At 41.4% G+C, this 1,151,139-nt stretch overlaps 12 protein-coding genes, 4 long non-coding RNA genes and 2 other non-coding genes across 63 annotated transcripts; 10 read left to right on the top strand and 8 right to left on the bottom strand.

The window, feature by feature from the left end:
• Window positions 1-1,884: 1,884 nt before the first annotated feature.
• LOC144984155 (uncharacterized) lies at window positions 1,885-10,579 on the bottom strand. Its single transcript, XR_013647829.1, has 3 exons — window positions 9,825-10,579; window positions 2,749-2,995; window positions 1,885-2,668 (listed from the first exon to the last, which is right to left on the bottom strand). It is a non-coding gene; the product is annotated as an uncharacterized LOC144984155 (long non-coding RNA).
• Window positions 10,580-15,404: 4,825 nt separating this feature from the next.
• On the top strand, window positions 15,405-94,131 carry LOC101173532 (FUN14 domain-containing protein 1). 9 transcript variants are annotated; one of them, XM_020708964.3, is made up of 7 exons: window positions 15,405-15,559; window positions 51,217-51,386; window positions 65,210-65,281; window positions 89,806-89,971; window positions 91,495-91,570; window positions 93,094-93,228; window positions 93,430-94,131. In XM_020708964.3, the coding sequence occupies exons 3-7, from the start codon at window positions 65,251-65,253 to the stop codon at window positions 93,505-93,507; spliced, it is 486 nt and encodes a 161-aa protein (XP_020564623.1). In that variant the 5' UTR covers window positions 15,405-15,559; window positions 51,217-51,386; window positions 65,210-65,250; the 3' UTR covers window positions 93,508-94,131. The 9 variants fall into 9 exon arrangements, with proteins under 9 accessions (XP_020564623.1, XP_078788076.1, XP_078788054.1 ...); XM_078931950.1 differs by having other exon boundaries at window positions 15,406-15,559; window positions 93,094-93,222; XM_078931928.1 differs by lacking the exon at window positions 15,405-15,559 and adding an exon at window positions 45,905-46,056.
• On the top strand, window positions 52,801-52,906 carry mir222 (microRNA mir-222). Its single transcript, NR_107080.1, has one exon. It is a non-coding gene; the product is annotated as a microRNA mir-222 (primary transcript).
• On the top strand, window positions 52,943-53,045 carry mir221 (microRNA mir-221). The gene has a single exon (NR_107079.1). It is a non-coding gene; the product is annotated as a microRNA mir-221 (primary transcript).
• LOC101161131 (lysine-specific demethylase 6A) lies at window positions 53,079-88,746 on the bottom strand. Of its 2 annotated transcripts, XM_023965773.2 has the most exons (29): window positions 88,568-88,746; window positions 88,358-88,421; window positions 74,963-75,071; window positions 74,832-74,881; window positions 74,509-74,567; window positions 73,007-73,127; window positions 72,853-72,907; window positions 72,316-72,350; window positions 71,769-71,862; window positions 71,563-71,689; window positions 71,387-71,485; window positions 68,425-68,644; window positions 65,739-65,876; window positions 62,546-62,677; window positions 62,399-62,470; window positions 62,226-62,321; window positions 60,772-61,140; window positions 59,854-60,689; window positions 59,347-59,476; window positions 58,496-58,601; window positions 58,208-58,413; window positions 58,074-58,135; window positions 57,917-57,991; window positions 57,578-57,841; window positions 57,312-57,499; window positions 57,103-57,244; window positions 56,905-57,031; window positions 56,545-56,715; window positions 53,079-54,236 (listed from the first exon to the last, which is right to left on the bottom strand). In XM_023965773.2, exons 1-29 carry the CDS (start codon window positions 88,744-88,746, stop codon window positions 54,207-54,209), a joined length of 4,356 nt encoding a protein of 1,451 aa, XP_023821541.1. In that variant the 3' UTR covers window positions 53,079-54,206. The 2 variants fall into 2 exon arrangements, with proteins under 2 accessions (XP_023821541.1, XP_023821543.1); XM_023965775.2 differs by lacking the exon at window positions 65,739-65,876.
• A 765-nt stretch (window positions 94,132-94,896) lies between the features above and the next one.
• On the bottom strand, window positions 94,897-98,085 carry cenpl (centromere protein L). Of its 2 annotated transcripts, none has more exons than XM_078931901.1 (5): window positions 97,944-98,085; window positions 96,277-96,451; window positions 95,949-96,203; window positions 95,306-95,872; window positions 94,897-95,233 (listed from the first exon to the last, which is right to left on the bottom strand). In XM_078931901.1, the coding sequence occupies exons 2-5, from the start codon at window positions 96,445-96,447 to the stop codon at window positions 95,159-95,161; spliced, it is 1,068 nt and encodes a 355-aa protein (XP_078788027.1). In that variant the 5' UTR covers window positions 96,448-96,451; window positions 97,944-98,085; the 3' UTR covers window positions 94,897-95,158. The 2 variants fall into 2 exon arrangements, with proteins under 2 accessions (XP_078788027.1, XP_004066642.1); XM_004066594.5 differs by lacking the exon at window positions 97,944-98,085 and adding an exon at window positions 97,183-97,341.
• Window positions 98,086-98,230: 145 nt separating this feature from the next.
• LOC101172563 (peripheral plasma membrane protein CASK) lies at window positions 98,231-140,590 on the top strand. 11 transcript variants are annotated; one of them, XM_011484998.4, is made up of 28 exons: window positions 98,231-100,117; window positions 111,237-111,349; window positions 112,326-112,431; window positions 112,505-112,582; window positions 112,672-112,744; window positions 115,164-115,266; window positions 116,805-116,980; window positions 117,058-117,180; window positions 118,230-118,313; window positions 119,253-119,352; window positions 119,780-119,797; window positions 121,624-121,748; window positions 121,834-121,911; window positions 122,021-122,101; window positions 123,262-123,450; window positions 124,622-124,700; window positions 124,793-124,878; window positions 124,956-125,024; window positions 125,117-125,185; window positions 125,271-125,306; window positions 125,475-125,513; window positions 125,648-125,844; window positions 136,375-136,490; window positions 136,879-136,959; window positions 137,146-137,226; window positions 137,324-137,526; window positions 139,080-139,163; window positions 139,453-140,590. In XM_011484998.4, exons 1-28 carry the CDS (start codon window positions 100,053-100,055, stop codon window positions 139,627-139,629), a joined length of 2,829 nt encoding a protein of 942 aa, XP_011483300.1. In that variant the 5' UTR covers window positions 98,231-100,052; the 3' UTR covers window positions 139,630-140,590. The 11 variants fall into 11 exon arrangements, with proteins under 11 accessions (XP_011483300.1, XP_020564586.1, XP_011483307.1 ...); XM_020708927.3 differs by having other exon boundaries at window positions 136,894-136,959; XM_011485005.4 differs by having other exon boundaries at window positions 121,627-121,748.
• LOC105355883 (putative G-protein coupled receptor 34) lies at window positions 113,023-114,958 on the bottom strand. The gene is made up of 2 exons (XM_011484978.4): window positions 114,477-114,958; window positions 113,023-114,397 (listed from the first exon to the last, which is right to left on the bottom strand). Exon 2 carries the CDS (start codon window positions 114,381-114,383, stop codon window positions 113,169-113,171), a length of 1,215 nt encoding a protein of 404 aa, XP_011483280.1. The 5' UTR covers window positions 114,384-114,397; window positions 114,477-114,958; the 3' UTR covers window positions 113,023-113,168.
• A 24,888-nt stretch (window positions 140,591-165,478) lies between the features above and the next one.
• Window positions 165,479-631,493, bottom strand: LOC101172314 (interleukin-1 receptor accessory protein-like 1). 8 transcript variants are annotated; one of them, XM_078931991.1, is made up of 14 exons: window positions 631,245-631,356; window positions 544,543-544,688; window positions 497,442-497,643; window positions 497,256-497,356; window positions 389,650-389,929; window positions 349,431-349,617; window positions 345,295-345,448; window positions 298,485-298,559; window positions 205,252-205,384; window positions 194,636-194,781; window positions 185,778-185,924; window positions 176,885-177,055; window positions 172,230-172,274; window positions 165,479-168,964 (listed from the first exon to the last, which is right to left on the bottom strand). In XM_078931991.1, exons 4-14 carry the CDS (start codon window positions 497,335-497,337, stop codon window positions 168,237-168,239), a joined length of 2,148 nt encoding a protein of 715 aa, XP_078788117.1. In that variant the 5' UTR covers window positions 497,338-497,356; window positions 497,442-497,643; window positions 544,543-544,688; window positions 631,245-631,356; the 3' UTR covers window positions 165,479-168,236. The 8 variants fall into 8 exon arrangements, with proteins under 8 accessions (XP_078788117.1, XP_078788116.1, XP_078788111.1 ...); XM_078931990.1 differs by lacking the exons at window positions 497,442-497,643; window positions 631,245-631,356 and adding an exon at window positions 631,376-631,493 and having other exon boundaries at window positions 544,543-544,684; XM_078931985.1 differs by lacking the exon at window positions 497,442-497,643 and having other exon boundaries at window positions 631,245-631,462.
• Window positions 207,364-239,258, top strand: LOC144984161 (uncharacterized). Its single transcript, XR_013647837.1, has 2 exons — window positions 207,364-208,355; window positions 208,524-239,258. It is a non-coding gene; the product is annotated as an uncharacterized LOC144984161 (long non-coding RNA).
• LOC144984158 (uncharacterized) lies at window positions 383,324-385,656 on the top strand. Its single transcript, XM_078932002.1, has 2 exons — window positions 383,324-384,595; window positions 385,343-385,656. Exons 1-2 carry the CDS (start codon window positions 383,981-383,983, stop codon window positions 385,358-385,360), a joined length of 633 nt encoding a protein of 210 aa, XP_078788128.1. The 5' UTR covers window positions 383,324-383,980; the 3' UTR covers window positions 385,361-385,656.
• On the top strand, window positions 391,174-395,238 carry LOC111949207 (uncharacterized). 2 transcript variants are annotated; one of them, XR_013647836.1, is made up of 7 exons: window positions 391,174-391,951; window positions 392,688-392,916; window positions 393,045-393,204; window positions 393,291-393,501; window positions 393,599-393,757; window positions 393,862-393,927; window positions 394,769-395,238. It is a non-coding gene; the product is annotated as an uncharacterized LOC111949207 (long non-coding RNA). The 2 variants fall into 2 exon arrangements; XR_002875219.2 differs by lacking the exon at window positions 393,862-393,927 and having other exon boundaries at window positions 391,178-391,951.
• Window positions 631,494-633,385: 1,892 nt separating the features above from the next.
• LOC101172060 (uncharacterized) lies at window positions 633,386-638,001 on the bottom strand. 3 transcript variants are annotated; one of them, XR_002291681.3, is made up of 7 exons: window positions 637,702-638,001; window positions 637,449-637,541; window positions 635,599-635,672; window positions 635,363-635,524; window positions 635,032-635,258; window positions 634,301-634,405; window positions 633,386-633,774 (listed from the first exon to the last, which is right to left on the bottom strand). XR_002291681.3 is itself a non-coding variant. In XM_078932107.1 (7 exons), exons 1-6 carry the CDS (start codon window positions 637,766-637,768, stop codon window positions 634,372-634,374), a joined length of 657 nt encoding a protein of 218 aa, XP_078788233.1. In that variant the 5' UTR covers window positions 637,769-638,001; the 3' UTR covers window positions 633,568-633,774; window positions 634,354-634,371. The 3 variants fall into 3 exon arrangements, 2 of the variants coding, with proteins under 2 accessions (XP_004066636.1, XP_078788233.1); XM_078932107.1 differs by having other exon boundaries at window positions 633,568-633,774; window positions 634,354-634,405; XM_004066588.5 differs by lacking the exon at window positions 634,301-634,405.
• A 2,044-nt stretch (window positions 638,002-640,045) lies between these two features.
• On the bottom strand, window positions 640,046-722,052 carry LOC101160883 (FERM and PDZ domain-containing protein 4). 6 transcript variants are annotated; one of them, XM_078932025.1, is made up of 16 exons: window positions 721,947-722,052; window positions 674,571-674,690; window positions 664,918-665,069; window positions 662,426-662,528; window positions 660,770-660,815; window positions 657,957-658,061; window positions 657,774-657,881; window positions 655,240-655,371; window positions 651,435-651,554; window positions 651,145-651,281; window positions 650,860-650,986; window positions 649,690-649,779; window positions 649,422-649,604; window positions 649,201-649,336; window positions 647,378-648,367; window positions 640,046-644,547 (listed from the first exon to the last, which is right to left on the bottom strand). In XM_078932025.1, exons 2-16 carry the CDS (start codon window positions 674,606-674,608, stop codon window positions 641,252-641,254), a joined length of 5,763 nt encoding a protein of 1,920 aa, XP_078788151.1. In that variant the 5' UTR covers window positions 674,609-674,690; window positions 721,947-722,052; the 3' UTR covers window positions 640,046-641,251. The 6 variants fall into 6 exon arrangements, with proteins under 6 accessions (XP_078788151.1, XP_078788156.1, XP_078788141.1 ...); XM_078932030.1 differs by having other exon boundaries at window positions 721,836-721,972; XM_078932015.1 differs by lacking the exon at window positions 721,947-722,052 and adding an exon at window positions 719,522-720,006.
• A 612-nt stretch (window positions 722,053-722,664) lies between these two features.
• LOC101160633 (MSL complex subunit 3) lies at window positions 722,665-928,435 on the bottom strand. Of its 8 annotated transcripts, none has more exons than XM_023965759.2 (15): window positions 928,374-928,435; window positions 927,221-927,311; window positions 730,985-731,067; window positions 730,394-730,489; window positions 730,197-730,294; window positions 728,141-728,241; window positions 727,938-728,066; window positions 727,711-727,868; window positions 726,023-726,181; window positions 725,688-725,929; window positions 725,516-725,605; window positions 725,209-725,318; window positions 725,012-725,111; window positions 724,850-724,934; window positions 722,665-723,319 (listed from the first exon to the last, which is right to left on the bottom strand). In XM_023965759.2, coding segments are annotated over exons 4-15 (1,374 nt in total). In that variant the 5' UTR covers window positions 730,396-730,489; window positions 730,985-731,067; window positions 927,221-927,311; window positions 928,374-928,435; the 3' UTR covers window positions 722,665-723,219. The 8 variants fall into 8 exon arrangements, with proteins under 8 accessions (XP_023821527.1, XP_078788217.1, XP_078788209.1 ...); XM_078932091.1 differs by lacking the exon at window positions 928,374-928,435 and adding an exon at window positions 928,262-928,349; XM_078932083.1 differs by lacking the exons at window positions 927,221-927,311; window positions 928,374-928,435 and adding an exon at window positions 775,419-775,443.
• LOC101160392 (rho GTPase-activating protein 6) lies at window positions 735,349-834,242 on the top strand. Of its 3 annotated transcripts, none has more exons than XM_023965744.2 (14): window positions 735,349-737,500; window positions 816,272-816,431; window positions 819,393-819,464; window positions 823,035-823,183; window positions 823,265-823,390; window positions 823,489-823,684; window positions 823,769-823,824; window positions 824,961-825,111; window positions 825,188-825,336; window positions 828,428-828,607; window positions 829,227-829,318; window positions 829,401-829,627; window positions 829,732-829,803; window positions 830,865-834,242. In XM_023965744.2, the coding sequence occupies exons 1-14, from the start codon at window positions 737,051-737,053 to the stop codon at window positions 831,410-831,412; spliced, it is 2,628 nt and encodes an 875-aa protein (XP_023821512.1). In that variant the 5' UTR covers window positions 735,349-737,050; the 3' UTR covers window positions 831,413-834,242. The 3 variants fall into 3 exon arrangements, with proteins under 3 accessions (XP_023821512.1, XP_023821513.1, XP_023821516.1); XM_023965748.2 differs by lacking the exon at window positions 735,349-737,500 and adding an exon at window positions 784,726-785,014; XM_023965745.2 differs by lacking the exon at window positions 829,732-829,803.
• LOC101171810 (E3 ubiquitin-protein ligase Midline-1) lies at window positions 868,928-943,093 on the top strand. Of its 2 annotated transcripts, none has more exons than XM_011484944.3 (10): window positions 868,928-869,281; window positions 914,210-914,997; window positions 924,658-924,753; window positions 931,344-931,451; window positions 932,713-932,861; window positions 935,204-935,331; window positions 937,159-937,302; window positions 940,807-940,968; window positions 941,060-941,267; window positions 941,334-943,093. In XM_011484944.3, exons 2-10 carry the CDS (start codon window positions 914,278-914,280, stop codon window positions 941,680-941,682), a joined length of 2,064 nt encoding a protein of 687 aa, XP_011483246.1. In that variant the 5' UTR covers window positions 868,928-869,281; window positions 914,210-914,277; the 3' UTR covers window positions 941,683-943,093. The 2 variants fall into 2 exon arrangements, with proteins under 2 accessions (XP_011483246.1, XP_004066635.1); XM_004066587.5 differs by lacking the exon at window positions 868,928-869,281 and adding an exon at window positions 897,552-897,840.
• A 41,822-nt stretch (window positions 943,094-984,915) lies between these two features.
• LOC144984169 (uncharacterized) lies at window positions 984,916-999,629 on the top strand. The gene is made up of 3 exons (XR_013647860.1): window positions 984,916-985,040; window positions 988,315-988,366; window positions 999,616-999,629. It is a non-coding gene; the product is annotated as an uncharacterized LOC144984169 (long non-coding RNA).
• The last annotated feature ends 151,510 nt before the right edge of the window (window positions 999,630-1,151,139 follow it).

Below are 1,151,139 nucleotides of genomic sequence, written 5' to 3' on the forward strand. Positions count from 1 at the left end.
TACTGTTATCACACGATGAAACCTATTGATTGGCGGAAGGTCGATACAACAAGAGAAAGGCGCCAAACTAGCCAGGACATTCGGCGCCCACAATCTGACTTGCTTATACGACGTACCTAAAGCCAAAAATTAGCTGCTGGATGATCTCCGTTGTTGTTGTTGTCAGCTTTGCTTTTGCTTTAGTCGCCTTATCATGACGCAAATCTATCCAATCAGTTTACCCCCAGAATATGCTTTGGCGGACAAAGTTTGAGTGGTAAAACTCTCGCCTGGATTGCCTGGACCATTCTAAACTGGACCGGACTGCTCAGTGGAAACAAGGCTTTAGGCTCAACACTGGCCAAAAAGGAAACAAACTACAACCTGAGGCTGTAGTTACTTTGATACTCTAGAGTTTGCGTTATCAAAGGCTATAGAGTTTAGACAACCATGCCAAGTGTGATGAAATAATAGACCTAAGAAGGGGAGAGAGAAGGGGGAGGGGGCACATTGATGCTAATTAAACGGCTGAAGCTGCTCTTACATTTTACGGCGAGACTGTGTCTCTTTCCACATCCAGATATTTTCCCCCCCAAGAGGTGAAGAAAGTGAGCAGAACACGCTGGTCTGACCCACTCCGCCGTCGAAGAGAACAGAACATCCCAATCCGACCGTTTCACACCTCAAAGCAAACATTTGCTGGTTCTTCTCCTCCCTAAAAAACAAAAACCCCTCAGCAAAGTAGTAAATGATCCCCATCTTTGTTTCCATCTGCTCACAAAACAGATGGCGGCAGAGAACACGTGAGAGAAGAAAACTGACTGAACTTGCATCCTTCCTTGTCATTATCCAAACACAAAAACAAACCTTCAATTTGAAGGTTATCTCCAGCCTGAGTGTGGAACCGTTCCGAGCACCGATTCAAAACAAATGCTGAGTGAGTTTGTGTGAACATTAGAAACTGTACTCCAGCAATTAGCCTCAGCCAAAATGCCCAAAAAGTGGTCTTACTAATGTGTTGCCATTGGAACAGTGGCAGCTTCTGCTTTTATAGCAGCTCAGCCAAGTTTACGAGATTCTTCTGACCCTTTGCATCCTTCATTCACCACTGCACCTCTGCTAATGATTTGTTCTTGCTAACAACCCACAGCTGTTGGAGATCTGACCGTCACACTGGGATCTGGCTACTGCGTCCAGAAGTGAATAAACGTAGATTTACCGATTGACGCTTCATTTATAATCCTTGCAAAAGGATTTATCAATAAATTGAAGGCAGAGTCACACAGCCACTATTGTGCATTTTTCACGTATGAAACTTTGTTCTTTCGTGATACATGCGTGGTATACGTATAGGTGTTTCTTGCGTTCGTCATTCGTCAATGTCCGTCGAGGCTTTCTACCGATATGACTTCGGTTTGTGGCTGTTCCAACTTTTTGGTTAGTTGAGAATGACGCAGTTTATGGGTACTTTACGTAGTTAAGACTTAATTAGGACGTAAATCTTGCACAATCGTGCATGATTTTTGCAAGGTGCATACAAAACTTTGTGGCTTTCCACGACCGTTCCACGTATGTATAATGGACTTTTCATGCATGTACCACCGATGTATAACTTTTATATCATGAGTACGGTGCACATTTCACGTTAAAATGACGTAATTGACGCACAAATTACTATAAATTGCATATAAAAAGCGCAATAATCACGTGCGGTTCATGTTATACGTTGATATACGTGTTCTTTGGTGGTTTATTCGTACTTCTTCCGTGGTTTCAACGCTGTTCCTCCGTGATGCTTCTGTAAAAATTTGACGTAAAGACTACGACTTTTCTCAATTTTTTCACGTGTATTCACATATGACCAGTTTTCATCCGTGCAATACGCACAAAATGTATGTAGTGGCTGTGTGACACAGCATTTACCATTTGTTTGTGAATTGTAAATAAAGGTTGAAATTTATGGAGCACAGAAAAACTACAACAAACCTAAAGAGGTCTCTCTTTATTTGTTTGGGATTGTTTTTAATCCCTAATCCAGTCTACGTACTTTGACAAAGAACTAAAACTTTCTTTCAGTAATCTGACGTTTTGTAACCAAGTTTTTAGTTTTCTTGACATTAAATGGTTTTAATGGTTAGTTTACTTTTTACTTTAATAGTGGCAACATGTCTCCTCTTGTCACTGATGAGGTTCTAAATTGTAAGTCCAATTAAAACGAAAGACAACCATTTTTTCATAAAAAAAAAAAAGCAGAATATTTGGAACCGAGGTCTTCTGATTTAAAAATAATGTTTTGTTTTTGATGTTTAATGATTCACTACTGTGGTTTTGCACAGTTTTGAGGCCAATGGGCCCGCAGGTCTCGCTCCAGCTGGATGTTTCTGCGGTTGACTTTTATAGGGGGCTGATGGAATTGTTCTAACTGCCCACAATGTCATGATCTCACGAACTTGGCAGATCAAAATGCTGGAACCCGGAAGAAAACTCAGAGATGCGTCAGGTAAGTAGAAATGTTTTAATTCACTCAGTCAGTGATTATGATGTCCGATGCGAAGCTGGAATCTGAGGCGAGGCAGGCTGGAGGGTTCGGCGACAGTAACCAGATGATTTGGTTTGAAGAGGATACGAGGATTGGACGAGGAGCATGGACAGATGACAGCGAACAGAGGAGCACCCGTGGTGATCTTTCCTGTAGGTGAGTGAAAGGATAAGATTTAGCGATTGGTAACCAGGCATGAAACAAAAACATGCGTCGACCAGACTATGCACCGTAGAGGAACAACGACGAACTGGCGTTGAATGCTGGCCCTGGATCTCTGGATCTCCTTATCTCCTGGATCTCCTGCAGGCTGATGAGGTGAGTGGAACCAGCTGATCGTGTCCAGAGCACAGAGGGCTGACAGAGGCACCATGACACACAAGCTGATACCACCGCCGAGCTGCGTTCCCTTTCTCTGCCGGGTGCCATGAAATTCTCTGTTGTTGTACTTCAATCGGCAGCAGGGTGGGGTTTGTGCTATTGGGAGAGTTGTTGTTAATGAAGGTGTGCATAGTTTTCTGAGTCTATCATAAATCTGCAGTAAATGCTATGTTGACATTCAGGGCACCACCAGAAAACACAGACGGGATATCAAAGGATCTCATGTGTGATTAGGCAAAAAACACCCAGGCATTGCAAATAATATTATGTCTTTAAAAAATAATATCAATATTTCTTTCTCGTAAACCTTTTAATAACAATTTAATATTATTTTTACTCTATGGTTACATTTTGAGTGTTTTCTGTGAACATTTACCATTCTCTATAAACACCTTTTATCTCAGACCTTCTGAAGAAACTAAAAACCAAACATTTAAACTGTCTTGACAAAACATTTATACTAAAATTCCTTTTAACAATCTCCTTCTGAAAAACGAAATAGAAGAGCAGACATTTGTAGCATCAAGTTATGGCTTTTTTTCTGCAGTTCCTCTAACGACCACTGGAGTCTGGTTTCAAGAAAAATGTCATTTATCTGGGGAAAAAAGCCTTCTTGGTCCAATAAATTTTATCTTATATTCATAAGAACTCTAAAAATATCTTATTTTAATTCATTTAAAAAAAGGGGAATGGCTTTTTAGTGAAAGCTTCTAACCAGCATGTAGCATTTACACAACAGCATGCTAGCATAAGAGCTCTTGAGCTCTGCTTTCAGAGTCAACTGAGCAAAATAATGGCTATCTATTTTACCAGGTTCCATTATAGCCCTTAATATAATGCAGGAAGCCACGAAAGCCGCAAAGCAGGGGTCCCCAACCCCCGGGCCGTGGACCAGTACCGGTTTGTGGGCCACTTGGCCGCAGACAAAAAAAAAACATGCACACACTGGCTGTGTCCAAATTCCCACACTAACTCCTAACTACTAAAAAACTATACAGTGTGGGACTGTCTAGTGCCCTGAATTTTAAAAGCATTTCGGACACCATGCTCACTACTTGTGGTCTATATTTATCAACCAAGTGAGCCTCGATGCACACTGGTCTTTTCGCAGAGACTTCTAGGATATTTCTAGGGCACTGGATTCTGGAATTGTAGAGTCTGACAGCTCTACAAAATGGCGAACGCGCTGTGTAGTGAGCCCCCTATAAAAGTCAACCACAGAAACATCGAGCTAGAGCAAGACCGTCAGGCCTCAAAACTGTGCAACCTCACAGTCGTGAATCATTAAACATAAAAGTAGTGAGCATGGCTTTTAAAATCCAGGGCACTAGAAAGTGCCACACTCTATAGTTTTTTTTTAGTAGAGTAGGGTGGGAATTTGGAAATAGCCTGAGAGTCAGGTGTGCAGCATCCAGGACGTGTAAGCTGGGGTTGCTGGGATATGAAGTGGATTCAGTTCCCTGGAGACGCCTCCCGTCTGTGACCAGAGGGGGAGACAGAGATCAGACTTCTGAAAGCCACAAAAAATTCCCCCTGGAGCCCATTCAGCCAAACTTTTGAAGGTCACTAGTCATTGTAAAAACGACAGGGAAATATGTTTTAGTCAAAGAAGCATTGTCCCAAAAGAAGACGTGGCAAAAAGGAGTTGTAGAATAGAGAAAACTCTTTATTTTGGTCTTTTGGAGGAGGACTTTCTTCAAACCTCATAGAAGTTCAGTAAATAGAGTGTCTCATCGCTGCTCCATCCAAGTCTTCATGAACAAAGTTTCCTGCTCTGCAGATGTGCTTGAAAATACAAACAAACGCCATTGAGTTCATGAAATGAGCTAGAGATGGACCTGGTGTCAGTAAAATCCCTCCTCCGTCTGCCCCAAAGTACCTGCGATAAACATACCAAGCCTAAATGACCACTAAATGACCATCTTTCCATCCATGAAGTCCAAAACTGAATGTCAGTGGAATAAAGTGTGCTGTACCCAGACCAGACCAGGATTACGGGAGTCAGCTGAGCTCCCACTGATACAACTAGATGAGGACTTCCTCCACTCCTGATAATTATCGCTCATAAAATACCCGCCTGACATCTGAGAAAGGCAGTTCAAGGGGAGAGTAGGAACTGAACATCCCGGTGCCATCAGCCTCTATTAACATCTCAGCAACGAAGCTGGTCCAAATCCCCCAGACTCTGGGCTCCGTTGGCCTGGTGGAAATTAAAGCAACAAATCGTACTGCCAGCACCAAATTAAAACAGACAGTCACCGTTTGAAAAAAAAAGTGGGTAAAAGCTCTTCATGTGTACTGTGATGTCAGCTAAACACTGAGTTCTACAGCAGAGGGGACAGAGTCAAACTGTCACCGCTGGCTCGATTTGGAGAAGAGGTTTAGTTTTAGGACCTATCATGACTGTATCAGAAGAGCAGAGGCTGAGAGGAAGAAGGACGTCTTCATGAAAACAATGTGATGGGCAGAATCAAGGGCTGAGAAGACATACAATGCCCCCTAGTGGACATGAACCGTAGTACAGGAGGCAAAGTTACTTGGTACAGAAATCAATTTAACTCCAGAGATTACAACAGTTTTCTTCTGGGCTTTTAAAGTTGATTTGACTGAAATTACAGTTGAGTATGAGTAAAAAAGAAACTCAATATTTAATGAGAATAAAGTTATGTTATGAACTGTTCTTTGTCTGCCCTCTCTGGCTGGGTGAAGTGCTCCTGCCCCAGGTGGAGCAGTTTAACTATCTTGGGGTCTTGTTCACGAGTAAGGGAAGACCGGAGCGGCGCCCGCCGTTATGCTGTCGCTGTACTGGTCCGTTGTGGTGAAGAGAGAGCTGAGCCAAAAAGCAAAGCTCTCAATTCACCGGTCGATCTTCGTCTGCTCTGGGTCGTGACCCAAACAACGAGGTCCTGAGTACAAGCGGCTGATATCAGCTTCCTCCGTAGGGTGGCTGGGCGCTCCCTTGGAGATAGGGGGAAGAGCTCAGTCACCTGGAGAGAGCTCAGAGTAGGACGGCTGCTTCTCCACATCGAGAGGAACCAGTTGATGTGCCTCAGGCATCCTGGACGCCTAGCTGAGGAGGTGTTCTGGGCATGTCCCACTGGGAGGAGGCACAGGGGGAAGACTCAGGACACACTGGAGAGACTACGTCTCCATGCCTGGGAATGCCTCGTGGTCCCTTAGATCAGCGGTCCCCAGCCTGTATTGCGCCACGGACCGGTTTGATGTCTAGCAAAATTCTCACGGACCGACCGGTCTGTTATATGTGGGGGACACACGCTGCAGCAACGCTGCAATAAAGTCAGAGACACGTGATAAGACGTACTCTGCACTTTTATTTTGACACGCTAAACATCGTACATCGCACAGGTGTCATCATCCTCTCCCCTTCCCACACTCATGGTGCTAAAAAGAAGTAAACACAACAGGAAGAAATAACTAAGGGTGAAACAACATAACTGCCAGATGAAAGGACCCGTAGGCAAAAAGAAACACCTGTGCTCAACCCTATTTTGACCCAAGCAGGCAAAGGGGATTGATTCCCATAATTCTCTGTTCTGCCAGCTCCAACAGTAACCCCTGCAGCCTTCGGAACTCCAACAGCAGACCAAACGTGCACGTGACCGACTCTACAGTACAACAAAATAATATGGCTTGCATGAAAACTGTGATATTTTCTAAACATAACAATAAACACCAATTATGACATGAGCAACGTCCTCTCTGTGGTCGCTATTATTAAAACATTTAAACAAGCCTTCAAAATAAGTCCATGGAAAATCCAACTCACCACAATGCTGAATGGTTCAAGGGAATCTCTCGTTAGGATAAATCCGTATTTTAGGTGGGACACCTGATACTGTCTATTAAATGTAGCTTTATTTTTTTGGGAAGTGGAAGGCTCCTCTTCTGTCTCCTGGATGGGCCTTTTCCCCTTCACAAAGAAACTTTCCAAAGGCGTTTGTTTTTTATTCATTTTGCTAGCTCCTGGGTTTTATTTAGCGGTATCCTATCACGTGACCGAGACGAGCGAATTGGCTTGCGTCAAGAGTGACATATGACGGAGAATCAGGCAATTTTTCAAAATAAAACATCTTTCAGATTTCGAAATAAATAAAAAAGAAGTCATGTAAGTTGTTTTATTTTTTCTGTGCGGCCCGGTACCAAATGACACATGGACCGGTACCGGTTGCCTTAGACTGCTGCCCCCGCGACCCGGAACTGGATGAGCAAAAAAAGATGGATGGATGTTGAGAATTTACAAGATAAAAGTCATGAATTAATGAGGCAAAAATCTGTTTACACAATCAATCAATCTATTACTTTTACAGTACTTTTAAAAGCAGTGGCAACCAAAGTACTGAACATAAAATCACTAAACAAGAAAAATATACAACAACAACAAAACAGTATGAGATGTAAAGTGCTTTATAAGCACTTGCTTCAGCTTTGGTTTAACCAATAAAGAAATACTACGTCTTTTAGTGAGTTAACATTGGTGTTTTATAAGTATTAGGAGATTAAAATAATTTACTGATTAAAACAATGGACTCTTAAAACTAAACCTGAAGGAAAAACTTCCAAAGCCTTCCGAAGACAATTGATCAAACTCTGGCTCTAAACTGGTTTTGACTGCTCTTTTTGTTCTTTTCTACAGTCAAAGGTTTCCACTTCATGCCACCTTGGCTGCAAAAGAGAGCCTCGCTCTTAAATACCGTAACACGTTCTTCTCAACCAGACCCTTTGGAAGAAGGTTGGAGAGAGGCGGAGTCGGTCTGATCCTTCATTGGCTCGTTTCTTTCAGGATTTACATCCAATTTCAGACTCTGTAACACGCTGAGTCTTTTCACAAAGCTGCAGGGATCTGATGGTTGAGCTGCATCAGAGACAGCGATGCGAGTCGTCGATCCGTGGAGTTGCTGGAGCCTATCCGAGCCACGGTTCTGTTGGGCCTATTCACCACAGGGCAACATGCAGGGTGAAGCTATCAACAACAACAATGGAGGTCATCCAGCAGCTCTATGGACCGACAACCAACGAGGGCCCAAAAACGGCACGTTTTGGTCCATTTTCTAACTGAAACGCTTTAAATACAGGGCTGCTCTGTGGAAACGAGGTTTAAACATTTTCACGGTCTTTCATTTCTTATTTGGCGGAATTTCTTTCACGTCATGAGTTTCTCAAAGCAAGAAAAACTGACGTCATTCCAGGACTGAAGGAACAACCTCTGAGGACTTCCTGCACTGTGGGGATTGTTACACTTTATTCATTGCTTTATCCTTTTAACCTTTTTGATTTTGTATAGTTGGGTTTAAAAAAAAAACTATTTATTATTATTTATTATTACTTTTGGTTGCTGCTAAGTTTGCTTTTGTGAGGGAATTTTTGGGGTTTTGATCATTTATCAACTATTTACAAGTATTATTCTAATTAAACCTTTTTAATGGCAGTTATATTTAATGTGAGTTTATATACTTATCTACGTTTACTTCTTCCTTTCTTTTCTTCTTTCTGATGATTACTTTACTATTTTTGAATTGTATTTTGAATTTTTAGATGTCAAAAACTTAGAGATGCAACATAGTGAAGGAAATGGCTCTTTAAATAAAGTAAAATATCAGAAGATTTGTAATAGTTCCATGCTTTGTTTGAACATTAGAGGGAGCCAGACTCTGTGATTGAAGATGATGATAGTTTCTACTGTTTCATGTTCATCAACCTCACGGCCTTCAGACCCTCTTTTCAAGCTGCTAGCAGTCATTTAGATGGACATTTGTTGCAGGGATTCCTGAAATAAACCGCTGAGTTCTTATACAATTTAAATGTTGCCTTAAGATGAAGAGTTTGTGTTCATCTTCTTCTTTTGCTCCAGGTGGTTCCCATGAGCAGAGTCAAAGCAAACACTTGTAATTGTCTGTGTTTGCTTTCCATCTGAGCGCGAAGCTCCGCTCTGTAAACTGCTCGGCAACAACCTTGGCAGAAGACGCTGACGCAGTTACAAATCCTCACCACTAGGGGGGAGAAGAAACCTGCAAGAAGGCCCAAGTCTCGGCAGACTAATGGGAGCGTAACATGGTAACTTTTCTGCAAACATTTCTAAGCTCCAAACCGCATTATCATAGTACAGAAAACAGCAGACTGAGCAGCAGATGCAGAAGTCACACTGTTTTCAGATGAATGTCCTTGGCGGTGGCGGCGACGCGGCGTGGATGCTGCCTCCTGAATTTGTCGTGGCAAACACACAGATGTTGAGCGTGGGCTTCCTCACAGTCGCATCACCACATGCAGCGTGTGGCACAAATGAATGAGTCTGTAAACAAGTCACTTTGTCCTCTAAGTACATTCAAGAACGAGGAGAGCTGCTCAGCTGATGGTTCAGATCCCAGCAGCCCTTGGTTCTGACTGAGTCAGGTAAGTATCAGTGCGCAGGACAGAGTGACCGGGCCACACCTTCTGCTGTATTAGTGAAGTGGGATTTACTGAAATAAAAAGCCATTCCAAGCAAAAACATCCTAACAGGTCCAGTTTTGACCCCTTATTTTGCAGCAGCTTCACGACTCCTGCATCCACTGAAGTTGGGAGTTTTTGGAGTTTCCTGTTCTTTGCAGGATGTCAGAGCTGCTGTACGGCCCCCACCCTCAGAGATAATTTGCTTCAGGATGCTCCAAAAGTTCTCATAAGGGTTGAGGTCAGGGGAGGAATCCGTTTATCTACACTGTAAGGCCATAGCTTACAACTAGATGGTGCACATTATGCATGAAGATGAGTTACGGAAAGCACGGTTCTTGTTGTTGTTGTTGTACTACAGAAGAAAGTGGTCAGTCGGAAAATCCTCCTACTTTTCAGGGGTCATTTTCACACCTTCAGGGACCCTAAAGGGGCCGACCAGCTCTCTCTCTCCCTCCCCATGATTGTACCACCTCCTTACCTTGTTTGGACATGGTGGCTGTCTACCAACCACCCTATGCTCCATCCATCTGGACCGTCCAGGCTGGCACGGCATTCGTCAAAATGAGTCTTCGTGTCTGTCTGGGCCCATTGTTGACGTTTCTGCCTGTGAGCGTCGTCTAGGTTACGTAGAAGGGCAAACCTCTGGACGGTCCTACACCTTCATGTTTGCGGGACTCCAGAGACTTCTGGAGAGCTTCAAACATGTGCTTGCTGCTTTGTACTGGTGTTTTGGCAGCGGTTCTCTTAATCTAAAGCATTTGTCTTCCTCATTCTGCCTTCATCGGCTCGGAATCAGCCTCTCAATGATGTGGAACGTCCTTCTTCAGTACTTTTTCCTTTAATGGAACCCACCTGGCTAAGTAATCACCACAGGTGTCAGAGACTGATGTCGGTGTTCCAAAGAGCACCGAGACACAACATCTTAGGGGCGGCCGTGGTGCAGCGGTAGGGCGGTCGGCCCATGATCATAAGATTGCAGGTTCAATTCCCGCCTTGCACGCCCATGAGTCGAAGTGTCCCTGGGCAAGACACTGAACCCCACCTTGCCTCTGGTGGTAGGCAGGCGCCTGTGTTTGGCAGTGGAGCCGCCATCAGTGTGTGAATGTGTGTGTGACTGGGTGAATGGGTCTGTGACTGTAAAGCACTTTGTCCTTGTAGGAAGAAAGGCGCTATACAAGTATACACCATTTACCATTTACCATTCATCCATGAGTTTCACTGGAAAACAAAGAATTCTATCTTTTTGACACTTAAATGTGATTTGCCTAATAATTATGAACGCACTGTGCTTTGCTTTACTGACTTGACTAACTTTACATTTGCTAACTTTCTTACTAACTTTACGTGAGTAAAATCTCGCTCTGTGCAAAGCCGGTTTTCTCCGCATCAGTTACATTAGAAAAACCTTTTTTATTATTTTGGTTTTATTTATTTTTTAATCGATACAGCAACATTAATAACCATTCCTGCCAATGTGCCAGAGTTAGCCAAAGGGCTATTTTTTCATCTACATGTAGACATTAATGCAGATTGACTCTGCTATTTAACCCTTGTGCTATCCTAGGCACTTTAACAATGGGAGTTGGGTCATCTAGACCCACTAGACAGTGCTCTGAACCTTTTATCTTCAGTGATTTGTGATCTTCACTGGTGTCCATGGATTACATGAAATCTTTCCACCTTTATCCACCTTTGTCATGGTAGGGAGAACACGTCAATGTAAGGGTGGGGTCATCTAAGATAGCACAAGGGTTAAGTGTGTCTTTAATTAATTAATTATAGCTTTTTGTATTTCTAACAGTTATGGCAGTGAAGTTCTACTCAGTAGAAGAAGCAGTCTGACCAAAACACTTCTTCTAAAGGGGATGATACAGTCTCCTCTGTAGAGTTTAAAGACTTACTGTGAAAAGTCACTGGTGGCCAGTTTGGCATTAAAGGGTTAAAGGTAAGAAGTTGCTAATTGATGCTCACATTAGCTTATCCCATTGTTGTTGTTGTTTGCACCTAAAATAGAAACTTTATTTGTGCCTTTTTTCTTTTTAACACAGAAATTATGATAGTTCCAACTCTTTTTTTCAGGAAGTATCACCTTGTTAAATAGAGCTACTGCATTGTCTGATATTATAAAATTCAACAGCCAGTTTGTCAGTAACCACACATTTCAAGTGTGACTAACTATGCAGATGAGTCCTCCTCTTCTGACGGCTTGTGGGCAGTACAATAGCCTCTGATTGCATCTGCGCGATCGCCCGCGGCTACAGTGTTTTGAACACTTTAAGTTAGTCATGTACTTTTTTACGCCTCCATTTGCTTTTTCATTACAGTGTCCTGTTTATGTAGCTGGGAAATGGTGTTATTATAGCCTTGCTTGAAATAATGGGATCACTCAAGGCACCAGAGGAAAAACCTCTGAGAGCACGGAGCAGCCGGGTAGCATTCACCTGCAGGGCAAGAAAAATCAATAACTAAAGAGATTTCTTTTTTTTTTTTTAGGTTTATTATGTGCTGCAGATGTATGGCAGAGATCTCCAGGTACAAGCTGGAAAATAAAACCTTTTTACTTTGATGTCATCTGCAGGAAAATGGAGGAAAAGATCTTTTTTTGTTTCCTCCACAGACGGCTTCATGCATGAGTCGGCTGAACAGAACAGAAGCTTCTGGAGGTTTTTTTTTAATTGTATTTATCAAAGTACCAACAAGATGGTCAGCGGATAGAATCCCGCCTGACATGTCAGCTCCAGCTTAATGGAATAAAAAAATAAAGAAAACAGCCAGCAATGCAAGTCCACCTGATGGGCTAAAATGATAGACCCATTGCCTTATGAATGAATATAACAGTCTGTCCATATCTTAACCCTTGTGTTATCCTAGGCACTTTACCGTTGGGAGTTGGGTCCTCTAGACCCACTAGACAGTGCTCTGAACCTTTTTTCTTCAATGATTTGTGATCCTCACTGGTGTCCATGGATGACATGAAATCTTTCCACCTTTATCCACCTTTGTCATGGTAGGGATGACACGTCAATGTGAGGATGGGGTCATTTTGACCCCACAGGATAGCACAAGGGTTAAGTGGTCTTAGGTTCTGGATCGGAGTCTGTAAAAAACAAACAGTCAAGAAGTTCAGTGTATCACTTGTTCCATCAAGATTGCATTTTATTTTACTTTTCTAATGTGTGGGAATCTTTTCGATCCAGGCTGTGCAGCAGTGGATGCCTCACTGGTCCTGTAACCAGCAATTCTGTTCAAGACCCGGTTCAGTCCCAGAGGAGCTGAGAGGAAAAAACTCTGAAGAATGTAACGTAGTGAACTGAATAACATAGTTGTTTGTTGCATTTTTGCAGTTATTTTTAATTGATCTGCATAGTGAGAGGATGCTAGATTAGAACATGGGGCTCTGCTCTTCTCTTTACCTCTACATTTAGCCCTCCAATAGTCACCGGTCAATGTTAGGGCGGAGCTGCTAGCGCTCGGAAATACATAAAAACTTCGGTTTCATAACTTCAAAAAAAACTATTTCGGACAACCCTACCCCTCCGAATGCCCCTACAATTGGAGGGGTAAAGGAAGAATTCGGATTCGGCCTAAATGAAGATGATGACTTTTGCCAATATTTCCACAGATTCGTTATGGTAACACAACAATGAAAAAAAAAGTAAGTACTTCATAAATTTGATAGGTTGCGCAACAATTTTTCGTGAAACGGACAACGTCCCAGACTTTGACTTAAAGGATGACAGAGGCCGGTAGACGTGGGGGTGTTATGGCTCCCAAACTTAACTCTCTACCACTTTTTGTGGGCACTGCACCCCCCTGAAAGAGCTTTGGTATAATCCAGGGAGTCCGCCGTGCAATCCACCTCCTCCACGACTCCTTACCAAGGTCTCATTGTCTTTTTTTCACAGTTTGTTTGGAAAAGAACTGCTACCATACCAAGCTTTCATTCCCCGCTTAATACAATGGCCTCACTTTGGCGTAACCCAAGTCTGCGCATCGACAAATCCCCTTTTTGTTGTTTTGTTGCTGGGAGTTGTGTAAGAAGAGGGAACTCCTACATTTTTCAATGACCTCGTTATCCAATACCGAATACCTGGGAATCAATTTTGGAGATATTTACAGGTCCGACATCTGTTGTCTCGTTCTCTGGGCTCACCGACCTCCCCTCCTGAGGTTATAGACTGGTCCTCAGCAAAAGCTATAGGGCTTCAACTTATTATTCACTATTTCTCAGAGGATGTGATGAGCGGCCCTCATACCTCTAGTCGGCAGAAGATCTTAATGTACATTTTACCGATTCAGAATAGGCCAGAATTGGACAGCTTATAAATCACGCAGTTTGAAACGTACTCCATCCACCGCCCATTGGAGTTGTGGGAGGGATCCATATGATTTATAATAAAGCTGCTCAATTGCCCTGGCCCTGTTGTCCTGCTACAACAAAGAGGATCTTCCTGCTGACGGTCCGTTCGCAGCCGTCTCGCTGCATGTCTGCATTTAAAGCACGAAGAGATCATTTCTAATTAAAATGCAGAAAAAAAACTAAGTTTTTCTTTAGAAATGCATTTTTAGTTCACTCTCTGTGTTAATATAAAATGATTGAGAGACTGTTGCTGCCACATTTGAATCTTTATCAGAAGAGTTATTGAAGCAGGAAGTCCGAATCTGTGAAGACCTTTCTAACTGTACCAAGTTCTCTGAATCCTGCACTCTGATTGGTTGACTCCGCCTCCTCTTACCCTCCCTCCCCCCTATCGGACACAGATCAGTTTTGACACAAGTTTCTCGCAAGGAATGTGTCAGAATTCAGAGCGCAGTTGTAGCGCACTTGTGATTTGCACCAGCAGATTCGAGCACACGCAGAAGCACATTTGAGCAGTTGTAATCACAGATTAGATGTTGTAACTCTAAATGAACACATGCAAATGGAAATTTGTCAGTTCACAGCAGAAGAGTTTTACACACAGATGCAGATTTTTGATGCACAAGTATTCACATTCTATATTACAAGATCTCAAATCAAATCTACAAGTGCGTTCTTTTTGACACATTTTTACCTTCATAGATGAGGGCACGCTAACCCACACGCAATGGACCTGACCCAACGTTCCGAGCTTCTGGATGGGATTCCATCGATCAGCACAACTGCTTTTATTTTGGGTGACCCGTCACCTCTTGATAGCCTTCCCTTGAATTATACTGAATGGTTTCAGCCAGCCATAATGTTGTTTTGGTTTTTTTTGTGCGTGCTTTGGTGTCTGTGGGGGGGTTAGACTGTATGTCAATTTTCTTGTAAAACTCTTAATGCTCTCGCTGGGTAACTTGTTTTTTTTAATTATTTATATTTTTATTTCATTTTGTGCTCTGTGTATGTTTATTTTTAAATCTTTCTTCTGTTGATGTTTTTTCTGTAGATATATAATTTACTGGTATTTATTTTATGCTTAATCAACACAGCTGTATTGATTCAAAACTCAATAAAATAAAAGAATAAAAGGAACTACTGTTATGAAAAATGTGTTATTTTGAAAACAGTAGATGGCCAAACTAAAGGTTAAGCATTTAGCCAATAGATGTGTATTTTTTTTTTTTTGTAAAATAAATTTAAAAAGTTGAATATATCCCCTTTTATCAGTGCTATTTTTAAAGAGTTGTAGAGAGGTAAATAACTTGTTGAACGGAGCTTTATATTGATTTTATCTTGTGTCTGTAAAAAAAAAAAAAGACCATATTTATTTATTTTCTTTCTTAAATCTGTAGTACGGACTAACAAAACAGCGAAAAGTTACTGAAAAAAACTATGATAGTGAAAAACAGAAAAGTTCTGGGTTACACGAGGTCAATGTGAAGACTGTTCCATTCTGTAGGGGTGCCAACTCTGGTTTAGTTTAGTCCAAATATGGATGCAAATATAACTTTAAGCTTAGAGCTAAAATGTTGTGTCACCTTATTTATATTGTTGTGATCTATTATCAAAAGTAAGACGTTTACATTTTCCACTCAAATTAAAGTAAAGGAATCCCCATTTTGCTGCGTTTTTGTTGGCCTTCATTTTTGCGCGGGTTGTGACGTCAGCCAACAGGTGCGACGGACAGCCGTTGGTTAGCATCGCTCAGTGATGAGCTAACGGGCCCCACGGCATGGAGGAGAAAGGACCCCAAAGGGGCAACAGGCGGGAACGCGGGTGGAGAAAAATTCATTGAAAAAAAGATGAAGGTAAGACTTTAGTTTGATGTGCTCATGTGCTGGATGGGCGGAGTTACGCGGAGTGTTTATAAAGTTCTTTTTTTAAATGTGCTAGCTCGTTTAAGCTAGCCTCGAATTCCTTAAAACAGGATGCATGATGTAGTTTTTGCATAATTTTTGTGTTTTACTTGAAATTGGAATAAAATAAAGTTTTGGTTAGTGATTGAAACTATATTTTAAATTAAAAATGACCTTTTAGACTTATATTTCACTATTTATTACCATTTAGCCACATTGCTATTTATTTTTTAACATTGGTTTATTGCTGATGTATAACATTTCCACATATAAAGTGTTTATTATGGTTATTCCTGTATGGTTTTATTCCCTCATGTAAGCACAATATTAAACATTTAAATTAAGTAGAATCTTGACTCTACTGTACATAAATTTAGGTTTTGTCAGAAGGAAATCTAGACAAAGAAAAGTCAATGTGTGATATAAAGTTGCTCCTTTTTATTACAATTTTGTCTCTGGTTAAGATGTCAAATTGACCAAACATAGTTTCTACTGCCTCAAATATTTAGTGTTAATATTATTTTTAATATTTGCAAGTTTAAGGTTTTTTATTGTTGTATATACATATTTGTTAAGCATTAGATTTATCTAATGTGTCAAAATAAGTCCTGCGGAGGTTTTTTAGGCAAATGTTGTTGTTTTTTCCCCAAATGTTTAATTTAGTGAATAATTGTTGGTTTTGCTTGTTTGAGATTGGTGGTGCTGAAGATGTGTGATTTCAGGTTAAAGAGTTTTCAAAGATCTGAACTACTTTGCTCGTAGAGTTTAATAAATGAAGGTGTATTTGTGGACCATGAGGAGAATTGGAAATCTCTCCATTCTAGTCATTTGGTGAAGCTGTTTGCAGTAGACGATTTTTCAGCTTAAAGAACTGCCATGTTCAGTGCTTTCAATAGTGTTATATTAACATGTTTTGGGGGTTTGATCTTCCAAAATCATCTTGTGTCAATGTTGTTGTTCCTTTTCAAAAAGGATATTTGAAAAGAAAAGTTAGCCATGTGAAAACAAACTTCTACTTCCTGAATTGAATTTTATAGATTCATTTTAAATTGAAGTAATTATTTTTGTTTGATTTTGAGCTTAAATCCAGAAGCTACATAGTTTCTTCTTGCTTTGACATCGTATCAAGTCCTCCACAAAGATCTCAGTGACCCAGAATCTTGGAGTTCACGTGAGGCCGTATGCCAGACTGCAGAAACTTGGTCCAGACTGGATTTTGCAACAATGATCCACAGGACTGATTTGGTCCAGAACGGATGCAGACGAACAAATGCTGATATTCAGTAGGCGTGCAACGGATCACAAAACTCATGGTTTTAGAGCCACAGATTGGATCTTTTTGGATCAGTAAAATGGAAAAAAAACAACATAAAAAAGTCTACAATTATTATCTTTTTTTAAACTTCGAAACATGGATTGATAGAAGTACTTTAAAGCAAATACAAGCAGACACAAATGTATTATAACATCAAATATTTGCTGATTGAGGCCTGTTTTCTAAAAACAAAACATTCAGATCTTTGATCTCAACCTTTATACAAAAAATGCTCATATAAACAATCGTGCTTTCAGACATGGCCTCTTTAAAAAAAAAAGAAAAAAAGTAAGAGAATCAGGGGATGTTAGACTTTACTCTTTTTTATTCTTTCACTGTGTCTCCTGCTGCTATAAGCCCCTCCCATTGGTTCCAGACGGAGCAGCGCGATGGCTGCTGGTCCTCACTGGGAGAGTCTGACCGATTTCTCAAGGATTTCATAGAGACGTGCAGCCCCGCCTTTTACAGTTCTTTAAAAGAAGTAAACATGATGAGGTCGAGAAAAGCTTTTGACGAAAGCTCCTCCCACACGTGGAGGGGAGCTGCTGGTTAACACACTTCTGGACAAACATCACGTAGCAACTTTGATGCATATTAAAACAAAATTGCTGTACGCAAATTTGACGCATGAATTGCATTCGTCGTGGACGGGCAGTTCGTTTCAATAATCACGGATCATTCGTGTTCTGTTGCCCCCCTTATGTTCAGAGAAAAAGTCTTGATTTCAACGGAACAAGCTGGTTGGGGCCCCCACATCAGTTGAGTTTCCACAGTCTCCCAGCTCTCTAGGAGAAGAATGGGGCTCCTGCTGAGTTTTATTGGGTTTTGTCCTTTGCAGGGTCACAGCTATAACTAATTGAATTAGGGCCTGTTTTTGTCCTCCAAAAGGGGGTTTTAAGTTAGACTTTGGGTTCATTTTGGATAAGATTTCTGAACCAGTGTTGAGACATTTTTGAACCAGGTACTTTATTGGGGAAGTCTGCAGTTCACTGGTCATAGTTGCTTAACTGTCAACGTCCAAACCGCCAGAGTCTATCTGGTCCCAAAGGACGTGTCTAGTTAGCTCTGATCGCTCTGGTGTCATCCCAAAACATCTTGCATAGGTGTTCCACTGCACCGACCCCTGGACTCAGGAATGAGATGGTGCTGCTGTGAGCGCTTGTTGGGACATGTCTAGCGGCCAATAGGAGTGCTGCATCGACGAAGCTGCGCTCGGGGACTAACTTACAAAGGAGTGGAAAATAGGGATGGTGAGCAATCAGCCCCCTGCGGCGCTGTCAGCATGGGCCAAATGTGTGCTGTGAGTGGGCCCTTAGAGGGAACCGAACCAAGCCCTGCATGGTACTGCAGTTATCTTGTGATAAGCCTCGATGCAAGCGGTGTGTTTCCTCTCCACAGCCTGGGTGGAGATGGAAGAGGGGGGCCGATAAACCCCTCTCTATTTGCTCGCCCCTCAAAGGGACTATGTGAGGAATGCCGGGAATTTAACTGATCCTAAAGTGTCCCGGTAGAGCTCCCAGAGCTCACGTTCTGGGAACCGCCGAGCTACCTGAAACTGGACACTGGCTGACCGGACCACCGTGGGAAAGCAGTCAGAGGGAAAAAATGTGGTTAAGAAAATGTCTTAAACAGATATTCCAGCCTTACCAGCAGAATTCTGAAAATCCCAACAACCAACCAGGAGCATATCAACCGGATCATCCTGGAATTCCCTCGACTGACATTATTGAAAAGAGAATAACGTGGTATTTATTTTCTGGCCTCCTCATGTTCTTCAACTTGATGTACCGCCTGTGGCAGAGCGCTTCCTATAGAAAAAAGGGAAAGCAATCATGTCAAGTAAAAGCATAAGCTAGATTACTTTGGGGAAAGCAGACATCCACCTATTATTGTATGAATCAGAATGAAAAAAAAAAGATGGAGACAAAGACAGATGTTACAGTTGGGCGCCATTCTGCTCCTGCAGTGTTGTTTGGTAAACAGAATAGCAGTGAGGCTGCACACTGGTTAGAGGCTAAAGGTTTCCCATCATTTGTCTTTCAGATGACTTAAGAAATCTGTAATGAAACTTGGCGATTGCATTTTTACAGAAAAGACTCATTCTCAAATCCTTCTCGTTAATATATTGATTTACATCGGATTGAATACATTAGTACATGGATTTATACCTTTATATAGTCATCATACTTTTGTTTACTCCTCTTGTGCTAAATGTTCCTTAAAGAAGTAAGTGTGGAGACGAATCTCCAAATGGGGTAGATTTGTTAGATATTTTTATTTTTTGTCTTTATTGCTTTTTTTAGTATTCATAAAAACCCCTAATTTTTAAAGCAGCTCTTGTGATTTTAATGAAATCAAAATGGTACTTTTTGAGGGTGTCTTTGATAGACGAAAGGGGTTACCCTATAGGTGAACCCAACAGAGCTTCAAACGCTCCTTCACTTCCATCCATCTATTTTTCCTCTACTCATCCGGTACCGGGTCATGGGGGGGCAACAGAGTTCGGCCACTTCCTCCAGCTCCTCTAGGGGGGACCCAAAGGCATTTCTAGGCTATCCAGTGTGTCCTGGGTCTTCCCTGGGGTCTCCACCCATGGGGACATGCCTGGAACACCTCCCCAAGGTGGCATCCACCCATTGCCCATTTTAAGAATGTTTTTCAAGAGGACGGTGTAAACATCAGTTAATGTGGCCGTTCCAGCTGACATAACCGGATGCTGGGGTGTTGGATGGTTGGATGCCAAGAATTTCTGCCACAATCTTTAGGTTTTTAATGAGAAACCAGCTTTTGCGGGACCATCTTGCAAGTTTGTCTTATCTTTGTTTTTCTTGGGAGTAAATGAACCGACCTGCGTCCACCAACAAATAATATTTACTGATAGGAACAGAAACACTGTTTATTCAGGATGTTTAATTAGTAGAAAGTTCTTGGCCCACTTTTAAACGATGCTTAAGAACCCCAGGTTCCTGTTTGTCAGCATTAAAGTGTTGTTGGAGCTCAAACCCCACTAGCTTACAGCCCCTCACACACCTAACCTATCAATAGTAGTATCAACAAAAACAATGAGCAATATCGGAGCTATCCAGCTGTCCAGTTTGGATCCAGATTCCAGCTCAGATGAGGAAAACAAAGACGTACATGGGTTTCTATGTCTATAGGTCTATGAATCAGAATGGAGCGGAGCAGGAAGCTTGTGGCCCGCCGCCCGCCTAGGGTATTTTCTATGTCACAAATACGATCATCTTTCCAACGGCATTTTATCATCTTTTCCTAATTCAAGAATTTTAACAAAGAAATGCAATTTAAAGATTTATTTCCTTTATATACATTTACTCCATTGTCAACGACACAAGGACATGTTAAAAACACATTTCATTAGAGTGGGTCTTCAATAAATAATATTAATAGACAGAAAAATGCATGGAGAGGAGCACTGGTTAAGTCATGTAGCCTGTTTAGCAAAGCAGTTTGAAGCTTTCAAAGCTAAGCGAGTGTGTTTGTGATGTTCTCTTTGTGTCGTGCTCTTCCGTTCGTTTCCTCAGAAGTCTCAGATTATCTGTGATTTCTGCTTTCTCTCCGGGAGAGAGCAGCTAAGACTTCTCAGGTGAATGACCCAGAGAAGTCTGTTTCTTTAGGTCTTGCTTTTTTTCATGTTCGATTTTTGACGTGCCCAGATTGAGCACGGTCAACGCTCTTCCTCACAGCCCATGCGCGATGCTTTCTGTTTCTGTGATCTCCAAGCACGTCCGCCCCCCTCCGTGACCTCGTCACCCAAAAAAAAAACCTTCATTGGGTCACACTCAAAAAAAAAAAAGAGAAGAAAAAGGAGAAGTTGTGATGGGTGCCGTTGAGGTGTGATAAAGGCACCTGCAGCAAAGCACTGTGGGAAACTGCGCAGAGGCCAATGAAAGCCCTCTAGACCGAACGCTGCTGGGCATCACCGCCTACCCATGATTGCTCTTCATCCGTTACCGTGGCAACAGCAGCGCTTGATGAGAGCAGATCCAGATTTCATATAAAAGAAGTGAATGTTGCAAGCTGCTCACAGTTGGCCTTGAGATGCAACAAAAAGGAAAGAAGCACAGACCATAACCTCCAAGTCATGTAAAGACGAGAAACCGAAAACCTTCATAGATTTTATTTTCTCCTCCGGTTTTTTTAGCCTTGGGTTGAAATGAAAAACTGAAATAGTGGGCTTTTTAGAAACTGTGTTGTTGGAAAAGTGAGTATATGCTTGAATCTTTGACATTTGATTAAAAAAAAGATTGGTTGTTTTTACCTGCAACAGAAATGCCCCTGATATGTTTATATGTATTTAAAAAAGGCAAAGAGGGGTGTTTGGCGTGGGTTGAGTGGTTCATGTTTATTCATAGCACCGCTGATCTCTTCACAGGTTTGGCTTCCATTCTTTCTTTCCTCTCATCCTTCCATTTTTGCCAGTTTCTCCTTCTGGTATTCTTTAAACCCTTTTATTATTCTCATTTCGACAAAGCAACAGTCCTGATTTGCGTGTCGCTCAATGGTAGGAGCATTTACTGAGCTTTTACTCATGACAACTTAACTTCACGTCCTGATCACGGTGGAATGGATCTGAATGATTCTGTGACGCCAACTGGAACTAATGAAAAAGCAGGAAAAAAATGCGAATGCAGTGATTTGGATCGCATAAGTGGGGCAGATGAACACAGATGGCGGGCTCCTGCCGCCTTCATTAACACCAAATGTGTATTATTTGGTGGCAGTTGAGGGTCTCAAAATGGATTGTGGGAAATGTAGTTACTGGGCTACTCGGAGGCCAATTTTTAATCTCTCCCTTTTGGCTGGTTTGAAACCAGACGGGATGCTAATGCTCTTCTGGGTACCACTCCTCAAAAATACTCTATTGTGCGCTTTGGCTGCAGCCCTTTTTACTACTGTGGGTAAAAATACTATTGGTATTTTTAATTTTTACTTCTTGGCTTTGTCATTAACCATGACATTTCTCTCAATGAGAGATTTAGACTTGGTCCAAATTCCCTCACTACTTAGGGCACTTTATAGGCCCTTCACCATTTTCACCATTATATATAGTTCCCTGGATTTTAAAAGCAATAGCCTACGTGCACGATAGAACTTCCGGTTAACTTCCGTGTTTCGAGTGTAAGGCCGACAACTTCCTGTTGGTCGTGTTATTGTTGTGGGGAGTTTTGTTGAGTTGCTAGTTTTGAGTAAATAGAAGCGGATTTCGGGTAAAAGACAGGCGTTTGGTATTTCAATGCGTGACAAAGACATCACAACATTGTTGTGTACTCTTGTGTGCGAATTTGTCAAAGTACAACAGTACTATAAGCTTTCATAGCTTTCCAGTATATGTGTCAGTGAGAGCCGAATGGATGGTGAACACGGCGGGAGGACTTCACCCCAAGCAAGACGAGTCGTGTTTCGTATTTGCAGCAATCGGAAAGAAAATGCGTCATGTAAACACACCGTTCGGAATACTTTGCCCCGGTCAGACTCGTTCGGATCAAAATTTCTTTCCGATCGAGATAGCTGGGTTATACCGATCGTTGTTCATGTAAACGGTCATTCCGATCGTGTGTCACTACTGCTCTGGTTTACGTCATGCAAAGATGGTGTTTCGCTGAGAGAAAGCTTTGGAGCTCATACGGGACCGACCAGCTGCTCTGCGGACGCCCCGCGTAAAGCGCCGCTCCGCTCTCGCCCCGCTGGTTCTGGACCCAGCATCCGAGCTCTGCGTTCGGACTCCGGTGCCAGTGGACCGAGTGAACCTCTCTGAGCAGAGCAGCTGGATTTATTAATGTGTTTGATGGGAGGGTGCTTTGTTACGTGTGCGTTTTGTTATGTGTGAGAATTCGGACTGCGAGCCGAACCGCCGCTCTGGTTTAGCGGCTGCAGGACTCGCGAGGACAGAGTAGAGCACACAGTGTGTGTGAGCTTTTCAGAGCAGAAATGCCGCTCAGTCCTTAGAAACTGTTCAAAAAATCACATGGAATTGTGTGTCTAGTTGTGCCCCGACAAAATAAAGGCTGATGTTATTCCCAGAGATTTACGTGCAGCCAGGATGCAGATTGCAGCGTTTCCCACATGGTTCGTCCTGGATTTTGTGTCCATCAAAAGGCTAATGTTGTTAGCCAGTGTTGTTAGCCTAACACTGGGTTCTTCTTCCAGCTACGTACTTCTTCCACAAAAAAAGCACTGACCACTAGGATTAAATATAAAATGATGAGCGAACAGGCACTTCATAATATTCATAACATTAATAAAAGCACGTTTGGAAGATCGCCTCGTATATTACCGAGCTGCTGCATAAATATATGTGGCAGCAAAGGTATGTTTACAACGGGACACATTTCCTTTCCGGTATTTTCGACACTATATTTGGCCCATGTAACCACGCACTGGTCGACAATCCTGTAGATGTCGTTCACGTCGATTTTCGGGAGACCTTTTGGACAACGGGTGAAATATGCCATCTTTCGCAATCAAAATCTGCCGTGTCGCTGCTATAGAAGTCGCAAGCCTGAAATGGTCGGCCTCACACTCAAGGCGGCGGAAGTAGAACTCCTTAGTTACGTGCACGGAGCCTATTCGGACACAATGCTCACTACTTTTTTTTTTGTTAAAGGCAAATATGACAATTTTACATAGTGAAAATGTAATTGATATGAGCCTTTTAGGACGACTATTCATGAATCCACTGTGTTCTGATGATGAAAACGTTCATGGTTTTTAAAAAAAAGAAATTCAAAAACATTGGTGGAACACAATGCATTGAGGAACCATAGAGCGTCGATGCACACTTTTTTTTTTTTACAGAGACTTCTGGGAAATTTCTAGGGCACTTGAATTTGGAACTGTGGGTCCAGACAGCTCTACAAAATGATTAACCCACTATATAGTCCACAATGTAAAGAGTAGTGAAGGAATTCAGACACTGCCCAAATCTACAATTCTGAAATCCAGTGCCCTAGAAATTCCTCAGAAGTCTCTGCAAAGACTGGCTGATGTAGACCACATTCCGTTTGAACCATTTGCCATTCGGCAAAATATGTTTACATTTATTTCGTATAAATCACACACGTTTTAATCATCCTTCAATTTGTTTTCAAATCAATTTTATTTGCATAGCCCAAGTTCACAACAACAGTCGTCTCGATGGGCTTCATATCGGTAATTGAAAAAGTTAAACATAAAATCAAAAGGATCATGAATACATAGAATTCAATAGGAAAATACTAAATTGAACTAACAAACTGACTAAGCCAAACTGGACATCCCTGCCCTTAGACCCCCCTTCGCGGTAAGGAACAACTCCTAAAAAAAACGGATTCCAGAAAAAAACAAAGAAACCCCAGGGATATCCACGTGAAGGAGGGATCCTCCCCCAGGACGGACAGGCGATTACCAGTCTTACCACTCTTAGAGAAGAACTAACTTATCTAACTCTACAAGTACATATTTAAAGTCCAGCAGATGAGCTTCATCCAGACGGAGTTGGGGGGACAGTCGGGGGCGCGAGTTGAGCCTGAGACAGGATCCACAGCCAGGTGTAGGAGCACGGATTAGCCAACTGGAATCTGGAAGCACTCCCACAAAGGGGAGAGGGAAAAGAGGCACAGTGCATGAATCGCACTGCACAAAACAGAGGGAACTAAATGATGAATAATGATCAAGAATAGAGAAGGAAGGGTAGAAGTAGATGAGAAAAGAGGACAGAACCCCAGTGCACCATAGTTACCCCAGCTTCAACTTCTACCAGCCTACTAACAACTAATAGTTATTGTTATTACGTTTAATTTAAACAAATTAACATTAAGTTAAATAATCTCTGAATACTAACTAGTCTGACAATAAGCCTGTCCAAGGAGGAATGTTTTCAGTCTAGCTTTGAATGTAGAAACTGAGTCGGCCTCTCTTATATGAGCTGGGAGTTTATTCCATAAGACAGGGGCTTGGTGGCTAAACGCTCTACCTCCAACCGTACTTTTACTAATTCTAGGAACCACAAGCAGTCCTGCATTTTGCGAGCGAAGTGTCCTGTTTGGGTGGTAAGGGACTATGAGGTCCTTAATATAGGACGGGGCCAGTCCATTTAAGGCCTTATAGGTTAACAGGAGGATTTTGAACTTGATTCTGGAATCAACTGGGATCCAGTGAAGTGAAACTAACACAGGAGTGATGTGATTTCTTCTGCTAGTTCCTGCTAACAATCTAGCTGCTGCGTTCTGAACAAGCTGGAGACTTCTTAAGGAACTCTTAGGAGACGCTGCTAACAAGGAGTTACAGTAATCCAGCCTCGACGTAACAAATGCATGGATGAGTTTTTCAGCATCACTCTTAGAGAGTATATTTCTGATCTTAGCAATATTCCGCAGGTGAAAAAAGGCAGTTCTGCACGCCTGAGATATAATCAGTGGATTCAGAAATATTCACCTTGAGAGTAGCACCATTTTCTAAAGGATTAACAATACAGCTCATACCAGAGGTCTAAGGTTTTAATTAAATGAAGAAACCCTGTCTTCTCCACTGTATATATGGGCACCATGTCTTTGGCTATATGCAAAGCAATCACTTCGGTGATTGTTCTCCACGGTGCCCCTTTCCTAGGGATGGGTACCGAGCCCCGGTATTGAACGAGCAACGGGGCAACATTCTTCAAGACCGCAGTATCGTTAAGATCTGACCTCAATGGTTCTGCTATCGGTACTGGAGAAGTCGCTTTTTTTTGTGTGTCCCACAAGGTATAAACTAGAGCTGTGACGGTGTGATATTTGTGATCACCGCGGTGATGGAGCAGCAAGAGTTGTGGTGTCGGGACCCCCCTCCCCCCCAGCTTGTAATGGAAATGATTAGAAATAAATAATTAGAACGCAGTATATTTCATAACAAACACACAAATAACAGTAACAAAAACTAACTAACATTAACAACCTTTTTTGACATGCAAAATAGAATGTAGAATAGTATTCATGTTGTGTGACAGGAACATCAACATGTTATCCGTGTCAGGTGTCAGCGAGGATCTTAACAGGGTGACGATGTTTCCAGCCACACTGAGTACTTGATCCGATGGAGTGCTCGTAGCGCATACAGACAAATATTTTCCCCCCAGAAGTCCTCAAAGTTTGAACGTAGGACTCGCGGAAAAAGTTTATTATAGTTCAAATCACACACCATATGCAGTCCCGTAACTTTAACAAAAAAAACGTGCGGTCATCGTCACACCCCCATGTGAGAAATCCGTCCATGCCGCGGTCATTTCACCTGTGTGTAGTGTTCAGTTTAAGCTAATAAAACAGCGGAACGTGCGGCGATTTCTAACAGTATCCAGTCAGAACTGGAGGATAAAGCTGCTTCACTCAAAGCAACAACAGATAAATGAATAAAAAGTGTTGATGTGGAGACAGCGCTGTTGTTAGACACTAATGCTAATGATGCTATGCTAACGAGCTGTTCCGTCTGTTGGCTAAATGTAAACACGGACAGGTTTATTCATGTTTTCTTTTAAAACTTGAAATCTTTCGCTTTAATTGTGTTCCTCCGGTGCATCTGCTATGTTTAAAGTATGATGGGAAATAAAATATTTAAATCTAAACGACCTGCTGAACGACACATTTGTCTTATCAGCAGAGTTTCCAAATTTGACAAAAATAGTTATCGTGACTATAGATCATTATTGCCTGACATGAAAAAGCTATACTGTGATATAGAAAACGATGTATTGCCCAGCTGTAATCAAACCTATTTTTAAATTCTGAAAAACACTTTGTGTCCTCATACAACTCATTCTATCTTTGTATGATCACCCACAGGATCCACAAGTGGTTTAGTCTGTATAGTTTAAACTGTAATCATTATCTGTACTAAGGTCAACTTTCATCCTGTAAAATAACGTGGAGGCCTCATGCACAGATTGACAGGTATCCTGTAATTTTATGATCTCATCATTTGAAGTGTGCAGACCAGAAAGCGCAGCACTCTGAGTGTTTGGAGCAGAAATAGAAATATCAAGGTTTCAAATATGGATCTGTTGAAAAGCCAAGTTTGTCTTTCACACAACACAAGTGTTCAGTAATGCACACAACTAATCCAATTTAACTCAGAGAGCAGCCCGGAAACCTTGTTCATTTCTTCTGCTACTGCACACCCCGACTGTTGAGCAAAACCTGAAGGATGGTGGCCGGTAACACCTAATACATTACTGCTAAATTGAAACCCTAAAGCGGGAAAGTAATGTCTTTGGAAAGTTTTTTTTTGCACTGAGCAGGAATTATAAGACTTCAAAGTAAAACTAAACCAAGAGTAACACTTAAAGTATGGATTAATTGCAACAGGCTTTTCCCCACTGGATGGATGGATGGATAGATGGATGGATAGATAGATGGATAGAATTTATTCTGGACTTGTAGTCCAATCAATCTGAATCATTCATGAAAAGTATTTGTCTGCCACACCTTAAAGACCAGTCTATGAAAATATTAAAGTGATTTGTTGGGGACTTCCTCTGCTTTACAGGAACATTATTGAAGCATGAAAAGTCCCAGAAAGACTGACTGGATCTTTTGGAGCTTGTCGTCTCAAAAAGTAGCTTGCATGCCAGAAAAGTTGAGCTCCACTGCTATAGATCACTTGACTTGTACAGATGATCTTTGGACTACAAAAGCATGAACTTATAAACTGATAAGTATTAGTATTAGTATTTCACAAGATTTCAAGCTTTGAAAATTCAAATTTTTGAGTTTTCTTAAAATAAAATCTTTATACTTGATGAAGCCTTATAGAGACATTGGTTGACTTTTTGTCGTACAGCTAGGTATGAATTGTGGGCAGATGTCACAATAAAACCTACTAGGTAAAAATGTTAAGTTTCCAACTACATCGTCCTCTAGACTCTCCAGTCGTTACTTGACATTAACTCAAATTTTAGACCTTTGCCAACTTTGAGACATATTTATCATTTACATAACAAAGTGAGGCTTTCAAAAGTGCCCTGATTGTTAGCTAATGCTCCTCAGACTCGACGCCCCAGCATCCCCCTGATGTGGAAGCTGCCTTTTCCTCCTTACCTGCTTTTTCTCTCCTCTTTACCACTTCCACCCACGCTAAGCTTTTGTAGACTCTTGTCCTAAGTGAGTGTGTATTTGAACGTGCATTTCTGTCCTTTCTGACAAATACATTTGCGCCCCCCTCTCTTTTTTTTTTCCTACAGGCTTTTGACATGTTTTCTTCTATGTTCACAGTTCTGGGGGGAAAACATGCTTCTTGCACTCACATTGAGGGAGACTCGCTGCCATCACGTTTTGTTTTGACATTTTTTCCATGTTGTGATTAAAAAAGGGAAAAATCTCCGCCATTGCGAAAACTCCAGCTCAGAATTTTTTACACTGTAAGTCTATTAAAGCTTCAGTGAGGTCAGTTTGGGTTTCTGCAAAAAACAACATTTTTATAGCTGATTTAAGTTTTCTCCAACTTTGTGCACGCCAACAATAAACCACTTTTTTATTGCAATGTAATTTCTGTATCTACATCGGCGTGACAGCTTTTCGAATTGTTGCAGGCTCCATTTAGGAATTAACCGACCAATTTCTGTACGGCACAAACGCTCTCCTCTCATCAGCAGGATTCACACTTGACTGTTGCCATGGCTCTGAAAAGTCTGTCGATGTCTATCCGTCAAGGCCAGAGTGTTTGACAATGATATTGTCTGGAGCGATGATTCATTTCACACTCAAAAGCCAGGAAATGTGTGAGGGAACGTGTGCCACAATGAAGACACTTTGAATCTGTGTTTGTCCACTTCGTCCAGGGAACCGCCAGTATGAAAGCTCAATTCCATGTCTTGCTCGACAAACATGAACCTCAATAAAAGAGTATTGGCAGAGGATTTCACCTGCGGGTCAAGGTGTATCGCGCAAAAGCCATAAAATGACAAAGTACTGTAAAATAACAGACTTCATTCTCTTCTCCGTTTTTTTTTTTTTTTTTTACTATCTTTTTAAAAATTAGTGGTGAGAATCTCAACTGGCAGACAGAAAATGTTGGATTTCTTGCTTTTGTTGTAAAGGAGGGAAAATGGCAGCTCTTTGCCAGAAGACGCCCACCCGGCCCATGTGTTCATCTTTTACTCCTCTTGTACACAAGCGGCGCTTGTGGCTTCGGTTGCATGAATCGTTCTGCACAGTGGGAGGTATTAATAAAGAAGCACACTTTATGTAAATTAGACTGAACCACTCATATGAAATATAAAGTGGAGTAAAAATTGTTATTTTATTTTGTGTTTTTGTGGATTAAAAAAAGGTTTGAAGTTTTGTGCACATGCAAGCTGAAGGGGTTAAAGGCCAAGTTGTCTTATAGTCATTGAGATATGCCGGCTAAAAATGAGGTTTAAGAAAAACAAAGTATATCAGCGTGAAATTGACAGGCAGATTGGAGCGTCGTTCACTGTTATGTGGTTGTGCCAGGAGCTGAATCAAAAAGCAAAGCCCTCTATGTACTAGTGGATCTTTGTTCCAAAACACACCTATGGCGTTGAGGTCAGGGTCATAACTGAAAGGAAGAGATACTAAATACAAGTGGACAAAATGAGCTTCCTCTTCAGGGCAGCTTGCCTCTCCCTTAGAGACAGAATAAAAAGCTCAACAGAGCTTGAAGTAGCTCCTTCACTTCCAGAGAAGCCAGTTGAGTTGGCTCGGGCCTCTGGTCTGTACGCCTCCCTGAGGAGGAGTTTCAAACCGGGGGGTGACCGTGGAGAAGGTCCAGGACACTGGAGAGATTATGTCCCTAGACTGATTTTAGAACACATCAGGATCCCCCCAGAGGAGCTGGAAGATGTGGCCGGGTTGAGGAAAGTCTGTGCATCTTTAGACTTTGTTACTGCTGGGGTTTTGTGTTGCCTGGGCCCATGATGGGTCATGGAGAGGAGCACCTGGTTCTTGAGGGAAGTGCAGGTGTAGCTTGAGGTGGCTCATACGATCACCTCACGGGATGCTATTGAAAATGCAACATATGATTACTGTGCGTGTGGTAAGTGTATCATGAAGTGTCTGTAAGGCTATTGAAAGTTGCACGAACTTGTGGCATAAATATGGTGCATTTTCTCAATTCTAACAGTAAGGCTGCGCCTACGGAGCGCTCACTGTTCACTTGAACTGAACTAATGGGTTTGCGCAGTCTGGAGGCTTTGGGGGGTTAAAAAAGATAAATCCATTCAACTTGCTTGCGTCTCACATACCCTTGAGTGTTGTATAAGTGTTCACTACAACCTGTGGCTCACATAGAAAGTACTGAATGAACATTTTCACTCAAAGAGTAGTCTACGACCTTTATATTTTGTGTAGGCCACCTGTGTGCCCCGTACATTTTTGACCATTTTTGCCTACAGACAGTCCATATCCACCAGTAAGGACAGGTGTGAATAAGGCTTTAGAAGTTATAACATTACAAAAACAAACCCATAGCTTTTAATTTCACCATTAAAACACCATTCTAGATTATTACAAGTGCTTGACCTACTTGAGCTAACAAGGATAATATAGACAAAGCATGTGTGGTGACATCACATCTTTGTGGTTGTTTACATCTCAGATGGTCAGTGAAAGAACCCTTTTCAAAATTGGGCAAATAGCTGGGACAAACAAACCGGATAATTGTGGTTTAACCCTTTAACACTGGGGTTGTCGTCGGTGACAGCAAAGCTACTCTTTGTACTGCCGTAACTCTGATCGTTCGTGCAAATAAAGTATCTCCAGCAGATTCTGACACAGAGAAAAACGACTTTGCGCTGATATGCTATACTTTTTGTTGGTAAAGCCACTTTTCTCCGCGACCAAAAGTTTGGCTGTTGTTTGTTTCCGTGGGCGAAACGCAGACGCGCTGCAGTGACAGACTACGTTGACGTTATGAAATGGGCGACACCCACAAGGAGCAAAAGGCGGAGCCCCAGAGATAGAGTCGTCTTACTTCTGGGTAGGAAAATAAGCTGCAAAAATAGCTAATAATTCATTTAAAAAATCGTTCTCTAGTGTGCCAAAGCTAAAATATTATCATACATATGGATATAGTTTACTCTGAAAGGCATAAGAAAAGCATAATATTGGCCCTTTAAAGGGTTGAAGCTGTTCCAGAGTTCCGACGTGTCAAAGCCAAAGCTCTTTAGTCAATTATCCAAAACCTCACTAGCTACCACTAGTTGACTGGTGATAACGTTTACATGAGCAAGTCCTTCTTTCTTTTAATTGGAGGATGCCAAACTGAACATAAAGGTTTACACGTTGCCCCCTCTATGATATCTACCCCCAGGGCTGGATCATCAAGTGCCCACCATGAAACCAAACCTTTTCTTCCACAAATCGCACGTAGATTCATGTTTTTTTTCTTCTGAACCATGCAACCCTGCTGTGCTGGTTTTACAGTACATAGGCATGTCCTCTTTAGAGATCCTTTATGTCCATTTGGGACACGTGTTGTTCTAAAAAACACATTTAGCTTTCTTCACTCGCTCTGCATCAACACAGGTTTTCATGAGTAATCAGTGGTGTTGGATGTGGAGTGTTTTCTGAACAGAGCGGCCTGCTGACTGAGTGCTTCTGTCCTCACAGGCTATCGCCACTGCGTATCCAAATTGTTATGCGCTTTTCAATTAACTGACATTTATGCTCTTCAACACGTTTTCCATTGTGGATACTTAAATCCAATTAAAAGCTGAATTTTCTACCCCATATCAGGACACACATGTGTATTCACTAAAGCTTATTTGCCCCCGGCTATTGCAAATTTCAGTCCAAATATTGTTAACAACAAACTGTCTACACGGGTTCTTCGATTCTCAGTGTTTTAACCTCTATGGTTTTCCTTTAAAAGTATGGAATTTATTACTGTTATTGAGTCACAGCAACAAACTGGTTCAGTCTTCATCGCAGCTGCTAGACATTGTTATACCAGTAAAAAGCCTTCTATCCATCTGTAGTCTGTTCTAGTCTCGTCTGTCCATATTTCTGCCCGCAGGACTGAGGGGCATCAACAAGCCTTCACTGATCTAAGTCCTAAATGTTTGAAAAACTGCTTATAACACCAGATGCTGATGCATTTGTGGGCTGAGCAGCAGAACCTATAGGCAAAAAATCCATTCCTGCTGTTATTGCTGCTACTAACGACTGATGTACCCGATAAGATTGGGCCCTGCTATGGGGGTAAGAAGGTAACTCAGCACAACCAATCTTCCCAAAGAGCTGCCATTCAGGTCTGTGTGGGTTTGTGTCAGCCATATGTGCAAAGAAACTCTTAAGTTAGGTTCACGCTGAACATGATTTGGCACCAGGGGTGTCCAGTTTCAATGCTAAGTCAATGTACAGACACAGTGAGAGGTCCTGAGGCGTGTTCAGCGCTTCAGGCGCTGCATGATCCTCTATTGTTTTTACGTTTTGGGCAAATAAATTGCAACACATTCTCACCCCAACTCGTCATATGCATCCGAATGGGTAAAGACCCCCCTCCAGGTCTCATATCCACGCTTTGGGTGAGAACCCAAGTTGATATTTTTTGACATGCTAAAAATAAGAGATCCTGAAACGTTAGTGACTGATTTATGTTTTTAACCATAAAAATAATTTTACTTTAAATTCTATTTTATATAAGGTAAACCCTCGTTTTTCGCCGGGGTTACGTTCCAAAAAGAATCCGTGATAGGCAAAATCCGTGAAGTACAAACCTTTATTTTTTTAAAACTATTATTATACAACTATGTTTCACAAATCAAAGTACTTTAGAAACTTTTTTTTAACAAATAACTTCTGTACTGTACTGTCAAATAATAATTTGAATCATCAATGTGAACAGAAGGCTTCAAATTGCGGAGATTAGCTCCGCCCACCGCGACCCAAGTCATTGGATTAAACGGGAGAAAAATTTAAAATGATTATGAAAAAAATACAAAGTACAGTGGGACAAATAGTGACTCAGGTGTATTTCACTACTCTTCAGACTGAGCCGCTGCATCCTGACTCCGCTCTGCAGTGTTTTCTTCTTTTGAAGCCCGCGGTGCAGCTGTGTTTGTTCGGGAGAAGAATGTAGTGATTGGCAGTTGTTGTCGCTCTTTTTTCTATGGGTTTTAGAGAAACTCGAAATTGCAAGAGAATTTGCACGTACGTAATGTAAATTCTGCAAGCTGTTTTACGTACGTGTACATATTAAACTGCAACGTTATTGACGCACAGGTAGAGAAGAAGCGGAGTGACTTTTTGGCCAATCAGAATGCAGAACACGATGCACGATGCAAATCCGTGAAGTAGTGAAACCGTGAAAAGTAAACCGCGTTACAGCAAGGGATCACTGTACCAACAAAAATAAAAACTGTCTGATCGTTGCCTTTTGTTCTCCTCCCAAAATTTCTGTTGTTGTTCCTATTTGCATGGTTGGAAACAATATGAATCAGTTCCTTTAATTCTATTGTTTCCCCTCATGAAAGCAAGTCATCAAACTGGCTCACAGAGACATGGAAGTACCGCTGAAAGCGCCGTCATTCAGACGCAGCTCCTGGAGTCGATGGTGAACCTCACCGTACTGAGAGAGTCTGAATGATGCCATGAACTATTTAGCTCTTCAAAACCCAACATCATCTGTGTCTTTCAAAATGGAGGGATGAGGCGTTCCTAGTGGTCCTTTGATAAAGATTATGCAGTTTTATAGGCAAAATAGATTTTAAAAAACTGTGTTTTCTAGGACATAGTTCTTCAAAGCAACAGGAGTTCATTAGAAATTCACCTCTGAGTTGTGGGTGGGACTGATGGCACGGAGTAAATCTGCCCTCAATTCCCATTATCCCATGTTTACACTCTCTTCCATTCACACCCCCAACCTAACAAATGGGGAGCAACATTGCAGCTATCCAGCTGTACGGTTTTGAATCAGATGCCAGAAAACAAAGATGGACTAAGTGGAGGCATCAGAATGGAGCAGAGCAGGGAACCAGTGGCCAACCTATTGTAGATTTTACAACAACTGCAAGCTTTTTCTAATGGTGCGTTCATTTGCTCCTCATTCACTATTATTTAGAAATACTCAGAAATGCCATTTTAATTTTTTTCATGAGAAGAGAAAAAATGATGATTTTCATTCATTCATAAAATCAGTATCTCATTTTTTTAAAAAGGAAAACATTTTTTTTCACTAAAAATTTGTTTATAACTAATATAAATGGTTTTAAAGTAGAAATGTAACTAATTGCTAAATAATCAAGTTGTGTTGAATCAAAATCAAATTCAGCAGTTTGGAATGCTCTCAATGCGAATGACCTTCCTAATAAGAATAAGACATTGATTTTTAACCTCGTTTGCTAATGTTTACCACTATGCTGATTTGCTTGATAAACGCTAACAGTTTAATTTGTCACAAGTCTTTAAATCTTTAGTACATCATAAAATATATATACAGCATTTGCTAGTATCAATTTAAAACATTGGCTCCTGATGTTTTGTGCCAGTGTTACCTCGCTACAGCACATTATAAGCTCAGTTGATTAAGCACAGGCCCGGCACATGGCTTCAATTCCCAGGGGGCTCGGTGAGCTTCATCCAGAGTTTGTCACTGGGCAAGACCCTTCGTGCTATTGTGTAACTATGTAACCACAAGAGGACCCGAGTCTGTGTCCCCCTCTACCGGTCCCCAGCCCAGATCAAATGCAGGGTTATGTCAGGAAGGGCATCTGGCATTAAAATCTCTGCCAGACCACCTCTGTATTCACACAGTGAAAGCTGTGGTCCCCTGAAGGGATATGCTAAAAGGTGAACAGTGTTCCCTCGCAGTTCACCTTTTGCAAATTACTTCCATCGCAACTTTGCAAGCTTTTTTGTAATGGCACATTGTGTTCTACGTTCTGATTGGCTGTTGTTCTTAGCAATTAATCTCCTCTGTGCCATGTCTTCTGTACATAGACGCTGCATGTGCTGCGTGACAGAGTTAAGTCTTTAATTCCAATCAGATCTTTGTTTTCATTCTCTAAAACTGGACTTGTTTGTTCTATGAAGGTTTGAACTTTTAAGAGTTTAAGAGTTTAAACAAGAGAGAAAATTGTTTGTCTAGTAACCATGCATAAAGTGTGTAATAAGGAGTTTTCTGCCTTTAAACATCTGTAATTCTACTATGTGGATCTTAACTATCGCAGGAATGTATCCCCCGTGATAAATGAAGGAACACTTTTACCAAAAATGTACATTTTGCTCTAAGCTACGCTTTATTTTACAGTAACTAACAGATGTCTTATTTTGTAAAACACGTCGTGGCAACTCCTCGGGTTTCTTTTTCCGTAAATAAAACGACTGTTGGATTCCAGTCACACTGGCAACGTTGAGTTCTGACATGCAAGAAAGGACACAAAGGACATCAAATGTATTTCCAGAATATTGTAGCAATAAAACGACCTTGGTCCAAACATTAGAGAGTGATGGAGATAAATGGATGTAATCTGAATACACTAATGGCCCTATTTTAGTAGACAGGGACATCGGGATAGTCAGTGCTACTAATTACAGACCTCCCTGTTACCATTGATGGTTTAGGTAACCGACGGCAACTGATGAAATGCATGGATTACAGCTTAAAAGGTGTTGCATTGTATTGTTTACATAGACAGTCCCGGGTATGATACCATTAGCCTGCACCCTTTCATGGATCATGTTGATTTGCATTTGCATCCCTCTTTTTTTGTGTACGACACAATTTTCTACATGACAGCGTCTCTCTATCCGTCCATGTGAGCTATAGGGAAAGTATTTCCTGCACTAAAGGTGTTTTATGCAACATTTGTGGTGTCTAGCTGCTGCGATGCTCATCAGATCTATGTGACCTCTTTTGAGTTTGTTATTAAGCTGAGATGCATCAGAACGATGGACGTTTCATTTCACAGATCAGACATGTGGTTCAGCTCTAGTTTTTGGGGCGTTCCCCTTCCTGACCCAACATTTTTGCATTTACTCAGACTTGGTACAGGCATAGGAAGCGTCTTGAATCAACCTACCTGTGTTAGCATGAGATGTTGCAAAGTTGAAGTTGCTGTAAGTTGTGGTTTTGGATGGTCTTTTATCCAAGAATGAAAAGGACCTAAATCTACTTTGCTTCTGAGATCAGGCGAGATTGGACAGCAGGGCTGTAACAATTGTGGTATTTAGGTGGTGATCTGATTTTTTTTCTACTATTGTGTTTGAATGGTTTCTACGAGTATGTCTATTTTTCCTAAATTTATGATTTATACCTTTTATTTAGAGCAGGTCATCAGAATCAACATAACAGATAAAAACACAAAGCTTTAGAAAGAAAGAAATGGGATTCATCACTTTAAACAATGTCACACCCAAAAGTTTTTTTTCTTTGCTACCTTCAGCAGTAAACAAAAAATAAACATCACATGTTTTTCATCATTAAACAACAAATCCTAAAAATGTTCTCCACAGTTTTTCCATCCTCAAATTTTAGCTGACTACAACTCCAGTGGATGGATGACAAGAAGGTCGTCAAAGAAGACACAGCAACACCTCAAGAAAAATACAACAACTAGAAAACACTCCAAGTCCTTTCATCTAATCTGACAACAGTGTAAAACAGACAAGTTTTGCTAACTGGTTTTGTCATTTTAAGTGAGAACATCAAAAAACTTTAAATTAACATTTTACAAACAAAACAGCTTTTTTCCCATGCTAGCAGAAAGTAACATGACGGCGCATTATTGATCGCAAGATCTCCGTTATATTTCATTTTCATTCATATTCATATTTATTCATTTGTTTATTCTAATTGTCAACCATATGTAAGACTAGGGGTGAGATATCATCTCACCACCGCACGTTCCTCTTATTTTTTTGTTGTTGAAAGTTCTGCATTTGGTGCGTGATTTGAACTATAGTAAACACATTCATCTTTGCTAATAATTTACTTCTTCTGCGAGTCCCGTGTTCAAACTTCAAGGGCTTCTGGGGGAATTTCCATTGTATTCATTTCCATTACAAACTGCATGCGTTCTTGAGTGCGCGACGCGGCCGCCCGCCATCACAGCTCTACTCCAGAGCGGGTTGATAAAGAATCAATCACCGTTCTTCTGGGGGAAACCATGTATTACTGTTCTACTGCACTCTGTAACAAACATACATGAACGCACGCGCACCCACAACACACTTGTGCGCGCTGTCACTCACTGTCGCGCGGCACGCGCTCCTTCCTCTTAAACATGCAGCGCGCTGACACACACCCATACACATTCTACAACACCTATATAGTTAGTTCATTAGTTAGATAGTTAGTTGTTACTGTTATTTGTTAATAAAGAATACTACGTTGTAATTATGAATTGTATTCATTTTCGACGCGGCCACCGGGGGATTTTATGTCCGGCTGCGGCATCGGGGGGGTGCAGTTAACCACGAATCTGCGACTCCTGATGCTTCATCACCGCGGTGATCAAAAATCCCACACCGCTACAGCTCTATGTAAGACATAATTGGTTTTCTGAATTATTTTAGTAAAATGAGCACAGTCTTATTTTTGTAACCACAAAAACTTGATTGGTTCATTTTACAAATGAGATTTCTTTACTGTTGGTGACATTAGCGCATTTGGTTTGTTTAGTTTACATAAACTCCAACATTTACTGCAATTTTAGAGCAATAATGACATTTTCTGAAGTTTAATTCTACACTCTACTACGCTTATACAAATGTCATGAATAATCATACTCAATTTGTTGTGGGGATTAGAATGTGAGTATTCTGATACTCGTTAAACACCTTCTGTCCCCTTAATGTTAGAACACTTTAGGATAAATTTCTCATCAAATTCATAATTTCCAAAATTCCAAATTTTAAAATATACCATCCATCCATTTTTTAAACCAGTTTCCTTTCTTTTGGAGTCGCAGGAGCCCATTCCACTTTGGTGAAGGTGGGGTCCACCCTGGTTGGTTGTCCAGTCCATTACAGGGACACACAAACACACATTTACACCTAAGGGGCCATTTAGTGTCACTAATTGGGGGAGGAAGCCAAAAAACAACAGGCCATGCACGGGGAGAACATGCAAACGCCACACAAAAAGGTAGCAGCTGGGATTTGAACCAGGGCCTTCTCACTGTGAGGCCATTACACTACCGAGAGCACACCTAGTGATGTCCGGTCGGAAATGCTGCAATGTGTACGCTTAAATGCAATTATGACTTTGTCCCAGGTGAATTCTGGGAAAATTTGTCTGACCTTGGCTCAGCTTAAAAGATAACACAAGCAAGAGATGAGGTCCATCTGTAAACACAGGTGACGATGAAACGCTGCAAGATTTCACAGCTTTAAGGCATAATTAAAGGTACATTTCAGAGGTGAGAACACAAAAAGTTTATTTATCTGAACGCTTGTTTAAAGCCACTTCCTTTAAGGGCAGCCATCATTTATTCTGCCTGATTCATTTGCCTAAAGCACAAATTTCCTGAAAAGAAGCAACTCCTGCTAATACAAATGCTGCTGCTCCTGCACCCCCACAATCCAGCTTGCCCACACCAGGCGTTGCTTACATGTGTGAGCGCATACACTTGCTGTTCGTGCACGCTCCCACACCTACAAAAACACACACGTTTGCAGAGCCCGCGTGGAAGCAAAGCTGTTCATAGATGTCTCGTAGAGTTCAGCAATGTGGAGAGGATCTTTGATCTCAGCCAGGCAGCCTACTAGCTTCTCCGCTATTTGCATTCAGTCTCCTGGGTCTGCTGCCTCCTTGGCCCCCCCCACCAGCTTCAGATGCAGGTTACAGAGGTAGTAGCCAGAGGGGAGATTCCCACACATTCCTGTTTGGAAGAGTGTGATTTTTGTGCATGCACCAGCCTGTGTTGCTCTAGGAATACGGCGATGCGCACGAAGGAGGACAGGCGAGTCAGAGTATACCTGCACCACATCAAAGTACAGCAGGCTGACAGAGCCAAAGAGCCAGTGAGGAATGGAGAAAAGGAGCGCTGAATAGAGGAGGGAGAGAATCGGGAGCGAGGCCTCTCTGAGAGGTCACAGGGTTTCTGGATCTTCTTTTGTCCCTCACCACATTCCATAGCAACGGTTTGACCAGGCAGCTAGGGAGTTGCAAAAATGAAAAACTCAAAATATCTCAAACTCAACTTTTCAATTATAAAATAAACCAGATTTTATTCATCTCCTAAAGCAGAGAAATTCCTGTTCAATGCTGTTCAAACATTGGGGATTTTGTGTTTTTGTTCACTGTTGGTAGAGACGTTTACAGGTTGATTCAGCTGTGATGACAAATTTTTTAGGCGTATGAAGCCAAACTCCCAGCTGAATATACTTCATTTGATTTCATCTTTACAGGATCCGCTGTTTCTTAACCCTTTAAAGATCTATTCCACTTAAAATTGTATTTTTGGCGTTTTTCTCGTGATGGACATGTTTAAATGACTTTCATTTCATTTTCATTTTATTTATTTATTTGTTCCTTTCATGAAAATTATTTATGCCCAAATGTTTACATGTTTGTTTTACACATTAAGATTTAAGATTAAAGCTGCTTTCCTCAGCATTCCTTTATTCAAAATCGTGAGCAGGAAAAGACGAAAACCTGTGCTAAAAACTGGAGAATCGTAATTAAAAGACCACTTGGAGCGATTTTACAGTAGAAAAAAGTATGTGACTGATTGAATGTGACTTTAACATGGCAGTCATTTTTTGAACTACTGTAATTCTTCCACCATTGACACAATGTTATTCCAACAGATTCTGAAGCTGAGTGCATTGCGTGGATACGCAACCCTTGAGATTTGTGATGTGCTTACGCAATCAATGTAAATCATCTGCATAGAAAAGGGGCTTTGCGCTTATATTCAAAGCTGTTGGAATTACGTTTATCACCTAAACAATCGAAGGATTGCGGTAGTTCATAGAACGCTTTAGTTAGGTGTAGATGGGTTAAAGGGTTAACAATGCCAGTTTAAAGTGAGAGTCCAGTGAGAGACATAATTACATGTAGGGTTACAGCACCTGGCTATCCGTATTCTACCTGATAACCTCTGTGTGTAGACACCTAACCAGAAGAAACAGGCTGGTATTTTTTTTGGAGGGGTTGGATTAAGCCACACAATGTGAAGGTGTTCCCTGATCACTGTTAAGCCTTTAATACCGGAGCTTCTTCAAACTACTGTTGCTCGCATGTATTCACACACAAGCACTTTAGGGCAGGGGCCTCAAACTCAAATGACCTGGGGGCCACAGGAGGCAGGGTCTAGCTGAGGGAGGGCCGCAACTTCAACGCACACACACAACTTGTGAGTGTCTGCGAGCCAATACATTTGTATGGAACATGTACTATACTATTAACTATACTCTATTATTAACAGTTTTCTGTACAAAATTTACTAATAAAACTCTCATTCAAAGAAAATAAAATACCCAAATAAAAAAATTAATAAGTAAATAAATCAGGAATACATTTCTGTTTATTCAGTCTTCTATCCACTGTTTTCTAATTTAAACATCCTTATTAACACAGTTCAGTTAACACTGTTGAATTATAACTATTAAACACACTATTCTACAGTTCTGTAACCTCCATCAATGGTTCTTCTGAACACGGCTTCTCTTGTCTTCTTCTTACTGATGGACACTTGGCAGCACTTCCTCCCAAATAGCTGAGACCCTCAGTGTGGATGAAGATGATTGTCTGTAAATCTGGACTGGACTTGGACTTTGCACACAAAAAAGTAAATGCGAATAAATACGTTCTAAAAAGTAAAGTAAGCAATTCCTTAATGTGGTCCATTGAGAGGACCAATTGTCTCCATACAAATAAGGAAAATATCATAATCATCATCAACACGTCGCACGCCAAAGCTAAGTTGTAGATTGGTTGATGAAACGCAAATTCTTCCCCAAAAGTTGCAAAAATGTCTGGTTTTAAAGAAATGTGGAAATTGACGCCCAAACAACCGAGTTAAGGATTAAAAAGGCTCTTCAGAAACGAAGGCATTGAGAAGAAGTGTGTGATTAGTAGTGTTGTGATTTTGTGGCATGATTATTGTTGGAATCCCTTTGTGATGCGCTTGCATCACCAGGGTCTTTAGTTATAATAAACAAACCGGCTCCTTGAAGATTTCTATGGCTTCATTATTGATGTTTTTCAAACGGGAAATGTCTGAGAAATCCACGGTTAAGAACAGAGAAGGATGGTTGACGGTGAGTTTGCTGCAGCCTTGGACAAGAACTCTTTGACCTGATGTGTTCAGATGCATTGAAACTGTAATCACATACAAGAGCTTTATGTATTTTAATGTAGAATTTTAGTATTTTTTCCATTTCTTATTTGGCAATAGCTCCTTCTTGAAGTTGTTGTTGTCCCGCTTCCTTCTAGAGGACCTCAAAATGTAATGTTATCTGTAAGTCAACCCATGAAGAACAACTATGTGTAATAAAGAATAAGTTGCAAACATGCGTTGAAGTAGCTCTTTACACTGTTGTCGTTTATGCAAATGTCTAAACTTCAGAATCCTCTAGAAGTGACCTATTACTCACTGATTTTAGCTCTTTTAACGCATTTCTCTGAGCTTCCTGAAGCCGTAGAGTTCGTTCTTGTTCCCTTTGGTAATTTGAAATGTAATTACCCATCATTTCAGAGCGTGTCGGGAGCCTGACACCCAGATTTTTTTTTGTATCTGTCTCTCTCCTCTTGGCTGGTTTTGTATGGTGGTGAAGGATTGTACATTTTTTTTCCACCCCCGCACATTTTTGAGCACTTCCCCTACCATTACCTATGTAAATGACTGGCAGCTCAGACAAGGCAGCTCGCACAACCAACTCCCCAACACTGTGACTAAATGAGCACATTTACACGGCGTGCGACACCAGATCATAGAAGAAAGTCAGCTTATGCAGCTATACGTCTGAATATTGGTGTGAACGCACAGACAGGAGAAGTGTGTTGCAGTGTTTCTGGACGGTTCCGATCAATCGAGCGGGAAAAAGTTTGCAGGTCAGTGTTGATCTAAAGGTGTACAAAACAGGCAAGACAGACATTTTACCAACAAGATGTACACAAAAAAAGCACAAACGGGTAGAAACTGTTCTAAAGAAGTAAAAATAATCAATAAAAGAAAGAATAAAAGCAAAAGGGAAGTTGACATGTTTATCCTCTTTATTTAAGCTTCATAGAATTGGCATTATGTTGTTGTTTCAATGTATAAACTTTGTAGTATATTAAAAGCTACAGTTTAAATGCAGACTTTTCCTCAGCAGCGTAAATATAGTTTAAGACTGGACAGTTAACAGACATCGATATTAAACGAAGCGCAACAACGGTTATTTAAATTAGTCTGCAGACCCTTAAACGTTTTGAAAATAAATGTGCATTCCTAATAATTTAGACTTTAAATCTTGAGTCATATTTTAATTAATAAACCATTTCTGTAGTTGAAAAATGGTCAAACCTGTACGGGCGACACAGGTGGACCACGCTAAATATCAAAGTCATAGATCGCTCGGTGAACCCTTTAAGGGAAAATGTTGTTTTATACCAGCATGCTGCAGGCGACAGCGAACACTTACTGTATGTATTAGTATGGGTGAAGTAGGTGACACACAGCTGTATCCTATGAATTTTTCAACCCGCACAAACTCTACTCACCACACAAGGAGCCCCTTACTGCTGTTTAAGAGATAAGGGGCGCGCTCCCTGCATGCTGCCTGGACGTTACAAATGAGGAAATTAGACAATCAGAGAGTAGTTTGTGAGGACATCCTACGGGAATCCTGTGAGCCCTTACGCATCACGTGCACACCCCTTGCCCGGGTCAGTAAGGAGCCAGTACTCACACTTTACTAACGACTAGAGTGGGGCATAAGGGCACCACACGACACCTGTACACCATCAGTGTGTGCATCTTCCATTAGACAAATACTTCACAATAAGCTTACCGCACATACAACAATGATCCATTTTCATGACGTTCCTTGAGACTCAAGAGAGTTGAAAGACATACCTGTGCTCCCTTTAAGATGCCGTTTAAGCATAACTAGAGATTTCAATTTGATAAAGGTGCAGTTTGCATTGAAATAGTTGACGATTCAATAAAGAATGAACAGAAAAGGACATTTCTGACTCAAAAGTACAAGAAATACATTGAAGGAATCTATCGAACGACCATTGATTTGTACAAATATGCATTTTTTAAATCCAGTTTAAGAAACCAAGATAGTTAATAAATATGTTTACTTACATTTTTTCCATTTGGAGATGGGCTTTGTTTGGAGCGGCTTCAGTAAAAAAACATGATCTCCATGTTTTCTGATCAAGAAAAAAACAAGCCAAAGAAAAGTTAAACCGGCTCCGTTCCAAAAATGCGTGATCTGACTTTTGGGCAGTCTAGACTGAAACAGAGGATCGTCCTGAGAGTGCAATAAAGTGGTTCTCCAGTAGGGGTGCTCTCGCAGCTCTTGGACAACTTGCTTTTACATTTTCTTTGATCTGTTAAACACAGTTTGACCTGACAGTCCTGAATCTTAGGACCTTAAGTCTCATCAACCCCTTAAAGTTTCTTCTCCTACAGAAAACATCTACTTTGGCTGTGTGGATCGAGCATTTCTTCTCACAGGCTCAGTGAAAACCAGATAGTGGAGGCTTTATTTTAATGTGAGATTTACCGATGAAGTGGCTCTGTGTGACGGTCAGATCATCCCCAAGTGTAGACGATCTCCCAGCATCCCTCTGGAAACGTGGCTCAAATTGGAATTCAGACAATTGTGCAATCTCTGTCTACTTAGAGAAATCAGAGGCTCATTTTATCACTTTTTCTAAAACTCACCTCAAAAGAAGATCATGAACCATCAGGAGCTTCTTGTTCAGCTTAGCGTTTTGCTTTACGCCTTTTTTACTTTCCTTGAAAATCTGATTGTTTGAAATTGTTGCTCTTTCGTGGTTTTCTCAGACCTCAGAGGATCTTCAGGAAATGCGTTAAACTCACTTCTGCTGTGAGTAAATCCAGTGAGTTCTGTTCAAATGACTCGGAAATAAACTTTGGTCCATTTGTACGGTGGCCCCGAAGTGCCAAATCACTTGACACAAAACCATTATAAGACACGGGAAACATTATAAGATCACGACAACAATTAAAAAAAGAAAACAAGGATGAGAAAAATCAGCATTACATTTTAGAAACAAAATACATTTCCAGAAAAACAAAATGAAATGTTTGAAGAAACAAAACACATTCAGAAGCTTTCTTGTTCGGTTTCATTTTTAAACATTTCTATTTTATTCTGGAACTTTATTTTGTTTTCCAATTTATTTTTGTTTTCAACATTTTCATTTTGTTTTCTGAAACGTTTTTTTTTTTTATTTGGTTCCTGAAATATTTTCTAAAATGTAACGCTGTTTTTTTTTCATATTTGTTTTGCTTTTTAAATTGTCCTTGTGATTTTTAAAATGTTTTTGCCCTTCAGGGCCACCGTACCTTTGCATTTGCGTCTGCTTTGGTGTAAAAACGTTCTCCGACTGTGATGAGGAACCTCACCACTGTGTTTCCTGATTTAGTTTAGATCAGACATTCTTAACGGGGGGAAAAGTGTGTCGCAGGTTTTTGCTGTGTCATTCTTTTGCATTTAAAGCAATTAAGAACGTAACCTCAGTTTTTCTTCATTTTATCAAAGGTTTTCCACCAAATCTAATGGTCTTCCTGTTATAAACATCCTCACCCTTGTGCTATCCTAGGGTCATCTAGACCCACTAGACAGTGCTCTGAACCTTTTTTCTTCAATGATTTGTGATCTTCACTGGTGTCCATGGATTACATGAAATCTTTCCGCCTTTATCCACCTTTATCATGGTAGGGAGAACACGTCAATGGAAGGGTGGGGTCATCTAAGATAGCACAAGGGTTAACTGGCGGTAGCTTTTTGATCAGATGATGAAGATGGTTTGAGGTTTATTCCACATGGGCTTCTCTGTTTTCTCTGAGCGTTAAGGCGGGATGCTCGGGTGATGAGGATGATCAAAAACATCAAAGGCTATTCTGACCAATAGTATGACTGAGTCTCTATAGAAGTCTTTTTTTTTTTGTTTACTTCCTGTTTGGAACGCCAGCAGGGCGGGGTCACTGTCCAGTTCTCATATGGTTTTATGGTGTATGGTTGGTGTGATCTCTTCTAGAAACCTCCCTCTAAAACGGTTCAGGACTGGTTTTGGGCCGTTTAGAACCTGATCTGATGGGTGGGGGTCAGACTTCTGGGTTCTCTGTGACGGCCCAGCATCCCCTCTGATGACGCTCGATTCCAGGGAAAATACTGGATCTGTCAAAGCAAACACATACAAATAGAATTCCAGCCAAACACGCTACGTTTAGGGACCGTTGTCTGAAAGCCCTGATGCTTATTTGGCAAAATAAAAACCAAACTGTCTTTCTTTTTTTAGTGTATTGAGAATTGGGAAATAACTGTTTTTGGTTTTTATTGTTAACTTCCTCTTGAGCCTCCAGACAGTCATTTCGTCGCCGTTATTAGATTAAAGCGCGCGTGATGCCGCCGCTGAATGCCTGACATTTTTTGTCATTTGACGCTTCCTCCGCCTCGGAGCCGCTGGCACATGCTGGCAGGGTTTTGGACCTCTGGAAACTTTATTTTTTTGGCCCCTGGGTTCCATGTTGGACAGGTGGTGAGTCACAGGTGTTCTTGTTGGGGGGGTGTTTGGATGTTCCTAAGACCACCACGACCACCCTTCCAGCGGAAAAATCAATTTCAGGTGACACAGAAATGTTCACTTTGTTTCAAATGGTGCTCGTGTGTGTGCGTGCACACAATTGGTGCGTGGGGGTGTGTGGAGTGGTCAACTGATGAGGCAGTGTGGAGGCTGAGAGCTCTGGAGAGTGCTGTGTGGGCTGGAAGCCTCCTCTCCTCGCCGTGGAGCGCACACACACACTCACACACACACGCGGCGCTGGGGGAGGTGGAGGCAGCGGAGCTCGCCGCGCCGGCTGTCCATTGATCAGCGGAGAGGTTGGTAGACTTAAAAGATCAGTGTGGAAAACGCCGGCGAGCAGAGCGGGGACGGAGGGGGAAGCACCGGGGGGGAGGATGTGAAGATGCTCTCAGAGTGAGGACACGGTCAAAGCGGCGGCGGCTGGAAGGTGAGCTCTTGTTGGGGTTTTATGTGTGTGTATGTTTTCACACGTGTTCAGCCTGGAAGCGCGTTCACATGCTTCAGCGGGCAGCCACTGCAGAGGAACAGGGGATGCCAGGCGTTGGTGCGAGCGCCGCATCCATCCAGCCTCTCCTTCCACTGCAGGCAAATCCATCCGGCGCCGCCGCTCAATTAAAGACCGGGAGGGAGCGGACTGCTGCAGAATCATTCACCAGAAAACGGCTGTGGGGGGTGGGGGGGTACAATTCCACAGATCTCACTGGGATGCAGGTGACACAAGGAGGGGGGGGGTCTGTGGTGTTCCTGTCCGGACAGACTGAGGTGTTGAACCCTTTTCTGTTAATCGGTTCCCCGCTGCTTCTCTCTGATTGGTTGAGCGGGAGCAGCGAGGAGGAACTTGATGAGGCGTTTAAAAACACAGATTGTAGTTTATTGAGTCTCAGGGCTTTTAGTTTTATTTCAGGGGCATTTATTTATTAGGGGGCAATTCTTTTTCCAATCACCTCCTCTTTCGTTTGGATGAATCTGAGCCGCAGATTTAAACAAAGAAAATACTTTTTTTCTGCCCTTTTATTTTGGGGGGGGGGGGGCGCTCTCCCGGTGGTCCCACAGTTTTAGACCCCCCCCCCCCCCGATCTAGAGGCAACACGCGTTGACGTGTCGCGCGCAGCGCTTCCGATCGCGTTTACGCACGCGCGCGCGCGGCGCTCTGGGGACATGCGGCCAGCGGACGCAGACACGGTAAGTGGAGCCGCTTTCACGCGGAGCTTTTTATTTTTTTTTATGTTTTCCTCCGGGGGAGGCTGAGACAGCTGTCCCGCAGAAAATCCGCTCTGGTCGTTTTGGATAGAAAAAGAAAACAGGAAGTTTTATTTTGTCCGCTCCAAGTCCACGCGCGGATTGCGCAACGCGGCGCGTGATTTCACCGAAAAGCGTGAGAAAGTTTGGGGATTTTTTGTTGTTGCTTGTAAACGGACGCGAAAGACCCCCCCCCCCCCCCCCCCCATATCACCTCGGACGGTCTTTGGCCACGCGGCGCTGCTCCTTGGCGCACGAGGGCTTTCCGCGCTTTAGTGCGTCCGAATGTTTTTCTGTTTTTACACAAACTTGACTTTTCTCTACTTTAACTGTGTGTTTGGAGGGGGGGGGGGGGGGGGGGTGAGCAAAGTGTGTGGTCTGTGAGCTCTCCACCCCCGCAGAGACGCGAGCTCTGTGCGCGCGCGCACACAACTCCAGCCTTCCTCGGTCGGGCACGGGTTTCTCAGGAATGCGTCCGGCGTTTTTCAGCGCATTTGCCTCATCGGGAGCAGTTTGGGAATCGCTCTCTGAAAAGCCTCTTAGAAGAGCCGCCGCGCGCCAAGCTCGTTGAGGTAACGACGGTAACATCCGGTTGGGGGTTTTCAAAGTTAAAGCCAAATCCACTCAATTCTGGGGGGAAAAAAAGTTTTGTGAATGAATTTCTTGGGTGTCAAAGCCCATTTACGCGTGGGAATTTAGCTCTTTACATTTGACCCGCCCTATGGGGGGAGCGGTTAGCCGCACTCAGGAACCTTTTGGTGGTTTAAACCCCCCAATCTACCCCCTGAACGCTGATTGACACATCAGGTAGTTTTTGGATAATCCTGCTATTCCCCATTACCCTAAAATTAACCAGTGCTGGACTTGAACCAGCAACCCTCTAGTTTGGAGGTTTTTGTCGCTGCTGGGTTAAAGTCTTTAATAATGGTTTGAAATGTATGTCAAGAGGATAAACACAAATGATTTAATTCTTAAAATAAATAGACATGTTATTGCTGCTGCGTCGTCAAATTTTCCCTAAAATTAGCAGTAAATCCATGTATATATATATATATATATATATGTATATATATATATATATATATATATATATATATATATATATATATATATATATATATATATATATATATATATATATATATATATATATATATATATATATATGTATGTATATATATATATATATATATGTATATAAATATATATATATATTACAGATTATCACGTGATGTCCACACATTTTAACTCCATAAACTCTTCTGTATTTGTATTGTTTGACAGTTTTTGAACAGCAGTGGATTGTGGGATGCCTTTATTCTGGTTCCTTGTCGTCTCTGTAAACGGCTGGCTTTACTGTGCGTCGGGGAAGAGGAGGAGGGGGCTGCCCGGAGAGGAGAGGGGGGGGAAATTCTTGTGTTTTTGGTATGCGATTCCCCAGCGGAGAACCCATGACTGAAGAAGAGGAGGAGGAGGAGGAGGAGGAGGAGGAGTTGAGCTTAGCCTCCAGAGTTGCCCTTCTCTTTGAGGTGACCACATTTTTCGGAACCGCTAATGTTCCGCCTCCTCACATGACCCCCCCCCCCCGAAATGCTGCTTTTCCGCGCGTCTGAGAGCGACGGCGGCGGTCAGATGACCTCGCCTCTGATGATGATGATGCACAGATAGCACGGTGCCCCCCCGCCCTTTATGCTGCAGAATTCTGACAATTATCCTAAAAAGAGTGGTGAAGCGTCTGCTGCTGCAGATTGACAATCGATTCCCGCTGCAGACCCCTCTGGTGGCCTCACACACTCCCTGACCCTCAAACACCACATAGGATGTTCAGCAGCGCTTACATAAACCCGCTCCGCCCGTCGTCCCCCCCCCCCCCCCCCTCATAATCGCCCACTCGCTAACGACAATTACTATAATGGACTGATTGTTGGATTATAGCGGCAAAGTGGTTTTAGCGCACATCTGCATAATTGTTCTTTTGCGTCGAAGCGCTCGTGGGCTCCCGGCTGCCGTCGCAGGAAAAAAAAAGTGATTGAGGAGACAGCTGACTCCTCAAGAAAGGGGGGGGGGCAAATTATGCTTTAATATGGGGGCGTTGAGAGGGAGAGTGGGTGGAAAAGCCATTGTCTTCTAAAATTTGGACTGGATTTGAGTGACGGAGCAGCTTGAATTTGGAGGGGGGGGGGGGGGGGGGGGGCAGAGACCTGTCAAATTAAAAGCCTCATGAAGCCAAAACGTTTTCTATTTTCAATAGTAGTCAGAGTTTGGACCGCGGAGACGTCACATGACCGACAGATGGACGCTCACATCCGCCCGACGTGGGGGACTGGAGCGTTCTGATCCAGATCAACAGCTGAACCCAGCTCTCCCCTCGCAGACTCTGTAAACATGCAGTGAGGAAGAAGGGAGGGGGGGCGGCGCTGGCTGAGCAGAGCAAGCAGCGAGGAAATCTGTCAACCCCCCCTCCTCTCTCTCCTGCAGGAAGAGGTGCCAGTTTCTTCATCAAACATGAAAGATGGGGCGCTGCGGCGGCGTGCAGCGACACCTCAGACCTGTGCTGTTAATGCGTCCGCCGCCGCTCATCCTCTGAAAGCGGGCCAGCATCCCACTCGCGTGAAAAAAAAAAAAAAAAACCACTCCGCTCCCACTTCCCTTGTGCTAATTTCTCGCTGTTACCATGGTAACGGGTAGCACCTCTCAATTCTTTTTTTTGTTTTTTGGGAGCTTTAACGAAATCTTGTGCAGCCTTGACGGACGGGGACATTTCTTTATTAAAGGGGCGGTCCAACTTTTGTTGGCCTCTTCAGAAAGTTTTTGTTTGATTCCTGGACTCTTCAAGTACACAAGGATTTGGAAAATGCTTCGTCTTTCTCCGGTTACCAAGATCAGAGTTTGTTCTGCGATTAAAAAGCGAATTCAGGACGTCAATCGGAGCCAATTTAGGCACGACTCCGCTGTAGCGTCTAATAAACGAGTGTTTTGAAGAGGTCTCACTCCTATTTTAGACTCTTAAATCGTTACTTCCCACGTTTAAAGAAGTAGGAAAGGGGGGCGGGGTTACTCCACACCAACTCAGAGGGGAATTTCTAATGAACTCCTGCTGCTCTGCAGAAACTATGTCCTAGTAAAGGACAGATTTTTGGATTTTGTCTAAAACTGCGGGAGGGGGGGCGGCGCTGGCTGAAAATAGATCAAAAGTTGATCGGAGTCGGACTTTAAATAATTACTTACCGGGTTTTGATGAACCTTTGTGAAAAACATTTCTGTTTTTTAGTCTTTGTTGCACAGAATTAACCGATTTAAACGTCTTTTTACGCATTGATTGTAGATATTAGTTGTAAATAGGTAAAATCAAAGAGACGGATGTGCGATTCATTACTCATTAAACCGACAGGAATGCCGGGAAGCAGAGTTCCGCCCGGATCCATTAAGACGTAAGAACGACCCGTTCACCCCCCCTTTGACCCCCCCCCTATATTCTACTCTTCAGCGACCTGGGGTTTTATGAATGGGCAAAATGGAGATCTGCAATTGGCCGAGACAGGCAGCCTATCCGGGAGCAGCAGAGGTGGGACGGGACGAATGGACAAATGAGACGAGCCGAGGTCAGGCCTGGGTTGGAGGTGTGTGTGCGAGCCGCTGACCCACTTGGTCGCCGGTCTATACATAGCTGTGGGAAACGCATGCAGACAATCAGCCCGGTTAAAATTAGCAGTCAGGGCCACCTGTCTGCTTCTCACAAAGACGGAAACATCAGAGGAGCGGCGGAGGGAAAAGGGGGTTGGGACGGGGGGCATTGATCACTCTGCCGCTTTAGCCCCCCACCCCCACCCCCCGGACTGGGACACAGGGAGATATTGTTAGGTGGCACAGCCTTGAGGATGGCAGTTGGGGGGGTTGGTTGGTCCGATCCAGGCGGAGGTCACATACCACTGTTGGAGCGCTGCCAGACTTCCCAGAGGTGGAACTGCAGACGGTCGGCCGCTCCAGCGTTTGAGCCCCATTAAACACACTGCGTGTGTGGTTAAGTAGCAATGCAGAGGGAGGGGGGGAGGAGGAGGAAATGATGAATGAAAGCAGAACAATTGCACATCCATTCTGCCATTCGTTCCCGTCTTCCTCTCAGAAGTAGCACGCCGCCGCGCTGCGACTTCGGCTTCCTGCCTTTGTTGTCAGAGCAGGAAGCTCTCGTCTTTTTAATTGGCGCAGGCGCTAAAACGACCTGCCGGTTTCCTGGAGTTTGGAGTGAAAGTGTTGGTTCGGATCCGATCCACCCAAAGACTTGAGCTGCTTTGAAACGTTCAGAAGCTCCCAGCTCTAAGCGTTTACGTTCCTCTGTCTGTGCTTTCAGGTCGACCTGTTGAGAGGCAGCCATGGAAAAGTCCTCGAGCGCCGGCAGAATCGGACGCCGGCCTCGGCTGGACGCCTTTGTCTGCAGCACAGCGCTGAAGAGACGGCGAAAGGCTCCAGAGGAGGAATTCATCTTGTTTTTGCAGCAGCATGTAACTTGGTTTTTGTCAGGTCAGGAATCTAAACAGCTCTAAAGCATAAACCCCAACAAGACACCTTTATCTGCGCCACTGTGTCCTCCAGCTCCAAAGCTCCACGTAACGTCTGGATAATGTGTTTCCCAACAAATAAAACCAACAGGAAGGCGGCACGACAGAAAGAAACGGAGATTTAGCAAATGTGTCACCTGTTTTGGTCGATTTGTAGCAGAAATGTTTTTTTTTTTTCCTTTGATCAAAGCTGAAAATGTCTGAAAAATAACAATTTCTGTGACGCAGCCCTTCAGAAACCCCACGGAAAAAGCAGCTAACCGATCCTATAGGCAAATATTTCCATACCATGATACTTCTGCCACCGAGCTCCATTATGAAAAGTTTTACAACTAGAAAAAAAACCTGCGTCCCCAAGCCTATAAAATTTACCAATTATTTCGCTTTCACACATAAACTATATTAAATCAAACTCTGCAAAACTCATATGCAGTGTCTCAGCTGCCCACTTGAGGGCGTTGTTGCCCCAAATTCCCATCCTTTCTGCTGTTCAGGGGAAAATCCTTCTGCAGCTCTGCTCATGAGGCCCCACACATGACGTGTTCGGGGGGCTGCCGGACTTCAGCTGGTCTGAACCAGTTCAAACAAAAGCCTCCGTTTTTAAACTGATTTCAAAAAGGTTCAGCAAAAAAAAAAGTCTTGCTAAAAGATAATCATTGGTTTAATTCTGATTCATTTTCATAAATCCAGATATAAATGATTCCAAATTGTTGACCCCCACCTGTTAGCTAATTGAATTAAAATTGTGCGATTACATTTGCATGGTCTACCATTTTGTTAATTTAAAACAAAATTCCTCTGATATTTGAATCTAAACAAGTTTTAGAAGCAGTGCATTATGGGGGAAAATGCCCCTCAAATCGGCCTAAACTGCGAAATTTCCTGTTTGATGAATCGATTTCCCGTCTTAACACGATGTCACCTTGGTAACCCCTCTGAAATTAGTACGTGATCTGAAACGGTGTTTTCATGTGACCCCCACAATTTGAAAAGCTTCACCTTTAAAAAGACGCTTTGATAAACAGTTTTTTATTTGGACAGTCTTAAACTTTGGGGATTCGACAGTTTCATCGTCCAGTTTTGGGATTTTTCTTTGCAAAGTTTTTCCAAAGGGGAGGGCGTCGCACAGTGATCCATGCGGGGGGTGTGGGGGGCGGCTGTGTCCCTCTGCTTCCACCGAGCGTCTACATCCTCACCCGGGATGAGTGTGAAAGTGGCTCCATGAACCCTGCAGAGAACTTCTTCACACTCGCCGCCACAAAGGAAATTGGCAGCTTGTTTTCCTCTTTAGTGCTTCCGGACCGAACGGTGGTTTGATTGTCAGGAAACTTGATTTCTTTTCTGTTTGGTGTGTCAGATTGATGATGCTTCAGGCGGGGCCCCTGGGCGCCCGGCGCTTGCTCAGTAGTCAGTGTAGATCCTGTGGGGCTGACAGCAGCTACATCTGGCTACTGGGTCTCCGCCGACGGCCCGCACGAGTCCGCTCCACCGCTCCACGGCCCGGCAGGTGGCGTTCCTCCGTCCATGAGGAGTTCTGGACCTGGCATACAGTGTAGTATTCTGTGTGCGTCCGTCTACAGCTACATTGTCTGCTGGGTTTCAGGCCTCCACTCAAGTCTCGGCCGCGTTACCGGAAAAGGAAAAACGTCTGGAATCGTTTGACAACTTTGTGTTTATTGACTCATAAAACATTCTTCAAACAATAAAACGATTTTAAATGTTCGTTTCTGTACAATGCTTGCTAAGCAATTTTATTTATATATAGAAAATGTAAGAGGAGTCGTTTTAAAATGACAGAACTCCTTCAAATTTAATGGCAGGTACTCTGGAAAAAAATAACAGCATTCCATCGACAAATATTTTCAAGCAATAAATATGCGTTTTATAAATAGTGTAAATTTACATCAAGATTAGAAACAACGAAACAAAACAAAAAATCACAAACTTAATTCCATAAGTCTATGTGCAACCCATTTTCTTTGTGACTTGGCTAGTAATATTTTTTTTTAAGTTTTTATTTATTCTAACAAAAACACCATAGCTTTGAAAAAAACAAAAAAAAAGCTATTAAAAAGGAACAAAAGAGGGAAGAAAAAAAAAATCACACAAAATCTTCACATTACACTTTTTGGGGGAGGTTTAGCTCCTAAGATTACCATCTATTATAGTGAAAACCAAAGCAGGCTAGTGCTCTGTAGGGAAAAATAGAAGATTTCTGGGGAGGCGAAGAAATAAAAGTCCTGTTACCAGAATAGAAAAGGACAAACGGGGAGGGGGGGGGCGTCAAGTCAGTAGTCTGTTCGGGGGTGCTGTTGCCAGTTGTGACAGTTAACAATTATCTACAAAACATTTTCATCACACTTTAAAGAACCCATCTCCCCGATCCCCCCCTGTCCCAAACACATTTGATTAAGTCCTCCGTGAAAACGGGGCCGAACCATTGTCTATGGGGGGGGGGCGGCAGGAGAGGAGGGGGGGGGAGTTCTGTTATCGGGCCGGGTGGCACCTCCTTCTGGACGGCCACGGCGCTTCAAACAGGTTGCATAGACAGACGCGCTCGGCCGCCTCGGCCTCCAGCCGTCGCTATGGAGACCAGCCATAAGGGACGAGGGGTGGCAGCGAGGGGGGCGGGCGGGCGGGCAGGGGAGACGGCGGCGGCTTTCCTGAATATCAGAAATGGTCCGTTCGTGGGGGATGTTCAGGTAAAATCTTAGTACAAGTTCATGTGGGTGGATGGGCGTCATGGCTCCAGAGCAGAAGGCGATGGAAGAGCCGCCTAATGTCAAGACGACGCCGAGTGAAGAGGAGGAGCCTGGGGGAGAGAAGATGACAGGCAGGCGTCAGTCAGGACTTACAGAGGATCCAACCGCGAGGTGACCAAACAGAGAACCGCCTCGCTGATGCATAAAAAAACCCAAAAGACGTCTACAGCGTTCTACCCGTGACAGCATTTTTACTAAAGGAAAGGTTTGACGCTGCACCACAGCAACCGGATGGCGATGCACTTTTTATTAGGAACTGGCGGCCTAGGTTGCCGCACAGCGTGCGCCACCAGAGGTCCCACAGCGTCACACAGATCATCAAAAATGGTTGGATCTACAGCTCCTCTGTGAAATCACCAACCAGCATTTCCCAAAATGCCTTCATCCGTAGCCCCTCCCACCTGTGAGGAGCTCGCCGCTCCACGGCCTGAAGAAGACGCCGACGGTGATGAGCGCAGAAATGTAAATGTATCTGCTGTCAATCAAAGTGTTGTTCACATCCGTGTTTTTGCGCAAGTTGGTTTGTGTTTATTCGCAATATTATTGTTTATTCAACATTTCTGGAATTTTGATGACGTTTTCCGTATCCGTGTGATGGAAACGCAGCTACTAACACGGTTATTGTTACAATAAGAGAAAATGAGAACATCAAAGAGAAAGGAACACCGTTGCACAAATTAAAGTATATCTGTCGTATGAACATCAAAGAGTAAGAATAATTCCCCGCACCTGTATTCTCATTCAAACATATATATATAGAAAGTTCTTCCAAAATACACTGTAAATAGGAAAAATCGCAGACTGATTGTAGAATGAGAATCTTTGAATCGAGTCAAATTTGGCTTCACAAAATGAAATGTTGACCCTTGAACAAGAATCAGTCTGGAACAAATCTCTGTCCTCTCCTGGTATGATGTCACACCGTAACCGTCCTCACTGCTTCATCTCAGACAGAAAACTGCAAACGTTTAAGACGTTTGTCAGGTGAAACAAGCCGTTAAAATGGCTGAAAAATGGGGGCTGGTCTGGATGTGCGCGCATAACGACATTTTTTCTCACCACATGGAAATCTAGCAATCTGAATGTCGGGAAACTGAACAAGGCGAGCCACGTCTTCTGACGATTTGTACTTTTAATGTCCACAATACCTCAGCTTCCATTGTTGTAGATGCATCCAAGTTAGCCTGCCTTGCCGTTGAAACTGCAGCTGTCCTATCAATGTCTGTTTGTGCCTGTTTTTCAGAAAAACTGCTGCTTAGGACAAATTCTGAATTTGTTTCGCTTCTGGTCAGGGTCTTTCAGCAGCCGTGGCTGATGCTTCTGGAAAAGCCACTCGTCGTTACAGCTATATTTTCCCCACATTTGGTTGTATTTTCATGGGCCGTGTTAGAGGGCCAAACACAGAACCGATGAAAACTCAGCAACGACTGCTCCCCATCACCAATAGCGTGACGTTGCAATTCTGCCACAATTTAAATTTCAATGTCACGATAGACTCGTATACTTTTTCATGTTTTTCGCATCCAAAATATTATATAAAAAAAATTTCAATGACTTTTCCCGACAATACAAACCCTGTTTAACGCACTTTTAGCATACGGTCTGCATACTGTCGCTACCCGATATTAGCGCATGTACATATTTAGTGTGTCAAAGCTGAACAAATCAGGTGAATCTCGCTTTTCTCTTTCTAACCTCTACCCCAATACATGACGGACTTGGTGTCACAGACTTCCAGCCGGGCACAAACAGCAATTATTCATTTCTCTTTCATGATTCATTTTTAAAGTAAAATGGACGCCACCCATACATCACTACCAAATCCAAGTCCCTGATTGGTCAAAGTTTAACCTGGTTTAACTTGCAACGCGCGTTCAATTGTTTTGTACGTAGAGCCCAAAAACTGCGAGTGCAAGTTTTGAACGCAAAAAGCCCAAAAGCGCATATATGGGCGTTTACATTGACTTTTCATTGGCTTGAAAGCATCTTAGCGGGGTCCGTGTGAACCTAGCATGAGACCACAACTTCCCCTTTAGCCTACAAACAGGCGATTGACGGAGTGTAATACTTAGAGGTCATTCCAACCCAATACAACCAAACATAAAGAACAAACACACGGCGTCTGACCAAACTAAGAGTCCTCAGTACGAGACACAGTGGCCACAATTTGTCAAAACGAAGTCGCACGCCTTCGCAAAGCAGTATGGTACAGCCCCAGGATCTGGACTCCCAGTAGCTGCCGAGCTACCAAGCTCTCCACTGGACACCAGGGTCGTGCAGAACCGGTCAACTGCTACAAGAACACAGACTGTAGGGAGAAAAGCGGCTTGGTCTTTCATGGCAGATCTGAGGACTTACTAATGTGAACTGGTCGTAGACCTGCATGAGGTCCTCCATCCTGTACTGCTCCAGCACCACGAAGTCGTCCAGCGTGGCGCTTCCTTTCCTGGCGCAGTCCTGGCAGTGGACCACGTACGGCTTCTTGGTCAGGAGCTCGCGGCGCACAAACAGCAGGTTGAAGACTTCCACCTGCAGAAAACGAAGTCAAAAACCAAAACAAAACCTCCGGTGAGAAGCATGGAGACGCTTTACAGGTACTGCTATCATTTCATCTGGATTCTGACTAAAATCAAAGGTGGTAGGATGACCAACTTTATGGTTGCTTCCTGAAAAACATGAAGAAGAACTGATGGAAAGCTCCTAGATCTATCTACTGACCTCACAGATGGTGCAATAGTGGGCCGGCTCGTCCCTCGTCCTCGTCCTCAAGACGGTTTCCTTGCCGGCAGTGGCCAAGGCCTCCTTCACCCACTGGCACTGTTTCAGGGTCCGCAGCAAGCAGTACCTGCCGGAGAGAAACCTTCAGTCAGCGCCTGCTCCAACCCTCAGCAGAGACCTGCGCACCCCGTCACTCACTTGATCATCTCGAACAGCTTATGGTCAGACACTTTAATGTTGCGGGCCATGTTCCAGGAAAGGTGCACCATGGGAACCATTGACTTGACGCTCTGGAGTTTGTTCCACTCATAGCGCTCCACTGCGAGCTTGTACTGGTGGGCTGCAACAAGGTAGAAGATCATGAAGAAGAACTTTTTTTTTAAGACGACCAACAATCCAAGCCGTACCAATGAGAGGGCCGACGTTCCAAGCGATGTTGTTGCACCAGCCGATGGCCTGCACCCAGTGGATGGTGCCTGTGTTGAGCCACACCAAGTCACCGGGTCGCTGGATGAAGCGGTAAACCGGCACGTCTGCTTCATACAGGTCTTCCAGGTTGGGCCACCAGGAACCCATCAAGAAGTTGATGTTATTCCTGTTGAGGACAAAGAAACGGCAATGAAGACGCAGAGGAAGATGACCGTAGACGACAACAAACGCACAACTATCCTACTTTTCGCAGAAGTTGCTCATCACTCCCCAGTACGGCTCCGGCACCGCAAACCACTCGCAGTCGCCGGGCCCGATGTTGATGTTGACAGCACAGAAGTTGTTGTGCTCCTGGTGGCCGGGGATCCTGCTGCCGGGAACCTTCATGTAGAGCTGGACCGTGTTCATCCCCAGGATGGTGTGGCCCACGTGGCTGAGCAGGTTCCCGGCGGACACGACCCGAGCAAAGGCCGGCAGCTTACTGAGCTCCTGCAGCTGCTGCTTCCACCTGGCAGAGAGAACATCGTCACTCCTCTGTCTGAACGAGGATGGTAAATCAGCTTCGCTTTGGTGAGAAACTCACTTCCGTTCATCTGATACATCAATGTTGGTGCCAAACTTGATGTATTTTAGGGGCCCTCTTCTTTTTCGTGCAGCACTTCAAGACAAAAGAAGGCTTCTGTTAGACCCTTCTACCATCATAATTCTAGAAAAAAAAACCTGAATTAGTTCTGAAGTACCTCTCCGCCGATGCTGGCTCGGTGTCTGAAGGTTCCTTTAGTGCTTTCTTCTCGTTCTCCTCCTACAAACACAATAACCAGTGAACATGACTTCTGGAGCTGAAGCTGTCTGAACGCCTGAAGCCCCGACTCACCCTCAGGGACTCCTGAAAGGATGTGGCCTGGTACTGAGCATATTTGGCGATGGTGGTGTGGGAGCGGGCACTCTCGCAGCGCCACATTTTCTTCGTGCCCGTTGGGTCCCAGTTCTCGTCGGCGGGCTGTGATAGCTGAGTCCAGACCTCCACCAGGTGCTCCGGATTGGCCTCTACCAATGTCTTGGTGGAAAACAGACCCAGATCTGCCCAGGATGGGTTACAAAATTAGCTTGAGACAAGGATTTTTGCTAGCATCTGCAAGACAAAATCAAACAAAGCCTCTACCCAGCTTGAGAGCTCCAGCAAGGCCTCTGATGACAGTGACGGGGTTGGAGGGGTTTGTGCAGAACTGATGGAGCGGGGGGAAGAAAGCGTCCCTCTTGTTCTCCAGCTGTCACAGAGAGCACAGTTAGCAGAGGATACAGATGGGTACCAAAATACTGAAGCATACGATACTACCAGTTCCTACATATACAGTACTACCAGTTCAGACGTATACGGTACTACTGGTTCCAACATATATGATACTACTGGTACAGACCTGTTTAGTAATGGCAGTTCCTACCCATACAGCACCACTGGTACTGACGTATACGGTACTAACAGTTCCGGCATTACCGAGGTAGCATACAAACGCGATTTCATTGCCGTGATTTGGATAAGTCAAACACTTCTATTAAGTTTTGATTAACAATTCTAGCCAATCATGCGACCTTCCCAGTGATTGTGGGTGGACTCATATTAAATGGGCGTGGTCATAGGGGTGGGTGGAGCTACAGGTGAAACAAGTGAAAGTTTGTCTGTACTGGAGCGACCTCATAGAAAAGGGTGATGTGAACAATGCTCCAAAGAGACCGTCGTCATGGCGATGAACTACATGTCAACTTCAGCGTGTGTGAAAACTGAGATACAGCGCTGCGGTGCTTGCCATGACCTTGTGATGCTGCTTCATTATTCATCATCTTTTTGGCAATTATGTCTGTGTTTTTTCATTTTTGAAACATTGGATCAGAGGACCGTTTAGGCGCTCAAACTGTTTCAAAAGTACTGGTTTAGCACTAAATAAGATCCAAACGGTTCCCATCCCTAGCAGACATCAGAGGACAACCATGAGCCGGATCTTCATCTGTACTCACATAGATACTGGGGGTTGGAGGGTTGAGCTTGTCTTTAGGCAGGGCCGGCGAGGGTGGGGGCGGCAGCCTGGGTGGAGGGCACTTATCCAGAAGGATGCTGCTGTTTGAGAGCCCGTTCTTCCCCAGGTTTCTGCACAAACACCAGAAACCCACACGGCGTTGAAAATGGAGCGAAATTTAAGCGCGTTCAATCGTTTAAAATCTGTTCAGAACCACCAAATCTGCACGGCAACAAGGGGGCCCAGTGGCCTTCAGTGTTGTTGACTGTTACATAATCACTTCATTGTTTTGCACTGGTGCTGCAATTCCACTGGGGGGAGACATTCCCCCAGAAAACACACTTCCTCAAAGAATTGTACCTGTAAAAAGTACACTCTGACATCAGTGAAAACTCCTCTTGATGCTTAATTCTGATTTTTGCTAAACCTACAGCCCCCTGGTACCTCAGAAACTGCTGCAGTGAATTGTGGGATTTTCTCTGGACCAAAAGGAGCAGCAGAGTCTCACCTGCAGGCCTTCAGCACGTCTGTGGAGCTGGGATAGATGGAGATGGAGGACGACGCCGACGAGGAGCCGTGTATGTGTGGAGGTGTCGCTTTGAAGCAGGTGGAGGCGGGTGGATCTGCCTTCAGTGGGCTTTGGGAGTCCTCTGAGATGCCCCCCTTGCCGTTGACGGCAGGCGCGGTGGGCGTGGCGGTGGACGGACTGTGCCCGCCAGTCTGGTTGTGCTCTGAGGATTTGGGCGATGGCGTGGCCGTGGACATGGCAGAGATGGGTGAGGAGGCGGCCGAGCTGCCCTGTGCGTGGGGGGTGGAGGGCAGGACGGCTGGGTGGATGTTGTTGACTTTCCTGTGGGGCTCAACCGGCGTGGACGCGGCTCCTTCCGACAGCCCCTCCTTCTCTTCGGGGCCCTTCCCCCCCGCCAGCAGGGCAGAGAGCCTGGGATTGTCTGCGCTAAGGCTGGGCTTGTCACCGCCTTCTGCCGCCTTGTCGGCGTCCCCCGAGAGGATGTGATTGGCTACACTGTCCGCCGGCGCCCCAGCGCCTTCAGCAGGCGGCACCAGCGGTTTGCTCTCGGAGCTTCCGTTACCGAGGGGCGGGGCCGCGGTGACGAGAGTGGCTGTGGTGTTGTCATCTTTGGTAGCACCAGGTCCTGCACCGCTTGAGGTAGAGGAGTGGGGGATGGAGGGCGGGGAGGGGAGGTGGTTGTGAGGCGGCTGCCGCGGCGAGGGGGCATTGGTCGAATGCCCAACCTGATTGTTGGGGTTAACAGAGGTGGAGGAGTTGGGGTTCTGGAGGTGGGTCTCCTCGCTGGCCGGTGGGACACACCCTTTCTGAAGCCCCTGCAGGAAAAAAAAAGCGTCTGTGAGCACAAAGACACGGCGCCGCTTTTATCGCAGTCGGCTAAACAATGAGGCTTCTCACCTGAGAGGAGTTTAGGTGCAGGGCCGGGCGCGGCGCGGTGTCCTGTGTTTGCGTGCTTGTGCAGGTGTGAGGTAGCGGGGCTGCGCTGCTGCCGGCATCGGCAGCTTGCAGGTAAGGCACGTCTCCGTTGGGTCCTGCGGCCGCGGGCCCCAGCTGATTATTACTCCCACCCTCGCCCACGGAGTCCGAGTGCGTCCCGGAGCCCACCGGCCCGTTCGACAGCGGCTGGGGTGGGCAGGGGGCCCGGTGGGGCGTCAAGTGGAACCGCGTGGGGTGGAGGCTGGGGTTGGGGGAGGGGAGCGAGTTGATGATGGGGCCGTTGGGAAGGGAGGGGCGCAACTGTCCTCCTCCGGAGGCATTTTGTCTCAGCTGAAGAACAAAAAAATAGCGGGAAAAAAAAGTGGTTTTGGCGTTCATAAGGACAGAAAAAAAACATTGCGTAAAGGATTTATCCCTTTAACCCCAAGGCTGTCACCGGCGACGTGGAATAACAAACGGTATTCAAAGTACCCTAACTCTTCAATGCAATTCTGAGAGAAGGGAGGGCTTCGTTCCAATATGCAACGTAAAGTAAAGCTGCTTCGTGTGTGTTAGATATCGGCACAAAGCAACACATAAAACAAGAAAAGTAAAGGTGCTTTGCACAGAAACGCAACACTTTACTTATGTTAAGTTATGTTAAATAAAATACTAATGTGAAATGAATAAAGTGTTGAATATCAGCACAAAGCTGCTTTTCTCCGGATCCGAATTTAATTGCGTAAACTGGGATTGACGAGTAATTCAGGGAACGTCAACAGAGGAGCTTTAGCTAAAGCTCCTGTGTTACAGGGTTCAAGCATTTTCCTGCTCAGGAATTGTTTCTTCTGTAACTACGAATAATGTTTTATTTTGCTCAAATCTGATTGGCCGATCATTTTTAACCACTATAATGAGTTTCTATGATTTTATGTATCTTAAATTAAAGACGGAACATCAAACTTGTCGTCGCTCATAGCTAATTTACAGACTTAAAGCAATATTTAAGCCCTTCCTCACAATAAACCACTGCAAACATCGTAGCCGTTGGTCCTAAAACGCCTCCAAACTGCAGTTTGTTAGCTGAAAACTTAAAAACTCTCAATGAGGTCTGGGCTCCCAAACAGGTAAAGGAGCAGATCCAAAATAGACGATGTTAACAATGAGATTGTGATTTTTGTTCTTGCTCTTTGGTGCGCCGCCATCTGATCAAAGAACCAAATGAAGGAGCCACATGTTGAATGACGGCTGGAAGGCGCCGCAGTCTATAGACTAAAGACTAGAAGCTGCAGAAAACAGTCCAAACTGTTTGTGTATTGCACATCAGAGGAACCGAGGGTCAGCTCGGGTTCACCTCAGTCCTCTCACTGTTTCCTATTGTTGAACAGATATTCCTGCTGGTGGAGGTGTTTTATGGTTAGCCGTTCAGGTTTTACCTGCTGCATCATGGCGAGCTGAGCCTCCAGCTGCTCCAGCATCTGCAGCTGTGGGGGTTTCAGGTTGGCCTTGTTGGCCCTCAGCTGTTCCAGCATCTGCAGGCCGACAGCACAAATACCAACTCTGTGTTTGCTGAGACGACACGCTGCAGCGCTGAGGGACAAAAACTGACCTGTAGCTTCTGCGGGGAGAGGTTCCAGTTGGGTGCTGGCTGCTGTGCTGGGTTACCCCCCCAGGAGTCGCTCTGAGGGGAGGACCACACCGTTTCAGGAAATAATCCACGGCGGGAGCAGAAGTGACTTCCACCACCAGGGCTTACCTTGCTGGAGCCAGAAGCTCTTCTCCTCTTAGCTGGACAGGACTGGTCCTCTGTTTGGCCCAGAGAGCTCACGTGGGGGGGCAGAGACTGACCCGAGGCCCCGCCCTCTGCACTGTGATTAGGCTTACAAGCCTGGAAGGGGGGGGGGGGGGTGGTATGTGGAAAGATTGCAGGCATAAAAGAAGCAAAAGGAATAACAAGAAATGAAAGGATGGAGAGGGAAAGGCAATGCAGGAAAGAAAAGGGATCGAAAAGAGGAATGAAAGTCAAAGAACAGAGAATGAAAGGAAGAAAACGATCATTTTGTGAAGAAAAGAACAGCGATGGAGGTAGAAAATGGAAGAGAGAGAGGGGGAAGAAAGGAGAGCAACGCTGTGATTCTGTGTTTTGTTAACACAGCCAAGGCCGTCTGTGCAGAAAGAAACGTCACCACAGCTGCAGCGCCGCTGCAGCGACTCCTATCAGACGGTACAACAACAAACTGCGGCGATTCAACCTTTAAAGCTACAGTTCTCCAGAGTCCTGTGAGCTGGATGCGACCGCTGACACAAACCAACCGGATTCTGGCTGCCAGCTTTACCCAAGCAGCATTTCTTTAGGTCAAAGTCACATCTGGCCCACAGACAAATCTGCACGGACATTTGGTAACGGCTGCAACGCTACGACAACACAGAGAGCAGATCTACTGCGTGATGGGCGTGACTAGATGTAGACGATGGAGGCTGCTGGGGGGGGGGGGGGTCTGTGAGCGGCTGCGAGGACTCTAGGGTCAGCTACTGAAGTGGGAGGAGGACGGACGAAGGAAAGGGGGAGGGGCTTCACAGCGGCACGGCCTTACCGACCACACAGGCCAACAAGTTTGACACGCAGCCACTTCAGAGACGTTTAAGCCTCTGAAGGACAGGAATGAGACGTGGGGTTGACGCCTTAAAGAGCAGCTCTCGTCATGGTTTTCAGCTGAAGCCATGAGTTCATCTCCGTTGATGGAAAAGCTGTTTATTTCTACATTTGTAGCGTACAAAGATGACACTTTCTTTATCATTCAGATTAGATGCTAAGTAACTTGCAAGTCTTTTACATTGGGGGGCAATTTGGGGTTCGGTTTCCCTCAATCCACTGAGCTACAGCCACGCCCACATCACTGTTTCCTTCCTCATTTGTCCAAATGTGTCAAAGAGTTTGGGAGTTTTTGGTTCACACTGAACGTTTGAGGGTGGATTACACTGACCAATGAGAAGCTGGGAAACAAACATACAACATTTAATTGTCATTTTTAGAGTTTAAGTTTTTTTTTGTTTGTGCGTCGTTTGGCGGGGGGTGCCAAACAATAATGTATTGTTATCTATTCCGTTTTTGTCATCTGCCATTCAAGATGAAATGGCCGTTCTCTGTCTTGCGTTTTGTTTAATACATTTCTCCCAAAAGTGTGACTTATATAATTTTTTTGTTTTTCATTATGCATTTTTTTTGCGACCTAGTCCGGCATGACTTGCAGTCCGAAAAAAACACGGTACCACTGACTGTATGCACATAGCTAATGTTGAAGTTGGATGGTGTGTTTGAGCCGCTGACTGGACCGAGTGAGCATGACGCCACCAATAGACACTGGCTACTTCTGGCTTCAACAATGGAGGTCAATTCAGTCACCTTTATTATTTTTGTGACGCCACCATTGATCAGTTATTGGTCTGAGTCATCGTTTCTATGCCAAGCCCCTCACCAATCATGAGTGAGCTTGTCGGAAGGCCACACCCCTACCACTGGAACATTAAAATCAAAGGCTATGTCCCAATTCCCACAGAAATCCCTAACTACTAAAGAATCTATAGTGCGGGAATATCTAGAGCAATTGGGACCCCGTGCTCACTACTTTTTTTTTAAACGGCAAATATGGCATCATTAATATCACTGTTTTGCGACAATCATTTATAAATCTACTGTGTTCTGAAGATGAAAACGTGGATGGTTTATTTAAAAAAAAACACTTAAATAAAAAAAAAATTCGCAAAATTCGCAAAAAATCTAACGCCATGCATTGTGGTCTATACTTGTCAATTTAGTGAGCATCAATACACACTGGTTTTCCGCAGAGACTTCTGGGAATTTTTTAGGGCATTAGGGATTTAGGAATTGTAGATTCAGACAGCCCTACAAAATGGCGAGCGCACTATATAGTTCACTATGTAGCGCACTATATAGTGCACTATGTAGTGAGTAGTGAAGGAATTCGGACACGGCCTTATACTTTTTGAACGTCAGACGTGGAGGCCAGCAGGCTCCACCTACTTGTATTCAGGCTTCTGTTTGGTCAGTTTATAACTTGACTAACTTAAAATACTGGAATAAAGTGAAAACAAATGAGGATGATAAAAAACAGGTAACAGATCAAGAATGGTTACTCTGATCATTAGAATGGCTGAATAATAGCTGTTTATTTCACAATAAAAGTCTATGGGATTTTAGCTTCTTGGAGCCAGCAGGTACTTCCTGTTTGGAACACCAAGTCACTCAGTCCAGTACTCAAATACAGTCAATTCCTATTACTAACTATATTTAACCATGACTGTTCATCCATGGTACTTACTTAATGTCCTCTCTTTGGTTTCTTTCATAATCCATCAGTTTTATTTTTACCGCAGACTAACTCAGACTTTCATTTTTTAGGGGGACCAGATTTTGTTTGTTGAGATCCTCTTCTAAACCGGATGAAGCAGACAATCCAGGTGAAACATTCAGGTAAGAAAGCATCCAGAAAACCTGAGAGTTGCTCTTTAAGCGACCAAGAGGGGGGGCGTAGCCCGGTTAGGTGTGAGCTTAAGGCGGGCTGCGGTTTGATCGGCTTGAGCTGAGTGTGGCGGGTGAAGCCGGGTGGTTGCTATGGAGGAAAGGTGGGGGGAGTGCAGGGTGCTGGGTAACACCTGGCCGAATCCTTCCTCATTTCAACTGATGCCATAAATGCGACCTGGCATAGCAGCTGCATTGATAAAGCCCAATAAACGGCTCAGGTTCCTCTGGATCAGGAACCCCGGAGTGAAATGACCCAAAGAGGAGGGTGGGAACGAGCTCAAGTGTTACCCGTGGGGGTGGGAAGCAGTGTGCGTGTTGACAGGTTGTGCTCGGACAACAGGAAAGCAGGGTGGGGAGGAGGGTGGGGTTGGGTGGGGGGTGTGAGTTGCTCTATCTGGTGTCTCACCTGCTGTGGTGCACTGCTCAGGCCTCCCTGCCTGGAGGTTAGCTCAGCTGGGATTGGTAGACTCCATGCCTCCTCAATAAGAGGGAGCATTTTACTTTTACCCTGTAGGCTACTGAGCTGGGGGTTACTCAACTGAGCCTAGGGGAATGGAAAACGATGTGGGGGGGGGGAAAAACAACAAAAAATAAATAAAATAAAAGGCAAGGCTGTTTGAAAGAAAATACTGATGACCTCAAAAAACAAGGAAATGATCAGCAATGGTAAATATAGGTAAGAGGTTATCAAACACAAGAGAAGCTCTGCTGAGAGTGGCTGCAGGCTCCACAGAACAACCCTGCATCATGTATGAAGCACACAAGGAGGCACTCGAATGACATTTAGCAAGGGTGACCCCAACACAGTACGAGATCCATTAAAACAAGCAGCTGGGCTTGTCTTAATGCCATGAGTTTATGCCAATGTAGGGTGGAAGGTGACGGTCCTTCATGCACATGGAAAAATCATTTAGATGGGCAACAGAACCAAGGATTTCAGAGGAGAGGGGGGTTGTTAAAACCCCAGCTGTAACATCGGCGGAAGCTAAAGGGCAAATTTGTTCAGATTTTATTGCTTCTGTATGTTGTAGCTCATTTCCTCTTCGGAGATACCATATTTCCTCAAATAGGACGTGTGTTTAGGAACACACTACTAGAGCAGTCAGTATACGATGTTCACACTGGACAAGCAGGGAGGGGCTTCTTTTTCGTTTTTTTATCCTGCTGACTTGGGCACGACTGCCATCTACAGTTGGAAGAGAATCCGAATTCTTCCCCTACCCCTCCAGTTGTTGGGGCATTTGAAGCAGTGGTGGTGTCCGAAATGCTTTTTTATGGAGGAGTGGATCCAGTAAGGGCATCCACGTCACACATGTGGGAGGAGGAGAAATGATTTCTTTACTTGTGCGACAACTTCAGTTTTCTATAACTGTTTGGATGGCTAAACATAGGGGTAGGGAGAAGCCGTGGGGGTAGGGGAAGAGTCCGGATTCAGCCACGAATCCTGATTTTTCTTTCAAAGCTCTTTTCCGATACAGAGGCTGAAAAACGGTCATAGAAACGAGTTTTCAACCCAGAAGCTCAAATTCACATTTACAAACAATGACATTTTTTATTGGAAGTGGTCGCTTGAACGTCTGTTGCTGAGGGCGGTGTGAACCAAGTAGCTTTGGGAAGAAGCTACGACCTCAAAGGTTTTACGGCCTTTTCTGAAGTTCCACAGCTGCTGTTCTAAACCGACTATCGCAAGATAAAGTCAAGCTTTATAAAATGAAAATCTCAGTCAAAGATTGGTGTAAATGTGGCAAACTTAACGCACTCTGTACAGGAGACGGCGCAGATTGATTAACAAAGTCAACAGCCAATCAGGACGTAGAACACAATGTGCTATAAAACAAATAAACCAATCAAAAAAACGTGCAAATTTGCACATAAAAACCCCAAAACAGCGAGACCATGAACGGTTAATGCCGACATTGTGAAGGAACAATGTAGAACAAGAGTCTGATCCAACAAAAAACACACAACCACTTTAGCTCCAGCAGCAGACGCATAAATGCTCAACCAAACAAACTGTCTGCGTTTTAACCACACTTCTGCTTCAAGCGCCAGCCATCTCAACCATGGAGCCAGGCCCAGATTCAGTCTACAGACCACGCGGAGAGGCGGGAAAAATGGTTTGGTTTGACCAGAATCTGGAGGCAACCACAGGGAAATCCCAGAACATTTTTCTGTCCAGTTGCCGTGACTCAACCTCAAGACAACATCACCTGCATGAAGAGGAGGCTTCACCAACACCGGCTTTCTCGATCTGCAGCTACGGTTGATTTCAAATCAGCAGAACATTAAGCTGTCAGACCGTTAGTTTACAGCCAAAACTCTTGGTGTTGTATAAATGATGGGTTCAAAACCCTCACTCTGAGAACTTTCTGAATGCTAGACTTCAACATAAGAACGCCGCCTTAATTGAACGTCAAACAAACAAAAGAATGAGGGTCCTACACACGTGTTTCTACATCAACCTTTGGGAAACTCCACCTCTGAGTGGACCTTCACCTCCTGCAGATGCCACCATAGTTTAAAAAAGAGCCCACAGAGCAACGGTTCAAAGACTTGAGGAGGCTCGTCTGACACCAACAACCACGGGTTCTGATTAAAAAAAAAAAGCTGCTCCTTCACTGAAACAGTTTGTATTTGAGGAAGTATGGTAGCAACATAGAGCAGGACCTTGTGTGCCACGTCTGACGAGGACTGATCCTAATCCAGGTCCTCCACTGTGGAACTGTCAGACACAAAAACCCTGTGGATCTCTCTGAGGACTTAGTGGGATTGGGGGTTGTTAAGGAACAGGGGGAACATGTTACACTTGAGAAGACACCTCAGGAAAGTTTCAACTTTGACAGCTTGGAAGAGGAAAAGAAGTTCAGGTTTGGGAGGAATTCAGAAAGGGAAGAAGCTGCTGATGCTGAGGGAGCCCATCATTTGCCTCCTCTTGGACTGTAAGAATTTGTTGGCTGATTGAACAGATCTTTCAGGAATTTGCGTCAACATAAAGCCCGGGAATGTCTTAATTTGATTCGTGGTTTAAATTTACTCAGGATGCCATCCCTCTGAAGCAGTATCCATCTCCTTAAATTCCTCTCTCCACCCACCTGGAGACATTTGATGCGGTGGGTGAGCGCAGCGATGTTGGTGCAGCCCTTGCTGCGGGTGGCGTTGATGTAGCACTTGATGGCGTCGTGCGGCTGGTTGCAGGACTCGTATAGCGTGCCCAGATCCATCCAGGCGGCGGCGTGGCTGTGGTCCAGTTGCACAGCGCAGATGTAGGCTTGCAGAGCGTCCATGGGCTGGTTCTGCTGCTGGTACAAAACTCTGAGGAGGAAGAGGAGACACATGAGGACAAACGGAACAGGAGTCGGAATCAGGACGACTACCCAACCGTGGTTCTGAAACCCACCACCCTCTTTGTTTTCTAAGATTCCTGTCTTACTCACTACTGGCGATTCAAGGCTCAGACTGACTGAAGACACCCGATTGGGGCACCAAGGGTCCCCAAAGCCGCAGGAGCAACTGGTCCAAGTGTCCAAGTTGTGTCATTTACTATCTGATTTAGAAAATATTTTTATTTATAAAACTACCGGTTTCTATTCTCAACGGCACATGTCCATATTCTCGTCTCAGTCTCAGTCTCAGTCATACGTCTTAAATTCATCTGCTGCCATCTTAAAGCAGCTCCTACAACCACTGAACTAAAACTCTACGGCAAGCAAAGTAAAGGCCCGTTCACACCGGGACGAATTTCGCCGGCGATTTTCGCCGACGTTTAACGCCGCGTGACTAAACAAAGGGCACCAATGTGAGTGTGCACACCGACCCAAAAAAACGCCACGTGTCAAAGCGTCAAAAAAAAAAAACGCCTCGGGCTCGTTTTTTTTTCCCGAAATCTATTCGACCAATGAGAATGGCGCTTTTGCACACGTGTCTGGAGCTTCTGAAGTTACAGTAAAACACAACTTGGGGGCGCTCAAACACAAAACTGCCTTGCTGAGCACACATACCAGCGAAGAAGATAGACGCCAAGTAGCGTCTACACTGCCGCGAAGAAATAATGACGGACATTCTAAAATATCCCCGAACCAAGCACCAGTTGGAGATACTGGTGCTTGAAATATTCATGTTTTCTTTGTATGATTCTGACAAGCGCGTAAATACTTGCTCTCTTTTTCTGAGTAAAAAGCGACTTTAAGAAGCGTAAAGTTGCGCAGCGCCACCTTGTGTACAGGAGTATTTCTGTTTACATTAAGCGCCATCTAATGTCAGGGAAGGAAATTGCATGTTCGCTCGGCTCATCGTCAGCGAAAATCGCCTGGGTGTGAACACAAAAAACGTGGCGAAAAACGCTGGCGAATAACGCCTGGCAAATATTCGTCCCGGTGTGTACGGGCCTTTAACCAAAAAGCAAAACCGAAAAGAGTCCGTGAAGAAACATCTAACGGATAAAACCTGGAGTTCTACTCAACATATGGCTGCTAATATAGTTTCAAGCGCGGTAGATTCCCATTTAGTATTACATTTAGGGAAAAAAAACAGTAGTTAAGATGATCGTTTAATTCTGTTGTGCTCGTGTTCAAAACCTTAAAAGTAGAGTAAAGCTGAAATTAGCTTGTGGTTTTTCTCGCTCCCAGTTTGACAGTTAAGGGTATAAATTAAGGAGAAATCAATCATTGATTAAATACATGAACTATAGTCCATAAAGAATTTCAAACTGGCTGCAGATGTTCTACAGAAGATGAAGATTAACATTTCCCTTAAAGGAAACCACAAGCAAAAACGAAAAGAGTCAGAAATATTGTCTGTCATTAAACTGGTCCATGGCCTGAAAAAGGTCGGAGACAACTGGTCCAGACCTGTCATTATATAGGAAGCTCATTTGTTGTTTACTTTACAATTATTGGGGAAACTGTAGGAATCTGCAGAGACCTTGTCATTCACAACAGACTCTCCAGTCCGACAAAAACACGAACAGTTGAAAATGGTTCACCATCAACAGATTCTCTATTGACTGGACTGGGATCCTTCCGGGTGTCCATCACGAACAAATGACCTTATAAAGTATCAATACTGAGGAATTAACTACAACGGCAGAGCTCCACAATGTGAGGACAATGTGCGATATCAATATTCCTATGATGGTGATAACTTGCAATACAAGAACAAAAAGCAAAATAACAAATACATCCTTTCCATATCACTGTTACACATAAGTCAACAAAACCTCTAGTGCAGGTTATCTCAGTAGGAGACGAGTAAGAACTTGTATATCAGGGAAACGCACCAGAGAACAAGTATCTACCTTTCTAGTAGCACTGGCCAAGACTAATATGGACAACAATGAAGAAGAATTAAGTAGTTGAAGAATTTTACTATGAACTTGCCTCGGCAGACAAACAAGGAGGAAACCAACAACAGGCACATTTCCGACCAGAATCCTTTCAAACAATATTGAGGCAAACTGAGGACCTCGTGGCTAAAAAATGTGGCGGCTTCTGTTGTACGAATGTGATTAGGACAGAGGAAGAGTAAAGGAAGCAGACAAGAGTTTTTTCTGGTAAAGTGTGAAGGTTCCCAGAGACCACTGACACAGATGAGGGTTTTCTTCAACACATCTGTTGACCAGTTCAAACATGGAGGAATACTTCTACGCAACAGACTTACAGCTTTTCAAACAGCATTTTCCCGTCTGCTTTCATTCAACGATTTCAACAGAGAAATCCTCAGAAATGCAATTTTGAGCTTAATTTTTTTTAAATATATGTCCTCCACCATCAGAAAAATGCCACAAGAACTTTAACTTCTCACCTGTGCAAGAACCACAGCTAAGAATCAATGAGCAGAAAAGTATTAAAGTAAACTGATAAATTATTAAAGAAAATGGGCAAAAACAGAGACAGACTCTTGTGTCCTTGCAGAATCAGCCTGTGATCCTCCAGAGCCAGACATGAGCTCAGAACAATCAGAGAGATGGTTAACACCCTAATCACACTCCACTGATACATTTAAGTGATTGACTTTACTGTAGGATATGAAATACCACTAAGAACACGAGAATCTTACCCTATAGAGCACCAAGTGTCCGCACTGGCCTCTGATTTGTCTATGGATTGCCGATAGGAAATGAAGGCATCCTGGACCTTCCCAATACTCGAGTAGCACCTGCAGAAGAACACAACCCTGTTGGAGAGAAGCACAGAACTCCCCCCGAAAAACAGAAGGATTCGTATCCAACGCACCTGCCAAGGAAGTACCAGGACTGTCCCGAGTTTGGATCAGCTTCCAGAGATTTCTGCAGACACTGGATGGCATAGCTGTCCCTGCTGGCTTTGTCCCCGAGCTGTTCCACCGTGTGATGCATCCAGCCTGGGACAGTGAGACCCGTCAGCACAGCGTCTTATTCTTTAAAGAACCCAAACTTCTCGGGTTTCAGCAGTGAACTCACCTAGCTGTTGCAGGGTAGCGGCTTTCACCTGTGGAGGAAGATCCTCTGTCTGCAGAAGGCTCTCATAAGCCTCCTTGGAAGCGCGGTATCTCTTCTGGAATCAGTTTGGAAGAACAACAAAGAAAGAGAAGAGGTTCTGAACTCAGAGGAGGAGCTTGGAGCGCTGGTGGAGGAGTCGGGCGGCTGCCGAGAACAACCGCCACCTCTCCAGTGAGAGCCACAGAGATAGAGAGAGAGAGAGAGAGAGACCACCAGCATACAAAGCAGGGGAAGTCAGACTTTGCTGTTTCCGTGGCAACCCCCGTCGATCGGCTAATCTCACGCCCCCTCCCGCGCGGCGCCCACTCCAGCGCTCTGATCCCACCTCGCATCAGCACCTTATTAAAAAACAGGGCTATCCCCGGCATGCTCATGCTCTCCTGCCCCCCCCCTTTTTTTTAACCCCTGGAGCTCGCAGGTTTCAGTGAATCCCAACGGAGACTCCCGCCTTTTTACCCTTGAAAACAAACCCAACAAGGTAGAACCAGAGAAACGGAGAATCACTCACCTGAATCTCATACAAATGAGCGATGTGGAATTGAACTGTGAAGGAGAAGAATAAAACAGATGACGGTTATTCAAGACATCGGAGAGGACGGCGCCCTATCTGTGAGTCCTCCCTCCTCCCGGGGATCTGGTCAAGGTCGTCTGTCTGTGAGGAGGAGCATGGGAGCAGATAGGTGGATGTGCTCCTGGAGGCACCTTCCTTTGTCTGAAGCTCTGCAGTGTCTGATCTCAGCTGCCTGAGTGACTCTCAGCAGATGGAGAGAGAGGGAGGGAGGGAGGAATGGAGGGGGGGGTGTGCCCTTGATATCTATGGCTGTGTGAGTGAGAGCAGGAATGAGGGGGGGGGGGCAAACAGCAACAGAGAAAACGCTGGGCAAAAGTGGATTTATCTCTGTCGCCAAGAAAACAGGTACTGAGGCGGAGGGGGGGGGGGACACAACAGCTTTTGAAGTGATTCCTACAGAGGCTTCCCATGGGGGGGGGGGGTTTAAGGCTGTGTGCAGTGAGGAGATGAGAGAATAGGACAAACTGCACTCACTTTCAGCTTTGGACAAAGTGCAGGGGTTGGAGTCAATCAAAGCCAGCTGAAAATGCTGAGAGAGCAAAACAGAGGTGAGTGAAGAAAACAAATAAAAACACCAAACTGGACGTTACTTCACGTCTACAACCACCGAAGCTGCGCTGAAACCTGCCTTTAGGCTTGACTCGTAGTCTGTGTTGACTTTGAACATGAGACCCAGGCGCAGGTGGATCTCCTTAGCCCGGGAGAACCCCGGGTCAATGTACAGCACCTCCTGGAATGCTTTAATCGCCCTGTGCGGGGAAATGAGGACAAAGCGTTTTATCTGACGGTCGGACGCCGCTCCGTATTGAACTGAATGCTAAGGTCCAGCAGAGGAGGAGATGTTTCGGCATCAGTTAGAAATCAGCCTACCATGGTTAATTTTAGAACCTGAAAAACCCACTCCGATCATCTTTTGATGCCAGAGGTCTTATAATTATGCTGATTTTAGTAAAAAAGTGTCTTTTTCTAGGACATAGTTTCTGCAGAGCAGCAGGAGTTCATCAGAAATTCACCTCTGAGTTGTAGGCATAGCAGCCCCGTCCCTCTTCCCCTTTCTGTTGCTGAGAGCTCTCTGTTTACACTCTCTCCCACTAGCTTACAGACCCACACACCCCCAACCTAACATTACTGGTGCAACAAAAACGGTGATAAATATCGGAGCTAGATCCAGATTCCAGTTCAGACGAGGAAAACTGACAGTGGATGCATCAGAATGGAGCAGAGCAGGAAGCTGGCTCAGCGCGTGTTCTACGTCACAAATACATTTTTCCTCTGCTCCTGATTCACAACAGTTTAAATAGAGAAATAGCCAGAAATGCAATTTTGAGCAGATTTTTCTTTATATTTGTCCTTCATCATGAGGAAAAATGCTGCAAAAAGAGGTTGGAAACACCATTTTCATTGGAGTGGGTCTTTAAGGAAACCAGTTTCTGCATCTAGATGAACAAAAGTTGGTTAAAAAACTAATTTTCCATTCAAACCGATCTTTATTGACAAGATAAAATAATTATAATGTCATAAAAGAATGTCATTGTTGTGACGCTCCTGTAGGAAACCGCTTTTGTTTTGGTAATTTGGTTCACATGAATCTTTCTTATAACCCTGTTTTCACCATTTATATTCAGATTTTTTTCATTTGTCTTTAAAATAAAGCATTTAAAACGCTTTAATCTTGAAGGACAACATGGTTAACTAATACAGATACAGGTAATTTAACATCTGTAAAGACATGCAAACTCGCCAATTCATCTGTTGTCTACGATTGTGGTGTTGCTATGGAAACAGCAGGAGCGCTAAGTAATACAAACCCACAGGAAGTGAAGCGAATAGTCCCGTTGATCACTCCTGTAGTGAATTCAAGTAAAAACACCTGCAGAGTCCGTCTAAGTTTTTTTTTATCCCGATAGGATTCATCAGCGGAGATTTTTTCCGTCGGCTCAGAGACTCTTACAGCTACAGCAACATAAATGTGTTTGTTTTGGACAAATGGAACATCCGTGTTGGTTCATGAGACGCTGGGCAGAAGCCCCTCTTATCTTCAGAAGGAGCCGAGCCGGCTCCACAAGGACGAGAAAAAAAACGTCATGTTTATGCTTAAGGCAGCGAGGCTCACAGTACGTTAAGACTCACCACTGAAAGGCATTATAGTGGAAGTAGACCATTCCAAGGCCATACAGAAAGGCAGCATTCTGAAAGACAAAGTAAAATCATCAAAAGGTGCGTTTGAAAGTATGGAGCATCCAGGTTTCAGGTGTCAAACTACACCTAAATACACACAAAGCTCCTGAAGCAACAAGAAAAAGCAGAACCTAGTGCTCTAACCACTAAGGTGCTCCAGATGAGTCTGACACGAAACCTGAAACCTCTCCGTACACCAACATCTAACCCAACTGAGACCATCGAGACTTCCTGTCTGTTCTTGAGGGTTGACAGTTCAACCGAGTGTGTCTTACCTTCCAGTAGTCCGACTGTAAACTGTAGTACCTCTGGTATGCTGATAATGCTGCAAATCAAATGTTGGAGCATCAGAACGTGCTTTTGAACATTTCATCTCAAGCGTTTCAGTCAAAAAAAACCAACGCACCTTTAGAATAATCCTCCAGGAGGAGGTTGAAGTGGCCGAGCTGGCAGAAGAGTTCTGGTTCCACTTTGCCCTCGGCTTTAAGGATGAGCGAATCGTAGCAGCGAACGGCCTGCAGAGACCACAGCCGCAACAAATCGCTTTGGTTAGAGAACAACAACCACACTAACAGAATATGTCACCTCTCAAGTTTGGGCCAAATTCTTCAGAAGGGAAAACCTCAGGCCTGGATTTGTGTGGGATTGTGAATGTGCCTCCATCTCCCACACGTTTGTCGTGTTGTTTATTATTTACAAAAATCAGGTAAAACAAATAGGCCTGCAGAATATATCGCACATTTATCGTTATCGCGATATCAAGCTGTGCAATATGCATATCGCAAAAGATGACGAAAATTGCAATAAATGGATTACTTAAATATGCTAAAAAATCTTATGGTAGCTTGAAGTATTTAACGAATCTAATAAATCCCTTTAAACATTTGACCAATTGGGTGGACGCCCTCGTTTGAAAGTCGTATAGCCAGGTCAACGAATGTTGTGAAAACGGAACGTACCATTTAGGACGATATGGGGAAACCAGCAATGTGTGGTATTAATGATCAATAATATATCATCATTTCTATGTCACTACAACAGTTTTGTTCAAATAAAAGTGGACATAACTTCCATTATACTCCGAATGACCTGGTGGGGGCATCGAACCCCAAAGGTCTCCATCTGATTGGTCAATGTATGAAGGGCCCTATGTGATTCGTTAAATACTTCAAGCTGCCATGAGATTGTTTTAGCATGGGTGTAGGGCTGCACGATATGAGGAAAACTCGCAATATTGGTGATTAATACTGCAATAACGATATAATTTGTGGTGTGCAAACAAAGAGCAAAACAACCATAAACATCATTCCCATTTCATTGCAACAGTTTAAAAATTATACTCCAAATTAGGGCTGGGAATCACTGGGTACCTCATGACACGATACGATACACGATACATTGCTCGCGATAACGATACTATCACAATATGGAGATAATGTGATAATCGATATATATCGTCTCTAACAACTCACAATATATCAAACTAAGAAAGAAAAACTTGAAAAACTGCTTCTGGAAAATATTTCTCCATTTATTTTTTAGTTTTTAAACAATGATAATAAACAACTTGTGTCCTATTTGGTGTAATGAATAAGAGACTCTTTTGTAAAATTGTTGAAATCAGTAATACTCTGTCTTTGACAAACAACGACAATTTTCATTTGGAAATATCTGTAAAATTCGGTTTAGACAATAGTAAACATGAACAGCAGTGCCTTTTATTTAGTAAAAAAATGGTTGTAAACAGGATAAAAAATGAATAAGTCAAGTAGCTGAAAGGCACATTGGTAATAACTTTTGAAAAAACAAAGCCATAGCTTTGCATTATTTAAAAAAATAGCTGTAAATCGGATATTAATTCTGTGAATAGATTACAGTGTCTTTATTCAAAATAAATGACACCTTTTAGTGCAAATGTGGTGTAAACAAAAGTAAAATTCTCCCAGAAAAAAAATTAAGTAGCAGGGATCTTTACTTTAAGTTATTTAAGACATTAACTGCTTTCAAAATAAATGACCAGGGATAAAATCCATGAACTTAAAGTGCATCTAAAAGTAAACGTCTTTGTGAACAAAATGTTTGGGGAAAAGCTGCATGTGATGTTTATTTGTTCATGTTTTTCTTGACAACCACAAGCTTTTTAGCGTCAAGACGCCGCTCGTCTACCGCTGCTTTGAGGAAAAGGGGGGTCTAAGGACAGGGATGCCACTTTCTGTTGTTCCATCTCAACCATAGCTCTGGTCTGGGCGTACAGTGCAGGGATCATTTCTTCAGTATTTCAGAGAGGGATTGTCAAAGCGTGGCTCTACTGCATTCATTAAAAACCGAAATCCCTCCTTCTCCCGCTTGTTGTTGCCTCTGCTCTCTCAAAAGACGGTGGTGGAAAGGAAAAAGGTATCCACACCAGGCTGTGTCGGCTTCAGGCCAGCAACAGCCACGGTTTTCTCACACAACTCCGGGTGATGCAGCTTCGATGCTGCCGGCGCGTCTTTTCCCTTGCTGCTCTCTGTATTTTTCCCCTCCGCCATCTTTGTTTGAATGTGTATTCTTCTTCGTCCGCCTGCGACAGCCAATCTTGCAACGAGCGCCCCCTATCTACCCTCTGGAGAATCGTCTTACCAAAGGATGATTAATATAACGTTTTACAGGGTCTCCAAATGTAAATAAAAGGTCGATACTTGATGAAGACGCATCGAGAATCAATCATGGGACTAAATATCGCGATATATCACCATATCGATATTTTGACACACCCCTACTCCAAATGACCCCTTGTTGACATAGGAGGCGAACATCTGATTGGTCAACAATGTGAAGGGGTCCATCCGATTGGTCAAATGCATAAATGGATTTATTTGATTTCTTTAAATGCTTCAAGTTGCCATAAGATTGTTGAAGCACATTTAGGGTAACCATTTATTGCAATTTTCGCTGTCTTTTGCGATATGCATATTGCACGGCTTGATATTGCGATTACAATACATTTGCGGTATATTGTGCAGGCCTACATGTGTGCAAACATCTAGAGTGTCCTACGGGCACTCATGTATCACATGCACACCCCTGTGCGTGTTGCATTTGCACACGGTCAGTGAGGAGGACAGTACACACACCATAACAACGACTGGAGTGCTGCGTAAAGAGCACCGTACATGTAAGTACGTGTAACTTCCATTATCCTGATGCTACATTCACACCAGTGCATGTGTTGTGTATTCAAGAACATGCTATACACGGTTTCCTGAACGAGCTTTTGGCATACGGCAGGGGTGTCAAACTCATTTTCACCGAGGGCCACATCAGCATAGTGGCTGTCCTGAAAGGGCCAGATATAACTTATAAATGTAACTAAATGTAATAGAAAATAAATGTAACTACTCCTTGATGTTAAAAAAACCATTATTAATTTATTATAACTTTTTAAAGTGACAGTTGCATAGAAAACACGTTTGCTTGTTACTTTAGCATAAATCCTTTTAAATTTGAGTCTGTCAGGTTAGGTTATATGGACAGTGTTTAAGTCCCAATGTATTGTAGTCCAATCCTATATTTCAAGTCCGATTACCCCTAGATATGAATAAATACACACCAATTTTTTATTTTATTTTAAGAAAGTAAAAAATTGTATGCTCTCGCGGGCCACATTTGACCCCCGAGCCTTGAGTTTGACACATGTGGCGTACGGTGTTCACACCAAACAAGCAGTGAGCAGCAGGGAGGGGCTTCTTCTGTTTTTCTACTGGTTACTAGCACATGACCACCACCCACAGTTGGAAGAGGACTCGTGTTAAATGTCAAAGTGATGTCAATTTTGGTGAATCTAGCTCCAGGCTTTTTCTTTCACTGCTCTTTTACCATATATGAAAAACCTGGTGACATATAAATCCAGCTGGGGTGGAAAAAAAAACATATTTATGAATTTCTCCTTCATTATCATGTCTGTGATGGTTCCACATCCATGTTTAAAGGAGGCTAATCATATCTCACTACCAAATCTTGGATTGGTCAAAAGTTCTGCTGTTTGCCATTCAAGCAGTCAAAGGTTGAACTTTGATCGTGCATTTAGTGAACATCTGGTTTGTACGTAGAGCCCGAAGACGGACTTAGAATTCTGCGTAGTGACGCATGAATGCAAGACTCTTAATGACTAAAATGCACATTTGTGGCCGCTTACATTGACTTTTAATTAGAAGTGGTTGCTTGAACGCAAGTTGCCGTGGCCTGTGAGAATGTAGATTTAAATATTTAGGACTTTAAATATTTCACGATACACTTACCACACGCACAACAAAGGTAAATTCCATTTTCATGGCCTAGTTTATGGCAGCCACACAAGCCTCAAGGGCGGGGGTCCTCAACCCCCGGACTGCAGACCGATACCGGTTCGTGGGTCATTTGGCACCGGGCCGCATAGAAAGAATAAATAACTTACATTAAGTCCGTTTTTTTTTTTTTATTTCGGATTCAGAAAGATTGTTTATTTTGAAAAATTGCCTGATTCTCTGTTACGTCTGTCTATGTCACTCAGGCGCGATTGGTCACCGCTAAAATAAAACCCAGGAGCAAGCAAAATGAATAAAAAAACAAACGTCTTTGGAAAGTTTCTTTGTCAAGGGGAAAATGCCCAGCCAGGAGACAGAAGAGGAGCCTTCCACTCCCAAAAAAAAAAGCTACATTTAATAGACAATACTTTTCCACCATGAGTGTGGGAAGGGGAGAGGATGATGACACCTGTGCAATGGACAATGCGTGTCAAAATAAAAGCTCAGAATTTGTCTCGTCACTTCTCTGTTCCTCCTTCATCGTAGCGTTGATACAATAATTGTCCCCTACATCTTAAAGACCGGCCCATGAAAACTTTGTCGGACGTCATACCGGGGGTCCGTGGCTTCAAAAAGGTTGAGCTTTAGTGAACGAAAAGACATACTCATATCTATGATCGTCCACGGCCCGGACAACCCAATGACGCTGTATGGGTCATGTGACTATAATTGATCTAGCAACATTTTCTTCTTTCATTTTTCTACAGATGTGTTTAAAGTTAGTATCAACACTTTTCTATAAAATAATGTGATTCTTTTAATTGAAACAACCCTACCTGCATTTGTGGAAATTTACTATGGGTTTCATTTGACATCTGCTACAGACAAATGATCGAGGAGGTTCCCTTTTCTTTTTTGCTAAACTTGCAGACTTGTGCTCATATTTAACTGTTAGAGGCTCTTTAGCTTTAGTTGTCCACAGTTGCTTTTCTGCAGTCAGCCTACATCCTTTGAAAGCAGTGATCATTCCACGTACATGAGATACAGACTATCTGCTGAGACCATGTCAATATTCTAAATGTACCGTGCGCTCTGTTGATCTGGTTACTGATAATGGTCACTGCAGGTCAAATATTTCAATGTGAATTCCTTTTCAGGAAAAACAGAATCAGTGTGTCAGTGAGGTAGAAGGAAACGGCACATTTCTGAAACGACAATCTCAGCTGAACTCTGTGAAAACAACAGGAAAGTTAGACATCAGAGACCCGGAGTACAGTAATTATTCCAGGACGCTCGGCGTGTGAATAAAAAGGCGACATGCAAACTAGATGAGACGCATGCAGAGCCGGAGTGTTGGAGCGTCAGCGCTTAGACAGCAGCAAAGCAACCAGGGCAGGAAGCCCCGACAGGTTTCAACTATAAACGTCGGGAACGTTCATGTCAAAGAGAGTTCACGATCAAAACTGTCTTCGCTTTTTCATTCTGACACCACAAGGTGAAAAGGGCGGCTTTAGCATAGGAAGTGGCTTTAAAAAAAAAGCCACTTAAGCTAAATAAAGCTACAATGTATGTTAGAGACTGATGGCCCCTCACTATATTGCAGTTTATTTTTCACAACTTTGTGGTTTTGCTGAATTTTTTTCATGCATTTATGTATGTCTTTTTTTAACAGTGCATTACATCTGCTTCCTGATTGGCTGTCAATCAGTTTCCTCCATGCTGTGTGTCCTGAATGCGTTCAGTTTGACAAAAACATACGATTTTTTGTTTCATTCGATAATACCGAATTAATTTTTCTAAGATTTGGAACTCTGAATGTTTAACCCATGACTATCACCAGTGACACAATAAAACACTTTGAACTGCCGCAACTCTTTGTCCGTTTCACGCGAATCAGCTGATTCTGACGTGGAGAATAGCAGCTTTGTACTGATGTACAACACATTTCTGACATGAAGTGGTGTGTAACGGCGCAAAGCCCCTGTTCCTCTGCAACAGAATCCGCTGGATTTACATTAATAAACTGTTCGGGAGTTACGATAGTCGACAGAATGTGAAGACCGGGACTAAAGCTCCGGTGATAAAGGGTTAACACTGAAGCTGTCGCAGGTGACGGCAAAATAACACACGCTCTTTGATCGACTCGCTTACCTAATAAGCATAATTCTGAACCTGTTTTACAGAAGTAAAGTGTTGCATGTCAGCACAAAGCAGCATTGATAAGAATTCCGTTAAACGCAGGAGTCATGGTTGATAAAAACAAGAATGTCAACACTTTAACTAGAGCTCCAATGTCAGAGTTTAACAAAACAGAAAAGTGTAGAAAGTGTGTAGTGATGATTTTACAGCATTAAAACAGCTGTAATTACTACTTCCTAGATTTCACCTATTAGGTTATTTTTTACTCCCCCGATTGACGAGGGACCAAACATTGACCATTTATTTATACAGACTTGAGTCTCAGTGATAAAAACAACACAAAGTCACTGAGATACAGAAATGGAGTCAATGATGATACATTTAACATTTCAATAAAGGAAAAAAATTACAATTAAAATAAATTCCTAGTTTTAATCATTTTTTCCCCTCTAATTTTTTACAAATAGTGGGCGTGAAACAAATAATCGATTAATCGATGTTTTATCCAGCCAGCTGTTGATCGAATCCAATCGACCTGTACCATTAAAAAAATCATTTCAAAATAAAATAAATCAATAAAAGATCTTGGAAAATACCATTTAGATTAAATCACGTTATGTGTTTTCTACTGTAACGTAAAAACGACCATCACAGCACCCAATGCACATGTGATGTCAGCAAAAAGTGATCAGTCCATCATTCCAGTCCAATGTGTGGAAACACTTTGAATTTAACAAAGACGTGACCATATGGAATGTTCTAAGAATGTTCCCTTTGTATTAATTGGATATGTGGACAAACAGTGGACTGAACTACAGGTAAACTGTGAATTGTTTTGACATTCACTCTTGTTTACTTGTTTGTACACAAACTTAATTTACACTTGATTATCTTGTAATAAATTCGAGGAATCTGGAAAAGAAAAGTTCACCTGCATGGTTCAGTACCAGCTATTTCCCTCCGAGTCACAATGGTTGAAGTTCCATCTTAGGTCAGTGAATCGGATCATTCAAAATGAACCAACGATGAATCGGATCAAAGAACACAAAATCTGATATGAATCATCAAATGAATTGTTACACGCCTATTTAATAGGATAAATCTTAAAACTTCAAATGGAATTAGTCAAACACTTTTGACTGTTAAGGCTCATCAAAAAAAATTAAAGCAAGCTCAGAGCTGGAAGATTTCACCAACAGATGACATGACGACAACATCAACCACTGAGAATGAGAGAATTAATTCATTCAAGAAATAACAGAGTAAACAAAATGTAAGCCGAGACCTTTGAAAGCCAAGATCTATATGCATAAGAATTATGATGGAAAAGCCCACAAAAGAAGCTGCTTTGTCTGGAAAACACTGATGAGTTCCGTAACCCCTTTGCTAAGCCAGCCTGTGTCCGCTGTGGCTCACAGAGCGCGACACGTCAGTCACCATCAGTTCAAAACCCAGGGACACATTATCTGTCCAGTGTGTAGACGTTGTTGGAATGGATGGACTTTGCAATGCAACCTAAATTATGACACCAAAATAATGTTATGGAGGCGAGAAATAAGAATTGGTGTATTACATTCTATTTTTTGGACCATAAAGAGCTTTTTAAAAATTTAGCTCAAACACAGCAGTCTGTCTTGAATTGAATGAACTCTGGTTGCATTTACTGACCTGGAACTGATTTTCCGTGGTACATGGCGTTCTAAAGTCTGTTTAAATGTGTCAGTGGGAAAACTACGAAGCTGCACCACCTGATAGATTGTTGGTGCAGCGATTATGGTGCAGCGGTAGTGCGGTCGACCTGTGATTGGAATATTGAAGGTTCGATTCCCACCTTGCCTGGCCATATGTTAAGTGTCCAGTGTGTGAATAGGTTTGTGACTGTGAAGTGCTTTGGGCCTTCAAGGAAGGTAGAAAAGCGCTATATAAGCATACGCCACTTACCATTTTATGTGTTGCAACTAAACAATGTTGAGTTATTTTCAGTGAAGTTTGACTGATCTAATCTGTTGTGTTGTTCACTCTGCAAAAGCTGATTATTGCAGATTAAAGACATAAAGAACGACAGAGTTCACGAGAAAAACTTCCCATCAACCTCTCAGACCAATCCTCTACCTCTGGGCCCCTCTATGGATTCTAGGTATTGTAGTCATTTCATGTTTTCTGATTCATTTTCTGCACTTCATGGTTCAAAAAACATGTAACAGTATCCCTCCATTACTGTTATAAAAATAACCCGCGGTAGGTGAATCCGTGAAGTAGGATTACAGATGTTTTAAAGCTATAAAACCGCTTAAGACACACTTTCTACACTTATCTCAGACAGACATGACAAGTTTTTCACTTTTCTCTCTTGTTTAGACTCTCAAAGTTCAGACCTTCATGAAAAAATGTCTAGCTTTACTAAAACAAAGATCTGCTCTCACTTGAAGACTGACATAGATTTGTCAAACTGAACACATTCTGTTCAGAAGACGCGTAGAAACATTCATTGACATTAGTCTACAATCAACCTGGACACAGAACCCAGTACATAAAAAAAAACCTTATATGATGCAACAGATTAAAAGCTATACTTACGATGCTTTTTTAAAATTGATACCTAAATTGGTCTCATTAACGACACGTTGTATGTATAAAATTTGGTGTATCTATCGAAAAATGTTTTCTGAATTGTCAAAATGTTTTTTACATAAAAAACAGAAATAGAAAATGAGTTGATTCAATTTGAAAAAAAGGAGAAAAAAAGTCATTAAAATATTTTGAACAAAGACAAATATCAAACAAAATATCTACTCAGGTTTTAATTAAACCTGTAAAGGTCAATTGTGGTTTATTTACTTTAAAAGTTAACTTTTAAACAAATAGCTTTTTCAAATAATGATTATGAATGCAAATATGTAACTATGGTGCTTAATGGGTGGTAAACCAACTCATCTTTAACCTTAAAAATCAGTGAAAAATGCCTCCAAAAGCATGTCTATATTTTTTATGACAGACAACAGACCAGCGGGCTTCCAGCAACATTTAAACACAAAGCCTTTGGTGGGAAGCATCCAAAAAAAAAAAAAGTTATGCATGCAATTTAATTTCTTTCAGGCTTTAAAACATCTAAAAGAGCAAAGTGGTCAAAGTAAAAATGAACAGAGAAAAGAAAAGAGGAGCAAAGTCCGGATGGACAAACCGCAATGAAGAATCCATCAAGGAGAGAAGAGATGAAAAAGGACAAAAAAACATCTTTTCTTCCCACTCGGAAGCTAAAACATTTGCAGTTTCATTTCAAACTAGAAGAATCAGCAGCTCCTGAACTGATCAGCTGGAAACAGGGTTACCTAAAACACAAGGACTTCACAAAACGTACCTATAACACCAAACATTGATTTGAAGTTTTAGAAAGTTCTGAGAGAGAGTTCAGATTTATTTCAAGAAGTTGAGACAGTTTGATCCCAGCACAGCTTCCGCACAGGCTGATAAAAAGCCAAAACCCCAGTAAGTGTTCTCCAAAGCAATTCTCTGATAAAACTGTACATATGTTTCTGCACCTACCACAAGCCAATCCACGCTTCATATCATGGTGACATGGTGAGTTTTTTTTTCCTATCTAAAGATGTTATGCTTTCAATAACTGATCTGCAAAGATCCTGCAGAGAAATGTTCAAGTTACCAAATTCATGCATTTGTCAGTCCAGTTAATGCAAAAAGTCATTTCTATACTATTCAGTTTAATTGGGAGGAAAAAGCCGTTTTACCCCTCAAAGGGAACGTGGCCCAAACTGATGAACTCACGTTCTTCTACCCAAGCGAAGTTAAAGCGATGTGCATCTGACTCTGGGCCTTCCTCCGTCTACGTCACTATTGGTGATACAGTGACCTAGTTCTGTCCACCAAACTAAATCCGCTCTTATCTGTCAATGGACGGAGCAAAAGTGCAAAGACACAATCAGAGTAAAGTGCCAGACACGATTATCACAAACTAATAAGCTGAAAGTGGAAATGGCGACGTAAAAGCAGACAGATGTTGGAATGGAAACGAGGCGAAACTGCAGGTTTAGACGAACCAAACGACGCCTCCCTGACTAATGAACGGAGACGACTTGGTTCTGCATCAATAGACAAATCCACAGCATTATTGACAATAAGGAAAAACAGGTTATTGTTTTCCCTTTATAGGTTTGAAAAATACAAATTGGACTCAGAGGTTTATGACTTTATAACCCATCTAGTGAGTAAAACTGTCCACAGCGACCAAATTTAGCTTTGCCTGTTTCCAGATCATTTTCTGAAATACCAACCAAAAAAGTCTAAGCATTACAAATGGATGTGTACAAACACAGCACATGGAAAGACCGTTTGGACTGTTATGTTCATGTCGGTTAGTTTTAGTTCTGTTCACATTAGAATCAGAAACGCGTCAAAACAGCTGAACCCATTTGGGTTCACGACAGTAGGTCACAATTCTATTCCGTTTATATTTCAACGCCATTCAAATTGACTCACTTGTCAAAATGTAATTAAAGTCCAGTTGAAAGTGGTTATAATTTAACGTTTTACATCAATGGTGCTTTAAAGTGATAAACAACAACAAACAACACAGTGGTGTAGAGGTCGACACTGGATCAGACCCCAGCTGGGTTATCACAGGTCAATGAACTCACTGATGTCCCTACATTGTCTCTATTTGTGTTTCTGATGGACTATTCAGGGTGTGTCCCACCTTCAGCCCAAGAGCAGAGGGGATGGACTCCATGACCCCAGAAGGAATAGATGAATGTGTGTTCAAATCCCTAAATGGGCCTCTGTTGTAAGAAGCATCACTTTAGATATGGATGCATGTAAAGAGGAGCCATGGCTGCAGAAGCAGGAGCAGTTTTTTGATTTAGGATTCAGTTATTTATTTATCTGTTTAGCTCATTTGTTTCCTAATAAATATTTGTGCATTAAGGTTGGAGGTTGCTTCCTCCACCCCTGGTATTTGGTGGAATAGGGTTGTCCAAAATAGTTTTTTTAAGGGGTCACGCTGTGCCATGGAGGAGAACCGCATTTCTGCATGTGTACATCAAAGCGTAAGTAATGATTTCTTGTTGTAGCATGACATTTTATTTAAAGTTATTAAACCGATGTTGGTGTGTATTTTCCTACCGCTAGCAGCTCCGTGCCCTCGTAGCTAACCCCCGACTATTGATGATGTCATCGAGTGGGAGTAACATCCAAATTCAAAGACACTATGTCTTTTCCATGGGGAGGAATTTAGATTTAGCTAAACACCTGTTTGACACTATAACATCTGAATGGTTACGTGAAATGTTTACACGCATGCTAAAACAACCTAATGACTGCTTTTATATTTACGTTAGAAGCCTGCGTCCTGTGTAGACGAGGGTCCTTTAATGGTAAATCTAAGGCATGTTGACTGTTATTTAAATCAAGTCATTACAGTGAAATGAAAATGATGCAAACTTTGTTTTGCATTTTGTATCACAAGTATCCTGATCACAATATTGATGCAGTCTTAATCTGAATGCAGTAGGGATGCAATGGTTTACTTTCCCCATGTAAAATTTGGTTATAGGAATTACTGGATTGAAATGTAATTGACTGATCTAATCTGAAGTCCCACTCCAATCGTCTTTTGTTTTGTGTGTTCAAAGTGTTCCCAGTGATTGTTTTAATCAATATTAAGCTTTTGTAGGCAAAATCCAAAAAGCTGTGGTGTTTTCTAGGACATAAGTTGTGCAGAGAGGCAGGACTTCATTAGAAATGTGCCTCCGAGTCCATCTGTTAACACTCTCTCCCTCTAGCTTACAGCCCCTCACAACCCCCAACCCAACATTAACCATGCAACAAAAATGGCGAACAATTTTTGGAGCCAGATTCCAGCTCAGAAGAGGAAAACAAAGACGTGCATGGATCTTATTTTTCTACAAGTGGATGAATTGGGAATCAGGGAGTTTGTGGCTTGCTGTAGTAACTTGTGTGTCACAAATACAAGTTTTTTTTTTCAAACAACGTGAACACGTGCAATGCAACTTTGTTGAGAAAAATGCCACAAGAATATTTTTTTCCACAAATTGTACAAAACATAAAATTAGTTATAAAATACTGATAAAGACTATATAAGAACACATTTTGGTAGAAGCAACATTAGCAGGTGATTAAAAAATATCAAATGAGCATTTGGCTTCATTAGTTTAGAATTAGGTTGGGTCAATCAATGAACAGAGTGTAAAATGTTACTCAAGCGTTGATTTCATGCGTTAGTAACAAAGGTTTGGAGCAAGAATTTAAAGACGATCACGGTTCTGTTTTTATCGCGAGATTTGACTCCCTGGCATAACCCCCCCTGAGCCTCCTGCTGCTCCTGAGCAGTTAATGGCACTTCCTCGTAGGCATCCCACACCACCTAGCGAGCACGTTAAACTAAAGCCTCCCTTCCCTGCACGACAAGAGTTGACAGCAGCTTCACCTTTCTCCACATTTCCCCCCAAAAACACGCGGACGCGCGAGCCCCCTTTTCCTTTGTTAGCCTGTAACCCGTCCGAGCAGATTTCATCGACGGCCAGGACCGAGACCACGCAGAACCACCATTGTAAACAAAGGACCGTGACACCACCCGCGAGGGGAGCCGGCCGCGCGCTTACGCAACGAATTCGGAGAAACACTCAATAAAAAGAGCGATACAAAAGCTCTCGGTGTCATTCCGCCATGTCCCGCCATCTTGAACAGGCAGCCAGCCATTAACGTTTGTCAGCTGGTTCCCACGGACTCCCGACGAATAAAACGCACGAACCCGCCCTGGAACGCTTTAAATGACAATGCAATGTCACCAAAGTTAGCCCGAGTCTAAAACAGCTGCTGCGGACCGACCCAACAGCGCCGAAGCTGCAGACAGCCACGGCACGGCGGCCGCCCCCAAAAACATGTCCACATATTATCTAATCTATTACACTTATATAGATGAATATATATGTAACAGATATTCCTCCTCAGATGTGCAATTTTCATGGCCGCACGTCAACTTCCTTGGTTGAGGCTGTGGAGGGACGAAAAAACAAACAAAACAAACGACGTTGTGGGGAAAAAGTGCAGCTCGTGCGCTGCGTGCACGCGAGCACGGGCAGGGAGGCGGAAAGCGAGCGCGTCGGGGCGGCTGCACAGGCCGGAGGGACGGCGGAGGAGCGGCTAGCCGCAGGTGCAGAGTCGCTGGATGAGACTAGCGGCTAGCCGGCTAAGAAGAGGGGGCTGCGACTAGCTGGCCTCGGTCACCGAAATGAGTGGGCCACTCGGTAGGGGGGGGGGGCTGCGAATACACAAAGCTGGATGTAATTAATGTGTAATATAGTGTGGTGTTTGTGTATTTAAAACAATAATTTAATTAAAAAAACGCCCTCAGTTGGATGAAGTACCTTCATCAACAGGCCCTTCGTTCTGGCGCCATCTTCATGAAGATTCTGAAATCCAAACAGTGAGCTGCAAGCAAGAACATAGGCGGTTCAGTATCACTTGCAGAGAGGGGGGTGGGGGGGTGTTAAGGGACAATCTGATCGAGCAATGAAAGAAAACGTAAAATTTTCGAACTGAACGTTCGCGTGAGCGATCGAGGGAACCGTCCAGACCTGTCGATCCCGGCCAAACTGTCCTTCTCCTGGGCTGTCAGTGTCGGAAAGTCCTCCTCTGTTTCACTCGCTTTTCCCGCCGCCATTTTCTTTTCCTCATCACCACCAGAAGAAGCCGAGCCGAGACTCCGGGCAGCAGCGCAGGCAGCAGCGGCGACAGACACACCGCACGATTGCATGGAAAACCGCGACGCCGGGACGGTCCGTTTGACTCGCAGAATCAGAGGGGGGGAAGGCTGGAGATCCGCCGAAAACTTTTTATCCCAGGATGATGAGATGCGATTCGGCAGAAGAAAATCCTCTCGGTCGGGGACGGACGCGCTCTCCGGGTAGCTCCACAAACGTCACATTTTTCATCGCAAAGTGACGCCGCGCGGCGGACCGAACGCACGAATCCACTCCAAGATGTCGCTATTTGACCATAAAATACGTTTCCCCAACGAAGATAAAGTTGTTATAATTGTAAAACCCAAGCGAACCCACGCGCCGTGTTAGCCACGCCCTCTCCTCCCCTCTCAACCAATCGCCGTGCCCGTTCCCGACCATATGACTTCCCTGCCATATCGTTTTATTATCTTGAATATTCACATTATTCATGCACGCTAAGTATTCCAAAGCAGCCTATATCAACATGGGAAACATTTCTGTCTAAAAAATACCAAACTATTTATTTGTCCGTTTATTACACGGTCAGTTCAGCGTCATTCACTGCTGTGCATCACTAATTTCCCGCCTTTTTTTAACACTTGTGTTGAATTTAATACACCGTGTCAATAAATAGCAACACGTTTTCATTTTTTAAAGCAAAACTAAAGAGTTTTCAAACACAAGTAAAGCGAAAAGAGAGTATTTTTAACTGACGTGGCAGGGCATCACGGGGTGGGCGTGGCCTAGCATTGTCAACATCCTGGTGACATAACTGCCAGCTCCAAAATGGCGACGGCTAACCACAGAGAAGGTTATTGACTTTGTTGTTTCTCCGATACTTTAGTCACTGACTTTGCAGCTAAATATCTTGTCATTTTAAATGAACCTGCCGGGGGAATAAAGCTCATTTAGCCGCTCTGCAGACGCGCGTGCTGTGCTTGGAAGTGCGGCTGCGCGGAACTGAGCTGCCATTTGACGCTGTGGAGCTAATATTAGCTTGTGTGGAATTATGGGGGAGCTTTGTTGTTTGTGTGGTGGATTTGAACCCCCAAACACAGTCTGAGGCGCGTCTCCCGCCGTTCCGTATCCAGGTCAGGACGAGCCGGAGAGCGAGGACGAGGTCTACGAGGTGGTGGACCTGACCGAGTACGCCCGGAGGCACCAGTGGTGGAGCCGGGTGTTCGGGAGCAGCTCCGGCCCCATAGCGGAGAAGTACTCCGTGGCGACGCAGCTGATGATGGGAGGGGTGACCGGATGGTGAGAACCGGGGGCTTGTTGGGGTGCAAACTACTGTCATTGCAGTCAATTTATGCATTAATAGACAGAAATCTGCAAACGTACCTTACTTTTTCAGTGGATACATCGCATTTTCTGCATAATTTCTTACACATAATTGCAGAAAAACATACATATTTGGATCAGCCAGAACAAAAAAAACATGTTCTGATAAGTGTTGTCAATAAAGTTCAATTTAAAGACCCACTTTGATGAAAAGAAGATAGTTTTAACACGGTCTTGTGTTGTTTTTCTCATGATATAAGTCATATAAAAATAAAAAAATACAAAATTCAGAGCATTTCTTAATTTAAAATACCATTTAAAGAAGCCTGGATCGACAGGCCACAAACTTTGACTTTGGTATAAGACACAAAACCGGTGAATATCAACTGTTGTGGTCCTTGCACATCAGTGATAAACTTTTGCTTCATTCTGATGCATCCACTAGATCCATGCATGTCTTGGTATTCCTCGTCTGATCAGAACTGCACGGCTCTTTAGACCAACGCTGATCGCCATTTTCGTCGCACCAGGTTGGGGTTATGAGGGGCTGTAAGCTAGCAGGAGGGTGCATAAACCGATAGATGATGGGAAGTGGGGAAGGGGCCTACTCCACGCCAACAATCCCGTCCGCAACTCAGAAGTGAATGTCTCATGAGCTCCTGCTGCTCTGCAGAAACTATGTCCTAGAAAAAGACACAAGTTTTTAAATTAATGGCAAAAATGAAAAACCGTCAACATATCTGACATCATCTAATATCTATCGGACAACAGTGTTTGTTTTGCTTGTAAAGCGACAATTTAATTGACAAAAATGCGGTTTTTATTTAGACGAAAAACAGGAAATACATCATTCTGTATCAAAATGGTTTAAAATCAGCGAATGTGTTCAACAAAAATCCTAAATTCTGCAGTCATTTCACACATCGGTGAAAACCTCTTGGCTCCAAAAACATGGTAGATTCTAGGGGTGCAGGGAAAAGTCAAGTCGGCGATATGTCACTGTCTTCCGTTTGGAGATATTTGAATCGCTTTTAAAGAGGATATTTATTGAAATATTTAGCGTCTAACTCTTGTTTTTCACTTAAACCCTTATTGTAGTGGCATCGGATGCTTCACTCCTGACACTTGAGATGTTTCGCAATACATATCGTATCGTGGGACACGTATGCCAACACAAACTCCCTCAGTAAATACCGTACAGAGAATTGACACAATTTTAGTTTTTGTTGGCAATTAATCCTTATGTTTTAGACAATTAATGTTCTGTGAAGTAATTACCCTCTTTTTCTTCTCCTTAACTACTTGTATTTTGAAGTAAGAGTACTCTTAAGTACTATGTACCCGTTTTTGGTTGTTAAGTTGTTATATTACTTTTCCTTCAATAATTAATCGTATTTGTCATTAGTTTTCTATAAAACAAGAAGAAATAACATGATTTTGTAGAATTCCACTATAGTTACAGGATATAAAGTTGGTTTAAAAGCTGCATTTCTTTGCAGGTGTGCTGGTTATGTTTTCCAGAGAGTGGGGAAGATCGCCGCCACGGCCATCGGTGGAGGCTTCCTCCTTTTGCAGGTTGGAAAACCTCCATCTTAAAAGTCCGATCGTGAGTTTTCAAACCGCACAGACGAGGGAAGACGACAGCACGCCGCTCAGCTGCTCCCTTTCTGTGGCGGCGGAAAGACGTGGCATTGTGTGAAATCTGGCGTGGAGCGAGCGCGCACAAGCCATCTGGATACTTGAGGGTCGGTTCGATGTCTTTGAAGCGCTCTGGTGTTTGTTCAGCAGGCGGGTAAACGGAACAGGAACGTTCCCATCGTGTTCCTCCAACGGCTGCTTTCCTCAACGGGCCTTCTTCTGTTTGACGGACTTTCTGAGCACAGAAAGGGTTAAATGTGTCATTTTCTAGGTCAAAACCTTCGGTCAGAGCTTTATCTCCATAGCAACCATGCTTTGTTTTGGTTTCCCGGGCGCGAGGAACACGTTTATAACATTTTTGGAAGAATCGTCAAAAGTAAAAAAAAAATATATTTTCCTCGACAACTTAGGTTTTTTTTTGGTAACCACGCCCACATTTCTTATATTTTCATATCAAGTGTTAAATTGTTATTTTAGCTTGAGCCAATCAATCATGTAATACATTTTCACAATAATCTGGTAAAAAGAAAAAAAAACAACCAAACGTGCGAGCAACAGGAAAACGCCACTTTTGCAGGCTCGCCACGCGAACGCCGTTGAAAATCTACAACTTCAAAACCCAACATTTGTCCCCAAGAAGCTTCTCAATGATGCTCGAGGAGGCGGTAGACTAAAGGTGTAGTAATAAACCCTAAAGCCTCTCCCGAGGTCAAAGGTCAACTAATCTTCGTGGTTGTAGACATAGGTTGTGTCAGATTTCCTTCCTTTCTCACTCCATAGCGCGTTCGCCATCTTGTAGTGCTGTCCCCATCTACAATTCTAAAATCCAGTGGCCTAGGAATTTCCCAGAAGTCTCTGCGAAAAACCAATGTGCATCGGTGCTCACTATATTGGCAAATATAGACCACAATGCATTGCGTCGGAACAGTTTTTACCCAAAAAGATGTATTTATATGAATTTTTTAATAAACCATCAAAGTTTTTATCTTCAGAAGACAGTGGACTCATAAATAATCGTTGCAAAACGCCCATAATAATTAGATTTTAACTTTGTGAAATCGATGACGTCATATCTGCCGAATTGCTTTTAAAATCCAGGGCACCACATAGTAGCACTGTATAGTTTCATAGTAGGTAGGGAGTTCGGACGACCGCTCTCAAGAGGTCAATCCGGTCACATGCGGGAAATTTCTACAAAGATCGCTCAAAAACAGCTTTTTTTGTCCGTAAATTGTGCAAAATACAAATAAAAAAATTGCCAAATTTCCACCAAGCTCTGACCATCCCATAATAAAACTACCTTTGTACCTGCAGGTGAGTCTTTTAAGTGTGGTGGGGGTCAGAATTTCATTCAAGCTGCAGGTAGAGAGAAGAATCGTCAAAACGGTTTTAGTCCAGGACTGCTGCAGGAAATAACGATGGGCCTTCCAAAATAAAAGCTTCCTCAATTGTTCCTGCAGATGGCCAATCACAGTGGCTACGTCCAGGTGGACTGGAAGAAGGTGGAGAAGGATGTGAACAAAGCAAAAAAGCACCTTAAGAAGAAGGCAAACAAAGCCGCCCCTGAAATCAACACATTCATAGAGGAGGTAAAGGTATCTGTGACGACGCTTTGCTCTTTTCTTTTCTTTCCTTTAACTCGACCGCCTCAGTGGTTCTTACATCTCGGTTTGTGTCCTAAAAAAGGCCTCCCTGCATGTGGTTTCTTTGTCCGTGACTCACCGGCGCCCTCTAGTGCTGCAAACGCGAACTGGCCTTAGGTGTTGAGGTTCTGAATCCGGCTTTTGTCCCGGCAGGCCACAGATTTCATAAAGAGGAACATCATCGTGTCCAGCGGGTTTGTCGGTGGTTTCTTCCTGGGTCTGGCCTCCTAAAGCGTCTGCGAACCTCATCCATCAACTGCCGCCCCCGCATCTCTTTGATCCATCCCTCCGCGAGGGGAACGCTGGACAGTAAGCCCCGCCCCCCCCCGCTTCAGGCCGGAGCCGTTTGCAGGCGGGCGGGAACCTCAGTGCGTCGTCGCTGCTGTAAGTGTTACGCTGGAACCGAACCGGATTCCCTTTTCAGTCACTTTTGATCAAAGATGTGAATAAGTAAATGAAGGCGGAGCTTCTTCTTCTTCTGATGGTCACACAGGCGTGTTTTCCTTTTAGCCTTTAGGGGCTAAACGTTAAAAGAGATGTGAGAAAACCTCCCAAACCGCTGCACACCCATTATGCTTTTAAACACTACTGGTTGTGACTTATCGGTCGTTGTGCGTTTTGTCGTCTTTGTGAGGAACAACAAAACAAGTCATGACTTTAATTATCCAGACAAGACTGTTCTGGCTTTTTTTCTTCCTTCATGGTGCAATAGTCTGATGGATTTCTATTTTATTTCAACATTTATGATGTTTCCGTTTTCTATTTCTTGCGTTTCTATTTATATTATTTTGATAACCTGTATTTGTTTGCTTTTTTGTAAATAAAGTTGCTGGAGTTCACGACAAACTAACAAAAGTTTTGATTTTCTGAAGGATTTTCTGATGAAAACAGGAGCTGGACTGAAGCGGTTTGTTGTTTAAATCAAACATAAAAACACAAACAAGTTTGTTACAAATGTTTATGAATGTCATGTATTAATTGTATTACATTTTTATTTTAACAAACATGAGCACTTTCTTTTAAAACTGTTTTCTTTTATTTTTAAAAGTTTTTCCCATCTGCAGTTAATCGTATCAATTTTAATTCCTTTTAGTTACTCATTTTTTATTATGTTTTGGTTAATTGTAGAATTTAAGTTGTAATATTTGTTGCGTGATTTCAGCTTTAAAACATTTGAAGAGTAAAAATTGACATAAACCTTGAGAGTGTTAACACAACATAATTAATTATAATGATTCTTAGTTATTCTTGTGCAGCCCTTACATTTGGTGTACCACAGGGTTTAGTTCTAGATACCCTTTAATTTTCATATATTTTTAATAAGGGGGGGGTAAATTTTTAATGTTTTTCTCAACACAGAAACTGAAGAATAATGATTTCACCCTGAATATACGTCCACTTGATCTTTTTTTTTTTTTTTTATTTGATGTTTTAAATGATCACTACTGTTTAATGTCTGGCTCCCAATTTTAGAGGATAAATGGACATAAATGTCCTTGTTAAAGTTTCTCATAGCTACTAACATTTAATAATAGTTCTGTCTAAAGTTGGTCCTTTAAAACATTCATTCATAAAAGTGGGATTTTAATCTGAAAACCCTTAAATCTGCAGGTGCCTGAATTAAAATACCACCGTTTTCTGCCTTTATTGATAACTTTAAAAGAAGGTACACACAGATAGTACATAGTGAAAACGTTTAACTGAAATCCGACCTGATGACCTGTTTACTGGATAAACTAGACACACGTGTTTATGTTGCCATTTCTGCTAAAGTGGATTTTAAAATAAAAGCAGTTAAAACAGTTTGCTTTAAAGCAACGACATATTTTAAAAATGACAGAAAGAAAATCTTGATTTCTGCTGGTTTGGTGTCGACAAACCCTCAGATGGGCATTTTGAGGAGGGCGCACTCCGTCAGCAGAGTCAGGGTGGCGATCACGTGTCGACTGTTGGACATCTGCGGCAGAAACAGACGTATGTTAGCGTTGGCGGGACGGTGCGCGACCGTGGGCGGCGATACAAGCGGTACCTTGATCCTGCCGGAGCTCTTGGCCGAGCCCACAGCCGTGGAGACCTGCTGGAGGGTCCCGGCCGACAGGTCCAGCCGGAAGTGGCGGTAAAAGTGGCTCTTCAGCGCCTGCAGGAACCCGGTCACCTCCTCCAGGTCGATGGAAGCCGCATCCTCCGCTACCGCAGCCGTAGGCCCCTTCCTCACGCTGTTCCACAGGTCCCACGCGTCCTGATGGTCCACCGTGTACGTTATCTGCAGCGGCGGCGCCGCGGGAATCGTCCACAGCATCCTGAGGTGCTGGATGTGGGACTGGGAGTGGCAGTCGGTCCATAACGCCGCGAACCACTGCAAGCTGGTGTGGTTGATCTCTAGAGAGCCGAAGCAGCAGTCAAAGGTCTTTTGGAACCAGGATTTGACCACACGGGACAGATATTCAGGCCCCCTGCTGCCAAAAAGAGGCAGACAGGTGAAGTCTTTGGGAAGGGAGCGCAGGTACTCTGGGCTGCCGTGGACGCAGGTGAGCCAGCCGCTCCACACGGACCTCTGAGGCTCATCCTGCCGTGCAAACATCGGCTTGGAGTGGATCTGATTTGGGAAAAGGATGGAGATTTAGCCTTTAAACGGGGGGGGGATCCACCCGGATGCTGTAAAACATAGATACCTGTATGAGGACCGTTTCAGCGTCATCCTCTGACTCTGTTAACCCCTGAACCACAGACAAGGAGACCCTGTAGCTGTTGTGCAGTTCGCTGACCTCCACCGCCAAACCCTGCTGCTTCTCCGCCACAATAAAAGCCGCCAGCTGCCTGGAGTAGCTCCTCAGCTGCGTGTGTCTGAACTGGTAGAGGGGAGTAACGTACGACAGCTGCCACTCCGCCTTCACCAACAAGGCCAGATGCTCCGGGTTCACTTTGTCCTTCCACAGAAAAGGTGAGAGTTACCTCAGAAAAACCAAAGTCAGAGTCTGCCCATCACCTGCTGAAACTCACGGCGACATTCTGCGGCTTTGCAGCTCGCCTGCTGGCGTTGAGCCTGCGCGCCGTCAGCGCCGGCGTGAGGCCGAGCCTGGAGGCGGTGCCAAGGCAGCTGCGGTACGACTGTCTGTAGCTCCGCGTTTTGCTCCTCCGCTGGACCACAGCGCCGTTGTGAGGCGTCCTCATCCCACTGAGAAGCAAGCGGAAAGGTGGTCTCCAATTAACACAAAGGTCAGTGAACGCACCGGCTGTAAAGATAAATGCTGGATCTGCTGCGTCAAAAGGTAAATATGATCAAAATAAGAGGAGCTGCACTTCGAATTAAAAGCCTTTTCTTCACGTGATTCTGTAATCTGTAATTCTGTAATCACCTGTTTATTAAAAATAAATGAATACAGGACTTTTTATTGTAAGCTCAGCTCAAAATGTATAGAAATTAGATTATGTTTTGGGCTAGGAGGAAAAGAACATTCAGTTAATAAAGTGCTAAACTGAATGAACATGTTTTATACAATAAAATGGATTGTTTTATTTATTTTTTACAAAAAAAGTAAAGTAAATGTAGGTTAGAGAGTCTGACTGATGTCAGATGATTTTTATACATTTTTTTGCAGCTTTTAAGTTTGCTAATTTTCAAATATTTCTAATATAAAGCGCACGATTTAAACTAAAGCCATTTAGGCTTTTACTATATTTTTAATGGAAACTAGCTTAATGTAATGAAAGAAACGTTTAAGACAAACACACACACAGGGGGTTTTTGAGCACAAACGTAATAAATTGACAGTTATTTAGTCTGTGACTCCACCGAAGCACGAGGATCAAGAAACTCGATCCAATGTTTTTTTTTCGGTCCCGTTTCGCCAAAAACGCTGTTTAAATCTGGCACTTCTGCTGCAAAACGTGTGTTTATAATCTTACCTTTCGCTCAAAGGATCCATTCCAGGCGACCAGAGAGTTTAAATATCAAAGAAAAAACAAAAACAAAAAAGCACAGACACAAAGCGGAAGTGGATTTGAACATCGCGCTCACCAGTGAGTCTGCGCGCTCAGACGCAGCCAATCACGTCCGCCCAAAACAGGAAGCGGTCTGCCCAAAACAGGAAGCGATGCTTATTTTCAAAATAAAACCGACAACTTCGCGTCTAAGAAATTTACAAATTTCTATTTTCTTGTATTATCTGGATTTTTATTTAAATCAGTATTTTAACTGAAAGTACACGTGCTATGAGATGATTTGAATACATCTGGCATGTTAGTTTTTTCTTCTTGTTTTAGAGAAACAAAGTGTGGATTTTTTGTATTGTTATAATACTCGCTTCATTTGTTTGTTTACTTTTTGTTCTCCGGTGATTGTGCTCTACTGTATTACTTATTAATTTTAACATCATTTACGTTATTAAAATATATATAAATTCAATATATAATTTTTTAAATAAAAACTAAACGGATTTTTTTCTATAAAGACAATTATAAAAATATAAAAAGGATAGACAAGAGTAAGAGTATTTTGCAGCCACTAAATTCAGGTACATATTGTTTTTATCTTTTTAAATCTCAGTTGGTTCTTCAAACCACCTTAATTTGTCAAATAAATTTCTGTCTTATTTTGAAAAGTAATTATGAAGGTGATGCACATATTGAGTACATATACGAAAATCATATGTGTTTGAATACTATACCTGTGTTAAATGATGGGATGGCGTGTTAAAGATTGCTTGATAAAATTAAACCATCCTCTGTAAATAAATGTTATAGAAGAATCAGTCTTTACAATCTGTCAATGAAATAGCTTGAGTGCTCCTCTCTACGTTACCATGGAAACAGTGTTCTCTCTCTGTAAACCTTCATATAGCCATCTTAACCATGCTTATGACTTCCTTTGTTAACATGATCATGTCTTTTGCTCAAAATGATCATCTATTATCTTTATGTCTGAGCATATGTTAGTTCACCATCACATCTTTTTTTTTTTTTTTTTTTTTTGCAAAGAGGAGAAATATTTAATGCACATAGGGGATGGGGGGGCTCAATGTATGGGAGTGTGATGACCACATCAACAGCCAATGAGATGATCAGAAAGAGTCAGGGAGCTTCAACCAATAGAAGAAACCTGGAAATGTAGAGAAAAAAGAGGGGGATGCAGCACCATGGAAACTGCAGAGGCTCCCATCCTTTCTGAGAACAGCGCCCTCTGGTGGCCAGAAATGTCCTTTCGTCAAACGTTTAAAGTAAATATATATTTAGGTCATTCAGTGTCTTCAAATGCCTTTAAACTTGTTTATTCGCAAAAATGTCGTAATATGAATTAAGACTATGATCTTGAATAAATAAAAAGATTAATACTAAGATTACTGATTATTTTTCTAATCAAACATTAACAAGGCATCAACCCCTGCTGTCGCCTCTAGGGGGCATCACTGGCCCATCTCCTTATCCTACCACACCTCAGGTGTAGTCACCTGCATCCCTGCACCTGCAGAAAAACTCTCACGAGCTGCGTTTCAATCCCAACATAAGAAATAAATCATAGAAATACATATTTTTTAAAATTCCATATGGGGGCGAATTCATTCATTGATTAGTGTAACCCCCCCCCCAACGAAGAATTCCTCATGGTGCTGAGGGATGTGCACCCCCCCCCCCGGTGATATTTTTTTTTGGGGGGGGGGGGGGGGGATCTCAGAAGAACCACCATAAATGTCTCCTTTTCCATTTTTCTTGGATCCACAGCTCCATCAGTCCGCGCGGCAGCTCGCGCGTGAGCACAGATCCATCACTGCAGAAAGATGTCACCGGCAGAGGAATAGAATGACATTTCAGAGCGATGGAGGGGGCAGAAGAAGGGGGGGGGGGGGGGCTGACGTAAGGTGATGAGGTTCGGGCTGCTCCACGCCTGCGCGGCACTGACTGGACTCAGCCGTTTGGGGAGATTAGTGGGAACCTACGCCTGGAGCGAACCCCCCTCCGAACGCCATCTTGGCTCGAGACGCTGCTAGCAGAGGAGCCAGGGTCCACTCTCCTCCGGCCATTTCAGCTCCACCGACCAGCTGCCCGGAGCGCAGATAGAGGGAGGAGCCTGGCGTTTCTGGAAGTCGGGGAGGCAGCCAGTCCAAACCAGCCCCGCGTCCGAACCCGAACTGGAGCGACGGGTGCAGAATTTTCTGTACTGTAAACCCGACGGGAATTTTTTTTTTTAAATCGGGAAATGAACGAGTCCCGGTTGGGAAGCTAAATCATTCCGCATCCCGGATACCCCCCCATGTTTTTGTTTTAATCTCTCCCCTCCTGGCTCGGCTGTCGGTGGGGATAAGCCCTCCGTGATCCGCTCGGTGTGCGGATCCGGTTTTTCCGTTGCTAGCTAGCCGTTTTCCAGTCCCGTTAGTTAGCTTGCGGTGAAGGGAGCATCTCCGTCGGGGCGGGAAGCGTCCGTGGATGCTGCCGAGGGACTCCGGCGCCGGCCCACGTCCAGCAGCGAGTCCCAAAACCCGGGGCATGCGAGGAGGAGCGTGGGAAACTCCACGCCCCGGGGTCTGCTCTGGGGCCGCCGTGTAGTTTAGTTAGCTAGCTGGCTAGCCAGCCGACCGGGAGAGAGTCTCGGGAGAAGGTGGGGCAGCGGCTGCCAGCTAACGTGGCTAGCCGACTAGTCGAGCCCGCTTGGTTTTTCCCCATCTGACATTTGAATTTCTCGTGGCGTGGCGCTTTGGTGACCACATTTTCCCCGCCGAACGGGCTGTCGGTGATCGCGTGGGTGGGATTTCTGCTGGAGAGCATCCTCCTCGCCCACCTGGATGACCATGGCGGACGACGACGTGCTGTTCGAGGATGTGTACGAGCTGTGCGAGGTGATTGGCAAGTAAGTACCCCGGGAGGGGGGAGGAGGAGGGGGGATGCAGCAGATGGGGCAACACCTGAGTGATTCCAGGTGGGGCAAACAGGTCACCCCCACCCCCGTAAATACACAGACAGAGAAGCCGCTTTGGCCTCATTGCTGCTGCAGCTTCATCATCATCCACCTTCCCGCAGAGCTTTTTTATACTGCCATGTCTTAAGAAAGTTAAAGCTCCTGCTGAACATAAACTGTTTTCCTACAGAAAGAAGGAACTATTACAAATTCTGCAGCCTGAATGAGATAAGATCAGAGAATCTCTGGTGGGACTTTGTGGTTTGGGAGATTTGTTGATGCGACTCTGGAGGATGTTGATCCGCATTTCTGTTCTGGTCTCTGGATCCCTCTCTTTTTTATTTTTTTAGAACATTAGAAGTTAATGCAGCATCCTGAAGTTCTCTTTCCATGAAAGATAAGTCAAAGCGGAGTGTCTTACAGGTGACATCATGTGTAATTTACTGTTGCATGTATTTATAACTAAAAAAATGCAAGTTTGCATTTTTTTTTTTTTTACAAACAAACCTAATCTCTTTGCCCATCTTCATTGTTTTGGAGCTTTTTTGGGGGGTTTTGTTTAGCAGCTTTAGGAATGTCTACACACTTAAGTGGTGCAGGATTCAAATATGTTTTTGTTTTGGTGTTTTTCACGTTTTGGTGTATGATGGAGGACATTTGGAGGAAGCTTAACATTGCATTTCTGAGTATTTCTGTTTACTGTGAATCAGGAGCAGATGAAAAAAAGCTAGCGGAAGAGCATGTCAACAGATAAATGATGGGAAATGGGAAAGACTTTACTTAAACTACAAGTCAGAAGTGAATTTCTAATGAATTTCTGCAGCTCTGCAGAAACTAAGTCCTAGATAAAGACACAGATTTCGATTAAAACATCATAATCATAATTTAAAGACCACTGGGAACACTTTGAAAATAGACCAAATGATGATGGGATTATTTGGGACTTTAAAAGAACAAAAGCCTGACTTTTGATTTATTTTTCAAATGAGGATATTTTGGAAGAATAAACAAGACTATACAGCAGTTTTATGTGAGGCTGACCCAACCCCTTTCAATAGAGAGGTGAGCAGGTTGGTGTAGTTCTGTTACCTGGATCAGGTGTTTCTGCCAATTGGAACCAGTTTATCAGCAGCTGATGTGGCAGATCCAGAGGTCCTGGGTCGGACGGACCTGGCTCGTTTGGGTCAGATAACTAAACGTCGGGAAGTTGGACGAGCCGGCCTGGGGACGTTGGACAAGCCGGCGTGGGGACGTTGGACGAGCCGGCCTGGGGATGTTGAGCGAGCCGGCCTGGGGACGTTGGACAAGCCGGCGTGGGGACGTTGGACAAGCCGGCGTGGGGACGTTGGACAAGCCAGCGTGGGGACGTTTGAAGAGCCGGCCTAGGGATGTTGAGCAAGCCGGCCTGGGGACGTTGGACAAGCCAGCGTGGGGACGTTGGACGAGCCGGCCTGGGGACGTTGGACGAGCCGGCGTGGGAACGTTAGACGAGCCGGCGTGGGGACGTTGGGCGAGCCGGCCTGGGGACGTTGGACGAGCCGGCGTGGGAACGTTAGACGAGCCGGCGTGGGGACGTTGGACAAGCCAGCGTGGGGACGTTTGAAGAGCCGGCCTAGGGATGTTGAGCAAGCCGGCCTGGGGACGTTGGACAAGCCAGCGTGGGGACGTTGGACGAGCCGGCCTGGGGACGTTGGACGAGCCGGCGTGGGAACGTTAGACGAGCCGGCGTGGGGACGTTGGGCGAGCCGGCCTGGGGACGTTGGACGAGCCGGCGTGGGGACGTTGGGCAAGCCGGCGTGGGGACGTTGGACGAGCCGGCGTGGGGACGTTGGACGAGCCGGCCTGTGGACGTCGGACGAGCCGGCCTGGGGACGTTGGACGAGCCGGCCTGGGGACGTCGGACGAGCCGGCGTGGGAACGTCGGACGAGCCGGCCTGGGGACGTCGGACGAGCCGGCGTGGGGACGTTGGACGAGCCGGCCTAGGGACGTTGGACGAGCCGGCGTGGGAACGTTAGACGAGCCGGCGTGGGGACGTTGGACAAGCCAGCGTGGGGACGTTGGACGAGCCGGCCTGGGGACGTTGGACGAGCCGGCGTGGGAACGTTAGACGAGCCGGCGTGGGGACGTTGGACAAGCCAGCGTGGGGACGTTTGAAGAGCCGGCCTAGGGATGTTGAGCAAGCCGGCCTGGGGACGTTGGACAAGCCAGCGTGGGGACGTTGGAAGAGCCGGCCTGGGGACGTTGGACGAGCCGGCCTGGGGACGTTGGACGTGCTGGCCTGGGGACCTTGGACGAGCCAGCGTGGGGACGTTTGAAGAGCCGGCCTAGGGATGTTGAGCAAGCCGGCGTGGGGACGTTGGACGGGCCGGCCTGGGGACGTTGGACGAGCCGGCCTGGGGACGTTGGACGAGCCGGCCTGGGGACGTTGGACGAGCCGGCGTGGGGACGTTGGACGAGCCGGCGTGGGGACGTTGGACGAGCCGACCTGGGGATGTTGTGCGAGCCGACGTGGGGACCTTAGACGAGCCGGCCTGGGGACCTTGGAGGAGCCGGCGTGGGGACCTTGGACGGGCCTGCGTGGGGACCTTGGACGAGCCGGGACGTGGCACTCCAGGGATCCATAGACGTCTCGTATTTGTTTCATCAGCAGAAAGGCTCGGAGGACGCTGGCTTCGTCCTTCCAGAGCTGCACATGTTTTGTTCATCAAGCTCCATTTGGAACAGTCGGATCAGGACGGTTTGTTGTGTATGTTTTTTGTGTTTTTGTGGGTTGTGGTCGCTGCTCTTTTCTCCGGCCCGCAGTGCTCATTATTTCTCCTGGATGTTCAGCTCCGTCTGGACTCCAGTGATGTGTCCTCTGGCGCTTCCTGATCAACGACATTTCCATCCGCATGTTTTCATGTTTACTTTGGAGCGACTCTTCTCCCGGCCTGTAAAAGCTGAAGGTCTATCAGTTATCAATAAATCTTTTACGATGTTCTGTTTTTTCTAAATAAATGTCACATCCTGATGTTGTTACATCATCTCTGTTGGATTTTCAGCTTCTTACCTGGAAATAAACTTGATTTTTTTGCGCTGCTGTTCATCGGGTTCTCATGGCGGCTTTGCTGCTACTTTCAAAAGAAGTTGTGTTTGGTAACCCGATGAGACACTGAAGTATTTGTGGTCAATTCTTTCTGAACAATTCTTCAACCACATTTTCCTAGGTTTTCACACCACGGTTCTTTGAAACGACAGCCTTTGTGTGGCTGCTTTGTGACTCATAGCAAATCTCTTGAAATCATTCTGACGTATGTGGGAGCCGTGTGACATTTTGCACCAAGAAATCCCCCAACATGCTCTGGGAGATCCGTGCCGCACGTCGACGCACGTCTGCTCTGACAGCAGAACCTGATGTTTAGCGGGTTCTGCTGGTAACAATGCTGCATCTTTTTATTTAAAGTAAAGAAAGGATCCATTCCTGGAGCATCACAAGCCAGACACTGATAATAATAATAATAATAATAATTAAAGGTAATTTAAAAAAATGTGAGAAAAATCTTTTTAAATGAATGTAAAGGGACTTTATTTTGAAAAACATTTAAAAGCACTTCCCCTTTGACCCTTTTTAATCCACAAAAAGGTTATTCTTCTTGGTCTTTAATGCTCTTTTTCAAAGAAACTTTGTATCGGCAGCTCGACCGCCAACAAACTGAGAACAGAAATCTATGAATCTGTAATCCAAACACCTCCGTCTGTTGGAAACCCGCTTCCCTTGAGCCTGGCTGGCTCCAGCTTTGAACCTCCCGGTGCAGCGTAAATGCTGCTTTCAGCTTCCAGAACCCAGCGGATCAATACTTGTGAATGGACAGAGTGATGACGCAGCACTTTCTCCTCACTCGGAGCCCAGACTCTTCTGGGAGGCTTAAATAATACCGGATCAGCCTCTGGCCTCCGGAGAGGATCTGTTATCCTAAGAACCGTCTGCAGCCCCAATGCAAAGTGTTTCGTTAATATTTCACCAGGTTTTCCTCTGATTTCACAGAGAAACATATTCTTTGATAGAGATGAGATGAAGACGGCGTCCAGTCGTTTTTGACGTTAAGCCACTGTCCTTTATTCTTGTTATCTTTGTTATTTGTTTTCTGCCTTTTTTGCCCAAAAATCTGACTTACAGAAACGGATTCACAGCTGAAGATCCGTGTTAGCTTCAGGTTTAAAGACCACAATGGTGTTTTGGTTGTTTTTAACATGTCATTGGAGACATAAATAAAGAAATTTGTTGAGTTCTTCACTCAAAATGTCGTGAATCAGGACATTTTTCGCCATTTTTGTCACACCTGTAATGTTCAGTTGGGAGAGCCTGATGACAGGTAGACGATGAGAAGGGGGCAGGGTTGGTCCGTGCCAATAGTCCCGCCCACAACTCGGAGGTGAATTTCTAATGAACCCCTGCCGCTCTGCAGAAACTATGTCCTAGAAAACGACAGACATTTACAACAGACCCAAAGAGGATCAGAGTGGGACTTTAGGTTTTCTAAACGGTATTTCTTCACATTTCATTTCGGAAAATAAAACTGTTGAATCATTCATGTTGGTGGTTCTAACTGATGGTTCTGTGAAGCCACATTCCTAATAGCTGTAAAGTTTCACACGTTTGTTTTGTCACTCCGGAGTTTCTGCTGTTTCAGCAACTAGTAACTAAACTGGTATTCGACTCCAGCGTTGGTTTCTTCTGAGCGTCTCCTGCATTTTGAACTCTGCTTTACTTTGAAAACAAAAGCGCTGCAGCGCGGTTCACTGCCGTGTGAATGCGGTCGCACTAAAGGAGGTCATAGTAATCCCCACACTCCTTCCTAACCTGAAGACTATATAGTGTGGGGCTGTCCTGGGCCTCGGATTGTAACATGATTCGGACTAACTACTTGTGTTTTTTTAACGCTGTATATGACGTCACCCATTGGCTGAAGTGAAAACCAAATAAACACAAACAATCTACACGATTACTTTTGAATCCTTTGTGTTCTGATGATGAAAACTTGGATGATGTCGAAAAATTAAATTTAGATTTATTGGTCTACATCTATGGAGCATCGATGTATACTGATTTTGATGAGACTTCTGGGAAATTTCCAGGGCAGTAGATTTGGGAATTGTAGATCCGGACACCCCGACTAAATGGTGAACGGACTGTTTAGAACTCTAAATAGTGAATAGTGAAGGAATTTGGACCCAGCCATATAATTAGGCAGACAGCGCAGGATTGTTAGGACCAGCCCATTCTTTTTTTTCCAATACTGCTGTAACTGCTGGGCATTTCCAGGAGGTTTGATCCCTCCCGTCCATTGACTGTATGTGAGAACTGGAGTGAGTGAGTGTGATGTCACCCATAGAAAATGCCTGACATCTGGCTCCAACCAAACAATGTCTATTCAGTCACCATTTGTTTTGCGATACTACAACCTCCATGTTGGAGCCCGACATCATCGGTAAGCAGCAATTGGTCCGAGTCTGCCTGAGTTAACGTTTCTATGGTAACCACATTCACCAATCAGAAGAGAGCTTGCTGGACTAAAGAATCTGTCAGATGTTTTGAACGTTGGATGTGGGGGCCAGCAGGCTCCTTTAATCAGCTCTCTAATCGATTGATTCGGCTTAATGAGAAAAGCTGGGATTCATTAAAAACAGCAGCTTCAGGCCGCGCTCTGGAATCGACTCTCCATGAATCTTCATTCAGCTGGCAGCCGAGAAAACTGATGAGTTTGCTGCACGAAATGTGGCAGCTTCATTCAAGCTAACCTCATTTCTTAACGGCCCTAATGATTTACCAACACGGGGAGCCGGTGCCAGACAGTTAGGGCCCCCCCCCGCAGTTCCCTGTTTAACCGCAAACACAGCTGCTGTACTCATGAAGGCCACAGGGCAAAGGTCGCATCAGGTCACCAACAGGGTTCCTGTAGACCCGTGACGGCGGGACGCTCACGCTGCTGCTGTTTGTTTGAGTTTGATGATGGTGGAAGCAGATGTGAGGAGTCTCCATCATTCCAGGAATGCTTCAGTTCAAGAAAAGACGTTTTACCAACGGCCTTCTCCGTTTCTGCTGACTCATGATATTTAAAATAACACAGTGATGTTCAGAAGATGCTTCGTTCTTTTGGTTCTTGCAGCACCGGTCCAAAGTCAGCATGCTTTTATTTTAGACTTGGTTTTCTAAACATTTCTGTCTTTCACTCATTTTTTGGAACTTTATCACTTAGCACAGTGGAGAACTCAATGTAGGTACATTTATTTGCATTTTATTGAGGGAAACAAGTATTTGAACCCTCTCGCTGGAAAGACCCGGTACTGTTTGACAAAACTCATACTGGCAGCACAGAGGTTTCTTTTAGTTGAACAGGTTTCTGTACATATCAGGAAGAATTTAGGTCCAAATGACCTCTAAATCGATACGATTTGGTGTTTGTCGCTTGGTAGTTCTGAACTTCAGCTCTCTCAATCGGTTTTCTATAAGATGGAGGTCCCAGAGACGGACTGGACCGCTCCATGACCTTGATCTGCTTCCTCAGTCATTCCTTGGTCGCCCTGGCTGTATAATTTGGGTCACTATCCTGTTGGAAGACCCACCCACCATTGACGGTACATGGCTCCGCCCATCCTCCCATCCACACGGTGAAGTAGCCGTGTGCACATACACCCCACACCATAATGCTTCCACCTCCATGCTTGACAGTGGGGATCGGCAGCATTTCTTTTCCTCCAAACGCCACGGGTTGAGTTGATCCCGAAGAGCTCCATGTTGGCCTCATCTGACCACAGCACCTTCTCCCAGTCCCTCTCTGAGTCATGATGGTGTTCGTTGGCAGATCTGGTTTGGAACCTCAGACCTAAAGGTGGATTGATGGCCACCAACAGTTGTCATGGTAACCCCCAGCTTCTTGCTGATGGTTTTTTAGCCCATCCCGGTCTCGTGCAGGTCTACAATCTTCTTCCTTACATCCACGGAAAGCTTTTCAGTCTTTCCCACGTTGGAGAGTTTGGAATCTGACTGATTCTGTGGACAGGTGTCTTTTCTACAGGTCGTTTGTTCAAACAGGTGTGTCTTTGATTCAGGTGACACGTTGATTAGGCCTATAAAGTGGTCGGTGTGAACCAGAACTCTTAGTGGCTAATAGGGGATCAAATACTTGTTTTCTTCCCTGTAAATTGTTGTGCATGAGAGGTTTGAAAGGTTTTGTTGAGCTGTGGAAGTCAATAACCCGCATGTGATCCAGAAAGTTCTACCCAGCCTTTAAACTGAAACAGGCATCAATGTGTTGATGCCTGTTTCCCTGCTGAATGTGTTTGTCAGCGGCAGATGTGTCTCTGTGAAACCAGCCTGGAAACCCAACGTTTCCTTTGCATCTCTGTTGTGTTCTGCAGGAAGACGCAGTATCGGATCGCAGAGACCAAACTCTGTCATCTGTTAACAACAGAACATTTGAAAAATGTTCCGATAAAGCTTTATTAAACGTTTACTACCTTCACACGGCCCTCAGCACGTCTACGTAAACACACGTTTTGGACTTCCGTGGTCAAAACCCGACGTACAAAACGATCGGCCATTGAGCACGCATTGAAAGTTGAACCAAGTTGAACTTTCAGAGACTCCGACTCCATAGTGACGTTTGGCTGATGCCCCTTTTTAATTCACAGAGGTACCAACTGTTTGGAGGAGAAAGGAATAATTGCTGCTCGTGTCCGACTGGAATTCTAGGACACCAAGTCTTTAGTGTATCGGAATAGAGCTGTGAAAGAAAAAGCCTGGAGCAAGATTCCCCAGATTTACACAGCCATGACTTTTCACACCCAGGCTCTTCCAACTGTAGGTGGCGGACACGCGCTAGTAAACAGTAGAAAGAGAGAACAAGCCCCTCCCTGCTTGTCCAGTGTGAACAACGTGGACTATCCTATAAATGCCCGTCAAATACGGCGTGATGGTGGCTTCAGAGTTTATCAGAGAAGATGTAACGGGTAACGTGTTTCCTCTGTAGCTTCCTTCTTCTTCTTCTTCTTCTTAAATTAATCAGCAGTTTTGTGAAGATGTTCCAGTTTGCTTCATCTGGTGTGAAAGTCGTGAATCATCCTTTTTTCCTGTTATGAATAATTTCATTATTACCAGAAAGCCGTGTACTTCGGAATGCCACTGCATTTACCAAAACGATGAGAAGCACCTTCTGTGGGCAGAAGTGATGCTTCTGAGAGCGTGAAGCGCTAAACCACGGGTGGCGAACAAGTTTGACACCAAGAGCCAGATTATTTCACTGTGAGAGTCAAAGAGCCACACCACGCACTGACCTGCCAAGACGCACACACACAAACACGCAATTAAAGTCGTATTATTTCCCATAACACACTCCTTTCCCTACAATACAACAGCAAGTATTACACTTGTGTTTATTTCAAGGAAAGTGTCCACCCTCAATACACACATCAAATGCAGCTCAGCCAGAGTTAACACAGCGAGTACCCTAGAGGTCAGATACCCCCTACACACACACACACACACACACACTCTCTATCTCAGTGTTTTTCAACCAGTGTGCCGCGGCACACTAGTGTGCCGTGGGAGATGGTCAAGTGTGCCGTGGGAAATTGCCCTCATTTTCCATCTCCAGGATTTCAGTTCTTTGTTCATCCCTACAGGCTGTGATAAAACACTAAGAAATTGGGAATATGAAAGATCGTAAAATACTTTTTTCTTTGTGTTATTTGATTCTATTAAAGATATTTTGATAAGGATGACGGTACCGCGATTTAGCCGCAGATTCAGCTGTGTTAGGAAAAGTTCCGCCCCTTTAACTGTCTCCACCAATCATTCTTGGGATCTTAATCAAATGTCATCAGTCTGACCAATCAGAAGTGGTTAAAGTTTTCACTTCCTTGTTCTGAATTCTGCTGATAAAGTCTCTCAGTTCCAACAAAAATACCAGCTAAAGCTCGTCTTTAGCTGTGTAGCTTTCCACAGAATCCGGTGTCGGACCGTGGAACAAGTGAACAAAACAATGAAGCTCAGAGACGCTAGTCTCTCTGCGTTCGGCGGATTATTAAACTACATCTCCCATGATGCATTTGATTAAAGTGACAGTGCGAGCGTCTGGGCGCAAGACTATCTCCTCTTAAGGTCGTGAAACCACAACGATCACAAATCAAACAGTTCTTAAATTTTTTAACTTAACTTTTATTACATCTTAAAAAAACAGCTGCAGCTACCAGCTTTATCTGCCACAATTATCACAAAAATGCATGTGAGATTGTAGAGGGACTGTAGAATCAATACAGACCGAGTTTCTCCTTTTTCTTTTTTTTTTTTTTTTTGAATGCCGGTGTGCCGCGGGATTTTTGTCAAGGTTGAAGTGTGCCGTGGCTCAAAAAGGTTGAAAAACACTGCTCTATCTCACTCTTTTCTCTGCCTCTCTCTCTGACACACACAACTACTCAGTGACGTGTGTTGAGGTTGATGGCTGGTTGAAGTCAGATTTACGATGATAAAAACTGAACATTTCACTATTCAACCAACAGTATTTAACTGGTCATTCTTTGTATCTCAACATTCCTCTTTCAATGACACTTACACCAACAAATACACAAACATCTGGACAGAGCATCCTTCTTGTGTGTGAATAATTCATATTCACAATAAACACATTAAATACATTACATTTTGACCTTCAGTAAAAATGTTTTACTTTTCTAACTTTTCTTTTTTGTTTAAAAATCTATTGATTGACTTTTGCATGAAAAACTGATAATTGATTAAATATTCACACCAGCATTCTCAGTCAGGTGTGTTTTCCAAGCTACTCTCATATTTTCTTACCTTGTTGCAGTGATGGATGATGATCTCAGTGGGATTTCTCTTGTTTCTAGTAATCCTCTGCAGGTCAGGTTTATTTTCAGTCGTAGCCTCTCTGATCGGTTCCTTTACGTGGGTGTCGGTCAGAACGGACCGATGTCTTGATTTCACGTGTTTCAAGGTAATAAACATGGACTGGCAGACATATATAGAGGAGAACGTCAGCAGCTCTTTGACACACTGGGATTTCTCTGTTCTCCAAAACGTAACAGGGCCTTCTTTCAGAAAGATTTCAGCTCCATCATCTCCGGTTCTCCCGCTGCCTCATCAGCGGGACGAGCGGGGATCTCAGGCAGTCAGTCTCTGAGAAAAGTGATCTGCGGTCGTTTCTGCTGCAGGTCCTCAAACCGCAAAGTAAAGTTTCTGTCCAGCAGCAGCGTCACGTTCTGCTCTGTATTCATTTTGATTGCAGCTTTCTGCTGTGAGCTCCACAAAGAAGGAAACAGGATCGCTGTTTTGAATGTGCACTTTGAAAAGCTTCAACTTGTTCATAAAGGAGACAATTTGTGTCAGATGATCAGGAAGTGTCTAGAATTTTCCCCGGGATACGTTTTGTTCTTTTCTGACATGAACTATTTTGCTGCTTCCAAAAGCTCATAATAATAAACATTGTGACGCCATTCTGTTCAGTAAAAAAGGAGGAATCTTCCCGTTTTTCCAGAAACGTCCTGTGTTTATCTTTATACTCTGAATTTCGTCATTTTGACCATGAGGGTAATGGTCAATACTGAGTTATATCGCGATATAAGTCATTGGTAACGGTCTGCACACACATCAAATGTTTTGTTATGTTTTCCGGCATTGGGATGTAAATCGCGCAAATGATTGGCGCTCACGTATGTGTCGGGAGCAGCATCAAACACACACACTGCCAAATTACTTTTATTATTATTTATTTTTAATACCCTCTGATGGTTTGAGTGTGGTTTAAGAGGGAAAAAACCATGAAATGAGGCCCAGTATATAGAAAATATGATGAGACGCAAAAAGCCGCATGCCTATTGGCCGAGAGCCACGTGTTCGCCACCCCTGAGCTAGACCTTCTGGTTTTTTTCTGTTTCTGCAGAAAATCTGAAAGCACGCATTTTCATCCGTGCAGGTGCTCCGTAGCCGGGACTCGGAGGCCGCACGCCGCCTTAACCCCAGCCTTTTCCCCGTCAGCCTCCCGCTCACACATGTTCTCCTCTTCTGCCTTGCAGGGGGCCCTTCAGCGTGGTGAGACGCTGCATCAACAGGGACACCGGCCAGCAGTTTGCGGTGAAGATCGTGGACGTGGCCAGCTTCACCTCCAGCCCCGGCCTCAGCACAGAAGGTGAGGAGCCGCCTCATCCATCGCATCTTTAAAGGAGGAGAGAAGGCGTTCTGTGCGCCAGGGTGTGGTCCTCGCAGGCTTTTGGTGTGCTCACACAGCAAGGCGTGTGTGTGTCTGTGGAGGTGTGTGTTTTGGAGACGGCGTTGGCATTCGCCCGCTGCCATCTGCGATGCTCCGCTCGGATTTGTCCGGCTGCCAAAGGCGAGGGAGTAATCGACGGGAAGTGAAACGGAAAAAATGAGTTTTTAGAAAAGACAAAGCGTGAGGTCAGGGTTTTGTGTAACCCGTGAACTGACGACATGAGCGGATCTTTCTGCAAGAAACCGACCTTTTCATCATTTCTAGTAAATCGTTCAGTTTGCTCTGAATCTTTCTGAAGCAAAGTCTCCGGTTGGACACTTTCATGAATTATCGTCGCCACACACTCAGATGATTCCAGATGTTACAGGAGAGCCGAAGCTTCGTGAAGTTTTTCCTGCAGTTTTCATCTTAAATGCTGTTCAGTTTAGTGCAAATCAAAGCAGAAATGGATCCACTGTTAAAGTTGGATCCAGTCCGTCTCTGCGGACACTGAGAGGCTTTGTTGCGTCCGGAGAAACGGCGACGGCGGACAAACGGGGCAAAAAGGGGGCTCTGTGGCGTTGCATAACGACGCCGCCCTGTCAGGACACACAGATCCCTGCAGACGAGCTTTTATGGTCCGAGGAACTCCGCCAGAGGACAAAGAGCTCCACGCCGCTTTGATCTGCTCTCCGTGGTTCTTTAGCGGCGTTGTGTTCAGTTTTGAAGCCTCAGTTCGAGCAGAAACACAGACTTTGACTCATAAACATCTTTCTGGATGACGATTTATGATAATTCAGTGACAGGAAGTGACCTCGCTGATCCTCCATCTGATGAAGGCTCCTCTGTTCTCTGCTCCCAAACATGGAAAGTGAGAGGCACTGACGAGTTTCCTTTTTTCTGCGCTTTGACCCAGATCTGAAGCGGGAGGCCAGCATCTGCCACATGCTGAAACACCCCCACATCGTGGAGCTGCTGGAGACCTACAGCTCTGACGGCATGCTCTACATGGTCTTCGAGTTGTAAGCCTCACAGAGGAAGTGCAGCCGCGCCCAGGTTAGGCCGCTCTGTAACCTCTGACCTCTGTCTCCTCAGCATGGACGGCGCAGACCTGTGCTTTGAGATCGTGAAGCGAGCCGACGCCGGGTTCGTCTACAGCGAAGCCGTGGCCAGGTAGGTCACACTCAGCGGTGGAACGCCAAAGCTTTGCGGCGTGGGCGCCACAGACGCCAACTCCCCACCTCTGCTTTGTCTCTGTGCAGTCACTACATGCGGCAGATTCTGGAGGCGCTCAGGTATTGCCATGACAACAACGTGATTCATCGCGATGTAAAGGTGAGGGCTTTCCTCTCTGTCACACCGAGACGTTTCTGTGACTAAACCTGTCACCTCCCAAACATCAGCGCGCGTGCAAAACGGCGTTCCACCAGCTCGCGTCAGGACTCCTCAGGGTCATGATTAATGACCCCCCCCCCCTTGAACCCGCATCAGATCCGTTTCAGTCTGCAGCAGCTGTTCGTTCTGTTAAAGCGACGGAGGCGGAGCTTGTGGTCTGGAGAAGACGCCGTGGAAGCGTTTAAATTTGATTCAGACAAAAACCAAAGCCTTCCAAATCCTTCAGAAAACATTTAATGACACTTTCCTGCGAGTTCAAACACTTCCTATCAAAGATTTTATTTTTAGTCAAATTAATCCTTGTAAAGGTTCAGCAAAGGTCCGTAGTTGTACAGAACCGCCGCAGGAGTCCGTCCAGTGACCGTCAGCGTCCCGCAGGCGGCAACATCATCACCCCCGCGTGGCGGAGGGTGGCGTTCATTGCACAGATGCTGGTTCTGGGCGTGGCACATGGCGTGTTGGGGGCGGTGGCCTGCAGAGATACCGCCACCGAGGGCCGCCTGAACTCCATGGTGGAGCTGTGGTCCAGCTTGGCTCCGGCGTCGCAGCAGAGCCAGCCGCAGAGGCGGGGCCCGAGCGCCCGGACCGCCGTCTTACGCACCGAGCCCGACAACAGGAAGTACATGACGGGGTCCAGACAGCTGTTGAAGGCGGACAGCAGCAGCATCAGCTCGTTGGTGCGGTCCATCAGCTTCTGGTAGTCGCAGGGCAGAGGGTCCCCGCTGAGCTGGGAGTGGATGTAGACGGGGCGGAAGGCGTGGTACGGCCCGAAGCAGACGGTGAACAGGAAGAGGACAAAAAAGGACTTTTTGGCCGTCCGTGCGTACTTATGAGCGTTCGGGAGGTCCGGCCTGTCCCGCGAAACCTGCAGCAACCGCCCAGAGATCTTGCTGTAGGAGATGATGAGCATGGCGAACACGACCCAGAACAGGAAGACCGCCGCGGCGTTGATGCAGATGATGCCTTTAGGGTTTCTTCTGTAGTGGAAGCATTTGTCCACATCCTTGTTCTCCGCTGTGGCGACCATGACGATGAAAAGGAGGAAAGAGATGCCCCACAGAGAGCCGCACACCCCCCAGCTCCACATCTGGGTGCCCCCGCACAGCGTCCCGCCACAGCCCCGCCTCGCTCTGCGTTTCCCCCGCAGCCTCAGGAAGCGGTCCAGGCTTATGAAGCCCAGCAGCAGGATGCTGATGTACATGTTGACGTAGAAGGCATTCCCCACCAGCTTGCAGGCCAGAGAGCCCAGGACCCATTTGTCTCCTCGGGCGTGGTAGGACACCCTGAAGGGGAGGCACGCCAGCAGCACCAGGTCGGCCACGGCGCAGTTGATGAGGAAGACTCGCACGGAGTTCCGCTTGGAGTCCACGAAGAGGAAGACCCACAGAGCGAACAGGTTACACACCAGGCCGAACACGAAGCACAAGGAGTAGACGACCGCCAGCAGCTGGCGGAGGGAGGCGATCTCCATCTGACACGGCGGCGCGGTAGGAGAGGCGGAGGAGTTGAAAGACGGGGAGGAGACGGAGGAGAACGGCGGCGTGGAGGAGTAAGGAGATGGAAAGTTTGTAGCCCCCATCGTCTCCCTGAGCTCTGCAGAAGATCCACAGAAAGACGCACTGAGAAGCAGTTTTCTCCACTGCCGCAGATGTCTGCAGGAATCCTCACTCACCGCCAACGGAGACGCCGCTAAAGCGCCGCCGACACGAGAAGTGGGTTCAGACGCTCGTCCTCCGACCACATCTTTGCTCCTTCAGTCCGCTCTGAACAGGAACGCCGCTTCTGCGCGTTTTGCTGACTGCTCGTCTTCTGCTTCTAGTTCTTCTGCCCCCCCCCCCCTTGCCTCGCCCCCTTTCACAACAAAAGACAGGAAGTGGGGCGGCAGCAGATATGAACTCTGATCGCAGAGTTGTGATCTGCAGCCGAGCGTCCCGCTCCGTGACGTTACCGCGTCTGCACGAGGAGAAGGCTCCAGCGGGACGAAACGCTGGCGATCCGTTTTCCAGCTGGCCTCATCAGTTTTTGGTTCTTTGACGCTCTGCACCTGACCTACATTTGAGCCTCGGCAGCAAAGGCGTTCGCGTCACACAAGCCGCTGACTCAATTCTGTATTCACAGCCACAGGGTTATTTAACGCTGAGGTTAAGCGTGCCTGTCACCGTAAAGCTGCAGTTTCACTAATCACCCAAATGTCAGAGCGTGCAGCTTTTGCAGAGAAAAGTGGAAACCACACAGCAGGGTTTCAGTGTTTTTCAACTTTAGGTTTTTATGCTCCACATCCTGACAGGGAAGGATTGTCTGTTCCAGCAGGTAGATCTGAGAAAGACCCCCTTTGACCTCCCTCTGCTCTCCTCTGCAGCCTCACTGTGTGCTGTTGGCCTCCAAGGAGAACTCCGCCCCCGTCAAGCTGGGAGGATTCGGCGTGGCCATCCAGCTGGGGGAGTCGGGTCTGGTGGCCGGAGGTAAAACGAGCCCGACCGGGATCACGTCGTCGGATTTATGTCCACTTCTAGCTTTTGATTTAGACGGGAAGTGAGGAAAACCTTCTACACTCCTCATTCCTCATTCCACTTCATTCTGCCTGCAGCGCAGACCGAGTCGTAGAACGGGTCAGAAAGAGCGTTTCAGATCAGACAGTGAGGCTTTTTCTTCATAGATTGTGTTTCATCACCTTTTCATAGATTGTCAAAATGTTCTCAGTGGTCTTTTAAAGGGCCTATGTCATTCAAAATCAGCTTTTCTGAGCTTGTAAGTGTATAAAGATGCTCATTCCTCACTATAAACCACCCTAAAGCGCTATTTTGATTCTTACATTGTGATGTCACAAAGTGACACAAAGAGTCTGCGCTGCCAGCTCCGCCCCAGGGAGCTTTCCTTTCATACGCACAATGTGTGCGTCCGTCTTTGCTAAAGTTTGGATGTTGTTTGTTTTCGTGGTGAAACGCAGACACACCGCCAAGGGCAACTCTAGGATGATGTCATGAAATGGGCGGGACCCAGTTGTCTTACTTCAGGGTTGGAAAATGAGTTATATTTCACTAAAAAATGTTTTTTTTATTGTGTCAAAGGGCATGTATTGGCCCTCTATTTCTGATATTTCTAGCTAAAATCAAGCAAACTGTGTCTTTTTCTTGGACATGTCTGCAGAGTGGCAACATTTCATTCAAATTTTGTCTCTGAATTGTGGGCGGAGCAACCCTGCCCCCGCTTACCCTCCTCGTTCCTGAGAGCTCTCTGTTTACATGCTCTCCTGCTAGCTTACAAACATTAAAACAAACCTAACAAAAATGGCGAGCATCATTGGAACCGTCCAGTGGTACAGCGTCGACCCGAAGATCATTTTTCTGCAGGTGGATGCATCCGAATGGAACTGAGTAAAGAGCTTGTGGCCCCGCCCACAGATTTTGTACGTTAAAAAAATACGATCTTTTTCAGACTGCATTTTTTTTCGTCTGACTCACAACGATTAGAATAAAGAAGTAGTCAGAAATGTCATTTTGAGCTGAATTTTCTTTATGTCTTCCGTCATTGGAAAAATGACCACAAGAACAAAAAACGCCCCCAAAAAAACCCATTTTGATAATTTCATAAAGAAGACAAGTTTAGGAGAAACGTCTCTGGAACAGCCGGTCCTGCAGCATGTCCTAAGTTTGGCTTCTTCCACATCTCATTGTTAACATTCTGGAAACAGCAGCACCATTTCATGATATCAGACCTAAACGGAGTCAAACTGAAGACGTTCCGTGTTTTAACACACAGCATCCTATTTTAGTTCTGTGATTTTATGCTGTTGTTCTTAATTAGCTCACATGTAAAATTTTTAAAAAGTGTCTTTTTATTGTAAAGCACCTTTATAGATAAAGTTCAAGGTTGTTTGTTAAGCAAACAGCGGTTAGAAACTATTTCTGTCTTCTGCATTTTCACACCTTTCTTGTTTTCTTCCTGTGTGTTTGAATGTGTGTGTGTGCACACGTGCATTCACGTGCGTGCGTCTGGTCAGGTCGGGTCGGCACTCCTCACTTCATGGCCCCAGAGGTGGTGAAGAGGGAACCGTACGGCAAGCCGGTGGACGTGTGGGGCTGCGGCGTCATCCTCTTCATCCTCCTCTCTGGCTGCCTGCCGTTCTACGGCACCAAGGAGCGTCTGTTTGAGGCCATCATCAAGGGCAAATACAAGGTAAGGGGGTCCGCCGGAGACCTGTAAGCGGACCGGCGGGTTCCCGACCGTTTCTGAAGAACGTCTCTGTGGCGCAGATGAACCCGCGTCAGTGGGCGCACATCTCTGAGAGCGCCAAGGACCTGGTGAGACGCATGCTGATGCTGGATCCCGCAGAGAGGATCACCGTCTACGAGGCCCTGAACCACCCCTGGCTGAAGGCAAGACCACCGGAACGGGATGGAGGAACTGTTCTAGTTTAGACCGTTTGATGAGGATGCACACGTTTAAAATAGTTACACCACGGCCCGGGCGAACACAGGATTCTGATTGGCTGCTGGGTGTGCAATAAAAAGTGATAATGCACGCCTGAAAAAGAAAGTTCCGGTCGCACAGCTTAAATGTTCTGTATCACTGCTCCGCTTCTTTAAAACAAACTTTAGCTTCATCATCTGGACAAAAACTGAAGATGTGAACTTTCTTTAACCCGTCGTGACCATCAGCATATATGTCGCTTTCCTTCGCCGCTGCAGTCGAGGTCCGTCCCCGCTCCGCCGCACCCGGAACAAATAGTCCGCTATTTGTGACAAAAAGGATCTAAACCAGAAAATGACATAATGAAGTACTAACACTTATGGATTTCTTTTGTGACCATGGTATAAGCGGGTAATGGCTGACGAAACGCACGTTTTTTCCTGATAACGCGAGTTTTGTCGGCCATTAACCCGTACTTAATCTTTGATATTTTAGGAGGAAAGCTGTCCTGAGGGATTTTTTAAGAGACAAAATAAATACAATGAAGAAAGTTACTGAGATAGTAAAAATCCCAATCTTAACCTGATTAAAATTTCAATATCAGACAAAAATGTGGTTAGAGAGATGATTTTATTAGGAATATTCTAGTATAAAAACAGATTTGTGATGGATTCATGAATGTCTGTACTTTTAAACTGTGATCCACACTTTTCTGACAGATCTGGACATGAAGATTACAACTATCACCGTATAGAATCAAAGAAAAATTGAATAGTTAGTTAAATTTCAGAATTTAATGTTATTGAATTGGTTAGAAAAACATAAATTTCTGTTTAATTCAGTGGAGTTTGTATGGAGGTTGCGTTTCAGTCCAGATGAATCTGTTATCTATGTACATCAAATGATCAAAGCCTAAAGCCGAAGTAAAAAGAAGTATTTTCTGACAACAGTTTCTATTGTTTCCTCTTTCTGTCGTCCATTCTTCCTCTGTGTGTCACCGTGGTGACGGCCGCAGGAGCGGGACAGGTACGCCTACAAGATCCACCTGCCCGAAACGGTGGAGCAGCTGAGAAAGTTCAACGCCAGGAGGAAGCTGAAGGTCAGTGTTGCTCGCCGTGGTCTGCCGGGGGCAGGAAGCCACGCCTCCCTGCAGCTCAGCGCTGTGCCGGTCGGAGCTGTTGGAAGCCCAGCTGGGGCTTTTCTGTGGGCAGTTTTCATGCTCTCCACCTGCAGACGGGGCTTTTTTCTCTGAGCAACCCCTCTCAAAGGCCAGAAACATGCTTCATAGGTGAATTGATGACTCTAAATCGTCCCTAAAGAGCCACTCTGATCATGTTTGGAGCTGCTGTCAAAGCGTTCCCAGTGGTCTTTGAGTTATTGTGCTGCTTGCAGCCAGAAGGGGAAAAGGCTGTGTCGTTTCTGCAGAGCAGCAGCAGTGTGTCAGAAGTTCACCTCGGAGTTGTGGGCGCGTATTAGTGAAATTTGAGACTGACTGAACATTTAACATTTAACTGGAGCTGGTTCTCGCGAGATCTTGTCGTATCGGTGCAGTGTACAGCTGCTCAAAGAGGCTCAGTGGGCGGGGCTTCTGGCGTTGAACTGGAAAATCAGAGTAAGATGCTGAAAGACGCTCTGAAATAATGTAACATTCCCTTTACAGAGTTTTAAATCGATTCAAGTATTGCCTAATAGAAATTGCAATCTATCACTGAATGGATTTTCCCGTACAGTCCTATTTGACACAGAGCGACCCCGCCCCCGTTCCCCTCCCTATGACTGAGAGCCCTCTGTTTACAAGCTAGCTTACAGCCTCACGGACCCTCGGCCCCACGGTATACTGAGATTGTCTTTATACGCACGTGTCCTCCACCATCAGAAAAAACTACAATAGAAGGTCAAAACCACAATTTTCATCAAAGTGGGACTCTAAGCGTGTGACCCCGGTCCCGGGTGGCGGTCCTGACCTCTTTGGGGTCGGCTCCAGCATCCTGTGACCCTGCACAGGATTTAGCAGGTTCTGTTCTGCCGTTTCTCCCAGGGTGCAGTGCTGGCGGCGGTTTCCAGCCACAAGTTCAACTCCTACTACGGCGACCCCCCCGAGGAGCTCCACGACTTCTCAGACGACCCGACCTCCTCAGGTAAGGCGCGTTCTCAGCTGCTGTAGACAGCCGTTGCTCAACAGCCCCACTTCCTCGTCTCGGCGTGGCTTTCGTTTCCTACTGGAAGAAGCGGCGGCTGCCGACATCTGTCAGCTGGAAGCATCCTGGGCAGCAGGTTTCAGTGCTGCGTCTGCTGCAGGCAGAGGAAGCACACATTTGTGGCACACCGGGATCTGCTGAGGCCAGCGTTGTTGGCAGTCACACTTCCTGGTCTATTTCTGTCCTGGCGGCTCCAGGCGCCGGCCGTGGACCCCCCCCCCCCTGCAGCACCTTGTCCTCCGCTTCTGCTGTTTCCTCCTGGCCTCCGTCCTTCTTCTCCCTTTCTCTCTGATGGATTTAAATGTCATCTCTGCTCCTCTAATCCTGATCTTCTGTGGTGTTTTTTCTTCTGCTACGCCGCCTGTAGGATTGTTAGCTGCAGAAAGTACGTATCCCCCTCCACACGTGTGTCTCAAATCACCATGACAACCTCACCTCTGAGCCAAAGTGACAAAAACAAAGGGAACTGCATGTAAAACGGACTAAAAGGAAGTGAAAATGGATTGAAGAACGTAAATTGTTTTTTGAGGAAACTGTTTTTCATTTCAGGAAACAGGAGGAATGTTTTCATCATCTACAGTAGAATTTATTGAATTTTATTATGGGATGGGGATGGGCCCGCCCTACGCATTCCTCAGAAGCTCTTCCCTCGTTAGACCAATCCTGAGTGGATCTGAGCTAGATTAGCTGTCCGCCGCGCGGCGCCGCCAGGTGCTTTTACTGGCTACTTCTCTGACTCTCCACCACAGACCGGACTATTTCTTTGGTTATCACTCCACCCACTGTGGCCGTTCGTAATGGTAGATGGCGCTTTAATACCTTCTTAGAGCGCCCAAACAAGGCCTAAAGGTTGGCGCCGACTTATAACCAACCAATGTGTTGCCTGAGTGCAAAGCGGCTCTGAAAAACGCTTTTCTCTGCGTCAGAAACAACCGATTCACGCCGAACGGTCAAAGAGTCACGTTACTTCAAAGACATTTCCGACGGTAAAAGATGGAAGAAATGCTGATGGTGAGTGGCGCTCAACCAATCAGGATTGACCTAATGAGAGACAGGCTTCCGAGGAAACGCAGGGGGCGTGTCCCAGAGTGAGACGTGACCGGCTGGTAGCCTCGAACGGACTCCCAGTTCTGGTCCTTCATCCACACAGAATGATGTGAATGGAGGCTTGTTGTAGGAACGGAGCATCTTCCGATCCTTCAGGAGATGTTTACAAAACTGTCATCTCCTAAGTTGGGGCTCTGGCCCCATTGCTATTTAATAGTATTTTTTTCTGAATCTCCAATACGTCAGCTCTCTAAACATCTTTCTGTCCGATGTGCTTCCTGAAATGAGAAATGGTTTAGCCTGACGGAAGGATCAAACTTTGCAGTTTCTGCTGCTCTCATGCAGGTTTTGTGGCTGAAATCATGCGTATGATCTCAGTGATGTCACTTATGAACTAACACCCCCACCCCCCAGCTAACCTGTAACCTGAATTTGGTTTTCTGCTGACACTCATCTTCTGTCCAAACAAAGATTCTTCTTCATGCTGATAAATTTGTAATGAAAGGAGACAAACAGCTTGTGGTGTTGAACTGAAGGTGAGAGTCAGCAGCCGTTTGGAAATGTCTCCTCTGCTTAACCAGCATGACTTCCTCCCCACCTCGCTCCCTTTCTGACACGGTGAAGAGTTTTTACGTTCCTGCAGTTCTGAGAGGATCCGGTTGCTTTTGGTCAGCTGAGAAGTAAAAGAAGAGTGAAGAGAAGTTGATTCACGATGAGTTTGTTGGTGTTTGTGAGGCAGGAAATGAACTCTGACCGCACTCTTTCACTTGTGGCTGCGCTCTTATCTCCTGCAGATGTTACCCAGACCTCCAACTCATGTGAAATGTTTGCTGATCTGTGCGATTTGTCATCTCGATTTCCCATAATTCATCACAGAAACACATATTTTTTTACTGAAGTGACTTTGCTCTGATGTTTCTCTGGTTTTGCTGCATGTACTGTGTGGGCGGTGCAGCAGGTACTTTGGGGTCAAATCGTTTTGTGTGGTTGTTGTCGTCGTGTTTTTGTGCATCTTTTTTCCGTGTCGTGTCGTATGTGATTAGTCCTATCTGTGTGTTTTGCCCGTGTTGGACGTGTTTGCGTGAAGGTGTGGAATGCTTGGTGGTGTTGTTGTTGTTGGCGTTGCGGGTCCCCATCCTGGTGTAAAACGCACATGTGTGTGTGCAGGGGCAGTTTCTCAGGTTCTGGACAGTCTGGAGGAGATCCACGCGCTGACGGACTGCAGCGAGAAGGACATGGACTTCCTGCACAGCGTCTTCCAAGACCAGCATCTCCACACTCTGTTGGATGTGAGTGTGCCCCCCCCCCCCCCTACGTGTAATACCAAACGGGTCCACTAGGTGTCAGAGTTGACCTGCTGATGTGTGGTTTCAGCTCTATGATAAAATCAACACCAAGTCCTCTCAGCAAATCAGAAATCCTCCCAGTGACGGAGTCCAGAGAGCCAAAGAGGTGAGAAGATGCTCTCCGTGTTTTCCTCCTGGTCCTGTCTAGTCTGGATTTATGTGACATTTCCTGCTGTAGCTCCACGTTTCCTCAGCGTTTGTTTTGCACCGATCAGGTCCTGGAAACCATTGCTTGTTACCCGGAGAACTTGGAGGCCAAGGAGCTGCGGCGGATCCTCACGCAGCCTCACTTCATGGTGAGGCGTCCCAGAAACACCACAACGTAGGGAGTCAAACCTGCCGTCTGCGCCGCCACCCTACGCGTCGGAATCAGCACCACAAAGCAGATTAGGGGCTGAGACGGCTGAGACCCCGCAAGGCGGGCAGGGGGGGTTTCGGAGCAGCAGAGGCCGAAGGCGCAGCGTCTTCTCTAAGGCGTCCCCGCAGGGAGCGGCCGCTCTGATCCTGAGGTGCAGGGCGAAGCTTGACGCAAACCCTAGTCTCCTCAGCAGATGTCGCTCCCCGAGTTCGCTTCAATCCTCTTATCCTGGTGTGACCCAAAGCTGACCGCCGGCGCCGTTAAAGCTCCTGGATGTTTTTGACAGAGACGCAGCGGCGAGGAATCTCCTCCAAACACTAACGTGACGTTTCTGTAGCCGTGGTGAGGGGAGGAGCCTGTGCAGTTTGACCTGCTGGTGTGACCTCAGTGTGTTTGTGGAGGTCTGCAGGACCAAAAGACTCCGACCCTCAGGACAACTGAAGAAACGGCCTCACAAGTTTGTCGTTGTGGTTCTGAAAGTAGCAGGACGTTTTAGGCAGTTTTCTAGTGGATGTTTCAAATCCAGTCTTGTTGTTGCGTCCTAAAGGCTGTAGTTTGGAATGAATGCTGTTCCGGTGTTGATGTTCCTGCTGCAAAATTCCAAAGTGAAAGTTTAATTAGCTTGCAGATTTAGAGATCATCATTTTATGACTAAATGTGTTCTTTTATAGACGTTTAACCAGCAAAAACTTAAAAAAGTGGGAGACAAAGCCGATGTAGATCCAAAAAGGTAACAACAGATCTTTGTCCTCTGAAAGGATTTGTTGTCTTAAGGTTTTTTTAATAAAAGAATTGATGGAAATAGCTCAAAGCAGTTTTGTTCACAGGAACTGAAATAGAGTCCACTTTTGGTCGGAGGCTCTGACTTGAATGGTCGTGCGGTTAAAAGTGGCACCTTTTCAGGGTGTGTTTCATCCACATCAAAGAAAAACTGCAGCTTGAGTTTGTTCGCTATGAGACGTTTGTCTGTGGAGAATGGAGGGGTCAGCAGCTGGCGGCTGTGATCATACCAGAGTGCATTGTGGGTAGTATAGCTTCCACACGACAACAGAAAGGTGTTGTCCGTGTTATTCGAAACTGTTGTGTTTGTGTCTCCAGGCTCTCCTTCAGACTCACGATGTGGTCGCCCACGAGGTGTACAGTGACGAGGCGTTGAGGGTGACGCCCCCTCCTTCCTCGCCGTACCTGAACGGAGACTCCCCCGACAGCGCCAACGGGGAGATGGACCTGGAGAACGTGACCCGGGTCCGTCTGGTCCAGTTCCAGAAGAACACGGACGAGCCGATGGTGAGTGGACGAAAGGGGAAAGTCTGAAGATGAAATTCAGTTAAATGTCCCAGAATGTAACGTTTGTGTGTTTGTTGTTCTGAGCAAACAAACAAAAAAAAACCCACATGTTTTCTTTTGATAACAGGGTTTGCTTTTTAGTGGTTTTGGCCCATTTTAGATCAAAACGTTGAATCAAATGTAGTGCCAGAAAAGCAGAAGTTCCAAAAAATATTTGTTACTTGGTTCATTCATTTCGTAGAGTTTTTGTTGTGTCACAAGAACAGGTTGGATCCAAGTGCAGCAGGTTTATTAGCTCAGCTACAAGTCCACAAAGCTAAATCAGGATCAGTCAGGCAGGCAGCGGTCCATAACAGGAGAGGAGAGACGGGGGAGTCAGGATCCAGGCGAGGGTCGGGGCAGGTCAAACTGAGTCAGGGTCAGGCGACAGAAGATCAGGTCCAGATATAACACGCAGTGATGAAGACAGAGTGGCACAAACAATACTTCACACTGAGTGAGACTCGGTGCAGTGTTTAAGTATGCTGTGGTTAATGGAGGGGATGAGCGTCAGGTGTGCAGCACCCAGGAAGTGTGGTTAGAACTCTAGAGACGGTTACCGCTGGTGACCAGAGGGGGAGACAGAGTTCTGACACGAATCAACATTCATGTTTAACCCAGAAGAATTAAGAACGATGTACTTCTGGGCTGTTCTAGTTCATAAATAGCAGAGATGAAATGATGTAAAATAACAAAACCATATTGTAGTGTTTATAAATATATAAATGGCCCAAAAATCAGAGTAAAATGAGAAAACAAATGTAGGAAATGGGCTAAATTACACACTGTTGTTTCTCTGAGGTTAAAAGCAAAATTCCGATCTTTTATTCCATGCAATTGTAAAACGGGGATAAATGTAAAACAGGATTTTTTATTTTCAATTCTCAAAGTTTTAAATGTAACTTGACCTCCCGCCTGTGTCTTAGAATGAACATCCGTAGTGTGTTTCCATGAGGACAAAAGCGTTTGGTCAAAGTGGATTTATCTTCACTGTGTTCAGATGCTGTGAGTTTAGAAGACTAAAATAAACCGGAATGTAATCGAGTAAAAGAACTCGGTGGATCATCGCTCTGCTGCTTCAAAGAAATCCTCACGCTGACTGAATGTCTTCTGGACTCTGTCTCCTCCGCAGGGCATCACTCTGAAGATGAACGACCTCAACCACTGCATCGTGGCCCGCATCATGCACGGCGGGATGATTCACCGACAAGGTGGGAACCTCCTTTCATACGGGCAGAGCACAGTCCTCCCGGGGGGGGGGCTGGATTTGTATCTGAACTTGTTGGCGGTCGCTTCCCGTCAGGGACTCTGCACGTGGGAGACGAGATCAGAGAGATCAACAGCATCAGCGTGGCCAACCAGACTGTGGAGCAGCTGCAGAAGATGCTGGTGGGTGTCTCGGTCCTGGGACGGCGCGACGGCAGGCGGGATCGTGTTGTGACGCGTTTGTTACTGTGACTCAACAGAGGGAGATGAGGGGCAGCATCACGTTCAAGATCGTCCCCAGTTACCGGTCCCAGTCCATGTCCTGCGAGGTGGAGTAGAACCCACACCCCTTTGCGGTTTTTCTCCTCACGATCAATGAAGCTAACGCACCGGACCCTTTTATTTTGTGTTTTCGGTGCAGAAAGAGTCTCCGGATTTGTCCCGGCAGTCGCCCGCCAACGGCCACGCCAGCGTGACCAGCTCCATTCTGGTGAGTGTGCCGCCCGGTGGACTCTGATCGTTTAGGATCCGAGTTGTTAGAAGTCCGCTGACGTGAGTCTGGGACGTGTCTGCAGGACCTGCCGTCAACGATCCAGCCCAAAGGCCGCGTGGTGAGATGACAATTAGCGGAACGTTGGTTCTGACAGAAAGAGGCTCGATGTTTGTCCTTCATCCACCACTTTGGTTCTCGATCACATCTTTGTGGATTTGCTGTAACCTTTTCTTTGCATGAACTCTATATGTGTGTGTGTGTGTGTGTGTGTGTGTGTTCCTTAAAGGTCTCCAGACCTGCCATCAAGGATAAATTGTCCATTAAGGTGAGCTGTGTGTCAGTGGCTCCACCCTCCATCTGTGTTCTGACTCTATGTTGCTTTGAAAGCACGTCGCGGTTCTGAAGGAGCAGGCGAAGCTTCCGGTCGTCCTCCCTGACGCATGTGGCTCCTGTGCGCAGATCTACGTGCGCGCGCAGTTTGAGTACGACCCGGCCAAAGACGACCTCATCCCCTGCAAAGAGGCGGGCATTCGCTTCCGGGTGGGCGACATCATCCAGATCATCTCCAAGGACGACCACAACTGGTGGCAGGGAAAGCTGGAGAACACCAAGAACGGCACGGCGGGCCTGATCCCGTCGCCGGAGCTGCAGGAGTGGTGAGTCCACACGTTTGAAACGCCGGCCGCTGAATCCACAGGGGAGTTCAAATCAGACAGTAAATATGGTGTAAAGACGGAAACATTCAGGACACACGGGCTTCACGTTCTAGTAGGCAAGCTGACCGTGTTGTTGCTCGTCTTTCTGCTTCTTGTTCATCTAGTGTCAACCTAATTTTTACAAAATGTCCCGTTGTTGTCAGTGGCTCCTCCCACAAGGCAGTCGTTCAAAAGCGGCTTTGGGGTGTTAAAACAGTAACAAAATGAAAGTCTTTTGGGTGGGATGGATTGTGCGGAGGAGTTCAGTGTGGTGTGTTGATGTAAACCCCCCCCCCTCCCCCCAAAACTGACTATCACAAACCACGTTGAATAGCGTTGTGATAGCGTGTGTGGTCAGACGTACATAAAAGTAAGCGTTCCCTGATGTGGGGGCAGTTTGGTGGGGCAGATGTTTAGCTTCTATCTCTTTGTGGTGGTCCAGCAGTGATGTCTGACGGGTGTGAGAACGTGTTGATATTTGGGTGAGTGCGTGTTGGTTTCTGTATGTGTGGTGTGGTTGGAAGTTGTGTGTCTCTGAGGGGAAAGCGGGTGGTGCTTGACAAAGTTGTGCCGCTTTAAACATATGAGCACTATATTGTCAGGTGTGTGCTGAATGGTTAGAGGTTTGATGATCAAAGACAGCGTCATCAGCAAACCAAAAGTCGAAAACCAATGGACACTGTAGCCTGTGACAATGGTGTAGCGGACTGTCCAGGATGCGTTTGGCATTATGTTTGTAGTATGAGTGGCTGTTTGTAAGGAGACTTGAAGTAACGGTTCATATCGAGGCTTTAGGGGCAATTAGCAGTTGTTGATTCTTCCAGTTTATGAGAAGGCCATGTTACGCAACGTCGCAATTATCTAAATGAAAATCATAGTCCTAGTCTGATCTGGACATGGAGTAATGGAGTAAATATGAGGGCTGGATATGAACAATAGCGTCCACAAAAGATTCTATGTGATTCAACAGAGCTTGGAAGGATTGGATTCACGATCCACTGGATTTGATGTGATTTAGGATTTAGACGGTTTACACGTTTAGATATACTTGAGTAGAAATACATCAACGATCTATGGATAGTAAGAAGGTGTATGCGATACAGTTCACAGAAGCAGAAGCACCAACATTAATGAGCAGATAATGAACATAGTAAAGGCTCATATGACATAAATCCATGTTCCGCCTGTCCTGGAGGGCGTTTCCCTTTGGTCGGTAGGTGGAGGTCGTGCTGTAGTGTTACACGTTACTCCAGAAGATTAGATGAAAAAAGCGATACGGTAGACTACAAAAGGTTAGTGGGGAAAGAAATTGTTTAGCATGAGCAGGGGTTGACATAGCCCAGAAATTTGCACTGGCCCACAGGGCCAGTAGTTTTTGAAAGTTACTGGCCCGACACCGCGCACAGCGAGACCCGCCGCTCCGCAGGTGCTTGCAACTTTAGGGGGGTCCGGGGGCATGCCCCCCCGGAAAATTTTAATATGGTGCAATTTGGTGCATTCTGGTGACATCTAGCACTTATTTATACACTTTTCAATGACTAAAAATAGAGCATATCAAACTTAAATCTGCTCTAGTCTGTTTCAGATGTTTTGGAGAGAGCGCTGCAGTGTAGTAGGAAACACTAGTTCAGAAGTTTTCATGCTGCTTCTAATCACTGCTATTTCACATTTGTTCCTAATCAATAGTTAAGAAGTTTTATTGACTTTTTTGCCCTGACTGCCTTAAGGTTCTGCTTTTTGTTACTGTGGCAAAGTTACATTTACTTTTTAGTTACTTTAGTTACCTAATTAAATTAAATAATTGAAAAATTAAATACAATTAAATTGCTGAGATCATTCAGCTAACTAGAAATACTTACTGCTTACAGTGTTGTAAAGAAAAACAAAATTAATTAGTTTGACCTTATACTCCATTTGAGTCTGAGATTCAGGTATTTTGAGTTGCCTTTGATTCTTTGACATTCAGCTTAAAGCTTAGTGCATACAGTTTCATCTTCAATGCATTCATTAAATATCTTGCTGTCCATAGCACTAATTCCACCCGTCACTCCATCTAACATATTCCTATCTATTCCTGCCATGTCTTCCACATCTCTGACATGCTTCAGTCTCTCTTCAGTGACGGTGTTGGATTTATGATCATTGCGGTGAAAAACCACCAGGGCGCGCGCTGATATGTGTGTCAGTTTAAATATATCTGCCTAAAATGTAATAATAACCCACTGGCTTGTTCCTTCGTTGTTGCTGTTTAACATTGTTTAGTATTGAATTGTTACATTCAATAAAGTTTGGAAAAAAAATTGAGTGAGCGCGTGCCGCGTGGTGCTCGGCAGTGACAGCCGCGCGCGCAGGCGGGAGAGAAGGAGAAGTGATCAAAGGTTTCCCATAGAAACCCTTGAAGTCTGAACACAGGACTAGCAGAAAAAGTGAATTATAAAGACGAGGTAAATCTACACGTTTTCGCAAAATATACTTTATTGTAAAAGGTGAAAATTGTATTAATTGTTAGATATTTTAGTGGCCCGAGCGGACAAGTGAAAAGTAAAGTCTTGTGGTCCGCACTGCTCAAAAAACAGGACCGGGCCAGCGGACAAATGGCTATGTCGAGCCCTGATGAGGTTAAGGTAAGATGAAAGGCAGTAAAGATGGATCTGTAGTTTGGTGGATGAATGACAGATCTGTGGTGCTAGGATTGATTCCGATCGAATAATGGATTTGTAATGTAGACATGTGTGAAGGCAGCTCAGAGAAGGAAGCCTGTGATAAAGGTGTGTCTTGTCTTAAACGCTACTGGAAGAGTGAAGGGGAGTGACAGGTGGATGTGAGTTCAGCCTAGCAAACATGTTGAAAATGTTTGATGGTGCACTTGTGTTGCATATAATATGGTAGCGTTCAGGGAAAGAGATAACAGATATAGGTAAATGGCTGCAATGTGATCATGTTAGGATGGCATATGTAGATGGTGATTAGTAGGACTGGTCCTGGTGTTTGGGTACTTGGATATAATGAAAATCTATTTGAATGTTTTATTTTGTTGTTAAAACTTTAGTGTGTGTTACATGTAAACACAAACCAAAATCAAAACAGATGTCAATTCTAGATACTTTGTGGGTCTATATATGTTGTAAAGTGTCAATGTTTCCCACTTTTGGTGTAATTGCAGTTTCAGTCTGTATGTTATTGTTATCTGTTGAATAGATGTGGTTAATTGTTGATGTCCATTGCTCCATTGTTGGGATGGACGTAGTGCACCAGGTCTTGGTTAATGTTTTTTGTAGCTGCTAGTGACGTAACTTGAAAAAAGTATTAGTCATTTTGGTGAATTGAGTTTCCTGAGAACATGTACAAATAAAACAGTTCTGGTTCCAAAGGAGTTGTATATCCCAGCACTTGGCATGTTGTTTCACCCATCTTCCAAAACCCTGTCACATTCGGACATTTCCAGACTACACGAGAACGCTCCACATCCACGCCAACGGCTCTGATTAACGGTTTGTTCTTTGGTTTACGTGTTGTGAAAAACCTTAAAAGGTTCTTCCAGACGAACTCTCTCCATGTTTGGGATCCAGTAGTGGTCTGGTGCGGTCTCCACATGTCTACTCAATCCTGCTCAGTTATTTTTGTTTAATACTTTTTCCCAGTTACCGATTACTGTTAAAGTTGCATTTTTGTCAGACTCTGTTAATGATTGATTTAGTGTGCTAATCAGTTTAGTATAGCTGTCTTTGTATCCCTTTATTATTGTTTGAACGATCGCTCCCTCATCCCCAGAAGAGCCACTCTGTCTCGCTGTCTTATAGGGCTGCACCATAAGAGGAAAACTTGCGATATGCGATATTAGTGATCAATATTGCGATGACGATATGACTTGCGATAAATGAACAAACAGCAGAAACATTACCATGTCACGGCAAAAGTTTAATTGAAATAAGAGTCAAAATACCTTAAATTATTCCCCAAATAACCCTCGTCTAACCCTATGGGATCCAGATGACCCGACCCTTACGTTGGCGTGTTATCCCTACCATGACAAAGATGGATAAAGGTGGAGTAGATTTCTGTCTGTCCTTCTTTTCTTTCAAGCACCATGTGGTTATATTCCTTTTGGAGTCCAATACTTATAAGTTGGATCATATTCTGCTGGTTTAAATAGCCTCTCAAATGCTACCCATTTTAATTTTGTAGCAGTATTTGAGATTGTGTGTTTTTTCCCTATTCCCTTCTCTGCTTCTGTGCCGGTCCCAAGCCAGGATAAATTGAGAGGGTTGCGTCAGGTAGGGCATCGGGCGTAAAACATTGCCAAGTTAACCATGCGACTCATCCTCCAAAGAGAGGTTGTTTTGCCTCGGCGACCCCTGATGGGAAAAGCTGAAAGAGAAATAAGAAGATTTGAGATTGTGTGTTTTTGCAGTAATTTGAACCATATAGTTATTTTATTTGTTATGGGATCTAGAGGAATTTTCTTTGTTTCATATAACTCTTTATCTCCAAGAATGTTTTAAATGGGTTCTTGTAAAGTTTCTCATTCTCTATTTTTCCATTTTCCAGTGTAATGGGGATTACAGTAACGGCATAAGTATTGTAGTTGTGCAGTTCCAGCTTTGGCAGTGCCATACCTCCTTTATTCTTTGAAAGCTCGAGGGTGCCGAATTGTATTCTGGATGTTTTATCATCCCATATGAATCTGGTCATTGTCTTGTCCCACATTGTGAATTGCGTGTTAGAGGCCTGTGTTGGTAGAGCTAGAAATGGAAATACAAACCAGGGCAAAATGTTCTTTTTACAATTTCAATTGTAGAGCTGAAGTCTAGTGGCAGTGTTGACCATTTCTCAATGTCTTTTTGCTTCTTTTCTTGTACTACTGAATAATTGTTAATGTCGAAATTTTGAAAGTCTAATGTTATTTCCACACTTGGGTATTTCAAACTTGTCATATTCCAGCTGAATTTAAAGTTGGACATAGTTGAAATTAAAAACTAGAGTTTTGAGAGATTTTTTGTCCAGATAAATGTTGAAATGTGTCTCATATTTCTGGTTGTTCAAGGTACACTATTAAGTCATTGGCAAACAATCCTATTTTATGTTCAATGCCATTCACCAAGGCTCTTTTAATTTCAGGTATTTCAGTAATCGCCTGTGCCAGAGGCTCAATGAGAAGAGCAAACAGAGTTGGGTAAAGTCTGCAGTCTTTACCAATTTAAATGTTCTAGTTAAATTTCCATTTCTTTGAATTCTAGTATTCGTTTGCGAACATATAGTTTTTATGACTTCTACTGATTTGCTATTAAATTTACTTTTTTGCAGGACTAAGCATACAAAATTCTAATTGACGCAGTCAAAAGCTTTTTCTGCATCTATACTTGAGGGAACTGTACTTCTATGTTCTCTTTGGGCTCTTTCAGTTTGTTTCTCTTAATGTTGTCGTGTGTGAGGTACATTTTGAGAAATCCTGTCTGGTCTTTATCAAAAAGGTCAGGAAGAAATGTGTTTATTGTATGACAAATTATAAATGTATACATGTAGTAATCTATATGTAGTACTGATATAGGTCTGTCATTAGAACACGACTGTTTTCTCCTGGTTGTAAAAAAACACGGATATAATAGTTCTGACCATAAAATAGACATTTTATGGTCAATTCATTTTGAAACATTTTCTACCATTTAGCTGGGAAGCTGTCACTGCCTGGTGATTAATAGGTTTTCAGAGTTTTGATGGTTTTTAATATTTCCTTTTTTGTTATTTCAGGTGTAAGAAGGTTATTTTGATTCAATCCAATAAACGGGAGATACAAATTTGTCAAAAAGTTTGTTTTATTTTGATCACAAGCCGAAAGAGGTTGGGAATAAAGTCTTTTATAGTAGTTAGTGATTATTCTTTCGACTGCCTCTCGGGTATTTGTTACTTAATCTCGGGATCAATGATTCGATAGATGGAATGGAGCGCTTGTTGGTTTTTAATCATTTTTGCAAGTAATTTTGTTGATTTAGGCCCTCCTTCCTGATAACTTTGTTTAAAAGGAATCATCTTTGTTTTCTATTTCTTCTTCTAACATGTAGTAGATTTGTTTTTGAGTGTTTTGTTGTTATCTTTGTGTTGTATTTGTTTTTATGAACCCTTGTTCAAGTTCTTTTAATGTCAGAATATTTTTCACACTATTTTTCCTTAACCATGTAGTTTTTGCTATGACTTTCCCCCTCATTACTGCTTTAAGAGTATCCCACAACACTGTCTAGTCTCTGTTATTATTGTCCTCCAAAGATTGTTTGAGATCAGTTTATTTCTTTACTAATAGCTTCATTATTCAAAATTCCGACATTCAATCTCCATGTTGTTAGTTTTTTACCTGTGTGGAATATTATGGTAACACACAAGTTCACACTCAATGTTACATTGTTCAACTCTATGAATGTGGGATTTTGAAATAAGAAAATTGTCTATTCCTGAATGGACTGTGTGACTTGTGGAGTAATGTGTAGAATCTTTCTTATGGGGATTTAAAGTCCTCCACACATCAATCCTAAATCTTCTATGGGTAATTTGACAAATGTGGTGATATTCCTTTATGTTTGTAGTTGTCTGTACTTTAAAGTGTAACATTGAAATCTCCTCTCTGCAAATTAGAATCTCCTCAGCTTCCACAGCATTTACATGAAACAGGGATTAAGAAAATTGTCGATCACTGTCGATTGGGGCCTATACATTGACTATAGTTAAAACTGCACTTTACTATAAAACTTTACTATAGTGTTCAGCCCATCCTTCCCCTTTATCACGGTGTCAATCTCAAATGGAGTTTTGTTTGATATCAAAATAGAAACTCCTTTTTTGCGACGTTGTTTGTTTGAATTGTTATCAGTATTTCAGAATCCTAGTTTTTTCGGTTTCTCATGTTCTTGATCATTTAAATGGGTCTCATGCAATAGAGCTAATGGTATATTTTCTGTTCTTCATTTTTGCAGAATTATCCCCCTCTTTGTTGGTGTGGTTAGCCCACTCACATTCAGTGAGGCAATACTTATAGTACACATTTCAGTCTAACAATCATATTTATACACCCAGACAATGACTAGCTCCAAAACAAGTGTAAACCGTACAGCCTGAACTATAATGTGAACTGGGAAAGGTTCTGTCTCTCCTCTGTTATCTCTGTTGGTGGGTGGACAGAGTGTCCTCATTCCAGATGGGGGTCTGCCCCTAGACACAAATCTAGCATTGTCCATCATTCCTTAATCTTCAGTGTCTGAGCTCTGCCTGGGAGTTATTGTTGAAATTGGCTGTATTTGCAGATTCCGTGTGATTATTTTCTTTGGTATTCTTGCAGCCTCTTCTTATTGCTGAGGCGCTGCCATCCCTGTGTCACTTGGGTCTGGCCTGGTCCCCTGGTGCTTTTGGTGCATGTTGTATTAACATCAATGTCTCTTTTCTTTATCCTGCGCCACTGCTTCCATTGTGCTTTTGTAAGTTTGGACGCTGTCTTTCCAATTGGAAATGGATCCTCCGCTCCTTAAAAGCGTTTCAAACGTGGAATATGAACACCTTATTTGTACAATTTTTTCTGTGTAATGATGGTCAAACTGGATCAGCGGGTTGTCCACTTGGATGTTCTTTAGTCTTCAGGATCATGTCTTTGTTTTCCAAACTCTGAAAATAGATCACTATATGCCTGGCGAGCCCACCTGCTTTGGGTTTCTTTGGGGGGGTTGGTGTTGATGTTGTATCTGGAGATCAAAGTCTGCGGATATGCAAAGTTATTTTCTAAACAACCGAACCCCCTTCAAAGTCTTCTGGTAACCTGAAGATTTGGAAGTCGTTTTTCTGAGCCATTGTTTCCAAATCTATGATTCTGTGTTATGTTGGGTCACATTAGCCTCCGTGTTGTGATGCGTGACTGGGCCTCTGCTAGGTGCGCTTCATGATTTTCCAGTGTATTGTGATGTGCTTTGAATAGTGGGTCGATGTCTTGTCTCTGGGATGATATTTTTTGTTTGAATGTGTCCTTGACTCCTGGCAGTTGTGTATCTGAATGGTAATTTGTGCTATCCTGTCTAGCATTAGCACTGTGTAGGTGTGGCAGTGCTGGTTTGTGTCATTCATGCTAGCTTTGTGAGCTTTGTTCACTGCTTCCTCCATGTCCTGATTGCTGTTTTCTGGTGTGGTTAGTTTGTAAATGTCTTTTTTGTAGCCCTTTGGCTTTTTGGCAGTGTGTTTCCTCCACTCATATCCCCTGTTGTATGTGTTTCTTTTTCACGGAATTATGTTAGTGGAATAATTGTTTGTAAAACGAGTGTACGCGTCTGCTGTACGCCATGTTTGCGGAAGTCCGATATATAGAAATCTTAGTAGAGGTTTGAAATGTTTATCTTACTGTTGGCATTCAGAAGGGTGTTTCTTTTTGGAACAGAGCTGGATTGTGTCTGGACCTGTGTGCAGGACTTTGTTTAGATGCATATCAACTTGTCTAAATGTGCGGTGTACCTGGTGGAGGGGACAGCATTAACTGACAAAGTGGATAGAATAGACAGTGTTAGGGAAGTTAGTGTGAAGAAGCCAGTGAGGAAGCTGAACACGAGTCTTTGTATTCATAGAGAAGGATATGACGGAAATGGAGACAGAAAGCAGGAGTGTTGATCACAATATTGATGTTAAGGACTGGTTGTAGTGTCTGTGTCGATGTGTGACAACAGACTTTGATGTGAAACCTCTGCAGATTGACATGGAGCCTCATTGTGGTGTAAATAGAGTGTTTTGGTTTGGTCCTTTACTCAGATGTAAAAAAAAAAAGGCTGTGGGTGAAAAGCTGTGTACAGCTTTAGAAAAGGAAGATGTAAGAGCATCCATGCAGTATTTGGTCTAAGTTGTTGGCAGACTTGAGAGAATCGCGGAAGATCAAAAAAGGAGTGGTGGAGATGGGACAGTAAAGGATGTGGTCTGGAGATGTAGGATGTCCATAATGACTAGTGATATCCTGGTTCAAATGGGTGGACATGGAAACGGGGTCAAGCAAACAAACTTGGGTGAATGACTTTTGTACAAGGGATGTACGTGTGACAAAGAAGCTGCTGCTGGTAGTTAGTCAGAAAGGATTGTGACTGTAGTGGTGTAAGGCTAATGTGGATGTGGTCATGTAAGTCCTCCAGGTGAGACTTGAGTGTTGAACTGCTGTCAGGGGAGGGCATTTGATGGACTTTAGAGGAATTCCCAAATAAAGGTAAATAGTAACTGTGTGTGCTTCTGATGACTTAAGGTGTAGGCAGTTCAGATGTATAAGTGATGTCCTGACAGCAGAGTGTATGATGCATTGGATGAGAATTTATTTGCAAGACCCCCCCATCTTGCTGCATTGAATATAAATAAGATCATTATCTCTAACAATTGTGTAAGTATACCTAAAAAATTAGATATTAACATTGCCAAAGAAAAAAGCTATTTGAATTCACTGTCAACAAATCTGTACTTTATTATGCCACACAGAAACCCAGTTATGGTTTAAAACGGAAAAGAAGCTTGAAGTGCCTGAAATAAAGGAAAATCTGCCAGTCCTCATTTAGAAACATTTTGACCAAGTGAATCATTTGATGGAGAGAAAAATAATTAAATCAATAAATAAAAAGTAAATGTAAATAGAGCAGAAACATTAACTCATCAGCAGCAATATATGTAACGTTTTTAGTCTTTAGCGTGACGAAACAGGAAAAAAACATTGTGCTGATGTCGTTTCTAAATGATTGAATGTCTATTGATGATGTCAAATAGTGGTTTACTGCATAACCTGCTGTCTTTATGTCAAAAACTGACACCAACTAAACAACAGGTAGACACCGAGAATACGTTTCTATTGCAAATGAAGACACGTCATCAAAATGTCTACAATAGTAAATAAGTAATGATGTTATTAGCATGAGCTGAGTCATGTAAAGGCATGCGATGATCCAGTTGCTGGGCAATGTAGGCTGTGTTCTGTGTGTTGTTCCACCTCGCAGCCTGATTCCCCCCCCCCTTCTCACTCATGTGTGAGAAGGAAACAGGAGGGTGCAGCTCCAGGGACTGCAGTTGACAGGTTTAGGGCTGGTTCAAACACAGTGACATCTGACGTATAATAGTGAATGAATAGTGGTGTTGATTTTCATCCAAGCACAGAGTCGCTGGTGCCACTGTTCCCCTCCCTATCCCCCTTCCCCCCTTAAATGGGTGTGCCCCCCTATTACCTGTGCCTAAAAGTCCTACTACTGTGTGCCCCCCCCTGGCATTGCATTGTTCCCCCACTGGGCAGCTTGCTCCACTAACTGAGAAGCATGGGGGTAGATGAATGTGATTGTAGTCCATGTGAAGTGAAATGATGTAAGCAGACACCTGTAGTGACTGTTGATGTGTAGTGTGTAATGGTGAGTGTGTGCTGGGTGGAGTGGTTTGGGCAGAATGGAGGCTGGACCGAATGTATTGCTGCAGCTTCCTGATGGGTTCTCAGATGTGGCGCGATGTGTCTTTCAGGCGTGTAGCGTGCATAGCAATGGAGAAGACCAAGCAGGAGCAGCAGGCCAGCTGTACGTGGTTTGGGAAGAAGAAAAAGCAGTACAAGGACAAGTACCTGGCCAAGCACAATGCAGGTTTGTGAGGCGGCACGAAGAGCGTGATGTTTGGGGAATGGTTGTTGCATGCAGACCTGTTCCCTCAGACTATTTAGCGTGTCTGCTGAAGTGGGAGTCTATGTACTAATGGTGTATCTGATTAATGGCCCCTCCCCTCTTGCCCCTCTGTCCATCTTTCATGCTGTCTCTTACCCTATGGCTGCCTGTAAGTAACAACTGAAGCTTCATGTCTGCAATCATGGCTTCCTGTAGTTGGTAGAATTGTGTCAAATGTCTGTGTTAGATTGTAACAGCCTCCATGTGCTCGATAGAGCTCGGAGTCATCCAAGTTTAGTAGTCATTTAGTACCATGATGTTGTTCAGAGTGTCAAACGATGTGAATGACTGCGGCTCCTGTGTGTTTCAGTATTTGATCAACTAGATCTGGTGACGTACGAAGAGGTGGTGAAAGTGCCGTTTTTCAAGAGAAAAACTCTGGTTCTTCTGGGTGAGTGTGAGACCAAACAGCATAGCCAATGTTAGAGATCAAGTAAGTATGTTCCACAGAATGAAGGGCACAGTAGTGGGATTGAGTTTGTGTCATTGGTTTTTAACATGTGATGTAAAGTGTGTGTAGATGTGTGTTTAGAAAACAGTGGCGTCACCTGATGCTATATGTGTTGGTGTCGTTCAGGTGCTCATGGAGTAGGCAGGAGACACATCAAGAACACACTCATAGCCAAACACCCGGACCGCTTTGCCTATCCGATTCCTCGTGAGTATATGGGTTTTGTGGTGTGATAGGCGTATGGAAAGGTTTTGATCAAGATTAGATGTAATGATGATTGTGTGGACTTGGGTTTATTTGGCAGACACGACTCGTGTTCCCAAGAAGGACGAGAAGAACGGGACCAACTACTACTTTGTGTCCCACGACCAGATGATGCAGGACATCAGCAACAATGACTACCTGGAATACGGCAGCCATGAGGATGCCATGTATGGCACCAGACTGGAGACCATCAGGCAGATTCATGCTCAGGGCATGATGGCCATCCTGGATGTGGAGCCACAGGTGAGGGTTGTAGGGTTTGTTCTGTGTTGGTTTCCAGATTGGTTGTTATTGTAAACAAAAAGAGAATTGTTACGTACATGAAATACAGAGAAACAAAGATATAGTTTAATGTTTGTAATTGTCCAATATAAGAAAAGCATGTGATCAACTTGATGGCCAAATAGATTAGTCAAGTGGTAACATACAATAATAGTAACATTTATAGCTGATGTGATAATCATATGTAAAGAAAAGTCAAATAATAATATTTTTACTAACAATCCTAATAATAATTAAGAATAGTTGAAATATTTGAAACTAAACTACTGAGATGTGATGGTAAAATGTGAGGAGGTCTCCGGTAGGAATCTGAGTTTGCCAAAGTGATCTAAAACTGGACCCCAGACTGAGAAATATTTGTCCCTCAATCCCCTAACTGAATAATTGTTTTTTGAAGTTGTAATAGTTGCATGAGATCCGTCAACCACTGGGACACCCTTGGTGGGTCCTTAGATTTCCAGTGCAATGATATACGGTGCCTTGCTATTAGAGTAGCAAATGCAAGAATGTCATTGTGTATTTGTCTCAATGTGTGTGGGTTTTGGTGTGAAACACCAACTATGGTTTCCTCTACACTAGGCTGGAGAGTGATGTGGAGTGCATCTGATCATGTTTTAAAGATTGTAGCCCAATAATTCACCAGAGCAGAGCATGCTCAGAATATGTCGTTTCAATTGGCTGGACAATTTAGACATCTGTTTGGACTTGCACTCAAGTCCTGAAAACTTTCTGTCTGTGGACATCTGAAACAGCAAGGCAGTGTCTTGTAATACAAGGGCCAAGTTGTTGGGAGGACAGTGCTGACTTTTGCTGGAGTTTAACTTATATCCAGATATAGCCTGGAACTTCTGTAGGACATCAGTGATGTGGGGAACAGTTGGGACGGGGTCAGAAATATACACTACAAGGTTATCTGTGTATGACGACACTCTTAGCTCTTCCCCTCCCCTGTGGATGCCTTTCATGGACGTTGATGATTGAAGGATGATGGTTCTATAGCTGAAGCAAATTAGGAGAGAGGACTAATTGGATGGCCTTGTTGTGTGGCTCTGCCTAATTTGTGATGATGGAGGCTACAGGAGGAATATGCATGAGCTGGCTTTGGGAGTTGTAATTTGGCCCATGTCCGACTGTTCATAGTAATTTAAATGGATATTCCCGTTCTGTCCTGTTGATGGCTTTCACTGCGTCTGATGGGACTGTTGTTGGGGTTTGACGAGTTGATGTGGGCCACCTGGACTGGAGGCATGCCATTGGTGGGAGGGTGTGTTTGGGCGGGGCAGGCGTCGGCTGATAGGCGGCCGCAGGTGGTGGAGCGTCGGCGGAAGCGTCGGCCGGTGTGCGAAGATGGTCGGGGGCAAAGATGGGGCGCCGCAAGTCTACCTGGGATGGTCGGGGGCAAAGATGGGGCGCCGCAAGTCTACCTGGGATGGTCGGGGGCAAAGATGGGGCGCCGCAAGTCTACCTGGGCAAGTCCACCCACAAGGACACCCCTGTCCCATTCCACTCTGCAGGCACTCAAGATCCTGAGGACAGCAGAGTTCGCACCATACGTCGTCTACATCGCAGCACCTACCCTAACCCCAGGCCTGACGGAGGTAAGCCGCACTCTACAGGTGTCACACATCACCAATCCATCATCTAGAATACACGTCCGTCCTCCCATCCATTGCCCTGCATGCAACTGCTGCCCACATGTCATTCAAGCATGTCTGTATTCCCTCTGCCATGCACATGTGCACCACAGATGCCTAAATGGTGCAGGAAGCTTGCTGTGAGTACAAACCCATGACCTGTTGTAGCCGTACAACATCCGCAGTCTGCACAGATCCCAGCCACTTTGAATCTATTCTATGATACACATCAGCCTGTGTGCCCTTGTTCCAGGACGACTCTCTGCAACGGCTCCAACTAGAGTCCGAAACGCTACAGCGGACCTACGCCCACTACTTCGACCAGACCGTCATCAACAACGAAATCGACGACACCATCCGCCTGCTGGAAGAGGCCGTAGACCTGGTCTCCACGGCCCCCCAGTGGGTCCCCGTCTCCTGGGTTTACTGACAGGAATAGGAGTGCCCCATCGTGCATCTGTACAGGAAAAAGAAACTTGACCTCATCTCCTTCTGTTTCTTTGTACATATATACATAAACATCTGTACATACTGACTATCAATCATCCAGTTGTGTCCTGTTGAAAGAAAAATGAACAACTACTAATCATGCTCCATACACTCAATCTGACGGGACACATAAGAAAAAAGGCAATAGCTGCTGTCCCCTCCGCAGACTGAACATTCAAGCACATGAGAAACTGCTACAGTGGCTACACGTTCAAAGTCTGAGCTCCTCAAGCACAGTAGACTGGGCAGTTTCTGAACACCATATACCCCACTACCCTGAAAGGTCTGTTTACATCAAAGTTTGCACAAACCTGAACAGAGACGTGTGGTCTTTTGCCCTCGTCTCCTCCTCTCCGACTTTGGAAGACGAGCATTGAAAGCACAGACAGACTCAAACACTGCCTTATGAGAGCCCAGAGGGGGAAGTCCTCAACACCTATGCACACCCCCATATCACGGACCGCCCACGCTTCGGCGTCCAGCCGGTCTTCGTGGAGGCAGACACGTGCGACCCATCTGAACCGTCAACCCTCGTTCCTCCCATTCTACAGAGTGTTTGTTCGGGAGACCGCGACTCACCGTTAAGTGTGTGTGTGTGTGTGTGTAAATGTTCTATGGTGCGTACCTACATCACCAGTGAACCAATAAAGAGCCAGTGTGTGTATATTAACCCTCTAAAAGAAGCTCCTACGTCACATCACCTACTCATTCTTTACCCTCCTGTGGACCAACGGTTCTCTTAGCCCCACAAACCCACGGGGATCAAACTGTGACGCAGTCTGTCAGACCGCCTCCAGAGTCCATTGTATTTTCTTCGTGTCCTGTGTAAATGACCTCTGCCGTATGAAATGTTTGCTTTTTGTTATTTCATTTTTAAAGAAATATATTTCATTTGACATGAATCTGTGCTTTCCTGCGACTCCTTGCCAAGTAACATTTCTCTAAAAACTACTAGCAGGAAAACACCCACCTGCTGCTGAACATTTCTACAACACGTAAACGCCACACTTGGACACCATTCTGTAGACCAGGGGTCAGGAACCTATGGCTCGCCATATATAGCTCTTTTGACGGTCACATGTGACTCGCAGACAAATCTTTAACCCTTGTGCTATCTTAGATGACCCACCCCTTCCATTGACGTGTTCTCCCTACCATGACAAAGGTGGATAAAGGTGGAAAGATTTCATGTAATCCATGGACACCAGTGAAGATCACAAATCATTGAAGAAATGAATGATGTCTAGTGGGTCTAGATGACCCAACTCCCAACGTTAAAGTGCCTAGGATAGCACAAGGGTTAAAGATACCTTTTTGTTTTATTAGGCCAGTCCTTCCCAGCTGTGATGCAATGCCAGGGTGTGCGCACAGCAGTAGCAGTGCTTGGAGAAAATAAATCTGCACCACCATCAATTTACTATTATCTATTATTTCACAGAGTTTATAACAGCCTGAAACCTGCAAACCGCCATCCCGTCTCTGACAAAGAGCACGCAGTTCCAGGGCTCCAGATTAACTTTTTTCACTAGGAGCACTGTGGCCCCTAAATGAAATTTTTAGGGGCACAACCAGAAAATTTAGCGGCGCATACCGTAAATCAACATGCTAACCAAATCTACTAATTTCCACTGTATTACTAATAATACAGTGATGCAACAAGGTAAACTGACAGCACCATCACTGTCATGACAGTACAAATAGTAAAAAAAATACCATACATTCAGAATGAAAAAAAAAGTGCTTAGTAAGAGAAAAGCTCCAAAACTTATTGAAATTTATGTTGGCGACACCAAATAAGTGCAGCCAAGATGCACAATAAGCGTGTTTGAGCCCCCAAGAGTCATTTACCCCACTGTGATTGGTGCTTTGTCAGCTCCGTGCACGACAATGAAAACGTGTAAACTAGCCGCAGGTCGGAAGAACGAATCAATAGTTCTCTTGCTCATAGCTCAGACGCACGCACATATCAGGTTGTGATGATATTCCCACAGATGTTTACGCGTGCTCGATTATCTCTAGGCCCCTCCCCCGAGTGTGTGCTTGCGTCTCATGAGTATCTGTGCGAGTGTGTGTGTGTTTGCGTGCGTGTGCGCTCACGTCTCATTGATCATTTCGTTGATGTTCCCCTTCCACGTTTAATGTATAAAAAATACGGAGGGGGGGGGGGGGGGGAGGCAAATTTACTGGTAGCACATGTGCAACTGGATGTAAAATTCAGTCGCACACTCTCAAATTTTGGTCGCAAAATGCGACCACTTGGTCGCAGTCTGGAGCCCTGAGTTCAGTTGCGGGGACGGGATGTGTGAGGAAGAAAGGGGGGGTGGGGGATTGTGGGCACAGGCAGCAAGGTGAATCGCGCAGGGATTGTCAAGACTTTATACACGCTGCCCGTCACTCACTGCAGCGTGAGTATGTGTTTGGCTCCGCATCTGCATGTGAGCCTCTTTCTCACATCTACAGAACATTCAGACCAACCTACGTTCACGTTTAAAGTCTCAACACCTGCATGAAGCAGAAACTCACCATGTGTCAACCAGACTAGACCAATAGCAAAACCACCCCGCAGCACCAGAAGTCGTAATGATGGTAAGAAATACTCATCATTTATTAGCAACGGCATAGCAATGTTATTAAAAAAGAAGCCACAGACTTATTGTCCTTTAAAAGTGTTGAAATTACATAAAATGCACACATTCACTTGTATATTTAGTGTTAAACATTATTGCAGACTGAGTGGCTGTTATTGGGTCACGTCCTAAATTCTGGAGTTCATTGAACGCATCATGCAGAGATCTGATTGGCTCTCAGTTCTGTCACTTAGCCTGTCATTGGGGAGTTTGGACCAATGGGGTTCAGCTATGGGCCGAATAAGGGCCTGCAGTGACCAGAATAAAGAACCTTAAAAGAGGTGACGTCTCTGTGCCTCAGTGTGGGAAAGGAACACTTCTATATTATTTGGCTCTTTCAAATTACATTTCTAATATGTATATATATTGGCTCTCTTGGCCAAAAAGGTTCCCGACCCCTGCTCTAGACAAACTCTACTGTGATGCTACCTCATGCAAACATTTTAGACACACAATTCCTATTACATGTTCTGTTGTTCACTTGCAGTATGACCACTCTGCCAATTTCTTTTATTTCACACATTCATATCAACATTTCTAACGCTAAAAAAATAACACTGCCAATCTGTAATTCACTTCCACAGACTCGGCTAGGAGCACATCATTGGACCCACGCTAACTGACACCTACATCACATACCCAATACTTCCCAACAAAACATTTAACAGGCTTCCAACACACAACTTCCACTACTTGTCATGGAGCACATCCATTCACTCTGATCACCCATCTTTTACCCCACACTTGCATACATACTCACTCATTCTAACTAAGACATACTCATTTAGAACCCACTTTCCTTTTCTACATAATCAAACTGTCTTTCATCTGTCCATCTCCCTCCCTCCCAGTCACACAAACATTATTGCAGTTCTTTTACACATATTACTTAGATTATGAAATTGGCTAAACATTTCTTCTTCTTCTATGTAACACATATAAACACTGACACAAAACCAGATTCATACACACCTGCAACGTGTACCATCTCACAATCGTGACATAGCTCTTACGTACTGCATAACAACAACAACATCCCCTGCCATCTTACTCAATTCATTACATACACAACTACTTTCCATCTTTACTCACTCCGTACATCAACAACTGGCTTTCTCCTATTTGCATGTGAATACAAAAATCTTGATTTATCTCCTAAAGCCCTTGGCGTTACCCTCAAGAAATTCTTATTATTGGCATGCCCCTCACTGTTAAGCCCCAGCTTCAGCTTTGCTCCATTCTATGACTACTTTTTCTAAGATGGATTTATCGACCACCGGCCGCACTCTAATGCAACGTTATTCGTCCACCCCTGTTCTAAAGCCTTACGTGACATGCATGTGACAAATCCACTTCTTTCACTGTCTTTGGGAGTACACATAAACCCACTGGGAAGCATGGGGTGAAAACATCACCATTTCCACCAAGTCTTCTGCTAAGCAGACTATAGGATAACTGATACGCCATATACTCAAGATTTGAAGGTGAGGCCACGTATGCTCACATTTTGGTTACACTACACCACAGGTTCCATCTGTGACAGCTTTTATCATTTCACCTGGTTGGACACAGTTTGGATTTGTACCGCACCGTGACAGCAGCGCTGGTAGTTCAACAACTGAGGGACCTTCCCCAAGAAAACCATGTCCTTCATCCAAACATCACCCACACGTGTCCATGGTGGGCACAAACACAGTACAGGACTCAGGAGTTGGAGGACAACGTGACACACTTCATACAGTAACCACAACTCGTGGATTTCTAGAGCCCCGCCAGGAATGCTAATGTCCGCATCTGCAGTAAGTCTGTGCGGCAGCTACAGTGTCACGGGCCACAGCTGGCTCGAGATGAACGGCACTTGGGAATCAAACGGGCCTATCGCTCAGGTCCACCGCCAACACATTCTGCTACCCCTCGTACTGTAATTGTGACATTCCGCCAATTTACAAACTACTTTGGCCGACAGAGCTTTTCACGGCCGACGACAACCTTTTGGAACGCCGCTGTCCCCCTACAAACAAACACCCTGCGAAGAGAGCCGCAACACTTTCAATGACCCGCCCGTCCCATTAAGCAACCCTGAAGGTCAAATGCAACTATCCCTGCACAATTTAGTACGCATCTGTGGAAGCGCCAGCCCGTATGGTTGAGGTTTCAGTGAAGATTGTTACATCGCCCGAAATGGCGTCAAACCTTTTTAAGCATCTTAGCTGGACAGGATTCAGCAGAGGGTCAGGTAGTTGCACAGCAAACAAAAGGCAAGACTCCACCTACAAACACAATCTCTGAGCCTTTAAGAGGCCCTGACCTACATCACCTGCACATTCAGCTTCACCTTCTGACGTTTTATAACCCGATTAGCGTTCATTAGTGTGTAAGAAGCAAACTGAGTATGTTTTTGGACAATGTTCTTCTCAGCGGGCCTTCTCCACATCCAACAAACAAGTTGCCTTTTGGGTTGAACTGCAAACCAGTCCAGGGACCCCTGCCTGACCTGTCCTACCACACACCTGTCTCACAGCAAACATGTAACACATTTCACTGACTTGCTGTCCTACGTGTGTGTGTTTCATCTTCCCACACTTCATGAGGATGTACACGTGTGGCAATCTTGCTCCGTGTGCATCAGAGTAATGAACTTATTTCAACCTTATTTCAACATCACACATAGATAACTTGAACTCCACAGAAAACATTCACAAACCTAGACTATGAGGCCAGAGGGGACCGATCCCTCTCGCTTCTTTCTCATTAGCCCCACATGCTACTCCTACCATAACACAACCCTTTCCATCTTTTCTACCGCACTTAGTCCGTGACCCAAATATCAACGCCTTCCTGCCTCCATTCCAGCTGACGACTGTGACAGAGGAGCTTTGTTCAAACTTCATACAACAAGTAAACAAATTCTTCCTACAATTCATCTATTATCCACAGCTAAGATGCTATTGGTCCACAGGGATCTCCTAATACCTACATTACACAAACATTTCAATTTGGGTGACAGAGAACAACACTGAACTCCCCTGTTGGAGACGAGCTGAAATTTCTATGATCTCTAGAGAAACAAAGGACAGATTGCACTCTCACAACTACCGCCCAAAAACTGCTCTCAGTGTAACCCTTGTGCCATCCTAGGCACTTTAACATTGGGAGTTGGGTCATCTAGACCCACTAAACCAGGGGTCGGGGACCTTTTTGGCCGAGAGAGCCATAAACGCCACATATTTTTAAATGTAATTTCGAAAGAGACATACAATAATGTGGTGTCCCTTTCCCACACTGAGGCACGGAGACTTAACCTCATTTAAGGTTCTTTGTTCTTATTTTATTATCGTTATTGCAGACCGCAACAAACGCCGTACAATTAATTCAGCAACTCCTGAATCTCTCCCGCTGAGACGAGAGCGCTTCTCCCGACTTCATATTCCCCTGCTCCCGCTCCAGCCCATTTCCCTTATTCGGCCCATAGCTGAACCCCATTGGTCCAAATTACCTAACAACAGGCTGAGCGACAGAACTGAGGGCCAATCAGATCTCTGCTTGATGCGTTTAATGAAATCCAGAACTTTTAACGCGACCCAACAGCCACCCAGTCCAAGTCAGTCCGCAACTATTTGTTTAAAACTAAATATACATATAAATGAATGTGTGCATTTGATGTAATTTCAACATTTTTAAAGTAAGATAAGTCTGTGGATGTGTAATGCTGTTGCTAATAAATGAGTATTTATCGTAGTAGTTTTGCTGATTGTCTAGTCTGGTTGATACGAGGAGTTTCTGCTTCATGCAGGCGTTGAGACTTTAAACGTGATCTTAGGTTGGTCTGAATGTTCTGTAGTTGTGACAGACTGATCACATGCAGACCTGGAGCCAAACACACACTCACACGCTGCAGTGAGTGACGGGCAGCGGGTTTTACGTTTTTACAATCCCTGCGCGATTCACCTTGTTGCCTGTCCCCAAAAACCCCCCACCCCCATCCCCCATCCTCTGCTTTCTTCCTCACACCTCCCGTCTCCGCAACTGCGCGCTCTTTCTCAAAGAAGGCACGGCAATTCACAGGTTTCCGGCTGGTACAAACTCTGTGAAATAATAGATAATAGTAAACTGACATCTGGCATGGCATCGCGCCCGAGAAGGACTGGTCTAATGAAAAAAAAAAAGTATAATTAAAGATTTGTCTGCGAGCCACATGTGACCATCAAAAGAGCCATATATGGCTCGCGAGCCATAGGTTCCCGACCCCTGCACTAGACAGTGCGTTACAACTTTTTTTCTTCAATGATTTGTGATCTTCACTGGTGTCCATGGATGACATGAAATCTTTCCACCTTTATCCACCTTTGTCATGGTAGGGAGAACACGTCAATGGAAGGGTGGGGTCATCTAAGATTAGGGTTACATAATAAGGTATCTTCACAGCTTCAAAACGCCATTTCTACACTCACCAGTTAGGAGCATTCAATCACTCCCCTTTGTCGAGCGTAACTTTGACGACAAGTCCTCACGTGGCAAGTAAATGTCTGCAGACGACTTCCCAAGATGGCCGCAAACTAGAGAGACGTGCGCGAGCCTGCTCCGATATTTTTTTTGCCAAAATCCTGTTCTAATTAACCAATTTGGGGAAAGTGTGCACGGGAAACTCATTTTAATTGAATGAAAATGCCAACTCGTGCCAAGACGGCCAAAGAAAAGGGGAAAACAGCTACACAGTCAAAGTTGTCTGACTTCGGAAGATCTCCAGAGCCAAAAACCAGCAAAGAAACAGCTGGTCCGGTGGATTCCTCCAATGCTAATGCTAAAGAAGCTAGCTCTGTGCCCCGTACTCCGGCCGTAGCGGCCAGTGAACTTAAACTTGTTAAGGAGGAAATCCTGAAGGCGGTGGGGGACCTAAAGAATGAGTTTAAGGACAAGCTGAACGATATTCTGAAAGCGGCGGAAGAAACAACAAAGCAGCTAGCTGACTGCGCCAGCAGGATCGGAGAAGCTGAGGAGCGCGTCTCCGCGGTGGAGGATGAGTGCTGTGTGCTCAAAGGCAAAGTTGAGGAGTTAGAAAAAAGAAACAAAGCCTTGGAGGATAAATTGGTTGATATGGAAACCAGATCGCGCCCAAACAATGTTCGGGTGGTGGGACTGCCGGAGGGAGCGGAGGGTCCCGACCCGTGTTCATTTCTGGAGAGCTGGCTAGCAGACGCACTGGACATGGGACCTCTGCGCTCGCCTCTGGTGCTGGAGAGAGCGCACCGTCTCGGACCCAGAAGCGCTACAGGAGATCCACCAAGACCTCTGATTATGAGGTTTCTGAACTACACCAGAAAGTCGCTGTAATGAATGCTGCAAGAAAGAAGGGGGACATCCGATACATAAATATCAACGTTCGACTTTACAACGATCTGGCAACTGAGGTGCACATACAGAAGAAGCAGGACGACGCACATTTGATAATGTATCACAAGTGCAGGAGTTCATAAGTAGCATTGAAAGAGAAAAATTTAGCTAGTTTGGTTAGACTGCATAGTAAAAATACAGCCTTTTTTAAGCCCATGTATGCCACCTATACTGGGCTCTGTTAAATGCTTTTATTTATTTTTTTGGATTTTCATATTAGTGAATAATAAGAGGAACCTAATCAGCTAGGTTAGGCCCACTAGACCCCTGGTCTAGTGGGTCTAGATGACCCAACTCCCAATGGTAAAGTGTCAAAGGTAATTGAAGACAAATTAGGAAGATTCTCCAAGGCTCACCACTTGAAACCAGATTGAATCAAGTGAATCTATATGGGCCGAATGTCGATGACGATAATTTCTTTGTCAATTTATTTCTTATTCTTTCCACCCTCCCAGGTCTCTATGCAGGAGACTGGAATTGTACATTAGACTCAACTAAGGACCGATCTACTGGATGTGACAATACCCATAATAAAAGCAGGACAACGATCAAACATTTTATGAGTGAATTAAATTTAATAGACATCTGGAGACATTTAAAACCCAATGACATTACCTACTCATGCTATTCAGGAACACACCGAACCTTCTCTCACATTGATTCTTTTTTAAAATCTGCCTTATTAATATCCAAAATTGAGGATTGCTTCTATGATAGTATACTGCTGTCAGATCATGGACCGTGTGGCATCATTTACACAGAGGATGCCCTTGTCAGAGATCCACCCAAATGGAGTCTAAATCAAAAATGGCTGTTGGACAATAATTTTCTTAAATACATTGGAAAGGTAATAGATGACTACTTCAAGGTTAATACAAATGAAACAACTGCAGCAATAAAATGGGAGGCGTTTAAGGCTGTAGTGAGAGGATATATAATTAGTTACACCTCATCCAAAACTAGAGATTATCATAAAGAGAGATTATTACTCGAGACTAAAATAAAAACCCTTCAGTACCAGGTGATCAAAAATAATACTGCTAATGCTGAAAAAGAATGGTTGACACTTAAAGCAGAATATGACATAATGTCAGCAGATAGAGCAATTTCTGACATTATCAGGCTTAATCAGAACTTCTATGAACAAGGAGAGAGAGTGGGGTCTTTATTGGCATGGCAAATTAAACAATTAGAAACTAAAAAAGCAATAACTTCAATCATAAATGGCGAGGGTATTACAATAAGCAATCCTGTAGAAATCAACAAAAAATTCAGAGAATATTATGGGAAATTATACAACTCAGGGGAAAACTGTGATAGTCAAAATATATTTTTAGATTCTGTAGAAATTCCTCAAATTCCAGACAAATTTACAGAAAGACTTGAAGCTAGTTTGGAGGAAAAAGATATCAGTAAGGCTATTGATGATATGAAGGTAGGTAAAACACCTGGCCCTGATGGACTTCCAATCGACTTTTACAAAAAATTCAAATCTAAACTATTTAAGCCTCTTTTGGATATGTTTTTAGAAGCATTTCAATGTGGAAGTTTACCAAAATCACTGACAGCAGCCACTATAACACTACTACCCAAACCTGGCCGCCCAAACAACTGTTGCCAAAACATGAGACCAATAAGCCTTTTGAATGCTGATTTAAAAATTCTTTGTGAAATTTTGGCCAAACGGTTACAAGAAACTTTACTCTATGTAATCCATAGGGATCAAAACGGCTTCATTTTAGGGCGGCAGGGGTTTCATAACGTTAGGAGGGTTCTTAATCTTATTCATGGTTTAGATAACACCACAGATAAAGCCTTCTTATCTTTGGATCCCGAAAACGCGTTTGACAAGGTTGTCTGGCCTTATCTTTTTAACGTTTTACATCGATTTGGGTATGGCAAAAAACTTCCTAAAATAGGTGCGCTTGCTATACTTAAATGCTACTGCTGAGGTGGTGACAAACAAAAACGTCTCGCAGCCGATTACGATAAAGAGAGGATGTAGACAAGGTTGCCCTTTGTCGCCCCTCCTTTTTACATTGTCAATAGAACCTTTTGCAATTGCCATAAGGAAAAATAAGGCTATAGCAGGAATAACAATCGGGCACGAAGAACACAAAATTGCATTGTATGCAGATGATGTTATCCTATTCATCTCAAAGATGAGTAAAACAATTCCAATTATCTTAAAATTAATAGAAAACTTTGGCAAGATCTCTGGTTATACAGTCAATAATACAAAATCAACCATTCTAGTACTTGATGAAAAACAAGCTAGCAATCCTAACTCGCGGGCTTTATCATTTAAACTCGTGGATCATTTTACATATTTAGGTATAGAAATCAGACGTAAACTAAACGACGTTGTTAGGGTTAACTATGAATCTTTGATAAATGAAACTACAGTGTCTGTTGATAGGTGGATGTCCTTACCTCTGTCCTTGATGGGAAGAATTAATGTTATAAAAATGAATATTCTCCCCAAAATGTTGTACGTGTTTCAGAATTTGCCATTGCCCCCACCTGATGATTTCTTTTCAAAAATATAAAAAAAATATTTCTTGCATTTATTTGGAAAAATGATAAAGCACGAATTCGGTCATCCATAATGCAACTGCCATATAACCAGGGCGGAAATTCAAATTAGTTGATGCATAAAAAGTGCATAAAAATTAAATCAATATTTGATAAAATATCATAAAATATAAGAGTAAAAATTCCAGATCCCACATAGGATATCTAATTAAAAAGATGCGTCTTTAATTTCCTTTTAAAAACCTGGACAGTGAGAAAAAATGTGCCATGTCAGGACTGCCTCAGTCAATGTTCACAATAAACTCTGGACACCATTTCTAAATCGCTTTCAGAAAGTTAAAATTATTTAGCTCTGTATGACACTGCATTTTTCTTTCTTCTCTTTATGTCCTATTTGGACGGCCTGTAAATAAATATTGACAACTTATTTACTTGTATTTTTTCATTCTGTTATGTAATGGTCTAAAGAGCACCTGAACTGTTTGTTTTGCTTGCCTGTGATTTGGTCTATTTGAAAACAAAAATAAAATATTGAAATAAATAAAAAACCTGGACAGTGGACAACGACCTCACGTCCTCAGGCAGGCTGTTCCACAGACGAGGCCCATAGTTTCTAAATGAGACCTTGCCGTGGTTTTTTGTCCTGACCCTAAGGACCTTCAGCAGGCCCGCACCTGAGGATCTAAGGGCTCTCAGAAACTAAAAGCAAATCTGATACCAAAAAAGGACCAAGACCATAAACACTCTTGTAGACTATTAAAAGAATCTTAAAATCAACCCTGAAGCTGACAGGGAGCCAGTGCAGAGATTTTAAGATCGGTGTAATGCGCTCCCTCTTCCTGGTTCTTGTTAAAAGCTTTTATCCCACAGCATTCCTGTTTCTGGGCTAGCTGCACACAATTCAGAGTGTTACACACACTGTTATGCACTGCCAGTTATCAGATACCCTGCAGGAATAAGAAGAAGGCAAAAAGGAAGAGTTACAGACCACGGATGGTAAGACATGAAACCTCCTCACCGTACATGGAGGGTTCCATCTCAAAGCTGAGACTGTATGCTAGCAGCAAGGAAGGAGGCCGAGGACTAGTGAGCGTAGAAGCCACTATTCAGGATGAAACATCCAAGATGCATGAGTACATCAAGCTCAAGGCCCCAACTGACAGTGTGCTCAGTGAATGCAGAGGATACAGTGCTGGAGGACAGATCCTCATGGGAGGACAAACCCCTGCATGGGATGTACCACCGGACCATAACTGAAGTGGCTGATATCAAGAAGTCCTACCAATGGTTAGAAAGGGTTGGCCTACAGGACAGCACTGAAGCACTCATCCTGGCAGCCCAGGAACAAGCCCTGAGCACCAGAGCGATAGAGGCTCAGATCTACCACACCAGACAAGACCCAAGGTGTAGATCTACCACACCAGACAAGACCCAAGGTGTAGATCTACCACACCAGACAAGACCCAAGGTGTAGGCTGTGCAAAGAGGTGCCTGAAACAATCCAGCACATAACTGCAGGGTGTAAGATGCTGGCAGGGAAAGCATACATGGAGCGCCACAATCAAGTGGCTGGAATAATATACAGGAACATGTGAGCAGAATATGAACTGGAAACCCCACGGTCAAAATGGAAAACACCTCCGAAGGTGGTAGAGAATGAGAGGGCAAAGATCCTGTGGGACTTCCAGATCCAGACTGATACGATGAGAATGGCGAACCAACCAGACATTGTAGTGGTGGATAAAGAACAGAGGAAAGCCGTTGTGGTGGATGTGGCAGTGCCAAGCGAAGAAGGAACATGAGAAACTGGAGAAATACCAGGGACTAAGAGAAGAACTGGAGAAAGCATGGAAAGTGAAGGTGACAGTGGTGCCTGTGGTAATTGGAGCACTCGGGGCAGTAACCCCCAAGCTGGAGGAGTGGCTACAACAGATACCTGGAAAGACCTCAGACCTCTCAGTCCAGAAAAGCGCAGTGTTAGGAACAGCTAAGATACTGCGCAGGACCCTAGAGCTTCCAGGCCTCTATGGACACGTGTCCCTTATAGTTGTGAAAACGTCTTTTTCTTTTTTTTTTCATTTAGGACTTAGAGAAGCAACACAATAACCTGTTGTTGGTTTATTGCTCTGGTAAAAAAACATAAAAACTCATAATTAACCTACAAAGACTGAGCAGAGATCTGCAAAACAAGACCTGCTGCAGAATTTATGCAAATCAAACCGGTTCTCACATCAAGGTCCCGTGTCACTGGTGTCCATGGATTACATGAAATATTTCCACCTTTGTCCACCTTTGTCATGGTAGGAAGAACACAGTGGAAGGGTGGGGTCATCTAAGACAGCACAAGGGTTAAGGGTCACTTGTCTGAAAAACACAAAGACAGTTTGACCCATTTATTTACATCATATTTCAAGCCAAGATCCATACATCCAGTTGCAAGAACAACTATGTGAATCCTCTGTGATGACTTAGATTTCTACATGAATTTGTCTTTAAATATGTTCTGATATTTCTCTTTATCACATCACCTGATAAACAGTGTCTGCTGGAACTAAAATAACACAAACGTGTGTCCACGGTAAAACAGACCGTCTACAGACAGCCAGAGTTCAGCGCTGTGGCTTCGCGTCCTAGACGGGGTCGTCCTGTAAAGGTGACTGCGAGAGTGTAGAATCCTCAATGAGGAGAAGAATGATGAGCTAAAGACTTGCAGAAATCTCTGGCTCAGTGTATCTCTGGCTCGATCCTGCCTCTGGCTCATCTCTGGCTCGTCTCTGCTCTGTACCTGACCGAGTACCTCGTCTCTTCTCCTGCTCCTACACCTGGCTGTGGTTCCTGTCTCCGGCTCGACTCGCGCCTTTGACTGTCCCCACAACCACGGCTGGATGAAGCTCGTCTGCTGGACTTTTATATATGTAGTTGTAGGGTTAGATAAGTTAATTCTTCTCTAAGAGTTCTGGTAAATCGCCTGTCCGTCCTGGGGGAGGATCCCTCCTTCATGTGGGCACCCCTGAGGTTTCTTCGTTTTTTCCGGAATCCGGTTTTTTTGGGAGTTTTTCCTTACCGCGAAGGGGGGTCTAAGGGCAGGGATGCCAGTATAGCTTAGTCAGTTTGTTAGTTCATTTTAGTATTTTTCTATTGAACTCTTTGTATTCGTGATCCTTTTGAGTTCATGTTTTACTTCGAAGCCCATCGAGACGACTGTTGTTGTGATTTTGGGCTATACAAATAAAATTGAATTGAATTGTTCAGAGGAAAGTGCAGTGCAGGCTGGCCATGGGTGGTTACGGTCTGCCTCCGGGGGTGGGGCTCAGGACTCCGGGCGGTGGCGTATCTCTCGTCTAGGTGCCGGCGTGGGTCTCGAGCAGTCGGGGCATTGGGTCTTGGACTGGAGCGCCTTGGGGTAGGACGGGTCCCTGCCCTGGCGGGGACTCCGGCTCTACGCCCTCTGTTCCTCCTACTCCTTGGTTGGTGGGGGTCGGGTGCGCGTGAGGGTGGTTGCAACTAGGTTTTTGTCTTGACGGTGGGGCTCTTGGATGCCTTGACTGCTGTCTACCGCTGGCTCTGGATTGTGGGGTGCCGGCCCTCCGGCCTTTGCTGGAGCGTTCAATGTGATTGAGTGTATAAACTCTTTGTCTGAAGATCCATGAAGCCCTGTTGTAACAATAAACCATGTCCAACAGAAGAGGCCTTCAGCTCTGATCTGCTGGCTCAGGACAAGTTAGTGGGGAAAGAAAGGAAATGTTTGGTTCAAGTCATTGCTGCCACAGGAGGGTCATTCAAGGGGTCACTTATTTCTTCCACCCTGCACTTTAAATGTCTACACATTTTTTTGAACAAAAACACAAAAACGTCAGATTTATGGTCTTTTATTAGTGTAAGCAGACTGTGTTTGTGACTTTGATGAAGACCAAAACATATTTTATGACAAATTCATGCAGAAATCATAAACTGAATGTTCCAAGACTGAACGTTGTTTCTCTAAACCTCATGATCTATTGGTCCAAACAAAAAAAAAACATTTAAACACACAAGAAAACAAGTGGCCAAAAGGTTATTTTTAGTATCAGACGAAAAATCTTATACATTTTATAAAGTCTGACTTTATTAAACACTAAACATTCATGTTTCATTTGAACATTTCACTATTTTATCCACTAAAAAAAGATATAAACTGGAATAATATCTACAACAGACTTGTGATCATTAGTTTTGGCACTTTTTATTTTTAGAACTACTTTTGTTCTCTGTTGAGCTAATCTTTGTGCTTTTACTCTGAAAACACAGCCGGATGTCGCTTTTCCGTGGATTTTTTTTGTTCGGTCCTCCTGGAGTCAAAACGTGCGTATTGAAACAAGGGCGCGTGGGTTCGGGCCGCGTGCTGTCAACAGGTATATTATTAGTTTCTAGCAGCTGCAGAAACGCCGCCGCGCTCTTGTCACGCGCCAACATTGCTCTCCAGCCTCCTCTGCGTATCCGTGTGCGCACGCGCGGAGCCTACTTCGGAAGAGTCACATTGAGCCACACCTCCACGCAGGTTCTGTTCTGAAACAGCCAGGTGCCTCCTCAAAAAGTCTTCCTTGTTTCCAGAGTCTTATGGTGGGATTTCAGCTGCGGCTCGTGCGTGGCAGCTGGCAGCCGCTGCTGGTTCTGGGTTTGGCGCAAGAGCGCGTGGATCTGGGCGCGCGGGAAGCCAGTTTGCTGCTGCAGACTTGAACTCACTGGTCACAGCGGGGGACCTGAGAGCGCAGGCGCCTGACCTGAAGATGCTCGTGAAATCTAGCCAAGCGCTGACGAGCACGTGCTGCTACAGCTGCTGAGATATTTACGTCATCAACACCTTCACTTGTGGGCGTGGCTTTCACCAGACGCACTTCCACGCAGAACAGTGACATTTAAATGTCCACTTCTTCCACACTTGTGTCCCGCAGGCTTTATTCTTTCTTCATCTCACTGTGAACTGATTCCATCCGCAACAAACAGTCGGATATTAGCCGCGCGCGGAGGAACGCAAAAGGGAAACAAACGTCACTTCTGCGTGAAAATAAGAGATTCTCCATTTGCCTAAAGAGCAAAGTTTCTATAAATTAAATACCCATTACTGGAGCTGTTTTTCCTAAGTATGACAAGAATCTATGACTATATGTCACATTTACCTGAAAAAAATAAGACTAATTCTGTTCTGTAGGTTAAAGACGATTTTCTGTAACAGAAACTTTTCTTTTTATCCTTAAAAGTTTGTTTATTTTAAGAGTGCTGTCAAAACGTTTTTTCTATGAACAAAAATTATGTTTATGGATTCTAACAAGATAAACTGGAAACAGCCAAAAATGAGATAAAATATGAATGTACTAAAGACACAACTGGGTGTTCCAGGTCTGCAGACAATGATTTTTTTCTATGATTGTTCGTTATTCTTGTAACGCAACAATAATAATCTGCAGCTTCAACTGTTCGAATCCAAACAATACAGTGAACAAAAACGAGCTTTAAGCTTCAGAGAAAGGAGCGGAACTCACCGTGTTCACCGTCCAAACGCGCGTGAGCGGCGACACACCGGAACTCAATCGTTTTGATTAAACGATGCAGGTTCTTTTACATTTTGTGCCTATATTTGATTTCCTTGTCACCTTTTTTCCCTCATACTCTATCTATACAAAATCAAATAAAATGTACACACGTTTAAAGATTTCTTTAAAATATTTTTATTTCCTTAGATTCTTCCTCTAAAATATAAACATAATTGACGTGTTCTCATTACAAAGACATTCATATATCACATATAAATTTGGCAACTAAGACATGTTATTTGTAATATTTATAAAAAATACAAAGAACCTAATATCTGTTTACCCACAATTCCTTGCAAAACTGTTTAAGATGTCTTTTTTTCCAACCTAAAATCTTAGGATCCCTGAAATATTTTTGTTAAATTGTCTCATTTCTGAGTTTCTATTTATAAACTTTCATACCCATCTTTAGGTGATCTATAAGAATCATAAAATATACAAAAACAATCTGATTTTGGAGACAAAAAGAAACAGTAACAAGAACAAAACCTTTGTGATTTACATAACAAAACCGTCTATTTTCATTGTTGTCCCCTTTTGGACAGCTACAACGTTTATTCACCTCCCAGCATGCTTTGCGTAGGACTCAATCCACAACTGCAACACCGAGTTCATCCACCAGATGGCAGCATTTCACTTAGAATAGGAATGAAAGACTGATTTCTCAGGAGGCTTAAACTGGAGAATCTAAGCGGCAACATTTTTATTCTACCGCACACACACATAAATATATCTTTAAATAAAGTTTTACTTGAATCCAGATGTGTACAGATGTGTGGCCCAATGAATCCAAAGAGGGCAAACGCTGGAGGTCGTGTTGCTCGAAAGGCTTTGCTGGTGATCCATGAGTTGTGCTTTTTTTTTTTTGGCGCGCACGCTCACATGAAGCCAATTATGGCGTGCTGAATCACGGTGACTTCTGGATTATTCCAAAACTGGGTTAACAGCTGCTGGCATCCGTTCTCCAAATGCTTTCAGCTCAGTCTCCTTCACACATACACACACACACTACAAAACACACACACACAGACAATTGGCCTGATTCTTGGAGTGGAAGACGTGTCACACCGGCCACAGAGCACAGCACCGCTCATAACAAGGACCCGTGGGACATGGAAGAGGGGATCGGTATACCTGCCAGACTGACTAATACTCGTCCCCGGTACGTGTGCATAGATGCGCCTGCAGAGTGATCTGCTCCCTCTGCAGCAAAAGTCCCCCAACCCTTCCCGCCACACCACCGCCGCCACACTCTCTGGCTCATGGATCTTATTATGCTGTGACACTGTAATGAAGTGAAAATGATTTCATTTGTGAGGGGAAAACTGCAGGAGCTCCGGAGATTCCTCCTTTTTACACCTTCCAGCGGCAGATGGCAACACGTCAGCCGGGATGACAACATCTGGCGGCTGTCTGAGGCCGCGCGTGATTAGCCGGATGTCATCGGAGATGATTGGAGGAGTCAAAAAAAAATGAAAAAGGCGGCTGTGGGGGAAAAAAGGGCATTAACCCTTGTGCTATCTTAGATGAACCCCACCCTAACATTGACGTGTTCTCCCTACCAAGATAAAGGTAGATAAAGGTGGAAAGATTTCATGTAATCCATGGACACCAGTGAGGTTCAGAAATCATTGAAGAAAAAAGGTTCAGCGCACTGTCTAGTGGGTCTAGATGACCCTACTCCCAATGGTAAAGGGCCTAGGATAGCACAAGGGTTAAGAACAAAGTCCAGCTGCGGAAAATCCAACTACACATTTCAGATCATCCGTCAAGAGATTACCAAAAACAACAACCAATAAAATGACCGTTTTGTTGAACAAATGAGTTTCTAGCTAAACTTGAGCTTCAACCATCCAGGTAGGAATTATTTCTGAATAGCGTGCGGCGTCCTCTCTAATTAAAATCGATTCGGGGATAATTAGCACATGCAGGCGGTTTACATCATGTAGAACACGACAGCCGTGTTCATGTCTATACACGGGACCCGCGGCGTGGGTGTACTAAAAACTCAGGTGTCGGTGAAACGATCCAAACCGATGTGTTAAAAAAAAATAAAATAAAAAAAAAGCGGCGTTTGCTGGTTTCACCGTAAATGTGAAAGACGCTTTTCCACACTGTACAGACTGAGGTTAACTGACGATGAGCTTTTTTGAAGAATCGTGGACAAATAACAGCAACAAAGGCTCATTTATAATTATCTGGGACTGGATGTTCTCATGTTATACAATTATGTGTTGAAATTGGGATTCCTACAAGGTCAGAACTACTCATTAAGAGGCTTAAAGGCATAAAAAAGCCCCCCCCCCCATATTTAAATGATGTACATCGCCTTCATTATCAGTTAATTTAACCAAACGTTAAAGTTTTGTCCTGATTAGAATTTGTGAACATAAATAGTTTTATCTCTGACACTAGAAGAACAATGGAACGGACTGATAAGACAGTCATAACCTGGACACGCCCTTTTTGGGGCTAAACCCAAAAAGCTAGCTACTTTGCTCAGTCAAACTAGCTAAACAACAGGTTTCAACTAAAACCAAGGCTTTGTCCAAATTCCCACCCTAACCCCTAAAAATCTATGTAGTGCAGCACTATGTAGTGCCCTGAATTTTTTAAAGCAAATCAGACTCCATGCTCACAAATTTTTTATTTTTTTATAATTGGCCAATTTGACGTCATGGATTTCACAAAGTTAAAATCTAATTGATATGTTTTGTGACAATCATTTATGTCTTCTGAAGATAAAAGTGTTGATGGTTTATCAACAAACTACCTTTTTTTTGGCCAAAAAAACCCAGTAGATTCAGACAGCACTACAAGATGGCGAACGCGCTATGAAGTGAGTAGGGAAGGAATTCGGACACAACCCAAGACGACCTGTGGCTGCAGACAAGAAGATGGCGCCTAGGCGTCATTAGCTTCTAGTTAATGGAAGCTCCTGTTTCGGAACAATTTCACACCCAATCCCTCCCCATTTCGGTAGAATAATACCCTTTGACTTCCGGTTATGGCGACCACCTGAGCAGACGCAATAGTCACTGCTCTGCTATCCCGACACTTAAATCCTGCGAAAATACTCCAATCTCCCCCAAAACTTAGGTAAAGGGGTTTGAGAACATAAAAGGAATGCCGAGGGGCAACAAACAAAGGCCGGATACCAACAACCAGCCAAAGCTGACGGACTTTCAAACTCGGAGCAGTTCCCAAAGAACTGAGGCTGGCAACATGGCCGAAGGTAAAGGAGAACGGAACCCGGAGTTGGAGAGATCCAAAGCTGATGAGATCTTGGCTGCCATTGGAGCTATGAGGGATGAGTTCACAACTCGTTTTGATGGAATCGGGACCGCAATCGGAGATATAAAAAAAGAAATGAGTGAGTTCACGGAACGAATCTCGCAAGTGGAGATGCGCACATCACGTGCAGAAGAGGATGTCGCCAGCCTACAGGCCAAAGTGAGCGCGCTGGAGTCCAAACAAAGAGGGATGGAAGACAAACTCCTGGACTTGGAAACCAGATCCAGACAAAATAATCTGAGGCTGGTCGGGCTGCCGGAGGGGGCCGAAGGAGAAGACCCGTACACATTCCTGGAGAAGTGGATCCCGGAGGCATTAAATATGCAGGCGCGAGGAGCGACGGTGAAGATCGAGCGAGCACACCGGGTCGGAGCAGCGAGGGAACCTGGAGCGCCACCGAGAACATTAATAATGAAGTTCGCCGATTACAGGGAGAAGCAAGCGGTTGCAGTGGCAGCAAAAAACAGCAAAGACATAAAATATAAAGGAAAACTGGTTCGATTTTTCCCGGATTTAGCCACAAGATTAAAACGCTTCAGGAAAAGGTCAACAAAGAAAATAATTTGCAACTGATAAACGAGTTAGCAACTTTAAGAGCAGAATATAATAAACAATCAGCTGGTCGAGCAGCAGCAAGTCTCTTAAGGCTGAAACAACCCTTCTATGATCAAGGTGACAAGGCAGGCAAACTGCTGGCTTGGCAGATAAAACAATTGGAGTTTAAAACACCAATAACATCTATTATATCAAATGACACAACTCTTGTAAATCCCACTGAAATTAATGAAGCATTTAGAGAATACTATAGTGAGTTATACAATGCAGAAGAGAAAACAAATACTGAAAACATAAACAATTTCTTAGATCAGTTAACCATTCCACCTATATCTGATGACAAAAGAGAGGCTTTAAATCTGGAAATCAGCAAAGAGGAGATTGGACATGCTATTGATAGTCTCAAATCAGGAAAAAAAAACAGGTCCAGATGGTCTCCCAGTTGATTTGTATAAAGAATTTAAAAATAAACTAATAACACCCATATTTGAAATGCTCCAAGAAGCATTTAGAAATAACAATCTCCCCCCATCAATGAACAGTGTGTTGATAATTCTATTACCTAAACCAGGAAAACCCTCAAATAAATGTGAAAATTTTAGACCAATAAGTTTGTTAAACGCTGACCTTAAAATAATCTGTAAACTCTTGGCAACACAACTACAGAATGTGTTGCCAAGCATTATTGATAGAGACCAAAATGGCTTTATATCTGGAAGGCAAGGATTTCACAACGTGAGAAGGGTTTTAAATATTATTCATTATAACACAAATAAAGCAGAAACAGGTTTATTGGCACTAGATGCTGAAAAGGCCTTTGATAAGGTCCATTGGCCTTTTCTTTTTAAGGTTATGGACAAATTTGGATGTGGAACCAACTTTAAAATGTGGGTCCAGATCATATATAAAAACCCCAAGGCAAAAATCTTGACTAACAGGAACACTTCACAGTCAATAAACATAACAAAAGGCTGCAGGCAGGGGTGTCCATTGTCACCTTTGCTATTCACAATGGAAATCGAACCACTAGCAGTAGCAATACGATCCCACACTGGGCTACATGGAATCACGGTGGGTTCAGTTGAACACAAAATAGCTTTATATGCAGATGATGTGATTGTGTTTCTCTCTCAATTAAGAAAATCAATACCTTCTTTAATGGAAATAATCAGAAAATATGGTGATGTCTCTGGATACAGGGTGAACCAAACAAAATCCTCTATTTTATTACTTAATGAAGAAGAAAGAAAAAATCCAACTTCTGAAATTATCCAATTTAATGTAGTTGACAATTTCGAATATCTGGGAATTAACATCAGACCAAGACTAGAACAGGCAGTAGAATACATTTGTGATCCTTTAATGGAAAAGATAAACAGCTCCATAGAGAAATGGATGACACTACCAAATTCAATAATGGGAAGAATAAATATATTAAAGATGAGTGTACTCCCAAAACTGATTTATCTTTTTCAAAACATACCCCTGCCACCACCTCTAGACTTATTTTCAAAACTAAAGAAACTTTTCGCCAGGTTTATATGGAACAACAAAAAAGCGAGACTCCGTCTGACGTTACTATATCTTCCCTTTGACAGAGGAGGACTAAAAAGTCCAAACATTGAATGGTACCACTGGGCTGCACAGATTAGATCTATAATGTTTCATTTTACAGTCAAAAATACACCTCATTGGGTTGAAATGGAATCCCATGATCTAAAGCTGCCCCTCCCATTATTTCTTAACTCAAACACCTCAAAAAAGCTGCGCAAAGAGACAAAGAACCCAATTCTTAAACACATGATACACATATGGTTCAGAGTCTTAAATTACATGAACCAAACTCAACCATTATCACAATACAGCCCAATTTGGGGGAACAAATTCTTCACCCCAGGTAGAGCGGATGCCACCTTTAAAATATGGGCAGCAAAGGGTCTTTCCGCCATCCGGGACTTATATTCTCCAGATTCTGATATCATGATGTCATTTGAAGAATTAAAAAATAAATATGAGTTAAGCAAAAAACATTTTTATAAATTTCTCCAGGTCAGAAACTTTGTTAGGAAAACACAGAAGACCCTCAATAAACCACCAAGCTCAATTTTAGAAAAGTTCATGGTGAGAGATAGTTCCAAAAAAGGTGCCATTTCTGAATTTTATAATCTGTTTTTGTCAAATTCAAATGAAAGTTCACAATACAAAGTAAATGCTTGGAAAGAAGATCTCCAAAAACAAATTACAAATGAGGAATGGGAGGCTGCTTGTGCTGCAGCTCAAAAGGTGTCAATTAACTCGAGACTAAAATTAACACAATACAAATGGTTGATGCGTACATATGTAACACCAGCGGATTTAAATATATATAACAGAAATATACCAGATGTTTGCTCCAAATGTATGGAAATGAAAGGAACATTCTTCCACTGTACTTGGGAATGCAAATGTATACAAACTTTTTGGGAAGAGGTGAAAGTCACAATAGAGAAAATTACTTTAAAACAGATCCCACTGGAGCCAAAGCTTTTCTTATTAGGTATATTTCCTAAAATACATCACTACAACAAAGGTGAGAGGGCATTTATAAATCTCAGCTTGATTCATGCTAAAATGTGTATTGCTAAACGCTGGAAAAACACTCACAGTCCAAGCATAAACCAATGGTTCCAACAAATGCTGTCAGGGGTCCCTTTAGAAAGAATTACATATATTTTGAAAGACAAAGTAGAAGAATTTGAAAATATATGCCAACCTTTCATACACTTTGTAAAGAATATGGATCCTCTGGAATAGAATGTTGATTGTTAATTTTGGATGGTACACAGACCTCTGTTTTTTAATTTTTATTTATTATTTTTTCTTCTCTTAATTTTAAGTGTGTTAAGGTTATATTCTTCATTTTGTCAATATCCAAGGAGAGGCACTCTTGTTCTTGGGGTGGGGAGGCGGGGGGGGGGGGGGGGGGGGGGGGGGGGTTAAAAAGACTGTGAATAAGAGAAAGCATTACCTAAAAACTGTTGATAAAGTTGCAATTTTTGTAATGGCTGACTCAAGTGAAATTTATAATTGTAAATTGTGTTTCTGTATTTTTATGACTTTGAAAATTCAATAAAAAGAATGTGGCAAAAAAAGAATAATACCCTTTTTTTGTTCTGTTTTGCTAACATAAAGACTATTTTAACTGACGACCCCAACAGTGGTGTTTGTTTTTTCCGTCTTTAAACCTCTAAGACCTCTGATGTCTCAGTCCAAACCTGCTGCGCTCTTTGACTTACCTACCGGAACTCCTTACGCCATCAACGAGAATCAGCTGAAGTGGCTTTGCTTGAAACACATTACAAGTGTTGCATCCCGGTGCAAAGCCGGTTTTCTCTGCGACAGAATAACCACCTTGATCGTGTTAAGGCTTGAAAAATACTACGATATTCTAAGGAGTGTAAATGCTGGAGCTATAGCTCTTGTGTATCTAAACACTGATATACTTTTTGAAAGGAATAAAACGATGATTGTTTTTGCCTCATTTTAAGCTCGTGTTGCACACTAAACCGTTAATTCACGTTAAAAATTTTTGATCAAAGGTGCTACAGTTCTCAAACATTGTGGATTTTTTTGATTTGTCTGGGCGACATCTTGTCTGCAGCCAGGTCCCTACCATGAAACCCTTTTTGTGAGGGAATTGTGTGTGTGTGTTTTGTGTGTTTGCGCCGAATCTTGACCACACCACGTAACAAATAGTCCGCTTTTGTGAAAAAAAACAATCCAAACCAGAAAAATAACAAGATTAAAGGATTAAAAACGGGTTAATATTTATTTCTTTTGTAAGTGACCATGGTTAGATTAGATTAGATTAGATTAGATTAGATTAGATTAGATTAGATTAGATTAGATTAGATAGGATTAGATAGACTTTATTAATCCCACGATGGGAAAATTCTTTTTGTCTGCGGCAGCAAATAAAAGATATCCAAAACAGCAAAAGTGACATTCGAGCAAAAGTAAAGTGACCAGTAAAGTAAAGTACCTACTAAAGTAAAGTGACAAGAGTTTTTCAGTATGTATGTATGTCTGATAATGCACACTTCGTTGGCCATTAACCAACTTAATTACTTGTCACTTAATCATACGTCTACAACTCTTTTAGTGCTGAGCTAATAAGCAGCTAACTAACCATCGGATGCTAGCTAGCTAGCTACTTAAGGTTGACAAAACAAGATATTTTACTTTTCTCAAAGAATTTCCATTTCAGAAAAAACGTTTCTGGTCTTTAGCAACAAGTATTACACTTAAAGTCTCTATTTTTAAGTATACCTGAACATAAGTACAAGTATAGCAAATATACTATAGAGTACTACATAGATAATTTATGTGTAGTGTAGGAAATATACTAGCTGAATACTTCTTCAGACTGGAACATCTTAAGTTTAAAATGTAGTGTATAAAAGTTAACTTCTAGTATTCTGTCTCACTTCTAGCATAGACTCAATTTGTATTGGATTTCTTGACGTTCGGGTCCAAGACAGTAGAAAACTAAATATGCAAAGTGACTATTTCAACATCATTTTTAAAAAATATGCGCTGCCTACATAAATAGTTTGCGTGAATGAATGAAATATTTCACACTAGTTAGTTTGAATGTATAGGTATGCGTGTGTGAATATTATTTGTATTGTGTACATGTTGACATGTGAACATTTTTTGAGCCAACAGGTGTGTTTATAACATTTGAGTGTGTGGACAGGCCCCGCCCTTTGAGATTTGTATTACATCTGAACCTCACTGTAATCAGTATAACCACCCAAAAACTTGTTGCTTTACGCTGCTTCATGGTTTTACCCCCCCCCCCCCCCCCCCCCCATAATCACCCTCCTATCCCCCACTCTCTAATATCCCTCTCTCTTCTTCCCCCCTTTCATTTTCCGTCCGGTCCAACACAAAAGTTTTTCAAATCTGATTAAAATGAATAAAGTTTGGCCTTGATTACTAAAGGGGTTTATTCAGACATACCTCTGGTTTGTCAGAAAATTCACAGCCCCTGTTGTTAATGTAAAATATGTCCAACACAAGAGGCCTTCAGCCTCGCGCGGCCAGCTCTAAACTTTTTTCCTTAGCCCACACAGATCCAGAGGAAGGCTAGGGTTAGGTTAATACGTGCGACCAGCCTTGGATGGGCCTAAAATACGTGCACGCAATGCAGCACTTCACATCTTGGACACACATGGCCAAAATGTTATAATCAAAAAATGAAGCTAGCATTGCTACAGTTAGCATAGCCAGTTGCTACAGATAAGTTAGCAAACACAAGTGCAGTAGTGTAATTATATTTATTAGTGAATTACTTAAGAAATAATTAAAATGTTCTTTTTAGAAATATGTTTGAACTTTTTTTTTCCCCAGTGCTTGTATTTTGCTGACAGCTTGAGCTAAATGTCTTGAGGAAAACTGATTTTGCCAAACGAAGGTGAATGAAGTCCTCTTAAAGGTTGTCAGGGCTGGTTGAGGTCTAATCTGATACACTTTCTGCTGCAGGACTTGCGGGCGCGTGCTGAGGTCAAACGACAGTCGGGACGCATCGGTTCCGGAAGCGTCTCCCGATGCGTCGACTCCCCTGATTTAGAGTTACTTTAACATGAGCCCGGTCCGAATAAGGAGAATTATTGATTGTTGTTTCAAGGTTTTACTGGAGACGGGAGAGTTTTGGAGGGTGGGGGGAGGGGGGTTTCCGTCGCCTTCCCGCCAAGAAGAAAGAACCGGGCATCGTCAGCAATCTGTGCAAAACAAACAAAGGCAGAGCTCTCCCCACACACCACAAAGACATAACTTTACCATAAATGTGGTTTTATTAATAATAACAGTATCTCTTTTAATGAACATTGCAGATACACAATAGAAAATAAATCCGAAAACGGGAGAGACTTTGAGAGTCGTGAAAGTGCCTGGAATAATTCTGTGCTATATATTGTCAAATATTCATCTTCACTTTTCGAATCTTCGCCTGATCGCCAAAAATATTCAATGAACCATGACAGAAAAGAGTGATATACTCTCCTGCTTCTCAGAGTCCAAAACCTCACTCATCCTTGCAGGTTGACCTCCAGTTGGTTCAATTTTTCTGCTCTGAGGAATCGTTAAGAAAAATAACCATCATCACCGCCTCTGGATTGTCTTCATCTCAATCGTATTGTTTTGAATTTATTTACACAATGCCACAGCCGAGAGCACAGCTGCCCCTTCTGTTCAAGAGATCGTGCTCTTAAAAGTGATCGAAAGTCGACTTTTCCGAGGAGGGGAAGGTGCGACAAAGGGAAGTAAAAAACATTCAAACGCAGGTCTAAAGGCGACGTCACACAGCCACTACAGTTTTTTGCGCATTTTCCACCTATGAAATTCCGGTATTTCGTGGTACTTGCAAAGTATGTGTTTCTTGCGTTGGTCATTCGTCGATGTTCGCAGACGTCCATCAAAGGCTTCGGCTGACGGGTCTTTACGTGAATCCAATTTTGAGCTGTCGGTTGTGAATTACCGCGATTGCGCCTATTTTAGGTAGTTTAAAGGCAATTATTTAAATCTTAGGCAAACGTGCGTACTTTTTGCGGGATTTGTGGCTCTCCACAACCGTTCCACGTACGTCTAATGGACTTTTCAGGCATGTACCACCGATGAAAAACTTTTATATGACGTATACGGCGCACACATCACATTCAAACGGCGTCATTGACGCACAAACTACTAATAAATTGCATATAAACAGCGCAATAATCAGGTTCATGTTCTACGTTGATTTGCGTGTTCTTTGCGTGGTTTATTCATACTTCCTCCGTGGTTTTAACGCGGTTCATTCGTGATACTTCTGTAAACATTTCACATAAAGACCACGACTTTTAAATTATTTTTCATACTCACGTATGACCAGCTTTCATCCGTGCAATACGCAGAAAATGTACGTAGGGGCTGCGTGACACGGCCTTAATGGACAAAATTGCAAATGTTTTGACACCAGACAGGCGTGTTTCAAAGAAAAAACATCAAAAATGGGTCATGATTAAAAAAACACAACAGTTATGTTGCATCTTTTATGGCACTAAATGAAACATTTGAGATGCTTCTGGGTATTTTAGCCTGTTGGCTTTTCAGAATAAAATATGGCACCGCTGCAGGAATACCTCTCTGTGAAATCAACCGTAAATTTCAAAAACAAAAGTGTTCACTTTAGCTTCCTTTGGTCTAAATTTGTATTACTACCGTCGTTACACATTAGTTGGCGTACTCAAATACATTCTCGTCATTCTTGACTAATAACATATTAAAGTTGGATGACTCAAACGGTTACCGTCATCTACTTTGCCGTTAACATTTCAACAACTTTACCATGAAAAAAGTAGTGAAACTTAAGTCCGAGTACATGGAATACCGGGTTAATGGTTTAGCCCTGGACAGCCTCGTTTAGCCTCACAGATGAAACCGGGTGGGCGGGTCAGGTGACGATGGCTTTCTCCTCCAATTGCGCTGACATCATCGATAGCTTCATCCCTGTTGAGCGGCGGCGAGGCGCCGCCGTGACGAAAAAGAAGCCGGAGACGTTACGACTCTGGCTTTCGTCGCGAAGACTGACGTTTTTTTTTCTTCTCCTCAGTTTGAAGAACTTTGAGTGACGTTTCTGTGAGCGATGCAGTTCCACACAACAAAACATGGTTTTTCACCCCCCCCCCCCCGTTTCTTCACTCAGAAACTTCATAGGTATAACTTCTCTATGCAAATATTCCTCAATTACAAAAATAGACTTTTGTTTTTTCATAAAATAATACACATAATTACTTTTTCAGTGATATAATTATCTGTTAAGGTAAATAGCAAGGCTGCTCTTTAAAAGTTGTGAAGCCTAGCACCGACATTTCCCCCGCATCTCTGCCGTTTTGGGGAAAAAACCCACCATTTCACCTGCTGTCCAGACTCAGAGTTTTGCATATGTTGAGCCCAGACTGTCAAATCCAACCCCTCCCCCGCCCCGCCCGAAAAGAACCACCAAAAACGTTATAAACGACACCGGCCAACGAATCAGGATAAAGGTAACAACCGACACGTCTCACAGGCCATCGCTTCACTTTTGTACAAACCAAAAGAAATGAGAACCGAACCGAGTCTGAACCAAAGATAAAACAAAGAAGTCCCAAACACTGTTGCTACAAAGAATTAGAAAAACATATGTACAGGACCCTGTATTCCTCCGCTCTCGGGGTAAATGGTCGTAGGTGTTGGCTTGTGTTACGTTAGTGTTTGTACAGGCATATAAATGTGTTCTGTTGTCTCCTTTGCTGTTCAGTTTTAATAAAAGCTTTTATTAGACCAAAACAACAGAAAAGGTTGTGTTTTTTTTGCCTCTTTAGGCTCCAGTTTGTCTAGTGTGTCTGACGCCCCTCCCCCGATCCCCTGTTGTTTCCTGGTGCAAAATCAACTGCGGCTAGTAGTTAAGTGCCACTCGGGTCCGCCCGGCTCCGGTGCCTTCGGGGTCCCGGTGTGAGCCCTCCCTGCTGACGGATGTCGCGTAGATCCAGAGTCTACCCGGCTCGGCGCCGCCCCCGTCACCAGATCACGCTGGATATACTGGTCTCTCTGGGAAGCAGCGGCAGCATGGCGTTGTTCCCGTGACCTTCCTCCATGCTCTGCTGGCGCGGAGACTTGGACTGCGGCCGCTGTCCGTTGATGAGGGTCATGGGGATGTTGCAGTAGGTGTGCTGGTTGCCTAGCGAGGAGAGTGGTGGAAGCGTGCCGCTGGGTGGCAGGTCGTAGTCGTAGCTACGGTAATAGTGTTTCTGCCTCATCTGGGTGTGGCAAGAGTTGTGAAAGGTGGAACGCAAGTCTGGGTGTGCCGTCGCCATGGCGGTGGAGGTGGCGGCCGCCATGGAGATGGCGGAGACGGTCTGGAGCTCACCAAAGGGGCCCTGCTCGCTGACGTCCAGCACCTGCTCGTGGGATATGCTTAGGGGCTCCATGCGCTTAAACGGCATCTCGTAGAGCAGCTGCTTCCAGAATTTAGAGTTGAGCTTGTTGCTGGACGGCCCGCGCCACTTGATGACCGTCAGCATCTTGATGGTGTGTTTCAGGGCCTCCACCTCCTGGTAGTTCATGATGCCGCGCAGCTCGGCGCACTCGATAAGGATGACCTTGATCTCGCCGGTGACCAGCATGTTGCGCAGGCGCGTCTCCAGCTCAAAGATGCTCCACCCCCTCCGCACCACATAGCTGGGTGTCATGACGATGATGAGACGCTTGCTCTGGTCCACACAGCGCGCCACGTCCTCGATGTAGGCTGCATTCACAGAGATTGGGAGAGACGCAGAACCTTGGTGAAACATTGATTGCCTTCAGACAACTTTTACTGAAACTGAACAAAGGGATAATGAGAGATGAAAATGTCACACATTCTACAAAAACTCTCTTGGCCTCATAAAAACCTTAATACCCATTTTTCCAACTCATTAATTTGTTAAAAAACATGGTCGTAGTAGACAATGATACCTTTCATAAAGTTTGGTTGTGACAGTCTGGTTTTAATAACCTGATCTATTCCGTATTCTTGGTCTAACTGACACTACCGTGGATGGTCTGTGGCCGACATGGTTTCGGTGAACTCTGGTACGCGTTTGCTGCGATCGCTAACATGCTTGGTTAGAAGGTCGGATAGTCCAGTGTACACTGGACTAATAGTGTACAATATTACGCATAACATACGTTATGTTGTAATAGTGTACATAAGTTATTACTTACTTTTTTACTTTTTCTATTTTTGCACATTTTGAACACCCCTCATGCTTTTGCACATTGCTGTCATTCTTCTCCGCTTTTTGAACTGCTGTAACAATTGAATTTCCCCAATGTGAGATCAATAAAGAATAAAGAATATCTCTATCTAAAGACATCCTTGTTATTCATCGGAGGCATTTCAATGACTCCATGACTTGGTCAAATGTTCAAAAGCTAGCAGTGAAAGAAAGTAGGAAACTTTAGCCATTCAGCACCGGATCTTTCGCTTCAGTGCTGACGTTCTTTGTATTACCGTAACTCTTCGTCCGTTTAGCGTATTCCAATGGATTCTGACAAAATGTTGGTTTGCGTGTAAACACTTCACTACTCTAAAGTATCCGTTGGAATTACATTAATTGCACTAACGGTTGAAGAGTTACTGCAGCTAAAGCTCAGATAAAGGGTTAAAGCCAATGCCCTGGTCATGGAATCTTTTTACAGACCGTTGGCTGTAGACTAACTGGTTTCTAGGTGTGAGCGACAACGTCTTTTAAATATTAAACGGCGGTAAACTAAAACCATTTGTACTGCCGCCTACTGTGTAGGTGAGTGTAAAACACTCATACTTGGTTTTTGTCAGAAACTCATGAAATGAAGGTGATGTCTGCCTTATGTAGGAGGACTGGCACAGGTACGGTACCGTGCATTGACGGGTGCCTCGGGTTAGACCCTATTCAAAGCACGAAACATTTTACCGATTTATGCACTTTCATCACTTGCGCTCTCTGGTTAACATTTTGTTTGGTTAGTCTCATTAGAGATGAGCTGCGTGGTCCGAGTCCAACGGCGGTAAAATGGTTGGATCATCAAAACAGATTATTCCACTGCAGATAAACACCTGCAGCCCCCCACGCTCTTAGATGAACTCTTACACCAGCGTGTTCACTAATGACTGTGCTGATAATGATCATGTTCAGCCCGGCCTGCGCGTCAGGAGAGGTAGCGCGTGCTGCTAATGCCTGCTTTTAGCCGTCCTTTGTTACGACAAAAAGACAGTCGCCGGCAGGTAGATGGGATTAACGGAGCTTTAGCTCACAGCCGCAGCTTGTGAACCTCCTGCGCGCCGCCAGAGCGAATGCGAGTCTGTGACTAAAATAATAACTGGCTGGTCTTTAAGAAGACGAACACCGCCCCCCCCCTCCCCCGGTCCTGCCCTGCTCATTCAGAGAGGAAGTGCTGCTTTCCCACCACGGTCTGCCCCAGGCTTCACAACAACAGCCACCCGATTAGAGGAAAGACGGATTCGGAGTCGACCTTCACTTCAACGCGACAAAGCTGGCCTTTTAGCCGTTTCATAATTGCCCATTGTGGTGTAATTCACTGCGACCCACCCTGAGGCCAAAATTTCCCCTGAAGGTTTGCGCCTGTCCTGTTGTTTTTTCTTTCTTTTAATCACTGAGAATAAAACAACCCAGAGAGGATCATGGGTAGTTTATAACTAGCTGAGTAATGCTTTTATTTTGTGTTTTAGATTGGCTCTACTGACTGTAAATGTGATGGATGGCAACACTTTGGGCTTTATTAATTAAACTTCTCCTTCACAACCTCCTTAATAAAATCCTGTTCAAGAGACGGAATATTTGTTTTCACTCAACAATTTAGAGGATTTACTTCATTTTTATAGCTTATCTTACAAATTTTAAACTCTTTGATCCCAAATACCTTTTCCATATTTAGTTTGACTGTTTTTGGACGTTTGTTTCTTGCCTGAAACTCATCTGTACCTCAGATTATTGTGATCTGCTTCTCAGTTTTACATCCGACAGCTCATTGGCATCACAAAGAATAAAAACTGGTTTTGTAGGCTGCTTACATGCAGATTCAGTGGGTGACATTGTTCCCAAAGCGGGAGAAAGTATCATGATATGGGATTATTTTCCAGCTGTGAAATCATATTGGATGTGTGGATGTCTTTTGTTTGGAAGAAGTGGTTTCTTCTGGGGATAAAGGCATCGTCCAACCATTTTTTAAAAGTTGAAAATCGTCTTCCAGATGTGAGTGAAATACGTACTATTTTGCTTCAATGATAAATTTTGCAACAGTTCTGGTGTTAGCAGAGCTAATGCTACGACCATGTTTAGCAGAAACCGACGTGAGCGAAGAGTGAAAGTCACTTCTTTAGGTACATTGCATAATTGACTCCCAACACGGACCACACTTGTTTCTTGGATAGTCAGTTTATCCTGGAGGTTATGTTCTAAAAAGACACGCGACAGGTGAAACCCACAAAGTGGAGTTACAGATGTGTTACAGCTGTAAAACTCATCACTACACACTTCAGACGGTTTCCTCTCTTGTCTAAACTCTCAAAGTTCAAGTCATTTATTCAAGAATGAAATCTTGTCCAGGGGAGATTGATTGACAAGGTCAGCAGCCAATCGGGGTGCAGAACACAATAAAACTCCCATAAAGAGTGCAAGGTAACGCTGAACGAAAATCCACAAACTTAGACAGCAAAAGGTGTACGGTGATTACAAATTGGATAACTGATTCTGGCGCCGTGAAAAGCGGCTATTTGGCTTAGCACCAATACACAACACATTACTAAGGTAAAGTGTTGCATAAGGACGCCTCAGAAGCCACTGGAATTACATTAATCACGTCAACGTTTGAAGAAACTCAATTTTCAGTAATATGTTCAGTGTTTTCAAGGAATTTCCTTAACATGTGCCAATGAATGGAAGCGAAATGCATCTATGCTGTCGTCACACCTGCATGGGAGGGGGGTTCGGGTTTAAACACAGCAAGACAAAAATCTGGGGAAGAGGTACCTCTAAGTAGTCTGGTGTCATCCTGGAAATGATCATTGGTGAAACCTAAACATAGATATTTACATTCAAAGTGGGGTCAAAAGATTGGCAGAACATTGAGTTGGTGTTAAAACAGTTTTTTCGGGGACGTTCTCTGGCATAAACTGTGTTTGTCCACTCATGGTCTTACTGGCGACTGCGGGATGATAACCGTGCTGACCAGTTTATTCCAGTTTAATATGGGAGATGAAGCATAAAAACGCAACAGGAAAGACTTTCAAAGAAGGGTTTCAGCAGAAACTGAGGGCTGCATACGGAGTTAGATAGCTGTCAAAATGAAACCCAAACGAAAACATCAATTGGTTTCACGTTTGATATGTTTGGTTTGAATTCGACATTTCATCCTAATAACCTGAAAAATAAAAACGATTAACCGTTTTTCTTTGTTTTAAGATTTGAGCTTTCACTGTTTTCAGATACAAATCTACTTTATCTTTTAGATACAAATTTTCTACTTTTTAGACGTGACTTTTGTTTTTTTCTTTGCCACTTTTTTTGTTTTTAAGTACAACTTTTCTTTTAAATACAATTTTACTTGAATATGACGCTTCTCTGTCTTCAATACAATAATTTCCGTGCTTGTTTTTATATTATTTATTTTGTTTTGTTTTAATGTAAAGCATTTTGTGTTATGTTTTTATATAAATAGTGCTATATAAATCAATTTTGTCTTTTGTATTAAGTCTTAGAACATTGTTTAAACAAAGTGCGAATACATAGTAGGGAACAGTTAGGCACTGATGAACAGTTTACATGTTTTATCATAAACTATAGCATTTTTTTTCTTTTTTATCATTACTCTATTAATGTTTTGTCAATGTAGAGAATTGCTTACAACTAATCGACACTAACCTTGTTGCAGCCATAACTTCATGAACAAGAGACAGTGTGTGTTTTTTTTAAATACAATTACACCACATTTAGGGCTGTGTAGATAAAGCTAAAACAAAACAAGAAACTTAAGGAAAAGTTGGGTATTTTAATTATTGTGGCCTTTTTTTTAAATCTTTTTTTATTTTATTTGGCACCAGTTACTTTGGCTTCCTCTTTTTTCTTTCATTATTCTCTTATCAACCTTGATTTAGACGGACATTGACTTTTTTTCTTTTACACCTAATAAATGTAGCGGCATGTCTGTTAGCCTATTTGGACTATTTTTCACCACTGAAATGATCTGCAAGTGCAATGTTTACACACACGATGAAGCCAGAGAAGCCACGGAAAATCGCAATTATCTGATTATTTGTTTGGTTTTTTCCAACTGAGTCATGGTACAAAGTGAATTTCTCCATTGTAGGATTAATAAAGTTCTAGTCTGTTCTATTTTAGTTTAATAGTTAGCTATATGCGTAGGCATTTTGCCACATTGATGTTTCGTGACTCGAATGAATGCCTGTGATCCTGTGACATATTTGATGATATTTTACACGGGAAATTTTGTAGTCAAAACACAGACTAATGGTCTGCACAACAGACATGTTAAACTAAATGTTGTATTCATATTTTGTTTCTATGTCTATCTATGTCCAGATGCTTTTATTTTGACAGCTTTCTTACCCCGTAGGTGACACGTTTCCCAGCAGAAGGAGGACTGTTCAGGTTGTGCCGAAAACCCCCGAAAGGGCAAATTCGGTTCATCTTTAGCTCAGGATTATGCCCGAAATCAACTGTTGAGATGCAAATTCATTTTCCACACAGCGCAATAAGCTGGAGATGTGGTAGAATCGCTTTCGATTCCTCCCCATCCTTTGCATTTTTATGCCCCGTCTTCCCATATTACAACGGTCCCCCTGTATGGAGCACAAAACCACAGCGAGGGGTTCAGTTCGTCACCTCGGCGTCACGCCGCTGAGCGCGAGCAGAATTAGTGATGGGGGGGGGCAGAGGCAGGCAGATGCGGGAACTCACATGGAGGCTAATAGCGTAATGATATCATCCAACTCATCTGCCTGATGAGTTAATCAAAGATGAGCACGGGGCATGGCGAGAGGCCCCATTAGGGATCGACTGCAGTTAGACATGCGCTAACATCCATGCACACAGAGACGCCATCACGAAGCGGCATGCAGGCTCGGTTTGCGTGCAGCTGGATCAGGTTATGCGGCAGACGCGACACACGTTCTTATGCCTCCCACACTTTCAGAGACGCTCAAAAGCTGTTTGCTCAATCAACGGCAAGAGACAAAGGGGAGTAAAGTGGATAAGCAAAGGATAAATGAGTCTTTATGTACCTACAAGAACCAGGAAGATTCTTTTTGCTGAAAACAACAATTATGCTGATTTAATGTTTTCATTTTATTCTGTCAACATAAACAGGAAAATGGGATGTTTTATATTTTAGTTGGTAGATTTTTCACTTTTAGCAATAAAAAAAATAAAAACCTTTATATGACAGACATGGACTTTACCTTTTTTTTTATATATAAATGGTTACATAACAATAAAAGCAGCATTTTGGATTGGTTTTCTTGATTGATTACTAAATAAATTTATCAAACGTCGATTGTTCAGATCTCCTCTACGCAAAGCATGACTTGGATTTGAAGCCTTCTTACAGTTCGGATAGAAAACCAAATGATTCATTTTTGTTATTCTTTCGCTTTCTCCTTTATATGCACAATGAATAGAAAGCTGAAAACCTTTCCAGCGTTCTGACGTTTCCCCTCCAAACTACCAAAACATAACAAACCTTTGAATATGAATAAGATTAATAAAACTGTGGCGCCTCGTGAGCCCGCAGGCCAAAGGAGCACCGACGGAAAAACAATGTTTAGAACAAATACGCCTGATTTTATGCATGACGCCTGAAAAGTGGTGAAAAAAACACCACCAGTGTGGGAAGAAGTCAACATTTAAGAAGAGCCCACTGATGGTTTTTGCCGGGCGGCTGCTCTGAGGGAATAAATTAACTAGAATTCTGCATCTCGAGTTCCTACTACAGCAGAAAACCTACGTTGTTCCAGTTACTGAACGTTCTGGAACTTATGCTTTATTTTTATTTATTTTTTGGTTGCCCTGCTTGTCGAGACATTTAGTGGGCCAACTGCAGAAAAAGACTTTTAGGCGGTTTGCAGAAAACAATTCCTTATTCCAAGAAGTACACGGTAAACATCGGCCCTAGATTTGTTATGTAACAGTAGAAAATGAAGCATGTTTGTTTACAGCTCCTCTTGACATTTTTGTTTAAATATTTTAGTCTGGACTTTTTTTAATTAAGAATTTTAAAGGTTTTTGTCATTCACACCATAAATATAGTTGTTTTTGAAGAGATTAAACATGATTTCCGTGTTTTTCTAAACATTATTCCATATGGGTCCATATTTAACAAGAATTAATCTATAAAACTTTAATAAAACAACACCTAAATGTAGGAATCTCAGGTTTTTATCATCGAAATATGAAATAGTCAACTGTAATTGTGAAAAGTTGGACTCTTTCTAACCGCAAAAACACAAGTTCGGTTTTTATATAATTAATTTATAGTTATATGAGATTAAAAGTTAAATACAAGAAAATTCTGTCAATTTACAAAAACTTTTTTGGCCAAATAAAGTTAAACCATGGATTTAGCTAAAATGTCAAAGTCGTTTCGTAGAAATGTTTTGCCTCATGAAAGATTGTTATGAGCTAAGTAAAAACTGGTTTAGTATGTTAAGTAAATTCCTTATTGCTATAAATAGACAAATAAATATATTCCCAGAAACAGTTTTGTATCAAAAAGGTCTTTATTGTCTATTTTAAGGATTTTTTTAATATTCCGACGGAGAATTTATGCTACCAAAAATGTACTACAAAATAGAATTACAAGAATTAAGTTTATGAGAAAAAAAGCTTTAATTTTAAGAGAATATTATAAACAAAAAAGGTCCAAATTGATCAAAATAAAAGAACAAGTCGTAATTTTACGAGAAAAAAGTCGTAATGAGAAAAAAAGTCTACGTTTGTAAATGAGTTACTAAGAAAACAATAAGAAGAGAATTTATTAGATTAAAGTCTTAAATTTCTGAGGCAAACGTTGGTTTACTAAGTATAAACAAAAAAAGAAATGAATAAGAAAAACAACAAATATTGTGTCTTAGTTTGCTTTTTTAGCTTAAAAAATTCGTTTTAGACGTACAGAGGTAACTTAAGCTTTGGTCTCACCGATAAGGAAATATTACGTCTTTTAGTGAGATAACATTGATTTTAAATATAGAGACATTGAAAACATTTTGCAGGACACTGGGTCTCCTCAGAGACGCTCCACAAGGATGGAAATGTTTCTTATTTCATAAAATCAAAGGGCTGCTTCTTCCCTCTAAACGTTTGCGATAAAAGCTTCAGTTCCTGAATGTAGATATAAAATATTGTAATAATCAAACTGCTGTTTCCCGCTTTTGAAACCCTTCAAATGGCTCCGGTTCAGCTCAGCTGGAGGTTAGAACAAGCTCATCCCGGGATGACCGAATGACAACGCGGATGTTCTAAAGGGGGAGGGGGCGGGGGGTCTGTGGGGATGCCACAACACAAATGCTGAAAACAAGTCAACAAACAAGGCGGCACCACAACACGAGCCACAACACCAAGCCACAACACATTCGACACAACCGGACATGGCCGTGAGAGAGAGAGCTTACTTCCTGTGGGGATCAAGTCCCTGTCTGGAATGAAGAGTTTATACCCATAATGCTTCTCCAGCACGTCGGGGAGGATTTCCAGGGCAAAGCGCTCCTCCTCTCTGGTCTCCTGGCTCCACTGGTCTGGGTCCACTTTAGTGTAGGACAGATAGGCATCGTAGTCCTTGTTGTCTGTAGACGCAAGTAAAAAAAAAAGGATTTTTGAGTTTGGATGACTTCAAAAAGAAAAAGCAACATTGAAAAAGGCATGTCCAAAGTGTGGCTGGAAAGCCACATATAGCCACATTTGATGGTAAATGAGAAGTGGACGGAGTGACTCCTCCCCCCTTGAGTTCCAAACAGGAAGTGCCACAATCCCATAGACTTGTATAGAGAAATAAACACATTTTTTCTGTAGTGGAAGTTATTCAAGCTATAAAACGACCAATCACATGGCTTTATTCAAAGTAGGCGGTGCCTCCAGGACCCTACATCCAACGTTCAAAACATTTAACTGACACATTTTCTGTAGACCACTCTAAAGGGTGTGGCATATTTTTACATTTTAGCATAGTTAAAAACATTTCAGGATCAGATAAATTTGGATTTGGGGACCTCTGCTCTATGCGCTCCCGTCCTCATGGCCCTCCTACTTTCACAAATTGATGTAACACAAAAAGAACACTTTTTCAAAAAGGCGACTTTTCTGTTGGTTCTATCTCCATAGCAACCATTTTAGGTTTTGGTCGCCTGGGGATGCCGAGCAGATTGATATCAGTTGTGGAAAAATCGGCAGAAGTAAACTTCTGGATTTCCTTAGCAACAGAGGTTATTTGCTAACCACGGCCACACACCTAATATGTTCAAATGCTGTATTATATTATTTTGTTTAGCTTTAGCCAGGGATCCATGCGTTACATTTTCACAATTTTCTGTTAAAGATGAGCTAGTAACAGAAGAACGCCACTTTTGTGAGCTCGCCACGAGCACGCTGTTCAAAATCTACAATCCCTGATGAAGAAACCCCCCCCCCCCCCCCCAATTTGGTTTCCAATGTTGCCTGAGGAAGTTAGACGATGAGTTTTAATTTGTAGCGAATAACAAAGGGGCTCTAGTTTTTTCAAGATGGTAGCCTCTTCCGAGGTCAAAGGTCAGCGAAACTTCTGTGGTGGTTATAGACTCGAGCTGGCGTCGTGAAGATCTCTTGAAGAAAAGTGTCCTTTTCACATGTTGAGAAAAAAATGTGAAAAATCTGCAAATCTCAAACTTTGCCACAAAAATGGTCACCATAGGTCCTGTGGCCATCCCATAATAATTTAAAAAACGTCCTTTGGGTTTCCCCGGCACGCGAGCTTTGTTTGCATAGGAGACTTTTGATAACTTTTTTTTCAGCCCCATAAGCGATTTTCTTCCCATTCCTTTTTTTTTTACTACAGTTCTGCTCGCTATGATGTCATCGTCTGGGGGGGGTCATTCCCTGAGCCCAAAATTCATTTTTGTGGGAACTAGGTGTGTGCAGATTTTGACGAGTTTTCGGGGATGTGTTGTCAAGTGTGTGGGCAAGGTTTGGTCCGGCTCGGCCCGAAACGCTCGGCATGTTTTTCTACCTCTGCAGAAAATGGCGTTCTTTCTCCGGAGACTTTGCGGAGACAGGACGCCTCCGTCACGCCGACCTCAGGGCACCTCCGCCCATCTGAGCGCTGTTCATTACAGCCCCATCTCTGAAAAATGATGTTGCCTTGATAGCCGCTTTGCTCACTGCCGGCAAAAACAAATGACACTTCAGTCTGAACTAAACGGCCAGCGCTGGCTGAACGGGCCGGCGCCGCTCCATCACCCACACGGGAACAAAGACGGATCTGAAACGACCGAGCTCAAAGACCACATGTGAGGAGTCTAGAGAGATGTCGGGGTTTCTCTTTTGAGATAAGCTGAAGAGCTCCGGGTCGGTTCTTTATGATCATTAATGCTTCCAGTGAAATGGGCGCTTTGTCAAAATGCAGCTGCAGCAAAAACAACTCGAATGAAAAAGTGGACTTATTTATCCACTTACCCTCAGCATATGTGCAGAAAAGAGTCTGACTGCCAGGTAATTAATTACCTGGTATGTTAGCCAGTAAATTCACATAAAACCAGTTTTACCGGAAGACATAATATAGAGTCCAACTGGCTCAAAGACCCAAATTCATCAACCATTATCTATCTATCTATCTATCTATCTATCTATCTATCTATCTATCTATCTATCTATCTATCTATCTATCTATCTATCTATCTATCTATCTATCTATCTATCTATCTATCTATCTATCTATCTATCTATCTATCTATCTATCTAACACTTTGACTTCCTGTTTGAAGCTCATTAAAAATTCAAATCAGAACACCAATTAACCACCAATGTTTGATTACACAAAAATGTAAACAACAATGCAAAAAATATAGATAAAAAAATCTCATGAACCCGTCACTTCCTGTTTGGAACGTTGATATACAGTCAATGCTTGCAACCAAGTTCCCTAAATTCATTAGAACGCGGTTCCTTATTTGATCACTGGAGTCTAAAGGTGTAGAATTTTCTATTTACTCTACAATGGATTAGCGTGATTGTGTTTTTTTTTTTTTTTATGTTAGACAAGATTTTATATTTTGTGCCTAATTAAAGTTGTGTTTCTTGGATTGGCAGGTGGATAAACACAGACTTTGCCCCGTCCAATCGCCCTTTTTTGGAACATTGCTTATGTGGGTGGAGTCAACTGTGGTCAATATGGCCGACTCACTTCAGGCTTCATTTTGACCTTTCATAATCCAGTGGGATTATGGCTCAGAGATTATCCGTTTGTAGTATGGTTCATTCATCACATACACTAGCATCAGTATATTGCTTTTATTTTTGATTTAGCTTTCGAACTGTAACTTTTGAAATGTACTAATTTTAAGGACAACAATGTCTGTGAGGTGATTAAAGCTTCAGAAGTTTAAATAATTCATAAATTAATTGTGACTTTTGCCAAATAAGACTTTTTAAAAATCCCCAAAAACAAACACTAATATGTACATCAGGTACAGTTTTTGTCTGGATAGATTAATAAATAAGTTAACTTTTAGCAGTTATTAGCACTTTCTTTCTAGAAGCAGATGCTTTTCATACCTAAGTAGGTTTGTACATTTGTTATACCATCTTGGACCATTTTCTAGCACCTTCTGACTAAATCTCTGCAGTAAAATATGTAAAGTTATGTCCAGTTTAAAGGGAAATTTCTGCTCCATGGACGGTGATCCACCAGGGAATGGGAATCTTCGGGGCACCGGTTCAAGTTCTGGATATTTCTGCTCCTGTGATCAAACTTGACAAGCAGCAGGAAGCCTGATTTAAAGCGGCGACAGAAGACGAGACTGAAAGACTTTCCTCTGAGTCCGGCGTGTGAGGAATCTTAAAAACAATGGAAAACTGTTGAAATAAAAAACCTAATTTTAGTCAAACCCATTGATTTGGACTGAAATGCTTCAAATCTCAACACCAAGACGCGCTTCGTAACTCGGCTGGAGTGGCAGTGAAACAGATCTGATGCTTTCCCTGCGGCTTTATGAGAGCCGCAGGGAGGGACGCTCCCAGCCGGAGTCTGAACGCCGCCTTTGAGGCCCTGAAGTGCAAATCACACCAAAAAAAAAAAAAAAAAAAATCACTCAACGCCAAAAAGGTCAGAACCACAAAAAGTAAACAACAAAACATAAAATTGTGGAAAACAAAGAAAATTCTAGAAACCAAAATGAAACCAAATACATGTATTTTTCAAATACATATTCGATGTCCACATACTGATTTTATGATTAGTATAATGCATTTCCAGTTTCACTTATTATACCATGGAGCAGGCGAATACTCGATTCTGATTGGACAAAAAGAAGTTCCAGTCACATAGCCCAAATGTTCTATATCACTGCGCTGGCCCCTTGGTGCTCCGTTTATTAACATTTTTTTTAAATAAAAAAACAAACAAACATATTATATTCCACAGTTTATCACAAGACAGTAGAAAAGCAAAGAATTGTATAGTTTCCATTTTGAAGACTGGGATGCAGCAGAACAGAAAGAGAGAATCTTTGTTTCTTTAAAACAAAGTTTGGCTTAATCATCTGGACAAAAACAAGCTGTGAGAATAGAACTTGACTGAACTTGTCACTACCACCGGCACATCGCTCGCCTTTGCTGCTGCAGTCCAGAGGGTTACCATGACAACCCGCAGAACCACCCTACCACATAGTCAAAATTGATTTAAACCTAAAAACGTAACAAGTACTAAACCTGGATCGAATTCAATTTTCTTTAGTAAGTGACCCTGGTGTAAGCGGGCCGATGGCCTTCCAAGTGTCGATTATCCCAAATCATACCATGGTCCGGGTGAATACTCGATTCTGATTGGCCGCTGGGTGTGCGTTAAGTAAGGGTTAATGGCCGACGAAGTGTGCGGTTACTACTTTTTAACGCACGCCGTGGAAGCCTGAACCGTCCGACGCAAAGCGGAGGACGGTTGCTTCCGCGACGATGCGCCGCATCACGTAACATATAGTACATATATATAACATATAGTCCGCGTTGCGCAGCACCACCGCTGCAGTCAAGATTCGGCGATATATTTATGCTGATCGTCCCGATGGGTTGAATAAAGCATCAATTCAGAGGGAAAGTTAATCGCTTACCGCTTGTTTTTGCCCAGATGATGAAGCAAAAGGTTGTTTTACAGAAGCCGGCGCAGTGATACAAATCATTTAAGCTAGCTGACCGGAACTTCTTTTTTCACCGTGCGGTTATCAGGTTTTAACGCATACCCAGCAGCCAATCAGAATCGAGTATTCACCCGGACCATGGTATAAAACCTGATAACCGCACGATGCTTTATTCAACCCATCAGATAGATCAGCATATTTATACCGCGGAATCTTGACTGCAGCAGTGATGCGGGACACCCCGTCGGGCATTATCTCTTACATAAATTTCGGTTGCAATGATGGACAAACGTCATCAGCCAGTCAGTAATGTTCCAGAATACCTACCAGTTTGTTTTTATAAATATTTCCTATTTGATCTCATTTCATTTTTTGCTTCGGTTTCTGCACATTTATTTTGAAAAATCTAATGTCGCTGTTTTACTAGATGTTTAGTTTTTTAAATTGTCGTTGTGACCTTTTATGTAGTTTGAGTGATTTTTTGGTGCCATTTGCACTTCAGGGCCACCGTAGTTTTCAGAGGAACAGAGGATGACGCCGAGTTCCCGTCTTCGCTTCGGCGTGCAGGAACCACACGCTTTGATATGTTAGGTCGGTCGTGAAAATGGAAGGGAAGGGAACAGACGTTCTGATTAGAAGGAGGTCGCTGCAGGAAGTAAGGCCCTCTTGAAGTTTTTCAGCTCTGCCGGGGCTAAATTTGGATATTTAGGGAGGGGGCCACCTCTCATGTCAGGATATTTCGAAATTCCCTTTAAACTATCAGCAATGTGTGAAAATAATTGAAATGTAACCTCACTTAGTTGCGAGGCTTGAATCCTGCTCGGCTGCGGCGTAAATCTGCCTCTCCGGTTTTTCTCTGCTGGCTCTTAAATGAGCGCCGTGTGGGCAGATCAAGGCTTATTTTAGTGGAGATGATTCACTGTAGTGTGAGGGAGAGGAGGGAAAAGGAGACGCAGGGTGAAGCGCGAAGGCGGAGTGACCCTCCTCCCCGCTTGTCCAGGAGGAGATGAAATCTCCATCTCGCTCCGTCGTCCCACACAGTAAACACCGCGGCTTCCCTGACTCCTGCACGGGGATGTCAAGTGTGCACACGTGCACGGAGGGAGTCTGCAGTGAGATGCTGAACTCCTGAACTCAGCCGGAGGCGTAATCTCGGGGCTTGGTAACATTTTTGCGGACAGCACAACGGAAACGCACCACGGTTTGCAGACGCAGGGAAGCTCGGCTCTAGCGCCACATTTTCATTTCAGTCATTGGGCTTCGCGTAGAACCGCAAAATAGCTGAGAGAAAAAAACAAGAATTTAATTTAAAAATAAAAAGGTAAATTAGTGTTTGATGGTTTGCTTGTGTTCAGTTTCATTTAATTTATCCGTCATATTTAGGTACTTTAAAGACCCACACCAATGAAAATGGGCTTTTTTGGTGTTTTTAATATGTTCTTGTGGTATTTTTCTGATGATGCAGGACACGCATTAAGAAAATCAAACTTAAAATAGCATTTAATTTATTTAGATCATAGTCAATGTTGACCTTCATCATTTCAGTGACAACATGTTTTAAATGAAGAAACACAACTTGGAGACATATTGTTAGGAAACAGCTGCATAGATAAATAAATGCAGGAAACGTGGAAGACTGCTTCTGTTCACAGAGATTCATGACTCGCTTCTGCGCCGACAACGCTGACATTGGCATTTATGGCGGTGTGTTGACGAGTTCCCGCCTCTTTGTCAAAGCGCGATCGCTGTGTCATCGTCACGTAGCCTGTTATTGATTCCAGTGGCACCCACACAATGTGACGAGTGAGCGGTCTTTAACGAAACGGCGCCGCTGACAAATAGCCGCCCCATTGTTGCGTTTCGGCTTTCGGTTTTTACATCTGGCGGGGGGGTCAATTAGCGCCGGGAGCGGACTGACGGTGCAGCAACAATAACACACAAACAGAAAGATTTACGAACAAAAACCCAGAGTTTGAGACTCGACGCAGCAAACTTCTCTGTGTCCGTGTGGAAAAAGAAAAACACTTCCTGGAGGGGGTCTGCAGGTATGTGACGGAGGGGGCAAAAGGCTCTCGTGATGTAATGGAGAGCGGCGTGCGGCCTTCTGGGAGCTCCACAGCCAGCATGCGGCGTCCTCTTGGACCTGATCCCTTGTCCGGGGGACAAATTGCAAATCTGTTTTCCTCACAGACATTTCTTTCTGCTGTTTGGGGTTCAGACTTTTCCATGCAGAACTGTTTCTGGGTCCTTCCTGGGCGTTCGTGCCGCCTGATGGAGCAGCCGCGGCGGTTCAGGCGGAGCTGCCAGCGTCAGGCTTTTTAACAAACACGCCTCTCGATCTGCCTCCTCTTTCCACTTTGCTCAGCCCCTCTGCGACTTAATCTCACCCCCCCTCCCCCCCCCCCCCCCCAATTCATGGCAGCGCTGCTACTTGAGAGACTCATTACAGGGGAATCAAATTAAAACTAGCTTCTAGTCTCAGTTTGATGCATTTGCGAGCGAGGCCTCATCCGCCAGGCTCAATCAAGGGGATTTCTACTTTTACTGCTCCTGATGAGGCCTGAGAGGTAATGTTTGGTCTGGCACAGGGGCTGCCTTTTTGATTCGCTTTATAGAGAGCACTCAGCAGAATATACAAGCCCTCCAGTGCTGCTCCTCTAGCTGACACGAGGAAGAACAACCACCTGAGTCTTCATCGGCTGCAGTCACGTCACCTTCTGACCAAAACGAGGAGGAAACAAAGAGCCATTCGGGTCGATTTCTCACCCGTAGGATCAGAAAAAGAAAAACAATGATTTGTTTTATGCTGTTGTTACTATTAGGATAAAAATAAAGCAAAATCAGAGCATAAACAGGAAGGAAATCAGCCTTTTTTTCCCCAACATATAAAATGGTTTCAAACAGGGATGGGCAACCCAAAGCCTTGAGGGCCTCAGTGTCTGCATGATATTTGCATGACGTCTCTCAAAGCCTGGAGTTTCTTATCTCTGGTTTGGAACTTTTGACAGTGGTTCACGTGAGTTCCTTTCAAAATAAAAGACACTCTGTGCCACATAGCATCATCTCCCTCCAGCAAATGCGGTACAATGTCAGCAGTGATTAAAAAAAAATATATATATATATTTTTACCGTTTGTGGTGCATCTCAGCCAGAAATTCATAAATCTAACAAATAGAAATCAAACTTTATTTAGTCAATGGTTCATACCAAACGTCAAACGTGGACATTGGATCCAAACATCCAATGCAAAGATTTGATTTACTTTGGCTTTAAAATTAGAAAAATTTTGCAGAAATGGTTTTGTTTTCATAAAGGTTTGGTCGTCTTTTTTTTCTTTTTCTTTTTTTTACTTTTGATTAGCTAGAGATCGCCCCCTTATGTTTCTACTTCTGGTTTGATACCAAAACCCAAAAACTAAAATATTAATAATAAATAACGAAAACTGGAATGAAACCAATGAAATACAAACATTTACAGCAAACGCACAACACACACACAATGACATGTGGATATTTGGCTATTTGTCAAACAAACAATGCTTTCACACAAATAGATTTAAATAGGAATCGTCTAGAAAATAAATGTAGTAGGGATAAAAATAACTAAACATTTCAGTCAAACTCTCAATTTAAACATAGAATCTTTAGAATTCTAGAAAAAGCCCTTTCATCTGTTTAAATTTGAGCTAACATCTCAGCTTATTAGGCTCACTCCACACTTTCTATTTAATAAAATAGTTACATTTGAAGTAAAAGAATATAAAAATAAACACATTTAAGAGTTTTTAATGTCTTCCCACTCTAAAAAATTTGGCTTCAACCCACATAAATCAGATTAAATCCAAATTTTATTTTATTTTACAACCTGGTTATTTAAAGCTGATGTTTTCAAATCATAAATGTGTGTATTAAAGGGCTTCTTTAAAACACAAGTTGTTTTTTCCAGCATGAACTCCTTCAAATGTGTAAATAATAAACGTCTTATTATGCTTAAAAATCTGTCTGCAATTGGAAATACAAAATAACTGTGGGCTGATTCTTGTCCCTTCAGCAAAATAAACATCTCTTAAACCTGAACAGAGTCTTTGTGTCCCTCTCTGAGTCAGCAGAAAACCTGAAAGTTAGTTAAAAAAAACAAAAAAAGAAAGCTGCCAGCTTCAGGAAATGAAATCCAGAGAAAGCCTCACCTCCGTCCACGTCCTCGCTGCCGAAGTGGTTCCTGTAGAAGAGCATCAGCTCGATCCTGTAGCACTTGTAGAGCGTCACCAGGCAGATGAGCAGCAGCAGGATGGCTCCCAGACCTCCGGCCAGCTCCACCGTGTACATGAGCTCTGCTGGAGATCCAGAGCAGACACAGAAGAAGAGTTTCAGCTGCAGACAGACGGCGAGGAGCAGCGGCGGCCTCTTACCAGCTTTGGTGATTCTGGTTAGCAATAAAAGCAGATTATAATTTCAACGCCAAAATGACTTGAAAGCAACCTTTTGAAAGTGAAGGAGGTGAATCTTCAAGCCATTCATTCTGTTTATGCAGCTTTTCAGAAGTCTGCCTAATTGCAGCAGGTCTGAATGGAATACTAATGCAGCGTTTGATGCGATTCCTAACTAACAAAAAGTTGGAGATATTGTGAAAAACTGTGTTTGTTTTACTCATTTAGTGTTTTCCAGATAAAAACCTCACTCTGTTTGGCATGTCTAACCATCAGTTAAAGCAGTTTTTGTGGTTTTCTGTGGTAGAGAAAGCAGCCGGACATTCCAGGTTCATCATTCAAACAGCCATGAACCCACCCCGTACCGGGGTTGACCTGTGGGGGCTGCAGGCTTTGGGGTTGTCCGGGCTCGTGGAGGGTCGTACAGAGGAGCAGCTGCATCGTAAGGGGGTACTCACCCCACTTATGGGACGCCATGAAAATGGAGTGTTTGATTCTCCTGCTTGTGGTAAGACCGGTGAGATGCTGTCGATCGAGTCATCAGTGAGGTGAGAGCACCGGCTCCTTAAGACCCAATCCAACCAAAAAGCTGGTTTTTAACACCTTCTTGCAGCAGTTTTCTGATGATGGACATGTATAAGAGAATTGAGGATTGAAATTACATTTCTGAGTATTTCTTTCGAGAAGAATCAGGAACAGGTTTTAAAAAAAAGCTCAGGTAGTGACAGCAGCGGAAATGGGCGGGCCAAAGTCTTCCTGCTCTGCTCCATTCCGATGCATTCACCTGCAGACAAAGAGATCCACGAACGTCTTTGTTTTCCTCGTCTGAACTGGAATCTGGATCTAAATTGTTCAGTTCGATAGCTTTGATTTTGGTGGACATTTTTGTTTCCACACTAATGTTAGATTTGGGTTCTACGGGGCTGCAAGCTAGCAGGAGAAAGTGTAAACAAAGGGATGATGGGAAATCAGCAGAGGCTTACTAACCCACCAGCAGTGGGTGAATTTCTGATGAACCCCTGCCGATATGCAGAAACAATGTACTAGAAAACAACACAGTTGTTTTTATTATTGACAAAAATAGGCATAATCCTAAATAAAAGACCACTGGGATGATTGGAAAGTAGATCAAAAGATGATCGGAGTGGGACTTTCCTGAATGAGCCCAAACGCTTCACACAAAGGGTGTGCAGGTGTTACGCAGGTGCCTGCGGGATGCCCACACAGAAACTACACTCTGGTATTCCAATTTTCTTATTTTTAATGGTCGGGCTGCTCACATGGAGCGCTTTTTGGGGGTCGAAGAAAAGTAAATTCCCTCTCACCTAATTCACCATTCTCACTTCTACCTGTCACCCACAGGATGCACGCAGACAAAAGCATAGATGACCATTCTGACTTTACGGTCTTACTGTTTCCTCTGGTTGGTAGTAGGCAGTGAGATGTTGCAGGTGAACTTGCCGAGTCTCAAAGGGCCATCAGCAGACTTGCATCACGACACAGAACTACTGCCAGAGTTTGTGACAGACCACAACCATGGGGTCAACATGGTCCAGAAACCGTCTGGGCAGGCATTACCAGTCAGAGCAAAACCGATGTAGTATTATAGATGGGACATCATGGAACCCATCATCATCCCCCAATTCCATCAGCACACACCACCACATTGACCTGAACCCCATAGAGTGCGACTGGTTCCAGCTGACGCAGAGACTGGATGATCGGACCCCTAAGGGGTTTGAACTGCATGCAGGCCTTGCCTCAGATCAACAACCAGAGGCGAGTGAGGAGTAGGAAACGTAGCTGTCAAGCAGTCATTGCAGCAAACATCACCCGTTCTACTATGAAGAACCAAAACAGGTGTTTAGAAATAGTACCTGTGGCAACACAGTGTTGCGGTACCCATCCCAGATGAAAACTAGGCGGTACACGACACAGTGAGCTCTCTAAGGACAAAAACTGTGCGGCTAATGAGTCTAACACAAAATGGTTCTTGTGAAATCTTGTTGTTGTTTTGGTGTCGAGCTGCTCCAAGGGTGGCAGTTTAGCTCAGGGGGTAGAGCAGGTCGTCCAACAACTGAAGGGTTGGCGGATTGACCCAGCCAGGTGTCGGCCCCCCTAGTGCGGCTAGTCTGCAACTCACAGCTCCACCCAGGGGATGGGTCAAATGCGGAGAAAGAATTTCCCCATTGTGGGATAAATAAAGTAAAAAAAATAAATAAAAAAAAAAATATATACATATATATATATATGTATATATAGGTGTCTATTTTTGTCATTTGGAGTTATCTTTGCTATTGTCCTAATTTTTGGAGTAACAAATATCAAAATAATAAAAATTGTAAAGTGTTCTCCACATTTGACCGATCCCCTGGGGGTAGCGGTGAGCTGCAGACACAGCCGCGCTCTGGAACCATTTGGTGGTTTGAACCCCTCAATGCTGAGTGTCAAGCACGAAGGCACTAAGTCCCATTTTTTGAGTGTTTGGATTTGAACTCACGACCTTCCAGTCACAGGGTGGACACTGTCCCACAAGGCCACTGAGCTGCTGATTGCCAATAATATCAAAGGAAAGTTTTACTCACGTTAACAAGAATATATGTAACTTACTGTGAGTTGAAGAAACTCAGACACAAAGTGTCTCCGTAGATGTGCGGCACCTTAGTTTTCCTTTAAAAAGTTCAGCAGCAAAGCTTTTGTTTGGCTCCTGACTATGATGGATCATTGTTTTTATTTTTCACATTAAGAGTCTTTTTTTTTGGGGGGGGGGGGGGGGGGGGGGGTCTAACCTCACATTTTCATACACAAACATTTATTCTCCTTTGAGATACTGCACTTTCACATTCCAGTAATTTCCTCAAACACAGTTTTCTCTCTGCACAAAGACAGGTCTGCATCCCGCAGCATTCGATCAATCAAGACGGGAGGGGGCGGGGGCTACATGATGCCCCTATGACAGATGGAGGAGGGAGGAGGACTCGGCCACGCTGTCACATTTGATTTTAAAAGGATTTTATGCATCTCTGTATTCATTCCGTTTCCCTCCTCTTCCTCACTTTTCCTCGTCATCCTCCTCTCGTTGCTCATTCCGGCTCGATTGGATCCGGATGACGCATGACTGCAAACAGAACGGAGGGCAAAAAAAAAAAAAAAAATGACGTTTCCATACCTGTCATTTAATGCCTCCTGGCTTGACTGGAGTAATAAAATAAATAAAAAAAACTTGCATTGAAGCAACCGGTGTGACAACAGCATGTGACAGATCACGCCGCCGCACTTATGAAGACGGGTTACGCGTGTGCAGCTGGAGAGCCGGGAGCTCGCCCTGCATCCGTCATGAGCTGACAGCAGCTCACGGAAAAATAGGGATGGATCGGGGGGGGCTCCGGTTTAAGGATTCCACTGCTGATGATTTGGTTTGAAATCAGTTCCAACTACAAGGTTTGTTCATTTCTTTTACGGATCAACACGGCCTCTTCAAAGATTCATTCTGAAAAAAAAGCTCTTTTGAACTTGTTCTTCAGGACAGTTTGAAAGAAAATAATAAGAACACACATTGTCCCATTACTTCAATTATACTCAAAACTGCATTTCTGAATATTTTTTATTACAAATCGTTATCAATTAGGAGGAGATGATAAAACGACTTAAAAAAAAAAGATCTTATTTGTTGTTACGTAACAAAATACGCTAGGTGGGCCATGAGCTCCCTGCTCTGGCTGATCCATGTACGTCTTTGTTTTCCTCGTTTAAGCTCCAAACTCCACAGCTGGATAGCTCTGATATTGGTTGCCATTTCTGTTGCACCGGTAATGTTAGCTTGTGTGTAGAAGTGTGAGGGGCTGTAAGCTAGTGGGAGTGTAAACAGAGAGCTCTCAATTATGGGTGACGGGAAGTGGGGGTGGGCTTACTCCACACCATTAGAAATTCAGCCACACCTCAGAATGGGAATTTCTAAAAAATACTGCTTCTCTTAAAATGTCAGCCTGGTTTTTGTTTTACAAGTTGCAAACAAAGTATACGTCATTGCAAATAGGCTAACGTGGCTAATGTGGCTAAGGTGGAGCGGTGTTGGATGCTTTTTTACGTGTTACTAACAAGGTGAAGAGTTAGGGGAGTCACAATAATATTTCTTTTGGCAGTATCGTTCTGTTTTTTTACGTGCTGCAAACAAGGTGGGATGTTATTGTAAATAGGCTAACACTGCTAACGTGGCTAACGTGGAGCAGTGTTGGACATTTTTTTACGTGTTACTAACAAGGTAAAGAGTTAACGTAGTGGCTAACGTGTAGCGTGTCACAAATAAGTTCCACGTTTACCATGGACCCAGTTAATAAAGTCTGACTGATTAATTTATTTTTGCTAATGTGCTTTAAGCTAGGTTCACATTGCCCTCTGCAACATATGTTCAAGCGATCACTTCCAGTGAAAAGTCAGTGTAAATGAGCGTCTCGGGCTTCCGCGTTCCAAACATGGGGTTTCTTCAAGTGTGGGTCCTTGGGCAAGACATACTTATGCTGCTGTTTAACTATGTAGCCAATAGAGGGGACCCAAGTCTCCCTGTGCCGGTCCCCAGCCTGGTTAAAATACAGGGTCCACTCAGGAAGGGTGGCGTGAAAATCGAACCACCTGTGTGAGTCAGTGAAAGCTGATTCGCTGTGGTGAAAAGATGTACCGAAAGGGGAACAAGGGCTTCTGCATTCAAAGCTCTCGTGTTCACGGGTCACTATCCAAGTTCCTATGACCACGTACAAAACGTGCGGCCGCCGAACGCGTGTCAAAAGGTGACAAAGCCGGGTCAATCAGGATTTGCCGGTGGCGTCCCTCTTAATTCACGGAAGTGCTAAAAATTTCACACCAATTTCACATCAGGCCTCTTCCAACTGTAGGGGGTGAACGCTAGTAACGGGTAGCGACAGTCCAGCTTGAACGCCGCGGGGTAAACGTTGTTCCAAGAATGCGTGTTTAGCGGGTTTTTGAACATGCGTCACATGCCCGGTGTGAACCAGCTTCAAGGTTCTGTGCGCCTTTTATATAACATTAGTTCAAATTGACCATTTATTGGCGGTGCCTTTATAATGTGGTGTGCCGTATAATGCGTTATGTCTTCCAAAATGACACAAAAGTTGTGATTTTGGTTAAAAACGGCAATATTAAAAGACCAGTGGGAACGCTTGAAAGTAGAACAAAAGATGATCGGTGTGGGACTTTTGACCACGACGATCCACGGTTAAGTGCTTCTTCATGTTCCAGTCTCTTTTTCAAGGCCTCTGAGTTTTTCCGTGGGATGCCGCTCAATCTTTTCCCGACATTTCCTCCTGGAGTCCGGGTGGTCAGCCTTCACCAGATGACTAATCGGTGGCGGTAAAAGCCCGGGCTAACTGCTGCATAAACGAGGATCGGCGTGCTTCGCCATCCATCACGGCGCCGCGGTTAACCTCTTCGGAGAGTGGCGGGCTGACAGCTCCCATGATGAAGGATGGTGCTTGGCGGGGGCTAACGAGTGCGGCCCGGCTTGCTTCGTCACATCTGTCCGAAAGCGACCTTCCCCCAGACGTGGCAGAGAGGGCCGCCAAGCAGGAGAGCCCCGCCTCCTCCGCCCGCACGCTGAGATATCTGGACGTACGAGGAGGCAGATGCTCCTCAAACAGCACGGATTACAGAGGAGGTGGGCTCCTCTCTGCAGCCATATTGTAGCGGCGCAGCAGAGGGACAGATTAAGACAAATTAGCTTCTGATGACTAAGAGGCTGGATTTGATGGAGGCGCGCGGCATTAGGCGATTCATCACCTCCTCCTTTTTTCTGTGTCTGGAGAAGGATGGAAAACAATCCCCAGTAGAGGATGAGTGATAAAATAAAAGGCGAAGAGCGCAATGAAGCCGCTGCCGTGAGGGGAAAAATTAGTAGCAAGGATGCCACAATTCTCGGTTTCTAACCGAATCCTATGTTACACCATTGAACTGAATCGAGGGGAAAAGGGAGTTGTTGCATCACAACTGCACACGGGTTTGCTTACGTAGAAAGTGTCAATTATGGGTGACAGGAAGTGAGGGTGGGCTTGCACCCGCCACATACTCAGAAACGCACCAACACACCTATTTGCCAATGAAAATGAATTTTGGGTAGTAAACAATCCCATTCAAAAAATGATGACATCACAGTGGGCAAAAAAAAAACAAAAAAAAACAAAGAAGAATGGGGCCAAAACCTCCCATGGAGCTAAAAAAATGGTTAAAATTAAAGTAATGAATTAATATTTATTAATATGTGTAATTATCCTAAGTTTGATAGGTCATTGTATGAATGTATAAACGATGATTGTATTGTTTTTGTGTATTATTCCTATTTGATTGCTTGAAATAAAACATTTCAAATCAAAATCAAAAAGTCACAAAACATGTGTTGGGGATATCCAAAAAAAGGAGTGAAATTATTATGGGATGGCCACAGGACCTATGATTTAGCGGTCATTTTATGTGAGCAAAACACGGGGAAAAACATTTTTTTCTTCGAGTCATCGTCACGAAGTTTCCCACAAACGCTGCCAGGCTAGGCCTACGACCACAACCCAAGTTACGCTGACCTTATATGTACAAAAGGTATTAATATTTAGAAGCACCTGTTTCATGATTGCAATTTGGTTCAAATTTTCTGGAATGATTTATATAAAATCAATAAAAAACTAAATCCTTATATTTTCATACTTTAACATTCAACGTGGGTGTATCAAACAAAGAAAAATCTATTCAGCTGTTTTCTATCAATCGTGTTATTTTTGGTGAATCTTTTATTCATAAATTACGTTTTATTTCAAAAACGATCTCCTGCTTTTTCATAAATCCCTTTTGAAAAATACATACTAAGAAAACTCTTGAAATGTTTATCGGTTTATCTGTATTAATGCCTTTGTTTCTTGTTTGCTTTATTTGCTTTAGTTTGGTTTTATATGTCTATGTTTTATTTAGTTTTATTACTTATTATTCTAATTTATGTTATTATTTATATTTTTTTCATCTGCTGTTTAGACTTTGCTCTAGTTTTCTATTTTTTTAACGTTCCAAATGGAAAAAATGCTGTGTAATTTAGATTTTGGCTATGAAAGAAAAAAACAACAACCCAGAAACAAAACAAATAAAATCTACGCTGACCTTTGACCTCTGGAAGATCTAAAAAAAAATTCCCAACAGCGTCACCCGTAAGCCCAGCTACAAATTCAAACTCCTTGTAGGGATTTCCATCTATTGCCTCCTGGAGCTTCATTGCAAAGCTGCTTGGAGGAAAATGTTGGAACGACACGCCGTTAGCGTGGATGTTCCCCCGCTGCTCACGTACATTTTTCCAGAATATTGCAAAGAACCGTCTTACGGAAATTCCCGTCTCAGGCTAAACAAAATGATATGACATTGGATATTTAGAATGTGGGCGTGGCTAGAAAATCTTGGTTGCTAAGGAAATCCAAAAATTTACTTTTTCTTCGAGATAAAAATTCATAGGCTTGCTCGTCACCCCCCCCGGCGACCAAAACATAAAATGGTTGCTATGGAGAAAAAAAAACAACAGACAAGCCGCCTTTTAGAAGAAAATTGTCGCCTACAACTCAGTGTGGCAGGAGGGGGAGAGTGAGGGGCGTGTAGCGGCTGTTCAGCCAATGAGAATGGGTCATGCTGAGGGTGGGGGGCGGGTACATGCAGCTGTATGTGTGTGGATGAAAAAACGAACCCCGCTGGTGGATGAGTGGTAAAATAAAAGGCGGGGAGCGCCATGACGCTGCTTTGAAGGGAAAAAAACGGAAACAAACTTTGGGAAAAATGCTCACATTTGGAGAAAAAGAGGAAATGAGGACAAATCTGCAGGTCTTTCACGGATTTAAAAAGCACAGAGTCTCCTGATAACGATGCCAAAAGCATGAGATAGAAATAAATAAGTATAAAAAGCAAAAACAGCTGACTGCTTTCTCTACTAGATGTGCGGCTGAAACAGCCCCCCCAGAACACACAGCCCGCTCCGTGTAAGTTTTGCATTCTTGCAAGGACCGGGCTAATCTTCTGCAGCTTACTCTGAGATTCAACAGCGCGGCGTAAACCTCTTTAATGCAGCAAATGGAGGGGAACTGGGCCGCCATCAAAGCCCAATCCAAAGCTTCCAGCTTAAAAGAGAGGCAAGATATCTATGGAAATGTGTTCCACACCCCCAACCCACATTTGGAAAATGTGTCTCAGACATTCAAACTAGAGACGTCAGTCTGTCGTCAAATGTGCTTGGTCAGAACAACAACAAAGTGTTTCTCTTTCGGCACAGAGCAGAGCTTCCTCCAGCCGGGGTGGATGGATGGGCGTTTCGCACCATCCACCACTCTGTCCCATTATCTTGTCCCTGAGGCCGCGAACAAGCGTTCAATTCCCACAATCCCCGTGGTAGTTCTTCCTGCTCTCCGGAAACCGCTGCAGGACGTTCGCTCCGTTGTCACGGCGAAGGCCTGAGGTACATAATCGTGTGTTTCACCTCCAACGCCGTAACACGCCATTATTAAAAATCAAGGCCGGTCCATCCGTCTGGTGGATTTATGGCGGACGGCGTGTTTTAGAGGACGCGCAGAGCGAGCGAGCGCTCGCCTCACCTTTCTTCACCAGCTGGATGTTGGCCTGCCGCCGCCCGTGGCTGTTCTCCACGTAGCACGAGTAGTTGCCCAGGTCGCTCTCCTCCAGGAAGTCGATGGTGAGAGAAATGGAGACTTCCTGTTCCCCGAGGTGTTCCCGGACGGTCCTGCAGGGGCAGCAGAGGCTGTTATTCAGAGGGCAAAAGAACTGCCACAAACTCCATTTATACGCTATAAAAGCATAAAAAAACAATTAAAAAAGAGACTCATTTCATGTTTTTTGTTTGTGTCCCACAGTATTCCTGGACGTCAAGAACATGATTGTTTTTGCAATTCAAAGACAAAACAAAAACAATGACTTCACTTCTGGAGAAACTGTAAAAAATAAATGGATGGAGCCAAAATGTTTAGTGTGGATAAAAAATATAATCAAAATCAACCAACGACACCAAAACACACATGTAGTAGTTCGCCAAAGGAATGTTTGAATCTATTATGGGATGGCCACAGGATCTATGGCTTAGCAGCCATAATGTGGCAGATTGTAAAATTTGGCTGTTTTCATATTTTAGCACAATATGGAAAAGGAAAACTTACAATAAAGTTACATTTACAACCACAGCCAAAGTTTTGTTGACCTTTGACCTCGGGAAGAGGCCGCCATCTGAATTAAAAAAAACATCACAGTGTGGGTTTTTTTTTTTTATCGGGTAGCTGTCAGGATTTTTTTTACTGCGTTGAATTTTTTTTTATATGTTATATGGGCAAAATATCTTGATCGGATCAATGGTTGGGTTAAGATTCAACCGTGTACATGGGATCAGAAAACCTTTTTTCCGATTAGAACAAACGTTCACATGGCCACACTTTCGGTCGGAATAAATCATTGGGGCATGCGCAGTAGTGTTGAAAATCCAGAAAGAGGAAATGAGTCCCACAGTAAACAAACCTAGCTGTCATGTACATTTATGCAGCAGCTCTGTAATATACAAGCCGATCTTCCAAACGTGCTTTTAATAATGTTATGAATACTATGAAGCGCCTGGTCGCTCATCATTTTATTTTTAATCCAAGTGGTTAGTGCTTTTTTTGTGGAATAAGAACGGATCTCCCAGGAGAGGCTAACACGCGCTAACAACATTAGCCTTGATGAACATAAACTCATGCGGGAAATTCTGCAATCTGCATCTTGGCTGCACGTAAATATGTGGGAATAACATCAGCCTTTATTTTGTCTGGACACGACTGGAAACACAAATCCACGTGATTGTTTGAACAGTTTCTAAGGACTGAGCGACATTTCTGCTTTGAAGAATTTGCACACCGCCCCAAAGCCGCTGTGTCAGCTGGAAGTCCGAGCTGTGGTTGGACACGCGGTTCTCCTGCGTCCGGCAGCCGCTAACCCAGAGCGGCGGGACGGATCACAGTCTGAAGTCTCCCGCACATAACAAAACAACAAAACGCACACGTAACAAAGCATCCTCCCTCCCCTCAAACACAAAGTTATTAATCCGGCTGCTCTGCTCAGAGACACAGTTCGCCCGGTCCACCGGCACCCGAGCCAGGACCGCACAGGGTCCAGACGTCACAGGGCACGAAGCCCCCCCCCCCCTCATGAGAGGTGCAAGAGGGGGGAGAGGCAAAGAGCAGGCGGGGCGAGGGGGGAGCGGCGTTTCTCACCGGTCCTGTTTGAGCTCCAAAGCTTTTTCTGGAGAAACACCGTCTATGCGTGACGTTAAACCAGAGCAGTAGTGACACACGATCGGAATGAACCGTTTACATGAACAACGATCGGATAAACACTCGGCATAACCCACCTATCTCGATCTGAAAGAAATTTTGATCCGAACGAGTCTGATTGGGGCAGAGTATTCCGAACGGCGTGTTTACATGACGCATTTGCCTTCTGATCAGGCATTCTTTCTGATTACTTTTGCCCATGTAAACGCAGCTGCTTTTGAGAACACTTAAAAAAACAGGTTTGCTGGGGAACTAAATCTATCGTGGTTAATTTAGTATAAGAAACTTTATTTAGGTTTCACCCAAAAAAGTTAGCTAAGCTGTTGTGCCAAACTTGTCTCAAACCGAAGCTTCATAATCTAAAATACGATGTCAGCAAAGAGAAAACTTCACCTAATGTGAAATTGAAACCCTCAGTGAAGGGGAGAGAGGGAAATCACTTTTGTTTTGCCGTTTCACTTCAGGACTCCAAAGCAAAAAAAACTACTGAATGGAACGAAGCAACAGAAGCAATCAGCTCTCTGCATTCAGAAACCCTGCAGAGGCTCAAAAAACTCAGCGGTGGAGGAAGATATGGAGGCTAAACGATGCATCGTCTTCCTCCAGGGCAGCAACGACGGCTGCCTTCCTTGCCCAGAGGAGACAGTTTGGTCTTTTAAGATTATTGCTAGCTGCACCTATTTGCAGCAATTTGCTGAAACAACAACAGGTTGGATGTAAATACCGATCTCCTTCATTTGCCCTGCGGGTACTTGTGTGGCAGACAGCAGATCTGAGTCTCTTGATGGCTCTAGTTGTCTTAATGGTGCGCAGCAACGTCTAAATATCACCTCCTCGTTTTATTTTGGAGCTCGAACATAAAAACAGTTTGAAAAAATGTGTCTTTTTCTGGTGTTTTGTCGTATAAAAAAGAAAAACAAATAATGAAGCTTGTAAAGCAACAGGAAGTGAAAGAAAATAGATTTTGGGAGTAATATATCCTGTCTGAGATATGTTGGATTTATTTACCTCTAAGAATTGCTTTCTACTTGCATAAAAAGTGAACCCTTTTAATGGCAAACTACAAACCAGTCCTCACCAATAAAGTGAAATGAAAACATTCGTCACAAACTGAGGAAAAGAAAAAACAGGGGGCAAAAACAGCAAATTTTTGCCTTCTGGGATACACAAACATGGAGTTTATAGGAGCACAGAGCAAAAATTACAGCTATTTCAAGCCTCTGTTTAATGATGCATGGACCTAATGGTGCGAAAAGGTGTAAGTGCCACTTGGGCTTTCATTCGCTGCTTGCTGCAGGGCTTTTGAATATGAAAACTCATCTAATTCTTGTTGATCAATGAGCCAGCTAAACAAAGCAGAAGTGTCGGGGATATAAAGAAAGGCTAAAATGCAATCCCCGCTGCCATGGCGATATCTTACATTAGCTCTACAAACTGGTAACACAGAAAAATCACTGGTGTTAGTGAGCACCCACAAACTAAAGCTATTACAAGGGATTACTTGGCAGGATTTGCTGGTTCATAAAAACCAATAATGAAGTACTTTTTGTTTTTCTTGGGATTTCTCGGCACATCCCAGGATTTGGGTTATGTACATGTGAGGGGGGAAACTAATTTAGTCCTTTCTCCTGATTCCTCGCTGTTCATCGCTCTCCATTGTGTGGCCACTCAGGCAGAGACGTGGGGCTTCACAAGGTTGAGATATAGATCCACGCTGATGGCTTTTTAAAGAGTCTGCCACCCATGTGGGACTCAGTGCACCTCAAACAAAGCACGAGCTGGCGTGGAAGAAAAAAAAAAGATAAAGAAAAGCAGACTCGCATCTATCATACTTGTTAGGGATAGACTTTATGTGAGGAGAGAAGTAGCGAGGAAAACTATTTTGACAGTGAATCCGAACGGAGGGGAAAGAGTCTGAAGCTGTGGCGTTCAGGAACGCACTAAACGTGGGTCTTTTAGCCCACGGTGTTCACACTGTAGAAGAAGGAAGGGGCTTCTTCTTCTTTTTATACTGTTTTACTAAAGCACCACCTACAGTTGGAAGAGCCTTGCTGTCAAAACACACAGCGGCGCAAATGTCGTAAATCTCGCTCCTAGCTTTTTCTTTTTCTTTCCGATATTTGAAAGACTTGTCATAGAATTCCAGACATAAACACTTATTAATTTCCTCTCCATGATTCATTTTCAAACAGTTGGTACTATCCTGAGTTAAAAAAGGAGGCCATCTATACACTACTATCAAATCCAAGTACCTGATTGGTCAAAGGTCGACCTGGTTTAACTTTCAACATGTGTTCAATAGCCACACGTTTTGTATGTAGAGCCCAAAAATGGTCGTAGGAACCTGTGTACCTCTGGATGAACGTAGGCTTTTTCATAGGTATTTTTGTCTTTCTAATTTTGTCAAGTGTTTCAACTACAGTTTACCTGAAAGTGTAGGTACATTGGGCAGGGAACCCTAAAGATGTTTATGTCTTTATTTGATTGGTTTTTTCAATGGAGCTGTGTGCAGATGAAATGCAGTTCCAACAGCTGCTAATTTGAGGGCAGTATTGTCTGAAATGATCTTCAACCCGGACTTAAATGGACAAGTAAACTGGAATTGAATTTCTCAAGGTTCTTTAGATGGATATTTAACCTCAGAGTGGATCAACTATGGTGGGAAAATGTACATGTCAGTAAATGTCAACTAGACCATTGCAGTCGGAACACCTCCAACATCTATAATATCTAATTTCACCCTTTACATCATGGTGACATCATATTGACTGGAGTTTAGTGCGTCCAACGCCAGAAATTCATAAAAAAAGGATCAAGTCCCCACGTTTCTGAGTGCAAAACCAAAATGGAGGTACCCATTACAGCCGTCTGGACTCCACCCATTGGTCCAGTCACCTACCAATCAAAGGAAAAATCACACCCCTTAAAAAAGGGGCTCTATTAACATCATTCAACCAAAAACTGCATCTAAATTGTTATAAATAGAAAAAAATATACCCCCCCATATAAATAAATAAATCCAGATGGTACGTTGATTTATTTTTTAACAAAGTTGGATTGTTTAACAAGGGAGTCGATGAAAATTCACTTCCTTTTGAAACCAGCCTCCAGTGTTCATTTGAGGAACTGCAACATTTAAGCAATTTCTTGCCAAGGACAAGAAAGTATACCCATCCACCCACCCACCCAGCCAGCCAGCCAGCCAGCCAGCCAGCCAGCCAGCCAGCCATCCATCCATCCATCCATCCACCCACCCTACACCCACCCAGCCAGCCAGCCAGCCAGCCAGCCATCCATCCACCCACCCACCCACCCACCCAGCCATCCATCCACCCACCCAGCCAGCCAGCCACCCACCCAGCCAGCCAGCCATCCATCCACCCACCCACCCACCCACCCTACACCCAGCCAGCCAGCCAGCCAGCCAGCCAGCCAGCCAGCCATCCACCCACCCACCCACCCACCCACCCAGCCATCCATCCACCCACCCACCCAGCCAGCCAGCCATCCATCCATCCATCCATCCACCCACCCACCCACCCACCCACCCAGCCAGCCAGCCAGCCAGCCAGCCAGCCAGCCATCCATCCATCCATCCATCCATCCATCCATCCATCCATCCATCCATCCATCCATCCAGCATTTCAAACTGAACAACACAGAATGGATGGCTTTAATAAGACCAATGATCCAGACCAAATACAAATCTACAATTCTAATCCATAAAATAGACTGTTGTCCGTGATGTGGTTTAAGCCATCAGACCCTGTGAGAGTTCTTTTTTAGAGCTCTGAAATTGGTGCAATGGTTCCGACAGACGTAGCTTGTGATCTGAAAGGCTCTTTGTGGCTGTACCAGACTCCTGCTGAAAACCCTGAAAGCTTGCTGGCCCCAAAACCCATAAAAACAGTGAATTAAGAAGCATTTTCAGGCTGCTGTTCTCACCCTGCTGCTTAGTGACCACCATCTGTAGCATAACGGAAAAATGAATGAAAACAAAATCCTCACGTTTGTCAAGGTAAAGGTCAGACAGAATGTTCTAGAATGCAGGCAGACTATATTTAGATGATTACTGTCATGTACACATGTACTGGCTTTAGCAGGGGGACACGTCTGGCACTGCAGAAGTTGAGTATGTTGTGTTACTGATGGCAGCCTTTGTTACTTTGGTCCAGGCTTTCTTCAGGTCATTCACTAGGTCCCCCATGGGGTTCTAGGGTTTCTGCTCACCATTCTTGTGATCATTTTGACCCCATGGTGTGAGATATGGCGGGGAGCCCCAGATGGAGGGAGATAATCAGTGGTATTGTATGTCTTCCATTTCCTAACAATTGCTCCTACAGTTCTCTTCACAGGAAGATGCGTCTCTATTGCAGGTTCAGTCTCCCAGCCTGGTGGAGGTCAACATTTTGGTTTCTGGTGTCCTCAGACAGCTCTTTGGTCTTGGTCAAAGTGGGGATTGGAGTTGTGGACAGGTGTCTTTTCTATAGAAAACCAGTTTAAACAGGAGCCATTAATACAGGTAACAAGTGGAGGACAGAGGATCCTCTGACAGAAGAAGTTACAGATCTGTGGGAGCCAGGAATCTTTCTTGTTTGTTGCTGAACAAAAACTTATTTTTACCATAATTTACGAAAAATTCATTAAAATCAGACAATGGGATTTTCTGGATTACGTTGATGCAAACTACAGGCCTCTCTCATCTTTTTAAGTGGAAAAACTTGCACAGTTGATAGCTGACTAAATACTTCTTTGCCCCGCTGTATCAGACCTTTGGAAGAAAAAAGCCCGGTGGAAGATTCACCAGCTTTGCACCGCTTTGACATTTCGCCTCTTCCACCCGTGAGTCCATGCACTAGTATCTGGAAGCGTCAGTCCAGAGTGAACACTGTATGCTAACAGCTTGATCAAGAACGTTCTTGACCGTGCCCTACAGTGTGTACGCAGCTTTAGAGATCAATCTATCAGAGTAATACTTGAAGTCAAAAAACTTTAAACATTTAAAGGACACTAAATGCCCAAATCGCAGGGAGACAAACTGTCTCCATTCAGAGCTACAGCTGCACGGCCTTCATGTCAGCCATGGGGTGGCGTGCCCTCACCTCAGAGACGGCAGGGGAAAAAAAAAAAAAAGTCTTGTTCTGCAGCCACAAAAATTTGTATCAACGCAGTAACTCAGTGGTGAAACATTGTGCCAAAAGCTCCATTTCATGTATTACAGGCAGCCCCTCGGGGGAATGCTCCCGTGTGATTAATTTCCATTTCAAAGCCGAGAGCTCATGGAATGATATCAGGGAGAGGATTTGAAGTGGTGCACATTCAAATGTGAGCACAAAAATAAAATAAAAAATGAGGCTCAGAGGGAGACGGTCTCCGGCAGTGCAACAAAACAAAAAAATACACTAGAATGTGGGTTTTTACTGTAAGCTGGGTCGCTTCTGAGCAGAAAAAAAAACCCTTTCAGAGTAACTCAGGGTCACTGATTTGATTTCTTCTTGTTACCTCATTTGACTATCGCACCAAAGCAGGTGTCTAACCGCATGTGGTGAGCCAGTCAGTTTTTTCTTCCTTCTCATCCTTATTACACCACCTACCCAATTCTGCCACCTCCGCTGCCCCCCTCCAGTCCTGCAGGCTCTAATTGGCCCGGTGTCCTTCACGACAGATAGCGGCGCTAAGAGCTGGACGGAGCAGGCGAGCGGGCTAATAGAGACATCTTGAAATGCCAGGTCACTGACGGGGCCGCTAACTCGCCTCCCAGCCTTGTCATGCTGCTTACAGTTAACCTTTTCATTAGACGGCGTTTGTCTGCGACAGGGATTTTCTAGTCACAGGTGTAGGCTGTCAGACGGGCGCGGTGGGGCAGGACATGAAAGGGTGTGAAATGGATCTATTTCTGTGAATCTAGTAGGAAAAGTAAAAAATAAAAGTTCTATTGACTACTAAGCTGTCCTGGGTTGGACCGCCATGTTCCCGGACGAGAACGGGGAATTTCCAGTTTCTACGTCTTGATCAAAAACGCTGCCACTTCAGGATAGGAACGTTGGAAGTTTATTAAATTTAAGCTTGACAAAAATTTGTAGAATCTAGTCAAAAATCAAGGTTGGGTTAAAGAGTTGGAAAAACGCTCATTCTTCCTGACACTTTACGGTTCAAAGACAGTACAACTTTCATGTCTGACTTCTAATTGAAGTAGTAACTGCACAGAAACTCTCTGTTCTTGGTCATAACAAGGAAATGCAGCAGACTAATACTATTTTCTTGCCCTTTGTAGGTTTATGTGCCGTTAGCTAAAGTATTCTCTCATTCGCTTTCCATACCGTTAGCATCTTATTATTTTTTTGTTTAAAGAGTTTGAAAATCCAGATTGTTTGTAGGCACTTTAACATTGGGAGTTGGGTCATCTGGACCCACTAAACAGTGCTCTGAACCTTTTTTCTTCAATGATTTGTGATCTTCATTGGGGGCCATGGATTACATGAAATCCTCTCCACCTTTATCCACCTTTGTCATGGTAGGGAGAACACGTCAATGTAAGGATCGGGTCATCTGGACCCCAAGGGTTAAATGAGTTGCAACCAGAAGATAAAACTTTTCATCCAAAGAAATTTTCTACCACTTTTCTTTTTACCTTTTCAAGTAAAAGGCCGCAATTTAATACGTGGAAATTGCACAAAATGTACAGCTGTGTGTGATGCAGCCTCATCAAGTAGCACTAGAAAGCAATGCTTCAGTCTGGGAAAAATAAACTGCATCCACTGCTGCCTTGGAATAAATATCCTTTTGGAACCACATCTATGGTTCTTTATAGCAAAAACAAAAACAGCTTTAGCATCCTGATGAAGCCAAGAAGTTGTGATGTCGATCCCACACAACAAATAAAGACGTTTCATTGAAAACCAACCCTGCTGAGTACCGCCCCCTGGTGGCCTTTTTATGTGCATCACAAAAACTTTCAAAACGTAAGAGTTTGGTTTGATAAGGCAAGTGATTAAAAGGAACAGATGCAAATATCTAAGTAATACACAACACATTAAATTTCCTTTAAACAGGAACCCTAAAACAGTCTGTAAACATCCCTTGATTTTAACTCCTCATATCTTAACAAAACCTTTCAGTCAGTTATAATTGTTAAAAGAGAATTTAAAAAAAAGAAAAAAAGAAAATCAACGAAGGAAAAAAAATTCTGAGTATTGGCAAATAAATCTGTTACTTTTAAATTGCCAATTGTCTTAAACAATCAGCCAACAATCTACTTCTTCCTCTTAACAAAATAAGAGGGATTAGTTCTTGTGCAAATCTCTGTAGATCAAACAGGAAATTCTTTTTTTAGGATAAACTCTTCTGGCTTTAAGCACAAACTGGCTCATTAGTGAAAATTATTAAAATGAACATACTGCTCTACTGACTTCAGAGGGCATTATATATTTGGGCTGTATTAAGTGCCTGTCACATATGAGACCACTAAAAAGTAAAAGCACAAAGTGACGCGATCACTTTTCCCTTTAGCTGCTGCTGTGTGATCCTCTCCAAACGTCCTTGAATGACTCAGACTTTTCCTGACACACGCTGTGAGGGAAATCAAAGAACCACCAACAATCATGAAAGAAATTATGCTAATTTCTGATGAAATGGAGCAAAATCAAACAAAGACAATGGAGTCTGGGCCCAGCTGGATGCTGGAGCAGCTTCAGTGAAGCAAACAGACCTCCAGTGGTCTTCCACATGCAGAGAACGTGGTGCTGTGCAGCTGCAGATGCACATGCAGCATTATGCACGCATGCATAAAGCATCCATGAAACTCTGCTAGGACTTCATTGTTTGGAGTGCTGATGTGAGATCCTGCAGATGTTTAAACAGATATTGAGCAGCAGCTCAGTTTGGTTTCCTGCTTTGATCACAGAAGTCCTAATGTGGGATTTCTTTAAAAGTATTTCTGCCCTGCAGCCGTCTCTGGACTACAAGGACCAGGTTTCTTCTTTCTTACTTTACCTTTCGGCAAAAACAAACTATGGGCATGTGAATGACACCCCCCCCCCCCCCCCTAAATAAAATGATGACATCACAGCAGGAAAAATGGATGGGCCTCAATTCTCTTTTTGGACTAAAAAAAAGTTAAAGATCCACAAACAAAACCAAAACACACATCAGGGACATCCATAGGTAGCTTTGAAATTGTTATGGTATGGATATTTTGCGGCAAAATGTGAAGTTTTAGTATTTTTTTTACATACCTGCCCAATGAGGCACAGGCTGCTAACTGAAGTCTACAGCGTTGACCTTTGACCTCAGGTAAAACCCACCATTTTGAATTTTCAAAATAAGACACCTTTAGTACCAGCTACAAAATTAAAACGACTCCTCTGAATTTCGAAGTATCCTTGGGATGCTACTTGGCTACTTACGTTTGTAGATTCAAACGGCGTCGGCGTGGCAAGTTCTATAGTGAAGATGTAATATTTGAATCCTTGGCTCAAGCTCAACGAAATGATATAACACACATTGTTAATATCTTAAAAATGTGGTCGTGGCTAACGAAAATCCTCAGTTGCTATGGAAATCTAAGAATTTACTTTTACCGATTCGTATAAAAATTACATCGATCCGTTTGTCACCCCTAGGAGAGCAAAACATAAAATGGTTGCTATGGAGATTAAACCTACAGACAAGACGCCATTTTGAAAAAAACGTATGTGCAGCTCTGACCAAGCTGACAGAGGCCAAAGGAGGGGGCAGTGAAGGGCCCGAATCAGCCGCTCAGAACGAGAGCGGCGAGGGTGGGTAACGCCTCCAAACTATGCACCCCTGCTAGCAGCTTTTATTTGACGTTTTCTGTTCTTTGTTTTTTTTTTTGAAGAGCATGTCTTTAATGTCCCCAGAGGTCTTGAAGATCTTACTTGATTTCGCTTTCGTGAATGCGTTCCTCGTCCAGATCTTCTATGAATTTATCCCCCTTCATCCAGTAGATGAGCGGACTGGCGTCTCCGCTGTAACCGAAGTACGCCCTGCACGTCAGGTTGATGGGACTTCCTGCGGGAGACCAGACAAACACACAAAGAAGGACATGAATTCATGCCCGATAACAAGATCTGAGGCTTCTTGAGAGCGGGCCGAGAGAAAAGTCGTTGTAATTGCTTTTTGTGTAGCATAATCCTCTCAAAAAAGTACAGAGTAAACAAACATAAATCAAGCAAATCTGTGGGTTTCTCAGATGGAACAAACATAATCTCCGTGACCTTTTTGACCTGCAGTTGAACAAAAAGGCTTAAAAAACTGCAGATTGTGTTTCGTGATGACTCCATCTTCATCCTGACTCACTTTCACCTCCACCTCCTCAAAAGTTGTACTTATTTATTCTGACTTAGAACCTGTAAGATGTTAGAATCCAACTTTCTGCACCGTCCATGAAAGCCATGAAATGCAGGTCTGATACGTTGGAATGAAGGGGCTTCAGTGAAAAAGCACAGCTTTCATAGACAACGCTGTCGGAAATATTTACTTGGTTCCTCAGGTGCAGCTGAAGGCCTCAGATGATGTTTAGCATTATTGAACTGGAGTGGTAATTAAAGGAGCTTTCTTTCAACTTTTGATGTGGCCCAGAGAAGAAAATTTATTAATCATCATCAGCAGCAGCAGCAGCAGCAATCAATGCTGCAGCGTGCTGACTTGAGTGCACCTCAATTTGACTGCAACAAGCATTTTCATGGGAGGAAAATACTCAATATGGCAGAATGATGGCATTTAGGAACCACCGAGGGAATGTGAGTGAGGCGGAGCTAAGAAAAAAAAAGATTAATAGGAAAATAAGGGATAAAATCAGAATGGATGGGATGAGTAAAAGAAAAACTATTAAACAGATAAGAACTTCTCTGGTTCTAGATATAACCTTTAAAAAAAACTTTTTTGGATCCAGTAAAATCATTTTCCCTTCAATTTCTAGTTCTTAAACTGTTCAAAGCTAAAATCAGCCGCATTCACACTTCAAAACGTTCCATGCAGTTCCAACAGCTGCCGTTAGAGGGCAGTATCACCGGAAAGAGATATGTTCTACTCCAGAGGTGACAATGTCTCAAAGATCTACCGCTATATATATATATATATATATATATATATATATATATATATATATATATAGTATTATGAGCAACTTTTATTTATTTTAGATCAACCTAAAAAGGAAAACAACACATTTCCACTAGAGAAAAACTAACCATAAGTGAGTTTGTGGGGATATAAATTGGATTAAAAAAAATTAAGGTGACCTTTGACAAACGTGGACAGAGTTAAAATCATTGTCAGTTTGTAACAATAAATGCACAAAACTTTGACTAAAACTGCATATTTATGCCGCTTTTATTTCTTTTAGTCACTGAAATTGTTTAAATGATGAAAAAAAACCGACATAATAGATTTCTGCCAACTTCTATCGAAGAGTTTTCCTTACAAATTTACTTATATTGATTTCTGACATCAAAAATCAACATTTTGCACCAAAAAGAGTCATCATTTCACAGATTTTATGATGATTTTTATAATAAAAACCTATTAGAATGAAAGTGAAAAAAGAGAAAAACTATGGATTGAAAGCTGTGGGATAATTCAGATCTACAGTCACCACCTGAGAAAAAGGAGGAAACAGAATCTAAGGGACAGAGAGACGTTTTTGGATGTGAAAAATCTAGAAAGTACTCGTCACTTTGGAGACGGGAACTCCAACTCGTTTCCACACATTCGGTGAAACAATGAGCGCAGGGATGGAAATGAGGCCGGCTCTGGGACAAAAGCAGGGACGATCCACATCATCAAAGCTCCAAAGTGCAGATGATCAAGGAGGCTCCACCAGCTGTGCGTCCAGAAAGGCGAAAAGGTGATTCGGCATCGCTTCATTAGCACGGCTTTCACGTTGGCCCCGTGGCGTCGACTCACAAGTCTGCGAGATGGGAGATAACCGCGGCACATAATTGGGTTCCTGCGCCTGTAGTTCAAAGATAATAGGGATTTTATTTTACCAAGGCCTGCTCTAATTTTGCCCTCTGGTACAGTCGAGCACTTTCAGATGATAGCTGCAGTGCTAACAGAGAAGATCTGGTTTGGAGGAGACTTTATGCGTTTGGTGTCATGGCTCAGCGGAAATACTGTCTTCAGCCGAGAGATAAGGGCTGGTGTTTGGGGAGGGAAACCCTGCCTCTCAGGTCCAGCAGGTGTCTCTGTGGTGCTGCAGAGCGCCACATAGCAGGAGAGGCTCTGAAAACAACAACAACAACAACAAAGCGGGAAAAGTAGCCGGAGTGTTTTGACAGCTGCAGACGGCGGTGAAGGAAAACACGGAGGCTTTAGTGCAACACCTTCGATGTCAGAAGTATTCTCCCGTGGATCCCGACAGCATGTGTTGTTTGCGGCGGTGACAAATCCGCTGTGGCGCCGGCACCAGCTGCACCCTCCAGGACGAGAGGAGACTCCTCTTGACTCCAAGTTCCTCCCCTGGCGGGTTATTCTGCGGCGGCTCAGCTGCAGAGGTGACGTGCTCGGTGTGGGAAATGCACAGGGATTAAACCAGGCATTTAAAACCCCAACCCCTGGTCTTGGTCAAAGTGAGTTTTAATGCGATTGTCTCTTCCACGGCATCTCCCCCCCCTGCCCCCGTGGAGCGTCCCCCCTCAGCCACTTTGGCTGCAGGACAGAGACGTCAGCAAAGATTCCCTCGGCTAAGCAGACGCTCAGGAAATTAGGAAGCCATAAACCATTTCATTTTTTTGTGCACGTGACGCGGGGGGGGGCACTTTGGTGTCGATGGATGAGAGGAAGAGATTGACGCGGGAACGGCGCGCACGGGAGGGAACAAACCGCTCTCTGCGCCAAAATGACAGCGTTCCAGCTCCGACTGAAGGCGCCGTGGTTGTTGCCCTTGTGCGCTGCAGACGACACAGATTATAGATCATCCACCGGCGTTTCCTTGATCTGATCACTTCTCATCTGTGACGTTTTAAATACATTTTTCTTGGTGAGACGGGAGGCTTTTCTGGAGTTAAATACAAGTCTCTCAGCATTTGATTCATTGTCACTTGGAAGAAAAAAAAAAACGCAAAAATCTGACATTTTCAGAAAAAAAAAATCACGAAGGCCTCAAAGTTTGCTTAATGTCAGTTGGAATTTTTTTTATTTTTTTCAGATCACACGGCTGCAAAGTTCTTAAAATACTTGAGGAAGGAAGGGGATATTTCCATGGCAACTGGGTATGACAGCTTCATCTCCTTACATGGATCCTGGGAAATTATGGGAAGCAGAATAACAGATTCTTTTTGAACAGCCAAGACATAACCCTTTAACTTGTGTTTTTTTTTGAAGTTTCATAAATTATACATGGTTTTTAGGTTTCAAACACACACACACACACACACACACACACACACACACACACACACACACACACACACACACAAAAGCCCAAGAGATATGACCGACTGCAGAAAGAAGGCTGTTTATGACACTTAAAAAAAGCATAAGTATAAATAATCCAGAACTTTGATTTATATTAGCCTTTGAACTTGAGTTACTCAGTTCTGGTCATTGCTGTATATTTTCTATCTTCACAAATGTAGGTAGGAGCATCAACATGGTACATTTGTTGTTTAAATTTACTTATATTACTTCAAAAATAAGCTTCATGTGGGTGAAATAGCATGTAAGGCAGAGGAAATGCATTGTGGGGAAAAAAGAAGAAGTGCAAACAAGTGATTGGCACAGTCCAAACAATTCTTCTGTCTTTTGCGATCTTCCCGTGTGCGTTTTCAGTTGCACCGTCTCGTATCGCACCGATCCTGCGCGAGTGGGTCTCTGACTGGGCTCAAACAGCGCAGAACATCTGCTCTGACGGCAGCTGGGATGTCCTGCTGCGTGAAGACGAGCTCCTTTCTAATCCTGAGCATCGCTGCTGTGCGTGCGCTTCGGCGTGCGCCTCGGCGTCCGTTTCACTCGTGTGAGAGAAAGAGGAGTTGCCTTAATGGAGATTTTACAAAAGGTTGTTTGGGGATTGATCATGTGAACAAATTTAGCCGTTGAAATAGATTAAATTGCACGACTCTAATGTACAGAAAACCGATTAACCTGCTTTGAAAAAAGAACTCATCGACCTGCGGCTCATGGCTACGGGTAAAACTTTACGCTACGCTCACATCGCCTTCGGCGCAGCACGTTCAAGCGCCCACTCTTAATGAAAAGTCTTTGTACACGCGTGTAGACGAGTGTTTTGGGCTTCCGCGTTCCAAACTCTCGCGTTCACATGTAGCTACTCAAGTTTCTATGAACGTTTTCGAGCTCAACGCACAAAATGTACGGCAGTAGAACGCGAGTTGAAAGTTAGACCAGTTGAACTTTGACCTGTCAGAAATTCAGATTGGGTAGCGACCTATGGATGACTTCCCCTTTAATTCACAGAAGGGCCAACCGTCTGTAAATTGATCATGGGGTATAAATTCAAGAACCCACGTTTACCACATTCCTGTACGCGCGTCACATGCCTGGTGCGTCTGTAGCGTCACATGTTGTATTAGTGTTCGTTACGATCACTAGGGATCAACTGAGTGATTTAGGACTTGTGCAGGCCTTCTTTGTGAGCCGTACAGCAGCCCAAACCCACCCGTGAGGGCAGCTGTGACGAAGGCGTCAAGCATGTGTTGCAGATCCAAGAACACGCCATGTTTTTTTACTGAATACTAGCCCATGTTCGCCACCTACAGTTGGAAGAGGCTTGGTGTGAAATGTCAAAGAAGTGTAAATCTGATTGCTTTTTCTTTTATAGCTCTATTCCAATAAATCAAGAGACTTAATGTGATGGAATTCTGGATGGACACAAATCCCAATTATTAATTTATCCTTTGTGATAATGTCTACAATCCGAGTCCCCGATTGGTCAAAGTTCAGCTGTTTGATGTTCAAAGAGTTGAAAGTTCAACTGGTTGAACTTGAACACCCGGTTTGTATGTAGAGCCCAAAAACAAACTTAAAAAGCTGTGTAGTGATGTGTGAACACGGGTGATTTTAACGTAGAAACGCGGGTTAGCGCGTGCTAACATGGACTTTTCATTGGAAGTGACCCGTTTGAACTGTAGTTTCCATAGTTGGTGTGAACGTAGCTGCAGGGCGCTTGAGGCCATTTAAATTCATTCCCTTCTTTACAATCTGAAGATGCTCCGATGCATCCGTCAATCTCAACTCCTGAACACCAAAATACCCAAAGCCTTCACTTGTTGGGGAGACTTAGAGCTCACCTGGAAAATGCAGCTAAGTGAATCCAGAGCAGAAACATTTTAGAGTCAAAAATCTGGATTGTTCCTTTTGAAGTGTCTGTCCTAAAAGTGAACATGTTCTGGGACAAAGCTCCAAAGGCAGCTCTTCAAGTGCTTTAAAAAACAACCCTTTAAGACACGAAGACTGCTCCACTCCACTCGCTCCTACAAGCGGCTCGTGATCAGCAGGATAGTGGGAGACTTATCTGGACTCAGAAAAAAGCCCCCAAATCAAATCAGCAGATAATTGATTAAGCACAGGAGGTGGATTCCCAGATTCAGCAGGCCGTACCAGCAGCATGAATTGATTCCTCAGAATATCTAAAAGGATCTGACTCGGAGTCAGCTTCAATGTTATCACGGGCCGCAGCGGTGGAGGGTTAGGGCCCTAAATGTCCGTCTGTTCTGCATCCGTTTTCCTTTTGCTTATTACAGGCTTTCCGGTCAAACCAACGTCCTCGCTGTTCCTGTCATTCGCACATGAAGCTGCGGCTCGTTATCACCCAGCGGACAAACGGCCACCTTAATGAATGCTGACATTAAAGGACACTTTATGGAAAAGCTGTTTTCCTAATTTCACGAGCGTGTTGGACTCTCACAGCAACAGTTGTTGTATAATAGGTTGTGAAATTACAACGTTGCTGCTTTTGTTGCTTTTGGCGGCAACAAGCCGTGTCGAAAAAAAAGAAAGAAATAATCCTGTTGGATGTTACAGAAAACAAACGAGCTGGAGGGGAGGAGGAGGAGGAGGAGGGAGGGGGGTTATACGAGTCCAATTGGAGGCTTGTTGAACAGAGTGTGACATTTGCAAAGATCAACACCCACACTGCTTTGATGCTCCCATAATGCAACGCTCTCCAGCACAAAAGCATCACCTGTTGTTGATGCTGGAGCTCGTGCGCGATGGAGTTGCGGGAGAGAAAATCAGCCGACGAGTGGCTCATCCGGCAACGGCTGACGGGTTCATTACCAAATGTACGGATGAATGGAGGAAAAGGAGGTTGAGCCACAATCAGACGAGCGTCAGATGATGCCTGCGGTTGCCATGCCAACTTTGAAGCACATGTTGCTAATGGTAACAACGTGAGGTACTGTGAAGTATTTTTGTCTTGCACGTTTGGAGCAGCACTCATTAGTTCTGTTTGCAATGAGATCTAATTCTGAGAGGAAAGCTCGACTATCGATGGTTGGGGGGTGGGGGGGGGGGGGTGTTGCCATGTTTAATGGTTGAGCTGGGAGAATAAACTTTGTTGGAAACCCTCTTTCCCGGTCTTTGTCTGCAGCTGCTGACGCAGCAGCCTGCACAGAATAAAACAAAAGCTTTGCTGACAGCGAAGAGCGGAGCGCCTTTAATGTAGACGAGGGACTCCTGTCGGGCCTTCCGCGGGAACAAACACAGAATTTCTAAGTGGCGCCATGGAGTGCAGCGACTGAAGGAGGTCCACAAAGCAGCGGGAAATGAGAAATATGGTGAGCAGAGGAGTAAAAGTAATAGACAACCAACGATTACAAGTAATAGTGAGGCCCTCCAGGTCTTGGGCCAAATCTGAAGCATGGCCAAACCCCCAACCGTCCTACTTCCTGGTCGGAGTGTCCTGTCATCAAGCACTCAGCTTGAATCCACTTTTCCCTAACGTTTTGTATTTTCTCCAATATTCATCTGAAATGTTCTCTACCATCCAGACTTCCTGTTCCGTGTACTATGGACTGAATGGGCCGCTTTCAGCCCAAAATGACTCCATCCGGCCTCATGGATACACGGTCCAGACTGCTTGTTAGGCCTTCAGCACTGGAGCCGCCGACGAGATGAAATAATACACAGTCTTTTTGATTGACATGATATCAATGGAGCTTTGGGCAATCTCCGCTGATTTATCACTGTGTGAACCATTCACTACCGTAAAGTGTTGCATTTAAGAGCAGAGCTGCTTTTCTCCGCATCAGAATCTGTTGGTTTACGTAGATCCGTTGACTTATTCTGATTGCGTTAACACGTCAGTACTGTGTAAAGTGTTGCATATTGGAGGAAAGCTGCTTTACTTTGCATAAGAATGTGTTGAAATGATGTTCTTTGCACATTTTCAACTGCAGAATGAATCAATGTTGGCGCATAGCAGCTTTTCTCCACGTTGGAATCCATTGGTTTATGATTGCGTGAACCATTCACTACCATGAATGGTTGCATTTTGATGTAAACCTGCTTTTTTTCTGTCAAAATCAACTAAATTAAGTTGATTGAGTAAACACGATGCTACTGTGAAGTGATGCCTATTTTCTCAGCATCAGAACCAATAGGAATTTGGCTAATAAGTGAATAGATGTAGATTTACTTCAATTCAAAGAACGTAAACACTCGAGCTAAAGCCTCGGTGTTAATGTGATACAGAGGTAATGCTACGATCCATGACAGTTGGCGACTTTTGCCACCGAGCACTATGTTTGTGGAATCCTTCCCGACAAACAGCACGCGTCTTAGCATGGTGTTGTTGGCAAACGCGTTTCAGTAATGAACAACAAAGCCTGCAGGACAAGGACGAACGTCGGCGTTTGTGGTAATGGAAGCTTGGAGGAACATGGCGCTCTGTGGAAGGGACGCTGACGGAAAGATTAAGGCACCAACATCCTGCTGCCTCCTGCCTGTCCATCACGCCGAAACACACCGAGACCTCCGCCTTTGCGTCTGGAAAACTGCTTTCATCGTTCACAAGGGACAAGGGGAGAGATTAAAGGGTCTAGTCTGTCTAATTAGCACCGACATACGGAAGGTAAATAAGAAAAGGCATATTGGAATTTCCGACATTTCTGTCCAAGAAGTTGCAAGCAGGCAAACGTATTATAAAATGCCCCAGTGGATCCGTCTGGGTTCATTTCCATAAGATTGACACAAGCATCAGGGGACGAGGAAATGTCAGCGCCACAGAAAATATCTGGTCCATAAATAGGGGGAGGAACTCCCCTCGGGGGCGTTGACATGTTCGGTGGAACGGTGCTTTTGCAAATAAAGGATTCTCATGTATTAAGGTCAGAAGGGTCGTCTGGCAATGATGAATGTGCCATGAATAGACATCAAATACCTTTTGCAACACACTCTCCAATGACCTGGTAAATAGGGAATCTCTTTTAATGCTGGTTACATACAGAGCAAAGCCCCCAAAGTCCAAAGTGGTGATTATTCAGACCCAGATATAAGCTTTCTCTGCAGATAATCACCCTGATTTGCCTGCTCCCGTTGCACATTTTGGGTTTGTGCTAAAAGGAGCGGAGGTCGTAAACATGCTATTTTTGCAATTATCGGAACACCAAATGAATTCTTTTTTTTTTGCTGCAATATATTCACTTTGTTTTGGAAAACTGTGTCAGGGGGGTTTCAGGAGTCGGCACCAATGAATTCAGGGTTTCTTCTCCAGGACAGAACCTCTGCAAAAACGCAGCAATCGGACCCTCCAGAACCACAAGCTTTAGGTTTCCACTCGCAGCTGCCCAGATGTTGCTTTATCACCCCCGCTGTCCTCTTCTGAAGGTGACATTTGTCTAGCTGTTCAATCCCTCTAATACAGCGCCGTTTGGGAGCGATCCAGCTTTACAGGCCCGCTTTACTCCGACCGTAGGTGTGCCTGGAATCTAGAATTCACAAGTCCACATCTTTGATGTTCTTGGCACTTAAATCCCCCCGTCATCCATTTAATTAAAAACAATACAATAAATTACAAGCTAGCCATCAAGATGTGCGGCGGAGCGGGAGAGGAGGAAGCAACAGGAAGCGGGTGAATTACAACCCACAGCCAGAAAAGACTTGAAGAGGACGCGTTGAGACGTGTGCATAAATCTGAGCGCGTGTGCACTGATCTGTCAGTCAGCTGCTCCCTGAGTGAAAGAGCAGGGCTGAGTGTCAGTGCAAATTCATATTTTATGGAATACTTTATGCTGCATTATGTAAATATTACAGAAATGGAAAGAAGTTCATATATCTGCGATGGGAAATGAACATCCGACCTGAACCTGCAGAGAAACACAGAAGCCACAGATGAAACACAAAAAAACTAAATCCAACAAGAAGCGGCGACAGACTCAACGTTTAACATCCAAACATATGAACAACCAGAGGCTCCGCATCTGCCTCATGCACAGGTAGCTTTTCTGCAGAACAAACGGTGCTCCCACAATCGGAAGGAATAATCCTGATTTTAAAAGCGTTATGTGTTCCATCAAAACCAGACTATAGCCGGTCAGCTGAGTCTCCACCCGAGGTTAAATGCCACGGACATGGCGTATGGATCTTCAGCTGATGTTTTCAGAATTAAGTAGGGCTCTACCAAGGGGGCAACACTTGGCAAAACTGGTTTTACCCTTTAACACTGCAGCTGTCACCGGCGACAGCAAAGATAGCAAACACACGCTCTACGAACTACCGAAACTCTTCAACAGTTTACACAAGGAATGTAAGTCCAGTGAATTCTGATGCAACATCCAACAAAGTAAGTTGTTGCGTAACGATGCAAATTCCTTTTTCTCTGTGCCAGAATTAGTTGGAATTAGATTAATCGCACAAACGGTCAAAGAACGTCAGCACTTAAGCTCTGGGGTTCAAGGGTCAAAAAGGAAAATAACAGAAACCAGGACAGTTCAAGGAGTGAACACTAGGTGGCTTGTTAGACATCCTAGTCTGTCCCAAATCCCAGTCCAGATTTCTGACTGACACAAAGTTCCTTATTCTGGTTCCAAGGGCGAATCCGAATTGCTTCCCTACCTCAACGGCTCCTCCCTACCCCTCCAACTGTAGGGACACTTGAAGCTGTGGCGGTGTCCAAAAATAGTTTTTTAAGGAGGAGCCATAGCGACTTAGGGCTGGGTATCCCTCTGCCGGTCACAGTGTGGCGTGGAGGAGCACCTATCACGTGACTTTTTGTTTTTCCATGACCTTTTAAAGTTATAAAACAAATGTTATGTACTTTGTATGTATTATGTATTTTCCATGTGCTGTCAGCCACATGATTACTTAAATGACCTGCGGCTATTGATGACATCACTAAGCGGCATTTTTTCAATATTTCTTTACTTGGAGTGATGGATGTAGGGGTAGGGAGAAGCCGAAGGGCTAGGAAAGCAATTAGGTTTTGGCCTATAAGTTTAGTAAACGTTTAAAGATTAGATTTATTTTGAATATCTCACACTACCAGGAAGTCTTGAAGGCATTTCCTTTGTTTTTGAAGGTCTAGGACCTTTGTTAGGGACTGCTTGTGCTTCTGTCCCAAGTAACCTTTACCCCTGAATCTGATTTTTTAAGAATCATGCCTGAGATCCAGGAACCGCACCACCCTGGGCTGGGAACCGTAGAAACATTTTGATACAACATATTGTTGATAACCCACAATGCTAATACCACAAGGGGATTTCTTGATGTCTGACAAACATTAATCAATCTATCCAGAATCCACTGAAGCAGCACACATCATCATCTATTGTCTATCCTCCAACTCAATTAACTAAAGGTTACGATTTTTAGGCCGAACCACCCCTAAGCTATTTTCAACAGAGAAATATTGTCAAATATCATTTTAGGTTCAAAATCTCAAATCTATGCACAAACAAACAGTGTTTTTATAAGTAAATATCGCTTTATCAAAATTCTTTTCACCCCTTGGAACAAAGAGGGTCTTTGTATGGAAGTTTTTTTCATTACTTTATCACACATTTGCACTTTTCATCAGGTGGAGATCTCAGTTAAAAGTGAAAATGTGGTTGTGGCTTTTGGAGCGAGAGCATCCTACACACTCTATAGCACCGCCTAGCGTTTAAGCCTTTGACAGCTGAGATGACGCCTTGCTAACACACATGACGTCCAATGCAACTCTTTGACTGTTTTGACGTGAATCAGGTGATTCTGATGCAGAGAAAAGCGGGTTTTCGTGTATCTGTTTACCGTTATGTAACACGTTATGTCAGTAAAGTGCAAAAAAGCTTTTCTTCATTCCAGAATCCACTGGAATTACATCAATTTGTGTAAATGGTTGAATAAATGTCAACACTGGAACTAGAGCTCTGGAGTTAAAGGCTTAAATGATTAGAAGTCACCTGTCTTTGTCACCTAAAGTATGTTGTAATAAAGGTTTGTCCAATGAACTGAACACCCATTAAGAGGGCCTATATCATGCAAAATTGTTATTCTAATTTTAATTATTCAGAGAAACCCACCCCAAAGTGGTATTTTGATCCATTCATGCATTTCTGAGTATTCCTCTGGAAGCCCTCCCAACCCATGAAAATTATCACATGATGTCACAAAGTGGGGAACCGCCCCTTCCAGGAAGAGTCTGCGCTGCCAGCACCGCCCCTTTGCTAACACACACGCCCACTTTCTCCATTCGGCTAGCAGCGATCGGCTAAACGCTTTCCTTTTCTATCCACAATTTGCACATCCATCTTTGCAAAAGTTGCTGCAGAGACCAAACGTTGTGAAATGGGCGGCACCCACAAAAAGTGAAAAGCGTCTTACTTCTGGGTAGGAAAATGAACTGGGAAACATAAAAAAATGTTAGTTTTTGTGCCAAAGGTTATATATTATCATACACATTGATATTGTTTACTCTGTAAAGCTTAAGCATGATATAGACTCTTTAAGCTGAAGACGTGAGCTGGGAGAGTAGAAGGTGTTGATGTGGGTCGAGAGTTAATGAAGTTGTTTTCTAATAAAAAGTATGACCATAAAACCTATTTTTTTAAGGTTACTTGGGGTGTAACAAGGTCCCTCTTAACTCCACTAAAGCGTACGACTAATTTGTTGTCTTTGGAGCAAGTTCAGTCAATTTAAAGTCCACTGGGCCAAAGCTTTTCTCTGTTAAAATGATGCTTCCGTTTGGAAGATGTGAATCTAGCATCCTGACTGCTTACATACCAATAGCATCACAATAAACAGGTTTGGCTCCACGGATAGATGAACGGAGTCATTATGTTACCCAGTTCTGATAAGAGGTGGGTCCAAAAATGGACTCAAGTAAGAGTAACTATACTCTATGATATCACTCCAGCACAGAGGTTTCAAATAAAAATTTGAGTAAAGGTAAAAGAGTAAAATGGTTAAAAAGAACTCCAGTTAACTACAGAAAAACACTATTTTCTGACGTGGAAATCAAAAATGGAAAGAATTGATTTTTAGTATATTTGGTAACAGAGATGTTTGGTCACAAAGATGTACTCAACCATCAAACTCAAGGCCTCGAGGACCAGTGTCCTTCACTTTTCTAACTAACCTGCCAACGTAGCTTCTCCTAACCAGCAGGACGTTGGCCTTTAAGGCCAGGAGTCCAACACGTCCGTTCAAATACGACATGCTGAGATTTTTGTGTTAGACTACGACAAATAATACATTTCTAATGTTTCCTTTTAGTAAAGATATGGCATTTAGTCTTGTATTTTCGCTAGTTGTGATGAATTTTAATTGATAAACATTACCATGGTTCACGGCTTCATTACCATTGGCTGAAATTCATAACGCTCAGTTACTTTTTCATGCAATTGTCCATTCCAAAATATAAAATAAAAAAATTATTACAACAAATTGTTGCTAAATAAAAGGACAGTTTTTTTCAGCTTCAATCGACTCAGGTAAAAAGTAAGATGATGTACTACAAATTTGACAAAAACGTACTCCAGTAAATGTAATTGAGTAAATGTAACTATCCACTTGTGTTTCTAACTTAAAGGTTTTAACTGTTATTTTTAAGTCTTTGGTTGCCACCGTTTTGACAGGATATGATGTCACCAAAGCTTTTCCCCCCAAAACTTGTAAGGTAAGTAGGACAAAAAAGAAGGACAGTTATTGCCCCAAGAAAACCAACGGTACAGCTACCTGTTGACAACCACACCCTCTTTTCATTTATTCATTTATAGACCATCTTCCACCACCATTCAAGGAGGCCCAAAGTGCTGTACATAAATAAATAATAAAATGAGGCTATACAGTGTGCTCACACTTCTTGGCACCACAGATAAATCTAGCCATAGCGTTCTAAACCAGCTGCAGCCTCGCCACTGAAGCCTTAGACTACCCAGGGTATAAGGAGCTGCCATAATTCAGCCTGGACAAAACAAAAGCATGCGTAACAATTCCAAGGTTTGGCTTTAATAGGGCAGACTTGATCCTAGCCAAAGGTCGCAGCTGAAAAAGCTCGACCTGGTTACGGCGTTTATTTTGGAGGTCCACTTTCAAGGCGGCATCAAGTCTCACTCCAGGATTTGTGACTACTGACTGCCCAAAAGGAGCAACAGAGAGGAGGTGAAGACCACGATCCTTACGACCATCAGGAGAAAACACAATTACCTCAGTTTTGCTTTCATTAAAACCAAGAAAGTAAAAGATAGTGAACATTTGTTTGACATCACTCACTGAGCATCAAGGAGATTCTACTGGTAACACTACCATTGGTCTAAAATCAAACCACAAGCTTCTACAAACAAACACGCCTGGGATGGACCACTTAACATTGATTGTAGATGGGATTTTGAGTAGGTAACCCCCCCCAGCGGGTGCTTAATAAATTGCATTTGATTTTATTTTTGAATGGGCTTCAACCTGGAAGCAAAAGACCAGTCAAAGGTCGTGCTTTAAACCAATTTAATCAACAGAAGGTGCACCGTTATTAGCTGACTGACATATTTACGCCTGTCTACAGGTGGTGAGGTGTGACTAAATGCATAACGTCACAGATAAAAACCAAGAAAATCACTTTAATTCGCAGGACGGCCGGGGTGTGCATTCCTAATCAGTGCTCTCTGCATCTAGAAGAGATCTGGGAACATCTGGGAACATCACCTGGTCACCTTCTTTCTGAGGTTTTACAGGCATGTCCAACCAGGACCCGACCGCTCGACTGGTCCAAATACACCGTCAAAAGAACGTTGGGATGCTCTATAATGATATTGTAAATCTATTTGGTTGAATGAACTGCTGGGACTTTTTTGTACATGAGATGAAAATGAATGATGTTTTTTTGAGGTTAAACCTTCACTCTGTTCAGGACTGAAACTAAAAATAAATAAATAAATAAAACTGCAGCAAATGCTGGAGCACATACCATAATGACCTATTATCTCTGGCAGTTTTATTGAATATTACTGGCTGCCCTTTGACTCGTTAATAACTGCAAATTAGCAAACTGTATCCTCAATACATCAGCAGAATGTGTAACATGAATATGTACTAATGAAACGCCTGTTTGTGCACATCAATACTCGGCTCCGTCGGTTGTAAAGAGTTCGGTTGAAGCACAGAGGCTGAATTAAAGAGATACCAGGAAAGACGGTGGTTTTGCGTTTGATAGTTTTTACATAAAGAGGTGCTGCGCCCCATCTCTGCTCGCCAAGGTCAGCCTAGAAGTCAGCAGGATTATCAGCGGCAGAAAGCTGTTGTAGAATGTCTTCTGTGGGCTCTCTGGATGAGTTTATCAAGCCTGACCAAAACCCCGAAGACGCCACGGTTCTGTAATCGGGGTTATCGCTTGTTGGGTGTAAAAAGCCGCTTGAGGGAAAAAGTTCAGACGTTGAAACGGCATTGATTCTTCAAGGCTGTGGAATACGCCACCATGCATGATGGGAAATGAATATGCTGGTTCTGGCTGCACGTTATAAAACAAAAACAGTATTAGAATGGGGGAAACAATACCCTATTTCTATTGAAGTGTTGGCATTCAATTAAAAAAAAAAACTTTTTTGTCTTTCTAGACAATTTTCTTCTGCGTTTTTCTAGGTACTTTAAAAAAAAAAAAAAACTTTTTCAAGTAATTATTTGAGAGCTTCAACCAAAACACGACTATCCAAACTGATCGGCAATGAGAAATAGACAAAAAGCCAGAACGTGTCAGGACTCCCCAGAAGTGCAGAATATGAGGGATAATGAGTCGGATGGAGAGTTTACATGATTGTAGGTATCTTGGTTTTTGTCTAGACAGGGCTCTATCGTGTTGTGTTTGTGTGTGCGCAGCGGCTGGACGAATCTGCAGCAGAATACCGATGAGCTCCCAGCATGCTCGCATTTAGTAAAAACCCGCTCTCTGTCATCTTTGGTGCTCGTCTTCTGGTCATCTGATGCTCTGCTATTGAAGGAGTCAAGAGGGAGGCAGTGCTTCTTTAACCGGGTTAACGCTGAAGCTCGCTGCTCTGTGGAGAAGAAAATGCAGTCGGGGAGCTCCGGAGGGTTCGCTCTGCAACCTGGGAAATTTCGTTGCACTGAGGCTGGGTGCTGACTGATGAAACTCGGCTCTAAAGGCAGCTCCGGTGACCAGGTCAAGGTCAAAACGCTTGCAGAGGTGAAGCGCGGCGAGGTCAACCGAGCCTGCAGGTCAAGGGACTGGAGGCAGAGATGAGGTGGAGGAAGGACGTAGCAGAACGAGGGAGCTGAGGATTCAAACCATTTCATGTCTGTGAGTCTGAGTTTCTGTGCTGTAAAAATATTAGAGGAAACATCCGCTAGCATCTGCAATGGAAAGGAAAACGCACAAAAATCCCATTTCAATGGGAGTCTAATGACTTAGTGTGTCGCAGAAAGACACAAAGCATTGATTATTGATGGCGGAAGTCCTTTAATTGGTCAAACGACTTCATTAACATGGAAGTGAGAATTGCAAGGTTGGACAATAAATGCAAGAATTTCTGAATTGAAAAAGACAAGAATCCATAGGCTGCAGTGGCGATCTGAAAGCGAGGCTGCCATGGGGGTGGATGGGTAGTTGCTGGGCTCCTGGGACATTTGAAGGGAATCTGCTGGCACTGGTGTCCCCGTCACTTTGATTAGCATGGATGTGAGATTTGTTTGCTGGCTTCTCTCACGTGAACGGCTACTGTACGTCTCACTCCTGCATTAACCCCTGTGCTATCTTATTGGGTCCAGATGACCCCACCCTTACATTGACATGTTATTCCCACCATGACAAAGGAAGATAAAGGTGGAGAAGATTTCATGTAATCCATGGACACCAGTGAAGATCACAAATCATTGAAGAAAAAAGGTTCAGAGCACTGTCTAGTGGGTCTAGATCAGTGTTTTTCAACCTTTTCTGAGCCGCGGCACACTTTAAGCTTAAAAAAAATCCCGCGGCACACCAGCATCCAGAAATGAAAAAAAAAGGAGAAACTCATAGTCTGTATTGATCTACAGCCCCTCCACAATCTCACATGCATTTTTGTGATAATTATTGCAGAAAAAGCTGGAAGTTGCAGCTGTTTTTCTAAAAGATGTAATAAAAGTTAAGTTAGAAGATTTAAAAAAAGTTTGAAGTGTGTTCGTTGTTTTCAAGACGTTTAACAACAGAACTCCTTTTACGCTGTCACTCTCACAACCCAATGCATCATGGGAGATGTAGTGCATAAAAACGGCCGGCGGAAATCGCTTTTCGGAGCTTCATGGTTTTGTTCACTTGTTCCACGGTCTGATACCGGATTCTGTGGAAAGCTACACCGCTAAAGACGAGCTTTAGCTGCTATTTTTGTTAGAACTGAGCGACTTTACGAGCTAAATCGGGACAAGGAAGTGAAGACTTTAACCACTTCTGATTGGTCAGACTGATGACATGTGATTAAGCCTTCAAGAATGATTGCAGGAGACAGGTAAAGGGGCGGGACTTTTCCTAAATACAGCCGGAGCTGCAGCTGAATCGCGCTGCCGTCATTCTTATCAAAATGTCTTTAATAAAATAAAATAAACGCAAAGAAAAAGTATTTTACGATCTTTTATATTCCTAACTCCTCAGTGTTTTATTAGGGCCTGTTTGGATGAACACAGAGCTGAAATCCTGGAGATGGGAAATGTTTTTAGATCAGTTAATGAGGGCAATTTCACACGGCACACTTGACCATCTCCCACGGCACACTAGTGTGCCGCGGCACACTGGTTGAAAAACACTGGTCTAGATGACCCAACTCCCAATGTCAAAGTGCCTCCAATAGCATAGCACAAGCAGAAGGGTTAACCCCACCCCCTTTCACAACATACACACTAGTTTCTGAAGGAATATACTGTATGTCGGCAGTCTGCGAGGTTTCTTTGCCCTCCTTAAGGAAGAGTCAAAAGTCCAACATGGGGTTAAATGTTGGACCAAAGGGGTGAATCCTGGAGCCTGCGCGGTCAGATCTGGACTTGCTGTTTTGTTTCCAAACAAGTTTTTGTTGATTCAGCAACGACTATATCTGTGTGTACCCATGCAACACCCCTACCGTAAAAAAAAATCTCACACAGGATCCCTCAAGTACACATCGTCCATCTTTATTTGACTCTGGCCCGAAGGCTCTGCGCCGTTTGGTATGTAAAGTGCTGAGAGGTGACCAGCACTAAATATCATTAAACAACATCACTGCTGGAGATGCATGGAAAAAGGTTCACGGTCAGAAAAGCTGCAGGTCCATGGAAAGGTGCGGCGTTTTCTAGAGCAAACATAGAGACCTGCTGACTCAAACATGACTTTGTAGGAAAAGACACAGTTGGAGAGGCAGGCTGGACTGTGGCAGATGATTAGACGCAGAAAAGATGAACAGCTATCATTTTAAAAAGTTTCATTGTTTTTTTTCTTCCAATGTTTCTGCTTTTTGTTTCTCTGGAAATCGCGACTGCAGGAACAACAGCAGGTTGGCTAACCTGAACTGCAAGAACAAAGTGCAGAGCTGCGCCAACACACGTGGGAGGGAAGGTAGGAGGTGGAGGAGCTTATAGTGCCTCTGCATTTCAATCTACAGCAGCTCTGGCTTCTGAACCCATCTGTGTGAGTAAGTGAAGACGGAGAAACGCAGATCGATGAAGATGACAGCCGGATGACAGTTTTCAGGACAAACGGACATTTTTGTTTGCCTTTTTTCAGATCAGAGAAAAGAAAATATTCGCTAAGATCGTCACCGTCATCCTGGCCGTGTTCTCAGAGTTCTGCTCTTCAGCTGGACTTTAAAGGCTGATTTGGAAGATGTTTCTCTACTCTAGTCACAGCTGTTGTCTGCACCAAAAAAAAAAAAAAAAGGTCAAAACAGTACGGTGGCCTACAAAATATCAAGATCTGAGCCCGTAGAGACACACTGTTCTTGCACATTTTTTTCTGCGAGCCAACAGGTCGTAGCAACGACTTTGTCAAATAAGGCGGGAGTAGAAAAGACTCAGGCGTGTCCTACGGATTTGACTTTTTTTAACCCCCCAAATCCTGCAGTCGGCGATCAGAATAGTCAGATATTGTCAGGAGGGCTTTGACCTGCACATTCGGGGGAAAAAACGACCCCCACAGGAAAGGATTGAGCAGAAAGATGTCAAAATGGAGAAACCTTCAACAGCAGTGAAGGTTTGAGCTATTCTCTGTCGTGTCTACGATCCTGTTTTGACATCGTATTGACTAGAATCTACTACTAGAATCCACACAGCAACAACAAACCACTGAAGAGTGACCCCAACTCGGAGCCACACCCACTAAATCTCTGTCTTCTGTTGTCATTTTTGACTATTTTCTCTAAATTCTATCATATATTTGAAGCTGAAAACCTATAAATCTGCAAAAAGTTGCAATTACATTAATGGCTGTTATCATTACATAACAGATTGTGTTGTTTTAGTGCGACTAAACTGGATGCATCACCTTTTTATGACACCACTGTGTATTATGTGAAATTTAGCGCACATCAGACAGATATACAGTCTGTTTATCTGTGAAATGGACCCAAAAGGAGAAAAAAAACACACAGTGGAAATGAAATGAGGTAACAGTGTTCGGCTGCCATGTTTTCCCTATGAATGAACCATTTTTGATGGACTTCAGCTAAAGTACTTCAGCCTGGTCAGAGCTGCACCAAACTAGTTCATTAAATCGTTTGTTTAAAAATGGCGGCTTCCCTGTTCGTTTTATCTCCATAGCAACCATTTCATTTTTTGATCGCCTGGGGGTGATGAACACATACATGTAGTTTTTAGAAGAATCGGTAAAAGTACAAATTTTAGATTTACTTGGCTTTTTTCGTTCAGCTTGAGCCAAAGATTCATGTGTTCAATTTTCACAATATCTGAAAGGTCAAAGGTCAACAAAACTTCGGTTGTGGTTGTAGACTTAGACTAGTGGCCATCCCGTAATAACTTCAAAACTTCCTATGGATATCCCCATTGTGTGTTTTAGTTTTGTTATTAGATTTTGAAGTATTTTTTTGTAGCCCCATAAGAGATTCAGTTTTTTGGTTTTCACTCCCCCGTGATGGCGGGTCTATATTTATATTTTTTCATCATGCAGGTGAATCCCAGAGGGATCTGACACCAAAGTACCCGTCTGGCACCCCAAAGTCTTAGAAAGTGTCGTCTCAGAGCAGAGTCACGGAAAGGTGGAACACCTTGAGGGATGGAGCTAATGAAGCAGGTAATGAATGAACCTGCTTCCTGAAAAAAAATCAGCTTTCACAGCTGGATAATAAAGGCCTGCAAACAAAGACGAGTCACTCCTCAGCGGCGCCGCTTCTCGCCCACTGATGTTTTTGGCGTAAATGTCAGATTCTATTAATGCCCAGCTCATTAGAAACACAACTCTTTCAATGGAAACCGCGAAAGAGCAGATGGTCGTTAAAAGGTTTTGCGGAGATTTATCGACTTGGATAGAAAATGAGTCATTTTGGTTTCTAGAAATATTGTTTCCTTTCTTCTTTACCTTGTTGAGGTTCCATTACATTGATAGTTAATAGCAGCTAAATCGTTAAGCTAATTAACAATTTTGGGTATTTGGGCTGGATGCAAACACACAAAAACCTCGTTAAAGAGAAAGAAAAGTGACAAAACGAGGAGTAATTCATTATGAAAGAAAAGGACGGTGCCTCCCTGCAGACCCCGCCCTGTAGTGACTCTCAAACTAACCCCCGCTGTGCCCCGTCAGGGGCGGGGGCAACGGCGCTGGCCTCAAACACCCCTGCGAGAGAAACATGTGTGACGCTTCGGACCTTGAGGACATTTGTGCCTCTATCACCACGGCCCCCGCTGAGGGTGACACCTGCAAATAACAGTTTATTAGCTGAGTAATGTCTCAGACCCGTTCCCCAGCTGTGCCTTGGCAGCCTGGTGGGCCAGGAGGTGATTAAAAAGCCTTTTTGCTCGCTTTAGTGTTCGCGTAAAGCTTGATTGTACATGCACATTTACTTGAGTCCAAATAGGGATTTATGTAGATGCATTTTTATGATGCGAAGGGGAAAAATATGTGTTGGGGGGCCACTATAACTGTAACATGGCTGCATCCAATCTGATAATTTATTTCTCTTCCTTTTTTTTAACCACTCATCTTCTGTTCCCTGCATTACAAAAAAGAAAATCAATTTAATGCTTTTTCCATCTCCTTAGCTGATAAAACCTCCCATGTAGGTGATCCTTTTCTACTCTCTTCTCTCCCATAAATGGATCATTTTGGGCCAAAATTTTCCAATTATTTCCATGTCTCTTCTGAAGTGGCGCTTTTACAGCTATTAAAGAAAACACAGGCGAATAAAAGTGTCACTGCGGACGTACTGCCGATAACCCCGGATGCTCCAACAGCTTTTACGGGTTAGTGATGCTTAAGAAGCTCAGAGGTCAGTCGATTTGCAGTATCCGTCTCTATCCAAACAGCTGGGTGGAGCTGATGGAGGCATCTGTTGCACCATGAAGAAACAATGTACAGTTGTCAACATTAAGGCTAATTATGGAAGTTTATCATAGTTTCCTTGCTGTTGTCTGTTGTCATGTTTAACTGCTGTCCCTCATCAGTCAAGCTCAGTCATTTCACCTGCGACTCCTGCCATTCTGTCTCTCGTTGCCAGTTCGTAGTAGTTTGTTTTCTCATTCCAGCGGTCTTTGAGGTTTTTTCAAGTTTATATCTCTGACCCAGCTACGTCACCGAAACGTCTCTAATTCTGGTTGTGCTTAATAACGATGAAGGGATTTTGAGAGGTACCCAGAGCCCTGTCAAAATGTCAGTTTTTATGCGAGTTGCAAACGCTAACTCTGCCAACGCTTAGATGTGTTGGACTGTGTTCTTAACAAGGTTGATAGTTTATTCACCGTAACAATTGCTTTAGTGGTATCAGTCAGTTTTTTACGTGTTACAAACAAGGTTGGTAGTCACAGTTCATGTGAATACGGTAACGTGGCTAACGTGTAGCGTGTTACAAACAAGTTTTAGAATTACTGTGAACTCAGTTAACAGTCTGACTGACAGACAGACTCAACTCGGACTCTCTTGTTTAGTAACTATCAAAATTCAGGGCACATTATAAAACATACATTGGAAAAGAGAGCATTCATTGAGGGTGTGCCTTATAATCTGGTGTCCCCTGCAGTGCAGGAAATAGTGTACAAGTTATGGGATGTGCGCTGAAGAACATGCTATTGAACGTAAGTTCAGCACATGGTGTTCACACTGGACTATGTTTTTCATGATCATTTTTCAAAACGGTTGGTCCTTCTATGATTTAAAAAGGAATCCAACCATGCGTCACTACCAAGTCCCTGACTGGTCAAAGTTCAACCTGGTTTAACATGCAACGCAGGTTTAGTGGCTGTGTGCTTTGTATGCCAGAATGGTAGGGGTGTGTATTGGCAAGAGTCTGGTGATACGATACGTGTCCCGATATTGTACCGGAACACATTTTCTTTCTTGTTAAAAAGAAATTTGACTTAGAAAAAAAAATCTACCTGACTTTCAATACGTCTTTTATTGAACTAAAATGGTCAAATTAAGTTTATTTAATGATCACAATGTTAAGCACTGAAACTGCATCTCATGTACAAGTTGTTTTAACCCAAACAAATTCATAGTGTTTTTATTTTGGTAACTAAAATTATAGAAAGGAAACAGTCAGCATTGTCTGACTTCCCAAAACAAAATATTTTTCAGTAAAAGAAAAAAATGAAATGAATTTGCCTTAACCAATAAGGTTCTAAGTATGATTGGGGAAATAAAGTGCCTAATGTAGTTTCTCCAGTACTTTTAAAAAGTTCGCGAGCCAGAATGGTGCTTCAAAAATAAAGAGGGGAGAAAACACACTAATACTTTCCAGAAACAATAAAGTGTGATGATGAGGCATCATGAAAGGGTGAAGAAGAGCACTTTATAGTGGCGAAGATGCTTTGTTTACATCACAGTCTGCAGATCACCGCTGCAGCTCCACTGTCTCACGTGGAAGTAAACTAGTAACGGTCATTGCCACAATGTTGGCCTTTTTTCAGAGCGTTGCACACATCAGTCTGATCCATCAGGTCTCTAAACTAGAATCTACTAATCAACTTTGGCCCGCTTTGCCGATAGCATTTTAGCCGATGCTAAATGCATTAGCCGCTGTGCAGTTGCAGTGCTTCACTCGTTCTTATTTGAGCTGCTACAAAGCACCGCAATTTTATATGTTAGAGGCTGCAACATGGCACAGAGTTTCGGTTCGGTTCCCATCCCAAGTAAAAACTATGTTGTTCATGTCTCATAACAACGAAAAAAGCTGCTTCTAGCTGAGATCTTGAAGATGTTTTGTGCAGAGTAAAGCTGCTCAAATAGGCTCTGTGTGCTCTGCTGCCGACTAGTGGTCAGAGGTTGAAGTGGAAAACAAGAGTCATTCGCTGAAGGACGTCCATATATAATAAATTAAATATAAGTCATGACAGCATTTTTAAGAATCCCCAAATGAATTATCACGATACATCGCCGAATCGATTTTTTCCAACACCCCTCCTGAGTAGGGTCGTAAAACCGTCTGTAGCGAAGCGTGAACATGAGTTTTGAACGCAGGGAAACCCAAAATGCACATTTTAACACTTTTATTTTTATTAGATTTTCACATGTCAAAGTAACACAATCACAATTCCCACCCATCAAAAAAATAAATAAAAAAATAAAAAAATAAACCCTCCCAAAAACAAACAAAAATAAAGGGGAAAAATAAAACATCACTGAGTTCTCTGCTAAAATATACTGTCGTCCAAACAAAAATAGTAAGGAGTGCTCATCATAGCTGTAAAATTGCCGTCCTTATTCAGACTTTTTTACATGGTCCAAGAAAGGTTTCCAGGATTTGAAGAAGGTCTGTGCTGAACCCTTTATAGCATATTGAAGGTGTTCCAATTTAAGACAAGAGTTCATGTCCTCCACCCATTGCTTGTGTGAAGGAGGTCTTGAGTTTTTCCAAGATATAAGGATGCGACGTCAGGCCAAAAGCGTAGAAAATGCCAGAGCTGAAGCTTGTATTGCAGTGACGTTGCAGTTTTGAGGAGTGACTGCAAATATTGCTGTAAGTTGGTTTGGGAGGATCTTTATATTCCATGCTCCAAAATGCACATTTCTACCAAATTCCAGACAGAGTCTATTAACGTTTTATGTTTGAGTTATTGACTTGCGTCAAAATCTGAATAAAGAAGTTGCCATCGGCAACAATGTCAATGAAATCCAGAATATAAAACCCTCCTGTGCGTGTTTCACACCTTTAACTGTCAAAATAAGACAGAAATCTTGACGTTTTTGAAGATTTAATGATAATCCAGTCCTGAAGATAAAAACCCCCAAAGTTGGCTTAGTTTAGTCTCAATTGCCGATAGAGATAAAATTGATTTACAGTCCAGGATTTAACGTTTTTTTTAACCAAGTTTAGTTTGAATACTTTGCCTCCAGTGTGTAATTCATCTGAATTATTCACCAAACTCTCCAAAATAAACATCACAATGAGGTGCGTTCAGACCCAGTGTCCTGTAGCTGCTGAGGAATTTGCATTGACTTGGCCATCAGCTCTTTTGTGTCATTCCTGTCCCGCGCGTTGATGGATGACTTTATTCTGGAGGTCCAGCTTTTCCACGACGATCCCCTGATTGAAAATAACCGGTGAAAATTGTTCCCTTCGGCGTTCGTCTGAGCCATCCGTCCGTCTCCGCGCGTCAAAGTGGCGCCTGAACCGGACTGCAGAGGCAGAACCCCGCGTCTCTGTTTCCGGACATGTGCAGCATCCATCAACCCGGTTAATTACCGCTGACAGATGGATGGCAGGGCAACAACAGATGCAGCCACTTGATCTCCGTGTTCTTGTGATGTTAAAGCCTCGGAGGAACCAAATGAAAGTGACAGTGGTGGATAATCTGGGCGAGGAGAAGGCAGAGCAGATAACATTCTGGATGTGCGGACTAATTAGCCGGCAGAAAATGAGTAAACTGAAAGCAAAGATGAGGAATGGAATGGATTTGAAGGCTAATCACAAAATCTTGCTATTTCCAGCAAGTGATAATTACCCTCCTTCATTTTTTCAAGACGCGCGCTTCCTCCAAGCGTCAGGGGGACAAGAAAAGGCAGAAGAGGTCTGTGTGGCTTTCAGGGAGAGGCCCTCGCCTCCTCTCAGGATGGTCACTGAATCACTGCGTCTCTTTTCCTGCCTTCTGCTGAGGTCAGCGACGAGCGGTCCAGACTGAACGAGGGAGGCATCCATCACTTTTTTTTATACGTCCAAAGCTTCTATTGCGATCCGAGGAGAAGCAAAAGACAATCCAATCAGCCAGATCGGAATCTATCCAGCCGCATTCCTGGGATGCTGCTATTTCAACACAAAAGTGCCAAAATGAATGTTAAAGAAATCATGAAAGATCCAATGGCTGCCGTCATCCTGGAATGTCCGGAAACTGGAATGAGATCAATTTGAAATCATTTTGTGGAGCCTGCCTCTCACGTTGGTCTCGGCCGTCCTCTTGGACGTTTGGGTGATTTCAAAGCCCAAGACGACACCTGAAGTGCGGATAAATAAGAATCTCCTGCAAGCGAGGATTGACATTACATCTGGAGATTTTAGGCTGAGCTTGAGCCAAAGACATAAACTTAAATGTTAACTCTTTGGCTGAATTTATCTTAAACTACAGCCATAGTCCCCTGTGTGTTGACCCGTATGGGTGCTGCAGGTTTTAGGGGTTTTTGGGTTGTCTGGGTCCGTGGAGGGTCATAGAGAGGAGCGACAGTATCTTCAGGGGAGTGCAGGCGTACGTTAAAGCATCTACCTCAAGGGACGACATAAAAATGGAAAGTACCACTGTCGGGTATCATACAGCATTTGTAATGACACGATGCTGTCATACGGTACCCTTACTTGCCCTTACGCCACACTCTAATCAGTGAGGCGCGAGAACTAGCCCCTTACTGACTGCCACAAATGCTGTTTTCATGACCACACAAACTACACTCTAATTTCTTCATTTCTAACAAAGGAGCCCTTACTAAGCCTTACATGTTGTTTACCTTTTTGCTACAACCTGTTGCTCACAGCATGGCCTTAGTAAACAAAGATTTTGGCCCTATGTTCTCACCGAGCGGTCTCTGACTTTGATATTTGGTGCGGTCCACCTGTGTGCCCTGTACAGGTTTGCCCATTTTTCACCTGCAGACAGCCATTTCCCGTCCGTAAGGTAAGTTTGGACCATTGACTGTAGATAACGATGTGACGCCACCCATGGAAAATACCTCCGGCTCCAGCGAAATGAAGCCAATTATTCCGAGCGCTGCCATGTTGGAGCCAGACGACAGTGATTGGACCGAGTCAGTCGGAGTCACGTTTCTAGGGAAACTACTGTTGCTTGTTTGACATCCACACCCCTCCACCGAAAGCGGCTCGGGAGAACCTGTTGATCAAACTTTCAAGATGGGGGCCAGCCGGCACCACATGCTTTTACTGAACCATCTGATTGGTCAACTTGTAAATAGATCATTTGCATTAAAGAAAAGATATGAAAAAAAAAGAGGATTGCCAAGAAAATGTTAAACAATTCTGACCAATAGAATGACTGAACAATAGTTGTTTATTTCTCTATAGAAGTCTATAGGATTTGGCTTCTTGGAGCTGGCAGGAAACACAAAAAATGGCATAAAAAGTTAGGAAAAAACAGAAACAAAAATCTTTAAAGTTTTAGTTATCAAACAGAAAATCCCTTTTATTTTATGATAAACTTCTGCACAGACAGAATCATGAGCAGTCTAGTATTAGGACTGCAAATCGCTTCTTACATATTATCCAATAAAGTCCCATTTATTAGTGTAATTTCCTCATACTTGCTGCAAACAAATGCACTGCTCTTCTGTTGAAATCCCATTAAAGTTTAATGTGAGGATTAGCAAGCGAGTGGTTTAAATGAAGCTCCTGGAAGACAAAATATAATTTTATGAAAGCATAAAGCTTCAAACGCAGCTTGACTTAATGCACTTTATCAGGTAAAAGTTATCATTTGGTTGTCGTGTTCTGCTCTGTGGGAGAAACGGCAGCCGGTTTAATGTGAGAAACTGCCGTTAAAGTATGAAATCCTCTCTTTTAGTCAGAAATGATGAACGCAGCTTTTCCTCTGGAGCTCATCATCGGCGACTCTCTTAGAGAAAAGCAGTTAAGGACTCATTTGGAGCGGACTCCAATGCCGCCGAATAAAACAGACTGCAGAAAAACCGCTCGCTGCGGCGCTCTGGCTCATTTTTTAACCTTAATTACAAGTATAAACAGAGAGGAGCCGCCTGCAAAAAACATGTTTGCATTCAGCTGCAAGGACGCGTTAGGATTCAACTCGTGTCTGCCTTCCATCTTGATAAATGGAAAGACTCTGCAAAAACTTCCCTAAATGGCCCTCTGGCATGGCTTGGGAATAAATTGAGCTAATCAAGGGTGGCCTCACAATCACTGCATCCACAAAGTAATCAAAGAGTTGAAAAAAGGAAGCGCCCTGTGCATGCAGATGTGCCCGAGTGTGTGGATGTGTTTCAAATTGGGTTTCAAGATAACTCCTTGTCTGGGCACTAAAAGCCAATTTGGTGTGTTGTGGCCATAATTGTACATGCGCGTCGTCCGTGGGCACGTAAAAGCCCTTCGACCACGACCACACCGAATTGGCGAGCACTCCAGCGTCTACATTAATAACCACCTCATTCAGGTGACAGGCTGCTCGGGGCGACCTCGGAGAAATGTACACTTAATAGGCGCATTCGGACTGAGCAGACTGAAGGGCTCCGCTGACGCAGTAGAGGCTGGGGAGACCCCTAAAAGCCAACAAACTGTACTTTCAAGGTTTTTTATCTTCTTTTTTTTCAGGCGCCGCTAAAGCCCTGCTGAAGGGCGTGATGGCAGGCAGCCGGTGAATGGGGTGCCAGTCAAAGTTGGGTTGTACAGGAGCCATTTCCAGCAAGCACAAAGCTGAATGATAAGATTCTGTGAGCAGTGATGCCGGCCACTTAAAGAGCAGAGCACGCCAAGCTGTGCACAGGTCCCACAATAGATTTGGATGGTCTCCTGTTGAGCTTTGTTGCAGCAAAAAAAGGGTGAGTTTATGGGATTTTATCTGTGAGAACTGTAGTTTTGTTCTCATTTTTCTCCTTACTTGTTCAAGTCTGTCAAGTGTCCATCCGAACGTTGGTTTAAGGTCTGCTGGGAAAATAAAAATGTTTTTTTTTTTAAATCATCTTCAAATGAAAGAGGCCTGAACAACTTCAACTCCATCTGGTAACTTTGCTCCCTTTACTACAACTTTTTGATGGATTCCGTCAAAAGAAACCCTAAAACTAATCAAATGCAAGCTCTCCATTGAGCATTTGATTTTGAAATTTAAGGAATATTTTCTTTTCTATCACTTGGAAGACCTCCTGTCTTTGACTTTTGCAAACTGACCTGTTTTCTTCACCTTTGGCGCCCTGAACTGCTTTATCTGACATGCAACAGTAAACATCTGGAGTCGTTCATGAAGCAGAAGTATCCACTATTGCTGCTGGGATGGACCAATGTGTCCAGGGCTGTAGAATAAAGGAACATAGGACAATTGGATTGGTGGACAATGTTATTCTTTATCGAATAATCCTACAAGTGGTCTTAAATGGGAGACTAGCTGTAGTTTTAGAGGGAAAAACCAACAATGACTGTTATGATGCTAACTGGCTATAATGCTTAGGTTCTGCCTATGCGTTTCCAATGACTGTCTTTTTTCCCGCCAGTGTTTACAGAGATTCTTGGGATGATGGATTCTGGTCATTTTTGTATAAAAAGAATTTCTGGAAACATAATTTCAGTCGACCAACACACAACACTCAACTATTCTTATGGATACTTGTAGCAAAAAAAAAAAGTATCTTCGTGTAATATCCACATGTTCATGTCTGAAATAATAGTATGGCAAAGTTCTAATTTGACGTCTATGACTGCTCCAAAGTGACACCTAAATATCGTCCTATAGTGGCCGGTCTCCGTTGGGTCCAACAGGTGGTCCTTACTTTAGACGCTGGTCTCCTTTAAAAGCCCCCCATCCCCTCATCCCCCCTGCCATGTGTACAGTTGTGCAGCCGCCAGGTGTCTGTGGTATTTCTGTCACAAGAAACACCATTTAGCGTTTATATTTTGTGTGTTGGCGTGCGCCAAAGAACATTCTGGGGAGGAATCTGCACGTTGGGGTGAATCCTAAAGGAATTGGAGAATGATGCAAGCAGATGGGTGATACTGAGAAGACGCTGCCGAAAAAGGAGTAAATCATAACATAATTCTTATCATTTCAAGAAATCCTGAATTGTTCGTGTGGTGTTGTCTCCATTTTGTGACCGGATTTCAGCACAAAATGAACCCATTAGCATCACCATTCTGTCTGTGATGGAATAAACCGCAGTCTCCAACTCTTCAACTGTTTGTGATCAACGTGAATCCGCTGATTCTGACATGGAGAAAAGTGTCTTTTTATATCAGCTTTGTACCGATATGCAACACATTACCACTGTAACGCGTTGCATATCAACACAAGGCTCTTTTCTCCGCTGGAATTAAGTCGACTGCATAAACGGTTGGACAGTTATGGAAGTCAAAATAATGTCAACACCATTGACTTTTTGTCTGTGATTGCTACAAAAAGACTTTTGAGTCTTTTAACAGTTAGTGATTAGGGTTTTTTAAAGGCTCGACCTTCATCTTTCCGACCTTTTCCAGCTTCTCGTTTCCAGGCCTGCTGAGGGATACAATCCCTCCAGACATGGATCATGGACATGGACGGACCCGTAGGACGGCTTTCAAAGGGCATTTTTTTAGGTGTCCAAACCAGTTCATGCGGTTCTACTCTTAGTTTCCCACACATCCATGCACCACATCACAGGAGACCCTGAAAACATCCCATGAGGAGGGGGACATTGGGGGAACACTGAACAGGTTGTGACGCTGACAAGCACAGTTGTCTCAAGCTTCTCCTTTACTATATTCAAAATTCAAGGAGGTCTAATAACACTCACGTCCTCTGGGGATGCTGACTGGAATAAATCCTGGGATTTGGGAGAAACAGAACGCTGGGTTTTCTTACTAATGGACAACCGAGCATCTCTCCAAAGTGCTTCCTGTAACCAATTCAGGGGCTGGTGGGGGTATTCTCTGAGGTGGCAATCATAAGAAACAAACAGTGAGAGTGTGTTACTCTGACCGATTCTACCCTGTGGAGATGAAGCTGAAGCGTGATGGATAGCCACTCAGCCATGCTGCTGCTCTTTTCCAAGAGGCCAGGTCTTTCCCCAAAGGTGAGGCTGCATTTAACTACCCCAGAATGGCAAATTCCATACAAGTCCAACTCAATTGATCTGAAGGTGCTTCAGCTCTGACGGAATATAAAACGATGACTTTGTCAGACTTCATGACAACTTAAAAAACGCCGTCTTTACCTCCTCCAAGTCTCCAAAGAAATCCTCCTGTATTTGACGGCGCAAAGGTGGTCCAACACAACAAATCTGTCATCTTAGATTATGTTGACATCACCAGAAAATGACTGATCATCATGCTGAGGCTAAAATTGGTGCTAGCTGCTGTCAACAAAGCAATTTCGCACGCACGCCACATTTCAGCGCCTTACTTATCATCAATGTTAAGCACCAGCTAAATATGTAAGTCACCTTCTCAACTGTCATCAAAAAACAATCAGTTCCACTAAACCAATAGGCAGTGCTCCGCTGCTGCATAATGACAATGTCACATTGAAGTCCAATATGGGAAAAGTCAGAGGGATCTGTATGAAATCATACAGCGTAAAAGGACGGACGAATGCAAATGTCCAACTAGAAATGAATGCATCGTTTCACCTTCAACCTCATTCGGAGAAATGTAAATGTTTAACAGCTTTTTTAATATATAGTCCATGCTTCGAGCGTCCCTGCAGGGGAGCAGCTGGGTGCGACCACCAGGTCCAGATGGACCGAGTCAACTCTGTGGAACACAAGGACAAGAGGAAGTGCTGTTGTGGCTTTGTCTGGAGCTGCTCGGCGGTCTAAGTGCTCGGTAAGCCTGCTGGAACAGGCGATGGTGAGCAGCGCGATGCTTTAACGGCTCGACGGTGGGAACATTATCGAGGGGACGGAGACAGGCTTTTCCAAAATGCAACAGACCGTAATCCGTCTGTTTGCAACAACAAGAGGGTAAATCAAGACTAAGCAGGACTGGAAAGCATCCATCTCTCCTGCATTAAGAGCTACAGGACTGAATGGGGGAAGATGAAACAAGGATTTTAGCTTCCAGTTGAATACATGTGTGTAAGACCGTGTTCAGCAGGTTTATGTCTGAGTGCAGCATTGATAACAGACACTAGGAAATACCACTTCCATCTCGTTAGCATTGCTCAGGCACAAAATTTGAACCCTTTTTATCGAACCCCTTTTCAGGCCACGGACCACTTTAATGTCAGACAATATGTTCTGGTTGGTGAAGTTGGTGTCCAATTTGTTTTCTTTTATTTTTCAGTTTCTCTTAACTTTTGAGGGTAAAGTCCATCTTCATCCTCTGTCTGCAGCTGCTTTAAATTTCATTTGTATGCTAGATTTCATGTTGGAACCATTAAAACGTGACATAGATTTTCCGACCGTTTTTGGATCCATTTTCAAAGCGATCCCAGTGGTCTTTTAATTATGTTTATGGTGGTTTTCTAGGACATAGTTTCTGCAGAGCAGCAGGAGTTCATCAGAAATTCACCTTTGAGTTGTGGGCGGGACTGTCGACACGGAGTAAGCCTGCCCCACTTCCCATCACTCGTTCCTTTACACACTCCTGCTAGCTTACACCCCCAAACTAACATTACCGCTATAAAAAAATGGCGAGCAAAATTGAAGCTATCCAGCCAAATAGCTGCATCAGAACGGAGCCATTTGTCTGCAAGTGGACGCATCAGCGTGTTTTCTATGTCACAAATATGATCTTTTTCACACTGCATTTTTTGTCTGCTCCTGATTTGCAACGATTTAAATAAAGAAATACTCAGAAAGGCTATTTTTAAGCTTAATTTCCTTTAAATGTGTCCTCCATTATCAGAAAAATGCCACAAGAACAAGTTAAAAGCACCATATTAATCAAAGTGCATCTTTTACCGATTGCTTCGTCTGAATTTTAGTGTGCGACAGATAAACAAAAAAGGAAAACACTAAAACTAAACTAAAAGTGCATCCACTATTTGAATTGCTTTATTAGTTGCTAAATATCTATTGTATTATTATGTCTTATTATTATTAACTGTCTTATTATATCTATATTTGGAAGAATGACTCTTGGATTTTGTCTGTTAAATGCAGCTTTCTTGTATGTAAAAGTTGAAGGCTCTTCTGTTTCCACTCTGGTTCTTTGCTGCTAAAATAAAATAAAATAAAAAATAAAATAAAAAAATGTCTTTTGTTAACCTTGGGGTTTCAATTTAGTGGTCGGAGCAGCAAAGTAGTGGATGTATTTTCAGCCTGTGACCGAGCGCGTCGGAGGTAGTAGGGAGAACCCGGATGTTTTCCAAAAAACAAAATCTTTGTTCAGAATATCATGAATAAAAATGGAAAAAATTTATATTAATTTAATTTTAAATGTTCTTTTTCTCTTTGTGGCCCGGTCCCAACTGTCCCACAGACCGGTACCGACACCAAAGAATAATCGAGTTGTTGATACTCCGGGGAGTACACAAACGTCTAACACCTACGATCGGGCTTGATGGGTTGCGTTCCTGTCTCCTTCGTCTCATCCCTCCTTCACAGACGGGTTCCATCATATCTGGGTCGACCCATGGCTGCCTTCCTCACACACCGCCGCTGCTGCTGTTACGGGGCGGCACCACTGCGAGTGAACAGGGCCTTCCTCTGCAAAGCGCTGATAGAGCCTTAATCTGAAGGCTGATGCTCAAGAAGTGTCCCATTTCAGGGGCCGAAGAGTAAGAGGCTGGGCCTTATCACAGCCAGTGAAAGGATCTCCACTCTCTGGACTAATTGGCCAGGGAGCGAGTGGCCAGCTGCCGGCCAGAGATTGGGTCACCTGATGGTTGTCCTTTCACACTGTCTCCGGGTGTACTTTTATGCTCTTTCCCCTGAGCTCCCCGCTGCCTAATGAACTCAACCCTATGATCTGCCAAGTTCCCTTAAAGCCGTCACACATTGTGCAGGAATCCTGATGCAATTTCTGAAAGCTCTGCTCGAAAAGCGATGGGGTGAGGGGTTGTGCTGAACTGGGGGGAGGCGGTCTCAGAGCTCCAATAGCAGGTAAAAGGATTAATTGAGTTTAACAAAAGGGAATCACTCGCCGGATCTGCGATACGAAGGCCTTGTTTATCCTGGAACATTTCCTGGCGACACCCCCCCTGATATTTGCACAAAATTGCAGAGATAATTTACCCGCCTTCCAAACCTGTAGGCGTCAGTGTGGATTTGGACAAGGACTGGGACAAGAAATTAATTACTTTTTCTCTTTTGGAGTTCTCAAAGCTGAGCTGCAGTCTGCATAATAAAGGCAAGACCTCTACAGAGTAGAGGCAGTTATGGACCCAGGAAATAACTGAGTATTTCCCATCATTTACAATTTCTACATGCAGACTTTTCTATAAATGGATCCAGGTTGTTTTTTTCATTAATGCCCCATAAGAATGTCTATGGAGCCTTGAGTGAAACAAAGATAAAAGCAGTATTTGAGATAATAAGATACAGCTGTCTCTTTGCCTTGTTTTCTCCCCTGTCATGAAGGTACATATTTGTGTGCTAAATCCAGAAGATGATGAAGACGCCAGAGTTTCTCTGACAAAAACCTTCCTAAAAGTGTAGATCCAGAGCGGTGTTTCCAAATGCCATTTCATGCCTTTGCCGTAGCAAGTAAACATAAGAGAAAATTGAATAATATAAAAACAATAATATAAATAAACAAAAATTTAGCACAAACGTAAACAAATAAGGTTGTATAATTTAAAGACTATGTACAAACAGGTAACAATGTGCAGAAATGTGTAAAAGTCATCTGTTCCACTACAATGAAGGGTGAAGTAGGAGAGACGCAGCCATTTTGTCAGATGTTTGTACGGCTGCAGTTTGAGTGGGCTTCCAATGGACCCTTATGTAATCAACCGTATGTCGTGTTTGCACGCGGTAAGTAAGGGGTCAGTGAGCACCTCTTAATAAGGACTACAGTGTGGCATTAGGGCATTGAACACGAATATTACAGTTGGTGTCTTTGTTTTAGGGCTTTTAGATGTGCCTTCTCCTGTAGGCCCCGCCCTCCTGAATTCTCCTGGAGATGGTCACAGCTGCCTGCAATTGTCTCATTTGTACTCATCATCTAAAGTTGTTCTGTGTTCAGTGTCAGGGCGTCTTTTGTGTTTGGTCTGTGTGTTTTGGACTTCTGTCATTAAATCCTTTAAATGTTCTGGTTTTTTTTGACTCTTCCTTCTCCTGTGTTTATCTGTAACAACGACAGCATCACCAGTCTGTCATAAGTGTGTGTAACTTCTATTAGCCGTACAAAACATCATGAGAAACAACGACAATGCTACGCTCCATTTTCATGACGTCCCTATAGGTGGCCACACGAGCCTCAAGGGAACTGCAAGGCACACGAGCGCTCCTTTAAAGATGCAGACGCTCCTTTCTACAATCCTCCATGGGACTGAACAACCCAAAAAACTGCAGAGCCCATACAGGTCAACCCCCCTTGCAGGTTCATGTGACAAAGGCCTACGACTGGGGTCTACAACCCTTCCTGTTTTCCAGCTCTTCCTGCACTTCTTGCTTCACACGACCTGAATCAGGCGTGCTCAGTCAATCAGAACATGGAAACGACTGAATCAGCTGATCAGCACCAGTGGGAAAAGAAAGCACTGGAATACAGGAAGGGTGGTAGATCACCAGGACCAGGATTGAACAGTCCTAGACCAACATTTGCAGGCCAGAAGTACATAAAGACTAGGGTCCTATCTTGATTTGATAATGTTGTTAAACGGGCCTGTATACAATTCCATGGAACAGACATTCCTAGGTTTTTTTTTAATTAGCCAAAATTACTAGAAGAAAATTCAAAACTCTGCTCTACAGGATAAATGGATGTAAATATTTGGCTTAGATGACTTGTTTTCCCGAGAACCCAGCATCGTCTTCTTACCGGCTGGTTCAGTCAATCCACAGACTCTGCACTGTGTGAAGAAATGAATAGAGGGACAGCTGGCGTGTCGCTTAAGCACAGTTAATTCTGCGCAAACACAAGGGTGATGATCATAATTATCTCTCATACGAGCTTCCGATGCAGGCACGCACTAAGAGATAGAAAGTCAAACATGATTTTATAGTTGTTGCAAAATATGTTGCACGCCGACGTCCACAAACAGGTGCCTGTACAGCTGAACCAAATAAGCCAAGTTCTGCCCCAAGCAGTGGTATTTACCGACAAGCACTGACTAAACACTTACTTTCACTTCTGTTGAAATATTGATCAACTTTTTTCCCCCCCATTATTTGCATTAGGGAAACTAACAATAGTTTATTCACCATCAACTTTAGTGGGGGGTTTGGGCTGATTGATAAACTCATATGTGCTCCATCCAAAAAAAAAAAGGAAAAGCTCATAGTCTGTACTGATCTACAGCCCTTCTGCAATCTCACATGCATTTTCGTGATAATTGTGGCAGAAAAAGCTGGAAGTTGCAGCTGTTTTTTCTAAAAGATGTAATAAAAGTTAAGTTAAAAGATTCAAAAACTGTTGTGTGTTCGTTGTGGTTTCAGTTACAAGGAGAGACTCATTGTGCGCTAAGACACTGTCACTCTAACCCAATGCATCTTGGGAGATGTAGTGGAAAAATCCGCCGACCGCAGACAGACATTGTTCATTGTTTTGTTCACTTGTTCCACGGTCTGACACCGGATTCTGTGGAAAGCTACACCGCTAAAGACGAGCTTTAGCTGGTATTTTTGTTAGAACTGAGCAACTTTATGAGCAGAATCAGAACAAGGAAGTGAAGACTTTAACCACTTCTGATTGGTCAGACTGATGACATGTGATTAAGACTCCAAGAATGATTGGTGGAGACAGTTAAACTGTGTACACTGGTTGAAAAACACTGACATAGGACATACATGTAGATTAAAGGAATATTTTTCTATTTGTCCTTGAATAATCTTCAAAAACTGCAAATGTACTGAATGAATGAACCAAACTGATTGATTGGTTGGATCATTTCAAGCATTTTTTGAAAGGGAGAGAGCAAGAAGCAAACGTATCTACCCCAAATTCTTCTAAACTCATTGAAGACCAAAAAATAATCCTCATAGACGATCAATAATTGTATGATCTACTTTGTCCACATCAGCAGGTCCACTCTGCTTTTATTTTTTATTATAGTGATGGGAAAACACAAAGAGCTAATTGTACTGGAGTGCAAAAAATAGATTAAAAAAATGTTTTAAAGGTAATTAGTCCGTGACGATGTTAGCATTTAAGCAGAGCAACTTGAGTTTGAGAGGTTCTCCAGTTTATTGTGAGATAAAAGGGAAAAATCATGTTTGGAAAAAAATCTTATTTAAAAAAAAAGTTGAGTTTTTTTTGTCACCTAAAGCAACTTGACTTTGTTTTTCTGTTATCTATCAACATTTTTAGGGGACGAGTTGAGTTTCGTTACTCTACTTTGTTGCTTTTCTGACAGCTCGTCTATAATTAGGAGGAGCACTTAGGTGTGAGACTAAACAGCTTAAACACAGAATGAAGCACGGAGCGGGATGTTCTACATGCCACCAGTACAAGATGACGGGAGGAGTCCCACTCCTTTGTCACCCCCCCCCCCCCCCCGCCCCTCAAAACTGCTTGCATTAGCATAAAACTAATGTCAGACGGCGAGCAGGATTCAGCAGAAGTGTGACAGGAGGGAGGCGGCGGTTTCACTTTCGGCAAAAAAAAGTGAAAGGGAAGACTGCAAGGTTAGCATTGCATTTAGGAATGTGTGTGTGGAAGGGGGGGGGGACTCAATTTCCCATCACAGTTATGCACCACAAGCAGAACAGATGTGAAGTTTCTTGAACGCGTTAACTTCAAGTCCATTTCAATATTCGCTCCTCAGCAAATCTAAAACCTGTGACATTAAAATAAAGCTGCTTTCACAGGATTTGTGCTTCGGCTTGGCTGATAAGATCAACAGGGCAACACTCCAATACTGACAAAGAAAATTGGCTGCCAATGCGGCTTAGATACACTTGGGAGTGACACCGCGAAGTCCATTCAGAAGACGCAGCTTTGAGCGTAGAACCACCGTCAGCGTTCTGATCGGAGGACGGATAAGTGCCAGTCTATGCAGCAACAGATCAGCACGAACCAGCGATGTGACGCGCATTCAAGAACACGCTAAAAGCCTAATGTGTTCACACTGTACAATCAGGGAAGGGCTGCTTCTTCTTTGCTTTTCCTACTGTTTACTAGCACACGTCTACGACCTACAGTTCAAGAAGGCTTGGTGCAAAATGCCCAAGTAGTGCAAATCTGGCGAATCTTGTTCCAGGCTTTTTTTCTTCACAGCTCTATTCCGATATTTGAAAGACCTGGTGTCACAGAATTCCGGCCGGACTCAATCCACATTTATTAGTTTTTCCTTCATGATCAATTTTCAATTGGTTGGCACTTCCGTATATTGATAAGGACGGTATCTGTTCATCACTGCCAAATCTGAGTCCCTGATTGGTCACAGTTTAATTTTCAATGCACCGACATGAAGTCTTTAAATACTTCCTTTCAATGAAGTTTCTAAAGGCTTCACATACGTGGTAACCCAACCCCTGGGCTGCAGATCAGTCCATGGGACGGTTAGGACCGGGCCACAAAGGATCTGATTCTGATCTGATTCTGAAGGAAGTTTTATTTTGGAGAACTACTGGATTCTCTTCACAACATCAGACTCTATCCTTCTTTAAGTGGCTACACCAACATCTAAATTGAAACCACCAAGCTAACAAAGTCACCAAAAAACAAACATATCTGAAAAGTTTCTTTTTGGAGAAATGAGTCAGTGAGGAATCAGAAGAAAAGCTTTCTAATTCAAATAGCTAATTTACTGTCATGGCGATATCAGCTTGTGCAATACGCGTGATGCTAAAGATAGCAACTGCCATAAATGTTTGCCTAAAATTATCTCATGGCAGCTTATAGTAGTTAACAGATCAAATATAGCCCTCTATGCATCTGACCAATCAAATGGACCCTTTTCATGTTAGACACCTGCCTCTTATGTGGACGTGGATCACGTGGAGTTTGACTTTTATTCCAATAGAATTGTTGCAGTGAAAGGGAAAAGATGTAATAGTTGTTTATGTTTTGCCATGTATGTCAAGTCACATCATCATCGCCATATTGATCACAAATTTGGCCCATTTTATCTTATATCGTTCAGCCCCAATTTACTGCATCAGTTCCCACACACCATAATGATAATGCATAATATTACGCAACTGGCTCACTAATGTTACAAGGATGTTGCTTATAAAGTTCCTCAAACGGTGGATTCATGTTTATTATGTTATTAAGAAAATACCAGCCTCAGCGACTGTTTTTTTCTATTTGTTGCAGCTTTTAAATCCGACGAGAAGGAAATTGGCGTCTGACTTTCTTAGCTTCCACTTTGACAGGTAAAGGTTAAGGGAAGATCCATTTCCCATTTTAACGGTTCCCACGTGAAATCTGGGATAAACCAAAAAAAATTGGACGCCGGCTTCAGCCTCGTACTGTCAAATATTGTCCGACATTGAACCGGTCAAAAGTTACATGATAACTGCAGAGTTTTAGCGCCACCCTGGTAATTGCGATTGGATTTTTCAAGGCGGTGCCCAACATTTCCCAAGTTGCAACATAAAAGTGCACACCAGCAGGAAATCCAAAGAAAGATATCAGAGATAAAGCTGTCTAAATCCTCTGATTTAACAAGCACACCGCTGCATGTTCTCCATCCAGCGACCTGAGCAGGAGCTGCTGAATAGAAATAATGAAAGACACAGGAGGTCCACCGAGGTTTCTGTTTCTGTTTTGTATGCACAAGGATACTTGGCGCCCCCCCCAGGAGCCCCGTCCCACTCCTCCCACCCCACTCGGATGGAGCAGTGTGTTTTTACTCACTCTGCCTGCCTGCAGAATTTTCTTTTATGGCGAGGATAATTGAGTCTATAAAAAGAAATTCTGCACCTGAGAGGAAGCACAGTAATTCATTACACACCACAACATTCCCACGAACACACAGGAATGTTGGGTATTTACTTTGTGGGGCTCATGAATACCAACACATTTGTTTGTGGTTTTCTCTTTTCTACATTTATTGATGGAAATAATGTCATATTATTGGAACCAACTAAAAAATACTGTTGGGAATATGAAAGTAGATTTGTCAAATGAGCTACTTTTGAGTCCTGAAGGTAAGAGTTTTCATTTAAATGTTTTAAATGAACGTGTTGATGTTGTGTTTACCTATTGACATCTCTACTAATTGAGTAAATAAATGGGGTACTATTTGGACACAAAAGTACACTAGAAAAATATCAAGAGCCTTTTTGGTCACAAAGAATCCCAAAGACCTAAAACTTTTCCAGAGGGGTTAAAAAACAAAAACAAACCCAAGACTCATTGGTGGTCTTTGGGCGTTTGGACCATTGACTGTATAAGGCTCTGTTCACACCGCCCTTCAGCAGCACGTGTTCAAGCGGCTACTGCCAATAAAAAGTCTCTGTAAATGGGCGTAAACAATGAAAATTCACTTACTGCATAACCTGAGGCATGCTTCAAAATCAAGTCTAAAATCAAGGTTTTGCAGAGGTGGTATATGGCGTCTGCTTATATAGCAAGAGAGTTACTCAGTTAGCAACCAAAAAAAGACAAATATTGGTTGAATGTGGACAAAGAGTGGGAAAAATTGACACAATTCGCAGTTTCATGACCACCGTTGTGTTCACACCGCACAAGTGGTAGTAGCAGGGAGGGTCTTCTTCTGTTTTTCTACCGTTTACTAGCGCATGTTCGCCGTCTACAGTTGGAAGAGACTTGGTCTGAAATGTTGAAGAGGTGGACCCTCAATTGTTAATTTCTCTTTCTTGATCGATGTTCAAGCAGTTGGCACTTCTGTGATTTGAAGAGGACAGTAACCATACGTCAGTGCCAAGTCCAAGTCCCTGATTGGTCAAAGTTCAACTGGTTTAACTTTCAACGCAGGTTCAATGGTGACGTGTTTGGAAGTAGAGTCCAAAAATGTATTTGAAAACTAAAAAGGACGCAATCCCCCATGTGAATGTGTACAATTATTAATTTATTAAGTCTTCTTACTAAATTCAATATTCATAAATGTAAATGTCATCATGAAAACACTAAACTTAAAAATCAATATCACACCTGACTAACAGACAGACTCTCCAAAAATGATTTGCGAATCTTTGCATGTCTTTATGTAACTAACCCCCCTGGTTGTTTGTTTTTTCCGCTGTATTGCGCAACACAGTGTTGTGGACTTGCACTCCACTAAGTAAAGTTGGGGAAAAAAGTACAACACCCACTCGTCACTACCAAATCCAAATCCCTGATTGGTCAAAGTTAGGCTGTTTAATGTTCAAGCAGGAGAAGTGTCTAATAAACACCCGATTTATACGTACAGCCCAAAAAAAACAGAAAAAAAAAAGCAGAGCTATGTGGAAACGTAAACGTTTTGAGCGTAAAAACCTAAAATACCGGTTTACATAGACTTTTCATTGAAAACGGTTGCTTGAACACCTGTAGCCAAGGTCGATGTGAACGTGGCTTTTGTGAGAACGTATGTGTTCAGACAAAGTATCGTTCATGACACAGACTGAATTAATCTCTAGAAAAAGATACAATTGAAAAAATGTCAACAAAGGCTTCAGATCCTGCAGTGTTACAAACCCAGACAGTTTAGCAGATTAGAATAGCACTTTTTCCAGAGCGAGTCACAAAGTGCTTTACAAAGAGCATAAAATCATATCAAAACACAAAAAAGTAATAAAATACAATAATAATAGGAGTAAAACAAAACACAGTAAAATGTGGTAAAACTAGGACTAAATCAACTAAAAGCTCCCCTAAATAAAAACGTCTTGACCTGAGATTCAAAACACTCAACGGAGTCGATCTGACGCAAAGACAATGGCAGGGAGTTCCAAAGACGAGGAGCAACGGCTTGAAATGACAGATCTCCTCTGGTCTTAAAGCGGGTTTTGGGAGTGCTCAAAAGATTCTGGTTGGAAGACCGCAAGGATCGGGCCGAAGAGTATGGGGTTAAAAGGTCGGATAAGTACGGTGGAGCTTGACCATGCAAGGCTCTAAAAACTGAACAGGAGCTTCTTACAGCCCCTGAAACTGTATAAAGGCTTGTTGTTGTCATTTTGGTGTCGCCCCAAAGCTCCATCATTGCATTAAACAGGCCTCCATGCAAAGAGCTGACCCGGGTCAAATGGATTTCATTTCAAAATAAAGGCGCCAGACTCACAGCATTCATTACAGCAGCAGAGACAACGACAGAGGGAGAAAGAAGAGCGTTAGAGACGCTCTGAATGACTGAAATCATTCAGCCTGAAGCCAGATGCCAGCCATCTTTTTGGTATGCAGCGCGTAAAGCCTGTTCTCCATCGCCGCTGACATCCCAGGCAGAAGAATTATGATGAGCGATGATTGTATCACCACTGTAATTGTAAATGTAAATCCTCAAGCGCGGCCACCCTCTCTTTTTTTTCTGCATAACGATGAGTTGCTCAAACAAAATTTACATTCCACTTCATATTGTGTGGCGAGTACATAACTTTGACAAACAATAACCGCTGACAAATAAATACCATAAAAGGAGATGATTAACTCCAGAAAAGTAATCTGTGCTGATAATTTCCCCGGCGCTGGCGTGCTGCTGCTCTCCCAGGCGGCGTTTGACTCTCCATAATTTTGTGTGCGTATATGATGGTGACGTGGAGGATTAAATGCTGTGCTTGGTGGACACAATGAAAGTGGAGGAGCGTTCACATTCTGGTTCTTCCTTGTGTTTAGTGGGCTTCTTCAGGAAGTGGACGCTTCTACGCTCGCTTTCAGTTATTTTGATGGATTCTGAGATTCGGGAAAGACCGAAAATCCTTGGACAATGTTGCTCTCTTGTCATTTTAAGTCTACACGTTTCAGCAGACAATGGACTCGATCTAAACAAAGTCTTATCCTTTCTATAATCAGGGGTTTGAGATTTGAAAGGATTTCAACCCATTTCTGACTTTGTAATGGGTTACTATACTTAAGAGCTTAGACCTGATGACATCATAGCTGATTTATTGGATTGGAATTATGTATTCTACACGCCAACTGGTTCATTTGTCATGTTTTTAAATAAATATGTGGCATTTAAAGACTCCCCCCCAATCATCGTCATTCCTGGTGGTCTTTTAATTATGATTTTGGCATTTTTAGACAAAATAAAAACATGTGTGTCATTTTCTAGAACATTGTTTCTGCAGAGCGGCAGTCATGGTCGGGACCATCGTCGTGGAACACACCTTACATTCCCTTACATACTCAACCTGACATTAGAAGTGCAACAAAAATGGCGAGCAGTATCTGAGCTATCCAGCCGTAGAGTTTGGAGCCAGATGCCAGTTGGGACGAGAACAACAAGATGTGCATGGATGTATTTGTCTGCATCAAGCAACGTGCACAACGCCCTCGGCAACGCCCGTTACTTCCAATGAATAGTCTGAGTAAACGCACGTAAACACACCTTTTGGGCTTCTCCCACATTCACGTGTTTTTATGACTGTTTTTGGACACTTCGTCCAAAAACACGCCACCATTGAACACACGTTGCAAGTCAAACAAGGTCAAACTTTGACCAATCAGAGACTAGGATTTGGTGACGAGCCTGACAATGTCTGGATTTGTTATTCAATTAAAGACAAAGCAAGGCCGCTCTTCTGACATGATGGTAATCCACATCTATCACTGCAAACGTTCCAGCTCCAGTTCCCAAATTGCGGGATTTGCACCGATTCCACATTTCGCACTGAGCCTCTTCCAACTGTCATTGGCGGACATGAGCTCGATAGAGAAGAAGAAGAAGCCCCTCCCTGCGAGTCCAGTGTGAACACCATGGGCAAATGCCCGGTGTGTGTGTGTGTGTGTAGCATCAAGATAGAGCGGGGAGCCTGTGGCCCGCCCAGCTTTGTCACAAATATGATCTTTTGTTCGTCTGCTCCTGATTCCCAATGATTTGAGAAAATAAAAATACTCAGAAATGCAACTTTAGGCTTCATTTTCTTCATATATGTCCTCCATCATCAGAATAATGATACAAGAACATGTTAAAAAAAGGCAATTTTCATCGCAGCGGGGCTTTTAAATCTTTCCCATCTATTAGACACTGGTTTCTGCAAACACACAAGCCTTCATTTGCTACACGACCTCTGATCCCGTAGCTGCCAGCAATGGCAGCAAGTTGTTGTTTTAACCTTAAGTTTATTTATTCATTTCAGTGATAAATTCATAATTTTTGATCATTTGCTATTAAACAGTCCCTGAATTTATTATAAGAGAGGTAATAACCGATTTATTAATTAATGGAACTTTATGTTGATTTTTTCCCCCGTCAGGACTGTTATTATTGTAACACGCAACATACTGGGTGCGTGTAACACGGAGAGAGTCTGAAGTATTTAACTTTCTTTTACATTTATCAAGACTTGTGTCAGATATAGAGTTGCTGCAGAAAGATCTCTTTAACCCCATTTGCGGTATTGCGGCCAACGAGGAATGACAGTTTGTGTTCATTCGTTTATTTTGTTTATGTTGTGTGTGTGATGTGTATTGAAATAAGTTGTTGTCTGTGAGAATGTTTTCATTCATATTTATTTATATGTTTGTACAGTTCTCACGGCATGTTTGATGGCACCTGTGTGCAATAAACACCTGTTGTAGGTACCGTAACCATTCGGCCTGCAATAACCGTTCGGGGTCTTTTGGACTGAGGACAACATCACACTACGGTGGCCCCACTTGGACAAACTACATATGTCCAAGATCTGCTCGGGCTCTACATATTTTTGGTTCGCGTTTTGCAGCTTAAAGTTCTTTTCCCTCATAAGTTGTGTCTGACATTGTTCTTTGTGATGTTTATAGAGAAATTTTGCCACAACCCACTTTGTAAAAAGATCTGTGGCCGTTAGAATCAACCGGCCGCTCCACACGAGTGAACCGCGTCTCTGAGCAGAGCAGCTGGAGTCTCGTAGCTTCGTGTTTGCAGGCAGGGAAGGTGCTTTGTTATAGTGTGCGGTTCGGAGAAGGGTTCAGACCGCCGTCCATTCGGCTGCAAATGCACTTAATAATAATCATAACAAAAATAAAAGCATGTTTAGAAGATAATCTCGCTCTATGTCGGAGCTCTGCTTATTTACAACAGACTTCATAATATCTTCTTCTACGGTAGTATTGTAATTTTTCCAGACCAATCACTATCAGACACGCCATCGGACCAACAGACAGCCAATCACATAATGTGACGTCAGCAATACTCGAAGGACCCCGAACGGTTGTTGTAAGCCAAACGGTTATGGTACCTACAGCGTCAACACAACAACTTGTGTCCATGATGTATCCGGAGGGGAGTTCCACATGCTAGCATAGCTTTGGCATTAGTTAGCATCATTAAAATGTTGCATCTGTCTGCAACGTCTTTAAACATTTCATCAATCATTAAGTAACCTGACTTCTTCCTTTTGGTCTTCGGTCTCTTCAGTGACCAACTGCAGCAGTCAGCCTTCACACACAATTTAGCAGGAAATGCATTTTTATTTGTTTTTAGCCATTTTCTGCCCAATTAAACCACTAACAATTAAGTTTTAGCCAAACTAAAGAGAGCGTTCGGGGATAAAACAGCTCCAGGTTTCTCTCATTATTCAAAAAAGCAAAGTGACAGCAGTGTAATCACTGGTTTGTGGCGATTACACAGACAGAAAAATAGATATAAGGTTCTTCTTCTTCTGTCTTTCTCTAGAGAGAAACTCAGTGTTGCATTGATAAAAACAAGTGCAATTAGCATATACAAATAGCTGTGTGCTGCTGCTCATTTTTCATCAGCCAAAGAGGTAAATGAGCTAACAAAGTTTGCTCAAATTAGCCTAATTAAAGGAGTTAATTGATGCTTTTCTCTTTATCTTGCTCATTCTGTCAGCAGACGATTGTATGCAGCTCTGCTTAGAGTACCGAGCAGTTATTCTTCCGGGAACACCCATTAAAATTAAAGTTGATGAAATTTCATTAATGCCATTGTGGGAAGGGAAAGGAACATTTCCTGATGAATCTTCACTTTGCTCTCACAGATTTTGTTTTTCTGAAATGTTCTCCAGTCACACAGTTTTCCAATTTCTTCCGTGAGAAGCTGTGCTTAGTTTTTAAATGATAGTCCAATTATTGTAGCTGAGAGAGTTTCTGTTTGTTTGTTTGTTGTCGAGTCACCCAACGCTGACCTGTGAGTCATTCACCGCTAAAATGACACCTTTCAGAGCAGCAGAAAGAAAACACTTTTTGTTTTAAATTAAAAGTTTCAGAGGCGAATTTAGACGCAAGAATCCACAACAGATTCTTTTCAAAAGCTTTTAAATTCAGCTTTTTAGTCATTTGTTTTTGATTTTTTTTAAATGTTTCCTGTATCTTACAAATTCTGTTTTATTTGTTTATTTTCTTGGATTTTGATAGTACATTGTCAAGAACTTTGTAGTTTTATCTGTAAAAAGTGCCACATACATATAAATCATTCTGCTTCCTAAACTAAACGTTTTTTTGTGAACAGCTGCTGACCAAAGCGCCTGGCCCCCTAAAACTGTACTGGAAATACTGATTCAACTGCATCAAAAAAGTTTAAAATTCTTTAAATCAATTCACAGTTTTTTCTTTTAATTGAGTTTTTTCTTGTTGTATTTTTCAGGCAAAAAAAGTTTTTTATTTGACTATTTTGTTTTTCCTTAAACAGAAGTGTTGCTAACGCCTGTATATTTAAACAAATTAATTTGACTGTCAAATTGAACTGAATGATGAAGCTTTCAATCAAACAGAAGCGATCCAAAAATACATCCGGTCTGGGTCCAAAAGGCAGAACTTCTCACTGGGTTTAAAAACCCCGAACAACCAGCTTCGGTTCTGAGGGTTTTCCAGTTATACCTTCCCATCGCATCATTCGACTGTATATGAGAACTGGACTGAGTAAGAATGACATTACCAATGCAAAATTCACTCCCGGCTCCAACCAAATGACGTCAATTCAGACGTCCTTGTTTTGGTGATTCGGATGTTGCCATGTTGAAGCCACATGTTGTCAGTAAACAGGGATTGGTCCGACTCAGTCCGAGTCATTATTTCTATGACAACCACTCTCACCAATCAGGAGTGAGCTTGTTGGAAGGCCACCCCCCTACCACGTGAAAGCAGGCTACATGTAATCTGCCAAACGTTTACAACGTTGGACTTGAGACCAACTACTTCCATTAAGGCATCTGACTGGTCAGTTTATAACTTGAATAACTTCCAATAAAGAAGAAAATTCTTGTTAACAAAGAGGATTATCAAGAAAATGTTAAGAAAAAAAAAATGTTAAAAAAAATCAGAGCAAAAATAGTTCTTCTGACCAATAGAATGACGGCTGTTTATTTCTCTATAGAAGTGGGATTTTGGCTTCTTGGAGCCAGCAGATATTTCCTGTTTCCTGTCACTCATTCCAGCTCTCATGTACAGTCAATGATTTCATCTGATCCAAGTGATCCACAGCAGGGGGTTCTGGGAGCTCCTCTGTGTGGTCAGTGCCAGTTTTCAAAGAAAAAAGACCCAAAAACAACAACCTGGCAAACATGACGTCTCATGATTGGAGATAAAATGCTAGTTTTAACAGAGGGGGGACGGGAAGAGTCCATTTTCACACAACATCAGACTAAAGATAGTTATTTATCCTGAAGTGCATTTCTGCTAAGAGACTTTCATAAACACTTCAGTCTGTAAAGGTTGATGTAAAAGTCATAAATATCCCTGAAAATGGTTTTCAGTTCCAAATAAAAGCAACAACAAAAAAATAAAGGTAAATAAAAGGGGCCAATGGAAAGTGGGCATGCATTTTTTCTTTCTGTCTAAATCCTCTCCAAATGAAGAGATTGGCGACTCTGGTTAACCCGGAGTCCAATTACAAGGAAAGAGGTGTGAAGTATATGAGTCAGATTACGGGCCCATCTTCCCAGAAATAAGGACTCTGTCATCAGGGAGCGGACGGCCTTGCAAAGCCAGCCAAGCCTGGCGCTGAGCAGAGCCTTATTCTCTCTTCTGTCACTTCTGGTTGCTGTGAAGCGGCCACTCCGCATGCGAGCCTGCAGGCAGCGGCGCAGAAAATGCAGACATATTCTGTTATTTACATTCTCTAAGCCCACGAGCACCGAGACGCAAACACAGAGCGACGAGCACAAACGCAAACGTGCGAGCTACCGGCTTTTACCGAGCCGCAACGCAGATTTGGAATGTTCTTGAAGTGGATTTCAGAGGAGCCCCTGCAAACACATAATCAGGTGGCCACTGGCATAAATAATGCAGAGCCAGTCAAACGCTCTGTTGTAGAAAGTGAGGCTCAGAGATCTGCTGCAAGAATGCTAAAATGCTCATCTTAGCTTAAGTCTAGAATGTTTGTTCCGTCAACCCAGTGTTGACGTTCCACCGTAACTCTTTAAATTCCAGTACATTCTGCAGCGGAGAAAAGCAGCTCTGTTCCGTTATGCAACACTTCCCTTTAGTAGATTCCTGTGTTGCAAATTGGTGCAAAGAGGAAAATAAAAGCCACTTTTCTCCATGTTAAACCAGCTGATGTATGTTGATAACATGACAGTAGAAGACTTACGGTAGGTCAAAGAGCGTCTGTGATTTAGGCGACATCTCTGGTGTTATAAGGGCCTATAGCATGCTTTTCTTAAGCCTTTCAGAGTATCCTATATCCATGTATATGATAATATATTACCTTTGGAACACTAAAGAACCATTTGTTTGTGAAATATAAGTTATTTTTGTGGCTCATTTTCTTACCCAAAAGTAATACGACTCGATCTCTGATGCACAGCCTTTCGCTTCTTGTGGGTGCCGCCCATTTCATGATATCGACCTAGAGCCAGCCTCTGCAGCGCGACTGCGTTTCGCCCATGACAAAAATCCAAACTTTAGCAAAGATGGATGCGCTGATTGTTCATATAAAAGGAAGGCCGGTCACCGCTACCCCCATGGGTAAAGTGGGCGTGTGTGGTTTAGCCGGGGGGCGGAGCTGGCAGCACAGACTCCTCCTGGAAGGGGCTGGTCTCACTTTGCGACGTCACAATGTGAGAACCTGCTCGTTTCTGGCAGGTTGGGAGGGGCTGATGTTGAGACAAGGTTTTCAGAAGAATACTCAGAAATGCCTGAATGTTTGTTTTTTTGTGAGAAATTAACATTATAATACACCTACAAGCTCAACAACAGCTAGCAGGAAAATGCTACATGTGGTAACATGAACACCAGCTACATTCATGAAAAGACCCAGTAACTACACCGATGATAATGGTGTTCTTGGTGTTTTTAACATGCTTCTCTTTCAGGAGAAAAAAATGCAGTTGGAAAAAGATCGTATTTGTGGCGGTGAAGCTACTTTGGCAAACCACCAGCTTCCTCCTCAGCTCCATTCTGACAAATAGATCCGTCTTTGTTTTCCTCGTCTGAGCTGGTATCTGGATCAAAACTGTACGGCTGGAAAATACTGCTCGCCATTTTTGTCACACTGATTGTGTTTGGCCGGGGGTGTGAAGGGCTGTAAGCTCGTTGGGAGAGTGTGTAAACAGAGAGCTCTCAGTTAAGGTTGATGGGAAGAGGGGGAGTGGGGTTGCTCCAATGCAAACAGTCCACAGCTGCCACTCTGCAGAAAGTATGTCGCAGAAAACGACAGGCTTTTTGAGTTTGACTAAAAACGTCATGATCGTAAATGAAAGACTACTGGGAACACTTTGTAACAATGGGTCAAAAGATGGTTGAAGTGGGACAAAGAACGACATAAGTTACCCCTTTCCTGACTGTGATACTGGCTGTACAGAGGGGGCAACACTGCATCCTAACTAGCTAAAAACACAGCACTGAAAGCCACAATGGATGACTTGGAAACATTCGTCCAGCACAGATCGAGGCCCCTTCCAGACTCTGACGACCACAGTCTCTACAGACCTCCTCCTTGCCTCACAGCAGATTACCTGAATCAGGTGTCTCCAGCTAATCAGGAGCAGGAAATGTAGGAAAATAGGGGGATTGATGGGCCGCATTCCTGCATGTTTTCCAACAAATTCTCCTTTCACATGTCCAAATTGGCTGGACACACCTGATCCAGGTAATCATTCATGAATAGGGCACAGATATCTGGAAATCATACAGACACACTGGTCCTTGAAGCCTGGAGTAGCCCATGCCTGGTCCAGTTGGTCGAGTCTACCTGACGAACAAAATCCAGACTATTTTGTGTGTTTTGTTGGATAAATGAACACGGATGAGCTCATCATGCTCACTGGCTTGGGAACACACAACAAAACGTCCTCTCCTCTGTACGATCACACGTCAACTTCTCAACAACAGAAGGATCCTTTGTCCCAGAACCAGCGACCAGAGCAGGTCGACTTTCAGGAAGGTCGCATGACGTTCGAGTGGAAGCCTTCCTTAAGTCTGGTCCTCTAAAGCTTAAGCTGCACGGATCAGTGCATGAGCGGGTGTTCATGTGGGATGGGTGAGCTCCGAAAAGGTCAAGAATCGGCCCACATCCACCCTGACAGAGGAAGGGCAGAACAGAGAGAGCTGGGTGCCGCTTGTAGGTGGTTAATTCAGAGTAAAATCATGCTCTTCTATAACATGTTTGCAAAAGTGTTTTCATGTCATCAAATTCAAAGAAATGTAACACCAAAAAGAGATTTTCATCCAGTAAAAGTTTCAGTCTAATAACCTGGAGGTCAGTTTCTGTGCGATGGAGATGCCCTTTGTTTTGTATTCTCCTCTCTGGGTCATGTGACCATGGTCCCACCTTCACACCTGTGCAGCCTGAGGCGGGGACAGCCGCAGCACGGACCCCCGAGGTTCCAAACAGCGGAGGGGGGCCGGTGACAGCAGACACGATGCTGATTAAGTCAGACAGCATGAAAAGGAGCAGCTGAGTTGAAGGTGGGTTGCAAAGCTGCTTGTGGAGGAAGCAGCGAGGGTACGCAGCCTAAAGAAGCTTAAATACTCCACCCTGGATGAGATTTGGAAATTGTAGGTGGATGTCAGCTGAGCGAGCAGCTGATGCATAACCCCGGTGAGATCATCTGCTTTCCGCTGATGCACAGGGATTGATGGCTGAGCCCAGTGAACGAACGCACTTCATATCATTGGAGGCTGAAGGAATTATTGTTTCCACGCACAAAGTAGCGAGTAAGGCTTTGGACGAGGTTAGAGGAGTCACTTCCTGTTCTTTCCCATTAGGAAAAAGCCTGCGGCAGGAGACTGTTAAAACATACGAGTTTACTCATAAAAATATTTGTATTTTAAGATAAAACATCTACGTTTAGCCTGTTTGTGATCAATACTATGGAATAACTGAATTAGGAAATCCTAGCCTACAATGGTAGTCACCTGGGGGGTGACCTTTAAGGGTGGATTTTTGGGTTGTGGTGGGTCACAGGAGTAGCAGCTGCATCTTATGGGTGTGCCTCGCTGTTGCCTTGAGGCTTATGCAGCTACATCAAGGGTGTCCTGAAAATGGACCGTACCACTGTCGTGCGTGTGGTAAGTGTACGTCGCACGGTGCCTTTACGCCGCACTCTAGTCATTAGTAAACAATGACCCCATATTTCTTTATCTTGAAATACCTTTGTAAGTCCCTGTGAGTGTGAAGACAAACCAATAGGGACACTTGCTGTCAGTCTAAAAAATGTGTTATAAGAGTTATTGAGCCTGGAAGTCCGAATCTTGCTAACTCTGCTGTTTTTGCTCAAACTACTGCTGTATTCTGCTGCGGTTTACGGCATGATATGCAGACTTCTAGTAGAGCATTTATCTGTAATAGTAAGCTTGAAATATCCAATACCTGATCAGGATACAAGATCCAAGTGCGTTTGAGCTTGAAACTACGTGATTATTAAAATATTGGAACGTCCCTAGTTGTGATTTAGGCTTAATTGGTGTTTACCTAAAGTAGCATTTTCTTACCCTCCTTTAAGGCCCAAATTGGTCCAATTCACTCATACTCACACATCCACACACCAATCCGTGGATCGACTGCCATACAAGACGGTAACCAATGAGCAAAGGGGGGTTGTGGGTTATGCTTAAGGACACTTTGACACATGGGAGGAGGGCCAGGAATTAAACCTGCGACCTCCAACCCGAGGTCGACAACCCCTACCTCTGCAACACAGCCACCTCTATTACATACCTAACTTTTTAAAGTCCAGTTTTTCTCAAAACCTTCGCTCATCCTTTCCCTGTAGCTATGACGATGCTAATGGATGATGCTAACAGATGTAGCTAATTTGTCTGTAAACTAAGCAACATGTTGCTACTGTCCTCTCAATGTGAAAGCAATTTTTCGCATCTATAGAAGCTGAAATACAAAACTACAAGTTTTAAAAGATAAGTGCGGAAACATGACTGGATATTTTGAGTAGAATAATATGATTGGATTGTCCTGTTTACATGCCGCTAGAATAATCCTATAACTGTATATCACTGGACAGCTTGTTCCCTCCCCCCTCATGTTCCAAACAGGAAGTACCTGCTGGCTTCAAGAAGCCAAAATCTCTTAGACTTCTATAAAGAAATTGCTTTACTCATGATCGGCATCAGTAGTTGCTCTAGAGACTTGACTCAGACCGACTCGGATCAATCACTGTGGTCTGGCTCCAACATGGTGGCGCCCATAATGTGGAAAAATGTTGACTGAATGGACTCAATTTCGCTGGAGCCGGCGGTTAGGCATTTTCTATGGGTGACGTCACACTTGCTTCGTCCATCTTTATTTACAGTCAATGCTTGTGACTCATTAAAAAAAAATCAAATTTTTGATGTGAATGAAAAAGGGGTAATGTTAGCATATTGCATAAATCCACGTCTTTTAATGCAACTTTGTTGCTGTGCAACATTTTCGTCTTAGCAAACCATTTCCTGCTGCTCTGGTAAAATTCCAACCCTCATCACAAGTGTGGCAGACGAAAGAGCCAAACGTTTAAAGGCTTTAGAAGGAAATTGACTTGGCAGCAAGAAAAACAAAAGCCAGAACAGCAAATACTGCATGGATCATTTCAAGTCATCCATTCATCTAATATGCATCATTAAAATCCATGCCGTAATGATCAAAAGCCTCAGCTGCCACCGCCTCACTTCAACCGCCTGCAGCGGCGCTCAGTCTGATTAAACAGTGGACACAAACTCGCCTCCTGCTGTTTACCTGTCCTCTCAATCAGCTTCCATTCATGTGGATTTCTCCAATAATCTCTAATGTTGTTTATCCTTAGCTTTACCCCCCACTTTCCACCCAATAGGGACCAATCAATCAATCCACCGCGGGGTAAACGAAATAAAAACAAACATGAACAGCTTCGCAGAAACTGTTCATTTTTTTGGGAGGGGGTTTAATCTTGAATAAAGATATTTTCCTTCTCAGTCAACACATTTTTCTTTGCTTCACAGCAGAAATCAAAATACTTGCAGTTAAGGTGACGTTGTAACACATCACAGAGCCAAAAGGTGAACAAACTAACAAAAGCAGCTTTTAAATCGTCTCCTGTGTTGCATAGTTGAGGCTGACACAACGGTCCTTTTCCTGAGATGGAACAAGTCCTGTCAGAGCGGTGGCCTGAGGCTGCACACTTCAAAAATGTGACAGAGGAAGTCTGTCTAGCAAGCAAGAAGAAAATCCTTGGCACCGCAAAGCGTCATTAAGTGGGACCTTGATCAGCTCTTTATGCTGTTCAAACACAGTTAGAGTCAGAAGAGAAATGACAGAGCTGGGTTTGCTCCAACAAGCGCAGAATAGGAGAAGTTAGGATACAACTTCTCAACTTTTAGGTGGTTTCCTGCAGCATAACAAGATGGATGTGTGGTATCGTCACGTGACCGGTGCAGAGGGAATGCGGTAGACGGGTCAGGAGGTTGCATGTTTGGTTCCTGCCATGCCTGCCCATGTGTTGAAGTGTCCCTGGGCAAAACACGGGACTCCATATTGTTCCTGCTTGTTACAGAATGGCAAATGTGTGGGTTACAAAAGTATCAGATCAGGACTTGGTATTGGTAGATACTTAAAACCAAATGAATCTGAATTGGATCAGGCCAAAAAAAACTGATCGGGACATCCCTACCTACAACAATGCTATGGTTTGGTCTGGCTTAATGGGTCCATTTCTGTCCAGCTACTTTATATTCCAGGGACACACGATGAAATCAGTGCAATATTGTTATTGGCAGATACTGGCACTGGCATGGAGCAGAGGACCAAACCTGACATTGTTATTGATTGTCAGAAAGACCACAATCCTGTTGGTAAAGTTTGTAAAGCAGCAGCAATTGGAAGTTTTTCTCCAATACAGAGAAACAAAAGCCAGAAAACATTGTACTTCAGTTCTTAGCACACAGGTGTTTCTAGTAAATTAAATGTCGTTAACAAGAGGAAAACCCTTTTATTCTGTTAAGTTGAAATATTATTTCAGCAAATGCAAATAGGTTTGAGACTATAAATCCCAGATATTGAAACTAATATTACTTTTGCCACCAGTTCATTATTCTCTTATAGCTACTTTTAACTTCCACTTGAGTCAGATTTTTAAAGAAACACAAACAAACAAATACATTTAAATTCTACGTATTTAATATTGCCATCTTATGGCGATAAAGACAAGTTACTAAATCCAGCCTTTTCATAAAAACAAGCAAATTTACTAGAAGAACCAGCCTGACAGTCCCTAGAACTTAACCCCCCACCCCCACCCCCACCCCAGCTGAAAGCACATTTGATTTCTACTCTTGGATGAAAAAGAAAAACAAACAAACGAATTAATACACTTATTGGTAATTAAATCCAACTATGGAGGCCGGATCGTTTTAAAAGGTTTTGAAAAGTACAGTTAGTTCAATTAAAGAAAACGTGCTTCAATTTGCCACGCCAGTTACTGAATTGAGTTGGTTTGGTTTTAGTGGCTCACTTTTAAACATCCTTAAAACAGGACGTCCAAGCCAATTCATGTCCAGGGAACCATTGTACAGCTCACATGATCAGCCAAGAACCATTTATGAGCAAATTTAAAACAAAGAACTCAAAAAACTTGAAGCCAAACTATAAGTTTTATTGTAATTATTTCTTTTTAATTTGCCTAATGTAAAGACCTCTAGTGGTTATTTTGCAAACTACACCTAACTTTCTGTTTCCAATAGGATTCAACGTGGAAGTGCTTGAATCCGCCCACCTGACCACTCAATTGTATAACACCCAAACTTAAATAGGCTTGGAGGTTGAACTCCTATGTGATCAATTTGATTTTTTGACCTGAATGAGTTCAACAAAACAAGCAAAGAAGACAAAACCCATTATTTTAACGGTTCAATAGTTCAAGAATGGATCAGTCCAGAAAATACTTTTACATGCCCAAAATTCACAATTCTGCCCACTTTAAAAGAAAAGGGAATATATGAAAGACATCAGCTTGTTATAAGAGTGTTCTAACAGAAATTTGTTTACGCTGCACTCCTCTTCCTTCACAGTACACACCTTTTGCACAATTATTCTTTAAAAGTAGGACACTCACATCTCTACAAAGCTTACGTCTAGTTTCCTAGGAGTGCAGCTTACTCTCAATGTTTAAGTTTGGAGCTGATTTGAGGCCATTTGCAAACCTTCATGGTAATTTTCCAAACAAGCTGCACATTTCGGATGACATTTTCAGACTGTAGAAGGGCCCATTTTCTATTAATTGGAAACAATTTTGTTTGCTCAATATCTCCAAAGACAGTTATTATAGCTGAAGAGAGAAATTATTGGACTGGCCTGTCCCTGCGGACCTTTTGTGCATTCTTATTGTTTGAAGACCCACTGGGTAATCAGCAGCTGTGCAGCTTCATTCATTATCACTGCATCTCTGCTGCGTATGAAGGACTTTGGCCAAATTTCACTGAGCTCCCTGCAGCATTAATGAAAAACAACAACAAACAAAAAAAAGATTTCTGAAGAACTAGGTCACTTTGAAGTTTTGCATTTTTAAACATTGGAACTATGCGGCAACACTTCTCCCTCCAAATTACAGTTAAAGTTTCTCGTTTCGCCTAAAACAAAAGTATATTCAAACCGATACAGGCTTAACTTCCTAAAAGCTTAATAAAAAAAAGGCCATAGAAGAACATGCAAAGATGCTGGGCGTTTAAGTACCAAAAGAAACCAAAACATCTGTCTTCAGACTAATATTTAATTACAGCAACAATAGGAGCCCCGGCAGGAGCCAAGAGCTGTCACGGCCATAATATGATAGATAATAATACTAATGCAAAATTGCTCTTGACATTCTGCAGCGTCGCTTAACCCCTGCAGAAGACCTGCTCTGTAAAAGCAGGTCGTCCAACAGTGAAGTGAATAACAGCTGACAGAAGCTGGCATGAACGATGGCAGACTAACTCATTTGCCAAAACGAGAGCGGAGAGCATTTTGTAAAGATCAGACGGAATGTCTGAGACTTTTCAGGTGAAATGACATCATGTGCCACGATTCTGTTGAAATCATCAAGTGACTTATGGGAACAGTGAACCCATTACTGTCAAATTAGAGGAAATTTTCTTAGCTTAATATCTGCTGCACTGTCATTTCACAATAAGAGTATCGCATGGCTCTTAGTGTTAGACCAACCTGGGGCACTGCTGTGGCCTTGTTATGAATTCAATGACTGTTCCTGTAATGCAGCTGTAAAGTCTGGACCACATTAGATCATTGACTCACCATTCCCCCAAGATAGAAGATTATAATCCTGCTGCCAAAAGCAAAGGATAATCTGAATTTTTTTGCCCTTGGGAGTCCTTCAGATTCCGTCAGTTTGTACCAGTGGCAATAGATAACTCCACAGTTATCACTGCCCTCCGGAAGAGAGTGTTTCCATTTAAAATCCTCTAATTTAGCAGGATTTTCATTTGTTTTTCAGCAGACTGATATGTGTTTAACACACCCTTTGGCTTCCGGATTGAAACCTATTGGACATTGGCGGTGCAGTTCACAAGGTGACCTCCAGAGGTCTGTCACCCAATAAAATCAGTTCCCATGTTACTGCAAAGCAAAATGCACTTAACAACAAAAATAAATCAAATCCCAGGCTGGTTTGCCAGACCTTTCAGTCTAGGTTTTACTATCTAAAGTGGAATGAACTTATTAGGCACATTTTCTTTTTCAACCAACTCAATGGCCTAGTGGTAGAGAGTCTGCCCTGAGACTAGAAGGTTGTTGATTCAAATCCATGATCAAGTCACGGACCCCAGGCAGAAGTGCCTTTACATTTGTAAAGACTAGTGGGGATCCCTAATGAAAAAATAAACAAAATACCAAAGAATCTAAAAATAGAACTCAATGACTTCCAGCTCCACACTCAGCATCAAGGGGTTGGATTGGTGGGTAGAACCATTAAATCCTGAGCTTTCTCTGCAATTGACCACTCCCCCAGCTGATGGGTCAAACGCAGAGAACAGGATCCACGCACCTAGGCGCATGACTTTACCTTTTTTACTTTAAAAATTGCTTTCAGCATTTTGATTGACCAGCTAGCATTACATCCTGGGTGAAGTATTCAGAAAACCGTCAGGATAATTGTCCCTCCAATGGTAACACTATACATTTAGATCAAAAGAGATCGCTGCTCACCAGTAGGTCATGTGACCACATTTAACATCCATCTGCATTGCTAACACGCGTTCTTTTAGTACACGGTGTTTACAATAGACTGTAGCTACCCAATACTAGCGCACGTAATAACGCAGTTGGAAGATGCTTAGTGCGAAATGTGACAAACACTGACAAACCGCAATTCATTTAATACACAATAATTTCTCCTTCATGATCAATTTTTGACTGGTTAGCACTTCAATGTTTTGAAAAGGATGCCACCCATACATCAATCCCTGATTGGTCTAAGTTCAGTTGGTTTAACTTTCAACGCCCGTTCAATGGCCACGATTCTGGCAGTAGATTCCAAAAACGGACTAAAAGACTTGCGTGGCGACACGTGGGCGCAAAAATTTTGAACACGGAAGATGGAAATGTACATAGATTACATAGATTTCATTGGAAGCAGTGTTTCCAAACCTGGAGTGAATGCCGCTTTACAGTAATTGGTGCTAACAGTAGCTGTCTACCTCCATATTTCCATACTCACCGATTCATGACATCACATCCGATAAACCAGAGAGCTTTATTGAAACCATTTGGTCACATCACCATTTCTTAGACATAATTGCATTTCTTAGACATAATTGCAAGAATTCTGATTTCCAGTCTCACTGACATTACATGGTGATACCATTTCATGAAATGGTATCACCATGTACAATGACAATAAAGAATTCTGATTCTGATAAAGAATTCTGATTTCCAGTCAGTGAGCTTTCTGTGTTTATGAAAGGCTGGGTAAACAATGATTTATGGAAATAAAACACTAAGCACTAGATACTAGATACACCATATATAGATATAAAGACTAAAAACTCTTGAAGATATTACTAAACCATCTTACACTGACGAATAACCAGGCTGCATGAGTCTGCTCAGTGTCCATCTAGTTTTTCCAAAAATGGGACGTGTACGACTGGTTTGCTGACCTCAATGCCAAAGGGGGCACTAAATCCGAAATGATGTGCATTAAAGCGGTGATGTATGGAGACCCGGACTGAAAGACGCTGAATATAGAGAAGAGTGACAGAGCAAAGAAAGCTAAAGGATTGAACTGCCTTTGCCTTGGGATCAAAGCATGAAAGCAGACATGAAGAAAGATTTTTCTCCTCCGTATCGTATCGGTTAAAGCTATTTTTCCCGAGAGGCTGGCTGATTTACCCATCAAGCAGCTGTTACTGGGTGACAGCTGAAATGTTGACCTTACAAGGTGAAGCGCGCTGCTTGTACAGTCCGTCTCCGGGGCTTCTGAGAAGTATCAGAGTAACACAGATGACCGGATCAATTTAAATCAATACGCAGAATGAGCCTCCTCAAAGCCATTTCTGGTCTAATCGGTGCCTGTGTTCATCTCACATGTTATTCATCTTATTTTCTGTGCTGACACCTGATTAAAGCTGAACGTCTTCCCCATCACTGTCCAATCAGTAGCTGTTTTTTCCCACCAACCAATACACCTTGAGTCAATGGCGTTGGGTGGGTTTTAAATAAAGCCACAAAGGCCAGAGGGATGTTTAAAAGCCCATTAAGGTGATGGAGAACCTTGATTTAGCTGTTGGTGACACTGGAAAGTCGAGTTGTGAATCTGAGCTCCCAAGGGACTCGGTTCTTGTATTTAAATACATAAACACAGCAGAAGTGGTACATTTTTTAATAACCTGAGAGGAGAACAGATGGTAATTTACTGTCATGTTTAATTGTGGTTCTGTGCCACGCAGAGAAAGGAATCCCGTCCTCTCAAACAAAACACGCTTAGCAGTTCATGAAAGCTCCCCTCTTCCCACAGCTGCTCTGCAACAACTCCTTGCTAAGTTTCTTTTATCTGCGCGCTTTTGTTTCATGACCTCTGTTGTGTAAGAGGCTTGCGCTCCATTGTTTGCCTCCGTGGTGAAATTGATTAACATTGGGCTATAATTGCCGCGAAGACTTGCGGACAAACACTGGGCGCCATTATCTTTCGCAGTGTGTGTCAAAATGGGAGCCATAATTACTACCAACCGCTTTCAGACAACAACTCGTCTAAATCCGGCAGAATTGCTACCCATTAAATTGCGCGTGCATTTACACTTGCATGTGTAATTGATGATTACCCCTTACTGATCAAAAGAGACACAACGTTGCTGCGAATGACAATAATAGAAAAGAAACCAGAGGAGGGGGAACGTAACGGGAGGTTCAGAGCAGAAAAGTCCCTGTGAACATTCATGTTTTTCCGACACACTGTATTGGAGAGGCTGTGAAGAAGAAACCCGTCTCTCGATTGTCGCCACGTAGCTGCAAAAGCACAGCCTTCGTGTACGCAAAATATGACATATGTTTGAGAACCACGAGCAGCGCTCCTTTTAATAAAACCACCTCAATTTAGGTCAAACAGATGCATGCATCCGCACACATGGATGCATTATTATACCAAGCACATGCACAGTTTATGAGATTACAAAACGAGACTCTCAGCTAATCCCACATGACACAAATGCATCTGGCCGACAGGCAGATTTCACAGCTTTCAAAGCCTCTCTGACGGGGAAAACACTACGCACCGAGTGCGCTCGTTACAGAGGTTTACCAGCAAAGAAACACACACAACCCAGTTTTTTCCCAGGCAAGAAAATGTGAAGGTCAAGACTCTGCAATGCATAAAGTAGGCATTACACAACTGGGTTTTAAACTGGGGAGGGGGGGGGGGGGGTAATGAATGGAGAGCTGCTACTGTACTGCACAAGCAAATCTATTAAACAAAGGCAAGATGCTCAGGCGCTTTACTGCACCGCTCTTTGCTTTTATGCAGGCTGACATACTCGCTTCTTTGCTTCAGGGTGTAACTGTATTTCCTAGCTAAAAAGGGTGGGGGGTGGCGGGAGGTACTGCATGGCAACAACTTCTGTAACCTTTACCAACGTGTACCGTGACATCTAACAAACTGGACTGGAAATGGCTGCTGGTGCAAGACCCGGCAGGATCCTGGTGAAGGAAACCTCCTGACCCGCTTGTAAAAGTACAGCGGGAGCCGGAAGTCTTTACTTGAAGGTAAAGCTGACATGGGGTAGTTTTTAATGGGTTACATTGGTGCATTAACCCTTGAAACCCTTTAAAAAGCAGTTTTTGCTTGTTTTACCCAACTTTGAGTAAAAGACAGTGTAGAGGTTTCTGTTGGGAACTGGACTGAGTGACGCCTCGCGTTACCAAACAGGAAGTACCCGCTGGCTCCAAGAACCCAAAACCTAAAAGACTTCTATAGAGAAATAAACAGCTATTACTAGTTAGTGCAAATTATTTAAGTTACAAACTGACCAATCAGAGGCCTCAATAAAAGTAGGTAGAGCACTCTGGCCCCCATGTCCAACAATGAAAACATTTAACAGGTTTTGTGTTGCCCGCTTTCAAATGGTAGGGGTGTGGACGTCCAACTATCTCAGTCCTGATTGGCGAGAGTGGTCGCTATAGCGACGTTGGCCCAGACAGAGTAGGAGCAATCGCTGCTCACTGACGGCGTCTGTATCGTGAAAATATGGTGCCTGGATTGGCTTCATTTGGTTTTATTGACGTCACAGTCATTCTAGTTCTCATTTACACTCAATGGTTGAGTCGCAAGGACAAGAGCTGGCGGGGGTTTGATTCCAGAGCCTTCTGCCATCGTCATTACAGCTGACTGAAAAGGCAATCATTCAAATAATGCAGGAGTGTGCGCTACATGTGTGATCCGTGGTGACTGATCAGTGTAGATCACGGCTCAGCCATGATCTGTTGCACCTCTAGTAGTAAGGTGTGTGCGAATGGACACACACAAGGGGTTATATGTTTAAGTGCCAGTAGGACGACCACACAAACTACGCTCTGCTTGTCTAATTTCGTCATTCCTAACGTATGTGAACAGCACTAACAGGCCCTTCTCTAGTAAAAAAACGATATAAAATCCATACAACACGCCTGTGCCTTACCTTCGTCACCCTTCCGTGTTTTATAAATGTTCACTATGACCTCATGTACGCAGCATGAACATTTTTACTCTATGGGCTCACCTAGCAGTCTACAATGTTGATATTTCCTGCAGGCCACCCACCCGTTCAGGTTAACCCATTTGGCCTGCAGACTATCCAAACATTGGTTTAGCTGTGACTTACCAATTCTGCTTGTAACTCAGATGTTTTTTTAACCCTTGTGCTATTCTAGGCACTTAAACATTGGGAGTGGGGTCATCTAGACCCCACTAGACAGTGCGCTGAACCTTTTTTCTTCAATGATTTGTGATCTTTACTGGTTTCCATAGATTACATGAAATCCCCTCCACCTTTATCCACCTTTGTCAATGAGAACTGGTCAATGGTCACCTTGACCACATAGGATAGCACAAGCGTTACACAGTGTTTTTAAAAAAAGTAAAAAATCATACATCTTTAAAATTTAAGCTCCATTCTACAAGCAAAACCTACTTTCATCCTTTTGAAAAAAAGGTAGATTTTACATTTCTATTCTGAGCTCAACAGATAAGTGTAATAGCAGTGTTTAACCTAAAGGTAATGTCTTGTTGCTACAGTAAAGACCACATCCGCTGACTGCAGATAGTGTGTTTGGGTACAAAAGCTGCCAGAGAGTCCAACATTATCTGGGAGAAAGGGGCCAAAAAGCCTTTTAATGTTGTGATACAATCGCTGGAACGGCAGCAGAGCGAAAAGCGACACGAGGGGGAGCATGGGTAAAATGTAGGGTTGAGTTGATGAGATGAGTGGAGCGAAATATGGCAAAAGATGGAAAAACTGATCGAGAGATGCCGCGAGTGCGAACAGATGGCCGAGAGGAGACTGGGAAAAAGGAAGGGTGGTGGGTGAAGGAGCAGAAAACAGACAGAGCTGGAGAGGAGGGAAGCAAAATCTGGATCAGAATGTAAAGGCCTGCAGTCCACATTAGGGAATACAGTAAGTGGGACAGACAAAACTTAAAAAAAAGAAGACAAAAATAACCCAAATGAGAACAAACCCCACAAGTCTGAGCTGGATGGTCAGTCAAAATAGAGATTTTGCTCTTTGAGTCATAATCTACCTGAGAAACTGCTCTTAAGGAGAAATCCAAATGAATACAGATTCAGACGGGAAGTAAAAAAAAACTTGTAATACTTTGATGCAAATCAAGTTAGCTAAGAGATTCATCCATATGCATCAGAAGATGACACGCCGTTTGTGATGCAGAGAGTTATCAAGGTTCTTGCTGCAACGTGAGAGCTTTTTGTCTGCTAAGTGGACACTTAGACAGAAAAAAGGTAACGCTTTAATTGTTTCTTGCCCGCTAAAGGCTTTAAAGAGAGGATTAAAATTTCAACAAGTTCCTCCACATAAGGGAAATGATGCAAATAATTAAACCGGCTGAACCCATGCCATCATGTGTAATATTAAAATTACCGCTTTGGCTGCTAAAACGTGAGCCTGTGGCAGTCTCTCTCTGCATTTCCATCTTTTTTTTTTTTTTTTTGCTCCGCCTTGTGATCCAAAACCAAAACACCTCTAACGCACAGAAAGCCTGAGTTAGCATGCAGTGGTGCTCGCTGCAGACGTGGGCTGGAAGTCGAGCAGCTGGAAGATTGACAGCAGCTGGATGAGAGCATAGATATGCCGCAATATGCTCCCTGACAAAAATGACATGAAGGTATGAGGGGAGTGATGTGAGCTTCTGTTCTGACTCAATTTCGGCAGGAAAAAGCTCACTCCAGAGGCCAGATCCAGCTGGAATCAGGCTGAGAGACGTGTAGCACTTCATCTGATAATTGTAAACAAGAACGGCCGAAAAACAAACACTTGTCGTTCAATGTCTTCATGTCACAAGAAGAAGAAGAAAAACAAATAATCAAAGGGTAATGGCTCTTTGAAATACATTCTTCTTCCATATTTCGGTTGTTTTTTTAAAAAGCGACGGCAGAATTCTGTTTGCAGCATCTAGTATCTTGCTCTGTTTGTTCACTTTTGCTGCGGCTTTTTTCGGTGTGGGGAAAAAGAAGGAAGACTTTAGAAAAACCAGCCTGAGTTTGATGGCTTCCACGTTTGCAAACGTATCCCGGACAAGCCCCCACTTTTCCTTTACGTTCAGGTGATTCACAAAATCACAAAGCCAGTTTTTGTTGCTCAAACTTTACCAGCAGAGAATAGAAGGATAACGTTGGTCCTGCTGATCTGCATCAGTTCCTCCAGGAACGTGAGAAAATGACGTTGTTAAAATCCTCTAACACGTATAAAGTTGACAGGTTTTAGAACAGGATTCACTCCGTGACTCGGCTGTATCACGGATCTACACAAAGATTCCTGCTGGAGGACGCAGTGAAGGGAAATAAGATCCCGATCGGGGCTTTCCTCTTTCCCTTCTGGATTCTCCTCAGTAGAGGAGTTTACATCGCACCTCAACAAAGGTCAGTAGATCTGTGCGCCATCTATGGCAAGCTGCCAGAATTCCAGGAAATTGATTGATTAAAAGTTTAACAAAATAATTTATTCAAGCTCAGCGTGTCACATTAAAAAAAGCCCTTAGTTTCTCCATTCCTGGGTTTAAGACACTTTTGTCTAATTCGGTTGTATTGGTGGAATTTGAAGGAATTATTTTCATACTTGCTGCCATTTTGATCAGACATAATGACCTTGAATTTTTTTTTTAAAAGGGGGCAAAATAATGTGACCAAAAAGCTTCCTGTTTGTGTCAAATAATAAAAACTATTAAATCCCACTCATGCATTGAGAAAAAAGAGCAACTATAAGTATGGCTTTTATTGTATAATTGTATCAGAAGATCTCATCTCATTAACTTAAACATCAAGTCTGCCCTGCTGTATGGAACTGAAAACTTGGACTATCAAGAGATTACAGAGGTCCATCAGTTCCTGTCTGAGAAGAATCCTCAAGATCCACTGGACGGAAACCCTCAGCAACACAGAGCTCTGGCAAAAAGCACACACCAGGCGTCAGTGGAAGTAGAGATCTGAGGGAGAAGATGGGATTGGATCGGCCACGAATGGAGGAAACCAACATCCAGAATCCCCTGTGCAGTCCTCAGAAAATGAGGAAGACCAAGCAACAAGTGGAGAAGGGGCAAGTAAGTCGACGGCAAGCAGTCCAGTCACACATGGAGGGGGCTAGAGAAGATCGCCAAGGACAGAAGACGATGGCGAGGGGCTGTTGACAAGGACTAACTAACTCAATCAAATCAAAATCATTCAATCCAATCAACTGACCAACCAACTAACCGAGATGAGATTGTTCAAAGCTGTTTTTTTATTGCTGGCAAACTGCATTCAAGTGATTCATGTTTAGCAATGTTTTAAGTCAACAAAGTGATGTCTTTTAACCATATAAACAGTCTCAGGCTGCAATCAGATCACCTACTGATCCCCGGTCTTATCAGAGGAAGCCTGAGCCTGTTGTGCAAATGTTCTTTCCTGTTGACAAATGAAGCAACAGCTAAAAGAATCGAGGGATTTCAGATGGTCGGTAAGCTGCTTACTGAGCGCACACAGTTAGATTATGGCCTGAGCAGCTTTAATTGTTCCCACTGGGTGAAGTCATGATGAAGACAGCCTCACATTAACTCCGGTCTCTTCCACAGAAACACACCTCCTTTTTGTGTTGTGAGGTGTGTTGGTGATAAACGGTAGCTTTTACAAAGCATTACACCACTTCATCTACCAAGGTTAAGATTCAGTAAACTGGGGATTCTTATGCTGGAAACTATTTTTTTTTGTTTTCTTTTGTTTTGGGGAGTAACAGGAGATCTAACTAACTCTCTTTTAATGGTAACTACCCTAAATTTCCCTTGAATCCAGGTTCAGATTCACGAAACAGGCTTGATCCAGGTAATTGGCAGCATCTATCCCTGGTATTGCTGAGAGGCTCTGACTGACGCCACCATTGACTATTGTCTACGTCACATGATCAGGGGGTGAATTTTGATTTAGTGTACCTTTTCACCTACAGGTTGAGTATTTTGCGGTGGTTTGTGAATGGAGAGGGTGGGCAGGTCTTGGTTTATTTTTCTTGACCCCATCATGTAACAGATTCCATTGAATGATTTTAAAAATTTGCCTTTTTTTGTATTATATTTTTAATGCTGAAGAATACATTTTTTATTTTTATTTTGTCAGACAAGGAGTATTTTGTTTACTTTTGCGTGTTACAAGCGTTAAAGTCACTACACTTAAGCCTCGCTTCCACTGAGCGGTAAGATCGGATCCAGTCCGATTTGTCATGGTCGAGGTGAGCATTTCCGCTTAAAGTTGGACCATTGCGGGGCATACAGGGGGAAGTTAACAACAAAAACAATGGAGCTCATCAAGCAGCTCATTTCTTACCACTTGACTTTTGGTACTTTGTAGATACAAGGCATTTAATGTTGTTTGAGAGAAGACTGTAGGCAGGAATACAGCTGCTTTCTTGGTGCTTTCTTTTGTCGTAATGACCTTCAGCCAATCAACAGATTTCAACACTATTTCTGCATTAACTAGTCTGTTCCGTTTTTCTATGAACCTACAGCCACGATTCAGTCTGGCCTCATGGGTCCATTTTATTATGGAAATGCTCAAGATCTCAAAACAGACCGTACCGCTCAGTGGTAATAAAGCCTTCCAGACCAGGGGGCTGGGCAGCCCGGCCTAAAGTCAAACCCTCAAGGTCTGTACGTTGGTTTCCATTCGACATAATGAATCTTCTAAGTATGTTTATCTTTCTGTAGTCTAACAAAGACCACCAGAGAGCAAAAAAATACAACCTAACCTCCTGTAACAGTGACAGTTATGGCCTCAGTCAAACAAAAACCCATTTCTCCTTTAGCCGACCTCCACAACATGTCTGACGCTAAGCTGACATTATTACCCATCTTCAGAAAACGAGCACCAACATTAGCCGCTAAAGGCCGAGTTCAGATGCTAACCGTCATGACAGCCTGAAAGACGAGGAGGGAAAAGAATCAATACAGCAGAAGGAGAAAACCTATTGTCAGATTCTGTCAAACTCTCCAAACGATGGACCCCGTTACTCCTTGTTCGTATGGCTGGCTCTCAGTCAGCTGTCAGCGAAGCTGTCTTCAAGACATCCACAAAAACAACCGAGTGGAGAAAAATCCAGTAGAGTACTGATTAGGACACTGAATTGTGCCAAAAGTGATAATAAAAGTACTGAAAATGTTTGACCATCCAACAAGGAAACACCTGACTTCCTTATATCTAACAGAACTTTCACTACAGTGTTGAAAAATGACAGCTTTGATGAAAAACAAACAAAAAAGACAACGATTTCTGTCAGTACTAGTCGGCATCAACTTGATGCTCTTATTATCCCACTGATGGACACATTGGGGTGGAGCTAATCCCAGCTGTCATCCAGCAGGAGGCAGGCATCGTCCAGGATGGGCCAGCGCTCCCTGACAGCGTAGCATCAGCATAAGAAAGTGCTGGAGGCATAAACATCAGCTGGAAAGTCAACAGGTACCCGGCGACAGCTGCTGCATATCGGCTGAGAAGGCTTTGTAAAGACTACCCAAAAAAAAAAAAAAAAGTGCGCCCGCAAACCTGACAGAACGGCAACAAAGAGCACGCATTCACCCAATAGTGACAGAGGGAATGATGAATGGAGGCTGAATGCATCAGCTGTATCAACTAACTGAAACATCCGCTAAATTATCATCGCGGGAGCTCTCAAGGACGCCAGGAACAGTTCTGACAGCATTAGTGCACCCCCTCCTTGCGCTTCACAATCGCTCTTGCTGCGTTCCTTTTTCCTTTTTCACACATGGAATTGAATATGCACACTAGGATAACAAAAAAAAGTGCTCAGCCTCATGCTCTTTCAGCTGGTGAGTCATACCACTGGGTCTTCTAATCTGGGACAATCCGCACACTTGCAGAGTTTGTACAAAGACAACTTCACATGCGCTCAGGAAAACACACAAACACATGGAGAGGAAGGGGGGAGGCTAGGTTTTGGCAGCACCCATGTTGACAGCCTGGGGGCTCCGAAGCTGCCTGGTGTTGATAGGGTATTACTGCCTTTCTCTTACAAAGCCCAAAAAACCAGAGTTTGCAGAACACTAGTGCCACCTGCTTTCTGCATGAAGTGCACTAATTAAGTTTGGGGAAAATGCTAAACCGGTTTAAAACTGACTCACTTTTTAGGAATTCAATTTAAATAAAAAAAATACATCTCTGTTTTAATAAGAATATCTGTTAATAAGATATGATTGCTTTTTAGAAAACGGACTTGTAGCCAAGCTTTGGCTGCCAAAGGTACTAAACTCAAGATTCATGTTGGTGGGATTAGACGCCAGTTTTTATTCTTGTTGGTCAAAACTGTTATAAGGAGTCTCCAACACTTTCCCAGCTTCAAGTGCTAGCTTAGAAAAATGCTGAATTTCTTGGACTGTGTGGTTTTCATTGCTGTAAACACTGTGATCCCTGGAGGAGGCGAACTCCTGGAACTTTATACGCCTGGAGGTGGGGATGGAAAACAGCGCTGGCAGGATGGGTCATTTATCATCCGTAGCATTCTTTTTGATTAATTCGTGCTTGTGTTTTAGCCCTGATGCAAAATTCTGTTTAAAATGTGTTTTTACCCAAACAAATGATTTAAAGACCTGATCGGGATTTAGATAATACCTAGATATGGCTGAAGTAAAGGAAAATGATTAAAAAGTGGGTTATAACTCAACACTAAGGCTCCGTCTGAATTCCTTCACTGCTCACTACACAGTGACTGTCTAGTGCGTTCGCCATTTTGTAGTGCCGTCCGGATCTACGGCTGTGTCCGAATTCCTGCCCAAAGCCCTACCAAAAAGTGATATAGTGCGGGACTATCTAGTGCCCTGGATTTTAAAAGCAATTCGGACACCATGCTCAATACTTTTTTTTTTGAACGGCGAATATGACGTCATCGAATTCCCAAAGTTAGAATCTGATTGATGTGAGCGTTTTGGACGACCATTTATGACTTCACTGTCTATTAAAGATGAAAATGTTAATATTTGATTAATAAAAAACATTGAAATACTATTTTTTTTGCAAAAACTGTTCTAACGCATTGCATTATGGTCTATACTCACTAATCTAGTGAGCATGGAAGCACACTGGTTTTTTCAGAGACTTCTGGGAAATTTGTAGGGCACTCGATTTGGGAATTGTAGTTTCGGACAGCAGTACAAAACAGCGAACGCACTATATAGTGCTCTATTTAGTGAGTAGAGAAGGAATTCAGACACAACCAGTAATTCCATGTAGACCACAATGCATTGCGTTTGAGCAGTTTTTGCAAAAAAAAAAATCATTTGTCATAAAATGCTTGCATTTGTTAGATCGATGACGTCATTTTCGCTGTTTAAAAAAAAAGAGAAAAGAACACGCGTTTAGCATGTCCTGGATGTATGTTCTTGATGATGTACGCGCCTGGGGCCTCATTTATAAAACTTTGCGTCGGATTTGCGTCAGAAGTGGCGTACGGATGAAACATAGGACGTGCGTACGCACAGAAATATTCGGATTTATAAAACCGTGCGCACGCACATCCTACGCATCTTTCCCTTAATAAATCACAACCAATTCTAAATGCAGCGCAGCTTTTGCGGCTTCATGACACGCCCATAGTTGCCCATAAATAGTCCGTGAAACGCCCACAAATGAATATTCATTGATTGCGAAATCATGGCACACACCGAGAGGAAATGAAAAAAACGGAACTTCACTCAATGTGAAGTAGAAGTTATCGTTGGCGAGGTGGAAAAGAGGAGAAAAGGTTGTTTGGAGGGCACAGTGTGGGCATTACTAATGCCTAAAAGCCACGTGAGTGGCAAACGGCGGCAGACGCCAAATGCTGTAGCCTCCCAACCTCGGACCGTGGTTGAAATAAAAAAGAAATGGTCGGACATCAAAGTCGAGGCGAAAAAACGTCTGGCGCTGCATCGCCAGGGTGTCTCTGCCACGGGTGGGGTGGGTGGGGGTGGGACACCGGAGCTGACCCCTCTTGATAAGAGACTGGCGGCAATAATTGGGGAATCCCTTTTAAGTGGAGTGGTGACTGAGGCGCAGGGGGACACGACGCGCCAGATGCACGGGGTGACACACCCCCAAAAGCTCCAACAGGGCGGCTCGAGGAAGTCTGAACCGGCTCATAAGCCAATCGTCCTCGTTTGCCAGCAAGTCTTCAAGCTGTCTAAAGATGCGTTCACTCCGAATTCTTCCATTTGCCACATCTTCTAAGAGCGCAAGATCAGCCATTGTGCGTCATTACGCATTGTGATGGGGCATTTTATTTCCATCCATTTAATTACATCTGACAAGCTGCAGATGTCGGTAATAATCGATGTGGAAATGGGAAATTGATCAGCAAATGTAATTTCTTGTTGCTTTCTGAATGGTTGAGACATACGCCATACATTGTTTTATCAAAAATAAAACAAACTTAAAGGCATATGCATGAATACCATAATTCTGTAGCTTATGAAGAAATGTTTTACTATGAAAACCACTTTCCCTAGTGGACAGTATATGTGTTCATTTGAATTTCTGTTTTAATTGTCGTTTGATTTTTTTATTTGTTTCACTGCTGATCGATCAAACGTGTTCGTGTTCGTGTAGGCTGTTAATTGTCAGACTTGCTTTGTGAAGTCTTCATGTTATTTCTGAGAGGCAGTATTGTCACTTTCACGTGTTTCTTCCATCTGCCGACGGCGTCGCCGTTTCTCATTTCACCCGTTTTTGTGCGTACGCCTGGGTCAGAGCTTGCGTGAAGGACCGCACATTTTCCCGTCAAGTTTGCTTTTTTTATAAATATCAATTATTGCGTAGAGAGTGGCGTACGCCTTCTTTTGTGCGTACGCAACGTTTATAAATGAGGCCCCTGGTGTGTACAGAGAATACCACTTTACTGAATACCCCTACTTGTTCTGTCTTTGCCAATTTTCAGAAATATTAACAATCACAAACTATAAATATTGGGAGCCGGTTTAGCTCGTGCTGGTTTGCGGCGCCTTCCGTCCGTGAAACCAGGGTTCGACTCCGGGCTGCTCCCTGTTCCCTTCTCTACTTCTGTGCCGGTCCCAAGCCCGGTTGCCTTGAGAGGGTTGCGTCAGGAAGGGCATCTGGCGTAAAACATTGCCAAGTTTATCATGCGACCCCTGATGGGAAAAGCCGAAAGAGAAACAACAACAAACTATAAATATTGGGTTTTAATTTTCCAAAACTGAATCCATGGCTGGTATGACCACAGGGTTTGTCCATCTCAAGTGTGTTTGAGGTCAGACGTTCAAACAGATCTCATCAAACCATAGACTTTTACAAAAACATTCTGACATTCTGCTAAACTTGGTGTTTGTTCATTTCTCCTAACTGTCCCACCATCAGAGAGTTCTGGCAGCCATTGTTTTCCAAGTATCTTCACTGTATCCTCTGTCTGAAAGACTTTAGCTTTACAAACATGAAAGTGACACGTCTTAAGACTCCTCAAGAGATGAAAAATACAAAAGCCTTAATCCAGCCAAGAGGAAAAAAGTCATAAAAGCTAGAAAATCTATTGTTGAAATATTCTCAACTCATTAAGCTACAAGTCGTAGAAGCTAATAACCCATGAATCCAATGATGGGCTCTTTTTGTCTCAGCTATGTTCCTGTCAACATTGAAATCAATATCAATTCTGGAAGGATGCTCAATATGTTGAGTCTTGCCCGTGGTTGGCAGGCAGAGGGAATAGGCTGCTCTGTGTTTGCAGAAGAGACAGGCTCACATGTTTTAGTGTGCCTGAGTATCAGAGATTAAACCTGAGTGCTGCCAAGACAGCTGGCACAGTGGCTGCGGCTTCCTCTCCCCATGAATCAGGAAAAGAAATGAAATCTTTGGACAATGAAGAAAAAAAAAAACAATCTGCACACTGTGGTTTCATTGTTGGAGGCATGTTGGTATCTTCCCATAACAGTGTGTTGAACAGCAAAATGACAGTTTTGTATTTTGTACTGGCAACTGCTTCTCGAGACTCTTGTCCAGACTGCTGTCTGCTCATAATAAGCATTGTCCCAACTGTACACTAATGCTTGAATTGATTCAATTTGTCTGGAAAACAATGACACCCAACAATGGCGGCTTCAGCATTCAGAGCTGCTATGGTCTATATGCTCTGGATTGTGACACTTTCAGATTTCAGGAGACAAACAACAACGCTCTTATGATTTCAACGAAAACTGAAACAATCAGCTGTTTAGATCCGTAGAATCTCCAGATACCGTATTTTCTGTACAATAAAAAGGCTTTAACATTTAAAAAAACAACAACTGTGTGCTTTTGAATCCAGAGCATTTTATATATGGATTAATTAAAGCAATTTGGATAGGCACACGGTGTCAAAATGTTTGGTTGGCTGTTATTGTGAATATGCTAACATTGAAAACATGTTTAAGTTTCACACAATTTTTGTTCATGCATGACTAACAAGGTTAGGAGTTAGCCTAGTTACCGTAACATTTGTTTTAGCGCTATCAGTCTGTTTTTCATGCATTTCAAACAAGGTTGGGAATTACAGGTACTGTTGCTCTGTTACTCTATTTATATCATACAATGCCTGGCTACGGTGGCCTTTTTAGTCCAGTTGTTCCGCTCCGAGCACAGAGCCTATTCAGATTAAGGAAACTCAGCAAACCGGAGCTCAGTCTGATTGGAAACAAACCGAGGCCACCGAGAAGGATCGGTTCCTGGGTCTGCTTGAGTATACTCGAACTGAAATTCTGGTCTGGGTTATTGGGGAAAACATTTGGTGGACCAAATGTGTCCAGTCTGAATACACCCGTTTTTCCATGAGGGACATTCACCCATTGGTGCAATTGGCATTAAAACATGAACAAAAGCCACAGTGTTGAAATGAAACTCCAAAATTTCCTGTTTTAAAATGAATGTATATGAATTTTTAATCAAAAGTAAAGCATGTTTTAGACCAGATTTCATCTTATCTCTTTCTTTTATGAGGTGGATTAGCAAAACACACCACACATCTGCACCTGGTCCGGCTCTTCTCTGACATGTTAAGAATCCTTTTGGGTCCCTGAGTCAAAACGTTTGCACACCCCAGGTTTAGGGTAATGACCTGAAGAAAAAGAACTTCAGAGAACAAGTATTGTGGAACTGGGTTGCTCTGTTGTATGAATTCAGTTCTATTTATTTGTCTCTATTCTGGTCTATGGAGAGGTCAAGGCCTTTCCCCTCCCACTGCAGTAGAAAAACCTACCTGGCATCTAAAAGGAGGTGTTTCCTGACTCAAAGCAGTTATGAGATATATGCTGCACTTCATCCGACAGCCTTATTCCCAGTAGCTGGGCCGCCCACGGACAAAAACAGAGGACCACAGATGTGGATACAATAGACCAATGCAAAATGGCTGAACGGTGTATTCATGCGGCAGCAGACCATTGCTTTAGCACGTTCAAATCCCTGGAGGTGATGGTTTGAGGTGGTAAAAGCTGCATACCAGCTCAGTGAAGGTGAAACCAGGGAGGCTTTTCATCCGCTCGCCTTAAGAATGCGGCATTTTCTCCTGTGCGAGCAGCAGCTGTGTCATGACATCGGCTTTAACGTCCGTGGCCGCGTATGCTCTTGCGTGTCTCCTGCCAAAGTTTGCAGCCACTGTCATCTCCCTCCTGACTGTAATCCTCGCCCTGTAGCTCTCTGGCCACACATCAGAGGACGCTCCCTCTCTCACAGACACAAGAACATAATCAAAGTTGGCCCGAAAGGCCAATGTGAGAGCAAAGACAGTGCAGCGGGAGAGTCCGAGCAAGGTCACGCTCCGGGTGGAGAGGAGACACTGTCATCTCTGTCCAACCTGGATGCACAGCTGCATAAACGCAGCCAGAAGGAAACCAACATGGCCACCTGTTTGGCTGGAAATACAGCGAGGGCAATTAGTTCAACCAGGCAACACACAGGCGCTGCCAGGGGAATAATGATGAGGGAAAAGTTTGCAGGGCTTGCATTTCGGCTGTGTGCTTTGCAGAGGAGCTATAGTTTAGAGGAGAGGCTACTCACATTTTCAGATTAAAAAAAAAATAAAATAAGTGCAAGCTGCTCTGGTTCTTAACTGTCTGAGGGTGGATGGGGGGGGGGGGGGGGACTACTGAATTTATAGATAAAAGTAAAACTCAATGTGCAACACTAGCTTCAGTTGACATGAAAAATTAAACACCAAGGGGGCAAAATGTCTTCATCTACCGACGGCTGGAGCTGTAAAGCTGTAAGAACGGCTGCACTTAGCCTCCACAAGGATAAAAGTGGGTGAAAATTTAACCCAATCAAGGCTCGGATGCTACTTTGTGCTGTTGAATGAGATTCAATGTCCCTTCACATATAAGGTTAGAAGACGTCACATGACGTCCGTGTAAATAACCATTAAAGATCCACTCCGATCATCTTTTCATCTGTTTTAAAAGAATTCCCAGTGGTCTTGAAATTATGCTAATGCCTATTTTAGCCCCCTCATCAAAAACAAACAAACAGACAGACAGACAGACAGACAGACAGACAGACAGACAGACAGACAGACAGACAGACAGACAGACAGACAGACAGACAGACAGACAGACAGACAGACAGACAGACAGACAGACAGACAGACAGACAGACAGACAGACAGACAGACAGACAGACAACCAAAACAGTGGCTTTCTAGGACATAGTTTTTGCAGAGCTGCAGAATTTAATTAGAAAGTTGTCTCTGATTTGTGGGCGGGACCGTTAGCGTGGAGCTGAGAGCTCCCTGTTTACACTCTCTCCCACTGGCTTAGCTAGCCCCTCACACACCCAAGCTAAAGGCTTTATCACACAGTCACTACATACAGTTTGTGCATATTGACGGTAAAAAATTGGTCATAAGTGAATATACTTAAATAGAGTGAGAAAAATTGCGGTCTTTACATGAAATTTTTACAGATGTATCGTGAATGAACCATGTAAAAACCATGGAAAAAGTACGAATAAACCACACAAAGAACATGTAAATCAACGTATAACACCAAGTGTGTGATTATTGCGCTGTTTATATGCAATTCATCCATCAATTACATAATTTTGACGTGATATGTTCGCCGTAGATATAAAAGTTATACATCGGTGATACGTGCAGGAAAAGCCTGTCATACGTGGAACGGTTTTGGAGAGCCATACATTTGTGTATGGATCCCCGAAAAACCAGCACAACTGCGTTTGATTCACGTAACAATCGCACATAAACTATTTAAAATACACATAAACTGCATAATTCTCAACCAAGCAAAGACAACAACTCAAAACCGACTTCACGTTAAGATCCGTTGGTCAAAACCCTCAACGGAGATCTACGCAGATTGACGAATGACGAATGACTTATGAACCATGTATATTTTGCATGTCTCATAAAAAACCAAAAAAACTATTTTAAACAACGGCCCTAACAGTTACCCGTTTTACCTGTTTTAAGCTTTGATAAAAGTTTTTTCCCTTTTCTTTTTTACCATTCTCAACACTTCTGGGTAGGATTAGGGTTAGGGGTAGTTGTATAATTTCCCCTTCCGGTTGACGCTGTCAGGCGCCATGTTGCCTACAGCCAGGACCTTCTTCCTCAGAATGGAGCGGAGCAGGAAGGGGTGGGCAATTATTTTAACTCATGGGCCACATTGGGTTCTAAATTTGGATAGAAGGGCCGAACCACGAGCAGATGCATGGAATGAGAATTGTATAACACGAAATGTAGATGAAAACATTTGGATTGAAAATTATATTCTAAAGCAGAATATTCTAGAGCTTTTAGTTTAAAACCTTTGTCCCCATTTTAGATATTTTTTTTACTGTGAAGCCCTTTGGTACCTTCAAGGAGTTGTAAAGTGCTGTATGAATAAAGTTTCTCATCCAGTAATAATGAAAAAAAAACATTTCTATGTCTTCTGCTGCAGCTACGCATATATCTGCGTTACCTTCTCACCAGTACAGAGTTCCCTCGTTTATTGCAGGAGTTTCATTCTAAAAATAACCGTGATCGGTGAAATCCACAGAGTCTGATTGCTGTCAGACGTTTATGGCAGTAAAACTCCTCACTGCCCACTTCTAGACTTTTCTCCCACAGACATGAACATTTTCACACCTTTTCTCTGGTTTAAATACTCAAACCTTCAGAGAAATTAAGTCCAGGATCTTAGAATGAGAAAGATCTGATCATCGATCAAAGATTTCTGATTTGAAGCTCCGCGTGACGCGTTCCGCTGTACAGGAGACACGGCACGGACTGAGGAGATTGATTGACAGGGTCTCTAGCCAATCAGGACACAGAACAGGGTGCGCTGTTCAAAAAAGGCAGCATGATCGCTCTGAAAGAAAAGGGATAAAATTTCACGTATTGATCGTGTGGCCAGATTAAAACAATAAACATGGGTCTCTGATATTGTTCAGTGGGCCGGACCAAATATGGAGGCGGGCTGGATCCAGCTCACGGGCCGTAGTTTGCCCACCCTTGTTCTACGCCATAAGTACGATCTTTTTCAAACCAAATGTCATTGTCTGGTCCCGATTCACAACAACTTAAATTAAGAAGTACTTAGAAGCTTCTTTATCTTGATATATGTCCTCCATCATCAGAAAAATGCCACAAGAACATGTTAATAACACCAAAAAGCCAATTTTCAATGCAGTTGGTTTTTAAACAGAAGAGGATTCAACTAAGGAACTGTAGCAGAAAGTGTAAAAACATCTGTTCACAGAGCAACAGCTGGATGGAAACTGCACTGACTGCAGTCTGTTGGTAGATTTGCTGCAGGAGCATTGCAGAGGGGAGTCAGAGGAAGGCAGAGTGAGGCAAAATCCAGTGGTAATTAAAAAAAATAAAAAAAACTGTAACTCTGACAAGCCCCAAACCCCAAAAGCAACAAGCACATATCAAATATCTGCTGTACTGGAGAACACCAATGCCAGAGCTGGGAAGGCCGGCATATCTTGACCAAGGGTACTTTTTACCATATTTGGCCCATTTTGAACCCTCTCATTAAACAACAACTGTTTAATTAAGTTCCTCTTTGGCAGTGCAGCATCAATGCAGTGGAAAGACTGAGGGTACTAGAATCTTGAGGGGTTGTGATGCTGCCCCCTTGAGTCATCATTACCATATTACTGGCAGATTTTAGTGCATTTTGACAATCACAAAGTCCTTTTTCAGTACTATTTTTCAGTATTTCATTATATCACAGGGGGAATAGGAAAGAAAAGTCTGGTTGTGTTTACCGATGTCGAAGCGATGTTGAGAGTCACATGGCTCTCTGTTGTAAAGATAGTTTTATTTGTTTTTTTACAAGTTGCAAATGGGTGTTATTTTAAATTAGCTAATGTGGCTAACGTTAGCGGAGCCACAGTATTCCTTGTTTTAATAGTATGTTAGTGGTCTGGTTTTTCTATGTGTGAATACACAAACATGGCTAATGTTTCTAATGTGGCTAACATGTAGCGTGTAGCAAACAAGTTCTAGTGTCACTGTGAACACAGTTAATAAAGTCTGACCAACTTATGAGCTTACCTCTGACTCTTTTGTCTTATAGTTCAGTGCACCTTATATATGACATAAGTTTGGAAATAGATCATTTATTGATGGAATGCATATAGTGAAGAAAATACAGTACTTTCACAAGCCAGAAATAGATCTGTATAAATAAATAAAATGTTCATAAAAATATGATTCCAAAAAAACTGAACAGAGTAGCTTCATCTCAGCAGTAAGTGGGTTGAGGATATAAAACAGCCTTGACCCTAAATGCTTTGAATTATTGGAAGAAAAAGGATATTGGGCCAAACGCCTAATATGGTGCTATGCAGGAGCCGGTTAAGAAAAAAATGTGTGTTTTTTTTTATAAAGAAAACTGTTCGATAGAATTTATGCCAGACTCATGGTCCAATCAGTTAACAAGAACACATCAACAGTTAAAAAGGTACTTCAAGTACAGTGCCAAGAGCTCACAGCATGACTAAAAGAAAATAAAACCCAGATACAATATAGAAAATATACAGAAAAGATTAAAAAAAAAAAATTAATCTAGCCACAGGGGTTGCAAGCCAGTTGCCTCTGTGCCGGTCCCAAGCCCGGATAAATAGAGAGGGTTGCGTCAGGAAGGGCATCCGGCGTAAAAATTGCCAAAATAACCATGCGAATCATCCACAACACTTTAGACATACCGGATCGGTCGAGGCCCGGGTTAACAACGACCGCCACCGATGCTGTTAACCTACAGGGTGTCGTTGGAAATTTGACTACTGTTGGTGGAAGAAAGAGGGGAGGCAGAAGGGTCCGTGGCCAGAGAGAGAAGGGAAAAGGCAGGAACATAGGTTTGAGAATAGGGACTCTTAACGTTGGCACAATGACAGGGAAAGGCAGAGAGCTGGCAGACATGATGGAGAGAAGGAAGGTAGATGTACTGTGTGTGCAGGAGACAAGGTGGAAGGGCAGCAAGGCACGTAGTATTGGAGGAGGATACAAACTGTTCTATCATGGTGTTGATAGGAAGAGAAACGGGGTAGGAGTGATTCTGAAGGGGGAGTTTGTAAACAGTGTTCTAGAGGTGAAAAGAGTCTCAGACAGGATGATGAGCCTAAAGTTAGAAATTGAAGGGGTGATGGTGAATGTAGTCAGTGGGTATGCGCCACAGGTTGGCTGTGAGTTAGAAGTGAAGGAGAGATTCTGGAGTGAGTTGGATGAGGTCATAGAGAGTTTCCCCAGAGGAGAGAGAGTTGTTATTGGAGCAGACTTTAATGGGCATGTTGGTGAGGGCAACAGAGGTGATGAGGAGGTGATGGGCAGGTTTGGTGTGAAGGAAAGGAATCTGGAGGGACAGATGGTGGTGGACTTTGCGAAGAGGATGGAAATGGCTGTAGTCAACACTTACTTCCAGAAGAGAGAGGAACATAGAGTGACATACAGAAGTGGAGGTAGGAGTACCCAGGTGGACTACATCCTATGTAGACGAGGTCATTTGAGAGAGGTTAATGACTGCAAAGTGGTGGTAGGAGAGAGTGTAGCCAGACAGCACCGCATGGTGGTGTGTAAGATGACTCTGGAGGTCAGGAAGAAGAAGAGAGGGAAAACAGAAAAGAAGACCAAGTGGTGGAAGCTACAGAATGAAGAAACTTGTGAGGAATTTAGGCAGAAGTTGAGACAGGTCCTGGGTGGTCAGGATGAGCTTCCAGATGACTGGGAAACTACAGCGGGTGTTATCAGGGAAACAGGTAGGAAGGTGCTAGGTGTGTCATCTGGAAAGAGGAAAGACGGTAAAGACACTTGGTGGTGGAATGAGGAAGTACAGGAATGCGTCCAGAGGAAGAGGTTGGCTAAAAGGAAGTGGGATGTAGAAAGGACTGAGGAAGGTAGACAGGAGTACAAGGAAGCGCAGCGTAGAGTGAAGAGAGAGGTGGCAAAGGCCAAACAGAAGGCTTACGATGAGCTATATGACAGGTTAGACACAAAGGAAGGAGAGAAGGACTTGTACAGGCTAGCCAGACAGAGAGACAGAGATGGGAAGGACGTGCAACAGATAAGGGTGATTAAGGACAGAGATGGAAAGGTGCTAACAACCCAGGAGAGTGTACAGAAAAGATGGAAGGGGTATTTTGAGGAGCTGATGAACGTGGAAAATGACAGGGAAAGAAGGGAGGAAGATGTGGTTGTTGTGGAGCAGGAAGTAGCAGAGATTGGAAAGGATGAGGTTAGGAAGGCTCTGAAAAGGATGAAGAGCGGAAAGGCCGTTGGTCCTGATGACGTACCTGTGGAGGTATGGAAGTGCCTAGGAGAGACAGCAGTGGAATTTCTAACAAGGTTGTTCAATAGGATTTTAGAGAGTGAGAAGATGCCTGAGGAATGGAGGAGAAGCGTTCTGGTTCCGATCTTTAAGAACAAGGGTGACACGCAGAACTGCAGCAACTATAGAGGAATAAAGTTGATGAGCCACACAATGAAGCTGTGGGAAAGAGTAGTGGAAGCCAGGCTTAGGAAGAAGGTGGAGATCTGTGAGCAGCAGTATGGTTTCATGCCCCGTAAGAGCACCACTGATGCCATTTTTGCTTTGAGAATGTTGATGGAAAAGTACAGAGAAGGTCAGAAGGAGCTGCATTGTGTGTTCGTAGATTTAGAGAAGGCATATGACAGGGTGCCGAGGGAGGAGCTGTGGTACTGTATGAGGTCGTCTGGAGTGGCAGAGAAGTATGTCAGAGTAGTTCAGGACATGTATGAGAGAAGTATGACGGTGGTGAGATGTGCTGTAGGTCAGACAGAGGAGTTCAAGGTGGAGGTGGGACTACACCAAGGATCAGCTTTGAGTCCTTTTTTGTTTGCTATGCTGATGGACAGGCTGACAGACGAGGTAAGACAGGAATCTCCCTGGACAATGATGTTTGCGGATGACATTGTAATTTGCAGTGAGAGTAGAGAGCAGGTGGAGGAACAGCTAGAGAGGTGGAGGTTTGCTCTGGAAAGAAGAGGCATGAAGGTCAGTCGTAGTAAGACAGAATACATGTGTCTGAACGAGAGGGATCAAGGTAGAAGCGTTAGGTTACAGGGGGCTGAGGTGAAGAAGGTGCAGGAGTTTAAGTACTTGGGGTCAACAGTTCAGTGTGATGGGGATTGTGGAAAAGAGGTGAAGAGGCGAGTGCAGGCAGGTTGGAGCGGGTGGAGGAAAGTGTCAGGAGTGTTGTGTGACAGAAGAGTGTCAGCAAGACTCAAAGGAAAGGTGTACAAGACAGTGGTGAGACCAGCTCTGCTCTATGGGTTAGAGACGGTAGCAGTGAGACAGAGACAAGAGGCTGAGATGGAGGTAGCAGAGATGAAGATGTTGAGGTTCTCCTTAGGAGTGACCAGGTTAGACAGGATAAGGAACGAGTACATCAGAGGGACGGCTCATGTTGCCTGTGTTAGCGACAAAGTCAGAGAAGCCAGACTGAGATGGTATGGACATGTTCAGAGGAGGGATAGTGGATATATTGGTAGAAGGATGTTGGAGATGGAGCTGCCTGGCAGGAGGGCAAGAGGACGGCCAAAGAGGAGATACATGGATGTCTTAACAGAGGACATGAAGTTGGCTAACGTTAGGGTAGAAGATGTTCATGATAGAGTGAGGTGGAAAAGGATGATTCGCTGTGGCGACCCCTGATGGGAAAAGCCGAAAGAGAAAGAAAGAAGACAGAAAAGATTAAAATTGTTAAAAATACATCACTCAAAAAGCACAACATAAATTGATTAAAGACAGAGGATAAGAAGGGAGCTCGTCCTGTGTTTCTATGTTTCAGATTTAAAGCAAATGGCAGTACTTTGTTATTTTCATCTAGCATTAATTAGAGACTAATATATAAATTTAAGGTGGAAGGACTAGGTTTTATTTACCCTGACCTCCTAAGGACTGTTGAATCCAAACATATTAAACCACCTCAAAATGCTCTTCAAAACACTCGTATCTTCATTTTACTTCAACGTCTTACTTCAAAAATCTTTTTCAATGACTATTTCCAATGGTAATGAATCCTTTAAGTGCACATATTTGTTGCCTCAGCTTCTAGGTGGAGGTAGAACAGGAACTGTAAGCACCCACTTCAAAGGAGCTCAGCTATCCACATAAACATCTTCAAGGAGGCATGTTCTTTTCATCTCTGTAATACTACTCAAGTTGACTAAGACTAAATATGGATATTTACTCCCTGAAGCCATAGGAAAAGAGATGGACATTGACAGCAACCGGTTCAAAACTGGTCCATTCAGCTTTTATTACATCTGAATTCAAACCAGTATCCGTGTATGTGTTTGTACCAGCAAATTAAATCACAAATCAGAGGTAGGATCGTCAAGTTTTAATTGTAGATCTGAGTTATTTGGTCATCACATTTAAAAATTTCTACTGACGAAAAGGTTCCAAGAGCTGACAGAAAAAAAGGACCAGAACCCCAGAGGTTCCTTCATGTCGTTTTCTGCTCCATCTTCATTTCTTCTGTCATAAAGTAGAGCAGAGGGCGGACAATGTCAGAAGATGGTTCAACGTTTAAGGTCAGCCATAACCTGAAACGTGGACACAGTATCAGCCATGTGGTCTCTCTCTACTGGATTTGCTCGACCACTGAGTAAAATTAGCCCGATCGGTCCAGTGGGTCGATGCGCTCCCGTGGCGGTCCCTCATTACATTACGGGTGTAGAACACTAATGGGAGCGTCTTTTTGCCAACAGTAACTTCCATTCACCACCAGAAAGGCCCCCGCCCCCCTCTCCTCTGATGTGACGGGCACGATTTATACTTCTTTGCTGCAGGACATATTAACCATTTGGGACAGTGTGCCATCTTGTAACCACTTTCATCTGTAATAACCCAAGGAAAGACACCGTCATATTTCATCTTCTCTGTGAATCTTAAATGAATTTGCTGACTTTTTTTTCCCTTCCTTTCAGTCTTTACCCAAACTCTGCCAAGCCTCAGTTTTTCTCTCATTCGCCCCCCGCATCTCTATTCATCTTTATCCCACTGTTTTCCTCTCCCTGCAGGGCTTCAGCTTATCTGGAGATTTGGCAGGGATGCAGATAGGATCACTCACAGATGTACAATAAACTTGAGGGGAATAAATATGCTCTAATTGAGAGAAATGATGTAATATTGATCTCTGGGCCTCTGAACCTTTGGCATCAATGGAGCACTTTGCCGAGGCTGTGACATTTAGAAAGAAGACTGGTGTGTGACTGCTGCTGTTCCTGATATTAGGAATGTTATACTGAAGCTCAGCTGTTCCAAAACAAAATACTTTTTTGGTCTAAAGATGGACATTCTTTCATCTCTCCACAGTGAGTATGACATAAAGTACATTCAGGGCTTCTGTGAACACAAATGAAAACAATTAAAATATAGTTGCCATTTAAACAAACACACTCTTCCAAAATGGACAATTCCTTCAACGTTGAGTCACTGAGCCACATAGTCCCACCATTTCCCCCCCCCCCTTCTGCAGGCTTTGCCTCTATTGAGTCTGAATTTACAACTCCAATTATGTGTATACAAGCTCAGCAATCTACTCTGAGGAGCAGCTAAAGTGCAGCACTGAGGGACACTGTTCTTTGAACGCATATAAATGTTATTGATCAATATTTGGCTGACAGGCAACATTTCTAATATTTAGGACAGACTGGTAGCAAACCATGTCGTAGATTAAAACGTTCATGTTCAAACAGATAATTGAAAAAGTCAAAAGCAGTTATTCATCCATGTACCACGGTCTGGGTGAATACTGGATTCTCATTGGATTAAAAAGTGATAATGAACAGTGATAAAATACACATCAAAAAAGAAGTTCCGGTCACATAGCTTAAATGTTCTATATCACTACGCTGGCTTCTTGAAACTAACTTTTTACAATTCTTTCTCTCACATTCGATCTGAAAAAACTTTAACAAATACATTTATACACTGAAAAGGTTAGTAAAGGTATAGATCACGATCGTTGAAAAGTACATTCCTTTGCTTAACTGCTGGATAGGACAAAAAAAACAAAAACATTTATAGTGACAAATGTCACACAGACCAGATTAGATTAGATTGGCAGTTTTAAATGTATCAGGTACAATTTTGTAACAAATTCCCTACTGTTTACGTGGTAAAGTGCGTTGGTGCCACTTTAGGTTCCAAACCAGTTTCAGTAAAGTATTGTCTCTTGGTTTCCTTATTGAAACAATAATTTGTACTTTTTATTTTAAAGTTTACTTAGTAGGCGATCAAGAAACATTTTCATGACTTTATGAATAAAACCTATAATTTTGTGTATAAACAGCAAACTCTTGAGCCAGATCCACCTTAAATATTCTTCTGAAAGAAACTACTTTTTTTTTTAAACTCTCCTACAACCATGAGAACATGAAATTACACTGCAGCCATTATTGTAAAATGCATTCGTTTTGTCCTTTTAACCAATTGAGGCAGATGCCCAGGTCCTGTCAAGTGCTTTACATCGCTCTCTGAGGATCAAACCACCAACAAGCACTCAACCTCCAGAGACACAAGCACTCTACAGACTGCAAAACACATGAAAACCAACCATTTTACCAGGAAGACCAAAATTGGACTCAAAAATGGTTGTAGATCTATCAGTTTTTATACCAACTACTGCTAGTATTTTCAGCTTTAACAGGATGTTGCTCTTTCAATGATTAAATGAAAAAAATGCCATACCTAATACAATCAAAAAGCCAGGTCTTTACCAAAACAAGAGGACAAATGTTCTAGCAATCAAGAATTAATTAAGGTAGACACAAGCTCTGCTTTTGATTTTCCCAGTGTGGGGAAAAGTCCCCCCCCTTCCCAAAGAAAAGAAAAACAAGATAATATTAAGCTATTGTTTCTAATGCTATGTTCACACATGGCTTAGAAACACACGTTCAAGTGACCACTTAAAAAAAATAAGTCAATGTAACCCCGTCTCTATTTGCGTTTTGGGCTTCCATGTTCCAAACTCTTGTGTTCACGTGTCACAGTGCAAGACTTTAAGTCTGTTTTCAGGCTTTATTTACAAAAGCCGCATCTATTGAACCCGCGTTAAAGTGAAACCAGTTGAGTTTTGACCAATCATGGACTCGAATTTGGTGGTGATGCATGGGTAGTGTCCTTTTCATAACACAGGAGTACCAACCATTCAAAAATTGATCATGAAGTATGGATCATGACGTATGGATGGCATCCATTTTCCTTCACAGAAGTGCCAACCGTCTGAAAATTAATCATGGAGGAGAAATAAATAATTGGGGTTTGTGTCCGGCCGGAATGATAAGACACAGAATCTTTCAGATATAGGAATAGAGCTGGAGCGAGATTCAGCAGGTTTGTACCGCTACAATCGGGTATAAACAGTCCAGTGTGAATGCCATATGCTAAAAGTCATTGATAATAAATAAATAAACTGATAATAAAGTGAATGGTACCAGAGGAAGAGTAGAACCATCTAAGCTTGAGACGTTTTACTTTGATGTAGCTACATTTTTTTCACATGGCGATGGTATATTCAGAATGAAGTATACTCAGTTCATATCATCAGACAAAGCAACTGCTTTAAACAAGCGTCTGAACACAGGCTTTCAACATAGATTGCTATTGTGCACTGACCAAACGAATGAGGGAGTCTAACCTTTAGAAGCTGTGCAGACTGATAGAGGGAGGCTGGGCAGAACAAAAGCATTTTCACATGGCATTCAGAGATTATTCTAATTAACAGAAGGCCTTCTCGTGTCACTGTGTAACAGGAAAAAAAAGAGTGTACAAAATCTAAAGACTGCACGTAGATTTATAAATAAAATGAACCTAAAATCTCAAATAAAATAGCTACAAGATAAGAGACAACACTATTAATGCTGGAAACCAACCAGATGCAGAAGTTTAGCTTTCATAGTTTTCCTTTATCAGGAACAGAAATGTTTTGTAAAGTTAAACAGTGATGAGTTTGGGGTTAAAAAAAATCATGAATGGTGGTTGCTACAGCCTCCGCCTTATCTTCATCCATCTATGTTGCTTCACTGTTGATGTGTTGAAGGTCCAGGTCCGATGTGGTAGACTCGGCCGGCCCTTCAGAGAGTTTTCAACACGGCTGTCCATCCCTAGTTCTCAAGATCTGCTATCTACCCAACTTTCGACTAATTATTGGGATTACATATGCACGGTTATGTATGAAATCACCCCATTAGTGCTGTTTAGCACAGAAATGGTGGGAAAACAAGCAGGGTGGTCACTTTGAAGGTCCACAGTTAGGCGCTTCTGTCCTGCACACACGGTTGGGAGATGCCAACTAATCCTTTATTTCCTTCTGCCTGAAATATGGAGTTCCCACAACCGCTATGACCACTGTTTGCCAACTTTTGTCCGATTAGTCAAAAATAAAGGACAAGATAGAGTGCAGGCGCATAACAAATGAACGGTGTGATCCATAAGGAAGGTCCCTCAAAGAACACAATCGGATATAAGAAACGTGACATTGTCTAATTAGCGCCTCTCTTGAACCAAGATGCTGTAGTGTACCACCTTCTTTCCTTCATCTCCTCACACAGAACAATGTTAAACTTTCATGCTCTTTTAGTTTTTCTTACTGTCCTTCTTGATTTACTCAAAAACGGTCAACGTTTGGCGTTCTCACTGCTACTGCTTTGTTGTATTGTGGCACGATTGTTGTCAGCTTGTAGTGGATGGCCAAAGACACTGCAGGTCTTCTTGTTGTGGTTGAGTGGAGGACATCTCCTGCAGAGCATGAACCAGCCTTTAAGCTGGACTGGGACAAACAATTTGTTTTGGAATAGGTCATTTTCAAAAGTTCTCTCTCGTTAAAGAACACCCAACAGTCAACGTTCCTGTTCATTTACAACCTTTAAAACAGATATCATACCTGTATCATACAGTTCCTTTAATAAACATTATTTCAACAACATTATTGGGCATTTTTCACATATGAAATGTCTTTCTTTCGTGATACACGTGTAATGTGTGTTATTCATAAGTGTTTCTTGCGTTTGGCATTCATTGATGTGCGCAGGTGTCCGTCGAGACTTAATATTTCGCAGTCTTCATATAAATTTCGTTTTGAACAATTCAAAATTTTTGTTCAGCTGAGAATAACGCAGTTTATGTAGTTTATATGCAATTATTACTTAAGTCTTACGAGATTGTGCAGGATTTTTGCGAGATGCAAACGCAGATTTGTGTTCTTCTACGATCGTTCCACATTTGTCTAATGGACTTTCCCTGCATGTACCACAGTTGTATGACTTTATAGCGTATGCGGCGCACACGTGCATCAAATATGCAATTTGATGCACGTGTGCATCAAATTGCACACGTGCATTAAAAATAGCGCAATAATCACACAAGGTACATGTTTAACATTGATTTACGTGTTCTTAGCGTGGTTTATGCGGTCTTCTTCAGTGGTTTTAATGTGGTTAATTCGTGATACATCTGTGCAAAATTTTACGTAAAGAACCACAACTTTTCTCACTTTTTCCTCATAAATATTCCTCGTATACTCACGTATGACTATCTGTGCAGTATGCGCAAAATGTACCTAGTGGCTGCGTGACACGGGCTTAAGGCTTTTGACACGCAACTCCAGACCCAGTTAAGGATGCTCCATGTTAAATAGTTAAGCCTTTTATTTCTTACTGATCATCCTGCTTTGATTAGAATAGCAGGAAGATGAACCAAATGTGCACACAGAGAGACAAACAGACCAGTTTAACCTTGTATGCTCTACCAACTGTCAAACGGAAATGTTCTGCAGGTGCCGCTGGGACGCATCCTTGACCTTCACATCTTCACGATATATTTTAACGTTGCCTCTTGTTGACCAAAAACTCTTAATTTGCTTTCAACTCCCGATGGCTCCCCCCAAATCCAATTTTGGTAGGTAAAAAATGAATCAATTTGAGGTAAAAGTTGGACAAACTGGGAGAAAATAAACACGCTTTTAAAATCTATTTAATTACTTACAGACAAACAGCCCAGGAGATGCCAGAAAATGAAAGGTTAATGATGCAAAGCAGCTTTCAAAAGGGAGGCTGCTTCTTGAAATGCAGCATCCATTTAAGAACATGAATTTGGGCAGAGCACAAACAGAGGCCTCGGCCTCTGTCACCTTGTTCTGTCTCCTCCGGTGTTCGGAGAAGCAGCTGCTGAGTCAAGCGTCAGGGGACGAAGAGCAAAGCGGCTGCAAGGGATGAAGGTTTTACCACCCAATCAAGATCACAGGGGAATGGTTTCAACACCCTAAAGTACCACAGTGGCTGTAAATCTAAAAAGAAAACGGAAAATGTCATGGGGTGCAGGTGAGCTCCGGCGGGTTGACATGTTTGCTGTGCATGTAAAAAACTTGACGACAAATAAAACTTGTCAGAAGATCAAGCAAAACAAACGCTAAAGAGACGGGGGAGGGGGATTAATATTCAAAAGCAGTTCAATAGAAATATACCAATCTTTAAGAATTAGGAAAAATATAATAGACGTGAAAGGATGTCTGATTCCCAGTTATTTTTTAAAGAAAACTTTATGGGGGAAAAAAATAATTATTTCATTTTTGTTAGTGGCGTGTATTTGTAAATGTGTAACAAAAAAAGTGCATCATCTTGTAATTTAAGTTTTTTCTCTTTTTACCGTAAATTTTCAGGTAGCCAAAGTCATATTTATATATAAATATCAAAGTTATATTGTCAAGTTGAAGATGGTACAGTCCAAAAAAAGAAATAAAATAGAGCAAAAGCAAGTTGTGAACTGCCAAAGAGTTAAAAAAAAAAACTAAGATGACCTTAAACTGAAAGACTGTTTGCATTTGAGAAGAAGACACAGACAATTTTAAAGAAAATATTTACACAATTTTTGCGCTATTGAGGTTGATCAAACCCATTGAGATGGAGGAAACCATCAGCATCCTTTCTGAAACTTTTCTCCTGCAATAAAGCGTAAGGCTCTGTGCTTCCATCCCCTCATGGGATTTTGGTGGAACCGCATTGTTCAGTTGGAAGTAGCAGGAAAATGGGAATAAGAAAGCAGCTAACAATGGATGAGACACAGACCACCATAACACTGAAAAATGTAGGTCTTTCCTACAGAGAAGCTGCAAAGAGAATCAAGCTGTCAGCGAGAATCTCTTTCCGCATCAAAAGGAGCTCAGAAACCGGAGGAAACTCTGACAGGAAGAGTTCTGGCAGACCCAAAGTCACAACAGAACCAGAGGAAAAGTTTCCGAGAGTTAACATCCTCACGGGACCACCGCTTCCAGAACAACTTCATTCTGGTCTTTGTGAGGGGGTCTCGTATTTAAGCTGCAGCAAGAAGGTCGTTTCCATGACGTCAGAATGTGACAAAGAGGCGTGTTTGGGTCCAAACCCCCACCGGACTGCAGAAACCTGGACGAAGCGGTTACGGAGGGATTAAACATTTGTTGCATCACTCAAGAACCTTGTAAGCTCTCAAAAATTGGGACAAAAAAATCGGGGGAGGAAGTGTGATGGTATGGGGCTGCTGTTGGATCCAAGTGATTGGTACAGATAGGCACTCTGAACAGACATGGTGTCCATAGCAGCAATCATTTCTCTCTAGAATGAGCAGAGATGAACAGTTTATCTTACACCATGAAAATGAGCTTAAACTTGAATCCAGGCTCTGCCAGAGCTGCCAGAGCTAAATGAGGAACAATAAGGTGAACGTGGAAGCAGAAACTAAATCCCTCTGAGGCGGTTTCCTGAGAGGAATGTAACTTCAACATGACGAAAAATAACAGGAACCTTTGCAGGAGATTTGGACATTTCTATTGTAAGTTTACAAACGTGTTTGCAGAAGGCGGCTACTTTCAATAAAGACAAACCATTTCAGGTTTTCTGTTTATACCTTCAGCTGCTTATCTGTACACTTTTTTTTCCATTTCAGAGTGAAACAAGAGATTGAATGGAATACTTTTCAATAAAAATGGAAAATATTGAAGAGTCGGGAAGCTTTGGACTGGTTGTGTGTAGAGGTAGCTTGAAGGATTAAAAGATATTTACAAGATAGGGAAAACTTTTGTGTATATTAGCTGTTATTTTTTTGAGTTCATAACTATTTCATATATTGGATTTTCTTTTTTTTACATTTGCAGATACTGTTTAAAAAACCAAGATTGAGTTTGTATTTCATGTTTATTGTTTTTTTTTAAGCATACAAAGAAACTCCTGAAGCAATGTAAAGTTATTTTTTTCCCCCTCATAATTTTATGGGTTAATTCTCGTAAAAGCTGAACTTTTTTGTAATAATTTTATCAGTTTATTCTCGTACAATCATGAATTTTTTTCTTTTCATTTTAGAATTTTATTCTTGAAAAAAATTACGATTTTCTCTCTCTCATAAGTTTACGTCTGTATTCATATAAAGTTAGGATTTGTTTTTCTCATGAATCACATAGTTTATTGTAAAACTTTTTTCTCATTAATTCATAACTTTATTCCTGTAAAATTACGACTTTTTTGGCATAAATTTACAATTTAACTTTTGTAAAATTACAATTTTACGACTTTATTCTTATAAAATTACCACATTTTCCCTCATAATTATATGCCATATATGTATATATATGTTTGTGTGTGTGGGTATAAAATTGTATTTATTTTATTTTGATAGTGGCCTTGCTATTCCGCTGTAGGGATGTTTGCTTTTCATTTCTATTAGGTGTTAAAGTTTCCGTCGTTGGATTTCCGTGAGAGCCCTAAAAGCTAAACCCGTTGGTTTATCCTGTTTTCAGGACTAAAGCCAAGCAGAGTCTAATGACGAGTCCGACTGAAAGTGTCTCCAATCAGTCTCACTGAGGAGGAAGTGCAAAGATCAGCCACCGGGGACGGAGAAGAACATTTACACAACGTGTTTTAATCATGCATTTTAAATTTCATCAATTAGAAGTGAGGAACCACATCCATTAGGAGGCGGAATGAGATGGGTCCAGGGCTGAGGACTGTGCGCTGATTAATTGCCCTCCCCGCCACCCCAGATCCACGTTTTTCCCTGGAGTTCCGCTGGAAGAGCCAAAAAATGTCAGTCCACATTTATCTTACTCCTTCTGTTGATTCCTCACTTTCACCTGCCTAATTAACTGTCAGCTGAGGCCGTTTGGGGCTTTATGTTTTACGGGGAAATTAATATTTAGACGTCGCCAAAATTGCCACAGTTACGGAACAATCCAGTGCGTGGGAACGTCTTGGGGGTGACTGGGAAGTGATGGGAGCCATATGGGCAGATAAACAGATGAGGTGAATTTCCTCATAAAAATAGCCGTAAATACAACTAAATGTACAGTCAGAAGCAGAGGACTTGCATATATTGTGTCTTATTGCCTGTTCTTACAGTGATCAGGTAATGGAGTTTGAAAATCCCCCCCCCCCCCCCCCCCCCCATCTAGGCTAAACACTCAGTCAGATGAAAACAGGCAGCCCAGCTTTCATCCACTACCATGATTTGCACCTCTTTTCTGATTGCCACCTTTTTACCTCGTTGTGTTCATTGCCCGCCACAAATTCCCTTCAAAGAGAGCCGCCATTGTGACCCATTTTCCCCTCCCACCCCCAGCTGAGCTTTTGTCCAGAAAGACACCGAGCTGGAGGTTTTCCCCCCCGAGCCTCTAGAGCCGAGGAGGCAAGGCAATCGCCTAAAATACACCCGAAATCGTTCATTTAGGGATTATGTGGGCAGATTGTGAGTCAGCATCCAGCGTGAAGTTTGCCATGTTTTGGTTTTTCACATCATGTTTCTACGAGTTTAAGGCCTTTGACAACAAAATGTATGGAGTTATAAACCTCTAGTACTTTGTATGACACAATCCTCTTAAAAAATACCCAAAGTACTTAGCTAGTAGTCAATTTTTCTGACGTTTAATGAAAACTCAACCTTTTTGTTTCTGGTATTTAGCCAATACAGTCTGTTAGATTTGTAAAAAACTAAAAAAAAGACAGATTCTCTATAAAAAAAGAAAATATCTTAATATCTTAATTTGATATATTTCTCCACTGCTTTTATTCTTTTATTCTGATATTCTTTTAGAATACAAAAAAACATTTTATTTTAGAATTTGACATTTTAAACATCAACATTAAAGTTTTAATACTTCTGACGTACAGATAAAACTTAAAGGGTAACAACGGGACAGTTGGAGGCTGACTCCAGATTTGAAAAAATGCACACAAAAAAGGGGGTGGGGCTAAGGGAGGCGGGCAGAGCGAGGGAGGCCTTGATCAGTGAGGTTAGGTTAAATTATTGTTTCGATGAAAATAAGAAAAAAAAAGGCTGCCTTCATTGGCCGCTCAAAGTGTCGCGGGGTAAGCTCCGCCTCTCTCGGCGACTGGGGGCGAGCCCCTCTAGTGTGTTTAAAGTGGGCGGGGCTTTTATACTACAGCGTCAGAGCAGGATGATGTGAAACTTCTAAAATGAGGTGGGACTTCCACCAGTTGACCAATCACGAAACTCAACCGCTGGAGAGCAGCCCATCGCTGGTTTTACTCTATAACTTCATGTTTTATCTTAAATTGTCAAAAATGTAACAAGGACCAACAGTCAGCACTTTTCTTACAGGTAATCAGCCCAAAAAGTTGATTGACTGTTCAGTTATCCTTTCATAAATAACAGGAGGATGGGATTTTGATGGGTTTTAGGCTTTAAAAGGTTTTAGATCAACAACAAAATTGCCCAAAATGCATAAGTATTTTATTCTGGTGCCCTAAACTCCAATGTCTTTTAGTTTCACTTTGAGACAAACTGCTGACTGAAAGCCTGGAGCTCAGCAAAATACCCCAATACTTCTCACTGTTGTCTGCTTTTGATGTTGTTTTTATTTAATAATATGAGACTTTTTGGTGGAAACTGTAAGAAATCAGCTTAAGATAGTATTTAAAATGAATTTGACTAAAGTATTCAATTAAAAAAGAAGAACTTTTTAGGTTATATAAGTGTCATATTTAGTCTACAGTGTATCTATCGGGTAAATAAGAGTACGAAAGACAATTGTATAAAAAAGCAAAGACTGGAAACGTCCATTTTTAAAAGACAACCAAGACCTTTCAAAATAAATCATCGCCAGATTCTAAAATAGGTCTACAAAGACGTGTTGAGGGCATAAAGGAATAAATATATGGAACAGCAAAAACAGCAGCAGGTCAGGATATTTACTTATCTTAACCTCATTTTTATGATTTGTTCAGTCAAACTTCCTCCAGGAAGATTTCAAGCAGACTGACTCCGTTTACCGACACATATCACAGTTTTGGATGCAGCTGCTCTAATTAGTACGATCACAAAGACAGCAGCCTTGTGATGAACATCTGCTGTAGGGAATCCACTCTAGAACAAAGATGGTCTATTTGTAGAAGAGTGCTCACTCTGTGAAGATTGTAGACCATAAGAGAAATCTGCTGCGTTAAAAGACGTAACTGTAACGAAGTAAAGGTTAGCAACCCTAACCTAACCGCTGTTCAGTCATGGCTTTGTGCTGTTCCCACATCACCTCACCTGAGCCTGTTATCTCACCCGCAAACATTTCAAAACACAGGGCTATTATTACGGTTTCGTGTCGGTGCGCACTAATTTAAATCCCCCGTCTAGGAAGGCTGACCTGAAAAACTTATCAACCCAAAGGGGGGAAAAAGCTCATAGTGAGGAGAGATTGTCACTCAAACTTTTTTTTTTCAAATAAAAAAAATAGACAAACATGACAGATCAAGTGCTTATTGTTGTCACACCCCCTCGCGCACTAGGTTGCCGACCCCTGCTTTAAAGTATTTATAGATTCGTTAATTTAAGATTTATAAAAGAAATGTCAAACCCTAAGGGAAACTGGTCTCATGCATGTGATGAGTGTAATATATATCCAATAGAGCTATAAAGTTTGGCCTCAAAATAAGCAACACACCATTTAGCTTTAATGCGTTACCATAGTGATGCTTTAGCACGTCTGGAAAGTGTTTTTATGTTGCTATAAGTGGTATAAAAGCAAAAGGAAGGACACAATTTAAAGATTCTAAAAGTTGTGTTTAAATATAAAAGTTCTATACTTAATGGAGAGAAAAGGTCGAAATAGGATTACAGAGCTTCACCACATTTTCTAGCAGGTTTTGAACTTAGTGGTATTATATGACAGAAAAATCAAAATAGGATCAAATTGGAAGAAAAAAAAACTTCATTGATTTAGTAGTTTTAGTTAAAAAAAACGGGTTTTATAAGGTCTCTGAGTTTAAAACTAAATAGAAAATGAATTTCATGTGAGGCCAAAATGTGCAAAGTGAAGCTTCAAGGATTAGATCCGGAATACTTTATAATGTGAAATGACAGACTCTGCACACGAAAAAAGTTCACTTCGCTTTAAAATCAAGGGCAGAGTAATGAGAAAAAGGACCAAAATCAACCTTAACAGAAATACCATGTAAAGGCAATATGCAGTCCTTTACAACTCAGATTTACCGTTGTCTGAGCGTGTCATGACAGCTAAATGTTTTCGGATTACACCCCTTTAAGAAAAAAAACTACAGATTGCCAGTTCTTCATAAAAGTGCAGAAATGTAGCAGAATATGTTTCTTTAGGTAATGATTTCAAGTGTTGGATTATAAAAAGCTTTCAGCGGGAGGCAGTGTAGAAAAGTATATAGCTGTATCATCAGCAAAGAAACAAACATTAGGATTTGAGTAAATGTTAAACTTTTCCTTTAAAAAGAAAAGTTTTCCCACTCATAATATTTCTAAAGAAAAGTCTGAGACAAGGAATAAATATCCTTTTAAAAGTAAAAGTGCAATCGGGTTAGACTTAGTTGAGATGAGCCAACGACAAAAAAAACAATAAGTGATGCAGAGTAAATAGGGGCATGTGCACTCAACAGGAAAACAAAGATTCAAAAATATTTGAAGCCTTCTGCACTATTTTAACACCACGAATAGAAATAGGAAATACTAGCAGGTTTACACAAAGAAACTAGGAAATTAATAAAAAATATACCCTATGTATACGTTTAGAAGTATATAAAACCCAGAAAAAAGACCAAAATATACAAGTAAAGCAGCAATTCATAACTGAAAATGCCATAAAAACCTGAGCAAAAATCCAAACTTTTTTTCAAGGAACTGGCTTCAGTTGACCAAACCAATAAAACACAGCATGTACCATCCGTAAAAAAAGAAATGCAACAACTGGAAAGATTAAAATGAGATTCCTTACCTAAAGCCATTTCGATGAAGCTCAACTGGCCCTCCGAGGGGAAAAGGATTTTTGGCGGCTTGTCCGTCACAGGAGCTGTGAGAAAGGCAAGCAGGAAGAGGGAACATTAAATTCTCATCGTTCTCCCCTACGGACAGCTGAAGTATGATTTATTCATCAAAGAACACATTGAAAACTGCACTAAAATGGGAACAAATATCGTGAAATGCAATATTTAAAGAGCAGAAGGGATAAATTACTGAGAGCCTGAATGACTCATTCAAAGCTTGAAACATCAATGCACAGTCTGAGGCAGCATCTCTGCTTTAATAAAACCTGCTTCTTATGCAAGTGACGATAATGTGGCTTTGACGTGGAACACAGCTGAAACTGAGAAGCATTCTACAGTTTTTTTTTTAAATGCATTCTTTATACAGAAGCCACAGTTAAGTTCTGAACATTTAAAAGTGAATCTCAACACAACTCCATTTGAAATCCACCACCTCCAATTAGACGGCTGCTGGGGAACAAAGCCGTCCTTTTAGAGGCCGCTCATTAGAAAGAGTCTCTAATTGGTTTTAGGCTTCAAAGTGACAGAGAGGTTTTTCTATCCGTGCATGCCGGGAAATACTCAAAGGAACGGAGCTCATTTCTGAACAAATGAGTTTTGGTATGACTTGAGCAAGGATCGCGGAGCTGAACCGGAAGTTTCCTCTGTCCTGGTTCCTGCTTCCTACACTGTAGGCTTTTAGTTGTGAAGCAACGATTTCTGTTTGACTTCATATCCATCTATGTGCAAAGAGATTTAACAGCTTTGTGAATTGAAATGTCCTATTTAGATAAGAGAACTTAAAGCACATTGAGCAACGTCAATAAACGTTTACATCTCTTTATATTTATATTTATATAGTTCCATTACATAATGGCGGTATGACTAGATACTGTTCTTGTGATGCCACTTGACCAAACAACGTTGGTGCAAGTGCACCACTGAAGACGAATGGACTGCTCTTGAAAATGAACTGTTCTCCAGTGACGCCACTCCGGCAAAAGTTCACCAAGGTGATTTCCCCGAACTTCGGGTTCCATTTTAAAGGAATGGGTATGTTGGACCATGACATAACTAAGACTTATTGGACGACAGGGTGGTAACTTCTTTTTAAAACACACATAATGCCTCACCATAGTTTAGATGTGAAAAAAATGTTAGGTATACATAAGAAAAGCGACTCTAAATGCATGTATTCAACAGATTTAATGATAATTCTTCCCAAATTGTGCCAGATGTAGGATGCTAACACATTTTTTGCGTGTACTAACCTTTGACTATTTTGGAGAACTAGACCGAGTGAGTGTGACATCATCTATTGGAAATGGCTTACTGCCGGCTCCAACCAAATGAAGTCAATTCAGTCCCCATTTTTTTGCGATATTGAGGCATCAATGTTGGTGCCAGATGACATCAGTAAGCAGTAATTGATCTGAGTAGGTCTGAGTCAATATTTTTATAGCAACCACTCAAGCCAATCAGAAGTGAGCTTGTTGGAAGGCCACACCCCTACCACTTAAAAGAAGGCTACATGAAATTTGTCAATCCAATGTTGGGAATGTTGGACGTGGGGACAAGCAGGCATCTGATTGGCCAGTTTATAACTTAAATGACTTTCACTCCAGAAAAAATATGAAAAAAAAAAACAAAACCTGAGACTATCAAAAACATAGAAAGATTTCACAGCAAGAATGGTAAAAGTCTATGGGATTTTGGCTTGTTGGAGCCAGCGGGTACTTCCTGTTTGGAATGCCTCGGGGGAGGGGTCACTCAGTCAATGGTACAAACAATCTAAAACACTGTTGCCGTTTTGTTTTTTCACTGGGAGACCTCATAAATAGTCTTTTTTTTTTAAATAAACTTTGGTTGGGCAGGCGGGTTATTATGATAATTAGGAAAGATTTATTCCTGAGAAATTGTTTTCCTCTCCACTGTTGCCCAATTGGCTGCTCTATTGGGAGATTCTAATAAAACTCTAGTATGATTAAGAGAAATGACCCAACTGGAATTATTTGGAAGGAATTGGATTATATAAAGTGGACGCCTTACCACAACCTTGATGTTGAACCAATTCTCATTTAACAAAAAAACAGAAAATAATTTATCAAACAGCATAGAACGTTCGAAGATCAATAAGGTGAATTTTGCAGCATTTTCATTAAAATCTACTGTCCTTATTTGTTGCAACATAATGGAACACATTTCCTTTTCCTTTTTAATAAGTTCATTAATTCTGACATTTCTGTGTCTAATGTCAATAATAACTCCAAACTGGAAAATCAAGTTTCTAATATACATTTTTAACACCAGGGGAAAAAACTAAACAACCGACCATAATTCAATCCTCCAAACGTGTATCTACTGTATATAAATCCTCATTTTCATAAGTACAGTGATGATGCCAACTTAAATGGTTTAAAATTGAAATCAGTTTGTGCTTGAATCTGTACCACTGAAACCAAGCTCTTCCACAGAAAAGTCGAATTTAAAGACTTGTTCTACTCAACTGGAAACACAGTATGGCCCAAGTGTTGCATTATAGAAAAGCACTTGATGAAACTGCCTCCAGTCTCACCTGGAGGTAGGAAAGGGAGACCAGCTATACGAGCGGCTGGTGGGGTGTGAAAACGGGGAAAGGAAAGGTCCGACAGTTAGAAGACACCCAACACCGCAGCGTTTCATGAACACAACCGCACACAGAACATGTCTGCACAAGCATGTTCATTTGAGAAACATTTCTTTTGGTTTAATATAGATTTCCCGGATTACAAAAAATCTGTGTTTATTTTATTTGACTACTAATCTGCTTCAACTACAGCTGGATCCTTTAAAACTGACTTTGAACACGGCAGACGTTTTTTTGTGATGGGTTTCGTGTTTTTCAAGCTTTTCAAGGCTTTCTGAACTTTCTGACGTCAACACAAGATCAAAACATACTTTGACAACATTTGGTTTATGACACATGTGTCATACTCAAGGTCTGCTGACCAAATGCTGGCCAAATGCGAAACCCACGTCATTTTGTGTGGCATAAAAGTTTTTCATTTCTTCAAATCGGTGTGTATTTATTCATATCTAGGGGGAATTGGACTTGAATTATGGGATTGGGCAACTATACATTAGGACTTAAACACTGTCCATATAACCTAACCTGACAGAATCAAATTTAAAAGGATTTATGCTAGAGTAACAAGCAAACATGTGTTTTCTATGCAACTGTAATTGTCACTTTAAAAAGTTATAATACATAAATGGGTTATGTAATATTAAGGAGTAGTTACATTTATTTTTCATTACATTTAGTTACATGTATAAGTTATATTTGGCCCTTTGAGGACAGTCACTATGCTGATGTAGCCCTCGCTGAAAAGGGGTTCGACACCCCTGGTTTATGGTATGACCTAGAGTAGAGATTAACAGACACCGTAAAAACGGTTTAAAAAAGTGGCTCACATTCAGCTACGTTTACAGCTGCCATGTGACATGACCAATTTTCAAACGGTTGGCACTTCTGTGAATCAAAAGGGAGGCTATCCATACGCCACTACCAAACCCGAGTCCCTGATTGGTCCAAGTTTGACCTGGTTTAACTTGCAACGCGCATTCAATGGCTGTGCATTTTGTACGCAGAGTCCGAAAACAGTCATAGAAACTTGCGTAGCTAAGAGTGAATGCGAGAGTTTTGAACGTGGAAGCCCGAACACACATTTACTGTACTGTATGTGTGTTTACATTGACCAAGGGGTGTTAACTGTTGCCAAGGGCGGTGTTACCGTAGCCTTTGTATCCGGTTGTAGCAGGTGTGATTTTTTTCCTAAAGAATATGCTAAACCGGAAGTGTAGCTTTATGTTTCACAGACACACTGCGGCATCACAGAAAGATAAGTCTATAAAATGCTGCCAAACCAGTTGGATTGGAATAGAATGGAGAATGAAGGGACAAGCCGGTCACCTTCTGCTTGATTTTTGTGTTGGCTTTATTTAAGGTCATGATTTCAATAGTCCTGCTTACAGAAAAATGACATCATTTGGAGCCGTTGTGCCTCTGAAACATGTCTGCACCTTTTGAGTTATTCATGTGCGTACGTCTGTGATATTAACCAAATGGCTCCATATTTGCAGATTTTAAACAATAACTTTCATCTTTTACTTATTTTGTAATTAATCCTGATTTATTCGTAGATTTGCTTTCATGTTATCCCTGGGAAGTGTGTTATGAAAAAGCATCAGGAAGTCATCCAGCATGATGGAACAATGTGATCCTCTTCTTAATTATTTGAGATTTTGTGACATATGTTACATAGCAGGGGGTGCGCGGTGGTGGGCTGGTGATTTGTTTCAGTCTTATTTGGTGATGAGAACTGTCTCCGAGTCAGCACACACGAGCAGAAAAGTGCTGCGATGGAAAACGTGGAGCCATACGAAGCTGTGGGGCAGATGGTGACCATGTCCAACAGAGTCCAGTTCTAAAGTCATGAATGCAGCTTTCATGGTTTTCAAGTTCAAGTTTTAAACCTTTAGTTTGGAGAGATTTTTCTGATCATGAAAACTGGTTTCAACAGAACCTGGAGATGTTTTTGGAGGAAAAGACTCAAGCAGAACGTCCCACACATGAACACACTAGATGGAGGATCTCTGACATCCCTTACCAGATCCAGAAAAGAGAACAGAGCCTGAAGTAGATGACGGCAGATGAATGGAAGTTTACTCTTTAAACCAAGAATGTGAAGAAACCAAAAAAGGAAACTGGGTCTATACATGGGTCCACACCTGCCAATCAAAAATATCTTTTCTATAACAATGAACGGGCTGAATTTCAAAAAAAAAAAAGGAAGTTTTGGCTTGGGGCGTCTGATTCAGATGCCTCCGGAAAGCCTCCCTGAGGAGGGGTCTTGGGCATGTCCCAAAGACCCAGAACATGCTAGAGAGACTACGTCTCCCAGCAGGCCTCGGAACGCCTCGGGGTCCCCCACAGAGGACTGGAGGAAGTGGCTGGGAAGAGGGAAGTCTGGGCATCTTTGCTTAGATTTCTGCCCCCGCGACCCGGTCCAGGTTGAGCGGAAGAAGACGAATGGATTGAATAGTTTTGAACATAAAAAAAAGTCTGCTAATTTAAGAAAGAATGACTTAATTTAAATGCAGTACTGTAGGTATTTGATCTAAAAGCTATATTAAAAGCTTTTTGTGTCTGGAAATGAAATGTCTTATTTCTGCTGCCCTAAAACAGTATTTCTCTTTAAGTAACAAAGCTTTAAAACAGAAAAAACTATTTAGATTTTATTTTGTGTCATTGTTTTGAGATTGTAAGAGGCTGACCAAATAATTAAGGTTTCATTTGAACAGTGAAAATTGGCTGTTTCTTGAAAAATAAAAAAATTTGTCTGGTTACATTATTTTCTACTCAAACCAAGTCAGATTGTTGTATTCCAGAAGTCTTACCGTATTTTCAGACTATAAATTGCAGTTAAAATCCTTTAATTTCCTTAAAATTGACCGACTTCTAGTTTTGTTTATTGATCCCGAACTAATTTTTCAGAACACAGCGCTAAAAAACGTTTGAAATGTTTTAGGGTGAAAGATAAAGCTTGAGGAATTTTTGAAGCATTATGGGTAATTTAGTTATGATACATACTTTTCTTGAACATTTTGAAGTGCGAAAGTGAAAGGATTTATTTTGTATTTTATATTTTACTGTTGAAAAAAGTTGACAGTTATTGTCAGTAAAGTTTTATCCGTCTGTAAAAAGGTTCTTCATTGCAGATCAAACAGGAATCACAATTCACCAGAAAAACTTCCAATCAAAGCCTATGACCAATCAACCTGCCTCTTGGTACCTCTCTAGGCATTCTGGGTAGTGTAGTCATATGACAGTACAATTGTTTTATTTACTGCATTGCACCTTTTGGTCCAAAAAATTACAAAAAACTAAAACTGAAAAGAGAAAGTTTGGAATTCTAAACTCCAATCACAAAGGCACAAATGCATCATGAAGCCTCTCCTCATTTCAAATGTCGGTAATTTGGACTTCCCGACTGCTCTGACTGAGTGGAAATCCCAGCCATGAAAGGTAATCAAGGCTGACAGAGATCCAGTTTAAATTTAGTCAAAAACGTATTACTTTGAAACTTTGGGTAAAGCAGAAGAACTCAGAGAAAAAAAACAAAAACATGCCTTTCTCCTGCTCCTCTGTGGGATCCAGCGGAGTGAAAGGCACGCGAGCACGCAGACACACACATTTAGGATGCATTAGTGAGGCTGGCTGCTCTTCAACAACAAAACCATAATTCTACGGTGGTTTTATTATGAGTGGGAGTGGGCAGGCTGCTCGCCGGGGGGAGCAGGAAGCACTTCCAGCCTGACCTGCTTCCCTGCACACAAACATGCATTTAAAGCACGTTACACTCAATCACGCGCACAATCGCCAAAAAAGCCGGCCGACGCTCGCCACCCGGGAGAAAATCTTTAGAGTGTCCCCTCGCAGGCCTTGTGATCCGCGCTCGCTGTGATCACATGATGATGGATGGAGAGACGCTGTAATGAAAAAGAAAAAAGCTGGTTCTCTCCGATTAACTCGCCCATCACCTCCTCTGCCTCCGCCCGTCGGCGTCCTCTCCGTCCGTCTGCCGCGCCCCTCTCAGGGCTGAGATGGAGGGAAGATGAAATAGGTTGGAGGGAGGGAGGGAGGTGGCCGTGGTCCTCCGTTCACACCTCATTAAAGAGCACTTCAGCAGTCGTAGATTAGGAGCGCGCCCGTGTGTGCGTGCGTGCACGAGCCGGAGATCATTAAAGAAAAGATGCAGTGTACTTGCCGAGCATCTTGCCACTGCGGCAAATAAATGAAAGCAGCTTTCAGGCAACTTGAGAGGCAAACCTTGTTAGTCATACATGTGTGGAGGAGAAATCGTGTAAATTTTACTCGTCAGATTTTCTTTTGATCCCACGCTGCAGCTGGACGGAAAAAAAATCTGCTTGAAGATCCTGATGATTACTTGTACTGATGGGGTCAATAATCATCAGCCACTTGAAAAGATGGCAGATGAATACAATGCTAATAGGGAATCTATAAAGACATTTTTATTGGGAATCATCAGGAAGAAAGGCTTCGGCAAACTGGTGGAATCTTGTATTTGGAAGTGGCGTCAAGTTCAATGCATTCTTGCTCGCCTGTTTGTTTTTTTATGGCTAAATAAACGGGGCAACAGTTTGGAAAATGCCTCTATAAATGCTTAATGCGACCCCGACCCGGCTGAAATGACTTTCACTGCCATACATAAAACCAGAGGTCTTCTTCAGCACAACAATGGCACAAACACACATCAAATACACGCATGTTTGTGTACATGGGTTTGGGCCGAGACGGAGAAAAGACACAACCAAATATTTGAGCCTAAAATATGTTAACCTCCTCCTTTTGGGCACTCAAATACTATTTTTGTGCAATTTTCTAATTGAAAAAACTTTGATCAAAATTATGATAATATAGGCCTTTCCTGTGATTACGTTTAAAACAAGATCTGCGATTTCATGAGAACATAATGCAAATGAATGAATTGTACTTTTAAAGAGGGTAACAAGTGACTTGGTGTCAATCAAAGCAGATCTCCACATAACCGCTGATCTGGAATAGATGGGGGAGAAAACCTTCAATTATGTCCACTTTCTACTCTTGGAGGGGCAGTTTCCAAATCCTAACCAGACAAAATAAAATATATTCTAAAAACCTAAACATCAACAAACTCCCCAATCAAAACCTCACAGAAGTTTCCAACCAAACTTGTATGCAAATAAAAGCCCATAAGTGAAACATTTACAATTAGAAGTCTGGTGATGTAGAACTATTCAGATTTTAGGGTCATTTACGGTTTGTTTTACAAAAATAAATAAATGATGGACCATTTCACGCAAAAAAAGCCAAATAGATTTTCAAAGATGCATCTTAGCAAACCAACAGGATCTTTACAAAAATGTCCCTTTGCATAGACAAGCGCTACATGGACGATGCCAACTTTGAAGGCACAGTGGCAGAAGTGTGATGGTTGGGGGCTCCAATTGACGCCATTTTTTCTAGAGCTGAAACCTGCAATTTATGTACCAAAAAATCCAATAATCTAAAACTGGGTTATTACGTTTTTATTATTATTTTTTTCTTCCAGGAACCAAACTTTAATAAGAATTAAATCAACAAACATGTTTACATGTTGAGTAATGATGGTGTTTTTTAAACTTGTAGTTTTTGTTGCAATTGAAACTATATTTTAGCCTAACAGTAAGACTAAGAATACATTTTATAAGCTCAACTGAGTCCTTGGGTAAGACCCCTCTGTGCTACTGCCTAGCTATGTGGACACAAGGGGGCCAAAGTCTGGGTCCCCCTGTGCCGGGCCCCAGTCCGGATCAGGAAGGGCATCCGGAGTAAAAATCTGTCAAACCACTTGTGTGAATTAGTAAAAGCCAATTGGCTGTGGTGACCCTTATGGGATCTGCTCAAAGGTGAACAACAAACATTTTAGAAGTTTAGCTCTTTAAGGCCGAAGCTGTTGCCGATGACAGAAAAATAACAAGCGCTTTTTGAACGTAATTCCATCGGATTATGAAACCCTTATCATCATGAAACGTCAACATTGGAGCTCTGGTCCTAAGGGGAAAATGTTCAGGTATGTCTGAAAAGGCATCTGACCTAAACTTTTAGCAATAAACCCCATGAACTGGATGGGTTGCAACTCTTGTCAGCGGTCTATGGCATATACTTATACAGCGGTTTACTACCGTTCTGTCTTCCAAACAACTGTACAGTTTTCACCCATTCACACACTCATTGCAAAAACTGGCGCCCATCTTTAGTCAGACCAGGACAGGTTGGTGTTTGGTAGGACTAACCAGGGGGCCGGGTTTAAAGGGTGTGACAACTGTTCAGTTGTGAACACTGAAGAAAACCCTAAGAGGCCAGCTTCTCTGTTTGTCCCTACATCAATGTGCCGTTCAGACATAACAACCTGAGATCTGAAACAGAACCTTCCTTTTGATTCGTTGTCTTCACCATCCTCTAGAGGCAACTCAAACATTTACTCAGCTGTAAAGTGAGCTCAGGAAGACTTGAACTATCTTGACGTTGGATGTAGATTTGAGGTGTAAAAGATGTTCCTCTGAGAATTTGCGGACGACAAATGGACGGTTGTTCCTGTAATGTTGTAGACCAAGTTTCATAGATGTGTCAGCCTCAGATATGGCTGCATCTTTTTTTTTTTTTCCGTCTGCGGAGCTGCAGGCACTTGTTATCATAGATATGTTTGAGGCGCGGGAGATGAATCTTTTATAGAAAAGAGGATCCTGCTTGTTAAAAATATACCCAATGCTCTCCGAGACTCCAAGTTGAAATTGCGATCTTTGAAAGCAGAAAAAAAAAAGAATAATAAAAAAAGAAAAAGAAAAAACACAAACAACTTGATAAAAACAAACCTTATAGAAATTACACTGCAACACACTCAGGGAATACTTGTTGAAAAATAACAATATGGCAACCCTGCAGGAACGGAATGAAATATATTTCCTTATTGAAAAAGGCAATGTCTGAGAAGATCCATCAAAGTAATTGAATATGAGAAGGCTCGCAGGATAGCGCAATGCATCCAGGGGAAATCACATCAATCACATAGGTGCAGGCAAGAAGATTTTGGAAAAAAAAACCACACAAAATGACTCACAATGGTCATGTGCTACACAGCGGGATCTATACTTCAATGACACGAGACAACAGTCGATATTTGCTGAGTTAACGAACGCTTTTCATCAACCAGTAAAGAGATGCTTTTATCAAAACCAGAATCATGTTCATTCAGAACTTTTATGGATCAAAATACCACTTTGAGGTGTTTTTGTGAGGAATTAACATTTTAATTAAGTTAAATAGATTGATTTTGCATGATATAGGCCTTTTAACATTTAATTTTGATTTATGAAAATTACTTTTCTTTTCCAAAAAGTTTTATTTTGTTTCATTTTTTGGATTCTGTTTTTGGTTTGTGGAGTTTCGTTTTGATTTCTTAATTGTCATTGTGATCTTTTAGATTGCAGTAGGTTTAGGGGCTGTCATCTGGACTTAGTTTTAAAGTTAGAAGACGTTTCTGAATGAGAGTCTTCATAGACAGATCTTTCAGATGTTTTTTTATTTGAATTGTTAGTGTGATCTGTGCTTCAGGCCCACAATAAGTAGGGGTGTGGACGTCCAACAAGCTCATTCTTGATTGGCTAGAGTAGGTTGCCAGATAAAACCCAGACTGACTTAGACGAATTACGGATTGGCGTCGTCTCTATCGCTCGGTCCAATTCCTAGATACAGTCAATGGTTAAAACCCAGTTGTACCAGAACCTAAACCAAAACATGTTTGATAATAGATGGAGAGAGTATAACTTTAGGAGCATCAGGGAATGAAAAACCTAGTCGAGATGCACCTTTGAAAAAGGTACAAACACCCGTCGGGCGGTTTGTGTCACTGCCTGTGGGATCAGATACTAAGTGATGGAGAGTGAAGAGGGAGGATGAAGGGCGCCAACCTGAGAACATGAATCAAAGCTGATAGCTTAACTTCTGATCCTGATCAGCCCTGGATCTGAAACGCTGCTTTTACAGGAGGATGGGGAGAGGCTACGGCATGAAATTAGCTCCAGCAAGACACCGAAGCTGCTTCAAATTCACTCTGATACATCACATATATGAAGCTGTCGCTTATAAAACTCATTTTCTAAAATAAAATAGCATTTTTTTAAAGTAATTATTGGAGGAAAAATGTTTTATAGACTTTATCGACTGCAGACGGATCACTTTCATCATTAAGAGAAGAAACTAAAGGGCTTTGCTGCTCATCACCTGGCTATCAAACCTAATTTATGAGAAGCTATTATGAGACGTGTTGATAAGAACCATGATAAGGAAGGAGCAGGTAGGTTATCAGACACACCAGCTGATAAAATGGATGGAGCTCAGTCGGTTAGACAAGGCATCAGCGACGGTTCCAAGAAACATTTGACTTTAATAGCGACTGTCATCATCTATTGTAAAAGTGTTTCCAGTTGTCTTTTAATTAATTTCTGCACTATAAGGCACACTTAAAAGCCTTAATATTTTTCTCAAAAACAACAGTGTGCCTTATAACCTGGAACGGCATATATATGGATCTGGTTGTGTTTACTTTTGTCAAAGCAATTTTGAGAGGTGCATGCTAAAATATCAGTTTTTTCCTTTCGGGTGTTAATGTAACTACTGTAACATGGCTAACGTGTAGTTGTATTGGACTGAGTTTCTTTAGTCGTTACTAACAAAGTTGGGAGCTAGTTGTCACGGTAACAACTGTTTTTGCGGTATCAGTATTTTTTTTTAACGTGTTGCGAACAAGATTAGGAATGGAAGCAATTGTGTAGCAAAATTAAAAATAAAAGTCAAAACCTCGTAAGTAACATCATTAAAACTCATTCCTACACCGCTACACGTTAGCCATGTTAGAAGCATTAGGCACGCTAGCGTGTTCACAATACCTGTAACTGCCTAATGCTTCTAACATGGCTAACGTGTAGCGGTGTAGGAATGAGTTTTAATGATGTGTTACTGACGAGGTTGGGAGTTCGTCACAAACCAAAACGTTTTTTATAGTGGCATCAGTCTGTTGCAAATGAGGTTGGGAGTTGCAAGCTAGATTGACTAATGCCTCTAACACGGCTAACATGTAGCGTGTTACAAAGTTAACGGGAACACAGGTAATGTCTGACTGACGGACGGACGCACATGTCTCTGACTCTTTTGTCTGTCATAAGCCTGTAAGGTAACAGTTTGAAAATAGACCATTCACTGTCGATGTGCCATAATCCAGAGTAGGAAATATGGTTTGGATTGTGCTGGTTTCCGCCAAAATCTAAAAGCCTGTGTCGTTTTTCCACCTCTGAGTTGTGGGCATGATCGCTGGTGTGGAGCAACCCCGCCCCCTCTTTATGTCACCCATAACAGAGCTCTCTGCTAACACACTCTCCCGCTAGCTTACAGCTCCTCACAGTCCCAAATAAACATTAGCGGTACAACAAAAATGGCGAACAATACTGCAGCCATTCAGCCGAACACTTTTAAGCCAGATTCCAGCTTTAACAAGGAAAACAAATACATTAATGGATGTAGTCGTCTACAAGTACAAACCTCTTAAAATGGCACTTTTTCATCTGCACCTGATTCACTACTATTCGGATTAAAAAAACAACTCAAAAATGCTAATTTTATGCTTAATTTTCTTTATATATGTCTTCCATCATCAGAAAAAAGCCACAAGAAGATGTTAAAAAACACCGTTTTCATCAGATCGGGTCTTTAAAACCTAAACTGACAGAAGAGTCTGAAGCCCAAGAGCACTAAAGCAGATCCTCAGTGTCCTCTGCAGGCGGATGGGAGCAGCACGGCTTGAAACAAAGTGAATTAAAGAGAAGAATGATGTGGGAGCGCGCGGTGTTGCCCGGTAATGGGTGTGACGGGTGATGGATCAAACCCATAAAGCGCATGAAAATAAATAATGCGGTTAAACATCAGTTTTCCACCGGCGAGGAAAATGCCGGAGAAGCTAACAACCTGCAGGTTTTATACGAGTCCGGGTCGAGGAAACATACACAATCGATTGGTCCACTTTCTTCTGCATACTGCGCTCTCAGCAAGCGTTCGTCGCTGCTTTAAATCTCACCGCCTGACAGCCTGTGCCTCCGTACTTTCCTGTAATTAAAAACTGAATTCATCAGAGCATCATCGCTCATAAATTTCTGCTTTTTCTAGTCAAATGCAGATATGTATGCATCTATATTTATATTGTAGTGGAAGTAAGTGTGGTTTGGTTGCCGTTGGCGTTGTTTAAAGTCCCCCTCCGCCAGACTGATCCAGTCAAATAGCTGCCTGGGTTCCATAGGAAGACTTGGCTGCTGTCGAGAGGTGTTGGGAGTCACGAGCGTGGGAGTTGTTTGACTGAAGGACTGGATTTTATAAAAAAAAAAAAAAAAAAAGGTTAAGAAACAAAAGGGCGAAGCTTTCAACACCTGCTTAGGCCAGAGAGACGGCGAGCTGCAGAAAAGTTCCTGAACCATCTGAAAGAAAGTTGCAATTATCTCAGATGGATTCTGTTCAGTTTCTCCATGATGAGGGCTTAAATTAGACAAAAAGCAGAGATATGTATTTGGAAGATGAAGGACTTGTTCCAAAAGACTCTGCAGCCTCGCCATATGAGATCTCACTGCTGAAGATATTAAAAAAAGGCCCATTCTACACTCAGCAGCAAATAGGTTTCTTCTCATCCCCACTTTCCTCGCATAGCGATTTATTTCTCCGCTCCGTCTGTAAAAACTTGTCTTTCAAGTCCATTATTTCCCTATTTTCTATAAGCAAAGCCGCGTCTGATACAATCTTTTAATTAAGATTTTACAAGTTGCTTCCTGCAGCTCGGAAAATGATTTTTTTTTTCTCCCCCCGCTAGAGTTGTTCGCAAGGACAAATTATTACATCTTTATTTGGCGTCGCAGATCACTCATCTCGCAGATCTAATCTGAGGAGAAAAACGATTTTTATTTACACAACTCTGCGCTGCAAGGAAGTTCATGTTACACAGATGAGCTCAGACAAATGGTGGAAATAATTGGTGCAAAAGTATATTTAATTTGTGCATTATCTGTTCCTTCTCAACCACCTACTGACGCTCAAAGCGTTGTGTCTATTTTTGCTTTTGTTTCCAACAAACGGCACACCACTTTAACTCACAGAGACATAAATAAACAGAAAAAAAACAAGTTTTTAAAAAGGATAATTATAGCTTTGTTGATTATTTGATGTTGCTGCCTCCCTATTCATCATAAATGATGATGCCAGCTTTAATTATATTTATTATGTTGGCGGCATCTTGTTTATTGTATTTGCTGCAATTCTTGCATACATATCTCACTGTTTTTGTTGTTCTCCTTCCAGCGAATTTCTCACTACATCAAATAAATGAAGTTTATAGATGTTTTTTTTGTTGTTCATATTCAGGACGAATGATAGAATTTAATAGAGGAGATGTATGATGGGAAATCCACCAATAAAAGCATCTAAAGTGCCATTTATTTTAGAAATATGTCCAAAATAGTATCGACATCAGATTAATATCAAATCCTGGCGTGTAATAACTGCATTTATCATCAACTCATTTACAGATTTTTTCTTTAATTTGGATGATGAAATTTGGTTATATTTAAATGTCTTCATCTAACAAAAACTGCTGCTCCTATAAAAATGGAAGGTAAAGGTTTTCTTATAAGAGAAAATATTAGAAGTTTGAGGATAAAGCCGTCAAGAGCCCTCACTTCAGTGAGATAAATTAAGCAAAATCAAGACCCCAAATCAACTAAAACTATTGTATAAGCGACTGTTTTTGCTATTTCCCTTGGTTTAACAGGAAAACATGTAATTCAGAAGAGAAGTGTCTCAATGAGAATGCCGACAATCCAAACAAATCCCAAATTGAAGTCCAGATTGTCATTACTGAAGAACGATAAACCAGGTACAGGAGAAGAAAATTAAACCAATTAGTCGGAAACAATTACAGGCCATAATTCAACCAGATACTTATCAACCTGCCCCTTCTTTAATAAAATGTTTTTTTTCCCCCCAATATCTCTTTGAGAAAAGTTTATGCTTTGATTACAGCCATCTATCCACCTCTTGTGCGTCGGCAAGCACTGCATAAAATCCATAGAGTGCCGGAGGGCATGCTTTACTGTGATGGTGATGTAATAGTTACAAGATGCACATAAATGTTATTGCTGTATTAGCCTGAACAGAGATCAGAGTAATGTTGGTCCGTTTACTCGGAGCAAGCCGAGCTGCTCTGCTTTCCTTCCAGCATTGATCAGACAACAATATTCCACTTTGTTGGAGCCAAAACAGAACAAACTAAACGTCAGTCAGTGGCAATCATTGATGAGAGTTAAATAAACAGGAGCTTAGTTACCCGTTATACGCAGATGACTGTGTGTGAAGATAAAACAACAATGACAAAACAACAACCGTGTCTACTGGAGGATGTTACGAACCCATGACGGGAATCGTAGGCTGCTGTAAATCATTTAGGCCACACTGGGGCAGTAGAGCAGTGGTACATGTGGCCTTCAGGCAATTAGGTGTACCAGTCTCTAAAGGACAGAAAAACTATTCTTAAAGGGTTTCACACCTGAAAAGGTCACTCCACTGTTGACTCGGGATGGTATCGTTGATACTACTCCTCTTATCAATAACACTCATCGATCCGATATTCATTTTGGTTCTTTTTGATATTTTTCTCAAGGGAGACGACTACTAAACTTTGTACGTGGAAACCTTTTATTTTAGAACCATTTAAAACACAGTTTATTAATTTAATGTCATTTGTCACACTACAATATAATTATCAATAAATACTAACGTGTCTTTGTAATAATAACATAACAACTTCAACAAAGCTCCAATTAAGAACCAGAATACAGACTATGTCAAATTGCCGCTTCACTTCAAAGAACAATAACAGTGGAAATAAAAATGTATTTTAATTAATTTTTGAATAATATGTTATTATTGAGGCACAGTATGAATGTTCAGCCTGTTAATATTATATTATCATTGTTTTTTTTACAATGCTGGTAGACGTAATCCTTTTCTTCCCTCCTTATTTAAATTTCATGCTCTTATCTTTGATAAACAACACTTTAGTCACGTTCTCCACATGTGCACCGCCCGCCTACCAATCTGGGTTTTTGATAATTAAAAGGAGCCTATATCATGCTTTTCTCAAGCTTTTCGGAGTAAACTATATCCATAGATATGATAATAAAATCAAATTCGAGTTATTTTTGAAGCTCATTGTCCTAGCCAGAAATAAGACGGCTTGATCTCTGAGGCTCCGCCTTTCGCTTCTTTAGGGCGTCGCCGATTTCATGACATCAACCTAGAGTCCGTCTCAGCACCGTGTCTGCGTGTAGCCCACGAAAATAAACAAGATTCAAACTTTGGCAAAGATGGATGTGCAAAAGTGTTCGTATGAAATGAAAGCGTTTAGTCGATCACCACTAGCTCCACGGAGAAAGAGGGTGTGAGGCTGGGGGCGGTGCTGGCAGTGCACACTTTTCCTAGAAGGGGCGGTTCCCCATTCATCTACGTCAGCTTGTGAGAACCAACTTGTTTTCGTGGATTGAGAGGGGCTGGTGATCAGAGTGCTGGTTTTAGAGGAATGCTCAGTGCGTGGATCAAAATCCCGCTTTAGGCTAGTTTTTTGTGAGTAATAAACATTATCATACACTTAAAAGTTAAAAAATATGATTCAGGATAGATGGCCTTTAAGGTGACTGTGGGTTCTGCCTTTGAAAACGTAGCCAACCAAAAGCCAGTTAGCTCATCATGCATAGAAATCTCAATAGATCTGTTTTCAGTAGAACACTAAAGACATGGAAAATCAAATCAGCTTTTAATATAAAAAAATGGAATTAGACAGCCTTAAAATAATTACTTCTTTTGAACTACACCCGTCTAAATCTCAGAAAGATCCAGTTGAGTATTAATGTAAAAAAAAAAAAAAAAACTTTTTCTAAAAAGGGTGGAACTTTGTGTAAAACAAAACATGATTTTTGAAAGAGCTGACAGAGACATTCAGGCTCTTGGACAGCACTCCGTCTGACAGACTGTTGAAAATGTCAGTGAGCACTCTGCGCTGTTGTTTGCACAGATGCTTTTTGAGAACGACATCCCCTTTAGCCCAACGCAGACACAAACTCCGTCGCGTATTGAGAAGCAGCTGAAAATAGCATGCTTTAAAAAACGGTATATACAACCTGTTTCTACGCAAGCCAGTCAGAGTCAGAGGTTTGGTAGTGAAGGTAATCTCTGGTATTAAGACCCTAAATTGGGACTGTTTTTGGTTTCGAGTCCCAGCTTCTTGAAACTTGCATTTATGCATGTTCACTCTTTCACCAGAGAGCCATCCGGTCTGTGGAAATCTGATTCAAAAGGGAAAGTCGATGAGCATTTGCTTTCAGGAGTACAAACCTCCAATGTATTGGAGTGAGAGTGCTGCTCTGCTGTATGACAAACCACAACACAACAGCGAGGAAAAAGCTCTGGAGTTCATCAGTTTGAAGAAAGTGTGTGTGACTGCTGAATGTTTATTCAAAGACACTGCAGATCAATAAAGATCAATTCCAAATGGTCATTGTTCATGATTTTGTCAATGTAGTTTGTTGACCCTTTCGATCTGTGTAGGGTTTACTTTCAGAACACAACACAGAAAGCACTCGCGCATGCAGTAATTATCAGGTTGTGTACTTTAGGATCCCTTTTCATGAGAATACGTTGCCATGTTATGAACTGGTCTAATTATGGGAGTTGGGCTTCAGAGAACGTGCCTAAGTGTAACTGCGATTAACGAGTCCGTTGGGGACATTAAAAGAAGACGATATATTTAGACACATTCTTGTAGCCATAAAACATGTGTTTTTTCCCCCCACATTGAGGCAAAGTATGGCGCTCATCTCAGTAACGGGTTATCCTGTTGTCATGGCTACAACTCTCCTTTATAGTAAAATATAGATCTTGGATTTGTTACATACAGACTGTACAGTATTGCAGCTTCCACTCTTTGCATCCTTGGCTGTCTTCAGATATTACAGAGTAGAGAAATGTGTACATGCAGTAGACCTGAGTACATCTACTTGACAGATTTGGAGATTTGGCCAATCATTGGGCAGAAAATAGATTTATTTTAGACATGTTCAAAGAGAAGAAATTAAGTGACTGAAAGTAGAAGAACCAGTGTTTGGTCGGATGATTTTATATCTATGATGGATATTAGTCACAATCACATCTAGAATTTCTAGCAATGTAAAACATACCTGTCGTCCAAATCCTGCTTTCACACTAATGAGGTGTTTTCATTCCAATGATGTCTAATTAGAGTTTAAAAGCAGAATTACCACATTGGTTCAGATTACTAAAGGTACAAACTATTTATAAAACAACACACTAAAACCTTAGAAGATGAGGTACAGCAGAGGAAATGCTAAATGGAGTATACTAATATGACTCTTTGCAGTCATATTTTCATAGTTCCATTCACCCACGCACACCCATTCACACACCAATGCCGGCTCCGCTTCCTAACACTGGCGCCAACCGAGAACCACAGGAGCAATGTGGAGTTCAGTGTCTTGCCCAAGGACACTTCGACACATAGGCGCGCGAGGCAGAACCAAACCTGGGATCCTCCAATCTGAGGTTACATTAAAATATGGATATTGGATTTTTTAGATTCAACAGCAGGTACCAGATGATGATGGAAGTATCTTTACAAAGCATTGTGTTCTTCAGGATGAAATCTAAATACTGGTATGTAGGCCAACATGCAATGCCGTGCTCCAAGGGCCACAATGCCAACTTCCACTAGGTACTTTGAAAGTAACTGAGCGAAAGAACCTCAAAGGATGGAATGGAGACAAACAAGGAATTCCACAAAGAATGAAGGCAAAACTGGGTCTAACACGATGTAGTTACAATGTTTGGGGTCTGTGTCTTTTTATGTTTTTGGAGGATATGGTAATTAAAAAAAAAAAAAGAGGCAAAGAAACAGAGGAGTATGGTGGTACGTACACTCCAGGCATGAGATTTCTTGAGTGGGCTTTAGCACTGGACTGTCGCTACCCGACCAGCGCTTGTACCTTCAGAGGTTTGGTGCGAACTGTCAAGCGGTGCAAATCTGGTGAATCTTATTCCAGGCTTTTCTTTCACAGCTCTATTCCGATATATGAAAGACTGTCATAATTCCAGCAATTTGTCCTCCATGATCAATTTTCAAACCGTTAGCACTTTTGTGGTTTGAAAAAGCTAAATGCTAGCCATATGTCACTACTAAAGCCGAGTCCATGATTGACCAAAGTTCAATTGGTTTAACTTTTAACATGTGTTCAATGTACATACTGCCAGAAAAGGGACTTCAAAACTTGCATAGCGTTGTGTGAACATGAGAGTTTTCAATGCAGAAGCCTAAAACCCATCTGATTACAAGCGTTTACATAGAATCTTCATATAAAATGGCCACTTGAACATGCGTTTCTGAGCCCGGTGTCAACATTAACAGTCTACAGAATCACTTAGGATGGGTTACCCCAATAGTCCTTACAAATATCATTTTTGCTCAGCAGCATATCAATATGAGCGAAATGATCAAAGAGCATCTAAAACCGGTTCAGGTCTCAAAACTTCAACTAGTGTTGGATATAAGCAGAAAAGTATTTATTCCTTCAACCGCTGGTTAAAGCTACCTTAAACAAACGCCACTGAAAAAAAGCGGCTCGCAATCACTCACTCGAAGCCCAGCGAGGCGGATTTAGGCCATCAGTTATTATCTCTAAGCGCAGTGATGCGTTCAGGCTGTTCAGTCACAGTCAGACAAGGACCTGGTATCTCTGCTCCTTCTACCATGAGGTAATTGTTGAACATCGCAGCAAAATGCCAGCTTTTCAAAGAAGTATCTCCTCTCTGATTCAACGTGACAACAAACCTGACCTTTGAAATGATACTTTACAGCACGTGGGACAATGCCGGTACTTTATTGGCTTGTTGGTCCGCTGGTGAGGATTTACATTTTCACATGACGTCAAAGACTTCTTGCAGACGTTTTGGCTCTTTTATCTTTTCTTACAGCTCTCTGGAGTTTCTTCGGTAGGAATAGGGTCCTAAAACCTAATGGGGCGTCACTAATTCCAGTGAACATTATTGGTGAAGATGCTTTAAACTTTGATAGTGCATCTCCTGCCCACAACATAAAGGCCTTCCACAGCTGAAGTGCTTCCTTGTGTAGGTCAGTAACCTCACACACCCACAATACAAAGTCCTCGAAACCTCCAAAACAAACTTTTCTGCCCCTTTTAATGAAAACAAAACAGTTGGCGAGGTGCTCAGCAGCTTATTTATGACCTGTCCAGATGAAGCTTTTGTTTAAATGTTCACCAAACCGACTATTTGGAGTTCAATCTACACCAGCCTCCACCTCCTCAGCTCACTGCCAGCGGCCTGTTTAATTCCTCCCTGCTGCCATTTCTGCACAGTGGCACCCTATTGCTGCCCTTCCCAGCTCCACCAGCGAACCCTCCTGCCCCCTCTCTCACCCTTCGTCTCCCCTCCTCCCCTCTTCCTTCCTCTCAACTGCTTTGCCAGTGGCCCTGCAAATCTCCGGAGGCAGGCCGTGCCAAGCGTTCCAGCTGTTTAAACAGGTCAACCAACGGCGCCGGGTGCCAGCGCGGGTAGCTCTGCCATTGTGGTGCCCTACATTGTCCGCGACACGCAGGCAGAAACCAGCATCCCAGAATTGCCCAGGTTTGTGTTTTTCTGTGTTCAAAATGAGGTTTAAAACACGTTTGTTTATGATGCCGTGTCACATGACATCGGGGGGGGGGAGCCTATTAATTAAGCCGTGCGGATGCGGAGGCACTGAACGGGCGAAATGTTACAATGGCCGGCTCTGTCCATGAACTGCAGCGATCCAGGTGAAAGCCAAGAAACTCTATTGATTTCACCTTCTAAATCCACTACAGCCATTCAGAATAGATGTTCCATCCATGCATGAAGGGAAAAAGGAGAGACATTTATTCAACACTTAGCCCTCTGGGAAATGGAGACACATGGGTCCAGCAGCGTACTCTGCAGCAGCAGACGCATTAGTAAAAGAACCAGAATGAGAGTGGAGGACTGCTACATATTCTGCTTTTACTGCACTCCCTCTCCATTGACAGCGCACAGAACTTGAATTTGTTTAATGTTTAGTCAATCGCCATTCAAAATGCAAAAAAAGCTTGACTTAATTTAAAATGTAGTGACATCCATGTACTGATGCTGAATGTAGACGTCATTGTAAGACGTTTTTACATTCACTGAAATGAATCCAGAAAAAAACGTTTTTGTTACAAATAAAATAGAAAAGGTTTATTATCTCCATGTGTAAAAACATCTTTGCTCCAATAAAAATCATTAAGTGCATCAGCAAAAATACTTTTGTTTATAAAATAAAAAAATATGTAGAATAAAACAAAATTAATTGCTTTTCTGCCCAAAGAAGTTTAAAAAGAAGCAACATTTATGTTGCCTGTTAATACATTTGCATCTGCTTTGTAAACAAATTTAAGGACATTTATAATCTCTATTAATAAATAAATAAAGGTGATAAAAAGCTTTTGGAGCCATGAGGTCGTTTTGAGTTCATAATGGGGAGGATATGACGATGCAACAATCCACTGGTGGGTTAACTGGTGAGCTGACCTGGCTCCAGCTACTATCATTTATGATGCCAGTCTGAAAGTGAGGTTTTATCCAGACGTCATGTGTTCCTAGGGGAACTAATACTGAGGAGAAAGTAACAGGCTACCACCTGAGTGCCAACATTTTGAAAATTAGGGCCCTATATACACTTTCCAGGAATCTGAGGCATTATTGGTTAAATGCCATAAAGCCTTTAACCCATTGCTTTCTTTATTTCCTTCTGTGTTAAAGTATCTTCCGCCACTTTTTGCTGCTTAACTCCTATAATTTTTCAGATTTTTTAACCTTTCAGCCATTAAAATGTCCACCTCTTTCAGCTTTTTCCAGTTGGCCCTTCAAATGCTTGAACTTTTCAAGATGTTGCAGGATTTATGCCTCCATTGAAATACATGGGGAATTCTTGGTGCAGAAGGTCGCTAGGCTGGCATTTTTTCACCAAAGTTTTTGTCATTGTGCTGTTTTCACTTTATTTATGGTCGACTTTGATCATTTATTTATTCGTTGTGTGCCAATTATTACCCTTTAAGTTTCATTTTCATTCAGCAATATAACATTTCAGCCTGAATTTTCGTCTGGAAATGCATTTCTTTCTACTTTCAGTTGATTTGACAGCAGTAGAGAAGGGGGACTTAGTAACTATGATCTCCACCAACCTGTTTTCATTAGACGGCTCAACTACAACAACTTCCAAAGCCTTTCAGGAGCAGCCCCCAAAGGACCATCGTTTGTACGGTAAAACTTACTTGTAACGTCCTCAATGAAGTGTTTTATTTGTCTATCACAAGTAAGTTGTTTCTGTTCACTTTAGCACACCAGCACAACCCTGTTTGTGCAAACTCTGTTTGCAAAGCTGCTTTTTTCCGCTTCAGAATGCGCTGGAATTACGTTGAGGGGTTACAGAAATTCAAAGAACATCACCAATGAAGCAAAAGCTTGGGTGTTAAAGGACAAAAACGTTCCAAAAGTCAAAATGGGTTAAGTGACGTGCAGTCATTTCAAAAACCGCATACATTCAATAAAACAAATATACTTTTTTTAAATTCAAATTAAAAATCAAATATTATTTTTTAATTTTACAAATTTTCTGTTCAAATACAGGAGAGACTGGCAGGTGAGGCACCAGCAGCCCATGCCTCCCCTGCGCCCAGCCTGCGCCGCACACACTGACTGAGTTGCAGCTGACACATGCACTTCACTGTTTCAGTCTTTCTATCATCATAAGAGACGCTCTACTCGTAATTACTTCATTTGTTTATTACTCGCCAACTTTCTGATTACACTGGTGCCCGTTTGTGACCCATTTAGTCTTTTTTATCTACTAAAAATGCGTATTAGAAATACACTAGGTGAGTACACATTCCTCAAAGCAAAGTGCTGATCCCAGAGAATGTGACACCGCGGCTAAAGAATAATAAAATTAGTGCTAGCAAGTCAAGTGCAGCCGTCCAGTTATTCTGTAATATTTTTTAGGATCATGTTCTAAATGGTGGATTAGTGTCTAAACTCAGGAATTAGTGCAGACACGTCACTGGCAGTGATTTCTATTCAAACAGAGAGACTTTTAAAACTAAAGAAAGAAAAGAAACAACTTCTGCAAGCAGGTCATCCGAGGTTGTGTCCGAATTCCTTCCCGACTCACTACACAGTGCACTACACAGTGCACTACATTGCGCGTTCGCCATTTTGTAGTGCTTTCTGAATCTACAATTGCAAAATCAAGTGACATAGAAATTTTTCAGTTAAAAACCAGTGCTCAATGCTCACTAGATCGGCAAATATAGACCACAATGCTTTGCGTTGGAACATTTTTTACCCAAAAAATGTATTTAAATGTATTTTTTTATAAACTATCATCGTTTTTGTCTACAGGAGACATTAGATTCATAAATAATCGTCGCAAAACATATCAATTAGATTTTAACTTTGATCAAATGGTGAGCAAGCTTCTCTGTAGGGTTCATATGTTTGTAAATCCGACTGTCACCAGCCGTGAACCTCACCGCACGTCACTGGCTCCTTGACATACTTTTACACAATAAGGCTTGTAGTCATTGATGGTTTTAACTTTGAACTGGTGACCAAATCCAACTAAAAGCAAAACATTGTGTTTCTAGTCTAGACTAGAATAATTTCATGAATTCCACAGACCATAAACCGGAAGCAGAACGTCTCCTTCTCTTTGACATAGAGAACTTTGACGACATTCTTGACTTCACATCTCAAGGTATAATGCCGAAATGTAACAAAAGAAAATGTTAACTTAGTACTTTGGAGTATTGACACAATTTCAAGCTGTTTAACAAAAACAGCATAGTTTTCCGTTAGTGCAAGTCACACACTGGCGTCCTTCCTTCAATCTGAGAAAAAATGGATTTGAACGTTACGGGGCGGCTGCCAAGTTAAATGTGGATGATTTACAGCCCTACATTACCCCAATATACATCCTACATGGCTGCGTCAAATTCTGGCCCAGAATAGATGAGCTGGGCAAGAAGTCAAACTGAGGAGCACCATAAAGCATTTGTTCAATTTTCAAAATAAAACACTGTGTGCCGACTTCTGAGCATAAATCACACGACAGAGTAAACGGTGACAGAAGGTCAGAAATGAAACTAGCAGAGGATCTGGACCCAAAATACAGTTCAGCTGTTTGAAATATGAGGGTCTTTGGGCTGTTTGCATAAAACTGATCTGACAAAGACAAAATGATGAGAAACGACAAGCACCACAGCTGTGTCTAGGCTTAATAAAAGGCAAAAAAACAAAAAAAATACAACATCCATTCAACATGGTTTATAAAACATTTGGGATGAAAATGATCTCAGTAGTGGATAAATCATAAATCATACATATCAAATATATTCATTTAACAAATACATAAATTAGGTGATAACCTTATGCAGGGCTCCAGACTGCGAGCAATTGGTCGCATTTTGCGACCAAAATTTGAGAGTGTGCGACTGAATTTTACATCCAGTCGCACATGCGCGACCAGTAAATTTGCTTCCCCCACCCTTCGTATTTTTTATACATTAAACGTGGAAGGGGCACGTCAATGATCAATGAAATAATTAATGAGACGCAAGCGCACACGGACGCAGGCAGACACACACACTCGCGCACATACTCATGAAACGCGAGCACGTACACTCTCGCGTGATGCCTATGTGCGAGGCGGCCACTGCGTGTGAGAAGAATAGGGACAGCCACTGTGAGTGGCTAAAATGCGTGGAGGGGGAGGGGCCTAGAGATAATCGAGTGCGCGTAAACATCTGTGGGAAGGAAACGGAGACAAATATCACAACCTGATATGTGCGTCTGAACTATGAGCAAGCGAACTATTGATTCGTTCTTCCCACCTGCGGCTAGTGTACCAGTGCCAGAGTGTACAGCAGGGGTCTCAAACTCGCGGCCCGCAGGCTATTTGCGGCCCCCAAGATGATATTTTGCGGTCCCCGCCTTAATATGAAGGTTTAATGTTACTGCAGGCCGCCACTTTTAATGAATGACACTTTTTCATTGTCGTGCGCGAAGCTGACCAACCAATCACAGTGGGGTAAATGACTCTTGGGGGCGGGACAATGACAGGGCTTGAAAGCAGGAAACCTGACAGCCCCCTCCCCGGACCACATTAAGGAGTTCCTTACTTTCCTTTAGAACGTATCTATTCGCTCGTAATTTTCTACATACATGCAGTCCGTGCTGAACTTTTCTCTGGGCCGCACAGAACCGGAGGAAGGTTTAGGTTTTGGTGACGGTTACGGCGGCGCATCAGACGGTTTATGCGCGGCTGTTATTACGGCAGCACACCGCTCCCGCGGGAGTCGGGTCAGCTGAGGAGAATAAATGTCCCACACCTACATGCGTGACAGCTAACTTTAAACACGTGCGAGCAAAAACAACATTAGTTTTAGACACACTGAAAATACGTGGGGAAAATGCAACGATCGACGTGTTTGAGATGAACCAGCGGCTCGCCTGGATCGTCGGGGAGACCGGGGGGGGGGGCTGTGAGATGAAAGCGAATCTGCAGCAAGACTGAAGGAGGACAGGAAATTGGAATTGTCCTTAACATTCAATTTAGATTTAATATTCTTCTCCCCCTTAGTATGATCTGTGTTATTATATATTTTATGATTATTTTAATGTTTTGTGATGTATGTAGCCTTTTTTTAATGAATTGGTATTTTAAATTATTTCAAATAATCACTCCACTACAAAAACCATCAGGACACATGTCCCATAATGCATTGTTTTGTAGTCTGTAGGACAGCTTTCAGTCAGTTCAGTTTCCAGCTTTGTCCGGGTAGGTTGGCCCCTTGCTCCCACCCCTTTCTCGCGATATTTTTGTGATGATTGACAGTTGATGTTGGAGCAAAAACAAAAATATATGTCACACACCAGGTGATCTGCGCAGCGTTGAGTCCACCTGGGTGATCTCAAACACGCTTATTGTGCATCTTGGCTGCACCTATTTGGTGTCACAAAGATAAATTTGTACTGTCATGACAGCGATGGTGCTGTCAGTTTACCTTCTTGTTGCATCTTCAAAAGTGAAGAATAAAATGTGACACTGCATGTGAAACAGCACATTGTAATTTCTGCATCTATTATTAAAGTATTTATTCGTAATACAGTGGAAATTAGTAGATTTGGTTAGAATGTTGATTTACGGTATGCGCCCCTAAATTTTCTGGTTGTGCCCCTAAAATTTTCAGTTAGGGGCCATAGTGCTCCTAGTGAAAAAAGTTAGTCTGGAGCCCTGTTATGGAGTTGGACATGTCTATTAGCCAAAATCTATCAACTAATGAACCCAAATATTGTTGTTTTAACATTTTGGACGGAGACTAAAGCTCGATGATGCCACTATTTGGATCTTTAAAAGAACCTTAAACACAACGTTCTAATAAAGATGGTCAACACAGCAAAAAAAATGCACAGGCGTGAGCCTGATTAGGTCACCAGTTCTAACAGTCCATTGATGTCCTGCTGACGTAGACGTTGATGTCTCTTATGTTGCGTCAATAAATGTATAATATCCTAAATTATTTCATGAAAGACTTGCTCTATGCTTTGCAAATGAGAAACAACAACCTTCATACCGGTTTACCACATAACTGGGCTGAGGATGGAGTAAGAGCCCCTTCTGGATCTACGTCTCATTACATTTCACCAGAGATCCTCTTTTCTGATAAACACGACGATTGCTTGTTCTGACAGGACAAATACAGTATAAAAACAAAAAACAAAAAACAAGATGGCTGTGTTTAAAATTTTTAAACGTGTGATGTGAGAGGTTGGTATTGAAATGAGACATTTACCATCATGTCCACTGTGGGTCACTGTAATTGTGGAAACGTGGGTTTGCTCTGGATACAAAAGACAGATGAAAAGGAGCAGATCTTATTCTGATGCCACTGACGGTCAACTCGAGCGTTAATGCACAGTTCTGTCATCATGGTCCAGATGTCTAAGACGGATGAAATGTGATCATTGGAGCTGATCTGGTCATATTTAGGGTGAGTTGACGAGCACACAGGTGGATTTTTCCTCGTCTTTTTGTCTTGCAGGATTTATCACAGTGGCTTAAAACCCGTCTCCTGCCACCTGGTGGACCTAAAACATGAGTTTGCAGAGATCAGACTTAATGTCCGAGAGGTTTCAGACGATCAGGCGGCACATCGGTGAGGTCTGTTGACCTCTGTGATGAAGTTTCACCGCACACCCGACCGTGCGCTTCTGAAACCTTCTGGAGAGTCGTAATAAAGAGGAATGACAGCCTTTTTCGTTTATGGCACAAGCGTCTCACCGTCACAATCAATACACCGCATACTGATTTCATCCAGCCCACATGTGGCAATGATCAGTCGTGGTGGGTGGTGATGGCAGTAGTTTCAGGCTTGGCATAGAATTATAATTGGGTTCTTTTGCTGACAAGGAGAGCAGGAACCTTTTGATTTGACCAGAATGTCCCACAGTGATACTTAATTGGCCTGGAGACAAAACATGAGGCAAACACATTACTTGAATTGCTCATGCATGAGCCATCATAATCTATTACAGAGACATAAGCAATCTGAGATGCCATTAAACCCAATACCCCATTAAATTCTGGAATAAATTAAGAACTTATGGCAATAACTGAATATAGAGATAGGATGGGAACATTACGCACTAGATGTGGATTTGCAGGGAGTTTTTTTTGTCCCATGTTCAGCTTGTCGTCATAAAAATAAGTCTTTAAAAGAAATTACAAATAGGTGGCATAAACATATATTTAAGACCAGGATATGGAACACTTTACAGTAGTAGTGATGTGGTACACAGTCAATGTAAACCAGCTGATTCTGATGCAGAGAAAAGCCCCTTTTTGCCGATGTGCAACACTTTACGTTACATCGATGTAAAGACGTTTCTCTCTGCAGTAAAATCTACTGGACTTCCGTCAAATACATAAATGGTTGAAGAGTATCGGGGGCTCAAGTTGCCATTTTTTATTTTGTTGTCGCTTCTCTGGTGATGAGGGGTCAATAAGGTCAAAGATTGAATGGTTAACAGCCAAAAGTACATTTCCCTGTTTGAACAGGATCTTCAATCGGATGCCATGATTATTAAGAACAACCACAGGACAACACAGGGATGTTAGTTTGTTCTTTCTTTGAAGTGAACGGAGACCATCAAATGGTCCTTGGTAAACGTACCAGTCTCCATTCGAACTGATTCAAATGGGAAGTCATGGGGTCGTCCCCAAGGTGCAACACCTTCATTTTGTCCTTGAGACTGGGAAACATATTTAAATACATATAAAAAAAAACACCTCATGTTGAGTGGAGCCAGATCAGTTTGCCAGCTTCCCACTAGGTGGCTTCTTACATAGTCAAGTTGGTCCCATTCATTAATGTAAATCAGGCCCAACTTCAAACAGGAACTAATATCCTTAGACCGAATCCAAATTGCTTCCTTACCCCTCTGGCTCCTCCCTATTGCTCCAATTGTAGGGGCATTTCGAGCTCTAATGGTGTCTTAAAGTTTTTTTTTTTGGGAAGCCATATTGACTTGGGGCTGGGTGTCCCTCTGCTGATAGGGGGGGTGATCCGCATCGCACTGTGGCGCAAAGAGAGACATTCATTTCTTCACGTGGGTGTGTTCTGAAGCACACAAGTTTACATTTACATGTTCGTATTGAGTTTTGTTTTGGCATGACTTTTTAAAGATATAAAACTGATGTTATGTATTTACGTAGCTACCGCAGAGGACCGGCGACTATTGATGACATCATGGAGCGGTACTAATGTCAGAAACTGAATCGTTATTTTTTTAACTCTTCGCTTGGAGGGATAAATGCACGAACAGGGAGAAGCTGTTCGAATTCAGCCCAACGCACTCTGACTGCTTTTCACCTCTTTGGACAAATTCTACTTGCGGGACAGCAATACCAGAGGTAACAATTGTTTAAAAAAAATGGACACAGGGGACTAACCAGTAGAACTTCATTGTGGGGGTATTCCAACAGCTGAAAGACGCGTTTGCTTGTTGATCTCATGTGGTGAAAATAGCTAGAAGTTAATGAAAAATGGCTGCGAATAAGAACCACTGGGTGAAGCAACCTCCAGGTTCAATCGCCATTAATGCCTTCAGTTGTCTTTGACCTTTAGTCAAGTGGAAATCTCAGAGGAAAACAAATGCAGGATTGATACATTGCAGGCTGATCAACCCTTTAACAGTCACAAAGTCGCTAGCGGCGCCTGAATAACACACGCTCTCTGAAGTACCGTAACACGATCAATGTGATTTATGGCGAATGCGTTAACACATCACTACTGTAAAGTGTTGCACATCAGTGCAATGCTGCTTTCTTCCGCTAATTGCATAAATGGTTGATGAGTAGTCGAAAGAACTGGAACTAAACCTTTGGTGTCAAAGGGTTTTAAAACTCAAAACACGAAGAGATGTTAATTTAAATAAAGATTCCAAATTCAAACAAAAGCTCTTCAAGGAACATCATATGCACAGAAGACTAGTTCTCCATGAAAGCCCAGATTGTTCATGGACAGAACCAAAAACACTTTAGATCACAGGCTGGAACCACTGCCACTTTGTGAGGTCACTAAATCAACGTTTTCATCTCCTTCCCTTCTATTAAACTGGCTCCTACTGGGATAAATGGGTAATTGACTGTGGATGGGATGTATGCGCTATTCTGTAGGGTCATTGAAGTGACACTTATGTGACCACCCAACGACACAAATCATCCTTTAATTAGAGCTTCTGAGGTTTATATCATGCATGGCTATCGTTCAAAGCTCTGAACTCTCCTCATCCGACAAGCTTTTCTCCTCAATGTCTCATTGTGACTTTGTTTTTCTGTTCATATTCTTGCAGTTTTTCCTTTTTTGTGTGTGTGCTGGAGAGACACTGTGCCCTCTCAAAGATAAATAAAAGCTTTGGCAGTGCCGCAAATATGCCTGGAGTCACATTTCTGCCTCCGCCCCCCTCCTTTTAAACTTCAGCAGAAGCCTGCTTTAGTGCCATTAAAATAACTTGTCATGACAGTGTAGCCTGGGAGCACCGCAATCAATTTCCATTACATCAAGGCCCAACTGGGCATTGCCACTGAACTAAGCGCTGGTAAGCAATCTCTCAGACCAAGAACCGGTCTGCTTGTGAGGTTTCTGTGTGAGTGCTGGGTACGACAATTGATGGGGGTGAATATTCCACTGTGTTGGTATGAACGATTTATTTTTGGGCAAACTGAGATTTTTATTTACCCAGCTCTTTGCTCTCTTGGGCTTCCGTTGATGTAGTCAAGTCAGGCCGCCCATCCCCACGTAACGTCTGTGCAGCGTTTAGCTGATGGAGCAGCGGGACATGTGGCGATTTTTAACAGGATCCAGACAGAACCGGAGGATAAACCTGCTGGACTCACAGCAGCCAAAGAGAGTTTAATGAAAGTATTGATCTGTAGACAGTGATGTTGTTACACGCAGATGCTACAATGCTATGCTAACGCGTGTCGTCAGTTTATGACCAGAAACTGGTTTAAAGTGACACGTTCTTTCCTCGGAGCGGACTTTAAGACTTCCTGGATAAATATGACAAACTTAATTCACAGAACATTCAATAAGCAGTATTTTCTTAAAAAAACAACAAAAAACAAAAACTGAGGCGGTATTGAGCAGACCCCTCCCCCCCAAGAGCGCTGCATCTTTCCTATCAAGGATCCATCATATTTAAATGTTTTTGCTATGATTTCATCTAAAAATAAATCACCTGAAAGTGGAATCAGGAAAGAAGGTGCATTTTCTCTAGTAAATCTGTCATTTTTATTTAAATGTACAGTTAGATGACATCAAAGATGCGTTAATACTATTTATACCATTGGCCGAGTGATCTCTCGATTCTGATTGGCTGCTGGGTGTGGATTAAAAAATGAGAATCCACAGCGAGAGTGCACACCTAAACAGGAAGTTGTGGTCACATATCGGATATGTTCTATATCTGGTTTCTTTAGCTTCATCATCTGGACAAAAACAAGCGGTAAGAGGTGAACCTTCTCTCTGAACTGACGCTTCATGACGACCAGCACGTGTATCGCTTCCCTTCGCCGCTGCAGACAAGGTTGATGCCGGCTCAGTGGCTCGTTGTCATGTGACAATGTGTCGCATCCGTAACAAACAGTTCGCCTTTTGTGAAATACACGACCGAAACCAGTAAAATTACAACAATAACGTATGAAATGACCATGGTATAAGCGGGTTAAAGGCCTTCCAAGCGCATTATCAGAACTGAATGCTCTCTGCCTGGCGTTCTGACGGCGTGCGCTAATTTCTGATGATGCACACGTCGTCGTCATTCGTAAAAAAACAAAACAAATACAGGATTTTTCCTTCTGGTCAGCTGGTTCAGACTAAAGGTGAACGACTGACACCTGTCTCTTCATGGGGGGTACGGGGGGCTTTTTAGCTGTGCTAAAGAGAAAAAAACAACAATTTGTAATGGAAAATGAAACACTATATAGACCGTGAAAATGTGAAAAGGCCTAAAGCAGAGAGCACAGACAGATTAGAAATTGGAGTTTGTATGAAAGTTGAAGCTGCCAAAAGTGGGAGTACGACAAATTTGTTACAACACCTGAAACAGACTCTGCCGAGTGCGAGAAGCGTTTTTCTTTATGAGATGCTCACAAAACATCTGCTGCATTGATCTGCAAACATTTTTTTTACAGCTTGTATTCAGGTGAACTTTTGAGTTTCAGCACATTTCCAAAGGAGATGTTACAATAAAATAGTTTTTGTTCAACATATTTTGTTGTTTGTTATTTTTGTTCAAGAAGGTAAAAGGAAGGAGAAAAAAGTAAAATCGTATTTGGAATGAAAAAAAAATCTGATTTTTCTAGTCGTCTGTTTTCTTTACCCAACAAAACAGAAATCTATGTTGAAAAATGTTGAGGATCTGACATGTTTTGGAGAACAGCGTCCCAATTCCTCATGAGATGAAGCAAAGAACATTTCCGTCACCTCGCGGCACACCAGTGCTCTCCCCGAAGTGATTTAAAATGCACCTTTTGTTAAAAGTCCAATCTGCAACTAATTAACATCAAAGTAATTTATGCCTCAGAATTGATTCGTGCTCTCTCTATAAATTATACAGGCGTCCCTTGCGCTGCTCCTTCCCATCTTCTTATCTCGCTAGCAGAACGGCTAGATTGACACATGGCTGAAGCGTCCTTGAAGGGGGGGCATTCCTGCAAGCCGCCAGATATATGGAGGTAGAAGCCAGAGATGGACAGATTATCTTCAAGGCCACATATGCATGCACTTGTGGCCTTGAGAGGAACGATAACTCTGAAACTCACTCTGAATCAACCCAACAGTGCAGGAGAGCGTCCTCCATATGCATTAGCCCACATGGGATGAGAAACATCCGCTCACATGTTCTGTAAATCTCAAAGAAGTGACGTTTTGTTTTTTCTTCTTCCTTTCAACCAAACTTCTGCTGTGAACACAGGCGATGGGGAATGACGTTAACACTAGTTTAGCACCCGTTTTCTCATCACGGAAGTTAAGGCACTAATTAAGTGATAATTAGCAGAGTGAAAGCGTTAATTATGCAACATGCCACCTTAATTAGCAATCCCGAACGTATAGGGTGTCGGAGAAGTATTTGGAAGCACAGCGAGGCTTGACAGAAGCACTCGTAAATATAGAGGTGTTATGCAAGACTCAGGTGTTGTTTGCTGGCTAAATTCCCCCATAAGAGGATGCATAAAGAATGCATCCATGGACCCGTCAGGCGAAGCGATGGCAAAAAACTGAGGTTAGTAAGTCAAGTCAGTGAATAGTCATGTATTGTTACTGTTGATTTTATTGTAGCAGACAAAAGATTTTGATGCCATGTGATCCATTTTATTTACTAATTTAAACCTTTTTGCTTTTGAGATTATTTTTCCTGAATTTTTACTGCAAACACCAATTGATGCTTAATTGTAACATAAACAATGTTTGCATTTATATTTGAAATCCATCCATTTTCCCAAACCGGCTGAATCACTATTGATGTCACATGGCTGCTGGAGCCTATCCCAGTTAACGTTGGGCAGAGGCCGACCACACAACAACATGCACATCTAAGGGACAATTTAGAGTCAACAATTAATGATAACAATAATAATGGATTGGATCTATCTGCGCTTTTCCAGACGCTCAAAGCGCTTACGCTGTGTCCATTATTCATTCACGCTTGGTGATGACAGAGGCGTCTCTGCCAGTACATACCTGACCATCAAAAACATTCATACACATTCACACACCAGTGGGGCCACACTGGAGGCAAAAAGGGGGAAGTGTCTTGCCCAAGGACAAAACAACAGTTGACTGGGGGGGAGCGGGGATCGAACCGCTGACCTTTCGATCACTGGACGACCTGCTTAACCGCCTGAGCCACTGCTGTGCCCACGAACCTATGAAGCAATGCTGTTGGACTGGGGCACACGGCCGCAGTTCCCCCAAAAAACCTGGAAAATATCCCAACTCCACACATAGAGGTGCCGGCCAGGACTCAAACCAGGGTCTCCTCGCTGTGAGGCGAGTGCTAACCACTACACCAGTGCACAGCCAACATTTGAAATCATTTGATGAAACGATTAAGTTGTTAGTGTAATATGAAAAGGTCAGCAATCTTTGGATTTTCCATAAATTCAGAGTTGGACTAAACAAAATGAGAAAACTTTTAACATAAGTTTGGATTTTGTTAAAGTTGCAGCAGTTTTTTTTCTCCACATCGGTCCCATCATGTGATCTGCAGTCGGTTAAAGTTGAACTCAGATCTGGTAGAGATGTAGGGGGAGCGTCTTTTCTCATTGGGCCAATTGTTTGAAAGGAATCATGAATGAGAAAGGAATAATTGAGGTTTGTGCCCAGCTGGAATGTTTATGACACCAACTTTTTTCATTTAATTAAATAAAGTTGTGAAACAAAAAGCCAGATTCGCACCACAAAGCCTCTTCCAGGAGGTGGACAGGCGCTAGTATCGGGGGGCGACCGTCCACTGTGAACACCGTATGCTAGGAACCCACGCCCACTTGCCCGGTGTGTACGTAGCATCTGGGTGGACGCTCAACCAAGTGCAGGACAAAAGACATAGAAGTACTATTCCACCAAATATGATTCATTCCTGGAGGAGCGGCCTAAAACCAGAACTATGGGTAAGGCCAGGGGTCAAGAGCAGCAGCCACTGCTCATCGGGTAAAGATGTTGTGCCTCTTCTACGCCTTTCAAAATAAAACCAACAAGCCAGAGCACCGCTGTCAAACTCCTGCCCTAAAGAGGCAGCAACCTGCAGGTTTGCCAGCTAACTTGCCATTAGCAAAACCCACCTGGATCCAGGTAATCGGTAGCAGGTTGGACAAATCATGAGGAAGCTGCCCCTCGAGGCCTAGAGTCTGAGATCCCTGAGCTGGATGTATCCTTAGTCATAGATTTAAAACCAAAAGAGGTGCTGGAGGATCAGAGGTGATGTTATGAATGAGGCTGTCTTTTGTTTTTTGTACTTTTACATTTTTCTGTTTTCTTCCAAAGTGGGAGGTTTTCTGTCTTTTTTTTCCTCCATCTTTGTTTGCAGATTGTTGCCCTAATTGTCCGGAGCACCTGATTGGACGAGGATGTCCAGCTCAGAGTTTTAAATACGGCACCATTTTCCGTTTGGAGCATCCCTGAACTGGCAGCAGCAGAGTTTTACTTTGATTGTTGCAGGCTTTGGTCCACGTATTTTGGTTGTTTTTGTGCAGTTTTGAGCTTTACTCTAAAGAGGTTACCAGCTTTTTATTCAGACTGGGTTTGTTTGTGAGAGTTTTGAGTTGTTTAATTAGTTATTTTTAACCATTATGTTACATCCTTTTATAAGCCCCTAGACAAAGGTGTAACATGTGGCTTAATGTTTTTCACAAAAGATTCCAAAAGTTTATATATAAACTGGGCCTTAAATTACCAAAAAACCTTTTGATAATTGATTTATACCATAAACTCTATCAAATACATGCTTTAACCACCAAAGGACAATTAAGAGTTAAGACCTTTAATGATCCGTTTTAAGGGTTTTATAACAATGTCTGTTGAATTCCTCACTGGACAACAGTTCTGTAGATCCCTGTCAGTTAATATTGCAGGCCGTCTGTCTAGATAATCTGGCGCTCGGCTTTGCTCTCACAATGACGTGCACTGATGGGCCACAGAGATGTTTAGCACAAAGAGCCGTTCAGCACGCTCTTGTTAGCCACGTGTCCAAGCTCTGGCGGCAAAATGCCAAGAGCAAGCAGGTTTTTGTTTGCTTCGACAGCCCTGAAAGTGCCACTTCATCAGACAAGGGGACACTGATCAAAGTCGTCTCACCTTGTGAAAAGCCCGGCCAAATGAATTCCTGGAGCTCTTCCTCTGCACTTTTGTTTGCGATGCTCACGTCTGCCAACCCGAACCGAAAAAAACAACAGCAACACGCATCAACGTGTACCTTGCCAATTACTTGTCACTCTCTCATAAGGGCAAACAACAGGAACACAGGAGGATGACCTAAGGATACGGGGGAATATAAATGTAGGTTGACAGGTTTCTCTGCCTGCTTTTCCCCAACGTTTTATCTCGCGGATTCAAAGCGAAGCCATTATGCTGAAGCACGACTTGGCCGCAAATCAGAAAGTGTGTTTGACAGCCATATACATTTTTCTGTTAAATTACAGCCTTGCGCTGACATACAGTAACTAAGTAACCACTCTGTGCTGAGAACACAGTGCACTCGCTCAGATATTTTCTCTGCTTCGCCCACTTCCTCCCCTGCTGTAAGCTCTGCAATCACATCTCCTGTGTGTTGTTAGTTGGATGGCACCAGCAGGTGGAAACCCACTGGGACGCTGAGCGCGCACTACAGCGAACACGAGCTGCTGCTGGATGGATCAGAGCGGCGAGTTGACTCGCCGAAGCTCGGTTATGAGGGCGGCAATGTCAAAGCAAGAAAATGTAGCTTTGGAAAGCTGTAAAATGCTCATGAGCTAAAACACAACAGAGTATTTCATTTAGTCCGAAACCAAGAACTTTAAAAAGACAAACCGCTAATCAATCAGACGGCACCAGAGAGGACACGCATGGCCGTCTCCTTGCTAAAAGTGACTTTGAAAACCTCCAGGGACGCAACAAGAAACCTTCATTTGGAGCCTTTTTTCTCCTCAGTCTTGTTAATGTGGACAAAAGGAAATAAGCAGAGGGGCTGCCGTTCAAAACAATAGTTAGGGCAACATGAACTGTAGAGATGCAGGTAGAATATATGTTATCAGCTGCAGCTGATTCAAAGTCCAAGGAAATGTCTTTGGAAATATACCGTGTTCTCTCACTATATTGCACCTTTTGCAATCTTTGTTATAGCGCATTGAGTTTTGCATCTTGATTGGCTGTGGACGACTGTCAATCAGTCTCCTGTGTCTCCTGTAGAGTATTAGTTCAACTTGATAAATTTATCTAAATCTGCAAACACCACAAGATCTTTGTTTTCATTCTACAAAATTGGACTTTCTTTTAAGATTAAACAAGAGAGAAAAGTGTGAAAAAAGTGCATGTCTGTCTGAGAAAGGTGTATGGAGAGAGTAGTGAGGAGTTTTACAGCCTTAAAACATCTAGGATTATTGTAAACATGAGCATGTCTGCTTGGCGGATTCCACCTACCGTTGGAAGGCAGCTCCCGCGATTAACAATGGATCCAATTATTTTATGTTCTTGCATGTTTAGATGCATTGGAAACCAAACCCAATATGCATTTCATCTTGTTGTTAATTTCTGTTTTCGATGGAGATCATCAACGGCATGAACTCGCATGCATAGATCACCACAACAACGTTGCTTGAAGTAGAGTACATGGATGTGTAAGGCTAACTTCCCTTAACCTACAACCCTCTAGCACTCGAGATCTAGTTTTGGTGTTGACTTTCTATTTACTACAGTAACTCTTCAACCGCTTTTGCAATTATTGTAATTCCAGCGGATTCTGAAGCTGAGAAAAGCACTGATGTGCAACACTTCACTCCCACAGAGTGTTGGATATCAGTTCAAGGCCGCTTTTTGGTATTTCAGTGTTTCCACAATCAAATCTGCTGATTCTGTTGATAAGAAGAACAGCTTTGGGTTGTTACTTTACTAAAGATCTGCACCAATATGCCGATAAATGACGAAAAACCAAATTTCTCTGCTTCCGAATGAGCTGATTCACGTTGATCAGCTAATTCTAACTTAAACGTTCAAAGAGATTACTGTAGATCAAGGACTGTGAGTTATTATGGTGCCACATCTCCAATGTTCAAGGGTTAAATAAATGTGTTAAAATGGCATCATTTCGCTTAACACCAGCAGTAATTCTATTGAAGCCATGATTCAAGGTTGAGAAAAGATAATGTAAGATATAAGATGTAAGCGTGGAGATTTACACCTAGAATTATGAATCATTGGAGTCCTCTCTAAACTAGGGCTGATTTCAGAGGAAGTTCATGCATTTATCAAGTTTGCAGAGTCTGGAACGGTGTTACCATAACAACAAGGACGAGGGTAATTTCAGGGTCAAGCCTTTCATCAAAAGTCAAAGGCTTTTGAATGTTGTTGGTCAAGTAGACCTCTGGGTTGCGCCATTCTAGCCTGAATGACATTTAGTCTTGAGTGGCCTTTAAATGAATTGAGGGGAAAGGATAGAGTGAAACGATAGCAGGACCAACAAGCGGCTGTCGCATTCTCTTGAGTTTTTCTGTCCACTAAAGGCCAACATAAACAGGTTCTGTTAGGATGGAACTTCTCTATTACCAGAAAACATTTGAATATTTTCTCTAAGGATTTGATTTTCTCCTTCCCAGAATCCAAAACCAATTCTAAATGAAGCAACATTTTAGATAGCTTAGGTGAAGTTAGAAGAGTGCATAAAAGATATTAAAATATCTCAAATAGAAAAGGAAGATGGAGTGATAAAAAAAGGAAAATCTAGAATTTCAGATGTTTTATGTTTTTTATAATTTTTAAAAATGGCTGCCAAGTCCAAAAAAAATAAAAAATCTGATTCTCTTTCTTATCAAATCTTAGTTCTTCCACCCTAGACACTGAAATCCTCTCATTTAGCTACTTTTTTATACACACGACAGTATGGGAATAAAATGTGCTTCTTTACAACAAGAATTCCTGTTGTGATGAGTTGTTTCTGTGAGGAGGGACAGGATTATACCGGGGCAAAGAATCCAAGGAAAAACTTCCACCATCTGGTACCAAAGAGCTTTCACAGCTGGACGAAGCCAAAACAAACATGTGAGGGTTCCTCCATCTGTATTTCATCCATCACCTTGAATTCAATTCTTTAAGAATGAACAGATACTTCTATAAAGAACTATCAGGGTATGGACCTCATTCGTTCTTCACATAACAGAAGCGTTTGGAATATTTTACATTATGTGACCTTAACGATGAGATAACATTCTCCAATAGAGACACCAAAGAAACGGCCCTGAAACCAAGTATTTGTTCCTGACAGACAATTCCATATGAGGGTAAAACTGAGTTGTATTAATTCTACAAGTCATTTTAAATCAGATCAATTCAGTTTCCTTTAGTTCTGTGTCCAGACTGAATGAAAGTCAAATAAACTCTTAGTTTCTTTGAGATGGTAAAGTTCGTTTTAAACATTTGATACTTTAGGAGGATCATTTACTGCAGCGCAGATGGCGTGTACTGATGAAAATAACAAGTAACACACAGCTACACACAGTAACAGAGTAAAAGAACGACAAAACAGGCACTGAATGGCATCAATGGAAGTTTGATAGCTAATCAAGGAAAATAAAAAACAAGTAATTATTAGCTTTAAACTCAAAACATGACTGTAACATGAACATTAATGAGCTCTGTTCTGGATGGGTCGCTGTGTGTTGTCGTACAGCAGTTAGCCCCGCCAGCTTTAAATGTCTGATCTAGAACTAAACACTTCCTGACTAACAGAAGACGCGTCGAGCAGCAATATTTTACAATCTTTTCACAGACCGGCCATTTTTTTCTAGCTTCCGGTTTACCTTAACCGCTGAGTGAAACGTTAATGCTCTGTAAAATATCTGCAGCCGCTTTAAACTTTATTTGTACACTAGATTTGAAGAAGGAACCAGTAAAATAAGAGAAGTCCTTCCTCTTAACCACTAAAGTCCTACTCTGATCATCTTTTCATCTATTGTAAAAGTGTTTCCCAGTGGTTTTTAATTATAATTATGCCAATCTTAGCCAACATCCAAAAACCTGCGTTGTTTTCTAGGACATAGTTTCTGCAGAGTGGCAGGAGTTCATTCGAAATTCATTGTGATCGTTGGCGCAGACTTCCCAGCATTCATCTATTTACAAGCTCTCCCACTAGCTTACAGCCTTCCAAAACCCCAACCTAACATTACTGGTGCAGCAAAGCTGAATTAGAGCTATCTAGACCGAATAGAATAGTTTGGATCCAGATTCCAGCTCAGACGGGGAAAACAAAGACGAACATGCATCTATTTGTCTGACAGTGGATGAAACAGAATGGAGTAGATGAAGGTTTCCCATTAATGAGAATAAAGAATAAAGTATGATAAAGTATATGTCCTCCATCAGAAAATGCTACAAAAAGCACCACATTCATTGGAGTGGATCGTTAACTTCGGCGGTTGGAGCAGCTGCTGTGACCGAGGAAAACGACTTGAGTTGTGTCAAGAGGAAGCCACAGAATGATGTAGTGGAGAGAATCAGTAGATTTACAGAAAATAACTTTGGAATTGGTTAGTTATGTATTTTTCTCTGGTGTACCAAGACTCTGGGGTTTGGAACATTGACCATGAATGAACTGGTCTTAAAATCAATACTCAAATACAAGAATTTATTTATACAATCATCACAAAGTAGCATATTTTGGACAAAAAATATGTTTGGATTTACAAGAAAAATAAATGTATCTTCTGTCCTTCAGCGTTAAGGTCTGATAAGAATGGAAAGGCAGGAATGCCACCGGAACGGCACGCCAGCCGTCTCCACAGCAACCAGATGCTTGAGTGACAGTCCTAATTAATCGTCTGAATTCCCTTGGCGACGGGACGAGTGGTGGAAGGAGGACCAGTGCCACGGCTTCAGAGCATTTGGATGGTGTGAAGATCACGGTGTCACGCTAAGGGCACGACACGCCAGCGGTCAAAACATGAAAATGAACCACGCAGTGAGATCACACGCCAGCGGAGCGCCTGTCCGTTCTGATGCTTTGAGATCCAAAAAAAGAACACACCTGAAAAAGAACCCTAAAGATGAAATTCGATGACAGAAACCTCAGAATTAAATCTCCCTTTAGGAAGAGACGCCGTTTAACTTTCTATCCTACATGCGCCCTTATAAAAATGATAACATTTCAAAAGGTAACGAGATGAAAAAGAAAAGACGCCACAATTGATGAACATCATCAAGCTCCTGCTGATTACATGGTGCATTTGAGAAAGGCTCACTTTGGGAATCCACAGACACCTTGGTCAAATTAATTAACTTCCATCAATTAAAGGACATATTATATTCCAGTGCCTTCATATGCTAATGAGCAAGGAGGAGAACGAAAACAGGTGGAACTGGCAGGAGATAGGAAATTCACATTTACTACAAAATCTATTTAAATGAAAAACAGGATTATTTAAAGCTATTAGTACTTAAAAATCCCCTTATTATTTTTATTTTCTAGACTTAACGAGATACTTTTTTTACAAAATTGTTTTCAAACTAATTTTCTGAAATTGCAAAATCTCCAATTTATAATCTAAAATGTAAAAAAAAAGATTTCTAATTGGAAAAAGATCATTTTTTGCTAACATGTAGTGCTTGTTCATCACAATCACGTCCATCCCAACACATTTAGTGTTTTGTGAAAATAATTTGGAGTCCCTGCTAACGGCAGATTTGCCCCTCTCGAGCTGTTTATTAGCAATGGATACGTATGATTAAAACAATTCTAATGGGCTCTCTTCTCATGACACAATAATTGGATTTCAGCGTGAAAATGAGACGGGAGTTCATTCTTGAAGGACCATCACAGGAGGGAGGGCTTGTTGTGTGCAGCAGATGTGGGGAGGGGAGGCTTACGGGGCTTTAAAGAAGGAAAAATCTTGATTATGTGACGTATTATTTCATTTTCTCAGTGAAGATTCATTGAACAAATAAAGGAGAGGGAGCTCAATGCGCTTTTAATTTTTCCTGATAGATAAAAAGCACTAAATTCTGAAAACATGTCATTTATCTTGATGAGTTTAAGAGCTACTTAGTTTGAATAAATGCAAACAGCTTCATATTCATGGGTTGTTTTGGAAGAAGCTGCACTTGAAGTGTATTTAAAGTCAATTTACCAAATAATGTGATATTTCATTGTTTTAATTAGTTCATTTTACATAAACATTCATCATTGATGAGCATTTTTGCAAATGACTATACATAATATACATTTATTTTTCCTGAGACTTGCTATGAGGACAATAAGGTTTTTATTGTGCTTTTTTTTTCAGATTCTTGCTTATTCTTTTTAAATAAACGGAAACTAATCTTAGTTTTTTATTACACAACCATCAAACTAATTATTTCTTGTAAAAGGATTCAATTATTTATTAAAACAATAGTGCTTCTTTTTTTATAACGATTATTTATTGACAGCTTTTTTATTTAAAGAGATACGAAAACAGTAAACATTTATAATGTTTTGTTTTTAATGACAATCCCTATTTAAAAATAATGTAATCAGAAATCCTTTAATGTAAATGTTACACAAAAAGCTTGTGACAATGTGTTGTTTGGGATTCTCACACAAAACACAAAATTCCTCATAATGTAGAATTCACTCATGCGAAACTTTGCTTAAAATGAAAATATTGCAACACCTTTCTGAAGAAAAAAAACAATATGTATGCACAAATGTTAAAACTTTAAAGATTTATCTGCCCTTTTAAATCTCATTTAGTTTAATAATCATTATGTGTTAATACTGTCACATATTTTAGGTTTTGTTCCTTGTTCTTAATCAGGTAAAATTGTTTAAAGAAGACAGCTTAAAAAATTAAGCTCATTTTCTTTTTTAAATAACATTTCTTGGTCAAAAACCTAACAAGGAGCCACAAAAAAAAGTTTGGGTTCTAGAACAGATCCTTGGGGAACTCCACATTTAATTTTACAACGTCCTGCTTTGTTTTGAAATGAATGAATGAATGAATGGATGGATGGATGGATGGATGGATGGATGGATGGATGGATGAAGATTCATTTATATAGAACTTTACAACACGTTCAGGTTACCAAAGTGCTTCACAATAAAGGAAAGACAGGAGAAAGTTAGGCAAATTAAGAATAAAAAACAGCGTAAAATTACAAGAAACAGTCAGCAATAGAATGCATAATAGGCCTGCACAATATACCGCAAATTTATCGTTATCGCAATATCCAGCTCTGCAATATGCATATCGCAAAAGACGGCGAATATCGCAATAAATCGCAAACCCAAAATGTGTTAAAACAATCTTCTAGCAGCTTGAAGCATTTAACGAATCAAATAAATCCCTTTATGCTTTGACCAATCAGATGGACGCCTTCCCATTGATGACCAATCAGATGGAGGCCTATTATGTTAACCCTGGTCCTGAAGAGCCTCAACCCTGCCTGTTTTCCAGCTCTCCTTAACCAGCTTGCTGTTGATTGGCTGACTCAAGTGATTTCACATCCTGATTGACTGAACACACCTGATTTTGGTTATCATTATCGAGCAGTCTAGGGAGAATTGGAAAACAGACAGGGTTGAGGCTCTTGAGGACCAGGGTTAGCCACCCTGACGTTTGTCCCCCATGTCGATGAGGGTCATTTGGAGTATAATTTTTAAACTGTTGCAATGAAATGGGAATGATGTTTTTGTTTATTTTTCTATTTGTTTATTTACCGCAAATTTATCGTTATCGCAATATTGATCACTAATATCGCATATCGCAAGTTTTCCTCATATCGTGCAGCCCTAATGCATAAGATAAATAAGAATGCAAAAAAACAAATAAAAGAAAATAAAATGCCACTGACTACTGAGCCTAAGAAGCCATTGTACAAAGTTAAGTTTTTAGTTGACATTAAAAGCTGTGAAGGTCAAAGGACAAAGCACAGTCACCTCAGTGTTTCTGTCCCAACCTGGACACATCCAGCAAATGTTGATTAGTAGAACTTAGGTACACAAATCTTAGGTACATGTGAAATTCCATCTTTACAGCAAATTTACGAGTGTTCTGTGACACGTATAGCTCATAAAATCATCAGTAATACATCTCATATTAAGTTTTCTGACCATCTGGACGTGGCTTCAGAGCAGACAAACAGAAAACCAACAGATATGAGAACTTTTTTGTTCCATCAGCTGTAAGACTGCTGAACCAACGGTAAACGTTCTAGAGCAAGTGCTTCTAGTTGTTATTTGTGGGTGTTATCTGATTGTGTATGTTTATTATGCTGTGTTCTTTATGTTGTAGCTGTGGGCTCCTCAGCCCAAGACAAATTTCCCTCACAGGACAATCAAGTATTTATTGATACTGATACAGATGGAACTTTAAAATTCTAGAATGGCAGCGGACTGTTAAAAGCTCAGTTAAGTAAACTGGTGCAAAACCATGAATATTTAATATTTAAATATATGTATATAATGAATATTATTGTACAAACTATGTCCAACTTTGCTGTTAGTATTTTGCGCTATTGTATTTTAGAACTAAAGTTTATTTTAAAAATTATGAACGATATTACATAATAGGTTTTCAGAAGTTCGGTGGCGAAAACGCAAAAATGGAAAAACTTGAGAAAGAAAACATCCGAAAACAGGGTTTGTTACATTTCTATTAAGGATTAAATCCACTGGAAGAGCAACCATGGCCTCAAATCTCAAACACAAAGAAAAACAGGAAGGGAACCAAACTTTTGTCACAGAGTTGTGTGCGAGTCTGCAGTGTTTTGGTGGTTTATGGTTACTGTTGTCTGTCTAAACTCCTACTGCCTTAAAGAGGAGACGCAGGTAAACTGCAGACCTCATTAGCTGCAGTGCTTTTGGTTTTTAAATGTCAGAGAGAGCGCAATCTCTCAAAAACCAAAACATAAATGATCGTCTCCTCCAATCAGAGAGCCAGCTCATGTACGATTGATCTGATGGTTTTAATCAGAGGAAATGTGACCTTTTCTGCCTGTGCTCTGTTTGAAGAGGCCTGTTGAGAAACACCACAGTGACACAGTTTTCAAAACAAAACACAATCAGCTGGGACGTTGATGCTATACATATTACATAAGGATTTATGCTTATCCCAGATTAACAGAGGATGCATTCAGATAGGAAGCTCACATCTGAACCCCAAACATCCATATTGATGACTTAAAACTCATTCTTTAATTCCGTCTCTTTTCTATTTTGTGCTGCCTCCCTTTTTGTTTTATTTTAAAGACAATGATGTAATGAAAAGCTGCAGGATGAGATTTTTTAAAGACATATTTAGATTGTTTTTATTTTTAAAAAGGAAAGAAATCACCAATAAAAGTCATCCTTCAGATTTTAGCCAATATATAAGTCATTTTAGTGGCTCTTTTTAGCAGAAAGTGATCAGGTTTATACACATTTCTGATTATAAAAATATAGATTTAAAGAAGAGCTAAGCCTAAGAAACCTTATTTATGGGAAGAAACGTTTAAAATCGACAAAAAAATAAACGTAAAAAATTCTTTTAGATTTACTTAAATTATGATTGACAGCACAAATACCAATCCGAGAACAATTATGGCCTGGAACCCATCCACTATTACTCCCTCCTTGAGGATGGTTGAAAATGCAAAATGAAGGAGTGGAGCCAATGCTATTCATTAGGTGACCACTAGCTGGTTGGTTACAAAAGAACAGCTTTCTCAATGTAAAGTCACTTTATAAAACAATGAGGTTTTACTTCATAGTTTATGTTTCACTAAAAATATATATTTTTTAAGTATTTTGTGTTAAAAATGTTGCTAAATTTGGGGCGTGGCCAGTTGGGATCATCCAGCTGTGAGGTCCAATGTGCCACAGTTTTTTAACAGTCCAAGAGAGAAAAACCTAACAGAAAGCCTGTGCATCCATGCCACACTCACAGGTGTTTTCTCAGAAAGTGCACTTTAGCAAGCAGACCAAGAGAAAAGACGAGATAAAAAAAAACAGGATTGCCTAAACACTGTAAAAACAACAACAACATGTTTTTAGAGAAGGGGGGGGGGTTTATACTGAGAGTACAGAGGCACTGAAAAGCAGAAGGAATATCAAAAAGAAAGTTACTGTTATGGTCAATACAGCCTCTACTAAAAAGAAACATCCAAGAATGTCTACTATTTTTATACAAATTGGCTAAATTTGGGGAAATTCAGCTCTAAAAACTAATACGGTTTGATGACAACAGCTCTCGTAATTTGTTTCCCGTCAAAGCTGCATCATTTTTCTGGAAAAGTCAACTTGGAACTTCACTAAGTGGAAGCTGCTGAAGCATAAAGCTGTACGTTATTTGTCTAAACCAGCAAATAGGAGCTTGTTACCAAATCCGAGCATCATTGAGCTATTCCCACACGCCTCCTGTGGGTCAGTCCTGTTTCCATGTTCAAACTGATGCAGTTCACAGACAGAGAATATGTACATTTGCTGATGACCTTCCCACAGCGGAGAAGCTCCTCCCACTGTGACGACAACGCAGCAACATGACGAGAGACGGTCAGAAAGACTTTAGATTTCGGAGCTTCTCACAGCCTAGTGACAGGTTTATTTTCCTCATGGACTAAGTCACAAAGTGACTTCTATCCGTTATATACATTTAGCACAGACACAGTGAAGGGCTGACCTGCATGAGCAGAAACCATTCTGCAAGTGACAAATACATCATCCTACTAATAAAAGAAAATGTTCCTGAAAGCAAAAAGAAATCGTCCCAAAAGTGGAAAGAGGACCATCCAGGAAGTGGAGGGAAATCGTCCTGGAAGTTGAAGGAAATCTTCCCAGAAGTGGAAAGAGGACCATCCAGGAAGTGGAAGGAAATCGTCCTGAAAGTTGAAAGAAATCGTCCTGGAAGTGGAATAAAATCTAGATGCAGCCTTGGTCCATAAAATCCATGAATTTGCTTTCCTTTTAAGCCATTTCCTGCTGCTCTTTGGGTGTTTATTTGTTTGTCTGTTCATTTAAAAACTCGAAAAACAGTTTTAATAATGAAGGAATCGTCTCTTCCATGAAAATTAGTAGTTATGTACAAAATTATAACAATAAATAAAGAAAAATAGTTATGAAATGGAAACTGGTCAAATTAATTAAAGTATACAATAAATAAAAAAAGAACAAATACTGATTCCGTGCAAAAATCTGTTGTCTAAAGTGATTGTTTTCCACTTAAAGTTAAAGAAAAAGATCGAAAAAGAAACAAAAAAACTATTTAAAGATTACTCCTCCTTAAAGAAACAGCCATAACTCACTTCCACAGAAAACTGAAGACAGAAACGTATAGAAGTGCATAATTAAGCTGTAAATTTCCCATTCTCCATACTCAGAATGCTCCATGTCAACCTTGGCTCTGACAGAGTCAGTGACAAGTAATCTGTCACTTACTTTAGATTCAGGCTTTAATATTTTAAGAGCCTTCAGAAAAAGTGCTGAATTTGCTCGCTGTGACTTCCAGTGCTCGGCAATTAAAGCGGTCGACAAGTCCCAGAGACAGCAGCACCACTGAGAGCCACGGAACAGGGATCAGCTCAAGAGGCTCTTTTTTCTTTTTTCCCATTCAAAACTGGGAAATGAATCAACAACCAGCCAGCTTTTGCTTTAGTGTTCAGTTTGAATTTTGCTCAATAAAACCAACATTTGAATGCAGTTTTTCAGAAGCGAAACGTGAAGTATTTCCTTACCTGTGACCGACAGCTCAGTCGTCCTCCGAACCATAAAGTTCCCAAAAGGCAGCTCGCAGGTGTAATTCCCAATGTCATCTTCCCGTACATCCCTGATTGACAGAACGTCCTTCCTCCTTTCTATGGTGTCTCTCCATTGCTTTGGCTTGCATTCCTTCATTTCAAAATAAAAGACGATAAAGGAGGAGATCAGGAACTGTCAGTTCAACTTTAAAATAAGTTTTCTGTTTATTTTCATCTTTATTTAGTTTAAAACCAAAGTTATCTGGAAATTATCTTCATTTAACAGACCATTTGACAAAAAATGTAAAAATTGGACAAAAATGTGTAATTTAAAAACAAAAAATCTGACAGTTCTGAGACTTACATCGTCAAACTACTTCCACATGTCACAATAAAAGTAGCAACACTTTTTTTTACGAGTCCAACTACACATGAATTAAGTAGTTTTAAATCTATTTAATTTCTATGTTTTTATTGCACTATTTTGTTGCAATTTATTCGTAAAACAGGAAATAAATCCAAAGCAGAATTTCATATAAACTCTATAAAAGAGGCTTGGACCACCTAGTGGTCACTTGGAAACCTGATCTGGCTCCACCTACTTTTATTTACATTTTTAACAACTTGTGTTAGGAACGAGGAACAAAACTAAACCACTGCAGCAGGCAGGCAAACTCCAAACTCCAAATCTTAAACAGACTGGAAACAGGGGAACATTAACCTATGGAGCAGCACAGGAGGAAGGGAAGACAGGACTTGAATACATACAGGACTGACGGGGGAAACAATGAGGGCCGATGGGGACCAAAAGTAAAACTCAAAACGACAACATCACGAAATAAAACAGGAACTGAACTCAAAACATGACAGAAACAAAAGGGAACCAGAACACAAAAGTAAATAAAACTAAAACCGTGACAGCTTGAGGAAGTGGAAACATTACTTTATGTATTAAACAAAAGGATGAAATGCAATGGAGCTTTGGCTCCAATGCTTACATTCTTGCGGCAAGTCTTCAACTGTTTACGAATTTAAGGTAATTCCAGCCGTCAGAATCTGCTGATTCAAATCGATCCCGTGAACTGTTGAAAATGTACCGTATGTCAAAGAGCATGTGTTATTTATGTATCACCGGCCACATCTTTGGTGTTAAAGGCTTAAATGGCGTCTTAGCAGTTATGTCATGTGTTCTATCTGGTTTTAGCCTATGCTACGTTCACACCAGCCTCGGAAGTGTGCGTTCAAGCGACCACTAGGCCTGCGCAATTCATTGTAAATTTATCGTTATCGCGATTTCAAGCTGTGCAATATCCATATCGCAAAAGTCAGCAAATATCCCAATAAATGCTAAACCTTAAATTTACTAAAACAATAAAAAACTCTTTAATGAATTGAATAAATCCCTTTACGCTGTTGACCAATCAGATGGAGTCCTTTACGTTGTTGACCAATCATATGGCACTCTTGTGTTAGATGTTGCCCTCCTAATTAGACGAGGGTCATTTGGAGAATAATTGAAGGTATTTTGACTCTTATTTAGAATAAACTTTTGCTGTGAAATGTAAATGTTTTTGTTGTTTTTGCTAGGTGGTCATTTACCGCAAGTCATATTGTCATCTCAATATTGATCACTGGTATCGCAAGTTTTCCTCATATCGTGCAGCCCTAGTGACCACCAGTTAAAAGTCTACGTAAATGTGAATATGTGCGCGTTTTCAAGATTCCACGTTCAAAACTCTTTCATCCACGCATTGCTACGGAGGTTTCGAGGCCTGTTTTTGGGCTCTAGGTACAAAATGCAAGGCCATCTAGTGCTGTAAACACTATATGGTATGAGCTCGATCAAGAGCCCGTGTCCAACATAAGAACAAAGCCGCATCTATTCGTTTTGGTCATTGAGGCTGTTTGAAGGCAAAGCTGATGAAGAACGTTGATAGCTGATATCTTTTCTCTGAAACCCAAACAAGTCCCGCTTTGTGATTTTGTGACTTGAAAAGGTTTTCTTGTACCAACGGTATTAATTACAGTTTTAATCTCCTGTTAATGACCTGCAGTCCTCCGGTTTCTGTGGTCTAGTCGGAGGTGTATTTATCTTGTCTGGGTCACACTGGCTTTATTGACTGACTGCCTTTGGTCATCTACTGTTGTCCTCTATAGAGTCGTAACCGAGTTGGACATCCCGTTTTACTGTGTATATTTTAGGAAGTCGTCCAGATGACAAAAGGTCAGTGCATAAAAAAAAGAGAGGAGAACAAAAGCACATGATGTACTGATGTGATAAATGAGAAAATTATTCTTAAATAATGGTTCTTGCCTCCATATAACATCCCCATATATCAAGTGAGAGGATAGGAAGCAGGCAGTTAAAGCTGTTGACTTACTGCATAGTGCAGCCCTCACATTTCATGGAGCATAAAGAAAGAAAACAGAGTAATGAACGCGTCTGCACGACTATGACGATTAGCACAGTTCATTTCTGTGCACGCATGACGGAAGGAAACGGCGTGTTTGCTGCCTCCTGTCCACCGTCGGTGACTCACCCTTTTTCTTTCCCATTTTTTGCCGGCATATTTGGATTCCAGGAGAGATCATCTGTGAAATCCGTCTCATGTTTGACGCAGAGCAGTTTGATAAATGGAGCGCTGCGTTAGCTCGAGCAGAAAACCCAAGCTGAGCTTGCATTAGCCGATTGGTTGTTGGTTTTATTATCAGACAGTGAAAAAGCAAATTCAGGTGATTTGTTGCTAATTACAATTAGAACTGCTTTCTCCGGAGCATTCGGACCGCCTGACTTTGTACTGATGTGTGGGGCTGCAGTGCTACTGGACCTTGACAAATCAGCGATAAGGTATCCCAAAGTAAAATGAAACACCGTTTCTTAAATCTGAGCATCAACAACATTTCAAACTAGCTTTGCATCCTGGGAAGTTAGAGCCAGCAAAGTTGAGATTTTTCAAGGGAATTTTTTAAGAATTTAGTTCCAAAATTCTCATAATGTTACCCATGATTCTTTGGGGCCTAAGTTTTTCAGTAATATTGACCGGTTGGCTCCATTAACGGTCAAGTTTGCCCTCAGATCCTTTGCAGCCAAACGACTATGTTTCTGGTGATTCGTGATCTCATGTCAACTAACAACCCAACTAATTTAAAAACTTTACTGATACTACGGCGACAGAAAACAGGACATGATATTAAAAGACTGCAGGAAGTTGTATGAATACCCCCCCAAAAAAAACAGCTTATGCTGTGAGTTTTAAGATAAGTCGACTTGGTGGCAATCGGTTGGTGGCAACTTATCTTTGGATTGGAGGTCAGTCGGGGGGGGGCATCAATGCCGTCGCCCCATTTGGACCCACAGCAACCAGTCGAATTTCCTAAAAGAATGTTCATTTATGTCCCAGTGCGGTGACATTATGGGATATGTAACCATACTCTTAATGGACACGTGCAATAATATATCCAAAATGTGGTAATAAAAATAATTTTGGTGGATTGTACCAAATAACCTTGAGTTTGGAAATGTCTGCTCTTGTTGGAAACAGTTTACAAAAACCAAATCAGTCTAAATGTGACGTAAACGTCCATGATGGAGAATAACGACCATTTTGAAATTTCTACGACCCGAATTGAACAATATCCGGTGATTGTCCAACCAACTAACTTAAAACACATGGAAGCGGTAGCTGATAAAAGGAGACGAAGCAGCTAACAGATTTTTGAACCACATTAATTTTAAGATTAAAGTTTGACTTTTGAACAAGGAGGCTTCTGGAATCTGCCTCTAGTGGTCATCTGAGGAACTACAATATTTTGCACGGGCTATCTTTAAACTTGCAAACAGATGATGGCTTGGTGGTGGTATACATATATATTTTTCTATCTATAAAGAGGGAATGACACAATGTCATTATGAGGCTACAACTTTTAAGGAAAACTGAATTATTGCCCAATTTCTTTCACTCTTAGTTGTTTAAATGAAATGAAAAATAAAGTTTTGTTTAGAAAATCCTTGAGTTTCAACATAATATCACTTAAGATCATATTTTGACATGAAAAGAATTAAAACCGCAAGAAAATTAAACAACTTTCGACGTAAAGAAGAGCTCTTCTTCACGGGAAAACACGCGTCTTACCTTATACCAAACGATTTGAGGATCAACCCCCGGCTGGAGATAATCCTCAATTCCCGGGCAGGTGATGTCTTTGCCTTTGCTGAGCTCTGCCTTCTCGTAGAACCTCATTTTGGAGTTGTAGCAAAGCTCGGTGTCGTTCTCCGCCACCGTGAGGGACATGGACACCTTCATGCAGTACGTCGAGTTCCTGCAACGACAAAAAGAAAATATGCTGTGAAAGGTAGAAAGGACTGGAAATTAGAGACGATTTCCAAAATAAAAGGGGAACAAACAAGAGTCCACCAAACCCCCTTGAAATGACCTCATTTGAGTTTGATGAGTTGATTTTGGGGGATTCTCTCACCAAATGCTGAACTGGGATGAACCAAGAAAACCGGCAACAGATGGTTTTATGTTATATTCAGAATATTTAACAAATAGACACTTAAATGTGGAGCCAAACAAAGGTAAGTAGCCTCAAAAGAACTCAATAAGGTCCTTAAAATTGCATTAATTGCAGAATATTGGATCCTAATAGACACAACAGCTTTGATAAACTGAATAAGAAACACATGGGCTTCAGCAGAAATGTCAAGACAGATCTAATCTTTCATTTATGGAACGATAAGATCTTCTATGCTCCACTGGTAATAAATCCTGATGTGTCCTTTCAAATCTTTATGAAATCTCACAATCAGATCACACTGGATCATTCTGTCAACCTGCACAATGGACCAGAGTCTAAAGGTAATATTTTAGAGGTAATCTTTATGACTTTTTATTTTTCCTGATCGAGCTTTTGGACCAATTCATGTTAAATCTAATTGCTAATTCTGTCCTGCAGGAGTCGTGAACTACAAGGACCAGATTGTTTACACAAGTCTGCTTTCTTACTGAGCCTTTGAGCAAAAACTGTGACCCCACCTATTACCCAATGAGTATTCATTATGGGCTCAGTGTACAACCCACCTTCCAGAAGCAAGCAAATCAAACACATTTCAATTTATTTGTTTGAAGGATAAGCCCCTTGAGATGTGTCATCTTGTTTTCAAGGGGCTCCTCAACATACAACAAAACAAGCAAATACCGACAGATACAGATATGTCAAAACAATGAAGAACTTAAACTTTACAAGACAACGAGCAGGCACACACACACGTCATCTGTCGGCCATTGAAACACATGTTTCAAGGATATCCAAAAGAAGTTTTAAAATCATCATGGGATGGCCACAGGACCTACAGCTTGGCGGCGTTTTCGTAGCAAAGTGTAAAATGTGGCAATTTTTACAATACTTCGCACACTTTTGCTAAAGGGATCTTCATGAAATTTTACACACAAGGTTAAGTCTACAACCACAACCGATGTTTCGTTGACCTTTGACTTGAATCTTGAATTTTACAAAAGAAAAAAAATCCCCCTTAGTAGCTTCTATGAATTATAACTAATCCAAGCAATTCTATTCAATGGCCTCCTAACTCCTAGAGCTGGTTGAGAAAAGTTTGTTTTACATTTTGTAGATTTTGAACAATGTTGCAAAAGTGGCGTTCCCCTATTGCTCCCACATTTTTACCCAAATGTTGTGAAAACTTAATACATGAATCTCTGGCTCAAGATGAACAAAAATGCTATAACATATGATATGAACTTAGAAGGATTGTAGGCGTGGTTAACAAAACCTCCGTTGCCAAGGAAATCCAAAGGTTTACTTTTGTTGATTCATCTAAAAATCACTTAGACCTGTCAGTCAACCCCAGAAGACCCCAAAACAAAATGGTTACTATGGAGATAAAACCAACAGAAAAGGTGCCATTTTGAAAGAAAGTGCTTGGTTTTTTTTTAAAGTGAATTTGTCATGTACTGCTCGGACCAGGATGGCAGGGGCAGAAGGGTAGAGTGGGGGGCCGTAGCAGCTTTTTAGCCAGTGGGGGTGGATGGTGCTTACTAGCTGCACAATAGCTGGACCTGTTAGTTGGGTAATTTCCACAAAACACGGGAATCAATGCAAATATTGATTGTTAAAGGTGAGTTTTTTGAAGTGGAAGAGAAGCAGCAACTGCTATTCATGACAAAACAAAGAAAATAAATAAAATAAAGCTCAATGGAAACTGCCCTCCTATTGCCCAAACGGCTAATGAGGCCATCAGTGTTGACAGGCGAGCCACCCTGACAGCGGCAGTTCTGCAAGGTTTAAAAGACAAATTTGCAATATTTAGACAAATCACTGCTAATAGTGCGACCAAAGCTGGTTACACAAATTGAGCTGAACCAACAAACAATTGCAAACATGGCAAATCCTTCCATAATTGTGAGGCATTAGCAGCCATGTGGATTAGCACATCACACGCTGGTCTTCGCCGCGGTATCCGCTCAACAATCCCTTGCCCTTCAAACTGCCCAAGTCTGTGCACTCCTTCCCACAATGCCGTTTTCATGGAGCCTGGATGGAAATGTGACATGATGGAGGAGATTATCACAGACAACTCGTACCAGATGGACACCTGTGCAAATGAGATCCCCTGGGTGTGCTCTCCTCCCCGTTAAATATTCTGGGCAGTGCTGATAAGAATCGCCGGATAGAGAGGAGGGGGAGAATTGTATCATCTGCTCCGCATGAGTGATCAATGGAGTGAGCCAACACTTTGTCCTACGATGCCTTTCCAACGTTTCCCATCCATCACGGTGCCGTTTGAGGCCAGGTTTGGTGATCTCTTGACTTTTTACTTAGCAGGCATCCTGCCCATGAAGTCTGTTCAAGTGGGGGTTTCACAAACCTGAAGCAAAGTATAAGAATTCTATTGTATTCCAAACAAGGATTTGTTAAAAAAAACACATAAAAAAACAAGCAGGGTCCTGGGCTGCATTAATGAGCACGCCAGTCTGTAAACCGAAGTAGAAATGTTGTCCTGGTGATGGATGGTATGTTGCATGCTTTAACCCAGAGACACGTCAGTCTGACAGACACGGCTGGAGGGCAAGCAGCGGTTATGAGACGCAACACACACCAGGTTGAGTGAAAATCCCCACAGACGTCCACGAAAAGTTAAGGAGCTTGCATAAAAGGTTTTCACTGTGCCAAATACCCCTATCGCTGCGGATGAATGGGTCCAGATCCTCCGTTATCATCTCCATTAATTGCAACATTTTCCTTTTATTTTATTTATTAATAACTAATAAAACCCGAAAGAAGATGAAACTGCTCTTTAACTTTGTAACTGCTTGTTTGATATTAAATGAAAGACTTGGGAACACATTTGAAATTCTCACAGGAATCAAGGGGGCACCTGCGGGGAAATTAATGAACTTACTTAATGAATCTTTTAATTAAACTAATTCCTCCCCACCAGAAACTGAATGATGAAATAATTTCTGATTAATTATTACAGCTGACTTTCAAGTAACAATGTCGTCGGAGACATTTCTCGATGTGAAGCAGACGTCATAATGGGAGCAGGTTGACAATGCAACCCCTTGGCAGTAATGTGAACTCATAGATAATAATCACGAATTAATTAGAACTGTGGATTTAATTTACTGAACAGGCTTGTGCTGTGTAATGCGTTTAAATTAAAGTTTATATAGCAGATGTCTGTCTTCATTTCCATAAAAAAACATTTGTTTTTTCTGATAATTACGTCTTTTACAGTTAGTTACAAAATAAATATGGGAACTATGTGAAAAACACAATTTTGAAGGTAAAAACAGGCAACATAAGCCTTAAAAAAGGCAATAGATGTTTTTTTCCTTTATTAATGGATGATGATTTCATAGTTTCAAAATGCAGAATCTATTTTGTGTAAATAAGGCTTAAGTGTATTTACTGGAGTTTGTTTCTGTAACGTAAAATTCACAGTTGCAAGAATAAGTTGCAAAAAGTCCCAAATTCCTATCCCGGACAAACCCCCATTTGTAAAAAATATTGATCCTTTATTTCCAATATAACCACTCGGTGGAAATAAGGCGTAATTACTTAAGTTTGTTTCTGTAAAATAATTGCACAGTTGTAAGAATAAGTTGCAAGTCCCAAGGTCAGCTTTACTCAGCTTCACTCTACATGCACCATGAGAGTAAACACTCACCTGGATTACCTGGACCATTCTAAACTAGAGCGTCCTGTATCATACCGTACAACTCAATGGATATAAGGCTTAAGTGTAATTACTGGAGTTTGTTTCTGTAACATAATGTTACAGTTGCACAAATAAGTTGCAAAAAGTCCCAAGTTCAGATCTCGGACAAACCCCCAGTTGTTAAAAATACTGATCCTTTATTTCAAACATAACCAACATTGTCTGACTTTAACCAGATTATTGTTACCAGTGTAAATGGCAAAACTGTTAGACTATATACAAATAAAAATGTAGAGGAAAATTTGAAGTCAGTCACTTTTCTTACTTCAGATATGTTCATAGATCCTTAGAGGATCTGCAAGATTAGGTTAATTGAGATTTTGAAAATAGAAGATGGGGGGGTTGTTGATTGTGTGTTTTATTTTTAATTCCTTTACACCAATGCAACAAAAAAGAAACCTTACATCAGGTACTTGTGTGCAATAGGATTTCCTTACAAGTCAAGCTTCTTCTTGATTTAAAAAGCCACTTATAGAACTCAGTCTAATAGTTCTGCCTTTAGTTCTCATCTGTGTGGTAAACGCAGCTAAAAGTTAAGGAAACTTCACCCCGATTCAAAAAAACTCTCAAGTCCTTTTATTTCTCATTTAATCACACGCCGTAGTTTGTTCCTCTGTACCTGCAATCCTGTGTTCTGGTTACCGTGACGGCAATCAAATCAAATTATTTGAGTGAAATTATTGAAATGGCTGCGACTATCCTTCCACACAATCAGTGCTGATTTCAGAATGTAAAGGAACCTTCATGCTGGCATTCCTGCAATCAAACTGAAATGTCAGAAGGCTCTGAAGTCAGACGGAAAACAAGCCACAGCGTTTCCTAGGGGGATCAGAACGCCGCATCAACCAGGCATGGCATGAGAAGACTCATGTAGCCAGACGAGGTTTGAGATCAGAGGAGCACTGAAGATCCACACGGATTGAGGACGTTTTTTTTTTAATGTGCATCTCTGTTGATATTATTAAAAATGTGTTCAATCTAGGCCGGCACAAAAATGTAACGTCATTTGCGAAATGCAAAATATGGCATAGACTGTGAAAAATGGTTAGATTAACACCCAGTGCTCCCCTGACAAAGGCAAAAAGAGTCCTCCTCTGTTATCCGTCTGTCACAAACTGTAGACGCTGAGCTCAAATGCTATTTGCTGTGATGGTGAGGACGAACGATTCTGTGCCAAGGGGTCTTCCTGCTCACAGAAACTTCCTGTTGGAGAGACTTTTCTGTACAACAGGAAACATTGCAACATGCCAGCACACATGTTTGATCCATGTTTAATAACGGAGCATTAGTTACAGTGTTTATATTTTTTCAGTTATCGTAACTCTTCAACCGCTTACGCAATTAATATAATTACAGCAGATTTTTTTAACGGAGAAAAAACGTTACACTTAGCGATAATAATGTTGGGCATTATGGCGCAAAACCACTTTTTCTTCCACAGAATCAGTTGATTTATGTTGATAGTCGAATATTTGCAGTTTGCCAAGGTTGTGTGTTATTAAGGCGTCGCCCGTGACATCTCTGGTGTTAAAGGGTTAAAACCTTGCAAAGTAAACATGTTGGTTTTCCTCATCAAGAACTTGCCATAGTAAAACTTTTACTCAGGTAGGGTGCACAGAGAAAGATTATGCTTTCAAAAAAGCTCAAGCACACTCTATATGCGTTGTTCTAAATACTTATTTTGGCCAGTACTGTTGTATTTTTCGGACTACAAGTCGCAGCAGCCTTAAAGTGCATATTAACGGGAAAAGAAAACAAAATCATAAGTAGACGGGAACAATAATGGACATTACATCTTGAAATGCACATTATCTTAACGGCATAGATAACAATAACAGACTGGTTACTACGACAACTCTATTTAGCTTCATGAACTAGCTTCATGCAACATGAGAGCAATTATTCAGATAACCATAGCATAAAGAACATGCTAACACTTTGAGTCACTATATCCATTGCATTTTTCATCTTCTGTGTTGCTTTGGAACATCTCCATCAAGACTAAGTGACACTTCTTCTTCCGCACTGCTGTCAGTACCAAGCACTGATAAACTCACCTGCAGTGCTCTCTAGATGTTGTTGCACCAGAGTATAAGTCGCTACTGCGAATAAACTGTGAAAAAATGTTATTCAAACTCCAAAAAAGATAGAATTGGAAAGGGAGATGGTTGGTCTTTGGTGCATTTCCCTGACATAGGAGTTCTTACCCGTGAAATGTAAGCCATATTGTCATTGTAATGCTGATCAATATAATGGGAGGTTTTTCCTCGTATTGTGTAGCCCTACTTCAGTCATCGATATCCCAAGCCAAACCAAGACAGTATTATCCCAAGATGGAGCCGGCCCACTAAACGGTGTCCGCGGACTCGGGTTTATTTATAGCCTGACGGAAGGTCGCTGTGAGCGTTGGGAAGACTGGAGCTCCTACCAGTGGCATTCGCTCGTAACTCACTTGTCAGCTTCAGCACCAAACTCCAGATGATTAAGCACCTGCCTCCCCAGGCCCAACGAAGGGGCAGTTTGCTCCCGTTTAGCCCCTCTCTTAGTGTGTGGGACTCGTCTGCTGCGCTGCAACAACACATTGCTTCCTAAATTACAAACCCTCTTCCGCTCGCCTTTATCCCCGTCACTGCTCCCACTCGCCTCGTCGCCCTTTTCTTCCTGGTCTTGTAGTTCATGAATTTCACAGGGAGGGGCACGAACCTGTGCAGTTTCCTCAGGGCATGCTGGGAAAACTCTGACCTCTTTAACTGACCAGGAGCTCTTACATGACTATGATCCAAATCCAAAACAATAACTTCATTCTGTCTTTCTACTGTTAACTAAAAATACTACTTTATGTATATATGGTAAAAAAAATTTATTTTAGCAATTTGCTTTATTTATTTTGCATTGAAAAACACGTTTAAAAGAATTGAAAATATTAAGTCATTTTTTTAACCTTTATATTTTCATTGATGTGAACTCTGAAAAAAAAATTATTAGGTAAAATACACTGACCATAAATATAAACGCAACACTTTTGTTATTGCTCCCATTTTTTATGGTATGAACTCAAAGATGTGAAACATTTTCCACATACATAAAATAACCAGTTCTCTGAAATATTGTTCACAAATCTGTCTAAATCTGTGATAGTGAGCACTTCTCCTTTGCCAAGACAATTCATCCCACCTCACAGGTGTGCCATATCAAGATGCTGATTAGACAGCATGATTATTGCACAGGTGTGCCTTAGACTGGCCACAAGAAAAGGCCACTATGAAATCTTCAGTTTTGTTTTATTGAGGGGGTCAGGGGACTCAGACAACCAGTGAGTGTCTGGTGTGACCACCATTTGCCCCATGAAGTGCGACACATTTCCTTCGCATAGAGTTGATCAGGTTGTCTATTGTGGCCTGTGGAATGTTGGTCCACTCTTCTTCAATGGCTGTGCGAAGTTGCTGGATATTGGCAGGAATTGGAACACACTGTCGTATACGCCGATCCAGAGCATCCCAAACATGCTCAATGGGTGACATGTCTGGTGAGTATGCTGGCCATGCAAGAACTGGGATGTTTACAGCTTCCAAGAATTGTGTACAGATCCTTGCAACATGGGGCCGTGCATTATCATGCTGCAACATGAGGTGATGTTGTTGGATGTACGGGACAACAATGGGCCCCAGGATCTCGTCACCGTATCTCTGTGCATTCAAAATGCCATCAATGAAATGCACCTGTGTTCTTCGCCCATAACATACTGTATGCCATCCCATACCATAACCCCACCACCACCATGGGCTACTCGATCCACAACATTGACATCAGAAAACCGCTCACCCACACAACGCCACACACGCTGTCTGCCATCTGCCCTGAACAGTGTAAACCGGGATTCATCCGTGAAGAGAACACCTCTCCAACGTGCCAGACGCCATCGCATGTGAGCATTTGCCCACTCAAGTCGGTTACGACGACGAACTGGAGTGAGGTCAAGACCTCGATGAGGACGACGAGCATGCAGATGAGCTTCCCTGAGACGGTTTCTGACAGTTTGTGCAGAAATTCTGTGGTAATGCAAACCGATTGTTTCAGCAGCTGTCCAAGTGGCTGGTCTCAGACGATCTTGGAGGTGGACATGCTGGATGTGGAGGTCTTGGGCTGGTGTGGTTACACGTGGTTTGCGGTTGTGAGGCCGGTTGGATGTGCTGCCAAATTCTCGGAAAAGCCTTTGGAGACGGCTTTTGGTGGAGAAATGGACATTCAATTCCCCAGCAACAGCTCTGGTGGACATTCCTGCTATCAGCATGCCAATTGCACGCTCCCTCAAAACTTGCGACATCTGTGGCATTGTGCTGTGTGATACAACTGAAGATTTCATAGTGGCCTTTTCTTGTGGCCAGTCTAAGGCACACCTGTGCAATAATCATGCTGTCTAATCAGCATTTTGATATGGCACACCAGCGAGGTGGGATGAATTGTCTTGGCAAAGGAGAAGTGCTCACTATTGTTCAGATTTGTGAACAATATTTCAGAGAACTGGTTATTTTGTGTATGTGGAAAATATTTCACATCTTTGCGTTCATACCATAAAAAATGGGAGCAATAACAAAAGTGTTGCGTTTATATTTTTAGTCAGTGTAGAAAAAACAAAAAACATTTACTTCAGACGTCTGTAATAATTAAAATGAAAAATAAAGATAAAACAGGTCCCTTTGCCTGCGCTGGGGGGGGTTGGCGGGGGGCCCTGCTCGGGGGGGGGGGGGGGGGGGGGGGAGCCCAGCGGCGCCGGATGGGCTGCCAATCTGCACCTGGGGCTGGGATCGGCCCTTCCCTGGCTCTGGGACGGGACGGGACAACCCTCTCGGGGCCCGCGGTCGCTCTGGGTGTCATCCGCTTCGGCTGCGGGGTCTGGGGTGGGGTGGGGTAGGGGGCTTGTCGGCCCTGTCCTGTGGGGGGGCGTTCTGGGGGGGAGGGGGGGGGCATTATTGGTACGGGTCGGGGGGGCTAACGGGTCGGGGTCTCCGCTGAGGCAATCTGTGGTTGCCTCGGCCGGTTGGCCTCCTCGGTCCCGTCAAGGCCTGACCAGAGCTCCTCTAGGGCCGGCGTCTGGGGGTGGGAGCCTGGGCTTGCTCCGGGGGGGGGGGGCGAAGCTTTCTGGCTCCTCTCTCTCTGTGTGGGGTGGGTGGTGCCGGGCCTGGGGTGTCGGCGCCTGCGGGGGTGGGGCCCCTGGGCTGGGTGGCCCTGGCCCCTTTGCTGGGGGGGGGGGGCTGGGGGACAGCTGTTTGACCACCGGGGGACAGTCTACCAGCTGTTCCCAACTTACCCCCTTCCTCATATAACCTCATATTAGGGTGAGGGGGTGGGGGGTCTAGCCTGCGATGTGCCTTGGGGGGGGGCTACTTGGCAGTGGCCCCCCTCTTTCGGTTTTATTTGCACCTTAGACATGTAGGGTCCTTGGTAGGGGGGGGGGCTTGGACATCACTGCAAGCAAGCAGCAGATGTCCTCCTGGCACCCTACCCGCCAATTTTAACCGCACCTTAGACATTTAGGGCCCCTTGGTGGGGAGGGTGAGGGGACATCACTGTGAGTAATCAGGAGATGTCCCCTTAGTGCCCTACTCGCCAATTTTAACTGCACCCCCCTTAGTACACACACCCCTCCCCCTTCAATATATACATTCCAACATAAACACACACACATGCACACACACACCCTCTCAAACACACATACACGCACACACATTTTGCAAGGAAGGTGGGACCTGGGTCCATCTGTCCCCTACCCCTTCCCTGGTGGGGGGTGCGGGCCCCTTGGCGATGGCGGCCGTGTCCCTTGGGTGCCGGCTCCCTGGGCCCGGCGGTGCTCTCTCCGCACGGTGGGGGGGTTCATATTACACCTGAGCCGGGGGTGTTCGTATCCCTGGGGGGTGGGTCCTGGTCCTTGCCCCTGAGCGCTGGGCCCCGCCAAACTTCCAACATGGCCGAGCCTGGTCGGGCCATATTTATAACACCCCTTGTGGGCCACCCTTTTTTCCCCGGGGTTCCCCCCTCCTGGGCGGGGGCGGCGGGCCCCTGCCTTGCTCCTCCCTGGACCAACCGTGGGCCGGGTGGGTGGCTGCCTGGAGTGCGGAGCGGGTCTCCCTTAGGGGGTCCAGGCTCGTACCTGGGGTTGGGGCGGGGGGATGCCCGGAACTCCAGGGTGGTGGTGGGGTGCTCGTCTGGGGCTGTGGGCGTCTTTCTCCGGTGGGGCCCTGCGTTGGGCTCTTCCGGCGCGGCGGGGGGGCTGCTTTCCTGGCTGGGCTGGGGCAGCGCTCTCTTTCCCTCCGCGCCTCCCTGCTCTCTGGCTCTGGGGGCCTCGCGGCGGTCCTGCTGGCCCTGGCCTGGGTGGCGGTCTTGGTCGCCCGGGGGGCGGTTGTTCCCTGCCTGTTCCCGTGTGGCGTTGGGGGAATTCCGGCTGCCGCTGCTGCTGCGGCGGGGGTCTGGGTGTGGGGGTGGCTGGGCGCTCCTCCTCCTTCTTTTCACATTCCACCATCCATTTTAGAAGAACATAAACACTCACCTGAGCACAGGTGTTAGCTCACCTTTGCACTTATAGTTTGCATGATTGAATGAATGAAAGATTTTCACACTACACATTTCACATTTCACCACATGCGGCTCTCGAGCCGCATGTGGTGAAATCACCCCCCCCCCCTCTGACATCCCTCCCTCTTCTTCCCCTCTTTCCTTTTCCGTCCGGTCCAACACCAAAGATTTTCAATCATGGCTGAAATGAATAAAGTTTGGCCTCAATTACAAAAGGGGTTTGTTCAGTCATACCTTTGGTTTGTCTGAAGATTAATAACCCCTTTTGTTAAAGTAAAATATGTCCAACACAAGAGGCCCTCAGCTCTCATCTGCCTGCCCAGCTAGTTAAAAAAAAATAAAAATAAGATAAAACTAAAAAGAGTAAAATCACTTTAAACATTTACAACATTATTTGTTTTTCCTAAAAAACGTCTTAAAAATTTAAAATTAAGATAAAAAAAAAAATCATAAAATTTTCCTTTAATGCTGAAAAATAATAAATAAAATTCTATATATACCAATAAAAATATCTTTAAAAATATAATAGATAACAATAGAAAGTAGTAATAATATCAAAACAATCTGGGTACTGCATGTAATAATCAGCTGGGTCAACAAAAGAACAGAGAGCTCCATGGAACACCCACGCATGTTTTTAAAAACACATAAATAGAAATGAAATGGGAATTATCCCAAATACTGGAACTCAGCAGAAACCGTTTTACTCCACAAATTCCTCAAAGCCCGCTAGAGTTTTCTGACAGAAACTGACAATACGGCGTCTTGTGTGCAAATGCATTACTCAGTCATTTCCTCCTCCATGGCCTCGGGGAGCTCATTTTCCATTCCGTGACACGCGCTGCTCATCTTTATGCTTGCAACCTGATTTCATAACATAACAAGCATAAACAATTTGTCTCCATTGTATTCTCTTCTAATTCCGTCATGACCTTATTCATTGGTCCCCACAGGCCCTCTGGGTGCGATGCACGAGCAGCAAAACAGCCGAGCATGTCAAACAGGAACTAACCAACTCGCACAAGCCGCGCTGAGCTGTGGACTTATTTGTGAGGATAAACATAAATAAGGATTTTCAGTTTGAGCTCACTGGTTGGATTTAAATGACTGGTCTACTGTATGAACTGCATTTGGACTGACCTGGAGAAGTACCTTGTTACAACCACGACATTCAAGGAAGACTAGAGCTGGGTTCAAAGAAAATCGATTAAACGAAACCAAATAAATCCTAAATGGGTTCATGCAATGTCGATTTGTTGAATCCATTATGTGTATTTTCTTTTTAAAAAATAGTTTTTTTTGTTGGCGATTATTCATACGTCACTACCAAACCCGAGTCACTGATTGGTCAAAGTTCAACTGGTTCAACTTTTAACGTGCGTTCAGTAGTTCTGTATGTAGAGCCTAAAAACGTGCGTAGTGACGCATGAACGTGAGACTCTATAACGCAGTAGCCCGAAACGCGTCTGCATGTGTTTTAATAGATTTTTATTGAAAGTGGTCGCTTAAACGTGCATTTAATAGACGCGTGCTCTGTATGTAGAGCCTGAAAACGATCTTAAAAACTTACATAGCGATGCGTGAACGTGAAATTTTCAAATACGGTAGGCTGAAGTGTGCGTTTACGTACTTTAACAAAAAACTTTTTATTGAAAGTGGTTGCTTGAATAAACGTTGCAGAGTTTGGTGTGAACGCCGCATAACAGTTTGCTGGTTATACCCAGCCTTTCATTAAAATAGTTCAAATTTGTTTGTTTTCCAATAAACCGGAAGCTTTTCCTGACTTGTTGTGACCTTTCACCTCTATCCACCAACATACTCACTAATTATAAGAGTTTAAAACACAAATATGACAAATAAGTTTGCATACAGACATTTTACAATACACTTACCTCACGCACGACAATTATACATCCATTTTTCATTGTCCGGCCTCTCTCTACAGGCCTGGACAGCCTGAAAACCTGCAGCACTCGCACAGCTCAACCCCACGTATGAGTGCATACAACTTATTTACCATCTGTTTCTGATGCGAAAGGTAAAAATCACAGGTATTAAAGTAAAAAAAAAACATTTATGTAATCCTTTAGTTTGATTCAAATACTTTAATTTAGATTTCTTTAAAAAAAACATGACTGATAAAATGTTAAAGAACTGTTGTCAGTTCTCCCATCCTCTTTTCCCCGCGTCAACTGGTTCTTATCATTTTCGCTCTCAGGAATCAGTTAAGCTTTGCAGATTCTCATGCACGCCGTAGTTTGACTGACAGCTGTGCTATTGCACATGTCTCGCTTGGAGCTGCGCTGTTCAGGAAGGAGGCCAGGCGGAATCTGTGGAAGTCGCGCTCGGGGAATGACATTTCTGACATTTGTCGGCAGATAAAAACCACCATCAGATATGAGGAAGAGAAGGTCAGTGTCCCAACCACCAGAAAGTGAATGTCGGGCATCTTGTTTGATGACTTCCTGCGCTCCGGGTGGACGGAGACAGACAGGAGGCCGAGCGAGCCGGAAGGCAAATCCAGCTGGAGTGTAAAAGCTATCTGAGTTTATCCATCTCAAATTGAAGCAAACTCTTCACATTTTGTCATACATTACATTTTAACCTTTCCCAATTTGTCACGCGAGTGCAAACTCAGGTGAACATTAAGGATATGAAGGTAAAGCTCACTGGTTCTTTGAGGTCAGCTAATTCCAATGGAATTGAGTTTGGAAGAAACGCTCAGTCAGGAGGAAAATGAAGGTGAAGAAATGAACTGTGACCACAATGGATCCAACGCACGTTTCAGTTTCAATCTGTGTTCTGGAGTTTGAGATGTAGAAATGTTGACTTTTTCCCCCCTGATTGATCGGAAGAAGACAATATTTTGGAGCAAAACTAAACACTCATGTGGTGATGATGTGACTACACTACCCAGAACGCCTAGAGGGGTCAACAAGAAGGCGATTGGTTGATAGGAAGAATTTCTACCGAACTGTATTGTTTCTTAATCTTTTCACTGGAATAATCAACCTTTGCAGAGAGATAAATCAAACTTGATTGACAGTAACTCACAACATTGTTCGATTGTACCACTTCAAATACGAATCAATACTTTTTTTGTTCTTGATTATGTTTAGGTACAGTTTGTAACCCGACACCAGGCAGTACAGTACCCATAATGCTTCAACAATCCATCAAGTGGTGTGGTTTACCAAAGTCGCAATTAAACATTTGGAGAGATTTTTAGGAGTCGTGTTCTATAGATAGTCTGTCCAATGGTCAGTGAACGCAACACCAGTTCCCACGTGAGACAGACCGGCTTTTGGTTGGAACATTTTTGTGATAACTGCTTTTTGTAAAAGGAAAACTGATACAAATTGTGACCTTTTTTCTCAATTCAATGTGATTTTACAAACAAATTAGAAAATATGATTTCTTTATCTTAATAAATAGATAAAGAAATGTTTAAATTTACAGACAAACTAGAAAAAGCAAAAAATGTAAAAGAAATTTTTAGATAAAAAAAGTCCAAAAACCGGTTTTGGAAGGTGTGATAACAGCTTTTGGTTCCTGGTTCATTTTCCATCCATATTAAAACCACTTCCTTTAAATATCTCCTTTCTCTAAAGTCAAACTTAACTTTAGAATTCTGATTAAAACCTAATTCATAGTTTGTTCATGACATTTTTTAATTACTTGCCATCTCTATTTTTCTTTATTTTTTTCTTAATTTGACTTTAATTACATGAAATCTTTCATTTTATTTTTGAATAATTGTGCAGAATTAAAACTTTAAATCTTTCTTTTTACCTGAGAATTATCTGAATTATTTGTTCCCCCCCCCCCCCCCCCAACTCAAATATATTTAGACTGTCTTACCTTTAATTACATTTCAGAATTATACAAAATAATAAAAGTCAACATTCTGAGGTTGATTTTATGTCTAAATCTCAGAATTATTCCTCTAAAACAAAATATCTGAACATAAAAAGTCCAATTTTATCCAACCGTGGTAGTGACACTCCTCTGTTGAATACATAAAATTACAACTTTAAAGTATACTTTTACCAACTAAAACCAATATTAGTTACTGTCTTAGTTGTGTCCTTTACACAATGCAGAGACCTGATAATTCCCCGTAAATGTAACGGTTCCCGTCACAGTGGCTGAATGTAAAAGTAGAGAATTAAAAGCTGCACACAAATTGATGATAGGGTTTTAAATACGTTCCTTTCACTGATGAGACTCTTTCAGTGTCCAGACTGGAGCCGGAGTGCTTTCAAGTGCACATTCTTCTTGGACACTGCCATTGTGGCATCAGACGTGGACAGTGAATACCTGGCAAAGTTCAGCCAGCCACATCACAGGGCTGAATAAAGCACAGTGTGAAAGGTGGCCTCAGCCCAAACAGCAGCCATACATCATCAGACAATAGCTGCTGGAAAACAGCATTTACTAAACCCCACAGTGCCAACTAGCAGGCTGTCCAAACAGTGTTGACGGAGCGCTCTGTCCATACAGGTGCAGAGAAAGCTGAATATAAGGGGGCATCATCAATAACCCTGCGCCGCTGAATCAAACTGCTCGGCAAATCCATATTACATAGTTAGGCAAAGCTCCTCCGACAGACCTCATTACCACTGGGACCAGCACCGTTTTTCATCCCGTTTCTGAGGCAAAATTACAAACCAATTAATCACAAAAGTCCAGGATGAGTCGAAATCAGATTTATTTAGATATAAGGTTAGCAATAGAAGTTTTTCTTTATTGGAAAACTCAGTTTTTCCAAATGTCATCCATCAATTCAATTTTTGTCAAACATTTTCCAATCGCAAGCAAAAACATAACAGGCTCTTGATTTAGTACCACAGCTCTACTGAGTGGTTTAAAAAAGCTTTATTGTCCAAAATGTCACTAACAAACCAACAAGGTGTCCAGAAGAGTCAGTCTTTGGCAAATTCTACCTTTTTTTATGTTCTCATTCATAAGGTGTCTGTGTAGTTGAAAAGTTGGATAACTATTCTAAAAGTAGTTTGGACAACATTTGCTTCTGCAGGCCTGCTAAAAATGTCAACAACATCCCATCGTAGGGCTGGGCGATATGGCTTGGTAATAAAATCAAAATTTTTTTCTCCAACAATTCTGATTTCTAGAGATTTTTTTCTCTCGCTTTACGTTCATAAACATAAATTACAACTGACAGAAGGAATTAAACAACATATATTTTTTATATTAACATCTTATTTGGGAAATTGGCCAGAATTTAAAGGGCGGAATCTCATCTCATAGAGAAAAGCACTTTCTTCGGCAGTGAAACAAATTTATTGTACTCCCACTTTTGGTAGCAACAGCCTACAAACAGTTTATGCAGGGAGCTGTTTGTTCCTCCAATATTTGATGTATCTTCAGATTCTTGTAATTAGTTAAACATTTTTATGGGCCAAAAGTCTCTGTCCTGTGTTTTATTATACACTTAATTTAAAAAAAAGGTGTATTTCCAGACATTTTATGTAATTCAACATTTAAAGAAATAGTATCGGTATCGTCGATGCTAGCCCTGTGATTACTTGGTATAGGACCGCCCACCCCTAGTTTTAAGGTGCTCTGTGCTTACACAATCCATCCATTTCCTGCACCCACTGAATCCCCTTAAGATTCACAGGGTTGCTGGAACCAACCCAGCTTCTGTTGAGTGAAGGCGTGGTCCACCCTGAACCAGTTTGTTGCACCGCCACACGCCACACACTCAAACCTAAGGGACATTTTAGAATCCTCAATTAACCCATGAAGCATGTTTTTGGAAGGAAACCGGAATGCCTTGCGAAAACCCACAAATGTGCGATTCGAACATGCCAATTCAACACAGAAAGGACCCACCCCGGGTTTTAACCAGGCTGGGTCCACTGTGAAGCAAGAGCGCCAACTACTGTTCGCCTGTGCCACAACATATTACCAAAAAACTTATTTATAATGTTTTTAGAATTAATTGTTGATTTTAAAGAAAGTCAGATTATTCCACTCAAACCAGTACAGATATTTTGAAAGTTGTACGTTTCTTTCACTAATAAAAAGAATTATATACATATGATTACAATGAATTAAAAACCAGAATTTTCTCATGCATGATGTCTTCTTTCATTGAATATTTCTAGTACTGGTTGTACTGTGCCTAAAAAAAAACGGTTAAATTCAGTTCATATGACCTGCGAACTGAGATTTTCTTCTCGTCTGGCATTTCCTGTCTTTCTACGCTTTGATGGTGGATGAAGCGGAGCCGGAAATTCTCACATGCTGAGTAAGAGAGCATTAGACCAAACTCAGACCTTCTCCCATTGATTTCCATGCATGTTAGCCTGTTGCAGATGGGTTTCACACAAAGCTTCCTTGGATTTTAGCGTTGTTCTTCCTAGTGACATCTCCTTCTGATAAATCTACCTACAGAGAAAGACTAAGCTTGTACACTCACCGGCACTTTATTAGGTACACCTGACCAGCTGCTTATTAATGCAAATTTCCAACTCGATGCATTTAGGCATGTAGTCATGGTCAAGACGATCTGCGGCAGTTCAAATCGGCAAGAAAGGGGATTGAAGTGACTTTGAACATGGTTGTTGATGCCAGACAGACTGGACTGAGTATTTCAGAAACTGCTGATCTACTGGAATTTTCACCCACAACCTTCTCTAGAGTTTACCGAGAATGGTCTGAAAAAAAGAAAATATCCAGTGAGCTGCAATTCTATGGGCAGAAATGTCAGGAGTCAGAGGAGAATGGTTCCAGCTGATAGAAAGGCAACAGGAACTCAAATAACCAGTTCCAACAGAGGTCTGCAGAAGAGCATCTCTGGACCCACATGTCCAACCTTGAGGTTGATGGGCTACAGCAACAGAAGACCACACCGGGCACCACTTCTGAACAGGAAACTGAGGCTACAATTCGCACAGGCTCACCAAAAATGAAGATTGACAGAAGATTACAAAAATGCTGTCTGGTCGGATGAATCTCCATTTCTACTGCAACATTCGGATGGTAGGTTCAGAATTTGGCCTCAGCAACATGAAAGCACGACTCCATCCTTCCTTGTATCAACGGTTCAGGCTGGTGGTGGAGGTGTAATGGTGTGGGGGAGATTTTCTTGGCACACTTTGAATCTCTTAGTACGGACTAAGCATGGTTCAACTCCACAGCCTACCTTAATATTGTTGCAGATCATGTCCATCCCTTTCTGACCAAGGTACCATCTTCTGATGGCTACTTCCAGCAGGATAAGGCGCCATGTCCTAAAGCTGGAATCATCTGGACTCAAATGGTCTCCACAGTCACCAGATCTCAACTCAATAGATCCCCTTTGGGGTGTGGTGGAACAGGAGATTGGCATCATGGATGTGCAGCAGACAAATCTGCAGCAACTGTGTGATGCTGTCATGTCAATATGGACCAAACTGTGAGGAATGTTTCCAGTACCTTGTTGAATCTAAGGATTAAGGGAGTTCTGAAGGTAAAAGGGGGTCCAACCAGGTAATAGCAAGGTATACCTGATAAAGGGGCCACTGAGAGTATACGTCTACTGTAGAGTTGGACCAGTTTAAATTGGTATGAATGAATGGAAGCTTCATAGAGTCTGGCATCAACTATTTTTCTATTATAACAAGTTCAAAGATCCAACAGCTGTCCATTGGTGTTATGTCTTGAAGTGACAATTGATTTAAAAACAACACAGATTTGCTGAATCAACTTGACCAGCTGAAAGTTCATAAAAGTCTATCTTTTTTATTCAAATTTAAAAAACTTTGATAAACCTCTGGTTTTCAGTTCCATTTTGATTTCTTTTTTTCTCCTCATATTTTATGTCAACATGTACCTTTCTATTTTCCCACAAGAGGAAAAGTTGGAAATTCAATAATGTTAAAAGTTTCCTTCATTCCAAGCGCTTCTCCACTTCACTGGTACAGCAAATGTAACACAAGCTAAGATTGGAGATTAAGAAGGACCTATGGACCAACTCCCTCAATCTGAAAAGGCTTATTAAGAAGCATTTACTAACACAAACAGCATCAGCTAGAATACGTTGGAGATGTATTTCTAATGCCTTCAGAACTCTGACTTTCCTATGTCCCTCTTCAACTAGCCTCTCAAATCATGGACAAAGCTGAATATTTTTTTTCAACAATCATCCAATACAAACACCATCCTTTAATTACACGTCATCCATAACCCACGGTGGTACAAACCATCCCTGCTGCTCTTTAGACGAGCGTCTCTCATTGGGTTGGACAGCTGGGCTGGATCAATTGGACGGGCTCTGACTGGGGCTGAATGACGGAGTGTTCCAGACAGCCCATTCTAACTGTCACTTCCCTGAGAGATCACCAGCCGCTTCTGTCTGCGAATACTAATACAGTCAGCATGTCCACTGCCCAGGACAAGGGAGAAGTCCTTTTCAGTGTGTGCTTTTATAGATGTGTGGTGGTGCAAAGATGAATGGCAAGTTGTACTCTGCAGAGATATTCATGATCTAAATACAAGATGGAAGCACCGGTCCACTTGAATCAGACATTTGAAGCTAACATATCCTTAAGACGATTCTAGCCTTTTTGGTAGTGCAGAGGTAGAGCGGTCGACCCCTGATTGGAGGATTGCAGGTTCAGTTCCCATCTTGCTCACCCATGTGTCAAAGTAACCTTGGACACTGAACTCCACATTGCCCCTGGTGGTTACATATTGGCACAATTGTAATGCTAAGTACACACTGGGCACTTTGTGAATACATCTTGGCCTGGAAGAGGCTTGGTACAAAATGTCAAAGTGGTGCAAATCACAGCTCTATTCCAATATATGGCTGACTTGGTGTTGCATAATTCTATCTGGACACAAACCACAATAATTAATTTATCTTTCAGGGATTTTTAAATGATGCTACCAATGCATCACTACCCCATCTGAGTCCTTGATTGGTCAAAGTTTAGCTGCCTTAACGTTTAAGCGCATTAAATGCTCACGTGTTTTGTATGCAGAGCCTGAAAATGTACCTGAAAACTTAAGTAGCGGCCCATGTACGCAAAAATTTTGAACCGCCATCTGTGTGTGAATGTTTTTGTACATGGGTGAATGGGACTGTAAAGTGCTTTAGGCCTTCTAGGGATATAGAAAAGTGTTATTTAAGTATTCACCATTTACCATTTTCACAGAAATCAAACCCTTCATTAACACAGGTTTGTCCACTTTCTGGCCCACGCATGGCTACAGAGAAGCCAAGAAGCAGCTTTAGAGGTGGAGGTGGGGCAACTTCCCCACAGGTGAAGTCCTCTATGTAAAGTGGCATAATATGGAAACATGTTGAAGAGAAACATTATAGGGATAGAACACACCAAAATCCAAGTGGCTAAGAACAGGATTTCTTAAGTCACAACTGTCTAACCCTGATCCCTATAATCAACTACCCTACTTTATTACAAGCTCTGGACCAAGTGTGAGTCAATCAGGACTAGCAATCACCTGATCTGGTTAATCAACAGAGTAGAATGGCTGTAAAAAAGCAGGGGGATAGACCTTGAGGATTGGGGATGGGTCAAATCCAGGCTTTGAGGGCCAACGGCATGCTTGTTTTCCACTTGTTTTAAAACATACTTGTCCCCAGTCGCCCCATCCAGTATGGCAGATACAATATATCTAAAAATAAATCAGAAGGACTGTGGCCTTTGAGGATTGGAGTCTGATGGCCTCTTTCTCGATTAAGCTTAAAGTTGAGCACTCTGTGCTTATAAACGATTACCTACTTTTATAAAAGCCAGCCCTACATTGTCCCTATATGGCCATCTGAGTGGAGAAAGTGTGCTGTTGCAGAAGAGAGAGCACATTAACATGATAAAAAGCTTTCCTTCTGGTTTGAGTCACTGCCTGTATGCACATATACCGTGTGACGGAGCTTGAAGAGCGAGGGCGGACAAGGTAACACGGACTCATGTCCCGTTGACAGACTTCTTGGCGATTACCATCCTGTCAGACCCACTTGACCTGAATCTAAAATGAATGCTCTCAAAGGAGGAGGAGAAAATGTTCCGATGGTAAATTAGCTAAAGTCGGTTGTTGTTTAGCATTTTAACTCGAATAGATTCTCACCTTTAAAACAGGCTTTGGGTGATAAACAAAGACTGATCTCTACCTGAAAGGACCATGCTCTGTACATCTTGGTAATTGGCCCTCTTAAATGTCCTTCGTAGGTGACAAACTAAGTTTTGCATAACATGAAAGTAACCAATTTGTATGCCACTATGGTCGAATGTGAGAGATTGTCTCCCCAGATCCACCATACTTGAGGTGCACTTGTTTTTAATCTCTACACTCCCTCAGAGCTCTATTTTCTGCAGCCGTTTCAACATTTTGCCATTGATGACGACTGTGCAAGCCTCTACCTTTCAAGTACGAGAGCCTCCTTTACGAGAAGCCTTTGGTTGCTTAGGGAACATGCATAAGGAGGAGGGAATCTTTCACAAACATGTGGAGCCTTTAGGGAATGTTGTTTTTCTGCAACAACCCTCCTACATTGTAGTGTAAACTTGCAAATGTTTTTGGACATGACAGCGATCCACATGTGCTGACGTAAAGCAAACAGGCACTAGTAGAAGATCTTACATGGCTGGTATATTAATAAGGAACCTGATGTAATACTCGAGAAAGACCTAAAGATTATGCAAATGTAAAACGTACCACAAACATCAAATACTACTTTAAAAAACACACACCCCTTCAGAGTAGTCGGATGAGTACAGAGCCCTTTCTAGACAATTCAAGGAGAATTTGAGACTCTGCGTCTGAAACAAACAAATCCGTCAGAATCTATTTGCCATGTTTTAGTTTTGCTGTCATCGAAGGATAAAAATAAAATAAAAACATCAAAATTACAAACTAATAGTAGTTTTTATGCAGACGAGTGAATTCTTCAGAGGACTTGCAGTTCACAGACACGACCGAGGTGAACTGCAGATGAATGGAGCACAGAGAAAAAAGGACTGTGATATAAAACCCACTCTTTGCTCTTTCTAATAGTAAAAACATCTGAAGAACTACAGCTATGATTGACAGCTACTTTATCGAAAGAGAAACCTAATAAAAAACCTAATAAAGACAATTATGTCATACATTCAGCAATTATGCATTTTAGCCAGAAAAGATCCAATTCATCTGAAAAAGTATTCCAGGCTCTATAGTAGAAGAAGAGAGTCTCATATTTGGGTATTTTAGTAAAGAAAGATCTGGATTAATTTTTATTATTACGTATTTTTTCTTGGATTTGTCTGTTATCATTAATAATTTAGATTTTTGGAACACAGGCAAAACTATTTAAAAGCTTTCTCCTGGAGTTTTCTTTCACAGCTCTATTCTGATATAATATCATATAATTTTGCCCGAACCGCAATTATTAACTTCTACATGATCGACTTTCAAACAACTGGTACTCCTGTGTTTTGAACAGGACGCCAGTCATACGTCACTATCAAATACAAGTCCCCGATTGTTCAAAGCTCAACTTGATTAGCTTTTGACAAGTGCACATACATCTCCCGTTTGTACGCAGAGCCCGATAGGTACACGTATGGAACCATGACTCAAGTATGAAAGCATGACTTGAACCGTGAGCCATTTTCATCGCTGCTCATAAGCTTCTGTCAGGTGTCAGACCAGTAACACACGTGCAACAGCAGCGCGGTGACAATGGAAAACCCTCCCCACTACCTCACCTGGCTAACACATCTGGACACAACAGCACATGCTCTCACATGCAACATGGACACGCCTGAGGTTTCAATCAGAGACTCTACGCGCACTGACGGGACGCCTTAAGAGCAACTGAGCAAAGAATTACTAATCTAAAACAAACATGTGTGCTTTAACCAAAGGATGCTTCTCATGAAATAAATACCATGCTTTGTTAGTTTTCTAACTATTAAATAATCCAACAGAAACCCAAGTTTTAACAAAATAAACATGAAAATAGATCAAATGTTTTGAGATTAAAAGATTAGAAAGAGTTCTTCAAAGCCATTTGTAAATGATTAAATATTCAAACGTATTTTAGAATATTCCCAAAGGATTCACATTTAGGAATGCAATAAGAAAAAAAAAGGCTTTAAAGTGCAAAAAAAAGAAAACAGCAACATTTAGAAAAAAAAAGCGATCTCTGATCTCTTGGACCCACTTCTACAATAAGATGAGCCTTAGAAGTAACAGCTTCCTCCATTTTTTTGTTTTTTTTTTTAGTCTCAGAAACTTTAAAAGGAGAAAAAAAAGGCCTCAGAGTTGAGAACTTACAGTTCTTGTATAACAATCACAGTAAGGTGCTGCAGAAACGATGGAGCTTTGAGAGCAAAGAAAAAAGATGGAAAAAAACATATTTTCTGATTCAGTTCAGAGTTAAAATGTCATCAAAACCTTAAAATGACCGTTTACCCTCAATAATACATCAATATCACTGTTCCTTAAACAAGTAAAGCTGGTTGTCATGACAACAACATGCAAAGGCAGTTCCTGTTTTAATACAAAACACTCCTGAAAACAATCAAAATGAAGAATCCGTCACCAAAGTCAATATAATGTCAAGTTGTTTTATAATCTAAAGGCCCGTACACACCGGGATGAATATTCGCCAGGCGTTATTCGCCAGCGTTTTTCGCCACGTTTTTTGTGTTCACACCCAGGCGATTTTCGCTGGCGATGAGCCGAGTGAACATGCAATTTCATTCCCTGACATTAGATGGCACTTAATGTAAAACAGAAATACTCCTGTACACAAGGTGGCGCTGCGCAACTTTAGGCTTCTTAAAGTCGCTTTTCACTCAGAAGAAGAGAGCAAGTATTTACGCGCTTGTCAGAATCATACAAAGAAAACATGAATATTTCAAGCACCAGTAGCTCCAACTGGTGCTTGGTTCGGGGATATTTTAGAATGTCCGTCATTATTTCGTCGTGGCAGTGTAGATGCTACTTGGCGTCTATCTTCTTCGCTGGTATGTGTGCTCAGCAAGGCAGTTTTGTGTTTGAGCGCCCCCAAGTTGTGTTTTACTGTAACTTCAGAAGCTCCGGACACGTGTGCAAAAGCGCTGTTCTCATTGGTCGTATAGTTTTCGACGCAGCGCGTCGAACCAAAAAAACTAACCTGAGGCGTTTTTTAAAAAGTGATGCTTTGACGCGTGGCGTTTTTTGCGTCGGCGTGCACACTCACATTGGTGCCCTTTGTTTAGTCACGAGGCGTTAAACGTCGGCGAAAATCGCGGGCGAAATTCGTCCCGGTGTGAACGGGCCTTAATGCTGCGTTCAATTCAAATTCAACTTGAGCGTCAAATTTGCTGCTTGTCCAAAGATGTGTTCATGTACAAGCTGCAATTTTAACTGCGTGTGGGAGGAGCCACTTTCTTGATGCAAATGACAGGATCATAAAGGTCAGGACGAGTATGAAAAGCTTTACGTCCATGCTTCTTTTGGACTCCGACTGCCGATGACATCATCAACAAATCACGCCAATTTCCTGATTGGTTGACGGAATGCCCAAAACAGCTGCCGCCAGACTGTCACGAATTTACTATAATCGATTTAATCGAATTAATCAATTAAATAGATCAATCGCCCAGCCCTGTGATTAAGTAAAGTATCTCATCAATGAACCCTGTAAGAATGGAGCTTTAGCTACAGTGTTGTTGTTCTTTCAACCATCGCAACTCTGCTACCGCTTACGCAATCAATGCATTTCCAGCGGATTCCGGAACACAGAAAACTGGCTTTGCGTTATTATGCAACACTTTAAGTTAGTAAAGTGTTGCATAACGGTGCAAAACAAACATGGAAAGCTGCTTTTCTCTGCATCAGAATCAGCCGATTCATCCTGATCGTGTTGACAGCTGAAGAGTTCCGGTACGGCAAAGAGCGTGTGTTATTTAGGCGTCACTGGTGACATCTCCAGTGTTAAAGGGTTAATGTCAGAGTAAAATATTTTATAAAACAAAGTGACACAATCCTGTTTAGAACAAAACTGAAATCACAAGAATAGTGTACTTCAGAACAAACAGACTGTAGATGTTGACCTGGAACAGAGCAGCTTATTCCAGGTCCTTGAGATCTACCACCATGCTTGTTTTCCAGAGCTTCAAGCCCTGCTAGCTGCCGATTAGCTCCACATTCTGAATGAAAACACCTGATTCAGGTAATCAGCAGCAAGCAGTGCAGGGAGATCTGGAAAACAGACAGGCTGGTAGATCTCCAGGACCAGGAATGAGCAGCCCTGTTCAAGAGGAACTGATGAGCTAAAAAAAATACCAAAAGGAGCTGAAACAGGGTTTTCTAGCTAGCTTGCTAAAGACATAGATAGATAGAAAGGATATTATTGATATTTACAATTCCTGCTTTTGATTTTTTCCACCATAAAAAAACATCCAAGATCTAAATGGCGCCATTAAAATCTACATTTCCTTCCAGTTGAAAACTGTTTATGCAAGAACCTTGGAATAATGAGCTCACGGACAGACTTTGTTCTGGTGGCGTCTGAAGAAAACCTGCATCATCCCTTTACGACACGCCTGAATTCACTACGAGACAAGTGCATCAAGGGAACTCCAACAAACTGGGACTGATCAGTGCGCTCATACATGAAATGTATCCAGTAAGAGATTATTGTTATGCTGTGATTCATTCGCTACACCACAGAGTGCTCTAATTCCCCGGGACCCTTCATGTAAGAGTCAAATCCAAATGTAAGATGTTAACATACGCGAGCGCCGATCGTCTACAGGACAAACACTCCAGAGACAAAAGAGAATCCTGCAGCTTGGCTGTGCTGACTGGGAATTAAAATGAGTCACACTGCCGAGCTCAACGCTTTGCAATGCAGTTGGAAAAGTGAATGGATTTCTGCTCATTTTAAACATGTTTTACACCTTTAAATGGAAACATGGAAGCAGGGGGCTGTTGTGTGTCAGCTGCAAACATAGCTAACCTATTTACCAAGTAAAGCATTAAAAAAAACAAAAATGGTGTTCTTTTAAAGGTTTTTGTGATTAAAAATGTGAAGTGAAACTCTTTTATTTCATGTTTTTGTCCAGTTTTGGGACCATTTTTCTGCACTTTATGTATGTTATGGTAAAGGTGTCAATGTTTTATTTAGTTTCCCAGGAGGTTCAGACAAAGTGTCTGTTCAGAGTTTTGATCTGTAACTGGTGGAAGAAATCACTTGGTCCTCATCAATGTGCTGGTGGTTCTTACCAAGCCAAATAATGAACAGAGATATCTCCAGCTGGTGAGCAAGAGGACGGGAGAGTGTTTGAGGTTAAGCAAAAAGTATCTTAAGCCTCATTTCCACTGAGTGGTACGGTCCGGTCAGGTCCAGTCCAGCCCGGAAGCCATCAACAACACTAATGGAGATTATCTAGCAGCTCATTTTTTTCTGCTTGGCTTTTGAGACTTGGTAGAGAAAAAGCGTCTGATGTTGTTTGAAAGAAGACTGCAGCAGCAAAGAGGAATACAGCCGTGTTCTTGGAGCTTTCTTTTGTTGTAATGACCTTCAGCAAATCAACGGGTTTCAACAGTAGCTCCGCCCTAACCGGTCCGTTCCATTTTTCTATTTATGGACCTACAACTAACGGGGACCAAAAAATGGTATGGTTCAGTCCAGGGTAATGGAGCCGCTCAAAATACCGGACTGGTCTGGATCAAGACTGTACCACTCAGTGGAAATTAGGTTTGCTTAACCTCAAACACTCTCCCATCCTATCTATCCATCTATCCATCAGTGGCGATTTCTTTAAGACTGCAAGGAAAGCTCGGCTTCCCTTGTAATGTCACAATATTAATGGTCAAATATGTACTATTGTATTAACATTTTGACAAAAAATGCGTTAGAAGACGAGTTCGTTCAGAATCAGTTACATATAGCAGGTCGGCTGACTCGATTTCCTTCTCATACATTACCGCAGCGTCACAGTGCATTTCCCTAGCGTCCATTAACTTCAATGGGGCTGCTTTGAACGTTTTTTTTCAGCGCTTCGAAACTAGACGGTCATTGGATAAACGCTGCGATAAACGCTGCGATAAACGCTGCGATTGGATAAAGCACCGCCCACGGACGCTCAGCGTCTCTGGGGGTGAATGGGGAGTGGGCTGGCCCGGACTCCGACCTTCTGCGTGATGATTGGAGGGTCTGTCGAAAGACTGCATCTCCTTTTGATACTATAAGGAATTACTGAAGCTATTCTCAGTCCAATCACGGATTCCTTAAGTTCAATCGAAATTAAAAACTGCTGCAACCTATTTCTTTGATATTTTCTTTGCCGAATTTGCTGGATTTTCATCATACATTTCACACAATTATACACCACATTCCTTGTTTCAGTTTCATAGAGTTTAATATATTTTTTGGGTTGGGGGGGGGGCTCTGCCGGGCCTGTCGTTCTCCCGGCTCGGGGCTCTGGTTGCCTGGGTGGGGGGGTGGGGTGGTGGTGGGGGCGCACACTCTGCCGGCAACTTGGCAGGGGTGCCTGGGCGGGTGCCTTCTGGGCGCAGGGTAGGCAGTGCGGCTGACCGGGAACGGCGGCCGGGTGCCGTGCTGGGTGGCTGGTCGCCGTGGCGGGGGCTGGGGGGGGGGCTTGGGGCTCTTGGGCCTGGGGTCGTCTGCCCATGGCCGGTGTTTCGCCCGTGGCCGGTAGTTGGCGCGTGGCCTGGCCCCCCGGGGGTCGACGCCGCAGTCACAGCAGGGGTTAATGGGTTCACTTGGGTGGGTTTATTTCATTATTATTATTATTATTATTATTATTATTGTTATTATTATTTTATTATTTATTTTATTATTTATTTTATTATTATCATTTTTATATTTATTTTTTATTTTTTTTGGGGGGGGGCTGGGGGGGCGGTGTGCTAGTCCTTAGGGAGGCAAGGGTATGAATGGTGGGGCTGGACCCCCTGCCCCTCCGTTCTGGCACCGGGACCCTTCCTTGCTGGCTGTCTCTCGGCGCAACGGGGCTCCGGCCTCCAACTGCGGCTGGCTTGCCGTTTCTGGCTGCCCGGCCGCTCTGGGAGGGGGGGCGCCTACCGCGGCCGGCTGGGGGGCCGGTCGCTCGGGGGAGCCTTTTCCCCCGGTTGTGCCCATCCCCCCGCTCCTCCCCGCTCTCACCCAAACAAATATTGCACACAGGCACATAGGGCCCCGGGATCTGGATGGGAGGGGTATGCTGGCGGGGCTCACTGGGGATGCCCCTCTCTGGGTTCTCGTTGGCACCCGCCCTCCTCCCCGCTTTTTACTTGCATATCAGACACTCTGATTCATCTAGGGCCTTGTGGAGAGGGTCTGGTGGAGGGGGGCACGGTAAAACATCCGTGCTCACCTTTCGCTGGCCCCCCCCACAATTTTAACTTCCTCTGTAGACACACACACTGCATGCTAGCAGCACACACACAGCAAATACACACCACTCACAGAGGGACCCCGGAGTGGGGGGCTTTGCGGCTTGGCAGCGGTAGAGCCCCCCACACTGGTGACCTCCTATTTTACTTGCAGCACACACACAGCACTCCCACACCTCCATACATGGGTGGGGTCGGGGGGGGGGGCGGCCGGTCTTCACCCGCCTGGTCCTCTCAGGGCGGCCGGGCTTATGGGTATCCTGTCGGCTGCGGGAAGGGTCGGGCATACGACACTGGGGGTCGGCCGGCTGGGGGGGGGTTACTGCGTGGCAGCGGGGGTAGGAAGGGTAACCAGATGATTGTGAGTATGTGTGTGTGAGTGCATGGGTAGGACGGACCTGGGGGCTGGCTCGCTGGGACCCTCTGGGGCTTTCCCTCCCCATCACAGAGAGGGGAGGGCACTGAGAGGGTTGGGGAGGGGGGCTCAGATATTATGGCGGGGGGGGGGGTTGTAGTGCGTGGGGTTTTAGGGTTATAGGGGGTGGCTGTGGGTGCGTGGCGATCCCTGGGTTGCTAAGGTCGCGTGCCTGGGCTGGCTTGCGGAGACGGGGCGCCGGTCGGGTGGTGGCCGGCTCATGGGTTTCCGGGGGCCTTGGCTTCGTCCCTGGCCTTTGTCTCGGTGTCCGGCGCCCGGTGGCCCCCATGGCTGCCGCCTGGTACGGCTAAGCGCTCCTGTCTTGTGGCCTGGGGGCCGGACACTGGGTTCGCTTGTGCCTCTGGGCATTGGGGGGGCCCCTGTAGGGGGGCCCTCTCTGTGCCTGGCTGGTGGGGTGGGCGGTCCCCTCCTCCTCCCCTCCCGGGCTGCCTGGGTCCGGATGCTGGGGGGGCTTCTGGCCTGGGGGGCTCTCCTCCCCTCTCCTGGTCTGGCTGGTCTGGCTGGGTAGGATCTGGCTCCCTTTATGAACACACGGTTCACGTCGGCAGCATGCATGTATCTCCACCCCCACGTGCACGTGCACACTGCCACTGCTCCCTGTCTGCTTCATCCCTCCTCTTTACCCACAGTGTATTGATGGACAGATTTTTTTCGCTCATCTTAGTGTCAGATTTTCACCTTTTATGTAACATTCGTCTTTCCAGCAGATCTGGTATAATTGTTACAGCTTAAAATAATAACTTATTCAAATCAGTGCTTGTATCCCCCACCTTTTCACCTTTCTTCCTTTTACTCTCTCCCTCCCCTCACATTCTTCCCCTCTCCCTCCCCACACACACTAAATGTAGCAAATAAATAAAAAATAATACGACAAAAAGGGGTTTATACAAATCTACACTCTAGTTTCTTGAAGCTATATAACCTCTTTTTTTGATAGTAAAACCTGTCCAACACAAAAAGCCTTCAGCTCTAATCTGTTTGCTCTGCTGTTGGACAGAACAAGTTAAAAAAAAAAAAAAAAAAAAAAAAAAAAAAAAATATATATATATATATATATATATATATATATATATATATATATATATATTTTTTTTAGATTGTTCATTCCTTCATTCATTCATTCATATAACGTTAGTAGGGCAGAATTTCCTTTTAAATAAATAGACAATTTTATGATATAGGCAAAAAAATGAGCTTCCCCTCTCTGACAGACTAGTAGCCGCCACTGCGATCCAATTATCTATCTAATCACATTGAGAATGTGCAGAAATTATTCAGTTTCAATAGAGTAAGAAATTCAATTTAACAAAAAACAAACAGTATAAATAAATGAATTTAAACCTACTCAAGTGAAAAGTATGGTGCCATTGATAACATTCATGTCATTTAATGGCCAAAATGGATTTTTACTGTCACTCTTCACATATTTTTGGCCGACAGACAAAACCCGGACCACCGCTGTGTTGATTGCTCCCTAAACATCCGACTTACTGACACTCTGGCAGGACCTCGGCAGATGCTCTTTGGTATCTGGCAGCGGCGTTAGCAACAAATCCTTTAATTCTGTCAGCTGGGAGGTCAAAGTGATGGTGGCAACGCAGGTCTTTACAACTTCCTATTTATTTCACATCTAAAAGTGTCAAGTGTTTGAACAAAGCGTTTACCTTTTGTCCACCCCCCCCCCCCTGCTTGCTTGCACAGTACGGACAAGCCCATTTTAAAAGAACGCACCCCACCGCCGCCACCGCCCAACCATGTAAACCAGAGCAGCACACGAAAGCCGAGAAGGACAAGAGGAAACAGAGGAACATTAAACAGAAACATTTCAATTAATGCAATGGAGATTTCTCACATGGAAGCACTCAAAGTCTATCATGATAACTTTGTTTGCCAGCACCAATAAGACCAACAAGAACAAAAGTAGAAAAAAAAAATGTAATTACTGCAGGCTCTATGGGATTGAACCAGCCAAATGGCAAGCAATCAAAAGTTCATCCTAAGGGGATGCTCCAATATCCAACTGCGTGCACTCCACTGCCCCTCCACCAAGAATTAGGGAGAAAAACAGATGCTTGTTTAATTTTGCCAATTATTTCAACTAAAAATTGGCAGGGATACTAATTTCTTAATCTGCAAACATTAATTTGTGAGTTTCTTTCTTCCTACTCAGTGAGGGCTGTCAGAAAAGTCTTCAGTTTTACTTAAGAGTCTGTTACTGAGAAGGTGGCGTCTTCCACCTGTGAGCCTCAGTCACCTTCTACTTTGAGACATTAATACAAGACAATCAGAAAAACACAGAACTGGTGGGTCTTGAATCAAATTACTACTCTGGATAGAAATTGATGGCGGGGAAAACGCCCTGTGGTCTTTTGGAGTTTCACTTTACCACTGAGTGTCGACTGGATTCACTGATCTGCTGGGGCCACCCCTAAAGGGGGCAGCCAGACGGCACAGAAGGTGTGGGACTCAAGTCATTGCAGAGTTTACTGCCGTTCAGCATCTGTGAGTGTTTACTGACTTCAAGGAATCCTAAAAAAGATTTGAAAAACACCATCATTAATTATTATTTTTTATTTTATTTTAGCATTTGTTGATGTTCTTTGATGATTGGATAAGCCATTTCCAACAAGGCATTGCTCACTTGCCAACCCAGACCGTATTTAATAACTGAACCAAGTGAGTGTGACATCACTTATAGTAAATTACTTCAATTTCAGTCGGCGTTTTGTTGCAACGTTGACATTGTCCTGTTGGAGCCAGACGTCGTCAATATCTGCGTTTCCATCAGACATATGATCAAAATGTTATCAGAATTCTAGAAATGTCGAAAGAACACAATTTTACAATTACGCTGTGTCTAATCAATCATAATTATTTGGGATGATCAGGTTTGTTGAGCCCAATCCGATTCCGAGACGTTTGATTTTGAGTATTTGCCAATACTTTTGTAACACATTTAAAATGTGAACTAATTTGTTTGTCCCACATTTTTTATTTCATTAACCTTCTTTTATCATTTAACACTTGATTACAGAAATCTATGAAGTAACCTAAACAGTCAAGTAAAAAAGTGCAGCTATTAACTAGTGAGAAAGTTTAAAGACTAATATCTTCTGAACTTTTTAACAAAATGTGATTCATATCTTCTTTCTAGATTCTTAAAAATTAATGATGACTCTTTGCAGCATGAATTTGATGAGTATTTTCTTAACTGGGGCCCTGTCAGAGAAATAAAGAACGTATATAAAAGAAGAGTCTAGGCCTTAGGAGGTTTATTCACAGAGCTACTTAAGAGTTAGCAGCTGCTTTGCAGCCGTCTCTCTGTCGGCATCACGGAGAGCTCAACATTAAGGAGAAACAAAAGAAAAAGTCCGACTATGATTGTCTTGCTAGCTTGACTGAACTGTTTTTGTTAGCCTTGACAGCAATGAAATGTCATGATCTGTTCATGACATGCAGACTTCTAGCGGAGTATTTATCCGGAATAATACACTTGAAATAACAACAATCATAATAATAATTAATTAAATGTCCTACAGATCAGGAGACGACATCCAATATCGACTTTGTCATCAACCATGTGATCAGGCCTGATTTCCAATCACGAGATCGGATCGGGACATCCCTAATAATAAACACAAACCAATTCAAAGTCATCCAAAAACATGAATGACAGATGTGAACATTTCTTTGATTTACAGCAGATACATTCAAATGGCGCTCATCATCGCCCCAGTTTCTGCAGGTGAAGTCACCCAAGACTGTAATTTTACACCCGTACCACAATCTTGTCATTTAACCTGAATTTATTTTGAGAGACTAAAGTACACGATTACGGAGAAACTCTGTCAATAGAATTCTCTTTTTGATGCTGTAGATGATAAACAATTAACTGAAGAAGAAATACCTACTCCATGTCTTTATGGACCTTGCTTTGTGCACTGGTGCACAGTCATGTTGGAAGAGGAAAGGGTCACTTCAAACTGTTCCCACAAGGTTGGGAGCATTGAGTTGTCCAAAATGTTTTGGTATCCTGAAGCATTCCGTGTTCCTTTCACTGGAACTAAAGGACCAAGCCCAGGTTCTGAAAAACAACCCCACACCATAATTCCTCCTCCATCAATTTCAGACTCTGCACAATTCAGTCCGAGATGTTCTGTTCTCCTGGCAACCTCCAAACCCAGACTCCTTCATCAGATTACCAGATGGAAAAGCATGATTCATCATTCTAGAGAAAACGTCTCCACTGCTCTAGAGTTCAGGAGCGGCGTGCTTTACACCACTGCATCCAATGATTTGCACTTGGTGATGTGTGGCTTGGATGCAGCCGCTCGGGCATGGAAACCCATTCCATGAAGCTTTCTGCGTGTTGGATTTAGGCTAATCTGAAGTTAGGGGCTCTGTAGCAATTGACGATGCAGAAAGTCGGCAACCTCTTTGCACTATGCGCTTCAGTGTCCGCTGACCCCTCTCCGTCAACTGACCACCTCACTGGAACAACTGGCTGTTGCTGCTGCTCCCAAACTCCTCCATTTTGTTATGATAGAGCTGACATTTGGCTGTGGCTAGGCCAAGTGATTAGGTCACCTGATTCTCATCATTTGGATGAGTGAGCTTGGTAATATAGTGTACATCTCATATTTTGCACTAGTTTAGATAACGGAATTCACCCGTTTTTTTTTTCCGCCTCTGTATTGCCTGTTTCTGCTTAGCGGACGGACACAACACACTTCTCTGCCTTAGCACGTTCGCAGATCCAGCAAGTGAATGAGCAAGATGCAGCTTGTGTTAAAATTAAACCCTGGAGACGATTGGGTCGCTTGAAAAGCATAAACGCCACTCAGAAGTTCAGAGTTATTGTAGACAGTGGCAAGCAAATCAACATCATTAGTAGTATGAACTGGACCACGCCATTGTGGATGCAACCGTTGCGAAGACCGATCGCTTTGAAGTATAAACCGGCCTAAACTTGAAAGCGGCTATGGATGAAGCTATTTCGGGAAATGGTGGTTGGTGATTTTACAGAGAAGCTGTGGATCCAACAATTCTGCGGGACACGCTGGACTTCTGATGAGCTGTGTGACGCTGTGGGACCTCTGGTGGCGCCCGCTGTGCAGCGCCCAAGGCAGTCAGTTTCTACCAAGAAGCGCATCGCCATTGCTATTTGACTCATTTAATAAAAATAAAAAAACAGTTTCCATTGCAGTTTTGCAAAATATGTAAATTTCGATACATCTGAAAAACCACTTAATGTCGACGTGAAAAATCCTTTTTTCCGATAAGTGAAAGTATTTTTTTTAAATTGTCGCGTTTCCATAAGCAAATTTACTATTGCAAATACAACTGTCGCAATTTCATAGTCAGTGGAAACGTAGCTAATCTTCAGTGATTGGTCGATCTAAGTAAACTGTTACGGCCCCAGGCCTTTTTGGTGTGTGTATATGTGTGTTGTGTGTATGTGTGTCTTTTGCAGAAGCCTCCACCACATCAGTTCACTTCCTGATTGATGATTGCAGCTTTTTCTCTCCTCCAATCACCAGGCTGGGCGGGAAGCATAAAAGCCTGGAGCAGCCTATGTTCCAGTGGGCAGCTGAATTCCTGGGAGGAATCTGTTTGATCAGCTGACCCCCTGTTGTTGGACTTGGCGTTAGAAGCCTGTTGGAAACTGCCCGGTTTTCCCCTCTAATTGTGATCTGTGTTTTGGACTATGTTTTGTACTTTAGTGATGTCCATCTAGTTAAATTTTGTTTTGGTTATTTATTGCATTAGTGCCTGAGCATTTAAGTTTGTTACCTTCTTTACTTTTGCAGCTGTCATTTAAAATAAACGGCTGCACTGACAGCCATTCAACCCTTACCGGCTTAATATTATTTCTTTATGTTGCCTATTTTCTCCCTCCCTCTGGGTGGGATGTAACATAAGTGGGGGCTCGCCCGGGATTATTTTATAGGGTATACGTGGCTGTTTGTTTTGCAGTTTGTATATTTGGCGGCTGCGACGGGTGCTGACGTGTCCTTGGTGCGGTTCTGTTTGTGCCACGTACACATACCTGTAAAGGGGGAAAAACCATGGCGACTGGCTTTAGTGTTGATCATTTCATTGCTCACCCATCCTTGACTTTGTTAGATACGTGCCGCAAGTGCGATTTGGAGCAAATTGCGAGTCATTTTGGCATTTCATTTTCGAAACCTATAAACAAGCAGGCTCTTAAGGATCTCTTGGTGGGTGATCTGAGGAGAATGGGCGTGATCCGCCTGACTGTCACTGAGGTGCCTGTGTTGTCCGCGGACGTCGCCTCGGGGATAGGTGGCCGCGAGCGTGACAGCGGTGCCCCGCACATGGGTGACCGCGTGCACGCGGAGACATCTCCCGTGCTAGAGAGCGATGAGAGGCTCGAACGGGGAAAACCCCCCTTCAGCCTCCCACGCTACGATCCGCTCTCTCCAGGCAGCGGTGGGTCGCGGGATGGTGCGCGACTGAAAGTCCGGCTCGCCCGTCTGCAACTTGAGGCGCAGGAAAGGGCACAAACCCGCCAGATACAGCTGGAGATTAAGCGTTTGGAAATTGAGGCTGAGACAGCTGTCAGGATCCGTCAGCTGGAGCTGGAGGCGAAGGCTCAGCTTCCGGTATCCTCAGTTGACAGCGCAAACCCTCCCCTCGGATCTTCCACCACGCTGCTTGACGTAAGTAAATTTATTCCACTTGTGCCCGCTTTTCGGGAGGGTGAAGTGGAGTCGTATTTTGCGTCCTTTGAGCGCATTGCTGGCACGTTAAATTGGCCCCGTGATGTTTGGCCATTATTGCTCCACTGTAAAATGTGTGGAAAAGCTCAGGAGGTCGTAGCGTCGCTCCCTCTTGAAGACAGTCTAGACTATGATAAGGTTAAAACAGCTGTTTTACAGGCCTACGAGCTAGTGCCTGAAGCTTACCGCCAGAAGTTCCGACAGCAGAAAAAGTCTTTGTCACAAACTCATGTGGAGTTTGCTCGGGAAAAATGCATTCTTTTCGATCGCTGGTGCACGGCATCCAAAGTGGATGATTTCGCTTCTCTCCGTGACCTTATTCTGTTAGAGGAGTTTAAAAGAAGTCTACCTGATCGTATTGTGGTTTACTTAAATGAACAGAAGGTAACTTCTATTACATCAGCGGCAGTGCTGGCTGATGAGTATGCACTGTCCAGGTCTGGGTGATTCCGGTTTTTCCTTCGTTCGGTAATGTTACATACACACACTTAATGTTGTTTGGTGGTTCTGGTTGCAAACCCTTAGGGTTAAGGGCTTGCAACTTAAGGGGAGGGGTGTTACGGCCCCAGGCCTTTTTGGTGTGTGTATATGTGTGTTGTGTGTATGTGTGTCTTTTGCAGAAGCCTCCACCACATCAGTTCACTTCCTGATTGATGATTGCAGCTTTTTCTCTCCTCCAATCACCAGGCTGGGCGGGAAGCATAAAAGCCTGGAGCAGCCTATGTTCCAGTGGGCAGCTGAATTCCTGGGAGGAATCTGTTTGATCAGCTGACCCCCTGTTGTTGGACTTGGCGTTAGAAGCCTGTTGGAAACTGCCCGGTTTTCCCCTCTAATTGTGATCTGTGTTTTGGACTATGTTTTGTACTTTAGTGATGTCCATCTAGTTAAATTTTGTTTTGGTTATTTATTGCATTAGTGCCTGAGGATTTAAGTTTGTTACCTTCTTTACTTTTGCAGCTGCCATTTAAAATAAACGGCTGCACTGACAGCCATTCAACCCTTACCGGCTTAATATTATTTCTTTATGTTGCCTATTTTCTCCCTCCCTCTGGGTGGGATGTAACATAAACGTTTCTATATCAACAGTTTGTCAATTGTGGAAGTCTACACCCCTACCAGTTGAATGCAAAATCTGTAAATGTAACGTTTCAAACGTTCAACGTGTGGGCCAGCAGGCTCCACTTACTTTTATTGAGGCATCTGATTGGCCAATATGTAACTTGAACAATTTACACTACAGTCTCATTTTATTTATCAATGAAAAAATACGATTCGCAATGACATCTTAAAAAAGTCAATAGAGCAAGAATGGTTATTCTGACAAATGTAGAAGTCTATAAGATTTTGGGTTTTTTTTTGGAGCCAGCAGGTACTTCCTGTTTGGAAGCCCTAGGGGAGGGTTCACTCAGTCCAGTTCTTGTGTACAGTCAACGGTTGCCAATCATCTGAACAATGTCAAGAAGACTCTTCATGTTCTTATAAGTTAATAATTAAAAGGATCTGATGAACTAGAGTGATGATATTTTAGCTCTGTGATTAAGAAAACTGTTTTATTTTCGGCCCCAACAGCTAGTAAGCTTATCCTCCAAAGCTCTATAACAGGCCTTTCCTCCTGTTGAAAAGTGCTGCATGTCGCCGTATAGCGGTGACTAATGAGCCAGAAGAGAGAGAAGAAAAAAGAAAGTACCATTTACCTACAAGGTTAATAAGATCTTACTACATAATCAAGCATGTGCAACTCCCCACACCATTTAGCCTATTTTCTGGACTCAAATGTTGCAAAAGTGACAGTAAACACCCTGTGACAAATGAATGGGCTCCTGTATTTTATAATAAAATATAATGGTGTGCTCAGTGAAAGTTCGAAGTGGAAACAAGTTTTGAATTTCACTTTTTAAGCAGAATTAACCTGGAAAAAAAGCTAAGTAACTTGTATATTTTAAACCTTACATTAACATTTTTTATCAAAGGATAAAAAATATGATATGATATCTTTTTGTTGGCCACAAAGCTAGCACCAAAACCTAGCAGCTATTTCTGCTAGCATAGCCTATCGTTGGCTACGTGCTCGTCAGCATTTAGAAGGTAACAAACTTAAACCAAAAAAATATTTAATAGCAAACTTACTTCTGTTATGATGTAGGATTTCTTATTTTGTCATTGTCCTCTGTGTTTGTTTAGCGTGATAACTAAAGTCATGCTAAGAAAAAATACCAAACTGTGCCAAAATGCTCCAATTTAACACGTTATCGCCAAATTTTATTTTATTGTTACATCAAACAAAAGAAAAAAATACACACTAGAACTACAAATGGAATGTGTTCTTTTTATTTTGTCTTTTTCAGTTTCGATCTATTTGTGTTTAATAGCTTAATATTTATTCCATAGCATTCAATTTATATTCAAATGTACTTGTTTTGTGGTCCAGATTTTCTGCTTTCAGGTCAAAAGAATTCATACTTATGAAGCAGAATAAAATGAATGTCATCCTTACGTTTTATTCCTGCAGAGAACATGATCAAATATATACTTTATTGATAGTCTACAACAGGGGTCGGCAACCTTTTTTACTCAAAGAGCCATTTGGGACCGCCCCTAATAAAAAAGAAAGCACCCGGAGCCACAACCCGTTTTGACATCATTATATATATTATTCATGTATATATTATTCAAAGGTGCTCATTACGACGATCACGATCGACCTTCAATGACGAGTGTAGATCGCGGGCCAGAAAAGATAAAAAAAAAAGTACTTCTTTATAATCCACCAGCCAATCAAAAACCTCACTGAGAAGTACGGGACTTGATTGACATGTAGATTGGGCAATCGGACATCGTCTGAAGCATACGTCACTGCAAATGCACATTATGTTCTTTAAAGGATGATACCGCGGTCATAAAATCATCCCAGAGAAAGTCTCTGCTTTAACTCCCGCAGGGAAAGCTGCGTCTCAATCTGACGCCGTGTTTCCATCTCTCTGACAGAGTTTGAAGCCAAAGCCCCTCCTCCGCCTCTCTACCTGCTCTTCCTCTTTACCTGTTCACCTGTTCACATCCTCTGCAGCTGACAGTTGTTTCCCCCGCGCTCCTCAGTGTGTCCTACATAGAGAGCGCAAAATACGATAGTCGGGGCGCTCCAGCGCAGCACAAGGATGAAAGAGCCGGACGCAGGTTATAGCGGGGATAGAGCAGGTTAAGCAAATGAATGGAAGAAGGCGGCCCGCTGAAGAAATATTCAATATTGTACACATTTTATTATTATTCTGAACTATCTTATTTAGTAAAATCTTTTATTTTATCAGTCCAGTACGAAAAAAAACATCAACAAAAGCTGTGTTGGGCTGTTTTTGGCTGGGTCTGGCGGTTTTCAGATGACTTTTCGGCTGGAAACCTGGGACTCTATCTGGCAACGCTGGCGCGAACTCTCAGTCTGTCATCAGTCTCTGCCCCGCGACACGTCAAGTTCCGGGCAGAAGACCGGAGTGTTTATTGAAGCCGCCCCGCGTGTCTCCTCCTGCTATCAGCTCTGCAGGTGTCGCCCGATAAATACGAGCTCATTACGAAGCTGTTTTTTTACGTGGCTCGCGCTTCGTACGCAGCCAGCAGCGCCTTTGAAATGCCATGAAAATTGAAAAAACTCAAATAAAATAGTCATTATTTTCCAAAGTCACAGGGAGCCACAACAGATGGATGAAAGAGCCACATGTGGCTCCGGAGCCATGGGTTGCTGACCCCTGGTCTACAATGTGATTGCAGACCAGTGAATCCCTCTGCATTGAGAGAAGCAGTAAAAACAAAACAATACATAATGTAAATGTGTAAAAATAATATCTACACGAATGTAAAAGTAAAGATATAATAAAAATCTAAAATATAGCTTGTGTCCAATAACTACAAGTATTTTGTACAGTTACAGTAATGTAACATCTGTGGGTATAATTGTGCAGAAGGTTAAATAATGAAACCGGTCTTGGGATTATAAAAGCCGCTGAAATATGATGTTTGAGCCAAAACAAAACAAAAGAGATTTATTAAAATTATGAAGCTTTATTTGTGATCAAGTTGACAGGACTGTGTCAATAGGCTAATGTTTGGTTCTATCATAAAATCTGGCATTACTAATCCTGCTGGATGTGTCCAGAATTTAAAAATGGAACAAATTTGTGGAAATATGAAACAAAAGTGTGAAGAAATGCCAACAAGCAGACGTCCTCTGTGGGAGAAACGTGCTTTGTGCCGCCATGTCTCACCACGACAGGCGCATAGGTGCTCCTCTTTAATTTAGAGACGGGCGAGAAAGCATCTGTGCTCATTGGAATCAAACCTCAAGGCTCGACTTTCTGTGATTACACAATAACTCTGCGCTGACCGATTGTCTTCCTGCAGGAAACGCTGCCAACACGACTGAATAGAGAATTCTTGGACGTTCGTTTCTATTCAAGGCAGCCGACTCTGAAGGGGGAGGGAGCCAATGGTGATAACTCTTAGAAATGAGCTGGTGGGATGCAGAGAAACTTGTACAGGGCGCTACCACTCAAGAGCACATTCTTCATTCTTTTCTCTGTTAGCAAAATGTCCAGAATAACAAATATGACTAGAAAAAGGACAGCCAACCTTCTGGTTCATGTTAATGTCAGGAAAGACGGAGATATTTCAAACATAATGAAATTCATGCATCAAATAATTGTCTACGTCCACCATTCGGAGAGAGTCTCTTGTTTTTCTTTATCTGATGTTTCTGTGCGGAACTGCTGCCCTTTCTTTTGTCGCTCTTTGGGCACAACATTTTCTAAAGGTGCTTGTGAAGGCGGAAGAATTATAGATTCAATATTTGCTCCTAATGGTTTGTTGCATTCACCAGGGGAAATAAGAAAATAATATTTAAAAGTGATGCAAAAGGCGGTTTGAGGTGAAATCAGCGGAGTCAGATTGTTGGGGCTTTATTGCAACCCTGGGAAAAAGACAACGATTGTACGAAAAAAAGAAAAACATACCTTAAGACGCAGGAGTAGTATCCCACATCTTCCAGCTCCGCCGGCCGGAACCATATGGAGTCCTCCTCCTTGCTCATCCTTGCACCATCAAAACTGATAGGTTCCTCAAAGTCCCCATGTCCGGCACTTTTGTACCACATCAGGCTGAGTCCCGTGCTCTGCGCATGGCTGTAGTTGGCCCGGATATATCCATAGAATAGTGCGCATTTGACCCGGACGGGTTCCCCGAGGAGGACCTTGTACTTCAAGTAGTCCACCGACCAATCTGTACAACCCTCCACTGAAAAGGAACACAAACACGAGAAATGAAGTTACTATTTTAATGGACAGAAATCACATTCTCATAAAAACAAACATTGAAAATTCTTATTAAGGAGATGAGAAAACCAGAACGGTTTCCTCATATTTATAGACACAGAAAAAGAGAAAATCTTTTATTGCAGCAGTATTTCTTTTGTTTTAAGTCCAGCTTTGGAACGGGGATGTAATTCCCGCAAAAATTAAATATTTTACATATATTAGTTGCTGGGGCAGTGAGTTGACAAGAGTCTGACGAAACGATTCTTCTCGCGATACCATAAATATAGCAACACTGACCCAATATCACAATTTTTTTTATAAAAGAGTGTGACTTTGAAAAACCAATGTCACATTCACATTCAAGTGCAATGCAAATCATTGGATGCATGGTGTAACTATCAACTATAAAATCCAAGTGCCTTCATTTTGATGAATTGAGAAATATTCTATTGTTTCCACCGCAACTTTTTTTTCCAGTATAAAAATAAAGTTTAAATGTGATTTAACCAAAATGTTAAAGAAAAGAAAATGCTACGTATGTCTCATATTGCTTGAATGCACTTTATGAAATTAGGAAATGGCTTCCGGGCCAAACGACCAAAGAAATGATGAACCATCTCCAGCAATCTGTCCATTTCGGTTAAACTGAGTTTTATGGGTGTCACCCATAGCAAAGCAAAACTGAAGATGAGATCTCGTTTCTGTCACATTTACGTCTCCTAGACATAAATGAGAACTGTTTGAGACTAAACTGCTTTTCTCATTCTTCTCAAACATTTCTCCTGAGAAATAAGTCTCACAGTAAGCACTGTTTGAGATCTCAGAATTCTCTCACAACTGTCTCTTCTCCAGATCTCAATTAAGAGAAAAATGAGCCATATTATGTTGCGCTCAAGTATGTCTCAATTTGATATCCTTACTTCAAATCCCTTTCTCAGTTACGTCTTAGTGAAAGACATAAATGGTTCTGTCTCTCGTTGCTCAATAATTTAGATCTTGTTTTAGCCTCTTTTTTTATTGTCTCAGCAAAAAGAAAAATTAGAGTAGTACAAGCCCTAAAATGAGTCTTATGATGACACCATTACAGTTCATCTCTAGAAAATAATATTTTTTATTTTATTTATGTTCAACTTAAAAAAGTTGTTTATTGCTTACATATTTATATAACTTAATTACAATTTCAAGAAAAAAAAGTTAAATCACTAAGACGGTCATGTCCTCAAAAGACATATTTTTGAAACTTTTTAAAAAACATGAAATTTCAAGACAACGTTGCAGTGTCGATTTAATAAACTTTTTTTTTGACTGCTTAGATAAACATAAATGAACAAGAATGTATGTGGGGTTAATGATGCTAGGTTTAGTTAAACACAAACACACGCATGCACTGGCACACATGCATACACGCACAAGTGCATATACGCACACTTATATGTTGGTGGGTATAAAACATTTAACACATTGATGTCTGAACTAAATAAAGGACATTTGGGATCATATTTGGATCACCTTAAAGTGAACAAAAAATAGATTTTACATTTGAAACAAACAAATAAAATACACAAATAAAAATAATCAAATTAATAAATCAACTTTAGGGCGGTACAGATTTATGGGGTTCAGTTTGAGTTAATTTATCTTTGTCTTTAAAAATCACCCTTCATGCAGCCTTACAAGCTGAAAATATTTTCTGTTTTCTTGATTTTAGTCTGCATCATATTGAACAAACAGAAGCCTGGAGTAACCCGATTTGAATTTTAAACTGTATCACAGCCTCACTTGACACAGATTTCTGATTGGCTGATCACGGTGGGAGGGAAAACTCTGTGGTTGACGTCACCAACGGGCCGGAATCTGCAAGCGGGAGAAGTGCAGAGAACGAGAGAATTTTGACGACCGTTTGTCGTATTTTTTCTGCGTTTTAACAATCCGTGTGATGAATCTCCAACATTTTTTTTGCTTGTCTGGAAAAGATTCAAGTAAAATCTTTGAAGTTTGCACGGTAAGTTTGCGATTTCTTCCCTCCAACTCTGAACTCAGTTGAATGCTAAAGGTGTTTTAAGCTAGCTCCGCCAGTAATGCAGACGTCTGGGCTACTCGCGGTGGCTTTGGCTGTATAAGTAATTATTACTTTTTACAAAGGTTTACTTGTGCTTTTTGTAATAAAAAATAAAGACATTGAAGAGTTATTTGCAGTGCAGAGTTTACAGAATGAGCCTCGATATTTTTCCAAACGCGTGAGTGCTAAGTAACTGTTGGAAGACATTTTGCTCTTCAGTTAAGGGTCTGCAGGGTTCATCCCATTCACAGTGTGACGACACCACAGTCCATTATTCCAAACTTCAAAATGTGCAGTTTCACTGTATGTTCAATTTTTACGCTGTAAAAAGCTTTTATCTTGTTTAAAAGATCATCTTGCAGACGTTTGGCCTGGCATGTCATCTTTTGAAACTGGTTATGGACATGTGTTTAAGTAAAGTCATCATTAACTGCTCACATGTCTAGAAAGCATAATCTGAAAATGTAAGTATGCATATTAGGGAAACATGTTCTCAGCCCTCTGTCAGTGGTGAAGATGTTTAGAGAGCACAGATGTAGCTAAGCCAACAAATGTCAACACTGATATGTACGAGGATTTTAGTGAATCATAAATCATATTTAAAAACCTTTCCAGATCTTACTTTGTGCTGTATAAAATGTGTGTACATCATGTTTTTTTTTTCCCTCTCTGATTCAAGGTGATCTAAATTCTACATGTGAAAATAATTGAATCAGAACCCATGTTCCTCCACACTGCCATTATGGAGGTCCTACCAGAGCCACAAAAGACATCCTGGAAGAACACTTGCAGTCCATTGGAATAAATGGAGTTGTATGAGGATCTACGATTCATAGAAGAGGCTGACTTGCTGCCAGCTTTGAGACCTGTTCAAGCCCGGAAACGTCTTGCTCTTTGGAAATTGAAATGTGAGTCTCAAACATTACAAATGAGTTTTTGTAATGCACAGAAGTGGATATGAATATGAATGGGTAACACACTGACAGTACAGTGTAAACTTAATACACTTATACTGTTTGTTTGTTTTTTGTTGCAGACCAAACGCCAGAGAACAGCACATCATCATCTGTTGAGACCTCACCAACACAATCATCATCACTTTTGTTATAGTCACCGAGGAGTTTGTCATCCACATCTTCCAGAAGCCGAGGACTGTACGTACATTGACTGGGAGGACAGCTTTGAAATTCCATGGAGTAAGTTTTCTGAGGAATTTGTGGAGTCTTTGGAAAGAGACCTGGCCCAAGACTAAGGAAGGAAATGGTTTGCACTCTTGTTGCAGAAATGATGAAAGCAAGACGTTTTTCCAAACTCTAAAAGGCTGCAGATGATGCAGGGAGAGCAGAGTGGCTGCTCAGAAGAGATGAGATGTTAAAGAGATGCTCTTTCTTCTGCTCTGCTACTTTAATGAGGAGGATGCCATGTTCTTGTAGAAGATGCAGACGAGGTCCAGCTGCAGCAGGTGCCGTTGACTCCAACTGTTATTGTATGTGGTAAGTAAAGTTTCCAGTGTTAAATTATTCTAAAGGTTTTGTCTTTGTACACTGTACATGAGTGACATGTTTACTTCATCCATTGTTCTGTCTTTAGGACAGTCTTGCTTTTCCCCAAGGAGGTTCATGCTGAGTTGGAACCGCTCCATCGTACACAACAACATTGCAGCACTATGACTGATGTTCAGAAGCTACTTCTGCTTTAACCGTCATTATCCAACTGAGCTGTTGCAGAAACCCTGGAGTTTCTGCAAAGGTACATATTTATGAGTGCTGTCATGCGATTCATTTTTGGGTGTGGTTAGTTAATCATGACCTGCAGTTAATTATTCTAATTAATCTTGTATTAATCTAACTCAGGGCTGCTCATCCCTGGTCCTTGAGATCTACCAGCCTGCCTGATTTCCAGCTGATTACCTGGACCAGGTGTGTTCATTCAGTCAGAATGTGGAGACGTCTGGTTGAGCTGATCAACAGCTAGCAGGGCTTGGAGATCTAGAAAACAGTCAGGGTGATGGATCCCAAGGACCAGGAATGAGCAGCCCTGGCTAACCTAAAATTTAGCTTTGAAAATCCTTATTTTGGGGTAATTTGATTTAAATAGTAAGATTGTGTCACATTAAAAGAAATAAAATACAATTTAAAGGGTGGCTTTATGAAGTTTTCCAAGTATAACAGACTTTTTTCCAATCTTTACTTTTGTACCACTAAGGGATAATTCTTCAGTCTCAAACAGAACAAAGACCTAAGCCAAAGTGCTCTACTTTAAAACACTAATGGAAATATTCTGAACAATCCAAAAAATATTGACCACAAAATTCTTAATGATACCATAATATATATTCGTTGAAATATCTTATTCCACAGTTTGCTGTCTGACACGATCAGCCCTCAGCGTCCCAATTAAGACATGGGTATTATTTTTCCCTTGTTAAGAGCCAACCATGCAAAGTGTGACTTGATCATTTCTTAAATGTTTGATCTGGACTGTATCATAAAAAATGAAATGAAACAGATTTGAACCTTATTTGTTAAATAGTTAATGCCCATAGAATGCTGCATTTCAATTCTTTTAACTGAAACAGATGTCCTCTCTAGCGACGTGTGGCTGCTTTTAGGGATGACAGAAACGTAATCTTATGGTAGCATTATGCAGCTGCTTTTATAAAACTACAGTTTGCTTCTAGCTTGAAGTGTTATCTTTGTTTGTTATGTGCGGTCTATTATCAATTTGTTCATGCCAGATTTTAATGTTCTTGTCTTACAGCTTATGTCCTGAGATGTGCCACTCTACCTGGTTGGGAACAAATTGAAGAGGCCAAGCTCAAGAAAGCCTTTGTCAACAAATGTAGGGCCAGAACAGGTTCTAAGGCCACTGCTATGATCTACAGTATGCGGACTGGTTTCTCCTCCATCTTTTTTCTTATTTTTTATCTTAATTTGGTTCTCAAATTGGTCCATGGATTTGGTAGGCTGCAAGTTTAGGAGAATGTTTTTATCAGGTACTTTTTTATGTGGTTACATAATCTTGTTTTTTTCCTTGTACCTCAGCAGTGATGTCAGTGTGTTTGTTGTTTAAAATATGGAAGTTTTCTTTACCATCATGTCAGCCACATTGAGTACGCCACAGTTCATGTACTTAATGCATTTAATATTTTAAAAAGTGTCTAATACTGCTACCACAATTCAAATGCTGTACTGATGATGGTGCTGCCCAAATAAAGTGTAAAGCATTTACATTTCTAGTATTGTTTTTACTGTTACTGTATATCAGTGGTCTCCCATCCTGGTCCTTGAAGGTCACTGTTATGGATGTTTTAGCTGTTTTCCTGCTCCAACAGATCTGCTGCAGTGGTTGAATTGCCTCCTCAAGTTCTGCAGGAGGTGGTTAATCACCTGTTGATTCACATCTGGGGAGCAAAGAAACATCTAAACCCTACTGGATGGTGGCCCTTGAGGACCAGGATTGGCTACCACTGCTATAAAAATAACTTCTCTTTTCTTTCTCAAATACATCTCAAATATCATTCTCATTAACGGCTTTGGTTAGACATTTAAGAGAAATGATTAAGACATGAAAGAGACATCAGACAGACAATGATGAGATCTCTTTTAGGACTCATTCTTCTCAGATTTGTCTCATGAACGTCTTAGGTTCGTCTCTCCCACTTCTTAATTATTGCTCTAAAAGTTGTCTCAACTCAACCTCATTTGTCTCAGTGATGTCTTTTCTCATTATAGCTTAACTCTTGCTCCTAAGGGACCCTTAGGAGCAAGAGTTAAGAAGCAAATGATCACAGAATGATACGAATATGAGACGCTCAAACTGATCTCAAGAGACGAGATCAGGCAACATATGAGCAACAGATTTTTCCTATGGGCACTAAGCTGGGGAACAACAACAACCGAGAGAGAGGCCGAGAGACCATCCACTGCTAAATGGTTCTTCTTGTTATGGTGCAGAGCTGCTGAAGGAGGCTTGGTGTGGTGTGCTGCCCACTAGTGGTCAGGAGTTTAAGTGGACTACAAAAGTAAGACACTGAATGAAATGTTTGCTTATTGTTGTAGTTGTTAAACCTTTCAGTATTTTCCATCAGGGGTCGCCACAGGTGGTTTGGCAGAGATTTTTACCCCACCCTTCCTGACACAGCCCTGTATTTTGTTGAGGCTGGCACAAGGAGACACAGACTTGGGCCCCCTTGTGGGCAGTGGTGTGAAGGGTCTTGCCCAAGGACCCACACTGGATTAAGCAAACCCACCTTTCCCGAGCGCCAGTCCCACACCCAGCCAAATCAATACCAGTATTGGGAAATACGATATCGCAATATTTTTACAGAAAGGCTTTTTTCCTAAAAACCCTTTTAGTTACACAGTTACAGGAGAATTGACCTAATAGATAGGGAGGTTGTGCAGAGGTAGAGTGGTCGATCTCTGATCAAAAGTTCATAGGTCCAGTTCCCGCCTTGCCCACCCATGTGCCAAAGTGCCCTTGGGCTTTAGGCTCAACTGTGGCTTCTGATGATGCTGAGTCGCATCCAACTGCGAGGCAGTCACCATGGTAACTATCACACAGACAGTAAGATACTATGCTGGAAGTTTGCTTTGAGGGATCAGACCACTAGAAGAACACTTAGAAGAATCTGGAATAGAATAGAATAATAGAATAATAGTAGAATCTGGACAGCCCAAAGGTAGAGTTCCTTCTGTGTATTGGGTCTTTTATAAGAGAAAAACTGCTGATTCATTTAAGACACTGGATTTAAGGTTAGTTTTGTACTTTACCAAAAGACTCTACATCAATAAACCAGACAGTCAAGATAATCCTGAAAGCCGATATAAAATTTTCATTTTGAAATTGTTAGTTTGGAATTGTTGTAAAGTTTTTCATTTTTAGGATACAAAATTATTTGACTTTCACTGGAGGCTAAATATAAAGGAGAAAATACGGTAATTTTCCATTTGAAATGGAAAAATAAAGACTTACATTTTAGTTTTCTAAAAAATAAATGTCTAGAAAAGTTTAGACAGACAAATAAAAAAGTCAAAGTTACAGAAATCTCTCTTTGGCCTTCAGTTTTAAAATTTAGAAGAAGTACACCTACAGCTTCTTATTATTCTTTTAGCTCTAATTGAGAACATCTAAACCTTGAACAGTGATGAGGATAAAAAAAAAATTGAATTTATGTTGCTAAGTTTTTAAAAGAAAAAAAAATTGATGCCAATTAAAGTTACAAATTTGCTGAAGTACAAACCTGTGAAAGTGTGTGATAAAAGAAAATGTTATCTACTGTGTGACCATGTTGTTGCCATGACAGCACGTACTCAGCCATGGAGCATGTCTGAGCATAGCAGCTCTGCTCAAGGAAAACAATAATATAGCTTTAGATATTTATAGAACGTTGAATTATACAGATTATGGTTTTCCGTATCAAAGCCACTCCGTTTGTGACAGTTGTGTGTCTTCATTAAGATGGACCCATCTGAAGAGTTTTGTTTTTTTTCAGGAGAAAAAAAAGGCATGTTAGTATCAAAGGAGGTTCTACATCAGTCAGATTAGAACTGTAGCAGCAGTTTCTGCTCATTATGCATTTTCAATTTCCTCTCCATGCTTAACCTCGCTGCAACACTCTTTCCTTTAAAAACATCTGGCGGCGCAGCTGTTGCAGACTCAACAGGCTTGCTTAATTGAGCTTCTATAAATATTTCATTTACCAAAGAGGCAACTTGGCACCAATCAGTGGGGTGTGGCGAACGCTGCAATCAATGAGGGTGTTCCAGGTGATTATTGTTCTGCATTGTGTGGGAGATTAAAGATCATGCTGAGAATGGTGGTGACAACATGTCTCTGGATAAAGACGGGAAAAAAACGAATAATACTAATAATGGGAGAGGGAGGAGTTGTGTGTGTGTGTGTGGGGGGTACTTCAAAGGAGTACTGACATAATATGACACAGAGATCCTCCCCAAGGCCACTGCAGTGGTGGATGGTTTTGTTTTTAGTTTCTAAATGGCGTCAGTTAAATTGGAAAATGGTTAAATGATCTAAAATATGGGGCACCAACTATAATAGGTTTTGCAAGGATGATCAGCATATGGTTCTTTAATAAAAAGGGGGTCTAAATGTTGTAGTTTAAAATTTAAGGGTGTTCCTGGTCACTAATTGGGATGATTAAATACGCCGGTTTATGTTTTGGACGGTGTCTCCACACTCCACACACATGATAACAGCTAGTTAGTTCATACACCAGTTGGCTTAAGTCCAGGTCCCACCAAATGTAGAAACACAACAGTCGGATACGTGGGAATAAATTGTAGTTTTGTTGGGCACAGTTTGACCTTCATTTGGGATTTGTCATGACAGTATGTAAAGAAAACACAGAAGGAACTATGCCCAGAAAAACTTTTGCGCTCTTTTTAGAAGTGTAGAATCAGTTTGTACTCATGCTTGCACAAACACGGTTTTATGATTTATTTACCTTTAAATATTATATTTTTCCCTTGTTCTATATATTTGTGGACATTTTTTGTAGATTGCTATAATCAGATTAGATCCTTGTTAAATGAAGCATCTCTGCTGTAAAAAAGAATGCCAAATGGCTTGCATGCTTGTGTCATGTTGATGCCAGTAAGACCAGTTTGACTGATTATGATGGTTTTTGTTTGAAGTAATGCTGTTGTCAAGCAGGGACTGCTCTGAGGCAGTAATTAGTGGAACAGGATCTCTGATCTAATGTGAAACCTTTACATCTCTGTCACTATTTGAACAAAATAGTGACAATAAAAAATAAATAAATAAGTAAAACAGAAAAACGTTGCCAGACCAACCTCTTGGCTTGTAGAAGATTATATTTCGAATACTCGATTACTTCGGACTGGCGAACTTGTCCGGCATGAGCCCACCTAAACCCACAAGTAGCTAACTCCAGCAACCCATTGAACCCGAACATGGGTAGGTAGAAAATGGGTAGATGGATTTTTTTCAAAGCCATTTCGCATGCTGCTCCTTCTTTCTTTTACAGTGCACTGTGTTATGCGCCCTGTTTGGTTGTAGATCATTGTTATTCACCTCCATGCCTCCTCTACATAATGTGTTCAGTTTACTAAAACTACAAAATTATTCAATACCGACCAGATCTTGGTTTTCCTTCTAGAAAAGTGGACTTATTTTTCTATAAAGGTTTGAACTTTTAGAGTATGACCCTTAAGCTATCCTAGGCACTTTAACATTGGGAAGAGACTCATCTAGACCCACTAGACAGTGCGCTGAACCTTTTTTCCTCAATGATTTGTGATCTTCACTGGTGTCCATGGATTACATGAAATCTTTCCACCTTTATCCACCTTTGTCATGGTAGGGAGAACACGTCAGTTTAAGGTTCATAGGTCATAGGATAGCACAAGGGTTAAATAAGAGAGGAAGGTGTGCCTCGTCTCTGGCTTACCTCGCCTACTGCTCCTACACTTGGCTGTGGATCATGCCTCCGGCATCTGGATGAAGATCATTTGCTGGACTTTAAATATGTAGTTGTAGCGTTAGATAAGCCAATTCTCTCTAACAGTTCTGGTACATAGCCTGTCCATCCTGGAGGAGGATCGCTCCTTCATGTGGACGTCCCTGAGGTTTTGTCATTTCTTCCAGAATCTGTTTTTTTAGGAGTTTTTCCTCACCGCGAAAGAGGGTCTAAGGGCAGGGATGCCAGTTTAGTTTAGTCTGTTTAGTTAAAGTTTTAGTATTCTCCTATTGGAGTCTATGTATTTATGATCTTTTTGATGTTTACTTTACAATTACCGATACAAAGACCATTAAGACAACTGTTGTTGTGAATTTAGGCTATACAAATAAAAGTGAATTGAAAATGTTCATGACTGTCTGAGAAAAGTGTAGAAAGTGTGTAGCGAGACATTTTACTGCAATAAAACATATGCGATAGATTTCACCCATCGTGGGTTTCTTCCGTGATAAAGAGGGATCACTGTATTGGATCGTATAAAAGTTTGAGCAATTATGTTGTCTGGAGCAAAGCAGGTTAGTATCTTTTAATATGGAAATATTTTGATCGCTTCTAAAGGTTTTTGTTGATTACTACGGTCATGTATCTCAAAATTCCACGGCACAGCAACCTAAATACAAGTTCGGTCAGTGGTCACCACATTTGGAGGTTGCATGATAATTGGCTCCAAGGTACCCAAAATCCAACCGATTTCAGACTGCCACCCTCCAGCAACCCCCCATGCCCCCATGTTGCCCTCCCACTGCCACCAACATAATTGTTAGAAATCATTCGGTAGCATTGCGAGCACTCGACGAGGGCTGTTGACAGCGGTGACCAGACATCAATCTGGTGATCCCGTCCACCATTAGTCCTGAATATAAATGGAGAGACAGCATTGATGCTGCAATAATGCTTTGATGCTCTTCATCCGATGAAGACTCCTGCTGTGGTTGGACTGCATTAACTTTTTTTTTGAAGGCCAATTGAAAGCCAGTTGACTCGTCTGTGTCCTTGGCTGTGGACCTCACCTCTGGCTTGTCTCGCACCCCCAGTCGTCCCCCAGTTCCATTTGGATGAAGCCCATCTGCTACACTGTACATATACATGTAATTGTAGAATTAGATAAGCTAATAGTTCTCCAACAGTCCTGATACATCGCCTGTCCATCCTGGTAGAGGATCCCTCCTTATTGTGAAGATTCCTAAGATTTATTCTTTTTTTCCCCATGGAATTGGTTTTGTTTTAGGAGTTTTTTCTTTACCAAGGAGGGTCTAAGGGCAGGGATGTCCAGTTTAGTGTAGTAATCAGCTATTGTATTTTATAACTGATTTGATGTTTTTTACAATTAGTAAAGTCTGTTGAGAAAACTGTGTTGTAATATTGGGATATATAAATAAAACTGAATTGAATTTACTTGAATTCACGCCTGACTGACTGCCAAGACCACATATGACCACGCCAACATTTTTAACCAAAGAAGGTAGGATGAAGTCTTGAAGATTCTGTCAATGCCTCCCCATTGCACCGTGGTAGTTGTATTTGTGACAATTGCCAAAGCGAGTCCCTTTTCAGTGTTTAGGATCAGCTCTACTTCAGGGGTTGAGACTGAGGCTTCAATGATTCACAGAATGAAGCCCTTAGTTGAGATTGTGATCAAACTGTTTTCTAGTAAGTTTCCGTATTAGTCAACAGCTAAAAAGCTGTCACATGGCAGGACATGAATATCATCTTGTAGTGTTTTGGTAAATCTTTCTCTTACTGAGGCCATAAACTGCTCACAGAGCTGCTGGAGAATGAGGAGCTCATAAAGGCCGAGTTGGTCATTTTTGCTTGGAGCACTTTAGGAGCTTAATCTGTTTGTTCTCGGCTTGATTGCTTGATTTCTGTTCACCATCTTATTGGTATTCAGTTCAGCCGAGGTTCACTGCAGTTGGAGTTTCTTTAGGTTGTTTGAATTAAAGAACAGCAAGTTATTTCAGCAGATGAAACAGCGGTGAATTAAGGATAAAGGGAGGCACTTAGTCATGACATGGATCCAGAAGGAAAAGCCAAATTGTGCCGCATTTAGCTGACAATTATTGTGCAGATTCACTGACTTTCCTTTACCTTCCATGTAATCTACCGTGTTTATTTTTACACACAGAGGAGAAACAAACAACACGTCCAGAAACGGCACTTGTAGGCCAAAGCGAAAATTAATCAGATCCAAATGCAGAGGAAGGCGATGTGTGCTCTGTGAGCTCCCCGCCAGCACAACCCTTTCATTGTGAGCAGGTCTAACTGTTGCCATGGCAACAAAGGGGCCTACCCTCGCTTATCAAGAACTTTCTAATTAGTTTGTGGACGATAATAACTTGAAAGCTTAAGGTAAGACAACCACAGCCGAGATGGTTTTTGCGTCTAATTGTGAGTCCTAATTGAGACTCTGAAGTGTTCCACTCTAACAACTAATAAAAACAGCCGGAGAGGGGAAAAGGTCACCCGGGGAGGCAGCAGCTCCAACATGGGATTGGCAACAGAGCGCATGAACCAACACATTATGTTTCTCATTAGTCTCTGAGATTTGCTGTACACCCCCACAACACCCCCCCACCCACTCCTCGCCACAGACGAGGACCGCAGACGCAGCAGAAGTCTATGCTTTGCAGGGTCACGGGTTCGATTCCTTTCACAGGTGCTCGATCAATATTCAAGTTCAAAGTCAAATCTGCCCTGAAGACAAAGAGGCATCAAGCACTAACGATCGTTCCTGTTTGATTCTGTTGAGTTAGACAGTGTATTTTTCTGCTTCAAGGGCATCTCTTTGCTTCACCTGCAATTCAGGCTTTACTTGGTGTCAGTTCATGACAAACCTGTTAAGAGATTAAAGATTTGTCTTCATCTGGATCATAATTTACAACAAAAGTCTCCTGGTCGTCATTTATGTCAAGACATTTAATGAGTTCAAAGTGCTGAAACTATTGTCTTCCTCAGCAGACGTTGTACAGGTACTGTACTTAACAAGCATTGGACTTTTGAACTCCTGTGTGTTTTTCATGTGTTTTCTTAAGCCTTGGTCACATGACCCAGACATGTGTTGCACGTTGTTGGGATGTCTGGCCCATGGAGGGTTGCGGAGAAGGGCCATCGCATCTCACGGGGAGCACAAGTGTAGTCTTGAATGATCATTTAGCTGGGCAAACAGGGAGGGACATCTCCTTCTTTTTCTTCTTCTACTGTGTACCTGCGCATGCCCGCCACCTACAGTTGGAAGAGACTTGATGCAAATGGTCGAAGCAGGACAAATCTGGCCAGTCTTCCTCCAGCTCTATTCCGATATGTGAAAAACTTGACGTCAAAGAATTCCGGCCGGACACAATCAATTTTCAAACGGTTGGCTCTTCCATGAATTAAAAGGGATACCATCAATGCGCTCCTACCTGATCCAAGTCCCTGATTGGTCAAAGTTGAACCTGGTTTAAATTGCAACATATGTTTACTGGCCATGCATTTTGCACATTGAGCCGGAAAACGGTTGTGTAAACTTGTGTAGCTTTGCATGAACGCGATAGGTTTCGAGGTGGAAGCCTTAACTGTGCATAAACTCACGCTTATACTTGAAGCAACTACTTGAATGCACGTCGCCAAGCGTGGTGTAAACGTAGCTGTTGGACACACTTACAGGTGTGCAAGTGTGTCCAACAGCAGGTACGTACAGGTGATACTTTTGTATTGTGTCCTTACACACATCTAGTCGTAGGTAAAGTATGCGTACTAGTCCCTTAATGACTGCGAGCAATTGCCATCTGATGTGTGCACGTGATACAGAGGTATGCATAGTACGCCTGTAGGATATCTACACAATCATTCTGTCTTTCCCCCTCATTTCTAACAGTCCGGCTGCACGCAAGGAGCCCGTACTTATCACTAGAACAGCACCAACAAGCCAGTTCTGACTAAAGCTTTACCATCTTCCTGCTTCCACCAGTTCTTTCATACAATCATAGTGAAAGCGTAATTTTTTATTAAACAGGAAAATCCTTCTCTTCTGTTTTCTCCCCCCATCGCTGCCTTACTTTGGTCAACTTTTCCCAAATGTTGCAATAAAATCGGATTGGGCTGTACCATGTATCGTAGGCCGCGTGTGCAATAAGACGTATCGCTTCTACTGTACGGGTGTGAATCAGTCTTTAAAACATTCGTTTCAGTGTTATCTTTTTCCAGTTAACTATTTTAGTAACCCAGATAAGTCAAAAGCTGCAAAAAATGTTCAAATGTTAACCGTTTCACTGCCTGAGCCATTCTCTCAATAAGCTCCGCTAATCAAATCAAATCAAATCAAACTTTATTTATAAAGCACTTTTCATATACAAATATAACACAAAGTGCTTTACATTAAAACACAACAAAATATAAAACAAGCATTGACGATTTAAAAATAAATAAAATAAAAATAAATAAATAAATAGGGCCCCCCTCCCCGTACCTAGCCCCCCACTCCTTTCACACCTCCCACCCCCTATGATGGCAAAGGAAAATGAGAAATAGGCTGAGCACAAAAACAGGATGCTGGAAACGCTAATAATTGGAACCTCCCCCTCCGTGAACAGCCGCATAGACAGCCAGATGCAGCTTCACAGGCGGGGACCGCTCCACCACAGCTAAGTGGTGATGCAGGTCCCCATCTAGAGCCGCAGTGGCTGAACAGCAGCCGACCCAGAAGGAGGGGTTCCAGCTGAGGAAGCACCGGAAATAAAAATGAATAAAAATGAGAATAAACAAGTAAACATATTGATAAAAACAATAAAACATTAAAATAAGGTAAATTAAAATAACGCGTTAAAATCAGATTCAAGTTCATAAAACAAGATAAAATGGATGAATAAATAAATAAAATAAAAAGTACATATAAATAAATAACTGAATAAATACATAAAAGTAGTAAAAAATTAGCTAAAAGCCAGGTTAAAAAGATGGGTCTTGAGCCTTTTCTTAAAAGCATTAATGCTCTCTGCGGCTCTCAGGTCCTCCGGCAGACTGTTCCATAAACGGGGACCATAGTGCTGAAATGCAGCTTCTCCATAGGTTTTAGTTTTTACAGTTGGAATGGTCAACAGACCAGTGCCAGAGGATCTCAGGGTCCGCAAGGATTCATATCTTACTAAAATATCTGATAAATAAGAAGGCGCAAGACCGTTAAGACATTTAAAAACTGTTAAAAGTATCTTAAAATCAATCCTGAAGCATATGGGGAGCCAATGCAGGGATTTTAAAATTGGGGTGATGTGAGCTCGCCTCCTGGTCTTTGTAAGAACTCATGGAGCAGAGTTCTGGAGAAGCTGAAGGTTCCTAATGTTGGTTTTTGGAAGACCGGCAAGCAGGGCGTTACAGTAATCAACTTTACCCATGATAAAAGCATGCATTAGCATCTCCATATTAGCAAGAGAGAGTAGTGGGCGGACTCCAGCCAGATTTTTGAGATGATAAAAACCAGTTTTAACCACCTGTTTCATATGGGGGATAAAAGTTAGCTTAGAGTCAAAGATAACACCCAGGTGTTTCTGAATGACTTAATGAAAGTTCCTGTAGCTTCAGAAACTGTTTCTCCCTCTTGGCTTCAGCACCAATAACTAAAATTTCAGTTTTGTGCTGGTTGAGCTGCAGAAAATTATTTGCCATCCATAATTTTACATCTAAAATACAGTTAAAAAGTGCTTCTATTGGTCTTGTGTCATCAGGAGACATAGCTATGTACAGCTGGGTATCATCAGCATAGCTATGAAAGCTGATGTTGTGGGTTCTGATGACATTCCCCAGAGGAAGCATGTAAATGTTAAAAAGCAAGGGGCCAAGGATGGAACCTTGAGGCACACCACAATTAATTTCATGGACCCCAGAGAAGTGTGTGTCCATGCTTACCATAAAGTTTCTCTCCATGAGATAAGAATCGAACCACTTGAGAACAGTCCCTGAAAGGCCAAGACTTTTAAGTCTGTTTACAAGGATCAGGTGATCAACAGTATCAAAAGCTGCGCTTAGATCTAGTAGAACTAGTACTGAGATCTGACCTGAATCCAAGACACACCTGACATCATTAACGATTTTTAACAAGGCTGTCTCTGTGCTGTGGTTTGTTCTAAAGCCAGACTGGTTTATCTCAAAAATGTTGTTTTGAGAGAGAAACTCATTCAGCTGAATAAAAACAAGTTTTTCTAAAACCTTACTTAAAAATGGCAAGTTGGACACAGGTCTGTTGTTATTAAAAATTGAAGGGTCTAAATTAGTTGTCTTGAGTAACGGTTTCACCACTGCCGTTTTAAAGGCAGCAGAAAAATACCCGTCTGTAGAGAGGAGTTCATGATATTTAAAATCTCACTCTCAAAAGACCCATAAAATGATTTAAAAAGGGATGTAGGGATGGGGTCTAAAAAACAAGTTGTTGGATTAACTTGGGAGAAAACTCGACCAAGTGTTGCAGCTTCAACCAGGTCAAAACTGTCCAGTGTTTCCTCAGGTAAAATCAAGCCATCATTTCCAATAGAGAGGCTTGTCTGTTCTTTTATGATGTTAGATCTGACAGAATCGATCTTGCTCCTGAAGTGGTCTGCAAAGTCCTCACACAATGAGGCGGAGGCTGGAATTGTGTTTTTGTTCACATTTTAATTGATCGAAGACTCAATTGTGGTGAAGATGACTCTGGGGTTATTTGTATTTACAGAAATGATGTTAGCAAAATATGAATTTCTGGCCTGTTTTACGGTTTGATTATATAGTTTTAGTTGGTTTTGGTATAATTGATAGTTTATTTCAAGTTTGTGTTTTCTCCAAAGTCTTTCAGCAGATCTACAACGTCTCTTCAATTGTTTAATTTCCTCAGTTCTATAATAAGCACTTCGGCCTTTTACCGTTTTCAAATAACTCAAAAGTTTAGAGTTGCATAAGAAAATTAAATCACTCCAAGCTGTTTAAAAAAATATGACGGCAGCAGAATGAATGATCCTGCATCAAACAGACAGAACATGTCAGCCGTGGTTGACTGAGTGAAACACTAGCCGGCGTGCACTTATGAGGACATCAGTTTTTTGGGCAAAATTAATTTCTCCTCAATCTTTAAAGCAATTTTATAATAAATTTGAAAAAGAAAAAAAGGGGGTTAGAATTTAATTTCCTTTTAAATTGGAGTCCAACTGTTTCAAAGGCTTTTTTGCATTTATCTTTATTAACTAAATGTGATTGGCAGTGGCGGTTTCGGAGTAATCTGGAAGTCCTGAAAATTGTCATTTCAGACGTCTGATGGAGATTTCTTGTTCTTCTGCTCAGTTTGCTGGCAGGACACAAACTCGGGACAAAGCCAACGTTTCTCTGGGTTAGAGAGGGAAGGTGAGGGTCTGCTTCATCCAGCAATTTGTGGCTGAGTGGAAAGAAACCCTATCGACAAAAAAACAAGGCCTTCCATCAGTCGGCGCGTCCGATTGTTCAGACAACTGTGTTAGGATTAATGGGGACGGATAACCGTCAGCTGTCATGTTTTACCAGCTGACCACAGAACCAGCATTTAATGGAGTCACATCCGAGATGAAGTCATTCATTTTTGCTACGACTTAACCGTGCCATTAAACAAAATAGAGCCATTTGTCAAGGCTGCCTTGCTTTTATGTCCCTAATGGCCGTCTGTGGATGCGACCATTCAATAAAAGTGCCTTTTTGTTCAGCTTTTTATTTTTCTATTTAAAGACAGAATTGTGGCAGCTGGATTTATGGAAAATTGGAAACAGTTTGGATCAGAATCATGTACTTTCAGGTTCAATGGGAATCGGATGTTGTGTCCTGATCATGGATTGGATATTTTATTTTGTTATAATTATCATTATAGATAATTACTCTACTAGACGTCCGCATGACATCAACAGATCAAGATATTTATCGTCCCAAAGTGCAGCAGAATACGGCACTAGTTTGAACAGGAGGCGTTCAAAAGCAGTTCGGTAAAGTTAGAGAGACATTCAAAGATTTGGTCTTTATTGTTGATAACGCTTAACTAACGTCTCTATTGGTTTGTCTTAATGCAAACAATGACCTACAAAGACATTTCAACAGATTAAAAGATGAGATGAGATTCAAACTGAAGAGACAGAGTGATAGAAAAAGGAAATCTCTCAAAAACAACTGAAACTAAAAAACGCAATCGTATTTATCTGATGAAAAATGTTCAATAGTTCTAAAGATACTAAAGCTAAAGTCAAACTGTCTCACATGACAAATAATCACCTATTTTCCCAGTCAAATATGTTGTCTAGTTGATAGATGCACAACTGTTGCAGCTGCTTTACAACAGTTTTAGTGTTAAATGTTAAAATATGATTGGTAAAAATAGACTTTATTAAATCAGTTTATTTTTAATGTTTCATAAAAGTATTGGATTGGGACTCGGTATCAGCAGATATTCAAATGACTTGGATTGGGGCCACATTAACATTTATGTTCTGTCAATAGAAAAATAGTTGAAATGTTTAAACTGAGAAAATTTCCACTTGTTTTAATTTTAAAACGTGATCACAAGTTGGAGACCATCTGCCCAAATTCACTTCATAGAAAATCTTCTGGAGATGATCTCTATGAAGACATTTTATGTTAAGTTAAAAACGTCATTAATTAGAAGCCAAGCTGTTTCATTTATTTTTTGTTGCTTCTTTGGCGTCAAACTGGAAATATGGATATTTATATTTGGACGGTTAAGAATAGGAGTAAAAATACTGATTCAAAACTGACCATTTAAAGGGCAGTTCCCTGAATTAGCACTGCTTTACATTTTAAAGAGTTAAAAATAAGACGTAAACTGTGTATGTCACGGTTAAGGCGGAGCAGGCGCTCCCTCTCTATGAGATGTCGGGCTCATAAAACAGGTTCAGATGCAGATGGAGTCGCGCCACCGCAGACTCCCTCAAAGTGTCTGTCCCCTCATAAGATGCCTGACCGCCACGTTTCTCCCACCAAAGCCCTCAGTGTGATTCAATCAGAGCTTCATGCATACATGAGGCCCAGGCTGATTAAAAAAAACACTGGAGAATCTGTGTGGCGACGTCCCCGTACCCTCAGAAACGCCTGTTGTCCTCGCTGGATAAGCTCCAGTTTCCCTCAAAGAACTTATCAACTTCACAGCTACTTCTGCCGGAGGGAGGGGGGCTTCGGGGAGAAAGATGTCCCCAAATCTTGACCTGCCATTTTCCGGCTCGTGAAAACGCTGTCGCAGCAGAGCGGGTCTCAATTAGGAGGAAAATAGCTCTGATGTGTGGGAAAGGTAACCTCTTGGCTGCCGGCGTGCGGGGGGAGTTTACCTGCATGATTGAAGTGCCTCCATCAGGCCATCAGCCGGTAAAACAGTCGGGCCAAAACGCGCCGGGATGCATGCAGGCGTGTGCACTAACACAGACGACCTTTACCCTGCACCCAGCAGCCACAATGACCTGCAGGTGCTGAAAGGAATTTCTGACAAACCAGGAAGTTCTATGATACTGTTGTGATGGAAATCAAAGAAGCTGCAACAGTGAGAGTTTTTTAGACCACATGGTGACACAAAGGAACGATGTAGAGACACCGGGGAATATAAAAGTGCTTTTCAGACAACAAATGGTGTTTTTAACATGTTCTTGTGGCAGTTTTTCTGATGATGGACGACATGTATAAAGACAACTATATAAAACATAGAATTAGAGTATTTTTTTATTCAAATTGCTGTGAATCAGATGCAGAGGGAAAGATGAAAAAGAGCTTTATTTATGACGTGTAAGCTGGGCGGGACACAAGCTTCCTACTCTGACCTCTCCAGGATAGGGGGGGGGGGGGGGGGGTTCTTTATACAGTTTATTAAATCAAGTCAAATTAACACTCAAAAAAAGTAATCAAGATTATTTCATTAGTGAAAAACAATAGTAATAACCTTTTTACTTTACGACTTTATTCCACACAGAATCATACACGACTGCAATTTTAACTTATTCCACATGTTAGTGACACACATGTTGGTCCCACATAAAACAAACACGGAGGTGCTTTTTTTTAATTCTGTTGTCAATCAAAAGCGCTAACATTTAGACATTTTTACTTTTTGGCTGCTTGATTTTAGGACAACAAAATGTTTAAACTGTTACTTTTATCGTTTTTGTTTCTTTTTACTGTTACTAGTGTTTTCATTTTATGTTTTTCTTAGTGATATTTGATGATTACATTACTTTCACTTAAGTACTTTAGATATCCATGGATGACTGTGGGAAAAATTACACACATTCCCCCACCTGCTTTGCTGGAGACAGGAAGTTATCACCTGAAATCATCCCCCTTTCCAAATGTATCAAAGGTGGTGGAGCCTTTCGTCAATGTCTAAGGAGACACACTCTTGTTCTTGGGGTGGGGTGGTGTTAAAATAAGACTGAATAAGAGAAGCAAAGAGCCTAGGTTAGCACAAGGGTTACCACACCTGATCCAGGTAATTAGCAGCAGATAAGGCAGGACAACCCTGGTCTAAATGATTTGTTTTAATTTTTCACACATGTACCGGTGATGCATAACTTTTATATCGTGTACACGCCGCACATATCACGTTAAAATGACGTAACTGACCCACAAATCACTAGTGAATTGCATATAAACAGCGCAATAATCAGCACGGTTCATGTTCCACATTGATTGGCGTGTTCTTTGCGTGGTTTATTCGTACTTCCTCCGTGGTTTTAACGTGGTTCATTCACCGGACCCACCCACAACCCCCTTTCCCATGTATATTCTCATTTGATCAGTTTTCATCCATGCAATATACGCAAATTATATGTAGTGTCTGTGTGACATGGCCTTGAAGTAAATGAAGATTTGTAGTTTTTTTTGTCATTTCCTGTTTAATCAAAGTGAGTCTGCTGGACCTTCCTGGTAAAAAAAAAAGATTTAGGGAGTTGATTAGCTAGTGACTACTACTATTTTCCATGTATTACTCATAATTTATGGCCTGTGTCAGACTGGCGACATGTCCAGGATGTACCCAACCTTCGTCAAAGAGTAGCCATACGGAAACCACGTGACCCCAAAAAGGGGATGTAGCGGGTTAAGAAAATGGATGGACTAGGCCTGCACAATATACCGCAAATTTATCGTTATCGCAATATCCAGCTCTGCAATATGCATATCGCAAAATACGGCGAACATCGCAATAAATTGTAAGCCTTAAATGTGTTCAAACAATCTTATGGCAGCTTGAGGCATTTAACGAATCAAATAAATCTCTTTATGGATCTGACCAATCGGATGGACGCCTTCAAGTTGTTGACCAATTGGATGGAGGCCTATTATGTTAGATGTTTGTCTCCTATGTCGACGAGGGTCATTTGGAGTATAATTTTTAAACTGTTGCAATGAAATGGGAATGATGTTTTTCGTTATTTTGTTATTTGTTTATATACCGCAAATTATACCGTTATCGCAATATTAATCTCTAATATCGCATATCGCAAGTTTTCCTCATATCGTGCAGGCCTAGGATGGACTAATAATTTACTGTTTAAGATTTATGGTTATGAATCAATAAAGAAAAATTCTTGCAGCAAAATCATTGAAAGAAGTCTATAAATGATCCGTTTTGGTAAAAATTGCAGATTGTAGAGTGAGATGTCTTCAGAGGTGATTAGGTCTCCTGTAGGACACTCAGATTCTCAGGAGTAGTTGAACTATAAACAGTGACTTGTATCTATAGCCTAAATGCCATTTTGTGCCTATTTAATGGGAACATTTCACGGGAGGCAGAAGTTAAAGTGATCCTATTATGGCGAGGGTTTCTCCTCCTGAGACAGCACTATATCATCAGAGAATCATCCTTCTGTTCCCCGCGGCGCCAGTAATCCTCTCATCTAACAAACAGCCTCAGGAGGCGTCGAGACACACAACATAAACAACATCGACTACTCAAAATAAGAAAATGCTCAAGTGCTGCATTGCAGACACGGCTGCACGCTCCGGACCAGTGTGGATTTTTCTTTTTTTTTTGCCCCCCAAAAAAATGTTCTCAGCCACCCACACAGGTACAAAACGTGCGAGAGAACACACACATGAAGTATTGGCCACACAATCCACACTGCCTCCACTGCCGGTCTGTTATCCGCTGCTGTATCATGGCAGCGTGGGCGCTGGAAGCCTGTGACTCAGACCTTGCCGGTCCACTACAGACACTGACATACCATTTGGGCGTTTTGCTCCGATGGCCCCGCAAAATGAGCGTTGGGTGAAAATAGAGCGCGCCCAGATGGACAGAGAGCCTCGTCACATCAGCGTCCGCGTCCATCAGCCGTCTGTGACATGATAAGACGGCAAGAATATGCAACGACGCAAACTAGCGTGCATTGTCATGACGCTGGCTGGTGTCAGATCTCGTATGTCAACTTTTTTTTCTTTTGCCTCTAGTTTTTTTTCCTATTCTACTAAATACCAGCAAACAACCATGTCAGTCTTTTTTCAGCTTCGAAACCATTCAGCTCTTGAATACAAGAGTGGGAGGGCGTCCCTGCAGTTCAGAGAGAGAGGAAATGATTGGAGCTTCACACCAGCAAGGACAGTGAGGTCCCCAAAAAGCCTCACAGAGAAGGGCGCCCATGCTGCAAATCACTTGGGGCCTTCGCCAATAATTCATCAGTCGCAGACGGTGAGTCATTTTGGAGATAGGTATGTGTTCAAGGTTGAATACAAGAAATTCAGCAGCACTGGTGGGAACTCGCAGCTTTACATGGGTTTACTTAACAATCTTTGCCAAATACAGACAGGTTTCATTTGCACACGCAAAACCTCACTTTCGGTGAACAACACACAAATACACAGGTGAGTGTGTGTTTGTGTGTGCCTGTTTATCAATCCGGGAAAACGTAGTGGCCTGGAACAAGAGTAGAGCCAGAGCTTCCCATTAGAGGACATTACTGTCAAACACTGGAACGAAAACTACCTGCTGTACACTGATTACCAACTTAGCTCCCACTGCAATTCAATTACCAACTGGATGATATGATGCACCGCACTTACTCCCCGTGACAATGGAGCGGTGGTGACAGCTGTTTAGGGACGTCGTCTGGTTCCTAAATCTGCTCTGGAGTAGGTGTTGCTGCTTTGCTCTGCCATGCACTCTGTTTTCATGGGATTTATAAAAAGTGCACCGTCTCACAAACCATGAAGGTGAGGAGAATTACTGTAACCATGACAAGAGCAATGATATTTAATTTAGTGGGGGTGCCTGGAGCTCACTGGGTTGAGCAGCACAACTGACAAGTGTTGAGGGTACAAATCCCTTGCAAGGCAATAAAAAGAAAAAATTAGCTGTGATCCTCGGAAAGCAAAAGGCCTCGACTCTTTAGAGTTATCAACATACCAGAAGAGTGTGGCGATGGTAGTCTTTTCTAGCTTCCAAATGATATTTATGCCAGGCAGCGGTGGATGCAGTTTATTTTTTCAGATCAGAAAAGCAGGGGAGATATATTATTTGTTTGGGCTCCATTACAAATCTGCTTCTTAAAATGGGAAGGCTAGCCAGGAGTCTGCTGAAAAATGTGTGATAATAGACCCAAACAAAGAAGAAAACAGTCTTGGGCAGATGTGCAACACTTTCCATTAGTGCAGTGCTTACGAAATCAACGTAAATCAGCTGATTCTGTCGTGGAGAAGACGGTGTTGCATCGGAATGCTACACTTTGCATTATTAATGTGCAAAGCCAATATGCACCAAAATCAGGTGATTCCTGTCAAAGAGTTACGGTACGTCAAAGAGCGTCTGTTATTTAGAGGGTCATCTTTGGTCAGTAAACGTTTAAAAAGTCAATTCATACCCAATTTAAACATTTGTAAAAAAAAACACACAATGGGTGCACTGGTTGAATTCAGAATTTGCGCCGCCTGATTGCCATTTTCAGATTGTTGTTGTGGTGGGCGGAGCAAATTCTTATTAAAGTACCCTTCATACTTCAGGCTACATTACTACTGAATCAAATCCATGTTAGACATTATAACCCTAGTATAAGTATGCAAGTGTTTTAAACAAACATTTCTGGTTTAATATGAGTGTTATGTGTCCCCGCATTTTTGAAACATGAGTCTCTCTTTTGAATTTGTACTCAGGAGCGACTTATATGTAATAATTAGATTCATGTTTCCGTTATTTTCCCACTAACAGCCGCTAGAGGGCACTGTAGGTGTGCGTATCAGTATTTGCTACTGACAGGAACCCAGAAGAAGAGCAGTCTTGGCAGATTTTTTTAAAAGCGACACAGACGATGACAAATTCAGCATATTTAGTGATTTAAAGAGATTAAAGAGTTTGGTTGACTTGTTAGCATGTTTTTAAAGCTATAGATATATCTGAGTAATTGTTTATCTTGTGCTAATATGTTGCACTAACATACTAAACACGTGTTCAATTCCTTCTATGTTGATGAAGTTAAATACAGTCAAGTTGGTGAAGCGCGCATATTCATGGTCTTGTATCTTGCTAAATACATTTCTCCCAAAATTTTGACTTGTATATCATTTTTATCGGACCATATTATGCAAAATGGCGTCTGCAACTTATACTCCAGAGATTGTGCAACAAATACAGTATATAAATCCCTCAAGCCGTGTTTTGCTGGGTTTCGTCTTTGTAACTTGTTTATCTCAGATTACACTTGACCTACAAAAGATTTTATGGTGATTTTTCAGTCGTTTTCAAAAGAAAACAATACATTTTTCTTATCTTAATATAAATGTTTGACAACCAGCAGAGTCCTGTTGTGTTCCAATCACAGGCCCAGAATGACAATCAGCCCGTCCTCTCCCTCCAGATGCACCAACGCTCCCAGAACAGAGAATTTGTGCATCCAGACATGCATAACCAATAAAAAGAAAGGTATAGAGCATAAGCAAATTAGAAGCTTAATGTAGATGGAATTTATAATAAATCCACCTTCCACAGAGGAAAAAAAAAGGCAAGAAAATGAAAATGGGGATCCTGGCACTATGAGCGCACATTTGCATATAGAAAATTAATTAAATCAGGATTGACTACTTTAAAAAGCTGAACATCCGAGGGCAAACCAGGGAGCTAAAGCAGAATGGCGCTAAAAAGGTTCACATAAAAGGTTGATTCTTACTTCAGGGGAGGAAATAATTACGATTAGTTTGAGTGTATGGCGTCTTCTGCAGGAAAAAAAAAAAGCATCACAAAAAGGGAAAAAATAATCTAATGTGCAAGTGCCAATTAGAAGCACTCGTTCTGCATAGCAAAATCAAAGCTAAGCCTTTGCAGTGGAAGAATGGAGAGCAATAAATAATGCAGTTTTCCTCAGCTGACTTTCTCATTCAGGAATTGTTCTCCTGCAGTCGCTGAACGGGAGCTTGTGGGCAGTCAGGCCTTTCGGGGTGTCACCAGCTCCCAAAACAAAACGTCCTCCGAATATTCAGGTTCATCTGCTCTTCAAGGATGGGAGTGCAGCACTGCAGCAAGCGTCAGCAACCGCGGAACAACCTTTCCCAACAAGCCGCATGCAACATTTACGACGGTGGTCGTCTTTGGAGGGTTAGCCAAGACGCCAAAACAAAACCTTCTGGACAGGAAGGAGATGCAACGTTTGTACTTCTGTGGCTTTGAGCTCACTCCCAAACACAAAGAAATATGTTTCATGTTTAAAAAGTCATCAGTCAAAGGTGCAATAATGCTAAGTTAGCAAGTCCTTAAATTATGCAAAAAATAACTTCTTTGAACTATAAAAAAAGTACAAACAAAAATCTTCTGTTTCCCAAATAATAAAAGCTGTGTTTTTACCTCCATGTCCTCCTACATAAAATCCAATAACCAAGAGAATTATTACAACTGATAACTTCACAAAAACAGAGATTCAAGGTACAGAAAAAGAAGTTTTCTTGATACACATTAAAGGTTACTACCAAGTTTGTTTTCCTCTTGAATGTAATTTTTCCCATTTTCCAGGTTTTCCACGTATGACATTTCAGTCTTGTGTGATGCATGTAATTCACAAGTGTTTCTTGCGTTCGTCATTCGTCGATGTGGGCAGTTGTCCGTCGAAAGTGCCGATGGGTTTTTAAGTGAATTTGGTTTCAAAATTTTTGTCGATTAAGATTTATGTAGTTTGTGTATTTTATGTAGTTTATACACAATGATGTGGCTTTCCACAACCGTTCCATGAACATCTAACGGACTTTTCATGCATGTGCCACCGATGTATAGCTTTTATATCGCGAATATGGGATACGGCAGTGCTGAACACTACATCAACCTTTTCTATAGGTCAACGTTTAATATAAGCGTTAATTTTGCAGCAGAAGAAAAAAAAAACAACACAAGTTTGTGCCCAAATATATCAAATGTCTCAAAGGTTTTAAGTCTTTGGGTGACAAAGAGGCTATGGAAAATTCCAACAGACGAAGCAGCAGAACTGCATTTTCCTCCTCTTGAATGGTTAAAGAGACAGAAGAAAGGCAATTGATATTAAATTTTGACAGTCAGAACAGAATGTGCTGAAATGTTTGTCAGAGAGACAAATCTCTTCATTTGGCACCAATTCTCTGCGCTCTCAAACAAGTGGATGCACGGGTGCACTCACAAAGCCAAACGTCGGACTTAAAACAATCATCTCGGGAGTTTTTGAACTGAAATTCCCTTCAGACTTAAATGCTCTGCAGTTATCGGCTGATTTTTATGTCTAAAGAACTGTAAACCATTCACAGCAGAGCTGTTGCTGGGGACTGAAAAGTAACACATTATCTTTGAACCCTTTACGCAATGAATTCCAACAAATTCTGACGCAAAGAAAAGCTTTTTTCCTGCTTCAGAATCAGCTGGCTGTGCAAACACGTCAATACTGTGATGTACGGATGCACCGGATATTCGGCACCCAAACTTAATCGATCAAAGGTTTGGCAAATCAACGTGCATCAATGAGGTTTCACCTTCTTTAAAATGTTGGCAGAGGGAAAGTGTTTTTGAAGCGCCTCTGTGTTATTATGCCATTTAAAACCCAGAACACCATGACCACACCATGGGTCAGAAAAAGAGTGTTGCAGAAACTAAGCAGGACAGCTAACAGCACTTCGTTCATGCCTGACGCATTTGAAAAGAGAAAAAAGTTAGCAAAGGGTAGTGCCAAAGCAAACGGAATCACAGAGAAGATAATGAAGGACATGGCTTTAGATGACCAAGCATTTAGGTTTTCAGAGGCCTGTGGAGTCCATTAGACTCCGAACACAACGCATGTTCAAGAACGCGCTGATGACGGGTTCTGGAACACCTGCTGAGCCCACACTGTTCACACTGGACAAGCAGCGAGGGGTTTCTTTCACTTGTTTTTACTAGCGCATGTCCGCCACTTACAGTTGGAGGAGGCTTGCTGCGAAATGTCGAACAGGTGCAAATCTCTGTGTCACAGAATTCCGGCGGGGCACAAACCGCAATTATTAATCAATATCTCCTCCATGATCAATTTCCCAACAATTGGCACTTTTGGGACCCCATTCATATGTCACTACCAAATCAGAGTCCCTGATTGGTCAAAGTTCAACCCGGTTTAACTTCCAGTGTACGTTCAATGCGTTTTGTACTTACAGCCTAAAAACAGTTGTAAAAACTTGCTCAGCACATAAACTGAAAAAAAAAAAGTACATTTAAGCGCGTTTGCATAGACTTGTCATTGGAAGTGGTCACTTGAACGTGCGTCGCAGATGGCGGTGTGAACGTAGCTATATGTCATACAGAGTAGGTGGTATTTCCTGGATGTGTGCCTACCTGCAATGCAAACATTTAACTTGTGGCGCTTGTGGCCTGACCACTGTACTTTTCATGAAACCACGTATGTTTCCAACTGCATTTTTTTTTCTGCTCACAAAAATTCACAATAATTTGAATTTAAAAAAAAAACACTCAACAGTGTTATGCAGTTTTAAGGGCAATTTTCTTTAAATGTGTCTTCCATCATCTGGAAAATGCCACAAAAACAAGTTAAAAACACCAAAAACACAATTTTCATTGGAGGGGGGGGGGGGGGGGGGGGGCGGTAAAGACGAGCTTCTGACTCTGCATATTAATGCACAGAAACACAGGCGGCGGCCAATGTCAGCTGAGATTACCAGGACCATGACTAAACAGAACGACCGACAATTACCGAGGGCATCCCCCCCCCCCCCCCCCCCCCCCCTCCCCTCCCAGCCTATCAGTTAACTATCCTGTCGCCTCCCCCTCTCTGGATCCAGTTTGAAACTCGAAAAGCACCACACACACAAAAAAACATTTTTTAAATTTAAATTTCATTTCCATCCTAGTTATCAAGAACGGCAGGACGACTTCATCCATTGAGAGGGGCCCATTTGATCCAATGATGTAACAAGACAGAGTTTCTTACCTCGCTTACCCCCCCGTCCCTCCCCTTCCAGCAGAGTGGGTGGGAATGACAATAAGTAATGACGTGGACCGCTTTCTTTGGCCACGGATTGAAGTGGAGCCTGTGGCAACCTCTAAGCCCCTTTCATCACCTCTATTAAAAATGCCGCGGCATTAATGGGCAACTTTAGCGCACTGTGCTGCATTAGTCCTCGCCGTGGCGGCTCATTGGGGAAGGCAGGTTAGAACAACACGCCTCACAAAGGAGAGCTGCTTGAAAAAGAACGTGCCGTTGTTTTGGAGTGGTGATAAAAAATACACACGCATCCAGACAGCTGAAAGCCCTCCATGCTGTCAGAAGCTTCTTCAGATGTTTTTTTGGTGCTCTGCTGCCTTTGATAGTCTCTCCACGCCATTAATCAAATCAAATCAAATCAAACTTTATTTATAAAATAGCGCTTCTCATGCACTTTGTGCAGCTCGAAGCGCTTTAACACTAAAAACAGTAAACACACAACATTACAATAAAAACCCCAACCCACCCTTCACCCTTCCCACTCCCCTCCATTAAACCACATGACCCATGGCTCCCACGTACAATGAAATATGACTATGTAACTGTAAAAGAATAAATAAATAAATAAATAAATAAATAAATAAATAAATAAATAAATAAATAAATAAATAAATAAATAAATAAATAAATAAATAAATAAGTAAGTAAGTATGGCTTAGCTCTGCTGTGAGGAAACAGTATCTGGGAATCCTTTCATACCAGGAGCCAGCCCGGCCACCGGAACATCGCCACAGTGCCCACCCAGACCGGGACAACACCAGGGTCCCCTTCACAGCCAAAAGCTGTAAAATTAGACCCCAGCCGCCCCAGCAAGGGCAACAACTGCAGCAACAACCGCTGACCAAGCCGGCAATCCCTGGAGGAAAAGATCCCCTCAAGAAACACTGGGGCTAAAATCATAAGATGCTAAAATTAAAAACATAAAACATAAAAAAAAAAAAAAAACATAAAATTGAAAATAAGATGCATAAAATTAAAATAAATACATAAATAAAATAGCCTATACTAAAACTAATAGAATAAATTAGCAGTTAAAATCAACTAAAAGCTAAATTAAAAAGGTGGGTCTTGAGCCTCTTCTTAAAAACCTCTACTGTCTCTGCGGCCCTGAGGTTCTCCGGAAGGCCGTTCCACAGGCGAGGACCATAATGGCAGAACGAAGCCTCACCATAAGTTTTGGTCCTCACTTTAGGAACAACTAAGAGGCCAGCACCGGAGGACCTCAAGGTCCGCGAGGGCTCATATTTTAAAAGAATATCATTTAAATAAGAAGGCCCAAGACCATAAAAACATTTATAAACCATTAAAAGAATCTTAAAATCAATCCTGAAACGCACAGGGAGCCAATGCAGCGATTTTAAAACCGGTGTAATGTGTTCCCGCCCTCTGGTTCTCGTCAGAACTCGTGCCGCTGAGTTCTGTAGAAGTTGTAAGTTTGAAAGAGACTTTTTGGGTAAACCAGAGAGCAGGGCATTACAGTAATCTAAACGACTGAAAATAAAAGCATGCATTAGTACCTCTGTGCTGGCAAGAGAGAGGAACGGGCGGACTCTGGCAATGTTTTTAAGATGATAAAATCCTGTCTTAACGACATTTTTAATGTGTGGGATAAAATTTAGCTCAGAGTCAAAAAGTACGCCCAGGTTTCTCACACATGGAGAAGGTTTAAAATTATGAAGATGTGGTCAAATCATCTCTCTCTTGTCTTCAGAACCGATGATTAAAACTTCAGTTTTGTCCTGGTTTAGCTGTAAGAAGTTTTCTGCCATCCACAGCTTTATATCTAAAATGCAGTTTAAAAGAGTGTTGACAGGTTCAAGGTCATCAGGAGACACGGCGATGTAAAGCTGTGTATCATCAGCATAGCTGTGAAAGTCAACGCCGTGTCTCCTGATGAACCCCCCAAGAGGCAACATATATAAATTAAACAGTATTGGCCCTAAAATCGACCCCTGGGGAACCCCACAACTTATTTCGTGGATTCCTGAAGAGCACATATCCATACTTACATAAAAGTGTCGATCTGTCAGGTAAGAGTAAAACCACTTAAGAACATTTCCAGAAAGGCCCACTAGACTACTAAGTCTGTCTAATAAAATCTGGTGATCTACTGTATCAAAAGCGGCACTAAGATCCAGCAGCACCAGAACAGAAAGTTTCTGTGAGTCGTAGTTTAATCTTAGATCATTAACGATCTTTAAAAGAGCCGTCTCTGTGCTGTGGCTTTTCCTAAAACCAGACTGATATTTTTCTAAAATTTTTTGGGCATTTAAAAACTCATGCAGTTGAGTAGCGACACTTTTTTCTATTATTTTACTTAAAAATGGTAAGTTGGATACGGGTCTATAGTTGTCCAGATTTTTTGGATCTAATTGACTCTTCTTCAGAAGGGGCCTCACCACCGCCGTCTTACAGGCAGAGGGGAAGACCCCCGTCTGAAGAGAGCAATTTACTATATTTAAAAGCTCTGACTCAAAGAATCCATAAAATGTTTTAAAAAGTGAAGTGGGAATGGGATCTAAAAGGCAGGTTGTAGTGTTTACTTGGGATACAACTCGACCAAGCATCTCTGCATCAACCAGGACAAAACTCCCCAGTGTTTCTTCTGGTAAAAACAATGTTGGTGGTCTGTTAAGATCAGTGTTTTGCATAGATGAAATGTTTGATCTTATAGCATTGATTTTACCCATGAAGTGGTCTGCGAAGTCCTCACATGCAGCATTAGACGATGGCATGGAGGACTTGTTGAAGTCTTTGTTTATTAAAATATCAATGGTTTTAAAAAGAAATTTGGGGTTGTTTTTATTTTCTGAAATGATTTTTGAAAAATAGGAGGTTCTGGCCCGTTTAACTGAGTTATTGTAGATTTTGAGTTGTTCTTTAAAAATGTCTTTGTGAATTATTAATTTCGTCTTCCTGTATCTTCTCTCTGCTCTCCTGCAGTTCTGCTTCAGACCCTTAATGTCGTCAGTCTTCCATGGCATTTTAGGAGTGGCTTTTAATGTTTTCGTTTTGAATGGAGCCACTGCATCTATGGAAGACTGAAGTCTGTTATTAAAATGATCAACAATAAAATCACAGGGTGCAGGTAAAATCTGAGCAGGAGTTTGCTTAAAAACATCAATAAAACTTGCAGCCACTTCAGGAGTTAAATACCGTTTCCTCACAGTCATCACTGAGGCTTCCTGCTGGATTTCACTGGTGACAGTAAAAAACACACAGTAATGGTCTGAGGTGGCTATGTCAACAACAGAGGACACCCCAGTGGACAGACCATAGGTAATGACAAGGTCCAGGGTGTGTCCTCTGTTGTGAGTCGGCTGTGTGACATGCTGCTGAAAATCCATGCTGTTTAGAATGTTTAAAAACTCGCAGGCATAGATATCATCATAATTGTCAACATGCAAATTAAAATCACCAGTAATTAAAATCCTATTGTACCTAATATGAAGAGATGATAAAAGTTCTGAAAATTCTTCGATAAAACAGGAAGGAGGGGTTGGTGGTCTGTATACTGTGACAGTTAAAACAGGAGGGTCTCCAAAGACAAAAGCATGATGCTCGAATGAACAATATTTACCAAGTAAAATATTTTCAGATAAAATTCTTTTGTGAGCAATCGATGCTGTACCTCCACCTTTCTTTCCTCCCCTGATTGAAAATAAGAAGTTAAAATTAGGTGGAGAAGCCTCAGTGAGAATAGCTGGTGCATCAGAGCCAAGCCAGGTTTCAGTTAAAAACAAACTGGTTAAATCATGGTCTAAAATCAGATCATTAATGATAAAAGACTTATTTAAAAGTGATCTGACATTTAAAAGAGCCATCTTCATGGTTGTGGGTACAATCTGATGTGTGCATGTCATGGGTTTTGTGACTGATGTGTGAATTGGTCGGAGACATGTAACATGCGAGGCACGTGGATATGAATGCAAATGATTTGAATGTCTATTGGTGATGCGGACTGGTATGTGATGCTGTATGGCAGAGAATGATGAGTCAGGGGTGTGGATGTCCTTGTTCAACCGTCAGCTGGATATGGTTTTGAAAGAACGGAGGGTGAAATCAATGTTCATGCTGAGAAGACGGGAACCACTATTGTTAAGGGTGTAAACCATCTGATTTAAAGAGGTATGGTCTATTGTAAAAAGTTGTGAAGTTATCAACGTATGGAATGCTTATGGAATGACAGTATGTTTTTAACCAAATGTGAAGCTGACGGACGCGTGAGAACATGATGTCTCCATAACGGGGTGCAGGCAGTGGTCCAGATATGATGCAGTTTATGTTTAACTGTTGGATGGTGTGAATCAGGTGGATGAAGTCCATTTTCAGAGTCTCTGATTGCTGCAGTTTCAGGTTGTTGGTGCCTGCATGTATGATAAAAGTCTCCGCAGAGGGGTGTTTCACAGAGAGTTGGTGGGCAGAGTTTTTAATCTCATTGACGACAGCTCCAGAGAGTGAGTGTGTGTGGCACCTTCTGACCCGGACATGCCGGACAACGGAGTCTCCCACGATGAGCACGGGCTGCTGCACAGGTCCGGGTCTTCCAGCGGGTCTCCCCGCGACAGCAGCGGGGTGAAGAGCAGTGGCCTCCGCTCCAGCGTGCTCAGGTGGAGAAATGGGAGCTCCATATTGATGTTTCCGGGCAGACGGTACTCCAGCGTGAAGACCTGGTTTTTCTGTGGAGAGTGGATCCCCTGAAGCTGGTGAGATGCAGGCTGCGGCGCGCGAGCCCCGGGGAAGCTCGCCTGAGCGTCGGGCCACCGCCTCTTTCAGCAGACGGCGGCGTTTCCTTCTCGTGGCGGGGACCAGCGGAACAGCAGAGGATCCGGGCGGCTGGGCCAGTGCCGCGGCTCCAGGAAGAAGGGCGAGCCGGCCAGGCTCCAGCAAAGCGGGCACCGAAGTAGCAGACGCCGTTGGATCCGTAGAGGTGGTAGCGGGAGTCGTCGCCTGGCTGGGACCAGCAGCAGAGCCGGATGCCACGGTAGGCGTTCTGCCCGATGTCGGTCCCGGTGAGCCCGCTCGGGTCGCTGACGCCGCGGTGAGGTCTTCAGCCAGCGGGGCAAAGCGGTTGGTCAGCGCTAGGTTCCCCGAACTGGCTGTGTCGGGTTCGGGTCCACAGATCCTCCGGCCGCGACGTGTCACCTCAGCCCACGACTGTTTGGGCGTAGAGCAGAGGGCTGGAGCCCTGGGCCCGGCATCGGCCTGGTCTTCATGGAGGTCCTGTCGACTCCTGGCCTCCACTGCAGAGCTGGTGTTGGTGGTGCTCGGAGCCCCGTCCATCCGTTCCCACCCGTTGTTTTTACGGCCACATATTTGAATTATGTTGCTGTCCGTAGTGGTGGAATGGGCTTCAGCGGGAGTTTCTCCAAACCACGGAAGGGTTTGAGAAAGGGAGCGGTTGGTGTTAATGGAGTGCTGTAGCTGCTGGATGTACTTAGACTGGGATGTCGATACTGAAAGAATTTTCTCTATCAGAATTGATTTCTCTCTGACTTCCAGTCTAAGCTTTTGAACGGTTTCCCTAAGTTGGCAATGTCCTTGGTTACAGTTGTCTGGAGTGCATGAAACTCCGTCTGGACGAGCGGCAGCCATCTTGAATTCCACACAAATTCATCTGACATCAGTGATAACAGACAGTATGGACCAGCTACAGCTACACTTGATGATCTACTAATGAAGGCTGCACACACCAACACTACAGCCTTACTAGTTTAAAAAGATGAAAGTTGCTGCTGGTCGTAGTGGTGTGACTGTTTTTGTCTAGTCACAAAAAGTTTGATCGGACGCATTTCGGTTGGGTCAAGCGTCCAAACATGAAGGTCAAATCCCTCATCCCTGGTATTTTGACCCGATGGGGACGCCATCTTTAACTGAACAGAAAAAAGGGGGCATTTAATCAGAGCGTGGACGCCTGTGCTCACTTGACCTTTTCGTGTCTACTTTCACACTGCAGGGACTCATTTGTTGGCGCTCCACACTGCAGCGGGCGTCTAAACAGAAATCCTTGCTTCCTGCTTTTTCACCAAACAAGATCGTAATCTTGCTCAACTTGAAATGCAGTTTGCAAAAGAACAAAAAAAAAAAAAAAAGGAAAAAACAGTGCTAACTAATGAGATCCTGAAGCACATTTTCATTTGATTCTGGATCCTGTGAACCCTGCAAACAGCTTCTCAGATCAACACGCTGACGAGTCGAGCCGGTGGTAATGACTTCTTTTTTTTTTTTTTTTTTTTTATTGGAATGAATCTGTCCTGCAGGATGTTCAAGGAGATAATTAACTGCTGCTTTCATCTTCTTTTAACTGGCATGTTCATTAACGGATTTGCCATATCCGGTAAGAAAAGACATCTAATGTTTCTGTTAATGAAAATAAATAAATTACTTGGACCAGAAGCAATCAAGTGGAGGCTCTGCTTTGGCAGGGTGACAGGTTTGGGAGCGAGCTTCATTAGCTGGAACAGGCCAATCATGTAAGGATCATGCAGGCGGCACGGACATAATGATCATGATAACGTTAGCGGGCAAATAATAAAATAAACAGCCCCTTAATATGAGCCTTTTGCCAAGGTACCAAGTCCTCTCATTATTTCTCGCATGTTTTGACATGGAGCGATAATAATCAAATTATTTTCAGAGCTTTCCTCGCGGCGACCGGCGCCGCAGCTCGTCGTGTTTTTAAGAAGTAAAACAAGATTTCCAGCTCAGGAAGCCAAAGAAGAAAAAAAAAAGTCTGCACAAAGACAAAGTTGATGTAAAAATGTTTTGTTGTTTCTAAAAAGACAAAAGATTTGTAGAAGTGTAAACAGTGCTGACTATACGGTGAAACAGTTTAACCCCAGAAGAAAACACTAGATGACTTCAAGCCCCAAAAGAAGCAATGAAAAAAAAAATAATCAGAGATGTGAACTGTAGCTGCAAAGGTGTTGAAATATCTAGGTAATGTGACAAAAGGACAGAACAAAATGCTCAGATGTTGATTTGGTGGTTTCAGCTGATGTTAGGCTCATTATTTTTCTCTATGGACACTGGAGGGGAGTGTTTTTCACAAAAACCTTATGTTCCTCCTTAAAAAGAAAAAAGAAAAGCCAACATGACGGGTATCGTCAAACGTGGGGGCGCTGCAACTTTAACAGCTGCGTCTTTAAAATCCACTCATTCACACTCATTCCTGAGACTTGCCCAGTGCAATCACAGAGACACCTGTGGCCACTGAACCACCATGATGAGGCCGATTCTGCTGAGAAACTTTACTACATTCAAGAAAAAAGAAAAAAAAAAAACACATTCTGAATTTAAAGCCAACAGTCAGGTATGCAGTTCCCTAATTGACCACTGGAGGCTGCTTTTAGAAGGGGAGAGACAATTTCCATCATCTTGCGGAATGCCAATTTTTCGACGAAACGTTGAGTTGAGCCCAGTCAAGGCTAGTCATGTCTGAGCAATTCAGTCTATTTTCACCGTTCAGATGCCTGTAGGTGGCAGTTTGTATGCATTTCTGTGGTTTCAACCTGCTGGATTGGTGAAGGTCTGTTTTATTTTAACACTACAAGAACCCCTGCTACCAAAGGATGTGGACTGGAACTCAGCGCCCCGTTGTTACTGCTAGACCTATGTGCTTTGGTATAAAAACGCAGATTTTGGTACTTTGTTTTTCGGACGTGTATTTGATTCCGTTTTGCAGTACATTTCTAGCTAATCGTTCCACTCTTTCGGCGGCTGTGGGCAGGCTCATATAAGCATGGGTGAGGGTGGGCGGAGCTTCAGTCAAAAAAAAGCTTAAGCACAATCACCTGATGGATTAAAGTGACGTGTACAACACTCTAAAAAGACCGTCGTCGTGGCGATGAGCAGTGAAATACATGTTTACTTCCGAATGGAATGATGCAGCATTGCAGTGCAGACTGTCAGAAAGAATGAAATAAAGGCATCTTAGGACCATTGAAGCGCCCTCCCCTTCACCCCGTCACACTGCTCGGTCACACCGAAATGATTTTGGAAAAACCTGGGGTGTTTTTTAAAATGACTTTTAAAGCACCAGAAGTACCAGTCCAGTATGAGTATTGGATAAAATCAAGACGGTAACCATCCCTATCAATACTTTTAAAATACCTATTTATCCCATTAAAATAGACAATCTGTTTCCCATTAGGCTTCCATAGGAGGTCATAAATCAAAAAGTTTCAATCTGTCATATACATGGACTCCAAAGTGCAGCCTGTTTGTTTAGTTCGACATGTTTCCTGATGCTACATCCCTTAAAGCGGGGCCGGCCCACCCCGTTAGTTTTCCTGCCGAGTATCTGATGGAGAGTCAGAACCTGCAAACCCCCAATTTAGCAGACCAGCTGCAACAAACGCGAGTGGCTTGGTATCTGTTAGCACAACCAGGGGTTGGAAAACCCTCCTGAAGAATCTAAAGCATTAGTTTTATCTCGAAATAGTTCAACTAACCATTAGCAAATTCAGCAACAGAGGAGAAATTCATGCATACTGTGCGACTAAAGGATTTCACGGTCTTCTCCGTTAGACATTTGAGTCTTTTTTTTCCTTGTCTTTCCGCTGCTCGCTTAAGGGAGTGCCACAGTTGGCTCCATTTAAACCAATAGACAAGCTACAGCTGCTCTGACACGTCTCAAGTCTTTAAACCATAATCATAAGCAAATATTCAAGTTAATTTAGTTATTCCACCTTAATTAAATGGCTAACATCTACTCCGACATACGGAAAAAGTTTTCTATTTCTAATTAACGTTTAAGAGCATCGCCACATATGAAGAGGAGAGAAATCGATTATATGATGCATCAATTATGATTCATAAATGATTCTGAATCATTTAGTGAATTTTAGATCATCAAGAATCAGAAAAAGGGCCGTCATTCCCCTACCTGCCAATTCTACCTGCACCCCCTTAGTACACACACTCTTTACCCCTCAAAATATACACTCCAACACAAACACACATATATTCACACACACACCCTCACAAACAAACACACATTTCACAAGGAAGGTGGGACCTCGGACCATCTGTCCCCTACCCCATCCCTGGTAGGGGGGTACTGGGCCCTTGGCAACGGCAGCCGTGTCCCTTGGGTGCTGGCTTCCTGGGCCTGGCGGCCCTCTCTCTACGCAAGGAGAGGGATCCCTAAACTCTCTGGCAAGACAAAGAGCGGGGATCACATCACGTCTGAGCCTGAGGGGTGTCCGTGTCCCTGTGGGGTGGGTTCTGGTCCTTGCCCCTGAGCGCTGGGCCTCGCCAAATTTCCAACTGTGGCCGAGCCTGGTCGGGCCATGTTTCTTCTTGTGGACCCCCTCATCCCCTGAGTGTCCTCCTCCTGGGCGGGGACGGCTGGCCTTGCTCCTTCTGGACCAACCGTGGGCCGGGTGGGTGGCTGCCTGGAGCGCAGGGCGGGTCTCCCTTGGTGGGTCCCGGCTCGTACCTGGGGTTGGGGTGGGGGGATATCCATAACTCCTGGGTGGTGGTGGGGTGCTCGTCTGGGGCTGTGGGCGCTCTGCTGGGGCGGGACCCGCATGGACCCTCCCGGCGCGGCGGGGGGCTGCTCTCCTGGTTGGGCTGGAGCCTGCACTCTCTGTCCCCTATGGACCCCTGCTCTCTGGCTTTGGGGGCCCCCATGGCGGTCCTGCTGGCCCTGGCCTGGGTGACGGATGTGATCGCCCTGGGGACGATTTTTCCCTATCTGCTTTCGTGCAGGTGTTGGGGGGGTTCTAGCTGCTGCGGGGGTCTTGGTGTGGGGATGACTGGGCACTCCCTCCTTTTTACATTCCATCATCCATTTTTGAAAAACAAACACTCACTTGAGGTGTTAGCTCACCTTTGGACTAATATTTTGCTAGATCGAATGAAATATTTCACACTAGTTGGTTTGAATGTATAGGTATGCATATGTGAACATTATTTGTATTGTGTACATGTTGACATGTTAACATTTTTGGCAGTATAGGTATGTTTATAACATTATAGACTTGTATTACATCTGAACCTCACTGCAATGAGTATAACCATCCAGCAACTTGTTGCTTTATGCTGCTTCATGCCCCCCCCCCCCCCCCCTATAATCACCCTCCTATCCCCTCCTCTCCAACATCCCTCTCTCTTCTTCCATTCTTTCCTTTTCCGTCCGATCTAACACAAAAGATTTTCAAATACAATTAACATGAATAAAGTTTGGCCTCGATTACAAAAGGGGTTTATTCAGACATACCTCTTGTGTGTCAGAAGATTCATAACCCCTGTTTTTAAAGTAAAATATGTCCAACACAAGAGGCCTTTAGCTCTCATCTATTTGCCCAGCTGTTGGACAGGACAAGTTAAAAAAAGAAAAAGAAAAAAACTGGGATTTAACGTAAAAGTATTAAGCGGATTTCACACATTTCACATTGTTAGCACACAGGCCGCGTGATCCAACTGGGTCAGAATTCGCTTTAAGCTAATGTTCGGCCTTTTGACAAAAGTTGAGTCGTGTGTAAGTTTCCCATTGAAAACCTCTAGTGTTCAGTCACTGAAATGCAAGTTTCTATGACCGTTTTCAGGTTCAACATACAAAACGCGCGGCCATCGAACCTGCAATTAAAGTTAAACCAGGTTGAACTTTGACCAATTACGTACTCTGATTTGATAGTGACTTACAGATACTGGAAGTGCCAACTGTTTGAAAATTAACCTTTCAATTCAATTCAATTTTATTTATGTAGCCAAAAATGACAACAACAGTCGTCTCAATGGGCTTCATAGCGGCAATTGTAAGGTAAATATAATATCATAAGGATCATGAAAATATAGAATTAAATAGGAAAATACTGAGCTGAACTAACTAAACAGACTAAACTGGGCATCCCTGCCCTCAGACCCTCCTTCACGGTAAGGAAAAACGGAATCTGGGAAAAAAAACAAAAAAAAAGACATTCAGGGATGTTCACATGAAGGAGGGATCCTTCCCCGGGATGGAAAGGCGATGTACCAGAACTCTTAGAGAGAATTAACTCATCTAACTCTACAACTACATGCTTAAATAGTCAGGCAGATGGGCTTCATCCAGATGAAGTTGGGGGACGGCTGGGGGCGCGTGACGAGCCGGAAGCAGAATCAACAGCCTAGAATAGGGGCACGGATGAGCCAACTGGATCATGGAGGAGAAATGAGTAATTGTGGTTTGTAACCAGATGGAATTTCTAAGTCTTTTATGTATCAGAACCGAACTGTGAAAGAAAAAACCTACAGCAAGATTTACAAGATCATCAACCAAATGTCCTTCTCCTCCCTCTTTCTCCAATAATCCAAAGTGTGCAAAATCAAAATTCACAAGGTTTGCGCAATAGGTAAGCAATAAGTAAGGGGAGGAGGACGAGGTGACTTTTCAGTCCCGCCCACAACTCAGACGTGAATTTCTGATGAACTCCTGCCGCTCTGCAGAAACTATATCCTGGAAAATGATACACGAGGTTTAATTTTGGCTAAAAATGCCATAATCATTATTAAAAGGACACTGGGAGCGCTTTACTTTCACCCAACACTGAAGCTCCAAGGCTCAAAAGCTCCATCAGTCATTGAAGTTTGCCGTTACCACCGATGGAGCAGGACCACGCCGCGTTCACTTCTAGTGTCGCTGTTGCTTCCATCTCCCGTCTTCTGACTCCTCTTCCATCACTCCTCTCTCCGTTTGCCCCAGTCGTGCGCCGATTTGCATATCAGTCACAGAGGAGCCCTTTCTCTGGTGGCCCCGGTTGTCACCCTGGAGTATTCTTGTCTGGCATCACAACACAACCGTGAGATCAGAGCGCCGAGCGCTGCGCCTGTTTTTGGGAAGATCTCCCCCCACAGGCTCCTCTGCTGCATGAAGTCTCCTGCTTTCATTTAATCCGCCGTCCTCTCCCGCTTCTCCGACGTGTCGTCTTCCTTTTCCTTCCGCTCTGCCCTTCTGCGATCCTCCCTTTCTTTTATCCCCCCCCCCCCCCCCATCTCCACTGGTACCCCCTCCCCTCCAACTTTTCCTCTTTTCTTCTGTGCTTGTTTTGAACGCACCAGAACCAGGACATGGGTCTCTGGGGGTGCTGGGGCTCCTTATATAACATGATAAAAAATTCACACTTTGCATGTTCTTTTTATGGGGAGAAGAAGAGGGGGGGAGGAGAAAATTTGGTTGGTGAAAGCTGCAACCACAAATTAAAAATAACTTAAAAAGTGGGGGGAGGCAAAGAAAATAGTGCAATAATAAAAGTACAAAACTGCCTTCAGAGCCATTTTGGCACCGAGAAGCTAAATCTTCTCAACCCAAAAAGACAAGCTAGCCAAGGAAATCAGAGGGGAAAAAAAGGAAATTCTGCACGATTCCTTCCTCCATCTCTCTCCCACTCCATCTACATAATGTGTGCTATGTTGCTTAGTGCAAACCCATTTCTTCCAGATATTACTTCTCAGATGGAGGCTTCCTGGTGGAAAACAATACAATTAGCGCTAAATTGATGCCTGTCATGCCAAGGCCCTTTTTCACATCATCAATCGTCAAACCGGAGAGGCAGGGAAGGGCCCCAAATGTGCACCACTTAATATCCCCTCCCCCCGTCAACAAATATGAAAGGCATTCTGGGTAAAGTGTCTGAAAGGTCTCGAGTATTAAGGACACCAACGCCACAAGTCGGATAGTAGCTGCAACCGCGGCAGCGGCGTCCTCGGTGGTTTTGGGGAGCGACGCTTCGCAGCTGATTTAAAAGCCATAAAAAGCTGTTTACCACTGCGATTCACAGATCATCTGCAGAGCATGAATTATTAATCGACCAGAGCGCCTTCTTCTCTCTTCTCCCTCTTTCTTTCTCGCCGTTTAAAACACTCTTCCATAATGTCATGCAGACGCATTAGTCATTACTTAACTATGTGGGAAGCACTGGGGGCCTGTGAGCAGAAATCGACGCCGTCCGTTCATCATGCGTTCATCATGCCTGCAACAAATGAAACTGAAAAAATAAAATTTGTATTTTTAACCCTTTGCTACGTTTAAGTGCCTAAAATTCCTCTCCAAACATTAAAAAAAATACAATTTCTCATGGCTTAAAATGTGTTCCAGCTAAGGTTTACCACAATTTTCAGAATAAATCAGAATCTAATTAAGATTTGAATTAAAGGTTGTTTTTTGGAGTGTTGTGTAAATCTTCTATAACCAGCGCTGCACAAAAACTGCATAGAAATGCTGCAATGCACAAACAGGAGGAAATGCAGCTCCAACTGAACCTCCACCGTGGATAAATGGGCAGCACTTGCAGGGTTATCCGTTGTTCAAACAAGGGAACTCAAGTATTCTACATTCATTTTAGTAATAAAAAGCTCATCAAAACTCACCTCCTGAAGTATTTGTGGTTTAGTGAAACCACAGATGTGAATTAAAATATTGGAACTGAAGTTTAAGTATGTTTAATGTCAATGTGAAGCTGGTGTTTGGAGGACTCACTCCCGATCATTGACTGCATATTAGAACTGGACTTAGGGACCCCTTAGGTTCCAAACATGTAGAACCCTCTGACTTCAATAGAGAAATAAACAGCTATTACTTATTCTAATGGTCAGTCGTGCTCTGTAACCGTTTTTTATGTATTCTTAATAATCCTCATTTTTTTCTCTGTAGTTCAAGTGTTTGAAGTTTTAAATCGGCCAATCAGAGTACGAGTAGGTGGTCCAGCATCCAACGTTCTAGACATTTGACCGATTTTGTGTTGGCCAATTTTAAGTGGTAGGGGTGTGGACTTCCAACAAGCTCACGCCTGACTTGACTGGTTGCCATAGAGACAATGACTCGTTTCTATAACTGCTTACTAATCACATCTGGCTCCAACATGGTGCGGTCCATATCATGGAAAAAAAAAATGGTGACTGGATTGACTTTATTTGGTTGGAGCCAAAAAATAAACCATGTTCTATGGATGATGTCACGTTCACTCAGTCCAGATCTTTTATACAGCCAAATCAGGCCCCTAATGGTTATGTAAATGGCATTCAGTGGTCTCTCGCTTTTTGTAGCCTCGCAGTTTCACCCCTTTTTTGCATTGTGCTCTGCATCTTGATTGTCAACCAATCTCCTCTGTTTCGTGTCTCCAGTACAGAATGCGTTCATTTTGCCAAACTTACATAAATCTCTGATCGCGATCAGATCTTTGGAACTTTACAATTTTAAACAAGAGAGGAAAGTATGAAAAGATTGATGTCCTTCTGAGAGAAGTGTATAAAGTGTGTAGTGAGGGGTTTTACTGCCTTAAAACCTTTGTAATAATGTGTAGATTGAATCTATTATGAGTTATTTTTACAACATAACTCTGCATTAAACAAGGAACCACCGAATACTGATATAGTGCTTTTCTAGCTTGTTTTGAGACTTAAAGTGTCCCATTCGTCCACAAACACACACAACCAGATACTGATGCTGGCTCTGGCCAGAGAACCAGGAGCAATGTGGGGTTTAGTGTCTTGCTCAAGGACACATGCAAGAAAAGAGGGAGCTGAACCTCCAACCTTCCAATTGGCTCCACTTCTGTTTTCAGTTTAGCCTCAGAGTAAATGTGTTGTTCAATTGTTAAACAAATGATTCCGACAGGTGAGCATGGGAAGAAAAATCCTGCTCCAAAGGGAATGAAGTGCCGGGTAACTCGGCGTCCCGCAGGGCACGAACCCCACATGGAAGATTCATCCTGCACTCTGCAGCGATGTGTTTCCTGATGGAAAAATGCCAATGACACGTTTTCCTGTGGCTTTGATGCTTGCTTTTCATTCCGCTGCCAGGAAAGGTCAAAGCATCTCAGCAAGACGAACAATGCCCTCATGAGGGGATTTTTGAGTTCCTTTTTGCTCAAAAGTGAACCGACCGGCTGTGGTTCTACAACAGACACTCGCTGAAGGTCAACAGGCTTTCGGAGATTTTGAGGGAAGCGTTATGTTTGAGTCGGCAGCAGAGCGATGTGACGGTTTACATCAAACATCTCCATCTCTCCCATCATGCATCTCTGGGTTTCGGGCCAAGTCCCGTGGAGATCTGGACGGCCGACATGGAGTCAGCAGCAGCTTGGGCTGGGATCACACAGCAGAGCTGCCTCTCAGACATGCGGCGGAGCCCTGACGCAGCAGTCCTCTCTGGAATGGATGGGAAATAAAAGTGTGCGGCTCTGGCTGGCTGGCCTCTAAAAAGTTTAGCACCAAAGTCATCTTCCTGTTTGCGTTCCTCTCGTTTTCTTAGCTGGGGGGTGCTATTTTACTGATGTTGACACGACTCGTAAACAAAGCCGACTTCTTAACCAGCAGGTTGAGAAAGTTGAGGCGGCTTTAAGGTGGTTTCGGAAGCGCTTCCGTCCTCAAAGCCGGCGCCATTGAGGCAGAGACAGACGTTCATTCAAACGCAACGCAACCGACAGGAAAGACGAGCCAGAAGCAGATTTATCACAGCACCACCCAAACTGCAAGTCTTGCATTGTTTCCTTGGGCTTATGCTAATTGCAAGGATTATTGCGAGCAATTAGTGGACCACAAATGTCAAAACATCTTTAATTCCGAGCGGCGCGGCTCGTCGCCTTGAGCACATTTGACCTTCTCCGCGCTCTTTCGGGAGACGGGGTGACCCACATAACTATGCGATGATATCAAAGGCTAAAAACAGGAAGTTGTGTAACTCCACTGAGCTGCAGCGTGGCATGACTGTGCCACCCGCTCCTCCAACACCTCATAGCCAATAAAGCTTCCATTATAGAGGGAAAGCTTTCTGTGCAGCCGGGGAATACCACAGCCAGGCGTGTTAAGCTGCTTCAAAAATGGCTGAAAAATGGTTTGTTGTTTTTTTGCTCCATTCATGCCCTCAGTCCTGTTTCAGGAAGGAATCGGCTGTTTGGAAGGTTGCTCTTTTTTTTTGCAGGAAAGTGTTATTAATTTAAAATGAGTGAACACTGAGCTATTTGTTCCACTCGTGTGAGTTTAAATGCACCAGAGAGGTCGGGGTGTTGCACATGGGAAAGATAATCACAATCGACACCGGAATTCTCCGATTTGAACCCACAGATTCCAGTGGGTTCAAAAGAGAAGAATCCTATATTTTCTAACAAGAACTATTAATTATTTTTTGATTATTCTGATGAGAAATGAAATTTATGTATGAATTATGTTTCTATAGGATATTTTACCCTGCAACAGACTCTCAACCTATCAAGGGTGTCCCCTGCCTTTGCCTACAAGTGGCCGGGATAGGCTCCAGCAGCCCCGTGATCCCGAAAGGGAATAAACGGAAGAAGATGAAAGAATGAATGAATGAATGAATGAATGAATGAATGAATGAATGAATGAATGAATGAATGAATGAATGAATGAATAGGGTATTTTATCTTTTAGGTATTTTTCAGTTTGTTTTACTTTACATTTTTTCTTTAAACAGAGCTCCAGTTTAGACCTTTAAATCACTGTAATTTTTCAACTGTTTGCGCAGTTCACATAAATCCAGTGGATTCTGAAGCATTTAACATGAGGTGTTAAGAAGCGGCGAGCTTGAGACTCGCCTGCATCTCACGAGATGCAGGCGAGTCTGCAGCAAGACTGAAGGAGGACAGGAAATTGGAGTTGTCCTTAACATTCAATTTAGTTTTAATATTCTTCTCCCCCTTAGTATGATCTGTGTTCTTATATATTTTATGATTATTTTAATGTTTTGTAATGTATGTAGCTTTTTTTTAATGAATTGGTATTTTAAATTATTTCAAATAATCACTCCACTACAAAAACCATCAGGACACATGTCCCATAATGCATTGTTTTGTAGTCTGTAGGACAGCTTTCAGTCAGTTCAGTTTCCAGCTTTGTCCGGGTAGGTTGGCCCCTTGCTCCCACCCCTTTCTCGCGATATTTTTGTGATGATTGACAGTTGATGTTGGAGCAAAAACAAAAATATATGTCACACACCAGGTGATCTGCGCAGCGTTGAGTCCACCTGGGTGATCTCAAACACGCTTATTGTGCATCTTGGCTGCACCTATTTGGTGTCACAAAGATAAATTTGTACTGTCATGACAGCGATGGTGCTGTCAGTTTACCTTCTTGTTGCATCTTCAAAAGTGAAGAATAAAATGTGACACTGCATGTGAAACAGCACATTGTAATTTCTGCATCTATTATTAAAGTATTTATTCGTAATACAGTGGAAATTAGTAGATTTGGTTAGAATGTTGATTTACGGTATGCGCCCCTAAATTTTCTGGTTGTGCCCCTAAAATTTTCAGTTAGGGGCCATAGTGCTCCTAGTGAAAAAAGTTAGTCTGGAGCCCTGTGCCTACACAATGCAAAATAGACTTTTTGAGCTTTCAAGTGTACTATAACTTCAGTTCCTAACAAAAAAACAACAACCCTAAAGTATCTGAGCACCCAAACCATGAAAATGAATGGGCCAAAAACCTAAATTGGTTATTGCTAATAGTTGGTAAGAAACTCTCAAAAGCCTTAAAAATGATAGTTATGTTCAGTAAAATGTATAGATCAATTCATATTCCCATCATCCATTTAATAGAAATTTCGGTTTTAAATGAGTAGAAAAACTTATGGATAGAAGCAAAGTACACGAGAGTCCTTCAGAGGGTGTAGAGTCTGACTTAGACCAATGGTGCCAATTTCTGCCATCCAGGTACTGCCCGTCTGAATAAACAGAAGAAATGTTTTAGATATCTGACTGAACGGCCACACGGATACCGTCCTGGTAAAACGGTTTGTCCAACCAAGATGAACTTCTCAGAGTTGATATGGAGGAGGTGACTGAGAAAACGGTGGTCTGTTCACCCATAAGTGCTAGACAACAGTTGGACGTATAATGAGAAATCGTAAAAAGGTGTGATTTGCTCAAATAATTCATGTTTGTCACCTAATAAATGGGGCTGTAATCGGACAAAAAAGCCCTTCATGGCCCTCTTTGACCCCACTGGTCACAAATTTACATTTTCTGGAGTTAAAACAGGAATTTCCACCACATTTATATATATATATATATATATATATATATATATATATATATATATATATATATATATATATATATATATATATATATATATATATATATATATATATATATATATAAAAAGAAGTCAATGCTAAGTGGAATCCACACAGTGATCAGTACAATGGAGTCATTATGCTATATATAGAGAAGTGAAAGACAGAAGTGACAGTTTTCTCTGTATCGGTTTTGTGATCCAACTCTAAACTTAAAGTGTTCAAATATAGTTCAGATGGAAAAAAAAAACTATCTCCCAGCTGGATGCTGGGTCAGACCGGAGAGGGAAGTGCCTTCATGCCTGTCGTCATACATCCAGAGGTAACACTCCTGATGCACAAAACGTTTTGGGAACAGTTTGACTCCTTGTCATGTTCCAGATTAAAGCACAGAGTCCATGACAAACCAATAAAATACTCCAGAATCCTTTTTAATAATCCACATACAAGTGTCTTGGTGAAAACTTGGTAAAAACCAACAAACGTGTGTCATGTATGGCAGGTTTAAAATAATTATAGCCTCAAACTGCAAAGCTTGAATTTCAGCAACGGTTTAATCTAAAGTGTCATTAAAAAAAGAAAAAGCAGTGAAGTGGAGCGACCACACAGCATCTGCATCAAACCAATTTACACAAACCCCAACCTGAGGTGAAAAAAAAGCACAGGGAAGCACTATTTGCTGCTTAACTAAACAAAATAGAATATTCAACTTATCAGTCTTTGGTTATCAAATTACCTCGGCTGCCTCACTGTATTTGAAGTCTTTTTATGTAATAAATACATGAATGACATGCCCATTTATATTTGACTCTAGGGATGCAGAAAGCAATTTCTTCACGCCAACCAAACCCCACTTTGAATACAGTGGATGTTTTTAATATTAATGAGGCTGGTTTAAATGCTCGCTCTTATCTTTAGCTGGATGTGGAAGCAGGTCAGACATTTTCAGTTTTAAAAAATCAAAAATATCATAAAAAAAGCCCAAATGTTACCTGATGGCGAGAAAGATCAAACTACAATGTTGAAGTATTCAGACCTTGGTATGAATGTTGTTATTCTTTAATAAAGAATTACTAGTTTTCCCATCTGGGAAAAAAAAAAGTTCACAAATAGGTGAATATTTGGGAGTAAAAACTTATGAACTTTAGAATCAATTAAGTTAACATTAAGTAAACATATTTGTTGGTAAGCGCCACAGAAGATAAGGATGTTTTAATTACTTGAAACCTGTTATTTCCTGAAATAAAATGGGAAAACAAGAATTAACCATTTATTAGATAATATTCAATTTATGGTCAAATTATTTTAGAATATCATAAGAAATTCGATTTCTTTTGTTCTTCACATTCTTAACTTGTATTACACTTTTAACAAACAGTAGAAATCTAAAGAAAACATTAAGTTGGTTACAATCGACTACAATTGGAAACGTTAATGGTAACCTGAGGCAACAGAAAACATGTGGAGTTCCCCACGGCTCCATCTTGGGGCAACTTCTATTTAATATGTACATGCTCCCACTGGCCCAGGTTATAAAGAACGTTAGTTACCAGGACACTGAGCTCCTTTACAAGTGAATGCACTGAGGACATAAATGACAAACAAAACTGAGGTTATTGTCGCTACAGAACTTCCATCTATTCATCTAAAACCAACCCGCCAAACCAGAAACTCGGGTGTAGTGATGAACACTGACTAAAATTGTACTAAAAGCATTAAGGCAGTCACAAAATCAGCCTATCGTCTTTAGATCCTCTCAAGGATCAAAAATCTGATGTCCAACTAAGACCTGGGGAAAGTAGTTCATCTTTAGTCGACCTGATTACAGTCACAGTGTTCTGACAGGACTACCAAAAAACAAACAAACATCTAATTCAGAACTCTGGTGCTCTGGTTCTCACAAAGTAGACCACATCAGTCCGGTTGTGAGGTCTCCACACTGGCTGCCTGTCTGCCACAGAAAAGACCTTAAAGTTCTGAGGCAGGCTTATAAAGCTCGATTGACCTCCTGACGCAGAATGTCCCAGCCAGGCTCATCTGGTCTGGTATCAGTTTCTAGAGTCAAAACCAAAACATGAAGGAACTCTGCTTCTATGCTCCACAGATCTGGAACAGACTTCCAGAAAGTCTTAGACCAGCTGAAACTATTTAAATCCGGGTTAAAGACCCACCTGTTCTTAGCTGTATTTGATTTTTTTTTTATGCAAAAGTTTAAATCTGCACGGTTACTTTACTTTAAAATTCAGGTCTTTTTAATTGAATTTACATTTTTATTTGAAGGTTCACACCTTTAATATTTCTGTGGAATGTTTCTTTTATGCATAGTCCTTTGAGTTGTCTATGTACATGAAGTGTGCCACACAAATGAGCCTGCCTTGCCTGGTTTGGGTCTAATTTTATCACTAAAATCTAACTAAACAAAATCATTTCAGCAGTTTTATGGCCTTATCCGATTTTAAAATAGGGGCTGATTTTAAAAAACACAACTCGGGTAAAAAGTTTGCTGCTTGGTCAACAAAATTAGATTTTGTGAGACAAAACAATTTGATCCTTTCACAATTTGGTCTTTTGTGGAGTAAAAACGGGAGATAAAGAATATATAGTCATCAGTGTCAAAAAATAAAAAAATAGCAAAGTGGTATGGAAGCCAGAAGTGGACATTAAAAAGAAGCCAATATTTGCACTATCTTTAGATGAAAAAAATGCTGAGTCACCCTTTCTCAGGAGATTTCTGCCAACTCTGCAGGTGTGGGTAGCATTCTTCCTTCTTCCCGAGCCATTTAAATGAATCAGTGTCACGCATGGCCGCCGCCATCAAGACTCCATGAATACTTTTTTGCGCATGATAAGCAAAGGTGGGGAAGAGGTGGTGGTGAATCCATTAGCCTTGCTGTGTTTCACTGACTCCATTGTTTTTGTCAGCGCAGGTTTCACCGCCGACGCCGCCGCACAAAAGAGGAGCGGAGGCGATGGAAAGGCTGGACCGCTCGCCGCTTTCAATGGGAGATAAAGTGACGGCTGGGAAATTAGCTTGTTGTGTCTGACATGGGTGCGTGGGCAGCTGACAGGGTTCATGGGGTATCTAGAGTTGTATGGAAGCTGTTATTCACCATCAGAAAGGATGTTTCTGTGATCCAGGGGCAAACAAACATGGGTTTATTCTGCTTTGGGATACATGGTGGCCAACACGCATCTTTTTCAAACACAAACCTAACGACAGCTTTGGACTTTTAGGCTGTTTTTCGTTTGAATACGGTGTTTTTCTCCCAGTTGCATCCGTACACAAACTCCTTTGCTCGCTTCTTATTTCTTCGGCTTATTTGTAAAGTTGGGAAATCTCACCTGAACTTTGGATCAAAGGGGGAGGCTCTACCTCCATTCAAGCACATGAAATTATTCAAAAGTTTAAACCAAATCAGGTTAACTTACAGTCCGAGTTCACCTTCAAGGTCGAGTCGCACGGCCACTACATACATTTTGCGCGGATGTAAATTGGTCATACGTGAATTTACCTGAAAAAGTTGTGGTCTTCTACGTTAAAACCACGGAAGACGTACAAATAAACCACCCAAAGAACACGTAAATCAACGTAAAAGCCAAATCTAGCCCAAAATTTCTGCATCAATGTCGTCATTTTGAAGTGATATGTGCGCCTTACGCAGTAGAAATGTTGTACATGCATGTGAAGTCCATTAGAGTCTAGGGAAGCCACAAATTAGGGTATGCAATTTGCAAAAATCAAGCATAATTTGCTTACATTTTTTATTAATGTATAGTAAAATAAAGAGGAATGAAAATAACAATAAGAAAAAGAAATCTGTTGCTGATGGATTTTCATCAGCTTCACCGCTCTGATCATTGTTGGGAAAGTTTTATGATTGGTCAGCAAAGTGTTTAGGAACTAAATTGAGGCTAAAGGGTTTTATTTGTTGGTTAGAACAACAGAAAGAATCAAAACCTTTTTGTTGATGTAATTACCCGTTGTTACAAATTCAGTGATATTAAATTTTTGGGGAACTGTTGGAGGATTATTGTGTGTTATTATTTTGAAAAATATAACGAAACATAGAATAAAAGTGCTCTTATACATAAATTGAATGAGTTGTTAAATCAGCCGCAACCAGATAAACCTAAAGCAGGATTTTTTTTTTAGGTAAACTGGTTAATTTCTCTTGAATTCTTTTTCGCATTTTATTTTTGCAAGTTATTCTCATGTTTAAAAAAATCATTGTTTATCTCAAAGGGAAATAAAACCGGCGATGTAGTTCAACTTCAGACAGCTTCCAGGACACACAGTAAAACATTTTGCATCAACGCTAACAAAAACACAAAAAAGTCAAATAGACCATCTCCAGTTCAGAGGCTCCCTTTGTTGATCCTTTTCTGCTCCACATTCCTGATCAGGACCAGACGTCTCAGCTTCACGGTTAATGACCGATGCTACGCGCGTTAAAGCAAGTGCTTCCAATGAAAAGTCTATGGGCTTTGTGTACAAAACGCGTGGGGATTGAACGCACGCATGAGGCTACACCAATTACCGTGAACTTTGATCAATCAGAGACTGGGATTCGGAAGTAACGTTTGGGTAGCGTCCTTTCCCAAACACAGAAGTGCCAACCGTTTGAAAATGTATCATGAAGGAGAAATTAATTTGTTATACGACACCAAGTCCTTCATTTGTCGGAATAGAGCTGTGAAAGGAAAAGCCTGGAGAAAGATTGATGAGATTTTCACCGTTTCACCAAGTCTCTTCCAACTGTGAGTCCATGCGGTAGTATTGGGTAGCGACAGACCTGTGCGAACAACATATGCTAAAAGAGTGTTGAAAATCCCATGATCAGCGCGTTCTTGAACCCGTCGTACATGCCTGGCGTGCGTGTAGCTTAGCAGTGCTCATTGTTGGTCACCGAGTAGTTTTGTTTTGCCTTTGGTTTAAAGCTATTTCAAAACTTCTAATAAAAACTAGAAGGAGCTGCATTCCCAGAAGAAAAGAAAGAAATGATCAAAGCGAGCCTCTGCACCAAGGATTCCCCATTTGTTTCAATGGAGGCAAAAATCCTAGAAATCCTGGAATATCTTGAAAAGTTCAAGGATTTGAAGTACCAAAAGTCATAAATGGAAAAAGCTGAAAGAGCTAAACATTTGAATAGTTGAATGGTTAAAATAGCTGAAAAATTGTAAGAGTATCTTCCGCCAACAAGTGGCGGAAGATGCTATAATAAAGAAAGAGAAACGGGAAAACAATCACTTAAATCCTTGATAGCATTCAACCAATCAGTCTCTGTGATATGGAGGAAACTTCAAACCATTGAGAAACAGGAACAAATAAAAATCTGTTTAATTACCAGCAACCATTGCCTTTCATTGATTTTTTTGGGGGGGAGGTTGAGGGGGAACATAACTTCACACAAGGACCTTGTAAACACTTTAAGTTGCCTTGGGCGGCAGCATGTTTACAAAATCCCATGCAGAAGTGTTTTCACTTAAAGGCTGATGCTGAATCTGTAACGAGCTGCAGCTTTAAAGCCACTTTGAAAGAGTTCAAGTTTACAGAGCTGGAGTAGAAACTGCAATCACTTTTTTTTTATTAGATCAAAATACATTTTCTTTAAAACTACCATAAAGAATAAGAGAAAAAAAAGAAAAAAAGGTCTTTTAGGAGAGTCAAAACACCCATCCCATATTTACATCTTCCCCTCTGTTAGAGATCGCGGTCATTACCCAGAAGATTGCGGTGGCGCCGTTTTGTTCAAACACATGCTGCGCTCAGATGTGAGGGGCGCTCTTGACATTTATGTTTTCTGCTGGAGTGCTGATTGGGAACAATGTTATTAGAGACAGGCGGAGGCTGGATGGACAAGGAGAATGATAGCAACGTGGGATGGAGCGTGTTCGCCGCCGATAAAATGTCAGGAGAAAGAGGGGGGGGGGGGGGTAAGTCATTATGGCATGATCTATTGAGAAATATTCTAATTTAAAGGTTTAACCAAAAAAAAAACAACACGAAGATTATGATTTATTTGATCATAAAGTTCAAAGTGAAAAGACTTTAAAGGCTGCAACAAGTCCAATCAAAGGCGGAGTTCCGCGGGTCTGTAGAGCCATTTGTGTTTACTGATCTGTTCGACGGCTTCCTGTGGACTAATGGAACACACTGATGAGACTGAGCGGGGGACGGATGGGACGAGCGGAGCCAGGTAAAGGTCAGGCGGAGTGATGAACTCATCAGGTCTGGGGGAATCAAACCAAGCATTGATCAGCTCACCTGCATGGATCCGTCTAATCAAGATTTGCCTAATAAACCTGTTTGTGCGCTCAAACACGAGGGCATTGTGAGAGTGAAGCCCTGAGATCCTCTGGGTTTTACTGCTGAAGACAGCAGCTTCAAGATGGGTGCCGTGGTCCTAAATGAGCCCAAATGGGGAAATCTGAGGGATCCTAAATGAGGCATTACTAAAGGAATCTGGATTCCTACACAGAGAGGCTGGAAAGTAATATTTTATGTAGAGTTTAATTGCAGCTTCTGGCCCAAACGCCCCATCAGACTTAAGCATAATGGAATCTAATATGATTGAAATGGTTTGCGACTTTGCTGAGCTTCTCTGCAGGATCCTGGAGCGTAAAGCTCTGCAAAGTGATGTTTTCCACGAGGCAGACAGGAAATCTGTTTGCACAGATTGTTGCTCAGAGCAGCATGAAGGAAAAGCTAAAAATACACCCCATACTTTGACCTGCATGTAAAAGGCCGAATGGCCCAGCGTAGGAGTTAAAAACATCCTTGGTTAGGGAAAGAAAACCCATGAATGAGCATTAAACTTTCTATGGGTCAGAGAGTATTTCTGCTTAAACAGTGGGGGAAATATTTCTTTTAAGAGGGACAAAAGTGTAACTTGTCACGGATAAACGGACAAAGCTGCTCATGCATGAAGAAAGGCTGCACTCATTAGATTCACCGTCCTGTGAGGCTTTCAAATTTCACCCAATACAGGATTTGTCACGGCGCCGGTGACAGTTCACTTCCCGTCACAGTTGTGAGGAAGTAATCACACGACAAACCTTTGTTAGCAAGGAAAGGCTTCACCCAACATCGTTAAGGAGTGGACGGTCTCTGGATCGTCCACTTGGAGGAAAGGTCAACACAAAAGATGACACGAGAAGAGACAACACAACTCTCAGTCCGGTTCGTTGTCATTCACGGAACGTGGAGAGACCAGACTGTCGGAGCGGCCATTGAAGAGAGGACGCAAATGGCACGACACACTTCCAAAGGCGCGCTGGCGGCGGACACAACAAAATTCAGCCACATCTTTATGTGATCAAAGGAAAGATTTCTGATTCTCCCTATTTGCAGTCTACTCTCCTTCCACTCATCGCCGCGCCTCCTCACACATTATCTCTTAGAGTTAAGGCTATCAGGATGAATTTGCCAGCTAGCGTTTTTGACCCTCCGACGTGTGGATGAAATTTCCCCAGAGTGACACTTTCATCAGGCCACTTACTGTTCTGACCTTCGGCAACTTTTGCCTGGTGTGTGGCGGAAAAAAAAGCAGCCGATGTGCTTCTGTCCGCCTGCTCTGAAGGGACAAACCGGGAAGAAGACTGGAAGGACAGACGCTCGGGTTTAAGTGCTTATTGATTCAACGTTACCATAGAGAGCTTAAAGCAAAAATATGGAGATGGGGAAACCTCGTTAGAATCTGGTTAGCATATGAAGATCTTTAGGGTTAAATTCCTGATTTAAGGGTTTCTGGTGTCAAAATCCACACCATAAAAAAACCTCACCTGAGCTCACCCACTGGACCCGCTGCAGTTTGCATATCGACCAGGCATCGGGGTGGATGACGCCATCATCTACCTGCAGCATCGGGCCCTGTCTCACCTGGAGGCCCCTGGGAGCCCTGTGAGAGTCATGTTTTTGGATTTCTCCAGTGCTTTCAACACCATCCAGCCATCACTGCTGAGGAGGAAGCTGGAGGTTGCAGGTGTGGACCAACATCTGGTTGCTTGGACCATCAGCTACATCACAGACAGGCCACAGTTTGTGAGGCTGCATGACTGTGTGTCTGATGTGGTGGTCTGCAGCACGGGGGCACCTCAAGGGACTGTGCTCTCCCCATTCCTATTTACCCTGTACACATCAGACTTCACCTACGACTCCCACCACTGTCATCTGCAGAAGTTCTCAGATGACAGTGCCATTGTGGGCTGTGTATCAGGGGGGGATGAGCAGGAGTACAGGGGGGGGTCATCACTGACTTTGTTAGCTGGTGTGAAGTTAACCACCTGCTGCTTAACACCAGCAAGACAAAGGAGCTGATACTGGACTTCAAGAGGTCCTCACCATCACAGTCACCGGTGAACATCCAGGGTTCAGACATTGAGGTCGTGGACACATTTAAATATCTGGGTGTTCACCTGAACAACAGACTGGACTGGTCCAACAACACGGATGCTCTGTACAGGAGGGGCCAGAGTCGCCTTCACCTGCTGAGGAGACTGAGGTCCTTTGGCGTGTGCAGACAGCTGCTGAGGACCTTTTACGACACTGTGGTGGCCTCAGTGGTCCTTTATGGAATTGTGTGCTGGGCGGGGGGCAGTGCAGGCAGAGACTTGAAGAGGCTTAACAAACTGGTTAGGAAGGCCGGCTCTGTCCTGGGCTGCACACTAAAGTCCATGGAGGAAGTGGCGGACAGGAGGATGTTAGCTAAGCTGACATCCATCATGGATAACCCCTCCCACCCCCTGCACCAAACTGTAGAGGCGCTGACCAGCTCCTTCAGCACCAGACTGTTGCACCCTCAGTGTAAGAAGGAGCGCTACCGCAGGTCATTCCTCCCCACAGCCATCAGACTGTACAACACCGTGTCAAAGTGACACTCCACGGTCCCAGGGGTGTTTTTCTGTTTAGTCATTGATTCATTTACTTTTGTTGTAGTTGTTGTTTTTCAATTTTAAATTATTGTTTTTGTTCCTGAACAGTTGTTTGTTTTGGTGTGAACTTTATTACTTATTTCTGTATTTGAAAAAAAAAACAAACAAAAAAAACGTTTTATATGTTTTTTTACACTTTTGCAGCTATATTTATTTATTTAATATTTCATATTTATTTATTTAATACGAATCTCATTTTTGATAATAATTTTCATAATAATTTTCATAATAATTTTTAATAATTTGATATGAATGTCATTTTTTGATGTCCTTTTTGATGTTATATTATATCGATTATTTCTGAATGTCATTTTTGCTGCCACAGATAAATGAAGTTTCCCCATTGTGGGATTAATAAAGTCATCTATCTATCTATCTATCTATAGAGTACTGCCGACCAGCTGCCCTGAAAATATTAGTACGTTCCCAAAGTCGTCACTGTGAGGAACCATCGATCTTCCCACCAGTTATGACATTTCATAAAAATCGATCAGAAAGATCTTTTAATCTGTCCGTAAAAACATGCCACAATAGGAGTCGCACAATTTAAAAGGTCGTTGGTCTTAGCAAATATTCATTGATTAGCTGCTGCATGAACAAACCAACAGGAGACAAGCGTGGACTTCAAATGAGGTTGATATCGTTTAGATCAAATATCCCTTTCAATAAAAATTAATTAAAGGTACAGATGATCCTTCATATGTTCTTCCCTTTGTGCCCATTTATATTACAGATCCTGTTCTCTCATATGGGGGGGGGGGTCTTGTGCAAGTCTCTACTGATTGGACAGCCAAACTCTTCCCTTCTGTCCTTGCTGTCTTTTAATTGGTTAATAAGTCAGAGGTGGGCTACATCCTCTAGAAGCACAGGAAACCAGAATGAAACTGTGCAATAACATATTAGGTAGAACCATTCCTGATCATCACTTTGAGTTTGTTTTCTATTCCATCCGTATACTCTGCCTGTTTTATAGACATGACAAAGGTCTTTGTCTCGTTCCTGACCGTGTCCATCTCTGTCTCTCCCAATGAAGATCTCAGCATCCTAAACTCTGGTTCTCAGTCCAAGTAACATGGATGGCCTTGCTGCAGTCCTAGAAACCTGTCAGATCCTCCTCTATCACTGATCATCGGTTAATCGTGTGAGCAAGCACCTCTGCGTTTAGTAAGCCTAGATCAGGGCGAAGGGGAACGATCTTTCATCAAAAAATGTCTTTGAATTAAAAAAAAAAAAAACACATTTACTGTATGAGAAGGCACAAAAAAGGAGTGAATCTTTACTTAATCACAGCAGATAAAAATAAAATTCATTTTGCCTTCAATAAAGGTTAAAAGAGGTTTATTTCCAGAAAAGCATCAACGTACTGCAGTTGGGTTCAGCAGCTCCTGAAAACTTGAAATGCATTTCTATTAAACATATTTATGTTTACAATGTCACAAAATGTAAGTCTTAATTTCATATATCAGTTTTTCTTTGATGGGTGTTAACACTTACAGAAACAAAGCTACCTTAAGAGTTGCCAAATAAACGGTTAAGGTTCCTCATATCAGCCCTTTTATGGTTATTACCTCTAATATTTATTTATTTATTTTTCTTTCATTTTGGATAATTTTATGACTTTTCACACAATTCCAAAGGGGAACTGCAGAGGTAAAGGCGACCGCAGGCTTTTATTAGTATAAGATGCTCGTCGTTCCTCCGTTTCTACCTCACTATTAGAGCTAAAAAGGCCATTTTCTCTGTAAAATTATTCAACTTTAGTAATAAAAGAACCTTTTAGAAAAACGGCCCCTCTTCATCAGATTTCTTCAAACCCCTCTTTTCTGAATTTATGAATAAAAGCGGAAGGAAAATAACAGATTTGATGGACAGAATTGGCATAGCAAAGAGTCTTTAAAGAGGACTGACTGCTTCCTTTAATAACGTTTATTCAAGACAAAAGGAGGAACTGACCTTCCTTCCCAGTGATGGCTTTAGCTGAAAGTTAGTGACAAAGAACCTTTTAACCCTAACCACTCAAGGAAATGCCTTGCTCATGATCAACTGTTGGGGGTTTGGAGATACTGCTCTTTTAGGCCCAAATGCTCTCGGAACGGCACAAAAACATCAGCGCTCTTAAAGTTTATGTTGTTTTTCCAGCAGACTGGAACCAATCTACCCAGCAGGAACACAGCCAGACGCTTTCAGTAACTGCTCAAAAGCAAACTATTTAGGGTCAACTCCAGATGCGAACGCAGAGAAGTCATCAGGGTCAAAATGACCCCAGCACTTAAAATCTTGAAGGCAATTGTTAAAGTTTGCTGTGTTTTACAGTAAAAGTTTAACTAAATTGACTCTTTAGCTATAAATAACTCAGAGTATGTCTATGAAGACTCTCATTCATCCAGGTTGGTTCCATTGTAGCAGGTTTAGGGGTTGTCATCTGGACTTGGTTTTAAAGTTAGAAGACGGGAGTCAGTGACTCCCTCCCCAAACTGGTCATCTCTTTCAGCTATTAACGACCCAGGTGGAACCTGTTTGGTTTGTTTAGGTTTCAAAACACTGTCGTAAATGGATGGAAGAATAAACCTGAGACCACCACTCAGACCATTTCAGGTCTGACTCCTCCCCCATGAGTGCATATATACCAGCTATTCGACCAGCTAATTCAGAATTGACAAAGCCTTTTGGATAAGAGGTGAAACGTCTTCTAACTTTAAAACCAAGTCCAGATGACATCCCCTAAACCAGTGGTCCACAACCACCGGGCCGCGGACCGGTACCGGGCCTCTGGAAATTTTGACACTGGGACGCACAGATAGAAAAAAATAATTTCCATTTTATTGTTTTTTCGAAAGAAACGTTTTATTTTGAAAAGTGACCGGATTCTCTCTGTTACATTAGTAACACTTAACGCACGTCAAAGTCGCGACATCAAACATCACGTGATACACAACTTGCGTTGCACCTCAGATCCCCCCCCCCCCCACCCCCCCCCCCCCACGGTCCGCTGTCAACGTGCCCTGCGTTGTACCGGTCCGCGGTGACAAAAAGGTTGGGGACCACTGCCCTAAACCTAATACAATAACTCATAGTAAGCCTTTTTTTAAATAAACTACCATCTATGATAAATACCAAAGTGGTTGAACTTGACAAAAACGCTTGTTCATGGAAAAATATGGTGAACGTACGTATTACTATTTCTACTCAGAAGTACTCATTAGTTTAATAAGCCTCTGACCTGCAGAGCAGTAAATTTGAAGTCATGGCATCATCAAAGTTACATCTAATCTCTCGATGGCGCCGCAAACATATTAACGTTTTGTTTTCTAGCATTGGCGACAACGTTTCTGACTTGTTGCGAAAAATCTTAAAACGTTTGTTTTCAAAGAAAAAAACTGTTTAGAAGACCATAGAGTTGACTGATGACCCATAGAGACTATTTTCTACCGATTAAATCTCATCTCATTTATGTTGTCAATAGGGTCAAAATGACCCGAACAGCAAATGTTATGCAGGGACACTTATGAAACTATTTGTTGTTATTATTGTTGTCATGTCACTGTTAAATATTAAAACTTCAATGTAAATGTTTTGGTCAAATGGGTCATATTGACCCTAAAATACCAGCAAGGTGAAGCCAAACGGTTTATATGAGCCAAACAAAAGGAAGTTTTACTTCATATAATGCAGCACACTTGACTGGACTTCTTTATTTGGAGTTTTATTGTGCACAGCGGTTTTTACCCTCGGGTTAAATTCCGTCTAATTCATTCTCTGCCAGGTTCAGCCTGCCTCTAACCCCGCCTGCTTTCCTCCACTTGAAGCATGGCCTCAATTTTTTACAGGCTAAGCGTCTGAAAATAGAGTAAACCCAGGGTTAATTGTTGCAAGTGCCAACCAGAGGTTGCAGTTCATGATGCCAAGAGAGACGCATTTTCATCATTCGGTTAAAACTGGCAAATTAATTTGTCATTGAGCTTCACTTTTGGTTGGAGAAACCATTTGAAAGGTACCTGGCAGGGCTCTGGACTAACTTTTAGTACTAGTTACACTGTAGAGCCTAACTTGTTGTTTTAGTTCCTTTTATGACTGCATTGCATTTAAGAACATTTAAGAAAAGTTTTGAAGACCCACTTTTTGCTTTTTTTTGTTCTTTGAAGTCTGAATTTGTTATTTTTTCTCTCTAGATTCCTGCAACTTACTCTACCAATATAAATTATTCAATTAAATAAAAAAAGTCAAATACATCATACACTCTATTTTCCAGACCCTCAAACTAAATTTTCAGCTGCTATTTTTCCCCCTCCTTGTGGCGTCCCAACCCCCCCAAAAAAGTCATAACACTGATTATTAGTTTCTCACCTTTATGTATAACATAAGTTCGAAAATAGATCATTCAAGCCTTATAACCTGGTGCGTCCTATAGAGTGAAATAAATGGTTGTATTTTTATTTTATTAAGCCTTAAATAAAGTGATTCTTTACAGAATAAAAGGCTCACGTTTTCCTCATTAACTGAAGCAAACAGCGGTCAATCGATCCTGACACTGTGTGTGCAATACCACTAACAGCCTTAGGGGGTCAGTGCTCAGCGCTGTTGGACCTATGCTCAGAGTCTTGCAACAACCACCATTTTTGTGGGACAATCAGCAACCGGTGAGCTGTGCACCTAGCTGCCTCCAAACGGCACCGCAGGATTTTCCGTGACCGGCTCTGACTGAGGACCGTGATTGCTAATCAGAGAAACAAATCTATGAACACGCCAGTGCACAACCAAAGGAAAAAACATGCTCAGTGGAACCAGGTTTTAAATGACTTTAGAACAGGTTTAACATTTATAACAAAATAGTTGTCGATCTTTCCTGTCCACAGGATTTGCAAATAGCGCCACACACACAAGCAGGAACATCTGGACCCCAGCCAAACAGAAGTGGACTCACGACTTACGCCGTCTCTGATTGGTCTAGACCGGGATATGGGCTTAATGTGAGCCTAACCCTGCTGGACATAATGGTATGACCTCAAGATATTCATTGGTCGTACCATTAAACCGTTTGCACCAAATGGAGTCGCACTCTCAAGCCCTGCCTCGTAATAAATGTAGAAATGCAGAAATTGTGGTTTGATTTTGAAAATCTTGGAACAAAACAAAACCCCAAAAGAATGAAGGGTGACAAGCCTAAATATCCAAAGATGAAACATTTTTTGGAGAAACAGGCAGACAGCAGATGGGAATAAAGAGAATGAGCAACTCAAAAGGAGCCCGTTAAGCCAAAGAGAGTCTGAGGGGAGTGGAAGGGAGTCTTTTGTATATTTGTAAGATGCTGCTGAGTTAGCAGGACGAAGAAGCAGCTGAGTCGATGCAACAATTCCCCAGCTGGACTAAACTGCAGAAATAGAGAAAAGGAAAGTGTGAGTTTCTTTTCATGTGTGCTGCGTCTCCTCTGTGAGACTGTAGATGCATAAAAGCGGTGGAGAGAAAAGCAAAGAAAGGAAGCTTCATGCAGGAAATTTAAACATTCAACAGGTGGAGCCAGAAGATTAAGGACTTGACTTGGAGTCATGTGACCATCATCGTCAGACTACGAATTGACAGTTACCATTTTTGATGGATTCAATGCGTCATCAAACCTTGGATTACAAAATATATGTATACATGTTCATAAAACTGCATAGGAAGAAAAAATAAGCCTAATCCTGAGATATTACAACTTCCAGATTGAAGCCCTTTTAAATTCAAAAACTTCCTGAACAGAGGTGCAGTTCATTCATCAACCACTAAGCGTTGGTTGGAAGTTGGACAGAGACCTGCACCACGAACCAAGCAAACACCCTCCCAACCCGCCGGAGGTCCAGGAGAGAGCAAGGGAAGGGGCGCCCAACCCCGCCCAGGAAGAGGTTGCCCAAGTGAAGTGGGAGTCCCAATTTGGATTTTTTATTTGAAATAAGTACTGAAATTCAAAATAGAGTTAAAACAGATCCCATAATCTTACACCAAATGTAAAAACACTATTTCAATCTAACAATTTAATTATCACCAATAAAATATATACAGCGCTAAGCAGCATCATTTCCTTTTATTTAAGTATTTTTTGTTGCTTCTTTGGAAATTATTTTGCTATGGAATAATAATAATAATATTAATAATAATAATACATAAAAGTACTTTCTGTCTTTCAAACTATTTTAGTTAATTTTTCTTTTGGGTAAAGTGGGGTGACATATTTAAAGAACACAAGGCGCTTCAGTTTATTTATTTATTTTTATGCAAAAAGCAAAATTCCCATAGATTTTACAAATAAATTAAATTTCAATGGAAATCATGTGATTCATTCCAGGAAATAAAGAAAAAAGAGAAGACAGGCACCAATAAAAAATAGTCGTCATAGCGGGAAAGATACTTCAGTAAGAAATATATTCACAGTTCACTGTTGATTCCTTATTTTAACAAATAATTTCTGAAAAGAACAGAGTTTTCTATGATACTGTTTTAAAACAACAACTACAAAAATCTCCTTATTGTTTTAACATGAGATGAAAGTCTAACATACTTTGTTCTGGTCCATGTTATGCAGAAACCAAAGGCGGAAACCAGCTTGAAGCACCCATGGGGTCACTACATCCATGGTGGCGTGCTTGTGTTAAAATATGTAGTAAATCGTTGGCTGACCGCGGCTCTCAGATTGATTAGTTATGTGAAGTGACCTCCGAATCTGGGTGTGAACACATCAGGTAGAGACGGGTAACGCGGGCTGTCAGCAAAGCGCCGGCGCTGCGTGTGCTTGGCTGCATCGCTGCAACCCGGAACGCGTCAAGCGTGTGACCGTCATTTGGACAGCCGGGACCCGCCGATGCCCTGATGTTTGCACAGCCGCCCACTCCAAGATGTCCACACAACTCAAGGAAGGAGAAAAACAATCATCTCGGCCCGTTTGAGATGAAGCGTTCAAAGGAGAGACGCGTTTACCAAAATATGAAGTCTAAGAATCTGTTTCAATCGGATTTGGAACACCTACGCTGCATCTTTTTTAACCTTTTTCTTTGAGTAAAAGCTAATGAAATAACCAAAAATTAACAAAGATTTCACTTCAAAAAGATGCTAACTTACAGAAAAACGCCTAAATGCACTTTTGTTGTCAATTTTAACACACGATTGGATATTTTTTCATAATTCCAGAATTTGTTTGGTGACTTTTACTTAAAAAAAACAGTTTGTTTAAAGCTTTGGCTGGTAAAACTAATGAAACAGAACGGGATGAATGACCAAATAATCACTTTGATTGATTTGAGGGCACCGTTTAGACTGTTCTGGTCAAAAGTCAACCAGCAAGAGAAGGCCTCCACTTAGAGACCCTTCAAAATAAAAGTACAAAGAGGTGTTCGTATTTTTTTGGCAGAGATCGACTCACATTTGATGCATTCTGGGAATTAAGAAGAGGAAAATGATTGCAAAAGTATACCAGCTACTTAAAGATGACCAATAAATGTGAACTGTTGGGATTTTCAAATTAAAAGGTCTAGATTAAAAGTCATCAACTGTGTTTTTACGTTTATTTATGTGATTTTAGTTCCATGCAATGTTTTTTTCAAGATGAAAGAAAAAAGTTTTCTCTCTCCGAAGATGCCAGCATGTCAAAGTCCCTCTCCAATCCTCTTTTGATCCATTTGTTTTAAACACTGCAAGGCAGTAACTAGCAAGTGTTCCCAGTGGTGTTAATTCGGATTAGCCAGTTTTTAGCCTAAATCAAAAAACTGTTCTTTTTCTAAGACTTGTTTCTGCAGCAGCAGTAGTTTATTAGAAATTCACGTCTGAGTTGTGGGCGGGGACGACTGCCGCAGAATAAACCGGCCCCCACTTCCCATCGTTATCAGAAAAATGCCACAAAAACATGTTAAAAACACCAAATACACAAAAAAAATGTATCCTTGAAAGTTTGCTTTTATTATTTGAAGAATTTCAGCTTTCATAGGCTGTGACTAGTGTAAAACTTACTCTCCAGGGGTCGCTCTACTAGATCTAGATCTACCCCCCATGCAGGAACACAAACATCAAGGTGAGGCTAATATTCTTTTGGCACTAGATTGGAAAAGAGTTGCTATGGAAACTCCTTCAGGAGTTCCAGAACTTTTTTTGGACGTTGGAATTTCACTAATTTTTTGCAATAAAATTTGTAGAACGTCTTCAATTTAGGAACTCAGCTTCGCTGTTTCAGGCAAACAGCCTTACATCGGGGAGACTCTTAAGGACACAGAGGCCTTTGACTGCTCACTCATCAATCCTAAAACTGCATTGTAATGACTCATCTCTAGTAAGTTGTTCTGTGTTTTCAGTTTCACGGTGTTGAGACCCTCAATCGTGAGCGTTCATCTTGGTGATGAAGGTCGTGTGATGAAGCTGACTGAACATTGAGGCCAGCAGGAGGCAGCGGAGGGGGGGCATGTCAGGACAAACATGCAGGGAGACGGCGTGACTGAGGCATGCATTCACAAACCGATTAATGGGTAAAAAACCATGCATGTGTTTTTTCCTCCCGGAAGCAGAGGGGTGACGCCGGGCTGCGATTGGCCGACAGAGGAACAAGCAGAAGCCCTGTCCTCGGGATGGGGGGTTGTATGACAGCAGCAGGAGACGACAAAAAAAGAGGTTTTTAGAGACATCGGGCAACCCGGCAACCCACGTCCACAGCTGTGTGAGGCTGTGAAAGCGCCATCAGTCATCGAGAAAAAGCGGGATTTTAAAAGTGGCCACAAAAAGGGATGTTTGCTTTTTGGCATTTTCTTTTCTACGTTTCCTTCTGTTTTATTTACAGAAAACCTCAATTGTTTGAATCCAAATTAGAATTTATGAACTAAAGTCGCAAAAAACACATCACATGCTGGCAAATATATTAAAATAGATGTAAAAATTATATAATTGTAAAAACTCTATAAATGACATGAAAGTGGTTTGCTAGAGCAGCTTAAACAAAAAAAGGGAAAAAATAATTTAAATTTAAATCTATTAAAAAAACAGATTAAATCAAATTAACATAACACATATTGTGTGGATGGCGTCCCTTTTAATTATGAGAAGTGTCAACTGTTTGAAAGTTGATGAGCGCCGTTTGTGTCTGGCCCAACTTATATAACACTAATTCCACAATATATTGGAATCAAGCTGTAAAAAATAAAATAAAAAAGCTAAATTCGCGAGATTTGTTCCGCTTTGACATTTTGCACCAAACTTCAATCAACTGTAGGGGGTGGTGGGCATATGAGGGTTAATGGCCGACGAAGTGTGCATTATCACTTTTTTTCCCACTTTGCGTCAAATGGTTCAGGTTTCCACGGCGTGCGTTAAAAAATGGATAATGCACACTTCGTCGGCCATTAACCCGCTTATACCAACAACCGGTTTTTAGTACTTTATTCTTGCCCTTTTTTTGGTTTTTATAGCTTTTTTCACAAAAAGCTGGACTATTTGTTACGTGGTATGGCACGTTGTCACGATAACGTGACAAGGCGCAGATCTTGACTGCAGCGGCAAAGGAAAGCGATACATATGCTGATCGTTACGGAGTGTTAAATAATGCATCAGTTCAGGGAGAAAGTTCACCTCTAACCATTTGTTTTTGTCCAGATGATGAAGATAAAATTTGTTTAAAAGAAGCCAGCGCAGTGATACAGAACATTTATGGTATGTGGCGGGAACTACGTTTTTAAACGTGCATTATAACTTTTCAATGCACACCCAGTAGCCACTCAGAATCGAGAATTCACCAGGACTGCGGTATAAGTGGTAGTATATAGTAGCGCCAGTCCTGTGTGAACACCGTACACTATAAAGACTTTTAACTTCTTCTTCTTCTTCTTTCTCTTTCGGCTTTTCCCATCAGGGGTCGCCACAGCGAATCATCCTTTTCCACCTCACTCTATCATGAACATCTTCTACCCTAACGTTAGCCAACTTCATGTCCTCTGTTAAGACATCCATATATCTCCTCTTTGGCCGTCCTCTTGCCCTCCGGCCAGGCAGCTCCATCTCCAACATCCTTCTACCAATGTATCCACTATCCCTCCTCTGAACATGTCCAAACCATCTCAGTCTGGCTTCTCTGACTTTGTCGCTAACACAGGCAACATGAGCCGTCCCTCTGATGTACTCGTTCCTTATCCTGTCTAACCTGGTCACTCCTAAGGAGAACCTCAACATCTTCATCTCTGCTACCTCCATCTCAGCCTCTTGTCTCTGTCTCACTGCTACCGTCTCTAACCCATAGAGCAGAGCTGGTCTCACCACTGTCTTGTACACCTTTCCTTTGAGTCTTGCTGGCACTTTTCTGTCACACAACACTCCTGACACTTTCCTCCAACCGCTCCAACCTGCCTGCACTCGCCTCTTCACCTCTTTTCCACAATCCCCATCACACTGAACTGTTGACCCCAAGTACTTAAACTCCTGCACCTTCTCCACCTCAGCCCCCTGTAACCTAACGCTTCTACCTTGATCCCTCTCGTTCAGACACATGTATTCTGTCTTACTACGACTGACCTTCATACCTCTTCTTTCCAGAGCAAACCTCCACCTCTCTAGCTGTTCCTCCACCTGCTCTCTACTCTCACTGCAAATTACAATGTCATCCGCAAACATCATTGTCCAGGGAGATTCCTGTCTGACCTCGTCTGTCAGCCTGTCCATCAGCATAGCAAACAAAAAAGGACTCAAAGCTGATCCTTGGTGTAGTCCCACCTCCACCTTGAACTCCTCTGTCTGACCTACAGCACATCTCACCACCGTCATACTTCTCTCATACATGTCCTGAACTACTCTGACATACTTCTCTGCCACTCCAGACGACCTCATACAGTACCACAGCTCCTCCCTCGGCACCCTGTCATACGCCTTCTCTAAATCTACGAACACACAATGCAGCTCCTTCTGACTTTAAAGACTTCCTTCTACTTCTGACTTTAAAGACTTCCTTCTACTATAAAGACTTTTAACGCGTTCTTAAAACGTGCCAGTGTGAACGTAGCTTAAGATCCAGAGACCTGATGGCCCTTCTGTCCTGAAACTTCCTTCAAAACCCAAAATAACCTTTCGTTTTTAGTCTTTACTACTCATTACCCCACACTTATGCAGGGTTGGAGGGGATCCATAAAGAAATATTAATCTCGAGGAGGAGGGTAATTTATTTCCAGTGGCATGTGAAGATAATTAAGAAGGGGGCGGAAGGGATTTTGAGCGCGCTCACTTGTCACCTCACGTGCTTCAGTATTAATCCCAACCCTTGTTAAAAATACAAGTAATCACTCAATAAACCATCTTTTTACTTGGCGCCACTTATCTAAAATGTTTTTTGTCACAATAAAGATGCAACTGAATGAGCAGTGAGGAGATCTGTTTGTAATTGATAAGCAGTGAGGCTTTTGTGCACGCCCATGGTTGGCTCAATCCACTCCAAATGCTTCAAGATGAACCCCTTCAGCCTTTCTGCAGATGAACATTTTACAGAAATAACACTGTAAAGCTGTTCTTCAGAGAGAAGTGCTTTGACTAGAGAGCGGAGCAGCAAATATTGTGTTGAACCTGATTCATGGTCAACATAAAGGTCTGAATACACGCTTAGGTGGAAAAACCCTTCGTCTCGGGTCTGCCTAGTTTGTTCCAGGTCGAGTACCGAACCTTGCGTTTGGTCTGTGTTCAGACTAGCATCGAGCAGACCATTCATTTACGGACCAAAGCCTGTAAACAAAACCACGTGACTAAAGATCATCAGTCATTGGCCAGGAACTACGAGTAGCTGAAATGTTAATGACGTTCACACGACGTTTTGAAGGTAAACTATGGCATTTTGGTCTTCTTTCCTGAAAACCTTCAGTCCTATTTAGTTACTTGGATTTGTGGTCAAACGTTTTAAGAAATAAAAATGTAAACGTCCAGATGCTGAAATGTTTATGGATGTTGGTTTTTTGACAAATATACATTAATTTTTTTTTTTTTTTTTTATACACTGTATTTTATCCCACGAAGGGAAATTCTTTCTCCGCATTTGACCCATCCCCTTGGGGAGCGGTGAGCTGCAGCCGAAACCGCGCTCGGGAGGCAGTAGCGTTAAGGGTCTTGCCTAAGGACCCTCACTGAGTGATGTGAACTGCTCGCCATTGATATGGTAATTGCCCCCAGTACCATTGCTCATTCCCCTCCGGGAATCGAACCCTGGTTTCCTGCATGGTAGCTTCCCACCTTACCAACCGAGCTACCCAGCCGCACCATTGTTTAACCAAATTATCTACCTTGTTGTTGCCAACTAGCAACCTTCTGTGTTAGCAGTAAAGGTCAAAGTTAAATTTTTGTTCAGTTATCCTGCAATTCCTTCATTGTTGTTTTTAGTTTGGTTGCTGCTTTTTGAACTCGGCGAGCCGTCTTCCGTCGCAGATGCAATCTGAGCAACTTTTTCACAAAGACTGCGCGGCTGATTTTATTTGACTTGACTTGATCCTTTTTTCTTGAGTCGGCACTCCTTAATAAGGTTTGAAGCTTGCAGCTAGGTGGACTGCCAGGTCTACTTAATGTGAAGCCTCAGTGTGGCTGTCCTCCTGAACTGAAACCACTAAAAGACTTTAAAAGAAATGTTCTGGTTTAAAATATTGAAGTAGTCTCAGCACAGATTAGTTATAGTTTTCATTAAAAACTACATTTTTTTTTTTTCACTCAGACCTGATCTTTGCCTGAGAGAGTTTATTAAGACTAAACGTGGGCTAATTTTAGTCTTGGAGTCTGTAAGCGAGTAATTAAGCAGCCGAGCTCTGTTCGAAATGATCAGATTAACTGCTGAGTAAGCATCCTCCACAACAGCTTTAACGCTTCCCCAGAGCCTTTGTTTTCCTTTCCGAGGTATCATGGCGGTCTCATCCGCGGCGCTGGACGTGTCTGCTGGACGTCAGTTCGCCGGGGGGGACAGTGACTTCCCCGCAGCCGCTTCCTGTCACAGCCACCCCGTAATTGGCAGCCCACTTCTCCCCACAGAGAACCTGTGTGTTGGTGTGCATGCCTGTCCGGGCCTGTCAGACCCAGATGAGGCCCCCCGAACCGCCACGGAGACATTCTGAGGGCTCGAAGCAGCCGGGAACTGCTGAGATAGTTCAATCTGTGAGCTTTTTCACCTGGTTAAAGTTGAGAGATTTTCAGCACTATCTAATCACAATAGAATAGTGCGGAAAATAATAGACGTATGCTGGGAAAATGCACTGCAGGGAGCAAGATTTGGCCACAATGGTGGAAATGTGATACAGTGGAGCAATTCTTTGTTATCAGCTAGGAATGTGAGCTGCGGCGCTGAATGAAGCACTTCATAAGCGACTTACTTTCATTTCAAGCTGGTTTCAGGGCGGAACACAGAGGTTAGATGAGGAGAAAGAGTCGCCACTATGGAAAAAAGGTTGTTTTTTTTAAATAAAGAAAGCAGATGTGAGCTTTTAAACAAAACATCCCATTCAAAGTTGACAGCTTTGGTACAAATCTCCATGGAGACACGACACTCTGCAGTGTTTCTGATTTAAAATCAGATCAAAAGTTTGATCTCATTAAATTATCAGAACTGTTCAGTGGTCTTCTCATGTGTCTGTTGGCATGATTTTCCTCACAGGGCAAAGTGATTGAGGGACAGCATTTCAATGTTTTAACTCAAAACACTTTTCTTGTTTTGGGTTCCATGGTAACATATGAGGTAATATAGATGTTTGCCAGATTTCTGGTAATTTGGGACTCTGGTGTTTAGTAAAGGAGGAGACTGGGATGTAAAGGCTGTGTCACAAAGCCACCTCATACATTTTGCGCATTTTCCATGAATTAAATTTAGGCGTTTCGTGATACAAGCGTGATAATGCATGAGTGTTTCTTGCGTTCGTCATTCGTCAATGTGATGTCCATCGAGGGTTTTAGGCCGACGGGTCGTTAAGTGTTTTCGGTTTTGAGCTGTCCAAAATTTTTGGTGAGTTGAGAATTAACCTTTTAATTAACTGCATTACATGCAATTTACGGAGTCTATTCGTAATTATAACGTAAATCTTACGCAATTGGACGTGATTTTTGCGGGACGCAATTTTGTGTGTCTAAGACTTTTCACGCAAGTACCACCTATGTATGTTTTTTTTATATCATGTAAAGGGCGAACATATCACATTCAAATTACACTCTGACGAACAAAACACGAATGAATTGCATATAAACAGTGCGATAATCATGCTTGGTTCATGTTCTACGCTGATTTACGTGTTCTTTGCGTGGTAATTCGTACTTCTTCCTTGGTTTTTACGTTGTTTATTCGTGATAAATCGGAGAAAATTTCACATAAAGTCCACAACTTTCCTTACTTTTTTACTTAAATTCACATATGACCAATTTTCATTGGGCGACAGTGGCTCAGGTGGTTGAGCGGGTCGTCCAATGATCGAAGCGTTGGCGGTTCGATCCCCGCTCCCACCAGCCAAAATGTTGTTGTGTCCTTGGGCAAGACACTTCACCCTCCTTGCCTCCAGTGTGGCTCCACTGGTGTGTGAATGTGCATGAATGATCCCGGTGATGGTCAGAGGGGCCGTAAGCGCGACCTGGCAGCCACGCCTCTGTCAGTCTGCCCCAGGGCAGCTGTGGCTACAACCGTAGCTACCATCACCAAGTATGAATGAGGAGTGAATGAATAATGGACACAATGTAAGCGCTTTGAGTGTCTTGAAAAGCGCAGATAAATCGAATCCATTATTATTATTATTATTCATCCATACACGCGAAATGTACATAGTCGCTGTGTGACACGGCCTTAATTAATTAAATGCATCACAATGCCATCTACCATCGATGGCATGGGAAACTTTCTTGAAATTGAATATTACCTAAATATAATGAAAAGTAAATTGGTCTAATCTCAAGCATTCACTGCAGTTTTTAGACTATATGGTGTAATATGATGTGACTACACTATCCAGAACTCCTAGAGGGCCTAAGAGGTAGGCGATTGGTCGGACAAGTTGATTGGAAGTTTTTTTTCTGATCAACTGTTATTCCTCATATCAGCAATAATCAGCTTTTGTAGAGAGACCAAACAGGAAAGGTCAAACTTATATCAACAATAACTCAACATTGTTCAGTTGAAACACATAAAATACAAGACAATACTCAGTTTTTTTCTTCAGTATACTGAAACACAGAATGTATCGCTCCACCAGACTCCACAATGCTCCAACAATCCATCAAGCAGCTTCGCAATTTCAAAGACAGATTCAACTGCCGTGTTTCAGAAAATCTGTTCCACTTAAGGAGCACTGGATTATAGAATTGACTTTTTGAAAAAAAGGATTTACACCGCTTCCATGGGATCTTTAGCCCACAGTGAGATCAGTGTTTTAGCATCTGGAATCGGTCCGAGATTAAAACATGTGAACATGGGAGGGACAGTAGATAAAGGATATTTATTCGTCCCTTTTCATTGAAAAGAACCTTTTAAGATCAAATGAGTTTGTTGCGTCTTGGATCTTTTCATAATCTAGACCAACAATGTAAATGTTACAAAGTCGAATAATAGAATCAGCTTAAATATTAGCATGCACTCCACTGTTTAGCATCGACATTTTGCAAAAAATAAAATCAAATAACAGCTGTTTGGCCTCAAAACAGTAAGGGTTATTTATTCTTCAAACATAATGTTTAGCATTAAAGGGGAATGACCCAATTGACGAGCTAGTACTGGGGGAGGAGAGAGTCTTGTGTCTGACACCTGATGTCTCCATCCTCTGGAGGGATGAATCTGACAGGGAGGACCCCTGTAAACTGATTCTGTCAGATTCTGCAGCAGCCGTGCATCAGATGCTGAAGCTCTTCGGTTAAAGCTACAGTTTTTTACAGGTCGTTCAGACCCAGACTTAGTCTTCTTACCTGTTAAAGAAAATCATTTGTTTATTTCCTCAGAGATACTGATAAAAGAATGAAAGTAAAAGATGGTATGTCTGGGTTTGATGATAAAAACCTGCAGGCAGGTCCAACAGAAGATTAAAAAAAAAAAGGAAAAGGCTGAGTCATCAAAACAGTAAAATTTTACAGTACCTCTGTCTGTACTGGTACATACAGTGCGCAGTAACTTTTACGGGACCGTCAGCGAGGCTGCATCGTTTAGTGGGGTCGACCCAAAATTTAATTAAGAAGAGCGTGGCCGTTATGAAGGACGCTGCTCTGTTGGTGTCAGAGGAATCATAGGTGACGTTAAGCCATAAAGATTCATATGACGCGCACAGACTTTACACTTTAAAAAAACAAACGTTTTGAATTAATCCATGATCAAGCTTTAGTCACAACTTTTCCTTTGAGAAGTTTTGGGATGTGGACTAAAAAGAGCAATATCGCCAACAACCATAGGGACCGCAACTAACAACCAAACCGCCTCAGGTGGGATTCAGCTTTAAGTAAAGCAGGGAAAACCTTAAGAAATCTACATATTTAGAATTGGACTAGAAAAATAGAAAAAAAGGAAGTAGTAAGTACTTACAAACACGTTCTAGAGTTACTGTGAACACAGCTAAAGTTTGAGTGATGTATGAATTTATATCTCATTCTTATCTCTTGCTTAAACCACCTTATGATTCGGTGTGCCTTATATAGTGTGGAAAATACTGTATTTTATGTGGATATTTACACAATTTGTTTGCTTATATTTCCACGCCAAATTAAATCTTTAAAGGAATCTATGTTGTAAGTTTTAAATAATAAAAATACTGGATATGGATCATGCGACTGATAAAAAGGAGAAGGCCGTTTGAGTGATCGCCGCCTAAAGGTGATAGTTACATAAGACATGGGTTCATCTAATAGGGTGAAACATTTTCAATAAAAAGGTACTTCGTTCATCTTGTTTATGAAGTGGGAGTTTGTCCCAAATCTCCCATAAACATCTGAATGTGGAGCTTTAATAGTTAGGATGTTTATAATCCAATTTTGGTAAAGGAATTCCCAACAAAATAAAGGAAGATGATCTTGATTTCAGTTTCTATAAGAGTAATTTCTATGCTGAAGCCTAGGGGTCTATTCAGACTGGACACATTTGGTTCGCTTAAAGCGAACCAGTTTTTGTTTACCTCAATAATTCGAAACAAATTTTCAGTCGGAACGTACCAAAGCGGATCCTGATCCATCTTTTTAAAATGGTCTTGGTTCGCTTACAGTCGGACTGAGATTCCTTAGTCTGAATAGTCTCAGTGCTCAGAGTGGAACAATTAGACCAAAAATGCCACTGTAGTCGGGCATTATGGGATGTATAAAGAGAAGGAATATAACAACCATGACAATAAGACGACAACTCATTGAAATGTGGTTGGATGAATTCAGGCTCATTAAAACAGTTTTTTAGCGTTATCCACGTTGCTTCTCACCTTTTCCCGACAATCTATGTCATAGAGACTTATCAGCGAACCTTCTTAGCTGCCGTCTCCTCAATAACCGCCTTGCAGCATGCCTCCACAAGTTGGTACCGACGTTCAAAGTCGGTCTGTAAAATGTAAAATTTGATTAAGTGAGCTATCCCGACAAGCAAAGGACTTCCATTATACTTTTTCTTGTTGCTTTGCCCCGCCTTCATAATTCCTGGCCAATGAGTGAAGAGATCTTTATTCAAGTGGTTTTGTTCACAAGCTTTGGTTCAAAATGGAAAAGTCCGGTAGAGGGCATTCTGAATACAGACCAAATGCAAGGTTCGGGACTCAATCCGGACTAAATTGAGCGGACTCGATCCAGACCAACGGACGTTTCCAGTCTGAATACACCCCCAAGAGGACTAAAGTGTGACAAAGAGAAAAATACTAGAACATCAGAACTAAGACAAACATGCAGGTTAGTAACTTCAACAATGAGAGAAGATGAGGCAACTGAATCCCTTCAAGGTACGAGTGCATATAATGTGCTGACGTACGTAAAGGAAGCTTTACCTCGTAGAAATCTGAACCGATAAGATAAGCAGCTGAGCTTCGCTGTAGCGGGCAAAAGCATGTTTCCCATCCTCACTCCGATAAGTGATAAATGATTAATTGTGTATTTTCCATCTACAATCCCCTCTAGGCCAGACTTGTCAGAGGTGTGCTGGGTTAAAAGAAGAACGGCGAGAGTTCAGTCCTCGGAGGTGCTCCTGTGCTGCACACCGCCTTCCCCCCCGCACACAAACTGCAGTCTGTCTGTCAACCGGTCAATAATCCAGGCATTTGTGGAGAAATTCCCCAGTATTTTCTGGAGATTCTCAGATATCAGAGCAGGCTTTGTGTCGAACGCACTGTAGAAATCAAAGAACATGATCCCCGCAGTGCTGCAGGTGGGAGCGGGCCTTCTGAAGCAGACAATGACATCTCCAGCTCCAGGAAATTGAAATGCACGGCGCAGCATCCAATCCACCGACCCGACTCGCATTTCACATCTTAAACCAAACGCGTCTCTTTGTCATCAAACAACCATGTTAGCAGAACAACAATTGGCGCAGTTTGATGCAGATATGATGCATGCAAAGTATATTCAAAGGAACGCATTTCAAGACAAACCATCAATAATTCACTCAGTTCCCATCTCTGGGCTAAAAAGCTTCTCGGATCCCGCTGCTCACTTTCTTCAGCTTCTTTTTGGACAGCTGCTGTTATTACCAGTGGAAAAAAGCATTTTTCAAAGGGATGAAAGTTTTCTTGATGTGTTTTATGTTTTATCAGCAGCAGCCACATCCGTTGCCTGCTGGTACGGGCCTGTCAGGGTCTCTTTAGGGTTTGGCAAGCCAATCCCTCTACTGCAACAACAAACCGTCATTGGGGACGGCTATGATACTCCCACCATACAGAGAAGAACCCCGCTATTCCATATTTATTGAGGTAATCTGTCAGATAATGTTTTCAGTTTCTTGTTGATTTTCTTCAGCAGGATTGTGAGGGGCATCCTCTTTTTTCATAAATGTATTCTGGAATTTGCCTGTTTAAACAAATGCTGTGATATTTGTGCGTACAGCACCCCACCCCCCCAATGAACAACTATTACAGGAAACAACAGCTAACCAAAAGATTCCGTAACCCGTCAGCCAAAAGTTTGGTGTTAAATTAGGAAAATCCAAAGCCAACCATGTGTTTTGGGACAAACTAAGTTGCAAAATTCCATATTTCCAATGTGCTTTGTAAAAGATAATAAAACATTGACAAAACAGGTCAATGCGATAATAGTACAAACAAATTTTCATTGAGGTGTTGTCTTGTTGTCTTGTGTACTTGGTCAAAACTGACTCATGAGTCATGTGGCTGAGTCACACAGGGCTGAATTATTGGTTTTCTTATTGGGCTCTTAGGCAGCAGCATCTGAAAAGACGAAGCCAAGGATGTTCTGCAATCAACGTTCCCATTGACAGTATTCAGAGAACGTTGGGATGGCGTGTGATGTCACCAATAAAAAAAAGCCTTACTTCGGGCTCCAGCAAAATGAAGCCAATTCAGTCACCATTTTTCCAGTATACGGACATCTTGGAGCCAGACGACTGATTGATCCGAACGATAACAGTCGACGTTTCTGTGGGAACTCCTGTCGCCAATCAGGAACATGTTTGAAGTCCACACCCCTTCCATCCAGTGAAAGGCAGCTAAGGAGAATATGTCAATAAAACATTCGAGGTGGGGGCCAGCAGGCACCACATGCTTTTTACTGACGTATCTGATTGAAAAGCTGGGATAGAAAGGTTAAATATCATGAACATAAAATAGGATGGGCAAGAACATGTTAAGAAAAATGTATCACAGCAAGAATAGTTATCTGACCAATAGAATAAGTTAGTAATAGATGTTTCTCAATAGAAATCTCAATTTGAAGCACTAGGGAGGAAAGATTGTTTTGTCCAGTTCTATAAAGTCAATGATCGTTCGTACGTTCCTGTTTAACCCTAAACACCAGAGCTCCAGTGTTGATGCTCATTGAATTACCGTAACTAAATAAACGTAATTCCAGTGGATTCTGAAGCTGAGAATAGCAGCTTTGTGCCGTAATGGTACATTTTGCGTTAATTGGTTCAAAGCAGATACACAAAGTTGTTTTTCTCCACGTCAGAATTCGTTGAAACTATGTTATTTGGTTAGATGGTTGATGAGTTACTGTTGCCATTGACAAAATACAACACTTTGCTTTAGTAAAGTGTAGCATATCAGCGCAAAGCCGTGTTTCTCTGCATCAGAATCAGCTGGAATTACATCTGTTGCGTAAACAGTTGAGATGTTACGATAGTTCAAAGAGTGTCAACGCTCTGGTAATAAAGGGTAAACCCACTGGTACAGTTTATGCACAACAGCTCCCAAAAACAAATAAATTGTCCCTTCCACAAATATTGTTTTATCAAATGTATTTTGAAGATCTGACCCAGATAACCCTTACCGTTGTCTATGTACTTTTCTTGAACACAAAAACGGTAAAACATTGACTCAACTTAAAAATTTGATGACAGAGCTTCCTGGCTGACCTCTCATCACTCGTCCCTGTCACAGCAGAATCAGTACAACTTCTAATTAGCTAATGCAGGTTGACGAGGATGATTTACATCATGTTTAATGTGCTGCCAATCACCGATCGTATAGGGGGCGGGCTGACGGAAACCGGCAGGAGGGCCTCGGAGGGACGAAAGGCATGGGAACAAGTGGGATCAAGAGGATGAAAGTGCATAAAAAACTGTGGAAATGAAGAGCGAGCGAGGAAAATGGACATTCAAAGCTGAGGGAAAGATAAAATTGCGGGAGAAGACAAAGAGTAGAGATTAGGACTCTTTTTTTTAGCTGACACAGGAGAAAAGCCGCGCTGTATATTCACATAACGAGACCAGTGGACCATCATTAAAATCCAGAGGGCGCAAGACGAACCCGGCTCCACCTGACTGTTGGCTGCTGTTGCCCCCCAGAGAAACGCGCCTTGTTGAACCTGCTCCTCTTCTGTCAGCACTTTCATAAATAATTCACAGAGCACTATGGGGCAGGGGAGCCATAGAGTGAACTCTGTTTTCTCCCCAATCTTCCTCTGCATAATTTTATTGCCTTGTGTTTGCACAGCGCAAACACAACACACTCATTTATACACGGGGGGGGGGGGGGGGGGGTGGTTCATCTGAAGGGATCCATGCCGTTACTTCCGGGATTTTCTAGTCTTGGAGGTTCAAGCCCCGCAGCTACAGTTGGGGAAGGGGCTGCAGCATAAAGAGGTGAGAGCAGAAGTAATTACAAGCACCGGCATTGTATTGTTTTTTTGTTTTTTTTTGGAATACCCATGAGAATCCCCCAAGTTACTCACTGCCTAAATGAATGTACACAACCTCCCCCATATGCACACACACCAGGGGCACTGAAGCAGTTCTATCCCACAAAGAAAAGGCTTTGTTTAGGGGAAAAATAAATAAATAAATAAAAAGTGGAGGTACGAAAGTTTTTCCATGTTACAGAGAGAAAACACAAAGTAGATCACATAAATTTGCATTTTAACTTCTTCCTTCTTTTAATTCTACTAAAATATGACAATTACAGAATGTTTTACTGCCTATTTCTAATGTAACAAAGCAACAAAATTATAGTTCATCGTCCAAAAAACCCAGAAGCACCAGAGTACGTCAGGCAGAGGTGCCAGGCGAAGAAACACAGCCCTATTTCACTGAAGCCACTTGTCACACGTGCGATACCCTCGACCCACCTCCTTTAAAATCCCTGCACTTCAACGTGTGGACCAACTCTGCCACAGTCGGGGTAAATGCTAACATAAAGAAGAGACATTTCTGTGCACAGCTGAAGTGGAATCTTAATGTATTTTAAGAAAGGATGATCCGTTACAGACAGGAAAGTCAAAAACATCGTCACGATTACGCTAATCGACACTTTTGACGACAGAAATTCAAAAATGTTGATCAATTCAACTAATGTAAAAACTCAAATAGGCTCCTTATGATAAATTTCTATACCAAATATTGTCCGTTAGTAGCTCTGGTATGACAGCGTTTGAAAGAGACGGATGGTTGTTGGAGACCATTTTGGCAGTAAAATACGGTATCGTACCATATTTACAACAACAAATGTATCCTGTTTAAATCTCTGCACTAGAAAAAAAAAGACATTTGTTACTCAGAACTGTTTTTTCATAGTTTTTGGTTTGTTGTGGAATTACTACATGATATATAAAATAAATGTTACTTTATAAAAGAAGCTAGGGTTGTATTGAAAATGGATATCAGACATTGAAAACACTTAAAAAATGTAAAAATATTATAGCAAAGTCTGAAGCAATAAAAAAATGAAACTAAGACGTGTATACTTGTATTTTTAACCCTTGTGCTATCTTAGATGACCCCACCCTTCCATTGACGTGTCCTCCCTACCATGACAAAGGTGGATAAAGGTGGAAAGATTTCATGTAATCCATGGACACCAGTGAAGATCACAAATCATTGAAGAAAAAAGGTTCAGCGCACTGTCTAGTGGGTCTAGATCAGTGTTTTTCAACCAGTGTGCCGCGGCACACTAGTGTGCCGTGGGAGATGGTCAAGTGCGCCGTGGAGAAATTGCCCTCATTCACTGATCTAAAAACATTTTCCATCTCCAGGAGATCAGCTCTGTGTTCATCCAAACAGGCCCTGATAAAACACTGAGGAGTTAGGAATATAAAAGATCTTAAAATTACTTTTTCTTTGTGTTTATTTAATTCTATTAAAGACATTTTGATAAGAATCACGGTGCCGCGATTTAGCTGCAGCTATAACTGCGTAAGGAAAAGTCCCGCCCCTTTAACGGTCTCCGCCAATCATTCTTGAAGGCTTAATCACGTGTCATCAGTCTGACCAATCAGAAGTGCTTAAAGTCTTCACTTCCTTGTTCTTAATTCTGCTGATAAAGTCGCTCAGTTCTAACAAAAATACCAGCTAGAGCTCGTCTTTAGCTGGTGGTTCATCTCTTAGAAAAGAACAGCCGCAACTTCCTGCTTTTTCTGCCACAATTATCACAAAAATCCATGTGAGATTGCGCGGGGGGGGGGAGCTGTCGATCAATACAGACCATGAATTTCTGCTTTTTTTTTTTTTTTGGATGCTGGCGTGCCGCGGGATTTTTGTCAGGGTTAAAGTGTGCCGTGGCTCAAAAAAGGTTGAAAAACACTGGTCTACATGACCCAACTCCCAATGTTAAAGTGCCTAGGTTACATACCTCAACCTTAAGATTTTGACTCTTAAAACTGAGTAAGATTGAGACACTTCAGCGAAAACAAGTCTTCCTGCCAAGTATCAACATCTGCAGAGTTGATCTTCACCCCGAGCCTGTTTGAGTTTCACGCGTGAGCGCCTGCGCCACAAAGGATGGACTTCCAAACACTGATGATGCATGCAAACACCACACCGCAAAAACCCACGTTCCACAATCTGTTTACCCTGCACATTTGAGGCCCTTAAATACTTCTGCAAGAAAATGTCAGTTTTCATTTTATCATTTGACAATGCTCTGTGCAGAAAGTGGGTCATGTGGAGCCTGGATGGCTTCATTGGAGTTACTGAAGCGTTGTTCCTCAATGCCCTTTCCCCCCTCAGAAAGGACCTGTTTTTCCAGTACATCAGCCTCTGTTCTTACCTTTCACTTTGCCACTATCCTCTGCCCACCTGCTTTGAACTGCATTTTTATTCGTTTTTGGGAGTGGGATGAAATTTTACTTCACACAGGGTTATTTATTTCTACAGATGACAGAGGTGAACCTCTGTAGATTTTATTTTATTTTATTTTATTCCAGAAGGATGGACAAAACCTTCCAATAGTTGATTCATTCTTTTGCTGCAGTAAGAAAAACAAACAAAGAAGCAATCTGACAACATTTTGAAACTGAGTAACTTCAATCAATTGTAAATTAGAGATGATTCATGATGGGATTTAGAAGGATGTGACTTCACCTTGCAGTCAGGAAGTCACATAGGAGGAACTACAAAGCTTATCTGCTCCATTTTTCAATGTTTTCTTTGCTGTGAACCATTTTAGGGCAGAACGATGAATATATTTTCCAATAATATGACACACGTAAATATAACCAAATATTACCAACCCATCCCTCAGTTTCAGGAATAATTTGAGTCCAATGAGAAAAACCAGCTGTGTAAAACGCATGTAGGGTTGTCCTTGAAGTGACATCTACAAACGGAATATCACTTCCACTTCCTGTTTGGGATTGGTTATAAATTAAAGCTACCAAAAGCTTGTAACCATAGACGGCTTGTTACAGAAATATCCCCATTCAATTCAATTATCAAAATTTTTGGTTAATGACATGATTATTGGTCGATATTGGGCTTATTTTAACCCTTGTGCTATCTTATGGTGTCCAGATGACGTGTTCTCCCTACCCTGACAAAGGTGGATAAAGGTGGAGGGGATTTCATGTAATCCATGGACACCAGTGAAGTTCACAAATCATTGAAGAAAAAAGGTTCAGCTGACTTTCTTGTGGGTCTAGATGACCCAACTCCCAATGTTAAAGTCCCTAGTATCCTAGGGGACTTTTCCCTAGGGACCTAGGGACCGCTGAACCTTTTTTCTTCAATGATTTGTGATCTTCCCTGGGAAAAAAGGGATAAGTGTTTTTTTACTGACCTAAAAATGATCTAGAACAGCTTGAGCCAAAATTTCAACCAGTGATAAGATCTCTCAAATAAACATATCAAATATAAATTGATTCATCGATTAAGTTGAATTCCAAAGGAAGGAACAGAAGCACTTTGTCCCCCACAACTCTTTTTTCTCTGAGTGGTTTGGTTTGAGGGTAAGGAGAAATCTGCTGGAATTATTTTGACCAAACATCATTTTATTGCGGATTTAAGGTAATTTCTTTGCTCCAAAGTGGCCTTACTGAGCATGTGCCAAGAACAGAGGTAGTTTTGTCTGTGTACAGTTTCTATGTCAAATTGGGGTTAAATGGCGATGAACTCAGAGCTAAAAACAACAAACGAAACCACTAGCTTTAAGAGACTCCAATCCAAACCAATGGGCATTATCCCCGTAGGGTTATTATTCTTTGTCATGTAAGACTGCGGTCATAACATGTGGTATTTGGTCACATGCCTTGGTAATGACAATTAAAACACAACCCATCCTGTAAAAAAGCATTAGAAGTTTTGGAACACATTTTGAGAACACTACATCCTTTTGTTCGACTGGTTCGAACGGTTTCTGTTGAAGCTTCAAAAAGGTTTGTTCATTTAAGCTTCAAACTCTTCATTATCAGTGAACCAATCATTCAGAAATTCCCGTTCAAGCACTTGAGAAAAAAAGTGGTCAAATCAGACAAACGGAATCTTTATAACTTTATAGGCCCAACTTTTTATGTCAGATTCTTCGTGGTCAAAGATAAATAAAAAAAAGTCCAGAAAACCATCTCTATAGGAATTCTTTATGAGTTTACATGACAAAATAGGAAGCAGAATCCTCACTGTTGGGTCAAGTGTGACGGCTCAAAGATGCAACGGCTACCAAATGAGGGATTTGAACCTTTGTCAACTGGCTGCTCAATCCACCAACCCAACGACCACAAGGTAAAGAATATTTCTCCTGTTTCTAACCGGCGGCATTAGGAACAGCAAATTGTTCTTTTCTTTACCCAGTCGTTTAACTTTAAGTGCTAAATGATCTCATGTGGTTTACTGTGAAGAACAATAAGGGGTTCGTTAGGCACGGCGAGCGGGTTTATCTAATTTAATTGCAGTATATGATGAAATGAGAAACCATTTAAGGCAGAGGACAGGGAAATGTAGACAGTTACACCTATTTTCACTGAGAATTCAATTTAAGCAGCTGTTTGGTGCCTTAGGGAAGAAGAAAACCTTGTTTCCAAGAGATAAATGCTTATCATTTGATGCACATAACATTAAGAAAAACTCATTCTGTGTAAAGGAAACATCAACTAAAGAATCGGTCGGGAAAGAAATATATCTAGTTTACAGACATTTGTGAGCTTTCGCAGCACAAAATCTCCAGAGAGCAATTCTAACACTTTTACTAAGAAGGTCAGCAGGCGTGCACGGAGCACCGCTTCACCTCCCAGGTTTTGGTACAGTAATGCTCTTAGACAACTAGCCTTGTTTCTCCAATGTGAGCTTGAATATTCCTGTACTTGAAGCCCCGGGGAGCAATGCAGTTCACCATGAAGTGTTGGGTTCTTTCAAAGAACCACCCAGTGTCCTCTCTCATCAGACTTCCACTCCTCATCTTACAGCGTCGCTCCGTTACTTTGGAAGTTAAAAAAAAAGCAAACCGTCCCATTAACTGTCAGGTCAAGGGTTTGCCGGGACGATTCAGCCGCACACGAAACAAGATAAACAGCAACGGGGATTTTGGTCCGATTTCACGCTAGAGCAGAGGTGACTGACAACTTGTAAGATTCATCCCCGGTGCACGCTAATGGAGGCTTCAAATGTGGCAAAGAAATGAATTGGGTCTCAAAGGGCTCATGTTTTTGGGTAAATTGCTTTGATCTATTCTTTAAAGAAAATCTCTCGAGTCGTGGTGTGAATATTTGAAGAGTTTTCAGTGGTTTTTCTCCAGCGCAGTTCCACTCGCTTGTTTTGATGTGCTCTTCCACTTTGCAGGCAAAGAAGAATGGTGTATATTGAGCTAATAATACTGCAGACATATAGGAGACCAAGAAGGCTTTTAGAGAAGAAGCAGATATATTGCTAATTATCATCAGCACAGTTCTGCTTATTCAGAAACCTTGTATAACAGAGCTGGCTTGGATGCATTTCATAGATATGCAAAATAATAAAGATTATATCAATATTTTGGGGCATTTTAAATAAAAATAGACAATTGGAGACACCCAAAACAGAATAAAAAAAATTACAATATATTATTTGTTTAACCAAAGCGGGATCTCCCTTTTCATTTACACTAGCCAGTAAGAACCAGCACCAAGGACGGTGGCAAGTTGAGAGCCAAGTTGGGACGGTAACTAAAAACACAAGCCATGACCAAAATGACACCTGAAATTGGAGGGGCCTGTGGACCAACACTTGATCCACCCAACTAAATACTCTTCCATCCATGGTCAATTAGGGGGGACAAGTGACTGTTTTGTCATGGGCCCACCTCCGTTGCAAATTAAATTTTAATGAAAGGTCTGAAAATATATTAATGTGGGCTGTATGACTGTTGAAATGTCTAATTAAAACTCAAAAGTTGTGCTTGAAAGCTTTCAAAGTTGCCATCTATAAGGAATAAAGTAAAATTAGTTTCCAAAAAGGTTTTAAGCACCAAGCTATACAAATGTTTGTTTTTGCTGTAAAATGTGACTTTTTAAACACAAAAGTCAACAAAAACATCCCATCATTGTAAACTGAACTAAATGTTGGCTTATTGAGAGCATAGGTTGGGCTTTGGGGCATTATTCTTACCAAGCCCCTCACCTTCCAATCTTGAATTTGAACAAAATGTTGCAGTTCCTCCAAAGACCACTGAGGGCACGTTGCTGAAGGGAGCAATTCTCCAAAACTACCATATAATAAACCAAAGACTTAAACCGCAAATGTAAATGCAAATTAATCTTCATTAATATATTAACTCGTATGGTGGTGATTTTTAAAAAAATAGGTTATTTGAATTTTAGTAAAGCTTAAATGCACACATTTTAAGGAACTTAGTTTTTTCAATTGGCAGGTCCCATCGGTGAACCCAAGAGTTTCCTAATTGAATTGCTCTTTTCGGAACGTTGTCAAAGTGGGGTCATTTTTGGGGGGGGTCCGTCAAGGTGTAACGATACCACAATGTTTATAAGTTGGGCAGGGATAACCAGATCGATCCAACATGGAGTTGTGATGTGTCTGGAGGTGACAAATATCTATCTTTTGGATGAAAACCATGTTTGTGGAGAATCTGGTGCTAAAAAAAGCTTCATGCATAGCAAAGCATTTATATTTCTACAATCCAAGTCATCCTTCGACTCCAGTTTTTTCAAGGGAAAAACAGTATTCCAACTCTAAACTGAAGTTAAGAAATTTCAAGTCTCACAAGAAGTACTACCCTAGTTTGGTAGACAAGGTAGGGAACTAATAAAACAGCTAGTACTTTCTAAGAAGTAGCTAGAAACTTACAGTTACTTGTCAACTGCACTGTTTTTGCCCCAAGAGGTTGAAAATCCTCCAGGCGACTTCCTGATCCACCTTATCACTTCTCTTAGCCTCTCCAACCAGGTCTTATCTCCTCCAGGACAGTAATTAACAGGAATTACACACAGCTCCTATCTGCTGAGCCCACCTCGTTACTGCAAGAGCCCTTTCCCATTTAGGAACTGTCTGTGGGGAGATTAACTCCAGAGAGGGGGCTCTTCTATCATGGGGGGGTGCCACAAAACCACTGTACTTTCCTGTTCAGCTTTGCTGCAACTTTGCTCAATGGTGGAGGCAGATGATAGGCAGAAGTCAGGCCTCCATGTCTGAAATAACATTTACATCTAAGAGGAGCTGTTAAAGTCATGAATCGATTCGATTCAGACACACAAGGTCAAGATTCAATTTGGGCCAGTTAAAAATCAATCTTTCTAACTCTACCAATTAACCTAATTTAGAAATGCTTATGAAAAAAATAGCTTTTATTTGATTACTGATTTAAACTTTAGAGAATTAAGAAAAATCATTCATAAATGATGAATATCTCCATTTAAAGTTAAGGTAAAATAACCTTTTGCTCTCAAAAATAGAATAAATTGAATAGATTTTTTAGATTCATATTACACCATTTAATGCTCTAGTGCCCTTATATGGATGCTTACGGGTGGATACGTGCCGTGTGTGGGTGAAAAATGGGCTAAACTTTATGGGACCGCTGGTGGGCGGCACCAAATATCTAGGTCGTTGGACGACTTGTTGACCCCATAGATAAAAAAATGTTCCTTTTTTTCCACGTGCATGCTGCAAGCGACAGGTCGTAGTTAACACTTACACAACACATGAGGGTAAGTAAGGATGAAGTAGACGAGAGGCAGCCATTATTAATATTTTCCACCCTCCCTAAACCCTTTGGACTGCACAAGCAGATCCTTGTGTGCATCCTGACTGTTCACGTGGCAAATTCATGCCCTCCCCCTCAGAATTTGCTGCTGGACGCTTGTTCGAGGTGGGGAAAAAGGAAAAAAAAGTGGAATGTTCCAGGCATGTCCAACTGAGCGGAGGTCCCCGGAGAAGACCCAAGACCCGGTGGACAGACTATGTCTCTCGGCTGGCCTGGGCCTGGGCCTCAGGGTCCCCCCCAGAGGAGCTGGAGGAAGTGGCTGGGGAGAGTGAAGTCTGGGCATCTTTGCTTAGACTGCTGCCCCAGTCCCAGATGGGCAGAACAAGATGCCTAGACTGAACACTGATTGGAAGTTTTTATCATTGCATCTATACAAATTACAAAAATATGGAAGCGATTCTGTAGCATAATTAATTATAAAAGTCAAAACCAGAAATGCTTTTTCATTTTCAAAATTGAGCTGCATTTTTTGACGGAAAAAGCAGTGACGTCATCGGCCCGCCTCCCCGCTGGAAATGCTTTTTCGAATTGAAAATTGCGACAATGTTCGCAGGGTGGATGTGAAAATGCAAATGCAATCCCCTCTTTGCATTTTCGTTTTAATTATGACACAGAATAAGCTGTTTTTAAAGTATAAAATGAAAAAGCATTTTGAAGTATTGCTTTTTCATTTTAATTTTGAGTCATTTGATGCAGTTACATTTTGAAAATTAAAAAGTATTTCTGTTAATCCATTTTAATTGTCAAATTAGACATTTCTAAATTTATTTTGCTACACATTTACCAGATACCTTTTTGAAAATGAAATGTCAAATACCATTTTCATTATCATTTCAATTAAGTGACAGAATAAGCGATTTTAAAGTAGAAAATGAAAAAGCATTTTGGTGGATTGTTTTTTCATTTCATTTCTGGTTTTGACTTTTATTTTTAATTATGCTACAGAATCGCTTCCATACAAAAAGATCGTTAAGTTCAGGAGAAGACTTTGATTCTCCTCCATGTTGATGTTACTTTCTGATCACATCATCAACATGTCGTAGACTAAAGCTGAGTTTCCTGATTGGTTGACGTGGCGCAAATTCTTTGCCAAAGTTCCGATATTTGAAGAAGAGTGTAGCGTACGGAGGACGTCCGACAGCATCACCCGTACATCACAATTGCCTTCAACTTCCAGTAGCCTACGATACACTTACCAAACACACAACAATGGTATGTTCCATTTTCATGACGTCCCCTGAGGTGGCCGTACGAGCATCAAGGGAACTGCAAGACACACCTGTGGTCCCTTTAAGATACGGCCGCTCCGCTCTACAACCCACTGTGGGCCCGGACAACTCTAACACCCACAGCACCCGTACTGTAAGGCCCACGGAAAACTAATTACAATCACTTATCTGATTGTTTTGGACTTTGCTTTAATCTAAAAATTCATATTTTTGACAAAAAAGAAGGCTTCAAACTGCACTGCTTGGTTAAAGAAAAGAAAAAAGTATCTTCAAACAATCAATGGTGCTTATCTGATCAGTCTCCTGAATCTGAATCTGACTTGGGGAGATTGAAAATCCTCTTGTTGGCTTTGTGTGTATCTGCGCCGGCACATTTTAAATGTTTAACAGGATCCTTGAGAAAAGCCTCTCCACTTCTGTTTCCGTGGCAACTGGCATGCATCTCCTGATCGCCCACTTACTTTGCACTAAAAATGCTCTCCCAGTGAACTTCACCAATGCCATTTCCCAGACAGAGGACACCCCCCCACCCCCCTAACAGAACAGTGAGTCACAGATGGAGAGGAGAAAGCTTTTCTTTTGACAAATACACCGAACATCAGTATGAAAGTGCTTGTAGAGCTCAGAGATGTCAAAGTTCTGCCTCCCTCCAAGAAAAAAAAAAAAGATGCATAATATTAAGCATGGCATCATCTGTATATAGGGAGGCATATGAGACGCACAAACCATCTGGAACTTTCTGCTGCAAAGCATTATTCAGACCATCTAGTTAAACAGTTTTGTCCAACAGAGTGCCCTTATCTCACACTTTCATTCTCGCCCTTAATTAACACAGACGTATAGCCAGACAGCTCCGGAGGCCAAAACCTGCAGCAGGACCGCTCGCTGTCACCTTGTTACCACCATAATGGGTTCAGACGAGGTCCCCCTGACACTGGAGTGAGGGGGGAAATGAATTCATGACGCTTCCTCCTCCGCCGCCACCTCTCCACCCACACAGCCTGGTCTAAACCACACGACGGAGGGAACATCTTCGGCATAATCGTGCTGCACGCACCAACAGCCCTGATTAACAATTCTTTCAGCTTCATTATAACTTGCACGGGCGCCCTGACAGAAAATTAACCAACACGCTGCTGGAGTGACCATTAAAATCTCTTTATTGGCCCGCAGACGCCCGCCGATGGGTTTTGTTTGCGAGGTGCCTGCCGTGAGAAACGCCGGGACGGTAAAAAGACTCTCTGTCAGGCAGCGAGATGTCAAGCCTGCATGCAAAAGACAAGACACCACACGGTCAACCCAATTAGGCCGCTCAGCACACACCGACTCCATTCTGTAGGCTCCAAAGAGGTCAAGGAACATATAAGACGGCCATTTTCCCAGCTCGCCAAACGCAGACCGGCCGTGTTTTGGGCTCATTGACAGACTTGAGAGACGCAGAGGAGCAGAGAGGCTTCTGTGCAACAGCCATCAGGATTGGACGTGCCCACAAACCCTCTGAGGAAAATGTTGACCAATTAGTGAAAGGGGAAAGACGGGTGACAAAAAGATAATTGTCATGTCTTCTCTTTTGAGTTTGATACGAGGAAAAACCCTGAGAATCGCTCGCCGCTGCAGCTCGTTTATAAGCTGCCTCCAAATCCCACAAAACAGCAGCTTCCGCAGCGGCACAAACAGTCCAGCAAGGAAATGTTTTGTGTACCTCATTGTTCCAATTATGCATTCACACTAATTTGTTCGTTTAATCCAATTATTTGGTGATTCTTTATTCTGCAGATTTCCCCATTTTCTTTATCCCACAGTCAATAATCCTTAACCCTCCTATGAGCCAGTGAATGCCCGCTGGGTTGTTAATGCGAGTGAATGCACTCCAATCAATTGTACACACACTGCACGGATGATTGATTGGATAATCTGCACTTCCCTGCGACCACACACACAAACAGTCGGAAGAAAGCCGCTGAGGTCGGCCTTCTGGATACTTGGACCCGGGATGAGACTGCCATAGGTGACGGGATTGTTTAAGGTAAAACACAGACAACTCAAATACTCTGAAATTGGTTCAAACTAGAAAGCTGTAAACGCCCATAAGCTAATATCTTACCCACACATAAAATGTTTAAACTGAGACTTACAAATATTCCTGCAACACTGCAGCACTATAGTTTGGGTTAAAGTACAGCTACCACGGTTTTCGAGTATCACCTTCAAGGCTGGAGGCTTCAGCCATTTTTGTTCTATTTACTGTTCTGTGTAACCGTTTAATACCGCAGATGTTCAAAGAACACATGCTCTTTGACGTTCTATAACTCAGACCGTTTATGTAATCGACGCAAATCAGGTGATTCTGACGCGGAATAAAAAGGTTTGCATATCAGTGTAACAGGACATGATCTGTTCATTTTAATTGCACAAAATATTGGCTTTCCCTAAGTTTCTTTCCCCCTGTATTCAGTGTTGGGTTTTGTAGCCGCTCCTTAACGTGTTCTTCTTCGCTGGTTTTCTCTTTGTAAGGTTGACGCTTGCTTTCCCTCTCTGTTTTTTGTTTTACTGTCCAGCAGGAGAGGTGGGTGTCCTGTAATGTTAGCCATATGAATACTCATTTTATGTTAGTTTTTGTCCCATATACTGTTATTTGGAATCCCTTATGAAAACACAAAAACCTTTGTAGATGTTAACTGTTTATTTCGGAATAAGAATTTCCTGTGCTCCCTCTACCTCTCACCCTCATGTAGGAGCTAATACGGGATGCTAACACCGTGGTTTCTATTTTCTTTTTTGGAAAATTGTCCGATACGCAATAAACGGAGGAGGTCTCCAAGGATGCTGCTGTGTCCCGACATCTTTTGACTTCCTAAAACACAATGCAGAAGTGATCCGGTTACATCAGCACCAAGCCGGTCTTCTCCACTTCAGAATCCACTGGAATTATGTTAATTACGTAAACAGTTGAAGACTTAGAAAAGTCGAAAGAATGTCAACACTGGAGCTGAAGGAGACTGGAGATGTTCTGCACAGGTTGAAGCAGTTCAGAAACCTTGGAGGATGAAGCCACGATGCTCCAAATGCTTCTTATTGTCCTGCTGAAAACACAAGACCGTCCCTGAAATAGATGTCTTCGGGTGACTAGATGTTCCTCAACAACCTCTATACACCCTTCAGAAGTCATGGTTTCAACCAAAACGGCTACTTGAACACCTGAAAACTTGTCTGACCACAGAACACCATCCAAGTCTCCAAGTCTAAAAGATACAACAGCACATCTGGATCAAACATGGCTTCCATTCTGCATGATGGAGCTGTTGTCAGCATCTACAGATGAACTACAGGTTCAGGTCAGCCAACATGTTTTCTGCTAGAACACCAGGGTTGTGTCCAAATTCCCTGGCCACTTAATGCACCGTTTGCCATTTTGTCAGGGTGTCCAAGTCCACTATTCAAAAGTCCTGTGCCCTGAAAATGTCCCTCAAGTCTCTGCGAAAAACTAGAGTTCATCGATGCTCACTAGATTGGCAGAAATAGTAACAGTAGAATCAGTAACATCATATTTATCGTTGCAAAGGGAAAAAAAAACTAAGTGTGTAAATGTGTTTGTGTCCCACAATATTCATTCTTTTAGGGCTTAGTGAGGGAATTCAGACACAGCCCTGGACTCAAATTAGACACAGACAAAGTTAGAACATTGAGAAACGATTTCTTTGACCATTGGAATCCATTCTAGTCCCTGAGCTACATTGATTTCACCAGTTAGTCTGTGGTTTTGCTGATGATATGCGCTGTAGAATACAGGATTTGTGTCACCTTTGCAGTTGGAAGTTAAGGGTTGTGGTTTAAAGACCAATGACAAGGTAAGGTGTTTTTTTTGGCATTTTTCTGATGATGGAGGACATTTATGGGGAAAATAAAGCACAAAACTACATGTGTGAGTATTTCTTTCTACAAATCGTTGTGAATCAGGAGCAGATGAAAAATTGTCGTTGAAAAAGATGGAATATTTGCCGTGGAAACTCCCTGCTCCGCTCCATTCCGATGCATCCACTTAAAGACAACTAAATCTCTGTTTTCCTCGTCTTAGCTGGAATCTGACTCAAAACTCTACGATTGTAAGGCTCTAATATTGCTCGCCAATTTTGCTGCACCGCTAATGCTGGATGGGGAATGTGAGGGGCTGTACGCTAAGAGCTGGAGATGATGTAAACAGAGAGCTCTCAGGAGGAGGGGGGGGTTGCACCGTACCAACAGTCCCAGCTGCAATTCAGAGGTGATATTCCACTGTCGCTCAGCAGAAAGTATGTCCTAGAAAATGAGACAGGTAATTGAATTATTGAAAAGATTACTGGGAATGGTTTAAAAAATAGATCAAAAGATGATCGGTGCAATTTAACCCTATGAACCCAGACCCAATCCTTCTTAAAAAAATAAAAAAAAGTGTATTTTACGACAAAACAAGTGGACCACAGAATGAATTTGTGAGATTTCTCATGGGTTACATACTTCACTACCTCCCCCCCCATCTTTATTTTCATTCATTAAAGCCGCAGACCTGTTGTCAATTACCCTAAAATTTAACCATTCTTTTGGAAATGAGTGAAGAAATGAGTGGAGCATCAAATTTATAAACATTTTGTGTCGTATTTTTGACATTTTCTTTTCTGAATACGAGGCATGATTGAAGTTGAAGGTAAAAGGTTTGAAGAAATCCTGATGGGTGCATGCACATTAGGTCACACACGTGTCGTAGAGATCATTTTTCCTTCCCAAACATGGAAGTAAACGCCTCCCCTGGTAACTTTAACACTGGATTAGAGAGGTTTTCCCACTATCAACTACAAGGACGTGGTTTTCTCGCTTCGCCTGCTGCATTTGAGTAACAGACACTTCAGAGAACTGAGTCATGTTCCTAAAACCTTTATATTTTCCATGTATGCAGCAGCTGTAACCTCTGCCACTGCTGTCCTTCCTCATAATTGAATTGAGGGCGGGGGGGGGGAATGAAAGGTATCCCCCCCTCCCCCCCTTTTTTTCCCTCCAAAACTGTTTCCTTTTCAAAGCTAATCTTTTATTTGCATATTAAAAGGCAATGAAAGACGCCAACAGAAGCATAATCCTCAGCTTGTCCTTGTGCTTTAAGACCAGCCACTTGGTGCACAAACAAGCAACAGAGAAGAAGCCTTGGATGTGAAAACCAAAAAAAAAAAAAAAAGAAGGCCTTTTCATTCCTATATCACAAGCTTTTGAAATCACTGAGGGTGGCATGGACATTAAACGTTATAATCAGGCCACATTTAAATGTCAATGCGAAGCCAATGAAAGGTGCTGGAATTGGATTTGGAGACTTTTTTTTTATTTTTATTTTTTTTTTCCCACCCGGTTGGAAACGAACAGTGTTGCAAGCGGGGCTGGAACTGCGACAGATGACTCGTCAAAACTCGGCATTAGCATAAATCATGCTGCTTTTGTTTACCATTTCCCCAGCTGTTTTTGCCAGATGCCTCTTCATTAAAGCGCAGACAAACAGGCAGCAGGTTGAAAGTAAATTCCACAGTTTAATAACGGTCTATAAATAATGGCCGCGCTCCCTCGTGATTAACCATCGGAGCAGGTGTGGAGAAAACTTCTCAGAGGGGGGAAAAAAGAATAAATAAATGGACGTTCAGCTTTCAAACTTTTGATGCGTTTATGTTGGTGTGATTTGCTGATGGAAGACAATAGCCTTTCCAGCACTCATTAAGCTGTGCGAGTGAAAGAAGCAGCAGCAGAGCCGACTTCCCTGTTAAGCTTTGGGCCTCATTACACACACTCAGAGGGTAACACTTCAGGAATCCCATTTAGTGGGCTGCCAGAACATTGCCGTTTTTATACGGTGAGGCAGATTATTCCCTCCTTTTTTTTTCTCTAAAGTTGACACAATTTCCTGAGGTCTTCATAAAGTTTCTGTGACACGCTTTGTTAAAACACCACTGAAGCTTCGGGAGCTCCGTATACCTTTATTATGATCAGAAAGGGATTCATCCATATTTGATCAATTCCAAAGATTATAGGCGAAGAAAACCAAAGTGGGTCAGACCAACCAAAGTCAATTCAGAATGTGAAGAAGTTTTTCACTAAAGTTTAGCGATCAACTGTTCCTGTGACTTCTACTGTTTGGATTTCTGTATTTTTGTTCATGAGGAATCAAGCTCTTAATTTTTACTAAAATATTACAACTTTGGCAAGTAATTCATGTTGCTCATATTTTAACTTGTATTTTGATTTAAATTTCAAAATACTGAAGTGACACTGTCAACACTGAGAGGCTTTTACTCTGAAAAACCCACCTTTGCAATTCTGACTGACATGCTAATGTTGTCCAGCGCACGCTGTTCAAGGACGCCTTTAAAATACCCATATAGGAATCTTGAATTAAAAAAGCAACTCAACTTACAAAAAAAATTTGAATTCTGTGAAAATAACTTAAAAATTGAAATTTTAAAGCAAAATTAGCAAATAAATTAAGGCTGGGTGCTGCATTGTATGGCCTGCAGGAGCTACCACTCTCGCTTCCTGCCTTTTACCCATCCCACTTGCTGAGTAGTAACTACACACACCCACTTTTACAAATTGGTGTTAAAAAAGACAACACTTTTTTTCTTCAATGGCAGTTTTTCTGTTGGTTTTATCTCCATAGCAACCATTTTATTTTTTGGATGCCTGGGTAGAACGAACAGATTGACATCAGTTTCAGAAGAATCAGCAAAAGTAAACTTTTTGATTTCCTTAGCAACGAAGGTTATTTGCTGACCATGCCCACATTCCTTATATGTTCATATCCATGGTGATTGTATTTTGTTCACCTCTACCCAGGGATCCATGCATTACATTTTCACAGTATTCCGTTAAAAAATGTGCGATTAACAGGAGAAGGGCACTTTTGGGAGCTCGCCATCCGCACACCGTTCAAAATCTACAACCTCTAAATGCAGCATGTTTGCCCCCCCCCCTTCAAATTACTTCCTAATCATGCCCAAGAAGTTAAGAAATGAGTGATGAAAATCCCTAGGAAGAGTTTTCGATGGCAGCTTCTTCCTGAGGTCAGAAGTCAAAGGTCAATGAAACTCCAGGGGTCGTTGTAGACTTAAGCTAGCGTCATGTGTGTGAATTTTGGTGAAAATCGCTCAAAAAAAAGTTCCTTTTAACCATATTGTGGAAAAACCCACAAAATTGCTGAATATCACATTTGGGCACAAAAAAAAATAATGATTTCAAAACTTTCGTTGGGATATCACAGACTAGTATAAATCGGTTTTGTTATTGAATTATATAAAAATCTTTTTCCGAAATTTCCTGTTTTAGCTGAGTCAGCAGATTTTGTTGTGACACAGTGGCTTGCCATTGATGCCCTTACAAGTTACGAGACGATCGATAACAACATCAACGACAGTTCACACCCGGGCTCAGACCTGTTCGACCTGCTGCCCTCTGGGTGGCGCTACAGAGGCATCAGAAGCAAAACGAACAGACTCAAAAACAGCTTCTTTCCAAAGGAAATAACCATCCTTAATGCCAAAATGCACAGATAAAATCTACAATAGCACATCCATCTGTACATGTTTATATATATATGTATGAGTATATGTATATATGCTTATCCATACTTCTGTCCACAACGTCAACACTCTACCTCATTGCTACTTCTTGCACAACTGACATGTTTACGCACAATTTTTATGCGAAATTTTGCACACAAATTTCGGAAATTCTTTATTACAGTTTATATTTACACACTATTATATACTGGTATATTTATGATTATATTTCGTTATTCCTTGCAATTCTTCCACTGAAATGGTGATGCTTCAATTTCATTGTACAACGAACAATGACAATAACGCAAATCTATCTATCTATCCATCCATCCATCCATCCATCCATCCATCCATCTATCCATCCATTTATCCATCTATCCATCTATCTATCTCTATCCATAAATATGCCAGAGTTTTCGTTTGTATCTGGAAGTTCTTCAGTTGAGTTTTCAAGATGACGGCCTATTCCCAAGGTCAAATGTCAGTGAAACTTCTGTGGAGTTTGCAGACTCAAGCTGGTGGCATGTGTGTGAGATTTCATCCCATAATTATTTTAAAACTTCCTTTGGATATCCCCGACGCGTTACTGTATTTTAATTTTTTTTCATGACTCTATATGCGTTTTCGGCCCATTCGTCTTTTTTGAGGCATCGCTCGCTGTGATGTCATCAACTTGGGGGGTGGGGTGTCGTTTACTATGCCGAAAATTCACTTCCAGCGGGTCCAAGGTGTGCACATGTGGCAGGGGTCAAATTTCGCTCAAAGGCGCAGACATTTTTTTGACTTTTCCATCAACAATTTGGACGTTTCTGCCGTTAGGGCTGTGTGTGTATTTTTTGGCCATGTCTGTTTGGCCTTTTTTCTTTTGAGCTCTTCTTAGGGCGCTTTGTACCTTTTTGAGTTTCCATCGTTGCGAAAACAATGTGGTCCTTCTAGTCCTTGACTGCTACAGGCCATTATTATAATGAAGCAAAGCAGATAGAACATAGACGTTTTTGCGGTTAGGACCGTGTGTGTGTGTGTGTGCTTTGTGTTGTACTACACACTGGTCATGTCAGTTTGGGCTTATTCCTCTCCTTTGAGGTCTTTTTATGCCTTGTTCATGTTTTCTATTGTTGCGAAAATCGTTGCGAAATGGTTCTGGCAGTCAGGGACTGCTGCTGCTGCGGGCCATAAAAAGTAAAACTTATGGCATTAAACGAAAAGAGTCGGGACTTAAAAAAAGTATATAATTGAAGAATAATTGCAGAGACAAAATTACCCAATTTGATGGTAAACATGTTCAAAAAAGACGTTTGATGTCAGAATAAAAGGTTTTGAAAGATGCTGAAAGAAAAGGTAATTCGAGAAGACTAAAAAGAGGCCGGAGATTAAATGAGTTGTGAAATTAGAAGAATTGGTGATGTGTTTGAGATTAATTTAAAAGTTATTTGGAATATTGAGAATACTACAAGTGGTTGAGTTTTAAGATTAAAACACAAGATCTAAAAATAGTAATAGAAATAAAAAACAAAAAAAGGGGAAGACAATAATACTTTACCACTAAAATTTAAAGGAAAGTTTCTGAGATGAATTGAGGAATTAATAATTCCCAAAAATACGAGTGGCTTCAGATTAAATTAAACTGAGGACAGACTTAAACACCAACAAAACCATTATCATCAGAGTGGGTCTTCTTTTTTCATGGTGGCCCTCTCCCTTCTGGTTTTTAGATAAAGTATTTAACTTTCTTCATAAGGTAGGCTGAGGATATGTGCTGAGAGTGCAGAAAAACCTGGTCCTATAGATTTAGAACATGTGTGTAATAAATACAGCCACCTTTGTAGCATCTCAGTTAGCAGAAGATATAAATTTGATGCCTTTTACTGTAGACGCTGCTGGCACTGCATTGTCACATTAAAGGAGCATTTTATGGCACATCAGCAGCTTCCAGATCAGATTCTTGTATCTTTTTGGTTTAAGAGGCTCATCTGTAATCCCAGTCGACCTCTATGAACATCTCTTCTCTTTCTGACTCCTTTCTGCCCTGGGATTAGGAACAAATGAAGTCTGCCATGTTCCTTTTTTTATTTACGTCGCACACGTTAATAGAATCTAATGGCTCCAGGAGGCCAGCGGAGCCGTAAAAGCATTTCGTGGCTGTCGGAGCCGCAGCAGGGCTGCTTCGATTAGTCAAAAGACAAGAAATAATAAATACACCATTGGTGATTTACAGATGCCGCTTTTCCCTACTTCCATCAAACAAGCTGAACCAAACATGAAGCCCTTTCCTGCCCCAATGTGCAAGCAAGACGATGACGGACCCATTAAAAAAAAAAACGGCGAAGGGTTTTCCCCTGAGAGAAATCTTGGAGACAACTGTGGAACTTAATTAATATACAGAATTTATTGATCGATTCACTGCGGGGAAATCAACTGCCATCTCTCAGCCAGTTTTGGACCCAAGAGGGTCATAAATAAAAGCTGCTAAATATTTTTAAACCAAACGTGATCCAAATTCACCTTTTAAAATGACAGTTTCTTAAAAAGGGGGCAGTGGTACGTCTTGATTAAAAGAGCAGCAATGATTCCTGCTGCGCTTTGAGAGAAATGACATACTTTTCTGTGGGAAGAGAAGCAGGTAATTCCCTGCTCATTAGAATAAGAACAGCAAGCCGTCGGATTTGAATTGGACCTGCTTGTATCTTTAGAGTAAAGAACAGTGGAGAGAAAAGCTGCCAAAGCCTGGAGAATAGACTCAAGCTGGTCGGTTTCCAAAACTCCTGCAGTGCGCCAGTCTCCTGCAACCAACAAAGGCGTGCTCCTCGGCGAGTGAGCTTACATCCTTTCTCCTTTCCGAGGGAAAAAATGAGAAGTGAAAAGCCCCAAACTTGGCAGGACTCCCCGGAGACCCGTAAGGATTCACGGCGTCTACATTTAGCAGAAATAGGTTGCTCGTACTTTGACCGTTCTCAGTTTGGGCTATAAAAAGAAAAAGGAGGGGAAGAAACGAAAGCAAATGAACAAAGAGAACAAGAGAGCAGTGTTTTTCAGCGGTGAGGAGCCCGAACGGGTGAGGCGACACAGTTAGCGAGGATGTGGGCAAACTTCGCCATAAAGACGCCTCGACAAAGGCCACATGCTGAGTGGCTGGCCGACGCGACGGAGCTTGACAGCCTCGTCAAATGCGACGTTGTTGGGGGACTTCCTGTATTCACAAAACATCACCTCTTCAGCGCCCACGGCCTTGTTGTGCAGCGGGGAAGGGGGGCAATTAAAAATTTGGATTCAAAGAAAGTCCTTTCACGCTGACAGAAGGCAGAAAAAGGCCTTAAACTTCCTATCCAGTGCACAACCCTTTGAGGTGTTAAGTTATTTTGATCTACTTCTAACAAAAAAACGATTGGCTGACGGGGTCAAACTGGTCAGACTTAAAGAACCCACTAAGAGGCTGTGATTTTGGGGGTTTTTGGGGGTTCACTCTATATAGTTCCTACACCCTTTTATATTTTAACTTCTCCTTTCCAGCAGCTTAGCCAACAGGTCAGAGCTGAAGGCCTATTGTGTTGGTCATGCATTACTGTCTTTAAAGGCCATCTCTTCTGGGGGGGAAAAAAAGACATTGTTTTCTATTAGTTTTAAGCTTTAAATCTTTTTTTTTTTTCATTCCTTTTTTTTTGTATGCAAAGAAGCCAAAAAGTAGATAAAGTCATTAGAAACAGTCTTGGAGAAACAACTATTGTGGAACTTGTCCTGACCAAACAGATGAGAGCTGAAGGAGTTATTGTTACAACAGGGGGTTATGAATATTTTGACACACAGGGTGTATGTTTGTATAAACCCCCTACGTATTTCATGCTAAAATTGCTAAAATTCCACAATGTGGTTCAGACCTTGGCTTTTGGGTCATGAGTTTGTTTCAGTGTGATTTGTGTCATTCAAAACAACCATTATACCACCTTATTTTTTTTTTTTTACAATTATTTTGTTTTGATATTATTCCATTTTCTTGTGTGATTACAACGGTGCTACTGTAACGCACACATTTCCCACATGTGGGATCAATGAAGTACTTCAGATTCTGATTCTGAAAAACAACAAAGATCCTAAAAGGAAATAAGCAAGAACAAATGAAGTAAAACCTTCAGTTGGCTTTTACCAAGACTGGTGTAATGTACTAAAACAAACAATTAATTCAGCTTAGAAATAGTTCAAAATGTGCTTTTAAACATAAATATACTAGTAAAGATATGTTGCACTTTTTGCACAGGCCATAAACTGAGAATTGTGGGATCCCTTTTGCATACATTTATATTTTTGGACCGCGAAAAAATACATTCTTAAAAGGCTTAAAACTTTATGCTTGCTCAGGAGTTAACAGTCAAGGTAATTATTCACTAAAAATCTCCTCCATATCCTCAAACTGTACAAATGTAATCATTGGTTTTTACATTGGAATACTTTGGCGACCCCAACACGGCTGAAATACTGTGATAAAACCATGCAACCATGTGTGGAAACTGAAAGGAACTGTGGTTCAGACAGAACAAGAACACTATGGTACCACTAATTATGCAGTTCTATGTTAACTTGCAAGGGAAAATTGGTGTGGTTCTCTACAGAGTAAATGCAGATACAATATGAGCAAGGCAAGTATCATGTCTTTCACTTTGCCTGTATATGAGAACTGGAGTGAGTGACCCCTCCCCTTCAAATTCCAAACAGGAAGTGCCTGTTGGTCCCAAAACGCAAAAAGCCCATTGACTTCTATTGAGAAATAAACAGCTGTTACTCATTCTATCAGTCATTCTATCACACAGAATACATACATACAAACATGTTCTTGCCAATTCTCATTTTTATGATGTTTTTTTTTCTTTATTACAAGTTATTCAAGTTACAAACTGACCAATTGGTTTTCCTCAATAAACATTAAAAGGTGCCCCCTGGCCCCACACGTTGAACATTCAAAATGTTCATTTGACAAAAAAAGTGACTCGGACCAACTGACTATGTCTGGCTCCAACACGGCCTCCGTATCGCCACACAAAAAAAAAAAAAAAAAAGGGACTGACTGAATTGACTTAATTTGGGTGGAGCCGAGGGTGGAAGAGTGGTTAGCGCTCTCACCTCACAGCTAGAAGGTCCTGGTTGAATCCTGGCTGGAACCCCTTTGTGTTTTTTTGTGTTTGCACGTTCTCCCCATGGCTGTGTAGGGTTTCTGCACCCTGGCCTTCTCCCACAGTCCAAAAACATGCATCACAGGTTAAATGGTTACTCTAAGGCAGGGCTGCACATTCCTGGTCCTTGAGATCTACCACCCTGACAGTTTTCCAGCTCTCCAAGTTCTGGTATTTGGTGAATAGCTCAATCAGATGTCTCCACATTCTGATTGTAAGAACACACCTGGTTCAGGTAATCCGCAGCAAGCGGTGCAGGGAGAGCTGGAAAACAGGCAGGGTGTTAGATCTCCAGGACCAGGAATGAGCGGCCCTGCTTCAAGGTGTCTTTAGGTTGACATGTGTAGGGTTTGTGTGGGGCAGTGATTGTGTGTCCTGCAAGAGACTGGCAAGCTGTCCAGGATGTACAGCAACCGGGACAGGCTATGGCAACCCACAAGACCTAAAATGGATATAATGGGCTAAGAAAATGAATGGATGGATGGAGCCGCAAGTAAGTAATTTTTTTATGGGTAACGTCACACTCAGTCCAGTCCTCATATACAGTCAATGATCTTTCGTCAACATTGTGATTGGTGTTTGCTGGTACATTTGGTCCATTTAGGCATAGGATAGAAAAACCTAAATCGAACCAGGTAAACCCAATCAGATTCTGTCAATCATCCTTTAGTGAAACAATCTACAACAGCTTTTGTAAACACTAAACGATGAAAACATCAGTGAACAAACCAAAGATGCTCAGAGAATGGCCAAAACATGCTCTTGTGTTTCCTGCTTTCAACAAAGAGCATCAGTACATTTTAAAAATCCTCTAAATCCTGGTCATTCTGGCACAAGCAGACAGGCTAAGAAGATAAAAATACATCCTTGAACTAGTTGATTCTAGTTGCATTTGATTTCTGTTGGAATGAGTCTGCAGTTGGGGTTTTTTTTCTTTGCAAAGAAAAATAAAAATTCAAACAGAATCCATTTTCGGAAACTTCTGTGTTATGAAGTTTTCTGGGTATGTGTGTTAGCAAGCATCTATCATTCCAGGAGGTGAGCTGTCATTTAGCTCAGTCACACTCCACTCAAACAGATATTGCAGGTGTGTAATTTTGAGGAGAAGCCTGGAATTTGGTCTGTGCTTCACAGCATAAGGAGTGCTGCTCAAAAACTGGATGAGAAAAACAAATAGCACAGATGTTATGGCATAAAGGGCCTCTGAATAAGACAGATCAAACCTTTGATTAGAACAGCCTTTTTTGGTCTGAGACGCATCGGGTAACGATTAGAGGAAGTCGCCAATCAAAGGGAGCAATAACCCTTTACTTTCTATGCACAGGAGGCTGAGGAAAGAGAGGTGCAACAAAGTCAGGCGGAGAGATGGAAGGAAGAAGCAGAGATCAGAGAACGACTGAGATGAGGGACCTTTTTGATATTTGAGGGGAACTGAAAAGAGCAAAACTGTCATCTCGGCCCTGAAAGATGAAGTCTAAACGTACAGACAGTAACATGCCGATGCAGCAGCTTTGCTTACGCCGATGAAAAAATAAATTGCATTTGGTGAGTATTTCTTTATTAAAAATCAATGTGAATCAGGAGCTGACGAAAAGAAGCAGTTTGAAAAAGATTAGACGTAGAAAATACGATAGGCGGGCCACAAGCTCCCCGTGCCGCTCCATTCTGATATATCCACTTGCACGTCTTGGTTCTCCTCTGTTAGGAATGCAACAATTCTCCGTTTAAAACACAAACACGTTTACACCATTGAACCCAATGGTGGGGAAAGTGAGTCATTGTGTTAAAAAGTGTCAAACACTCATGTATGACAGATTGGTTATTTTTCTTCATCGTTATTTATTTACCAGCAAACTTTTAGTTATTAGTTGTTTTCTTAAATACAAATAATATTTGGAAGGGAAAAAAAAACAAAAATTGAGATTTGAACAATGTGTACGGAAAATGAATCGTTTTGCTAATCGGTCGTGTTGCATCGGTAACGTTAGGTCGGGGGAATGAGGGGCTGTAAGCTAGCCGGAAGGGGTGTAAACAGAGGGCTCTCGGCAACAAGGTGACGAAAGCGCGGCAACAGTCCCACCCACAACTCGGAGGTGAATTTCTGACAAACCACTGCCGCTCTGGAAAAACTATGTCCTAGAAAATGACACAGGTTCTTAGATTTTGGCTAAAGACGGCATCAGCACAATTAAAGACCACTGGGAACCCTTTGAAAATATTTTAAAACTACGAAAGTCCAGCTTTACCCATCCATTGAAGTTTAGCTTCATGGGAACTAGGCAATCAAGACCAATAAATATCACTTCCTACATCATTTACACCAAAGTCCAATTTACCCTCCACTGATAACAAGCGTTCAGCTATTTACTTTCCTTCCTTTCATTTTCCTTCCATGTCCTCCCAAGCCTTCTTCTCTAAACCTGTGAGCCAGATTTACTTAAATTAAGCAGTGGCCAGCCTTCTCCGTGTATAAATCCTCTTTTGGGCTCAAGCTCATTATCATCCACACATATAATCTCTCAAATTGGTACCAAACTCCTCTGCTGTTACAGTGGGCTGCACAAATTTGCTAAAAGAGCCTGTAATGATTTTGTTTCCCAGAGAGAAACATTAAAGTGAAGATAACTAGGTTTTATTAAATTTATTTAAATGCTCAGTGCCTGAAAACAACTAAATATAGACTGAAAAAAAGCTCAAACTCTGGTGTCAATTTACGAAAATGAACTTGGCTTCATACAGTCAATGTAAAATATCTTAAGATAAAGATAAATGTCTGAATGAAGTCATCTTTACAGACAAATGAGGTGGATCTAAACTTTTAAAGGTCATCGTTTGAGTTAAAAAAATGGGGTCGCCCTGAGGTTATATTTTCTTGATTGACAGGTGTCTCATCCTCTTAACTCCACCCACACTTGCACAACTTCTCCCACATATGTATTCCTATAAATCCCAAAATGCCAAAAGCGTTTTTTTTTATGTCATGCAAAGAGTAAAACGAAGACACCATGGCTAAATCTTTGAGGACACTTTCCTGTTGAACAATCCGGCGATTGTCATCCGTCTCCACGGCGTGGCATTCATGCCCATAACCCCTGTTGTCCGGAGGCCTGCGCGTGTCACACTTGTTGGGCGTTGTTGGCAGCAGCAGAAACAACTCCATGTGGCAAGCCATTTCATTTCTGAGACCCGTGTGAGCGATCAATCTGCCCCACTGTGTACGTGCGGCGCGGCGGAGGCAATCGTTCAGCCGTTGTGACAGGTGCGTGCTATTGACCAGCGTGAGATGAACTGCAGGTAAGCATGCAGTCCGTTTGTGCGGCTGGGAGACCTTCATTTTTCAATTTCCTGAACCTTTTTTAAGCTTTCTGACCATCGTTTGTATCGTCACCGTTCTCAACATACTGAATATCGACTACAGAAAATCTAAATTTACATCCAACAATGACGCATTCACACCGGGCGTTATTGGCGCATTGAGTTTTAAAGTTAAGTCAATGTAGAGACGCGATCTGAGGTCATGCGCAGAGAGTTGGGCATCGGTAATGGAGACTCAGCTTTTGGGCATTCTAGGTTTTCAGCGACTCGATCAAAAAGGTAAAAACATAAATCCAATGCAAGGATTTTCAACCTGAACTTTTATCCATTTTCTTAACCCGCTGGGGCTGCGACGTTGCCAGAGAGTTACCCGGTTACTGTTGAGTGAAGGCGGGATTCACCCTATACAGGCTGCCAGCGATCAAGCCCGCTACAACGGCACAATGCGGTCCGGCCGCACCCTGGGCGGCGGCGTTCACCTTCTCCAGCTCCATGGGCTCTGTGAAAAGCTGGTGACCTGTCCCCCCCCCCTTTGCCTAACAGTAACGTGGACAGTCTCCAGGACTTAGCGAGCGCCGCTGCTCAGGGTCCGACTGCCAGACACGAATTTGACGCGTGAATCGCGTCCGGTGTGAATGCAGCATGAAAAGTTTGAACATATTAAATTCTATCCCTTCATCATAAACTTCACTACTGATATCTTTTTGGCCCGTATTATTATACAATTACAGGTAAATCCCATATTTATATTTATATGCTCTATTTATGCACTTCATACACTACACTATAATCCGTTATAAAATACACAATGTGGAAGCACATTAAGATAAAAAGAAACGTACATAAAATACATAAGACATCTTGCTATACATTAATTAAAAAACAAAAGGCCCCTTGTATATTGTATATAACACTAAATTGGATAACATCAGATACTGAGAGTTAAATAAGCCCAAACTCTGTTATGATAACTCAAGAAAACCAGATGTTGCAGAACCACTAGATCTTGAAAAGTTCAAGGATAACTGAAAGAAGCTGAACATTTTAATAAGTTGAATGTTTAAATTAGCTGAAAAATTGTAGAAGAAGTTAAGCACCAAAAGAAAAATGATACTAGAATAAAGAAAGAAAGAAAGAGAAACAGGAAAAACAATGGTTTGATTGCTATCAATACAAGAAAATAAAAGAAAAATCAATGGTTTGCATAAACTCAGTAAGTTTTAGTTTTAGCAAAAACGAGATAAACGAATGGTTTGTATGCTTTGGTTCACAATAGAATTGAATGGAATTAAAAACAGATATCTTTTTAAATTAAAAACATGCACATAGTTGACCTTAAACACATATTTCAAAAACTAATTTATAAACCAGCTCCAAATGATTTTTTTTATACTTAAGCGAGTGAAGTGAGTCCTAAGACAAGGCTAACAGGCTAACTGTGCCACTTTCTGTCCTTTACCCCTAAAAACTCCTTTTTGAACACATTTAACATCACTGCATATCCATTACAAAGTCAAGCTGCCTGCTATAATTTAATTTGCGCCTCACGCGGACGTCCCTCGATAGAAGTCACTGTCATGTCCAATTAAGAGAGGCCTTATTAGTGGCCAAATTGTGAGTAGCCCCATTGATGCGCTTAACTGACAAGTCAATGTCGACATCATCCCAGCTTCATGAGGTGCAACGAGTGTGAAGACTGTAAATTTTAATGACTGTCAGGATGTCCTTCATTCTTCCTCCCGCAGAAGCTGACGGGGGGTAAAAAAGGGGAAAAATAGATCTAGCCGATGTGCTGCTGCAGTGTGGAAACGCAGATACAGACAGATGAGTGAGCGGTGGCTCTCAAAGGAGGAGCAAGATGTTGTTGAGGCGGTTTGCTTTATTTACCGAAACTCTTCAGAATGACGGGCGTCGACCGTCCTTAATGAAAGCCCAGGAGCGGAGGAGAGATTTTGAATTCCCGCTCCCGAATGCAAACACAAGTCAAAGACGGAGTCTACAAATGTTCCGACGACGTCCTCCCAGTGAGTGAATGGTGTGGGTAAAATATGACTGGGAGAGCGTGGAGAGGTGAGCATCATTCCTCAGGGGACTCTTCAGCGTCTGCTGAATAAAATAGGGACTAATGACTAGTGCTACAGGAGAAGGGAGGAGAGAGGCTAAATTTGTCTCAATCAGTGTCGGGGAGCATCATGGCGGAGCTGCAGCTGTCACTACTGTTCACTGGAGGGACATGTGCTAACAGTTATGTTAACAGGTTGACATTTAGCGAATGTAAAACAGAAACGTTCGCCGCACTGCAGCACAGAAACTTGAAGGAGGCCAATCAGAGGACAGGAGAAGGGTTGTTGTCCGATGGCGTTAGAAACTGTAAACTATAGAACTGTATAGTAAATCTTTCTTTTTTTTTTGCACACGTCACAGCTGCATCTTTAACAGGACAGGGTTTCAGAGAGCTTCCTCGGTGGAAGTGCTGCTGCGGCGCGCGTTCACTCCGACTTTAGGACTGTCAGAAGACATTTGCTGCTTCCCCGGAGCTCTGACTGTAATCTGTGTTCACGAGGGAGCAGAGAGAAACACATTGGCGCCTTCCTCTAAGACCTTACAGGATCTCTCCCGCTCCTGTGCTAAGTTAAAGAAATCACTGGAATATGCTCCTCAGATTCAGTGACACCCCTCATAAGCAAGAGACTTGGAGAGCAGCAGGAGAGGGGATTAAATCAAATCTAAGGGATGTGTGGCGATCAATTCCCCACAACCAAGAAAGTTTCTAGACAGAATCCCGTGATTCAGGGTCAGAGCTTGTAGGGATGGGATGGTTTCTGACCTGTTGAACACAGAATATTGAAAAAGTCCATCACTCAGGTGTAATATTTGTCACTTCTAGTTCGACTCAAATTGGGAGCAAGACTCCTGTCCAAGAGGGTGTTCATAAACCTGAAGCTCCTGACGCAAGTGGGAAGAGCCACTGCTAATTATTTAACGGGCTTATTGCAGTGGTTAACGCACGTGTCTCACAGCAAGAAGGTATGGAGTGATATTTCTGCCACCACGTTGCCGTTGCAAACAAAATTGTCTACGATGCAAATGAAAATATTAAATATTTGCTTTTCAATTATTTTTATTTTGCTTTCAATTTTTATTTATTTTTTTGCTTTCAAAAACTTTTTTTGCGTTTGCCAAACACGTGTTTTTGCATGCGTTGTGTCAAATTTCGCTTTTTTCCTATCTTTGATTTTGCTGAGTTAAGTTTCTGTTTAGCGTGACAAAGCTGCCATCAAACAGCTGCTGATTGGTCCAGATTCCAACCAATCAAATCGCCGTATTTATCTAACTTGGTGTCCTGCCACTGAGGCTCAGAGGCTGAACCAGCTCGTTTTACCCTCGATTTTCGAAAAAAGGCTATCACTTTTTTGTCATTTTAACAATAATTTATACTTTCTTTCTTTTTTAGCATTGATTAATTTTTATGAAATCAGATTTGTGAATTTATGGCTGAAGATCTCCTGATACTGTAAAGTTTATCTGCTGACATTAAATCAACAGGTCTGTGTGTGATCTGTGAATCCTGCTGAGCAGATTATTGGTAAAAAAGTGTGATTTTCTTTAACGTCTGTTCGTTAAAACCAAACAAAGATTTAAAGTACATATCATTTTATGCTGCACACGTGTTTGGGATTAGATGAACAGCAATACTAAGCAAAATAATGATGGCTCACCAAAGCAGACTCAATGTATTTAGCAGAAGAAGCATTTTTAAATTTTAGGTTAATTTTCACAGTTTTTTATGTTTTAGAACTCGTGAGCGTTTGTCCGAAGTAAAAGAAAAAAATATTCATGACAAAATGCTATGTTCTTTTAATATTTCAACATTTATTGATTAAAATACAACAATAGTTCAGAGACAAATTTTAAAGTGTTACTTCCTGCTGGACGGAGTCGGAGCTCGGACATTTTTTTTTTCTGCTGCAGACATTTTAAACACGTTGGTCACTACAACTGACATAAATAAATACAAAACTTGATTTTAGATGCTTTGCTGCTTCTTCTGGGTTTTACTCTGAGAGACACGGGCCAGAATGGTTGAAAACGGCAGAATCCTCTACGAACAGAACCGACGCAAAGTCCAAAGTCCATGTCTGCCTCCAAGGGGCAAATTTCTGATTAACTCCTAGTGCGCCACAGAAAAATAAGACACCGGCGTTTTGATTTTAGTTGAAAACGGCATAATTATAAATAAAAGGCCACTGGGACGAATTAACAATAGAAAAAAATACAGTTTGAGTGGGACTTCACTTGAATTGTAAAGCACTAATTTTACAGTTTTTAACCGCAAACTTTACGGAACTTTAATTTTATGGCCTGATTTTAATAAAGCTTCACCTCATGCGGCACAAGCACTGTAAACATAAGCAGCACCTTTCTCCCATTGTTATTTAATGGAACAAAAGAAATGAAATTCCAACAAAGATCCCACTTCACACTTGTCACACATTTTGTCAATGTTTGTCAAAAGTAATTCCTTTAAAATCCCAATTCTAAAAACAACAGATTAAATAGTAAAAGTATGTATAGTAGTCAGACAAATGTATGGAAACATGGTTAATTCCACGCTGAGAGGCCTTAACACATAACCAAAACCCTTCTTAGATGTCTACAAAGCATTGCTTTAAACCAAATGCCCTTTATTTTTGTCTAAAGCTCAAAGGCAGAGGTCAGAAAATGTTGTTTTAATCCCCGTTTCTGCACACCTATCCTCCATGCCCAACATCACAAACCAGCTCAGCACACGGTCTTAAAAATAACTCACCTCACACTGGACATCTACAAGACATCCAGAGGAACCAGGCGTTGTGTTTTTTTGCGATTTTATGTGCTGCATTAGGCAAAAATATCCATAATTATTCTGTTTGCCCAAGCATTGAGGCCATATCAGCATTCTCGGAAAGAGAAACCACAGGAGAGGACAAACGGATACATATGTATGCTGAGGATTAGGAGTGGAAATGCATAGCATGTTTTTGCAGCCGCAGAACAATTGCAGACAAAGCATTACTCAAAGACGAGTGTTTTGAATTTAATCATCTACAGATAATGACTTTCCAGGGATTGCTAGCTAAACAGAAAGCAAGTCAGACGGCAGAGTCGTGGTCCCCGAGGACGTCAATCAAGGCGTTTAATTTCCTCTGATGGGCCAAAACATATTCATGAGGTTCAATTGAAAAACACCGCATGGTCAGAGTTCTCCGCAGCTCACTCTCTTATCACAGATGCACTCCCTGATTCGTTAATATCACATTTTTTCCTTTTCAATAATCCAAATCAAATGGAAAAAAAAATATTGGTTTGAAAGGTGAAAAATAGAGAAAAAAACCTTCCAAGCTCCGTTAAGCCAGATCTTTAACTTTCACCGAGCGTGGCTTTTAATAAAGCTGTACAATCTATAAGAGGAGGAACAAAAGGACGGGGGTCTGGCTGGAATTGGGTGTTCATTTATCAGTAGATGCGTTTCAAATCCTGGCCTCAGGCAGTGGCTCATGAAGCATCCGAACAGATAGCCCTCGGGGACTTCTGCTGGAAACCAAAAAGGACAACAACAACAAAAAAAAGCCTTTTGATGAGCCTTGGGCCATTCCTGCACCTGTGCCTAATATGCATGGATAAAAAAGCCAGACGTAAGCAATCACTCGTTAGGAAACAAACTGCTTTTGTGAATGTGCTTCCTCGCATCTGCCCACCTTTAAGTAATCTTTCTGGTGCGTCTGGAGTAAAGAGGGGGAGCAATAGTTGCGCAATTAACCGCCATAACATCCAATTCCTCCAAAGGTCAAAGCTGCAACCTTAGATGGAGATTTAGTGCTCGGCGGACGCTCCACCACTCAGCCAAATTAAAGACTGCGTCATGCGAAGGAACGTGTGGAGAGAGACACCACCTGCATCATCTTTACCTCAATCTGGGAGGACTGTTCTGAGGGAGCTATATGTGTTCTTCAAAGTGAAGTCTTTCCCATTCTTGTGATAAACATCTATGTAAGCGGAGCAATGTGAGAACGCATTAGTGGAAACAGATGGACTGCAAGGAAGGTAAGACTTACCTGAGCCTCTCTTTGACACCACCTTCAGGCACTGAACCACAGCTGCGTGAAGCAAGATCAGATGAGGGATGGAAGCTTTCATTTTTCTTTTTTAACCAGTCCTGAAAAGCAAAAGAAAGAAAAAGCTTGAGTCCTCATTTAATGGCGAGCAAAGCCCCGGTTGTGCTTACAGGAGCGCAGACTTACTGTACAGCATAAACCGAGCGAGGCTGCTGATGACACGTGTCTGAACGCATCTCCGTCAAGACAAACCTGGCCGTGCTTCCCTGTCAACAGAATGCAGCTCTACGCCGGCTTTTTCCCCAACAGACGTGACATATTCAGGTGCCTGCTTAAGATCAGGGCGTCTCTGTTCTCCTCAGTGTTCTGAGAATCTTCAGTGATGAAACTAAGGAGATTTCCGGTTAGAAAACGAGAAAACTCCAATGAGAATGAAGATCCAAAGACCAAACCCGAAGGCTGAACGCACGCAGACCTAAAGACTTCTTTACTGGTGTTTTCAGGGGTGTTTTATCATTATTTTTATATTTATTTATTGATTTTTAACACATTAAGAAAACAAAAAAACAATCGGTCTAAGAGAAACACATGTGCAAGGAGTCACGTTCAAACCACACAGCAGAAAGAAAAAACTAAATTAAGCAGGAAATAAACTTGGTATTAAAACACAAATGCTCTTTTAACCCTTGTGCTATCCTATAGGGTCAAGATGGACATTGACGTGTTCTCCCTACCATGACAAAGGTGGATAAAGGTGGAAAGATTTCATGTAATCCATGGACACCAGTGAAGATCACAGATCAATGAAGAAAAAAGGTTCAGCGCACTGTCTAGTGGGTCTAGATGACCCAACTCCCAACGTTAAAGGGCCTAGGATAGCACAAGGGTTAAGAATAATTGTGCCAATATCTAGTCCAACGTATAATTAAAAAAAATTTCCACGTTATTGCAAAAATCATCTTTGTAGTCCAGTCAACAGGTCAAGTAATCTAGAGTCCAGTTAAGAAGACGCTTTCTCACACAGGAAATAAGCATTTTATACAGTTGTTTATTATATTTACCATGAATAACAGGCAAACCCAATAGTAAAACAGAGGATTATTGTTTAAGTCCGTAGACAAAATTGCATTCGTATCCTGATTAATGCTATCCCAAAAGTGCCGTACTCTTCAACAGGACCAGAAGGTGTGAGGAAGAGTATCAATCTTAGTGCTACACTTGGGAGAAGAGTAGTGTTACTGGAGTGTTTTTGTGCAAAATGATAAAAATTGACATAGCTCCTAATGACAGTTTTCAGGCTTTAGGTAGAACTTTGACCAGTCAGGGACTCAAATTGGTAGCAACTATGGACATTTGATTGGGGGAAGTGCCAACTGTTTGAAAATTAATTTTGACCAGCTGGAATTGTATGACACCAAGTCTTTTATTAGTTTATAAAAGTTTACATGGAACTGGACCCTCATTTTTATCAGATTTACTTTTAGTCTATGACCCTCCCAGAGCCCTCAGGTCCACAGGTGCAGGTCTGCTGGTGGTCCCAAAGGTCAGAACTAAAACCCACGGCGAGGCCTCCTTTCAACACTGTGGACCTCGCCTGTGGAACAGCCTGCCTGAGGACGTGAGGGCTTCAGCCACTGTGGAGGTTTTTAAGAAAAAACTTAAGACACATCTTTTTAGTAAAGCTTTTACATAGTTTTTACTTGTCCACATGTTTTTATTTGATTTTATAAAATTTGAACAGCTAATTTTATTTGTTTTTATTTTAAAGGAGGGATGTGTATGTGTTGGGTTTTTGTGTGTTTTTATTAATTCATTTATTTTATTTTTATTTGCATTTATTTTTATTTTTATTATTATTACATTCTTTTTACTTTGTTTATTATTTTAACTAAAATATATATTTTTTTTATCTTATTTTTTTTATTTTTTATTTTTTTTTATTTTTTCCTTTGGTAAGCACTTTGAGATGCTATGAAGCATGAAAAGCGCTATATAAATAAAGTTGAATTTGAATTTGAATTTGAATATGTAACCCTTGTGCTATCCTAAGCACTTTAACATTGGGAGTTGGGTCATCTAGACCCACTAGACAGTGCTCTGAACCTTTTTTCTTCAATGATTTGTGATCTTCACTGGTGTCCATGGATTACATGAAATCTTTCCACCTTTATCCACCTTTGTCATGGTAGGGAGAACACGTCAATGTAAGGGTGGGGTCATCTGGACCCCATAAGATAGCACAAGGGAAAGGAATACAGCTGTGAAAGAGAAAGCCTGGAGCAAGATTTGCGACATTTGCACCGCTACGACAATTCCCAACGATGCCCTTCCCACTGTAGGTAAAAGGTAAAAGCAGTAAAAGAAAAAGAGGAAAACTCCCCTCTTTGCTTGGTAGCGCGTTCTTGAACCCGCATCAAATTCCCGGAGTGGACGTAGCTTTAGGCTTTGGAGTCGCCATCACTGTGTCAACGTAAGTGAGCAAAGGAATGTGACTGTAAATGGTAAATGGCGTATACTTGTATAGCGCTTTTCTACCTACAAGGACAAAGCGCTTTTACAGTCACACACACATTCACACACTCATTCACACACTGAGCACTTGGGGGCTTCAAGGACAAGCGCCACATAAGTATATACTATTGACCAAATTTAAATTTAAATTAAATTTTATTTCTAAAGCACATTTTATGTAAAGAAAACAGCTCAAAGTGCTGTACATAAAAACGAACAAGAACGCAAAAACACCAATCCCCACTCACGCAATAATATAATTAAATAAGCCCCTCATAATAAAATACATAAAAAACAAACACAAGTAACAGAGAAATGACTATAAAAAGCTAAAGAAGAGAGTCTCTGAAACGTTCTCCTATAAGGATGTTGCAACAGTTTAAGATCATTTTATTTTTTTCAACTGGTTAACAGCAAAATTGTTGCATTTCTGGCTATAAAGGAGCAACTTTTCAAACTAGCTGATGTTTGGTTTTTATAACTGCAATAAAAATAAGTTATGAGCATCAAAATAACGGCATGATTTGTTGAAGAAACTCAGGTTTTTATTCTTCTTTGGAGATAAGGAATAGACTACCATTTAACTTTTTTATGATAGCACACAGGCAAGTTTATGGAGTTTAAAAGAAATAAATATTTATGCACCAAATGAAATATTTTATAGGATTTGCTATTTGCTGTTGTGTATACAGAGTTTTAACCTGGGATACACCAACATTGTCAGGATTTTCTGCCGTCTTTAGGATAATTTCCGACAACCTTAACCTTCTGAAGCAAGTCTGAGACAAACGTTTTCCCAAAACCTTATATTCTTGTAATATTTTTAGATAATAGGCTTAACATTGCAGATTTTGATTCCATTCTGAAGTTTTTTTCCTTTCTAAACTATTTTCACATCCTTTTCTCATTTGCCATTACTGTACATTTATGCTAATTGGGAGGACAATAAAACACTAATTGAAAAAATTTAGAAGGAAGAAGTTCAGTGAAATTCCTAGTAAGCTTTACAAAAACCTATAGGATGTGTTCTCCAACCTTCACTTATCAGGAACTGGGATTTCTCAAACTTCCTTTATAGTCTCCTCTGCATGTTGGCTTTCACCATCATGATCAGGATTTTTTGGGGTTTTAGGCATCTAGACTATGTCCCTCCATCATTCTCATTCGATGTGCGTCTGTCGTTCATCTTTATCATTGTCATTACTGGAATCAGAGGAAATGTAACCTCTGTAGTATCCTGTTCAATAAAATGTATCCATGGTGAAATTGGTGAAAAGGGTTTGTTTTTTGTGAGCAGCCAACAAGCGCTCACGACAACAAAAAAAGCAGGTTTTGAACCAATAATATGTTTAAGGAAAAAGTTAGATTTCCAGCTCAGGTTGAATGAAGGGGAAACACAAGTGACATTTGCTCATCAAGTTCTTTGATAAATGACAAAAGGGTCATCGAAAGCACGTCAGGATGTAAAGAAACAAGTCCACTGACATTTCCGTCACCACAAAGAAGCCTTGCAAGCATTCCACAATGCCACATCAGACGGCCTTTGAGCCAAAAAGCCACAATAACCCTTGAGACACAGATGCAGGCAAAACTGGCCGGCGTCCAATGGCGGCGCTGCTGCCATTTTCCCCTAATCAATGGCCGATTGTCATCAACATTTGCTTCCTGTAACCACGGCCTCCTCGGAAAAGCAAGGGGCTTCCACACGCAAAAATCTTATCTTTTTAATTAGCTCCCAACGTTGGCACAAAATTATTATTTTTTCAACTTCATTAAACAACGAGCAAGCGGTTGAAATACCAGTCGGGCTCAGCATCCCTCCAACTCGGTGACATTGTGGACTGTTTGACATGAAAGAACACTATGGGGGTGAAAAATGTGCATATGATGCATCGTAATTAATATTTGATACTGATGAGAAAAGATTCAAAGTCACCCTCTGTTAGAAAATCTGGTCACATACTACGTTCACATGCGACTGCGGTGCCAATGGAAGAAGATTAATGAGTTGAATAAATTGATATCCAAACATGATTTGATGCTTTTACCATACCAAAAAAAAAAAAAAATAACTTAATGAACCACCGTACTGCTCCGGATAAACAAAAACATACCCAAATGTTTGGTTGTTTTTTTTTTTAATTAAAAGCAAAAAAAGTTACATTTTGTGCCAAAGCAAACAAGAAGTTTTGCCCTCTACCGTGGCCTAATTCTGACATGCAGTTGTGGGGAAGTCTTACAGCCTGAGGGAAGAAGCTGCCCCACAGTCAGCGGACTCAAACAAGTACACAAACAAGCAGCAGGGTAAACAGACTGAGGCTGGACCACAAGATGCCCTTCTTTGTGCGCCTATGTTGCCAGAGCTGGATGAAAAGATTATGTTCCTGGGTGGAACAGTCTGCCCGAGCATCCTCCTGGGCTTCATGCGGTGCCAGGGCTGTCATGGCCGGTCAGGAGAGTTTTGATTGTACCTTGAGCACACATTTTCTGAGTGTGTGTGTGTGTGTGTGTGTTATTGTGTGCTGTCAATCCAAACAATCTGCTGCAAGGATGCCCAGAATCCATCAAATTAGAGAAGGCAGTTGAGCTTGTCCAACATCCAGATATATGTGCTGTTATTTTTACCATGTAAGGGCAGAGTGGCGATGGAAAGCTGCGGCAGCAGTCTTGAACATCCAGAATAAACTGGATTGGGAATTTAAAACCACTTCAATCAAGATGAATTATCATGAAAAAATATAATAGATTACAAAGAAATAGGATTTTTATATTCAGGTAGTCACTTCAAATTCACCCAACGCCAAAGGAAATGATGCCCAATTTCATTTTGCACTTAAACTATTCGCTCTAATCCATTTTGATGCAAAGATACGAACACACAAGGGTTCAAGACCGCGTGTTAGGAAGTTCTTGAATGCTATTTTACCCCATGGAGGGGCTTTATTCTCCCCTTTCTAATTTTTGTAGCGCATGTCAACCACCTACAGTTGGTAGAGGCTTGGTGTGAAATGTCGTAGCGGTGCAGATCCGGTGAATCTTGCTCCAGGCTTCTTCTTTCACAGCTCTATTCCGATATTTGAAAGACCTGTTGACATTAACAACAACAAATATTTTCATTCATTTTTCCTTCATTTCCGTGAAATAGACGCCATCTAGAAGTCCCTACCAAATCTGAGTTCCTCATCTTTTAAAGTTTGACCTGGTGTAGCTTTCAATGGGCATTCAATGGTTGCCCGTCTTGTACATAGAGCCTAAAAACAGTCTTAAAATGTGTGTAGCTACGTCTTTACACGAGAGTTCATACTTTTCATTGGAAGTGGCCGCTTGAACGTGTAAAGTGTCTCAGTCAGTCTTTGTTGGATGCCAGATCATAGCATGGTCCAGTCAGTTTTTCCAACCATGACAGTTATGTCGCCATCGGTGAGGCTAAACAGCTAAGCAGATCTTGTGATTTTGAGGCAACAGCTCCATAAAAACAGAGGAAGATTGCATTCTTTTTTATGCCAGAGTTGCTTTTTGCTTTGATTGGTCTAGAACATGGGTGCCCAGATTTGGCCCATCAAAGGTCGTCTTTTGGCCCGCCAAGTCGTGCCTGCAGAAGCTGCAGAGTTTTTAGTTAAAACCCCTTAACTATTCCCAATTATTCATGGAGCGACAACGGCAATCCGTGGCTGTACTTAAAGAGTACAACATACGCCGCCACTACGACACTAAACACGCAGTTTTTTCCAAGCACAAGGGTGAGGCGCAAAAGACAAATTCTAGGGAGTTCCAAGCTATATTTCTGTTACATTAAGCCACCCTCGTGATGCCCTCGGCAGCACAGGACAACGCCACATCTACGAAAATTCTAATTGCCTAGAGTGGGAGATTCAAAGAAAAATGTTACTAAATCTTTATTCTCACTAATGTGTTTACCTTGAAAAGTACCAAATACAAATGAATAACCTAAACTATATTCTTTATTCTCTGCTTTTATTTCATGAAATGCCAAAAGTATTGTATTTGGCCGACGGACTGGGATTACATTTAGATTTTTGGCCTTTTGAGCGAAAAAGTTTGGTCACCCCTGGTCTAGAACATACAAGCAAACCTTGGACCTCCAGTCCTGGAACAGGGATCTTGGTTTGCTGGTAAATAAACCTTTCTTTCCCAGGCTTTTATCAGGCCGAAGGTAAACCAAAGGAACTAAAGGACACAAGTGTGTTTCTAATGTAGGGTGGGGGGACAAAAATGTGATTCTCAAATAAAGGTCATATGGAGGTGTCTCTTCATTTGGGCATCTGCCACTTAATTCAATATTAATCAAATATTGTGATATTTTTTTTTTCATTTCAGTTGGTTGTGGCTAGTGATCAAAGCTATATAAAAATTTGACTTTTACTATTAAAGTCATAAAATCTGTTAATTCTTGACAGTAAAAACTAAAAAAAATAAAGTCGGAAAAACAAGATAACTTTGAGGAAATGTCAGTTAGCAGATCCTTTAAATGGATGGTGTGGTAACAAAGAAAACCTCCCTTAATACACAAAAAGAAGCCAAACAGAGCCATGTCTAATAAGGTGGAGAGGCTACTAGGGTAAAAAGACTGAAACTTACGCAACTCTGCAAACATCTTTCACTGGCGGTAAACCCTCCCTCAACCTGCTGTGGCGGTCCAAAGCCTCAGCAGGTATTTGACAAGGCCAGCAGTTTAGATTTAGGGTTGAGAGACACAATAAAATTTCACCTCACATCGTTTGACAATTTGTCATCCATCACCTGTACGCTCCCAGGCTTGTGGAGCAAGTCGACAAAAAATAGCATCGCCACTTTTTCAGGCCGTTACGGGTCTGAAACGCAGACTCTCATTATCCATCAAAAGAAATGAGGACCTCAAAGGAAAGTCTTGTTAAAATGCAACAACTGCCGACATGTCAGAGCACTCCTCTGCCAATTTCCATTTGCACTCCTTAAGGCCACCCAGCAGCACAAATACACGCCAATCAAACTTTCGGAAAATTTGGTCTATAGAAATGACAATTTTGTAAATAAGTTGACTGAATAAACTCGCATTTACTCCACTAGTGATATATAACCAAAACATTCAGGTTCAGATACAAAAAGTTCTTTACATACCAGTCAACCTTGTATTTTCTTTTAGCGGTTTACGCTGACAAACGAGGAAAACTCTTCCTAATATACAATCAATTAAAATTACAATGTATATTATTAAACATAATAATCTACAACCAGAGTGTAACACTTAAACATTTCATGAAAGTTGTTTAAATCCTCACTTCCGCTAACCGAAAGATTTCTAAATGAGCACGACTCTGAAGCTGTGTCAGAATTCCCACCCTAACCGCTAACTACTAAAAAAGTATATAGTACAGCACTATGTAGTGTAGTGCTCTGAATTTTAAAAACAATACGGACACAATGCTCACTAGGGCTGCACGATATGAGGAAAACTCGCGATATGGGATATTAGAGAATAATATTGCGATAACGATATAATTTGCGGTATATAAACAAATAGCAAAATAACCAAAAACATCATTCCCATTTCACTGCAACAGTTTAAAAATTATACTCCAAATGACCCTTGTCGACATAGGTGACAAACATCTAACATAATAGGCCTCCATCCGATTGGTCAACAACTTGAAGGCGTCCATCCGATTGGTCAAATCCATAAAGAGATTTATTTGATTAGTAAAATGCTTCAAGCTGCCATAAGATTGTTTGAACACATTTAAGGTCTACAATTTATTGTGATTTTCGTCGTCTTTTGCGATATACATATTGCAGAGATGGATATTGCAATAACGATAAATTTGCGGTATATTGTGCAGGCCTAATGCTCACCATTTTTATTATTTTTTAGACTGCGAATATGACGTCATCAAATTCAGAAATTAAAAATCTGATGAGTCCACTGAGTTCTGAAGATTAAAAACGTTGATGGTTTATTAAAGATATACATTTAAATCATTTTTTTTTTGGCAAAAATACATTGAATTGTGGTCTATATTCGCAGATCTAGTGAGCATCGATGCATTTTTGCAGAGACTTCTGGGAAATTTCCAGGGCACTCGATTTTGGAATTGTGCACTATATAGTTCGTAGGGAAGGCATTTGGACACAACCCCGAGACTCAATTTGTACCTCAGTTTTCCATCATAACCACTTTGACCTTTAACCTTCAGCCTATATTGGAAATTATTTAAGATCTCTCTGTTTTTGAGGCTAACTCAAGGCCTCGTCAAGCTTTATCAATATTCAGGAAAAAGGGTGTCAATGTTTTATTGTTGCTATCGTCTTACTTTTAGACACATGGTTATTAACTGGTGAGGAATGAAAAATTCAGAGCAGCTGTCTAACTGTCAGAGATATGATCAGGGAACACAATAGAGCAGGAAAAAAAACAAGTTATCCCCCTTTATGAAATGAATGAAAAGGATGCTAGATGTCAAAGAAAAATGTGAAATCTTAAAAAAGACTGCTCTCCGTTAAAAATCCCCCGATGAAAGCTTACCCTGTCAAGAATCCTATAGGGCCTCCATCCTTTAAAGGGAAGCTCATCCGAAAGGTTCTGTCACCTGCCTCTCACTTTTTGATTGTTTTTCCTTAAGCATTCGCGTTTCTCCTCCACGCCGGATTCATCCAAAATTCAATTACTTTCAAGTGGGGATCAGCGGGAGACAGGGGGAGCACCCTCGGGTTTAAAGTTTCGAAACGCATTTCGTACTGTAATGAAACAATATCTCCAATCTACAGCCTTCAAAAAACGGCCAGGTGGACAATTAGATTATGAAATTTAAAAAGATAGTTTGTCAAATGTTTACTCAAAAACAGACTGGAGACCCCCCCGTGTTGGACTGGCTGTTGGTCTTGGGGTGTGCTACAAAAAAATTCAAGTAGGAACTGACAAGATGAAAAACTGACCTAAAGTTGGGTCCTGTCTCACTACTTCAGAAAATTAGCTTCAAAATGTGGCTCCAGTCCATCACAGACACATATACAGTTGCCATAGAAACACATAACTTCCTCTACATTAAGAGACTTTACTGGGAGAGCTAAAAAACATGGAGGAAGGCAGAGGCTGCAATTACAGCTGCAAGTACAGTATTTAAATCTGTGACCATTGGTAAGAAGTCCACAATTTGCCTTTTACAAGCTATATCTTAATAAAATGTTCATATTTCAAATAAAAAGACAGTTTTAAGTTAAAAAAAACACAATTGAAGCTTAACTTTCGACAAACTCTTGCCACAACCTTGCAATGACCTCGTATTCTGAACCGCTGGTTGCCAGGAGATTTGAATGAAGCTACACACACACTTACTTGGTAAACAGAAAAAGAAAATAAAAAACGTTTTGTTGATTTTCTGATTCTGAAGAAAGTTTTATTTTGGAAAACTATCGGATTCTGTTCACCACATCCATCTATGACCCCCGTCTTGATGCACGTCAAGTCATTCGTCTCGGTCACGTGACCTAGAGAGGCAGCTCGAACCAGTAAGTGTAAAGCCTCAAGCTTTAAAGCCAATGAAAAACAAAAAAAACAAAAAGTGCTAGCACAGTTTCTTTAGGGAGAAGAGAGCCAGTGAAGAAACCAAAGAAGAGCCTTCAATTTCATCGAAAAAATAAACAAATAGACAAAAAACAGGACTCTTCTTTGAAAGACGGATTTCTGGAGGCAGATGTTTCCACATACCAGAATCCGCTTTACCCAATACGCAGCAAATGATTCTCAAATGTTTCACATACGCAGATAATAAAGTTGCAAACAGGTTGAATTCATTGCTATAATAACTATAAAAAATACCAGTTTTACAACAATAAGTGTCTGTTTGCATCTTTTGACGCCAAAGGCAACCTTTTCATCGCAGCATCTAAGTTTAAACCAGCCGCAAACATTTGACAGAAAATGAATACTCAATAAAAAAGTTGCAGAAACTTGTAAATGAATTGATGAATTTTCTTAAAGCAAGGGTGAATTAGGCAAGCATCTGTTGAGAAACCTTACCACAGAAAATGTTCCTCTGTGTTACAAAGAATTACACAATCAATAAGGATTTATGTCAAAAAAATGATGACTTATCTTTTTGCCATGTAAGATCGTCTGAGCCTGAATTGAGTGTCATAATGGCATTCTACGAAAACAAATCTACTGTTATGTTTACTGAATTTTTACAATTTAGAAACCTCATCTACAAATTAGCTTTCTTTCATTGAGTCTTCATTATCTCTAAAAAAAATAAAAAAAATAAATCTGCTGATGTCTTCCAAATGTTTCTTTGTAATCTTATTTTCTTGTAGCATTTCAATTTGAAAAGAAGATTTTCCAGAAACTGAAGCTTAAAAATAAAGGGCAACTTCCGCCCCATTCAGACGACTCCATGAATGAAACTGGTCATTTAGAAGATTGATCAAAATTCAACTGTTTTAACGTTTGCATTTGGGTACAGACACATGAACAAGACTGTTTTAAAGAAGAAGCCAGAAATGCTCCAAAAGGCGCATTGACATGGACGTAATTAAAGGTGGTCAACTCAAATATGCTTGTCCGAGAGACTGTGAAAAAAGCTTTTAAGATAAGCAATAAGCTAATCTGGCCCCTGCAGTGGATGCAGTTTATTTTATTTTTCTTTCTCCAAAGGTCTTGCCTTTTTCCAGGACTCAGTTGAAAATAAGATTTTTTCTTTCTTATTCTCTCTTTACTGGAAAAAAAAAGATTAATGGAATACATTAAATACATTTTGACTGAAGAAATCAGAATAACCTTTTGACGAAGTGCAACAGGTCAAAACACCCCAGTCTGTGCTTCAAAGACCCCTCCCTGACAATCAACAGTTTCCTGAGACATTTCAAATTAAAAGTCCACTCAGAGTTATATGGATCGTCACTTCAACAATGAATTCACAGCTATTTGAAACTCAAATGCATTTTAAAATTTGACTAACACCATAGAATGAAAGCATCACTGTGATTAATTCACATCCATGACATCATAAGTGTTTTAAATGTAACTTACTCACACAGGTAAAGCCATACGGGTTCATGACACCAGCTTAAACATGGCCACAACTCGTCTTTCGATTCCTTTACTTTCAATGTCGAAGTCACTGTTGTACAAAGGGGCGGAGTCCGAGGGGCGGGGTTTCAGATCACTCATAGGGAGCACATATCATTTGCATACCTCAGGAGGATCTGGTGAGTTGTCCACAAGGCTGCAGGAACAGGTGGAATACCCAAACTCCAGGTTTTTTTGTTTCCGTCTCTATTCTTTTTATTTTTTAAAAGGTATTAATAGGCCGGCACAAATAAGATGCACTCTATAGATGAGCAATCTGAAGCCAAGACACTCAGACTCCGCCCCCTCGTTATTTCAAGAGGAAACGAACATGGTAAATATATTCATTCATTCATTCATCTTCTTCCATTTTATCCCTTTTGGGGTCACGGGGCTGCTGGAGCCTATCCCAGCCACTTATGGGCGAAGGCAGGGGACACCCTGGACAGGTCGCCAGTCCGGCGCAGGGTCACACATATCACACACCCATGCACTCTCACACCGAGGGAGAATTTAGATTAACCAAATGACCTATGAAGCATGTTTTTAGACGGTGGGAGGAAGTTGGAGTCCCCGGAGAAACCCCACGCATGCATGGGGAGAACATGCAAACTCCACACAGAAAGGTCCCCCATTGATGTTGTGTTTCAGGTACCCCAGCCAGGACTTGAACCGGGGGCCTTCTTGCTGTGAGGCAAGAGGGCTAACTACTGCGCCACCGTGCAGCCCTTGGTAAATATAATATAACATAAAAATGACAAAACAAATCGACTAAAAATGCAATAAAAGTTTGACTTGAAAGGTACATTGTATATAATTTGTGGTTTGAAATACATCTTTTTATTTGTCAATGCCTCGTTAAACTGACATTAGTACAATGCCAAAAAGCCAGACATAAAAAAAAAACAAAGCTCTCAACCTTTATGTCTCGATGCCAACGAAACAGCCGATCAAAAATGTCTTTTCTGACTTGCATCATAAAGATTATTTAGTGTAGCTGCTAAACAACATGTAACATGTTTTTTTTTAATTGGGTGAGGGGCTTCAATTGTCATCTATGCTCTTAAACATAAGCAGCAACACAGATGGCTTGGAAAGAGGCAATAGGAATCTAGAGTATGTCTCAAAATGAGTGTACAACCTTTGGGTCTCTCATTACACCCCACCAGCTTCTTCCCATGTCACCTTTCTGCCCCCATCCTCCTACCTCCAGGCAGAAAATTGAAATGTACTCAGCTTGGCAAGTTAACATTTCCATTTGTGAGAAACACTTTTAAGCCCTTATACCCTTGGCTGACGCACAGCCCACCCACACAAGTCTGTGCTCTCCTCACTGAATTATTTCATTTTAGATTATCTAATAACCCTGCAAACACTGGCCTCCATGTTGGACCCACAGTCATGGGAGAATGTATAGCCTATGCCACGTCAAAGGTTTGGTTAAATAGACTTTGGTCTAAATAAATGTGTTCTTTACCAGGTTTATAATGCAACACTGGATGAACAATTGTTACAATATAAGGAACATATGTAAGCAGGTCTTTGGTAAGCAACTTTTACATTATTGCTTAGCTTTATTTTGTTGGAACCACTATTCAGATGTAAGTAGACCATGTAATTAGTCACGTTTCAGAATAGTATTGTAACGACCCAGCCAGTATGTCACTTTAGCGGGGAAGCAAAAGCCAAGCTGCTAATGAAAAGGCTTCATTGGAGAGCTGTCCGTGCCACATACACCGCACAACCCCGGACAGTCTCAGAGACAAAGAAATAGGCAGAGAAGCAAGGTTTAGCATCAATGCCCATTTATTTGAACACACTCAAACAGCCCAAACAGCATGGATGTCTGTTCTGTTCCCAGCCCTCTCACTCAAGGTTTTCACACTAAGATTACCCACTTCCCATGAATCTTAGGGGCTAAAAGCGGGGCTAACCCCCAGATGGCTACAGTATTTTCTTTTTGTTTGACTGTTATTTGTTAAGCAGATCTGACTATAAAACATTGGCGTACAGAAGGCGCCACGGCTGACCCGATAACTGCTTGGTGACCAAGTCTTCTGTGCTTTGACCTTAAGGTGAAACAGGTGAAAAAGTCTTGAGATTGTTGGTCAGTGGTGCAAATCCCTAGATAGTGTTTGTCTATCTGTGAAAAAGACACCTAGCACCAGTCTCCCCAACTGTACATGTAACCGGTTGCTTGCTTTGAACAGAAAAGTCTGTTAAATACAATGTACAAAATGATCTTTCCAAGGTAATGTGCAGAAACCAATTGTCCAACAGGGAAACGTCCACTTGAATTTTCTAAAACAACAAACAATAACTTTGTTTTATTAGTAAAATGGTCCAGCTGGTGTATTTACCAAGACGTACTGGTCATTTGCCGCTTCTTTCACCAAGAAAAGCAATAATAGGGTTATTTCTTCACAAATGGTATAAAAATATCTTTGTTTTGTTGAAAAAACAACAAAAAAAGTGTTTTTCTTCCTTATTTTTAAAAATGGTAACATGGCGGTGGGGTGAAGAAAGAACAGCAGGAAGGAAACGCTGCTGGAAGCTCAAACTGAAAAGCAATCCACTAAACCTTGTAAAAGAAAAAAACATTAAAAAAATTCACAAAAGACAAATGCCTACATTTTAAATAATATTTATTGCTTTAATTTAACAGTATACCAATGTCTCTTTTGTATAGTATTAAGGACATGATTTTGTTTTGAGACGGTATCGACTTAGAGCTCCAGTTCCTTAACATTAGACAATGTAACTAAGTATTAAGAATCCTATTAACATTGCTTATAAAACATTTCAACTTAAAATTACAAGATATTGAAATATGAATAAAATCTTTTTTCAAATTTCAAATTCCTTCAATTACCAATTGTTTTAAAAAGTGAAACCTTTCCACCAAACTCTAGTTTAGACTTGAAGCAAATTACTGAGGCCCTCTTTTTTCATTTTGAGGACAAAAAAGGTAGAAGTTGCTAAATTTGTATCTTTATTTTATTTTTCAATTAAAATAAATTATAGTAAGGTGAAGAGTTTGCCAGAATATTAAATTAGTGTCTTGATTTTTTATTAAATAATAAACTTTAAGCTTGAACCAATTTTTACCTTTTAGAGATTAAATTTGACTAAACGCAGTTTTGTTATGGTCCTAAGACGGAAAAGGGGAAAGAAAATAATAATTCTAATTCCTTTTGACAGCCTACAGCTAACAATGTTGGTATTTTTACCATTACAAATGTTTAATATTGAGATTATGCTTTTATTTTGACTTGATTTTATTGTTTTGGATGCGATTTCCTTTGGTTCTCATGGTTTATGTGTCTGAAAATGCTTCATGGGAGTTAAAGAATAATTAACCAATGAGATAAACACCACCAACCAGTGGTAAATCCTTATGTACATCCTAATTTAAAACTGATCCATCTCCAAAGCTTTATTGAATATGTTTTTATTTAAAGCCAATTGAAACCATTTAAAAATCTACCGGTGTTCAGTTGTTAATTTTTCAAAACGAGAGCAATTACTGGACTGTCACCCAGTTATTTGTTCCATTACAGCAGTAATGAGAACTGAAAACACTGTTCAAACTGTCAAAGTCCACATTTTTCATTAGTATGGAATATAGTTTAACATCCTAATGTGATTAACACGATAAGAAAATGCAGATCATTTGGTAAATCCAAAAAGACAAAACCAACCCATAAAAGTACTTGAATTTGTTCAAATGATCAACTAGAAACCATTGTGTCACACAGCCACTACGAACATTTTGTGCTTTTTCCACGTAGGAAATTTCGGTCTTTATGATACATGCGTAATATACGAATTTGTGTTGTTGCATACCTCTTTCGTTGACATGTATAGATGTCCGTTGAGGGTTTTGGCCAACGGGTCTTCCTGTGAAATTTGGTTTTTAGTTGTTCAGAAGTTTTGGGTGAGAATTATGCAGTTCAGGCATATTTTATAAAGGAAATCTTACACAATTTTGCATGATTCTTACAAGATGCATACACAAATTTGTGGCTTTCCATGACCGTTCCAGGTATGTCTAACAGATTTTCACATGTGTACCACCAATGTATAACTTTTATCTGGCATATACAGTGCATAGATCACGTTTAAATTACGTTATTGACACATGAATCACTAACGAATTGCATCCAAACAGCGCAATTAATCACGCTATAAATAAATCAATGTTCAACGTTGATTTCTATGTTCTTTGCTGTGTTTATTCATACTTTTGTGGTTTTAACGTGGTTCATTCGCGATGCATCTGAGAAGATTTCACGTAACAATCACAACTTTTCTCACTTTTTTTCCACAAATATTTATGTATTCGATTCAATTTTCATCTGTGCAACATGCGCAAAATATACGTAGTGGCTGTGTTACACGGCCTTAAGTCATTTACTTTTAGTTACAATCTTTCATTCATAGATGTGTGCCAACTAGCACAGCCTGGTTGGGATAGCATAACGTATATTTTTGTACCTGTAAGTGGAACCACACGTCTAAATAGATGACCCCTAAGCCATTAAAAGGCTTATTAGAAATTAGAAATCCATTGGATTAAATTGGTTCAGCAGAAATGTGCTTGGTGTGACCAAATATTTACTCTGCAACTGCATCTGTTGTGTTTAGGCCTGAAGTATCGACTCACCCAGCTGTGCCAATCTATTTGTTGGTTGGGTGTTCAAATCCAAGACTTGGTAGTCCATTGTGGGATTGAGGGACACAATCAACCTTACATCAATCTTTACTGACTTTGAATCAAAGCGTCTTAACATAAATGTAATTACAGGACTTAACTTCCATCTTGTTAAGGCTATTTAAGAGCTAAATGTGTCACAGATTTAGAACTGGTATGTTTAAATAATAAATCATCCAAAAGGAAAATTACTGGTGTTACCACCAACCAAAAAAACAATGTGAGCATTTTAGAATCTACAGCATAAAGTTGACTTAAACTTTAATTTTTACGGCAGAGGTTAAACATCTCTTTGATAAAATTCATGAAATTCTTCTCAAAAGCCCTTGAATCAAATTTAGGTGGGAAAAAAACCCAGCATTTACAAAAAAGGGTGCGATCTAAGGACCGAGGTTTGCTGCAGGAGCTGCTGAAGTCTCAACCTGCAGGCCTCTCTTTAGTCACGTTAGCTATAGCAGCATCCAGCTATAGCATGCAGGTGCATTTCAGAGACATGCTAAATAAAAATCTCAATTCCTCCGGCTTCCACAAGCAGTGATTAGCTATTCACGGACTACGGCATTTCTCTTTATCTCTCTCGCACACAACCTGTAACGCAGATTTTTTTTTTTCCTCAGCGCCTAAATTTAAATCTGTGACACTGACACTGATCTGCTGCTGAACACACGAGTCTCTAGGTAACTCTACGGTATGCTAATGCTATTCAGTCGAGAGCATCAAAGTACAGGTTCTTTGAGGAGTTCTGGCTTTTAATGACAAAAAAAACCTGCACATTTTAGACTTGAACAGCAAAAAAAGGTTTTCACTGGATATATCTTGTTAGCAGTTTCCTTGAGAGAGTCTCTGCAAAACTGCAGAGAACCTTTTCTTAGATTAAAGGGAATTATTAATAGCGATCAATACAACACTCAACGAATGTACTTAAATCAGAAAATGCAGATGCTAAAAGCCGACAAAAATGAGAAATAATGCCCTGGTAGATTATGTAGTTTGCCAAATGACTGCTGCTGAAAAAAAACTGTCTTGCTAAGCAGCAGAACCGTGGGCTGATTTAAGAGGGAATGAGAGAGGATTGTCAGATTATTAACACAAGTTAATAAACGCCTACCTTAGAGCTGGAAGAATCATTAAGGGCGCAAAACATTTATCTTGGATTTTTTTTTGTTTAATCCGTCACCCAGAACTAAAGCAAGATTTAAGCAAAAAGGTGAACCAGTGCGAAACCCAAAGACAGAAGGAAAATAACGAGTCGTCCAGAAAAAAGAAAAGGATGCCAAAATGAAAGATTGAAAATAGACAAGGAGATGACCAGGAGGATGTAATTTAGTCATGGACGATATTTTAGTTTTGACTGAGTGATCTGGTAAATAGAACCCAAAATACAAAGTCATTAAGCTAGTAAAAAAAAAAATAACAGAAAAAACAGGGGAGGGGGAAAGGGTAGGTATTACCTAAAAAATGGTTCTGACACAATAAAATGAACAGACAGGGGGGTGGGTTGGCCTGATCGTGGACCCCATTCTACAGTTTACCTTTATTGAAGAAAAAAAAAATAGTACACCTAGTACCAAGTACAAAAAGACCTAAAATTAAGAGAAATAAAAGTTGCTACAAGACGTCCCCTTTTAACCCCTCATCCCCCGCTGGCTGAGCGGCTGTCACCCCACACCTGCCAAATTATATGACACAATTCTTACAAATTCTTTAAGTAAAACGAAAATAAAACAGATTTTTCAAAGTGGCAGCTTTTCTGTAGGTTTTATCTCCATAGCAACCATTTTATTCTTTGGTTGCCTGAGGGTGACGAGCAGGTCGGTGAAACTTTCAGAGGAATCAGCAAAAGTAACTTTTAGGATTTCCTTGGCAACAGGGGATTTTGGTTAACACTCCTAAAATGTTCATACGGTGTCATATTGTTTTATTATGGTTGAGCCAGCTTTTCATTTATTAAAAATACACAATATTCTATTAATGCATTTGCAAGTAATGGGGAACTGCAAAATTTGCAAGATTAACTGTTCAAAATCTAAATATTTTAAAACCAACTATTTTTCCCGAAGTAGCTTCCCATTGGTGCTTGAAGAGGTATGAGGCAATAGATGAAAGGAGGAGTTTTAATCTGTAGAAGGAACTAAAGTTTTTTTCTTTTCTTTTTTTCGAAAATTCAAGATGCCGGCCTCTCGTCGAGATCAAAGATAAACAAAACTTCACAGTAAATACGAGTCAAACGCACAGGAAAGAAGAATTGCAGAAACAATTTGGGCCTTGGAGTACAGGATTTCTCCGGAACATAAAATACAATTACAACAAAAAAAGGTATTGTTCAGAAAAAAAGAAAAGGTGTGCTTTTAAGGTTAATGCTAAACAATACAAGGTTAATGATAAATGCCATTAAGAAACTAGGAAATAAACAGGGTGATAAACACACGGATGTGGTCTGATCATGGATACCATTCAACAGCTTAACTATGTGATCTGCTAAATATGACTAAATATAAAAAATAAAAATCTATTAACCAAACAAAAAAGAAATGTGAAGATAGAAAATTACCAAGTCGAAGAAAAAAAAGGTGGTGGTCCTGAAAAAAACAACATAAGTTGTGCGATAACGATTAATGCTAATAATTAAGATCAATGATTAATGCTATTAAAAAAGGTCAAATTGAACAGGATGATAAACAGGAGCGAGTGATTTGGTCATGGATGACTGTTCAGTTTTGAGTATGTGAGCTGGTAAATTTTACAAAAAGAAAAAGTTTGTATGAAACATAGTAAAGAAAACAAAAAAGAAAGTCAATGATTTAATCAATACTATTACAAAAATAAAAATAAAATAAACTTATATGTAATAAACAGTGTGATGAAGAAGTGGATGTTTGGCCGTTGGCCACCCGACTCACATCTGACAATAAAGCAAAACGAAAATAATGTGTATAACTTAGAAAAAAGGAAAAGGAAAAAACAAGAAAGTAAGAGAAATCGGGTCATCCATTTAAACTAGGGAATCCGAGAAAAACAACAGTCGTATACTATTAAGAAACATGAAAATAAGTAAAACCAAGGGGATGTGGTTTGGTTATGGGTCACGTGATTCAGTTAGAACATCTGATAAATGTTACTAAAAAGGGGGAATAAATCTTATGACCTAAAACAAAGCAAACAGTAAAGACATTTTTTGTTTGCTTTTTGTCCTTTATGTACTAAATAAAATGTATATATCAAAAGTAAAAGTTGCACGACGACAGATATCCATTGAAAATCTTGGGTCCACTAAGTAAGGATGCTGTGAACAGGAAAATAAAGAAATGTATTTTCTTTACAGGAACAGGTGTCCAAACTGCACTGAGCAAATATTTGTTACATTTATTATGTTAAATAATCACAGTCGTGCTAGCACTTTTACAAGGCTACACGAGAAAACGCCATTTGTCTTTATAGTTCATTATTCAAAAAAAGACAGGGAAAATAAGAAAGAAAAAAACTTAAGAGCGAAGGCAAAGCATGCTGTAGCTAGCGCTGACAGCTCAACTGCGTCATGCAAATAAGCTTTCTCACAATAACGGACGACCCACATCTCCACGCCAGGCAGCGTGGATTCAATATCACAGGATAGGGAGCGCTGCGTCCCCAGGCCTTTCTTGTAAAGTGGGCCATAAATCACAAACCCTGTTGAGAGCCGGTCTCGGTGGGTCCGGTCCAGGATAGGGTAAACAGAGCTGTGATCCGGCTGGGAAAGAGGCAAACCAATACACCCCCCTACCTTCCCAACAGCTCCGATGCAATGAACGTCTTGGCAGCATAAAATGATTACCTCCATTAGCCGAACTGGGGGATGCATTATTGTGTGGAGTTATGTTCAGATATATAGATGATGCTCATGGATTTAACTCAACTGATTTCAAGCTTTTATTATGGGAAAGGCTGTTCTTACATGTCAGACCCCTCACACGGCATATTAATGAGCTTTAGGAAATAAAGAATACATTTGCTTACTACACATAATGCATATCATTTTTTAGAAATGCATGGTTATCCCATAACGACACTGGAGTGGTTTCTTTTTTCCTCTGCCAGAATGATCTTCAAACATTGCCAGTGGATTACTGTGTCACGCAAAAGAGTGAAATCAATCAGCAGAACTGAGGACAGAAGGATTACCCTTTGAGGAGCAAAATGATTAATGCATGTACATGTGAATATTAAGGGCCAGGAATTGATGTGATTTTTGGACACCTTCGCAGTTATAGGTTTGCACATTGATCCAGCTTTTTTTCTGTACCTTCATTGACTTTTTGGCTCAAGTTCTTCACTTAAACCTCCACAGATTTTCAGTGCTCTTGTGTCCGTTTACTATCTAAAACTCTAAAGAACAATTTAAAATATTGTTGCACACTAAAGTCACATTCACACTGACAGCGTTGGCCCACAACAATGTTTGTTTGTTTTGTTTTTTTAAGTGTTATATTCAAGAATAAACGCTTCAGAGAATACTCTCATCTTGGCTATAAGCAACATTAGATTTAGTGCCAAACACTGGAGGGACTGTCTTTGTATTTGTCATTGTAATTAAGGTTTTTATGGCGTGGTATGTATATGTACTCTTTTTATCTTGGTATTTATTCTTATCCTTTTTAATTACCATAAATTCCGGACTACAAAGCGCACCCAATTACAAGCCGCACCCACCCATTTTCACATATTAAACTACTGTTAAACATATACAAGCCGCGTCAGAGTACAAGCCGCATGTAATAGGCAACATGGTGAACCTGAGAAGTCACATCCTGACTCCCAGAGTAAGTGTGATGCATTAGCACTCTGTGGGAGGAGTCAGCCTTGCCTCATGCTCATGCATGTGACTATACCCACATCTGCCAAACAGCATGGACCTCTATTCTGTTCACAAGTTCCTCAGTTATGGTTTTTTTATTTATTTATTTATTTTTAGTTTTTTTTACTTATTGACAATCTAGGTATCATACATAAAATTACAAACAGTAACCATATAATCAACATTACATCCCTCAGTTATGATGAGGAAATTTATATCCGCGATTCCCCATTTCCCATGAGTCTTAGGGGCTAAAGGCGGGGCTAACGCCCGGCTCGCCACACTGTTTTACGTGTTTAAGAATGAGCAAGTAGCAGCAGTGCATGGAGGGGTAAACGGAAGAACAGCTCTCCTTCCGCTTGTGTCACGGCAGCATTATGGGAGTAACAGGGCTGGTTAAAAAAACACACCGGTAAAATACAGCAGCGGCGACTGATATCCTTCCACAACAAACACTGTTGCTCCGCGGATGCCTCTGCGGTCCGCGCTCGCCCCGCGCGCTCCCCTTCCTATCGTCTCCAACACCTCTGGCCAGGGCGACTCCAGGGAGGAGCAAATCGTTTCTGTGCAGAGCAATCGGACTTAATGCTGTACGCTTTGTGGATGAGGGGCGGATGCGTTGTTACGTGTGGGAGCCATCAGACTGCCATCGGCCCTGCAGCTCTATGTGAACGAGCAGCAGGAGAACATGTCTCCAGCTCACACGGAGGCTGTGAGCTTTTCAATGCAAAATTCCGGACAGTCCTTAGAAACCGTAAAACCGATCACGTGGATTTGTGTTTCCAGTCGTGTCCCGACAAAATAAAGGCTGATGTTATTCCCACATATGCAGCCAGCCGAGTCCCAATGACTCAGAGGTAAATTCACTCCATGCGCTGTTCTCTCCGTCACGTAGTAGAGCGGCTTTTCCAAACCCGTTGGTAATGGTGGATTTTTTCACGCAGGTTTTAACGATTGCTTTTAACTTGAAAGTTTCATCATATTGTAGCGGCGATCACGTGCACGTTGGGTCTAATGGCACCAAAGGATTCTGGGATGCGGCCGGGCATGCGTGTTTCGTATTTTTGAACCATGACTGAAGTGTCTAAGACCTGAAGTGAGGTCCGTGCTGTTTGGCTGCTTAGTGTGTTGAAAAACAAATGACTTGTGCTTGGTGTTAGTTAAAAATTCAAACCATTCACTGAGTCCGAAAGTACGTGCATGGCGACCGCCAATTAAATCCATAAATTAGCCGCGTCACCGAATAAGCCGCAGGGCTGTAAGAGCAGGAAAAAAGTAACGGCTTATAGTCCGGAAATTACGGTAATTTATTTTTATTAAGTATTTTTTATTAACTCTATACACTGTACCTCAACTTGTGTTTTCTTGACACTGTGTATTTTGGAAATGTAGTTGGTCTGTGTACTCCTTTTTACTGATTGGACCATGAGTCTGGAATAAATTCTATCCATCCATCTATCCATCTATCTATCAAATTGAACTTTGGTTTAAAATAGACCAGCACAGTAAATCACAAATTTATCGTTACCGCGACAACAAGCTGTGCAATATGCACATCATAAAAGACAGCGAAAATTGCAATAAATGGTTACCTCAAATGTGCTAGAAACAATCTTATGGCAGCTTTTAGTATTTAACGACGCCTTCACGTTGTTGACCAAACGGATGGAGCTCTTATTTTAGATGTTCACCTCCTATATAGATGAAGGTCATTTGGAGTATAATTTTAAAATTGTTGCAGTAAAATGGAAATCATGTTTTTGGTTGTTTTGCTCTCTTTTCATGTACCGCAAGTTATCGTCATGGTAATATTGATCACTAATATCGCACATTTTTCTCATATCGTGCAGCCCTACTTTAAAGTGCGTCTCTCAAGTGCATCCAGTTTAGAGACACCCTAGGGAGCATCAGGCGTGGTAAGTGTTTCGACGTACCATGCTCCTCCCTCACGCTAATTTACGTCAGCAGTGTCAGAATCATGAATAGACTGTTCGACAAGTGTCTAGGAGTGAAATTGATGCACGTCAAAACAGAGGCGATGGACAGAAGTTTGAACCATTGACTGTATATACATAACTGAACAGAGCCGATACAACGTCACCCACAGAAATGTTTAACCTCTGGCTCCAACCAAATTAAGCCGATTCAGTCGCCTTTTTTCCACGATACGGACGTCATCATATCGTGGACTACAACGATTGGTCTGATTCGGTTTAAGTCAACGATTCCACGGGTACCACTGTCGCCAATCATGAGTAAACTTGCTCAAAGTCCACACCACTTCCTCTGAAAGAAAATCTGTCAATCAAACGTTCGAGGTGGGGTCAGAGGGCACCACATGCTTTTACTAAGGCATCTGATTGGCCAGTTTTATAACTTAAATAACCTGCAATGAAGAAAAACATATCATGAAAAAGAATTAGGATTAGCAAGATGTCAAGAAAAAGGAAGCAGACCAGGTATGGTTATTCTGACCAATAGAATGACTGAGTAACAGCTGTGCATTTCTCTGTAGGGATTTTGGCTTCTTGGACTCAGCAGGTACTTCCTGTTTGGAACGCAAGGGGGGGCTTAATCAGTCTAGCTCTCTATAAGCAGTCAATGGTTAAAATTATTATCATTTATTTTTTTAATCAAAAACCCAACAATAAGTTCACAATTTTTAACAGACAAATGGTACTCATTGTGGGTTGAAATAACTAAGTGACCATCCAAGTACGCCTGGTATCCCTCTGGTACTTCACGTGAAGACTCTGCTAAATGCTAAATAGTTATAAACATCTGATCTGACCTTCAGTTTCCATCCTCCAGTGTATGAAAAAACGTATACATAACTTTTACTTGACAATAGTTTTAGTTGTATGTCAAATTACCATGTCCTGTATAACAAAACACCCAACAGTCTTCAGAGAGTTAATCAAGACTTGAGACGTGCAGATGATGATTTTTCATCACTGACAGGTGCAACATCATTATGTTGATTTAGCAGTCGAGCATGGCATCCAGCTGCAATGAAAATGAATCTACAGGCTGTTTTGTTGTTTTTACTTTGGAAGAACAATGCACAAATTAGAGGGTTTAAACAAAAGCTTTTTGGATCCAAACACTATGAATGCCAAGGCCAAACTGAATTTCATATATATTCAAAAAAAAAGCTGTAAATACTATGTTGTTCCAGGTCTTGTGGCTAATGACAAATGAAGAGCTGCTAATGAAGCGCTCCTTGATTTCACTCACTATTAATCCCCCGATGCAGCTGTTCTATTTAAGCCCGGGCTTGGCTCAGAGAGCAGGATTTGGTGCAAACACTGCATTTCCCCTCTGTACACTGATGTTCACATTGATACAGCAAATGCAAACAGGCCTCCTCGTGGATCCCAATTAGGTACCCGATGTTCTGCACTGTAAGGTTAGTTTAAAAGCCTTAATTTTTTTCAAAAAAACTAACAGTGTGCCCTTTTAATTCAGAGCACCTTATATATTGATTAATTCTGGTTGGGCTTAATGATGTTGAAGCAAATTTGAGAGGTGCACAGCGCTCTGTCAAAATGGGTGTGATTGAAGAACCCGTCCAGCATGTAGGACAAACAAGTTCTAGAGAAAAAGAATTTAATACAGTCTCACTGACGTTTCTTTGACTCTTTTGTCTTGACTAATGTGACCTACCCTGTGCTTTATGTATGGACTAATTTATCTTATTTGCCATTACAAACAGGGTTAGGTGTTACTGTGAATAAGCTAACGTGGCTAACGTGTAGCGGTGTTAAGTGTTAGTAACAACGATACGAGTTTGCGTAGTCACAGTAAAGTTATATATATCTAGCTATATCGGCCTGTTTTTTAATCTGTTGCAAACAAGATTGGGAGTCAAAGGTATGCTGAATAGGATAACACCACTAAGGCTTCTAACATGTAGCGTGTTTCAAACAAGTTCTAGAGTTACTGTGAACAGTTATTAAAGTCTGACAAACTGACGGATTTATCTCCGACTTGTCTCGCTTAATGCACCTTAAGCTACGGACAACACGGGAATGTGACGCACATTCAAGAACACACTAACCGCAGGTTCTTAAAAGATGGTGTTAATAATAATAATACGGTGGATTTATCTGCGCTTTTCCAGATGCTCAAAGTGCTTACAGTGTGTGCATTATTCATTCACTCCTCATTCATACTTGGTGACGGAAAGCTACTGTTGTAGCCACAGCTGCCCTGGGGCAGACTGACAGAGGCGTGGCTGCCAGTTTGCGCCTACACACTGAACAAACAGGAAGCGGCTTCTACGTCTTTTTCTACAGTTTACTAGTGAATGTCCGCCGCCTGCAGTTGGAAGAGGCTTGGTGAGAAATGGTGCAAATGTTGCTCCAGGTTTTTTCTTTCACAGCCCTATTCCAATTCATGAAAGACTTTGTGTCATTGAATTTCGTCTGAGCACAAACCGCCATTATTTATTTTACCTCCACGATCAATTTTGAAATGGTTGGCACTTCCGTGAATATAAAGAGACGCTATCCATCACGTCACTACCAAATCTGAGTCCCTGATTGGTCAAAGTATGACCTGGGGCCTCATTTATAAAACTTTGCGTAGGATTTGCGTCAGAAGTGGCGTACGGATGAAACATAGGACGTGCGTACGCACAGAAATATTCAGAGTTATAAAACCGTGCGCACGCACATCCTACGCATCTTTCCCTTAATAAATCACAACCAATTCTAAATGCAGCACAGCTTTTGCGGCCTCATCACACGCCCATAGTTGCCCATAAATAGTCCGTGAAACGCCCACAAATGAATATTCATTGATTGCGAAACCATGCCAAACACGGAGAGAAAATAAAAAAAAACGTAACTTCACTCAATGTGAAGTAGAAGTTATCGTTGGCGAGGTGGAAAAGAGGAGAAAAGGTTGTTTGGAGGACACAGTGTGGCCTTACTAATGCCAAAAAGGCACGTGAGTGGCAGACGGCGGCAGACGCCAAATGCTGTAGCCTCACAACCTCGGACCGTGGCAGAAATAAAAAAGAAAAGGTCGGACATCAAAGTCAAAGCAAAAAAATGTCTAGCGCTGTACCCCCCCCCCCCCCCCCCCACACACACACACACACCCGTGTCTGCCACGGGTGGGGGGTGGGGGGGGGGACGACGACACCGGAGCTGACCCCTCCTGATGAGAGACTGGCGGCAATAATTGGGGAATCCCTTTTAAGTGGAGTGGTGACTGAGGCGCAGGGGGACACCGACGCGCCAGATGCACGAGGTGACACCCCCCCAAAAGCCCGCAGAGGAAGTCGGAACCGGCTCATAAGCCACTCGTCCTCGTTTGCCAGCAAGTCTCCTTGCTGTCTAAAGATACGTTCACTCCGAATTCTTCCATTTGCCACATCTTCTAAGAGCGCAAGATCAGCCATTGTGCGTCATTACGCATTGTGATGGGGCATTTTATTTCCATCTATTTAATTACATCTGACAAGCTGCAGATGTCGGTAATAATCGACGTGGAAATGGGAAATTGTTCAGCGCAAATGTAATTTCTTGTTGCTTTCTGAATGGTTGAGACATACGCCATACATTGTTTTATCAAAAATAAAACAAACTAAAGGCATATGCATGAATACCATAATTCTGTAGGTTATGAAGAAATATTTTACTATGAAAACAACTTTCCCCAGTGGACAATTAATGCATCTCTCTCTATCTATCTATCTATCTGTCTGTCTGTCTCTAATTGCACCTATATCTGCTCCGCCAGACGGACACATTAACGGGAATATCAGTTGTGTACATTATTTCGTTCTGTTAACTATATTATTTATATTATTTATGAGGATGAATTCCACAACATGCCAATATTGCAGAACATGTATCACTTTTCTTTTTGCAAATATGTGTTCATTTGAATTTCTGTTGTAATTTTCGTTTGATTTTTTTATTTGTTTCACTGCTGATCGATCAAACGTGTTCGTGTTCGTGTAGCTGTTAATTGTCAGACTTGCTTTGTGAAGTCTTCATGTTATTTCTGAGATGCAGTATTGTCATTTTCACTTTCACGTGTTTCTTCCATCTGCCGACGGCGTCGCCGTTTCTCATTTCACCCGTTTTTGTGCGTACGCCTGGGTCAGAGCTTGCGTGAAGGATCGCACATTTTCCCGTCAAGTTTGCTTTTTTTATAAATCTCAACTATTGCGTAGAGAGTGGCGTACGCCTTCTTTTGTGCGCAACGTTTATAAATGAGGCCCCAGGATTAATTTACAACGGCCGTTCAATAGCCGCTTGTTTGTAGGTAGATTCCGAAAACAGTCTTAAAAACTAGCGTAGCTACATGTGAACACGACAGTTCACATACTTTTCTTTGGAAGTGGCAGCTTGAATGTACGTTGCCAAGGACGATGTGAAAGTAGCTTTATAGCCAGGTGTGCCTTATATATGAAAAGAGACCATAATTGACTGTCAGCCTTACAATTGGGTCCACCCTATAATGTGGAAACTACGATAGATGCCAGGAAAAAAAAAGTCTAGGAGTTTGGCTGCACCGTTTTCAGTTAGCTAATACTCTTCAAAATAATGTAGTTTTGGTTTCCTTTCCTGCCAACTCGGATTTTGCTCATTATATCCCCTTTTTTTGTTCTTCCTTCTTCTCCACACCAAGGTATGGGGTGTCACAACAAAGCCTTCATGAATCAGTAAGCACAGATCCGATGGAGACAGGAGAGGAAATAGGAGGAAAAATTGCTCATTTTGCCTTCCCTGGCATGCAATTTCCATCCTGGTTCCACATCTCTCTAAAAGCTATCTAAAACACATCAACTTCATCTTTCTAGGCTGGATGAGTCTCAAAGGATCACCTCAAGACATGGCACGATGACAGTAAGGCTGAAAAGGAAGGATGGAAATAATTCCGTGCTCTTGCTTATAGCAACGAGCCTTTCGCTCTAATGCTGATTAAAAAGCAAAATGCATGGGCTGTAAACACCAGTTGCCCTTAGCGAAGAGCGTAGAGATAACTGATCTTGCCTCGGATGGCAGTTTTATCTGGGAGTTCAACAAGAGTATCTCGGCACCTTCCTCTTTTATATCAGCTGTGTTACAACGGCCCGGCACAGCGTTTCAGCTTCAGGGCATAATATGCTTTGGGTCACCAAGTCTTTTATTTTCTGCAGAAACAAAATGGGGGGAAATAAATGCTTGTAAACTACATTTGCCTTTACAGTCTGAAGACCCTCAACACACACATAAAAGACGCAAAAGAAGATTGCGCATGATTTTTAAGAGCAGTGGAAAGAGAGAGGGCTGGTGGCGAAGCCGGTGTCGTCCTTATATTAGGGCATTAAGCACTGCTCTGCTGGAACCGAAATGCCATTACATGCAGAGAGTAAATAAAGCTGGCACCGCTGCAGCAGCAGCAGCAGACGCTCAGCTCGCATCCAAACATGAGGGCGTTCGCATCAAGGCCCTGAAGAAACGAGAGGCCTTGAAAATGATTTGAAAGGAGGGATTGTTCTTTATGATACCTCTCTGCTGGAAAAGATGCACCCACAGCTCAACAGCCCCAAAGTGAGGGGATGGGGGTAATTTTGAAAGCCGTTTATTCAGTCGACGCTGCCCACAAATTTCAGAGTAAAAGGGCTGTTTTTTTTAAAAAAAAAAGGTTCATTTTCTGACGTTCACTTCCGTTATTGCCGCCAGAAAAACCTGCATGTTGCATATTGGATGGCTTTATGTAGAACTGCTGGTTGATCCAAGACATTTTTCTAATGAAAGAGCCAGTCCAACGTTCATACTGTAACATACAGTCATGTCTTCAGGAAAGAGTTGGAGTGGATGAGATTACGTTTCCTCCAAGAGTGGTTAGACTTGGCAGAAGGATGTGCTCAATGATCCAGAAGGGTTTAGAGCCAGTGCTCCTCCACAATAGGAGTTATGAGCTAAAGTGACGACTGAACCATTTCTGGATTCCTAACAGAGTAGGGGTTTCATAGGCCTGGTCCTGGATTACCTAGGACTAGGCCTTGGGGAAACATCTCAAGACTGGCTATAGAAAACCAGAAGGAACATTTCATGAGGAGCTTCAAGGAGGACAAGTTTGAGATTTATCATGAGACCATTACTCAACCTAGGTAAGACAGAAAGAGGGTGAAACTGGGGTAGGGGTGTCACTGCCAAAATATTGAATGAATTCCATTTGGATTCAAAGATTTGTAGTTAACTGTAATTTAATTAAATATCTATTTACGGTCAAAACTATTTTAATTTAGCCAGAAATCTGTTTCACTTAACTAGAAATACAGACAGAATTACTGAAAGTAGTTTTGTGCCTGAAAAAAAAAATTAAAGAATTACTTTAAAGTAAAAACAGTCCATTGGTTTAATAAGATATCTTCAACTAAGAATGAAAAATAGTTTTTTTTTTATTCCGCCAAAAGTACTACCATGTATTTTAAAGTTTTTTACCATAAAGAATTCTTTAAAAAAAGGATTTAGATATGCTAAAACCTCTCATTTTCATTAGGTTAATTCAGTTCCACAGAATAATCCGTTTCAACAGCAGGAGCTGGTGTCTCCAAAGAACTGGAGACACCAGATTATAATCCAGATTTAGGTCAAATCGATTATCAATTTGGTTTAAATAAATAAATAAATATTAATATTTTAACTCTGTCATTTTCCTCATTCAAAAAGCAAAATATTTACAGTAAAATGAGCTGCAACTAGAAACTGCTGTGTTTCTGTACCGCTCATCCATGTGTGCTCCTCTGTGTTCATGTCACTGAAGCAGCAACCAAAGCAGCCTCCTCCCTGCAACTGTGTCCTCCTATAGGGGAGAACGAGGAGGTTCCAACGCAGCCGAAAGAGCTCTCAATCAAGCCTGGCTTTGTCATGACAACCTGCCTCCAGGACCTCCCCCGAAGGAATCCAGAGAACTCAACCACCTTAGATGGATCTTCTCCACGTGGAGGATTAGTGATCCACTTTAGGTCTCTTCTGGATTACCAAATATGAATGGGAAAGTCAGTCCTACTGGGTTGGAAACTGATTTTTTGTCCTTCTTGGTTTACCATAGTTAAAGGTAGAATCCAACCAGTCAAAGATTTCTTCAATAGACCAGCGGAGAGCCTGCTTCACCATTGGGTCCATCCATTTTACCCATAATCCTGTCTTTCAAAAGGTGACAAAAAACAAAATTGCAGGTACCCAAAATCGTTCTTAACGCACACAGTTATGATTCCTGTCCCAGCAGCTGAACATGAGTGAAAGCTGCTTCAGGGAGAGCTGGAGGTGTCGGCCCAATTAAGCCAACAAGACCACAACGTCTAAAAAAACAAAACAAAAACCAAAGCCACAATCTCAAGGGACCTCCTCAAACGTCAACCTTTTTCATTCCCTTGACAAAGAGGGGAACTGGACCACAGAATCTGAAAGACCTCATCAGGAGACCAGCCTGCGCGAGAAACAATGCAGCAAAGATGCTAACCAAACTTTTACTCAATTTGTACCCGACTAAAGGACAATTAGGTGACCAAGAAGTGGGCTTTACTGAAGCAGTCCACAACCTTAATCAGGCCAAAGTCCAGTTTAACATCAGACAATTGCTTCAACTGACATGGGCGCCTCTATACTTTTTCTTTTTTGCTTTCGGTTTCCTTTAACTTTTAAGTGTATAGTTCATCTTCATCCTCTGTAAAATAAACTTCGTACACAAGATTTCGTGTAGAAACCATTAAAATGTGATGCAGATTTTGAAGGAACCTACTCTCAAAGAGGACAAAAAAATTCAGACTCCAGCCTCTTAATGTTCAACAGATAAATACAAAAAAGAAGTTCACTAAAACCGGTATTTTCTATATAACGTAATGAAGGTGAATCCAACTTAATCAGCAGCACCCTTGTTTTTAACTGTTAAATGCAGATTTCTTGGATTTTAAAATCTCTTCCCAACTCTTTTCTACCAAAATGATCTTTTCAAAATACGCTTGTTTTTTGATTAACTTTGCCAGCTTGGGGGTTTCAATATAATGTAGCGGGTGGATTTTGGATGTGGTGGAGAATCCAGCAGTTTTTCAAAATAAATGCTTATCAGAGTCAGATGACAAATAAAAAAATGTAAAAAAAAAATGAAAAAACTTGGATCAAGTTTTTCCAACTGTCCAACGGATCAATACCAGCCTCGCTTTACTGTATTTATGCAAAGATTTGAATTAGAAATGAATCCAAAAATCTACATTTTTTTGTTGAATAGAAACATATCTTTAGGTAAAAATGATTTAGCCTACGTTCAATTATAATTATTTTTTGGTTAATCAGCATGTAAGTGGTAGAAGTTTTCAGGCCTCCAAGCAACACAACAGACCACACGCTCGGGGAAGTCTTCTCCTTTCTTGCTGAGGATCTGGCAAAGCGGCGTGCGCAGATATATCGTTTTAAATCTGATCTAGCCTACTTGTTAATTCCCGACATGATGGCTGCACGCAAAATAAATAGCTCTGAATCGGATCGATGTCAAATGATTGCGATGGAAAATGGAATGCGACATGGAGAAGAAGGAATCCCATCTTCGTAGGGGGAATTGGATTTTCAGAAGATTTAACTGAGAGCACGTCTGTTATGTATGTAATCCGAGACTTTTAATACTCGGGTTTCACAACAGTCAATAACTCCGCACAGCAGTGGAAGGTGCTTAAGCTTCAGTACATCTGAGGTATTTGCACACAACCACCTCAGAGCTTTCCCCGCCCCCCTTCTGGAGTCTTATTAATGTCCTGTAATAGGCATGATTGAGGTAGCCTCCTCTCCAACCGTCTCGCCCACAAATCCTCATCAATTGCTCCAATCACTCCTCTCACAGAGCCAATATTCCACAGCGAGACAACCCTTATTTCCCAGCGCATTAATGAACTCTTTCATTTGAAAGCTTTTGACTGTCCGCCCCTTGATTGCAAAGCCAAGGCCAATGGGCCTCGGTGACAGCTCCTTGAAAATTAAAAGCATCAATCAAGACGGGAAGGGTCAAAATGAAACGTATGGTCTTTTTATTCTGCCCCCCCACCACCACCACCACCTCCCCCCGTGGGCGAGAATCCAAAAACTCTGCATCATTGGAAGTCAAGACTATAGGACGTCAAACAGGCTTTTATTTTGAATGGTTAATGTTTGTCTTAATCACAGCTAAACGCCACCTGGTTAACCACGAATGACATTCACGGAAAACGATTTCCAACTGGAGAAAATCATATTCTTTATGCCGTTTCGTTAATCAGGAAGCAAAAGGAGAATTTGGAGTAGCTGGTTGAATGTAATGACGTAAAAAAAAAAAAAAAAGAGAGAAGAGAGGCCCAGATGACATAATCACTGTCTAAATCAATTTCTGTATGAGAGCCCTCAACTCAGCTCAATATGTATCTGCAGGCCGTCTGTTAAGTGGCTGCTGCCACTTATCCATTAATTCATGTGGTGCTGGTTGCTACCAACGCCAAGTTTGACCCCAAACCTGAGCGAGGAAAAAGAACAGGTCAAACCGAGGATTTTTGTTGGTAAACTGAAAAATTGACCTTGTGTGCCATGTGGCTTAGGGGGAGGGTTATTATATATTTATAAAGGGAATAAAAGAAAAGAAGAACAATGGGAGAGGGCTCCAGAATGCCAAATATGTCCAACTGGCACACTTGGTGAGAGTGGGACTCCAACATCCATATGGACAATCATAAGCCGTCATCCATCCAAACAGGGAGGAGAGGGGGTGGAGAGGAAATACTAGCAAGTAAAGGGAGGCACAGAGATGACTTGCCAAGTAAAGGCTCATCAGGAATAATCTGAAGTAACAAAGCCCTGGCTCTCCTTTCTCCTTCTCTCCTGGCCGGCACTGCTGACGCACAGGAGCACGCTGCTCCCCACGGAGAAAGATGCGTAATATCGACTCCAAATCGGCAGCATGTAATCCTGGACGTACATATACTTACATTTTAAACAACCAAACCATATCTGGTGGAGCTTCCGGCTGTAGCCAAAGCAAAAGCAGCCTCAGATCCATGCGTAAACGAGCGGAACGACAGTCCAAGTGCGCAATTAGGTGTCGCATCTCCTAAAACACGAGTCACTTTATTCCACCCGGGGGATGGGGAAGAACCGAATCTGTCTCAGATCGGTGCTTTCAAACTCAACAGAATACCTTCAGAGAGGGAGGGGGGCATCCAACTTTGGCACCGCAGCGACAATCGATGCATTGAACTCACCCACAAGCAGTTTCCAGACGAGAGGATCCACTCTGCTCAGCTGTGATGGCCCCACACCATCACGGTGTATGAGAATGCGCGCAGGTCCACGGAGACAAACAAACTGCTTGGAGATGAGGGAATTCCAGCTGTGAAATAGTCCACTTTCTCCGAAGTAAAAGAGGGGGAAACGCGGCGTCCGTGGACAAATCACATAGTGTCAGTCCTCGCAAATGAGAGACACCTGCAGCCGGTCACTTTCAAACAGCAGCAGGGAAGAAGGGAATCATGACAGTGTGATTAGAGGAGGGGGTGTTGAGGGGGTGCTCGACGGAAATTCAGTGGATATTTAGCCAATTAGTCTGATTATCCGGTTCAGGAAGCGGGGCGGCCGCGCAGCTCCGGCAGGCGAGCCCGGCGTGAAGCGCGACCCGACGAGCGCAAAATTCCAAACTGAAGCGCAGCGAAAGACGCTGCGGAGACTGTCTCCCTCTCTCCCTGCCCGCGTGCGTCGGAGTCGTGCGTCAGGAGCGCGCTCGGAAAGCCCGACCGGCACCGGATTTAAAGGGATTGCGCATCAAAACAAAAGCGCGGACGCCGAGTTCCGACGCGCCGACGTCTCCAAGTGGCGCACGAAAACCCCGCACTTTTCAGCGGAATGTTTCAAAATTTCATCTCTGGTTAATCACGACTCTCTCACACACTACTCTTACATTTTCATGACTGTACTATTTTAAAAATACTCTTATTTTGAAGAGCACACCAAAAAGTAGGGCCTAATCGTGTCTGCTTTAACTATTCGTTTCTGCAGGTTCGTTTTCCTCCCGGGTCTTTATCATCACCAACAAAGTAGAAACTCCTAAAAAAAATCATTTATTAGTTCCTATGTTTACGTTTGCGCTGCTAAATCCGATCATTTCAGTAATATTCACATCATTTCCCTGCGCGTGAGAGGAGCGCGCGCAGGCGGACAGGCGCTGCTGCAGCTCAACTTTCCAGAAAGACGCACTGCCGCCCCATGGAGGCAACAGAGAAGCATCCAGTCCAAGTCACGCAAAGGCTTATGAGAAATGTATTCACTATCAATTAAAAAATGCGCCTTTAAAAACTGTCAAAATGAGCAACTTGTGTTTAAAGTATATTGATATTTAATTATAAATTTTTGTAATAATTCTATTTAAAAAAACAACCAACATATGGAGGAAGAAAGAGTAGATTTTCAACACGTCCTGCATGAAATTCAACCAACATGACACTTGAATACGAATAAAAAACATTCGCAGTCATGCTGAAGTCCTTCTGATTATAGTTATGGATAACGTAACAATCTAAACACTGTTTTGGAAAACAAAAGCAGTATCTTCAAAACTGAACATGTGGAGCCGCATGCAGCTCATACCTTTGCGGTTCTCTGGTCAAATGAAAAATAAGATTTGAATAAGTAAGGGTCACTTATTAAGCATCAACTTAATTTTAGTCTTTCAACTTCATGGTTTTATGGCCGAGCTGCATCCAAAACAGTCAAACAAAAATTTTAAACCACTGCTGTTATTGAACTTAATCATAGGTTAAACCGCTGAAAGCGCAGGTTTCAAACACAAAGCAAAAGTAGAAAAAAGGTTTGACTTTCTGCAAGTTGGAAAAATACTTTAAAGCACACATTTCCCTTTACTGCTAAAATATATATATATATATATATATATATATATATATATATATATATATATATATATATATATTTAGTTTCTATCCAGAGGGGGGGTTTGCTAAAAATGTTGGGTTGAGGAAAAAAAAGAAAAAGAAAACATCTGAACAAGTGGATGTCCTATTTTGAAATGTTTTTTTTATTGTTTGAAGGAAAATGTCCTTTTTACAAATTAAATAAAATTTAATTAATTAATTAAAGTACAAATGAAATTTTAAAGATGGTTAATTCATTTTTCTTTGTAAGCCTTCAGAAAATGTTTTACATTTTTACAAGTTTCCTATCTACCAAACGTTTACATTTTACAGCAAATAAGCTTTAAAAAATTAAAACTTTATTATTATTTTTTTTGTTGTCTTATTCTTCATTCATTGTCAGATAATGTTAGATATTGATATGGTATAAAGATAAGAATTTGAGGTACTATTTGTATCTGAGTATTCATTTTCAATAGACATTTACATCAGTCAGCAGTGGATGCAGTTTATTTCTTAAGCTATATCTCAAGAGCACAGCTGTAAAGGTTTGTAGTTCACATCATTTCATAGGAAATAACTTTTTTTTTTTTTAAATAGTTATTTTAACTACCGGTAATCTTTTTTTAAATGAGGTTGTCTTAACTAGCCTGGAGTTTGCTGAAAAACATGTATTTTAGGTAAAGTGTGGCGATAAGTGCAATTTCTTTTAAAAAACTACGTTATGAAGGTTTTTCAAAGAAGCTGTTTTAATGTTGTGGTGTTTTTTTGTTGGTTGTTTTATAGTCAAGCTAATATTGTATTCACACTGGACGTGATTCCTGCCTTAGGGGCGTCGAGTATCCATGTACACACATGATCTCTGGTCCTGCGGTTCAATTTGGCCGTTAGGCGCAGCATGACACACAATCAGGGACTCAGCATTGGGCACATGACGTTTTCAGTGGCTCAATAAAAAGGGGATTTTAGGCCTTAAACTTCAATTTTATTTTTCTTAACCCACGAAACGCCAGAAACTGCCCCGGTTAAGGCGGGGTACACCCTGGACAGGTTGCCAGCCTGTCACAGAGTCTGGACCTATCACGCCCGCTACACTAGCCAGCTGCCCGGTGGACAGCGTAGCGAGCAAGCTAGCTCAGCTGCCCTGGGTCCGGCAGTGCTAGCGTGCACCGCCGCCCAGGCTGCCGGGCCACAGTATGCTGGCCCACCAGCGGTTGGCTGCCAGCCAGACGGAGAGCCGCCACGGGTGACGTCTTAACAGGCGCGATCGCTCCAGATCCATGGGCTCATGATGTTCTTATTTTCATTGAGACAGTAACAAAAAGATCTTCCAGTTTTATTTGTCCCCTCTTGGGTTAATGCTTAAACTGGGCCACAGACGGACAGCAGGGAAGTACACTCCACCGGGAGTGACTCTGACGGATCTACTGAACCCAAACACGACGACGTACTCTGTAGAGCTCTCCAAAACATAAAAGCCCAAACTACTCGCTCAACATCATCCATGTTTTCCATGATGTGGGAAGTAATTTGGTGCAGAAAAATGTTGGCGGTTGCTCCTCAGCCAGGGCGTCAAGGCATCAAGGGCAGGCATTGAGCAGTCAACTTGACGCGTTTCAAGAGAGGCGGCGGACGCAAATTTGAGACACGAATCACGTCCAGTGGGAACGCGGCATTACAATGCGGTTGGGGCTGCTTTTGTTTTGATGTCATGTGCAGTGTTCACAAAGCTGGAATAGTTTCACAGGATGCCTCAAAAAGAAAAAAGGTGTTGGTTTCACTTTTGAATTTTGAACCAATAATAATACAGCAGAAAGGAAACGCTTCCGTTAAGGTTGCGTTGCCGATTTGAGCAAAAAACAGCCTAAAGGAGGTTGAAGTCAACCATCTGAAATGTACGTTTTATAGAGGAAGCTCAAGAGGGACAGAAAGCAAACGTTTATGGTATGTAGGAGCTTTTTCAATTGCTACAGCAAAGATTTTTAGAAGTAAAATGAAAACAAACGACTAATAATCCCGGAGGGGGAAATTAGGTATGATATGAAACCTATGAAGTTTTTAGGTTCCAGAAATGAAATTTTCATTGCAGAACTCAGTGCTTCAAATCCATGGATGCAGTGAAAGGATAAAAAGTGAATTATGGATGTTTCCCAGAAGAGGGAAAGGTGTGATCCAGATAAGGAAGAGTTGTAGGTAAGCAGGCGTTTCTGTCCACCACCCAGTGTGTTAAAAGGGACTCGTTTGATTCTCCCCCCTCACTCTTCCAACCCTGTCAAGACTTTGGCCTCTGGCACCACAGTTTTGTGAGGCGAATTTTGATGAGAAGAAGGCTGTGAGGGGGAGAAAAACCGTCCTCTTGGACCAAAACTCGGAACTTGTGAGCTGTCTTTGTCATATACAGATCCTGATGTGAATAGGAGTTCCTTAATGAGTGAACAAGTGGACAAACACTGCATTGATTTGGACCCTGTTTTTTTTAAGGGTTCCTTAAATGAACTCAACTCAATCAACTGGTTAGTGTGAATCCGGATTCTTCTTAAAATTTGAAACAAATGAACAAAGGTTTCGTTGTTTTTTATTTAAATTAAAGAAACTTCTACTTTAAACATGCAGACTGTTCAGTTTTCTTCAAAAAACAATAATGGCTTTAGTTTAAAATTATGGTTATCCGTAATATATTTGGTTAAACTTTGAAATATTTATTTTTAATTTGAACTTTGGCTCAATTCCTGGTAAAATGGTTCACAAGAACCTGAGAAAAATCAGCAGTAAATATTGAAAACCCATTGAAATTATGCAGAAAAATGATAAAAATAGCAGCCTCCTCTTCCATGTTCCTGTCTGTTCGCCTCATACCTGTTAGAAAATTGATGAGATGAGAAAAAAATGTTCCTCATGAATGCTTTGAAAGGAACTGAGTAGATGTGCACGACACTTAAAGCAAAAGCAATATAAAGCTTCAGAAAAAAATTATAATCACAAGACGCACAGATCATCATTTAACAGCCAGTACAAGAATAGAGCGGACATCTGATTTGTTTTTAAGCTTCCAGTTTCCTTTCATTTTTGAGTGTAAAGTTAATCAGCAACCTCAGTAAAATGTCTGTAAGCTTTATTTGTACACTAGATTTCATTTTGGAACCATTGAAATGTGATCGAAATTTTTCTTTAACCCATAACTGGAATCCATAAATATCAGAAGCCAAGTTCAGCCTCATCCAACTTTTAAGGTTTGATGGATAAAAACATAAAAGACGTTGACTAAGTCTGGTGTTTTCACAATAAAATAAAAAACGTGATTTCCACCATTTGATCAACTTTATTAGCAGCATCCTCGTAACATTACACAACCAGTTGTTCTTCACATTTGTCCATCAATCATCAGAAAAATGCCACTAGAACATGTTGAAAACAGGAAAAACAAGGTTTTATCAGAATGGGTCTTTGAGGCATTTTCAAAGCCAAATAAAAAATTAAAAACGGCCCTCATCTTCCTCCTCAGCTGGATTAGTCTCAAACTGGAAACTTGTAGATTTAATTGGGGTAATGGGGTCACCGGAGAGAACGCTCCATTTGCCCCCAACCCTAATGAACAATGGAGAGCTAAGAACGGTTTCAAAATAAAGTTAAAGTACACTCCTGAATGAGTTTTTGTTTAAACCAGTTCACCTCTGACATCGGCTTCTAAAAACAGAGAAAAGTGTGCGACGAGAAGCACCAACGCTCATGTGGAGATGCATGTGCATCTTTTTCTGGCCATGATGTCACCATGCAGCAGATGCATAATTTACCTTCATCTTCAATTCAGTTCAGCTCCACAGAGAAGATTTAAAGGGCTGCGACTTGAGTTTGAACGCCGTTAACGGTCTACAGCCAACTCGTCACACGCACACAATTAGAAAAATGCATGTCTGACCGTTTTGCTTTACGACATGACTATAAACGTCCCAAGAAAACAGAGTAACGTCTTTCCAGAAGATCGTGGAGAACATTGTCACAGAAATACTGACTTCCAACAAAACCTACAGACTCAGATATGAAGTGTGAACTTAAGGAAGAAGCTTTGATTCTTGACAGGGCAGAAAAGAAAGAGCACCCTCTCCTAAAAACAGTTATAAAGTATTTCAATGAATGTTCACCTTTAGAAACGCGCTGGTAAAATAGCTTCTGGTTCCAACTCTCATCAACCTCTGTTCCTCTCTGTCCATTACTTTTGTTCATCTCCAAAGACGGTTGAACCATAAATGAATATTCTTACATCTATGTTTTTCTTATCTTCCTTTTCTAGTGTTTGTCTTTAAGCGTCACCATAGCGACTGAGGGCTTGAGGCAAAAAAAGAGCCAAAGTAACTTGTTGATAGCGTACAGATCCGAGTACTTGACAAAAATGAGGCCAGAAACATGTGGAAAAGCACATGTGCATCCAAATCATTGATGGGAATAAGGCATCAGGGACAAACTTTTGGATTTAAAGCACTGTGATACTAATTGTTTTCATACACCATTCATATTGTTTTGTGTTTTCAACCCGTAACGACTTTCTTCAGCATTCTAGTTGGTGATGGACTCGTGGAAACGGAAGACAAACGGGAAATAGAAAATACCGCTTATAGCTTTTAAAGTTTTTTGAACACAAAAAACATTTACCTGAAGAAAGACTCTACCAATAGCATCCATATTAAAACGCAGGCAAAATTAGCGTTAGCAAGGAAAAGGTCAACAATTGTGCTCTACTACAAAGAGGTACAAGCTGCCTCAAGTGGAAAAAGCCTTAGCAAAACTCCCATTAGAGGTTAAGTGGCCTGGTTGGAGTGTTGACCGCTTGGACTGGAAGACCACAGCTCAGAAATTACAGGCTGATCTTCGTGAAGAGCATTGACTGTATTGGAGAACTGGTTTGAGCGGGTGTGACGTCACCGACAGAACATGGTTTACTCACAGCTCGAAGGAAATCCAAGTCAATTCAGTCGCCAGTCTTTTTGCGATATGAACTCCGCCAGACACCATCAACAAGCAGTGATTGGTTCGACTCGGTCTGAGTTGAACCACCTACTATTACTGAAGCGGCTGATTGGTCAGTTAATAACTTGAATAATTTGCACTGCAGATAAATTACAGTGAAATAATAGAGTTAGAAAGAACATGTTTAAAAAAGGTAACTATTGGTTATTCTAACAAATAGAATGACTGAGTAACAGCTGCTCATTATGGAAGTTTTGGAGTTTTCGAGCCAGCGGGCACTTCCTGTTTGGAAGGCAAGAGTTAAAGGGTCATTGAGTCCAGTTCTGATGTACAGTCAGCCTTGAAGACTAAAACTGGGACTTTATTTCTCCTGTTTGAAGTTTAGCATAAAAGGTGTTAGATTGGGGTTAAAACTACCAAAAATGGGTTTGGCCTGTGGTTTTGGCAGCTGCTAACTACCACCCCCCTAGGGTTGAATAAAGTATGAAAAATGTATTTACATCCAGTTGTGTGAGACGATTTGGGTCTTCAATCTCCATTTTTTGAAACAATTTTCTAAAAATTATAGTACTGCAGAGGTTCTTGGTTGGTTGGCTTTATGCCTAAATCATGACTCCTCCTCCGCCATGCTTGACAGTTGGCATAATATTTAGACCTGACACAATGTTAACGCATTTACGAACACAAAACTATAAAGAAAGTGACTCATCACACATACACATTTAAAAAATATTGCTTATTTGAATGTAATTTGAATTTTTTTCTGATTCAACAATACAAAAGAAGAAATGTACTCTGTTTTTTTAGCCTTGACCAGATTTGTTGACATATTGGGGTTTTTTTATGTTAGAAAAATGCTCTCCTCTGGTTTACAATATGAAATCAACAATACAACAAAGAATGATCCAACAGGGACTTGTTGGGTGGGACAGAAGTCCAGCTCTCATGCAGGCTGATCCACACTTTCAGGGATCGTTGAGGCCAAAAGCAGTAATTACACTCTGTCTCTGTCAGCATGCAAAGAAAGCAACCCATCAGGCAAAATGACCACCCACTGAAGAAAACACAAAAGGGAGCAGATGATTTATCCGTAACAGACAGAGTTCACTGACACTCCAAATTTCCATGTCGTGTTGGCAGTGGGAGTCCATTTACCGAATGCTCGACGGTAATTTTGGCGGGGAGAGACATTTATGGAACACCTTTTTGTTTAGACTTTGGTTCTGTTTCAGGATTATCAGAAGAGCCCATTTGTTTTGTTTTTTAGTCATGTCTAATAGCATGAAAATAGTTGTAAAACACACAGAATATTCCACCTGGCTCTAGATTCCTTCACAGTCTTCTTTCCCGTTCTGAAAAAAAACTTTTACTGATTCTACTTTCCCAAAATAAACAGATGCATTGCTCTCACAGAGGCAAGTCTGGTGCAGATATTTTAAAACTCCGCCAGCCTACATATGACTCGACCAAACAATGAGGGCAATGGGAGCAAATGAAGAGTAAGACATGCATCACCTGGATAAAAGCAGCACCTCTGGCCTTTTTTAAAACATCTCCATAAAAGTCAGAGGAGAAAATGTTTCTCTATTTGGCTTAAAACAGATTAGATCAAATAGATTAGATAAAAGAAATGAAACAAAATAGATAAGATAGATCGATCTCTATGATAGATTGATCGATTGTTGGGATAGATAATTTTTTTAATGAATGGAATAGAAAGGATAGAATGAATAGATTAATCGATAAACCGATCGATCGATATAATAGATTAATTGAGCACATGGTCGCCTGCGAAGACCGCTTAAAGCGCCCACAAGGCATACTCTAAAAATATCAAATATCACGATGGAAATCAATATCATTTACAAAAGTTTAATTCCTGCTTGAAACAAATGAGGAGTGCAACGGATCACTAGCCACGCCCTCAATTCAATTCAATTCAATTTTATTTTGTATAGCCCAAAATCACAACAACAGTCGTCTCGATGGGCTTCGAAGTAAAACATGAACTCAAAAGGATCACGAATACAAAGAGTTCAATAGAAAAATACTAAAATGAACTAACAAACTGACTAAGCTATACTGGCATCCCTGCCCTTAGACCCCCCTTCGCGGTAAGGAAAAACTCCCAAAAAAAACGGATTCCGGAAAAAACGAAAAAACCTCAGGGGTGCCCACATGAAGGAGGGATCCCCCCCCAGGACGGACAGGCGATTTACCAGAACTCTTAGAGAAGAATTAACTTATCTAAATCTACAACTACATATTTAAAGTTCAGCAGACGAGCTTCATCCAGCCGTGGTTGGGGGGGACAGTCAGGGGCGCGAGTCGAGCCGGAGACAGGAACCACAGCCAGGTGTAGGAGCAGGAGCAGAGACGAGGTACACGGCCAGGTACAGAGCAGAGATGAGCCAGAGGGAGGATCCGCAGCTCCACCTGCTCCACCTCGTGTGTGCATCATTCAAATCAACGGTCCGTTAACGCTGAATGCAACTCGTCAAATTTGCGCTCACCGCCTTTGCTTTAACAAAGTTGCCGCTAGTTCAAAAGTAAATAAACCTGAAGCTCCCGCCGCCTGTGGGAGGAGCTGCTGTCAAAAGCTTTTCTAGACCTCATCGCGGAGGACGTGGATGATGAGAGATCAGGTTAACTTAGCTGCTGCCCCTCTGTAACAAGTGGGAGGGGCTTTATTCCAGCAGGGGACACCGTGAAAGAATGGAAAAGTGGTAAATTCTAACATCCCCTGATTCTCTCACCTTCTTTTAAATAGAATTTTGTTTTTTGAAGACGCAATGTCTCATTGCATTGTAGACTTTTTTCCCATGAGGCCTTTGAAAAATTCCCATAAAGCAAAGTAAAGCTTAGTTTAGAGCGGCACAATTTGGTAACAGAACAAGAAAGCCCGTTAGCCTCTATGATGTCCTCCCACCCACATAGTAAATAATCAGACAAATCTCAGAGACTATTTAGAAAACTAACTGTATTTAGCTGAAAATGATGCACAATATTTTACATTTTCATTCATTAAGTTTTCAAAGAACTCAAAAGCTTGTTCAGACAAAAACATTTACAATTTTCTTGGCTTAAAAAACATCAGAAGTGATCTTTTGTACCCCCAATACAACTACCGCCTCCGCTGGTTTCCAAACGTTACAGCAGATAAACAGAAATAAATCAATGTTTCATGTTTATACATGTTTTTCTTGTTGTGTGAATCATTGATTAGAATTTTGGGAAATAATTAAAATTGATATGTAAGCAATCAATTCATGTTGAAATAGCTACAGCTAATTATCATCATCATTACTATACTAGGCTGGGGTTTTGTATTTTGGGAAATTTGCAGTAACCGGATCCCGTGTAGCCCTTCACGCTACTCAGACCCCATTAAATAGACCTCCTCCTCAAAAAGGTTGGATCGATCGGAATGATGAGAAAAAAAATTGATGATGGGATAGATGGGAAGAATAGGATACATAAGATCTTTTGATAGACTGACAGACAGGATAAAATATGATGGGGTAGATAGAATATTTAAGATTGATCGATGGATAGATCATTGGATGAGGCATATTGTTACGATAGGTAAGATCAATTGCTAGATTGATCAATTGATCTGTGTGCAAGATTCATTTCATTTTACTCTACTGTCTTTATTATTATTCATTTTTAATATTTATTGGAAAAGAGCTGCTGAAAACAATTTCATTGTGCACTGCATAATGACAAGAAAAGATTCCGATTCTGACTGATAGATGATTGAAGAAGATAGTAGAAGATAGTACTTTCAGCTAGTACATTTGCAGCTGGTCCAGTGAAATGTTTAAAAAGTGCAGCAAAGCTGCTGAAAGTCACGGTAAACTGCATGAACATTTTAATTGACCTTGTGAAGTTGGTGAACACAACATTATACCATGGTCCGGGTGAATACTCGATTCTGATTGGCTGCTGAGTCTGCATTAAAACCTGATAACCGCACGGTAAAAAAAGAAGTTCCGGTCACCTAGCTTAAATGTTTTGTATCCCTGCGCCGGCTTCTTTAAAACAACCTTTTGCTTCATCATTTGGACAAAAACAAGCGGTAAGAGGTGAACTTTCTCTCTGAATTGATGCTTTATTCAACCCATCGGGACGATCACCATATAAATATACCACTGAATCTTGACTGCAGCGGTGAGCCGCATCACGTAACAAATAGTCTGCTTTTTGTGAGAAAAGCTATCCAAATCGGAACAAAACAAGAATTAAGGACTAAAAACAGGTTAATATGTATTGCTTTTGTAAGTGACCATGGTATAACCAGGTTAATGGCCATTGAAGTGTGCATTATTACTTTTTAATGCACTTCGCGGAAGCAAAGGACGGTTCAGGCTTCCACGGCATGTGTTAAAAAGTAATAACGCACACTTCGTCGGCCATTAAATCAGTCCTTCGTATCATAGTTCCACCTAAATCAAGAGTGCTAGAACAACCACCCAAATCGTGCCCACATCCAGCTGAGCCTGCAGAGGACAGGGGCTGAGCCGCAAAACCGACTGCAATAAAAACAAGTTAACCTGCTAACCTTCCAGAGGAGCATCTGCTCCACAGCTAAGCCAGTTATTTACTAATTCTGACATTTTAATATCTTTTTTATTAAACTGTAGTACTACACTGGGGTTAAATGCAATTTGAAAAGCAGAGCGAATCAATATCATAAAGTAAACCGCTGAGGAAAACAATCATGCACTATTGATGACCTGCATAAATTTCCCACTTAATGCACATGTTGTATTAAAACTGTGCGGTCCCTGGAACACGGATTTTGCTAACATATAGGATTTTGAGAGACTTTTTCTTCACGTCTACAAGCCTTTAATCACATTTTGATGATGCTGCCCATGAGGTTATACTTGTCGTTTCTGGAGAAAATCTTCATTAGCTTAAAATAGCGCTGAAGCCCACATTTCTTTTCTTTACGCCAAGCCAACCTGGTGGCTACGAGGAAAATGTTGCCCTAAACTCTTTTAGTTACGGGGAAAACGCACGCACTCTTTGGCAAACGAAGATCTCCAGTGTTATCAGCTGTCGGCATAAAAAAAGCCAACATGAACTTGGTTCTGTGTTTGGCAGCAATTAATATGACTCCATTGGAAACGCAACAACACATCGGCACATATGGGCAGATATGAAAAAAAAAAAAATGTAAATTACCAGGGCAAACTGCCAGAAGAGAGAAGTCCCATATCCAGCTGAATTTGGCTTCTTTAGCTTTGTGAGTCTAAGTTTCTCTGATGTGAAGCCAGCGTCCTGAATGATCCCTGCTGATGCAGAGAAGGATGTTTGTTTCTTAGCAGGAGAACGCCAAAAGAGGGAAAGCTGGAAACACCATACTTTCTGTATCAAGCTGCAGGTAACAGACGGTTCTAAAACAACAGGATCTTTATGGATGAGCTCATATTTTAGATCATATTTTAACATATGTCTTTGGGAGTTTTGATCCTTGGAAGTTAGAGAATGGCTTAAAAGTGTCCCCGTTATCGTCTAGTTTGAAGCTGCCTTAGTTAATTTGAATTATTTCTCATGATAAAAAGCAGGTGACCCAAGCTCTGCAGTTTTATAATGAACCATTATAAATCCAAATAAAGACATAAAAGGGCTAATAAAACACTAAAGCCATATTTGGATGTGAGGTTTGACAGGATTAGCATTATTAAAATTTCCATAAGATTAACTGGAAAACGCACGAACGGCTGTAATTATTATTTGAGCAACTGTCAAGCAAACCAGCAACCGCCACGGTTTGGTAAGAATGAAGTGACTCATGAATGATTATTCAACTCCCGCTGCTTAAAACACATCATGCCTCCCACTTAGCTGGCAACGAAACTTGATCCTACCACACATGAAGAACGGCGTAGTAGAAATGACAGCAACCAAGTGGGTCGGGGAAAAAAAAAGGTTTCAATCGCTAAAAGATCTCAAATTGGTACGCTATTTATTTTGGAAAGTCCTCCTTTTCTTGGATCATTAGCAACTGACGTAGATGAATTGGTCAAAATCCCAGCACACCTGTAAGTGCTGTTTATTATATCCAGCTGTCGCATGGATTGTCTTGGAGAAGAATGGGTGAATGGAATCTAAGAGACAGTTGATGGATGAACACCTGGACTTGATTAACAACAGGGCAGCCAGAATACCGACAGAGTTGGGTAATAGAGTAAGTGTGAAAGTGAGGAAGGGCCTAAAGTGATGCTCTTGTGTGGCTTTGATTATCTTTGATATACTAACAATCCAATGAGATAACCACTCCAAGGTCAGCACAACAAGGCATGAACCAAAACACACTGAACGTGGCAGATAAGGGAACAAAACAGGCAAAAAAAGAAAAAGAAAAGACATTTAGGAAAGACTTGTAACATTTTTAGATTCTTATTGGGGATGTCCCAATCCGATCATATGATTGGCAGTGTGGTTAACGACTCAATCGATATCGGATTCATTTACTACAGGCTGCCTCCCCCTGACTATGCGACAAGCAGTCATCTCTTTTATCCCCAAACAGAATAAAAACCCTCTCTCGAATGTGGCTCATATCGTCCTATTTCACTTTTAAATGTGGACAACAACATTTTTTCAAAAATACTAGCAAGCCAATTAGAACTGTCTCTGCCTTCGATAGTAATGGATGACCAAACTGGTTTCATTAAAGGCCACCAATCATTTTATAATATTGGCGTCTATTTAATATTCTGGTCCCACTTCACCCGATATTCCAGAAATATTGTTGTCTTTAGACGCTGAGAAAGCCTTTGATCGAGTGGAGTGGGACTACATGTTTTACACTCTAAAGCAATTTGGTTTTGGCGAAAAATGTATCTCTTGCATTTAAGTCTTATACTCATCGCCCCTGACAGCTGTCCGTACTAACAATAACCTCTCTCCTCACTTTCCCCTTCAACGCGGCACTCGACAGGGTTGTCCTTTATCACTTCTTTTATTTGCCACAGTGATTGAGCCACTGGCTATAGCCATACGTCATGAAATCAACATAATAGAAAAACAAAGAAATGATACTGGGAACAAAGTATCCCTGTATGCAGACGATTTGCTTTTATTCATATTCATTTTTTAAATGTGTTACAAAAGTATCAGATCGGAACTCTGTATCGGCAGATACTTAAACTAGAATGACTCGGAATCGGATCACGCCCCCAAAAAAACATGATCAGGACATTCCTAGTTCTTAAACAACAGTACCCTGTTGTTATTTTAAGTTTAGCCAATCAAGATGAAGTACGGCTATGTACTAATGAAATTAATGCACTTCGGTTTCCCACATACCTCCTCAAAGACGATCGGTCCCACTGACGTCTGAGGACTTGGTCCATGATTGGTTCAGCAGACTATAGGGGGAAGTCCTTACTGGATGTCAGCCAATCACCTCTTCAACACTTTGGAAACTCTTCCACATCTCTGAAGAGATCTACCTACAAGAACAGTGAAGACCAGTCTAAGCACAAACCCACTCTAAACACAAACTTGTCAACACTTGATACAGTTGTTCACCACATTTTGTCATCAGTTATATAAATATGGTTTTTGATTTCTTATAAATCACACATGTCAAAGTCAAGGCCAGCAGGCCACGTCTGGCGTATTTTTATCTGGCCAGCGAGATCCTTTTATATTATTGTTATTAATGAAATGTAGTGCTGATAACATATTCACTATAGATCCCATAATGCAACGCTTCAGCTGCCCTGGTGAGCGCTAGCCCTAACGTTGCCGAAGAGAAACAGTTGATTCTGAAAACAGAGCCGATTGGAGGCAGAATAAATGTTTACTGGTTAACTTGTGTCTCACATTCATGGAGCAAATGTGGCCGTAATTAAAGAAGATAGTCTTAGACGGCGCTCTGAGACAAACATTAAATACGCACTTTGATTAGAAGCTTCACATACTGAGTTCTCCTGGCGCTTTGGTAACTTTGAAGAACAAAAAAAGGATTTTTCTGCTCCTTCGTAACCCATTGTTGTTGATGTGGAAGCTGCACCTGTGCAGACTCAGATTCAGATTTGGCACACGGAAGGCAAAGCACGACACTGCAGGACTGGTGCCCCAGCTCCACCGTCTTACATGCAGTTCCAACCTTGAGCATGTTTGGAAGAACATTTTTGTGTGTGAGAAGCTCTTCTCAGCGATGAAGACTAACGAAACAGCTGACAGGTGTGGTCTCACTGGTGAGCACCTGCAGTCCATCCTGAGAATCGCCACAACACAGAACCTCACATCAAACACAGACCAACTCGTTGACAAAAAATGACGCCTGGCTTCCAGCTCTGATAAAATGACACAAGCTGAGATATAATATATTGACTAGGTCAATATTCAACAATATTTAGGGCAGCAAAACTGTGGAATGACTTTTTCCAAGTTAACAAATACCTGTATTTTTTTTAAGTGCTGCAAAATTTGCCCAAAAAAGCATTTAATGTTTGTTATTTAATTACTGTTCATCCGGTCTTTTGTCAATTGAAATGATTTATAAGGGACTTACTCCTATACTTTTTATACATGCACACATCTATCATACTTAGCTCTTCATTGGTCACATATTAACTAATAGAATTATATTGTTACTGTCTTTATTTGTTCTGGTCAAACTTATTGTAATACTTTTAATAGTTTTCTTTGATTTATTATTACTTCCTATGTATATTCTATATTTTTGAGTTACATTAGGTGGAGGCCTTAAATAAGGCTTTTAGGTTTTTGCCTTTACCTGCACTTATTTGCCTTTTAGTGGTTTTCTTGTGTTGTAACCCTTGTGCTATGCTATTGGAGGCACTTTAACATTGGGAGTTGGGTCATTTAGACCCACAAGACAGTGCGCTGAACCTTTTTTCTTCAAGGATTTGTGATCTTCACTGGTGTCCATGTTACATGAAATCTTTCCACCTTTATCCACCTTTGTCATGGTAGGGAGAACACATCAATGTAAGGGTGGGGTCATCTAAGATAGCACAAGGGTTAAAGGTGCAAGAACAATAAACTAAGTTAAACTAAACTAAGACCCATTTAGGAGAATTTGAGAAAATGTAATGCTTCACAAGGCCTTATTTTAGTTTAATGAAATTTTAGACCTTTCAAAAACTTTTCAGGATGGGCGTCACCTTGGGTGAAATAATGGTAGACCTATTCTCTTATAATGGGAGAATTTTAATGCATTTTATTATTATTTTAGTTGTTTTATTGGCAAAAGTTATCTGGCTAAAGCTACATAAAGTAACTAATTAAATGGGGAACTTTTGCATAGGGTTGGAATATGTTAAAACTTTTTTAACAACTGAATTTAGGTTTTCTTTCTGATTTTAGCTTGAAAATGTCATAAAAAAGGTTAGACGTCCACGATGTAAAACCACTTAAAGGCGAAGGAAACTGAAACTCTGCGCAAGTCCAACCCTTCATACACTCCGAAACACACTGACACAGACAGACAGACACACTCCCTTTTTGTGCTTAATTTTTATAACTCCATCCATCACTTTGTGACAGCTCTTAGCAGAAAATGGCGATCAGTCTCTGATGGCGTGTAGCGCAGCTTTAGAGAGCCATCGCGCTAAAGGCCAGGTTTGTTTGAAGTTCGCTTTGCAATGCATCAGTGGTGATGACCTAGATTTCCAATCTCTTCCTCCAAGAGTGCATGCAGAGACAGCCTCGTTTCAGCCCTTTCCCTCCTCTAACTATGTCAGCTCGCCTGTAAACATTTGGCACAGTCACATCACTGCGTCTCACAGTCTCCCTGCAGACAACTCCCTTTTGCTGCTTTCCACTCTCCTCCTTAAAGGTTTGTTCCCGACCAAAGTCTGGAGAGCTGAGTAGCTACAGCTCAGAAAAAGATAACTATTTCATATATTTGTCTTGTCTGTAAGTACGAGGACATATGTCAGGCTTTTATCTCCTAGAAAAATAAAAATTTACATAATAGTGCTGTGACAGCATAACCTTTTAGAGGTATGTTTGCATTTTCCCGTATAGACCTGTCAATAGCTTTTGATTGTCTGGAATTGCCTTTGTAATAAAGCAAAAGGAAGAAAACTATCAGGCACAAAAACAGGATGAGACCAACACTGATAAAAATGGAAGGAGATTAAGTTGAACTTTAGTTTTCTTCTTTTAAAATCACTATATAGGGAGGGGGCTGGACTAAGTGGAGCGCCCCTTCCCCTTTTGCGCTCCAAGCAGGAAGTGCCCGCTAGTTCCAAGAAGCCAAAATCCCACTACGCGGTGCCGGCTCGGTTGATACTTTAGCTAAATTGTTCATTTTGTGGTACAAGCACCAATTTTTGCCATGGATGTACTAGAATGTCCTCTTTCAGAAAGCATGTTAGCCACAATGAAAATCCCAAATGGTGGCCATACACTCAATCTATTTGCATCTACTCAGTCTATTTGCCCCAATCTCAACAATAAGGGCTGTATATGCACAAAATGCAGTCTTTAAACTTGAGGGGGGATCTAATAAATACTATTATATATATATATATATATATATATATATATATATACACACACACACATACATATTAGGCCTGCACAATATACCGCAAATTTATCGTTATCGCAATATCAAGCTGTGCAATATGCATATGGCAAAAGACAGCAAATCTTTTTTTTTTTTTTTTACTTGTCCTGTCCAACAGCTAGGCAGACAGATGAGAGCTGAGGGCCTCTTGTGTTGGACATGTTTTACTTTAACAAGAGGGGTTATTAATCTTCAGACAAACCAAAGGTATGTCTGAATAAACCCCTTTTGTAATTGAGGCCAAACTTTATTAATTTCAATCCTGTTTGAAAATCTTTGGTGTTGGACCGGACGGAAAAGGAAAGAGGGGAAGAAGAGAGAGGGAAGTTAGAGAGAGGGGGGGTAGGAGGGTGATAATAGGAGGGGAAGGGGGATAAGACCATGAAGCAGCATAAAGCAACAAGTTTACTGGTTGTTAATCATTATGGTAAGGTTCAAATGTAGTACAAAAAGGGCGGGGCCTATCCACACACACACTCAAATGTTATAAACACACCTGCTAGCTGCAAAAATGTCCACCTGTCGACATGTACACAAAACAGATAGTGTTCACACGCATACTTATGCCTTAAAACCAACTAGTGTGAAATATTTCAGTCATTCAATCATGCAAACTGTTAGTGCAAAGGTGAGCTAACACCTGTGCTCAGGTGAGTGTTTATGTTCTTCTAAAATGGATGGTGGAACGTGACAAGAAGGAGGGAGAGTGCCCAGCCATCCCCACCCCAAGACCCCCACCGCAGCAGCAGCGGCAGCCGGAATCCCCCCAACGCCACACGGGAACCGGCAGGGAACAACCGCCGCCCGGGCGACAAAGCCCACCACCCAGGCCAGGGCCAGCAGGACCGCCGCAAGGCCTCCAGAGCCAGAGAGCAGGGAGGCACGGAGGGAAAGAGAGCGCCGCCCCAGCCCAACCAGGAGAGCAGCCCCCCCGCCGCGCCGGGAGCGCCCAACGCAGGGCCCCACCGGAGAAAGACGCCCACAGCCCCAGACGAGCACCCCACCACCACCCAGGAGTTCCGGGCATCCCCCCGCCCCCACCCCAGGTACGAGCCAGGACCCCCCAAGGGAGACCCGCTCCGCACTCCAGGCAGCCATCCGCCCGGCCCACGGTTGGTCCAGGGAGGAGCAAGGCAGGGGCCCGCCGCCCCCGCCCAGGAGGGGGAACCCCGGGGAAAAAAGAGGGCCCACAAGGGGTGTTGTAAATATGGCCCGACCAGGCTCGGCCACAGTTGGAAATTTGGCGGGACCCAGCGCTCAGGAGCAGGGACCAGAACCCACCCCCCAGGGACACGAACACCCCCGGCTCAGATGTAATGTGAACCCCCCCACCGCGCGGAGAGAGCACCGCCGGGCCCAGGAAGCCGGCACCCCGGGGACACGGCCGCCGTTGCAAAGGGGCCCGTACCCCCCACCAGGGAAGAGGTAGGGGACAGATGGTCCTAGGTCCCACCTTCCTTGCAAAATGTGTGTGCGTGTATGTGTGTTTGAGAGGGTGTGTGTGTGCATGTGTGTGTGTTTATGTTGGGATGTATATATTGAGGGGGGAAGGGTGTGTGTACTAAGGGCGGTGCAGTTAAAATTGGCGGGTAGGGCACTAAGGGGACATCTCCTGATTACTCACAGTGACGTCCCCTCACCCTCCCCACCAAGGGGCCCTCAATGTCTAAGGTACGGTTAAAATTGGCGGGTAGGGTGCTAGGAGGACATCTGCTGCTTGCTGGCAGTGATGTCCAAGCACCCCCCCTACCAAGGGCCCTACATGTCTAAGGTGCAAATAAAACCGAAAGAGGGGGCCATACGGCAACCATAGGAGGGGGGCCACTGCCTAGTAACCCCCCCCCCCCCCCCCCCAAGACCCATGGCAGGCTAAGCCCCCCACCCCCTCACCCTAATATGAGGTTATATGAGGAAGGGGGTAAGTTGGGGACAGCTGGTAGACTGTCCCCCGGTGGTCAAACAGCTGTCCCCCCCCCCCCCCCCCCCCAGCAAGGGGGCCAGGCCCACCCAGCCCAGGGGCCCACCCCCGGAGGCGCCGACACCCCAGGCCCAGCACCACCCACCCCACACAGAGAGAGAGGAGCCAGAAAGCGTCGCCCCCCCCGGAGCAAGCCCAGGCCCCCACCCCCAAACGCCGGCCCTAGAAGAGCTCTGGTCAGGCCTCGACGGGACCGAGGCAGCCAACCGGCCGGGGAAACCGCCGATGGCCTCAGCGACCCCGACCCGTCAACCCCCCCTGCCCCGTACCAATAGTGCCCCCCCCCCCCCTCCCCCAGAATGCCCCCCCACAGGACAGGGCCGACAAGACCCCCACCCCACCCCACCCCAGACCCCGCAGCCGAAGCGGATGACACCCAGAGCGACCAAGGGCCCCAAGAGGGTTGTCCCGTCCCGCCCCAGAGCCAGGGAAGGGCCGATCCCAGCCCCAGGTGTAGATGGACAGCCCATCCGGCGCCGCTGGGCCCCCCCCGAGCAGGGCCCCCCGCCAACCCCCCCAGCACAGGCAAAGGGACCACCCCCCCCAAGCCAAGCAAGACCACCACCCCACCCCCCCACCACGCACCCCCACACCCAAGCCCATAGGACCACGCAGCACCACAGCCCGCCCCACCCAGGCGCCGGACCCGACCCCCCGACCAACAGAGCCCCCACCACCCCCCGCCAGGCACCGGAGGCCCCGACCCCCACCCCGGCCCACGGCAGAAGGGCAAGGAGCAACGACGACCAGGCCCCCCCACCCCCTAAGTCATGGAGTTAGCTATGGGACACCAGAGAGACCGAATTCTTTCAAAGTTACTTGAACCTTGGGCTGACATTTTTTCCAAGCTGATATGATCAAGCAGCAGATTTCTGTGTTGACTTATATTTATATTTTTCTTGCTTTTCCAATTTATTAAAATAGTTTTTTTAGCAATGCAAAGAGTTATGAAAATGATAGAGCCTAATCCTCCTTCTACATCGATGGCACTCATGTCACCAAGCACACAAAGTGACGGTGAAGCTGTGATTGAAACCTTAAGCCAGACTGATAGATCGGCACATACCTGCTGCCAGAGAGCCTGGACAGGCGTGCAGAACCATAGTGCATGCATGTAATTGTCGGGTAGATTACCGTCACAGTGCTGACAAATGTCTGAGAAAAGACAGCAAATTTGCAATAAATGGTTACCTTAAATGTGGCCAAACAATCTTATAGCAGCTTGAAGTGTTTAATGGATTGAAATAATCCTTTTCTGCATTTGACCAATCAGATGGACCCCTTCACGTTGTTAACTAATCGGATGGCGCCCTATTATATTATATGTTCGCCTCCTATGTCAACAAGGGTCATTTGTAGTATAATTTTTAAGCTGTTGTAATGGAATGGGAATAATATTTTTGGTTGTTTTACAAATTTTTTATATACCGCAAATTATATCGTTATCGCAATATTAATCACTGATATCGGATATCGCGAGTTTTCTTCATATCGTGCAGCCCTAATACACATATATGTATATATTTTTTTTAATCTTGGATTTTCTCGTGTGCTTTTCTGAAAGAGGGAATCCTGGAACATCCATACCAAATTTGGTGCTTGTACCACGAAATACGTGATTATTTTAATAACTGGCTCCACTACAGACTATTAATCTGTTATTCTATTGGTTAAACCAGGTTGAACTTTGACACTTTGACCAATCAGGGACTTGCATTAGGTAGAGATGTATAGATACCTTCCCTTTTAATTAGCGGAAGTACCAACCGTATGAAAACTGATCATGGAGAGGAAATAATGATTACGGCTTGGCTGCAGCCGGAATTCTACTATACCAAGTCTTTCATACATCGGAATAGAGCTGTGATTCATTAGATTTTCTTTCCAACTGTAGGTGGTGGACAAGCACTAGTCAACAGTATCACAGAAAAAAGTAGCTTGTCCAGTGTGAATCCTGTGAGCTGTGTAGGCATTCCAGAACCCGCGTTTAGTGTGTTCTTGAACACGTGTGATGTGCACAGTGTGTCCTTAGCTAAACAGAATGTTATTTAGGTGTCACCAATGACATCACTGGTGTTAAGGGTTAACAGTTCGATTCAATGGTAATTGGTGTGTACTTGTATAGGGCTTCTACCTTCCTTAAAGACGCAAAGCGCTTTACGGTCACAGTCCCATTCACCCCTCCACACACACATTTGGTAAATGGTAAATGGTAAATGGCGTATACTTATATAGCGCCTTTCTTCCTACAAGGACAAAGCGCTTTACAGTCACAGACCCATTCACCCAGTCACACACACATTCACACACACAGTCACACACTGGCGGGGGGCTCCGCTGCCGAACACTGGCGCCAACCTCTAACCACCAGAGGTGGTGTGGGGTTCAGTGTATTGTCCATTTTGACACATGGCGGGAGTTGAACCGGCATTACTCCTATCAGAGGACGACCACTCCACCACGGCCTAGTGGTGAGTCGATAAGGCTCCAGCTTTGCTGTTAACCCTTTACACACGCTCTTTGAACAACCTCAACTCTCCAACCGTTAATGTTATTAACGTAACTCTGACAGATTCGGGCGCTCAGAAAAGCAGCTCTGATTATGTAACACTTTACCAACAAAGTACTGCTGCTGTCTCTCCACGTCAGAATCTGTTGCAGTTACGTTGATTCACGATATCTGCAAAAAAAAAATGGTTTTCTCTATGGCAGAACCCGTTGAAATTAAGTTAATTGTGTGAAACTGTTAAAGAGTTACGGTAACTCACAGAACGTCAAACTTAAAGGGTTAAACGTCTCTCAACTTTCACACGGTTCCAAACCATAAAACAGCCAAGAAGTTGCACCTCAGGCTTGCATGCGTTCCACTCCCTTCCCCTTCTGTTGATCCACCTGCTTTGCATTATTGTTAAGCTAAAAACAACATCCCAAACTATTTAAACCGCAGGAAGGTTTGTTCTGATTGCATTTGGGGGGAAAAATCCCTTTCAACAGAAAAACAGGCTCATTTCCACACATCCCTGGTCACATTCACTCATCATTTCAGTCCTTTCTACAGTGAAGTCCCGGTTTAAAAAAGTAAAACATATGAGTGCCGCATTTTGCAATGCTGTGTACAGCCGTAATGGTTGTGAAAATTACATTGCCTTTCTCATGTCTTCTATTGTTTTTTGTCCTTGGTGACAGTGGAGAAAAAAAAAGACCTAGCCTTGTTTCACCTTAATGTCTTTTAGGATTTTATTGAAGCACAGCACCTGTAAAAAATGTACCTGCTACGCTTTTAAAAGCAGCCACACATGTAAAAGAACACGACATGATGGATTGCTCAGTGGCCTAACAGCAAATGAAGTACAATCGGAAAGTTCTGTTGAGCAGTCAACTCTGACTTCCACTGTGCGAGTTCCTTCCACTTAATTTACACTCAGAAGTCAACAGGAGCTCAGTGGTTATGGCTTTGTGCTGCAGAATAATTGCTCTAAGAATCCGGGGCTGTTGCGCAATTTTCTGTGCCGATCAATTTTTCCACCTTAACACTTTTTACCCTCTCCTGGGGAATAACGCCCTCATTGGACAATTCTGCCTGTGACTTCTGTGAAGGCTGCAAAACCCATGTCGAGTATCTTTAGGTTGCTGCCACTTGAAGGAAACGAACAGTGGGGCGTGATCCCTTATTCCACCATTACTTACTGCACGATTTGTCAGAGAAGTAAAAGCTGGGAAAAAGCTAATGTCAAACTAGAGAAACGTGGATTGAATTTCTATTTTTTTACATTAAAGACCCACTTTGATAATAATAGTGTGTTTTTAACGCGTTTGTGGCCTTTTTCTGAGGCTGCATTCTTACCGGGGAGGTTTAGCAGATGTGTTCACACTAGATACTAGTTCCTACAGTTATCCAGTGTTGAAGCAGTCCAAATCTGGTGAATCTTGCTCTAGGCTTTTTCTTTCACAGCTCTATTCCAATATTTAAAAGACTTAGTGTGAATAAAAATTCCAGTCAGGCACAAACTGAGATAATTTTTTCCTCAATCATCAATTTTTGAAACGGCTGTAACTTTCATGAATTTAAAAAGGGACGCCATCCATTTGTCACCACCAAATCCATCTGTGACTGGTCAAAACTACACCTGGTTCAACTTCCAAGGCAAATTTTGTACTTTGAGCCCCAAACAGTAGTAGAAGCTTGTGTAGCTACACGTTAATGCATAATTATTGAATGCTGAAGGTGCATATACAGGGTTTTTCACTACACAGCAATTCTTTTTTCTTTTTTTTTTCTGGGCGTTTGCAATTGATGTGAACACATAAAAACTGAGCTGCTTCCCTGTGAAAGCAAAAACTAAAAGTTTTAAAAACTTTCCTGCTTTTTGCATGAATAGTATGAACCCTCTACTTTAGCACTGGTAACTGGTTGGTAGACATGAGCCATTTCTGCTCTTCATTCATTAGATGGTATAATAGTTGGGGTCCGTTTCCAAAAGAAAAGCAGGTAAACTTCTGGTCTTCATTCAATTATGGGAGACAATGGTAGAAAATGGTAAATGGCGTGAACTTATATAGCGCTTTTCTACCTCCTAAGGTCCAAAGCGTCTTACCTTTGCAGACCCATTTACCCATTCACACACACATTCACATGATGGTGGCGCCAGCCTCCCACCAGAGGCAAGATGGTGTCTTGCCCAAGGACACTTCGACACAGGGTAAGGCATGAATCGAACCTGCAATATTCCGATCAGAGGTCGACCACCCTACCACTGCACCACGGCCGCCCAATTTATTTTTAGAAAACTTTCAGTTCATTTTGCTGCCAACACTAGAACTTGCATCTATGGTTTTCTTGGTTTTTAAGTGATACAGCCTCTGCAAAGCTACTACCATGTGATATTATGCAACAGATTTTTGTTTTTTTTAAATAAAATTGGTTAGGTCTTTTGATAAACAGTGGGGAAATTAGTGCTGTGTAGCAGGCTAGCATCATTGGAGTAAGCAAAAATCGAAATTGTCTCAACATGCCTACACTTACAGTAGAACAAGCCCTTTTAATGGCAAGTGCAAATAAAAATAACTGTGTTTAACTGTAAAAGTATCATATAACTATATTGTTTTGGCATATAAATATGCCGGGGGCTCAAACTCGAGATCTGCAGGCTGTTGCCCCCCTCGCAAATGTTGCTTGCTGCAGTTAGACGGTACAGTTGCCAATTCTGACCAATCGCCTGCATCTTGGCTCCTCAAGGCATTCCAGGTTGTGACGTCATAACACATAAAGAGACCGTTTTGATACACTTAGTGTGTGTTCAGACCGGACACATTTGGTTTGCTTAAAGTAAACCAGAGTTTGTTTCCCGCGATAATCCAGAACTAATTTTTAGTCCGAATACGCCCAAGTGGACCCTGGTCTGGGACCAGGAACCGCTCTCTGACCCGTCTTTCGAAGTCACCTCGGTTAGTTTCCAACCAGACTGAGCTTGAATTCGCTTAGTCTGTACATGGTCTACGTCCAGATATGTCCAGAGCAGAACAACTGGACCAAAACGGCCGCCGTAGCCGGGCATTATGGGAAGTAAACAGAGAAGGAACATAGCAACACTGACAATAAGAAAGCAATTCATTGACATTTGGTCGGATGAAGGCAGGCTCATTAAAACAACTTTCAACATGATAAACATTGCTTCTTACACCGTTTTCCCAACAATCTATATCTCAAACAATTTTCAGCGTACCTTTCTATCCGGCGTCTCCTCAGTAACCGTCTTGCAGCGTGCCTCCACCAGACTAAAGTGACAAATAAAGTGTTGTACCCGACGTTGATACAGACGTTCAAAATTGCTCAACGAAAGATAAAGTTTGAATAAGTGAACTATTCCGACAAGGATTGCAAAGCGCAGGACTGCCATTATTCTTTCTCTCATTGCTTTGCCTCACCCTCTCAACTCCTGGCCAATGACTGAGGAGATTTTTAGTCACATGCTTTTGTTTACAAGCTGTAGTCTGAAGGCCTTAATGTGTCTTATAATCTAGTGCGCCCTTTCAGTCCAAAAAAGGAGGTACCTAAACAGGATGTTAGCTGCAGATAAAGCAGATTAGCAAATATTTTTTACCTAAAAAGGTTTGTTCAAAAGCAATGGAAAAATTAAAAAAATTACTTATTTCTCTGCTAAAATCATCAAAGTACAAGTGAAATGTGGTTGGTACTATTTACTTCTGTCAGTCGTAAGTCAAGAAACGGCGTGTCAGTAAAGTTTAAATCTTCTAATTGGTTTTGACGCTGTTTGGTCATCATGTTAAATTAAAAAGAATCAATCGGGTCTTATATTTGGGTCAATATCTGAAAGATTGTGTATGTTTTATTAATCAACTGCTGTCCTGGTAAATAGTTTTAATGGACGCACAGTATAATATCCATCTAATATGGTACCGGATCAAATCTTTGCAATGTTTTACTTTTTGGCTAAAACATCGTCGAATGTTGTTCAAATTCTCAAGAAAAATATCAATGATTTGAATTAGATACATCAAACGATGTCATATCTAAGATAACATATTAAACACTAAAGACATTTTCAACTTTAAAATGAACCTAAAGGTGAAGTTCAATGAAAATGCTGCAGGCTTTAATAAGACCTGTCATCTGATTCTGACTAATGTCTTCAAACCCGCCGCACCTCCACCAACTTTCTTTTTTACCTCTGAAAAGGCTTTTAGCTTGCTCTGGTGCAATTCATCAAAAAGTATTTTCTATTTGTAAAATTAAAAACAAAAATGTGCAGCGCTCTTTAAAAGCAGCAGAGTCATTTCTTAAGGTACATGTCGATTAAATGACGCAGGGAAAAGCTCAAGTTTACTTAAATCAAATGACACATTTTGCTTTTTTCCACGTACAGACAGGGGAAATTCATCATTCAGGAGCAGAAACTAATTTAATCAGGACCCCATGCAGAATATACTTTACATGAGCAGCGCCGGCCCAATCTCACTCCATAATGAGCAGAAAAATCATTTCAAGGCCGAGGGGCAGCAGTTAGGAAAACACACAGAGCAGTTTCGGCAACCTGTAAAGGTCCCTCTCAGGTGTGATGACACTTCTTGGCCAATCAGTGACCAGACACTTGCTAATGTTACATTAAATAATTGGCTTGGCACCATTGGACCCTTTACTCTAAAGCTTTCAAGGTTAAAGCAAAAAAGTAGAACCATAATGATAATAAATACAAAAAAGTAGATGGAGAGGAACTATTGGCAGGTTCTGGTGTTCAGTAAGGAAATATTTTAACTATTGTCAATGTTATGGTAAAGATAGCTAGTGTTATTCCTAATGCTACATTCACACACCCCTCTGCATTGCAAGTGACCTCTTTCAATCAAAAGTCTCTGTAAATGTGCGTTTGGCGCTTCCACGTTTAAAATTCTTGCGTTCGTGCATCGCTACCCAAGTTTTTTACGACCATTTTCAAGCTCTATCTACAAAACAAGCATCTATAGAATGTGCATTGAAAGTTAAACCAGGTTAAACTTTGACCAATCAACGACTCTGATGGATAGTGACAAATATATGTCGTCCATTTTAATTCACGGTAGTACCAACCGTGTACCAAAACTAATAATTACAGTTTGCGCCTATTTTTGATACCAAGTCTTAAATTTTGACCCTTCCAACTGTAGGTGATGCGCTACGCTAGTGTAGCAACAGGGCAGTGTGGACACCGTTTGCTAAACGTGGGTTCAAGACTGCATTGGGCTATACAGGACATAGGCGAATCCCCAAGTTGGCAACTAGGGAGTCCACCTGAATAATACGGAATAGAGTGCTGCGGACCAATATAGCAGAGGAAAAGTACATATTTGATTTCAAAACCCAGACAGATGGAGCTTGATAACCTTGGCAGGGAGTTCTATCAAGCGAAAGGAAAAATCCGAGCAAGACGCCCAAACCTTTGAGGAAGGTTAGGCAAAAAGTCAGTGCCCTCCGGAAGTATGACAGTTAAAACCTTCTGCTGACCAGGGCGACCACCACCACCACTGCTTCATGAAACAGCTAGATCCTTTACAAGGAAGCCGCCAGGCTCTGACCAAAGAACACATGGACAAGGAACCTGGAGGCAGAGTGGTCACACCTGGAGGGAGCTAGAGAGGATCACCCAGGACAAAGGACAATAGCGGGGAGTTGATGGCCTCTGCTCAAGGACAACTACTACTACAACCAATCAGGGACTCTGTTTTGGTTATGACATATTGATTATGTGTTTAGGGGTGGAGTCCAAAACCATGGAGGAGAAGCTGATCGTTGCCATCTAAACTTTCACATTTTTCCTTTTTGCATCAAGCCAATTGTAAAAAAGTTTCTCTAATTGTATTGGTTTTATTTATTTTTTCACTGCTGTGACTATTGCAGGATGGCAAGTCATCGAACTGGGTCACAGAAAGATGGAAGTACCGCTGGAATCAGGCGTCATTCAGATGTTGCTTCTGCAGTAGATGGTAAAACCTTCCTGTACTGGAAGAGTCTCTGAATGATCTCACGAACCCAGACATGGAGACCCGATTGCATGACATCATCCATATCTTCTATGTTATAGCGTTGAGGCAAAAAACTTTTGATATTAACGGCAGGAGCGATAGGTTTATGAACACACTTGAACAAACGTTGAGCAGTGATTTTGATCACAACAGGGGCGCTGTGAACGCAGCATTAATTGATAACCCAACAATGTTCTCAATCAAGCTAGAAGGATTTCAGGTTTAGATGCAAAATGGAACACCCACTTCAGCTACAATAACATGATCTCTGTTGTGGTTGGTTTCAGTAAAAACTGAACTAATCAGACTACACTACCCAGAACCCCCCGGAGAATCTGAGGTTTGATGCAAAGCCAGTCTGGGCTCACTGAACTTCCTTTTCAGCAGAATATCAAAGCTTTAGGAAGATTTTGTTATCTTCATGGTTCTTTTGCTGACAATTCCCAGCTCAGCACAAGAACACACAAAGACTCCTTACAAAGCAATAGCAGACCGCAAGAGTTCCCTGCACAGCAGGACGGCGCCAATGATTTTGGTGGGAAACTTTTTCCAGCCCGTTTCGATGCAACTCAATTACATTTTTTAATTTAAACTTGGAAACTTAATTTATCCCGGCAGGCAAAGCGTCAGGGAAAACACATTAGCTACACACCTCTGTTTCTATACAGACCAACTATTAAACACAATTTGTTTTTGCATACATAGCATAACTTTATTCTCAAAGCTGTGATGTCCAATATTATGTCCAATATGACAATTACATTATCACACATGTCTAAACTTTGAGTCTTCTTAAAGCCCCTTTAGAATATACAAGCAAAAACTGTATTAAAAAAAAGGTAAAATTCTTCAACAAACGTCAGATTTTCCCACAGTGCACTTCTTTCTGCATTGGTCATTAAATGAACTTGGGTTTGTATCTTTTGACCCATTTTGAAAATTGTTCCCAGCGATCTTTTAATTATGATTGTTTTTAGCTGTAATTAAAAAAGTCTCTAAAAATATTATTTGGTACATAGTTTCTGCAGAGCAGCAGGAGTTCATTAGAAATGCACCACAGTTGTGTACTGAACTGTTGGCACGCAGCAATCCTGCATCCACTTGGCCTCCCCATTGCTGAGAGCTCTCTGTTAAGATGCTCTCCTGGTGGCTTATGTACCCACTTCACCTCAGATCATTAGGACTGAACTAGCCCGCCCCCACTTGCCCTCTCCATTGCGGAGCGGGACGGGGAGCTTGTGGCCCACCCAGTGTATTTTCTACATAACAAATGTGCTCTTTTGCAAATGGCATTTTTTCATCTGCTCCTGATTCACAACGATTTCAATGAAGAAATACTCAGAAATGCAACTTTGAGCTTAATCATGAGAAAAATCAAACAAGAACATGTTAAAGTGGGTCTTGAAGTGGTGGATCAGTCTAATATTGAGGGGCGGCCATGGTGCAGCGGCAGGGCAGTTGACCCCTGATCGTAAGATTGAAGGTTTGATTCCCGCCTTGACTGCCAGCGTTTGGCAGCGGAGCCGCCACCAGTGTGTGAATGGGTGAATGGGTTTGTGACTGTAAAGCGCTTTGGGCCTTCGAGGGAGGTAAAAAGCGCTATATAAGTATACGCCATTTACCATACTGGATGCTAGAAATCATCATGTTGGTAAATGGTAAATGGCGTATACTTATATAGCGCTTTCTACATTCATTTGAAGGCCCAAAGCGCTTTACAGTCACAAACCCATTCACCAATGCACACACACATTCACACAATGATGGCGGCTCCGCTGCCGAACACTGGCGCCAACATCCCACCAGAGACAAGGTGGGGTTCAGTGTCTTGCCCAAGGCCACTTCAACACATGGGCGTGCAAGGCGGGAATCGAACCTGCAATCTTAGTCTGTAACATACAAAGGGAGTTTTAAAAAATGGGAAAAATGAATCGATTTATACAGAAACATGGTCTAGTGCTGTCTAGTACCAAAGGCCTATTCAATAATAGACAACAATGCTATTGTTGTACTAAAGGAGTATACAGTCTGCAAAGGTAAAAAAAAAAACTTAAATGCAGGATTTTCCAAGAAAATGTGTGCGACAACAAAGAAAGAAAACAAAACTGCAAGAACACTGGCTAAACTTCAAAACAGAACATAGTTATGAGATTAATAAGGAAAGGAATCTTTTAATTTAATTTTTTTTCCACACGTTAAAAAAAAACCCACTTCTGTAAAGAGAATTAACATATGGGCGCCCTGTTCTAGACAAACCAGAATGACTGAACCTTGTCAAACTTGGTAAACCCCCAACAACGAACGAATTATCTATTATCTGAGCTCATTTAGAGGCGACACAGGCTGGACGAGATGAGGTCACACACTAATAACGATGGACTCCCGCGTTGACAAATGAGTTCATCTGTCCAACAAAGATGGGTCATGACACTGAATATCCTCCCTAATTTCAACTTTAATGGTTAAATGTTAATCCAGATTAGATGGAATGGAGGCAGATAGGAATAAAGAACATGACGTGACGTGACGTGACGGTAACAGTGGCGAGGAATGCAGGGCGAGTCGTCTCTCAATGTTGCTCACAACCACTCAAATCCAATTTGATCAGCATGAAATAACTCTGGTAACACGAAGAAGGGGAAGAAATAATCTATTAAACGACATGGTCAATTAAAACAAAGGCTGGATTCTCAGTTCTGGACCAAACAACCCTAATAAAGTGTGTGATGTGTCTGCGTGAGCCTCCAAAGCACCGCTACAAGTCTTAATGACTGGAATCATTTGATTCCCCAGGGAGGGAAATTTGAACAACGTATTGATCTGCAACCACTGACTGTTCAATTAAATACTCTGGTGGAAAACAAACAAAAACACTCCCTGGTGGCGTTTTCTACTCAAATTTGCAATCACTTTTTAAAGTCTAAATCACACGACATTAGTAAGATTCCTTAAACTAACATTTTATCAACAAAAACTGGCATTTTGGAGACAAATATCACTGCTGGAAACTTTAAATATATGGAGAAGTTATAAGGGGAAATTAGGATTTTGCACATAAATCTCACTTAATTTTTAAAACACTTTCCAGAAGTCATTTAATTTTGATTATAACGTTTTTAGCCAAGACAATAACTTGTCTTCTAGAACCTATTTTCTGCAGAGCAGCAGAAGTTTATCAGAAATTCACCCGAGTTGTGGGTTGAACCATTTGCCCTCCCCAGTTGCTTAGAGCTCTTGGTTGATGTGCTCGCCTTTTTCAACTGCATTTTTTTCAGCTGTACCTGATTCACAATGATTTGAATAAAAACTACTCAGAAATGCAATTTAAACTTACTCTTCCTCATATACGTCATAAGGCACAATTCTACCAGTGTGGGTCTTCAGAATACAATAAAACCAAAAGAAGGTAATTTATGAAAAAACATTATTACATAGGCGGTGTAATGGGAGCTGCATGCATACTGATTAGGATATGTCCCTTTTTATTTTTCCATTTCAGCAATTTTATTAAGAAATTCCTTTTTTGCAAGAGCGTCTTTAATTAAAAGAACAAATTCATTTCTTTGACATCATTATTTAATATTTTCTTTTCTATCCAGCCTTGTCAGGGATCAGTCTTTTGCTGGAAGAGCCTGAGGGTGAAGTGGAAATATGTGACCCCATGTTCTCGTCTTCAGTGAAGGGTTCAGCTTCGGCGCCACTGCCAGAATCGGACGCCAGGCCTGATGAAGTCCGAGCCAAGATGGCGACCGTCCACCCTGGAGCGCATTGCATTTTGAAAGCGGCTCCTGCCTGCAGCTTTTGAGCAGCTCTAATTCTCAGAGAGGCATCCGAGTCAATAGCTCATCGTTGTTTTAAGATGGAAAAAAAATATTTGCTTTATTATAAAGTTGTGTGATTGATGAGACTTTGAGATTAGACTCCTTCGGAGGAAGATGGCTGAATCTTTGTCACACAATGAGTCAATAAACACCATGAACGAACCTTCCAGGCATGCTTCATGGCTTCCTCCAGCATCAAGATAGCAATTCCTCTATCTGCAAAACTCCACCTGGAAGCTTTAACTCAACTGCATCGGCTACACAAACCATGCGACTCTTTGCCACTAACGGTCTTCCATGTGCAGTTTAGGAAAATACTATTTACTTTTGTGAATTCAGCTGTGGATGTTTGACAAACACAGAACAAACATTTCTCGTTTTTTTTTTCCTTAAATCTGATTAAAATTGATGTCTTTGTTGTTTTTAATTTTGTTGTGGCACTTCTGGACGATGGAGGACATTTATAGAGAAAATTAAGCTCAAGCTGAATTTTTCTTTATTCAAATCGTAAATAAGGAGCAGATGTGAAGATGCCGTTTGACGTTGGTATGGAATTACATCTCTGCCATAAAGTGAAAGGGTGTACAGACAACTGAGGGGGCGTATTTAGGAACCGAGTGAGTAACTGAGCAGCGATCCCGCGCGGTCAGTTCTTCTTCGCGCTCACCTGGATTTACGCTCAGTGTTCAGGGGGGGGTGTTTGTCACTTGGGGGCAGGAACCTTTCTGGTTGATCTGATTGGCTAAAATACGCATGTCAAGCAGCGGGGCGGGACTTTCATTTTGGGGCTTTAATAGAAAAGAAACGCGGCTGTAACGTGGATTAAAAGCATTAAAACAGTAACAAATGCAGTGAATTTCACATGAGAAAAATTTACTGCACAAAAAAACCAGCTGCACTTTCTTACTTTGGTTTTGGGTCGTTGGTTAATGTTTTAATCCACGTTACATCCGCCGTTTTTATCTATGAATGCCTCTGACACAAGGGGGGGGGGACAAGTTTGACACAAAAAAGCCGACATTTCTAATTGTGATAGTCAATGAGCAACGCACTGACCTGTCAGACACACACACACACACACACAATTAAACCCATGTTATTTCCCATAACCCCCTCCTCTTTTTACAACACAACAGCACTGGATTAACGGCGCCGTTTCAGTTTTGAATGTTTTCTCCGTATTTAACATTAACACACATACCGGTGAAACGTGCCCGCTGGTTTGTGTTTTAAAAAGGCAGCGAGCGCAAAACTGAGTTGGATGTGGTTTAATTTTTTCAGTCAATCAGCATTTCAAATCCATCAAAGTCTTCATCTTCTATATCTGGAACAGCTGGGCTAAATTTCTATCAAACACGCCGGCTTCCCCTTCCTCATCATCAGAGCGGGATCGCTGCTCAGTTAGGATTGCAGCCGTGCAATTGTAAAATACGGGGTTGCTTGGTTAGAACTTGGTTAGAACACCACTGCGGTTGTAAGGTTCACTCACTCAGCTCCTAAATACGCCCGCTCAGTTGTCTTTGCGCTCATTCAATTAATGGCAGAAATATAATCCCATAGTTGTGATGTAAAAGCTAAGCTGGGTTAGGCCACGATCTCCTTGCTCCGCTCCATTCCAATTCATCCTCTTGTAGACGACTGGATCCATGCACGTCTTTGTTTTCCTCGTCTGAGCTGGAATCTGGCTCAAAACTGTGCGGATGCATAGCTACAGTAATATTTGTCATTTTTCTTGCGCCGCTAATGTTAGGTTGTGGTTTTAAGGGAGTGTAAGCTAGCAAGAGAGCGTACAAACAGAGGGATCATGGGAAAAAGGCGCAGGCTTACTACTATGGCAACAGTCACAAATCAGAGATGAACTACTGCCGCTCTTCAAAAAAAAAAAATCTTTTTCGTGGCTAAAAACAGCATAAATATAATTAAAAGACTAACGGGAATGCTTTTACAAAGATTAAAAGATGATTGGAGTGGCTTTTAGGGCCTAGTAATTTTACATTTCAAAAATTTTAATATTGTATGTAAAATAATATTAAAAATATTTAATATATATTTTAACACTTTAACATCATTGCATTTACTTCCCTTTACTGTATATATTATGCGTGCACAATAAATCGCAAAACTATCATCCCAATATCAAGCTGTGCAATACACATCGAAAAGTTAGCAAAAATTGCAATAAATGATTACCTTAAATGTGCTAAAACAATCTTATGGCAGCTTGTATCATTTACTGAATCAAATAAATCTCTTTATGCATTTGACCAATTGGATGGATCCCTTTTATTGTAAATGCTCGTAATAAATTTGTGAGATTTGCACCGCTTTGACATTTTGCACCAAGTCTTTTCCAACAGTAGGTGGCATAACATAGATTTTAGAGATAAATAACCAAAATAATGAAAATATATTTATAAAAAATCCGTCAGCGAAACAAAACCCTTACTGAGAAGTACGGGACTTGATTGACATGCAGAACGGCCAATCGAACATCCTCTGATACATACTTCACTGCACATGCGTGTTTAAATACACTGAGCGTGAATCAGTGACGTGCGGTGAGGTTAATAGCTGGTGAGGCACTGACGTCATCAGTCAGATTTACAAACATATGAACCATACTGAGCAACTTATTCACCATTAGATTGACAACAGTTAACGTGTTTTGTTTAAATTATCATTTCAACATGTTTTTTATTTCATATACAAACTGCAGCATAGAAAAAAGCACAAACCTTATTATCGTCTTATCTTTACCTGTAAATAAAGTCCATACGCCGCTCCTTCTGAAGAAAATGACTTGCCGCTTGCTATCACTTACTCTATTATTTTTTTAGCTTCATAATCTCAGGGCTCACCGGCGCCCCCTAACATGAGGCACGAGAATGTCTGGCCTCACTCAGTGGCTTTTTTGCCGGCGTTTAGCGCTCAGCACAAGAAACACGTCCTTCACATATAGTTATTTATAAAAACAAACACTGTACATCATATACATCTGCTAAATTATGTAAACTCAGCTCATATAGTACAAGTGATTGAACCGACATACAGAGAGACAGCAGTACCGTCTGACTGCATAGGTATTGCGCAATCCAAGGTGAGGCTCAGCGGGCTGGTGCCTCATCGCACGTTACTTAGTATCTGAACCGGCAAATGCGGAAATTCAGCGATTTTGAAAAGAAAAAACACCCAAAAATGGTACATTTAAATGGAAAATGACTGCAAAGCACAAATTACTGATTAAATATAATAATTGAATTTATTTTTCTCTTTTCTTCCCATAATGACAGGTGAGGCTGTGCCTCACCTGCCTCTCCTGACTGCACGTCACTGGCGTGAATTCTGTCTGTCATCAGAAAGTCGCTACTTGCCCCACGGCACGTCAGGTCCCCGGCAGAAGACCACTCCGGCCCACTGGGGTGTTTACTGAGGCCCGGATCCGCCGAGTGCCTCCGCAGTTCACGCCCGATGGATCTGAAGAAAGCAGAAAACACGGAGCCAGCAGCGCCCTAGAATTGCCCCCATTGCAGGTTTAAAACAGAGCATGAAATATGATAGTCGCTGCTTTCTGTTTCTGTAATAAAACACCTCATCTGTTAATACTAAAGTATCTTGTGTACTCTTACTGTGTAGTTTTTGGATTATTAGTACATAAGCAATGTTATGTACCAATAGTTCATAATATCGTAAATTCCGGACTATAAAGCGCACCCGATTACAAGCCGCACCCACACATTTTCACTTGTTTAACTACTTTTATACATACACAAGCCGCGTCAGAGTACAAGCCGCATGTATTAGGCAACATGATCATCCTGACAGATCACGTCCTGACTCCCAGAGTAAGTGTGATTCATAAGCACTCTGTGGGAGGGGTCAGCCTTGCCTCAGGCTCATGTATTTGTATCATATCTGGGTATCATACATAAAATTACAAACAGTAACCATATAATCAACATTACATCCCTCAGTTATGATGAGGAAATTTACATCCGCGATCCCCTATTTCCCATGAGTCTTAGGGGCTAAAGGCGGGGCTAACGCCCGGCTCGCCACACTGTTTTACGTGTTTAAGAATGAGCAAGTAGCAGCAGTGCATGGAGGGGTGAATGGGAACAGCTCTCCTTCCGCTTGTGTCGCGGCAGCGTTATGGGAGTAACAGGGCTGGTTAAAAAAACACACCAGTAAAATACAGCAGCGGCGACTGAAAAGCGCGCGACTGAAAAGCGCGCGCCTCAGCGCGGCGCGTGCGTCAGAAGTTTCCTTCCACAACAAACACTGTTGCTCCGCAGACGCCTCTGCGCTCGCCAAGCGGGCTCTTTGTCTCCCATTCCTATCTTCTCCGACACCTCTGGCCAGGGCAGCTCCAGGGAGGAGCGCTTCGTCCCCATTGCGCCGGTGGACGGAGCAAATCATGTCTGTGCAGAGCAATCGGACTTAATACTGTACGTTTTGTGTATGAGGGGCGGATGCGTTGTTACGTGTGGGAGCCATCAGACTGCCATCGGCCCTGCAGCTCCATACGACACGCAGTCCTCCAGCTCACACGGAGGCTGTGAGCTTTTCAATGCAAAATTCCGCTCAGTCCTTAGAAACCGTAAAAACGATCACGTGGATTTGTGTTTCCAGTCGTGTCCCGACAAAATAAAGGCTGATGTTATTCCCACATATTTACATGCAGCTGGCCGAGTCACTATGACTCAGAGGTAAATTCACTCCATGCGCTGTTCTCTCCGTCACGCAGCTGACCGGCTTTTCCAAACCCGTTTGTGATGGTGGATTTTTTCACGCTGCTTTTAACTATTGCTTTTAACTTGAAAGCTTCATCATATTGTAGTGGCGATCACGTGCACGTTGGGTCTAATGGCACCAAAGGATTCTAGGATGCGGCCGGGCATGCGTGTTTCGTTTTGTTGAACCATGACTGAAGTGTCTAAGACCTGAAGTTAGGATCATGCTGTCTGGCTGCTTAGAGGTGTGTTGAAAAACAAATGACTTGTGCTTGGTGTTAGATAGAGAATTCATACCATTCACTGAGTCCGGAAGTACGTACATGGCAGCCGCCAATTAAATCCATAAATTGGCCGCGTCACCGAGTAAGCCGCAGGGCTGTAAGCGCAGGAAAAAAGTAGCGGCTTATAGCCCGGAAATTACGGTACTATGTTTATTAAACAGTATTTTAGTCTCAAAATACTATATATATTTATATATAAAAACAAAAAAAACGCCCCTCTCACCCTTCCGCGGGTGGTTTATCACCCAAGCTCGGGTCTACCAGAGGCCTGGGAGCTTGAAGGTCCTGCGCAGTATCTTGGCTAGTTCTTTTAGACATTGTCGTCTCAAAAGTAGCTCACATGCCAAAACAGTGTGACCACCTCTGATCTGAAAGCATCACACACCCAATGTGTCTGTAGCTTCGGAGGAAAATATCTCACTAAAGAAATACTATTAAATTTAAAGGGAGTTTAAAGAACTGAATTGTGTTTATTCAATTGTCTTTCCACTATTTTGTTTTTAAATCTTGGTGGTTTTTTTGAATCACTGTCTAGTTGAAAAACAAGAACTCAACAGCAAAAAAAAAGAAAAGTCTATATCATAATACGATTGAAATAATGATCCTCACAAGTCTTGCCTTTCTTAGGACTATAATCCGTCAGCCATCCATGACTCTTAATAAGGTTATTGCTGTTATGAGCGCACACACATTGTTAACAAGCTCCAAATCAACTCTTGAATAATTCGTGGGACTTATTTGCAAGTAAATCAGATTTTATCAGGGTTTTTGGCACAGGTGCTGCACCTGTCGAGGTTTATTATGATCACGCGGACAGATTCAAATCCGGAAATTCCACCTAATCGCTTAATAAATGGGTTTTACAATCCGAGCAGAATATCCCGACAAATCAAAGCATTAGTTTAAATTAAGAACGCTCCAGACAAGACTCTAAAATAATCTTTTTTCCCAGTGTGAGGAATTAATGCAATTGTAAGACTTCCCTGTGGCACTGTGCCATCTGCTTTTGACACGGCGGCAATTAGACTGAAACTGATGAGTCCGTTCCCAGAAGTTCGAGTGTTTGCGGTCTGCTCCACTGCTGGTTAAGTTCTGACAGACAGCACATTTTTGGGAGGTTTTTCTACAAACATTTGGTCTTTTAAGCATTTTAAACAGATTTTTAAAAACATTTTCTAGAATTTGATTTGTTGCCTTAAAAATCTACATCTTATCTTGACGTCAGAGTGCTCAGCAGTTACATTTATACTTAAATAAATACAGCTCACGTTTTCGGAGTGTGCGAATACTTGTGTGAGCACTGCTTCCTCTTTGAACCCTTCACAAGCCCGGCGTAGCAAAGCTGTGATCTATAATTTATCTGCCATAAGACCTGTGTGCACGCCAGTGTGACATCTCAGTTTTTCAGAACTAATTTGAGCTGTAGGACTCGTGTCAGAGAGGATGTCATCTGGTTTCCACCGGTTTTAGGTTTGCAGGTAGATTTAAATTCAATTTTTTGGTTGAAATTAAAAGGTAGGGTTCATAAAATTGATGGGTGATTGCTTTGGTGCAACAGCTGATGCTTTGACTCAATAAAGTTATGGATCTAGTCGGCTGTGTTTAATAGGAAGCTAGAAATTCGATATCAAACTATCCTGCTGATCTCAGTTTTTCTTTTTCTCTTAATTTATAAAAGACAAAAATGTTCTCACAAATCACAGAAATGTGAGTCAGAGGAACAAACCTAAGGAGCCAACAATGCTGCCGCTACCCAATCGGTGGCATTTGCATGCGCAAATCTTACGTCAGTTCCCCTTTGTGGCAGACATTGAAACAATTAAGCAATTTAAATTAGAACAGCTGCGGAAATTAGTACATTTTTGTACGCTTGTTATCCCAAGATTGTAAAACTAATTTAAACTAATTTATATGTAGCATGTAGCCTTCGGATGTAAAGTGACTGCTAACGAGTGTGCTAATAAAATTGAAGTTACCTCAGCGCTTACTGAATAATATTATTCCTACTCGATCCTAAAGTACAACATCCCATTCCGCAGTCGGCCAGCCAGCTGCCCGGATGCCGACATAACAAGCACAAGAGCTCGGTACTCGCATTAGGGTTCGTCTGGCCATTTAAAACATTCGTTGAATGAACGGGACGTGATTACCGATGATTTTTGTAGAGCTTTTTAAAAAAATAAACCCAATCTCTAAACAGCCTACGTGTCTTCCATGCATTTAATGAGATACACACAGACAGAAATGTAAAGGTATCTGCTGGAAAATGAGTACATGTAGTTAGGATTTTTAAAGATGTATAAATAAAATAAAAAGTTGCAGTATTAGCATACACTGAATAAAGTAAAGACACGGGCTTAACACAGTTTACATTGGATTGCTCTATCTGTTGTGAGGCAGAGCTCAGTGTTGCATCACCTCAAAGCCTATGCTGTAACTGAACAGGAAATACACCAAACAGCGGTTTTGAGGATAAAAAAAAACATTAAAGTGATCAAAATCATATGCAATTACCGTTTTTAGCACAGATTAGATGACACTTTTAAAAAAATCATTAGCATACATCTCATGATGACAGGTGAGGCACTGCCTCACCTTCACTGAAAGTCAGAATCAAAACCCCCCATTGGCCGAAAAACCTCCCCAATCTGGCAACGACATGGATAGCTAGTTTTCTGGCTGCCTTGTTAGCAGTTATAAATTAGTGATTCAAGGCACCACATTAAAGTGGCTGCAAACTATTATTAAATATTAAAATTTTGAGTGTTTTAGATGGCCAAACCAACTCTAATGCGACTGCAGCGTCAAATAATGACCACGAGTCGCCTTTTGGAAAACAGATACCGTTTTTAGGACAATAAATAAGCATTAAAACAAGATCCTCACTGGTGTCCATGGATTGCATGAAATCTTTCCACCTTTATCCACCTTTGTCATGGTAAGGAGAACACGTCAAAGTAAGTATAGGGGGGAACATCTAAGATAGCACAAGGGTTAATACCGGAGCTGATGGCAGCCATATGGAATAACACACACACCTTGATTTACCGTAACTTTTCAATCATTTCGCCTTTTAACATAATTCTAATGAATTCTAAACCGTGAAAAAGCAGCTTTGTTTCAATTTACGAAAATATTCTATTACTACTTCTTGATAGTACTTTGCTGGAAAACAAGCACTTTTAGTATTAACCCTTGTGCTATCTTAGATGACCCCATCCTTACATTGATGTGTTCTCCCTACCATGACAAAGGTGGATAAAGGTGGAAAAATTTCATGTAATCCATGGACACCAGTGAAGATCACAAATCACTGAAGAAAAAAGGTTCAGAGCACTGTCTAGTGGGTCTAGATGACCCAACCCCCAATGGTAAAGTGCCTAGGATAACACAAGGGTTACGACAACTTGCTTCCTGTCAAAAAAAAGGATTTGAACTCAAAGCTAATAAACTAAACGCAAAATTAGACACATACCTAATCCTATGGAGATGACCCAACCTGATGGTAGATGTTCAGAAGAACTAGAAGAATAAAACCTAAATACGGCTTCACACTCTGCTCTCCAACAGGACCCACATGTAAAACCCAATGAATAACAGGTTTACTGCCACAACGTATTTTACAACACAATTCATCTTTCACAAATTTGATGTGAATGTGTGCGAGTGTGTGCGTTTTGTCTTATCGGCAGGCCGCAGATTTAATTATCCGCTCGAGACCATGTGGAGTGCGCGGCACAGAGGTGGAACACCACTTGTGCTGATAATTTTTTCGTACTCGAAGCTTGTAGACAAGCCACTGAAAACATAGGCAGCATATGTGATGAAAGATTATTACAAACAGGATCATTTCTGTGCTCAGTGTTCAGCTGTTTTTCTGATCCGCTCCCCAACTATTACAAAAAGATACAGAGATTCAAACTTCTGACATTAATCTTTTCGGGACAATATGTCATTCAGAATATTATTTTTTGCCCTCTAATTGTCATAAAATAAACAGATTAAACCTTGTTTTATTAAGGACGCATAAGTATCAACGTTTCCTGATTTTGTTGCTTTTTTACTACCTTTTTTGATTTAGTAATTTTTTAAATAAAGGCAGATCATTCTCAAAGATTGGGAGGGGCTTGTGCTCAAAACCGATTTGGGGTTGTTTTTCGTGAGCAATTAACAGGATTTACTTAAAAGCTAAAAAAAAGTTGTTGTTTTTTTATGATATAGGCCCTTTAAGGAAAAAAGTTAAGTTTTGAAATGGGTTAAAAACGTACAAAGTAAAGTTCAATTTCTCAGAGGAAAATCAGATTTCTTTTTCAAATTTCAAGAATATGATCAAAAATCTCTTAAATATGAGAAAGAAGGCAGACTTCCAAACCACTAGACAGCATATTATGGTATATTAGTTAATTTTTCTGAAACTTTTTAAACGGTGAAAGCTACGCGAAAGATAGCACCCACGGTGGTCATTTGAGGTACTGCAACATTTGGTTGTACAGATTACAGAGGGCTCGGAAGGTCCATTTTACAATTATACAGTATTCATGTAAAATTGCCAAATTAAAACTAGGTTCCTGCCAGTGTAACCCTTGTGCTATCCTAGGCACTTTAACATTGGGAGTTGAGTCATCTAGACCCACTAGACCAGGGGTGGGCAATTCCAGGCCTCGAGGGCCGGTGTGTCTGCATGATTTCCAGATACTCTTGCCCTACTCATGGCTGATTACCTGGTTCAGGTGTGTCCAGCCAATAATCTTGCCCTACTCATGGCTGATTACCTGGTTCAGGTGTGTCCAGCCAATCAGAACATGCAAGAGCAGGGTATGCTGGAAAACATGCAGGACTGCGGCCCTCAGTGCCCACCTCTGCACTAGACAGTGCTCTGAACCTTTTTTCTTCAATGATTTGTGGTCTTCACTGGTGTCCATGGATGACATGAAGTCTTTCCACCTTTATCCACCTTTGTCATGGTAGGGAGAACACGTCTAAGGGTGGGGTCATCTAAGACAGCACAAGGGTTAAAATCGCACCATTTGCTGCCTAAATACTGCACAAAAATGGTGCATTTCCTATGTGGAAAGCTTCTTTTTTTTCTTTTTTCTTTTTTTAACCAAAAATATCAAGCGTAGGTGGCGCTTCATCATCTGGGATGAGCGCTGATGCCAGAAAAACCCCAAAATCATGGTCTCATCTGCTGCTGCTGAGGGGTATTTTATTTTAGAGCAGTGTTTCTCAGCACTCCTACCCTGCATGTTTTATTTTCATAGCATTACACTGACTCAGCGTCAGGTCTCTGCAGAGCCGCTGTGTGACAGCAGGAAATCAACACAATAAAAGCTGAAATTAAAGAGACAAATTTTAGGGTTTTTTTTATGCCAATTCTCCAACACATGTAAATATGTAATTCTAAAGATTACCACATTAGGATGAGGTAATTATTTGGAATTTAACATGAATTCAGTGGTAAGATGGGGGGGAAAAGCAGCAAAAACTTGACAGAATACACGTTTTTTTTTTTTTTTTTTTTTAAACATCTTCTACCGGTTGGATTCACTTCACTGAATTCCTTCTGGAGCCACATTTAGGGGAAAAATTGACCTGCTATTGTGGCGCTTCAGGTCACCGCCCTCCTCACCTATCCAAGGTCAGTTCGGGTGATGGATGTGCTCGGAGAGGCAGACACGACTCCATTCTGCTGTCCAGGTCGGGTGCTGCTCCCTCTTTTTTTTGTTGAATTGATCTTTTCTTGGTTACAGGTATTTATTTGGTATTTATCAAAAGCTGCTTTGCTGCATCTTGATCTTGTGGGGTTTTTGTTTGTTTTTGTTTTTTTTTATAAAAAGAAGGATAAACAGGAGCCACAGCTCAAACATAAAGGTGTTTATAAGCTTCCATTGTGCGTCATGTATGAAAATAAGGTCAGTGCCGTGGGTTTTCTCTCAGACGAGCAGTGATGGAGATGAATTAGAGGTGCAGCCTTGCATCTTAATGCCTGTGCAGTCTGTGTGGGCAGCTTCCCACGCCGATATGAAAACTGAAAATTAAAATACATTTGATACGTCTGCCTTTGGCTGATCTGAAAGGTATGAGCAGCATTTTTTTCCCCCTAATATTATTTAAATTGTTTCTGTTTGGTCAACAATACTCTGCTTTAAAATTGTTCAGATTTGCCTTAAATACACTTTGCAGCTTAATTTATGTGTAGATTTCACAAAGTATTATTATAAAAAGGTAAAACCAAGAAACTTCTGAGGATAAAGTACGATGTAGGAGCCATGTCGAAAAACACTATCTCCAGATAAAGATCAGCAAATAGATCAGCGAGGATGATGGGACAATGAAATAAATCTGGAGGCCACCATTTAAAGTCCCACTCCAATTCCATTTTGATCTATTTTTTTTAAAGCATTCCCAGTGGTCAGGTTTGAACCTGTAGTTTTTCAACTTTTAATTGCAGCTCATCTTGTAGTTTTCCATCAGCAGATGAGGTTAGACCAGTGTTTTTATTTACTTTAAATAAAAACCGTGGGAAATTACCCATTTTCACTGATCTAAAAACATTTTCCATCTCCAGGATATCATCTCTGTGTTCATCCAAAAAGGCTCTGATAAAACACTGAGTAGTTAGGAATATGAAAGATCATAAAATACATTTTTCTTTGTTTTTATTTGATTCTATTAAAGACACTTTGATAAGAATGACGGTACCGTGATTTAGCCGCAGCTTCAGCTCTGTTTTCAAAAAAGCCCCGCCCCTTTAACTGTCTCCACCAATCTTTCTTGAAGACTTAATCACACGTAATCAGTCTGACCAATCAGAAGTGGTTGAAGTCTTCACTTCCTTGTTCCGATTCTGCACATAAAGTCTGTCAGTTCCAACAAAAATACCAGCTAAAGCTCATCTTTAGCGATGTAGCTTTCCGCGGGATCCGGTGTTTCAGACTGTGGAACAAGTGAACAAAACAATGAAGCTCAGAGACGCTAGTCTGTCTAGCATCACTACATCTCCCATGATGCATCGGGTTAAAGTGACAGCGTCTCGGCGCACAATGAGTCTTCCTGCTAAACGTCTTGAAACCACAACGAACACACATCAAACAGTTTTTAAATCTTCTTGATGAAATCAGAGGTCAACAGTTTATTCTCCTTCAAGGTTTGTGTTTATTAACAGCCAAACATCCCAGAGTTTGGTCCAAGTCATCTTTCTAATTGAAACACTTTTCTAATAACGTCTGGATTATTTTATATGTTAAATTTAAGAAGAAGTAACAACAACATTTAAGAAACAGGATAAAGGTGAAGTGGCCAAAAAAAATTTAACTAAATTGAAACAATTTAATCATCTAAAAAGAAATAAAACATTTTATTAAATTTTTCAAAAACTTCATCTTTGATTAAGACAAAAGTCAAACTAATAAAACTTTAACATGTTTACTGTTTGTGTAGCTACAGAAAACATAAATATAATGTTAGTCTTTTTGTGTAAAATTTATCAAACACATAGTGAATAATTGTTCAAAAATTACAGTTGCCTCTGCACTAACATTGAGAAAAGTCTTTAAAAAAATGAATCGTTATTTAGAAATAATATATTTTGTTTTTTGCATGTTAATAAACTGAAGGGTAAAACAAATACCAGGGTAAAATTAAGTTGAAAATTATTACTGAAAATTCACTAAACTTTTATTACATCTTTTAGAAAAAACAGCTGCAACTTCCAGCTTTTTCTATCACAAAAATGCATGTGAGACTGTGAAGGGACTGTACATCAATACAGACAACAGAGTTTCTCCTTTTTATAAGTTTTTGGATGCTGGTGTGCCACGGGATGTTTGTCAAGGATAAAGTGTGCCTTGGCTCAAAAAAGGTTGACAAACACTGGGATGGAGCCTGTTTAGACTTTTTGTAGTTCTTAAAAAAATACAAGAACGAATATCACAAAAAGTCTGCATTTTGCACATTTCTGGTGCAAAATGCGTTTCGGGGTCTTTCATTAGCCACCGTTGATACTTGTCCTTGAAAAGCCGCTCGTTAAAACTACATTTCACCAGCATTTTGTAGCATTTCACGATAGCAAGCGGAAAGCTATGAGTTCTGGTAATCGCCTTTCCGTCCTGGGGGACGGACACCCCTGAGGTTTTCCTTACCCTGAAGGAGACTAAGGGCAGGGATGCCAGTTTAGTTTAGTCTGTTTACTTAAAGTTTAGTATTATACTATTGAATTCTATGCATTTACGATGCTTTTTGATTGGATGTTTACCTTACAATTACCGGTACGAAGCCCATTAAGACGACTATTGTTGTGAATTTGGACTATACAAATAAAATTGAATTGAATTGAAAAGCGCCATGCGCTGAACTGACGACAAACTGCTTTACGGCAACAAAAACTCCCATCACCGATAGCTTGAGGTTGACCCTCTGCCCCAATTTAAATTCAAATGTCACGTTAAACCATTTATTTTCAATGGTTTTTGCATCCTGAATATAAAAAATTTAATTTCTAAAACTTTACTGACGATTTTATTTTTTCACAAACTCTTCAAGGACCTAGAAATGGCCTTTTTTTAATTTCCAGAACTATTCCAAGTTTTTTCTGACTGTACTGCTTACAGCCCCTCACGCCCCGATCGTAACATTACCGCTGTGATGTCTGTTCAATGAAACCACAAACAAACAAACCCGTTGAAAGGTTTCAGCAGGTTGGAACCTGTGGTTTAATTTCTGAGCAGATTAAAACTGTAAACTACATTTTTTTCAAATTAACCCTTGTGCCCTAACCCTACCATGACAAAGGTGGATAAAGGTGGAAAGATTTCATGTCATCCATGGACACCAGTGAAGATCACAAATCATTGAAGAAAAAAAGGTTCAGCGCATTGTCTTGTGGGGTCTAGATGACCCAACTCCCAACGTTAAAGTACCTAGGATAGCACAAGGCTTAAATACTTTTGGCCATTCCAAGGAAACTGAATTTCCTCCAGGTTTTATAGTGAATGAACTGAAAATACACAATAGTAGCATTTTTTTCTGCCATCTTTTAACCAGTTTTTCCACTTTCAAAGTCATGCAAGGCTTATTCCATCACATTTGCCTCTTTAAAAACATCATTTCTGTGTACTTTTCACAAGATATTTTCAGCAATCTTAAAGTATGTTTCAAAAACTCCTTTTTTGTTTGTTTTTTTAAAACATAGAGCTCCGACAGCAGAAAACAGAAAGCTCAATAGTCGTGTGCTTCCAACGGTATGTGGTAGATGTTTTGCTCCCAGTAACTATTATTAAAGTATTCGCGAGGACGCGACAGATGGATGACTTCTTCTGCTCGTGTCCTCTCAGTCTGACTGCAGCGACCCATCCAGACCGCCCAGGGGGCCATATGTGCTGTGCTCCTCCCTGAAGGAGTGCACGAGTGGGGCATGGAGGCCCGCCAGCCCAGAGCTCCCCTTCAAAAAAAAATAAAAAAGAAAAATCGCAAAACATATTTCTTTTCTTGTTTCTTTCCAAAAACGATTTCTATTCTTGTGGGTCATCTGAGCTGCAGTTGGGTGTGTGGAAGTTGCCGGCATCAGAGGATATCTACTGGCAAGAAGTCAGGATTACTGTGTGGGGTCAGAAGGAGATTTTTATGGAGCATTTCCAACAACCTGCGCCGTGTCTGCCATTACTGACCTCTGCCCTCCAACTGTGGGAGCAGCTCTTTCGTTGTCTGCACCCGCCAGAACACATCACTTCGCTTTGCTTTGCTTTTTCAGATCCTGCAGGATGAGCTACTCTAACGTCAGACTTATAAGTGACAAGAACTATCTAAATATGCAAACAATAAAGTCTTTACAAAAAAAAAACAGACTAATTTAATAAATGCCCACAATAATCAGATCAGTTCAAAGTGATCCTGGGATTCAGTGGAGTCAATAACTTGATTTATTATGAAGAGTCTTTCGTGGTACATGCTTGATATGCGTAATAAATGTTTCTAGTGTTCGTCATATGACGATGTGCGCAAATGTTTCAGTTTTGAGTTCTTCTAATTTCGGTTCATTTGAGATTAACCCAGTTTACGTGTGTTTAACGTGGTTTACATGCAATTAATACAGACATTTTACGCAATTGTGTTTGATTTTTGCCAGATGCATATGAACATTTGTGGCTTTCCACGACTTTTCCACGTATGTTTAACGGACCTTTCAGGGATGTACCACCGACGCATAACTTTATCGCGTCCACGGCGCATGTTACAAGTTAAAATCATGTAATTGACGCACAAATCACTAATGAATTGCTTATAAACTGCAAAAATAATCATGTGCAGTTCATGTTCTACGTAGATTTCCGTTCTAATTATTGTACTTGTATTTATTGTTCTGACCTTTGTCGTATTTTTTTTGCTTACTTTTTATTTTTGTTATTCTTAAGTGTCGCACATTAGCACCGCACCAAATTCCCATTCTGTGAATCTGCCCTGTTCACTGAAAATGGCAATAAATACTCCTTCAATCCTTGTACGAATGAATAAACACGTAGGAGTTTTTTTCTCGTAAATTTACGACTTTAAATCTCGTCATTTTACTTTGCTTTGTCTTGTTTGTTTTTCTTTGTTTTTTGTGGCCCTAAAACTCCGTCGTCACTGTTTTGTCCTTAACCCAAACATTGTCCAATCAAAAGGTCAGCTGAAGCAAAACATCAACTCCACCAGGCCATTTCAAAGAAATGCGGACACGAACCAAGCAAAAGGAATTGTAAAACCTCACTTTTCGCAGAGTAACACATTGCAGAATTACACAGAAAGTTCCACTGCTCCTTCAATTTTGCCACTTGAAGCAACATCCAACCCAGATTCTTTCTTCAAAAGATTCTCAAAGCTTCAAAAGCTTTTAGAATCAGAGGTGATCGCTGATTATCCCATATTTTAGCTTCATTTTCTTTGCTATTCCAGCACGAGGATGATCTTTTTAAGCCAATGAACGTCCACAAAAAAAAATGGGTCTAAGCCTCCCGAAACACAATGTAGGTCAAACTGAAATATTTAAAACAAACATGTCTCCCTGTAATTAGTATTCAAGGAAGTACAGCCACTGTAAAAGCAAACCATCGTGAGTGGGTTTGCACTCCAACTTCATCACAAGTGACAAACAATCCACTCACTGATGCAGTTCCTTCCCCTGGAAACCGCGATTTGCCCCCCAGCACTGCTCAGAATAAACTAATCCAGCTGGACTTTTTGTGGCACCACATAATGATCTGGTTGTATTTATTGATTTAGCGCAAAGTCATAATTGATTAAGTCAGAAATGTCTGCAGATCATCGTACAGAGAAGCTGGACCCCCCTCCCCTCCCCCCTCACTCTGTCTCCCTTCTGGACCAGACGCTGACAGTTATGTAAATGTAGCATCCTAATCTGTCAGTAACACTCCTTGAGGATGGATATTTTGACAGCATGACAGACTTGAGCCTTCTATTTCTGGGATAGAGCCTCAACTGTCAGAAACAGTGATTTGACTGCCTTGCAGCCGCGGGCTGAACTTTCATTGGTTTACAGCTACAACTGGATGAATATACATGTATTTGTCTGCAGATCATTACGTTTTGACCCCCCTTTGATTGCTTTAGAACATCTACAGATGTTCATTCTTTATGAAGAAAACATCAGACAGTAGCCCTACATTATTTTCTATTCTGCCAGCCAGGACTGGAAGGACCAGATTGTTTTTGCACTTCTTTTTTGTTTCGGCACCTTTAAGCAAAGAATTCACCCCCGCCACATACTCACAAGCTCACCAAAAGTCGCACACACTTGGTACTCGGTGAAAATGAAATTTAGGCATAAAGTGAACGACCCCCCTTCAAATAAAAATGAGGATATCAGAGTGGAAGACACCGAATGGGGCCAAAATCTTTTATGGAGCTCAAAATCCACTAACAAAACCAAAACATGCGTGTCAAAGACATCTGGAGGGAGTTTTTAAATTATTATGGGATGGCCTCAGGACCCACAGCTCTGTGGCCTTTCTGTGGCAAAGTCTGAAATTTTGTGATTTAAACTTTTTCCCACACTATGGGAAAAGAAAACTATACGAAATTTCCCATACAGGCTCTCAGTTTAAGTCTACAACAACCAACCATCTTATGAATCAATAAATCACCTTCTACTGTCTACAATTTTATACTCCTCTTGCTCCTCGAGCAAGAGGAGAAAAATTTGGGTTTTTAAAGTTTGTTAATTTTAACGACGACAGTGTGGCTAGCTGGCAAAAGTAGAGTTTCCCTGTTGCTCGTTGTCAGAAGTCAGAGCTCTGCCTCCCCCTCTGGTCACCGTCGGGAGCCGTCCCCAAGGTTCTAGCCACACTACAACTCCCAGCAACCCCCAGCGCACACTTCCTGGATGCGACACACGTGACTCTCATTAATTCAACCAACCACTCAACCAATGCCACTCTGCCTTCATTACCGAGTGTTGTATTTGGAACAGATCTACTGTCTTCTGACCCCGTTTCTGCTTGCCCCGACTCTCGCCTGGATACTAACTACCCCGTCTCTCCTCTGATGATCTGATGCCTGGGTTAACCCCTAACCCTAACCCTGGCTGCCTGACCCTGATTTAGCTTTGTGGACTTTTAGCTGAGCTTATAACCTGCTGCATTTAAATCCAGCCGTCTGCCTGTTCTTGTGACTTTTTTTTACTGAAATATTGTGACAATCCAACACATGAATTCTTGACTCAAGCTGAAGGAAATGATACAACACACCATACGATTACTTTGATCAAAAGAATACTCGCAAAGTCTGCTTTAAACAGTCGACGTTAAAGTTGTCGTGAAAGATAAATGTAACGTGTCAAGATCCCACTGCTGCTGGACAAAAAAGAAAGAAAAAAATCGCTACCCCCAAAGTCGAGATTTTTCTCTCCAAAAAATGTGAAATGACATTTTGTGCAAATGACCACATTTCCAGAGACACAAAATTCTGCGAGAAAAAAACCAACAAATCTTTGCAGATTGATGGAATGACTGCGAGTGAAACAGCCCGTCCAAAAAAATAAAAAACGTTTTTCTCAATTTGACTAAATCTATTAAGGGCCATTATTTGCATCAGAAAGACATTTTTTAAAACATCGGAGGGGTGTGATTAAATAGGACTTCAAGCATCTGACTGGATCACAGCATTTCCTCTTTTGCGGAAGAAAGCAAGGCAGGAAATGTTGACACAATTGCTGCAAATCACAGTGCACAGCAGGTTGCCGGGTGCACAGTAACAGAGCGACTTCTCAGACAACGGCTCTGCAGAAATAAAGAGATGCTCTCCAGGGACGTGTCAAGATGTCAAAACGGAAAATGCCTTTGATTCCTGATGATTATGGCATGCAGATTTAAGGAGTTGGAGTAAAAAAGTATGGATTCTCAGCCTTTACAAAGCCATAAAAATAAACTATTCATTCAGTGAGCTTTAATTCACAGAGCTTTAAAAGATTCTGGGTTATTTGGGGGTTGTACGGCCAGGATTAGTTTTTTTTTTCACCCTCAAGATTATTAATCAAACCAACAATGCATGCCGAAAAGCCGGCGGTGCAGGCTGCCGTTCTTTTGCCTCAACAACACTCTTCTGACCAATTTCCCATCACTTGCTCCGACTCGCCCCATTTTGAAGGAGCAGTGCAGTGACTTTATTACCACAGCTCTGGCAGACAGAGACTCATAAAGCTGACGGGTGTGATAACTCGTCCCCCCCACCTTGTCACGGCTCGGGGAGGAGGATGGAACAAAGGTGTGATGGGGAAGGGCATGAAGCCATCACCCCGCAGCCAGCTCAATGGGCTCTCCTCGTGACACCCTGTCGCTCCAGATTTAAGGAGCGGAGGAGACGACTCAGACGGTGACGGGCTGATGGAGATTCAGAGAGCCCGTGTGCCTGAGAGCAGGTTGTTCTCTTGACTGAGGTAATTTTAAGGGCAGGAAGTGGAAAGGTCACAAGCACTTTTCCAACTGCAGCCATTTGGCCGTCCTGAGATGGAAAGTTAAGTGAACGAGTGCAAACCCCCTGCAAGTTCTTCTTAACTATTAAAAATAAATATATCATGATTATTTTAATAGTCAAGCTTTGAGTGCCAATGAAAATGTTCTCCACCTCCTTTTTTCAAGAAAACTTTACTTCAATAATCTCAGTTCTGTCCCGTGTGGAGTTTTATGATTAAACTAAGAACTAAATGTCTTATTCTAACAGAAGTCTATGGAGAACTGATTTGATACTAAAGATTTCTGCAAAAATGCTCAAGCTTCTAGGATTTGAAAGCTTTGACAAGGGAATTGGATTTTCTCAAGTGGGTGGAGATCTTCTCTTTCCCCCCCGTGTCTACATTAGCTTGAGGCTACCGTCGACCTCTGCACTGACGAACAGCATGCCGGTATAAATCCACACCTCCCCTTTCCACTCATGTTGAATATTTAAACGAGAATATATGCAGCGGCATACAGCTCAAGCACAAATTGGGATGAGATTTGTGTTTGGTCTTCGTTTGGTCTGGTCTTTTCTCGGATAGTCAGCTTGCATAGCAAAAAGGTAGGACAATGTGCGGTTAAACCAAGAATCAACCCTAGGTTTCTGAACTTTGACAGGAACATTGCAGTCCGCAAGTGACCACTGGAGGCTGTTTTTTATTTTTTTTTATTTATTTATTTATTTTTAGAAATGAGGAAATTCAGAGCGTAGATTGGGTTGTAGTCTTACAGGCACCAACGTTTCACCTGCACACCCAGTGCGTGCAGCACTTGCATGCGGTCATATAAGGGGCAGTACGCGCATCTTACTAGCAACTAGAGTGCGGCGTGAGGACACTGTACAACAGCATCACCCGTACGTCATGAGATGTCTTGAATATGTCGCGATCATGCGTTCAATTTTCATGACGTCCTTTAAGCGTCGGGGCAACAGCAAGAAACACCTGCACTCCTCTTAAGATGCGGCCACTCCCCTCTACGACCCTACACAGGCCCGGACAACTCAAAAACCCAAAGGCCTTACAGATCCATTGTCCGTTTTTATATATCTCTCTGGGTTACACATAGCTTAATGTGCGAGTAAAAACCTACAAGTTGGAGGATGAGCCAGTTTGGTTGGGACCTTTTTCTGCCCTGGCCAAAGCCCGTTTCGGCCAATTTTGCCGCATCTTATTTGTAAATGACAGGAAATGTTCTTATCTGAATGTGGATTGTAGTTTAACTCTCAGATGACTCCTCCAATCTGCTTCTTTTTTTGGCACCACAGTGCCTCCTTATGGTCATTTTTGTTTCTTTTTTTTGTCACATGCGCACCAACTTCCTTGTTCAGTGTAGCACGTCATTTTCCTTTTCTTCTTCGCTGCACACGCACATGGACGTTACGCTGGCATGGAGTCTACAGTTTAGCTAGCACTCCCTTTGGAAGCGGAATGAGGTACAAAGATTGACGCTGTGTTCGGTTTTCGTATTTCTTCAAGTGAAATTATTTATTTCAATTAATAGAAATGTGTTTCCAAAGTCCTTTAACTTGTTGTTGCACGTCGTGTGGGTGCTTGTTTTGCAACATTACGGACTCATTTTGTGCATTGAAAACTTTGTTATAAGTGAAACTTAAATTTCTTTGTTGTATATTTCTTACGTTTTCATGATGCATGAGTACACGCGGTGCTTTGGATGGTTGAGTACGCACCTGTTGAAGCTCGAAGAGTCTCGTTTATGACCAAAAGGGGCCGCTACGGTATTCACACCGATTGTTTTAGTTGTGGGTGAAGCAAAGCAAATAAATGGATCTACATTTGAATTGGGCCTGCGGGACAGTCCTAGTGCGAAAGCAACTTAAAGCTCCGTTTGCTTTTCTCCCTGACATTCAAATGTTCCGTCTGTGAGAAGACGGAGCACGGAAGAGACGGGGCGCAATGCTTTTCTGCTCACAGACGGATGACACACCTCCAGACCTCTCTGTCCATTTACCTCCACAATCAAGATTCACAGCTGTATTTTTCCAATCCCCTGATTGCCAAAGGTGTTTTTTTTTTTCTGTTAAATGAATTAAATGGGCAGACTGCCAGGAGTGCTGCTCTCTGCACATAGACACAGCAGCATGTCTGAGGCTCGCCATGTATCGACAGAAACCCTGAGTGTGTCCACATGCCGCCTGCAGCCCATTCCAAGTGATGGATTTCGGAGCGCCGCGCCGCGACCTCTATTTCTAAAGGCCGGGCTGGGATAATGTCATGAAAATATTAATATCGACTGAGTGATAATTACCCAAAGCATTACCTTTAAACTGATTCTATATTTGAGCGCACATTAGAATGTCAGCTGAGACCAGTTTGATTTCGCTGCCCGCGTGAGAAACGGCGAGAAGCAGACAGCGTGACCGAACGCGTCAGATCCTGGCGCAGGCCAGGTGGCTCCTGCATCTGGCCCATTAGCTCTCAACCGCTGCGATGACTCGCCGAGACCACGCAGAAATAACATAAGGATCCGCGGAGTCGCTGTCGACTCAGAGTAGAGCATTCGGAGTGCGACCTGCCGGCCATGAGATCAGAGCCATGCCCGGAATTCTTACCCTGGGTCTCTCAAATGAGCCTGATTTAAGGAATGTAATTAATAGAAAAATGTAAGCCAGAGACATTGGTTTTGTGTCTAATTTAATGAACCAGGACAAAAGCTGCTGCCTGCTACACTCAAAATGAAAACGTTGCAACTAAAACCACATTTCACAGACTAAAAAATGAGGTTAAAGATAAAACAGAATTAATATAGTATTTATAAAACATTGTTTTCAGACCTGGACTGCAAAGACCAGATTAGTTTCGCAATTCTTCTTTCTTACTGCGTGTGTGAGTGAAAGTTTCAACTTCGACACACATTTGAAGCTTTTGGGCATTGTGGTGCCTTCGCCGGTGCGCAGTGGTTGTGTCGGCTCACTAGAGGGCGACGTTGAGATAAGTCGGTTGCTGTACTCGACAGTCCATTTAATCAACAAATGCGGCTGAAAATGCTTCAAAAAATTGTTTACCTTTTGTAGGACACGGGAAACGTATGCCAGTAGGTACTCTATTGTTGTTCGTAGTAGTGGTACAATTATTTTTGTGCAAATTGCTGACTTTCCTCCGCTGGTTAGTCCTCATACACCAACTGCAGCAAAGTGAGAGGCAGGTTTTGTAGCCGTTACCAAGGCGTGTCACACCAAATAGTCATCTTCTTTAGAAAATTATTTAGATGTACTGGTTATTGAATTGCTATTGATTAATTTTATAGGTGACCATGATATAAACCAGGGGTGTCCAAACTTTTTGCAGCGAGGGCCAAATTTGTGATGGGGCCATCCATTCGGCCTGACATTCTTTTAAGCATTTTAGGAGCATTACATTTAAATTAAAAGGAACTTTTATATGAACATTTTACTTTTTCTTTTTTTTCTTTTAGAGCAAATACATCTACACGTTTTTACCAAAAATCTCAGTCAGCTTGTCAAGTTTTCACACCGTTCATTTCCAGGTAGCTTGTCGTAGATAACATGCCTCATCTGGTTGCGCGTCTTCATGATGATTGTGTAACCACAATGAAGAACTATACAAACAGTTCTTATAAAGTATTATTGATTTTGTGAAAGGAGCCCATAGATATTTAGCCTTTTACCAAAGAGCACTTCTTAAATGTTGTTGTCCTTTTGACATTGACAATCAAGTCACTATCCACATTTAGATGATGAAATGTTGGAACTAAATTAAAGTGAAATATGTTTGTTTCTCTTACTTTCTTACTTTTTACTAAAATGTTTTTTTTTCCTCAAAACAAATGCTGAAATTTATATTTATAGAGGCAGATTTTCTCTGAAGAGAAACATAAAAAAATAAAAATTCGAAAGCTAATGGTTCAAATTGTCCCCCCTGCCCTTGTTTTGTGGTCTTCCCTGTCAGGGTTTGGTAGTTAACACAAACAAAAAAGGTGAGGTCTGTGCCCTTTACTTTTGGGTCTGCAGTTTCCTGACAACGCCCCCCCCACCCCCGAAAGCATACCTCTTGCCCTCAGCATTGCACCAAGTGACACGTTCTATCCATCAACCGCCGTGCTGCAACAGCCAAATGAAAAAAAAAGAAGTAAAAAAAAGTGCAGGGATGGCAAATTTTTCATGCATATGATATTCAGGCTGCAGCGCATCCACCTACGTTAACCCAGGAGAACCGGGGGATGGGGGGGGGGGGGGGGGGGGGGCTCTGAAGATGGATCGCCAGATCGCATCATGAGAGAGGCAGACGTTGAAGAGTGACACATGGATGCTGTATTTTATAAATAAAATAAACTATTTTACAAGCAGAATTTAGAATTTGCACTTTAATTTGAAATGATAAACCTCATTTCACTCACAGATAAGTCAGGTTTTGCATGCTAGATGGCATCACTCAAATAAAAAAAAAAATTAAAAGCATAATAATTGAACATAATTTAGGCTTCAACGAACTGCCAAATTAATTTTACAAAAGGGGGAAAAGTCAAGGAAAACTTGGACAGCATTTTAATTTATTACGGCTGCCGCTTCTGCTCGTCACCTGCTGGTAACTGAGAGTGAATCCTATTTATTTTCTTGTGTGATGAAGCTTTTTTTCCTGATGAATAAAGGTGATCCTGCAGAATTAATGCTGGAGTTTTGTTTAGTTAAAAATGCATTCTAACACGGCTTTCGGGATTCAAAGTAATTGTGTGGATTACATCAAGCCAAAGGATATTTATCCAGCATCTTTGCAGAATAAACATGTAAGGAAGAAAAATGCATGCTTTAATACAAGTCTCTGGAATACGATGCTTCGAATGTAAAAACATTACTGTAAATTGAAATGTATAGTTTTATCATCTGAAATTAAAAACAAAAACACAAAAACCCAACAAAGCTGCAGGTAAAACAAGTACAAAAAAAGAGGAAATAGTTAAAGTTTTAGCTTAAATGAGCTCCTAATTAAAATAAATTAGTTGTTATGTGGAGAATTGTTGAGCAACTTAACCTTTTAATTCTACATGAGTAAATATTAAAGTAATCAATAATATGTTTCTATTTGACTAATTTATGGATTTTTATACCATGGTCCAGGCGAATACTCGATTCTGATTGGCTGCTTGGTATGAATTCAAAAGAGATAATGCACACCTAAAAAAGTAGTTCCGGCCACATAAATGTTCTGTATCACTGCTCTGGCTTCTTTAAAACAAACTTTAGCTTCATCATCTGGTCAAAAACAGACAGTAAGAGGAGAACTAACTTTGTCTCTGATCTGATGCTTTACTTACTCCCATCGAGACGAACAACACACGCATGCGCACACACACACGCGCACACCCACACACACACACCGCTTCCTTTGCCGCGGCTGTCGAGATCACAGGTTGGAGAAACGTCTCACCACGTAACAAAATGGCCCGCTTTTTTTGTGAAAAAGCAATCAAAACCGAAAAAATAAGAGAATGAAGTACTAAAAACTGGTTGAACATTTATTTCTTTTGCAAGTGACCATGGTATAAGTGGATTAACTTTGCGGAAGAAACCGTCCTCCGCTTCGCATCGGATGGTTCAGGCTTCCACGGCGTGCGTTAATTTCTGATATTGCAAACTTCGTCGGCCATGAACCCTTACATATTACGTACATTCACATATGAATTTTAGATATATCCTTGCCTACATTCTAATGATGCTGAAGGTTTAAATAACATTTTAGTCAGTTCAAATCCATACAACATTTGATCCTCATCTGATCATCAAAACTCTTTGAATCCTAATTATTAGTAATTTTACATCTGCGCATGTGTGAACCAAAAGCAGTGCACTGTAGTTACGTAATCAAGACATAAAACCCAGATTATATTTAGGTAACCAAGGCAACCATGGTTTCCTCCTTACAGAGTGAAAACTTGAACATTTTGCAGATGAATTAGTTCCCACATTAGCTAAGTTAATGCAACAACCATCACCACCATGTTTGGACAAACTGAAACCCTGAAGCACTGAAAATAACAGGAAGTATTCCACAAATTCTAACAATGTCATCTCTGGAGGCAAATGTCTAACTTTGTGGAAATGGAAAGATGGCTCAGAGTGTTGAACAGCAGTGAAAAATCCTCAAACATGCGCGGAGTGATGGTCTTAACATGGGTCGCAACGATGGAAATAACCACTCATATACCTGACCGTGTACCTCATCTCTGCTCCTACACTTGGCTGCAGCGTCCCCCTACTCATCTGGATGAAGCCCATCTGCTGGACTATTTAACACGTACTTGTAGAGTTAAATAGGCTAACTCTCTCTAAGAGTTGTGATACATCGCCTGTCCGTCCTGGGGGAGGATCCCTCCTTCATGTGGACATCCCTGAGACTTTTTTCCCAGAACCAGTTTTTTTTTTTTTTTTTTGGGAGTTTTTCCTTTCCGAGGAGGAGGGTCTAAGGGCAGGGATGCCCAGTGTAGCCTAGTTTGTTTATTTTATCCATTATCTATTGAATTCTAAGACTTCATGTTCTTTTGTGATTCCTGTTTATTATACAGTTACAGGTCTGAAGCCCATTGAGACGACTATTGTTGTAATTATTGGGCTGTATAAATAAAAATAAAATCAATTGTTTTTCCACAACACCAGCAGTCCCCAACCCCCTGGGCCGCGGACTGGTACCGGTTCGTGGGTCATTTGGTACCGGGCCGCACAGAAAGAATAAATAACTTACATTACTTTTGTTTTATTTATTTTGGAATCTGAATGATGTTTTTATGTTAAATTGCCCGATTCTCCGTTACATCCGTCTATGTCACTCTTGACGCAGGCCAAGCCGCTCGTCTCGGTTACGTGATAGGTTACTGCTAAAATAAAACCTAGTAGCTAGCAAAATGAGTAAACAAACATCTTTGGAAAGTTTCTTTGCCAAGGGGGACAACACCAAGCCAGGAAACAGAACAGGAGCCTTCCACTTCCACAAAAAAGAAGGCTATATTGAATAGACAGTACTTCTTTTTTGCACCATAAGTGTGGGAAGGGGAGAGGATGATGACACCTGTGCGATGTACGATGTAAAAGCATGTCAAAATAAATGCTCAAAGTGCGTCTTGACACGTCTCTGTTCTTCCTTCGTTGAAACGTTGCTACATTAATTCCGCCACATCTTAACCCTTGTGCTATCTTAGATGACCCCACCCTTCCATTGACGTGTTCTCCCTACCATGACAAAGGTGGATAAAGGTGGAAAGATTTCATGTAATTCATGGACACCTGTGAAGATCACAGATCATTGAAGAAAAAAGGTGCAGAGCCCTGTCTAGTGGGTCTAGGTGACCCAACTCTCAATGTTAAAGTGCCTAGGATAGCACAAGGGTTAAAGACCGGTCCGTGAAAACTCTGTCCGTGGTGTTCAAAAGGTTGGGGACCACTGCACTACACCACAGAATGCTGGTGGCCCCAAAAAAACAAAACTAAAACATACACTCTTAATCATACGTAGACATATTTTACTTATATATATATATATATATATATATATATATATATATATATATACACCGTAAATTCCGGACTACAAAGCGCACCCGATTACTAGCCGCACCCACCCATTTTCACGTGTATAATTACTTTTATACATACACAAGCCGCGTCAGAGTACAAGCCGCACATGTGTTAGGCGACGTACAGATCACGTCCTGAATCCCAGAGTGAGTGCAATTCATTAGCACACCGTGGGTGGAGTTAGCTTTGACTCAGGGTCATGTATTTGAATATGTCAACATCCGTCAAACAGCACGCACCTCTATTCTGTTCACAAGTTCCTCAGTTATGGTGTTTTTATTATGGCCCGCAGCACTCACAGAGTGCCTGGACCATATTGTAACTGGTACGAGGGTCGAACACTCAAAAAGGTCCAAAACGTCAAAACAACGCGTCAAAACGCCAAAAAACGGTGTCAAAAGTCGCCCAAAACAAAACGACACGACAATTGTGTAACGCAACAAAAATACACACACACACGCACAACACCAACGCAAAAACGTAAAAATTGTAGTCGCAAAAATGACGACAAAAGCACAAAAAAGCCCAAAAAAGCCCTCAAAAGACGGGTTTAAAGCCAAAAAGACATGCCCAGCCTATAGTAAAAGACAGGCCGCATTGAAATACATAGGAAATCCTAACCGCAAAAACTTCTATATTGTTTTTCGAATGTTTATTATTATGGCCCGCAGCACTCACAGAGTGCAAGGACCATATTGTAACTGCTACGAGGGTCGAACACTCAAAAAGGTCCAAAACGTCAAAAAAATGCGTCAAAACGCCAAAAAATGGGGTCAAAAGTCGCCCAAAGCACACAACAACACGACAATTGTGTAACGCAACAAAAATACACACACACACGCACAACACTAACGCAAAAACGTAAAAATTGTAGTCGCAAAAATGACGACAAAAACACAAAAAAGCCCCAAAAAGCCCTCAAAAGACAGGTTTAAAGCCAAACAGACATGCCCAGCCTATAGTAAAAGACAGGCCGCATTGAAATACATAGGAAATCCTAACCGCAAAAACTTCTATATTGTTTCTGCTTTGTTTCATTATTATTATTCCGCTTTCTTATCGCGCCTTTGAGCTCAAATTTGACCCCCGCCACATACCCGAAAACTCACCAAAATTGGCACACACCTGGGATAAATTAAAAATGAATTTTCGGCAAAGAGAACGTCACCTCCCCCACAACGATGACATCACGGCGAGCGTTCCCGTAAAAAAAATGAATGGGCCGAAAATCGCTTATGGGGCCAAAAAAAAATATTTTGAAATACAGTTACGAAACCAAAACACGCGGGTTGGATATATCCCAGAGAAGTTATGAAATCATTATGGGATGGCCACACGACCTACGGCTTGGCGGCCATTTTGTGGCGAACACAGAGAAATGGCGATTTTTGTGTTTTTTGACAAAATGGGAAAACGACCCTTTTGTTTAAGCGATTTTCACGAAATTGCACACACATGCCAAGACCATGATTCTACAACTACCAATGAAGTTTCGTTGACCTTTGACCTTGGGAAGGGGCGGCCATCTTGAATTTTCATAAAAAAGCACCTTTAGTAACGGATACAAACGAAAACTCGTCCTAGGGATTTTTATCGATCTTTTTGAAACTTCTCGGGCATCAATGGCAAGCTACTGTGGACAAAATGTTGGAATTAGAAGTTGTAGAATTTGAAACGCGTGCGCGTGGCGAATTCGCAACCGTCGCCATTTTAGCTAGCTCGCACATATTTTATCGGAATAGCCTGAAACTGAAATATGCGATTCCCTGACCCACACTGAACAAAACGATGTCACATACGACAAAATCGATAAAGGAATGTGGCCGTGGTAAACAAAAAACGATCGCAAAAAAAAGTGCTGACTCGGCAAAAAATTTTTTTTTCGGATTTTATTTTTAAGAATCGGCTAACGAAACCCAGATAACTTTGTGGGGTATATCCAAAGAAAGTTTTGAAATCATTACGTGATGGCGACACGACCTACGGTTTGGCGGCCATTTTGTGCCAAAATCTGCCATTTTGAGTTTTTCGCGTTTTTACACAATTTGGAAAAATGAACTTTTTTTCGAGCGATTTTCACGAAATTTGACGCGCATGTCCCTAGCGTAAGTCTACAATCACCTCTGGAGTTTCGTCGACCTTTGACCTCGGGAAAAGGCGGCCATCTTGAATTTTCTATAAAAAACACCTTTACCACCGGATTCAAACGTAAACTTGTCGTTGGAATTTTCATCGATCGTCTCGAAACTTTTTGGGCATCAATGGCAAGCTACTGTGGAAAAAATGTTGGAATTAGAAGTTGTAGATTTTGAATGGCGTGCGCGTGGCAAGCTAGCAAAGTGGCGCAGTGTTATAATTCCCATGCATTTCAATACAATACAGTGAAAATTGAATGCATGCATTAATGCCTGAAACTGAATACATTGAAAAACACTGGATCTGGACATATAAGGAATGTGGGCGTGGTTAGCATAAAACCACTGTTGCTAAGGACAACAAAAAGTTTACTTTTATCGATTTGTCCGAAACTGACGTCAATCTGTTCGTCCTCCCGAGGGGACCGAAACATAAAATGGTTGCTATGGAGATAAAATTAACAGAAAAGCCACAATTTTGGAAAAAGTGGGTTTTTTATCAACTTATGACATATAGCTCTCACCAATGGAGGAATGTGTTTTTCTGAGTCAGTTTATGATGCTGATCGCTATGCTAGCACTTTAAGCTATGTTAGCATAACTAACATAGTTAGCATAATTAGCATTTTAAGTAATGTGTTTTTCTGAGAGAGTTGATGGTGATCGCTATGCTAGCACTTTTAGCCACATTAGCATAGCTAGCATAGTTAGCATAATTAGCATTTTAGGTAATGTGTTTTTCTGAGTCAGTTGAAGATGCTGATCGCAATGCTAGCACTTTTAGCCACATTAGCATAGCTAGCATAGTTAGCATAATTAGCATTTTTGGTAATGTGTTTTTCTGAGTCAGTTGATGATGCTGATCACTATGCTAGCACTTTTAGCCACATTAGCGTAGCTAGCATAGTTAGCATAATTAGCATTTTAGGTAATGTGTTTTTCTGAGTCAGTTGATGATGCTGATTGCAATGCTAGCACTTTTAGCCACATGAGCATATCTAGCATAGTTAGCATAATTAGCAAATGCCGTTTTGTCTAGCCTTTATCAAGATTGGGCAGTGAGGGCGGTGAAGGAGGCGGTGGTGCGTAGAGTTGGGCGTGGAAGGCGGGTTGCGTCTGCGGGCCATACAACGCCGCTTGCGGCTTTATTATTATTCCAGTTTCTAACGGATCCGTTGAGCTCAAATTTGACCCCCGCCACATACCCGAAAACTCACCAAAATTGGCACACACCTGGGATAAATTGAAAATGAATTTTCGGCAAAGAGAACGTCACCCCCCCGAAATCGATGACATCACAGCGAGCGTTCCCGTAAAAAAAATGAATGGGCCGAAATCTCTTTATGGGGCCAAAAAAAAATATTTTGAAATAGAGCTATGAAACCAAAACACGCGTGTTGGAGATATCCCAAAGAAGTTTTGAAATCATTATGGGATGGCCACACGACCTACGGCTTGGCGGCCATTTTGTGGCGAACTCAGAGAAATGGCGATTTTCGTGTTTTTTGACAATATGGGAAAACGACACTTTTGTTTAAGCGATTTTCACGAAATTGCACACATATGCCAAGACCCTGATTCTACAATAACCAAAGAAGTTTCGTTGACCTTTGACCTTGGGAAGGGGCGGCCATCTTGAATTTTCTTAAAAAAGCACCTTTAGTAACGTATACAAACGAAAACTCGTCCTAGGGATTTTTATCGATCTTTTTGAAACTTCTCGGGCATCAATGGCAAGCTACTGTGGACAAAATGTTGGAATTAGAAGTTGTAGAATTTGAAAGGCGTGCGCGTGGCGAATTCGCAACCGTCGCCATTTTAGCTAGCTCGCACATATTTTATCGGAATAGCCTGAAACTGAAATATGCGATACCCTGGCCCACACTGAACAAAACGATGTCACATACGACAAAATCGAGAAAGGAATGTGGCCGTGGTAAACAAAAAACCGTCGCAAAAAAAAGTGCTGACTCGGCAAAAAAAATTTTTTTTCGGATTTTATTTTTAAGAATCGGCTAACGAAACCCAGATAACTCTGTCGGGTATATCCAAATAAAGTTTTGAAATCATTACGTGATGGCGACCTGACCTATGGTTTGGCGGCCATTTTGTGCCAAAATCTGCCGTTTTGAGTTTTTCGCGTTTTTACACAATATGGAAAAATGAACTTTTTTTCGAGCGATTTTCACGAAATTTGACGCGCATGTCCGTAGCGTAAGTCTACAATCACCTCTGGAGTTTCGTCGACCTTTGACCTCGGGAAAAGGCGGCCATCTTGAATTTTCTATAAAAAACACCTTTACCACCAGATTCAAACGTAAACTTGTCGTTGGAATTTTCATCGATTGTCTCGAAACTTTTTGGGCATCAATGGCAAGCTACTGTGGAAAAAATGTTGGAATTAGAAGTTGTAGATTTTGAACGGCGTGCGCGTGGCGAGCTAGCAAAGTGGCGCACTGTTATAACTCCCATGCATTTCAATACAATACAGTGAAAATTGAATGCATGCATAAATGCCTGAAACTGAATACATTGAAAAACACTGGATATGGACATATAAGGAATGTGGGCGTGGTTAGCATAAAACCCCTGTTGCTAAGGACAACAAAAATTTTACTTTTACCGATTTGTCCGAAACTGACGTCAATCTGTTCGTCCTCTCAAGGGGACCAAAACACAAAATGGTTGCTATGGAGATAAAATCAACAGAAAAGCCGCCATTTTGGAAAAAGTTGTTTTTTTTTATCAACTTATGACATATAGCTCTCAGCAATGGAGGAATGTGTTTTTCTGAGTCAGTTGATGATGCTGATCGCTATGCTAGCACTTTTAGCTATGTTAGCATAACTTGCATAGTTAGCATAATTAGCAATTTAGGTAATGTGTTTTTCTTAGTCAGTTGATAATGCTGATCGCTATGCTAGCACTTTTAGCCACATTAGCATAGTTAGCATAATTATCAAATCCAGCCTTGACTAGCTTTTCATTTGAGGACGGTGAGGGCGGTGAGGGCGGCGAGGGCGGCGGTGGTGCGTAGCGTTGGGCGTGGAAGGCGGGTTGCGTCTGCGGGCCATACAACGCCGCTTGCGGCTTTAATTTCTTTTTTTTTTTTTTACTTATTGACAATCTAGGTATCATACATAAAATTACAAACAGTAACCATATAATCAACATTACATCCCTCAGTTATGATGAGGAAATTTACATCCGCGATTCCCCATTTCCCATGAGTCTTAGGGGCTAAAGGCGGGGCCAACGCCCGGGTCGCCATACTGTTGTGCGTGTTTAAGAATGAGCAAGTAGCAGCAGTAGATGGAGGGGCCAACGGGAAAAGCTCTCCTTCCGCTTGTGTCGCGGCAGCGTTATGGGAGTAACAAGGCTGGTTGAAAAAATACACCAGTAAAATATAGCAGCGGCGACTGAAAAGCGCGCGCCTCAGTGCGGCGCGTGCGTCAGAAGCCTCTGCGCTCCTCGCTCGCCCCGCGCGCTCCTTGTCTCCCCTTCCTATCTACTCCGACACCTCTGGCCAGGGCAGCTTCAAGGAGGAGCACTTCGTCCCCGTTGCGCCGGGGGATGGAACAAATCGTGTCTGTGCAGAGCAATCGAACTTAATACTGTACGTTTTGTGTATGAGGGGCGGATGCGTTGTTACGTGTGGGAGCCATCAGACTGCCATCGGCCCCGCAGCTCTATGTCTCCAGCTCACACAGAGGCTGTGAGCTTTTCAAAGCAAAATTCCGCTCAGTCCTTAAAAACCGTAAAAATGATCACGTCGATTTGTGTTTCCAGTCGTGTCCCGACAAAATAAAGGCCATCAAAGCTCTCCAGCTTTGATGGCCGCCTCAATTTGCTGGAGATCCTCCATAGAGAATTTCAAGGTCTGCGGGAGTCTCTGGAATTCAGCCAGCAGCAGGTGCGGGAGCTCGCAGCGGAGAACCAGGCCCTCAGAGAGACCGTGAAGACCCTGAGCAATGACACCGCCCGTCTCTCAGAGGAGAACCGATCCATAAAGGAAACCCTCCTGGATCTTCAGTCGAGGAGCATGAGGGACAATCTAGTGGTCGCGGGGGTTCCAGAGGAGGTAGGAGAAGACCCCGAGGCCACCGTTAGATCCTTTTTACAGGTCCACCTGAAGCTACCCAAGGAGGAGGTGCAGAAGATCTCTTTCCACAGGGTTCACCGCCTCGGAGGAAGAAGGTCCGACCACCAGCGCCCGCGTCCTATTGTGGCTAAATTCGAACATTTCAAACAGAAGGAGTTGGTGAAGGGCCGCGGACGGGAACTGAGAGGCACGCATTACAGCGTGAATGACCAGTTCCCGGCAGAAATCCTCCGCAGAAGGAAGATCCTGTTCCCGCTGAGGAGGAAGCATCTTGCTGCTGGTTCGAGAGCGATTGTGGCCGTTGACAAACTTTACGTGGACGGCCGGCTGTTCCGGGACCCGGAGATCACCCCCTGGCTGTGCTGAAGGCTTTCAGATCCGCGCTGAGAACATCTGCGCTGCCCAGAAGAAACCCGCTAAACTTACTTCAATGAATGGAAAACCGGATCATCCATAATCCACACCTCGATCGCAGGAAAACAGTCTTTTTTTTTTCTTCGTCACCTCAGTCCCACTCATGTTTCTATTGTTGTTTTGTTGTTGTTTTCGTTTTCCCTTCTATCTCTTTTTTTCTTTCCTTTACTCTCCCCCCCCCCCTCTCCCCCCTCATTATATGTAAATCACCTGGAAGCAACTCATCCTCGGTAAGTATTTATTTATGCACGGAGCGGGCGCGCGCACACACAAGCGCACACAGGGGCGTGCACATGCGATCCCGCACACACACGCCGACATACTGCAATCACCTCACACAGGCTCTCATAGGACGCACGCGACACGCAGCTCACATAGCCAGAAAACGTTCACGCGCACAGCGCTTCTCAATGCGGGCACGCGCACACGGACTGGTACACAAGCACTACTTAGCTTTACACCTTTTCAGTCAGAGCAGTTATGAACAGTCTTAACATCGTTAGCTGGAATGTGCGTGGACTTGGCTCTGAGCCAAAGAGACTGAAAGTGTTAAATCACCTGGATGGTCTAAAAGCAGATATAGCTCTACTGCAGGAGACCCATTTATCAAATTCTTTGGATCACCTTATGTGCTGCTTACAATTTCCAGTTATATACTCTGCCAGTTACAACTCCAAACAACGAGGAGTTGCTGTTTTAATTAATAAAAATCTTAATTTTACTCATAAGGATACAGTTACTGACCCAGAAGGCAGATTTGTAATCATTAATATATCCATTCAGAATAAGGACTTTTGTATAGTGAGTATTTATGGTCCCAATGTTGACGACTCTTCCTTCTTTCACAGATTCTTCACCTCACTCTCAGTTCACTCTGACTCCACAATCATTATAGGAGGAGACTTCAACCTTGTTTTGGACCCTGAACTTGACAGACTCAGCACAGCAGCAAATCAGCGTACATGGCGATCTGCAAGTATTCTAAAGCAGTACATGAATGATCTGGGTCTCTGCAACGCGTGGCGCTCATGTCACCCAAACACTAAAGGGTTCACCTTTTTTTCTCCAGTTCACTATTCACACTCCCGTTTGGACTATTTATTAATCAGTAACTCTCTTTTAAAAAATATTCAAAGCTCCAATATCCATCCAATTATTATCAGTGATCATGCACCAGTCTCTGTAAACATTTCTAGGGAAAAATCCACACCCTCTGGTACAACCTGGAGGTTTAATACGTCTCTGTTAAAGGACCAGGAATTTCTTGAATTCTTTAAAAAAGAGTGGGCAACCTTCTTAGACTTCAACAATACTCCAGACATCCCACCGTGCGTTCTTTGGGAAACAGCAAAGGCAGTCATGAGAGGGAAAATCATTTCTTATTCAACGCACAAAAAACGCAAAGAGAAAGCAGATTTATTAGAATTAGAAAATAAAATCAAAACCCTGGAGACTGCTTATGCTGCTTCTGCACAGGAACACATTCTGAGAGATCTGAAAAATTTAAAGCTGCAGTTAAATGACATCATTAATAAACAAACACAATTTCAAATACAAAGGCTACGACTTGAAAGATTTGAAAACTCTAATAAATCTGGCAAATTTCTGGCTAATCAGCTTAAAATTAACAGAGAAAAATCATCAATCACCTCTATTATGGACCAAACAGGAAATGTCACCCATGACCCGGTCAAAATTAATAACGCATTTGAAAACTTTTATAAAAACCTGTACACACCGCAGATCAATCCGTCAGAGCAAAGTATTGACTCATTTCTTAATAATGTAAACCTACCCAGGCTAAATGAGGATCAAATCACAAACTTAGATTCTCCGCTCTCGCCGTCTGAACTTCATGAAGCTCTGTTACTTATGCCCAATGGTAAAGCACCAGGGCCTGACGGCTTTCCTGCTGAGTTTTATAAAGAATTCTGGGAACAACTGGCACCAACATTTTATAAAACTGTCACATCTATTAATGAGAGCCAATCAATGCCACCTAACATGAACTCAGCCAACATAATTCTTCTTCTAAAACCAGACAAAGATCCCACTAGTCCTTCAAGCTATCGCCCTATTTCTCTAATCAATGCAGATGTAAAAATTATCTGCAAAGCACTAGCACAGAGAATAGAAAAAATCACTCCTCACATAATTCACTTCGACCAGACTGGATTCATCAAAGGCAGACACTCGGATGATAATGTCCGTAGACTAATTAATATAATAGACTTTGCCACCATTAAAAACCAGGAAATGACGGTACTATCGCTGGATGCTGAAAAAGCCTTTGACAGAGTTAATTGGAAGTTCCTTATTGCTGCCCTCCAGAAGTTTGGTTTTGGAGAAGCATTCATCAATTGGATCAAAATATTATATCACAACCCCAATGCATCAGTTAGAACTAATAAACAGACTTCAAACAGGTTTTTTCTTGGAAGAGGAACCAGACAGGGCTGCCCACTCTCTCCTTCTCTTTTTGCTATATTCATTGAGCCTTTAGCTGCAGCAATAAGACAGAATGAGAGCATTATAGGAATAAAAACCAAACACAGCCATCATAAAATTAGTCTTTATGCGGATGACATATTACTGTTTTTAAGGAATTTACATTCTGTAAATGAAACAGCAATGATCATAAATGAATTCTCCTCCATATCAGACTATTCCATTAATTGGAATAAGTCTGTTTTATTACCACTCAACAGGAATATGGAACAAAGACTCACAATTCCAGTTAAAACAGGAAATATCAAATATCTGGGTATCTACTTTTCCCCCAAACTATCAGAACTGGTGCAGCTAAACCACACCCCATTACTGAAAAGCATACAGGACGATCTAACACGCTGGACCAACCTGCCTTTGTCCCTTATGGGCAAGGTAGCCACGGTTAAAATGAAAATCTTACCCAAGGTTAATTATCTCTTCTCAATGATTCCCACACAACCGCCATTAAAATGGTTCAAAACATTAGACTCATCCATATCAAGCTTTCTATGGAACAACAAACCTGCAAGAATTAGTCTAAAAACTTTAAAATCTGCAAAAAACTGTGGAGGATTAGAATTACCTAACTTCCACAAATACTTTCTTGCAAATAGATTACAATACATCTTAAAATGGTTAAAAAATAATCCAGAAACCAACTCATGGTTAGACTTGGAACAGGCGTTATGTGGAAAGATCAACCTGTCACAGCTACCATTTATTAGCCAAACAGTTAAAAAACAGGATTGTTTCAAAAGCATTAATATAAATGCCACCTTAACAGCCTGGTGGGAATTTCTCAAAATATCAAAATCATCATTTCAACCGTGCAAAATGACACCCATCTGGAACAACCCGGACATCCTTATTAACAAAAAAATGATTCACTTCCCAGCTTGGCAAGCAGGGGGCATAAAACAACTAGAGCACGTAATTATTGATAGAAGATTCATAACCCCCCAGGAACTTCAAGACAAACATGGAATAAATAACTTCTTGGAATATCAGCAACTTAAATCAAGTATTACTAAAAAGTATAAAATTAAAGACGACGATTTAAAGCTACCAGATGTAGTTACCACTCTGATTAATTTTTCAATGAATAGAACTCTCTCCAAAATATACAAACTTTTATGTAATTTAGATAACAATATTGCCCTTCCAACAAAAAAATGGGATGCAGATTTGAGCATCAGCACAGATGAAAGCTTCTGGTCAGAACTTTGTCTAAACACCTTTAAACTGACAAAAAGTCCAAATCTGCAGCTAATCCATCTCAAAACTCTTCACAGAATTTACTACACTGGACAGAGGATGTTCAAGATGGGTCTCAGTAACTCAGACATTTGCGAGCACTGTGATAATAATCTACCCGACAGCTACATGCACGCACTGTGGTTCTGCACTCCTGTCCAGGCTCTCTGGCAGCAGGTATGTGCCGATTTATCAGTCTGGCTTAAGGTTTCAATCACTGCCTCACCGTCACTTTGTGTGCTTGGTGACATGAGTGCCATCGATATAGAAGAAGGATTAGCTTCTATCATTTTCATAACTCTTTGTATTGCCAAAAAAACTATTTTAATAAATTGGAAAAACAAGAAAAATATAAACATAAGTCAACACAGAAATCTGCTGTTTGATCATATCAGCTTGGAAAAAATGTCAGCCCAAAGCTCAAGTAACTTTGAAAGAATTCAGTCTCTCTGGTCTCCTGTGGTTGACTCCATGACTTAGGGGGTGGGGGGCTTGGTCGTCGCTGCTCCTTGCCCTTCTGCCGTGGTTTGGGGTGGGGGTCGGGGCTTCCGGTGCCTGGCGGGGGCGGTGGGGGGCTCCGTTGGTCGGGGGGTCGGGTCCGGTGCCTGGGTGGGGCGGGCTGGGGCGCTGCGTGGTCCTCTGGGCTTGGGTGTGGGGGTGCGTGGTGGGGGGGTGGGGTGGTGGTCTGGCTTGGCTTGGGGGGGTGGTCCCTTTGCCTGTGCTGGGGGGGGTTGGCGGGGGGCCCTGCTCGGGTGGGGGGGGCCCAGCGGCGCCGGATGGGCTGCCCATCTGCACCTGGGGCTGGGATCGGCCCTTCCCTGGCTCTGGGGCGGGACGGGACGACCCTCTCGGGGCCCCCGGTCGCTCTGGGTGTCAACCGCTTCGGCTGCGGGGTCTGGGGTGGGGTGGGGTGGGGGGCTTGTCGGCCCTGTCCTGTGGGGGGGCGTTCTGGGGGGGAGGGGGGGCCCATTATTAGTACGGGTCGGGGGGGCTAGCGGGTCGGGGTCTCCGCTGAGGCAATCAGTGGTTGCCTCGGCCGGTTGGCCTCCTCGGTCCTGACCAGAGCTCTTCTAGGGCCGGCGTCTGGGGGTGGGGGCCTGGGCTTGCTCCGGGGGGGGGCGACGCTTTCTGGCTCCTCTCTCTCTGTGTGGGGTGGGTGGTGCCGGGCCTGGGGTGTCGGCGCCTCCGGGGGTGGGCCCCTGGGCTGGGTGGCCCTGGCCCCTTTGCTGGGGGTGGGCTGGGGGACGGCTGTTTGACCACCGGGGGACAGTCTACCAGCTGTCCCCAACTTACCCCCTTCCTTATATAACCTCATATTAGGGTGAGGGGGTGGGGGGTCTAGCCTGCGATGCGCCTTGGGGGGGGGCTACTTGGGAGTGGCCCCCCTCCTATGGTTGCAGTATGGAGTGGGCCCCCCCTCTTTCGGTTTTATTTGCACCTTAGACATGTAGGGTCCTTGGTAGGGGGGGTGCTTGGACATCACTGCAAGCAAGCAGCAGATGTCCTCCTGGCACCCTACCCGCCAATTTTAACCGCACCTTAGACATTTAGGGCCCCTTGGTGTGGATGGTGAGGGGACATCACTGTGAGTAATCAGGAGATGTCCCCTTAGTGCCCTACTCGCCAATTTTAACTGCACCCCCTTTAGTACACACACCCCTCCCCCTTCAATATATACATTCAAACATAAACACACACACATGCACACAAACACCCTCTCAAACACCCATACACGCACACACATTTTACAAGGAAGGTGGGACCTGGGTCCATCTGTCCCCTACCCCTTCCCTGGTGGGGGGTGCGGGCCCCTTGGCGATGGCGGCCGTGTCCCTTGGGTGCCGGCTCCCCGGCGGTGCTCTCTCCGCACGGTGGGGGGGTTCATATTACACCTGAGCCGGGGGTGTTCGTGTCCCTGGGGGGTGGGTCCTGGTCCTTGCCCCTGGGCGCTGGGCCCCGCCAAACTTCCAACATGGCCGAGCCTGGTCGGGCCATATTTATAACATCCCTTGTGGGCCGCCCTTTTTTCCCCGGGGTTCCCCCCTCCTGGGCGGGGGCGGCGGGCCCCTGCCTTGCTCCTACCTGGACCAACCGTGGGCCGGGTGGGTGGCTGCCTGGAGTGCGGAGCGGGTCTCCCTTGGGGGGTCCTGGCTCGTACCTGGGGTCGGGGCGGGGGGATGCCCGGAACTCCTGGGTGGTGGTGGGGTGCTCGTCTGGGGCTGTGGGCGTCCCTCTCCGGTGGGGCCCTGCGTTGGGCTCTTCCGGCGCGGCGGGGGGCTGCTTTCCTGGCTGGGCTGGGGCGGCGCTCTCTTTCCCTCTGCGCCTCCCTGCTCTCTGGCTCTGGGGGCCTCGCGGCGGTCCGGTTGGCCCTGGCCTGGGTGGCGGTCTTGGTCGCCCGGGGGGCGGTTGTTCCCTGCCTGTTCCCGTGTGGCGTTGGGGGAATTCCGGCTGCCGCTGCTGCTGCGGCGGGGGTATGGGTGTGGGGGTGGCTGGGCGCTCCTCCTCCTTCTTTTCACATTCCACCATCCATTTTAGAAGAACATAAACACTCACCTGAGCACAGGTGTTAGCTCACCTTTGCACTAATAGTTTGCATGATTGAATGAATGAAAGATTTCACACTAGTTGGTTTAAAGACATAGGTATGCGTTCGTGAACACTATCTGTTTTGTGTGCATGTTGACATGTGGACATTTTTGCGGCTAGCAGGTGTGTTGATAATATTTGAGTGTGTGTGAACAGGCCCCGCCCTTTTTGTACTACATTTGAACCGTACCGTAACGATAAACAACCAGTAAACCTGTCTGCTCTATGCTGCTTCATGGTCTTACCCCCCTTCCCCTCCTATTATCACCCTCCTACCCCCCCCTCTCTCTAACGTCCCTCTCTCTTCTTCCCCTCTTTCCTTTTCCGTCCGGTCCAACACCAAAGATTTTCAAACATGATTGAAATTAATAAATTTTGGCCTCAATTACAAAAGGGGTTTATTCAGACATACCTTTGGTTTGTCTGAAGATGAATAACCCCTCTTGTTAAAATAAAATATGTCCAACACAAGAGGCCCTCAGCTCTCATCTGTTTGCCTAGCTGTTGGACAGGACAAGTTAAAAAAAAAAAAAAAAAAAAAAAAAAAAAAAAAAAATAAAGGCTGATGTTATTCCCACATATTTACGTGCAGCCAGCCGAGTCACTATGACTCAGAGGTAAATTCACTCCATGCGCTGTTCTCTCCGTCACGCAGCAAACCGGCTTTTCCAAACCCGTTGGTGATGGTGGATTTTTTCACGCTGTTTTTAACGATTGCTTTTAACTTGAAAGCTGCATCATACTGTAATGGCGATCACGTGCACGTTGGGTCTAATGGCACCAAAGGATTCTAGGATGCGGCCGGGCATGCGTGTTTTGTTTTGTTTAACCATGACTGAAGTGTCTAAGACCTGAAGTCAAGTCCATGCTGTTTGGCTGCTAAGAGGTGTGTTGAAAAACAAATGACTTGTGCTTGGTGTTAGATAGAGAACTCAAACCATTCACTGAGTCCGAAAGTACGTACATGGCAGCCGCCAATTAAATCCATAAATTAGCCGCGTCACTGAATAAGCCGCAGGGCTGTAAGCGCAGGACAAAAGTAGCGGCTTATAGCTTATATATATATAATAAATGACGCATCGAATTCAATAAATGTGTAGTTTGTGAATAAATAAATACATTTTAAAAAAAAGGGGTGGGTTATTTATATTTATGGGAAAAATATATTTTCCCTGAACTTTTAAAGGGAAATGATTCCCTAAAGAAACTAGATGCCAAATACAATTTGTACAGACCAATCTGTAAAAAATGACTAGTAAACTAAATAACTAAAACTAGTAGACTAAATGTGTAGTTGTGAAAATTACAACCTTTGTCCCACTTATCCAAACTGTAGCTTCCAAAGGAAGTTTTATTTTAACTCTAAATTAACTAATTCAGTCTCGCCAGTCTTCAACAAGATGCAGTTCTCTTTCCTTGCATGTCCTATTAACATCTCTGCTTCCTAAAAACTATAGTTTTCTACGGGATGATTATGTCTGAGCAGCTGAGCTGTCCTTACATGGCTTCACACCAGCATCAAAACATCTCTGGCTCCATCAGACAGACAAAACAGCAGATGTTTGAGGAAACTTCCTCTTCATTCCCCAAGGCTGTTTGCAGCTTTCAGTCTGATGGTCAGCCTAACGTTTGAACAAAAAAAGGCTGCTGTTTCTAAATGCCTGTCACAGCAATGCAGCGTTTAATGGAATATTTAAGTAGACTTTCAGGGGAGCCATTGTGTGCCAGGGACCATTCAAAAACAGATTTTTTTTCACTGACGGAGAAGCTCAGCCTTGAATTAAAGCCTTCCTATTATTATTGGTGCTTCATTATAAATATTAGAGCCCAGAAATGAATTTGGCGCTTATCAATTTTGATAATTAGACTTTTGTTTGTCATGAGGACAACCAAAAAACAAATCCAACAAACGTGTTTAAGCTAAGTCAGTTAACACTGAGGTTATGTCCTCCCTTACCACTAAAAAGACTTTATATAAACGGGACTATCCAGTGTTCTGGATTGTAAAACAATTTGGACACATGCTCACTACTAAACAACTCTTTTTTTAATAACACTAAATGTGACGTTTAGTGTTTTTACTTTTTTCGAAGTAAAAACCTAAATAATATGAACATTTTACAAAGACTACAACTCAACTGTGTTCTGGTGATACAAAAACGTAAAATTGTTTTTAAAAATTTACATAGAAAAATAAAAATAAATCACAGTACTGCAATGAATTGTGGTCTATATTTCCTAATCTAATCAGCGTTGATTTACAGTTGTTTTCGGAGACTACTTGAACCTTTTTTTAGAGCTTTAGGATATTGGAATTGTAGATTCAGATAATTTACTTTCATCACTAAGAGATGAAAATTTGGAGGTCAAGATTAATGTTAACGTCGTCCCATTAACATTTAGCGAGTCTAACTGTTTTAGTTAAAAGCTGAAAAAGCTTTTATCTTGTTATTGTTTTTAATTAATACACCAAAACGCTAAAAACTATTTCTTTTAACCCTTGTGCTATCTTAGATGACCCCACCCTTACATTGACGTGTTCTCCCTACCATGACAAAGGTGGATAAAGGTGGAAAGATTTCATGTAATCCATGGACACCAGATCACAAATCATTGAAGAAATAAGGTTCAGAGCTCTGTCTAGTGGGTCAAGATGACCCAACTCCCAATGCTAAAGTGCCTAGGATAGCACAAGGGTTACGGGGGGCTGGTAGTCAAGATAAAAGCTCAACAGTATATAAATGTAATTATGTTTTTCAAATTAATGTTCCTTTTGAATCTGAGTTGCTGTAATGATACCATTGAATTTGTTGTCAGTGACTTGTTATGCTGTTCGCTGGTGTTAGCAGATGTTGCCAGTATTTTTGCAATAGAATATGTGAGAATAGATATTACTGTGATTATCGACTATAGGAATACTAAAAGGTCAGGGTTTTAACTGCTTGTTTTTTTTTCAAGGGTTAAATTAAAACTACAGCAGATTGAAATGGAACTTTCCATTCCAACATAGTCTGCAGGACTACCTGAACATGGAAGCAACCTCAGATGGAATAACTGGATTTCCTGTCGTCTAAAATTTCCTGATTTCCAGTGCTATTTCCAAAAAAGTGGGGGGAAAAAAAAGTATGTTAATCACCCCTTCCAATACATCCTATCCAATCAAGTCTATTTGCTCATTTATGCATTGTTTTTTCCCCAAAAGACTGCTACACCAAGGTGTCCCGGTGATTAAGGAGACCCCCCTTCAATTGAAGGATCCGCGCTCCGGCCCCCCATGTTGGTTAGCATCTGTCCCCTTGCCGCTTGTGCCCAAATTCCTTACTGGCTCAAGGAAGCGTCAATTCAAATCCAGCTTTTCCAACACATACAAGAAAATGTCTGCATGTTTGGGATAAAACTGCACCAAACATTAAGCTTGGTAGTTGTTTTTTTTTCCACATTAAAATGTTTCATTTCTGTAGCCAGGTGGAGAAATTCCTAAACTTGTCATTAGGAGCCGACTTTTTCCCCCCTACAGCAACTGTATCTGCAGCTTCATCATCCCAAACTATCCACCCAAGGCAGCTTTGCCTGAATAATTATAAGCTTTTTTTTTGAATGTCGAAATCATAAAAGAGATGGAAAATCAGGCTGACCTGACAGGGAAAAAGAGTGATGGCAGCTTGTTAATTCATAATCACCCTGAATTAATGATTGAGAGAGACTGAGAGGCACGGGGCATATGGAAAATGGAGGGCTGCAGATGCTCCTGAGCGCCTGGGGGGCTCCAAGGAATGGGAGTGCTCCGTGCCTCGACACACACAACCAACATGTCTGTATGCATTTCCATGAGCCTATAGACATCTATGGACAAGGGCACACACCTTTTGGAATATTAACATGCCATGACAAGGAAGTGGTTCGAGTTTTATTCAGCATTCCGACTTTTTTTTTCCTTTCCCGTTTACATCTCAGCATTTTTGATCCCGACAGCCTGGGGGACCTTAAATAATGAAGAAAAAGACATTTACCCCTCCCAGGAGACCGAATTACAAAAGAAATGCCTCAAATAAGATACTTTCCTTTCTTTTCCGTAATTATACAAACTCCTCAGAATATTTTAACCGTTTGCCTCAAGAGCCTTTTCTACTTGAGCTGCATCCCATATCAATAAACTGGATCGCAGAATGAAAAACACACGCCACAAGTATATACAGCCATTGAAATGAAAACTGCCTCGGCAGAGAATCCCTCCAATGCTTAAAGAAAAAATAAAAAATAAAGCAGCAGACTTCTTTCTTTTTTAACCAAAGGGATTATCTGGACAAGCCACAAAGAAATCTCAGTGGATTCATTTCTTGGATGGAGAATATTGCACATCCTATCTTCTGTCATACAATATCACCAAGGGATGTTGAAATAAGTGTCCAGGCTGAGGCACTATAAGGGGCGCATACAAGTCTGCTATCAATATGTACAGCTGGCTTTAAAAAAAGAAATAAATAAATAAAATTCCATTTATCTTCTGACACCGAGCCTCGGAGTGATGCCTTGCTTTTTTTTTTGTAGGAGTGAAAGACTACAATCCCTAGAAACTGCCTGAAATGAGGTACGCATTAGCATTTGAGATTGACAGCTAACTTCATGTCTTGTTTTGAGCTTCTGTAGCATCAGAGAGCACTAAGCATACTGGATTGGCTCAGAACTGAAGCCAAAAGGTAAATAAGTCATATATCATTCTGGTATAATGAAACTATACAGATTTCCTAAATAAATTAATATAATTTTTTTGTATTTTTAATATCTGTGTTCTGATAAGACAATGGTTCCAAATAGAGCAACAACAAAAATAATTATAAGCAGCTATCCGCCCTTGCATCTACGCGCAGTCACCCCACTTGCTTCCCGCCTCTACACACCACCGCCGCCCTCGCTGCCCACCTCTGACCAAGGCTAATCAAAGCTGCATGATGTATGCTGCAATTTGTATGCATATATGCATACAAATTGATGTAATAACCACTTTTTTCAAAATGGCGGCTTTTCTGTTGGTTTTATCTCCATAGCAACCATTTTATGTTTTGGTCGGCTGAAGATACTGAATAGATAGACACAACTTTGAGAAGAATTGTCTAAAGTAAACTTTTGGATTTCCATAGCAACCAAGAGTTTTTTGGGGTTTTTTGCTAACCGTGCCCACATTCCTTCAAAGTTTCGTATTCACTGTTATATCAATTTGTTCAGTTCCACTCAGGGACGCATGCCTTAAATTTTCACAGTATTCCGTAAAAAGAATGCGCGAGTAATAGGAGAACGCCACTTTTGTGAGCTCGCCACACGCACGCCGTTCAAAATTTACAACATTTAATTTGTTCCACAATAGCTTGTCATTGTTCCCCTAGAAGTTACGAAATGATCAATGAAAATTTATAGAACTTGGTACTGGAGCTACATTTGGTGCTAAAGGTGCTTTTTTTTATTTCATTTTTTTCTTCAAAAATGCAATGTGCCAGCTTCTTTCCGAGGTCAAAGGTCACTCAAAAGCGCTGATAGAAAGCGGAATAATAAACATTGCAGAAACAATAGAGGTTTTTACACACAGAGGCGCACTCATTCCCCCTTTTTTTCCATTGTTGCGAAAACAGTAGGGTTCTTGCAGTCCTCCCATATATGATCAATGAGATTAAAAACCACCATTAGCTCCTGAATTACTCAGGATTTGGAGCTAAAGGGGTTGAAATCAACACAACGTTGCAGTTGCTTAAATGACCACTGGAGGATGGTTTCAGAAGGGTGCAATTTGAAATTCACTCATGTTAAAGTCCAAGATTATACAAAAAGAGATCATCAAACAACGATGAGAAAAAATAAGGATTCGTCTGTCAACGGTTCTAATCCAAACAAATGCCTGTTTGCTGCGGCTGCAACAGTCGAATTTCCCTGTCTGGAACCAATAAACGTACTTTTTAATCTTTTTTTTTTTTTTACAATTTGAACCACTTAAAAGAGAAAAGGTCTGTAACAGTCAACATAGAAACACTTCAGCTGTAAGACTGAATGTAGAAAAAGGGTCCAAGAAGTGTAAAAGAATTTTATTGGAGTATTTATCTCCAACAAACAAGCAAGAATTATGTCCCTCACAGATTTATTACTATTTCTTCTATTCTCCACTTGTTACCTGAAGTAAAGTCACCTATTTGGACTGGTTATCTTCATATGAATTGCTTGTCCACATCCTTACACAGACTGTAGTCTCGCTACAGTGACCAACATCAAAGAGCTGTTGAAGGACACCAGGAAAAAGATTGTAGACCTGATCAAGACTGGGATAAATCTACGATAACCAAGCTGCTTGGTGAGAAGAGAACAACTGTTGGAGCAATTATTAGAAAGAGGAAGAAAAGGTCACTCATAATCTCCCTCCATCTCGAGCTCCATGAAAGATCTCACTTCATTGTGGAGCTCACTCACAATGAACTGGAGAACAGTGAGACCAGAACCACACAAGGGAACTTGTTTATGACCTGAAGGGGCCCAACAAAGGTCACTGTAGTAACCAAAGACATCATCGTGTTAAGTGTCATGGTTTCAAATCCTGCAGTGCTCCAAAGGTCCTTCTGCTTAACCCAGCACATGTAACTTCTAAACTTCTTCAGAGACCATCTGAATGATCCAGAAGAGGACTGGGAAAAGGTAATGTGGTCGGATGAGACCACAATTTGAATTTGTGGTATGTTCGGAGAGTTCTATCTCAAGAAAACTATACCTACTGTAAGCATGGGACGGAAGCATTATGATTTCTGCCTTTCTGCAAAGATGAGACCACTGCTTTGTGTTAGGGAGAGGACAAATGGGGTTATGTGTGGTGAGATTTGAGACAAAAACTTCCTCTGAGAACATTGAGGAGGAAACGCGGCTGGATCTTTCAGCACAACAATAATATAAATAATAGTATATTAATAGTATTAAAAATTCTGGCATGATACCCAGCCCTGTTTTCCGTAGTAGAATACTCCCATTGATTCAGTTAAAACAAGTGAAAAGTGTCACTCCTTAAAATGGTTTGTTCTCGAATCTCAAGCTGGTCAAAACACCAACTTTATGAGCCTTAGTCACATGCACCTATAAGGGATAGAGGAGTGTAGAGGAGAGCAAGTTTGTTTTAAGGCTCATACTGCCCCCGCAAGAAACGCCATTAAAATAGATCGTACCATTGTCGTGTGTGTGCAAAGTCTATCATGAAGTATTTGTAATGGAAGTTCCACACACTTATGTACAGGTGATGCTGTTGTACGGTTGCAACACACTTGTCAATATTAAGGTGTGAGTATTGGCTCATTACTGACAAAGCATAAATGCGGCATGCATAGGATTTGCTTGAGATACTCAAGTGCCCATAGATTACCCACAAAAATGACACGGTCCAATTTTGCTATTTTTAATAGTCAGGCTGTACACAAGTGTTATCAAGTGTAAAGTCTGCAAGATTTGGGGGGTTGAAAAATCGAAAAATATCTGAGACACACCTGCGTCTCACCAACTTCCCCCTTACGTATTTTATAAGAACTCACTACGGCTTGTTGCCCACGTAAGCTATGTAGAAAAGACATCAAAATTTTCTAGGGGTGTAACGAACCATTTTAACAACAATCTGATTCAATATTTGTGTTTACAGATTTGCTAAGCTTTTTTTTTTTTGGTTCATTTTAAAAAATGTGATTCACTGACCTAAGATCAATCCAAGACACCTTTAAAAAGAATTCAACCAGTGTGACTTGGAAATAAATACCTGGATACTGAACAGTCCAGGTAAAGTTTTCCAGATAATCGAGTGTTAAGTTGGGTACAAACAAATAAACAAGAATTATTGGCAAATCGGTTCACATTTTAGTTTTCTAAAGTTCTTGTTTTTCAAATCAAAATAATCCAAATGGGAACTTTATTAGAACATTCTGGCACACTGCATAGATAGAAGTATTTGCTAACTTCAAACTGTTTCCTCACATTGGACTGGAATGATGGCTTGATCAGTTAATGCTTCATCACGTCTGTGTTGTCCACTAAGATTTATTTGGTCATTTTAAAGTAGTAAAATAAACCCACCATGGCTCAATCCAAATGCTATTTTCCAAGATCGATTCACTTATGAATTTATTTTGTTCAATTCATTTTATTTTGAAACAATTTTTTTTATGGTATTGGTTTAGATTAGATTCTGCCCCAGGCAGATCAATCTGGTTCGATCCTAGGAAAAGTAAACGATTCAATGATTAATCAATTAATTGTAACACCCCTAACATTTTCGCTCTACGATCTAAGACCTTGATACTTTTTGCAGTTCCCCCTGCATGCCCAGTACAGGTTAGCCCTCTTTTCAATCACAGACAACCAGTTATGACAAAGGTTATCCTTGAAAGGAATCTGTTCATGATTTTTAGTCTGAGATGTTTCCTCATCTAGCATTAATTTGGAAGTCTGAACTCCTTTGAAGAGCCCTACTGGCTTATTTACCAACTTCTGGCATTCTTAAGCATTGTTTCAACAATAATCTCTTATAGCAGCATCTGTATCTACTGTTTAACATTCTTCACCTGTAGGGCCTGACATAACTGCAGTGTTTGTAATCTGGGCTGACACCAAACTCATGTTTGATCTCATTATACTCTAACAAATGTAGTTTATACCTGAAGTAGCCTGAACTGGTTAGGAAAGAGTAATGAAAATAAACAGTAAAGGGCAAAGATTTGTGAAGAAGGCGCTTGTCTTTATTGAACCAGCATGGGGCAATAACAACACTGAAACAGAACAATAGAGCCTTGAATGTGTGAATTGATTTTTAAACTTGCAATTTGTGTCAGTTGTGAACTATAACAGATCCATTTTGTAAAGCCTGCTTTTGCTAAATTAAATCAAAAGTCGTTCAGATTTTGCTCTAAGAACCACAGTAATGGCACATAAATAAATAGTTGACATTTGAGTAGGCAAGAATTTATTTTGTACGGGACTGTGTCAACAGGAAAACACACCAAAAAAGAAATGAATTCTCCTGGTGCTTTAAATTCTCAGCGGGAAATGTTTCTATTTTCAACATACTAGTTAAACATGTTTTGTTGAAAAAATGCCAATTAGTTTAGGTCCAAAACTCAGGTGAAAGCTACATTATCTACTGTAAAAAAGGATGAAGAAAAATAAAAGCTCAGATCTTAAATTAGATATATAAACTATGATGCTCATCTTGTAAATTTGAAACAAAAATACCAGATAGAATAAAAACAAAAGGAAATCAAGCATTTAAAAACAGCTTCTAAATCAGGGGTGTCAAACTCATTTTCACCGAGGGCCACATCAGCATAGTGGCTGTCCTCAAAAGGCCAGATATAACTTATGCATGTTACTAAATGTAATGAAAAATAAATGTAACTACTCCTTAATGTTAAATAACTAATAATTATTTATTTACTATAACTTTTTTAAAGAAACGATTACAGTTGCATAGAAAACATATTTCCTTGTTAATCTACCATAAATCCTTTTAAATTTTATTAAAACCCACATAACCCACATAAATGAAGGATCAAACTGTCCAAGTGAATAAAGAAAAATAACATAAAACTGAGCTGAGAACATATAGTGCAACATTTTACAAAAAAAGGCTGCACATTGCCTTGCATCCAACCGATGGCTTGATGACAGCAACTTGTCTACATACACACGTAAGACCTGCAAACATTGAATAATTACAACAACAGATACACATTAATAATATGTAACCAACTAAAAAATCTTTTAATTTTATGAAATGAAAACTTTTATGCTCTCGCAGGCCACATAAAATGACACGGCGGGCCACATTTGGCCCACGGCCTTGAGTTTGACACGTGTTCTGTTTTGTTTAGAAGCTGCCTCGTAAGTAATGCTCTAGTTGCTATTAAAAATGTTAACGGTACAAGCTGGTTTAATGACAAATATTGACGCAAAATACAATAAAAGCAAAAAACTGAGCCTGCTTCTTTATCGTCTGTTCATCTTTTGAGAGACCATGACACTTTAGTTCCTTAGCAGAAGCAATGAGCACAAGAAGATGCTGGAATTTTGGGTTCATGCTGCTGTTTTTAGAAGTTCACTGCCTTGTTTTCTGCTCTTTTTGGAGATGCTACATTCCCTTCAAACACAAATTAAACTTCTGGAAATTAGAAAAGGAACTTTATATTGCACAATGAGAGTTCATTAAACGGAGAATCTTTGAGGGTGTCGGCCAGCAGTCTTTTTAAAAATAAATGTTTTGACTTGTCAGTGTTCTGAACAAATGTTCAGGGTCTATCAAAAAAATTAAAAAAAACATGACAGGAATTTGGTGGACAGTTCTTTTCAGGTTTCAAATTGGATCCAATTCATAGTTCAGTTCCGTTACCTGCAGTTCTGCCACTGCAGATGACCTGTAAAATGTTCATTTCAAAGGGTTCCATGTTTAAACAATTGAAACATAGACTTGACTGAATCTTAAGTGTCACAGATCAGGACGCGAGTCTCAATCTCGAATCTATGCACTCAAATATTCTGATTATCGTTCTGTTTGTAAGCTGATTAAGTTGGTAACCAAGTTACCCCACGAAACAAGATTCTATAGGCACATCTAGTTGACCATTGTGCTATATTTGTGCATTTGTTGTACCTGGTATTTTAAGGAACCATAGCGTCAACCAAGGAGAATAGGGCCCTTATTTTATCCAGGAGATTTAAGTTAACTTGAGCTTGAAACCAAATATTCAAGACTTAGTTGTGTCTCTGGCTAAACCTAAGACAGATTTGCTTTAAATGTCAGATGTGTCTTTAGAATTCAATACAACAAATGTAAAAAAATTAAAATAAAATAAAAAGGTCTCAAGTTCTATAGCTGTATTTTAGCAATTGGTTCAGAAAAAAAAACATCATCTCGTCTTTGCTTGAATATATGACCCAATGCTTTGAATTGGGCTCATCTGAACTTTGAGTTTTTCAACCCAAACTTAAACTACTTCCTTTCTGAAAGGTAACTTTTGCATCAAATAGCATTGGCCGTTATTGGAACACACCCACCAAAGCCATTTCACAGCTAACACCCGTGTGTGAATTACACAGCCATGCCATAATGGATTCTCTGCACAGAACAACGTGACAACGTTTTTACAAAATGACATCAAAAAGACCAAGTTTGGATTAAAAAAACAAGAGGACAGGACATGAAGCTACATTGCCGTGTCCCTGAACTGCTTTCATTTTCATTTCATTCCTGATAACCGGATGGAGCTGTCAAATCCTGATAGGGAAGAGGAGCCGTCCCTTTTCTGTTTGAATGGAACCACTACCTGCTTCCCACCGGACGTCCTGATATCTGAAAAAGACGACAGTGGCTCAGGTGGTTGAGCGGGTCGTCCAATGATTGAAGGGTTGGCGGTTCGATCCCCGCTCCCACCAGCCAAAATGTCGTTGTGTCCTTGGGCAAGACACTTCACCCTCCTTGCCTCCACTGTGGCTCCACTGGTGTGTGAATGTGCATGGATGATCCCGGTGATGGTCAGAGGTGCCGTAGGCGCGAAATGGCAGCCACGCCTCTGTCAGTCTGCCCCAGGGCAGCTGTGGCTACAACCGTAGCTTACCATCACCAAGTATGAATGAGGAGTGAATGAATAATGGACGCAATGTAAGCGCTTTGGGTGTCTTGAAAAGCGCAGATAAATTCAATCCATTATTATTATTATTATTAAAAGATCAACCAAACGCAGCCTGTGACGAATGGGAATAGCAGATGGACGTCACTCTGACTATGACTAATGCTCTACTACTGAGCTGGCTGCCCTGAATTTAGCATAAGCGAAAAGTAAATCCGAGTGTTGGGGCTCAGAGGTACACTCCTGACTTCTGTTGTGAAGTTAGGACTGACTCAACTAGGAGAAGAGTCATCTAGTGGTCGTCTGGTGAACTGACCTGGTTTCAGAGGTGAAGATGTGGCACCTTGGTAGCTTCTACAGAAAATAGTGTGAACCCATCAAAGAAAAAATGAGTTCGAGCTTTAAGACAGATTTAGTGGGCAATCTAAAGCTTGACCAACGTAAAGGTTCAAGGGTTAATGGCTAAATTCTGTCAGAGCCCCTAAAATGATGTTTTGCTATGTTGATGCTGACTATTATGTAATCTGCTGCAGTTAAACCGCAGCGGTTTAGCTCTTCCAGCCAGTCACCCTCATTTGCCTCACTGATTTTACACTGATTTAATGAACACTTTGCAGCTGTTCTACTGATTGATGCCACTCATCCCAGCTCATTATTGCAGAAGGGGGTACAGCTACACCCCAACTTCCCCATAGATAGGAGAGCTTTGAAAAGATTTCCTCCACAGAGGTAAACCCACACAAGACTGAAGGCACACCTCAGTGGTCGTTTGGCTTGTTTTCTAGCTGCCATTCCTGTTCGCCTGAACACAGATGGAGATTCAGCTGTTGCCTGCTCCCTCTTGACTCATTTTGCTTTTCTATTCCCATCGTCCTCCCTCCTCCCCTTCTACTCCTCTTTCAAGAGCCTGTCCGCCAGCAGAAGCCCTGTACCTCACAGTGCTTATCAGACAGTTTATCCTTTTCCTGTGGGCGCCGTCCTCCATCTGTGGCGGTGACAGCCAATCGCACATCGAGGGTCCATTGCAAACTGTGATTTAGACACCCAGCCGTGCCAGCGCTGCTTTATCAACCCTTTCTATCTCATCTCCTGGGGAGTTTTTAACACACATACACCTACACTTATTTATATATAGTGTCTTCCTTCCTCTTGAACACATCGTTGCACCTTTACACATGTATCTGAAATGGCTTCAAAACTAGAAGACTAACACCGTACACTGTAGGGCGAATCGGATTACAAGGCGCATCATCAATAAATGTTGAATTTTTAACTTATGTCATATATAGAGTTACATTCCCACCGCCCTCTGTGACGCACGTTCAAGTTGCTATTTTCAATAAAAAGCCAATGTGTACGGGAGTAACAATCGGTTTATCCAACCAGATCAATTTGTCTCAGAAAAGTTGCTAATCCAATCAACCTATACCATTTAAAAATGAAATGAATCGATTACAATGAATAATGAAAAATACCATTTGAATTGAGACATGGTAGGTTTATTTTACGGTAATGTAAAAATAACCAGGTGCACCAACACACACGTGATGGAAGCAAACAAATGACCCATGATGACAGTCCAATGTGTGGAAACACCTTAAATTTTACAAAGACATGTGACCAGACAGTGTGGTAGAATGTTCTATTAAAGTTCCCATTTGGATTATTGTGAAGTGAAAAACAAGAACTTTAGGAAACTAAAATATGAAAGAATTTGACAGTAATTCTTGTTGACTTTTTTGTTTGTACACAAATGTAATAGGTTTTCCTGTTTCTCTTTATTTCCTTCTTTATTATAGCAATTTTGGGCGCTTAACTCCTACATTTTTCAGCTATTTTAACCATTCAACAATTAAAATGTTTAGGTCTTTCAGCTTTTCCAGTTACGACTTTTATTCCTTTAAATACTTATTATTGATTATATGTCCTTTTCACTGTACCTGGTTGGTGGAGTCTTGGCATGACCCGAGCTGCGGTGCACTACTTCACCGGTTTGATACCCGGCGCTTTCATTTTTCACAAACAAATCTTTTTTGTTATTGTGCTTTTTTCACTTTATTAATGGTCAACTTTGGTCATTTCCTTTTTTTTTGCCAATTCTTCTTTCTCTTTCGGCTTTTCCCATCAGGGGTCGCCACAGCGAATCATCCTTTTCCACCTCACTCTATCATGGACATCTTCTACCCTAACATTAGCCAACTTCATGTCCTCTGTTAAGACATCCATGTATCTCCTCTTTGGCCGTCCTCTTGCCCTCCTGCCAGGCAGCTCCATCTCCAACATCCTTCTACCAATATATCCACTATCCCTCCTCTGAACATGTCCAAACCATCTCAGTCTGGCTTCTCTGACTTTGTCGCTGACACAGGCAACATGAGCCGTCCCTCTGATGTACTCGTTCCTTATCCTGTCTAACCTGGTCACTCCTAAGGAGAACCTCAACATCTTCATCTCCGCTACCTCCATCTCAGCCTCTTGTCTCTGTCTCACTGCTACCGTCTCTAACCCATAGAGCAGAGCTGGTCTCACCACTGTCTTGTACACCTTTCCTTTGAGTCTTGCTGGCACTCTTCTGTCACACAACACTCCTGACACTTTCCTCCAACCGCTCCAACCTGCCTGCACTCGCCTCTTCACCTCTTTTCCACAATCCCCATCACACTGAACTGTTGACCCCAAGTACTTAAACTCCTGCACCTTCTTCACCTCAGTCCCCTGTAACCTAACGCTTCTACCTTGATCCCTCTCGTTCAGACACATGTATTCTGTCTTACTACGACTGACCTTCATACCTCTTCTTTCCAGAGCAAACCTCCACCTCTCTAGCTGTTCCTCCACCTGCTCTCTACTCTCACTGCAAATTACAATGTCATCCGCAAACATCATTGTCCAGGGAGATTCCTGTCTTACCTCGTCTGTCAGCCTGTCCATCAGCATAGCAAACAAAAAAGGACTCAAAGCTGATCCTTGGTGTAGTCCCACCTCCACCTTGAACTCCTCTGTCTGACCTACAGCACATCTCACCACCGTCATACTTCTCTCATACATGTCCTGAACTACTCTGACATACTTTTCTGCCACTCCAGACGACCTCATACAGTACCACAGCTCCTCCCTCGGCACCCTGTCATACGCCTTCTCTAAATCTACGAACACACAATGCAGCTCCTTCTGACCTTCTCTGTACTTTTCCATCAACATTCTCAAAGCAAAAATGGCATCAGTGGTGCTCTTACGGGGCATGAAACCATACTGCTGCTCACAAATCTCCACCTTCTTCCTAAGCCTGGCTTCCACTACTCTTTCCCACAGCTTCATTGTGTGGCTCATCAACTTTATTCCTCTATAGTTGCTGCAGTTCTGCGTGTCACCCTTGTTCTTAAAGATTGGGACCAGAACGCTTCTCCTCCATTCCTCAGGCATCTTCTCACTCTCTAAAATCCTATTGAACAACCTTGTTAGAAATTCCACTGCTGTCTCTCCTAGGCACTTCCATACCTCCACAGGTACGTCATCAGGACCAACGGCCTTTCCGCTCTTCATCCTTTTCAGAGCCTTCCTAACCTCATCCTTTCCAATCTCTGCTACTTCCTGCTCCACAACAACCACATCTTCCTCCCTTCTTTCCCTGTCATTTTCCTCGTTCATCAGCTCCTCAAAATACTCCTTCCATCTTTTCTGTACACTCTCTTGGGTTGTTAGCACCTTTCCATCTCTGTCCTTAATCACCCTTATCTGTTGCACGTCCTTCCCATCTCTGTCTCTCTGTCTGGCTAGCCTGTACAAGTCCTTCTCTCCTTCCTTTGTGTCTAACCTGTCATATAGCTCATCGTAAGCTTTCTGTTTGGCCTTTGCCACCTCTCTCTTCACTTTACGCTGCGCTTCCTTGTACTCCTGTCTACCTTCCTCAGTCCTTTCTACATCCCACTTCCTTTTAGCCAACCTCTTCCTCTGGACGCATTCCTGTACTTCCTCATTCCACCACCAAGTCTCTTTACCGTCTTTCCTCTTTCCAGATGACACACCTAGCACCTTCCTACCTGTTTCCCTGATAATCTCTGCTGTAGTTTCCCAGTCCTCTGGAAGCTCATCCTGACCACCAAGGACCTGCCTCAACTTCTGCCTAAATTCCTCACAAGTTTCTTCATTCTGTAGCTTCCACCACTTGGTCTTCTTTTCTGTTTTCCCTCTCTTCTTCTTCCTGACCTCCAGAGTCATCTTACACACCACCATGCGGTGCTGTCTGGCTACACTCTCTCCTACCACCACTTTGCAGTCATTAACCTCTCTCAAATGACCTCGTCTACATAGGATGTAGTCCACCTGAGTACTCCTACCTCCACTTCTGTATGTCACTCTATGTTCCTCTCTCTTCTGGAAGTAAGTGTTGACTACAGCCATTTCCATCCTCTTCGCAAAGTCCACCACCATCTGTCCCTCCAGATTCCTTTCCTTCACACCAAACCTGCCCATCACCTCCTCATCACCTCTGTTGCCCTCACCAACATGCCCATTAAAGTCTGCTCCAATAACAACTCTCTCTCCTCTGGGAAAACTCTCTATGACCTCATCCAACTCACTCCAGAATCTCTCCTTCACTTCTAACTCACAGCCAACCTGTGGCGCATACCCACTGACTACATTCACCATCACCCCTTCAATTTCTAACTTTAGGCTCATCATCCTGTCTGAGACTCTTTTCACCTCTAGAACACTGTTTACAAACTCCCCCTTCAGAATCACTCCTACCCCGTTTCTCTTCCTATCAACACCATGATAGAACAGTTTGTATCCTCCTCCAATACTACGTGCCTTGCTGCCCTTCCACCTTGTCTCCTGCACACACAGTACATCTACCTTCCTTCTCTCCATCATGTCTGCCAGCTCTCTGCCTTTCCCTGTCATTGTGCCAACGTTAAGAGTCCCTATTCTCAAACCTATGTTCCTGCCTTTTCCCTTCTCTCTCTGGCCACGGACCCTTCTGCCTCCCCTCTTTCTTCCACCAACAGTAGTCAAATTTCCACCGACACCCTGTAGGTTAACAGCATCGGTGGCGGTCGTTGTTAACCCGGGCCTCGACCGATCCGGTATGTCTAAAGTGTTGTGGATGATTCGCATGGTTATTTTGGCAATTTTTTACGCCGGATGCCCTTCCTGACGCAACCCTCTCTATTTATCCGGGCTTGGGACCGGCACAGAAGTTACTGGCTTGCAACCCCTGTGGCTAGATTGCAACCCCTGTGGCTACCCTTTAAGTTTCATTTTCATTCAGCAATATACCATTCAACCCTGCATTTTCTTCTGGAAATGCATCTCCTTCTACTTTACACTTGATTATCAGCACCCAGGTGTTTATTTCTGAGTCACACTGGTTGAAGTTTTGGCTAAAGGTGTCCTGGATGGTTTTAGGTCAGTGAATCGGATCGCTCAAAATGAACCAATATCAACGATAAATTGGATCGGCAACCACAATTCATGATACGAATCGCATTTATGTTAAAATTAATCGTTACATCCCCAGTAAACACTTCGGTGTTAAAAACTCTCGCATTTCCGTGAGTCGCTCTTCGTATAAAACGTGGCGCCATAGGATGCAAATAAAAAGGCTAAACGCATGTTCTTTGTCACATTCCTAGTGTGTGCGTAGCTACAGGCCACCAAATTATAAGTACACATCACATCAGGCATTTGTTTAGCTCGTGGTGTTCACACTGGACAAGCAGGGAGGGGCTTCTTCTTGTCCGCTACCTAGAGTTGAAAGGAATTTGGTGCAAAATGTTTAAGCCCTGCAAATCTTGCAATTTGGGCACAAAACGGAAGCGGTTCAGTTCAATACTAGTATTCTTGCAATGTCGGATCTGGATTACCATCATGTCAGGAGAGTGGCCTTAGGTTTTCTTTATTTGATAAGAAAAAGGAGACATCGTTCATTGCTGTGTCTGGGTTCACCAGATAAACCAGCTACACTTCGATTTTGGTCAGTTTCACTGTGTCACTGCCATATTTGAGTCCCTAATTGGTAAAGGTTTGACCTGCTTTAGCTGGCATTGTGTGTTCAGTAGTCACATGTTTTGTACGTAGTGCCCAAAAATACTTGCAAATACAAGTGTGAACGCGAGAGTTTCGAGCACGGAAGCCCAAAATCTACCAATACCGTTAAAACAACCGTTGCTGTGACTATGCCAACTCCCAACCTTTTAAGTAACACCGAAAAAAACGACCAACACCGCTACACATTAGTCCTGTTAGCATTTTTACATTAACACCAAACCATGTTTGTAACTTGTTTAAAAACAGATTGACAAACATCTCAAAATTGGTTTGACATCATTAAGCAAAACTAGAATTAAGCCACATTTAAGGCACTCTCTGCATTATTAGGCACACTGTGGTTTTTAAAGAAAACATTAAGGCTTTTAAATCTGCATTATAGTGCGATATGCCGGATGCAAAAACTATGTCTAGTATCAAAGAAATTTCTCTTGGCATCTTGGCTGCAAATTGTTCGTCACAAATTATCAGGAGGTGACTTCCTCCATAAAATAACCTAAAAAAAAGACGATAAATTTACCAGAAGGGAGGTTTAAACAGGACAGAATGTCCAGAGGAAAAGAGGAATGGCCGTCTCAAGGGTGTCAGCTGCAACAGCTTTCTCATTTTTAACTTGTCAAGCAGGCTTTGTCTGTTTTATCTCCACGGGAACCCATATGCACCTTAAAGACTAAAGGAAAAAAAAAAAAAGCAACTATTACAAATTTCAAAAGGACAGCTGAAGATTAAAAAGCAAAAAAGAGAAAAGATAGAAAAACACCATTTTCAATGTGTCAGCTCTTTTTTCCGCTCCTGACAGAAACATAACGAAGTGCAAAACAGGACAAATAGGAACGCCTGCGTCGCAGCTACCTTGAAAACAAGCTAAATATTGTTTGTTCAGCAGACGCTGAGAAAATCAAGTGAGGAACAAGGGCTACTTAAATCCCCAAGATGAATTCAAAGTGGGTGGCGGCTGAGACCAAATAGAATAAAGAAAGAAGTGAGGTTAAAAAAAAAAAAAGAAAGAAGCCCAGCTCAGCAGGTGAGTGAGATATAAACATTTGTGCTGAAGCGGCCCGGTCTAGTCAAGCGGCTGTTACTCCTGGTTCATTTGCAGTTGCCAACGATGTGTTAAATGACCATCTGTGGTGGGGTGAGAGCCCCTGTAATAGCTTCCTGTCTGGGAAGGAAGACTGGCATGCGGGGAGGGCAGAAGCATGCCGTTGGAAATAAAAGAAAATTACAGCTAAAAGTGGATCTTTAAGGTGATAAATGAAAGACGATGGCTATAGCCACACCGTGCACAACCAAGGATTTAAGTTTGTTAATGAAATAATCTCAATTTTTGGGAATCGTATAGAAAATGTAGCTGCAGGTGTGCAGGTATGAAACAGAATCTGCAGCATTTGAAGCGTTGGAGTATCTACCTACTTTTAAACCACTGGCAGACGCCCAGGAACTGAATGTCCAGCCAGAGTCAGTAGTCAGTGAAATCACTGAAATGCACATGGAAGCCTGCTGGGGATTTGCCAAAAGGCACCTGAACAACCCTCAGATGGCAAGACGGGAAACGCTTTGGTCTGATGAAACTCACATTGAACATTCTGGACACAGTTGCTGAGGGAGTGTTTGGAGGCAGCCGGGGAACTGAGCCACACCTTCTCAGCCAAGTTTCCATTCAAGCATACAGTTGGGCTCAGGATCCGTACAGTTTGGAACAGAAAGCTTGCCTGGTGGTCCAACTACTATGTGTGCCAGCCAGATTGGAGCAGCTGTATCAGGTCTGCAACTTTGGACAAATTTCAAAACAAGAATTCTGACTTTCCTTTTTTGTTTTTACAGGAGCAGAGATAATACTATTGTTTGTTTTCTTTTGGTTTGGTTTTGTACAGTACTAATACTGCTGAGCAGTGGCGGTTCTACACCAACTTACTCCCCAGGGGCCTCATTTATAAACGTTGCGTACGCACAAAAGAAGGCGTACGCCACTCTCTACGCAATAGTTGAGATTTATAAAAAGCAAACTTGACGGGAAAATGTGCGGTCCTCCACGCAAGCTCTGACCCAGGCGTACGCACAAAAACGGGTGAAATGAGAAACAGCGACACCGTCGGCAGATGGAAGAAACACGTGAAAGTGACAATCCTGCCTCTCAGAAATAACATGAAGACTTCACAAAGCAAGTCTTACAATTAACAGCTACACGAACACCCGTTTGATCGATCAGCAGTGAAACAAACAAAACAATCAAACGAAAATTACAACAGAAATTCAAATGAACACTTATTTGGAAAAAGAAAAGTGAAATATGTTCTGCAATATTGGCATGTTGTGCAATTCATCCTCATAAATAATATAGTTAACAGAACGAAATAATGTACAAAACTGATATTCTCGTCAGTGTGTCCGTCTGGAGGAGCAGACAAAGGTGTGGGCGTGCGGACGGACGTACTAATTATCCACTGGGGAAAGTTGTTTTCATATTAAAACATTTCTTCATAAGCTATGGAAGTATGGTATTCATGCATATGCCTTTAGTTTGTTTTATTTTTGATAAAACAATGTATGGCGTATGTCTCAACCATTCAGAAAGCAACAAGAAATTACATTTGCACAGATCAATTTCCCATTTCCACGTGGATTATTACCGACATCCATCTGTAGCTTATAAAATGCTCCATCACAATGCGTAATGACGCACAATGGCTGATCTTACGCTCTTAGAAGATGTGGCAAATGGAAGAATTCGGAGTGAACACATTTTTAGACAGCAAGAAGACTTGCTGGCAAATGAGGACGAGTGGCTTCTGAGCCGGTTCCGACTTCCTCCAGCCGTCCTGTTGGACCTCTGCGGGCTTTTGGGCCCGGCGTTACAGAGGAGCACTCGGAGGAACCACGCGTGTCACCCGGTGCATCTGGCGCTCCGGTCCCCCCGGCGCATGCATCTGGCGCTCCGGTGTCCCCCCCCGATGGAGCGCTGTAGCCTCACAACCTCGAATGGTTGTGAGGCTACAGCATTTACGGCGTCCGCCACCGTTTGCCGCTCACGTGCCTTTTTGGCATTAGTAATGTCCACACTGTGCCCTCCAAACAACACTTTTCTCCTCTTTTCCACCTCGCCAACGATAACTTTTACTTCACATTGAGTGAAGTTACGTTTTTTTGATTTCCTCTCGGTGTTTGCCATGGTTCCGCAATCAATGAATATTCATTTGTGGGCGTTTCACGGACTATTTATGGACAAATATGGGCGTGTCATGAAGCCGCAAAAAGATGCGCTGCATTTAGAATCGGTTGTGATTTATTAAGGGAAAGATGCGTAGGATGTGCGTGCGCACGGTTTTATAAATCTGAATATTTCTTTGCGTACGCACGTCCTATGTTTCATCCGTACGCCATTTCTGACGCAAATCCTACGCAAAGTTTTATAAATGAGGCCCCAGGTGAGTAACACATAAAACTTTAAAAACTAGATCATAGAACTCATCACTGGGATTACTCCAAGTAATGAGCTGTGTAATCTAAAGGCACGCCATGATCAAGGTATTGCGCAATCAAGGCTGAGCTCTGTGCACCGACCTCGCGGCCTGCGCCCCTACCCTTTTTCTTCACACACATTTGCGGCACCTTCTCAAAGACAGGAGCGGGCGTGTCACCAATTCACAGGTTTCAGGTCTTTCAGAACTGTGATACAATGGATAAAAGAAAACCAATAGTGGCGCAGATTTTTCTTTTTCAAGCACTGGGCCTCCACCCCTTTAAATTTGCGCTCTGGGCAACCGCCGGTACGGCCTGTGCTTAAAACCACTACTGCTGTTCAGTACTAAAAATGTTCTTCAAATAAATATTGCTGGATGTTAAAAAAAAAAAAAAACATTTCAAGTATTTTTGAAGTAAAATTTCTTGAAGTGTAGTTAAAGTTGACCAAAGTACAGTATCTCTATCCATTCTTATTCCTAGTCTAGTCTCAGAGAGTCAGTGATAGAAAAGTGATACTAGTTTGTGAAGGTTTGCCACCCTAAGAAACAAATATTTCTTGGCGGGGCAGACCCTCATCCCAGCCACTTTATACACTACTGCAAACCGCCCCAACACACTAAAGAGGTCCTGACCCAATGAAGTCAACAGGACATCATCTCTACTTTTTGCAGATGATCTTGTCCTCTTGGCAAAGGATACTGTCGTCCGCTAAAAGTAGAGACAAAATCCTGTCTTTCCAATTTGAGACTCCCTCCAGCCCCCGACTCCGCCTAGAAATTTTGGCCGAATCCTTCACCTACCACTCTTACTTCTCTATATCCTTCCAATTGTGGGGGCCTTTGCATGGATAAGGGGTGTCCGAAATACTTATTTTGAATAAGAAATCTCTTTCTCCCTCTGCTACGAGTGTAATCCATGTCAGGCATTGCAGTTGAAGAGCAATGCATTTCTTCACGTGGATGTGCTCTCAAGCACACAAGTAAATGTAAGTAACAGGGTTCCTACACTTTTTTAGCAGTTGTTTTCCATAACCTTTCCAAAACTTTTCCATAAACTTCCAAAACCTTTCCATAACTTTTCCATAACCTTTCACAGAATTTCCAAAACTAAAAAGAAACACATTTCAGTCTATTGTGGTCTGTGGCACAAAATCAAACAAAGACATGTACCAATATACCCAAGTTTGTTTGCCTTGCCGTTAAAATTGTAGCCGCTGTATCAACGGCCATTTGTGTTTGCACTACAATTGTTGTACTCCTAAAAAATTATAGCGAAATTCAAAAAATTCAAGTAAAAATCCGCCCAAAAAAATGATAGTGAAGTTGACAAAGTTGACCGCACTCACAACGTGAACGTCCAGCAGGTCACCCACAGACTTTGCTGTTTTGTCCCCAACATTGTCGTCAGGATGGACTCAAACAAAATAAATACATAAACACCTCATACTGGCCAATATTCAATACGTCCCCAGTGTTTTGCTCTGTAATGTTAGTGGATAAAGTAGATAGAAAGAACAAAACAGAATGGTGATATTGTGACAAACACATAAACTAAACGGATCATGTCTATGTCAAAAGACACTGTGGCTTTTTCAACTTTTAACTGCAGCTCATCTTATAGTTTTCATCAGCAAATGAGGTTAGAGCCCAGCCTGTTTGGACTTCTTTGCTTTTGCAGTTCTTAAAAAAAAAATATTTTTTTTAAAAATTGAAATCCAATATGCTTCCATAGTAACGCCATCATTACCCGTTTTAAAAACCTTTCTGACCGACTGTCTTCTGCAACGTTCAGCAGCCGTTGCTGTTTCTTCCCCTTCATTAGGCCCTGCTTCTCTCATGCTGCTTATGTAGTGATGTCCGAATTAGAAGACACCATGACTATGTCCGAATCCCAACGTTAACTACTAAAAAACGATACAGTGCAGCACCATTTAGTGCCCTTGATTTTAAAAGCAATTTGGAAACCCTGCTCACTACTTTTTTTTTAAACAGCTGATGATGTCATTGATTTCACGAAGTTAAAATCTAATTGATAAAAGCGTTTTGAGTCCACTGTGTTCTGAAGATAAAAACGTTGGTTTATTAAAAAAAATGCATTTCAATACATATTTTTTTGCCCAAAATTGTTCCAACACAATGCATTGTGGTCTATATTTGCCGATCTAATGAGCATCAAGCACTGGTTTTTCGCTGAGACTTCTGAGAAATTTCTAGGGCACTGGATTTTGGAATTGTAGGACAGAACTACAAAATGACGAACGCGCTACATAGTGCACTACATAGTGCACTATGTAGTGAGTAGGGACAATTTGGACACAACCTATTTTTCATTAACTCTCCGTTTGGAGGAAATGTAAGAAAGGGGAAGAATTCTGATTCGGCCTTTGTCTGTAAACAGAAGAGACTCTGAAACGGGTCCAACTTACAGCTATTTATGCGGACCTAGCTCATGCAGGGGACCGGACAGCCTTTAGCAAGGCTCCCCGGACACCATACTCACAGGATATCATGGGGGACATTGTCAAATACTTTTTTCTTAGAAATCTTTAAACACATATGGACTGGATGAGTAAACTCCCACAAACCCTCCAGCCCCCCATGGAGCCCGTAGCACTGGTCTAATTTTTAGCGTATTTCCCTGTACACTAAATATGTGCCTTCTTCATAATTCAGTCATTATTCATTAACATGGAGTTAACACTATTCTGGCATGTGACACATCATGCGTCATCTAAAAAGATGTACAACATCACCAACTAACAGAAATCAGCTTCTAATGCTTTATAGCCTCTATTAAATGTCTCCATGTTTTGTTAAAAAGTAAAAAAAACATGCTCAGCTGGGTTCCTGCGAGAATGTCCATTCCAGCTAACCTCTGAGATGCAGAAGGTCTCCCCACAGAGGGCATTTGAAGCTGCATAATTGCCCATAATCATCTTTTCACTCGGCTTGCTGTGTAATTTTGCAGCTTGACAGCTCTCTACTTTTGTGTTCTACTTCCAGCACCATCAGCACTTCTGTGCTCAGGTTCTGGTCCAGTAATTTAGCCTTCACTCCAGATCTTTCACGCCCATCAGTGACTCATGATTTGTATTTAAATAGGGTCATTTCTAAGAAAGATGGACATCACACGAGTGTTGTGTCCGCAGCTGGGTTGAACTCTATCCATCTAAAAGTCAGAGTTTACGACCTTTGTCTCAACGTGTTCTTGTCAAGAATGTGGAACTTTATTGGAATCTGGAGGGGGGAACAATTACACCCTTATTGTCACAATATTAATCTTCCAATTCACATATAAAAACACAATCTGGTCAAAAGAAGGTGCATGTATAGTGAGTGTGCATTTGGCAGAGCCTGTATACGAGTGGGAGGCATAGTCTCTACTGCCAGAAGCTGCTTGGATGCAGCTTAATCCATCGTAAAGAGGCGGAGAGTGCGGGCGATGGCCAACGGCGCTTTGGTGTCAACCATGAAAACAGCATCCCGGTCTACCACCACCCAGCCAGACGGAGCTACTGACACGAGCCTGAAAGAGGACCCTCTGGACAGGTCCATGGTCCATCTATGTCAACTAAAAACTCAAAACTTTAGCTTTCACAAGCCACCTAGTGGATATCTGCTGACCTTCCAATTTCATCAACTATTCTTTCGAATGTCTTGGTCACAACTACCGTTACAGAACCTGGACGGGCATGCAGGTGACCACTCCCAAATGTCAAGGCCATAGACCATCTAGTGAGCCCATAAGGCGAAAGTGTTCATGCACGTTCTTTCCTGCGGGGATGCTGCAACGACAGGTTGCAGTGAACACTTACACAGCATGCTAGGGTAAGTAAGGGTGAAGTTGGTGAGACATACTGTAGGTGTGTCATACAGATGTTCTTTGAAACTCCCAAAATCCTGCACATTGCACAATGGGCCCGTTGGTGTTGTTCACGTGATAAGTGTGGACTCTTGGCATGCAGCCTGACTGTTACTGCAACTAGACAATCAAGGCGTTATTTATGTGAACAACCTACGGGCACTTACATACCCTCTGCACAAGGAGCACAAGTACGACCACATCCCGTGCATGCAGCATTTACCCGTGGTCAGTGAGAGGCCAATGGGCGCACCTCAAGTATGGCACAAGGGCACCATACAACCGTCACACGTACGTCGTGTCCAGATTTACAGTTACAAGTACAAATACTTTACAATACACACTGCGTCCGTTCTATTTTTATGACGTTCCTTAAGGTGACTGCACAAACCTCAAGGGAACCACAAAACACACCTGCGCTCAACCTAAGATGCCGCCGTTCCGATCTACAACCCTCCACGGGACCAGACAACCCAAAAACCTGCAGCACTCGTACAGGTGTTGACCCGTACAGGTGCATGTGACCATGACCATGTGCTATCCTGGGCACTTTACCATTGGGAGTTGGGTCATCTAGACCCACTAGACAGTGCGCTGAACCTTTTTTCTTCAATGATTTGTGATCTTCACTGGTGTCCATGGATTACATGAAATCTTTCCACCTTTATCCACCTTTGTCATGGTAGGGAGAACACGTCAATGTAAGGGTGGGGTCATCTAAGATAGCACAAGGGTTAAGGGAGGTTGGGAAAGTGTTTCCTTTTGTTTAAATACAATTTTGGGAAAATAATTGCTACCACTAAAGACAGGAAATGACATCACCCAACCTAAACCGAAATAGACAAACAGGCAGAAAGAATAAGCCTGACTTTCGTCGTCCTACTAAAAAACTAAAACACTTATATGCAACTTTCTCAAGTTATTTTTACAAATAAAAGGCCTTTTATGTCTGACCCCCAAGACACCAATACTTTTTAGCTTGGAACTTGAAACCCCAACAAACCCAACTAAATTCTATTTCAATAAAAAAATGCTACGGTACAAAAACAATCATCTCCAGGACGCTTGATGTCAATACTAAAACCCATCTATAGAAGAAAGCTATTTTAGAACCAACATGAAAACTAGTAAAGTCCAATTCTGGGCTTAAAAATAAAAAAGATATGCTCTAAACCAGGGGTGTGAAACATACGGCCCGCGGGCCGTATCCGGCCCACACATGAAGAGTAAAAATCATAAGGTTATTTAAAAAAGAAAGCAAGTTTCTAGTCCATTCCTGTGGCGAGTTATGATCTTTTAAAGAAATAACCGAAATGCGCAATTCCGCCACTAGGGGGAGCAAAGGAAAAGCTTAACAGTTGAAAGAACATAACTCTGCATGTGCCATAAACGAAACCTAACAGCTCTGTGTCTGGTTAGGCAGTAGTTTGGTTCCCTGTGAGCCTCACCACTGAAGGATGATCAGTAGTGACACAATGATGACCAAAATGTTGTCAAAAAGAAAAAAAAGGTTGAAGTGAAGTCCTGAGCTATCCAGGAAAAATGGAAAGCGTTTTATTTGCATTAGCTGAATGCAAACCTGCATGCTTGGCATGTCATCAACAGGTTCTCCAAGAATAGAACATTCGGCACCTCTATGAGACTCTCCACAAAGAAAAGTTTCACCATTTGCTGGACCGATAAATAACCATCTGGATTTACTGCAGCCGTGACGTCAGTGATGGAGCAGTGACACCAAGCTACCTTATTGCAAACAAGTTGGAGCAAACATCCAAACCATTTTCTGATGGGGAACTTATTGTAAAATGCTGAAGGCTGCAGAAGTCTTGTTCCCAAAAAGCAGTCGACCTTAAACATGAGTCTGTCAAGAATTACGACTCCAGATCCAACATCTCTGAGGAAACATGGGCAGCCATATGAAGGAATCCAGTCATTTGTTGTATTTTCAGTCACTATTGATGAAAGCACCAACATCACAGATATGTACAGTTGTGCATATTTATTAGAGGTGATGAAGAGACCGTCACAGTGGAGTTTCTTGAATTGATGGACATAACAACTGATGACATAGTCAGCTCTCTAATTACTGTGCTGGACGATGTTGGAGTGAACTGGTCACATTAAGTAATTTTGGTCACTGATGGCGCTGCATCAAAGGTCAGGAAGAAGGCAGGTGTTGCCACAAAATTCAGGCAGAAACCAGGAAAAGATTCTTATAATAATGAATGATAATGGACATTTCATTGTGTTTTGCACACTTGAATGACAGTAAATGTGTTTGTGCACAGGATTTGAATTCTGATATCTATGGACGGGTGAAGTTTCTTTTTTATTTTGCCTTTACGCTACTGGTCCGGCCCACTTGAGATCAGACGGGTTGAATGTGGCCCCCGAACCAAAATGAGTTTGACACCCCTGCTCTAAACCGTCCTGTAGTAGTTAAATTATGAAGTGCATCGTAATGTGTTTTTATTCTTGTTTTTATTAACATTAAAATAGCAGCCAAAAGAAGGAAACTGAAAAGATAAAAAAGTGCTGCTGCTATTTTAAAAACACTGCAGCTTAGATTTAATATCAGTTTTCGTTTAGGAAAACACGGCTACATACATTTTCCTGTATTTTATTTTTTTATTATTATTATTATTATTTGAGTAAACTTAATATTTAAAGTACATATTAAAGTATTGCTGGGCAGTTTCAGGAAAAGAGTAAGCCATCTGCCTGGACGTCCTAAAAGATTAGTGACCAATAAATAACTCAAATGTATTCATGTATGCAATTGTGTGGATGAGACACAAGACACATTCTACACCGACCAGGGTGGCATCATACAAAATACAAACATGAATGTAAATAAATCTGTGACAGGAAAAGACGTTTTATTTTGAAAGCCCCCCCATTGGACTAAAGCGGAGCATCCTCGAGAGACAGAAGGTGAGGGGGGCGTATCTGTGAAAAGAAACAGCCGTGACCGAGTGGCAAAGGCAAAACACAGAAGCCCCTTGTAAAAGTACTGAGCTTATAATTAAAATCCTCACACAGATTTAGCATCCTCTTTATTCATGAGCACCTGTCTGTGTGGACCTAAGGGGCCGCTCTGAATCAACACGCATTTGAAATTGTTGGAAATCCAACAGGCCGAAGCCAAACACTTGAGTCAAAGCGCCTGACATCATTAACTGGACTACAGTTAGCATACATTTAAATTTTAAAGGAAAAAACTAAAATAACGGGAACACTTAAACCACATGTAGAATACTTGGAATTAAGGAAATGGATCAGCTGAAGCTAAAAAAAAACAAGACTTTACACATTTACCCATGAAAAAGATTTGACTTCAAAGCCCTTAAAAGGATCAAAGTAGAAATGTTAGGATTTCAAAAGGTAACTTGTGTGTTTTTTTGCAAAGAACGGAGTTTCAAATGAGGAGCATCCAATTAAAATAAAACTCAGATAAGGACTGCAGAAAGAAAAGAATTAAAGGAAAGTTGGGTATTTAAGACAAAGCTAGCTTCAGGCGTTAGCTTAATCATGCCGTTCGGACAGCTGTTTCACTTTACTCTTTATTCCGTCCCGCAGCAATCATGAACTGCAAGGACCAGATTGTTTTTGTAGTTCTTTCTAACAGTACCTTTGAGCATAAATGCTCAAAAACTCACCAAAGCTTGCACACGCCTAGTACCACCCCCAACCCCAACCTCTAAAACTATGATGACACTATATACATTATTATTATCATTCATTATAAATTGTAGTTTCTGGGGGGGGGGGGGGGGGGGGGATGTAAAAAAACAAACCAAAATACTCCTCTTTGACGCAAGTTAAAAAAAAAGGCCCAATGTTTAAACCACTTAATTTAATCCGACCATCATCAAATCAAACTTAAATTATATAGCACATTTCCTATAAAACATAACCCACTCAAAAACAAAAATTAGAATAGAGCCCCTCCCCAGACCTACACAACTCCCCACCCCTTTTATTAATGTTTATGTAGTAAATAAACATTACAATATGTATGCTGTAATGTTGGTTTTACTTAAAAACACGATATATCTAAAAAAAAAAAAAAAAAAAAGGTTTCCTGATTCAAATTTATTTCCTATGAATTCTTTTTAACTCATTTAATGTAAAAATTTGCTGTGCAAAAAGAAGAAAGTACTTCAATGATTTTATTTTTTTGGGTTGAGAATCTTATTATAGTAAGATATATAGTATATTTTATGAAAGCATGTCAGTGTTATGCGACAATCTGCAACAAAAACATTTTTGATAAATGTTTTTCTCAAAAAATAAGTTAAAGTAACACAGCCTGACATGTTTTTTTAGGAAAAAGCAACAAACAAATGGAAATAAATTTAATATTATCAATGGTAGTAACATGTCATAATTTATGGATTCAATGTTGCAGAAACATTCAGAGCTAAAAAACTAATGCTAACAGGCTAAGGGCTAGATTCTAGAAGCTAACTAGTAAAAATCACGAAAGACAAACTGTCAAAAAATAAAAATGTTGTGGTTGTTTCTCCTGCTACAGTCACAGGTAAAAATAAAATAAAAATAATTTAAAAAAAAGAATAAACATTTTTTAGCAAAAAACAAGAAGAGTACTCACTTGAAGATGGATGGGGAAAAACCGCCAATCCCCACAAAAGCGCACGTGCCTCGTACCACATTTGACATCTACTTTGTTCCCTAGAAAATGCCAAAGTACGGAGGTCTAGAACACCTCCAGAACAAACTCACCTCGGTCCAGTTAAGGCAAGGTGGAGGAGGTGCGGGTCGGAACCGGAGAGCAGGTCAGCTCTGAACTGACGGACAGGCCGCAGGTGAACGGCGCGAGGCTGATCGCCATAATCACTGCAGGACTTTCAAAATAAGAGTTCAGACCCGCACACTTATTTCAGGAATGATAGTTTGAAAAGGTCCACGATGCGAAAACTGAGCAAATGTTGATTAGTGTTTACTGTGGCGTTCTGATTCACCTTTACCGCTGGGAATTCCCAGCACTCTTTATTTTTGATTGAGGTATGCGGCTTTTATTTGACAAAACTCCACCTGATTGTGAAAAGCAGCCCGTAAAAACAACTATACCACTGTTATTGGCTCTAAACTATGGAACAATAAAGTTTTGATTTATGTGAATGTCAGGAAAAATAACATTTTAAATGTCTGTCATTTATTGTATTTCATTTTTTTAAATGTAATTTTCAAAAATATTTAATAAAATTTAGCAATTCCTTTGGTCAAAATGTGACCAAAATAATTTAAAAGCACTAAGGAAATAATGTTTTTTTTTCTTCATAAATAGCAGCAAAAAAACATGAAGTGGTTATTATAGCCATCCATTTACCAGCTGAAAGAATACATCTAAAAAGGTAATCCTTCATTTATCAGTTATTACAAATTTTATCAATTAATTTAGGTTTAAAAAGTCTTTCAAGACATAAATTAAAAAATATATATATTTTTAGAAGGAAGTACATCTAAACATGAAGATTAAATCAGCTCCAAATGAAGGAAACAAACATTTAAAACTTCATTCTCAGAAATATTTTAATAAATTAACATCCGAAAATCATTAGATGTGATCCAACAGATGAGTTTTCAACTCACAAAATTCCATTTACACAAAAACTTATGACATCAATGCAAACTAATGCAGAGGTTAATTTATTGTCCTATTTAAGGATAAAAACAACTCTTTTCTTCAGTTAAACACATCCTCTTGTCTAAAGTTGAGAAAAAGATCAAATCTTTTCTGAATTACATCGAATTAAATGGTAAACTAAAGATTTAAGCTTAAATTGTGTTCCTGATTGATGTCGTAATGAGGTTTTCTACAATCAATCAAAATGAGGTGATCGATACATTTCTCATCTGCCTGCATTTCTCCTGACTGTATTGGGGAGAAAATGCTGAAAGCTTATGGTGACAGATGAGATATAATAGCCCCAATTTCTGCGGCTGAGCACTAACTCGACACAAGCGGGCTCAGATTAAATTTCCATGTTCTATTTGGGTCAGGCTCAGACAAACACGTCTGGCGTGGTCCTGCTTTTTCCCCCATGAATGGTTTTTCCGCTCCTGAGGAAAAAAGGCAGAGGGCACACAAAAACTGAGATTTTTTTATGATGAGTGTGGATTATTCTGGGAGGGACAATCACAAACCAGAGATGTTCTGGACCTCCACAAATAGGTAGGTTAGCTTGTGTTATGAAAGAGTGTGGACTCAAGAAACCCGAAAGGAAAACTCATTAAAATCCTTTTTTTGTGTTTGTTTTTTTAACCCAATATATAGAGGAAAAACTGCTTAAAGTTCGTCTTCGAGTGTCATGGCAACAGCTGTTTCTCTGATGATGAAGGCTGCTTGTTTGCACTGCGAGGGCTCCCCCTAGTGTCCGAAAATGGTACACATATGTTAAAGTATCAATAACTTCAAAAATTTACTGTGAACATCCTAAAAAAGTTAACTTATTAAAAGAAATTTGAAACCAAAATGATAAAAAAAGGAACTTAAATGTCTATTCCTATTATACTTTTAATTAAAAACTAATTATTCCATTTCCTGAAAGCAGACTAGCTCTAAAAACATAGGAACAAAACAAATGAACATATTTGTCAAAAGACAATGAATGGGACAAAGAAAAGGCTCATTGACTTAATTTAAAGACAACTTTTCCTTTTTTCTGAGCAAAAAGCGTAATAAAAACCCTCACACTGTCATTTTTGTCCTAAAATAAACCGAGAGGAAGATAATTTAAATACATTTTTAATGAAAAAGAAATTCAAGTTTTCAGGACAAACTGTGCAATAAAGACAAAAAAACTACACCAACGGCAGAAGACACACTAGATCATAGGAACAAATACATTTCAGAGTTTTTACATTTCATTACAAATCTACAAGAAAACATGTTAATGACAAACTCTGCCTTTCAACAGGAACTAAAGCCATTTCTTTCCCTCTTTGTCACGTCGCTGCATCTCAGTGTGGCGTCAAAAGCATCGGGTTCACAGAGACTCCGGCTCCACTCGCCGCATCCGCTCGTAGCTGTGGACAGTTCGTCTGTGCGTCCCATAATCCTTTGCATTTCCTGAATGCAGGGCAGGATGGTGCGGCTGTGCAGCTGCGCCGCGCTGAACCTACGGTCGGGACGGAGAAACGCCAAGAGTTTGATTCCGCGGGACGTCAGGCAGCTTCATGAGGCTTTTAAATTACACACTGTAAACTTTGAGATATTAAAAACTAAAGCATTTTTTTGTAAATGTATTTTAAAGTTAAGGGGAAATTTGGAGAAATTGAAAGAGAAAATTGTAAATTTGAAGAAAAGAGGTTTAAACTTGAAAGAAATGCTAAACATTTGAAAATATTTATTTGATTAACTATATTTAAAACTCAAAATACTTAAGGAAAAATCAATAAATATTTTAAACCTTAAAAATACAAGTCATTTGAAAATAAAATAATAATAACATATATTTTAAACATAAAATCATTGTTGAAAATGTGAAAATAAAATTGTAAACGTAAAGAAAAAACGATTTGAACCTAAAGGTAATATTGCAATTCTAAAAAAAAGACAAATATATTATAAGAAAATGTCTTTATGACTTTAAAGAAATTTGAAAAAATTTGTATAAATCTTAAAATTAAAAATAAGCTACAAACCTTAAACTATTACCAAATAAAAAATGTTGAGAGCAGAAATGACATCACCATACCCTCTGTCACACCTGATGTCAATCATGACTCAAAGCCCCGCCCCCATCTTCACTAGAACAGTAAAAAAAAAAAAAAACATTTAAGTTTATAACAGCTTTATCTGATTTACTTCAACGGATCCTGATTGGACCTCAGGGCTTTCCTTCAAATCCAAACTGTTGTTTTTCTAAGTCCACGAAAGTGAAAATGTGTTTTTCGTTTGAGTAAATGTTTGGTCAATGTTTAACAAACTGATGAAAATTGTAAAAAAAACTGATGACGTCATTTTGTGCTTAAAGAAGTAAACATGTATCACATTCCTGTGCGTCATGTTGTCTGTGTAAAAAGTGAAAAACTAAAGAAGTAGGTGGTGGTAGTATCATAGAACGGGCTTGATGTGCTCAGTTTCTTTTTCCCTGGTCCTTACTTTACAACTAGAATCAATCACCTCAATCTTTATTTCTACTCATCATACATGGCAACACAAAGTTCTGTACATCAAAATAAAGAAAAACATAACTAAACAATGGGCACGTTTGAGGTACTTTGGTACATTACATGCATTTATTTTATTTTATTTTAATTGTAGTCCACCTCACTTTCAGAATAAAAGTGTGTATTTTTAATTAACCAGGAAAAGTGGAGTGAAAAACTGACCTTTTTAGTAACTAAACAAGTAAATAACTAAAATGAAGTACCTCCTGAGCAGCTCGCGCCCTCTGCTGGGGGAAGGGTGGTAGTGCTGGAGCGCAGCGAGCTTGTGAGCTGCCAGAGCGCCGTAGCACTGATCTCTGAGGGCGTTGTGGCTCTCCGTGTCCCACTGCGGCAACTCGCTGGTGTATCTCCACGCCATCAGGCAGAACTCCAGCAAAGAGTCCCACTCCTGGTTCCTTAGAAGGACTTGGCCCCACTCCTGACAGGAGACCTGATGAAGAGAAGAGAGTCTGTGACAGACATCTGTGACAGACATCTGTGACGGACGTCTGCGACGGTTTTAGGGAAAAGAAACAGGAAAAAACAAAGTCAAACCTTGAACGCCAGCAAGTGAGGATACGCCTTCCGGTAGCAGTGAGCGTCCCTGTTGGAGCCGAAGCGCGAGTACGGGATGGAACGGTAAACGTTGGTCTTCTTCAGCTGAAGGTCGTCCTGAAGGTGCTTCATGCCGGAAGCTACCATCCTGGGCTCGTGGCTCTGCAGGAGCAAAGCCTCGTCAAGTTTCACTTTCGACCTCCACAAAGCACAACGGCGCCATGAGCGAGGGTTACCTGCTCGGCCAACACCAGCGACCTGATCAGTTGCACCAGCTGCTGCTTGGTGAGCGGCGCGGGGGAGGGGTCCACTATGACCAATCAGGGAGAAGAAAAAAGAAATTAGAAAAGAATATTTAATTGGTTAAAAACCACATTTGTTCCCAAAATAACATATCTAAAAAGTTAGACTTTTGTTATGTTACGAATATGTTATGTTATTGTGTTTTCTGCTGCATAAAAAGAAGAGAAATCCATTCACGGATTATTCGAAACATGCATTAGTGTTTAAAAAGGAACCAATTTGAAATGTTTTAACCATTGTGCTATCCTATGGCACTACTGGTGGCAGCAGAGCCGCCACCAGTGTCTGAATGTGTGAGTGAATGTGTGTGTGACTGGGTGAATGGGTCTGTGACTGTAAAGCGCTTTGTCCTTGTTGGAAGAAAGGCGCTATATAAGTATACGCCATTTACCATTTACCAAGATGAACCCACCCTTACATTGACGTGTTCTCCCTACCATGACAAAGGTGGATAAAGGTGGAAGGATTTCATGTAAACACCAGTGAAGATCACAAATCATTGAAGAAAAAGGTTCAGCGCACTGTCTAATAATTGGTACTTTATTGATCCCACAATGGGGAAATTCGTCTCCGCATTTGACCCATCCCCTGGTGGGGCGGTGAGCTGCAGCCTAACTGCGCTCGGGAGGCAGTAGCGCTAAGGACCTCACTGGGTGATGTTCATTGCTCGCCATTGATATGGTAATTCAACAATGGTAACTCAGTACCATTGTTTATTCCCCTCCGGGAATCGAACTCTGGATTCCTGCGTGGTGGCCGCTCACCTTACCAACCGAGCCACCCAGCTAATGGGTGTAGATGACCCCACTCCCAATTTTAAACTGCCTAGGATAGCACAAGGGTTAAAGTTAATCTACATCCATTAGTAGGGGGTAAAAATGGTGCTGGACAGAAGAAAAAAATGGGATTACCAAATAAAATTTGCTTTAAACCATCTATTTTTCCTTAAAATAAATGAAACTTGGTTGAATTAAACGTTATTGACTCTAGCCTCATTTCCACGGAGTGGTACTGTCTGGTTTTGAACGGTCCAGGCGATTCAGGTGACGCAAACAACAACAATGGAGGTCATCACGCAGCGTTTTTGTTGTTTTTACTTTGTAGATACAAAGCATTTCATGTTGTTTGAGAAAAGATTGCAGGGGGTGAAGAAAAATAAAGCCGTTTGTTGTTGTTGTTTTTTTGTCAAAATGACTTTCAGCCAATCAACAGTAGCTCCGCCCTAAATCAGTCCATTTCATTTTTCTATGGACCTACAACCAACGGGGGGGCCCAAAATGGTACGATTCGGTGCGGCTTAATTGGTCCATTTTATAATAGAAATTTTCAAAATACCGGACCGTACCATTCTGTACCGCTCAATGGAAACAAGGCTTTATTGTTTTCTTATTTACTTAATAAATATCAATAAGTTGCTTTGATATGTGCAAAAACAAATATCTTGGACCTGTTACTAAAAATGTTTTGTCCTGTATCTATAAAAAATACTTTTAAATTTGAAATTAGTTTGAATTTTTTTATCAAATAAAAAAATTTGGGGGAACAACAAGAAAAACTGAATTTTTGGGGTGGTTCCACAATTCTCAACATCTTGTTTTTCTAAAAAAAAATAATAATAAAAGACTTTTCCTTTTTTTATATGCACCCATTTCGAATATAATCGTAATATTTTTCGACAATTTCTGTGCAGAGTTTTCCTTCTTAACCAGATTTTTTCATGCTTCAGATGGGCTGAGCCCCCCTGAATTTGGAGCCTACGAACCGCCCCTGGTCAGAGACTCACGTGACTGTGAAGGTTTCGGGGTTCTGGCTCGTGAAAGTGGGGGTGAGTCCAGCTGCGCGTTCAGAACTTCAAAGTAGGATCTTCTTAGTCCAGCTGGGTTTGGAAAAGCAGGACAAACAAAAAATACTCAAGTTTACACAGTGTGTGTTTGCTTTAAACAACAGGAGATCCGTTTGTATTTACATAGTAAAAAAAAAACAAAAAAAACGTTAAAAGTGAGGTTTTAATGAATCGCATGTTTGTGAGGACTTGCCTGAAGTTTTGGGCTGAGGTTCGGGAATCTCCACCAAAGCTTGTCTGGGCTGACAAACCGCTGCCATTGTGGCCAAACCTGCAAACGAACCTCCGACAAGAACCGAACTTTGGCCCAACGTTTGCCTCGTCGACTTACTATTTAACTTGCGCCGCTGAAAACCCGAAACTAGTTCTGCAAACTAATAGCAAACTCCGCGCGTGAGCGCGAGCGACTGAAGCTCCAACTATTGTTTGTGGCTGCTGGGACTTAGCGCGCAGGCGTGGTTTGTGGCTGACGTCCTCGTGATTGGCGGACGTAGCGGCACGCGGAGAAAACGCGCTCAATATGCTAATTTGGCGGGCTCCGTCTGTCCCCGTCGTCACGTCCGCCACGCGCCAAGTCCGGCCCGGGGTAGATTTGAAATCTGAACTCATTCTGTGACGTTTTGTTTCAGTCTTTGGTTTGAAGTCAAATCTTTAGCTGTAATTTTGTAATTCAGACTAAAGTCCGAACACTAATAGAATGTTACAGTTACAAAATGTAATGAAACTACTGTACCTCCTTTGTAGACAGAAAATACAAACTGGTTTTATTTACACCTAAAAAGGGAGAAAACTATGAATAAACAAAATAAACATTAGCTGCGTTTACATGAACACAAGTAATCGGAATAAATGCCAGATCTGAATAAAAATCGCGCTATGTAACCCGCCATTTATTTATAGTTTGACCCGATCGAGATAGGTGGGTTTCGCCAATCGTTCATTCAGATTATAGTTCATTACTGTGCTGGATTTTACATCACGCGGAGAGGGTGTGGCACTCCAGAGCGTGGACAGGACCGGCTAGCTGCTCCACGCGTGCAAACCGTGTCTCTGACCAGAGCAGCTGGACTCGTAGCTTCGTGTTTGTGAGCAAAGGAGGGGTCCTGGGTGACCGTGTCAACAACCACAGGAATTTGTGTTTCTAATGGTGTCCAGACTCAATAAAGGGGGATGTTAATCCCACATATTTACGTTCAGCCAAGATGTACATTACGGCATTGCCCCCATGGGTATTAAGTGCATCCAAGGCTAAATGTTTTTGTTGGCACGCATTAACCCAATCCATACCCTCCTTCCGGGTCCAAGAATAAAGCACGAGCTTTAACTAGAAAATTAGGAGTTAACAGTTACGTAATAATAATAATAATATTAATAAAGGCATGTTTAGAAGATCATCTCGTTCTGTGCTGCAACTTTGTTTGTTTACAACAAAATTAGCTATTTTTTCTTCTACGGCAGTTTCCGGTATTTTAGATAGTTCTGCGCATGTCAAAATGATTTATTTTGATCGAATAGATGGCGTGTGTAAACGTTATAAGCGGATAAAATTTCTCAGAGCCCATGTACACAGTTTAATTCTAATCCGATCTTTGATCCGATCGAAGACATTTTGCATATGCAACTGCAGTCAAGTCTTTGAGGTCAAGTTCCTAATCGTTGAAGTCAAGTCTTAAATCCTTGAAGTTAAGTTTCAAGTCCTTGGGGTCAAGTCCCGAGTCCTCGAGCTAAAGTCCCAAGTCTTTAGGGCTCAGGTTTTAAAGTCTTCGAGGTCACATCTCACTTCCGGTCAAGTTTTAAGCTTTTGAATCCAAAACTTTGCAGTGAAGACTCAAGTCTTCACAGTCAAGTCCCAAGTCTTCGATGTCAAGTCTGAGTCATTACTCTGAAGTCTCTAATCCTTAAAGTCAAATCCGAAGTCCTTGAGGTACCATTTAAAGTCTTTAAATTCAAGTTTTAAGTCAAGTCTCTGCATGTGATACTCAAGTGCTTCTCAAGTCTAAATCTTAAGTCCAAGTCTCCATCTTTACTCTTTGGCACATTACAAAGATTTTATGGTATTTGTCGTGGTTTTCCTTCCAGCCTATCCCTTCAACCCTTGTGCTATCCTTGGCACTTTAACATTGGGAGTTGGGTCATCTAGACCCACTAGACAGTGCTCTGAACCTTTTTTCTTCAATGATTTGTGATCTTCACTGGTGTCCATGGATTACATGAAATCTTTCCACCTTTATCCACCTTTGTCAGGGTAGGGAGAACATGTAAGGGTGGAGTCATCTAAGATAGCACGAGGGTTAAGGGTCGCTACAACAAGTCAGCTTTCACTCATTCACACAGATGGTTCGGCAGAGATTTTTCTGTGCTGGATGGCCTTCGTGACAGAACCCTGAATTTTTATTTGGGCTGGGGACCGAAACAAGGGATTCCCTCTTGTGGCAACATAGTGAGGCAATGGGGGACTCAAACTGGAAGAAGTTCATGGCATCCCCTCGGAATATTACACCCCAGTCACAACATCAACAGAAAAACAAAGGCAACAATTTTAGAAAATGTTTTTTAATCTGTTGGTGTAATACTGAAAATAAAACTACAGAATAAGAACTGCATCGTGACACACTGTGTGAAACAAAATAAATAAAATTAAACTCACATCCATGTTTTTAATTAAAAACACAAATTTGTTTATCAAAACAGAGCAGTATGATAGCACAGGTATCGATATAATAGTAATGTTTTTTTATATAACCATTCTTTATAGAACAAGTATTGCGTATTATTTTAAAAGCTGAAATAAAATTATAATTTTCACTTTTTTACTTATACAATACATTTTTTACCATTTCTAACAAATTTCTTTACTGTCTTGCAACAAAACATTTGGTCAAAAAATATTATCAGGTCTTCTTCTTGGACTGATAATAGTCTTTACAATAAATTATAATAATATTCGATAATTTAGTAAAAATGTACTTTATGAACAACTGGTTGTATAAGTGAAAGAAATAGCACTAAGTACTCCATGGCTTCTTAAAACTGCTACTTTAAATAATGTAATTAAATATTATCTATCTACACTTTATACACTTTGAATAAGTTCAATAATGCACAGGTAAAAGGATATAGCTAGGTACATACAGGTATTTTAAAGGTCTTTAATAGTATGGCTTCATAAATATACATAAGTGTAATGTCACTGGAAAAAACATCTTTTAAATCTCTTCAGTTTTGTAGTGTTGTAACTTTTACTGCATTAAGCCACATAAAGAAACCCAAATGCAGCGTTAAAAAGACAGGAATCTTCCACACAACTCAAAATCTGCAAGATGATTAAAGCAATGCTACATTCACACCGGGCTCGGAAACGCATGTTCAAGCGACCACTTCCAATGAAAAGTCTGTGTAAACACACTTATATGCATGTTTCGTTCTTCTGTGTTCAAAACCCGCAGTCATGCAACGCTACACAAGTGTTTAAGTCCGTCTTTTGGGCTGTACTTTCAAAACACACAGCCAAAAAACAAACATTGAAAGTTAAACCAAGTCTTTCATATATCGGAATAGAGCTGTGAATGATTGACGAGATTTACACCACTTCAGCAGCTCGTGTGCGAACATCATATGTTAAAAGCCCATTCAAAAACCCACAATCAGCACGTTCTTTTACTCGCCACACATGCCCGGTGTGTACATAACATCAGACTTCTACTGACTGCATAGGCCACACTCTAGAGCATAAGGAACAGCATTTATTTACTTAGCAGCGTTTTAAGGGACCGTGTGAGAGCGTTAGCAATGGCTGACATGGTACTGGAATGGCGGACGAGAGCTTTCACGCTGTGCTCCCCAGGTGCAACCACAGTAGCAGCCTCGGCTGCTTTGAGCAAACAGATGTAATTCATGACGACCTCGTCAACCTTTGCCACAACCTCTCTTTGTTGTTGTGAGGCGGACGCTCCGAGACCCCGCACCAGACACATGCAAGCTTCACAAAGACAGCATAGAACCTGAAAGCTACACGTTACAGCTAGCAGCATTTCATCTGGACTGCTATGCGCCTGCGCCATGCGACGGCAAGCCCGCCCTAACTCCTTCGACTCAATGGAAAGGAGCTGTTTGTACTGGGATACATCCTGGATGGGCATCTGGACTCCGCGATCGCAGCGACCCATGCTGGACCTCATCAGTGCAATGAGCTCACTGGCATCCCGGCGGACATCCCTAAAGCCCGAAGGGAAGCCGTACATGTGGTCCTTGAGAGCGTTGATTCGTGCCAGGCGGTCACTAAAGCTCATGTTATTGAGGACCTCTCCATACAGTTGTTCCCCGGCAGCATCCATGGATAAAGATAGGGCTGGTGTGGCACCATTATTGTCCATCCCAGTTCCACCACAGCTTCCTCTGGGTCTGTCCCACTCGTTGTCATCCTCTTCACCCTCACTTTTCCGTTTGAAGAAGCAGTAGCTAAAAGGGCCGTTGCATCTCCAAGGACTCATGTCCAGTTTTTGAGAGCCCTTCATGTGCTTTGAGTCCTTTTGTAAAGGAAACGCCACGGACGCTCTCCTACTGTCCACACCACTGCCTGTGGACCAGCATGTGGTATGGGACGACACAGAACCTTGGGAATAGCTCTTTGAGAGCCGTTTCCTTGCCTGTTTCCTTTGGACTTTGGCATCCCCTTGTTGGGTCACTGGTGGTGACAGGGGCTGCTGACTGCGACTTCGTGTGGGCTTCTCAAACAGAAGCTCTGCGCTTCCAGAGCTGGCCGTCACATTGCTGGAGCTGCGTTTCAGCTCTCTGCCTCGTTGTAGGTTGTTATTTAAAGAGTCTGCTCCAGGAAAAGTTTCGACGGCCAGAATGTGGTTCTGCCGAGACTGAGAGGAATGGATGGAATTTTGGGAGCACCCTGAGTTACTGGAGCTACTGTTGGCCTGTGAGGGTAAAGATAGAGGTGGAAGAGGTGGTGGTGGAGGAGGTGGAGAGTGCAGATTGGGCATTGGGGATGAAATGGCAGATCTAGAGCTATTAGACGGTTGTCTGACAAAAGCTGAAGGGTGGTCTCCCCTCCCTAGTGACAGGGCATTGAGATCAACACGTTGACCTCCTAACGTGGAAGCAGCAGAGTAATTGAGAGGGTCACAGGGATGAGGGTAAGACTGACGAACTGCATGTTTGGACCTCATGTCCGACCTAAGCCACTCCTCCGAGCTACCAGGTTGACTTCTTGATCGTGGTGGAGGGTGCGTTTTGGTCCCTCCGTCATGGTTTCTGCTTAGATCCAACCCCCCATCGAGGTGGCTATAGTCTTCTCTTTTGTAAAGGGACAGAAATTGTTCTGGATTTATACCCCCTCTTTCAATGTCAGCTTCCAATCCAGAAAAGGAGCTCCTCCTTTCTGTTCTGGCTTGCCTAAAGTCCTCACTGCCATTGGGCCTGTGGGTGTGAACATCAGGACTTCTTTTCAGTTTGGCAGGAAGCGTGGCGGAATGGTAAGATGGCGGGTTTTTGGTTGCCACCTGCAAACTGGCAGCAGGAGGGCTAAAGAATGGAGATGATAGGGACGAAGGCATACACGGACAGCGGACATTGCCTCTGTTCTTAACCATTTCAAAAAGCTGTGGGTTGCTAGTGATAAAGCGCCGGCTGTCCTTTTTGACGGCCCCTCCCATGCCGGCGCTGTGAAGCTTCCCTCCCTGATGCATCTGGCTGACTGTTAGATAGTTAATCAGCTGTTTGTAGGCCTCGCTGCCTTCCTTGGGGTTTAGACCCTTTAAACAGGCCTGCTGTTTAAAGTGGGTCTCTTTTTGGGACTGCTTATTGCCAGTGCCTGTCTCCTTAAGTTTTGATGGGGTAGCTGATGAGGGTCTGCTTGATTCCGGCCCACCAAGAGGTGGATAAATATTTGGAAGCATTTTTCGCAGGAGAGCAGGGTCCGCATGAGGATGGAGGTCTCTTCCCTGAGTGTTCTGGCCAGGTTTGTCGTCACAGTTGAACATTTTTATGACAGAGGAAGAGGAATTGGAAAGAGCGTGCCTCTGCAAACGTTGGTGCGTGGATTCAACAGGACCAGGGCCGAGGGGGGAATCGGTTGGCGTGGCACAGACACTACTGTTTGTGCTGCCACCAGCATCCAATGAGGAACACAAAGAACCCTGCAGTGAACCGTGCGCCTCTCCTTGCAAACTGGAAATCCTTTTGGCAAGGTGGTACTCGCACAAGCGCGCAACACTCTGTTGCCTTGAAATTGGCTGATGGTCACTGTGAGAGTCTGATCCCTGGTCAGACCCTCCTGACCTGGGTTGTTTGGTCGGGGACAACAATGATGCTACAACTAGATGCTCGTCTTGCTCAGCAGCTGCGGGTCCTTGTTCAGCAGGACAGTCCCTGAACTTGACCGTGTCCAGGAAGCAATCGGAAACTGTGGAGGAAGGGCGGGGGATTCTGTGACGGTCACCAGGGACGCCATTTATACCAGCATCCTCAGCGATAGAATTTTCAGATAAAAAAGAGTTCTCTTGTCCTTGGCTTTCATTTCGCTCGCAGAAGGAAGTGCGCTGCTGTAATTCAAGATAGCTGCGCCAGTTAGCACCATCGCTTCTGTTGACCTCTCTTGTGCTAAAGGTGTTGTACTTTCCAGCAGAGTCCATCGATTTCTTGTGGTGCTTGCCTCCAGGTGTTGTGGAGCTCGGTCGCTGGAGACTGACTGTATGACTACCCTGGGCCCTCATCTGCTGCCTCTCAGTCCCCAATGTCGTCTCCAACTGGGGGCTCCGCCTCGGAGGAACTGCCGGAGGATGGAGGTGTCGACTCGGGCTGCGGGGCTTCTTCTCTACTGTGCTACATGAATTAGGTGAGACAGGGAACTCAGTTTTCTCTTCAAGTAAAGGTTGGTATCCCTCCTTGGTGGCCACCAGCAGGCGCATGTGGCCTTCGTTGAGCCTGTGTGAAGCAGCCATTTCACAGATTTCGGTCATCTCTGAGGAGTTCGTCTCATTCCCAGAATCTGAGGACGACTCTGGGCTGAAGCCATGAGATACGTAAACGCCTTAAACAAAAACAAAAACGATTCATAAAATTAAACATAGCCAACTTGTATTTTAAGCTGTTTTATGTGTACAGCGTTCTCTCGCTTATTGCTGGAGTTACGTTCTAAAAATAACCCACGATAGGTGAAATCCGCAAAGTAGTCATTTTTATTTTTTACAATAACTGTAGATTTTTTTCAAGAATGTAAAGCTCCTCACAACACATTTTATACACTTTTCTTTTGTTTACACTCTCAAAGTCCAAACCTTTGTAGAAAAAAGTTCAGTTTTAAAGAATGAAGACAAAGATCTGCTTGCGATTGAGGATTTTTGTAAATTTGGTTTTGGCTCTGTACTGAAGAGACAGTACGGAGAAGTATGATTAACAAAGGTCAACAACCGAACAGGACGCAGAATGCCATGCACAATAAAAAACACCCAGCACCTTCGCACACGTCCCAATGAGAACTAACGGCTTTTTAGGTTTTCACTCTATTTATTTAGGCATTTATTTCTTGTGTTTGCACATTTATGTACGATGTGATTTAGAGGGTTAGAGCAGTGGCCCCCAACCACTGGGTCGCACCGGGGACGAACAGAAAGAAAAAATAATTTCCATTTTATTGTTTATCTCGAAAAAAACGTTTTATTTTGAAAAGTGACCGGATTCTCTCTGTTACATCCGTCACACATTAACGCACGTCAAAGTCGCGACACACCAAACATCGTGTGATACACCCCGCTAAAATTAAACCCAAACAACCAAAATGAGCAAAAAACAAGGGGAAACGGTCCAATGAAGTGACAGAAGAGGAAACTGCACCCTCTAAAAAACCTGGAAAATCCGGAAATCTGTCTTTAACAGGCAGCGGTAAACGTGCTTTGCGCTGCACCTCAACCCCCCCCCCACACCACCACCACCACCGGGGGGTGGGGGGGACCGTTGTACCGGTCCGCGGTGACAAAAAGGTTGGGGACCACTGGGTTAGAGGACACCATAATATACAGGAGAGTCAAAAGATTGTCATCTAAAGCTGTTTTAACAGCAAATGCAATTTGCATCGGACGCAATACATGTCAAATTTGCTGGCTATTGCTTGACCAAAATTGTGATCATTAGCAAGACACCGGTGGGAGAAGCTATTGCCTGAAGTTTTTTGCCTTATCGCTACATATCGATTCATGGAAGCATCTACTGTATGTCTAATGTACAGTGGAGCAAAAAAGTCTTTCATCATCCACCAAATGTGCAAGGTCTTCCACTCGAAAAGATGAGAGAGGCCTTTAATTTTCATTATAGATAAACCTCAATCAACTATGAGCGACATGAGCAAAAAAACTTAATATCTGATTTTTAAAGAATTTTGTTAATAATGGTGGAAAATAAGTATTTTGGTCTGTAAGAAAAGTTAAACTCAATACTTTGTTATATACTCTTTGTTGGCAATGACAGCAGTCAAACATTTTCTGTAAGTCTTCACAAGGTTTTCACAAACTGTTGCTGGTATTTTGGCCCATTCCTCCATGCAGATCTCCTCAAGAGCAGTGATGTTTTGGGGCTGTCGCTGAGCAACATGGATTTTCAACTCCCTCCAAAGATTTTCTATGGGTTTGAGATCTGGATGCTGGCTAGGTCACTCCAGGACCTTGAAATGATTCTTATGAAGCTACACCTTCATTACCGGGGAAGGCCCAGATGGAGGGAGATAATCAGTGGTATTGTATGTCTTCCATTTCCTAACAATTGCTACTACAGTTGATTTCTTCACAGCAAGATGCGTCTCTATTGCAGGTTCAGTCTCCCAGCCTGGTGGAGGTCAACATTTTGGTTTCTGGTGTCCTTAGACAGCTCTTTGGTCTTGGTCAGAGCGAAGTTTGGAGTGTGACTGTGAAGTTGTGGACAGGTGTCTTTTCTATAGATAACCAGTTCAAACAGGAGCCATTAATACAGGTATCGAGTGGAGGACAGAGGATCCTCTGACAGAAGAAGTTACAGATCTGTGGGGGCCAGAAATCTTGCTTGCTTGCAGGTGAACAAATACTTATTTTCCACCATAATTAATAAACAAATTCTTTAAAAATCAGACATTGTGATTCTGGACCTTTTTTCCTCATTGTGTTTTCATAGTTAAAATATACCCATGATGAAAATGAAAGGCCTCTAATATTTTTTAAGTGGGAGAAACTATTTGCAGAGATCATTCCAGATTGAAGGGTTGAGTCTATAAAAAGGGATTTTGTGCAGTATTCCCTTGCTGTATCCCGATTCACCTTTTGCTGTTTCGCATTTTTGTTCTTTTGTTCTTCTTCTTTCGCTTTTTTCCCCGTCTTCACAGGTTGTTGACCTTGTCGATCGATCTCATCTGTGTCGTGTCTCCTGCACAGAATGAGTTCTGCATCCCAAATCTACGTAAAACCTTAAATTGTGATCAGATCTTTATTTTCATTCTATAAAACAGGACTTATTTTCCAGGAACTTTGAGAGTTTAAAGAGAAAAAAAGTGTGAAAATGTTCATGTCTGCCTAAGAAAAGTGGATAAAGTGAGTAGTTTTCCAGCCTTAAAACGTCTGTGATACTGCTTTGCAGACTTCACCTATCGTTGTTTTTTTTAAAACGATAAACGAGGGATCGCTGTGTTCATTTATCCAACCTGTTCTCTTTAAATCAACTGGTTAAAGAGAAAAACCCAATAAAAATTTACTTTTAGAGTAAGAATTCATCTTTTCATTAGTACATTTTTTTCCTAGTTTCAGTTTTGTTGGTTTAGGGATAAAACTTTAAATGAGTAAAAATACCTGTTCTTGAATCCTGTTGTGTGAAAACCAAACGATGCCTGTACCTGAACTGACCTGGATTATTCACCCCAGTTGGAGGTGGTGGAGGTCTCTGTTCCGACACGGAGAGATGCTCCAGAGCCTGAAGGGTATTCACGACGGCCTTCTCCAGCCTCGCCTCCCCGTCCCGGCTCCCCTCCCCCTCCTCGTGTGTTGGAACGGCATCGATTAATGATACGGGGATGTCGTCGTTGTCACACGTGCTCAGGGGCCTTCCCTCAGGCGCCGTGTCCTCATCCAAACTGTCGCGAAACCCGGGCGGGGGGGCGGCTATGGCCAGATTCAGGGTCTGCAGCAGGGTGTCGTCTTCATCATCATCAACAGCATCATCTCCCTCTGGAGGAGGCAGTGATGTCAGGTCGATGATGTCATCAGTGGAACCGGAAAGCTTGAGAAAAGTGGCTTTGCCAGCTGCCGGGGCCATCCCTCCTCCCTGGTGGGCATGGCCCCCACTTTCACTGTTTTCCCCCACGGGTGTGCCCCCCGTAGAGTCTTCCTCACAGGAAGCATCGTCGTCATCCTCCGCATCATCGGTGGTGTCGCGGTAGAACAGGTCCCTCAGAACCGGCTCCTCTCCCCCCTCCTCGGTTATGATGTTGCTGTAGACGTGCGTTAGGGCGCTGAACTGCAACGACATCCGGTCCTGAAAGTCCACGTTGTTCTGCAGGAAGGGGGCGCCGTGCTCGGACAGCTCTGGGCTCTCCGACAACCTCTCGTAGCCCGGGTTCCTTGGTCTGTTCAGCGGGGGGTGTCCCCCGAAAATGAAGGAGACTTTGGCGCTGCGAGGGGAATCCTGAGTTTTGAACCTGGCTGGGGGAAGGGGCGGGGGAAGGGGGCCTCTGGAGGGGCGGTCAGCATCGGGGGTTGGGGGCTCTTGGAAGTAAGGAGAGATGCTGTTCTCTCCTCGAAGGTTGGCCGCGTAGTCCCGGTTGAAGGCCTCCCCCTGCCGGGCCCCCTCGTCACCCAAAGAGGTGCTGTAGGGCCACTCCAGGCAGCGCTCCTCACCTGCAGAAAGGAAGCCAGATGTCAAGACTCCGAGTGCTGCAAATTGAACCCACTCTGATCACCTTTTTATTCTAGGACATAGTTTCTGTGAATGTGACTGTTGGGGTGGGCCAATGCCGCCCCCTTTTACTTCCCCATTGCTGAGCTCTCTGTTTCCATGCTCCCCCGCTAGCTTACAGTCCCACACACCGGTCGGACGAGGAAGCCGACTTTACACGTGTTTCATTCGCGGTACCCGGGGATGATCTCTGCTCCTTCGGCATCTCATTTCGTCTTTAAGCCAGTTTGTAAAGCAACGCGGCTGCAGCAATGAGGGCGTGTCTGTACTTTGACCGATGTGACACATGTGTGCACATATGCGTTTGTTTTTTTGTTTTTGTTTTTTAAATGAACCTCCTTTTTGTTTCATTTAACTTTAAAACGAAGTGGGGCTTCTATAGTGAGGTAATAGTAATTAATGACCAAAATTTGAACTGTAATTTGTTACATTTCTCCGTTACTGACAAAGTTATTAAAGGACAGTAATTTGCTGCTTTGTAACCTGTATCAAATACAAATTTCTTCAAACTGTATTTTTTTCGCCTGCTCCTGATTTACAATGATTTGAACAAAGAAAAAACTCAAATTTTAAGCTTAGTTTTCTTTATACATGTCCTCCATCAGAAAAATGCCATTCGAACATGTTAAAGACATTATTTTTTTATCCGAGCGGGTCTCTAAAACATTTGGTTTGTGTTTTCTTAAAATGCCTTGCTCCTTAGTATAACATGGATTTTTAATTGACTTGACTATAATTCGTCAGAAACCATAAAATCACACAGAGAATAACCAACCGATATCTTCTCCTGTGCTGTTGCAGGGGGCCATGTTGAAAATAGATCTCCTGGAGTCCACTAGGAGGCGATAGTAGCCTGCTGTCAGACAGGCCAGGTTCATGGCATCACTGGACTCCATGATCAGAGTGATGGGCTGCAACAGCAAAGAGGGAGTTAATGAAGAACAGGCTGAAATAAAAGTCTTTTTTTTAGATCTGCAGAGTTGTTTTTAGGCTCACCCGGACGTCCAGGACGTGCAGCTCCAGTCTGACGTTGGTCTCGTCTTCGGTGAGGATCTCGATGCGGTTGACGTGGCTGAAGTCAGCCAGCAGGGCCACCAGGTTGGTCCGGGTGTTGATGATGTGGCTGATGCCGTACCGCGGGCCCACCAACAGCACCACCTCTGTCTGCTTCTCACCTTGCTGCACAGTTAAAAGGAAAGCCGTTCATTAAAGCCAAACGTTTAGTCATAAAAGTCGTTTCTTGACATCTTTTAGACAGGATTACCAAAAGTATGGATTTGAATTCCCGTCCTCCGTACAGTTTGAGCTCGCTGAGGTACCTCAAGTAGTGCACCTTTGCCTGTAAAGCAGTGAGCTGGACAAAAAGAGCCACATTAGAGAGAACTGACACCTCTGAAGTCTAAATTTGAAGCCATTTTGTTGTTGATTTCAGATTTTCCATAATGCCCCAGCGTGTCATTTAAATCGGATCAGGCTCCGCCCCTTTGCAGAACTTGTTTCGCCTCTATCTCATGTGTGAAAGCTCTTTATTCAACTTTTTTACACATTCTACTTTTCAGATATTTTCTGCTGTTTTTTAAAGCTGAAAAAGCTGGATTCATAGAATCCGCTCCCCGCTGAGAGAATTCACTGTAACGTCAGAAGCAAATAAAAATAAAAAGGCATTTCATCTAATTTTGTAAATTTAAACAGTTATTTACACAAAAAGCTGTACTCAGAAGATGAAACAATGACATTAAACAGATTTACACGCAGAGTAGCATATTTTCATAAGATCTGTTGTCAGCACGACTTGAGTCGTGTTTTCTTTGTAATTCTTTGCAGCCTCTTTCATTGGAGTCCTGCCTGAATCTCCATGTGCTTCCTCTGGCTGTAGAGCCATTTTATATTGATTGGAAGCCAATGCTTTGTCCTCTGATGGTGTTTAATGTCCTATTTGTGCAAAATAAATGGAGACTTTTCCAACTTTCAATGGTCTTTATTGTTTTTTTTTCTTTCTGTCGCATTTTTGTTTGAAACTGAAATGATAAAACAGTTAATATTTCTAACATTACATTTCTCAGTGAAATCCACAGCAAAATGTTTTATTTTTTAAATTCTGCAGTTAATTTGCATTTCTTTGTTTTGTTTTACTAAAGACTGCATTTGTCGGTGATCGAGACTGAAGACTTTAAAAGTCCCTTAAAGGGTTTGGATACGCTGCTACAGACTGAGACAGGTAAAAATGCAAATGTCATTATGCAATGCAAAAAAATTAAACTTGTTTAATATTCAAGGTCTGGCTTCACATGCGGTCCTAGGTTGACACGGGTGAGGAACTTTACAAGGTTGAGCACGACAATGCCGCTATTTTTAGGATATTGCATCAGAAGTGCGAGTTCGTGTCTCCGAAGTTTATCAACAAGGGCAAAGGAAGACGGAGAGAGCTGGTTACCTTTTTCCCAGGAGGCACCAGGTTCTGGTTGGTTTTGAGGATGTGCGTCAGCGCCTTCTTGACGTTCTTCTCCTTCATGTTGGACAGCACCGTCGGGGGCACAAACAGCGTCAAACCCCACTCCTTTCTGGCGGGAGGAGATGGATTAGAGCATCAAGCCACAGTTGGAACAAAGAACTTGAACCAGAGACGGCGGAGAATGTTTGAACGCAAACGTTTTCAGACGGGAAGAGGAGAAAGGCGTATCATGTTTAATAATGTGAAGGAAGAACCGCCTCTGCTTACTGGATGTATTTGAGGGAAACCTTCTGGCTCTGTCTGGTCGTCATGGAGAGGATGTACATCTGCAGGGCAGCCAATCGCAGCGCGGCATCGTACTTCAGCTCGGGGCCGAAGCGCTCCAAGACGACGTCGTTGCAGCTCTGCGGCACAGCAGGAAGCAGAGGCGGAGCCCCAAAGTCAGACTTCAGGTGGCTCGCATTTGTTCTACTCAGAGCCGCCGGAGCAGCAGAGGAAGCGGCTCTCTGAGAACAAAACGCTTGCATATTTCTGAAGGGGGGGGGGCTGGGGTTCACCTGAACATAGAGGTATTCGAATGCAACGGCGTCCCTGCGGAGCAGCTCCACAGGATCCCTGGGCATGAAGCTGATCCTGAAGAGACACTTCATGCGGTCCGAGCCGGGCCTCTGCGTCACCTGGAGGCGTCACGGTTGGACAGGAAAAAGCACAAAAACGTCCATGAAAATGGCAAATTACTGAACAGGTCACTGAACAGACTCCTTTCCATCATGGAAAACTCAGAGCATCCTCTCCACCCTGTTCTGGACAAACAACGGAGCTCCTTCTCTAGAAGGCTCAGACAGCTCCGCTCCAAAACTGCCCGGTACCAGAAATCCTTCATACCCAATGCAGTAACCCTGTACAACAACTCACTATGCAAAAAATAACCTTTGCACATTTTTTTTTCTCTTCTTCTCTATTTTGCACATTTCTTTTGCACATCTCTTTACCTGCACTGTTTTGTAAATAGCTTTTTAAATTATACCACATTTTCCTTGTTCTTGTTTTTTATTTTTATTTTATATTCTTCTTAGTCTTTTTTTCCCCTGTCAGTTGTTATGGTAACGAACAAATTTCCCACGTGTGGGATCAATAAAGTATTTTTGATTCTGATTGATTCTGAAATTACGTCGTCAGGTTGCTAATGTGTCATCGTTTGAGGAAAAGATTGTAAAAATGGAGAATAAAGTTTATTGTTTTAGCCAAAATATGACGTTAAAAAGTAGTTATTGTAACTAAAATTAAAGCTAACATTTTATGACAAAACAGATAAAAAAAGAAGGGGGGGAAATAAGATCTGGCTGATCAGCTTGGCAGACCAAATCAGATCTATAAATAATTAATGTGAACCAAAATTGAATTTGATTCAAGCTCACGTTCTCTGATATCTTGGTTAGAGAATGTTTGCTGGTTTTCTGCTTACATTAACCTGTTCAATGGAAGAAAAAACCCAGTGGGTCCTTTTAAACTTAAGCGACTAAGCTAGCTTTAATTGAAACATTCTATTTTTGTGTTCTATCATCCATCTGTTCCTCATCAGCCACTTTTCCCTAAGTTTATGGCAGGCATGTCCAAAGTCCGGCCCATGGGTCAAATGTTCCTGTGTTCAGGGCTTTCTAAGAAATGTGTGATTTGTTGATTGTGATCGTTTTAAGCTGTTGTGAACCTGTGGCACGGCCACATCCGGTTCAGAAACACAGGTTCAAGCTCCCACTTACTCATTTTTATTTCATATTTATTTGAATGGGACCGGGCTCATTAACAAACGTTTCTGTAAATGTGCCAGACGTAGCTGCTAAGCTAATTTTCAACTGTAGTCCCTGGGAAAGTTGGAGGTTTGCCAACAACAAACACCAAAATCGACGATTAAAAATTCAAAACTCTGCGAGAGTCTTCCAATAAAAAGTTTATGTTATGTGTTTGGGGCTTCTGTGTTTAAAACTCTTGCGTTCACAAGAAGCAACAAAACTTTTTAATTCAGTTGCTTTAGGCTCTACGCACAAATGCGCATTTGAAGCTAAACCAGTTGAACTTTGACCTATCAGGGACTCTGAATTTGGTAGTGACCTATGATGGCGTCCATTTTTTTTCACTCAGTTCCAACTGAAAATTGATCATTGAAGAGAAATAAATGATTGTGGTTTGTTCGCGGTCAGTGTTGTGTTCCAATTCCCACCCTAACTCCTATATAGTGCAATATATAGGGCGTTCGCCATTTTTGAGAGCTGTCCAAATCTACAATTCCAAAATCCAGAAATTTCCCATAAGTCTCAGCGAAAACCCGTCTTCAGCGATGCTCACTAGATCGGCAAATATAGACCACAATGCAATGCGTCGGAACAATTTTTACCAAAGATTTTTATTTTAATGTATTTTTAAAAAAATCCATCAACGTTTTTATCTTCAGAAAACAGTGGACTCATAAATAATCATCGCAAAACATTCATTTTACCCCTGGTGCTATCCTATCAACCCACTCTTACATTGACGTGTTATTCCTACCAAGGTGGATAAAGGTGAAGAAGGATTTCATGTAATCCATGGAGACCAGTGAAGATCACAAATCATTGAAGAAAAAAGATTCAGCGCACTGTCTAGTGGGTCTAGATGACCCAACTCGCAATGTTAAAGTGCCTAGGATAGCACAAGGGTTAAGTAGATTTTAACTTTGTAAAATCAATGACGTCACATCTGCTTTAAAAAAAACAAAAAAGCATGGTGTCTAAACTGTTTTAAGATTCAGGGCACTACAGAGGGCAGTGCTATATAGTTTTATAGTAGTTAGGGGTTACGGTGGGAATTCGGACACAGCCTTTAGTCTATCACATATCAGAAAAGAGCTGTGAAATAAAAATACCTAAAGCGAGATTCACCATATTTGCGTCAACGGTTCGCACTAAGAAGCCTCCAACCGTGAGTACATGTGCTACTGTCAGGTAGTAACAGTTCGGTGTGATCGCCGTATGATTAAAGCATGTTCAAGAACATGCATCACATGACCCGTGTATACGTAGCATAAGGGGCAAAAAAGAGAAATAGATTTGTTTCAGTGATCAAACCAAAGAAAACCATTTTGTGCTATTTTCCTGTTCACGCCATTGAAATAAATACATTTACAGCATTTTTCCGCCTGACATTCTTTTGACCATTTTAGCAGCATCACATTTAAATTAAAAGGAACTTTTAAATCTTTTAGAGCAAATACATCTAGATGTTTTTACCAAAACTCCCGGTCAGCTTGTCAACTTTTCACACCTGTTCCAGGTAGCTTGTTGTGGATAACATGCCTCATCTGGTAGTGCGTCTTCATGATGACTTCATGAACTATACAAACAGTTTTCATAAAGTGCTGGGGGGCCGCATACAATTGATTTTGTGAAAAGAGCCAGTGGGTCGATGGAAATTTGAACATGGGCCGTATTTGGCCCACGGGCCGGACTTTGGACATGCCGGGTTTACAGTGAACATTTAATTGTAATTAATGTAAATATGAACCCAGATTTAACAATGGCGTTTTTGTTTTCCAGACCAACTTTTTCTTAATTTAATTTCTGCTCTTCAAATTCACAGTAATTTTGGGCAAAAATGTATAAAGATGTATTTCTGTTTTATGTGAGGAAATAAAAAGTATTCCAATGAAATAAACCTTTTCTTAAACAGTTGAATTGGCATTTAATGAGATTATGCAGGCAGAATGGTTAACCCTCACACATTTTCATGACCCTCTTTGCAAAATGTTTGGACCCCCCCTGGATCCTGGGCAGCCCAAACCACCTCAAATGGTCCTTCTTGCTATGTGGAGGTGCTGATTTCTATAGGACCCCCTGTGAACAATCCCCTTTTTTACGCCTAGAACTTAAATTTGGCTCCACCGATGCTGCCGCTTTGGTACATTTTTGATTACAGAGAGCTTGTTCTTTGTTTAAAGAACTCCCCGTGTACGTGTGCAGCGGTCAGCAGCAGGGGCACGCAGATGAAACTGCCCGTTTGCTTTATCAGGCCTGTCAGAGAAGAGCTCCTCGGCGCTGGCGCCCCCATGGAGAGCGCCAACTGTGCGGCGTGCATACTAAAGCTGTCCTCCTGTGATCCAGCAACCCCGCCGGAACCCAGCAGCCGCTGCGGACGAGCGTTGGAGCACTTGAGGGGTTGTGGTGTGAGCATGTGGGAGGTTAAGTGTAATGCCAGCTGTCGCTCCTGCTGCGCCGGTGCTGATAAATGGCGGCGAGGTCTGGGTGCTGTTGGAATACTGAGCAGTAACCCGCATTGGCGAGAGAAGGACGCCAGGAAAAGGGAGAGACGGCAAAAGGAGACGTCTCTGACCTGAGTAAGCATCTCCTGTTCGTGCAGGAGAAGCAGTTTGCTTCCAGAGTCCTCAGCGGTCTCTTCCAACACCAGGGAAAAGTGCTCGATGCACCGGATGGACAGCTTCTCCTGCAGGGTGAGGATCACTTCCTGCAGGAGTAAAAGAAGAGTCAGAGAAAATTCTTGTCGGTTTTTTTCAGTTGCTGGTGTTTGGGTTTCTATGACAGAAAATCAATTTCTCCTTGTGACGCTACAGTAAATTCTCTTAAGAACCAGTTTAACATGACTTACACTGAAAAAATCTATAGGTTTGTCCTCGTTTTTAAGTTTATTTAAGCAACAAAGTGAATGAAAATGGCACAAATCATGGACAAACACAAATTTGGAGTTCTTTGGGAAAATCTAGGGCACACTTTAATACACAAACCTAATGATTTAAGATTATAAGGTTTGGCTGAGTAATAAATCAGTGTTTTTCAACCTTTTTGGAGCCGCGGCACACTTTAACCTTGACAAAAATCCCGCGGCACACCAGCATCCCAAAACAAAACAAAAAAGCAGAAACTCAGTCTGTTTTGATCTACCCCCCCCCCCCCCCCAGCAATCTGACGTGCATTTTTGTGATAATTGTGGCAGAAAAAGCAGGAAGTTGCAGATGTTTTTTCTAAAAGATGTAATAAAAGTTAAGTTACATACAAACTGTGTGTTCGTTGTGGTTTCAAGACGTGCAACAAGAACGACTGAGGCGCTGTCCCTTTAAGCTAATGCATCATGGGAGATGTAGTGTGAATACTGCGAGAAAACGGCAGAAAGACTCGCGTCTCTGAGCTTCATTGTTTTGTTCACTTGTTCCACGGTCTGATACCGGATTCTGTGGAAAGCTACCCGCTAAAGACGAGCTTTATCTGGTGTTTTTGTTGGAACTGAGAGACTTTATGAGAAGAATCGGAACAAGGAAGTGAAGACTTTAAACACTTCTGATTGGTCAGACTGATGACATGTGATTTAGCCTTCAAGAATGATTGGTGAAGTCGTGGAGACGGTAAAAGCTGCAGGACTTTTCAGAAAACAGTTATAGCTGCAGCTAAATCGCGTTACCGTCATTCTTATCAAAATGTCTTTAATAGAATCAAATAAACACAACGAAAAAAGTATTTTATGATCTTTCATATTCCTCACTACTCAGTGTTTTCTCAGGACCTGTTTGGATGAACAAAAAGCTGATTTCCTGGAGAGGGGAATTGTTTATAGATCAGTTAATGAGGGCAATTTTCCACGGCACACTTGACCATCTCCCACGGCACACTAGTGTGCCGCGGCACACTGGTTGAAAAACACTGTACTAAATGAAACCACAAACTCCCACTAGATAAACAAATATTTAACCTTTGCTGAAATAAAATTGATATAGTTTTTTCTTTAAATTGTAAAGTTTAAGTTCCCAAAAAATGATAACAAATAAAGATATAAAACCATAAACGAGAAAATAAATTAAATCATTTCAACCTAAAATACATTCTTAACAAAAGTGTTGATATTACGTTGGTTAGATGTTAATTTCCAAAAATAACTTGTAAAAATATTATAGTCATAATATCAGGAATTGGATGAAAATAATAACTAAAATAAATATGTATTGTCATGAACAGCAAATACACAAACAACTAGGGATGTCTCAATCTGGGTTCTTTTTTGCCCCGATCCAATTCAGAGTCCTTCGATTTAATGTATCTGCTAATGCCGAGTCCCGATCCGATACTTTTGTTACATGTTAACCCTAGAAAACCATCGCCGGGCAAAACTATTTCGATGGATTTCAATTTGTCGCGTGTCGAGAAGTCTGTGTCTTCACCCGGGAAATCTCACATGTCCCAGGAATGAGTGGACCAAAGACCAAGTTTCTGGTGTCCTTTTAATTATTTTTTAGGAATTGTTTTTTTCTGACAATTTTTTCAGAGATTTTTGAGGTTGTTTTTAGGAACTTCCTATGTTTTTTTTTTTTTTTTTACACATCCCACAGTTGAAAATAAAATTATATCGGGTACAAATTACCCGGCAAAAGTGGCGGTGTAACTTTTTATAGTCTTTCACCGGTGACTGTAGCTTTAGTATCTTCTGAACTGTTGATCATTTTTGATCAAATATGATTCTTATCTCCATCAAAAATACTTTCAAATGACTCTTTTTAAATTGTTGTAGCCTGAATATGATGATGAGTATGACTAGCTACTTTTAATGGAACCATTTTTTTCATTAGGGTTATTTTTGAGTTTCTGGATTTCTTTTTATTTTTTTTCTGGAGTGTGCACCTAGCACAGCCATCTCTCTATTGGCAGCACAAAGAGAGCCATTCGTATAAAAAAAAAAGAAACAAAAACAGAGATTTAAAAAAAATTTACGGAAACATAAAACCAGCTGTCCTCACTGAAGAATCAAACACAAAATTCCAGTTTCAAAAGCATCACAATTTGTGTTTTTTAACTAAATTTGTATTTTTCTGGCACACAGGTCTCTTGCACAGTCTGCTGACTCAGCAGAAAATGCACACACACCTTTACGGAGGTGCTGCTGTCAAAGCGGAAAGACTTGGTCTGTCCATTTTCCAGGTAGACCTTCAGCACGTTCGGCATGAATAGAAGGGAGTTGTCCTTCACTGGATTCTGGGGGGGAAAAAAGGATTTATTGGTAAATCATTTATGTGGGCGTCCCATGAACAATGTCGGCGTGGAACTGACCGGCACCTGGCCGTTTATGATGACCTCTTCAGCAAAGCGCACTTTGACTGGGTTGGACTTCAGCATGGCCTTTTTGGCTGCGCTGATGAACGCTGATTTGGGAGACTGATCACCCAAAAGAAACATAAAAGTGGACAGATGGGAGGAAAGAGAGCAAGAAAGGCATTAAAAGTAGGTACAGTATTCAAGTTACAGTATAATAACAAAAAAAATCAGATTTAAGGAACAGAAAAGTGTTTTTAATACAAACTAACATTTTCAAGAAGAATATGAATGAGATTATGAACGTTTTCTCTCCCATAAAGAAGAAACAACTCAGCTCTCCTTGTCCTAAATTTGATTTTTTTTTTAACAATATCGGATGGCTTGTTGGCAGTTTAGTTATGACGAGTAATGAATTCCAGTGTTTGCTGCTGTTCCAGAGTTCTAGAGGTAACCGGCGTCTCTAACAGAACTGTTAAAAGAAACTAAAAGATCCTTCGGAGCAGGGGGTTCCTCAAAGTGCGGCCCGGGGGCCAATGGCGGCCCGCGTGAAGGTTTTTTTGTGGCCCTCAATAAAAGAGAGGCTCCTTTAAAGAACAACATTGTGTTGGCGAGGAGAAAAGGCGCTTTCAAGCTAAGACAAATGCTTCCTTTGTCGTACATCATGGATAAAGTCCTGTGCCTTATTTGCAAGCAGGTAAATGCAACGCTCAAAGAATTCAATATAAATCATCACTATGTTACAAATCATAAAAACTATGATAAATTTACCAGCGAAGAGTGCAACAATGAGCTCCAACAACTACAACGAGGCTATGCTGCACAGCAGATATTTACAAAAATGGCTAAATCCAGTGAAGCTGCGACAGAAGCTAGTAGCTACGTTGTGGCTTTGGAAACAAATGGCCCGGCGTAGCAAACCCTTAAGTGTCGGGGAGTTTCTAAAAACCATGAATGCTGAAAGTTAGCTGACATTGTTTGTCCAGAGCAAAAGAAAGTCTGTCAAATGATACAATTACTAGACGAGTCGAAGATCTGGGCAGCAACCCCCGACTGCAACTGGGAAAAACATCTGGAGGGCCTGGTTAACTGTAGACACTTAGTCATTAAAGTGATTAAAAACAACTTTTTCTGTTATCCATTTTTTTCACCAAAATTGTCTAATATCGAGTTCCTAATTTGGCCCTCCGCCACAAAAACTTTGAGAATCCCTGCTTACAATGTAGGAGATGAACATGTACATGAGTGCTTCTCCATAAGCATTCAACTTTTCTGCAAGGTTGTTTCAGACGGCGAATACCGCCATTTATCCACAGGGGATACCTTAGTGATAGGGGCCAGTCTAGTTTTAATGACATAACAGAGTATTAACATCGGTGCATGGAGAGAAGACCAGATGACGAAGCGTTAGAAAAGGCCTCAGCCGAGGAGGAATTAAGGATGCGAGAGCTAACTTCTCTGCGTGACATAGAGAAAGACCAGTTAAAAAAATACAAGAGTGATCAGAAATAAAAATTTCCTCAGAGAAAATAGAGTCAAAATGCACACCTAAGGTAAAAACAAGGTCGAGTGTGCCAACTTTAAGGTGTGTGGACCAAGACACATGCTGAGGAAAATTAAAGGAGTTCATGAGACTGCTAAGACCTCTGGCAAAAAAGGGTCAGAGTCGTCATTAATGTGCATATTAAAATCACAGACTATGATCAGGTTAGACAGCTTAAAAAGAGGCTGTTTGGTCCAAGTGGACGGTAGACAACAGCACGGTACAGAGGCTTCTTGTCCCCGACTTTGATCACCTGAAGCTCAAACGATGAAAACTGAGCAGCACAGGGGACGACGACTCTGGAAGACCGCAGCGACTCCCCCTCACCGACCCGACCCGACGGCCGAGGCCGTCCGATGAAGGAGTAACCAGCGGGGCAGAGTTCAATGAGAGACGAGTGATCGGAGTCCCGCTGCCAGGTTTCAGTCAGAAACATAAGATCCAAGTTCCTGGAGTCTATAAGTTCATTTAACAAGAACGATTTGTTGGCCATGGATCGGGCGTTGAAGAGCGCCATGTTCAGAGGGGCGGGAGCCCGATTCCCGTTGCCAGCGACCCGCGTCAGGGGGCGCAGGAGCTGAGGGTTAGAACCCGGGCCATCCGAGAATCCACAAACCACAGGGAGAGGCTACCAGGTAGAGCAAGAGCTTGCATAAACCGTCCTCAGGGGACATCTGGGTCGGTGGAAGTCACAGCTGTCCAGGAACGCTCGACGCCGTCTACCGGAAACTCCACACTTCCATCGGAGCCTGATCTTTACTTGGACGCCGGCTGTTTTTCCTCTCCTCTTCCACTGAGATCTGCGTAGCACCGGTAGGCCTTCAGCCAGGACAGCGCCTGGAGGCGCCAGACGTAGGGAACGAAGAACGCCGGCGCAAGAAGAAGAGGCATCTTTGCCAATCAACGAAAGTCGGATAGACAGCAGTGTGAGGCGGCCATAAACTAAGGCAGCTATAAAACATCGTTTGCAGAAGATAAAACCAAAAGCACAGAAAGAAACAGAACCGTAAATTTCTAAGATAGTGTCCTGCCGGCAGCGGCTAAGCCAAACGCAGGCGCCATCTCTCAACGAGGTGCCCTGAAAATGTTTGGTGCCAATTATAAAAGCATCTCAAAAGTAAACTAATGTGTGACTAGTTTCTCTAAATTAGCCATCCCTCTTCAATCCCCATCTGTCATTTTCCAAAACTCAGCTACTGCCACATGAACTTCTATCTTTCATCAAAAAAAGAAAGGAACTTCTGGAAAATCATTATGAAACATCCATTGGAGAGCAGCATTGACTCACAGGAAACGGCTGGACGACAGTCAGCAGGATGGATTCTTTGCAGCTCCTGAAATCGAGCAGAAAGCACAAAGTCAGGCAAAAAATGATGCTCACCGTTTCAGCAAAGGAGATGCCTGAGAAGGCAGTGGATGCAGTTTAAAAAAACAACTTTTTTATTCATTTCTTTTTATTAATGCCTGTAAAAATTAATTGAAATAAAACAGTTTGCTCCCATTTCAATTGAAAAACTAGCATGAAAACAAGCTTTAACATTTTCTGAAGGTGAAAGTCTAACAGTGCTGTTTCCTCTTTGTTGTAGCACACTGAAATTCTGGAATCATGAGGAAAAACATACGATTTTATGTGATTGAATTGAGTTTTTTTTTTCCAAAAAGGTGACATTTTATATTTAAAAAACACAAAAAAGCAGTGAAGCGTTGTTTACCTGTCTTGCGTAACGGAACAGATGTTTGCAGTTATGAGTGACGGTTCAATTCCCTCGAATGTGAGATGTTTAACAGTAGTTTAGATATTTGGTTTAAACTACAGTATAAAAATGTACTTTGTGCAAACACACAGCAGAGCTGCAAGTAGGTTGTCCTCAGGAAGAGGCCACCGTCTCGAATGTTTGCCTTCTGAAAATGTAAACGTCTCCCAGCATCACTGAGGAGCGTCTTGGGGAACAATGTTGTTGGTTTTTCAGTTTGTCGATTTTTAAAGGTGCTAGCATGTGTCCCTTTTGCTTGCATATTCTTTACTGAAGTATTGTGTAAATGGAATCGTCCGCTCAAGCTGAACCAAACAGTATGTCACGCAACATGAATAGATTGGGAATGTAGGCGCGGTTTACTGAAAAACTTCTGTTGCCAAGGAATTCCAGATAATTTGTGTTTCCTGAATTTTTTAAAAGTTACATAGACCTATTTGTCACTCCCAGACGACCAGAAAATAGAATGGTTGCTATGGAGATATAACCAACTTTAATGAATCCAAGGCAGAGATGGGGGACGTGTTGTAGCCTCTCAGCCAGTAAAGGCTGGGTCAAAAGGGGGCTGGGAGGGTGGGGGGCAGGGAGTACATACTAGTACATTCTAGTACATACTTGTGACTTTAACTGCTACTTTTTCTTAACAGCATGTGGATTTGTGACTTCTATAGGGTCTTACATTTACATCGGATGCAGAGTTAAGTCTTTGGTTACGTTGGTTTCTATTTGTAATGACATGGTTTTATGTTTGCTTTACATTAACGTAAAGATAATTCATCATTGAGGTCACTTCAAAAGGAACACGTTCGAAAAACAGGGATTGACCACAGACAGAAAAGTTAAACGCTCTAAAAAAGGTGGAAATATTTCAACGAGGGAATGAGTGAGGACGACCCAAAAAAGAAGAGAAAAACCATAAAGTAGTGCCAGCCTTTTTACTGTTGACAGAAGTAAAAACAATAAATAAAAAGCAGTTAAAGTCAGACCCACGCGTTGAAACCTTTACATAACCAATTTGCTTTGAAGCTAATCTTCTGTGCTGGTATCTCAGAGGTTTGAACAGCCACCAATCGGCTCCATCGTTGGTTCTTCAGTCTCAGTGTCCTTGAGCAAGTCTCTTTAGCGCTTATGGTTCTCAGCTGTGGAAAAGGACTACGCTGGCATCAGGAAAGGCATGCAAAGATGTCTACCTGACGAGATCGATGACTCGTTCCCTTGGAGCCGAGCTGACGGGTTCGTCGTTGATCATGATGATCTCGTCACCTGGCAGCAGCTTCCCCTCTGATGGACCACCTGCACACACCAAGAGAAGCATGCTGATCACACTGCTCCACGAATGCAGACAGGTGGCTTTGAGACAGTTCAGGATAGTAATATGCAGAGCGGATCTCTGGAAAGCAGTTCTCCACAGAGCGGACATCTTTACTTAGCTACTTCCATCGTTTAAACTGATTATTCATCAGTTCAGGTGCCTGATCAGAATTCAGCTTCAGTGATGAATAACAAACAGTGATGGAATCTTACAAAGAAAAGTAATCAAATGAATTACTCTTTAATAAAAGTGACTAGCAATCAGGAAAACTAACTGCATCTTAATCACGTATTTTTAAATCTTTCAAAGGTTAAGTGTCAGACAGTTTACATCTGTCGTCACTTTCTGGACAGAATTGTCTCTACATGAACATTCTTGTCTTTGACCTCAATAAATGTAAAGGGCTTATATCATGCAAAATTAACTTTTTGAGCTTTTAAGTGTATTATTGATTCTTCACAAAAAACAACCCCGAAGCAGTATTTTGATCCGTTCACGCATTTTTGAGTAGTCCTCTAAAAACCTGAACTCTGAGCAGCAGCCTCTCCCAATCGAGGAGCGGAGTCTCACATTGTGATGTCACAAAGTGAAGAACAGCCCCTTCCAAAAAGAGTCTGCGATGCCAGCACCGCCCCCAGGCTAACACACACTTTGTCTGCGGAGCTAGCGGTGATTGGCTAAAACTCGTCCTTTTTATATGCACATCCGTCTTTGCAAAAGGTCAGACGTTGCTCGTTTTTGTGGGAGAAACACAGACACGCTGCCGAGGCCGACTCTAGACTAACTAAATGAATTGGGCGAAACCCACAAGGAGAGAAAGGCGGAGCCTCAGAGATCTAGTCCTCTTACTTCCGAGTAGGAAAATTAACTGTAAAAATACTTTATAAAATAATTTGTTCTTTAGTGTGCCCAAGGTAATATATTACCATATATGTATATATTTTACCCTAAAAAAGCGTAATAAAAGCATGGTATGGACCCTTTAAGTAGCTCTTAAATCTCTATTTGCTTTTCCAAGTTGTGAAGGGTGTGTGTGTGGGATTGTGTTTAAAACTATACTGGCCCCAATTGGCACAATTAGCCGATCAAAATTGTTTGTTCAGTTGTTAACCCGCCCAGTTTCCCCTTTTGAAAGAGGCTATGTCCGATTTCTCTCAAACTCCCCTAAAAGACTATATAGTGCAAGACGATCCAGTGACCTGCACTTTAATGCGATCTGGACACATCATTACTACTTTTTTTTTTTTTGAACACCCAACATGATGTCCTCCGTTTGCCAAAGTAAAATCCCAATAAATGCAAACATTTTGACTAGTAATAAATCCACCGTGTTCGGATGTTGAAAACATTTTTTTGTCAAATAAAAAATGGTTCAAATGCAATGCATTGGGATCAGTTTTCACTAATCTAGTGAGCTTTTGATAGACACTAGTTTTTCGCAAATTCCCGGGAAATGTCTAGGGCACTGCATTATGGAATTGTAGATCTGGACACCAGGACAAAATGGCAAAGGCCCCGAATAGCGCACCAAGCCGTGAGGGAATTCAGGCACAACCTGAGTCTTTATTACACAAAATGTCTGGTAACTCCAATGAGTAACGGCTCTGTAACAAAACAAAAATGATAATTGGTTGGCTATTTTTATTATGTAACAATGATCAACAGTGTTACTTTAACCCTTGTGCTATCTTAGATGACCCCACCCTTACATTGACGTGTTCTCCCTACCATGACAAAGGTGGATAAAGGTGGAAAGATTTCATGTAATCCATGGACACCAGTGAAGATCACAAATCATTGAAGAAAAAAGGTTCAGAGCACTGTCTAGTGGGTCTAGATGACCCAACTCCCAACGTTAAAGTGCCTAGGATAGCACAAGGGTTACACAGTGTTAATGCACAGACTGAAAGGAAATGGATGTGTTTCTGTTGATGGCAGTGTGTAACTCGTCATAAACACACACAGTAATGATCAACCTATAAAATGCACTTAAAATCCTTTATTACTTTAAAAAAAAATCAACAGTGTGCCCAGAATGTAAATTCTGCTTGTGTTTATTGACCTGGAACACGGCACTCAAAAATCAGTCTAAATGTTTCGGTACGACTTTGGTCAACTGATGACTTGTGCATTAAGGGTATTGTAGTCAAGAACCTGGAGGAGTTTTAGTGTTTTGTTGAGCTCAAAGCACCTTATAGTCCAATAAAATATAGTAACTTGAACTTTTAGGAAAAGTTAGCGCCACTTTTTGAAACAGGAGCAAAAAGTTTGACTTTTCCCAAATGTATTTATAAATACACCATAACTCAAAAATTCCCAGTTCCTGAAAATACATATTTGAGGTTCACGAGTTTGGGTTTTGGTGCCTACCTGGTGTGACAGAGCGGACCACCACAGGTTTCTCACTGCCAGCCACAAAGCCAAAACCCAAGACGGGGTCTCTCCGCATCTCCACCAGACGGGGAGCAGGGGGCACTCCATCCAGGTGGACCTCTTCCAAGGAGCTGCTTTGGGATCCTTGGCTGGTAATAAAAACAACGAAAGCCTCTTTAATGAAGCGAATAAAAGCCCGCTCATCATGAGTGGCGTGAAAAGTTCCCACTTAGAAATGACATTGTGGGTAAAGGGCATTATGACTGATGAGGATCCATCCAGCTGCTCAAAGGAGGCTATCTTTAAGACCACAACGAGGTGCACATTAAAGGTCAGACATTGACTTTATCCCCACAGAAGCAAAAGCTCAAAGAGATAACAGTAAAATAGAAATAAACGACTTGTGGAGCTCAATAAGATGTTCATAAATCAGAGAACTCAGACGCAGGGTGTTTTAGGCTTGAGGGCTGCCTCTCCTCCTCCTCCTTTCATAAAACGCCTCAGGTTTATGATGTGAAACCAAATTGGCACTTAAAGGTTTATAAAAGTCCAAAGACTTTCGAGATTAAAAGTCCTCTTTTTACTCAGCCTCAAGAAACTTCACTTTGGGCATAAACTACAAGAGCCAGCTTGCACCGGTCTGGGGGTAAAACAAATATCAACTACTAAGTTGATGGTTTGACTCTTGGCCTCTCAGCTTTGAACGAGACACCTAAGCGACACCTTTGAGTTTGGAGGGTGAAGGAAATGTGTGCACACACTGTGTGAAAGTTTACTTAAATTAAGCTTTGTGTTTTGAAAAATCAACACACAAAAAAAGTAGTTTCACTTAAATAACACAATTTAGAATCCCAAAAAATAAGATGAAAACAAAGGAATTAGACATTAGCATTAGCTGAAATAGTGAGCATCTGAGCTCTTCCTGGTTTGGTTAAGAAGCAATGCAAGTAAAGACGTTAAGTAGTTAAAAAAAAGAAAAAAAGAAACTTCATTTTATCTCTATTGGAAAAAGTGTTGTGTTAAGATGTCAAAAGACAGTAAAGGGAAAGGCAATATCAATATATACAGTCAAAGGGCTATATAACAGGCTTTAATGCTGACCGAAATGTTTATCTACGTGGTCAGGGCTACTTTTGGTAGCGCTTCCTAAGAATCATTTCTAGTAACTATTCAATGTTTTTCAGTAAGCTTGGTCCACTCTCAAAAGTACAAAGTACAATGTCAAAATAAGAATTGTACCATATGCAGCTCTAAACCAAGAATTGTACAGATGCATTTATAGATTGTTAAAGTCGAACCAATTTTTAGCCATTTTGTCACAAACAGGTGTTTAGACTGTTCTAAAATACTGAAGAACGATAAACAAAAGTACATTCTGTAATTTATTTGAATTTTCTTTGGTTAAAATAAGTATATTTCTGTCTTATTTGGAGGCTTATGGTTAATTTTCGGCCACGCTTCCAAAACTAAGGGCAAAGTATTCTATTCTAAAACGATTTGAGTTTTAAAATGAGTTTGTTCTGCACAGTTTTGGCATTACTAATAAAGATATTGATGCAAAGTAGAAAAAGTACAAAGTAACTAAAATAGGTAAAGAAGAACCCCTGTTATATTGTGGGTTTTAAACCAGGAAAGTTATATATTTATATATTTTTTTAACATTAAGTCTTTGTCATAACTGTCCTTATAGAGGAACATGGACTGTCTGTGGCTGAAATTGGGCAAACCTGTATGGGGCATGCAGGTGTTCCACATGAAATATCAAGGCCATGCACTTCTCGGTGAGCCTGTAGTACAAAAATATTCATTGACGTATTTTTTTTTTATGAACGCCAGGTCATAGGGAACACTAATGCAAATTTTCAAGGAGCCCAGACCTGCTATTCAAGTGATAATTTTGCACTCCTTGCATGCAGCCTGACTATTAGAAATTAGGAAATTAGACAGAGCGTAGTTTGTGATGGCATCCTACGGGCGTCCGATGGGCCCTCGCGTATCGTGTGCACAACCCATGCGTGCTGTAAGGAGCTAATACATGCACCTTTCTAACGACTAGAGCATGGCATTAGGACACCATCTGACAGCGCCACCCATACGTCATAAGAGCGAGCAACTTCTATTATCCTTACAAGTACTTCTCGATACACTAACCACATGCACGACAATACGGTCCATTTCAATGACGTCCCATGAGGTTGCCGTACAATTCTCAAGGGAAGTGGAAGAAACACCTACTCTCCCTTTAAAGATGGAGCCGCTCCTTTTTACAACCCAAAAACCTGCAGGACTCGTACAGGTCAACCCCCTGCATGGGTGTATGTAACTAAAGCTGAAATTATAGTTTAAAATTGGTGAAAGTTCCCTTTATTTCTAAACTATTATTTTCTTGATATCCCTCTAGGTCAAGGGTGGGCAAACTACGGCCCGCAGGCTGGATCCGGCTGGCCTCCACGTTTGGTCCGGCAAACGGAACAATTTTTTTAATTTTTATCTGGCCACACGATCAAGACGTGACATTTTATTCCCTCCTTCTGCAGTCTGTGCTCCAACCTGAAACCCTCTAAAAATCACTGTCAAATAGAACTTCTTAGTCTTCCCTTTCTACGTCGCAGTTCATCTTTCGCGGTTTAGCTCATTCTTTCTGAGCGATTATGCTGCATTTTTTTTAAACAGCGTACCCTGTTCTGTGTCCTGATTGGCTGGAGACCTTGTCAATCAATCTCCTCTGTGCCATGTCTCCTGTAAGAAACACGGAGCTCTTCAGATCTGCAGAAATCTGTAATCGATGATCAGCTCTTTGTTTTCATCCTAAGATCCTGGACTTAATTTCTATGAAGGTTTGTGTATTTAAACCAGAGAAAAGGTGTGAAAATGTTCATGTCTGTGTGAGAAAAGTGTAGAAAGTGTGCAGTGAGGAGTTTTACTGCCATAAACGTCTGTAATCAGACTGTGGATTTCATCGATCACGGTTATTTGTAGAACGTAACTCCTGCACTAAACGAGGGAACAATGTATTGGTGAAAAGGTAGATATATGCTTAGCTGCAGCAGAAGACAGAGAAATGTGCTTTTTTCATTGTTACTGGATGAGAAACAGACGTGAAGGACACAGCTGCTCAGTTTTAGAACAAACTGAGACGTGTGAGGAGCTGCAGCCCTCAAAGTCTCAGCGGGAAAATGACGGGAGAAGATCCACTATTTATTGTTTTTTCTTTTTAATGTATCTGTATATTTTTCCTGACTTTTTGTCTTTGAAAATCACAGTTATTTGGTTTTTTTTTTTTTAAATTTCATAAATAGTGTTATTTATTTTATTAAAAGGATTGTGAATTAATAAAACTTTATTATAGGGTTTCACAATAAAAGAAAGATATATGACCCACCCCTGCTCCAGGTTGTATATGTCTTCTGCAGGGGACATTTGCTTTTGGATATATCTACCCTTTACTAATTTGAAGTTCTCTAGATATGCTTAAATAAGGACATCCTGGCCTTTTCATGTGTTTGGGTGGGATAATGGGAAGTTTGGTTTCCTGGAGAGATAAAATGGAGTCTATAGAGGTCATGAATGAATGCCCTGGTTCTCAGGAGGATCATGCTGGATCTAAGGTATAAGGTAGCTGTTTTTCAAAACGTTTTTAATTTATAAAAGTCGATTACTCCTCCATTGCATTTTTGCAGCTCAGGCATCTCCCATAGCAACAGTTGTTTGATGTTTCCACATAAGTTCTGCTCTGCTGCTGCAAAGTCTACAATAGAAAGATCTTAACCCCATGCATAACTACCGGTGACCTTCTTCTCAGACCTGCGTGGATTTATTCACTGATATCCATGTCGTGTAGACATTTAGTATTACAATGTGTCGTATTAAATCTTCTCGGTCTGGGTCAATCTGTACCTCTGTTTGACTCTCCAGCCTTGATTCTTTTTTCCTCATTCTCTCTTCCATTATCGCAACGCTCTGTATTGTACATAAGGCGGAGAAACCTCAAACTAAATCTGTATGTAATGAGGCATGTTCTAATCTGCGGCGCTGGCTCATCTTCACTGTCAGGGTTGGTAGGGTTTAATCCCACAGAAGGACAGCGCGAGCGGCAAGGGGTCAGGGGTAAGCCGAAATAAAAAGATCGGATCCTGGTCATGTAGTAAAAGAACACGCAACCCCTAAAAAAAAAAAAAAAATCATACCTGCCAGGAGATGATTTTACCTAGTCTTTTTGTCTTTTAAAACTATCCAGCAGTCGGGGGAAATGAAAACATTGCTGTAAATTGCAAAAAGAAAATTTGCAACATTTCTTTCGTTCCGAGGACCAGATGGTACAAAGAGTTCACCTTATGGTCAAGCCGTACAATGCAAAAGTCATGTACAAGATTACTTCCTTTAGCAAAAGTGCTTTTGAATTATTCAGAAGGCAAAAAAAGACCAAAAAAACAGAACAGAACGTCATTTCAGATTCTACAGGCTTCAGTTAGCATGTTTAAAAATGATAGCATATTAAAGTTTAAAGGTTATGGAAGCCTAAATAGACTTAGTTTGGATAGACTGCTGGACAGTAATCCCTTCTAAAAGAGTCAGTGCAGCCAATTTTCAACAAAGTTGTATTAAAAAAAAGTATAGATTTGAAGTAATAATTAATTTGTTTATATAACAAGTCAGTCACACTGCAATCATGCACTACTTGTTGGATTGCCTTGCACCCACATGTGCATTGACAATAAAGTTGAATCTAATCTTGATGTTTGGTCAATGTCTTTTAGGCTTTTTTTCATCTTAAATGTATGGCGGCGGTGGGATTATGACTAGGGTTTGTTTGAAATTTCTGCAATTTCTTTACTCAACAACAGATTTAGAATTAAATGCAAAGTTCTTTTGCGTCTTAATTTTTCGCTTACATAAAGATGTCATTTAGGTTATCTAGGGATTTTTCCCTCTTAAATCGTCAAATATGAACCAGAGGACTATGACATTGGCAGATTTTTGAAACTGTAAAAACTACAGGTCAAGCCAATTAAATCAAAATAATTTCTCATACTTGTGACCAAGAGAATCAACTCTTAGGAGAGACGCCACGGAGTTCAACACGGGAGCATCGTGGCATGCAGCAGCCCGGCTCAGGCCCCGAGGATCACTGCTAAAGACTCTTTAGGATCAGACAAGCGTCTCCGGCTGGAGCTCCCCGGTCAGCAGCATCTTCCTCCCCCCGTTGGATCCTGAAGGAAGCTGTCCGGTTCCACTCCAGCAGGGCCTCGCCGCCATCACACGTAGGTAGGCTCCCTGTCAGTGCAACACCTGCGCCTCCCCTGTTTGCCCCGACAACGGCTTTTATCAGGGATCCCATAATAAGGAAGGTCCAGTTCTTTAACGCGGTCACTCACTGTTTTCAGGCTATGGTTCTGGATATCCTGGAGAAACTCCCAGACCTGCTGCGCTCTTTCCCTTCCGCTGTCAGGAGGCTGATTTCACATGTCGGTTTTAATGATACGTCTTATAGAGAGTCTGAAACGACTAAAAAGGCGTTCATCAGACTTTTTACTGTTTCAAACTCCATTCCATTGACTGTTTTTATTTCAGCAGGCTGCTGAGTTTGAGCACCTGGCTCCGGTCTGCCTCCAGCCTGAACACGTTTGTTTTTATTGACAATTTTAATCTGTCCTGGAACAGAGCTGATGGGATCCACCTCATTGATGGGCAAAAATGTTTTAGCTAACACTCTGTCCAGACATCACCTGCCCCCCCCCCCTATGATGTCCACTCCAGTCCAGACCTCTTCATCTGTGCAGACATCTGTCTATGAAAGTGACTGACTCGATTCTGTATCTTCTTCCCACATTCCCCAATAAACAACTGCTTGAAACATCAACACTGCTTCCCTTCCAATTAATGTTGCCCCCACGGTCTATTCCATTAAAACCATGATGGTCTTCTATAAGGGGACACGCTTTCATAGCTATTTTAGATCAAATATTAAATCATGGATTGGCTCCCCATATGCTCAGGATTGGTTTTAAAATACTTTTAACAGTTTTTAAGTTTCTTAACGGTCTTGCGCCTTCTTATCTGTCAGATCTTTTAGTCTAATATGAACCATCACAGACCCTGAGATCCTCTGCCACTGGTCTTCTAACCATTTGGACTGTAAAAACCAAAACATACGGAGATGTTTATGTTAATCTAATCTATGTTAATTTTTGTGCTGATTTTCGTATCATTTATTTTGTTTTGTCTTAATGTAAAGCACTTTGTGTTATTGTTTTGTAGGAAAAGTGCTATATAAATAAAGTTTGATTTGACTGGATATTGGTCATAAGAAGGAACAGAAAGTCTTGGAAAAGACATGAGTAAAAAATTTTACGGTGAGAAAAAAGTCCAAATAATTTAGAAAGGATGAAGTTTTAACAGCTTTTTATATATATATATATATATATATATATATATATATATATATATATATATATTTTTAATAATAACACTGCAAATGCGCAACAACTTGAACCACTCAGACCAATGAAGCCACTTGGATGAGTGGAGAACGTCCCAAGAAAGAAGATTAAAAGTCCAGATGCCCGATTCAACTTCTTCCGTATCGCTTTATCTAAAGTTACGTCACCCACATTTTCAGACCGGTTCATGGCTAAGCCGTTTATTTCATGTTTAAATGCATAAACTTATATAATGTTCATCCTAATTTCTAAGAAGGACAATAAACTGTGCTTATGATGGATTTAATTGGTCAGATATGATCTAACAGAAACAAAGCCAAGCGAGTTATATAACAAGTTAAGGAGACTTAGGTAACCTAACCTAAGTGAATTATGCTTTGGGCTAAAAGGGTTAATTCAGTGCTATGATTTTTGTGTTACAAAGCATCAAAGGAAAATAACATTCTTAAAGGCTAACATGGAGATTGAAATGTTATTTATTACTATATCAACCAATTGGCCTGCACAATACATCGCAAATATATCCTGATTGCGATATCAAGTTGTATCACATGTATGAGAACAAGTTGTATATGCATATCGCAAACGATGACGAAATTGCAACAAATGGTTAGCTTAAATGTGCTAAAACAATCTTATGGAAGCTTGAAGTCTTTAACAAATCGTATCAATCCCTTTATGCATTTGAGCAGTTGGATGGACTCCTTTACATCATAGACCAATCGGATGGAGCCCTTTTATGTTTCCTTTTCTTTCTTCTTTTACTCAAACTTGTCCTGTCCAACAGCTTTTAGCAAACAGATGAGAGCTGAAGGCCTCTTGTGTTAGACAGTTTACTGTTACAATAGAGGCTGTGGATCTTCTGACACACGAGGTGTATATTTGAATAAACCCCTTTTGTAATTAAGGCTAAACTTTATTTATCTTACTTATACTTGTAACTATTTTTTGTTGGACTGGACGCAAAAGAAAAGGAGGGAAGAAGAGAGAGGGATGTTAGAGAGGAGGGGGGGATAGGAGGGTGGATTATAGAAGGGGGATAAAACCATTAGGAAGCATAAAGCAATAAGTTGCTGGATGTTTATAATCAATACGGTCAGGTTTAGTAGTAATACAAATCTAAAAGAGGTGGGGGCCTGTCCACACTCAAATGTAAGAAACATACCTGTTGGCTCCAAAAATGGTTACATACAAACACGTCCACATGTACACAATGCAAACAAACGCAAAATATTTGTGCAAAACTGAGCTAACACCTGTGCTCGAGTAAGTGTTTATGTTCTCCTAAAGTGGATGATGGAAGGAGGGAGAGTGCCCAGCCATCCCCACACCAAGAGAGCTAAAATGTAATTAAACAGTCGGACTCCCCTGGTCCGCACCAGTTCTAAGTCAGTTGCTAGGGTGCTAGCCGAGGTACCCGCCGCCGCAGCAGCAGCCAGGACCCCCCCCCGAAACACCCGCACGGTAGCAGATAGAGAACAAGCGCCCGCCGTGCAATCGCATCCATCACCCAGGCCAGCCACCAGGACCGCCATGGGGGCCCCCAAAGCCAGAGAGCAGGGAGGCATGGGGGGACAGAGAGTGCAAGCTCCAGCCCAACACGGGGGCCCAGCCACAGGAGAGCACCCTCCAGCCCCAGACAAGCAGCCCACCGCCACCCAGGAGTTCTGAGCATCTCCCGATCCTCGGCACGAGGCAGGGCAGGCAGCCACCCACCCCGCCCACGGTTGCTCCAGGAGAGAGCAAGACAGGAGCCGGGCCACCCCTGCCCAGGAGGAGGACGCCCAAGAGTGGTGTGGGTCCACAAGGAGTGTTGTGAACATGACCCGACCAGACTCACCCACAGTTTAAATTTTGGAGAAGGCCAGCACTCAGGGGCAAAGACCAGAACCTACACCACGGGGACACGGACACAGATGTGATGTGATCCCCAGCTCTTGGTCTTGCCAAAGAACTCAGGGATCCCTCTCCCTGCGTGGAGAGAGGGCCGCCTGGCCCAGGAAGCCAGCCTTTTTATGTTAGATGCTCACCTCCTCTGAAGACGAGGGTCATTCGGAGTACAATTCAAGTTATGTTGACTATTTAAACTATTGCAGTAAAATGGAAATTTTGCATTCATTTGATTTGCTATTTTTTCAGTTATCGCAAGTTTTATCCTCATCGCAATATTTATGACTAACATCGGAAATCGCAAGATTTCCTCGTATCGTGTAGCCCCTGTCAACCGACAACCGATCACAATATCCTAAGAAACAAAAGTGTCTCAACTCTTAAGTTGACATTTCTCGACTTTCCTATGTTATAACGTTCTAATTCAGTCCTATTTTTGGTAACAAACAAATACTAAAAGACCAACTCCGATGAAAACTGTGTTTTTAATACACTATTTTTCTGATGATGGAAGACACGCACATAAAAAAATTCAGCCCAAAATGTCATTCCTGAGTATTTCCTTCTTCAAATCGTGGATCAAGAGCAGAAAACAAAATTGTCGTTGGAACAGGAGCTTTTCGTGACGTAGAAACTAGGCTGCACAGTATAAAGAAAACTCACAATATTAGTGATCAATATTGCAATGACGATATGACTTGAGGTACAATAACAAAAAGCAAATTGATACATCATTTCTGATTAAATGCAACAGTTTAATCTAAACAAGAGTCAACATAACTTAGAATATACTCCAGATGTTTACATAGGAGGCGGGGATCTCACATAAAAGGGGTCCATCTGATTGGTCAAATGCGTAAGGGGCTCTCTTTAATTCATTACATACTTCAAGCTGCCAAAATATTGTTTTAGGCATGTTTGTTAACATTTAATGCAACCTTCAGCGCAATTCACACCCTCTTTTGTGATAGGCGTACTGATAGGCGTACTGCAATGGCAATAATTTAACATTTACTATGCAGGCATTCTGGGTTGATAACAAGCTACCTGCTTAAGCCCCAGCAGGGGGAAGGGGGCTGGTGTTGCTCCACGCCAACAAGTTGGTGACACAAGCTTTTTGATTTTGTCTTAAAACAGCATAATTATAATCAAAAGACCACTGGGAACGCTTTGATCTAAAGATGATTGGAGTCTTAAAGTATTTTTCACCGCTTTTTGGGTTGAATGCACAGTTTTAGGTTCTTGTTCTGCAGAGATCCAGGATGAAATGCAACTAGATATAGGTCAGCTGTGTGAGTGCAAGATTAGGATTAAGCATACTTGATGAGGAAGTTTCGTCCATCTCTAGCAATATTCATGCTCTCCCAGCTGTACGGCCCCTGCAGTCCTCCCCAGGAGCCGGGGCTGGACGGTGGCCACCCCGCAGCTTTATTCCTGTGGCTGAACAGAAAAGAAGAAGGTTCACTTTCAGAGTAAAATAATCAACAGCAGATCAGTTGAAACGTTTAACAGCATTTAGGAGAAACTCCATAGTCTAGCGCCTTCATCTCAGATCACAAACCCTTACGGTTCTCGATGAAACCGCTGGTTAGAAACCTCTCAGGCCAATTAGTGTAACTCCTGGTATAAAAGGCGTGGTGTGCAGTCAAGCGTGGTTGAGTAACAAATCAATGATTACATGTATGAGGGGGGCATGGAGTTAAGGAGAGCAGGGGTAGAATGGATGTGGCAGGAGACTTGCTGATTGTAGATCATCTTAATGAGGAGCTCAAAAGAGATAACTGGAGATAAGAGGTTCTTATTTGGAAAGTTTTTTTTAATGCAAATGTATTGATTACCAAGCAAATATTTCTAAAATGAGCAAAAAATATATTTATGTCTCTTTAGTAACATTTGGAATTAAAACAGTAGTAGTGCTGTAAAAAAATTCCAAATTATAAACCAAAAAATTCAAATGCGTACTATATGAGAACGTCATCGCCGTAGCAATCCAGCCGGTTGAGTCCCGCATGGGGCTGCTGATGCATCATTCTATGTCATCGCTGCCGATATTATTAATAAAATAAAATAAAAAAACAAAACAGGAAAGCTACCACGCTTTCGTTAACAAAAAAAAAAGTGCCAATCGAGGCTTCAACTTGAAGCAAAAGTGCGGCTAATCCTTTGGAGGAACAGATGCCTTCCTCCACTGATTTCGTTTCATTCCCCACAGATCTAACCAAAAAAAGCGTGGATTTCTCTTGATTATCCGAAAGCAAAAACAGATCCACGGCTTCTGTCAAACTCCAATTCCGAGCTCCCGTGCTCACACGCTGACCGCCGTGTCAACGGATCCCCCCGTGTGCGGTCAGACATTCATCTGTATTTATCATCGTGCCGCTGCATAGAGCAGCTTTGCTCCAAACTGAACTAAACTGCTCTGGCCTTGCCTTCTTTATCCCATAATCCCTTTCATCAGACAGAAAACAAATCCACGCTGTGTGAGTAATTTTTTTTTTTTTTTATATGTGTGTGTGCATGAATGAGCATGTGCAGCTGTACAGAGAAGCGCTTTCATTTCTGAAGGGTTTATGTACGTGGGACATAATGCAAAATCATCTGGCGATCTCGTCTGTAAATTACGAACCTCCGATGAACAAATGACACTGTCACTATTGATGAAGCAAAGCCTGCATCAGAACATTCAAAAGTAAGTGCAGCAAATGTATGTTCTAAAATGCAATAGATGTAAAACAGTCAGACATGAGGTGCAATAATTATAAACAGTATGAGAATGTTAAAGTGCAAGAGATGCAAGCTGCACTATTTGAGAGTAACAAATAAATAACAATGGCATTGAAGGGCGGACTCTCGAAACCAAATAAGTCACGTCCATGACGTCAATATCTATTAATACATAAACATTTTGGTTACAGATGGGTCATCTGGGCTAAGGAGGTTGGTAGGTTTCCGGTTTATTCAGTTAAAATGTCGGCGTCTCTGCTAGTGTAACGTGCATTCTGTGTATGTCTTATCATCTAGTTTGAGTATTTTATTTATTTTCCTTCTTAAAGATTTCATTTCAGTTTTTATTGGCTCTGGTGAGGCTGGCTGCTATACTGACATTTTACTCAATGGTGTCTAGTGTATCCACATGTGACAAAGTTTGAGTTTTTTTATTTATTTCATATTTTATTTCTAGATATTGTAGCGTCTAGCCACTTCAGCTGCAGTTAAAGCTTTTGAAAAACCAGAAATTTCTGCAAAGCATTTAGTTATATAAGTCTTGATGTGCTGTTTATAATACATATATAATTTTTTAAACATGTTTGATCAAATTTAAGCTGATGTAATTTATTTTTTGTATTAATTCAGATATTTTTGGCTTCATGCTAACGAACATAAATATAAACAAGTTGTAGTAGTATTTTGTTGATCTAGACTGAGGAACGAGGACGTAGTCAGTGAAACGGCTGCTCATTACTCATTGGACTGTGAGTAACTTTGTTTGACTTTTCTTTTATGAGCAGAATCTGCAAAAACAGGGCAGGAGGCCTGAAACATCCTCATCCTGGGCGAAAATGCACAACAAAATCAAAGAGCTCTCCCGTATGGCGCGATGGCCTATATTTTACTCTCCAAGGTCAGTGGAGTAAAGCTCAGCTCATTGTGGATTCTATTCACTTTACACTCTAGAACCCAAGAAGGGTCATTTCAGGTCAAGCATAGCTCTATGCTTCCTCTGTTTACCAGAATGCTGTTGAGGGCAGACTGATCTTCTACAATAGACTTTGTTTGGGTGGATAAAATATAAAAAGGTACACAAAAAAAACAACAGTACATGGCTGTTACTAAGGCTCAAATATTTCAGGAAATAGAATTAAGGTAAAAAAAAGAAAAAGAAAAATGACTAAACTTAAATAAATTTGAAGTCAAGAGGCTTTCATAAAAGCCCTTTGGTTTAAAGATAAAGGATAAATCTTGTATAATTGAGAAGCATTTAATAGAAACTTAGTAATATTCATACTGTGCATTCTATGTTGACTGTGTAGAAAGGCAATGAAGGAGAAAAGAGGCCATGCAAAGATCTTCACTTTGAAAAGTCCATCTATTCTCCTACAGAAAAGCAAAAACGACCCTTTCGACGTACAAAATGACACCACAAAAGCAAGAGGTTGGTTCATTCCAGATTCACTCCAAAGTGCGCCATAACATTCTCGCCCTTTGGGGCTTAATGGGTCAGACGACAACACCCCTTTGATTTATCATTTGAACTATCATTACGTCTGAAAAGTTGCTGCTCACGGCGTTAATCTTAAGTTTTTCAAGAACCCTAAGCATCTCAAATATTGGTCACCTGTTGAACATGAAGTAATAATGGTAAAGTATTTAGCCGCTGCTAATTGAAAACAATTGCCTGCTCCTGCACACCTAGGTGTGTGAAATTTGTTCTCCACATTTGACCCACCCCCCGGGGGAGCGGTGAGCTGGTGGTTTAACCCTTTGGTATGACTTGGTCTGGATTTGAACTCACGACTTTCAAGTCACAGGGGGGACACTCTACCACAAGGCCACTGAGCTATAATAAAAAGATAGGAAGTAACAGTTTTGATAGAGGTACTTTGACAAACACAGTGTGATAACATGAAGGTGGTCACATATTTGGATGTTAGAAATTGTAGTTGGAACCTATAAAGTAACTTACAGACAGCTTTGTTACACTCTAACTACTGCTTTAATACAAAAAGCCGTTTCTAACAAGGAAAGACCACATCCTAGTGGACAGCAGCTGTGTAGAGAGGTCAGAGGAAAGTTGGCAGATATCAGCACTGGTTATAAGAATTAAAATTGTGGCAGAAGCCCATCTACATGTTGAAACGTGTAGTTGATGGGCTACAGCAGCAGAGGACTACAGAAGGTGACACTACGGACAACCAAAAGCCAAGGGGTCATCTGTACATTTATCAAAACTGAAGACAAGATTGGAAAAATGTCATATAATAATGAATCTGCAACACTTAGATAGCAGAGACACACACAAAAAAATTAAAATTATGAATCTATTGTGTGGTAAATCAATCGTTGGAGCTGGTGGTGGCAGTATAATGGTGTAAATTTGTCTTTGCGTACATTGGCTCTTGAGTACCAATTCAGCATAAGTCCCACAACCTAAATCAATGCCATTAATGACTACATCTATCCATTTATAATCAGAGTGTAAGCATCTTTTGTTGGATGAATCAGAAGGAAAAGCTTCTGTGGTCACCAGATCTCAGCCTTGCAAAAAACGGACATAGTTAAGAAGGTAAAGCTGAGCAGTATAGTTGTCTAATTCCAAGACAAATTACCTAATTCTAATTCAAATAATAAAGGCGTCAAAGGTAACAATTCACTGAGGTAGAATTCATCTTTTTTAGCCAAATAAAATCCTAGATATAGAACATGTTCCCATTAAATAACCATACAACAATTGGCAGATTTTTTTAGCAGTTTTTTTAAGTGAAAATGCTCATTTGTTTTAGAAACATCTCCGTTGATAGTCACTGTGTTTATATCATCTCAAAATAGTTAAATTGACTTGAAATGAGATACATTTCCTCTATAAGATTTTGAATTCGTGCAGTGATAGTAATTATTGTTGTCTAACAATAAATCAGCAGGACGTTTGCCAATCAGGTAGGGCAATGTGGATTAAGAAAAATAAATAAATCATAGAGTCCTAGTATTTTGAAGACTGAAGTGGCAGATCAGACACTAGCAATTGTAATTGTACCATATAAAGTTGTCTTTTTAACCCTTGTGCTATCTTAGATGACGCCACCCTTACATTGACGTGTTCTTCCTACCATGACAAAGGTGGATAAAGGTGGAAAGATTTCATTTAATCCATGGACACCAGTGAAGATCACAAATCATTGAAGAAAAAAGGTTCAGAGCACTGTCTAGTGGGTCTAGATGACCCAACTCTCAATGTTAAAGTGCCTAGGATAGCACAAGGGTTAATTAACTTGTCACATCTGTCATTATCCTATAGATGCCAAGACATTTTCATCCATCTTTGCATCTGTGAGTCTCATCAAAGAAGGTGCATTTGCAGAGAGGACCGACATCTTGACTGAAACTGATCTGCGCTCCTGTTTATGGAAAAGAATCAGGCATTAATCTGTCACCCACATTTACTTAATTGGCTTGCTGACGGGACTTCAGTCTTCCACGTTTATGCTCGAGTTATCACTCCTTGCTTTTAGCAAAACAAGTCCAGCCACTGCATGACCTCCCACCCCCCTCATGCGGTCCAGCACCCGCTCTGTTTTCCCTGTTCCATTTGCTGCTTTTTCCTCCTCACGTTTTCTTCGTACTGTTCATAAATGAAACATCAGTACACGTTGTTAGAAACCAGCCTGAAAGTGCTTACATGGAAAAGAAGACAAGCTTGAGCTCTCAGTAATAGAACAAACTCTTTAAGTATGCACACTGAATATTTGTTATGCATCCCTTTGAATATTAAACGCCGGTCGACTTAGGAAGGTTGTTTGAATGCACACTTGGAGAGCACCGACACAGCGTCTTTTGCGTGTTACTTCGCTGGAAGTGGAGAAAATTGCCTGACGGCTTTGAAAAACTACATGAATGTTCTGAGAGGATTCTAAAAAACTGTAAAGAGAAAAATCTCAAATGATTTACTCAATAGGAGTTGAAATTGTGCAGTGCATTTTTCTGAAATACACAGACAACATGATTCAAAGAGGTTCATTGTGTCGATAAAATTATACTGCTTATTTAAATTATTTTTTATCAGACACTGGTTTGTTTTATAATGTAAAACATACCCACATGTTTCGGTGGAATACCTTCCACCTTCATCAGGGTCGTCATCAGGTGGTGGTGTGTGACGTCTTTAAAAACAGATGATTGTGACTGAGGCGGAGTCACCTGTCAAACTTTGACAAGTGACTCCGCCCCAAAAAATCTCATCATCCCAGTCCAACAAAGACATGTGACTATACAGTGTGCTAGAATGTTCTACTAATGTTTCCTTTAGATCTGGAAAAACAACAGTGGACTGAACTTTACGAAACTAAAATGTGAATAGATTTGCCATTCATTGTTGTTTACTTGTTTATTTGTAAGGATATTTAACTTACGCTTGGTTATCTTTCAAAAAGCCTAGGAATCTGGAAAATACCTGGACTGTTCAGTACCCAGATATTTAACTCTGAGTCACATTGGTGGAATATTTGGCCAAAAATGTCCTGGATCCATTTTAAGTCAGTGAATTATAACAACTATCTACTATAAACCCTATTGTCAACCACAAATTATCATATGAATGGAATAGTAGTCAAAATGTATCGCAACACCCCTAATAGTCCGAGCTGGCATCTGGCTAAAAAAAGTCCGGCTGGATAGCTCCAATATTGCTCGCTATTTTTGTTCCCCCGGTAATGTTTGGTTGGGGGTGTGAGGACTTGTAAGCTAGCAGGAAAGGCTGAGAGCTCTCAGCAGTGGGGAGGGAAAGTGGGGGGAGGGTTGCTCTGCGCCAAGAGTTCCGTCCACAACTCCAAGGCAAATTTCTACTGAACTACTGCTGCTCTGCAGAGACTATGTCCTCGAATTGTTTTGGCTAAAAACGACAATTATAATTCATTTCTACAATAGATCAAGAGATTATCCGGGTGAGACTTTAAGGAGAGATTTACATTTAAAAAAAACTATGGAAGATTGGAAAAAGCAAATACCAAATTTGTGTCTCATTTTAAATAAGAGAAATTGAGATAATACCAGTCTTGGTTTATGGTTTGTGTCTCTTTTTGCCATAAAGCTGCTGAGCCGACAGACTCCCAGTGCAACATAAGAAGCAGTCAGTGATTACTATATTTCTTTTTTTTTATGGTTGCTGGTAAACGTTGCATTTCTTATGTTGTGCCACGCTGCACCATGGGCTGTTAAGTCATCCCCTCTTCAAATTTACTGTTCTCTGGGATGGTAATAAAAGCTGAAGTGTATTTACAGTGATTAGTGGGACTGAGATCTTTATTCCCCTCTAAAATCACGACAAGCCCCTGATAAGCATCAAAGCAGAAATATGGCACCAGTGTGAGACTACAGAATAAATGATGAAAACTAACGATAACAACGTGATCTAATTTTTGTTGCTCATACAAATCAAGGGTGCTACTTGTGTTTCAGCACCTCAGACAGCTCTATAGTCACCGTGCAAAGAGTTGCACGGACACAATAAGTATGCAAAGATCCACGTCTGGGTTGAGCCGGAATAAACAGAGTCAGCTGCATCAATCACAGCTGTCCACCCTGGTTCCATCTCTTCCATCAGCACCCAATCAGAAACTGTTAAGAATTCTTTGTTTACTTGTTTTCTCATCATCTCCTTCCTTCCTTTTCTTCCCCTCCTGCTTTTCCATTCACATTTTTAAAATCACCAGTCTGTCCTTTCAACATGCACACCCTCCTAAAAGACACACAGCTCTGTGTGCAGTGGCAGTCCTTAATTATACTTAAAATGGCACAGAACAGCTTGAGACAAGGGTGAAATGTGACTTTTGCAAGCTTTGGCTGGAGGACACCGCATGCATGCAGGATGGCTCATAAAGAGATGATTACAGCGGATGAAAGCTCTCCAAAACAAATGGGGAGTTAGCTTCTAGACCACTTGGTAGTTCGAACTAGACACAAGTTGGAATACTGAGTCACTCTGCACATACTTCAACATTGGGAGTTGGGTCATCTAGACCCACTAGACAGTGCGCTGAACCTTTTTTCTTCAATGATTTGTGATCTTCAATGGTGTCCATGGATTACATGAACTCTTTCCACCTTTGTCATGGTAGGGAGAACACGTCAATGTAAGGGTGGAGTCATCTAAGATAGCACAAGGGTTAAAGTGGTAAACACATGAAATAAAAAACAGTGACAGAAAATTGGTTAAAAGATGATCAGGTTATGAAATGACTAAATAAAAAGTATTAAAATGTAAAGTATTTAAACAGAAATATAAACATGAGAATCAGAATCATTTATTGTCATTGTACATGGGGATTCAATGAAATTGCAGCAGCCTTGGAGTGATGAAGTTAAATAAAATAAAATAGAATAGAAATAGAAATACTGTATTTACATCTCTTAACTAAAAAAATGAACAATATGTATAGAAACTGTTAAATATTAAATATGTATGGGCAAAATAGAATGGAATGAGATGAGTTACTGTGAGCACAGCATAATAAATATTGAGTTATTGCACAGTGACCCGGTTATTGCACAGAGTGAGGTGTGGTTGGTGTAGGTATGTGTATTCGTATGGTAATTGCCTGTGGAAAAAAGCTGTTTCTTAGTCTGTTTGTCCTGGTTCGGATGGACCTGTACCTCCTTCCAGAAGGCAGCAGGTTGAATAGAGGGAAAGCAGGATGGGTGGAGTCAGTGGTGATGTTAATCACTCTGCTGAGGCAGCGTGATTGGACATAACACCCCAGTCCGTAGACAGTTGTAGCCATGTGATGTTTGCACTGACCTGGAGGCCTCAACAGTAGTCTAAACCTACATTCACATGCACCAGTGGGTCAACCCACTTACACAAGTAAGGGCGTATTCAGACTTGAAAAGTCCATTGGTCTGGACTGAGTTTGCTTAGTTTGGTCCGGATGGAGCCCTGAACCTTGCGTTTGGTCTGTATCCAGACTGCCGTCAAGCAGGCTTTTATGTTTCAAACTAAAGCTTGTGAACAAAACCACGTAACTAAAGATCTCTTCAGTCACTGGCCAGGAGTTAAGAGGGTGGGACAAAGCATAGAGAGAAAGCATAATGGAAGTGCTGCGCTTTGCATTCCTTGTCTGGATAGTTCACTTATTCAAACTTTCTATTTTGATGACCAATTTTTGAACGTCAACGTCGGGTTCAACACTTCCTTTTGCAGCGGAGGATTACTGAAAAACAACCACTGAGGAGTTGACGGCTATAAAGGTGCACTAATTAGTGTCTATGACAAATGGATTGCCGGGAAAACAGTGTGAGGAGCACTGTGTAGCACGGTAAAAGTTGTTTTAATAAGCCTGGATTCATCTGACCACATTTCAATGAGTCGCTGGGTCTCATTGTCAAGGTTGCTACTTTCTTACTCTGGTTACATCCCATATTGCCCAGCGACGGTGGCCATTATGGTCCGGTTGTTCCACTCCGAGCATGGAGCCTATTCAGACTGAGGAAACTGTGAGTGAACAATAACCTCAGTCCGATTGGAACGATGAAAAGATGGGTCCGAGAGGTGAATTCAGATCGAAAATTTGTTCCGGATTAACAGGGGAAACAAACTCTGGTTCACTTTAAGCAAACCAAATGTGTCCACTCTGAATAAACCCAAAGAGAAGAAGGAAAAGCTAAACTAAATGCATAGGGCTTTGTTTAAAGACAGCTTTGCCATAAATATGTATATGAATAAATGCAATTCAAATTAGTTTTGTCAGGTATACAACTATTGTGATTTAAGGTAGAACCCCACTCACAAGCAGACTGCATCTCAGCATATGTCTTACTTTTCTCTAGGCTGGGATGGTAAAATCTATGAAGCTTAGTTAATGCTTGGTAAATAAATGATTTATATCTCCTTACTGTTTAATGGCTTGTTGGATGGGTATATTTGGATACCTGCAGTTTCATGCTCTCCTCTGGAAAGGCGGCAAATTCAATAATTGTAAATCTATAACCTTCTCTTCCTTTATGGATCCTATTATTCAGACATCAATCTATAAATATAATACCTGAACTGTCTGATTTGTTTATTCACCACACTAACAACTCTGGATTTTATACACTGAGGCCTGGATCAACTGTAGTGTTTTGTCTACCAGGAAGCATTTCATATTGAAAGTGACGCTGTCTAAAGTATCAACATTTCAAATAAGAAAAAGAAAAAGTAAATACTTCAAGAACCGTTGTATCTAATGCTTGGACCTCTACAGCACCTGCTGTCTTAGGAGGGCACGCAACATCATGAAAGACTGCACACACCCAGGACACCGGGTGTTTAAATGGTTGCCCTCTGGAAAAAGACTAAGGGTGCTGACTCAGAGACAGTTTTTACAACAGAGCAATAACCCTCATGAACACACATACTCATGGTTTAGTCTCTCTAGGAGAAGGAGGAATGTAGAGACTGTATATACACCTGGTGTGGATTTGCATTTGCATATTTGTATATATATATATATATATATATATATATATATATATATATATATATATATACACACGTATATATTTATATATTTTTTTTATACTTTTTGAGTGTGTAAAATAATTGTTGTTTTCTTCTTCTCTTTGCACCAATGTGGGACAGTTTTGCAATTTCGTTGTACTCTTGTACCAATGACAATAAAGCTCTATCCTATCTTATCTTGTCTTGTTTTGACTGTTTCCAGTTGGTTATTTTCAGCACAGTAGTGTTGAACAATAAGTCTCCAGCACAAAATGTCACTGATTCTTTTAAAAATGTCACACACCAACCGGAGAAAGCTGAGGCTAAAGTAAGATTGAAGCAGCACAAAATTAAAAACAGTACATCGCTTGTTGTTTTTGGAGAGTTGTTGATTTGTATGTTTGCTCAGATTTCTAGTAAACCCAGTGAGAGCAGAACTTCTGCAAGTTTATAGAAAACATCATGAATGAAATTTCTCTTCCATAATCAAAGGTTCATTTTCAAAAACTCTACCAACTGTAGTTGCAGTTCATGTTTAAAATAACAGCTGACTGACTCTCTATATGCCGTAACCCTTGTGCTATCCTGGGCACTTTAAAATTGGGAATTGGGTCATCTCGACCCACTAGACAGTGCGCTGAACTTTTTTTCTTCAATGATTTGTGATCTTCACTGGTGTCCATGGATTACATAAAATCTTTCCACCTTTATTCACCTTTGTCGTGGTAGGGAGAACACGTCAATGTAAGGGTGGGGTCATCTAAGATAGCACAAGGGTTAAATCAATCGGAATAGTTACAGAAAAGACAAATGAGCATTTGCATTCTCTTTTATGCACTTTGAGCAAAACACCAAGAGGTAATGAACGTGGAAATATTCATTTGACGCCTTGCAGATACAGTCCGTAACAAAACGCAAACGGGTTAGAAATATTACAACTGACGCGAACATCTGCACCTGGCACTGAGGCATAATTCTGTGGACTGAAAACACCAGAGCCCAACAAGCTTCGCTAAACGGTTGCTGAATAAGATTACACCGGAAGAACTGCAATCATCATGGAGAAACACTTCAGCTTGAGTCTCGCTTCTTGAATCATAATGTCAGACTGAAAATGTCTTTCAATAATGGTGTATTTAGAGCAGTGTTTTTCAACCAGTGTGCCGCGGCACACTAGTGTGCCGTGGGAGATGGTCAAGTGTGCCGTGGGAAATTGCCCTCATTAATCATTCACTGATCTAAAAACATTTCCCATCTCCAGGATATCAGCTCTTTGTTCATCCAAACAGGCCCTGATAAAACACTGAGTAGTTAGGAATATAAAAGATCTTAAAATTACTTTTTCTTTGTGTTTATTTAATTCTATTAAAGAAATTTTGATAAGAATGACGGTACCGCGATTTCCCTGCAGCTATGACAGTTTGCGGAAAAGTCCCGTCCCTTTAACTGTCTCCACCAATCATTCTTGAAGGCTTAATCACATGTCATCAGTCTGACCAATCAGAAGTGCTTAAAGTCTTCACGTCCTTGTTCTTAATTCTGCTGATAAAGTCGCTCAGTTCTAACAAAAATACCAGCTAAAGCTCTTCTTTAGCGGTGTAGCTTTCCACAGAGTCCGGTGTCAGACCGTGAAACAAGTGGACAATACAATGAAGCTCATTGACGCGAGTCCTTCTGCAAGTTTTCGGCAGTTTTCACACTACATCTCCCATGATGCATTGGCTTACAGGGCCAGTGCACAATGAGTTGTCCTTGCGAAACGCCTTGAAACCCGAACAAACAAACAGTTTCTAAATTTTCTAATTTAACTTTCATTTCATCTCTTAGAAAAAAACAGCCGCAACTTCCTGCTTTTCCGGCCACAATTATCACAAAAATGCACGTGAGATTGCGGGCGGGGCTGTCGATCAATATTATACAGACCATGAATTTCTGTTTTTTTTTTTTTTTTTTGGATGCTGGTGTGCCGCGGGATTTTTGTCAAGGTTAAAGTGTGCCGTGGCTCAAAAAAGGTTGAAAAACACTGATTTAGAGCTAAAGAGGACAAACAGGGAAGCAGAAAAAAGACCAAGATAGCTGTGATGAACCGTTTAGAGTAAAAATTAATTAGTGTAATACACAATAGAATAAACAAAAAGCTTGAGACTGTAACCCTTGTGCTATCCTAGGCACTTTAACATTGGCAGTTGGGTCATCTAGACCCACTAGACACTGCTCTGAACCTTTTTCCTTCAATGATTTGTGATCTTCACAGGTGTCCTTGAATTACTTGAAATCTTTCCACCTTTATCCACCTTTGTCATGGTACCTCTGCCGGTTCCAAGCCCGGTTAGAGAAGGTTGCGTCAGGAAGGGCATCCGGCGTAAAACATTGCCAAATTTACCATGCGACTTGTTCGCTGTGGCGACCCCTGATGGGAGAAGCCGAAAGTGGAAGAAGAAGATCCACCTTTGTCATGGTAGGGAGAACACGTCAATGTAAGGGTAGGGTCATCCAAGATAGCGCAAGGGTTAAAATAAAAAGTCCTAATAAGCATTTCTGGCATCCAACTTTGCAGTTCTCCAGGTTACTGCACAGCTGTACACGTTTTTCTTTTTTTCCTTTCATCTTTAGAACTTAGAAACTCAAAAAAAGTTAACAAAACATTATTTGGATTCATGGTAAATGTTGCACCTGCACCAAAATCTCCACCAAAAAGTTTTTGATGTATTCTCAAAAAGTGCTGTGTACAAAAAGTGAGTACATTATAACTAGAAAAAAATTGAACTTGTACAAATATGAATTTATTTAAAAAAATAAAAAAAAGCTTGAAAATGTATTGCTATTAGAGTTAGAAAACTGTAGAACGTCTGCTATGATAGTCCTGCCTTACCTGCTTATGTGCTGTTTATTACCCGGATCAGATGTGTTTGTGGTTTCAACGGCAGGAGGGTTGGAAATCATGTGGGACACCGGCCCTTGAGGCCTGGATTTATGCACCCCTGGTCAAGACTTTTGGTTTATAAGGAGGATCACAACCCATTGCGTGGCATGTGCAGTGCTCTGTCGGTAAATAAACACCTGGATATGGAATTATTGCTTGCGCACTCCACACAAACAATTACTATTGCATGAAACTGCTGGGATTTAGAGCGAAACAAAGGGCACACAGTCAGTGGCCTCGCCAGTGACACCTGTGCCTTTAAGCACCGAATGTTACACTAAAAGTCATGCATGCAGAAATCATCCTGATTTTTTTCTGCTTACATTTAAATTAGCGTGGTTTGTTTGATCTGTTTACATTCACATTCACTTCAGTTATGATACCAAACAGTAAATGATAAACAAAAATTGTAAATGTATGCACACCTTCTCTTAGGACATTTTGTGATTCTTTTCTTTATTCTTGTTGTGGGATATTTCATTCATGATGTATTTGAAGTTATGTTTGGTAATTATTAGTTTAGAGTTTGGTTTTCCCTTGTCTTTACCCATCAAGGCTCCGGTGTTTCATCAAGTTTATGCTGAAATTCCCCATTTTTTTATCATGCTAAAAATAAATCACTAAATTAGGTTTCACTCAAGTCTTTCTACTGTATTTGGGTCCCCAACAACCTCAACTCCCAACACTGAGTTTTAACAAGACTTTTGCTTGATAAGTTGACCTGTGTGTTTAATCTGACAGTACTTGGAAGAGAACTAATTGCTCCATTCATATCTTCAGACATTAAACAAACAACAGTTTGCAGACTGCTTCTACATCATCTTCCCTTCATTACCTTTATCACTTTTTCATTTAACATAACCTCCATCCCTGACAAAAAGATCAAATGGAGTCCTTCACCTCATGTGACACTGGGACATAAAGATTCACACATCCTGTTTGACACCTTATCTGCAATACAAATACAAAAACCAATTGGTGCAGACAAATACAATTCCTACGCTTGAGAGAATTGCATCTAAAAAACATGACAGGGTTTCAGTAATTCCAGGTTTTTCTGTAATGTTTGATTCAGTTCTCGTCATGATGTGGCAGCCATTCACTATAGCACTAGAATGTAGGTTTCTGCTGCTAACAGAGAAACAGCACATTCAAGATGCAATAAAACTTTAGTTCTTTCTGTCACAGGACTCTTTACAGTATGTAGTGAAGCCAAAGTGATCAATTATTGAGAATGTGCTTAGAAAGAGGAATGTAAAGTGTGTGTACAAATCTCTCTGAGTATTAAGGTTTGTTAGCATTATAGCACCACTATTAAAGACTCACTCCAACAGAAATCGTATTTCTGCTGTTTTTAACATCTTCTTGTTGCATTTTTCTCATAGAGGAAAGCATATATGCATTACATTGAGGATTTATACTTTTGAAATTATTGTGAGTCAGGAGCAGATGAAAAAATGCTGGTTGGAAAACACATTTTGTGACGTAGAAGATATCTGTCCTAGAAAATGATATAGGGTTTTTTTTACTTAGTTTGTATTAAAAGACCACTGGGAACGCTTTTAAAATAGATCAAAAAATGATCGGAGAGGGTCTTTTACTTTAATTGACACAAAATGTACATCCATTCCTAACAGTTTAAAAAAAAAATTTGGGTAAAGGGAAACTCCTGTGGTAAATAAAATCTTTATAAAAATGTACAAAGAAATTCGCTGTATACGTATAATTTACAAATGAATGTACAGTTGAAGCCAGAAGTTGACATACACCACAAAAAAACACACGTGCTTTTTTTCTCTCACAGTCAGACTTTTCCTGTTTTAGGTCAATTTCAACTAAATTTATGTCTATTTGCTAAACGTCAGAACAATGAGACGAATTTAACTAAAACAGGAAAAGTTTACTTGTATCTCATGTCTGACGTTGAGAAAAAAAAACACGTGTTTTTATGTAGTGTACACAAACTTCTGGCTTCAACTGTAATTGTTTTTTTCAACGTTTTCACAGTCTAGTGTAGAATTTATCCAAACAGTGGTGGTTAGGAGGTCTAGTTTTTCTTCGATTTGTTCTATTCGGTCTGAGGATAAGTGCACCTCTCTACCACAAAGTTTTAGAGCTCGTCATGCATTTCAGCTTTGCAGAAATACAGATTTCCTTTTCCAACAAGACCTACCTTTACTGCCAAAAGTACTAATTCCTAATTACTGTCACAACAAGTCATCTGCCCTCAGCCCAAAACAAAATCCATGCACTTTTATGTGTGTTAGTACCTCTCAGGAGTCCTCTGAAATAAGATTTTTCATCATATTCTGATTAACAGGGATGTTTGTAAGTATGTAGCAATCATTACATTGTCCAGTATCAGATAATCAACATATTTCTGGATAAAAATAAATTGGCTGGTTTAGACTCCAGGCTGGAAAACTTGTTTTAACCTCATTTTGCCCTCAATTGTTATAAACAAAAGTGTTTACTCAACGATTAAATTTAAATAAATGTCAAGTAAAGATAAAATCAACTGTAGAGAAAGAGGAAACCGAATTAATAGGCAGGTGATGATGACTTATTGATTTCATACTCTTAAACTCTCAAACTGGAATGTACCAGATGGGGGGGAAGTGGATTTTTTCACTAACCTCTAACAGATAATAGTGGAATAGACAGGTTTAAGTTTTTTGGTTGAAACGAATGAATCTTTTTGGATGCGTCACTGCATTGTTAATGATCCCATTCAATGCAAATTATATTTATGGCAGTTATTTCACAGAATATCTGCCTCTTCTAATAACTAGATAGTACTTTTGCCTTTGTGTTCAGAGATTTTAATGAGTTCAATCTAAGGCCAAACGCCGTTTTATGCCTTCGTGTGACATGCTTCACTGACGAGCAGGAACCACTTGAGCAAATGTAGAAACAGTCAAATTCTGCACTCACCCTCTCACGGCTACCAACTGATAGAGCAATGCACCACGCAGTGTTGACTTTAAACTAAAGAGAGCTTGCAATATGCACGAGTGCTAACAACACAGAAACATGCTGTGCATCGCATCGACGGTAAAAGTCCCTCATCTGTAGCTGGGAAACTGAAGAAAAAAATCACGTCAGAGATCAGCATTTGCATTTCAGTCAGATTAACAATAAATGCGTAATTGGGAGGTTTGTTTATTTTTTTTTCTTTAACGGCTATTTGAGCTTGCACAGCAGAGACGAGGGAAAGGAAGTTGAAATTGAAGCAGTGCAACAAACAAAATGAGTTTTGTACCATTTGCATAAGTAATTAAATTTACTAACGTGGAAGGGGAGCGGAAAATGAAACCATTTACTACCGTTTCCAAGCACTGAGAGATGACTAGAAAGTCAAATGGACTAATTATGGCGTTACAGATTCTTAGTCGTCTACAGGAAATGAATCCCTGTAGAATTACCCCTAAAAATGAAGGACTGATTGAAGCATTCGAGCTCAGCACCTGCACTAATCAATCATTGAGGGGATGTGTGAAGTCAAGACTATTTTTGTGTCTTAACCCCTACGTCCTAAAGAAAAGCAAAGTCAGTTTTGCTGACCGAGGTCCAAAACCTTTCTGGCAGTTCAAATTAAAAGTTGGGATAGTAAACAGATAAGATGATGGATGTGCTGCCTTATGAAGTAGACAGATAGGTAAGGGTTGGAAGGAGAGATGTGTGATGCAATTTCATACACACTCAATGACACAGGCAGAAGAGTTCACTGTGCAGTGATCACCGATCAAATCCCTTAGGAGGATTATCTGGGCTCAAATCAAGAAAATTGTGCAACTTTAATGGTCAATGGCAGACAGTGAGACGGAGTGAAATGGCGAGAGGGGGTGGCTGGGCTTGATGCTTGATGTTAACATCAGTCTCTGGAGTCTTTTATTTGTGCGCTTTGATGAATGTGTGAAGCAGGAGCTGCAAAAGTATGCTACCTAAGTCAAATATATATGGTTTTCCCAATATTATACAGAACCCTCAGAATATAACATAGTATAACATAGCTCGACCTGGACTTGCCAACCAGTGGTCCCCACCCTCAGGTTGTGGACGGTTCAGTTGGTACAAAAAAAACACAACATATATTTTTTCCGTCTCATTTCTGATGTGATTCTAAAGGAAGTTTTATTTTGGAAAACTACTGAGTTCTCTCCACTGCATCCAACTCATTCTAGACGCAAGTCAAGACACTCGGTCACATGCTGAGACCGTGTCAGCAATGTTCTTAAAGCCGCTGATAATTTGAAATCCCCAAGCTAAGAAAGTTAACAAAAAACAAACATAATTGGAAAGAGACATTGAGGAAACAAACGCAGAGCCTTTGACTTCAAAATGAAAGAAAGCTGCATTTAACAGACAAAAATCGGGACTCTCCAATTATGGATTTATTCTGACAGTTGTTCCCACACACCATAATAATAATACAAAAATACCTGCAACCGGCTGTTTAATGTTGCAAGGATGTTGCAAACAAAGTAGCACAATGTTTATGATTATATTCAGAAAATACCAGTTTTTAGAGACCATATTTTGTTTTGTGTTTATCCCATGACCTTAAAAATCAGTTGGCATCTGATTTTTTGGCTTTTACTCAGACATCTGTGAGTTAAGGAAAAATCTTCATTGCATTATAATGATTCCTACACAAAATCTAGTGAACAAATGAAGTTTAAAGCAGCTGCAGATATTTTACAGAGGATGAAGATAAACTTTACTCTCAGGAGTTTAAAGGAAACTGGAGGCTAAATTGGACACCCACTTCATCCTCGTAGAGGCCAGTTCGTGCACATATTCTCTGCCATTAGACCGGTTATGCAAACCCAGGCAGAGGCTGGTCCTCCTTTTGTCTGTGGGGTCAAGGTAAGTCCAGCAGAGGCAAGGACCAACTTACCAACTCAGGTGTAGGTCCCAGAAAACTAAAAAGAAAACTAGCATTGACCACCTTCTGGTCACCAAGTTGTTGCGTTTCGCCAGTGAATTAGCTTATCCGATTTGCACAGGTGGTTTGGCAGAGGTTTTTACACCAGATGCCCTTCCTGAAACAGCCCTATATTTTATCTGGGCACAAGGGGGCACACACTTGGGCCCCCCTTGTGGCGACATAGTTAGGCAGTAGTGCGAAGGGTGTTACCTAGGGACCCACATCGGATGAAACTCATCACCCCCACTGGTTATCCAACCCTGGTTTCCCATGTCCCAGTGTGTCCCAGGACGCATCAAAACATGGGCAGGCAGAACTTGCAACCTGCAGAATGGTCAACCCAAGGTTGACACATTGAAAACCCCTATAAAACCACCATTTTTCCAAATCATGTAAATGACACAGCTCTAATTTAAGTTAACACACTTCCAACATGCAGTTTGTTCCAGGTGAAATTATTTTCCAATTTGTCTTTAATCTAGTGTTTTTGTGTTTTGACTAGTCAGAAAGTATAAGTGTAGATAAGAGTTTTAGAAATCCTTAATGTTAATGATGAGGTGTGTTCAAATGTTAGATTTACAGAAACGGAAATACAAAAAGCTATTGTATCATAAATGCCTCATTTTGTAGTTGAAATAGTTCCTAAGGCCATACATTTTACCACAAAACCCTGGAACTGCTGTAGATAAGATAGATTGGGTTTATGCTGCTGAAACAAAGCCAGATGTGAGAAAACTAATATCTCATTTTGTTCACACACATGAACTACTCAGATCTTCCCACTAAGTTTTAATCTGACAATGATTTATTCCAAGCATTTAGAGGTGATGAATGATTCAGATCCTCTCATTCATGTTTATGGAGTAAATCTGACTTCAAACAGAAGGCCCCATAAAGACAGCTCATGGGTGATGGACCAGCCATCTGGGCGTTCCGAAGGTGTTGCTAACTTGAACTCTTTCAGTGTTTTAGTGTCAGACTGTGACTAAATGTTAGCATTTTAAAATTTGTCAACAACAGATACACGAAACCAGTCAGGGAAGATTCTGTTTTTTAGACATAAAAGTCAAACACAAGGACAAATGCTTCCTGAGAGAAAAACAAGGAGCAATGGAGTACTTTTTCATGAGATATTAAAGCTATTGACGCAAATGAGGATTTATATTAGGAAAAATTATGACTACGGTCATAAATGAGCTGTTGAGTCACTGTTTATGCACTGGGATTTGGTCTCTCTTTATCTAGCAGATATTATTGTTTGTGTTTGATGAACACATTCTTCTACCATTAAAATTTGAATATTAAAAGAAAGACAAAAAACCTTCATTAACTCTTTATTAAAAATCATCTCATATCTTTTGGGTTAAAGTTAGGGATATTTGTTTTGTCTTTCATCATAAGGTCTAAATGAAAACCTCGGATTATATGCCAGAATTTATAGGTAAGTCAAGTCATGTTCTACACCTAGACCGCCCACTGTTGGTCTTTAACAGCAACCGTGCTACTAGATCTCCTGCTATCCTTTCACCAATTTATGGGATTATGTTAATCAGAACCAGGTATTACTTACATATTCATTAATTTAGATAGGGACTCTTTGGAGTCAAATATAGTAGTTAAACAATTTACAACTTATAGTTTTGTACTGCACTGTACATAAAAGATCAAATAGGAAATGCACAAATTGTGTTATACCAAATCGAATTCAATGTCTTCTTCAGTCCTACCCAGTTTATCAATAAAACAACGCTTCACAATCAAGGTTATCTCAAGGTGGTATGTGAAATATGCAAGAGAAAGATCAGACAAAGACAAAAATCTAAACGTTTTTGAATTGTTTGTCTTATTTGACCCAAATCATCCTAAAATGGTAAAATTGTGAGAATATTTTACTCAAATCAAGTTAAGTGACCAAAAGAACACATGATGATTTCAGGGTCTTTTCTCTAGAGCATGTGTAATTCGAGAACCATCCTAAGTAAGTGAGACTTCCAGCAAATGCAAGTTAAGGTGTAATCAGAACGGGAAATTCATTTGGTCCGGACCCAGCCCACTTAATTTGGTTGCTATTGGTCTGTTTTCAGACTGCCGTCAAGTCCGAACTGAAGCTTGTAAACAAAACCATGTGACTAACGATCTCTTCACTCATTGGTCAGGAATTACGAGGCTGGGGCGAAGCAACTAGAGGCAGAAATTAAGAAAGTCTCATACTTTAAGTTAATTTAAACTTTATATTTCCACTCACATGTTTTGAACGTCTGTATTAACGTCAGACTCAACACTTTATACTCGTTTTTTTGGTCCGGTGGAGACATGCTGCAGGACGATTAGTGGCAAGAAGACAGCTAAAAGGTACGCTAAGTCTTAATGACATATAGATTGTTGGGAAAGCAGTTTGAAACCTTCTTAACAGTGTTAAAATAAACGTTCTAACAAATAAACACTTGGACCCTTTTTCTGTTTGATAACACTCATTAGTTCTTACATTCCTACTATGTTTACGTCGGCTACGGTGGCTGTTTTGGTTCAGTTGCTCAGCTCTGAGAATGGATTGTATTCAGAATGAGGAATCTCAGCGCGAACTGAAGCTCAGACTGATTGGAAACGAACCAAAAAAAGATGGGTCCAAAGAACCAAAACCAAAGATAGGCTGGAGCGCGGTTCCTGGTCCCAGATCAGGGTCCGCTTGGGTGTATTTAGACTGAATATTCTAAATTATCGGGGGAAACGAACTCTGGTTCACTTTAAAAAGTGAACCAAATGTGTCCAGTCTGAATACACCCTTAAGTCAACCAACTTAAGTTATTCCAAAGTCATTTTAGGCCAATTTATTTTTTAAATTAAATGTGTTTCTAGGTTGGGGAAAGGTTTCAAACTAAATCCAAATCAAGTTTTCATCTATAATTACAGTATAACATGTCTGGAAATGCCTCTAATGTCTTAATTTTCCAATTAATTCATTTTAATGAGCTAGATTACCATCAGAAACAATTCTACATTTTATGAATCCCTGTGAGATTTTTCAAATAAAAAAAAGAGGATGTTTGGCTATGATACTATATTGGATTGCTTTTGATATCACAGTTTTGGCCATGAAAGCAGCCAATGAGTGTTAGCTTAACGGGTTGTTCACATGGTCAGAAGTTTGCATTAATTATGCTCTCAAAGGCAGCTTCTCTGTTTTTAATCAAGTTAACCATCTAGGAGCAATGTCAAATGTTTTGGTTAAAATGCCTTTTACTCTTCTTCTAAAAGAGGACAATGATATAGTTTATTTTGATATAACTCAAAAATTTTGATATAACTTGAGTTAAAGCACTCAAGATTTTCATGTAAGTATTTGAAAACTGAAGACTGGGACAACATTGGAAATTGTCACATTAAATTAAATTAAAAGGGTAAAAAGGAGATTAAACTGCATTAACCAACACAGCCCACGTCGCAGTAATATCATGAATTTGTCTGTTCTCACGAACGTCATTTGCAAACGCTGGAGTACATAATACGAAAACGCAGAATGAATGTAAAAGTCAGTGCTCACCCAGACAGCTTTGGCTTCTTGGAGAAACCAAACATGTCCACGTGCTCCAGCTACAGAGCTCTGCGCCCTGACGCTCAGGTGTTCCTCATCAGCATTCTAGTCCACATGCGAATCCCATCACAGTTAAAACAGAGACTATCCAGTGTCAGCCAGGGTCCATAGCAACAGTCAAAGGGACTCTCCTTACCACAGCTTTCAAAAATTCCTCTTCAACTCGAGCTGCCACATCCGGAGTGCAAACTGTCCCATTCCCGGTTTTTCTACATGCTTTTCAATAAGGATGGCAGTGACAGGAAGGGGTCATCCACTCCTCCGATCTCCAGGACATGTCAGTCTGTTCTGCTGCATAACATCTCGATCCTTTGGGCTGCAGTCAGCCTTCTGTATGTACTTCACATCCCAGAGCACGGGGAAGTGCAGCGATCATAGTGAGGGAGGGGAAATTGGAAAAAGCGAGGGAGGCGCGATAGGCAGGGAGGGACGGAGCGGATGGATGACGGATGCTCACTGGCTCTAGTTCAGAGCTTGGTTCCTATGGGCTGCAAGTCCCTTTGCAGGACAGGGGGGAGGACGTGTTAGAAGGATGGGAAAAAGACCAAAGATTGACGGGGCGGGGTTTACACAGAGTAAAAGGTTGTAAACAGAAAGCCACATAAAGAAAGATAAAGGGGGATGGAGAGTTGATGGATAAAGAACAGCTGACTATGCAGAATGGGATGCAGTGGAGTGCAATACATTATTCCCATGTTCAGTGTTAAATAAGCATAACTGGTCAGACAGAACTGAATCACTTTCTGTCTTAGCCATCCAAAAACTGGTACATTCATTTCAGACTGCTGTAGGGAATTGTTAAAACAAGGATGTAAAAAAATTGAGATTTAAACGTGTGCTATAGTTTTGGAGACTGTCTTCCATGATAAAGGTCAAGGACTTGCTTTCTCCCTAATCATTGGCTGTCATCAAACAGTGTGTGTCTGTGTTTGTGTTAACGTCTGCACAGATGGTTCCGCCTTTGGGAGATGCGGATTCTGTTGGCCCTGTGCCACAAGTGTTCAAACACCAACCGCAAATGGACTTCAGTGGACATGACAAAATACTTGGGGATGCAAATTAGAAGGAAGCCCAAATGCTCATTATTCTGATGCCTTTTTTGTTTTATTTTATGAATGGCCTCAGATTCCATGTCAGCAATGATCATATTTGAACTCAAAATGCCTTTGCTGTCAACGAATAGCTTTTCTTGAAGATAATCAAAGGACATTCCACAAAACAGCTAATATATGATATTAGATTTAATGAAAATCTGGAAAGATATTGACTTTTGTTTGATGACATTGTTTATTTCCCTCCTGAATAAAATAATTAGGGTTAGTAAAACAAGTTCAACAACAAACAATGTTCCCTCATTACATATATCGTGGGATATAAAGATGAAATCTGTGACATATTCATCTAATTCTAGCTGTTTAAGGGCTGTAAAATCTCATATAGTCAATGCATGGAAGCCACGGATGATGTTGAGAGATCAGGTTTGTTAATTTTGAAGGGCTCTGCAAAAGCATTGATTAGCAAATCTCCATGTGTGGGTTCATGAGCTCATTCAGATTCTCCCAGTACCATCTACTGCAGAAAATGCGTCTGAATGACAGCTGCTTTCAGCGGTACTTCTGTCTCTCTGTGACTCAATTTGATAACTTGATAGTCCACATTAGTCTGAAGAGTAAAAAACTAAAAAGAAGATTAAAATTAGAGGAACTTTTTATTGTTGTCTTGATACAAAAAAGAAAAATATTATGAAGTTCAGGAGGAGAAGGATCATGCTTTCTTCCATGTTGGTTTTGGACTCCACCCATTGATCACATCATCAACACTTCACGGGCCAAAGCTGAGTCCTAATTGTTTGAAGCAACGCAAATTCATCACACCACGCTGCTGCCAGACCGCCGCGCCTGTCACTCAAAACGAGCCATCGGACCACTGATCACGTCTGTAGATTTTGACTTAACATTAAAAAGGATGCCCCGTCGCATGAATCGAGTTCAGTGTGAATGCAGCTTTAGCGTTCCCTAAAGACCGAAGCAGAACACAAGCCTAGAAACATCCACACAGAAGTTATCTGGATCAGAAGATTCCAAGTGAATAAAGCAATCGGTTGGGTGCTGACTGGATTTAATGCCATCAAAATTCCCTTGTTTCTAAAGATAAGCAAACATCAGTTGTTCCAACAAACTCAATGCGGCCATTTAAGAACTCGCAGTTGCTTAATTGTGAATTGAAAAACGTATTTCTTGAGGATAACAAGTCATTTTGTGTCAGCTTTGACACACGAATCCCTAATGCATAAAGACATCAAAAATACTTTTGCAAATGGCAGAACACCATGGTCCGTGGTGCCCTTTCATAATCCCGTACTTATTTAGACAATCCCATTTGGAAACACGACAGAGACAAATGAACGTGCGCCCTCTTATCTGTTAGTAAATTCAATTTCCTGTCTGTACTTTATTACAGAAAGAAGTTATTAGGGAATATATCTAATGCTGTGCATCACTGGCAGCTTTTTGACAGTTTCAGGAATTCACTCCAATGGTTGTTTTGAAAGGATATTATTTTAGCAGTGAATAAATCACAAGCATATCCCGCTCAGACTGCTGATGCATGAGTCGGATGTTCTGTGATTGGTGGGCATCTATAAATCATGGAGACAGCTAAAATAACACAATGACTGGACGTAATGTATCATCTACGTTGGCTAAATTTCACCTCCATTTTACTTCGATTAATACACTTGATGTAGCACAGAAAAGAACAGCAAACATGAATGACAGCCAGTGAGAAAGAAAAAAAAGAAAAAACAGAACAGATGGAGCTTCAACAGCATGTTAAATGCAAGCCTTTTGTTATCTACTGCTAGCATGTGTCCAGCAGGATGATGATAAGATTGCTTCTGTCAAGCACACAAGGTGCTGGTACACACTATTCTTTTAAAGGGAGGGAATTGTTGATATAATCTTGTCAGAAGGTTGCAGTTAGGGGAAACTAGAACAACATAGGGAGCTGACTCGATTGGCAAAGAACAGTTTTGTGAACAATAACTGGTTATTGTTTACTATGGGTGTAACGATACACTAAAATCTCAATTCGGTTTGGTTCAGAATTTCATATAAGGCTCGATTTGATACATTTTCGGTATTTATTTCAGTACAAAAAAAGGCAGAAAAAAATTTCTTGCAAAATGCATTTATTGGTTTTATATAATAAGAATAAAAAAAACCTATGTAGGTGATCTGCTATAACTTTGGATACTTAACACTGGCCTGAAAAAAAAAAAAAGTGATGCCGTTTTAAGAGTTTAATCAAAAGGATTAACATCTGATGCGAAGAGGATTCAAAGATTTGCCAATTAAATTCAATTTTACTTATTTAGCCCAATATCACAACACAATTGTCACAACGAGCTTCACAATAACTGTACAATAAAATAGAATCTGTCATATAATATGAACAATAACTGAAGTTTAACTAAACTAGACAGACCCTCCTTCTCAGAGGGTCCAGTCCGATAACCTCTTATTGTAAAATTTTGCCCAAAATAGATGAAAAGAAAAGAAAATAGTAATTGTTAATTTTGTCTTCCTGTCTCTAATGTAATTCAGTCTCGATTTTATTTTAATTCACAGTTTAGGTTTAGCTTTGAGACTATCTGTTCCCACATGACTGAAGCATAACAAGAAAGATCACTCCTATCACTGCTACATCTACAGGATTTTGACTTTCTGTTGTTTTTACTACAAGTATAGATGAATATAAACATTCTTTAATTTAATATTTCATAAAGTTGAATTCCACCTTATGTTCAGAAGGGTTTTATTTAATTTATCATGATTATTTTCTTAAAATTTCAGAAGTACTTTCCCTCACAGGCTGAAACTTTTTCTTAAAAACCTGAACCTAATCTTATTTTTTTGGTCTGAATATAGTCTTGTAGGTTTTACCAACCACTTTCACTTCCATAACCAGATTGTTCAGAACAAATGTGTTATATTCTGATCTGTTAAGCTACCACTGACTTATAAGACTTAGTTAATACACTGGTAAGGCTGAAGAGGATTAGATTTGGTTCAGTGCTGTATAAAGTCAGCTTTGACAAACAGCAACAGGGCAAAGGCCCAACAATGCTTTTTTTCTTCTTAAAATGTTAGATATGAAATAGAGTTTAACAGGTCATAATGTGATGCTGATGAAGTCCATATTTCAGAAAAATATACATGGGTCTGGATTGTTGTGAAACTGACTGGTAAAGGATGCAGGAACATCAAAATAAGTAGGGGACATTAGAAGTCTCCCAAATAAAGAACTTTACTTCTGAAACTCCAAGCTGCTGAAGGACCGTATGCCAAAAGAATGACAGTTTGAGTATCTGAGAACACTTCCAAATTCAGGTCTGCTGTCTCTATCTGGACATTTCCTCTCCTTTGTGCTTCTCACTTTATCTGTTCTGACTTTTTGGACTGGTGTAGAGTCCATAAAGCCAAATTTTATGGCTAAATGACATAACTTGTGAACTTCAGCAGCACTTCAGAAGATCAGAACTGAAAAACAACAAAGTGCGTGCTTCTTTCTGTCTGTTTCCCCTATATAAATGACTAACAAATCTACCAGCACATCAATACTTCAGAAATGTTTAGAGAAAGTTAGTCCTGACTAAATAAAAATGAGATGATCTTTTCCAACCTGCCATGCCTCCTGATTCTGAGGTCTCTGTTTCCTACTGCAGAGGCTATGACCTTTCACAGGAGTTTAACTTCTTTTTTTTAAACATAGCTTATTGAAATGTTGTTTCTTTAATATTACACTTACATGTTTACCATCTTCTTAAACACCCCCTAGGCTAAAAAGGTTATCTAATTTTATTCTTCTTATTTTTCCCCTCCTTGGACTAATGCAGGACAGCAAGTCAACAAACTGGGTCACAGAGAACCAGAAGTATTGTTGAAAGCGGCCGTTGTTCAGATGTAGCTCCTGTTACAGGAGTGCTAAAGTCTGTGAATGATCTGATGAACTCAGACAGGAGACGTAATTGCTGACATTTTTGTAGAGTTTTCAAAATAAGTACACCTGATTTCTTAGTCATCTGTGTCTGACGTGCAATGTAAAAGAGATCTACACAGACAACAATCCACGTTGCAATCAGGCTAAAAACATTTAGACTAAAACATTTACAAAAATGAACACATTTTTGTACAAGTGTCGAGCAGCAAATTCGCCAGGTGTCCGAATAGAAGTAGCAGACGTGAATTTGATGCCCCAATCATGTTCGCTGTGAACAGAGTATACCGTAAATTCCGGACTACAAAGCGCATCCCATTATAAGCTGCACACACCCATTTTCACGTGTTTAACTACTCTTATACAAACACAAGCCGCGTCAGAGTACAAGCCGCATGTATTAGGCGACATTGTCATCCTGACAGATGACGTCCTGAATCCAAGCGTGAGTGATTTCTTAACTTACTGTGGGTGGAGTCAGCTTTGCCTCAGGCTCATGTATTTGAGTACACCTACATCTGCCAAACAGCATGGACCTCTATTCTGTTCACAAGTTCCTCAGTTATGTTTTTTTTTTATTTAATTTTATTTTTTTAGTTTTTTTTTTACTTATTGACAATCTAGGTATCATACCTAAAATTACAAACAGTAACCATATAATCAACATTACATCCCTCAGTTATGATGAGGAAATTTACATCCGCGATTCCCTATTTCCCATGAGTCTTAGGGGCTAAAGGCGGGGCCAACGCCCGGCTCGCCATACTGTTGTACGTGTTTAAGAATGAGCAAGTATCAGCAGTGCATGGAGGGGTGAACGGGAACAGCTCTCCTTCCGCTTGTGTCGCGGCAGCGTTATGGGAGTAACAGAGCTGGTTAAAAAAACACATCAGTAAATTAAAGCAGCGGCGACTGAAAAGCGCGACTCAGCGCGATACGCGCGCCTCAGCGCGGCGCGTGCGTCAGAAGTTTCCTTCCACAACAAACACTGTTGCTCCGCGGACGCCTCTGCGCTCCGCGCTCGCCCTGCGCGCTCCTCGTCTCCCCTTCCTATCTACTCCGACACCTCTGGCTTCAAAGAGGAGCACTTCGTCCCCATTGCGCCGGTGGAAGGAGCAATTCGTGTCTGTGCAGAGCAATCGGACTTTATACTGTACGTTTTGTGTATGAGGGGCAGATTAGGGTTGGGCGATGTCCCCCTAATTTGGCCGTTGACGATGTTTGCTGTCAACCATCGGGATGGACGATGACATCGTCGGGGGGGGGGGGGGGGTATTTTTAAATTTTTCGTTCTTATATAACTGCTATTCGTTATTTTGCTTTTTTCATTTTATTTCCCAACTAATGGTTAATCCGCGATGATACAGTATAAACTGAGGGAAGTGACTTTAACAGAAAAAGTAACAAGCAAGATAGAAAAGAAGTAGTCCGCTCCCGCACTTAACTAGTGAAGTGGACCGGCGGAGGGCGGATTTACAGCTTTATGTTTGATGGGAAGGGGGGGGGGGGGTACATGAGCGGTATGTGTGGGAGATTTAAGACTGCGATCCGTCCCGCAGCTCTAGGGGTACTAGCTACCGAACTCAGAACCGGGTCTAAACGTGTGTCTGAGCACAGCTCGGATCGTCAGCACACACACAGCGGTTTGAGCATCAAAGCAGAAATGTCGCTCAGTCCTTAGAAAACATTCAATCAATCACGTGGATTTGTGTTTCCAGTCGTGTCCCGACTAAATAAAGGCTGATGTTATTCACAGGATGCAGCGCCACCCAAAGCTAATGTTGTTAGCCCGTGTTAGCATACTGCTAATCCTGGCTACGTTCAGAAAAAGCACTGACCACATGGATTAGAATTTAAATGATGAGCGAACAGGTGTTTGATAATAACCGTAACATTATTAAAAGCACGTTTAGAAGATCGTCTCGTATTTTACCGAGCTGACATGTCAATATATATAGCTGCTCGCCGCTGTTATCGTTTTGTATTGAATTGTTGCCTTCAATAAAGTTTGGAAAAAAAGCCGCTCGGCGGAAGTTGTATCCTCTTCCGGTTTTCAAACTGCGCATGTGCGAATACTGCGCGTGTGCGAATGATTTATTCCGACCGAAATTGTGACCTTAGTGAACGTTTTTATATTCTGAAAACATTTTTCTGGGCCCATGTACACGGTTGGATTCTAATCCGACCATTGATCCCATCAAGATATTTTGTACATGTAACCGCGGCTTATGATGTCGACGCGCAACGTGGCGGGGGCGTGGCATCACGATGGTGGTCTCTCCATCGGGATGTCAGTCACCCATCACGATGGACGATGATATCGTCCATCGGCACAACCCTAGGGCAGATGCGTTGTTACGTGTGGGAGCCATCAGACTGCCATCGGCCCCGCAGCTCTATACGACAGCAGGAGAACATGTCTCCAGCTCACACGGAGGCTGTGAGCTTTTCAAAGCAAAATTCCAGTCAGTCCTTAGAAACCGTAAAAACGATCACATGGATGTGTGTTTCCAGTCGTGTACCGACAAAATAAAGGCTGATGTTATTCCCACATATTTACGTGCAGCCAGCCGAGTCACTATGACTCAGAGGTAAATTCACTCCGGAGCATGCGCTGTTCTCTCCGTCACGCAGCTGACCGGCTTTTCCAAACCCGTTGGTGATGGTGGATTTTTTGACGCTGCTTTTAACGATTGCTTTTAACTTGAAAGCTTCATCATATTGTTGCGGCGATCACGTGCACGTTGGGTCTGATGGCACCAAAGGATTCTGGGATGCGGCCGGGCATGCGTTTTTCGTTTTGTTGAACCATGACTGAAGTGTCTAAGACCTGAAGTCAATTCCCTGCTGTTTGGCTGCATAGAGGAGTGTTGAAAAACAAATGCCTTGTGCTTGGTGTTAGATGGAGAATTCAAAACATTCACTGAGTCCGAAAGTACGTACATGGCGGCCGCCAATTAAATCCATAAATTAGCCGCGTCACTGAATAAGCCGCAGGGCTGTAAGCGCAGGAAAAAAGTAGCGGCTTATAGTCCGGAAATGATGGTACATAATATGACCACATCACCCCTGTTCCTCATTGTCTTCCCTAGCTTCAAGTCAAGTCAAGTCAAAGTAACTATATTGTCAATATCTACAATTGTTCCACATACATAGAAATTGGAATGTCATTTCTCTTCAACTCTAATCTAAACAGGGAAACAACTTTAAATTACACAATAAAACAAATAAACAAACTATAAATAGTAGATGCTAAAAATAGTATAAAAAAATAAAGTGACTGAAAAAATTAGAAAAAAATAAAGTGACTGTAGTTGTGGCACACCGTGATGCACCTGGTGAGGATGCTCTCTGTAGCGCCTCTGTAGAAAGTGTGCATGATGGGGGGAGGGGCTTCGGCTTTCTTCAGTTTTCGGAGGAAGTGGAGACGCTGCTGTGATTTCCCAGCCAGTGATGCGATGTTTCCCAACCAGGAGAGGTTTTCTGTGATGTGTACACCCAGGAACTTGGTGTGGTGCTGCTCACTCTTTCCCCTGTTGTGTTGTTGATGGTCAGAGGAGCATGCTGAGTGTGCGCTCTACTGAAATCCACCACTATCTCCTTCGTCTTCTCCACGTTCAGGAGGAGATTATTGTCTCTGCACCAACCAGCCTGATGGCTCACCTCACTCCTGTAGTTTGTCTGTTGCTGATGAGACCCACCACTGTAGTGTCGTCTGCAAACTTGATGTAAGTGCTGGAGCTGTGTGTCGGCGCGCAGTCGTGGGTCAGCAGGGTGAAGATGAGGGGGCTTAGCACACATCCCTGGGGAGCCCCCGTGTTCAACGTGATGGTGCTGGATGTGTTGCTGCCAACTCGCACTACTTGTGGTCTCCCCATTAGGAAGTCCAGCAGCCAGTTACACAGAGGAACGTATAGCAACAGCTGAGCCAGTTTGTGAGTGAGCTGCTGCTGATGGTGTTGAATGTTAAAATGAAGTCAATAAACAACATTCTGACATATGAGTCCTTATTCTCCAGGTGAGTGAGTGCAGAGTGAAGAGCAGTTGAGATGGCGTCATCGGTCGAGCGCTTGGACCGATAAGCAAACTGAAATGGGTTCAGGGAGGGGGGCAGGACAGACTTGATGTGCCGCATGGCTAGCCGTTCGAAGCTCTTCATGATGATGGGGGTCAGAGCAACCGGACGGTAGTCATTAAAGCAGGAGGGAGATGGCTTTTTTGGGATGGGTATGATGGTGGTTGCTTTGAAGCATGTGGGGATGACAGCCTGACTCAGAGATGTTGAAAATGTCTGTGAAGACATCATCAATTCAAGTATGTTCATTTAAAACTATTTTATTTTTTTATGCAATAACAGTCTTGAACTCTTATTTAAGAACTCTTTCAAGCCACCACAAACTCAAAATAGAGTTCTACAGTCGGCTTAATAGAATATGCTGATAGTTTTGGGCTACAGACCATCACTGACCAACACTTTCATAAGACAAAACTTATTTTGTCTTTAAAAAGTGTATTAATCTTTATGATTCATGTGACTGGTGTATTGTTTTTCAGTATTTTTCTCTTCTTCTTTTTTTACTTTTCATTTGTTGTATATATGTTCACTTGTTTGTATTTTTTAAAACACCTTGTTGAGCCCAGACTCTTTTTAAGTGCTTGACAAAAAAACTTTGACTGCACTTGTTAAGTGTTGCTCAGTTCTGTAAAATTCAAAAGTTTGAGTACTTTGCAACCCTTTGATCTTTATAAACAACATTGCCCATGGAAGGGATCCTTAATCCCTTGGAGAAAATTATTTATGTTGATGTTCAAAGTACATGTGTTTGTAGGAAAAGCTTTAAACGATTGTGTACACTTATGAACAAATACTTCTAAATGACTCTATTCCACCTTGCTACTAGGGAAAATGCTTGCCTCTCTGTGATAATACACAAGATAGTAATCATATCATCCCAACAAATTAAAGTGTTACTTATTTCATCATGTTTTAGCACATTTTTCTTAAAGTGCTGTTAAAGTAGTGTAGTGAGTGTTGTATTGTACTGAGCTTCATCAATGTATGTCAGTAAACAAACAGTATTTGTGAGTGACTGCAAAAAATGGGCTTTTCCACGTCCTTTCTTGAAAAAGTAAATGACGACACTTGAATATTTAGTCGATTCCAAAAGGTCAAAAAGAATGGTGCAAAATAGTCAGACTTGTGGGAGTCTTAAACTAATGTCAAAACATCCTCAAAACAATAGTTTTTATTTGCATAAAAATATGCAGCCCGAGCATACAGTAAAAAAAAGTCCCAATTGAATGGTAATTAGAATTTAAAACCAACTCGGCAGAATCGAAAATATGTGCCTTAAGAAAAAGAAAAGCATAGAAAAAATAAAAAACAATTTGGAAGAAACAAATACATTAAATAGGGAAATGTACAGAAATACAGCAATAATTAAGTAAAATTTATGAAAAAAAGATATTTTTTAATTTATGTCAGTATTATTATTTAAACGATCAGAAGCCGAGGAGTTTGATCTTTTATAGGTCAACAGATGTTAGTTTATGTAACATAGTGACATAAAAATTAATTCCAGACTTGGAATTGTGATTGATGCAGCACCAGATAAATCGGACATGAGGAACCTTGGTTGTTATCGCAAGGAGCTTCAGTTCAATCTGGCCCCATGGCTGGTTTAAAACAGAAATGCTTATTACACTGAGGACTGATAGAAAAGGCATTGGCATCCCTGTGCAGCCTGGCGTCACCCAGAGATAAGGGGACAGAAGGAAGGGGGACGTGCCATTGTTCACTAATGAATTCCAACACTGACCAAGGTCACCATTTAAGTGTTGACCATGACAGTATGACAAGAAGGGAAAATGAGGACAAAAATACTTTTAGGTGACTTTTAAAATAATAAACAACTCTTGCCTTGCTACATCACTCAAGTATTTTGGGGTTTTCTATTTTTTACATTGTTTTAAGTGACACAGAGTGATGATAAAAAAAAAGAACCAATCAAAATCCTTCTGATAATTTTCTGTAGCCACAATAGCAATGTAGTACTTCCCAGAATGCAATGCAGCAGGGTCAGGGTGTTCTCTTTAGCATTATAGAGGATATAGATGTTGCCACCCTTAACATGCGCGCGCACACACACAAAAACACACACACACACACACAGACACACACACAAACTTCATCTGACTGGCCTAAACAATGAGATCATAGAATTTCATTCCAGCACCCCCTTTAATCCAGTCAGCAATCTCCCTGTTTCTGTCCTCTGACACAGCCTTAATCTGGCAGGGCAGTCAGCTCTAAAGCATGGACGGGTTAGTTAGTTGGGTAAAAAGAAAAAATACTAGAATGTTAGATGTCTACATACTAAGCAATGATTACTGAGATGGATAAATTGGAAAAGCAAATGGAGAGAACATATGACACTGTATGATATTTATGAATTATGTGAATTTCATCAGTCAATTTGGAGGTTTGGCACCCAAAAGTCTAAATTCTACTATGTTATGTTGCACTGAGTTCAATATTCAAACAGGAAGTTTGAATTTCCAAACAGGAAGTGCCCGCTGGCTCCACAACGCCAAAATGCCATAGACATATATTGAGAAATAAACAGCTATTACTCAGTTTTTATTTGTCAGAATAACCATTTTTGCTCTTCTGCGTTTTTTGACTTGTTCTTGCTGATCCTTTTTTTTCCATTATATTTTTTCCTTTATTGCAATTTATTCAAGTTACAAATGGACAAATCCGATAACTCAACAAAAGTGGGCGGAGCCTACTGGCCCCAACGTTCGAGACGTTTGAGTGACAGATTCACCCAAGCTCACCTTCAACTGGCAGGGGTGAGGACTTTCAATAAGTTTGCTCCTGATTGCTGAGAGTGGTTGCCATAGAAACAATGACTCAGACTAACTTGGACCAATCACTGCTAACTGACAATTTCCGGTTCCAACATGGCGACATCTGTATCGCAAAAAAAAAGAAAAGGTAACTAAATTGACTTCATTTTGTTGGAGCTGGAAGTAAGCCCCTTTTTGTGGGTGATGTCACACTCACTTGGTCCAGTTCTTTTAGACAAAAATACAAATATCTTTTGTATATTATTATTTTGCTGCTTTGTCTTGATTTAAAAATAAATGATTAAAATATACAATTAATTTCCAATTTTTGAAATTAACTGTTGACGTCATGTAATTGTTAGCAATTGAAAATTGGAATCTATTGACAGCTCTACTAGCAGCTATTCCTCAGATATGTGATTACAAACAACAATCAGGATTGCCGAGATGTACAGCGCAGCAGTTAATGGGACTTAAGCCTGTAGGAGATTTTGTGGTTTTTTTTTTAGGCTCATGTTATTGATTCCATGAACAAAATTTAACACAATGAATGTTACAAGTGGATGTGAGAAGCAACACAATTATAGGCAGGCTAATTCGAGACAACAAAGGAGGCCAGAGGGTTTTTGGTCAGGCAGCCACCAAAGCTTGCAGAACGGGGTTGGGCAGAACTTCCAGGGAAAATATAAGGGAAAGGGGGTTTCAGAGTAATGCTGGAAGAGTTCTCTGCATCACAAAGACAAGGAATGTCCCGATCCGATCACGTAATAGGAGTTCAGGCTCCCTCACATGATTTCAGACTTGATCAAAATCAAATGTTGCATCTCGATCAGGGATCCTCCAAACATTCTGTTCTCATTTTTTTGATCAGCACTAATCATTTCAAGTTTTTCATTACAGATAAACACCCTATAGAAGTCTCCCACCAGCATAATCATGAACGGATCACAAGCTTTCATTGTAAATTGCAGCAGAATACGACACCTCCAGGAGGTGCACAAAAACATGCCAGCTGTGTTGAGACACTTCACAGTCCATGAGAATCACTTTGCAATAGCAAATCGCATCACATTTGACCTTTGCCATTTCAAGAGCTGCATTTCATACAGCCACAAGGAACAAATTTACAGTTTACAGGACCAATACAGTCCAAAACAACTCGGCCCACATTACACCAAACATTGATGAGAATAGGAACAGGCTATAACTGGACAAGCTAGAAATATAGGTTGTCATCATGAAAAAGTGTAGATTTATTCATTAAGCCGGAAAAGGACGGTAAAAATTAAGAGTACAATTCTAAAAAGCCCATTACTGTCTTAACTTTATGATGGGTATGGGATCTGAAATCAGTATCAGCAGATTCTCAAAATCAAATGACTCTGAATCAGATCGGGGCCAAAAAAAATCTGATCTGGATATCCCTAATGTAAAACTACAGTTTGGAGGAAGTTATTTTATTTTTGGGATCCATTTTTTAACCTAAACCATTTAATTTATGACCACTGCAACACTATTGTACGAGACAAGAGAGAGATGATTTTACCACATCTTCAGAATTTTAAACCTTCTAAAAGTGTGAGAAATTTGGCCGAACTTTTTGACTAAGTTACTTAGTATTCATTGTGTGTGGGGGTCAAGGGTCATATGTTTTAATGGAGGGGAGTGGGAAGGGTGAAGGGTGGGTTGGGTTTTTATTGTAATATTGTGTGTATTTTGTTTCAAATGTTAAAGCGCTTCAAACTGCGCAATGCATGAGAAGTGCTTTTTTATAAATAAAGTTTGATTTGATACTTAAAACATGCCCATAGAAGAGAGATCTTCTTAAAGACAGACATTTAAGAGATTGAGATGAAACATTTCTGATCTGCTGAGCTCATAATCTATTCAGGCTAAAGAAACTCTTGTCAGGTAAAATCTCTATTTATTTTAGCCTTTAAAAAAATAAAAAGAACCACATCTTGGATCACATAAAAGTATTCAGAAAAAAATGATCGAAGAAGAGATCCAACTACAATAACCTCTATAAATTTAAGTTTTGTGTAACTGGCAGGGTCACTGCCTCATCTGGGATTAGTGGCTTTAAACATTAACTCATCTGACATTTATGAAAGATCTCTCAGTGTTTGGAAACAGAAGACAGATTTACACTACAAATCCCCCACTTAGTGCAACACGTGGCTTAATGTCCGGTCCACATGTCCAAATATTCCTATGTTCACTGGGTTTTTTATAGTAAGCAGTGAATTCCACAAGATCAAAATTACTTTCATGTATGGATCTAACTTGTCTTACACTTCCAACTCCTCCTTGATGTTTGATTTGTTTAATTTTAAAGTTAAACTAGAGTTTCCGTGAAAATTACTAGACAAAGTGAGGGGAGGGGAGGGGAACAAAATACCAGACATCTGCCAGCAAATTAATCAGCGTGTGACCTAGTTGGCCCTGTGACCCTTCCAGAGTGACCTCACCATAGAAGCCAAAAACATCCTTCAATGTGGAACGGAATGGAAGTGAGAGCAGTGTATTTATTTCATAACAGAAGAGAAATCAAAAAGTACTTTCAGTACAGCTTCCCTGCCCCTGCCCTTGTTTAGAAATTGGTAACTCCATTGGCCTTTTTTTTTTTTAACAGAAAAGATGTTTTTTAAATGTCATTTAATTCAAAAACCTAAATTCCTATGTTATACTTTGTTTGCTTTACCTAACAATCACATTTCAGCGTTTTCTGAAAATAAAGAGGTAGAAAAAAAAACATTGTTTGATCGTTTAGGCTATCATTTTCTCAAAATGTATTGCTGCTTTTGCAGTTTCAAATGCAGACGTTTGAACATGTTTTTTCATACTTCTTGTCTTGAGGAAGCTAGACGACTACAGACTTTTAAAAAGCCTTCGGAAAGAAAAAAATGAATAAACCTTTTTCTGCAGCTATTACCGCTGATTAGGAAACCACTAAAAACAGTAGAAACAACAAAAAGTCCATTCCTGACCTCATGTCATGACACAGCAGGGCAGAGAATCAAACCTTTTTCTTTTTTTCTTTTTAGTGACCTATCCTTGATTCTGCAATCCTTCAACAATGATGCAGCAATCTGCAACATCTATCCCAGTTCACTGCCAACAGACAGCTGTGTGGGCTTAAGACCAGAGGGAACAGATAGAGAGAAAGATTATGTTTTTTTTTTTCTTTCTGAGGCAATCTTTTAGAATTGTTTGTATTCAATGCAGGTTCAATCGATTTTTTTTAGAGATAATTATGACAACATTTTAAAATGTGGACCTCTGATATGACATTTAAATAATTGACATTTTGGATATCCTTTCTAAATACCAGAGGTTTAAATACAACCTTTTAATTAAAAAACGAACGATATGTTCATTAAAAAAAAAAAAAAAAAACTACTACAGAGAAATCCATATGTGTAATTTGTGAAGTGAGGGTGTCAGCAATGGGTAGAAAAATTGCATGTTTTTCCCAAAGGAAGAATGTCCTATCTCTACTCATGTATGCTCCTCTCATTTCTCAGTTTGATGCAAAGATTTGGGCTGTGAACACCACTGCCTGTTGGAAGTTGGGGGTCACAAAACGTTACTTAGGGTGTACTTTTTCTTGACACCTTAGCTTTAAATCCCACAACTCTAAACTAGGATGTTTTATCTTGATCTGTTTGGATAGATGCCCTACGACCACATACAATCTTTTAAATAAACTTCAGATTTAAAATGTAAGAGTTTTTATTTTTGTAATATTGTTTTTTTACTTTTTGGTACGTTATCAAACATAATTACAAGCTTTACACCCAATTTGTACATCCAAAAGAAATGCAAAAAAACAAAACCATAACAAGAAGAGCAAGAACAGATCAACCTTTATTAGTCCGGGAAATAAAGTGAAGCCATCCTTTGATACATCTTTCCCAATACAAATGCATTTTTTCTTTAAATAAAAGAAGTTGTACAGAGTATTCTTAGTTAGTATGAGTCATCCACAGATCCGTTCTCCAAATTAATTTTTTAGAGGACCCCACGTTTTTGAAACAATTCCAACTTTCCTTTCCTAATACTCCTTTCCAATGGAAAAACTATGAGCATCTGTTTCACCCAATGTGTTGACACGTTTTTTTCCCCCAAAATATTTGCACTGGTTCCTTTTGCACGTAAAAAACATGTGTCAACAGTTTGTTGAAACAATCATCTCCACTGCTTTTCTAACCTCCTCCCAAAAAAGTCTTATATCAGGGCATTACCACATAGTCCCTTTGGCCTCAGCACACTTGCGACAGATATCTTTGATATTACTGATATATCGGTTCAGTTGGGCTGGTAAAAATGTAACAGTTATGAGAAAAATGAAGGGAAAATATGCTTAGATAAGTAAAATAACTTTTTTCTCCCTTTTTTTTAATAAGTACCTTCCAGGTGTACACACATTCCTTTTTTTTTTGGAACCTAGGCCTCCTTCCCCACGCGACTTAAGAATATTTCAATGGAACCTAAATACAATATTATGATTTATAAATATGTTTAGTTGTCAGTATAACTGGAGCTTATCTCCTGTATAGATTTTTGAAGAAGCACATGAATGTTTCTGACTTTTGGATGACAACTTTATCCAACGTAGCTAATGTAAGTGACTATTTTAGAATTAATTTACTTTCTTGATCCAAAATATTGGTTATTCCAGTGTCTCCACAGACATGCATAAGACCCAGACACAAAGTATTCAGAAAGCATTACTGCAGGTTTTTGATGAGCTTTAAATCAACTGAAGACAATGACTTAGTTGCACGTTTAAAGTGTTTGAACAGCTTTCATGCGGATTATCACGGCAAATAACAACCAGAGTAAACACTCAGCCTGGCAGTTAAAGATACAACTCATAAATCGGTAACTCAAAATATTCACTAAAGCTCATTTCATGTACAGGTCGTAGTTTGATCTGTACTTCAAGCACACAGTTAGTGAATGAGTGAATTTAAATTTCTGTGCAAACCTGTATTTTTGTGTCACATTTGAGCAGAAGCACAAACACACACAGAGCCACACTTCTCAAGAGCTAAACCGTCCCAATCCATGATGTAATCTTCGAGTTTGTTCAGTAATTACAAGATCCTGCGTTCCTACTTAGCGTGGAGCCACCTCGCCTTTATGTAACAAGCAGCAGCTCAGCAGTATGAAGAATATGGACTTTGCAGAACCGAAATATGACACACCATAGCTCTAAAACAAGGAACTCAATGCTTACGATCACCTTAAAAAAATTTCCAAAAATGCAAGATACTTCAAACGTTGTAAAGATCTAAATTACAAGAATAGTTTTTCACGAAAGTTTTTAAAAAACAAAATGCTATTGGGCTTTTCCCCCCCATATTCTCTCCTGAAACAACAACATAACTTTTTTTAACCACTTAACCGATCCCAGAGTTTCTAAACCCCAGTCCTCAGGGCAAACTGTCCTTTCAGCTCGTCATCATCCATATATCAACCGTCATTAAAGACAATTGTGTTTGAACAGAGTGCCCTGAGATCCATGGTATGGAAACACTGGCCTAACCAATCAGAGGAAACGAAGGTGGTTGAAGGCAAATGTTAAACGAAAAACGTATAAAACGGGTGAAAGGATGGAATAAACTGAATAAGATCACAACAGTGTACATTTTGACTAAGCAATCAAAGTTAAGACTAAAAAACTCCCAACAACGTCAACAAAAAACCTGTTCTACCCCAATATCAGGGAGCAATTTTAGGAATAAATGTAACCCAATATAAATTATTTAAATTTCAGTACCATACTACGTTTTATGCGAGATTTCCAGAAAACAGACAAACAAGTGACCATAAAGACAGAAAATTATAGCCTTAAAACTCTTCATTTCTTGAAGATATTCACAAAATTAAACTAGAATCTGAGAAACCATCACGAATCAAACACTAACTCAAATTTCACAAAAACCTGGGAATCTCCCAAACTGGAGACCCACAGAGTGGGGTCATGATCAGTCGTAGCATTGTCCATCCAACCAAAGAGCTTTCAAGAAGTCCTGGACCCAAGCAAGCCAGCAGTAAGTGTTGACAAGTACCGTAACTTACTGAAAAGCTGCTACTATTCCCAGTTCATCGTCATCCTCACACGGCTCCATCTCTAAATGGAACAAAAAGAGCTGATGGTTGGAGTGGAGGAATGGACGCTCCAGTCCAGCCACCACCTAAAGGCTCAGAAAGTTGGAGAAAAAGCTCTTTATCCACTGCCCGAGTCAAACTCTGCCACTGAAAAAAAAAAATCTGCTTCCTCTGAAGCTCTTAAAAAAAAAAAAAAACACTACATTTTCCAGTGTGTGTGTATTTGTGTGCGTATGTGTCTCAGTGTGTTTTTCCTTGTTTTCTGTGTTCATTCCTTGCTTGGTGCCAAATGTTCCAGCTTAGCAGAGCCGTGCAGCACCGCTGCTGATGGATTTGGCCAGGGCATCTGGGCCAGCAGGGATAAAGTCCATTCACACACACATGCTTGATCACAGACACACACTCCTGAACTGTGAGGGGAGCTGTGGGACATCAGAAAGAACCACGCTGCGAGGAGCCCCCTCGCTAGTGCACAACATGTGTTTTATGGTGCACCATCCATCCAATCCATCTTTATTTATGATGCACTTTTTAAAAATAAATAAATTGGAAAAAAAATCAGGGCTTGGACTGAAAGTCTAAAAACAAAAACCTAATTTCAATCTACAAGTTTGACTCTGTTTGACAGTTTTTCACCTAAATTCCATTCAAAACATTTTTCTTATAACTAGAAATACAATAAAAGTTATTCTTTTATTGAATAAATTCTGTTTATTCTTTTAAAAGTTTTTTTTTTAAAGAAAACTGACAGGAGCTTTTTTCCTTGAAACATACGAATAAGGAAATGCAAAAAGAGATTGTACATCATTTATTAGATTTATCAAATCTAATATTTGTTCAATATTATTTGATTTTTCCTAAGATGATTTATGGCATCTCATTCAGGAAAATCCTCTTTATACAGTAAAAAAAAAAAAAAAAAATTCCACTAAGGATGTGTTCAGATCAGAAAGGTCTGTCGGTCCAGACCCAGTCCGCTTAATTTGGTCTGGATTGAGTCCTGGACCTTGTGTTTGGTCTGTATTCAGACTGCCTGATTTCTGATTCGAAGCAAAGCTTGTAAACAAAACCATGCGACTGAAGATCTCTTTAGTCATTGGCCAGGAGTTACAAGGCGGGTAAAGCAACAAGAAAATAAAGTCATGGGAGTCCTTTTGCTATCCTTGTCAGGGTAAACTTTTTGTCGCTGACCAATTCTAAACATCTGTATTTATCTGTATTACATCTGTATTTATACACAATACAAGCGGCTGAAATGAGCTTCCTCCGTAGGGTGGCGGGGCGCTCCCTTAGAGATAGGGTGAGAAGCTCGGTCACCCGCGGGGAGCTCGGAGTAGAACCGCTTCTCCTCCACATCGAAAGGAGCCAGCTGAGGTGGCTCGGGCATCTAGTCCGGATGCCCCCTGGACGCCTCCCTGGAGAGGTGTTCCGGGCATGTCCCACTGGGCGGAGGCCCCGGGGAAGACCCAGGACACGCTGGAGAGACTACGTCTCTCGGCTGGCCTGGGAACGCCTCGGGGTCCCCCCAGAGGAGCTGGAGGAAGTGGCTGGGGTGAGGGAAGTCTGGGCATCTCTGCTCAGTCTGCTGCCCCCGCGACCCGGACCCGGATAAGCGGAGGAAGATGGATGGATGGATGTGTTAATGTCAGGTACAAGGCATTGATTTTATTTTTTTGACTTTGGTACAGCAGAGGGTACGTTTTACAACCATCTCTAAATGTTAAAATTCTATGTACCTCAGGTAAAGTCTGACAGAATTTGCACTAATATGTCTGCAACTCATGCCATACCTGTTCAATACTGAGGATTTCTAATAAGTAATGACAGCTGGAATTTGAAGATTCGTTTTTAAACTCTAAATAAAGCCTTGGTCACATGCACCTGTATGGGGGGGCTGATCGTACTGATGCTGTAAATTTTTGTGTTGTCTGGGCTTGGTCTGGGCTGGGCAGGGTTGTAGAGAGGAGCAACCGCACTTTAGGGGGGAGTCCAGGTATGCTTGGAGTTCCATTGAGACTTGTGCAACCACCTAAAGGAAAGTTGCTGATAGTTAACGATTTCTCTAAATGTGTCCAATTAGTCCTAAAACTAGTTGTCAACTTTTGCAGCCGAATGTACAGCATAAGTATGCTTGTAAAGTAAGTCCCTTAAGAAACTTTAATATCCAGGTTATGCCAACTACTTTATAAAATAAGTTATGCTGTGGTGCAGCATGTTGAAATCAAAACCTAAACAGAGGATAAATAAATGAAAAAGCAAAAATGTGTCTCCCCTGATGCCATTTTTGGTAAAAAGTCCCACCAATCCTTGTGAAAAGATAGCTTTGTCGTGTACATTAATAATTTTTTTTGTAGTTATACATAATTAAAACAGATTAGGCATTTCACTATGAAACGCAACAATTGCATTTCATGCTCTGCTGTAAACTGTGTAATTGGGGGGAGCAGGACGTTTTTAAAGCGCATCTGGCTTAACCACGGCTGAGAGAACGGCGGTCCGTGGGCAGTGCTCAAGAAGCGCGTGCTTCAGGGCAACACTGCCGCTTAAGTTGTGTTTGGATCCCCCAGGCAGGAAACGCAGAGCCGTCAACAGGCGCCGTGGTAGTACGGCTGGGTCAGACGGGGGCATCTCCGTCTCACTCCTGATCGAGGAGGCACGTGGGGCGACCCCGGCCTCAATAAACACTCCTGCGGGCCGGAGTGGTCCTTCGCCAATGACTTAGAGGGCAGCAGAGCTGGTAGCAGAGTTTGGGTGGCAGAGATAATTTGTGCTCAGTGTATTCAAACACGCATGTGCAGTGACGTATGTATCAGAGGATGTTCGACTGGCTGTTCTGCATGTCAATCAAGTCACGTTCTTCTCTGTGAGGATGATATGCTGACAATTTTTTTTATTTTATATATATATATATATATACACATTGGCTATCTATCCACATGTCCTTTCGCGAACGACTGGTCAATCGACATAATGAGCACCGTTCCCTTAGATGGCGCTGCTTGTCGGTTCATGTGCAGCCAGAGTTCTACAAAGTGGGTAAATAATCAGATTTTTATACACTGGAAAGTAATAATAAAATGCTTTTGGACAAGCATCATTTAATTAACAATGATCAAATATGTGCCGCTTTCACCTTTACTTTCTTTTCACCTGGAATCCCTCACATTTTCATGTTTTCACTTGTACATGGTGAAAGTTAAGATATAAAAATAAATTCATTTGGGGAAAGACGTAGATCGCCATTTGCACTCAATGTTTGGCTAAAACAAAAAGCTAACCAGCCATCGTGCGTTGCAGTTTTATTTAAGTCAGAGCCAGCTTTATCTGATACCCCTCTGAGATGCCACCTGCTACCGTTTCTTAGCTGCTATCAATAGCAACGTCTGCAGGACTGTGGCTAGAGGCCTATTTGGAGATGGCCGTCATACCGGTGTGCTTTGGTTTATATTTAGCCTGATTAAATAAAAATTCAAGTGTGATTGAAAAATCAGCAGGAAAAGTGGATCACTGCTGGAATTTTCCAAAACAGATTTAAAGCTGTTTTTTTGGCATTTTAAAGTCATTTACCATCTTAAGTCCCATCCAGATAAATCTACAAAGCAGTTGGTTGGGGTCTTTTTCTTTTTAGGTGCAAATTATTTAATTAGTTAAACATTTCATGCATGCAAAGAAAAAAAAAATTAGCTATACAGGAGTTAGAAGTCCATTTTAAAAATCTTTTAGAAACTTTTTTTTTTTCAACCAAACGTTTTTTTTTATTAAGATTTTTTGTGAAGCGAAGAAACTTTAAGACAAATGTCACGAGTAGCTGGTAGTTTTTCACAACAAATATTTGTCAGAATCTGATTTCTTTTCCCCAAACTGAGCAGTTTGCAGACACAGGTTGGGGACCACAGTTCTGACTAAATTTGATTGCAAAAATGGCTAACAGCAGCAAAAAGCATTTTTCCTAGTCTAACATGACAATAGGGAAAGCTGGTTTTAGTTTTTAAGAATCTTCCATCCTGTTGAGAATTGTAAGATTAATTTATGAGCCTCTCATCTTGTTAAGTGAAAAAATGCCTTTGTGTTTGTGTAAATGTGACAGTGTAATTGTAAATCGACAGCTCTCATGTTTGTCATAAATACAATGCTGCCATCAGCTTAAGGCTTCAACATCGACAGTTTGGATGTCAGAACCGCAGAGCTGGAAGGAGGTAGAAGCTGCAGAGACTACAGTGAGATAAGTCAACGTCTCCATTCGGCTGTGAAAGTGTCTGCCTGCTACACACTGTGCTCACGTTTGCAGACGGAAACAAAACAAAAAAACGACTTTCTGCTGTTTTCCCTAGAAAACCAAAACATTTGAAGCTTCTGCTAAGATGAAATGAGGTCTGTTGAATCTTGACGACGGCGGCGTTAAGTGTTTCGTTTCATATCGCTAGTCTGTAAAAGTACAGAATATAAAGGGGTAGATGAACAGCTGAGATATGACGCAACGCCTTCTTATTTTCAGAGCTCTTTGAGACAGCTGACGGACAAGGAAGATGTAAGTAAACATTGTGTGTTCCCTCGTCGTTCAGTGCGCCAGCCCTGCTGTGCGTTTCTTAATCCCCGGGATTCTGCTAGCAGACGGGTCAGGCTCAAAACGCAACAATAACCACAACCGCGAGAAAATTACTTCATGTTTGGGTCAGTGGGGGGGATGGGGCGGTGGAGGGAATAAAAATGGGAAAGAAAAGCCGAGAAAGAAGGTGAAAAAAACCAATTCCATAGTGTGAAAGGGTCAGGGATTCGATGTGTTTTTAGAAAATGGCTCTTTTTACAAGTTTTCTAAGTTATAAGTTGATTTTTTCTCGTGATGGAGGACACATATAAATGAAAGGAAGATTACAACGGCATTTCTGAGTATTTTAGCCAAATTGGGATGAATCAGGAAACAGATGAAAAGATGCGGTCTGAATCAAAGTCTCTCTGCTCCGATGCATCCACTTGCAGACATACGGATGGATTCACATCTTCATTTTCCATATCCGGCTCATAACTTTACAACTGGATAGCAACAATATTGCTCGCCCTTTTTGTTGCACTGACAAATGTAAACTTGGGGTTGTAAGGGGCTGAAAGCTAGCGGGAGAGAGTGTAAGCAAAGGGAGGCGGAAACAACTCGGAGGTGAATTTCTGTTCAAAACAGATGAAAATATGATTTGATTGGGACTTTAAAAAACAACACCATTGGTCCAAGCTACTTCATTCGTTAAATAAATGGTCAAAATCAGTTATAATTGTCACAGGGCTTCCCTTTTTTCCATAAGATTTCGATATCTTGCATAAAAACAAGAGCAGAACGAGCAAAAGCAAACGCTTTTAATGACAAAAAAATGACAAAAAAAATCTTTCTAGATTCTTACGGCTTCTCTGTAAGGAGTGAGTTGTTTTTTTTTTGGTCTAAACATCTAATTACCAAATATTTTTGGAAATTAGTTCATCTGATAGCTTTTTTATGAACAGTATAAATATTCACCTGTGAAGGATGTCCTTCACTTTTGACCTAAAGGCATGCATTAATTGTTTTTTTTCAATCTTTCAATACAAATTTTACAGCCATGTCCTGAACGTAACATTTTTTCAAATGCTTATTTTCCCTTCCCTCATTTAACAGCAGTTCATTTAATGGTAACAAACGTACCTATCGTCACTGAGAAAAGAGGTTTCTCTCCATTCAACGCCCCGTCTTTGTGCTTCGGACGAGATGGCGACATAAGAGGACTTCTTGGGATGCTGATCCTCGAAAGGTTCACAGCTGCCGGGAGCTGTCAAAGGGGTCGAGACTCTGTCAGAGCCGACGGACGTGAGGTCGGTGCTGAGGTCAGACCACGTCCAGGAAGAGTCGGAGGAGGCAGATGGGCTGCTGTTGGCCCGTTCCTCACGCAAATTGTGTCTAAAGTCCATGGACAAAGAAGGAAAAAGGGCCCTTCGGGAAGACAGAAAAGTAAAAAAAGAGGGACAAGACTGGGATAGGAACCGATAAAAAGACGAATTCATGTAGAACATCTAAAAGGTAGAAGCTTAAAGATAAAAAGAAGTTGGTTGAAATGTTCACATCCTCTTCCGTCTCTGTCTTTTAGACAAAAAGCAGATTCGAGGCTACCAATAAAAAAAAAAAAAAAGGATACCAAGCGACAGAAGTGAAGAGGAAAAAGAAGAAAGCTGTCCAAACAGGACTTTTGAAGCTGCAGCTTAAGAGAGTGAAGAAATACAAAGGAAGACCTGATGCAGCACTAAAGGTGTGGGCAGCAGCACTTATGAGGTGAGAGCTCACATCTCATTACCTTCCATTTCTGCACCACAACAACTGAATTACGCTGTAAGCCGATAGCGCCAGCGCAGGACCGAAATCGATTTCAATGCATGGGGAAGCTTGAACCGGTGGTTTCTGCGGTTACACGATAGCAGGTGGCTTACAGAGTGCTGTCTTAGGTTCCACTTCTTTGTGGTTCATTACACAGTCTCGTCTTGTCCGAATACAATTAATGCTCACCTCTAAAAGCCATTATAAGTCGGGTATGGATAAGAGCAGGTTGGTTTCCCAGAGTGATGCTCTGTCAGGGATTAGCAAAAGTAATAGCTGGAAGTCATTCTGACTAAGTTCGTTTAGATCTTTTCGGGACTTTCCGCACAACAAAAAAAACTGGACTTTGTTGCCACCAGGTGATCGGAAACTCGGTTTTAAATTTAGACTCAGACCCTCAGAGGAATAATAAGAAATTAAACTTAAAAACAAAAATCATGTTGTATTCCAACAATATTTAGAGATTTCTGTGTTTGACATAGCAAAAAAGAAAAGAGCAAAAAACAAACAAAGTACAACAGTGGAACCTCATTGATAAAATGCAAATAAGTTGTCGTACGATCAACTTCATTAATAGGAGGATCAGAATTTTACAGAATAAGATGCTTGTGAAGATTAAATTAGGAGAAAAAGTGCGAAAATGTTTATGTCTGTCAGAGAAGAAGGTATTAGGTGTAAAGTTTAAAAATAACAACTAAAACATTAAACTAACTGCTGTGTGGGTTACTTGACTCTCTCAATAAACGAAGGATGATTGTATAACAAAATTCATACAAATACTAGCCAAAACACAGTTAGTAGTGACGCTAAGACTTGATCTGAACGTTAAACAAACATAACTGGCTTGACGTAACATCCTGATGACCAGGAAAACTGCCTAAAACCCCACGGACTCACAAAAACCAGATTAAACGGGCTAAAATATGGTTATTTATCCTTGTGCAGTAAATCAGGTAACAGCACAACCTCCATCTGCCCGTTTCTGATTTTACATTTAAATCGTCAATAAAAATAATGTCCTTCCCATATATTTTATGATCTATAACATGTAATTTATCAAAGGTTTTCTGTACATTTTGCTTTTATTTAACTTCTCATTTCTGATGCTTGACTGCAAGGTTAAACTGAATTTCACTGTTTGTCACTGTAAAATGATCTACATTCATTCATTGATTCACTTCAAACTACTTCAGTGGAGTTGATAAAACATATTTGATAGCCCCAAAACTTTTCAAAAATGGACTTTAGAGGAAAATAACTTCAATCTCTTTATGTAATAAGATGTGTTTGGAAAAAGTTGAAAAGTTTTTTTCTGATTCACTGTAGAGTCAATTCTAATCACTATTATTATTAAATTCTCATAAAGATCTAGGAGAGGCCATGGCACAATTTATGTCTGGAGAGAGATGAACCTTTTTCTGAGATTAATTAAACCCAGGCAGAAAGAATGAAATATTTGTATAGTTGAAAACGTTTTTCTTTCGCTGGATTTTGATAACTGTATATATTTACTTTTAATAATAATACTCTCAAGCCAAAATAAAAGTCTTGACCACTATTACCGAGCAGGAATATACTTAATGCAATCAAGTCAACGACAATTTAAGGAACAGCTAGCTTAGCTAGCTAGTAGCTGCGTTAGCCGACTTACCTTTTTTCTTAGGTTTGCTGTCAACAATAAATGACTTACTTTATCTCGATTACTTATTATTTTTGTTTAAAAAAAAAAGACTTTAAGCGAACCAAAATTTTAAAAACTTACAGTTTGTCATCATCGCGCAATCGCTGTAGCTTCTTATTCAAACTAATTAGACGCAGATTTCACCGGCACGCGACAGCAGACACGAAGGACGCTGATTGGCTAAGACCTTTTCGCCAATGTAGAATTTGCCCTAGTAACAGTTGGTGATTGGCTGGATTTGCCCCAAAATGAAAAGAAAGGAATTTGCATCAGACCGTAAAGAAAACGGAACAAAAAACAAACAAAAAAGTTCATACTCTCATTGCTGCATTTATATTGTTGCATGAATTATTGAAATGAAGAGAGAGGCAGTTTATAAAGACTAAAAAACCTTTATGCATCTGTAAAACTTATTAGAAAATGCTATAAAAATAAGGTTTACACTGGCAATTAGAAAAGTCTAAAAGCCAAAGAAATGTAATTGTCTGTAATATACAATCTTTAAATATTTAAAGCCACCAAAAAGAAAAATAATACAAATTAAATTTTTTTACATATAACTTACATATGTTCAAGTCAAGATACAAAAATCTTAAATGGTAAATATTTAACAACAAATTATTTGTCTTAAACTGCCTGAGGTTACCCAGTTTTAAGACAGAAACCTTTCCGAATTCATGGAATATTTGTGACATCACACACCTGCATTCAAATAGTTCAGCTTGTTTTTTTGATCCCTCCTGTAAATTAAAAGTAAAAAACAAACTCCATTTGAAAATAACCATGAGAAACAACAGCATAACTGAAAACAAATGTTTTTATTTGCATCAGATTAGTTTCATTCATCTGTGCCAACACAAACCTCTGTAAAATGTAAACATTGACGCTTGTTCTCGTGTAAATTAGACGTTTGTTTTCTTTTTTCTTCAACTGATGTGTTTTACAGTCAACTAAACAGCTAAAAGCTGAATAACGCTGCACATGGCCGGGGGTTCGTCTATGCAGATCAGGGTTAGTTCTTGAGAAGAAAAAAAAAAGATAAAAGTCTTTTAGTTTCATTGGAATCCAGGAAGAGTCCCTCCTTAGACAAGATGGAAGTTCCTGTGTCCTCTAGAGAATCCAGAACCTTCTGTCGGGATTCCAAAACAGACAAACCGCGGTAGAGCAGGCGAAGAAGCAGTCAGGAGGTCTAAGAAAGTAAAAAACAAAGCAGGCGCCTGTCGGGACCGACGGCGTCCACGGCGTCAGCAGAACATCGGTCAGAAGGGAGCAGAAAAAGGAAAGCCGGTGTTTATTCCTCGAAGCGCAGAGCCAGACTAGATTCAAAGAGACGATGAAGAGGAGGGGGAAGGCTTCAGTAAACCGGTCTGGGCTGTTTCATGCTGTAGTGGGCCTCGGACGCCGACACGTACGCCGACTCCGGGAAGAAGTCCTCGTGGAACTCGGCCAGAAACCTATAGGAGAGGGTCAGGAGAAGGAAGCGTGTAAATATTTATCGTGGACGCCGGTGGAACGAAACGGGGGCCGGGAAAGATTCCCGGTGATCCGACTTTCCTAGATTTCCCAGAAACTGTTCCAGGATAATCTCAAACCCACAGCCTGTGTATGGATTTCAGAGACAAAGCCTAACCTGGAGTGACGAAGGGAGGGAAAGTGGGGGAAAAAATAAATAAATAAAAATCCACCCTCCTCCTCCTCCTCCTCCCCCCACATAATCATTTGTGGGGAAAACTAATCCGGAATCTTCTTAGTAGCCGCTACTCGGCCAAATCCTCTAAATCTTGCCATCTCATCTTAGCTCCACCGGTCCTCCTAATCTCAATGCAAACAAATTATCTTCATCAGAGGAAAAAAAATTCCTCAACTTTATTCTGGACTTGCTTGCTGCGCCTCAGGCTCAGCGTGCCGTTTTGGTAGGAAGCACATGCAAACACAATCGTCTCTGCAGAGGAAGGGAGGCCAAGTCCCAGAATGCACTGCACGTCAGTCTCCGCAACATCAATCAGTTTCTGCCCGCTCTGCACAATCTGCCACGAGGCTGATTACCAGAGTAAAAACACTTTCCCAAAAGACTGGAGGCGTTCGGGGTCTGCGGCCAGCGTCCCGCTGACTCCCCCCACATGATAATTAGACTCTCGTCCCTTCTGAGAAACTTCTGCCTCGTCGCCCCTTCGACCGGAAACGTCGTTTAGGAGACGAGAGCCCCTGTGCTTATGCTCCACTCCCTTCGGCTTAATTTACAGAGTGCGGCGAGGCTGCTGCAGCATGCATGTTGGAAGTGATGCCACGCCGTAATCCCTTACTGCTGGCCGCCGCCCACATGCTCACGGGAACGCCAACTGGGACTATTTTCAGACCCAGAACCATTTTTTTGGTCATATTTATAGTGGCCCGCCTGCACGTGCGCTGAATCCAGCCGCTGCTCCACAGCACCTCCTGCTGGCGGATGGCGGTACGGCCTGCGGTTTGATTAGAGAAGCGAAGGGGCCTAAATCCCTCAGGTTTGGGACCAGCGGAAGATCGCTTGGGAGGATTTAAAGATTAGATTTCCATGCTTGTGTAACACCCACTCATCTCTCTCTTGCACATGCTCTTCCTCGCTCCACGTCCCCCACTCCTCTGCTTTTTAATGCTAACCTGCGGCGTCCCGGAGGTAAAAGCGTCCCACCTCTGCTAGTGAAGCTCCAGAACAAACCACCCGGGAGTGGTGGAATGGGAGAAACACTTGCGTTTTAATTTTATTTTGTCTTAAAAAACTATTTTTAAAGCCATTTTTGTACATTTTTGATCTTAAATCAGGAGCTGTCAAAGTTGTAAATATTTCCTTTTTTTTTTTTTTTTAAATTGTAACTGTGGATTTTCTGTCAGGGATTCTTTTCTTTGGATAAGACACCTAACCACACACTGCATCCAGTTGTGTTATAAAAAATTAATAATAATTTGAACGTTGTTTTAGGTAAAGCTCTGGTTGTGATCTGTCTCACCGCAGAAAAAGTTCCAGATGTTTGATGAGCGTCCGCAGGTTTCTCTCAGGGATTTGCATTTTTCCAAGTATTTCTGGAAGCTTCACTGAAAGACAACAAAAAAAAAAGACGTGAGTATGTGCAGTGCAGAAAACACAGTCACATTTCGACGGGGACACCGACCGAAAAGCCGCAGGAGATGTTGGGACCCGTACAGGTACGAGGGCGGGGGAGGCTGGTCGTTCAGCGGATAGTTATCCGGAGTCAGCTTCCAGCTCAGGACCTGATGGAGGGACGGATGCACATCACGGGAGGTAAAGAAGCTTCTCTTCGACAGCAGAGCTGCTCGTTTGCTTCCTCTTTGATTTGTTTTTCCTCACCTCGTTGAGCTCGTTGTTTCGGCGGCTCTCCAGGCCGCGGAACGGCCCGCTTCGCTCCTTGCTGGGCGTCAAGGGCAACGGGGACGACGAGCCGCTGTGCACCGGGGTTTCTGCGGGGCAAAACGGGGAGGGGGTTGGACAGTTGCTGGTCATCAAGTAAAAAGCAGGGAAGGCTGCTTCTGGCATAAAGCTCCATCTAGTGGGCTAAATTAGTCACTACACCAAGGAAAGGGATCATTAAAAACATACAGTCTTTAACGAATCAGTTTGTTTCTTAGGAGATTGTTCCTCAAGGAAGAGCTCCTACTTTTGTCGAGGTTCAGAAAGAACTTGGGCTGTGATGAAGATTCGACTGCTCGCCGTTTGAGCTGCGGGGACGCTGCGGCGCTTCCTCCACCTCCCGATCAGAAAAGCACTGTTATATTCCTTATACATCTACTGCTGCTAAACCGAGCGTTGCGTTCCCGGTGCCTGATCACCTCCACTGCTGCCCTCTGCAGGCCGGTCACCCCCAGACGTGTTCCTGGTGGAGCGTCTGAGCGACTGCGACTGCGACTGGAAGGAGATGCAGTCCATGTCCGGGTGGCGCCTGCGCTTCGGGGTGGGGGCCGGGGCGGTGGGCGTGGTGGCGGACGTGTCGCTCAGCGTGGGCTGGCTGTCGGTGGACTGCGGGGTGGGGGGGTTGTGTACAGGCGGGCTGGGGCTGCGCTCCCGCTGGAAGCTACGCACAAACGGGGAGACAGAGCGTTGCTCGCGGGGGAACGCCACGCCGCGTGTGTGTGCGCGGGAGGGGGTGGAGCCGGGCGGCTTTTACCTGCTGGAGCACGGGGAGCCCTCCCTCGTGGTGAGGAAGAGCCGGGAGGAGCTGACCTTCTTGAACTGGGCTTGTTCGCTGGGGTACAGGAGGATCATGGGTAAAGTGAAGTCGAAGGTGATCCTCAGGCCGTCGACCATCTCTTTACACAGCTCCTCACTTTAAAAAAAAAAACAGTATTTTATTTCATTTGGATAGTTTTCCTGCTGACATGAGTGGGTTTTTTTTTAAGGCGATGCATTCAGGGACGACTCTGAAAGTCCCACTCCAATCATCCTTTGATCTATGGTCTTTTAATTAGGATTATGCAGTTTTCTAGGACAAACGTTTCAGCAGAGTGACAGGAGCTCATCAGAAATTCGCCTCTATAAATTATGGGTGGGGCCTTTGAGCGTGGGGCAAGCCCGCCCCCCTTCCCTTCCCCATTATTGAGTAGGGCTGAAACGATTCCTCGAGTTACTCGATTACAAAAATTCCTCGAGCCAAAAACTCTGCCTCGAAGCCTCGTTAAATTCCTATGACGCGCACTATACGTGCGGCGCAGGGATTTGATTGTGTCACACAGAGCGTTTATTCACACGGACCTTTTGAATTTAGTTGGCGCGATGGCGGAGAATAGATCTATAAATAAACGGCAGAAATTGTCTAAAGTGTGGGATCATTACACACTTAATAAAGAAGAGAACAAGGTGCAGTGTCTCTACTGCAAAATAGAGCTGACATACCACAACAGCACATCTTCCATGATTCAGCATCTGAAACAGAAGACATCTGCGCGACCGACGCCTTAGGGGCGGGACCCGCGCGTGCCGCCGGCAGCGAGCGAGGGGCGGCATCAGCCGCTCCGCGCCCCCTCAGCGGTGACCAGCGTGGGCCGCCTCGGCGGGCGGCGAGAGCCCCTAGCTGCGGTAATCAGGCGACCAGGCCTTCTTTGAACACTCTAATTTTTTCAAAGTAAACGATTCGGACCCCGCGGGACACTCAGCTATGAGCATCGAGGGGGCGCCGAGAGGCAGGGGCTGGGACAGGCCGTAGCTCGCCTTTCGGCGGACCGCGAGGCTTCTTTAAGCATTGCAAAAATAACAAAAGCATTATTTTTACACGAAATATAAACAATGATAATGATCAAATATGTTTTTCTGATTCTTTTATTTTTAATGGCCTTCCACTTTGGTGTTGTGCCATCCTTTCAAAGTCTTCTGAAAAAGAAGAAAAGAAACACTCAAAAATGTAATTTTATGCTTCATTTCCTTAACGTTTGTCCTCCGTTCTCTTGAGACTGCCACAAAAACACCTTTTTTATTTGAGTGGGACTTAAAGAGCAACTTCTTACAAACCACAACCCAATAGGAGCCGGGATGTCTTTATAAAAAAAGGCACAGATTTGTTATTATGATTAAAAATAAACTAAATATTGTTTTTTGTCATGAATGAACATGAAGAAAAAATATTCTCTCTATTTGAAAATATGAAATAGTTCACAAATTTTGATAGAGGTTCACGTGGCTTTTCTTTCAAAATAAGACACCCTGTGCCTCAGCGGATCTTCTCACTGCAACAAATGTCGTAGGCCGTGGAATGCCACCAGGAAAAAATAAAAAATACAAAAGAGGAAGCTTCATTTCCACATGAAGGACAGAAACGGTGCTGCTGGAGTAAACGGAAACTCAACGGCAACGAACACCAACCTCTTCTCTGGGGGAGTCGGTTGTGGCGAGCTGCTCTGCGTGGCGCTCTGCTGGCGCCGGTACCGCTCATTCGCCATGAAGGCTTTGTTGATGGCGAAGTGTTTGACGTAGGACTCCAGGATGTGCACCACGTTAGTCTGACAGGGAACCATGACGAGCTACGAGCAGAGAAACCGGTCAGCTGGACGAAATCTCCAAAACCGAACCTTAGCGTTGAGAGGAGAGACCTTTTTCCTCTTGTTGATGTAGAAGCAGTCGTCCTCCAGCTTCTTCTTCAGGACGTCCGGGATGCTGATGTCCACGTGAACCGTTTTCTCTTCACACTCCCTCTTGATGTTCAGCTCAGGCTCAACCCTCTGAGGAGCGACGGGTGGACGGTCAGACGCATAAAAAAGGAGAAAAAAACCATCAACCCTCCCTCCGGATTTACCATCTTGTTCATGTCCTCCGAGAAGGTGCTGTCCCCGCTGTTCGAAGAGTCGTCGGGGTCAGAGTCGTCGCCCTCGCTGCTCTCTGAGCTCGAGATCAGGCCTGGAAGTGACACGGCGGTCAGTTTTAGTCGGCGCTTGTCAATCAAACGGCTCTTCTGGAGGAAATTCAGCTGCTGCCTCAGAGCCAAAACGTGTTTTTAAACCACAAGGTTAGAGGTCAAATAGTTGATATTTGAGGTGAAGTCTGTATTCAATACAAGCGAGATGAAGATTAAAAAAAATAAAAACACACAAAAATGGTCAATTTATTCTGTATTTTGCGTTTAATCCATGTCCTGAGTGACTTGACCTGTTCTGACAGAGGATTCAAACCCACGATTCCCACTCTTGAGGCAAATGACAATGTAAGGAACAAACTCAAGCTGTGTCTGAATTTCCATCCTAACCCCTAGAAAAACTATATAGTGCGGCACTATGTGGTGCCCCGGATTTTAAAAGCGATTCGGACACCACGCTCACTACTTTTTTTTTTTTTTTTCTTTAAACGGAGGAAATGACGTCATCGATTTCACAAAGTTAGAATCTAATTATTACGAGCGTTTTGCAACGATTATTTCTTATAAGTCCGCCTTATAAGTCTTCTAATGATAAAAACGTTGTGGGTTTATTAAAAAAAAAATATTTAAATAGATTTTGTTTGGCTTAAATATTCCCGACGCAATGCATTGTGGTCTATATTCACAGATCTAGTGAGCATCGATGCACATTGGTTTATCCCAGAGACTTCTGGTAAATGTCAAGGGCACTCGATTTAGGAATTGTAGATTCAGACAGCACTAAAAAATGGCAAACACGCTACGTAGTGCACTGCATAGTTTAATGTCGTGTCAGTATTCCTTCCCTACTCACTACATACTCACTATGTAATGCACAACATACGTAGGCTACGCAGCCTACTACATACATAGGCTGAACTACATACATAGTGCACTACATACGTAGTATGTATGCATGTATGTGTACGTATGTACATAGTGCACTACTACGTATGTAGTGCACCATGTAGTGCGCACCACATACGTAGTGCACCACGTAGTGCGCACCACATACGTAGTGCACCACGTAGTGCGCACCACATACGTAGTGCACTATGTAGTGCGCACCACATACGTAGTGCACTATGTAGTGCGCACCACATACGTAGTGCACTATGTAGTGCGCACCACATACGTAGTGCACTATGTAGTGCGCACCACATACGTAGTGCACACCACATACGTAGTGCACTATGTAGTGCGCACCACATACGTAGTGCACCACGTAGTGCGCACCACATACGTAGTGCACTATGTAGTGTAGGTAGTGTACGTGTAAGTATATACGTAGTGCACTACACTATGTAGTGTGGCAAACGCGCTACGTAGTGCACTGCACAATTTGAGGTTGTGTCAGAATTCCTTCACTACTCACTACATACTCACTATGTAGTGTATGTATATGGGTAGTGCATAGTGCACTACACTATGTAGTGTACTTATTTACGTAAAACTATGCTACTACGCCCAAATCACTGTGAACACTGAATAAAAACGCTTTTCTTTTTAAATATAAATTTCTGCCAAACATCGAAATAATGGGGCATCAGTGCTATCTAAAAATGTTTGTCTCTACTGTTCTCGCAGTTCTTCACCTTTAAAAAGGATGACGAAGACGTCGAGGAAGGGCATAATGCCACCCAGGAATAACTGATTAATTTACACATTTTTCAGTGCGTATTAATCAACTGTTTTTTCTCAAAATATTTAAAAAATAAAACTTTAAAACTCTCACACAAACAAAAAAAAGTTTTTTTTTTATTGAATAGTGCTCCTTTTCTCAGATCTAAGGAGCCATGAAAGTTAAATATAGTGATTTGCAGCTAATAATTCAAATATTAGACATTTGGGAGCCTTTTTGAAGAAGTGACAAACACCACATTTCTTTAAAAATTGATGTCTGTGATGAATTCAGTTGGGTTCTCAGAGGAAAACACAAACTCTGAGGCCCGTTTCTCACATGCATCGTCGCTGTCATCCTCCTTGGGGAGAGTCTTCAGAGAGGAGGACTTAGTGCCAGACGGACGACGGCGCCTCTTCCGCCATCCTTTTCTCTTCCTTTTAGGGTGAAAAATCAAAAAGACAAGGACCAAAGCACTGAGTTGCAGCGTTTTTGTGTGTGATGAGAAGACGGGACTGATCTTAACGTTCACTCACATGCGACCCAGAGCTTTACGGGCCAGTCTCCGTTGCAACTTTCGGTTTTCTTCTGTGTCCCTTAGGACATGATCTTCTGCGGCCCAACGATCCCAGCTTTACGAACAAAAACGAAAAACATGAAAACATCAACGTTTTGGTTTTAAATTACGTTATATTCAAGTCCCACTCCGATCATCTTTTGATCTTTTTTTTCAAAGTGGTCTTTTAGTTATGATGATGATGCCGTTTTTTTTTTTAGCCAAAAATCATAAACACCTGTATTGTTTTCCTAGTAAAGCGGCAGGAGCTCGCCTCCAAGTTGTGGAGTAAACTGCTTGTCTTTTGACCGAACATTACTTGTGCAACAAAAATGGCAAACAACATTGGAGCTATCCAGCCGTACAGTTCTGAGGTCGATGCTAGTTCAGACGAAGACGTCCATGGATGGAATTGTCTGCATGTAAATGCATCAGAATGGAGCGGAGCATGGAGCTTGTGGCTTGCCGTAGGAGCTTCTTCGTTACACCGACAAGATTCTTCTGACTGAATTTTTTTTGTCTTTTCTAGTCAGAGTGGTTCTTAAAGACTACATAGGCTGATTTCTAGTACCTTCTGCTCCAACCATTGAAGTGAATCAGGTACTTTGGGACTCTTCTTCCATGTTCGTCTGTACCGATCAACACATCGAGGACCTGTAATGGAAAAACTGGTCAATGTTTGTACACAAAATATAGGCCCAAAACAACAAAAATAAATAACCCCCCCCCTCTTTAAAAAAAAAAAAGGAAAATCTAGGGAAATGGGTTTGCTATGATATATATATATATATACATATGTACTAGGGCTGCAGGATATGAGGAAAACTCGCGATATGCGATATTAGAGATTAATATTGCGATAACGGTATAATTTGCGATATATTAACAAATAACAAAATAACCAAAAACATCATTACCATTTCATTGTAACAGTTAAAAAATTATACTCTAAATGACCCTTGTCGACATAGGAGACAAACATCTAACATAATAGGCCTCCATCTGATTGGTCAACAACATGAAGGGCTCCATCTGATTGGTCAAATGCATAAAGGGATTTATTTGATTTGTTAAATGCTTCAAGCTGCTATAAGGTTGTATTAACACATTTAAGGTTTACGATTTACTGCGGTTCTCGCTACCTTTTGCGATATGCATATTGCAGAGCTGGATATTGCGATAACGATACATTTGCGGTATATTGTGCAGGCCTATTATGTACATTCTGATACATTCTGTTGGATAATGGATTATAAACTGTGTTCTTTCAAAAAATGGCTTAAAATTTCATCATAAATTAAATATATTTAACCGCAGGCCTCATCCTAATGTGTATAAATTCATCCAGTAGCTGGAATCTCTGCATGTCAAGAGTAACACGTAGGTACAGTCAGGACCATAAATATTTGGACAGACACACATTCTTTCTCATTTTGTTTCTGTACATTAGCATAGTGAATTTTACATAAAACAACTCAGATGCCATTGAAGTGCAGACTTTCAGCTTTTATTCCATGGGTTGAACAAAAAGATTGCATAAAGGTGTGAAAACCTAAAGCATTATTTAAACACAATCCCTTCATTTCATGGGCTCCTAAGTAATTGGACAATTGACTTCCATGCTATTGCATGGGCAGGTGTGGGCAATTCCCTTGTTATGTCATTATGAGTGAAGCAGATAAAAGGCCTGGAGTTGATTAGAGGACTCGTGCTTGCACTTTGAAGATTTTGCTGTGAACAGACAACATGCGGTCAAAGGAGCTCTCCATGCAGGTGAAAGGAGCCATCATTAAGCTGAGAAAACAGAAAAAAACCATGCCAGAAATTGCTACAGTATTAGGAGTGGCAAAATCAACAGTGTGGTACATCCTGAGAAAGACAGAAAGCACTGGTGAACTTAGCAACACAAAAAGACCTGGACGTCCACGGAAGACAACAGTGGTGGATGATGGCAGAATCATTTCCATGGTGAAGAGGAACCCATTCACAACAGCCAACCAACTGAACAACACTCTCCAGGAGGTAGGCGTATCAATATCCAAGTCTACCATCAAAAGAAGACTGCATGAAAGTAGATACAGAGGGTACACTTCAAGATGCAAGCCACTCATAAGCCTCAAGAATAGGAAGGCTAGATTGGACTTTGCTAAATAGCATTTAAAAAAGCTAGCACAGTTCTGAAAAACCCTTCTTTGGACAGATGAAACCAAAATCAACCTCTACCAGAATGATGGCAAGAGAAAAGTATGGAGAAGGCGTGGAGAAGCACATGATCCAAAGCACACTACATCATCAGTAAAACACTGTGGAGGCAGTGTGATGGTCTGGGCGTCCATGGCTGCTAGTGGCACTGGGACACTAGTGTTTATTGATGACGTGACACAGGACAGAAGCAGCCCAATGAATTCTGAGGTGTTCAGAGACATACTGTCTGCACAGATCCAGGTGAATGCAGCCAAACTGATTGGGCGGCGTTTCATAATACAGATGGACAACAACCCAAATCATACAGCCAAAGCAAGGCAGGAGTTTATTAAAGCAAAGAAGTGGAATATTCTTGAATGGCCAAGTCAGTCACCTGATCTCAACCCAATTGAGCATGCATTTCACTTGTTGAAGACTAAACTTCAGACAACAAACAGCAACTGAAAGCCGCCTGGCAGAGCATTCAGAAGGAGAAAACCCAGCATCTGGTGATGTCCATGAGTTCAAGACTTCAGGCTGTAGTATGACTGCCAACAAAGGGTTTTCAACCAAATATTAGTAATGACCATTTTGTTTTCAGTTATGTCATTTGTCCAATTACTTACGAGCCCACGGAATGAAGGGATTGTGTTTAAATAAAATGCTTTAGTTTTTCACATTTTTATGCAATCTTTTAGTTCGACCCATGGAATAAAAGCTGAAAGTCTGCACTTCAATGGCGTCTGAGTGGTTTTATTTAAAATTCACTGTGGTAATGAACAGAAACAAAATTAGAAAGAATGTGTCTCTGTCCAAATATTTATGGTCCTGACTGGATATTATAAACATTAAAATTATTCCTATAGTAATTAAATTTTATGTCACTAAAGGGCAAAAAAGGACAGCAAAATCGTAAAACTGACCTAAAATAACGTAAGAAAGCCACAAATCAAGAGTTACATTAATAACGACTAGTAAATATATCGGATTTATTAGGTCACTTATGGCCAAGTTAGCACGAAGCAGCTAATTCGTGAGAAATACGGTTTAAAACCTCTGTATATCCCATGCATCTGAGCGAAATTAACAAACAATAATTTCTTTTTTATTTAGGCTAAAATAAAATTGAATGTCTGCGTCGTTTAAAAATGATCGCGTTTACCAGCAGGCCTATGCTAGCTGCTAGCTAGCGGACGTTAGCATCGGTTTCCTTCAGTGCCCCGCTTTCCGTCATATATCTGCCGTTTAGCATTAGCCTGGCGGTGCTACAGTCATGCAATCGATGCATATGGCGAAAAAAAGTTAAAATACCGATGTTTGGCGTCTTTTTCCACCTCAGAAACCCCACTGTGCTGCATGAAACGACAGCGTTGTTCGGGTTAGCCGCGCTGGGTTTGTTTGTTTGTTGACACGCTGAGGTCCAATTTGATTGGACGAAACGCCACCGTGCTACCTTCCTGCTCCAAAACCGATCGATTAGTGCGTTTTGGGAAATTTGCATACAAATAACTCTTCAAAAACTTAAACGTGTGAGTTTTATATGCATAAAATGCTTTATTGGGAGAGTTTCAAGAACTTATTCGGAAGCTGTTTTCCACACGACAAATCTAAATCAAACGTACCCGGAAAAGATGCGACAACAATTACTATTGACAGAAAACGCCACTCATAATAAAACACAAGGCGCTTTTTAAAACCCCATTGCAAACATAAAGCCGTTATTACAGTGTAATTACTTATATCAATGCCCGCTAAAGTTTGCGGAAAACGTTACCTTTGCGTCATATAGCACTTTAGCCTTGCTAGGGTCGGGTTCAAAGCACAGAACTCGTTCTCCTTTGTGAAAATGATATTTAATTCCTCGCGAATTCATTTGTTCATGGCGACGTGTGAGAGAGAAGACTTCGATCTGAAGCTACAAACTCCTTAACTCTTTCGTTTCCAAAACATTTCCCGCCCGGGGTGGTCTTCTTCTACGCAGGCTTCCAATAGAAGCAGGGTGGCGCTGTTGAAAACGGATGGTGCTTTCACTGGTGCTCGTAAATTTCTTTTATCATCCAGATGTTACGGAGAAGATTCGCTCTAATGGTTTAAATTTATGTTTAAAAACGAAGAAAATATTCACATTTACATTAGAGATGGACTAATATAACATCACATGCAGTAGTGACACTGATGAGACGTGTTTGTATTCATATAACATTCAAATTTCCCATAAATTCGAAAGCAACTTACAAAACTCCAATTCGATCAACAAAAACAGGTCTTTCACGGACACCGTACATGTGTAATTTCATAAATTGACCAATAGATGTCACAATAAGCTCACAAAAAGTCTACATAAAGAGTTTGAAAACTAATTTTTCAGAATAAAAAAAAATGTTTTTGTACAAACATGCCGAAAAACTAGAAGTAAAATTCGATATTTTGTCACACCTTTTCTAAAACAATGACATGTTTCTACATACAGTCACAATAATTATGTTAATTACTAAATTAACATATGATTATTAACAGTTTCTTTATCTGAAGTGGTATCTTACTTCAAAAGTCACATAATCTCTTAGAAAATTCTAATATTATGTCAAATCTAAGTGAAAGAAGGGACGACACTTATTTACTAAAATTACATAAAAAGATGCAAAAAATATCTGCAAAAAGTTTTCTTAATACCAAAATAAATAAAATATTTGGCTTAGTGATGCTAAAAATGCCGTCGTCATCTTATCAGTAAAACAATAGATATTTCACACTTGTTTATTTTAGAATCAGATTTCCTATTTTTCCAGGCTACAAGAAAATTGCAGTTTCATAAACAATTGATTTTTAGCACAACGTGCAAGTCCTGCAAATATAAACGATGTTAGTAAAAGATGTTGCCCAAACCAAACATGTTTTAGTAAATTAGTTACATTAATTTCCTTAGTTATTTTCTTCTTCTTCTTGTTAAAAAAAAGGATTAAAAAAGTTTTAAGAATGTATTATTTATCCCCTTTCTGACAAAAATGCCAAAACAAAAACATTATGATTAAAATCGCTAAAAACACTTCTGGACTTATAATAGATCAAGGTCAGATTATATCTGCAAATTAGGCAATTGTGGTCTGAGAAAACAATGCAAAAACATGCTAATGCTTGACTTCAGACTTGATAAAAACAAACAAGCAAACAAAAAAAAACAATCCCAAACATCTTTGAAAAGAAAAAAAAGTTTAACTCTGGAAAAAATTCTTGAAGTTTAGCAAAACAGGAAACGGTATTTGCTCAACCTACTAACACTCATCAATCAGAGAGCAAAGAAGGGAATGAAAAATTAATTGCAAGTGCAATTAATTTAAACATGAAACTATACCCTTTTTTTTAAGACAAAGGAGCTCCTTTAGTTTAAGTGTCTCCTCAAACATTTAAATTCAGAGTGATGTTTGTTCTGTTTTTGCTGTGGTCAATTGTTCTAGTGTGATGGGGTAAAAAAACAAACCGATTTTGTTGTTTTGGAGCTCAGATGTGGGCCTGGTTGTAATGCAGCCTTCACATGCAGGCCCGTATCCCCTTGACAGGCTCAAACAATGCAGTCCTCTGGCAGGAAACCGCGTTTCTGCAGCTGCAACTGATTTTAGACTCACTGTGAGCCACGTTTGGAAGGTAAGTTGCCAAAGCTGCACTGGAACTTTGCTCAGATGCAGAATTTCCCCTAAGTTTTGGGGTTTGAATCTGCTCTTCGTTTGAAAACGGTTGAATGTTTTTGTCTTTTACTTTCCTCCTCTACTTTTGAGGCTTATCTGGGCTCTTATCAGTGTCAGGTGGAGTTGCTTGTGTCTTGGGCAGCTTCCAGGGCTCCCTTATCAGTGGGCTGGCACCCTTCTCCACTCCTGTCTCCTCTCATTTTTCCCATTCCTTCACACTCAGGCCACATTTTCTACATCCCTGCGTCTCCTGGGAGCATCCGAGCTCAGGTTCTAAAAGAAACAATATTAACCCTACAGCTGCTTTTTGTTTGGCTAATAATAACTCACATACAGCCTCTGCTGATTGGCCTTTTATTTCCAGACAGACATACAGGTGGATTATTGGTCGAAGAGGATTATAACTTCTCTCTACGCATGGATGACCCAATGCCCGTCTGATCTAATCCCAGGGAACATTTCTGGATAAATGTTTGAGATTTTTATCAGTAAGTTTGGAAAAACTTTGGCCTGTTGAGCATAATATGTTTTTGGGACTCCACCCACTATAAAGCAACACCCGCGCGCGCGCGGACGCACTGTCCGAGTTTAGAAGGCGCTGCTCGAGTCGCCTTTACGCAGCGCCTCCAGCTTGGTGCGCTTTTACGCAGCGCTCCAACCTTTTGAGTTTTGGAGCTTTTAGTTGATGTGACACCGACAGGATCCGGTCTTTATGGTGGTGGTGGGTCACAGAGCCATACGGGGCTGATGAAAAATCCGAAATAGGAGCCATGTCCGCCGCGCAGGGACTCCTCAACAGCGTCTTCTCCTGCTCCTCTCCCGCTTCCAAAGCCATCGCCAAGCGGAGACTCCGTCAGACCCGCAGCTTGGACCCCGCCATCATCCGACACTGCGGCAACGGGAGCGACGCGCCGTTTCCGGCGGCAGGTGCGCCCGCGGGCGCTAAAGCGGCTTTACGCGCGCGGATCCCGGCACTGAAGGAGCCCATCGCCCCTTCGCTCTCCTCCCCCTCCATCCCCTCAGAGGTGTCCCCGTCCTCCAACTTCCACTTCGACTACGAGCTCGTTAAGCGTGCGAAACGGATTAGCGCCGCGGAGTTACCGAGGGGAGGCGGCGCGGCGCAGCCCGCGAGCGCCGGGACGCTCTTCTCCCCGCGGAGGTGGCTGCAGAGGAAAGTGCAGCCCGCGTGCCCTCGCCACTATGTGGTGTGGAACTCAGAGGTAACCCCACCACCACCCCCATCTACACCACATGTGATCCATGTGTCATAACACAGGGAAGCGCGCGCGGGTTCCCATTAGGGCGCACCGGTTCTGACAAAGAGGGAGCTCCACTTCACTGACTCTGTCTCTTAACTCAATAAGAGGAAAATCCACACGCATTAGATAATCCCAGCATGTGGGGGAGTGGAGTGCTGCCGCCTCCATTGTTGAGAATGTTGGGGTTACTTTCATATAAACATCAAATGGAGGGTGAATTAGAGGCAACCAGATTTGACATCCAAACCCAAAAAATCAGTGGATGACTGGTTTTTTTTTTAGGGGGTAGACTTTAAGGGGTCCACGTGCACTACTGAAATGGTATGGTTGTTTTTTCTGCTGCTTTTGTAAAAACCTGGTGTCTGTCTGTAAGTTCTCACGCCTGGGAGGAGTCGCTGCTTACACGTCTTCTTTGCATCAGCATCTCTCAGTTCTTGCAGTTTCCCACCACCCCAGATTTGTATTCTCCCCCCCCCCCCCCCCAATAAGGTCCATTGAGGCTAATTTGAGGCCATCAGTGTGGAGTCATTACTGCAAACTGGAGCATAACGTTATTACACTTCGGAGTATTATTACAATCGCAGCGTTGGGGTGACGTCAACTTTGGTACAAGGACAAAAACAAAACACAAAAGTAAATTCTGTAGTTTACAGCAGGATTATAATCTACAAAACCTGCAAACATACACTGTTCTTGGATCAGATGCATGCTCGTTTAGTCCATTCAGGTCAACATTGAGTGAAACCCAGCTCAAAAATAATAACCCCCTTAAATCTGGACGTATGTTATGATCACCTGTAACGTTATTCCAGACAAACCATCCACCCCAGTCTAGCTTAAAAAACACCAGATTTTCCATTAGACTTATAGTTGTAGTATATATTTTATAAGAAAGGGACTTTTTTTCTGCCCTTGATGGTTAAAGAGACTCAAACATTTGGAAAAAAAAAAAACAAACAGCGACTACTTATTTTCCTCATGAGATTTCCACATCTTGTATGAGTCACTCTTGTTCAAATTTGTACTGTGATCTGATTTTTATTTTCAAACTCCCTCCTTGTGGGGTTTACTTCTGTCTTTTGGGATAGAATTACGGATGTGGCTGAACCACACTACAGTGCACTAGCAAGTTAACTAAGACCCTTTTAAAAAAAAATTCTATTCAATTCAATTTTATGTAGCCCAAAATCACAGCAACAGTCGTCTCAATGGGTTTCGTACCGGTATTTGTAAAGTAAACATAAAATCTAAAAGGATCATGAATACATAGAATTTAATGGGAAAATTCTAAACTGAACTAACTAAACAGACCAAACTAAACTGGGCATCCCTGCCATTAGACCCTCCTTCGCAGTAAGGAAAAACAGGACGGACAGGCGATGTACCAGGACTCTTGGAGAAGAATGAACTTATCTAACTCAACACCAGAACTGTAGCTCCTGAGTTTACGTCCTTTCGTTCATTTGTCCTAGGATATCTCTTCACCCGTTTGTGCAGTTAGTGCAGGGATTCTGATCCTGATAAAAGCAGCTTTGCGTCAATATGCAAAACGGCTTCAGAGTCTGTTCAACTAAAGTTAGTCGTGTAAGCGGCCTAAGAGTAACGGTAGCATTAAGAGTACGTGTTAGTTTCTGTTCACCGGTGACAGCTCCGGTGTTAAAGGGTTAGGCCTTAGTCACGTGGAGCCGTACAGGGGTTGTGGGGTTTTGGGTCGTCCGGACCCACGGAGGATCCTAGAGAGGAGCGGCTGGATCGTCTCGCAGCTCCACTGGGATTCATACGGCCACTTCAAGAAGGGACGTCATAAAAATGCAACGCACCATTGTCGTGCGCCAAATGCTGCATGTATGGGGTGTGCAGGTGCCCGTAAGATGCCCACTCAAACTACACTGACTCCTTTCTATTGGTCAGGGTTTGGGGGGTTGAATACAATGAAACGTTACAACACGCTTGCATCTCCCTTGCATGTTGTATAAGTGATCGTTTTTATTCTTCAGGTAGTTCGGCTGTAAAAATGACCTCAGTTGGAATCACAGATAAAATACCTTTAAAGCTTAAAAACTATATATTTTTTTCATTTTTCCACACCAGCTGTTTATTTTGGTTAGGGAAGTTAGATTTGCTTCAGCTCATGTTAGTGGTGTTAAAGTCCCACCCCAATCCCCTTTTGATCTATCTTCACAGAGCCATCTCAGTGGTCTTTTGGTAATTAATACGGATGATGCAGGTTTTTTAAACAAAATCTAAAAACCTGTCAGTTTTTTTCGAGAACATGGTTTCAGCAGAGCGGCAGGAGTTCATTAAAAATTCACTTTTAAAAAAAATGTGGAGGAAATACATGTGATGGAATTGTTGAACTATAGAATAAGAACTCAAGAAGATCTGAGAAATGGACTAACTACAAAACGACATTATAAGGACTTATTCATGGCGAATGTTATTAAAAACCTATAGAGCCAAGGTAACCCAAGGCATTTCTTTTTTTTGCTTTGTAAACCTATTTTTACTGTTCCTTATACTTTTTTGTTGTATGTTTTAACTGTGTTTAAAAGGCAATAAAAAAAAGGAAACTTTTATGCTTTGGACAGGCAGGGAGTAAAATTTCCCATCATCCCTTTGCTTACTCCTGTTAGCTGACAGCGTGTCACAACCCCAACCTAACTGTAGCAGTGCAGCAAAGACGGCGACCAATACTGGAGTTGTCCAGCAGTACAGACGCAGCTCAGACGAGGAAAACAAAAGACGGATCTATTCGTCTACACGTGGATGCATCAGAATGGAGCGGACCAAGGGGGCTATTGGCCTGCCAAGTGTAGTTTTTGGTGTTTGTGCCTGATTCATGATAATAATGAATACTCAAATATGCAGTTTTAATCTTAGTTTTCTCTTTACGTGTCCTCCATCATGAGAAAAATGTGACAAAAACATGTTAAAAATACCAAAAACTCATTTTTATTGGAGTGGGTCTTCAAATAGCACTGGTAGAAATGGAGAGCTCTGTTTTAATCCGTGCCAAATCTTTATTATTTATGGGAAGTTGCGTCCAGTTGTGTATTGTTTGCATGTCAACCATTCAGCGTGTGTGAGGTATTAAAGCCACCCGTGGCGATTGGTTTACAATACTTTGCCTTTTAAGGAGGGAGACGCAGACAGAAGACCAGATGAAGATGGAATAGTTTACATGTCTGCACTTTATTGACAACAATTCCTGTACGGTTTTTGGATTTTTTTTGGTCAGATTGAGGATTTTGTAAAACTCATTAAGATAAAAAAGAAAAAAAGAAAGCATCACACCCTGTATGTTACTAAAGTTGATGATTGACTGGCTGGATTTTATTTGTTATAAAAGTTATCAGCTCAGCAGTTTAACATCCCATCAGCACCCGCTCTAGCAGAAAAGCATGACCATAAAACCGCTTGTTTTCTTTTTTTTTTTTTACTGGGACTGCTGGAATTCGTAAACCCTCCTGGGCTTCTGTTTTCCTTTACAGCTAATTCAGCCAGGGTGCCTGAATGTTGACTTTTTATTTCTATTTTTAGACCCACTCGTACTCTGAAGATAAGACTTTTGTTGAAAAGAACGAGTCGAAAATTAAATCTGATAGAAAAACTACCACTGAATGATTGATGGCTGGTGAGTTAAAGCGATGCAGCGTTGGACTATCAGGTCACCAGTTTGGCCAAAAATTTTTGGAAGACGTTTGCACCAATTTACCAGGACCTGATGACCAAATAGAATGGAAACAGACACTTGCTTGGATTTGGTATATTTTAAATTTCCCCATTGCTTTTTGAAAGTACTCAGACAAAACCCAAGGAAGTCTTTCCCACCTTCCTTAAGACATTCAAACAGGTTTTATTTTCCTTTTCTGATCTAGTTGTCCATTGCTGCTGGCTCAGGCAGTGGAGGGAAAAATGTCCACATCAGATTGCTCTGGAATTTTCTGCCAACATTTCCCATTTCCTGAATGAGCATATTGGCCATTTGAGGTTCAAACCCCACAAGGATCAGAAAAGAAAACATGTTTATGAAAAGACCAAAGTGTGGGTTGAAAGAAAAGAATGAAAATAGAGGAAAATTGTAACTTAGAGTTGTGTGAGAAAGAAATTAAACTCCTTGGAAACCCAAAAAGATTTAAAGTTAACAACAGAATTTAAATAAAGCTGGAAGATGAATTTATGACATGTTCAATTGTATTTTTTCTTGCTTGTGACTAAGGTGGTGGAAGCAGATGTATCTAGAGAGAGCTTAGGGGAAAAACATAACTACAAGTAAACTACATGAATTTTAATGCACAAGATTTAGGAGATGTAAGAGCCACAACTGGTTTCAAGCCATGTTTACAGCACTTCGGCAACGCGCGTTCAAGCAACCACTTCCAATGAAAAGTCTATGTAAACATGCATATATGTGGGTTTCAGGCTTCTGCGTTCAAAACTCTTGCATTCATGTGTAGCTATGCAAGTTTCTACAACTGTTTTTGGGCGCTGCGTACAAAGCCCGCGGCCATTAAACACGCTTAGAAAGTTAAACCAGTTGAACTTTGACCAATCAGGGACTCAGATTTGGTAGTGACATATGGGTGGCTTCTCTTTTAATTCATGGAAGTCCCGACTATTTGAAAATTGATCATGAGGGAGAAATTAGGGATTGTGTTTTGTCCCTAAACAGAATTCTAAGACACCAAGTCTTTCATTTATCAGAATAGAGCTGTGAAAGAAAAAGCCAGGAGCAAGATTCACGAGATTTGCACCGCTACAACGTTTCGCACAAAGCCTCTTCCAATAGTGAGTACTGAACATACACTAGCATCGGGTAGCAACAGTGTGAACACTATATGCTAAACAAATGTTTAACAATGCTCGTTTAGTGCGCTTTTGAACGCTCATCACATGCCCGGCATATACTATGAATAAGACTTAAGACTAGAACTGTTTTGACATTAGTCAAACAAGTGTTTAAACCATCAAAATGTTCTTAAAAGATCTTCTCTACATTGTTATACTTCGCTCACACTGGGCTTGGAAGAGTGTTCAAGCGATGACTTCTGATAAAAAGTCTATGTAAACCCGCTAATATGCCCGATTCGGGCTTCTGCGTTACAAACTCAGGTGTTCACATATTGCTACGCATATTTTTGAGTACGTTTTCACACAAAATGCGTGGCAATTTAATATATGTTGAAAGTTAAACTAGGGGAAACCTTGACCAATCAGGGACTATGTATTTGGTAGTGACGAATGGATGGTGTCGCTTTTTTTTTTATCATGAAGGAGAAATTAATAATTGTGGTTTGTGCCTGACCGGATTTCAATGACACCAAGTCTTGCATTTATCAGAATAGAGCCTGGAGCAAGATTTGCACCACTACAATGTTTCGCACCAAGCCTCTTCCAACTGTAGGTGGTGGACATGCATTAGACTGAAGCCTGAAATAAGTCAAACACAATTTCAACCATTTAAATGCCCTCAAATTATCTATCTTATCTTGTTAGTTTATTTTTTTTAAGACTTTAAAAAAATTTCCACGATTTTTGTGCATTTCTGTTTCTTGAAATACTCGGCTGTCAAGTGTTAACTGACATTTGAAACCCTTCAAGCTCAGGAACGATAAAGCAAACATTGCCAAAGTGAGCTTGCAGAGATGTGTTAGAGCCGTTTTCCAACCCTCGGCGAACACTCCTGCATTTTTTGAAATCCTACCCTGGTAAAAAAAAAAAACACACTTGCCTTTTAATGACTGTCGTCATTAGGCTTCTGTGGTGCTTGATAATGAGCGGAATCAGGTGTGCTTAAGAAGGGCAACATGGAAAATGTGGAGGCTAGTGTTCACCAAGGACTAGGGTTAAAGGGCACTTCGGTAGACTCTGGCGCAGTAAAAATCCATTGTAAACACTAAACATTAGAAGGTCCCATTTTCCATTGTCAGTAACACAACTCTCCAATACCCCAACATACATATATTAAAACATGAATTAAACAGAATTGTGCTCAATAAGAAGAATTATAGTAGACAAGAAAAAAGATGGTTTTAGCTCTAAAAGTATTTTTTCCTCCCACAAAAGACAATGCTTTCTGTACATTATTTGTTAGATTCTAAGGCAGGGTCCTCATATCCAGGCCTCGAGGGCCGGTGTCCTACATGTTTTCCAAACATCTTTTACATCTGAAGTACATCAGATCACGTGTAAGGACGCCTAACCCTTGTGCTATCTTAGATGACCCCACCCTTTTCCATTGACGTGTTCTTCCTACCATGACAAAGGTGGATAAAGGTGGAAAGATCTCATGTAATCCAGGACACCAGTGAAGATCACAAATCATTGATGAAAAAAAGTTCAGAGCACTGTCTAGTGGGTCTAGATGACCCACCTCCCAATGTTAAATTGCCTAGGATAGCACAAGAGTTACTAAAGTCCCAATTTTAGAGCCACTTACCGTTGCATGTGAGACTGTATGATCCAGGTTAAGTCCCGGATTGTTGTGGGAATCCAGAACCTGGACATCTCTACATTCCATTTTAACAAAGCAATTTTATACTTTACAAAAAATCTGGATGGAGCACAAATATGGTAGAAACGTGAAAGGGAAGAATTTGTTTGGTTTTGTCCTGATGGTTGTATCCTACAGAGATACTGTATCTTGAAAGAAATGGGTAATTTAAAGATATAGTTATTTTGAAAGTCCATAAATGAAGTTTCATCCATAGTACTAAAACACATAGTACTAAAACTAAAACTCTAAATAAATGTTTTAGTACTATGGATGAAACTTCATTTATGGACTTTCAGAGTTAGTTTTAAATAACTAAACCAAATTATTTTGCATAACTTACAGGAGAAATAGACACTTCTTTTTCCAATGATGCAAGTAGAAGCAAACTTCTACTTGACATGGTTTTTTGGCAACAATATCAGGCCAAAATACTCTAAATATGATGAAGATAAACTCTGAAAAACGATCCCCTACCATGTTATGTTGGGATTTCTTGGGGGGAAATAATTGAGCCTCATGTTTTGTTGAGAATCTAAGGAGCGTAGGGATCTGACACAGGTCATGGCAAAGATCCAGGAGAGTTTTTTTTCTCCTTTTTCATCACAGTGGTCCAGATTGTGTGGCAACAAGCGTTATGAATCAACACTTAAAGCCCGTAAGCTACCAATAAGCAAATTAAACCGGTTTTCTATAACCTTGAGATTTAAACTGGTTAAATATCCCGTCAGCATCAAAGGGCTTGCTCTTTTTAACTGAATGAACAGCTCTATGGTGAACGTAAGTCAAAACAGACAAAAAAGGCTTTAGTGGGAATACGTGTAGATTCTTCAAATGCTGACAGGCTGTAGGAAACACAAAGGTTTGAACTTGTGAACCTACCTGCCATCCATTTAGCCTTTCCTCCTTTATATCCTCCCTATGTTCCCTTAAAATGATGGAGCTGCGTTGGAGGGACGAGGCCTTGATGGGTCGAAATCTTTGGAATGCTCTTTGCAAAAGCACACGCCAGTACAAAAAAAAAAAACGACTAATAATCACCCGGCCTTGGGGTTGCCGAGCCAAAACTTGGACAGCTTTAGCAAATCTGTCAAATTGTCGTGCGTTGAAGGTTTCAGCATTATCCCTAATAGAGCTTAGAGCGGCATAATCCTGATGGAGAGGGGGTGAATGCGGGATGTCATCACGCTCTTGCAGAAGCATTGTGAAGAAACTGGTTGGTTTTCTTTGGTGCGGCAGATTTAGGACTACAGATGTGTTGGAGTGAACGACGGATATCTACTGAATGAGCCTCAAAGACCCACTCCCATAAAAATTGTGTTTCTAAACATGTGTTTTTGTACATATATACATATATATGTATATATACATACATATATATGTATGTATATATGAAGAACATTGAGATTAAAGTTGAATTTCTAAGTATTTCTTTATTCAAGTCGCTCTGAATCAGGGAAATAAAATACTGTTTGAAATGGACCGTATTTGTGACGTAGAAAATATACTCTCTGAAACGGGGAAGGGAAGGGGGGCGGGGTTGCTCTGTGCCAACAATCCCACACACAACTAATGCCGCTCTGCAGAAACTACATCCTAGAAAATGACAGTTTATTTCCCGTCATGGCTAAAAACGACATGGTCATAATTAAAAGACCACTGGAAATGCTCTGAGAATAGATCAAAAGATGATCGGAGCGGAACTTTAAAGGGCATAATTTCATGTCAGACAAACAAGATAGCAGGATGGCTGCATTATTAGAGTTCAAAGACTTCAAGTCCCACTCCAAGTGTATTTTTTCTATCGTAAAATTGTTCCCAGTGATCTTTTAATTATAACGATGCCGTTTTCCTGCTCAAATCAAAAAACCTGCCATTTTTTAAGACATTTTTTTCTGCAGATCTGCAGGACCTCATTAGAAATTCACTTTTGGGGGGTGTGTGGTGGGAATGTTGTTGCAGAGCTTAGCCTAGCCAATCTCCTAGCATGCCATCGTTTGCACTCTCTCTCTAGCGACCAGCGCCTCACAAGCCCAAGCCAACATTAGCGTAGCATAAAAAACTGTGAGCAAAATCGGGGGTATCCCGCCGCACAGCTCAGAGCCAGATGGCAGCTCAGATGAGGAAATGGAAACGTACATGGATCTATTCGTCTGCAAGTGGAGGATTTAGAATGGGAGCGGAGAAAAGCGAGACATTGGCCCGACCACGGCAGTAGCTGTGTCATAAGTCCGAGCTCTTCAAACATCCTGTTTTCATCTGCTCCTTATCCAATGTGGTTCGAATGATTAGAAATTTTTAGAAACCTAACTTCTTTTACATGTATTTCATTATGAGAAAATGCTACAAGAAGATGTTAGAAACACCAAAATCCTCATTTTCATATGAGTAGGTCTGCAGAATTCGGGGATTTTCATTTGTCCAGAAAAAGCAATATCTTTCTGTGGTTGTCTCCTGTTGTTTATTGTTCTACTTCATCCGTGTCTTGGGTTTTTCATCTGGAAGAAGCTCTGGATGCACACGAGCGGATCTGTCCAGGATTGTAGTTTAATTATGTTGTTTATTAGGTTGAATGGGCCTGCTTGTAGACATATCTGGGATGGACAGGAAGCTTTTTGGCATTCAACAGACTCACGAAATAAACCACAGAAAAGTTATTCGTGATCCTTTATTTAGCAAATTTTGTTTTTTTACCGCATAATTGATCTAGCCTTTTATCTGGGAGGGACAGCTGGTTTGAACTTCCCCTTACTTTGATATGTAATCCAAATTATTTATCTGGAGAATGAGCCACTGTGGGACTATTTTCAGACGACCCTGTGCCAGACCCAGAGGAGATGTGGGCTCTTTACAGCTCACCGGTGCAGGAATATGCAACGTAAACCAACTGATTCTGAGTTACGTTACATCACTAACCAAAAGTGTTACGTGTCAGCGCAAAACTGCTTTTCTCTGCTTCAAAATCTGTTTCTGTTGATTCGGAGCATGGTAACTCAAAGAATGTCAACACAGGAGCTAAAGCTTCTGTGTTAAAAGGTAAATTAAAGATAAACTACTTTTTATTAAATCAGCTTTTTAAAAAATGGAGTAAAAAGTCAATGATTTGCTATCTGTCTGTGAAGTTGTGTTAGCATCTTAGCTACTGAAATAAGGAGAAACAACATTAGAATTAGAAAATCTTTGGACTTAAATCACTTGGAATTCAAAACAGGATTCAATAATAAGAATTCGAAAACAAGAATTTAAAAACTTAGATTTTTATTTAGTGTGTCCCTATTTACAAGCAGTGATGCAATGTATGAAGTCTAAATTTGTCATGTTTTCGTCCAGAACTGACCAGATTTACTGAGACTGTTAAATCATTTACATAAAGTTTTAGGTCGGGATTTAGAGGCTAAGAACTTTTGCTTTCACAACACCCAAAGAGATAAAGGTCATCTAACTCAAAATTGCAGCTATCGACATGTTTATTTCCTACAACATGCAGTTGGAGCCATTTCAAAAAAAACTTTAATCTTTTTAAATGGGAGAACTGGCAAAATTGGTGGCTGACTAAATTACTTTTTTGGCCCACTATGTGTGTGCGTGTGTGTATATATATATATATATATATATATATACACAACCGAACATCCTCTGATACATTAATCACTGCACATTTGTGTTGAGTTTTCCTTCCTTCTTCCTCCTAAACTTCATAAATATGTACACAGTATAAATATGGTTAATATGGTTAAAATTTTGTAGGATTATCAGATAACACACAGTTTTGATGTTAGGTCGAGAACACAGCATGGTTGGACAGCTTCACGGGGGGGATGGCCCTGTTTCACAGGTTAAAATATATACATGCTATGTTGTCGTGTGCAGGTGGTGAGCTGCATGGAGAAGTGGCTTTTGTTTGGAAAAATAAAAAGTAAATAATCTAGAAGATCTGCGGCTAGTGTGAAAACTATTTACGAGGCCCAAAAGTAAAGTAGTGAGCTACCCTAAAAGTCCAGAGCTAAGCAGGTAAGTGAAGCATTGCTTTAGTTGCATTAAACATACATTTAAATGTAAATTAAAGGCACAAAAATGGCAAAAGAAATGTGTGTAGTAACCACAAGATCAAAGAGGTAGCACCGATTTATGGGCGTTCCACCAAAAACTGAAAATGATGACGTCATTTCATAGCAGTGAGGGTTTGGTAAGAACATTTCACGGATGGATAGGAAGGTTTTTCCCAACACCGGCAACAGCTCCAGTGTTAAAGGCTTAAAGGTGTTGCAAAGTTTAAAATGATAACATTCTGATGAAATACCTGCCAGAGTTTAGTTTGATGAAACAAATATTATGAAGTTTTTACGGTTCCTTTTGAAAATGTTTGTGGCTCCTTAAGCTCCTTTGACAATTACTGCTTCCATTGAGCTGTTGAGTCTCATTAGCCGCGGTTACATGGGCAGAATATCTTGATCGGATCAATGGTCGGGTTAAAATTCACCCGTGCACATGGGCACAGAAAACCTTTTTCCGATTAGAACAAACGTTCCCATGGCTCACACTTTCATTTGGAATGAATCATCTAGGCATGCGCAGTAGTGTAAAATCACCCGGATTAGGAAATAGGTCCCGTTGTAAACAAACCACTGCCACAGACAGACAGCATGTGCTGCGGCTCCGTAATACGAGACGATAATAGCGCACATAAATGTATGGAAATAACATCAGCCTTTATTTTGGTGGGACACAACTGGAAACACAAATCCACGTGACTCCACGGGACATTTATTTCTGCTCTGAAAAGTTCACACAGGCCGCCCCAAAGCCACTCTGTGAGCTAGCGGCCCGAACTCTGTTCGAACACGGTTCCTCCTGAGTCCTGCAGCCGCTAACCCAGAGCGGCGGGGCGGCTCGCAGTCTGGATTCTCCCACACATAAAACGCACACGTAACAAAGCATCCTCCCCCCTCGGACACAAAATTATTAATCCAGCTCCTCTGCTCACTCGGGTGCCAGTGGACTGAGTGAGCGTCGGGGAGCACGAAGCGAGAGGGAGGGAAAGAGAGGGGAGAGCCAGAGGGGCGAGAGCGGAGCGGCGCTTTTCACGGGGCGTCCGCAGAGCCACACACCATCTATGCGTGACGTAACCCAGAGCAGCAGTGACACACGATCGGAATGACCGTTTACATGCTCCATGATCGGATAAACGATCGGTATAACCCACCTATCTCGATCGGAAAGAAATTCTGATCCGAACGAGTCTGATCGGGGCAGAGTATTCCGAACGGCGTGTTTACATGACGCATTTTCTTTCCGATCAGGCGTTCTTTCCGATTACTTTTGCCCATGTAAACGCGGCTATTGTTTATGTCGGTGTTTCTCTGCGTCTCAGCTATGGAGTAGTACTCTATATTTTGGCGTCCAAAAACCGTCTTACGTGTATGTCAGCTGCCCTGAAGGCCTGACGTAAACTGGCGCTTGTGAAGGACCCAAACACTGTGTGTGCATGTGTGAACCCAAAGTTTGATGCCTTGCCTCATTTGTGCTCTGAACCTCGACCCCTCGCGGGGTACATGTTTCCATGATACGCCGCTGAAAAGAACCATATGAAACAGTGGGGTTCAGCGCTGTTTTGGTTCAGAAAATCTCTCCTTTGGGATGTTTTTCCAACAATGGAGTAAAAGAGAGCAGTCTGAAATAGAAACGGCTGAAAAGTAAACATTCATTTCTGCTGTCAGAACCCGTCTGTTGAAGATTAAACCGGTTCGTCAGCCCAGAGAGCTGCAGGCTTGAGTTACTATTGGTGTGGATAAATGAACTTAACTTTTATGGGAGACAATCCAGATGCAGCATTTGGATGATCACATTGTGGGCTCACTATTAAAGGGGCAAAAACATCCCTCCCTTCTGTGTTTTTCTGTTATTATCCGACATCCCTAATGGCCTTTCTAATGTAGTTTGTCATGAGTCAGAAGGAAAGCATTGATAAGATTCCCCCTACGTTTGCCGTCAGGATTACTGCTTCCCAATTATGTTTTCATCCCAACTTGGAGGATAAACTCTGGTAAAACGATAGTCTCACTGGGCAAAAATGCTTCTCAGTGTTTCAAAACACTTTGTCTAATCTTGGAACGGTTACAGAAAGACCGACACCGACCAACTGTCGCATAAATCGGCCGACGTACTTCGTTCTCACTATTCACCTCCATCATGGATTCATGGGGCTTTTTTTGTCAGCCTGGCGATCACAAAAACAACTGTTCACGATTTGAGCCGGATCCTGAGAGCTCTAAGTGTTCCAGAAAACTCCTGGGAGAGTTTACCTCACTCAACTTTAATCCATCCTCAAAAGAAATATAAACACGTGCAGGAGTTACATGATTAACCCTTTAACAACTGAGCTCTAGCTCCACTGTTGACCATGTTTGAATTATTGTAATTCTTCGAGTTTATGTTTATGCAACAACTTTACTAAAGTGTTCTATATATATATTTCTTTTCTCCGTGTCAGAACCCATAGGACTTGCGTCAATTGTTTAAACAGTCGTAGAGCTATAGTAGTTCAAAGAGCTTGTGTTATTTGCCGTCACCGGTGACAATAATTTTGGCGTATAAGTATAAATAAGCTCCCTACTGTTTGAAATGTGTTTTATACTGTGAATTGAATTAAATAAACGGAATAAACAAAATCAATACTAATGCTACGTACACACTGGTTCGAGAACATGCTGTAAGCATACAGTGTTCACACTGGGGTAAAGCGACCCGATGCTAGCGCATATACTCACAGTTGGAAGAGGCTTTGTAACAAAAGGTATGGAATCTTGCTCCAGGCTTTTTCTTTCACTGCTCCAGTGCGATGAAAGACTTAGTGTTTTGTAATTCCAGCTGAGCACAAACCGCAATAATTAATTTCTCCTTCATCGTCCCCTTTCAAACAGTTTGTACTTCCGTGTTTTAAAAAAAGGACGCTAACCATACGTCACCACCAAATCTAGTTATGTGCATTAGTTGCACATAATTTTCCTACCATGCCTCAGACTTTGGTAAAAGTTTGATTGGTGTATTTTGATAGAGGTGTGAGGTATGATGATCCAAAGCATCTCCATCACTAAAAAAACTTAATTTTTTTTAAATTCTTTGGTCAACACAGGAAGATCTTGAAATTCGAACATGAAACCAGTGGTAACCCATATCACTACAGTCTAAGGCAGGGCTGCCCAATTCTGATCCTCAAGATCTACCATCCTTCGATCCCTCTTTGCATTTCTTGCTGCTGATATCTGCATCAGATGATTGAGTCAATCAGAATAAGGAGACACCCGAGTCAGCAGTGTAGAGAGAGCTGTGAAACCGGGTCTGCAATGAATTGCAACTACTTGGGCCAGATTTTAAAGTGGAGAAGATGGAACAACCTGACAACAGTCTTGACCCCAACATTGTTGAAAATTTGTCTTAGCTGCTAGATCTTGACTAGTTCTTTGGCTGAATCCAAATTGCTTCCCAACTCGGATGGTGTCTCCCTATCCCTACATTTATCCATTTGTGTTTCAAACAAACATGACACCATTTTAATATGAAACGACACACGAGCCAATATCAACTTTCAGACTTTTCAAGTTTATTTTTTTAATCAAATATATATTAGTTTCACTCTATGAGTGTATTGAGTCTCTGGTATACCTTAGCCATTACAGCATATGCAGGAACAGAAATAGGAATCTGTTACCATCGGGGGTTTAGTAACATCTGCCAGCAGCATTTTCAGAAACTAGAGAGCGGTCAAAATAACACTTCAAAGGTAAATTTGGTTGCAAAGCAAATCTAAATCTGTCAACTAGATCAAATTCTGCTGAGGACAAAGAAAAGCACCAAATCCTCTTTCATTTGGGTTTGACGGATCACAATAATGCTCAAAGGAAGACTATCGCTGTCGTGATGTCTGCCCATTCCTCCAAAATGCTTTGATGAAGACATCAGTATTAGTTACAGTCCTACACAACTTTCTCTATATTTAGTACATCATTCCGGAACAATACTTTTATATAGAAGCGGTAAATAGAAAATATGTTGTGTATGTTTTCAGGAAAAACGTTGGTCTTTCATATCCCCTCCTGTCTAGAAAAAATAAGTCCAAAGGGATATGTTTGGTTATTGATTTTCATTTAAACGAGTTCATAAAAGACAATCCATATATCTCACCATTTTTCTGTACTCCTTTTGTATTTTTTTCAGTATATTGTACTGGAATGTTCAGCAGAGCATTGACCAAGGTGTCATAGCTCCTTCTGCAGCCCCGTTCCAGGGTTCATTCAGCTGTTTTGTAATGAGGAAGTTTCTGCACATTAGATTGGCAGAATCTGTCATGCTTTTTAACCTCCAGTCAGCGTCTGTTGGTTAAAAAAAATCAAAGATTAAACAAACCAAGGGTTTGTGCATTTTGCCTTGTTACACTCCATTGTAGTGTGTGAGTCTGTGCCAACGGTAGGAAGAGGTCATTTTACGGAATTATTTATTTGGAATTCCAGCTGCATACCGATTCCCTGCGGCGAGCTACTGACTGAGTGACCTCCAGCTTCTTCTCCTTTGTGTCTCTTTGGTCTTTCGCTTCATTCCTGCTGCTGTTTATCTTTCACTGGATCCTACTTTCACCTAGTCTGATAGTATTTGTGGATTTATTTATTTTTTTAGTGTGTGCTGACAATGTGTGACTAAAACAAAAATGCCCAAAGTACAACTTCATTTTCTTATGTAAAGGTTTTATTTAGGCTCAAAATGAAATTAAACAGATGACCTACTTTTTTTTTTTAAAAGGAGCAGATACACCTAAAGGTTTTTTTTTAAGGCAAACAGTAGTTTTATCAAAAAAAGATAAAGAAAAACAAACATCTGCTTTACTAAAAGGATAAAATAAAGCAGCCAAAGCAAAACGAGTAATTGATTAAGCAGTTTAGACTGCTGTGTAGAGGTATCAGATTTTTAGTGTTTAGCTTACTCCACCTCCTAAAACCTGCACCTTTGGTCAAAAGGCTTAACAACTGGACTGAGTGACCCCTCCCCCCTCGCGTTCCAAACAGGAAGTACCCGTTGGCTCCAGGAGCCCAAAATCCCACCTCCAATGAGATGTCTATGTAAACGTGCGTAAAAGCACAGTTTGGGCTTCTGTGTTCAACTCTCTGGTTCGAGCACGGCTGCGTCCATTTCTGCGATCGTTTCGGGCTCTACGTACAAAACGCTCGGCGATTAAAATTTCAACCGGTTGACCTTTGACCAATCAGAGACTCGGATTTGGAAGTGACGTCTTTTTCAAAACACAGAAGCGGAAATTGTTTGGAAATGGACCCTGGTGCGTGAATTAATAATTGCAGTTTGTGTCCAGCCGGAGTTCTATGACACCAAGTCTTTCATACATGGGAATAGAGCTGTGAAAGAAAAAGCCTTTGTGCTGTTTCAACATTTCAAACCAAGCCTCTTTCAACTGTAAGTAGTGGACATGCACTAGTAAACAGTAAGAAGCCCGTCCATGCTTGTCCAGTGTGAAAACCATCGGGCTTGAATGCCTGGTGTGTACACCTTCTGTAGAGAAATAAACAGCTATTACTCAGTCATGCTATTGGTCAGAAAAGCCATTCTGGCTCTGATACCTTCTTTTTAAACATGTTCTTGACAAAACAACTTTTTTTTTCAAGCTATTGTTTTCCTGCAGTGCAAGTTATTCAAGTTTTAAACTGAACAGTCAATAAAAACGTTCAAAACGTTTGACAGATTTCGTCTAGCCCACTTCCAAGTGGTAGGGGTGTGGACTTCCAACAAGCTCACTCCTGACTGGTGAGAGAAGTTGCCATAGAAACGTTGACCCAGACAGTTTACAAAGGCATTGTGCCGTCACGTTTAGAATGGTCTAACTGGACGTGTTCCAACAAATGACTAGCGTCCTTTTTCCGGCTATTTTTGGAAAAAATAAGAAGCTTGAAAACATTATATCCAGCCAAGATGGTGACGACCGCAGAGCAAAGAAACCCACTTTAAATGAGCTTAATGCAGACCAATGTGTCAACATGACCACATGGTTGGTCCATCGTAGAAATAACCTATGGGTGGGCTATTCACTCACTAATGTAGTTGAAAGGAAGGAAATGGTTTTTTGGAGAAATGTTGTTTATGCAAACTGTACCAGAGGTTCAAACATCAGAGATGTTGGTCTTAAAGTTTTAACTTGCTTTGCTTTCACAAACAGCCCATTTGGGGATGGCATTACCCAAAACAAGCTCTTACCATCTATGAAGCGACGTTTAGGGTTTGCCAAATCAGGAACTCTTGGTAAAAGCCATTTGGGTGCTCCAGAAATTCAGGTTTTGTCTGTTTACCTACAACTTAACCAATACTTGTATCGCTTGTATACACCTGCTAGGATCCTTTTAATTGATGAAATATTCATAGAAAACACTCCAAAATAATGCTAAATCTGTAAAAGTTCCAAACCAAATCCTTCATTCACCCGAACAAAAACAGAATGAGAGAGACTGGAGCTCGGCAGCTATAAATAGCGAGCGACTGAGCGGAGGAATTGGTTGGCGTGCTCATGTTGCAGGTGTAAAGAGAGGCCAGAGATCTGTGTGAATGTTTTAAATATAGAACTGCTCAGGCAAACGAAATGATTAGCGTGTTGGTAAGTTAGTTTAATGTAAGCGATAAATGTCGTTCCGTTTTACCTCAAACAGGTTGATTTGAACAAATGAGTAAAGGCTGCCTGGAAAGCTGTATCTGGGTGGTCTTGTCCCCTCTAGTGGATAAGAAAGCTCATCGTGGGTTTTTTAATAGTACTAAGTACTAATGTACTGGTACTAATAATGCTAAATTAAACCTAGTATTGACAATAGATGGTGACGTTTGCCTGTTTGTTTTCTATTTAGCGTAAAGCGGAAATGTTTGAACCTTTTTTACTGATCATTAAAATAAAGTTAGCAAATTTGTTGCAGGGATTAAAAAGTCTTGTCAAAACTTTCTTCATAGAATTTATTTAAATAAAAAGTACAGTCAGTTGTTGATTGTCATACTTGCATTCATCCAATCCAAGGCAATCTAAGGCTTTTATTAAATGTTATTTAAAAAAAGCAAACATGTTTTTTTCCAAAAAAAATCGTGGATCAAATGTTCTTTATTTTTGTTAATCTTGTCTCTCTTTTTTTTTTTAAATTTAGAATGATTTGTAACCACAACACTTTGTTTCTAGTTCATTTTCCAAATTAAAAGTCCAAACTGAATCATGATTTTATAAAGTTCAAAGGTTATGGGCATCAGAAACCAGCCTTCTTGTTGTCTGGGCACTTTTTTTTTTTATTCTTTTGGGGAAAAAGAATAAGATTCGATGGATTCAAAACGACAATCTTAGAACCATTACAGCAAAGCGTTTATGCGACTGAAGGTGAAAATACTACATGCCAGCAGGTATTTACCCACCAGAGGGTAGCAGTAAGCTTCTGTTAAACCCTTCAGTAATGAGGAGCAGCATCGGTTTCCCCGACTATTTTTGTTTGGCTCACAAACACATGCACTCGGGTGATTCATCACACTAACATGTGGGTGGGCTGCAGCCATTTACAGCTGCACACATCTGTCTTCTCGTGTCCTCGTCCAAAACAACATCTCATCAGCAGATAGCAGCTGCACTCTCACTGTGTTTTTCTATAGTTCTCCCCCACCCCACATTCAGAAGATAAATACTGGACCTGCTGTGGGTTGCGGAACGTCCACGCGGCGTGCTCAAACTGCTTCGGTCACCCCAAACACGACAGGACTCGCACCTACTGTGAAATCCAATAAAGGCCTCTGGTAAAAGTGGGCCGACATTGTTTGAGTAAACATTTGCGTTCACATGGCCGTTTGTCCCGTCACCAATGGGGCTCACTCGCTCAAACACAACAGTAAAATGTTTGTGCGAGTTTAGGGAGAGGACAGCGTCACTTCCAAGCAGCGATCCTGTCCTCTCCGATGGCGAAGCTTCCCAGAACATCCAACCGAGCAAACGCTGTTTCCTGCACTCTGGATCATCAGAAACTATTGATAATAATTGCTTCTACTGAAATAATCCTTGCAAATCTTTGCGGATGATGGAATATCTACTGCAGTGTTTTTTTAACCTTTTTTGAGCCAAGGCACACTTTAACCTTGATAAAAATCCCACGGCACACCAGCATCCAATAATTAAAAAAAGGAGAAACTCATAGTCTGTATTGATCTACAGCCCCTCTGCAATCCCACATGCATTTTTGTGATAATTGTGGCAGAAAAAGCTGGAAGTTGCAGCTGTTTTTTCTAAAAGACGTAATAAAAGTTAAGTTAGAAGATTTAAAAACTGATGTGTGTTCGTTGTGGTTTCAAGACATCAAAAGGAAGACTCATTGTGCGCTGAGACGCTGTCACTTTAACCCAATGCATCATGGGAGGTATAGTGCAAACAGCCGCCAAACGCAGATAGACTAGCGTCTCCGAGCTAAAGACGAGCTTTAGCGGGTGTTTTTGTTCGAACTGAGCGACTTTATCAACAGAACCAGAACAAGGAAGTGAAGACTTTAACTACTTCTGATTGGTCAGACTGATTACATGTGATTAAGCCTCCAAGAATGATTGGTGGAGACAGTTAAAGGGGCGGGACTTTTCTGAAAACAGCTGACGCTACGGCTAAATCACGGTACCGTCATTCTTTTCAAAATTTCTTTAATAGAATCAAATAAACACAAAGAAAAGAGTCTTTTACGATCTTTCATATTCCTAACTACTCAGTGTTTTATCAGGGCCTGTTTGGATGAACAAAGAGCTGATATCCTGGAGATGGAAAATGTTTTTAGATCAGTGAATGAGGGCAGTTTCCCACAGCACACCTGACCATCTCCCACGGCACACTAGTGTGCTGCGGCACACTGGTTGAAAAACACTGATCTACCGTACCCAAACACCAGCAAACAAACAGGAGCTGTCCTGGGAAAAAAGAAAACGCCTCTTTTTACGTGTTCAGCAGCTATAACAAAAGTTTTGTTTGCAATAAACAGAAGAGGATGCAGGTGGTTGAGTCGAATGAACACAGTAATGTATGGTCATCTTTTTATATCACAACTCTTTCACCCCATCATTGCAGTGAAATTACAAATTATGCTCCTGAACCCTGTGAAGAATTTCATAAAATTAAACAGATTTCTTTACTTTTTTGAAACTGAAAAGTAAGCAGACCGAGGAAAAAAAGGGACAAAAACTATGCAAGAGAAGAAAAAAAGAGGCAGCAGTGAGGCAAGAGGAGGGAAAGTTTTGAAAATAGAAGAAAAAATAAAGGTTGATTAGTACAGCTTTTGTTTTCATTGTAATAGAATAGAACGGAGCGTTCAAATATGGAGGAAGATATCCGAAAAGGCTGGATTACCTTTCAAAATAAACGTTTTTTTTCTTGGGTGGGGGTTATTTTACAGTATTTTTTTTAAATCAAAAATAATACACGCTCAGGTTCAATGATATGGTGTTCTAACTGCCCTGACGACACACTCTAGTCGTTAGTAAGGTGCACAAACTGGCCGCTTACTTACACCAACCACGTTCCACGAACAGCGCGTAGGGCTTCAGAGGATTGACAAAATCTGTACCATGTGCCTGAATCTCACATACTTCCCCTTTATTTATCCTTGTGTGTTGTAAAAGTGTTTGCCACGACCTGTTGCCCACGGCTTGACCACAGAAAAAATGTCGACATGAACACTTTCACTTTATGAGCTCACAATGACCTTCATATTTTGTGAAAGCTACCTTAGCACCCTGCCCTGCACAGGTTTTTTCGCCCGCATCCATCCACAAGAGTAGATGGGGTTTAGGATTTGCAATAGATTAAATTTGGTGATGAGAAATTTCTTTAAACCTTTATTTATGTGTAGGATTTAAAATCAAGCAGTGAGGGTCTCATTAAGAACTTTGAATCCTCCTCTAGTCTCTTCACTACCAGGCTACAGACCAACGAAGGAGAATGAATGTCAAATTCAGTTTGAGAACTGTGAGTTTTCAGTGGGAAGTTTGTAATTGGTCTTAATCTGGAATAATATCGTGTTTTATCACGTTGAAAGAGGCTAAAGTGTGGGAAAGGAGGATTTCTGCTGAAATGAAAAGAGGAGAGGGAGATTTAAAAAAGAAAAAAAATTGGAATAACACCTGGCTTTCATTAGCTCTGGCTGGCAGGGAGTCAGTGTGTTAATGGAGATTTAATAACCCCTGAAAAGACTTATTGCAGTCATAGTCAGAGAGTGTGTGTTTTCCATGTGTTAAATTGTGAAATTATGAAATCTGTCCACTTTTTTTGCTGGGACTCTGGAGACACCGAAAGGCCGCCACGGTGGGGCAATCATAACCGCATAAAAATGGATGTTTAGATGTGGTCCCCCTGTTTACAGGGTCGGGTTGAGGATCTACATCACAGTGGTGGGTTAAACCCCACAGTGTGTGCCCGGTACACTATCTGTACTCCAAAACAGTTATGAAAAACATCAGCCCTTCTGCCCACATGTAGGGTTTCGTCATGTCATCAAGGAGCTAGCGATTACCCAAATGTTTAGAACTTGCGAGGATCCCGTTACACTTCCTGAACAGCGTTTGGAGTTGCGTCATCTTGCGTTCTGGCATTGTTTGATGCATTTTCCCAACGACTTCCTAATCTGAAGGGCCTGCAGACTCTTCCTCTCTCTGGCTGTGAGGCTCTCCTCTGTCTGTTGCCTTGGAAACAGCACAAGTGAGGTAAACATTTCTAATGCCCCCCCCCAGCTGCACAAGTCAGAACAAAGAAAGCATCTTGCTCAAGCGCAAGCGTTTGCAGATAGTTTACGCGTCGAGAAGTGCTGATGAAGTCGACACAAGTTCTCCACGATGGATGCAAAATATCGAGAAATGAAAAGGTTCAAGGTGTGAAGAGATCTTACAGGAAACATGTCAGTTACTGCATTTAACCTGCTACTTCTGGAGGTTTTAGAAGCAGAAACAAGAAACAGAAAGCAGAAAGATAACACTGCAGGTTTAGCCGTAAATAATACTTTTTTTGTCTTCATAATATTTGGCAATACAATGAAAGTTAATTTGAATAGCACAATTCCTACTCCAAATTATGAAAATTAAATTAAAAGACTGCTGTCATGCATCAATTTAAAAAAAACTGTTTTAATCCTGAATTTGAATATTTTCAGAATGAAAGCATTATTGAAAAGACTCTCCCAGTTTAAAGATGCCCGTAAATCCATCTTCTTCTAGTTCAGTCTTGATTCTGTACACCAGCAGACTGCCTGTCCCTGAGCTTCTCAGAAATCCAGAGACTTGAACACAAGCAGAGTAAATTTAAATTTAAAGTAAAATTTAAAAATTTAAAAAAACCTGATCAACTCTATGCGAAGGAAATATGTCGCACTTCATGAGGCAAATGGTGGTCACACCAGATACTGACTGGTTGTCTGAGTCCCCTGACCCCCTCAATAAAACAAAACTGAAGATTTCAGAGTGGTCTTTTCTTGTGGACAGTCTAAGGCACACCTGTGCAATAATCATGCTGTCTAATCAGCATTTTGATATGGCACACCTGCGAGGTGGGATGGATTGTCTTGGCAAAGGAGAAGTGCTCACTATCACAGATTTAGACAGATTTGTGAACAATATTTCAGAGAACTGGTTATTTTATGTATGTGGAAAATGTTTCACATCTTTGAGTTCATAGCATAAAAAATGGGAGCAATAACAAAAGTGCTGCGTTTATATTTTTGGTCAGCGTTATTTCTGCAGAACGTCAGTATCTCATTAGTAATTAACCTTTGAGTTGTGGGCGGGGCCGCTGGTGTTGACTAAGCCTGTCCCCTCTTCTCGTCACCCAAAACTGAGAGCAAAACGTTAAGCGCTAGCTTACAGCCCCTCACAACCGACTATTACCGGTGCAGCAAATACACATAGCCATGATCAAACCTGCTTACAATACCAGTGCAGAACCCGCTGCACCACAGCTCCAAATGGTCAAACAACTGTTGGTGAATATAAAGTTAAGTTAGCAAATTTTTATCTAATTTTATGCAATCCCCTTTTTGTTTTTAATGACTTTCTGTGCTTTATTATTATGTTTTTCCCTTTAACTTATCTTCTGAATCTTCTGACACATGAGGTGTATATTTGTATAAACCCCTTGTGTATTTGAGGCTAAACTGCATTTTAAACTTTATTTATATAAAAAAAGTCTACATACAACTCCTGCTGGACCTTTTTGTGTATTAAATAAATCATGGGAGATAATCACAATCCAAAATTGTCATTTTTTTTTTTTTGATCACAGTCTGATTCTTCAGCTTCCCCATAGTCGTTTCCCACCTTATAAAATGTAAACTTATTGATGCATTTAAACGGTACAAGGTAACACTGAAATCTTTGGGATCATTTTAAGAAAACACGTGTGGAAATGTTTTAAAAATATTAGTCGGGTTCCATGTTAATTTTCTTATATGCTATTTTTATTTTTAGTTCCTATTTGTGACATTTTTATTTGCTTTACTCCGTCTATTGTGTTTCCTGTTTTTTTTCCCTGTTAATTCGATAACCTTCAGCCAAATTTTTTCCAGTTCGTTCATTAAATTTGTTAGTGTTCTATCTGACTTCCCATACTCTGAAACGTTTGATAACTATGCTATAAAATAGATATAAAAGTGATTAACCTTAACTTTTTATTTTTTTGCCTAACAAGACATGCCCAAGAGGACTGTTTCAAAAAAGTAAGGGAAAACCAGTCAATTCCTTCGGGGTGCAAATGACCCAACCAGAGACCCGGGGCCATCGGTGTCTCCAGAAGAATGTTAGAAGATACTGGAAGTTCCAGTGCAGCCATTGAGGGAGTTCTGCACATTCCAGAGCCAGAAAAAAAAGATGGGATGCATCTATCGACCCCCACCTCCCATCCTCCCTCCACTTCTTCTTCATCTAGCGCCTCCACCCAAACACACATACTCACACACACACCCACACACACACAAACACTGGAAAGTCTGCCTGCTGAATCTCGTGTCAAACCACATGACATTACTGTCTGGGAAATTGGAAATCTCCTGAGAACGTTGAACCTTCCAGTGGGTTTCAGTGCGTAGGAGTGTGTTTGGACAGACATTTGGAGTTTATGCTTTTCTTCTAACTATTGATATTTCAGTGATCAAATCCAAATCAGTCAAAGTAAATATTTAAACACACTGTGAATTGTTTACAAACAAAACTATAATAGGAAACTATAATTGTAACAGGTTTTCTTTTAATTAATGATGATGGATGGCACTCGGAATAAACTTGGTAAAGACATTATTAGGTTAAAGGAGCTCTACAGGGTTATTCTAATGCTAGAATGGCAAGAAAATACAAGTGCAGGCAAGCTTTTTGTGATTCATACCAAGGCTGTCGATAGTCTATAATGTGTACTTTTGTGCACCATAACTACACGCAGCCTGTAGCAGAGACAGAATGGACAGCAGACTGGTCATTGGTAGCATATTGCATCACTTACTGTGTTGATATTATTAGCCTTTTCCACAAGGAAAAGACTGCAAGAGGGGGAAGACTAGTTGTCTCCAGTTGCTATAGCAACAGATGAGTTATGAGAGCAGGACTGTTTCCAGATGAAGTCACCTTAAAATGACCATTTCCAGATAGATTCAGGCCACTGGAATCCCCCTGTTCTGGACCAGCTTCGCTTTCATCACTCACAAGTTAAATCAAATCAAATCAAACTTTATTTATAAAATAGCGCTTCTCATGCATTTGCGCAGCTCGAAGCGCTTTAACATTAAAAACAGAAAACACACAATATTACAGTAAAAACGCAACCAACCCTTCACCCTTCCCACTCCCCTCCGTTAAAACATATGACCCATGGCCCCCAATTACAAAGAATACGACAACTGCAGCAACAACCACCGACCAAGCCGGAAAGCCCTGGAAACAAAGATCCCCACAAGAAACACTGGGTCGGAAATCATGATAAGATACTAAAATTAAAGACATCAGATGTATATAAAACATAAAATTGAGAATCAGATGCATAAAATGAAATTAAATACATAAAATAGCCTATACTAAAACTAATCCAATAAAATCAACTAAAAGTGAAATTTAAAGGTTAAGCATGTTTTAATTGGATGTAAAATCATAAATACTTTCAGTAGGTCTGTAAAGCTATAGAGCATGAATGCTTTCTTCCAAAATTACAAAATGAAATTCCAAATTGAAAACACAAAGGTTGTGTTCCAGTAAAATAAATAAGACTAAAGACTTCCCTGATGCTGCGTTCACACGGGGCATGTTACGCACATTTACGAGAACGCTACCAGTGCGTTATTGAGCGCACATTTAGCATACGGCGTTCACACTGGACTGTTGCAACCCCATACCATGTCCTCCACCTACATTTGGAAAAGGCTTGGTGGTGCTGATCTTACATATGTTGCTCCATACTTTTAATTTCACAGCTCTATTCCGATATATGAAAGACTTGGTGTCATAGAAATCACGTTGGAAATCGCAATTATTAATTTCTCCTCCGATTCTCAAATTATTGACACTTCCATGAATTGGATCATCCATACGTTACCACCAAATCCGAGTCCTTGATTGGCCAACCTGGCTTAACTTTTGCCGTGCGTTCAATGAATTTGTACATTGTACATTGTACCGAAACAGGTCGTAGAAACTCATGTAGCGACATGAGAGTTTTGAACGTGGAAACCTGAAATTGCACATTAATACGTGTTCACATAGACTTTTCACTGGAAGTGGTCGCTTGAACACGCGTTGCCGAGGGTTGGGTAGCTTTACGCTTAAAGGCTTATCATTTTTTGATCTGTTGTAAAAGCAATCCCAGTGCTCTTTGAATTGTGACTATGTTGCTTTAACCCTTGTGCTATCCCAGGCACTTTAACGTTGGGTCATCTAGACCCACTAGACAGTGTGCTGAACCTTTTTTCTTCAACGATTTGTGATCTTCACTGGTGTCCATGGATTACATGAAATCTTTCCACCTTTATCCACCTTTGTCATGGTAGGGAGAACACAATGGAAGGGTGGGGTCATCTAAGATGGCACAAGGGTTACGCCAAAATCCAGTATTGTTTTCTAGGACATAGTTTCTGCAGAGCAGCAGTAGTTGATTAGAAATTGACCTCTAAGTTGTGGGTGGGACCGTTGGGGCGGAACATCTCCGTCCACCCTTTCCCTCTCAGTTGCTGAGGGCCATGGCACCCCTCACACCCACAAGCTAACATTAGCGGAGACACATAAAGGGCGACTCATATTGGAGCTATCCAGCCCTACAGTTTAGATCCAGATTCCATCTCAGACGAGAAAAACCAAGACGTACATGGATCTATTGCCACAACAACATGTTAAGAAACACAAAATACAATGTTTATCTGAGTGGGTCTAATCCATTCCTTGACACGATGGAAATCTTCTTTTTTTTTAAATAACACTGTTAGTTCTGACCTAGTATTTTTTTCAGGTAGGGGAACTGGATGATGTCCCCCCACTGGTTTCTATATATTTAAAGAAGTTTTTCAGCTCTGCTATTGTCTCCATTTTAGTCAAATATTATGTTATCTATCTAAAATGGGATTGGGCAAATAGGTCAGTTGAATGTCGTCTCAGAGTAATTTTCATTGGAGTGAATGGGAAGACACTTGCCAACTACCGTAGTGTTCACCTGGTGGGGCCCGGTCAGTTCACCTTGTGGCTACTAGTGGTGAACTGACCTGGCTACAGTTTGTTATAAAACTCAAGTTTAACTGGCGTTTTACTTTTTTATTTTCAGTTTTAAGCTTTAAAACTTTAACACTGGATAAGACACACTTGTTATGACCGCAGCTTCTCACTTATAAAGCATATAAAGTATTGCATAATGGCGCAAAGGCGCTTTTCTCCATGACAGAATACACTCACTGATCCACATTGATCACGTTAAAGGTTAAAAAAGTCGCTGTTCTTCAAATCTATAAGTTCTATGAATCCAAACACTTTTGTTAATAACCTCTTTGAAAGGAATAAAACGATGACCGTATTTGCCCCGTTTTATGCTCATGTTGCACATTGAACCATTTGTTCACGTTAAAACGTTTTAATTAAAGGTTCTACAATTATGAAATCTTGTAGAATTTCTGTTTGCGGCTAATGATGTTTGGGTGCCTGCTTGTCTGCAGCCAGGTCCTTGTTGTTACTTTCCACTTTTAACTGGTGTTGAGGCGAAAGGAGAAGGTTTGTTGAATACTAAATAGCATATACTTGTATAGTGCTTTACTGACTTTCTTGAAGGCCCAAAGTGCTTTACAGTCACAGTCTAATTCACCCGTTCATAGACACATTCCCACACTGATGGTGGCTCCACTACCAAACACTGGTGACCACCCATAACCACCAGAGGCGACGTAGGGTTCAGTGTCTTGCCAAAAGGACACTTTGACCCACGGGCGGGCAAGGCAGGAAGCGAATTTGCAATTTTCCAATCAGAGGTCGACAGCACTACCTTTGCACCATGGCCGTCTGTGTACGCTGCAAGATGGTGTGGATTAAATCATGCATAAACTAAATGAAGAATAAAGAAGCTTATAGTTGAATCAAAACGTAAACAAAAGCACTGATGGTCAGGACACAAAGTAAGAATGTACACCTTTATAAACAAAACAAAAAAACCTTAATGCAATAACTAAACAAAATAATTTGACTTTAATGTAAAACTACAAACTTATTCATATACTGCTGTTATGTGCTATTCATATGTAAAATAAAGCTAAAAAGTAATTTTCCAGAAAAGGTTTGTGATACTTCTGGTTGGTATGACATACACCAGCAGAGGGTGCTTCAAGCCAAAACTTCCGTTTCCTTACGAAAGTGCTTTACCCACTAACGGCTATATTATACTAAGCTATTAATAGCCATTGGCTAGCTTTGGCCATAAATCTGCTTTACACTGCCAATACGTGTTGCTAGCGGTAACTTTTTTAGTCATTTTAAAAGCAAAACAGTGATTTAAAGGTGTTTATTTGCAGTCCCATTTAATGCAATGGGAGAACCTTTGCGCAGCTTATAAGGACAAACTGAAAGGCTTTAAAAGTCTGTCTCAAAACTTGTTACATGGTATTTCTATCTCTTTTTGAAGACATGTTTACGTGCAGTAGACTGACTTTATCTTTTAATAAATATGCAAGGACTTAGTAGAGGATAATTAATTGGGAATAATTCCGAAAACAATAGCAACTATAGCTTTTTTATGTCAACAAAACAATTGCAAAGATTTTGAAGGTACATAAATTTCCAAAGATTCAGTTTAAATGCGGACTGATCAGTTTTGTCTTTTTATGGATCATTTCAGTGAAGGAAAGCTGTCGCTGTTGAACTCAGCATTCCTACATGGCTGCAGTGTTTATGCTAGAGGATAAATATTTATCCTAATAGCTTAGAAGAACCGAAGCTGCTCGTTCCGACTTTGCAAAACCTTTGACACACTTGACTTACATGCTGCCCCAAACACACAAATACTGCTTTTATGTATACAACCATACGAATAATTGCTTTACTGTGAGTTTCTTCAGGTTTTAACGGTGTTTAAGAAACAAAAAAGAAACAAAAAGCAATTATCAGTTATGCTTAAGGATAATATTTGGTCAACCACAGAGAATCAGTCCTATACTACATACACAAAGCTGAAAATTGAGACACATACAAAACGGAGAAAAATTACATAAAAGTTTATGGAGTGAAAAAAAGAAAGAAAGCAGAATTAAAAACTAGAACAAAGGAAACTGGATGGTTAAAAAATTTGCCTCAATATGATTTGATTCCATGTGCAGCTAAGGTAATCTCAAAGCAAGAGAAAATAATAAACAAACGAAGACTTGGGATTTCCGGCTTTTACATGGCATAGATGTTTCTGTAGACCATGCCTTTTATGGGAGATTAACCGTCATTAGTGTGCGATTATGCATGGATGGAGAGGACCGCGATTGTAAAGCACTCTGGGGCTTAATCAAGGTAGAAAAGCATCATACAGGCATACGTCATTGAATTATTGTGCCAGTTACTCAGTTATAGTCCCATTATGCCCTGCCTGCTAACATTTTACAGGCTGCAGGTATTTAATGGATTGTCTTTGCACGGCATCTATTAAAGATATCTAGTTGTTCTTCTGCAAATGAGGACTGAAGGAAAACAATAAAAAAACAAAAAAACAAAAACGAGACTGACAGGAAAGGGAAAAAATTTAAACCAAAAATTTCTTTTCTAAAACCAACAGCGTCTTCTATAGTAGCATAAAAGACTGACACCTGTGATTTGAAAGCCGATTTGCATGCTGAATATATGCCACCTATAGTTCATTATCATGGATATCAAGCAGAACAATGCAGGCAGTTGAAGCCATTCAGGTCCCGGCTGTCTACACAAGCTTTCTTTTGTCTGCTTGGGTTTCCACTCGGGTTGGATTCAGGCACTTGACGCGGTCATCATTTGGATATTGATTGAGGCACAAATATATGGCGTTTGCATCGCTTCATTTGAAGTCAGAACGTTTGAAACTATGGCATTGGTCGTAAGGACTGGGAATTATCCCAATTTTAAAGTATTGAACCGAACTAAGAACCTGAGCATAACCTAGCTGCACATGTGTGATATATCTTTGTAACATTTCTAGACCTTTATGAACTGCCACTGTCATATCCGTGCGTTTAAGATAAAACTGTAGACAGGGCACCAATGAATTTATCTTAAGTAAGCAGGAGGACCAAAAACAAAGGGATGACTTTACAATAGCCATGTTCTTTTAATACGCACCTCACTATGTTCTCTCCAAACTTATTATTTAGCATTTCTGTGCAACAAATCAGAATAGAAGTGCAGTATTTATGAGTACCTTGTAAGTTTGTGCTTTATTTCAGGGCTTTTGACACTGGGCTGTTTGGTTTACACCATATTTTGTATCCTCACACACACCTCACTTCATTTAGCGAATCTAATCCTATTCTCACACCCCCTTTAGCAACACCCATTCAAGAGACCACTTCCAATGAAGAGTCTATGTAAATGCATCTTTCGGGCTTCTGCTTTCAAAATTAGACACCAAATCTTTCGTTGTCTCATATTCAAGTAAAAAAGTAGAAGTATTTGTAAGGATAATGCAAGACAATGTAAGCTGCACCCAATTACGACATACAGAGGATACAGTTGTACAATGCCCTCATACCACACTAATTGTTAACAACGACTGAGTACTGGTAGCTTCCTGACGAAGCACAAATGCTGCACGCACGGGATGTGCAAATGAAACGCAAGAGACCGTAGGACATTACGTATCACTTAAGTGATTCTACGCTCTGCCTAATTTCCTAATTTCTAACAGTTATGGACTTCTTGTGGAGGTTTTGGGAGGGACAGAAATAATAAAAGATCTGTTTGACATGCCTTACTTGCCCTTGCGTGTTGTACAAGTGTCCATTTACACCCTGTTGCTCACAGTATGCCTGTAAAGAAATATGTGTGTGAAACGTTTCTCTCAATGGGGTCACCAATTGGTTTACATCCTTGATATTTTGTAAGGGCCACCTGCGTACCCAGCCCAGTCTTGCCCAATGTTTGCCCGTATCCATCCCTAAGAGGACTTGTGACTGAGGCCATAGGAATTTCCAAGAAGAATTCTTGCCAAATAGTTTTGAATTAATGTTATATTTAGAAGTATAACCAACTGTAGAGTGAAAAATTTGGTTTCTTGCACATTTCTTTTAAACTTTGCCTTAAGATCATAAAGCAACTGTCTGCATTTGTGTTTTAAGACTCTGACTACTCTGGAAACTGTTGACTCGTGTCTTAACTTCCATTTGGAATAGAATGTTTTCAAGAAACACTTCAGACCCCAAACAATCCTGAGGACTGAGCCATGTGAGCCTGATGATCTCACATTGTTCCTCCGTCTTTCCCATAATGACCCAGACGCTTTTACCGCAGTGCTATGGCAACAAGGACAGGCTATTTTCTGCTTTCATGCTTCAAGCAAATGCATCACAGGGCACAAAAATGCAGAAATGGCAGCAATTATTTTCCCATGGTGTTTTCCAGTTTTGCTCCTAAAATACTTGCCTTTAAGTGGTTGAAATCTTGCATGTATTTGTTCAAACGGACAGACAGACCTTGATTTATTTATTTATTTTTTTACATTTAACTGGACGAGATAGACGAGAGTGACAGTTGGGTTTAAACAAACCTTAGTAAATGGGATTACATGCGGACATGTGGCCATGCTAACGCATACATAAGTGTACTATCATGGAAATACACATGTCCTTGTCATTGTGCTGTCCGGCGCAGTGGGTGAGCTGAGATGCCATGGCAACTGTTGAGGCAGAAAAACGTTAAGGAAGCGTGGGAGGTGGAGGGCAGAGTGTGTACGTGCCCATCAAGGTGAAGACGCCGCAGCTGAAGAACAGTCTTTATTATCCAGATGAAGATGAAGTTGCTCTTAATGAGCAGGCGGGGGGTTTCTTTGGCATCACTAATTACATCCATGAATTATTTAAAGACATTAAGGTGGCTGTCTGATTAAACCCTCCACGGGTAATGTGCATTTCTAGATTGCTTTCTGGCAATAACGTTCTATAAATGGTGGAAGTAACTAAAAAAAGCCATTAAAAATGTGGTAATTAAAGAAAGGAAAAGATTGTGAGTTGTTTTTTTAATGTAAAAGGTCAGAAAAATGTTGTGTTGAGTCATAAACAACTTTATTTTGGTTATCTATCATTTGACTTGAGAGTTTTAAGGTTTTCTTTTAAAGCAATTTGGCATGATTCAGCAAAATAAATGATACATGTTCTCTGAGTGACTGCTATCCCTAAGACTATATTCACACCACCCTCTCCAAACAGCGTTCAAACCGCCACTTCCAAACGAGAAGTCTATGTAAACGTGCGTACATGCACATGTCAGGCTTCTGCGTTCATAACTCTGCGCACATGTGTAGCTCGGCAAGTTTCTATGACCATTTTTGGTTTCTACAAGCAAAACGCGTTGCCGTTGAACGTGTGTTACAAGTTAAACCAGGTTGAACTTTGACCAATCAGGGACTCGGATTTAGTAGCCAGTAAAGATGTAAAGTAGTAAAGATGGCGTCCTTTTTAATTCATGGAAGTGCCATCCGTTTGAAAACGGGGAGAGAAAATGAGTAATTGCGGTTTGTGCCCGGTTGGAATTTAAACAACACCAAGTCTTTCATATATCGGAATAGAGCTGTGAAGAAAAAAAAAAAAACCTGGAGCAAGAGTCGTGAGATTTGCACCACTTCAACATTTTGCACCAACTGTAGTTGGTGAACATGCTCTAGTGTGTAACAACAGTCTTGGGTTGATACCATGGGCAATATTTTGCATTTAGCACGTTGAAGAGCGTGCATCACATCACTGAGCGAGCGCACCAAAGTCTCGTTTCCACTGATCAGTACGGTCCAGTATGGTTCACGATGGCCCAGGCAATTCAGTCTAGTGTTTCCACTTATAGTGGGACCGTCAGAGTCCATGCGGGGTGTAGACCAATTGCATAGCTTTGTGTCATATTAATGCGACTACAGCTACAGCGAAGCTTTCAGCAACAACGGAGGTCATCCAGCAGCTCATCTTTTTCTGCTTGGCTTTTAGTACTTCGTTGGTACAAAGCATACAGGTGCCAAAAAAAATACGCTGGCGCTGGTTTGGCGCTTTGTTTTGTTGTAATGACCTTCCCCCAATCAACTGGTTTTATCGTGCAACTACAGTAGCTCCGCCCTAACCGGTCTTTTTCATTTTGCTTTGTAGCCACAACCAACAGGGGCCCAAAAATGGGACAGTTCGATCTGGCTAAATAAGTCCATTTTATAATGGAAATGGCTTTTTCGGCTTTGCATATCGAGTTTTCACTTTTCTCTGCAACAGAATCAACTGATTTACGCAACATTACTGTACGGTGTTGCATATCACCCACTAGGATACAGACACGATTCTAGGCAGCTGAAATTAGAGAGTTTTCTTTGCTAATAATAAGGAAAATGAATTTTGGCACTGGCACCTATCTAAAATCCCCAAGGTTCAATTTCTTGTCCAAAGACACTTTGACACAAGGAGGGAACTGAAACAAAAGAGAACCAAAACAGTTTCAGGGAAATCTCTGACTAATTTGATGTGCCACGATCCACACCTCATTGTTGAATGATTACTATCATTGTCAGGCCTTTGGCTAACATTTGTTTCCTGACCACAAAGCCATGAAATGTTAGTATCTGTGCCTGAAACCCTGTCTGTGGTCTAGAGGGAGTCATTTGTGTAGATAGACGACTGCCAAATTAGAATCCAGAGACCAGTCAAAAGGAAAGGAGACATCATGAACCGCCAGTTTTTCTACTCTCTGCTTCTCAATAAATTGTTGATGATATTTGACCACTTCATTGATATGTCTGTTCAAGAATGCTGAGGTCCTCCACCTTCAACCTTAAACATTCTCTGTTTTTTTTTAAATGACATTGGCTGGAAAGACGTAACTTATGAGTAAATAGTGAATTCAAGCATTACAAGTTTGGCAACAATTTCAAGGTCTTTGTTAATTAAGTACTGGCTGAGGTGCTACACAGAGCACAAAACTGTTGCTGAGCTTTTGATATTTTCATGCAAAAAACCTGTGGTATAAACAAAATAGACATTTCACTGTATAAAATCAAACTTTTCCACACAAAATACAACATTTTACTCTATTAAATTGACTAATAAATAGCTTTTATAGCAACGTATATCATGTTTTTTAACCAATTAGGCACTGAGGATATTAGCTTATATTTTGCATCTTTAGCATGATTCAACTTTTATAAGATTTTTTTTTTTTTGATAATTTAGCCATGGACTTGGTAGTTTTATCATGTATCTGCAGTGGTAGAGTTATTTCCTTCCAAGAATTTGCCAAATACTTTTTACTTTTTCCATTTTTTTGTGAAAATATTTAGACTGGAAAAGAAAATCTTTACTGTGGCGTACCCACAGTCTCAACTCCCTTAGAGGTTACTGTGACCCCGCCACTTAAACTTCTTTTATCTTAAGGACATCTGACCCCCAAGTGGAAAATTGAGTCAGCAAAATGTATAAAATTGAGTCAGCAAAATGTATAAATTCCCAGGAACAAAAGATGGTTGGAAATATCTTTACAAAACAACACAAAGCAGCAGAAAGATGGACAGAGAGATATGATGGAAGCTTGGGTCAGCAGATCTGTGTACAGTATTAGCTGAAGCAAGGGCCATTGTGAGGGAAGAGCAACAGCAACTTGAGATCATCTCATTTTCGTGGATGCCAGTGAAAATCTTGTCCACAACCTGGTTTAGTGTTTTTTGAATTACATTGATTTGCAGACGGAGAAATACCCTTCAACTAGTTTGTAAGACAGAGCTACGTGACGCACCAGATGATGGTCTCCGAAAGTTATTGTCTGAACTGGAATGTACTGTAGGAACGACTAATATTTAGCTTTTTTCTGTATGTCTGGATCTACGTTCACACCGGGAATGTAACGCCTCTTGAACCCTCATTTAACCCATGGTGTTCTCACTGGACTGTGGCTACCCGATACTAGCGCATGTCTACCACCTACAGATGGAAGAGGTTTTGTGCACAATGCCAAAGTGGTGTAAATCTCCTGAATCTGCCTCCAGACGTTTTCTTTTACAGCTCTATTTGGAAGGGTCATGTAATTTTGTACTGGGATAAACCGCAATTATCAATTCCTCTTTAATGAATCATTTCCTGATGGTTGGCACCTCATTAAATTAAAAAGGACGCCGCCTTTACTTCACTACCAAATCCAAGTCCATGACTGGTCAAAGTTCAACCTGGTTTTAGTTCAAAGCGTGTTCAGTGGACTCACGTTTAACACGTAAACTGCCTTAGAAATTTGCGCAGCGATGTGTGAATGCGAGAGTTTTGTACGCAGATGCCCAAAACAAGCATTCATGCGCTTTGACAGACTTCATTGAAAGTTGTTGCTTGAATCCGAGTTGCCGGTGTGAACGTAGCTTCACAACAGGAAAGGATTTCTGCCCAAGAGCGTAAAGTTTATGTCTAAACGTAGTTTGATCAAAAACATTTGCAGACATGAGTCCACTAGCCCCACATTACCAATACCAAAGATAAGGATCAGAAGAGTTTATTTTAATGATATAAAAGAATAAAGTAAGATGAGACTAAAAAGACTATAAATGGATCTAAGGCTGAAAGCATCTTATAAATGTAAACTATTTACATTAGTTGAACTTGTCAGCCCTCAGTGTGCTTTGATCATCCGAACCGAACACCAATGACCTACGATTTGTTTTGGCACACGGTAAAAGAATAAAAGGTCCTTTTAGCAGTGTGTTGATCACTTCTTCAAATGTAATGGTTGTTCTGGAGTTCAGATCGGTCTAGCACACAACAAACTTTATTATTTGTTTATTACTTTACTATTATTTGTATCTGGTAAATTTGGCAAACTAAACCTTGAAGATGTTCTGACAAAGTTGGAAACTGTCTGCTAGTAGTTGATGTCAACCAGAAGGGTTTTGACATGATTTGCACTGTCTTGACAAAACAACATATAAGCTGAAGTTGAAGATTAGAATGTCTTTCCTTCTTTACATTTGATTGGGTTTTCCTCAATCTAAAAACAAAGCAAATTGACAGATTAACACCTGATTTCTGATGTAACACTTATAGACCTACTCCAACAAACAAACGTGTTTTGGTATTTTAATGGGTTCTTGTGCCATTTTTTGATGATGGAGGACATATATAAGTAAAGATAATTCTGGGTATATCTTATTTCACATCGTTTTAAATCTGGAGCGGACAAAAAAATGGTGTCGGGTCACAAGCTTCCTGCTTTGCTCCATTATCGTGGATCCAGTTGCAGACAAATAGATTCATGCATGACTTGGTTTTCCCAGTCCGAGCTGGCATTTGGCTCAAAACTGTTGGCCAATATTGTTGGCCATTTTTCGTGGCACCTGTAATATTAGGTTGAGGGTGTGGAAGTGAGTGAGTTGAAGGGCCGTTCAGATCTTGCTGCAAAGCATCTTTCCATCTTTTCTTTTGCCGACCTCAACTACTCTGCCTCCATAATGGGTTTGGTGTACTCATCTTCTTTTCCAAGAACAGGTCTGACCATCTCGTCTACCACACAGCACACCAGTTAAATCCTACTATTTTTCTATGCTGCCTTTACTTTGGCTTCTATATCTGCTTTACAACCTCCTTTTGAGTTGATCATGGATCTCAAATAGTTGAATAGCTCCACCTGCTTCAATGCTTTTTCTCCTTTATCAGTAATGACCAAACGTAAGACAGAGACCACTGTCTCTGTCTTACTGGATTTAAGCTATTTGGTTTTTACTTGCTGGTTAAAATATAAATGTTGACACTAAAGGCTGTTATGGAAGTTATTTTTTTTCCCACTGTAAATGCCCTAAAGCTGTGTCTAACTGATGACTAACCCAATATAATAATAGACTAAATGTAAAACTGGGTTTGTGAAATTGGCAAACCTGAAACTAGTCTGCCTTGATGGAGACTGTGTATATAAATGGTGAATAAAGCACCACTAATGAGGAAAAGGTTGAGACTTGTTGCATAAAAATGCTTATATAGGTCACTAAAAGCACAAACACAAATAAATTCAAAACCCTAGAAGCTCTTAAAGGTCGCTCAATTTCTCCTTTCACGTTGCTTGTGAAAAAATCTTCTAAAAAATCTAGAAAATGCTGTGAAATAAAAAAAGGTCCATATTCTTTCGAATATATTTCCAGGATAATAAATGGCATCCGAGTCAAATGCTATTATGTAGCATAAGTAAACTGCTCAACAGTGCCTAAGGCCAAAGCATTCTTTTGTTGGGTGTAGTGATCTTCAACAAACTGTTGTCGAATCGTGAAGTTCACAGGTATGAGCTTAGCTGTTTGGACTTGAAGAGGGCTTCTCAATACAAACCCATTTACTTTCCCCACAGTTTGGTTCTAACCTCAATTTTTGGGTTCGATATATGATTTGTGTATTTCAAAACAACAACAAAATAACAACAATGAAGAAAAACCTTTCAGTTGGCTTATACTAAGCCTGGTGGTCTTTATTAGATTTAGCACAATACCTATTTGACCCTATCAATATAAACATACGAGTATAAAGATGCAACGATTCACATTCTTCACGTGTTCAAAGGTGTAGCCTATGTTTTGGTCTTAAACTGAAAATGTTGTCATCCCGAATCCTCAGAAAATGTTAGTTTTAAATGCAAACAGTTCAATATGTGTTGTAATTACGTTTTAACCTGTCATGCCTCACGGTGGTAAGGTATCACAGGGAGTAATGTGGATTTTTGTTTCTTCCAAGAGTGCTCCGCTCTCTTTTTCTCTCCTTGCTCTGGCCTTTGAGACTGAGTTTAGAGATTTAGAACAAGTGGGTCGGCTTGTTGATAGAAGCGTCCAGATTGAATCCAGACGCATGCAGTCATCACTCTGTGCGAGCCCGAGTGTGTGTGTTCTGCATTTAAGGCTCGTTGAGGGATCGGTTCCTCTCAAACGCTGCACATTTGAAGCTAACCGAGGGTCATCCTGAGAGTTTTGAGTGTGATCAGATCCCCCCCAAGCAAGACAAAACTGGTTAGTTGACTGTAGTTGTGTTTTTTTTACTCTACACCGCTCAATTGAGGCGACTGAGTTACCACATGTCTTTTAGCTTCATCTTCAACACCCTGGCACATGAGCGCATTCCCCGCTGCTGAAGTCATCCTCCGAAACGCTGATTCGTGCAGTGTCTGCTGTGAGTTTGTTTATGCGTGCCCTGTTTCTGCAGACACCTATTTCATTCGCCACCTCCACTTCTTTCTTTTTGCACCTGTGTGTTATGACCGAGTAGGAAGAGCAAACTGTATCTGCAGAGTATGGACGCATTTGATGAAAGGCTCATATGCTAAGAACACGCCACCACATGTGCAGACTAATGTCTAAAGACTGGTCTCTGCTTTAGTTTTTGAGGACAACCCTCCACTACTGAAGGAATCAATGAATACAAACTAAACCAAGCAGAAGTTATACAAGAAAAAACAATGGACAATTTTAAATCAAGAAGGCCTTCACAGATTTTAAAACTTATTTGGTTATTTTAATTTTTGTCCACCAAAAGAGTTAATGCATCATGTTTAGGTGAATAATCAGACCTGTAAGGAGTAACATTTCCATCTCCTTTTTGCAACTACTTCAAAAAATTAAAAACAAATAAAGAAATTGGAGCCAGATCAGTTCACCAGGTAACCACTAGGTTTCTTGTTACACAAAATCAAGTGAAACAGTGGGGGGTTTACCTGCATGGGTGCTGTGGGTTTTTGGGTTGTCCGGGCCCGTAGAGGGTCACGAGGTTTCACCTGTCAATGACATCATCTGTGGCTTGAATTTTGTTCCTCCTCATATCAGTAGCTAAGATGCTAACACAACTGGACAGACAAATAGCAAATCATCGACTTAATTCTTAATTTTTTTAAAGAATAAAGCTGATTTAATAAAAAAAGTTTTTTTTTTCCGTCAAATCTACCTTTTAACACAAAAGCTTTAGCTCCTGCGTTGACAATCTTTGAGTTACCGTAACTCTTCAACAATGCTCGGAATCAACAGAATTCCAAAAGATTTTGAATCAGAGAAAAGCAGTTTGGCGATGGTATGTAACACTTTTGGTTAGTAATGTAACGTTACTCAGAATCAGTTGCTTTACGTTGCTTGGGGAAAATCAGGGGTGTCAAATATGTCGATCGCACTGTTGTTTGTGGTGTCCTTAGACAGCTCTTTGGTCTTAGGCCATAGTGGACGACCTCTCAAAATCACTTTGACAAAATTGCACAACCAGAATTAATCTATATATAAGGCAGTTTTATAATATATACGTTTTTTTTTGTTTTTTTTTAAGAAAATGAAGGCTTTTAAGTGCACCTTATAGTATGGAAAATATGGCACAGTTAGTTTTGGCACAAAGTATTTCAACTCAAATTGTGGTCTTTAAACTGTAATGTGTCTCTGCTGTCTCCATATACCTGGACAGCATAGTGTGCGTTGTGTTGATTTTGTGGTCATTGGCTGCTTTTTGTGTTTTCTCTGAACTGCACAGGCCTTTAAAATGAAAAGGTGTCAGAAAACAGCCGGGTGTTTACGTAATGTACTGGTCCCCCTCACAGACTGTGGCTGCAGAACATAAATCTACAATAAGTCTGAAAATCCACGTTTATCAACTTATAAAACATGCTGTTGTGCAACATGCAAGTGAACTCCAAGCAATGTGACCCTTAAATTTGAGAAGCAAATGCAACATCATTTGATTTGTGCTTGGAAAAAGGAGCAAGCAATTGCAGTCACTTCAAAACAACAATATGACCGGCGTTGACACAAACATGAAGATGGAGGCTTGTGTTTGTGCATTGATCTTCTGTGCTATCTTGGCTGTCATCTAGCACCAGACTGTGTGAGCCTTCTGGAGTGTTGTGCACATCTGATCCTGCGCAGGACAAAAAAAGGGGTGGGGCTAGATCAAGCTGAAGCTGGGTCATCAGCACTTCACAGGGTCAAACTAAGAAGACAGAACAACAAAGCATTCCAAGACTCAGAGTTGAGTGTTGTGTAGAGATGGACTCCACTTGGACCCATTTGAAGGAGTATTTACATGAAATCAAGGGGTAGCTAATCAAAGTTGCTCCTTTTTTTATGCCACTACATGAGACATAAACACCTATGCGGATGATTTAAGCAATGATATGCAGAAGAAATGCCATCTGCGTGGGCACAAGACACTGCTTTTGATCAGAAATTCACCAGACAAAGTCATTAAGATGAGTTTCCACTCTGGAAATGCTTTGTCACAGCTAGTCAGACTGGTTGGAGGGTGCATCTTATCAGCTTGTGTGTATTTATGGTCTGGGGTTGGGGGCATTTCTGTAACTAAACACTGATGAGACAGTCAGAGGACCTTTTTTCAAATACCAGTAGTATAGAATTTTGTTTCCTAAACTAACTGCAAACAGAAGAAGACATTATGGCCAACTTAAAGAATGCATAAACAAATCTGGAACAATGTTTTCCTTTTATGTCACAAATTATTTTAGTCAAAATGTGTATCCAGGGTAATCTTGACATCAATCTTTGCATTTTCTCAGAAATGCAGCTTTAATCCTAGTTTTCTTTATGCATGCCATCCAACAAGAGAATCATGCCACAAGAATATGTTAAAAACACAAGATTTTTTGCAGGAGTGAGTCTTTAAAACACCAGCAAGGGATTTCGCAACTCAGGTATTTGACTTTGGGTTCATCAAGGGGTTGCTGGAGCCTGTCCCAGCTACGGTACAGACTGGACAGGTTTCATGTCTGCTGCAGGGCCACATAATCACATGCATCCAATCCCACTGAGAGGGAATTCCAAATAACCAACTAACATGCAAAACATGGTTTTTTCCATAAAGCTGAATTAACAAGAATACAAGAATACATTACAAGAATTATGAATAAAGGGATAAATAAAAAAAGCAGATGGTGCATTTGTTTTTTAAATATAAAGTGGTACTTTTATAAAGTTAAACTTAAAGGAGATGTGTTTCTCCCTGAAACCTGCCTCCAAGGGTCTTTGGAGGAATTGCAACATTCGGTACATCCTGATTTGTCTCACATTTGGTAGGTAGGATTCTGGGTTGTCCCCTTTTGGACCGAATGCAGCACCGTCAAACTGTCTACAATTGTGCTGAACAGTTGGAACATGCCCACTGGGACCATTTTGGCAAACGTCAACCCTTTTGGGGTAATTTTTGAGCACACATGTGGAATTCTAGGCTAATTCCAAAGGGATTAAGTAAGGTAGATGTCAGTGATGTAACAAAAAGGTTAACCAACCCCCCCCACGCACACACATGTTCTTTTGTGGAGAGAACAGCACCTGAGTTTTAAGAACTCTTCAGGATAAGAGCCTTTCATAAGGACAAGCAGAGGTTGGTGTTATCCTGGATCACAAAGGGAAACAGAGCTGGGCCAAAGGTGAGGTTTACTTCACACAAAACAAATGCACTCAGAACTCACAAGTCTTGACATGGTTCAAGACCCGGTGAAAGCAACACAACTATGACCACAAACCGAGCAGGTGAGAGGATAATTTTCAAAATCAGAACACAGTGTACAGAGTACAGTGCAGTATCTGGTTATAAACTTAATTATCACAAGAGCGAACTGTCCCATTATTGACCTTGCCAAGACACTCAACCCCGCAAAGTTGCCATTTCGATGGTCAACTAATGGTTTCCGCTAACTTGGCATTCAGATCATGCCCTCCTCATCGTCACTATTTTGTAAAAATGTTACCCCTCTGACTGAACAAATTGAAAGTGATTTTGCCCGCTGGTTGACACTTCCCCTCTCGCTGGCTGGTCGCGTGAGCCTGGTAAAGATGGTTGTCCTCCCAAAGTTTTTATATTTATTCCAATACCTCCCGATTCTGCTGAATAAATCATTTTTTGATAGACTGGACAGACTTATTTCAACCTTTCTGTGGGCCGGTAAGCCGCCACATATTCGTAGGTCTGTTTTACAATCCCCAAAAGACACAGGTGGACTGGCTCTCCCTGTCTTTAGGTACTATTAATGGGCAGCCAATATAACAGAAACTTTTATTTTTGATGACTTACAAGGATGACTTAATGCTGAGTTGGGTTAAGTTTGAAAAAAGGTCTACACAAGTCTCATTGCGTTCTGTTTTGTGCTCACAACTTCCTCTTCTGCACTTTTCTAACAATCCAATGGTTTCCACCTCTGTGAAGATTTGGAATCAGTTCAGGAAGCGGTTAGGAATTGTTAGTAGTACTGTCCTGACATCTGCTTTTAAAAATTGTGTATTTGAACCATCTAATACCGACCCGGCATTTAAAATCTGGCACACAAAGGGAATCAAATCTGTAGCTGATCTCAACATGATCGGCGTCTTTTCATCATTTGACCAGTTTTCACTTAAATGTGACATTACAAAGAATCATCTTTTTCGCTTCTTTCCGGTTTGTAACTTTGTAAAACAACTTTTCCCTCACTTTCCAAACCGTCCCCCAAAAACGCTGTTAGATTCACTTCTCTCCGTTGACCTTGTAGGTAAAGGTTCAACATCAACCAACGCAGTTAAGACTGCCTGGGAAGAAAGTCTTAATCTCCAGTTAACAGAACAACTCTGGAAATCTGTGCTGTCCCTTGTCCACTCTTCATCTATAGATTACTCCATAGATTACTCCAGTGTAAAGTTGTGTACAGGGTCCAATACACTAATTCTAGACTTGCCAAAATTTATCCTTCTATTGACGACGCATGTTGCAGATGTCGAAAGTCCCCTGCTAACCACGTTCACATGTTTTGGTCGTGTCCTGGGCTGCAACAGTTCTGGCTCTATGTGTTTAATGTAGTATCGGGAGCCTACACCTACCACATTACACCTAATCCGAGCACCGTAATATTTGGAGTCGCTCCCGCTGATGCTGTACCAGGCACGATGAAACAGGCTTTGGCTTTTACCACTCTGCTGGCCCGTCGTTTGATCCTACTGAGCTGGAAAGATCCCCGTCTCCCTTCGAATGTCCACTGGCTATGCGATGTGATGTACAACCTTAAACTTGGGAAACTCCGGTTCTCACTTAGAGGCTCAATTAAATCCTTTCAGGCCACCTGGAATCCCTTTCTACAGTTTGTCAGTACCATGGTCTTACCTTCAGATTAAAACTGAGCTATATTTGTGTATTTTACTAATTTTTCCTCCTAAATTCATCTTTGTACTCAAATTACAGTCTTTTTATTTATTATTTTTAAATTAAAAAAAATTTGGTTTATTTATGTAATTTTATTTTTGTTTGGCCAAGGAAGGGAGGGGGGGCTGGCTGGGGTATGTGGGGTGGGATTGGGCCAATAGAGTGGGAGGGGAAAAGGGGTTGAAGGGTCTGTGTGGGGTGACATTCTCTGATTGTTTATCTCATTCAAAATTGTAAATATTTTCCACTGGAATGTCTGTTTAATACAAAATGTTCAATAAAGAAAGTTGGAAAAAAAACAAGAAATAGTGTTTTGTTTTCCCCTTTATTTTTGAAAAACCATTCAGGCCCTTGAACCGTTTAAAAGTACTAAACTGCATTAAGCAATATTGAAAGTAAAAAGTGTTTTATTTCCCCAATCATACTTTTACAACCTTATTGGTTCAATCAAATCAAATCAAACTCTATTTATAGCACTTTTTATATAAAAGTATAAGACAAAGGGCTTTACATTTAAACAAACAAAAAAAAGAAAAACAAGCATGAGAATTAAAATAAACAAGCACAAAAAACAAGATGCTGGAAACGCTAATAACAGGAATCTCCCTTTCTGTGTTTAGCCGCACAACCAACCGAATGCAGTATTAAGGCACATTCATTCCATTTTTTCACATTCTTAAATATATTTTGTTGTGGAAATCAGTCAATGTTGATTGTTCCCTTTCTATATTTTAGGTTACCAAATTAAAAGCACTACAAATTTGCCTGGGTAAAAGCAACTTTTATATGAGATACAGTTGCAGTGCTTAACATTGTCATCATTAAATGAAATCAGTTTGATAATTTTATTACAATGAAAGACGTATTGAAATTCAGGAAGATTTTTTTTCTAAGTCATACTTTTAAAAAAGAGAAAAATGCGTTCCGGTACAGTATCGGGTTACGTATCGTATCGCCAGGCTCTTGCCAATTCACACCCCTGTTAAATAGTAAGAATTGATTTTTGATCTGTGAATCGTTAAACTTAAATTGTGAATCCAACCAAATTGCCACCTAAATAACAATTCACAACTCTATCACATATTGTAGTGAGAAATCTTTTTCTCTGCTTTTTGGGGGTCTTCATTGATAGAAGAGAAAGAACAGTGAAGATCTGTCATTTTTATTTGTCCCACCATTGTTATTCCTACTCTATATTAATTTTCTTCTATTTAGTTTGTTTTGCATGATATTAAATTGATTGTTTGTTTGTGTTTTTATTGTATTGTATTGTGTTTTATTGTTCAGTGCTTTGTCATTTTATCTGGGAACGGCTCTATGTAAATAAAACGTACTTTCTTACTTACCTAAAAGATGTTTTACGAAAAGAAATGTCTTACTTTACATCAACAACAAACCATTTTTTAATAAGCCATCCTCTTGAAAATCTTCCTTCCAGTATTGCACAGGTCTATTTTGGATACTGAAACGTTCATAGTTAATTTTTTTCATTTTTGTGTAGTACATTGTATTGTATTACTTTGAATAAATTCATAGAAAATATCGAGCATGAGATAGATTTTCTTAAGTGTAGTTTTTATGCTATCCATCTGTCCATCCATCCATATAGTATACAGTATATCGATAGATAGAGACAGACCTATATACCCCCTGTTTTTAATCGGCAGTTTTTAAAACTTCCTTAACCATGATCCAAGTTGGTATTTGTATTTATATTTCACAGAATTCGTAAGCTTTCTCTGGTCAACTGGGGTATGACCAGACGATGCAATGTTAGAACCACACTGGGGTATGTTCCAGTTCTTTCACGTTCTGGTCTATGGAGATATATGCAGAAGGTTGAGCCAGGACGGCCAATCAAAACTGACGACAAATTGCATGTATGAATCACAGGTTGCCACTGCAAATGTTAACTGTAAAGGAGCAGTGGTCATTTACCACTTGAAAGCCATCTGTCAAACGTTTCGATGGTTGGATGTGGGGGCCAGCAGGCTCCACCTACTTTTATTGAGGCATCTTACTGGCCAGTTTGTAACATGAATAACTTGCACTACAGAAAAAAATATTGTAAAAAAATAATTAGGATTAGAAAGAACACGTAAAAAAAAAAGTATCAAAGCAAAGTGGTTATTCTGACAAATACAATGACTTAGCTGTAGAAGTCTATGGCATTTGGGATTCTTGGAATCAGCGGGGACTTCCTGTTTGGTAAGCCAGGGAGGAGGGGTCACTCAGTCCAGTCCTTATATGCAGTCAATGGTTGCAACAAATGACGGGCAATATCAAATGGATAAACTGTAAGTAAGTGGCATGTAAGGAAAAGATGAGCTTTGTGTCCTATAGTGAGAATATGAGAATTGAAATGTTTAGGTTTGTAAACAAAGCATTAATAACATGCTTGCAATTGATAAAGCCTAATGTTACTCTTGGATTGTTTTGCCTTTTTCAGACTGTGAAGGTGCAAATTGAAGGATCCAATTCTGACAAAAAAAAAAACCTTAATTAAAGGCGCCCTTTTGCTGGGTTAAAAAAAGCCTGCAATGTGAAAGCATTTAAGACTTGGAGAAGACTCTGTTTTTATTGGTGAGACACTTGTTTAGTCAATGGACTAATTCACAAGTCAAATTAGTTGCAGCTGGTGATATAAAACAAAATCCTAAAACAGACCAGATTGGGAAAATTGGGTTATAAGAAGAGCTGGAATGGATGCACAATGTCACAAACAGCAGGGTTGGAGGGGGTAGTAAGTAGAAAAGCGGGACGGTATGTGTCTGACTGTGACAGTCGTCTGACGTACTTGTGACTATCTGAAAACGCTTTTTTACGTCGAACAAAAAGAATTCAAACTATTTGAAAACTAGGGACAAATGTGTTGATGGCACTGACGAACATGGTCAGATCTGAGCATCTTTACCTGAATGCATTCTTCCTCCTTGATATGCAAACAGCATAGTAAAGCATCTGGTCCGTCCTCTGGAGTCTTTATCATAAGAAGCTCGACTTTTCAGCATTCTTTAGATTGTTTTTAGCATAAACTGATAAGCAGAGGGAGGAATCCAGTTTATCTTATCCATCAGCTCATTCACACATTCTCTCTATTGAATTAGCAAAAAAAGAACCGAGTGTCTTGCTCTATGTAAAGAAGGAAAACAGAAGAAAATAAAGCAGATGGCTCTCATTAGGTCTTGTTAAAGGTGTGTGTGTGTGTGTGTGTGTGAGGCCGGTTCATTTCTCAGCCGCGTTGTCGTTAATGAATCTGGGTTGTGTTCCATTTGGTTTTGCGTAACTTCTGCTTTTCATGAGGATAGATGTGAGCGGAGGGTTTTCTCGACGCAGGTTGCCCAACGCCGGTCACTGGTGAAGCATTACCCAAGCTCCTCGGTGTTTCCTGCTTAGGAATGCAATTTTTCAGCATATTTGTTTATCACAAAAAGGCGTTCTTCTGGAAACAGAGAAATATCCTTCAGTGTTGTGTCTTAGCACAACAGAAAATAAAACCCTGACCAGCGTGGAGCCTCTTCAGTCAAACCTTATCAAGTGTGGAGGCCCATTTGTGGGTCACTGACATGAAAACACGGCAGCAGGAGCTCCACTGTTGATAATCAAAAGCTCTTTCCACTGCTGGTCCTCCTCCTTCAGAGCCCCGCCTAGTCTCTCTTCTCCTCTTTTTTATGTGCCAGCAACTACAAGGCATTTTAAATGAAACCAGAAACAGACTGCCTTGTTTCCAAAATAAAAGCACAGGCCCTGATTCTGTGTATTTATTAAAAAAATTGACTAAATGACTGGATACTCGGAAAAAAACAGCAACATTTATTGATATAAAAGTGTTTGGACAGAATTTATCATTTGATTTTATAATAAAGTTATTTATAGTAAAACAAAAATGAAAGTAGAAATAAGAAATTAATAAAAGTTTAAAATGTGTGTCAGATTAACTGACAGTGACACTTGAGACAAAAAAGTCTTGACTAAAAGAAATACAGTTTAATGTATAGAATATTGTATTTGGTCTAACAATATAACTAACCAAGCTAAGAAATTACATCAGTAAATTAAAATTTAGATAGATTTAGCATGGAAAAGCAACTATTTCTTAATAAAACATAAGAAATCTAGAATAAATCTATAAAAAATGCAGCATTTGCACCAATACATTTGACTTCCTCTCACCACAGGATGAGTATGCCACCCAATACATTTTATAGAAAATGAATGGGGTTTCACTCATCTTATACGAAACAGCATGAAACAAAGCATAATAGCTACCCATATAAAAGAACACACATCTCCTAAAAAACCCATGAAAAACAAGCAAAAATGCAAACAAGCAGTAGGTGTGAACAAGTGATAACTAGAAAAGTTATCTCTCCAATCATCCTTTGATCTGTTTTTAAATTGTTCCCAGTGCTCTTTTAATTACGACTGTGCCCTTTTTAGCCAAAATAAATTTACAAAGTGTAGGACGTAGTTTCTGCAGAGCGGCAGCAGTTCATTAGAAATTCACCTCTGAGTTGTGGGCACAAGCACTGATGCAGAGCAACCCCGCCCTCCTTCCCCTACTCATTGCTGAGAGCACGGACCAGGAAGCCTGTGGCCTGCCCAGTGTATTTTCTGTCACTGATAAGATTTTTGTCAAACAGCCAGTTTTTTTGTCTGCTCCTGATTCACAACGATTTGAGAGAAAAAAATGCCAAGTTTGTGTACTATTGAACAGGCCCGTGCAGATTTGTTTATATGTTTATTTAAAATCTTCAGCTAATTTTCAACATATTTTAACACATTTATGCCGGAAGCTCCACTCTTCAGAAATGGTTTTATTTTTGTGAATCCGCACCGGAAGTGGCGTCTGCCCCGCCGCTGACTTGACAGGCTGCCTCCTCGGTCCGGTTCAGCATCTGTCTTCAGCGCGCGGTGTGCGCGGAGTATGGATCCGTTACGCATCACGCGTGTCCTGCCTGACGCACTCGCGTTTCCTCGTGGATTTTAAAGCCCTTCCCGGACGCCCTGAAGGGGATTCCTCCCCCCCTAAAGACCCAGAGGGCTCGTTCAGACTCCTGCGGATTTCCTCCGGTGTTTTTTTTTTTATGTGGACACTTGCTCATGACGATGGGAGACTCCGTGTTTCTCGACAGGCACAACTCCTACCTTGTGAGTATGCACGCGCTCTCCAGACCTGCTGTTTGTCTCGTGCACATGAACGGAAATGCGCTTGCTTTGTGGTCCTGCAAATGTCTCTGCAGACCAAAACTGTCATTTGCGCGAAAAGCACTTTTACGCGCAAAGCTATTGGATTTCAGCAAATAATCCCAAACTTTCACACGTGAGCGCCCCGAGGGCTGACCCTCACGCACTACAGGAGGCTGAAAGTGAAATGTGATGAAAACATCCTGTGATGAACCTCTTAGTGGTGCATGTTCAGACGCAAGGTCCAAAAAGAGAGACTCCTGCTCTGTCTCAGCCTTGCTACAAACCTGTTTTAGTGTTAGACACTCCTCCCTTAGGCCCAGATGGAGGCAAAACATTCATATATTGGTCAAAACCACCGAAACTGATGAGAACTTCACTTTAAAAGAGGGAACCGAATTTTTGAAGGCAGATTTTTCTTTCTTTTCCAATCGTCTCACAGAACTGGTTCACTCCGGGGTTTGAATTTGTGCACAGATTTGAAACATGCAAAAGTCTATCATGGCTCGCCCACCCTTTCTCCTCCCTCTAAAGGCCCACTGCAATGCATATATGCATGTTTTTTGGTGACATTAACACGTTTTTGTGTCATTTTTCTGACGATGGAGGACATATGTGAAGAAAATGTAGCTTACAATTACATTTTTGAGTATTTCTATACTAAACTGTTGTGAATCAGGAGCAGAAAAAAACAGTTTTTGTGACGTAGAAAATACGCTGAGCTCCCTGCTCCGCTCCATTCTGATGCATCCACTTGTAGACAAAGATCTGTGTAGGTCTTTGTATTCCTCATCTGAGCTGGTATCCGGCTCCAAACTGTACGCCTGGACAGCTCCAACATTGCTCGCCTTTTTGTTGCTATGCTGTGTTCACACCGGGCATGTGAACGGGCTAAAAGCGTCAGCGTAGGGTGTTCACATGGGACAAGCAGTCTGCCACCTAGAGAGGCTTTGTGCAAAATGTCAAAGCGGTGCAAATCTCGCTAATCTATTCCGATATATTAAAGACGTGGTGTCATATAATTCTTGCCGGACACAAACCGCAATTATTAATTTCTCATCCATGATAAATTTTCTAACGGTTGGCGCTTCCGTGAATGAAGGGGGGGGGGTCGTCTGAGTCCATCTGATTGGTCAAAGTTCAACTTGATTTATCTGTCAACATGCTTTCAATGGCCACGGGTTTTGGACATACAGCCTGAAAACGGTCTCAAAAATGCTTGCAGAAAGGGGAAATGTGCAAATCCGCATGTTTACATAGACTTTTCATTGTAAGTGGTCACTTTAGGTGACGGGAGGTGGGGGCAGGCTTGGTCCGTAATGAAATCTGCCGAAACTATGTCCCACAAAATGACTTTAATTTAATTTTAGCTGAAATTGCATAATGATGATATAAAGGACCACTGGGAACACTTTGAAAATAGAACAAGAGATGATAGAAGTGGGTCTTTAAGTTGGTAGGAAATCCATGTCTGCTTTTTTTTTTTTTTTAACTGAGCTGTTGATGTGACTGGCGGCTTTCATTGACTGAAAATCTATACACCTGCCTTTTCGTCCCTGTTGGTTTGGCTCTCTGGTGTCAGATTGTTGCAAGGTGAGGTGCCGTGGTGCAGACAGAGACCAAAACATAAGCTGTTGTCCATAAAAAAACTGTAAAAATTCCCATTTTACATTCTGTTTTTCTGAACCCACTAATATATGATGAGAAAGTGTGCAAGCCTTTGGAAAACCTTATGTTCTTAGGGAACAAATGTAATGAGATATAATAGGGTTAAACCAGCAGTATGGAAAAATCCCATTAGATTATGACTTCTTTGGCATGATTATGCATTTGTAGTTGAAAAATATTGAATGTGCCAAACAGTGGGATGGGAGGAAACAAGTTTGGAAACGAGGAGATAAATCAGTTGGTTCATCAGTCCAACATTACATGTTTCTTTAGAATTTAAACAGAAGTAAAAAATAGAATAAAAGATAAAACGGTTTTCTTTTATAACTGATTATTTAAATGTGAAGGTAGACTCAAATTTAGTCCCTACTTTAAAAGGATTTTATAAATTGCTTCTCAGTTACATAACTTTGTGACAAAATACCAGCAGTCTCAACGTTGTGGTCCAGCGGTTCCTTCTGTTGTTAGCTGTGGGTGTGGCTAACCTATTTTTCATCTTTTAAAAGATGTCCGTACCTTTTGTAGACAAAGTGTAAGAAATGAATTCTATCTAATTCTATTCACACCCTGTCCCTGAACTTGATAAGTTTGTATAGTAAGTGCTGACTCTGTGAATCAGAAGCAAATAAGACAGTGTCATCTGCCAAACTGTAGCCTCATAAAAGCTCTAGATAAAGACCTAGAAATATGACAAACATGATTCCAATGAGACTGCATTTGTGTTAATGGAGGAGTATGAATATGCAGACTTTTGGCATTCCTGCGAGAAAATTGAAATATTTCAGATTGTAGGTTACCAGAGGCTGAACACAGCGATGAGGAAGACAGACAGATCCAGAAATTAGATAACACAGACGTGAAGCCATGTTCAGCTGTGTCTACAGTTTTCTTTAACATAGCCAGCAGACTGTGATGTGAGGTCATTGAGTTCACATTGTCACGCATTACCAAGATGTTGATTAACTAATAGGGTTGTGCCGATAGACGATACCATCGTCCATCGTGATGGGTGAGTGACGTCACGATGGAGAGACACCATCGTGATGCCACGACCCCGCCACGTTGCGAGTCTACACCATAAGCCGCGGTTACATGTGCAAAATATCTTGATGGGATCAATGGTCAGATTAGAATCCAACCGTGTACATGGCACAGAAAAATGTTTTCAGAATATAAAAAACGTTCACTAAGGTCACACTTTCGGTCGGAATAAAGCATTCGCACATGCGCAGTAAGGTTTGAAAAACCGGAAGAGGATATAAGTTCCGCCGAGAGGCTTTATCGAATGTAACAATTCAATACAAAACAATGTTAAACAGCGCCGAGCGGCTTTATACATAGATATGTCAGCTCGGTAGTATACGAGACGATCTTCTAAACATGCTTTTAATAATGTTACGATTATTATGAAGCACCTGTTCGCTCATCATTTTAATTTTAATCCGTGTGGTCAGTGCTTTTTCTGTTGAAGAACGGAGCCGGAATTAGCAGTATGCTAACACGGGCTAACAACATTAGCTTTGGGTGGCGCTGCACGTAAACATGTGGGAATAACATCAGCCTTTATTTAGTCGGGACACGACTGGAAACACAAATCCACGTGATTCTTTGAATGTTTTCTAAGGACTGAGCGACATTTCTGCTTTGAAGCTCAAACCGCTGTGTGTGCTGACGATCCGAGCTGTGCTCAGACACACACTTTTAGACCCGGTTCTGAGTTCGGTAGCTCGTACCCCAAGAGCTGCAGGACGGTTCGCAGTCTTAAATCTCCAACACATACCGCTCATGTAACAAAGCCCCCCCCCCATCAAACACAAAGCTGTAAGTCCGCGCTCCGCCGGTCCACTTGACTAGTTAAGTGCGGGAGCGGACCACTTCTTGTCTATTTTGTTTGTTACTTTTTTTGGTAAAGTCACTTCCCTTAGTTTATACTGGATCATCGCGGAAGAATCATTAGTTGGGAAATGAAATAAATAAAGTAATAAAGTAAAATAACGAATAGCAATCATATAAGAACGAAAAATGTAAAAATACCCCCCCCCCCCCCCCCCCCCCCCCCCCCCGACGATATCATCGTCCATCCCGATGGTTGACAGCAAACATCGTCAACGGCCAATTTAGGGCACATCGCCCAACCCTATTAACTAAACACCCAGAACTCCACTCCACAGACAAAAAGTTTTATCTTCTTATCTTACACTAATGAACCAATGATCTATGACCTAAAAGATGCTTAAAAAGATAGAAAACTTCATCAAATAATAGGGTGTGGACCAATAGAATCCACATTTATCTTAAAGATTAAGTTGCCAAACTCAAACCATCCCTGTGACTTCCTCCACTTCTCGGGGCACTATCTGAGTGGGCTGAAAGAATAGTTTGGGGGTCAATCACACTTTGATTTGATTTGCTCCAGAGATTATTTTCTCCGAGAAGACAGGTGTAAAAGCTCAACTGGACCCTGGTACGGACCAAAGGTTCACTTGTGAGTGACCAAAGAGCAGAAGTCAAGTAAGTGGAGTTAATGATGTGAGCATTGTTTATTACGAGTAAGGGGGAAAAGTAAAAAAACGAAGAAGAAGCAGTACTCACAAAAAAGTAAAAAATGTCTACAAAAATGTGGCTTTGTGAGGAGTTACAGATATTTGTCGACAATCAAAAGATTCGCTGGACTTTTCTCCCTGATTTGTTTGCCCCGAGCAGCGTGAGCTTTGAACTGGATGATTTTTTTCTGGTGGTTTGGTCCATTTCAGTCTTTGGTTTGCTTATGACACCTAAAATCATACATGCGTATTGACATGTCGGAAGTCTTCGACCGTTCACGCCATCAACATAAATGAGCTGATTCTGGCACGGAGAAAAGGGACTTGGCCGCCAATAAGCAGCACTATACGAAGGTGAAATGTTGCAAAGCGGTGCAAAACACTTTTCACTGCAACATTCATGTTGATTTCACTACTGTAAAGTGTTGCATATCAACACAAAGCTGCTTTTTCTTCTTCATAATCTGCTGGAATAACATTACTTGCGTAAAAATGAAGAGTTATGGTAGATGCAAGAATTTCAACACTGGAGCTAAATCTATGGTGTTAAAGTGTCAAATAATTTTTGGCGTCTTCCGCCCATTCAGCATTTATACATTTCTCACTTCTAGGGATCCAATCATGTGATGGGATTGGGAAATCCTTACTTGTTCCTGTCTAAAACCCATAATTGTTTTGCTGTTGTGTCACAAAGATGAAAGATAATGTGGGAGGGGCTTTTAACCTTTGACAGAATAACAATCTGACATTCAGGAAGAGTGAAATTAACCCCTTTAACGCCGAAGGTTGACGTTTTTACAACTATCTTTAACTATTCAAGCATTTACCCAATTAACATCATAGAGAAAAAGCGGCTTTGCGCTGACACGCAGAAGTGTTTACACGATCAACGTAAAACAGCTCATTCTGATGTGGAGAAAAACAGCCAAATGTTGCATAACGTGCCTTTGATCGAATGATCGAAGAATTACAATATGGCTATTTAAGCATCGTTGGCAACATCTAAGGTGTTAAAACAGGGGTCCCCAAATCCAGAGCTCGAGGGCCGGTGTCCTTCTGGTTTTCCAGAAACCCCGCCTTATTTGCAGCTGATTACCTGGATCAGGTGTGTTTAGCCAATAAGGAGGTTCGATTGGCAGGTTGGTTGGAAAACATGTAGGACACCGGCCCTCCAGGCCTGGATTTAGAAACCCCTGTGTTAAAGGGTTAAAGTCTCAAGCTGTTGCATGTCTATTAACATGCTACACATTGTTGCCAACGACTGCAGTCAAATGAGAAGTTTTAGGACATTTTAAAGTGCGAAATCCTCCTGATTTTTCTTCAAGGAAATCATCACAGATTTCAGCAAATAATTGGCCACCCCATAAAACAAATCTCAGATTTCTTTGCTTACATTATTGCCTTAGCTTGCACATTCAGGAAGCATCGTAATCAGCTAATACACTTTGTAGATATGATTACCTGTTCAAAACGTCACCAGAGATGCTTTATCTCCATATTTTAATTCCCATTTTCTCATTATAAGAGTTGGTCCATACCAACATGAATTCCAGACGACATGACATATTTACCTATTTTCTAGAGGTTTGGTTTAATAACTCCTGGGTTTTTTTTTCTTTCCATGATTAGTGTTCTGGACTTGTGGAATGAGCATTCGGTCATGTGCACCCGAGACTCAACGCTGTCTGACATCATGGCAACAAAGAGATGAGTTAACAAGGACGTTTTATTGTACAAGCTCAAGTGAGCTAATACTGGAGGAAAGCCAGTTGGTGCTGGTGCTTTGCCAGTATTCAAATAAAAATTAGCATTGTGTTGAAGCCTTGTTTACTGTTGTGCTGTAAATACAAACCTGTTCAAAGGATTTATTTTTTCCAAATTGTTTTTATTCTGGATTATGTTTTGCTGACTTACTAAAAACTCATATCTTAAAAGGGTCACGGGGTTGGAAAACTGGTAAATCGCAACATTGATGAGCATCTTCTAGATCACATTAGCCACTGTCTGCTTAGAAATAATATTTTTTACAACCTCGTGACATTTTTCTCAAGGTACCTCTGTTTAAAATTTTCAGATGTTCTCTTGGCTTCTCCTGCCCTTAATGCTGGGAGCAAACACTTTACTAGCCTCTTGTTACCTGCTGATGTGTGACCTTGTTCTGCTGTGTTTGTTTTACTCCCTGCCACTCCCAGAACAAACAACTTTGGCAGGGAAAGCCACAAAGCATTTCATGGTGTAACTAATTGAAAGCAGGTTATAACAGAGCAATTAAGCTTGCATTGATGGTATAGATGCAAAAGATAGGTGTTGCCGGTATCCATCCGCGGTGCCGATGTGCGGCTCATGCATCTGTGTTTGTGTGTGTAAGCGACATCAGCCAACCACGCCAGTCAGCAACCTAGAGAGTTTATTTACATTGATCACAAGTTTTCTGAAGCACACCCTGACCTAGAAGGAGCTGGAGTGGATATTTAGTCAGCTGGAATACACGCAGTCACTGAAAACTATGTGGAATTAAACTGCTGCTTTACATACCGCATGCATGTTGACCTCCTGCATTCATTCTCTACACGGGTTAAGTTGTACTTTGAAGGACTCCTGTTCTGGTACTCGAGCACCTTTACAGCAAGGTGGGGGTAAAAGCCACAAGGCTAAAAAGTTTCTTCTTCGGCGCGTTCCACAGCCGTCACTTTTGGCTTGTCATGACAACACCGTCCATGCCTCGTTTTTCACTCTGTCAGGGAAAGGCGCTTGTTTTATTAACGGCAATAAGGGAGAAGGCCGACCTCTTGGAGACTTGTCTTTTTATGGAAGACGTTTGAAGGCTGAAGGTGGGGTGGGGTGGGGGGGCAAAGCAGGAGAGGGGAAATACAGAAGTGAAAGGTCTGGCAAGATGCTGCGGTCCACCATGCACGGAGGCAAATGTGCTTCCAACACCAGGGTTCCATTTCTTAAGAAAATACACAGGATTGATTTATGGACGATGGTCGTACCACTTTCGTCATTGGTTCCTATTATTAAGCAAAGACAGCAAAGTTGGTTCGCAGAAAACTCATTCCACTCATTTGTGGTAAAAAAAAGGCACGATGTTTTTTTTATTTTTCACTTTGGGAAGTATTGCATTATGAGCTAGGATTGAAAGACTACCAGCACATTTTCATTTGTTTTCCTGCCCTGCAAAATGGTGTCAAGAACTGGAATCAATCCTAGTCTATCCAGCTTTGGGTTTACAACTTTCTAAGGACTATACGCTAAATAATAAGAACAGATTGTGTCGTCCAATGCTAAAAGCCCCACAACAGCGTTTGCTCTCTATGTAACCTTAGCAAGTTATTCCAAAATGGACAGAAGCTATTTTGCCTGCACATTGTATATTTTCATTGCTTGTAGTCCATAGCAATCTCATAAGAATCGATGAGGTTTGCTGATTTAAGGCCGTTGTAAAGAGAAAAAAACCCCTGTATGCTTACTTTGTGTTAAAAATTCCCTTGTTAAAAAGTCAACAAGCCATAAAGATCATGCTGGCGGTCTCTGAAGAACCACAACAAGAAGTATTAAGTCATCTGTTGCTGCTTGTCTCCAGAGGTCAGAGCGCGTTGGCCAAAATGTGCTAAGTGTTTTTTGCTTTAGCAAGGCTCAAATATCACTCCCTGAGCAAATAATTATGCTAGAATCTCTGTTGTATAGTCCATGACCTCTCACCAAACGCTTTTGTGCTTAAATAATATCCTCTGGCATCGATTGCACTGATGAAAGCAATATTCGTTATGATCCTGGATATGATAGAAACGCAGTATGTATGCAGTAGAAATGCAGAATCATGAAAAACGTCACATCTGGAAGAGTTTGCAGTCCGTCTTGGCTTGTGTCACTGGAATGCAGCTCATTAAAGCTTTTGGGTTGCATTGTGTTTGTGACTGGACCTTTTCATTGGCTCGACTGTCCATAAAAGCTTAAAGATGTAAACGTTTAGTAGCAGTAAAAATAATATGGGGAAAAAAAGGGGGTCAAATAAATGTGTTCATGCGGCGGCTCCACTCTATAGTTGAAAAGTAATAAGACAAACATTGTTACACCCTAAATTGTATTAGCTTTTTTTATCTGTGGCCATCACTACACTTTACTAGATCCATCATGTTTTCTCTAACATGATGTCATTTATTTTTGCCACCAAAGTTGAGTATAATTTTGAACTTTTCAGGCTATGTATAAAATATCTCATCACTACGGTTGTGTATCTTTCCCTAAAGATTTGATACACATTTCGATACATGGACCACGAATCATAAAGATAAAAAATAAGCAGACAGTAGAGACCACAACAGGAAGATAAACTGACCAATTTAGCCAGAAACCGATGAACTCTTTCCACTAACATAATCTTGTTTGTATCTGAAATACATTAAGCCTGATGAGGTGTTCGTTATCAGAAATTAATGGTCTACGTGGAGGGCTGATTGCATTGGATGGTAAACTGTAGAATAAAATATGTCAACATGTAATATGGTATTAATAAGAAGTTAGTGGTCAATATTCTTTAAAATTGCTCAGAAAAGTGTTTCTATATGTTAAATTTGAACACTCTGGAACTGATGTGTTGGTCTTGTTTTTGTTTTGTTTTGATCGAGATAAAAAAAAATCCTTTGTGTAAAAATAAAGGTTGGACGTCTGTTATATTAGGAAAACTTCATAAAGCTGAGTTTTTAGTTGTAATTTGCTGTTTTACTGTGCCACAATGTCATGACTTTAAATGAAAGTAACTCAAAATGAGGCGTTTTACACCAATTAGGTTAAAAATTGTTATGATTGAAAACAGATTAATTAGAATAATTAATTCCAGGTCATGAGTCATTAATCGCACAAAAAAATTAATTGCATTACAGCACTAAAAATCCCACACGCTCTTCAAAATACCATAACTCTTTGACCATTTACACAATTAGACCTAATGAACTGATTCATTCATTCAATTTTATTTGTATAGCCCAAAATCACAACAACAGTCGTCTCGATGGGCTTCGAAGTAAAACATGAAATCAAAAGGATCACGAATACAAAGAGTTCAATAGAAAAATACTAAAATGAACTAACAAACTGTCTAAGCTATACTGGCATCCCTGCCCTTAGTGAAAGAGTGATGATGAGTGAAAGAGCTTTGTGCCAGTATGCAACACTTCTTGCATTTTGTTGTTTTTCTGTCAAAGAGTTACCGGTACTGTAATTCAAAGGACATCCAAACTGGGGCTAAGGCACCAGTGCTGAAGGGTTCAAATAAGTCACGTTTTTAATTGTAGTTACTGTAACAGTTCAGGGGCCGCTCCGATGAACCTTTTATAAAAGGTTGAGAATCCAAGTTGATCAATGTCCATGAACAATGCAAGAAAAAGGAAAATTTGGAAAAACCCAGGGTATTTTTTTGTGATAGTAACCAAGAGATACAAGGGCGTTGTTTGGATCTTTTATTTTGATTTGGCAATGGCAGACTGCAATTCACTGAAGTTTCGTTTGAGATGCCAAAACACATCAATCTTCAGTCTTTAGGGGGCATGACTGCGGTGCCTTTTTGTGAGGATCTTGCTGAAAGCTATGAATGAGTCACCTTAAGTAAACTCCCTAAGTGCAGGAGAGCCACGGTGGTAATAGCTGCCTGTCAGAGACTTTCGTAGATCACTATGTACCCGTCTATGCCTTAATTCACTCACTCACACTTGCATCAGCAATTTTGAAAAGAAAAAAAATCTCAGACACAATGGAGTTTCGTTGACAGATAAGATCAATCAGATTTGCTGACAGCGGAAATCAAGTTTCTAGCTTGGTGACATGTCTGAGAGGAAGTATTCAGACAAGCAGTGACTCAGATGGTTCCAACAATAAGACATACTTGGGATAAGTATAGCGCGCTGTAGGAATACCATGCTCATGCTTGCAGAGGGTGTGTGCGCCCGTGTTGTGCTTGGCATGCAATTTGTGTGCAAACCTGTGAGTTTGTGTGCGCTCCTCAAACTCCCAGCTTGTCTGAGGGCTAGAAAAGTGCACGACCCAGTTCAAGGGGTCTTTTCCTGAGACTGGATTAGCTGCTCTCAAGGCTGCTGTTGGAATGTGAGGATCAACAAGTATGCTGTGGCCTGGCAGACATAAGTTAGTGGCACACCAACCCAGCAGCCTATTGGTCTTCATTAATGAAACTCTGCACCGTGTTTAGTACCGTTTACCCCCAAGAGGCCTATAGGTCAACTTCTATTGCAGGAAACTAGTGACACGCGAGGAGTTGCTATTCTTCTCTTTTACTTGAGTTTTTGGCTTTGTGTGGGTAGAAATTAAGATGAATTAGCATCATGCATGTCCATTGGTTGCTTTGCAATCCGCTATAATAACAGTTTTTTTTTATTGTTAACAGGTTGGCTTTTCAGTAGAAACTTGTACCAGCAATGTGTTACTGGTACATAGACTCCAAACTGAATGAGTTTAAGCACCATCTTTCCTGAGGTTACTTCTTCTTTGTTTGTATACAGGAAAAAAAAAGAAAAGAGGCTGATAAATGGACCAGAGAACCAAAGCAGCTCAGGGCTATTTTTTTGAGGAAACTCAAGTATTATGTCAGAGTTCGGTTCTTTTGAATTTTCTGCTCAGCTCTTTTGCCTACATGAAGTCTACCGAAGCGTGTCGGTTCTTCCTGACAGTTGTGCTGGAGGGTAGGAGCTGTAAACTTCAATCAGGAGGAGTGCTTCACTTGTACTGCTTTATTGTAAATGCGTTCATACGAGTTCTACTAAAAAGTACCAATGTTTGCTATTGAGAGATTCAGTTGCCTGTCGAAGCACCAGCCCTGTTTCCTCTGTTGGAATCATGCATTTAGCAGCGTAAATCATGCTGGACTCCTCAAAGTGAAGTTCCAAGTTGCTAAACAAACGTCAGGAATGCCACCCCCGGAAGAATGTCTAGCCCTTTGAAATGAAAGGGTGAGATGATTTCCTTCCTAAAAGTCGGAGTTCCTGGAAAAGCTTCCTGAGATTGAAGTGCAGCTTATTGTCTGTTCTAATATTCCTCAAAGACCACAATCGCTTTCTGCTTTACTGATGAGAAGGTTTAATACTTTGCTTTTCTCGCGGTTGCCACTTTTTTCTTTTCTTTTTATTGTGAATAGTTTTTTTTTTAACTGAAAGTTTTAAAAATGCTCTTTAATTTCTCACAACTGGCGGGGCTTTTCACATGTCCCTAGAATATTGCCAATTTATCTAAAATTGGCTGGGATAAAAAAAAAGTAATCAAACTTTAATCAGCTTTTACTGGAAAAACAAAGAATAATTTTTGTTTTAGGGACATTTCCTGCTTTTTTTCAAGCAACGAAAAAAGCTTTTCTCTTTTTGTAATGTAGGAATTTATATTTGTATCTATTAAAGTTCAATCTTGGATTACTTTAAAATTTTAGTTGTGAAAAAAATAATTATTTTTTGGAATGGAAATTTGAATTTTTGATATTTAATCAAGTCATGCTGATTCACAATTAAACAGAATTGTAGACATCTGGATCAAAATAATTTTGGTTTAGTAGTTTAACAGCTCCACGTTTAAATAAAGTTAGCACAGCAATGTGTTTTTCAAAATAACATTTACTAAGTGGGGTTCTTTTATCTATTTTACACTGTTGCTAATTTTGTTTTTGATAATCAAGACACAAAAACATACTAAATGGTGTCCGAATTTAATCCAGAGTCTTTGGTACAATGTAGAAGCAAGGTTTTGGTTCACTTCAAATGAACCATTGTGTGGTTTACTACAGTGTGAATACAGATGAACAGTTAAAGAAGCTATCCGTAAAAAAAAAAGACATTTCTTAGTGTTTTTAACATGTTCTTGAGGCATTTTTCTGATGATGGAGGACATGTAAGGGTTAATGGCCGACGAAGTGTGCGGTTATTACTTTTTAACGCACGCCGCGGAAGCCTGAACCGTCCGACACGAAAGTAATAACTGCACACTTCGAAGGCCATTAACCCGCTTATACCATGGTCGGTTACAAAAGCAATACATATTAACCAGGTTTTAGTCCTTAATCCTTGTTTTTTTCCGATTTGGATCGCTTTTCTCTCAAAACGCATCACGTAACATATAGTCCGCGTTGCGCAGCACCACCGCTGCAGTCAAGTTTCGGCGATATATATATGCTGATCGTCCCGATGGGTTGAATAAAGCATCAGTTCAGAGAGAAAGTTCACCTCTTACCGCTTGTTTTTGTCCAGATGATGAAGCAAAAGGTCGTTTTAAAGAAGCCGGCGCAGTGATACAAAACATTTAAGCTAGCTGACCGGAACTTCTTTTTTGACCGTGCGGTTATCAGGTTTTAATGCATACCCAGCAGCCAATCAGAATCGAGTATTCAACCTGACCATGGTATAAATTTGATGAAAATTAAGATTCAAATTGCATTTCTGAGAATCTATGAATCAGGAGCAGATGTAAATAAAAGATTGTATTTGTTATGTAGAACATACAGTGGGCGGGCCACAGGCTCCCTGCTCTGCTCCATTCCGATGCATCCACCTGCAGATAAATCTGGATCTAAACTGTACGGCTGGATAGCTTCGAAATTGCTCGCCATTTTTGATGCGCCACGAATTTTAGCTTGGGGGTGTGATGTACTCTAAACTAGTGGGAGAGGGTGTAAACAGAGAGCTCTCAGCAGTAACGAAGGATTGCTCTGCACCGACAGTCCTGATCACAAACCAGAGGTGAATTTCTAAAGAACTGCCGCTCTGCAGAAACTATGACTTAGAAACCGACACACACTGTTCATTTTGGCAAAAAAAAAAAAAGATCAAAAGATGATCTCGGTGGGTCTTTAAATGGCCCAATGACAAAAAGAAGAACTAAAGAGAGGAAGTGGTAAACCATCCCAAAAATGTCAAGGAATTCAAAACAAAACAAAACTGAAAACTGTCTGATCTTTAAATGTTCTGCAGTGAAAAGGGAAAAAGGTGCAGGCGTCAACATAAAACAAAGTTATCTTCTCTGTGCTTTTACCTCCCTCTTGATCAGTGTTCAGCACAGACAACAGCGCCCCCCAACGAGCAGGTGTTGGTAATGCACCAAACTATTACATTGTTAGAAGAGGGCACGAAAAAAACAACAGACTGGCATTTTTTAAAAGCCATCAGACTGATAAGCAATCGTAAAGACTTGTTCTTAGTGTCAACATTGACAAACACATTTATTTAAGTTAAGGATAGTTTGGAAAAATGTATCAAATGTTGGCTTAACTTGTGGAAGCTACAGCTTAGTAATTTTTTCAGCTGCTATGCTTGAAAATATGTTTCTTTTGTTTTTGTTGTTTAGTAAACAGCTTGGAATAAAATGCGGGGGAGTGTTGGGATATGGAAGTGTGTTTCAGTGTGAAGTGGAGCTTTTTATCAAATGTTCTTTTGTTTTTTCTGTCAGCACAGAACAAAGGAACTGAACCAATAAAGCGTGCACACTTGGTGCGACCGGCTTTGTCGGTTTGGTTTCCTAATCAAGCGAACAGGAGTTGGTAGACTTCAGATGGCCTTTACAGACCAATAACAATGTGATAAGTGGTTTACCGAGTCCATGAAACACCCCATTAACACCCCCTGAATCGCTTTTTGCTTCAAGTGGTTTCCACCTGGATGTTATCGTCAAAACTTTCCAGTCGTCTTGGTTGGAACGGGCTGGTTGATACACGAGCTGCCTTCGGGTGAAGCGCTTGACGCAAAGTAAAGCAGGACACTGTGTTCTACTTTTGTTCCTTAAAGAAAATTAATAATAAACCGGCTGACCCGAGGATGACCCGTGTTGCGTGTGCACATATAAACACATGTACAGTCACTGGCTACTGCACAGGGAGAACAAAGCATCGCTGGTCTGTGACGGGCGTGGCGTGGGTCTCCAGGAAGTTACACTTGGCTGAAACCTCCTGGTCTGAAACAAAGCCGTTGCTTATAAATGGCTGCTTTAATTGCTTCTGAAGTGTTTTCTCCCGTTGTACCTGTGTGTGCTCTGTTTCACAGTAAGTGGATGGCTCTGTGATTGATGAGGTTTACCTGCAATGACTCACTTGGGATTAAAGCCTTTATATTTTTTAAGTCTGTTGGGGTTTATCGAATCAAAATAAGCCCTGCAGTGTGGACACAGATTAAAACCTAAAATGGGAGGCGTCTCCTCCAATGTTTGGTTATAGAACTGTAGAGACAAAGATTTAATGAAAAAAACAATACGTAAATATTGGAATTTCAATTAGTCCAATGTATGAATTTGGCTTTCCTTTAAAGCTATGGGTTTTACAGCTGGAAAAAAGCTTTTCTGTTATTTTCTAATAATTTTAACCAGTTCATGTTTTACTGTTGTTCAGCTCAAATGGATAGCTATGTGAAGTGTGATCAGAACCTACCAAAAATGGTTTTCACATTAAAATTGCATCAAATAAATTGGTAATTAATACATTTGGTGATTTATAGGTTAGTTCTGTCTTTTGGCAGTGATAGCAGTGCACGCCACCCCATTACACATATTTTATCAAAAACAATCAGACATCCTACAATTGTTTTTGCTGTTTCTTTTTGGTGGACGCAAACTACACAGCTCCCACAACCACCGAGTTTCAAATAACAGACAGAGTCCAATGGGAAATAACTCCAAAGATAATTTATTTTTTGGCTTAAAGCACAAACACGAGATTAAGCAAACTGGTTTCCATGGGAAATGCATTTTAATCCTATTTTTCTTCATTTAGCTGCTTCTTTAATTGGTAAGGCGAGTGCAAATCATCAGTGCTCTTAAAAAAAGAGCTAAATGAAAGGAAAGAACCACATTTTTGGCTTATAAAAAACAAAAGGCCCCGGGAAACCTAGTTACTTTAATACAACGTGGACATCATTAACTTTGGGGATGTAATGATTCGATTAAACATTTGTGGTTGCCGGTTAGATTTACCTTTGATTTTGGGTCATTTTGAACAATCCCATTCACTGACATAAAATCGATCCAGGACATCTTTAGCCAAAAATTCTCCCAGTTTGACTCAGAGATTAGTTAACAAGAATGAGTTTCCCAAAGTTTAGCTCACTGTTGTGTTTTCCGCATCTTTGCTAAATTCAAAATGTTTGCACACAGTGGACTGGAACGATGACATAATCATTTTTTGCTGCCATCACGCGTGTGTTGTCCACTGTGATGCACTTGGTGGTTTTTAACGTTTTTGTAAAATAAATGAGGGGGACCTGGTTGCAGACAACTTGGCACCAAGACACCAGTAGCCGGAAATGGAAACTCTACGAGACATCAGAACTGTAGCACCTTTCATTAAAACTTTCTACTGTGAAGATCAACATGAGCTCAAAACGGGGCAAAAACATGGTAATCGTTTTTCTCCTTTCTAAAAGGATATCAACAAGGCAGAGGAGCTTTTCTTGGCCCTATAGGCCTCATCTTAGTGTAGTTTTACATTCCAGTCCAGTCGGACTGGTAAAAATTCTTTTCAGCAAAATGATATCAGTCCCACAAAAGCCGATTTAGCAAGAAATGAAGTTTTTGTCTCTTATTTATAGTTTCTCCTGTTTTGTTGCACCAAACCTAAATTTGTCCCAACTTGTACGAGTTCTTCATTCATCTTCCTCTTCAAAGCAGCTGCCAAACTCGTTCCACATGTATCGTAAAGGAACCACAGCTCTGCCTCGACCCTGTCATTGTCATCTCATTGGTGCTGGTTTTGAGGACCATCATGTTGTAATCCCCGCTTTAGAGCGAGCTTGCTGGATTAACTGCCTCCCACGCGGAAAATAGAGTCTCAAGGAGACTTCCTTTTAATTCTGCTGTTTTAAACGCAGAGCGTGAAAGAAACTGGACAGTATGTAGTGTGCTTTGACCCACTGTCTCACCAATGGGGTTAAAAATAATTATTTCTCTAAGAGGATCAATTTATAATCTGATACCCATAGAAGAACACGTCTAGGGTGTGAACGATTCCATTCTTGAACGCTTCCATTCATTGGATTTATATGAATTTAAACTTTTAAAGGAATTGGCTGTTAGTGGCGAATGCAGCAGTTTCCTCACAGAAAGCACCAAACACATTTAAGGCTATTTACTCGAAAGGCCTCAATTTATTTAAGCAAAGGGGAGGCCTGTTCTGTGTTTCGAACGCAACAAGCTCACATAAAAAAAGTTGAAAAACCCCAGCAGCTGTTCTGGGACTGACACATGAACCCCAGTGTTGATTTCTAAAAAACGTGGAAGCACACTTTGTCCCTTCAAAATGTTCCTTTTTCTTTCAAAGTAAATGTTTCCGGACAGCAGGAAGTAATGCAGGAAAGCGAGGACTTTTTTATGTCTCCGTAGTACTTCCATGGCTGATTGTTCATTTTCTGAAAGGTGTTTAACAGTGTGTAGTTCAGTGTAACACAAGCGTTCACAACTGCCGTTTGCTATTATTCCCTCTGGCGAGTAACAGACACGGCCAGAATTTGGATTCCTGCTTTACATTTGAGCCCTGTCGTTTTTTGTGTTATTTTTATTGCACCTAATCTGAATTCATTTTTCTTTTTCTTCCAACATTCCAGGATTGATGGAGTGACACTTTTCTTTTTGTGGGAGTGATTTCTGTGCTGCATGTGCAGACAAATATGTGCAGGACAGTCTGTTCTCACGACGTTGGCACAGCAGAACGATGGGAACCGAATACCCCTGGGCTTTCTTGCGAAACATTTGTACTGACTGGCAAAGAAATTGTTCTCGATCTTTGAGATGGGATATTTACTCCGGTTTGTGTTTGTATCAGCATTCAACACATTTGATTTTCGTCACTGGTAGACGTGTCATTTGTTTGCCAAACAACAGTGTTGATCCTTTTTTTTCTTCTTTGGCTTAATTAAACCTTCAGTTATGATGAATTAGTACATTTTGTGGATCTAGTCTATATAATAATATGAAATGATGACAAAAGAACATGCCTTATACTCAGTGAGGAGACTCTGAAAAGCACCAATTTTACTCATTTCTGAAATATATGTAAGGCTGTGTCACACAGCCAACACGTACATTTTGCACATATAAAACATGCAATGATACGTAATCCAGAAGAGTTTCTTGGGTTTGGCGATGTGCGCAGATCTTTACGTAAATTCGGTTTTGAGCTGTTCAAAGGTTTTGGTCAGTTGAGAATGACAGAGTTTGTTTAATTTACCTAGTTTACACGCAATTATTACAAAATGATTACACAAATTGCACACAATTCTGCAAGATCCATTCGCAAATTTGTGGCCTTCCACACATGTACCACCGATGTATAACTTTTATGTCGCATATACGGCACACATATGTTTACATTACGTAACTGACGCACAAAGAGCCCAATATTCACGCACGGTTCACGTTCTACGTTGATTTATGTACTCTTTGGGTGGTTTATTCCTACTTCTGTGGTTTCAAGATCACATGTTATCCACGTTTATTCACATACGACTAACTTTCATCTGTGCAATATGCGCAAAATGTATGCAGCAGCTGTGTGACACGGCCTTCAGTTCAAAGGCGGGGCTCAGGGACAACTGTCTGGGTCATGTGACCCCTTTGGATTGCATCACTGACCATATAAGAGAACTGGACTGAGTGCGACGTCCTCCTTAGAAAATGGCTTGCTTCCAACTCTAACCAAATAAAGATTTTTACGGACGGCACCGTGCTGGAGCCAGACGGCGTAAGTAAGCAGGGATTGGTCCAAATCGGTCTGAGTTGAAGCCACTGTTGCCAATAGTAAGTGAGCTTTTGGAAGTCCACACAAATGATTAAAGCCAGCACTGATAAACATTTCAAAGACCTAATTGAGTGATCCTATAAGAATTTAGATGCTGCCAAAATATGTACAGAATAGTGAACTCCAAACATCAGTCAGATTTTTGTTCGGCAACACATTAAAAGCTTCAAACTAAAGAAACTTTGTGATTTGAGTCCTTTGCAGAAATCTGCATGGAACCTGTAAAAAAAAAAAAAAAAAAAAAAAACCACTCACAACTTGCTAAAGCAAACCAAGAGTTGGTGAATATTTCTCTCAGGTTGTCACTTCAGCTCAGAGTACAGTACATTCAGGCTTTGCTTTTATTAGTGGAAAGCCTGCACTTGTCATTTGCTGTGTGCCGTTTTGGCAGTTGTTGGGTTACTGCTGAGTTGTGACCTGAATTTGAGTTTCAGACCACTTTGTAGCACGAAGGCCTGCAGACACTTACACAAACGCATTTAGGCAGGTCAAGAAGCAGCCGCTGATAGCACTGACCATCTCTGCGGCCATTACGCCACAATCGGAGTGCAGCCATGCATTTTTTCCACCCATTTATTTATACTCAGAAGCACCTGGTTCCTCCTTTAGCACACAAACCAAACACCACTAAAAAGGGCTGGAATTTCAAGAATAATCATAGGAAACGTGGCAACTGGTGTACATAACCCTTTTGCTATCCTAGGCACTTTAACATTGGGAGTTGGGTCATCTAGACCCACTAGACAGTGCTCTGAACCTTTCTTCTTCAATGATTTGTGAACCTCACTGGTGTCCATGGATTACATGAAATCTTTCCACCTTTATCCACCTTTGTCATGGTAGAACACGTCAAAGTAAGGGTGGGGTCATAGGATAGCACAAGGGTTAAAGAAACAAGGAAGATATGTTGACTTATAAATAGTTGGGTTCACAAGCCTCTTGTACTGAGTGACACTTCCTGAATTCAAGCTTTTTGTACATTTTTAACTCTCACATTTATGAGCAGGCTATAAAAAGTCAAGTCATGGAAAAACTCAAGAACTGTGTTTACTTCCAAAGCAAGTCCAGCATAAATCTGGTCAAGCACAGAAATGATGCCAAAATGTGGCAACGGTATCTGCTATAAAGGTGTTAAACAGTTTTAACTGTAGAGAAATGCTTAAGAATAACTTGATATTCAAGGAAAAAGGCAGCACACTAATAAAAACTACTTGAAAACACAAAGTCTGAATAGAGCTGTGAAAGAAAAAGCCTGGAGTAGGGGTGTGACGATAACTGCATCATCGCGGTGATGACCTCATTCACCGCACTTTTTTTTTTTTAAATATATATATTTTTTAAGTTCTGCGTATGGTGCGTGATTGGAACTATAATAAACACATTAAACACATTCATCTTTGCTGATAATTTACTTTTTCTGCTAGTCCTGTGTTCAGACTCTTCTTTCCATCAGACTGTTCTCTCCTTCATTCCCTGCACTGCGCCTGTCACTCCACCTTGTCGGCACGCGGCACGCTCCCTCTACTTACACACGGGCGCGTGGTTTCAGAAGCACACACACATCCTCATTCTACAACAGGAGTTTCCGTCTCACGAGGAAATACAACAAATTGACTGCGTTCTAATTATTAATTTCGATTGTATTAATTTCCATTACAAGCTGCAAGCATTCTTGAGTGCGTGACAGGATTTGGTGTGTGTGTGTGTGTGTGTGTGTGTGTGTGGGGGGGGGGGGTTATTACTGTTCTCCTTCACTCTGTAACATTAAACATGAACGCGCACTGTTAGAGTGCGATTAATATCACTACATGTTTTGTTTGGGAACTATTTTGTGCAGCGCAAAGTTACGTGTCTGTATAAACAAAGCCGGAGCCTCCTGCCCGGCGTTCTTCATGGGAGTCAGGCTTCATGGCTACCGGAAAGGTGACAAAGTGTCTGCAGTCTCGTTTATTACTGGGCAATATATAATATTCTGAGAAGATGTCTGTACCAGAGAGCACAGGTGAAACCTCGCGTGAAGCTCGAGAGCGGTCCACTGCAGAAGAATCAACACGCACCCCAACACACTTGTGTGCGCGCTTCTTCCTCCTACACAAACAGCGCGCTGACACACACACATAGTCATTCTACAACACCTATATAGTTAGTTCATTAGTTAGATAGGTAGTAGTTAGTTTTTACTGTTATTTGTTAATAAAGAATACTGCGTTGTAATTGTATTCATTTCCGACGCAGCCGCCGGGGGGATTTTGTGTTTTGTGTTGTTTGTTGTTTTTGGAGGGAGGTGCCCTGCGGTTAACCACAACACCGCGCCTCCTGCTGGTTCATCACTTGGTGATCAAAAATCCCACACCGTCACAGCTCTAGATATTCACCTAAAACGCCCATAACTCGACTGTTTTTTTGAATCAGCGAAGAAAGTTGTTTTCTACTAATGAAGAACAATTTCAGTTTCCTTTCCTTACAGGTCAAATGAGACAAAACTTGACAGACAGAAAGCTAAGTTATAGTAAAGCTTATAGATAAACCTATTATGTAAATACGTTTACATGTGTGTTGTGTGTTGTTCAAAAATTAAATAACGCTGCGGCCAAAAATTCGAAATAAATGTGATTTTGATTCACAAAGTCGCGCTTTGAATACCTCTTTGATACAATGCAAATTGATTCAGATAGCAAATTGTATGATTTATTTTTTACATCAATTTAGTTTGGTTGTTAAAAAAAGTGATTTGATAACTAATAGCGCCAACTTAACAAAGGAGGGTCATCTAATTAAATTCTTAGGTAATAAATCTACAGAAAAATAGACTTTTGACAATTAAAAAACTCTAAACAAAATCAATTCATAAAATTTTCCTTAAGCAATGTTGCATATAAATACAGCTCAATTTGATTTCTGTCTTGTTTGTGCAAGTTTTTTTTTTAACCTTTTACCACATTTTTTTTCCTCAAAAGTCTGTCAAAACATTGTCAATTATTGGCCGATCCCGGTGAAGAACCATCAATGTTTACGACAGCGATTTCTTTAGAATCAGTACCGTAATTGTGTCAAACCAAGTTGGATCTTTGGATATTTAGTGAACTATAAAATTGTTGAAAAAGAGGAAAATATTGGTTTTCACCTAGAGTTGTCTAAATAGTTGTATGAGTCAGCAACAAATTTTAGAATTAGTATAAGTGACTGCACACCGGCCGCATCACAGCGGACAAGCTAGAGTGGGATGAGGCTCGATGTGAAATCCTGAAGGTGTGCACATCCCGCAAACCTTGCTCCAGGCTTTTTCTTTTATAGCTGTGTTCCAATATGAAAGTCTTGATGTCATCGAATTCCGGCCGGGCAAAAAAAGGGCAAAAGTATTTCTCCTTCTTGATCATGTTTACAACGGTTGGTACTTCCGTGTTTTGAAAAGGACACAACCTACATGTCACTACCAAATCTGAGTTCCTCATTGGTCTCAGTTAAGCGTTTAGCTTTAGCTCCAGCGCGCAATCAATGCACGCCCAAGTAGTACTTGGAGCACACGACCAGACTTAAAAACCTGCGTAGCGACACTTGCATGCGAGCGTTTTGAAAGTGCAAGCCTGAAATTCAGTCATTAACTTACCAGAATCAGCTTTATTGGCCAAGTATGGTGCAAATACAAGGAAGTTGGTTTCGGTGTCTAAGCTAGGTATAAAAAGGTGTAAAGGGGGTAAACACAAAATAGGATAAATAATAATAAAAATAGTAATATGAAGATAGATATAAGGATAAATAAACTTCACTAAATAATAATGCAACAGTACATTTATCATTGAAAGTGGCAGCTTAAGACACAAGTCAACGCAGGCGGTGTGAACCAGGCCTTTACCTAGAAGTTTGAGCAAAACACCCCAAATATATAATGGAAGCAGTCATGGGTGTTTCAATCCTGTAGAGATCTTAGACTTTTCAATCGGAGGTGTTGTCCAATGACAGCCAATTGGAGACAAAATGGAAAAAAAAACCCTATTAAAGTACATTTTTATAAAAATAAAAGGAATAATCAAACTTTTGGCAAAATATCTTTTGAGTTCAAATACGTGTCATAAATCAGTTGGTATGTTCATGCAAGTATTGGGAGCAGTCATATGTAGCCGCGGAGTCGAGTCCAATCCATCACATACTTTCTAATACCAGACAATACAGCTCCTTCCTACTGTTCAGTCATTCACGCTTCTGGTTTTTCTATCTACAATATCGTTTTTCGAACCTTCCATTCTGCCGTCCAATGGTTGCTCCGAGTCAAGTTGATAGGAATAATTTTCTGAACTGAAGGATTGTAAAAACAGGCAATGCTCAGCCATATTTGACATTATTTTATGAGTTCTTTGTTATGTTGCCTTAGTTAACCATCAATGAAAACAATTCCAGTCTGGGCTCCATGTGTGCGTGGAGTTATTTTAACGGCAATGTGCTAAAAGTCGAAAGATTGCCTGCACAGACGAAAACAGTATGTGCTTTGGAAACACTCTTGGCTTTGTCTTAGGAGCATCTAAGGACATCGCCTCAAGTGTCCTCCTGCTGATGGGTTTAAAATACAAACTGGACGAGGAGCGCATGGCAGATGTGGAGGGCTGGAAGGAAGTTGGTGGCTCTTCAGCAACAAATTTACCTCCCAGCTTTGGCTGGATAGAGGTGAGATTGAAGTGAACTGTAATGAATAGCTGGAAACCCTGAGAAGACTTTGGTTTTGAAAGCCTGAGTCATCTGAATCCCTGTTCATGCATTCCTTAGTGTCTTTTGTACAGGGAGGCAATGAAAGACTTAAGCAGCAATTTCTCAACTGCCAAGTTCCGACAAAAGGCCTACATGGACGCTCTGATGCATCTGTATTTATGAGGTCTTTGCTTTGGTTGCAGACAATTTTTCATGCAAACATCAGTGTTACCACTGTTAGAGCAAGTCGAAGCATTTCACGCATCACAGCCACTCTGTGTGCCCCGTGTATGCCATTCCTTACTGAAACCCTTCCCCTCTCGCATGACCTCACTCACAGCTGGACAGGGCACACGGATGCTCGTACAGAACTCCATGACTGCAGCACGAGAAAAGACAACCAGTGGGGGAAATAAGAGACGGCTCTGACCGGCAGGACATTTGACAGGGATGAGTGAGTTTCCATCAAACCTGGGGAATGCCCAAAACATGGAGGCTAAACCTTAGGGTCATTGCTGGATTTAGGTGGTGGGAATCATAATTTCAGCATTTTTATTATTTCTGTATCTAAGAAACATTTCCTTTTAAAATAATGATTAAAAAACATCTTGTAAACTCAGAGCTTTTCTTGGTAGTTTTTAGGGCATTTTATTTATTTTCTATGGTGACATAGTTTTAAAGAGTACAAGGGACCAGAAGCAGGTAAATAGAAACTTTACTCAAATTATTAAAAAAGAAGAAAAAAAAAAGACATAAAAAAACATTGCAGAGCAGAATGATCACAGAATCTAGATACTAAAACGGATAATATTGACCAAAACAAACTGACAAGGACGTAGTTTTGTTAGTTCTCTAACCACATACTAATCAGACATTTCCTGACTAGATGTTTACAAATTTTGGTAATTTGTGCCTCTTTTAGACAGTCCCCCCCCTCCTCTTTCCGAAAAACAATTACCTGTGACATTTATTCCTCTACTTTTTCCTTCTCAGGAAGTCGGCTTGCACAAATACTGAAGTGAAGTGCACCAGAATTCATTTGCAAACCATGGTTAAGAATAGCTGCCATACTTGCTAAGACTACGGTTGCACAACTACAGGGGCTGCAGAGGTTTTAAGACAAATGTAACATTTTACAGTGACTGGACGATTTTTTTTTGACAGCGGGCAGTGGGCGCTCGAGCAACATTTCCAGCTCACACTATGGCAGTCCAGTGACAGGCAGCTTCACAGAAATTGATTGAAAGGAGGGGCTCCAAGATCCCGAAAATCCTCTTGATGATCAGCCACGTTCTGATTGCCTCTCTCTAGCCCCACCCCCCCTGCCCCTGTGCTACCGTCCCACCGCAACTGGGACATTGTAAGAAATTGTACGGCAGCAGCCCGGGCACTCGACGATGGCTGTTGGCATAGGCCAATGATCAGACGTCAATCTGGCAATCCCGGCCACCGTGGGTCCATGAGGGAAGACGGCATTGATGTTGCCCAAAACACATCATGTGTCTTGACAAATTGCGGGTGATGCTGAGACGAATACAAACAAGACATAACATTGTGCTTGCTGCACTACTCATAGAAGAAGGGCAACGCACAAAGAAAAGTAGAAGTTGTTGGGTGAGGCCGTAGATGCAATGCGGAGTGTTGCTTGGACAGTAAACATTTTTTTTACCTGGAGGCTGACAGACGGCAGCACTTGATATAGACGGCCGCCGTCTGGAGACATGTACACATTGTCTAATCAGATTTATGACCACACCAACGATTTTTCAAGAATATTGGGCGGTGGGAGCTATTCTTGAAGATTCTGCCGATGATTCCTACAACACGGTGGTATTTGTATTTGTGACCATAGCATCAATGTAGTGGACTGTCCTTGTTTTTGCTTGTGTCCCTGATTATCAACACTATATTCTGGTCTGGTGCTTGACTCATATTTTGATTCTGTTTTAATTAATCAATTCATACATATACATATGTATTTTATTTTTTGACCAGGTTGGACAAATATTGATTAAAATACTAGAATTTAAACATTTTTCTAAAACAAACTGACCTTAAACGTAAAATTTAGATCTTTAACTCTTTTTGAGGAGTTCTCACCCCATCTAGAAATCCACAATCACACACCCATGAACACTTACATCCATACAATTTAGAGTAACCAATTAACATATGAATCTTTCCCACAAACATTGCAATTAAAAGTTAAATATGTCTCTTCAAATTTTGATTGAGTCCATCAATACTTTTCCCCGAAAGCTCAATCCTCTTCTATAAATAATGGCAACTTTAACAGCTTTTGTTGCTTAAATTGTTAGACTAGACCACAAACTAAACAAAGGTCTTGAGCTATAAAAAAAAAAAAAATTGTAAAAAATCTTTTGCTATATTAAATGTATTAACTTCTGACAAAAACAAGGACCAAAAAACATTCTATATATGCTAAAAGTAATATATCTAATGCTAATAATGCTTAATATTTCTTGAATATTATTCAGAAAATACTGTTACCATCCTGACACTTAGGAAAAAGTAGATTATTTGATTACAAAAGGCCAACAACCCAATGCTATAACGCCAGCCTAGAAGATGGCCAGCTTCCATTATATGCACCGATTATATAGTGATTTGTTTGGGCAGTATGAGAGGAGCTGGAAAAATAAAAGGCATTATAGTGTCCATTATACTGAGACCTACTACAGTTAATTTGACCCCATATTATGGGATTGTGAATCATGGTGAATCCTGATGGTTTTGTTTGTTAGGGCATCATCACACCAATTCACATCAGTTATGAGGTCACAAAAAATTTCCTCTAGACTTATAAAGAAAGAAAGAAATTAAATAGGTCGTGGTCACTCAAGACGTTTCAGAGGCCAAAAAGCTGCAAATTATGAAAAGCCTGTCACATAAACCTCCCATCAAGGGTTATGCTTCTGAAAAGATCAAGCTGCTGCTCGCATGTGACGGGTGCTTTTGCTGGAAAAGATTAATGACTCCGACGGCTGCACTTGTACCACGCTGCTCGATGACTAACGCCATCTGGACACTCAAAACAGTGAGGCACACCGTGTGGTTTCTGTTCTATTTCAGACAAAGGGACAAATGGCTCAAAAGAATATGTCAGTTTCCATGGCAGCATATCTGTCTGCATTAAACCACTAGGATGTGAAAGTATTACTATGGTTACAAAATGACAAAAATGTGCACTTGCCCACTTGTTGCTATTATGTTATGCATTCTTATTGACTCATGCTCAAAGATTATAAGAAATTAGCAAGTTACAAAAAAACAAGAATAAATTGTGAAACCGCTTTCATTCAGGTGGTCTCGGTTCGTTTTCAATCGGACGGAGCTTCGGTTCGCTCCGAGTTTCCTCAGTCTGAATGTAATCCGTTCTTGGAGAGAAACAACTGAACCAAAAAGGCCACCGTAGCCAGCAGGGCTGTCACTAACGGTTATTTCAGTATTAAATTAGTCAATGATTATTTTCCCGATCAGTGCAAATTTTTTTACCACAAAAGGTTGATAGTACTGTTACCCAGTCTGTGGAGGTTCGCGTCATGTATGGAACTGCTAATGCTTGACGTGTTACTTGTATAGGTTATAAAATTCAGTTTAACCTTGTAAAAGACAAGAAGTTTAAGGTTCCAGGTAAGGCACATACTAGCATAAAAAAGACATAATTGGCTCATAAGCTATATGATCCCTGCACTAAATCCTTGTCTAGACTTCCCATAGAAATAATAACCAAAAACATTTTTTTTTTAACATGGGTTCTACCATATTGCAATTAGTGAGCAGTAAAAGAATTTTTCTCCATTCGTTTACAAAAGTGACTAAGGTGGTAGCCAGGGTGCAGCCCCCCCAATCCTGTCTTTAAATCCATTCTCTTCAACCATTGACAGAAGGGATGCTCTGTGTCAGTGTTGAAGCCATCTCTGCGGTGGACTGGCTCCTCCCCAGTCTACAATCAATGGTCTGATCACGCAATCTTTTTAGTCCTGTCCAGCAACGCAGCACTGTGACCAATCGGGGACCTGAATTTAGCAGTGACAAGTGGATTGCGTCGGCTTCAAAACAGGGAAGTACCAACCGTTGTAAATATGTGAAATCCTGACAATAATAATTGCGGTTTGTGTCCGGTCGAATATGACTCCAAGACGGACATTTATACAAAAACAAGCTGTGAAAATAAAACGTCTGGAGCAAGATTTGCGGGATTTTCCCCGCTTTGATTCGGCGGACGAGCCCCAATAAATAGTAAATATACAAAAGAGAAAGAATCTTCACCTTGTTGCTACTTGCGTCTGTGGTGCCATGGTCCGGTGTGTCCCACACGGCTAGACGTGCATTCATAAAAACCCTGTTAAGTGCGTTCTTGAACGCTCCACATGCGGCCGGTGTGAATGCAACATGAAATGTATGTTTGTGTCGTTTTCTTCTATGGTTGAGGAAGGGCTATACCGCCTCCAAAGGTTCCTGTTGTGTTGATCCCAATGACTTTGTGGCTGTGGTACCCTTGAGCAAGGCAGCTGGAGCCCGTGAGCTGTTAGAATTTTATAGGGGAGCTACCAGGTATCTGAGTGAAAGTAAATGAATGTTAATTGTGACTGGAAAATTCACTTTTACTAGAGTTTTGTAGTTTTAAACAAAGAGGAAAACGTTTCTGGATTTGTTCGTTCATTACCAAACATATTATGACTCAACATATCACTCAACCGAAAGCCGAAGAATGCTCTTTCATTTGTTACAAAGCCTTTAATCCCTTTAATAAATCTGACAAAACCGCAATGACTTTGGCCCCGAGGAAAGTCTAAAGGAAGACGCATAAGAACCTCTCCTTTAAAATATACACTTATTTATTTTAGCTTTAACCCACAAGAACCCAGATCCATTTGTTCTTAAAAATACAATTGTGTGTATTTTTCCACAAATCAAAGTTGACAACAAAACCTCTATCTGATATTTATCTGTTAGTATATCACCATGGGCTCTTATGGGTTAAGAAAGTTTTTATATTGAGATTTCAAATGCTTACTTTCAGAAAAGTCCAGAAATCTTTTAAGCTTGTTTGTGTTTTCAGGGAAAAATGCCATAAAAGTGCCCAAAAAACCCTTTAATTTGACACGCAACAGCAAACTATTTTGCAGATTTCGCCATTATCAGTAAGGTTTGCAACATTCTGCTATCTTGGGATGATGTCTGCAGATAGCAAAGGAAGCTTTCAGAGGAGCACATTCCTACTTGGCTTTTTCCACGTTGGGCTTTTACATCGGTTTGTTTTTCTTCCCCTTCTGAGTTGCAGCTGGTTTTAAATGACCCTTGAAGAGATTTCGTGCCACAACGCTGAATGAGAGGAATGTTAAAGTAGTCTCTCTTCTACAGGTCGGATTCATGGCCGCATATACCGCTCAATACCATAATACTGCATTCCTTTTACCGACTTGAAACCTTCTCAAAGTCAACATCTGCATGTAATTACTGACCACCGTGGCTTGTCAGCTAGTACTGATAGTGTGGCTTGTGTGTGTGTTGTTGTCATACACAATAGAAATAAACGGCCATCTGTTTTTAGACTTTCTGAGATGGAAAGTCGCCAATTTACAACAGGTCTCTTTATAGAGGTTGTGTAATCCGATTCAAAGTTGTTTTTCACTTAAAAGAAAAAAAAAAGTAGGCTTTGAGTGTAAATCAGGTTATTGCGTCATGGACTCCACTGCAGAAGGTCACACGTGTGGGGAGAGCACTGGGTTGGTTTTGAGGGGAAACAGTCAAGGGATCAGGTGCCTAATTCAACATGAATGAAACATTGATTTCATCTGGATGCCCAACAAAAAGAGTCCAATGAAGGGAGGAGGCAAGACGGAAAACAAACTAGTTTTTCCCCAAAGAAAGCGGAGACTAACGCAAACCAGGTGTGGAACTAAGTAACTGAAACCTCATGGGACACGTGGATTGTGGTTTTTCACCATTGAACAGTCAGAACTGCATGAAATGACTTCTTAGTACTTAGGATTCTATTAATTTATCCCCCAAAAAAGGGATTTTATGATGACTGTTAAACAGTAGAGATCCCATTTCTACATTTGTCTATTTTATGATCATTTTTGTTTGGTCTGATTACAGGAAACATCCCAATTCTAAGCTAACTGCAATCATTTACACTTTTGACCAAAAAAAAAAAAATGGTGCATAGGTTGACAAAACATTTTTATGGTAACAAGGCATTAGTGTAAAACAGTTCAGAAAAAAGACCCAACAGTAAACGTTCACTAAGGTTGTGCGGCTTTGCGTTTAATGAGGACTTGTTGGCTCAGTGACAAGAACTCATTCTGAACAATCCACACACACATACTGCACATACAAAGACACACACACACACACCCACACACACACAGACACACTCTCCAATCATTAGCAAGAACATCAAAATCCTCCAGAAAACCACCTTTAATTAACATTATATGAAAAGCCTGCAGCAATAACGCTAATCACGTAATCATTACATAAGCAGAAAGAGCAAAGGAAATCAGGTGTATGCTAAAAGGGTAGAGGGAAGGTCCTGTGCTGGTTTGTGTGTTTACTGGAGGAAAGCAATCTGTACATGGACTAACGACCGCGGATAACATGCAAAACCTGAATGTTTCTCATCTGTCACTCCTAGACCAGGTAATGAAGGCGTCACACCTGTGAGTCCAACACAGAAATAGTAACAGTTTAGTTACATTTACGATGTTTAATTCATTTAACAGAACCGGTCTCCATTACTCTCTATTACTATTAAAGATTTTAGGAGTTTATGTTTGTTACATTGAGATAAAAAAAAACACAATAAGATAAATTGTCCTGCTTAGCAATGTAAAATGTTTGTGATAAAAGTGCCTTAGGAACCCATAGAGCCAGAACAAACAGGTTAACAGTCGGAATGCCTCTCCGTTTCGGTTCATACCCAGCAGTTATCGTACTGACTGACAGGTGAAAGCTCGTAAATGTCATCACCCGAGACTTTGCCAAATTTATGGCTCTCCTAGATCACTGAAAACTGATGACTCACTATCCTTAAAAAAAAAACCCTCTAACTCATTGACAAACCCCAACAGGAACAGAGTGGGGACTTTCAAAATCAAATTTTAAATCACTAATCAGATGGACAAAGCTATTTTATTGATCACCTACAACTGGCTTATATCCACCAAACCTTTGCTCCACGCAGAAAGGGGAAGTTTGTACCTCAGTAAAAAGTGTCTTTCACGTCTTAAATCATCCTCTTCACTTGGGCTGCAACCAATTGCGACAAATTGTGTTGCTGGAATTTTAAAAGTCTAAAAAAGTCCCACTCTACCCTTGAAGCTAGGGACACACTGGACATTCAGCAACAGGCTAAATAGGGGTTCTTGAATGGCAGAATATCCCATGGTGTTGACGCTGAACAAGCGGGTAGGGGCTTCCCCTTCTTCTTTTTCTTCTGTTTACTGACATACAGCATGTCGGCTGCACTACAGTTGGAAGAGGTTAGGTTCCAAACGTCTAAGAGATGCAAATATCGTAAATCTCGTTCCAGGCTAGAGCTGTGACGGTGTGGGAATTTTGATCACCGCTGAGATGAACCACCAGGGGGCGCGGTGTCGCGGGGGTTAAATATTGGGGGTGCGTGTTGATTCTTCTGCAGTGGACCGCTCTCGAGCTTCACGCGAGGTTTCACCTGTGCTCTCTGGTACAGACATCTTCTCAGAATATTATATATTGCCCAGTAATAAACGAGACTGCAGACCGGTAGTCATGAAGCCTCACTCCCCTGAAGAACGCGGGGCAGGAGGCTCCGCCTTTGTTTATACAGACACGTAACTTTGCGCTGCACAAAATAGTTCCCAAACAAAACATGTAGGGATATTCATCGCATTCTAACAGTGCGCGTTCATGTTTAATGTTACAGAGTGAAGGAGAACAGTAATAACCCCCCCCCCACACACACACACACACAAAATCCTGTTGCGGACTCAAGAACGCTCGCAGCTTGTAATGGAAATGAATACAATGGAAATTAATAATTAGAACGCAGTAAATTTATTCGTATTTCCTCGCGAGACGGAAACTCCTGTTGTAGAATGAGGATGCGTGTGTGCTTCTGAAACCACGCGCCCGTGTGTAAGTAGAGGGAGCGCGCCGCGTGCAACGTAGAGGTAGTGAGAGCCGCGCGCCAACAAGGTGGAGTGACAGGCGCAGTGCAGGGAATGAAGGAGAGAACAGTCTGACAGAAAGAAGAAAGAAAGTCTGAACACAGGACTAGCAGAAAGAGGACATTATCAGCAAAGATGAATGTGTTTAATGTGTTCATTATAGTTCCAATCATGCACCATATGCAGAACTTCCACAAAAAAAAAAAAAACCTTGTGTTTAGAAGATTAATGAATGAATGGCTGCATCTTTAAGGCTTTTTGCGATTTCTTCCCAAACAATGTAGTGAAGCTTTTTACACATTTTGTTTTTTTTGCTGTCGCATTTACCTAAAAATCCATCAATTGGGTTGATTTTTTTGGTTTGACCTTCGTCTGTGTCTTCCAGGGGGATTTCACCTGGAGCAGCCTGTCGGGCCGGACTGTTCGCCTCACGCCAGTTGCCATCCAGAGCCTGTCTGAGCTGGAGAGGGCCAGGCTGCAGGAAGTGGCATTCAACCGCTTAGTGCAAGACTACGACCTGGGATGTCAGATCACCATGCCAAAAGGTAGGAGCATGTTTTGTTTTGTTCCAACTAAAAGACCAGAGTCATCTGCAAAAAATGTTGTTTGTAGCTTTTAAATGGGTGGGATTCAACACATTCCAGATAACATCAGACCATAAATGCGACTTTTAATGAGGACAAAATGTGCCTGTTATTGACTTCTAACCAAGGCTTGTGATACAGACTGATGCCTAATTCTTTCAAGTGTCCCATAAAACCAAGCTAATGCTCTGACCACAACCCTCTGTCATTTCTACAGTGGATCTTTAAGTCCTAAATAGTCCGCGTTTAGGGAAGTTTTGACAACACATGACTTCAGATGTGACAGTTTGCAGAGGAACTGGGTGCTTCCTGTTTGACATGGTATCTTCTGACCCTCCTTCTCAAAGTGACATGCGACTTTTTCCACTGTAAGCTGGGCGTAGTCGGCCTTCTTACAAGTACTTAAAAAAAAAAAAAGTTCTAAGGAGAAAAAAGAAGAGGGCTTTTATGTGCATTTGGTCTAATCCAAATACCAGCTTAATAACTATGTTTACTTTTTTTAAAGCAGGTGATTATGCTAGAAGGCTTTTGGAAAAACGACTAAATTAGATAAATGAATCCAAACCCGGCCCACGGGAAGAGAAATTTGCTGTGGAACTACAGGAGATGGTGGGTTTTCCACCATTGTAGAAAGGTAGAGTGTTTGAGGGGTTGTTTTTTTTGCTATGAAATCTTACACTTCTCTCAAACAAACAGAAACACCTTGTGGTAAGGTTCACTTTTAGAATCGTTAAGCATGATCCAAACAAGTGAAATGTCAAACTGTTTAAGGATGATGCCATTTAACTTAATACTTAGGTTTTAAAAACCGATCTTTAGTTACAGGTCCTATGCAAACGTTTTTAACCCCTTCTTGCCTGAAATAATTTGTTAATTTTATCTTCTGCATCGGTTCCCAAGCCGTTCCCAAAGGTTTGACCAATCAGATACTAGTCATCCTTAGGATGCTCTGACTATTTGCAAAGAGATCACATATGCAGCTTCAACACCAAACATTTCTAATGGAATTAAATGTCTTGCTCTCTAATTGGCCATAAAACTCTACATCCCACTCAGCACATGACATTTTTGGAGACCTGGCTTTGCTAAATCCTCTAAACTGGAACTTGCAATGTTTTTCTTCTATCCTGGATGTTTGACTCGTCTCTCTGCTCCAACAAACCGGCTCGGACAGACAATACTTTGTTCATAGGACTAGATTTGCGCTTTCGTTTTTATAGCCATCGCTGTGGCGAAAGCTATCCACCTACAAAATAAAGTGTCACCGCAAGGTTTGTTTTGGCCTCTTGTCTGCAGGATTGCTGAAACCTCCCACCTCCCTAAAGATCTGGTCCTCCAGGCCCCACAGGATCCCACTCCCTCTAATGCTGACTTTGTTTAACTTTTCACTGTTGCAGTACACGTCCTGTGCAGCAATGACACCAACATCCACACTCAAACACTCTGCCAGAGCGCTTCTTTGTCTCGAGGAGGTCCCTCGGTGTTCACGCACATCATGTGCAGCGAGGGCAGTATTTGTTTCGCAGCACTGTATATCAGGGAGTGGGTGCCATAGCAGCAGCACAGTGCAGCCAATGGATTATCCAGGGCTCTGCATTCCAGCTGAAGGTTAAACCTCTCCCTACCATGATTTAATACGTACTTGTCTGTGTTGCTTATGAATTCCAGAGCCCCTGACGGCCGCCATGTGCTTGTGAGAGATATATTTCAAATGCGCACCACTGAATGTGCAAGTGTGATTGTGATTTCAGCAGCAACGCTCCTTCGTCTTCTACTTTTAAAAATATAATAAGAATTTCACTGAGGGCCGGGGTCGGGTTTTTCTGGCGTTTCTTCAAGAACTCAAAGCAGATTAGAGGCAAAAGGAACTGAGACAGTCAGAAGAGGGTGTGATGACAAGATGGCGGCAAAAGTTCCTCATATGGTGCAATCGACTGGTCTGGAGTGAAATTTGGGGAGGATTTCTGCCATACTTATGAATCCATGTGCGAAAAATCTGTACTATTTCCTCAATACGTCAATCTCCAAAGCACAACCTGCTTTTCTTTCTGGGATCTTGCGTACTCTCACTACTACGTCTCCAGTGTTTGGCTTCTCTTAAGGCTTCTTAACAGACCACAGACATAAATTAGTGAGATAATTGATCAGCAGCTCTTGAACAGCAGCTCTTTCAGATTTGTCAGAAATGGACACAAGGCGAAACCAAACAGACTCCCTGACGTAAGCCGCTAATACGTCCAAGAAGCGGACGGGGGGAGTGGGATAGGGTTTCCTGGGCCCCACGCTCTTGATGCAAGCTGACAGAAACATCTGGAGTTCAAGCTGGGGTTGCAAAACCAGCGTATCAAGGCTAAGACAAAAGATGTGTTGAAGAGTTGGTTTTGGACTCCAAAGACATAAGAAGCAAAGTGATGGGACGATAACAGATGTGGTTGAAGAGGCTGACAACTCAGCCAACAAAACCAAAGGTCGAAGACTTGAAAGCTCTTCCTGATTCCTAATCAGCGAAAAAAATGTCCTAATGCATCCCTTTTGTGCGAAATTGAATTTCTATGCAAATGCTTTCCCCCTCGATCCATACTTCCATGCTTATCGTCCTCGTCGATACATTGAAGTAGTGATAACCGTGTATGGTGTTGTGAAACTCACCGTAACCAAAAAAAGACAAAGTAAAGAGAAGCTTTCGACACGTTGGGAAGTTTTGACAGCATCGATGATTGAATGTGTTTTGCTTGTAATTTTATGTGGTAGCTGCGAATATTTCTGACCCGCTTGCTCGGTTAAATGGAGCTGCCCCCCCAAGTGGCTAATTTATGCCTGCATTCCTGACATAAGCTTATTAAATATAACAAGCCAGATAAGACACTGCAGTAATGGAAACCATTTGTTTGAGATGATTTATTGAGTTTTTCTTTGAACCAGATGGACAGAAGAGGAAAAAGTCTCTGAGGAGAAAGCTGGACTCTCTGGCCAAAGAGAAAAGTAAAGACAAAGGTAAGTGTGTTGCTTTTTTTTTGCTTCATGGTTTCCTCCTTTGGAGCAGGTAAGCTCAGAATAAAAAAGGGGGCTGTGATGGTTAAATGTAGCATCCTTGGAGAGACTCCTTGTAAGGGGACAGAAACAGTCGCTGTGCAGCAATAAACAAACAGCACATTTGGCAGAAAGCAACAACAATCGAAGCCAAAAATGAAAGAGACAGCGGCTGGAAACCAGTTTGAATGGAAAGTTCCTATTACAGAATTTTACATTGCAAACATAGACGCTTGCTTTCAACTCCCGCCAACACGGAGATGCACCATTTTTATAGAATGTGGAAAACATAAACCAGTGCAATGCTCTCACTTTTTAATGCATAAATATTTGATTAGACTAAACCAAATAAGTAGAGTGTCCCTCGCTTTATTGTAGTTAATCATTTTTACTTTGCGGGTTTTGTGGTACAAATTTGTATACTTCTATCAATTTTTTTATCAATACTTTTTTAACAGTGCAGTGTGATCTGCGTCCTGATTGGCTGCAGACCTTTGTCAATAAATCTCCTTCATGCCGCGTCTCCTGTACAGAACCTGTTCAGTTGGTCAAATCTACGCAACTCTTGGATCTCGAACAGACCTTTGACTTTATTCTATAATCCTTTAGTTTTATATCGAGGTTTGAACTTTGCGAGTTTAAACAAGAGAGAAAAATGTGAAAATGTTCATGCCTGTCTGAGAAAAGTGTGTAGTGAGAGGTTTTACAGCCTTAAAACATCTCAAATAATTGTGAAAAAATAAAATGTACTACTGTGTTGACTTTGTCTATCGTGGGTTAGTCTTAGTACGCAACTCCTGTGATAAACGAGGGACCTAACTGACTTCAAACCTAATTCTGATGGGAAGTTGTCAACGTTTTCTGAGTATTTTCCTATTCAAATCATTATGAATGAGCAGACAAGAAAGGCTGTTGGAAGAGATCGTATTTGTGACGTAGAAAAATACGTTTTGAGCCACAAGCTCCCTGCTCCGCTCCATTCTGAGGCATCGAGACGACTAGATCCGCGTAGGTCTATGTTTTCCTCGTCTGTTGGGCTGGGGGTGTGAGGGGCTGTAGCTAACGGGAGTTAAAAAAAAAAGAGCTCACAGTTATGGGTGATGAGAAGGGGAGGCGGGGTTGCTCCCAAAGACTTGCATCAATAGATCGGACTTGAAGGAAGGAATATAAGGCCTAAAAAGGGATAAACTGCATTCCGGTTGGAATTAGAGTTTATGAATCTGCATGACTTCCAGGAAATCCCCTTAAATGTTCATATCTTTAGTTAAGAGAAAGAAAATGCAAACAACAAGGGTTGCATCTCAGTAAACAGTGACCAACTTCATACGTGGCAAGCAAATTCCTAAAGACTTTCAACTGCTCCGTTCAATTTCAATTTGTGCAAATATTTGATTCAATGCAGCATAAAATATTTGTTGTACCAACAAAGTATCCCTGTTATATTTTAACTGTTTCAGATCTCCAGTAAATATCCAGGGAAACCTGTTTCCTTACTGTACAAATGACAATAAACCCCTTTGAATCCTTTGGTAGAAAATTGCTAACAGTTACACCACCAGTAAAACCAGCCGTTTAGATCAAATTCTCACCGACCACAACCCAGTAGGAGCTACAAAGTCTCACATCACCCTTTGGAAAAGTACAGCAAAGCTATTTTTTTATTTTATTGTTACTTTTATGATACAATTAATGAACTATTGTGTCGTTGAAATGAATAAAACAAACAAAAAGAGGAAAAATTGTATTTTGTCTTCTGAGTATGAAATAGTGTATAACTTTTTAGCCAAAAAATGAGTAAACTACATTTATATTAGAGCTAACTCAATCACCCTTACCATATTGAAACTTTAATGTGCACCTAAAATCCATTGATTATTTTCAAAAATACACAGTCCGCCTTATTATCTGATGCCCTTAATGTACAAATTATTGTGGTGCTTGAACATGCTTTTGTTGACACATGGCGCTCAAAACTCTCAAATTGTTTTGACGGATCTGACATTTGATGGATAGTCGGCATTTAAAGGCGCCTGTAGTCAGGCGGGTACTGCGCTCCAATTGTGAATGAGTTAAAGTTTGTTTTGTTTCGCTTAATGCACCTATGGTCCAAAAGAATGACAAAACGTTTTATTTTTCTTCAACCAAAGAGCCACAAAGGAGGTTAAAGAGCCAGATGTGGCTCCAGAGCCTCAGACTCCTGATTTTGGTGGGTTTTTTCTCCGTCGTTCAACAACAATACCCGTTTCAAGAGTCTTACAGCAGATTCATTCTAGATGCGTCCTTCATGCTCCAGCTGGATAAATACAGGCTTCATGTTTATGAAACAAAAAAAAAGCTGTCAAGTTGGGCCCTTAGGCAATGGGTCACAGTGAAACTGTGAGTGTTGGAGGCACGGGTAAGTGGATTCACCCCCCCCCCTCCTGAGCCCAGAAGGCCCAGAGGTACCGGTGCTGCAAACTGCAAAGAGGAGTTTCATTTTCTCCAAAGATTCCTGCACTGCTGTTCACTTTGAAGTGGGCTTAGTCCTTTCTCAGCAAGAGACGCAGATCGAAAAGCTAGCCGAGCATAGCTGAGTTTTTACAGCCGAAAAGATGTCAGCGCGGGGTCGAAGGCAAGGATGGAGAGCAGATCTCCACCCATCTGTGTCTGGTAAAAGACGAAAAATTGCACAACTTTTTGGGGGTTAGAGGACGGCAACATGAGCCAAGAGAGACCGTCTTGAAGAACAAAAAGGTCCACTGTGGGCCTGCAAAGTGGAGGTTTGACCGAAAATCAGACAGATCGATTTGGTTTAGCTGTGGACTCATCCGTGAAATTCAATGCATTGCAACTGCGCCGCCCATCATGCCAACGGCGTTGAGCGTTGTAGTGCATGTGTGGCCTGTGTGCAGAAAAAAAGCCATTGTGTCGTAGTGTTAGCGGTCATGTGGTTGGCGAACCGCAGCCTTTCATTTGTGGTTGTGGAATGCTTTCCCTCTCCCGCTTCCTCCGTCTCAGTTACACACTCTGCCGCTGGATGTTTTCTCTCAGCTGTTGGCCGGGCCCAGGAGATTATGGACTGTTCAGTGCATATCCTGTGATAACCTCAATGATGTCACGGCACCCCCCATAGGAGGCCCGTCCGCGTATGCAACTTTGACTTTTGACTCAACTTTGACCGTTTTAACCTTAAATATACAACTTTTCCTTTCATCACTATGTAGGCTAATAGAACAAAAGGCTCAGGAAAGTACCCGTATTTACTCTTGAGAGTGGAAAGACTTAAAAATAACTTCACTGGCGAGCTCGACATTGCTCAGGGCTATTTTAGTCAGAGGCACTAGAATTAGTGGGCTGTTGCAGTTGTGGTGTCTTATTTTGGAAAACAGATGGGGTGCTTTTATTGTGATGGAGAGCTTTAACTGGCATGACGAACATGCCCTCTGATGTTTTGACTGTTTTAGTGTAAAAACAGCCAAGCTGTAACAGATGCCGTACAGATATATGTTGGAGGTCTTATTTTAACTCTTTTTTTTTTTCTTCCGTCTCTTGCAGAGTTCGTACCACAGGCGTTCAGTATACCCCTATCTCAGGTCATAGCCAATGACCGAGCACACAGGCAGCGTCAGGACAGTTACCGTTTCGACTTGCCACAGCGGGAGGAGCAAAAGGACTCTTCTGACCTCGTCTCGTCCATTTTACAGGTCTTTAACCTGATGTGTTTTAGGAGAAACTGGATTCCGCTTGCCAATCCGCCCCCAACTCTTGGGTGTTCCCTTTTGCAGTTTGCCACCAAGAGGCCATCGAACAAGGAGCTGTCCAGCAGCAACTCTTCTCTGAGCTCCACATCAGAAGCCAACGAGTCTACGTCACCCAACACCCCCGAGTCTGCACCTCGAGCCCGCAGGAGGGTCAGGCGCCACCTTCCAGTTCACCGACTCCATCCCAGAATACAAGCAGGAGGCGGTTTTCACTCATTGGATTTCAATTACTGTTTGCGCCCCCACAGGGAGGAATGTCGGTGGATTCCATCACTGACCTGGACGACAACCAGTCCCGCCTCCTGGAGGCGCTGCAGCTGTCCCTGCCAGCTGAAACACCGAACAAGAAGGAGAAGCACAGGGACAAGAGGCTGAGCCTCAATCCCATCTACCGGCAGGTCCCCCGGGTGGTTGACAGCTGCTGTCAGCACATCGAGAAATATGGTGAGAGTCCAATTTAGTGCTGCTCCCAACTTGTGGTCGGTGCCAGCTTCCACACGGAAGTCACGGTTTCCGTTCTCCATTCAGGTTTGCAAACGGTTGGCATCTTCAGAGTGGGCAGTTCGAAGAAGAGAGTCCGACAAGTGAGTCTTCTCCTTCAATGCCTGTAAAATGTCTGCTTTTCCTAATTTGTCAGCCGCAGAAAAAAAAGAAAGCCGTTTCCCAGCAACACATCAAAGCCTCATTCTGTTGATGGAAAAATTAGTTTATTGTGTGCCTTACTCATAATTTCACACATCGTTTCTAAGAAAAGCGTCTGAGAAAAAAAAGCAAATAACAGTGCAGCATGTTGTTGTGGCAGGTTCTGCATTTTATCTGCCATTGAAGAGCAAAACTTGTATGTAGTACAGGCCTTGTGGAGTTTTAAAGGTTTTGACAATTAATTCTTTGATTTTCGATTCATTATTTACATTAATTTAACCAAAAATCAGGCGGGGTAAACAACATTTATTCTCAGTGGCCTTGTGGTTTGAGTGTCTGCCCTGTAACTGGAAGGTCGTGGGTTCAAACCTAAAGACTTTAAAAATGGGACCCAATGCTTGACAATCAGCATTAAGGGGTTGGATTGGGGGTTAAACCACCAAATGGTTCCCCAGCGCGGCTGTGTCTGCAGCTCAATGCTCCCCCAGGGGATGGGTCAAATGCGGAGAACAAATGTCCCACACCTAGGTGTGTGACAGATACTTTAACTTTAACTTTGATTTTCTGCTTGAAAGTTTTGAGCTCCTCCATTTTTGGGAGAAAAACAGTTTTGGTTTATAAGCTGTCAAAGTTTACATATCTCATGACTGAAAGGTCATGGATGGGAAGTTGTATTTTGTCATAAAAAATATTCTGTCCAAATTAAATAAATTCCTCATAAAAAAAACATTCATGTCATCTTTAATCTGTCAGTTTTCCGTAAACAAATAATTGGCGGTCTAACTGTTTGGAGGAAGTATCAAAACAAATGTATTGCATTGAAAAATTAACATGTTTTAGCACAAGTACATCCCTACAATCCATCATCATGTGGAATGGGAGCAATGTCAAGGTCAGATGGCCATGATTACTGCTAGAAGATTCCAATGCTGAATGTCCCGGGCCGCTTGATGGAGCAAAAAGGAAGGGCTTTTGTGTGTGTCGGAATGAGTATAATGTTCATTGTGATGCACGGGGGATGTTTCTAAATCCCCCCTTTTCCTCCCTTTCTGTTCGCACTTTTGCACCCTTTCCTCAGCTGCGAGAAGAATTTGATCGTGGCATCGATGTGCAGCTGGACGAAGAGCATAGCATTCACGATGTGGCCGCCCTGCTGAAGGAGTTTCTCAGAGACATGCCTGACCCTCTTCTCACGAAGGAGCTCTACACGCCCCTCATTAACACCACGCGTGAGCATCAAACAGCCGTCACCTTGTTTTTTAGTTATTTTTTGTTTTTCGACTGTCTTCTCTTTTGGGTTTGCAGCATTGGAGCCAGAAGAGCAACAAAGTGTCACTCAGCTTCTGATTTACTTACTTCCTGCCTGCAACAGTGACACTCTTTACCGTCTGCTGGAGTTCCTGTCCAACGTGGCCGACCACGCCAATGACCGGCATGACAAAGAGGGAGAGGAGGTGAGACCCAACCCGGTCTGTAAAGAAGTTAAACTCCCTTAAAAGTCACTGACCTCTTTTAAAAACAGCTGCTTTGAAGCATTCTGTTTCCATCCCATTGGCTGTAAATAACCAGATTAAGTGACAAAAAGAGAAAGGTGTTCATCTAACGGCTGTGGACCGTACCACTCCGTGGGACAGCTGGTACCGGGCTAAAGAGAAGAAGATCAAAACTTACAGACCAGACCAAAAAAACAAAAGTTTTTACTCCAAATATGGATTTAATATGACATTTGTCTTTTTGTATTTATCCTTAAGAAATGGACAGGGCTCAGGTTGGCGTCTGATTTTTTAGCTTCCATTTTGACAGTTATGGGTGAAGAGAAAACTGATAATCCTTTTTAATGGCTCCTACACAAAATCCATGGTACAAGTTAAGTTTAAACCAGGTGCAGATATTTTACAGATAAGGATAAACTTTACCCTCAAAACTTAAGCAAAAGTGGGGGCTAAAAATAAATATATGACACCAACTTCACCCTCGTACAGGCCAGTCTGTGAAATTATTGTCATTAAATGTCCTGGAAATGATCTACATAGTTTGCTATCAGCACTGTAAAAACACTACTGAGATCATGACGTAATCCATCAGTAGAAAGAGTCTCTACACAACTCTTTCTACTTCTTTGCTTCTTGTGACTCCAAAATCAACATGAAATAATGAGACCATCTCCAAATGTACAAAAACGTTGCAGCATAGCACAATATGTGGGAAAGCGAGTTAAAATTCCCAAACCAAAGCCAAATCGATGGCGGATTTTTACAGGAGCAGACTAGAACTTGATATTTTCACACCCTCAAAAATGTTTGTTAAAGCCTTTTTAGAATCTGTTGGATTAAAGGCTTCAAAACAGATATGGTAAATTCAATCACGAACAGCATTTACCCAGTAAAGTCCTAAAAACGATTCAGATTGAAACCGGTAAACTCAGCTCCTGTTCGCAGTTTCTGAAAATCTCAACGATGCTTCGTCAACAATACTCGTCTCTTTACATGTTTTCAGGTGTTTTGGCCTTTTTGTGCTTTTCAGCGAGATCTGTGGAATTAAATGTTTTTTTTTTCCTTTTATGGATTTATGGCTACTGTAACTGAGATTAGGAAAAGTTTTACTGCTTTATGTTTGCGAAATTGCTGGTCAGTCTTTCTGGACTTCTTTTGGTTCCTATCTGTCCACTGGGACTGAAGGTGGAAAGGAATTAAACTGGAAAAGAAATAGACAAATTATTGTTTTTCTAACGTTGGAAAATTGAAGAAAAAAGTATGACATTTGGAATGAATGTCTGTTTTAGGAGACAGGGAATACATTTGAAAAAATTGGTATTGAGTTTCTTTTGGGCGGCGACTTTTGGCAACAACGTGACATCATTTGCACAGAAATGTTGTAAATGTGTTGGAGTGTTCATTGTTTAAATTCTACGGCTTGACGTAGTGCTGTTGACTTTTTGAGGGTTTTAAACCCTCAGTAGTCACTGAATCCTTGCAAATGGATCAAACTGATATTTTGGTACCATATCCTGGACATAAAACATAAAAAGGATTTTTGGTCTGCACTTCAACTGGTGTTTGTGCTAATTTTGTGTGCAATTTTATATTAGTAAATATTGTGTTTTAGCCATTGTTGTTGCCCTAAGACTCTCTCTTTGGTTGTAACTAGGATAATTTGGTAAATAGTGAGAAAAATACCATTTCATCCATTTGTTACTGGTGATCAGAAAAACATTTGCTCTGCCCTCGTCTTCCACCGGAGTCCTCCTTACACCACTCCTACACACTGTACGGCCACCACTCTGCCGTCTCTGATTTCTGTCAAGCTACGTTAACAACCAGGCATGTGACACGTGTTCAAGAACATGCTTTTAGCGGGTTCATACTGGACTGTAGCCTCCTGATTCAAGCCCATGTCCGCCTCCCACAGTTGAAAACATTCTGGCGACTCTTGCTCCAGGCTTTTTCTTCAACAGCTCTATTAAGAGAAATAAAAGACTTGGTCTTATAGAATTCCGGCCAGGTACAAACCACAAATATTATTCGTTTTCACACAGTTGGCGCTTCTGGGGCTTAAAGGGATGACACTACCACATTCGAGTCCTTGATTGGTCAAGATTTAACTTTAAGCATGTGTTCAAAGGCCACACCATTTGTTTGAAAACGGTTGGAAAAACTTGGAATACGACTCGTGAAGACAGAAGCCGGAAACGTGGGTTCACGTAGACTTTATATTGAAAGTGGTTGCTTGAACGCGTGTTGGTGAGGACGGAGTGAACATAGACCAAAATGTCTGCACCAGATGCAATCCATTTGTGTCCTCCTACCTCCAATTCAATTACACATTTTGCTCCACTATTTTCCGGAAAAGCACATCACCATTCTTTTAGAAAAGCCCATCACCATCTGTCCTCAGTTTCTGTCCTGAACACCAATTGTCCCCGTAACCTCCTCATCACCTCCTCATCACCTCTGTTCCCTTCAACCAAATGTATCAGTTTAAGCCAATCCCCACTCTCTCCTCTTTAGGGATTATCCAGATCCCCTCATCCATCTCCCTCCAGAATTGTCCTTTTTGGTGTAGCTACTGGAGACACATAACCACTGACAAACACTCACCACCTTCAACTTCCAGCTTCAGACTCTTCACTCTTCACCGCCAGAACGTTTTTAGCAAACACCTTCAGGATCTCTGCTCCTCCGTTCCTCTGTCCATCCACACCACGATGGAACAGTTTGAACTGGGTTCCAAACTTTAATCGTATAGTTTCCATGTTTATTACAATGACTATCCAATGACATTAAAGGAAATTCTGATTACAAGACATGTTTTCCATGAAAATGATACTTAGGTTTATTTTGCCTTCAATCTGATGCTTTCATTGTCATAGTTTGTCATCTAACTGGCATATATATTACAATCATAACCCAAACATCTTAATTATTTCAAACTATTTTTTAATGAATAAAAACATATAATGTTATATGTTGGAAATGAAACAAAAGACTCAGGACAGGTGTCTGAAAAATCCTGATTATCATTACTGTGTATAAATGTGAATTTCAGATGACGGGGAACAAGATGACGTCACTGAACCTCGCCACCATTTTCGGCCCCAACCTGCTCCACAAACAGAAGAACTCTGACAAGGAGTTCAGCGTCCAGAGCTCTGCCAGGGCCGAGGAGAGCACGGCTGTGATCGCCGTCCTGCAGAAGATGATTGCAAGCTACCAGTCGCTCTTCATGGTCAGTGAAGTGACCCTTACTCAGAAAACACCCTCAGACTCACCCATTTGTGTGGGTTTGTGAAGAAACTACCCCTTGGTTGGGCAGACAACAGGTCCTTTCTTAATGCGCTTTGGCTTTATACAGACAGATTTCCATGAGGAGAAGACAGTTGGTTTCCATAATACAAAAGCAGTTTAGCTTTGGTTTTTGTGTTTACAAAGAGATTTGAGGGCAGCTCGAGTTTCTTAAATGACATTCGGGGGTTTTCTGTGTGGTTCACTTATGTCTGGGTTTGTTAGGAATCAGACAATTTATACTCCCAGAGCTTTTGAGAGTGGAAATCATTGTGGACAGAATTTTGGACCATCTGAATCAGTTTTTACAAGATGCACACAAAAGGTTCTCTACGGATAAATATGCCGGAAAAGTCAATGAATTCTACTTTTTATATACCTTCTAACTCCCCACAAAGAATAGAGTAACTGTTTAATACATTCAAATAAATATCTACAAAATTAAGTTTTGATTTCTAAGATTTTGTCTTGGGTTGAATGGTTTTTGTTGTTTTCAGAAAAGACTGAAACCAAACTTTGTAGCCATTGTGGATGTGTTTAAGCCTTTGTGACTGTCGTTGAAGGTGCCTCCGGACTTGCAGAATGAAGTGTTGATGAACCTCATGGAGACTGACCCGGATGTGGTTGATTACCTTCTAAGAAGGAAGGCGTCCCAGTGAGTTGCTCTCGTCCAGTTCTAAGCATCCCGGTGTTTCTTTTGCGTCCTGAGTGTCTTCATGGTTTGGATTTGTCCTCAGGAGTCCCGACCTTCTACAGTCAGAGGAACCCTTCAATCTGAGCGAGCATCATTCCTCGACCGACTCCAATAAAGCATCCAGTGGTGAAGTGTCCCCTTATGACAACAACTCCCCGGTCCTGAGCGAGCGCCGGGGAGAATCGGGGAGTTCGCCTGGTGAACAGCTCGCCAACGTCCCGGAGAACTACTCTGAGGTGGGACAGGAAACCGACTCGTGGGGTTCCAAAGGTGAGCTCCTGTTTTCGTCCGTTTATTATGGGCCTTTCTTTAAAGATAGCTTCTTAATGACACATTTTATTTTCATTAAAAAAATAGCTATATGCTTCTTTCAGAAGAACATGCGAACATTTGGGGAACGTGGCACAGTACTCTCAAACCTGCACTCAAGAGCCAGTCTTACACAGGTAACACATTTCAGAGTGTGATCGTCAATAACTCGGCCGCCGTTGGCGTGATTTGAGATCTACCACCCACGTTTGAGCTAATACTACATACACACCGGGCATGTGGCGCGCCTTCAAGAACACGCGTTCTTAAATGTGCTTTCAGCGTAATGCTTTGGTTCCAAATACAACTGCCACTGCGCGATGGGGAGGGATCCGCAGAATCTTCAGGATTTCATGCCGCCGCCCGATTCTTTAAAAACCATTGGCGTGGTCATGAATGTAGATCCAGTGAGGAGGGGATGGCGTTAAATACAAAATCGTGCAACAGCTGGGGGGCCACAGAGCTTTTTTTTTTTTTTTAACCCTCTAACAAAGAGGTTCAGCTTCAGTGTTCTGACTCATCGTAACTTTTCAACCAACACGATTGATGTGATTAAATCAACAACCTACATATTTTTGGTTGCCATTACACATTTTACATTTTCTACATTTTATATTTAAACCTTATTTTTATTCCAGCCCTGACTTTCATATTTTTTTTTAACACCTGGGGCATCATAATTTTTGTTGTGCATACAATGACATCGAAGGAAATTCTGATCACTATTCTGACAAACAAATGTTTTCCATTAAAATTTACACTTATAGATTTATTTTGCCTTGAATGTAATGCTTTCGTTGTCCAGCAGCTTTGATCAACGCTTTATGGTAGAGTTTAAACAACCAATGTAAGTCAGCTGATTCTGACGCCGCAAAGCCTCTTTTCTCTGCGCCAAAGTCTATTGGAATGATCCAATTGTGTTGATTCAAAGGGGAGCATTGGAGGCTATTTTTTTTAAGTTTCTGGTATGACCCAATCATAGAATTGAACCCTGAATCTGTTTACCTTTGTTGTGAAGTTGGAGTCCTCTACAATAAAGTGAATAAGCGCTTGTAAGTGAACCCCCTAGCTGTTATTTGGTCAACTGCAATTAGCAGCTGTTTTTGTGTGAGATGTTTCATTATTACTGCACTACAAAAATGAAAAATCATTGCTATCCTTGTTTTTTTTTTACCATTGAATCATTCTCTCTTCCAAGGATCCCATGGGAACATGTCAGAGGGAAGCTCCCGCAGCTCACAGGAAGGTCTTGATGGACTTCATGGTGACATCAAGCAGCAAACATCTGTACAACAACCCACACCTGGAACAACTGAGTACAGACCCCACACACGCGTGACTCGAGTGTGCACTGGCACTCCCTTGGAGGCGGGACATCCGCGGCTCCAGCTAACCACAAATTCCCCCGTGACAAACCTCAACAGCAGACATGGCATCCAGCGGCCAACTGGACACGGAAGTACCCGCATTTCCAGATCTCAAGGTGTGGGGAACACCGGGAAAGGTGTCCCCTCCGTGTTTCACCAATCCCCACCCCCTTACACCGCTCATCACAGAATGGCGAACTCGCAAAGCTCCCCTCAGCTCTCTCAACAACCTCCGCAGCAAAGTAACTCGGCCTCGGCCAGAGAGGCACAGATGGTGCCGCGGAGTCAGGAGTGGCAGGACTGGCAGAGGGAGCGGTGGCAGATCTGGCAGCTGCTTTCCTCAGACAATGCTGACACACTTCCAGAGACACTGGTGTGATGTCACACCCTGAATTGTAGAGATTATCCTTCAGTTAACGACAAACCCTGCATCTTTTTCCCCTTATGCCTGCCTGATTCCTGGTTCACATGTGGTTGGTGTTTACGTGTGCAGCTGCTGCCTCCTCCAAAAGCCACTAATATCTTGTGTTTTGTGTGTTTAGAAGACACTTCAGCTTCCAGCCTACATGTGCTGTCCATTATAACGTTAGGGGCTTTAGCTGCCCGCCAGAAATACCTCAAAAGGTTCATCCTTTCTAAACATGATCAAGTTTTTCTTTCTTTTAATGGAGAATTTTAGTAAACTATTCTTTTTTTATTTTTTTAATATTTGTTCTCAGTTAAGCAGTTGTATTCTTTAAAAAAAAAAAGAAAGCAAACAAAAAAACATCCATGTATGCATTGCTGCTAGATGTTAACATCTTATGTAAATAGGTCACGCTGAGGATGTAAATAGATGTACAACTATTGACAAAACATGGAATTTGTTGTGTAAAATACGAAACTTGCCTTAAAGTATCTACCTAGACGTGCTCAGATGGCCGTTCCTGTGTCACATTGGGAATGTAAAAGCTTCGCTTCAGGCTCTGAATTGGTTAGGAAGCTCTTAGCTGGGAGTCTGCTGCTGTGTGCCAAAGCCTCTTTATTTACTCCAGGATTTTCTTGGACCGCTCTGTTTGTTTTGTCCATTTTTTTGGGGGGATAATTCCAGGTGAAAACTGAGGAGGTTCATGTCTGGGTTGGGTCTCAGTGAGCTGAGGCAGATCGAGACTTTTTAGAGACACAAAAGTGGGATAAAATACGTTAATTAACAGTTTTTGTTGTTGTTTTCAACTGGTATTGCTTGAATTAGGTATACACAGACGGAAACGTTTATGTAAACGGTATCGAACAAACTGAAATTGCGTGAAAATGGTCATTTTAAAATGTGTCTAATCCTGTTACATATCTTTGAATCACATCTCAAAAGGTTATACGTGTACAACTAAAACTAAACAGGAAACAATTTAAGACTGGTTCAGGATGCCCTTAATATTTGTTTGGAATTGTTTAAAACCACAAATATTTCAACGACTTTTACCAATATCGCAACTTGTTTTCAGACAAAATAGTATTATTTAAGTAGTATTAGTAGTATAAACCACTACAATGATTAGTTTCGGGCAGATCAAACTGAAATGTTTGTTGTGGAATCAACTGTAGTTAGAACAAGTATTATAAAGAATTACGTTCAAAATTGAACTGAGATGACCCTGACATTGGAGTCATTCTAATTGGCTAAAACGGGTCACATGTCTGGGCATTTCCAGGTCATATAACACTAAACCCAGGACCGTTCAGAACGGTGCAAATGACCAGAACTGTTCTGGGAGATTTGCTGAACAAATATCTTTTGAGACGTTCTGTGACAAACATGAGGACATCTGCAACCATTTGTCTGCACTTTTTTCACCAGCTGTTACAAAAAAATTACTTTCACTATTTATTGACAATCCTACAAAATGTTTGTTGTGTGAATATTGGGAGAAGTTCCTACCAAAATGTGGGCTAAAGTTGGAAACATTGGCAGAAAATTGAGATTCCCTATTAGTGACATGCCCTGATTTACCAATGAAACAGAAAAATGTCTTCCATTTCTCACTTTTGACTAATAGAAACTCCATTAATATGAGAATTAGAAAGCCTGCAATAACATGAGGACTAAGATTTCCTTTATGAATTTGTCAATATGCCACCAGGAAACCAGTATCAAACACCAATATCAATAAAGTCTCTGGTTATAACAAAAGTCTTAGGTTTTGGTATAATTTCGACAAACGTTTGGGCTGATATTTCTATTGGTAGTTTGAAAACTTCAGCAGAAAAGCAATTTTCCAATCCTCTGCTGTAGCTGTTAAACATTTCATATATCGTCAGTGTAAAAAAGGTTGGCTTGATTGGTGTAATCGACCTGTAGGTGTCACGTGTGACAACACTGAGGATCTTTGGCTTTATTAAGAAGTTCTAACCAATTCCTTGATTGGTATTTGTCGCAGTCCAGTGAGATCCAACCCGAACAAGAATCTGAGTTCATCTATGATTGTACAGATTCACCTCTATTGGTATTTTTGGTAATTAATGTTCACCTGTATACATATTTAAAAGCCATAGACTAAAAACTAAAACATAATTAGAACATTATTTTTTTTAGCCTTTTTAGATTTAAATTCTCCTTTAAAACCATTAAAAAAAATCTAGCTAATTCTCAACCCTCAAAGGGCCTCATTTAATTTTTAGAGAATACTTTAAGGCTCTCTTATTGCAGGTTACATAAAATGGCTAAATATGCAGTGTCAATCACCCCTATTGACTTCATTTAAATGTCACAAGTGAATATTTGCTGGCAAGTTGTTCACTTTTTCATCCGATTCTAGTGTTTTGGAAGCCAGAGATGAGAGCCTTATGAGTTTAGCTGTGGTTATGGCGCCACCCTCTGTCACACGTAAGCATATTACGGCCTCCCACTGTCAACCCGTCTCCATGGAAACCCAACAAGCAGACTCCAAGCACCTTTTATGAAAATGTGCCATATCTCCCGCTCCAAAAAGTCCTGACATTGGTTTATTTTCTGGTTTGTTGTCTTTTATGTGTTATAAGAAAAACAGTATCATTTTTACTCAGAAGGAGGAAGACAGTATTCCTTTGTGGTCCTAAAATGTTTTGGTGACTCTACCAGACTGTTTTGTTGTTTTATAATTTGGTGGGCGTTTCCAGGTTGTCTTGTAACTGCTTTTGTACGGCGTGCCATTGTCAACAAATTGAATGGGATTAAATATGTTTATGTTTACAAACGAGTCAGGTCCAATACTTTTTCTATGCAGTATGTTTTCAAAATGTACTTTTCCAAATAAGTGAATAATGACTGGAAATATAATTTTTTTTTACTCACAAAATTTCCTTCTTCTTGTGTCCATCTAGAGAAGAAATAGTAAAACTATGTAAGTTTCCTTCTGGCTCCAATGAAATGAAATCAATTAATTTGCCGTTTTTTCCTGATGGATTTTGGAACCAGATGTCATCAGTGATTGGTAAGAGTTGGTCGGAATCAGCGTTTCTTTCGCAATCACTCTCACCAATCAAGAGTGAGCTTGTTGGAAGGCCACACCCCTACCACTTGAAAGCGGGCTACAAGAAAAACATTTTGAGGCACCTGATTAGCCAGTTTATAACTTACACTACAGAAAAGAGGGTGGGGTCACTCAGTCCAGATCTCATGTACAGTCAACGGTTCCACCACAACATTCCAGTTTATGATAAAGTTTGAATTTTTGATTTGACGACTCAAACATTTTAATTAGTTTCCTTTTTCTGCTGACATTTTTGTTTCCAATTTTTGTCCTCTGTGTGGCAAAGTTTCTGCAGCAAGTTTGAGTTGATTTTCCTGAATATTAAGTCTTCTTTGATATGATTAGCTTAGTGCTGTTGGCCTAAGACATGTTGTTCACCTCTTGGCTCATCCTTTCAGCGGTCGCCACAGCAATTCAGCTTTCACTGGTTCGCACAGGCGGTTTTCACGCCGGATACCCTTCCTGACACAACCCTGTCTTTTTAAGGCAGAGGGAGACCAAGATACCCTAAGATCAAGATCAAGGATCAAGATTAAGAGACCGCAAGATCAAGCTCATAGCACACCCTGAGAAGCCAACTGAGCTATCCAGCTGCAGCCCAGTGCCATACATGACCTTCAGAAATCAGATTTTTTTTTTTTTTAGAATTCTACAAAAATGAAAACCAAAAGATTGTTGAAAGTATTTCTGTGACTTGTTGCATCTCTTTTGATTCGTATTAACTCCTAAAGTCCCACTCTAATCATCTTTTGTTCTATTTTTAAAGAGTTTCCTGTGGTCTTTTAATTAGGATTACCCAGTAAGCTATTTTTAGCAACATTTTAACATTTTAAAAAACCTGTGTCGTTTTCTAGGACATAGTTTCTGCAGAGAAGCAGGAGTTCATTAGAAATTCACCTCTTAATTGTGGGCAGACTATTTGCCATCCTCCCTTTCGTTTACAAACGTTCCCCCTAGCTTACAGCCGCTCACAACCCCAACCCAACATTACCGGTTCAACAAAAACAGTGAGCAATGTTGGAGCTATCCAGCCGTACAGCTTTGATCCAGATTCCAGTTTAGACGAGGAAAACAAAGACGTTCGTGGATCTATTTGTCTGCAAGGGGATATATGGGGATGGAGCGGAGCAGGAAGTTGGTGGCCGGTTCTAGCTTCTACAACACTGCTTTAATCTTTTCCAGTGGCATTTTTTTCATCATCAGGAAGTGGAGAAAAACAAAATAAAATTTTAAAGAAAAGCAAATGATGTACAGTCATGCAATAAAAAAAGCTAGAACCCTCCACTTCTCAAACTTAATTTTACAAAAATGATCCTAAAGTTCTCTTTAAAGCAATAGACAGTTTCACTAAAAGAGACTCCCAAAGGTCCTCCATAGCTGCCTCAGATGCTGTATGTGAGAGTTTTGCAGACCACTTCAGGAGTAAAATCAATACTATTAGATCTAGTCTCTTAACTCAAAAAGCTGTTGTTTTGAATGAAACTATAGCATTGTATTTATCAGAGGAAACACTGGAAAGTTTTGGCCTGGTTGATGCTGTGGCACTTGGTCAGGTTTTCTCCCAGTTAAAGCCAACCACCTGCCTTTTAGACCCAATTCCCACATCACTGTTAAAAACATTCTACGACTTCTTTGAGTTTGAGCTTTTACGGATAGTACACTACTCTCTTCAGACAGGTGTCTTCCCTGCTGCCTTTAAAAAGGGAGTGGTGAGGCCTCTTCTGAAGAAGAGTTATTTACATCCAAACTACTAGAACAATTATCGTCCAGTATCCAACTTAAGTAAAATGATCGAAAAAACGGTTTTTATCCAATTTATTGAGTTTTTAAATAGAAATAACATCTTTGAAAAGTATCAGTCCGGTTTTAGAACAAACCACAGCACAGAGACAGCCCTTGTTAAAATACTAAATGATATTAGATGTAACCTGGACTGTCAGAAACTCTCAGTTCTGGTACTACTGGATCTCAGTGCTGCATTTGACAAAGTAGATCACAGTCTTTTAATCAAGAGGTTTGGGTGGTTTTACTCCCATCTCACAGATCGAAGATTTTACGTAAGTATGGAGACATGCTCCTCAAAGGTCTCTGACATAAATCAGATTTCAATGTTAGGCCCACTTCTTTTTAATCTGAATATACTGCCACTTGGGGACGTCATCAGGATGCATGGCGTTTGTTTTTTATAGCTACGCTGATGACACTCAACTCTACACCGCTGTGTCTCCTGATGACGAAGAGTCGGTCAACACACTCTTACAACGCATTTTAGTCATTAAGTCATGGATGGCAGAGAACTTCCTACAGTTAAACCAGGAGAAAACAGAGGTTTTAGTGATCGGTTCTGAAGACAAGAGAGAGATTGTTTTATCTAAACTAATATTGTAATGCTCTGCTCTCTGGTCGTCCCAGAATAAGGATATCGAACCTTCAACTGCTGCAAAATTCAGCAGCACGCGTATTGACGAGGACCAGGGGGCGGGAACACATTACACCGGTTTTAAAATCGCTGCATTGGCTCCCTGTGCAATTCAGAATTTATTTTCAAGTTCTTTTATCGGTTTATAAATGTTTTTATGGTCTCGGGCCTTCATATTTATCTGACATGATTTTAGAGTATGAGCCCTCGCGGACCCTGAGGTCCTCTGATACCGGCCTTTTGGTTATTCCAAAAGTTAGAACTAAAACATACGGCGAGGCCTCATTCAGTTTTTACGGACCTCGCCTGTGGAACAGCCTCCCAGAGAGCCTGGGCCGCAGAGACTGTTCATGTTTTTAAAGGACGGCTTAAGACCTACCTTTTTAATTTAGCTTTTAGTTTAATTTTAGGAATTTATTTGATATTTGAATTATTTATGTTCTCTTTTTACTGGTTTTATATATGTATGTATATACATTTATTTATATTTATTCATTTATTTTAAATTTTTTAGTCACACTTAGCATTTTATATGTCTATTAAGGTTTATTTATGTAATTATTTGTTTTTGTTCTCGTTTTAAATATATTTTAATTTTATTCCTTTTACATTTTATTTGTAACTCCAGTGTTTTCCTCAGAGGGATTCTCCACATCAGTGACTGAGCCTTCTCAGTCAACGGGGTCACTGCAGTGGGATCTCCCGGGTCAAACTCTTTTGATTGGATCTGGGGGGTCCTGTGGTAATGTACTCTGTGAACTTGGGTGGGGGGGGGGGGGGGGGGGGGTCACTGATGTGGACATGTCCCCAAAATATCGTTTCCCCACTTCAGGACAAAGCCAGGTCTCTACATTCCATCATTTTATTACTCTTTTTTACCATGGTGTGTGTATGTGTGTGGTGGTGGTGGTGGTGGTGGTGGGGGGGGGGTTGTCTGCATTGTTTCTCGTGTCATTTTGTTTTTAACTTTGATTGTATTTTCATTGGAGTGGGTCTTAACGGTTTCACTGATAAACCCTTTGGCTAAATCCTGCCCTTTTATAATTTTGTCTGATTATTTCCACCAACCACACACTTTTTAAGTGAACAGCTTCATTAAGGGCCAACAGGGCGTATAAATGAAGCACTATCAGGGAAGGGCACTACCTCACTCCAGAGGAGGCAAGGCCCTCCCTACCCCAGGTCTAGTGAGGGATATGACACCCCCCCATCACAACACAAATGCACCGCATGCAGACCTGCAACAACTTGGTCCACCACAGGAGAGTGCTCATAGGCAGTAGGAATAGACCATGGGGGAGAATGGGGGGATGTAGAGGGCTGTCCTCCAGCTCTGGAAGTTTTATCTCCAATTGAGCCACAAATGGACCACCACTCTAAACCTAACCCTCATGTTCTTCGGACTATTATCTATCCCCTTTGGCCTAATAACCCCCAATAAGGGTGAGACTCTGCGGCATCCAGACGTGTCCCCCTGCTAAAGCCAGTACATGTGCTGCCCTGTCTAAAGTTTGCTACAGAATTTAGAAGATCCAGAAGAGGATTGGGAGAATGTCCAATGGTCAGATGAAACCAAAATAAACTGTTTGGCAAGAACTCTACTCATCGTGTTTGGAGGAGAAAGAATACTGACTTGCATCCAATGAACACCATACCTACTGTAAAGCATGGAGGTGTAAGCATCATGCTTTGGGGCTGTTTTTCAGCAAAGGGACCAGGATGACTGATCCGTGTTACAGGAAAGAATGAATGAAGCCATGTATGAGTGAAAATCTCCTTCCATCAGCAAAGACATTGACGATGAAATGTGGCCGGGTCTTTCAGCATGACAACAATCCCAAACACACGTTGCCCGGGTAACAAAGGAGTGGCTTCCTAAGAAGCATGAGTGGCCTACCCAGTCTCCAGATCTCAAACCCATAGAAAATCTTTGGAGGGAGTTGAAAGTCCATGTTGCTCAGCGACAGCCCCAAAACATCACTGCTCTTGAGGAGATCTGCATGGAGGAATGGGCCAAAATACCAGCAACAGTTTGTGAAAACTTCAAGAAGACTTAAAGAAAATGTTTGACTGCTGTCATTGCCAACAAAGAGCATATATAACAAAGTATTGAGTTTAACTCTTGTTACTGACCAAATACTTATTTTCCACCATTATTTGAATATAAACTCTTTAAAATCAGAAAGTGTAATATTTTTTACATTTTGTTTCTCATAGTTGAGGTATACCTGTGATGAAAACTACGTCAAGACGGAAAACTTGCACAATTAATGCCTGACTAAATACCTTTTGCCCCACTGTAAACGCAGAAGAAAGGTCACAAAAAAGCACAACTTTTTTTTTTGTTGTATTTACAAAAAGTTTTACTTTAAAACTTTTTTCTGAAACTATTTGAACAGGTTGTGTTTTGCTGGTACATTGAATAGAATTTTTAGTCATGAACTTATTTTGAGAAAACCAGTCCTTTTTCAAATTCTTTAAATCTATAGTACCCCTGGAGTTCCATCCAATAACCTTCACAAGGACTTCTGTGTGTTCAGTTCTTATCGAGACAACCAAAAAGGTGAAGGTAAATGAAAACTTTGGGTTTTTCAGGACAAAACTTGGTGTTTCTTTCTCCCTTGAAACTGTTTTGACGCCACTTTTGATATTGAGTTGAAAACCTTCACGAAGCAAAACAAGTTGTGTTATGAAACCAAAGCAAAATCACAGAAACTGGAGGCGTTTGCCTCGTCTGCATTATTTTGACAGTTTTCTTTTTTTTATTAGGTGGAGGAGATCAAAGCCACTCAGTGGGCGGCAGATTGTTCAGCGCGACTTAAAAAGCGCCCGTTAGATCTTCAGGAGGCAGCGGAGCAGAAAGGGAAGTGAGCCGGGAGTCTGGCAAAGATGTCATCCTCCTGAGCGTCTCCTGGCACATTTAAGGACAAACAAAGAGGAGGAGATCAAATTTAAAATACTAAAACAGATGACTCAAATGTAGAAACACTGAACCGGTTCTGGAATCTTTAACTTTTTAGCTGAGCCTGTCCTTAAATGGATGATTCCTCCATGCTGAATCATTATTGTCAATTGTTTTCTACTAACAAACTGTTGATAAAAGTCGTCTTTTCAACATCAACGATTTTTCCAAAAAAGTTAAGAGATTACAAAGACAATTATTGCCTTTATTTGACCCAACGACAGAACACGTTCCCCATTTATTCTACATATTTCCCATCATTGTCCTCTGTGAATTTTTCCTACATGCCACCACTAGAGGTCAGTCAAGAACCTTCCAACGATTCCCTCCCCTCCACATTTCCTCCTGTTTCAGATGAATCTATCAAATAAGCCGTTAGATCTATCTTCAGGTACATTATTACCTGATAGAAACAGAAGAAAGAAATCGAGAAGACGGACTGAAATAAAAAAATGAAGACTACATGTTTTTTTATTTCAATTTTTTGCAGTTTTGCCTGATGGAAGATAAAATTCCTTTCAGAGAAGTGAAATTAGCTGCTAGGTGGCATTAAATGTGCCAGAAAGTAGAATTGGTGACCGATGGGTCCTGAGGAAAATGGGACTGACACAGTCTGCAGTAAACATTTTTCGTTGCGTGAAATAACAAACTTTCATTAAGTTGAGCTTTCCTCACATGCACCTGTACCGAGGGTTGAGTGTTTTTGGTTGGAGGGTTGTCGAAAGGAGCGGCCTTAAGAGGAGAGTGTGTGTCTTTCAGTTGCGTTGAGGCTCGTAAGGCCACCTCAAGGGATGCCCTTAAAATGGAACGTACTATTGTTGTGCAAGCGGTAGGGCTAAGGTGGGTTAAACACACTTGTGGGTGATGCTGATGTAGGGTTTCGTAACGCCCCACTCTAGCCGTTAGTAAATCAAATCAAACTTTTTATATTTATATGGCACTTTTACAACTCAGGTCACTCAAAGTGCTCTCCATAAAAATGTAATGAAATAAAAAAATAAAAAAATTTTAAAACCCGCACAATGCCGACAACTCCTCAGTAAGGTGCGGGTTCTGGCTTTTTGTTGACTCCACGCAAATGCCTCATGCACAGGGTGTGCTGGTGCTATGCTAGTGCCCATAGGACGCTCGGACATAAGCACCGAGTGTCTAATTTTCACTTTATCATTCTGGAGTCCACTTATACAAGTGTTCATTCTGACCAGTCACTCGCAGCGTGCCAGCAGAAAAGGTGTGCATGAACATTTTCCCTCAACAGGTAAACAGAGCGGTCTACATCTTTGATGTTTCGTGGGTGCCACCTGCGCCCATTTTTTGCCTGCAAACCCCCCCCATGCACCCGTGAGGTCAGGCCTCGGATGCTGTCCTAGAATGAGATGCGTCTCATCTGGCTTCATGTCCCTCTTTTGTCGGTCTCTGATGGAAATGAGCCGCGTTTTAAATAGAATTTTGTGGACCATGACAAAACCACAAAGCTGCTTTGTTTCTGCAGCTAATGACTTGGCCAACGGCTAAACAATGAAAAAAAAATAAAAAGAAAGAACTGTTTGCCAGGAGAATCACACATGCACAAATTGCATGAAATCACACAGACCCTTTGAACTGTCAGTGCAAGAGCTCAACTCTGCAGGCTTTTATTTGTGCGCCTTTCAGCAAAAGAAAACTTATTTTTACTAGTTTTTTTTTTAATTTTTTCAAAAGATATCTACTTGTTCGGTGGATGCAGACTCTCGGACAGAACATGCTCTAAACGGCTTCTTCTCCGTTTGCCTACACATGCAGAACGACTCGCATCCTGAAAGGAATGTGTACCCACAAGGTCCTCATTAGCAGGCACAGTTGGTTCATTTTTGCTGTGCACCGCTCTTTATCGTCCAATAACAGACGGGAAGATAAAAAAATAAAAATAGAAAATGCTTCTGACCCGACTTAACCCAGTTCTAATTCACATGTGAATGGAACCCTCTGCCGGCAAAAGTATTAGATCACGGCTTGCATAAATATTTTTTTGCACTTTTACAGACCAAAAGCTGGAAATAAAAGCAGGACTCATGACCAGCGGTGCTGCAGAACTCTGCAAAAGAACATAAAAAACCATGAAATACGCTGCTTTCTTTACAGTTAAGCGGCGTGCGTCATGAGAAGGTTAAAGCACCGTGTCTGACACTTGGAATCATCAATAAAACACAACGCATGGCGCGCTGCTGTGCATTATATGCTGCCTACTCTTTGCATAAAATCAGACTTTCCAGTCTCCTAGCATCTGTTGGGCGGTGGTTCCATCTACTTCTGCAAACAAATAAAATGCCATCATCTGCCAGGGCTGGATTGGTCCGTCAATCCTGGATGAACTTGGAGGTTCTGCTGTCTGGACTGGTTGAGAATTCCATCTTGTTCTCATTTTGATGAACATTTTCCTAATCGTGTTGGCTTATAAATGCAGACAAGGACAGCCTGATGTTAAAAGCCTTTACTCTCCAGTCTCACTCGTCTTCTGTTTTGTCAGGGAGGTTAAAAATATCAGCACAGAGAAAAAAAACGATGGAAACATGACCCAGTCCAACTTTTTAATGTATAAAGGAAGCTAAAAAAGATAAACGATTGAACTGTTTGACGATATTAAAATGCCCTGTATAGAATTATTTTTCCCTTTGTTAATAGTAATTCCAAACATTTTTCAGTCTGTGAGCAGGAAAAGTCTTTCTGCTGCCTCTAGTGGAATTGTGATGAAAATATGCACCAAGTTAGAAACAATGGGGTTTATAACTTGGGGGGTCATGATACAGGGGGCTCAGAAAAGCCTGCATCAAATAAGACACGAAAGGTTATATAGTGTTTTCCCGGAGCTTTTCTTCTTTTGAAATTTGTTAGAGGGTTAGAAAAGTTTCGACTCAAAGGGAGAAAAACGACAGCAAATCCTCAATTCTCAATTTTATTCTTTTATTCTTTGTATTATTTTATTGCTTTTATTCTTTTATTGTAATAGTTTCTTTATTGCATCATATTGTTCAGTAATTTTATTTGATTTTATGGTTAGCATTTTGGTTGCCCCTGCTTTCATAAGTGCTATACAAATAATACATTGATTGATTGAATTCCCACATTTCAGAGAATACATCACCGTCTCTCATTTGCTTTGGTAAACGTCCCTGTTTTTGCAGAAGATGCTCCTTCTGGGGAGTTGGACCCTTTCAAAAAACACTTGCCTCTGCTTCTCCCTTGAGGTCTCTTTGAAATCACATTTCCCCTCTGAGATCTCTAGACCTCTTCCAAGTTTCCTAACAGTTGCTCCTACAAGCCAATCCTCCTCTACTGGTATTCACCTATAACTCTGGGTGTAGTTTGGAAAGTTCTACACGATTTCCTTTTGGGATCTAAGCTCCGTCTTCGTGGGAACCGGTGAAGGATTGGCCCAAAGGTCGCCGGTGAGAAGTCCAAACTTGGAGAAGAAAGTAAAAAACCTTTTCAGGCTCAATAAAAACATAAGCATCAGTCAGATAAACGACCGCTGGAGCCATCTGCAGTCACTTAGGTCAAAGTGGTTGGGATTACAAATGATACACAAGTGTGGAAACTACTTTTCTGTGTTTGAACATGTCAAAACTAAACTATGAGACCATCGTTTCTTTGAAACCCTTTGCTTGAGGGCTGTTATCACTTCAAACAGGAGGATTCTCTCCTAACAAGCGTAACAAGAATTTGGGCTCTCAGAGCAATCTACAGTGTGTCGCAAGTTCCAGAACCAATACTTCAAGTTTTATCGCAAAAAAATCTGGAAAAGAACATTTAAAAAAAATCAGAAAAACGTGTGGAAAACATCCCAGGATGGGGAAAAAGTGTAGAGACAATTCTGGAAACCATTAGCTGGTCTAAATATTAAGAGCAACAAAGTAGAAAACATTCAACCTCGCAGGAAAATAACACAACAGGAGAAAAATATCCTTTAAAGACGAGGAAAATTGTGTTTTCACCGTGTTCTTTGATGACGGAGGACACAAAGAGAATTAAGTTAAGAATTACTTTATTCAAATAGTTGTGAATCAGGAGAAAAATGCCATCAGAAAGGCTTGCAGTAGTGATGTAGAAGCTCTGAATCTAAACCACAAGCTCCATTTTTATTCCATTTTCTTAATTAAAAAAAAAAACAGTGGTCTATACTTAATTCGTCTTGGATTTTTCCTAAAAAGATTGACAGCAAAAATGAAAACATTTGTCATAAGATCACATTTTTAAACTCAAAAAGGATAGTTTTGGACTACATTTGTACAGAAACTGAACAGTGCATTTTCTTTGTTTGGAGAAGCCAATGAAAACTACACCTGCAGCAGAACTGCAACCTCCACGCCTCTATTTTGGCAGGAAGAAGAGTGGATTTGAAGCTGTTGAAGCTGAAGAATCTCAGTGAAATGTGGGCATGGTTGACCATTCTCTTCCTTTATGGTGATTGATGCTTATAGCAATGAAAATACATATCAAAGGCAATTTTTTCCCCCTGAGAGAATCAATAGTTGTCTTAAAATAAAATAAAAATTCTCTGCCTCAGTTCGCTATTTCCATTATTGCAATATTTTTGTTTGTAGAATTTGAGGAATTCTTTTCATTGATTGTCAGAAAAGTGTGTTTAAGTTTCTTTTTTTGTTTTTTTTTAAAGAACATTTCACTGCTTGTTTATGCTTCGTTTGTAGATTGAATTTTTTTCTTTTTGAAAGCTAAAAAGTAGTAATCATATTTGATCTTTGCACCTTGATGATCATTTGAGGATACAGCCAAAACAAAAGCAGCACTGCAAATGATTTAAAGACCCATTCTGATCATCTCTTCACCTATTTTCAAAGCGTTACCAGTGGTCTTAATTAAGATTATTAAGTTTTTAGCAAAAAATTTGTAAACCTGAGTTGTTTTGTAGGACATAGTTTCTGCAGAGCGGCAGGAGTTCATTAGAAATTTGTATCTGGCTTATGAGTCGGACAATGCTACCCCTTGCTGTTGCTGAGAGCTCTCTGTTTACACGATTGAGTGTAGAAGAGAAGTGGACTGAGTGAGTGTGACGTCACCCATAGAAAATGGCTGATGAAATGAAGCTAATGTAGTCGCCACTTTTTCTTTTTTTTTTGGGAGCCAGACGTCAGTGATTGGTCCAATTGGTCTGAGCTTAATTTATTTAAATATGTCCTCCATTATGAGAAAACTGCAGCAAGAACATACTAAAAACACCAAAGACACCATTTTCATCAGAGTGGGTTTTTTAGCTTTACATGAGCTTACGTGGAAAAATAATTCAAGTCATCTTTGCTATCCGTTCCTTAAGTTATATCAATAATACATGGCAACTAAATTAAACTAATTAAGACTTCCTTTTTCCTGTAATGTTAATCCGGGCACCATAAATGTGTAGATCAATATGTATGTTCATGTGACGATGAACCGATGACTCCTCTGTGTGTTGATGGTATGTATAGTTTGGGCAAACTGCATTTGATCTCCTCCATCCGTTTAGCCTGCTGTAAACATGTTTATCAGTCTGATCTTCTGAGTGCAGCTCGCTCCTCTGAAGGATATTTCCATCACTCACGAGCAACAGATGAGCTTCTTCCTGCAGCTGCTTTCTGTTAACGATACGCTTTGGAGTTGGTTTCTCATGACAGCTTGGCTTCGATACACACCCTCACTTCTACTGCGGCCCTATTTCATAGGGTCAGACTTTGAAATAGGCATGAAGAGAGGGAGTTGTACACAAAAATGACAACAATCACATAAATACTAGAATATCCATCACGTACTGTTTTACAAAAACAAGCATTGACTTAATAATGCCATAGGAATTATAAGAAGCAGAAATGTAAAATTCAGCTTTTTGTCATTGCCTTTCCATCTAGATAAAACACCCAAATGCAAAATTCACGTCTAGACATTTAATGTTATTATAGGAGTATTTATGCCCATCAAAAAAATGAGCCAATTGGTGATTGGGTTCTTCCAGACAGAAGCAGCAGTAAAATTCAGACTTCCTATCTAAATAAAATACACCCAAACCCAATATTCACATCTATTACAGGGTGTCTACACACTCAAATTAGTTGAATGTAAAGATTCTTAAGACCATCTGTACGAAGAAAATGAAACTAATAAGAGTCGGATGTTTCTTTCTCTACATATGGGATTCGATAGCTATAATTCCTAATGTTCCATTTTGAACCTTTTAGGACATGACGTCCACATGTGTGGACATCACATTTTGGGGTATATATCTGCTTACCTGGGCCATGTGATTACATTTGTAGAGGGTTAGCTCAAATATCAGCTCTAGTTTTAAGAGGTTACATTTTTTTTGGTAACCTGTGCAGTTTGCTTCATAAGGATTTCCACTACCCAGTTTTAATCCCAATTTTCAAGACATTTCTCCATGAATATCCCTAATTCTTGCACTGACGAGCATCAGCTAAGTTGCTAGGTGAGGTTAAAAAATTTACAACCAGTTCATGCCCTTATGACTCAAGACATCGGAAATAATTTCTACTGGCATTTAAAGTTCTACTCGCGTTGAGTAGAACTTTAAATATCCTTTTCCAATTATCACACAGCCACTAAAGAAATTTTGTGCAAAATGCACAGATGAAACTTGGTCAGACGTGAATATACGCGAGAATAGTTTTTACGTCTTTACATGACATTATTACATATCACGAATGAACCACGTTTAAACCACGAAAGAAGAAGTACATATAAACCAAGCAAAGAACACATAAATCAATGAACCATGTGTGATTATTGCGCTGTTTATGTGCAATACATTAGTGATTTGTCGGGCAATTGCGTAATTTGAATGTGACAGGAAATTACCCATTCTAAAAACATTTACCATCTCCAGCATATCAGCTCTGTGTTCATCCAAACAGGCCCTGATAAAACACTGACTAGTTAGGAATAGGAAAGATCATAAAATACTTTTTTCTTTGTGTTTATTTGATTCTATTAAAGACACTTTGATAAGAATGATGGTACAGCAATTTAGCCACAGCTTCAGCTCCATTTTCAAAAAAAGCCCCACCCCTTTTACTGTCTCCACCAATCATTCTTGGAGTCTTAATCACCCGTCATCAGTCTGACCAATCAGAAGTGGTTAAAAGTCTTCACTTCCTTGTTCTGATTCTGCTCATTAAGTCTCTCAGTTCCAACAAAAATACCAGCTAAAGCTCGTCTTTAGCGGTGTATCTTTCCGCGCAATCCGGTATCAGACAATGGAACAAGTGAACAAAACAATGAAGCTCAGAGACGCTAATCTGTCTAGCATCACTACATCTCCCATGATGCATTGGGTTAAAGTGACAGCGTCACAGCGCACAATGAGTCTTCCTGCTAAACATCTTGAATCCACAACGAATACACATCAAACCGTTTTTAAATCTTCTTGAGGAAAGAAGAGGTCAACAGTTTAGTTCTCCTTCAAGGTTTGTGTTTATTAACAGCCAAACATCCCAGAGTTTGGTCCAAGTCATCTTTCTAATTGAAACACTTTTCTAATAACGTCTGGATTATTTTATATGTTAAATTTAAGAAGAAATAACAACATTTAAGAAACAGGATTAAGGTGAAGTGGACCAGTGCAGTGTGAACGTAGCCTTAGACAACACCTGAGGGTAGCTAAAGGTGCAGTAGGTGTCTCGTAGAGATTTGTCATTGTTTGAACCCCCAAAATCCTATGCAGTGTGCATGGAGCTCGTTAGCAACTGTTGTGTGTAGCTCGACTATTATAAAGGACGACAGCTTGTGTGGGCATCGTACGTGAACATATGTATCATGTGCAGACCTATGCGTGCAACATTCGGGCAGGTTGTCCTAAAGAATGTGCATTTTAATAAGGCTAGAGTGCAGCGTCAGGGCACTGTTGAAAAGCATCACCTGTACGTCTTAAATGTGAGCACTTTACATTAGCTGTTCCAATATGTCATGAACCACATGCACAAGAATGGTATATTCCATCTTTCATGACATCTCCTAAGGTAGCCGTCCGTACAAGCCTCAGTGAGACTTCAAGACACACCATTTTTTGGCCCCTACCATTGCCCTACTTCACCTAGATTGGAGAATCCCCTGTACGGCATGTTACTGAGACTTAAAATGTTTTGCAAATTATGCAACGGAAGTTCTGGATCCTCAGCACAGAACCAATCTTCTTTATTAACTTTTTTTGTGGCTTTCAGACTCAGATGGGGCTGCTTTAAAAGATAATTGGGGTCCAGCTCTGCCCCTCATTGACAATTCTGTTAACAAGGTACAGCGATCCCTCCATTAGCCACTGTCTCACTTTGATTGAGCCTGTATAGTCAGAATTGTTCAGACTGTGTCATAGCACAAGTCAAAAAATCATGTATAAAATCATGGATTCAAACCAGTAAGAGATAACTTCATTTCTTTCAGTTTACCTTAACATAAAAGAGGAATTTGCGCAACCTAAATCTTCTCTGTAAAAATAGATTGTGATTTATGGATTCTTCACTAAATGCTCCTTAAGGTTCTGCTTGAGAATTATAAATGCCCCTGCACGTTGACATCACCTGCCCTCATTCACTTCAAATCAATGAGCAATCAGCCGCACATCCAATTCAGAGGCTGCAAAGCGGCCAGCCTCGGTAATGGTCCGAAGCATAGATAATACTTTGATTGAGGCCGAGCGATCATCATCTCCTCTGTTAGAAACCTTTGCACGCACACGTCATTGAAAGCCTGCGCCCAATTGCACATTATGAAAAGACATTAGGGGAAACGTACCGAGAGCCGTGAAGCATTAAATGTCAAGTTCATTAAAAATCTGCTGTCTGTGTTTGAGACATTTTGTGAAAGCCAAGTTACACGTATTGGATAGTCAGAGGCAGATTTAATGGTACCCGGAATGCTTATAAATGTGTGTTATGTCTTAGATCAGGCTCTTTTTCACACTAGTTTAGGAGTGACCTCCAAAATAAAAGATGGTAGCGTGAGATGAATTGGTAGAAATAAAAATGTATCTTTGTCTATAAGTATTTAACACATATGTAAGACTGGCGCCATCGTTCAGGTATGTACTGAGGCATTTTTCAGCCTGCTGAGCATTTGTCTATTAAGGACTGAAAACACAAATGATGTTTTGTAAGGTTTTCTTATCTGAAGTTTACTTTGAGAAAGTCCAATCCCTTGGGGTGTCAGAGTCAGAGAGGACTGAATGAGTGAGAGATAAATAATGCAGGTCAGGTTCCTATTGTTTGTTGTGGGCCCTTTGCAGCCGGGAGCGCAGCACAGAAGACTTTGTGAAATATTGATTCACTACTTATAAGTTGTTGTTTGGATGCTGCCTGACTTTTAGGCAAAGAATGAAGAAATTCATGTTTGTGAAGTAGTTAGGGGGAGAAAATAAAGAAGTTCTTTAATATTAAGACCTGTCAAAGGGAGTCAGTAGACAAAAAAATATTGTGAATATTAACAACAGCATTTAAGATAGAAATAATATCACAAAAATCCAATTATTAATGGATACATTTTCGCGTTAGAGCAGCCACTTCCAATGAAAGATCTATTAAAACATGCATAAATGCACGTTTCAGGCATCTGTGTTCAAAACTCTCACATTTACGCATCGCTACACAAGTTTTTCAGTGCCAACCATTGAGAAATGAATCATTAAAGAGAGGTCAACAAATGCCGTTTGTGTCCAGCTGGAATTATGTGACACCAAGGGTGTTTCCGAATTCCTTCACTACTCACTACACTAGTGTGTCCGCCATCTTGTAGTGCTGTCCAAATCTAAAATTCTGAAACCCAGGGCCCTAGAAATTTCCCAGACGTCTCTGCAAAAAAAACAGTGTGCATCGAGGCTCACGAGATTGACAAATATATTTAAAAACGAAGTCAGATCGTAGTTATCCTCACTGAAATGTTCTCAGAACTCAAATCCTTTTACTGATGACATTTGTAAATCTGCTACAAAATGGTTACTGATCTAGGGTCCAGATGGTTAATTGCGTTGAAATTTAACTTGTGCTGAAAGATTTATATATTTTTATAAATGTATACTTTTTTTGTGGAGAGCTGTGCCTTGCATCATTGTTATTGTATCTGCGATAGTATGGTAATGCTTATATTTCAATAAAGAAAAAAGAAAAAACAGAAAAAAGATTGACGAATATACACCACAATCCATTGCGCTTGAAACATTTTTTAGATAAGAAAAAAAGTATTTCCATGTATTTTTAAAATAAACCATTAACATTTTCATTAACAGAACACAGGGGATTCATAATGATTGGAAAACACTCCTCTTTGCAGCTAAAAAAAAGTAGCGAGCATGGTGTCCAAACTGTTTTTTTAACATCCAGCGCACTACATTGTCCTGCACTATGTAGTTTTTTTTAGTTGGATGGGGATTCAGACATAGCCCTAATCTTTCATATATCGGAATTGAGCTGTGAAAGAAAAAGCACTGAGAAATGTTTGTGAGATTTGCAACGCTTTAACATTTTACACCAAGCCTCTGTAGGTACATGTGCTAGAATCAGGTAGTGACAGTCCAGTGTGAACACGTCTACTAAAAGCACACTCAAGAATGCCTGTTTACCTCGTTATTAAACGTGCCACACAAAGTCCCTTGGTATGTAGCATAAGAGTGATATAAATGTTGAGATTAAAAACCTTCTAGAACTGAAACAAAAAACTTAACATAGTGAAGTATTTTTTAAGTCACGTAATATCTTTTACAGTCTAATTTGATCCATATGTCAATATTGCCAAATTTGTGCTGTATTTTAATATTGGCCCCTATGAGCACTCTGCAGAAAATTAAAAAAAAAAAAAGTTGGTGTTTTCCCTCATAATAAGAATACAATTGTATGACTGAAAACAAAATCTTCCTTTAAATGGATAAATAGAAGTAATCATCAGATGTGATCAGTCTAGGTCTGAGATGAGCAACTCCACCCTTCACCCTTCCCACTCCCCTCCGTTAAACCATAGGACCCATGGCCCCCACGTATAAAGAATAATGACTATGTAACTGTAAATAAATGCATAAATAAAAAAACAAGTAAGGTTTGGCTCTGATGTGAGGAAACAGTATATGGGAATCTCTTCATACCAGGGAGCCAGCTTGGCCAGGGGAGCATCGCCACAGCGCCCACCTAGACTGGGAAAACGGAGTCCACTTCACAGCCGTGAAGCTGCAAAGTTAGACCCCAGCTGCCCCAGCAAGGGAGACAACTGCTGCAACAACCACCGACCAAGCCAGCAAGCCCTGAAAGAAAAGATATCCACAAACAACACTGTGTCTGAAATCATGATAAGATACTAAAATTAAAGACAAAACATAAAATTGAGAATAAGATGCATAAAATGAAATTAAATACATAAAATAGCCTATACTATATAAATTAGCAGTTAAAATCAACTAAAAGCTAAATTAAAAAGGTGGGTCTTGAGCCTCTTCTTGAAAACCTCTACAGTCTCTGCGGCCCTGAGGCTCTGTGGCAGGCTGTTCCACAGGCGAGGACCGTAATATCAGAACGAAAACGTTTTGGTCCTCACCTTAGTAACAACAGCACCGGAGGACTTTAGGGTCCGTGAGGGCTCATACTTTAAAAGAATATCATTTAAATAAGAAGGCCCAAGACCATTAAAACATTTATAAACCATTAACTGGTACAGGTGTGTCCAGCCAATTACAACATGCCAAACTCAGGTTTTCTTGGAAAAGGATATCTTGTTTTGGGGACATTGATAATTTTGGACATTTCCCGTGTCTACTGTCTGCTATACTACTGATTGACACTGCTTTTGTTTTGGAACTCTTCTTTGAAAAAACAAGCATTAATAGTCAAGATACGTATAATAAATCTAGATGAGAATGGGGCATTGGTACCAAAAAAGCTAAGTGTCCTTGGAAGCTGTCCTTTTAGCTTGTATTTTTTCAATGCTGCTGGTTCTGGAGTAGTTGTAGGTGACATAGAAGTCATCTTCCAGGAAGTCAGGAGATGAACTTGAGCCACAAGGGAAGCTATCGGGAGTTTGGTTCCCACGGGTGAGTACAAATGTCAAGTGGCCTAGATCTCTCCAGAAGGAAAAGGCAAAAAAAAGAAGAGTGCTACGAAAATGACAAGTGACATCACCGGAGGAAGGAACGTGTATGTTGTGCGCAAGTGAGGAAGAGTTAAAGTAAAAGGGATAAAATGACATATGACAAGAGAGGAAGTTAGAAGATTAGATGCAATGGAAGAACTATAATTATAGCATGTGAGAACCAGGATGTCCCCTTTGCGATTTTACACCTCCTAACCTTTTTCCTATTGCCTTCAGTACTGGATTTGCTGTAAAGTTTATACTCTTTGATCTTCTATATCGCTCAGTTTTTATCTTCCAAGCGTACGCCAGTGAAAAGATCAAAAACAGGTTTTTAATGATTCTGGGAGGCATTGAAAGAAGTTATAAAGGCACGTTTGTCTAAACGTCTACTTATCAGAGCCCTTTGTTTTCCTCCATGTCGTCTTTGTTCCTGCCAGTTCCTCCCACTTTGTGTGCTAAACAGATCAGAAACACGAGCTTTCACAAGTGGCCCTGGCTCAGCCTGTAGACTGGTTGTCGTCCAGCCTGAACATCAGCTCTTTGGTCCTGTCGAATGCCTCTCCATCCCACACTCCTGACTCATCTGCTTTTTTAAGCACAGCACACTGTGTGTGTGTGTGCGCTAAACACTAAAAACACACAGTGGGACCTAAATTAGGATTTAAACAAATGCGCCACATAGGACGAGATCGCTTACCAGAAAGGAAAATATTGAACTGTCCAGCCCGTGATTGCTAAATTCATTTGTCTCTGAGGGACAATGTCTGCTTTTGCTTTTCCTACTAAAGAATTATCTCAAGGCAGCTGGAGTTGTCTCGAGAGAAACAATTAGCCTCTGCGGTAATATATTAAACTGATATGTAAATGTTCAAGAATGGGCATAATTACACTTTTACAACGGAAAATCGGTTGAACAGAAAAATGAATAGTTTTGTGTGTCAAGTTTTACAGTTTTGCTGGAGATTTTTTAAATTAAACTTTGTAGCTGAAGGAATAAAAAATTTGAAGCTTAAGCTGTTGATTTTATTCATTAAATATTCACTCTGAGGAAAATGTCTAACCATACAAGTGAATGCATCAGTGTTTGTTGGTGTTTTAGGATTTTTTTTTGTGGCATTTGTCTGATAATGAAGGGCGTACATTGAGAAAATTAAGCTTAGAATGAAGTTTATGACTTTTTCTTGATTCAAACTAATGTAAATCAGGCAACAAAAAGCTGTTGGAAAAGGCTTTAATAGATTAGACGTAGAACCTACAATGCTTGTAGACGACTAGATCCATTTGTGTCTTCTTTTCCCTCGTCTGAGCTGACATCTGGCTGAAAACTGTACGGCTGGATAGTGGATAAACAGATGGATGATGGGAAATGGGGATGGGCTTAAACTACGCCATTGTCCCGCCCACAACTCAGAGGTGGGACTTTCAGGAGCACTATAACCCTACTGGTACTTCCATTTGACTCCAATTTACTGGTGCTCAAACCAGTTGGAGGATGCTCCATCACAAACTGACGGTTTATGATTATGAAAATGTCTAAGACTTGGTGGCTACAAAACCTTTATCTTTTCTTCCCCCAATGTCTTTCTTCTTGGAGCTCCTGTAGTACCTTCTTTTTGTTGGTAATCTCAATTCTGACCTTAAGACAGGGGTGTCAGAACCAAGGCCTCTAGGTCCAGTGTCCAACCTGTTTTCCAACCAACCTGGTATTAAAGCTCCTTATTGGCCAAAGACGCTGCATCCAGGTGTCCTGTGGCCACCCTAAGATCTTAAAGATTCTGCTGATGCGTCCCCACTGTGCAGTGCCAGTTGTTTTTATGACTCCTACTCCTAAATTTACGCACCCGCCTTCTTTTATGACCATTTGGATAGATTCCTTGTGGTAGTGAGTTTACAGAATCCCAAATAGTTGGCCATAAATAGACATAACTCCAACTGTAAAAACTGAAGTGTCAAATGTCTTTTTTAGACACTTGCAGACCTATAAAGGTCAGTCCTTTATGTCATAATTTCTTGTTTTAAAAACACTTCATTGTGCTGCACTTTGCTGACAAGCCTCAATTATAGGATGGCCTTAGTCATCTATAAAGTGATTCTCAACTCAAAGACGAAAAACAAAGACAATAGATGAAAAAATCCTTCAGGAGATAACATGTAGGAAATTGTAAACTCAAAGACTAAGTTTAAACTAAGTCTAAACTCAGGACACAAATGTGGCATAAAAGCCAAAACATAAAATATTTTGGTCAATAAGCTAAAATTTAAAGATGTATTGGCCTCTTTCATGAGGCCTTTTTGGATGATGACTGATTGATCTGATGAGAGTCAACTAGATCGATGACAGATTTGCTCTCGGCTCATTCAGCAGAGATTGCAACAACAAGCTGTGAAGGCCTTCAGGATGTTCTCATTTCATCTGAACTCCTTGAAGCAGCAACATCAATTCTGTCTGAGAGAAAACAAAACTGTCCCACTTTCTCTGTTTGTCCTGAAGTAGCCCAATGAAAACTCTCTGTCCTACGCGAGCAGAAATAGCCGGAGTGTGGTTTTAGGAGGGTGTGTTTTTCCACATCTGTGGTCTCTTAGTCAGAAGTGACTCCATCAGCATGTGGCGCTCTTCGTTTCTGACAGGGAGCGACTTTCTCATCGTTTCCACCGTGATCACCGTGCAGCTTTGAATACATGTCAAACATTCAGTCAGTGGGATGTTGATGGAAATTCAAGGTGATCATTCGATCAACTCCAAAAGAGAAAAAAAACCTCAAGAATTTGAAGCCACATCTGCTACCAATTTGTGCAAAAACCTTTTTTTTTCCCAGGACCTCACTTTGCTGTGTCATTCTACATCTGTTTAAAAAAACAAAGCCCTCCTTGCAGATTCCTGGAGTGTACAATTTTATGGAAATTCTCTTTTTCCGTGATGGTCAAAGGTTTTGGCTGGAGAAAAATTCCACATACTTGCTAAAGTTGCAGCACAGTTGAGGGTTTCCTGTTTTTGACTTCATGACTTATGGAAAAGGCTTTTGAGAGGAGACGCATTCATTAAATAAATGCTGAACTTAGAAGCGGTGTGTGTTTTCATTTGATGAAGGTTGTGAGGGACGATACGTTTCAGGATGACAAACATCTCAACTATGTTTTAATCTAATCTCAAGTTATTCCGTCCCGCAGCAGTCCTAAACTACCAGGACCATATTGGTTTCGCAATTCTTCGCTCTAACAGCACCTTTGAGTAATAATGTGATCCCTGCCACATACTCAAAAACCCACCAAATATTTCCATATCAAGTTGTGGAAAACGCATATCGCAAAAGACGGTGAAAATTGCAATAAATGGTTACCTTAAATGTGCTAAAACAATCTTATGGCAGCTTAAAGTGTTAAACAGATCAAATAAATCCATTTATGTATTTGACCAATCAGATGGACGCCTTCAAGTGGTTAACCAATCAGATGGAGCACTTTTGTGTTAGATTTTCGTCTCCTATGTAGTGTGTCATTTGGAGTATAATTTATGTTATGTTGCCTCTTGTTCAAATAAAACTGTTGCAGTAAAATGGAAATTATGTATTCGGTTGTTTTGCTATTTTTTCATGTATCGCAAGTTATATCGTCATCGCAATATTGTTCACTAATATTGCAAATCTCGAGTTTTCCTCGTATTGTGCAGCCCTAGTTTCTATGGAGATAAAATGACCGTGGTGCAGCGGTAGGGTGGTCGACCCATGATCATAATATTGCAGGTTCGATTCCCGCCCATGTGTTGAATTGTTCTTGGGCAAGACACTGAACCCCACCTTGCCCCTGGTGGAAGGTTAACACCAGTATTTGGCAGCAGCGCCGCCACCAGTGTGTGAATGGGTATTTGCTGTTTACCATTTAAAGAATGGTAAACAGCACACTGAAAGAGGAGGATTTGGGGAAGAGAAGGAGGGAGTTAAGAATGTGTGCCCTGTCCAGGCTACCCCACTTTGGTGGGACACAGCCTGGGTATATAGATAGATAGACAATTTAAAGCCAACAAAAAAGCCGCATTGTTGAAAAAAGTTTTTTTTTTCTACTTTTCTTCTTCTCAAGGCAGTTTCAGACAAATTTGACGGTGTTCTTATGGGCACTGTTGCTGGGCTCACCCTCTTGTGCATTCACCTCCTTCCAGTTGCTCCTTTAATTCAATTTCCTCCATGTTATCTCCTTTTATCTTCACTATGACGTCTGCAGTTGGCCGTAACCAATGACAACAAAAACAGATCAACTAACAGCAACGCTTTTGTTCGTCGCTACCTTTCCCCTTGCTGTACAAACACTGAACTAAATCCTACCAATTAGGAATATATATGAAGGAATTGATTTTTGTGGCAGTTTGGAGTACGCCACTCCTCTGAGGCTAAAAACAGACCCACACATGCAAAGTCCATAATGTACAAGAAACGGTCCATCAGTTGTGTTTGTGGTTATAGGCTTTTGTTGCACTTAAGATGACCTTTCCAATGAAATACTATTGCTGAACCACAAATATTCTGGTGGTTTTTAAAACAGATTTCCAGCAGAATAGTGTAAAACCAACAGGCTAAGACATGAAAATACAAGGAAAAAAATAAATAAATAAATGGTCCAGTTTTTATCTTTTTTGGTGACTCAATTATTTCCTTGCAGCTTGTTTTTACAGCTATTTTGTCCCCTTTCATTGCCTCTATTTTAGAGCTGCTAATTATTACTTTTAAAACAGTGAAAACAATCTAAAGTATAACGTAGTTAGATAAAAAAAAAGTAAAAAGAAAGAAAACAAAATGGGTTCATTTTTCTGTGCCTTTGAGTCGCTCTCATTTCGGAGTGATGTTATTTAGCTCAGCTTCTCCATTGTGTTTGATGCCGTGGTAACTTGAGAATAACTACTTTCTTAAATTTGGATTTGAAATTAGTGTATTTCACGTAAACAAATACCAAAGAAGACAAAAGATACATGCCTATTCATAGATATATCAAATGACCTATCAAACTATATATTCATATTTATACATAAATCCATATATAGTGTTCCCCCGCTTATTTCAGGTTTCACGTATTTGAATATTTTTTTATGGTCACGTGACTGACTGCTTCAGTTCATCACAAAAGCTGAGACAACTCGAGAAGCTTGAATGAGACTCAAGGGAGGGGCTGCAGAAATTTCTGAGGAAGGAGGGGGCGGAGATGAAGAGCACGGCCAGCTTCCTTATTGGTTAAATTGTCTAACGATTGATAAAAGAAAATGGCAAAAGTGTGTTAAAGAACATGAAAATTGTTAGACAAAACTTGACAACATATTCTAACAGAGATTGGATCTACTGAATTCCCATCATTTTCAGTAAAAAATGCTTCAATTTTCATGACTGGACAGTTTCCATGAGTTAAAAAAGGGATAAACAAAAAATAAAGAACTAAACTCAAGTGACAACATTCTGATCTAAACCAAACTCTAAAATGTTAACAAAAAAAGAATGTCACAAAAACAGAAAATTTGACCTGAAGTTAGTCAAACTATAGATTTAGAGACACCATAAATACCAGAAAAAGACTAAGTGGTTGAAATCTTATGCTGGTTTGGCAGATTAGGACCCAAAGAAGACAACCTTCACCAAGAACATCTAAAAAAAAAAGCTTCTAGGTATAAAATATTAGGCTAAAAAAATTTGATGCTCGGCAAGAAAATAATAGAAAAAAACTACCATGATATTTGATAGGTTCCAACAGGACGAATGCAGCCAGTGGAAACTGATGGACACAGACTTTGTTAGCCTAGATGAGATTGGCCAAAAGGATAATTATTCATTCCAACACGTGTAAAAAAATGAATCATAATGTTGACAGGTTCAATGCTGATAGTGTGTGGATGAGTGAATGTGGCAATGACTGAAAAGTGCTTTAAGCCTTGAAGCAAAGTAGAAAGGCGCTATACAACTATAAGCAATTTACCATTTAGACCACTATGCTACGTTTACACATGGCTCGGAAACGTGCAATCAAGCGACACGTCCAATGACTAATCTGTGTCTGTATTTCGGGGCTCCACGTTCAAAACTCTCAGATTTCAAGTCTGTCTTCTACCTCTACGTAGAAAACATGCAGGCATTGAAGAGTTAGGAGTTTAACCAGCAGAACTTTGAGCAGTCAGGGATTCGGCTTGGATGGTAAATCGAGCAGTTGCAATAATTGCATTTTGTGCCTGACTGGAATTAAAATACACTAAGTTTTACATAAATGGGAATAGAGCTGTGAAAGAAAAAGCCTGGAGCAAGATTCACCAAGTTTCTTCCAACTGAGGATACACGCTAGTATCGTGTACCGACAGTCCACTGTGAACACGTATACTAGTATTGTGTAGTGACAGTCCAGTGTGAACACGTATGCTAGTATCGTGTACCGACAGTCCAGTGTGAACTCGTACGCTAGTATCGTGTACCGACAGTCCAGTGTAAACACGTATGCTAGTATCGTTTAGCGACAGTCCAGTGTGAACACGTACGCTAGTATCGTGTGACGAAAGTCCAGTGCGAACACGAACGCTAGTATCGTGTAGTGACAGTCCAGTGTGAAAAAGTATGCTAGTATCGTGTAGTGACAGTCCAGTGTGAATACATATGCTAGTATTGTGTAGCGACAGTCCAGTGTGAACTCGTACGCTAGTATCGTGTAGCGACAGTCCAGTGTGAACACGTATGCTAGTATCAAGTAGTGACAGTCCCGTGTGAAAACGTACGCTAGTATCGTGTAGCGACAGTCCAGTGTGAACACATATGCTAGTATCGTGTAGCGACAGTCCAGTGTGAACTTGTACGCTAGTTTCGTGTAGCGACAGTCCAGTGTGAAAACGTATGCTAGTATCGTGTAGCGACAGTCCAGTGTGAACACGTATGCTAGTATCAAGTAGTGACAGTCCCGTGTGACAACGTGCACTAGTATCGTGTACCGACAGTCCAGTGTGAACACATATGCTAGTATCGTGTAGCGACAGTCCAGTGTGAACTCGTACGCTAGTATCGTGTAGCGACAGTCCAGTGTGAAAACGTATGCTAGTATCGTGTAACGACAGTCCACTGTGAACACATATGCTAGTATCGTGTAGCGACAGTCCAGTGTGAACTTGTACGCTAGTATCGTGTAGCGACAGTCCAGTGTGAAAACGTATGCTAGTATCGTGTAGCGACAGTCCAGTGTGAACACGTATGCTAGTATCAAGTAGTGACAGTCCCGTGTGAAAACGTACACTAGTATCGTGTACCGACAGTCCAGTGTGAACACATATGCTAGTATCGTGTAGCGACATTCCAGTGTGAACACGTACGCTAGTATCAAGTAGTGACAGTCCCGTGTGAAAACGTACTCTAGTATCGTGTAGCGACAGTCCACTGTGAACACAAATGCTAGTATCGTATAGGGACAGTCCAGTGTGAACTCGTACGCTAGTATCATGTAGCGACAGTCCAGTGTGAACACGTATGCTAGTATCGTGTAGCGACAGTCCAGTGTGAACTCGTACGCTAGTATCATGTAGCGACAGTCCAGTGTGAACACGTATGCTAGTATCGTGTAGTGACAGTCCAGTGTGAACACATATGCTAGTATAGTGTACCGACAGTCCAGTGTATGCTAGAAGTGCATTCAGGAATGCCCGTTTAGCACGTTCTTCGATGCGTGTCAAATGCTCGGTGTGTACGTAGAACTAGGGTTGGTCAAAGGAAGCAGCACACACTGGCCAAGTTTACAGAAAAAAAGGCATTTTCTCTTTGTTGCTGCGATGTAACCCTGGTTTATTGATCACTCTTGCAGTTTTGTGGCCTTGCACCGACACATTGAGCCATATTTTGTTCCATTGTTTTACATATTTAGTTTGAGCTCTTCTTTTCACCTGGCAAGACAACAAGGCACAGAAGTCACAAACAAAACAAAAGTGTTGGAGAGCCTAAAGCAAAAGCTTGGAGTTTGTTCATTTCACGACCAAGAGAGTCTTTAAGATTTCATGTTCTCTTTGAGAGCTTTTCGTTCCCTCGGAAGCCTCCGGCAGACCCTAATGTCTCCTAAGAGCCAAAGGCTGCTTTGTTCAGAGGGAACGCCACGTAAGAGGAAAAATAGACTTGTACAGATGTAGAAATACAGTAGGAGAATCGGAAAACGTGAAATATGGATGAGGGGAAGTGGATAAAGAGTTTTGCCTTTTTTATTCTGAAAAGCTCTCAACAGATCTCAATTGGGAATTTGGGGGCAAAAGAAATGGTAAAAATATAGAAAGTGAGATAACACCACAGCTTTAGCGGTTCTGTTGGATATGGCAAACATTTCAGACATTAAGAGGTGCTCATGTGAACTCTACAGTTGTAAAGCAGTGTCTCTGGCTGTGTGTTAAAAGCAGGTGATCCAGAACCCAGGAATCTCTGCAGAAAACAGATGCTGGACTACTGTCAGGCTGTTAATCCTCTTAGCATATCTTGCTGATGAGTGGCGCCGAAGCTCATGCAAGCAAAAAACGCTGAACCTGGTTAAAAAAAAAAAAAAAATGGAATGGCCACAAATGAAGTGTAGAAATTGCTGAGAACGCTTTCACAGACAGGCTAACGCATAGCTGTCCGAGGGCAGAAGCTTGGTCTGCATTTCACCCTCAAAGGCTACTTTCTCCCACCGTGGGGAGCTGTCCTCTAATGACCTTCCACTGGTGACCACTGCATGACCGCATCAGTATGTGGGCGTGTGTCACATGTCAACAAGGATATCTGGTTGGATTACACCACATAAATGAGCTCCCCAGATTTTGTTTTAACCCTTGTGGATTAATTTAATCGTTCACAACATTTATCTGCAGTATGTCAGTTATTCCCAAAGATAGAAACTATATTTGACAGCTTCTTGCACGTATGCAGATATGTCATTTTCTTCTGCCCACATCATTTAGTGGAAAGCCGTCAAAGTGATGGAAGTCGTCGTTTAGGCTGAGAGCAAGTTGGACAGTAAAAAGGTAAAACAATCAACATTTTGTATCATTAGAGTTTGGATTTTGCTTACTTTTGATGTTTTCTTTCAAAGAGAAGAAAGTGAAATATAGTTTGGTCAATTACTTAATAGATAATGGCTCATTATACCAATGGAAATTTACATTTTTTTAAATCTTTTACTATAGTTATTACCAAATGGGGATACGTGAAGTGTGTTGTTGAACCTCAAAAAGCACATGACTCCCAACAAAATGCCATTTATAAGGTGTTTCCTAAAGGTCTTTATGGCACGTTCCATTCAAGAATTTCAGAATTTTTCTATCTGAAATCATTCTAAAAGCTGTTTCATTCAAAAATTCGGAAAAGGGCCTCTGTATAGTCCCAAGTGTTTTCATGCTATCCTGTTAAGACAATGCTTAAAGTGCTCCCTCATTTATCGCGGGGGTTATGTTATTAAAAAAAAAAAAAACTGCGATAGGTGCAATTCATCATCATAAAGTAGAATTATAGATGTTTTAAGCCTGTAAAACTGCTCACTACACAATTTCTACACTTTTCTCAGACAGACATGAAGATTTTCACACTTTTCCCTCTTGTTTAAGCTCTCAAAGTTCAAACCTTCACAGAAAAACGAGTTCAGTGTTATAGAATTAAGATCTGATCTCAATCGAATCGAATAGATGTGGTAAACTGAACACATTCTGTACAGGGGACAAGGCACGGAGGACATTGACGAGGTCAACAGCCAATCAGGATCCAGAACACACTGTTTTATCAAAAAAAGTAAAAGAATGCAAAACTGGAAAGGTGAACCATGATATATAGACAGGGTCCACTGTTTACCAAACCTGTTCAATGTTACCAGAATCGTGTTACAATCTCAACGTGTTGCAACTTCTTCCTTCTGTGAGTAAGATAGATATTTATTTCTCAAAATATAAGCCAAAAATCTTGTTTTTTCACAACAGTTAGGTATTTTACTCGTGTCATGCAAAATGGTGTGAAGCACTTTTATTAAAAAAAATGTTCTCACAATAGTCAGTTATAGAATATTTTTAGAAAATCAAGTTTTGTCTCAGACTTTTCCTAAAAAAAATTCCACCTTCAAAAATTTTAATACATTTGGTAAGAGGCTTGTCAACAAAATAGCGACAGATTTTGAGGAAATTATTTTGACATTACAATGTGGGGCAGCAGAGTAATGCTATGGCAGGAGTCTGGAGAACATTTGTGCCACACAAAGTGAATTTCCTACCAACACTGGAATTTCTTCTGTAACATTTTAAAATTGAATGTATTTTAAAAAAATCTGCTCACTTTTAGCTTTTGTTACTCATAAAATGTAACTGATGTGAGTGTAAACCCATGACATTAACTTATGGGAGGGAAAAATAGGAATTAACACAGATTAAGCAACATCTTCACTAAATTTATTTTTTTCTCACAATTAAGTGTCTCCAAGTCCTTTAAGGTAGTTACAGCTCAGTTAAATACAGCCATAATGTTGATAATGTTTCCCATCCTAACTGTGCAACAGAATTCAAGTCTTATACTTTGTCTTAAACCTCTAATTCATAACAAACTGTCCACCATTACATATAAGTATTATTTCATTTGTTTAGTCAAGGTCATGGTTTTTGTTAATTAATCTCAGCAGGCTTTGAACCGTCTCAGCCCTTCCGTTAATGACCGTTTTAAGCCTCGTCTCAAGATTCAGCCATTCATCAGACCACTGCTGGCATTTTTTGATGGAAAACTGGCCCCATTTATTATAGGGTTTTGTATTGAATGTACTTCGTATTGAATGTACTTCGTATTGAATGTACATGAACATTAAGGCAAATCATGTCAAGGGCAGTGACTTTGTGGTGGGAAAAAGGGTCACAGAATGCATAGAAGTCACCCATTTTGTTAATTGTGTTGGTTCTCGCAGTTGCCCTTTGGAAAAGTCAGCGGACTTGATTAAATTACTGCTCCCGCTTGGAGGAGGCAGCCGTTGGAAACAGCCCTGTAAAACAGAACCTTGCATTTAACTAATGAGGATGAGAGGCGTTGTGACACACCAACGACTTTCAGATTCTTCTATGCCTCTTTCCTTCTGTTTTATAATTTGATTTTTTTTTAAAATATAAGCCTGGTAGTTTATGTGAGAAATGGAAAAGTTGCGGATAGTACTGAGTTGATAACAGCAGCCAGTCGGAGCTGATGGAAACTGTATCGCAGATACTTGAAAGCCTGCCAGCCGCTTTCTCACATAGCGCCTTGTGAACCCTCTGGCTGTTCCAGGATAAAGGCGTTTTTTTTCCAGGTCAGCACGCTTGTTTGTTTCTCACAGCTGAGTCTCTCCGACTACTGTTGGTACGGCACATATAGAAGGATTAAAGGCGATCGCCGGGTCGAAGGGAGTTGGGCACGAGAAGCTGGCATGTGAGAAGTAAGCGGTCGTGACACTCTTGACCCTCCCCCCTACACATGTTCTACAGCCCTGAGGCGCAATCCTGATTTATGGAGGCATAGGGACGAGGCAAATGCATACCAAGTAATGTGGCACATGAAAGTCACAGAAGACTGGGCAAAGAGAGGCAGAGTGAAGATGCCAGTTTGGATCTTAGAGTGTTGAGGAAGAAAGAGCCAGTGGAACATGAGGAATAATGAGGGGTCAGGACTGGACGTAACCACAGTTTGAACCTCTGACATGGACTATATACACAAAGAGGGAGCCTGATCATCTGCTGGATGCCATCAAGCCAACATTAGCCCATGTGGCCATTTTATTCTGCCTAATTTTGTCAGTTTGGTCAAAGCTATTAGAATTACACCAATCATTAATTCTTTTTTTTTTGACAAAGGCAGGAACATTTCATTTGATTACAATATCATAAAAACGTTGCTAAACACATACGTTTCTTTGCAGAATTGTGAAGAAACGGGTCATCCATATGACATCAGTACGAGGCAACAAATTCCTTTACATATAATCCAATTTGACTCATCTGTGCTGCAGTGTGATGATGCATCTGCAATGATTGGTCCCAGAGGACCTCTGCTCCCAGCTTCATCCCCATCCATGCTATTCTATTATACAATCCAGCTGATTCCTATGACTTACATAATCAGATTTGGAATAAAACATTTAAAAAAACAGAAAAAAATGAGAAATGGTTTTTGACAACACTACATTAACAATTTAGAACACGTTCTTTAAAACCTTATTCTCTAAAGTTACTCTAAGCTACTAGAGGGGTAATAAATTATAGTGAAATTCACGGGAATTTGGACCAGTGTAAAGTCCGTTCTGTCTTTCTGGGGAAATATACTGACTAGAATTAAAACTTGTGCTTATGTTGACGACAAATGAAACAGTTTTTCTTTTGGTGGACCCTAAATATGTCCAGCTGTTATTGAATTTTAAAGTCCCTGACTGATGAAAAGGCGGCGGAAGCTGTTGAAACTCTTCGGCTCTGATGTTTCCACTGCTGAACAGATTCTTTATTCTGTACGTAAGCGTTAGTCTGACACCAATCCCAGCTGTTCCTTCAGGCCAAACGGTTCCTTTCAATACTTCAAATACAATCCGTTTGAATTATCAGTGGGGCGGGGGTCCTCTGCACTGAATCCCGGGGCGTGACCCCAGCGCTTTGAGATGTTGTTGTGCTAGAGATAACCAGGATGACCCATAACCTGCAGGTCTCATGGGTTGATACATGGGTTTGGGTCAGACTAATGGAAAATCTGGCTCAGATTAGATGAGCTGGGTCAAAAGTTATGCATTCCTATGCTCCATGTGAGTTCCAGAACTAAAGTAAAGAAAACAATCTTTATCTCTGCAGTGAATGATTTAGATCACGTTCACGCTGCCCTCAGAAATGCTCGATCAAGCGGGTAAACGTGTGTTTCGGGCTCCCACGTTCAAAAACTCTTTCGCTCATGTCTTTCTATGGCAATTTTCGGGCTCTGTGTAAAAACATGGCCATTGAGAATGTGCATTCAAGTAGCCACTTCCTATGAAAAGTCTAAGTAAATGTGTGTTTCGGGCTTCCACGTTCAAGAACTCTTGTGTTCACGTGTTTCTACAGCCATTTTCGGACTCTATTTACAAACGTCGTGGCCATTTCTTTTTGAATGTGTGTTGAAGTGGCGACATTCAATGAAAAGCTTAAGTCAACTTGTGTTTTGGGCTTCCAAATCCAATATTGTCATGTTCACGTGTAGCTACGCAAATTTATACCACCGTTTTCAGGCTCTACGTACCATTGTCATGGCCATTGAATGTGCATTCAAGTGGCCACTTCATATGAAAAGTCTATGTAAACATGTTTTTGAACATGGCTTCCATGTTCAAAAACCTCAGAAAGAGCTGTGAAAGAAAGAGCCTGGAGCAAAGATTTGCACCACTTTGCCATTTCACAAACTTCTTCCAACTGTAGGTGGCGGATATTTGCTAATAAACAGTAGAAAAACAACGTGCGTTCAAAAACGACCAGTCTTGAACATGCATCTCATGCTTTAGAAGGAAAACTTACGACATAAACCAACCACCATTAGAAATGAGAAATGTTTCTAAGTTTTTAAAATTGAGAATATGTTTTCCCATGAACTTGAGGACTTAGGGTTTTGCTTCAATACTGGTATCCTTGCATTTTATCACACGAAAGAAGTGAAAGATAAATTAGCTAGACAAAGTTTTGATTCAGTTTGTGAGGTTGGATATCAGACCCAAAATATCACAATGTTTTGATTTGATTCCATTGACTCAATTCAATCAAATGTCCTTTTGACTTTAATCTTTCTAATTTACTGCATGTTTTCAATATTTTGTCAAATAACCATGTTTAAGTACACTTTTTAGCAAATGAACATAAATACTTGTCTGTCATTTTACAAAGACAAGACTTTTAAACAAATTGGACAAAAAAATAAATAAAACAGTATCTTCGTTTTGACCTCAATCCCATAGTGAGCATTTCATTTTCTAAAGAGGTTTACACCAGCTCAGAAATTGCACCAATCTTAGAAAAACTCAGCATGATATTTACTTAACATAGAAAGGTTGTCAAACTTGCAATAATAACAACCAACAGAGCAAATCTTTTGCATCCCATTGCTTTTCTCAACTTACGACTAGAATGCAAGGTATCTTTAAGACTAAATTTGATTTTTGTCCTTTATCGTTTGGGACTAAATAAGCCGGACTTGTACTTGTTAAATGCTAAATGATCAAACACCATCATGAAATCCTATCGCCTGCCAAGAGGGGCTATACTGCTGGCCTTAACCAGAGAAGATTGTTGTTTTTTGGGATGAAAGAAAAGCTGTTGATGGATTTATTTTCTTTTGGATTGTCCATCTTAAGTTAGATATAAATCCTTGATTTTTCTTGGATTAACATTCCTATCACACATCCATCCAGAGGGGTTGAAATGGGTTTTGACAGTCATCAGTTTAAAGTGTCTTAAAGCCTTTACTTCGAGTCATATCACTTCACACCATCGTGCTGTCGAGACCAAAATAATCTCGTGAACACAAAACCCTGTAGAGTGTGATATTATGAGACACCTGTCAATCAGTCAGGTAAAGCAAGCAGCCACTTTTTAAATAGAAACCATGATATCATTGGGATAAAAAGTGATATTGATCGGAAATAATTACAACAGGAGCTTCTGTTTGCATCCATTGGGTTTGAGAAAAGGAAGCAAAAACTAAGTTTAAAGACCCACTCCAATAAAAGTTGTGCTTTTGGTGTTTTTTGACATGTTCTTATGGCATTGTCCTCTCAACAAAAGGACATGAATAATATAATTTGACATTAACGTCTTCATTTTCCTTGTTTGAGCTGCCATCTGGCTCTAAACTGTACAGCTGGATTGCTTCACTTTTGCTCGACGATTTTGTTAGCTTGGACTGGTGAGGTGCTTCTCGTAAGTATTAGAGAGTGAAAACAAAGGCATGCTGGGAAATTAGTGGAGCTAACCTCTGCGCCAACAGTGCTGCCCACAAACCATAAGTGAATTTCTAATGAGCTACTATAACCCTGCAAAAACTGTCTTAAAAAATGACGCGATTCGGTTTTTTTAAAGAGCACTGGGAACGATTTGACAATAGAAACAATATTTTTTAAAGAACACCTGACTGGGTTCACACAGTTGTGAGATTCTTCATAACCAGAATTTGTTTCTGAACATCTATTGAGAAATGTAAAACTGAAGAAAAATTGTTTCAAATATTATTATTCAAATTTTTCTAGGAAAAACACTGATTAAAAAAGACCCACATTGATAACAAACTTTGGTAGCATTTTGTGTTGTTTTATAAATCTAAAAAAGATATGCATTAAATACACATCCTGATCTCACATTTTCTACTCTTATCATATATAATGGATGTTTCGCTCTGAGCGAGTGGTTGGTAAAAATGTTTACTACTGGAAAAAATCCAGTGAGGAACCAGAAGAGCCTTCAAATTTAAAATAAAAGAAAGCTCTCAAAAAAAGTACTTACTCAAAATATCCATTAAATGTCACAATTGTTCACATTTAATATATTTTACCAGTTTGAGTGACCCCCCCCCCCCCGATTCATTTGTATCCATTGCATCTTAAACGTCGGACGATGCTGAGGTTGGTGTCAGTGTTTTTAGATTCCACTTTGACGGTTATGAGCCAAGGGAAAATGTAGGACATTTTAATGGCTCCTGCATGAAATCTAGTGTAGAAATAAAGTTTAAACCAGCTGCAAACATTTTACTGAGAATGAAGATAAACTTTACTCTCAAAAGGTAAAGGAAACTGGAAACAAAAAAAAAAAAATCAGATATTCACCCAAAGGCAGCGTCACACAGCCACATTTTGCACCAATAAAACTTATTCATACGTGAATATACGTAGAAAAAGTGAGTAAAGTTTTCACAGATGTTTCACAAAAGACCCACGTTAAAACCACGGAACAAGTACAAATAAACCATGCAAAGAAGACGTAAAACAACTTAGAACATTAACCGTGTGATTATTGCTCTGTTTATATGCAATTCGTGAGTGATTCGTGTGTCAATTACGTAACTTGAACAGGATGTGTGCGCCGTGTACGTGATATAAAAGTTATACATCTGTGGTACATGCGTGAAAAGTCAGTTAGACATACGTGGAACAGTCATAGAAAGCCACAAATTTTCGTATGCATCTTGTAAAAATCACACACAATTGCGTACGACTTATATAATAATTGTATTCAAACTACAGTTTGGCTCCACTGGTGTGTGAATGTGCATGAATGGTCCCGGTGATGGTCAGAGGGGCCATGAATGTGCATAAATGGTCCCGGAGATGGTCAGAGGGGCCGTAGGCGCGAACTGGCAGCCACGCCTCTGTCAGTCTGCCCCAGGGCAGCTGTGGCTACAACCATAGCTTACCATCACCAAGTATGAATGAGGAGTGAATGAATAATGGACACACTGTAAGCGCTTTAAGTGTCTTGAAAAGCGCAGATAAATCCAATCCATTATTATTATTACATAAATTATGCGTAAACTGCGTAATTTTCAACTAACCCCAAAATTTAACAGCTCAAAACTGAATTCACGTAAAGTCCCTTCGGCTGAAACCCTCAATGCACATCGACGAATGACGGGCGCAAGAAACAAACAAGAAACGCGTATTTCTCGCATGTATCACGAAAGACCGAAATTTCATGCGTGGAAAATGTACAAATTTTACTTAATGGCTGTGGGACATGCCCTTTAGCCTTATTAAGAGTGGACCTTGAAAATATTGTCTAACTTTAAACCGGTCCGTGGCCTAAAAAAAGTTGGCGACCACTGCTTTAGGGTACAACCAAAAGTTAGAAAAAAACTTCTTGAAATGTATTTTTTTTGCGTAATAAATATAAATAAATAAAATGTGCATCTTTATTATTGACAGAGGAGTTGAGATGTTAGCTCCCGCCTCTTCATTCACCTGCAAACAAAAGTAACAGATAGAGCAAAACAGCTCAATGGACGCTTCTCAACCACTGGACAAAGCACTTGGAGCGTCGGTTTCCCCAGCCCACTTCACGCTTCCCTGAGCCTGAACACATGACGAGTAAAACCTGAAGGCATGGGTTGGTGATGGGGGGGTGAGCAGAACAGGAGGGGGAGGAGGAGGAGTGGAGATGCAGGAGACATCCAAACTGTTAGGATTTCCGTGTGAGCTGGATCCTTGAATTGGCGTCCTTTTCCTAACTGTATTTCCATCTCTGCCTCCCCTTACTTCGGCCACCTCTCCTGCCTCGTTTTGGAAGTTATCATTGTTTCCCTCAGAGTGGACTCACAGCTTCTGCCGGAGGACCATGTGAGGCTCATGCATGTAAGTGCCTCCTTTGTTGTTTAGCTCACTTTCACTCAGATTGTTCACTTAGAATCAATGGAGCCTTTTTCTTCGTACCCGTGGAGTGTTCACAAAGGGATGTCATACATCTGAGGGGCGGAGTGGGTCGGAACAGTGTGGTGGTGGTAGGGGGGTTGGCTACTTCACTGCTCCATGTGGTCCCAGCATGGTGGCTGAATGCACTTGCATGCTGCCGTTATTGTTTCAGAGCAGCTTTTGTTCCAACTTGCATTGGCGCTCTTTGTGTTCAATGAAAATTTGTGATATGTTTTAGAAATGCTGTCACCTATCCAAAAAAAACAAAAAGAAAAAAACTTCCATTGTGTTCTTATGAGTATTCCAAGTTTTTTTTGCTGAAGATGCATTTAAATCCTGTACAATAAAACAGTAGCAAGACAATGCTACACTCAAATATTTCTGTTTTACCACTGGCTTGTTAGACGGACTCTATATGAACCTCGACAGACTTTGTTCAAGTCTGTATGTCGTCCAATTTGTTTTGCTTTTCATTCATGACTGTGGACAAATTGTTTGTACTGCAGTATAATGACACCAATTGCCCCACATTTAAACCAATTTAATGGCAATTCTGCTTCCTACTCTTTCTCTAGGCATTCACTTTGAAAAAATAGTTGTGTATTTATCAAATGGTTGGGATCTTCAAGCCTATTTGTATTCAACATTTTAACAATTTTGTGGCATAGATTATATATATATATATATATATATATATATATATATATATATATATAAATATGTTTTTTTTTGCAAAGTTGTGAAAAACATAATTTTTGCAAAATATGTTGTTAAGCACAAAAATAAAAACATCTAGTTGCGGTTTTATTGACCAGCATGATATCAACCTTATATGGAATGTTATTTTCCACATCATTTCTAACCTATTGGACATATTCAAACTGTAGTGAACCACACCAGAGTTCATTTACTAAAGAACCCAGAACCCCTTCAATAGGCAGAACGTATTTTTCGGGTTTGGTTTGCTAAATTCAGGTGAGTTTCCACAAATGCCCACAAAAATGCAAGTCCAGTGAATAACGAACCTTCAGGATGGAAAACTGCAAGTGAAATGTAAGTCAATTCCTTCTAAGGGTTTTTTCCTAGAGTCCACAAAAACTATTCATAAAAATTTCATAAAAACTTATTTAAAAATGTTTTCAGACCTCTAGTGATCCTTCTAACTAATAGTCAAAAGCTGAGGTTTTGGAAACTAGCATGTTTTGCACAGGTAAGTTATAAGATATAACATATAGTTGTCTATTGAAAACTATAGTGATGGAAAAAAGATGAAAATTCATCAGGTGAGAACTGAAGAAAACAATAAAAATAAAAACATATATTCAAAAAGATGTCTATAATTTATGTATTTAAAAAAGACATTTGAGATGCTCCCTTAACTGGAGATAAACAGAATTGACAACTTTTCTATCCATATTTCCTCTATATTTCATATTTTTTGACAAATAATAGTAAAGAAAAAACAACAGCTCATTTTTCATAGTTTTTTGTTTTTATGCCAGATCCTTTGTCTGTGTCAACCAAGGTCAACATTTAGATTGTTTTGACTGGGTGATCATACAAAGTGCTTCTTTCTGCTAAACCATGCAGGCAGTCACTTTTAAGCTCACGATTCAAATGAATGAGTTTGGGATTGAGCAGATATCCCACTGCTTTAAATTGCTCTAATAATGCTGTTTGGAAACTCCAACAAAAGATCATCTTTAGCCAAACAAACAAACAAAAGCCATTTTGAAATGAATTGGCTCCTTTTAACCAAAACTTTGTTTCAGGCCAGTTTTACGAATTTTAGAATTTAGATAATAAAGTGATGTTAAGCATAGATCTTAGAACTTAGTCATCACCAAATTGGAAAACAACATTTTGTTGGTTTGACTTCTTGTCCACTACTTTAAGTTGTTATACATCTCTTAAATTGCCTATTTTTTTAGGTCATAGATGACTTTACAATCCAACGTTATACCTTGAAACCAATTTGTCGGATAAATACTCTTTCACAATATTTGCCCACTATCTTCAAGCACACCTCTGTAGCCAAGAGTGATTGTATCCAAATGAAAACTACTAAATAAAAAAAAAGCTACTAGGTGGAAACAGCAGATAAATCAGACTGTGAGGTAATTCAAAAAGTTGGAAAAAATGTGAAAACGTCCGTTTTAAAATCAATATGTTTGACAAAACATATGCTAATTTTGTCAGATTGGTTTTTAAAAAACTTACTTAGGAAAGTTGCTTTTGTTATAAATTGAAAGTGAATGAAAATAAAGTAAAATAAACAACCTCAGAGAAACACCTTAAAATAATAATTATCAATGAACAATGGTTGGTGCAAAGTTTCAAGAGCTCAAAATGAGGTAAAAGGATTTTGTGTTCAATAAAATGTGTCAAATCATTTATAACCCAATAACTCTGGGTGAGCTGAAGTCATTCATTTTTCTAAAATTCACTGGATTTGCCTTTGATTTTCTCAGGATTACTTCTATGTTTGGACAATCCAATGGATGGGGTTCAACCCAACACAAAAAAACAAAACTTTAAAAATGTTCAAAGTTTCGTCTGGTTTGCTTTCTCACTGACAAAACTGAAACACCTGAAAATATACTGTACTGGCGTTCATTTGGGATTGTTTTTGCCTAAAATGAGCTTTGACCAAGAATTAAAAAAAAAAAGTTAACCTAGCAGCTCCCATCCTGGCCACTGGGAGGAAGTGGGCCCCCAAGGCAGCAACTGATCTGGCCAAGGCAGCACTTAGACACAAAGAAATAGTGGGATGCGTGTAGGAGGGGAGGAGTGGTCTTGGTCTCTCATCTAGCGCACCTTCCTGGAGGAAAGCAAATCCAGCTGAGAGGCGTAGACTGGTGGTCCAAGAGTTACGCCGGGAAGAGGAAGCAGCAAGGTGTGCTCAAGCCGTGGCCCAGGCAAAGCAAGGTCAGTGGATGGGATGGGAAGGAGTGGAGAAGAGGAAGTTCTCCTGGAAAGACCTGTGGGAGATGGATGGGTCCAGGGCAAGCTTCATAATTAGGGCTACCTATGATGTCTTGCCTTCTCCTGCAAACCTAAAACAGTGGTATGGCGAAGACCCCTCATGCCGTTTATGTCAAAGTCCAGCAACATTGAAGCACATTTTGGTGGGATGCAAGATCAGCCTCAGTCAATGCCGTTACACCTGGCGACACAATGCGGTTCTAAGGTGTCTGGCAACAGTGCTGGAAAGACAGAGAACAAGCGTGAACGCCCTTCCTCAGGCATCATCTCATCGGCAGCTGATACTCTTCGTCCGAGAGGCCCACGCCACCTTCAACACCACCAGTGCAGCTGACATTGGACAGCTGGGTAGAGCACGGGACTGGAAAATGCTGGCGGACCTGGACAAAAAAACTCTGCTTTCCACAGGAGGTTGCATCCACCAACCTTCGACCAGACCTTGTACTATGGTCATCCATGCTCAAGCTTGTATACATCATAGAGTTCACAGTACCCTGGGAGAGTGCAATAGAGGAGGCTTATGAAAGGAAGATGCTGAGGTACGCCGAACTCACAGCAGACGCCAAAGAGCAAGGCTGGAGTGTGAAGGTACGCCCAGTGGAAGTAGGCTGCAGGGGTTTTGTGGCCACCTCAACACGCAGGCTACTCAGGGAGATGGGAGTGAGAGGGAAGGCTCAAAGGCAGGTAATTAAAGACCTCTCCCAGGCAGCTGAGAAGGGCAGTCAGTGGCTGTGGATCAAGAGGAAGGACCTGACCTGGGCCTCCAAATGTCTGGTGGCTGATGGGGGGGAACCTGGGACGCTGGGATTCACTGCTGAACCCTCTGGAGGTGTCGTGGGCCTATCAGCGAAACACCAAAGAAGGAGGGCGCCCACTTGAAAACCCAAAAGATGTCACCATTTATCTGCTTGCCACAGTGTCTAATCGGTGCCTTAGTACTTATTCAGGGATAACAACATTTAGTTCTATAAAACAGACCTTGAGCATCAGTGTCGCTCTAGTACTGACGCTCTTTGAAATATAATCCTTGAAGCGTATATGCAATTAATGTAATTCCATCGGATTCTTAAGCAGAGAAAAGCGGATTTGCATTGATATGCAACACTTTACAATAGTTACGTTGCTTTTCTCAGCTTCACAAGCCTTATGCTATGTTCTGGCATGTACAGCCCACCGTGATCACACTAGACAAGAAAGGAGGGGCTTCTTCTTCTTCTTTTTCTAATGTTTACTAGTATTTGTCCCCCACCTAAAATTGGAAGTGCCAAAGTGGTGAATATCTCATAATCCTTGCTCCAGGCTTTTACTTTTCAAAGCTCTATACTGATGTATAAAAGGCTCGGGTGTCATAATTCTGTCCACGCACAAACGGCAATTATTCATTTCTCCTTTATGATCCATAATTAAACGTTTGGAGCTTCCACGAATGAAAAACGATGCCATCGATACATCAGTGCCAAATCCAAGTCCCTGATTGGTCAATGTTCAACCTGGTTTAACCTTCAACTGTCATTTGTTGGCGCACGTTGCAGAGGGCAGTGTGAACGTAGCTTCTCCTTATGTCAAGTGCGTAAAAGGTTGAAGAGTTACGGTAGTTTAAAAGTTGTTTTTTTTGCTGTCACAGGTGACAGGTCTGGTAGTAATGAGTTTAAAAAAATGTCAGACTAGTCACATTGATAAAACGCCTTTCTCGTAACACCATGCTTATAAACCTGATGTTTTACAATCTTGCCCTAAATCTCCTCAGCATTATGGTCACTGTGCTGCCTGGCATTTATTTTTTGGTCTGTTTCTACTATTTGATTGGTTGGATGATTGGTTGGATGTGAATGCAGACAAAAGGTGAAACAAGACTTTCAAACGTTCACTTTAGTCTGGACCAAACTCCAGATGAAAAACCAAAACTATATGTTGTGAGCATCAAATAACGTAGTTATGAAAGTCCAATTTGTTGAGAATGGGATGAACAGATGTAGATTGGAACGTCTTAGCCATAGCTCGTCTGAGAAGGAAATCTGTGCTGTTTTTCTACCTTTGAAATAGAGTTGGGCAAAACATTAGTTTGGTTTTTGAACACGCCTCCTGTAGGAAATCTGTAATCCCACTTATTAATGCAGTTTAAAGTAGTTACATTTTGTTTCTAATTATCCACAAGATAGTTTTCTTCTTTGTTTATGACGTTGGGTGTGAATTGCTTCATGTTTGTTTGGGAAATTACCAGTTATATCCAGGGAACCTGAAAAAACCCCAAACATTGACTTTTCTACCGAGCAAACAGCTCAACAACATATGGATGGAGGTTTTCTGCTGCCTACAAATACAAACTCAACCGTGTGTGACGATACATTAAATTCTTTACGTCTGCATTCATTCCCATAAGATTAAAAAGCCCTGATGCATTGCAGAAATGACAAACTTCTGCCGGCATAGCGAGTGACTCTCACACAACAACATATTTTTATGAATTATTTACATCTTTACCAGTGTGTGTTCTCAACATATATGTCTAGGATAAAAGTCTTTCTTGGGTTCTGAACTTTTGACACTGAAGAAATTCTTTGTTTCCCTGTTCAGTTTGCTCACAAATACACACCGCTTTAAATATCAAACGGTTAATTGAAATGCATTTACCTGCTGGTGCAGAAATAAAGGATTTCCTCGTAGCTGACTGAGCAGCTTGAATCTACAGCTCATGTTAGTGCCGGGGATGAAACGTGTGCTTTTAAAACTGACATCTATGAGTTGGTTATTAATAATTAAATTGATGAAAATACGTCTTAAGACTATCGTCTAACAGTGGATCTTCTTGAGCCTCGTGTCTGATCTTAATGCGGAGTTCAGTTACTCTTTTCTTCCAGAGAGGAAATGCTTCATTGCTCTTTTTTTTGGTTTGAAGTAACCATCACTGCAATTATAATGGATGCTTTTGTAGTTCATAACATGGCACATGCAGCCCCTAACCATTATGGATTCCACCCAGTTCTCTTATCAGTGCTGACATGTGGAGGCGGGAAGTGTTGGCTGAATGAATGGATGTGACAGTTGGATACCCAGAGCTACCGACGCCGAGGCAAAACAGTGCGTGGAGGAAGGTTGGGATACATGACACTGACCGGGAGCAAGCATGTGATTTCCAGAAGGTGTCAGAAAAAAGTTGTTGACGCAGGAAATTTAGAGCAAGGACATTTGATATTTCTGTATTTTCTGCAAGCTCCACACCTTTACCTCTGACAGGAATTTGCAGCATCTCATTGAAAGATTCAGATTGATATATGTTTATGTTTTACGTCTTTTTGGATTTTATGTCCATTTTTAGCCTCTTTGCTATATCTGGAGACAAGCAGGGTGTCAAGCAGGCGAGCTAGGGGGCCCTGGCACCACCGGCTGCCAGTGTGTCGAATCTTTTTCATACCCAGCCAACCCATACACCACATTCCAGCTATTAAATCCCATCCATCTTGGCATCCATGTTTCAGCTCCCCAACAGTCAAACACTGGCTCCAGGCCACCTCTTTCTTTTTTTCCTTTTTTTTTCCAAGCCCTAGAAACGAGTTTGAATGAAGAGAAGAGACAGAGGAGGGATTTTGGAGAAATGTGGGAGGGAGTTTAAATGGAAGCAGCGGCATTTTATTTGCAGTCTTCTCCTTTCATCCACTCTTAGGGGTACTGGGTAATACAAAAAGGCCGCTTTGTTCTACGAGTGACCAAACATGGCTCTTGAATGTTAATCTGGGTTTTGACAAAGCTTTAGAGAGCTCGAAAACTTGGTGATGAGATGGGCTGTGAACTAGTCAAGTGTTGTGTTCCATCTCCACCAGCTTCACAGCTTCTGCAAAGGCTGGACTTTGACTCTTTGGCAATTTGTCTTCTCCAAACATATTGAGCCTTCTTTCTGTCAGCCGCCATTCTAGTGTCCTGGGAAACTTGTGCAGAAAACGCTACCACCATGAGAGCCTGCAGGGATGAAAACAATGCAACGCCATGCCAACTGAGTAAGAGATGCTAACAGGTCCGTACTTTTAATAGTTTGCTTCCGTATTTATAGATTTTGAGCGTATAGTTGGGAAAAATCTTTTAAATTTGCAAAAGGAATTAGTCTTTTCAAGGTGTACCCCCGTCTTCTAGTCTCCAGGAACCCCCCCCCCCCCATATCACCCCTGAAGCAGGTATGGATAATGAATGCATGGATGGAAATGGCCAAAGGGAAGACATTGATTAAATGTTCCTGAAAAAAGGCTGTTCAATATATTTCCCTCTTTCCTCGAGGATGCCATAAATAACAATTTGTCTAAAGATTTTGAAATGCTGAGACTCAACATGCTCTACAGCTTCACTGACAGAAGACAAATTCAGATCGTTTTAAGCATGAATGCAGATTAAATGAAGGCTACATCGTCAAGATGAAAAGAAATCATTCTGGAAACATTCATGTTAGATGACAGAAAAAAAGGGAATAATCAGACCCAGCATGATATATTACCAATGATAAGCTACTGCCAGCAAGTTGAGATGATGCTAATGTCATCTTAATATGTTAAAAAGAGCTAACCACCAAACAGGAAGCAGAAAAACATCTTTCACCTTTCATCACCAGAACTACACCTCTAATGTTCACATACTTTGAAACATCGTAACTTTTCCACTGTTTACGCAATAACGTTATCCTAACAGATTCTAAAGCTGAGAAAAAGCAGCTTTGTACTGATGTACAACACTTTACAGAAGTGACGTATGTAATTCACGCAAAGTAACAAAATAAAAAAGGGATTTGCTAGTGTTGTAGATCTGCAAAGCCGCTTTGCACCAATGAACCAGATCTAGGTGTGTAACGATTAATCGATTTCTATTCCTATGATCCAACCAGACCCATCGGTCTGAGACCGGTAATGAATAGAAACCAACTTTACCATCAACAAGTCCTTTCAAAAGGAGATGAATCAATATTGGAAAATACTATGTGGATAGAATCGTTGTAAGTTTATTGTACTATAACATAAAAAAGACATCACAGCGGACAACACATGTGATGTCAGCGAAAAATGATCAACCATCATTAACAGTCCATTGTGTGGAAACACTTTGAATTTAGCAAAGACGTGTATCCATACAGTGTGCCAGAATGTTCCCTTTTGGGTCTTTGGATGTGGAAAAACAACAGTGGACTGAGCTTTAGGAAACTAAAATGTGAATGGATTTGACATTAATTCTTGTTTGTTTGGACTGTACTACTCAGCACCAGGAATTTCTCTCCGATTCACACTGGTGGAATATTTGGCTAAAGATGTCCTGGATCCCTTTTAGGTCAGGGAATTGGATCGTTTAAAATGAACCAACACTGCTTATGATTCGGATCAGTTACCACAGATTATTATATTCAATTCAATTTTATTTATTTAGCCCAATATTTACAACAAAAGTCATCTCAATGGGTTTCAATGGGCTATGAATTGTATTTTCTTTTAAAGAAATCGTTACACACTAAAGAAAACTTTGTTTCTGTGTCAGAATCAGTCAGAATTATGTCAATTGCAACTGTTTAGCAGTCACTGGCAACAGCTCTGGTTTTAAAGGGTTAAACTTTGGTTTTATGAATGATATTTACACTGCAAAACTTTAACATAGCTAAATTAAGTGTTTCACGTACATTTGTTTTTGCCATTACTTTTTTTTCTTGTTGAACATACATTTTGGGAAAATAACCTTTTCGGATAATTGAGAAATGTAAAGATGTGTTTAGCAAAAATAACAATAGGTCCCCCCATCGTCACTCAGTGTCTTCTATGTAAAAATTATTATATTTTAAAAGCTGATTTTTTTTTTAAACAAAGTTATTATATACAGACCTTTCATTAGGGCAGATTTTAATATATGTTTCGTTTTTGTGATAAAATTGTCATTCTTTGATGCATTGCATTTTGACCTGGAAGTTCATTATAAGATGTAGATCAGATTATTTTGCAAATATAAGCTTAGAAACTTTTAGAAAGACTATATTATTTAAAAGAAACATAGATTTTAGAGTGACTTGTGATTTGAAAAAGAAGTACCGGTACATGTAATTATGGTAGAGTTCTTGATTTCTTTATTTAAAAAAAAAGTACATTTCCATTGAAACGAACAAGATAACATTTAAATAGTAATTAAGTATTTTGTTTCATACAAATCCAAAACTATTTGATGCTTTACTACTTGTGTTCACAGCTAAATATGCCAGTGGTTTAAGCTGCAACTGCCTGCTCTGCACTCATGCCAGAGAAAATTGGATTTTTAATTAATGGAAGCTCAGATTTGTTGTTTGAGCTTCAGGCAGAAGTGGATCGATACGTCGTCATGGAAAACGGGGATGAGCAGTGTTGGAAAAGTCATTCATCATGCGGAAAGAATCTAGTTCATCAAAGCAAACTGGGTTACATACTTTCTCCATGAAAACAAAAGTCGAACAGTAAAAATAAGATACGTTAGTTTATGCTGATGAGGCAGGCAGAGTTGCAAAGGGTGCAACTCCATTAACGATGGTTAAACAACTCAGCGGTGAGCCAGGCAGCATGTGGTTCAGTGCTCTTTCCTCACCATGAGCTCATTTTGACAAGATGACCTTTCTGCTTGCTGTTGCATTTTTAAAGGGGAGATGCTTCACCTTAGAAGGAAACAAAGCATCTTATCGTAGATGTTGAGGATCCATCTATGTTGTGTAGTCCAAGTGCAGGGTTGTGTAGATGCTCGTAGACAAACACAGACGTACACCGTCCACTGCCTTTAGCCGACTGGATTGATCCCGAATAGGAATGAGGTGTTGATTTGGCCTAAGGCGAAAGTTCAAACTCATTAGAGAAACAAGACATGTAGTGGGCGCCGGCTGCCATGTTCCCAGCAAATGTCAGTTGTTCAAAGACAGATTGTCTCCTGGGATGTGCCTCTGTGTGACAGTAAAGCAGCCGTCTTGGGTTTGCTTCTGTCGTCTGAAAGGGAGGCCATGTAGCAAAAGTGGGCTGGTGCCAGAAATTCAACTAAAAAATTCCTGTTATTGTAATCACTTTTCGATTGGGCTCTGCGTTGTCATGAAAACCTCGGGACGCCGCGAGACACCGGAAGAACTTTCTTGGAGCAGTCGCCAAAATATGGCGTCAACACGAGCCGCGCTCAGACAATGCCCAAAACTAAAAGATACAAAGTTTAAGTTGACACCGAGATGAAATGTAGAGAAAGAGATATCAATCATGATTAGGAAAACAGCGAAAAATGAGGGGGGGCATCAACTTATACCCAGGGCTGAAGGACCATAATTGCCTGCAACACAATTGCCAGATATAAAATAAAAATAATAAATATATACTTTTTATTACACCATACATACACAGGGCAGGGCGTCTGTGGTGCAGCGGTAGGGCGGTCGACCCATGATCGTAAGATTCCCGCCTTGCACGCCCATGAGTCTATGCGTCCTTGGGGAAGACACTGAACCCCACCTTGCCTCTGGTGGGAGGTTGGCGCCAGTGTTCGGCAGCGGAGCCGCCACCAGTGTGTGAATGTGTGTGTGAATGTGTGTGTGAATGTGTGTGTGAATGTGTATGTGAGAATGGGACTGTGATTGTAAAGCGCTTTGGACCTTGTAGGTAGAAAAGTGCTATATACGCCATTTACATTATGATCCTGATGCATTAGTATGGATCTCTGCGGTTAACGTTCCAACAATAGATTTGCAAGCGTTGCACATTTGAACAATTTTACATTTCTTTGTTACCTTTTAGTCAAAACAGCTAAATTCTGATTGGCTCCTCCAGTGTGCATCTGTTCTTTCATTGTTGGACTCTTCCAATAAAGGCTTTTGATTAACACTAAGATGATCATATCTCCAAAAAGATAGATCTTTTCAAATGAAAAAACAAAAAACATTTGTTTTGGAAGTTGTGTGCATTGCTTGTCATCTGTTTCATTAAAAGACCAAACAAAATACTTTCGTATTAGAGCGTTGGATTAGGCAGGATGATGTCATTCCAGAAACTTTCTCAAAGACAGCAGTCCTGAAAAAAATAAAAATAAACTAGATGTGACAATGACCAACTGAAATAACTGACTCAAACGTACTGAGGTGACTAAAGAAAACAAGAATGGACGTGTCGACTTATATTTTTTAAGAACTACAATTGGGATGTACATAATCAAAAGCCGCTCATAACACTGTGGTCAGGAGAATTCTGGACTTTTCATTTGATGTTGAAGGACAGAGAAAGAAGAAGTGGGGTTTGATTGTTTGTCATTAGCCTGCATCACCTCTCAGGGATGGAAAATGACATTATGGTGACCTTCAGAGCCTTGAGGGTGAAAAGAGGAACAGATTTGTTTCTCTGATCAAAACCAAAATAGTTTGTACTTCTCAATAGGACAACTATTTTTGTGTTCACACAATTTACATAGAGTAGTATACAGTAATAGAGTATTTAATCACCTGAACCCAGATTTAATGTTGACCAAAGGTTTATTTTCCCATAGACAGACTTTTTCTTTATTTATTTCCTGGTCTTTAAGTATGAAATTCACGGCAATGTTGGCAAGAATGTATTTAGTTGTTTTTCTGTTCAATGTGAAGAAATGAAAAAGTATCCTATTACAAAAATAATAAATAGTGCTTTTGCATTTTTCAAAGTCAATTCTAAACCCTATTTTATGAAGACGTTTTGTAATCACTGGCTGGCTGACTGTATTTTACTATCTTTTTTAACTTTGCTGTATTTTATATGTTATTTTTCCGTATTTTCATGTGCTGTTTCATATTTTCTCTTGTAAAGCACTTCCTGACAGTTACTGTTTCTTACTTGCATTTAATGTCGTAAATAAGGGGCTTAAAGAAGACAGGGCAATTGGTTTTAACCTCACAGAATCTGTCCCTCTTTGCAAAAGGTTCAGATCCCCATAAAAAGAAGCAGCGTGTCTCTGAACACTTTTAAAACTCCAGCAGAAAAATGACTTGTAGGAAATGAAGAAACTAACAAACATTTCTAAATATTTAGAAAAGCTGTAGTATTTTTGTCTGATTTAGATACAAATGTTTATTACTTTTTAAAATCGTACCTTTAATCAATTAGTCTTTTTAATTTTCTCATACAAAAACACTTAATGATTGGAAGAAAGAAAATGAAACATTTGCAAAAGTAGTTTCAATTAATTAATACTTTTTTTCAACAATAAATCCAGTTTAAAACTAAAATCAAAGATAAAATCTTATAAAACACAAGATATAAAAATCACACCTGAAACTGACGAATGTAATTAATAATTTGCACCATGAAGGATTCAGTGAAGCCCATCACTTGTTTTATGAATAATTAAGCACAGTTTTACACTCTGCCATCAAACTGCATAAAACTCCCTTCATGCCTTCATACAAAATACATGATCTTTGATTCTTGCACTTTTATTCCTCTCACTCTGGGTTTTTATTTTCAATCCTTTTGTTTTCGAGGCCAAAAACTACAAGTCCTCTGTGGTTTTCTTCCATCTCCATTTGCTAATAAAGATACTAAAGACAGAGAGAACCTCTAAATGAAATGGGACTTCTGTCAGACATTTGTATGAATCCAAGCAGAGCTGCACCGCACGGCAGGGAGGGGAAGTGAGTGTGGGTGGGGGTGACCATCACTTATCATTTATTCATGCTTCACGCCTTCATTAGGCCCACCTAAAGAACAAAACTTCCATTTTTCTCTCAGCAGGAAAGCAATAGCAGCCTTTTGCTCCTCGAAAACACGTCTGTTGTTTTTTTTTTTTTTCATCCTTTAATGTTTTTGAAGGTCCACAGTTCTGTATAGTTGTACTTTTTCATAAACTTCACTGTCCGAAAGCTGTAGACGGGATTTATAGCTGTTTTCTGGACTGATCGACTCCAAACAGGAAGTGCCCAATGGTTCCAAAAAGCCAAAATCCCTCAGATTATCTACAGTACAAACCAAAAGTATGGACACACCTTCCCATTCATTTGAATGGGAAGGTGTGTCGAAACTTTTGGTTTGTACTGTAGATATATAAACAGCTGTTGCTCAGTCCTCATTTTTGTCAGATTACCATTCTTGCTCTGCCACCCTTTCAAAACATGTTCATTTAAAACATTTTCTTTCCTGTAGTTTAAGTTACTTGAGTTACAATCAGACCAATCAGACGCATTCAACAGGTTGACGTCCGTACAACGAAAAGAAAAAAGGCGAATGCATTTGGTTGGAGCCAGAAGCAAGCATTTTCTCGTGTACAATCAGCGCTTAAAGCAGACCTTTAACATTTATGTCTTATAACAAATCTCCTTAAAATTTGTACTTCTTAAAAAAAAAAAAGTAAATACCTGAAACAACAATTAAAAGTATAATGTTTCATTTATGTATTTATTTCAAGCATATAAAAACAATAAATATATTTTTATACCAGTTGAAAGCTATGGCCAGCCATTCAAAATACTATTTAACAAAACGTTGTTTGAAATGGAGATAAGCAGAAGCTTGTTTAAGCCTACTCCTTTATTCCCATTCAACTGACTTTTATTTGAAGAGCATGACTGCATATTGTCCGTTCAGCGCTTGCAATTTTAAGATGACAACATTCTAATAGCCAAACATAATAGGGTTCTTGAAACCATCAAATGAAACCATCAAAATCAAAATTCACCAAAATGTTTTTGGTGAATTTTAAGGATCTTAATGTGCAGCCAATAAAAAAAAAAAAAAAAAAAGAATTTCTTTGGACGGCCAGTAAAACGAGTATGCAAATCTTCTTACATGAGCTTGAGGAAGCGTTTGGCCCCCCGACAGGTTACGATGATGCTACCTGACACTTGTACTGTATATGTATGGCATATATGTGGAGAGCATCAACCTTTAGGCGGAGCAAAATGGGCTTGTGCGTGTGTGTGTGTGTGTGGGGGGGGATTTTCATAGGCTTGGATGATGTTGCAGTACATTTATTTTGAGTGACAGAAAGACCTTTAGCTGTTGCTGATGACAAACACAGCAGATTCACGCGATGCATTTGTTTGTTTGGCATGTGCGACTCGGTCAAGGTCTGCTCTTTTGTGCATTGTTCTGTCTTTTTGAATCGCATCTCTTTTGCTTCTAAGCTCAAATAAAGGAGCCGGCGCTCAACAGATGATCACATCTACCAGGAAGTCAGAGTTGACGGTTACTCAGGCCTCAGTTGCCTCGCGTTTCTTGTTCGGGACACACAGGCCTCATTGAATCAAAATATTTCCATAGACGATGTGACCTGAGGTTGATTCGGTGAATCATAACGGTGCTTGGAGCAGATTTGACTGAAGAACCTCCAGCTTTGCCTGACTTTATTTCTCTGAAGTCACTGTATGTCAGCCCCTATTAGTTCATAATAATAAGCTTTGCTGCACTGATTACCAATGGAATTGTTAAAGGCGACATATGATGACTGTTTTTGTAAGAATGTTCTTTAGTGTCCTTAATTACTTGTAACTCACTAATTTGAACATTTTGCTATTTTCTTCCACAAACTCTTTGAAGTCCCACTCCCATAATTCTCTGATCTATTGTCAAAGCGTTCCCTGGGGTCTTTTAATTATGATTATACCATGGTCCGGGTGAATACTCAATTCTGATTGGCTGCTAAAAAGTGATAATGGAGAGTGATGATGTCCCATAGCTTAAATGTTCTGTATCACTGCGCTGGCTTCTTTGAAACAAACTTTAGCTTCATCGTCAGGACAAAAACAAGCGGTAAGAGGAGAACTTTCTCTCTGATCTGATGCTTAATTAACCTTTCTTTTGCCGCTGCAGTCTTGCGGTCAGACTCAGCCGTTACCGTGACAAAGCGCCGAACCACGTTTTAAATGGTGCGCTTTAAGCGATATAGACTGAAAATATAAAAAGAACAAAGTACTAAAAACTGTTTGAATACTTAGTCCTATGGTGTAAGCGGGATAATGGCCTTCGACAATGCTTCGCGTTAGACGGTTCAGGCTTCCGCGTCGTCCGTCAATTTTTGAAAAAGGGACACTTTGTCAGGCATTATCCCTTATTTATGCTGCTTTTAGCTAAAATATAAAAAAACCTGTGTTGTTTTCCGTGACATAGTTTCTGCAGCGCGGCAGTAGTTGATCAGAAGTTTATCTCTGAGTTGTGGGCGGGATCGTTGGTGTGAAGCAACAACGGCCTCCTACCCCTCCCTGTTGCTTAGAGTTTTCCGTTTACATGCCACTAGCTTACAGCCCTTTACACCCCAACCTGACGTTACAGGTGCAACATAACTGGTGTACAGTTTTGAGCCAGATCTCTTCTAAGAGTTGCAATGCTACATCGCATAGGTGCTGATTTTCTCAATTTCTTTTATAAATATCCTCCATCATCACAAAGATGCCACAAGAACATGTTAAAAACATTATTTCATGTTCCTTCTTGAGGGAACTACTTGGATTGCAGTGTTTTACGACATAACAAAAATCACACCAAATACTGATTTTTCTTTTGGATAATGAGGAATTTCATATTTGTTTCTATTCAGAAGCCATTTTTTTTTCTTCATGAAAAACTATTTAAGTAACTCCCGAATTAACTACATTTCAATAAAATTATGTATTGGCTGTATTTTGGCTGCAAGTACAAAAATATCACTTCATAGACAAACTGCAAACGTATTTGATGAATTAATAAAACACTTCCACAGAAAAAAACTGATATAATAAATTCATTCTTTTGTAAATACAGCTCCAGATTTTAAAATATAATCTATTCCTACTTTTTTTGCATTATTTTGGGGAAATATTAAGTTTTATATTATTAAGCCAATGAAAAATTGCCATATAACATGGTGCAAACTGACTAAAAGGATAGTTTCTTCCAGCTACCCTGAAGAACAGAATCATCTACTAAAGTTATTTTCAAAAAATCTCCAAAGAAACAAATCCCATAGGTGTTATAAACACATATAGGTATGGCAGGTTTGTAATTAAAGTCCCCAAACATTTGTCTGTTATTTTCAACCACGGTTGACTTTTCAAAGTCGATTCCTTCAAAAGTCACAGCAAAACCCCACAGGGGTCATTCAGACGTGACTCATGTTCATTTGTCATAGGTTAAAAAAAAAAGTGATGTCTCAAAGGGATTCAGCAATTGAAGTGTCTTTTTGCCCTGGGAACTATTTTTAATTGTCATTTTTCTAAAGTTAGAGAGGAAGAACACAGCATTACAGTTTCTTTTATTTGGTTGAATTCCAGCCCCTTTAGTTTTGGACTAACGTGGGAGAAAGTTTGTTTCATTGATGGATTGGAGCGAGGAATTAAACAAACCTTCAAAGAATTGGATGTGGAGTGGTAAATAGAAATATACTCAAATTATTTCTTACAGATGGCAACATTTATGAACACTGTGATTATATAACTGCTGTTTGTACTTGGTGGTCGGCCAACATTCACACCTTGTACGGCTCAAGTGGCACGCTGGCACCAACCTGTAACCACCAGGAGCAATGTTGGGTTCAGTGTCTCGCCCAAGGGCACTTTGACACATGGGCAGCTAGGGCGGAAACCAAACCTCCGATCTTCCAATTGGAGTTCGACCACTCTACCTCGGCACCACAGCATAAATATGCACATCTAGCATTAATATAAATCAAGGGAAATTTAAAGATTTAAGTGCTTCAGCCCTCTAGAGTGCCTATATCATGCTATTCTTAAGCCTTTTATAGTAAACGATATTCATATATGATAAGATATTACCTTTAGCACACAATAACACTTTTTTTAATGAAACATTTATTTTCCTAAGCTTTTTTTCTACCCAACGACTCGACCTCTGAGGCACCGCCTTTCACTCCTTTTGGGTGCCGCCCATTATATGATGTCAGCATATATGGCAGCATGTCCATGTTTTGCACACGAAAACAAACATCCAAACGTCTGCTAAAATGGATGAGCATATTGTGCATAGACAAGGAAAGCGTTTAGCCGATCAACACTAGCTCCACAGAGAAAGTGGGTGCGTGTGTTAGCCTGGGGGCGGAGCTGGCAGCGCAGACTGTTCCTGGAAGGGGCGGTTCCTCACTTGGTGACATCACAATGTGGGAACCCACTTGTTACCGTGGATTGGGAGGGGCTTTTGCTCAGAGCGTGACTCAGAAATGCGTGACTGGATCAAAATACCGCTTAGGGGTTTCTTTTCATGAGAAATAAACATTATGGAACGCTTAAAGGCTAGAAATTTTTGATTTTGAGCAGTATAGCACCTTTAACACCGGAGATGTCACCGGTGACGCCTAAATAAAAAACACACTTTAACATACCATAACTTTGACTGTTTACACTTTCCAGGTAAATCAGCTTGTTCTGACTGGGAGGAAACCGACTTTGTACTTTGAAAAGCTTTCCATTAGTAAAATGCAAAGCCGCAACAGAATCAGTTGATTTTCGTTAATTGTGTAAACACTTAACTACTGTACTGAGTTGCATATCAGCACAAAGCTGCTTTTCTCTGCTTCAGGATCCGCTGAAATGACTTTAACGGTTGAAAAGTTTCAGAGTTAAAGATCTTAAAAGGGGGAAAAAAAACCCAATGATGTTACTTTTAGCAAATCTTTTATGTCGAGCCACTCCCAAGTTTTAAAGAACAACTAAAAACAACCTTGTTGTAACCAAGCATGTAAAAATAATTACCTAAACTCTGCTGGAAAACCGTGGTTAAACTATGTTAAATAAACTGCTCTCTGTTTAAATGATTGCTTGTGATTATATATTAAAAAAAAAATTATAATACAAAGGTACTGTAAGTCAGGTGATCCCATCATAGATTCATTTAGTTCTAAATCTTTATTATATAGTGATGTTGACATCGAAGGGGTCGGAGTTTGTGGTTTAACATTTTCCTCTGTCAGTGGAAATATAGTCTCATGCAGTTGGAAGCCTTTCTCGTGTTGGAAAGGACAAAACTTTAGGCGATTGAACAAATCTGTGCCTTTTGTGCAACACTACCAGTGGGACCCAAATACCTGATGATGGATTCTAAAAAGTATTTCATGTATATGAAACTATTTCGTGTTAATTTGTTTCTAACTTTTAAAATACCAGTTAGTTTGTCCTTTCGCCAACTGAAAGTTATTTGCATCAGGAGTTTTCCATCTCAGTTACTACATTTTTTAGCTTTACCCTTTGAATTGAAGCGTTGGGGTTCAGGCTAAGAAGAAAATAAGACATTACGCCCCATTCTTTATCACCTAGACTCCTTCATCTCCTTAACTCCGCCCCTTTAAACCTTTAGCTCTTCATCTGTCTTGTCTTCCTCCATTCCCCCTAATTACCCCCTTTAAATCTGCAAATATATCAGTTCCAGAAGAACAGAAAGGTCTTAAACATGGAAACTTTTTCCACCCTAGCAGTTTGTTTTATTCTTCCCAACTCCACTTTAAAGCCAGCCAGTCGCTGCGGTTCTTCCCATTACTGATTAAAACCAGGCCCTTCCTGACCCCGTGTGATCCCCCACTTAAAAAAGGCAGCAGGTCATCGTGAAGGGAACTGTGTTTGGCATTTTCCAGAAGGCTCTTGAGTGCGTCTGCCATGATGCTCCTATAAAAGGTCACACACTCAGCCTTTTGAGGATGAGAACATCCGTTTTACAGCAAATTAGTGCAAGAAGAGTTACTCAAAAGATTTTATTCTCTAAGGAGTCTTGCAGTAAAAATGCCTTTGTGCTCTAGTAGAGAGCAAAGGTTGAAGGATTTGTTCAATCTTTGCTTTTTGTCCGTTGTTAGAGAGAAACATGAGCAAATAGAACTGTACAATACGTTTCCATGATGATTCATGTTATTAGACCAAAACGTTTGTTTTCCTGCCCGCATTATTCTACCTGGAACGATGACGCATTCATTTAATCATGTGTTCTGCTTGTATTCATGCGTATATGTGGTGCACATCCTGCTGATGCGAGTTGGTGCCCTGTCGAGCAGTTTTGCTCGTAACCCTGTCGCCCTTCATCCACATGATGCCCTCGCTCTCAAAGAGGACACACACTTAGCTGCATTCCGCTCATTCCCACTTGTTTGAATAAGGCATTTTTGAACCGGCCAGATCAGCTTTCCTCATCTGGCAGAAAACGCAGGAGGGGGGCCAAAGCAAAAGTCGATTACAAGATCAAAAGAGTTTTCTACAACCCAAGATTTGGAAAGGTTGTAATATTTTAAAACTTTGAATAGAACAGTACGTAGTTTACTCAAATAGTGGATGCCATCCATGCTTTGGTTATGAATTTAACTTTGGGTTTTGAAAGCCTTTTAGTTTTATTTAACTGCTTAATACCGTAGTTGTCAGTCAAACAACACAAAAAATAACGCACGCCAGCTGAACTACTGTAGCTCACCGTTTCTGCAAGGATCGCAATTCCAAACAGATTCTGAAGCTGAGATTTGACAATATATGCAACACTTTACATTAATGAATTGTTTACAGCAGTACTGATAAAGTAGTAAAGTGTTTATAGTGCTAAAAGTTTGGTAGCTAAGTGTTTGGGTTAGCAAAACTACAATAGTAAAGTGTTTATGACCATCCCTTTACTGCAGTGAAGTGTTTACGTTAGTAAAGGTACAGTGGTAATGTGTTGCATATCGGCGCAAAACTCTTGTTTGTTTCGCAAAAATCAGTTGCTTTACGTCAACTGAGTAAACACTATACTACTATGAAGTAGTGAAGTGCTCCTATAGTATCCAACTCCAATATAGTATCCAATTCTGAAGGGGAGAAAAGAATATTTGTGCCGATATGCAACACGTTACGCGGTAAAGTGTTTGTGCAGAGATACAGCGGTAAGGCGACTGGTTATCTAACTGGTGACTATTATCAGAATATTGCAGGTTCAATTCCCGCCTTGCCCGTCAAAGTGTCCAAGACACTGAACCCCACCTGGCCTTTGGTGGAAGGTTGGCGTCAGCGTGTGAATCGGTGTGTGAATGGGTGAAAGGGTTTGTGACTGTAAAGCCTTCGTGGAAGATAGAAAAGAGCAATACAAGTATATACCATGTACCGTTTACGTTAGCAGATGTACGGTGGTGAAGTGTTTACGGTAGAAAGTGGAATGCTGGTAAATAAATTAAATATTTTTACTTTTTCGTTAGTTTTATAATAATAGAAATATAAATTTTCCTCAATTGGATAGCGTTGTCTTTTTTTTGGGCTGCACGGTGGCGCAGTGGTTAGCGCTCTTGCCTCACAGCAAGAAGGCCCCTGGTTCAAGTCCCGGCTGGGGGACATGAAAAATACATCAATGGGGGACCTTTCTGTGTGGAGTTTGCATGTTCTCCCCGTGTATGCGTGGGTTCTCTCCGGGATCTCCGGCTTCCTCCCACTGTCCAAAAACATGCTTCATAGGTTAATTGGCAACTCTAAATTGTCCATAGGTGTGAGAGTGCATGGGTGTGTGACTGTGGACGTTCTACCCTGCGACAGACTGGCGACCTGTCCAGGGCATCCCCCCTGCCTACGCCCAAGTAGCCGGGATAGGCTCCGGCAGCCCCGTGACCCCGAAAGGGACAAAGCGGTACAGAAAATGAATGTCTTTTTTTTTTTTTTTGGAGTGGTGATGAGCTGTACTAATTATTTTAAAACTTGTTCATATTTCATTTTTACATTTGAAGTGAACAGAAAGAAGACCTGGGTTTAATCTGACCATTATTCAACAAACTGAATTTATAACGTCACTATGAACTCTTTTCAGATCTCCAAGTATAAACAGTTTCACTGTACTAAGTCTTTTTAAGCCAAACAACAACATGAAGGTATGAGCTTGAAATTTAAGGTCAATAAATAAATAGAACAAAGGCCTTCCATGATGCAAAGGACACTTTTCTCAGCTGAGCTGCCCGCAGAGAGACTTGGATAAATGAGGAGTCCTAGGGTAACCTGCGCTTTAATCCTGAAGAGTGCTTTTGGATAACCTTCAAGGGGTGGGGGTGGGGGCAAACACCTTTCAAAGAATGGCTACACCATCTGTCCTTTTAAAGGTGGCATCAGTTAATGGATCATGGTTCCCCACGATGCAAAGACAAAAACCTTAAAACCTAATTACATGTTATGATATTGATACATGAACACACAAACATGCAGTGGGGGCCAAAAGAAAAGAAAAAGCATCCATCAGTCACAGATTCTGCTAGTTGTTCCACTTTAGGCTCAGAAGTCTAATGTTTATCATAGATACACAGAATGTGAAAGGTCAGATGCTTCCTGGGTCTTTACCATGTTTGGACACATTTCAGCTGCTATTTTGGTCCATTCTTCCATGGAGATCTTCTCCAGAGCTGTGATGTTTTGGGGCTGTTGCTCGGCAACACAGACTTTCGACTCTTTCCACAGATTCTCCATTGGATTCGGGTCTGGTGATTGGCTAGACCACTCCAGAACCATGAAATGCTTTTTATGTAGTTGCTCCTTTAGTTGCTCCGGACGATGTGTTTGGGATCATCTTGCTGAAAGACCCATCCATGCTCTCATTGAAGGAAGAAGGTTTTGGTCTAAAATTTCATCCCTCTTCAACCTTTCCTAAATACGGATTAATCGATCTGTAAAGCAACCCCAAACCATAATATTTCCACTTCCACGCTTTGTTGTTATGGCAACTCAGCCTTTTTCTCCTTCCAAACACAGCTAGTGGCGAGTACCCTAAAGATCCAACCACATGACATTCTCCTAATCCTCCTCTGGATCATCCAGATGGAGTCAATAATACAGGTAAGGAATGAAGGATAGAAAAGCGTCTTAAAGAGGAAGTAACAGGTCTTTCAGAAAGAATTCTTGCTAGTTTTTCTAGAGTTCAATACTTATTTTTTGGACCAATAAACAGGCAAAATCAAATTTCAAACAATGGGATCTCCTGGATTATTTTTTTACATTACAATTGAAGTGCATCTAAAATGAACTCTACAGGCCCTTTCTCATTATTTTAGGTGGGACAACTTGCATCAATCAGTTACTGACACCTTTTCCTTCACCCATTAAGTGGTTTATATATCAACCATCAAAGAGTTGGGTAATTTCCTTGAAACAGAATCACATTTGCAAGAAGAAAAAAACATTATTAGGGACAGCATAGGGTAAAATAAGAGAGGACATGGAATCTCTGCACTAAATAATGCACCAGATATTTTGATAAAGGAAGTGATGTGGGCTTTATTCATTTTTTTAACCAAAGAATATTTAGCAGTTTTCACATTCATACAGAAAGCATCTGTCTGGTGAAACCTCCAATTGGGTCGTTGATGCCAATGCTGTTCACCTCTACAGACTAGTGTACATCAGTGAATTATTTCTAGAATTCAGAGTGGTAAAGACAGACGGCACACAATGACCAACACAACAAAAGTGAATCTAAGATATACCTATGCTTCTCAAATGAGGATTTTGGCCATAAAAATCCAACAAACCAAAGAGATTTTAGGTCCAGGCACACATGGTTAAACCAAAGTTTCATTGGTGCAACCCACATATTTAAATTTAACGCTCACACCACAAATCCATGTTCATCACACATGTGGTCCTGTATATCTACTGTATCTGAGCCCTCAAAATTTAAAGAAATAAAAAATTTCCACAGTAGCAAAATCAAACGCGATAGTGGTTCTTTCTACGTATTAAACGTATTTACACAATCGTTTTCTAAATTGTTGGGCAGGTCTGTAAGGCCTACATGGTTAGAATTTACAATTGTTTCATAGATTAACATACCATTTTTTTTGATATTGACCTTTAGATCCAACATCCCAGGCAGAAATTACAACAATTTATTATATAAGCTCACCCCAAGAAACCTGAAGATTCTGAGGCTCTTCAGCTAACCATGTATGTTTTATTTTAGGGTTTTTTTTTGTCTTGGTTTGGAACACACTATGTCGGGAAGGCAGGTTTGGAAAAAAAAGTTTTTTTCTCCATTTTGGGAATCTGGGAAATGCCCCGAAATGGAAAGTGTTTCCTTGTTTTCCAATGGAGCATTCTTTGGGCACAACCTCAACTGAACCCACTTCAACTGGCACAAACACAAACCAAGCAAGATACCTACAACCCACACACCAAAGCTATTTCGACTGCCTTTTAAATCCCAACTAAACTCCCTCATCATTCCACTTTGTTTGATCTTGCAACTAAAGTGATAAAAAACAGCTAAAGTGGCTTTACAGGAATTCAAAAAGACCTAATCTAATTGAAATCTCTTGTCAGTGCGTTCCAACGCGGTCCTGCCTTCGTTTTCTGGTCCTTATCAGATCCAAAAGCAACAGTTTACTTGCTGCTTTAGCGCGATTTTGGACTGCAGACGTTTCTTCACATTTAGGAGTCCAGTACTAAGGGTGGAGTTCAAACCGTGGCCCAGTGCTAAGAATAACAATATCCTACTCTTGCAGCCACATTCCCCCGCTCCTGCCTGGGGCAACATGTCAGGGATTATTCGTTATCCAGCAACCACTGAGCTGCAGGCTTTACAGATTTCATATCACATGAGCTGTTTACATCTGAATAACAGTTGAGGCAGATTGTTTCCATTTTTCTGTTAAGCACAATGGCCAGGATTAAGAGAACCGTCTATAAAAACGAGGCTTCTCATCTGATCAGTGACGGACGGAGAAAAATTGTGACCAAATACAGCAGAGCTGCTCGCTGTGTGGGGGCCTGTCTTGCATCTTGAAGATTATTTTAAAGCTTTTTCCTATTGGGACACACACACAAGAAAGAGGGGCTTTTATGATTAGCTGCCAAAACTGCTGACATTTAGAGGTAGAAGGAAATCATGTGGGATGCCAAAGGGATATAGTTTTTGCTGAGAATTTTTCCTTAAAAATCTAATTGAATACAAAACGACTCCCTTCACGGCTCTTTATAATATCAGAAGAAAAGAAGTCTACTTGTCACCTGATTCATTTCTCCTTTAAACAGCTCTGTTCATTTTTCTTTTTTTGAATTGTTACCCTCACTTTCAAACATTACAACACCTACATGTCTGGGGATCCCAAATCCCTTTCCCGTTTAACAATGTCGCACAAACATCTCAATACTAGTCAGAGATCCTGATCCACTGTGTCCTCTACAGTCGAAGGACATGTTTATAACAACAATACAATCAAAGAGGACCTTTTGCTTTAACCTTTTATCATCAGAGCTTTAGCTCCAGCGTGACTACTGAGAAGGAGTGTCTAAGGGCAAAGAAGCCCAGTTTAGCTTAGTCTGTTTAGTGTAGTTTAGCCATTACCTACTGATTTCTGAGACTTAATTGTCAGATAAATGCATCTAGACATTAAAGAAAAACACAATTATAAACAACAAACCACAACAAGAATCAAGTTTCTCATGCACGAGGGAGAGGAGCAAATGTGTTGGAAAAGGTCCACCACGTTTCTCTTCTCAAAGGTCTGCCTCTCCCCGTGCTGCTTTTATTAAGAACACAAGAAGGAGGTAACATTTTCAAGACAAAGACAAAAAGTTCATTAGGGGGTGTCGTCAAATGACCCTTTTGGTTGGATTCTAAGTTCAAACAGTATCCCTTATCAGCTCAGGACAGTGTGTCGTAAACCCCCCTCTCTTCCTTGCTGGGATGAGAAGCAGATGAACAAACACACAACTGTTTTCAGAAGAGGTAAAAAGGTCAATCTAAGTTAACATTTAAACATACATTTAACCAAATACATTTAAGCAATGATAATAATAAAACAAATTCCTTCACATACTGTTCTTTATGATTTAATGTTTGCTATTTAATTACCGGTATGAAGCCCATTGAGACGACTTTGGTTGTACTATTGAGCTATATAAATAAAATTTAATTAACATTACGTAACTGTACAATCATGTATCAGCTGATACTGTCGGCTTTGTGCCGTTATGCAACACTTTATGTTTGTAATGTGTTGCACATCGGTGCTTCGTGTCAGAATCAGCGGTCTCAGGTTGATCGTGTAAATGGTTGAAGAGTTACGCTATCTAAAAGAGGGTGTGTTATTTAGGTGTGGCGGGTGACATCTAAAAGTGTTAAACAGGTTCAAAATAAGATTTATTGCATAGAGAAAATAGGGTAGCGACATTTTATTGCATTTATCATTTTGCCTCCATCACTCCAGTTTAAATTTTATGGTCAGAACACACAATAGTAGAAATACTGGGATGAAAATTGTGTTTTGTTTTGGGTGATTTTAACATGTTCTTGTGGCATTTTTGTGCTGAAAGAATGGCACGCACTGAGAAAATTAAGATTAAAATGTTATTTCTGAGAATTTCTTTATCCAAATCGTTATGAATCAGGAGCAAATGTAAAATGCCGTTTGAAACCGACGTAGACAATACTCTGGGCGGGACAAAAGCTACATGCACCAAGCTCTCAGCAATGGGAAGGGGGGCGGGGTTGCTCAGTGCCAACAGTCTCGTCCACAATTCAGACACGAATTTCTCATGACCGACTTCTACTATTGAAAAAGTTAAATCATTTGTACAGTTACACTCCAACATTTTCAAAAAACTGTCGTTTTCTGTGTCCTGGAAAACAGCAGTTTTTTTTCATTTAGGCTACATGGCATAATCATAAATAACTCCCCAACTTACCCCCTTCCTCATATAACCTCATATTAGGGTGAGGGGGTGGGGGGTCTAGCCTGCGATGCGCCTTGGGGGGGGGCTACTTGGGAGTGGCCCCCCTCCTATGGTTGCCGTATGGAGTGGGCCCCCCCTCTTTCGGTTTTATTTGCACCTTAGACATGTAGGGTCCTTGGTAGGGGGGGTGCTTGGACATCACTGCAAGCAAGCAGCAGATGTCCTCCTGGCACCCTACCCGCCAATTTTAACCGCACCTTAGACATTTAGGGCCCCTTGGTGTGGAGGGTGAGGGGACATCACTGTGAGTAATCAGGAGATGTCCCCTTAGTGCCCTACTCGCCAATTTTAACTGCACCCCCCTTAGTACACACACCCCTCCCCCTTCAATATATACATTCAAACAAACACACACACATGCACACAAACACCCTCTCAAACACCCATACACGCACACACATTTTACATGGAAGGTGGGACCTGGGTCCATCTGTCCCCTACCCCTTCCCTGGTGGGGGGTGCGGGCCCTTTGGCGATGGCGGCCGTGTCCCTTGGGTGCCGGCTCCCTGGGCCCGGCGGTGCTCTCTCCGCACGGTGGGGGGGGTTCATATTACACCTGAGCCGGGGGTGTTCGTGTCCCTGGGGGGTGGGTCCTGGTCCTTGCCCCTGGGCGCTGGGCCCTGCCAAACTTCCAACATGGCCGAGCCTGGTCGGGCCATATTTATAACACCCCTTGTGGGCCGCCCTTTTTTCCCCGGGGTTCCCCCCTCCTGGGCGGGGGCGGCGGGCCCCTGCCTTGCTCCTACCTGGACCAACCGTGGGCCGGGTGGGTGGCTGCCTGGAGTGTGGAGCGGGTCTCCCTTGGGGGGTCCTGGCTCGTACCTGGGGTCGGGGCGGGGGGATGCCCGGAACTCCTGGGTGGTGGTGGGGTGCTCGTCTGGGGCTGTGGGCGTCCCTCTCCGGTGGGGCCCTGCGTTGGGCTCTTCCGGCGCGGCGGGGGGGCTGCTTTCCTGGCTGGGCTGGGGCGGCGCTCTCTTTCCCTCCGCGCCTCCCTGCTCTCTGGCTCTGGGGGCCTCACGGCGGTCCTGCTGGCCCTGGCCTGGGTGGCGGTCTTGGTCGCCCGGGGGGCGGTTGTTCCCTGCCTGTTCCCGTGTGGCGTTGGGGGAGTTCCGGCTGCCGCTGCTGCTGCGGCGGGGGTCTGGGTGTGGGGGTGGCTGGGCGCTCCTCCTCCTTATTTTCACATTCCACCATCCATTTTAAAAGAACATAAACACTCACCTGAGCACAGGTGTTAGCTCACCTTTGCACTAATAGTTTGCATGATTGAATGAATGAAAGATTTCACACTAGTTGGTTTAAAGGCATAGGTATGCGTTCGTGAACACTATCTGTTTTGTGTACATGTTGACATGTGGACATTTTTGCAGCTAGCAGGTGTGTTGATAATATTTGAGTGTGTGTGAACAGGCCCCGCCCTTTTTTGTACTACATTTGAACCGTACCGTAATGATAAACAACCAGTAAACCTGTCTGCTCTATGCTGCTTCATGGTCTTACCCCCCCTTCCCCCTCCTATTATCACCCTCCTACCCCCCCCCCCCCCTCTCTAACGTCCCTCTCTCTTCTTCCCCTCTTTCCTTTTCCGTCCGGTCCAACACCAAAGATCTTCAAACATGTTTGAAATTAATAAAGTTTGGCCTCAATTACAAAAGGGGTTTATTCAGACATACCTTTGGTTTGTCTGAAGATGAATAACCCCTATTGTTAAAATAAAATATGTCCAACACAAGAGGCCCTCAGCTCTCATCTGTTTGCCTAGCTGTTGGACAGGACAAGTAAAAAAAAATAAAAAATAAATAACTCCTAATATAGATAAGATGATCGGAGTGGGACACTATTTGTGGTAATCCAGGTCTAATAGAATAGGGATAACAGAATTTTTCTTCATGACAAGTTCTGCATCATCAAAGTGACATTTGTTGCTAATTTGTCGCATATACTGCAGTTTTGCATTTCCCACTTCAATCAACCTAATGATTTTTTTTTACACATGGGTAACCAGCTTAATGATTTAATCAGGATAGGAATGACAAGAATGTCAGATTTAGTTTTGGTTTGCTACCACATGTTACCAATGAGACACGTTTAGCTCTTTTTTGATTTGCACTGGGTAATGTATTATTTCTACTTTTTATCACTTTTCTTTATTTTGTTGACTTTCAAGTAGATGTGGAGTTTATAGATGGAATAGCTTTAATTTTGTTCATATTTTATTGACTATCCAAGGAAATAAGATCTCCATGTGAATCCAAATCTTCTACTGAAAGCCACTGAGATTTACAGACTTTATACAGATTGAAACGTGATCAAAACTCGATTTTTAGCTAAAAGATTGGAGTTTGTTTTTTGAACCTTTATTTGTTAACAACTTCTATTTCTTCTCTTTTTCTGGGAAATTCAGATGGAAAAAAGTGAGCAGACATGTTCATTTAGCCTCATGTTATCAGTCTGTGTGGCTCCGCACAATGCAAGGCAAACAGACTCCACCCCCCGGTTGTCAAGCGATTGGCCGCCTCAACAGCAGGACGGCTCACTGGGAGATTTGAATACAGTAGATGCACAGAAGGGGGAGGAGGAGAACCGCCGAGGGGGTGGGACATTGGTCGGTCTGCCTTGCTCACTGTTTAAGCCCCTCTCTCTCGGGTCAGGATGGAAAGGCTCGCACAGGCAGAGGAGGGAGCATGTCATGAGAGGTGATGACACCACCACGGAGGTGTATCCTCATCCTCTCCGACTTCTGAGAGCGCCGCTCGCTGCCGTTTCAGCCGCCGCTGCTGCTGCCATACTTTCTGCATCCCACAGAGTAGAGAGAGAGGTCAAAAGACAGCTGCCAATCTCCTCCTCCGCCTCTCTCTCCACTTCTTTTCTCACTTTGTCTGTGGATGATGGGATTTTAATCATGTGGAAGGTAAGGGCATAATAACCATCTCCAGTAACTACCTGAAAATGGTTAGTGGGGGGTTTTTGTCTCAGGGGCATCTTCTGCTCCTCTTTATTTTAGTTAAGTCTGTGAGTCTTTGGGGGATTCCCGCACGCTTCAACCTCAGCTATTCTCAGTGGAAATGAGAAGGAAAGCCAGAATTACTGGAATGATAATGACAGAGCCGTGGCTTCAGAGGTCTGTGGAGCCATCTGTGACATGGAAAAAACTTCTGCTGAGCATGCCTTCTGCTTTGATCACATGGCTTTATGCGGGTTCTTCCAAAAGCGTCACTGGTCTGTAGATTTAAACTTAGTTTTGACTCAAGTCTGGGTATGTTTTTTTTTGCTACTACATAAAATGCGAATGTGGGCTTGAGTTTCATTCACTCTGCTTTTTGTGACCCAGTTTCAAAGTGCCACTCTGTGTGTTTTGGTTCCTGTTTGAAGCCCAGGACACAAAGACAGCAGACGTAGCTTAAAGGGCTGCCTTACACAGCATGTGTGCTTTGGTGCTGCTAATGTGTGCTTGTGCAGGTCTTTAAAGCTGCAGAGTGTCCCGTGTATTTCGATTTTCAAGAGTTTATCTGCACTCGACTGAACTGCACGAGCGTAAATGAGGCCGTCCTCACGCTGGTGCAAACCACTAATTGCGTGCTCGTAATAGCCTCTCAGAGGATCGGCTCCTGTGTGCAGAGTCATGTTAGACACACATCAGTGCATTCCTGCATGGATGTGTGTGCGTGCTAAGAGAACTGAAGCGTGTGTGTGACAGCTGGCCCACATTAGCTTATTGTGAGCGCTGATCCTTCACACCTGCTGTAGGTCAGGGATCAAAGAAATCCAAGTTTGTTCTTCAAGACAATGGAGAACTCGAAGGAAGACGTTCTAAAGTGAGAAAGCTTGGGGGGCTAGGGGGTGACAACTTCTCTGAAGAACCAAAATTTAAGCAGATGTTTGCCAAAAACTCAAGAATCCACGTCTCGGAATTTGTCCTTCTGAAGACAGACCAAGACTCCAGACAGAAAAGGAAGAGGGTTTGTGTTGACTTATGAAGAGACCAATATAGCAACAATACTATTGTTCCTGGTTACTTTCCTGTTTCCCATGACACCAGTGAGGCGACCCTAGTCTTGATCATCTCTTAAATCAGTTTAGTCTCTTTTATTCTTTAGAACAAAGGAATTGAATGGAACTTATCCACATAGGACTTCTGAATGGTGCAATCACGATCCTTTAAAACTCCTTGAAGTTACTTTGATCGCCGACTTTGATCCCAAGGTTAAAAACAAGGCTTGCAGTAAAACTTTGCTGCAAGCTGAGCGTGTTCGTCCCCACCGTTTCTCTCCGAAATCTCTTGGTTTCGTACCGATGCATGATAAAGCAGTGGGGAATGACTCATGAAGTGCTTATCTTAGCATAAACAGGATAATTCGATCTTCAAAGTAATAGTAGACGCCCACTTCAGTCGCTGGAGGCGGAAACCACTAATTGCTATCTAAACATCTTTGGAGGAAAAAGGGAAACGAATACAGTTTCTCTCCTTTTCTCTTTCAGTTCATCTTTGTTTCCACTATGAATCAGTTCATTTCACATGCCACACTGTCTCTTTAATAGCCGTTCCAGTGAGATGTGTGAAGTCGTCATGGAAACTTTTGATTGTTTGGCTATTAAATGAAGGGGTTGATTGAAACTTGGCAGCTTGTCCTCCAAAGAACTCAAACTTCATACGCTAATATTTTGTTTAAATTAAAATTATTGGCCAAACGTTTGAACCTTTTGCATCATAATTTTTTCTGGAAGGGAGATTTCAGACCATCAATATGGCTAAAAGTGTTACACAAGTTCAAAAAGAGTTGACATTTCTCCACTTGTTTTCCATTGATAGTTTGGATGAATACACGCCCAACAACTAGATTTATCTCAACCTTGGAGTTTAATTGAATAACAGCTATTGAACCTCAAGTGTTTCCAGTCCTTAAATCCATGATATGGGAACATTTTAGTCCACGTTGTCTTAAAAGTTAGAAAACTGCTGCACAGAAAGCAGGTTAGACAAAATCTTGGCTCATCCCCACCCTTTCACCACTTGTTGAGTTCAGGTATTCTGCCCCCCTCTAGCCCAACTATATAAAATGTTCTATCTCCACTACTGAATTTAGACATAACCATATCCAATATACATTTTAAGGGAATCTTGTTTTTAGCCACCACGTCTCTGTGTTTTAGACTACACCTGGTCATTTCCACGTGATTTGTTTTACCATATTTCCCACACTATAAGGCAAACTTCAAAGGCTTAACTTTTTCAAGAATTGGCCTCTCAACCCAGAGCACTTTGTATATGTTTTGGTTCTGGTTGGTCTTACTGATGTTGAAGCAACTTCGAGCTGATTCATGACATATTGATCCAATGCCAATCTGTTATTTTTTAGTTTCACAAACAAAATTGTTATTGTAAATACGCTAAAGGTGTAGCGGTGACGAACTTTTTGTTTATTTTTTGTTACTAACAAGGTTGGGAGTTGGAGTAGTCATAGTAACGTTTGTGTTAGCGATATCAGTGTGTTTGTCTATACTTGTTAAAAATGAGGCTGTGAGCTGCAGGTTAACGTAGCCAATTCATTGACGGTGCACCTTAAAATGCATTCCCTATAGTGTGGAAATTACAGTAGAGATTATTGTAGATGTAAATTATTGTAGAGCTAAAATGACAATGTCCTGATTTCAAGGTCATCTAACCGCAATATTTCAATTCGATAAAATCCAAGATGCAAAAGTCAATACTGTTTTTTATAATCTTCTCCATAAGTGGTTTACAATTACATCCAAGATCTGAGAACTCAACTAAACTGCTTCCAGCAATTCCCATTTGGCCTTACAGCAAGAAAAACGCTTTTTCACCAATCAACCCTTTAACACCAGCGAGGTCACCAGCATTGCCTAAAAAACACTCTTTGACTCACCCCAACTCTTTGACCATTTACGAGATCAACTTGAATCAGCTGATTCTGACACGGACTGAAGCAGCGTTTAATACCAGCTTTTAAGGCTGCACGACATGAGAAAACTTGCGATTAGTGATATCGGTGATCAATATTGCGATGACGAAACAACTTTCGATACGAGAAAAAAACAAGCAAAACAACAAAATACATAATTTTCCATTTCACTGCAACAGATTAACTAAAGAGTCACATAACTTAAATTACACTCCAAATGACCCTTGTCTAGGAGGCTAGCATCTAACATAAAAGGGGTTCTTCTGATTGGTCAATGACGTAAATGATCAAATGCACAAAAGTATTTATTTGATTTGTTTGATATGTCCAGCTGACATAAGATTCTTTTAGCACATTTACAGTTACCATTTATCGCAATTTTTGCAAACTTTTGCGATATGCATATTGCACAGCTCGATATCGCAATAACAATAAAGTTGCGATTTATTGAGCAGGCTGGCCGTGTTGCATATCAGTGCAAAGCCACTTTTCTTCACTTCAGAATTTACTGGAATCCTGTTAATTGAATAAACGGTGGAAGAGTTACAATAGTTAAAAGAATGTAAACACTGGAGCTAAAGCTTCATGTTGAAGGATTAAAATAGACCCAATAGAAATTACTTCAGCTATGTAGTTTAACCCTAGTTTTAACCCTTTAACATCTAGGCTTTTTCTCAAGTGTTGACATTCTACCAGCTACCGTAACTCTTCAACCGTAAGCGGCTTCTGGAGCGCAGAAAAGCAGCTTTGCACTGATATGCGACACTTCACTGAAATGATGTTAGGTGCAAAGCCCATATGACGTTGATTGCGTAAACGGTTGAAGACTTACTGTACGTCAAAGAGCGTGTTATTTAGGTGCCACCTCTGGTCTAAAAGAGTTATGGTAATGTTTGTGGTCCTAATAATGACTTTAGTAGAGTTTGTAGTGAATTGTTGTTGGTTAGGTTCAATATGAATGCCAACATATTCAATAAACATCAAACGGTACGTAGGATTTAAATGACCTACAATCTTTCTTTCTCTTGAGTGGTATTGGAAGGATGACTTTCAGAAAAACAGTGCATCTTAACCTATCGACCAAAAATGACAAAGAAATCAGTTTTCATAAAGAAAACATCAAAAACTGAACGGTAGTTGGACAGCGCCATTTTAATCCGAGCTGTGTTTGCTAAATCACAAGTGCCTTGTACTATGAGTGCTAGACTTAAAACCCCACATATACAACTTAATGAGGAGGAGATTACTGCAGCATACTTCCTCTTTGCCCCGAACAACTCACATTAAATTGCAATATCTGGCATGCTTTGCCACATGACCCTCACAGATGCCACACACGCTGGCTTCATCTCTCCAGTGTGCTGGTCATGTATGCACACTCTCCAGCTTTGTGGAGGCAGTTTCATGCTGACCATATTTAGTTTAAATGAAAACTAATGCCTGCGGAATCAGGAAATGGGCACAATTTGATCCCTTTTATCCCAACATAATTGTAATTGCAAGTGAGGGTCAATATATTGGCAGTCATTAAAGCACCAAACTTCTTGAGTCGACTTTTTCTCCAGCTTTAACTGCATAGAGGAAAAGATCAAAAGGTAGCAAAATATTATGCAAACTGAATGCTTTTATTTTGACAAGTTGAGCAGTTTTGATAATAAGCCTTTAGTCCTAGTTTAAAGAAACTCCTTAAACCCCAACAGGTCTGTCATAATCTTCGTGGATGCATCTCATCAGGGTGAAGATCAAAGAACCCAGTTAAAACGTATCCTCACCAAACCCCAGACACGTTCTCCTATAATCTCCAGCCCCAAACATCACGTTGAATTTCACATGTGCCCAATCTGGGTCACAAAAGGAGACGAGCTCTGCCACACACGATCGCTAATAGCCTCCGCATCCCAGACAATGGCCAGCCAATCCTGTTAAGTGTGACTGACCACTACAAACCATGAAAGGCTAGGATTGGTCACAGGCAGGATGGCAGGAAGCGGATTAAGGATCAACCAGGCAGGGGTTGCTGAAATCAGACAACACATTGGAGCATGTGTGTCAACAGTTAGCACTCTTGACTGGTTAAATATTAAAAGAATCCAGAATCTCACTTTTTGTAAAGGAGGAAATATGGTTCATCTTTATTTCTCAGCAGATAAAGTTTCAAACATTTGTTTCTTCTTGCTTTACTCGATTTGGTCAGTTGTGGCCTCCTCACTATGGAGTTAATTCAGTCTCAATAATCAGAAATGCACACAACCTGTTTCACAAATAAACACGCTCTGATTCACAAATGTAATTTTACGCAAACTTGCAATATTAATCTGGAAATGCACACGTGTTTCACAAATGCACACCCTGTGTTTCACAAACACGCACGTTGTGTTTCTCAAATCTCAACTAAATGTTTCACACATGCACAACAAGTGTTTCTCACAAATGTGCACACTGTGTTTCACAAAAACACAATGCATTTTTTAGAAATTCACAATAGATGCTGCACAAACATCATTTTTAGGTACACTTTGAATATGAACTCACAGATCGTGCACATTTTAGAATGTGCGTTCACAAAACTGCTCATTTGTGAATCTCCCCACATTTGTGAGAGATTATCCTACGGTGAATATTGAGACTCCTTTCACGCTGCAGGTCAATTAATGTCACCATTGGCTAATGAATCTGTCAATCAAACTCATCAGCAAAGCAGGTGTGTTCACTTTCAGCCAATCGAATGGCCCCTTAGACTTTCTTTAAGCTTCCACACTGATGTCAGAACTGAAGGTGCACAGCACACAAGCACGGGGGAAAAGTTTTAAAGTCCAGGAGATACAAAGCCCCTTAGCTAGGAGTAACAAAATCAAATCATACATTATGATTAAAGTCAGTATAGTAACTCTGTTCTAACTTTAGGGGTAACGGAACAGGACAGTTGGAGGATGACTTCACTCACTGGAGAGAGAAAAAACGGGGGGGGGGGGGGGGGGGGGGGGCTGAATTGATCTGTGATTGACAGGGAGGTTAGCTTGAGGTAATGTAGTCACACTACATTTAATATGGAGAGTGGTACAAAGTGATGCCAGTTTCCCCACAGAACTTTCTGTGGAAGTTGAAGATTTTTCTCCTCATGATCCAGACCGAAGGGACCCGGTGTCTGAGTGCTAAAAGGACGCTAGCAGCAAAGCTTCACTCAGGACTAACTATCCTGAGTGAAACATTCATAGCAAATCTCATCACCAGGAGACAGTTCACTGGATTCAATGCCAACTGCATTCAACCACTGTTGCCAAGTCCAGTGGAAACTTGCACAAGCCAATAATTTTTGACGACCGAAGGCAATAAACCTACAGGAGGCATGCTAAAGCTAACACTCTAACTACCGACTGGTACAGAGTCAAAGATGGGCGGGGCTTTTTGTCACCTGTGTGGAAGCTGGAAAAAGTCTAAGAGGCTATTCGATTGGCTGAAAGCGAGTACACCTGCTTTGCTGATGAGTTTAATTGACACAACGTGTGTGTTTGTGAAATACAGGGTGTGCATTTGTGAAACAACGTGTGCATTTCCAAATTAATATTGCACGTTTGCGTAAAATTACATTTGTGAATCAGAGCGTGTGTATTTGTGAAACAGGTTGTGTGCATTTCTGATTATTGAGACTGAATTAACTCCATACCTTACTGGTGATAGTTTACCAGTTCAACCGCAGATACACTGACTCAAGATGAATGAAACGATTTGACAATCAATATGAACATACTAGGTAGGTAGGTAGATGTAATTAACAAAAAAAACAACCTTTGGTGCCAAGGAAATCCAGAAATGTATTTTTGTCAACTCTTCTAAAAATGACATAGATCTGTTCGTCATCCGCAGGTGATCAAAACATAAAATGGTTGCTATGCATACAAAACCAACAGAAAACCCACCCACCAGATCAAAATGGTGGAGAGGGCGGGGCATGCCTGCAGAACATACAACGCCGTTTCTGCTTTGATGTAACTTACAGTTTGTCGTATTCCAAAATTTTGGAGTTCTGTTTCAGAATCCTCCAGGTTGCAAGGCAGGAATTAGTTTTAAAGATGTGTTTGGTTAATTGGCCTGTGGGAGGGGCTAAGGCTTTATAAGGGGTGAACTTTTCCCAGTTGAGACAGAGCAATCTTGGTTGCAGTGGTGGCAACAGACTCTCCCAGAATCAGTTGAATTCATTCTTTGATGTGTGTTTTGGGATCAATAAAATCTTACTGTTTGAAATTTGGAGTCTGCTGGCTTGGTCATTATTTCTTATTTTAGAGTGATTCATTTCCTTGCTGCAAAGAAGAACCCCGTCACATAGGCTACGTTCACACTGCAGGGCCTAATGCTCAATTCCGATCTTTTGAAAAAATCAGATTTTTTTGCAAGGCCGTTCACATCTCCAATTAAATGCACACTTTTGTGATCTCCTGTGTGAAAGTAAAATGACCCAGAATTGACCCGCATGCGCAGAAGAGTACTCAACGGTGAATGACGTGACTCGTTGTTTGCGGAAGTAGCTAACGTTAACAATGGATGTCAACAACACTGTTGTCAACAGTGGAGGTCTTTTGCATTATTACATTTATTTTCAAAAAGGAGCCAGCACAATAACAATCTTCTCATTTTAAGAAGGCATTGGAGCCAGGATCGTCTGTACCCATGGTTGTGGAATGGGGATGTGTATGTGCTGGGGCCGTGTGTGTGTGTAAGAGGGGCAGTGGGGGCGTGCATTCATGTTGTGTGTTAGGGAGGAAGGAGAACGATAATAAAAGAAGGCTTCCCCCAACAGAACTGGTATTGACTCTCGATTAACCTGCTCTGGAGAATCTGAGGGTCCGAACTGGGAAGTGAACCCCGAAGGAGGATCCGCCTTCAGTCCCCCGCGCTTCTGACCACAGTCTGAAAGGGGAAAAAAAAAGTAATCTCGGGGAAAGGCCATTTCGCTGGAATTTTTTTCAAAAACCACCCGGTTGCGATAAGGGCCCTCGAGTTTTGCCTGAATAGAGCTGTCACCCCAAATATGAATCCAATCGGTGACCTCGCTTCCTTTTCACTGACTGGTCTCAGCAGCATCGTCTACCATGGTTGATGTTTATGTTCTCGTTCCCACCTACTTCAACGCAGATTGACAACGTACGGGTCGGATACATGTTGCCTGGACGGTCAGACGGCGGTTGCATTTGAAAAGATCGGATATGTATCGGATTCGGGACCACATACCCAAGTGGCCTGGGTCGCATTTGAAAAGATCGGCTTTGTGTCGTTCAGACTGTCATGAAAAGATCAGATACAGTTTGCATAGGGGTAAAAAACAAAACCAAAAAACAATCGGAATTGGGTCCCTTCAGCCTGCAGTGTGAACGTAGCCATAGTGATTGGAACCGACCACTGCTTGGGATCAGGGGTTAATGTGGTTTCAGTTATCTACTCCCAAAAAAAGCATCTTATTTTTCTCCTTTAATTTGACCTTTTTAAATCCTGTAAGCAGATCTTGAAAGTTCTGATTGAGATAAGAGAGTGCCAAGTGGCTACAGCTGTGATAATTTTTGAATAAAAACATCCTTTTCTTGACAGTTGGCATTTCCTCCAGTTGGTTGATCTTTTTAAATGGCTTATTCGACCAATTTTTCTGAAAAGTACCTAATTTACACTTTAATAATCGACTGAAAATGTTTGTTTTTGTTTGAGTTGTGACTTCATGAACTCAGACAGGCAGCAATGGCGTTTACACCCGGCCTCCGATGCTTCGCCCTCCTCCGCTTCCCTGCATGTTTACTGTTCTCTGTCCTTGGAAACTTGAGGGAGGGAAGTGGAACGAGAAGATCGTAAAGTGACACACACAGTGTATGCTGATTACGTGAACCAGGTCAATGGAGTTGACCTACTTCTTGGATCCGCACCACGGACTGCCACGGCTGCTCTCGTCAAAGCACCAAGCAGACCCCTTCATCCAAGTGTGTGCTTCAGTGAAGGAACGCAGCATTTGGCTGTTTTTGGAACCGTATTTTAACCATATTTTAATTTTCCCACTCAGTCGAACAGACCCAGCTCTAGTTTTTTTTGTTTTATATTTTCCTAAAATGTTGTATCATTTTATTTTAGAGGTTAAAAATCAGCTTAAAAACCAGTTTTGGTCCACACCCTCCTCTTGTGGAATCAGTTCTTTTAGAAAATGGACAGACTGAATACCTATGAAAATTTCAGCAGCCTAAACTGTGAGTGGAAGATGAAAGCTGCTACCTTCATGGATCCAGAGTTAATGAAAGATTCAGAGGCAGGGCGCAGACAATCCCAACACAAACGGAGATCAAAAGTTGAAGGAGCTTTAACATTCAGGATTATCTTCAGCTTGATTTCACAGATATTTGGCTTTCCAGGAAATTGGCAGGTAACCAAGTATTAGAGTTTCAGTAAAAGATATAATAAATGTGAAATTGTAAAAAAGGTTTTAGATTGGTGAGATCAACCGGGAAGCCATAAAATAACTTGTTGGAATTACTTCACTTTCTGTTGCTTCACTTTAAAAATGTTTTATCAACGTTTTATTTTCTACAATTACACATTAAATATGAAATGTTGCTCTAGAAAAGTGTGTTTGAATTACCTAGAACAGCCTGCTAAGTTGTTTACCTTATTTTTTATATTTTAAATGAGTTCACACATTCATCTACCTTCTTACTATCGTTATAAAATCGATGGTGTCTCATCGTTCTCGCCTCAGTTATTTACATTTCTTAGTTACGTAAGAGGTATCCATCAGCTGAAATTAATAGATGACTTGCAGAAATATGGACACAATAATTTAGTAGTACTTCAATCTTGTATTTTAACATTTAAATTGGTTTTCTTTGTGACGAGCTGCCATGCTAACAGCTACAGGACCTAAGGCTAGCTCTGCTGTAGGTGGTGCATGAAGACTGACCAGTGGAGAAGGGTGGTGTACATGCTAAATTTAAAATATTAAAGCTAGTATCTGGGCTTAAATTTTGGGCTTCCGCGAACAAAACTCTGGCATTTAAGTGTAGCTAGCTACCCAAGTTTTTATGACTGTTTTCGGGCTCCGCGTACAAAACGCGAGGCTATTAAATGCCTGTTGTCAGTAAATCCAGGTTAAACTTTGACCAATCAGGTACTCGGATTTGGCAGTGACATATGTATTTGGTCTATCTGGTAAAACAAGACTTGTTTTACTGGTAAATGTGGTGTTGTGATGAGGTAAACAAGCTTGTCAGTGTAAGATAGAAAACTTGAAGGACTTTTTCTTGTTTTGCTGTCTTGGTCAGTGCTCATTTTGCTCCAGATTTCCCCCAAATGAGCAGCTGCTGTAACTGCATGACATTACATCAAGTCAACTGGAACATAGTCCTTACAGGCCTTTGAAAAAGCACCGTCTATGGTTGTTGCTGATAATTATCTGTTCTTTTGTCAAAAAGCTTCTGTACAAGTAAATGCTATGACTACGGCTAGTTTTATATGTATGTATGTATGTAAGTATGTATGTATGTATGTATGTATGTATGTATGTATGTATGTATTTTATATATACGTATTTGGTTTTTTCTTTAAAAATAAAACCACTGAAAGCGTTTTCTTTGTAGCTCAACAAAACCAAAGGTTCTAATCCAAGTTAAAGTGCTATGAAAAGTTACTCTTTTAGCTTTTTTTGGGAAGCTTTTGGCCAAAATACTGCAAGAAAGAGTTGCATAATATCACAAAAACTTTCACAGATAACTCAAATCTTAAATGCTACAACAAGACAACCTAAGATCCAAATATAGGAATATAGTAATTGGAAAATGCCATCTGTGTCAGTTGATGAAACATGGAAAAAGCTCCACATCCAAAGTGTGAAAGCGTTTTATATGTATCAATGACAACATTAATAAAACATTTTCATTAGAATTTAGTGTATTTTAAAGACTAATACAACCTTTTATTGTGTGCTAGCTTTTGTTAAATATACCAAACTTTCCACAATTTCTGCCTGATCGGGAATATAAATGTTTCAGAAGCTGCTGAGTGAAGCAGGAGGAAAACAACACCGAGCTCCCAGCTTTTCCTTCAGCTTTTAACGACCCCCACTGAAAACTCTTGGTACTGACATCTTCCAGGGAGCACCCCAGCAGACCAGCCATATCGTGCACAGTGTGGCAGCTCTGACAGCCATGTGGCACAAAGGGATGTTGGGGAAAAACAAACATCTGGAATTTTTTTCCCAATCTGTCTCCAGTGTGAGTGACAGTGTTTTTCCCCCCTCACCTTCCATCCAACCGCCGTCGCTCCAGCCCTCTCTCTGCTTCATGCCCACACTGCACGGTTCAACAGTGTCACCTATGGTGAGCTGAAAGGCATTTCACCCTCACTACGTGTCCATTTCAAATAGATTTTCCAGTTTGCTTGCAGATTCTAGTTTGTTTTATCTGAGTAAAGAAGATTTGTCTTAATTTTTTTTTTAGCTCCAAAGATGTCAAACCAAAAAATCACGTGAGCTCCATTAATGTCCAAGTCCCTCACCTTTGTATGGAGAATATTTATATATTTAAATATATATTTGAATTATTTCCGCTCTTATAGGGATTTGGGTGATATCTGAGTGCTGGAAGTGACGATCAGGAAGATTTGAGGAGCTAAGGATGACAGCATTAATGCTTTTACTTTTGATCTTCTACTTATCGTTAGGTTAAAAGTATCAAAGAAATTAAACATTTCCAAACCAATTCAAAGACAAGTGAAAATCCTACAGGTCTATATATTTTAAATGCTTGAATAATCCCAATCATTGAACACAGATTATCATATCTTTTTCTTTGAACATTTTCTTAATTTGTTTGGGCAGGGTAATTATTCTGTGGCAATTATGCTATTATAATTTCTAAAATTTGATATTGATTAAAATATGTTGATGCAGACATCAACAACTTTGTTTTAGCTCCACGGTTACATTTTCTACACATTAGATCTGAAAGCTGCTTTTTTGGCGTTTGAAGCTATGGACACATTGGGCATGTGATGTCCAATTTATCCCATGGTGTTCACACTGGACAAGAAGGGCTGTCTACTGCTGTCTATTAGCTGGATAAGACTTGGGTTGTGTACGAATTCCCCCCTAACTACTAAAAAACTATGGTGCGGCACTATTTAGTGCTCTGAATATTAAAAGCAATTCGGACACCATGCTCCCTACTTTATTATTTTTTTTAAACGGCGGATTTGACATCGATTTCGCGAAGTTAAAATCGAATTCCTATGAGCGTTTTGCGACGATGAATCTACTGTGTTCTGAAGATAAAAATGTTGATGGTCTATTAAAAAAAATTGTTCAGACACAATGCATTGTGGTCCATATTCGCCAATCTAGTGAGCATCAATGTACACTGGTTTTTCGCAGATACTTCTGGGAAATTTCTAGGGCAATCGATTTTGGATTTGTAGATTCAGACAGCACTCAAAAATGGCGAACGCAATAGACCGTGCACTATATAGTGAGTAGTGAGGGAATTCTGACACAACTTTCTTGCGAAATACAGAAGCAGTGCAAATGTTGCTCTAGGTTTCTTCTTTCATAGCTCTATTCCAATATTTGAAAAACTTAACTTACTGGCGTATAATTCCAGCTGGACATAAACTCCTCCATGATCCATTTTTGAACGGATGGCTCTTCCATGAATTAAAATGCCATCCATAGGTCACTACCAAATCCGAGCCCCTCAATGGTAGAAAGCTCAACGACCTTTTAACTTTCAATGCATGTTTAACGGCTGCGTGATATGTACGTAGAACCCAAAAACGGTCGTAGAATCTTGCGTAGCTACGCTTAAATGCTAAAGTGTTGAACACTGAAGCTGCTAACGCACTTATATATAGACTTTGTGTGTCAGCTTCCGGGCATTAGCTTCAGAGGAATTGTTGCTCAAAGAGTTTTTCGAGTATTTAAGCCTGCAGATTGCTGTCTGCTGCCCCAAAATACAAACAGTTGTCTCAGTTTGTATTTATTCTGTTCATAATGAAAGTCATCTTTTTCTCTTTTTCAGATGTTTGAGGTTACAGATACTTCATTTCATATCTATTTTATTGGTGACAGATCTGAAACCTTTTCTTTGTGCACACAGTCTGCCTTCTTTCTACACTGTTGTTTTCAATAACAATTATTTTAGCTAGATTATTGCAGAGAACCCCAACAAGAAGAACTCGTTTGCAGTTTTTTTCTGCAGGAATCTGCTCTGACTTTCACAAGCTTTAATCTCCATGCAACAGTGACATCTGCTGAAAATGCCACTCCATAGAGGAAAAAAGAGGATTTTTTTCCTGCATTATTATGGTCTACATATGATGCTAAGAAGCTTTTTTTTTTCTAAGTTAATTTAGCTTTTTATCCTTAACTACAGAGCATATTTTGTCTGTGTTTAATAGCAGTTTTCTCATGTTCTAAATGCATGTGCAGCTCAACATCGTCACTCTGGATTTGGTTTTATAACCTTCACCTCTGGCAGTGAGATCCCATTCGTCTGAGATATAAAAAAAAAATGTGTGGAGTTTGGAGACCAAACAATCCAATTGTTGTCTACATAATAAAGGGAAGTTGTCTGAACCCTGGTGTGGTCCAGAAGCAGTGTGGATGCCGTCTAACTATCAAATGGATCAAAGAGTGAAAGAAAACCAAATTACTTTACTTTAGCATCTTACGTACCGGTTGCATAGTTGGTGGTTTTAAGGTAAATCATCTGATGTATGCAGATGCTTTAGTTTTCTTCAGCCCCAGCAACTCCGGATTACAACAACTTTTAAATGGTTTGGTCATATTATCAACGATGAGCTTATAGATGACGAAAATATCCACAGACAACGGTGTATTTTATATGCTCAGGCAAACAAACTTGCACGCAGGATTTATTCCTGCTCGTACAATCTTAAAATTCTTTTATTCAAAACTTACTGCACACCCCTGTGTACTGCCCACCTGTAGACAAATTATAGGGCATCCAGCATGAGGAAGCTTCAAGTAGCCTATAATGATGCCCTAAGGACATTTTATCTATGGTTTTAATTATCGTCTTAATGCTTTAAATAATGAAATCATTTTAACTCTCACCAATGTAAAGCGCAGCACTTCTAGATACCAATCCCCTATTTGGAGGTTTTGATACGGTCGTCTTTTTTAAACTTTTACGGTTTTTTTTTTAAGTCAACAGTTTTAGTCTTTATTAATTCATGATACCTGGTTATTTTACTGTTCTTATGCTTTCATGTCATTGTGTTTATATTCCTATGTCATTGATTTTTAAACTTTTAAGACAGTTTTTTTTAAATACTTTTTATGATATTGTTCTTATACTTGTTTGAGTGTTCTATTCTTGTCCTTGAGTCTTTTATAAATTTTGAGTATTTTGCAGCAAATGGACCTTGAGTCTGTAATAACGCTTATTATTATTACATGTTTAATGCGAAACAATACAAAAAAAGTTGGAAATTGTTTGTGAATGTATAAATTCAGCATTCATGACCAATTTTATCCCATTTTTATTGTCTCGACAAGCCAAACTAAAACGCTCAAACTCCACACCACCCAGCCTTCATCGCTTCTCCAGCGGCTTTTTCATTTCAACTTTAACTGCAGTCTCCTCCTTTGCTCCAGCTGAAAAAAACACATCTGTTGTGCACACTGTCACATTTAGCTCCTAATAAAACTCTAATCCCAACAGCAGACGTACTCAGATTTGATCAAAGTACAAAGAACTGACGTTAATTGTTCAAATGTGCAGCTACTGCTGCACAACAAAACCACATTCCTGTGTTATCTAAAGGATCCAATTACTCTGAACTAAAGAAAATGCCAAACTAGGAAATTAGGAAAGCACTAGTGGCTGTTTTTGCATTGACAGCAACAAAAAAATGTTTATTAAGTGTAAATCAGTGTAAAATATAACGTTTCTTGCAATCTCTGACATCTGACTGTATCCTGTATTAGCTAATGACTACTAGATTTAAAAACAAGCACGTATTAAAGTAACGCTTACAAACAGCTAAATACAAATTAGTTTTTTGGGGATCTTTAAAACGTTTAGGTGCTAACAAAGAAAATCTGTTTAAGCAGTTGTGTTGCAATTTTCTGCTTTGTGTGTATAAATCAATAGCTCGCCGGATCGTCTCACAATAGCCGGGAGGTGATTACCAAAAGCACAAACATGGTTGCGTTAGATGTTGGACGGTTTTAGCTTAGTGGGTTACAGAAATCGATTTAGATCAGTTGGGTCCATTGTGGAACCATGGTTGATGGGTTTGATTGTTTCAACACGTACATCTACAATTTGTACTTGTACTTTATCAGCTAATAGCACATTAACTGTTTAAGATGTGTTAGTTTTTTATCTTTAGGATTTTTTAGTTGAATTGAAATCAGTTGGATCCATTTTAGAGCCATAGCTGACATGTTTTGTTGTTTTAGGATTTACATTGGCTTGTGCTATTTGATAAACACGAGAAATGCTCCCAAAACATATTTTTGTGTGTTAAAAGTTGTGTATGCTTATGACAAATAGCACATTAGAGTATGAGATGTTGGAATATTTTAGCATAAGATGTTTTTACATCGATTGAGATCAATAAGAGCCATTGTTGTAACATGTGCATTGCTTGTACTGTTTGATAAACACAAAAATGGATGATTTTGAAGCTGTGCTTTTTAACAACTAACAGCCTTTTAGCCGTGTAAGATGTTTTTGGGTTTTGGCTTAGCTTTGACGGTTTCAACATGTTCACTAATTTGTACTGTGTGATAAACAACAAATGCGCAAAGAAAATTGTGTAAAGTTGTGCCTGCTAACAGCTGATAGCACATTAGCCGTACTAGATGTTTAAGCTTCAAGGATTTTTTTAGCTCAACTGAGATCAGCTCAGTCCATTTTAAGGCTCTAGTTGATGGATTTTAAGTAGTTGCACTGTTTGATTAACAGAATACAAAGCTGAAAATGCATTTTGTTGGAAATTTTAAATTGTAAAATTTGAATCTCAGCATGTGTAGAAGACAAAAATGCATTTTGACAGTTTGCTCAGCAACTACTACAGTCCCCCTTTACTGTGAATGGCATTACCGCCTCTCTGCCTTCAAATAAATTTGTTCCTGGGTGTCTATTTTTCTGGGTTTGACAGTTTCTCCAGCTCAGTTGTCACACCGAACATAAAGGATCAGCATTATTAAGGTCCAAACTTTGGTCTGCTCCATTGAGACTCAAAGCCTCTAAAGAATGCATTGAAAAGTAAGCCGTTTTGCACCATTTATTAACAAATCCCTGTGCTGTTCCTTTTCCCGTCTCCCCTCTCTGTCTCTCCTATCTCCCCGTTTGTGGGCTTCAGGCAGCTGAGCGGCTCTTCTGGATTTCGCTGACACTGCGCACGGTCCCGCCTGGCCTCTTCTAAGCAGGATGGACACTCTGGAATCAGAGCTGACCTGCCCAATCTGCCTGGAGCTCTTTGAAGACCCTCTGCTGCTCCCCTGTGCCCACAGCCTGTGTTTTGGCTGCGCCCACCGCATCCTCATCTCCCACTGCGCCACCAACGAGTCTGTCCAGAATATTGGCGCTTTCCAGTGCCCCACCTGTAGATATGTCATTTCCTTGAGTCCTGAGCGTGGACTAGAAGGACTCAAGAGAAACGTCACCCTGCAGAACATTATTGACAGAGTTCAGAGAGCCTCGTCTTCAGCTGGACTCCCTTTGCCTCTGCCGGCCCCTCACAGCGGGCCCAACTCTCCCTGCGAGGAAAGCAGCAATCGCCTGGCACTGGTCCCCGTCAGCGCCGCCATGTCCAACCCGGGCTCACCTCCCGAGCCGGTGCAGTGCCAGTTCTGCGAGCTGGACCCGCCGCAGGACGCCGTGAAGACGTGCGTGACGTGCGAGGTGTCGTACTGCGAGGAGTGCCTCAGAGCAACGCACCCCAACAAGAAGCCATTCACGGGCCACCGGCTCATCGAGCCGATGCCCGACTCGCACCTCAGAGGGCTCCAGTGTCTGGAGCACGACGAAGAGAAGGTCAACATGTACTGTGTCAGCGATGACCAACTCATCTGCTCTTTGTGCAAACTGGTCGGCCGGCACAGAGACCACCAGGTGGCAGCACTAAGCGACCGCTATGAAAAACTTAAGGTAAGCAAAGCAACTAATTGGTTCATTTTCCTTTTATTTAAAGACTTCACAGGACTCTCTTTGAAATACATGGTCAGCCTATTTAAACGTCCCAGTGGCCTTAAGACAAGTTTGCCTCCATCTAATTACAGATAATGACACAGATGCTGCCAGCTTTATCTTCCACATTTAATGAATTTTAAACTTTAATTCCAATCTGCTCTCAAGAACGCAGTTTCCTATTATCCTCACCCAGGTATCTAAGTCGATTATCAGTGTGATTTACTATCTTCATGGTGACTTATCTCTCCTGAATTATTAAGAAATTAGCATACTCAGGCTCACACACACAGAGTGAGCGCAGAACTTTAATGACAGGAAAAGATGCTGCAGGTCACCTGCCTGCTGCGTGCATGTGCGTTAGAAACAAAACAAAAAAAACCTTACAAAGTCCATTGCAACGCTTTTTATGAACTTCTTGTGGTGTTTCTGGGGTCTGGGAGAACGTCTAAAAACATCATTTGCACAGCTGCAGCTCATCATCTGGTCAAAAGGGAGACATTACAGTAATGGGTTTCATCATGATGTCCATATGTAAACTGGAAAAAGACCAGACAACAAATTTAGTTTTGCTTGCAGCTCTGAAAAAGATTGGAGAGCCAAAACTGATGTTTTTAAGGAAGAACTTTTTTATCAAATACATGTTTGATCAATTTAGACAAAAGGAATATTGAAAATTACGCTAAACCTTCGAGTACAAGATTTCGTTCTTGAAAACAAATGTTCATTTTCTCCAGGAACGGTTTACCAACAAAGCACAAAACAACTGTTTAATCAAGCATAAGACTATTTCCACAGTTAAATTCGATGGTGGAACTCCTGTGATTTTTATTTCGATGCATTTAAAAAGCGCGTGGACCACAGGCTGGAAAATAAAGGCAACTCAAATGGGAAACAAACCAATGTTTCAGCAATTTACCCATAATCATGCATTACTTTTGAGTTCCCTATGATTCAGGACTCAGCAAAGAAACAGGGGTAATCGTTTTTTTTAGCCAAAATAAAAACACTCCTTAAGCCTAACTCACATGCACCCGATTGCGGGGGTTGCCTTGCACAGGTGCTGTAGGTTTTTGGGTTGTGCTGGTCCATGGAGGGTCTAAGACTGGCGCTACCCCATATTAAAAGGAGAAGAGGTGAGTCTTACGGCCACCTTAAGGGACGTCATGAAAATGGAACGTACCATTGTCGTGTGTGGTTTGGTGTATCTTGATGTCTTTGTAAGGATAGAGTACGATGTGCACAATTCTGACATATGACTGATGCTGTCGTGCTGTGTCTTTTAGCCACACTCTAGTCGTAAGTAAGGATATTCATTAAATGTGGAAGATAAAGCTGGCAGCATCTGTGTCACCTGTAGGATCTTCACACAAACTACACTTTGATTGTTAAATTTTCTCACATCTAACAGTCGGGCTGCACGTACTTATCACTTGAAGAGCACTAACAGGCCTCTGGCACAGTGCACAGGGTTTGAGGAACATGTACCACATGCCTGCAAGTCACCTACCTCACCCTTACTCAGCCTCATGTGTTGTATATCACTATGACAAATCACTTGCAGCATTCCCCTTATAAATAAAAATGTGCATGACCACTTGCCACCAAGGGGTCTACAACCTTGATAGTTTGTGGGCCCTGTACAAGTTTGCCCATTTTTCACCCACAGACAACCCATATCTAGCCTTAAGGGCAGCTGTGACAAAAGCTTTGAGTCCAAACACTGAAGACCCTTTAACTCTGGTATTACATTTTAAATTGGAATCATGTTGCTGCTTAAATCATAAATAATGAATGGAGATCATTAGTAACAAACCTCTGGAAGCAAATAAGAGGTCAGTTGGTCTTTTGCCGCAGTAGATTTGACAGTTATTGCCAATGACAATGCCTTTTGAGTTTTCTAACAAACCCTGCTTTTTGTCGCAAAAAACCTACCTGGATCAGGTGTCTTCAGGCGGGTAATGAGCAGCAACAACGACCGACCTGACCAGTAGACTTTTCCAAAAACTCCATTTAAAAAAAACCATTTATGATTTGGAACGTTTGTTTTAAAAAAATTCTGAAAATATTTAGAAGAATTGCATAAATTTTATCCTCCTAAAATTTTGATGTTTTCTCTTATGACTATTCTCTTATAACGCTGACTCTTTTCTGATATTTTCCCCGGTTACTGTTGGGCCAAGGCGGGATACATCCTGGTCAGATCGCCAGCCCGTCACAGAGCCCATGGAGCTGGAGCGATCGCGCCCGCTACACTAGCCAGTCGCCCGGTGGACGGCGTAGCGACCTAGTGAGCTCTGCCACCCAGGGTCCGGCAGAGGTAGCGTGTGCGGCCGCCCAGGCTGCCTTTCCCTGGAAAGCGGAGCTCACTATGTTGCCCTGCAGCCTGCGGAGGGCCAACCGTCCCAGTTTTATTTTTGTTTTGACCTCTTAATGGTTAATGCTCAAACCGACCGTCACATGCAGTAAATGCTGAAATTCAGCGTACTGCAAGCGTCTCTGAAGGATCTGGTGAACCCAGACACTACGACGTGCTCGACGGTGCCCCTTTAGAGCTCCCTAAACACAAACCCACTCAACATTATCCACGTTTTCCATGATTCGACAACGAATGAAATCCAGAAAAGCGTTGGCGCATGCTCTGCAGCCAAGGCATGGAGGAGTTGAGAAGTACATTTTGTGCACGTCAAAAGAAAGGTGGCAGACGCGAATTGGGCGCATCGTGTCCGGTGTGAATGCAGCATTAAAAGTGTTTGGGAGATAAACAGAAAAAGCCCAGAAGATTTAGGCGGTCTGCTATTTGGACGTGGGTCAGTGAACTTGGTGATGGTCCTTTGAAGCAGATGGCAAACAAAAGCACGTATGATCGCTTCATTGCCCTCTCTGACATACATGCCCATTCAGACATGTATGTGCGTGCAGACATGCACAACTCCCCTGTTTTTTTTTTTTTAACACCCACGCGGAGGCACTTCCTTTCTCACGCACTGGAAAACTAACAAGCCATTATTTTGCTAAACTGGAGGGGATATAGACCACCTGTTCTTCCCTCAATCCTGCCAGATGGTTTATGCCGATACAAAGGATGGGTTAAGACCATTTTAGCCTTAAGGTGACCCACATAAACTCTGGGCACAGCATGAAACAAGAACACATACGGAGCAATACGACATGGGAAACAAGAAAAGTGGTTCTTGAAAGACAACTATTAAGGTGAAAAATTTTCTCCCAAAAAAAGGAGTTATTTTCTAGAATTTTTGGCAAGGTTTTGGTCAAAAGATGGGACAGTGTCCGAACACATGCAACTAATCTGTAGAGATAAATAAATCCCGCTTATGTATGATAGTAAAATGAGTTTGGTTTTTTTTGGTAATGGAAACTCTGAGAAAATGTTCAAACCAAAACGTAACTTTTTAAAGGTTATGAAATAAAGATCTCTGGATAAACACCAATGCAGTCGTGTTCCAGTATTTATGCTGCAGACATGTGCTTATTTATTCATGAAAACAGGAAACTTTTAAGGGAACTAAGTAAGTCACAGGCCACTGCTTTAGATACTTAAAAATTTAAATATTTACGAACGTACATACAGTCCTCTCCTTTGGCTGTTTCACTCTGTTTTAGATTATTTAGACTTTTTGTTTTTCAACATTTAAACATTTACATGACTCTTGAAGCGTTTCCAGAAGATACAAATGAGATTTCTCTTTGTATGAGAAGGGGTGGTGTCTGTGATTAGAGCTTTGTAGAGCTTTGAGGGAACGCTCGCCTCTTCGGAGACAACATTACTCCCGTCAGAGGACAGTGATGGAGGCGGCATTTGGAAAATGGGTTTTAAAGTCCTTGGCTTGTGGTCTGAGGACAAAACAGCTTGAGGGTGACAGATGAGCGCTGCTGTTTGTACGTGCCAACCTTGACTTCAAACTACAGGCCTTTCAGATCTGAAATGAAACGCTGGAATGGTGGACGGAGGAATCTGTGCATGTGGGAGATACTACATCTACACTTTAATTATATTTCCCAGAAAACAACACACAAGTCCTCATAAATGTATTGTTTCCATACCAAAAATTCTAAAATATTATAATCGTAGCAAATTAAACTCAACAAGAGTGGGTTTTTAATATTTAAAAGAAGTTTTATGCAGGAACTATCACCAATCCCACTTAAGGATTAGAGACTTTCTACTAGTACTGGAATATGTTTAAACCGTAAACAAAACAAAACAAAACTGCTCTTAGGTGGCTCGGGCATCTGCCCCCAACACAACTCCCTGGGGAGATATTGTGAGTATCTCCCACTCGGTGGAGACCCCGGGGAAGTCCCAGGACACGCCGGAGAGACTACGTTTCTCAACTGGCCTGGGAACACCTAAAAATGCCCCCAGAGGGGGTGGAGGAAGTGGCTGGGAAGAGGGAAGTCTGAGCACCTTTACTTAGACTGCTGACCCCCCTTAAATAACGCATCAACGCTATTTAATAATATTTCTGTTTATAACTAGAGGCATAACAGAAAGTAAAAACATCCTGAACCTTCAATTTCACATTTCATCACATTTCTACCATTTATACAATGTTGTTGTGTTTTTGGTGGTTTTAACATGTTTGGGAGGCATTTTTCTTTTGAAGGAAGACATAGTTAAATAAATTACGCTTAAAATTGCTTTTCTGGATACTTCTTCATTCAAATCGTTGTGAATTAGGAGCAGACAGATAAATGCTGTTGGAAAATGAGTGCTTTTGTGGCTTAGAAAATAGTTCTCAGCAACAGGGAGGCGCTCAGCCCATTTCCTATTAATCGTTGTCTGACCCCATCAGTTAGGGGGTGGGGGGTTGTGTGTAGGTATGGGGAGGGGGGATCTATTTTCATTTTCGTGCTTGATTTTATATCATTTATTTTGTTTTAAATGTAAGGGAGCCGGTTTAGCTCGTGCTGGTTTTGCGGCGCCTTCCGTCCGTGAAACCAGGGTTCGAATCCGGGCTGCTCCCTGTTTCCTTCTCTGCTTCTGTGCCGGTCCCAAGCCCGGATATATTGAGAGGGTTGCGTCAGGAAGGGCATCCGGCGTAAAACATTGCCAAGTTAACCATGCGACTCCAAAGAGAGGTTGTTTCGCTGTGGCGACCCCTGAAGGGAAAAGCCGGAAGAGAAAGAAGAAGATTTTGTTTTAATGTAAAGCACTTAGTGTTGTGCTTTCATAGGAATAGTGGCATATAAAGTTTGATTTCATTTGAAGTTTGAAGGGGGGGCGGGGTTGCTGTACACCAATGATCCTCCCAACAATACAGAGGTATATTTTTAATGAGCTACTGCCGCTCTGCAGAAACTATGTCCCAGAAAACGACCCAGGATTTACATTATTATGGCTAAAAATGGCGTGACCAACCACTGGCAACGTTTTGAAAATGGATCAAACGATGATCGGAGTGGGTCTAAAGAAATTCTGAATTCATTTATTACATTTTATCTTCTAAAATTGTTGAATCTACGCACCAAAGCGTGTTGTAACCTTGTGCTGCCGTGGTTTGAAAACATTGCGGTTTGCCGGAGCTCCTTCAAAGAACACTGATGATAAGCAGGGCCGGCATGGCCGCTCCATTATCAGGGCATTTGCAATTCAAGGCTTCTAAATTAATCTAATCCTGCCTGAATCTCTTTCCACTCCTGGTAATTAAAACTGATCTAAATGTTAATATTAGCCTGAAACATGCATAAATGTTCACTCTGTATTAGATTAGTAGCTGGTGTCTTTTGTCTCTTCCTGCTTCTGATCTTCAGAGGTAAAATACAGGAAGACTCCAATGTGCTTTGATGTTATGGGAGAAAGTGGTACGATCCTGTTCAAATTTAAAGAAGCACATTCTTTGTAAGAACTATAAGTACATTATTCTAATTTGTTCACATCACTGGTGTCAAAAGGAATAACATCTCAAATATTTGCTCAGACTTAAACACATAAAAGGTCATTTAAGGAAAAGTAACCAGCTCCTACTGATTCAAGCCACCTAGCAGGTCTTGTATAGGGAGATGTTCTGTCTATTTTGAGGTCTTGTTCTGAATAAATTCAAAGGTGTGACAATAGAATACAATTTAAAAAGTAATTAAAACAATTTTTTTAATCCTGACTGTGCAGTTTTCAGAAATATCCAAATGACAACAACGACAGCTTTAAAAGCCTAAGTTAGCATGCTAAACTGTAACATTTAGAGGAAGTTTGGCTTTTTTATTAAATATAAACGTCTGTCTTTGTAAACGTGGAAAGTGGAATTTGTCTCTAAATAATTTCAAGAAGAAATTCCTTTGGACTAAAATAGAAAAGTTTGGCTGAAGTGCACAAAACAATATTTGGCAAAACCATAAAGCTAATCAATGCAACTCACTATCTCCAACTGTTGGGCACAGAGGTGGAAGGATGATGATGTGGGAGCCTAGAATAAAGTTTATCGGATAAATTTTTCCCAAAAGCACTTTTGCCAAGAGAAATGTCAACGTACACATATATCTTATAAATATATACAGTACAGACCAAAAGTTGGACACACCGTCTCATTCAAAGAGTTTTCTTTGTTTACATGACTATGAAAATTGTAGATTCACACTGAAGGTATCACAACTTTACAAAGCCCACTGAAACGACTGCTGTTGTAAATTTGGGCTATGTAAATAAAATTGAATTGAAAACTATGAATTAACACACGTGGAATTATATACATAACAAAAAATGTGAAACAACTGAAAATATGTCATATTCTAGGTTCTTCATAGTAGCCACCTTTTGCTTTGATTACTGCTTTGCACAGTCTTGGCATTCTCCTGATGAGCTTCCAGAGGTAGTCACCTGAAATCGTCTTCCAACAGTCTTGGGCCTTTTGCCTTCACTCTTTGGTCCAGCTCACCCAAACCATCTCGATTAGGTTCAGGTCCGGTGACTGCGGAGTCCAGGTCATCTGGCGCAGCCCCCCATCACTCTCCTTCTTGGTCAAATAGCCCTTACACAGCATGGAGGTGTGTTTGGGGTCATTGTTCTGCTGAAAAATAAATGATGGTCCAACTAAACGCAAACCGGATGGACTAGCATGCTGCTGCAAGATGCTGTGGTAGCCATGCTGGTTCAGTATGCCTTCAATTTTGAAGAAATCCCCAACAGTGTCACTAGTAAAGCACCCCCACACCATCACACCTGACAAGGCTTGATTCCCACAGTCTCCTTTGAACAGTTGTTGTAGAGATGTGTCTGCTGCTAGAACTCTGTGTGCCATTGACCTGCTCTCTAATCTGAGCTGCTGTTAACCTGCCATTTCTGAGGTTGGTGACTCAGATGAACGTATCCTCCACAGCAGAGGTGACTCTTGGTCTTCCTTTCCTGGGGCGGTTTGCATGTGAGCCAGTTTCTTTGAAGCACGTGATGGTTTTTGTGACTGCACTTGGGAACACTTTCAAAGTTTTCCCAATTTTTCAGACTGACTGACCTTCATTTCTTAAAGTAATGATGGCCACTGGTTTTTCTGTACTTAGCTGCTTTTTTCTTGCCATAATACAAATTCTAACAGTCTATTCAGTAGGACTATCAGCTGTGTGTCCACCTGACTTCTGAACAACACAACTGATGGTCCCAACCCCATTTATAAGGCAAAAAAATCACACTTATTTAACCTGACAGGGTGCACCAGTGAACTGAAAAACATTTCAGGTGACTACCTCTAGAAGCTCATCAAGACAATGACAAGAGTGTGCAAAGCAGTGATCAAATCAAAAGGTGGCTACTATGAAGAACCTACAATATGACAAATTTTTAGTTGTTTCACACTCTTCTGTTATGTACAGTACAGACCCAAAGTTTGAACACACCTTCTCATTCAAATGAATGGGAAGGTGTGTCCAAACGTTTGGTCTGTACTGTACGCACGCACCCCCACACACAGTGTTTACCTACAAACAAGAAAGATTTCTGGACACTTCTGTCAGAGGATCCTCTGTCCTCCACTTGTTACCTGTATTAATGGCTCCCATTTGAACTAGTTATCTGTATAAAAGAGACCTGTCCACAACCTCAAACAGTCACACACCAAACTCCACTATAACCAAGACCAAAGAGCTGTCTGAGGACACCAGAAACCACATTGTTGACCTGCACCAGGCTGGGAATACTGAACCTGCAATAGATATGCATCTTGCTGTGAAGAAAACAACTGTGGGAGCAATTGTTAGGAAATGGAAGACATACAAGACCACTGATTATCTCCCTAAATCTGGCGCTCCTCTCAAATTTGGCTCCTTGTACCACAAAATGCACAAGTTGTCTGGTATATCAAACTTACTGGCTCCACTATGGAAGTGATAACCTGACCATTATTGATTGTATTTGTTGGTTAAAGTGTCAATCTTTTTAATTAGAAAAGAAAATACAGAAAAATTAGCATAACCTTCATAATAACTATATGGTAGAGTAGCTACCATACATTGTTTGGAAAAAATAAAAATAAAAGCACTTTTGGATCATCCAAATGTACTGGCTTGCTGTTAAAAGTTATTAAACTAAGATGGATTCGTTCAGAATCCCTGAACCAAATGAAGAGGCTGGTTTTCAAAATCTGGCTTGGAGTGGCGGTTACAAAAATTGATGGTTAATATGTAATCAACCTGAGAGACGAGGCTCGACGTTCTCAACATCCAGGGTTCAGTCAGACGTGAACACACCAACGATCCCTTCAGCCTCACCGTTTTCTTTTGAATTTGATTCGTTTTATTCCCTCTCTCAAAACAGATTTGGTTAGATGTGTTCCATCTCAGCTCTGGATAACAGCTGCGTCATTTTCCCAGCAGACCTTTTCATTGCTTTTGTGTGTCATAGACGTATTAAGGTCACCCATTAAACCCCCTGTGCCACACAAACAGTATAAAAAAAAAAAACAAATCCCTACAATCTCCATCCATGTTTGTTCAGTCTTGCCTGTCGGTAAACCCTTTTTAATCCGAGGTTGAAAACCGGAGACCCTGCGTTTACACTGTGGCTGAAAGGTTGCTCAAAGGTGAATGTGCCTGCAGCGGATCCTTCAGGTTGTGTCTGTTTACAGTCTGTAAATGATTGAGAGGATCATATATGAACATTGATAGTAAAGGGAAACGTGGACACAAAGGATTCAGTGGAATTCCTGACATATTCGAGGAGAAAGAGGTCAGAAAGGAGGGACGAGCGTGGAGGACTCCTCTGACGCTCCGTCACCTGTTTGCCGGTTGGTTTGCTGCGAGCGCTGCTGTGCGCTCTCAGAGGGAAAGCTTTTGATGCCGGATTTGTCGCTTGGCTGAGTCTGCGCGCGGCTTGATGCTCGGTGGAGAGGCTGCCCCAGTCGCATCCTCTCCAAGAGCGGCATCCAACGGCGGCGACGGCGGCTCGGACAGGGCAGGATGAGGAGGCAGTACAGGGACGACGGGTATTACCCTTGCTCGGGGGTACGTTTATTGCCACTTGCACCCCAGAAACTTTGGAAAGTAGAAGATGAGCGGGAAGCAAATTGACCTTTTTCTTCTTTCTGGTTTCAAGCATCTTTTTGTTTATTCAAATCCATTTTTTTTCAAATCTATCTCCTTTTTGATGGATTTTTTTTCCCCTTTCATGTCCCACAGCAAGCCCTGGATTCCAACCTGAGCAATCTAATCAAGAGAAACAACGAGCTGGAGTCTCTGATGGGAAAACTGATCCAGACGTGTCAACATGTGGAGGTCAGACTCACCGTTTAACTTCCTTTCACCAGAAAGTGTTGTTTTGTTAACTTTTCTGCAGAACATTTTGCATCTTGACTCATGTTATGCTAAAGCGCTTTAAATAAAGCATTACAACAGAGATGAAGACGTCTGAAAACAGCCTCTCTGCCTGGCAAAACCTTTTCTTAAAGACCACCAAGTCAAATAATTGATTTTATTCCTTTGTAGGTTCTTCTAAAAGAAAAGAAAAAGGGAATTGTTTAGCTTAAATAATTGGCTGAATAACAACAGCAAAGTGCTACAAATACGCAGAAAGTGTCAAAGTGATAAGAAGCCGTCTATGGATGTGAAGTGGCTGCTTGCATGAGGAGAAAAATCCATACTCAAAGTTGTCAGACATGCAGAAAAGGTCACGCACACAGAAGTCTGGGTTCGCGTGCAGCTCGGAGCTTTTCCAAATGTTTCGCATCAGATTAAAGCGTCCCATAAAACTTCCCTGGAAATGACAGCGGGAGTATATTGGTGGGGGGTGGGTGGGGGGGCAGACCCTCTGATCTCAGCTGCAACAGGGAGTCTGTGCTCTTTTGGTACATTAGATGTGCAAGTCTTATTAGCTGGAATGGGGCTTTAGTTGGCAGGATCGAAGGCTAACCAACACTCGCAGCCATCTTTGCTGCTTTCTCCGTCTAAGGCTTATGTTGATGTTTTTAGACGTTTTTCAAGTATTTATTCATAAAAAATGTATTCACATAAAGCCAAAATACTATAAATAGATGACTGTATAGCGCTCATGGATGTAATATCTTTGTTCACTCAGAGGTAGAGATTCATGTATGATCATGAATCTACATGAATCTCATTTCTACAATCTCATTAATCTCATTCAAATTAACCTCACATAAAAAAAGTCCAATCAACTGAATGCAACGATTTAAGTGTTTATATTTTGATCAATTTATTGGTCAGACTGAACCGAAGCGGCATGCAGCTTTAAATCTCAGTTATTTAAAGAAAAAATATCGGATTGGATCATTTGTTTTTGAGTTGAGTTGGAATAAAATGGCATTCTTGTGAGTCCATGTCTAAAAGAATCAGTCGATGCTTCAGTCAGGCCGCAGTCGGTCAAATTATTGTGCTCCAGTGGTTTCCACCCACAGACATGACGAGCTGCCGATCTGTACAGGTTTACTCTGATTATTTGAAAACACGGAGCTGTCTTTGGTTCACAAAGAATACATTTTTAGAAATAAACAAAATTCTTTACGCTTGTGCTATCCTGTGGGGTCAAAATGACCATTGACGTGATCTCCCTACCGTGACAAAGGTGGATAAAGGTGGAAAGATTTCATGTAATCCATGGACACCAGTGAAGATCACAAATCATTGAAGAAAAAAGGTTCAGAGCACTGTCTAGTGCAGAGGTGGGCACTGAGGGCCGCAGTCCTGCATGTTTTCCAGCATACCCTGCTCTGGCATGTTCTGATTGGCTGGACACACCTGAACCAGGTAATCAGCCATGAGTAGGGCAAGATTATTGGCTGGACACACCTGAACCAGGTAATCAGCCATGAGTAGGGCAAGACTATCTGGAAATCATGCAGACACACCGGCCCTCGAGGCCTGGAATTGCCCACCCCTGGTCTAGTGGGTCTAGATGACCCAACTCCCAACGTTAAAGTGCCTAGGATAGCACAAGGGTTAAGCGATTTCATGTTAAATTTTTAATCAGGCCAACAGTCAAACAGCTTGTTGTTAGCTACATGAACTTATCAGCAATTGATGAAAGACTATAGATTCCATGCATGGTATGATATTTAAACATGTAAGAAGATGGTTGGTATGATATTTAAACGTGCCGGGACACAGACGCCCAAAGCTCTGACGTTAGTTCTACATCATTTCAATAACTCTGCAACAAAAACAGACGAGATGGTGAGACCAGAAAAAAATATCAACTATGGATTTAGCTCTAAGCTTTTTCGTCCACACCTGGAACTCCTTCTGCTTTAAACTATGTAGTGGGCGGTAAAAGAGCAAACCACCACCCAGGGCCAAAAGTATAAGACACCAGCTTAGTCCTGGACCCTTTTAGACAAAGTAAGCACCAAAAAATGAAGCTAAGCGATCTATCATGGTTTGGTACGGTTTAACTGGACAAAACAGAACCTTACTTCGCTGCAAACAGCAACATTAATATACATTCATATGATGAATTAATATATATTCATATAACATTAATATAAAGAAATAAGCTTGAACATTATCACAAAATTGCAGTTCAAATTATTGGTTTGGTATTTTTTTTTTAACTCACAGTTTTTAGAAAATCCATCACAATTAGAAAGTTAGGTGACAGTTTGAGTCCCAATAGAGAGAAAAAAACCGGAGTTAAAAATCCCGTTTACACACAGTTTGAACTCTACCATTGAATCCTTTTGCTGCTGGCAGCTTCAATCTGTGTTCATGACACATCACCAAGACTTACCTCTGATCCAGATTTGTGCTGTTGTGAGTCCAGCGATGCTCCACCAAGTCACTTTTGAACTTCACACCATCTGCAGCTCAAACGTCTTCTCCTGTAATCAAAGTGAGGAGCAGCTGAAGCTCTAGTGACAAGTCCATGGAAAGGGACTATATTCTGAGAATGGAAGCATCACCGGGATGAGGTGGGGCTTTCGCTTAGATGCAACATATCCCAATAGGGAGAAAGGTTCAGAAAATCTCACAACATTTACATTTAAAAAAGGCCCAAATTTGGTCAATTAAAAATAGAATGTACCCGTTTCACGGCCTGTTTTTTCACACATCACTTTAAAATACTGTAACCATGACGACAATCAACATTTTTCCAACAAAAGCACATTAAATCTGCACTTCCCTATGTAGCTCATAAGCAGCCAGTCAACATTTTGTAAATAATTCTCACAGTGAAGCTCTGCAGGAAAGTTAGGAGCTGAAATATTTTGGCAGATTAACACACCTGAGCAGCAAGGCTATGACATCATTTATTCCTCTAAAACAGAGGTGGGCACTGAGGGCCGCATTCCTGCATGTTTTCCAGCATACCCTGCTCTGGCATGTTCTAATTGGCTGGACACACCTGAACCAGGTAATCAGCCATGAGTAGGGCAAGACTATCTGGAAATCATGCAGACACACCGGCCCTCGAGGCCTGGAATTGCCCACCCCTGCCCTAAAAGAACCAATTTCCTACATTTCACTTGTGGAATAATAATTAATTTTTGAATTTAAATAAACTTTTACCCTGTGTGTTACTGCACTGATTCCCTTTTTAATTAGGGAATACTAATTATTTTGTGTGGATTGTTCAAATCCAGTAACTCCTGAGATAAATTACATTTCTTGCTGTGCAAATCTTATTTATAATGTTAACTCATTTTACCATCAGCAAATGTATTCTTGTTTCAATGCTTTAAAGCATCACTAAATGCATTACAATTGTTTTTTTAAGGCAATAAAGTTTAACTGGCAAACATAAAAATATTTTTAAAAAATGACCACTTACATTTTCCAGTAACTTTTTTGTCCCCAGAAAAAACGATTTCCAACATGTCAGAAATAAATAAACATAAAAAAACGGAAAAACATAGTAAAATAATGTATATGAAGGAACCAACCTGCAGCTCTCCTGCCCTCTGCACTTTAACACCTGAAAGTAATTTACAGGATCACCATGATGCATTCAGGGACCAAAAGAAGTGTAGGAACTATTTTAGCTTTGGTTCAACTTTTTTTAAAACAAACGTAATTGTACACACATTGTTTGGAAAAAAATAGTTGAACCATTGCTTGTAGTTAAGAGGAGCTTTGACCGTTTTTATTTAGACATGTTTCACATAGTTTTGACATCGTCTTTGTTTGTTGTATCATGTAATGCAGTGTTTTTGTGGTCTTTTTTTGTCAAAAACCTCTGAAGGGGGCATCCCTAATCTGTGCACATTTGATCCTTGTTATATAACAGGAAAACTGCTTGATCTCAATTTTTGCAGGAAGAAAATGGAAAAACTTGATTTTCAGAATTGAGTTTTTGGAAAGTTTGAGGTTCATTGTTGAAATATGGTATGATATAATGAAAAATATTTGTAAAAAATGCTAACGGCTATCAGGCGTCGCCACAAAAAATGGTTTTAGGGATAAATTATTAAAGCAAACTGGAAAGACAAAAACAAAAACAATGGCCTCAGACAGCCAAGGGGTTACGCTAATCCAAAACTGTACGACTTCATCAACGCCTGTTGTAGATCATGACATCAATTCCACTTCTGTTTCCTACTGATGGGACAATATATATGCTAGAAAAATGTTTTCTGTTTTTAGGCAACACAAATGCTTGTGTTGCTGGAAAACATCACCAAAGTGACAAACTATTCATCCTTTCCAAACTTGTTCCATGACTTTTTTTGAGACGCAGAACACTTTTCCAGAAGGGAAATGAACCCAGCAGTTGGTTTTTTTTTTTGGCCGTGTTTCAGTTAACACAGACCTGTATTGGTACTTACTTCTCTGCAGTTACATGTGGCCTTGGAAATACTCCCTGCAAACTGCAGCTAAAAAACCAACAACTTTGTATTAGGTGTTGAAAGGGACTCTATGAAGTGGCTACAATGAGGAGTTCCAGACTATAAAGCAGGAGGTGGTTCTGGAACTGGCATGGAACAGCCGCCATAGAGGCTAAACAGACTGTGAAATGTCCACATTTCTACAACCTCAGAGATGGAGGGGTTTCCTCGATGGAAAAGCTCCGTTTACTTTAATCAACTGAACGTTTTCCCAAAACACTCCAATAATCCAATGATTTCTGACTGGGTGGCAATTCCACACTTTTGACTTCAGTTTTTTATTAGTGCTAAATAAAATGATTGGACAAAAGGTTGCATTGAGTTAGTCATTCTCCCTACATTTAGCTCGGCATGTTTGCAGAAGAGTCTCTCCACCTTTCTTTGAATAACACCTCAACTTTACAGTTTTATTGAGAGAAAAAAATGTGATGCGTGACTTAGAGCTTGCTCAAAAAAGAGCAACAGTCCTTTAGTAACTCCATCATCATTTGACTTTTTGATTTGAAGCCAGACGTCTCCATAAATTGGGACAAATTTTAGACTTTGGACCTTACCTTTTTCAAATAAATGGACAATGAGGTGGAAGAAACGCACATGTCTGTGGTTGGAACATTCTAGAGCTGAGGATTCGTCAGAAACACATCCATAAAAGTTAAACGTACTAAAAAACATTTGTCGTATTTGTCTTGGATGTTAACTTCAACCACTTAGGAGACAAAAAAAAGTGACTCAGAGTTGATTGTTTTTTTTTCTGGAGTAACAAGACACCTAGTGGTTGGTTGGTGAACTGCATTGGCTCCAATCTTTAAAAAAAAAAATCTGAATTATGGATGCAAAATGGAATAGAAACAAAGAAACGTTCTATATCTCAAAATGGAAAAAATTGATTTTTTTCATGAGAGCTGAAAAACAACAGATGATAAATGACCAAGAAAACAACATGTATATGGGTCTCCATTAGCAGTAAATGCATGTAGTCACTGTGTTCTGGGGGGGATCCGGTTCAAAATGCCAAAGCCTTTTTGTCCATTTTCTATTAGGTTAGGTTCACTGAAGTCATTTCCTGCCAAGATTAGCCTCCCAGCAAGCTAAAAACACGGATGCAGATTAAGAAAACCAAAGATAAAAAGGTTACAGGAGTGAATCTGTTGTAAATGAAGACTTTCCTTAAGGTGTAGGACTTTCTTCTAATGTTGTTTTAATGTTTTCTGTGAACATTATCTCCTAAATTTGCCACAAAAATATGGATTTGGAAGCTTATATAACATGCTGTTGCAATATTTTACTTTTATTTTTACTGTTGTTGATTTTAAGCAAGAGCCATTTAATTCCAATTCATTCAAACATTTTCCAAATAACCCAGAAAATACATATGTAAATGGGAACAAATTTGGGTTTTTGCACTAACATTGTGTAGATTGGCCAATTTGTAACTCCAATTCTTTTTTGTATTTATTAGATTTAAAGGGCAAATATAAAAACAACAACAACAGCCCCATGCCCATCTCTCAATGCTCTTAGCAACAGCTAAAACATTGGCAGCTTTTGAAGCCAGATGGGCTTTTAATACAGAATAAGAATCAGTAAATAAAATGCAGATTGATGGTAAAAGTTGACAGAAATCAGTTTGGATAAACAACAAAGGGGTAAAAACACACGACCACTTCTATCCCAAAATTGACACACATTGTAACCTTTAACGCTGAAGCTTTATCTCCAGCGTTAACATTCTTTCGACTACAGTAAGTTAACGTAACTCCGGCTGATTCTGAAGCGGGGAAGAGCAGCTTTGCACAGTTATCGATAAAGTCATGTGTTGCATTTCTGCGCCAAGCGTGTGATATTTAGGCGTCGCCGGCCACACCTCTGGTTTCAAGCGCTGTAAACAACACTCACACCATGCTGGCATTGCATTCACATGCAGAATGCTTTCCTTTTGACTGAAGGATGGATGAAAAAGAGCTGTGGTGACCTCGGGTAGGCTCCTCTACCTCCTTCATGATTTGTCTGACCTGGTCTGGATTTCAGGTGAACGCATCCCGTCAGGAGGGCAAGCTCATGGAGGAGTGTGATGTCCTGATTGACATCATTCAACAGAGGAGGCAGATCATTGGCAGCAAGATCAAGGAGGGGAAGGTGAGCTCAACTATTGTTTTTTAACTTCAGTCAACAGTTGTAAGGCTTGAAAATTCCACACAGAAACTCTCCTACCATGAAATTCCTTTAAAAAAAAAAAGGGATTTCTTTGCCATTTTGAGCGAGTCAGTCCTCAGAATTTGGACGAAAGTCGCTAACAATCCACTTTAATGACGGTTAATACTGCTGGCTGCACTAATCCTGCTTTAAATACAGCTATATCAGTTTGAAATATATCAAACCTCTGTTTATATTGATTGCTAACACCATGGAGCCCATCATGAAAGTGGGAACAGATGGCAGGCTGTTCAAAAGTCTGAGGCAAGGACCCCCTTGACGGAATCCGAACAGATCGGGGAGGGGGGGGGGGGGGGGTTACACTGGCCAAAAAGTATATCCCAGAGCATATGGAGGGGATGTTTGCTTGATCTGTAAACCCGGATCATTTTTAAGCTGCGTCTAATAAGACTCGGAATGCTGTAGAAAGGCTTTTCGGCTATTAGCACTGCATTAGCGAAGAAAAAACGCCAAATATTTTTTTTCATTTAAACCGATTAGGGGTCCATTTTATAACAAAAAGAAAAAATCTTCCCTGTGACGAATATTTCTGCAGCTTTTGTTGTTTGTTTTTTTCCTCCAGAAGTTGGAGCAGTCATCTGACCCCAATCTAACCGCTGACCTAAATCTGCCTCTTAAAATCTGTGGGTATGGGGAGAGGAAATTAAAGCCAACAGCTCGCAAAGGGGGTTGGGGTGGGGTGAAATCCCAGATTTGAGTGCACCAGAATCCCTGGCATGCTTGACATGTTTGTCTTGTGCTTGTAGAACGGGGATCTTTTTTGCTTCAGCTCCTCAGAAAACTTCCAGAGATGGACAAAACTTTGACTTTTAATAGCATTTGTCGTTCTTTTTGTACGAGATAAAATATAATTTTCCTATATTTAGGATTATTTTGACCGGATTCTTTAAAAATGTAGCAGAAAATCAACAATTTACAATTTCGATTTTGCAAAAAGATTGGAGAAAAGTAAATGTATTGAGACTGTTTTGCCTTTTCTACAAGTGAATAAAACCCAAAGAATGACCAAATACATCAGTCATCCTTCCATCTGATTTGTTCCTTCCTGATTATGTTCTTGCCCCTGGTGACCTCTGACGCTTTAATCCTGCAATATTTAATGCCTCTTTCCTTGAATCCATGATTGCTTTTGCTTTGACTCTTTTCTGAGATGTTTCCCTTTTCTTTGCCCCAATGTTTCCAGGCTCAGAGGCTTCGAAAGCTCGCCCAACAAATTTCCAACTGCAAGCAGTGCATCGAGAGGTCCTCGGCCCTCATCACGCAAGCTGACCAGACGCTGAAGGAAACGGATCACGCTCGCTTCCTGCAGACGGCCAAGAGCATCAACGAGAGGTCAGGGGGCTCGCGTTCTGCCTAAACATGCCCCAAATAACTTAACATTGCACATCCATGTCTGCCTGCAAGGAAGCTCTGCTGAAATAGAAGATGGGAGGCAGTTTTGACAGTCACCAGGAGCTGCAGAGCATTTCATCCTTTATTAATTGAGCTTAATATGACGACCAACTTCAGCCTTGATTTGGTGAAGGTAGTTTTGTTTAGTGTGGTAGCAGCAAAGGGAATTAAAGTACTTGTTATCTTTTAGTCCATCGTCTGTTATGGATTGTGAATTTGGAGTCTCAGCGGAGACCAGTCAAGCAGAGACTTCAAGATCTCCCCGAAATGCTACTCAAACGTCAGCTGAGGGGTGGACTTTGTTCTGCAAATTCAGACCTTCCTCTAGAAGGAAAAGCCTGGACTACCGCCAGTGCTGGCAATATGCTTTACCCAACCAGATGGGCCATTTTAAAGCTAGGAATAGGCTAGTGCAGTGGTCCCCAACCCCTGGGCTGCGGAGCCACTTGGTACCGGCGAGCAAACAAAAGAAAATTAAAATAAAATGCATATAGTACCTGACATTGTTTCCATTTTGTTTATTTTCTGATACTGAAGGAAGTTTTATTTTGGAAAACTATCAGATTCTGTCCAACACATCCTTCTATGACTTAGAAGGATGAAAAGTCTGCATACACACAGGTGCATATGCACATTTAGGGCTTCAGCGTTCAAAACTTTCGCCTTTACCCAACAATAGACTAGTTACGCCGATTTCCGAACTCTACATACAAAAAAGCGAAGCCATTGAATGCACGTTGAAATTTAAGCCAGGCTGAACTTTGACCAATCAGGGGGCTACGATTTGGTAGTGACGTATGAATGGCGTCCTCTTTATTTCACAGAAGTGCCAACTGTTTGAAAATTGATCATGGAGGAAAAATTAGTAATTGTGGTTTGTGCCCGGCTGGAACTAAATGACACCAAGTCTTTCAGATGTTGGAATAAAGCTGTGAAAAAAAAAGCCTTGAGGAAGATTCAAGAGTTTTGCACTGCCTCAACATTTTGCACCACATCTTTTCCAACTGTATGCACCGCCTCAACTGTAGGTGGACATGTGCTAGTATTGGGTACCGACAGTCCAGTGTGAATACCATTTGCTAAACGCGTGGTGTAGATGTAGCATTAGTCTAAACAGAGCTCACAACCTCCTAAATACCTACATTCTCGTAATTCTCATTAGGCAGATCTGAGGGAATCTCTTGGACTGCCAGGAGATATTTGCGTAGTACACCACCTGGACGTACCTCAGAGCCATTGGCATTAAGTCGAGAGTACCTCCACCTAAAGATGGTCAAAAACACCTTGAACAGACATCCTTGTTCATTTTGAAGAAATATGCCAGATGATAGGATTGGTAGAATTTACCAATTATCCAATAAGATCATAAAAAAAACATCTTAAATGACAAAAAGACTTTTGGAGGACACTCGTTTCAACTGCTTGTTTAAGGCTACAGTTGTAAAAGGAGGAAGAATGATTTAAAAAGTGTCTTTTTTGTTTTGAGTCTGTCACAAGAGGAAAATGGAGACATCTTTTAAGAACGAGCTGAATCAAGAGGTCCTAATCCAAATATCTCTTTAGCAAACAGGTCTTTTCTTCCTGGTTCTAATTCAAAGCACATTTTCTCTGCCAAGCTTTGCTTATTACTTCCAGATCGTGTCTAAGAGAGTATAAGTTCAAGGATGGATAAAGGGCAGGGATACTCAGTTTAGCTTAGTCTGTTTAGTTTAGTTTAGCTATTACCTATTGAATTCTATGACTTCATGTCCTTTATGATTGCATGTTTATTAGAAAGCCCATTGAGACGATTATTGTTTTAACATTGGGCTAATGTAAATACAATTGAATTGACATGGGGGAAGTTGTTCCAAGTCTTTGAGGGCTGGTGTCCTGTCCATCAACACCTGATTTGAATCATCATCATCAGCGGATTGATATTGGTCAGCCCTCTTACGGATAACCCAACCAACGTCTCTACTCAAACCCCCTACATATAAGTGGAGCGCTCGAATCGCTGGAGAGATTGATCTGATCTCACTCTAATGGTCCTTAAATCCTTCAACAAATTAAAAACCAACCATTTCAAACTGTTTTTCCAACCTGGCCACTTCGTACTTTACTCCAGACGCCTCCAGCAAGAGCAGAAAATCCCTCCTCCATAAAGCAAGCAAGAGCACAAAAACACTGAACAGCTCTGCTAAACCAAATGTTAAATTCACATAATGAACATGTGTTTCTATGTAACCTCATGACATTTAATCCGTTTTTGGTTTTGATTTTTTTGGGTGTCAACAATCTAGGGTCTCCATGGCAACTGCATCTACCCAAGTACTGATCCCTGAGATTCACCTGACTGACACCTTTGATACTTTCGCGCTGGACTTCACCAGAGAGAAGAAGTTGTTGGAGAACCTGGATTACCTCACTGGTAAGGTTTTATCTCTTTGTGTTACCAGTTAAATTACCCTTTTAGTGCAGCAGATGTTGCCGCGGAGACGAAATGACACATCCTTAAATAACTCTTTGACGGCTTGTGGAATTTCCGTAAAGTATAGTTTCTCTCAAGTGAGAGGTGTCGGGTTATATTTAAAGTTAAAGTTAAAGTAGCGTTTTCTGTCACACACTCAGGTGTGTGAAATTTGTTCTCTGCATTTGACCCATCCCCTGGGGGAGCGGTGAGCTGCAGACACAGCCGCGCTCGGGAACCATTTGGTGGATTAACCCCCCCAAACCAACCCCTTCATGCTGAGTGTCAAGCAGGGAGGCACTGGGACCCATTTTTAGAGTCTTTGGTATGACTCGGCCTGGATTTGGACACCCGGCCTTTCTGTCACAGGGTGGACACTGTACCACAAGGCCACTGAGCTGGTCTTGTGGTACTGCAATTTCGTGATGATTTCTTGAACTGAAAATTGTACAGAGTTCACAACTGTAGTCTATGTTGAAAAGCCACATAAACGATGTGTTCTTCAATTTTGTTCCTTTTTTTTTTCTCACTGTGGAAAATCAACATGTACACCTCAAAGGATTTGTCCTACCTTAATGTTTTTTAAAACTATAATGAAGAGAGTTCCTAAATGTGTAAATAAAATGCATTTGAATGAGGTCGTCGAGGGCTTTTAGAGTGAAGGACCCACATTAGTTCTTTTTACTGTTCAGTTCAGCTGGTTTACGTTGATTGTGTGAACACTTTACAGTAAAGTGTTGCATTACAGCACAAAGCTGCTTTTCTCTGCTTCAGAATCTGTTTGCATTTTGTTAACTGTGTAAACAGTTGAATAGTTAAGAAAATGAAAAAAAAAAACATCACCCCTAGAGCTATAACCTCAGGGTTAAAGGAACAACATTTCTAATCAAATTGCATATGATATCTTATATCTACATATCTTTGTTCCTCCTCAGTTGTGAAATCTAAACGTAGCTGCTCTGTGTTTCACTTCAAACCTGAATTTGTGCCAAAGATAAAGAAACAGACTCCTGTCTGATAATTTTAAAATGCAATTTTCTACCTTCATTTTCTGTCCCACTTGCAATGAAACATTACTTTGTAAATTATGAGGACAGCAGAGATGAAAGCAAACCCAAACAACAAAAAACAGAGAAAAGCCAGTGTGTGTTGTGTGTTTTTGAGGCTCTGTAAAAATGGTTGGCTCATACTTGATCTCTGCGATGGATGAGGTCTTGGCTGGAGGGTCTTTTTACCAAGTGAATCATTCTGAATCACTCCACTATGTGCAGCCACTCATGGCAGAAGGCTCAAGAGTGGGGGAGAGCGACAGACAAAGGAAGAGAGATGAAGTGGCTTTACAATCATTTTAAGCCAAGGATTTGGGTCTTTATTTCTATCCCGCTTCTTTTTTTTTCCAACGAGAAACTGCAGAAACACGAAGATAATCAATTAAACGGGTGTTTCTGCAGAATATACAACAGTAATACCATAAAATAGGTTTAGTCTTAAATCAGTAGCTGACTATAATGGATAATATATTGCCCATTTCATAATGAAGTAACATTTTCTTGATAAAATACCTGTTGTTGTAGCATTGTCCTAATGTAAACATTATTTTTCTTTATTACTTACAAAGTCTAGCCTATTGCCATCCGGGAAAGACCATCTTTAATCAAACTTCTAATGAACCCATAAGGCCATAAATTGAACCAAATGGGCATGTGGAATGCTGATTAGGGTTACTGTTATTGTAATAACTTTTAAGTGTAACAGCAAGATAATGATTATGTGCTTCATTCTTCACAGCTCCGAGTGCTCCATCCATAAGGGAAGAGCTGTGCACGGCGTCGTACGATACCATCAGCGTCCACTGGACATCTGATGATGAGTTTTCCATTGTGTCCTATGAGCTCCAGTACACCATCTTCACAGGACAGTCCAACATTGCCAGTAAGTTTATTTAGCAAAGGATTTTCAAGTAAAAATAAGTGGATATTATGGGTTTGTTCAAGTCGGACAGCAGGTTTGAAATAAAATGATAGGTTTAAGTGTGGAAATGGTGTAAATGTAGGCGTCACATCTGTTTAAACCATACAATCCAGCTGGGTGAATACAAGTTAGGAAGTCTTCTCTCCCTTTAAGAGCCTCAGCTTGAAGGTTTTACGAGTAGTTAGAACAAGAAACTTTTTGGCTTTTTTGGTTAATTTAGTCCATCCAATTGTTTTTTGTTTTAAAACAATGGCAACTGTTTAGTTGGCATCTTTGAACTGATATAAAGTGCAATAGAAAATCAGGAAGGGATTTCCCATAAAAATGTAGTTTCAGTTGTGTAAGTTTTTCAAATATGGAGCCAATTTATAAAGAAAGGCTAAGAGTAAAATATTAATGTTGTCTAAATGATATTAGGGCCACCATGAAAATAATAAATGAATACATTTACGAGAATAAAGTCGTACATTTATGAAATTATATTAACATTTTTTACAAAAATACATTGGTAAACTTAAGAGAAAAAGGTTGTAATTTACATGAATAAAGTCGTACATTTATGGAGAAGAAATTGTAATTTTACAAGGAAAATATAGCCTCCATCCATAATCATCTTCTAAAGTTTTTCGATGTCCCTATCCTTATGAAACAATGTTAAATTGAACTTTATTTTACAGAAAATTCCCTTATCATGGCAGCTCCAAAAACAACAATTGATAGTATATTTACAGCTCACTAGATATCCGATCAAGCAAACAAATAGGTAAAAAGATACATAAGCACTTGTGCAAACTTTGAAGACCTGGTCACACAGATGAGTTGTTCAGTCTGACAGACCTGTGATGACAATCCCTTCTACAGTCGGGGTGTCTGAGTCTGTCGCTACAGGAACTTTGCAGTCTCTTAAATGTTGACACATTGAAAGACTTAGTAATTCCTTATTTGTGGAACCAATGCTGAGGTAACCACTACCAATGTGTCTCTCTGAAAACATGATATTGGTCCTATTTCTGTGGTTTATATGTTCTTGGTAAACAAATTTTTACCTCGTAATTGTATGATTTTCATCTCGTAAATTTCTCAGCCTATAAATTTTGAAATTTTAACTTTATTATCGTAAAATATTGAGTCTTACTCATAATTCTACAAGTTTATTCTTGTAAAATTTTGACTTTTCTCATTGTACGACTTTATTGTAAAAAGACAACTTTTTTTTCTTATTTTGTGACTGTTCTTGTTAAATTATCACTTTCTTTCTCATAACGTGTACGGTTGTTGTTTTTCCTGTTCCATTTTTATTTACATATTGGTGGCTCTAATACTACTTTGTAAAGAATCACAAAAACACTTGGGGCTAAATCCTTACACGCTTATGAATTGTTCTACTCTGAAAGCACCAGTGTCTACCAATGTGCATGTCAACATTTTAGCCACTTCACTTGAGAACCCAGGTCATGGTGGAAGCTTAGAACATCCAATAATGTATTCTTCATGGAAATAAAAGTGTGTAGAACCAACCACACAGGCTAAACAAAGCAAATCTAAAGCTCTACAACTTGGACAATGGTTCATTCCCAACCAGAAGATGGCATTTTTTTCCTTCTCTCACTAAATCATGGCTAGACATGTTAAGGTGCTAGTTCCCAACCCAGATTTACATTTGACTACTAATCATTCATCTAAAACAGAACTCCCAAGAAATGTAGAAGGTATGACTGGAATCAGGGACAAAAGGGTCCTTTGTGAGGTATATTACACACATTTGCAACAAGTCCAATTTACTATTAATAATGTAAACCAATGTTCTTCTGGAATTTTAGGGATTACTAGCTTTTCCATTCTCCAACTCCAATTTCTTCCGGCCCAATCAGGGTCTTCAGCAAACACGTTGGGACCAAATGCGTCATAATTCTAATAAAGGCCCTAAAAAAAGGGAGCTGCTGGACTGCGGTTTAGTGTCTCTAAAGCTTGAAAGGTCATTAGACTTCTGTCCCCATGCAAAGGGAAAGACTTTCCTAGAGAGGGTTAAAACTGCAATCCCCCTACTCTTTCAAAAATTGTTATTTTTAAAGAGTGGCGCCAACATCCCAATTTGACAATCCATGTGAAGTTTTAAAGATGATGGATCCTTGAGGGTCTTCAGAAGAAAAACTGGAAAGAAAGTGCCTCTTCTACCGCAGTTTTGTCAAATAAGGAAACTTTGTTTAAAACAAAATGGGTGTGGCCCAAGATTCCCAGCATTCAAAAACATGTTTTAAGAAATCCTAACCACATTCCAGAGTATGTTTATCATCAACAACCCTTTAACGGATATGTCATCCAATCCGGTACGTGCTAGACCAACAGGTGTAGGATTGAGATTGAAGATGAGTTTGGGCAGCTGGCAGCCAGAAAACACGTTAGCATCTCAGACGCACACTGAGTGACACAGTGTCTTGTAACATAATGACAGACACGCACAGATACACACACCTTCTCAAACACACACACATACCCTGGAAAAACGTGGGCACACCAGACTGAGCGAGCACCGGCTACAGAGAGGAAAATGAGGTCAAGGCACCTGAAGACAAGCTCCTCTGCTCCCTGTAAATCAAACTGCCTTTTCTCTTTCATACTCTCTTTTTTGATGTCTCTCTTTCAAAGATCTAAACACGTGTCTGCTCAAGTCTGCTTTCCTTTCATTCTTTTCTCACTTCCTTTTGTCAGTTTTACAATTTTCTTGAGCCTCTTTGTATTGAAATTCTGCCACCTTCACAAAGTCATACCGACTGATGCTGACTTTTAATTTCTTAGGTGCCTGCAGCACAATAGGCACTAACATTTATCACAACATGACACTTTATTTTTGTTCTCCTGTCAAATTCTCTTTTCTACAAGACGCAGAGATGTTCTTTCTTTTCGTCAGTTTATAATCACTAATGACAGAGGTGCTGCTGTCGGCATCCGAGTCGAGTGAAAGACGCTTCCCCAAGGAGCCGTTCCGATTAATCACTATGCAAGAAGCAGACAACAAACAACATTAATGCAATAAAAAATAAATTAAAAAACTAAAACAACATCCTTTGCCCATGAGCATAATTACTCCCTACAGCCTTGTAAACCGATGTTGAAGGCAAATGAAACAAAGGCGAATTCATGTCTTAATTTTCCCTTGAACTGAAATTAAAGGCTTTTCCGTAAAGTAGTATCCCAACTATTTGAAATATTCCATCTGAAAGGGGTTCTGTACCGGTTTAAATGGGCCTATAAACATGATCTAGCTTATGATGTGTCCTAATTAGGCTATAATGACACTGGTAAAGTCTATAAATCGACTGAAATGGAGGAATGTTTTTTTTATAATCACACAATGTTTGCATTTAATCTTCTCATTATAGATCTATTTCTTCTAAGGCCTTTCTTTTTCACCCAGAATTAAACATTTGTATTGTAACTTCTCACTTTGTTCTATTTTTGTTACAGGTCTTTGTAACTCGCTAGACAGTTGGATGATCGTTCCCAACATCAAACAGAACCAGTACACAGTGCACGGCCTCCAAAGCGGCACCAAGTACGTCTTTGTCGTCAAGGCCATAAACCAAGCAGGAAGCAGGAGCAGTGAACCGGGAACGCTGAAGACCAACAGTAAGAAAGCTGAGGCTAAACTATAAGTTTCTGTACTCTTTGAATGTTCTATCCAAGGTTCTAATGACAGAAAAATGTGTTTAAAAACCAGGTCAACCGTTTAAACTGGACCCCAAATCTGCACACAAGAAGCTGAAGGTGTCACACGATAACCTGACAGTGGAGCGAGATGAAACCACATCTAAGAAGGGCCACAGCCAAGACCGGTTTTCCAGCCAGAGCAGCTACGGTGTGGTGGGGAACGTCTTTATTGACAGCGGGCGTCACTACTGGGAGGCTCTTATTGGTGGAAGCACATGGTAAGAGTCAATGGTAACAACTGAGCTAGGGTTCCAGACAAGTTACAATTCTGCTCTTCTTTGCAGGTACGCTATTGGCATTGCCTACAAATCAGCCCCCAAGCACGAATGGATTGGCAAGAACCAGGCCTCTTGGGTACTCTGCCGCTGCAACAACTCCTGGGTGGTCCGCCACAACAGCAAGGAGCTGGCCATCGAGCCCTCGCCCCATCTGCGACGGGTCGGGGTCCTTTTGGATTACGATGCCGGATACGTCACCTTCTACGATGCTGTGGGCTCCCAGCACCTGCACACCTTCCACATCTCCTTCATCCAGCCTGTGTGCCCTGTGTTTAACGTGTGGAATAAGTGTCTGACCATTCTCACCGGCCTACCCATCCCTGACCACCTAGAAGGACTAGAACCCAGCAACTGAAAGCTACACAGTTGCACCAGCATACGGTCACTTTCCTAAAGTTGTATCGGACAAGAGTTGAGTTTTATGATGTATACCCTCATCTACTCCAATTCCACAATCTCAGTCTTGTACGATGCACCTTTGCACCTAGAGGCAGCGATAAACCTGGGGAGAGTAGCACTCTTCTGTGAATCTGGACTCATCTGTTGCTGATTCCTTCCTGTGTCTTAATTAAGCCTAATTTAATAACCACCAACAGAGAGACAGGCTGTAGTGGGATAAATCAGCATTTGTACGAAAGTTAACTTGTGCAGCTTTGACTGTGTTGGAAGCTTCCAACAACCAGTTAGCTTGGATTTCCTGATGCTGCTTATTGTACACTCTCCACGGCAACCCAACGTCTGATGACGGGGACACTTCAGGACGAACGAAATTCCTCATCTAAAGCACTTTGAGCATTTAAGGAAGGAGGAGGCAAGCCACAAATCAATAAATAATCTACACTGTTTTACATCTTTCAATTAGCTTCTGCCTTTTTTTTTTTGCTTCACAGACAGATTTGCAAATCAACTGTAGTTTCTGGCAAAAGCAGAAGGACAAATGTATATTTTGTAAATTTGGTGCATCCCTCCCTATTTTTTCCCCATTTGGCCATTAAGAAGGAACCAAAGCCATGGCTCTTCACATAAATGTTCATCTATACTAAATAAATGCTGAATTATTTTTGAAAAAAAACGAAAGAGGATACAGTTAATATGAAAAGCAGGTTTTCCTTCCATGTAGACCTTCTTTGTGGACACTGTTAACACTTTATTGATGGTTTTTTTGTAACCTGGAAGTACTTTAGTGCAATTTAAATGCATTGACGGTGGGAAAGTGATGAGTTCTGTTTGACTTATTGTGTTGATTTAGTTTTTGCTCTTCAAGTGTGATGCATTAAATGTGACTTGCTCTTGTAGCCCGAGAGACCGTCACAAGGAGGAAAGGTTTGTTTTTTTACTAACTTAAATACCGTTCTTTACATTAGCTCATAACAAATTTAGATTGAAATGTATTTTCCGAATTTAAAATAAAACCCAAAGACACAAAGCCAGTCTTCCTTTATTCTATAAATGATGACCTTTAATATTTAATAAAAGGCACTCTTTGGTGTAAATATATAAATTTGAGTCTATTTTTCAATCAAATTTTGTCACCTGATCTGATTTAATAAAGGACAAACGACGTCTTCTTTGATTCCTTTTGCAAAACTGTGGCTTTTCTTGTATCTGGTGCCAGTATGTAGTGCTTAAATTAATGTCTCCATTTCAACTAAATGACCATGGTGTTGTTTTTTCTCATCCGTCCTTTTGGAAAACAGGATATGAGGAATTTCCTCGCAGATGTTGGGTATAAATGTCGGAGAATAAAAGTTCCTTTTCACTTCAAACTATTGTCCTTTTGTGCTTTAATTCAAGAACATCGGGAGCAGATCTCATCTGAAAATGGGAGGTTTGGGGAGAAGTATATTATTTTTTTGACTCGCAGCGAAGGTCAAACTCTGAGGGGAAGGTCAAGCAGTGGAAGGCAGACTTGATAACTCTGACATTTTGATGGAAGCAAAGGAATCTGTGTTTTTGGAGGCAAAGCCGTCCTTTAGTTCTGCTTTAATTCATCGTTTTATGTCAACAATCTCTTTCGCTCCTAATTTAATGATGCAGCAATCTTCCCTGCACTCCAACACAGTTCACCGTCTAAATTTCCTGTGGAAAGAGGAAGTCATTCAGTTTATCACACGGACTTCCTACAGACACCAGAAGCTTTTCCTGTTTTTTTATTTTTTTTTAGGAGTATTGTTCTTGGACTCAATGGGATTCATCGTTAGAGAGCTTTGCTACTGAGCTCACCAAAGCTTGGCGTCTCGTTCACACGGTTCACTGGTGCGAGCCGAGAGGAGTTTAATCAACATCCAACAAATATTGGACGTGTTTGTTTCACCTGCTGCATAAAAGATGGGCCTAAACTACTGTCAAATCTCAACGAACATCTTAAAACCAGTCAAAGGCAAAAGAAAAGCAAATCATTGAATTTTTAAATAGAGTCGAGTCACTGTTAATCTATGTTCCATGAATGCCAAGCTATCTACAAATATTTTTAAAAACGGCTAGCTCATTTATTTATAGGATTTATGTGTGTGGAACATATAAATGTATCACATGTGGAATTAAAACAAGGGTGTCCACCCTTAGATTTCCAGGTTGTGGGCTGAGATCCATGGTCGCGTAACACCAAAGCCTCTAAAAGTGGGACCCAAAGTCTACCTGATGGCTGGCAGCATTACCACGTTGGATTGGGGGAGTTAAACCACCAAATGGTTGTCAGGTCTGTCTGCAGCTCCCTAAAGAATGAATGGGACAAATGCAGAGAATGAATTTCACACACACAGGTGTGGGACAACTACTGGGACAGACAGAAAAAAAAAACTAGCCGATGTTGAACTTGTAGAGTTCATATTTGTTTCTTTTCATGCAGACATGGAAGACACTGTTATGCTACGTACTCACTGGGTATTTGACGTGCATTCAAGAACACACTGAACGTGGGTTCTTGAACGTCCTTTTAGTATAGGGTGTTCACACCGGACTGTCGCTACACGGCTCGGTAGCAGCACTCAGACTAACTGGTCAGTTCTTGATGACCTTGGACTAAACCTGAGCTAGTGCGACTTGCATATCATCTAGCGCAATAATTCTCTGGAAAGAAAAGCCTTTTCTGACGTTCATGGTTCAAAAAAAATAAATAAAAAAACGACCCTGGTGAGAAAATTCAGTACAACATGTTGGGCAGACTGTTTCCCTTTCAGAGAGTTCATTGCAATTTGATTAAATCTCAGTGATGTGTGGTGAATTCTTCTTTTTTAAGCCTTTCAGGATAAACTATACCCATGTAAATGATAATATATTCCCTTTGGCACACTAAAGAACAATTATGTTGAGTTATTTTGGCACTTCATTTTCATACCCGGAAGTAAGACGATTCAATCTCTGATGCTTCGCCTTTCTCTCCTTGTGGGTGTCGCCCATTTCATGACGTCAACCTAGAGTCGGCCTCGGCAGCGTGTCTGCGTTTTGTTCATGAAAACATCCAAACCGCCAGCCCCGCCGAGAAATTGGGTGTGTGTGTGTTGGCCTGGGGGCGGTGCTGGCAGCACAGACTCTTCCTGGAAGGGGCTGTTCTGTCATGAGGCATCTGTCAGATTTCCCCCCCCCCCCCCCCCCCCTCCAGCTCCTCTCCACTCTGCTCCTGATTTCCACCAGCTGTCGTCACTCAGCTCATCAACCTCCTCTGCTCTTAAGGAGACTCAACTCAATCATTCAACGCCAGTTCGTTACCCCTTATGGAGAATCATCCCACGAGTGACGCCAGTTGGATCATCCATCAAGCTCTCTGAGAAGTAGAAGATCTCTTGGCTTATGCTGACCGCGCTTAACACCTCCAGCCACGCCACAGCCAAGCGCTCCAGCCACGCCACAGCCAAGCGCTCCAGCCACGCCACAGCCAAGCGCTCCAGCCACGCCACAGCCAAGCGCTCCAGCCACGCCACAGCCAAACGCTCCAGCCACGCCACAAGCCTCTGTCCTGTTCAGACCTCCGCCACCACAAAATTCAAAAGTTCCTGGAAAGAAATAAATCATTTCTTACCCGCCACTTACCTTTTGTATTTCTGGGTTCCAGCGCCTGGGTTCGCCACTCTCCGAGATTCATGACAGAACGAATTGGCCCTACTCCGGACCCAGCTGACCCAGACGGACTACGCTCTGCGGTAAATCAACAAGGCATCGCCCTGGATCGTCAAGCCGCCGCCCTGTCTCAAATAGCGTCCGTCCAACAGGAACTTTTTCGACACCTCGACAGCTTAACACAAACATTAATGGCTGTTACAGGGCAAATGGCTACCCCTGTAACTACAGCTACGCTTCCTGCTTCTAGCAACGTCTCCACATCCGCTTCCGCCTCGACTCCGGAAAATTTCCGTCTACAACCAGAGCCGTTCTTCGGCGAAGTCGAGGCATGTGGCGGTTTTCTGCTTCAGTGCCGACTTCTGTTCCAACAAGCTCCAAGGTATTACCACTCTGATCATAGCAAGATAACACTAATAATCAACTCTCTCCGTAACAACGCATTACAATGGGCCCAGGCGTTCTTGGCGGTCAACCCGATTTCCCATCTGACCTTCGAACACTTCATCAATGAATTCCAGCTGGTTTTTGATCAGCCGAGGAGACAGGAGGAAGCCACTCGTAAACTCTTGGCCCTCAAGCAACGTAACCGGTCTGTCAGTGACCATATCATTGACTTTAGGATCTTAGCAGTGGAAGCAGGATGGTTGGATCCTGCGTTGCGAGGGGTATTTTACCAATCCCTGAGCGAAACTATTAAGGACCACCTATGTACCCAACCAGAGACTCGCACGTTTGAGGAGCTCGTCACCGCAGCTCTCCGTTCAGACACCCGTCTTAGGGAGCGACAACAGGAAAGGACTTCTCAGCCTTGCAAAAACCCTGTTAAGACATCTCAAGGTACAGCATCATTTTTCTATCTCATCACCTGAGCTCTCTTACAGTCGTCCGGACGAACCCATGCAGATCGGGCACTCCAAACTCTCTGCGGATGAACGGCAGAGACGTCAGGTTGAAGGTGCGTGCTTTTACTGTGGAGAATCAGGTCACCTAGTAAATCAATGCAATTTACGTCCAAACTCCAAAACTTCCCCGCTAGAAGACAGGCCGCGGGCGGGTGACTCCACTTCAAAAAACTTTCTCTTCATTCCTGTCAAGCTTTGCCATGCATCCAAAATCATTGAACTACAAGCCCTAATCGACTCTGGAGCCGAACAGAGCTTCATTGACCATAGCATTATCTCCAGTCTGTCTCTACCCACCGAAAAACTCCAAGCCCCGGTTAAAACTGCTGGGTTAGGGGGTCAACATCTGTCCATTATCACGCATTGTACTGAACCTGTTCTGCTCATTTCTTCCGGCAATCACCGAGAATTCACCCGGTTTTTTGTCACCCACTCTCCGCAGAATCAAATAGTGTTGGGGTTTTCCTGGTTACAGCGCCACAACCCGCAGTTTGACTGGGTTCGGCATCGCCTCACTAATTGGAGTGAATTTTGCCTTGCTAACTGTTTACAGTCAGCCGTTCCGTCCGTTAAATTATTCACCTCCAACACTCCTGAAATTATCGACCTTTCTAACGTCCCTGAATGCTACCATGATTTACGCTCTGTCTTTAGTAAATCTAAAGCCAGCTCGCTGCCTCCTCACAGGCCGTATGATTGTTCCATCAACCTATTGGATGGAGCTTCTCTTCCTAAGGGAAGGTTATTCAACCTCTCCGGTCCTGAGAAAGCAGCTATGGAGAGTTACATCCATGAAGCACTTTCTTCGGGACACATTCGCCCCTCGTCTTCTCCGGCAGGCGCCGGTTTTTTCTTTGTCCAAAAGAAAGACAAAACCCTGAGACCCTGCATTGACTACCGCGAACTCAACCAAATAACAATTAAAGACAAATAATCTCTTCCGCTCATTACCTCCGTTTTTGACTCCATTCAGGAAGCTCGCATATTCTCCAAACTTGACCTACGTAATGCTTACCATCTTGTTCGGGTCAAGGAAGGAGATGAATGGAAGACCGCATTCAAAACTCCCCTCGGTCACTATGAATACTTGGTCATGCCATTTGGTCTTACTAACGCCCCCGCTGTTTTTCAGCGTCTGGTCAACGACGTCCTTAGAGACTTCATCAACCGTTTCGTATTTGTGTACCTCGACGATATTCTCATTTATTCCAGAGACCCCATTCAACATCAAAATCAGGTTCGTCAGGTGCTTCAACGTTTGTCCGAGAATCAGCTGTTTGTCAAAGCCGAGAAGTGTCAATTTCACACTTCTATTATCCCTTTTCTCGGTTATATTTTTGAGGCTGGTTGCATACGTCCCGATCCTGCCAAGATCGAGGCCGTCTCTCAGTGGGAACCTCCTACTTCCCGTAAAAAGTTGCAACAGTTTCTTGGTTTCGCTAACTTTTACCGTCGTTTTATTAGGAACTATAGTGCTATCGCTGCGCCACTCACCCAGCTTACATCTACCACTAGGTCCTACCAATGGAACACCACAGCCCAAAAAGCCTTCGACACCCTCAAAAGGCTCTTCGTGACCGCTCCCATTCTTATCCAACCTGATCCTATGAGACAATTTGTGGTCGAGGTTGATGCTTCCGACACTGGTGTTGGGGCAGTTCTCTCTCAACGAGAAGAGAAGTCTGGCAAGCTCAAGCCTTGTGCATTCTTTTCAAAAAAACTCTCATCTGCCGAGCGGAATTACGATGTGGGGAATCGAGAACTTCTTGCAATTAAATTGGCTATAGAAGAGTGGCGTCACTGGCTGGAGGGAGCGGTTCAACCCTTCATCGTCTGGACAGACCACAAAAATCTTGCATACCTTCGTTCCGCAAAAAGGCTCAACTCACGCCAAGCACGCTGGTGTCTATTCTTCGACCGTTTCAATTTTTCCATAACCTACAGGCCAGGCAGTCGCAACGCCAAACCTGACGCTCTATCCCGGAAATACTGCGCTTCTGACAATCTAGACACCAACTCGACCAACATCATCCCGGACTCCTGCATTATTGGTAATCTCACTTGGGACATCGAGACCAAGGTGATGCAGGCCCAAGGTGAGGAACCCAACCACCCTGATCCTCCCAATGGTACCCTGTATGTCCCTCTTTCTCTAAGATCTGAAGCCATAACCTGGGCACACGCCTCACGCATCGCCTGTCACGGTGGCATAGCCAGAACCCTCAGTCTTCTCCGCAGACGCTTCTTCTGGCCGGCCATGGGCAAGGATGTCAAGGAGTATGTAGCCGCCTGTCCCACCTGCGCTCGCTCCAAATCATCCAATTCTCCGCCTTCTGGACTGCTCCATCCTCTGTCAACTCCCAGCCGCCCTTGGTCCCATATTGCTGTGGACTTCGTTACCGGTCTGCCTCTCTCCCAGGGTAACTCCGTCATACTCACCGTTATTGACAGATTCTCCAAGTTTGTTCATTTCATCCCTCTACCACGGTTACCCACTGCCTCTGAGACCGCCGATGTCCTGGTCCACAATGTTTTTCGTCACCACGGCATCCCAGCTGACATAGTATCAGACCGTGGGCCCCAATTTGTGTCACAAGTCTGGAAGACCTTCTGTTCAGCCTTGGGTGCCACGGTCAGCCTCACCTCTGGGTACCACCCTCAGTCAAATGGTCAAGCGGAGCGGGTCAACCAAGAGCTGGAGACTTCTCTCCGTTGCCTGGCGGATAGGAATTCCACTGACTGGTCCAAGTATCTGGTGTGGGTCGAGTATGCACACAATACGCATCCCTCTTCTGCTACAGGTCTGTCTCCGTTTGAGGCCGCCCTCGGGTACCCACCACCACTGTTCCCCTCACAAGAACTGGACTTGGCAGTACCCTCGGTTCAGGACCATCTGCGCAGGTGCCAGACCATTTGGCATCAAACCAGGGCTGCTCTCCTGCGCACCAGGGAGAGCAACTGCCGTTCTGCCAACCGTCGCAGGGTGGTGGGACCCACCTATCAGCCAGGTCAGAGGGTTTGGTTGTCCTCGCGGAACATCCCTATCCAGGCCACGTCACGCAAGCTCGCCCCCCGTTACATTGGACCCTACACTATTGAAAAAGTCATTAATCCCTCCTGTGTCCGTCTTCAGCTTCCTGCGGCCCTCAAGGTTCATCCATCATTCCACGTGTCACAGATCAAGCCTGTTTTGGACAGCGCGCTTTGCCCGCCTTCCGCTTCCCCTCCGCCCGCCCGGGTCATCGACGGGGCTCCCGCCTACACGGCCAGCAGTGTTTTGGACGTCCGACGCCGAGGTCGTGGCCACCAGTTCCTGGTGGATTGGCAGGGTTACGGTCCGGAGGAACGCTCCTGGGTCTCCCGTTCCCTTATCCTGGACCGTACCCTCATTGAAGACTTTTATCGTGCCCACCCGGATCGGCGTCCTGGACCGCCTGGAGGCGGTCGTTGAGGGGGGGGTACTGTCATGAGGCATCTGTCAGATCCCCCCCCCCCCCCCCCCCGCCTCCAGCTCCTCTCCACTCTGCTCCTGATTTCCACCAGCTGTCGTCACTCAGCTCATCAACCTCCTCTGCTCTTAAGGAGACTCAACTCAATCATTCAACGCCAGTTCGTTACCCCTTATGGAGAATCATCCCACAAGTGACGCCAGTTGGATCATCCATCAAGCTCTCTGAGAAGTAGAAGATCTCTTGGCTTATGCTGACCGCGCTTAACACCTCCAGCCACGCCACAGCCAAGCGCTCCAGCAACGCCACAGCCAAGCGCTCCAGCAACGCCACAGCCAAGCGCTCCAGCCACGCCACAGCCAAGCGCTCCAGCCACGCCACAGCCAAGCGCTCCAGCCACGCCACAGCCAAGCGCTCCAGCCACGCCACAGCCAAACGCTCCAGCCACGCCACAGCCAAACGCTCCAGCCACGCCACAAGCCTCTGTCCTGTTCAGACCTCCGCTACCACAAAATTCAAAAGTTCCTGGAAAGAAATAAATCATTTGTTACCCGCCACTTACCTTTTGTATTCCTGGGTTCCAGCGCCTGGGTTCGCCACTCTCCGAGATTCATGACATGTTCCCCACTTTGTGACATCACAAATTGAGGATTGGTAGAGGCTGGTGCTCAGAGTTCAGGTTTTTAGAGGAACGCTCAGAAATGCGTAAATTAAAAAAAAAACGCGTTGGGGTTGTGATGATAATAGACTTAAAAGCTCCAAAAAGTTGATTTTGTATGATATAGACCTCTTATAGTGAATTAAACGATAGAAAATAACCAGGCAGTATTTGCACTCATAGATTAAGGGGAAAAAAAGTATCCACACAAGCAGGATTAAATGTAACATGAAGATTTTCTGCATTCATACAAAGTTATTTTATTGTAGTTTGGATGTCATAAACTTTCTCCTAATTTAATCTATTCAAATGTGCTCGCTGACATTATTTCATACTCACACCGGATTGAGTGACATTTCCAACAATCAATAAAAGAACCGAATGTGCCTGCACCACCAGAAAGTCCCAGAGACGTGGGGGGCCAACAATTGCATTAACCTTTATGAAAAACAGAATTTGCTGAGCTTGTGTTGTTCTTCTGCACAACCTTGGCTCATGCGCAGTCAGGCCCTCCTGCATTTACACGTGGACAGTGTAAAGAATCCGAAATAGCCCCAGCTATTTTTTTTTCTTTTTTCTGTGCCTGAAGGGCACCTTCATTCTAGCTCAACTAGAGACTCCATCTTCCCTCGTGGGAATTTGAACCACTGACCGTCCTTCATGAGTCCACTTCACTCTCCTCTGGGCAAACACTGTCCCACTTTTGTTGGTGGCATCAGGCCAGAGCTGGTTGCTGTTTGTGCTGCTCCCTCTGCAGCTACATTCGTCTGGGCAGTCTTCAGGCTCTGCCGTCCCCAGACAATTTGGATTTTTTTTTAATTTATTTTCAAGCCAATATGAAAGAGAGAGACTCCAGAAGATACGGGCTTACATCTCCTGGGAGGCCTTGTGTTGTGTGGAGGCTAGTGGGCCAAATATATGTAAGTTAGATGAGTAAACAGGCATGCAGACGCGGCTGCTTGATGGATTTGGCATTGAATATCAAGTAAAATGACCTTTTGTTTTAGTTTCGGCACCTAAAGTCAGTTGTAAGCTGATGTAAAAGAATGGAACTAATTTCCTAAAGACCCACTCTGACAAAAATAGTGTTTTTTGACACCATTTATCTGATGATGGAGGACAAATTAAGCTCAAAAATTCAATTCTGAGTATTTCTTTTTTTCAAATCGTTATGAATCAGGAGCAGACGCAAAAGTTGCGTTGAAAACGATCGTAATCGGTGCGTAGAAAATCCGCTGGGCTGCAAACTCCCTGACTGAGCTCTCAGCAACACAAAGGGGAAAGGGGGCGGTCACGCCCACAACTCAAGGGCAAATTTACACTGAACTCTTACAGCTCTGCTGAAACCAAGTCTTTTGACTAAAAACGGCTTAATCCTAATTTAGAGATCTCTGGGAATGTTTTAAAATTAAAATAAAGATTTAAATAAACTTCTCTAAAACTAATAAATCTAATTACCTGCAGAAGACAGACTTGAATCTGCTTGTTTAAACAGAAAAATGTAATTTAATCTTTATTTTTCAGGTTTTTTTCCGATGCACTTCACAGATTTATTGCTCATGCCAAGTTAAATACGAATACAACATATTTAAAATAATAAAACAAGCTATGAACAACAGGAGTCAGACAGAAGAAAATGATCTGATTTTATCTTCTACATCAACACAAGATGACAACACTTCAAATAAAAGTTTTGTAAAAAAATTGTCTCTCAGGATTTGTTTTCGTCTGTTCAGCCACTAAGTCAAACCTCCAGACGTCCAGCAGATGTCACTGCTGGGTTTCAGTAAAACCTGCATCCAAGCACCCAGACGAATGAGACTGCAACACCCCCACACAGATTAAGCACCACAATGACAGCAGCTCTTCGGCATCACAACCTGAGTCAGGCCTTTGAATGTTTAAGTGGCTGCTGAAAATATGTCTATTTATGTAGAGGAATAAAAAATGTCTGTAAGACTTTATTTCTAGTAATGGATTTATATTTGATTCAATATAAATGTTTTCTTGGAATAATCATTTCTTAGGTAATTCCTGACAGAAGAGCTCATCTGACTGATTAGTAAAACATGTGCAACACTTTTTCTAATTAAATAAAAACATTTGATCAGTGTGGAGATTTGAAATTAGTATGAAAACGTGCACTTTGGTTTCACTGCAAACCTCACGGATTTAACATGTTTCTTTTAATTAAAAGAAGACACGTTTCGACAGGGTGAGGGAATGAAAAGTAGCTTTTTGTTCATTTGTTATTCCGCTCACAACCATTTAGTGTCATCATTTCCCTAAGGTTTTTCATTTCTTCCGTGTTCTCTGTAGGCGGAGGTGAGTGTTTGTTCGTCTTCCTTCTCCAGCCGCAGCTTCTTGATGTGAGCACCGTGCAGGTTTTGCACTGAACACTCCCAGAAGAGGTGTGTCGAAGGCGAAACGTGTCTGCAGCACAAAAGCCGTCTTCACAGAAACGGTGAAATTAAAGGTTGGGATACCACCTTATTTCCTCCGAAAGGAGAGGGATTACCGACTCCAACGGTCCATCCCTGACGTCTCAGTTTCTCAGTTTACAAAGCCGGAGGGTGGTACAGTGTCCGAACATCTATCCCCTAGCTGCTCCAGCTGTCTTAGACAGGTGATTTAAAAAAGGGTAAAATAAACAGATGAACTTTAATAAGTTGGAAACATGTAATTTTAGGTTTATGTTGTCTACAGAAAGGCAAACGCATCCTTAGGTTTGTTTAGTAGGTCGCTCTAATTGCTGTATCTAATGTTTTTCAAAATATTTACTTTTGCTGCACCTAATTAGTACTTGCTTTCATTTATTATAATATATAATATTTCACTTTTCCATTCAGTTTAATCTTAGGGCCGTGTTCCACAGCCACTACGTACATTTTGCGCATGTTGCACGGATGAAAACGAGTCGTACTTGAGTATCCGTGGAAAAAGGGAGAAAAGTTGTGGACTTTACATGAAATTTTCACAGATGTATCAGGAAATGATCCACATCAGAACCACTGAAGAAGTACGAATAAGCCACGCTAAGAACATGTAAATTAACGTAAAAGCCAAACCTAGCCCAAAATGTGTGCGTCGACTACAGAATTCGAACGTGATAGGTGCGCTGTATACGTAATATAAAAGTTATGCCTCAATTGCACATGTGTGAAAAGTCCATTAGACATGAAACGTGAAAAGGTCATGTAAAGCCACAAATATGCGTATGCATCTCACAAAAATATCGCACAACTGCGTGAAATTTATGTAATAATTGGGTTTAAAATACGTATTTCTCAACTAATTAAATTTTTGAAGAGCTCAAAGACCTGTCGGCAGAAGCCCTTGACGGATATCTGCGCAGATAAACAACAAAATACCACAGGTATCACGAAAATCCGCAAAATGTACGTAGCGGTTGTGTGACACGGCCTTCAGTCAACACAATTTTTAAAGGATTTTACAAGCATTTTCCAAAATAAAGGTCACATCTTATGATGAGCACTTGATTTACCAAGTGGATAATTCATATTTCCGATTCTACAGGACCCTAACTACATCAAGTTTCTTTTTTGCATAAATATGTATGACAACTTTGTAAAAATATACTTTAAAAATATATATACATTTTTAACCATACATTGTTTATGTTTACTATTTCAAAAAAGAATAAGTCAATCCCTTTTTTCTCTGCGTGTTTTCTCAAAAGCTTTTCCAAACAAATTAGTCAAGTCTTCAAATGGCAGCTAGGGGGCAGTGATCACATCCATTAACTTTGTCTGCACTGCCCTAAAGACAAGACGACCAAAACATGGAAACAAATGCCATTTATCAGATCTGACAGCAATGAGTCAAGTTTCAAAGTCTCCTCAGGACTGGACTAAAGTCATGTCTCGTGTCATGTCATGTTAGGTGACTCAAGTGACTTGAGATTAGGTCCATGACTCTTTATGAAAGCAGCACATGTAGGGCGATCTATCAAAATCTAGCTTCTTAGAGAATTGGTAAAGTCCCACTACGATCATCTTTTGATCTATTTTCAGAGCGTTCCCAGTGGCCTTTTAATTATGATTATACTGTTTACCCCCTCCCCCCCAAAAAAACAAAACAAAAACAAAAAAAACTGTTGTTTTCTAGGACATAGTTTCTGCAGAGCGTCAGGAGTTCATTAGAAATTCCCTTCTGAGTTGTAGGCGGGAGCAGCCCCGCTCCCCTCTTTCAATTGCTTTCTTCTGCTAGTTTACAGTCCCTCACAACCCGGATCTAACAATGAGGGTGCAACAAAAATGGTGAGCAATTTTGGAGCTATTCAGCCATACAGTTTTATTAACTTCTTATAAGAATTGGTCTTTAAAAACAGTTTTTTTTAATTCTTGCCTTTTGTAAAAAATACCGTCACTGTTTGTTGTTGAAGGCCTCAACCGTTGTTACCAAGCAGTTAAGGTGAACATTATCCTTTCGACCAAAAGTGTTTGACAGATGAAGACATCTGTTGGTTCCGATTGGCTCTGGCCATAAATGTCATGTGTCAACACAGCAAAGATTGACCACTGGGGCTCAAAGCGCTCCACATCATGTTCTGGTTCTTATCTGCTTCACCTTCTGGTCAAGCTCCTTATCCACCAACAACGCAGTGAAGTCGCCAACCAGAGTTCAGGAAACTGGCATGTATAACAGGGGCCGATTTTTGGCAGCAGTACTGTGGCTTGGTTCTGATGAAAAATGACCAATTCTCACTGTAATCCTACAAATCCAAAGGTTTTAGTTATGCTACATCATCAGATGTCGGTATTAAAAATATATGCTTCATCGACTATTTCAACAAATGTCTTTTTTTATTCTTTTTTGTGCCTGATGCTCATGATCTTTGTCATGTCTTACTTCAAAAGAAAACCCCAATCTCACGAGGGAGCTCAGAGGGGGATCATTAGTAAGAATCAGGTCCAGCTCAACAGATTATCTGGACTTCTTGCCAGCTGGTACCTTCCTAATGAAATTCATACCCTCTGGCCAAAGTCTTTGTTGGGCATTGTGGTTTTTGGAGCACGTTTTTGTACTTCTGTTCAAATGCCCTTATCAGAGGCCTTCATGTACACACTCTAGCCTCACAAATGAATCTAAACCAGTTGACGAGCCTTTGTGATCAACAATTCTGACCATTCTTAAGACAATGACAATGCAGAAAGTAGTTTGTTTTTTCTTTAATTTAACTGCTTTTTATCACTCCATCATCTATATGGTAATACTCATTTTGTTTTTTGCTTCTATCTATTCTCTGTAGACTCATGCAATCACTTTCTTTCAGTATCTCTACCTTTCCTGGCTTCTTCAAAAAAATTCCCCTCCCAATCAGCTCCTCTTCAATTCAGCTGCCAGTTCGAGAACCCAATTAGTTTGCACTTTTCAATCACTAAATTTTCACTCAAATCGAAGAAAACTTGAAAAGGCGTGCTTTTACCGTCCCACTGCCTAATTAAGAGATGATCGTTTATTGAGCTCCAGGTGGGGAAGGAGGTTTTTGGGCTCCAGTTATTGGAAAAATAAGATGGGGAACAAAGAAGGATGAAGGGGACGAACTAAAAGGTTTCACTGGCGGGTGTTAGTTTGAGTGATCAGGTGTCTTTGCTCTCTGGACTACGAAAAACCAGGCTTTTGCAGTTCAACTTCTATAATTGTAGCTTGTATGTACTAAGAAAGTAAGACAGAATAGCTTTTGGACCAATAGGATAATTGATGTCACCTTCAAGATTTGGAGGCTTTTTTGTTTTGTTTTTAAGAAAAGGTTAAATTAATGTCAAAATGGTAAACTTAGGTTTTTATCAGATTTTGCCAAGCTCTGTATAAGCTTTCAAGGAAATGAAAAGGGATGGTGGGAATAAAATAAACTAGTGTAAAACTACAAAAATCGTAGTAATCGAGCATTACATTAATCAGACATTACCCTAGCTTCAACGAAGTCGTAAAACATCTTCTGAAGTTTTTAGATGTAAAAGAATATTTCTTTCTAAAAGACTTGAAGTGATAGATTTTTTCCTTTAGATTATTTTTATTCATAATAAAAACGATGGATTTCTCCATCTTGCCACATCTTTTAGGTGCGAATGATCCATAGCAGTCCCAGATCATCATACTTCTGCCTCTATGTTTGACTGTCGTGAAGATGTTTATTTCCTTTTAATTTTTTTAGAATTAGAAGAAGCTCTGTGAGCCTGTTTGGTACTGGGACTGTGACAAATTGTGGTGCTGGGATCAATTTAAACTTGTTGGCTGAAACAAAAAAATAAACAGAAATTAAAAATAAATATGATGTAAACATCTGAACTTAAAAACATTACAAAACAGTGTCTGACGGGGAATAAAGGAGAGCAAAATGGTGCATAACTAAACAAACTGACAGACTGAAAACCAGACTCTTAGGACCCACTCTGATGAAAGCGCAAAATTGCATTGCTAAGTATTTCTTTATTCAAATATTTATGTAGCAGACGGAAAAATTGGCATTTGGAAAAGATCGTATTTGTGACGCAGAAAATACGCTGGGCAAATGTTTTGTTGCTAGCTGTAAGCTAGCCTAGCAGGAGAGCACGTAAACAGAGAGCTTCTATCAACGAAGTTTCTACAACAGTCCAACGTATGACTCAATTGTCTCTTATACCACTGCTACTCTGCAGAAACTAAGTCCTAAAAGACAACAAGTGTTTGGGTTTTGGATATAAACGGCATTATCATAATCAAAAGACCACTAGGAACGCTTTGAAAATAGATCAAAAGATGATCAGAGAAGCTCTTTGAGATAATTTGAGGGTTTTTTGATGAGTAGGTAACAGCTGTGGATAATTGTCAAATAAAACCTAGTATGATGATGACAAAATGCCAAGAAACATCTAACTAGAAAAGCACCGATCCTTACAGATACATTTGCTCCAGATATAAATTCCGTAGGGTGTATTCAGACTGGAAAAGTTTGTTGGTCCAGACCAGGGGTGGGCAATTCCAGGCCTCGACAGCCGGTGTGCCTGCATAATTTCAAGAAATTTTTGCCCTACTCACGGCTGATTCCCTATGTCAGGCGTGTTCATCCAATCAGAACATGCCAGAGCAGGGTATGTTGGAAAACATGCAGGAATGGGGCCCTCAGTGCCCACCTCTGGTCCAGACTAAGTCCTCTTGGTTTGGTCGAGTTCTGAACCTTGTGTTTGGTCTGTTTACAGATTACCATCTACCTGACATCTCTGGTTCAAAACCACGTGACTAATGACCTCTTTAGTCATTAGCCAAGAATTATGAGGGTGGGGTAAAGCAACAAGAAAAAACTTCTTATTTCGCTGACCAAATTTATATTCTATGTATTCTATATTCTATGGCAACGCCAGGTGCAACACTTTGTGATTGCCTCCTTAGTACAGCGGATGAATGCTGCAAGGTGGAGACGCCAAAGAAGATATGCTGATAATTGATGATACGATTGTCGGTAAAACAGTGAAAGAAGCAATGTGTATCACCTTAAATGTTGTTTTAAATGAGCCTGCATTCATCCAACCACATTTCAGTGAGTTACTGTGTCTCATCGTTGCTTCATGTTTTTCTGCGGCTCGTCAATTGCTTCCTCTCTAATCTGTTTACATTCCATTATGCCCGGCTAAGGTGGCCGTTTGGTTCAGTAGTTCCACTCCGAGCATGGAGCCTTTTCAGACTGAGGAAACTCAGAGTGAAGAGAAGCTTAGTCCGATTATAAACAAACTGAGACCACCTTGAAAGATGGGTCAGAGAGCAGTTCCTGGTCCCAAACCAAAGTCCAATTGGGTGCAGTCAGACAGAAAACATGTTGTGTGAGTTATCGGGTGAAATGAACTCAAGTTCCCTTTAACCAAAACAAATGTGTCCAGTCTGAATATATGGATGTGCAGTTTGTCATGGTTTAACTAATTTTTTGCATCTATATTTATTTACTATATTATTTGCCTCATGTCTCATGTTTCTGTAAAACCAGGCTGCTTTGGAGTTTGAAGTTCGCAGGCCTTCACGCTGGACGCTCTTCTTCCAGGGCTTCTGATTCCTGCTTTGCTTCAGTTGTGAGAAAGGGACATCCACTCCCACACATTTGAAGGCAAGAAAGCTTTTGGTCAGACTGGCTAGTTGTTGCCTTGGTAATTCAGTTTCAGAGTGGGGATGGAAATATTTTCAGTGTCGAGGACGTTCGATTTAAGTGGGGCTGCAGGCGAGTGTGGTTTTCCTTCATTTTCAGCCTGAATAAATCTGAACCTGCTTTTGAAGAAGTGCTCAAAGCCTTTTCCTTAGGTGAATCAATTATTGCTGAAAAGTAAGAAAGGAGCAAGTCCCTCATTAGGCGAAAAAAATTACAAAAGATTAGCCACAACACAGTCGAATAACTTTTTTCAATATTTCCGTTGTGCATTAATTAAGATAAGTTTAAGAAGTGAAAACGTCTCCAGTGGAGGTTACCTTTTTATGTTTGTTTAAGGGATAAATAAAGTCAACGCACAGATCTCATTAGGGCTGAAACAATTTTGCGGGAGTGTGCCCATGAGGCATCCTACCCACAGGAACAAGCACCAAAAATGAAAAGAGAGAAGAAAAGTGTTGAGGAGGGAATATGTGTGAGATTAGGTGTATTTGAGCGTGAAGGACAAAGGTGTGTGTGTGTGGATGGTGGCGGTAAAGGTGAGAGAAAAAGCACATTTGTTTATGGATGTGTAAAGATGTATGGGCGTGTGCGCGCTCACAGCGACGTTTGTTTGTGCACGAGGGCATCGGCAAAGAGAAGAGCGGATATGACAGGCCTGTCTGTTGTCTCCCCAGAATAATTGCTTATGGATTACCTGAGGCGAATCCCACTGGAGACACTTAGAAATGACACTCCCAGGTGACTCCTTGAATCATGTTCACATCCGGTCTGAGGCATGGTTTGATTTTGTGTGCGGGGACCTTGTCTGCGAATCTTTGTGCGTTTGCAGATCCGAGGGGAGGGGTTGTCTTTCATTTAGTCGACGAACAGTGAAATACTTCCACTACGTCAGAGCACAAACAAGCAAGCTGTGAATACACAACCACTGAACACTTCCTCCCTCTCAAATCTATCATCTGTGACTCAGCTCAATTCCACATGGCAAAAGCTGACGAGCTAATGACAGGAACATTTTGGTGCAAATTCTGATGACATCCGGTACATCCTGTCTGTTTACTCTAGTAAAACTAAAACGACTATTTCAGCTTCTTTTGTTCTTAGACTCTTTACTACAAATTAAACAGATGAGCGGTGAAAACTTAAAATTTATAAATGAGAGGTTTTCTGCCAGATATGCAGTCATAATATTCATCTTAAAGGGAAAGTGCATTTAAATGGACACTCCATTAAAACATCCTTGTAATCGTGCAAGAGTGTAACCAATTCTATTCAATTGTCTCCAAAAGCTGGAAACAATAGCACAAAATAAAGAATAAATGATACTCATTGGTTTTAAGCATTTGAATTCTAAATTTTCTTATATAATTTCTGTTTTGCTCATTGTACTTTTTTTGTGATGTGCAGTGAGTAATTTAGTGTAACATCACTTGCATGCTAATCTTGTGGTTCAAACTAGGCTGAACTATGCTTTTCTTGCTAGAAGTCCTTTGATCCTGCCTGAGTGTGTGCTGCATTCTAGTTATATGTTTAATTTTAATAATTTGGCAATTCCCTTTAAGGCTTTTGCTCAATTGTAATATTTTCACTGTGCAAAAAGCAATCATTATACCACATTTTTTGCATCCTAATCCTGCTAACTGAAGCTACTGACTTGCATACTCATCTTGCTTGTGAAACTTTTATGCTAATCTTAAAGTTAAGGTGTTAGGTGTGTGACATTTGTTCTCTCCGCATTTGACCAATTCGCTGGGGGTAGCGGTGAGCTGCAGACACAGCCGCACTCGGTAACCATTTGGTGGTTTAACCCCCCCAATCTAACCCTTAATGCTGAGTGTCAAGCATTTAGGCACTGGGTCCCATTTTTAGAATCTTTGGTATGAATGAGCTTGGATTTGAACTCACGAACTTCTACGACCTTCCAGTCACAGGGTGGACACTGTACCACAAGGCCACTGGGCTGCTAATAAAGTTTACATGTCTTTGTTTGTGCTGTGTTCTAAATAACTAAATTCTACCAATTATGCATTTCACTAAGAGTTTTGGCTGGGACAGGCTCCGGCAGCCCCAAGACCCCGAAAGGGATAAACAGATGATGACTTATGAATGAATGAATTACTAAGAGTTTTGCTTTGTTGCACTTCATTTTTTTTTCTGAATGTGTAAGAAGTGATTTACGAGCCAAAATTTGCATGCTAACCTTGCTAACAGAACTTGCTAATATGACTTGCATGTTAATCTTGCTAATGACGTTTTCATGGTAATCTTTCTGGTGAAACATTCGTGCTAATAAAGTTTGCATGCTAATCTTGCTGGTGGAACATGCATGCTAATTTTGCTAATGGAATATGACTGCTAACCTTTTTAGCAGCACTTTCATGGTAGGCCTGTCAACAGAATTATGCTGTTCTTGCTAAAAGACCTTTACACCTGTCTGCGTTTGTGCTGTATGCTGTGTTGAAATTACCACTGCTGTGAGGCACTCAGTATAGAATGGATTAAAATGCACCACAGGTACCACTGACATGTACTCAAACATGTTCCACATTGATTTTTTTAAGAGTTTTCATGTGGTAGAGAGTTTCTCCATTTGGTTTGCAGGGAGCTATGACTTCCTGTTAACTCTCGTTCTGTAGTTCACATAAAAGTTCCAGTTCTTTCCCAGTAATTTAGGTCAAAGCTCTGTTAAACATTTGACGTGTTTCATAAATAACTTCATGGTATCAGTTTTGCATGGTCAGATTCTTCTTTAGTAAGAATTAGCCTCCACATTTCGAGTTTCTCTTTGGTCCAAGTTACATTTGTTTATACCATGGTCCGGGTGAATACTCGATTCTGATTGGCTGCTCGGTGTGCATTGAAAAGTGATATACCACAGTGATAACCGCACGGTGAAAACAGAAGTTCCGGTCACCAAACTTAAATGTTGTGTATCACTGCGCTGGCTTCTTCAAAACAACCTTCTGCTTTATCATTTGGACAAAAACAACCGGTAAGAGGTGAACTTTCTCTCTGAACTGATGCTTTATTTAACCCATCAGAAAGATCAACATATGGCTTTATATCGCCGAATCTTCATTGCAGCGGTGGTGCGGCGCGACGCGGACCATTTATTACGTGATGCGCCGCACCACGTAACAAATGGTCCGCTTTTTTAAGAAAATCGATCCAAATCGGAAAACAAAACAAGAATTAAGGTCTAAAAACTGGTTCATATTTTTGGCTTTTGTAAGTGACCATGGTATTAGCGCGTTAATGGCCTTCGCAGTGTGCATTATCACTTTTTAACGCACTTCGCAGAAGCAACCTCCGCTTCGCGTCAGACGGTTCAGGTTTCCACGGCGTGCGTTAAAAAGTGATAATGCATACTTTGTCGGCCATTAATCCTTACTTATTACTTGCTATTTGTTTTAGCCTGTTGGATCAATAAGTTATTTTTACTTCAACCTGCTTCTGGTCTCCAGCATTATAAGAACTCCACAAAGTATGACAACCACTTCTCTGAACAATCAATATGTTCTCATAGCTCTTAGAAAAAGGTCTCTGTTGTTTTAAAAATTGTCCCGTGGGACAGATGTTAGACAGAAACAAATACACGATCTTTCAGTGAAAAAAAAACCCAAAAAAAACCCAAATATATATATATATATATATATATGTATATACATATATAATAAACTTAATGGAGCTTGATCTATTTCACCAATGGGGGGGAAATGATCATTGTTTCCATTAGGGGTGTCAACTTCCTAAAGTGAACACCTTCACCCCAGAAAATTGTTCAAACTTGACCCAGTGTTCAGAGACAGAGTTGATCTTTCAGTAAATGCCTGCTTCGCTACAAAAATAGGTGCACTGTCCTCCAAGTGGACTCCAAAAGAGGACCTATAATGAGAACAAGTGTATTTCTGGCACCAGCAGTGTGTCTACAACAGTTTAATCAGGTCCTAAGGGACTCCACTCTTGGTACGAATATTAGCATATCACTAAGCGGTATTTTTTTTCTTCTAGGACAACTGTCATTTAACTTCTGAGGAGGAGAAGTTGTGAAAAAATAGAGAACACGTGGAAAATAAAAGTCGCTGTAATTTTTCTCCGTCTGCGATAAGCTTGTTTTCCAATTTATGGTAAATTAGGATATCAAGCACTGACAGATGCTCCCCATGAGGGTTTTTAATGTTACCATTAGTAGAGTACAAGTCACTCTATTGATTCAAACAAAACTTTTCTGCACAACTAACAGAGGAAAAAAATAACTGACTTGGCATTGAGGTGGAGAATGGACAATTTTTAAATGGAACATTTTTGGTTTTAATGGGTTCTCTACATTTTCTTATTTTTTTGGTGATTAGCGAGGAATAACATTATAGCATAAACTTACGTTAACAGGTTGCACTAAAACCTAACTCGTAGATACAAAAAAATAATAAAAATAATTCTGTTTTGCTGATGTAGAAACAGCCGCAGAAAAACATAAAGCAACGATGAGACACAGTAACTCACTGAAATGTGGTTGGATGAATGCAGGCTCATTTAAAAAATGGGGAGATTGCAGTACATTTACCATTTATTGTATCGTACATAGGGGCATAGTGTCTCCTTTTTTTATAAAAAAAACAAACAAACGTTGATAGTTCTATAATGGCTCTCATGTGGCTAAGTCATAAGATCGCTTAGAGAGTTTTAACAGAATTTGTGTCTGGGGGACAGCTGCAACAACTTCCGTCTCTCTGTGGCCCATTTTAAGGACTTAATACCCCACACTAGTAAGTGTAAGGGAAAATGTAAAAATATAATAAAAGGATAAGACATTTTTATTCTTGTCTCAATTCTGATACCAAAAAAGCTCTGGAGTAGAACAAATGGGTGCAATGACCTTTTTATTTGTGTTGGCTTTGGACTCCACACACCAATCACATCATCAACATGCTACTACCAAAGCCCGGTTCCTGATTGGCTGACTCAAATATTCACTTAAGTTCAGATTTTTTACCTTAGGAAAATTCCCCCAGTGCATCTACATTTTTGACATGCCAGGAAAGGTGCTAACAAATTAAGTCAATGCTGGACCTCTTGCTATGTTTTAACATTACAACTGGATGCCCCAGATGTGGGTATCACATTTGTGTGAATGCAGCATTACAGACTACAGGTCTCATTGGTAAGTTCAAAACAGTTTTAAGGACAACGTTACTCCTACAGTTTAAACTTTACTCAGTTAAATTAAGGGCGGGAAGTGTTTCTCTGCACAACATTGTAGACAGAGTGTCCAATGGCAGCCGAATGGAAAGATAACTAACCTTGTTCACCGTATCGTGTGTACCACACCAGATTTAGTCAAGTTGCTTGGTATAGAACAGTCAGATCTGCACATTCCCTAGAATGACCGAAGATTTCACCAGTTTTCCCAAATGGATAGCACTTAAGGCATGTTGTTTTTCTCACCTGGGGCTTATGTGAAATACTTCATACATCAATACATGACTGTTTCATCAATTATAACCATAAAATCAGCATCCATATGGGACACTAATTTTCTATTTTGAAAGGCTGCATTAGGCAGGAATTTTCCAGTTTTGAAATGCAACCCTGATAGAGTGAAGAACTTCAACCATTTGTTGGAATGTAGATTTTTCCAGATTTGTGGAAGAAGCTAATGAGGGTTTGTGGATCCTCCTGTCATCTAGTTTTCTTGGTGAGTTATTCTGGTAGTGTTCCTGTTGCATGTGTGTGTGTGTGGTGCACAGTCGATGTCTTTTATGTTATGTGACATTGAATCCTGTCAAAAAGTTTAATTAATTAATTTGAAGAGAGTTGGACATTAATTACATGCAGATGTGCCACTAACCCTCGGCTACTTTAAACTACATTACACTGCATATTTAGACACCTTTTTTCTGGATCTCTTTAAATGTTAGTTGAAGACCCCTGTTCTAGAACAAAACTGCTCCAGCTCCTTGTTGAGTTTAATCACATCCAGGATTTGGAGAGGCAGGCACTCGCCGTTCATCTGCATTTAAATAAGGACTTTTAAAATACTCAAGTGTTGCTTGAACAAAATGCGGTGATTCATCTCTGAACAATTCCAAAGGCCGCGTCTAATGACATGTCTGTACTGCTGGATGACAATGACTTCAGTTCGTGTCACATGGTGTTCATTTACCGCTCCAGCCTCTCATCTGACTTGCATGCATTTTTTAGCCGATGTACAGTGGATCTCTCACTTGTCCTTTACCCCCCTTTGTCCTGACAGGGGCGGCTTTTTTTCTGGTTTCAAGTGGCTGCACAGACAGACAGTCCAATCTACCGCTCCTTCAGCATCTCTCTGATTAACGCACTTCTTGACTGGTCTGTGAGTTTCGGTAGCCTGCCCTTGCCTTGACAGGTTTTCTTTATGGTATAAAGTCCCTCCCCCCTTATTTTCAGATTTGTATTTTTACTTAAAGGTTCATTTAAAAAAAACTGTATATATGGTTATCAGGTGTTGTGTATTTTATATGTATATGTATTTCCATATGTATTTCAAATTAAAAATATACAATAAATAAAGGTCATTTTGTTTATATGTTTGGAAGTGTTAATGATTAATGGCAGTATAACAGTTTACTTCAACAATGATCCGATTCATATCATAATTTGTGTTTGCTGATTTAATTCATAGTTAATGTTGATTCACTTTAAACGACCAGAAATGGATCCAGGACATCGTTACACAAAGAATTCACCAGTGTGACTTGGGTACTGAACAGTGCAGGTGATGTTTTCCAGATTCCTTCATTGCAAGATCAAAGTGTAAATTAAATCTACGTATATTTCGAAACAGCTATAGAATAAGCTGCGAGATAGTAAAAATAGGTTAAATAGGTCATTTTAATGAAGACCTTTAGGTGCAGTTTACAGAATCAACCAGGAGAGGGCGATACACACCCTGTAATAGTGCCCCTCTGGGCCACATCTCTTGGTGCAGCCACTTCCTTTGCAACTCTTTAGTCGAACAGAAACTGTGTGTGTGTGTGTGTGTGTGTGTGTGCGTTGGAGTGAGTCAGTGTGTGTACAAGCATACTACAAAGCTTCAGGCCTCTCCAACATTCCGAAAGCTGGAAGCTGCAGCCTGACATTCACAAACAATGGCCACACAAGACAATGCAAACAAGATGCCTGGGATCATTTCCCTGTCCCTGTGTGCAACAGCTTGCAGATACCCCCCCCCCCTCCACCCACCCCTTCCCAGATCCAACATAAGACGACGCCCAAGGTGTGGATTTATGGAAACACGGAGATCTTTTTCCAAGCAGCCATTAACCGAATCACGCCACATTTGCAATGCCTTTATATCTCAGCATTAAATCAGACATATTAGCGCAGGAGGCAGCTAGGGCTTTTTGCATCATCACTTACAACATTTTGAAGCCCAGTGTGGTTGCGGCATAAACATCCCAGGGGCTTTGTTTGACTCAAACATCCATTTGGCTTGGTAATCCAACTGCACACCAGGGGGAGGGTGTAAATACTCTGGCAGCACCTTGAACGGCAATGCATCCTTGAATAGTTTGTGGGTTTATCTGTTTGTGTTTCATCAATCTGTCCAGCAGCAGGCCTCTGAAACCCTGTCATGCAGGATTAAAGCTGTGCTAGGGGAGTCATGGTTTGGGTGAGTCACAGTGCATTTGGAGTAATAAGAGCCCGGTGGACGGTTATTTGTAGTGATAGTGTAATTCTGAGGAGGAGCTGCGGCTCAGAGCGAGATGGACGCAGTTACACTCGAGGTCTTCCAGCTGATTTCTGCAAAGCCGCACGCAAATCTGTGCAGACGGTCAACCCCGATGACTTCCAAAGCTCACATTTGCTGGGTCACGAAGCACGCACGGACTCTCAAAACTTTCAAGGGATCCCAAACTTTTTGTACATTTTTTAGCACATGCTTCTTCGTTAACCGGAAAAACGTTACACAAGTCTGCGATTAGCACGAGCTGATCCCATCTGCTACAGTTTAAGCACCGTGGCAAATACCTGCCTCCATCAGCAGCTTCTTTAAAATGTGTAAAGAAACAGCACATTCATCACGCGTGGTTGTACTTCCAGGCAGAAAGCACATTTTTACTAAAATGGGAGCAGGCACCTAATGTGCACATGAATCTACAATACGCCCCATTATGGATCCTGGCTTGTGTTTGCACTGAACGATTCGTCTTTGAGTTATTTAATCATTTATTTTTTGCCCTGGAAAAATAGAAATGCTAAACTGAGAGAACAGCCGGTTCCTCTCGGTTTCTTTAAAGCCTAAGACTTCTCAGCCTTGAGGATGTTACTATGGGGACCAAAGCTGTGGAAGTGAAGCAGACTGAATGTACATTTCGGTTTATGAATGCATGAAGTAGTGAGAACATAAAGTGACCAAAGAGTCTACCAAAGAACTCGAGTTGTTTCTGGAAGAATGTGTTGGGGAAATGTCGTCAGTTCAGACTGTAAGGATGTTCTTAAACCTAAACGTCAGTGGCAGTACAGCAGAAAACGTGTTGTTGCTGAAAGTGACTGATTCAGTTAGTTACCCAGCTTCTTTGATCTTATGCTGAATTTTTGGATGTTTGAAAAAATGAGCATCATCGGTTTCTTTCAGAGAAAGACTCGATGTCTTATCTTACAGACCAGAAACTGCCGGCAACACATTGTCAAGGAGGTGATTCATGAAATATTTTGGATCATTCAAAGAAGAGTTTGCCTTATTTCTAAAATATTAGTGAGAGAGGCTTCATTAAAAAGTCAGAAATGAGAAAAGCTGCATGTTGTTTTTTTCTTCCAATTTTAGGATTTAGAACTTGCAGAAATAGAAATAAAGGACAACTCAGTAAATGTTTTTGTGAATAAAATAGTATTTTTCAAAAGACACACTTGTTGGTTGTCAACTAACAGCGGTTTGGAAACAAACATTTCTTTGTTAATTTACAGGTTAAAAATGGCTTCAAATCTTTCTTTGAATTTCAAATTTTGGCATGTTCTTTTCTAATAGGTGTGGTCTTGTAAAGTAAATGCTGATGAGAAATTGCACCAAAGATATACAAAGTGCATACATTTTCCCCAGAAAACAAAGACTTATCTCTAATAGCCTGGATATCAATGCTTAAAATACTAAATTAACCCCTTTTCTTTTCACAAGTTCTCAACTTGATTGGATTTATCATTCATTATCTTTTTTCACCTCCCTTTTATATAAGTTAAAGTCAAAGTCAAGTGTGAAATTTGTTCTCCGCATTTGACCTACGCCCTGAGGAAGCGGTGAGCTGCAGACACAGATTCAGACTCAGGAACCATTTGGTGGATTTAACCCCCCAAGCCAACCCCTTAATGCTGAGTGTCAAGCAGGGAGGCACTGAGTACCATTTCATACCGTTGGTATGACTCGGCCTGGATTTGAACACATCTTTCAGGCTCAGGGCGGACACTCTACCACTTGCTTAATACATAATAATTGTTGAGTAAAGATTGTTTTTAAATTTGTCAAGTGATTTTTTTGAACCTTCACCTCTTGTTTTTTTTTTTTTTTACTTTGTTCTAGGTTGTGGCTGAAATCCTTAAAACTAAAGTATGACTGTCCAAAAATTGAGAAATCAGCATTTTTAAATAGATGAATGGGGCAGAATATGTTAAATTCCAACGTCCAATCTGGATTTTTTTGATGACAGTCATTCGATACAAGTACCAGTAGTTAAAATAATACCCATCTTGGGTGGGATTGTCTTCACTTTTTGTGTCTATTTGTAGACTGGAACTAGTGAGAAACCTATCAGTAACATTAAGCACTTTCACTTTTTTATTTAACAGAGATCCCTCACATGTAGCCAGAAGATGAGTTGTAACCAGGCTAACTAGAATTGGTGTGAACCAAACAGATAGACTGGTATTTTTAGAAAAAACAAAAAAAGATCTTGGAGTGAACATTTGTGTTTCTTGTTAAATCTGGATACAATATCCAGTGAATAAAAAGGATGAACGTAAACCAAAAAGAGCAAGTAATAAAAGAAAATAAATCCCAACAAGCACTAAATAAGAAAAAGTTGTGTTTAGGGGAGGATTTTAGGGAATCAAATGCACTCATGAAAGCAACAAGATGAACTACGCTAATCTGTCTTTGTGATGCTTTTTGTCATCATAAATATTACCTGTTGCCACTGTCTGACAGTTTTAAGCAGGTTAGCTTGATTTCAATGTGAAAGCAAACAAAACCCAACCAAGGTATGAAGTTTTTTCGCATTCATCCCCCCCCCCCCCCCCCCCCCCCCCCCAAGTCCCCCATTATCCCCAAAAAGGACATTGATGTAGATCAAACAATCCAGGGGATCAATTTTGTTTACAGATAATAGTTTTTGAAAACTGTTTGCAAAAATATTAGATGAATACTCCAATTGAATCAGATGTGTTTTCCTGTGGGTACTTAATATTAAGGCTATGCAGTCAAGTTTTTCCCATCCACAAAGAAGTACTTGAAGGCACTTTTCTTCAAAAACCTTTATTGAGAGACCATGAAGTCGTCTGAAGGTCAGAACTTTATCTGAGAGCTGGACTGAGTGACCCCTCCCACCCGGCGTTCCAAACAGGAAGTACCTACTGGCACCAAGCTGCCAAAATCCCATAAACTTCTATTCAGAAATAAAAAATTCTCCGAATAACCATTCTTTTACCGATACTTTTTTTTAACAAGTTCTTGCTTACCCTAATTCTTTTTTTCATGTTTTGTAAAGTGGCCAATCAGATGCCTCAATAAAAGTAGGTGGAGCTTGCTAGTCCCCACGTTCAAAAGATTTGATTGACAGACTCCAAGTAGACTTTCAAGTAGTAGGAGTGTGGAGTTCCAACAAGCACACTACTGATTAGTGGGAGTGAGGACATTGACTCAGACTGGCTTGGACCAATCACTGCTGACTAACAACATCTGGCTCCAACATGGTGGCATTCATGTAGTGACAAAATGGCGACTGAATTGATTTCATTTTGTTGGAGCCGGAAGTGAACAATTTTCTACGGACGATGTCACACTCGCTTGGTAAGTCTTGTAGCTTCAGAGCTAAATGTGATGTTTTTTAACATTAAAAGGTTTTTAGAGGCTCGAAATACGAACTTGTCTATATACTTGATAAAACTTATAAAACTTGTCTATATAATCGGTATAATTAAGGAACTTTGCTGTCAAATTCCACAAAGCACATCAAAGAACAAGCAATAACATTTATCATGCATCGAAGTTCACAAGCTTCCAACTCGTGGAAACCTCTAAAAGGCTATAAATTAGAGCATAGGGGGTTATGTTTCTAGACTCCCAGCTGCCAGATTGAGGGCACGCCATGAACTCTTCCATGTCCAGCTCCTCCCTCTTCTTCTGCATGTGTGAGATCTGAATCCTGCAGAGTGCCAGAGCTCCAGGTGAAGCACTTCAAAGAGAAACTAGTTAGAGAGAGAGTGACTCAGCTTCCCTTTTCTGATCAGCCGCGCAGATGAGAAGCTTGTGAGCACTAAGCAAAAAAAAGAAAACGCATTTTCAGTCCCTTATGGATCCCTTGCAGCGAGCAGAACTTGCCAGAATTTGCTCCATTTAGAATATGACAAGCAGAGAGCATGACAGTTTAAGGAAGTAAAGGATGAGCTTTTATACCAACAAAATGGCCTAACTTTGAGTGCATTCACCATCTCCCCGCCTGCTTTGATGCTTTTGAAGCACTGCAACTAGCCGCTGGTCTTGGTTACTCTCCACGCACAAACTGCTGAGTTTGGAAGCCGCAAAACTTTTAAAAGCCACACAGTGCTGAAGTCCTTTATCTTGCCGTCGCCTTCTCCCCCGACGTCGGTAAAGGTTTGAAAATGGGAAGTTTTAACTGAATGAAGTGATCGTTTCCAGCCTGCAGGGCATGGCAGTGAAGCTACAAACCATTTTTAGAGGATAAACACTCTTCTGTTGTCTTGTGCTGAACTCAATTTCCTCTAACAGGCATTTTTGTCTGTTTTTTGCATATTAGCCATCATCTTATGCACCTCATCTACTTATTATTATCATTGTGGCTGCCCAAAAAGAACCCATATCCTGTCAGAAAACTTTGTTTTTTCCTTTAGCTTATCCAAACTAGTGTCATACTTGTGACTCCAGAGAAGGCGTCTCCACTGATCTAGAGTCCAGCGGCGGCGCGCTTTACACCGCTGCATCCAACGCTTTGCATTCCAGTTGGTGATGTGTGGCTTGGATGCATAAAGCAACATAAAATTGCTAATATTTTCTCCAAGGTCTCAAGACTCTCTGTCAGGTCAAACAGACAAAGATTTAACATTTATTATGCATAAAGAATATGATGTGATCAATTGCCCAACTCCCACACACCCTGCCCACAATCATGCATTACATCTAATTACGCAAGAAACTACACAACTGATAAAAGAAGTCAAAACAACTTGATTAAATACAAGACTAGAACTGGGACAGAACTGCAGCAACAAAAGAAGCCCAACAATGCAATGCACCTCACCTAATGTGGGCATTCAGTGGGCTGGGACTGTTTTCTTGAGGGGGGGGTGTATCCAAATCGTTTGGTCTGGACCCAGTCTGCTTCATTTTGTTCTGGATCGAGTCCTGAACCTTTCTTTTGGTCTGTATTCTGACTGCCTGATTCGAAACAAAGCTTGTAAACATAACCATGTGACTAAAAATCTCTTTACTCATTGGTTAGGAATTTACAAGGTTTGTAAAAAAAAGCAACTAGAGACAGAAATTATGGAAGTCCTGATTCAAACTTTTTATTTCGCTGACCAATTTTAAAATCTGTATCAATGTCAGGTATACAACACTATTTACTGCTACTTTGGTCCAGTGGAGACACATTGCATGGCGGTAACTGGCAAGAAGGTGTCTAAGAAGGTACGCTGATAAGTGTGATAAGTGTTTTTTGACATATAGACTGTTGGGAAAACAGTGAGAAGCAATTTGTATGACGTTAGTTGTTTTAATGCATTCATCTGATCACATCTCAATAAGTTGCTACTGGTAGCTTTTAGGATGAGATCACAGCAGCGCTCGGTGTGTCTGCCACGTAACAAGACACAGAAAAGCACGTACCAAGCGTTTTCAGTTGCGTTCAAATAAACATTCTAACAAATAAACAGTTGGACCCTTCTTTCTGTTTGATAACATGAGAATCGTTGCTTTATACTTGTCTGTGGATCATTATTTGCTTCATTCCTCCTCTGTTTACGTCGGCTACGGTGATCGTTTGGTTCAGTTGTTCTTGTTTTCTTTGACCTATCAATAAAACACTAGGATAGCACAAGGGTTAACTTTAACATTGGGAGTTGGGTCTAGATGACTAGACATCTAGACAGTGCGCTGAACCTTTTTTCTTCAATGATTTGTGATCTTCACTGGTGTCCATGGATTACATGAAATCTTTCCACCTTTATCCACCTTTGTCATGGTAGGGGGAACACGTCAATGTAGGGGTGGGGTCATCTAAGATAGCACAAGGGTTACGTGACGTTCAAAGGTTAAACTGCCCATTGACGTCTATGTGAGGTCATGGTTTCACATTCAAATAGCGGATCTAGTTTGGATCTCATGAAGGTGCTCAGAATTAGCCTCCGACTGACTGACGTAAAACATACAGGCTCTGTATGTTCACGAGATGTCCAATTTCCAGTGGGTAACTGGCATCAGTAAGAAACACCTCGTCTTTTCAGTGTCTCATTATGTTATAAGAAGCACTACTCTGCCCATTTCAATGTCTTTTGCTGACCTTTTTTTTGTATAAAACATGGAAAATTCAAATTTGATATACAGTTTTTTTTTTAAACTCCAGAGGAGAAAAGCCGAATAATCACCAGCGCCCTACAAAAGATAGTTCTGCGTTTCTGTAATGATCAAATCCGTGCGGAAGCCATTAGGCTGCTGGCACAACCCCATCAAAAACCCTGTCAGAAGAACCTGGAAATTAGGATTTTAGTCCCTGTGATTAGGCGTTTTGAAAACTGCAATAATGCTGAATCTATGTGTGAGCGGGTGGAAGATGAGTGGGATGCAAATTCAACCGATACCAATGATCACACACTATTTAGCTGGCAGACCCACCCAGCAGGGACGAGACACTGGCAGTTTCAGGTCACGATTTGAAGACGTTTAAAAGATGATAGATCTTTTATTTGCTCAGTTTAATGGTTTATATCTATGTCATGTTAACAAGGCCATTTTAAATCTGATCATTGCTGAAAAAAGACGCTTGTGTGAAGGAGATAAACGAGGTTGATTCATGCATGCAGGTAAAGGCTTTCCCACTGTTGGAAAAATTTGTTCATAAAGGTTCAAATGTTCTTAGAATATTTTTTTTTTAGAATTATCTGAATAAATCTGAAGAAATTAACTTAGTGGTTTCAATCGAACTTTTTTTTTTTTTTTTTAGCTAAAAATGGCAAGTATTGTGTTTTTTTTCCATAAAAAGATGGTTACTTACCATAAAAATGACTTTTGGACTCAAACATTAAAGGATATTTTATTCATTTGTCTGCTGAAATTATGTACCCAGACCTATAATATAACAATTAGTAGTTTTTTTGTCCTATACACAATGAACCATACACAAGTCAGATAATCTGTGCATGTTCCCCACAGGATTTCAAAAGATGAAAACCAAGCCTGAGATAGGATGGGTTCATTAGTTGGAGATTGCACCCATTGTGGCAAAAAAGGACAGTTAGGCAGAAGAAAAACATACTATTGGTTATTGGGTTTGCTTTCAGTTCAGGAACATAAGGTCACAACTTGGTTTTTACTGATTTATTGCTTTGGTAAAGATTAGATCAAATGGTGCCCACTAAAGTCATAAATTCCAAACAGAAGTGGGTTTAAAAATTGGGGGAAAATCTGTATCTTAGTGGGCTTTTGTACCCACTTACTAGCAAAAACTAGAAGATAGGTTTAGGGAAAGACAAGTTGAATCAGAGTAAAGTTACTCAAGTTTTCCCCACTTTCTCTGCAGGTTCATAAATACTTTCACAGCTACCACTGCCTCCCTGTCCTCGTGACCTTTCAATACCTCCCACCTGCTAACCTGCTTTGGCCCACTTTCAAGTCCAGCTTGCCTCCCAGGGATCAATTTTCCAACAAATTCGTTGAAACCTTCAACAGGTCGTGTGTGTGAGGTTGCTCTTGAGCTTGCAGTGAGAAGGCACCGGCAGAAAACAGAGAAGCAAAGAGGTGGCGATAGAGAAATGGGAAGGGAGCGAGTGGCGAGTGGAGAGTAGAGTAACTGTGAGGCTGCAGCGTATTTAGCAGCGGGCTTTGACGAGGCTTGGCAAAGATAGGTGCTGCTTTGCAGACTCTTAATGAAAGGCTCTAGACGGAAATGAAAGGCCAGAGCAGGATAACATCGGGAAATACAATAAGGAGCTGTCTTGTAAACAGGTTTTGATGCAAAAAGGAGATACTAAAAAGAATAAGCTGATGAAGCAGTACCTTTATTTTGTTTGACAGCGGGGTGTGTCTGGGTTGTTATCTTTTGCTATGGGTTTAAGGAAGTCTTCCTGGCGTTACGCTAACACAAACATTATTTGTCTGAGAAGCTTAATAGCTCTTTGTAATTTCGCTCCCACCCTCCACCTTCCCTCGTCACCTTTCCCGATCTCCCCCAAAAAAGTAAAACAAGAGAGGAAAGATCTTCATATACAATCAGATCGGGCCAGCGTGCTGCTTATCGAGCGCTGTGCTCTGAATTTAAATCTGTCTTTGAGGCGTGAGTGCTCACATTCACATTGAAAACAAACAGGCCCAATTGGTTTTAGTATGAGGTAAAATATATTACCTATTTTATTTTGTTCATGCGTTGGAGTTGGTAATCTCCATGATTTGGGGTTTTTCGACACAAAAAAAATAATACAAATCCAAAATATGATTTATAATAAGGTTTTGAGCTTATACTACATACTAGTTTTTTTCCTGAGGAAATTGTAAAACAGAAAAGCTAAATATTAATTTAACTTACACTTTATATGTCTGAACTCTACTGATCAAACTTGCAAGTTTAAAAATAATTTATTCGTGCTTAGTTAGTATTAGTTTTCACATTTCAACAGCTAGCTGGCTGATGTTTTGGTGACTTTTAAAACCAACATAGTGTTGTCACTCCAGTGGCACCATGAGACGGCGTCTGCAAACCACACAAGTGGCCAAGGTAGTGCAACTCATACAGGACGGCACACTAATGGGAGCTGTGGCAAGAAGGTGTGCTGTGTCTGTCAGCGTAGTGTCCAGAGCATGGAGGTGCTACCAGGAGACGGGCCAGTACATCAGGAGTTGTGGAGGAGGCCGTAGGAGAGCAACAACTCTACATCAGGACCACTACCTCCTCCTTTGTGAAAGGAGAAACAGAACAAAATGACCTCTAGCCGGCCATGCAAGATGTTTGGCATTTGCTAGAGAACACCAAGATTCACCACTGATGCCCTGTGCTCTTCCCAGATAAAATCAGGTTCACACTGAGCATATGTGACAGACGTGACAGAATCTGGGGATGCTGTGAATGTCCAACATGACTGGTTTGGCAGTGGGTCACTAATGGTTTGGGATGGCATCTCTTTGAAGGGCCGCACAGCTCCATGTGATTACCAGACTGCCATTAGGTACAGAAAAGAGATTCTCAAACCACTTGTGAGACCATGTGCTGGTGCGATTGGCCCTGGGTTCCTCCTAAAGCAAGACAACGATAGACCTCACGTGGCTGGAGTGTAACCGCAGTTTCTGACAGATGAAGGTATTCATGTTTTGGACTGGCCTGCCCGTTCCCCAGACCTGAATCCAATTGGGTACATCTGGGACATGTCACCAACACCAGGTTGCACCACATACTGTCCAGGAATTGGCAGAAGCATACTTAGGTGTTGCAGGGAAGTCATGCGAGCATGTGGAGGCCACGCCCACAACTGAGACTCATTTGGACTTGTTTCAAAGATATTACATCCAAGTTGGAATCAGCCTGTAGTGTTTTTATTTTGAGTATGATTCCACATCCCATGTAACTATGTAAATAATAAAGCATTTGTAAAGAATATTTCAATCGTGTGTTTTCGTAGTATTTCCTTTATTTTTTGAACAGTATATAACGTGCAGGTAAAACCATGAAAATTCAAATATGGGAGAAAATAGCAGGAAGTTGACCAAAAATAGTTCCCTGTGCTTCAGCATAACTGGGCTATTTCTTTGCCCAAAGGCTTTATTTTCCCATATTGAAATCTTCTTTATCTTTTGCCGCCAAATAAAAAAGATAAATCAAGGAATGTGATTTTGTATTACAGTAGCTGATCAAAAAGAAATTGCGTCGAAAGACAATGCACACTCAGAAATGCGAGTGAATTGGTTAAATTGATTTGTGGAAGAGGTTTGTGTGCAGAGAAGTGTTTCTGTGAGTGCTGACGCCACACAACATCACCCCGCAGTGACAAATGAGGCTGTGCGAGGCGGATGGCTTAGCGTGATACATGGACCTAACTGTACAGAACAAACACAAAGGCATTTGTTGTGGGTTAAATAGTGTGATTAATTAGCTATTAATTGGCAATGAAACGGTTTGGATTCTTCGTCGTCTATTAAGAGTGAACCTGGGATTTCCTTCCATCAAATGCTGGTGATCTGTGCAGAAAAGCGGGGCGTCTTCGGGGGTGGTGCTATTCTGGTTTACGCCAACTGTGCTGGTGTCAGACTGCCGTGCATTTTTAATTTGCTTTGTCCCCAGGATGTTCAACACAGACAAGGTGCCCAAATAAGATAAACGTCCAGCTCCAGAGGTAATTACAAATTCTCCACCGAGGTCCGGGTCGTTTTCCCGAACTCTCAGAGGACTCAAGACAACAACAATAAAATTTCCTCCTTTTTTTTTTTTTACCTCGGCTCAACTCGTCCCTGATGAGAGCAGTTGTTAACTCCCCAATGTCACTTTCCCTGTCCGTCTTAAGAACAGTGTTAGAGCAATCGTTTCCGCCTCATTTCCTAGGCAACCTTTGAAACTGACTCTCGTGTCAAGCCAGCCCGTTCTGACAACTCCCTGCAGTGAACACACAATTTCACCCACACACGCACACACTGCAGTTTGAAATCTAGAAAGGGCTTGGGCCCCCCCCCCACCCAACTCCCCTTGCTTCTCAAATCTTGACTGACTGGCCTCTGCTCACAGCCTGCCAGCCCTCTGGGGTCATTTACGCTCTGGAAAGACGAAAGGAGATGGCGAACCGAGACAGAGCAGAACCAGCCCAATAAAGGAAATGAAGGCGTGAAGAACAGAAGAAGTCGCTCTCTTGTCCAAGGTGTCAAAATGCCCGCTGCTTTCTGAACCTGAACCCCCCCCTTTCTTTCAACCCTTTCATACTCTGATTTTTACTTTTATTTTAGAAGCCTACCCCCAGGGAGTCTGTCATGAAATGAATTCTGTGGATCAAAGTTGGACTGCCAGTTTTTCAGCCTTTCAGCCAAGGTCAGACGGGGATATATTTTGTGCCAAAATGGTTTGAAAAATCCAGAGATTTTCTTTGATTCAGCTTGATCAGCTGACAGCTTTGTTTGGACCCTTGAAAAACAAGCAAAACAACCTGTTTAAGCAAACGTCTTTGATACTCCTTTAGGAAGTCTCCTTTGAAATACGCAAACTTTTAAAGTTTTTTTAAGTGTGAACCAAGTTCTACTGCCACGTATGAAGCTACGTACACACCAACCTTGGCAGCGCACGTACAAGCAGCCATTTCCAATGAAAACTCTTTGTTAATGGGCATAAGAAACGTTTCAGGCTTCCGTGTTCAAAACTTGCCTTCATGAGAAGTTTCTATGGATGTTTTTGGGCTCTACATTGTACACATGTTTAAAGTTATATCAGGTCAAGCTTTGACCAATCAGGGACTCGAATATGGTAGTGACGTATGGATGGCGTCCCTTTTAATTCCCGAAAGTGCCAACCGTTTGGAAATTGATCATGGAGGAGAAATAGATTGTGGTTAGTACCCGGCCAGAATTATTTGACACCAAGAGTTTTGTATATCGGAATAGATCTGTGAAATAAAAGGCCTGGAGCAAGATTCAGAAGACTTTCACAGCTTGAACATTTTGCACCAAGCCTCTACCAACTGTAGGTGGTGGACATGCACTAATAAACAACAGAAGAAGAAAAAGAAGAAGCCCTCCCTGTTTGACCAGTGTAAACACCATGGGCTAAATGTGCACGCAGGAACCCGCGTTTAGTGCATTCTGACATGCGACAACATGCCTGATGTGTATGTAGCTTGGAGACTCCTGTCAGTAAGTTGATTATAAACTTGTTTCCAGCATGCTTTTGAACATGCCACACATGCCTGGTGTGCAGGTGGCTGAAGACTCAGCTGTGTGAGCCCGTCTCGTTCCATAAAGTTCTCACTTTTGGGTCTAGTTGCTGGCTTAGAAGTGTAAACTTTTAGGAAAATAAAGATATAATGCGAGAAAGACTTCCAATCAAGACTCCGCCGAAATGGAAGTTTATCTGAGTGTCGGGTGTTTTTTCTTCATAGAGTAAAGCTGAACTTATACAGTGCATTCTTTCTCCACTGGCCTATAGCAACCCAGTGACTGTAGCTCACAGGAAGGGGCAGCTGTCTTACATTTAGCTGGTTGGTCAACCAAGTGATTTTGATTTAACTGTCTGGAATCTGTATTTCTGTACTTTGGACAGCGACTTTTGTTATACATTGTTTTTTCTTTGAACCCCTTTTTTGGATTATTTCTCATTTGTCATTTCGACTTGGAAGTCTTAGTATCTTCTCCCAGATGCCATTTCCATCCTTTCATGCTGTCTACAGAGGCTACAGACAAATTACCAGATAACCTACTTAAATTAACTGGTTGCTGTGTTATCACTTTTACCGGTTCTCCAGCTCTGCATTTTACCGCAGAGTAATCAACAGCTTTGAGTGAGTCAGCAAATTATTACAGCAATTTTCAGGTCTGGTTTCGATACAATGTTCTTTGTCTCACAAATTTTGCCTTGTTCTGTTGATCACCTTGCCATTTTTTTCTTTAGATTTTTTTTACCTTTCGTGAACTGGATGGATGTGCTGAAGGGGAGATTAAGTACGGTTAAAAAAAAAAAAAAGTTGTCCCACTTCAAAAGATGAGAGGTCAAGTTAATCGCAAATACCTCACACTCGCCATGCTTAGATGAGTATTTTATAATAATTAAATTTTATTTTATTTTTTTCATTTTTCATGGCATTTCAAAGGCGCTGCTGGCTCCGCACGAAACGAGTGCCACGTAAAAAACAGCTTCGTAATGAGCTCGTATTTATCGGGCGATACCTGCAGAGCTGATAACAGGGAGAGGCACGCGGGGCGGCTTCAATAAACACTCCGATCTTCTGCCGGGAACTTGACGCACCGCGGGGCAGAGACCAACTCGCTGATGACAGACTGAGAGTTCGCGCCAGCGTTGCCAGATAGAGTCACAGTTTTCCAGCCCAAAAGTCATCTGAAAACCGCCAGACACAGCCAAAAACCGCCCAGCACAGCTTTTGTTGATGTTTTTTTTCCGTACTGGACTGATAAAATAAAAGATTTTTCTAAATAGAAGACAGTTCAGACTAATAATAAAATGTGTGTTTAAAATGTGTATTGAATATTTCTTCAGCAGGCCGCCTTCTTCCATTCATTTGCTTAACCCGCTCCATCCCCGCTATAACCTGAGTCCGGCTCTTTCATCCTTGTGCTGCGCAGGAGCGCCCCGACTATCGTATTTTGCGCTCTCTGTGTAGGACACACTGAGGAGCGCGGGGGAAACCAACTCTCAGCTGCATAGGATGTGAACAGGTGAACAGGTAGAGAGGAAAAGCAGGTAGAGAGGCGGAGGAGGGGCTTTGGCTTCAAACTCTGTCAGAGAGATGGAAACACGGGCGTCAGATTGAGACGCAGCTTTCCCTGCTGGAGTTGAAGCAGAGACTTTCTCTGGGATGATTTTATGAACTCAAACATGGAAACATGATTACCAAGTAGAACTCTTCAAAACAATAAACCTGATCTCTCCACATTCTCCGTGTCTACCATGCATTGATAAACACATCGCTCCATGCAGCCATCAGACCAGAACCAGTAGCTCCTCCCACACAGTAGCTCCTCCCACACGCGGTATCATCCTTTAAAGAACATAATGTGGATTTGATTGGCTGGTGGATTTTAAAGAAGTACTTTTTTTTTAAAATCTTTTCTGGCCCGCGATCTACACTCATCACATCTACACTGTCATTGAAGGTCGATCGCGATCGACGTAATGAGCACCTTTGAATAATATATACATGCATAATATATATAATGATGTCAAAACGGGTTGTGGCTCCGAGTGCTTTCTTTTTTATTAGGGGCGGTCCCAAATGGCTCTTTGAGTAAAAAAGGTTGCCGACCCCCGTGCTAGATGCATACACAAATTTGTGGCTTTCCACGTATGTCTAATTTATTTTTCATGCATGTACCACCAATGTACGACTTTTATATCACGTATATGGTGCATATACCATGGTCAAAATACATAAATGTTGCAGAAATCCCTTATGAATAGCATAAACAGTGCAATAATCACACCTGGTTTGTGTTCTATATAGAATTAGGTGTTCTTTGCATGGTTTCTTCGTAATTCTACTATGATTAAAACATGGTTCATTCATGATCCATCTGTGAAGATTTTAAGTAAAGACTACAACTTTTTCTCACGCATACCCACGTATGTCCAATTTTCATCTGAGCAATGTGTGCAAAGTGTACGTAGTGGCTGTGTGACACGGCCTTAAGAATTTGTTGACTCTATCTACAATCTGAGTAGTAGAAGAAGTAAATAAGAAAATATGCTCCTGCTGTTCAAGATTTTGATTCTGGATCACAATGCAGAAGAGTTTCGCCAATCACATTTGTAAGAGACTGAATTCCGAGATATAAACCTCAAAAAGAACACACTGAAGTGAAATAGAAGTCCCAATTTACCCTGATCTTTTGAATGCTGGAGACACAAGCGTTGCGCGTTGAGGAAAAACATTTTATTCCAAGTGGCATATGCTAATGATGTGGGAAATTAATTAGCTGGCAGAATTGTAGATGAGAAACGAAAATCAAATTGAAAAGGGGCAACCACGTGTTTACCTTCACATCAGCTCTTTCATTTCCTCTCCACTCTTTCATCCTGATGCACCATCATCATGCTGTTTGTTCGTACGGGAAGAGAAAAATAAAAGAGACCAAACAAACAGCACGAGAGACGGACGACACGCGGTGAAGATTTGCCTCTATGAGCTCTTTGTTTTCTCAAAGCCACTCAGCTGATGCACACCTTTTGTTGACACTATTGAGAGGCTTTGAGATGCAGATTCAGTAACAGACGCAACAACTTTGGGATTTTTATTGTTAATTACAGCAGACACGGGCACTGCCATGCTTCCACACCGAGGCTGAATTCCTTTTCTTTTGAAGTGCCATGAGTACTTTTAAGTTACCGGGGGAGATAAAACTTTCCCTGTGCTCATTTGCCATTCACAATCCTGAAGACTGTCTGAATAATACAGTGGCTCTGTTAAATTGGAAAAGTAACAGTGCTCACATTTGCTGGATTAAGTGCATTCTTTGGGCTTCAGAAGTATTTTACTATTTACTTACCTTCTTAGAATGAATTCAAAACCTGCTAGCTCTGGAGTCCTAAAATAAACGAGTGTGTTATGAAAAAAAAAAAGTAAAGATGATCCCGAAGCAGCCGGCGTCTCCTCAACTGATTTAAAACATGAATTCTCATTAGGGTTGCTGCTGCAAATAGAGTAATCCGTGGCAGCCTCTGCAGCAAATGTGCTAATGTATTACAATAGTATTAATTTGTCAAGTATGACTGTGTAATATGTGTGTGTTTGAAAGTTTGGGTCTGACTGGTGTCTCGGAAGTAGGACGCCCACAGAGGGGAAGTCGACACACAAACACCCCCGGTTTTCGGTGTGACAGAGACAGACGCACCCACCCAAAGCGGAATCATCTGAACGCACCCGCCGCCATTGAGCGGCGAAAGACTGTGCGTTTTGTTCAGGCAAATTTAGACCCAGCTGCACCAAGCTGGGGCGTAAAAGCGTAGGAAGTTGGAACCAGGGGGGGAATGAAAGGGATAGGGAGTGACAGGAGCGGATTTTCTGCAAATGTTTTAGTTATAACTTGCTGCATGTACCGCACACACACAGAACGGCAGGATTCGATTGAGCTGGAAAATAGCCAAGAGCAAATAGAGGATTTACATGTGAGACATGAGAACTGGAAGGAGTGATCTATTTGTATCTTTTTGTCAAAAGAAAGACATGACTTGACGTTTGCTCAGCTGTTGGAACTAGTGAAAACAATCTTATGGATAACTGTTAAAGCCACCACATTGAGGATCCTTCTTAGAACAAAAACATCTAGGTTTATGTAAGTAGGAAACCATTTTGGTCACATATAAACCTCATACATAACCAGTAAGGCCTTGGCCACTTGAATCTGCACGAGGGTTGACCTGTACAGGTGGGGTGGGTTTTTGGGTCGTTCAGGCCATGTGTGGGCTGTGGGCTCACCAAGTGTTCTAGAATCCTATTTACCCCATACAAGTCTGCCCATTTGTTACCCACAGACGGTCCGTATCCATCCGTAGGGGCAATTGTGACTAAGGTATGCGACAATAATCAATGATGAGTACACACTTTAGGAAAGGAGTTGTTTTTTTCCATGATAGTCAATAACTTCATTGTAAGTTCTTCCATAAAGGAATTTTCTTTAGCTCAGAAGCTCAGAGCTAAGCCACTATTTTGTGACTAAACTGGTAAATGGTTCCATTGTAGAGGTGCTTTCTCCTTTAGGAAAAGGAACTCTAAAGGAGTCATGTGTCTTTTATACATCCGCCACTTCTTAAAGCAGCTGCTCCGACCACTAAATTAAAAGCCCAAAGCTAAAAAAGTTTAAAAACATAAACGTCTTTGGAAAATATGTTTGTCCGAAGCCGATAAGAACGCAGCAGAAGAGTCTTCGACTAAAAAAAAAAAAGGAATCTGCTATTCACAGACAAAATCGGGAGTCTTCTTCTACATATGGATTTATACAGTATACCAACAGTTGTTCCCAGAAGACTAGACCTCTCCACCCAATATGTGGCTACCTATGTACACTCTGATGTTACAAATATGGTGCCAATTAAATTGCATACATTAAATCTGCCATTAATATTATATTTAGAAAATACCAATTTGGTAACAGTTATGTCATTTCATTTTGCTTTATTCATGCATCAGACCTTTAAAGTCGGATAAGGCTGAAGTTGGCGTCCATTTCTTAGCTTCCGTTTTGATGTTTAAGAGAAAATCTATATCACATTTTAACAGGCCCAATACAAAAACCAAAGTACAAAGAATGTTTCAGGGTTCTTTTATAGCCATTTTACAAAAATGTTGTCGTTGTTTACTGTTCGAAAGGATCAGTCCATCTTTAGCTAGGAACAAGGATCAGGTTGACGATTGATACCATAAACTAACTCAACAAATGACAAAAGTAATTGTTTGCTTTGCCTTTAGAGGGTCAATCAAATGCCTCATAAAAAAGCAGCTCTTTCATTCTGTCAATTTTGTTATTCGCTCCCATCTTCTTTGCGTATTGTGTAAACAGGCATATAATAATTGTGTCTGCACTGGTGAAATTGCAGAAGAAGCTGAAGTGATGAGCTCAGAATGTAATGAGTCACTCTGCCGAGCTTTTCCAACGAGGTCAAGCGTGGCATGAGGACAACAATCTGTCATGTCTGACAATGCAACAGAGGAAGGGTTGCATCTCACAGGATGGTAGCAGTTTACAACAAGCTACAGATGAAATTGGAAGAATAATGTTTAATTTTGACTTTGAATCAAAGGTGATCATGGTCCTTTCGTGCATTCAGGTGTCAGAAATGGGGTACAGAGAAAGATTGGCTTAAATAGCAAAAATATAAAAACCACAAAACTAATCCTTACAAACATTAAGCTGTTTATGATATATGTTGTGCTCAGCATGACTGCATTTCACTCAGTTTACATTACTAGTAGTATTACATGTTCATGTTATTCTAAAGATTTTTGTAAAAATAAATAAATAAATAAATAAATATAAATAAGATTAAACAACCAGCAAAGACATGCTCATCACATCACTATCCAAGTTTCTCTACATTCTCAAGATGATAACTAATGTATTAGTTCTTTATTTTCTAAAATATTTTTAAAACCATGTTGTTTTTCATTTAGTCCACTTTACATGGACAACAGTGGCAATGCTTTCATATTGCACTTTGGAAAATTGTGAAAACCGCTAGCTTATGGCACAGCAGGAAAAACAAAACTAGCATTTCATAAACGAAAAAAAACACCAATATACAATATAATAATTTATGAAAATGCTATTCTACTGCGCTGTTTTCTCCAGAGAGCTTGAGGGAGAATTTGCTCCAATTGCAGGGGCCTTTGGAGCGTTAGTGGTGTTTAAACTTGCTTTTTAAGGGGGGGCCGTAGTAACTTAGGGCTGGGTATCCCTGGGTATGTCCAAATTCCTGCTCTCCTCACTAAAACACTATATAGTGTGGGATTATCTAGTGTCCTGGATTTCAACGCAATACATGGCTCACTATTCCTTTCTTTTAAAAAGCTGAAGATGATGTCACCCATTTGCCGGAGTAAAGAAGCATAATAAATATTAACATTTTACAAAGACTATCTATGAATTTGCAGTGTTCTGAGGATGAGAACTTGGTTAATTTATTTAAAAAGCAAAACAAAACATCTTTTTCAAATGACAAATCATTCAAACGCAATGCATTGTGGTCTATAATCGCCAATCTAGAACATTGATACATACTAGTTTTTTTAAAAGAGACTTCTGGGAAAAGAGCCATGATGTCTTATTTGCTTTGAACAGTTAACAGTATTTTACAGGCCAAAAGCAGGTGGTCTTGCTGGTAGGTGTAACTCAAAAAAGTAAAAACAGGAAGTCTACACGGCCTACTTAAGGACAATACTTGCAGCACGGCCATCTCACCGCCTTCCTCTCTCATGCATATTAAGGTAAAAGCTATTGATTGATAGTGTGTAGCTCGGTAATGATTTAAAAGGAGTTACAACATTTGGGTTGCAGTCCTCAGACACACCGCCTACTGCCTTAGCTGTGTTTAACTCACACACAATAGCATGTACTCTCTGCTGCCATTTGGCTCCTCCCTTTCAGGATCATTCACCACTGGTGTCTTGCTTTTACTATTGTTCTTCACTTCCAAATTTCTGCCCCCCTCCACTCAGTCTTCCTCCCTGAGCCGAGTTGTCTATAGAATGTTAAGAGCCCCTAACACTGATGTCCCTGCAGGACCTGCTGTCCTGAGGAGAGAGGCTGAGGTGAATGCTAAAAAGGCCTCAGCAGCATCGTCGATGCTCGCCATTGCCAGGTCCTGTCTGATGAACAAACTGCGTCCATGCCAGACTTGGGTAAGTGATGTAACAGATGTGAAAGAGACTGAACGTGGCAAGCAGGAAGACAGAGAAAACGGTGGTTAGCATAGGGAAACGTGCAGGTAAAGTGTCATACTAGTGGGGGAGAAGGAAGTGTTCTTATTATCTCTGCTTGGAGAGTGCTTTAGATAAGACAACAATTAATAAAATCATTTCTATTCATCTTCTCTTTTTGGTTAAAGTTGATGATTTAAGTTAAACGAATAGTAGGGTGTAACCAAATATTTACCAGAACAAAAATATGAATAAAATGTAAGGATAAAAAAAATTAACAGGTATGAAGTGTCTACAACATTGGTGGTGTTTCAATATGATCTCTATCATTTTTTTTTTTTTTTTTTAACTTGTCCTGTCCAACAGCTGGGCAGACAGACGAGAGCTGAGGGCCTCTTGTGTTGGACATATTTTGCTTTAACAAGAGGGGTTATTAATCTTCTGACAAACCAAAGGTATGTCTGAATAAACCCCTTTTGTAATTGAGGCCAAACTTTGTTAATTTCAATCATGTCTGAAAATCTTTGGTGTTGGACCGGACGGAAAAGGAAAGAGGGGAAGAAGAGAGAGGGACGCTAGAGAGAGGGGGGGGTAGGGGGTGATAATAGGAGGGGAAGGGGGATAAGACCATGAAGCAGCATACAGCAACAAGTTTACTGGTTGTTAATCATTATGGTAAGGTTCAAATGCAGTACAAAAAGGGCGGGGCCCGTCCACACACACACTCAAATGTTATAATCACACCTGCTAGCTGCAAAAATGTCCACCTGTCGACATGTACACAAAACAGATAGTGTTCACACACGCATACTTATGCCTTAAAACCAACTAGTGTGAAATATTTCAGTCATTCAGTCATGCAAGCTATTAGTGCAAAGGTGAGCTAACACCAGTGCTCAGGTGAGGTTTTATGTTCTTCTAAAATGGATGGTGGAACGTGAAAAGAAGGAGGGAGAGTGCCCAGCCATCCCCACCCCAAGACCCCCACCGCAGCAGCAGCGGCAGCCGGAATCCCCCCAACGCCACACGGGAACCGGCAGGGAACAACCGCCGCCCAGGCGACCAAGCCCGCCACCCAGGCCAGGGCCAGCAGGGCCGCCGCAAGGCCCCCAGAGCCAGAGGCCAGGGAAGCACGGAGGGAAAGAGAGCGCCGCCCCAGCCCAACCAGGAGAGCAGCCCCCCCGCCGCGCCGGGAGAACCCAACGCAGAGCCCCACCGGAGAAGGACGCCCACAGCCCCAAACGAGCACCCCACCACCACCCAGGAGTTCCGGGCATCCCCCCGCCCCAACCCCAGGTACGAGCCAGGACCCCCCAAGGGAGACCCGCTCCGCACTCCAGGCAGCCATCCGCCCGGCCCACGGTTGGTCCAGGGAGGAGCGAGGCAGGAGGCCCGCCGCCCCCGCCCAGGAGGGGGGAACCCCAGGGAAAAACAGAGGGCCCACAAGGGGTGTTATAAATATGGCCCGACCAGGCTCGGCCACAGTTGGAAATTTGGCGGGGCCCAGCACTCAGGAGCAAGGACCAGAACCCACCCCCCAGGGACCAGACACCCCCGGCTCAGATGTAATGTGAACTCCCCCACCGCGCGGAGAGAGCACCGCCGGGCCCAGGAAGCCGGCACCCCGGGGACACGGCCGCCGTTGCAAAGGGGCCCGCACCCCCCACCAGGGAAGAGGCAGGGGACAGATGGACCCAGGTCCCACCTTCCTTGCAAAATGTGTGTGCGTGTATGTGTGTTTGAGATGGTGTGTGTGTGCATGTGTGTGTGTTTATGTTGGGATGTATATATTGGGGGGGAGGGGTGTGTGTACTAAGGGGGGTGCAGTTAAAATTGGCGGGTAGGGCACTAAGGGGACATCTCCTGATTACTCACAGTGACGTCCCCTCACCCTCCCCACCAAGGGGCCCTAAATGTCTAAGGTTCGGTTAAAATTGGCGGGTAGGGTGCTAGGAGGACATCCGCTGCTTGCTGGCAGTGATGTCCAAGCACCCCCCCTACCAAGGGCCCTACATGTCTAAGGTGCAAATAAAACCGAAAGAGGGGGGGCCCACTCCATACGGCAACCATAGGAGGGGGGCCACTGCCTAGTAAACCCCCCCCCCAAGGCTCATCGCAGGCTAAGCCCCCCACCCCCTCACCCTATTATGAGGTTATATGAGGAAGGGGGTAAGTTGGGGACAGCTGATAGACTGTCCCCCGGTGGTCAAACAGCTGTCCCCCGCCCCCCCCCCCCCAGCAAGGGGGCCAGGCCCACCCAGCCCAGGGGCCCCACCCCCGGAGGCGCCGACACCCCAGGCCCAGCACCACCCCCCCCACACAGAGAGAGAGGAGCCAGAAAGCGCCGGCCCCCCCCGGAGCAAGCCCAGGCCCCCACCCCCAAACGCCGGCCCTAGAAGAGCTCTGGTCAGGCCTCGACGGGACCGAGGCAGCCAACCGGCCGGGGAAACCGCCGATGGCCTCAGCGGAGACCCCGACCCGTCAACCCCCCCTGCCCCGTACCAATAGTGGACCCCCCCCCTCCCCCAGAATGCCCCCCCACAGGTCAGGGCCGACAAGACCCCCCACCCCACCCCACCCCAGACCCCGCAGCCGAAGCGGAGGACACCCAGAGCGACCGGGGGCCCCAAGAGGGTTATCCCGTCCCGCCCCAGAGCCAGGGAAGGGCCGATCCCAGCCCCAGGCGTAGATGGGAAGCCCATCCAGCGCCGCTGGGCCCCCCCCCCCCCCCCCCCCGAGCAGCGCCCCCCGCCAACCCCCCCCAGCACAGGCAAAGGGACCACCCCCCCAAGCCAGGCCAGACCACCACCCCACCCCCCCACCACGCACCCCCACACCCAAGCCATATGATCTCTATCATACTACAACCATTTTATTAATTACCACCGTATCACAAATCTCTATCATAAAGGTTGATTCTCTTTCTTCAGCGTCCGTACACTTTTAAATTAGCAATAGTGTTCCATAACTTTTTCAAAAATGTTCCATAACCTTTCACAGAATTTCCAAAACTAAAAATAAACACATTTCAGTCAGACTATTGTGGTCGGTGCCGCTAAATCATACAAAGACACATACTGTGATATATCCAAGTTTGTCTGCTTTGCCGTTAAAATTGCAGCCGCTGTTTCTGTTGGTATGGAGGAAACTGCAGTGACGTATGGAAGTGTGCTGCATTCAAAGAAAAATAAAAATAAAAACACAGGTGATGTTCCGTCTAATTTATTTTGTGATTTTTTGTTCTACTATTTTTCAGAACTCACGGATTCTTCAGAGTCGAAGTATCTCAAACCGTCAGTACAGAAAAGGTACCTTACAGATTCGATTGGCTTTCCATCTGAGTACTCTTTTCACTTGTTGACAAAGTTTAAAGTTGCCACGAGACGGCAAATATGGCATGATATTAATTCGCCTTTATGTCGATTTGAACCTTGACACTGGCGTGTGACAACTGAGGAGTAAAAGCTTCTGGTTTGTTGGAGGAGACTCCACGGGGCGTCTGTAATCAACTGACTTCATGATTATAAATGAGACACCTGCACTCTAGGCGAGCACTTCACAATGTGAGCTTCACAAATCCTTAAACGGGAAACAGTATCAAGGTAGAAACCTGGTAGAAACTAAAAACAATGCTCATTATGGAGCAGACAGAAGAGTGGAAAGTTGATTAAGATTATTTTGCTTTGTACTCATAAAAAGTCAAATCAGTACAGATATGTAAGTTATTCTCAAAGTAAAAAAAAAAAAGGCAGCCGCAGTGAGTAATGTAATCTAATATGGCCTTTTGAAAGACATTTAAGGAAAATAATTCAGAACTTCTACACATTAAAGTATTATGTCTCAAAAGGAACTAGAATGAGCCACCAATGTTTTCATTTTAATAAGGCTGGACCATTCCAATTCTGTTTTTTTGTTCTTCAATTCGGCTTCATCTGCTTGAATTGTACTGAATAGAAGGACCAACATCACCTCTGCCCAAATCGTTCCTGCCCACCTCACTCCCGTCAAAGCCAGTTCTGCGTACGTCACTCCTGCACACTGCACTCCAGCCCAGGCTACTCCTGCCCACGCCAACCCTGTCCATGTCACTCCTGCCCAAGTTGCTCCTGCCCATGCAAATTGCTCCTAAATCACTTCTGCCCACCTCACTCCTGCCAAAAACCACTCTTGTACAAGCTAATCCTGTTTATGTCACTCCTGCACAGAGCACTCCAGTCCACGTCAGTCCTGTCCAAATCACTCCTTCCCAAGTCACAGTTATTCACATCTCTCCTTTCCACATTACTCTTGTCTAGAGTCAATCTTGTTCACGTCACTACTCCTCACCTCCGGCCTGTCCACATCACCCCGAACACATTACTCCGGTTCATATCACTGGCGCCATTGTTACTCTTGCCCATTTCACTCCTGTCCACATCACTCCTATCCACGTCACCCTGTCCATGTCACTTATGCCCTCAGCACCGTGATTCAAATCAATCCTGTCCATGTCACTTCTGCTCAAGTCACTCCTGTCCTGTTTGATTTGCAGTGACGGCCCACTTAAAGCCCAAGTATCAGCTTTGAGAGCTTTACATGGAGGGTTATGGAGAGTTTGGTACCTTTCAAACCCTTATTCCTTGACTTGATCTTTAACACCTTTGAGTCAAATCCTGCTACAAAACTAGAGGTGGATCTCTCCTTTTTAGATTCTAGTCCCACGTCAGTTGAGAGCCCTTTCTTTGTCCGTAGGCCTGATCAAAGCTGTACTCTTTAAAAAAGAAAAAAAAAGGTTCAGAATTATATCAGAAAGCGGCAAGATTCTTTGCTAAATATTTATGTTTAATTTGGTTTTTATTTGAACACTTTATTTAATTTACCCTCATTTCTTTACATTTTGAGACCCTTTGTGACCTCGTGTGAAAGAGGCCATAGAAGAAAAGCTGACTTACAACTTAATAGGACTGAAACGTGTTTGTGATGCCGTACAGTTTAAGAAAGAATGATTCAATTCTTTCAATGCCACTCTCCAATAAAAAAAAACAATTGCTCTGTATAATCTTATTCATATACGAGATGAGACAAGTAAGGGTTAATGGCCGACAAAGTATGCATTATCATTTTTTTATGCACGCCGTCAAAGCCTGAACCGTCCGACAAGAAGCAGAGGACAGTTATTTCCCCGAAGTGTGTTAAAAAGTGATAATGCACACTTCGAAGGCCATTAACCAGTTTATACCATGGTCACTTACAAAAGCAATAAATATTAACCAGTTCTTATTCCTTAATTCCTGTTTTTTTTTCCGATTTAGATCGCTTTTCTCACAAAGGGCGGACTATTTGTTACATGGTGTGGCGCAACGTAACAAATAGTCCGCGCAAGATTCGGTGATATATATATATATGCTGATCTATCTGATGGGTGGAATGAAGCATCAGTTCAGAGAGAAAGTTCATCTCTTACCGCTTGTTTTTGTCCAAATGATGAAGCAGAAGGTTGTTTTAAAGAAGCCGGCACAGGGATACAAAACATTTAAGCTAGGTAACCGGAACTTCTTTTTCACTGTGCGGTTATCACTGTGGTATATCACTTTTTAATGTACACCCAGCAGCCAAATAGAATCGAGTATTCACCCGGACCATGGTATAACCTGAGATAACTACTACTTAGTAAATACATCCATTTGCTTGTTAACGAAATTATAGATTAGCTAATCAAATGTAACAACTAAATAGCTGTAACCATCTTGATTTGGTGAAGATGACATGTCAAATTTGAAGCCATGAATCGGAATAGGAAGAGAGACATTTAAAGACAACATGACAAGGTTCAAAAAAGGAAAAATATTCAGAGCGGCAAGTGTTAAAGGTCTGGATGCTGTTAAGAGATCAAAGGATTACAGGTAGAAGAATTTGAGATTTGCAAATATGAAGACAACAATGACTTAAACGACCTAGAGTTACAACCAGCGTGTGCAGATAATTTTTCACCGTCTAAAAACATGAAGCAGATACGTCAACACTACAAAAGTACAATTTGCAATAATGCGTTGTTGAGGATTGAAAAATATTGCCAGGTATTGTCTTAATTTCATCTCAACATATTAAAAACAGATCAAATGATTCATAAATACCACATATGGATGGATCCATCCAACTTTGTATTAACAGTTAAGGCTGATAGTTCTAACTAAAGGGCATAGGAAACATTTATTTTGCCAAACTTCATAGTTAGCACTATTAAAATAATGCAGTGTACCTCTGGGTTGGTAATGACCTTTTTAATCCATCTTCTATGTCTATTTCATGCAAACCTATGCGACTAGTGACACGTTTCAAGTTCATTTAAGCTTCCTCCAATGGCCTCCACCACAGTCACCATGTCTCATGTGGAATAAAGGATTCCCACAACAGATGTGCAGCTGACAAACGTGAGGACAATAAATGTTTCCAACAGTGTTTCAAACCTATGTCACAAAGACCTAAGACATGTTTGAATCTAAAGAGAGCATCAGATGACCAGTGATTAGAATTAATAGCACAAATAACATGGTTTTAGGTTAAAAGCTCCATAAATAATTACCATTTCTACCCATTTATATGTCAAATCTTTAGCACTACCCATAAAACCCTGCAAAGTTCTGATCAAATTCGAGCCACGCTGTAAACTGCCGTCACTGCTTACTGAAAATGTGCATATTAATGAAATTAGGAAATGCATTATCAAATCAAAACACTTGAAAGTAACATGTTTTTTGACATTCTAACCTTTTATCCTTGTCCAATCTAATTAAAAAAAATAAAGCTCTATATGTTTTCCTTTTATGTAGGAGCTCAGCAGCATCCGTTAGATCATCTTTCGCCTGATAAAAGCCTTGATTGCATATAAAACAAGAATTCTGTTAGAATAATGCACCCTGCTTGGACTCCCTTTGACTTGAAAAAGCTCCCCTTGGGCCATGGAAGAATGGCTCTACTCCAACGCTGTAATTAGAGAAAAGAAAAATCATTTAAAACTTCACAAAAGTATATAAGTGAAGCTTTATGGAAATGTCAAGACCGTGGCAAACAACAGCTCCCATCCTCTTTCTATTACTGGGACACACATCCACAACCGGTGTGGGTGTTTGAAGACCATTGAATGACCCAGCAGCCTACGCAGTCGGTGGCAGCCTTTATCACAAGAAAACAGAGGAGGGAGGAGGAAAAGAGGAGATGAAAAAGACCCGACCCGTCTATGGACTCACCATGATTCTTCCTTGAATACCAAAATGCAGACGGATTACATTGGCAATTCTTCATAAACAGTCTAAATTTAAAACAAGCTGTAAGAGGGCCACGTTTGGACATTTTCAGGACAACTATGTTAGCAGTTTTGTTGCAATTTTAGGTCTTTTTTTGGGTAAACCAACCTTTATTGAAACCAAAACAATGTTTAATTTTCATCTTTAGGCTACGTTTTAGTCTCAAGAATAATTCCCACTATAATTTAGCATCTCGTTCAATGTTATTTTTATTATTAACATGTTTGAAACAAATTTTAATGAATAAATAAATGCTGACTGCCCTATCCAGTAGGGCTGTAACGTGTATCTGAATATTCTGATATATTCAATCCGCTTCAGAAAAAACACGTATAAACATCCGAGATCAAGATCTTCAAATGAGTCAAAGGACACAATCCCAAAAACATGTCCCCTACAGAGGGCACACGAATGGACTGCATCTCAGGAGCAGAGCACCGGTGTAGGTACCATAACCATTAGGCCTGGAACTTCCGTTCCGAGTCCTTTCGACTGAAGATAACGTCACACTGCGGTCACCCCACTTGGACAAACTACGTAGCGCCGATATCTGCTCAGGCTCTACAATCTTTCATTTTACGTTCCCTTTTGTAACCTAAAGTTATTTTCCCTCATAAATTGTGTCTGACAAAATTATTTGTAATTTTTTTAATAACATGTTGTCACAATCCGCTTGTTATTCCAGTTTAAGTTCAGCCGTGGCTGAAAATGTTGTTAGCACGGCTAAATGTTGCTCTTCCGGGACCGTTCTGCCAATAATAAAGCACTGGGCGCACGGATTAAAAAAACTATCAGCAAACATGCGTTCAATAATAATCATAACAATAATAAAGGCACGTTTAGAATACAATCTTGCTTTATGTCAGAGCTGTGTTTGTTTACAACAGACTTCATAATATTTTCTTCTCTGGTAGTATCGTAATTTGTCCAGACCAATCACTACAAAACCGAATGTGCCAATGTCGCCGGAAGCAAATAAATCTTTAAAGTAAAGTGTCTGTAAAGGGTATCATTTTCAAATTAAAACCATCCAGTGTTTCTTTTAGATGAAGAAAAATGAGACTGAAGATCTGAAAAAAACTATTTTACTTTAAATATAATTGACAAGTTTAGTAAAAAAATATAATGAAAATGAAATTAAAGGCCTATTCCGGTGAAAATTGTGCTTTTGGTTTTTGATTTTATGACATGTTCGTGTGACATTTTACCCAAAACAGAGGACATATATAAAGAAAACTAAATGTAAAATAGCATATTTGAGTACTTCTTCTGGATGGATGGATGGATGGATGGATGGATGGATGGATGGTGGGTTCTGTCTCTAAACTGTACGGCTGGATAAACCCATTACTGCTTACCATTTAGTTACACTGGTAATGTTAAGTTGGGGTTGTAAGGGGCTGTAAGCTATTGGGAGAGCGTGAAAACAGATGGATGATGGGAAATGGGGCGGCTTACTCCAAGCCAACTGTTCTGCTCACAACTTGGAAGCAAACTTCTAATGACCTACTATAGAAAAAATTTGATACAATTTCTGAGAAAACTGCAGTTTTTTTATTTGGCTAAAAACTGCATGATCATAGTTAAAAGGCCATTGGGAAAGCTTTTACAATAGATCAAAAGATGATTAGTGTGGGACTGTAAGAGTATTACAAAAATCTTGTAATTATTTATGTGATGTCACGTCTGCTAGCAAAGCAGAGAAGCCGTACCATTCAGACATATAAAATAGGAAAGACCTTGGTTTAAAATGTGAATTGTTGATTTTGTTTTGTTCTTTAAACCAGATCACCAACTAAGTAGCGATCAATAACCCTACTATCCAGTGCAAACGGACTGTCTCAGGACCACACCAGCCCGCTCCGCCAAGCAGCCTTTTATTTGAACCACCAGCAACTCAAGTTGATCCCGAAAGCTCTTTCCATTGAACATTTTTTTGACATCCATGCATTTCACGCTCCTGATGTGGGGTCTAAAACCGATGGGATCTCAGTCTGTGGGGAGGGGGTCTAAAAATGCATAGTCTGGGACCTTGGGAGAAAAAAAAAAACTGGGAAGTTTAAAGCAGCGCAAGAGGGGCTCCTCGAGCAAGCACAGACTTAGCGCCTATAAAATGTGTTTTAATGCATTCATCCACCGCGAGTCAGCATGCACTTTCCTCTGCACGTATGACCAGCTGCTGTGTTGAGCATTATCTAAATAAAATCAGGAAGCTCTCACCAACAGCAGAATTTGAATCTCTCTCACTGTGTCTCGGCATTTGGCCACGGCTTGTCAGCACTTTAGCAAAAAGGCTTTTCACGCACAAACACAATAAAACCCCCAACAGACGTCTCAGGTGGGCAGGAGAGCTGTAATCCTCTTTCCATCTAAGCACCTTTTTACCGTATGTAGAGGGGGAGCTAAGAGGCATAATTTGTCACCTTTTTTTTTTTTCCTTCAGCAGCCTGCCTGACTTTTTCTGTTGCATAAATCCAGGGTGTGACGATTTGATTAATTGGCTACTGTGTCTTCTTCAACAATATGTGATGTTGAGGGGGGGAAATATAAAGCAGAAATTGAGTTATTCTAATCCTTTCTGATGCGCGGACGTGGGAAGATGCCCGTGCGAGCGCGCTCACATGGACGGGAAAGTTGTGTCGCTCTCTGACGGTTTCAAGGCGGCGAGGCTGAGACAGGAAGACACACTCTTCAGACCGGGAACACAGGCCTCATTTAGGTTAGCACAGGATTAGCTATGCTGAGCAGCACAAGCACAGGAATTAAAATGCAAATGAGGACAAGGATTGCACAAGATGAATGCAACAAGAGGTGGATGAAATATTGTGGCACGCTTAAGGATAGATGATGCACAGTGTGCATCAGTCAGTTGTTCTCTGACTGTTAATAATTGCTGCCATTGTGGAGATGTCACACTGGCTGTTATATTTAGTTTACTTCAGACTTTGTGGCTTTCAAATGCATTCTTCAATATAAAAGCCCTCTAATAATGAACGTGTTTATTTTGAAGAAAGGGGTCGGCTAACGACAGAAGGACAAATTAGCAGAGACATGCATGGTTTGACTCTCTGCTGCTGTTTACAAACACAATTTTCAACGATTTAACTCGACAGGTATGTAGGTAGGTTTATAGCCGGTAATGTCATGGAAGGATTTAATCAAAAACAGCTTGTTCTGCTAGCAGAAAGTGAATGGAGAGGATTATTGGTGTTACAAACCATTGTAGGAGTTTTTATAGAGTTCTCTTTTCTCACAGAGAGAGAGAGTCAAACCCAAAACCCTGCCTTCTTGATGATCCTGTTTAAAGTCCATTTTCCTGGCACTGCCTTGGCCTGACTAGGCAATCTTAGTCTAGGTAAGTACACAATAAGAGCATACGTTTTATTTCCATCAACTTACCGGGGGGTCGACTTCCTGCTATTTTTGTATAAACCCTTTAATGCCAGAGGTGTTGTTGGTGGACAAGTAATATAGCATGCACCTATAAACTACTGTAACCCTTCAACCGTTTACGCAATTAATGTAATTCAAGAATCCCTTGTAGGGCTGCATGATATGAGGAAAACTGCAATGTGCGATATTAGTACTGGCATATACTTGTATGGTCCTTTTCTACCTACAAGGACAAAGCGCTTTTACAGTCACATTCACCCAGTCATACACACATTCACACACTGGTGGCCGCTCCGCTGCCAAACACAGGCGCCCGCCTACCACCAGAGGCAAGGTGGGGTTCAGTGTCTTGCCCAAGGACACTTTGACTCAGGAACCTGCAACCTTACGATCATGGGTCGACCGCCCTACCGCTGCCCCACAGCCGCCCACAATTGATCAGTGATCAATTGGTGAGTACTGCGTCAGTACTGCGATGACAATATGATTTGTGAAACCCCAGCAAAAAGCAACACAAAAAGGGGTCCATCCAATTAGTCAAATGCGTAAAAGGCTTTGTCAAATTTACTAAGCTGCCATTAGATTCTTTCAGCATGTGTGTAAACATTTATGATAACATTTTATTTACGATATGGCGTCTTGCACAAACCGATATTACAATGACAATAAATATGCGATTTCTTTGTGTAGGCCGATTCCCTGGGAATTACGGCAACTGTATAAATAGTTGAACATTCAAAAAAATGTCAACACTGGAGCTAAAACTCTGGTGTTAAAGGGTTGGCTCCAAAACATTAGGTAGACTACTTAATATTAGGCAAGTAGATAAGATAGCTGAAACTTAGACATTAAAACTAAAAAATAATCCTCTGCCATTTATTTAGTATAGAAAGTTTGTTTGGGTTGTGTTTCAATGGGCTGGGAGGTGTCACGGTGCCTGTGTCAGCCACCTCCCCCTCCCAGCACTCCTGCTCCTGCTCTGCTGATTGGAACCAGCTGTCCTGCATCTCCTCATCTCCTGCCTGCCTTCATAAGGGTTCTCCTCTCCAGTATCCAGCGCCAGTTTGTTATACTCACTCGAGTGCTTAAGCCTGGCCTTTTAGTCTATGCTAACCAAGTCAAGTTTCCTTGCTCACCTCATTCTCTGTTCATCTCCAGGTTCCTCATCCATTGGCCACGCTGGTTCCTCGTCCAGAGCTATTCTCCATTCCTCACCTCTAGCTGGTCACGCCGTCCTCGGCGTCACGCCTCTCTCCTAGGTGGTCCCGCTGTCCTCGGTGTCCACGCCTCGCCTCACCTTGCCTCGCTTCACGGTCCCCGAGGTTGCGCTCCACCGCAAGGAGGTCCGGCCGTCCTCGGCTCCCACGTCACGCACCTCCAGAGCCTGGTGCCACAGCGCTCCTAGAAACTCTTTTTCCCTTGGAGCAATAAACTCTGTTACTAACTATCTGGAGTCTGAAGTTCTTTCTGGGTTCCAGCATCTGGGTCTGCCATGTCTACGACATCCCTGACAGGAGGTGGATGTGTAGTATTGAAATAAACAAATCTTTAGAGAAAAGTTGTTTGTGATCGTAACTACTATGGGTGTAACAGTTAAGCGATGAATCAACGTGTATTCTTAGGGTTTAACCAGATCGATCTGTCTAAAGCAAAATCAAATCGAACAATACCATTAAAAACATCGTTTCAAAATGGGATAAATTAATAATCGAATGGAAACTATAAAATATCATTTGGATTTAGACATGGTAGGTTTATTTTACTATAACATAAAAATCAAAGTGCATCACAGTGGACAACACATGTCAGTAAAAAATCAGTTCATCATTCCAGTCCAATGTGTGAAAACTTTAAATTTAGCAAACAAATGGGACCATAGAATGGTTCATGGTAGAATGTTCTGATGTGGACAAAAATGACAATACATTAGGCAGTTTTCTTTTTTACTTGTTTATTTGTATACATATCTATTTTCTCTTATCTTGCAAGATAAGGAATCTGGAAAACTTTACCTGCGCTGTCAAGTACTCAGGTATTTATCTCAGAGTCACACTGTTTGAACTTTTGGGTAAAGATGACCTGGATCCATTTTAGAACAGTGAATTGGACCATTTAAAATGAATCAAAATCAAAATAGAATCAAACTGGCAACTACAAATATCGAATTGTTGTTCAAATGAATCATTACACCCCTAGTAACTACGGAAAATGTCTCTGTTTTAGTCCACTAGATTGAAAGTAAACATGTCTGCCTTTTACAGATTTTTGTACGCTTTTGCTGAAAACCAAAAACTGCTACTTCTACCAACAAGAGAGACATTTGGGGGGGGGGGGGGGGCTCCTTTTTGGTTACTTTTTTGTTGGGTTATTGGCTCTCATTACGTTTACATGTGTAATGTCCTCTTGCACCGTCTGCTGCTCTGGAGGTCTTAATTTGCCATCAATACACATTGTCTTAATAAACAAACACATTGTCACAGACTCTACATATTCTTGTACGTTGGTTCTGACCGACTGTGACTTTGCTGTTACGGTACTTCATCATTTTCAACTACAAAACAATATAATATCCAACAATTAGAATTCCCCCCCCAAAAAGGAAGAGTTTGAACTGGTTGGTTTTTTGTTGCTACTATGTTGGGACATACAACAAAAATTAAGAAAAAAGTCAGACTTTATAACCTTGTCAGGCCCGTTTCAAATGTAGCACTTCATTCAACTATTTTTTGGAACGTGTAGCATCTATCTTGCTTGTGTGAAATGTCAGGATATAACTCTCCAACCTCTATTTCCTTTCTGACATTTCTTTTAAACTGTCCTTCCCGTCTCCCCAGACTCCATGCAAGCGTAAAACTAAATCAAGAAAATAGCTTTTTTTTCCACGTAATATACTACATTTTACAGAATGAATCAAAGGTGAAAAAAGCAGGAGGATAAAAGCATTAAAACTTGTGAACTGAAGGAGAATAACGCCATTAGAATGGTCAAACTATTTTTAGCAGCAGCATCTTCTTTTATCTAGATTCGTACTCGATTAGACATTTATTGAATTAGGGTTCTCTGTCATAGCCTTGACATTGAGAAGGGTATGTAGGACTGAGGCAATTATAAGTTTCCCGCTCGCATCTGCCCCCCAGCTACAAATACACCATCAAATTAATCACTTTAAAAATGGCCAAAAGAAAAGGTTAGCTATAATCCTGCACATCATTGTCCATGGTACATGCAGAGACAAACACACAAACCATTCTCCCTCCTCCTCGTCACCTCTGGTGTCCTCTGACTCGTCGTAATAAAAGCAAATGAGTAAACCCACAAGTGATATTTTAAAAATGAGACACCACGCACAGACAGGAAGGGACAATCGTCTGAATATGTGAACAGATCTGAATAAAACAACAAACAGCTCCTGGAAAGGTCCAGGAGGGCAACAGAAGTTGAGTTAACGAGAACACAAGTGAGACCAATGTGGAAACCCCACGATTCAGATGATTTCTTTTAGCTGTGGTAGGAAAATTAGTTAAAAAACCTTGTGTCCAGGTTTGATGCCATTTTCCGGGGAAATTACAGGCTCCAACTAAATTTTCAGCACAATGGGGCCCATCATCAATGAATGGTTTATTTTTTCTATTTTACTTGGCTTTTTATCTGGTTTCTTGCTTTTTAATGAATCACCAGTAGGATTTAACATTTTTCTTTTTACTAAATTAGTCATTATATAAGCATTGATGTAGATGCAGTATTTTTGGAAAGTGAAACCAATTGTTAAAATTAAACATTAAGGCACAAATACAGACCTAACAACATAAGTCTTCACTGACATGTGTATAATGGTAAACAACAAAGGTAAAACTGTTTTTTTTTGTTATTGTTTTTTCTAGATCCAACATCGTGTACTAGACCAGTGTGGGCAACTTCGGTGTCAGGGGCCAACGTGTCTGCATGTTCTCCAGATATCATTGCCCTACTGACAGCTGATTACATGGATCAGGTGTGTCCAGTCAATCAGGAAATGCCAAGATATGTTGGAAATCAAGCTGGAATGTGCCCCTTAGTGCCCATTACTGTAATATCCTCCTGTGAACCAGCCCATTTACATGCCCTCTGCAGGGCACTTGCGTTTTGGGATTGTGTCCTTTGATTCATTTGAAGTTCTCGTCTAAGACCTATAAGCTTAAATAAGGACATCCTGGCCATTCCAGTGATATTTTTGTAATCCTTCTAGAGGAGATGGAGGAAGTGGCCAGTCTGGGCGGTATTAAAATGCTGCAAACATATGCATTTAAAAAGTCCTATCAGTTACAAACTTTTAATTTGTAAAGAGGCAATTCATGACTGAAATCTTGTTATTGCACAACGCAGAAGGAAAAAAATCCAATCCAGTCACATTATTGTCCAATTTATTCCAGTTCTGGCTAAATTGTTGTGACAGTAAAATGTAAGGTGCATTGCATGGAGAAGAGGAGATGAAGTTGGAGCCATATACCTCCACTAGATTAATTTTGTTAGGGTCTGGTTGTGGAAAATGAAAAAAAAAAAAACCCCACATATTTTGAGTGTTTCTATGAATTCAGGAATGGTTGATACTTTGATTCCTTCCGACAGGCAGATGTGAAAGCTTCCGGCAGCATTCTTCCAGCTGACACCAGCTCCCTCCCCTGCATAAGAGCATGAAGCATTGACAATACAGGCGAATAACGGAAAACAGGCAGAAAATGAAAATGTTCCGAGTGGCTTTAAGAGACAGAGTGAGCCGTTAGTCTCACACTTTAAACATTTCCGCTGAAATGAATGGCGGTAATACTCTTGTGGTTTGAGACCTCCAACAACCATCTGCAGATACCGCAGTTTTTTAGCAAAAGGTGTGCTTTAAATTGTAAACACAACATTTATATTGATAAACAGGGTTTTATCATTTCAATCATTTTAACTATCTTTGACCTCATATACACCAGGGTACTCTCTGATGGTGATATATGGCAAAGACGTAGTCAAAATATACGATAGGGATGGGTAAGATCATTTACAAAAGTGTCAGAAGAAAAACTGCCCCGTTATACCAAATGTACTTGGAACAGCTGATCTGCAGCTTTTTTCCACCCAGAAGGCATACTAACTGCAGTTTGATAACTTGAACTCTCATGGAAGAACCTTTTGGACTTCATCAGTAGGGGTTTTCAAGCTAAACATGCAACCCCTAATGTAAAACAGCATTATAGAAATTTTGTTGGCTATTTTGCTGGTTTCAGATTTCTTATAAGCATTGGGTTAGAAATGTTGTAGTAGTGCCACTTCACGTTACTGTGTGACCTGTTACGAAGGCTATACTAAAGGTCCCCCAATTGAAGAAAGCTAGTCACCAAATGATTCAAACTTTCTGCTTTAGAAGTTCAGAATTATTATTATCATTTTATTTTTGGTTGTATAAAAACATTGTTAATGGTTTAACCCAGTGAACCCAGTGAAATTATGTGGCCCTCTTGAACTTGTCAACCTTTTGTCACAGTTCAGGCTGCAACCATAAAGATATAAAACTGCCATTCTTTGTGAAGAGTCAACAACAAGTGGGACACAATCATAAAGTGGGACAAAATGTATCGGATATTTCAAACTTAAAAAATGAAATAAAAAACTGAAAAATTCAGCGTGCAAAATTCTTCAGCCCCCTTAAGCGAATACTTTGTTGCGCCACCTTTTGCTGTGATTACAGCTGTAAGTCACTTGGGGTAAGTCTCTACCAGTCATGCACATGGAAGGCCTGGAATTTTGCTCATTCCTCCTTGCAAAACAGCTGGAGCTCATTGAGGTTGGATGGAGAGCATTGTGATCAGCGGTTTTCAGTTCTCTCCACTGATTCTCGATTGGACTCAGGTCTGGACTTTGACTTGGCCATTCTAACACCTGGATATGTTTATTTGTGAACCATTCCATTGTAGATTTTGCTTTATGTTTTGGATCATTGTCTTGTTGGAAGACAAAAAGTCTTCCCAGTCTCAGGTCTTTTGCACACACCATCAGGTTTTCTTCCATAATGGTCCTGTATTTGGCTCCATCCATCTTCCCATCAATTCTATCTAGCCTCCCTGTCCCTGCTGAAAAGCAGGCCCTTCCCACCATGCTGCCACCACCGTGTTTGACAGTGGTGATGGTGTGCTCAGGGTGATGAGCTGTGTTGCTTTCACACCAAACATGACGTTTTGCATTGTTGAGCAGAGCACCTCCTTCCAAAAGTTTGGTGTGTCTCCTAGGTGGCTTGTGGCAAACATTAAACAACACTTTTTATTGATACCTTTAAGAAATTGCTTTTTTTTCTTGACACTGTTCCATAAGAACCAGATTTGTGCAGAATATGACTGATTGTTGTCCCATGGACAGACTTCTCCCACCTCAGCTGTAGATCTCTGCAGTTCATCCTGTGATCATGGGCCTCTTGGCTGCATCTCTAATCAGTCTTCTCCTTGTTTGAGCTGAACGTGTCGATGGATGGCCGGGTTGTAGATTTGCAGTGGTCTGAAACTCCATCCATTTTGGACCTCTGAGACTATCACAGAGCAGGTGCATTGATTACATACAGGTGGAATCTATTTATCATCATTAGTTGTTTAGGTCAACATTGGATCATTCAGAGATCCTCACTGAACATCTGGACAGAGTTTGCTGCACTGAAAGTAAAGAGGCTGAATAATTTTGCGCGCCCTCTGAGATTTTTTTATTTGTTAAACAAGTTTGAAATATCCAATAAATTTTGTTCCACCTCATGATTGTGTCCCGCTTGTTGTTGATTCTTCCCAAAAATTGACAGTTTTATATCTTAATGTTTGCAGCCTGAAATGTAGCAAAAGGTGGAAAAATTCAAGTGGGTCGAATAATTTCGCAAGGGGCCACATGTTCTTCAAACTACCATCACTCTTCAACTGTTTAATTCCAATTAATTCTAAATCAGAGAAAAACAGGTTTGCACTGATATGCAACACTTTACTGATGTAAATTCAGAAACAGTTGGATCACATTAATTGCGTAAACACTTAACTATTGAAGTTTTGCGTATCAGCGTAAAACTGCTTTTCTCAGCCTCAGAATAACTTTAATTGCGTAAACGGTCAAAGAGTCACGCTAATTCAAACAGCATCCACACTGAAGCTGTAGGATTATGCTATTAGTTTGTACTTTTTTTCCCTTTATCTAGTACAAACTGGTTTGTGATTTTATATTTAAAAAACACAAACTCAATTTAGAAACAAGCTGTTGCTTCAAATATTTCTGAATGGAAAATAATATTTTATCCAAACCAGAAAGCGCCAAGTTCCCCCTCTATAGTCAGGACACGACACCAGAACACAGGATTTCATTAGTATTCTGTACTGCATTGAGATCGAAGCGTTTGCTGTTCTTCTGTAGGCAGCAACAATTTACGACGGTTATCTGTTGGCTAATCCATACGCCTTCCTTAAAATGGGAACGTGTCGGAAAGACCGACAGTCAGACAGACTTTTCTCAAGAAGGCTTGCTTGTCAAATTGTAGACATACAATCAGGCATTTGAGCACACTCACATTCTTTCCACAGCACGGGGTCACATACCCAATCAGGTTCACACAAACCCACACACACACACACAGAGCAGCGAGCTAGTTGGATATGCCGCTTAGCGTCTGATGACAGTATCAGGCCCTGGTGTGATTGAGGTGACGAGTGGTAGCGGCAGGATGGGGGTTGTCATCAGCTATGAGTGACAGGAAGCTGTTGTTGGGAAGGTGGGGGAGTGACAGCTGAGTTCAGGGCGTGCAGTCTACCCTTCTGTCTGCCGCGCTCATTCTCTGTATCTTCTATATCCTCTCTTACACCTGCCGGGCTGTTTCAACCCATCTGTCTCCTTTGTCCCATTTGTCCATTGCTGTCGCTGTTTTAGTTTCAAATACATTTTTCATCTCACCCCCAGATGATGGCTGGATGAATTTTTGTCCTTTAGTCTCAATGTCTGACAATACATCAAGAAAAACAAAGGGTTTTAAAGAACATGTACCCAATTTACTTGGTGGTAGGGGAGGCATGCTCCTGAGCACGTACGGGTGTGTGCGCGTGCACGAGCGTAAGTCACTCTGACAGGTACTGCAAATGAGGCAATATTGCAGGTATTTACTGACATGGCGGGCTCCATGCCCTCTGCTCACTAAGAAAAACCGCCGTCATAAATCACGAGCTGTATCGGAGATGGAGGATCTACCACATGCAGAGAAACATGGAGGTGCTTAAGATTCTCGTATTTAAATGTCAACATGACATTTTTACAGTGACCTTTTAAAAAGAAAATCTACTTTTGTAAAGAAAACATTTTTTATTAGTCTCTTCTCAAAAAATATTTTCAGAAGTTAAGTCTGAATTGGAATAAATTGGATCAAATGATCTTTTTCTATTCTTTTTTCTTAGTATAGTACCTTCAATAATCATTGGTGGTAGATTGATTCCATTAAAAATAAAGATAAAATATTACTTAAATACTCTTTTGTAGTCTAGGTTTTAACTTTTGGCTATATTCTTGACAGATGTTTGAAATCAAAATGTACTTATAGTAAGTCAATTACCAATTTGTTTTCCTCAAAAAAGATCTACTTCTCTACTGCTTGTTTTTGTACAGCCCTACATAATTAAACCATAATATTAAAAAGATTTAACTTTTTTTTTAAGTCTAAGTTGAGTTTTCTTTGCATAGTTTGGGTGGGGATGTGACTCATACTCAGGTGTGACTTATGTGATATTTATTGTAAAATAAATAAGCTCATGTGTGGGATATTTTCCCACTATAAGCCACTGGAGGTCACTGTAGGTGTGTGTATCAATATTTGCTACTGACATTAACGCAGAAGAAGTGACAGCCTCGGTAGAGTTGTTTAAAAGTGACCCAGAGGATGAGGAATTCAGTGGATTTAGAGATTTAAAGTAATATAAAGACTTTATGTTCTTTATGCTATGGTTGTCTGAATAATTGCTAGTATGTTCCGCAAATACACTAGACACTAATTCAATTCCTTCTTTGTTTCGTGAGGTCAAATAGGGTTATGGTAGTGAAGGTGCACATATTCAGGCCATTATTGTCATCTATTACTATATTAGTATTACGATCTGCCTTTTAAGATAAAATGTCTGTTCTTGGTCCCATATTTTATTAAATACAAAGTGCAAGTCATATTTGATTTTTTATTCTGTATATTTTCTGCATTTGTGACTTTATATACTCTGGGGAAACGTAACAGTCAGTAAAAACTGTAGTCAGATTTGTTTACAATGCGTAACAGCTTTTTCGGGGTTTAGTTGCAAACTACTGCAGTCACAATTTGATGCAAAAAAGACCAACTATGATGTATTTTTAGAAGAATTGTTATCAAAATTAAGGTATTATCACACTCAGTCCTTGGTGAAGTTGGATGGTCTTCAGTTTGAACTGGCACAAGGATTGGCCTCTGGAAAAGGTTTACCATGTTCTTACAAAGACAAACACTAGTGCCTTAAGGGGCAGTAAGAAAAGGGTTTATTAAGCACATAAAATCCCCCCCCACCAGATATTCCCAAGGGACTGTCAAACTCTATTACAATAATTGAAGACTGGATGCCCACAGGCCCAGGAGGAATGGATAATTATGAAGAGTCACTAAACAAGATTATAAGGAGAAGCTCCAGTTTTTTTGCTTTTAACAGTCATCAAAATGTTTTTTTGAGTGCCCTCTTATTCTCCACACATTTTAATGTATTTATTGAATCTAAAGGCTTATTTTCTGTCTCTTTTTTTAGCATACTAGTATATTAGTTACAGAGTTAGCCAACCCTAAAATTTCCTCACATTTTTGGGCTCTTGCATTTGTACTTTTTGTTGTAAAATGGTAAATGGCGTATGCCTGTGTAGCACTTTTCTACCTTTCTCGGAGGCCCAATGCGCTTCACAGTCACATTCCCCATTCCCCCATTCATACACACATTCACACACCAATGCAGCTCCACTGCCGAACCAACGACCAGAGGCAATGTGGGGTTCAGGGTCCTGCCCAAGGACACTTCGACAGGCAAGGCGGGAATCTTTATATACTGAATCAGAGATCGACTGCCCTACCTTTGCACCACGGCTGCCCCCTTGTATCCATTAACAGTAAAAAAAATGATGGGCAAAGTGTTCATTGACGTCACTGGTTTGTTTAGGGCTGAAATAAAGATAAGTTTTAGTAGCTTCATGGTTGACAAACAAACAAACAAATCTAATGCTTTTTACAATAACAGGTAGAATTTTTGTGCCAAAGCTTTGACCGTCACAAGTGAATTAAAAAGACAAGCTTTTTTGGTTGATAAAGTTTTTGATGACAAAGAAATAAAAAAAAAATACTTTATGTAGATTCATCATATCACAAAGGTTAAAGTAAATCTATCCAGGATTAAAGCAAAAGTTGTGAAAACAAACTACACATTTGTTGTGAATGGAGATTATTCTGGTTTTTTAACAAGCCACCTATTAGTTACTTTGCACCGGTGCTTTAGATCCAGTGTTTAAATTATTTTGATTACCATAGCTTTTCATCCGTTGACACAATTAATGTCATGCCAGCTAGCTTGGAGCTACAAAGGCAGCTTTGCACTGATATGCAATTCTTTACAGTAGAGACATATAGGTCATCAATGTAAAACAGCTGATACTGACAATGACAAAAGCAGCTTTGCATTGTTATGCAATGCTTGAACAATAGATATTTAACAGAAAATTCTGAGCAAATTAAAGCATGCTTAACTCTAGACACCAATTTGTACTTAAATAGCAGACTTCTAAACAACAGTTTTTTTTGACTGCTGCAAACTTAAGATACAATATTTACTGAGATAATGGGCCACATGGGAAATCTGCCTACACTTGAACGTCTGTTACTTCAGCTATTGGCATTTTGATATGCTTTATTTAAAAAGTCTTGAATCCATTTTTTAATCAAGTTGATCAAAGTTCAGAGAAAAGCATACAAAGAGAGTTGAGCCCACTGGTATCAAGAGCCGACGCGCTTCTTTCAGGGATCAGGCTCCCAGGCTACTATGGCATTTTTGCCCCCTTTGCCTCCTCTCGTGTTCAGAACAATGACTGAGAGGAGAGTCATCTTTTCTGACAGCAAGGGTGGTCAGCCCTGCAAGGTGGTCATGCTCCGCCTCCTGTAGAGTGCACCGTGTGCAGAATAGTTTGCATCTTCTTGCCCCACCCAGATTGCATTGTTGTCATGGAACCTGTATTGTCATAAAACTGCCCTATTAACATCCCTTTGTCATTATTGGACTGCTCTGTAAACACATTAGCAGATCTAAAATCCTTTGACAGGGAATGTCCTGACCTTTGGAAATAAATAAAACTGTTTGACTCGTGGACCGAACAAACGTCCAGCTCTCAAAGCGACTGTCGGTGGCCGTGCTAATTGCTTTAGTGTGTTTGTGTCGTCGGCTGCCAAATTGCACGCTGACTTGGCCTCCACACAAGAGGGAGTTGGACAACGGGCCTTTAAAATCTGCCAACATCCATTTGACTGCTTGGCAGAAACACAAAGGGGATGCATAGAATGAGAGAAAAAGGAAGCAAAACAGGAAGGTGACTGAGAGTTGTTGAAGCTAACAGGCCAAAGAGCAATGCACGATAGCGAAGAGGATTAGGCACAGTGAGTAACAGATAATATCTTCTGATCTGGTTTAGCCTCTTTTTGGATCAACGACTTAACCCTTTTCTTCTTTTTTTTTTTTTTTGCTGTGCAGAGCTTCACACAAAAATCAATACCTATTGACTAGCCATTACATTTACTCCCCTTTACCCCTAAACTATATAGTTTTTCCTCCTTCCTTTTTAATTTGTCGCCCTTGCTTTGTGCTCAACGAGGAAATTCAACCCAAAGCCTTTGAATTTCCTTCGCATCAAATCTAAGTCAGGCGATGAGTGACAGGATATCAAATCCCAATCTTTTTCACTGGTTTTGACAGGGAGAAGAAAAACTGAAAAAATGAAATCTCCCCCAAAGGCTCTTGATGGAGACCCTTGGCGTGCCGGTAGAGGTCGATTCGTTTGTGTAATTTTCTAGAGGCTTCTATAATGAGTGGACACTCAGCCTTCTCGTTGTGACTATCAAGCGGTAAGCCTCTGTGTTAGGTCATCGGCCATAATTCCTCTCTGGCAATAGTATTGAAAGTGCCACAACCAAGGAGCAATGATGTGCTTACGGAAAGTTCTGCTTGACAACACCATAAACTTGTGCAGTTTCAAAGCTGCACTGGAGACGAAACAAGGATAAGAAAAGAAGTATTTTTATTTTTATCTTGCTCTCCAGGGATGGTTCAATATCATATCTGTTGTGAAAACACTCTGGATTGCTAGAAGCTACAAACAGAAAACTATAAATCATGAGACTGTTCTCTAATCTGTAATGGCAGCCTGCAGTTATTCCATCACGATGAGTGATTGACTGCGCTAGAACTGATTCGTTTTTTCAGGGTAATACTGCCGAGAAGAATCTTTTAATCCAACGGTGTTTAACGATGAAGCATGAATTATGCATTTGAGACAAGCTAACAAAAAAATATATATTTGAGGGTCAATTGTTTTTTTAAAGATTGTTGTTGCCCATCAGGGTGCGCCAGAGAGAGGTTGATTAAATGAGTCTTTTAGGAATTGGATCCTGTTCATATTGCTTAGTGAAACATCGGCCAAAAGCAAGAATTAGCATGGGGGGAGAAATCAAAAACCAAAAAGAGAAGAGTCTGCTTGGTAATGTAATATCTCTAAGTGGGGCTGCTTGACCCACGCCAGTGTTTGTCTTTGCAAAGAGTTTTCTTCATTAGTCAGATGAGAAAACTCACCTGAACTGGTTGAGATCGAACTAGTTAACCATGTTTGCATAAAAGCAAGAGTTCTAGTGCGAGTGAACTCTGGTGCAGATCACTTCAGTGTGAATGCAAATGGACTGTGTTTTTGTTTTAACTACATTTTGAAATAAATCCAGAAACAGCACAAAAAAAAATAAAATTGAATAAATACAACCATAAATTACAAAAAGAATTCTAAAAGTTTATCTTACTGATAAGTTTGTGGAAGTGTGGGACAAATTTGCACATCGACAATTTTTGGCCTTTTTGGTCTATAAGCCTTTTTTACCTTTGCTGTTTAGTCAATTTAGGGAATTACTACAGCATCAAAAAAAGTACAGCTCATTTAGGGGATGCAATTTGATCCGTACCAAAGTTATGTTCAAATAGCATGTTCGCCTGTCCTTTGAAGTCAAATACAGACAGACATTTGAGCAACACCTTATGGTCAGATGACATTATTCTGACAAGAGGAATTGAGACAGCTATCATATTATACCGAAGATGTTATTTTAGTGGAACTTTATGTTTTTACCACCATAAAATACAAAAGGGAATCTATATTTTATACTGCATATACTGATGTGAACTCTTGTGTAGAACAAAACAAATGTAGACATTTGCTTTAAACCCAATGAGAAATAACAATGTCAACAGTTAATCTACATAAGGGCTGCCTAACCCGGGTCCTCAAGATCTACAATCCACCTCTCCTTGCACTTCTTGCTACAGACTGTCCAGATCAGAAGTCTTGCGTCAATCAGAACGAGGAAACATCTGAATCAGCCAATCCATACAAAGGAGTACACAGAGAACTGTAAAACGGTGAGGGTGGTAGATCTTAAGGGCCCTCATAGGCATAACATAAATGAAACACGTGATCAATTCTCCAGCCAAACTGTGGCTGTCATTAAATTCCTAAATTTCACAAACTATTTTTTAGTTAAGGACAGGTAATTTAAGTTGCTAGATGACTTGATGGATTTTCAAAATTCGACAAAAAGAAAGACACAGCAATGGTGGTTGCTACCAAATTTTAAGTTCAATGGCAATGGTGCTTTTCTGGACTGAGATGTCTGAGGTTTTTCTAGGGATCTGCTGTAGCTACTACTTCAGCTTCAGCCCAGGTCTGCAATTTCCACAGATGCCTTTTTTCAATTCTTCTCCGAGTCCCTGGTATTTCTCCAGTTTCTCATGTTCCTTCTTCCTGATGTTCCCATCGCTTGGAACTGCCACATCCACCACAACGGCTTTCCTCTGTTCTTTATCCACCACTACAATGTCTGGTTGGTTCGTCATTACCATCCTATCAGTCTGGATCTGGAAGTCCCACAGGATCTTTGCCCTCTCATTCTCTGCCACCTTCTGAGGTGTTTCCCATTTTGACCTTGGGGTTTCCAGTTCATATTCTGCTCACATGTTCCTGTATATTATTCCAGCCACTTGATTGTGGCGCTCCATGTATGTTTTCCCTGCCAGCATCTTACATCCTGCAGTTATGTGCTGGATTGTTTCAGGCGCCTCTTTGCACAGCCTACACCTTGGGTCTTGTCTGGTGTGGTACATCTGATCGATGATCGATCTATCTATATTTGACAATGCAAACTCAGATGATGTGATAGCAAACATAATGCCTTTTACAAGACATCTATATGTGTAACACAGATAAGAAAACCTGTATTTTGGCCTTTTAGACTCCATCTACTCAGTTGTGTGTAAACCATTGACTCTGTATGAGAACTAGATGAAGTGAGTGTGATGTCACCCATAGAAGATGGCCCACTTCTGGCTCCAACAAAGTGACGTTAATTCGAAAGCCATTTTTTAGAATGTTAGAACTAGAAATTGTCAGTAAGCAGCGAATGGTCCGAGTCAATTTGAGCCAATGATCTTAGCTTTACCAATAAGGAGTGAGCTTGTTGGAAGGCCACACCCCTACTGCTTGCAAGGTGGCTACACCACATCTGTCAATCAAATGTATCAAACATTCCATGTGAGACCATATACTTTTATTGAGGCATCTGACTGACCAGTCTATAACTTGAATAACTTTCGCTACAGAAAAAAAAATGTATATGAAAAAATAGGATTATTAGGAACATGTTATAAAAAAGGTTTTAAGGCAAAATTGGTTATTCTGACAAATACTGTACTAATGGTAATACTAATAGCATTTTATTTCTCAATAGAATCTATGGATTTTGGTTTCTTGGAACTAGTGAGTACTTCTTATCTAGTGCAGTTCTTAATACAGCCGATGGTGTAAACTCACAGAGGATTAGAAAAAAAATACTCATTATAGATATTAAAATGAAAAGATAGAAATGTGATCTTGAGTTTTTAAGCATACAATTAAACGTGTTATAGACAACTTGAGTTAACGCATAAAAAAACTGAAAAAGTTGACAGCTTGAGTTTAAATACTTGGAAAGTTTACAAGGGCAGGAACAAAAACACCCACAGATATGATAAATCATTGGAAATAACTGGACAAATCATATCCAGCAGGCATGATGTGTCCTATAATTACAGCATCAGTCAGCAGCTGCTTTCTGGGTGATTCAGTGAGGGTTTACCCTTTAATGCGGGTGCTGCTGCTTTAATAAATGCCACACGATCCAATCCATCTTGGTTACAAGGCATTCCCGCACTCTACAACAGTTAACAAGGCCTAGTTGACGTCAGACTGAGGCTGAAATAATGCAATCCCCACGCCACCTGCTAGGAATCAGCAAAATACGAAGGAATTTTATGGCCTTTTGCTTAGGTTGGGAAATTTTACGGAATATTGGACCATCAGAGATTTTGTTTATTGTGCGCCCTTTTAAAGGCCTGGCCATGCACCCTGTCTCCAAAACACACACACACACACACACACACACACACACACACACACACAGCAGACAAGCTTCTCTTTTCCCTGCAGAAATCTGCTTCAACAAGATAAGTGTGGGACTTGTAATTGTGCAAGGGCCCTCATCTCTCCGCGCTGGCTGATAATGGTGCTGTGAAAGCCTCATGCTCATTACGCTCGCCTTTGTTGTTTTTATTGCATGGCTCGGTTGATTATTTTTTCAAGAGAACTCGGAGGGTTTAATGCTCTTCCTTGTTCCATAAACCGAACTGCCACTGCAGCACACAAATAAACTGATAAATAAACTGTGCAGAGGGCGAAAAAAAGAAAACTTTGCATTGGGGGTTTGTGCGGAGCACCTTTCACTTTTGCACTCGGCAAATGGCGATGAAACATGCGATTGCCGTGGTGATAGAGTAAACTTCTAGACTGCTTTCTAAGTTAACAATAAACACGACGCTTGCAGCATTTTTTGGCAATGACCAGCTCAAGTGCAGAGTAGCGTGGAGGTGTAAAAAGCACAGATAAACATTATATTCATTTTTACTGCATGGGGGGGGGGAGTCGGTCAGCAGATTGGGTGTGCTTTGGTCCTCCCAGTATCTCTTAAGGAACGAGATTAGACCCTACCTCAGGTTTAGTAGCCTATCATAATAGAAGCAGATACAGACATGCTCCTGAGTTATTATTTACAACTCAGCCTCCACAGAGTCGCACCACAAAGCAGGAGCACTGAAGTACGAATATTTTTACTTCAATAGTTTCTGGCTCACTCCACATTTCTTGATAAGAGCAGACTCTGCAGCATCCACTGACTGATTCTGGAGAAGATCACAGCGAACTTTACACTTGCTGTGCATCATAAGCTTGAGAATTTGGCAGTTTCACCACCTCACAAGGATTTTGGGGCATCGTTTATGAAGTCCAATATAGTTCAAGATCTCATGAAGTAACTTGGTATTTTGTGAAAGCAAAATAACCCAGAGAAGCAGATTAGCATTTATTTGGATGGTAGTGTTAGCCAAAAAGTGGACAATTGTTTGAATCCATTGGCAGATGACAAATGAGGCCCCTACATTCCCATTTGACACTTCCTTTGCTCCCTTTAGGGGGAGCTATGGCAACTCATCTGTCTCCATTCAACCCCCTTAATGTCCTCCATCTCTACATCTGTAAACCTCCTCTTTGGTCCTCCTCTTTCCTGGTAGGACCAACCTCAACTTCCTTTTACCAGCATCATCACTGTTCTTCCTCTTCACGTGTCCAAACCATCTGGATCTGTTTCTCGGCATTTATCTCCAGATCATCCACCATGATCTGTTGCTCCGATGGAGTTATTCCTGATCCTATCCATCCTGGTCACTCCCAAAGATAACCTCGACATCTGCACGCTACCTCCAGCTCCACTTCCTATAAGGGTTGCTTTGGAGGGTTAAACCACCAAATTGCTCCCTTCAAACTAGGTTGTGTGACAACTAAATGGATTTAAAACAAACTTCAAACAAGTAACAACTAAAACAATATGTAGAGAACCTGACATAGCAAAGGTCAAAGTTTGGGATCCATCTTCTAAAAATGAGGTTCTATGAAAAAGTTCAAATACATTTTTGACCTATTGAAACACAGGAATGTCGGTTATCTTGAAGATTTTTCTGACTATTATCATTAAAACCTTTGGATGGTGCTTGTCTCGTTACATTTGGAGTATCAATAACAGCATTTGACGGAAAGAACCTTCTACCAGCAATAAGACATGGAGGCTGAAGAATGATGGTCCAAGATTACTTTTGTGGTTCAGCATTGAGTTGACTAGCCATGAATTAAACAACCTGTGCTCAATAGGTTGAATCTCACAAAGTGTATACATTAAGGTCCTCAAGCTCTAGTCCAGGAGTCTGCAACCTTTAACACTTAAAAAACCCGACGGGTTGATTTTTTAATGACAGCAACCCAATAGGAGCAGCAAAGACTCACTTCTCCCTTTAGAAAAATAAGACACCCATGGTATTGTTTTTTTTTTTTTTTGGCAACAATAAAACAAAATATTTTTAGAGAAAATGTGATTTTTAAAAAAATCTGAAATAGTTTACAGAGGTTTACATGGCTTCCTTTCAAAATAAAAGAAACCTTGTGCCACATTGGATCATCTCAATGGAGCAAATGTAATGTCAGCAGTTAAGAGAAAAAAAAAAAACAACTGTACAGTTTAATTTTATTGGTGGGTGTCAAAGTTGCATGGCTTGATAAAATGTTGGAGCATTATGGGTAATGTAGGCAGGAGCCTTACAGCAAATACGTGCAAAAACCAATGTGACTTTTTTGCTTTGCCTGGTACAATTTATAGGCAGAAAAAACGTTTACTTTTTAAATGTAATACATTTTATTTTTCTTTAACCAGAAAGCTACAATGGAGGGGTAAAAGAGCACATGGCTCCAGAGCCTCAGGATGCAGAACCCCGTTCTAGAGCTTTGTGGATAAAGAGCAGGACAATAATCTGAACGCACCAACAAATAAATTAAACACTTTGTAAAAGGCCTAAACAAATTAAACTGTTGTGTCATGGCCTTAAACAACAAAGAAAGCTCTCAATGAAAATCAAATCTCCAAGTATCTAAAGCTATGTTTGAATAAGTTCTCCTCTGACAAATATGAAGACAAACAGAAAACCATGAAACAAGCACACTTGTTAATGCCGGTTTAAGATTTCATTTCCAGATTTTGTTAACTTTTTAAATCTATTAAGATAAAAAGGAAAATTGAGGATTTATAAAGAACTGGGGTTTTGTGTATTCATCTGCATCCAGGGCAGTGCTTTTGTTTTGACAGTTTCATTGTGTACTTTTTGCCTGCCTTCCTGTCGAGTCTGAATATAAAGATTGAGTTTACTGAATTGAACATGCAGCAACAGAAGCCAGATTTATGGTGGAGGTGTGTTTGGGGAGGGCGTGCTCCACAGGAGGGAGGACATGGACAACAACAAGAAAGCCGTTTGTTTTGCCCAAGAGAAAAATAACCATAATCTCCTTCTCAAGGATCCCTGACTTCACCAGCGGCGGCGTAATATGTCACTCACCTATGGAAGGCCCGGTCTTTATTAGGATCCAACGAAAATCCAACTTGGAGAGAGTTACAGAACAAAAACAATACTGAACAGTAAAAATATCACTTTAAATGTGTTAGAAATGATTAGAAACAGAATAGTTAGAAACTCTCTTTTACATTTTATTAAACTAACTTTTACCTTTTATTACATTAATGGCTTAACCTCAATTTACTATGTATTATCATCTCAAAATTGTATTACACTCCGAACAAAGCACAGCCAAGACTATTGTCTCGCAAACATTCCTTTAACATCCTCCCTTTTCATCTTTGTGTGTCCTGGTGTATGCGTTCTGGCAAATGTCTGCAAGAGATCTGACACTTTAGGTGCTCTGACCTTCGAGCATCTAGCCTGCAACAATCTGTGGGTGTGTTTTTCACACCATGATCCATCGAATGAGGTTCTGAATATGCAAATGCAAGGTATATATGCCAGGCTTTTTGCTGAACCCCGTTGTTCGAACTTTGAATGCACCTTGTTCATCTGTCTGTAACCCTGCGTACAAATCTGTGGTCTTTGTGCGGAGTAAATCTACAAAAGATAAGTTTAGTCTCTGAGTCGTTATTCATTATTTCTGTGTGTAAGAAACTGACGGGGTTACGAACTAACACAAATACAGTCCTTTCTAGAAAATCCAGTTTCTTCACATTTGGTCCTTCGAGCCGCCATTAATGTAATAAAAGGTAAAAGTTAGTTTAATAAAATGTAAAAGGGAGTTTCTAACTATTCTGTTTCTAATCATTCCTAACATACCCCCCTGTTTATCATATCAAAATTGTGTATAGAAAGTCAGCAGAACTCTTCTCATCATCAACCATATACCATTTCATGAAGAATTTCAGTATAGGCATCATATCGGCTCTGCATCGAAAACAAAAGTGCATAGGTACATGTAAATACAAATGTAGTGAGTTGTGTCAAATACGAATGGTTTGCCCGTCAAATTTTATTTCTGTCAGTTACTAAACATTTCAGAATAAACACTACTCACAATAAGTTAAGGATAGTTAGTGTTTTCCTATTTAGTCTGAAATGTAAGGAAATATATAAACATTCCTTTAGTTATTTATTACTAAAACTGAATAAGAAAAAACACCATTTTATTAGTTTGATATTTATTACCCTAAAAGCCTAAGACAATAACAAAGATAGCCTCAAATAACAAAAATTGACCATGTCAATATTTCCACCATTTGCCGCAATGACAGCTGGACGGCAACATCTCCTGCTCCTCACTGACCTCATGACGTTGTTCTGAGGCAATGTCATCCACTATTCCACAAGTGCTCAATGCAGTTCAGTTCACTTGGGGGTGGGGTCCGACCTTCCAGTCTCTGCATCAGCTAGTACCAGACGTGCTCTATAAGGTTCAGGTCAGGAGTCATTGCTGGTCATACCATATGAGGCCACTCCCACATCACGAAGTCCAGCTTTAACAAATCTGGCACCATGTGATGGAGCATTGTCATCCATGAACAGAAAGTTGGGGGTGTGCTGGTGGAATTGGGGGATAATGATGATGGGTTTTATGATGTCTCTGAGGTAAGAACGTGACTGGACTGTCTACAGTAAACAAATGGGTTTAACGCTTAATGGTGATGCCTGCCCGGAATGTTTCTCCTCCTTTACCAAAGCCAAACCTGTAGACCAAGTTGACTTCAGCGTATCGCTCACCTCAGCAACGCTGATGACCAATTTGTGTGAAGTAACCCAACACCAATCAGTGAACAGGACGGTAGACCAATGCGGCATTGTCCAGGTCATATGATCTTGAGCCCAATGGAAACATTCATGGCAGTGTCTTGATATCAGTGGAGTCACCTGCAAAGGCCATCTGGCATTCAAGTCAAAGCGGTGGAGTTGATTGTGAATGGTTTGTCTGGAGACCCTAGTACCCCTCACATCTGGTAAATGGACCTGCAGCTGTGTAGAATTTGCTAAACCATGTCTGAGTACAGAAGTCCTTTGGTACAAGTCATGGTTGTGGTCTGTCATTTGCATCTGTCACAAACTGATAGTACATCTGACTGCCTACTACCAAAGCAAAGGTGCACTACGGTCAGGTGTGTTGTACTTCCATGAAGTGACGTCATGTGTCCATGGCATGGGAAAATCAGATTTATTTTCCCAAAGAATGTTGACACTAATGCCACATTGAAAAGTTTCTTTCTTTTAGATTTTTCTTGGTTTTGGCACACTGTACACAGTGAGACCATTATGTGAAAAACGCTAAGTCAGGTGTGTCTATCACTCCAATACTATTGCCTCCTGTGAAAGAAATTGTTTTATCATTATCATTGTTTAAATGTATTTGTTTAAATGTTAACTCAGATTTACCTTTTTACCTTTTCAGAAAACAGTTGTGTGTTTGTTCATCTGCGTCTCATCCCAGCTAGGAAGAGGGGGTTTTACGACACACTGTCCTGAGCAGATTAGGAATACTGTTTGAACTCAGAATCCACCAAATCGGTCATTATACGACACCCCCTAATGAACTTTTCTCTTTGTCTTGAAATTGGAACCTCCTACTTGTGATCTCAATAAAAGCAGCACGAGGAGAGGCAGACCTTTGAGAAGAGAAGTGTGGTAGATGTTTTCTGTCACACTGGCTTCTTCTCCCTTGTGCATGAGAAACTTGATTCTTGTTGTGGTCTGTTGTTTCTAATTGTGTTTTTCTTTAATGTCTAGATGCATTTATCTGACACCTCCCTATCCTGATACTGTGTGAAGTGAAAAAAAACACTGTGTTTACGACATCCACTGAGTTTTTCAAAATATCCTTAACTCATTGTGAGTAGTGTGACTGATCTGCTCTTAAGTTCATGTTGTTCTAATAAACATTATTTTGTGGATGATGCATTCAAAAATCCCTGACCTAAACAGTGGGAAAAAAGTACGACTCACTATGACCCTGATTGTCAAGAATGAGATTTGACGGACATTTGTGAGCAAAGAAAAAGAGTCGCAAATTTCCAGACTTAATGGAGCATTTCTCCCCAACCGGAGGAGCAGATCAAAAAAGCAAAACACTGAGGTGAGAATCCACCATAACGGCCCCTCAGCAAAAACAGGGAGAAAGGCAGAAGGGATCCCCTGACATGCAGCTGTCATCCTGGCGATTCGTGCCAGTGCATCTGTCACATATGAATGTGAATCATCTCCCATCCACATCCAAATGTTTGTTCATTCTTCTGCATCAGAGAGATTGCCTTCTTTTTTTTTTTCTCCAGGACAGTGGAAAAAATTACCATTAGCTTATACAGATTTTTGTGATTTTATAAGCAATCTTATCCAGTTTGCGTTTGAGCAGAACTGGCTCCACTAATCATACTAATTTTTTTAGAAGTTGGTATTTCCTGCAAAGTGCAAACTTCTTATCCTTTTTTAATTAATTATTTTTTTTATTAAGTATATACTGTACCTCAACTTGTGTATTCTTGACACTGTGTATTTTTAATGTAGTGGGTCTGTGTACACGTTTTTACTGATTGGACCATGAGTCTGGAATAAATTATATTTATCTATTAAAAAAGTGTGTTTTTTTCTGTAAGGATATTATAAAAATAAAATAAATAAAGTAATCAGGCCACATTTTTATTTAGTTTTATAAATAAAGCGATTCTTATTAGGGCAGATTTGTAGAGTTTACATTTTTGCTTTTATAATCTATACTATTCACTACGTTATAGCACCATACCAAACCAGTGGTAATGGTTTTGTCAACAAAAGCCTTCAAACCCTCTGATTTCTTTGTTGGTTTGCTGAGTGTCTCAACCTCTGAAAACTGCAGAGCAAATTTTGAACAAACTCATGTGCATTTTAAAACACCACTCTAACAGAAAATATGCACATGGAGCAAACAGTCTTTAATCAACATTGTTAGATGATTAAAGTGTTAAGTGGTTTGGTTAAAGTCCCACTCCACTCATCTTTTGATGTACTTTTAATGTGTTCTTTTAATTAAGATTAGAGCTGGGCGATATGGTCAAAAAATTAAAAATCAGATATTTTTCATTCCAAATTTGTTTTGTTTTTTCTCTCCCTGCTTTTACTTTCTTAAACACAAATTTCAAATGATGGAATAAATTTAACAAAAACAATTTTACTGTAACATAGCACACACTAGTTCCTGACTACACAGCAGCTTCAGAGCTTAATGCTAGCTCCTGACTCCTGGATCTATTAGTCACAAGTTTGCATCAGAATGGAGTGGAGCACGGAGCTTGTGGCGCCAACCCGCCAACCCACCCCATATTTCATTGGGGTGGCTTTATCTTGTAGACCTTCTAAAGTTGATTTCCTGCTTGATGCCCAATTAGGTTTGTCTATTCTTAATGTACAAAGTAGCTGAACGCTACAATGCGTGCATTTTAAAACCTAAATTGTCTCACATGTAGTGCCATCCCCAAACCTTCCTCAAATATGATCATCAAACTCATCAAACTGCTGGCAGGAGGACTACTCGGGGGTAGAAAGTATTTAGCCGTTACCTATTTTGAAAGATGTCTGCATTGTTCATCAAAGATACAGTTAAACTGTGAGAGATGGAATGCAAAAAAAAAAAAAAATTATTCCAGGAAATGACATTGTTTGATTGTAAATAATATACTGTACTTGATGGTGCAAAAAAGAAGAATTTGATCAAAAACTAAAGTTTACCTCAATACTTTACAAAGTACCATGTTTTTCTGAGCATAGGTCGCTGTTATTTGAAAAGTTTGGGGGTACGATTTATACTCAGGGGAAATTTATATATATATATATATATATATATATATATATATATATATATATATATATATATATATATATATATATATATATATATAAATTTGTTTTTTTAAATAAATAGGCTCATGTGTTTGATATTTTCCCTCTAACAAGAGGGGCATTGTAGGTGTGTGTAAAAATTTTGCTACTGACAGCAACGCAGAAGGAGCGAAATTTTTCAAAAGTTACAGAATAATTCAATGCGTTTATGGATTTAAAGAGATATAAAGAGTTTAGTTGACTTGCTAGCATGTTTTTTATGCTATGGATCTCTGAATAATTGTTCATTTGTTGCACTAAAATACCAGACAGCTATTTAATTCCTCCTTTGTTTCATGGAGCTAAATATGGTTACGGTACATAAGCGTGCAAAAATTCAGTCTATTATTTGTTATCTAGTCCGTTATTATGATTTGCTTTTCAAGATGAAATGTCCGTTCTTACTCCCGTATTTTGTAAAATAATTTCCCCCAAATGTGTGATTTATACTCCATTGTTATTTATGATTTTCTCTTTTTTCTATGCATTTTTTGACATCTGCCACCAACAATATAGAGCAATTTATAGACCAAGCAGTAACCTTGGCTGTCAATAACAGAAGACAAAGGTAACCAGTAGGTCTTCAGCAGATTAGAACACAATGTAGCTGGTATTTTGGTCCATTCTTTCATGCAGATCTTCTCCAGAGCTGTGATGTTTTAAGGTTGTTGCTGGACAACACAGACTGTCAACTCCCTTCACAGATTATTTGTTGGATTAAGGTTCAGAGCCTGTCTAGACCCCTCCAAAACCTTGAAATGCTTTTTCACATTCACTTTGCTGTGCAGGCAATGTGTTTGGGATCATTGTCTTTCTGAAAGATCCAGTCACATTTCATTCTCTGTTTTCTCACTGATGGAAGGAGGTTTTGGTTCAAAATCTCCCCCTGCATGGTTCCATTCATGCTCTCCTTCATACAAATCTGTTGCTTTGTCTCCTTTGAAGAAAAGCAACTCCAAAGCATGATGTTTCCACCCCCATGCTTCACAGTGGGTTTGGTGTTCTTGGAATGCAGCTCAGTATTCTTCCCCTCTAAACACAGAGAGCATCGTTTGTACCAAAGAGCACCATTCCTGTCCTCAGCCATTAGACTTCACAATTCATCTGGCAGACTTGGATGTACATAAGAGTTTTCGACTGTATATTTTCTGCCCGTTTATATATGTTTTTTTTTTCTTTTTTCTTCCCTGTATATTTTGTGTCTTGTGTTTATTTTGATCTCTTATCTTAATTCCATGGTGCTGCTACTACAACCAAATTTTCCTTCGGGGATTAATAAAAGTTGATCTTGAATCTTGAATTTTGGACTCATCTGACCACATGACATTCTCCTAGTCCTCTGGACCTTCCATATGGTCTCTGGAGAACCTTAGACAGGCCTGGGCATGTGCTGGTTTAAACAGGGGGACCTTTGGAGCTCTGCAGGAACTGAATTCATGATGATAGTGTAATACTATAGTAACCATTGTTTCTGTGGTACCAGCTCTTATCAGGTCACTGACCAGTTCCCTGTGTACTTCATGACACACCGTCGTTCTCAAGATCATTTTTAGTGAGATCTCGCATGGAAGTACAGCAAGAAACCTCCTGAATGCTTATTTTCTGCTCCATTAAACAAATAAATTCAATAAATGTATTTTCAATGTAATATAAAAGTATTTCAATGTAATTTCCTGGATTTTCTTTCGGTCTCTCACAGTAAAGGTGGATCTCTGTTAAACATTACAGACCCCTCTCAGGTTTTTAATTGGAACAACTTGAATTGGTGAATTGGTGACTGACAGATACATTTGTGCCCTGTTGTATGTCAGACTTAAATCTGAGAGACCTAAAAATAGCTGCTTTTAAAAATATAAGTATCAGTGTATCTCATGTGATCTAACTCTCTGTTCAATACAGCTCCCATGCAGACTGATGAAGAGATTAACTCTGGGAAAACATTTCTATCTATGGGTAACATTTCCATTGGCTTTTGATGGGGCAACACTATGTTTTCTCTTTACTTTACCTCCTATTTATTCACTTCATACATTTTTGGTAGAAAGATTGAAATTAGAGTGGTATAAAAATGTTATAACAGTTTTTCTACATCACCATGGTAGGTTAAACTCAGTCTCTTTGTCATGCCTGCCACAGTATTTTTCTTGGATGTCCCTGTGGGTTTTCTAGAGGTATATGTGACAAATGGCCTCCATCTCTCCGGTGACTCTGTGAATGATGTGGTGGACAGTGGAACAAGGCATCCCTAGGACCCTAGAGACCACCGTGTTAGATGCTTCACTCGCCAAGTCAGGGAAGACATAGCAAGCTCTCAATACTTAAGCACAAGAACACTGTGGATCACTGCTGCATCTTTTCCACCTTCTCTACACCTCATGAGACGTTTGTCACCAAAATGAGATCATTTGAAGAATATAAACAACTTTTATTTGTTATAGCAATTCATACATTACATTTATGGCACATGCATGCATGTTTAGTACTTAACTGTGAGGAAAATATTATCTCCAAAAAGCTTTAAAACTTTTTATGTTAGTGTTGAATAGGCCTGCACAATATACCGCAAATTTATCGTTATCGCGACATCAAGCTGTGCAATATGCATACCGCAAAAGACAGCGAAAATGGCAATAAATGGTTACCTTGACCCTTGTGCTATCCTAGGCACTTTACCATTGGGAGTGGGGTCATCTAGACCCACTAGACAGTGCTCTGAACCTTTTTTCTTCAATGATTTGTGATCTTCACTGGTGTCCATGGATTACATGAAATCTTTCCACCTCTATCCACCTTTGTCATGGTTGGGAGAACACGTCAATGGAAGGGGGGGGGGGGGGGTCATCTAAGATAGCACAAGGGTTAAATGTGCTAAAACAAACACATGGCAGCTTGAAATATTGAATAAATGAAATAAATCCCTTTATGCATTTAACCAATCGGAAGGACCCGTTTACATGGTGGATCAATTGAGATGAGCCCTTTTATGTTTGATGTTTGCCTCCTACGTGGACAAGGGTCATTTGGAGTATAATTTTTATACTGTTGCATTGAAATGGAAATTATGTTTTTGGTTGGTTTGATATTTGTTTATATACCGCAAATTATATCGTTATCGCAATATTAATCACCAATATCGCATATCGCGAGTTTTCCTCATATCGTGCAGCCCTAGTGTTGAATTATGCATGACTGTGCATACTGCATTTAATTTTAATGATGAGTTTATTTGAATTGGACCCTTGAACTCCTTAATCCTTGACTATGACGTTTTTTTAGTTAACCTAACTCCTTAACTACTTACGTATTTGGCTGTAATATGCTATGTATCACGATACACATGTCATGATACGACACAGTATTACCCCCATATTTTCAGGGGTTAGGGCCCAGAAACACCCCCATACCCGCAGAATCTGCAAATATGGAGTATCACCCATGCAGCCGAAGAATGTCCGTCCTGGGGTATTGTGACTAGACCCATTTGGTCCGCTTAAAGTGAATCAGAGTTCGATTTCCCCGATAATCTGGAACACATTTTCAATCTGAAAACAAACAAGCAAACCCTGGTACGGGACCAGGAACCGCTCTCTGACCCATCTTTGGAGGCGGTCTCGGTTTGTTTCCAATTGAACTGAGCTTCAGTTTGCTCTGAGATTCCTCAGTCTGAATACAATCCATTCCTGGAGCGGAGCAACTGAACCAAAACGGCAACCGTAGCTGACATAAACAAAGTACGAATGTAGCAATGGATGAGCCACGGACAAATGTAAAGCAACAATTGACATGTTATCAAACAGAAAAAACGGTCAAACTGTTTGAACATTTATTTCAACACCAATGAAAACGCTTCTTACATGCTGGTCTGTGTCTTGTAATGCGGCACGTGCACAACAGATGCTGCTAAAACCTCATCCTTAAAGCTACTTTTAAATTCCTTGCGAATTCTCCCAAAATCCTATCATAATACCAAGACGGTAAAATACAGCAACTCATTCAAATGTGATCAGATTAATTCATACTCATCTAAACAATATTTTACGTGAAACACATTGCTTCTCACTGTTTTCCCAACAGTCTATATGCCATAAATACTATCAGTGTACCTTCTTAGCATGTTATCTTGCTAGTATCCACCCTGCAACATGCCTCAACTGGACCAAAAAAGTGAGTAAAAATTGTTGAGCCTGACGTTAATATTAGTATCAGGACTTCCATATCTTCTGCCTCTAACTGCTTTGTCCACCCCCTGTATTTCCTGACCAATGAATGAGGAGATCTTTAGTTGCATAGTTTTGTTTACAAGCTTTATGTCCTCTTGACGGCTGTCTGAATACAGAGCAAAACAAGGTTCAGGACGTGATTTGTACCAAGTTAAGTGGACCGAGTCTGGACCAAATAGTTTTCCCAGTCTGAATACACCCTTCACGATTAGAATTTTTCCTTAAAATAAGAGTTCTTGTCCAGACAATTTTTCTTATCCAACTTTTGTTAATTTAAAGAAAATCTGTCAATGGGATAAGAACTTTCAACTTAATTGCCGCAACTACTTTGACCATTTTACAGACATTTAAATTAGTGCTGTAATGCTATTAATTATGTTGTGTAATTAATTAACAATGACCTGTAATTAATGATCTATTTTTTAATCGCAACTATTTTTAATGTAATAATTGCTGTGCAAGCCTCATTTTGAGATATATTCATTTAAATTTGTGACATTGTGGTGCAGTTATGAAGTTTTCCTTATATAACAGTCTTCCAACCTTTACATTTACACCAACAAGAGGTTTTTTTTTCAATCTCGAACAATTAAGAAAAAACAAAACACAACAAAACATTAGGTCCATAGTGCTCCAATCTAATACATAAAAACAGTAAAAAAACTTGCCTGAGCAAAACATATTCAACAAAAAGGACCTTTTTAGTACCATAATATGCATGTTGAAATACCTTATTCCACAGTTTACCGTCCGATGCAATGAGTCTTCTGTGTACCCCATTAATTTAACGAACATTAATGCTTTTTTATATTTGAGAACAAAACAATATTTATAGATTGAAAATGAGTTTAACCCAATTTAAAAAAGACGTGCTAATTTGTCTGTGATTAAGTAATCACAATTAAGGCAATGGTTTTAAACCACATTTTCTTTTGTGCTATTTTTAATCCAAAAAAACCTTGAATGTTAAAGAATTTGATCCTACATAAAAGTGTGGTACCTGAAATGTAAATCTTGCAATTGGGTAAATGTTCCCTTTGACAAAGACTGTAAAAAGCGCCCCCAAAGAGCGAGGGTTTGGTTTGTTCTCTGTCTTAGTTTTCACTGAATTTGGTCTCTGGAGTTACTGCAAGTACTTGGATCAAAATGACCAGCAGCAATCCTGACTGAGAAACAGGGGGAGCAAGTTTTCACATACTGCAGGAAATGTTCCAACTAGTTTAGGCCTACTAACAAATTATAATTTAGCAGGTTTCCTGCGTCGCCAGACATTTAAAGATGCTATTAATAACGCTAAAATGAAACCATAAAAGATCTTCAAGTCTTTTCTCTAACAACACAGCAATGCCCTTTTGAAAAACAAGCAAAACCAAAACACGATTCTTTTCTAAACTCCATCAAACCACTTGTTTTCATAAATTCTGCCTTCCTTTTATTAATCGGCTGCTGCTTTCCAAAACCCCTGTGAGGAAAGATCCACTAACAAGTAAAATAAGCTTCAGAATACTCGTATGATTGGAGGATTTGAGAAAAAACGGTGGCAAAGGTGAAACCAGAAATACATGAATATAATCTCTACTCCATAAATGAAGCTAGCAATCTCCTATTATGAGGTTTCTGTAACGCAGAGGAAAATAATAAGGCTGTCACTTCTCTGGAACAATAATGAGTTTGCATTAAAGTGGTTGTAGCTGCACCCCTGATTCTGATTGTGACCTTCTCTCTTTGCTCCTCTCATCTTCCCTCTTGTTCTTTTCTTCCCTGCATCCTTCCTTTGTTTGCCTTTTCTTTTTGATTTTTTTTTCAACAAATCCGTGTGTTGAGAGAGAACTTCTGGGCATCAGTGCCCTGCAAATGCTATTTAAGGAACTGAGTCATCATGTGGCCACAGGGTGCAATGACTGAAGTAGCCATGCTATACGAAGAATGCCTGTCTCCATGTCTGTTGGTGATATGCAAGGAGACTTTGAAATAGAGGACTCAGGAGTACTTTATTCTTCTAAACAAAAAACATAATTGGTCATTTAATATGAATCTTTGGGGAACAATTTGAAAAAAGCCAGTCTTTTCGAATGCTTCTTCATAAGAAAATGTTCATCGAAGAAAAACTGTGGAAACTGGGATGCAGCAAATAATAGGTCATGCTACCTCAATATAGTTGAGTATACAGTCCAGTTTTTCTTAATAAGTGGTTCTGAGTTTCATAAGAAACTGAAAATCATTCATAATCAGGACTTTAACTGACTACAGATTCTTAAGCTATGCTTACACCACCCTCTGCAATGCACGTTAAAGAGTCCACTTCCAATGAAAATTCGAAGTAAATACATGTTTGGGGGTCTCATCTTTTCTCGTGTTCATGCTTTTCTACGAACGTTTTCGGACAAACGCGCGTCCATTAAACCCCATTAAAAAAGTTAAACCAGGTTGAACTTTGATGAATCAGGGACTTGGATTTGGCAGTCATATATGGACTGTGTCTAGGCCTGCAAAATAAATCGCAAATTTATCGTTATCGTGATATCGACCTGTGCAATAAATGGTTACCTTAAATAGGCTAAAACAGTCTTAGGGGCATCTTGAATTTATTTTTTTCATTCATTCATTTTCTTAACCGTTTTTCCCTTTCGGGGTCACGGGGCTGCCGGGGCTATGGGCGAAGGCAGGGGACAGGTCGCCAGTCTGTCGCAGGGTAGAATGTCCACAAACACACACCCATTCACTCTCACACTCACACCTAGGGACAATTTAGAGTTGCCAATTAACCTATGAAGCATGTTTTTGGACGGTGGGAGGAAGCCGAAGACCCCGGAGAGAACCCACGCATGCAAACTCCACACAGAAAGGTCCCCCGTTGATGTAGTTTTTTCACGTCCCCCCAGCCGGGACTTGAACCGGAGGCCTTCTCGCTGTGAGGCAAGAGCGCTAACTGCTGCGCCACCGTGCATCTTGAATTATGAAATCAAATAAACGCATTAATTCATTTGACCAATTAGATGGACCCCCTCATGTTGTGGACTAAGAGAAAGTAACCATTTTATGTTAGATGTTCGCCTTCTATGTAGGGTCATTTGGAGTATAATTTAAGTTATGTTGACTCTTATTTAAATTAAACTGTTGCAGTGAAATGGAATTCTTTTATGTTGGTTGTATAGCTATTTGTTCATAAAGTGCAAGTTATATCATCATCGCAATATTAATCACTAATATTGGTCCATATATTAAAATAGACACAATTAAGGCTGCACGATATGAGAAAAACCCGCGTTTCCCCAACCATGAGAAAATTGATCATGGAGGAAAGATTAAAAATTGCAGTTTGTTTCCAGACGAAATTATATGATACTAAGTCTTTCACATATCAAAATAGAGCTGGAATGGAAAAAGCCAGGAGCAAGATTTGCAATGCTTTGACATTTTGGACCAAGTCAACAGTAGGTGTCAGACACGTGCTATAATTGAGTAGTGACAGTCCAGTGTGAACACCGTGGGCTAAAACATGCATTCAAGAATGCACATTTAGTACGTTCAAAAACGCGGGTCACATGCCCGGTGTGAAGGTGGCACCAAAGAAAACAGTGGCCTGTTATAAAAAAATTGAATGTTGAGCTGTTTTCAGTCACCACATTTATAGTCGATTACATTTTAGACTGAACGTGTGCAGTTGTGTGGATATTTAGTTATGGAGGATTTCCCATAGAGTCAGTTATATTTAAAAATGCTTATTCACATTTCCTGACTAAAAGACAAAGAAATAAAAAATTGTTAGCTAGATCATATAAAGTGCTGAATTTCTGGTTTGTACTTAGAATTCTTGGCATTCCTTTTGTTCATATAGTTTTTAATTTGATAGTTTGACAGTGTTTCAATGTTTTTAGATTTGTTAATCTACAAATAGCAAAACTAAAACAAGATTGTTTTGAAATTCTGCAGGAATGTCCCAGGTTTGGTTCATACATTTCTAAGGACAGAATTGGTTTTGGGACAATCACATTCCATCATTGCTTTTTTTAATGATGCTGTTCTGCTGGATCTATCAAACCAACAGCCTTTATTTGCACTGAGGTCGTTTTTAGCCAAGTTTAAATTGGCAAGAATGAGCTCCTTTAAAGTGGATGCCATTGTTCTCAACTGGAAAAGAGTGATTTGTCCTCTCCATGCAGATGAATAACTCTTGGGAGGGTCTCTGGGCTCTCACAGAAGAACTGAAGGGTCTGGGCATCTCCAGTAATACTTCTACCCCCAGACACAGCTCCAGACAAATGGGATAAGATGAATAGATGGAAATTTTAACAGAGTTTAGCCTTAAAGAAACACTGTAAAAAATGTTTCCTTTTCTTTCCATGGGAGTCAATTAGCCTAAAAACACCCTAAATTCACACCTTGGCTTCCTGGGCCAGGCAGCCCTCTCTCCACGCATGGGGAGGGATCCCTGAGTTCTCTGGCAAGACCAAGAGCAGGGTTTACATCACATCTGAGCCTGGGGGGTGTCCGTGTCCCTGTGGTGTGGGTTCTGGTCCTGGCCCCTGAGCGTTGGACCTTACTAAATTTCCAACTGTGGGCAAGCCCTGGGTGTCCTCCTCCTGGGCGGGGATGGCTGGCCCCTGCCTTGCTCTCTCCTGGACCAACCGTGGGCAGGGTGGGTGGCTGCCTGGAGCGTGGGGCGGGTCTCCCTTGGGGGGTCCTGGTTCGTCCCTGGAGTTGGGGTGGGGGGATGCCCAGAAATCCTGGGTGGTGGTGAGGTGCCCTTCTGGGGCTGTGGGCGCTCTTCCGGGGCGGGGCCCCGCGTTGGGCCCTCCCGGCGCGGCGGCGGGCTGCTCTACTGGTTGGGTTGAAGCTTGCATTCTTTGTCCCCCCCATGCCTCCCTGCTCTCTGGCTCTGGGGGCCCCATGGCGGTACTGCTGGTCCCGGCCTGGGTGGCGGATGTGATTGCCCACGGGATGGTTGTTCCCCATCTGCTACCGTACAGGTTTTCAGGGGGTTCTGGCTGCCGCTGCCGCGGTGGTCTTGGTGTGGGGATGGCTGGGCACTCCCCATCCTTCTTTTTACATTCCATCATCCATTTTAGAAGAACATAAACACTCACTTGAGCACAGGTGTTAGCTCCCCTTTGCACTAATATTTCTGGAGATCAAATGAAATATTTCACACTAGTTGGTTCGAATGCACAAGTATGCGTGTATGAACATTATTTGTGTTGTGTACATGTTGACGTGAACATTTTTGGCGCCAACAGGTATGTTTATAACATTTATGTGTGTGTGGACAGGCCCCGCTCTTATAGACTTGTATTACATCTGAACCTCACTGTAATGATTAAAACCATCAAGCTTGTTGCTTTATGCTGCTTCATAGTATTACCCCCCCCCCCCCCCCCCCCAACACCACCACCACCACCATTCCCTCTCTCTTCTTCCCTCCTATCCTTTTCCGTCCGGTCCAACGCAAAATTGCGCTGTTTGCCCAGCTGTTGGACAAGACAAGTAAGAAGAGAAAAATAAATAATAAATAAAATATAAAAACACCATGAATTCAAAATTTCTTTTTCCTGAGTGGAAAGACAATAAAAATGCTTTATGTTAATTATGAATGAAGAAAAGAAGCCACAGTTTAGCTTTCCCATGACATAACTTGTTCACCATTTAGTAACCATTCTCACTTGGGACAACAAAAACCATGTTTTCTGCCACACCACTTCTTATCTGCATTGGCCACAATTAAAGCTAACATGCAGCTAGCCAACAGGAAGTCGATTTGAGGTTTTCCAAATGTCCAACCAAGAAAGTTGTTATTGTGCGTCAAGATATCAAAACTGCTTGAGTTATTTGACCATGACATTTAATTAGTAGATGGACATAGGAGCAACTCGGGATGGATGGATGGATGGAGTTATAATTGTAAATTTTGATTACTTGCCACAATTTTTGGTTTTTATTCAGGAAAATAACGTATAATTTTTTCAAGTAAATATTCTGATATGGCATAAAAATGTAGGACCTTATGCAGAATGGATTATTAAACTAAACTTGCATTTTTGATCCTGCTGGATAGAACAGAGAAAGCCTATTTCCACTCACAAACTGTCCCTTCTCCTATTTTCCTCACTCTATCCACTGTCATAACCTTAACATGTAATTGCAGCTGCTTTGTGGACAGCCCTCCCAACAAGGTACCCAAGGTATTTTTAGGTATTTTTTCTGGTGAATAATAGCACTTTAAAACATGAGTAGACACGGACAGAGAGAAAAAAGTGGAGGGCAGCAGATGGAAACTGAGCATCTAAAGGGTGCTCAACTTCTCTCAGAATGTCAAGTCGAATTTCTTGGTCCACAACGGGAAATGATAGCAATTACAGCTAACATCTTCTTCAAAGAGGACCTCCTGTACTTTGGACGTACCTAAATATGGGACTTCTGAAGACTGTCAGATCTACAGAGGGAAATGTTTTCACATTTGACAGCATTGGGATCCCTGTCTTCTTGATTACCAAGATCAGAGTGCAGAGAAACAGAGCTTTACTGTTGCTTGCAACTGTGTGTGACAGACTTGTCACCACAATGCTCCAATGAATACGCAATAGCACATTATTGGTGACATGTCATTTTGTCTCCCTTTGGATTCCTGGTGAACAGCCAACAATGGGGTTTAGTCATGGCTGATTGTCACTCCAAGAAACAGCGCAACACAATTTGGAAGCTGTTTTGTGTCTCCGTTTGTTTTGACAAGTGACACAAAACAGTTTTTAGATGAAAATTCGTCTTTAAATGTGGTATTTCTTTTCATCGTGTATTCTAGCATTGTGTTAGTTTTTTGTTTTTCAATAAATCTGTTTATTATTCCTAAACCTTGTTATTTATGTTTGGTGCAAAAGCCTAAACATTTGTACAGAGTATATATTCTAAGTTACTTTTGTGTCTTTGTAGGCCCCAATTGGTGCTGTTGGGGACAACTTATTCCTACTTTCACAAGCGTCAAACCTTACTTTCTTTAATCTTACCCGAGGAATGTGGAAAACATTTTCAAACACGTTCTCCTTCAAACCTTAGTGTCGACGGCTCTCATGGGTGGGTGCTGTCTGTCAGAATGCGAAAGAAAGGCAAAAAAATATCAAGGTTGTAGACCGCTCACTGAGCTCGTAGTGTAAAAGTTTCATGCACATTTTTTTTAACTGGTGTGCTGCGGGAAACAGGTCTTAGTGAACACTTACACAACATGTAAGGGTAAAGTAGGTGAGCTGCGGGCACATTGTATACATTTTTTCAATTATTTCAACCCCTGCCAAGTGTTGCACGCTGTGCAAGGAGTGCTGTTCAAGTGATTGTGGGCAGCCTGACTGGTAAAACTTGGTAAATTCGATTGTAGCTTGTGTGGTTGTACTACAGGCGCTTACATGACACCTGCAGAGGCGCACCGCAGGGACAAGTAGAGTGGGGCTTAAGGGCATTGTAAGAAAGCATTACCCATCCATCATAAGCCTGTGCAACGTATTTATCCATACGAATACTTCACGATGCACTTAGCACATGCACGACAATGGTACGTTCCATTTTGATGACGTCCCTTAAGATGACCGTACAAGCCTCAAGGGAACTGCAGGACACACCTGCGCTCCCCTAGCACAGGTGCATGTGACTAAGTCTTAAGCCTTAAACATGTTCAAAATCCAACAATAATTACTGGTATTGAGTTGAGCATTCTCCTGTAATGACTGGATGGAAATCGGCATAGTTAGCATTTGTGCTCTTGAATTATTCACCAAGAAAGCTCAGCCCGACCCAAATTCTTTTTCTTTTTTTGTTTGTTTGGAAGACAGGGGGATGATAGATCAAATCAATCCTCATAGCTGCTAAGAAGCCAAGAAAATCTGGCCTGCTGAGCGGCTGTCTGAACTCCTATAGCTGAACTCCTCTTTTTTCAGTATTTTAATTATGAATGGCATTTGCTGAGAGGTGGAGCTGCTCAATAACTGCCAAAAGAAGATGGAGCCTGTTCTCTGCAGGCGAAATCTATCAATTTTCCAAATCAATCAATCACCCATTATTCTATTTGGCTTTTTGCATCTAGTGAGAAACTTTACCTACTTTTGTTTTGACCTGCATACAAACATTCATAGTAGAAGCTTTTCTGTGAATAAGAATAATGGTGACCTAATTTTAATATTGCATATACGCAACAAAAAAAATATTCTCACATGGAGACCTGTGCATAAAGCCATTTGGCTCATATGCATACATTTATAAGATATGGGCAAAGTCCAGCTTATCAATATTGCATATAAAATTCATTAAGGCAAACAGCTCTTCCCCCTCCACCAAATTGTCACTGATGGCATCTCCATCGTATGACATTTGTTTCAGCAGGAGGAGATAAAGATTTATGCTTGAGTAATTGGATGCTGAGTCAAGCCGAGGTTTTTGTGGAGCATTGGGTTTTCATCGATTTGACTACGCTACTGTCCAACAATCGGTACAGCTAACATTACAATGGGAGCGTAAAAGTGAGATGTTTGAAAGGTGACCTGAATGAGGCCGTGAAGGGAAGAAATACTAAAACTTTTACTTTTAACTCAGCAACTTTTGACTCATTGATCGCATGAATAGGATTATAAATTGGAATGTAATCCCATTTGCAAATGAGATTACTGTTTTTACTTGCCTCTGACATCACACTCATTAGGCATTTAAGTTAATTAAAGAGAAGTCATGTTTTCTTTTTCTGGAGTTAATACCATCATCAAACACATTTGCATATTGTAATCCTGGTTTGGTTTTACCCTTTTTAGAGATGACCTGTGAGCATATATTGAATAATATGAGAATTTTAATATTTTATTGTGTTAGTGTCATCAATTATGTTTGTTTTTTTATAGAGCTATGGTATCAAAATCATTAGACCTATGTGGGATAAATAGGAAGTCCTATTCTAGTCTAGTCTAGTCTATTCTAGGCAAAGCTACTTTCTAGACAGTAAAAATATGAGGGGATAAATATTGAGTTATTGTCTGCTTTTTTTTTTTTACAATTTTGGAATATAAACATTCTGTACAGATCAAAATATTTAACTAGGAATAATTTTGGGGAATGCCTATTTAACATAGTTAACTCATTTAAAAAAAGTGCATAAACAAGTGAAATTCTACATTTCCTATCAAACTAGTTTTCTTAAGATGGTGACTTGTGTTTACATATGTACTAAAGATTATTAAAGGTGTTATACAGTTACAAACATGCCCAACATATACCTTCGTAAATGTCCAATTACAGCAACGACTAGACAGACAGCTGTTTTTAAAAATAAACAAATATTTTAAAAGGTTTACATTTTTTATTTTATAATGTTTTTTTCCACCAGATTTTAATTAGCATTTTTAGACCGTCTTCTTTGCCATGACATTGCAATATTCCTTTCTTGTTTAGACACAAAAAACATTCCTTTTAGAACACAGAACAAAGATATAAATCCAGTCTGACACAAGTGAAAGTTTACAGAATGTTTCATTTTTAACCCCTTCACACCTTAATAACTCATACAGCAGTTAATGGGATCATCGTGAAGCAGCTGATTCTGACGGGAAGAAAAGCGGCTTTTTACATTCGTTTTACACCGATATGCATTTCATTAATAACATGAGGTGTTGCACAACGGTGCAAAGCTGCTATTCTCCTCATCAGAATCAGCTGATTTCTGAGGATAGCGTCAACACTTCACTACTTTATGGCATTACGGTGAGGAGTTACAGTAGTAAAAAGAACGTCAACACTGGAACTAAAGTTTTGGTGTTCAAGGGGTTAAGCTAGTTTTCTGTTAGCTTTAGATATCTTTAGATTGTACTTTTCGAAGGTCACCATTCCTATTATTTGCTATTTTTGACAGTGAGCACTCTAAAGTTCACCCCACAGAAAAGCCCCTCTTCACTTCCATGTCTCAGGACACGAGTTTATTGCTCAAAGATTGCAGCAGATCCCCCTGGGGGCCTAATTACAGCGATTAAGGTAAGACTAATGGGTAAAGATATGCATGTAAACATGCTTAAAGTGAGGACATATGTGATGTGTGAAGGTAAGACGATCCTCTGAATGAACATTCATGGTTTCCTCCGCCACAGCTAGCAATGCCTGACCCTGGGGTCATGCTGTGAGGGTGCATGTCAAGCCATGCCATTTGTTTGGACTGCATGATTTACATTCATACACTCGCAGAGCACTACATCCCAGTCCAACCACCTGCAGCCGTCTCCACCCCACTGCATCTAGAGCAGGATAATTAGTAATCCGTGACTGTTATTTACAGTCTGGGTGGTTGTGCTTTGTAGAAGAAGCCAAGATTTAGGGGGGAGAAAGATGGGAGGGAAATTCAATTTGGTGGAGGGTGGGAAAGCGAGGTGAACATGAGTAAGGGGGAAAAACAATGTTTTTAGCCTAGCCTTCTAGCTGCTAGTCTGTGAGTGCTCCGGTTTTGAACCACTGGTGCTGATGAGGCTCCATGAAGGCATTTCTGGGTTAAAAATTACAAAGTGACAGGTGCCAGCACTGCTCTGCATATTTGTAGATCAGAAAAATCAAGTTGTAAGGTATGCCTGGTATGAAAGGAGACGGAAGGATAGCCACCAGATGGCACTGTTGTGTGGTAGATTCAATCCAACCATTTTCTATCCTCATTTTGACTCTCCTGCCTTTTTCTAGGTCTGTGTTTCTGCCTCACGTTGTCTCCAGCTCCCCAACCCTCCATTTCCCCTCTATCCATCTTTTTTACACCCTCCCCTGCTCTCTGTTTCCCCCCTCCCTCTCCACGTGTGCACAGCATGTATGATGGAGCTGGTTATACAGCTGGGAATTAAACACACAGAACTGTAGTGTTCCCTCAATGGAAGCTAGGTGCTTGAGAAAAACCAGAAAAGCTTATTCAAGGAGAGCTTTTGTTTGTTTAATTGACTGGCATTGACACAAACACACTCAGGCTCACGCATTTCTACCAAACGCACCAAAGACAGAGCTAGATATGTCCCTGTTTTTCTTTGCAAGAAAGGTGAAAACTAGAGGATTGCATAACTAACACTAATCAGAGAAGTTCCATTTTGCACCAAATGGAGGTAGGAGCATGACTAAGCTGGCACTGTTTGGTAAAAGTCAAGCGTAGGTGAGTAATCAGCGCAGACGGAGCATGTGAATGAGGATGCTCGACGCTTACTTGAGCTGTGGTGAGAGAACAGAGCTTCTTTACTTCACAGTAAAAAAAAAAAAAAAAAGGCAGGTAATAATCAACACGGGCGAACGGCGTTTAAACTGATCAGATCTCCACAATGGCTGGAGTTCTCACTTGACTATTCATGCGTGCTCATGTAATCATTTTATTCATGATTTGATAGATGGAACTCAAATCAGACTCAAGGTTATCCCACTCAACATGAACCAGTTTCAAAGCTATTTACATTACAGCTGCTCTGTGACACCAAATGAAATGACATTTCCCTTCCTAGTAGGGCAATCTTATTTGCAGTTAGAACTTTCATTAGAAAATCACGGGGTCGATACCAAAATGTCTATGATATACTTTATATACACTCCAGCAGGACTACATTGAAAACACAGTAGTCAACTATAAAAAAAGAACCACTTTGGCCTTAAAAACCTCTTCTTACCTGTTGGTGTACTTAGTTTTTTACCATTTTTTTTGTAACCAATATCAATTAGGAAATGAGCCATTGACAGAATCCACTACAATGTGGTTAATTAGACGTTCTGTGGCATTTTGTTTTAGAAAAAGTTAATGCAGGCTTAGTCATTGGCTAGAACCTCATTATGAACACAGAAAACTGACTAAAAAACCCTCGGCTTCCAAATAATTAGAGGCACAAAATGAAGAGAAAAATCCAAATTGAAGATAATTGTCATTCAAAATCACACAAATGCTAAATAAACTTCTGCCAGACAGGAAATGTGCTGCCAAAGAAAATGTGTTTATTCCTTTTCAAACTCATCTTTTTGTCCTGCACCAACGACTAGGGTCATTTGGAATGTAATTTAAGTTTTTTTTTTTTCACTTTTATTAAAATAAACTGTTGTAGTAAAATGGAAATTATGTATTTAGTTGTTTTGCCATTTGTTTATGTATCGCAAGTTATATCGTCATCGCAATATTAATAACTAATATCGCAAATCGCGGGTTTTTCTCATACTGTGCAGCTCTAATTATGATTATCGTTTTATCCCCCAGCCCTGTACCCACCGCAACAAAGAATAATCTATACATGGCCGACATGTTCCTTTTCTACTGGGCAGTTCGACGAAATAAACAAAAGAGACACAATCAATACACAAACAAACCGATTAGCAGGGTCAACACTTTGACAGCAGGTTCCATTTTAGGAACCAACAGTAAGTGCATCACGAACATACCATTTACCATTAAACTCAACACAATTCCAAACTAGAAAACAGCAAAAAATATAATTGTATTTCAATATGCATGTATCAACACTAGTTTTAATCATTTTAAGCTTGATCTGTTCATGTGAGACATCAGTACATAATTCTGTGAATGTTGGCTCTTTTTTTTTTTCCAAAGGTAATGGTTTGTGATCCTTGCTTTCCTGATTTATCTCTGCTCCTCTTGATGTTGTCATTTTTGTGGTAACAACACATCTTTTAGTATTATACCACATTCGGACTACACCATAATGCTTAATAATGATCTTTTCCCGTTAGACAAAAAAAGACCATGAAATTCCTTTAGATAGACACACCCAAATTTATTTCCTAGCCTTGTTTTTTTTTCTTTCTAGAAGTCTATCACTTTGATAGAGGATAAGGGCTGTGCTGATACCCTCAACGACAAAGCAGAGGAGTCCTTTTGGCAAAAAGTATGTCTAGACATCTAATTCAAAACTGACCGAGTGACTGATGGCTTTGCTGGAGGAGGAGATTGAATGTGTGGGAGATCTTTTTGAGTCTTTTTTGTCAATCCCAGAATCCTGCAATTAGGGGGATACACATGTCTTTCACCAAGATTAGAGTTTTATAATTTAAATATATCAGTTTAATTTTGTAATTATTATTTACACACCCTTCTAGATTTTTCCATATGCCAAGTTTATAATTATACAATTAAAAGTCTGTAACAGAAAGGATTTTTTTAAATACTGCTGTTAAAGAACAGATAAGGCCATTCAAATGAAGCAGGAATATTTAAAAACCATCATCCCAATTTCTATTTTCCTGTTTTTACAGATAAGAAAACAACTTCACTTCAAGTTGATCTAATCTCCTTTTGACTTAAGTGATTTATGCCCCGAGGGCAAAATATTTACCAGCAACAGCTTCAATATAAAGGAGAGCTTTCTTTCAAGGTGCAAGGCGACAGCAAAGAGAAAGCCACTGAAGTAGCGGAATTTAATCCAATTTAGAAAGCATACAGTTGGAGACGGTGGAACATACCTCAGTATAAAGCCTAATACACCCAACAGTTTTTGTAATTAAGTGAAGCAACAGATTAAATTGGGATGAACATCGGCCAACACAGAGGACAGAACAGATTTCCCTTGGCTTTCTTTGGACTAACCTCAAGAAGCAAGCTTTATCTGGTTGAGGGGAGAGGACACCGACAGCCTGGACTGGGAATACCTGCCATGAGGAAGAAGGAAGAAAAATCCAAAGTTAATGGCAGTAATACCCACATATGCATCCACAGAGAGGCAAGAATGAGAAGGAATAGAGGCAGTTAGTACATAATGGGAGGGCCCCCTTCAGCATTGGCCTTTAGCAGCATAACTAAGCCAATTGCTCAGGGGCACCAAAGCGAGACTTGACCATAAAAATTTAACATAAAGAAAAGATTATGCCCAAACTTGGCAGTGGAAGGGATGTGTGCCTTCTCCCAGGAGGCTTTTATGGATCATCGGGAGACTTTCCATGACTTTTGAATTGATCTGATGGAATAATTACAGTGATTTGACATTTTATTTTGATACATTTTGGTGGTTTCCTGTTAAACAGGATGTTCCTCATGTTGGCGAAATACATAATTTGTGTGAGCTAAACATGGATTTCTTGAATTTGCGATTAGCCCATCGTTTTTTTTTTTACACTAGACCAGCAGCTAGGGGTTCCTCCGTTTTCTATTTTCACTGTTTGAAAGCTTACGTCCGTCACCTACAGTTGGAAGAGGCTTGGTGGGAAATGTGAAAGCAGTGTAAATGTAGCTAATCTTGCTCCAGGCTTTTTGTATGAAAGCCTTGGTGTCATAGAATCCTGGCCGAGCACAAACTGCTATTGTTAATTTCTCTTCCATGATCAATTTTCAAATTTTTGGCACTTCTGTGAATGAAAGGGGATGCTTTCCATACGTCAACATCAAATCTGAGTCGCTGATTGGTTCAAGTTCAACCTGATTAAACTTTAAACCAGCGTTAAAAAAAAAAACTTGTGTAGGTATGTGTGAATGCAAGAACATTGAGCGCAAAAGTCCAAATCACACGTTTTTGCACCTTCACATCGATTTTTCATTGGAAGTGGCAACTTGAACACCCATTGCAGAGAGCAATGTGAATGTAGCTTAAAATTAAGGGAGTGTTCTTCACAGTAAAAATCAGTGCCAAAGACATATCAACCAGAGTAATAAGACCACACGACAGAAAAAAAGGTAAAAAATACATTTTTTAAGCAGAAAAATGTCATCTATCTTCACTCCACATATTCCAGGAATTAGTAGACAGTTAAGATGTCCACTTTACTGTACTTATATGCACACCTCCAGTAAAAACTTGACTCATATATAATGAGTAATTTATTAGAAGAAACTCAATAGTTTGAAGTCTATATTAAATAGACAAGTCTTGAGGCAATAAAGAATTATCAAGGGCTGCATCTCAGAGATGTGACTGTTACCACCTTCATGAAAAAGCTTCAAAATGTAATTAAATGTTTGCAGCAATTTCTCATTTCTTTGCCTAAGGGCCTTGTTTTTCTGTGTTTTCTGGTCCACTCACACCATACGATCTGTAGAGCACACTGATAAAGCACTTACCAGGGTTCCCATTGCCTGTGACAAACAAGGATGTCATTCTGCAAGGTGGTATGCACTATTCCTGTTGGTTTACCATGCACCAAATAATTGACAGAGGAAGAGTTCATTCATCCTTTCATTCTTTTTCTAGTCTGTTTTGTCCCTTTCAGTGTTGCAGGGCTGCCCGAGCCTATCCCGGCCACTTGCGGGCGAAGGCTGGGGACACCCTTGACGGGTCGCCAGTCTGTCACGGGGCCACAATCACACATCCATGCACACTCTCATTCACACTGATGGACAATTTAGAGTAACCAATTAACCTATGAAGGATGTTTTTGGACGGTGGGAGGAAGCTGAAGTCCCCGAAGAAAACCCAGGTATGCACTGAGAGATCATGCAAACTCCACGCAGAAAGGTCCCCCATTGGTGTTCTGGTTCAGGTACCCCAGCCGGGACTTGACCCAGAGGCCTTCTTGCTCTGAGGCACCATCGTGCAGCCAGGAAGAGTTTATAAAAGACACAACATAGATTATATTAGACATTTAAAGTTCTATATACTAAGAGTCTATAACTTTAAATGTCTAATATCATCTAAGTGGTGTCTTAACAGATTTTGAGGTTGAATAATCATACCCACGGTCGAAGCGACTTGTTGACAGTGACTGAAGTTGCCCATTTTTATTGCACTTTTGCAATTTTTTTCTGCACCAAAATTTGTGCCCTTGGTTTGATTGAAAGTGACCCCTAGTGTGGTTCACTACAGTGAATACAGACAGACTTTTAGGAACCAAAGGAGGCAAGAAAAAAAAAAAGAATGAAAGCAGATTCAAGAAGAGCAAAAGTCCTAAAGGGACTTTGTTCCATGCTCTGATGCCTGTGGATATTTGTCCCCTGACTAACATTATCATTTTTTCATTGCAGGAGACATTTTAAACGACATTCACCATTCCTGGAACTGCTCTTAACATGAAAGGTTTCACTTCAAGAGTACAGCGTAAAAGTGGACCTAAATAAAAGAAGGTGCGCCATTTATTTTGCCAAGGACAATAATCAGTCGCTATTATGCTGTAAACCTTGGTTTTTGTACTAAAAATTAGTCCAATCAAGAGTCAATGCATTAGCAAAGAGACCCTTTTGTTGTATTGAAGCTGGGATTGACGTAAATCCATGGCTGGTGTTGATATTTTTTAAAATAAGCCTGTTAAATGAAGTAAAGGAAGCTTCACTGAATCTTTTAGAAACACAGATGAACAATACTCTTAATGTTGTTTGAGTGTTGAAAAATGTATTTCAATTTTTTTTTTCCATCCTATTCGATGCTACAAGGCTTGAGCACCATATTAGCCATGGATAGCTCCGGGTATTGTTATAAAACTACCATGGACAATATTGAGAAGTAAGACATCCCATAACTGACGCTGGTAGATTTGTTTTTCCCATTTATTATTATGTCTTGCTAAAAAAAAAAAAAAAAAAGTTCTTTCTAACGCCTTTGCATGGCTCTCCTCATCACTAAACCCCTACTCAACAGTCTTCACACTAGCACGGAGTTGTCAGCAGCATGCCTGATCGCAGAGACTCCGCCCGGTCTGTTGATTTAATCCTTGTCTGATGTTGTCTCAGTTCGTGGCCAGACTCGAATGACTGCGGCGTCAGCCAACTGGACATCTCCTTTTGGTTGTCTGATAACCCCCCCCCCCCCCCCCCCCCCCGTCCTCTCCCGTCACTTTGATTCGATCGGAAAGCTGATGAGAAGCAACCCCAGCACGGTGCTGCTGTTTACCCAAGAACGTTTAATATCCAGCTTGGCGGAGAGAGGTGAGCTGAAGGGGGAGGAAAGGTACACTCAGAGTAGTGTAGCTGAATTGTTTAAGCAGTCTTTAATTTCTCTTATCAGGCTCTGGGAAATGATGGCAAAAAGTCTCCAGTACCTCAAACAAAAACTGATGGGTTCTTTGAAAATATTTTCTTTTATGTAAAGCCCCAGGCTCTTTTTGATCCGCTGTTTGTTTCACCCCTAATCAAACTGAGTCTTGTTAATCAACCGCTAAAATAAACAGCGTACATACAATGCCAAAGTTAAAGAAAACCCCTTCAAATGTGACTTCTGATGAATGGATACAAAATTGAGACATCAGGCCATATATTTCTGTAAACAACCTAAGTGTTTTATGGCACCAACACTAACAAATAAATGATAAAAAAAATAAAAAATCTAGTGCATAGTGTCAGTTTAACCCTTTAACACCTGAGCTTTAGCTCCAGTGTTGACATTCTTGCGACTACCACAACTCTTAAAGCATTTAACACAACGTACTTCCAGCTGAATCTGAAGCAGAGATATGCAACGCTGTTCTGTAGTGAGGTGTTTCCACAATCAACATAAGCAAGCTGATTCTGTCGCGGCGAAAAGTGACTTTTCGTCAATATGCTAGAAATAATACATCAGTGGGAGAAATGGCTCTTTTCTTTACGTCAGAAACAGCTGATTCACAATGATTACATGAACGATTGAGGAAGAGCGCTTGTTCTTATAGGTGTTGCCAGTGACATCTATTGTGTTAAAGTGTCAATTTGCGAATATACCTCCCAACTTCATGTGTGTATTACAACATACACGGTATCATGTGTTGCAGATGAATTTCTATTCTCAAATGTGCTGCGAGACTGAAATTAAAAACACATTTTTGGCTTGGAATAATAGATCTTTGTGATCAAAAAATAAGAAGACAGTGCACTTATAGTTGTGTGTGTTGTGGACTTAGGACTCAAACTCAAGAACTTTGAAAGCTTTAGGACGTGTAAACAATGCATATACATATACATATAAAACCAGAAACATTAGGTAGTAGATTCATTCATGTTTTTATCCTAGAAAACATTAATCTGGATTGTCAAAAACATCTATTTTCAGGTTTTTAACATTTCTCCTGCATGAAAGTATCACTAGGATTAGCTTTATTCAGAATTCAAGACACATTTTCAAGTAAAAGTCTATATGAATTTGCTCCTCCTCTTCTTTTAAGGACCAAAAACACACAAACACCACGTCAACAAGACATCCACCATTTACCGTATCCACCTGTTTTAACTGCGTGAATCCTTACTGGATCCAGAGGGTCACAGGACTCCACACAGCACATCATTTTTTAACTTTGGTGCCAAGCCTTTATGAATAAAATTACAAATGAAAGATTTCGTTTTCTTCCTTTCCATTAGGAATTCCATCTGTGTTTCACTAGCATACTCTTTTCTTGTTTTTTTTTGGCCAATAATTTGAAAAATGACATGTCATGGATCAAGCCACAGAAAAGCATTTCTACTGGTAAAAGACTTTTTTTACCCCCACTGTGTACACTGATGGTAATTTGTTTTCAGGTTTATTAAATTTAATTATACACCAGCATGTTAGAATGCACAGGCATAGTGGACCATGAGCAGAATCAGAATTTAAGTCCAAAACTAATATTTGGGCAATCTATCACCCTGAATGTATATTCAAAGATCATTTTATGGACTTTTTCAGCACCAATTAATATTTAAACCTCCAATTTAAATTCTAAATGTACACTCTAAAAACTATGTTTAATAAGTTTTTTGTAAACATAAGGAAAAATGGGAATAAATCTGTTTTTAAAAGGTGTAAAACTATGTCACTGGCATTGAAAAACATTGAGTAATCCAATAGTTTTTTTACTACACACACACAAAAGTAGGAAATATTCAAGTATATTTAAGTGGCCAAGAGAAAAAAAAATTCTGGCTTGGATGAGAATCTAATGTTAAATCTTTAAATATTATAAGCATTTTAAACCTAAGAAACATGGAGTCTGGATCTAAAACTGGTAAAGGGAGCAGTCAACTTGCTTTAAAGGCCCACTCCAATAAAAATCCTCTTTTGGGTGTACGTGTAGCATTTTTCTCGTGATGGAGTACATATATAAAATAATTTTAGATTAAATCTACATTTTTGAATATTTCTTTATCAACTATGGATCAGAAGCAGAAAAAAGCTGGGGTTTAAAAAAAGCAGAGGTTTGTGATGCAACAACTGCCATGGGCGGAGCCAAAGCACCACTGCTCCGCTAGATCCATGATCATCTTCATTCCCCTCGTCTGAGCCGGCATCTGGCTCAAAACTCAATGAGTGGATGGATGCAATATTGCTCGCCGTTTTTTTGCTATGCTACTGTTAACTTGGGATTGCGAGGAGTAGGCCTGCACGATATAAGGAAATCCTGCGATTTGCGATATTAGTGATCAATATTGTGATAACGATACAACTTGAAATGTTATGTAACATTAAATAGCAAACAATCAGAAATATAATTTCCATTTCACTTTCACATTTTCCAATTTTAAATAACAGTCAACATCATTTAAATTATACTCTAAATGACCCTAGTCTACATAGGAGGCGAACATCTGATTGGTCAGCAACGTTAAAGGGGTCCATCCGATTGGTCAAATGCATAAAGGGATTTATTTGATTCGTGAAATACTTCAAGCGGCCATAAGAGGTGGACAGAGGTGGACAGAGTTTAAACAAAAGCATGCTAGGATATCAGTTTAGGGTTACTTCCGCACCAACAGTCCCGCCCACCACCCAGAGGCAAATTTCTAATGAGCTCCTGCTCCGCTGCAGAAAACCTATCTTAAAAAAATGACATAGGCTTTTTCATTTTTTTCTAAATACTGCATAGTCATACTATAAGACCACTGGGAACAATTTTACAATAGACAAAAATGTAGTTGGAGTGTGATTTTAAAAATTTTGCTCATTTAGGGTCTAAACTTGCAGCACACCAACCCTCTGAGATGCTGTCAGTGCTACATGAGTTTGGTTGTTCAAAATCTGTGGTTCCATTCGTCAACTCTTTTTACCATCAATTTTTGGGCATCGCACTAAAACAGTTGATATGATGTGTATTCCTTCGATGAACCATGTGATCTGGCTCGCGCTCGCATCACCACTATCCCCTTTTTTAGTCCAGGGACCGGTGCCATAGTAACACCTTTGCAAGCCGGGCCTGGGGTCAGTACCCCGGGATAGCACCAGAGTGATTACAGTTACCAAATGAGCCATACTTTGGGGCCAGATGGACTCCATGGTAGCGTGGTGAGTAGATCTAGAGTCTGTAAAATACCTTCTCGATTCTGTTGGGAGTTATGACAAAATCAACATAGACCTAGTCATAGTAGTAGGTTTAGGGGCTGTCATCTGGACTTAGTTTTTAAAGTTAGAAGACGTTTCACCTCTTATCCAAGAGGCTTTGTCAATTCTGACATAGACCTCTAGGGTTTTCTTGGTGGGTCATGTAGGGACACTTTGACGGTTGAGGGAAGCCAAACAGAAATCAGTTTTACATTTTAAACAAGGAAATACTTTTAAGTTGTGTAATGTGCCATGCTTTCCCCCTCTTTCATGCAGATTTACCCACCCCCAAACCATTGAGTGATCACGGAAATGAAGTCCAAGCCCATTCAAGTGCCAGCCAGCATCTATTGCTCAAGTTGACTGAACATTTGTTTTCCTGGTTGTCACCGTGTCTCCTGGGAGCCACGCGCCACCTGTTCTGTTTCTGGCAAAACATTATAGTGGAGAATTGAAAATGAAAATCCCCCAATCCCCCACTCCCAACCTACCCACCCAGAGTTGGAATTATAGTGAGTTCTGTGGCTGCAGCTCTCAGCTCTTAAAGTACCATCAAGTAAAAAAAAAAAAAAAAAAAAGACGTTTTCAACTTTTAGGGTTTAAAAAGAAAATCTTGGAAGAAACACTACAAATACTAACAAATTTGTTTTGTACGACTAGCCTGTGTAACACACTGCTCAAGGGGGGAATTTTATTGAAGAAATCTCCAGTTTTTGTTGAACTTGTCAGTAAATAATAACCTTAAATGATCCAACGTCTAAAGAAATAATCATTTCAAGTCCTTCTAAGTCTGAAATAGTTACAGAGAAGCTTTTGTAAAAAGAGAGAGACATCACAATTATTGCATTTTATGTAACTGAACAGAACAACAACCTTTTTCTGCAGTGCTTGCCGCATTGTTCAGAGTCATTTTGTTGTTGTCAAACTTGAGACAAAGTAATTGCAACTTCTGTAGAAGCATCACTGTTGGATTTCTGAGCTGTGCTGTTAAAACAGCTCAGACCTTATTTAGAGGGAAAATGGCGTCATGTTTCTACCTTCTATTAGTTTTAAAGCCTGTTGAAAATGCCTAAAAAAGAAAAAGAAAAGACTATTAACATTTTCAGCTGTAGGAGCTGTTTCGTGTTTGGGAGGATCTAAGGTCCTTTATTTTTAGGTAGGTCTCAAGTTGGAAACTAAAACTCTGAGCAGGAGTACGGCTCCAGTAGTGCTGCAGAATTCTTTTTTTTATTTTGGCTAAAAACTGCATAATCATAAATTAAAGGACATTGGGAACGCTTTTAAAGTAGATCAATAGATCATCGGAGTGACTCTGGCTCTGGGGGCCCCCGTGGCGGTCCTGCTGGCCCTGGCCTGGGTGGCGGATGTGATCACCCGGGGGGCGGTTGTACACTACCTGCCACCGTGCGGGAATTGGGGGTTTTGGCTGCCGCTGCCGCTGCAGCGGGGGTCTTGGTGTGGGGATGGCTGGGCACTCTCCCTCCTTCTTTTTACATTCCATCATCCATTTTAGAAGAGCATAAACACTCACTTGAGCACAGGTGTTAGCTCACCTTTGCACTAATATTTTGCGTGATTGAATGAAATATTTCACACTAGTTGGTTCGAAGGCATAAGTATGAGTGTGTGAACAGTGTTTGTATTGTGTACATGTTGACATGAGAACATTTTTTTGGCCAACAGGTGTGTTTATAACATTTGAGTGTGTGTGTGAATAGGCCCCGCCCTTATAGACCTGCCACACATCTAAACCTCTCCGTAATGATTATAACCATCCAGAAACTTGTTTCTTTATGCTGCTTCATGGTTTTACCCCCCCCCCCCTTCTCTCTAACATCACTCTCTCTTCTTCCCTCCTTTCCTTTTCTGTCCGGTCCAACACAAGAGATTTTCAAATATAATTAAAATGAATAAATTTTGGCCTCGATTACGAAAGGGGTTTATCCAGACATACCTCTGGTTTGTCTGAAGATTCATAACCCCTGTTGTGAAAGTAAAATATGTCCAACACAAGAGGCCTTCAGCTCTCATCTGTTTGCCCAGCTGTTGGACAGGATGAGTAAAAAAAAAAAAAAGATCATCGGAGTGGGTCTTTAACCCTTGTGCTATCCTAGGCCCTTTAACGTTGGGAGTTGGGCCATCTAGACCCACTAGACAGTGCTCTGAACCTTTTTTCTTCAATGATTTGTGATCTTCACTGGTGTCCATGGATTACATGAAATCTTTCCACCTTTATCCACCTTTGTCATGGTAGGGAGAACATGTCAATGTAAGGGTGGGGTCATCTAAGATAGCACAAGGGTTAAAGACATCGCCGAGAAGCAGCAAACTAAAAGGAAAAAAAACAGAAAGATGTCATGACGGAAGGGTTAACTGAAAAATAAATACATCAGAGGGTAAAATTAAAAAAAAAAGTAAATGAAAAAAGCATCTCATGCATTTTCATGGAGGATGCAGTAAAGAGGAGCTCTGGTTGAGCTGGATGGTTTGATGATGCTGATGGAGTAATGGGAGCAACAGTTCCATCTTGACCTTTTGCACTGCGAGGGCGCTCATAGAGCTGTTCCACCTTCTCCTGACAATCTATGTGCAAACAATCCAGATACTGTTTGTATGCGGTTCAGCTCCCCTCTCGTGTCCCTGCAACTTCAGCCAAAACAGAATATAATGCTCGCATGCCTTCAGAAAACTCTACAAAGGGCAGTTTTTATTCTTCTTCTTCTTTGCTCCCTTCTCTGTATCAAGTATGTTTCAAAAAAGGATTTTCACATTTCTACTTCTGGATGCCTCTGGTAAGGCCATGCTTGATTGCACAACTTTTCTTTAAATGAGGCCGCTCGTTTTCCTGCAGATGTGTGAGACCAGATGAGGAACTTTTAAGCTACACCCACACAAGTTAAGAAAGATCAGAAAAAAAAGTCAAACTTTTGAGCCGACTCCGGTCTGAGGGGGCAGCTTCTTTCTCTTTTTTTTTCCAGCGTGAACCTGCACTGTGAACTAGGAGGCTATTCTGAGAGGGAGTCCTAACAAACGGGGACAGAGAACATAGAAACGGCGGGGAAAGGTGATGATGAAAACTGGAAATGACAGTGAAAGAGACGGTTGAAGAAAAAGAAGAGCAGAGCAGAGAAAAGAGCGTGGCCTTTGGTAATGAGCTCCGGCTAAGAAGTAACACTGCATCGTCTGGCTGGTAGGAGCTCTGCCGCCGAATCTTTTTCCCTTTGAATCCCTGTTCTGTAATCATGTCTCCTTGTAAAACTTCTTAAAAAGAAAACATACAAATATAGAAGTGTCTTCTGCCTTTTTTGGCTGCAGCTGTAGATGCTCTTTTTTTCTTCCAATTCCCAATGTTTTCCTGCTTGTTCAGTCTGTCTACAAAGCAGCATGTCCTGTAATGCCTTTGCATATCCCTATTGCAGATGTGAATAGGTTTAGTTTTTCTCTGCCAAGTAACCATCTTTGATGCCCCGATGTCTTTGGCATCAATAGAAATGCAGACGCGCATTCCAACCCAGATGGGAGCTTGGATATTGTTTTCTTTAATGGAGTGCCTTGAGTCTGAGTAAGCTCATCTCAAATCCCTAAAAGAAGTTTTGACAGCCGGACTATTCCCCTCAAACGAAGATACTCCCCGCAGACTTTGACAGAGTCGAAATATCACAGATTTCTTCTTTAGTTGCTGATGGGCAAGAAAGTCTAATTTCTGACTGTTGGTATAATTGACTGGATGACGGCAGATGTGTTAGAAGAACACGGGCATCAGTCTGGCTAGAAGAAGCGCCGGCTAATTGGTGTGGTTCAGAGATATCCTCTTTTCTTCAAAGATGTTCAACAAAAGAGGCACTGATACATAGTGAGAAAGTAAATTAAGAAAAATCAAACATAAGAAAACGCCTTAAAGTCACTGGAGTTGTGCAGTTTGAGAACTGCATGTGCTGTATTTGTTAACACCAGTACTTGCATGGTAAGTTTAGCTTCTTCATAGATAATTCCTCCAAAGTGTTACCAGACAGTTATGCTTTAAGGGGTCATATTACTTCTAAAAACCCCTCCCCCAATGTTATTTTGATTCATGCATCTCTGCCTTTTATCACCAAGCTGTTTCTACTGACACAGACAAAACGGGTCTCCCCATGGACCAATTATTTTCTTGTTGGCAGCATGGCTCAACCATTATTGTTGGTTTATGGTTATATTGCTAAAGCCCTACATGATGTCCTCTTTGTGTGGGTGTACGTAACTTCATTTGCGCGTCTATGCTCTAACGTACTGCTCTACGAGAGTTCTTAGGAGTCCCAACAATGAGATCCCATCTCAAGAGTCAGTACAGCTCCAATTCAGACAACTAGTGAATAAAAAGAAATAACTATATGCCTTTAAAATACACTGGAGGACTTTATGTTGTAATGAAACTGCAAACACAAAGTTTGGTGCAATGAATCAACCCTCCAGCATCTACGAGTCCCTGACTGTTCTAGGCAGTGTTTTTCTCCTACTTTCTAGATAGTGTCAAAGGGTATAACCAAGATTGTCTGGAAGGATCATGAAGGAGGCACAAGCTGTGTGGTGGAATACAATTAGCATATTTTTCGGAGTACATGTCATAAGTTGCAGGAGCCAAAAAATGTATAATGAAGAAGAAAATAAAACACAAAGTCGCTCCGAAATATAAGTCACAACCCTTCTGAACAAATTTGTCAAACCCAGTATAATTTTGCGTTCACACCGAACGCGAGTATCACGTCAAATTCAGGTATGCCAACTCTTTTTCTGTAAATTAGACAATCCAGTCACGTATAGGAGCTACCGTCAAGTTTTTAGTCTTGTTTACCACATGGAAGTATTGACTGTATTTACAACGCATGGAAGGCATGGACGCTTTTTTGCTGTCATAATCCAATAATGGTACCACAGTGTGCTTTAGTGGTTGTTAGCGGGAAACAACTGCTAAAAGGCAACTGGTTGTTAGTGGTAAAATAACAAAAAAATGGAGTCTATTAATGTTTATAATAAAAAGGTATGGGTCGCTTCTAAGCATAAGTTGCACCCATGGCTAACTATTAATTACCTACGACTTATACTCCGAAAAACATGGTAGGTCTTCTTGATATTTCCTCAAAAGGTAACATGTTTTAGCTTTGTTTTAGCACTGGAATCTAATTTAGGTTGAAAATCTTTCAGTCTTTAAGTTTTCCTCTCTTTTTAAGTTCTGTCAAAAAAATAATTAGCCACAAATATGTGATGATTTACCAGATTTTACATTTTAAAAAGTCATAAATAACATTAGAGTGATCATTTTTGGGGTTCCGCACATGCATTACCGGCTAATGTATAAACTTCGTAGGACCTCTATATCTCTTTTGTGATATCAGATGCCAACATGGTGGCAGCACACATAATTCCTGGGGTCTCCTCTGGAATGACTTGTTTTTCCACTAAACTCACAGAAATCGACCAGACTTACATCTGAGTAATTTGGAGGTTTAAGGTTGTTGGAGTCTGAAGCTCTTTATTGCCTTCTACGAACCACTCCTGGAGAGATATTCCAGGGGTTTGGGTGTGTCCACATGACTGCTAGAAAAAAATATCAACTTGCAAAAATGTGCCAAAACCCTTCAAACATAGTTGTAATTAGCTAAAGTGGTCCTAATGTGCCTATGTAGCATGTGGGTAATGATCAAGGCATCATTTTTCCTTTATGCAAATCCCTTAGTTGAACATGGACTTCACCTCATAAGATTCAATCCCTTTCTTGCTTAAGTGAAATCTAAGTATAGTCCTAAAGCTGGCATTTATTAGCTGGGAGCCTGAAAATTGCAAAACATAAATTTCACACCCGCTAACCTTCCAGTGGCACAGAGGTGAAGAGATCGCACTGACAAGACCCACGCTCAGGGACGCGAGCTCCTGATGTACAGCACAGTTCACCCCCAACAAGTAATAAAGCACTCAAGGGATGGCCTCTCGCTGCCATGGTAACAAATGTCCAAATAGGTTACTCTCAGTGAGCAGCGGGAAGACTAAATGAGCTACCATTGTAAGGCGAAAGTAAAATATGTAACCTTGGAGTACAGGTCAATTATGTTGGAAGTTATCCATGGCTTGGAAGGGGGGACATTGCTGCTGTCACACAAGATAATAGCCATTACTGACAAGTTGGTAAAAGTCATAGAGTACAGCACTGAGCTATAATTCTTGGAGGCTATATGCCAGCAGGGTCAGCTCACATCTTTAAGGTACTTTCTTCAAAACAGACCAGAAAAAAAACGTTCTAATGGGTCAAAGACAACAGTTCTGGAGAAATTTTGATAAATGGAGTTTGGCAAGTCTTTTGTGCTGTCTTTTTCTTCCCCATTTGTTTATTCGCTCTGGGCTGTTGTGATGCATTACACATCTGTACCGTTTCTAATCCACTCTGCAGCACCGGCTTTGACAGCCTTTGTAAAGGCAGACAAAGCAGCCAGCTGAAAATACTCTGCTCTTATTTTGTTGTTGAACTTGTGTAAAGCAGAATGAGGGAGCCACATGTGCACATCTATGTGGTAGACGATAGAAAGTCTTATAAAATTCCTCGATTTAAAGTCTCAATACTGCTGGAAGACCATAAAAAGTCACGGCTACAGTCAATCATTGGAGCCGAGATGTGTCTTTAAAGACTAATCCAGAAACTATAAATAACTTTAATGCCAGACAGGAGCAGTCTGCCTCATATCTTCCCTTTTATCTCTTTAACTCTTCTGTTTCTCTGGGCTCCTCCGTCTACCTAAGGCTACCTTTTTTTCCCGTCTCTCCCAGGCAAAGCCTTTGTTTCAGTGTTGATTTCTTAAAAAGAAAATCTCTCCTTTGGAGTTCGTTCCGTCTCTCCCTCCCTCGGATTTGTTCCATCCTGTCTGTCTGTTCCCTGCCTCTGAAGATGGCCTTCACACAGAGCGAAAGGGAAAATGAGCTCGGTGAGAGGCCTGGGCTGACATGGTGCAGTCAGACAAAGGAAGCGAGCCGCAAGAGGACAGTTCGGATGCACGTCCACGTCAGCCCTTGGCTGCCTTCATTCAAGGGAGCTTGGTAGGTGGCGCCGTCCGCTGTTTTAAATAGCCGAAGCCTCAGAAATGGCCGCTGCTGCTGGTAATTCTCTTGTCCGGCATCCATCAGAAGCATGAGTGTGATTAGACACATAAGGTAGGCCAAAGACTGGAGCTGGTATGACTGCAAAAAGAGCAATGAGCTGTCCTGATGTCTCAGTGGAGCTTAAGGCGCTAGTTTTATTGCAACAAAACGAGCTCCAGTTTTCTTTGTGAATATGTTCCATTTAAAACTAAATATCAATCCTTTTTCAAATTGCTGAATTTTTAACATTACACAAAAGCTTTTTCTGTCTATTTCCCTCAACCACTGTCTACCAAACTGGGCAAATTTGAGGAATACATTAGGAATACAGAGGCAAGATGAAAAAATGTACATGTGCTTTAAGGAATTTTGTATGACAGCACCCTAAATAATCAGACAGTGGGGCTATATAAAAACAATCTGGCACTATTCTTGGTCTAGAGCACATGTGTCAAACTCAATGCCCGCCGTGTCATTTTATTTGGCCCGCGAGAGCTTAAAAGTTTTTAATTTCTTAAAATAAAAAGTGGTGTGTATTTATTCATATCTAGGGGGAACTGGACTTGAAATATGGGATTGGGCAACTATACATTAGGACTTAAACACTAACCCTTTAACCTAACCTGACAGAATCTAATGTAAAAGGATTTATGCTAGAGTAACAAGCAAACATGTGTTTTCTATGCAACTGTAATTGTCACTTTAAAAAGTTATAATAAATAAATGGGTTATTTAACATTAAGGAGTAGTTACATTTATTTTTCATTACATTTAGTAACATGTACACGTTATATCTGGCCCTTTGAGGAAGAGCCACTATGCTGATGTGGCCCTCGCTGAAAATGAGTTTCACTGCCCTGGTCTAGAGGGTATTTTAGTCAAAGTTTTACACTCAGTTAATAGCAGACACTCACATTCTGCTCTAGAATTTGAAGAAAACCAGTTGTTGCCAAATGCCACTTCCCAAAGGTTTGCAATACAAGAAAATCTCTATTGACTGGCATGTTTAAAAGTTCAGGTTTGGCCCATTTTATGCAAGGATAAGGTTGTACAATATTAGGGATATGGTTTTTAGTAGTTTTGGTCAAATACACCGCTGGGTTAGTTGAGCCAAGGGTATCCTTAATAAAACTCTACTTTTACTTCATCCTTCTCAGTTACCCATATTTGGAATGTTGAGTTGAGTTAGGCAGAGCCAACTCTGGTCAATATCAATGAGACACAACAATATGCACAGTATCCACAGTATGATAGTCCAAGGGTGAAACTTGGTCTCAAAGAGTTTGGCTAAAGGAGTAGTCTGCAAATTTGAGCCTCTGGAACCACATATGGTTCTTTGACCCCTCTTTTGTGGCTCTTTTATTAAGAATAATAACTAACCTGAATACAGTAGCCGTAATACTCTATCAATTCATCAAGATTTGAAGTTTAACAAAATCAAACACTTTGACAGATTTTGAGCATTGTGTAGCAGAGAAAATCAATTGGAGACCACTAAGCACAACCAGACGTGAGGCACACTGGATTGAACAAAACTCAAGGATATTAGGTGTGCCATATGGTCCAAAAAATATGGTAAGCTTCACTTAATTAGCTCTGATTTTATTTAAGGCAACAATATAAATTCTTCCCCTACCCACTGGCCTTCTTTCTACCCCTCCAGTTGTACGGGCATTTGGAACTTTAGTGGTGTCAAAACTTCTTTTTTTGAGGTGAAGACCTTAGAGACTTAGGACCGACTATGGGATAGGGTATAGGGAAGAGAAATGCATCTCTTTACTTGGGTGTGTTCTGAGGCACAGGAGTTTACATTTTAAATGTAACTAATGACTTTTAGATTTAGAAGGACTTTTTAAAGTTATTAAACTGATGTTGTTATGTATTTGCCGAGAGCTGGCAGCTGAATCTAGGGGTAGGGAGAAGCTGGAGGGGTAGGGGAAGAATTCAGATTTGGCCTCGGTTTGTTAGATTTACACAATTTCTGGTTGAGATGTCACAACAACGGTAGATGAAGCGGTAAAAAATTGTTGTTATTTTTATCACTGCTGACATCACACTACCTACTACTATATTTGTTGCATGAAGATGATGACCAGGTATGGTTTAAGTCTGTTGGGCTCCTCAAAAGAGACATTTAACCTGTGACAGCCCTAAACTGCCCTAAACTGCCATCCACATTGTACTTTAAAAAGCAGACCATCCGTGCAAATGTAATACAGCATTAATGCAAAGGATGCATACCAGACATTTTGGAGCACTAGCCCACTTTTTTTGGATGGATTATTGGAGTGTAAATTTGTGAAGGCAGCTATAGCAATAGGGTGTGTACAGTTTTGGCTTACAGGCTCTCACTCAACCGCTAAAACAACACCAGGGAAAGGCTGGAAGAAATTTGAAAGGGTCAAGCAATTTGGATCTGGCGTAGTTCGAGGGAATGCTTTCACAAGTCAGTGCAAAGAATCCAAACAGAATATTAGCCATTTGCAAGTAATTTACATGGACATGTTGAGTTTTGTCAATGCAAATATGGCAAAGTGCTCCTTCAAATAGCTTATGTCTCTGAACACATTGTGCTAGCACGAAGGAACATCGATAAGTCAGAAGTAAATATTGTTCTATGCACTAAAATCTGTCAATGTTTCTTTTTAATACTACCAACAAAATGTTTAGTGTTTTTTTAATTTACTATTCCAGATTTGACATGGGTCTGTGCAGCCACAATTAAACAACAAAACAAGACTTAAACTCTACATTTCTGAAAGTTCTTTGATTCACTTCATTGTGAAATGGCTCAACTTAACCACAGAAATAACAATAATAAAGGTTTGTTTTGAAAAAAATTTGAATATACTATAGATTTCATCTTTAAAATATGAATTTTGGGGTGCTTTTATAAACCTCCTTAAACCTATTTTATAAATTGAAAATGTTACATTTTCAATACAAAGAAAGGCCTGAGGAGGACATGAAATGTAAATGTGCACAAAGATGGTCTTGTCCCTTCAAATGACAGCCAACAATGACATTTTTTTCAAGTCTAATGGTAATCAATATTATTGTGTCACAAACGTAACGATACAAACCGTAACCTTACTTAAAAAATAAGCTATAGTGACTCCTATATTCCTTATATATACATATTAATTCAGGTTATTGATGTTAAAGCTTTGTCAAAGTGTTTAGTAGGGTGTTATTGGGAACACGCTAACGCTGCTTAGGTGTAGCGGTGTTGAACTGTTGTTTTTTTACGTGTTTTTACACGATTGGGAGTCAGCAGACTGACAATCACGTCACTTGTAGCGGTATCGGCCTGGCGTGCAACAAAACTGGCTAACATGTAGCATGTTACAAACAATTTCTGTGTACGCAGTTGATAAAGAGTGACCGACGGACTTGCCTCTGACTGTTTATCTGGCCTAATGTGTCTTATTTATGACATACGGTGCTCCTTACACATGACATACATTTGAAAATTCAATAACGGTGTACATTATTATCAGGTTTGCCTTACAGTGTGGAAAATACAGCAATATGACTTATTTGACTAAAAATGCTTCTAAAAAGGGTGTTGAGAGCCTTAAAGCTCACAGACTCTCAATCTTAAGAAAGCTGAAAAATTAAAACCTTTGCTATTTATGGTCAGCCATTAAAAAATACATAGATTTTCTTCATATGGAGCATGCTGCACAGGAATAACAATGTACAAGTAATAGATGTGAGGTTCATGCTGCCAACTGTCTCAGCCTTGTGGTCATGCTAATTACCTCAAGACAGAGTTAAACAGCTCCTCTAAAATGTTTAGTATAGATTAAATAAGAGGTATGCTGCCAAGCATAATAACATAGAAAACAACTTCAACTTTTTTTTTTTTTGCCTAGCTCCATGTCAGCCTGCCTTATCATTGTAAAATATCATATATTCTGTGTAATTAGGCGGATCCACTGAATGAGCTTCCTTTTAGCTATAAATAGGCATTTCATTTGTTAAAGGCCCCCCTGCTGACAGTAAATACACCGAGGCAAACAATGCAGTCTAACATGCAAGCCAAAAGGCAACTACCTTCCAATGCCAGTAGTACCCAGAAGACAGTTTTTGGTTTTATATTTTGTGTTTGAAAAGCAAAAGAAGACCAAAGGCAGTGACTGCAACAAAGGGATGCAGCTCCAAAAAGCCTTTTATACAACAAAGTTGTATCTTTATTTGACCATACATTACTCAAAATGTCAGCACCATGGCAGACTAGTTAGTTGGAAGTTATTAAACGCAATTTACTGGTGAACAAGGAAGATCAGTTTTGAATCATTAACTTCACACATTTTCTTCACTATTTGTAAACTGTTGATAGTCTTTGACGGACTAAACCAGTGATGAGGAACTTTTGAAGTCACATGGTTACAAACCTGTGCACCAAAGCGAGAGAACTAGACTTCCAGTGTGTTAAAAGCTCTGGTTTTACATTGATTTAAAGTTCCTGTATAGGTAAAGACACATGTGGTGACTAAAGAGAAAAACTGACGTCTCGTTTCACACAGGTTTGAAAACTTAAGAAAGAGCAAGCTTTGTTCACCACACAACCACCAAGTGGCTTGTTCTAAGTTAGAAACCCCAACTTTACATTAAAGTTCCACTCCAACTATATTTTAATCTATAGCAAAAGTGTTCCCAGTGGTCTGTTAATTATGATTATGCAGTTTTTAGCCAAAACCAAAAAGCCTGTGTCGCTTTTTAAGACATATTTTCTGCAGAGCGGCTGGGCCTCATCAGAAACTCACCTCTGAGTTGTGATTGTGAGTGTTGCCAAAATCCCAGCATTCTTTTGTTTACACTCTGTCCTGTTAGCTTACAGCTCCTCACAACCCCAAGCTAACATAAGCGTGGAGCAAAAAAACTCCCAGCAATGTCAAAGTTATCCGGCCGTACAGATTTGAGCCAGATGGCAGCTCAAACGAGGAAGACCTTAATGGATCCATTCGTTTGCAAATGGATGCGTCAGAATTGGGGTGGAGAAGGGAGACTTTGGCCCACCCATGGCAGTTGCTGCGTCACAAACCCCAACTTTTTCAAACCGCTGGTTCCCATTTGCTCCTGATCCATCACGATTGGAGCAACATTAATACTCAGAAATGCAGTTTTACTATCCTAAATTATTTTATACATGTCCTCCATGGCAAAAATACTATAAGAACATGTTAGAAACACAATTTTCTCTCGATTGGGTCTTTAAAAACACTTTGGTATGTTAGTTTGGGATTGGATTACATATTAGTGAAGCATATTGTTTTTGGCCAGAAATAACTGGGTGGTGTCATTGCATGCTTTGTTCATCAATATGAAGCCTTCTGTAGATACATATACAGTTATTGGTGGTCTGCCAAGGTAAAACAGACCCAGTTTGGCTGGAGCACGGCTAAAGACTTCTAACCCTTAGACACAAGTTTGATCTTAATTTCTTTTTCATTGGCTTTTTAAATAAAAAAAGACACTTCTTTTTTTCATAGGGACTTATAGTGACAAATATTTAATGTAACGTTTGTCTTTTTTTTAAAATACAGTGAAGAGGCTTGTTTTATTTGCACAATCCTCCCCCTAGTGTTTGCTTGTTGAAGTACACCTGGCTCACTCAATTTCTTCAAACATGGAGTCATGTGGTTTTTCCACATTTAATCATCCTTGACACAAACATTTCACGAGTTCTTTGAAGAAGAAAGTCTCTAAATGTAGGATATATGCCATTTCTCCCGAACAAGAGTCTTCAATTTACGCTATTCGAGAAAAAAAAAAGAAAAAGCCGCTCTAAATTCAATATGCTTGTAAGCGAATCCAAACTTTAGCCAGATGTGGTTTTGACAGAAATGAAACAATCCCTCCGTTTTGTTGTTTACACTATTGCTTGATTGTCTCAGATTCAACTGGCTGAGAAAATCATACATATCGCCTGCATTCTGATGAGTTGTTATCGGCCAATTATTTTCCTCTAGCTGTCAACAGAAATGAAGCTGTATTTCTGCAAGCGTGCCTAACAACCCACTGGGAGGCCTGTCTGTCATGCTGGCATGCAGCAGTAGTGAAAAGGAGGGGTTGTGCTGTAGAAGCCAAACAAATAGACTTCTAGCTCACATTCCAATACTTGTTTCCTGCCTTCTTTAGTCTCTAAGCCTCTTGGTTGTACTTCTGGACTCTGCACGCCACTTTTTAGGTTATCCTACATCAGAGATATGCCACACGCCAGTTGCCGGTTTCATGTCGTGACCCACATGCACGTGGAGGGATTGCATCAGCACGGGTTTGCACCTCGCTTGTACGAACGGAGACGGGAGGAGGGTAAAATGGAGCCGGGAACTGACACGGTCGCATGAGAGCGGAAGCATAACAGGCCAAAAACCAATTAAGAACAGATAGAAGACAGGCCTGCAAGTGAAGGGATATTTACATTATTGAGAAGGATTCTGAAAAAAACCACACACACACACACACACACACAAGGGCTGCATGCTTTACTGATGGACAAGCCAAATAATGATTTCTCCTCTGTATCCTTCCCTCTTTGTCCCACAGGTCTTCTGTTTTCCTCTCTATTCTCCATCATGTCTGGATCCCTTCCCTTCCTCTCTGTATGTGTCCTCCACTGTCATCCAGATCCCTATCTAACCATTACAAATCGTATACCTCATGAGCTGGGCGATGCGTCAACCCCTAACTATCAGAGAAGTAGGCCGTTTTTGCCTGACATCCTCCTCTCTCCATCATTTCATCCTGTTAAATGTCAGAGTGTTTGTGTTCACGCGCATGACTGTGCGTTACTGATCTCTCGCGGACATGAGTGTGTGAATTGTTTTCTGTAGGGCTTTCTGGGCCTTTAAGAGTCATCATTTTAGCAGCGTTAACACAAAACTCAAAACACGGAACTTTGAGGTTTGCAATCATTTGCTAAAAATGTTCCTCCGCATAAAAGCTACTCGTGTTTTTAGGGAGAAAATGGTAACAAGATCCTGGTATATCAGCAAGGACGATATGGACAAAGCCTATGATCATGTAATTGGTTGATTTAGAGCCAGTTTTACAAAGGGCTAACATTGGGGTACAAATACACCTCTTAGTTGTTGGAACACAAATAAACAGTCACATTTTAAACAACCAGAGCCATTTCACTGTTAAATACAAATTAATTGAGCTTGATTCCATGTACTGCAAAGGCAGCCATCTTGATAATCAAAATTACTCACAGAAAGCATTGTCCACCGTGAGATCACAAGGTCTTTGAGGGTCCAAATCCACAGTTGGGTCAGACCAAAATCTAAAAAAAAAAAAGACAGAAACACTATCATGGATTGGGTAAAGTACCCAATGGTTTCTGAGGGTGACTGTGACTAGCTTATCTCAACCACACAGCAAAGTTCAAATATGGAGAACCGGTTCCACATGATCAGGTGACATCAAACAAGACTTAAGCTTTAACCCTTTAATACTGGAGCTGTTGAAGACAACAGGAAATAGCACACACTCTTTGAATTACTGTAAATCTTTGATTCGTTCATCTTCTTCTGTTTATCCCTTTCGGGGTCACAGGGCTGCCGGAGCCTATCCCGGCCACTTATGGGCGAAGGAAGGGGACATTCTGGACAGTTTGCCAGTGTGTCACACATATCACACACCCATGCACACTCAATTCACACCTATAGACAATTTGGAGTGACCAATTAACCTATGTAGCATTTTTTTGGATGGTGGGAGGAAGCCGGATGCACAGGGAGAACATGCAGACTCCACTCAGACAGGTCCCTCCCATTGACGTTCTGTTTCTGGTCCCCCAGCTGGGACTTGAACCAGGGGCCTTCTTGCTGTGAGGCATGAGTGCTAACCACTGCGCCACCGTGCAGCCCTAAATCTTTGATGTTTCTATAATTAAGGTAATCGATTTCAGATTTTTAACCTGAGAAAGAGCAGCTTTTCACTGATAAAAAACCCTTTGCTACTGTAAAGTGTTGCATATCAGCGCTGAGAATCAGCTTCAGTGTCAAAATTTGTTGGAATTATATTAATTGCATAAACAGAGGATGAGTTACAGTAAGTCAAAAAGCGTCAACACCCAAGGAAAAGCTCTAGTGTTAAAGGGGTAAAGCGTTGCTGCTTAGTTAGGACCAAGAGATAAACCCATAACTTTCAGTCTAAGGATAATCTTTAAAGCAAAAGTAAAATGAAAAAAAGCCAGATACAATTCCACAAATTTCTACTTTCTGACATGGAGACCTTAACCCAAACTGCCGTGGTGGAGCTGCTTGGAGGCCACAAGGACATCAGTAGTTGTGCTGATGAGCCAACAGATATGAATAAAAAGTGTGTGATTGTGAAAGTAATGGCTCTCAAAGCAGTATACCTGTATAAATGAAAGATTAAACAAAAGATAAATATAAATTTTGCAGCTTTAGGAGGATTTACTGGCCCTTGTTTGGTGGAATGGGAAAGAGTCAACAGCTAAAAGGAAAACCTTCCGTAAAAAGTAATGTAAGCAGAAGCGGACAAGATTATATTACGTGGTCATGTGATCTTCGAAATCATGCATGTTGAGTATTTTTTGGTACTGTTACCTTTTAAACAAAAGGCAAGTTTCAAAGGTATTGAAGCAAAAAGGTTGTAAAGTAGTTTTTTTTAAACAGACCCATTTTCCTTTCGGGGGTCATTAAAGTTTTACATCACCGCGTATTATCTAATTTCTAAAAGACCCAAAGTTCTGCATTATTTAAAGTTCACAACATTAAAGTTCATTTCATATAAATAAAGGAAAAGGCCTGACTCATTTATTTCTTACTTTGACTTAAAAGTAATGTTGAACGGAATAAGCTGTCTACCGATGATCCAATTCTAGATCATTTCACCTAGGGCTCTTCTACTTCTTGGAATTCGTTATGGACTTGAATACTTTCACTCCCATGCAAAACGAGTTGTGACCCAACAATCCACACAGAAGTGGCAATGTCCTCCAACCGAGTCCGACAGAGGCAGTTTTGATCATGTTTAAAGGGATATAGGATTTTATTTTTTCTCTATTTCAGCTTCTCTTTTTTCTTTTAGAGTCAATTCCAGATTAACTTAAACCCTTTTGGTTCATGTTGAGCTTAGTGATCAAGATTGATCAAATCCTAAGGACTGTGTAGGTTTGTATCAAGGCCTCTTGTGTTTTAGGCCAAACCTGGATCATCTGTTCCTGCCTCTGCTCGGCATAATGCAAGCAGAAATCTCATGTGAATCACTTGGGCTGTCATGCGTTTAAACCTTACTCTCACTCTGACACTCTTTCCCATTTCCCCTTTTTAAAAGGAAAAAGATCCTTACTGAGTCAATTTATCCCGTTCAAACTATCCTGAGTTTAAATTTATCCCATTTCCAGTTAAAGTCAAGAAGCAGGAAAGCACACCAGTCAACTTAACAATTACTTCAATTCTTTAAATGTATTTATATATCTTGTATTTCAATAATGTTAACAGCTTTCAATCCCTCACAACCTTAACCTAATATTGGGGAGACAAAAATGGCTAGTAATATCGGAGCTATCCAACTGTACAGTTTTGAGCCAGAATCCAGCTCGGACGTGGAAAACAGAGACACTGTCATGGTGCCTCTGTCAGTTCTCCTCCCCCTCCTCCTTCTGCTCTGCTCCAGACTCCACCAGCTGTGACCAATTCACCTCATCAACCGCTGCTGCTCAAAAGGAGACCCAGCTCCAGTATTCAACGCCAGCTCGTTGCCCCTTTATGGTGCCTACGCCTGATTCTGGGTTCCAGCAAATGAGTCTGTCTCGCCAACGAACTATGACAGACACATGGCTCTAGTCGTCTAGAAGTGGATGCATCAAAGAGGAGCACAGAGCTTGCGGCTTGCCGTACTAGCTTCTACATCACAACTACAAGCTTTGTCCAACTGCATTTTTCTGTCTGCTCCTGATTCACAATGATTGGAATCAATTTTTTTAATTTCATTCGTTTTATTTCAATTTCATTGTTCAAGTGGACAGTGACAATGAAGGCAGATCTTCTCTTCTCTAAAGAAATACTCAAAATTGTGATTTTAAGCGTTATTCTCTTATATGCTCTCCATCATGAGAAAAATGCTACAAGAACAAGTTAAAAACACACAAAACACAACATTTTTAGCGCAGTGGGTTTTTAAATGTACATACTTACTTGGGTTTGTTTTTTTTCTAAAGGGAAACATTCAGAAGACTGACCTACTGGGAAACATGTGGGAATACACCATATTTGTTTACCGCAGCTATCTTTTCCTCCAGTGTGGTTTTAAATTCTTCAGTTGTACTTTTACAAAACAGCCTTATCTTAATGTGTACTTCATATTCCACTTCAGCTGTTTGGTTCAACAGCCGGAAACCTGACCTTGAAGTAAATATTTATTAGCTAAATCGTCATTGCTTGAATTTCACGGGTCAGACTCTCAAACTTTGAAGTGAAACTCTGAAATATTTAGATCTCCATCAAACTGGATAATGGAAAATGCTCTGTTGCAGCCTGCTCGTAACTCGCTCCGGGTCTACTCCAGCAGAGAGCTAAGGAATTATAAAAGTTGCCTTCATAATAAACAACCCTAGTGCGATGCCAAGGAGAGTCCTGTAGTAAATGTAAGTATTATTTTTTTGTTTTACTGCAGCCACTTAGCACTTACAGTGGCTCTAACTGCTTGTGTTCAGATATGTAGATAAATCAAGTTTTGTGTATTTTGCTTTGCCGTCTGCAGGTTTTGTTTGAACCGTCTCACCTCACCTCTTTCAGCCCTTTCAAGCATACTAGGCAACAGAACTCTACATTCAGACTCCATTGTTGAACATAGATGCTGCTTTTCATCATCGATTGAGTTTATTTTCTGTTTAAATTGATTTTTTTTTTTAAGGATGGCAAAAGCAAACAATCCCTGCCTTGCTTTCAGGCGAGGTGGGGGTCCTGGTTGTGTGTACATGATCACACACGGACACTCGCCCCTGGCTGTTTCCTGGGAGTGGTTTGCTGAAATATCCCCCCCCGAGTCTTGCCATTTCCTAACCTAATTTATTCTATTACAGTGAGGGTCCGCTATGAGTTGGGGGCAGCAAACTGATAGGAAGGGGGTAGTAAAATGTGAATGCACACATTCTGATGCTGACATGCACACACATTCAGTCTCAAGAGGGGGCTGGAGAGCAAACATAGAAGAGAGAAAAGGAGATTAATAGATTGAGGAGGGCCTAAGTATCTGTTTGGATGTGGGTGGCGGAGGTACCTGAAGGGCTTGTGTGTCTGAGATTGGTCGGAGGCTGACAGCAGCAGCACACACAGAGGTGAATGGCATTGTGGATGCTGTGCCCTCACCTTGAGTCCCTCATCCCTTACTTTATCTAACACTCCCTTTTTTTTCTTTTGTTCACTCGTCCATCGCTGCTCTCATCCTCCCCCATTTTTCCCCACGTCATCTCCATAAACATGCCAGAGACGGCGCCTCCTTTCTTTCCTCCTTCCAAGTTGCCTCCCTCAGTCCAAAACAGCAGTAATGATGACGTTCACCATTGTGAAACAAGGAAGGGGGGGGGGGAGTTAAAGAAGAGCGCCTCACAGCCATGCTGCCCTTTTGTTAGAAGAACTGATCTGTTTGTCAAGGAAGGGACTTTCCACCTTGGAGATACAATGGAGTTGTTTTGACAGTGAGGCAGGGGAGTGTTTGCATTCCTCACAATGCTGCACAGTCATTATGATGCACTGACTCATTGCTCGGTGTAGCACGACACAAAAACGCGAGGAAATTATAGCTTTGTGCTGGAAATCAAATTGCATACCCAAACAGAAGGAAACTGAGTGGATGTTAATGATATGACAGTCAAATGTGTTTTCAAATGCTGTCTGGCAAATACCTATTAAAGGGCAAAATGGAGCAAGAATATGGAGAGCTTTTCTTGTAAAAAATGACAACCAATTTTGCACTGACATGTATATTCTTTGATAGCTACAATGAGAAATCACGTGTTTATTCCGGTTGTGTTTTGGAGGAGACTGTTAATTGTGCTTTAAGGTCGTCCCATCTGGGCCGCGCTGCTTGAATTGTTATAATCCTTCTAAAATAAAATGATTCTAACGCACTCCTGCCTTTGAGAAACGGGCCAATCAATAGCTGTTTTTTTGTTTTTACACAATAAATACATACATAAAAGTTGCCTCCGATTGAAGAAGATCCAATATAGCTGCAAAGTTATTAGAAGATTTTTTATCAAGTATGTCAAAAGGATCAAACGAAGTCCCAATATTTCTTATATTGCAGTCCTGACAATGGAGACACACAACAACACGAAAAAACCTACCTCAAAATAAATAAGGTTTTTATACCATGACACTACAGTTGAATACTACAGGTACTGTCCAGAATCTGACATTTTCATCTGGAAATGGTAGAATCCTGAACTACAAGTTCAAATCTCAAATGGTAAATCTAACCCTGTGATTTAACGATTATGTTTTACAAATTCAGGTCATAATCCACGGCATGCAAATAAAAATCCAGCCTAGTTCCAGGTTTAAGTCTTGTTCTCTCCCACTCCACTGTGCTTCTATTTGCCCTCTAAATATTGCAGTTATATCCTTAACAAGTGTCTAAAAAACAGTGAGTTTGGAATTTGCTGAACCTTCGGCCTTGATTTGTCCTATAGAGCAGTGTTCGTCAGCCAGTGTGCTGCGGCACACTAGTGTGCTGTGGGAAATTGCCCTCATTAACTGCTCTAAAAACATTTACCATCTCCGTGTTATCAGCTCTTTGTTCATCCAAACAGGTCCTGATAAAACACTGAGAATTTAGGAATATGAAAGATACTTTTTTCTTCGTGTTTATTTGATTCTATTAAAGACATTTTGATAAGAATGCCGGTACCGCGATTTAGCTGCAACTAAAGCCGTTTTCTGAAAAGTCCCACCCCTTTAACTGTCTCCGCCAATCATTCTTGGAGTCTTAATCACATGGCATCAGTCTGACCAATCAGAAGTGGTTAAAGTCTTCACTTCCTTGTTCTGGTTCTGTTGATAAAGTCTCTCAGTTCCAACAAAAATACCAGCTAAAGCTCGTCTTTAGCGGTGTAGCTTTCCACAGAATCCGGTGTCAGACCGTGGAGCAAGTGAACAAAACAATGAAGCTCAGAGACGCGATTCTTTCTGCGTTTGGCGGCTGTTTGCACTACATCTCCTATGAGACATTCGGTTAAAGTGACAGCGTCTCAGTGCACAATGAGTCTCTCCTCTTAACGTCTTCAAACAACGAACACAAATCAAACAGTTTTTAAATCTTCTAACTCAACTTTTATTACATCTTTTAGAAAAAAACAGCTGCAACTTCCAGCTTTTTCTGCCACAATTATCACAAAAATGCACGTGAGATTGCAGAGGGGCTGTAGATCATTACAGACTATGAGCTTCTCCTATTTTTTTATTTTGAATGCTGGTGTGCCGCGGGATTTTTGTCAAGGTTAAAGTGTGCCGTGGCTCAAAAAAGGTGAAAAACACTGCTATAGAGTGTATTCTTACTATAGACACATAGATCTATTGCGTCACCTTTTGGAATGTACACGGCAAAAACAAAGCCTGAAGTGACGGGACTTTATTTATTTATTTATTTAAAACGGCTTTGTTCGTTGTTATTCAACTACAGTTCTTAACCACATCAAATTTAGGGATCGGTGTTGGTGCGCCTATGACTCAAAAACAAAGAGTAGTCTAACTGATGTCAAGGTTAGGCTCTAAATGCAGTGAAAACCATCTTAAAGTTTTATGGCTTCGGGTTACAAAAGAAAAACAAACTTTTCAGAGGCAAAACAGAGGTAGGGAACATCATGCATCATTGATGACTGAAGCCAAGAGGCATCACAAATATTTTAGTGAGACAAAGATATGGATCAAAATATAGATCAAAACAACAAAATGAATCAGTGCAGCTTTCTTTTTTTGCACAAGAAACAAATTCTCACGAGGTCAATAGAGCAAATACAGAACAAAATTAAATAAAATGTTACCCCAACCAAGTAAAAAAGGCTTGCTCACTGATCAATAGAATAAGCATGCACAAATCCCAAACTTTAAACCTGCACAGTCTGACTCATCTGGGCCAACTGTCAGTATAATAATCAAAGCGATATCTGGTGCTGTAACTGCAGTGCTGTATTAATGCCACTTTCACTCAGCCAAAGAAACACTGCAAGTGATTAAGCTCCTTGTGGATGTGTGTGTTTGTATGGGTACAGGAGTATATGTGTGGGCTTTGGCTCCACTGGGAGTCCATAGCAGAGCCTTAAATTATACATATGTTCTCATTCCATTACCAGTGGCAACTGCTAAAGTCTTCCCAGAATATCCATTAACAAATTGAGGGGACGCTCAGACTTTCTCACACAGGCAGACATAAATAACATTTAGTGGCACATGTTGAAGCAGGACAGTGGACTTGCGCTTTTTGGTATGAACCAATGATCACTCTGACAGACTAGAGCAGATCCAAGAAAAAGAAAAACTGTCTCATTGTCCAAGCCAGTAGGTACTTTAACTACTAGTAGTAAAATTACAAACGACATTATGCAAATGCAACGATAACATCTTACATCTGTATGCAGTGTTGCCAATGTGGCCTTAATCTTGCCATATTTAGCAACTTACTAGACCGCCTTTGCAACCTAGCAGCTAGAGAAAAATCTGGCAACTTGTACACGTGTCACGAGAAACTTTTTGATGGTTATAGAAAATTAGAAGCATAATATTGTCGCAGCCATTTTTACTGTTATCAAGCAAAAGCAGTCGCTTATGTGAGGGTCCGCCCGCCCTAAAGCGTTGATGAGCAGTCATTGTGATGTTACGTTGACACTGCCCTGGACAATGTGCATTTAAATGACCACTTCCAATGGGTCTATGATACCGGGCGTACATGCACGCTTGGGGCTTTTGTGATTTTTTTTAATTTTATATATATATATATATATATATATTTTACTTGTCCCGTCCAAAAGCTGGGGAGACAGATGAGAGCTGAAGGCCTCTTGTGTTGGACATATTTTACTTTAACAACAGGGGTTATGAATCTTCACTCAAACCAGAGGTATGTCTGAATAAACCCCCTTTTGTAATCGAGGCCAAACTTTATTCATTTTAATCATATTTGAAAATCTTTTGTGTTGGACCGGACGGAAAAGAAAAGGAGGGAAGAAAAGAGAAGGATAGCATAAAGCAACAAGTTGCTGGATGTTTATCATTACGGTCAGGTTCAGATGTAATACAAATCTAGAAGGGGCGGGGCCTGTCCACACACACACCCAAATGTTATAAACACACCCGTTGGCTACAAAAATGTCCACATGTCAACATGTACACAATTCAAATATCGTTCACACACGCATACTTATGCCTTCAAACCAACTAGTGTGAAACACTTCATTCAGTCACGCAAAATATTAGTGCAAAGGTGAACTAACACCTGTGCTCAAATGAGTGTTTATGTTCTTCTAAAATAGATGATGGAATGTGAAAAGATGGGGGGGGGGGGGGGTGCCCAGCCATCCCCACACCAAGATCCCCGCCACAGGAGCTGCGGCAGCCAGAACCCCCCAACGCCCGCACGGGAGCAGATGGAGAGCAACCGCCCCCCGGGTGATCACATCCGCCACCCAGGCAAGGGCCAGCAGGACCGCCACGGGGCCCCCAGAGCCAGAGAGCAGGGAGGCATGGTGGGACAGAGAGACCAGCTCCAGCTCAACCAGGAAAGCAGCCTCCCCGCCGCGCAGGGAGGCCCCAACGCAAGGCCCCGCCCCAGATGAGAACCTCACCACCACCCAGGAGTTCTGGGCATCCCCCCGCCCAAACCCCCGGTACAAGCCAGGACCTCCCCAAGGGAGACCTGCCCCGTGCTCCAGGCAGCCACTCACCCGGCCCACGGTTGGTCCAGGAAGGAGCAAGGCAGGGGCCAGCCGCCCCCGCCCAGTAGGACGACACCCAGGAGAAGAGGGGGTCTACAAGAGGTGTTGTAAACATGGCCCGACCAGGCTCGCCCACAGTTGGAAATTTGGCGAGGCCCAGCGCTCCGGGGCAAGGACCAGAACCCACACCACAGGGACACAGACAACGCCCAGCTCAGATGTGATGTGATCCCCGGCTCTTGGTCTTGCCAGAGAGCTCAGGGATCCCTGCGTGGAGAGAGCGACGCTTTTGTGCTATAAACTCGTAGCTACGCACCCTATATTCAACTGTAGGTGGCAGAAAGCGCTAGTAAACTGTAGAAAAAGGAAAAGAAGAAGAAGCCCCTCCTTACTTGTCCAGTGTGAACACTGTGGGCCAAATGTGCATTCAAGAACTCGCGTTTAGGGCGTTCTTGAATGCACATCTCATGCCTGGTGTATCTGAGGCTTAACAGTCAACTGTGGTGGAAAGAGGGATGTCTCCACACCCCCACAATAAAAGTGTGAATAAATTACTCACACGTGTAAATTATGCTCTTCTTCCCTCCTCTTCTTGTCCATCCGGTCCAACAAAAAATGGTTACAAATATAATAAATACAAATGATCTAAATCTAAATCAGTGTTTTTCAACCTTTTTTTGAGCCGAGGCACACTTTATCCTTAACAAAAATCCTGCGGCACACTAGCATCCAAAAATGCTGGCACCTTATCAAAGTGTCTTTAATAGAATGAAATAAACACAGAAAAAACAGCATTTTATAAACTTTCATATTCCTAACTACTCAGTGTTTTATCAGGGCCAGTTTGTATGAACAACGATCTGATATCCTGGAGATGGTAAATGTTTTTAAATTAGTAAAATGGGTAATTTCCATCTGGTTGAAAAACACTGGTCTAAATTACAAGAGGGGTCCATTCAAATATACACCTTGCGTGTCAGAGGATTCCTAATGCCTGTTGTAACAGTATAATTTGTCCAACACAAGAGGTTCTCATCTGTTTGCTCTGCTGTTAGACAGGACAAGTAAAAAATAAACAAAAATGAAAAAATGTGCACACGCAATGTTGAAGCAGATCCCTCCCAATTATACAGTGTGGGATTTTCAAAATAGTGTTAACATTCTCTTTTTTAAACACAAAAACCAAATATAAAAGATAAGTAACTCCATTAAAGTGTATGCTTTGGATTCCTTTACCAGTCACAAGCATTGAAAATATACTTATTCCACAACTTTTTAGGTCAGCAAATAGCTACTTTTCTAACCAAATTATCAACAACGTCCTTACAAAAACTCAGAACACCTGGTGGAGTCCGCTACCTTTATTTAGCGATTAGCAAAAAAAAAGACATTTTATAGTATAACATTAATGATATTTTTTAGAGTAATTGTTTTAAATGTAACTTTTTTATGAGCCATGAATAAAAATAAATCTGTCTTTCTAGTATCACAAAATGGCCGCTCCTCAACTACAATCGCATTATGCTACTAGCGCCATCAGTTCGCTAGCCCCAAAAAATTCACACAGGGAGAAAATGCACAACTTTTTAAAATGAGCGAATAAACAGACACATAATAAGGGCCAGAACATCTCAAAAAGATTTTTGTTAACATAAAACCAAGCAAGTACAAAAACAAAACGTTAAATAAGAAAAATAAAAGGACAAATATTTGGCAAAACATGGCTTACCCCCTGCTGATTTTAATGTTCTGAAAGAAGAAGACCTGTGTGCACTTCCTGTTTTCCAAATAAAAGATCAAGCGAGAAAACTCAGTTTAAAACAAAAACAAGCAAGCTGAAGTAAAATAATGTTGCCATTGCAGTTTACACTCCATTGCACAAAATGTTTTGATCTCAGCTACTATTGAAGATTTTACAGCAAGCATTTAACATCCAGGAATAATTTGTTTTGTTGTTTAGTCAGGCTCAGTTTGTATTCCTTTTGTTTTTGAATCTTTAAGTGTGACCTACAGGTCCTTGAATATTTGTCTACTTTTTTTTGCAACCTTTTTGTTTGTTTTAAGTCTTTAATCGGGGTACATATGGATAATATTAAATTATCTATGTATTTTAAATGCAATTATGATGATAAAGTCTCAGTTTTTACTCCTTTTTTAATTAAATTAATTGTCAGAGTCAGATGAGTGCCCCCCCCCCCCCCCCCCCCTTGTTTTCTTCACTTTTCATGGGTTATAATGGCTGATCACATTGATGGAAACTGAACGTCCTTCTAAAAACACCAAAATCAATAGAAATCTAAAGTTACCATCAATTTAAATCAGATTTGGTGTTAAGCACTTAGTTAAGCAAATAGTGAGATGACAGGAAAATATATTTGCTTTTTTGGGAGGATATTGATGTTTTATTTAACTAGAATATTGCTTTCTTTATACTAAAATGGCAAAACATTACATACGCCACAAACCAAAAAATTATCCATCATTAAACTGTCTTTCATTTCTCAATTCTGGATACAACTCCTAGTGTTTCTGCTTTTTACACCCTTTTGGACAGAATGAGGTGCAGAATCTTTACAAGCGACTGTTGGTATTTAGTTGCGGCTCAGCATGACATTATTTCAATAGCAAGCCATAATGAGCTGAGCCAGACATCAATTCATCATTTAAGGTATTGATTTTACAAATTGCCTACTTTATGTTTTATGACTTGAACTGCTTGGTTCTCCACTTTATCCTCTAAATATAACTCTGCTTCATCCTTGTTGAGTCTGCGTTGTTTACCTCGTTTTATACTTTTTGTGGCTTTTTAGCGTTCAGCTTTTCCTGGATGACACAGGCAAGGTCATGGCAAGTTTTGGTTTGACAGCTGATAATCTATGGTTGCCCGGAGCCGATGTTGTATTAGTCTGATATAAACTTGGTGATAACAGCAGTTTGGGTTTGTGCTTTAAAACGAAATTTGTTTGACCACCAACAAAGCATTTAGGCATTCGTTTTTCCCTCTTAAAGGGCCTATGCCATGCTATTCTTCAGCCTTTTATAGTAAACTATATTCTAGAGAAGGATTATATTATGAAAGAGGAGAATATTGATGTTTTGTTTAACCAGAAAACTAATATCTGAACTTTTGCAAAGATGGATGTGAATGGTGTGCAAATAAAAGGAAAGCGTTTAGCCGATTACGGCTAGCTCCACAGAGAAAGTGTTTTAGCCTGGAAGGGGCGTTTCCTTGCCTATCTACATCACAAAAGGCGTGTTTAAGATCACACAGGCAGACGCAGAGCTGCGCAGATCGATTGATGTGCAGTGCATGCTGGGTAGTTTTGCTCTGACGTTTCCTGTCATCATAAGAATATCGTGAGGAAGGGATGGGTGCAAGGCGCCTACCTAAGCGGTTGCAGCTGGAAATTAGATACTGTGCTGACTCCAAGCCGCTTGAATGACTTGTAACAAAGCATTGTGGGTAACAGTGTCCTCACTTTGAACTACATCAAAGTGATGCTGATCAGAAATGGCTGGCACTCAATGAAGGAAATCTGTCTTTCTGCACAAAGTGAATCACTGAAAAAATAAGCAAGATCTTTATTTTTATAAACGGTTGTGGTAATTGCAATCAACATTATTCAGATTACTTTATCATTAAAATCCTTTTACTTGAAACAATTAATTCTTTTACTTTTTCTAGTGATAATCATTTTGGCTTTTCATTCTTTCATTTTGGCTTTTTTGCTCAACATCGGACAGACGATTGCACTTATGCAACAAAAGGAAATCCTAAGAACAGGCATCACACATCCTCTGTGTTTTATTGTTGTCATTAAAAGGTCATTTCAATTTCAATCCGACTTCTTTCTCTGGGGCAGTGCACATGAAAAGGATTACATGCAATGAGCAAGAAGCAGCCCTGCGCCTGTTTGTCATTTGTTAAAATATGTGATGGTAAAATGTAGAATATACAATAAAAATACAAAAGCGAGACAATCAATTTAAATACTTGTTGATAACAAATACATTACATTAATACATATTAAACTTCAACTGAATGTTAAGGACAATCCTAACTTTCTGTTCTCCTTCAGGCTCACTGCAGCTCAGCGTTCACCTTCATCTCTGGCGCCTTTCCTCGCCCCCGCCCGCAGCTGCCTGGTTTCGCTGATGATCCAGGTGAGGCGCAAGTCACTTCAAGCGCACTTAAAGTGAGGACCCACTTGTTTTTGTGGATTGGAAAGGGCCAGGAGCTCAGACTGCTGGTTTTTAGGGGAATACTCTGAAAAGCATGAACGGAGCAAAACACCACTTGGTATTAACATTATGAGCTGAAAAAAGTTAATTTTGCATGATTTAAACATGTTTTCGTGTTCTCATTGTCACAATCATTTTTCCATTAGGACTTGATGCAATGCTACTTACACTATCTATCTATATATATATATATATATATGTACCGTATTTTCCGGAGTATAAGTCGCCCTTTTTTTCATAGTTTGGCAAGGGGTGCGACTTATACTCCGCAGCGACTTATATTAGAAATAAATTGAAATAAATACATTGTTAACCCTCCTGTTATGTTCATTTGTGAGGAACAGAGATGATGTTCCTGGTTCAATTTGATGTATGAGGTATGTTAAGTGACTCAGAGAATCAGCAAACTTTTTTTTACAGTAAGATCTTGAAGGCTAAAAACATAATATTCAGAAATGCAATAAAAATGACAACTGTTTCTACAAATACAGGATGAAAACAGAGTATTAGTTGGCCAATGATGCTTCATGAGAAAAATAAATAAATAAGTTTGAGAAAAAATTACTGTGAAATTATTAGATAAACAGTCTGCTATGATTGTGTCATATAAGGTTGTGAAAGTTAAAATGCGACTTATAGTCCAGTGCGACTTATCTGTGTTTTTTTCTACTTTATAATGCATTTTTGGGCAGGTGCGACTTATACTCCGGTGCGACTTATAGTCCGGAAAATACGGGTATATATATATATATATATACACACATAGACTGAGAGGTCTGAGGTCTTTCCAGGTATCTGTTGTAGCCACTCCTCCAGCTTGGGGGTTACTGCCCCGAGTGCTCCAATGACCACAGGCACCACTGTCACCTTCAATTTCCAGGCTTTCTCTAGTTCTTCTCTGAGTCCCTGGTATTTCTCCAGTTTCTCATGTTCCTTCTTCCTGATGTTTCCATCGCTTGGCACTGCCACATCCACCACAACGGCTTTCTTCTGTTCTTTATCCACCACTACAATGTCTGGTTGGTTCGCCATTACCATCCTATCAGTCTGGATCTGGAAGTCCCACAGGATCTTTGCCCTCTCATTCTCTACCACCTTCGGGGGTGTTTCCCATTTTGACCTTGGGGTTTCCATTCTGCACACATGTCTCTGTATATTATTCCAGCCATATATATATATATATATATATATATATAGATATATATATATATATATATATATATATATATATATATATATATATATATATATATATATATATATATATATACATATATATATATATAGATATATATATATATATACATACATACATATATATATATATATATATATATACATATGTATATATATATATATATATATACATATGTATATATATATATATATACATATGTATATATATATATATATATATATACATATATATATATAGATAGATAGATAGATATAGATATAGGTATATATATATATATATATATATATATATATATATATATATATATATATATATATATATATATATATATATATATATAGATAGATATATATATATATATATATATATATATATATATATATATATATATATATAGATAGATATATAGATATATAGATATAGATATATAGGATCAATTTCCAAGTGAGATTTTGAACCCTTACATTTTCCTTTTTTTTTAACCTTCTTATCCTCTTTTGGACCGACACCAAGCTTATCACGTTCCAATCTAAAATTTCCTGCTACGATGGAGTCATTTAATCCAATGCAAATGTCAATATTATATAGATTAATTGAGCTTTAGGCAAAGGGAAAGCAAAACGCGCCAATCTAAATCCAATAATCCAAGGTAAGGCTACAGCAAATGTGGCTTTACCCCCCTGGTACGTTAGACTAATCAATGGGAATTTTAAAGAAATCAAAAGCGGGGCGAAGAGGTCAGTGCATCTCAAGAACAAATTGATTTCCAGGCACTTTTGAAAAATTGAGGTTAGTGTTGAGAGTCAACAGTGTCAAATACAAGGCACTGCTCAGGGGGATTAATACCTGTCCTTCCTTCCTGAAGCAAATTACACTGATTACACATTCTGTTCAGTAGTTATGCAGATGGCTATTGACGGACGGACACACTGGTGCAAGTTTTCCACGCCGTCCTTTTGGAATCAATTCATGAGCACACGTCTGTTCTTCCACATATTAATTCACTCGCTTTCCATAACTCTCTCCTACCCTTTAATCCCGTACGACTACCTTAAAAACATGTTTAATCTAAGTTGCTTTCAAAAAATGACTGGAGCACCTCAAGCGAGGAGCAATTTGCAATAATTGATTTTTGCTTGTCAACATGTTTCACCTTCTTTGAGAATTAAAATCCTCATGTGACCCTCCCTCTCACTTTCTCAGAGAAGTTCTTGCACACACTTGTCACTTTTAGCTTGGCCTTTAAATTTCCCACAGTGGATGTATATTTTAGAAACGTGCACATTTTCAGCCCAGTCCCTTCTCAGGTGAGAAAATTTGGAAATTATTGTCAAGGGATGGTTTTCACGGAGGACCTGGAGGAGCTGTGTCACACTCATGGGCACGTTTTTCACTGCTTTGTAAGGCAATCACTTCGTCACGCGTGTTAGCACTCCGAAAATGACATGACTGGTGTAAAAGTTCAGGAATTCAAATATGGGAAAAGGAAGAACTCGGATTTCACTCAAACTACTTTGACCTTGAAGGCAAATAACACAAAAAAGAAATGTTAAAATTACAAATTCTGTTGGTAAAGGCCTTTTGTTTTAGTAAGACTTGCAGCATCTGCTTGAATTTTTTCATCAAAAATAAAGGACTTAGTTTTGTATCAACTAAAGAGGGACAAATTCCTGGCTGCTAATGGTGCACTCTGGATGCAGTGTGAGTTTGGCTGTCATTCTTTAACCTTTCAGAACTAAAAGAAACAAAAAACATCGGGAATGTGGATGTGAAGGCAGCAGATGGCGTTAGTCTCTGCAATGATCATCTGGTTCTAAAGCCTTAGTTACAAGAGGGAGCACAGGTGTGTCTTGCGGTTCCCTTGAGGATCATGCGGCCACCTCAAGGGGGTTCATTCAAATGGAACGTACGGTTGTCATATGTGTGGGAAATTTATCAGTAAAGCTACACACACACTGTGCATTTGACGGGGATTCAAGAACGTGCTACACGTGTTCTTGAGCGCACATTTAGCCCATGGTGTTTACAATGGAAAGCACAAAGGGGCTTCTTTTTATTTTCTTCTATTTACTAAGGGTGTTAGAAAAAATTGATTCTGCAATATATCGCTATAGTTCATTTGGCGATACTTGAATTGATTCAAAATGCTGCCAGGACGATATTTCTTTATTTATTTCTGAGCGTCCTTCAGTGTCTGACTCGTTTTCCACTTCACCCACCGACCACTAGTTGGCAGCAGAGCACTTGGAACCTCTTTGAGCAGCTCTACACCACACAAAACAACAGCAAGACCTCAGCTTGTGGCAGCTTTTTTCATTGTTATGTGACATAAACTACTTAGTTTTTACTTGGGATAGATAGCAGACCAAAACTCCGAGCCATGTTGCTGCTAGCAACATATAAAAACGCGGATTGCGGTGCTTTTTAGCAGCGGCTGAGATAAAAACGAGTGAAGCACTGCAGCTTTACAGCGGCTAATAGGCAAATGCACAAAATGCTATTGGCAAAGCGGGCCACAGTTCTGCAGAGCGTCCCAGCTATAGATTCTGGTTTAGCGACCTGATCGATCTGAGTGATGTGTACAACGCTCTGAAAAAAGGTCAATGTCGCGGCTATGACGGTTACTATTTTACTACCGTGTGTGTGAGAAAGGGCAGACTGAAATGTAAACAAAGCATCTTTGCCACATTAAAGCGTCTCCTTCATCCTGTCATGCTGCACACTTTATTGTTTCCGGAAAGAATTAGTGCCCCCCCCCCCCTTTATCTTTGAAGTACCATTCAGGCTCTTCTTTCACGCTTTGAAAGGAATGTAGAAGCTACATTTAGCAATATTGGAAATAAACAGCACTTTATTTCCTCAATCATACTTTAGAACCTTATTGGTTAGGGCACATTCGTTTTTTTCTTACACTGCAATATATTTTGTTGTGGAAATCAGACAATGTTGACTCTTACCTTTCAATTTTTTAAGTTAACAAAATAAAAGGACTACAAATGTGCCTTGGTAAAAACAACTTATGTATGAGATACAGTTCCAGTGTTTAACATTGGGATCAATAAATCAATAGAATTTGAGAATTTTATTACAATGCGAGACGTGTTGAAATTCAGGTACAGTTTTTTTTAATGTCATACTTAAATGAAAAGAAAAATGAAAGATAATGTGTTCTGGGACAATATCGGGATACGTATTGTATCGTGGGGTGCGTATTGGGATACGTATCGTATCGCCAGACTCTTGCCAATACACACCCCTATTGTTTACTAGCACATGTCTGCCAGCTACAGTGGGAAAGGCTTGGATTTGAAATGTGTAACCCCTGTGCTATCCTAGGCACTTTAACGTTGGGAGTAGGGTCATCTAGACCCACTAGACAGTGCACTGAACCTTTTTTCTTAAATGATTTGTGAACCTCACTGGTGTCCATGGATTACATGAAATCTTTCCACCTTTATCCACCTTTGTCATGGTAGGGAGAACACGTCAATGTAAGGGTGGGGCTGGGATCGGCCCTTCCCTGGCTCTGGGACGGGACGGGACAACCCTCTCGGGGCCCCCGGTCGCTCTGGGTGTCACCCGCTTCGGCTGCGGGGTCTGGGGTGGGGGGCTTGTCGGCCCTGTCCTGTCGGGGGGCGTTCTGGGGGGGAGGGGGGGCCCATTATTGGTACGGGTCGGGGGGGCTAGCAGTTCGGGGTCTCCGCTGAGGCAATCAGTGGTTGCTTCGGCCGGTTGGCCTCCTCGGTCCCGTCGAGGCCTGACCAGAGCTCCTCTAGGGCCGGCGTCTGGGGGTGGGGGCCTGGGCTTGCTCCGGGGGGGGCAGCGCTTTCTGGCTCCTCTCTCTCTGTGTGGGGTGGGTGGTGCCGGGCCTGGGGTGTCGGCGCCTCCGGGGGTGGGGCCCCTGGGCTGGGTGGCCCTGGCCCCTTTGCTGGGGGTGGGCTGGGGGACGGCTGTTTGACCACCGGGGGACAGTCTACCAGCTGTCCCCAACTTACCCCCTTCCTCATATAACCTCATATTAGGATGAGGGGGTGGGGGGCTTAGCCTGCGATGGGCCTTGGGGGGGGGGGGGGGTTACTAGGCAGTGGCCCCCCTCCTATGGTTGCCGTATGGAGTGGGCCCCCCCTCTTTCGGTTTTATTTGCACCTCAGACATGTAGGGTCCTTGGTAGGGGGGGGTGCTTGGACATCACTGCAAGCAAGCAGCAGATGTCCTCCTGGCACCATACCCGCCAATTTTAACCCCACCTTAGACATTTAGGGCCCCTTGGTGTGGAGGGTGAGAGGACATCACTGTGAGTAATCAGGAGATGTCCCCTTAGTGCCCTACTCGCCAATTTTAACTGCACCCCCCTTAGTACACACACCCCTCCCCCTTCAATATATACATTCAAACATAAACACACACATGCACACAAACACCCTCTCAAACACCCTACACGCACACACATTTTACAAGGAAGGTGGGACCTGGTCCATCTGTCCCCTACCCCTTCCCTGGTGGGGGGTGTGGGCCCCTTGGCGATGGCGGCCGTTTCCCTTGGGTGCCGGCTCCCTGGGCCCGACGGTGCTCTCTCCGCACGGTGGGGGGGTTCATATTACACCTGAGCCGGGGGTGTTCGTGTCCCTGGGGGGTGGGTCCTGGTCCTTGCCCCTGGGCGCTGGGCCCCGCCAAACTTCCAACATGGCCGAGCCTGGTCGGGCCATATTTATAACACCCCTTGTGGGCCGCCCTTTTTTCCCCGGGGTTCCCCCCTCCTGGGCGGGGGCGGCGGGCCCCTGCCTTGCTCCTACCTGGACCAACCGTGGGCCGGGTGGGTGGCTGCCTGGAGTGCGGAGCGGGTCTCCCTTGGGGGGTCCTGGCTCGTACCTGGGGTCGGGGCGGGGGGATGCCCGGAACTCCTGGGTGGTGGTGGGGTGCTCGTCTGGGGCTGTGGGCGTCCCTCTCCGGTGGGGCCCTGCGTTGGGCTCTTCCGGCGCGGCGGGGGGGCTGCTTTCCTGGCTGGGCTGGGGCGGCACTCTCTTTCCCTCCGCGCCTCCCTGCTCTCTGGCTCTGGGGGCCTCGCGGCGGTCCTGCTGGCCCTGGCCTGGGTGGCGGTCTTGGTCGCCCGGGGGGCGGTTGTTCCCTGCCTGTTCCCGTATGGCGTTGGGGGAATTCCGGCTGCCGCTGCTGCTGCGGCGGGGGTCTGGGTGTGGGGGTGGCTGGGCGCTCCTCCTCCTTCTTTTCACATTCCACCATCCATTTTAGAAGAACATAAACACTCACTTGAGCACTGGTGTTAGCTCACCTTTGCACTAATATGTGGCATGATTGAATGAATGAAAGATTTCACACTAGTTGGTTTAAAGGCATAGGTATGCGTTCGTGAACACTATCTGTTTTGTGTACATGTTGACATGTGGACATTTTTGCAGCTAGCAGGTGTGTTGATAATGTTTGAGTGTGTGTGAACAGGCCCCGCCCTTTTTGTACTACATTTGAACTGTACCGTAGTGATAAACAACCAGTAAACCTGTCTGCTCTATGCTGCTTCATGGTCTTACCCCCCTTCCCCTCCTATTATCACCCTCCTACCCCCCCCTCTCTCTAACGTCCCTCTCTCTTCTTCCCCTCTTTCCTTTTCCGTCCGGTCCAACACCAAAGATTTTCAAACATGATTGAAATTAATAAAGTTTGGCCTCAATTACAAAAGGGGTTTATTCAGACATACCTTTGGTTTGTCTGAAGATGAATAACCCCTCTTGTTAAAATAAAATATGTCCAACACAAGAGGCCCTCAGCTCTCATCTGTTTGCCTAGCTGTTGGACAGGACAAGTTAAAAAAAAAAAAAAAAAAATGTAAGGGTGGGGTCATCTAAGATAGCACAAGGGTTAAGCGGTGAAAATCTTGTGAATCTTGCTTCAAGCTTTTTTTTTTTTTCACAGCGCAAACCACAATTAATTTCCCCTTAGAGATCAATTTTCAAACAGTTTGCGCTTCAATGAATTAAAAAGGGACACTGTTACTTCATCCCTACCAAATCTGAGTCCCTGATTGGTCAAAGTTCAACCTGGTTTAACTTTCAATGCGCGTTCAACGGCCACGCGTTTGGTACTTAGTTCCAGAAAACTGTAAAAACCTGCAAAGCTACGCGTGAACACTGGAGTTTTAAACACGAAAGCCCACGTTAACGCCCATGTACGCGTGACTTCTATTTGGAAGGTTCACATCGTCTGCTCATGGATGTTTTAGGGTGGGCGGAGCATTACAGGAGCACCCGTTCTTGCTAGATGAGAACAGAAATCATTTTTTTATTTTCTTTAAACATTAAAAGATTTTAGTGACGTAAATAAAAGTTGCCAAATTTGTCACTGGCTGCTGTTTTGCTGAGAGGGTCTGGATAGCCGCTAAATATAGCGAGATTATGGCCAACTTCGTATCACAAAAAGTTGCGGTATCCAATTGTCACTAAATTCGAGCCCCTGCTAGGTCAAAGTTCAACTGGTTTAACTTTCAATGCATGTTTAATGGTGTATTGTACGTAGAGCCTGAAAACAGACATTAAAAACCTTTGTAGCTATACATAAACGCAAGAGTTTTGTGGGCAGCCACCTGAAACCGCACACCTGTGTGTTTACATACTTAAAGTGGTACCTTGAACCCGTGATACCGAGGCCGGTTTGAACATAACATCAAAAGGGAAATTCTGCCTGGACCACTGCACCTTTGGGGCTGCAGTGTCTGCACCACTAAACATATTTTTACCAGGAACCAAAAAAACATGAACCAGCACTAGTGTGTCTATTGTGTCTTTTGCACATGGGTGCATTTGCATGGGGGTCTTTATCTTTTTTAGTAACAATTAGATTTAATTGTTTTTATGTAGTTTTACTGAATTATTATAGTAGTAACGCTTTTAGAGCTTAAAACATTATACATTTAAAAAAAAACTTTAGTGAGCTGCAGTTTTATTGGTTAATACGGCAACATTTTGTTGTTTTTTGTGCAATATGCAACCCATTTCCCTACCCTTTCATGAATTGTACACCCCCACAAACACTCTGCCAACTTGAAAAGACCTTATGTGTCTGAGCGTTGTGTCGTTGAAATGTGTGAATGTCTTTTCATTTTCAAAAGTGAGCCGATAGTTGAAAAGCCCAGGCTCGTGCGAGGGAAGACAACCTATTGACCGGACACAGATCGATGTCAGCCCACGCTGAATTGCTTCCACCGCCATTATTATGATGATGAGCGCTCTGTAACGCCGCTCCATCCATCCCACGAGAAACACACAAACCCTCAACGTGTTTGCTTTGTTTGGAAAAATAAAAGAAGGTTGGGACATAGTGGAAAACTTTTATCATCAGGTGAAAGTGCTGCTATGACAGTTACTGTCCTTCCACACATTTGCCCCTCATAGTTTAAATAAATAGAGGTTTGAAGTTAAGGGAAGTCACTGTAAATCAGGGGGGGGGGGCCAAATCCACACACACAATTCCTGCTAGGAACCATTTTTTCAATTGGATTAAGTTTTGTTTAATCATAATCACATCTAGACCTGGAAGCCATCCTTCCATCTTTTTCTACTTATTCAGAGACAGGTTACGAGGACAGCAGTCTAAGCACAGGTGTGCAAATGTCCATGTTTCACAGAAACTTTCTCCAGTCCTCCTGGGGGACCCCAAGGTGCTCTCATGCTTGCCTCTCTCTCTCTCTCTCTCTGTCTCTCTCTCTCTGTCTCTCTCTCTCTGTCTCTCTCTCTCTCTCTCTCTCTCTCTCTCTCTCTCTCTCTCTCTCTCTCTCTCTCTCTCTCTCTCTCTCTCTCTCTCTCTCTCTCTCTCTCTCTCTCTCTCTCTCTCTCTCTCTCTCTCTCTCTCTCTCTCTCTCTCTCTCTATATATATATACATCCATCCATACCTGTCGATATAGATTTAGATATATACACATCTGTGTCTGTCATGGATGCCGCCATGCTGTAGCCAGTTTTTGTTGGTAAATCGGTCTTAGTCAATGTTTCTATGGCAACCACGCTCGCCAATCCAGAGTGACCATTTGGAAATTGTAGGCCACACCTCTACCACATTAAAGCGGGCTCAAGAGAATCCGTTTAACATTCTTAATGTTGGGTGTGGGGGCCAGCTGGCTCCACCTACTTTTATTGAGAAATCTGATTGGTCATGTTTTTTTTTTGTAATAGTTTGCAGAAAAAACTGAAAAAAATCAGGATTATCAAGAACTTGTTAAAAAAGGTTTGAGCAATAATGATTATTCTGACCAATAGAATGAGTAATAGCTATTTATTTCTCTACAGATGTCTATGGGATTTTGGCTTTCTGGAGCCAGCGGGCACTTCCTGTTTGAAAGATGGGGGGGGGGGGGGGGGGGGGTCACTCAGTCGTGTTCCTCACTGCCAATTTGCCATTTTTCACATTTTATTCTTCTTGTTAAAGTTTTCTTTTTTGATCTTGGATGAATGAAGTGAGAACAATAAAGCACAATTAAAAACATGTATGGATGAAAACGTGATCACCTCTCATCTGAAGACCTCCATTATAATAGCATCAGGGGAGATGAGATTTCAAACTAATTCAAACAAGTATTAATTATATATTATTTCCAGCTGTTGCACCTGAAGATGCGTGTATCATGTTTGCGCGTCGTTCCCCGTGCACCCTCTGACGCCTGAAAGAGAGGAAAATTTGAATTTTCTGCATAGTTAATCTCAGTGATGGAGCTGTAATGAAGTTGGAAATTGCCGAGGCGTGCAGCGGACTTCCAGAAAGGGTGCAGCTGCAAAACCCCACTTCGTAAAGATTCAATCTATGGGGGTAAAATGAATGCACGCTGATTGACATTTAAAACTTTTGCGCAAACAAAAGCCATCTGTTGGCTTTTCATTCTTCCTGTTTTTGTCTTTAGGTTCCTTGAGGATAAAAGACTATTGAAACATTTATTTTACTGAATCCATACTGAATTAATCATCTGAGCTTGAGTTATTTATTCTTATCTGGAGATAAATATTGCATAGAGGACGTGATTAATGAATTGCTATCAAATTCAGAGCTCTGGAGCTCCGGACTTTTGCAAGCACTTGGCCACAGATAATTGCATATTGACTGAGGGTTAAGCCAAATGTTCATCAAACTGTGAGTACGACTGAATCACTGCAGGGCGTGTCCCCTGTAACGGGGCCACTCTCTGTATTTCAGTTCTAGCTGGTGGAGAGTATTGACAGCTGCTGCATAAATGCAACTTTTCAAAATTCCGTGATTTGTGGACATGAGGCGCGCTGGTGTATTTGACTGTCCACCTTCCTCGGTGAACACAGCTGTAGAAATCAAGGCCACCAAATCCAGGCCAAGAAATACTAATGAAAGCCTCAGCAGGGAAACAAACCCTTTCCAATCACTCATGTGACACAGCTGAAGTGCCCTGAGAGAGGTTTTTTACCTCCTACTGCTCCTCCATGGGAGTTTAGTGGCTGACTTGTGTTACTAAATCAATTTGAGATACTAGTTTCAAAGACGCTGGCTGGAAATTGAAGGTATGCCAAAAAAAAGTGGTAAAATGTCGACATGTGTAATCAAACGTGAACTGATTCTCTGTGGGGAGTTTTATCAAAGATCTTTTATGTATATTTAATGCCCCCTAAATGATGCATGTCGCAAATTTTTAATGAATTCCTGCTCCTCTACAGAAACTATGTCCTAGAAAACGACATGTTTTGACTTTGGCTAACCGTAATCATCATAATGAAAACATCACTGGGAAAAATGGATCAAAAGATGATCGGAGTGGGACTTTAAGGCTTTAAACCTTCTCACTACATACTTTATACGCTTTTCTCAGACAGAAATGAACTTTTTCACACTTTTCTCTCTTGTTTAAGCTCTTGTTACCCTTCAGCTTCAGGCTTCAGACCGTAGTCGGAAACCGCTGACGGTTCTGATCCAGTCCCGTTAGGGCCGTACATGGTAACAGAATAAAGTTGGACACCGTTCCACTTGAACAGGGCTAGTAGTTGTGTGTTGCCTTCCAACTTGGACACAACCGTCCATACGGCCCCAAACTTCTGTAAATCCGTGCGCACACAGCAGAGCAGCCTTGTTTTTTAGGCTCCCGTTCCCACATCATCACCTGGCGCACATAGCAACGCCTACTTTTTCTCGCTGCTTTGCATCCATACCTACCGCAGTTCATTACAGCATAATCAACACCTCAAAGGGGGGAGACAGGCTAAGCCAAGCTAACACTTGGGGGGGGGGTTTAAACTTTTGCAGAAAAAGAGTTGTATTAAATAAGAACAAAGATGATCTTTGGAGGCTGCACAGATTTTGAACAGTAGACACAGCACAGAGGATTGACACCAACCTACAACCAATCAGGGCGCAGAGCTTGATGTGCTGAAAAAAAAACAAAAAAACAGCTAAATTGCACCTAATTACTGCGAAAGAGAAAGCTGTTCCCAATGTTTACTTTAATTACTTAAAATCTCAAGTGGACTTTATACTATTCATTTGTTTTTACCATAACTTTACAGTTCGACTAACTTAGTGGTTTGTTAACTCTGATTATGCAATTTTTAGCTAAAAAACAAGTTGGTTTCACGGACATAGTCCAGAGCTGAGCGGCAGTAGTGACCATTGGTGCAGAGTAAGCCCACCCCCCATTTCCCATCATACATCTGTTTTTTTTTACACGGTTTCCCACTAGCTTACAGCCTTCTCACAACCCCAACCCAACATTAGTGGTTCAACAAAATTGACAAGTAATATTGGAGTCATCCAGCCGTACAGTTTAGATCCAGATTCCAGCTCAGACGAGGAAAACAAAGACGTACAAGGATCGATTTGTCTGCAAGGGGATGCATCAGAATGGAGCAGAGCAGGGAGCTTGTGGCCCGCTCAGCGTGTTTGGCGCATCACAAATGATCTTTTTTCAAGCGGTATTTTCTTGCCTGCTCCTGATTTATAACAATCTGAATAAAGAAATACTCAGAAATCCAATTTTAAACTAAATTTTCCTCCTAAAATTCCACAAGAACCAGATAAAATCACCAAAATCACAATTTTCATCGGAGTGGGTCTTGAAATATTCAGCAGAAAAGAACCCAAAGCTGTAACTATTTACTTTTAGAGTAGAAGCTACCAACTACCAGCTACCATTAAGCGTTGTGCCTTTGAATTTCAAATGGCTCCTTTTATTTATTTTTTTTCCGTGCAGCACTTTTTCTAAATCACTTGACTCGCGTTCAACAGATTGTTTCCGATGGGGTCTTTGGTGTGAGCTGCTGCTTCTTTGGTAGGCCAACAGCCAGAAATGCAGAATTAATTCCCCTCACCTAGACCCGACCCGACGTTCCACCCTGCCAGACTCTGGCAAACTGATAAAAAAAGGCAGGAGCTGGCACAGAGTGTTTCTCTGCGAGGAGTTGCTATGTTTGCTGGATGCTATAGGGCAAAAGCTGCTCAGCCAAACCACAGATATTACACTCATTTTCAGGGGGCGGGTTGCCATTTACAGTTACGTCTGGCCGCCAGTGCTGAAGACAGCTAAGATAAGGGGAAAATGTTCCAGTGGCAGGGCAAGTGAAGGCAGGCGTCCGCTGCTTTGATTTCAAATTCTGTCGAGTGATGCCCATGAAATATTTCTAGCCTCCAGCTCCTAATACACACAAGGCAGATCACTCTGCTGACAGTTAAAGGGCTAGCTGCTTTTTTTCCCTGTCATGTAGTCTATGTACATTTTTGTATTCAGCTGTGAAGTGTCACTCTCTTTGCACTACCCCGGCCACGTACACATTTAAGTCGTTTTCTCTCATTCCTTTAAAAAAAACAGAACAAAAAAACTTCAAAATAAAAGTTGGAAAACTAGCACACACTTTACAGTGACAGCTACCCATGAGCCAACTTCAAGTACTTTCCAAATCTTCTCTCCATCCCAAACTTGCTTGCCGTCACATCGGATCTTCAACATCAAGCTAAATGGTTCTGTGGGCAGCCTGTCAAAAAGTATTAGCTAGCAAGCTAACATGTTTCTTTATTCTGTATTTATCCGTGGAGAGAATGTTGCTTAAAGAGAAAAGAAGCTTTTCCAATTTACAGCTGCTTAACACTCCAAGGTTCAAAGCAAGAAATCCAGATTAAAACGTATGTGTATAATGCAATAAAACTAACAAAGGTGAAGATTTGGATTAAAAGTAACATTTAGACCTTGTTTCCCCCATTGTAAAAAAATAAACATGCATTTAGTTACTTACAGCACAAAAAGTCTTTTATTATTTAGAAATGTGCAGTTTAGCTTTGATTATCCTTTATATGTAACTTGCACAACTTCCATTCAGTCAAGTTGGGACAAAAAGTAAAGTTTGTATAAGGGGGGTTTTACCCCCTTTGGCCCTCAGATCTGCCTGAATCCTTTGTGCCATAAATTCAACAAGGTACTGGAAACATTCCTCACAGTTTGGTCCATATTGACATGACAGCATCACACAGTTGCTGCAGATTTGTTGGCTGCAGATCCGTGATGGTAAATGGCGTAGACTTGTACAGCGTTTTTCTACCTTCTTCAAGGCCCAAAGCGCTTTGCAGTCACAGACCCGTTCACCCATGCACACACACGTTCACACACTGGCGGTGGGTCCGCTGCCGAACACTGGCGCCAACCTCCCACCAGAGGCAAGGTGGGGTTCAGTGTCTTGCCCAAGGACACTGGACACAAGGACAAGGCGGGAATCGAACCTGCAATATTACGATTGTGGGTCGACCGCCCTACCACGGCCGCCCAACTCCCATTCCACCACACCCCAAAGGTGGTCTATTGAGTTGAGATCTGTTGACTGTGGAGGCCATTTGAGTCCAGTGAAGTTATTGCCATGTTCAAGAAAAACCAGTCTGAGATGATTCCAGCTTTAGGACATGGCGCCTTATCCTGCTGGAAGTAGCCATCAGAAGATGGTACCTTGGTCAGAAAGGGATGGACATGATCTGCAACAATATTCAGGTAGGCTGTGGTGTTGGTACTTAGTTAGTACTAAGGAGGCTCAAAGTGTGCCAAGAAAATCTCCCCCACACCATTACACCTCCACCACCAGCCTGAACCATTGATACAAGGAAGGATGGAGTCGTGCTTTCATGTTGCTCTGGCCAAATTCTGAACCTACCATCCGAATGTTGCAGTAGAAATGGAGACTCGGACCAGACAACGTTTTTCCAATCTTTTGTTGTCCAGTCTTGGTGAGTCTGAGTGAATTGTAGCCTAAGAACTTCTTAGGTGACAGATGTGGTCTTCTGCTGCTGTAGCCCATCAACCTCAAGGTTGGACATGTTGTGGGTTCAGAGATGCTCTTCTGCAGACCTCTGTTGGAACTGGTTATTTGAGTTCCTGTTGCCTTTCAGCTGGAACAGCTGGAACCGGTCTGGAAATTCTCCTGTGACCTCTGGCATCAAAAAGGCATTTCTGCCCACAAAACTGCAGCTCACTGGATATTTTCTCTCTTTTTGGACCATTCTCTGTAAACCCTAGAGATGGTTGTGGGTGAAAATCCAATTAGATCAGCATTTTCTGAAATAATAGAACTACCGTTTGTGGAAAGAAGCAGTTGGACAGGTGTTCCTATAAAGTGGCCAGTGAGTGTAGATGCAACCAGAAGAGTACTTCTTGTCAGTCAAAAGATGTATTTTAATAAAAAAAAGGATATCGATCTGTGTAGAACCATATTTATACAAATGTATAACTTAATCAAGATTTCTTCTGTCACTGATGTTGGTGATTTATTTTGGGGGTTTTGGGATGATAACTTGGTAAAATCAAAAACATCTGCTAAGTTACAGAGCTCCCCTACATGATTTGGCGTTAAAGGCCCCCTGCTAATCATCCTTTGATCTATTTGCAAATCGTTTCCAGTGGTCTTTTAATTATGTTTATGCCTTTTTTTAAATTTTCTTTTTAACCAAAACCAAAAACCTGTGCTTGTTTTCTAGGACATAATTTCTGCAGAGCGGTTTACACCCTCTCCTGCTAGCTTACAGTCCCTCACACCCACAACCTAACATAAAATGTTGATCTAGTCGTCATAACATTTCTATTTACGAAAGATAATCGTCAGAGGCTTTAACATGAAATATCACTGCTTTTATGGTGAAATTTCTCTTGTGCCAACTCTGTTGTATTACTTATCTGTCCCTTTTTTTCGACAATACTATTAAAAAAATAAACGAACCCAGCTCTGTCCAAGACTGAAGAGGAACGTGACGAAGATGGAGGGAACAGCTGCTAAACCGTAAAACTATTAAATGATCTCAGATGCCGCCGAATGGAATTGATTAAACTTTGAAATGTCAAACTGCAGCTCGCCTTTGACATTTTTAAGATCCGAGACACTAAAAAAAAAGAAGGATCCTCCTAAAAATGTGGAACATTAATAAATGCTGTGTAATAAAGGGAAAAAAACAATACTTCATTTCAATGAAAAAGGAGAAATGTCATGGCTCTGCCTCTGTGTTGTTCTGTTTTCTCTCGGGTACAGTCGGAAAAGTGGGAATATAACCTTTGATGAAGCCACTTCTCCTCCTCTTTCTGCTTCTTGTCTCTCACTTAGCTTTACATTTGATATAAACCTCCCTCTTCTCTTTCCGTCCACGGTTTTGCTGTCTTCCCGTTAATTTGCACCTAATGATGCTCTTGATTTCTGTCCAACAAGGGCTGGGAGAAGCTGGAGGTTAAAGTGCTGCTGTGGGTGATGGAGAAATTGGAAACAGGTGGGCTAATTGGGAACAAGGAGCAGGTGAGTTTAGCGGGGAAGTGGAGGCAAAAGAAGTTTGGGGGGGAGGGGGTCTCTACAGCTGGCATTTTGAAGAAATACACAGTAAATCTAGAAAATGCTTTTATTTAAAAGCAGAGAATTTTAAAAAGAAAAAACAGTAAAATGACATTAGAACTGCGGCAGAAACGCAGTAATTTGACCTCAATTGAAAATGATGGATGGTTTAAATGTGCTGCTGTCAGAAATCTCCACATTTATGGGTATTTTTTCCTATTTTTTACCCTGCGAGAAATATAAAAACAAAGAAAATAAAAACTTCTGAATGCTCAGATTTACACGTGGAGAATAAGTCTTTCCAGGAAAATCACGGTGACCAGGAATGAAATTTCATCACTCTTTCAGCACTTTGCTTTTCGCTGTTGCAGTCCTGCCAGAATCTTGTGAAAGGGGAGCTCCAGCTCACCTGTTTTGGATCAGCACCAATGTTTAATGGGTTTCTCCTTTGGCCCGGCTCCACATCTCCTCTGTGCTTCATCACATTTAAATGTTCATTTACAGTAGAAAATAAAGCACGTTTTAATTTAGTGGAAAAACAAAACAAAAAAAAAATACTGAAACTTTATACTAAATCGTGAAAGATGGGTACTTTCTGTGTTTCCTATTGTACCAACCTGTTTGGGTGTGCATCTCTGCATTCGCCTCTTCCCCCATTCTAACCCTGGGGAGCATTGAGGGGATGCAAAAAACTGCCTAATAATGAAACTGGGAAAAATGAAAACGCTTAGCGCTTAAACAAAAATTGGTTTACGCCTTATATGAATCACAGTGCGGATATTTTTTTTTTTTTAACATTTGATCTCTGAATTCATAGAAAAGTCTGGATTAGAAAATATCCCTGATATTCCTAATTTTTATCTAATTTTAGTCTCTGTACAGCACTCTGGAAAGCTGTTTGGGAAATGAGCTCTATAAATAAAGTGGATTGGATTGGATTGGCTAAAGTTTGGATGTTTTTTTGTTTTTTGTCTTTGTGGGTGAAACGCCGCTGAAGCCGGATAAAGTCATGAAATGGGCGGGACCCATACGGAGCAAAAAGCGGCGCCTCAGAGATGGCGTTGTCTTACTTCCTGGTAGTTTATAGTTAATGATAGATTTTAGTGGATGTACTTTACCGGGATAATGTCGGTTAAAAACATATACGTGTCAATCACTGTACAACGAAGCTCCTGAACCAGCAACTTGGATTGATTCCAGACGTGATTTTGATTTGAGTTGATTTGATTTGAAATGGTTTATTTCAAGCAATCAAATAAGAATAATAAAGATGTCTCAAACTTAGAATAATTAGACATTAAATCAAAGATTGCTTGAAAGGGAGTGGAAGGAAGTGAACTCATATAATCCCACCCCTGTTCTACCGTAACCACTTTATGACATGATTTGTCATTATCCGGTTCCTAACTTTAATCAGACATTAAGAAGAATCCTCAAGTATCAATAAAGCACATAACAAAGATGAATTACTTAATTATTATGTAAGTCATTTTAGAAATCAACATGGCGAAGGCAGATCAGTTATCTAAAACATAGAATGTCGACCCGGTTATCTCGTTGCTCGTTTTAAGCTTGGAGTCTTCTTAGCCTGGATCTCGTTCACTCGCTCCACGAAAGGATATAACGCAGCCTGAATGTTGTCAAGTATTTCTTCAAGGTCATCGTAGGCGCCTGTTGCTTGGCTTTTCTTCTGGGCCATGGTCAGCTCTCATTTTTTCGGAGAAAATCAACTTTTAAGTCACTTGAAGATCGTTGTGAGAGCTGCCGAGAGCCACACACGTCTATGTTGTAACCCGGAACCGGAAGTGATCAAAATACTTTTGAGGCATCTCAGAAGCTGCATTGCATTTGAAATGAAAGCTAAAGAAGACGATGGTTTACAGTTGCAGGACGGTTTAAATGTGCTAGGTTTACACCGGCCTCGGAAACACGCGTTCAAACGACCGCTTCCAATGAAAAGTCCATGTAAATTCACGTTTCAGACTTCCACCTACAGTCGTTCTCACATTTTTAAGACTGTTTTCCGGCTCCACGTTAACTGTGCATTGAAAGTTAAACCAGTTGAAGTTTGATCAATCAGGGACTCTGATTTAGTCGGGAGGTAAGGATGGCTTCCCCTTTAATACGTGAAAGTGCCAACCGATAAAAACATTGATCATGGAGATAAAATGAATAACTGCGGTTTGGGTCCAGCCAGACTTATATCATATCACACAGTTTTTCGTATATCAGAATAGAATTGCGAAAACATACGAGTTCTGCGATGCCTTGACATTTTGCACCAAGCCCCTTCCAACTGTAGATGGCCGTGGTCATGTGGTAGATGAAGAAGCCCCTCCCTGCTTGTCCAGTGTGAACACCCTGGGCTAAATGTGTGTTCAAGAACCCGTGTTCTTCCTATGTCACGTATACAATTTTAGAGTGTTTCAGTCTTTTTTGTTTGAGCCGCTTTCTTCCTTGTTTTTTTTCCGTCATTTCTTACATCATGTGTTTTTTATTCATTTATTTTTTGGACTCCTGTGATTCATCTGACCACTGTCCCTGATACATCTCACATTTGTGAGTTTTCGCATCCCTTTTTTGGCAAACACTTAACATCTTTGTGGATAATTCGAAAACTTTTAGCCAACATAGTCTCCAAAGACACTGAAGGAACTCGACAGAGCAGAAAGGATATGCCCCACTGTTACTGGAAGAGGCACAACTGGTCTGTTCTGGTTCACAGCTTGAGGACGTCCATGTTCCAAACATTTCTCTTTTATGCTGGAGTTAATTAGCATTTTCCTTCTCATCACATTTGAAAAGAAAACGAGGTTTCAGCAGTGTTACAGGAGCAACAGAATTAGAAACATCAGCCGGATTGTGCAGAGGGAACTGTTGGAAAAGCCAACCTTGCACTTTTAGACTCCACTAATTCTACCATTACTTTACTGCTAATTAGTACTAGTATCATTTTTTTTAAAACTAAGTACTTTTTGATGCATCTACTGTACCACCATTAAAAAAAAGGAAATAAACATGATACTGCAATCTGAGTTCTGCCCTTTAGATGAAATGAAACCACATCAACGGCATCAAATGAAACTTAAGGCAAAAGTGAGGGAACACTTTATGAAATGTAAGGAAAAAGTTCATTAGTTTGACTTTGTGATACAGTTCTAAAGATTAAAAATTAAATAAAAAATTGTAACTAGATGGAATTAGGATTCAAGAGGATGTTTTTGTTCCTTAGGCTCAATTTACAAGTAAATGATAAAAAAAAGTGTTCCTTTGTAAAATTTTCATGGGTTCAATGCAAGCAAATAACTCATGCAAATAAATCAAAGTGACTGTTTAATTTTCTAACGTCTTTTTTTGTGTTTAAGCACATATTTCCCAATAAACTGAGCGATTCTTGCAGCACTAAAAAGTAGCTCAAGCTGTGCTAAACAGGGTTGCAATGACTTGATATCATCATTGCAGCTTTGGTGATTAAAAACGGGTCCAGATCTTTTTTGTCTTTGTTTTTCTTTGTTTATTGTCTACTGTTATGTACATGAATGATTATACAAGTATATTCCATGTTTGTTTATGGGATCTTGTAACATCCTCTTGTGTGTTGTGTAGTTTATAGGTTTGTAATAGAAGAATATTATTATTTAGTTTACTAGGTAATCTAAATGATAACTGTTTTTTCGTCGCCATAACTGAATGTAAACACGTGCTGAAAGCTAAAAGAAAGTGATAAAAGAGCATTCTTGAATGCACATGTAACCCGTGGTGTTCACACTAGACAAGCAGGCAGGGTCTACTTTTTTTTTTTTCTTTTGCTGCCACCTATCTACAATTCTGCTCTATTCTGATATCTAAAGGACTTGGTGTCATACAAACCCAGACGGACACGAACTGCAATTATTCATTTCTCCTCCATGATCAGCGTGAATGAAAAAAAAAGGGACGCCATCCCTACGTCACCACCAAATCCGAGTCAACAATCGACTTAAAAATGTGCATAGCGATGTAAAACAGCAAGAGCTTTCAACGCCTTTAGAAGACATTTAAAACAATTTATCATTGAAAAACGCCAGCCGCTTTGAACGTAGCTCAACTGTTCAAGATACACATGAATTCAGAATTTGAGAGATAAATGGGAGCTTATGCATTTTGAGTTCCCCCCACCTCTAAAACGGTGTCGCTATTAGCTTCACATGAGGTGTTTCGCATAAATGAACTGAGCAAAAAAAAAAAAGAGCAAATATGTAAAATATGCTGATCTCCAGCTCCAGGATGCAGCAGAGGAGAAGGACCTCATGCATAATTCAAAGAGCCACAGTTACCCCGACAATGAACCTTTATGTAAACCCAAAGTGAGATAATGTGGCAAAAAAAGAGGAAAAAAAAAGCAAATGATAATTCACTCGGCTAACAATATGATGAAGATTTGCATACTGAACTGCTGTATCAAAGGTTAAACTGGGAAGGAAGAGGAATTAAACAGAAATACTCTCTTGATAGGGAGATAAACTTTGTGGGGAGAGCTGAGATGCGTCATTCCTCTTGCAAGGAAAGGTCACGGAAGAAAGTGGTTGGAATAGATAATAACTTGAGAGATTTTTTATAGAACAATTATTGGGGATGTCTTCTGTCTAAATTCATATTATCTTGTGGTTTCTGATAACGACGTTGGTGTTTGTCAGCATCAGCTGACCCTGAGAGACTCATCGTTTCCACACACTTCTGGTCTCACACCCTCTCATTACATTATTTATCCTTCGGAAAACATTGAAATTTAACTTCGTTTTTTCTTCTTCTGCCCAGCTGGCAGGAATGTTGAGAATAACATTTGGTATAGAAGTTTCCAAAGTATTTCAATTCCTTAAGGATCTTTTGTTGTCCCACATAAACAGTTAGATGATAATAATTGATACTTTATTTATCCCACAATGGGGAAATTAATCTCCGCATTTGACCCATCCCCTGGGGGAGCGGTGAGCTGCAGACGAGCCGCGCTTGGGAGGCGGTAGCGTTAAGGGTCTTGGCCAAGGACCCCCACTGGGTGATGTTAATTGCTCGCCATTGATATGGTAATTGCCCCCAGTACCATTGTTTATTCCCCTCCGAACCCTGGATTCCTGCGTGTCAGCCCTCTACCTTACCAACCAAGCTACCCAGCCACCTAAATTAACTAAAATTAGTTTCCGTGATCTAAAAAATATGACAATTTTAGGGCTTGGTAACCTAAGAAACGGAATCTGGCTAATTGGAGATGAAATGACCACACGCCAACATCAACTGCAGCTAAAGCCATTTTCTCATGCTTTTCAAAAGAAGGACTTAAAGCCTTAGCCACGTGCTATGCAAGGGAGCAAGGCGGGAACCGACGGCTGTACCTTTGCACTACAGCAGTGCAGGTGTGTCTCACAGTTGAGGCTCGGACGGCCACCTAGAGAGACGTCCTGAAAATGGAATGTAACATTGTTGTGCGTGTGGTTAGGGTATTGGGAAGGATCCGTGAGGATAATGTAAGTTGCACGCACTTATGACGTACGGGTGATGATGTCACGAGCACAGGGTATGCATTTGGTCCATCAGTGTCCGTGGGACAACAGTATGATACACAGAAACCTCAATATTTCGTGTGCCCCATTTCAGGTTTGCCCATTTTTCGCCTGCCTTCATTTTGATCTATTTTCGAAATGTTCCCAGTGCTCTTTTAATTGGGATTATGTCGTTTTTAGCCAAAATCAGAAAACATGTGTGCTTCCTAGGACTTAGTTTCTGCATTCTCATTAGCAATTCACCTCTGACTTGTGGGTGGGAAACTAGGCGCAAAGTGAGCCTGACCCACCAACATAGTATTACTGGTGCAGCAAAAAAGCAAAAAACTAAACTAAAAGAAAGAGAATCATATTTAAAAAAAAAAAAATAATAATAATAAAAAGGCATGCATCTAAAAACTTTGAAAGATTTCTTTGAAGGACCTTAAATCTTCCTCGACATCATTATTTTAGTTTGCACTGATTTCCCAGAGAAGCACTTGGTGTGATCCAATATTTTCTTAATTTACTAATACACCTTTGTTATTTATTCTGATTTAAATAGTAGATGGATTAAAAGATTTTGAGGATATGCTGGCAGCCCGTTTGTGATTGTTGTTGCAGAGCCACAGGAACGCTGCAGAGTTGGAGCCATATGGGAACGTCGGGGAGATGAACAGAGGGATCTTTGTTGGCTCATCTCCCACCTCACTGTTTACAGTTTTCCCATTAGGTGGATTCAAACATCAAAATGTTCGTTTGTGTGTACACGCCTGTATTTCCTACTTTAGTCCTCACCATGTTTTTGTAAAAAAATGAAATCAAAGGAATCTGAAAGGCAGAAAATCTTTGACTATAAAAGTGCCTTGATTAACTTAAAAAAAAAAGCTTTTGATTTCGTGGTTGGAACACAAACGCTGACAAGGCCGACTCTAGGTTGACGTCATATAATGAGCGGCACTCACAAGGAGAGAAAGGCGGAGCCTCAGAGAACGCGTTGTCTTACTTTTAAGTAGGAAAATGAACTGCAAAAAATCATTTATAATTCATAAAATATTGTTCTTCAGTGAACCAAAGGTGAGCGGCTGGATTGCTCAGTTGGTTGGGTGTAGGACTGTCCCACAGGAAACCAAAACCCAGTGTGGGTCCTAAGGAAAGACCCTCTGTGCTGCTGCCTGTCTGGGTCTCCCTGTGTCGTCAGAGCGAGGAACAGCCTCTGCCAAACCACCTGTGCGAATCAGGGAGAGACTCCTGAAGGGATGAGCCGAAAGGTGAAAAAAAGAAGAGTAAAGGTGTGCCAAAGGTAATGTATAACCATATATACGGATACTGTTTACTCTGAAAAAATAAAAATAGCATGATGTAGACCCTTTACCTGAAAAAGTGACCAGCTGGAATGCTGCGAACCCTGATAACATCAGAAGGGGTGCTGATCTTTTTTTTTGAAGGTGGTAGGAACACTAAGACCATCCTTGGATGAGTAGTGAACCAGGCCCTGATGAGCGGGCCACGGTGGAAATTCACATTGTCCCATACAATAACATATAGTGGTAGGTGAGGCCCTACCAGACCTCTCATTTTCAGGGATCAAATCAAAATGAAGGCGGTCCAAGAAGATGAGGAGCTTCTGTGTATTGTTTGAGTCAAGATTGGGGATGTGAGTGGCCACGCCATTCTCAGATATGGCAGCACACATATTTATATTGCCCCCTCGCTGGGCTGGGACTTCCACCGTGGCCCGGTGGCCAATAACATTACGGCCACGTCTTCAGCCCTTGGCCATGTTGAAGCCAGCTTCATCCCCAAACATGAGGATGTGAGGGGTCTCATTTCCTTCCAATGCCATTATTCTCTACAATAGCGTCAATGGTCAAGTTCTAGTGTCACCTGACTGTCAGTTGCTGTAATAAATGTATCAAATGTTCCAAGGGATTCATATAACGTATTCATGGTATTATGCTCTTGACTAATTTTGAATATAGACTATTGTGCATGTGATGACTTACACAAGGAAATGATGCTGACTCATTTTGGAGCGAACAACCATTAGACTGAGAATCAACAATCCGTTAACTTGGAAATTGTGCTAAATGTAGGCTACCTGTCGTTAATCATTTGCAAAGATGTACTGAGACATTGAGACATGTACTAAGACATTCCCAATTTCATGAAATAATGAGAAATTCCATTCTGTTGTGAAAAATTACCAAGTGGTTTGGAGGTTTGTCCATGTTGTTTCATGAAATGAGACAAACCAATGGAGAAAAACTGTAAACCAGCTTTACATTGCTTGGAAAAATATTGTTTTAGGTGATTTCTACAGGGAAAAATGGTAATTACACTCGGGTGTCAATGGTACAGTGTAATCATTTCACCAGAAGAGGACAGACAACCTTTTCTATGTCACTGCCTCTGCAAAAGGGAGGAGCGTGACGACGGCAGTAGAAATGGAATGAGAGCTGGATTCGGAGAGAGAGCCAGAGCGGGTTCCTTTGAGGATAAACGGTGTGTTGGCGAGGAGAAACGGCGCTTTCAAGCTAAGTGCACAAATGCTTACCGGTACTTTGATGGGCTGGATAACGTTATTATCTGCCCTATTGCCAAGCAGGTAAATGCAACGCTCAAAGAATTCAATATAAATCACCAATATGTTACAAATCATAAAAACAAATTTACTAGCGAGGAGTGCAATAATAAGCTCCAACAACTACAACGAGGCTATGCTGCACAGCAGATATTTACAAAAATGGCTAAATCCAGTGAAGCTGTGATAGAAGCTAGTAGCTACGTTGTGGCATTGGAAATAGCCTGGCGTAGAAAACCCTTAAGTGATGGGGAGTTTGTAAAAGGAATCTATGCTGAAAGTAGCTGACATTGTTTGTCCAGACTAAGAGCAACAGAAAAAGTTTGAAGAATTAAGTCTGTCAAATGATGCAATTACTAGACGAGTAGAAGATCTGGACAGCAACCTCTAACTGCAACTGGTGAAACATCTGGAGGGCCTGGTTAACTGTACAAAGGACACTCAGGCCGCATTTACACTGCATGGTTAAAGATAAGCGGGTCGTCAAAAAAAATCGGATATAGTCAGAAAATCCAATTTGGGCATCAAGACCTGCAGTGTAAATGCAGCCTTAGTCATTAAAGTGGTTAAAAATAACATTTTGTGTTATCTTTTCTTTTTCACCAAAACTGGCCCCCAGTCAAATGTTGAGTTCCTAATTTGCCCCCCCCATTACAAAAACTTTGAGAACCCCTGGCTTAGAGCATCCGAGTAGGAAAGTGTGTGGATGCTGTTCTTTGACTTCTGCTCCACATTCAACGCCATCATCCCACCGCACTTGGTAAATAACATGGACCCCTCCTGCTTTAGCCCCTCCCCAAAGGCGTAACTGTCTGTTGGAGTTCCTCACCAACAGACAACAGTCTGTGCAGGTGGGCAAACGTGGCTAAAATGTTATCTCCCTGAACACGGATCCCTCCCCAGGCCTGAGTCCCGAGTCCACTGTGACTGCGGCAGGGGGTCCACTGCCAACTGCATGGGAAGCAGTACTGGACCTCATTCAAAATGAAGATGACAGAGTTCAAAGGAGAGGGAAAATCGTCTTAAAAATACAAAGTCACAAAGTTAAAGTCACCGACTTTAGGAAGCTCCATCCACACACACCTCCAAGTCCCACTCCCATCATCTTTTGATCCGTTTTTAAACTGTTTCCAGTGGTCTTTACCTGAAAATTTTAGAACTCGTGTTGTTTTCCAGGACATCGTTTCTGCAGAGCGGGGCTTTCAGGTCGGAGTAGGGAACTTGTGGCCCGCCCAGCCTATTTTCCACGACAACAACAACAACTTTGATAAATTAATGCTCCGAAATGAAATTTGAAGCTTAATTTTCTAACATATGTCCTGCATCATCAGCAAAAATGCCACTTGAACACAGAGGCGCTGCTGGGGATTCCATGAGAAGATTTTTTTACAGGACCCCTGACGCAGCGGCAAACTTATTTGATGCTTTTTTATCTACAATTATGCATTATGAGGGTATTTCTCACCATCATTATCGTCATTGTGACAAATAACAGCTGACAAGTGACTGTGTGGGAAGAACTGAGAACTAAGAATACAATAGAATTGATTTTGTTTTATGAATTCGCAGCAAAACTGATTTTAAAATAAGAAACTTTTTCATGAAACTAAAAAAATCATAACTTTTTTTAATCTCTGCATTTCAACATTTCTGTAATGAGTTTCATAAATATGTGTAAATTCTTTATTGCTTTGACTACAATGCTTGAAGTAAATCAATAAATCAAATCAAATCTGTTTTGCATGGATAAATAAAGCTAAATAAATCCATCCATTAAACCTCTGGGGTCCATCCCAGCCACTCGTGGGGGACATGTCGCCACACACCCATTCACATTCACATTCACCCCTAAAGACGATTTACAGTAACCAATTTACAGTAAATAATTCACCAATTGGCCTATGAAGCACGGTGGGAGGAAGCCGGAGTCCCCGGAGAAAATGCACAGGGAGAACATGCAAACTAACACAGAAATTGGTGCTTCTGTTTCAACCGGGGCTTGAACCTTGAACGGGGCATGAGCGCTAACCACTGCGCCACCGTGCAGCCATAAATTTTGTCTTCCATCCTGAGCCGAACAACATTTCTGATGTAAATCTGAAATGATTATGTCTGTTGAGGTAAGAAGTAAGCCATTTTCTATGGGTGACGCCACACTGTAGAAAAATGAAATAAGTCCAGTTGTCATATATAATACACTTAAATAAACAATCAAGTTTAGATAAGTTATTTTGAAAAACATAATTTAGATTAAAGATTTGCTAATTTATTAAAAACTTCCTTGCTGAACGGGTTTTGATGACCTCTAAAGTTAGCTGATTTCCTGTACGTTTAGGCAATTTACAGATATTTTTTAAATATAAAAACCTGCATTTTAACCTCTACTTGTGTCTCAATTTACTAAAGTCCTACAATTTTCTTCATTTAACCCCTTGATGCCTACTGATGCACCAAGGGATCAAACCACTTCTGCTCTAAAATTACCTGAATGAATCGAAAGCAAAAGCAAATGTGGAATTTATGTGTGTGGATGGAAATAAATGCAGCTGTGAAAGGGTTAAAACGACAGAAAAGTTCATTTCGGGCTGCTTAAACTCTGCTCCATCCATACAGTTGCATCCTGGGAGATGTAAGACGTAGAAGGCAATTCCGCGCATGGACAAAAGGAGTTCAAAGTTATAGAAGGAAAGATTGAATTACATACAAATGAATTCACGTTTCTCGAATTTCCCTTTTTCTGCAACTTTCTGGACACATGAAGCTCCCTAGAGGTCCCTGGAGGTGTGGGAGGACGCCTTCCGATTGCTAAACGCACGACAGCAGACACTCATGAAGGATAGCGTTGCCTCCACAGCTCCTCACAAACACATTCCTCACACACAGGCGGGTAGTCAACCTCTCCCCATCGCCAACGGGAGGTAATCAAAACCCTGATATGCTCTAACCAGATCCATTAAGGAGCTAATAAAGACTGTGGATGAGTTAATTAATGACCCCCAAGAACATCATCTGCCTCCGGTGCTGCTGCTGCTCGCGCCGCCGTGTCGGCCTCTCGCTGAGCGACACCCAGATCAAAACAAAAACAGCCACAGCTGGGTGGCATCTGGGCAGAAGCTCACTCGCTGCCATGGCGAAAAAAAGAGACAAAAGGGCCGGAGCTCCATTGGAGGGATGATGAGGCGTGCGTTCGATGCCCTCTCTGCGTGCAGTATGGGACATTGGACCCTCCGAGAGATGATTTCGGCTAAATACCTCACGGGTGGAGAAAATTAACAGTTTATCCTCATGTGGAGGGAAAAGAAGAACAAGAAGGATACTTTCCAGCTTCTCCAGAAGGAAGCGGCGTCGTTCTGTGCAGCAGTAGATAATGCTGCCAGTCCATTCAGACAGAAACATTTCCCAACGCCTTTTCACACATGGCTAATTGTAAGGATGTGTTTTTGTTTTTTTTTTTGCTCACTGATGATTCTGTACGACTTTCTCCAACGTCTATAATTAAAACCAAGAGGAGAAGACTGCACAGTCGTGACAGCTTGTCCATTCTTTTCCTCAAGTTTGTAAGGGGTTCGCAGAGCTGCTGAAAGTCCAATTGCACTTTAATCTGCACTGCTATTGTTGCTGTCCACTTTTGAGTCGGGTGTGTAATTGCATCCTGCATTTCTGAAGCCAAGCGGCTTGCAAATTAATATTTTTCCTAACGGCAACTATGGCAGAGATGCATGCAGGGAAATGTAAAAAAATGGCTTACATGTTTTGGTTTTTTTTGGTCAAATTTCGTTTTGTTAAAGAAAAAGTCTTTGTTCATAAATGTCTATTCAAATGTGTTCATCTTGAAAAACATTTGATGGTTGGTCTGATGAAGCCAGGATCTCCAGCATGTGGAGCGGCTGGAATGAGGATCGGCGCGGCTAAGTCTGAGGCCAAGGTTGTTTACCGGAGAAATGTAGTTTGCCCTCTCTGGGGGGGGTAGAGTGCTCCTGCCCCAGGTGGAGGAGTTTAAATATTTTGGGGTCTTGTTCACGCGTGAGGGAAGATCAGAACGTTATATCAGAATCAAAATCAGAATCAGAGATACTTTATTGATCCCACACGTGGGAAATTTGTTTGTCACCATAGCAACTGACATCAGAGGGAAAAAAAGACTTAGAATTAAGTTAAAAAAAAAGCAAGAACAAGAAAATGTAGCATAAATACAGACATCAAGGTATTATAATTTAAAAAGCTATTAACAGAACAGTGCAAGTAAAAAGATGTGCAAAAGAAATGCGCAAAATAGAAAACAACTAAATAAAGAGATAATAAAAAAATGTGCAAAGGTTATCTTTTGCATTGTGTGTTGTTGTACAGGGTAAATTGACGAGTGGATTGGTGCGGCGTCCACCGCTGTACCGGTCTGCTGTGGTCAAGATCAAAGGTCCATCTTCGTTCCAGCCCTGGGTCATGACTGAAAGAACGAGGTCCCGAATACAAGCGGCTGAAATGAGCTTCCTCCGTAGGGTGGCTGGGTGCTCCCTTGGAGATGGGGGGAGAACCTCGGTCACCCAGAGGGAGCTGGGAGTATTGCTGCCGCCTCTCCACATCCAGAGGAGCCAGTTGAGGTGGCTCGGGCATCTGGTACAGATGTCTTCTGGACGCTTCCCAGGGGAGGTGTTCCGGGCATGTTCCACTGGGCAGAGACCCTGGGGAAGACCCAGGACATGCTGGAAAGACCATGTCTCCCAGCTGGCCTGGGAACGCCCCCCCCCCTGTTAGAGTTTTCTAACAGTTTCTTTTAAATGCAGAACAGTGACATTAAGTTGTGTTTGGATATAAAACAATGTTAGCAGCTTACAACCACAGCTTCTCTCACTTTCCCCCCCCTATATTGACGTGTGACCAATTTTCTTCCGTGCAAAATCACAAAATGCGCATGGTGGCTGTGGGACACGCCCCTTTACCAGACTCTATTGGGAAACATTTGTCTGATATTTAAAATAACCTCATTTAAAGTTTTTAAACACTTAAATCAGATCTTCTTACTCGTATCTTCACATGCTTAAGCACGCCTCAGTGCTCAATGTTAATCTACCAAAGAAGGCTGTAAGTCAGTGAAGGTTAACTTTCCATTTGCCTTTGTACCTCCAAGACAAAAACTGAGTGGTTATTCAATACTGTTAAATAATAACTTATATCTTTCTCAGAAATAAACAGTGAAGAGGCTAAAAAGCCTCCACAGACCTATAACTCTTTATTATTCATCACATAAAGGGAACAGGAACAACCCCAGGTTTTTTTTTTAGCTGACTAAGACTCATGGCTAGAAGCCACGTTTTCCTTTAAACCTCCATTGTGACGACTTCATGACCTTCTTCACGGATAAAATACTTTCTGGTAGAGCGGATATTCCTGGCATCTCAACCACTATGGGAGCATTTAGCATTAAATTATAGTCTTAAAAAGGCAAAGCCTGTTAAATATTTTTAGAAGACTAAATAGAAGTTTGGTTTTATTCTGAAAAGTAAAAAAAAATGAGGGAATTGTGGTTGGACAAAACTACTTATGTTATGTGATTGGTGGTCCACCTCCCAGTCATCGCTGCTAGTACAGACGTGTAAAACTGAAAACCTGTTAGCCGTCGTCCCAAAAACCTTTGTATCATATACGAAAATACATATCGTAACTTCAAACAGCTTTCCTTAAAGACCAACTCTGACCATCTTCTGAACTATTGTACAAGTGTTCCCAGTGGTCTTTAAACATGTGGTCTAACCCGCCCCCACTTCCCTTCTTACATCTGACGGTAATTCAGATCAATGCCACAAAAAGTATTAAATTTCAATGGGTAAACAATTTGTTATCATATTTTTTCCTAAATTTTGACTGTAGCGAATCACAGCATTTTAAAACTGCTTATTGCGTCTATTAACACTGTCTCCTGCTAGCTTACAGCCCCACACAACCCCAACCTAACATTAGCGGTGTAACAAAAATCGCGAGCCAATGCAATGAATTCCATCCGTCTGTTTTGTAACCTTAATGGGCTATGTCATGCTTTTTCTAAGCCTTTCAGAGTAAACTATGTCCATATGTATCATAATATGTATCACTAAAGAACAATTTTAAATGAAATATGAGTTATGTTCGCAGCAAATTTTCTTACCCAGAAGTAAGATGACTTGATCTCTGAGGCTCCGCCTTTCGCTTCTTGTGGGTGCCGCCCATTTCATGACGTTAACAATTACAGTATTTCAGTAGTCGACCAGTCAACGATTATTGTTTACGTAAAGTGAGTGGGAATTTCTTTTCTCCCAAAGGTGATAGTGCTGGTACTCAGTCTATGGAGGTTTGCATCATCACTGCTAATTCTCGGCGTGTGGTGCGTTCACAGGAATTAAAATTTGACATGTATACAGTAGTTTTTGTATTTCAATATCATCTGATAAAAGAGAAACCTTTTAAGTTCCCAGGTCAGCTATTTGCCAGTGCACAAAAAGACACAACTGGCTCATAAACTATATGGTTCCTGATCCTTGTTAAAGGATCAGGAACTTACATTACTTTATTGCAAAATATTTTTCATGAACCTGGGTTTTGCTGTATTGCACAGTGAACAGTAAAATAATGTTTCCCCCATTCGTTTGCAAAAGTGACTAAGGTGGTAGCCAGGGTGCAGCCCCCCAATCATGTCTTTAGATCTATTCTCTTCAACCATTGACAGAGGTCTCAGTCCTTTTAGAACCAGGTTAACCCTTGTGCTATCTTAGATGACCCCACCCTTGCATTGACGTGTTCTCCCTACCATGACAAAGGTGGATAAAGGTGGAAAGATTTCATGTAATCCATGAACACCAGTGAAGATCACAGATCATTGAAGAAAAAAGGTTCAGAGCACTGTCTAGTGGGTCTAGATGACCCAACTCCCAATTTTAAAGTGCCCAGGAAAGCACAAGTGTTAAGGGATGCTCTGTGTAAGTGTTGAAGCCATCTATGTTGTGGACTGGCTCCTCCCCAGTCTACAGTTCTTGGCACAGACCAGAATTTCGGGAACTTCCGCGTCCGGAACGCCCGTGATCATGTATCGCTGCGCACTTTTAAAACTGGTCGCAAGCTCTACGTACCTATAGGGTGTTTATTGATGGCTTTGATTTGGCAGACGAGCCCTAAAAAAACAGTAAATAGACAAAAGAAGAAGAATCTTCTCCCTGTTGCTACCTGCATGTCTGGCGCTGCTCCAATGTGAACACAGCTTGCTGGATGCACGTTCATAAAACCGCGTAGACTGTGTTCTTGAAAGCAGCATGAAACGTACGTTTGTGTCTGTCTGTCTTCTTCATCGATGGTTGAGGAAGGGCTTTACCGCCTCCAAAAGTTTGTGTCGTGCTTTGTGATCCCAAGGACTTTGGGGCTGGTCGTTATTATAATCATCTAAATGACAACGAAAAAAATGATGCGTCGACAATACCAAATTAGCGTCGTTTATGCATGGTATAGGCCCCTTTCAAGTTCAAGTCCCATAAGTTGTGATGCACCCTGATGTGTGAATTTCTTTTTCTGCATTTAATCCATCCCCTAGGAGGGGAGAAAGCAACCACTTTGTCGGTTTAACACCCCCAATCTAACCCCTTCATGCTGAATTTTTAGACTTGGCCATCGATTTAATGTCATAACCTTCCAGTTTCAGGGCAGACACTCTACCACCAGGCCGCTGAGCTAGTTGAGAGAAAGCAGGAAGTGGTCGGTCGAACATGCGTTGTCGAGGCCGGCTTTGATGTTGCGTAACGCTTCAAACAATAGAAAAATCGACAGAAAATCTGAAACTTCCATTGAAATGCTTATGAATTGATTCACTTGTTTCTGTGCTTCATAAACTTTGAATTGATGAAATTGGCCCATGTTTGCTAAAGCCACTGTTGTCCTGCAGTCTTCTCCAATCCCTTCAGAACAAAAGGAAAAGAGACACTCGCCCAACAACAACACTCCACAACTCTCTCTCACTGTTTCTCACTTCCGTCACTCCACATTCTGCTTCCCTCCTCCTCCTGACATTTAGCTAGGCAGGCTTTGTTTGCTTGTTTATGGGGGTCATTAACCGTTTTCCTGAGTCTCAGCATCCAACAAATGTGGTGATCATGGTCCACAGAGGGCTTTGGTGGAGGAGAAGCTTTAGAAAGTCACTGCCGTGACATTAAATGACGTTATAAAACAGACTTCGATCTATCCATCCACCTTCTGGTAAGAGGAGGATGCACTCTCTGTGTAATGGCAGCGATTCATTAAACTGCCATTTACTGTATTTTTTGAAGCGCCTGTGCAAACACTTAAAGCGAGGACGTGCAGTCATTTTGGGGGTCGTTTGTGGTCGCAGAGACCTGCTGAGCTCTTTGCCCACTCCAGACTCACACATGGTGACTTAGAGTTGGTCTTCAGGGTAGATAAACTCCAGAGGTGCTATAAGCGGCTCCAAATAACGCACCTCCTGGACTTTACAAGTTTGTTTGCTCTTGCAGTTGCAAACACATCTACTGCGCTTTGAAGATTGGGACCATATAAAGTTAAAGTCAAAAGTTAAAGTCCCACTATCTGTAACACACCTAGGTGAAATTTGGTCCCTGCATTTGACCCATCCCCTGGGAGAGCGGTCAGCCGCAGACACAGCCGCACTCGGGAACCATTTGGTGGATTAACCCCCCAGTCCAACCCCTTCATGCTAAGTGTCAAGCAGGGAGGCAATGGGTCCCATTTTTAAAGTCTTTGGTTTGACTCAGCCTGGGTTTGAACTCACGACCTTCCAGTCAAAGGGCGGACACTCTTCTACAAGGCCACTGAGCTAGATTTAGCCTGTAGCATGCTCAGAACTCAACATGCACTAAAGTAATGGAAGTAGCTTGATTGTCTCCATGCAACTGTTTTCTTTCTCCAGCGTATCCATAATTGTCAGGCAATTCTTAGATTTTGTACTTCTTTCATTCAAAAACAAACAAAAATTGTTTCGATTCCCGCCTTGCCCCCCCCTGAGTCGAAGTGTCCTTGGGCAAGACACTGAACCCCACCTTGCCTCTGGTGGGAGGTTGGTGCCAGTGTTCGGCAGCGGAGCCACCACCAGTGTGTGAACGGGTCTGTGACTGTAAAGCGCTTTGGGCCCTGAAGAAGACAGAAAAGCGCCGCACAAGTATACGCCATTTACCATTTAACTGTAGGTTAGTAGTAAGCTAGTAAGCAGTAGAAAAAGGACAGTAAGCCCCTCCCTGCATGTCCAGTGAGAACACCATGGGCCAAATAAAAAGTTCAAGAGCACGCCTGGTGTGATCCGTTACAGAACCCATTTTTCATGCTCATTTTAGAGGCCAAAGAAAAACGAGTGAGACATCTCAGCCAACAGCAGCTTCCAGAGTCATGGTGGGTCAGAGAGTGTGTGATATTTAGATGTCGGCGGCTGTATTAAAGGGTTAAACAAAACTGCAGCTAAGAGTGAGAACAACCAGATTCCGCTTTTTTATTGTATTGAAAAAAAACGTTCTTTATCTCTGCTATGACTAATACAAAAGGGAGTATAGATTCACTCCAACAGGTTCTATTCATGTCTTTTTATTTCAGTAATAAAATAGAAACATTTAAAGCTCCTAGGTTTTAGAATACAAATATAGCAGATACTATTTTCAAGTGAATTGCTGGTGTGGTGTTTGGCTTAGAGACCACCGGCAAATAACACATTGATATGCCAATTTTATGACATTTAAACTTCTAATTTATTCAGAATAATGTCACAACTAGAACAAAAAGGATTATTTTTAAAGGGTTAACGTTTTTTTTTAAATCACATTATTTTCTCTAAATGTTGTGTCCGGTTGCTGTTTTACAGCATTTCAAAACAGCTTATAGCACTCATGAACACTAACAAAATACTTCAGTAGCTAAACATGTACATGAAGGTCAAAGAGAGGTCACGGACGGCCTCTCTGCTGCCTCTTCCATGAGGACAAACGCTGTTGGTGCAGAACTGCGTTCTCCCCCAAACGTGCACGCAGACTCACTTCCAGCAGGAATGGTCACGCCATGGGCTCGTCATTTCTGCCCACACAGGAAACAGCTCATTTGCAAATCAGTCTCATTGTGCGCTGAGAAAGAGCCAACAATGCAGAATCTTTAATCTGCATCAAATGCAGATTAGGCGCTCGCTTGATGGCCTATGACTAAACGCATCAGTACTTATGTCACAGAAGAAAGCTGTGGTTGCAGCAACTGTTATAAAGACATCGAGATTAGATTTAGGTTTTACGTAAAGGATGGTCTGAACTAAAGAGCTTTAGGAAAGTGAGAAGCCAAAAGGAACGATTACTGGAAGAATCATATTTTAAAGAAACTCATTTTAGAGGGTAGCAGTTGAGCAGCCATGTTGGACATACAGCACAAATTCATTAAGGAGAGAAAGAATTTTCCTGAGCATCATTTTCTTTTCTTTGGGCATTAAGCTTGTGTAAAAAAGAGGGCAGTGATCTTTTGGCGGACACTAACCCCGGCCTTTACCTTTTTTTTTATTTTGGTGGCGGAAATCTAAAAAAGTAAGGAAAACACAACAAGCTAAAATATTCAAGAAAAAACATTTGCATGCGTCTTTTAAAAAAGGCATAATTGTCGTATTTTTTGGAGAATAAATTACACACTTTTTGCTCAGTTTGGCTCCAGGGGCGACTTTGGGTGAATTCAAACTGGGAAACCCGTTTGGTCGCTTCATTTGGTCCGGATCATGTCCTGAAGCTTGCATTTGTTCTGTGTCCAGACTGCCTCAAGGGAACTTTCCTGTTCTGGACTTAAGCTTGTAAACAAAACCATGTGACTAAAAATCTCTTTACTCATTGGTTAGGAATTATAAGAGCGGAGCAAAGCAACTAATACACCCTTGAATGTAGGTGTGACTAAGGTACAACTGACAGCAATGCAGAAGTAGCACAGGCCTCAGTAGAGTTGTTTAAAAGCCACACAGAGGATGGAGAACAGATTTAGTTATTTAAAGTGATAGAAAGAGTTTAGTAGTATTGTTTTCTTCGATATTATGTTCTTTTTTTTGGTCTTTTAACTGTGATTAACTTCTTTTTATAACCCACATGGAGAATCTTAGAACGGTCAGGTAAATGTCAAACGCTTGTTCCTTTTTCTTATTGCCCTTTTAGAAAAAGCCAGGACCACCCCAGATAAAAATGGTCTTTTTGGTGTTTTTAACATGTTCATGCAGACTTTTTTTCATAGTGCAGTACACGAAAATTCTGCTCAAAATTACATTTCTGAGTATTTCCTTGTTCAAATCGTTCTGAATCGGGAGCAGACAAAAAAAAAAACCTGTTGGAAAAAAAGGAAGTGGGGCGGAGTTGCCATATGCCAACACTCCCACCCACAAGTCAGAGGGGAGTTTCTAATGAAGAAAGGTCTCAGAAACTATGTCCTAGAAAATGTCTGTTATTTTTCATTTTGGCTAAAAAGTAATCATTTAAAAAACTGGAACTCTGTGAAAATAGATAAAAAGATCATCGAAATGGGTCTTAAGAAAAAAAAACACAACACTCTTTTTTTAGACCCATTAATAAAACTAAAAAAGAGGCTTTTTACATCCTACCAGTACAACAGTGACCATGGAGCCAGAAAATCTTTAAAATGCCAGTATGGATGGTTTGACATAGACCTTTCTTCAAAACCAAATCAGCAAGACAAAAGTTGAAGATGCCCAGCTTTCACAAGACAATAGCAATTTGATAAAAAGTCTGATAATTTAGTTATGAGGTTGTGTGCAAATGAAAAAAGGATTTCTTTTATAAGTTTTCTTGAAAAAACACATTTAAAGCTACACCTCAAACAAGATAGATAGATAGATAGATAGATAGATAGATAGATAGATAGATAGATAGATAGATAGATAGATAGATAGATAGATAGATAGATAGATAGATAGATAGATAGATATTAACTACTTTATAATATATGTTTTCATCTTTATCGGTTCATAGCGTGAACAATATCTCTGTGAGATAGCAGGGGTTTTCTTTGCCATACCACTTGACCAATTGGCATTTCATAGAGTCAACTGAAAAAGGCAACTTTGTCTTAACTAGGAAACTTTCAAAATAATTTAAAGGTTGGACTTTCAAACCAAAAAGTTAAGCATTTACCCTGAAATGTGAAAGATGGTGGGTTTTCTTCTTGTGAGCAAAGGCCACGCTGCTATTTCTCATCATTTTCTGAAGGTGAATGTGTGTCGCATGATTGAAAAGATCCTTTAGCAGCAGCTTCTTGAAACATTTTTATCGTCGCTGAAGGCCAGCTTGCATAACAAAACTCCCACCTGTTATTTTTCAATGCAACTGTAAGCTTGCTATTCAACACCATGGTATTTTGATGTCATCATTGGTATTATCTCTGATGGGTTACGTTCTAAAGAATCTGATTGCGAAACCAGTTTCCAAAGAAACATTTCAATTCCTTTAAAGCAAAAAGGGTCAGTGGTACAGAATCATGTCAGGGTTTCAACAAGCTCCCATTTCTTTGCCAGGAAATATCACTGAAAAGAAATGGGCTACATCTGTCAAAGGGGAAAAAAAATTACATTACACATTGTCCTGTTTTCCTTTTTGAGGGCAAAGCGTTTGAAGTTTGCTCAACGGCTGGTGGGTGAAATGAGGAGATGAGGAAATTCTAATAGAAGGGGCTTTTCATAGAAGTGCTCCAACAACAAATACACCATAAAAAGTTAGAAGCTTGACTGTCAAAGAAGGCAGACCTGCAAGTCTGTTCAGAGTCACAGGTAGAAGCAGACAAGTAGAAGCCATCATCATTTTTAGACCATAAACATTTAAAAAATCCTTTCTTTAAAATTAAAAGTGCATCTTAGAATCATCTCAAACTCTGATTGTGTTTGCTGACTTGGAACCGATTTTCTGTGCATTTAAACACATCTCTCCACATGTTTCAGTGCGAACTTGGTCAACTACGAAACCGCACTGCTTGATGGGTTGTTGGAGCATTATGGGAACTGTAGTCAAGAGGCTTTCTAAAGAAATAGTTGTGCTTTTGTTTAAAAAAATTTTTTCACCTTATAAATAGTTGGAAAACTTTAATCAATGAAAGTTAATTAAAAAAAAGTGCGTCTCATGCATTGCGCAGCTTGATGCACTTTAAAATTAAAATACAGAAACATAAGCGAGTCTTAAAAGAGAAACCCAACCCATCCTTTTCCATCCCCCCTCCCCTCTGTCATCACATACAGTGGTGGACAAAATTGTTGGTACCCCTCAGTTAAAGAAAGAAAGTCCACAGTGCTCACTGAAATTACTTGAAACGTTCAAAAGTTACAATTAATTAACTCTCTCCTTCTCTTTTTGCTATATTCATTGAGCCTTTAGCTGCAGCAATAAGACAGAATGAGAGCATTATAGGAATAAAAACCAAACACAGCCATCATAAAATTAGTCTTTATGCGGATGACATATTACTGTTTTTAAGGAATTTACATTCTGTAAATGAAACAGCAATGATCATAAATGAATTCTCCTCCATATCAGACTATTCCATTAATTGGAATAAGTCTGTTTTATTACCACTCAACAGGAATATGGAACAAAGACTCACAATTCCAGTTAAAACAGGAAATATCAAATATCTGGGTATCTACTTTTCCCCCAAACTATCAGAACTGGTGCAGCTAAACCACACCCCATTACTGAAAAGCATACAGGACGATCTAACACGCTGGACCAACCTGCCTTTGTCCCTTATGGGCAAGGTAGCCACGGTTAAAATGAAAATCTTACCCAAGGTTAATTATCTCTTCTCAATGATTCCCACACAACCGCCATTAAAATGGTTCAAAACATTAGACTCATCCATATCAAGCTTTCTATGGAACAACAAACCTGCAAGAATTAGTCTAAAAACTTTAAAATCTGCAAAAAACTGTGGAGGATTAGAATTACCTAACTTCCACAAATACTTTCTTGCAAATAGATTACAATACATCTTAAAATGGTTAAAAAATAATCCAGAAACCAACTCATGGTTAGACTTGGAACAGGCGTTATGTGGAAAGATCAACCTGTCACAGCTACCATTTATTAGCCAAACAGTTAAAAAACAGGATTGTTTCAAAAGCATTAATATAAATGCCACCTTAACAGCCTGGTGGGAATTTCTCAAAATATCAAAATCATCAATTCAACCGTGCAAAATGACACCCATCTGGAACAACCCGGACATCCTTATTAACAAAAAAATGATTCACTTCCCAGCTTGGCAAGCAGGGGGCATAAAACAACTAGAGCACGTAATTATTGATAGAAGATTCATAACCCCCCAGGAACTTCAAGACAAACATGGAATAAATAACTTCTTGGAATATCAGCAACTTAAATCAAGTATTACTAAAAAGTATAAAATTAAAGACGACGATTTAAAGCTACCAGATGTAGTTACCACTCTGATTAATTTTTCAATGAATAGAACTCTCTCCAAAATATACAAACTTTTATGTAATTTAGATAACAATATTGCCCTTCCAACAAAAAAATGGGATGCAGATTTGAGCATCAGCACAGATGAAAGCTTCTGGTCAGAACTTTGTCTAAACACCTTTAAACTGACAAAAAGTCCAAATCTGCAGCTAATCCATCTCAAAACTCTTCACAGAATTTACTACACTGGACAGAGGATGTTCAAGATGGGTCTCAGTAACTCAGACATTTGCGAGCACTGTGATAATAATCTACCCGACAGCTACATGCACGCACTGTGGTTCTGCACGCCTGTCCAGGCTCTCTGGCAGCAGGTATGTGCCGATTTATCAGTCTGGCTTAAGGTTTCAATCACTGCCTCACCGTCACTTTGTGTGCTTGGTGACATGAGTGCCATCGATATAGAAGAAGGATTAGCTTCTATCATTTTCATAACTCTTTGTATTGCCAAAAAAACTATTTTAATAAATTGGAAAAACAAGAAAAATATAAACATAAGTCAACACAGAAATCTGCTGTTTGATCATATCAGCTTGGAAAAAATGTCAGCCCAAAGCTCAAGTAACTTTGAAAGAATTCAGTCTCTCTGGTCTCCTGTGGTTGACTCCATGACTTAGGGGGTGGGGGGCTTGGTCGTCGCTGCTCCTTGCCCTTCTGCCGTGGTTTGGGGTGGGGGTCGGGGCTTCCGGTGCCTGGCGGGGGCGGTGGGGGGCTCCGTTGGTCGGGGGGTCGGGTCCGGTGCCTGGGTGGGGCGGGCTGGGGCGCTGCGTGGTCCTCTGGGCTTGGGTGTGGGGGTGCGTGGTGGGGGGGTGGGGTGGTGGTCTGGCTTGGCTTGGGGGGTGGTCCCTTTGCCTGTGCTGGGGGGGGTTGGCGGGGGGCCCTGCTCGGGTGGGGGGGGCCCAGCGGCGCCGGATGGGCTGCCCATCTGCACCTGGGGCTGGGATCGGCCCTTCCCTGGCTCTGGGGCGGGACGGGACAACCCTCTCGGGGCCCCCGGTCGCTCTGGGTGTCGCCCGCTTCGGCTGCGGGGTCTGGGGTGGGGTGGGGTGGGGGGCTTGTCGGCCCTGTCCTGTGGGGGGGCGTTCTGGGGGGGAGGGGGGGCCCATTATTAGTACGGGTCGGGGGGGCTAGCGGGTCGGGGTCTCCGCTGAGGCAATCAGTGGTTGCCTCGGCTGGTTGGCCTCCTCGGTCCCGTCGAGGCCTGACCAGAGCTCTTCTAGGGCCGGCGTCTGGGGGTGGGGGCCTGGGCTTGCTCCGGGGGGATGCGACGCTTTCTGGCTCCTCTCTCTCTGTGTGGGGTGGGTGGTGCCGGGCCTGGGGTGTCGGCGCCTCCGGGGGTGGGCCCCTGGGCTGGGTGGCCCTGGCCCCTTTGCTGGGGGTGGGCTGGGGGACGGCTGTTTGACCACCGGGGGACAGTCTACCAGCTGTCCCCAACTTACCCCCTTCCTTATATAACCTCATATTAGGGTGAGGGGGTGGGGGGTCTAGCCTGCGATGCGCCTTGGGGGGGGCTACTTGGGAGTGGCCCCCCTCCTATGGTTGCCGTATGGAGTGGGCCCCCCGTCTTTCGGTTTTATTTGCACCTTAGACATGTAGGGTCCTTGGTAGGGGGGGTGCTTGGACATCACTGCAAGCAAGCAGCTGATGTCCTCCTGGCACCCTACCCGCCAATTTTAACCGCACCTTAGACATTTAGGGCCCCTTGGTGTGGAGGGTGAGGGGACATCACTGTGAGTAATCAGGAGATGTCCCCTTAGTGCCCTACTCGCCAATTTTAACTGCACCCCCCTTAGTACACACACCCCTCCCCCTTCAATATATACATTCAAACATAAACACACACACATGCACACAAACACCCTCTCAAACACCCATACACGCACACACATTTTACAAGGAAGGTGGGACCTGGGTCCATCTGTCCCCTACCCCTTCCCTGGTGGGGGGTGGGGGCCCCTTGGCGATGGCGGCCGTGTCCCTTGGGTGCCGGCTCCCTGGGCCCGGCGGTGCTCTCTCCGCACGGTGGGGGGGTTCATATTACACCTGAGCCGGGGGTGTTCGTGTCCCTGGGGGGTGGGTCCTGGTCCTTGCCCCTGGGCGCTGGGCCCCGCCAAACTTCCAACATGGCCGAGCCTGGTCGGGCCATATTTATAACATCCCTTGTGGGCCGCCCTTTTTTCCCCGGGGTTCCCCCCTCCTGGGCGGGGGCGGCGGGCCCCTGCCTTGCTCCTACCTGGACCAACCGTGGGCCGGGTGGGTGGCTGCCTGGAGTGCGGAGCGGGTCTCCCTTGGGGGGTCCTGGCTCGTACCTGGGGTCGGGGCGGGGGGATGCCCGGAACTCCTGGGTGGTGGTGGGGTGCTTGTCTGGGGCTGTGGGCGTCCCTCTCCGGTGGGGCCCTGCGTTGGGCTCTTCCGGCGCGGCGGGGGGCTGCTTTCCTGGCTGGGCTGGGGCGGCGCTCTCTTTCCCTCTGCGCCTCCCTGCTCTCTGGCTCTGGGGGCCTCGCGGCGGTCCGGCTGGCCCTGGCCTGGGTGGCGGTCTTGGTCGCCCGGGGGGCGGTTGTTCCCTGCCTGTTCCCGTGTGGCGTTGGGGGAATTCCGGCTGCCGCTGCTGCTGCGGCGGGGGTATGGGTGTGGGGGTGGCTGGGCGCTCCTCCTCCTTCTTTTCACATTCCACCATCCATTTTAGAAGAACACAAACACTCACCTGAGCACAGGTGTTAGCTCACCTTTGCACTAATAGTTTGCATGATTGAATGAATGAAAGATTTCACACTAGTTGGTTTAAAGGCATAGGTATGCGTTCGTGAACACTATCTGTTTTGTGTGCATGTTGACATGTGGACATTTTTGCGGCTAGCAGGTGTGTTGATAATATTTGAGTGTGTGTGAACAGGCCCCGCCCTTTTTGTACTACATTTGAACCGTACCGTAACGATAAACAACCAGTAAACCTGTCTGCTCTATGCTGCTTCATGGTCTTACCCCCCTTCCCCTCCTATTATCACCCTCCTACCCCCCCCTCTCTCTAACGTCCCTCTCTCTTCTTCCCCTCTTTCCTTTTCCGTCCGGTCCAACACCAAAGATTTTCAAACATGATTGAAATTAATAAATTTTGGCCTCAATTACAAAAGGGGTTTATTCAGACATACCTTTGGTTTGTCTGAAGATGAATAACCCCTCTTGTTAAAATAAAATATGTCCAACACAAAAGGCCCTCAGCTCTCATCTGTTTGCCTAGCTGTTGGACAGGACAAGTTAAAAAAAAAAAAAAAAAAAAAAAAGAAAGAAAGTCCACAGTGCTCACTGAAATTACTTGAAACGTTCAAAAGTTACAATTAATTAAAATTTATTGAAAATTAAATAAACCAAATCAGCCATTACTTTTGAGTTGTCGATTAACAGAATTATTTTAAAAAACAAACTAATGAAATAGGGCTGGACAAAAATGATGCTACCTCCACAAAAGACTGATGACTAATTGCCCATGGGGTCATGATGAACTCAGGTATGTCCTTTAATTGACATCACAGCTGTTTTCAAACCCATAATCAGTCAGTCTGCCTATTTAAAGGAAGACAAATAGTCATGTTGCTGTTTGGTGAAAAGGTGTGTACCACACTGAACATGGATGGACAACAGAAAGCCAAGGAGAGAATTGTCCCAGGATATTAGAAACAAAATAGACAAAGACAAACATTGTAAAAGAAAAGGCTATTAAACCATCTCTAAGCAGCTTGAAGTTCCTGTGACGACAGTGGCACATATTATCCAGAAGTTTAAGACCCACGGGACAGTAGCCAACCTCCCTGGACGTGGCTGGAAGAGGAAAATTGATGACAAATTGAGGAGACGGATAGTTGGAACTGTATCCAAAGAGCCCAGAACAACCTCCAAAGAAGTTAAAGGTGAACTCCTAGATCAAGGTACATCAGTGTCAGATCGCACCATTCGTCGTTGTTTGAGCTAGAGTGGACTTCATGGGAGTCGACCAAGGACGACACCACTGTTGAAAGGAAATCGTACAAAGGCAAGACTGGAATTTGCAAAAATGCATGTTGACAAGCCACAAAGCTTCTGGGAAAATGTCCTTTGGACAGATGAGACAAAACTGGAGCTTTTTGGCAAGGCACATCAGCTCTATGTTGGTAGACTCAAATATGAAGCATACAACCAAAACAACACTGTCCCTACTGTGAAACATGGAGGAGGCTCAGTTCTGTTTTGGGGCTGCTCTGCTGCATCTGGCACAGGGTGTCTTGAAGTTGTGCAAGGTAAAAGGAAATCTCCAAATTATCAAGGCATTCTGGATAGAAATGTGCTGCCTAGTGTCAGAAAGCTTGGTCTCAGTCGCAGGTCATGGGTCTTCCAACAGGACAAGGATCCAAAACACACAGCCAAAAACACTCAAGAATGGCTAAGAGAAAAGTGTTGGACTATTCTGAAGTGGCCTTCTATGAACCCAGATCTGAATACCATTGAACATCAGTGGAAGAAGCTGAAACATGCCATTTATAGGAGACACCCGTCAAACCTGAGACTACTGGAGCAGTTTGTTCATGAGGAGTGGACCAAAATACCTGTGGACAGGTGCAGAATGCTCATTGACAAATACAGAAACCGTTTAATTGCAGTGATTGCCTCAAAAGGTTGTGCTACAAAATATTAAGTTATGGGTACCATAATTTTTGTCCAACCCTATTTCATTAGTTTGTTTTTTTAATCATTCTGTTAATCAACAATTCAAATGTAATGGCTGATTTTGATTATTTAATTTTCAATACATTTTAATTTCTTGTTACTTTTGAACATCTCAAATCATTTCAGTGAGCATTGTGGACTTTCTTTCTTTAACAATTTTTGTCCACCACTGTACATATGGTACTATACTTTATTGGGAAATGGTAATTGGCGTGTACTTGTATAGCACTTTTCTACCTTTCTTGAAGGTCCAAAGTGCTTTACCGTCAGTCCCATTCATCCATATACACACACATTCATAGACTGATGGCGGCCAAATAATCACAAGGATCAGTGTGGGTTCAGTGCCTGAGGTCACTTCAACGCTAAGGCGGGCAAGGTGACAACCAAACCTATAATCTTCTGATTAGAGGTCGACCACGGTTGCCCCCTTATTGTACGCATTAATCTACGTTCCATGTTTAGGCAGCCGCTTCCAATGAATAGTCTATGTAAACGCACATAATGGGCATCCACGTACAAAACGCTTGCGTTGTCGTGTGGCTACGCAAGTTTCTATGAAGGTTTTGTGTATGAAACATATGGCGATTGAACGTATTTTGCCAGTTAAACCTGATCAAACTTTGACTAACCAGGAACTGAGATTTAGTAGTGGGGTATGGATGGTGTTGCTACTTGCAGTTTGTGCCCAGCTGGAATTCCATGGCACCAAGTTTTCATGTATCGGAATAGAGCTGTGAAAGAAAAAGCCTGGAACAAGTTTGGTGAGATTTGCACCACTTTGAGATTTCGCACCAAGCCTCGTCCTACTGTAGGTGGAGAACATGTGCTAGTAAAGAGTAAAAAGACTAGAAGCCCCTCCCTGCTTGTCCAGTGTGAACACCCTGGGCTAAATGCACATCCAAGAACCTGCTTTTAATGTCAAAAGCCTGGTGCATACATAGCTTGACAACAATCTCATGTATTAGGGTTTTGATTTGAAATTTGATTTGAAATGGTTTATTTCAAGCAATCACAGAATAATTCACAAAACAATACAATAAGCATTCATACATTCATTCAGAAACGTATCAAACTTAGGATAGTTAGATATTAAATCAAAGATTGCTGGAAAGGGAGTGGAAGAATACAAACGTATATAATCCCACCCCTGTTCTACCGTAACAATTTTATAACATTATTTATCATTATCCGGTTCATAACTTTTCATCTGTTATCAATCCCTTACCATCACAGTTTCAGTTCATTACGTATGCTTAAGTATCAATAAATCACGTGACAATGATGAATTACTTCATACTTATGTAAAGTAGTTATAACTAGCTTGTAGGGCTAACTAGTTATAACTAACTAACTTGTCGTAAATAATAAACAGACAGAAAAATACAGTTTGATAAAGATCATATCTAAAGCACTAGATTCATTTTGCCCATTTTGGCAAAAAACATGTATTTTTTTCCATTTATTCATTGCAGAATCACTAATCTGACCCATAATTATATTCATTTACAAAAACATTTCCTTACAGAAATTTAAAAAAATAATAATATTCGAGGATTATTTTCAAACTCATCATTCAAATTTAGTTGTAAAACTTGTTGGGCTTTCAGAATGGACGCCACACACACTCGGCTAGAAAGAAGTAGGCCATGCAGCTGGAGGGAAAGACAGAAAGCTGGGCTCAATACAGAAGTTTCTTACAGCGTTCAGATCTCAAGACAGTGGTGTAAAAAATACAAAAAATAAAACGCTTTATTTTTTTATTTCCCAGGAGATGCATGCAAATAACTGCCAGTCCCATAAACATGTACATGCTTGATGTGGGGACAAACAGCACACATGGTGAGAAGGTTCCACCTTGGGAATTTCACCTTAGAGTCCTCGACGGTGATGATTGAAAAGAAAGTCAGACCGCCCCCCGAACTGTTTTTTTTTGTTTGCTCCCACTGTGGGGCGTACGCTCTCCGCTTGCAGTCATTCAAATGCATAAAGACAAGCAGAGTCCTAAACTTGTGACATGTCCGCCCAAAGCAAGATGCAAAGGACTGGCATGAATCTTTTAAATGAACTTGATTCTTCCTAAAGGCATTGCTCTGCATTAAAGCATGTCTGTGTGCGTATACATCTACAAATACCAACAAATAAAGAAGAAAGATACTTAAATGGTACTACTTTCATCTTCTTCAGAAACTGAACACTCGAGTATCGATTAGACAAAATAATTGCTTTATTTCAAACACAAATGAAAATAAACTTAAGGGTTTAAAATAGACAGATAAAACCAGACCGAGTGCTAGAAAAGGAGTGTGTTGAAGAGAAATTTGTGTGACCCCACCCCTTTCTTACAACACCTGGTGATCTGCTTATTTCTATTCACAGTTTTGTACATGTTATACATTCACACTACATTCTGCGTAGCTCCTATGCAGAAGTGACATTTTTTGTTTTTAATTGATCATTTTTGGCCTTGTAAGGTTCCATCTTTGACCTCTTGTAGGTTTTTTTGAATAAATGCAAACTTTTACTTTGTTTTAAACCTTCATCCAGTCCGTTCTATAAACCCACACCACAAATGGATGAGTACATTTTCTGTTTTGTAGTGCGAATTCACTCCTTTTTGAAGTTCAGCTGATTCCTTAAATTGTGAATCCCATCCCTGTTACTAAACATTTGTTGTATGTTTACTGGAAGTATGTTATTTCTGACTTTATACATGATGAGTGCTGCTTTAAGTTTTGCTATTTCCTATAATTTCAATAAACCCGATTTTAAAGATAGTGTGTTTGTATATGTCACATAATCCACACCATGAACTATGTGAATGGCTTTTTTAAAAATAAGATATACAAACACTGTAGATTTGAAGTATTTCTCCAAACTTCTACACTAAATGTGGTAGTATTATTGATGAATATTTTAGTAGATGTGCTTCGTGAGTGAGTGTATGACGTGTTTTCCTAACACTAATATGCTTTTAGCAAGTTTAGCTCTGTTTATCTCTTAAGCCTTAGTGACCTGCACCCATACAGGGTTGACCCGTACAGGTGCTGGAGGTTTTTGGATTGTCCGGGCAGGTCATAAAGAGGAGCAACTGCATCTTATGGGGGAGCGCAGGTGTGTCTTGCAGTTCCCTTGAGGCTTGTATGGCCAATTCAAGGGGCGGCCTGAAAACAGAACATACCACTGTTGTGTGTGCGGTAAATGTATTGCATTTGTAGGGCTAACTTAAGTTGCAGCACTTATGACTACGAGTGATGCTGTATTATGGTGCCCTTATGCCACTCTATTTATAAGTAAGGTGCGTGTACTGGCTATGACGAATAGCGCATGTACGGAGTGTGCAATGTCTGTAGTAAACTTGTCCGTAGGACACCCGTGCGATGTCACACAAACTAGCACGACTGGCTCATTGAGCGGTATATCATCCGTCTAATGCAAGAAAGCCCGTATTTGTGTCTCAGGCTCTACTTTAAAACTACGTTTGTAAAATTTACATTAAAACACACACTTTATGTGAAGATCCCATAAGTGTCGCTGTGACTTTGGGTGTCTGCCGACTGGACACATTTGGTTTGCTTAAACTGAACCAGAGTTTGCTTCCCCCAATAATCCAGATTCAGTTTTCAGTCTGAACAAACCCAAGTGCACCCTGGTCCAGGCTAGGAACTACTCTCAGACCCATCTTTTGAGGTGGTCTAAATTAGTATCCATTCAGACTGAGCTTCAATTCGCTCTGAGATTCCTCGGTCTGAATAGGCTTCATACTCTCAGCAAAACAACTGGACCAAACAGCCACCGTATGTGACCAAAGTAGAAACGAACCAACCATGACGATGAGACACAGCAACTCATTGAAATGTGGTTGGATGAATGCAAGCTGAATAAAACATTGCTGCTCAAACTGTTTTCCCGACAATCTATACGTCATGAATATATATCAGCGTACCTTCTTAACCGTCGTCTCTGCAGTTACCACCTTGCATCAAACCTCCGCTGTACCAAAGTACAGTGTTGTACTTGATGTTGAACATTGGTCAGTGAAAATTAACAAGGACAGCAAAGTGTAGGACTTTCATTTTTCTTTCTCTTGTTGCTTTGCCCGCTCTTGTATTACCTGGCCAATGACTGAAGAGATCTTCCCTCAAGTGGTTGTGTTTACAGGCTTTTGTTCCAAACAAGAAATGTCCAGGTGACAGCAGTCTGAACGCAGACCAAACGCAAGGTTCAGGACTCGGTCCAGACCAAGGGATTTTGTCAGTCTGAATACACTCCAAGGCTTTATACATGTCGGTGGTGCAGCTCAGTGTGAGTGCGGTCTTCAACCATTAGCAGCCCAACAAAGCATTGCTGTTTTGCCCCCAGTTTGTTTGCCTCTTTTTATATAACATTTTTCTTTATTCTGAAGTCATGTTTAGTTCAGACTTTTATTTTGAAGGCTATTTTTGAGTTCATGAGAGGAAGTCAATGTCAGCCATGTTAATTCAGACTTTGCTATGCAGTCTTGTCTTCTGTTGCCATCCTGCTTCGGTTTGTGCCAGAGACCTCATTGTCTGTAAGTTTTGGTTTAAGTTAATTCATATAATTCTGATTATAGCCTTATTTGGCTCTTTTTCTTCAGGTTTGTATGTAAGATAAATAGCAGTATTGTCATACTGGGATGGAACTGTAAAACAAGTTGTTTTGCTATGGTCATGTTAGACATTTGGTTTGATTGTTATATTCGTATGTGTTTGCAGTTTTACTCTTTGTTGAATGCCGTAAATAAACAGAGCTTGAAAGCTACTCCCTGACTCGACGTCGGCTGAATCATCTTAGAAACATATGAGGAGAGCAGGAAAACCGCTTTAAACAAGCAGCCTGAACAGTGATAGGTCTTCTGAAAATCAATCTCAAGTAAAGAACGTTGGTCCACCAATTTCAAAACATAAAAATGATCAAATTTTTAAATTTCAAAAACCCAGAAGAAATTCATTTTATTGAAAGATTATAGCTTCTCGATTTCTTTCAAAGTAACAACATGTTTCATTGTAATATAAGGAAAACAGTCCTTTGCTCTAAAAACAAATGTATACTGTATATTCTGTAAATATATTAGTGATTTTTTTAAAATTCCAGTCAGAAGAATGAGCGCCATTTAAGATTTTAAAGTTTTAATTCTGCTCTTATTTTTGAGCTTTCACAGCTTACGTCAAGCAAAAGCTGGAAGTATTTGAGTCTAACTGCTATCAAAGTAACCGGATGTCATATTTGCATTTTCTCGTGTCGCCCACATTTAATGAAGTGTTCTTAAACTGCTGGATATTCCTACATTTAAAGCTTCATTTATTTTGCAGGTTTAAGTGTTTCTACTCATGTTGTTAGTTGAAACCTTGACAATAAGTGTAGTGACGTGCCTCATTCTTAGGCAGAGCTGGGCATTCAAATGAGAATTGGCACATGGGGTGGGGTTATTGTGGTTCGGAATTTATCTGTACTGATCAGAAACACAATTATGCCTTGCTCACTCATAATAAACCACGGTTAAGTGGGTTGGAGGATTCATTTATTTACATTAACTCTGTCTTGGTTTGACAGTAATAGATGCCTTTCATTAATGAATGAAGGATTTCGCCTGCCCCGGCATTGTTGTTCCAAAGCCTGTCGAGGTTGGCGAGGACTGATGGCACGGAGGAACAAAGCGGGAACACAATTGATGAATGAAAACTTTTAGAGAGATTGTATTGAGCGATTCAAGCAGGACTGCCAAGGAACAAATTGCCAAAAGAAAGGCTTTTACCTTTCTTTTTGCTCAGAAATGGAAAGACTGATCTAATGAAGATTTGTTTCTTTGTAAATTAAGTTTCAACCCGTGCAGATTTTAACAACATGACAAAATAAATCGATGTCTTTCGGTGATTACGTTCTCTTTTAATCACCATAATTTTACATACTTGAGGCACAATCTATACGTGTTTGCACTTATACACAATAAACATTGTGGGGCTTATCGTCACGCATCTTTCTCTCTGGTGGCCAGTTTGTACAGACAGATGTTACTTTTCGGATATTTCTGCCAACTGCTCTGCCAAGCTCACGCCTCACTTGCTGCCTCCTACTGTGTGCTAATCTTTGATTTGAATTAAAACATAATTGGAAATCATGAATCTTTAATTTTTCCTTCACAGTGAGGCCCTGTCAGCTTGACACGCTGCCTTTTTGGTGCATTTATTAAAGGCCTTTCAGGTTTGGACACAGCCTGTGACGTCCATGAGGCTCAGGCAGATTGGGTGGGCCTAGATGCTGTGAGTGGTGGTTTTTATGGCTCCAAGGCATCAACTAGCAGAGCATAGAATTACAGCAGGGTTGGTGGAGCTCTTAAACAATACGTTAAGAGCACATAACCAACTCAGTGGCCTTTTAGAGACTGGACGGTCATGACATGGTTGAGTCATACCAAAGACTTTAAATATTGGATCCATTTCCTCCCTCCTTGGGGTTGGGGGTTAAACCACCATCACCTTTGGAATAGGTCAAATGCAGAAAACAAATTTGACACACCAAGGTTTGTGACTACTAATAGAACTTTAACTAAGATTTATCAATGGACACTCCCAAAGAGAACCTCAGCATCTTAATCTCTGCTACCTCCAGCTCTGAATCCTGTCTTTTCCTCAGTGACACTCTCTCTAGGGCGAACCACATGGCTGGTCTCACCACAGTTTTCTACACATTTCCTTTCAATTGAGCTGAAACTCCTCTAACACACATCACACCCGACACTTTTCTCCACCCATTCAAACCTGACTTTGGACTGTTGACCCTAGATGCTCTAAATCCTCCACCTTGTTTATCTCTTCTCCCTGTAACCTCACTCTTCCACTTGGGTCCCTCTCATTCACACACATGTACTCCGTCTTGCTGCTAACCTTCATTCCTCCTCTTTCCAGGACAAACCTCCACCTCTCTAGCTTCTCTTCCAACCGTTCCCTGCTCTCGGTATAAATCACAATATCATCTGCAAACATCATAGTCCACGGTGATTCCTGTCTAACCTAATCTGTCAGCCTGTCCATCACCACTGCAAACAGGAAGGGGCTCAGAGCTGATCCCTGATGTAATCCCACCTCCACCCTGAACTCCATCACCCTACTGATGAAATCAACTGGATTAATGAGAATCTAAGAGACATTGTCAATTTACGAATATGGTGTGAGACGTGTTTAGTTTGGTTAACTGTTAAATGGTGACATGTTTGCACATCACAAATGTGTTACATCAACAGGAAGACAGGAACTTGAGATGTTGCATCACTGCTGTAAATTAAATTACTACAAGATACAATCCGACTTTATCTTCTGCTCCCAAATTTTATACGTAACTGGAAGTATCAAATGTTGCAGTTCCTCTAAAGACCACTAGAGGCTTGTGGCATAAGAAAGAAATGATCAAGGTAAACAAACTCTTGGGCCCAATTCTGAATTATTCTCCTACCCCTCTGCCATCTCCCTACCCCTCCAATTGCTGGGGCATTTGGAAGGTGTAGCGCTGTCTGAAATAGGTTTTTGAAGGGGAAACCTAAGCGGCGTGGGTGTTTAGTGTCGTGCTGTGCCGTGGAGAAGAAAAACATTTCTTCACATGGGTGTGCTCTGAATCACACATGTGCTCATTTAAATGTGAGTACTGACTTTTTGTTTAAGCATGAGTAAAGTTATAAATCTGATGTTATGCATTTTTCAGTGAGCTACGCACTTACATAGCTCACCAGCGACTATGGATTACATGGGAGTGATGTCTGGATTTGAAGACACCATTTTTCCATTACTCTCCTCTTGGAGGGCTTAATGTAGACGTAGGGAGGAGTCGTAGGGGAAGAATTTGGATTCAACCTCGTCTTCAGTCATCTTGAGTTTGCTGGATATACATCTTTTTTTGAGTCAACAACTGAGTTTACTTTTTCCTCCCGAATCGGGCGTTTTCAATGTTTTTTGAGGTGGGTGGAGTAAACTCGGGTCATCATCAAGATAATCACAATTAAGGATTTATTTTGGTTATTATTAGTATTTTGTCAGAGAACAATATTGTTATTTGATATTAGTTTTCCATTTGAGATCCATTTATTTGGTACTAAGAACCGGAGTAAAAGTATCAATAAGGTCAGCTGAGCAGAGATGAAACTTTAATGAATAAAACAATCAATAATTCTTTCTGAAAATTTGAAACAGAGTATGAATTACTTTATGGGAAATTTGAAGGATGGCTCATAGATTTGATGAATACATTTTGGTTTTCTAAGTGAAGATTGTTTTTTTTCCTCTTCATTTATTTCTAAGCTTAGTCTTCTTATTAGAAGATATGGCTTTTTCTTGACCTACCCTGCAATTTAGTAGTCAGAATATTTCAGAGTGTCTTTCTTAGTGAGTCATAACCCACAGGTCACATTTAGGTCAAAATGACTTGCGAGGACATCACAAACAGACATATTTATGTTTTGTCAAGTATTAATGATCATATTCTTCACAAAATCAATACAAAAATAAGTAATAATAATTAATAGAGAGTTGGGTGTGGGCGAGTCTGTGAATAGCAGCGTATCTCACTCAATACTGACTCATCTGCCCGGAGTGAGCGCTGCCCTGACTTCACATTGCAAGTAGGGCACTGGCGTCTTGGTGTGTGCGAAGCAAATGATGTACTGGATATGCGATGACAATGTGTACTGTGCAGATAACAAGGTTCCTTCAAGGTGGGTGCATCTCTAAGAGAGAAACAGGGATGGTATTTGTGTCTCAGGCTCTTCTTTAAAACTACGTTCGGAGAATTCAAATGAGCACACGCTGACTTCATGTAAAGAGACATTCTAAAAAAAAAAAAGACTCAGATCTCTCTTAAGAAGCCATTTTTAGTTTATCAAGCCAACGCAAAAAAAAAAAAAGCCGAGGCAAAAAGGTGACAAAAAGTGGTATGAGTGTGACTCTTCCAGACCTTCATAAATGTAAACCCCAAAAGCAATAAAATAAAATTAATTCTTAAAATTGTTTTAGCAGTAAGAGATAAGGTTGTTTCCAAAAGACAACATTAATCCTTACATATTTTTTTGATTCTAAACAAAAGGTACAGTGTATTTTTTGGACTATAAGTTACACTTTTGGGAGAAATGTCTTTAACAACATACCATAATATTATAATAACCATAATAACAGATTAGATGATAATAATAATAGATTTAATAAATGCACACTTCACGAGCGTAACACACTGATGGTTAATTAGCTTAATGAAAAATATCTCAAGCACAGTTAGTATTAGCACGACATTTTAAAATCTTCTGAATTCTTTATCCTATAAGCAATGGAGACAATGTCAACTAACTGACAGTTGTAAGATGGACTACCCATACAATGGAGATGCACTCACTGTCTGGTTCCACCTGAGGACTCAGCCTCCAGCCGCGCCACGACTTCTCGCCGCTACCACCCCCCCTTCACTGGACAAGTATCAACGGTTTGCTTCACCCGTCGACTGCAAAGAGGAATACGCTACTCACCTTCTTGAACTGAATCCTGCGCTCACTTGCTCCTCTACTTGAACCCGCTCTCTCCCATCATCCCAAGACGCCATCGCAGATTTCTCCTCCAGCCACAGAACACAAATCCTGATTAGCAGTTTCCACCTGGACAATAAACTGTGACTGTACTCCATTCTGGTGTCTGTGGTCTATCCGGGTTGCTAGCATCTGGGTCAGTTTTTGTTCTTTTCCGCTAACATGTCACCCCCTCTACATTTGATAGCAAGAACCAAATCGACATGTTATTCCGTAAAAACATGAATGGAACAGGCTGGTATTGTTATCAGCAAAGTTGGGAATATTGGTGTTTTTGTAAATAAAGTCAATGGCTGTCAAAACCTGGGATCTACACCAAGAACCCTGGAACTCCAGCCACTCTGGAAATTCGGGTTTCCATAGTAGCTTAATCCAGTCACTTGGATAAGTTAATGAACCACTGTAACACCTCAGTCACTTATTAATGCTAATAATAAATATAGTGAAGCCATTTTGGGGTTTTTAGAATGATGTAGATTGAATTGGATCAAAGGTATCGTCCTTTTTTAATTCAGCTCGCTGTTTCTTTTCTTTAACTCTAATATTATTCTGAGTTCGTAACAGAAGATTTGAAAATACCTGGAGATCTGTATATTGTCACTGCATTCCATGAAATTTTTGTTTTAAACATGTTCTTGTGTCATCTTTCTGATGATGGAGGACATGTATAAAGAAATTTATGCTCAAAAATCGTACCGAACGTCCTACCCACAACTCAGATGGTAATTTCTGTTGCTGCTCTGCAGACACTATGTCCTAGAAAGCGGATAAAAACAGCCCACCTTTCTTGGGTCCCACCATACAATTCCAACCAGGTCTTTTCTCAATACTGTCATTGCAGACTCATTTTACAGACTCTTTCATCTTGTAAGAAGTACCAGTCATCCTAATTTCCATTCAGCCCCGCCACACGCTCAAAAAAGAAGGTATACAACTGAGTCCTGCCAAAAACAGTCCATACTCACCTCATGACTCATTTCACGCACGCTTCTCCATTATGCTAATAAACCCTCTGTTGTGTCTGTCCCATTTCCCAAATTTCATTGTGGTTCAACCAAAGAGATGAGTGAGGAGGGATGATTGCATTAGTGAAATGTTTTGCTCTAATTCGGTGCATCACTACAATAAAGTTTTTAATAAAAGACCCACACAGTCCTCCGGTGCTCGTACATGGGAGGATTGAGGGGTTGTTTTTCAGAGAGGGGAGGTTCGCTCAAATGTTTTCAAGCCAGCGTTCTGTAAGTGACAGACAAGAATGCCTCACAGTGGGAGGTAATAATGCTCTGAGCCACAGCCGATCAAACTTTCTCTCAATCAGGATTTTTCTCTTTCACATGAGTCGAACTTGAATAGCTTCAGGTAGAAAACATTTGCAGAGACTCTGAGGTTTCCAGGTTTTCTGGTTGTCTGTTTTCCTTCTTCTTGGGTTTTGTTGTATTGCACCTCGCTTCTTTCATTGAATAACAAGTGCTCCTCCAAAGCCATGCCAACGGCTTGTTGGATTGAAGTTGCAGCTCTGAAAAAAGGGAGGAATTCATGTAACACTTTTTACTTTTCCACATCTGTCGAAGGTGCAGCTTTCGGTGCCTGGAAAGTTCTCACTCCTCACAAAGTAAGTTTGCAGGAACTGTTGTAGAATGCGACACGTTACAGCTGGTGTTGATGCTCTGGTTTGTTTTACACGACCTACTGTTGTCTTACAAAACTGATGACACTCCTTTTGTCTTAGTGACAAAGTTGCCTCAGATCATTGGCTAAATTTGATCGCAAAAATATTCATTTAAAGCTTAAAACTGTCTCTAACTTCAAATTATTGCCCCCTCCCCCAACAATAAATTAACAATAAACAACCTTTTTACTGCATTTTTGATAAAACTGATTAAAAGAAAAAACTACTGAATTGGACAAAAGATGACAATGCTGTCAAAAGCATAAATTGGGTTACAGTGACAGTGTGATGGTATGGAGAGACTTCCATTATTACTTAGCATAATATAGGATCTTTCAAGTTCAATAATCATCTCTGAAAACACCTGTGAGGAAGCATGTTAAAAATGTTAAAAATGTGTCAAACCAAGAATGGTTATTCTGACAAATATGAGTGAGTTACAGCTGTTTATTCCTGTTTTGAAGTCTACGGTATTTTGGTTTCTTGGAGCCAGCAGGTACTTCCTGTTTGGAACATAGGGGGAGGGGCCACTCAGTCCAGTTCTTATATACAGTCAGTGGGGTCAATGAGCGGCGATCGCTGCACCAGTTCTTCCTTTAGCTGGAAGACGACTGCGGCATACAGAAAAAAGCAACCTTCTTGGTTTTGGATATGTGCGAATTCTAACATGAATAATGCATGAAGGCTTTGTTTAACCAATCACCATGGCAACAGTAATATGACCACTCGTTAACTAACATCATAGACCTTTAATCCTACATGTTCATCCTTTACAGTCCCACTCCAGGTAATTTTTTTTCTTTTGTAAAATCATTCCCTGTGGTCTTATAATTATGATTATGCAGTTTTTAGAAAAAAATTCTTAAAGGCTGTGTCATTTTTTTAAGACGATCATTAGAAATTCACTATTGGGTTTTAGCTTCGCTAAGCATGCCTTTGTTTATAATGTCTCCCGATAGCGACAAGCACCTCACAAACCCAAGCTAACGCTAGCGGCTAGCAATATTGGAGCTTCCCAGCCGCACAGTTTAGAGTCAGATGACAGCTCAGATGAGAAAATAAAGAACCAGGTGTCTGCAAGTGGATGATTTAGAATTGGAGTGGAGAAAGCGAGATGAGAAAAATGCTACAAGAACACGTTATAAACAGCAATAAAACAAGTTTCCTTGGAGTGGGTCTTTAAAGAATTATTAAATTTATATGAAACAAAGCAAATTCCATCACTACTGTGGGCATTGATGCAACCAAGGAAGCCAAATATTTAAGTAAATGATAAAAGTTATGCCTGATTTTTTTTTTTTTTTTTTCCAAATTGGTGTTGAAACTTTCAGTTGTGAGACTTTTTGGATTTTAAATTTTATTCTGAAACATTTTTCCTTTAATTCACACCAAAGAACACTGAGGGATTTTATTTTAAGCTTCTCACTGAAAAATTCATTCCACTTCCACGTCTCAGAGAAGCTCATCTGCAGTTTTCTATCGTTCTTTTTTTAGAATTTCTCAAGCGGGATCCAGTTTTCTCACATTTTTCTTGATCCCTTTGTAATACGTCTCCGTAACCCCCCATCCCCCCCTCCTTCAATCTTCTGGTTAACATGTAGCATTTTGATTATACCTGAGAGGGAAATGCAATAAACGTGAAATGCATCACCCGGGTGGTGAAACCCCCGGCTTCATCCCTCCTGCTGCTCCTTTCGGGTAATTTATTTTTCTTTGCATACAAAATGTTCTTCTCTCTGGGAGAAAAATAAGTTGTTTCTCTGCTTCTGTGTTACATTTAATGGCTGCTGGGATGTTTTATACCTAATTAGAAGGTTCCTTGACTCCAATTATTTCTTTTGACACGTGTCGAGAGGAGCTTAATTTTTTTTAATGAACGTTAGTGAAATGGATGCAAAGATGACGATTAAATGTCATAAATAGGTGGATGGAGAACTGTCTAAATAAAACGTATGCACACAGACAAAGTTGTGCACAACTTTGCAAATATAATAGGATAAACAGCATTTTCATTTTACTTTGAACACGTCTGCTATTAAAATGATTCCCGTGTCAAAAAACTGTGAAATACGATATCAGGCAGGTCAAGTCACAAGACTTGGACTAGAGTGAGATTTGAGTTATGAATTTGACGACTTTGGACTTGACTTGGACTTTAGCTTTCTGACCTGGAAAGACTGTGTCTGTGTATCTGTCGGCACAACATCCAATCAAATTAGGTCCATATTGGTGTAATCTGACAATCCAACCCATCAAATTCCAATGTAAGTAATCTGTCATTCAAAGCACCAGTGTTTGCCGGTTAGGATAAAAAAGTTATTAGGCTGTCAACAAAAGACGGTTCTCAGAACATGCAGATGAAAGGATACTGACAGAGACTCAACAAGAACCAACTTCATCCGACTCTGGAAGTTACACAAAAACCAGTACGTTCTGAATGAAAACTGACACTAGCTTATCTGCTATGTAGCTGCTGGCTGCAGTAAAATAAGATAAAATGAGAATGTAACCTCTCTGTTAACGTTCCATTGTCATAGTCACATTATCTGTCACACACCTAGGTGTGTGATATTTGTTCTCTCCGCATTTGACCCATCACCGGGGGGAGAGGTGAGCTGCAGACACAGCTGCGCTCTGGAACCATTTGATGGTTTAATCCCCCAATCCAACCCCTCAATGCTAAGTGTAAAGCAGGGAGGCATTGGGTCTTTGTATAACTCGGCCTGGATTTGATCTCACGACACAGGGCGGACACTCTACCACAAGGCCACTGAGCTGGTGTGGACATGCAGGCAGCCAGTTCAGTGTAATCACAGACTGACTACAGGTGATTGGACAGTTCCATCTGCTGCAGGTGTTCAAAACATAGAAAAGTCGTGTTCAAGACACAGAAATGTCGTGTTAAAAAAAGAGAAAAGTGGCATTAAAAACATAAAACGAAATGTTTTCATTGGCTTTTTCCTATACAAAATTGTGCACAACAGATTGTGTTAGCCGAAATGTTTCCAATCCCAATGACTAAAATCAAGGTCTTACATACAATTGACTCCGACAACTCCACCGACCGCTGACAGGATGAAAAGAAGGAACCACAGGCTGAGGTTTACCCAGACCTATACAGAGAGGCCTACAGGGATGGTAATGGTCCTCACGGCGTCAGACCACAAGTCCCTGCAGAGCCCATTTCATGATTAATAATGCAAACCTCAATCCTTTTTAATGACATTTCCTCCCTGGAGTAAGAAAGACCTCACATTGGGTTTCTTTATGAAACTCTTGGAAAATCTCAGGTGAGCCATGAAGAAGAAACAGTGCGATTCATGTTTTCAAAGTTTAAAACATATGTGAAAAAATATATATATATTATATATATATATATATATATTTACAAATGTATAAAAAATAACCTAAATGAATGACGGATTAAGTTAAGTATCTAAATTCATAATTAAAGACCTGCTCAGATGAAAATGGCGTTTTAAACATGTTCTTGTGGCATTTTTCTGATGATGGGGGACTATAGGAAGGAAATTAAACTTAAAATGGCATTTTGTGTATTTCTTTACTTAAAACTTTCTGAATCAGGAAAAACATGCCGTTGGAAAAATCCCATAGTTGCAACGTAAAAGATACAATGGGCATTCCTTAAGCTCCCAGTTCTGCTCCATTCTGATGCATCCACTTGTAGAGAAAAAGACCTGCCATCCTGGTCAGAGCTGCACATAGAACATTCTCCAAAGCACTTTTTCAAAATGGCAAACCATTTCAAAATTAGCAACCATTTTATGTTTTGATATGCATGTTGAACAGATTTATATTATTTTCAGAAGAATCACCTAAAGTGAACTTCAGGATTTCCTTGTCACCTGATGTTTTATTGTCAACCATGCCCACATTACTGTTGTGTTCTTGTTGTGTCATTTTGTTTCATTTAGCTTGAGCCAACAATTCATGTATCAAATTGCATCAATGTTCTGGTAAAAACACAGGAAAACGCCACGCTAAAATCTATAACTTATAATTTAAACATGTTTTCCTTACTAGCTAGTTCGTTTTTTTTTTTTGTATTCAAGATGGCAGCCTCTTCCCAAGACCAAAGGTCAGAGAATTGTCAATTGTGGTTGTAGACTGTAAATTTCCACAAAGATCGCGCAGACAAAAGTCTTCTTTTCGCATATTGTAGTAAAATATGAAAATTTCTAAATTTCACGCTTTGGCACAAAACGGGTGCCAAGCTTTAGGTCCTGTGGCCATCCCATAATAATTTTAAATCTTTGGATATCTCCAACACTATGGTTGTGTCCCAATTCCCACCCTAGCCCCTACCAACTAAAAAACTATATAGTGCGGCACTATGAAGTGTAATGCCGCTAATTTTAAAAGCAATTTGGACTCCATGCTCACTACATTTTTTTTTCTTTTTTAAACGGTGGATTTGACGTCATCGATTTCATGAAGTTAAAATCAAATTAAAATGAACGTTTGGTGATGATTATTTATGAGTTCACCCTCTTCTGAAGATAAAAACGTTGATGGTTTATCAAAAAAATACATTTGGATACTTTTTGGGTAAAAACTGTCCCGACGCAATGCATTATGGTCTATATTCAACGATCAATGCACACTGGTTTTCCGCAGAGACTTCTGGGAAGTTTCTAGGGCACAGGATTTTGGAATTGCAGATTTGGAAAGCATTATATAGGAGTTAGGGTGGGAATTCAGACATACCCTATGTTTTGGTTTCATCAGTGGATTCTGAAATATTTATTTTAGGCTCCATAAAAAATATTTAGGCCCCACTCAGTTCTTTCTTTTTTTTTTTTTTTCCTGTTTTGCCTGCTGTGATGACATCATGTTTTGAGGGAAGTCCTTCACCATGTGAAAAATTCCTCTTCACCGCATACTGGGTGTGAGCAAATTTTGTTAAGTTTTTGAGTATGTGGCAGGGGCGAAATCTTTGCTCAAAGGGACAGAAAGAACGAATTACAAAAACAATCTGGTCCTTGTCTGGGTCTGCTTCGGAACAAAAGGAATCTTTTTTTTTAACATAAATTATGTGTTTTTATGCAAATAGAGAAAAGCTACAGCAACAGGGTGATCAAATTAGACAAAATGTTTGGAATATTGTCACATAAAAGAGGTTCTATTGTTTGTCTCTGGAAAACGCCTTCAGTCTTCCTCTCCTCACAACTCGTTTGTGTGTTTTCCCCTAAGACTCATCCCCCTGTCGACAGTTTCCATTTGCTTTCAAGAAACTTCCAATCCCGGATCTCCACCGGTGGCCCCGCCAACCTGCCGGGGATCAATTCCCCCTCCCTGCATCTCTTCTGAACCGCACCACCTTGTATTCCTCCTCTTCATCGAGTCGTCACGTAGCGAGGAAGCCGGCAGCCTCCGATTCTCCAGGCGGTCTGCGCCGCCTTCCCTCCAGACACACCAAGGGTGGAAGTCATGATCTAAATCGTAATGGCTGCTTTTCGCAAAAAAAACTAAAGAAAAATGGTTGGTGAAAACTTGTGACGGGATCAGAAACTTCTGCTTTGTCTTCTCAGAGTTGTTTCAGAGGCTGAGCAGAAAGAACATTGCGTTCTTTTCGAAACAGCAGATGTTCCAACGGGAAAAAAAAAGTGGCATAAAAACTTATTAAAGCTGCTAATTTCATTCCTGCTCCTCTGCTGGGATGAAACCATCCTTTGCAGATACGATGTGCTTTTAAAACCATAATGACTCTGGGATGGAAGTTTTCTTTTGGAGAATTAATTCATTATAATTAAGCTCCATTTATGCAACGTCACATCGTGAAGCATTTGTCTTCCCTCTGGCACTAAGAAAAAAAATTAAAAAGTCTTTAAAAAAGAATCTATTGTCAAAACAAACCATGGCGGATGGAGGTTTAAGCTTAATTAGTAACTTGCTGCATGTCAGCATTTACATTTTTAAAGCAATCTTTGATAATTGCCTTGTTTTCATAAATATTAAGACGACTAACAACACATGTCAGGCAGTTGTAAAAATTAACATCTTATGAATGTGTTGAATGGGACTTTTTACTGATTTCCTTGCCCCAGGTGATCAGTTAAAGCCAATTTTTCAAGTATAAATACATGGTTGACATGTAAACAAAGCCAGCATAATATAAAAACCTCCGTTTTATCTTATTTGTTCTCTTGTTTAAAATACCTGTCAAAATGTCATCTGACAGATCAGTAATTTTAGTCGCGCAGTGGAGTTAAAACGTCACGCTCACTGGTTTGAATTGATTTGTGCAAAAAATGCTTACATTTCACCTGAAAAGGAGAAAAACCTGGCATTTTTCTGTTCACTTATTATTACAGCTTTACGACAAAGTCTGTATGGTTAAAAAAAACAACGTTTTTAATGTTCATATTAGATTTACTCAACAAACATGACAATGTTCTATTCTTTGCTTAGCAGACATCTTGTAAAGGTTTGATCATGTGAAGTCTACAATGATTTTTGGCTATTAATCTCATGAGTGGAAGCAGTGTCTTTTAACCAAATTTACACCTTTTAGTACACAAATAAGAAAGAGTAAAGAGGAAATACACCTCATTTTTGAGGCATCCCTGCTTGGTTTTTTAAACGAACCACCAACAGATTTCGTAACCACACCTTTGGGTGAACTTGTGACATCACAAATTCTATTGAATGACCACTGCCAAGTCAAAAAACAATCTGCAAAACAGCAAAAAACAGTAAAAAAAAAAAAACAGATTTAGTTCCTTACGGTGTTAGAAAACATACTGGAGCACCACAGGGTAATGTACTCGTACCCCTACTCTTTGTTCAACATATACGGACATTCAACTGGACAACAGACCAATTTTCCTTGTACATAGTCTTGAAAGTGTCACGCAGAATTAGAAAAAGAAGTAAAACCTTTCGTTTACACCTACCGAAGCTTTATGCAATTAAAGTTATTGACATCATTCCAGCAGGTTGTGAAGTGGACAAAAGCAGCTTTGCGCTGATAAGCAACACTAAACAGAAGGGAAGTGTTTACGGAGAATCAGCTGATTCATTGATTTCTAAAAGTCACGGTAAGTCAAAGAGAGTGTTATTTAACCCGTGTGCTATCTTAGATGACCCCACCCTTACTTTGACGTGTTCTCCCTACCATGACAAAGGGGGATAAAGGTGGAAAGATTTCATGTAATCCATGGACACCAGTGAAGATCACAAATCATTGAAGAAAAAAGGTTCAGCGCACTGTCTAGTTGGTCTAGATGACCCAACTCCCAATGGTAAAGTGCCTAGGATAGATGTATCAATCTTGACACAACTGCTACTTCTTTAATCATTATGGTGATGGACATATTGGCGAGTTATTATATGAAAATGCAAGATAAGCTAGACAATCGATAAATGAAAACCTGCAGCAATTCTTGGAACGTAAGGCACATTAAAAATCATTTATAATTTTGTTTTTTAAATCGACAGTGGCCCTAATAATACTTAGGTTCAATAAGCTAAGCCTCTGCCTGTTCTTTCAAACATGTTTTGCATCGTTATTATTTTTGTTGTTGCTAATATTATCTATAAGTTTGTATCATATAAATTGTATGCTTATCATTAAAATAAAACAAATCTAATTTAAAAAGAAAAAGTTTAGTGATTGTCAATAAAGTTTGACTTATCTGTTTGTTGAACTCTCTGCAGAGGCTTATAATTGCAGATAAGAACAACACAGTTCATCTAAAAAACTTCCCATCGACTCCTTCAACCAGTCACCTGTCTCTTGGCCTTTCTAGCCAGTCTGGATAGTGTTGTAATTTAACTGTTTTTATGTATAATACACCCTGTAATCGGGTGCATATTATAGTCCAAATCATACGCGCTTTGACTGGGAATGTGCAATGTGACGAAGCGGCTAGGAGGACAAAAAATATACTTTTGAGAACAGACATGAAGAGAATGCATCAGTGCTGGACATATGTCTTCTAAAAATCCTTTTTTCCTTATTAAGAGATCCTCAAAGATTAAAATATTTTCTCCAACAAAGCAAAAGTAGCTTTGGTTAGCAAATAGGAAATTCTACAGAAAATATATATGTTTGACGTAGCTCCCTAACTAAAATTTACTAGTCATGTTTCTGAAGAAAGAAACAAAAAAAAGTATTCTACCCTTTAATGCTGACCGTTAGAAGGCATCCACCCCAAAAATAGAAAAACAAACAAGCAAGAAAACACGAGTATAACTCCTGCGTTACACAGACTGAAACCTCCCTGCAGGTCAAAGGCGTTTCCATTTCAATTTTCTTTAGATTTATGATTACCTCTATGAATAAGTATTTCATCAGGAACTATTTTTTCCAGCTCATCAGGGTTCGGGAAGACCTTGATTTGTGACCGGCTGAGCATAATGACAGTAGCAGAAGATGAAGTCGCATTACAGCTGTCCTCCAGGATCATTTGTCATCAGAATAGCGCCATTAACAAAATCTGGGCAGGTATCAGTCACCTGGCAGAGGCGCTTTTATCGTCCCGCTGACACTTCTGCATCCATATTCCTGTAATGTATTTTGGAGATCTGGAGATTTTTTTTTTTTTTTTAATGGAAATCAACTAAAACATGATTTAAAAATAAGGAAAAGCTGAGTGCTTTTGTCTGTAACTTGTGCTAAAACTGTAAAAATAGTCAAAGCAAGGATTTCCCTGGTAAGGAAATCTCAGTTTACTACCGTACACAAAAAAAAAAAAGTCTTTTACCATCATTAATTAAAGCTTCCGCTATGTCGGAATTCCTCTCTCTTCATATCCTTTGGGTGTTGACGGTGAGTTGAAACATGGTACAAAACTGAATAAATCATGTTAGGGGGAAAAAAAAAAGAGAGAAAAGTGGGAGCAGTACTTGTTGTTCTTCGATTTATCTCGTGTGAATAGCGAGACCCTGACACCGGCTCAAATTATTCATGCGGCCGTACGCTCCGTGTCTTCTTTCCCCTGCGAGAACGCATTGTGAGGAAGCGGGCAGGTATCAGTCACTCGCTCATGGCTTTTTCATCTTCTGTGCGACTTGAGCTTGTGTGGATGTGACATCCGACTGATGTATTAGGAGCGATTGCAGCTGGGCTCCAACTGCTCACAAGGCATTTTTTTTTATTTTTTTTAGAAAGAAGTCTTTCTTCCCCGAGGCGGAATTTTTCCTCAGATTATTCCACCTCAAAAGTGAAGGTTATGTAGCCCGTAGAAGCGGTGGGCCTATCAACTCACACCTGCATGTGCTTGGTACAACAGAACCAGACGGCTCTTTGCATTTTTGAGTCCATACAAAGAGGCTGCACGGTGGACCGGCGGTAATCGAATTAGCTCTACCACCACTGACATTTAAAGCACTTCTGGTGAGGGTTAATGCCTCACTGTTACAAATCCAGCTTGAATTTTTCATGCTACAAGATTCAGCTGTGGAGTTCCTCTCCAGACTTTTGGAAGCTCCTTGCGTATTATTCAATGAAACCTAAAATGTTCTGCTTCTTCAAAGTTGTGGCAACCAAACCTCACAGTCATCCGCCCTGTCAGATGATAGACCCGATATTAACAACTCAACCGTTGACAGCCTGGTTGGAGACTCATATGTTACGCTAGTAGTGGTCAATTTTGCCTGAGGTTACTAACATTTGGAGATATTTTAGAATATTTGAAACCCGTAGACTGAGCATGACGTTTGTACGGTTCCTCAGACAGGCACACACCAAAGTGCTGAGTGGTTTGGAGGAACATACTCAACATTCTGACTTATTCAAATGGAAAACATACTGTATGTCTGAAGGGTGGTCCTAAACCATCGTCATGTACAGTCTGGAATGAAGAGTGACAGGGGGAAGAGGCCGGGACAGGCCACTTGGGGGGGAGGGTGGACACCAATGTACAGGAACATGTGACTTGGACTTGAGTTTGTTATGCGACATGGCAGAAATCCCCCAGCTGGATGTTGAGGGTTTAATTATATTAGCACTTTACCTCAACATGACACAATCACCCCTCCATACGCACATTTAATAAAAATGATCATCACAGTGATTTAATGAATACATCACTCAAAAAATGAATTCACCAAGCAAAATGTATTCATGCTCTCCCCTGGAATCTATCATGAAAACCTTCAAAACTGTCATTTCTGTGGCCCGAAGATAGCTATTTTTTTTTGGCAAAACTGTTTTTAAACAAAGAACTTTCCTACTGAGAACACTTGATAAAGCCTCAATCTTCACTGGCGTGGGCTAAGCTGACACTAGGTTCTTCTCAGCATCCAACATGCAACGATATGACACGGCGGGACATTGCTTTTACACCCACAGGTCTTCGCTCAGCCATTGCCAGGCTGTAAGAAGCAGGCTGTCACACAGCCTCACCCGCCAGGGATAAGCACATTGTTACCACCCCTGCTGCTGTGTAGAAACAGCCTGGCGACCTATCTAACACTGACCTAAACAACACGGCAGCTATCATCAGCTGGCCTTGAAATATCAGGATGTTGTGCTGCAGCTCTTTCCTCTCAGTTCCCCTTAAAGCATTAAAGGTCTGTGACGTCTAATCTCAGAGGTAGAAAAGGAACACTGCAAGTTCACGTCACAGTTTCAGTAAATGCTCTTCCAGGTTGAATTTTTTCTACTTTTAACTGGATTAAATACTAAAACAAAGAGGTTTAACAAGGTCGTCTTGCATGAAGTCCATTTGTTCAAGAGTGTCAGGTTCTTTGGACAGAACCAGGTTTTCACCCGTTCAGCTGTAGATCTGCCAGCTGCCATCCATAAACGAAGCTCATTCTGTTACTGGCCTCCCTATTACCTGCACATTTCAGCCCAAAAGTCGGAATAAATCAATTTGCAGCGGCGAGGGCCTTAGCTCCAACTGAATGGAGGTGATAATGTCGAAGTCTTTACTGGAGTGTGCAGTCGTTTTTAGAACATTACTTTTTTTTTTCACCAGTACCAAGTAATTACATTCTTGGTTTTAAATCTAGGGAGTTTTTATTAACTTGTAATAGTTTTTTTCTGTCAGTTTAAACCAGTTATGTCACCAAGAAACATATTTTGCAGACTCATCCCTGAAAGATAGTGTTAAGTGCAGGTTTCCTAAAAGAAAATCTCTGTGTTGAAGTAAATTTAGTATTTTTTTTGTAAGGCGCCTTTCAAGCACTAAAGGTGGCTGTGCAGTTGAAATTGGTAACAGACTAAGATAAAAACACACAAATAGCGCACAGAAAAGAACGTAAGACTCAGTGAGCAAGACAGTTTGAGTTTTGTTTAGAGAAGTGATCAAATATGTTTTAAAAAGCTAAGGTGCAAATGTCAGGGGGGAATGAATTCCAAAGTAGGGGACAGAGTGGCTGATTGTCCTCCTCTCCTTTCTGTTATTGGGAGTTTTACAGACTGGACAGTGAGGAGGATCTGAGTCGGTTCTCGGATGAGGAGTTCACTGAAGTAGGAGGGGTAGTTAATGGCCTTGGGGAAAAAACCTTATTTTGTACTGATGTGGTTTGTGATGGGAGCTCGTGGAGTTGCTGCAGGACAGGAATGTAATGTAATGTGATGAGTGGACGGGGTTCTTGTTTTGATGTGTTCTGCTGAGAATGGCGGCGCACTCTGAGGTGAAGGAGGGTCTCAGATGGTTAATGTTACTGATGTGAAAGTGGGCGGATAGAAGGAAAGTGTGCTGTCATGATGACACCCAGCCTCATTAGATGGAGGAACCATAAACATGTACTAATTAACTGGAAACTTTGGTTGGAGTCCTTCAGGTGTCAACCAGCAGCATCTCTGTTTTGTCATCGTTTAATTTGAGAAAATTGTTTATGAATGAAGATTTCATTTCAGGAGGGCAGTGAGATGTAAGGAAGCTGGAGGGGCTAAGGTAGCCCAGTTGGAGTTGTAGAACTGGGTGTCATCTGCATAACAGAGGGGTAAATGGCTGTGTTTAAATTCAATTAGGTGTTTTTTTTTCTTCTTTTTTTTTTACCAGCCCACTGTGTGCTGCGTCCTGGTTGGCTGAGGGGTCTTATCTCTAGTAGAAAATGTGCTTAGTTTGCCAAATGTACCTAAATCTTCGACTGGGCGCAGATCTTTGTTTTTATTCCTTATTACTGGGCTTGTTTTTTTTTTTATTATGATTTTTTTTTTATTTGAAGGTTTGAACTTTGAGAGTTAAACAAGAGAGAAAAGTACGAAAATGTTCTTGTCTCTCAAAAATATCTGTAGTGAGGAGTTTCACAGCCTCAATCATCTAAAATTATTTAAAAAAAAAGCTGACTACTTTAAGAATTGTATCTATCGCATGTTATTTTTAGTACATTACTCCCGCAAATAACAAGGGACCACTGTATATGAAACCAAGGGGAAGAATAAAAAATAAATAATCAAGAACACTGGTTGGTGAGACCAAACGCCAGAAATTCCTTTAAAATGTACAAAATGACAGTTTTTCTAATGCTATCCTAACACCAGGCATGTGACGTACATTCAAGAGTGCAAGTTATGAAATTTCGAAGTGATGCAAATCTCACAAATCTCACTCCAGGCTTTTTCGTTTATATATGAAAGACTTGGTGTCAAAGAATTCCAGACAGGCAGAAACTGTCATCGTTTTTCCCCCTCATTAATCAATATTCAAATTTGCACTTCAATGAAACACCAACAAACCCATGTCCCTGATTGGTCAAAGTTTGATCTGGTTTAACTTTCAATGCACGTTCAGGTTTTGTACCTAGAGCCCGAAAACTGTCATAGAAACGTGGGTAGCTTTGAGATAATTCAAGAGATAATTCAAACTTCATACTCACAGATACCATCATACTCTCACACACACACACCACTATAGTCTTACTCACACAACAGTATACTCTCATATGCACAATCATACAAACACTACTATACTCTCATACAGAGGGTAGTTGAGCTGCAAATCAAATTCATGCATACGCTCAACTATTCTTTGTTACAAATACAATTCATTTTTTATTTACAAATTATATTATACTCTTATGCATGTTCCATAGTTTTCTAAATAGTGCCAGGAAGGTGTTTAAAAGACTATAATTGTCTCAATAAAATACAATGATTGTGTATTTACAAAAGTTTGATGGTATATATGTGAGGGAATAGTACTATATGTGGGAGAGCATGACTGAAAAGGAAGTTGCTTTGATCAAACAGGAAGGAATCTTAAATTCTCATTACCTTATTGGTTAATATGTTTAAAAACAAATTCTCCAAATTTAGCAAGCACTAGCTAACTTTACAGCTTTATCTGACCAGTGATAAACAACTATGGCATACTTACTTCTTTTTCTTCTTCTTCACGGGCAGGTTTTTTGGGGGCAAGTAAATGGTAATGAAGCTGACATTACTATATATTTTTTACTCATGCACTAAAGAAGGGCGTGTCAGGTCCACCATTTCGCGCCGCTTGAAAAATAACCAATAGCAAGATGAGAATTTAGTTCTATGTCCGTTTTCATCAAAATAACTTCCGTTTCAATCAAACTCTCTTACATGTGCAATTCTTCTTCTCATACCATATCATGTTGTTTTGCATTCACATTTATTTTGTCACTTCCACATTACATAAGTATGTTTGTATGTGCAAAATGATACTGTGGAACATGTCAAAGTATTGAAGTCTCTGTGAGCATGTATGAATGTAAATACAAGAAGATATAACTGTGCTCATAAAACAGTATATAAATACTTATGAGAGAGTACACCAATATTTATATAAGAGTATGATTTGGCGAGCAAGAGAGTATGGAAGTATATGAGAGAGAGTTTTCTGTTGTGTGAGTAAGACTGTAGTGGTATGTGTGTGAAAGTATGATGGTATCTGTGAGTATGAAGTTTGAATTATCTCTCAGGCGGCCCCTCATAGTTTTGAAACACTTTCATATAGATTTTTATTGGAAGTGATACACTGAATGCATGTCGCAGAGTACGGGGGGAACATAACTTCATAGAACCTAAAGCTACATTCACAACAAACGCAATTCACAGGTATTTGAAATCTGGCCGTGCCACCCAAATGGCGCCACCCAAATCCCACCCGACGCTCTAATCGCTCCATAGGACCTGAGATCATGCCTGTACCAATGACTTAACTTTAAAACACAAGGATTAACAACACCTGGCATACGATTTACGTTTGATGTAAACACAGCTTAACACAGCAGTTGTTCCTCTATTTGTGTAACACTGATTTTTAAAATATATATATCAAAAACTACTGTCACATACTAATATTCTCTAACCAATTTGCATCTTTTTTCATTGATGTGTATGTTATTTTTATTTTTTATTTATTTATTTATTTTTTTACTTTTCCTGTCCAACAGCTGGGCAGACAGATGACAGCTAAAGGCCTCTTGTGTTGGACATATTTTACTTTAACAACAGGGGTTATAAATCTTCTGAAAAACCAAATGTATGTCTGAATAAACCCCTTTTGTAATCAAGGCCAAACTTTATTAATTTTAATCATATTTGAAAATCTTTTGTGTTGGACCGGACGGAAAAGGAAAGGAGGAAAGAAGAGAGAGGGATGTTAGAGAGGGGGGGGGGGGGGTTGGAACGTGATCACAGGGGGGGGGGGGGGGGTGTTAAACCATGAAGCAGCATAAAGCAACAAGTTTCTGGATGTTTATCATTACGGTAAGGTTCAAAAATGTCCACGTCAACATGTACACAATGTTTTGTATTTTGTTCACACACGCATACTTATGCATTCAAACCAACTAGTGTGAAATATTTCATTCAATCACGCAGTGCCACCATCCAGAGTGCAGGGAGGCATGGAGGGACAGAGAGCGCAGCCCCGGCCCAACTAGGAGAGCTGGCCCCCGCCGCGCCGGAAGGGCCCAACGCCGGGCTCCACCCGAGAAGGGTGCCCACAGCCCCAGACGAGCACCTCATCACCACCCAGGAGTTCTGGGCATCCCCCTGCCCCAACCCCAGGTACGAGCCAGGACCCCCCAAGGGAGACGCGCTCCAGGCAGCCACCCACCCGGCCCATGGTTGGTCCAGGAAGGAGCAAAGCACGGGCCAGCCGTCCCCGCCCAGGAGGGGGGCAATGTTGTAAACATGGCCTGACCAGGCTCGGCTACAGTTGGAAATTTGGCGAGGCCCAGCACCCAGGGGCAAGGACCAGAACCCACACCACAGGGACACAGACACCCCCGGCTCAGGTGTTGCGATCCCCGGACTCTGGCCTTGCCAGAAAGCTCAGGGATCCCTCTCCCCGTGTGGAGAGAGGAGCGCCGGGCCCAGGAAACCAGCACCCAGAGGACACGGCCGCCGTTGCCAAGGGCCCAGCACCCCCTACCAGGGATGGGGTAGGGGACAGATGGTCCAAGGTCCCACCTTCCTTGCGAAATGCATGTGTGTGTGTGTGTTTGTGAGGGTGTGGGTGTGCATGTGTGTGTGTTTATGTTGGAATGTATATTTTGAGGAGTGAAGGGTGTGTGTACTGAGGGGGTGCAGTGAAAATTGGCTGGTAGGGAACTGAGGGGACATCTCCTGATTTCTCACAGCTGGTAGACTGTGCCCCGGTGGTCAACTAGCCCCCCCCCCCCCCCCCCAGTGCCCCCCCCCCCCCCCAGCATACGGCCCAGGTCCCCTCAGCCCAGGGGTCCCATCCCCTGAGGCGCCGACACCCCAGGCCCAGCACCACCCATCCCACACAGAGAGAGAGGAGCCATAAAGCGCCGCCACCCCTGGAGCAAGTCAAGTCCCCCGCCCCCAGGCGCCGCCCCTGGGAGAGCTCTGATCAGGCCCCAATGGGACAGAGGCAGCCAACCAGCCGGGGCAACCGCCGATTGCCTCAGTGGAGACCCCGACCCGTCAAACCCACAAAGTCCTGTACCGATAGTGCCCCCCCCCGAAGTTCCCCCCACAGGACATGGCCAACAAGCCCCCCCCAAACCCCATGTAAGTTTTTTTTTAGATTAAGCTTAGATCGGTCTTTTTTTAGAATCTACATTTAAATTTTTTGTGTTAACTAAACCTTAGAAAATGGATTTTGAGTTCCTAATTGTTATGTTAGAATAGAAACAAACTTCAATAGGATACACAATTGTCTTTCTTGAAACTATGCATAATGCACACAGTCACAAGGCAGTAGTTCACATCATCTCAGTTCATAGACATGGTTCAGTGCTGAGGTTCAAACCGAGCAGCAAAATGTGCAAACAAATGTGATTTAAATGACTTGAAATGTCCTTCAGTTGATTTGACCCCGACACAGCAAACAGGAAACCATTTGCGGTATATGTTTTTGGCCATAAGGGAGACCTGTTGCCCAACAGAATGATGTTAAACGACATTATCTTTTCCAACTGTGATGCATTAGAATGCGTTTCGATCAGACTTCATGGTCTGTGCTCTGCAGGAGCTGAATCATTTGTAATTTTAGTCCCAGCCCTCTCCTGAAACATGTCCTGAAAACATCTAACATGTATAAGCTATTGGATTGAGAGGAAACAAACTCATCTGTTTTGTGCTTGCAGGACGTCTGCATCTGGACATCCATCATCGCCGCTGCCTGCCTGTGCGGGTGTGCATGCGCAATCGCTACCTTATCAACTCCCAGCATCATAATATGGGCCAAAGCACATCAGTGAGAGTAATTGCACTTCTATCTGACTCCCCTGTTGCTCTCACAGGCAGGGAGGTGTCGCAACGGGAGGTGTAGAGGATAAAAGACAAAAAAACAAAAAGCATTTATGATGATATCACAACTGTGCCTGACGTGTGTGTAATGGCAGTTTCCAGTCTGTGGGAAGTGAGTGAATTTCAGGGTGACACGGCGTCACATCGTTTACGGTGAGATCCCTGCAAACAAAAGACAGATAACGGGAGGAGGGGTGAGCTGGTGTCAGAGGGAGAGTCAGCGAAGGAGAGAGTCACTGAATCCTCCCACTTTATGGAGTGATTGGCAGATACATGACAGCTTTTTTACCTGCCGTTTCACTCAAGCGTTCCGCTCTCGCTATCGTATGGAGTCGCAGGGGGACAGTGGGGATGATGGAAGAAAAAGCTGCCATTCATTTTAACCATCGAGAATTCTGTGGAGGAGGGCTGGTTTAAAAGTCCAAAATGGTATTAAGGTGACCTGCAGAATTTTATGTAAATACTACTCAAATTTGTTTAACTTCCTCACTTTAGAAAATCTAGACATTTTGGGGGCCGGGTTACGTCTTTAAAGACCCACTCTGAAGAAAATTTTGTTTTTAGAGTTTTTACTCTATTATTCTGGGATTTTTCTGATGATGGAGGACATGTATAAAGAAAATTGACCTTACAATTGCATTTTTGTGTATTCTTTTATTCAAATTGTTGGGAATCAGGAGTAGAAAAAAATACAGTTTGGAAAACAGCAAATTTGTTTTGTTAAAAATACACTGGGTGGGCCACAAGCCCCCTGCTCCGCTCCATTCTGATACATTCACTTGGAGACGAACAGATGTGTGTACGTCTATGTTTTCCTTGTCTGAGCTGGTATCTGGATCAAAACAGTACGGTTGGATAGCTTCAATACTCTTCACCATTTCTTTGGTACAGGTAATGTTAGATTGAGGGTGTGATGGGCTGTAAGCTAGTGGGAGGCACGAAACCAGGTGGACGATGTGAAATGGGAGCAGAATTGCTTTGCGCCAACAATTCAGAGGTGGATTTCTAAAAGCCATGTCACACAGCCGCTACATTCATTTTGCACATAGTCCAAGTATTAAATTTTGGTCTTTGATGATACATGCATGAAATGTACATCTTTTCTTGCATTTGTTTGTGTACTCAGGTGTGGGGCGAGGGTTTTGGCAGATGGGTTTTTATGTGAATTCAGATTTAAGCTGTACGAAATTTTAAGTCGGTTGAGAATTACGCAATTTATTTTAAAAGGTTTATTCGCGAAAATCACACAATTGCATAAAATTTGCGTAATAATTTTGGACTTCATGAATGTACCACCCCTGTATAACCTTTTTACATATAAGGTTCAAATTTAAAAATTGATGCCTACATTATGCGCAAAATATATGCAGTGGTTTTGTGAGACGACCTTAAGGAACTACTGCCAGTTTGCAGAAAAGCATGTCCTAGAAAAGGACGCTGTTTTTTTTATTTTTGGCTAAAAACATAATAATGATTAAAAGACCGCTGGGAACGCTTTGAAAATATAGGAAAAAATGGTCAGAGTGAGACTTTAAACTTAAAAAATTCAACACTACAAACATGAAGTCCACCAAATAAATGGAAAAATAAATATTTTTTAATCTGCATGTATTGTGCATTGGTGTAGGCCATGAGATGGCTTGTAACCCTTGTGCTATTCTAGGCACTTTAACGTTGGGAGTTGGGTCATGTAGACCCACTAAACAGTGCGCTGAACCTTTTTTCTTAAATGATTTGTGATTTTTACTGGTGTCCATGGATTACATGAAATCTTTCCACCTTTATCCACCTTTGTGGATAAAGGGGGAAAGAGTGTCCACCTTTGGTAGAATCAATGTAAGGGTGAGGTAGATAGTACAAGGGTTAAACCAACACGCGTTATGTACCATTTCAGGTCAGATGCAAACTTTATTTTATCAATTTCCTGGTTAAACGGCAAAAAATGTGTTTTTTGTCACTATTGTTACCATCCATCCATCCATCCATCTATACCTGCTTAATCCCTTTCGGGGACGTAGATTGCTGGAGCCTATCCCAGCAACTGTTAGGCAAAGGTAGGACACACCCTCAACCGATCATAAATTCATTGCAGGGCCATTACACTTTTTAACAAGTGGACAGAAGTTTCAACAGCAGGCCAGCATCTGAGCCTGAATACAGACTCAAACAGAAAAATGTCACAAAGTGATGGTATTTTCATCAAGACACTCCTTTAAACTCACTTATTTAATTTATTTCAACTCTATAAAAAAAAATCTGCAGATAGGTGTGACAGAGTCGATTGAGCTTTTTCTATCTTTTATTTCTCCAGAGAGGGATGATTTTACAAAGCAAGACTAACAGAGGAATTAAAGTGTTGTCTCTGTGTTCTGTGGAGAAGTGCATTGATTTATAGAAATCCATATAAGTTGGGTGGTGTAGTACTGTTTGCTGGAATCAGGTTTGTAACCTTAGCAGCCAATGAGTGGCTAAAAGTAGTAATGGACCTCAAATACAATAAATATATTTACACACACACACACGCATACCCAAAAAGTGTGAAAAAACTTAAACTGTCCGACCTGTACTAGAGAGACCAGACCAGACCAGACCAGACCAGACCAGACCAGACCACAGCACAGCACAGCAGACCAGACCAGACCAGACCAGACCAGACCAGACCAGACCACAGCACAGCACAGCACAGCGGACCGGACCGGACCGGACCAGACCAGACCAGACCAGACCAGACCAGACCAGACCAGACCAGACCAGACAGATATTCTTATAATAATAACGCCAAAAACAAATTGACCACAACCACTCATTTTGATTGTTTGCAAAGACCATTTATACATGAATATTAACACATAAATAAAAGCCAAGAGAAAACACATTGTGCCCAAAACACATTGTTAATTGCAATGTTGTAAAGATCTTCACTTAGTGTTAACAATTATTTGAGCCATCATCCCAAATATAGCAAAACTGTGTTCCTCATTTTCATACAGCCCAGTACAGCCTCTGCTTTTACCCATTTGAAAATCATATTCCAAAAAAGTTAAAAATCTGGTTTTGGTTTTGTGACTTACATTTTAGTCTTCTTTAAGTCTGACAAACTTGACTTCATTCAGAATCGAACATGACTTTATGTTTTTAGATTCGTAAAACTTTACTTTACTTACTTTTACATCAATAAACAATTCCTAATGTTTTCCCTCATGGTCAGTATTGTTTATAGTGTAAACAAAGTTAGTGTAACTCACTGGAAACACAGAGCACAGTCTTGCAGCATTCCCCTTTTCTACCATGCCTCTTAAGCTACGTTCAAAACGAGCGTTCAAGCAGCTTCCTCAGTAGAAAAGTCTATGTAAATGAGCTTTTGCACTTACAACCCTTGCTTTCACAATTTTCAGGTGTGTTAAAAATAAACCAAGGTGAACTTTGAACAATCTGGTCACTGAAGCGCCAACTGTTTGAAAATTGATCATGAAGGAGAAATGAATAATTGCGGTTTGTACCTGGCTGGAAATACATGACACCAAGTCTTTCATATATCGAAACGGAGCTGTGAAAGGAAAAGCCTGGAGCAAGATTATGCCCTCTTTGAACATAACTTCTTCCCATAGAAATCAATTCTACCCTAAAAATGCTAATTGTTGTAGCAAAATAAGCAAATTTACAGTTTTTGAGACTTTTCGTCTTTGCTGCAAGTTTTTTGTTTTGCTTCCAATAAAAAGTGTAAGCCTAAAATATTTGAAAGACACCATTTCATTCCATCTCCATGCAATAATTATTCATCAATTTTGTCCCTTCATATCTGAGTCCTTATTTGTATATTTATTCAAAACATTCCATAAAAGGTTTGGAGGATTTTTCTCGAGGTCTTAACCGGGCCATTTCCAGAGGGGAACTCATCACTCAAAGACCACATCTCCATTTCCCCATGAATAACATTGACAGATGGAGGACAACTGTCTTGTCGGTCTGCATGGTAAGGAGTGTGTGGATGTGCAGGTATGTAGGAGTGAATAAGAGAAAAAAAGACTCAAACAAGACAGAGAATATTGACACCACATCTAGACTTGAAAGGCCATCATTTGTCCTATCTTTTGGCCTCTCATCCAGTTAACATATCAAATACTTTTTTTATTATTGCTATCTGGCTGTGACCACACTGCATAATGTACATGCAGAGTGTGTTTGTGTGTGTGGCATGAGTACAAATGCGTGATGGATGCTTGGCTGCTTGTCACTACTCTGAGAAAGGATGCAGCCCTCCACTTCTTCAATGCAATTAGGTTAAATAATGATTCCACAGAAATTCCCGGAGCTGGAAAAAGGTTCTTCTGCCCTTGTCGCCCTCTGATATATGACTGGATCCTCCATGAATGGTGGTGAGCGCGTGCATGGACTGAAGAATTAGGTGCTATATAAAAAAAGAAATAAAAGTGTTCATACATGAGTGAAGTTATAGAAAACAGTGAATTTCAGCTAAGTCCAGATGAGTGGATTTATCTCAGTTGGGAGTAATGCCTTGAAACTTTGTGGGAGTCGTAGGGATGGTTGCATATGCTGTCAGTTATAAGAATTTGACCCAGCCACGGAGATGTGACGGAACATTAACTTCAAACCAGGCAATTATGACCTAACATCAGTGGCTCTCTGATGCTCGGTGGCATCCTTAAGTCCAGACACCCTGCGTATGGTCACAGTGCATACCATAACCAGAGTGGTTTGTTCAGTCTGTAGGTACAGCCAGACAGTGGATTCTAACGACATCTGTTCATTGAGGTTTGTGAAGTTTACTAAAATTAACTCGCAAGTTCCAATCGGTTTTTTTGTTGTGTTAATTAAACTGAGTCCCAAGTTATGTATGTGCTTTTATACTAACTTATAGTATGTTAAATCCTATAAGGCACACTTTCCTAAAACAACTATACGCTTTCTAATCCAGAGTTATAAAATATGGTTGTGTCAATGTGATTTTGAGAGGTACACAGTGCTCTGTCTAAACTTTTGGCTGGGTGGGGGTCATTTTGAGTACACCAACATGGCTAGCATGTAGCAGTGTCAGACGTTTTTTTCACATGTTACTAACAAGGCATGCTCGTTGTGAACGTCTGAGGCCGTTGTGAAAAGTCTGTGTAAAAGCGCGTATATGTGCGTTACTGGCTTTGCTCCACTGCAACAGTTTGTACCAAGCCCCTTCCAACTGTGGGTGGTGGACATGCGCCAGTATCAAAGTCAAAGTCAGCTGTATTGTCAAATATGCTGCATACACATGACATACAGCACAGATGAAATTACTTTCCTCTTGCCCCACAGTGCTAGCTGCTTATAAAATAACAGTTATGATAAAAAGAATAACAGCAAACTAAATAGTGCAAAGGAGAAATGAGATGGTTAAAGTGACAACAGTGCTAAGAACAATAAGATGATTCGATGATGGCAGTCTTTGGTGAAGATGATGTTCTGATGCAGGTGGGAACGTTTTTCAGTATAGGTTTGTATCAGGGAGTGGAGGGGGCAGATGGGGGAGGGCAGGGAGGGAGTTGAGTTTCCTTATCACCTGATGGAGGCAACTTCTCTCAAGCAGCTGGTTCTGGCCTGGAGACTTTGCAGTCTCCTCCCTGATGGCAGCAGGAGGAAGTGTCTCTGGATGTGAAGGGTCCCCTGCAATCCTGATGGCTGTGCGGGTGAGGTTAGAATAAATAAATGTCCGAGAGGCCAGTGAGAGGGACACCGATGATCTTCTCAGCTGTTTTCACAATGTGCTGCAGAGTCTTCCGGCAGGACACGGTGCAGGCTCCATACCACACAGTGATGCAGCTGGTCAAGAAGCTCTCGGTGGCGCCCCTGTAGAAGGTCTGCATGATGGGGGGAGGAGCTTTAGCCATCTTCAGTTTGCGGAGGAAGTACAGGCGTCTTTGGGCTTTCTTTGTCATGGTGGCCTGGCAGACTCCTCCCCCTCCCAGCTCTGCTCCAGACTCACAGCTGTGTCCACTCATCTCATCCCCTCGCCTGCTTCATAAGGAGACTCACCTCAAGCATTCTTCGCCAGTTCGTTAACACTGATGGTGCTTAACTCCGCTTTGAGCTACGTCTGGCCCCCTTGCCTTGTTCCTCGCTCATCTTGTTTTGCTGTGCTTCAGGTCTTGCCTTCCACGAGTGACACCCGAGTCTTTCTACCACCCGAGCTGAAGCTGAACTCCTCTACGCCTCCCAAGAAATCCAGCCACGCCACCCCCAAAGAACTCCTGCCACGTCAAAGCTAAGATCCAGAGCTGCCTTCTTCTTACATATCCTCCATCCTGCTGACGATCTGCTCCATCTAGTCCCACGACGCTCCACGCCTCAAGATCCGCTGGCTCCTACAAAATAAAACCAGTTACTTTCCCTTTCACTTACTTGCCTCCTCCTTCCGGGTTACAGCATCTGGGTTTGTCACGTGATCCGGTCATGACATTCTTGGCCAGTGATGTAGTGTTGTGGCTCCAAGACAGGTGGTAGGAAATGTGCATCCCCAGGAATTTGGTGCAACTCATCTTTTCCACGGCAGCACCATTGATGATCAGTGGAGCATGCTGGGTGGGAGTTCTCCTGAAGTCCACAACCATCTCCTTTGTCTTCTCCACATTCAGGTAGAGATTGTTGTCTTTGCACCACAGAGCCAGCCTGCTCATCTCACTTCTAAGTGGTCTCGTCGTTGTTGTTGATGAGACCCACCACTGTTGTGTCATCCGCAAACTTGATGAAGAGGTTGGAGCTTGATGTTGGGGTGCAGTCGTGAGTCAGCAGAGTGAAGAGAAGGGGGCTCAGCACACATCCTTGGGGGACCCCTGTGTTCATTGTGATGGTGCTGGAGGTGTTGTTGCTGACAAGTCCAGCAGCCAGTTAAACAGGGAGGTGTTGAGCCCAAGTTGGTCCAGCTTGTGGATGAGCTGCTGGGGGAGGACGGTATTGAAGGCGGAGCTAAAGTCAATGAACAGCATTCTGACATGAAGGTCTTTTGTTTCCAGGAGGGTGAGGGCTGAATGGCGGGCTGTGGAGATGGCATCATTAGTCGATCGGTCAGACCGATATGGAAACTGGTAGGAGTCCAGAGTGTGTGGTGTGTGTGTGTGTGGGGGGGGGGGGGGTTGACTTGATGTGATGCATGACTAACCGCTCAAAGCACTTCATGAGAATGGGGGTGAGAGCGATCAGCGGGAGTCGTTGTAGCAGGAGGGAGATGACTTACATGGGACCGGGATGATGGTGGCGGCTTTGAAGCACGAGGGGACAACAGCCTGGCTCAGTGAGAGGTTGAGGATGTCAGTGATGACATCTGTGAGCTCATCGGCACAGTTCCTCAGGACACAGCCAGGAATATTGTCAGGTGCGGGGGCTCTCTGTGGCTTTATCCTTCCTACTGAGCGCCTCACGCTCTCACGTAACACCGTCAGCAACAGGTCACTGGGAGGGGGAGGAGTCCTCTGTGCTGGGGTGCTGTTGTCTGCCTCAAAGCGGGCAAAGAAGGTGTTTCGGGTGTATCTGGTAGTGACAGTCCAGAGTTAACACCATATGCCAAAAGCCAAAAGTATTCTTGAACGCGCATCACATGCCCTGTGTGTACGTGGCATTACAATTGAGTGCACCCTATAGTGCGGAAAATACAGTATACGTAAACAGGTCACTTTATTGTCCCATTAAGCCAATCATCTGATAACAGGATGCTCTTAAGGTAGGACAACAAGGTCAACAAAGGGTCTCTTGGTGGGCTAAGGACATATAGGAGGTTCCATTCCAGACTTCCAAGGTGGATCACCCTGTGTTTTACGGAAGGTTCTTTAATCCAGCTGAGAGGGTTTTAGGACCTTTTTGGAACTTCACCATCTCAGGAAGGTTCAACCTGAAGGTAAACTAAAACAGCATCAAATGGAGACGTTATCAATGTTGTACTACTTCATCAAAGAGCCATTAAAGTGTCAGCAGATTCTCACCAAGGTCGATCTATCTGAACTGTCCAAGAATGAAGGCAAGAGCGTGACTTTGTTGGTACGTTGATCAGTTCAAAGCTTAAACTCCCACTCTGATCATCTTTTAATCTATTTTCAAAGTGTTCCCAATGGTCATTTTTGTACCAAATCTGAAAACCTGTGTCGTTTTCTAAGACATCGTTTCTGCAGAGCCGCAGGTGTTTATTAAACATTGGAGATATCGAGCCACACAGCTTTTTATCCAGATTCCAGCTCAGACAAGAAAAAAGAAGATGCACTAGTGTATAGAAGTGGATACATTAGAATGAAGTGGAGCAGGGAGAGCTCTTGACCTGCCATTGTAGCTTCTACGTCATAAATACGATCATTTTCAAACAGCATTTTTTTGTCTGCTCCTGATTCACAACAATTTGATTAAAGAAATACTCAGAAATTAAATTCTGCGGTTAATTTTCTTGATACATGTTCTCAATCATCAGAATAATACCAAAGGAACATGCCAAAAACACAATTTTTTTTATCGGAGTGGGTCTTTTAAAAACGTTCTAACAAACGTGGACAAATATACCATCTAAATAAAGACTACAATGTTAAAAAACCTTTTACATGGTGGGATGTTTGACCATGCTATCAGCAGTTGGTTGGGCAGAAAGACAGATAGAGATCCTGAAGGATTGGAGTTGGCCACACTCTTATCTCTGGGCTTTATTCCAGGAGAAGGACTAGGTTAATCACAACACTAAATCATGTCAAATAAATTAGGAGGGACTCAATGTGCACCTTTAGCTCCCACTGAGGGATAGTCAGATATGTGAATATTAAAAAAGTCCTCTTAGATTTGTGCTGCACTAACACAGCTTCACATGCAAGTGCCCATTTTTAACCTGATCTAAACACATAAAAAAAGTTTAGGGTCAATTTTCCTCATGATTTATTTAATGTGTTTGCTTACAGATGAAAGAGCATCCCATGAAAGGAGTGGAGCGATA

The sequence above is a fragment of the Oryzias latipes genome, chromosome 2, assembly GCF_053564925.1.
Source record: "Oryzias latipes strain Hd-rR chromosome 2, Olatipes_Hd-rR_3.1".
Classification (NCBI taxonomy): Eukaryota; Metazoa; Chordata; class Actinopteri; order Beloniformes; family Adrianichthyidae; genus Oryzias; species Oryzias latipes.

Coding starts and splice junctions, on each gene's coding strand:
- LOC101173532 (XM_020708964.3), top strand. CDS start 65,251: ATGAAGCAGACAATCCAGGTGAAACATTCAG. Junction 65,282..89,805: donor AATCCAGGTGAAACATTCAG/GTAAGAAAGCAT, acceptor TTCCGTATCCAG/GTCAGGACGAGCCGGAGAGC. Junction 93,229..93,429: donor CATTCATAGAGGAGGTAAAG/GTATCTGTGACG, acceptor TTGTCCCGGCAG/GCCACAGATTTCATAAAGAG.
- LOC101161131 (XM_023965773.2), bottom strand. CDS start 88,746: ATGCAATCGTGCGGTGTGTCTGTCGCCGCTGCTGCCTGCGCTGCTGCC. Junction 72,351..72,852: donor CACTTTGTCCAAAGCTGAAA/GTGAGTGCAGTT, acceptor TCTCCTTCACAG/TTCAATTCCACATCGCTCAT. Junction 65,877..68,424: donor ACCGCATCAAATGTCTCCAG/GTGGGTGGAGAG, acceptor CCATTCCCCTAG/GCTCAGTTGAGTAACCCCCA.
- cenpl (XM_004066594.5), bottom strand. CDS start 97,202: ATGGATCCTTTGAGCGAAAG. Junction 96,452..97,182: donor ATGGATCCTTTGAGCGAAAG/GTAAGATTATAA, acceptor CTTGCTTCTCAG/TGGGATGAGGACGCCTCACA. Junction 95,873..95,948: donor CTGAAACGGTCCTCATACAG/GTATCTATGTTT, acceptor TTCCCAAATCAG/ATCCACTCCAAGCCGATGTT.
- LOC101172563 (XM_011484998.4), top strand. CDS start 100,053: ATGACCATGGCGGACGACGACGTGCTGTTCGAGGATGTGTACGAGCTG. Junction 116,981..117,057: donor TCATCAAGGGCAAATACAAG/GTAAGGGGGTCC, acceptor TCTGTGGCGCAG/ATGAACCCGCGTCAGTGGGC. Junction 122,102..123,261: donor TCACGCAGCCTCACTTCATG/GTGAGGCGTCCC, acceptor TTGTGTCTCCAG/GCTCTCCTTCAGACTCACGA.
- LOC105355883 (XM_011484978.4), bottom strand. CDS start 114,383: ATGGGGGCTACAAACTTTCCATCTCCTTACTCCTCCACGCCGCCGTTC.
- LOC144984158 (XM_078932002.1), top strand. CDS start 383,981: ATGGCGACTGGCTTTAGTGTTGATCATTTCATTGCTCACCCATCCTTG.
- LOC101172314 (XM_078931990.1), bottom strand. CDS start 497,337: ATGAAAGCTTCCATCCCTCATCTGATCTTGCTTCACGCAGCTGTGGTT. Junction 194,782..205,251: donor ATTCACGAAAGCGAAATCAA/GTAAGATCTTCA, acceptor CTGCCCCTGCAG/GACCGTCCGGGAACACCTCG. Junction 172,275..176,884: donor GGACTTGATCCCCACAGGAA/GTAAGCTCTCTC, acceptor ATCTATGTTTAG/GTTTCACCAATGATCATTTC.
- LOC101172060 (XM_004066588.5), bottom strand. CDS start 637,768: ATGGCAGCGGTTTGTCAGCCCAGACAAGCTTTGGTGGAGATTCCCGAA. Junction 637,542..637,701: donor ACCTCAGCCCAAAACTTCAG/GCAAGTCCTCAC, acceptor TTCCAAACCCAG/CTGGACTAAGAAGATCCTAC. Junction 635,259..635,362: donor CTCACTTGCTGGCGTTCAAG/GTTTGACTTTGT, acceptor TCTCTTCATCAG/GTCTCCTGTCAGGAGTGGGG.
- LOC101160883 (XM_078932015.1), bottom strand. CDS start 719,886: ATGTTCTACATGAATTCGTCTTTTTATCGGTTCCTATCCCAGTCTTGT. Junction 662,529..664,917: donor GGTCCGCTCTGTCACACCAG/GTAGGCACCAAA, acceptor TGGTGTGTGCAG/GTGGTCCATCAGAGGGGAAG. Junction 650,987..651,144: donor GTTTCCCTCAAATACATCCA/GTAAGCAGAGGC, acceptor TCCTCCCGCCAG/AAAGGAGTGGGGTTTGACGC.
- LOC101160633 (XM_078932064.1), bottom strand. CDS start 734,098: ATGCAAATTTCCCAAAACGCACTAATCGATCGGTTTTGGAGCAGGAAG. Junction 725,112..725,208: donor GAAACAACGAGCTCAACGAG/GTGAGGAAAAAC, acceptor TCCCTCCATCAG/GTCCTGAGCTGGAAGCTGAC. Junction 723,320..724,849: donor CATCTGGAACTTTTTCTGCG/GTGAGACAGATC, acceptor CCTCTCCTATAG/GTTTCTGGCCGAGTTCCACG.
- LOC101160392 (XM_023965744.2), top strand. CDS start 737,051: ATGTCCGCCGCGCAGGGACTCCTCAACAGCGTCTTCTCCTGCTCCTCT. Junction 823,685..823,768: donor TCAGCACATCGAGAAATATG/GTGAGAGTCCAA, acceptor TTCTCCATTCAG/GTTTGCAAACGGTTGGCATC. Junction 829,628..829,731: donor CGACTCGTGGGGTTCCAAAG/GTGAGCTCCTGT, acceptor TGCTTCTTTCAG/AAGAACATGCGAACATTTGG.
- LOC101171810 (XM_011484944.3), top strand. CDS start 914,278: ATGGACACTCTGGAATCAGAGCTGACCTGCCCAATCTGCCTGGAGCTC. Junction 914,998..924,657: donor ACCGCTATGAAAAACTTAAG/GTAAGCAAAGCA, acceptor CATGTCCCACAG/CAAGCCCTGGATTCCAACCT. Junction 937,303..940,806: donor AGGACAGTCCAACATTGCCA/GTAAGTTTATTT, acceptor TTTTTGTTACAG/GTCTTTGTAACTCGCTAGAC.